Raw genomic sequence first — 978,493 nt, forward strand, 5'->3', positions numbered from 1 at the left:
TCCTATGCTCCATGGCGTCAAACCTAGGATCAGGAGAACCAAGCTGACAATTTGTACCTGCAGGATCCATGGCCCTGTCGTAATGTCAGGATCGGGTCAGGGATCCAACACGCAGAGTACAAAGAGTAGCAGATACGTATACCGGACCTTAGAATGGCCGGACTTAACGTAAAACTACGTATAGAATGGTCAGAGACAAGCCGAGGTCGAGGGAACGAGAAGACAGGTAAGCGAGAGACAAGCCGGGTCAAGGATAACAGAAAGACAGGTGAGTAAATACCAAAGCCGGGTCAGAACCAAAAGACAAGAGAATAACAGAGCACTGTGTGACTAGGCAGACTAGAACCACGACAGGGCAATGAGTAAATGAGAGAGACACTGTTAAATATCCTGGTTAGGGAGAGAAGACACGCCTCCGGTGAGTCCTGATTCGTCACCACAGATTTGAGTGACAGGGCGTTCCGGGTTGGCGTCATGACGTCGGCCTCCGGGCCTCCTGCTATAAAAGGAAGTGACTCCCTCGCGGCCGGCGTTTGCAAGACCGGGTGAACCGCGAGGAACCGAGGAGCCATGCCGTCCGGACGGATAAACTTCTAAGTCTCTACCTCTCTCAGAGGTAGAGGCTTCAGGTACCCTGACACTGTCATCGGCTCCATGGTGTTTTACGAAACTGTTGAAACCGGTAGTGGCGCTGCTACGCAGCAGAGGAGTGCGCATGATCGTATATTTGGACGATATACTGATCATGGCTCAAGACGCACTCCTACTCCAACAACACCTAACTTGGACAATTACACTTTTAAACAACCTGGGATTTCTATGCAACTGGGAGAAGTCAGTTCTGACCCCTTCACAGTCCATAGAATTCCTAGGATTCAATATAGAAGCGGTCCAAGGAACCTTGAAATTACCGCAGACAAAGATCAAAACCATCAAAAGAGAGATCCGCAGAACACTAACTCGCCCAATGCTCACGGTGAGACAACTGGCCAGGATTATTGGACTACTTTCAGCGTCCATTCAAGCAATCTTCCCGGGACCTCTACATTACTGGGCCCTACAAAGATTGAAAGCGGCCCAACTACAATCAGGTCAATCTTACTCAGACTCCGTACAGCTCGATCACACAGCCAAAGAGGAACTCAAATGGTGGCTGCAGCACATGGAAGCGTGGAATGGCAGAGCAATCTTTGGCAACGCTCCAGATTGTATAATAGAGTCCGATGCCAGCACACAGGGCTGGGGAGCGCGTTGTGGTCGTATTTCAACAGGCGGAAGATGGTCCCAATCGGAAAGGATGCTGCATATCAACAGCCTAGAACTTATGGCAGGAGCATTTGCTCTGAAGCCTTTTAGGTGCCAAGACACACTGCTCCATTGTATTAAGGATGGACAACATATCAGCGGTGCAATATATCATCCGCCTTGGCGGCACCAGGTCCAAAATCCTAGCAGATTTAGCCACGGAATTCTGGCAATATTGCCTGGACCGCAACATATCGGTACGAGCCGAGTACATCCCAGGCCTCACGAATGTTGTAGCGGACTGGAATTCCAGATATCTGCGGGACGCCAGCGATTGGCGCCTGAATCGCGGAGTATTCCTACGATTACAGGACCTGTGGGGCCCACTGCACATGGATCTGTTTGCGTCTCATTTGAACACGCAACTACCGAAATTCTTCAGCTGGAGACCAGACCCAGACGCAATAGCTACGGATGCGTTCCTCCAGCCATGGCCGACCAGAAAACTATATGCGTTTCCTCCATTCGCTCTGATAGCACGAACCCTAGTACATCTCTACCGCTCTCAGACGACGTTGGTCCTGATAACACCATTCTGGACAACACAGCCATGGTTCCCTTCTCTCATGGAGATGTCTATAGATCTTCCCAGACTACTCCCAGAATACCCATACCTTTTGTCGGACCCCGAAGGGAACCCACACCCACTGATGATGCAAGGGCAACTCAGGCTGTTAGCGTGGCTCCTATCAGGGGACCATGGGTCGTCCCGGAGGTTCCACAGACAACGTTGGAATTATTGGCGGGAGCCTGGGCCCCAGGAACCAGGAGATCCTACAGTCGAGCATGGAACTCCTGGAGTGGTTGGTGCTTGGAACAACAGGTGGATCCCGTATATGCTCCTGTGAATTACCTGCTACGTTTCCTGACATACTTATATGATCAAGGCCGAGCTTATCGTACTATTAATGTCTATAGGTCAGCAATTTCGGCTGGACATCAAGGCTGTGAAGGAACACCAATAGGGAAGCACTTATTGGTGTGTAGACTCTTACGCGGAGTGAGGTTCGCAAGACCTCCACAACCCAGATATGCATCAACGTGGGACGTAAACCTAGTCCTAAATTTATTGGAATTATGGCCACAGAATTCTGACCTTACACTTAAACAGCTATCAGCGAAACTGGCCATGCTCTTCTGCTTGATATCTTGCAAAAGAGTATCCGATGTGAGGGCATTGGACGTGGATGCACGTTCGTTCACCCCATCAGGGGTCACTTTTAATATTACCAGACGGACAAAAACAACGATTACTACGGTATCTTACCCAGCATTCCCTCACAATACAAACCTATGCCCAATAGCGTGTCTCAAAGAGTATGAAAAACGGACGCAACCATTTCGGAACCCTAATCGGCACGAACTATTCCTAGCTATCAACACACCACATCAACCAGTAACCTCGGTTACCATAGCCCGATGGGTAAAATGGGTGATGACCTCCGCTAACATTGATACATCCATGTTTGGAGCACACTCCACTAGAGGAGCTATGGCGACTAAAGCATTTAATCTGGGATGCAGGTTGGAAGACCTGTTGCGGACGGCCGACTGGTCAAGGGAATCCACGTTTAAAGAATACTATTTTCACCCTACAGAACACATAACATCATCAGTCATTGCTCAGCTTTGAACTAGCATAATATGAGCCTCCGTGTCCTTTAATAAAATTACCAGATTTTACTAATTTCATGACGTAAAGTCATGATTTTATAAAGGACACGGAGGCGAATATTAGCCCACCCGGTAAGTATCGCGAAACAAACATGATAAGTATCGCGAATGATGATTAGAATATCAAGAAAGATGTGAAATCCCACCCAGTAAATTGTATGACTAGTAATATTGTGGGTTGGTATGAAATGTAATGAATGAACTAGAATGACTCTTAAACAATATCGCTTACAGTAGAACATATGGTCTGTAGAGGTTCATATATTATAGGATTTAACCTTCATAACTGCGACACACAGTTTCGAGACCACACATTACCATTTCTTTTTTCTCTCCTTTCAGCTTAACGAATCACAGTAAATGATATGGTTGATCGAGTTTCATCTCAATTCAATTGGTTAAAGTTCATTGTTGGTTATGAAGATGAAGGTCGACGCACAGGTTATGGACCCAGTATCTACGCAAGTTGATGAATTGAAGCTTCGGCATGATCAAAGAAAGAGGGAGAAGAGAGGTCACATGGGTGGACATGGATACATGGACTGTTCCTATTGGCTAAGGATAGCATACTAGGTTAACCCCTGGAGTACCTATCCTAATTGATTCTTTTAGTGTTTTAACAACTTTTTTCTTTGCTGCTGAGGTATATTAAAGAAAGAGATAAGCATAATATTCGCCTCCGTGTCCTTTATAAAATCATGACTTTACGTCATGAAATTAGTAAAATCTGGTAATTATAGCTCCTATTACCAATATGACCAGACAGGGGGCTGACACTAAGAACTGGTCTACTGAAGCCCTTCTTGCCTTCAAAACACTCAAGGAACTGTTTGCTTCTGCACCAATTTTAGTTCACCCTGATACGACTCTGCCTTTCCTACTCGAGGTAGACGCCTCAGAGACAGGTATAGGTGCCATCCTGTCCCAAAGGTTAGGTGTGGATAAGCCCTTACATCCATGTGGTTTTTTTTCCAAGAAACTATCAGGCCCTGAGAGCAGATATGACATTGGTGACAGGGAACTACTAGCAGTTATCATGGCTTTAAAGGAGTGGAGACATTTACTGGAGGGCACCTTACATCCTGTTACTATTTTGACAGACCACAAGAACCTGTCCTATATTGGGGAGGCCAAGCGCTTGTCCTCCAGGCAAGCTCGTTGGTCTTTATTCCTCACGCATTTCAATTACGTGCTCACTTATAGACCTGGTTCTAAGAATTCTAAAGCCGATGCTTTGTCTCGACAATATGAACCTTCTGCGATATCTGAGCCGGTTTTGTCTTCTATAGTACCCAGGTGCAATATTATCGCCAACACGAGTCTTAAGATTCACTCTCCGTTGCTTGGTCAGATCATGAAGTTGCAGCATCTGGCGCCTAGACAGACTCCTGGGTCAAGGCATTTCGTTCCTCCTGAACTCCAACTGGAACTCTTACAGTGTTTTCACAACAGTAAGGCAGCTGGGCATCCGGGTATTCGCAAGACATGTTCCTTGATCTCTAAAGATTTCTGGTGGCCTTCTTTACGGAAGGATATTAGGGATTTCATCGGAGCATGTGAGGTCTGTATGAAGACTAAGCAACCTCATACGCTTCCATGTGGGTTGTTACATCCCTTGAACATTCCAGAGAGACCATGGTCCTGTTTGGCTATGGACTTCATTGTAGATTTGCCTGTTTCTAAAAAACAGACTGTGATCCTCACGGTGGTTGATAGGTTTACTAAGATGGCTCATTTCGTGCCCTTAACTAAACTCCCGACTTCTCCTGAATTGGCGGAGATATTCGCGAGAGAGATTTTTCGCTTACATGGGATACCTTCCGAAATTGTTTCCGATAGAGGTTCCCAATTTGTTTCACGTTTTTGGAGATCCTTCTGTTCTCAACTAGGCATCAAATTGAATTTTTCTTCTGCCTATCACCCTCAGTCTAACGGAGCTGCTGAACGTACCAATCAAAAGATTGAACAATATTTGCGTTGTTTTGTTTCTGAACACCAGGACGATTGGGTCGGTTTGATTCCTTGGGCGGAGTTTGCACACAATAATCTCGTTTGTGATTCTACTCGTTCCAGTCCCTTCTTCATGAATTATGGCTTTCATCCTTCCATTCTTCCCTCGGTTTCTCCTTCCCAAGGGGTACCGTCGGTTGATGTTCATGTTGCCAATTTGAGGAAGTTGTGGGATCAGACTCGACAAATTCTCCTACATAATTCCATGTTGTTCAAGAAACACGCTGATAAGCACAGAAGGGCGGCTCCGGTTTTTGTTCCAGGTGATAGGGTATGGTTGAGTACTAGAAACATTCGTTTGAAGGTTCCTTCTATGAAATTCGCTCCTCGTTACATTGGCCCTTACAGGGTTCTGACTCGAATTAACCCAGTTGCGTATCGCCTAGCTCTTCCAGCTGCCTTACGCATTCCTAACTCCTTTCATGTTTCTTTACTGAAACCGCTAGTCTGTAACAGATTTTCCTCCACTATATCCTCTCCTCGCTCTGTTCAGGTTGAGGGTCAGGAGGAGTATGAAATCAACTCCATCATCGATTCTCGAATCTCCCGGGGGAAGTTACAATATCTTATTGACTGGAAGGGATATGGTCCTGAGGAGAGGACTTGGGTACCTCAGGAGGATGTACATGCTCCTCGCCTCCGCAGGGCTTTTCACTCCCGTTTTCCATCTCGTCCCGGTTCCTTCCGCCCGGTGGGCGTTTCTGAGAGGGGGGGTACTGTCAGGGTACCTGTAGTCTCTACCTCAGAGGAGGTGAGAGACTTAGACGTTTATCCTCCCAGAGGGGTTGTTTCTTCCGTTCCTCGCGGTTCTCTCGCCCATTTACAAGCCGACCGCGAGGGATCCACTTCCTTATATGACGCGAAGCTCAGTAGTCGACGTCATGACGCCAACCCGGCTCGACCTGTCAGTCAAGTCCCGAGCACTAATCAGGACTCGTCGGGGGCGTGATTACCCTCTAGAATCAAGGTATAAAGTAAGGCTTTCGGCATCTGCTCATTGCCCTGTCGTGGTTCTAGCCTGTCTAGTCTCTCAGTGCTCTTGTATTCTAGTTGTCTCTTTGGTTCTGACCCGGCTTGTTTGTATTACTCTGTTTATCTCTGTTACCCTTTGACTCGGCTTGTCTCTCGCTTACCTGTCCTCTCGTTCCCTCGACCTTGGCTTGTTCCTAGACCATTCTCTACTTACTCCTTACGTTAAGTCCGGCCATTCTAAGGTCCGGTATACGTACCTACCACCTGTTTGTACTCTGCGTGTTGGATCCCTGTCCCGATCCTGACAGCCACGCCCCCACCGGCCACAATTCTCTGCTAAGCCCAAGTAGAGGATAGAGAGGGCAGGGAGTGTGCAAGCTGTGTTGGCCACATGGCACCCCCTGTTGCCATGGCGCCCTGTGCAACCACAAAGCTTGCACACACCAAAGGCCGGCCCTGATCCCATGTAACTCTCCCTTTAAACCCTCCTTTCACTCTGCACTCTGGAATGCACGCTCTGTGTGCAACATAACTAAATCTATTTCCATCCATGACATATTCATCTTGCGCTCCCTTAACTTACTTGCTTTAACTGAAACTTGGCTCTCTCCTTCTGACACAGCTGCCTCATTATCCTATGGTGGTTGACAGTTTACGCACAACCCGAAACAGTCTGACAGTAAAGGTGGCGGTGTAGGGTTTCTGCTTTCACCCCACTGTTCCTTCAAACCTCTACCCACCCTCCCTTGCCTTTCTTTCTCCTCCTTTGAAATTCACTTAGTTCAAACCCATACCTGCAAACATTTTGTCTTCATATAGCACAGCCCTCACCTTTGCTAAACAATCCTACTTATCATCTCTTGTTAGTTCATGGTAACAAAAATAAATAAAAATGAGACAGCGCTAGGTAACTAAAAAGCAGCAACCTATTAAAAGGGGATCCCTCAAACCCTTTAGAGCTAGATAAGTAAAAAATAATAAAAAGGCTGCGCTTACGATAAAAGCAGACACAGTGTAAAGTCCAAAGGGAGGAAAAAGTCCAACTGGTGTGTCCTTACAGGAGGTCTTTGCTGGTGGTGTCCTCTACCAATGTAGTAGTTCCTCTCATATGAAAGACAAAAGGGAAGAGATGGACAACCAATAGTGTAGTTTGCACAATACTGATGTGGATAGAAATAATAATAATAGTTGAGAACTCACATTTACCAGAGCTACTGTCCTAGCTCTGGAATAAAGCGCATACAGCGGTATAATCCCCGCTTATGGGATTTAAATGGGTTCCTCTCTGTGTTCTTGGTGTCCAATTCTCAAAAAGATAAAAAGAAACATCCGATAGTGCTCACTGTTTGGCAAAGTGAATAAAATAATAAAAGGGTATACTCACAAACCAAGAGCAGACCGACTGCTCTGTGTAGACAGCTTTGGTGGATTGATCCCCACCTAGGATTTCTTTAAAATGCAGGAAACTTCCAGGGTTTTTATCAAGGTGTAATAAAACCAATAAAGATTAAAAAGCCAGGGTAAAATAATTAAGTTTCTATAAAAAAGATATTTTGGCACAAACAAATGTCCAAAAAATACTTTAATATATTATAAAAACACAAATATAAATATCCATAACGCGTTTCGTCAGAGACTTTTTCAAATGGATTATTTTACCCTGGCTTTTTAATCTTTATTGGTTTTATTACACCTTGATAAAAACCCTGGAAGTTTCCTGCATTTTAAAGAAATCCTAGGTGGGGATCAATCCACCAAAGCTGTCTACACAGAGCAGTCGGTCTGCTCTTGGTTTGTGAGTATACCCTTTTATTATTTTATTCACTTTGCCAAACAGTGAGCACTATCGGATGTTTCTTTTTATCTTTTTGAGAATTGGACACCAAGAACACAGAGAGGAACCCATTTAAATCCCATAAGCGGGGATTATACCGCTGTATGCGCTTTATTCCAGAGCTAGGACAGTAGCTCTGGTAAATGTGAGTTCTCAACTATTATTATTATTTCTATCCACATCAGTATTGTGCAAACTACACTATTGGTTGTCCATCTCTTCCCTTTTGTCTTTCATATGAGAGGAACTACTACATTGGTAGAGGACACCACCAGCAAAGACCTCCTGTAAGGACACACCAGTTGGACTTTTTCCTCCCTTTGGACTTTACACTGTGTCTGCTTTTATCGTAAGCGCAGCCTTTTTATTATTTTTTACTTATCTTGTTAGTTCATGCTCAGGCAATCCCAGGCGTCTCTTAAACTTTCTCCTTCGCCCACCTCAAGCCACCCTTCAAACTGACCTTTTGGCAGATAGCCTTGCATGCTACTTTACGGACAAGATTAAACAGTTAAGGAAATAATTCTCCCCCCTTTCACAACCACACATCGACCGTACCTTCCCTAACCTACAGACCTTCTTCCCAGCTACAGAACAGGAGGTGGCTTTGCTTCTCCTCTCCTCTCGTCCCACCACCTGTCCGCTTGATCAAGTACCTTCCCACCTTATCAGATCTCTCTCCCCTTGTTTTGTACCATCCTTAACGCACATCCTAAACTACTCTCCCCTAAAGCATGCTACTATCGTACCCATCCTAAATACATCATCGCTAGACCAGTCTTCCCCTTTCAACTTTCATCCCATACCTCTGCTTCCTTTTTCCTCAAAACTTCTAGAAAGACTTGTCTTTACCCGTATCAGGGGCGTATTTGCCGTGAGGCAAACAAGGCATTTGCCTTGGGCGGCATTTTCCAGGGGGCGGCAAAAAAAGCCGCCCCCAAACGCCCAGGGCAAATGCCTTGTTAGCCTTGCGGCTAACAGACATCCTGGGCTGGTGGCTGCTGGGCTGGTTGCTGGGCGGGCGGGCGGCTGGCGAGGGAGCACTTCCTCTGAGCTGTCTGCTCAGCTCCCTCGCGCGCCGCAGAGTGAGGCTGGGAGCCGGAATATGACGTCATATTCCGGCTCCGCCTCCCAGCCTCACTCTGCGGCGCGCGAGGGAGCTGAGCAGACAGCTCAGAGGAAGTGCTCCCTCGCCAGCCGCCCGCCCAGCAACCAGCCCAGCAGCCCGACCGGCAGCCCCACTAGACCCCAGGGAGAGGGAGAACCCCCCCAGCATTCCCAAAGGTAAGGAGGCTGGGGGGGTAAATTACAAAAAAAATGAGTTAATGTGAGTGAGTGTGTCTGTTAGTGTGTGTCTGTTAGTGTGTGTGTGTGTGTCTGTTAGTGTGTGTGAGTGTGTCTGACCGTGTGTGTCTGTTAGTGTGTGTGAGTGTGTCTGTTAGTGTGTGTGAGTGTGTCTGTTAGTGTGTGTGTGTGTGTGTGAGTGTGTCTGTTAGTGTGTGTGAGTGTGTCTGTTAGTGTGTGTCTGTTAGTGAGTGTGAGTGTGTCTGTTTGTCTGTTAGAGTGTGTGTGTGTGAGAGTGTGTCTGTTAGAGTGTGTGTGTGTGTCTGACTGTGTGTGTCTGTTAGTGTGTGTATGTCAGTGTGTGTGAGTGTGTCTGTTAGTGAGTGTGTGAGTGTGTCTGTTAGCAGCTAACAGACACACTCACACACTCACTAACAGACACTCACACACACTGACATACACACACTAACAGACACACACACTAACAGACACACTCACTAACAGACACACTCACTAACAGACACACTCACACACAGACACACTCATACACTCACACACACACACACTGACAGATACGCATCCATTAGCTAACAGTTAGCTAATGGATGCGTATCTGTCAGTGTGTGTGTATTTAGAAGGCGGGGGAAGGGTTGGGTGGGGGGGGGGGTGGGGGTGAGGGCGGCGCCTGAGTTTTGTCCTGCCTAGGGCAGCACAAAACCAGGATACACCCCTGACCCGTATGACTCACTTCCTAAATTCCAACTCCCTTCTCGATCCTCTTCAATCTGGCTTTCCCCCCTCCACTCTACTGAGACTGATCTTATTAAAGTTACAAATTACCAAATTGCAGCTAAATCCAAAGGCCACTACTCTATACTAATTCTTCTTGACCTCTTTTGCTGCCTTTGACACGGTTGATCATGGCCTCCTTCTCCTAACTCTTCAATCTCTTGACATAGCCCTCTCATGGTTCTTCTCCTATCTCTCCCAATGCTCCTTCAGTGTCTCTTTTTCCAACTACACCTCCTCTCCTCATCTTGTCTCAGTCGGAGTCCCTCAAGGTTCAGTTCTTAGTCCCCTTTTGTTTTCTCTCTATACTGCCTCTCTTGACAAACTCATTAATTCATATGGATTCCACTACCACCTGTACGCCGACAACACCCAGATATACCTCTCCTGCCCTGACCTTTTCCCTTCTGTCCTACAACGTGTCACCAATTGACTCTCTTCTATCTCTGATTGGATGTCCTCCCGCTTTCTGAAACTCAATCTCTCTAAAACTGGGTTTCTTATTTTTCCTCCTCATAACACTAATCTTCCTCCTTCACTCTCCCTGCAGGTTGGCGGTACCTGCCTCACCCCATCTTTTTAAGCTCACTATCTTGGCGTCATTTTTGATCCTGGCCTCACGTTTGAGCCTCATGTCCAGTCTGTTGCTAAAACTTGTTGATTCCTGCTTAAAAACATTGCCCGCATACGTCCTTTACTTACGTAAGATGCTGCCAAGGAGTTTGTTCATGCTCTAGTAATCTCTCACATGGATTACTGTAATTCCATCCTAATTGGTCTCCCCAGAAGCTGTACTGCCCCCCTACAATTTGTGATGAATGCTGCTGCCAGGCTGATCTTTCTCTCCTGTCGTTCCTCTCACACCTCACCCCACTGTCAATCCTTACAGTGGCTTCCTGTACCCCACAGGTGTCAATTTAAAATACTAACCCTTACCTATAAGGCCCTAACCAACTCTAGACCCTCATACATTTCTTCACTGATTCATTGGTATGCCTCCTCTCAGTCTCTCCGCTCTACTGGCGACTGTTACAAACTTTGTGTGACAAATTACCCTGCTTCCCTGGGTTATGGAGAAGCCTGTTGGCTAGTCTCCTACCATGTGGCTATGACTCTTTGATGTATTTGGCTTTAAAGCCCCTATTCTACCTTCAGACAGACTATTTATGTAGGTTGCTTTATTTCTCTTATGTTTTAGTCACCCTGTACCCATTATAGGTGCAGGGTGTGTGTAATGTAATTGTTTATAGTGTGTGTGTGTGTACTGTGAAATGTATTGCCTGCTCTCCTGTACTGCTGATGTTTGCTACCAACTAGGTGGATTTGGCTATGGAGCTTGTCTAGTGTAGTGATGTACTGAACTGTTCGCTGGCGAATAGTTCCTGGCGAACATAGCGTGTTCGTGTTCGCCGAACACATGCGCGGTTCGATCCGCCCCCTATTCGTCATCATTGAGTAAACTTTGACCCTGTGCCTCACGGTCAGCAGACACATTCCAGCAAATTAGCAGAAGACCCTCCCTTCCAGACCCTCCCACCTCCTGTACAGCATCCATTTTAGATTCATTCTGAAGCTGCATTCTTAGATAGAGGGGGGAAAGTGTAGCTGCTGCTCATTTGATAGGGAAATTGATAGCTAGGCTAGGGTATTCAGTGTCCACTTGTCAGGATCGGGACAGGGATCCAACACGCAGAGTACAAACAGGTGGTAGGTACGTATACCGGACCTTAGAATGGCCGGACTTAACGTAAGGAGTAAGTAGAGAATGGTCTAGGAACAAGCCGAGGTCGAGGGAACGAGAGGACAGGTAAGCGAGAGACAAGCCGAGTCAAATGGTAACAGAGATAAACAGGGTAGTACAAACAAGCCGGGTCAGAACCAAAGAGACAACTAGAATACAAGAGCACTGAGTGACTAGACAGGCTAGAACCACGACAGGGCAATGAGCAGATGCCGAAAGCCTTACTTTATACCTTGATTCTAGAGGGTAATCACGCCCCCGACGAGTCCTGATTAGTGCTCGGGACTTGACTGACAGGTCGACCCGGGTTGGCGTCATGACGTCGACTACTGAGCGTCGCGTCATATAAGGAAGTGGATCCCTCGCGGTCGGCTTGTAAATGGCCGAGAGAACCGCGAGGAACGGAAGAAACAACCCCTCTGGGAGGATAAACGTCTAAGTCTCTCACCTCCTCTGAGGTAGAGACTACAGGTACCCTGACACCACTACAGTCCTAAAGGACTCATCTGATCTCTGCTGTAAGGACAGCACCCCAAAAAACCCTTTTTAGGGTGTGATAAAGTGAAGGCAGAGAAGCCATTTAACCCCAGGGGGAGTATATGTAGTTTGTGTGTTGCACAACACAAAGCTTTGTTTAGTTATGGGCCCCTGGGGTGGAGCATTTGGAGAGAAGGGTGGGCCAATGCTCCACTCCACAGTTTAGTGGTTTTCTTGGGAGACAAAGATCCAGGGCAGGGTTTTTTGGACTGTCTCCAACCCACTGCTCCGCTGCAGATAATCAGCTGTAGCAGTGGGAATAAACCACTCCCTGCTAGGCAGGTAGACAGGGATTGCTGGCTTCCTCTCAGGAAGCAGGTAGGAGAGAGGGTGTTCTCTCCAGTAAGAGAGTCAAGGAGACCAGGCACTGGGAGTGCTGGCTTGGAGCACTGGGAGTGCAGAAAAGGAAGCAGTCAAGGCTGGCTTGGAGCACTGGAGTGCTGAGAGTGGACAAAGACACTAGGTTGGTGAATCCAATAAATTATGTTATAGTTTAAACCCTGATAGATAGGGACTCTGATGTGAGTTAGTGCTCAGACGAGCTAAGCTGTTTTGTTATAGGGATTTGTGTTACATTATTTCATTTATGGTTACATTTGCTGCTGCCTCATGTGTAAATTTACGAATAAAGTTGCCGGGATTAAAAGAAAATAAAAGGACTGTGCATGTTTTTGCCCTAGAGGACCGTGCTATCTACAGACAAGGATCACAAGGGCTAGAACATCAGTCTGCTTTTTTTTTTATTTATTTTTTTTCTGTGTAATGTAATTGCAGTTGCCTGCCTGCCAGCTTCTGTGTCAGGCTCACAGTGGATACTGTGCCCACTTGCTCAGTGCCACCACTTATATATGGTGTCACAATAGCTTAAGCTTGCATTTAAAAACAAAAAAAATTTTTTCACTGTAATAGATTGAATAGTAGTTAGTTGTCTGCAAGCGTCTGGGTGTCAGGCCTTCAGCGTGTACTCTGCCAACCTCTGCCAGTGTACTTTGCCACTCATATCTGGTGTCTCTATAGCGTGTCTTTACAAAGAAAAAAAGTTTTTCACTGTAACCTAATAGCAGTCAGTGTCCTTAAAGCTGGTGTCAGGCCTTCAGCGTGTACTCTGCCAACCTCTGCAAGTGCACTTTGCCACTCTTATCTGGTGTCACTATAGCGTGCCTTTAAAAAGAAAAAACGTTTTTCACTGTAAGCTAATAGCAGTCAGTGTCCTTAAAGCGGGTGTCAGACGTTCAGCGTGTACTCTGCCAACCTCTGCAAGTGCACATTGCCACTCATATCTGGTGTCACAATAGCGTTCATTTAAAAATAAAACCTTTTTTTTCACTGTTATAGATTGAATAGCAGTTAGTTGTCTTCAAGCGGGTGTGTCAGGCCTACAGCGTGTACTCTGCCAACCTCTGCCACTGCACAGTGCCACTCATATCTGGTCGCACAGTAGCTTGCACGCATAGTACCACTAATCCAAAAAAAATTACAGGCAGAGGCAGGCCACCCCGACGGCCATCGTGGTCGTCGTGCTGTGATTCCCTTTTGCCCTAGAATAATGCCCAGTTTTCAGAGGCCACGTACCCTGAACTTGAAAAGTTCTGAGGACATAGTTGACTGGCTAACACAGGACACCCAATCTTCTACAGCTTCCGCTCGGAACCTTGACGCACCATCCTCTTCCAGCTTAGCTTCGGGCAACTCTCAAGATACCACTCACCCGCCTGCCGCCACCACCAACACTAGGATCACAGCCGCTTCACTTGGTATGTCAGAGAAGTTATTTACACATCCGTTTGAAGAAATGAGTGATGCGCAACCATTATTGCCAGAGGATGTAGATAACAGGGATATATCTCAGGCAGGCAGCATTACACACATGGACGTACGGTGTGATGATGATGATGTTGTACCCGCTGCTGCTTCCTTTGCTGAGTTGTCAGATACAAGTGAAGCGGTTGATGATGACGATGCGTCCATGGATGTCACGTGGGTGCCCGCTCGGCAAGAAGAAGAACAGGGCGAAAGTTCAGATGGAGAGACAGAGAGGTGGAGGAGGAGACGAGTTGGAAGCAGGGGGATGTCGTCGCAAGGAGCTAGTGGCACAGTCAGACAGCATGCATCGGCACCCGGGGTCAGCCCGACAGCACGCCAATCAACGCATGCTGTGTCCACCACCAGAATGACGTCATTGCAGAGCTCAGCAATGTAGCATTTTTTTTGTGTATCTGCTTCTGACAACAGCGATGCCATTTGTAACCTGTGCCAAAAGAAACTGAGTCATGGGAAGTCCAACACCCACCTAGGTACAACTGCTTTGCGTAGGCACATGATCGCACATCACAAACGCCTATGGGATCAACACATGAGTACAAGCAGCACACAAACTCAAAGCCGCCATCCTCCTCCTGGTCCAGCATCTTCAGCCACGTCAAACACTGCTGTCCTTCTTGTCCTTCTCTCAACCATCCGCCACTCCGTCTCTCGCCTTGAACAGTTCCCGCTCATCTGCCCACAGTCAGGTGTCTGTCAAGGACAGCGTTCAAAAAATTTGTAGCTATTGGGACACCGCAGTGGAAGGTACCCGGACAAAATTTCTTTTCACAAAAGGCAATCCCCAACCTCTACTCGATTGTGCAAAAGGAAGTAATGGCATGTCTGGCCCACAGTGTTGGGGCATGGGTCCATCTGACCACTGATATCTGGTCTGCAAAGCATGGTCAGGGCAGGTATATTACCTACACTGCGCATTGGGTAAACCTGCTGACGGCTCTGGAATGCGTGGCTCTGCAGAGGAGTTGGTGACACCGCCACGACTTGCAGGCAAGCCTGCTGCCACCTCCTCTACTCCTCCTACTCCATACTCTTCCATAACCTCCTCGGCTGAGTCCTCTTCTGCTGCTGCGTCTTGCTCCACATCAACGGCACCCCCCCAGCTCCCCAGGTACTATTCTACATCCCGGATATGGCAGTGTCACGCCGTCTTGGGTTTGACTTGCTTGAAAGCACTCCTGTCCGCCCTGAACGCACAGGTGGAAAAGTGGCTGACTCCGCAGCAACTGGATATTGGCAAAGTGGTTTGTGACAACGGAACAAATTTGTTGGCGGCATTGAAGTTGGGCAATTTGACACATGTGCCGTGCATGGCACATGTGTGTAATCTGATCGTACAACGCTTTGTGCATAAGTACACAGGCTTACAGGACGTCCTGAAGCAGGCCAGGAAGGTGTGTGGCCATTTCAGGCGTTCCTACACGGCCATGGCGCACTTTGCAGATATCCAGCGGCGAAACAACATGCCAGTGAGGCGCTTGATTTGCGACCGCCCGACACGTTGGAATTCAACACTCCTAATGTTCGACCGCCTGCTCCAACACGAAAAAGCCATTAATGAATATTTGTATGACCGGGGTGCAAGGACAGCCTCTGGGGAGCTGGGATTTTTTTTGCCACGTTACTGGACGCCTGTAGGCTCATGCGTCCTTTTGAGGATGTGACAAGCCTAGTCAGTCGCACCGAAGGCACCATCAGCGACATCATACCATTTGTTTTCTTCCTGGAGAATGCCCTGCGAAGAGTGCTGGATCAGGCCATAGATCAGCGTGAAGAGGAAGAGTTGTGGTCACCATCACCACCAGAAACAGCCTTATCAGCATTGCTTGCTGGACCTGCGGCAACGCTGGAAGAGGATTGTGAGGAAGAGGAGTCAGAGGAGGAATGTGGCTTTGAGGAGGAGGAGGAAGACCAACCACAACAGGCATCCCAGGGTGCTCGTTGTCACCTATCTGGTACCCGTGGTGTTGTACGTGGCTGGGGGGAAGAACATACCTTCATTGAGATCACTGAGGAGGAGGAAAGGGAAATGAGTAGCTCGGCATCCAACCTTGTGCAAATGGGGTCTTTCATGCTGTCGTGCCTGTTGAGGGACCCTCGTATAAAAAGGCTGAAGGAGAACGACCTGTACTGGGTGTCCATGCTACTAGACCCCCGGTATAAGCAGAAAGTGGCGGAAGTGTTACCAAATTACAACAAGTCGGAAAGGATGCAGCATTTGCAAAATAAATTAAAAAGTATGCTTTACACAGCATATAAGGGTGATGTCACAGCACAACGGGAATCTAACAGGGGAAGAGGTGAAAGTCATCCTCCTCCTCCCACGACCACCCCGGCAAGAACAGGACGCTTTAAAGACGTGTTGTTGATGGAGGACATGCGGAGCTTTTTAAGACATACGCATCGCCACAGCCCTTCGGGATCCACCCTCAGAGAACGACTCGACCGACAGGTAGCAGACTACCTCGCCTTAACTGCAGATATCGACACTCTGAGGAGCGATGAACCCCTTGACTACTGGGTTTGCAGGCTTGACCTGTGGCCTGAGCTATCCCAATTTGCGATAGAACTTCTGGCCTGCCCCGCTTCAAGTGTCCTGTCAGAAAGGACCTTCAGTGCAGCAGGAGGTATTGTCAATGAGAAGAGAAGTTGCCTAGGTCAAAAAAGTCTAGATTACCTCACCTTTATTAAGATGAATGAGGGATGGATATCGAAAGGGACTGACAGTGGGCGATACAATCGACTAAAAAAGGCCTGATGAGATGAGCTGCCTTGGGCTAAAAATGGTCCACACGCTGCTGTATTTTAGCTCTGAATGCCGGTTGACTTGCGTGACTTATCCGCCACCAACTAGGGTTCAAGCCGCAATGTTTATGGGCACTTTCTGCCTGGGAAACAAACATAAATTTTTATGGCCGCTGCTACAGCAGCGGCTGCAACAATACCTAATTTTTCAGGCATGTGGACATGCCTAATTTTTCGGCCCTCTGGTGCTGCACTGTGGCTTCAAAATCCAAACCCCAAAAAAGGCTCATAACAGGGATTAAACTGATAGGAGTGGTGTGTTAAGTAGTACTATTCCTATCTGGTGGCACATTAGATTGCACGCGCAGTGCCCCAAATTTGAAGTAGGAGGACCGACCAAGCATCTTTTTCCATCTCCCGGTTCCTAAAATCGATGCCATATACACGTCCCCTGATAGGGCGCCAGCTCGTTATTCTCTTGGGCGCCAGCTCGTTATTCTCTTTTTCACTTCACTAGGGACACTTTACTGCACTATGGGCACTTAGACCCACTCTTTGTCTTGCACACTGTTATTCCTAGCCAGCATCTGTGATGGGAAATCAGGCAGTCATCTAAACGTTTAGATTGAGCTTTAGCTTAGAACACCCTTGAAGGTGTTCAAGGAGATTAGGGCTAGTTTAGAGGATTCTACTTGGACCTCTCTGAGTCTTTATAGTCCTTCTACCTATCCAGCATTTCTGGAAACTAGCTAAGAGAAAGGGTGGCTGTGTGTCTGTGATACATTTAACTTTATATCACCTTATTGACACTTTATCACTCCGGTCTCTATACTCTCTGCCTATACCCATCTATTTAGAGGGAATTTCCTTGCCCCTTCCAATATTATATAATAGGTAATAGTATTACCATTATTACACAATTAGGTCTCTGAGGACCGGTGTCAATCTATATCTGCCAAGTGACCCTATGTAGGGGGAACAGTCCCTATTCTGCTCTGTGTCAGTGTGTATCAGGGGCTCTGAGGACAGGTGTCAATCCATATCTGCCAAGTGACCCTATGTAGGGGGAACAGTCCCTATTCTGCTCTGTGTCAGTGTGTATCAGGGGCTCTGAGGACAGGTGTCAATCCATATCTGCCAAGTGACCCTATGTATGGGGAACAGTCCCTATTCTGCTCTGTGTCAGTGTGTATCAGGGATCCTTAGGATAGGTGTCAATCCATATCTGCCAAGTGACCCTATGTAGGGGGAACAGTCCCTATTCTGCTCTGTGTCAGTGTGTATCAGGGATCCTTAGGATAGGTGTCAATTAATATCTGCCAAGTAACCCTATGTAGGGGGAACAGTCCCTATTCTGCTCTGTGTCAGTGTGTATCAGGGTCCCTGAGGACAGGTCTCAATCCATATCTGCCAAGTGACCCTATGTAGGGGGAACAGTCCCTATTCTGCTCTGTGTCAGTGTGTATCAGGGTCCCTGAGGACAGGTGCCAATCCATATGTCAAGGTGTCAATATGTCATATGTCAGGTGTCAATCCATATCCATTGTGATTTAGGAATGTTAGGTGATTTATGCCCTTTATGGATTAAAACCAGACTCTGCATCAACTGTGTAATTTTCCATGGGAGTTTTGCAATGGATCCCCCTCCGGCATGCCACAGTCCAGGTGTTATTCCCCTTGAAACAACTTTTCCATCACTTTTGTGGCCAGAAAGAGTCCCTGTGGGTTTTAAAGTTCGCCTGCCCATTGAAGTCTATGGCGGTTCGCCCGGTTCGCCGGTTCGCGTCCGCCGTTCGCGAACCAAAAATTTTGTGTTCGCGACATCACTAGTCTAGTGCCCTCTGTTGGTAGCAACAGCAATATGCACTACCTGAATAGCAAGACTGGTTCATTTGCATATTCGGGTAGATTTCCATATTGCTAATTCTGCAGGCACGTGAGATATTTTCTGTTAATTATTGTCTCCCCAACCCCTTTAAAAATATGCCATTGTGTTATAATAAGTCACTGTATGTTGCCTGCTATGATTTGACTGTTTGTAATTTTATTGAGTTTCCATGGCAATGTTAATGTAATGACCATATGGGCTAGTCCCAAGTAAAATAAAGTTTGTCAGTTCTTCTTGACCCTCAACACGTAGTCTTGTCTCGTGATTGAAGGGGACAGCTATACTTACACTGGGTGATTGCTATGCTCTGCATACTCCCTTGAGCCTTAATCATTTAGCTTTTTAAGTGCTGTTCCTGTTACGCTCTCCTTGGAGGAGAGGTCTTCCCCACACAGTCCTGGATGCTGGAGGTTCATACAGGGTGGAAGGAAGAGGTCTTTCCCACACGGTCCCCGAGGACAGAAGCTGATCCAGGGTGGAAGGAAGACGGTGAGACCCTAGTCAAGCTACGGCGTTTGAGGAGTCTTCGGTGGTTGAGGTGTCTGATGCGGTGCTCGTGGTCCTCGGCGCAAACTAGGAAGCGTCCATCAACGGAGGGTACTCGGTCGGAGTACGGGGAGCTCCGTTACAGTGACCTTCTCCTGTCTGCTGCTCTGACCCTTACTGCAAATTCACGCCTGCAAGACTTCTCACGGGCTGCTCCTTTCCTTTGGAACGGCCTGCCTACCCCTGTCAGACTCTCCCCTAGTCTTCAATCCTTTAAGAAGTCCCTCAAAACCCATCTTTTCAGAATTGCTTATGGCCTCCAAGAGTAACTTCTATCTCTCAAACCTTACTCTTGCTCTCTCATAAAGGGCCACACTCTCACCTCCAGTTCTGCTACTTTCCCACCATGTCTGTTTGCTGTCTCCCTCAATACCCTTCCTATTGTGTTTTTATAGCCCACCTCCTCTAGATTGTAAGTTCGTTTGAGCAAGGTCCTCAACTACCTATTGTTCCTGTTACATTTTGTCATTGTCTCATTTGGTAAATTACCCTTCTTATTGTAAAGCGCTGCGGAATAAGCTGGCACTATATAAATAATAAGACTCCAAATTAATATACATTCTACTATCCCTTTTAACACATTAGTGCCGACTTTACGCCTGAATTTTGCCCGAATTTTGCCCTCCTCCTAACATTCAATTTTTTTTCTTTCCTGTTCGTCTTTTCTATTGTTCCATCCCTCTGACACTTCTTTCCTGTGCTCTTTCTCTGGTCTCTCCTTTGGTGGCCCACATGCAGCCTTCCTTCTCCCGCATGGCCTTTTTTTTCTCCTCTTACCTAAACTCATTTTATCCAACTTATTTTAAATAATGATTGCAATGTTAATTTCCATTTGTTATAAACATCTATGTTTATGCTGAATTTGTCTACATTTTTTCCCAAGAATTATGTTGGCAGAGTTTAACATTGTATTGCAATACAGTGTAACAAAACAAGGTATATTCTTCCTAAAATATACAGATGTAAGATGTAATGCAGGTTGTGGTGGGTGTGATAAATTACTGCAAACAGAATTCACATCTGCAAATCAAAGCCTGAGAGCCACACATGTTTTACCTTTATTGATCCTTTAACTAGGAAATGAAAAACACTTGTTTTGAAAGAGTGCTGTTTTCCATCCATCAGTTTATCATAAACTAGTTTCTATTGTTATCTGTAAGTCATATTCCTGTTAGTCTCCTGTGATCAACTCTAGGATGTCCCCTATCTATCCCACTTCCTCAGAATGATATGTTACATCTACACATGGGTTTGATTTGCCCATTGTATTGATGTATGTTTCCTCTCAGTAAATGCGAATTTCCTATAATTTCTCTGAACATCAGAAAGATTACTTTATTTTTAAAGTTTTTTTTCCCCGCCATATTAAAAATGAACCTGTTACTAGTATGGGCATGGAAAATACTCATCTCCTATCTAGAGCAAAACTGTTTTAACCCCTTAAGGACCAAACTTCTGGAATAAAAGGGAATCATGACGTGTCACACATGTCATGTGTCCTTAAGGGGTTAAATGCATTAACAATTTTAAACATGTACAATAACATTAAAGAGACACTCCAAGCAACATAGCCTCCACCACACAATCACTGCATCCACTGTAAACACAAACAATGCATACACACTCTGCATGCCTTAAACACACACTCTGTCCACTACACACACTACGTTCACTATACACACACATTGCATCCACTATATACCCACACACCGCACTCCTTACACACACACTGCAACCGCTATACTAACTTTCTCCCTGTCACGCGCACTGCATCCGTACACACACTGGATTCCCTATAAACATAAACACACACACTACATTCCCTACAAACAAACTACATCACCAACTGCAGCTCTAAGTGAATAAGTGGTGGGCCCTATAGGCAGACTCGGAACAGGGCTCATTAGGAATAACAAAAAATGGGTGAAATGCCAAACGTTAAACGGAATTTGGTTGGTCCGACTGCAGGTGCAGCAGGACGCATTTCGTGTCCAAATTAAAATCAGTGCTTTCGCATATAAACACTATACAAAGTAGATTTTGAAGATTCACAAAGCACCAGTTTTAACAAAATTCTAAACCGAATGCATCCAGTATGATGCATATTTGCAAATTATGATTCACTTACAAAATGCAAGCTTGTATAAATGCAAGCTAAAACAGCAAGAATTGGTAATAGGGCACTTTTATGCAGTTGTTCTTTAATGGGACACTCTAGCACTTAAAGAACTGTAGCCTAATAAAGTCTTTTGGTGTATAGATCACACTTCTGCAGTTTCACTGCTCAATTATCTGCCATTTAGGAGTTAAAGGGACACTGTAGTCACCCAGACTAATTGAAGTGGTCTGGGTGTTGTGTCCCTATTGCACTTAGTGCTGCAATGTAAAACAGCAATGTTTACTAGACATGTGCAATTTGTTTAGTTCCGAATGTAAATTTGGCCGAATTTCGTGCAATTTAGACATTCGGATACTTACAGCCGAACCGAACCAAATTATCGAACTCACAAATTATGCATTTTTTAACCCCTTAAGTATGGCGGGCGTACCATGCCGTCCTTGGGGACCCGGCTCGAAACACTAGCAGGCAGCATGGCACGTCCACGTCATCCAGGGGACTTACCTGCTCGCTGACGATCCTCCGTCAGCGATCGCAATGGGGGGGGGACTTACCTGGCATCCCAGGGAGTTCCCCTGCTGCTGAGCCGGCCCTCCTAGGCCACGTGATCGCGAGGTCCTTGTGAGGACCTCATGATCACATGGACGGAATAGCTGTCCATAGCAGTTCCAGCAGGGGGAGTGCCTGGAATGACAAGTAGTCCCCCTGCTGCCTGAAATAAAGCTCAATAAAGTTTTAAAACCGTTTAAAATTAAATAATATATATACATACATAAACACACTTACACATACATTGTCTAAGTGTATGTTTATATATATATATATATATATATATATATATATATATATATATATATATATATATATATAAAATAAAATAATTAAATAAATACTTTAAAAATGAAATAAATAATAAAAAATATATATGTGTAATTTCGTTCTAACTGTATTTTGATATTAATAAATATTAATAATATTAATATCAAAATACACTTAGAACAAAATAAATATATATATATATATATATATAAATATATATGTATATATCACTATATATACCTATATATATAAATAAATGTAAAAAAATATTAAATATATATATATATATATATATTTATTTTAATTCTACATATATATTTATGTAATATTATTCATAATTAGGTAATTTTATTAATTACAATTTGCGGGACCTGCCTGATAACCCAGGCAGAAAGTCCAGAGAATTTAGTTTGCTAGCACTAAATTTAACCCTGTAACTTTCCAAGACACCATAAAACCTGTACATGGGGGGTACTGTTTTACTCGGGAGACTTCGCTGAACACAGATATTAGTGTTTCAAAACAGTAAAATGTATTACAACGATGATATCAGTGAAAGTGAAGTTTTTTGCATTTTTCACACACAAATGGCACTTACACTGACGATATAATTGTTGTGATATGTTTTACGGTTTTAAAAATACTAATATTTGTGTTCAGCAAAATCTCCTGAGCATAACAGTACCCCTGATGTACAGGTTTTATGGTGTTTTCAATAGTTACAGAGTCAAATCTAAGGCTTGTGTTTCAGTTTTTTCACATTGAAATTCGCCAGATTGGTTACTTTGCTTTGAGACCGTATGGTAGTCCAGGAACGAGAATTACCCCCATGATGGCATACCATTTGCAAAAGTAGGGCTTCCGCAGGAATTTTTCCAGGGGGTGGAGGCATAATTATAATGACATCCATGTTTGGCCCCTTTTAGACAGTGTCATGAACGGTAGGGGCATAGTCATTATCACATAAAGCCAGGGTGAATAGCGTTTTCACAACTATGGTGTCAGGAATACAACTATAGTGTTCCTTTAATCAAATTAAAGGAACATTCTAGTCACCATAACAACTTCATATAAATTAAAATTCTATGATGCCAGGAGGCCCCTGGGTGCTCTATTTCCTTTAAGGGGTAAACCTCTCTCAAATGGTTTAACCCCAAAGACTTCCTCCAGCTCCAGATCTCCAGGTCGCTCAGTGGTATTCGGCTTCTGAAACGGACTGTCAGGAAGTGCAGATTGACGTCAGGTATGATGCTCTAAGCCGATCGCAAGTCAGCTGATGCTCTAAGCCAATCGCTAGTTCCCGGTTCATAAAAATGTTTTACTTTTTTATGAATGGGGAGCTACTGATTGGCTTAGAGTACCAGCTGACCCCTCTAGCCAATCAGCGACACCCCTACCCAACGGTACTTTGTGCTTCCTGACACTCAGTAAATAAAATACATATTAACACTGAGATTTATTTTTACCTGGGGAGATGAAAAGGTCCAAAGTTTCCCTGCAAGGCCCAGGTTCCAAAGCCTTATGGTGTGGTGTCCAGAATAAAGTGGAGGGATCACTTCACTTGTCCTTCTTGCTCCAATCTCCTTTTCTTCTTCATTTGACACAGTCTTCTTATTCTTCTGACACTGTCTTCTCTCCTCCATGGCTTCTTCTGCTCCCATTCTGCTACTTTCGCGCCCGTCTTTCTCTTTCTGATCCCTTTCTGCTTCTGCTCCTTCTCCTACTCTATCTTTGTCCTCCTTGCTGCCCCTTTCTGCTCCTTGCTGTCCGTACCTGCTCATTTTTGTTCCTTCTCCTTCCTGCTCCTTCATCTTCCTGCCCCTTCTCCTACTTTACCTTTGTGCTTCTTCTGATTCTTTGTGCTCCTTTACCTTCCTGCTCCTTCTGTCCCTTTCTGCTCCTTGCTGACCCTTCCTGCACATTTCTATTCCTTTCTGCTCATTTTCCTACTTTACCTTTGCGCTCCTTCTGCCCCTTCCAGCTCATTGCTGCTCCTTGCTACCCTTTCCATCTCCTTGCTGGCCCTTTCTGCTCCTTCTTTGTGCTTCTTCTGATTCTTTCTGCTCCTTTACCTTTGTGCTCCTTGTGTCCCTTGAAGCTCCTTGATGACCCTTCCTGCTTCTTGCTGCCCTTTCACCTTTGTGCTCCTTTTGTCCCTTCTTGCCCCTTTCTGCTCCTTGCAGAACCTTCTTACTCCTTGCTTACCCTGCTTCTTGCTGCCCCTTCCTGCTCATTTCTATTCCTTTCTGCTCTTTCTCCTACTTTACCTTTGTGCTCCTTTCAGCTCATTGCTTACCCTATATGCTCCTTCTCCTACTTTACCGTTGTGCTCCTTCTGATTCTTTCTTTGTCAGGGCTTATCTTAGTTGGGAGTCCGGTAGGCAGAGATTTATGCTCACCCTTGCAATTAAACACAGGCCAAGGTGGTCAGGTAACAATTCACCTAGCCTGTGAGTCTGTGCACGGAGGGCTGTGCAGGATATTGCTCCAAGTCGCAGTACAGGTAAGGACAAAAGCAGGAGAATCGTCGAGGGTAAGCCAAAGTTAGAGGATGCCAGAAGACAGGATACACGGTAAGAAAGTCAAGGTCAGAGTAAGCCAGAAGTCAGGATACACTATGCGAATAAGCCAAGGTCAGGAGCAAAATGATCTGGATACACAAAAACAGGAACCAGACAGCAGGACCAGAGTCTGTGAACTGGCACTGCCCTCAGGGAAAGGCAGTGTCTTATACCTGGCTAATCAGTGATGCTTTACAGATGGACCACGATTGATAGGAGCAGTCACAGGAAAAGTCCAACCCCCTAGTGCTGGAGACAAGGCAAGATCGGACTTCAGGCTGAATAGTGGCTCAGAGGAGAAACAGCAGGCCCAGGACCGCAAAGTACCCAGGTTCAAATCCCCTTCACCCAGCACTTCTGGGGTGACCACACCTGGCCGTCTAGATGTCATGGCGAGAACTGTGACATTCTGCTCCTTTACCTTTGTGCTCCTTCTGTCCCTCCTTGACTCTTTCTGCTCCTTGCAGACCGTTCCAGTATGCCCCCCATCCCTCACTTACCTGATCTGTAGGCTGCTCACCCAATGACTCACTTAACTGAGCTGTAGGCTGCCACCCCACACCTCACTTACCTGATCCGTAGGCTGTCTCCCCATCCCTCACTTACCTAATCTGTGCAGTCTGGGAGTTGCTGGCTGCATGTGCGGTTCCCCTGCGGATTCAGTCAGGAGAAAGAAGCATGGATAAGATGTAGCTTCCTATCCCTGCCTCTCTCCACACACAGCAGTGCTGGTATTGCAGTGTATTATCAATCACAAAAGAAAAATACCGTCACGAGCTGAAAAATCCAGGGGCGGCAAGTGCCCCCCCTATGGCCACCCATGAACCCAAGGTATTGCAAATGGAGTAGGTCTAGTCTATTTCAGTAGCCACTTAGTCACATTCAAATTGGTTTATTGCAATTTTTACACACAAACAAATATTAACACTAACTATGGCCAGTGTTTGTGACTAAGTGGCTACTAAAAAAGACTGGACATACCCCATTTGCAATACCTTGGGTGGTCTACTATTGTAAATGGTATGCCATAATGGGGGTAATTCTCATTCCTGGGCTACCATACGGTCTCAAGGGCAACGTAACCAATCTGGCGAATTTCAATGTGAAAAAAATTGAAAAATGTAAAATGCTATATTTGACCCTGTAACTTCCCAAAACACCATAAAACCTGTACATAGGGGGTACTGTTTTACACGTGAGACATCGCTGAATTCAAATATGTGTATTTTATTGCAGTAAAAGCAAACAGTATTGTGACATTCAGTTAAAATATCATGCAGAACAAAACAAAAAAAAATTCTCACATTTAATATTTTATTCATATTAAATTATGTTTCATAGCTAGATATTTGATGTTACATGAAAGTCCTATTTCTCCTGAATAAAATTATATATAACAAATGTGGGTGCATTTAATATAAAAGAGGTGAATTACGGTTGAACAGACATATAGTCAAATTCCAAGTTTTGTTTACGCTTTATTTTTTATCAAAATGTGTACATTTGGCTCAGTCCTAAACGGGTTAAGCAGTGGTGCTGCCGTAAAAACCAAAACACATACAAAATACAGTTAAAAGAACAGCGCACACAAAAACAAAAATACAGCTTTACATTTAACAAGGCTACTTAAAATCAACTCTCTTAGCAAATAAATATAGGGATTCAATTCAACCATATGGCCATATTGTGTTAAGCCCATCACTACTTCACAGTATCTCAATATTGGTGGGTCCTACACTAATTTTTATTCAAAAAGAGAACTTTTGGGGGAAAAAAGATATAAAAAGTGTACAGTGAGGGAAAAAAAGCATTTGATCCCCTGTTGATTTGGAATGTTTGCCCACTGACAAAGAAATGACCACTCTATAATTGTAATGATATTTTAATGGTATTTTAACAGTGAGAGACAGAATAACAAACAAACAAAAAAAATCCTGAAAAACGCATGTCAAAAAAGTTATAAATTGATTTGCGTGTATTTCTCTGACCGCTTTCCTTTAACAATACAAAAAGTTATACAATTTAAGCATATACCTTTTACAATGTGTTTTTAGTGCCATATATTTTTCGAAACAATCGCATCTGGCATTTGCAAGCATGTTATACAAGGATGCAGGATTAGGGATACTAATACAAATACTTAATCCACCCGGTGCATATTTTGTTACCAGTGGCTTCTCTCTGGAATATGTGTACAAACTAATAACATACAGAAGGGGGACCTTCCCAATCTCCCCAGTTATCCCAGGGAATGACTCCTATAATTTTAACTCATAGTACCTGCTAAATTAACAGTTTTTCTTTTTTTTTTATCTCTCCTTCTACTTTTTTTTTTTATTTTCCATATCTGAAGGCACTCTCAATAATCAAACAGTCAGTTAACATACTCATATTCAGCACCCTTGTGGGTTCAGGTAAACCTTATCAGCACAGCATGTTAACCCCTCATGTCTCATTACCTACCTTATTGAGCTTACTCTTAGGCACACAGCCTGTATAACTAACACCAAGACATGTTATCATCCAACTCTTTACATGTGTGACATGCTAGAAAACTTGAGCCTGTTTATAATATGCAAATTAAGCCTACACACTTAAGCTAGGACGCGCACATGCGCTACTCATCTTGTCATCCAACACTATAAGCTTATGCACACCCAACTATGTTATTCAAATGCCTAACCAAGCATGTTCATTATAACTTCACGAGTTTATCTTTTGCATGTCATTTTAAAAAAAAGGAAAAAAAAGTGCCGTTTACACTGCCACGTATTCGTAACACTATGAAAATGCCTGCAGTTGCTGTCGTGGCTCTGCATGATTATTGTTATTTGACGCACAAATAAAATAAATAATTAAAAAAAATAAAAATAAACTAAACTAGACGTTAACTTACACATACTCATATGTATGCCTATAAATACATTATTTAATGTAGTAATTGTGGTAATTCCATTTTGATGTTCCCCTTTAAACTGCTGTCTAAGAAATTTGTTAAAATTAAAGACTGATTTCAGTTGGTATTGCCACCAAAGTTGTGGCAGAAATGTTGTTGTTTTTTTATATTCTGGATTTACAGTTTTCTCTCCTCTCCAGATGTGTTGTAACCGTTAGACAATGTTGTAAAGAGATCGTCAGAGCTTCTATAGAGATCTTCTAATCCAGGAAACGTGACCTAGTTCTTAGCAAGCTAAAGACATATTTTAAATGTTTTTTATCAAGTGCCTCATGTGAGATTAAAAAAAATAATTTTTTCAAACTAATAACATACCAGTGTTCAGGATGTTTTCCTTCTACAGGATTGTACGGTCAAATTTTTCATTATAACGAAACATAGACACTTAGCAGTGTATCGACAGACTGTTAAAATCAAGTGAACTGGAAAACAAATTGCAAAATTTAGGCCAAAATAGCAGATTTGGACAAAATGTCAGACTCCGATATCGTAGCATCTTGGATGTATTAGAATAAATTTTGTTTGTTTCTCAGTTCAACTCGATGTTTAAAGAATAAACCCCTTTGTGAAACTGAATAACAGCACATACAAACTATTTATAAGTATATTCATCTTTAAAATTATTATTACTTATTATTCTTAGTGTAAAAACATACTAAGTGAATAAAGTTATAAACAGTATATCATGCAATGACATAGAACAGAAAAGGGCTAAAGGGAACTTTTTAACTGATACAGTGACAGCTGGAATGCTACCAGGAACAACTTTGCATCTGTGTTTTAACACTCAACAGTCTTCCTCGTTTATCAAGAATGGTTCACCACCAAAAGAGCATCCAGCCAACAGAAACATGTTGTGTAAATGGCTCAATGGATGAAAGTAGACAACGGAGACTGACACAAATTGTATGTAGTGACAGACATGCTATACGTATGTAACTGATACAAGGGAAGATTGGTTCTGAAAGATCAATTAAACTCCTGGTTTGCCAAGATCTAGACAAGTTAGAATAATCAATGAGGCAGTGTGTTTTCAGTAGGAATTGAATACAAAGAAAACTAAATATGTTCAAGATGTGTGCCAACAGTGCAGACGGTGTTAGATGCTGTGTTTTCATGGTATATGTTGATAAATGTTTGAATGCCATAAAATATATGAAAATTATGAGAGAATGAACATAATTTTTAGTGATTGCTTGAACATGTGACTGAATTCACCTTTGTGCAGTTCCCTGCCTAGTCAAAAGGTCTAAAGCCAAACAGAACACCCTTCTCATAAGATGGGACATGCTATGCATGGCATTAGCATCAAACATATTAAATGACTCTATTCCTGATCTGTTTTATCTGACTGGTTACAGTATCGTAAGCTTTTAAAATTGTCTTTAAGCAGGGGGCAGTGCTTGACTTCCAGTGCGAATGTCTGTGTTTGCCTTGAACTCTGCATATACAGGCGTTAAATTAAGCTACTAGCAGCAACGAATCCATAACACGCAGAGCTGTGAAGATCTCATTTGGAATGCACAGCATAAAAACATTCCTTTAGCATTGTTCTCTCTAGATGCTGAAACAGTTTTTGATCCACTCCTGTGACCCTTCCTGTTCATGGTCCTTATACGCTTTGGCATTCCACCTATCTTTTTGAACTTTCTCACCACATTATACGCTTCCCCCAAAGGTAATCTGCTTCTTCCAAATATTCCTTCACTATTCTTCAATGTTACCAGACAGGAATCCCCTTTATCACCACTCTTGTTTGGCCTATCCCTGATACCTTTGCTGCAGGCGATACGGTCCAGCCACACAATACTGTATCTTGGTACAAACCTAACATGACTAAATCAGAACTACTTCCAATTGAATTAACTGATACAAATCTAGTACACCTAAGGGGAAAACACTACTCACATCATGTATCCTGGGCAAGCAATACGACAAAAACTATATACCCCTCTTGAAAAAAAGCATGGGATTATCTTTGAATGTGGAGGAATTTGGGGATATCTTGGCTGGGCTGTGTTGCCTCTATCAAAATGAACCTTCTTCCCAACTTCTTCTATGTTATTCAAACTTTACCTATTCCCATTAACCCCTTAAGGACCAAACTTCTGGAATAAAAGGGAATCATGACATGTCACACATGTCATGTGTCCTTAAGGGGTTAACCAAGTCGATTTAAACACTCGACAGTTTGAAACAGATACATTTATATGGAGGGGAAGAAATACCTGTATACGTAGAACCATGGTATATGTCCCAATGAGGTTGGGAGGTTTGGGATTACCCAATTTCATCCAATAATAACAAGCCAACGAACTTGCACTTATCCAACAATGGCACCTTCTTTGTGACCAGAAAAGATGGGTCAACTTGGAATACCACATTTTTGACAATGACTTTCCCTCTCTATACATGTGGCACCCTATACAACATTGCTCTCTACCCACATTAACTTCACCAGCCAGCATTAATTCTTTAGATTTATGGGACCACATAAAGAACAAATGTGTACATTCATTCTTATACCTATTTTGAAATGTGTTTTAATATTTTAAATAATAAAAATAACAATTGTACATTTTTGTCAAGGTTTCTAACAATCAATAGTATTTAAACAGTATGGAATATGGACAGTGTCATAATAGTAAGGATCTTTGTTATGGTTACATTATTAATACAATGAGTAACACAAAATAAAATAAAAACTGGGGAAAAATGAATAAATTGCACATCCATAGTATGATATGAAATAATTAAAGTAGAAAAAGTGAATAAAATTTCTTAGGTCAAATACATTTATATAGATATAAAATGAATAACAAATGCATTAAATAAGGGTTCGAACATCAGTGAAAAATTGGTTTTCGGTCAGGTGGAAACATCTTTCAGTGAGCACTTCCTTTCAGTCCGGCCGGGTACAGGAATCAGAAGCTTCTGTACCGCGGTGTGCACTACTCTGCTCGGCCATGCAACACTGACTGAGAGATTGGGAGGAAGGGGTGCTGTGCGCCCACCTCCTGCCGGTCACTCCAATCTAGCGCCTCCCCCCGGGTCAGTGTGCCCTTAGGCGGCCGCTTGTGCTGCCTTATGGACGCACCGGCACTGCTGGTGTCGGTTGTGTCACCTCCCACACGTGATGCACACCCTGGTGCGGTCCACACCCCCAGTCTGACGCCACTGGACTGGAAAGTCCAAAAAGGTAACTTACACAATTTACACTGCAGATTAATCATAATTGCTGATGTTACAAGATACCTGGGGTTCCCTGGTACCAGCAGGGGTTAACCCCTTAAAGTCAAAAATAAGGCTTCCAGGAAATTCCTGAACCCCTGAACTGATCTGGGTAATTATTTGATATGTTGGTCACCCAGATCAGGGCTATCAGGGGATGTAACTTTTGAGGCGGGTTTCTGTGTTTTACGGTATTTTTGGGGTTGTATAAAAATGTGTTTTTTGGCCTGTAGATAATTGAGTTAGTACAGTCCAATACTCAATTATCTCCCAGGTACAGAAGAGGGATTATCTGATTATGTATGGGAGTGTCCTGGATCTAAGAGCCAATGTGATTGTGTAATTGTTTATATTGTGGTTTACTCTCAGGTCCAGGGGGCAGTGCTTCTTGCATGGGGACTCGCATATAAGGCCAGTTGTGGCTCCCATTAAACAAGTTCCTGCTTACCCTCAACATAGAGCCTCGTCTCATGTGTGGGGAAAACGGCTGCATCTGCCCTTGGGATTGCTATATCACTATACTTCGCTGGGATATAATCACTTGTAAGAGCAGCCTGCTACACTCTCTGGAGTCGGAGAGGTCTGACCACTGGGAGCTGGATCCTGGTCTTGGGTCCAGGGTGGGTGGAGGACGGCGAGACCCCAGCCAAGCTGTAACACTGGAAGTGGGGACTACGGTGCTGATGGTGTCTGGTGGAGTGCTTGGAGTCCTCGGTGAGCACTAGGAGCATTGATTGTTGGAGGCACCCGGTAGGGGTGCCAGGCAGTCCGTTACACCGACACTTGACATTAAAGCCCTGCACCGCATGATGAAAATTCCAGGCACCGTAAAAATGTCAGCCAACCAGATAAGTCCTGCGTTGCAGTGTTTAGGTCAGGAAAGCTAACATAAGTTCCTGTTATATAGCTCCAAATCTTGGGAGATGGTAGTGGCGGTGGATACTGGCTCAGGCGACATCCAGGTAAGAAGAGAAATCGTTAAAAAATGGCTGATTCCTCACAATTTAGGGGATACCAAGGAACTCCTGGCACCATAAGCATTACAGAAAGCTGTAGTGGATAGGCTGCATTAAGTATCGCCTTAAATCTAAATATACTGTAAGCAAGGCTAAATATTTACACTCGCTCATAAGACATAGATGAGTGAAAATTCACCCCTGGTAAGTGTGCCATGGACCCTCCAGGCTTACAGTAATCAGTAACATTTGGACCTGTCTAGGAGAGTAGCACTTGACATTTGGAAACCTGCTAAGCATTGTATTAATGAGACCTTAATTGTATTTGCATGACAGGTTTATTAATGTCTGTGCTCTACTGACTAATTTGATCAGGAGTAGATCTTTACAGTTATTTGTCTAAACAAATTTATTTTACGAAACAACACTTTTTTTCATGGTTTATTAAATAAATGTGATTAAGTTTAACATGAATTGTAAAACATTTTCTCAAACTTAGAGAAGACGATTCTTCACTTTTTTTTTACATTTCTGAAACATAATGACTTGTATTAAATTTTTCCAGCCGAATGCTTGGCATCCTTAATTAGTCTGTACATGAATGTGAAGAAGAAGAGAAGATTATCGTATTCTCCTTGATAATCCTCTTCTAGAATATGAGTGTGATAGTCTACCATGAAGAAATAAATAGCTTCGATTGTTGAAAGGTATGTTTCCGGAGATCCTTTTTGATGACGCCAAAAGCAAGTCTTCCTTTCAGACAATTCTACTGTAACCAGCCCTACCACAAAAGGAAAAAAGGAAACATGAATTTTGTATAAAACTGAATATATTGTTCAACTGGAGACAAATTTATCTTGGTTGTTTTGGAGGAGTGGCTTGAAAATCACAATCAAGGATCTGCATTTTTGTAAACACCAAGCAAACACAATAGGCGCTCATCAGTAGCACAACAATGGATATGTTAATACATAAACTATGGCACAGAATACATTTACTCACATTTTATTTATTTAATTAGTACTTCGTGCAATATTAATTTGAGATACATCTGTGTGACATTTGCAAAGGTCTTTCTAATGAATGTGCAGATAAAGAGTAGGGGCCTTTGACAGACTTTTAAAAAACCCATATATGCATATCTACAAACATAGGGAGCATGGGATCTGGAACAGAGAGTAGATGGGTCAACAGAAGCCAGCAATCAGGGGCGGATGGTCTGCCTAGCAAAGGGGCTTGTCTGCTCAAAAGCCTGACAGTCAGTCTCGCTCGGGCCATCCCATGCACAGTAATCCTGAAATGTAATGAGCACAGATTTAGTGCTTTGGCTTTACTTTAAGCAGAGTGAGAGAATCTAATGATATGCTCATACTGTGCTGGTATTCTCTGATGCAGGATACAAAGGAGATAATCAACGATGGTGTCACATGACCTCAAACTTGGGATATCATTCCTGCACCACTGACATTTAGGAGGTATACATATGGCTGGATAGTCCTGGGGACACAAGCAGACGTTAAAGGTGGTCAACTTAAAAGGTTACTCCGGGCTACATAAAAACTTCTGCTTTTAGATGTGGTCATAGAGTAAGAACTATATGTGCAGCTTGAAACTCTACGCATAGAGAAAAATGTTGTCCCATGGATTAGTTGCACCCCTGGCATATCTGTTTTAGGTAGCTAGGAACTCTGTTTGGCCGCCTAATTTTAATTCTGTGTAAAAATCAAGTCTAACAACAGCGTGCGCAGATGTAATCTGCTTCCACCCGTGCAGGGAGCGCATCTGCAAGGGGAAGCTTTTATGTACTCTTCCATGTGAGCTCCACCAAGCCCCGCATTCTGAGTTGTGTTGTTTTTTTTGCCCGATACCTTTTTTATTTCTACTCCCTCGTCGAACCCACATTCCCTCCCTCCTCAATTCAATACACCTCTATGAGGAGATGCTGACTGGCGCAGCATGGCATTTTGCTGTGCATGCGCAATAGCCACCCAATGCTTTCCTGTGGGAAAGCTTTGGCGAGATCATCAAGAATGATGATCTCAGCCATGGAGGTGGGGTCAGCCATGGTGATACCAGCATGGCAATGGAGAAAAGGTAGGTTTAAATGTCTTGTAACTCCATTCTGAGGGGGGCTGGTTACCTAAACATGCACACTCCAGCACAATACTGTTAGGAATACATGTTTTATATTCCCCAACACCTGAATTCAAAGTTTACTATTATAACTCAGTATACAAAAGTCAGTAAGACAGTTAATAAATACACAGTACTCTGTGAGGCATTTCCAACTTATTTTTTGCTAAGATGGACTTAAAACAGATACAAGGCCATAATAAACAAGCAAACAAACAGCCCAAACACGTCCCTGTAAAATCGGAATTATAATTGTCTCCAGATGTATTGCAATTCTTGTAGGAAGTCTATCATAACAAGATTGAAATAATTATTAGGCTTTATACAGAAAGCTGTATATTATAATTACCACTAAGTCCTCCCATGTTCACATCTAGACCTTGAAGACCTCAAATGGGATATAAAGAGTTAAAATATTAGTGTAATGTGGAATTAGATTTTCATTTTATTTTATTAAAAGGGAATTCGTAACTGGACAGGAAAACCACACATTCTTGATTCTGCATGCTTCCTGTGTTTATTTGACCAGTAAAAATAATACTAATTTTGGCTGACTTAATACGATCTCTTACTTTTACCCAAAATTGTTGTTATTTGGCCATGTACAATTTAAGTAAATACATTTATGTTTATTTAGTTAATAAATTGCAGTCACTTTTATTATTTTATTCATTTTAAGTTTGATAATTTTATTATTCGCAAATGCAGGGCTACTTTCAAAGAGTGGACACGGCTAAAATATCCCATATAGAGCTACTATTACTTTTGTGCTTATTTAAATGATTCAGTTAAAGTGGTGGTTTTGTTTAACTTAAGGGTTACGTCAGAGTTGGTGTCAGTTAAGGGTGAAGTGGGAGCTGGCTAGTGAGTTTACATGCAATGATGAGGGTTTAGGACCTAGAAAGTTGTCTTTCTCCTCTAGTCAAACCAAATCAGATTCATTTCTAAATTTGGGTTTGCACTTGGTTTAGTTGCACTCCAACTCACTTAGGAAGGTAATTTATTGAGGGCAGAGTTTATCAATTTATAAATAAATAATTATTGTCAGAGCCCAGATGCATTTGATAAGCATCTTTTAACAACTGGGGACCCACTTAAATGTGGGTCCCAATTCTGGGGTTACAAATCAATGGCAGAGTGAAATGAATGGAATTAACTTTTTTCCACCTATAGTTTTTTTAAGAGTGTATTTTTGTTTTTGCTAAAAAAAAAAAAAATGTTTAAAGCGAATTGGGGAATTTCAAAGAAACATACAAAAATTAGTAATACAAGCAGGTATTCCAAACAAAATGTTTACCTGCCCTTTTAGATTATTGGGTCCCAACAAAAAGTTTTACTATAGAAGATTTACTTATCTTTTTCCCCTCACTATGTTTTCCTGTGGCCCCTGCTCTACCCTGCCTGAGATCATCATTACTGATAATCTCGGCCAACCCAATGTTTCCCTATTTGGTGGGCTACAGCGTATGCATGGGAATTGTTGTGTTTTGCCAGTCAGCCTCTCATCAAATTGAAATGCATCTTTATGGGTTTTCTTTGTCCTCGTATAGAGTGTGAAGATGCCAAACATCAGTCTTCCAAAGAATGCAGGACCACAACAGGATACATTTCTAGTGGGTGTCACTACATGCATCCCTAGGAATCAACGTAGGGGCAGTCCATTTGCAACATATTCACTACATTTAAGCTGTAATGGTTCGGGAGAATACAGTGTCCCTTTAACAAGTGTGATAGAATATGTCAACTACCTGTAATTCAAGTCAGGTGTTTTAATATCAAAATGTGATCCTGGTGTAGGGGGGCAGGACTTCCGACGTGCAAGAGCGGAAGCATGTAGCGTTTCTCCGTGCCAGAGCAGGCCAAGAGCTACTACAAACCTACCAACCAAGTAGAGCTGTGAGTATTATCACCCCAAAAAAAGCCCAGGAAAAGCCCAGAAATTGTTCGAAATCGTTGCGGACAGCTTGTCTGTCCGATATTACCGTCACAGCTACTGTTGTGGGATTGCTGCTGGGTTTGCCGTGGGGATTCCATGCCTGCTGCTGTGGGATTGCTGTGGAGGATTGCCGTGCCTGCTGTGTTGCGGGGAGTGCTCTGCCAGAGGTATCTACAGACTGTGCAGGAATGGCTCCACCTAAATCCCAGAGAAATACTGACTTCTTTCATCGAGGTAAAAGAGAGAAAGCTAAGCAGGGATCGGATGATGGTGGGCTAGGATCTCCTCATGGCTCAGAAGGGGGCTCTGATTCAGAGAATTCCATATCACAGCCTGAAGAGATTTTAATCTCTGAAAAATGATTGCTGGTTATGCTGGCTGATTTCCGCTCTACATTAAGGGCGGAGTTTAAAGCTGTTGTTGATGATATGCGCAAAGAATTGCATGATCTGGGAAGCCAGACAGGAGTCTTGGAAGAACATATTGATGTACTATGTGCAGCAAACAATGACATGGTGGATAAGACCCAAAATATGGAGGCAGATTACAAGCGCTTGAAGGAGAAGGTGGCAGATTTGGAGGACCTATCACGCCGTAATAACATTCACTTGCGAGAGGTCCCAGAATCAATCCAAACCAAATAATTGGTTAGCTACCTGAAGGATCTCTTTAAAGCCGCAGTGCTGCCATTAGAAAACAAAGATTTATGCATTGACAGGGCGCACAGAGTTCCAAAGCAAAAGAATTTGGCAACGGACGTATTCCGAGGGACATAGTCACCCGGCTACATTATTATACTACAAAGGAAGCTGTGTTAACAGCCCAACGTCTGACAAAGCTACCGGAAGAATATGCACAGGTGACTCTGTTTCCCAATTTATCTGCCTCTCCAATGGCACGGCACAGAGAATTTGCCAACATTACTAAATGTTTACGCATAAATAAAGTGGCTTCCAGATGGTGATTTCCCCTAAAAGTGTTGATATGGCAGAATGGATCCCTCAACAAGATGAATAATCCCGAACAGGGCCACAAGCTTCTGCATTCCTGGGGACTTTTGGAAGAAGAGATAGTTAAAACTAATTTGGCGATGACATGGAAGGTGCCAGCAGAGTGGACAAGAATACAAAAATCCAAGTAAAGGACTGGTCGAACAATATCCGAAATTAAGGACTTAAATTGTGGTACACAATAACTTCATATCGTAAAACAGATAAGGGACTTTTGAATGGGGTAAGAAAAAAAAAGAAAGGGGAGGTTAAAAAAAACCCAAAAACAAACAAACAATATCTTATACTTCCCCTTTAAAGTATTCCAAATCTTGAGTAAGAAAAGAATGAAAACAGGGAGGAAAGCTAGATAGCTTTTAAAAAGTCTAATGGCCTTAGATATTAGATTTTATAGGTCATCACTCTTCCCCTCGCTCAGTCCACAGGTTGACCTCAGACTCAAAAATGGCTCACAAATACAGATTAATAGAAGAAACGGTCTACCTGCAAAGATTGCTGGGAAGCATCTATGATTTTATATACTTTTGTTTGTTTTTTATTGTTATCTATTTTATTAGTTTTGTTATAAGCATTATTTTTCAAATTTAGGGCATATGTGTGTTTGAAGAAATAGGCTACACAAGGGCGGTGTGATTAGGGCAGATGTGAGGGGAAGGAGATGGGGAATGCAGAACAATCAATCAGAAGTATGGTGAAAACAAGGATTGCATATTTTCCAACTCTTATGGCTCAGGAGTTTAAATTACTTTCTTTTAATGTAAACAGGCTTAATATACCGCACAAAAGAAAGTTGTAGTTCCAACACCTTCAGAAAGAGGGGTGGCAGTTGCCTGTTTACATTACATTTTTGCGCAAACAGACCACCAGTTTTTGGTTCGCTCAGATATCCTGCAGTATATCATATCTTTGCTCCAAACAAAACAAAAAATGTCAGCATATTATTGTATGCAGCCTGGGTGCCCGTATGCACAAAGGAATTTAACGATAAAGAGGGGAAAATATGGGTCCTGGGGGGGCGGGGCCGGACCGCCATGCTGACTGGTCGCATGCAGGAGAGGCTCCGGAGAAATCGGGCCTCTTAGGCAAATACTGCACCCGCATGGAACCTAAAGCAAGTACCCGCGGCTGCGGACAAAGCAGCAGAACCCGAGATTGGGAGTTTTGGATCCCAGGAGGGAGGCACGAAACTTCGGGGACTGCGGCCTACTCGGGAGGGAGCGGGGTGGACGGCCGCTGCCCAGTCTCCCTACCCGGACACCGCAAGCCGACCTCATGTAATGCCTGCCGGTCCCGTTCCCCCCCCCTTGGGATCGGGGGGGATATCCCGGTCCCCATATCGGAGGGCTCAGGAAGTGTGGAGGCCACGAGGCAGGATGCTCCCAGGGCCAACCTGCTAAGATGGCGACGTCGCGGGGCACAACATCAGCAGCTCCCGCCCTATGAAGCCCCAGGGGAGAGAAACCACACCACTCACCCAAACATGTAACCGCAAGATCAGCCCAGCGGTGAGTCCTCTACTAGTCTTCACCGGGTGAACACAGCAAGCCCTCGACTTACACAGGCACCAAGCCCGCCAAGCCCCTCAACCGGGACAAGGTAAAACTCTGCTAATGCCATGATAAAACAGCCACAATATACCGCTACAGAGCCCGCCTGGCCCCACACAGACGCCTGCAGGATCACAGCAGTTGGCTGACGACAGTGCAAACAGCGACCATCGCAGGGGCACCAAAGGGGGATCTGGAGGAACAACTGGAGGGGCTAGCTTGAGTCCCGACAATCCTGGACTGCTTTCCCTATACAGGACTCACTTGCCATGCGGCAATGCAGATGACACCGGACCAGGCGACATAGCAGAAGAACACTACACTGAAATGTACTCTGCCTGTCTTACTAACACGCTAGGCTACTTAAACACAAAATCTTTCACACTGTCAAAACACACTCTGCCCGGGACTCCACCACTCCGAGACCTCCCTCCACTATCACTACACAATCACCTTGCTCACTGTAGGCGCACTCATGATTAGCAATCTATACCTGATGCTAGCTCACATAGCCTGAGCACCCACCACTCACAATTTTATGTTTTATCATTATAACATAACAAGATCTGATCTGAAATGGCGACTCCTAAATGATCGTCTAAATCATATTAATAAGTGCATTGTATTTTGCTCTATGATTACTGTTTTCATATGTCCTGCAACCATTAACTGTTTCTCGCAATCAATCATAAGCTGACATGTGTACCATCGGCATGCACTGCAAGCCTAAAGAATACTTGTTAAAGTACTACTCGACTTTACTCATATGTCGACCTATTTCTAATGTTGTTATCTCGTTAAAATTGTCAATAAGCCTTAGCAAAGTCAAATTATAAAGAAAAATGTGCATGGTCTCTACACACCACATATCTGTTATCACTCTGAAAATCGAGCTTGTGAGAGCTAATGTGGCTATGCAAGCACTGTTGTAATCCCCTATGCACAACAAAATAAAGAATTAAAAAAAAAAAAAAATATTGGTCCTGGTGGGAGTTCTAAACGGAAAAAAGGTGACAGTAGTTAATTTATATGCCCCTAATGCTAAACAGATTGAATTTTTATGGAAGGCATTTGGTCAAGTAGCAAAATTAAAGATTGGACAGGTATATATATGTGGGGACTTTAAACTTTATCCTTGACTCGAAGATGGATGCTTCAGGTATAAAAGCCCCTCCTCTAGCCAAACGTCGATGGGGGCTAAAATTAAGCAATCTACTTGTCGAGTTCAAGTTTTATGATACATGGTGGTCTTTATATTCTGAAGCTAGGGATTACACATTCTATTGAAAAGTTAATACTCGATGTGTGTTTGATATAATATCTTTGAAAAGTTTGAAAGAGCTTAAAATAGCCCCTATAACCTGGTCAGACCTCGTCCCGGTTTGCTCCAGGTTCTTTACTTTATACCCAATAAGAGGAAGAGGTTCATGGGGATTGAATGAGGAATTGCTGGAGGATATAATGGGCAAATCAATAATTCGCAGAGCAATATAACTTTTTTGGGGGAAAATCAGTATGCACATACATCGATAACTAGTTGGCTCGCAAAGCGGTGATACATTGATTATTGATACAACAAGGGGCGCCTAAAAAAAGACAGTATAATTAGGAGCAGAATCGCCTCATAACAGAACTGACTGCCATGGAGGCCATACATAAGCAAATAAGAAAGTTTGGGATAAAATGTAAAAAATTAAGAGAGAATTAAATAAGCTACAACTACAGGTTATTGAGGGGCAAATGAGGAAACAAACATACTTATTATTCGCAAGGCAATGAAGCAGGGAAATTATTGGCCTCTCAAGTGAAAAAGCTACACTTAAAGTCAAAAATTTCATGTCTGGGAAAATTAGAAGGCACTAGGGTGGGTAATCCGTTACAAATGGTAGAAGAATATGCATCCTTTTATGAGCAACTGTATAATTTAGAACAAGATAAAGAGGTGGTACAACCCACACAGCAAACAATAGAAATTTTTAAAGAAAATATAAATTTACCACAGATAACTTTAATACAGGCAGAGGCATTAGATAACCCAATTACAGAATAAGAGGTCCAAAGGGCATTATTTGATACTTTAAGACATAAAGCACCGGGTCCTGATAGATTCTCTTCCTCCTATTATGTTAAATTTAGTGAGTTCCAAATTCCTCATCTAATTGCCCTTTTTAATAATGGTTTAGATACGGGCCACATACACCGGGAGATGTTAGAAGCGAATATAATCACTATCCCAAAACCTGGCAAACCTCCGACTCGCTGTACGAATCTCCGCCCGATATCTCTGCTCAATGCAGATACAAAGTTATTTGCCAAAGTTATGGCTCAAACAATAAAGCCTCTACTACCAGAGCTTGTGTCATTAAAACAGGCAGGTTTTGTCCCAGGAAGACCGAGTATGGGAAAATACAAGGAGGTTTTTAGATTTAATAGAAATTATGAAGAGGGAGGAAAGGCAAGGACTGATCTTAGCTCTTGATGCAGAGAAGGCCTTTGACCACCTACATTGGCAGTACATGGCCTCGGTGTTGGAAAGATTTAAACTACAGGCTAGATTTATGAATGGTATTTTATCACTGTATTCGGCCCCGACTGCAAGAATAGTCCTTACAGGGTTTGACTCACAGAGGCAAATGGGTTGAGGCAGGGGTGTCCCCTCTCGCCACTGATTTTTATCTTAGCTTTAGAACCCTTCATCCAATACATAAAGCAATCACAGGAAATAAAAGGCCTTGAAACTCAAATCGGTTCTCAAAAAATTGCTTTATTTGCGGACAACGTCCTTCTCCTCATTACTCAGCCACTGACTTAATTGCCAGTGATAATGAATTTACTCAAAAAATATGGAGAGGTTTCCTATTACAAGAACAATCTTGTTAAGGCTCAAGTCTTGCCGACACAGTTACCTAGAAGCATTAAGGAACAATTAGGTGCAGCATACCCATTTGAATGGAGATGGGACACATTAACGTATTTGGGAATTCAATTGGCTACTTCCAAACAAAAGATGGTCGAAGCCAACTGTGGCGGAACCAGCCCCGTCACTTGTGCCTGGAGAGGACTGCTTGCCAGCCTCTTGCCTTGTGATTATGGTCCCTGGGAGGTTTAGCCCTTGAAATACCAGATTTGGGCATAATGGATTTGTGTTGTGCTGCTGCTGGCCCTTTAACTCCCAGAGAAAGGATTTGTACTTTTAAATTGGCACTTCGGATGCAGTCGAAGTGCCGAATTAGTCGAAGTGGCCGCCATTCGAAAACTGAACACGTGGCGGCGGCCATTTTAATTTAGTCGAACGCGGTCAGCGGTGCGTGCCACTGAATCTATGGAACTAAAATCGGCTACACATTTGCACGAACACCGCTGACCGTTAACTTCTCAGGAACTTCAACGCTTCGACTGGAATCGAAGTGCGTTCGACAATTCGAACGCACCGTTAGACTGGGCTATTTGCACGAGCGGCCCTGTTCGTGCATTCGAATGGGACTTAGACATTTTTCTGTGTGAAATTGACCGACCGCACAGCCCAAATCTATGGAACTCTTTTGGGCATGAAAATGTGCTTGTGGTCGGTCAAATAGGACTTTCCCTTAACTTTTTAACCCCTAAACCGATTGCCCTGATTTTTGAGTATGTGTATATTTCAAGCATGCTGATTATGAAAATGTATGTTTTATGTGAATGGCATGTATATTTTGTAAGTTATTAATATTTTGTAAAAACTATTTCTCTGCCTGTGATAATTATATTAACCATTGTGTTCAGTAATCATATCACAGGCAGAGGAGATGATTTTGTGTGGGCAGTACTATGTTTGTGGATTGTGAATAAAAAAGGGTGTATGTGCCAGTACAGTCAGTTCTGCTTGACCCTCAAAATGAAGTGTTGTCTCATTATTGGGGGAATTGGATTGTATGCTGATTGCCAGGAGTGTAAGCTGAGTGTCAGCAGTTTACAGCATTCATATGTTTCAGAGCATTCGTATGCTTCTCCGGTTCGGTGGTTGTGGGGTCTGCTAGAGTGCTTGGAGCCCTCAGGAAGCGCTAGGAGCATCCTTCAATGGAGGTACCCAGTCGGGGTGCCCGTCGATCCATTACACCAACTTTGGTAGTTTACGATCTGAATTTCAAAAAACGTTTGATCATTGGAAGGGTGGGAGAACTTCCTGGCTGGACCTATAAACTCAGTGAAGATGATATTATTGGCAACATTTATTTATTTTGCACCATATGTATGTTAGTATCCAAATTAATCTTAATTAGATTTCAAAGGTTAATCAATGTCTATATTTGAAAAAAAACAAAAAACACCAAGGGTTTAATTTACCACAATGTGCTATGGGATGATAGAGGATGGATTGGGTGTTCCCATTATTTATAAATATTATGTGGCATCAGTCTTGGCACAAAAGGCTGTGTTACAGTATACCCCGGTATAGTGAGGGTTAATACCGATTTGGGGATTCACCTTTACAAGGGAACAGCAACTCACGAACGCTCTAACCCACCGAATGGGAAACATACGAACTCCTTCTCTCCTGGAACAGGCACAAGTAATACTCCAAAGTAGCAATCCCCTCAATCACAAGACCAAGCTCCGTATTGAGGGTAAAACAGGATTCTGATTTATTGAGGGCTACTGGCCTGGTATTTATGCAGGTCTTCCACCTGGTGGACACTCCCCTAGGGGACCAGATGGAAGACTGGGACAAGAATAGTACATTAGCCAATCACAGTGGCTCAGGCATAAACACTCCCCTTTTGATGAGCAAAACCCTCCTCTCTATCCTGGAGATAATTGGGAAGAAATCCAATTATCTCCATGGATAGAGGCAAAGCACCATTTTAAATGGGACAATACATAAAAATCAATAACTGGGAAACTACCGAATGCATTCAATACATTTAACGTATCCCCAGACAGCCTAGATCTGAGTGCACATTATTACCGAATGGTGCTCAGATCCAATTCACACAGTCCAATCGCCATGGAGCCAAAGTCTTTTACACTGCTCTTTCGGTATACTAATGGCTCCATGGGATGGCTGTCTGGGTTATGTCCATTCGTGTAATAAAAGTCCCGAACAGACCGGCGTTTGAATGCTAGATGACAAAGAAGGGAGGTCGGCGGCTTCAGCGGTGTTCGGGAGAAAAAGTGTCCGTTTTGGGTTCCAGGAAATCGTCGACGAACACCGCTGTTCATTCGTGCGTCCAAGATAGCTGCCGCCTCATGGTCGGCATACGAACGACGACCACCCAGCATACGGTCGTCAATTAAGAGGTGTCTGCGGTTAACCACAACATTTTAATGAGGCCAAGAGGTTAACCAGCAGCACACTTCTCTTCTGGGTGGCCGGCCATTCAGTAGTTTGTTCGGGAGTTTTAGGAAATAAACGAATGGGGGAGTACGGTCAGGCAATTACACGAATACACACGAACCAAACGGGATAGCAGTATAGTTCCAAGACAGAGGGATCTGTCACAGGCTGGCTTATTAAAACAAAGGGATATACCTTTATGGTATAAAATAGAGCAGGCGATATTGAATCCTTATCAGATGTTGAATTTGTTATGGATGAAGCCTCGTGAACAACCTAGGGGGCCCAATCCGTTAGCTGCAACTTACCTCTCCATACAAATGTGGAGAGAATGGGTACCAAAAGTGGTTAAATTGGAAACAATGATGTATGCGCCACTAGGGAGCCTTTAATATTGTTCAGATTATCTATTTTTAGGTAATTGGAAAAAGAAAGGCATTAAACAAGTGTCCCAACTGTATGATCATAAAGGTATGCGGCATTTTCTGATATACAGTTGGAATATGGACTTGATAGTAGAGACGTTTTTATCTATTTGAGGGTAAAACATATCCTTACGCATAGAAAGATAAAGGGGATAAAAGAGGAGGAGATACGTGGCTTTGGGAAATTCTGCATGGGAAAATCGAAACAAACAAGACTTTTTTTTCACTATGCTACAGAAATTTGATGTGGGGGGGGGGGTAGGCCCTCCAAACTACCTTATATGGTGAAATGGGAAAAAAATATTGAATTGCACTATTGAACAAGCTCAATGGCAGTCTGCATTGAGATTAACCAAAACATCAACGCACCGTCTTGACCATATAGAAGCTACGAACAAATTTGGATGAGGTGGTATTTAATGCCTCAGCGCCACTCTAATATATATATATATATATATATATATATATATATATATATATATATATATATACACACACACACACACACACACACAGGAACATCATCAGCATGTTGGAGATGTAATATGGAGGTCGGCTCATTGATCCATATCTTTTGGAGTTGTTCATATTTGTCTGCTTATTGGTTGTCAATCTAAAGGTTTGATTAAAGAGGTAGTGGAGTACAAACTACCATTGGTACCAGCTACCTATCTTTTGCATATACTTCCCAAAGAAATCCCTCAGAGTAAGGCGACATTGATTATTCATATTTTTTATAGCGGCTAAAATGTATATAGCTGTTATGTGGAAAAGCAAACAAATCCCTGATGTAACGAAAGTTATTGCTAAAGTGTCAATTACAAAAGAGTTTGAGGCTATCTCCCATAAACACTCCAATAATATTAACCGGTTTTATAAGAGATGGATAGCTGGAATAAATAACAGCGATAAAGAGAAATAAAGATAAATAAAGAGAAATTTCCCCTTCAAAGCCTCTCAAACATCCTACGTCTCCTTATCTCCCCCCCCTCCCCTATCCAGCAATATAAGATTGAATTACAGTAAACTATATTAAGTTGAAATTGTTAGAGTTGATTCAAAGTACGCACTATTGCTATTTGATTTGTTATATATTGTAATATTTTGTACAGCTTGGAATATGTTAACATGACATCTATGCAATGTTAATGAGAGCTTATTGATGGAGTATTTCGATTTTTAAATCATTCATTATGTCATATGATGTACAAGAACGTTTTCTTTTGAAAAAACAACTAATGTTTGATACAAATTTAAAAAAAGAAAAAAGAAAAAAAAGTGTTCCTGGTGTTAAATATTTCTCAGAAACAAGATCATGATGCGCAGGTGGGTACACTAGACTTGAACTTGACACCTAGGTATGTTCCCAAAATTGTAGGGGCCCTTCTAACTGACTGACAATTAAAAGTAAAACAAGTAGCAAGTAGGTTGTCAGAAGATGAATAGTATACAATGTTTAACTAAAGCACTTCTATCAACCAGGCATATAAATGAAAAACAGAAAAAAAAAATGTGAATGAAAGTGATCGAATGGTAAACAGCAGATGTTGAAATCGAACCCTGTTTTTACATGTGTGGGGCAGGTTGAGAAAATAAATTCTTTATTCCCTTGTGGTGAATACTTTATTTCATTTTCCTTTCTGTGATTGTATTTATATTATTTGTATGCTAACACTACAGATGGACCCATCACACTTTGTCTCATCACAATATGTAAATCACACCATGGCACAAGAAGCAGCGTAATTGCATGCAAGCAAAACAAACACCATCCAAATTCCTTTCTTAATCCAATGTACCATGTCTGTCACCTCCTGGTTTTGTCAGATTCCACCCACTACAAATACAGCATGTAACTTGATGGTTATGAAACACTTTCTTATCAGGCAAACTTGTAACGTTTTTAGTTTGCACACAACTCAAATTCTACAGCCATGTGTTTGTAGTCAGCCAGATTATATTTATTTATATATATATATATATATATATATATATATATATATATATATATATATATATAAAAATATCCCAAAATAAATTTTTCAATATTAATTCTTCACAGGTGCACAAAACATCTGGGGCCTGAAAAGTATCAGTTTTCCATTTGTTAGATGGCAGGCACATTTAACTCCTTCATGGCCAGGAGTAAGGCAATTCCCATTATTGTTTGTTTTTTATTATTTTAATTTTTATTGAATGTTTTCACAGTTACATATAGCACACAACGACATAAGGTAACACAATATGCGACAATCAGAATACTGGGTAATGAAGTTTAGGGATATAAAGTAGACTATGCTTTCATCAAGACTGTGTGATCACAGCTTGGGGTGACAGATGATAGCAAGCATAACAAACAATCTAATAATAAAGATGTGGGGATAAAAGTAGAATGAAGGTACTCTTACTCAGTAGGTTATGTCAATCTGACTAAAACAATTAAGCTTATTAACCATGTAATGATTGTTTGATTGCGATTTCCTGTCTTGCTGTGTTTTATGCCCAACCTCCTACAGACTGTAAACTCGTTTGAGCAGGGCCCTCTTCAACCCATTTTCTCATATATTGTTAAATCTCCCCCTCTTATAATATTGTAAAGCGCTATGGTATTTGCTGGCGCTATATAATTACCAATAATAATAATAATAATATCTGTGGATGGCACATCCCTAAAAAGAATGGACCCTCTTTAACCCCTTAAGGACCAAACTTCTGGAATAAAATGGAATAATGACGTGTCACACACGTCATGTGTCCTTAAGGGGTTAAGAAGCTGATACTAAGATGGGGCTGTAGTGCCAAAATAGATGTCTCATGCCAAACCAATAAGTTTAGTTTAATATATTCCATATGTATGCCAGAGGTGCCGATGTGGACATTTCCATTCCAATCTAAACCGGTTCCATGCATTCATTTGTGCGACACCCTTTCTATTTGGAGCACAGCTTTCTCATTTGCTCAAGCAGCACAGAGGGGATCCTGAGGACTCTTGATTAGCATTAAAACTCTAATGGAAGGACAGCATCTGAGATCTGTAGACACCGTAACCACTTCAATGAGATGAAGCAGTTACAGTGCCTACAGTGTCCCTTTAATTTTACAACTCCGTTTTCACATCCGTTTAGTGGATAATCCCCTCTTTGATTTCTGTATTACATTATATTACTGTGCTGTAAAATAATCTAGAACATTGTTCCTATACTGACGATTTTCTACATTTACGGTGACTTCAAATAATGCAATGCATAATATAAAGCAAGCTTGGCCAAGAAGTAGATCCACAGCGTTTGTAGAACTACAACACCCATCTTGCTTTTCCAGTCCCAAGCACCATGGGAGTTGAGGTTCACCAACAGCTGGGGATCTACTTCCTGGCTTCTCTCGTTTTAAAGGCCTAAGCGTAGTATTCTTTGCATGCGGACTTTATAAACAAACAATGGTGTCCCTAATTTGAGATATTTTGGAAGACAGAAAACTGAAATAAATGTGGTTATTCTTTCATTTGTTAGGAAATGGTGTCTTTTAAATGTTGAAACCCTAGAATTGCAGTTTATTTTAAAGAAAATTGACTTGCCTACCGAAACCTCATTTTTGTGGGATTTTTTTTCTTTATTTCATTCCTTGTAGATTTCATATCCTGTATTTGTGGTCGTATGCTAATCCGTGAATGGCTAATTATCCATCTCTTCTTGAAAACAGATCTGTTCATCATAAACAAACTGATTTCTTTTTTCCCCTCAAGGAAAAAGCATGGATTGTGCTGTATGCAATTTGTCTGACATATTGGTCAAAAAGCCTTGTTAAAACGACAAACCCAGATTTTAAGATGCATTTGCGCAATATGGGATGACACATTAAATATGACTAATGTTTACAGAAGAGAAATCCTTCTGGAACATAGACAGGCAGTTTGTCATGTTTCTGGCCAAGTAATAAGGCCATCTCTTTGGTTAAATGTTCTATTAAAGCTGATTTATATGTTTGTAAATGCTTTTACGACCGGCCACCTGTGAACACTTTATATTGTAAAAAAACGGTCTCCTTATATCAATTAAAGTTAAAGTGGCACTGCCATATTTAAGCGTAATAACATTTTCATAATAAAATGGTTAAATTAAATAAAATACATACTTTTGCCTAGTGGTTTTGGATTCTGTGACAATTATTAAAGAAACACTATACAAACATATATTCTTGATATTATGGTGGTAGAATAGCTACCCGGCCCACCTTGCAAACTGCAGATATCATCGACAGAGAAGAACATAATAGCTGCACCTAGATATTGAGATCACGTTAGAAATTATAATAAATATAAATAAAGGTAAGCGTCAAAAGGAGGAGGCTTTGTGCTGGAGGCGTGTAGGCCTCAATCTTCTCTGTAGCACGCTGCTCTCCCAGTTATGGGTGTGGCCTGACTGTCTGTGGAACGGTTATACCGCTATGTCCCAAAAGCCTTTCTTTATTGCAGTACAGGCCTTGTTCCAAATATGTTATATCCACCATGTATTATATAAATATGATTCTAGTTCCCAGCCTAGACAGGTTGGTTTAGCTTGTTATTACTTAGCTTATTGTAGTCTACTCTCCAACTTGTTCAATGTCTCTCTACGGATGAAAATGTTCTCTGATATCTAGACATATTGATTCTGCCTGTTTTTTTACTTTTGTTTGTTACAACCATTTTCTTGCTCTATCGTGAATATACAGGTCTAACTTATTAAGCGTTTTCACTACCATAGCTTTGCCTTAAAGGGACAGTATAGTCACCAGAACAACTACAGCTTATTGCATTTGTTCTGGTGAGTAGATTCATTACCTTCAGGCTTTTTGCTGTAAACACTGTCTTTTCAGAGAAAATGCAGTGTTTACATTACAGCCTAGTGATAACTTCACTGCACACATCATCAGAAGTGGTGGCCTGATCCAATCACAATGCTTCCCCGTAGGATTGGCTGAGACTGACAAAGAGGCAGATCAGGGGCAGAGCCAGCACAATTCAAACACAGCCCTGGCCAATCAGCATCTCCTCATAGAGATGAATTGAATCAATGAATCTCTATGAGGAAAGTTCAGTGTCTGCATGCAGAGGGAGGAGATACTGAATGTTTGGATGCATTTTAGGCAGCCATGACCCAGGAAGGATCTCTAACAGCTATCTGAGGAGTGGCCAGTGAAGTTATCACTAGGCTGTAATGTAACACTGCTTTTTCTCTGAAAAGACAGTGTTGACAGCAAAAAAGCCTGAAGGTAATGATTCTACTCACCAGAACAAATTCAATAAGCTGTAGTTGTTCTGGTGACTATAGTATTCCTTAAAGCGTGAACATGTGAGTTTAGCATGTTTATTACATAAAAATGAGACAATCTAATCTGGAGTTTATATACCACTGACGTTCTTGACATCTTTTTATATGCCCTAACGTCTTTTCCTTTCTGCAATGTATTGCACATTGTCTCAATAAAATAAATAATTATAAAAAAAAGAGAAGGCATGGTCACTAATATAGAAGGGGTTATAAGGAAAGGAAAACCAACCAAACAAAAAAACAAAACAAGACATAATGATACGAACCGTTCATAGATTATTTACTGTCCGTGTGACTAGTACAAAGTGTGTAGAATGTGTAAAATTTAGAGCACAGCAAAATAGGACTTTGTGAATAAGTTATGAGTTATGAGTTCAGTATATATCCAACATTACACATATGCAGATATTTGCAGGGCCGGACTGAGAAATAAATGTAGCCTGGGCATTTCAATGAAGGGGCGGGGCAGAGAGGGTGTGTTTTGTCATCACCAATGACAAGCACGTCCCCTCTCAAAGTGAGCATGTTGGTTCAATGCTCTTCCAGGGCAGACCATGCGCAGAGCTCTGCCGAAGAGCTCTAGCATGAGAAAAAGGCCATGTATTTATTCTGCACAATGCAAGCAAATTTAATAACATGCTTGCTTCCTGTGTTTCCTTGCAACTTGTCTCTGGTGTCTCTAAAAATGGGATACCAGGAGACAAAAGGGCCAGGAAAGAGTATTGTGCATGTGTTTGGAGTCTGCTTGTGGGATTGTGTGTATGTAGAGTGAGTTGATTGTGGTATTGTGTAATAAGGTCGGTTTTAGTTGTGTTTTTGTGGTGCAATGTAATGCATGTGTGGCTAGGGACTGCAGAGAGTGTGTGTATAGGGGATGCAGTATGTGTGTGTGTGTGTGTGTATATATATATATATATATGTTTGGAAGTAGTGTGTGTGTGTGTGGTGCAGTGTGTTGGGGGGTTCTGTGTGTATGTGTGAGGTGTGTAGTGGGTGTGTGAAGAGTGCAGTGTGTATGTGAAGGGTGCTGTGAGGGTGCTGGGTGTGAGGGTGGGTAATGTGTGTGTAAGAGGGAGCTGTGTGTGAGGGTGATGTGACCATTTGCCCGGTGTGCCCGATGGCTAGTCTGGGCCTGGATGTTTGCATTCTATGACATCTAAATATGACAATATGAAATATATAGTTCATGTATGTATCAATACATATTTTATTCTTATTACCTTGAAGTCGTTCATCAGCGATTATTTTGTTTGTTTGGTTCCATGTGCTATCAATAAATACAACCTTCTTCAAACAGTTTAACTTGACTTTGTCATTTTTGTCTTGTTTTTCACTTTTGTAATTATCTTGGCTTAATTTTAGGCATTTGGAAGGTGGCTCACAAGAAGATTCCTTCTTTTTATCTTCACAATTATTCAGTAATAAAAGGCTTTCTTTTATGGAAACAGAATTTTTACCTGGAAAAACTAGAATTATCTATTAAAAAGGAAACAACAACAAAAACAGATTTTAATAATTTAAAATTTGGCAGTTTTACATGAACTTTGTATGGCCATAGCATTAATATAATTACTTGGACAGATAATGAGGAAGTTAGAATTCTGAAGTTAAAGGGTCACTCCACTGCCCAAACACAAAATATATTATCACTGTTTAGTAGATATACAACAAATGAAAACTTGCATGCATTTAATCATTGAAGTTATATCTAAAAACAGTTTGAAAAAACTGCAGATCTTGTCTGCTGCAAGTCCTCCTCTTCTAATCCCGCCCAGACTTTCTGTGGCTGTCCAATCGCAGACTTCCCAATACAGCTCAAGACAGGTGCCAGAACCTGTTGTCTGCTTGAAAAGCCATGGGATGTAACCAGCATAATTTATAAAAAAGTGTCCATTTGTATTGAAATCAGAATTATTTGCAAAATTTAGAAAAAATTAGACACACTGTTAACACAATACTTTTCAGCAAGCTAAAGAGCTTTAGGGGTCTGGAGTGTCCCTTTAAGGAAGTGCACTTTAGGTACTCTGTATTACTTGTCATACTGAAATTCAATTGAAAATTAAAAAAATATATAAATATATTGTTTAGACTGCTCTTCATATAGCAACATCATATCATTAATAACTTGCATATGGTTAAATGTACTATTATATGTACGGTATATTTTTAAACATGCTGATTTGTATATTTTTTAATTTACAACTTTGTGCTTTTATCAGAGAGAGTAAATTGTATTGTGCTGGTGAGTATATTATTGGTGCATGCTTTTGGGTGATTAGAAAATGCTTGTGCTCTAAAAACACTAGAAAAGTGGGTGAATTAAGGTTGACCTCTCAAATAGGGGAATATGGGATAGCTGAAGCTCTCTGTGCATGGTCCTAGTGCTCAATTCTTTCTTACATTTTGAAATCTGCAGGCGGGACTGATCCCTAGGACAGTATTCCAAAATCTTTTATTGTCCCGGCAAATTCCGAACTGGTAGCACGTATGATTTTAATATTTGCTGAATTTATGTATGCTATACTCACTTAACTTACTGCCTAAATGTTTGTCTAATACATGATACCCTATTAAGCCTATGGATTTCTTAAAATTTGCAGTTACAATGACTTGCTTATTGTGATAACACTACAATAACCTTACATACTCTTATTGTGATAAGCGGAGTTTCTCCATTAATGCGTATCTTATGTGCACCCGCTTTCTTTTCTGTAACTTTGCAACCAACAATCAAAAGCGAAAAAAATATATACATTTTATATTTTTTTAAATGATGGATTCCTATAATTCACTCACTTCATCCTTTTGGTCATAGTAATCTGGAATGCAGGGGAATGTATGAATTGTAACTGCATCATATGCCAGTAGTTTTGCATGTATAGCTGTGCTCTTTCCATCGGTTTCATTAGGATGTTTAATAATATCAATTTTTAGTGGCAGCTAAAATAGAAGATAAAAATCACATTAAAACAGTTTTAAAGATATTGCTATCCCTGCGGCTTGATTCCCATTTCCAACAAAGATAAACTGAAGGATCAACTACAAAGATACATTAAATCGTTCAGAAGAGTTTTGTAAGTTCTGTCACCCACTGATAACAACAGTTCCAGAGTGCCTGACTCAGGACGTAGTATCACAGAACGCTATGTAACAAATAAACTATGGCATGTCTGGAAAGTTCAGGCTGAGCCAATTGCTCGAGAGCAATTTTTAATCTGAGACAAGCATTTTGTTTTGTAAACTACAAAATTAGCCCAATTAAACATTGATTCAATTTGCATTGCTTTCAAGAATTTAACTATACGGCAACTTTGTAAGATAGACAATTAAACTGGGCCCTGGCTCTTTAAACAACTTACTTCAAGCCATACTTTAGGTATGAGAAATGCAAAATATTGTGTACCCAGCCACTCTTTGGAATTAATGTGTGGCACATTTACAGTACACCTGTAGGTGGCTCCTACAGACTGTGTTCATACAGTTAGGTGAGATATATCCACCTCGGGGAGTACACACGAAGAAAACATGTGGGCCCAGTATTGGCTGTTGTGTAACTGCTCAGAAGTCCCATGTGTCCCAGCACTCCATCCAGCTCCAGACTGTTACAGAAATAAAAGGACAGGTCACAGAGAATGCAAAGGGAAAAGAATGTCACTATGACACACCCATGCTGCTACCTTGTGGCCAACACTGGACCAGAATATGGGTGTATTGGATCTACATCTCCTGACTTAGCAGGTTTGTTCAGAGACAGGAAGGGAAATCACAAAAGAACTGTGCACAAGCACTGCAAGCCAATGAAATTGTAAAATCTGTAAAATAAATAATAAATAAATAAGCTGCTTGCACCATAACATAAAACGTGTAAAATAAATTTAAACAAACCGAAGAAATTGCTGCTCTATAGAAATCTCTTAATTCAAAATAAATATACTGGCAGGAATTTATATATAAAAGAGAAATGTGGAGAAAATGGGATAATGCAATATGCAAAAAAAATAAATTTGATTTTACAAATTGTATGTTATTTTAACTGGCTTGAAGCACCTGTGCACTTGTTTGGTGATTAGATTTGTATTTTGCACTTTTTGTGTTTATAAGTGTTATGGCAGCAGTTATTTACTTATTATGGCAGCATTTGAAGTGAGAAATAATTATAGTTTCTCATTGGTAGGATGTTTTTTTACACAAGAAGATATAAGAATTGGCACTTGTTGACCCTAAAATATGGATCTGTAATGGTTCTAAAGAACAATTAAAAGATAGAGTTTCTCAATAACAATCAATGGGGGATCAAATTATATACAGTATTTCATAAACAACAAGTTATTTCATAGATCATTATATAATATAGTGGTTATTATTGTTAGCCATGAAAATACCTGCAAGCAGCTCATAATCATCACTGGCAGATTTAAAAGGAAGCACTAAGACACTAGTGGACTGACTTGCCACTGTGTTTGAGCGGCGACGGTCAGTGTGACAGCCCAGGGATCAATATACTGCAAAATACTACACTTATATGAATAACTGTTCTAAGAAGGTTATTGATTTTGAGGTCACCCAGGTGTCACAGACAACATTTAGATCCAATTCGATAACAAAACATTAATGTCAACATATTTTCTAATGTTGGGCACATTAAACAACAATTTGATGAATGGCACTATGCCAAAAATGTAAAAAGGAAATCATCCCACGGCCCTTTTTAGACTTGTACTGCAGAGAGCCCCAGATATAATTTTTTCCCCAATTAAGTGGGTAAGAGTAGACATTAGGCTGTTAGTGTAGGACCTGCCAAAGATGGGGTACATTGACGTTGTGACAGGCTTATGCAATGTATGATCATATAATGTAACTAAACCCCCATTATTTTTTGCCTAGATTAGGTGTTTTTAAGGACACATGACATGTGTGACATGTCATGATTCCCTTTTATTCCAGAAGTTTGGTCCTTAAAGGGTTAAAAAACTAACAAAATCTGTCAGCACCAAAGTTGCTGTTTAGTGTATAAGGGAATGCACTGGATTTTCTCTTTTATTGTCCAAATTGCTGAAAGCATAAGATCTGCTGAATTTAAACATTGAGCACTTTATAACTAATGAGCCATGTATTTCCCCCTTAAACAGGAATTGCAAACACGTAAGGAAGTAATGAACCAACCTTTACACATGGAATGTCACCTATAGGGACACTTTCTACTGGCACATAGCAGGTGTAACAGTAGAACATTCTAGAGCTGTTACATTTCGGACATTTTGATCTGCCTTTCTTTTGGGCGGCAACCAACACTTCTTGTGAGGAGAGATGCAGCTTTTGCAGCATGTCATTTTCTGCTAAGGAAGTGGTCCGAGAAGATGTAGACATCGGAATATTATCACCTTGCAAGGTACTTGATGGATTTTCACTTGACATCTTTAAATCAATAAAAATATTTGGTCTGTAACAACAGAAAAACAATATTATGAAATGAGAAAAATAATGTGTCACTCTTTGCCCTATGCTACCAATGCCAATTTATATATCTCTCGTGTCTTATTTTGTAATTCATACATACAAGTATTTTTTCCTCAGTGCACCTCTTGGCTGACCCATGCTGTTTGGGGCATCCATATTTAAATCCTCTTTTGCTGCACATGCTGTCAGGATTGTGAAATTCCATCAACTCGTAGTTACCATGACGTTAAGCTGAATACGTGGTAGTTTTCATTAAAGACGACCAAACCAAATCCAAACAAAAACTAAATAAATTAGTAGATGCACTGAAAAGTATTGTTTATTATATGTATGCATTGTCAAATGAGAACACGCAGATGCTATCGTACATGTAATTTTTAATTCTACTAATAATAAAACTAAAATACAAAAACTACAGTTTATTTTAAAGGAACAATCCAAGCACCATGACCACTACATCACACTGTAGTTATGTTGCCACGAGTGCCCTGGTTCTCTCGCAGGGAAAGTAGTCAAACTATTTGTGATCAGTTTGAGAACTTACCTAGGGTCTGCCTGGTGCTTCACTGCGCCTGTAGTGGCTCATTGGCTGAGTGCGACAGAGCGCGCACCAGGATTGCTCTGTGCAAAGAGTTTCCAGGTGACAGATAGACCCAAGGTAATTTGTCAAACTGTTTAATTACCCTCGGAGGGTGGGAGGGCACTCTTAGCATCATAACCAACACAGCCTGCTATTGTAGATATGGTGCTTTGAGTGTTTAAGATTGAAATGTGTAAGTCAAAAATACTTCACCAATGAATTATTTTCCTCAAACTCTGTGTTAAGGTTTGTATGATATCAACTTGATATTTTTTGCAAGTATGTATAAAATGTGTCTCTTTTGAAAATTGGTGCAAAACATGGAAACGTGACAGTCACAAATTCAATGTGCAAGCCTAACTTTTAATACTTCAGATAACTTTTCAGTCCATAACCCCCTTAAAATAAAAAAATATTTACTGTTGTAATTTTTTAGTTTTTTGTTTTTTAAATCTAAGCGCTCTAGTCTGTGGTAAGAAGAAACAATCTATAGTAAGTAGGAGCGCTCTGTGGTAAGGGGGAGCGCTCTGTGGTAAGGGGGAGCGCTCTGTGGTAAGGGGGAGCGCTCTGTGGTAAGGGGGAGCGGTCTGAGGTAAGGGGGAGCGGTCTGAGGTAAGGGGGAGTGCTCTGTTGTAATGGGGAGCGCTCTGAGGTAAGGGGGAGCGCTCTTTGGTAAGGGGGAGCGCTCTATGGTAGGGAGGAGCGCTCTATGGTAGGGAGGAGCGCTCTATGGTAGGGAGGAGCGCTCCGAGGTAAGGGGGAGCGCTCTGTGGTGAGGAGGAGCGCTCTGAGGTGAGGAGGAGCGCTCTGAGGTAAGGGGGAGCGCTCTGAGGTAAGGGGGAGCGATCTGAGGTAAGGGGGAGCGATCTGAGGTAAGGGGGAGCGATCTGAGGTAAGGGGGAGCGATCTGTGGTGAGGAGGAGCGATCTGTGGTGAGGAGGAGCGCTCCGTGGTGAGGAGGAGCGCTTCGTGGTGAGGAGGAGCGCTCCGTGGTGAGGAGGAGCGCTCCGTGGTGAGGAGGAGCGCTCCGTGGTAAGGGGAGCGCTCCGTGGTAAGGGGAGCGCTCCGTGGTAAGGGGGAGCGCTCTGTGGTAAGGGGGAGCGCTCTGTGGTAAGGGGGAGCGCTCTGTGGTAAGGGGGAGCGCTCTGTGGTAAGGGGGAGCGCTCTGTTGTAATGGGGAGCGCTCTGTTGTAAGGGGGAGCGCTCTGAGGTAAGGGGGAGCGCTCTGAGGTAAGGGGGAGCGCTCTTTGGTAAGGGGGGAGCGCTCTTTGGGAAGGGGGAGCGCTCTGTGGTAAGGCTGAGCGCTCTATGGTAGGGAGGAGCGCTCTATGGTAGGGAGGAGCGCTCTATGGTAGGGAGGAGCGCTCTATGGTAGGGAGGAGCGCTCTATGGTAGGGAGGAGCGCTCTATGGTAGGGGGGAGCGCTCCGAGGTAAGGGGGAGCGCTCTGAGGTAGGGTGGAGCGCTCTGTGGTGAGGAGGAGCGCTCTGTGGTGAGGAGGAGCGCTCTGAGGTAAGGGGGAGCGCTCTGAGGTAAGGGGGAGCGCTCTGAGGTGAGGGGGAGCGATCTGTGGTGAGGAGGAGCGCTCTGTGGTGAGGAGGAGCGCTCCGTGGTGAGGAGGAGCGCTCCGTGGTGAGGAGGAGCGCTCCGTGGTGAGGAGGAGCGCTCCGTGGTAAGGGGAGCGCTCCGTGGTAAGGGGGAGCGCTCTGTGGTAAGGGGGAGCGCTCTGTGGTAAGGGGGAGCGCTCTGTGGTAAGGGGGAGCGCTCTGTGGTAAGGGGAGCGCTCTGTGGTAAGGGGAGCGCTCTGTGGTAAGGGGGAGCGCTCTGTGGTGAGGAGGAGCACTCTGTGGTGAGGAGGAGCACTCTGCGGTGAGGAGGAGCGCTCTGCAGTGAGGAGGAGCGCTCTGCGGTGAGGAGGAGCGCTCTGCGGTGAGGAGGAGCGATCTATGTTAGGGAGGAGCAGCCCCAGCAATGCTGTTGGTTCTTCATAATAATAAGTAGGGAGTGAGTTGGAGAGGAGCTGATCTTTGGCAATGGGCGGAGCTTAGGCAAAGTTCCATTTCAGTTAATTTACCCACAATGCTCAAGTGGAAAGCATCCCACAGAGCGGCAAACTGCGGACATCATGGACAGAGTACAACAAAATGGCAGCACCCAGGTACTGAGATCTGGTGCAAGGCAGAAAATATAACAAATATAAAGGCACGGGAGCTGGGAGTATAATCATTAAGATACCATAATAGGGAAAGGGAAATCAATAGAAAAAGAAAAGAAAAATGACAGGACCAATTTCACACACACAGAAATATATATATATTTTGCAACAAGTAATCTTTTATTGAGCAGAATAAATAATATTATGCAACATGTAGAAAAGTGCAATATTTAAAGTGGACACGCAGGTCCGAGCAGTGAAAGCAATACGATTATAGTATTCACCAAGCATGGCAAACATGCGGCCCACAATGAATATTTTTGCGGCCCGCCTGCGCTGAGGCCGCTTTCAGCTGTGGCTGCGACCAGCCGCAAGACAGGAAACATATTTCCTTATTCTTGCTCTCCCGGCCACAAGGGGGCAGAGTGGCTGTGTGTCTGCTGAGCAGACCAGACAAGACACTCCCCCTTCCCTCCTGCTCACAGTGACAGAGGAGCGCCTGACCTGCTAGAGCAGGGCTGGAGCTGGAGCACGGACAGCAAATTGTAAGGTAGGAGAAGAGGGGCCTGGGAGTGGTGTATTAATTTGAGGGAGGGAGGGTGCCAGTGTATTAATTTGAGGGAAGGGGGGGGGACAGTTTATTTATTTGAGGGAGGGCAGTGTATTAAATTGGGGAGGGGTGGCAGTGTATTAATGGGAAGGAGGGAGCAGTGTATTAATTTGAGGAAGTCAGGGGGCCAGTGTATTAAATTGGGGGGAAGGGGCAGTGTACTTGAAGGGAGGAAGGGGGCAGTGTATTTATTTGAGGAAGGGAGGGGGCCAGTGTATTCATTTGAGGGAGGAAGGAGGCCAGTGTATTAATTTGAGAGAGGAAGGGGGCAGTGTATTAATATGAGGAAGTCAGGGGGCCTGTGTATTAAAATGAGGAAGTCAGGGGGCCTGTGTATTAAATTGGGGAGAAGGGGCAGTGTACTTATTTTAGGAAGGGAGGGGGCCAGTGTATTAATTTGAGGGAGGAAGGAGGCCAGTGTATTAATTTGAAGGAGGAAGGGGGCAGTGTATTAATTTGAGGGTGGGAGCAGTGTATTAATATGAGGAAGTCAGGGGGCCTGTGTATTAAATTGGGGAGAAGGGGCAGTGTACTTATTTGAGGAAGGGAGGGGGCCAGTGTATTCATTTGAGGGAGGAAGGGGGCAGTGTATTCATTTGAGGGAGGAAGGGGGCAGTGTATTCATTTGAGGGAGGAAGGAGGCCAGTGTATTAATTTGAAGGAGGAAGGGGGCAGTGTATTCATTTGAGGGAGGAAGGAGGCCAGTGTATTCATTTGAGGGAGGAAGGAGGCCAGTGTATTCATTTGAGGGAGGAAGGAGGCCAGTGTATTCATTTGAGGGAGGAAGGAGGCCAGTGTATTCATTTGAGGGAGGAAGGAGGCCAGTGTATTTATTTGAGGGAGGAAGGAGGCCAGTGTATTAATTTGAGGGAGGAAGGAGGCCAGTGTATTAATTTGAAGGAGGAAGGAGGCCAGTGTATTAATTTGAAGGAGGAAGGGGGCAGTGTATTAATTTGAAGGAGGAAGGGGGCAGTGTATTAATTTGAGAGAGGAAGGGGGCAGTGTAGTAATTTGAGGAAGTCAGGGGGCCTGTGTATTAAATTGGGGAGAAGGGGCAGTGTACTTATTTGAGGAAGGGAGAGGGCCAGTGTATTAATTTGAGGGAGGAAGGGGGCCAGTGTATTAATTTGAGGGAGGAAGGGGGCCAGTGTATTAATTTGAGGGAGGAAGGGGGCCAGTGTATTCATTTGAGGGAGGAAGGAGGCCAGTGTATTCATTTGAGGGAGGAAGGAGGCCAGTGTATTCATTTGAGGGAGGAAGGAGGCCAGTGTATTCATTTGAGGGAGGAAGGAGGCCAGTGTATTCATTTGAGGGAGGAAGGAGGCCAGTGTATTCATTTGAGGGAGGAAGGGGGCCATTGTATTAATTTGAGGGAGGAAGGGGGCCAGTGTATTCATTTGAGGGAGGAAGGGGGCAGTGTAGTAATTTGAGGGTGGGAGCAGTGTATTAATATGAGGAAGTCAGGGGGCCTGTGTATTAAATTGGGGAGAAGGGGCAGTGTACTTGAAGGAAGGAGGGGGCAGTGTATTTATTTGAGGAAGGGAGGGGGCCAGTGTATTAATTTGAGGGAGGAAGGGGGCCAGTGTATTAATTTGAGGGAGGAAGGGGGCCAGCGTATTAATTTGAGGGAGGAAGGGGGCCAGTGTATTAATTTGAGGGAGGAAGGGGGCCAGTGTATTAATTTGAGGAAGGGGGCCAGTGTATTAATTTGAGGATGGGGGCCAGTGTATTAATTTGAGGATGGGGGCCAGTGTATTAATTTGAGGATGGGGGCCAGTGTATTAATTTGAGGATGGGGGCCAGTGTATTAATTTGAGGATGGGGGCCAGTGTATTAATTTGAGGATGGGGGCCAGTGTATTAATTTGAGGATGGGGGCCAGTGTATTAATTTGAGGATGGGGGCCAGTGTATTAATTTGAGGATGGGGGCCAGTGTATTAATTTGAGGATGGGGGCCAGTGTATTAATTTGAGGATTGGGGCAGAGTACTAATTTGAGAGAGGGCCAGTGTATTAATTTGATGAAGAAAGGGGGCCATTGTATTAATTTGATGGAGAAAGGGGGCCATTGTATTAATTTGATGGAGAAAGGCGGCCATTGTATTAATTTGAGGGAGGAGGGGGGCAGTGTATTTAAAGGAAGGAGGGAGCAGTGTATCAATTTGAGGGAGGTATGGGGCCAGTTATTAATTTGAGGGAAGGAGGGGGCCACTGTATTGGAGTGGTGGTTGGGGGGGGGGGGGGCAGTGTATTAATTTAAGAGAGGGAAAGGACAGTGTATTAACTTGGGGGAGGGAGGGGCCAGTGTATTAATGGGAGGGAGGGGGCAGTATATTAATGGGAGGGAGGGGGCAGTATATTAATGGAAGGGATGGGGCAGTATATTAATGGAAGGGATGGGGCAGTATATTAATGGGAGGGATGGGGCAGTATATTAATGGGAGGGAGGGTGTCAGTGTATTCAATTGAGGAGAAGGGGCAGTGTACTTGAAGGAAGGAGGGGGCCAGTGTATTTATTTATTTGAGGGAGGGAGGGGGCCAGTGTATTACAGTGGTGGGGGTAGTGTGTTAACTTAGGGGTAGGGAGGGCAGTGTATTAAAGTGGAGTGGGGGCAGTCTATTCAATTAGAGCGGAGAGAGGAGGGGGCAATGTATTAGATTGGGTAAAGGGGGCAGTGTATTGTATTTGTGGGCTGTGTATTAGAATGGGAAGAGGGGCAGTGTGTTAGATTGGGTCTGCATGGAGGAGCTGAACGCTCCCCATGGAGATGCTGTTTGGCCGTGCAGCTTTTTGCCACACATGTACAATAGCCTCCCAATGCTTTCCTATGGGAAAGCATTGGATTGGCTGAGATCATCAAGTTTGATAATCTCAGCCAAAGTGAAGAACATACTCCTAGAACTTCAAAATAAACAAGATTATGCAATTAGTTTTTTTACAAGTGTGCAACGGCATACATTCACCACTTCAGTCCCATTACCAAACTTTTCTTAATATGTCAACCAACTGAAACGTTGGTTATATGCAAATGCACATCTCCTTAAAATAAATTTGCTCTTTTGTTTACTTTGAAGCCCTACAAGCATGAGGACGTCCAGAGTCGGGCAACTTTTTATATTGTACTTTTCAAAATAAACCTAAGTTTCTATGTAAACTTTTGCTTTTATGCGGCCCACATAAATGTACACCTTGTTTATTTGACCCATCTTAGCCTTTGAGTTTGACATGCTTCCTGAAAAAAAATAAAAATTATATAGATTCCTTATTCGTGGCTATACCTTCCAGCTTGAAATGCATGCAGTATCTGATATCAGACTTCTCGCGGGCGGCTCCCTTCCTATGGAATAGCCTGCCTACCGCCATCAGACTCTCCCCTAGTCTTGCATCTTTTAAGAAGTGCCTTAAAACCCATCTGTTCAGGAAAGCTTATGGCCTCCAAGACTAGCCTCTACCTTACATACCCGTCTCTTGCTCTCTCCTAAAGGGCAGCCCACCTTATTTGACTGAAAATTCCTGTCCTAATATGTTTTACACCCCACCTCCTATAGAATGTAAGCTCGATTGAGCAGGGTCCTCTTCAACCTATTGTTCCCGTACGTTTTTTTGTAATTGTCCTATTTATAGTTAAATCCCTCTCTCATAATATTGTAAAGCGCTACGGAATCTGTTGGCGCTATATAAATGGCAATAATAATAATAATAATAATAAAAAAAAAAATCACACTAATTTTTGGCGTGTGGACTGGAAGGGAGGAACTGATGTGTTCCACAGTGGAATGTATTTCAGAACCCGAGACAATTTGGTGCAAGTAGCGAGACTAACCCACTGATTGGAATTACTTTAAAAGAAGGGCTCCTTCCAGACAAGATATACTCCTGATAAAGGCACACCGACGAAAAGCGTTATATTTTCTTTTATGTTTATATTTTATTGCGGTTTTCCTGTGACATTCCTGTATTGACATTTCCTGCAGATTCATGCAACCTGTCTTACTTCTTTTAAGTACAGTCAGGTTTTAAAGTTTCGTCATTTTTATACAATATTGCACTATTTGCTGTGTTCAATATTCTCCCTTCAGAGGAGACAAGTCTGAATATATTTTACCTACTCTTCACCTTTTTATGTTACAGTATCACACTATGTATAGTTTATTTATTATTTACAGTGATCTGTGCAAAACGTTGTATCCTACATCTGTATACTCCAGCATACAGGTTGCATATTGTTTGGTGAAGAAATTACAATCTATGTTTCTTATACTAGTTTATTTATTTTTGTTTAGATTGGTTGTAGGTTTTGTTGTGGAGCAGCACGATAGAGGATTTTTTGTATGTATATATCTTTATATACACATTTTGACTTATATAGTTTTCCCTATAGTGTCCCAGTACCTATTTAGATTCAGAACCCCTACCCCTCCCCACGACTTCATCCTGAGGGGTCTCTTCCTCAATGATGATCCAATTCAATACTTCTAATAGAAGTATTGGGGACAAATTGTGCACGCGCCGTGAATGTGTCCAATCAAATGCTTCTTCTCTATGAGCATGCATTGCATGAGTATGTCAAACGTCACATGACCGAATCAAACCTGGTTATTAGTGTGGAAACACCTCTACTGGTTGTAGTGGGAGACAACCACTAGAAGCATGTTTAGCCCTGCAATGAATATATTGCCATTTTTACAAAACTAGAGCAGCTTAACTTCCTGAAGACTGATTAAATTGCCACTAAAAAGAACCCAGGCCACTTTGTTCAGATAAAGTGGTCTAGGTGCCTTTAATCAGTCTTTAGAACGTTGAGCTGCTCAGTTAGTTATAGAGAATATTACTGCTGATGGCATCCGGTCCCAGCAGTCATCCAGAAATCGGGATTTCTTTGTTGGCTAGCAGCATTCCTAGGAATCATAAACAGGGTTTATCTACCGGATATAATATCCTTGTTACACCCCAGGAAAAATGACAGAAAGTAAAAAGGTAGTTTGAAATTATTTATTCAATCATTTTAATAAAACACTGAACACTTTTAAAAGTTTCGAATTAAATAATAGGCACTTTAAAAAAGTGCTAAGCTATATTGCAAATGAATCATGCTAATTATGCTTAAAGTGAGAAAGCCATTCAGACTAATCATATATTCAAATGCTAAAAGGGGCAGTCTAAGCAATAAAACTATATTGTGCATCCGCCTATGTAAGATTCACATCATATTAAGGAAATGTGACACTTACCTGGGTCCTCCTAAAAGCATGTTAGTGAAAATTTATCTTCTGCATTATATATTAATTTTATTTAAATTTGGACAGCAATTTAGTTTTGCTAAAAAAAAAAAATGTTTTCTGCAGCATTACCCCTTTATCGTAGCCACACTTTCAAAAAAATCGTATTAATTGTAAACATCCTGTGTTTGTTCCTTGATGCCCCATATCTAAAGTGACACCATGGAATGGTCGGTATCAGCACAGCGCGTGCAAATCAGTAGTCATACTCAGGGCTATCAGTCTATGGTATAGTGCAGGGATAGGCAACCTTCAGCACTCAAGATGTTGTGGACTACATCCCCCATAATGCTCTGACACCCATAAAGCTGGCAAAGCATCATGGGAGGTGTAGTCCAAAACATTGAGAGTGCCGAAGGTTACCTATGCCTGGTATAGTGCATCAAAAGTGCTCGTGCAGCATGCACACCAGGATGGCATTGTACCCATTACTGGACATATCCACTCTTTGTAAATACCCTTAGTGGCTTACCACCCTACAGTCCTAGACTCATTGTTGGAAGTTATATACAAGTCCAAAATCTATCAAAAGCACTTTTTCTTAAATGGGAAAAAAGAGAGATACACACTTTACATGTAAAGCATTTCAGCAAGCTAAAGTGCTTTAGTATACAGTGTATTTCACCATCACCACCGTGATAGAGGTGTCATCACCCAGACCAGAACTGGCTAAAGTCAATTCTGTGCAAAGTTTGTTGCACAGAATGAGAGTCACTGATGCTCTAAGCCAATTAATACTGACCCCCGCGCATTTAGACTTCTGCAGATGTATGTTACTGGACCACCAGGAAGCATCGGAGCCTGGTGAAAACCCAGATGAGGGGACAAACTGTTGCTAAATGGTATTCCCATTACCAGGGAACTGGGCTAAGGTACTTCTGGCATCATAACCACTACAGCAGGCTCTAGTCGTCATTATGCTTGGAGTACTCCTTTAAATTGAGCTGGTGTCCAGAGTTATTCTGAAGTGACTCGTTACGTAGCTTTGTATTCCTGGCACTATAGTATCCCTTTAAATCAAAGCAACTCTATGAGGAATGTTCAGCACGTCTCCATGCAGAGCGTGGAGACGCTTAAAGTCAGACCTGCACACCCAGGAAGAACCTCTAGTGCAAGGATATGTAACCTTTGGCACTCCAGATGTTGTGGACTACATCCCCCCATAATGCTCTTACACCCACAATGCTGACAAAGCATCATGGGAGGTGTAGTCCTAAACATCTGGAGTGCCGAAGGTTGCCTATGTCTGCTCTAGTGGCTGGCTGAGTGACTGGCACTAGAGGTGTTACTAGGCAGCAATGTAAACATTGCTTTTCTATGAAAAGCCTGCAGGGACAGACTATACACACTATAACAACTACATTAAGCTGTAGTTCTGGTGACTATAATGTCCCTTTAACGTAGTAAATATTTTGCACAGAGTGTCTTCAGGAAGGTAAATTAATGACAGAAGCATTTATTAGGACCAAGTCTTCTATTAGGGAATAGTGAGAAGTGAAATTCACAAGAGCGTTCTAAACGTTTTGCTAATAAAAGGAAGAAAACGGAAGTATAATCTAGAACACATTCTGCAGAACCTCTAGCCATACATGAATAGGGCACGTTGGAAGGACTCAAACAATTACCATAATAAACTGGGCTGTCCTTAAAGTTTACATTAGCCTAGAACGGTTATGCACTACTCCGGAAAGCTACATTGCATAGTTTATAAACATTACAATATGCCACTTTATTGCTGAATACTGCAGGCTCCATAGTTTGACTAACGGTGTGCTATTTCAGCCTGTGATCACCCTGTCCTATACAAACACCCATCAACGTGGCTGCTTCCTCACCTTTGTGTGCAGCACCATGCCGGGTTTTATGAGTGAAGCTCAGCGTGCAGTGCTAGCAGTCCAGGCCCACAGTATACAGGAAGAGGCTGGCACAGGATCGGGCGGAGTCTCAGTGAGTCTTGGTTCGCGCACACTGCCCTGCTCGGTTATTCTCTCCCAAACACTGTGCTTAGTATCTTTGGCAGTGGCTGCCATCAGCTTTATAGATTACTGACGTGTTGTGTTATTGAAAAAGCATCCTTTATTTTAAAACAACTTTAATAAACTATTACTCTACGTAGGTTTAACCCCATGCATGACACTGAATGCATTAGTTCCTCCTTTATAATCATGTTAAAAGGAATGTCGCATTTATTTCTGATGTATTGTGTAAAATATATCAGCCTGTTTTATTACTGTATCTGGGAGGGAGGGGGAGGGGATAGACATGCAGCTTTACTTATGTGACCTTTGGGGGAAAGAATATTCTCATTCCCACGATTTTTTCCCTGACAGTTTATATGTTACAAACAAGACTATGATTTGTGATCGATTTGTACAAAAAATCTGCACAATCATTACTTAACCTATCATTTTGGGGGCTGGTTGGGTTGGCATGTTTTATATTGGGAACATTTGGTAAATAGTGCAGATTTTGGAATATGCTTTTTTTTAAAACTTAAATTAAAGCTTGAAAGAAGCTTTCATTCTGCGTTTTTATTATATCTTTTGAAATAAAAAATACAATGGCACCATTTTAAATCATATTTGCATTCAAAGCTTTATGTTTACGGTTGCACCATTGTAGCCAGATTCAAACAAGCTCAGTATGATTAATCTCAATAATTTAGACAGGAAAATCTGATTAAAAAACATTATTGTAATTTTTGCTAGTCACTTTCCACAAGGGAGGGGACAGCTTTAAGTGTGACACCATGAAGCATGCAACCATGTTACCATGGGTGACAGTAAACACATCGTTGTAAATCTGGAGAAGTTGGTGCTTGGTGCTTGTAAGTGGAACAGGTACTTTTCCAAAAGTATACAATCCCCCCACACTCAGTCCCATGTAAAGACATTTTATCATATACACACAATACATTATTTCATATATAAATATAGAGCTGTGACACAGCATGTGTTTTCATTCTCACAGAGAGATTTGTCATGTAACGTGAATCTGCGTGCTTTTTACATTTTGCAATCTCTCCAGAAGATAGGTAGCCTGCATTTTGAACAGTGTTTTTGTTGTTGTTTTTGTCAGGTAACAATTAATTTCATTATTATATTCTGCAAATACAGCCTAATTATGTAACTGTTGGCATATGCACTTGTAAATCAATTCATGTTTTGCAAGTCACTTTGCTAAATCAAACCTTTTATTTTCTGTAAAGCGTTTCTTGTTGTATTTACCACTATTGTATTATTGACTTTTACATATTACGGTAGCTACCTTTCACTAGATGGGGTTTAATCACCATATCATAAACCAAATTGAAATATTTAGGTACAAACAGGCAGACTCGGTCATTGTTATATTTGTATACCTTGCTTTGCTGATTGTGAGATTTTATGATTTATTTTTTGTAATATTTATTTTTGCAGTGCATCGTTCATGTCATACACTGTACAGCAAGAGTATAGTAAAAGGGTGAATATACATGAGTGTTACATGAGAGAAACATTGCACTTTTTTTTTATATAACAAGAGAACTCTAGGCTAAGTAGCATTGAAGATTACAGTACATAAGGTTGCAAGCAAGGAGTTTACCAACTTAATTTCTAGGATACCAAAAATGCACAAAATGTGATAATGAGATGTGTAGTTTAATTTCTGGCATATATGTGTGTATGGTGACATATCAGGGTTCTTTAGATGCGTTGTGCCTGCATAGTCATGAGGGACCTTATCGGTGGGAGAGTTAGTGAGTAGAAATACGCCAGTCTTCACCGTCTAGTACTTTAAGTAATAGAGTGTGTGTGGTATAGTTCTATACATTGAGAAGGAGTACCCCTAACCAAGGCAGCAACGGGGGGAGCAGAGGGATGTTAAAGGTATTTGCTATTCTTGAGAAATAGTCTTGAGAAACACGCTAGGTTTGATGACCCTAGGTGATAATGCTGCTATGATGAAACATTAGTTGAGCATTTTATATCATGAAGTAGTATGGAGAGTAACAAGAAAAGGAAAACAAAACTTTGATGCAAGGAAATATAACATTAGCGTATTTAAAACTTTCAAACAGGTTGCCTGGGCGGGATGTATACTTCCAACAGCTATGTATACATCTGTCATAAGATACTCTGGCCCTTTTTACACAGTCACAATTTTGCTGCCTGGGAACTTCGAGCTCTCGGGACAAAGGGGGTTATATGTTTGGGATCCTAAGTCTCTGTGGTTTGGCCGGAATTTGAGGTCCTCAGCCCCAGCCCTGAGAGAAAGGTAGGAGCTTCTTCCATGGATGAGATAGAAACATAGAATGTGACGGCAGATAAGAACCATTCGGCCCATCTAGTCTGCCCAATTTTCTAAATACTTTCATTAGTCCCTGGCCTTATCTTATAGTTAGGATAGCCTTATGCCTATCCCACGCATGCTTAAACTCCTTTACTGTGTTAACCTCTACCACTTCAGCTGGAAGACTATTCCATGCATCCACTACCCTCTCAGTAAAGTAATACTTCCTGATATTATTTTTAAACCTTTGTCCCTCTAATTCAAGACTATGTCCTCTTGTTGTGGTAGTTTTTCTTATTTTAAATATAGTCTCCTCCTTTACTGTGTTGATTCCCTTTATGTATTTAAATGTTTTTATCATATCCCCCTGTCTCCTCTTTCCGCCAAGCTATACATGTTAAGATCCTTTAACCTTTCCTGGTAAGTTTTATCCTGAAATCCATGAACCAGTTTAGTAGCCCTTCTTTGAACTCTCTCTAAGGTATCAATATCCTTCTGAAGATATGGTCTCCAGTACTGTGTTCAGTACTCCAAGTGAGGTCTCACCAGTGTTCTGTACAATGGCATGAGCACTTCCCTCTTTCTACTGCTAATACCTCTCCCTATACAACCAAGCATTCTGCTAGCATTGTATGTATGTGGCTTTATTGTGCTGCACTGTCAGGCATCTTCCTGTCCCCCACCTGTAGGCCATGCCTGCAGTTTGCAATCGGCTTGTGACCGGACCAAAGGCCTTTCGCCAGAGGAGTGTGCTTTTTGTTAGGTCTTGGAAGAATGTTAGTGATGCATCCTCAAAGGCCAAAAGGGGTTTTTCCTTTGAGTGTCGACATTATTTGGATTTTCTCAGGGACCATCAGGCACCTTAAAATAACATCCTGAGCCATATTGGGTGGCAATTTGAAGTTTCCGGGTAGGCGATATATCCCATCTAAGGACAGTTTTTTGGCCACGGCGTGGGGCAGTATGATTGCCAGTAAGCATCTTATGTAGTGAGGTAATTCCTCCCCTAAGATTGCCACAGGGATTCCCCGTATTTTGATATGTGTGCAGCGTTTACAATGTTCCATGGCTGTTACGTGGGCCGTAATGGCTCTTTGATGAGTCCAGACCCGTTTCACCGGATCCCGTAGAGTAGACAGGTACCCTGTATGTCAGAGATGTTCCCCTCTGAGGCTTTCACCCGGTCCTTGATGGCTTTTACCTCCATTTTGATGGGAGCAAGTTCCACTGCCAGCGGTTTTTGTATGTACGCCAATAGGATCTTCAGATCGTGTTTGGTGGTTGGGGTCGAGTCTATAGAGGTGTCCGGAGGTGTAACTGATGCTGTTGGAGGGTCCGGTGGGGTCTCTGGCCTGTGCTGCTTGGGCCGGAGGGTATGCAGAATGTTGTGCGGGCCCTCCGCGGTCGTAAGTAGACCTTTTTTTTTTCCGCCTTCACAAGGGACCAAGAGCCAGCCGGCCGCAAAAGCAGCTATTGGCTAAAGTAAATTAGGCACCTGCCTACTCAGATGGCAGATGCATACTCTGCCGAAATATACAGTGAAGTTGGGGGGTGCTACGAGGGAGCTCTGATTTTTGTGCTCTGGCAACAAGCTCCATTAAAGTGTATATAAAATATAATGTAAGTGTATATTAAATTCCCTCTGTACATTATTTAATTTAATTTAAAGTTATTCAAAAATATGATCCGTCCACTACCCCTCAATGAAATCCTCCGCACACAGGGTCTAATGCCATAGATTGAGTGACAAGTGGTCCTCTTGCTCCTTGTCACTGTGTTACTCCCCCAACTGGCGTTTTCCACACTTGCTGGAGGATGGGATGGGATGCACTGATGCCATTTTGCTGACGAAACGAAACCAGCATGCTTGCGTCAGTAAGGAGAGTTGCCATTCTTGGGTATGTGTTCCCAAGCAAGGCCAATCACTGTACACTCACATGCAGCCAAACCCCATATGCAATCTCACTCATCCAGCCACATACATACACACAATCACACTCAACCAACTCTACACATACATACATACATACACACTCCACCATTCCATGTACAATCACATTTAGTCACCACACACATCCATTTCAGGTATATTGCTTAGGGTAGAGCAAGGAGGGGTATTGAAGGAGGCCCCTTCCTTGATTCTTGCATCGTGGGCCTGTGGTTCCTAGTTTCACCCCTGACACCAATTATACTGAACTCCTAGAAAACAGTAAGATAAGGATACAAAAGAGAGGGATTTGGAACCAAATAGGTACTGTCCATCCTAATTAGGGACACTTGGAAAGTATGGTCTAAGACCACCTCTAGTTGCAGTCACCCAGACGCCACTAGAAGCACTTCCTGGTGCAGTCCAGCAAAGACTATATGAAGACGCCAAATGCTTCCCATACAGAATCATTAATCTAATGCATCTCTATGAAAAGATGCTGATTTGCTCAATGTGACGATTGCAGCACACACGCATTAGCACCTAATCCCAGTCCTCCCTTTGGTGAAGCATTGAACTGGCTGAAATTATCGTGATCTTTAACGTAAAAAACACTGCCTCCTCCACACACTAAATTCAGCCACCACTCACAGGCATATTCATATTCAGCCTCCCATCACGCATACTGCACTCTGCCTCCTCCACAAACTCTCACAACACTTTGCCACCACACACTCTTCAACTCACACACCACACTCAGTCTCCCTCATACGAATACAACACTCAGCCACCATGCATGAAACTTAATGCCTTCATTCAGAGAACAGAGCCCAGGGCTCCAGGAGGGGCCCAAATTTGAATACTGTCTATGGCTCTGATAAATATCAATTCAGCTTTGTGCCCAGCTTCCTGTCAATCTCCGCATAGAGAAAACATTCAGGGAAGAAGAGAAATTAAACAATGGTTCTAAATTTCAAACGTATTTGCAATGCGTGCTCTGGCGGTGCTTGAATTGATCTGGCTTGTGATGTAATTTTAATAAATCTTTAATATAATTTTAAAAGAAAACAGATCATCATGTGAAAAAAGTTAAACAAAAGTTAGTTGTTTTTTTTTTTAGGTGATTTGGAAAGTTGTATCCAGTGTTGTAGGTCAATGCCAGTTTCCCTTTAAGTATTGCTAGTATGGCCAAATAAAACTTGGCTTTCTCAGATTACCGTATTTATTAGAGTATAACGCGCAAAATTTTGTACCGATTTTTAATTTAAAATTAGGGGTGCGCGTTATACTCGAATAAATATTCGAGTGGGTGCTCCGATTATACCTCCCAGGACCGCCGGGCTCATTACAAGCCCGGCGGTCCTGCGGGGGCGGGCAGCAAGCGTTTACTCACCTCCGTGCAGCTCCTCCAGCTTCCCAGTGTAAATCTCGCAAGACCCGCGGCCGTCAGAGCTGGAGGAGCTGCACGGAGGTGAGTAAACGCTTGCTGCCCGCCCCCCCAGGACCGCCGGGCTTGTAATGAGCCCGGCGGTCGGTATTATCGGAGCATATTTATTCGAGTATAACAAGCACCCTAATTTTAGATTAAAAATCGGTATAAAATTTTATACCGATTTTTAATCGAAAATTAGGGGTGCGCGTTATACACGTGTGCGCGTTATACTCGAATAAATACGGTATATGTCAAAAGAATGGTAGCATTAAAGGGATCCTGTAGTGCCAGCTAAACAAACCCGTTTTCCTGGCACTATAGGGTTAATAGGTTCCCCTCTCCCTCTGGGCCCCCCTCCCGGTGGGCTGCAGGGGTTAAAACTTCTTCAGCCACTTCCCATAATCCAGCGCCGGGCTCCCTCGGCACTAGTGACCTCCCCTCCCCCTGCTGATGTCAGCTCTCGAGTGGAGCCGAATGCACAAACCCGCCCATAGGAAAGCATTACACAATGCTTTCCTATGGGGATCCGTTTTGACGCTGGACTCCGTGAGGACATCCAGCAACATTTCAGTGCGATGTAATCACTGAAAATCGCAGATGTGGCCTCTAGTGGCTGTCAGGGAGACAGCCACTAGAGGCTGGATTAAACCCTGCAATGTAAACATAGCAGTTTCTCTGAAACTACTATGTTTTCAGCTGCAGGTTAAAACTAGGGGGACCTTGCACCCAGACTACTTAATTGAGCTGAAGTGGTCTGGGTGCCTATAGTGGTCCTTTAAGTTATTATCAGGTGTTTGAAATATTGTCTGCTCATTTCAGTTTTTATACTTGGAATTTCAACAAATTGCTTTGCTGTACTTTTGTTTTATTTTGGGACAATTTAGCAAATTATTAATTCAAATTACCGAATATATGCGCATCGTTTACAAAAGAAAACACTCTAGGGCAGTGGTAGCCAAACCAGTACTCATGGCCCACCAACAATCCAGGATTTATGTATTTCCCTTTTATTCCATTAGAGATACTGAGAAAACATGGACTGTTGGTGGGTCGTTAGGACTTGTCTGTGTCAGGAAAATGCCCAACACGCAGAACTTAAGTAATAAATAAATAAAACCCTAAGACGTATTAACGGGCCTTAGAATGGCCGGATTCAATGTATAAAAGGAAAAACCACAAGAAAAGTTATTGAAAGGAACGCAGAAATCATGGAAACAATGAACAAGCCAAGGGTCAAGGAATATAGAGGTCCGGATAGTCAGGAGCCAAGCCAAAGGTCAAGGAATACAGAGATCGGATAGTCAGAAGGAAAGCCAAGGTCAAAATACACAAGAATCAATACCAGGAACGCGCTCTCGGATAACCAAAATGAAAACCACGACAGGGCACAGAAAAATGAATAAAAAAAGATTTTCCCTTCGTATAGTGGCAGTACTTACAAGTGGGATGTTCCTTAGGATTCTGGACAAGAAGCTCCCCCTTCTTTAGAATTTAAATGCTGTGCTCCGCCTGCTGCCTCCATATAAGCTGTAACTCAGAGACACTAACCAGTTCTTCTTGTCCCGGCAACGGGACGGACAGGTTCCCCCACAGTGCAGGTGGAGATTTGGTGCGTTCAGCACAGGTTGCTGACCGGGAGGTGAGTGCCCGATAGTTTCCCGGGCGGGAACTGAGCGGCAACAGTACTTCCGGGTTCGCGTTACGGAACGTGACCGGGTACTGTCTTTTGTGGTTTTTCTGACGGAGTTCCCAGGCGGTCCTCCTTCATTGCTCATTACGCATGCGCACAGCGGTGGAACGCACGCCCGGGAGGCTTTGCGTTCCATCAAACACAGAATCACGCTACTGAGCATGCGCGAAACGGTGTTTGGCGCCAAATGTAAAATTTGGATACATGGCTGTGCAGGACCTTCCTGACCCCAAGGGTGGGTGTACAGTTCTGGTTCTCCGTGTCACCTGCCCTCCTACACGGATTTTAGGTGATTTAAGGTGAGGTTTAACTATGAACTCTCCTTTTTTTCACCTTTTCTTTATGCATGCTTCTAGAATAAGTCCTATGTCTCCAGATAAGACAGATATAGACAAGATGTCAACTTCTGTTCCAAACACCACAAGTAAATCTAAGCACTTATGTTGTCTGGAATGTGCGTTACCTCTACCTGACGGATGTCGCAAAAATACATGCAATCAGTGCGCAACGGATTGGCTAGAAAAAGCCGAGCAGACTGATATGGCATCCTTCCTGGGCTGGTTTCAGGAAAATTTGTCCCAGACATTTGAAGCTTATAAAACTGGCTATTCGGGAGAAACTGCCCACACAGCGTAGGAGGAATAGATCTCCTTCTGTGTCTGACGTCTCTTCGCCTTCGGATATTTCCAGCCTGGCTTCAAGTGTGGAGGAGGGGTTTCCACCAGAAGAGCTGAAGAAATTTATTAAAGAAGTGACGACGGCGGTACAAGAAACTGAACCTTCCAAGGGTAAGGTTAAAGGTTTCCCAATGTCTCCTTAAATCTTGGATCTCCATCATAGAGAATGAAAGAATCTTGAAATACGTTCATTTCAAAACTTTTTTGAACTGCTGTTCAAGCTACAGTCTGGAGAAAAATGGGAAGATCTTCCTAAGTGGATGTTCAAATTGCCCAGCTATCAAAGAAAACCACTATACCCATTGGCTAAGTCTCAGGGCTTAAAGACCCAATGGACGAACGGGCCGAAACTTCGTGTAGTAGAATATTCCAGGCCGCAGGATATCAGTGCAGAGCTGAATTTGCAGGTTCAGCGGTTCTCAGAGCTCAGAGCGTTTGGCTACAAGCCCTGGAAGATTCCCTTATGGGAAATCTGATACAGATCCTTCCCATCTCTTGTTCCTACTGAAAGATGAGTTTTCTTTGTTTATCAGCGAGGATTATGGGTTTGTCGTCAGTAGCCAGAAGAGCTCTTTGGCTACGAACATGGACAGCTGACTCTGCGTCTAAGGCATCCTTATGTGAATTACCCTTTGAAAGGAACAAAATTTTTTTTGGGCACTCCTTTGGAAGACATTGTTAGACAGATGTCTGATACGAAGATAGCCCTGCCTCTGGAATCAAGAACCCAGGGATATTAAAGTTTTCAGTACAAGGGTCAGAGGTCCTTTCGTTACCAGGGCGGTTTTGCAGGTTTCAAAAGCATGATGGCCTAGGGCCATACCAGCCTGAAAATCCCTGATCTCGTCAGATCTCAGAAGCCATCCAGACTACCTGGTTAGTACTTGTATGGGAGACCAACTAGGTACCTCAAATAAACAGCCAGTGGTCTTGACAGGAATCCAACAGGCATGACAAAAGAGGAAGTTTTGACGCCATAAGAGTGGGAGGACGCCTTCGGTTCTTCGCCCAAGACTGGAAAAGAGTGCCTCATATAGGTGGATTACAAAAACCATTTCAGAAGGTTACAGAATCAAGTTTCATCGAAACCACGTCCATCCTTCCTAGCAGACTGGGCACTGTCAAATGCTCTTCTTCTTTAAGAAATGTGGTAGAGAGGTACCCAAACGTTGGGTATTTCAGGGAGTTTACTCACGCCTTTTTTTTTTTCTGGTTCAAAAACCAGATGGATCTTTCCGGCCCTAGTAAACACCTGCTTACCATGACAGAAGTTCTGTATGGAACGTATTTTGTCTTTTGACACACATTTTACAAAGGGAGATTACATGGCAGAGTTGGTTTTTAAATATGCTTATCTCCATGTACCGGTTTCAGAATCTTCCCGGAAGTTTCTCAGGTTTGCGGTTCTAGCAACACTGGCTTGTTGGTCTAGTGGTATGATTCTCGCTTCAGGTGCGAGAGGTACCGGGTTCAGATCCGGAAGTGCCCAAGCATTCTTGTTTCAAGAAAGCGAAGGATTCTCCATTTACAATTAAACTCTTCCCTTTGGCCTGTCCTCAGCTCTTCGAGCTTTTACGAAAATCCTGGCACCCTTAGCGGCGGTTTTACGTCTGAAAGGTATCTCGATTGTTCCATACCTGGACGTTTGGTTCCTGAAGGCCCAATAAAGACAACTGCTAAATCTTCATCTCAAGATTACAATGAAGGTTTTAAGAGATCACGGTTGGATCCTGAACCTGGAAAAATCCAAGCTGACTGCGTCACGAAGTCTAGAGTTCTTGGGTCTTAGAGGAAATTCACAGTCCCTCTCTCTTTTTCTACCATTAGTGAAACAAATGAGGATTTTAAAAGCCGTATCAAAGCTGCATAAAAACCTAAGTTCAATCAGAGATGCTATGAGGTTCTAGGCCTCCTCGCTTCTGCAATCCCAGCAGTGGCCTGGGCAAAGGCAGAAGCAACACCATTGCAATGGGACATCCTTTCCCAATGGACACGAAAACAGGAAGATCTAGTCTCTCCCTTCCACCTATCCAAAGGGGTGAAAGGACTCCTGAACTGGTGGAAACACAGAAGCAAAATCTCAAAGGGCCTATCGTTTGCTCAGAAACAATGGTTTATGATATCCACATATGCCTCCCAGATGGGTTGGGTCGCCCATCTAGCTTCTCAGTTCCGTCAGGGTCTTGGAACAGAGTGGAGGCGGGCGCTTCCTGAAGTTTCAGGGATTAAATGCGGTTTGGAAGGCACTGGTTTCCTTCCGTTCAGCCATCATGCTGCTTGGTCTTCCTTACATACTTTTATCAAGCATTGTAGGCTGGACGTATTCTCATCATCTGAAGCTGCTTTGGGCGTAAGGTGCTACAAGCTGTGGCCTGCTGAGTTCCCACCCTTTGTTGTTTGCAGGGGTCTTGCTATATCCCACTTGTAAGTACTGCCACTATACGAAGGGAAAAACAGTAATTTTACTTACCGTAAATTCCTTTTTTCTTAGTATAGTGGCAGTACTGGCTTTCCCTCCGCTTTCAAATAGATTAAATTCTATGCATCTTTCGGTCTCCGTTTGGTTCTTTTGTATTACTGGTTAGTGTCTCTGAGTTACAGCTTATATGGAGGCAGCAGGCGGAGCACAGCATTTAAATTCTAAAGAAGGGGGAGCTTCTTGTCCAGAATCCTAAGGAACATCCCACTTGTAAGTACTGCCACTATACTAAGAAAAAAGGAATTTACGGTAAGTAAAATTACTGTTATATATATATATATATATATATATATATATATATATATATATATATATATATATATATATATATATATATATATCTTAAGGTGCTCCCTGTGTGTGTGTGTGTGTGTGTGTAGAGGATTACGAGTGCATATAGGGTAAGGGACCTAGCGTGTATCTGGAGCGTAATGTGTGTAGTGGTGCAGTGTGAGGGGTGCTGTAGTGTGTGTGTGTGTGTATATTATATATATTTGGACGTATTGTATGTCTGAGGGGCGCAGTGTGTGTGTATGTAAGAGGGGTGCTGTGTGTGAGGGTGTTTTTATGTGCCGTCACATTTTAGGTTTCTAATTTTCTTTGTCTGTTAACTCACTGAGGGTTATTTTATATATATATATATATATATATATATATATATATATATATATATATATATATGTATGGATGTATGTATGTATGTATGTGTGGGAGTGTGCTGTATATGTGTGAGCAAGAGTGCTGTGTGTGTGTTTGGGTGCTGTGTGTGTTTGGGTGCTGTGTGTGTTTGGATGCTGTGTGTGTGTGTTTGGATGCTGTGTGTGTGTTTGGATGCTTTGTGTGTGTTTGGGTGCTGTGTGTCTGGGGGTGCTGTGTGTCTGGGGGTGCTGTGTGTGTCTGGGGGTGCTGTGTGTGTGAGTGTGAATGTATATTTTATTTAAATTGAAATATATTTTTTTTATTAATAATAAAAAAAAAGTTATATTCCCCCCTCCTCCCTTCTTACCTTTAGCCTGGGAGGAGGGGGATCCGTTCTGCCTGGGGGGATGGGGGGTCCGTTCTGCCTGGGGGGTGGGGGTGTTCCGTGCTGCCATCCTTCCCTGGTGGTCCAGTGGTGAGAGTGAACTTTAGCCTGTAGGCTAGAGTTCACTCTCGCGAGATCTGAGCGTTGCCGCGGTTACCGCGGTTACCGCGGCAACGCTCAGACCTCGCGAGAGGACCCGGCGGAGCTGCTGGATAGAGCTCCGCCGGTCCTCTCTCCTGCCTCCCTCCCTCACACCCTCTCCTGCCGGTGGCCACCTGTAACTGCCTCTGGGCCGGTGAGGGAGATCTTTGATCTCCCCACCGGCCCATGGAGGCACAGAGCAGGGCCGGTGCTCGGGTAGCGCTGGCCCTGCAGGGGAGATCCTGTGATCTCCCCTGCCGGCCTCGGCCCCACAGCCATCGCGGCCCACCGGGCATTTGCCCGGTATGCCCGATGGCCAGTCCGGGCCTGGCTCCAAAGGTTCTCAATAGGTTCTAAATTTCAAACGTATCTGCAATGCGTGCTCTGGCGGTGCCTGAATTGATCTGGTCAGGGGAGGATGGAGGTCACACCATGACTTTCTCTCCTTTTATCCCCATAGCAGCCATTGATGCAGAGGTATTCTTTGCAGCATGAGATGGTGCATTGTCATGCATGAAGATGATTTTATTACGGAAAGCATAGTTCTTCCTTCTGTACCAGGGAAGAAAGCGGTCAGTCAGAAACTCCACATACTTTGCAGAGTTCATCTTTACACCTTCGGGGACCCTAAAGGGGCCGACCAGCTCTCTTCCCATGACTCCGGCCCAAAACATGACTCCACCACCGCCTTGCTGACGTCGCAGCCTTGTTGGAACAGGGTGGCCGTCCACCAACCATCCACTACTCCATCCATCTGGACCATCCAGGGTTGCATGGCACTCATCAGTGAACAAGACTGTTTGAAAATAATTTTTCTGCCCAGTGCAGCCGTTTCTGCTTGTGAGCATTGGTTAGTGGTGGCCGAATAGAAGGTTTATGCACAGTTACAAGACTCTGGAGGACTCTACACCTTGATGTCCGTGGGACTCCAGAGGCACTAGCAGCTTCAAATATCTGTTTGCTGCTATGTAATGGTATTTTAGCAACTGCTCTCTTGATCCGATGTATGGATCTGGCAGAAATCTTTCTCAATGTGTCTTTATCTGCACAAACCCGTCTGTGCTCTGAATCAGCCTCAAATCTCTTAATATTGCGATGATCATGCTTAAGTTTTCGTGAAATATCTAATGTTTTTATACCTCGTCCAAGGCATTGAACTATTTCACTCTTTTCGGCAGCAGAGAGATCCTTTTTCTTCCCCATATTGCATGAAAATGGTGCTCTGCTTAATAATGTGGAACACCCTCCTTTAGTAGTTTTTCCTTAAATTGGGCTCACCTGGCAATCTAATTATCACAGGTGTCCGAGATTGTTTTCAGTGATCAAAAGAGCCCTGAGACACAATGCCATCCATGAGTTAAACTGAAAAACAAAATATTTAATCTTTGTGACACTTAAATAGAATTTGCATAATAATTTGGAACAGGGTGTAATATATACAAATCACTACAGTATGTAGCAGGAAGGTGATATCTTTGAGATCTTATGTGAAGGCGGGGGGGGGGGGGGGGGGGGGGAGCAGATACCTGTCTAGTGCCTCATTAAAATGAAGTCCCTGTTCATTATAAACCTTTTTATGTTGAGGTGTTTATCTGTATTTTTCTGCCATGACGTAGTTACATTCTTGTTCCTTTATTGAGGTTTTTATTGCTTCTTTACATTTTATTTTTTAACATAGCGGACTAAAGTGATGTCTTTATATGATTACGACTTGTTTTAGGAGTGATACAATTTATTCCTAGTAATATCACAGGCAATATTATAAATATATGATGTGAAGATAAAGAAAGAGATGAATGGTGTTAGGTAAACTTTCCAAAGTAAAAAGAATGGCAGTTGCTTAAACTTATAAATATGTCATTTATTCTGCAGAAAATCTCTAGCCTATTCTTCCTTGCAAATAGTATAATTGAGTAGGGCAGGGATGCCAATAGTATTGTGCAATGGATATTCAACTGATAAATAAACCAGACTTTTTGTAATTAGGACCAGCTGCGAAATAGCTGCATCTATTGTCAGCTATTGTACTTTTTTTTTTTTTAAAATTCTTTATTTTTGAAGTGACATTGGTATTTCTGCGTATAACACATCATCAGTTACAATACAAGTTCCTTTGTTGACAATGGTATTGGTACAGTTAACACTGGAACATGCCGCATCCGCGGTTTAGGTATATTTTCCTGAGTTGTTAGTGTTAGCCAATTGGTGTCACAATTATACAATATATACATTGTACATAGAAATCGTACAATGAGAAACGATAATAAACATAAAGGGATAACAACAAAAAGAAGGAAAGAACATATTAGAGGTGCACGCTATATAGGTATCTAAGTATAATCGGTTACACCATGTATTATCCAGCCCGGAGGTACGAGCCACGTAGCCCAGACCTGAGTTCTGAGCGTGGGGTATCCACCTCTGGAACATCAAACACTGCTCGTTGGCCGGATGCTCAATGAGTAAGTCCTCTCGCTTCTGTTGATGAGTGGACTTAGTCTGTTGTCCCTCATCATCTCAGGTATGAAGTAGTCTGGGGGAGGGGGAGGGGGAGGGGGAGGGGAGGGGATCCCCATGGTGAGCGTCGGAGCGCCGTACAGGAGGAGATTCACTTATTACCAGTCAAGTGTGGTAGCGGTGTAAGGCAGTGTATCAGTGGAGTGGTCTTAGTGTGGTCTGCTCATGAACCCCAGTCACCCGCCATCCACATCTCCCAGGTTTTTTCGTATGTTTTTATGTTACCCCTCACTCGTGCCGTGAGGTCGTCCATGACCCGTATGTCTTTTATTTTAGGAATTACTGCAGTCACCTGGGGGATTTCTGGTTTAAGCCATGCCTGTGCCATGGTAAGTCTGGCCGCTAAAGTGATTTTATGAAGCAGTTTTTGGTGCTTCCTAGGCCAATCGTCTAAAGTTCTCGAAAGTAAAAATACCCATGGATCTATAGTTATGTGCCTGTGGAATACTTGTTGTAGTAGGGTCCCTACATCTCGCCAGAAGGCCTGTGCTTTAGGGCATTCCCACCACATATGGATATAGGTCCCCTTATGGCCGCACCCTCTCCAGCACAGGTCGTCTGGGGTTTTCCCCATGCGATACAGTTTTGTTGGGGTTGTATACCATCTCAGCATGGTCTTGTAGGCCTGCTCTTGTTGGGTGACGCATATCGAGATAGATTTGTTCACTTCCCAGATCTCCCTCCAATCTGTACCCTCTAGAGTCTCATTTAGGTCCGTTTCCCACTGTGTGGTGTAGGGGAGGCTACCCCAATCTGAGCTGTTTGTGCATAAGTGCGCGTATAGGTTGGATATCAACCCCTTTGGGGGGTTTTCTTTGAGGCACATTCGCTCGAAGCCTGTGAGTGCGGTAGTTGCTGCCGTTTTTGCTAATTTATGTTGTGCGAAATCTCTTATTTGCAAGTATCTGAAGAAGTCTGGGGGGCCCAGCCTGGTCCTTTCTGTCAACCTGTCGAACGTCACTAATTGGTTCCCTTCATATAAATGTAGCGCCCTCTGTATCCCTGCCTCCTCTATGTTTTTAAAATCTTGGGCCCTCATACCCGGTAAGAACGCTCTATTTCGTAGCAGGGGCATCATTGGGGAAGGGGCCGAGGTTAGTTTGAATTTTATGGCCGTGGAGTCCCATACCCGTAGGGAGTTTAGTATGGCTGGGCAGCCTGTGCGTAGAATCGCCCTGTGTTCTCTGGGTACCCATATGTAGAATTGGGGCAAGTCGGCTCCTGTGAAGCCAGCTTCAAGGTCAGCCCATCTGCGGGTTCCCGGCGTTGAATGCCACAAGGCCACTTGTGTCAATTGTGCCGCTAGGTAATAGTTGTACAGATGGGGTAACCCTAACCCCCCTCCATCTTTGGGTCTGTATAGGACGTTGCGGGCCACTCTGTGCCGTTTGCGCTGCCATATAAAGTCTCCGATAGCTCTCTGTAAGGGGGCCAGGTCTTTTTTGGTGATGGGGATGGGGAGGGCTTGGAAGAGGAAGAGGAGCCTGGGGAGTATATTCATTTTGATTGTGTGCACTCTCCCTATCCAGGATATGGGCTTATCTGTCCATTTGTCAAGGTCCGCGTCCAAAGTCTTGATAAGGGGGGTGTAGTTAGCTCCGTACAGCTTTCGGGGATCAGCCGTCAAATGTATCCCTAAATATTTAATCGCGGTGTGTGTTATGGGTATGTGGTGGTGATTCTTAATGTGCATCGTGTCGTTTGCCGTCATGGCTATTGGGAGGGCAGTGGATTTCGACAAGTTGACTTTGTATCCCGAGAGGGCTCCGTATTCTGCTAGGTCCCTGTCCAGAGCCGTCATCGAGGATTTTGGGTTTGTAAGGGTGAGGAGGACGTCGTCCGCATATCCCGAAACTTTATATGTTTGGTCGCCCACAGTTATTCCCTCTATGGCCTTGTTCGTTCTGATAGCTTGTAGCAAGGGTTCTAACGTGAGCACGAATAGGAGGGGGGATAATGGGCAGCCTTGGCGTGTGCCGTTATGCAGGGTGATAGGGGATGTCTTGGCGCCAGGGATCCTTATGAGTGCCTTGACGTCGGTGTACATGGCTTGGATCGTTTGTATATATGTATCTGGGAATTGGAGATGTCGTAGAAGTTCAAACAGATATACCCAGTTAACTCTATCGAACGCCTTTTCGGCGTCGAGAGAGAGAACGAGCGTAGGAGTTTGTGCAGTTGTCTGTGTCCATATAAGGTTGATGTTACGTCTGGTATTTTCGAACAGTTGGCGGTCGGGGATGAATCCTACTTGGTCGGGATGTACTAATCTATGTATGTGTGGGGCCAGTCTGTCTGCCAGTATCTTAGCCAATAGTTTTACGTCGTGGTTGATCAATGATATGGGTCTGTAATGTTCCGGGTATGACGTGTCTTTTCCCGGTTTAGGAATTAATACTATGTGGGCTGTTGACATATCTGGGTCGGGACGTCCGCCCCGCATCAGGTGATTAATCCATTCTAGCAGGTGGGGTATTAGTTCCTCCCTATACGTCTTGTAATAGCTGCCCTCATAGCCATCTGGGCCCGGGGCTTTATGTCCTTTAAGTCTCGTGATGGCTCTGTCAATTTCGTCTGGTGTAAATTCGTCCCCTAGGGTTTCCGTGAGTGCAGGGGTCAGTTTCGGAAGGTTGAGTTTATGTAGAAATTGCCTAATCTCGTCTTGCATATGCGGGGTTTTGTCTGCGTCTGTGGGTGTGTGGTTGTATAAAGTTTTATAGAATTCTGTGAATATTTGAGCTATGTCTGTGGGTGCCGTCTTTGTCTGACCTTTGCGGTCTCTAATTGCCGTGATATGATTTTGTTTTGGCCTCGGGCGGAGAGTGCGCGCTAAGAGCGTGTGCATCTTGTTGGCTTGTTCATAGAAATTTCTCTTGGACCAGGTCATTGCTTTAGCTACGTCATCTAGTAGGGTTTCCCTGATGTGGCGCCTTGTAATTTGTAGGGCAGTGAGTCCTTCGGGGGAGGGGTTGGTTTTGTGTCTCTGTTCTTGGGTGTGGAGGTCGTGTAATAAGGATTTTAAGCGCGTCGTTTTTCTTAACTTTTTTCTGGTCGCCTCTCTAATTATGACACCTCTGATGACCGATTTATGAGCGGCCCATATGGTTGCCGGGGTCAGGTCATGAGTGGTGTTTAACTGGAAATATTCTACTATTTCTTTGCGAACCGTCTCTTTGATATCTGGGTCCTGTAGAAGGGAGGTGTTTAGTTTCCAGTTCCATTGGGTTCCCGCGCACAGACTGCCCAGTTCTATGGAAATGTCTGCATGGTCAGACCAGGTTATAGATCCTATTGATGTCTTGGTGGTTCTTTGGATGGTTTGGCCATTAACTAGAAAAAAGTCTATTCGGGAGTAAGAGTCGTGGGGCGTTGAGTAGAAAGTATAGTCAACCTCCCCTGGGTGTTGGGCTCTCCACGCGTCTATCAGACCTGATGAGTTTATGAAGTCGTGTACCAGTCTATCTTGTCTCCCTCTACCGTGTGAGCGTGGTAGGCCCCTTATGGTCCCCCTATCTGTAGCTGGGCACGGAGCAGCATTAAAGTCTCCTCCCATGATAATCATGCCGTGCTGTAGGGCTCGTAACTTGTCAGACATTTGGTCCCAGAATTCTTTGGTTGGTTCGTTAGGTGCGTATATATTTATCAGGTGTATGGTGTGTGCATACAATGTCCCGGATAGTATTATGTATCTCCCGTCTGAATCTAGATTGACTCCCGTGACCCGTAGTGGGCAGCGTTTGTGTATCAGTATCGCAACACCGTTGCGTTTGGAGTGTGCTCTAGCCTCATAACCCGTGTTGTAAATGTGATCTTTGAGTGAAAACCCTAGAGATTTTGGGAGGTGAGTTTCTTGTAAGAAGGCTATATCTGGGCCTAGTCGTTTAAGTTCCCTGTAAAGGAGTCTGCGTTTTTTAGGGGCGTTCAACCCTTTAACGTTTAGGGAGTTAATTCGTGTAGTCATGTTGGTGGGTGGGTTGCGTGTATGCGAGCTGACTTACGGGTGTTGCCTTCCAGCCGTGTCTTTGGGGTGTCCCAACTTCTAGTTGCCTTGACCTCTTAGCCTGAGACGCTCCGGTCACCATGAGGGGGGAGAGGGGGGGGAGGGAGAGAGAGAGGTTATTTAAATTGCTGCGCACATATTTACAAAAGCAAATACAAATACAAATACAAGTAACGTAAAATAAACAAAGTAGAGAGATAAACCGTCTGGTCTTATCCTTTGCCAGACTCGTGTGGGGCGTCTGCATCGGTGCTGCTGGCCCATAAAAAGAAAATGGGTCCATAGCACCGAAGCAAGGTCCCGAACTGGTACCAATTTGGCCTATAGGCCCTGTGATGCATGCATGAGCGTGGCTGCTGGGCTGTCTCGTCACCCTGGCAGACTTGCCCGCTGGTCCGTGAGTTGCTCTTGTGGACTTTCCGCTTTCCGCCTCTGATATGTCTGGGCAATGTTCTTTCGGGGCATCTGAAACACTCTAGAGACTCCTTGTGTCTGGAAGAGGGGCAGTGAGCCTCTCAGCTCACAAGTGTATGCAAGCCCTGTCTTCGATCACAATTCCCCCTGTCCCCTCCATACCCCCCACCCCCCACCCCAACTCGGTTGGGATCAAGTGTCCGGTAGGTCTGCTGTCATTATCAATAAAGCTGTGGATCGCCTCTGCCATTTGTCTGGGTATTCTATCTCAGTTCGGTAGTTTTGTTGCAGAAAGTGAGTTCGTGGATGTGGGCAGGATCTTGAATGGTTCCATCTTTCTCCATGATCAACTTTCAATATATTTTCGCTTGTTCACTAGATTATTTTTGTTATTTTTGTTTGTTTTTGTTATTTTTTCATTTTTCTTTTTTTTTTTTTTTTTTTTTGTTGTTTTTTAAATTTTTAAGGTTGTTAATTAATGAGGAGGCTATCATTTGGCATCCGTTGAAGACTTATTGCCTGTCTAAGTACATTCTTGAGAGAGTAATGTCCCATTTTTTTTTTTAAACTGTGTTTTTCGTATAATACTAACAATTTAGGGGTGCGTTAGGGGGGAGAGAAGGGGGTGATCCAGGGGGGGGGGGAAGGGGGGCATGATCGTCTATTGAGTCTCTGTGTACCTCACCCTTCCAAGGATGCGCGTCCATGCGGGGTAATTCTCAATGGCAGGGAGCAAGATTAAGAGCGGTCAGAGCCGAGGGCCGCCTTCCTCATTCTCCGGCTGTATACCACTCCCTGGGTAACTGCTGTAAGTCCGTCGGGATTGCGGTCTGCCATTGTAGATTTTGCGGGGCCTGTATATCTAGTGCGTGGAGGAAGGCTGTTGCGTCCCCATCAGGCGCCAACGTCTTCGGCCTTCCATTTTTGAAGGTCATGAGCTTAAACGGGTGTCCCCATGCATATTTTATGTTGTGGTTTCTGAGCAAGTCCGTGATCGGTCGCCATTCCTTGCGTCTCTGGAGAGTCTCTGGGGCCAGGTCCTGGAATAAGAGAATTTTAGTCCCCTTATAAGAGACTGGGCCTTCCCTGCTGCACTTCATTACGGCTTCTTTTGTTTGAAAGTTTTGGAAGCGCATTATGACATCTCTCGGCTGTCTAGTGTCAATTTTCCTGGCGCCTAGAGCTCTATGTACCCGGTCTAGATGCCATAGTTGGTCGGGGATGTTAGGTGCAAGGGGTTTTAAGATTGCGAGCACTATGTCCTGTAGGCTCCCCTCCCCCTCACCTTCAGGTAGGCCTCTCAGCCTAATGTTATTTCGGCGTGAGCGGTTTGCTAGGTCCTCCAGCGCGGCTTCAGCAGCTCTCAGCCTCGTGGTGAGGGAGTTTACCTGGCAGGTAACCTCGTTATGTGCTCTGACGGTGGTCTCCTGCCTCTGCTCCAGGATGGCCGTGCGGTGCCCCAGTGCCGCGATCTCGGCTTTTACTTCTGCCGTGGTCCTATTGATCTCGCCTGCCAGGAAAGATTTTACCTCTAGCAGTTGAGCGATGATCTGGGAGGTGTCCCCTTTCGGTGAGCTGGGACTCCGCGGGGACTCCGGTCGTACCGGCGCCGACGGGGTCTTAGGGCTGTGTCGGCCGCCATCTTGCTGCTCTGGCTGTGCCGCACGGGAGGCCGCGAACATGTCTGCCACAGACGTACCCGTTTCTGTCAGCTTCTTGTTTATTTTCCGCTGGACCCTTCTATCCATGCCGGTGCCCAGGGTGAGTTTTGCGGTGATTTTTGCTCGTTTGTTAGCTTTTGTGTGCTTTGGGGCCTAATGTCGGCGGGAGCTTAGCTTACATGCGACCGCTCGGCTTCGTGGTCAGGCCACGCCCCAGCTATTGTACTTTGAGAGCTGGCAGCTATACATATTACAGATCTCAGCTATTATAGATATACAGTTTTCCTATTTTTTAATTTGTTTGTTTAAATATATATATATTGATAATGAGCCTATAGCATTGAAACATCGATTTTTGGACATATATTAGTAAAGAGTCTTTTTTGGTAGTCCTCTGAGTGCTGACAATTATTAGGTGTGTATATATATATATTTTATATTTTAATTTAAAGGCTTAACAATAGAGCTCATATCCTGAGGATCTGCTGTATCTATAGCACATTGAAGCTATGTAGAATAATTAAATGATTTTGCTGTTTCATGACGAAAAGTCATGATTTTATGAAAGACACGGAGGCGAGTATTGCTTAACCCATTCTTTACTGTCCACTAATAGTAGCAAAGAATACAAACAGTAAGAAAAAATGGTATTCATAGTGATAAGCCACTCCCATACCAAGTCCCAATATAATAGTCAGCACCTCCCCACATATTTCCTCTTTCTTTGGAGATGCGACACAATAACAAACATTAAACAGGAACCGATGAATCAGTCCAACCTCAGCAGAACAACTGTCCCGAAATCTAGCCGGAATCCAACCAGGAACAAATCAACAAACTGGGACCAATCCATCTCAGAATCAAAAATCGCCAACGTAGAGGATCCCATCATAGGACAATCCGTAGACATCCAGCAAACGAGTTGAAGCCTTGCGGGAAGCAGTGAGGACCCCCAAGCAGCACAGAATCAACCTGTGAAAACACAAAAAACAGGAGCCCAACGGTTAAATCGGTACATGAACCAAAGTGCACATGCCAAGACACATCATATTGATAGAAAGAAGAACACAGTACCCACATAGCAATAAACCTCATGACAAAACATAAAACATAGCCGGGTCGCATGTGATCATAAATGGTTAAATAAAAACAGTGCGTACCACAAATACCTACCACACCCTGGAATCCTTATATGAGAGAGAAAGTCAACAGGGAGGGAGAATCAAGTGAGATAAACATAGAAGGGTGGGACATTACTCGCCTCCGTGTCTTTCCTAAAATCCTGACTTTTCGGGATGAAATAGCAAAATCATGTAATTTTATGTCATGACACGGAGGCTTATATTGCAAGTTTAAAGATGACCAATTACCGAAGAAAAAACGTGAGGGGTCGGTCGAAAATAAAATTTTCAAAAAGTTGACTTGCAGAACCAGTCCGCCATCTTCATCAAGTCGCCCAGACGCGCCCCTGAAACCACCGTAGACGTGGCTGATTCCCCCGGGAGGAATGGGCGCTAAAGATGGACGTATCCACACATCCCACATCACCCATTTCACCCAGCGAGCCAAGGTAGTACTGGACACAGGGGAAAATGGTTGACGAACTGAGAGAAAAAGTTGTGGGGAAGAAATAAACGGATGTGCACTCGTCCGAAGCTCATACTCATGCAAACAAGCCACCGGACACAATGCCGGAGTAATTGGAAAACTCGGATACGATACCAACCAAACAGCCACCTTAATGCGTCTGGAGATGTTAAATGTCACCACCTGCGGAGTGAAAGACCGAGCATCGTAGTCCAGGGCACGAACATGTGAAACCCGTTTGCATGAAATTAGGGAAAAAAAGGGAGACCAATTTGGCCAACAATTGTCGTAAGGAGAGGTCCGAGTTAGGTGGCCAGGAAGTAAAGAGCGACAAAACGCAGCAGATGTCCCAAGTAGCCGAGTATCGAGGCCTAGGAGGGCACGACAGTCGTGAGCCCCGAAGCAAACAGCACACCAAAGGATGTTGGCCAGCCGTCAAAGCCCTGATGAGCCGAGGAAACGGCTGATCTGTACAAGTTAATCGTCCGCAAGGAGGCGTCGCGTTGCGTCCGAAACCCCCTTGGACCTCCCAGGGACCCCAGAAAACCTCCACGCGAGCAGCAGCAATGACCCGTCCAGCAGGAGAGGGTGAGATGGTAGTAGCCTGGGCACATCCATTGCCAGTTCCAGGAGTTGTGGGAACCATGATTGAGTCCCCCAAAATGGGGTCAGCAGAATCAGGTCGGCCAGTTGACGTCGAACTTGGAGCAGGACCCGAAGGATCATGGCAAACGTAGGGAAGGCATAAGGGAGCGATCTGGTCCAGTCTTGCAGGAAGGCATCCACTGTCTCCGCGGCCGGATCGGGGTGCCAGCTGTAGAACCGTGGTAACTGGGTATTGAGCCGGGATGCGAAGAGGTCGATGGCAAAAGGACCCCAGAGAGACGAGATAGCGGAGAACACACCATGTCCAATCTCCAATTGCTGCTGTTCGACAGATAGCGTGAACTCCAGTCCGCATGAGTGTTGTGGAGTCCCAGGAGGTATTCTGCGTTAACAACCAGATCCCTGGCCAAGCAATAAGCCCAAAAGTCCTTCGCCAGGCATACCAGAACTGCCGACTGCATGCCGCCCATGTGATTGACATAACGGACCGCTGAGATGTTGTCCGCGCAACCTGATGCATGCCCTGGCAGTCCCGTTCGCAAAGCTCCCGATTGCGAAGGAGCTGGCCAGGAGTTCGAGTATTGATGTGTAGTCGGGATTGGTCTTCCGACCAAAGTCCTCCGGTAGTGGGCACCCCAACCGTGGAGACATGTAAAGCGTCAGGTGTTGCCCTTCCTGAGGAAACGTAATAAGTCCCTGGACGTCTCGGCCACTGGGACCGTCAAGTACGCGTCCTTCAGATCCAATTTCGCCATCCAGTCATCGCAAAGGAGTAAGTCTCGCAGGAGGTTGATGCCCTCCATCTTGAAGTGGCGGTAGTGCACCAAGGGTTAAGGGGACAGAGATTGATAACTGGGCGCATCTGACTGCCCTTCTTTTTCACCAGGAAGATGTTGCTGAGTACCCCTGCGGGGACGTGGGAGCTAGTTCTATCGCCCCTTTTATGTGAAGGGCTGACAATTCCACATCTATCAAGATGCGGTCGGTTAAGGAAAGCGAGATAGGGTGAGGAGGGGGAATGTGACAAGGAGTGTTGACCAATTCTATGTGGAAACCCCGAATGGTGGTCAGAACCCAAGCATCTGAGGTGATTGCTGACCAAGTGTGGAAAAAATGACAGTCTGGCCCCTACACAAATATGGGAAGAAAAATTAGGTAGATGTAAGCTTACCGTAGGGGCGTCTGGAACCGGAGTTTCCTCTGAAGTCTCTGGATCACCATGGCCTTCCACGAGAAGGGAAGGAGGGGACTGGTTTTTCGCCTCCTGATAGGGGGTTCGCTGGGTGTAGGAGCCTCGTCCCGAACCACGGGAGTGGTAGTTGGAACAGCCGGACAGACAACCCCTGAATCTGCCGGCCCTGGTGGAGACCCACCCTTGAAATACCCTCTTCATGGAGGATTGGGCTTTATCCAGGGCTGTAAAAGCTCCCACAAAGCGCCCCAGGTCCTTTATAAAGGAGTCCCCAAACAATAGGCTCTGGGTGTTCTTGCCCGCCTCGGTGAGGGCGAGATTGGCCAATTTTGGCTCTATTTTAAAGAGAATGGCTTTACGCCGTTCTATGGACAGGGAGGTGTTAACACTGCCCGCTATGCAGATTGCTCTCTGTACCCAGCCATGGAGTTCTTCTGGGTCAACCTGCCTGTTCTTGGCTATGGCGTCTTCAGCTAGGTCGAATAATTTAGCCAAGGGACCAAAATACGTCCAGGTGTTTGTCTTGGCACGATTTAAGTGCTGAATCCAGACCCTTGCGAGGATTCCACCCCAATTTAGAGAGGAATTGGGTCATTTTGGGATCGACTACTGAGGTCTCACAGACTTTTCTAGGCACCAAAGGCCGTGGGCATTCAGCCCTGAGCTTATTTCATGCCGCCTTACTGAGGGGGCGTCATACCCAGTTTTCAAGGTAATGTGCCACATGGTCCGTCGAGAGCCATTCAGTCGACCTTGGGTGATGGAGATCATCCGGGTCGAACATTGGTTTCCCCAGATGGATCCATGAGGGTGGAGCCTGCAGTAGCGGGGGAGTCACTCTGAGAGCCGCTCACAGCCACCCCCGCATAGCTCATTCTCAGTCACTCACAAACTCAGCGCCAGCCTCCTCACTAGACCCGATTTCTGAGTCGGAGTCGCTCTCAGATTGTTGTGAATTTAGAGAGGAATTGGGTCATTTTGGGATCGACTACTGAGGTCTCACAGACTTTTCTAGGCACCAAAGGCCGTGGGCATTCAGCCCTGAGCTTATTTCATGCCGCCTTACTGAGGGGGCGTCATACCCAGTTTTCAAGGTAATGTGCCACATGGTCCGTCGAGAGCCATTCAGTCGACCTTGGGTGATGGAGATCATCCGGGTCGAACATTGGTTTCCCCAGATGGATCCATGAGGGTGGAGCCTGCAGTAGTGGGGGAGTCACTCTGAGAGCCACTCACAGCCACCCCCGCATAGCTCATTCTCAGTCACTCACGGACTCAGCGCCAGCCTCCTCACTAGACCCGATTTCTGAGTCGGAGTCGCTCTCAGATTGTGCTCTAGCACATTTCCACTGCCGCGCCCGTTCTGCATGGCGCAGAAAGGGCTCTTTTGCGTGATATACGCACGCTATCATGGGTGACCTAAGGTACACCAGTCTGGAGGCAGAGGGATTTAAGTGCCTGGATTTGGCGGTAGCCTTTTTGGGTGCGTCCCCTGAAAGGTCCAAGCCAGGACGCGTTATGCGTTTCGGTGTGGCCGAACTTTCTGCGTCCAGTGGACGCGCGAGTAAATCCTGGGAGATGGTCTGGGAGAAGGCAGACGACATATAGCCCATAGCCGCCATAATGGCATCAGTGTCTGAGCGCTGTAGCGCCAGGGATTGAGCCTCATCAGGCAGAGACATAGGGTCAACCACAGATGAAGGGGAGTTGCAAATGGAAGAGTGGTTCCCCAAGCCCTGAGACGTGTCCATCTCACCAGGGGAAAAGGGGCAGGCAGGCACTTTAGACTTGAGCATTTGTATGCTGTGAGATCCACCAACTAAAATATTAGGCCCTGAACAAACAGTCTAATCACCCCAGAGTAGCTACACCAGAGGGGGAGAGATGGGGGAGCTCACCAGAGCCCAGACCGGCAGACAGAAGGAGACACGAGGTAGAAGCACAGAGCCAGAAGGACGGGAGGTCAGAAAATGGCCACCGCCAATCTTGCGAGATTCGCGTAAAAAAATCCAGTGAATGCGTCCAATTCGCAAACTGAACGTTCGTCAAAACAGGACGAATTTGTGGGAACAAACAAACGAACTATCAGAATACTGGAAAAAACAGTCGAACAAAACCCATTCGCGGCAAAATAGTCAAACGCAGCAAACAGTCAAACGGTACTAACGAACGGCATAGATTCGTGATGAGTTTAGCCGAAAGGGCTTGACTCATACACTTAATCAGCCAAACAGAAGTGAGGAAACAGGCGCAAAAGGGCGCCAAACAGACAGGGAGAAGGGGGAGAGACCCAAAAGGCAGAAAAAAAGGAGAGAACAAAGGAAAACTGGAAATAAGAGCAACAAAGTAAAGCTCAAGAGAGAGGGGTACAAGGAATAATTCCACAAAGGAAGGTCTGGAACCCTGGGCTCAAAGGTAACATACATAAACTTCATATAATACATAAACTGGAGAAAAAAAAATCTGTTTTACTATAAGAAATAATAATGCCATAATATTAAGAAGAAATAACTAGAAAAGCTACAATTTCTGGGGAAATTGTGTGAAGTGTTCTTGCCTCCACCAGTAGTCTACAACTGGAGTGGGCGTGGTAACTGGGTGGAGTGGCTTGAGTAACTTGTGTGGTTGGAGTGGCTGTGGAAAGGTTGGAGTGTGGTTCACTCACTCTACAGCAAGGGCAGATAAGAGCTTTCAAATCTTTCAAATCCCTCGAACATTCCACCAACTGCCAACAGGAACTAATATATTTCAATTAGGGCAGAGAAGAGCGGTTAAAAACAAACTGCTCCAAATTGCTCACTTCACTGGCGGTTGCCATCTTCAAACGGTCGTATTTTAAAAACTATAAATCCTACAGCGAAGAGCTTTATATTGTGAGAATCACAAGACCCAGACCTACATTTTGATGCATAGTATGTCTCTGTATTAAAAAGTAAGGCACACTCGCACCCCCAAAGCACATTAGCTTGCTGAAAAGATTTAGGTATGAAGTGTGTCCTCTTTTTTTCATTTTACAAAAAGTGCAGGTTTCAATAGAAATTGACACTTTAATCTGGTTACTCCCTCTTACTTTCCCTGTTACTTGCTGGTTTGGTTAGCTCAGTGGAACTAAGCTCAAGAGGCAGCTATTTCTCAGAGCACCTGCCTAGCAAAGACTTCTCATTAAGCTGTATTGGGGTGTCTGTGATTGGCCAGCCACAGAAAGTCTGTGTAGGCTTAAAAGGGCAGTATTTGCAAAGGCTACAAACAAGAGAACTGCATGGTTTTGCAAGCTGTTTTTAGATTTATCCCCAATGAAAAAATGCATAATTCAAAGAATGAAAGTTTTAATTTGGGGTATGTCTACTAAACAATGATTTTTATTTAATTTTTATTTCGGCAGTGGAGTGTCCCTTTAAAGGGTTGAAGGGATTTTTTGGCATAAAAGGGCACTGAGAGTACTTTTTTATCCAATCAATATATTTCCTGTAGGTAACCTGCATTTTTACTCTTAATTTTATGTTTTAAACATTGCTGAAATTAGATATTAATACATATTTTATAATTGTCAACAGTGCGAACAGACCCAGGAATAAATATTTTTTCCATTTGCTGTATTTTGGAGGATTCGATTTCTCTTTAAAAAGTCAGCTTCATAACCGTTTTATTTGTAAAAAAATAAAAGAAAAAAAGAAAAAAAGGAACATATTTCTTCCCAATTTCAATGTGTTAATATATTGCATTTGACTTCAACTAATGTTTAGCATTCTTGTAATCAGATCCTAAAGTAAATGTCTGACCCTTCAACAACATCAATACAGTATTCACTGACATCATAATTCTAGACTTACAGCTGCAAATAATAATTGCTAATATATGCTTTTTATGGTAATGATATCTCCTTTCTTGTTTGTAATGTATACCACCATGGATTATTAACATGAGTAACGCAAAGAAGAATAAGTATTTTCAAAGCAGTCCTGCTGTAAAAACATTGTACGTTATAGTTGATCTGTCTTTTCCAAGTCATTTGTCGTTGGCAGCCAATATCTTCTCATGTGTTTCAATGTTTGTAGGCATAATGTGAATGCCAGTATAATCACTGTAATGCAAATCCTGGGACTTGGTGTCCAACATATATACTCCCATGGTTGTTTATGTTTCATAAAGTAATTGTAGTTTTTTGATGCAGTTAGTTTGAAGGGAATAATACATATTTCATCTGTCTTGTTGTTATACTTAAAATTTTGAAACGTGATACATCCTACTATCAAGTGCAATTTGTTTAACTCTTCCTAAATACGCTGATTAGTAATATTAACATCAAAAATGATTTTGTCAAAGCATTATTGTAGTAAACCACTTCCGTGATTCCCATGGAAACAGAAACTGTCAGTCCAAAGACATTCAAACCATTCCCTATGATGTTTAAAAAAAAAAAAAAAAAAAAAAAAAAGCCCTCTTGGCTGTAAGAGAAATGTGGTGTCTTAGTAAGCCTGCATTTATTATTTTCTTATGCCAGTTAAGGCACTGACCATGTACAAACATTTAAATTGTGCCGCCATTAGCAATTGTATCTTCTTTGAACATCAAAGGACAAGCCTATTTCCATGCATTAAGTTCTCTTGGTACTGGCATCTGGTTCAGCTTAGAGCAGAGGTAAAGCTGTCAAGCTCACATGTCATCACCCAAGGAGATGGGAGGATGGCTTAGTTAGGTCATTTAGCAAGGTTTGGCAATTTTCCCCAAGCCAACTTGTCACGCAGATTTAACACTTTAACTGGAGCAGGGCATGCATCCTCAGTGCTAGCCGGACAGAATGTATTCCTGTTGCTACAATAAAACGAAAAGACACTACTGCAGCTAAAGAAAAATGTATATTAGGGAATTAGATTGTTATACTTTGGATTAAGGTGTGACAATACCAATGTAGTATATGAATGAAGCAGAGGTTTAATCCAGTAGTATTACCAAAAAAAAAAAAAGTGGAATATAAAAAAGGGAAAATTGACCATATCAAGAATGGTTACACTGACTTTCATACTTACCTGCAATTCCACTCCTCAGTTCGGCAGTTCTCTTTGGGTAGGTATAATTGCCACCTCAGAACACCACCGTAACCTGAACTCTCCAGCTACCATTAATGTCTAAGGCTGGACTGCTAATGCAGACATACATTTCCTCTGTAGCTGCTTTGCAACAGAAGGGCTGGTCTTGTGAGGCACCAGGAGACCGTCCATTTTTGTCAGACCTTGCCAAAATTGTTTGACTGGAGAGGTGGAGCCTTAAGACATTTTTACACAATAACCATCATGGTGGTTTATTAGTTATAGTACTTAGAGTGCTCCTTTAAGCCTGTCTATTTTAAGTACCAGTAATATGTGTTTCTGTCTTTTACCTACTTGCTGCTTCAGTTTTGGCCTCTGTTTTGTGTGGAGGGTTACTCAATATCCAGACACAAATGTACTTGACTCTACGGACATCCTGTTATTGTTTAGAAGATACATCTCTCCTAGATTAAAAATATGACCACAAACGTATTGATCATCAGAGTCCTGTTTAGCTCACTTTTAGCACACATTTTGCATACTTCTAAAAAATAGAATCAATGTTTAATCACGAAAGGAAACCTTAATAGTAATCTTCACATTCTCAGCCGTATTGGTAATTCTGCCATGTGACTCTTGACACATACTGTGCATCTGATTGTAAGGCACGTGCAAATGGAAAGACTAAATCAACTGGGATTTAAATGTTAAATAAACACAGAAGGTCTATTTAAGTGTATGTAACCATATGGTCAATTTTCAAGGCTCCTAATGCTTTTAAGAACCTTTTAATAATTCTTTATATAGCAAGTTAATGAGGCGTGTATCAATATGCCAGAACAAATGGGATAACATTGTGTTAGCGAACAAGTCTCTAAAAACAGTGGCTTGTAGACAGCCACATTATTACTGCAACCCCTCATAAAGTCTTGTGTATGATATTTTTACTCGGTGTTCTAAACCCCAAAATATGCCAGATAAGCAAATATAGATTGTGCAGGCTGAGTTTAAAATATGTGAAAGACATCTTAAACCATATGCATTCCATTTCCAAGAAGTTTTTTAGTATGTCATGCAAAAGAAAAAAATACCTAAGTTGATTGTGTAAGCTTATTCTTTAAATAAAAAAAATTGATTCGACAGGAGAGAGTCTTAAAAGAAAAGCTTTTTGCTTTCAGTTTATCTACTTTTTCTCTTTTCATTTAAACATACTATTAGGGAGTCCTTTTGTTTGTTTGTTTGTTTTGTTTTTATAATCTGGGCACCTCTTTTGAACAAGAATGCTCTCTTTCTAATTCTTGTCCATAAAAAAAAATCCCATTATAGTGACCTCTTGTCTCTTGCTTATTGATTTATTTATATATTTTTTTATAAAATATTTACCAGGAAGGATACATTGAGATTTCTCTCGCTTTCAAGTATGTCCTGGATCCACAAAACATTGCATTGATACAATAGGGTACAATAAAATACAAAAACAATATTAATACACAATATATAAACATTTTTACATAGAACAGGTAGGAAATATATAATCAACTATGCCAGGTGCATTCTGTTTTGAGATATATAGAGAGGGATCTCTTAACCCCTTAAGGACCAAACTTATGGAATAAAAGGGAATCATGACATGTCAGACATGTCATGTGTCCTTAAGGGGTTAAAGGATTTTAGGCCTGGGGAAGATTTGAAAGTGTGCGGGAGGTCGTTCCATAATTGCGGTGCTCTGTAGTAAAAAGAGGAGCGGGGTGCTTTCTTTTTGTATTAAGGTAGACTAAATAAAGTGTTGGTTCTGGATCGCCGAGGAGAGCATTCTGCTCAGGTAGGGTGGGAGCTTCCTAGAAAAGCTCTTAAACACAAGGCTGGAAAGATGAAGGTGCGTCTGGATTCCAGCAACAGCCAGTTTAGTTCTTTTAGCACCTCACAATGGTGGGTCATGTAATTACATTGTAGCAAAAAGCGGCTGAACGAGTTATACAATGTATTACGTTTATTAAGGTGGGTTTACGGTGCAGGTGCATATACTACATCCCCATAATCAATGATTGGCATCAGTATTTGCTGTACAATGTTTTCCTTTACTGTAGGGCTTAGGCAGGATTTGTTTCTGTACAGGGCACCTAGTTTTGGATAAAGGTTAGATGCAAGTTTTTCTATGTGGAGGCCAAAAGATAGATTGGGGTCTAACAAAATACCCAAGTATTTGAAAAAGTAGACTGCGGTCAGTGTGCTATTTGATTTTGTTTTGATGGATAGATGAGAATTTTGTAATTTGTGTAATGTAGGTAGTGTTCCAAAGATCATTGTAACAGTTTTGTCAGTGTTTAGGAAGAGTGATGATCCACTTTTCCACCTCTGTGAACTGGTCTTGGATCACAGCCTCAAGCTGCGGTAGATCGGATTTGTTTGCATAGATTACTGTGTCGTCTGCGTACATGTGTACATTTGAGAAATTGCAGACATTAGGCAGATCAATTATAAATAAAGTGAATAGTAGGGGGCCAAGAATGGAACCTTGGGGAACACTACACGTGACTGGAAGAGGGTGGGAGTCGCTGCAGTGGTGTATCCTGGTTTTGTGCTGCCCTAGGCAGGACAAAACTCAGGCACCCCCCCCCACCGCGCCACCCCCACCCAACCTTTACCCCGTCCCGCATTCTAAATACACACACACACATTCACTGACAGATACGCATACACTCGCTAACAGAAACACACACACTAACAGACACACTCACACTCAGTAACAGACACACTCACACTCAGTAACAGACACGCACTAACAGACACGCACTAACAGACACGCACTAACAGACACACTAACAGACATGCACTAACAGACATGCACTAACAGACATGCACTAACAGACACGCACTAACAGACACGCACTAACAGACACGCACTAACAGACACGCACTAACAGACACGCACTCAGTCACTAGCAGACACAAACTAGCAGACACACACACTCACTAACATACACACACACACAGTCAGACACACACACACACAGTCAGACACACACACACACACACTCATAGGCAAACACACTAACAGACACACTCACACTCAGTAACAGACACACTCACACTCAGTAACAGACACGCACTAACAGACATGCACTAACAGACACACACTCAGTCACTAGCAGACACAAACTAGCAGACACACACACTCACTAACATACACACACACACACAGTCAGACACACACACACACTCACAGGCAAACACACTAACAGACACATTCACACTCAGTAACAGACACACTCACACTCAGTAACAGACACACTCACACTCAGTAACAGACACGCACTAACAGACACGCACTAACAGACACGCACTAACAGACACGCACTAACAGACACGCACTCAGTCACTAGCAGACACAAACTAGCAGACACACACACTCACTAACATACACACACACACTAACAGACACACACACACTAACAGACACACACACACACACACTAACAGACACACACACACACACTAACAGACACACACACACTCACACTAACAGACACACACACACACTCACACTCACTAACAGACACACACACTCACACTCACTAACAGACACACACACTCACTAACAGACACGCACACACACACACTCACTAACAGACACACATTCACTAACAGACACACATTCACTAACAGACACTCACACTCACTAACAGACACACTCACTAACAGACACTCACACTCACTAACAGACACTCACACTCACTAACAGACACACACACTCACTAACAGACACACATTCACTAACAGACACTCACACTCACTAACAGACACACACACTCACTAACAGACTCACACTCACTAACAGACACACACACTCACTCACTCACATTAACACTTATTTTTTATTTATTTTTACTTCAACCCCCCCCAGCCTCCTTACCTTTGGGAATGCTGGGGGGGGGGGGCATCTTTTTTCCCTGGTGGTCCAGTGGCTGCTGGGCTGCTGCTGGGCGGTCGGGCGGCGCTCTTGGGTGGCTGGCGAGGGAGCACTTCATCTGAGCTGTCTGCTCAGCTCCCTCGCGCGCCGCACAGTGAGGCTGGGAGGCGGAGCCGGAATATGACGTCATATTCCGGCTCCCAGCCTCACTCTGCGGCGCGCGAGGGAGCTGAGCAGACAGCTCAGATGAAGTGCTCCCTCGCCGGCCGCGCCGCGCCGCCCGACCGCCCAGCAGCAGCAGCAGCAGCAGCCCAGCATGTCTGTTAGCCGCAAGGCTAACAAGACATTTGCCTTGGGCATTTGGGGGGCGGCTTTTTTTGCCGCCCCCTAGAAAATGCCGCCCAAGGCAAATGCCTTGTTTGCCTCGCGGCTAATATGCCCCTGAGTCGCTGTCAGAAATGGACACTTAATGTGATCGATCCGATACATATGATCGAAACCAGGTTAGCGAACAATCACCATTACCTACATTTTTTTAGTTTGTGCAGTAGAATGTCGTGGTTTACGGTGTCAAAGGCCTTGGCAAAATCAAGGAAAATAGCTCCAGTTAGGTCCTTGTTCCATGCCAGTTTGGATGTCATTGCAAACTTTTAAGAGGGCAGTTGTAGTGGAGTGATTCGGGCGAAAACCTGATTGATCAGGGGTCAGATAGTTAGATTGTTGGTAATACTTGCATAGTTGTGTAAGGATGCATATTTTTGAAATTTTTTACAATACTGGGAGCAATGATATTAGGCGATAGTTAGAAACCAAAATAGTGTCACCACTTTTATGGATAGGCACTACTCTCGCAGTCTTCCAAAGTTTGGGTATGTATCCAGACACCAAGGATTCATTAATTAGGGTTGTGACAGGTTTAGCAATTGCTGGCGCACTGAGCTTCAACAGCATTGCTGGGATTTGATCAGGTCCAGATTGTTTTTTCATTTTTAGATTATTAAGGTGTTTCTTAATGACACTAATAGGTACAGGTCTAAAATTGAACTTGTCTCTATTAGATCTTTGCAAATTTAGTGGAGCCTGATACACATTTGTAGTTTCAAGATGTGTGCCATTTATTAGCTTGGCAGTGAGGGTGGTGGAGCATCCGACAAAATAAATGTTAAAAGCATTTGCTACATCTAAGGGAAGTTGCAGGGTTTGGTTGCCCACTTAGACAGTGGAGGGTTGGGAGTGGATTGGGGAAGTTTGTAAGTTATTTATGACTTTCCAAAAGTTTCTAGGGTTTGATATGTTATTGCTCAGATTTTCAGATTCTGTTCTTCATTCTTAGGACACAATTCGGGACTTTTGTTTGGATTGGATGCCCACTGTTTAGTAGACATGCTCCTTTACTTAGTATTAGTAAATTTGGCTCACAGGCCAATTTAGGTCTTTCAGCCTTTTAGTAGATAGCTCCCTAATACCGTAGGAATTAGGGAGCTATCCTCTAGAGGCACGAATAGGATCAGAATTTCATTCATTCAAATGAAATTCTGATTCGAACAAAAGTCCCGAATTGCGTCCTATCATGAATAAACAAACTGTTCTCATTCTGTTAGGACGGATTTCGGTAGTTTCGCCAGCGTTCCAACGCCGAACGAAGCAGCAGGAGGAAGGTGATAATTGTGGGAAAATTGCTTTGACCACAGGAAATGGAGCGGACTTTACTCCTCCCCTGGGTCATAGCTGGTCAAGCGTAGGAAAAATACATAAGACAAAATAGCCCCTACTTTGTCTTATGTTTTAAAGAAAACTAGAGCAGATAGGAAGAAATGAAGAACAGATCCTGAGAGAGGGAGAGAAGAGGAAGCGATCGAGGGAATTTAAGTTCGGCATGACAGTGCCGCTTTAATAGGGAGTAGAACACTTCATTAGTCTCCCTGTTTAGCAGTTTTGCTACAAATCATTGTAGACTGGATGAAGGGTAAAACAAATACACTTTGTTAGCATACAAACATATCATTTATGCACTTATAAATGTGTATTCATCCTCCAGGGGGTGATTAGCAAAGAAACAAAACAAAGAATCTGTGTTATATAAAAAGGCGCTTAACCGTGGCGTATATATAGCACAAGCAGCTCCACACACGTGCAGGTATCCCAATCCTACACAAATAGATACTAAGAAAGGGTGAACTTGGTGGATAGTACCGCCACAAGAAGGTCACTCAGTGGAGCGCTAGATTCAATATCTTACCCCTAAAGCAATTGGGGAAATCAAATATCATGCAAATATCATGCACTGTTGCTCTTGATTGCTACCCAGTATATACATATCTGCACTAGGGTATTTTGTATTTTCTCTCCATATATCTACACATCCGTGAGCTGTATATCCGGAGGAGGTTTGGTATAACCATATATACCCAGGCTGTTGTGATTTGAGCCCATCTCCAGGCTCTTCACCATGTGAGTTGGACATATACTCCCCCTTACATCTTATCTAAAGTGCACTGACATACTGCACCATATATGTCTCACTTTTTCATTTTAGACCTACTGTCATATACAAGTGATATTTGATTTCCCCAATTGCTTTAGGGGTAAGATATTGAATCTAGCGCTCCACTAAGTGACCTTTTGGTGATTAGCAAAGGTCTGAGGCTGATATCAGCCTTTTATCTGCTCAGCCCCATCCACACCACCTTCCCCACTTTGAACTCACAAGACTATTACATCTCCCAATAGCCCAACCCTTCAGCTACCCTCTGTCCACATACAGTGTCTGATCACCACCTGGGTAAATGTTTGCCAGATCCAGTACAGAGTTTTCTTTACCAGATTTCTACCAGGGATCTATCACAACCGGGTGGCTGACATCCTAGGTGCTCTGAAAGACTGTATCTGCTGGATAGAGAGAATACCTCAGGGAAGGTGAACATAGTATGTTAGGTAGTGTTCAGGGTTTTCTGCGAGAGGGTCTATAGTTTTATGGAAGGAAGCTGGCCTCCAAGCCTCTCTATGAGCCACTGGTGAGGACACTATAGTATTAGATATGCATATTTGCATTCCAAGCACTGTAGTGTTCCTTTAAGCTGTGGGTCTTTAACTTTAACTTTCCAAATAAAATTGTTCATTTTGTTTCCTTGTAGATATATATATTCCAATGTCTTAGCCATGCCAGCATCTTTATTTTTGTTACCTGTCTCCAGGCTGGATCTTTGTTTTGCATTATAATTCTTGCCTGCTTTGTGAAGCCATGTCCTTAACTTCCCTTTCACAGAACATAAGGAGTGATGTATAAATCGTGTTGTTATCTAAGTACGAAAAGTAGGGCAGTCAGCATTGAAACCACTGGAACCAGCAGGAGTTTTGCTTTGGCGATTCTGCCTCTTTTTCATTTTTACACTATTTTTCATAAGTCATTATGAACATCAGTGTTAATTCTTATATTCCTTTTCTTATATTGTAGAAAATGCAGAAGCCACCAACTACATTTAAAGGATTCTTGGAATTCCAGCATTTGGTGAGTAGCAGAACATCTTTCAGCAATGTTCAGAAAACCAGTATGGCAGTTTTAGCTTTACCACAACAGAACCATCTAACATTTTAGTAGTAGGAATTACAGTACATTTCCAAAACCCATATGCTTTAAATTGTCTAGATCATCGTGGACAAATAAGGAGCTGCATCATGGGGCTTGATGGAGCAGGTGGGTAAGTATTGGCAGGCTGCAGTTAGGAGCAACGCGAGCAGGAGGTTAGGTGCAGGGCAGTGCGAGCATTTAGTTGAGCGTGAAGCTCGCGCGCAGGGCTAATGCCCTGATTGGTGAATCGTGGCTTGAGGCATTTAGCAGCAGGAGTATACATTTTAAAGGCGACAAAAATCGTTAACCTCAACTTGTGCTAAACAATTAAAAGGTTGGCTGCTTGTAAGTATTTGAGCTGCAGCCCCACCCACCCTTCCCTTTCAGTTATGAATGTTGTCGTAACCTTATTATGGGATATGTCATCCTCCTGGGCATCACAGGAGGGTGGATCTGGTTTATTTGGATTTAATAAATATTATTTTTGGCTCCTGACATAGGGAGGCGGAGCCTGGGAATGGTTAATGGTTTATGTTGGTTTTATTTAACCCCTTAAGGACAGCAGGTGTTCTATGCCGTCCTTTTCTGGGCGGTCCGAAATGCGGGCGGGCGGCATAGCACGTCCCCACCATCCAGGAGACTTACCAGGTCCCCGCCGATCCTACGTCGGCGGCCGCGATTCGGAGGGCTGGGATTGGGAGCTTATACTCGAGTCAATGTCTGTATTATGGCAACTTACATTGCCATAATACAGACAAGGACCGCTGGGCTCATTACAAGCCCGGCGGTCCTGTTGGGGGCTGGCAGAGAGCTGTAACTTACCTTTCCTGCAGCTCCTGTCAGCTCCGTGCTGGTCAGCTCCCCTGTCAGCTCCCACTGTAAGTCTCGCGAGAGCCGCGAGGTCAGAGCGTTGCCACGGGTTACCATGGCAATGCTCCGCGCGGCACTCAGACCGCCAGACTTACAGTGGAGCTGACCGGAACGCAGGAGAAGGGAGCTGACAGGAGCTGCAGGAAAGGTAAGTAAGAGCTCTCTGCCAGCCCCCCTCCTACACAGCCCATCCACTGGACCACCAGGGAATGAGAGCCCCCCTCCCTGGCCATGTATCAAGCAGGGAGGGGGGGACGAAAAAAATATAAATAAAACATTTAAATAATAATAAAATAAAAATATTAATAATATTTAAAAAAATAATAATAATAATTTTAAAAAATAATAAAAATGCCCACCCCCCACCAAGGCTCTGCATCACATACACACTGCACTCATTCATACACACTGCATTCATACACACACTGCATTCATACACACACACACTGCATTCATACACTGCATTCATACACACACACACACTGCATTCATACACACACACACTGCATTCATACACACATGCACACACTGCATTCATAAACACACTGCATGCATTATATACACACACTGTAAATAAATATTCAATTAATATAATTTTTGGGGGATCTAATTTTATTTAGAAATTTACCAGTAGCTGCTGCATTTCCCACCCTAGTCTTATACTCGAGTCAATAAGTTTTCCCAGTTTTTTGGTTAATGGTTTATTTTGGTTTTATTTAACCCCTTAAGGACAGCGGGTGTTCTATGCCATCCTTTTCTGGGCGGTCCGGGCCGATTTATACTGTATACGGTATATATTTATATAATATTTTTACATGATTAAATCATTTCATTAATTACAATTTGAGGGTCTTGCCTGACAACACAGGCAGAAAGTCCAGAGAATATGGTTCGCAAGCCCTATATTTTACCCTGTAACTTTCCAAAACACCATAAAACCTGGACATAGGTGGGTACTGTTTTACTCGGGAGACTTCGCTGAAAACAAATATTAGTTTTCAAAACCGTAAAGCATATCACAATAATGATATTGTCTGTGAAAGTGCAGTTTTTTGCATTTTTCACACACAGACAGCACTTTCACTGACAATATCATTGTTGTGATATGTTATACGGTTCTTGAAACACTAATATTTGTTTTCAGCGAAGTCTCCCGAGTAAAACATGAGTTGTGTTGTGAGTTGTGATTCAGTTGTAATGTTTGGAAACACTAATATTTGTGTTTAGTGAAGTCTCTCGAGTATAACAGTACCCACTGTGTACAGGTCTTATGGTGTTTTCAAAATTTGCCAGATTGGTTATGCTGCTTTTGAGACCGTATGGTAGCCCAGGAATGAGAATTACCCCCATGATGACATACCATTTGCAAAAGTGGAAAACCCAAGTTATTGCAAATGGGGTATGTCCAGGCTTTTTTAGTAGCCACTGACCAATATTATCGTGGCTACTAAAAAAGACTGGACATACCCCATTTATAATACTTTGGGTTGTCTACTTTTGCAAGTGGTATACTAACATGGGGGTAATTCTCATTCCTGGGCTACCATACGGTCTCAAAGTCAGCATAGCCAGTCTGGCAAATTTCAATGTGTATAAACTAAAAAAATTAATGTGCTAAATTTGACCCTGTAACTTTCCAAAACACTATAAAACCTGTAGTTGGGGGGTACTATTTTACTAAATACAAATATGTGCATTTTATTGCAGTAACAGCTAACAGCATTATGACATTTACAGCTAAAATGCCATGCAGTACTAAAGAAATAAAAAAAAACTTAATTTTTCACATTTTTTTTACTTTGTATTCATATTAAATTATGTTTAATATATAAATATTTGATGTGACATAAAAGTCCTGTTTCTCCTGAACATAATGATATATAATAAGTGTGGGTGCATTTAATAGAAAAGAGGTGAATTACGGTTGGACAGACATATAGCGCAGATGCCAGGTTTTGTTTACGTTTTGTTTTGATAACAACATGTGCAACTGTCTCTGTCTTTAAAGGGACACTGCAGGCACCCAGACCACTTCTGCCCATTGGAGTGGTCTGGGTGCACAACTCCTACTACGCTTAACCCTGCAAGTGTAATTATTGCAGTTTTCATAAACTGCAATATCTACCTTGAAGGGTTAAGTCCTCCTCTAGTGGCTGTCTAGTAGACAGCCACTAGAGGACACTTCCGTCTTCATAGAATACGAAAAGTGTGTTAAAACATCGCTGGATGCCCTCACTCTATGTGAGGACCTCCAGCGTCGCTGAAATCCCCATAGGAAAGTATTGAAAGCATTATTCAATGCTTTCCTATGGGGAGGTCTAATTCGCATGCGCGGAATTGCAGCGCATGCGCATTAGGCCTCTCCCGCCGCCGGCCGCGCATGCTCAATAGGTATCCCCCTGCCGGATGACGGCGGTGGGGGAGGAGTGTGGGCAGACCCTGACCCAGCGCCAGGTAAGCCACTGAAGGGGTTTTACCCCTTTAGCAACATGGAATGGGGGGTGGGAGGGAGAGGGGACCTGCAGTGCCAGGAAAACGGTTTGTTTTCCTGGCACTGGAGAGTCCCTTTAAGGGGTTAAAAGTTATGGTTTTATTATTATTAAGGATGTTGATGTTTAAATTGGAATTGTGAAATCCGTAATAAAGGTTCACGACAATTCTCCAAAGGTTTCAGTTTTATCAAAATAAACCTATTGAAGGAAGAAGTTGCTTTGTGTTTTATTATATTATGTATCATTGAAAGAATGCAACATTCAAACCCCATGGCACCAGTAGCCATGTGAAATGAGATCGCAAAGCTTGCTTTTAAGTGTGCATAGCGTATGTTCGTGTGACTGGTGGTACAACCATAACTGGATGTGGCCGAGATATGTGAAAAGAAAAATGTAACTAGTTTGCTAGCATTTGGTCAACACAATGTACGATTAAAACAATGTAAGTTTTTATAGAAACAGAATGCAGTCATATGATGCCTTTCAGAGTGCATTTAACTGGCATGTGCTGTCTAGTCAAATCTTTGTTTTGGGTTGCTGTAGTGCAGTGTGGAAGCTGTTTTTATTGTCTTCTGTGTTTAAAAGTATTGTATATAGGTTAGGATGTATTTATTTTCAAACAGCAGAGTAACTAGTATGCTGAAAGAAGAATTAATACTGAAACATAAACCTTATTTTTAAAATAGCATTTTGCTAACTGGATATGCTTGAGGGGTATATTAATATTCCAATGTATAAAAAAATACATGTCTGTGTCTTTATAATGAAATGCCGGCGAGGCTGCTTCCTGAGCTCTTGCGTATACATATTGCTGCTTACAGGCGGCAGTCTGTTAATATGTATTGAGTTGAGCCTCTTGTTCCTGGATTGAGCAGGAGCTCAGGAAGCTGGCTTGTCAGCATTTCATTAGAAGACAGTGACATGTCGTGCGAGCTTTGTATGTGAAAGTACTAAAGGGCTCCACTTGTTTGTCCTGTAAGTCTGTGCTTTAAGAAGCAGACTTGTTTTTTGAACTTTCATTTCACTCTCAAATCCTTAAAGGAACATTAAAGGGTCTATTCACTAAACTGCGAATTTGATTTGTTTTTGCAAACTCTGCTGATTTTCATGTGGCTCAATTCTTCAATACTCAGTTGTTAAAATTCCTCTATAGTTCATTGTATTCACTAGGAACCAAATGCTATAAGAATTGTGTCAAATGAATCCCATTGCAGCTGTGAGAGCCCCTTCAATTTAGCTCAACCAAAATTGCAACCGAATTCCAGTCAAATTGCAGCTTAACTGTAACTGAAATTCCCTGTTACAAAAATAATTGCTCCAAATGTAAAAGGTTTTGAGGGGATAAAGTGTGGGATAGAGTATCATTAGCATGTTATACGAGTATGGAGGCTTACATGGTTATTCACTAAAGCGAGAATTGTCGGTAATTCAAAGTGAATTCAAAATTTAAGCCACACTGGAAAATTCTCCAGTGAAAATTCTCCTTTAATTCGGTTGCTTCAGCTCAAATTTGAAATTCAACGTAAATTCACTTTGGATTCCAAATAATTGTCATTTTAGTAAATAACGCTGGTAATGTTTTAAGTGCATTTCACTTGGTCTGGATCAGGAGAATTTGAACATCGTATAATTCAGTTGCAGTTTGGCTGAATCACCCATGTAATATGGAGATATGGCTGCAACAGACCACATAAACGCAGCCAAATAGAAGTGCAAATATTGTTAAAATAACTGTAAATTCTGGACAGGTCGCATGCACAGGGAGCTCCCGGCGAAATCGAACTAACAGAACCCAAAATCCGAAATATCACCCCCCAAAAGCACACCAGCCACCTAAGAAAGTAGTGGCCATGGGCAGAAAGAGCAAAAAACCTAAACCCGATCCACCCCGACAGGGCACCAGCATAGGAGACCTGTGGAGGCGAGCGCATGGCGCCCCAGAGCCTGTCATGGCCGCTTACATGGACGGCTTTGAGGATTCAGACGACTTGCTCTCAGAGCCGGACGAGATTTCCCTACCCACGACGCAGGCACCGGAGAAACTTACCGTGAAACCTGCTACACAGCCCGACACAGCTCCAGTCACGAAATCGGAAATGAAGGAGCTGTTGGCAGAACTCCGACGAAACTTTCAGGAGGATGTGGCAGACATGCGGAGGGACTTGAAAGGCCTCACAGACCGCGTGGCAACCGTGGAGCACGACTCCCACACGCATACTAAGCAGATAGCCTCACTCCAGCAGGAGACAAAACTGTTGCAACAACAGCAAACAAAGGTGGAACAGGCCATGGCAGCAATGGAGGACTCCAGACGCGCCCAGAACCTCAAGGTAAGGGGCATTACCGAATCTGTCCCGGACGCTGAACTCCCCCACCTAGTGAGGCGCCTGGTGAGCACTATATTACCGCCAAAACAGGCTAAAGGAGTGGGTTTTGAGGGCATATTTAGGATACCCAAACCACCCACGGCCCCACCAGCAGCAACCAGGGACTTAATCATTAAATTCCACAAGCGACAGGACAAAGAATCCATAATGACCGCACTCCGAAATACCACGCCGATCGCCTTCGAGGACATGACCTTATCAATATACTCTGACCTATCGCGGGGAACTATGGCCTGGCGCTCTACCCTGAAGCCTTTCACTACTATGCTCCGTGAGAGCGGCATCCAATACAGATGGCGTTCACCGTGCAAACTTCAAGTGCTGCATGGAGAGGCCACACACCTAGTAGCGGACTTACAGGAGGCCGAAGCCCTCCTACCCACTCTGGGTCTACCTGCAGACGCCATGCGGCGACAGCGCACGACCCACAAGCCTCACAGATGGAATCCCGCCACCTCCGAACCCTTCGTTCCAGGCGGACCCGTCCGCTCTATGCAGTCCGTCAACACTACCTGAACCCTTTGGGAGAGGACTGTCCAACCGCTAAAGCCGCTCATGACACAACTGCCTTACTGTTCACATTTACTTGTCTCTTATGCTTTACTTAATCAATAGTTCCAGTTTGCAGTTCCAATATGTTCTTAGTGTAAAATATTGAGATATCAGCGAGTGGTCAGGGGAAGAGTCCCAGGGACACACCTGCTATAGAGGATCCAGTATGCGCTATAACCCATACCTTAGCCTATGCACGCGCGGCCCCATAGCACATATCTACCGAGCCCATAAGCCACTGATACATTACACCTCAGCGTAGACATAGGTGGAGTGACAGCGCAGCAGACCCCTCACAATAAACCAAACACCTCATACAAACCGGTAGCTACAAACTCGCATTTTTATTTTTGGTTTAGTTCTCTTGTTTATATAGGTCTAGCTTAATTAGCCTAATTAAAAACACGCTTAACTGACCCACGATGTGGATATCAAACAATGCATACTGACCTTATAATGGCCCGCGCACTAGCCAAGTGTAAACACTTTACATATCGTAGGGCTACAGACCTTATCTTATTATTGATTTGTTGTTAATATGCTTTACCTTTCTTACTAACCAGTTCTTTTAGTAATCCATATTTAAAAATGTGCCGACACCCTTATGCCATAGTAGTTCAATGAATGTGCCTAGATCTCGACTACATAAATACAAATGTACTGTACTAATGTGTACCATGCTACGCTGGCTTGCGACAGCTATTGTGGCTGACCAAGCCGATTGTCATATACTGCACAACAAAAATAAAGAATTCAAAAAAAAAAAAAAAAAAAAAAATAACTGTAAATTGCATTTGCATGGTTGAATGGCTTAAACCAGCCCATTTTTAAAATCAAAATGCATTTGGGTGTTGTTCTGTTGCCATTCAGTATTTTGTTAATAGACCCCTAAATATCTACAAGCAATCTAATAAACACATTATTACATATAAATAAATAGACCTCTAATATTATTTTTTTCAGGAACGCAAACATGTACTCCTGACCCTATAGCGTTAGAAACGCCATTTAGCACCCCCCCTTCCCTCCCTAAACATAGTAAAATCCTACTTGTATTCAAGCCTGCAGCTGCTGACATTACCAGAATTGATTATGTGAGCCAATCACAATGCTTTCACATAGAATTGGCTGAGACTGTCAAGGAGGTAGATCAGGGGCAGAGCCAACACAAGTCAAACACAGCCCTGGCCAATCAGCATCTTCTTATAGAGATGCATTGAATCAATGCATCTCTATGAGGAAAGTTCAGTGTCTGCATGCAGAGGGTAGAGACATTGAATGTCAGTACTGCACAGTGTGCAGCACTACCCCAACAAGCACCTCTAGTAGCCATCTGAGGAGTTGACAGTGGAGTAATTACTAGGCTGTAATGTAAACACTGCATTTTATCTGTAAATACAGTGGTTACAGGAAAAAGTCTGAAGGGAATGATTATATTCACCAGAACAAATACAACTAGAAAAGCTACAATTTCTGGGGAAATTGTGTGAAGTGTTCTTGCCTCCACCAGTAGTCTACAACTGGAGTGGGCGGAGTAACTGTTATTATTTATTTATTTATATAGCACATTTAATTGCAACGTTTGCCCAAAGTGCTTCACAGTTACATTAAAACATACATTTAGAAAAACATTAGCAGGTGTGCAAAAGGCCCTGTCTATGACATCACTTGCTGCTGCAGCCTGGCACAGGTCAGAGTATTTTGACGGTTGCCATCTTCAAATCTTTCAAATGCCTCGAACATTACACCAACTGCCAATAGGAACTAATAGATTTCAAATAGGGCAGAGAAGAGCGGTTAAAAACTAACTGCTTCAAATTGCTCACTTCACTGGCGGTTGCCATCTTCAAACGGTCGTATTTTAAAAACTATAAATCCTACAGCGAAGAGCTTTATATTGTGAGAATCACAAGACCCAGACCTACATGTCCTATATGTCTCTGAAGTATTAAAAATGAAGGCACAGTCGCATTTTAGAGATTGCCCTTCAAGTTTGAGCTGGCTAGAGTGGAGTTTCAATGAATGTCAGTGGACATGGAGTTGCAAACAAATGGTCATATTGTGAAAACTATCAGGACTATGGCTTAGCCGTGGACATTTTTAGTGGCAGCAGGGATAGCTGAACATTTTGATATAAGATTTGTGTAGGTGGGCTTGAAAATGAGGGAGTGGTGGCAGTGATGTCCTGATTTTTCAGCTTTTGCCAGCTCCCACTCTAGTTTTGAACATTTTGCCATTCATTCCTATGGGACCAATTTCGCCACAAGAACGATATTCCGTGAACCATTCGGCGAAACATTCCACAAAGTAATAGCAATCCAATCGGGAACAATCCGCACATTTTGGTATATTTCTGTCTATGTAGTGTAAAAACTGTGGGAGGAGTTAGGGTGGTAAATTTGGCTATAATAAGAATAAAAAAAATAATATATATGTTATGAGATAACATTAACATTAAGTGGTCTTGCTATGCAAGAACACTTAATAAGGTGTAGTTGTTCTGGTGACTATAGTGTCCCTTTAAGTCAGATGTATTCACTAGTAGGTTGAACTACTTGCCTGTATTTGTTTAAAAAAACAAAACCAAAAAAAAAAACAAAAAAAAATTAAAATAAATTGAAATTACCTGTATTTCAGTGCAGAGACAGTCTCCTCAGTGCAGCCCTATTCCCCTTTTGTGAGATCATCAATCATGATGCTTCTCATACACTAAGGACATGTGACAAATGAGCAACAATTGTCACAATTAGCCGATCTATGAGAATCATTTTGTGTGGGATGACACCAAATGTGAAGACCTTTGACAATTGAAGGCTGTTAAGGAGATGGTTGCTCTAGATATTTAGAAAGGAGAATATCTAAATTTGTGACCAAAAAACAAACATACATAAAGCATATCTGTAGGTGGTACCATTGTTTGTTAAAGGTACACTGTATGCAGTGTAACTGTTTCATCTAAATGAAGTAGCTGAAGTGTCTGTGTAATGACCTTTATAGGATTTTTTTGTACATTTTTAAAATAAACTCTAGAGGTGTGTGTGTCAGATGATCAGCAGTTTGTGATACTTAAAGCGGCACTGTCATGGCCGAATCCCTTTTTTTTTTTTTTTTTTTTAACCCCCCCGCCTCCCGCCTCCTCTACATCTAACTGACCCCCTAGTCACCCTCAAATGTCCCTAAGCCCCCCATATTACCTATTTTTTATTCTTTATTTTCTGCCCCGATCTATATTCAGGGGCCGCCATCTTTGTGTGGGTAGAGGAAGTCCCTGTGGGACGTCATCTGACGTCATCTGCCCACACTGAGATTCCTGCACATGCCCAGTGAACCTTCTGTTCTACTCCCCCCAGCCCCGACCCCTGGGCGGCGGGTGGGGGCCCTAAGACAAATCCCCCCCCCATCAAAGGTGACTAGGGGTCCCCAAGCCCCTAGTCACCCACCCCCCCACCCCCAAAAAAAGTTATCCCCTACCTACCCCCCTCACCCTAAAAAATAGTGAGTGGGGAATAAAATAACTAACCTGATAAGAAAAATTAAACTTATCAGTTGACGTCTTCTTTTTTCTAAAATCTTCTTTTCAGCCCCAAAAAAGGCCAAATAAAAAAACATCATACCCGTCGAACTTAAAATAAAATAAAAAACCAGAGCGCAAAAAAAAAAAAAACCTAACGAAAAAGAAAAAACCCGAGCGCAAAAAAAATAATCCATCTTCACCCATGGAGGGCTCCGCGCAGACTGAGCTCTGCAGGGTGGGGGAAGGCTTATAAAGCCTTGCCCCGCCCTGCAATTAGGCTAAGAACCCTCTGATGGATTTTTAAGACACCCAATCAGAGTGCTCTGTGTCATTTTACACAGCGTGGGAAAGTTCTTTGGAATTTTCCCACGCTGTGTAAAATGACAAAGCGCACTCTGATTGGCTTTTTATTTATTTGTACAGTGAGCAGCCACAGGCTCCTACTCGCGGTATTGCGAGTAGGAGCATAATTTACTAATATTAAGTAATCTTTACTTAGTATTAGTAAATGTGGCTGAAAGACCAATTTAGGTCTTTCATCCTTTTGGTAGATAACTCCGTGATAGCAAGGGAATTATGGAGTTATCTACTAAGCGGCTGCAAGATGTAGCCGCGGCACTAATTGAATCGGAGTTTCATTCATTCGAATGAAATTCCGATACGAACAAAGTGCCGAATTGCGTTCTAAGACAAAGGAACATACTGTTATCATTCAGTTGGAACGCAATTCGTCAGTTTCGGCTAAAATGACAGGAAGCATCGCAAGATCACAAAGGAAAGGTAAGAATTGTGGGAAAATTGCTCTGGTCAAAGCTGGTCAAGCGGAGGAAACCTCCATAAGGCAAAGAGTCCCTACTTTGTCTTATGATTTTAAAGAAAACTAAAGAAGACAGGAAGAAAAGAAGAACAGATCCCGAGAGAGGGGGAGAAGAGGAAGAGATTGGGGAAAGGTAAGTTCGGCATGACAGTGCCGCTTTAAACCATCAAGTCTGGCACCAAAGGTTATTTTTGGCAAATACTTTTAGGTAAGATTTTTTTCCCAGTCAAGTGTTTAGTTTAAACAATTGAACCTATTGACCCTATTTGCATTCTTTCATGTATTGAGTTACAGCCACATGATTGGATACTTAGATATTTACATGAATGAGTAGTGATGTACCGAACGGTTCGCTGGCGAATAGTTCCTGGCGAACATAGCGTGTTTGCGTTCGCGTTCGCCACGGCGGGCGAACATATGCGCGGTTCGATCCGCCCCCTATTCGTCATCATTGAGTAAACTTTAACCCTGTGCCTCACAGTCAGCAGACACATTCCAGCCAATCAGCAGCAGACCCTCCCTTCCAGACCCTCCCACCTCCTGTACAGCATCCATTTTAGATTCATTCTGAAGCTGCATTCTTAGTTAGAGGAGGGAAAGTGTAGCTGCTGCTCATTTGATAGGGAAATGGATAGCTAGGTGTGTCCACTACAGTCCTGAAGGACTCATCTGATCTCTGCTGTAAGGACAACACCCCAAAAAGCCCTTTTTAGGGCTAGAACATCAGTCTGCTTTTTTTCCTGTGTAATCTAATTGCAGTTGCCTTCCTGCCAGCTTCTGTGTCAGGCTCACAGTGGATACTGTGCCCACTTGCCCAGTGCCACCACTCATATCTGGTGTCACAATAGCTTGCATTTAAAAACAAAAAAAAATGTTTCACTGTAATAGATTGAATAGCAGTTAGTTGTCTGCAAGCGTCTGTGTGTCAGGCCTACAGCATGTACTCTGCCAACCTCTGCCAGTGCACAGTGCCACTCTTATCTGGTGTCGCAATAGCGTGCATTTAAAAACAAAAAAAGATTTTTCACTGTTATAGATTGAATAGCCGTTAGTTGTCTTCAAGCGTGTGTGTCAGGCCTACAGCGTCTACTCTGCCAACCTCTGCCAGTGCACAGTGCCACTCATATCTGGTGTCACAATAGCGTGCATTTAAAAACAAAAATGTTTTTTTCACTGTTATAGATTGAATAGCAGTTAGTTGTCTGAAAGCGTCTGTGTGTCAGGCCAACCGCGTGTACTCGGCCAACCTCTGCCAGTGCACAGTGCCACTCATATCTGGTGTCACAATAGCGTGCATTTAAAAACAAAAAAAAGATTTTTCACTGTTATAGATTGAATAGCCGTTAGTTGTCTACAAGCGTGTGTGTCAGGCCTACAGCGTCTACTCTGCCAACCTCTGCCAGTGCACAGTGCCACTCATATCTGGTGTCACAATAGCGTGCATTTAAAAACAAAAATGTTTTTTTCACTGTAATAGATTGAATAGCAGTTAGTTGTCTGCAAGCATCTGTGTGTCAGGCCTACAGCGTGTACTCTGCCAACCTCTGCCAGTGCACAGTGCCACTCTTATCTGGTGTCGCAATAGATTGCATTTAAAAACCAAAACACTTTTTTCACTGTTATAGATTGAATAGCAGTTAGTTGTCTTCAAGCGGGTGTGTCAGGCCTACAGCATGTACTCTGCCAACCTCTGCCACTGCACAGTGCCACTCATATCTGGTCTCACAGTAGCTTGCACGCATAGTACCACTAATCCAAAAAAAAATGACAGGCAGAGGCAGCCCACTCCGTAGGGGCCATCGTGGTCATGGTGCTGTGATTCCCTTTTGCCCTAGAATAATGCCCAGTTTTCAGAGGCCACGTACCCTGAACTCGAAAAGTTCTGAGGACATAGTTGACTGGCTAACACAAGACACCCAATTTTCTACAGCTTCCGCTCGGAACCTTGACGCACCTTCCTCCTCTAGCTTAGCTTCGGGCACCTCTCAAGATACCACTCACCCGCCTGCCGCCACCACCAACACTAGCACCACAGCCGCTTCACTTTATCTGTCAGAGGAGTTATTTACACATCCGTTTGAAGAAATGAGTGATGCGCAACCATTATTGCCAGAGGATGTAGATAACAGGGATATATCTCAGGCAGGCAGCATTACACACATGGACGTACAGTGTGATGATGATGATGTTGGACCCGCTGCTGCTTCCTTTGCTGAGTTGTCAGATACAAGTGAAGCGGTTGATGATGACGATGCGTCCATGGATGTCACGTGGGTGCCCGCTCGGCAAGAAGAAGAACAGGGCGAAAGTTCAGATGGGGAGACAGAGAGGATGAGGAGACGAGTTGGAAGCAGGGGGAGGTCGTCGCAAGGAGCTAGTGGCACAGTCAGACAGCATGCATCGGCACCCGTGGTCAGCCCGACAGCACGCCAATCAACGCATGCTGTGTCCACCACCAGAATGCCGTCATTGCAGAGCTCAGCAGTGTGGAATTTTTTTTGTGTATCTGCCTCTGACAACAGCGTTGCCATTTGCAACCTGTGCCAAAAGAAACTGAGTCATGGGAAGTCCAACACCCACCTAGGTACAACTGCTTTGCGTAGGCACATGATCGCACATCACAAACACCTATGGGATCAACACATGAGTACAAGCAGCACACAAACTCAAAGCTGCCATCCTCCGCCTGGTCCAGCATCTTCAGCCACATCAACCACTGCTGTCCTCCTTGCCCCCTCTCAACCATCCGCCACTCTGTCTCTCCCCTTGAGCAGTTCCAGCTCATCTGCCCACAGTCATGTGTCTGTCAAGGACATGTTTGAGCGTAAGAATCCAATGTCAGAAAGTCACCCCCTTGCCCAGCGTCTGACAGCTGGCTTGTCTGAACTATTAGCTCGCCAGCTTTTACCATACAAGCTGGTGGAGTCTGAGGCATTCAAAAAATTTGTAGCTATTGGGACACCACAGTGGAAGGTACCCGGACGAAATTTCTTTTCACAAAAGGCTATCCCCAACCTGTACTCGATTGTGCAAAAGGAAGTAATGGCATGTCTGGCACACAGTGTTGGGGCAAGGGTCCATCTGACCACTGATACCTGGTCTGCAAAGCATGGTCAGGGCAGGTTTATCACCTACACTGCGCATTGGGTAAACCTGCTGACGGCTGCCAAGCATGGAATGCGTGGCTCTGCAGAGGAGTTGGTGACACCGCCACGACTTGCAGGCAGGCCTGCTGCCACCTCCTCTACTCCTCCTACTCCATCCTCTTCCACAACCTCCTCGGCTGAGTCCTCTTCTGCTGCTGCGTCTTGCTCCACATCAACGGAACCCCCCTAGCTCCCTAGGTACTATTCCACATCCCGGATACGGCTGTGTCACGCCGTCTTAGGTTTGACTTGCTTGAAAGCAGAGAGTCACACCAGACAAGCACTCCTGGCCGCCCTGAACGCACAGGTGGAAAAGTGGCTGACTCCGCAGCAACTGGAGATCGGCAAAGTGGTTTGTGACAACGGAAGAAATTTGTTGGTGGCATTGAAGTTGGGCAAGTTGACACATGTGCCGTGCATGGCACATGTGTGTAATCTGATCGTACAACGCTTTGTGCATAAGTACACAGGCTTACAGGACGTCCTAAAGCAGGCCAGGAAGGTGTGTGGCCATTTCAGGCGTTCCTACACGGCCATGGCGCACTTTGCAGATATCCAGCGGCGAAACAACATGCCAGTGAGGCGCTTGATTTGCGACCGCCCGACACGTTGGAATTCAACACTCCTAATGTTCGACCGCCTGCTCCAACAAGAAAAAGCCGTTAATGAATATTTGTATGAACGGGGTGCTAGGACAGCATCTGGGGAGCTGGGAATTTTTTTGACACGTTACTGGACGCTCATGCGCAATGCCTGTAGGCTCATGCGTCCTTTTGAGGAGGTGACAAACCTAGTCAGTCGCACCGAAGGCACCATCAGCGACATCATACCATTTGTTTTCTTCCTGGAGCGGGCCCTGCGAAGAGTGCTGTATCAGCCGTAGATGAGCGTGAAGAGGAAGAGTTGTGTTCACCATCACCACCAGAAACAGCCTTATCAGCATCGCTTGCTGGACCTGCGGCAACGCTGGAAGAGGATTGTGAGGAAGAGGAGTCAGAGGAGGAATGTGGCTTTGAGGAGGAGGAGGAAGACCAACCACAACAGGCATCCCAGGGTGCTCGTTGTCACCTATCTGGTATCCGTGGTGTTGTACGTGGCTGGGGGGAAGAACATACCTTCATTGAGATCACTGAGGAGGAGGAACGGGAAATAAGTAGCTTGGCATCCAACCTTTCATGCTGACGTGCCTGTTGAGGTACCCTCGTATAAAAAGGCTGAAGGAGAACGACCTGTACTGGGTGTCCACGCTACTAGACCCCCGGTATAAGCAGAAAGTGGCTGAAATGTTACCAAATTACAACAAGTCGGTAAAGGATGCAGCATTTGCAAAATAAATTAAAAAGTATGCTTTACACAGCGTATAAGGGTGATGTCACAGCACAACGGGAATCTAATAGGGGAAGAGGTGAAAGTAATCCTCCTCCTCCCACGACCACGCCGGCAAGGACAGGACGCTTTAAAGACGTGTTGTTGATGGAGGACATGCAGAGCTTTTTAAGTCCTATGCATCGCCACAGCCCTTCAGGATCCACCCTCAGAGAACGACTCGACCGACAGGTAGCAGACTACCTCGCCTTAACTGCAGATATCGACACTCTGAGGAGCGATGAACCCCTTGACTACTGGGTTTGCAGGCTTGACCTGTGGCCTGAGCTATCCCAATTTGCGATAGAACTTCTGGCCTGCCCCGCTTCAAGTGTCCTGTCAGAAAGGACCTTCAGTGCAGCAGGAGGTATTGTCACTGAGAAGAGAAGTCGCCTAGGTCAAAAAAGTCTAGATTACCTCACCTTTATTAAGATGAATGAGGGATGGATCCCAAAGGGACTGACAGTAGGCCATACATTCGACTAGAAAAGGCCTGATGAGATGAGCTGCCTTGGGCTAAAAATGGTCCACACGCTGCTGTATTTTAGCTCTGAATGCCGGTTGACTTGCGTGACTTAGCCGCCACCAACTAGGGTTCAAGCCGCAATGTTTTAGGGCACTTTCTACCTGGGAAACAAACATCAATTTTCTGGCCGCTGCTACAATACCTAATTTTTCAGGCATGTGTACATGCCTAATTTTTCGGGCCTCTGGTGCTGCACTGTGGCTTCAAAAACCAAACCAAAAAAAAGGCACATAACAGGGATTAAACTGATAGGAGTGGTGTGTTAAGTAGTACTATTCCTATCTGGTGGCACATTAGATTGCACGCGCAGTGCCCCAAATTTGAAGTAGGAGGACCGACCAAGCATCTTTTTCCATCTCCCGGTTCCTAAAATCGATGCCATATATACGTCCCCTGATAGGGCGCCAGCTCGTTATTCTCTTGGGCGCCAGCTCGTTATTCTCTTTTTCACTTCACTATGGACACTTTACTGCACTATGGGCACTTAGACCCACTCTTTGTTTTGCACACTGTTATTCCTAGCCAGCATCTGTGATGGGAAATCAGGCAGTAATCTAAACGTTTAGATTGAGCTTTAGCTTAGAACACCCTTGAAGGTGTTTAAGGAGATTAGGGCTAGTTTAGAGGATTCTTCTTAGACCTCTCTGAGTCTTTATAGCCCTTCTACCTATCGAGCATTTCTGGAAACGAGCTAAGAGAAAGGGTGGCTGTGTGTCTGTGATACATTTAACTTTATATCACCTTATTGACACTTTTTATGACAGCATCACTCCGGTCTCCATACTCTCTGCCTATACCCATCTATTTAGAGGGAATTTCCTTGCCCCTGGCAATATTATATAATAGGTAATAGTATTACCATTATTACACAATTAGCCACTATAGGGGCATGAGTATAGTATCCCTTTGTTATTTATAAATGATACAATAAAGACTTTTGTACATTACTCAATTTACTTTAACAAAGGGTACTAACCACGGTATTAGGAAGCATTACTCTGCTTTCCCTTTCTCCCTCTACTATACACCTATGCTCACTAGGATTTGTAGGTATCACTTTATTATAGTTGTCTAACCTTTTCCTATGCCAGTTTTAGATCTCCTTCTTGGGAGATTTTTTCTTTTTTCAGTTTATTAGCATACCTGGGTACAAGCCCTCGGTGTGGCTGGCACCACCACCTGACCACATTTCCTCGTTTCTTCCACTCATACCGCTTTTTCCATCTTTGAAGGGGTTTGGCGAAACAAGGAAATAGTCCTCTACTCGTAACAGGGATTAAACTGATAAGAATAGTACTACTTAACACACCTTATAATAACTCAGAGAGAGGCAACGCAGAGAGAGGAGTCTAAAGAAGAGGAGTCAGAGGAGGAAGGTGGCTTTGAGGAGGTGGAAAACCAAACACAGCAGGTGTCCCAGGGGGCTTGTTGTCACCTTTCGGGGACCCTTGGTGTTGTACGTGGCTGGGTGGAGGAAGAGACCTTCAATGAAATCAGTGATGACAAGGAACGGACATGGCTAGCTTGGTATCCAACCTTGTGCAAATGGGGAGTTTGCGGTTGTGCAAATGGACTGTTTGCGGTTGTTTGCGGTGCGTTAAACGGGGAGTTTGGTCTGTCACTGTGAAGCGGGCGTAACCCTTACACTACCTGATCGATACAACATCATACAGTAGGTCCCCCCCTCATTATTTTTATGGCCCCCACCCACCGCTCACGGGTGGGGGCGGGCGGGAGGACAGTAGTGATGTAGATTAATTTAAAAATAAACAAATATGTTTAAATGTCTATCTGTTCCTGTCCAAATCTGAGATGATTAAATTGCGTATACGCAGAAGTAAATTCGCACTGACACACGGAGTTCAGGTTAAAAGCACTTCGAGAAAATTTAATGGCATCTGATTAAAGGCGGGCTCGCAGACCCTTATAAGAGCAAAATTACATCATCATTGACTATCAAGATAACAACAAATAAACATCATTAATTGGGTTAGGTGTTAAGTGGTTATGTCAATGTCCACCCATCAATATTATTTATTGGCTCAAGTACTAAGTGGCTGACTAGGTGTCCTCCCACCGGGAGGTGGCGTCATTCTGGACACGGGTGTGGACAGATGGCTCAAGCGCCATCTTACCCAGCACGAGGCTTACTCGGTGGGAAGGGGGGCCTGGGCGTCATTTTGGGTAGTTAGTGATGTCAGACTCGTGGTCAGGTTCAGGGTCTTTTTTATGAAAGAACATTTCATTAGAGCAGTTTTCACATGGCTTAGCTATAGTATACTTTGTTTCACATTACAGGAACTTGATAATTCCGGTGTTAGTCATGTCCTTCTAGAAAATACATTCTCTATTCAATATTCTTAAAGCTGTTATGAAAATCTGTCATGTAATGTAGTTAAAATGGAGTTAGTACAAAAATTCAATACAGGATCAATAAAGGTTTTTAATAATTCTACATCAGTCCCCCCTATGAAATGTTAGATTCTAAAAAAGATAAACTTCATTTGTTAATACCAGAAGATGTGTTAGCCCAAAGGCACAGAAACCCAGTGACCGCTAGCTAGGTGTTATTGCAAAGTGCAATTCTGTCCCTTCCTTTCCCTAACAGGCTGCAGCACATCCGTCAATACAGTCAGGAAATCTCTTCACTCCGCTGGTGGCCCGCGGTGGCCAGTCCACCACTTCTCCGCACGGCAGTCAGTTCCATAGAGACGGACGCTGTTCCTAAGCTGGTTCCCTACCTAGAACTCTTGCACTTTATCAGTAAAAGGGATAGTTTGCAGCGGTATACAGGGTGAGTTGAGATCTTGAAAATCTTGGTCATCAACTGTCAGATGTGCAAAAGTGGGTGTCGCTTGGTCTACAGTCTTCAGGAGGAATTTTCTCAGACAAGGGAGGACACAACAAACGAGAAGAGCAAAAATAAAAAGAGAAATTAGTATTGCCATACCAATATGCATTAAAGCTTTTTGCCATCCTGTCATCCAACCAAACCATCTTTCCCAGGGATCTTTTATCCCAGAGTTCCTTTTTAATTCTTCAGAGAGTTTATTTAATTTCTCTATGGTCTTGGTGACTTTACAATTAGGACCTGTGTTTTCTGGAATGTATGTACAACAGGTCATGGTGTCGGGCAGTATTTTACAAACGCCCCCTTTTTCTGCTAGAATCATGTCTAAGGCCATTCTATTCTGGAAGGACATTTGAGATGTAGCCTGCAGCTGTTCGGCTAGACCCTAGAGGGCATCTCTGGTGTAGTTAATAAAGCGTTGTTGGTTGTAATTAATGTAATTTATCCAATTTAAATTCTTGTTTGCAGTAACTATGGTAAAAAGTGATTCAAACCCTGCAGCAACTTCATCTCTTGCTTTAAATTCATTGGGCACCCCCCTAGGCACCCCAATGGCATCAATGTAAATGTGAGGGTCAAAACTGCCTTTTACTGGGGCTTCACGCTTAACCTTGGCTGGTGTGTGTTTGGACTCATGTATGTCAGGGTGTGTGTCAGAGATAATATGTATAGGCATGATGGCTTTAGCCAGAGTACACTCCCCCCACCATTCCTTGTCCATCCTGGATCTTAGCTGTAAATCCCCACACAAGCAGTAAATATCCCCTAATGACCTAGTGTGAAATTGCAACAGGTACATAGGGACAGTTCTGTAAGTGGCACAATACCCTTTGGAGAAGTTACCCAGGAACTTACCAATTCCATCATAATTGGCATAACAGGTGTAGTTTCCCTTGTATACTGTAACACCATCTGGGGGATTGCCATCTTTGGTTAGGAGAGGGTATTCTACTGTCCATGCTTTGCAGAGGGACCTATTAAAGTTGTAATGGTAGGCAAAAAGACTTAAAACACATTCTTCTATATCTACTGGCAAAGTCAAAGGTACGGTGCCAAGGTGAGGCCGGGCACCACCACACACATAGCATGCGCTTCTGTTATGTTTGTTGGCATTATATTTCATCCATTCCAACCATAAATTAACATCATTAAAACCTGTTTCAGCGGCCATAGTATCTTCAAAGGTGGGGTTTGCAATGGCCATCATGTCTTTAAAGGACTGGATGTGTGGTTTTAATGGATTTGAGACCATGTGAGTGGCCCCTTGCCACTCTGGAGAGTGGCACATATCTTTTAGGTAGAAGTGCCCCAATTTGTTATAGGAACCTTTCTTCCAATACATTCCCATTACATACTGATCTGCATCCGTTGGGCTGGGATGCTCTATGTTTAGGATTAATTTCATGGGTATACCTCCTCCAGGCTTTCTTAGAGTCATTCTTTGGAGAAGGGATCTACCGTGATCATCTACCTTAGACAAGGCACTTTTTGGTTTGTAACCCCAGGCAGGCCCAGCATTCCACCCTGCAGCCCCCCAATGGTTACAGTTATGCCCCCATTGTTTGTCAACTACACAAACATAGGGGTCCTTTACATGAGGGATATCTCTATAGATATTTTGAATTTGTGACATAGGGAATGGGCAGTCTACAATGTCACAGTAATCAAAAGTGTACGTAGCCACACGGGTACATGAAGAATTGTACCAGAAGGTATACCCACTGGCATCTTTGGTAATGGCTACCTGTTGGGCCTCAATTAGGCTAATTAAGGAGATGATGTACCAGAGGTACATGGTTGTGCGGTATCTGCTTCCTCTGGGGCAGGAGTCTTCTTGCAATGGGAAGCGTGGATCCAATGTGGCCTGCCGGCCAACTTGACGGAGGTTGAAGTGATCAGGAGAACTTGGAATGGTCCGTCAAATCTTGGTTCCAGGGTATGTTTCCGCACAAATTTCTTGACCAGAACCCAATCTCCGGGAAGCAGGTTGTGGGTACCCATATCAAATTCAGGATCTGGAATTGAAGAGAAAACTTGGGCATGTATTTTGTTCAAGGCACTTGCAAGTTCAGTTACATAGTCTACTAAAACATCAGTTTGAAGTTGCAACTGTTGAGGATAATAACAACCTAGTCTGGGTGCAGTCCCAAATAGAATCTCATATGGGGATAGTGAGTGCTTCCCTCTAGGTGTGTGCCTAACGCTGAATAAAGCTATTGACAAGCTTTCTGGCCAGGGCATCTTTGTTTCTTGTGACATTTTTAACATTCTGGCTTTTAGGGTGCCATTCATGCGTTCCACTTTGCCACTACTTTGTGGGTGGTAAGGGGTGTGAAAAGCTAGGGTCACTCCCAGAGCAGTCCAAATTTCTTTAGTCACTGTTGCTGTAAAGGCTGGGCCCTGGTCACTTTCAAAAACTTCTGGAAGTCCAAATCTACATACAATATCTGTAAGTAGACGTTTTGCTGTTGTTTTTGCAGTGATATTGGTTACTGGGTAGGCTTCAGGCCAGCCTGAAAACATGTCCACTATTACTAGTGCATATTCATGAGGCCCACTCTTGGGCATTTGTATGTGGTCAATCTGAATTCTCTGGAATGGGTAGATAGGCTTAGCCAGGTGTTTCAAGGGCACTTTGGTTGGTTTTCCTGGGTTGCATTTTGCGCAAATGACACAAGCCCTACAGAAGCTGTTGATCAATGTTGTGATTCCAGGTGCTTCATAATACTTTTGTATAATACTTCAGGGAGTAGGAGGGCATCCATTAGTTCCTTGATTGCAGAACTGTGTTTGACTGGTGTACCGGCAGTGGTAAAAATTCCTCTTGTTTTCCAAATTAGTCCGAAGTCATGTGCCACACCCAGAGCATATCTTGAATCTGTGTAGATGTTGGCACGCTTTTCTTCGGAGATCTTGCATGCTGAAGTCAGGGCTTGCAATTCAGCTTCTTGTGCAGACATTGTTGATGGTAAAGATGATGACTTGATAACTTCATCTGTTGTGGTTACGGCATATCCTGTGTGGTATTTTCCTTCTTCATCAGCATACCTTGAACCGTCCACAAACAGAGTGAGATCAGGATCTGTTAATGGATCCTCATGTACAGTTGGTAGGTGTATTGTCTCCATTTTCATCTGTTCAAAACAGCCATGAGGTGTCTCTGGGTCAAAGTCATTCACTATGACCAGATCTTGAAATTCATTTTCCAGGAAGTGGCGTGGCCATGCTTCAAGATGGTCAGTTGTTGGGTATTTGACAATGCCATTTTCCTGTAGCTGTGATTCATTCATGGTGGCCCATAATTTTGCCATGGGTCCAAGATCATTCCATGATCTTGTTTTCAGCTTGGTGACAGGGACATGTGGGTCGGCAATGTCCCAATGATGATACAAGTATTTGAGTTCTGAAGGTAGAAGAATCAGGACCATGCTGTTGCCTTCAGAGTCACAGTAGAAGTCTTGTGCAGTGAGTTTCACCTCCACCAGATGATAGAGCTCATCTTCATAGCAAGGTTCAGGAGTGATGTTTGGCTTGTACCACATGGTACAGAAGGCATATCCTGCTCCCTCGCAGAGAGGTGTTTGTCCATCATGAAAGGATAAATCAGGATGCATTCTCTTGATAGTACCACCAAGAAGGTAGATGTAGGTTTCATCCATGATAAACCCATAGTGGATACCTCCCTCAGGTAGTGGGAGAAGAGTGGACGGATTGAGAACTTGACATCTTTGTATGGTAATGTTGTCAGGTAGCAGGAGATGACATTGAAGGCGTAGGTGTCTTGCAGGAGACACATGCTTGAGTTGTACTTGGTTGATGATGGCAGAAATGTCATGAGGGGCCAAGACAACTAGAGGGTGGCCAAGGACCAGGTCTGCAGTTCTTGCTGCAAAAACGGCCCGAAGGCAAGAAGGGGTCCCTCTGGCCACAATATCCAGCTGGCAGGAGAAAAATCCGATAGGCCTTTGACGGCCTCTTAATTCATTTGTTTGAGTAAGGACTCCTGTAGCATGGCCTTGTCTTTCAGAGACAAATAACTTGAAGGGTTTGGTATAGTCTGGTAGGCCTAGAGCAGGAGCAGATGCAATGGCACGTTTTAGTGTACTGAAGTTGTCTAGTGCTTCATTGGTCAGGCAGAATGGGTCTGACTTGAGTGCATCATAGAGTGGTTGCATGAGCAGAGAGGCTTCTGGGATCCATGCTCGGCAGTAGGAAATGAGGCCTAAGAAGGCATGTAGAGATTTTGAAGTCCTTGGAGGTGGAATATCCAGTACTGCTCTAACTCGGTCACGAGTGAGATGTCTGGTACCCTGGGATAGACAATGGCCAAGGAAGATGACAGTAGGTTGACAGAATTGAAGCTTGAGAAGTGAAGCTTTGCATCCTTGGTCTGCTAAATAGCAAAGTAGACTAATTGAACATTCTTCTGTTGTGGGTATGTCATCTCCACAGAGCAGCAAATCATCCACATACTGCAGTAGGACAACTTCTGGATGGTCTGATTGCCATTGATCAAGGATAGAGCACATGGCCTTTGCAAATTGACTTGGAGAGTTTTGTGCCCCTTGGGGCATGACAGTCCATGCATACTGTTGTTTTTCATGAGTGAAGGCAAACAGGTATTGACAAATTGGATCCAGGGGTACACTGAAGAAGGCATTGGCCAGATCAATGACTGTGAAGTATTTTGCAGAAGGTGGGACCCCAGAGAGCAGAGTGTGTGGGTTTGGTACAATAGGGGTGTCCAGGACTGTTGCTTCATTCACTGCACGGAGATCCTGGACCATTCTATACTTCTCTGGCTCACCTTTTGGAGTCTTTTTCTTCACAGGAAATAATGGGGTGTTGCATTTTGATTCACACTTGACAAGAGCACCCTTCTCCAATAGTGCTTTGATTTGAATTGAGATAGCTGCAGCTTGAGCTGGTTTTAAAGGGTATTGTGGTTTCCTTGGTAGCTTTGCTCCTGGAATGAGCTTTACCACCACAGGTGGAACTTTTAGGTGACCTATGTCCTCTGGGCCTGAGGACCACAATTTTGCAGGTACTTGTGTCTTTAGTGAATCCGGGAAATTGGACCTCCGTTCCTTTGCATCCTCATGGTGATTTTCTAAGTGGAGCATCAGAGGCAGGGAGCACAAGGCTGAGGTGTCTGACACAGATAGAGGGGTAGATAACTCTACTTGTCCATCTGGAGTGAAGATGATAGATGCCTGCAGGCGTGAGAGGACATCAGCGCCTAACAGGTTAATGGGGCATGTGGAGGACACCACAAAACGAGCAAGCAAGCTGGGGTAGTTGCCAACCCGTAATGGAGTTGTTAAAGGACTGTGTCTTGGTAGGCCATCCACTCCTACACAAGAGACATCAATATTTGACAGAAATGATGGGTCTGGCAGATCTTGTTCTCGTAGAACACTTCGGGCTGCACCTGTGTCAACAAGAAATGTAGTAGGTTGTCCTTCAATGGGTAGAGTCACAGTGGCAAGTGGACCCCCCTTATCCCCTGAAGACACTGCCATGACAGGGGTTGATGACACAGGCTTGCCAATTTCCTAATCATCTGGTTCCTCAACTATTGGAACTGTTTTTGTGGCCTTGGGGCCAGGAGCAGGCTTGAACACCTTCTTGGGTTCTGGGCAATCATTTTTGAAGTGTCCTTTAGCTTTGCAATTAAAGCAAAATCCATCCTCGGGTTTGGTGCCTTTTGGGACAGGTCCGGGGCGGGACACCATGAGAGGAGCTGAATTGGGCCTTCTAGGAGTTTGGGCAGATTCCAGACCCCTAGCAACTAGGAGTAAGGTATCCAGAGGGACTACTTTATATTCAGGGCGTGCAGCAATGATTCCCTTGCGTATGGAGTCTTTTACACCTTGGACAAATGAACCAGACAGCATTTGAGAATGGATCTTGTCTGTGAGATCAAAGCCTAAATCTGTAAACAGTTGAAACAGTCTTGCATGAAACTTTTCGACTGATTCTCCTTTTTCCTGTACAATATCAGTAAGGCCAGCAGCCTGATCTGCAAGTTTGTCCTTAGCCCATTCCTTTAGCTGGTTGCAGAATGCTACTCCGGAGGGGTAATCAATGTCACTTATAAGCAAATCTGTGCTGAGGTGGCGGGCTATGCTGGGCCAGTATGCATCTCCGGCTTTAATAGCACAAATGCTCAGTAAATCACGCCATGCTGCGGAAAAAGTCTTTTGAATCTGAACTATCCCTCTGTAAAAAGGCATAGGTTGCTTTTCTGGGTCAGGGAGTGATTTCATTAGAGCACTAGCCTGAGTAGGATTAAAAGCTACATATTTAGGAGGGGCCTGATCCCCCCGGCCCGTATGTCCGAAAGGATCATCGAGGGAACGGCGAGACGGAGGCCCCGTGGCATCCTGTGAGCCCTGGGATGCCTCCTCATACTCATCTTCGTCTGTGACCTGGACCCCTCTGAGTAATAGGGCCGCTTGAGGTGTCAGAACCGGGGGAAATGCGGGAATCCCGGATGCTGGGGCGGCCAGTGGGTTATGAGCTTGGGGTGAGTAGTCACCGGGAAGTACCGGCGTTAGGGGCGCTGAAAAACTGGGGGCTGCCATATTGGAGGCGTGAAAGGAAGCTGCGTTAGGGTTAAGGGAGGTAGTGGCGGCCATGTTGGATGTGGGCACATCCGGGGTAGACTGTACCGGATTGGGCGTGGACGGGGTCAGGGGAGTGGCTTGGGAAAGGAAGTAGGCTTGGTTTGGATAGGGCAGGGCCATGTGGTAAGGGAAGGGGTATGGCCAGGCCATCTGGGCAGGGGCTGAGGTGGAACCTGGGGAGGGCGGGTTAGTTGGGCAGGGATTAGGGAAGGAGGTGGGACATCCGGGGTACGGAAATGAAGCTGAGGGGGTGGGAACTTGGGCTGTGGGAGGAGTAGGCAGGAGAGAGGATGGAGAAAGATTAGTAGAGGCAGGTGTAGTAGGAGGGACCGGAGCGGGTGTAGTGGGATTGACAGTAGCAAGTGAGGAGGGGTTAGTAAACTGGGTGGATGCAAGTGGGAGGGTAGGATTATTAACGGAGAGAGAGCGTAGGGAAGGAATGACGGATGAAATGGTTGGATTAGACAGAGAAGGTAGTGTAGGGATGGATGAGGATGATGGGAATGATAGGGATGATGGGGGGGGAAATAAAGATCCATCAGAATTCAGGACCGGACAAACAGGGGAAATGACGGGATGGGTGATGGGAGGATTGGGAGTGGGGAACATGGTCAGCTGGCTGTCACTCATTGCTGACTGAACCTTGGGGATGGACATCCCCTGGGCGCCATTTTGGGGCGCTGGCTGAGGGAATGCCCCAGCAACATAATTATTATGATATACATACAATTTTACACCTTTGTGATCTATTTCTTCCTCAACCCAACCTTCCTGCTGAATAGCTTTTGCTACTCTATACCAGGCTTCTGCAGTACGTAGTAAATCATTATCTGTAAGCTTGCCTTTCTTCTCTGTCAGTAATCTATGCCAGCTTTCTGTCTGCAATCTACCACATGAAGGCACAGCAATTTTACACACTTTAGCAATCTTTTCAACTCCCTTAACCATCTCTTCACCCTCTCTATCTTCAACTAGATCACACGCTAACCAGCCCTTACCGGGCTTACCCAATCCCTGTCCCATTCCCCCCTATAAAAGGCGTCCCAGATATAGAGGAAGGAAAATGAAACAGAGTGTCTACAATGCTCGACTGCCACTTGGAAGGGTGGGTCCCCCCAAGTGCGTCTTCCTAAAACGTAGACTAGTCACTAATTCCGCCTACCCGAGGTAGCCACGGATTGGAGCGAGGTGAGAAGTGTGTGACCAATCACTTCTCTCACAAGAGAAATAGGAGTGGAAAGTGTAAATAACACAGGAAGTATAGTAAAAGTAAAAGTAAAGTGAAAGTAGAGACAGACACAGGAGTTTGAATGACTCCCAATTAAGACAACAATTCAATTAAAATACAGTGCATGCATCACAGTTCAAATAAGTTCAACAGTAATCCCTTTCCTTTACTCATGTGACCAAAGCCACCTCCCTCAACCTCGTAGTGTCCCCGCTCGGAGAACGACTTCCTCAAGTCTCACTACCAGCGGCCACAGAAAACAGCTAACACCGGCCCGAGATCTGTATGCCTCCCCCGTTACAGCAGTCCACTAAGTGTGGCCACCACTATCCTCACCCTCGTAGCGCCCCTACGGACCCACCCGTAAGTCTCACTACCCCGTGGTGATGGAGACAGCAATGCCTGCCCGAATCCACGCACCACAAATAAAATTGGAATGCCACCAGCCTCAGCGCTCGAAGCTGGAGGGTACCACCTCTCTGCAAGCAGAGCTATGTGCACAATGAGGCTAGCTAGGCTATCAAAGTGACACCATGGGGAATCCCCAGGAAGCAATGAGTCTACACCCTTCCACAGACTCCCCCCACCTCTTTTTCCTTACTGCTGCAGCTACCCAGCACCTAAAAGAGGTAAACAGGCAAAGAAGACCCCCAGGAAAACTTCCACAGGTCCACCCCCTTTTTCCCTACAGCCACAGCCACGTGGCTCCTAAAAGGGGTAAACAGGCAACAGAGGACCCCCAGGCAAACACCACAGGTCCACCCCCCTTTATCCCAAAGGGGCACACAGACAAACACTCCACCCGGGCACTTAAGCTAGAGACAGACTAATGCAAACACACCCAGGCAACAGATAGACTAAATGCAGGTAAACAGATGGGTAACTAAGGCACCGGGCAAGATATTACCTGTCTTTGATGTCCTCCCGGTAGCAGTCACAGACACTGGGACGGGTCAATCAAAGGGGCTGGAACATACCGGATAGGCTCTGCAGTAGTCTCTACCGTGTACTGGGAGGTGATCAGTCTCCTTTCCTTCCCCCAGGATTCCTCCGTCCAGCAGCGTCTTCCTTAGGACGGCTAACCGGCCAGAGGCCATAGCCCGATGCCCCACGTATGGGCGCCAAATTGATGTAGATTAATTTAAAACAAAAACAAATATGTTTAAATGTCTATCTGTTCCTGTCCAAATCTGAGATGATTAAATTGCGTATACGCAGAAGTAAATTCGCACTGACACACGGAGTTCAGGTTAAAAGCACTTCGAGAAAATTTAATGGCATCTGATTAAAAGCGGGCTCGCAGACCCTTATAAGAGCAAAATTACATCATCATTGAATATCAAGATAACAACAAATAAACATAATTAATTGGATTAGGTGTTAAGTGGTTATGTCAATGTCCACCCATCAATATTATTTATTGGCTCAAGTACTAAGTGGCTGACTAGGTGTCCTCCCACCGGGAGGTGGCGTCATTCTGGACACGGGTGTGGACAGATGGCTCAAGCGCCATCTTACCCAGCACGAGGCTTACTCGGTGGGAAGGGGGGCCTGGGCGTCATTTTGGGTAGTTAGTGATGTCAGACTCGTGGTCAGGTTCAGGGTCTTTTTTATGAAAGAACATTTCATTAGAGCAGTTTTCACATGGCTTAGCTATAGTATACTTTGTTTCACATTACAGGAACTTGATAATTCCGGTGTTAGTCATGTCCTTCTAGAAAATACATTCTCTATTCAATATTCTAAATGCTGTTATGAAAATCTGTCATGTAATGTAGTTAAAATGGAGTTAGTACAAAAATTCAATACAGGATCAATAAAGGTTTTTAATAATTCTACATCAGTAGGTCCCCCCCATTGTGATTTATGGCCCCACCCACCACGCAGGGGTGGGGGCTGGGGGGGAGGACAGTAGGTCCCCCTTATCCCTATTTACTGAATATTTCCCTGTATAACAGTGTTTGGCATTTAGTGAATATTCCCTATTCTGCTCTGTGTCAGTGTGTATCAGGGTCTCTGAGGACAGTTGTCAATCCATATCTGCCAAGTGACCCTATGTAGGAGGAACAGTCCCTATTCTGCTCTGTGTCAGTGTGTATCAGGGTCTCTGAGGACAGGTGTCAATACATATCTGCCAAGTGACCCTATGTAGGGTGAACAGTCCCTATTCTTCTCTGTCAGTGTGTATCAGGGTCTCTGAGGACAGGTGTCAATACATATCTGCCAAGTGGCCCTATGTAGGGGGAACAGTCCCTATTCTGCTCTGTGTCAGTGTGTATCAGGGTCTCTGAGGACAGGTGTCAATACATATCTGCCAAGTGACCCCATGTAGGGGGAACAGTCCCTATTCTGCTCTGTGTCAGTGTGTATCAGGGTCCCTGAGGACAGGTGTCAATCCATATCTGCCAAGTGACCCTATGTAGGGGGATCAGTCCCTATTCTGCTCTGTGTCAGTGTGTATCAGGGTCCCTGAGGACAGGTGTCAATCCATATCTGCCAAGTGACCCTATTTAGGGGGAACAGTCCCTATTCTGCTCTGTGTCAGTGTGTATCAGGGTCTCTGAGGACAGGTGTCAATACATATCTGCCAAGTGGCCCTATGTAGGGGGAACAGTCCCTATTCTGCTCTGTGTCAGTGTGTATCAGGGTCTCTGAGGACAGGTGTCAATACATATCTGCCAAGTGACCCCATGTAGGGGGAACAGTCCCTATTCTGCTCTGTGTCAGTGTGTATCAGGGTCCCTGAGGACAGGTGTCAATCCATATCTGCCAAGTGACCCTATGTAGGGGGATCAGTCCCTATTCTGCTCTGTGTCAGTGTGTATCAGGGTCCCTGAGGACAGGTGTCAATCCATATCTGCCAAGTGACCCTATTTAGGGGGAACAGTCCCTATTCTGCTCTGTGTCAGTGTGTATCAGGGTCTCTGAGGACAGGTGTCAATCCATATGTCAAGGTGTCAATATGTCATATGTCAGGTGTCAATCCATATGCATTGTGATTTAGGAATGTTAGGTGATTTATGCCCTTTATGGATTAAAACCAGACTCTGCATCAACTGTGTATTTTTCCATGGGAGTTTTGCCATGGATCCCCCTCCCGCATGCCACAGTCCAGGTATTAGTCCCCTTGAAACAACTTTTCCATCACTATTGTGGCCAGAAAGAGTCCCTGTGGATTTTAAAATTCGCCTGCGGTTCGCCCGGTTCGCCGGTTCGCGAAAATTTGCGGAAGTTCGCGTTCGCCATTCGCGAACTGAAAATTTTATGTTCGCGACATCACTATGAATGAGTTGGTGTGCAGATGTATTTAAAATGTCTACCGACATGTTATGAAGCTATATTGTTCCATTATTTTTCTTTGACTCTTTGCTTAAAAGATACTTAATATAACAGTACATGTTTAAATGTTTATTTTAACAGAAAGATTGGCCAGAAGATCCATTCGTGGAAGAACCTCTGACTGTAGCATGTACAGCTGACACAAAGTACTCATTAGATGTCATAAACGAAGATCTTTGTGGAAGTGTACCCTTCAGCAAAAATATTTATGCAGAAATTGATGAAAAAGTTTCTAAAATTACATCTCTTCTTGACAAATATACCTCCCAAATATTGTGTTTACCGTGCTCTGATGATCATCTGGCTCCCATAACTGAAAGTAGGTGGAAATCAAGAGATTTATATTTGTGATGAAATATCTGGTTATTTTCCAGAAATATAGGCATTGAGCTATGTATATGGCTAACCACAGACCAACATTTCATGAAAATGTTTTTCATTTATAGTACTATGTAAAATAGTTAAATATAATATTTTCAGCAATGCTGTTTTGAGCCATTATTACAAAAATTGTGGCCAATAATGCCACACAACCGTAATAGTAAGTTTGCAATGAAATATCGCAATGCTCAGGGATTAACCCCTTAACGACCGCTGACGGTTCAGGACCGTCAGCGGTAAAACGTGCGTTTGGACCGCTGACGGTCCTGAACCGTCATAACGGTTTTGGGCTACTTACCTGATCGCCGTCGGTCCCACGGCGGCGATCAGCTCTCCTCCCGGTCCAGGGGGGTTGCCTGTCTGCCCGGGCAGTCCCCCCTCGGCAGATCAGGACCCCACGGCCATGTGATCACTCGATCACATGACCGCAATAGGTGTCCATGTGTCTGCCTGCAGGGGGACTGTCTGTGCTGACAGGCAGTCTCCCTGCAAGTGAAAAATCCAAAATAAAGTGTAAAAAAAAAATCTGTGTAAAAAAAAAAAAAAAATAATATGTGTATATATATGCTACATATACATGTATTATATCTATATATACCTATATATAATATATGTATATATATCATATATATAATGTCACACTAAGTGTATTTTTATATTTATATATACGTATATAATTATAAAAATACACTTATATTTAAATTACACACGAATATATACAATATATATAATAACTATATATATGGTATATATATATTATTATAAAATACAAATAATATGTTAATAAAAATAAATAACAAAAAATAAAAATAATTTTTAATAATTAAAAAAAAATTATATATATATATTCAGTTTTATTCTAACAGTATTTTGATATTGATATATATATATTTATATCAAAATACACTTAGAATGTAATGATATATATATCTATGTATAAATAAATAAATAAAAATAATACGAAATATACATATGTCCACATACATAATTACATAAATAATTTCATAAATATACACGTAGACGTCAAATATATAAATATGTATATATATTAAAATTCTACGTGCATATTTATGTAATATTTTTACCTAATTAAGTAATTTTAATGATTGCTATTTGAGGGACCTGCCTGCCAACCCAGGCCAAAAGTCCAGATAATTTAATTTGCTAGCACTGTGTTTAACCCTGTAACTTTCTATGACACCCTAAATCCTGTACATGGGGGTACTGTTTTACTCGGGAGACTTCGCTGAACACAAATATTAGTGTTTCAAAACAGTAAAACATATCACAGCGATGATATTGTCAGTGAAAGTGAAGTTTTTTGCATTTTTCACACACAAACAGCTCTTTCACTGAGGATATTATTGCTGTGATATATTTTACTGTTCTGATACACTAATATTTGTGTTCAGCGAAGTCTCCTGAGTATAACAGTACCCCACATGTAGAGGTTTTATAGTGTTTGTGAAAGTTACAGGGTCAAATATAAGGCTTGATTTTACTTTTTTTTTTTTTATTGAAATTTGTCAGATTGGTTAGGTTGCCTTTGAGAGCGTATGGTAGCCAAGGAATGAGAATTAGCCCCATGATGGCATACCATTTGCAAAAGAAGACAACCCAAGGTATTGCAAATGGGGTATGTTCAGCTTTTTTTAGTAGCCACTTAGTCACAAACACCGGCCAAAGTTAGCGTTTTTTGCATTTTTAACACACAAACAAATATAAATGCTAACTTTGGCCAGTGTTTGTGACTAGGTGGCTTTTAAAAAAAACTGGACATACCCCATTTTGAATACCCTGGGTTGTCTACTTTAAAAAATATGTACATGTTAGGTGTGTTTCAGGGATTTATGACAGATAACGGTGTAACAATGTCACTATTGATACATTTAAAATATATATATTGAAACAGCAATTTCCTACTTGTATTTATAGGCCTATAACTTGCAAAAAAAAGCAATAAAGCATGTAAACACTGGGTGTTTTTAAACTCGGGACAAAATTTTGAATCTATTTAGCAGTTTTTTTCATTAGATTTTGTAGATAAGTAAAAGATTTTTCAAGTAAAAGTCCAAAAACATGTTTTTTTTTTTTATTTTTCACCATATTTTATTATTTTTTTTAAATACAATATATGACATAATATATATACTGGTATGTAAAGAAAGCCCTTCTTGTCGTGAAAAAAACAGTATATAACTTGTATGGGAACCGTAAATGAGAGAGCGGAAAATTACAGCTAAACACAAACACCACAAAAGTGTTAAAACTGCTCTGGTCCTTAACGTACAAACATCGCAAAAACAGGCCGGTCCTGAAGGGGTTAACTCTGGATTTATCTCTTTCTGTCATTACACAACTTTAAGCAACAAACAACATTTTGTTTTACATTCCTTTATTTTAACCCCTTAAGGACCAAACTTCTGGAATAAAAGGGAATCATGACATGTCACACATGTCATGTGTCCTTAAGGGGTTAATACAAAAATCCCCTTGATCTACCAAAAAAATCTGTTCTGATTCACCTTTTTGACAAATGCAACCTTTTATGTATCGCTTTTCTGGCTTTCATTCCACCACCTCCTCAATTTATTCACAACTGTTACTACAGTATTAAACTCACTATGATGACTTCTCAACAGCAACACAGTATTTTAGCATTTATGGTTGTTACCTTCAGTTCTTTGCACCCCATGTTTCATCCCTGAGAGTCTGTATTATATCTGTACACTTTGTGCAATTATCCACATATTTTAACTGAACATTTAAATTAATAAACAAAAATAATTGCACGTGTTGTTTAGTGCACTTTTAGAACTGCCATTAAATGTAGATTGTTTTCCTCTGAGTTTAAAAGGACACTCCAAGCATCATAACTACTTTTTTATTTTTTATTTTAATTCATTTATGAAAGTACTGTATTTAGAAAATTGGGTAGACTAGATGGGCCAAGTGGTTCTTATCTGCCGTCACATTCTATATTTCTATGTTTCTACTACCAAAGGTTAATGTGCCAGTAGTGCCTTGGTGCCCCCACTCCATGTAAGTAACTAAAACATTTTTAGAACAGTTTGACATTTTTCCTGGGGTTCGCCAGATGCCATTTCCTGCCTCTACTACAATCTACAGAAGAACTGGTATCTCTGTTGCCTGGTCAACTGATGTTCTCAGCCAATGAGCTAGCCATGAACTACAGGGCTTACTTTTTGGAGAGCAAACATAAGCTCCTACCATGCAAGGAAACGCACCCAGTGAACCCCAGGTTGTCAAACTATTAGCAAACATTTTGATTACTTACAATGGGGGTTGCCGAGGAAATCCTGGCACCATAACTACTACAATGTGCAGTAGTGGTGATAGTGTTTGGAGTGTTCCTTTATGTTCTGTACCTCTTTTCTCACTCATATTGAATGTACAAATGCACAAGCACTTCATATTCTATAATTATGTATATTGTTGCCTGTATTTACTCATTTATCTGCAAAGTGAAGTGCACCTATACGTATTGTAGAAATAAAATCTGTACATCTACATGCATATATTGTACAAGTTCTCCAGTAGGAAGCTAAGTATAGTTACAACATAAGTATGCTTAATTATTGTTGTTATTTTTTGTATTTTAAGCATTCCTTACAGAAGTTGACGTGCCAGATTCATCTCTGACGGCAAACTCACAAGTCAAAATCAAGGTATAGCTTTAGAATGTTATATCAAGATAATCTAACCAGCTTAGTCAAGCCTTCAAAGGGCCAGGCTTCCCATTATGCCCATCTAAGTACTTAGTAATAAATCCATTATTGATAAATTGTCAAAAAGTGTTTTTCCATTTATTTATTTTTTTGTGTGTGTTAATTGTCATGTAGCTTTTATTTCTTGTTTAAGGAATTCCGTAGAGTGAATGCGCTCATATGGCATTGTCCAAACATTATGGGGCAATAACTTCGACAACGTCTGGAGGCTAGTGTGCTTTAGAGTTGCCTGTATTGGACTGTTCATCCTCCTAGTATGCTCATATGTAAAAAATCATGGGGCAATAAAGTATATGACTACTGTAGGCAAGTGTATTTTAGACTTGCCCACACTGGACTGCTCACCCCTGTATGCTTTTACTGGAGTAAAGCATTAAGAAACTGTCTTCAAACACCAGGTCCATATAAATAGACACATTTACCATTAGGTATCGAGGGGCACCTTTATATAGTTGCATGTCCTGTAGGAGGCATCCGTTTTCAGCTTTTATAATGCACCTTTATGAGATTAAATTGTAGATTATGCTAGCTTTAGTGTACCTATAATCTTAATAATCATTAATAATCTTTATTAATGACAGGAGGCGAGTATTTGCTTAAGTCTCTCTTTACTAGAACTCCACAGCAGCACAGAAAACAACCAATCAGAAAAAAGTTAGGTACTATAAAGCTCCCCTCCCCATGCATCATTTCCTCTTTCAAGCTGCGACAAAACAGAATAAAAGGCAGAGAACATCATGGGGAAGAAACGAAGTCCTAGATACGATGAATATAACGATGTCCACCATCCAAGTGTAACCGTCAAACTAGATAGTGTAGATGGACTGTAAACTGAAACGAGAGAAAAACAGAATCGAACAGGTTGATTATCCAATGAAATGTACTCTGAATAAACATGTCGGTACCCAATGTAGCAACCAAATTAACCTAATATGTAAATATCCCAACCCTACTTATGGAAAAAAACAGACATAAGGAACAAGCGACAGGTAGCAGAGATAACAAACAGAGTTGCATACTTACCTGATAATCTAAACTATAACATTAAACAAGGGAGGGACAAGAATGGGTGGGAAATACTCGCCTCCTGTCATTAATAAAATTAAGATTATAGGTACACTAAAGCTAGCATAATCTACAATTTTATAACATGACAGGAGGCTTCGTATTTGCTGTTTCAACGCTCAGTTCACCAATCCAACGCTGTTTGTGTTGCTGGTAATTATTCCAGGAAATATCAGAGTAATCCTAATCGGACATTCCAAATACGATAAATGACAGCCGACGGGTCAAAGAAGATGCCAACCGACGAAGTATCTCAAATACGGAAAAAAAGCACCCTCCACCGGTAAATCCAGTGTACGTGGTGTAACAACCTGTTTCCTAAAAGTCGGTCCATGAGCTGGTAAGCTGACCTATTAGCTACATTCCTGTAGTTGTATAACTTCGAAATCCGATCTAGGACTTAGGGTCGCGAGAAGAAAACTGACACCAAGTCACAACTCATGACCCGTAAGGCGGCTCCTCCGATCGTGCCAGGGCCATTCGGCGATGCGGCCTTGCAGGGAGATCTCCAATCTCAAGGAATGCACCGAAGACCACCACAAAAATCGCAATAGTAACCGAGGAGGATCTTTCGTACCTTCCTGTCCTACCCGGTGGGGTGTCTCATCCGAGCATAAATTCATAATGCAGGCGAGAGTGTGGCCAAACCAGCCGTATACTAAGTGATTCCAACATTCCAAACGGACTGTGTAAACTTCGGACGTCGTAGAGAAAAGGCTCCAAAGGACGTCCATTCAGGGTTCCGAACTGAACTTGAGTGGAGGAACGGTGGTCGACTATTCTGGGAATAGGGAATCCCGGAAATCTTCAAAGGAATGGGAAGTGCAAACAGGAACGCAGATTCCCATCCAGAAATGCCCCCGTCCAAGAGTGAAAGATGTCTGTGTAGGAGTCGGGGTATACCAGGTACCACCATAAGGTCTCGTAGGTCTCCTCGACGATAGTTGAAAAGTAGGGTAGCGCGAATCCAACAAAAACGGCTCCCGTGAGGAATAACTAGAGTATAGTCGGAGGGTCCTCCATCTCCGAACCCTGATCACCAGGTGTGCGTTTCGAGGAGACGGGGCAGACCTGCCATCTTATCCCAAGATCTGATGACCGGGGAGGTCAAGACAAACCGGGTTTTCCGGTCTTACCATGTGAACATACGTACGGTCTTTACCTTCAGAGCGGGTAATGGGCCCTCCTTAATCCTGTTACCCGAGCAAGGCAGAGCCCGTTTGCTCCATGAAGGTCCCCGTATCTCCTGCCACCTAAATATGGGAGAAAACTGTCTGAGCAGTTGTTCACAATGGTCTGGATATCCAAAAACAGAAAGCAATCCTCTGTTTTATATGGTGCAGAATATACCCAAACCTGCACTCACATAATACCTGAGTTCCATCCGATAGCCGTACCATCTCCAGGAATGTGTATAAATAAGAGGGAGTCACCCTTCGTTATACCTCTGAGAATATCCCTCCATTACAGTAGATAGACTAGAGGGATCCAGTCTAAATATGGATATCTCGCATGACCAGGCAGTCCTCTATATCGAAATCAGTAGCACGGACGTCAGATCTACTTGAATGCAGGAGGGACGCCCCTCCATGTAGTCATCGACGTCTTGCACAGGCACAAGTCTGTGTGCTGAACAAATGGATGGCACCGTAGAGCGTCGAGTGTATGAGAGAGCCGCGCTCTCTACTAATGTGATCAAATAACGTGCCAACGTCCGGCTGATAGCCTGAGCGGGCCGCACCCGTAAATAACAGTAGAGTCTGCATCCGTGACCGTTCCTCTCTATGAAAATGTTTCCTCCAAACATGACCCCTGTATCCAGCTCAGTCTCTGGCTGAGGTTGAGGGAGGGCTGCGCCCTCCAATAACAAATCAGTGTCCGGTTCCGTATCTTGAGAGGGTTCGCTCTCTGCTCCAGAAGATAAAATATTCTCGGATCGAAGAGATGGAGGGCCGCACCCTCCTGTGATCCAAGCTAGAGTCCCTAGAGACTCAGGGTGACCAACTAAGGTTACACCAAATACGAGTATCAGCATAAGGCTGAGGGAAATCTACGGGAAAACGATGGAAAAACTATCAACTGACCGTCCGGATCCCGTGCGCGCGCGCGGGGTCCAGGCGGAACGTTGGTAGTCTGAGGAAAGCTGGAGACGTTCTCCGCAATCCACGAGTACCCAGGAGGTCGGAGGAGGTCAAGTCCGGCCTCTCGACGACCCGAGCGAAAGGAAAAGGAAGTCACGAAAACGAAAAAGACAAAAATAACGTAGATACGAGTAAAACGCAAATTCTATCTCAGCTAGAAGGCAAAAGGCAGGCCGGAAGGCAAGACAAGTAAGCCCCACTGAACAGGGCCAGGCGCTAACCTTACGCAGGGATAACTACCGATAGCTATCTGGATACCGGGAGGCAGATACGGAGTTAGTTGATAAAGACAAGGAAAACACCGCGTTCTCCTGTAGGTGTCTGAGTACCGGTCCTTGCCTGTGCAAGGTTCTCCTTGGAGATGTGCCGTCGCCGGATTGGCGCAAACCGCGGATGTGTGTCCGGGGTCTTCATAGGAAACTTGCCCTTCAGGTCTGAGGTTAGGGCCTTCACCCTACCTACCATATCCAGATAGCCGTATATTGGTGTCCTCTTGGATAGTATGGCAATGGTGCTTGTCCGGACACCTGCCTATTTCCATGTCACTGGTGGGCACTGGCTTCTCCTCAGTGATATTCCCCCAGGCCTGCGGCCAAAAGGGATAGAGCAGGCCCAGCAGGCCAAACTAATGGACACAGAATAGTTGGCCAAGCAAATAGGCACCGACATAGTAGGCCATACAAATAGGCACCGACATAGGAGGCCAATAAATGGGGCACCGACATAGCAGGCCGTGCTTATGGGCACAGAGGCCGTTCTTATGGGCACAGACACAGCAGGCCGTTCTTATGGGCACAGACATAGCAGGCCGTTCTTATGGGCACAGACATAGCAGGCCGTTCTTATGGGCACAGACATAGCAGGCCGTTCTTATGGGCACAGACAATAGCAGGCCGTTCTTATGGGCACAGACAATAGCAGGCCGTTCTTATGGGCACAGACAATAGCAGGCCGTTCTTATGGGCACAGACATAGCAGGCCGTTCTTATGGGCACAGACACAGCAGGCCGTTCTTATGGGCACAGACATAGCAGGCCGTTCTTATGGGCACAGACATAGCAGGCCGTTCTTATGGGCACAGACATAGCAGGCCGTTCTTATGGGCACAGACAATAGCAGGCCGTTCTTATGGGCACAGACAATAGCAGGCCGTTCTTATGGGCACAGACATAGCAGGCCGTTCTTATGGGCACAGACACAGCAGGCCGTTCTTATGGGCACAGACATAGCAGGCCGTTCTTATGGGCACAGACATAGCAGGCCGTTCTTATGGGCACAGACATAGCAGGCCGTTCTTATGGGCACAGACAATAGCAGGCCGTTCTTATGGGCACAGACAATAGCAGGCCGTTCTTATGGGCACAGACATAGCAGGCCGTTCTTATGGGCACAGACATAGCAGGCCGTTCTTATGGGCACAGACATAGCAGGCCGTTCTTATGGGCACAGACATAGCAGGTCGTTCTTATGGGCACAGACATGGCAGGCCGTTCTTATGGGCATAGACATAGCAGGCCAATCAATGGGGCACAGACATAGCAGGCCAATAAATGGGGCACAGACATAGCAGGCCAATCCTGGGTTGCATATCATTATTATATGAATATATGTTATTTATATATAGCGCCATCCAATTCCGCAGCGCTTTACCATGGGTCTTGAATGAGTAATGGGGACCTCTGAGCTTGGGCAGAGTTCCCCAAAAAATTGTAGATCCACAGAGCACCCTGTGACCTAGGGTCCCCAGACACCAACCCTTTTAGACAGCGTAATGCCGTGTGAAAAACTGCACCGGGACTGGCAGTCACCAAATCCCCAGCAGGCAAATAGTGGTATTCCAGTTGTATTGGACATAAGCCGAAGTTGATCCAGCGGTAATAGTGTCCATAAAATCAAGATATACTGAGCGACATCCTCCTTAAACTGTGCAAAGGTATGCACATGTACATACAGATCTGTGAGAATTCTCCACATAATTAAAGATCATCAGACCACCTGAGGGGTATTGTACCCATGGTCTATCTCTGGAGTAGGGCTAAACCATAGCCAATACAATGAGTCTCCCTACATAACCTGATAGAATATCAGTGTTGACTGGTCTCCCATACCAGTTGAACCAGGGCCAGGTATGTTGGCTTAAAATATCATGGACAGTGAAATCATACCAGAGGAGACTCACTTGGGGCTCCATAGCTGGCCAGACGAAATCTATACTGTGAAACACACACACCTTAGCGCTAACCAGCAGTCTGGCTCTGAACAGAGCCTGCGCACTGAGAGTCGTATATACAAGAAACACCCAGATTGAGATATATACTGCCAGTAAACTCCCCGGAATCCGTGATATATACTGCCATAAGGCACACAGAATCAGTGACACATAGTGCCATAAAGCACACAGAATCTTATATATAGTGCCATAAGCACACAGAATCAGTGACACATAGTGTCATAAAGCACACAGAATCATATATATAGTGCCATAAGCACACAGAACCAGTGATACATAGGGCAATAATGCACACAGAATCTGTGAGATATATCCTGTCATTAAAAGATCTGCACTGTCCTACCAACTACAGAAAACTGATAAGGGTCATATCTGTAGATAAAACTACAGAAACACATTGAGATCCACCGGGGAATCCCAGCAGGGCAACAAACGCCGAGATCCGACCGTGGAAGGAGGAGGGACCGCAAGCAGGCGCCCTTTCTCCAGCCGGTCGGATCCACGTGGCTGAAAGAAACCCGGCCGCGGCGAGGCGGACACGTGTGTGTGCAGACCCGGTCGCGGGGTGCTCGCGTCAGACCGCGAGAAAACCCCGGGCGCCGGCAGGCTCACACTAGAGCTCGGTGAGTCAGAGGAGGCAGCCAGGTGGCTAGGCCCCTGACACCCCGAGCGGAGCGCCCGCAGCCCCACAGGGGGGGACTAATAGAACGGCGCCAGGGAGTGGGGTGGGAGGGAGGGGGGGGCGACAAACCGTTAGGCATCCCCAGGGACCCTCAAATAGCGCTACCAGACGCAAACACGTTCAGAGGTCTTGTGGAGTCGGTGCCTCGATTAAACAGAGCTGTTTTGTCAGCATGAGGGAGGCCTACACAATATTAGCCAGATGGTTTTAATGTTGTGGCTGATGAGTGTATATGTATGTGAGTGTGTGTTTGTGTAATCATCCAAAACAGCTGCATTCTAGGGTCTCCTCCAAAATTCCAATTGTTGTTCATTCCTTTGAAACATTTAGTGTATTATGTGAAACTTTGAGACAATTAAACAGTGGAATTATTTCGGATGCTATATAATTGCTTGATATTGAGCTGGAGAAGAATTCTTTACTTTAAGGGAAAAATAATGTCGGTAAATACACACTCCCTTATGCAGCCAATATGTTTAACTTTTACATGAATGCCTTTTTTCTTTAGGCCTGTTTGTTCCCTGGATTCAAAAGCTTGCATGTTACAGAGCTACCTGGAAAGTTGGAGGCTGCACAGATTCTAAATTGTGTTGCAAAGAACCAGAGTTTAAAAGTATGTATGCCTTTTATACAAAAACTTTATGAAATAACATGATCAAAGAGAAAAAAAGAAAACAAAGATTAAATGAATATCGTAAGCACCACACAAGTTTCTGCTCATTCAATAGCTTCTGATGCAAGTGATCCTCTGTCACGGTATTCTTTGCATAATTGCTGCAGCTATTAGATTTTGTCTTCTGATTTGGACTTAAAAGGCAGATGTTTTACTGTATACTTTTTACTTTGTCGTTGTCAGTAGATTTAAGTTGTGCAAAATTTGGCCTGGTATGTAATGAGCAAGTTGCTACTTCTGCTTAAGCCTTGTGGCTTGGGAGAATGCATTGAACAGCCATGATCACATAACTCTGCATAGGGCTGATAATGAATTAATAGCAGCCACAAATTACTACTATCTGCTTATTGAGCAAATCTAATCATCAGATGTGATGAGTGCAACTACAGCTAGGGTCTGGACAGAATTATGTGGGATAATATCTGACACCGTAGCCCACAGATAATAGTATTAATCCATTTACTACCACAATATTTTCATTATAAAAACTAGGGTGGCATTTGAAATATGGAATACATTGCTATCACATAAACATAAGATCGGATATCAACATCATATATTGCTGTCTTCAGAAAGACTGCTGTTCAGGGCACCTGAAAAATTTAATTCTGTAAATGAAACACCTTCAGTCCAAGAAAAGATTTAATGTAAGGCTCTCACAGAAAATATAAACGTCCCAGTTTCCATTCACTTCCCCAGGAGACTTTCCAAGTAAGTCCTTTTACATACAATATTGTACAGGTAAATGTATGTCTGCCTATGTAGGTGCCTTCCCCGATTTATGGGCGCTAGTGCGAATTGCACATCCATAAATCTCTGTTCTGCCTCAAAATAGGCTCTCCTCTAATTAAAATAGGGACTCTGGTCCCTACTGGACATTCATACATACATTGTGTGTGCCTGACTTACCTGCCTTTCCCAAAGCTGCTGGTCTCTGCACACAGCGTGCTAAAATGGCCGGCAACGAGTCTGGTCCCCACACTCACTACCACTCACCCCAACAATGGGCAAATGAACGTACATGATGTAACCGCATTCTACCAGCCTCTGAGGCCTCACACTCATGTTGTTGGCTGCTGCTAGTTTGTAGTAGGCAGATGCGAGCAGCGGATGAGAGCCAAGATGCCGTTCTGCGGCACACTGCATGTTCCTTTGGGCACTGTGGAGAGACCCTGTCGGGGTGGCTAACAGCTGCAGAGCAAGGGACTCTCAGCTCAATGGCTCACTACCTCTACTGCTATTTAGCTGTATTACCCATGACCATAGTTCACAATTTGCAGGTAATGTCTCAACTGTTGTGTTTTGTCACTGAACCCTAATAGTTTTACCCAGTGGTTTATGCGTATTCCTAGATTTACACAGCTTTCTCTCATTTCCTATAAAAATGTGCAGTTCTCCCAACATTTCATGCAATGCCTATGCTTTTTGCTACTATTTCATATCTTTTGTGAAATGTTTAAGTTCTCATGTTTGTTAAACCAGGCACATCAAAAGTAAAAATAGGGACTCCGGCAAGGTAGAAATGTATTACAAATGATATTAAAAGCAAACAACAAAAATATGGTCCAATGTGTTTCCTTCCAAAGGAACTTCCACAGTGACCAATGGTAAAACATGCAATGATAAAAAACAAACTTTCCCATAATGACTCTACTTCCATCTGTATTATATGGATTGTGATGGAGATTTATAAACTGGCACTCTTTTATATTGAGAGATGTTGCATTTAGAAGACGGAAGGTGTATAAAGTCACCTGCAATATCTTGATGTTCGAGTACAGGAGGATTGGAATTACCTTCATAATTGAAGAACTATTTCTATAGAAATACAAATTTCTTAAGGATTTCATGAATTTATAATGTTAAATATGCAAAATTAATATGTTAGGACACAATGGGGGCAAATGAAAGCCCTTCCTTAAATATTCATTTTTGTGTTTGTTTGAGAATTCAGTTGGATACCCCAGAGGATATCAAAGTTTAAACATTAGCCAGATCTTGAACTATGGAGTGTGGTGGAAACTAGCCTAAATAAAAACCTTAATGCCGAACCAGATTGTGAGGAACAACACCAAAACAGGAAACAATCTTTTTCCTGTTTTCAGTTGATCTATATTTACTTAAAAATGAAAAACCAAATAAAGATTTGTCAAAAAATAAAATAAAAGATTGTGAGGAACACACTATACGTAACCAGAACAATTTAAGGGGTTCAATAGTTAGAATGAATTGTTTAAATAGTGTTGCTTGTGTTCACATGGCAGCATGAGAAGACTGGTTATTGCATGCTTGTTTCCATAAATATGTTTAGCATTCTCATAGGTGACAAGTTCATCCTCCTATGGTGTAAACCAGATGTTTTTTGACGAAGTACAATTTATATAGCGCCAACATATTCTGCAGCGCTGTACAATAGGTAAACAAGACAAACATATAATTCAAACAAACCACGTATGACATACAGGGATAGCAGTTAAAAAGGATCTTGCCCAAACAAGCTTACAATTAAAGGATTGAGGCTATTTTTTTATTTTGTTTTCTAACTGCACATTTAAATTCTGACACATCAAGAAGGCAACAGGCTTTAAAACATGTTATTGCCATTCAGCAAGACTTTAATTGTCCATAAAAGCACAATAGGTTTCTGAAATTAACTAATGTACTGCCATTATTTTACTTTCACTCAAAATTAGATTTATGCATATTTGTGTATTTTGTTTGTCAAAGTCAATAATATTTTACAATAATTCTAAACTGCAAAACGCTGCAAAAACAGAGTCTATATATATATAGAAATACTCTTCTTGATGATATATATATATATATATATATATATATATATATATAGAAAAATTTAATTGATTTCCTCACCCCTACTGGGTGGTATGTTTATTCCTCATTCTCAGGTCCTCTACCAGAGGCCTGGGAGTTTGTGGGTTCTGCGCAGTATCTGTTCCTAGAACTGCACTCTTCTGGACAGCGATCTCAGATGTTCCACCTGGAATCTGTCTACCACCACTATGTCTGGTTGGTTATCCAGCACTTGCTTGTCTGTCTGGATCTTAAAGTCCCACAGGATCGTAGCCCTGTCATTCTCAACTACCCTTTGTGGTATCTCCCATATGGACTTTAGTCAGGTCCAATCTATATTCTGTGCAGATGTTTCAGTACACAATCCCAGCAACTTGGTTGTGTCTTTCCATGTATGCTGTTCCTGCTAACATCTTGAATCCAGCTACTAGGTGCTGGACTGTCTCAGATGCCTCTTTGCACAGTCTGCACCTTGGGTCTTGCCTGGTGTGGTAGACTCCAGCTTCTATTAATCTGGTGCTGAGTGCCTGCTCATGTGCTGCTAGGATAAGTGCCTCAGTGCTGTCTTTCAGTCCTGCCTTTTCCAACCACTTGTAGGATTTTGTCATGTGAGTCACATCTGCTATCTGCTGGTGGTACACCCCATGAAGAGGTTTGTCTTGCCAAGGAACCTCCCCTTTACTGCATCCTCGATCTGTGGAAGATCAGGCATTCCCTTAGCGGTTCATCTTTAGGAGCCATCTTCGTGATGTACTTGTGGATGCTCTGTGTTTCATCCAAGACACTCATCAGACCCTGACCTCCTTCCTTCCGGCAGGTGTACAGATTCTGGGTGCTGGATCTCGGGTGGAATCCTTCATTCATAGTGAGTAGTTTCCTGTTCTTGACATCCATGGTGACCAGTTCTTCTCTTGGCCAGGTTATTATTCCATTTGGATACCTGATGACTGGTAGGGCATATGTGTTGATGGCTTGGATCTTGTTCTTGCCATTGAGCTGGGACTTCAGGACCTATCTTTGGAGGTACTTGGATGTTGCTATCCTCCTTGCCTCTTCCTCTTGGTTGTCATGCATTTGTGGTACCCCCAGGTACTTGTAGCTCTTCTCTACATCTTCTATTTGGACTTCTGGAACTTCAACTCCTTCTGTCCTGATCATCTTCCCTCTTTTTGCTATCATCCACCCGCACTTCTATGGTCCGAATGAAATTCCGATGTCCTTGCTGTATATCCTAGTTAGGTGGATCAGTGAGTCAATGTCTCGCTCATTCTTGGCATACAGCTTGATGTCGTCCATGTAGAGTAGGTGGTTGATGGTAGCTCTACTCTTGAACCTGTATCCGTATCCACTCTTCTTGATGATTTGGCTAAGGGGGTTGAGGCCTATGCAGAACAGCATTGGGGATAGCGTATCACCTTGGTATATGCCACATTTGATGTTCACTTGAGTTATTGTACTGGAATTGGTTTCTAGTGTTTTTTTTCCACTTGCTTATCGAGTTCTTGATGAAGGCTTTTATTCATAGGCGTGCGCAGCCTATTGCATTAGGGTGTGCACCCTAAAGCACAAACACACGTTGCGTGTATATGTATGTATGTATATATATATATATATATATATGTGTGTATATATATATATATATATATATATATATACACACACACACACACACACACGCTGGTAGTGTGCTATGTGGGTGAGGGTGTTTATGTGTGTGTGTTTGTGAAGGTGTTATTAGTGTACTGTGTGTGAGGGTGCTGTCTGTGTGTTGTGTGTGAGGGCACTGGTAGTTTGCTGTGTGTGTTTGTTAGGGTTCTGTTAGTGTGCTGTGTGAGGGTGCTGTGTGTGTGAGGGTGCTGTTTGTGGGTATCATGTGTTTGTGAGGGTGCTGTTAGTGTACTGTGTGTGTGAGGGTGCTGTATGTGTGTATGTGTGTGTGTGCTGTGTATGTGTGGGTGCTGTGTGTGTGTGTGGGTGTGCTGTGTGTGAGGGTGCTGTGTGTGAGGGTGCTGTGTGTGAGGGTGCTGTGTGTGAGGGTGCTGTGTGTGAGGGTGCTGTGTGTAAGGGTGCTGTGTGTGAGGGTGCTGTGTGTGTGGGTGCTGTATGTGTGTGGGTGCTGTGTTTGTGTGGGTGCTGTGTGTGTGTGGGTGCTGTGTGTGTGTGTGGGTGCTGTATGTGTGTGGGTGCTGTATGTGTGTGGGTGCTGTATGTGTGTGGGTGCTGTATGTGTGTGGGTGCTGTATGTGTGTGGGTGCTATGTGTGTGAGGGTGCTGTGTGTGTGAGGGTGCTGTATGTGTGTGAGAGGGTGCTGAGTGTGTGAGGGTGCTGAGTGTGTGAGGGTGCTGAGTGTGTGAGGGTGCTGAGTGTGTGAGGGTGCTGAGTGTGTGAGGGTGCTGTGTCTGTTAGGGTGCTGTGTGTGTGGGGGTGCTGTGGGTGTGCTGTGTGTGTGGGGGCTGTGTTTATGGGCATGCTGCGTGTGAGGGTGCTGTGTGTGTGAGGGTGCTGTATATGTGTGGGTGCTTGTGTGTGGGTGCTGTGTGTGTGTGTGTGGGTGCTGTGTGTGTGTGGGTGTGCTGTATGTGTGTGGGTGCCGCGGCAACGCTCAGATCTCGCGAGAGGAACCCGGCAGAGCTGCTGGCAATAGCTCCCCGGGTCCTCTCCTGCCTCCCTGCCTGCATGTAGGCCGGTGGGGAGGGAGGCTGAGAGCCGAGCGGGCGATCAGATAGCGCCGGCTCTGCATGAGCCGACAGGGGGGATCCTGAGATCTCCCCTACCGTTCTCACTCCATAGGCGTGCCGCGGGATTAGGGTGTGCCCAGGCACACCCCGTGCGCACGCCTATGCTTTTATTGTCTTGCTGACCTTGTAGAGAGCCAAGTATTCCAGTATCCATGTGTGTGGCATTGTGTCATAGGCTTTCTTGTAGTTAATCCAAGCTGTACACCGATTGATGTGTCTGGTTTTAGAATCCCTTGTTACTGCTTGGTCAACCAGGAGTGATGCCTGAAAGCAGTTTCCATGTTGTGGAGAGGCAGGCTATTGGTCGGTAGTTGGATGGTGCTGCTCCCATGTGAGGGTCATTCATGACCAGTATTGTTCTGCCTTGTGTTAGCCAGTGAGGGTGGGAGCCTGTTGCTAGTTGCTGTTTCATTTGTGCTGCTAGGCGTTCATGCAGCGCTGTTAACTTCTTTATCCAGTAGTTGTGGATTATGTCAGGTCCTGGGGCTGACCAGCTCTTCATGTGTGCTGCTGTTTGTTGGATATCTTCGACTGTGATGATGACTGGTTCCTATTCTGGCAGCATGCAGTGGTCTGCTTTCAGGTCTAGTAGCCACTGGGCCTCGGTGTTATGAGATGCTTCTTCATCTCAGATATTCTTCCAGTACTGATGCCGAAAGATGCTCCGGGTGGGTCTTGTGAGGAGATGTAGTGGTTACCCTGCACCTGTGAATACACTTTGGATGGTTAAGAGGGCATTGATTATCTTAGCCTCTGCTTCTCTGGTGTATCTGCTCAGTTTGATTGCCAGTGTCGTCAGTCTTTGCTTAGCTGTTTCCCGCGCCTCCGGTATGGGCATATCCTTGTACTTCCGCAGCAGCTAGGATCTATCCTTGATCTTTCCACCTCTGTTAAGTTGATCCAGCTTACTAACTTCCTTCTGTGCTGTCTTTATCTTGGCTTCCAGTCGTAATCTCCATGGTGGGCATTGCTTCTCTTTGAGCCTGATCTTGTAGTCAAGTAGCTGGAGGACCACTAATGCTGTGGCATATATGAGCCTGTTCGTTTCTGTGATGGTACAGGATGGTATTGTAGACAATGCTTCATTAACTGCAGCTAGTATGCTGTCTGGTGGTTGCTTTCCAGTGATCTTCGGTAGTCTTGTCCGCAGGTTAACGACTGCTATTTTTTCTAGGATCATTTCTAGGATCATTTCTTTCTATATCTGTTGTTATGCCATTCTGGGGGTATGGATTAAGGTTGACAATTCTCTGCAGGTAAGAATGTGGGTATGGGAATTTCTTCCTCCTCATGGTGGATGGTTGATTTCTTCTGTAGTCCATTTATTTCCAGTTGTGACACTATAATCTCTCTTGAAGATGTTCAAACATTGTGTAACCAGCTGTTTTGGTGTTAGGGTAGATGATGGTCTATTATTCATCCATAGCTCCCACATACATTTCATGTAGCCTCTCTCATTGGGTCCGCTGTTGTAGTTGCATTCAATCAGGTCTAGGTTCTCCTCCATGTCCAGGAATCATTTGTTCCAGTAGCCCACTTGTCGTCAGATTGCCCTGTTTCCTGGCATGACTCTCTTGGTTTGTGTTGCTCTCATTTTATTGAGGTGGGCAGGGTATATATCATTAGGTGTCTTTGTGTTTCCCTGAAAATAAGACATCCTCCAAAAATAAGCCCTAGCTTATTTTCAGGGGGTGCTCGTAATATAAGCCCTACCCTGAAAATGCGTCCTTGTCGCTAGTTTGCTAATCTATGTTCGGGGAATTCGAGGGATTCCATTTGCAAGTAAGCTAATCTATGTTCGGGGAAATATCCCCGAACATAGATTTAAAGGATTCCATACCCTAGTGAACTGGTCTATTTTCGAAGGGATTCCCCTTAATGTAGACCTGCTTTCTAACACGTTTTTCACCAAAAAAACACATCCACTGAAAACACACCCCTGGTGCATTTTTCGGGGGAAAATATATATAGGATCTCCAGTCTTATTTTCAGGGAAAGGCAGTATATATATATATATATATATATATATATATATATATATATATATATATATATATATATATATATATATATATATATATATATATATATATATAATCTCAGAAAAGGAAGAATCTCCTAAAATAAATCCAGTTCCACTTATTCTAAATGTTTTAACCAATGTAACATAAATGAAGTTAACCTACCTTAGCTTTATAGATTAGAATTGTGGATCCCCCCAAACAAACCCCAAAACACATGACCCGCCACTGACACATTAGCCCAGAGACACCACCTACCCAAGTAGAGACCCCCCCCCTCACTTGCAAGAACGACTACACGACCCAGCACTCACGGAAGACCCCCCACGGCCTGCAAACACCGGACCTGAGATGAATCGCCCCAACAGGACTGCCCAATACCAAGACCACTATACCACAATATCAGACACCGCCCAACAGTCATGATCCGGAGCATTATCTGCCCGATCGAGACACCCCCGACACTAACCGGAGCACAAAACTGGCGTAGACAGACACCAGACACATAGGAGACACCCCCACAGGAAAATACACCGACCCGCACCACCCAAACGGTCAAACCCCAAGGACAACAGAGGAAAGCGACTATCACCGACGAGACACCAGTGACAACCACACACACAGGACGAAACTAACTGACGGACCCTTCGACCACAAAACGCTCCTACTTACCGACAACTGCCCCCTACCCCCGCCCAACGGACCTCGAACAGACCTACCTAAAATGGAACCCAAGACTGCGTCTCCCTGTTGTCCACAAACCCCCTCCACCCACCTCCGAACGCCGTGCTCGGCTTGCCAAGACATATAACTTGACCAACACACCGCCAACAACACAGAAGCCGCTGAAACCACGACAAGTGGCTGCCTCTTATTACCTACCCAACCCTGCAGGTTACCAGCACTAAGGAAATGCACTATACAGCTGAAAATACCTACTGTACAACCTACAATGCATACTATGTACATCCGTAGCCTGCAACGAAAACTGTATACTTTACTGGCTTGCCCAGCGATGTTATATGACCTGCTATGTATACAATTGTATCAATGTTTAATGCTTATTATATGTCAACAATAAAAACCTTGAATAAAAAAAAAAAGGAATTATTGTGCAATATTAATGAGGAGTGGGAAGTTCAATACTATCCTTGAAGTGCACAGTTTATAAGGAAGAGTGAAATCATGCTTTTTTACAATCAGCATTAAATATTTCAAAGGTGTTATCTTTGCAATGAGATAATCCATTTTACTTCCCTGAAGCATCTTTATTTCTCTGCGCCTATTAAGTAAAGCAACAATAGAAGAAAAATTCTAAATTTTAGTAATGTGTACAACATGTTCTGCTGTCTGGAATAAAACTGGTAATGAAGCATAGACCTTTTTATAAGTAACTTTCAATACCAAAAAAGACCACAATTGATTTTTCTGTTTTTTTGTGCTGTTTACTGGCTGCTGTTCAAACTTGTTAAGCATTAAGAGACATTTTCATCCTTACATGGAATACACTGTGCAGTCTTTTTCAGCCTTCATAATCTGTATATTTTATGTGTTGAAAACTGCATTACAGTTATATTTTGTTGCTTATCTTAGCCCTATACACTATTCACTACACAAGTGACACTATTTATTCAGTTCTAACCTACAAATAGTACAGTATAGTTTAAAATGTATTAATGCTAAATCATATATAAAGAAACCCTCCAAGCACCATAACCACTACAACTTACTGTGGTGGTATGATGCAAAGGGTGTCCTGAGAGCTGCCAGAGCAAGTATGGTGGTCAAATAATTTGATGGTTTGGCAACTTACTGGGGGTCCACTAGTTGCCCAGATTCTCCTCTGCTAAAGCTGGAAAGCTCCTGCATTGAGCTAAGTTGTTGGTTCAGGGCACGCTCGTTGGCTGACCAAGGGCTAGGGCTTAACTGGCACTCAGAAAACCCAAGGTAAGTTTTCAAGCCATCAAATTGATTACTTACTATCAGACAATGCCATGGCTGAAGTGGTGATGGTGCTACGAGTGTTCATGAGTGTGATTTCTGCACACTTTTTTTTTTGGTTTAGTATTTGCGTTTTAAATAGTTTTTCTTTTGATTTGAAGGGTTCAAGATTAAAAGTGTTTGAAAAGCTCTTTTTGTCAAGTGCCTCAGTCACTATTCTTCAAGACTCATTTTGGTGGCTGTTTCTTCAAAAATTCAAGGTAATTCATTATAAGTGTTCTTTTGATTTTATCAGCAATTGTATAACCTTTTATATGTGAATATAAGTGAAATTCTGAAATCTAGGGTTCAAATTATGTTTCTGTGTGTATGTAAAGTAGTTTTGACTAGCTGTGTAAGTACAGTCTTAATTACAGTCTTAATCAATTTAATTAGTTTATATTATGTAAAACATTATATTTGTCAGTAGAATATATGGATTCCATTACATAGCCATTTATTTTCATCAAGCCCAAAGAGACATAAAAAAGACCATTGAAAAGAGACGTGTTTTTCCTCTTAAAATTTCTTCACAGGAACATAAAATTGAGTAGAACATCATGAAAGATGCCGAAAGATATTTCAACACCCAAACTGTATAATTAATAACAGAATTAGATTTTTTTACAGTGATCAAAAAACAAAGACCTTAAAGTGATATTCTAACTACCATACCAACTATGGGAATGCAATAGTAAACTGTCAAACTGTTTAAGAATGGTTTTACTCTTACCTGACTGTATTGGGTGCTAGTACTGCTTACGTCCCACTTAATATGCTAAAACGAAAGTTCATTCGAGTTAAGGGCATTATTTTCATTGACTGAGAGTGCCCATAGTCACACCTCACTGCACACCACTTTCAAGTTATAACTTTTTTGCATATATTGTTTGTTTTTTCAGGCAGATATCTGACATGTTATTGAAATTCCAACCCAGTCGAAAGATATCATTAGACAAAGTAGGGACTACTTATATTTCCTACGCTTGACAAATCTTGACAAAAGGTGGTGCTACTTTTTGTCATGCACTCAGCTGTCACTAATGATGGCTAAGAGGAAAATGTCTCTTTCTTTGAAGGATCCCGTTGTCTCATGGGATCCTCCATAGACATTAGTGTTGTTCTCTTGTGCATGCATAAGAATACAGTGCTATTACAGACTCCTGGCAGGTGAAGCGCCAGAAGCCAAAGAGGCCTTGGAGAAGAAGATGGCTGCGACCATGACGGACAGTTTTAGATGAGTAAATACTACCTTCCCCTGCGACCCTAGGCTTTCACAATACCAACATAGCAGTCACCATCTGGGATTTTTGGAAAATATGCCAAGACCCTAGAAGGTACCAGAGCTGCTTTAAAGTAACACTACAAGCAATTCCAGAAACCATGCCATTTTCAATAAATTGATGCTGCTGTTGTCTCGGACGTGTCGAAGCTACTTTCAAATGATCAGATAAACTTTGAAAATAACAATAAGTTGCATACAAGGATGTTTTCAAATATGCCCTGAGCGACTCTTGAAGTGAGCGCCATTGAGCAGTGGCTGTTCAGGCAATTTGTTTTAGTCTTTTAGCCCTGCCGCTGCCTTGGTTTGTAACTCCAGCGGATGCACACAGTAATGGTTCCCTTGTAGCCCAGCACTCTCTGGTAAGTCAGAGTACAGCCACCGTATGTTCCCAGGATGCACTCTGACTAAATGAGTGCCGAACTCTGAGGGAGTGATTACTGAGTGTGAGGTTGTGCAAACCTCACACTCCCCTGCTGGACCATCAGGGACTCAGGACCCTCTGAGTTAATTTTAAGGTAACGTTATCTAAGAGATGGATGCCAGGTGTTTGGACATGGGCTGCAAGGTGCACAATTTCAGTGTTTGCCATAGGCATTGTTTTTGACACGCCACTGAGTTAAGAAGATTATCAAGTAAGATAAAATTGTAATTCCTTCTCCTTCAACGTGTCGACTGGGAATGATTGTATTTGGAGTCTTTACACAGTCAAATTATGTGAAGGGTTTTTCACAGCTGCCACAGCCACAGTTTGTATCAGACATGTTTATTATTTAATTTGGAAGCAGGAAGTTAAAAGACTATGCATTTGTTAGAATTTGCAGAAGTTGTAGCTAGCACAATATATAGGCAGAATAATATCTATAAAGTAATGCCAAGCTGCACCAGGAATCTCTTTTGTAAAGCTACGCATTCAGACTGTTGTTTGGCAAGATAAATAGCTAACTTTGTGTTTCCTGTTTTAAGCCTGACGATGAGCAACAAGACAAGTTTTTCAACAGGATCTCAGATAGTTTTGTGACCCTTTTCTGTGGTGCTCCCCAAGAAATCAAGGACTTTTTTTTCATGGTATAGTATTCTAATTCTGGTTACATTTTACATTTTGTAGAATGAATGACAAGGCTAAAATGAATCCGTTTGAAAGAGACTATTATCTACATCTTCTGTGATAATAAACTATTTAAAATTACAGTTTATATAATGATCTCCATTATGTCGACAGCTTATTCGCAGCCGTTAACATGTAGATAATTATCAACGGATGCGTGTGATCGAGACAAAATGATTGAGACTATAACGAGCCTCACTTATATTTATCTTCAATTAGTATTTTTTAAAGAAATGTAATATGATTCAAATTTGAAGCAACAAATTGCATCCTGATTTACCTTACCAAGTAGTTTCATTAATGTAATTTCATGAATGAAGATACTTGTGTTTCTCATATACACCTAATAAGGTATGGGAGATGTTCTGTTTTCCTTTTAAAAACACTGAAACTTCTTTATTTCTACAGAAGCTGTAGGTCTCCATCAAACAAGGGAGATTCAGTGGTGAAAAACCTTTCAATTTCAATGTGTTTATTATTATTATTGAATCTATTTAAAGCATTATCTCCACGATACATTAAAAATGTTAGGGAACGATAGTTTTTACCTGGAATTTCCCTATTACCAAAGCACTGTCTTGTTTGCTTATACAAACTAAATCATAAGGCAAACTAAAACCATTACATATATATTTTTTTTTCCATCAGCATAATTATTTTTGTTTTCCTCATTCCAGGTAGTTCTTTTAGGATTGTGGATCTCCTTGACAATTTGCCCCTTTAAACTTATCTAATACCTTTATGATATTGTTGACATTCAGCTTCTGTCCCTGCTAATTTATGTTTAAGGGAAATGATTAATGTTGTAGGGGTTTACATTCTTGCAACTTAATGAATTGTTGTAATAAATAGGTTTCCATGAGCTTCTATGATAAATGTATTCTACAAGGTGAATAAACAGGCAAAATTTTTAATAAATTCTCAGATACTCGAAGGAAAAATTCTATCTATTTAAATGCACACATTGGGGATGTATTGCACTCCTTGTAGATTGTAAACTTATGAGCTAATGTACCCGTTTCCTGTCTCTGTAAAACTGAGTTTGTAGTATTTTTTAATTTGTGCCTCAAATGTTGTGTACTTGTTGGCACTCTGTTAATTTTTATAACACATTATATATTGTAGAATGATAACTATAAATCGTGTGTGTCATTACCACACTTTTTCAAAGATACTACTTTTCCATTGTAAATTGAGAAGCCGGAATATGTTTGTGCTGCAGATGTGGAAAGATTGGGCAATAGTTTTTCATATCAGTAAATGGTCGTGGCATTCTGTATATTCAGCATAGACACAATTCATAGTACCTTGCTATAATATTTTCCCTTGGAAATTGGCCTTGCGTATCCAAGACAGGATCTGCAGCTTTCCTTGCTGTAGAAAATTATAGGACAAAGTAGTATATTTCCTAAATTCTAGCAATAATTCTAAGTGCTTTTAAATGTGGATGTACATTTGTGTGTAGTATTTCTGTTTAAGTGAAGGGGTGTGTTTGTACATATTTTTGAGTTTACATACCGTGTTTGCTTGTTGTGTTGGTGTTTGATTGCTGGGATGTATGCACATACACTGCCCAATACATACATACTTACACAGATATACATATACATTAGCACACAGATACATACATATAAACACACTGAAACATATACACATTGACACACACACATAGCCACAAAGATGCACATGCCTACCATACAGACTTAGATACACAAACTGGCACATACACAGACACACACTGGCACACACACAGATACACATACTGACATAAAGATACACACACTGGCACATATACACACATTGCGTGCAGTCCCCGGTGAGGTTACACCGGTGGTAGTTCTGCCGCTGCTGAGACCGCATGTGCCTGGCAGGACCTACGTAAGTTCTCAAACTGCACTAACGTTTTTTGACTACTTACTGTGGGATGCTGCTGTGGCACTCCTTTCACCATAACCTCTACAGTGGGCTGTAATGGTTGCAGTGTTTGGAGTGTACCTTTAAACATAAAATTAAAAACATATATTTTTGCACATAAGCCTACACATTTTAACTCTGATAAGCATCACATTGCCCTTTAATTGTTTAATATAACTTGAAAGCAAATATGACATTTGCTAGAGATTTACTAAACTACTTTCATGTAAAAGAGAAAGTTTCAAGAAACATTTTCTTAAGCATTATCTAAGATATTTAATCGCATGTTGATTACTTTCTAGAATGTTACTATATACGTTTTACAATCTGAAAGCCTATTTTATACTTAGCTAGTTTCAATGACTAGATTTCTGTGCTTGCAGATATATCCAGATTGCATGTCACAATCCATATACACAGCATTTTATGAAGCATTTCCAGACTCGCTGCCACTTTTCAATGATGAGTTCAAAAGTGAAATTACTGACTTAATTTTCGAGTGGATGTCTGGTAAGCACAGGTTTATTTTTTCATTTTAGATGGAAATTTTATGGATCGATTTCAAAGGTATAAGTGGTAGGCATTAAATAGCCTATAATGTCTGATTATATTTAGATTACAGCAGAATTCCAGAACTAACCATTTTACTTTCCTTATTGATAAATATAGGGTTTATTTTATAATCCCCAAAGTGTAATAAATTAAAAACTAAATTTCTAAATTTAGGATCAACTTGCCAAGCTGTGACTATAGTGGAGTTGGAGGATGAAGCTGTAGCATGAATATAAATTGAGCCATCAACAAAGCCTATTCCATAAGTGAAGTAGGCAAGGTCTATCATAAACTTCTAGAAAGAGGAAGAGAACACCTTTACGAAGAGAACACTAGTTTGAATATATTTTTTAAAATTATTGCAGACAAACTCCAGTCTGTCTGCTGTCTGCCTTGACTGACTTTAAGCTAGGGATGATTGATCCACCCTGATTCCTGACCGTATATATAGAATTTCACCTAGTCTCCACTTCTTCAAAAAATCTTTTAGAACACACTTCTTCAGGAAAGCATATAATTTAAACTGTTAGCGGGTTTCCGCTCCCATCCCCTTCCCCCCATGACTCCTCTCCTGCAACTGTCAAAAATAACCCACTAAGGTCGCAGTGATTACTTTTCTAGCAACCTATTTCATAAACCCCTACTTATACCCTTTGTGTCACTATACCCTATGTAAGCATGTAAGCTCATGGAGCAGGGCCCTCTGTTCCTGTGCGTCGATTTGTCTAGTTACAATTACGTGTCTGTTAGTCCACCCATTGTACAGCGCTACTGAATTTGCTGGCGCTATCTAAATAATAAAATAATAATATATCACATATAGATATTTATGTCCAACATATGCGAATTGCTCACGTGTATTAATGTAAATTTGAAATGTTGCAGGTATGAATCAAAATTTTGGAATCCTGCACTTACAGTGCATATGAATGAAAACCTTATTTTATTTCTCAATGGCCAGTAATTGTGATTTATGTTAGTCGATGATATCCATACCTGGTTTAAAAAAAAAAAAAATAATAATAATAATTCCTATTTTAAATCTGCTCTAATTTTACTAATTGGGAAACTGTTTATTAAATTATCTCTAGGGGATTGATGAAATAAAACAAACTAGACCTTATTATGATTTTGAGAAATTGCTTAGATAGAGCTAATTCTCAGCAAAATTATGTATTCATATTAAAATTGCTGTTCTAAGTTGCATCTTATTGGATAAATCAACTTAACGAAATTTTTATTTTTAATTTAATGTAGGTATTAAACCCCTACCTCGTTTGTGGACAAAGTGGAATTTAGGTTGGCTTGGTGGAAACAGTCCAAACCCTGCCAGAAAGGACAGAGAAACATACAACGATCTATTGTCTACAAGCTTGATTCATGGTAAGTGTGTTTATTTTTATCATATAAATGTATAGTGTAACCTGATAAGATCTAATTCTAAGGATTACACGGCATCTGTCAAACCTACATTCCAAAGACCATGGTCTATTGGTTGAAGCCTGGTTACGTACGTTGACACAGTGTTTTGCATATATTTTAATATTTGCAGAATGTAGAATTTTATTGTATTTCATTGTTTATGTCTTATGCTTGCTTTTTTATTCCTTACAATAAGTTCAATGTAGCATTGTTAAAAGGTAGTCCCGGTTCAAAAATAATCAATTCAGTTCCTTTTGAAATAGTGTCTAAGCATGTTCCTTTCTAGGAGCCTAGTGACAGTCCAAGGGCCTGCCATTTGGCTGCACTGCTTCTTGGTATTTGGGATCAGCTACAGAGTTGTAAAGAGCCAGGTCTTATTGCCACACTGCTACACAATTATAAAATCACTGCTGGGAACGGGCAGAGAGATTATTTCCTGTTGGAGTGGAAGGAGTGGGCAAAGGAATTGATTCCTTCCTGGTACTTGGTTAGGTTATCTGGCTCTGGAGCAAGAAGGGACAGACTACATAGTGTGACAGGTTGGGATCCCAAGTCTTAGGTCCAGCCACTTTTTACATATAATGACATAATAATGTAGGTTGAAAAAAAGACTCAGGTCCATCAAGTTCAACTGTCCACAAAGCTGTTTCTGCAAATAATCCAAAAGAAAAAAATATAGTTTAAAGTAATTTCCAATTGTGCCACAAACTGGGGATTTATCGTTCTTGATTCTAAAATGGCACTCCGATATATCTTTGGATCAACATTATGTTACCACCAGTATTCGTTAAAGTGCCCTGTAATAGTTTGTTTTTTCAAAAATCTTTCAAGATCTTTTTTAAAAAGTCTCTACAGAATCTGTAGAATGTGAGTGTGTGTCTGAATCTATTGCCAGTTGTCAAAGAGTGAGTAAACTATGGACATTGTTTTCTTTGGGAATTGGTTAACTTGCGAATTACCATTATAAATTGTAAACATACACCATACAGCACTGCAGGGCTATAATCACCCCCTGGACATCCTGGGACATCACGGTAGTATTACCTCTGCTCAGAAAGCAAGACCTACCTGAGGTGGTGAAAACCTTAATATGGCTGCTCCTTTTATGGTGTGGCATGTCTCAGGAGCTCTGTTGGTGGTAAGTGCTGATTCCTGCTGCAGCTTCCATGCACATAGGGACATTTTCCTCCTAGCCACCGCATTCAGAAGTGGATCGGTGGGAGGGAGGCCAGGTGTGTGTGTGTTGGCCGTGGCACGCTGAAATGTGGCAGGCACCATCTTAACTTAGGCCCCGCGTACAAGTGTTTTTTTTTTTTTAACCCCTGCAGTGACATTCCGTGTATAAGACGATCCCTAATTTTAGACTACAAAAAATTAGAAAAAAACATAGTCTTATACATGGAAAAATACGGTATGTGTCAGGGCAGTAAACTATAAAGTAGAGGGGAGCATAGGTATGACTGGCCTAGGACATACAAAACCTAAAACATTACTTCTATTATAGCTCTGTCTGTAGAAATGTAACATTACTGTTATTATAGCTCTGTCTGTAGAAATTTGAAGAAAATTCATATAAACTTATTTCATTACAGAGAATGATAGTGAAGGACATTTTAATAAAAAAAAAAAAATACTTGATGATGTTGATTGACATAAAATCAGTGGGACAATTTATAGCTTATATGTGTTAGGCATCCCTGGTGTAAGTAGACCCATTATTAATGTATTCTGTTAATGCTTGTTAATATTAAGATTTAGTCTGATTACACAAAATATGTATACAACTCAATAAAACTAATGGTTTACAAAATAACCTTTTACAATAGGTGCAGTTTGATGCAGTGTCTTAAAACCTTTATTCTTCAAGTATTCGTGATAGTGAGTTTGGTCATCTATATAAAGGGTATCAATATCCCCTCTTTTGTAAGAATATAGTAGGTATTTTACAAACTGCAATTTACACCATGGCCAAATGCATATTTCAGTACTGTGCATTGAGCAAATTAAATCAGTCTTTACCAACATTGTTTCCTAGGTGATGTCACTGAAAAAGTTGTTGCAACTCAACTAGATGATTGCAATTATAGCTCTTCCCAGTCATGACTCTAGAGAAGGCATAGTACTGACACTGCACTAGTACATAAACTTAATCTTTTGATGCCAAAGGCAGAGGATAATGACTAATGCTAATCCTCATTGACCTCTCTGTGGCATTTGACACAATGGGTTCTGACATTTTAATTGACTGTCTGAACTGGATGGGCAGTCCTAAGACAGTTCAAATCCTGTGTGAAAGTCCCAGAAAGTATCCCCGACATGTACTTGTCTGCAACTGTTCAACTGATATGATGTCCTATGTGGCTCTCCTAGTAATCTTTCAGATGACTTACTGTTTGTGTGCATCCAATGAGACACATTACAAAACAATTATTGTCTACTCTTTGATTGTTGTGTAGATGATATACAAATTTACATCTCCTTCAAGCCAAGATCAAATGTTTCAAAAGAAAAAAATTATAAATACATTGTCAGTCGTTTGGGGTGGACGAATGCAGGCTGGCTGATGTTAAACTGTACGAAAACTAAGGTATATATGGTCTGGGGTGGGGAAGCCTGATGACTAGATATTTTCAACAAGGATAGACTGAACTAGAATAAAAAGGGTTAAGAGTAAAACCCTTAAAATTAGACAACACAACAAACGAAAGTAAAAAAACGTGTGCAATATAGAAAAATAAAACATCAGATTACAAAAACTGAACCATGGCCAACATATTTACGAAACACAGAACAGCATTAGCACACTACTTTAATGTAATTAATTCAGGAATAATAATAATGTACTAGAGAAATATGAATTTACTCCTTCTTCCTGAGAGAGAGATTTATTGACATTTATTGCAACATTCTTTAGTTTTTATTATTATTATTATTATTATTATTATTATTGGTATTTATATAGCGCAAGCTTATTCCGCAGCACTTTATTTGGAGATGTTGTCTTGTGACTGAATAATTAAATATAAGGAGTGAAAAATATCACAGTTGGAACATGTCATGGTTTGCTGGTTAAGGAAACCATCACAGTCATGGTTTGCTGGTTAAGGAAATTACCATGTTATTAATGAAGTTATAGTAGAATTGAGAAAAGAGAAGAAGTAATTTGTTCCTTTTTAGAGAACTTAATTTACTGGTCGTTATTTAACTTCAAAGGTGGAAGGCGGAGAGTAATGTGGTAATGTGGAAGTAGAGAGAGAAACATCAAAAGGAAATGCAAATGTTATAATTGGCACACAATTGACATAGAGTTTTAATGGTATTGGGAACACAATGAGTAATGAGGACTGATGTTTATGAGATAACAGATACTAGTATGTAAATTACTATAGAGAGTACCTAGATACAGTAGAAGGAAGAGTCCAAGAGTATGTCATATAGATCTTTATGAGAGTTACTTGTGTATGATGCTGGATTTGAAAACCAGGGTAAATGTGTCCAATAAAGTAAACTAAAATATATAAAAAAGAATATATAAGAAATTGGATGAAAATGCATAAAACTGAAGGATCTAGAAACATTTAAGAAGTATTAATGAGTCCTATATGTTGTATAATAAAACATTTGTATTTAAAATTAAGCTTAAAATAGTCGAACTGAATTAATATATTCACTATTATTTACTATTAGCCTGTAGCGTACAACTCACAACATACACCTTTAAATAAACAAACCTATGTGTATGCATATACACTGATCAACCACAACGCTAAAACCAATGACCGGTAAAGTTAGTAACATTGATTATATCGTTATAATGGCACCTGCGGGATATATTAGGCAGCAAATGAACAGTCAAAGGGCAAGCAAAAAGATCTGAGTGACTTTGACAAGGGCCAAATAGTGATGACAAGACGACTGGATTAGATCATCTCCAAAAAAAAAGTATTGTGGGTGTTCTTGGTATGCAGTGGTTCGTACCTTCCAAAAGTTGTGCAAGAAAGGACAACCTGTGAATCAGCATCAAAGTCATGGGCTGCCCATGGCTCATTATTGCACATGGGGAGCGAAGGCTAGTCTGTCTGGCTCGATCACATCAAGAGCTACTGTAGCTCAAATTAATGAAAAATATAATGCTTGCCATGATAAAAAGGTGTCTGAACATATAGTGCATCCCAGTTTGCAGTGTATTGGGCTGCACAGCTGCAGACTGGCCAAAGTGCCCATAATGATATCTGCCCACCACAGATTTGGGGGACATGAGCATCAGAACCAGACCATATAGCAATAGAGGAAGGTTGCCTGGTCCGATGAATCATGGTTTCTTCCTAGATCAGGTGGATGTCTGAGAGCGTGTGCGTCATTTACCTGGGAAAGAGATGGCAGCAGGATACACTATGAGAAGAAGGCAGGATGGCAGAAGCAGTGTTAGGCTCTGGGCAATTTCTGCTGGAAAACTTGGGGCCTTGGCATTCATGTGGATGTTACCACCTACCTTGAGATTGTTGCATACCACATACACCCCTTCATGGCAATAGTGTTAACGCACCCTCCCACGCTGCAAAACTTGGTTTAATGGTTTAAGGAACATGGTGTTGCCTTGGCGTCCAAATTCCCCTAATCTCAATCCATTTGAGCATATGTGGGATGTGGATCAACAAATCCAATCCATAGAGTCCCAACACAACTTGCAGGACTTAAAAGATCTGCTGCTGAAGTATTGGTGCCAGATACCCCAGGACACATTGAGAGGTCTTGTGGAGTCCATGCCTCGATGTATCACAACTATTTTAGCAGCACAAGGGGAACTTACACAGTATTTGGCATGTGGTTGTAATGTTGTGACTGAACAGTGCTGTTGCCCATTAAACAAGACAATGAGTAAAAAGCAGGTAACTTTTCTGGATAATTTTAAACTTTCAAGACCACATAAGTCATTTGTTCAAGCATGATATTTTTTATGTCATGTTATTTAAAAAAAAAAAAATGGTTTTGGAGGCTTGCCCTAATTCTGCATTGTAAGCCAATAAAACAGAAGTCCCATTTTACTGGTCTCCAAAAGAAAGCTGCACAGTATACATAAACATTGAACATTTGCATGTAGAGACATACGTATGCCAGGTGTTGTACGATTCAGGTCAAATTATGACTGGTTATTTGTGTGCTCTGAAAGCCTTCGTTTGAATGCAGGAATGAGCTATGAATTTTTCTATTTTAACGATGGAAGAGGTTGAACATCATTTGATTGGAAATAATATAGGGTAAATGATAATCTGAATTTCTTTATTGTTCCCTGCGAGATGTTTATTGTTCCTTACAGTTGCCGTAGGCTTTAATTTTTGTCTGCCATCCAGTGTATGCTGGCAGCTGTACTGTGTACTAGACATGGTGTCTGGTCACCGGAGAAAGAAACACAGCTTCGCCAAAATCTTTTGTTATTTTGCTTGAATTAAAAGCATATGAAACAGATGCAGCTTAATAAGTTATTTTTATAAATAACATCAACTTAAATAACTTAAAACAATAAAATTCAAATACAACTAAAATATAGTTTAATGCTATAAAACAGGAGAAAAAGCATGAATAATTGTTCAAAAACAGTTTTAGAAGCCATATGCCCTACGAGGAATTGTACATAGTATTGATTATAATACACATAAAAAATGTATCTTTGCTATTATTTCAGAGCTAAATAATTTATATTTTTGTGAGATGAAATACATTTGAGCCCTATTGTTTATGTACAGTTTTCTGAACAGCATAAGTTTTTTGTGTGTTTGTTTTTGGTTTATTTATTTTGGTTTATTTCTGTACCAGACCGTTTACTGTGGATTGCTTTGCTCTGGCTGTCATACCATTTATATCAGATTAATAACCCATTTCGGACTAGAGCATTCAAATTCCTTGTTATTGATCTGAAGGGTTGAGCACTGCCCAGTACTGTATGTTGTGCGCTGTGTGCATTTTGACTCTAAATTTGCTCTGGCATTCTTTAGTATTTGGGAACCCAAGTATGGATTTCAATAATCTGAAGTAAATGCTGTTTTTAAAAATATATAAATAAATTATTTTGATCATTTTGATAATAGGTAGTGTCCCACCCACAGATAAAGCAAAGTAACTTTGCAAATAAGCACATAAACGCTTTTTTAAGTCGCAATACATTTGCCATCAATTGAAGCTCCGATAACCCAGTACATCAAAGTATGTCTACCGGCAAGGAGAGTAAAATATAATGCAACCATCACTTTGCGAATGGTGTCTTCAAAGTTGGTAACTGTTTGTGGAGAGCAGTATTTGATTCACTATCTCTGTAATTACTAATCTTCATGGAATCATAAATAAAAAAATGTACGAGAATATAAATTTCTACTAAATTCGACCATTGCCTTTTTTTGCCCTCTCTCTAACTTTCTTTTTCTGTCCCTTCTACTGGAGGAAAACAAATTGTGGTAATTCTGTGCTTCCTTTCACATCACATATTTTGCAGTCTCTTTGAGAACAAGCAATCCTTATCCACAGGTTTCAAATCAAGACACACTGAATTATCTTCATGTTATGCCAATTCTCTTGAGCCAACTTTGGAATTCCAAAAACACAACAATAGAATACTTTGACATTTGAAATGTTCTCATAAATAACAGCAGTATTTAACAATGAAAATGTGTTTTTTTTTTTGTTATATCTGAAAGGCTTTTATTAAGTCAGTATTATAGAAGTCGATGTTCTCATATGTAGACCAGACTGCACATAGACAAGTAAGTATTGTATTGATAGTACTGTTGCTTTAAAATATAAGCAGCAATAGGCATTCTTCAGAACAAGGATTACATAGAAAGTGATGGTATAACCTCATTCCACAAATACATTTTTATTTGAATGCCATAGTCACAAATGTAAAAAATATTTTCTTATGATATAAATGTGCATACAGTTTCTTCAATAAGGGATTTATTTATGTACCGCTCAATGTCTACATGTAGAATTGACTTGAAAATCTGACATCATTCCAGCAGCCTAAAAATCCGACATATTTTACATAACACTATTATCTGCTCTTTAGAAGAAAAAAAAAGACAATTTTTATAGCAGCCATATTTAACAAGCAGATTTTTATTTTAAATATATATCAGATAATCAAGTCAATCCTCCTTGTTTGGGGTTAGATAATTTAACAAAAATAATACCCCATGATTATTACTAACATATGTTTGTACAAATCTTCAGAATTTTTACAACTTAATCTTAACTATATTTTGTTTGGGTTAATTTTTAAAGTTTTTTTTCTTTACATTTAGTTTGAAATTATTTCTTTTATCAGTCTTTTAAATCCACGTAATTGCGCAAGTCCAGCTTGTTTGGATTTTCAGTAGTAGATCCAGCTTTTCTCGTGTTTTTTTATGTTCTTTTTTTTTATTAATAATATTATTAAAATAGATAAAAAAAAATATTTCTGCTGGAACTGGTGAATTTCATTTTATATCCAGTTAGGGTGTTGGCATTGGAAGGAAATGAGAGGATTTTAGCTCTTTCTTTGATTTTTTTCCTTTCAAAGGTGAACCTTTGGTGTTCAAAGCAACAAACATATCTTTTCCATTATTTGTCCACTTTGCTGATGCATAGGTGTTGTAGCGGTTTTCTTGGATCAGCTCCTTAAAGTTACAGTCTTCATTACAGGATTTCTGTCAAGTCAAAACAAGGATTGTTAATGTATGATTACAGGAATATTCCTGGAAATAAAGTTCTATGTATTGTTGTCACTTAACATTTCTAATATTAGTAAGAAATATCATTTGACACCATTGGATAAAACATTAAACAATCACCTGTAACTTGTATTAACCTTTTTTGAGTGTTGCTCTGTTTTCTTTTAATTTTTATATTGAACATTTAGCAAATTACATCACAATCCAGTTCAGACAAGGCATAGGCAGAAAACCATTGCCAATGAAGAGGAGAATAGAAACTTTAATTTCTACTCATCTCTGTATGCTGACTGTTGGTCCAAACGACAGAGCTGAATGACAGTAAGCTAATATGGAGGCACCCAGTTGCAGTATAAAGAAGTGTGCCTTTCTACATTTAATATTATTTTTCACACCTCACAAATACATGTTTTTTAAATATAGGGATAAGTAATCATGATATTTAAAATCAAGGGAACTGACAGTTCCACTTTAATCACATGATTATATATATTTTTAAATATAGGAGTATTGCTGTTTATTTTTCCCCACTGTGAGCTTAGCGCTACCAGTGTGCCATGGTTACCATTGTTTGCTTGAAATATACCTGGTTTAAGACATCTTGACCCATCAATTAACACCCAATTCTTGCTGCTTGCCTATCATGTCCTGCTTATTGATAGCCAACTTAAAAGTGAATTGTTAAGCAGATAATCAGAACCAATAGGGTTTTAAATGTTGATTCAAATTGCTTAAAGCAACACTATAGTGTGAGGAATACAAACCTGTATTCCTAACATAGGCGAGCGCAGCCTGTTGCATTAGGGTGTGCACCCTAAAGCACAAACACACGCCGCATGTATATGTATTTTTATATACACATACACACACATACATACATATACACACATATATATATATATATACAAATAAACATAGGTGCAGTGTATGTGATTGTGAGCGGTGCAGCGTGTAAGGAGTGCAGTGTGTGTGATTGCGAGAGGTACAGTGTGTGTGTGTAATTGTAAAAGGTACAGTGTGGTGTAATCGTGAAGGGTGCAGTGTGTGTAATTGTAAGGCGTACAGTGTGTGTAATTGTGAGGAATGCCGTGTGTGTGGGGTACAGTGTGTATGATTGTGAGGGGTGCTGTGTGGGGGGGAGGGTACAGTGTGTGTAATTGTAAGGGGTACAGTGTGTGTAATTGTGAGGGGTATAGTGTGTGTGTAATTGTGAGGTATGCAGTGTGTGTGGGGTACAGTGTGTATGATTGTGAGGGGTGCACTGTGTGGGCGACAGGGGTTAGGGGTGGAGGGACAGTGACAGGGGGTAGGGGAGTGGAGGGACAGCGACAGGGGGTAGGGGGTGGAGGGGCAGCGACAGGGGTTGGGGGGGTGGAGGGGCAGCAACAGGGGTTAGGGGGGTGGAGGGGTAGTGACAGGAGGTAGCGGGGGTAGACGGTTAGTGACAGGGGTTGGGGGGTAGAGGGGCAGTGACAGGGGTTAGGGGGTAAAGGGGTAGTGACAGGGGTTGGGGGGTTGAGGGGTAGTGACAGGGGTTGGGGGGGTAGATGGGCAGTGACAGGGGGTGGGGGGAGTGGAGGGGCAGTGACAGAGGTTGGGGGGTAGAAAGGTAGTGACAGGGGTTGGGGGTAGAGGGGTAGTGACAGGGGTTGGGGGGTAGAGGGGTAGTGACAGGGGTTAGGGGGGTAGAGGGGCAGTAACAGGGGATGTGGGGGAGTGGAGGGGCAGTGACAGGGGCTAGCGGGTAGTGACAGGGGTTGGGGGGGGTAGAGGGGCAGTGACAGGGGTTATGGGGGTAGAGGGGCAGTGGCAGAGGGTAGGGGGGTAGAGGGGCAGTAACGGGATGTGGGGGAGTAGAGGGGCAGTGACAGGGGGTAGGGGGGTAGTGACAGGGGTGGGGGTAGTGGGGCAGTGACAGGGGTTAGGGGGGAAGAGGAGCAGTGGCCGAGGGTAGGGGGGGTAGACGGGTAGGGTGCAGTAACAGGGGGTTGGGTGGGGGGCAGTGAGTGACAGGGGGTAGAAGGAGATGGGGGCAGTAAGTGACATGGGGTAGAAGGGGGGTGGGGGCAGTAAGTGACAGGGAGTAGAAGGGGGTGGGGGCAGTAAGTGACAGGGGGTAGAAGGGGGTGGGGGGAAGTAAGTGACAGGGAGTAGAAGGGGGGTGGGGGGTGTGACAGGGGGTAGAAAGGGGGTTTAAATACCTTCCCTGGTGGTCCAGTGGGTGCTCTCTCTCTTCAGTCTGCAGCTCCGCCGGAAGTGAGCTGCAGACCACATGGTGGCCCCCTCCTGTGTCGGGATCTTAGCCAATTTAATGCTTTCCCACAGGAAAGCATTGGGAGGCTATTGCGCAGGCACAGCAAAACGCTGCTCTGTACCAATCACACTCTCCTCATAAAGATGAGTCTCGCAATCTCGCGGCAACGCTCTGACAGGCTGGAGATCGCGAGACACCTCAGTCTGCAGCTCACTCCCGGCGGAGCTGCAGACTGAGGCTGGATCTCTGTCAGGGCAGACGGACAGGAGGGGCCTCGCACCCGGCGGCATTGTGGGCAAGCCGCCGGGCCCCCTCCTGTGTCGGGTCCTCGGACCCGACATGTTAGTCTGCCCTAAGGGTGTGATTTCTAACACTACAGTATTAAACTAACTGTTAGCTTTCCAGCCACCCTCTGATCACTCTGAAAAGGTATTAAACTTACCTTTTCTTCCATGCTGCGCCGGTCTCACCATGGCTGGTCCCACCTCCATGGCTGAGATCATCAATCTTGTAATTTAATGCTTTCCCACAGGAAAGCATTGGGAGGCTATTGCGCAGGCACAGCAAAATGCTGCGCTGTACCAATCACCATCTCCTCATAAAGATGCATTGAAACAATACAGAGTCTCCATGCAGAGCTGTGTAACACCGGGCCAGGAAGCACCTCCAATAGTAGTCTGTGTGACTGCCACTAAAGGTGTTATTAGACAGCAGTGTTTACATTGAAAAAGCCTTCAGGGACAGGCTACAGACACCAGAACCACTACATTAAGCTGTAATGTCCCTTTAAGTCCTATTTTTATTTTTATGTCATATTTTGTCCCATACTCGGTAATAAGTGAATAACATGAATATTTGAAGGCTTTAAGCTTTCGTCATGCACCATTTTTTTTCAACCAACTTTCTTTTAAAAGTTGATCAGAAAATTGGATCTTTGTGAATAGACTCACATTGTTCATGGATCAGTTTTCTTTTTACACTTAACCATCCAGTTTACAAAAAGTAAACACATCTTTAATATTCTGCATTTTTGTAAAAAAGCTTACCTTTCCATATAGCTTTCCAGACTTATTCATGGCTAGAAAATATTCACTGTGCACTCCCTTAATTGCCACAATTCCAATGGACACGGTTCTGATTTCCATAACACCTGAATAAAATAAAACAGATTTTGAGTTGCTTAAAAACAAATGTTTTTAAATAGTGTAGATTAGAACAAAACTATTTTGTGCAGGTGCCGTTATTTAAATAATGGAATAGTTAAGGAATAGTGGTTATTGTAACTAGAAAACAAGATATAAGCTGCAATCGAGGGCTGGAAATTTAGAGGTGAAGGCATGTAATAACATTTTTGCAATGGCCAAAAGTCTGCATCCATGAGTGTCTTTGTGGTATGCTGAATGGGAAGCACTTTGAGAAAGTGTCTGTGAGACATCTAACATTATCCCATACAAAAAGAAGCAGAAACCTTAGAATGTGTAAATGATGCAAAACAGACCACTGGATATTGTAGTTTTAGGAAGATAAATATCTGTTTGACCTTTCTGAGCATCCAAGAATGATGGGAAGTGATTTATGTATGTGAAGATAAAGCATTATTAATTTCTCCTGAAGCAGCTTTGATAGCCTTCTTTAATATATATTATATAATGTGTGTTTGTATCAACCTCGCTCTCTAGAAAAGCATTAAATTGTCATTTTTTTAATGACTTGGAACTCAACTTTAGTGTAACAATGTATTTTATTAAGACCATAAACAGCCCTTGTTTCCCCACCTGTTGTACTAGAATGTGCACAATCTGTGGCTTTTTCCCTATATTGTTATTTATGTTTTTGTGTCAGTGAATGCTCTGGACCGGCTTGAACTAAATGAGTCGTATTTCCATCCACAGTGGGACGAAAATGAACACATGGAAATCTCTTGGACACAGAGATATCAAACAAATATTTATAGTTTTAAATATACTTGATAATATAAATGTGAAATATAACAGTCAGTATAGCAATCGTGCAAATATCTAAAAGTAGATTTATCAAATAATAAAAAAGTAAAATGTTTCCTTATTTTCTTACGCGCACAAATTAAATTAAACACTGTTAAGGTTTCAAATAAATAGATATTTCTTTATACAGATTAGCTGTTCTCCGTATATTATATGATGTGGAACTTGCTCCATTTATCCAATACAAAACATTGCATGCATGTAGATGTGGCTCATTTACTCAACACTACTAACTAGCCCAATGTGGGAGGATGGTAGCAGCATATCATGCACCTAAGATACAAGTACTAGGAATAGCATTGGGAAGCTTGTATTTCTCCTGTGAAGTCTGTTAGATTGGAGTAGGCATATATCTGTCTTTGTTTGTCTGTCTTTCCAAGTCAATGCAATTCTAAACTGTTGTTAATAGGACTTGGGCCTGCTTAAACTTCAAGAGACTTATTCCCATCCACGCTCTGCATGCTGCAGTGGTTATGGTGCCCCTAATGACCCCACATTTTACGTTGTCATGCCATTTGGGCTGCTCCCCACCTCCCCCTCCACTACATTCAACGGCCATAAGGTCTCTGTCTCAGCTAAGCCGTGCAGTGCTAGGCTTAACTCATTGACTGAAAGCCATCAGCTGATTCTCAGGCAATAAACGAGGCCTGCACGGCTTAACTCAGGGAAGCTAAAGGAAGCTTCTACGTAGGAGTTCACAGTTCTTTGTCAGAAGTAGTGTAGGTGCGGTGTGGAGTCTGGCAGACCCTAGGTTAGAAGTCACTACAACGACCCTGTGGTCATGGTGTTTGGAGTGTTTAAGATGCTATAAAACTAAATTGCTCTTGTTTTGGAGTGTCTCTTTAAGTATAGGAAATAACAGTGTTTTCCATAGAAGTTGAGAAAGAAATCCTACATTTGTAAAATTACAAAATATATATTAGATCACTCTCATTTTTTTTACATTATTTTTACATTATTCAGATAGCACAACTATTTATTGTACTATTTCAGACACCTTGCTATCTGCAGTAGATGATTACAGTTGACTCATGTGCAGTTATATTTTAGAAAATGAAGTCATACTTTATGAATTTACGATGAACAAAGAGTATTATTCTATCGCCCTGTCTAAAATCTTGAAAATATTTCTTTTTTATTTTACTTAAATAATCTATATTTTTTGCTGCCAGCAGTTATGTAAATGGTTGTGAATGAAAACCCCAAACATAATTTAGATCACAAAAAACTTTACACAGGAAGTTAAACAATTAGAAATATTACTAAGCACATCGTTGTCCACTGGGCCATTTAACAGATGAATTAATTTAATTCAATAGTGAAAGTGTCCACAAATACGTGTCTCTAATATTGCTGGGTGCATACTCCACATGTGGCATCTGCTTACTTCCATACAACTACTGAAGATATTTCAATCCAAGGCACCTAGGACCGTATGATTGACAGCCACTAGAGCCATGGGGGAAAATTACACTGTTTGCAGGTAGAAGTTTGCAAGGCAGAATCTAAGTGAAGTGGTTTTGATGCTCATACTTTCTATGTAAAATCGAAGCATTTTTAGCACATATTGAATAGTCAAGAATGACAAACTCCAGTCGACAGACAGTTAAAAAAAAAAGGCAATGTTTAAAGCGGCACTGTCATGCCGAACTTACCTTTCCTCAATCTCTTCCTCTTCTCACCCTCTCTCGGGATCTGTTATTCATTTCTTCCATTCTTCTTTAGTTTTCTTTAAAATCATAAGACAAAGTAGGGACTCTTTGTCTTATGGGATTCCTCCGCTTGACCAGCTCTGACCAGCGGAGGAGCAAAGTGTGCTTCATTTCCGCTGGTCAGAGCAATTTTCCCATGATCCCTAGCTTTCCTCCCAGTTCCCACAATGCTTCCTGTCAGTATTGCCGAAAGTCCTGTCACTTAGACAGAACGCCGGCAAAACTGCCGAATTGCATCCTAACAGAATGAGAACAGTTTCTCCATTGGTGTTAGGATGCAATTCGGTACTTTGTTCGGATCGGAATTTCATTCAAATGAATGAAACTCCGATCCTATTCATTGCTGTGGCTGCATCTTGCAGCCGCTTAGTAGATAACTCCCTAATTCCCACGGTATCAGGGAGCTATCTACTAAAAGGCTGAAAGACCTGAATTGGTCTTGAAGCCAAATGTACTAATACTAAGTAAAGATTACTTAGTATTAGTAAATAATATGCCCCTACTCGCTATACCGCGAGTAGGGGCATGTCTAGTAAGCAGTGAGCAGCCTGTGGCTGCTCACTGTAGAAAAAAAAAATAAATATTGCCCCCCCACCCCTAAATGACGGGTGGGGGCCGTTAAGTAAAATAAGGGAGGGAGACCTATTGTCCCCCCCCCCCCCGGCCCCCACCCCTGGGCGGCGGGTGGGGGCCATAATGTTAATAAAGGGGGGGGGGGACCTACTGTCCTCCCCCCCGGCCCCCACCCCTGGGCGGCGGGTGGGGGCCATAATAGTAATAGGGGGGGGGACCTACTGTCCTCCCCCCCCCAGGCCCCCACCCCTGGGCGGCGGGTGGGGGCCATAATAGTAGTAGGGGGGGGGGGGACCTACTGTCCTCCCCCCCCCGGCCCCCACCCCTGGGCGGCGGGTGGGGGCCATAATAGTAGTAGGGGGGGGGACCTACTGTCCTCCCCCCCGGCCCCCACCCCTGGCCGGCGGGTGGGGGCCATAATGGTAATAAGAGGGGGGGGGACCTACTGTCCTCCCCCCCCGGCCCCCACCCCTGGGCGGCGGGTGGGGGCCATAACGATAATGGGGGGGGACCTACTGTCCTCCCCCCGCCCCCACCCTTGGGCGGCGGGTGGGGGCACTAAGTAAATCCCCCCCCCCCATCAAGGTGACTAGGGGTGCCCAAGCCCCTAGTCACCCACCCCCCACCCAAATAAAAAATGCCCCTACCTACCCCCCTCACCCTAAAAAATAGTGAGGGGGGAATAAAATTGCTAACCTGTAAAGTAAAATTAAACTTACCATTCGACGTCTTCTTTTTTCTAAATCTTCATTTTTCAGCCCCAAAAAAGGCCAAATAAAAAACCATCATAGCCGTCGAACTAAAAATAAAATAAAAAACCCGAGCGCAAAAAAAAAAAACCCGACGAAAAAGAAAAAACCCGAGCGCACAAAAAAATAATCCATCTTCACCCATGGAGGGCTCCGCGCAGACTGAGCTCCGCAGGGCGGGGCAAGGCTTATAAAGCCTTGCCCCGCCCTGCAATTAGCCTAAGAACACTCTGATTGGTGGGTTTAAGCCAATCAGAGTGCTCTTTGTCATTTTACAAGCGTGGGAAAGTTCTTTGGAATTTTCCCACGCTTGTAAAATGACACAGAGCACTATGATTGGATGGCTTGAAATCCATCCAATCACAGTGCTCTGTGTCATTTTACAAGCGTGGGAAAGTTCTTTGGAATTTTCCCACGCTTGTAAAATGACACAGAGCACTGTGATTGGATGGATTTCAAGCCATCCAATCACAGTGCTCTGTGTCATTTTACAAGCGTGGGAAAATTCCAAAGAACTTTCCCACGCTTGTAAAATGACAAAGAGCACTCTGATTGGCTTAAACCCACCAATCAGAGTGTTCTTAGGCTAATTGCAGGGCGGGGCAAGGCTTTATAAGCCTTGCCCCGCCCTGCGGAGCTCAGTCTGCGCGGAGCCCTCCATGGGTGAAGATGGATTATTTTTTTTGTGCGCTCGGGTTTTTTCTTTTTCGTCTGGGTTTTTTTTTTGCGCTCGGGTTTTTTATTTTATTTTTAGTTCGACGGCTATGATGGTTTTTTATTTGGCCTTTTTTGGGGCTGAAAAATGAAGATTTAAAAAAAAAAGAAGACGTCGAATGGTAAGTTTAATTTTACTTTACAGGTTAGCAATTTTATTCCCCCCTCACTATTTTTTAGGGTGAGGGGGGTAGGTAGGGGCATTTTTTATTTGGGTGGGGGGTGGGTGACTAGGGGCTTGGGCACCCCTAGTCACCTTGATGGGGGGGGGGGGGAATTTACTTAGTGCCCCCACCCGCCGCCCAGGGGTGGGGGCGGGGGGAGGACAGTAGGTCCCCCCCCATTATCGTTATGGCCCCCACCCGCCGCCCAGGGGTGGGGGCCGGGGGGGGGGGAGGACAGTAGATCCCCCCCCCCCTTATTACTATTATGGCCCCCACCCGCCGCCCAGGGGTGGGGGCCGGGGGGGAGGACAGTAGGTCCCCCCCCTTGTTACTGTTATGGCCCCCACCCGCCGCCCAGGGGTGGGGGCCTGGGGGGGGGAGGACAGTAGGTCCCCCCCCCTATTACTATTATGGCCCCCACCCGCCGCCCAGGGGTGGGGGCCGGGGGGTGGAGGACAGTAGGTGTCCCCCCCCCTTATTACTATTATGGCCCCCACCCGCCGCCCAGGGGTGGGGGCCGGGGGGGGGAGGACAGTAGGTCCCCCCCCCCCCACTACTATTATGGCCCCCACCCGCCGCCCAGGGGTGGGGGCCGGGGGGGGAGGACAGTAGGTCCCCCCCCCCCACTACTATTATGGCCCCCACCCGCCGCCCAGGGGTGGGGGCCAGGGGGGGAGGACAGTAGGTCCCCCGTCCCCCCCTTATTACCCTTTTTTTTTTTTTTTTTTTTACAGTGAGCAGCCACAGGCTGCTCACTGTTTAGTGGACATGCCCCTACTCGCGGTATAGCGAGTAGGGGCATTGGGGAGATTTGAATCTCCCTTATGCTATTATGGGGGTCATATTGACCCCCATAGAGTGAGGAGGGGACCTGGGGGGCTTATGAAGTGGTGGGGAGCACTGCTCCCTGCCGCTTCTGTCTTTACATATTGCAAGGAGGGAGCTGCACGCCGGTAGCTCCCTCCTTGTAATAAACCGAACAAACAAACGAACACTGATTCACAGTGTTAGTTTGTTCGTCTGATTTTTTCTATTCATTCATTCGTCTGTCTGATAAATGAATGAATAGGTGAAATTCCCGTTCGCATGTCCAGATGTTTCACTGGGCATGTGCGGGAATCTCACAGTCTGTGAGTGTGGGTAGATGACGTGTCCCACAGGGACTTCACCTACCCACACAAAGATGGCGGCGCCCTGAATAAAGATCGGGGCAGAAGATAAAGAATTAAAAAGAGGTAATGTGGGGGCTTAGGGGCATTTGGGGATGACTAGGGGGTCGATTGGATGTAGTTGAGGCGGGAGGGGGGTTAAAAAAAAAACGGAATTCGGCATGACAGTGCCGCTTTAACAGTGAACCAACATCTAGCAGTGAGTTATGGATTACGGGAAACCCTAGAGAGATCCCAGGTGTGCCAGTGATGCTTAATGCTTTCTCTGCCATCGTTGTGTATACACAAGTGTTAGAAATCTGCCACCTTCTCTAAACCCTGTATATCATTTTGGATTGGAGAATCAAAACTAAATAACATTCTGCAAGGCTCATTGTTATACAGCTGGCAAGAATTAAAGACAGAATTGTTGCAGCAACAAACAGTTTCATTACCGGAAATAGTTACTGATTCCTTGAGAAGTATTTGAGCATCTTTATAGCTGTTATACTACCATGCTTGCTGGATATCCTAGATGTACGTTCTCATTCTCTTTAAAGTATTTGCAGGTTTTTACTGGAGGATTACAAGAAGCAGTTTACCATAGAATAATTACGAATTCTTTCCGCATCTAGTGGTTAAATAAACACCAATATTCGTAGACATAGTCCTTTAAAACACAGTGGCTAATCGATCATGTTCAACCATGGTGGTCTGAAACATGTCTACAAAGACCCTTATCGGGTTCCCTGCATGCAAACAGAGGGAATGCCTCAGTGTTAGGGTTAGTTTTAGGGCTGGTGTAGGTTTGATGTTTGATTTTGGATTTTAAGAATAGTTAAAAATAATGGGAGACTAAGGGTTTTAGGGTATTTGTTTTGTGCTTGGCAATGAGGAGGTTAGTTTTGTTAGGGAGCTGTATTAGTATGTAAATTTCCGATTTTTATTTTACTTAAGGGTTCTGATTATTTAAACTGAGACATTATTGAGCTATCAATATGTGTTTTGATGCTAGAGTATTTAGAAAAGTAGCCACTAAACACTTAAATAAGTATTAAATATAAATAACTAAATTACTTGTGGTTTCAAATAAATTGTGATTTGTTCGATTTTTGGCAATTGCGGATCTTTCCAAATTCTACAACTCCAAAATGCTACATGGATAAATTACAAAAGAGTATATAATTTGCAATGTACTACATACATATTTATATTATGTATGTATTAGTACAATAATAGGTTATATCGGTGTCATTTTGATTAGTCCTTAAATTATTACATTGTCAAAATTTACCAACACAAAAACACCAAATTGCTAAGACGCAATTCATCTGGAACCATTTTTAAAAACTTTTTTTAGGGCAAATCGATTTGGACAAAGCTAATTTTTTCACCATGCACAAGTTTAATACCAGAATTTTTTATCAAACAGTGTATATGTGGTTAAAGTTTTTCAGAGTTTCTCAATTGGAGTTCGATATGATGTTAATAAATTCTTGGCATCAAATTATGACCTAAATCATAGCAAATATTGTATATCGTATAGTGGAAATAGAAGCATTGGGTTTATCAGATTTTAAGTGTATTCTAAAGTGACCCATATATATATATATATATGTGTGTATATATATATTGCTCAGTGGGCTAATGCATCATCAGCAGAATCTGTTCAACCCTTGGGTTGCAGGTTCAAATCCCGGCAGGGTTGACTCAGCCCTTCATCCTTCTGAGGTAGATAAAATGAGTACCATTAAATTGGGTGATAGTAACAACCCCTGGATGTTGGACTACGGTAACATCCCCAGGACGTACTTGGAAACCAGAGTAATCTGAATGTACCTTTCCTGGTTAAATACTTTGTTATTATATATATATATATATATATATATATATATATATATATATATATATATATATATATATATATATATAAATTAATATAGGAGATGATGACGTGTAAGCATTGCTTTTGATGAAAATAATGCATTTAATCTCTGTTTTGGATTCCCTTATCACTAAAAGAATATAGAAGAGTTTTAATTTAGTATTTGTTTTTTCTTATTTATAGAGTACACCTAGTTGTATTAATCTATAGAAGTCAAATATGTTTTAGAGTTTTGGTACTGCAGATGATCCATTTAAACAGATTTTGTGTGTAATAGTTTTTTATTGGTATGCCATGCATGCAATATATATTCTCAGTTTTTTCAACAGATTTTGTAGGTCCTTTCACTAGGTGGTTTTGGAAGTGTTTGTGTTATAAACTGAAGTTATCCTTAATGCTTTGGGCTGAAATAGATCAGAAACACATTCATGCACAGTGACACATGTCTGCAAAGATGTACACATTGAAAGATTCATGCGCAGATAGAGAAAGATTATACAGCCTTAAACAATGTCACTGACCACCATCCATCTGAAATGCCTGTGCAAATTTACAATCTACATCTCAACTAAAAGAGCTTTCATTAGCCAACAGTGCATAAAACCCTATAATGCAATGGCTCACAATGTTTACAATATATTTAATAATACGTTTTTCCTGTAAGGTAAATTCAATACTAGTGTCAGATCTATTCTCGTCTTGTTGATTGATATTAACGTGTCTTTGAGCTCTGTTAACTTATTTTAAAAATGTGCAGAAATCAAGAGCGAATATTGGGTTAATCTTTGCTTTTTATTTGCCTTTGCATAATGAGCTTCTTGGCAGTTAAGTTGAAATGTATTATGAAAAATATCTTCAAACCACAGTATTGTTTTTAAAATGTTAACACATTACACAGACAGCTTTTATACTGTATCGATTAAAGTTCTCTCAAGTGAGAGGTTACCTTTCATTCCTGGCTCTCTTGTTCTTTTCAATTTGTTCCAACATACATTTTTAACTCCCCTTAATTTTTATCCTTAAAGGGACACTATAGGTACTCCGACCACATCATCTCATTAAAGTAGTCTGGGTGGAGTGTCACTGTCCTTTAGCCCTGCAATGTAAATCATTGCAGTTTTAGAGACACTACAATGTTTATACTGCAGGGAGAAGACTGCCTCCAGTGGCTGTCTCCCACACAGCCACTAGAGGCGCTTCTTGCATTTACTCGAAATTTAACTCCATGAAACAACACTGGATGTCCTTACAATTTGCAGGAGGACGTCCAGCATCTTCAAAATCCCAACAGGAAAACATTGATTCAATGCTTTCCTATGGGGAAGGCCTAATGCATGCGCATTAGCTTCTTCCTACTGCCGATGCCAGAGACCTCAGCGCAGTGGCTGAGGGATACCGTAGCGTTAGGAATACACTTTTGTATTCCTAATGCTATAGTGTTCCTTATTTTTTATTTCACCCACCTATCTCTCGGTGTAAATTTCCCATCCCCTTCAGATTTAATCACTGAAATGGGTGTATTTAAATGGCTTGACTGTGAACACAGATGTTTAATAGCAAACTATAAAGTGTGGTTTACAACTAAATATTATTTTTGTGCCACTATTGATTAAAAATTGAATCTCCAATACTTTGTTTCCAATTTATTTTAATATGCAAACTCTTCGTCAGAGTACACAATTAGTTAATGTTGCCCGGTGAAGGGGGGGTATTGCACGATGCCTCGATATCGAGGTGTAATACCCTTAGAGCATCTGGAAGCGATCACGATCGCTTCCATCGCTCATTTTGGCCGCAGACGTACAGTCACTACGGGGTTAAACGCCTGGTGTAAAGGACCTCTCCAAACCCCATGACCACTATAGACCGCTCTAGTGATTATGGTGCCAGAAGGGAAATATTTGGAAATAGTTACATGTCTTTAGAGGGCTTTGGCTTCTTAACTTTTTACCTGGGGTCTGCACATCACATTACTAATTCAGTAAGAGAGCCGGAAACTCTTAAGCAGGGCTTCCATTAGCTCCCCTAAGCTAAGCTCAGACAGGAAGTTGGAAGATCTCTGTTTGAAGTAGTGGAGGCAAGGAGTGGCGCCTGGCAGATCCCAGTGTGAGAATAAATATGCAAAATAAATATAACTACCAATACCAGGATAACAGGGGATTCCTTTACAAATGAACTAGATACCTCACCTGCGTTTAAAGGTACATGACTTTCATCAACAGTTTTTTTACCACATGCACTGTTTGCAGTTCTGTATGCCTGCATGTTAATCTTTGGTTCTATAATTAATAAATAGCATTACACTGTAAACTAATCAATGTCAAAACTTTGACTTGTTTGAGATTTTTTTGGTATTTGATTTTGTTAAGACTGTATTTCTAATATATGTTTCAATGCAGCGAAGTACATATTGATAAATATATAATTTGGTGTCAATTTATATCGGTTATTTATATGATTTTTGTTTATGAATTCATGTTTCATGACACTGGCTTGATTCGCAACCCCTCCAAATACTTAAAAAGGGTGTTTTTTTGTGTGGTTAATTGTATGTTTAGCATACAGTTTGTCTGTTTTCCAAACCCATTATATGGCATTCATTGTTCTCTTACTCAGAATTTGAGAGATGTTTATCATGTCTCATAATTAGTTGTGCAAATAGTTTGCATAATAGCCTGTTTTAGTTGAAGGAGACAGTCATGCAGAATAAAAAATGGAAGTCATTTATTCCAAGAATGCATCCTGCAATCCATGCGTAATGCAAATCCCTTTAATCATATGATAGTTCCCTAAATCATTTTATGAAAAGGGAAACAGCAATTTGCCTTAGTTTAGTGTTAGGCAGCCAATATTTTTCTGCCAAATTAACTTTGTATAGACCAGTATTCAACTGCTTTGTAGAAATTAAAGGTGTAGAGTTGAATTCTATTCCACTAGTTTATCTTGCAGACTAGTGTTAAATGGACACAGTAAAGTATCCACTATGAGAGGATTATTAAGGACTTGCTCAGTCAGTAATCATAAGTCATCTGGTAATATTTTAATAAACTGGATATTCTCCATGTGATGAAGTTTAAGATCTGGGCAGGAACAGGCCTGCGATGGGCCATCTGTACATAATGTGCATGACTGACAGCAATTATGTTAAGTATGCAGTTTACATTAATAGTTTGCCTGTACAATTGCTTAAATCATGTCCATAAGTTAGAGAAATATAGCTGTAACTGCACAGTGGGCATGCCACATACTATCACCTCTGTTTTTGTACATTTTTTTTTTTTTTTTTTTTTTTTTATAATTGTCTGTTCCTTCTGTCTGCTGGTAAGTTCATTTATCTTCCAGAAGTGGAGGAAAAGGAGCCAATATAGCCTTACATTTTGTAGCTTGTGGCTGTTAACACCAAGAAGATTATTACTAATGTGTAACGTCTGCTAAACTAAACCCCAAAAGAAAGAATAAAAAAATAAAAAAAATACATCTGCTTTATGAAACAGAATTTCCTAGTGGATTTAAGTTACATTTTATTAAATTCAATTTAATAGAATTCTTTAAGGATTGTTTTTCTCTTTTGCTTATTAATACTTAGAATATATATATATTTACACTATACATATAGTGTGTGTGTGTGTGTGTGTGTGTGTGTATATATATATATATATGTGTGAAAAATAAATATATCAATTTCTTTTCCTTAAACTTAAATTGTGTTTATTTTCCTATAATCTGTATTGATGTTTTGTTGCTATTGTATGTATTGTTGTTTGTTGCTGGTAATTTACTAGTAGATGTGCACTGCCTCTGATGGACTTGTTAGCAGGAGTATTAGCTACTAGAGTGAAAGAGTTGTACAACCTTCAATCCCATGTGAACTAATACAGGTGTCAGGCGATAGCTTATCTCTGACATTTTGTACGTCCTACTAAATATATATGTTGTGTTGTTTTTTTTTTTTTTTTGGTGAAGACTTTTCCTTGTAAGGCTTCTAACATTTGTAGTGCATACACAGCACAATTCACTTTAAGTTACACATTTTATTTTTGAAAATAGTAACAGAAAGCCTACAAAATAATTATTGTATTCTTGATTAGGCCTACTACAGCAAAAATTAAAACCATTCTTGCAGGGTTGTATTTGTGAGCAGTGTTTGTGTGTTTGAATGTAATGTTTTTGTATGGAGTATTTGTGTGTGAATGTAGTGGTGTATTTGTATGTCATTTTAATGCAGTTGTGTGTTTGTATGTATTTTTGCCATTTGAAAGCAGTTGTTTACTTAGTGTTTGAATGCAGGGGTATGTTTGTATGTACCGTATTTTTCGCTCCGTAAGACGCACCTCGCTTTTAGAGGAGGAAACCCAGAAAAAAAAATATTTTGAACAAACTATCCCATAGTGTTTTTTACTATGGGAAAGTTTGTTCAGAATATTTTTTTTTCTCCCCTGTCCAATAGTGTTCCTTACCACCCACTCCCCTCTCCTGTCCCATAATGATCTTTAACCCCCCTCCCCTAGTGATTTTTAACCCCCCTTCCTCTGTCCCATAGTGATTTTAACCCCTCCTCCCCTGTCCCATAGTGTTCTTTAACCCCCATCCCCTTGTCCAAGTGTTCTTTAATCCCCTCCTCCCCTTGTCCAAGTGTTCTTTAACCCCCTCCTCCCCTTGTCCAATAGTGATCTCATCCCATAGTGTTCCCCCCTCCCCTTCCCTCCTCCCATTGTGTTCCCCCCACCCCTCCTCCCATAGTGTTCTCCCCCTCATCCCATAGTGTTCCCCCCTACCCCCTCCCATAGTGTTCTCCCCTCATCCCATAGTGTTCTCCCCCTCATCCCATAGTGTTCCCCCTTCCCTCCTCCCATAGTGTTCTCCCCCTCCCCATCTCCCATAGTGTTCTCCCCCTCATCCCATAGTGTTCTCCCCCTCATCCCATAGTGTTCTCCCCTCCCCTCCTCCCATAGTGTTCTCCCCCTCATCCCATAGTGTCCCCCCCCCCTCTCCTCCTCCCACAGTGTTCCCCCCCTCTCCTCCTCCCACAGTGTTCCCCCCCTCCTCCCATAGTGTTCCCCCTCCCCTCCCCTTGTCCACCCCCTCTCCCCTCTCCCCTCCCCATGTCCCATAATTACTTACCTGTCTTGTAGCGCGCGCCGGTTTCACAGCGCGCACCGCGGTACTGGAACTTCAATTTCAGGTTCCGGTTTCCGGCGGGACTGAAAGGAAGTGTGCACCACACTACAAGACAGGTAAGTAAAGTTTCATATTCGCTCCATAAGACGCACAGACATTTCCCCTCACTTTTGAGAGGAAAAAAAGTGCGTCTTATGGAGCGAAAAATACGGTAAGTGCTGGCATTACAGGTGTGCATTTGTGTGTAGTGTTGATGTTTGAATCCAGCTGTGTGTTTACATGTAATGTTTTAATACATAAATGTGTTTGTATGTTGGCATTTGATTTCCAGGATGTATGCACTTATACACATAAACTGCCACACACATACAGATTCACACCGATACACACACATACACACAGAGAAATATAGGTCATAATTTCAATATTTTAGCAACCCTCCTGTTTCTATATGTTTTTGGGTGTAGGAGGGTGTCTTCCTTAAAGCCCAGCCTCTAATTAGAGATGTCCATTGGGTGGACCTAAATGCGTGGGCCACCCGATGGGCTCCCAGCTTGCGAGCCCCAGTGCAGCAGCACCAGCTATCTTTCTGTCGCCGATGAGATGCCTTAACAGGTACTTTAGCATTTTTGATGCTCCAGCTCACATACAATTGTGACCACTGCCTCTCCTTAGTGAACTTTGAACTGGTTTGATTATAGAATGTGCACGTAGAAGCTCAGAGGATTGGGAGATAATCATTGTCTCAATTTCTAGTTTAATTTATCTAATTGCATTTTATAGATTTCTTTTATTACAATTCCAGACTACTAGCTAATGAAAGCTGGTATAATTTTATTTTTTCACTCCATGTGTCATATATGATATATATCAGATTACATCTTACAATATGTTACAATAAGTAAATATTGTCTCCCTGTTTGTTACAGGCATATGGAGCTTGGAGGGCTATTTGCAAAGTACTCACCGAACTATGATTGCTAGTAAAAGCTGCTATACAATGTGAAATCACTCAGTGCTGTCCCTACTCCTGCAAAGCATTTCCTGTATGAGAAGCTGGTATTGAGCAGATAGGAAGTGATCCTTTCCACTTCCTCTCCAACCTCACACACATAATCTGGTGGTGTCACTTTGGTTAATCCATCTATAATTGTTCCTGCATCTATTCTCTCTGCTCTTAAGGACATTGACCAAGGTTCCTAGTACTTATATCCTCACCAGCCCACATAATCTACAAAAAGGCACATTATAAATGCTAAATAAGTGTTCCCTACAAGACATGTGAATCTAGGCAGGTTCCTACTCTGCCTTATTGAAAATTCGGCTTGCCTGTTGTTATCTTAACAAGGAGAACTTGGCTTCAAATTATTTAATTCATGAAGATTATACCATCCTTGTTCATTTTTACATGTATCAATTATGCTTGTGTCATACCCATGTATTACAGAATTTAGAAGCCACTGAGCACCTGTGTATTATACCAAGGCCAGTGGCCTTAAGATTTCTCCATTTTAAATCTCCTATTTTCCTGCATGGTGCTGCAGGAGATCATTAAGTGACCACTTCCCTGGCCGGGAAATAATTAAAGTAATTAGTAAGTTATATTTGTGGTCTGTTTTATTGCCAAGCTAGTTCCCTAAATGATGGAATTAGGCAGCAGGAGACACGGATGTCTGTTTGTTGCTCCAGCAATTCAACAAAAAACTTCCTCTCACAAGCATGTGTGACTTTTATCTGTGTGACATCCTTGTGTTGATTCATGCACAGTTGACAGTCCTACACATTTTCCAATCAAGGCTGGCCATACAGACAGAGCTGCTAAACCACTCTTTGTAGAAATTCTTTATGGTTACTTTTCTCTGGTATCTGGTCCATTCTCTGGTGGAGATCTGAAATATTGACTGTCCAGCTGGATTCAGGACAATCTGATAGACAGCCACTGTAGGCTGTATTTGTAAATATATTGCAGTTTTACATTCCAGGATTAAGTGGACAGGGACATTGCACCCAGGCCACTTCAATAAGACAAAGTGGTCTGGGTGCTTAATGTGTCCCTTTAACAACATTTCCTCCACCTAATCATTGGGAAACATAGTTGCCAGTTTTTGAGGAATCATACACTATTGGATCATTTCCTACACATTTCCAAATGATCCAGTCATACCATGCATTTGTGATAGAGCAATGTTTTTTTTATTGTTTTATATGTTGTTTCATGTATGGAAATTTTGTATTTCCATGTAGTGAGCTATGATATCATAGCAAAGCTATAGAGATCTAATTAATCTAGATCATACTACATTATTTGCCAGTATTATTTATGTTTTACATAATGCACAGTGTTTATCTGTAAGCTTTGTTTCACTGTGAACTAGATTAATAGTTATTTGAAAAGCATATAAGTTGGGGACCTAATCACTAATCTCCTATAGGGCATGCTAGATAAAAATAAATGTATCTTTGAAAAGGTTTGGAGTAATTCTTTACTATCTGATTTGTTTTATTTTTTCAACTAATGACTATTTTGCCAAAATTAAAATGATTAGGATAAAGGACATCCTTGCCTTGTATCGTTAATTATACATAATTTGTTTGAAGAAAGCCTGAATATACATTTTTGCCGAGGGATATGTGATTAAGCAGATATAGTTTTAAAGAGGCAAGTACAATACCATTTTTTTTTTTTTAAACTAAATAACATACATATGTTGCCATTTTAGGCTAACCATGTATACAGTTTATGCAAAATGTAAGCCTCTTCTCTGCTATATCTATTTAATTAATACTCCATATTTTTTTGTCGGACACTTACACATGGTTTAGGCACTAATCCTGCTTTATTAGGAGAAACTAATATTGATAATAGTAAATCCAGTCAACTACTTAAGACGTTAGTGTTTAATATCCTCATTTAAAAAGAAGTCTTGCCTCAGATTAATACAAATGTGAGGTTTTCCTTGTTTTTGTGTTTTTTTTAATTGTATAAAGCTTGTTTCTAACATTTCACTTGCAATGGAACCAGTTTGTTTCTATTAAACAATACCATAAAAGGCGGTGCCAGAATATTATATAATAAGATAGTAATCGGAGAAGCCTATTGAGTTTTATAGTTTGGTATAAGCAAAATAGTGTTAGACTCTTTTTTTATTTTTATTTTTTTATTAGAGCTTCTGACCTACTTATCTGTGTTTTATTTAAAATTTATGAATAAGTACTTTTAGAGAGTACTTTGTTATTTCCCTCTTGTAGTGTTTTCAATTGAGCCTAGGCTGTACCCCATTATTTCTGCCTCATGTGCAAGCTATGTTGTACAATATCTCATCATCATGTTTAGGTTAAGCCTATAGTATTCTATCATATTTTTCCCCAAAGTTTCATGTATATGTGAAGAATCTAATAGTGTAATTCGGTCACCATTTAAATTTTCCTTGTAGTGAATTAGTCTCCTAAAAATAGACAAAACAGAGGCAAGGTCTGATCCCAATAAAATACCTATTTTGTTTTCTTCATTGACAGCAAAGTACTCCTCTCAGACAGACATACATTCTGTACAGGTGTAACAATTGTGTGCTGTTGAATAAAACATATTCCTCCCTTTGATATAGACTCAACTCTGTATATAAATATTATAGTTTTCTAGCAGTTTTCTAATCTCTGATTTTGAGACATTGATTTTTTTGTTTGTTTAATATTAAAAGTTCTGACTTTTAAATTACCACATTTGGGTCTGTCAATTAAAATCCTCACAAATCCTAAAAAAGTTTAGTAATATTAACAGCTATAATGGTTAAAGTGGAATCAGAATTCTTTTTTTTTTTAATAGCTCATATTTGACAACCTACTCTTTATATATTATATTATATATTAAATATATTATATATTTTTCTGTAGCTTTATAGACCCATAATCCAATGCTTACTGCGCTATATTCCTCATCTTTTGTATGTCTGTATGTTTGTCCATCTTGTATTGATTTTATTTTACTGTTCGGGTTTACTAAAGGTTCACATGGTTTGGAGTTTTAAATTGCAGAACTATTGTACGGTAATTTTGCAAGCAAATGTAAAATGGCCATCTAAATTATTATATAACAGAGCCTCCCACTAAATCAAGCTCACACAGCTTGGATGTAATCCAGATAGTTTAATTCCACAGTTTACATTATATAATTTGCGGTTGAAGCTATACAGGCCCTTTCTGTCCTTTTGGAAAGTAGAACATATAATATAGATATTTAAGTGAAGACTGGATAAAATTTGGAAATAATTTTTGTAAACTGTTAGCTGCTAAGGAAAGAGAACCATCCATCTCCTTTACTTCACTCCATGTGTATGAAGAAATAGTGTAGGATTTCCATACTAGCAAGAGAAGGCTGCCAGATGTGTGGTGAGTGCAAAGGATAGACAAAAATGAAGAAGAGATACCCCAGATCCCTTTCTGTCACCTCAACCAGTATGTAGCAGGTTAGTAGTTCAGTTTCATTAGTCAGAATGCCAAAGAACTAAGAGGAAGCCTCTAAGGTCCTTAAAGGAACACTGAAGATACCCAGACCACTTCAGCTCATGTAAGTGGTATGGGTGCAATGTTCCATGTCCATTAACCCTGCAAAGGTAATTATTGCAGTTTCTGAGAGTTAACTTCTTCTCTAGTGGCTGGGGGACTTCCAGCATCAGATTTTTTTACTTTTTTTTTTTTTTTTACTAACCCTGCAACTCATATGAATGGGATGTTGGTGAACATAGTAGAGTGTAGGCATGTGCAATGGGAAAATTTTCGGTTCGGTTCGGCATTTCGGAACTTCGGCATTTTGGGACTTCAGGACTTCTCTTGCAGCCGCTTAGTAGATAACTCCCTAATTCCCACGGTATTAGGGAGTTATCTACCAAAAGGCCGAAAGACCTAAATTGGTCTTTCAGACAAATTTACTAATACCTATTGGGGGGACCTATTGTCCTCCCCGCCGGCCCCCACCCCTGAGTGTCGGGTGGGGGCCCTAAATCAGAATAAATAGCATTACACTGTAAACTAATCAATGTCAAAACTTTGACTTGTTTGAGATTTTTTTGGTATTTGATTTTGTTAAGACTGTATTTCTAATATATGTTTCAATGCAGCAAAGTACATATTAATAAATATATAATTTGGTGTCAATTTATATCGGTTATGTGTATGATTTTTGTTTATGAATTCATGTTTCATGACACTGGCTTGAATCGCAACCCCTCCAAATACTTAAAAAGCATGTTTTTTTGTGTGGTTAATTGTATGACCTATTGTCCTCCCCCCTGGCCCCCACCCCTGAGCGGTGGGTGGGGGCCCTAAATTATAATAAGAGGGGGGGACCTAATGTCCTCCCCCCTGGCTGTGTAATTCGACTCATAACTCTCTGATTGGTTACTTAATCCACCAATCAGAGTGTTATGAGTCAAATTACACAGCGTGGTAAAATTCCAAAGAACTTTCCCACGCTGTGTAAAATGACACAGAGCACTCTGATTGGTGGATTTCAAACCAACCAATCAGAGTGCTGTGACAGATATATGTAGAGACTTACCTGTCAGTCTCTTCATTTACCTGTCAGAGCATTCTGATTGGATGGCTTAAACCCACCAATCAGAGTGCTCTGAGCCTAATTGCAGGGCGGGGCAAGGCTTTATAAGCCTTCCCCCGCCCTGCAGAGCTCAGTCTGCGCAGAGCCCTCCCCGATTTATTTTTTTTGCGCTTGTTTTTTTTTTATTATTTTTTATTTCGTCGGTTATTGTGGATTTTTATTTGGCCTTTTTTGGGGCTGAAAAAAAGAAGATTTTAGAAGAAAGAAAACATTGAATGGTAAGTTTATTTTTATTTATTTTTACAGGTATTTAGTTAAAGGTCCCCCCTCATTATTTTTAGGGTGAGGGGGGTAGGTAGGAGTTTATTTTTGGGGGGAGGGGGTGACTAGGGTTTTTTGGACCCCTAGTGACCTGGGGGGCGGGTTAAATATGTATTTAGGGCCCCCACCCGCCGCTCAGGGGTGGGGGCCAGGGGGGAGGATATTAGGTCCCCCCCCCTTATTTTTGTTTAGGGCCCCCACCCACCGCTCAGGGGTGGGGGCCAGGGGGGAGGACATTAGGTGTGTCCCCCGCCCCCAATTTTTATTTAGGGCCCCCACCCACCGCTCAGGGGTGGGGGCCGGTGGGGAGGACAATAGGTCCTCCCCCCTTTTTTTACTTTAGGGCCCCCACCCGCCGCTCAGAGATGGGGGCCGGTGGGGAGGACAATAGGTCCTCCCCCCTTTTTTTACTTTAGGGCCCCCACCCACTCAGGGGGACCCCTTTTTTTTTTTTTAACAGTGAGCAGCCACAGACTGCTCACTGTTTAATAGACGTGTCCCTACTCGCGGTATAGCGAGTAGGGGCATAATTTACTAATACTAAGTAATCTTCTGGCCGGGGGAAGGACAATAGGTTCCCCCCTTACATTTTCATTTAGGGCTGCTCAGGGGTGGGCAATAGGTCCCCTGTTCAGTTTAACAGCCCCCACTCGCAGGGCACGGGTGGGGGCTCGGGATGGGGGACACAAGGGGTTTTTATTTATTTTTTTAAACAGTGGGCAGCCACTGGCTGCTCACTGTTTACTAGACATGCCCCTACTCGCGGTATAGCAAGTAGGGGCAGAATTTACTAATACTAAGTAATCTTTACTTCGTATTAGTACATTTGGCTGAAAGACCAATTTAGGTCTTTCAGCCTTTTAGTAGATAACTCCCTAATTCCCACGGTATTAAGGAGCTATCTACTTATTCATTCCTGTCATTACACTGACTGGCCAAGTAACTTACATTTTATATGAATGTATGTTACTTGATTGTTGTAAGTGTTGCAAATGCTTACAGCTGAATCCTGGCTATGTTTGTATACTTTTTATTTGAAATTGTATACAGTGTAACATTCTTCTTCTTTCACTGGGTAAGTATATGCGTACTTAGGCAATACTGTGCTTCGGAACTTCGGCAACTTCGGAACTTAGGCACTTCAGCAATTCGGCACTTCGGCACTACTACACTTCGGAAATTCGGTAATGTCGGCACTTCGGGACTTCAGCAATTCGGCACTTCGGCAATTCAACTATTACCTGAAATTCGGCCAAATTTTAATTTGGACCGAAACTAATTGCACATGTCTAATCTGTGTGCTGAAGGGTGCGTGTAGAGACAACATGAATACTAAACTTGATCTTAGCCAAAAGACAGAAAAGCAATACCTCATAGTGTTTATGCATGATGTCAAGCTAGTTGTAAATCAAGTTAGCAGGATATACATCATGGTATATCAGTGTTAACCACAGACACGTTTTCTATGTAAGGTCAGGGAGATAGCTGTACTCTGGGAGGATAAATTGGAGAGCTTTATCTGCAGTGAGAGAATTGTTCCCAACACAAATAGCACAAATGTTAAAGTGTGTAAAATCAATCTTTCTTTATTTCATAGTATACACAGGAATTGGAGAGGTTTCTGTAAATAAAATGAAAGCTATGCAAAGCTAGTCCAAAACTTTTCACAGTGAAGCAGTATGTAAATTGTCAACAAAGCATGTTTAGATAAATAGTAGACGCGTGTGAATCAATTCGTCCAAAAATAAAAAATATTCTTGTTTCGATTGATTAAGGGTTTGTCCATGTGGTGTTTTCGTCTATGCAATTGTCATGGTAAAAGCAATTTGTACAAACCAAAATTGGCCACTCAGTGTACTGCAAAATGTAAATATTATGTATATTTTTTGCCGGACAATGACAGACACATTTTCACACCATTTGGTTCACAAGTCAGGTGAGAAGTAACCAATACAATTCGGTCACTTCCCACTTGATCTGTCAATAGAATCAACATTTGGTGAATTCCTCTAACTATTAATCAGCTTTTTTCCCTTCAATCCAGGCTTTTTTTGCCACCAAGGAAATCCGAATCACGTATTACACGAAACGGCGTGTCCATTGTCCTTTTGGTTTGTTTTGTCTTGTCATTCAGTCATATGGTGCTTTGGAAATTCAGATGACCCCTTGATCGCTCAAATTTCAGATGAATCGTAATTCAGGAGAAATCAAATGCACAACTCTAATTAATAGTGTGCTGAGCTGCTTGTCTCATAAAATCAACCACCAAGTGTCATGATCAAGGGGATCTGCTTTCTCCAAAACATTAAAGGGAATCTCCAGTGCTTCCTGGCACTGCAGGATTCCTCTCCCTCCCACCCCCTGATCCCCAGTTGCTGAAGGGGTGAAAACCCCTTCAGTGACTTACCTGAGGCAGCGACATGTCCCACGTCGCTGCCTGCTCCTCCCCCGCCGCTCCACCTTCTGCCTACGTCGGCTGGTGGGCGAGACTGATCCTGCCCACCGGCCGAGGAGACCTAATGCGCATGCGCGGCAATGCCGAGCATGCGCATTAGCGCACCCCATAGGAAAGCATTGAAAGCGATTTTCAATGCTTTCCTATGGGGAATTGAGCGACGCTGGAGGTCCTCACACAGCGTGAGGACGTCCAGCGACGCTCTAGCACAGAAAACCTGTGCTATAGAGCAGGAAGTTCCCTCTAGTGGCTGTTACAGCCACTAGAGGGAACTTCCTGCTCTATAGCACAGGTTTTCTGTGCTAGAGCGTCGCTGGACGTCCTCACGCTGTGTGAGGACCTCCAGCGTCGCTCAATTCCCCATAGGAAAGCATTGAAAATCGCTGAAAATCTAATAGACAGCCACTAGGGGAGGACTTAACCCTGCAAGGTAATTATTGCAGTTTAAAAAAAACTGCAATAATTACACTTGCAGGGTTAAGGGTAGTGAGAGTTGGCACCCAGACCACTCCAATGGGCAGAAGTGGTCTGGGTGCCTACAGTGTCCCTTTAAGGTCAGGGCCGGATTAAGAGCCCATTGGGATTGGTGATGACAATAGTGTGTTATTAACAAAACACACTAAAACAGTGAAACCTCCCAAGAGTCATGTATCTGGTGGTGCTGGAGGGAAACTCATAGATGCAGCTATAAAAAAGACACATGCCCTATGCTAGTCTCTCGCTTTCATCTCTCAATCAAATCCATGCCCACGAACAGCAGCGTACAGTGAAGCAGGACGTTGGTGGTCAGGGTAAAAGGGAGTGCCACTGATGTGAGTCACGTAACTGGCACTGCCCAAAGGGGCAGACATGGACAGAATGGGAGCATATCGGCCTCAATAATTGGTATGTCAGCCTGACGTAAATGCATGTACGGCTGCCTGCCAATCATACAGGCAGGCCAACTAAGGGTGTACTGTGCAGCCAGTGCCCTGAGCTTGGCAAAAATGTATCTAATGATGCACTCGCTCTGCGCTTTCTGGGGACTGTACCCCAGCACTTACTTTCTCACTCCTTTCCTTACTGTCTTACTAGCAGGCAATAGCTCCTGGTATGCAATCTTTGAGAGAGAAAAATATGGATGTATAAGTGAATGTAGAGGAAAGGGAACATTCCACACTGTTAGAGAGACCTAAGGAGCAAGAGCGTTAGCACAGTGTGTAAACTCAGCTTTACCTTAATTAATTTCATTGTCTGCCATTCCACAAACGTTTTTTTTCACCTACATCCCTCTTAAGTTTACAAACTTCATTCCCTCTACACAAAGCAAGAGCATGTGGAGAGTAGTTCCATTTTATTCCATGGGCTTATTCCATGCGCATGGGCCTGGAGCTTCAGCTCCATTAGCCCTATGCTGATCCAGCCCTGATCCAGGTATTCAGAGATAACACGCATTATAGGTGTGACAATGGTCCCCTCTTGAGGTGGTAAAATATGTTTACTTTGAACTCTTGCCCGAGTGCTGAGAATCTTTTAAGTTATTTGGATATAAAAATAATATAGAATTTGTGACACGTGGTGCTCTCTTTAAACACTACAGTTTTTTAAATCAATAAAAGACTAACAGATAAATAAAATGGAAATGTCATATGTACTTCAATCTATACACGCTTTCCATAGGCTTTTATAAAGTAACATTAGCTCTTTTCTTTTATTAGTTTTCCAATTAACACATAACACTTATTTGTTCTTTTATGTCTCAACAACAAGTGCTGTATTGCCCCTTGCATTGCCTTGAAACTTCTCAAATTAATTAGGTTAAATTGTTGTTTTTGTTCTTTGTTAAAGCAAATTAGTGGTCACTTTTTTTGTTGACAAATAATCAGTACTTCTGGTTTGCACAAAAATGTTTCCACTGCCTTTATTATTATTTTTCTCTTTTGTAGTTCTCAAAAGTATTGTTAACTAGTCAAAAGAGTCCCTTGATGACACTAAAAAGCATTAACATTGTTCTTGAGCTGAACATTTAAGTCTATATCGTGGTTCGTCAACCTGGTCCCTGCCGCCCACTAGTGGGCGTTTCAGGATTCCAGGTGGGCGGTAGAGATTTCCAGGTTGATAGTGCAGGAGGGCGGGTACGAGCCGGCGGTACCCGTGCGACTGGGTACCGCTGTGATCATTTGTGGCTCCGGCACGCGCGGTAAACCGCCGGGGCCGCCTTCCAAAGTGTCCATCGGGTGGCTCATGCTGTCAGGGCCACCCGATGGATGCGGATTGTAAGGGGGCCCGGTCAGCGCTGGGCGCTTTAACATCGTGACCGGGCCCCCTGTGATGACATCACAGAGCTGGGAGGAAGTGATTCCCCGGTCACTCCTCCCAGCTAAAACTGAGAGCCGCGCGGGAGGAAGACCAGGGAGTCAGAGTGGGAACTCTGACTCCCATCCACCTGAGCCACCACTGGACCCCAGGGAAAGTCACCCTCCTGCACCTTAAAGGTAGAAAACAGGAGGGTGACTTAAATATAATGTGTGTGTGTGTGTGTCTTTGTAGGTATGTCTTGTGTGTATGTGTCTGTCTGTATGTGTCTTTGTATGTATGTCTTGTGTGTGTGTGTGTGTGTATGTGTCTGTCTGTATATATGTGTGTCTTGTCTTTGTATGTATATGTCATTGTATGTGTCTTGTGTGTCTGCATGTGTGTGTGTCTATGTGTCTTATATGTGTGTCTGCATGTGTGTGTGCATGTCTGTGTGTGTCTGTTTGTTTGTATGTGTGCCTGTCTGTTTGTATGTATGTGTCTTGTGTGTGTGTGTATGTGTGCCTGTCTGTGTCTTTGTGTGTGTGTGTATGTGTGCCTGTCTGTGTCTTTGTGTGTGTGTGTATGTGTGCCTGTCTGTGTCTTTGTGTGTGTGTATGTATGTGTGTCTTGTGTGTATGTGTGCCTGTCTGTGCCTGTATGTGGCCTATGTGTGTCTTGTGTGTGTGTGTGTCTTGTGTGTGTGTGTGTCTTGTGTGTGTGTGTGTTGTGTGTGTGTGTGTGTGTCTTGTATGTGTGTGTGTTTGTTGTATGTGTGTCTTGTGTGTGTGTGCATGTCTGTGTGTGTCTGTATGTGTGCCTGTCTGTATGTATGTGTCTTGTGTATGTGTGCCTGTCTGTGTGCCTGTCTGTGTCTTTGTGTGTGTATGTATGTGTGTCTTGTGTGTCTGTATGTGTGTGTGTCGTATGTGTGTGTGTGTGTGTGTGTGTGTGTGTGCATATCTGTATGTGTGCCTGTCTGTTTGTATGTGTATGTCTTGTGTATGTGTGCCTGTCTGTGTCTTTGTATGTGTGTCTGTATGTGTGTATGTGTGTCTGTATGTGTGTATGTGTCTGTACGTGTGTCTTGTGTGTGTGTGTCTTGTATGTGTGTAAGTGTCTGCACGTGTGTCTTGTATGTGTGTATGTGTCTGTACGTGTGTCTTGTATGTGTGTGTGTCTTGTATGTGTGTGTCTTGTATGTGTGTGTGTGTCTTGTATGTGTGTCGTGTGTGTGTGTCTGTATGTGTGCCTGTCTGTTATAGTGGACTATAGTAAGTGGGCTACCTAGCTCAGCCCTCCTACTGGGCATTGCTATAAGGAAGGTTAAAACATAGAAAAAAGGGGAAAAAAAGGTGGGGAGGGGAATTGAGGAGGGAGAGAAGATGAGCTGACGCACAAATGAGAAATCATATTATGCGCAAACAGAGAAGTCGTCTGAATATCACTGAAAGAGACCTTCGTTTGTTCCTTACGAAAATCGAACCAGATATCAAATATTTAGTCTTGTGTGTGTGTGTGTCTTGTGTGTGTCTTGTGTGTGCGTGTGTGTCTTGTATGTGTGTGTGTTTGTCGTATGTGTGTCTGTATGTGTGTCTTGTGTGTGTGTGTGTGCTGTTAAATGAAAATATAAAAGTGTGAAATGCTCTGCTCTACAACCTCAATGCCCTTAGCCCTACTGTAGGCGCCCCCATTTAAAGCCTTAGAGACTATAAAGAGGCTATTCGTTGGTATGTCAGGGGCTATGACTTCATTATGAATTTTAGACTGTGACAGTGCCTCTGTCCTTGCCTCTCGTGGGCCTGTCTTCCTAGGTTATGCCTAGTTTTGTAACCTGCAGTGGCGTACTAAGGGGGGGGGGGGGGGCGGTCCGCCACGGGTGCCATCAGGCAGGGGGGTGCCACCAGGGCTGGCCAGTCTTGGAGTTCAGTGAGCTGTGTGGCTGCACCGGTGTCCATAGCAGCAGGGGCGCCGGGCAGCCGACACAGCTCGCACGCAGGGGCTGGGAGCAGGAGCTGGAGATCTGGCTGCACGGCGAGTTGGGGGCGGAGATAGAACGACCGTGGGGGCAGAGCCAAGCCGGATGCGGGGGCAGAGCTATATGCAGCCTCTTACTGCTGCACACAAAGGGGAAGCAGGAAGGAGTCCCTGCTTCCCCAACTAGGAGTCCCTGCTTCCCCAACTACAGCACAGGAGTCAGAGGGACTGAATCCACTCCTCTTTCAGCCCAAGCTCACTGTAAGTGAGAGAGTGTGTGCTGTGTGTAACTGTGATTGTGACTGTCTTTGACTGTGTGTGTGATTGCCTGTGTGTAACTGTGATTGTGACTGTATTTGTTTGTTTGTGTGATGTGTGTAACTGTGATTGTGACTGTCTGTGACTGTTTGTGTACTGTGTGTAACTGTGATTGTGACTGTCTTTGACTGTTTGTGTGCTGTGTGTAACTGTGATTGTGACTGTCTTTGACTGTTTGTGTGCTGTGTGTAACTGTGATTGTGACTGTCTTTGACTGTTTGTGTACTGTGTGTAACTGTGATTGCGACTGTCTTTGACTGTTTGTGTGCTGTGTGTAACTGTGATTGTGACTGTCTTTGACTGTGTGTGTGTGAGTGTGTAACTGTGATTATGACTGTCTTTGACTGTGTGTGTGAGTGTGTAACTGTGATTGTGACTGTGTGTGTGCTGTGTGTAACTGTGATTGTGACTGTCTTTGACTGTGTGTGTGTGTGACTGTCTGCCTGTGATTGTCTGTGTGACTCTGTGTGTGACTGTCTGCCTGTGATTGTGTGTGTGTGTGTGTTACTGTCTCTGACTGTGTGTGTGTGACTGTCTGCCTGGGATTGTGTGTGTGTGACTGTCTGTGAATCTGTTTGTGTATGTGTGACTGTCTGCCAGTGTGATTGCCTGCGTGTTTGACTGTCTGCCTGTGACTGTGTGTGGGACTGTGTGCATCTGACTGTGTCTGACGGTCTTCGCCCTGCAGTGAACCGGAAGCCAGGATATGATGTAATCGCGGCCTCTGCGTCATTACAGGGCGTGCGATGGACCTGTGCAGAAAGAGCACAGAGATCCCATCAGCAACCACTGACCACCAGGGACTGAGGATCCACTCCAGCCCTTCTAGAGCAAGGTAGGAAGGCTGGTTGGACCTCGTAATTATTAAATGCGTGTATGTATGTAATTATTGTGTGTGTATGCGATTGTGTGTCTGTGATTGTATGTGTGTGGGTCAGTGATTGTGTTTGTGTATATCTGTGATTATGTGTGTGATTGTGTGTATCTCCCTCGTATGTGTTTAGTAGATAGCTCCCTTATTTCCTGTCATTAAATATTGCAATACCACATAAGGATAACAGATAAGGGATTTATCTACTAAACAACTGAAAAGAAGAAAAGGGCGTTTTTTTTAATCCTTTAGCTGTTTAGTAGATCATTCCCTGAATTGGTGCCCTTATGTGAGATATCCATATTTAAATGAGGGTGCTGTTTAGCAGATAGCACCTTATTTGGTGTCCTTAAATATGTATATGTATCTGCATGTGTGTATGTCCGTGTATGTGTATATGTGCAGACATCTAATCTCGCCAACACTACACACAAATACACTCATGCATTTCAACGTCAACACTACATACAAACCCCACCATTATATATAACCATATCACTGCATTCAAATACCACACAACACACAAATGCATGCTTGCAATCAAACGCCAACACTACATACAAACACACCGCTACATTCACTCACATATACTCCATACAAAAACATGCATACATTCAAACACACAAACACTGCTTAGTGCTAAATACATAAAAACATTTTTTGGTTGTTTTTATATTTAAAGTTGGGGGAGTGAAGGGGGGGGGGGCAAAAGTAGGGCCCGCCCCGGGTGCCAAATGCTCTAGGTACGCCCCTGGTAACCTGTGCATATTATTATAATAAAATAAAGAAAAACATAACTATGTTCTGCTAAAATTAATTATAAATATACTTATGTACTTTGTTCTCACTGTATCTGCCTAAATTATATAGAACCATTGCAATATGGAGGCAGAAAATAGAAAGAAAATAATGGCAAAATTTAATATGTACAGTTAAAACGAATTATAATGGTATGAGGGGCTCTGATCTGTGACCTGTATGCTTGAGTAGGAAATAAAATATTCTGCTCTCATGGATATCAAACAATTGCAAACACAACAGGGGTTTAGCAAAAAATATATATTTTTTTAAATCATTGTTAATAGGTGTGGAACAATGATTGTCACTCCTATGAATTCATATGAGAAAAATATATTTGAGGTATATTCCTATTTATATTTTATATTTTTGTACACCTGGGTTTGCTTATTGTTCCACCACAACTTACCGTATTTTTCGCTCCATAAGACGCACCTCACCATAAGACGCACCTAGCTTTTAGAGGAAGAAACCCAGAAAAAAAATATTCTGAACAAACTGTCCCATAGTGTTTCTTACTATGGGACAGTTTGTACAGAATATTTTTTTTTCTCCCCTGTCCCATAGTGTCTCCCCCTCCCATAGTCTTCTCCTCTCTCCCATAGTCTTCACTCACCCCCTCACCATAGTCTTCACCCACCCCCTCCCCATAGACTTCACCCACCCCCTCCCCATAGACTTCACCCACCCCCTCCCCATAGACTTCACCCACCCCCTCCCCATAGACTTCATCCACCCCCTCCCCATAGACTTCATCCACCCCTCCCCATAGACTTCATCCACCCCCTCCCCATAGACTTCATCCCCCCCATAGACTTCATCCCCCCCTCCCCATAGACTTCATCCCCCCCTCCCCATAGACTTCATCCCCCCTCCCCATAGACTTCATCCCCCCCTCCCCATAGACTTCATCCCCCCCTCCCCATAGACTTCATCCCCCTCCCCATATTCTTCTCTCCCATACTGTCCCCCTCCCCTTGTCCCATAATTACTTACCTGTCTTGCAGCGTTGGCCGGCAGCACAGGGCGCACCGCGGTAGTGGAACTTGAATTTCATGTTCCGGTTTCCGGCGGGACTGAAAGGAAGTGCGCACTCAGCTTGTGCACACTTCCTTTCAGTCCCGCCGGAAACTGGAACATGAAATTCAAGTTCCACTACCGCGGTGCGCCCTGTGCTGCCGGCCAACGCTGCAAGACAGGTAAGTAAAACTTCATATTCGCTCCATAAGACGCACAGACATTTCCCCTCACTTTTGAGGGGAAAAAAGTGCGTCTTATGGAGCGAAAAATACGGTATATGATAAATATGAGGTGACACATAGGTCATATTCCCCTAGTCATTCATCACAATGGGAAAGAGCAAGGAATATAGCTATGAAGTCAGGCAAAATGTTGTTGAGCTTCACAAAATGGAAAGTAGTTTTAACCTCTTAAGGACCAAACTTCTGGAATAAAAGGGAATCATGACATGTCACACATGTCATGTGTCCTTAAGGGGTTAAGAAAATCGCAAAAGCATTGAAAATGCCCATTTCCACCATCATGGCAATAATTTATAAGTTCCAGTCAACTGGAAATGTTATGAATCAACCTGGAAGAGGACTGTGTCTATATTGTCTAAATTGTCTCATCATACTGTAGAGAGGATGGTTCAAGTGGCCAAAATATCTACAAGGATCACAGCTGGAGAATTGCAGAAGTTAGTTCCATCTTGAGGTCAGAAGTCTCCAAAATTACAATTCGACGTAACTTACATCACCACCTACATCATAAGAAGTTGTTTGGAAGGGTATTGACAAAAAAAATGTCTACTCTCAAAAACAAACGTCTTTTCGTTTGCCAGATACTACGGGAAAATAGCTTTTTTGGCAATAAACACCTTTAGTGAGTTTGGTGCACAACGAGCAGCAACAATGAAGAAGAGTATCTCGTTCCCACGGTAAAATGTGGTGGTGGCTCTTTAATGTTTTGGGGCTGTTTTCTTCCAGAGGACCTGGGATGTGGTTGGCTCTTTCAACAGGACAAAGCAAAGATCCCAAACATATATCAAAATCAACACAAAATAGATTATTGCCCACAATACGGTCCTGCCATTGCAATCTCAGTCCCCTGACTTAAACCTCATAGAAATCATGTAGGGTGAGCTGAAGAGGAGACTCCACCAGTATCGACCTCGGAATTTTAGGATCTGGTCTCAGATCCCTTGACATATGTTCTCCAGCTCATCAGGCATTATAAGAGAAGACTCAGAGCTGTTATCATGGCAAAGGGGGACAAATTATTAACTCAAAGGGTACCAATAATTGTGCCACACGTATATTTAACAAAGATTGTTTTTTTTTTATAAACCAATGTTGTGTTTGTAATTGCTTGATATCCATGAGAGCAGAGTATTTGTTTATTTTTTTATACAAAAGGGCAAAATGTTAAACCATAAAGACAATTTTCACAACCTTCTTTCCTCATATTTACCAAGGGTACCAATATTAGTGTAGGGCACAGTATATTATTGTTCCACAAGCAAGAATCGGTCAGTATGAAGCCAACTTTTTTCTAAATGACTGGATTCAATGCTACTTACATATAATCTAATGATTGGGACTTCTTTATAAAAGTAAACTTAGAGACAGAATCACAATGATAGATGAAGATGAAATAATAAGTTTTTCATTTATGTGGTATTATTTATCTTTTATTTATGTAATAACATTGTCAGATTGATAGTATTTCTCATACTCCAAAATGTTTATCCTTGACTTAAGGAGGTAGTAGCTAAATCCTATAGATTTCTAACAAAACTGGTAACAATACATATTGATTTAAAAAATTTTTTTTTTATAATTCTTTATTTTTGTTGTGCATTAAATAAAAACAAAAAACGAACTGGCTCGCCATCCCACTGCAACAGCATTTCGGAAGGCATATTGTGATGGTTGAGTTGCAAGTGGTATGTATACTGCACATTTTTGGGGGGGATTTAAACATGTATGGATTGATTACAACTGAGATCAGGTAAGACAAGAACATGCACATGACAAGAAATACCGAACATCAATAATGTTATCCATGAACGGTCCACTGAGGGGTAGAGACAGGCTGAATGGGAGTACGTACAATAATGAACTAAGATTACGTAAATTGAGTAAAGTCAAGGACTACAACATTTTAAGAATTAAAAAACAGGCCGTCCTTTGGTAGTACCGCTAACCAACGGGGTGACGGGGGGAGAGCGGGTAGGTGTGGAGCTAGACACCTACTGGGTAGTGACTGAGTAGAAATCTAGGAACGGTATTACCTCTTAGGTGGCTATATACGGTAAGTAATGAATTAAAGAGCAAATTCAAACAATATAATCTGCAAATAGACATGAAGGGGCGGCAAAATGGATATTTGCCTCGGGTGGCAGAAATCCTTGCACCGGCCCTGAATATAGGGTATAAAAAAGGGGGGGGGAAGCTTCATTTCTATTGCAGCAATGGATTTGTTTACTGCATCAATATGTTACTTGCGCATTATAATATTCAACAGTATCCTGGTAAATACTATAGCCATTGCTGCCACCCAAGAGTAGTGGAAGTTTGAATGCAAGGCTTCATTTTGTGTGCTTGTATTTTCTTCTGTATTACACAACCATGTACAGAAATGCTGCCCACCACATGTGTGTCTTGTTATGGGTTAGTAATTATGTAGGGGTTCACATGAATACATCTTTCTATCTCATTAGATATTTTGCCTTTTAGATAAAAGCAGCAAGGGGATTGTTAGGGTAGGACTCACCTATAAGGTGTGCTTGATATAGCACGTGACCTAACAATTTAAGGGCCATAGGAGTAGAACTAAATAAAACTCTTGTTCTTAAAACATGCATATGGATCTAAGCACGCAGGTAACTGTTTTTCTTTTATATATTTTGGCTGAAAAATACTATAGCCATTGATGCTATGCTGCCCAGGAATAGTGGGAGTTTAAAGCACAGGACTTTCCCCCTCCCCACCCCCCTTTTTTTTGCAATATGTTGTTTTATAATGTTATATGTTTAGATTACCTATAAAATATTCATAATCGTTTTAGAGTCCTCAGTTAATCTAGAGTTCTAGACAATGATGATATTTTGCCATTCTGTAATGATCTGTTTGCCTACAGCTGTCTATTCAGAGCTAGTAGCAATGTTACAGGTGTTTTGAAATGTGTATGTTTCAAGGTGATCATGGTAAAGAAACCAGCTGTGTAGTCATTTTTTCAAACTAGTAATAGCTTTTAATCAATTGACCTGATGGTCTAATGAATGGGTACAATTCTAGTGTTCTTTTGATCCTCCTAGTAGCATTGCCACTCACTAAACTTTTCTGGCCTTGAGCTCTATGTACTGCAATTATCCCAGGCCTGCCAATCCACCTCCCTCCCCCAGTAAGCATTAAAACACAGACAGGAATTGACAAGATGACAAATTCCCATCACTTTGTAGACCATAAACCCATCAGATTTCTAGGAAATGTAACAAAAAAAAAAAATCACCATGAAGCATAACATCACAGAGCTTACTAATGATTCCTTAAAGCCAAATTGTTAATTTGAAGATTCTAAGTTTTTGTTTAAAGAGACATCACACAGTGCTATTTCTTGCAAATGACATGGCAAGAGATACAAATATAATATAGTAATAGATATATAACATAGTAGCATAGTGACAGATATATAATATAGTTATATTATTAATATTAAGAAGCATGATCACATTAACCCCTTAAGGACAAGGGTTTGGTGAATCCCTTGTTAGCATGACAAGCCACTAATACTGCAGGAGTTAATTATATTGGTATACATGAATACAGTTGAATGGCTTTTATACATGGTATTAGAAGGAGGGCAGACATTACCTTTTGTTGAACCAACATATCATATATTTTTTATCTTATGACTTCTTTCTACTCACAATTCATCTATGCAAATTGCTATTCTGATACTTATAGTGGGCCACGTGTCAGACTTAAGTAATACCTTTCCTTGTGATATGGGAATGAAAAAAGCCCAGTTTAAACCCAGCCCAAAATCCAAAATTGCTATAGGACTGTTGCTTCCCCCACAGCTCGTATAGCATACTTTTATTCCCTCTACATCACTACATCACTTTACTTGCTCAATATTTATTATAACAGTTCTAACCTTTATGTGTCACTAGTGAGGTGCACCAAACAGGCCTAGTGTGATGGATAGAATACAGACTAATGTAATTTGGTATTTCAGAAGCATATAAGCAGATAGTCAGAACATGTGAGGAATCAATATTTAGTTCATTAGTTATCAGGGAAAGACTACTGTATAGTCTGAGACTGGCAGTAGATAAGATAAGTTTACATAAACATAGAACATGGACTACAAGATCCAGAGAAACAAGTAATATATGAAGTATATATCAGAAACACGCTACCTGCATGAAGAATAGCACAGAGATAAATATTGGTCTTTTTGATGCCAAACGGCTGAGAAACGTCAATAAAAGAACAGCAAAGAACTCTGGATTGACTAATTTAATTTCTGCGCTTACAAAACGTCTATCATCAGCACACAGCGAATTACATAATCAAGTGTTTAGGTTATTTGAAGGTTGTAAAAATAAAAATGAGAGGACAGTATTATTGCTATCATATGAAGCAACATAGAACAAAAATATAATCAGTTAAGTTCATGTTTTCTGACTACTCTGAATATTATTTGGGAAGCATTATCTAGGAAAGGTAGACTAATAATACAGAAATATGTTTCTGCTTCTTAAATAGTTACTAAAAGCACCATGAACACCTCACTGACTTGAAGTGGTCATGGTGCTTGGCGTCTGTGTGTGCAGCACGTCACTATGATATGCTGCACGTATGATTAACCCCTCTGCTGTCAAAGGTGTAACTACACCTGAGACTATGTCATGTGAATTTGATGCAAAATTGGTGTCTGAAGCCAGATATCCCCCCCCTCCCCCCCCCCTCCAAGCCCCCCATACCGCCTATGTTTTCCCCTTAGCCTGTCTCCACAAAGCTGTGGAGATACATTTTGATATGCTAAGCCATGCCTTTGGGGATCAAAATGGATTTAAATTAAGCGCCACAGATAAAAGTCAAACACAAACTTATGAATATGATCGATATGTGCCAGAATGTATGCAAAGACCGAATGGAAGATTTAGATAGTGGGGTTGGTGGGAGAGGTGGTGAGAGGATTGAGGTTCGAATTATGTAAGAATGTTGTCATATATGTCAGCTAGATAATTAGATGTCATCAGTTATGGATCTTGAGCTCAGACCTTTTTATTAATTTGCTACAATTGTAAAACGTAGAGAGAGAAAATCCAGTTACTGGATGTAAGAATAATCTAACAGCCAAATATCTGTAAACCAAGAAAACATCTAAAATAAGTAAGAACTGCAAATAGATACACCGTGTATTTTGAATCCTGACCAGTTTGTAGCATACATATGCATTGCTGGATGCTAAAGCTGTTACAATAAGATGCAATGGTTTAAAGCGGCACTGTCATGCCGAACGTACCTTTCCCCAATCGATTCTTTTTCTCTCCCTCTCTCGGGATCTGTTCTTCATTTCTTCCCGTATGCTATAGTTTTCTTTAAAACTTAAGAAAAAGTAGGGACTATTTCTCTTCTGGAGGTTTCCTACGTGGTGGATGGGGGCCATAAATTACAATGGGGGGACCTACTGAGCGGTGGGTGGGGGCCATAAAGATAATGAGGGGGACCTACTGTCCTCCCCCCGGCCCCCACCCCTGCGCGGTGGGTGGGGGTCGTACTGTCCTCCCCTCGGCCCCCACCCCTGCGCGGTGAGTGGTGGCCATAAATTACAATGGGGGGACCTACTGTCCTCCCCCCCGGCCCCCACCCTTGAGCGGTGGGTGGGGGCCATAAAGATAATGAGGGGGGACATACTGTCCTCCCCCCGGCCTGCGCGGTGGGTGGGGGCCATAAATTACAATGGGAGGACCTACTGCCCCCCCCCTCGGCCCTCACCCCTGGGCGGCGCGTGAGGGCCCTAAGACAAATCCCCCCCCCATGAAAGGTGACTAGGGGTCCCCAAGCTCCTAGTCACCCACCCCCCCACCCAAAATCAGAGTTACCCCCTACCTACACCCTTCACCCTAAAAAATAGTGAGTGGGGAATAAAATAACTAACCTGTAAAGAAAAATTAAACTTACCATTTGACGTCTTCTTTTTTCTAAAATCTTCATTTTTCAGCCCCCAAAAAGGGCAAATAAAAAAACATCATACCCGTTGAACTTAAAATAAAATAAAAAACCAGGGCGCAAAAAAAAAAACCAGACGAAAAAAAAAAACCAGAGCGCAAAAAAAATAATCCATCTTCACCCATGGAGGGCTCCGCGCAGACTGAGCCCTCCGGGGGCGGGGGAAGGCTTATAAAGCCTTGCCACGCCCTGCAATTAGGCTAAGAACACTCTGATTGGCTGGTTTAAGCCAATCAGAGTGCTCTTTGTCATTTTATACAGCGTGGGAAAATTCCAAAGAACATTCCCACGCTGTGTAAAATGACACAGAGCACTCTGATTGGTTAGATTCCAAGCCCACCAATCAGAGTGCTCTTTGTCATTTTACACAGTGTGGGAAAATTCCAAAGAACTTTCCCACGCTGTGTAAAATGACACAGAGCACTCTGATTGGGTGGCTTGAAATCCATCCAATCACAGTGCTCTGTGTCATTTTACACAGCGTGGGAAAGTTCTTTGGAATTTTCCCACGCTGTGTAATTTGACTTATAACAATCTGATTGGTGGGCTTGGAATCTAACCAATCATAGTGCTCTTTGTCATTTTACACAGCGTGGGGAAATTCCAAAGAACTTTCCCACGCTGTGTAAAATGACACAGAGCACTCTTATTGGGTGGCTTGAAATCCATCCAATCACAGTGCTCTGTGTCATTTTACACAGCGTGGGAAAGTTCTTTGGAATTTTCCCACGCTGTGTAATTTGACTTATAACACTCTGATTGGTGGGCTTGGAATCTAACCAATCATAGTGCTCTTTGTCATTTTACACAGCGTGGGGAAATTCCAAAGAACTTTCCCACGCTGTGTAAAATGACACAGAGCACTCTGATTGGATGGATTTCAAGCTAACCAATCAGAGTGCTCTGTGTCATTTAACACAGTGTGGGAAAGTTCTTTGGAATTTTCCCACGCTGTGTAAAATTACAAAGAGCACTCTGATTGGCTTAAACCAACCAATCAGAGTGTTCTTAGCCTAATTGCAGGGCGGGGCAAGGCTTTATAAGCCTTCCCCCGCCCTGCAGAGCTCCGTCTGCGGTGAGCTCTCCATGGGTGAAGATGGATTATTCTTTTGGCGCTCTGTTTTTTTTCTTTTTCGTCTGTTTTTTTTTGTGCTCAGGTTTTTTTATTTTATTTTAAGTTCGACGGGTATTATGGTTTTCTATTTGGCCTTTTTTGGGGCTGAAAAATGAAGATTTTAGAAGAAAGAAGATGTCAAATGGTAAGTTTAATTTTTCTTTACAGGTTAGTTATTTTATTCCCCCCTCACTATTTTTTAGGGTGTAGGTTGGGGGTAACTTTTTTTTTGGGTGGAGGGGGTGGGATTTGTCCTGGTCGGCAGGTGGGGGCCGGGGGGGGACAGGGGCTGGGGGGGGACAGTAGGTCCTCCCCCCTCATTATCTTTATGGCCCCCACCCGCCGCCCAGGGGTGGGGGCCGGAGGGGGGTGGGAGGACTGTAGGTCCCCCCCCCTCATTATCGTTATGGCCCCCACCCACCACTCAAGGGTGGGGGCCGGGGGGGGGACCATTGTAATTTATGGCCCCCACCCACCGTGCATGAGTGGGGGCTGGGGGGAGGACTGTAGGCCCCCCTCATTATCTTTATGGTCCCCCCACCCACCGCTCAAGGGTGGGGGCCGGGGGGGAGGACAATAGGTCCCCCGTCCCTCTTATTGTTATTTAGGGCCCCCACCCGCCGAGCAGGAGTGGGGGCTGGATAGTTGACATGCCCCTACTCGCGGTATAGCGAGTATGATGCGGTATAGCGAGTAGGGGCATTCGGGAGATTTTAATCTCCCTTAAGCTATTATGGGGGTCATATTGACCCCCATAGAGTGAGGGAGGACATGGGGGGCTTATGAAGTGGTGGGAAGCACAGCTCCCTGCCGCTTCTATCTTTACATATTACAAGGAGGGAGCTGCAAGCCGATAGCTCCTTCCTGGTAATAAACTGAACGATATTCAGTGTTTGTTTGTTCGTCTGATATTTCCATTCATTCATTCTTTCTGATGAATGACTGAATAGATGAAATTCCTGTTCGCATGCCCAAGTGTTTAACTGGGCATGTGCGCGAATCTCTCAGTGCTGTCTAGCGTGGGCAGATGACGTGTCCCACAGGGACTTCCTCTACCCACACAAAGATGGCGGGGCCCTGAATATAGATCGGGCAGAAAATAAAGATTAAAAATAGGTAATATGGGGGGCTTAGGGGTATATGGGGGTGACTAGGGGGTCAGTTAGATGTAATGGAGTCGGGAGGGGGGATTAAAAAAAAAAAACGGGATTTGGCCATGACAGTGCCGCTTTAATTTATTAAGAGACTTTATGCACCATAACCAGTTCAGCTCGCTGTAATGATTATGGTGCAAATAGTCTTTGTGTGCTATTTTCTATTTTCTGTCAAACTGTTTTCCGACGAGTTTGATAAAAAAAAACAGAGCTTTCACAGAGCCTAGAAATGGCCCCTTGTATGTTGCTTATAACTGGCATACAAGATTGAAACATATACATTAACTGAGTGGTTTTGATTAAAAACTGGAGGAACTGCACCTGCAGCCTCCTTGCCCCATAACCAACTTCAATTATTTGTCACAGTTATGGTACTTATATTGTCTCTTTGATAGTTGATTCAACAAAAGTTAAACTAATCATGCAGCCTCACTAGTGCAAAACGGTGTATTTTCAACGGTACTCACTGCTTTAGACTGACCACTTCTGCAGATTAATTTACACACAGCATTTTGCATGTGATAACCAATCAGCTATAATTTTTAGAAAGTAACGGTCATACTTTTGTGTGATGGAGTTTGCTTTAAATATAATCAGCACAGACACACACCCACGGGTTCATGTATAAGACTTAGGTGTAAAGGACGTCCCAGGAGAGACGAATGGGGAGAGGGTGAGCGCGGTGGGGATTCCACCGCAAGAGGTGGGAGTTTTGGGGGGGCTGGGATCCTGGGATGAAAGGTCAACTTAAGCTGATATTCCTCCTCTTACTCTCCCCTCTTTGATTTCTGTACCCCAATGCTCCTTATATGTACTGAAAACAACGCAACTCTGGTTAATGTTCCCCACTTCCCTTTTTCCTTTTTGTACCCCGTACACTTTATGAAAATAAAAATTGTGAAATTGAAAAAATATATATAATCAGCACAGTGGTGGCCATAACCTCCTCAATGCAGCTTAAAGTATGGGCATTCTTGTGCAGTGGATAAAATAATGTTTATCTTTAAGTGTACCTGGAATTGTATTATTATTTTTTGACACTTTTTTTGGTTTTGCTTCTATTAAAAAAGCAACAAGTACGTAAATAAATGGTGGCTCTTGCAGTTCAGTAAAACCTGTATGCAGGATTTAAAAACCATTGAGGTCTGATACCAGCATGTAGAAACAGCAACATATATGATTCACGATTTTGTTTTCCCCTTTTTTTATTATTTATTTTTTGACTTTCAATTCTGGACTGCACTCTTCACCATAAATGAAGTTGGGCATTCAGTTAGTCATTATTTTGGTTCCAAACAGGATAAAAAAAAAAAACATTGAGAATAGTTTTCCTGCCAGTTCATTGTAGATGCAGTAATTCATTAAAATGTTTATATATTTAGTTTGTTTATTCTTCTGAAGTTATTTGCTTATTTATTGGCTCCCCCATTTCCAAGTCACTTTGTTTATTATCCATTCAATATCAGATTACATAAGTCACCAAAATCAACTGTTTTGGTATTTGTTCCCCCCCCCCCCCCCCCCCCCCCCGTTTTTTCTTTTTCTTCCAACTATATACATGGTATTGAATTAGCCTGGCATTAGGTAACATAAAACAATATTTCAATCATTCATATTGAAATGATTAGAACAGAATGTGTCATTGTTTGTAAGCCACAAAACCAGAAAAAAAGCTAAGGGCTTCAGGCAGTAAATCCATTAATTATATACAATTGGTAGCTAGTTAATTTAAATAGACTGTTTTGAGCTTTTAATTTGTAAAGGACATTAAACAAAATAGGTCAAGTATATTATTAAATGGACACTCTAGGCACTGTAACTGCTTCATCTCATTGATGTGGTTATAGTGTCTGAAGTTTCCTGGCGCCGTATTTCTATTCAATGTTTTACTATTTTTAAAGTTTAAAGTTTTTTATTTTCAGAAAAGGGAATTGAGGGTACAGAAAAAAGAAAGGGAGGGGGGGTATAACGACTCGACCAAGACATCGTTTCGTATCGTAGTACATAGTATGGTTAACATAGATACATATACATAATATGGGTGACATCGAAGAATATACAGTAATGGGAACATGAATATCCAATATGTAGTTTATAGTTATACATTAATAGGTATCTGCGCATCAATTGATATCTGTACCACCATATATAACATTCTACCTGCTTATTGTGGGTAGTTGGATTGGGTCATATTGTATTGTCTCCTATAGGGTGCGTGAGTTGTCTCTTTAGGAGTACTTTGGTCTGACTAATTCAACTCCTATAATGGGCTCGGATAGGCTAGGGTGTAGGGTGGTGTATGAGTGGAAGCCATGGTTCCCACAACTGTTCCGTGAATCGTGTTTTGTCATGGGAATCTGAGGAAAGTACCTCATATCTGTAGTATTGGTATATCTTATTCAGTAGTTCTTTGTGTGATGGGCAGTGTGTGCTCCTCCAATTTAGAGCAATGAGGTTCCTAGCTGCTAATTTGATAGTGGAAGCCAGTTTCTTGGCTCCTTTTTTCCATGTGGGTGGGAAGAGCAGCAGGATTGCTACTAATGGTGTGAGGTCAACCGTGTGACCCAATGTTTTTTTTAGTAGCTGTTGAACATGCGACCACAGGGGTTTGATCACACTGCATTCCCGCCAAATGTGGGCCATGGTTCCTTCCCCAACATTTAGGATATACTGTAGGGAATATCTGTTGTAGCCGTTGCGGGGTAAGGTACCATCGGTATATCACTTTCTTGTGTGCTTCTACATGTAAGAAGCAAGATGTGAGGCCTTTAAGAGCATTCAGTGACTGAAGCCATTGTTCATCTGTGAGTTCGGGTATACCCCCTTTCTCCCACTGGGTTACGTATTTAAAAGAGTGTGGTGGTGCATGGCCCAGAAGGGTCTTGTAACATACGGATAGGGACTTGGGTTTTGTCGGTGCCGATAGGCATCTCGTAATAATAGTCAATGTGTGGATCCCTTGCGGTGGCGCTAGTTGAGGTTTTAATGTCACCTTTGTGTGCACAATGCTCTTTAGTTGTAAATATTGGAATATAAAAGAATTGGGTATCTTGTAGTTGGCCTGAAGTATAGGGAAGGTCATGAGTTCTGTTTGAGAACAAAGGTTTTTGATGTGGTTAATACCATACGTGGACCAGGGTCTTAGTGATAACCACTCCGACACCCCTTCCAGTGCCCCCAGAGGGGCATATATACAGAATTTCCCTTTCTCAGACACGGTGGTCAATAGTTTGTCCCATATATGTACAGTTAGTTTCGTGGTAGGGTATAGTGGGAGATTCTGTGGTCTATATATTTTGGGGGACCACAGTATGTTCAGCATGGGGTGTGGCAGTATTTTATCATGTTCCATGTCAACCCATTGAAATGTGTTTCTGGGGGCGTGGAGGCGAATAGCGGATTCGAGGATGGCGGCTTCATAGTAAGTAGCTAGTTTCGGAAAGCCTAAACCGTCTAACGGTTGAGTGAGTTGGAGTAAGGAATGAGGTAGTCTGGCTTTTGTTTTGTTCCAGACAAATCTAGTTATGGTTGCTTGTAGGGTTTTCAAGACGCATGGTGATATGTTGATAGGTAACATTCTAAATATGTAAAGGATTTTGGGTAGTAGTACCATTTTTATAGTATTGATTCTGCCCAGCCATGATAATTGTGTATGTTTCCATGTTCGAAAATAAGAAGTGCAGGTGTGTTGTAACGGTCCATAGTTAAGAGACACCATTTTTGGAGTGTGTAGAGCTAGTTTCACTCCTAAATATGTAATGTGCTTTTGTCTCCAATCAAAGTCCTAGACATGTGTATCGGTAGGGCTTGTGTTTTATTGCTATTGAGCTTGTAGTATGATATAGATCCATATTCCCTTAGTAAGCCCATAAGGCGGGGTAGTGAATCTTCTGGTTTGCTAAGGGAAAGCAAGATATCATCCGCAAACATAGATAATCGGGGGGCGGAGCCTAGCTGCCAAGCAGAGTGGACGTGCCAAATCTCAGCTCCTGCAATATATGCCTGATTTTGGGGAAAATACCCCGTAAACCTGTCACAAACCCATTCTAAAGGGGCATAATTGAACGGGGATTCTCGGGGTGCACCTCTGGACACCCTAATCGACAACCTACCCACCCGAGACCCCAAGCTACGGTGACCGAGGCCTACAGAATGGCTGGCAAGGGGGAGAGCGGCCGATCTCCTCGCTCTGCAGCCCACAGCAGGGCCCTACAGTACCCTCCCCCCCTCCCCCTGGACCGGTGGGGGTTATCCCGGTCCCCACTGGGTAAGCCTGTCTCCACAGCACATACCTTCAGCGACAAGCATGCAACTAAGCGAAGTACCCAAAATGGCTGCTGCAGCAGGGCCTCCACACTCCCAAGCAGATCTAGAGAGCCAGGAATGGAGCACTCGTTTCAAGGCCAGATTTGACGCGATCTGTGACCAATTCTGGAACAGAATGGCTAGCCGAACTGCACGACTTCCGACACCAGCGGCTCCCACACTAACAGTGCCAAGTGTCCGTCTGCCCGTTAAGAAGATGGTTAGGGGCCCAGCCCCAAAGCATTGCCCGCAGAAGGAGACCACGTTGCCACCTGCAACGGCAGCCAGGCAAGACACTTCACTACCCTTCAAAGGGGAAAACCCGAAGCACCATGGCTACTGGCACCCAGGGGCAGCCCATAGTATACACCAGGAGCTGGAAGACTGCCTTACCTCGCTCGGCTGACAGTGAAAATGCCGTATACGCCCGGTGCTCAGTGACCAGACGGCAGAAACAAACAAAGTGCCCGAGCGGTGCGAAGCAATGGAGCCATCTCTCACCCCGCTCAGCCTCCTCAACCATGAAGGGACCTGTCCAGCGGCGAGTTTGTCCACACAAGCTATCACCCATGCGGAGATCTGGCTTGACGACACCCAGGGACACGCTATGGCAATCCCCAACGGCACCCTTTAGCACATGGAAGGAATGGGCCGCGAGAGGGGGCATTGGCTGAGTAACTTGCCTTTTTTCCACATCCCCCACTCGGACAGCACTTTTTGGGACTACCACTCCTAGCATCCCCGACCAACTACCTACCGATGGACTCTCCTACCCTGCGAAGAGGTTTAATAGCCAGCGTACAGCTCCATATTGATATGCCTTATTAGCATGTTTCATCTTAGTCTGTGTTTTCTTTTTAAATTTACTTTCTTTTACTCTGTAAACATTTGATATGTGCCGCGCAGTCACAGTCCTCAACCATAGAAATTCCCATGTACAATAATGCAGCTCATATTGCATCAGCCTCCCACCCCCAGACAATGCCTAAGCAACCCTGGGATTAACCCACGGTTCTCTTGAAACAAGGTGGGCTGTATTTACCAAATAGCTTAGCAATACATTTAAGGAAGCACTGTGCAGTGGAGACTATCTCCTTTTCTCTGCTTGTAAGATTTGAGGTTCTCAGTGGTTACTACTATCTCTTGTAAATCTTGTTTAATCATTTTGATTCCTAACTAAAAAGAGAATTTACACAGTTGTAAACATATCAAAAGTGTTAACGCTTGCCATCCTCAGAATTGCAATGCTATAGACATGATATAACATTTAATATAATCTTAAACGTAACTAAACTTGACAATTCATAGGCTTGTATAGCTTAGTGAATCTATATATATCTACTATTGTCATAACGCTAGAAATTTGCATGTTTGCTTCATTTAATATAATCTTAAACGTAACCAAACTTGACAATTCATAGGCTTGTATAGCTTAGTGAATCTATATATATCTACTATTGTCATAACAATAGATATTTGCATGTTTGCTTTTAAAAAAAAAAGTGCTGTTTAATCTGCCACAATTTAATTTGTAAAAATGTTATGAAAAGCCTGCAGCTGCTATTGTGGCTCTGCTCGCCTATTGTTATTTCATGCACAATGAAAATAAAGAATTAAAAAAACAAAAAACAAAAACAAAACATAGATAATCGGTAGTTGGATTGTCCTATGTGGATTCCCGTAATAAGTGAGTCCTGTTGGATTTTATGAGCTAGAGGTTCTAGTGCAAGGATGAAAAGGAGGGGAGACAGGGGACATCCCTGCCTAGTTCCGTTAGTGAGGCCAAATGGGGAGGATATGAATCCCGATTGATATACTTGGGCAGTAGGGTTTTTATATAGTGTCATAATCCCTTGGATGAGCTTTTGTGGGAGGCCATATTTTTTTAGTACTTATGTCATATATGCCCAGTTAAGCCTGTCAAAGGCTTTTTCTGCGTCTAAAGCTAGAAGCAGACTTTTAGTACCTTTCGTTTCGATGTGGGATAGTATATTAAGTATTTTCCTAGTATTGTCGGAGCCTTGCCTCCCTTTTATGAAACCTGATTGATCATTGTGTACTATTTGCGGTAAAATGGGGGGCAGCCTGTTGGCTAACAACTTGGCATATATTTTGGTGTCACAATTCAGGAGGGAAATGGGCCTAAAATTGGAGCAGTGGGTCGGGGGTTTCCCTGGCTTAGGGAGTGTAGTTATGTGAGCTTGGAGCATAGCTGCGGGCATAACCCCTTTTTGAAAAGAGTGATTGAATAGAGCGGTCATGTGTGGTGCTAGGATGTCTTTGAAAGTATGATAATAAAGGTTTGTGAACCCCTCAGGTCCAGGTGATTTATGTTTCGGTAGTTGTTTGATGGTATCTATAATTTCCTGTGTTGTGAATGGTTGTGTTAGTTTATGACAGTCTTCCAGAGTAATGGATGGTAGTTGTATGTCATTCAGGAAGGTGTCTATATCCTTTTGTTTGGGTGTAGAGTCGTCAGTTTCTCCCGCTAAATTATACAAGCCACTGTAGTACCTGCCAAACTCTTCCACCACTCCTTGTGGATTGGTAATCTTGCACCCGTCTTTAGTGTGTACAAATGCTATCTTGGAATGATAGGGTCTTTGTTTTAAGTTGGGTAGCTAGAATTTTCCCTGCTCTGTTTCCTTCTGCAAATAATCTATGTTTCATTCTTGTCAGTAAGTAGGTTGTTTTGGCTAGTTCCATGTCCCTTAGTTTGGACTGTAGTTGGAGAATTTGTTTTGTGGTATTATTCGATGGCGAGTGTTTGTTCACGCTAGTGAGAGTGGAAAGTTCAGTGTGTACATCCATATATGTCTTTGTGCGTTGTTTTTCGTTGAAGCTGGCGTGCTTAATGAGTTGGCCTCGGAGGACCGCCTTATGGGCTTGCTCCTGTGTTATTAATGTAAAAATATGATTTTAAATCTTCTGTGAGTTGTGAGACCAGTTTATGGTCGTTGAGAAGTGTATCGTTAAGTCGCCAGGTGCGGTTGCCATTGGTAGGGTGTTGTGTATGTGTAGAAATCGTTATGGGTGCGTGATCCGACCAGGTTATTACGCCTATCTCGGTTTGGGAAATTTGCGATATTTGTGTTGTTGGGACTAAAAAGCGGTCGATTCGGGAATATGTATCATGTACAAAGGAGTGGTGTGTATAGTCCCTCTCTAGTGGATGATGGGTCCTCCAGATGTCTGAGTATCCATGGGTATGGAGGGTGTTGTCTTTAAGTGAGGTAGAGCGTATTCTACGTTGTGACGTCGTTTGTGAAACTCTTGAGGCTGAAGTGGTATCTAAGGATGGGTCTACATGGAAGTTGGTATCACCCCCTACTAGGACTTCTCCAAACTCGTGTGCCTTTGTTAAAGTTAGAATATGGTCCAGAAAGGTGTGTTGGTCAGTGTGTGGGCCATATATGTTGACTAGTGTATACTGGGCATTGTTGATAATACATTGTAAGATAGCGTCCTTTTTTGTCACTTATTTTTTTTATGAATTGGAATGCTACTTCATTGCTAATTACGATTGTAACCCCTCTCATTTTTTTTTATATGTACTATGGTATCCTATCGGGTAATTTCTAGATGAAAGTTTGGGATGATGTGTAGTTTGGAAGTGGGTCTCTTGAAAGAATGCAATATGTGCTTTATGTTTTTTCGCTTCTAACAAGGCCATGCGTCGTTTATGAGGTGAGTTGAGTCCCTTAGCGTTTATAGAAAGTACGTTAAGTGCCATAAGAGGGGATCTCTGGTATATATGTACATTGCTGAGCTACTAACACTGATGTGGTGTGTAACCAAGTGTCGGTATGTGCCCCAAATTGTCTGGTCGTAAGTTGTGGCCATTTAGATGGCGATGTTCGTTCTATTGAGTGTGTGTGGTTGCATCTCGGTGGCGATGAGTCGTCTTGGCGAGGAGGGAGTTGGGGTGGGAGGTATAACATATAACATATATCAAACTATATACAAACAGAAGGTCTCTGCAGTGAGACCTAGGTTTCTTCATTCTCGTTTTGGGACAGGGAGGTCACAACCTAAGAATCTACGGTATACAAATCAACATTTACGGTATACATGGCATCTTCTATGTCAACTTTATCGTTCGATCACCCCATATAGAGCTGTGTCTCAGTTCGTCTGGTATCGGAACAGGTTGTCTTCATGAGGGGAGCGAAGTCTATAGGTACATAAAAATGAACTCCAAAACATATTGGTCTATACATTGTGTTTAGTTGTTTAAAAAGAAAGAAAAACCTTTTGTAGGAATAACACCTGTAATCTGTCTTAGTGTGCAATATGGATTGTTGAGTGTTATCCTGTATTGTATCCCTTAGATAGGAAGGGTGTAGATTTTGATATAGGAGACCAAGTTTTCTATTAACCGGGTCTTAAAACGATCGGTGTCATGCGAGTCATTGTGTGTAGTTTGCACCTCGCTGTACACAGCTTTGTGGTGTTGGCGATATTTGAAGAGGCGTCTAATAGTAGTGTTTGCCCATTAACATACTTTAGTCCCCTCGCTGTATTTAATCACCCTTAGGTGGAGTGGTGCATTGTATGTGGCGGTGAATATATGGCAACAGCGAGTTGGGGTTTCAGGTTATTAGACTAGTGTCCCAGTGTTGCGGATCGAGGGGTATCAATCGGTTTGACTGGGTGGAGTACATATGTGTCACTTGGAAGTCGATGTGGTGATCGCTTAAAGGGACACTCCAGGCACCCAGACCACTTCTGCTCATTGGAGTGGTCTGGGTGCCAACTCCCACTACTCTTAACCCTGCAAGTGTAATTATTGCAGTTTTTCATAAACTGCAATAATTACCTTGCAGGGTTAACTCCACCTCTAGTGGCTGTCTACTAGACAGCCACTAGAGGTCACTTCCTGGTCCATAGCACAGGAAACCTGTGCTAGAGCGTCGCTGGACGTCCTCACGCTGTGTGAGGACCTCCAGCGTCGCTCAAAACCCCATAGGAAAGCATTGAAATGATTTTTCAATGCTTTCCTATGGGGAGACGTAATGCCGCGTTTTCGGTTTCGGTTTCGGTTTAGGCAGCCGGTGGGTCCTATCAAGGAGCAAGGTGGGTCCTATCAAGGAGCAAGGCTTCCCCTGGGATATCTGGGACCAGAAGATGGAAAAGTGTTTTGACGTAAGTACCCATATTGCTTGGGGTGATCTAATCACTTCCTTGTTGCCATACCCATTCATACCATCAGTTGGAGTTGTGATAGGCTAAAAGCAGTCAGCTAACACTCTCAGCTAATCACAGCTACCCATTGCTGTTCAGGCAAATACTTCATTGTTAGCCAAAGCAGAACAGAGGGGATGGATTTCCAGGGACTCACATTTAACATTAAAACATAAAAACATTAAAAACTGTTTAATGCTGAATGATGATACCAGGGGACTCCCGACACAATAATCAGTTTAATGAGATGAAGCAAACAGTGTCCCTTTAAGTATAGAACGTGTATAAAATATTATGTATGTTTAGGTTGTATGTAATCAGTATGGGCCACTGGAGAAAACCTTTTCAGTAGACCTTGCTTTGTAATGCAGGTTCAGTTTAAAAAGAACAAACAAGAAAAATTGCCCAATATCTAACCTAAAGAACAACAATTCACCTAACAAAAAGTTTGTAAGTATCCCTTTTTTGTAAAGAGAACCTCTCAGTTAGCCACGGAGTTATTTTGAAAATACACCTTTTTACAGCCATCTGTAGTAAGAGGAATTTGTGGGTGTGGGGTGGGTTTTAAAGGTGATTATATGAATAAGTATAGTGAGAATTCAAAGTGAACTTTAAATTTAAGACTAAACTTCAGTTTCTCTAGTTTGACCTTAGATTTTAAATTCACTTTGAATTCACACTTTAGTAAATAACGCTGTCATCTATCAACTGTTTCTATGAACACCATTAAGTTGACATATAGGTTCTGTAGTAGAAATGGGTACCTATTTCAGAGTGTATACTAAGCTTTGAGACAGATACTTTATATATGAGTGCAAAAATACCAAATTGATATATTAGAAAGGTTCCATATATCAATAAAATAGTCAATGTATATGTGTTTTTGTATGTATTCGGTCAATATCTATCCTAAACATAAAGGTTTATTTAAAATCCAATTTCAACTGCAAAATGGTTAAGCCAAGGCTCGACAAATCCCAGGAGCGTGGTCGCCATGGCGACCAAGAATTTTGATTTACTGCCTGGGTATTTGTCAGCCTGTTCAGCAATGGCCACCTTAGGGTGGCCACCATGGCGGCGGCTGTGAGCAATGGAGATGGCAGCAAGGGAGCTGTAATCTTCATGGTCTTCTTGCTTTGCTCCCTCACTCACCCTGCAGTGATGCCGGGAGCCGTAATCCGACATCACTCTGGCCCTGGCATCACTAAATGGCGTATGAGGAAGCAGAGCAAGAAGAGCTTGAAGAATACAGGATCACAGCAGTTCCACTGGACTCCAGGGAAAGGATCCACTTCAGTTCTCCCAAAGATAGGGAGGCTTGGTGGACTTAAAGTAAAACAAATAATAATAATTTGTCAATGTGTGTGACATAATATCTCTTAGATGTTAACACTATGAATTGGAATATACTGCTGTTAACAATGGTTAGTTAAGACTCATATGGGCAGGATTAATCCATGACACTAGTCTGTTTGCCTCGCCACCTCATCTGTGTCCTCTTTGTGAAATATGGCACACGAGTAATATGAGTTTCTCCAACTACTTGTTATGAAACTTAAGATATGTCAATGTCTATGAAGCCAATATGAAAAGAAGGTAATAATCATGGTTTCATCTTTCTTCTGCAATTTAACTACTATGGAGATATGTAGGTAACAGGAATGCAGAATGTAGTTTTAGAAGTTTTAGATGGGGGAAGAAACGATCCACTGATCACCATTTTGAAATTACTGTAATGGAGCATCTGAAGGTGGAAAGCAGTGAGTACTTCAGATTCAGTAAAGGTTCCCATTATAGAGCGAGAGAGTGGAACACGAGACAATACAATAATATTTAAATCTAGGTAATCATGAAAAAAGTATTGTTTTTCACTTTTATTTTTTGTTTTACATTTCGGAATATATTATTAATGATTAATGCAACATTTTTATCTTAGAAGATTGTATTATACACCTTGAGAGATCCAATTGAAGGGAAAGAAAGCAAACAGTAATCAAAACAATTTCAGTTAAAGGAATAAATAACCTAAGCAAATAAAAACAGAAACCACTTAAAAAGCCATATTCAAAGTTGTAATATATATAGTACAACAGTCTCTAAAAGCACAGTGTGTGTATTATACACAGACAAAAAGTACTAGGAGTATGATTACCCTTTCAGGGATGAAGAATGGGCTGGGCAGGTGTGGAATTCCATATGTGCTATGGATATAGTTTGGTTGTGTTTACAGATAATGAATTCATGTTCTTGGTTTTTTATCGTGTTCATTTGGACACATAGGTTATTTTACATTGCATCTGAAATGCAATAGATGTCATGCCTATGCTACAGAATGGTATATGATCATTACATTAAAGAGGGTGAAGAACACTGCTATTGATGAGTAATACGGGAAAGGTTACAGTTGATCAATAGATATATTTTTTTATAATCCATGTTGAATGTACAGAAGTGAAGGGTTAGAATAAACCTACTTTATACTAGGATTCCAGTCTACAAATCAAATTCACTGCTTTCATTATAAAGTGTCCAGCTAAATGAACCATTTTTCTAGCCTGTAAGATATGCGTAGTGCAGGATGTCACCTGCTTTTTGCTCAGTCAATGTACCTCACACAGAGTTGCCATTGGACTCAGAATGAATTACTGAGCATTTTTTTCAGCCACTTCTCAGATTTGCTGGTATGTCTAATTCCCGGAGACTTTGTGACCATTAACCACTACAAGGAGATCTCATTCCTGGAGATTATTTTTTGAATATTGGGTATACCATTTTAATAATGAAAAGCCACCGATTTTTGACAGATTTATGCAAAATGCACTTCTTCAATTAAAAATGATCAAATTATTCCTAAGGATATGCTACCTGATGAACCTTACAACAGTAAAATGATACAATACGCTTTTAACCCCTTAACGACCACACTTTTTCCTTTTGCACTTAAAACCTTATGCCAACATTCAGTGCCCTGCTTATTTAACTCTGGCAACTATTCAAAGCCCTAAAGCAGTTAGTTAAGTAGGAATTTTTGTTCTGGATTAGGATTCTTAAAGACCAGATGCCACTGGTCTCTAAAGGATTAAATATATGTGTACATGATGTCTAAAATAAACTACTTTAAGAGTATTGTTTTAACATTTCCTTTGTGCTGTTCATACACTCATGGTTTTCGTATAATACTGGTTATGGGTATCATTTTCTGCTATGGTGCTACGCCTCCATATTGTTTAGGCTAAATAACCAACATATTAATATTTTCATTTCCACCTATTACATGATTTTATACTATTTGATCTTATATTAGCAAATGTAAATTTTAAGCACATTTTTGGTCTATTTAAGGCATTCAACTTTCATTTATGATTTCCTGTATCTGTTCCCATTACTTTAGCCACGATTCATTATAGTTAGCCTGCTTTTTGTTCACTGTATTATAATTGTAGTATGGTGTTTGTCTACTTTTATACTACTAACTTTATTCATTAAATAGATTACGGTGGTTAGCTACAAATAATGCAGTTTCCCCTCCACCCCCCTCAAATGATAAAGTTTTAAATCATTGAGCACAAACCTGAAAGTCAGATTGCTAACATTCAGGATACATTTTACATAGTATATAAAATGTTGGAGGTGCTATAGCTAAATCCAGATCGCTACTTGCATAGGTAGCTTAACTTATTCTAAATGCTTCTTGAGTTAGTCCCTAAACTGAAAACAAGGGTTAAATATCTGTTCAGATCCATAGTTAAGATAAGTGATGGGCACAAAGATAGGTGAAACCTGACCCTTCATCTCAAGTTCACCACCCTCTGACTGGCAGATCATAATAGCAGTTGCTTCCTATAGCTGCTTCAGTCCCACTGGATTTTTTTTTGCCTTGTTAGGCATGTTCTGTGTTCCCTGTGGAGTCATTTAACTGCATGGCGTGTTCTATAATATGTTCTATCTGAACAGACCTGCAGGGGTTTGTTCACTAAGTAGCAAACTGTATGTGAAACGTCATATACATACAGTGGGTGGAATGTTTCGGTTCAGGGTTAAATATGATGGTATTGGGGTAGATGAAGTAACTGTGGAGATAAAAGTGTACAAGCACCTAGTGCAATATTGTACTGTGTAATAAAACTTCAACATACAATGTATAACTCAGTACTCACAAGGAGGGAGCCAATTGGAAATGGCTCAGTCCAGACGCCTGTGGGATAGTTAGAAGGGATCCCACTCCCTTCCAAAGTGCAGGTGATGTTCTGTATCTCTCAAGAAGGAATGTCCACACCAATATAGAATTGGGGACTAAGTCCTTTTATTGATAAAGTTAAAAGTGGATGTACAACACAGTGAAATAAAATGAAATAAAATCAAAACAACAAACTTGATAAAATCCACTAAAATGGTACTAGAGTAAATGAGTACTCAGTACTCAGAGCAACTGAGGAAGCCCAGGACTTGGGCGAAACGCGTTTTGCAAGTAATCCTTTTTATCCCACAGTGGACTCATTTACTCTAGTACCATTTTAGTGGATTTTATCAAGTTTGTTGTTTTGATTTTATTTCATTTTATTTCACTGTGTTGTACATCCACTTTTAACTTTATCAATAAAAGGACTTAGTCCCCAATTCTATATTGGTGTGGACATTCCTTCTTGAGAGATACAGAACATCACCTGCACTTTGGAAGGGAGTGGGATCCCTTCTAACTATCCCACAGGCGTCTGGACTGAGCCATTTCCAATTGGCTCCCTCCTTGTGAGTACTGAGTTATACATTGTATGTTGAAGTTTTATTACACAGTACAATATTGCACTAGGTGCTTGTACACTTTTATCTCCACAGTTACTTCATCTACCCCAATACCATCATATTTAACCCTGAACCGAAACATTCCACCCACTGTATGTATATGATTTGCTGTGATTTTTAGTGTGGATAGAGAGGTTACCACACGGGTGTTTTGAGTGTTTTTGGTATCTATTTGGGTAACACGCTGTGACTGTACTTTTATTTGTATATTGTATGTGAAACGTGCTGATTTGGGAATTTTAATGCTAAATTATGCAATTCATTTTTCGGTTCACTATGATCCTCTATTTAGTGAATTAACTCTGTAGAATCAAAGCATATAGCTAGAATGTTCTAATGTTCTAAACCATGCCATCATAGTTTGTTTATGTAATTCAAGGAAATTGGAGTAGGTACTATAGTACGTGAATGGCTTCATTGCCTGAGGGTCTAGTAATCCTGTGGTTTGCAACTTGCAGCAGACATCAGCAGACCACATGGGTTAAAATACAGAAAAATGACAGCAGATAACAAACACTTGATCTATCATGCCCTGTTCATAGTCTATCCAAACATATGAGATCCGTGCTACCTTATCCTAATGTGCTTTAAAATTCCCTATTGTATTCATGAAAAGCAGTACATTTTCCTCCGGAGTCTGTTAGTCTTCAGATTCAGAGACTGACCTTTTGCTCTGACACATTTCCTTGAAATATGCTCTCCCTCCTGTACTCTAATACCAATCCATAGATATGAATGCTCTGGTGTTTGTCTTCACTGGGTTCAGACCACTGGTAGCCAACAAGTAGCATTCTAGTTGTAAAAGCATCCCCCCCATGAAAGTCACCCAGTCTGTGGTCAGCCAGTAAGTGATTGAGCATCATGTGAGTTGAAGCTAACACCTAATAAGTTGCACTTGAAGCAGAAAATGCATTGTTTTGTAGTGTTCATTAACACTATTGTATATTTTAAGAGGATATCAATAAAGGGTCACATATATCTTTCTGATTTTAAAAATATATTCCCTCTACATACATAACTTTATATCGCTATTACTTGTATAGTTTAAATCACATGAAGTATGGGATCTCCAGTCCTTTTCTCCATTAGTAGATTGATTTTAGACTAATAATAATAATAATAAGCTTAGCATCACTACTGCCTTAATGTGTGTCACTCGTGAGAAGACAGACCTGTTCCACACAATATGAAGTAGTGGCATAGTGAGTGCAGTCCATGTGAACATATGAAAGCATTGAGTGCAAATTACATACTTGAACACAAAACTCTTTCACCTACTGCATTCATCTCTAGCATCCTTTCAATTGCCTGATTGTCCAATCAAAACATCACATTTCTCTTACCTCTGTAACATATATGACACTATCAAAAGCTATACTGTAAACTCATTACATACATTTTATGTCCATTACTACACCATTAGCCGCTTAAGTTTCTAGCTTTTCTATTGTATATTCGACTTCTAAGTTAAAGTATGAAAATTAAATTTATTTAAAATAATTTCATAAACTAAATCAAATGTGCTATTATAATTCAAAAACATACATGGTGTCAGCTCTGAATTTTTATTAAAACGTATTGGTGACATAATTAGGTAAAATATTTAGGCTCAACAAACAGTCACCACAGCATTGTTTAAAATGTCACTTTAAAAAGAAAATATGAGAACAGTTATACTGCTTAATTCTTTCATATTCTATAAGATATATATGGATGATAAACAAGTGGGGACCTCTTATGACGATAGCTTTAGTAAAGTTAAAAGAAAAATATATATTGTTACTTACTGTAACTGCTGTTGGCATCCTGTGTTCCCTTCACATTACCTTGCTTACCAATCCACAGATACCATTGTGTTCGACAAAAAAGTTTCCTTATCCGTACATCCCCACCCTCCATATAATCATAACTTCTGGTATGTCTCTCAGGGCTGGAGCAGTTCACATTTACAGCCATTTGCTCTGGAGTCATGTCATTGCAAGCGAGAGACAGAGTGCCCAATAAAAATATAACGTGAAAGTACGGTCTGTAGAGCAATGTTGGAAGTATCCAAGATAGTATCCATTTGCGCATTATAGTGCAGTGCTTTGGGTGTCCATGAACATCATAATGAAACTTAAATCTCAGGTGGATTTGTGTTGATAGGTCCAGGACCTGTTAAAGCAAAAAAAACAAAAAACGATTGAAGATGCTCCTAGGCTGGTTTTACTCCTTTTCTGTAAATTCTTTAAACCTTGATGTCCCAATAACGATTTCTCCACGCAGTGTCCTTCAGAAGATCCAAATGGAACGAAGCTGGCAGCTGTAATATTCGGGACTACTCAGACTTGCTGTTAAGTACAATAGTAACAGAACTGTAAAGAAATGATAATATTTATACTACAGTCCAGCAAATATATCTAAATGGGGCCTTTGCATGCCTTTTGTGTAGTTCTAAATTATTTCTACCTGTGTATAGAATATTATATAGTATGTATAACTGTGTATAATATATGTGTATATATTTGTGTAATGTAATTTTTCTTGCCACTGTAAATGCAAACAAAGATTAATTAACCCTAAAAATTGTATGTAAAACTAACATTTATCCTATGAATTAAATAAAAATGGCCAAACAAATATTAGTATAGAAGCTGCAAGGGCACTTTGAAACGAACGATTATGGTCATGGTCATTAACCGCGTTAAGTTAATACATTCTCCTTTCAAAATGCATGTATGAGGCAGTGCTTAACCCAGCATGCTTGTGTAGAGAGAGCAGCACACGTCTTCGGCTGAGCTGTCAGACTCTGCTTTGGGAGTTTTCACAATATGTTAGTAAAAGCCACAGACATGCAGATAAAGCTTGCTGAAATCTGTCACGAACTGTCTGGTATTTCAGTGTCTCAACGATCAGAATGCAAACAAACAAATCTGCAAATACTGAATCCTGTACGAATTATTCAAAAAGCAAATATAACTTACTGGTTCTTGTTGATAACAGATGGAGATACACATATTCCATTTCTGCAGCCTGCTCTTTGCAACATGAGATTCTGTAGTGACAAACTATTTCTCAACTCAGAAAAACTCCAGCAGAATCCTAATTGTTTCCATAAATCAACACGCAAGAGGGGTTTTCTGTGTGTGTTGAGCCTGTTGTTGTTCAATGCTTTTCGATAAATACCTTTTGCTGACCTCACTTGGAAGCAATTAGATCTAACCACTCAGCAGCTGAATGCACGAACTAGCAGAAATGTTGTGTGGTTTCCAGTGGTCATCAGAGGGAGCTATGAACATGTTTTATACATTGAGGCACAAAGAGGCATCTCCAATAACTTTCTGGAAAGGAGATTGTGGGATCTTTTAAAATGTCATGACATATGCAGCATCTCTGACACAATTTCCTAGGAAACTCATTATAGAGCGTCAGACCTTGTTCCTGACATGTACATTTTTATTACAGCATACCAGAGGCATATCTTTATTAAAATAAATTAAAATCCTTGTTCAAAAAATTGACAAAATCTCAACCCAAAAGGAGAAACAAGAATAAAAAAATATATATTTTCTATCTCACTTAGTTATGTAGCCTCTCATTAAAAAAAAAAAAAAATCAACCTTTTTTCTTTTTTTTCTTGTTTGTTATAAAACATTGCCCCTATTGCCTAAAGAGTTAAATTCCACAAGACAGGAAAAATAAACTCCCGCAAACGAACATTAATTTCTTGCGTTGAAAAAAGTCAGTAAAGTGAATCTGCATACAGGTTTGCTAGAACTATACTGATAAAAATGATAATGAACTCAGAAAATAAATCAGATATTATCTTCTGGATAAAACAAAAGCTCCCACCCTTGAAATCAGTTTGGTTGTACTGTTAGAAACGTATAGTGTCAGTATAGTTCATGCCAACTCATACAGCAATGCTTATTCATGAAAGCCTGCACTATCTGTTATTGTTGGTATAGGATATCGGTGGTCTATATTTAACACTGAATGCAAATGTTAGACAAACTGAGCTGTTATATAAGTCTACAAAGTTGGGAGGTGTCTGTGAGCAGATATGTCATGATAGATAGATAGATAGATAGATAGATAGATAGATAGATAGATAGATAGATACTATTCTGTAGATGTTAAAAATAAATTATTTTTATTAATATTACCATTGTAAAATTCAAGCTTTGTAGACTTGATATAGGCTGTTTATCATTTTTGCAGTAAAAACAATATGAATGAAAAAGGAGAAAAAACACTGAATGCAAAAAACAAACAAATAAAAACCCCAAAGTTATGAATTATGAAAGTATGAATGAAAATTGGTGTGATTAAACAATTTTCTGTTTCTGTTAATTGGTTCCAAAAAATAAAAAGTGTATTTGTTTATGTTTGTCAATAAAGATATTTATGAATAACAAAACTTTATCAGCAAAGTAACAACATGTGTTTTTGACATAAAAGTACTTTTGTTATACAGATTCCTGGGAATAATTAATTATTCTCAGTGATATGTGAGTGTTTAGCAGGCAGTATGCATACCTGACAGCTTTCAGTTACTGATAAATTGTCGGATTAACCCTCCCCCATCATATTGATTGATCTTTAACTTTATTGCTCTTGTTCCATCTAAATATATCATAAACCTGACCCTGGTCTATTCACTGTGTTTCCCCTCCTCCCCCCCGCCGACTATTGAGAAGTACACTTAGCTCTAATTTAGGGCGTGTTGTTCAATGAAACATGCAACTTCTAAAGACAATGGGATTTCTGCAAATGTTAGATCCTCCGCTCTCAGTATGAGAACTAAAGTAGCAGACTTGCATCCAAAACAGGGTTGACTATATTCAGTTGTTTTACAAAATCTTAGAAAATGCGATCAATTTATATATATATATATATATATATATATATATATATATATATAGTGCATAATATGTGTTACTGTAAATGGATAATGTCAGCAAACATGAAGTTCAACAAATATATTGCAAGTTTTTTTGTATACTAACATATTAGGATAAAAGTAGGAATACATTTTTCTCAAGGGTACAACCTATCTGCTTAAAGTATAACAAGAGAGACTGGATGTTGGGGTCTTTTAAAAGGGATGTAAAATGCTATAGAAGCAGGTAATTTATGTAAGTATAGGTTTACCATAAACCAGTTTTATTTCATAAACAATAATATGTCTGTTCTGCCTAATTTTAATTACCATGAAAAAAGAAGCAATCCTTTACTATTTGTGTAAATAAAAGGTCTACACTAAGCACAGTGGGCGACACCATTCAGAGAATGGCCCATTGGCACATGAAATGCGATACCTGCCCAGTGGCCAATATATTAACTTTAACTTTGTCCGTGGAGGGTTCATGATTAGATCTTTGGGGCACTCGGAATCCAAAAATAAGAGTAGGTGGAGAAATGAGTTTAAAAGCGCCAGTAGGTCGCACAACTATATAAATTTTATCTTAACTGTTATCTAAACTATAATGGTGATAGCTATTACCTTAACTAAAATGGTGACCCACAGAGTAGGGTCCATCTCCATTGTTTATATCTACCACTGTCTATTTCACCAAGTGTTTTCATAGATTTTCCTGTGCTTTGCTAATTACTTATATTTAATTTAACATTAGTTGAATTTATAGTGTAATTTCTTCTCCTACTTGCAGTTAAACAATGCCATTCAAAGCATTTTGAGCCTTTCTGGAATTACACACATTGCTTCATTTTTTGTTGGTTTGATTTATTTTTATTCTTTATATGTGCATTGACAGATGTTACAAAACATAGCATTGGGGTTGAGGCTGATACATGAGCCTACTTCACATGTTACATAATGGTGTTAGCACTGTACAGATGTACAATTTATACATTAGTGTGTAATTAAAAAAAGGCATATAAGAGTGAGCCAGGCGTGGTGCCTCAACGTAGTTACACAAATACATACTGTCAACGTTTTTTTGTATATAATAGAAATAAACCAACAAAAAAATTCAATATAAACAGTAACATTGGTAGTTATGGTATTCCGTCGTTAAATAAATGGGTATTGATGTTTTATCCTGAACCCCCATCTAAGAAGAGTAAGCACAAAACGGGGGTTGGTTTAGTTTTAATTTCAACATTCTACAGTTCTAGAGATTTATTTAAACATTACTCAACTGGTGAACTCACCAGGGATGTTAGCTATGCTGAAGACCTTTGTGTCATTTGCTAATACACACATTTTGCCTTCCAGAGTATATGGACCATTAACAATGAATATATTACAAGAGGACTGACCCCAGTGGTGATCTCTGAGGAGCACACTGGTAGGCAGTCTTTTTTTTTTTCTTTCAATAAACTTTGTTGCAATCAACATTTATTTTTTTGCCCTACAAGTAAAGCTGATGATTTTAACAATTATCAAGTTTATTTAACACTTCTCTTACTCCATCTACTGTCTGCTAATAGAAGATGCACATATAAAAAAAATAGTAATCATAAGCAATGTTAAAATGTGTTGTCGTACTATACAATTCTATGTATACATTGTGTCAAATTGCTAATGAAGATATAAATGTATATGTTGATCACTAACTTGTTATTCTTTGCTATCAGCTAGCTAAAACCTGGAAAAAATATGGCTGCCTCAGTAAAGGCATAAGCCTTTATTCGTGTCTAATTCCTAGTACAAGTATTGCACGGTGCTGAACTTCTTGGCACATATTGTGACATACAACACACATAATTAGGGTTATTCACAAAAGTGAGAATTTAAAGTGAATTTTACATTTAAGGCCAAAGTAGCCAAACTGGAATCATTTCAGCTATTTTTACTTTGAATTTGAAATTCAATTTGAATAATCTAGTCAATAACCCTGTATGGATTTGCGGGTGACCTTGTTGTTGGAGAAGGTGGACAATTTTAAGTAAGTATAACATGTATTTATTTGTACGTGATCTAGGTAGCAAATGTATTGGTTAAGTTTAAAACAGATTTAAAAAAAAAATTTAAATCATCTTTGCTATATATATAAGCCTATTGACCAGTGGCGTAACTACCATGGTCACAGGGGTCACAGCTGCGGCCAGGCCTGTCCGCCACTGTTACCCCTGCGACCCCCGGCGGGGCTGTTGTGCACCGGCTAACCGGCAGGTGGGGAGCGATGGGCTGTGCTGGCCCCTTCTGCCGCTGTGTTGAGCATGGCTGAGTGGTCTGACAGGAAGTGATCACTGAGAGAGCACTTTCTGTCAGACTCAGACATAGAGAAATAAAGGGTCTGCAGGGGAAGGGGGAGGGGGTAAATGATAGACATGTGCAATTCGTTTAGGTCCGAATATGAATTCGGCCGAAATTCGGACATTCGGATACTTCCGAATGTCCGAATGCCGAAGTTCCGAAATTACCAAAGTGCCGAAGTTCCAAAGTACTGAAGTGCCGAAGTTGCCGAAGTTCCGAAGTGTCAAAGTGCCGAAGCACAGTATTGCCTAAGTACTAATATACTTACCCAGTGAAAGAAGAAGAATGTTACATTTTTAAATTTTTAAATAAAAAGTATACAAACATAGCCAGGATTCAGCTGTAAGCATGTGCAACACTCACAACAATCAAGTAACATACATTCATATAAAATGTAAGTTACTTGGCCAGTCAATGTAATGACAGGAATGAATAAGTAGATAACTCCCTAATTCCCACGGTATTCAAGAGCTATCTACTAAAAGGCTGAAAGACCTAAATTAGTCTTTCAGCCAAATTTACTAATACTAAGTAAAGATTACTTAGTATTAGTAAATGATGCCCCTACTCGCTATACCGTAAAAAAAATAAGGTCAAACTAAAGGGGGGACCTATTGCCCCCACCCCTGAGCGGTGGGTGGGGGCCCTAATGTAAAATAATGGGAGGGACCTATTGTCCTCCCCCTGGGCCCCCACCCCTGAGCGGTGGGTGAGGGCCCTAAATCAGAATAAGGGGGGACCTAATGTCCTCACCCCTGGCCCCCACCCCTGAGCGGTGGGTGGGGGCCCTAAATTATAATAAGGGGGGACCTAATTTCCTCCACCCTGGCCCCCAACCCTGAGCGGTGGGTGGGGGCCCTAAATACTAATAAGGGGGAGGACCTAATGTCCTCCCCCCTGGCTCCCACCCCTGAGCGGTGGGTGGAGGCCCTAAATTATAATAAGGTGGGGACCTAATGTCCTCCCCCCTGGCCCCCACCCCTGAGCGGTGGGTGGGGGCCCTACACCCTACAGTAAAATAAGGGGGAGGACCTAATGTCCTCACCCCTGGCCCCTGCCCATGAGCGGCGGGTGGGGGCCCTAAATTGGAATAAGGGGGAAACCTAGTGTTCCCCCCTGGCCCCCACCCCTCAGCGGCGGGTGGGGGCCCTAAATACTAATAAGGGGGGGGGACCTAAGGTCCTCCCCACTGGCCCCCACCCCCGAGCGGTGGGTGGGGCCCTAAAAACAATGTCCCCCCCATGTGACTAGGGGTCCCCAAACCTCCTCCCCCAATAAAAATGATCCCCCTACCTACCCCCCTCACCCTAAAAATAATGAGGGGGGACCTTTAACTATGTACCTGTAAAAAAAAATAAAACTTACCATTCGATGTTTTCTTTCTTCTAAAAAAAAGAAATTTTTTCAGCCCCAAAAAAGGCCAAATAAAAAACCATAATAACCGACGCAATTATAAAAAAAAATTCCTTCTTCACCCATGGAGGGCTCCACGCAGACTGAGCTCTGCAGGGTGGGGGAAGGCTTATAAAGCCTTGCCCCGCCCTGCAATTAGGCTCAGAGCACTCTGATTGGTGGGTTTAAGCCATCCAATCAGAGTGCTCTGACAGGTAAATAAAGAGACTGACAGGTAAGTCTCTACATTTACCTGTCAGAGCACTCTGATTGGTTGGCTTGAAATCCAGCCAATCAGAGTGCTCTGTGCCATTTTACACAGCGTGGGAAAGTTCTTTGGAATTTTCACACGCTGTGTAATTTGACTCATAACTCTCTGATTGATACCATGGGAATTAGGGAGTTATCTACTTATTCATTCCTGTCATTACATGATTGGCTAAGTAACTTACATTTTATATGAATGTATGCTACTTGATTGTTGTAACTGTTGCAAATGCTTACAGCTGAATCCTGGCTATGTTTGTATACTTTTTATTTAAAATTGTTTACAATGTAACATTCTCCTTCTTTCACTGGGTAAGTATATTAGTACTTAGGCAATACCATGCTTCTGAACTTCAGCACTTTGACATCTCGGAACTTTGGCAACTTCGGAACTTCGGAACTTTGGCACTTCAGCAATTCAGCACTTTGGCACTTCGACACTACTACACTTTGGAAATTCGGTAATTTCGTCACTCCAGGACTTCGGCAATTCAGCTATTTGGACATTTGGAAGCCCTTGAATGTCCGAATTTCCCGAAATTCGGCCGAATTTTAATTCGGACCAAAACGAATTGCACATGTCTATTAAGTATAGGTATTCTATCAGTGTACATGAATCATGTACCGAACATGTCTTATTTCTACCAGTTTTCTATATTTGGTACCGAAATACAAGGGTGAAACAAATCATTTGTTTCTCCTTGTTTAGACACAGGCTAGCATCTATACATTTTGAATTGATTTACTGATATCATTATCTTTTCATTCATATTCTTTACTGACTTTTACTGCCTTGCCATCTTTTAAAATAAAGGTGTTTTTTTTTAGTTTTTTTATGAAATAGCCAACTCAACATATAAACATTTTTCATGCTCGGTGGGTAATGTAAGTTTCATTTCAAGGGTCAAGTCCTCTGTAATCATTTATTTAACGCATTTTTGTTCAGCTGAAAGCATGTTATATAATTTAGAAGTGAGGGTTAGGGGTCAAACACCATTAAATTAATCATGTAATACAGTAGAACCTATGGGTTTTTGTTTTTTTTTAAGCTGGCTTATAGCCATGCAAAATCCTTTGGGAGAAGCATCAAGTCAGATCTGATTTAAAGCAAACTGTTTTAAACAGCAAAAACAAAAGGACAATCAGGTTTGGCTTGAATAAAGATGTTTTGGCAGCTACGGATGTGAATGAATATTACCTTGATTGTATTTCTAGTGCCAAATAGGAGATTCATTCCTTTAGCTATTTAAATGCCTTGCATAGTTGCTGCTTAGTTTTATTTTTCAGTATTTTCCCCCCTCTGTTACTTGGTGGAGATGTTACAGTAATTTCTGTAATCCAGTTTACCGCACAGTTTACTGTGTCTGATGAACTAACAGTGAACATTCTTTTAAATGGACACTATAGGCACCCAGACCACTTCATCTCATTGAAGTGGACTGGGTGCACTGCAACCTGCTCAATTGAGCTTACAGTCTAGAGAAGGTGGGGTATAAAAACAGAGGGGGAGAGCAACTAAACAACAAGGTGGGAAGGTAGCAGAACTGAAGCTGAGTGTGGAGTGTTACCTTTTAAGAGAGAGCAAGAGACAGGTTTGTGAGATAGATGTTCTTTTGGGAGGCTATACGCTTTTCTGAAGTCATGGGATTTGAAGGACTTCTTAAATGATTGAAGACTATGGGGGAGTCTATTGCAGAATTAAGCATGCACCTAGTGGATTTTTTTTCATTTCTTTCTTTAATTAACCTTGTTACCCCCTCATCTGACAATTAGACAACTGGTTCTGTTACTTCCTTGTTTGGTTAGCTCAGTGTAGCTAAACTCGAAGCAGCAATTGCCCAGTGCACCTGCCTTGCAAAGACTTCTCATTTAATTACACTGGAAAGTCTGTGATTGGACAGCTATAGAAAGTCAAAAGATATTTTGATATGTATCTGGGTCACAGGCCAGGACATTTCTCCTCCAATTGGATGCTTCTATTTTTTAAATGGAATGCATCTCAGCACTCCGTAGCAGTTCATTCATCAGATATGGTGAAGTGAACTGCTGGCTAAGATGATCTCAGCTGCAATGAGGTTTCTGACGGCTCCATTCACAGTGTTGTGAGGAGAGCTATCACATGTGACTGTGACTTAGGCTACAACACAATGGTGAGGAGTCTGTTATGGGAGATATAGTGTGCATCTGCCCCTTGTCAGCACTGTGTACAAGTATTTTGACAGGCAGAGTGGAGCATATAGCTATGATGTCTGCAACCTATAACTGCAATAAATTAATTGCAAATCAGGAAAACAGGGAATAGATCCCTGTGTGTACCAAGTCATATATACAAAGAGCAGTGTACCTTTAATGACTGGTTGTAGGCTAGAAACATGGTTATGATCAAAGAAAACAGGTTAGACAGTTACAGTAACCAATTTAAATTTAAATAACTTTGAATTTTAATATAAAATTGTAATAGCATAGTAAACAGTAATAAAAATAACTCAAGACTTTTTCTTTGTTGTAACTGTAAATGTTGGTATGTTAATCAAGTGAAGGGAATTATATGTTTGAGAAATTGGGTAAATGTAAACACAAAAAGCAATATTTGGGTTTTTAAATGAAGAATTATATTTTATGGAGTAATGATAAATTTTGAACATTAGTTTTTATTTTTTCCTCTAAATATTCAGAGAGTGATAACTTAGAGGACCAATGACCAAAGAAAGGATTTTTTTTAAATCTAACATGTATTAATTTGCTTTTATAAATATACATAAATATCCCAAACAAACAGCGCTGAACATTAAAGGGTCAGAGCTTATGTATAAATCAAATGTGGTAAATTACATGTCAACTTAATGTCAAACTAAAATGTAAATAATTTTATAATTATACAACAAAAGCAATCTTAATCATATTGCAGGTGCATTTTAAGTCAAGTTAGCAGCTCAGACACAATTGTTTTGTTTACAAATTCCAAAGATGAGACATGTTCTTTTATTTGCAAAGTGCGGTTCTTAATAGTGTAAGTTCATTTCCTAAAGAAAAATACTACCTGTCAAAAGGAAGTTTTCCTCTCAAAAAGAGTGCTCACAACAAACCCATTATGTAATGGATCTTCACTGATTATAATAGCTGTGTATTGATCATTCATGATTTGAAGCCATGTACTTGTATCCAGAGCCGTAACTAGAAACCACGAGGCCCCAGTGCAAAAATTGCCCTTGGACCCCTCCCCCATGTGTCTCATACTCCCCCCATCCCCTCCATATTTTTCATTCCCCCCAAACTCCTCCATGTTTTTCATCCCCCCCAAAACTCCTCCATGTGTTTCATTCTCCCCTAATCCATTCCATGTGTCTCATTATTCCCGCTAGCCCCTTCTAGTGTCTTATTCCTCCTACCTCCCCCCCCCCCCCCCAGCTCCTCCGGCAAAGACCAGCAGGTGGGGAGCACACAGTGCAGGCCTCCTTGCGGTTACATGGCAACCTCACATCCTGGGCCGGTGTGGCTGTGCACCGGCCTTGAAGTTAAGTCGGTCACAGGGGTTGACAGACCAGCCGACCCCACTGGAGTCACAGGCCTGGTCGCAGCTGTGACCCCTGCAACCGGTATTGGTACGCCACTGCTTGTTTTTATTGATAAGTCCAGGTAAAAGATAAGAACAACCATGTATGTAAACCATTATTGGAATGTAATAGTTAATCCTTAGGGAATCTATAGGTCTCCTTCTGGTTTTTGCATTTTGTGTATTTTAACTTGCTTGACTCATTCTTCAAGAGCACTCTGCCATCATTGTTGCATACCTCCAAACAATGGGAGGTAAATAATCAGCCTTAGTGCGGAACGCCCAGCCAGAAAAGGGGTGGACCAGCTCACTGAAGGTAAGATGGGGCTTGTCTGGCGAGCGCTCAGCCTGCGGGACCTTGCAGAAAGCGCTCCCGACATGCTCTCTGCAGTATCCTCGTGTCCCTCGGGAACTAAATTAGGAAGGCAGAATAGGATGTCAAAATCGGGACTGTTGGGTGACCTGTTGTTGAACCTTATATTCTCTTCAGCATCTTTAATCTGTCTGTCATGTCATGTCTTTCCTCTCTTACTATAGAGAAAAGTCTGAAGCAATGATCAATTGTATCTCAATATGAGAATTTTTTTTGTTTTTTTTTAAATTCTTTATTTCAAATTTTTCAAGTTCGGTAAAATGCAGGGAGGGTTACAGAAAAGAAGGGGGGTAACAAAAAATTGCATACAAATATTTTCATCATCACGGTGGGGTACAGGTGGTGTTTATTGTGATAGGGTTTCGTATAGTTTAGGGTTCGTGTATGAATCTACACCAAGAGGGGTACAGGAGTGTGTGCGCTGCTGATTGCCCTGGTGTAGGTGATCTGGTATAGTGGTTTTTTCAGGTTGGGCGTACAGGGTCTAGTGTTGTGAGCGTTATCGTAGACGCGCACGGTCATTGCCCTAAGGGCCTTTTGCTGTGTCGTTCTTTTGTGGTGTGTATCCGAGGGGAGGATTAGGTGAGGGAGAACTTGGGGTAAGTGTGTAACTTGGGGTGTGAGGTCTGTACATAGTGCCATGTTGAGGGGTGTGTGGGTGTGGTGGGTTGTATGGTAGTGAGCTTTTACATTGTGGAGGAGCATTAGCTCTTTACAAGGATGATGCCTCGTAGGTCCGTGTTGTGGGGTTGGTAGGGGTCTGATGCCGTGGGGGGTGGGCAGTGGGATTTCCAAGGTATGCGAATGGTGTTCCTTAAGGCGTGTTGGCCGCGGAGTTCCTTCGTAATTGGTTGGCGTGCTTGTCTGTGTGTCTTTACTAGGCGCGGGCCCTTCCACCCCCAATTGGGGGTCTGGTGGAAGGGCCGGTGCTCAGAGGTTTGGGTTCATGGGGCCATTCTGTTAGCGATATAAGGGGGATTTTCCTTTCTATCCTAATTCATATGTTCGGAGCTTATTTGTAGGGGGGGAGGGCTGGTTGTGGGGGTGGGTAGAGGAGAGGATGCGGGGAGGGTACTGTGGAGGTGTAGGGGGAGGGGGGTCCAGGTGGGCAAGGGCAGTAGCGGGCCTAGTGGGTTCAGGGTGCTAGTATGGTCCCGATGAGCCACGGGTCCCATATCTTGCGGTAGGATCTTGTGGTGTCGTGGGCGAGGGCGGAAAGCTTATCCATTTCCATCGCGTCTGTAACTTTTTTCAGTACCTCCGGCATGGATGGGTGCGTGTTACTACCCCAGTGTTGGGCTATGGTTCTCCGGGTGGCCAGGGCAACTCTCGCCGTCAGTTTGTTTTGAGCTCTGGTGAGTGAGTCGTGGGGTTTTGACAGGAGCCATATCCAGGGGTCAAGTGGAAGGTTGCTGTGTAGTATTCTGTTGACTGTGTGGGCTATGTCGTGCCATAGTTGGGCTATTGGTGGGCATTGCCACCACAGGTGTATGTATGTGCCCTGTGCGCCACAGCCTTTCCAGCACTGGTCAGAGGTGGCAGCGTGCATTTGCTTCAATCGTAGGGGGGTGAGGTACCAGCGGAACATGGTTTTGTACGCTTGTTCTTTGTGTGTTACGCATATGGAGACGGCCGCAGTGGCTTCCCATATGCTCTGCCAGTCGGATGGGTCCCCGGGAGGGCCTATGTCCCTTTCCCAGGCTGTGGTGTACGTTAGTGCGTTGGGGGTGTTGGTGAGGTGTAAGATCCCATAGATAGTGGAGATTTGTCCCCTTTGTATTGGTGTGGTCATGCACATCTTTTCAAACAGTGTATGTTTGGTGGTGGCTGTGGCTTGGTTAGTTGGGTGGGATAGGAAGCTCCGGATTTGTAGGAAGCGGAAGTGGTCGAAGGTGGTGAATGGGGTGGTGTTTGGGAGGTGTGTGAAGGGTAGGAGGGTTTGTCCTTGAAAATAGTGGTAGAATCGGGTTAGGTTGTTGTCCTCGTATCTTGCAAAGTGTTGAGGGGTCATCCCGGGGAGGAAACTTTTGTTGCGGAGGATTGGTGTTAATGGGGAGGGGGTGTTGATTAGGGCGTGTTTTCTGGTTATTCTGTCCCAGAGTTGGATTGAGTGGGTGATTGCTGGTGTTGTGGGGGGGAGGGGGTTTGGTCTGTCTTGTTTGGGTAGCCATAGGTACAAGGAAGGGAAGTCGCGGCCAAAGAGGTCATGTTCTATGTCCACCCATAGTTTGAGTCCCGCTGGGGCGTGGAGGTTTTGGATCTGGGCTAGTTGTGCCGCTTGGTGATAGTCCCAGAAGTTTGGGAGTCCCAGTCCTCCTTTCTTATGTGGGATGTAGAGGGTTGCCCTTTTGATCCTGGATTTTTTGCCTGCCCATATGAATCGGTCTATTTGGGTCTGTAAGGTTTTGAAGTCTGGTCTGGAAATGGGTATAGGTAGGGCCTGGAACAAGTATAAGAACCGTGGGAGTAGATTCATTTTGACTGACGCTAAGCGTCCCAGCCAGGATATTGATAGGTTTTGCCATGTTTCCAGGTCTAGGCTAGCGCGTTCTAGTAGTGGGAGGTAGTTAAGTCGGTAAGTGAGTTGTAGGTCTCGTGGCATGTGTGTACCCAGGTATTGTATGCTTTGTGTTTCGTAGCGAAACGGGTATAATTCTTTTAATGTTGGTAACATGTCGTTGGGGATATGTATTGGTAGAGCCTCGGTTTTGCTGAGGTTCAGTTTGTATCCTGATATTGCTGCATATTCGTCTAGGAGGGTGAGTAGTGGTGGCAGGGAAGTGTCTGGGTTCGTCAGTGTGAGCAGTAGGTCGTCTGCGTAAGCCGCTATTTTATATTCTGTTGTGCGTACGGTGATGCCGCTTATGGTCGTTGTCTGTCTGATTTTTTGGAGGAGGGGTTCCAGGGATAGGGCGAAGAGGAGGGGGGACAGGGGGCAGCCCTGTCTTGTGCCGTTGTGGATTGTGAAGGAGGGGGGTTGGGCATTGTGGATTAGGAGGTTCGCTGTAGGGTGGGAGTATATGCCTTTTATGGTGTCTAAAAAGGATTCAGGGAAACCCATCCGTTGGAGGGTCGCGAATAAGTAGGGCCAGAGGATTCGGTCGAACGCCTTTTCGGCGTCCAGGGAGAGGAGAAGTGTGGGTTGGCGTCGGTGGTTGGCCGTCCAGATCAGGTCGTATATCCTTCTGGTGTTGTCGCATGCCTGTCGGTGTGGGATAAATCCGACCTGGTCTGGGTGGATCAGCTTGGGGAGGAAGGGGTGGAGTCGGTTTGCTAAGATTTTTGTGAATAGCTTTATATCTGTGTTTAATAGGGATATCGGTCGGAAGTGGCCTGGGTCTTGGAGGTCCTTGTGGGGTTTAGGGAGTAGGCAAATATTGGCTCTGAGCATGTCCGGGGGTGGGGTTTCCCCTCCCTGTAGGGATGTGAATAGGTCTAGGAGGTGTGGTAGAAGGTTCGTCGAGAAGGTCTTGTAATACAATCCTGAGAATCCGTCAGGTCCTGGGCATTTGTTGGGTTTTAGAGTTTTCATAGCTAGTGCGATTTCCTCTATTGTTATGGGTGCTTCTATGGCCTGTTGTCCCGCGTCCGTGAGGGTGGGCATGGGGATTCGGTCTAGGAAGGTCTTTATCGTGGCCTGAATGTGGTTTGGGTTTTGTCGTGCTTCTGGGTTGTGGTCATATAGGGAGGAGTAGTACTTTTGAAAGGTTGCTGCTATTTGTTCCGGGGTGTTGCATGTGGTGCCTTCAGGGGTTCGGATTTGGGTTATGTGTTTGGTGCGGGTCCGTTTACGGAGCCTGTGTGCCAGGAGTGTGTCGGCTTTGTTCGACTTCTCGTAGAACATCTGTCTGGTCCATTGGAGGGCCTTTTTTGAGTCTTGTGCCATGAATTTTTGTATTTCCTGTCTGTGTGTTTGCAGTTGTGCCGTGAGGGTGGGGGTTGGATTTGTTTTGTGTTGGGGTTCTAGTGCTCTGAGTGCGGTTAGATGCGTTTCCAGCTGCTGTAGCTGTTGTTTCTTATGTGCCGTGGCCACTGCTATCAACTTGCCCCTTATGACCGTCTTGTGGGCGGCCCATAGGGTACATGCGGATGGGACTGAGCCTTTATTAGTAGTGAAGTACTCAGTGATCTCTGTTCGGATCTTCTCCCGGATTGATTTATCATGAAGGTGTATGGGGTTGAGTCTCCAGGACCATGTCTTTGCTGTTTGTGGGATAGTGATTGTGAGGGAGGTTTCTGCGTGGTCCGACCAGGTGATCGGGCCTATGGCTGCGTTTGTGACTTGGGGGAGTAGGGAAGGGGATATGAGGAACATGTCTATGCGGGAATAAGAGGAGTGTGGGTTAGAATAGAAGGTGTAGTCCGCAGTGGAAGGGTGGAGTATTCTCCATGCGTCGACCAGTTGGGTGCGGGAGACGAATGCCTGTAGTAATTTGTCGTTCCGAGTGGGGGGTTGGGGTCGTGTGTGTGGTGTTTGAGGTCTCCGTCTGTCAATCGCTGGAGATAGGGTGGCGTTGTAGTCCCCGCCTGTTATCAGGTGGTGTGCGGAGAATAGGCGGAGGTGCGCCTGGAAGGAGTTCCAGAATTGGGTGTTGGGGTCGTTAGGGGCATAGATGGAGGAGATGGCGTATCTGTGTGTTCCTACCTGGCCCAAGATCGTCACATATCTGCCTTGAGGGTCTGGGATTGGTCGTGTAATGGTTAGAGGGCATGTTTTCCTAACCATGATTGCCACACCATTAATCTTCCCTTTGGGGGAGTTTGCCATGTAGCAGTCCTTGTAGTGTCTACTCATGAGCGGGAATGCCTGTGTGTGTTCGTAATGGGTTTCCTGGAGTAGGATGACATCCGCTGAGGTGCGGTTGGCCCACCGGAGAAGGCGGTGTCGTTTGGCCGGGTTGTTTAGGCCTTTACAATTAATGGAAATGCATGTGAGTTGTGCAGGGCCGGTGTTTCCCCGGCTTTCTGTTCCTGTGGGGGGTGGTCTCTGGGGTTGTGGTGGCATTGTGGTGTGCCCAGGGGGGTTGAGTGTGGGTGGGAGGGGAAGGGGAAGGGGGGGGAGAGGGGTGGGAGGAGTGGTGGTTGGGTGTAGTGTGAGTAAACCTGGTCTTACTTTGGTGTTGCCAGGTCGTCCTGGGGGTCGGAGTGGTCAGTCTTTTTCTCGCTGGTCTAACGAGGAAGTGTGGTGAACAGGGAAGAGGGAAGGAAGAGGTGGTTCGTCCGTGTCCACGTCTCCCTTCTCTCCCAGCATCGGCGTACTTGAATACGCACTAAATCAGTATCTGCGGGTAGAGAACATTTGTTAGATAAGTAGAGTGTCAATGTGTTCATGCGGGTTGTGGTGGGGTGGGTGTATAGATGGTTATACATAGATGGTTATACATAGATAGTTATACATAGCTAGATAGATATATATATAGCAGATGTGCTAGATATAGTTGCATGTCAGGAAGCAATGATCTTCAAAGAAGAGAGAGGGTTGATCTGCATTATTAACAACAATAATATCAACATCAAAAACTTTAACACCATTAATAACATTAATAACATTTATAACATTTTGCCTAACGCTGTTGACCTTTGTCGCCCTGACTCCGGTGCGATAGGGGTCGTGTCATGGTCTAAGGTGGAGGGCGACTGCGTCGGTCTGGACTAGTTGGTCGGGGGCCCACACCTGGTGAGGCGTGCCGAGACAGGTAACGTTTTGGGGGTGTGTGAGGGAGTGAGAGGCTGTGGCGGTAGTACAGGAGCTTGTCTCCCAACCCATAGGTGTTGGTTGTGGTAGTCTAGTGTCTGCACTTGGGTTCGTCTCCTTGGCCCGCCTCCTGTCTGGGGGTACCGTCCGGTTCGGTTGTGTGGCGCGGCCCAGCGTGTGTTTTTGGGCCGGTAATATGTTGTTGCCCGGTCCACGAGGGCTGCAACTGGGGGCGGCTGGGCTGTCAGGGTTCGGGATCACCTGGTTATGAGTGCCCGGTATATTGTGGATGGTGTGGCCCTTCTATGTGGGTCGATCAGGGGCAGAGGCCCCTCGTCAGTGGAACTACTAAATTTTTATGTCGCCCGCTATTCTCCCAGATCCCTATAGGTTCCCCCCCGTGTGTCGTCGAGCGGTAGGGGTTAGGCTGTTACCGGGATATGCCATGATGTGTAGTGGGCTGCCGGTAAGTCAGAGTGGGTGTCCAGGGGGGGGCTAAGCTATGTCCTGCTGGTGTCAGCGTGTGAGGTCCCTCCATTTTGTCTTGACTCGACTTATGTCGTGGGTAGGTGACTAGGCATGGTGTGGGGCTGGGTGTTCCGGGGAGTCCATGTCTCTGGGCTTGTCGTGTTATGGTAACCCCTTAATTTGGCAAATAACAACATTATACAGCATATTTGTGTCCCATACCCCACACATTAGAAGAGAAAAGAAAAGGGAGAAAGTTAGGGCGCATTATCTCTGTGAGGTCGGTAGGTTAGTTTGTTCAAGAGATGGCGTTGGTTTTCCTTCAGTCCCCGGTCGCCATCGCCAGTGCCCACAGGCCGCAGGGTTTTTTTGGAGTGTCTCGGTGGCCGTGCTATAGGCAGGATGGATGCCAAGTACCCGTCAGGGTGTGTGTGCCTAGCGGGCTAAGTCTCTCTGCGTTGGGGTGACCGGCTGGTTGCTCGAACGTGTGGGCCTCTTTGCAATGTCCCCTCCTTACATGGGGGGTAAGTATTTAGCAGTTTCTAGGCTCGGGATAGGCGTAGTGGGCAGGCAGAGCCCTGGGAAGTGGGAAGATGTGTCTATAGGCCGTGGCCGGGACAGTTGCCCCTGGAGGGGCCCCCCATCCGGGTAAGCGGGGCAATGGGTGGTGTGGGAGAGCTTGAGTTTACTTGCCCTGTTTTGGAGCGTCAGGATGAGCCGTCTCGGGGTCTCAGGGTGCGGGCCCAGTCCCAGTGTCTAGTCTCTGTCTTCGGTTTGTGAGGGCGTTCTTTTGCGCGATGTGCGGCGTGGAGACCTTGCATATCTCTCTCTCTGGGGCCGGGTTCTGCCGCCTGCGTTCCGGCCCGTCATCGGTGGTGGTGGTAGTAGAGTGATGCCCAGTGATTCAGCAAATGGGGTCATCTCTGCCGGGTTCGTCAGAATGTAGGTTTGGTTTTCTTTGCGCACTATTAGTTTAAACGGGTGCCCCCACATGTATCGAATGCCGTGGTGGTTTAGGGTGAGGGTCAGCTGTCGGAGGTCCCTCCCTTTCTTCAGGGTGGATGGGGCACGATCTTGGTAGAGTGCCAGTCGGGTCCCCTGGTATTGTGGCGGGGTGGTTCTGGCAAGGTTGAGGATCCTTTCTTTGATCGCGAAGAAGTGTAGTCTGATGATGAAATCTCTGGGGGTGTCTGGGTTCATGGCAGGCGGCCGGAGTGCCCTGTGTGCCCGGTCGATGAGGAGGTCTTGCGCTGAGGCGTTGGGCAGAATAGTTGTGAACAGGTCAGTGAGTGTGGTGTGGAGGCTCTCAGCTGTGACCGATTCGGGTAGGCCCCGGATCCGGATATTGTTCCTTCTGGATCTATTATTTAAGTCTTCCAGACTTTCCTCCATGGCTTCGATTTTGGCGTGGAGGTATGTGATATCCTGGGAGTGTGCCTGGGTGGAGGCTGTGAGCTCTTTAATGCATGTCTCCGTGTGGGTGGACCTGCTCGTCAAGGCCTCGATGTCTTCTTTCAGGCCTGAGAGCCGTTTATCCAGCTCCGTCGCCATGTGAGTTTTTATGTCCATCGTGGCTTCTTGTAGCATGCTTTTCATATCGTGCAGTGTCAGAGGGGCATCAGATGTTGTTGTGCATTCGCTACCTTCGGAATCTGTGCCATGTTCTTCCGTCTGTTGGCGGCAAGATGGCCGCCGTTGTTCTTGTTGCGGGCGGAATATTGTGGCGACCGAAGGTGTCTGATCCTTCTTTTGTTTGCCACCCCCCATCTCACCGGGTTGTTGCTGAGCGAGCGGGGTAAGCGGTGAGGGTTCTCTGAAGGGGATTTGCGGGTCGTGCGTGCGGATGTCGGCGGATTGGAAATGCTGGGAAGAGGGAGCTATAGGATTATGCTGCCATCTTCCTGAACGGTCAGGCTCCGCCCCCAGAATTTTTTTTGTTTTTAATGTTTTTTATTGTTTTTGTAGTAAAAGTGCATGCATAGTGTGAGGAGCGAAAATCAATATAATGTTGCCTGCGCAGAGGCTCAGTGTTGTATAAAATCATAGTTGCATATGTGCCTGCGCAGAGGCTGATTACAGTTGTACCACACCATATCAGTCATCTGTATGTTCCATGCTTGTAAAATCTGAACCGCTAACCTGCGATGCACATTGTCTAGTGATGTTATTGTTAATCTCATGCAGTGTAAAATACAGTTCAGGTATCGGGCAGGTAAGCGTAAGAAGCACTGGATCGCCTTCGCTGAAGCTTGCGCGATCCCTCATACGAGATGGGCGCATTATGTGAAGCGTGTAGATATGTGTGTTGCTGGCTGACAGGCTAAATGTCGGGAAAAACTGGAGAATTGCGCCTATGCATCTATTTCTTCATTCGCTTAAGTTGTGCTTAGTGAGCATGATGTGTTCAAAGTGTGCATCGTGTGCACGGTATCAAATGGTCAGAGCAGTACATTAAATAAAAAAATCAGCAGACAGTGGCTATGTGTCAATAATGTCTGGCAACAATACATAAAGCTTTAATTGTGTATTTTAGCAAGTATGTAATGGCCTGTATAGGGTGCCGTGCGCGGGGGAATGTCTTTAACTATTTGAATTAGCCCTCGGATGGCGTATCCCATAGAAGCCACAGTAAGTGTCATATGAGCAACGGCAATGCAGGTGATAAAACCTAACTATTTTACGTCCATGTAGCTCAGGTATTTAATCGAAGCAGGTCTTCACTATGGGCAAGCTTTATACAGTTTATAGTGTAATAAACATTATGCGACAACAGTGAACAAACGCCTCAGGGGGCAATGCAAAGCAAGAAACCATATACTTAATCATATTAAAACATCTTAATTATCTAATAACATGCTGTGATTAGAGCCGGTCCCTAACAGGCTATAAACCACGTGAGTGCTTCCTATTATGAGTTAGACCTAGACACCACATCCACATCCACGTCCTACAACGCCCCCACTAGACTCAAGATGACTCAATTACTAGATAAAGCTTACCTGTTCGACAGCTGGAGAATTACCCACCCACAAACCAAAGACTACTCTTACTACTCCAAGGTTAAAACATACATATTCCAGATTAGATATGCTCTTCCTCCATCACAGACACCTGCACCTAATCCAATCCTGCAAGTACGGCCCAATCACTTGATCGGATCATGCCCCGTTATCACTAGTTATTCAAATCCCTACATTAACACCCAACCGTATCCAATGGAAACTAAATGACACCCTACTAAATAACTAAAACACTCACTGATACACTACCACACTACTTTAAAGAAACAAATCCACCATCTCCTCCCCACCAATCATCTGGGAAGCCCACAAGGCGGTACTACGAGGTCACATTATAGCACTAGCCTCAAAGCTCAAGAAACAGAGAGAGGCACAGACAGCAGATTTACTGATGGAAAACGCCAACTAGAACAAACTCACAAACAAAATGTGTCCCTCGACATATACAAACAACTAGTGGACAAACGCACGGCACTGCAAACACTTCTTAACTCCAAGGTTAAACGAATGCTGCTGCACACTAACAGGGCCGGTGCAAGGATTTTTGCCACCCTAGGCAACAATCCATTTTGCCGCCCCCCCCCATGAATGCAACTACATTCCCTTTAGATGTTTATTCACTAAACTCTGAATTACAGTGAAGAGACATTTAGGGAAAGAGACGCACTGAGTAGGCATTAAAGGGAATCTATAGTGCCAGGAAAAAAACTTGTTATCCTGGTACTATAGCTTCCCCCTCTGTCAAACGCACCCCCCTTGTGGTGCAGAAGGGGTTAAAACCCCTTCTGTCACTTACCTGGGTCCAGCACCAATGTCTTTCGTGCTGGCTTGGGTCCGCCTTCGCTCCTTAATGGCCGCGCTCGCAGTGGTATTTCCAAGACACTAGGTTTTGCGTGACGCTGGACGTCTCAATGCATAGCCACTAGAGGAGTTAACGTTAACCCAGGACAGTAATTATTTAAGTTTCTTAAAAATTGCAATAATTACCTTTGCAGTGTCACACAATCTCACTAATACACACACTCTCTCACTGGCATACACACTTACACATTCTAACTAACTTACACACTCTAACACATACACATTCTCACTGCGCCACAAAGAGTTAGAGAATATTGAATAATGTATACATACATATAAAGTATCCCAACAGTATGTTAGTGGATATAAACCTTGAGGGAAATAAAAAAAATACAAAACAGATAATCGTGCAATATGCCAATATAAAATAAAATAAACAAACAGAAAGGTATAGTTTGTGGCGCTAGGAAACAGCTGCTAGAACACACTAGTCCCACAATAAGCATAACACAAAAATACAAGAAAGTGTGCAGCGCTCGTGATAGATACACACAAAAATATGTTAGTGGTATATCCCAAAATTATGTATAAGATAAGGATAAATGCCTTATTATAATAAATCTGTATCAATTTAGCTCCTATACATAATAAATAAAAAAGATCATAGTATAATACTGCAGTGTGAGATAGATCAAATATAGCAGTCTTAATGGTCCCACTCACATGGGTTGGAGCCTGTTAATGAGAAAACTGGCTCAGGTAAAAGCGCTTAGGGAGGAATTTCCACTGAAGTCCACAAGGCTGGGGCTTGAACCTCCAAATATGAGGGAAATAGAGCAGGCAAAACACCAATTTTAGAAATATATCAAATGTATTATTTATTAAAAAGCATTTAAAATCTTACATTCCAAATTGGGTAATGTCAGCATCAAGCACAACGCGTTTTGACGTCACAATACCTCTTCCTCAGGTGCAGTATTGTATTCAAGCTCAGCATACATTTAAATAAGCAATTTTGCCCGGGAAACGGGTACAAGGAACCCGCCCCCTTCGCCCATCAACCAATCACATAAGTCCATTTGATCTGTGGCTCCGGGCTCTGACGTTGTTGTTATCACTTCCGCGTTCTTGCGTTCCACCGCTGTTACTTCCGGGTTCGCATGCGTTCCATTTACGGTATTCATGCGTTCCAACAGTTATCAAGTCCGTTTTTGTTCGTAATCATAAAAATTCAGCATACACAGGATGAAATAAGCTCAAGGCAAAGGAAGAAAAAAGGGAGGAGAAAGCATACAAAAAATCAGCAATATAAAATACCCTAATCAAGGGAACTAATTTATCAATATAATTGAATTGTATATACATAATAAAAACATATATTAAAAAGAATTAAACATAATTATACATTTCAAAATTGATATTCAAGCCATTAGGAGAGAGGGTTTCCAATTCAAAGATCCATTTCATCTCAGTTTTATTTAGGATCCTTATATGGTCACCCCCTCTCCATGGCTTAAAAACCCTCTGTATTCCCATAAAGTGCAAATTTTTTGGTGTCACCATTGTGAATTAAATTAATATGTGCCGAAACAGAGTGGTTAAGGACTCCCTTTTCAGTGTTCCTGAGGTGTTCACAAATTCTGACTATCAAAGGTCTGGTCGTACGTCCCACATATTGTAGTCCGCACGTGCATGACAATAAATAGATCACATTCTTAGTATTACATGTGATAAATTCTTTTACTACATATTCCTTTTTCGTTTTATTGGAATAAAATGTATCTGTTTTTCTATTTATAATTTGGCTACTATTGCATGCTTTGCAGTTTCCACAGTTGTAGAATCCCTTTAGCTCTTTACCCAGTACATCTTTATTTTTTTGGGAGTTTTTAGGTATAAAACTACTAGTTAAAATATTTTTAAAATTACTGGCTCCTCTATATACTATTCTTGGTTTCTCTCCCACAAAAGTGAGGAGATCTTCATTTTGTCTCAGGATATGCCAGTGTTTTTTAAGAATTTTATGGAACCTATAACTTTGGGAGTTAAAATCACATACGAAAGAAACTTGCTTCTCCTGTACAGTATTCTCCTTTCGTTTATATTTTAAAAGATCCCCTCTTGGCTTTCTGCAAATCTCATCAAATTGGGTTTCTACCTGTTCCCTTTCATATCCTTTCTGATAAAATTGTTTTTTTAGGATATCCGATTGTTCAATAAAAATGTTATCGTCAGTACAATTCCGTTTTAGCCGCATGAATTGCCCCTTTGGGATATTAGAAAGCCAAGTTTTAAAATGGCAACTGTCGATGTCAATAAAACTATTGACATCGACAGTTTTGAAGAAAGTTTTAGTCTTCACTATCCCATTCTCTATGAATATTCTTAAGTCCAAAAAATGCACTTCTTGTCAGCTAATTTCTGAGGTCAATTTAATGCCCCATGTGTTGTTGTTAAGAAAAAACAAAAAGTCATCCAATGAGGTTCTGCTTCCCTTCCATATGAAGAATATATCATCTATGTACCGCCTGTACAGGACCAAGTTCGCCTCCCAGTCATGCTGTGCATATATAAAAGACTCAAGATGACTTCCCAGTCTTCCCAGTATGCCATAAATAAATTGGCATAACTGGGGGCGAACTTGGTCCCCATGGCGGTACCTCTTCTCTGAATATAGAACTCATTCTCGAACCAGAAAAAATTATTCTGCAATATGATTCTGATACCGTCAGCAATAAACCTGATCTGTTCGTCTTTAAAGGAATTGTAACGGATCACCTGGCACCCCGACTTGGTACCTCCGTCAGTGGATGCTCCTAGTGCTTCCTGAGGACTCCAAGCACTCTGGCAGACACCATAATCACCGAATCCGAGAAACCTTTAAATTCTCCCAAGCGTATGAATGCTGTAGACCATTGAATAGGAACCATACGAATAGGCTTGTACTCCTAGCAGTCAACTGGAACAGCATACAATAAATCCTTCCCCCAATAATGAGACGACACATCACTTTGAGGGTAAAACAGGAACTCTGGACTGGCTCATCCAGCCTGGCTTTTATTTCCATCTCACACATACAGGCCACACCCAGGGGGAGGCATAAAATAACCAATCCGAGATATGGTACAACCCACACATCCCCTCCCCTTAGCCTGAGAGATAATCCACTTATTATACAGTTTAAAACATAACTTTTACACAATATCTGTAACTTCAAAACCATACATCACATTCACATAAAAATACATATCCACAATCAATCCATTCAGGGGAACAACATATTAAAAAATGGCATGGATCAGACCAGGGGTTCAAAAGTTAGTAAAGTATCTTTTAAAACCCCTAGCTTTCCAGGTTTACAGGGCCTTCTCTGTGCTGGAGAAGTAATTCAATTATCTCCCAGCACAGAAAGACTCCATTAAGCACATGGGGACACAAAGACAGTCAAACACTTTAAAATACATAAATTCACCTTTTACACATAACACACAGACATTTCACCTATCCCCAGATAGCTGGGATCTGCGCGCACAAAACTACCGAATAGCGCGCAGATCCTACTCACACAGTACAATTGCCATGGAGCTAAAGTCTTTCCCATAGTCTTTCATTATATGAATAGGCTCCATGGTATAGCTATCTGGGGTATCACGTTCCCATAAAGTCTGGTCCATAGTCCAAAGGCAAGAGGCGGGCAATCAGCCCCCTCCAAGGACACGTGGCGAGGTCGGTTTCGCCACAATCCCAAAAAGTCCCAATATGTCCATCGATGATTTTAAAAGGGCCAGTAGCAGCAATATAAAGTACAATATGCCCCAAATAACCCAGGGGCCATAGTCAGCAGGTAGGAGGCTAGCAAACAGGCTTCTCCAGGGCCCAGTGGCGAGGTTGGTTTCGCCACATTTCTCCCCTTTTCCAAACAGACTAACAGGGTACCTGACCTCTTGCCGGTCAGTGCCCTTGTTAGTCCAGCAGCCCACCCACAAGACAGAAACAGCAGTACAGCCCACCCGCAATAAATGGTTACTACACCTGGGTAAGGGAGAATCTTGTCCATGTCCAGGTGCCTTACCACGGCTGTGTGGGGGACTGGTAGGCTGCCTTGGTGGGTTGCTGAGGGGGCAGAGACCAGCGGTACTCTGTCCTGGTGCCAGCACTACCACGGGAGTAGTCTGGTTGGAGCCTGGTTGCTGGAGACCGACTGTCTCCTCTTTAGCTGCACAGCTCTGCTGCTGGAGACCGACTGTCTCCCCTTTGGATACATAGCTCCGCTGTTGGAGGGGGAGACCGGCTGTCCCCCCTTTGGCTAAGCAGCCTTGTTGCTGGGGGACAGGACTGACTGTCCTTACACCCTGTGCTGTAGGTGCAGAGACCACAGTCCCATCTGCACAGTTGTGGGGCTTACAGTCTCCCCCTGGTACATTAAGCTGCCGCTGGGGAGAGGTGGTAACCAGCTCCTCTCCCATTAGAACACTCTGCCGCTGGGGAGAGGTGGTAACAATCTCCTCTCCCACGCATCCTTTCAGTCTTTGTGGAGGGAGACCGACTGTCTCTCCTCCCAATGCAGTGTCCTGCTGCTGGGGAAAGGAGACTGGGCTCTCTATTCCCAAAAAATCACGCTGCTGCTGGGGGGTAGGACCAACTACCTCTGCCCCCTGTAACTCAGCCTGCCGCTGGGGAATGGAGACTGGGCTCCCAATTCCCAATAAATCACGCTGCTGCTGGGGGGTAGGACCAACTACCTCTGCCCCCTGTAACTCAGCCTGCCGCTGGGGAGGGAGGACGCTGCTCTCCTCTCCCTGCACTTTACTGATCCGCCGCTGGGGAGAGGTGGTAGCAAGCTCCTCTCCCCTACATACTTCTATACTCTGTGGAGGGAGACCGACTGTCTCTACTCCCAATACAGTGTCCTGCTGCTGGGGAAAGGAGACTGGGCTCTCTCTTCCCTGCTGGACACTCTGCTGCTGGGGAATGGAGACTGGGCTCCCAATTCCCAGTACATTAATAATCTGCCGCTGGGGAGAGGTGGTAACAATCTCCTCTCCCATACATACTTCCAGTCTCTGCGGAGGGAGACCGACTGTCTCTCCTCCCAGCACAGAGTCCTGCTGTTGGGGAAAGGGGGCTGGGCTCTCCATTCCCTGCTGGATACTCTGCCGCTGGGGAATGGGGACTGGGCTCCCAATTCCCAACAAATCACACTGCCGCTGGGGAGCAAGGATGGCCCCTTCAGCTCCCTGTAACTTGGGCACAGAGACCACGGTCCCATCTGCGCTGGTGTGGGGCTTACGGTCTCCCCTTGGTGTGCTAAGCTGCCGCTGGGGAGAGGGGATAACAGGCTCCTCTCCCTGAACCGTAGACTGCCGCTGGGGAGCAAGGACGGCCCCTTCAGCTCCCTGTAGCTTGGCCGCAGAGACCACGGTCCCATCTGCGCTGGTGAGGGGCTTACTATCTCCCCTTGGTGTGCTAAGCTGCCGCTGGGGAGGAAGGACGACACCTTCAGCTGCTTTTTTGTCTGCTAGACCCTGCAGATACGCTGCCGCTACTTTCCTTGTGCTCTGTATGTATTTCTCCTCCGGGGGTTCTGGTCCAAAGAAAGCCAGCAGCATTTTCATCATAGCGTCAAACTCCTGTTGACTGTAACTGGGCGCCATGCTTGCCCTGCCGACGTTGCTTCTTTTGTAGATAGGGGCGCTGTACAGGTACTAGCGTTGCCCTCCCTTTGTAATCCAAACGAACTGTGTCTCCGAGCTGCTTTACCTCACACTAGGACGCCATCCCACCGCTTGCCACCAATGTAACGGATCACCTGGCACCCCGACTTGGTACCTCCGTCAATGGATGCTCCTAGTGCTTCCTGAGGACTCCAAGCACTCTGGCAGACACCATAATCACCGAATCCGAGAAACCTTTAAATTCTCCCAAGCGTATGAATGCTGTAGACCATTGAATAGGAACCATACGAATAGGCTTGTACTCCTAGCAGTCAACTGGAACAGCATACAATAAATCCTTCCCCCAATAATGAGACGACACATCACTTTGAGGGTAAAACAGGAACTCTGGACTGGCTCATCCAGCCTGGCTTTTATTTCCATCTCACACATACAGGCCACACCCAGGGGGAGGCATAAAATAACCAATCCGAGATATGGTACAACCCACACATCCCCTCCCCTTAGCCTGAGAGATAATCCACTTATTATACAGTTTAACCCCTTAAGGACACATGACGTGTGTGGCACGTCATGATTCCCTTTTATTCCAGAAGTTTGGTCCTTAAGGGGTTAAAACATAACTTTTACACAATATCTGTAACTTCAAAACCATACATCACATTCACATAAAAATACATATCCACAATCAATCCATTCAGGGGAACAACATATTAAAAAATGGCATGGATCAGACCAGGGGTTCAAAAGTTAGTAAAGTATCTTTTAAAACCCCTATCTTTCCAGGTTTACAGGGCCTTCTCTGTGCTGGAGAAGTAATTCAATTATCTCCCAGCACAGAAAGACTCCATTAAGCACATGGGGACACAAAGACAGTCAAACACTTTAAAATACATAAATTCACCTTTTACACATAACACACAGACATTTCACCTATCCCCAGATAGCTGGGATCTGCGCGCACAAAACTACCGAATAGCGCGCAGATCCTACTCACACAGTACAATTGCCATGGAGCTAAAGTCTTTCCCATAGTCTTTCATTATATGAATAGGCTCCATGGTATAGCTATCTGGGGTATCACGTTCCCATAAAGTCTGGTCCATAGTCCAAAGGCAAGAGGCGGGCAATCAGCCCCCTCCAAGGACACGTGGCGAGGTCGGTTTCGCCACAATCCCAAAAAGTCCCAATATGTCCATCGATGATTTTAAAAGGGCCAGTAGCAGCAATATAAAGTACAATATGCCCCAAATAACCCAGGGGCCATAGTCAGCAGGTAGGAGGCTAGCAAACAGGCTTCTCCAGGGCCCAGTGGCGAGGTTGGTTTCGCCACAGGAATTAGCTGCTCTCAGGAAATGTTCTACTGCCTCACATCCCACATCATGTTCAATAACCGTATATAGGCTATTGAACATGATGTGGGATGTGAGGCAGTAGAACATTTCCTGAGAGCAGCTAATTCCTTTAAAGACGAACAGATCAGGTTTATTGTTGACGGTATCAGAATCATATTGCAGAATAATTTTTTCTGGTTCGAGAATGAGTTCTATATTCAGAGAAGAGGTACCGCCATGGGGACCAAGTTCACCCCCAGTTATGCCAATTTATTTATGGCATACTGGTAAGAGTCTTTTATATATGCACAGCATGACTGGGAGGCGAACTTGGTCCTGTACAGGCGGTACATAGATGATATATTCTTCATATGGAAGGGAAGCAGAACCTCATTGGATGACTTTTTGTTTTTTTCTTAACAACAACACATGGGGCATTAAATTGACCTCAGAAATTAGCTGCCAAGAAGTGCATTTTTTGGACTTAAGAATATTCATAGAGAATGGGATAGTGAAGACTAAAACTTTCTTCAAAACTGTCGATGTCAATAGTTTTATTGACATCGACAGTTGCCATTTTAAAACTTGGCTTTCTAATATCCCAAAGGGGCAATTCATGCGGCTAAAACGGAATTGTACTGACGATAACATTTTTATTGAACAATCGGATATCCTAAAATAACAATTTTATCAGAAAGGATATGAAAGGGAACAGGTAGAAACCCAATTTGATGAGATTTGCACAAAGCCAAGAGGGGATCTTTTAAAATATAAACGAAAGGAGAATACTGTACAGGAGAAGCAAGTTTCTTTCGTATGTGATTTTAACTCCTAAAGTTATAGGTTCCATAAAATTCTTAAAAAACACTGGCATATCCTGAGACAAAATGAAGATCTCCTCACTTTTGTGGGAGAGAAACCAAGAATAGTATATAGAGGAGCCAGTCATTTTAAAAATATTTTAACTAGTAGTTTTATACCTAAAAACTCCCCAAAAAATAAAGATGTACTGGGTAAAGAGCTAAAGGGATTCTACAACTGTGGAAACTGCAAAGCATGCAATAGTAGCCAAATTATAAATAGAAAAACAGATAAATTTTATTCCAATAAAACGAGAAAGGAATATGTAGTAAAAGAATTTATCACATGTAATACTAAGAATGTGATCTATTTATTGTCATGCACGTGCGGACTACAATATGTGGGACGTACGACCAGACCTTTGAAAGTCAGAATTTGTGAACACCTCAGGAACACTGAAAAGGGAGTCCTTAACCACTCTGTATCGGCACATATTAATTTAATTCACAATGGTGACACCAAAAATTTGCACTTTATGGGAATACAGAGGGTTTTTAAGCCATGGAGAGGGGGTGACCATATAAGGATCCTAAATAAAACTGAGATGAAATGGATCTTTGAATTGGAAACCCTCTCTCCTAATGGCTTGAATATCAATTTTGAAATGTATAATTATATTTAATTCTTTTTAATATATGTTTTTATTATGTATATACAATTCAATTATATTGATAAATTAGTTCCCTTGATTAGGGTATTTTATATTGCTGATTTTTTGTATGCTTTCTCCTCCCTTTTTTCTTCCTTTGCCTTGAGCTTATTTCATCCTGTGTATGCTGAATTTTTATGATTACGAACAAAAACGGACTTGATAACTGCTGGAACGCATGAATACCGTAAATGGAACGCATGCGAACCCGGAAGTAACAGCGGTGGAACGCAAGAACGCGGAAGTGATAACAACAACGTCAGAGCCCGGAGCCACAGATCAAATGGACTTATGTGATTGGTTGATGGGCGAAGGGGGCGGGTTCCTTGTACCCGTTTCCCGGGCAAAATTGCTTATTTAAATGTATGCTGAGCTTGAATACAATACTGCACCTGAGGAAGAGGTATTGTGACGTCGAAACGCGTTGTGCTTGATGCTGACATTACCCAATTTGGAATGTAAGATTTTAAATGCTTTTTAATAAATAATACATTTGATATATTTCTAAAATTGGTGTTTTGCCTGCTCTATTTCCCTCATATTTGGAGGTTCAAGCCCCAGCCTTGTGGACTTCAGTGGAAATTCCTCCCTAAGCGCTTTTACCTGAGCCAGTTTTCTCATTAACAGGCTCCAACCCATGTGAGTGGGACCATTAAGACTGCTATATTTGATCTATCTCACACTGCAGTATTATACTATGATCTTTTTTATTTATTATGTATAGGAGCTAAATTGATACAGATTTATTATAATAAGGTATTTATCCTTATCTTATACATAATTTTGGGATATACCACTAACATATTTTTGCGTGTATCTATCACGAGCGCTGCACACTTTCTTGTATTTTTGTATAAAATAAAATAAGTATATAAAATATATGGAAAACCAGTAAAAGGGCTAACTCACACTTTGCAGAGCTACTGAGAGCTCTGCCGTATAGCGCCTGGATGGTATAATCCCCGTCTTAGGATGTAATGATGGAATGTAGTATCCAAAGCTCCACGACCATGCGTAAAAAAACACAAATAAAGTCCAATGGTATAGTATGTATAATCGGTAGTAGTAATATAAGAAGTATGTATCCTACTTACGATTTCCAGAGCAATGACTTGCTCTGGTGATGAAAGCTAGTGGTGGTATAATCCCCACCAAGGGATATAGACAGGATCTTCAGAAGTATCAATTCAGAAGTATCAGAAGTATCAATTGATACTTCTGAAGAAGCCCTTATTCGGGTGAAACGCGTAAAGTACTGTGGGAGATTGGATGCTGGACTTTTATTTATATTTTAATATATATTTTTTTGTAATAAAGTTACAGTTTTTTCCTATTTTTCTCCATGGTCCATTTCTGTTCCTGGTGCACTTTGGATCCTGTCTATATCCCTTGGTGGGGATTATACCACCACTAGCTTTCATCACCAGAGCAAGTCATTGCTCTGGAAATCGTAAGTAGGATACATACTTCTTATATTACTACTACCGATTATACATACTATACCATTGGATTTTATTTGTGTTTTTTTTACGCATGCTCGTGGAGTTTTGGATACTACATTCCATCATTACATCCTAAAACGGGGATTATACCGTCCAGGCGCTATACGGCAGAGCTCTCAGTAGCTCTGCAAAGTGTGAGTTAGCCCTTTTACTGGTTTTCCATATATTTTATATACTTATTTTATTTTATATTGGCATATTGCACTATTATCTGTTTTGTATTTTTTATTTCCCTCAAGGTTTATATCCACTAACAGTATGTATACATTATTCAATATTCTCTAACTCTTTGTGGCGCGGTCTACCACTCTGTTTTTGCACTTTCTGGTTATTAGCAGGTTGGGAAGTCCTGCTGGTTCACTGCTGCCGTTTATTTGTACTATTTTAGCGAGCGCCTATTACCTGCTTTTTTTGTTCTACATTCTCACTGACCTACACATTGTCACTTGCACACTCTCACTGACACACACATTGTCACTTGCACACTCTCACTGACATACACAATGTCACTTACACACTCTCACTGACATACACAGTGTCACTTACACACTCTCACTAACACACACACACACACTCTCTCACTGACATACACAATGTCACTTACACACTCTCACTAACACACACGCACACTCTCTCACTGACATACACATTGCCAGTTACACACTCTTACTAACACAACACAGTGTCACTTGCACACTCTCACACACACACACACACACACACACAGTGTCCATATCTGGATTTTTTCTAAAACAGAGACATATTTGGTATAGCAGCATACACAGATTTGGAGAGTTGTGACATTTGTGAAAAAAATGGAAAAAGTGCTCTGTGCTATATGGTGCTTAAATATGTGCTTCTTAATATGAAGAAAAGCAGCTTCCACACATAGGTAGGAACTCCCCAATCCTACTATAATCTAATAAAAACAGCCAGTATTAAACAAATAAATGATAATACTGAAGAGTGTGTAGCGCTGAAAAAAACACTTACCCCTAAAGATTAGGGGATAATGACGATATTGGAAATAGCTGTAGGGGATAATGAAAACAGAATATAGTGTAATACAGTGGGAACAAGGGACAATAATAACTCGTAATAGGAAGCACTCACATGGTTTTGAGCCTATTAGCTCTAATCACAGCCGCTGTTTTGTACTTTAGGTGACACCCACCCTATGCGTCCATATGAGGCGATAACCTCAATAAATGGAGATAAAAGCGGGAGAGACAGGGAAACTGACCCTAGTGTAGAAATCCTCAGCAAAAGAGAGAATAATAAAATATAGGTTGCTTCTCACCTTGTCCAGAGCCTATGACTTGGCTCTGACTATGCAGATAAATGAGTCTTTTTCAGGGTGATACTACCCTTCTTTTCAGCAGCATAGATAATCCAACAGATTATATAGTAAAGTATATTTAACATTTATTTAAAAAATAAAATAATTTCAAATACATACAAAATAATGCTGGTGGTGTGGACCAAAACGCGTTTCGCCGGTTCTATTCGACTTTCTCAATTGGTAATGTTCGTCCTGCTGATTCAAGTTTAAATAAGCCCAACAATGAGGTGATAGATGGTTGGAGATCGTGATACATCCAATAACGAGCGCTCCTATGTGGGGGAGTAGGGGCTACCAGCTGTTGGTAATCTATCCCTTGGACGCATAGGGTGGGTGTCACCGATTATCGTCACTTGTTCCCACTGTATTACTCTATATTCTGTTTTCATTATTCCCTACAGCTATTTCCAATAACGTCATTCTCCCCTAATCTTTAGGAGTAAGTGCTATCTTTTTTCAGCGCTACACATTCTTCAATTATTATCATTTATTTGTTTAATAGTGGCTGTTTAATATGTAACTAAGTTTACAGTGTTTGATTTATACACTGACTCTAAATCCTCCCTCCTTATCATCCATAAGAGAAATAAATAGTATATTTTACTTGGGTAAATACAGCCTCTCTTGGCATAGTTTGTTTATTTAATTTTGAGCAATATACAATATGCATATATAAACAAAAACCTGCAGTCCACTCTTGTTCTGCAAACATTGTTTTGAAATTTCTATATATTTGTTTGTTATGTATTTGATTCTAGTATGTCTGTATTGGTTTATTTGTGAATTGAGAATGATATATAATTTTTAAAAAATTGTTTATTTGATTTTATACATCTGCAAATTTGGAGGTTTCAAGTTACTAGAGTGTATTGCCCCCATTATGAAACTCGTTTTATCTATAAAATAGAAGTTTGCTGTGCAGGGCCATTTTAATTATTATAACAGAATTCTAAAAGTAAGATGTTATACCACCCATTATTTTCTTATTAAACACGGTTAACCAAAGTTCTAGCATGCTTATCCTTATCAAGAAAACTGGACTATCAGAAAGAAAATGTAGGCCTCAATTTATTTTCAACTGATCACATTTATCAGCAGTTGATCATTTCCCAATAAGCTATTTTACTGCTAGTGTAGGCTGATCAGGAGCCAATAAATAGTGGTTAAAATTTCAAAACCATCTCCTATGTTTGAAAATATCTGCTTCTGCAATTCTATTCCATTTATTGGACAAATAATACCCATTAAATGGTCTCTTCGAGCTTGATACCAAAAAATTGTTGATAAATGCTTTTTCTACACCAGAGACCAGTGGGCAAATTGTTTAAAAAAAAGCCTAGGGGGGTAAATATGACCCCCATTTTAGTTCTCCCTCCTGCCCTCACCCATCATGCCACAGATGATGACAAGTCTACTGCTCACTGTCCTCATAAATTTGTGACTATTTTCAACTATTGCTGCCTAGTCGCTATTAAAATTCAGAGGGAGCCTGTTACATATCCCTCCCGCGCCACCACCTGTTGGAATCGGATGGGGACTGTGGCAAGTGGGGGCTAAGAAAAGCAGGAGTGGGACATTTTAGTGTCCTCTCATGCCCTTACCCATGGTCAGCAGGTATAGGCTGTAATTAAAAAACAAAACATGGGAGACCTAATGCCGAGCTGGTTGGGCGGGTTGGGTTTGTAAATAATGTCCTTCCCAGGACCCACCCATGGATTGCAATATAATTGGGGTAGAGGCACAATGTCCCTACCAACCCCCACCAATTTGTTGTTGTTGGGGACTATTAATATAATAAAGTGTGTTGGACATACCGTTGTACATATCCCCCTCACCTTAATATTACTAATATATTAATATTATAATCTAACACATTTAAATAAATGTAATACATATAAAGAACATCTAATACATATACAAATATTTATACTTGCCATCAGACATATTTCTGCTTAAGTCTCAAAAAAAAACAAAAAACAACATAAATTCCTAATGCTACTTTTAAATAGAAAAATGGACTGAATTTAAAAGAAAAGAGTGTTGGGAAAAAAAAACCTGATGCATGAAAAAGTAATTCATCTTAGACCACGGAGGGCTCAGCACAGAATGAGCTTGCATGGATGGGAAAGCCATTTTAAGAGTTGTGCCCTGCTTTGCAATCTTATTCAGATTGCTCTGATTGGTTACTTAACATGTATATCAAAAAGGTCTGGCGTTAGATAATATGGTCAGTGCGAGTGCCCTATTAAAACAAAACTCAAGGGTACCAAATTAGTAACTTGCACCAATGGTAGTTACAGGTACCCATGTGGAATGAGGAAATGTCATATGTTTCACTTACCATTACACGCATGACGATGCTTTAAAATATCAGTTATAAGGCGTGTTGGAAGGAACACAAGCAGGCATATATTCATCATATAAAAATAATGGTTAATTGATTTGTAATGCAAAGAGATATGGGGTGGTGTGGGCAGATCATGAAACAGGATCATGAACAGGAACGCGGCAAGTGTGGAATTACTAACTCTCAAGCAATGCAGTCTAGTATTTATTATATATAATATATTACATATTTGTTGTATACAGAAATCTAAACCGGTCCTAAATATTTTCGATATTATTTTATTATTGTCATTATACTGGGGTCAGACCAAGAAAATACTTTATACAAGACTTTTCTGATTTTTTTTCATTTAATTCTAAGAAGCAAGTAAAGCCATTTACATGCATTTGTGTGCAGAGTGTACATTCAAATACTATTTTCCAAACGCAGTGTTATGAGTTGACGGTTTTCAAAGAAGACGGTGTTTTGCAAAGTTAATGGACAGTAACATTGGCCGTGACTGCAATAGCAGAAAAGTGATGGCCGGGAGCACAAATTAGCTTGCTTAACTCATAGAAGGGGGAAAAAATGTTCTAAATGACAGCCTGTGGGCAGATGTCTGAGATGTGTACTGTTTTCTGATGGATCTGTAAACACATAGCATAAAGTCAGGAAATATAAACGTCTCTTTTAGAAATCTCGTGAAACAATAAATTTAATTAAAATGACTATGATCTCAAAGAAAACAAACAAGTTAAAAAACAATACGTCTTTAGCTTCTTTCTTCTCATTCCCGACAACCATTGCTTTAGTTTGCGGCATGCACTTTTAATTAAAACGTTTATTTGTTGGATTTGTTGCAATCCAATGCAATTGGTTACATCTACCCTGACATGAACTAATACACCAGTATTATTGACTCCATATTCTACATTTAACCCTGTGTTTCAGAGCAGAGTACAATGCTTTGTGGCTGTAAGTCACTCTCACCTATATGTATTTTATCCCACATTTTGTGGACTTTATTTAGCCTCTTGGATTTACATCATTCTTCACAACATTGGCTTTCACACATGGACGAATTTTGGACTTATCAAACGAGTTTGTCTCTGAGTTTATATGAACTTGAGTCACTTTTTATCTGTGTTTTTATTTTATATCAATTTTTTTGTGTTATTGATTTTAGCTCCTAGAACCCTTTCATCTTATTTTTATAAGTAATACTGATATACCAGTTTTCTAAGGGAGGATTGGTGACCCTCATTCCAGTTTTAGAGCTATCTATTTGATATTTGATAGTTTTGGTTATATCTACTGTATATTTATTTTATATATACTTTTACTCCATGTATTTTAGAAACAGATTACTTATTCTTGTATTTTGAACACTTTTCTTTTTCCCTGTGTTTTTAATACTTTTATTTGTATTTTGTGCCTTTTATTAGTCATAAAAAGGGAAAGTTCACTAAATTGAACCTCTATGGAGAATGTAAAAAGGGGAGTTTAAACACAAAAAGACAAAAACAAAAAAATATATCAGAAATAAACCTCTACAAAAAAAGGGCCAGCATAGAAGATCTGATAGCCGTAAAGACCCCCTTGACACATGTTGACAACTAAATGCAGCTGCTTCAAACTCAGCAACAATCGTTGTTACTTAAACTCATGGCACTAGCCAACAATGCATGTATATCAAAATAAGGGGCATCCCAAATGAGATATCGGTGAAAGAACTACCGCACTACATCAGAAGGCTCTTTACTACTATTCTACCCCACGCAGTGGTGAAAAAAATAGCAATTGACAGTGTCTACCACCTCCCAAACTTCACTTACCTCAAGACCACTGCTGCACGAGATGTAATCCTCAAATGCCTCACCCTGCCTGACAAAAACCAAACCATGTCGGCAATAAAGGGCAAATCACCTTTAACCTTTGAGAATTCAACACTTACCTTTTACCTGGATCTTTCAAAAGCCACCCTCCTCTTACGCAGTTACGACCCTGCTGTGTTCCACAGGAATGGCCTATCGATGGGTCATGAATGGCTCTTTGGTGGTGACTTTGGAGGGGATTCCACATGTTTTACCCTCTATGGAAGAAGTCTCGACTCTTCTGGGAACTCTGGGACTGATTTTTCCCGAACGCACCCTCATCCACAGGAACACCATCAGGATACTGGGACCCCTTTAGGATTCCAACTTTTATCCCGAGTGCTGTGGATCTACATCCTGCAACAACCTGATTGAGAGGGGGACCTCTATGCGAGACACTTCATAAGAGTTACACTGTTTAGTTTGTTTAATTTCTAGTTTAATTACATGCTGTGTTCATTAACAATGATGCCTTTTACAGTCACTGAAAATTAAAATCATACAACAGAACAGGCACTGGTGGACGGCAGATGGCCGGTTCTCCCCATATGGCTTTATACCATCTCCCCCCCACTATCACCCTTGGTTAGGGGATGTCATTATGGATGTACCCACTTCCAACCGAGCAGGCTCCTCTCACTGGCCTCTAATCCCTCTTCCAGTACAGTTTGCGCACTGGGCACATCCCCTCTCACAGCCTGATATTAGCATTGGATATAGGCACCTATATGTAACCCATAAAAGTTGGCATTATAAACATGCTTGAAATCACAAAGGAAACATATGGTAATAACTTCATGTAGGGTTTATAACTAAATATACTGATATGTGACAGATTCCATTTCTCGTGACCTTGGTTATATATTGCTTGTTTTTTTTTCTTTTGTGTTTTAAAGAAATGGTGCATTCTTATATTTATGCATATCTAACCTTCATGTGAATTTATGTTTATAATGTTTATGCTAATGACCTGCTAAACAACCGAATAACATGTAAAAGTATGATTTTTTTTTAAAAGCTATAGATAAATATTTCACAAATATATAATATCAATTAAACTAATAAAGGGTAGATACTGAGGGAAAATATGAATATATAAAAAAAAGAAAAACAGATATTATAATTAATATCTCAAATAAAAAAACTTGAGTAAAAAATAGGATAAATACAAAAAATGTCTCCCTATATGTATACAAACCAGTACAATATACTACCAATACATTATATAATAAATGTTAGAAAACATACATGTTTATTCATCTAAAATATTAAAAAGGTAAAAAGTAACATTCAATCCCTCAGGGCACAGTGTGTTTAATCTAAACACCCAAAGCTCCTATGTTGTAAGATAGACCCTTTAAATGTTCAGAGCAGACTATCCATTACAGGGAATCTCCAGTGCCAGGAAAACAATTTGTTTTCCTGGCACTGGAGGTTCCCTCTCCCTCCCACCCCCCAATCCCTCCGCCGGCCGGTGTGCGAGGCTGATCCCGCCCACCGGCCGGGGAGACCTAATGCGCATGCGCGGCAAAGCCACGCATGCGCATTAGTGCTCCCCATAGGAAAGCATTGAAAACAATTTTCAATGCTTTCCTATGGGGAAATGAGCGACGCTGGAGGTCCTCACACAGCGTGAGGATGTCCAGCGACGCTCTAGCACAGGTAATCTGTGCTATGATCCAGGAAGTAGACAGCCACTAGAGGTGGAGTTAAACCTGCAAGGTAATTATTGCAGTTTATAGAAAACTGCAATAATTACACTTGCAGGTTTAGGAGTAGTGGGAGTTGGCACCCAGACCACTCCAATGGGCAGAAGTGGTCTGGGTGCCTGGAGTGTCCCTTTAAAGAGGGTCTAGCCTTGTCAATGGTCATTCTCATTTGCACATTGGAAATGTTTGATATTTGGGAATGAGAGTACAATTGCATGATACATAGAGAATAAGGAAACCATTGTACGTCTTTTTAAAAAAGAGAAATATTATTTATGTATGTATGTATTTAGTTACCAGTATACAGTATGTATGGGTGTCTAGGTTGAGGCATCAAAACATATACTCTTAAAGGACCACTATAGGCACCCAGACCACTTCAGCTTAATGAAGCTTAATGAAGTGGTCTGGGTGCCTGGTCCAGCTAGGTTTAACCGTTTTTTCTATAAACAGAGAAACTGCTATGTTTATATTACGGTTAATCCAGCCTCTCATTGACAGCCGCTAGAGGCGCTTGCGTGCTTCTCACTGTGAAAATCACAGTGAGAAGACGCCAGCGTCCATAGGAAAGCATTGTAAATGCTTTCCTATGAGACTGGCTGAAAGCATGCGGCTCTTGCCACGCATGCGCATTCAGCCAAGGAGGCGGAGAGTAAGAGGAGAGCTCCCGCCTGGCGCTGGAGAAAGAGGTAAGTTTAACCCCTTCCTCTCCATCCAGCCCGGCGGGAGGGGGACCCTGAGGGTGGGGGCACACTCAGGGCACTATAGTGTTTTCCTGGCACTATAGTGGTCCTTTAAATTCAATAGCAGAACCAAGCCAGGCAGTACCAGTCTATTGCACTACAAGATTTGTAAAAGATTTGCAACAGGCTTGCGTTTAATAGATATTCAACTATTAATTTGTCTTATCCTCCTTGTCTTAGCCCCTCTTTGGTTTATCATAGCATGCTAATCATAAGATCCTGCAAACTCCAGCAAGTCTGTATTAATGCTGTTCCTGAGTAATAGTCAATATTATCTCCTTGTCAAGCACTTTCTCGCTATATACATTAAAGGCAGTCTTTCTTTCTCAGCAAATCATTCACACCTGATTTTTCTTTTTCCGTGAGGAAAGGTGATATTTTAAAATGTGAAAACTTGACCTAGTAATTAGTGAGCCTAGATCCTACATTACTTGTTACGTTCACATCTGGTTGAAGTACTTGCCTAACATCTAATGTATTTAGTTAGTTAATCTATTATCTGTGGCTGAAGTCTGCAATGGCCATTCTAGTGACAAAGTTAAGTTTATGGATATATATTTTTTTAACAAATGATCTACTTAGTTTTATATTTGTTTGCAATAACTCTGCCATGCCTCTATGCACTAAAACTACTTTATCTTAATGAAGCAGTTTTGGTGTATATATTATGCCCCTGTAGTGTCACTGCTCAGTTCTCTGCCATTTAGGGGTTAAACCAATTTTGTTTCTGCTTATGATGTCCGTGCCTGGGTTCAGCAACATTTGGCACTTTAAAAGTTCTGGACTACATCTCCCATAATGCTCGCACAGCCATAATGCTGGCAAAGCATTAGGGGAGATGTTGTCTACAACATCTAGAGAGTGTTGAATGTTTCCTATCATGATCCTAGCCACAGTTCCACTGATTGTCACACACCATCAACAAGAAAACAATGATTTCATTTTCAATCACATCATATAGCATAGTGTTTTACTTTAGAGGTTCTTATTTCTTGCTCTGTAAATTGAACATTCATCACACAGGAGGCTGGCTATTAACAGAGCAGGAGATAAAAAATTAGAATTAAACACACTGTTGTTACAAAATAGTTAATTAGTTCAGCATAGTTCAGAAATAAGAAAAATAAGTATTTTTAAAAAGTAAAAAAAAAAAACTAAAATCCAGTTTGTACTTCATTGCTTATATTCCATAAAATGCCAGGTAGTCACAAGATGGCTGACAGCAAAGCAATAGCAGGTTCCACATATTATCACTGTGTAATAAAGAGAATTAAAAAAAATATCTCTCTCTTACCAAGTGTATATTTCTATGTACATATAAGCTATGTAAGACACAGGCAGGGGAGGTGTGGCTAGGAATACATAAAAAAGTGGTGAGCAGTGAGACTGCAGGGCAGGGGCATTGCTAGAACCAAAAATCTAATTCTCCAGGTCAACACATCTCTTCCAAGCTGGTGATATGTGCCATTGCTGAATATGTGTGAACTGGGCTGCGTGAAAGTAATGAATGAAATTCTGGAGTCCTAAGCCACCTGTCTAGAGACATATAATGTAGCCCTACATATGCGTGGTTTTCTTCCTCCAAATTAGCAGATTCACTGCAGACTTGATAACCTTGAAATCAGAGCGGTTAAAGAGTAGTAAGGCAAGCAGAAATCTGGATACTAAAATAAATTATACTTGACAAATTAATTTGAAAAGAGAACCTCCTCTGCTGATCTATACACCAAAACCACTTCATTAGGCTAAAGCTGTTTTGGTGCTTCGAGTGTCCCTTTAACAACATTTTCACTAGGTCTCACACCTATTTCTTTTTATGTTGTACCTTAAAGGTCACAACATACTGTGCTGTTTTTTTCTGTCCAGCAAACTAAGCTGTCTGATCATTTAGTAGTTGTAATTTGTTAGAAAATTCAATTTTCCTTTATTTTTTTTAGTATAGCATTTATATGTCCATGTCTTCTTGCTTTATCATATTCTCCTAAAAGACAGCGTAGCATTTCAACGTTACAAAGGTCTGTGGTTTGATTGCAAATGTAGATAAATGAGATAAAAGTTGTCCAATAGTCATTCAGCTTGGAGGAAGAGAGGAAGCAGCAGATCAAAAGGAGAATTAATGGGTAGCCATATCTAAGCCAATTCCTATGGGGGACTAATTAGTATTGGGAAGTTGGGGACGGGGTTGGTTGTGATGATGTCGTATAGAAATGACGAACATTTGGACTGCTCCTGTAACTTGAGCATACAACAGAAGACATTAAAGGGACACTATAGACACCCAGAACAGTTCATCCAATTGAAGTGGTCTGGGTGCAGTGTCCCTGTCCCACTTAGTCCTGCAATGTAAATTATTGCAGTTTTTGAGAAACTGCAATTATTGCATTACTCGGCTAAGACTACCTCTAGAAGCGCTTCCGGGATTCTAACGGACACTAAGTCTCTTAAACGACACTGGACATCCTCACACTCTGCATGAGGACATCCAGCATCAGTTAAATCCCCATAAGAAAGCATTGAGGCAATGCTTTCCTATAGGAATGGCCTAATGCGCTCGCAGCACTTGTAGGAGTCGGAGTGCCAACACAGCACTAAGGGACATCGGTGCTGGAATCGGGTGAGTAAATACATTTTTTAACCCTTCATGTGCCGGGTAGATCGCTAAGGAGGCAAGGACCAGAGGACACTGTAGTGTTAGGAATACTGTACAGATTTGTGTTCCTAACACTATAGAAACTCTTTAAGGGAAATGCACAGAAAAGTGCTGCAATTAAAACTGAAGCAACTTTTTAGAGTTAGTGGTGTTCTATATAATAAAAAGTTACGTTTACTGCTTGTGCTTTTATTCTCAAGAGTCTAAAAAAAAAAAAGAAAAGCTGTTGCACGTTTGCACTCATTATTTTCTACTGTCAGAATACCATATTTGGCACTCTTTTAAAATTATTAAAATATTCTTGTTCGGGTCTGTGCGTCTCACTATGTCATCTCCTTAAAGGTACACATTATACTGCAAGTGGTCACATCTAAAATTAAATATTTTACTAACATTAAAAAAAAAATGCAATAAGGGAGTTAACTTTATTGTTGAGAATGAATGCTTGCATAGTTAAATAGACAAATAATCTAAAGATTTGTTCTGTATCTCAATTGTTTTTCAATTAATATATTTGAAACTAAAATTGGAATGAAACATAATATCTGTCTTAGATCATAGAACTGCAATACTTGCAAATGGAAGTGTTTGCAGAAGGCAAACCCTCAAAATACTAAGAAATGTCTCGACCAATCAGATGTGTTTTATTCTGGAATATTTTTTAATGCTTATTTTTTCTTATTCTATAAAACAGAAGCAATATGCATCCTACCAAAGTGAATGTAGTACATGCACAGATCTTGAATAGCAAAGGAGCATGCAAAACCTTGACATCATTGATTCAAGGGATAATAATAATACAGTTACAATATTTTTATTTATCGCTGCGGTTATATACCACATCTGTCTGTATGTCTGCCTTCCTGTCTGTCTATCGATATATATTTCAAGCGATACTCCAACCAAAAACTATGGTTTTCATAAGACACTGATTTTGGTTAGACTAACCCCTTCTGAAATGGTTCGCCAAAAATTGAAATAAATAAATAAAAAGTAAAACATACCTCCATTCCATCCCGAGTCCAAGGTTTCCCTGCAGCCTGATCCTCCTTGCCTGACATCACATACCCTCCCTGATTGGGCAAGCAGGGGAGGGCAGTTGCACTTAGGAGAGAATGGGGGGCACGTGCCGCTATTCGCTGTCTGATGCCGATATTCTGTGTGTGGTGATGTGAGACACTAATTTTGCACAGAATTGACATTAGCCAGAGTGGATCTTTGTTCTGGGCTAATGGCACTGCTGGAAGTGAAGGGACACTACACATACAGATTCCAGGCACCATGACCACTTCAAATCAATGAAGTGGTGATAGTGCTTGGAGTTACCCTTTAGGTTTTTGTTTCAGAATTTCCTTCACAATTTTACTGATTCTAAATGTGACTATTTTACTTGCTGTAGCCAGATGGTCAGTATAGTGCTACATGTTGTTAAAGCTATCTGTGCTGAAGACTGTAGATCAAACACATGCAGTGAAACAAACCAAATTAGAAAGGATTACATTTTACAGTAGCACAAGAGCACTGAGGCCCTAAGGCATTCAAACTGTTCATGCAATCAGTTATAATTTTTCCACTGTGCTTTTTCTTGTGTTGTTTTTGTTATTTACAAATTGATTATTGACGGCAATATGAGAATTGCGTACACATTTTATAAATAGGAAGTTTAAATATGCAAAAGCCTAATTCAACTTCAAACAGACATATTTACCATACATTCAAATGTATAATTATGGCTTATATAAATGGCTTGACAAACAAGCAACAGTATTAGTACAAACTGTGTGGCCAGCCCAATCTCTCTACCTCTCACAGACAGATTTTAAATGATATCCCCATTGCCCTTCCACATGTACATAGCTCTAGTGAAAGGGCAATGAGAGGGGAGTGGGGTATTCAAAGAATATTTCATGGTATGCAGGTTAAAGTACTCTTTTGAAATATAGATGCTTAGTTTTAGCCAGACAACCGTAGTTATTAAATATGGGCATTATATCTACATGCATTCATAATGTTTGCATTCTGAATGGTTTTTGGAATCTATATTTACAGTATTTGACTTACTTTAAAATTAATTTTGAAATATATTTATTGACGCAAGGATAAGACTAACAGCATTTACATAAAGGAAGAATAAAGATCTCCAACAAAAATATCTCATTCAATTTTTTTTTTTTTTAAATTGCGGACGTGGAAAATCTGGGGTAGTTGTGAAAACATGATTTCTTGAGTTTCTATTCCCAAGGTGTACTTTCCAAAGCTCAATTTGAAATATGCAGGTGATGCACAACAGTATTTTTTTCATTTGCACGGAAGGAAGTTATTTGGTCTGGCAGCTAGCTATACACTCTCAGAGAGACTTTTCTTTCCAGATCAGAACTGATGCCATGCTGACGAGACTCAAAAGGCTGAACTGTACTGTCTATGCCTTGTTTCCTGCCTCGTCCATTTGGATCATAATCCATGTTATCGTTAGAAAAAAAAAATGTGTTTACAACAGCTTGCATTGCTAAGGGTACCTGCAGAAATACAGGGTGAAGTTTGAAACACACTACCTGTTTTTGCTCATTTGCATGTCCAACTAGGAACACTGGGATAGTTGTGGTAACATAATCTCTTGAGTTTCCATGCCCAACGGGGTTCTTCTTTTCAAAGAACTTATGATATGCAGGTGTATGTGTGTATATATAACATTATCTATCTATCTATCTATCTATCTATCTATCTATCTATATATCTATCTATCTATCTATCTATATATCTATCTATCTATCCATATTAGTTTTTAACTAAAACACAAACATAGTTAATAAAAGTTCTTTCTTTCAATTCTGTTGAGTATATTTGTCTCTCATATTTGGATTTAGACAAATGACAAAGAGTTATTTCAGTCCAGGAGTGAAAGCCCTTTTGGCATAGGTAATTATTTCTTTGGATTGTGATCACTTTTATAACTGTTGCTCAATACAGGACAAAAGTCAAATGCTATTCATAGGCTACCAGTTCCGATATAGAGGGCATGAGTCAGTTTCTTATTAAAAATAAAAAGGTAAAAAAAAGTAGAAGAAATACATTTGCAAATTAGCCTTCAAATATTGGACATACTTAGAAACGTTAAACACCCATACTATGTTTGTGTAGCATGAACCAAAATTAATCCACCCAAGCACCCCAGAATCTTTGGACTTTAGAAATAGAAGGCAATAATCATTGTATAGAACAGATTGCTCATTCTTTCTGGAACAACAAATTTTGAAACATTTGGATTCTGGGATCTTGGCATGTTGTAGATGTGTGTGTATGATATAATGGTTACGGATATAGGTCTACACTCAAGGCAGTGTTTTTTTAACACAATTTATTTTTTGTGTTTCCTTACATTGTATATTCATTTTGGAGGGTTATTTAATTTGTGCACTACAGAGGTTTCTAGAAATAATGGTAAAGAGTAATAACCATAATGCCATATGCCATATTTTAGTATTTTGATATAATTTAGGAAATTTAATTTTACTTAAACAAATGTAGCCTCTGTATTTGTACTTTCCTTCAAATCATAATTAAACCAAGTATCCTCAGACATAAATGTTGCTGTTATTGTTATGTTAACTATAATAGCCCCAGTTTACCCTCCAGTTATCTCATCGACTTCTCTTTTAAATCATGCTTTTCTCTTTATTCTCCCACCGTCTATGCTTACATAATGAAATTCAACTACACTTCTCTCTTTGGAACACAAAATCTGTGTTAAAGAAGATTTTTTTCACCATTGTCTTGCTTTGATGACGAGAAGAAAAACCCAATTTTGTGCCAAATAATACTGTAACCTATTCTGACATTACACCCTCATTGTCCTTAGTCTCTCTCATTCTGCATCCCACTATCTTTCTTGTGTATTTCTAGAACCAGTCACCTGTCCATCATTTCCCCATTTTTCGAAATCCATATGTCCATCAAACCTCATCCTGTTAATACAATCCTTATATATTTCACTGCATTGAGAATGAGTAACAGTAAGGAAGTTTAAATATTTTATATTACATAATATTATGTACAATATATCATCAATATTTCATTGTATTTTATCTAACAAATCTTGTCAAAATTCACTAACATATCTAAACACCCAAGCACTACAGTGATTTTAAGCACAGTTGGTTTTCGTTATTATATTACATTATGATAGTAGAAGCACTTTCATGTTTTATGTATAATAGTGCTTTTTTACAGCTATATGATGGTGAAAACTCACAATGTGATCATATGCGTTTTCCTTTTTCTTTTCTTTTTCTTTTTTTTTTTATATTCTTTATTTTTGTTGTGCTTGTAATAACAGTAGGCTTGTTCAGCCACAATATTAATCGCAAGCATATTGAACAGGTATTGTAAACATAAAATAGCATACGAATAGACAGCACAATTTTTGTGTAGATGATGATGTTAGGAATAGACAGTGTAGAGACAGAATATATTGTAGGTTTCAAGCTTTTCCTGTCTATGGTGATTATGTAAGTTAAGGTTCAACGTTTATAGTACAAGCTAGGCAAATTAGAAGTTTAACGCTGACATATGGGCAGGCTTAGATAGACAACGTTTATAGTACATGCTAGGTAGATTAAAGTAGACATTTTTGTGAGTGTCATGTAAAATTAGTAAACGTACAAAATATAAAATAACATTCAAGTTAGGTCTATGTAGGTCGCTTTAAGCGTTTTCCTTTTTCTATTCCCCCAGCTAATCTTGGGCTCTTCTTCTCTTACTTTCCTAGTCATGATAAAATGTTACTCAATTTTATCTTGACTTTCTTAGACTTTGTTAATCACATAGAAGTAAAGATTACAAGTATGAAGACTACCTCAAGTGAATTGGTTCCATCACCTAATTGTGGGGTGAAATAAGTGTATTTACTGGTTGCCATGTTTTAGGAGGAGGAATCAATATCTATCTACCAATCTATCTATACTAATTAGGCCAATACAATGTATGGATTAGATAGATGGCTACCTGAAGGTGAACAAATAAACCTAGCATTATAGGTTATTTTTACCTTGCTCCTTGATTTCTCCCAATCGCATATTTTACAGCATCCACATTCTCTGATCCAACACCCCACAACACCCTATTCTGAATTTAATTTGCCATCATCATCTATTACACTCCTATGAATGTTTCTACCGGTTTTCATTTTGTAATTCATCTGCCACTTTTTCTAACTGAATTTTTTCCACAATATCCTCTTCATAGCCAGCATCACTACCTCTATGCCAATGCAGCCCTACCAGGAGAAACATTTTCTGTCCATTTTGCTTTTCTCCTCCCAATTTTACGCTCTCTTTTTACAGCATCAGAGCTTGCCTCTTATCTTCAAATACATTTGCTGAAATTCAAGTAGTTCAGCCCAACATCCATCTACATTTCCAACTCAATTTCCTTTGCGCTGTTTCTTTCACTACTTCTCATAATGCTGCTTTTGAAGAGGTCACAGTCCACCACTTCCTCCATCTAGTCTCATAAATTGTTTTTTTTTCTTTCACACATTCTACCATCTACATCTCCATTTTTAACTTTGCTCTGGTTTCTATCTTAACTCACTGAAAGTGGCCGTTATCAATCCACTTTTTAAAAGATCATATCTCAATCAATCTAACTACTTACTTTCAAAGCCTCTTGAGCTGATTAAACAGAACCATCAGTCATCCTTCATCTTTTCAACAAAGAATGCAATGCTCACAGTCCATAACTTGTTCATCCTTCTTGACCATTGTGACACTTTGATTCCTGCTCTTCTTTCATCTCTGCTTTACTTTGGTATCACTAGGTTTGCTCTCTTCTGACTCCCATCTCCTCTCTCAAAACATTTTTGTCAGTACTAATCCACAATGCCAACCCTACATCCTGTTGGTGTGCCCTAAGACATAGTCTTTGTATGCTTTTTGTCATCCCACTTTAGTGTCCAATAAACCTCACTTTATCTATAAGAATAACACAAAGGAAGGGAAGGGCTGCGCCACTTATATAACAGAAAACAGAAAAAAGATTAGCAGTGTTAGATGCAAATCAGTGTATTAAATAATACAAAATATATTTGTAGTCCCTAAAAAGTTATCACATATAAATATGCCTCTATGATAGAGGTAAGTGCAGCTATGGATGCTTGGTAAGACGTACATTCCTTAGGCTTGGCGGGTATATCTTTTCCAAGTGTCAATATATATATATAAATGTCAAGAAACAGGGGAAGCCATTAGTGCAATATGTCAAATCAAATACCATAGATATAATATAGTAAAATAGCAGTATTGCACACACATTTATTAGAGCTATGGCCAGCTCTAGCTTATGATGTGTACACTGGTACAATGCCCACTTGTAGGATATGATGTCTGCAACGGTAGAGGTGCCCGGAAAAACAACAAATAGTGCTCTCAATAAGATAGGTAAAACTGTATAAAATAGATAAAAAATGTACTCACAAGGATAGAGCAAATTCACTGCTCTATATCAGTGTTGGTGATATGATCCCCACCTGGGATTTCAAACTATGCATTTCAACTGTACTTTATCCTTGTATAGCTCCAGTACTCATTTTTATAGATGGCTCCCAGATATTCTTCTGTCTCCTCCACATGTAATAGTTCCTTAGTTCTTTGTGATTTTGTAATGTTTTTGTTCACTCTGCACATCACTGTGGCGTGATTGTGTGTGACTGTGGCAGGGTGAGTGTAACATGGCTAGTAGGGGGCTGATTGTGGCAAAGTGAGTGTGATAGGGTTATTAGAGGGGTAATTGTGTACCAAAGAACCGTGGTTAGTGCGCTTAAATTTATTTAGTGTATAGTTTTCCAATAGCTGCTTCACACTCTAGGGGGAGTCTCCCTCACCCCCCTATAACAAAATGGTGAAAAGAAAGATTAATATATGCCTAAGATTGGATATATACCTCTCTATGGGCATATATTTAAAGTGGAGCACTCAGGTGATATATATGATAATTATTTTACTTACATATCGTATGGTTTGACATTTGATTGATATAAAAAAAGGAACAAAAGGGGGAGAGAATCACATAGTATAATACTGTAAGGTTAAATTTCCAAATATTCGTAAATAAATGGGTTCAACTCACATAGATTAGAGCCTTTGTTTGGACAGGCTCAAATCGCACTCGTTTCTGTGCCGTCTGGTGGCATGTTACCCTTTAATCGTACAGGAAATTATCATCAAGGAAAGGCATAGAAATAGAGAACTCTCTGGTGAAATATGTTATAATTATTGTAAATATAAAACACCAACCAAATGGTTGCTCACCTTTTCTAGAGCCCTTATAGCCTGGCTCCAGGTGTATTCGCTTAGGTGCCACCAACCCTCTATGGTTAGAAGCAGAAGTGCAGGTAGCCAAAATGGACTAAAAAAGTACTTTTATTATAATAAAAAAAAATAATAATGATAAAATTCAGCTAAAATGCTTAAAATATATAGAAATAATCAAAGTAATGTCCATATAAGCTCCTTTGCCCAAACGCGTATCTCCCAAATCTCTGGGCTTCCTCAATCAGTCTGTTCACCTTTCTGCTTCCTTATGTCCATTAAATATCATATTGCATCCTCCCATTGGTCCGTTTGAATTTTCATTATCCAATCTGGACAGTCATATCGTCCTTACCCCAATCACCAAGGCGGGAAATGTAAACGGTGCTTACCTCATCACCACTTCCGGTTCGCCTGCGGCTATATTGCTTGAGGGCATCCGGACGCAATGCTCATTACCGGAAGTGGCGTTTTCCGCACGTCACATTACTTCCGCATTCTCTCCCATTACCCGCCGGGAAATGTAGTTTGCCGTACCTCTCTTGGTAATATACCTTACTCAGAGGGAAGACATACATGGATAAAAGTAAAAAATATGTTTGAGAATACACTAATAGCAATATTCATATTAAGATCTCATTTAAATCATACATAATGGTAAAAATATAAATACATTGACTCCCTAAATGTGACCTATATATTTTAGTCATACATAATAAAAACGAAAATACCTCAGTATCCCCCTAATTGTGATCACTGCATATATAACGTAGATAATAGCCCTATATAAGATTAGTTCTTTCTATATCTTAAAAGTGATAGTCCAATAATAGCATATCGTTCATCAGAGAAAGTGACATAATTCAAAATCATTATTATGACCTTTTAGAAGTAGGGTTTCTAAATGATATATCCAGCGCATCTCACACTGTCCCATTTTTCTGGTGAGATCTTCACCCCTCCAATTGGTTCTAATCAGTTGTAGTCCCTTAAAATCCAATTCCGTAGGGTCCTGGTTGTGTTTTTCTTTCAAATGGACTGAAAAAGTGTGTTTGGTAAAACCTGTCTTAATGTTTCTCACATTATTAGAGGGGTGACTATGGCAGAGTGAGGGTGACAGGGTGAAAGAGGTAAATGTGACAGTATTGGGGGGGTTACTGTATGACAGGGTTAGTGAGGTGGATGTGGCAGGGTGTGGAGGGATGAGGCTCTATAGGTGCACATCACATTATGGCATACACATATAGTAGGTTAATATGCAGCCCTGTAAAAATCCACATTACTTATAGTTCTGTAACACTCATTCACAATGCTTAAAGCCACTTCACTTAACAATGTTGATTTCTTCTATTTGCTTGAGGAGTATTTGAATAGATTCAAGTTAAGCGAGGCAAAGGCTATTCTCAACACTGTGAAAGCTAATTTTACAATGTAATGATTACAGGTCATAGGACCACTCTGGCCCAAGTAAGGGTTGTCAAATAAAATCATAATCTTTTATTTGATTGTTTACTCCTGATTTCAGATTTGCATTGCAGCTAACACCATTACCACACAAACTGTAACCTGTGTCAATGCTACCAGCAGAAATAGCCCAAAGATCTGATGTTACTCAGCAAGCATTCAAAGATTGAGATATCTAGGTGGTCCACAGACATTTGGCTTTCAATTACTTTCTATTCTAAGGTTATTCCCTGTACTATACACAACGTACACACAAAGAGATTTTAATTTCTAGAAACACCCCTTGGCATCCACTTTGTTTGAACTGATTTCTAGTTGTTTATCTTTTTAAGTCGTTTTCAATCTGACCACGGAAAGCACATCTGGTTCCAATTTTAATCAGTATTCCTAAGGGAGCAACTTCATATTATAGCTAGCTAGCAATGCTAAAATAATAGTTCATAATGATGAAACTTCTGGTAATTTAAAGTGTTTTACCCACTGTTTGGCAAATGTATTTAAATGGTATAAAGAGGGTGGGACCTATTCTGGGTGCTAGAGGGGTCTATTATCTTTCTTTAAACTGATCGGATTACAAGTCATGGATTTGGCATCCTGTTTCAATAATGAAGAGCTGAAACTCTATTTAGACTTCGAAGGAAATAGAGACTAAATTGTTAACGTCATAAAATACTGTAATGTACTGAAGTGTTAAATAAGACAAATGTCATTTCTTCTCATATTAAGATTAATGTTTTTTGTTCCCTAACACAGTTTGAGTATATACTATTTAAATTATTGTAAGTAGGTTAAACGTACAATGTTAAGATGAAGTGGTTATCCTATTTCAACGAACACTGAATGTACCAACGATACCTGTTTTCGTAAAAAAAAAAAAAAAAAGTATATATTATTTCTAAAATATTAACTTTGTCAGATTAATTTCGATGACTGTGACAAGAAACTTAGCCTATGCTTGTCAGTTTTGGGATCATATAAAACAAATAATTATTTAAGAATGTGGTACCATGGGGGTGAGGGGAAATGGCATGATGTTTGGCCAAACCACTTGGAAACTTAGACGACAAACACAAAAATGCTGCTCTAGCCAGCCCCACTCAGGACTGCCCACGTGCAGACAACATATCTAATTATACTCTTGCACTGGAATGTAAGGGGATATTTCTCTGGGGCCCTCAGATGCGCAACAATAAATGTGCAACTAGGACTGCACCGCCAAATACGAGGATGTTGGGAGGTATGCAGTTATTATGAAAAGATGTTGGCAAGAAATGTTATTTCAGAAGATTATACAAAAGTGAATATCCCCATCTTTTTATATTAATTGTTTTATTCTCATTCCACACATAATACAAAACAATATATGCAAGTAGGAGTAATACATAAATGAACCAGTATGTAAGGATGACCTCACTACCATTACCACATCAGAATATGGCGTTTTAAAATGTGTAGAGGTAGTAGGTATACTTAGTAAATGAACACACCTCTGCCTGAAAAGACACAATGTAATATGAGCATGGCAGTATAAAAGTACACCTCTGCAAAACACATAGAATTAAATATTCTCACAAATTGACAGTAAGGTATTTATCTGGAGCCAATTGCATCAGTTATCTGCAACCAATGGCATCAAATGTTTGGGTGCTCATAATACGCATAAGACTTAACAGAAAAACAAGAAACAAAACCAGAACAGCAGATATTTCTGGACAGCTTTAAATGAAGGAACTCAGCTTGGTAAATGTTGAGCTGACATATGTACAACAGCTCTGAATGTGGTGATTTACTTACCGATCCCTGTAAAGTTTGAAATCAAAATCTGTGAAGGAAAGTACCCAATTCAACAGCTTCCAACAATTTGGCTGTAGATCCAGAATGCAATGCCATTAGGGATCTCAGTGAACCCCAGTGTCATGTGTTAGGGCCCCAGGAGCTCGGTCCATGGATGGAGAGATCTCCTCCAAGATGCTGAATTCCTGGACTAGCCCAGGCAAAAGGTGAACAAATTACCTTCAAAATGATATGCCGTCATCCCCCTTACTGCTTGGAGGTAATAAAGTATTTTCCAATTCCACCATTGATGTAAATTTGCCATATTAAATTTGCTCTTTAACACAATGCACTGTGTATTACCTTTCTTAGGAGTTTTATTCTTGTATTAAATATAGTGATATAAAAAGTCATAATGTCTTGAACTTTTGAAACTCATTTTTTTTTTCTAAATTAAAGCCAATCAAATCTTAAAACAAACATGAGCGCACTTGTTCCTATTTTCATCACTTTTATTTCCAATACCAGATAGTGTGTGTCTAGTCTTTCCAGACGGACAATTATTTCCATTTTAAGCTATTTTATTTCTATGATGTAAATGTTAAAAATTCTGCAACTTTTCAAAGCTTCACATGTTTCCTTTTTTCCATGCACATTACATTTCCAGACTCTAATTCCAGATTCAAAATTGCGGGTGGATATTTGCCAACATATGTGCTGTAAGCAATCCTAAATTGGAAAGCAACAGGTGGAGAGCAGAGGAATTGATTGTTAATGTCTAACCCTGGTGCAGCAAGTTTTAGACTGAAGCAAAATTATGATATTTACATCCATACATATACAGCAGATGCAAAGGCTTCATTTGTAATGCCAATTTTCAAATATATTTCAGTCCTCTTATTTGTACAGCGCATATACAAACATGCTGTTCATATTGCAAACTGTCATTAGATCGATCATTAAAAATAATGGTGCACACCAACCTCCAGTTTTTTGTTTCATATTAGTTTCTGTGATTTTGAAAAGTACTCCGTGTGGACTGGATGTACATCAGTTACTTCTTGCAGAATGTATGTTTAAAAATCAATCATTCCTGTTGCAATGGGAAAATGGGAAGAAATATGCAAGAGACAAAATTCTCTAGAGAGTTTAAAAAAAAAAAATTTCAACTTACTCCCACACCTGCTTACTGAGTAATTGAAAACACGTTGTCTATATTCATTAACATTCTTTGTGCTTGATAAACTTAAGGGAATATAACATGCAAAGTAATTGCTTAATATAAACATATTTAGATTAGGAGAAGTAGTGGGCAAGACTTACATATAATGAAAGGAAGTATGATTTCCTTTTCATTTACCTTTCTGTAAACACTTTCACTAACAATTTAAATCACACTGCGAAGAAATAGAAACGTAACAAGTTCTTTTTGTAGGGGATTAAAGAAGTCCAGTGCAGATCTTTTGATCCACAAATCTGTTTAATTCTAACATCAGTAGGACTGTATCTTGCCCCACAGAAGATGCTCATCAAACTAGTTTTAATAGTGGTCTTAAAGTGTATTGTAAAGTGTAAATGTGTATTGCTGGGAGTTTCTTACTATTAGTTTGGATTGATGGGCTTTCATGTAAGTTAAAAATATTGAAGATTTAATTACCTTATTTCCAATGCCGAGCAGGTAACACCCCGGCTGCCACTCTTCTCACTGTTACTGATAATTGAATCCATTACGATGCTTCTCCATAGAGAAGCATGGAGAGAGGGAAGTTGAATCAACATGCACAACAATCTCTTTGGAGGAGTGTCTGGCATTTTCATACAGAGCATGAAGACACTGAACCTCTAGTGGCTGTCACTCAGACAGGGGAATATCTCGCTGTCACGAAGGTGAGAGACTGCAAGGACGGTCTCTTTGCTCTAAAAGCACTATGCTGTAGTGTTTCTGGTGTTTTGAGTGTCCCTGACAGATTTTGTAAATGGGTCTATACATACAGTCAGCCCTTGACTTATAAAGTTAAGACTTCTATTCATTTTCAGTTACTCTTACAGCCTGATCAACACTCTAGGATCCCACACAAAGAGCTGATAAATGGCATTATTAGCATAACAACGTTCACGCACATACATTGCGTCATAAGAGGAGTCAGAGCCGAAGTGTCCGGCATCAGAATTGCCGAATGCCTGTGTAGAGGAACGTTCGCCAGTCATCTCCTCATGAGGATGCCTGGAAGAGAGGTAAGTACTGTATTTATCGGCGTATAACACGCACCTCATTTTAAGAAGGAAATTCCAGGAAATTTCCCCCCCTCCCATAGTATTCCCCCCCTTTCCATAGTATTCGCCCCCCTCATTCCATAGTGTCCCCCCCCATCCCATAGTGTCCCCCCCTCATCCCATAGTGTTCCCCTCCTCATCCCATAGTGTTCCCCCCCTCATCCCATAGTGTTCCCCCCCTCATCCCATAGTGTTCCCACCCCCCTCCCATAGTATTCTCCCCCCCATAGTATTCTCCCCCCCTCCCATAGTATTCTCCCTCCCTCCCATAGTAATTTACCCCCTCACATAGTATTCCCCCCTTTCCATAGTGTCCGCCCCCCTCATTCCATAGTGTTCCCCCCCCCCTCATCCCATAGTGTCCCCCCCTCATCCCATAGTGTTCCCCCCCTCATCCCATAGTGTTCCCCCCCTCATCCCATAGTGTTCCCACCCCCCCTCCCATAGTATTCTTCCCCCCCATAGTATTCTCCCCCCCATAGTATTTTCCCCCCTCCCATAGTATTCTCCCCCCCTCCCATAGTATTCTAACCCCCTCCCATAGTATTCTCCCCCCCTCCCATAGTATTCTCCCCCCCTCCCATAGTATTCTCCACCCTCCCATAGTATTCTCCCCCCTTCCATAGTATTCTCCCCCCCTCCCATAGTATTCTCCCCCCTCCCATAGTATTCTCTCCCCCCATAGTATTCTCCCACCCCCTCCCATAGTATTCTCCCCCCCTCCCATAGTATTCTCCCCCCCTCCCATAGTATTCTCCCCCCTCCCATAGTATTCTCCCCCCATAGTATTCTCCCCCTCCCATAGTATTCTCCCCCCCTCCCATAGTATTCTCCCCCCCCATAGTATTCTCCCCCCTCCCATAGTATTCTCCCCGTAGTATTCTCCCCCCTCCCATAGTATTCTCTCCCCCATAGTATTCTCCCACCCCCTCCCATAGTATTCCCCCCCATAGTATTCTACCCCCTCCCATAGTATTCGCCCCCCCATAGTATTCGCCCCCCCATACTATTCTCCCCCCCTCCCATACTATTCTCCCCCCCATACTATTCTCCCCCCCATAGTATTCTCCCCCCCCATAGTATTCTCCCCCCCTCCCATAGTATTCTCCCCCCCTCCCATAGTATTCTTCCCCCCATAGTATTCTTCCCCCCTCCCATAGTATTCTCCCCCCCCATAGTATTCTTCCCCCCTTCCCATAGTATTCTTCCCCCCCTCCCATAGTATTCTTCCCCCCCTCCCATAGTATTCTTCCCCCCCTCCCATAGTATTCTCCCCCCCCTCCCATTGTATTCTCCCCCCCCCCATAGTGCCCCCCCCCCTCCCATAGTGTCCCCTAGTGCACTTTCCCTTGTCCCATAATTACTTACCTGTCTTCACAGCGCGCACCGCGGTACAGGAACTTCAATTTCAGGTTCCGGTTTCCGGCGGGACTGAAAGGAAGTGTGCACAAGTGTGCACACTTCCTTTCAGTCCCGCCGGAAAGCAGAACCTGAAATTGAAGTTCCAGTACCGCGGTGCGCGCTGAACACCGGCCCACGCTTCAAGACAGGTAAGTAATTATGGGATATCGGCGTATAACACGCACCCACGATTTCCCCCCTATTTTCAGGGAGAAAAAGTGCGTGTTATACGCTGATAAATACGGTACTCATCCCTACCTTTATTATATGACTGTCAGGAGGCCGGCAGCCTTACTTGCCTACAGCCGATCATGTGGTGCACCGATTCAGTCTTGTGAATTCCTCCTTCCCTCCACCTCCTCTTCTTGGGTTTCATATGCCAAACCTTCTGCCTCGTCTTATGACAGTTGCTCGTGCGTCAACTTCATGCGGTTAATGAAGTGCATCCGCATCATACTTAATGCCCCCTTATGTTTTGGGTGCGTGGCTATGCCATATCCTATAAATGGGAGCTAGATCCCATGTTCCTTGCCATATTGTGATCCCTTTAGTGCGTTTATAGTGTTCTTTACTATAATTTTGACATGAATATCCTTTTGACCATTCTGACTTCTGTTAACCTTGACCTGGCTTAGTTTTCTCGTTGACCTGCTTTCTGAAATCCCTTGACCTTGGCTAGTTTTACTTTTACTCTATCTTTCGTGAAGCCAGGCCACCTCTAAGAAAAATTATCTTGTGATTTATACCGAAGGGAAGGAAAACTTTACAAATGTAAATTTACATGTTGAGTAGTCAAGTCTAGACAAACCTAATAGTGTATGTAAATGAATTCCACATAGATCTTTGACTGTAATTGGAGAAAGTGAAGGTCTATTGAAATGTGAATTTCTTTCCTCTATAAAGCTTATGCTGACGGTATCGATCCTATCCTGTTACTCCTATTCTTAGTAAACTACAGGAAGCTTAATACTATGTTTATTTTCCTAATTGAGTCCTCAGAAAAGGACTGAAAGTGTTTTTGCACACACGTTTTGACACAGAGCTGACGGCTGATTATAAGATGGGACTAATGGTAAAGGGCATTAGTTGCATTACAGTATATGTGCCAGTGCTGTGACTAGAATTTCACCTCGGAATAAAAATAGCCAGTATTATCATCAATCAATTTTGTCTAATGTGTTGTTTTGAGCTATGTTGTGGTTGAATAATCATTGTAGTCAAAAATATTTATATTACTTATTGAAAATTCATTTTACACTGCATACTTTATAGCAGTAAAAAAATTCTAGCATTCTATCATAATTTCACATTTCTTTTCTTTTCTTTTTTTGTGTTGTGTTGTGTAATATAGCCAAGTTGAGAAAATTGGAGGTTGGAAGCAGTTCTGTTAATTTTGTCCTAGTTTAGTAAATACAATTTTCACAGCAATTCTGTATTTAGTGAATAAACCCGTTCTAAAAAAACAAGTTATTAACCGGCTTCTGTAACCAGTTATGCCACCAGCCTTGGCTAGTATTACATGTTAACATATAAGAAACATATAAAATAATTCTGTTTATGACTGCAAGTAATGCAGACATGTTTATTACTGGTTGCATTTTTTTTCACTCCCATTACGTATTTGACATAGCAGACATAAATCCAAGCTTTTGCATTTGTGTCTGAGCTGTTCTTTTGTTCCTTTCTTGTGTAGTTTTAAATATCTCCTTTGCGTGACTTAATACATCTTATATCACTAGTACCAAAGATCTTTAAAGACTAGGTTACCTCTTTTGAAAGTTTATATTCTATAGTATAATTTTGTCTTCAATGAACTTGGTTGTAGGTGGTGGTAAAAAGGGAGGAGAGGAAGAGCCTCTTTGAAGATTATTATCCTGTTGAATGTCGTTCTTCAAAGGTTTTTTTCCAGAGCTTTGGGGAAGTTTGTTGTTAAAGATCTTTGCATTATTGAAATATTTTCACATTGTTTCTAAAATTAAAAGACATATTCCAACCACTTCAAGAGTTTCACATCTTTTGAGGCATCTGTCTTCAAAGACCTTTTGGGTGGTTATCTCTTTGTTCGTCTCTACATGAATGGGCACGAAAATCTGTTTTTTTTCTTTAGAAGAGTATGAGACCTTTAAGTACTGTAATGCCATGTTATAAAGCACCACAAACTCTTTTAAAAGGAACATTTTAGAGCTATTTTCTTTTGAGAATACCAAGCTTTGATTTGGTTTAAATTTTCCCGCAATATAATTTGAAATAATTTTTTTTCTTCTTTAATTTGCAGGTTTTTAACTTTCATAAAATATTCTCTGCATGTTTATTTACTGAAAGAGTTGATACATATACCTGCTACATATTTTGAGATGTTCGTCAAAACCACATAAATTAAGCATCTTTATCCTAAAGTACTGATGGGATAACATTACTCCCAATATCATCCGGTATCTACTTTTGTGAAACATGATCATAGGGAAGAAATTAAATGTATTGGAGAAATACGTTTTTTTTCCACAGTCTTTTGTTCACTTGTATGATCATAGCCAATCCAGAAATTAGTTAATCTCTGTATTTAATCATCTTTAACAAAATGTTTAATCAGAAACTTAAAGGAAATTGTCATTTCTATCTCTATATATCTCTAATTTCACCTATCTCTACATATAAAAATATTTGTGAGGTGTGAAAAATATAATTAAATGAAGAAACTGATTGCCTCCATCTTTTTTTTTTATGTCAACTCTGTCCTTAGTACCTGGCTGTCAACATAGAGAAAGCAAAAAGTTTATATTTATTTTCCTCTTCATTGGCAATGTGAACAATGACGTTGCCTTTTCTGAACTGGTTTATAATGTCATTTGCTAAATCTTTATTAAAAGTTTAAAAGAAAACCGGTTAACACAAGTTATGGGTGATTTTCAATATCTTTACTCAATAGTGTAAATCAAAAGGTGCCCAAAAGGTAGATCCCCACATGATTTAAAACTACAGCTTCCATGGTGCTTTGTCATTCTAAAGGCATGCAAAGTATCATGGGAGTTGTAGTTCTACAACATCTGGGGATCTACCTTTTGGGCACCTTTTGATTTACACTATTGAGTAAAGATATTGAAAATCACCCATAACTTGTGTTAACCTGTTTTCTTTTAAACTTTTAATGTGTAAATTCTGGGGAAGTTAGAGTTTCCCTTTAAAAATGGACCGCAAGCATATCTGCTTTGCATAGCTGTGGTGCATAGTAATGCATCCTGCAATCCTATTAGGGGAGTCACAATTTCACATTAACTTCATCAACACATTCATAGCTGCTGATAAGCCATTACCAATGTCAGCGCAATCTCAATCCCGTTACTTTCTGACAACACTTATACTATTATCAGATCGATGGATGCCTTGCATTAAACACTTAAGTTTCGGCAATCACAGTCTTTTTAAAGAGGAGTTCTCAACACTTTAACAAGACCATCAAAAATGTAGAGAATGTAGCATGTCAAAGTACTCGAAAACACTTTTTTGGACAAATAACCAATAACCCAAAATATTTCCAAGTGTGTGGGCAAGAGCTGAATAAACACCCCCCCGACCTACAAGCAATGTAAACTAACGAATACTTGGTAGCCAGTTAGACAAGATAAAATATAAGCACCGTGTTGCGGTCACCGGCCCGCCGAGCCTCACGGTCGTGCCCGACCGGCACGACCGCACCGACTACACGAGCTTACCTGCTCGTCAGCGAGCCGGGAACCGCGCACTTAGTTCTTCCGGGCATCACGCCCGAATCCAATATGGCGCCGACCACGTGGTCGCGTCTATGGATAGCCCCGCCCCCGAGAATTATACTAACGTGTGCGTGACGTCACGACGTCAACGCACACGCACGTTTTGGGGTCAGAGGTCGCCCTCTGACCAATCACAGCCTAGAGAGGGTTATTTAAACCCCTAGCTTTTCCCAGTACTTTGCCCTGTTGTGGTTTCAGTTTCCTGGTTTCCTGGAAGTGCTATTTTCGTGTTTCTGATTTCCTGGTATCCTGATCCTTGGCGTTTCCCTGGTTATTCTGATCTCTGGTTTCCCTGACTTGGCTCGTTTAATCGGTATTGAATATTTTCTGGCTTCCTTGACCTCGGCTTTCCCTTTGACCATTCTCTGTCTCTAGCGTATTAGTCCGGCCATTCTAAGGTCCGGTTTACGCTCTATCCTGTTATTTTCCTTTTCTTACTTATGTATAAGTTTACATAGTTTCTGCGTGCTGGACCTCATTACTAGCCGTGACATTACAACAGGGACATGGATCCTGCAGAACTATGCAAACATATGATCGCCTGTGAAAATAGGGTGGAGGATATGGACCACAGGTTAGACCAATTTGCCCAGGCATTTCAGACCTTGCTCCAGAGGACTGTCTATTTAGAGGTCCCTCCTGTACCACCTGTGGTTCCGCCACCTGTAGTGGTTCCCGTACCACATAAACCACCGTCCATAACCCTGTCACCACCCCCTCGTTATGGAGGTGATTCTAAGGAATTCAGAGGTTTTTTAAACCAAATTGAATACCACTTTGAGGCCTCCCCAGGTTCATTCCCAACAGATAGATCTAAAATAGGCTATCTGATGAACCAATTAACTGGAAAAGCCTTGACCTGGGCTAACCCCTTATGGGAAAGTGGTGACGCAGTAGCCCGTGATTACAGTACCTTTCTTACGGCTTTTAAGGCTACGTTTGAACCTAAAGGCAGGGAGAAGAACGCTGCCAAAGCCCTTATGAGAATCAAGCAAGGCAGTCGTTCTGTAGCCGATTATGCCATAGAATTCCGGACATTGGCATCTGAGGTTGATTGGACCAATAGTGGTCTGGTGGCTGCTTTCTCTGAAGGTCTAGCTGAGAGTATACAAGATGAGACCGCAGCTAGAGACCTCCCGGTTAATCTTAATGAGTTTATTGCCTACATGATAGACATTGATAACCGGCTCAGAGAGAGAGAGAAAAACAAACAACGTAACAGACGTTCCAATTTATCCATAGCTCCTCGTTTCTCTAACCCAGTGGTGAGTAGCCAAACGCCTCTTCCAGAACCTGAACCCATGCAATTGGGTAGCGCTAAACTCACTGAGGCAGAGAGACAACACAGACGTAACGAGGGGTTATGTATGTATTGTGGCAAGAAGGGACATCTAAGATCGTCATGCCCGGTTCGGCCGGAAAACTTGCAGACCTAAGGCACGTACGGGGACCGACCTTAGGTGTGATGTATATGTCCCCTAAATTGACTAAGAACCGTTTCCTTGTCAAAGTAACCTTATCTTTCAAGAACACTACTGTTCAGTGTGAGGCTATGATTGACTCTGGGGCAGCGGAGAATTTCCTAGACAAAGAATTATCTGCAAAACATCTCCTGCCCTTAAGACAAAAAGAGAAACCTATAGCAGTCGAGGCCATTGATGGAAGGCCTCTTACCCAGCCTTTCATCACACACGAAACTCTGCCAATCACTGTTTCAGTGGGTATTCTCCACTCTGAAGAAATGACCTTTCAAATCATATCTTCACCTACAGTTCCAATAATACTCGGTTTCCCTTGGCTACTGAAACACAATCCACGTTTGGATTGGATTGAAGGAGAGATTGTGAGTTGGGGTGAGAGATGCAAAGGTGTTTGCTTTAAACAAATCCCACAACCTATTGGTACCATTAATGTTCCTAGTGCACCTCCCTTGACCACACAAATTCCGCCGCAGTATATGTATTTGAAAGAAGTATTTAACAAGGTCCAGTCAGAAGGATTACCTCCTCATAGACCTTATGACTGTACTATAAACTTATTACCAGGGACTATGCCTCCCAAGGGAGGAGTTTATGCCTTGTCCCCCCAGGAAAATCTTTGTTTGGAGGAATATATTAAGGATGCTCTCAGAAAGGGTCATATCCGTAGATCCTCCTCACCAGCCGGGGCTGGGTTCTTCTTTGTCTCTAAAAAAGAAGGAGACCTACGCCCTTGTATCGATTATAGGGGTTTGAATAGGATTACCATAAAAAATGCCTACCCTATTCCCCTTATATCAGAGCTGTTTGACAGATTGAAGGGAGCTCGAGTCTTTACTAAGCTCGATCTCCGAAGTGCATACAATCTAGTCAGGATTAAGGACGGTCACGAATGGATGACCGCATTTAACACCAGAATGGGACATTACGAATACCTGGTTATGCCGTTTGGATTATGTAACGCTCCAGCGGTATTCCAGGATTTTATTAACGATGTCCTAAGAGAGTACCTTCACATGTTCGTTCTAGTGTACTTGGACGACATTCTCATCTATTCCCCAGACCTAGAGACACATCACGAACATGTGAGAATTGTACTGAAAACCCTGTTACAGAACGGCCTTTACTGTAAACTGGAGAAATGCCAGTTTGACCAAACGGAGATACAATTCCTTGGATACGTTATATCTCCGTCTGGTTTCCAGATGGATCCCCGCAAACTGGAGGCAGTCTTACAGTGGCCATTACCCAAGGGCCTTAAAGCTACTCAACGCTTTATAGGTTTTGCGAATTCCTACCGCAAATTCATAAAGGGATTTTCCTCCGTGATTGCCCCTATAACAAATTTAACCAAAAAAGGAGCAAATTGTATATCTTGGCCCAAAGAAGCAAGAGAGGCATTTGAACGGTTAAAATCTTTATTTTCCTCAGCACCTGTCCTGACCCATCCTGATCCAACCAAACCATTTATCCTAGAGGTGGATGCGTCAGAAACAGGAGTTGGAGCCATTCTGTCTCAAAGAGAAAGTCCTGATACGCCTTTACATCCCTGTGGATTTTACTCTCGCAAACTCACACCTGCAGAGAAGAATTATGACATAGGGAATAGGGAACTTTTGGCCATTGTACTTGCCCTTAAGGAATGGAGGCATCTCTTGGAAGGTTCCAAAGAGCCACTTTTGATCTTTACTGATCATAAGAATTTGGCTTATATTGGGGACGCTAAGAGATTGTCCTCTCGTCAGGCTAGGTGGTCATTGTTCCTCTCCCGATTCAATTTCGTAATTACGTACAGGCCTGGTACTAAAAACACCAAGGCAGATGCACTTTCTTGGCAGTTTGAGACAGATGAAGTTCCGGAACAGGTGATATATCCTATTATACCTCCTGAATGCCTCATTGCCACTACAGTTTCCGAAGTGTCTTCTCCACTCTTCTGTGCCATAATAGCAGATCAAACTCAGGCACCTGTGGGAAAACCTCCGGACAAACTGTATGTGTCACCTCAGTTTCGAAAAAAGGTATTAGATATGTTCCATGACAACCTCACAGCGGGCCATCCTGGAGTCCATAAAACTCTCTCTGCCATCTCCAGGAGGTTTTGGTGGCCTGCTCTTAGAAACGATATCAAAGATTATGTTGGGGCATGTCAAATATGTGCCATTTCTAAAGTTCCTCCTAGGTCACCTCCTGGACTGTTACAACCACTGCCCATACCTAGTGCTCCATGGACCCACTTGGCCATGGATTTCATTGTGGATCTACCCAGTTCAAACGGGTTTAATACAGTCCTTATGGTTATTGATAGATTCACGAAGATGGCACATTTTGTCCCACTTAAAAAATTACCATCTGCTCAAGATCTAGTTCAAATATTCTTGAGAGAGATCTTTCGGTTGCACGGTGTACCCAAAAGCATAGTATCTGACAGAGGTACCCAGTTTGTTTCTCGGTTTTGGCGTTCCTTTTGCAAACAATTGGGCGTCGAACTCTCCTTTTCGTCAGCATATCACCCTCAAACAAATGGAGCAGCAGAGAGGGCAAATCAGTCTTTAGTAGCCTATTTACGTTGCTTTATAAATGCCAATCAATCTAACTGGTATGAGCTCTTACCAATGGCTGAGTTCGCCAGGAACAACGCCACTCATGAATCTTCTAATCATAGTCCATTCTTTGTAAATCAGGGTTATCACCCCGCTGTTTTTCCTTCTGCATTCTCAGACACGGAAATCCCTGCTTTGAACACCCGTTTAGAATCGATTCATGATACCTGGGATTCCGTCCATTCAGCTCTGCAAAAAGCCTCATTACGAGCAAAGGTCCAAGCTGACAAAAAACGGGGCGCTAATCCTGTCTATCTTCCAGGTGACAGGGTGTGGCTCTCCACAAAACATATCAAGCTTAAGGTCCCGTCCATGAAATTTGCCCCTCGATACATAGGTCCCTTTCGAGTTACCCAACGTATTAATCCAGTGACCTATTCTTTGGCACTACCGGCTCATATGAGAATAGCGAATACTTTCCATGTGTCTCTGCTCAAGCCCCTTACTTGCAATCGCTACACCAGGGTATCCACTCCTCCTCCGCCCTTGGTAGTGGGTGATCAAGAAGAATACGAAGTCCGTTCTATCATGGACTCCAAATTATCCAGAGGTGTCTTGTCCTATCTTGTTGACTGGAAGGGTTATGGTCCCGAGGAACGTTGTTGGGTTCCTGCTGACCGGGTCCATGTGCCCCGTCTTATCCGGTCATTTCACAACCGCTTTCCTCTTAAGCCGGGTCCTTCCCGCCCGGTGCGCGGTCTTCGAGTGGGGGGTACTGTTGCGGTCACCGGCCCGCCGAGCCTCACGGTCGTGCCCGACCGGCACGACCGCACCGACTACACGAGCTTACCTGCTCGTCGGCGAGCCGGGAACCGCGCACTTAGTTCTTCCGGGCATCACGCCCGAATCCAATATGGCGCCGACCACGTGGTCGCGTCTATGGATAGCCCCGCCCCCGAGAATTATACTAACGTGTGCGTGACGTCACGACGTCAACGCACACGCACGTTTTGGGGTCAGAGGTCGCCCTCTGACCAATCACAGCCTAGAGAGGGGTATTTAAACCCCTAGCTTTTCCCAGTACTTTGCCCTGTTGTGGTTTCAGTTTCCTGGTTTCCTGAAAGTGCTATTTTCGTGTTTCTGATTTCCTGGTATCCTGATCCTTGGCGTTTCCCTGGTTATTCTGATCTCTGGTTTCCCTGACTTGGCTTGTTTAATCGGTATTGAGTATTTTCTGGCTTCCTTGACCTCGGCTTTCCCTTTGACCATTCTCTGTCTCTAGCGTATTAGTCCGGCCATTCTAAGGTCCGGTTTACACTCTATCCTGTTATTTTCCTTTTCTTACTTATGTATATGTTTACATAGTTTCTGCGTGCTGGACCTCATTACTAGCCGTGACACACTGTAAATAAAATATAAGCAGCAAAGTCAGTGCAGATATAAGCAGAAAAATGGTTTGTGCCATTTGAATTGTAATAACTTTGACAACTGTTGTGCGAAACGGGATAAAATAAAATAAAACATTCATTGATTGGTTACCAATGTTAAATGGTAACGTAGACCTGTGTCCTTCACAAAAAATATCACGGTATCTGTAAATGTTATCCCAAACTCAGGATTATGAAAGGATGACATTTATGCTCCCCTTGTTTGCTAGTTCTCACTGTTTCTAAAAAGCAGAGTCACGTTCATATGTATGTCTTCACATATATAGCTCCATTCACAAAACCATGGAAGGATATATCAATCAGTTTAGCTAGCTGTCGTTTAGCAGCTAACTTCATAGGCAACAGTTTATTTAATGTTAGCTGATGAATGGAACGTCTACCTAGTGCTATATATCTAAAGACTTCAGTTGGCATTGAAACATTGCTGTGTTTCGTCAATAAATCTGCTTCTTACTTAACCTTGAGTGCCTGGACCATCCATTTTTGTTGCCTAAATAAACATGTATCTACCGCCAATCAAAAAGCAATTGCACTCATGATTAATTTATACGTATATTGTACATGTATAACAGTATACATGTACAATATGTATAACAATATATTTATAATTGCACTTTATATTTTTTCTATTATATTTGTACCATTGTATGTGTATGGGCATTTTTTTTCATCTTTAGAAATCAAGTTGCAAATATATTTATCCATGTTCGCTTACCCACTTACGCAATTTTGACTTAAAAGATCTAATGCAAATGTATGATTGCGTATCACTAAACCCTGGCCCACGTAGATGTCTACAAACCTTTAAAATAACTGTGTCTGTTTATATTTAATTTAATCAGTTTATCATCCCACCCACCCTTCTAGTCACTTCTTAAAAAATATGATAAAGCTAACTAGAAATAACTAGAAGATCATGTGTTAGACTGGCAAGAGATGTAACGATGAGGGAACCTTTAAAAATATGAACTTTTCATCGCAGAGCAGCTGCTCCGTATATGTCGAGGAGAGTTCCAGGAACGCACGCCTGGAGAGCTTATTTTGTTGTTGTTAACATTTAGAAGTAATGAATGCAGCTTTGGGATCCAAACAGAGCTAAACTAAGGAATATATAATTTAGATTTACTCATTGCCTTAAATACTTTATTATAACATTCCTACAGCAGTGATTGAAGCTATACAAAGCACCTCTGTTAACACACAAAGGGTGATGGGTAATTCCAGTCTGTGGTTATCACATGATTTTTTAACTTAATTTTTTAACTATATGGTAGAACCAACCTTTAATGAATAACTACTTAGAGGTTTATGCAAAAACGCAAAAAGAAAAAAATACTGTTCCGGCTGCTTTGTTTATCAAAAACCTACAGATCATAAAAGATGAAAAAAAAGGTTATTACTGTGGCTGTAGTTCACATATGGATGACAAATTGTTTTCCTAATTAGTACACTATGCCAGTGTTTGAATTGATTAGTCAGCTATTGCATGTTTTATAGGCTTGTTTTTTTAATATTCAGAAATATTTGCTCTAGACCAGAGGTTCGAAAACCAGTCCTCTAGGCTCCCCTACCAGTCAAGGATTTAGGAATTACCCATTTGTGTCTAATGTGTTTTTTTTCCCAAAAAAAAACACCTTAGACACAACTGCAGAATTCCTTATTCTGGGCTGGTAGGGGAGCCTAGAGGACTGATTTTCACACCTCTGGTCTAGAGCCAGTATTTCTGGTTGGGGAACCACTATTTTTGTCCCTTCGTCTTTCTTCCTGCACAATTTTCCACTCACTGTTGATTTTGAAACTTGATATTTACTTTTAAATCTATGCCATTTTAAGTATTATAACAACTACTGATCATTGTAGTAGTATAGGGTAAAGAGTTTGTTGGTGCCTTCAACCATGTTTGTGATAAACTATTTTTGAGAGAGAGGTTCTTCTGGTATCTACAGTCTGACCTCTGTGGTGTGGCGCAACAAATTGTTTAGAAATTAAGTTCTGAATCTTTGGACATATATAATAGACTGAGAGAACTGGTCTTACCCACCTTCAGTCACCGACATTTTTTATAAAATGCATATTGGTGCTTAAAACATGGGAGTTTACAAACTTGAAAACAGCAATTAATAGTTTAATATGTATGTGTTTATGAAAAACATTAAGAACATCAAATGGTGCGAGTACTGTAAGAAGCAGTACTGTTAGCAGTGAACGCAAACCCCACCATTATCAGATCTTCTGATGTACAAAAGGGACTTGTGAAAAGGTAAGGAAATTATTTGCATGATGCAAAGAGAATCTTGGGAGATTAGTACAAAGTACAACAATCTTTTGGGAAAGTTACTCTTGAGTCATTATATCTTGGGGTCATTGACGCCTGTGTGCAAAAATATTTTTGGTGCCTCCAGGTGGGCGTGGCTATATTGTAAACTCCTTCCCTTCATAAACATAACACCTTTTAAACGCACCCCTTTTCTGTGGAGACCACTCCAACTCTTTTGGACCCCCAACTATACAGGATAGCATGTCACCCACTTTCTACAATGCCAGCTTTGCCCCCAAAAACTCATCAGTGCCATCTTTGTGCCTCGCTGCCTAGTGCAATTTCTGTCCCTATACAGCTACCCAAAGCCATCTGTGTCCCTGTGGGCTGTAGTGGGTGGCTAGGGGCTGTAGTGGAGGGAATGTGCTGTAATTGGGGTTTGAAAATCTATTGGGGGGATAGTCGTAGGGGGGATAGGATCTGAATTGGGAGATGGCGGCTATTGGAGAAATGGGCTGTAGTTTAGAGTATATGAGCTACAATTGGATGAGATGAGCTGTAGTGGGGGGTAGCAGTGTGAAATGGGGTATAGAGGCTGTAGTTTGGCGGGTAATATGAGACTGTAGTAGTGGCGTTGGGGGCCGTAATATGGATAGTGGGGGAATAGGAGTTACTATTGGATTGAAAGGGCTTTTAGGGGCTGTATTGCTGTATTGAAGCACCAATTGGGGGGTTTATGGGCTGTAGTAGGGTATAGGGGCAGCAATTTGGGGGTTAGGGCAGGGCTTGACAAATTTGCTTGGAAACTGAGCCAGCTAAAAAAGTTAGGAGCTCCATTTTCAGCGACAACAATACAATTCTTAAAGGGACATTATATTTACTAGAACCACTACAGCTTAATGTAGTGGTTGTGGTGTCTATAGCCTGTCCCTTCAAATATGGTCGCACTGCTGACCCCTGCCTCCGTGAGATGCCCAAAGGTGGGGGCACCGAGAGGAGCCCTCTCACAGGGGGCCCAAGAGGTGGCTATCTGGCCACCTTAGGGTACTCCCGAATCTGTGCTTATCCAGTGAGGCAGAGTAGGCAACTACTTACCTGGATAGGAGGCACCTACTCTGCCGATATATATACTGGATGGTGGTGTGAGGACAGGATGCAGGCTACCACTAGAGGTACTTCCTAGGTCAGTGCTACACAGTATGCAGAACCTACGTTCAGCCTCTCCACGCTCTGCATAGAGGTGCTGAATGTTCCCCATAGAGATGCATTGATTCAGTGCATCTATATGATGAGCTGCTGATTAGTGTATGCGCAAAAACCTCCCAATGCTTTCCTATGGGAAAAAAAGTGAAGTAAAATCACTTTTCTAATGCAATCAAAGGGGAGCTAGTCACCTAAACAGACACTCAGAAATTATAACTTTTTTGTATTATTTTGATTTAAATCCACCCACTCTCCCTATTTTTGGGAGAGCTGGAGTGAATTGGCTTTTCCTGGTGTCCATTGGCTGCTGTCCTAAGTGATTATTGGTGCCGTGTGAGCAAAGCAGAGCCTAATTCAGGGAGGAGGAGCTATTCGCGAGGGGGCAGAACCTGACAACATCTTGCGCCTGCAGCTACAGAGAGCACCTGGGTGCAGTCCTGACACTTTTGATGTCTGAAATAAGTTATTTTACATGATAATTCCTTCAAAATATTTTCCACCATTGCTGTAACTTATTGGAAAATGATTTGGAGTGTTACTAAGTGTTGATATTCAGGAATAGGTTTGATTTATTTATTTTTACTAGTAAGGATTAGCATGGTTTGGTGAAGGTCATAACCTGTCTAACTGACCTGATTGCACTTAATGAAGAATTTGGTAGAAATATAGATCAAGACATTGCAGTAAGTAAATGTAATCTGTTTGTGTTTTGCAAAGGCACTTGCTATAGTTCCACATAAAAGATTGTTCTATACACCAAAATAAATTGTTTTAAATGTTTGTTATTGGATTGAAAATTAGCTTAAAGATTGAATAGGCTAGTTGGCTAAAGATAATAGAATATGTTCAAGTTGGATAATAGTGGATAAGTAGTTCTCATAGTTTTATCTTGCGTCCACTTCTCTTTAGACAATCTTTATTTTTGTTTTACATTTGACATATGTCGAAAGGGTGTTACAGTTATGCACATAACGATATTTAAAGAAGACAAAATGTTTAGGTGATGCGTACAACAGAAACCTGTAGACAACAAGTTCAATGAACTACATGCTGTTTGTGAATGGTAACGTTCAAATACAAATACAATGAATCATGTAACTGGGTTTATCATCTTTCAGATGTGAATGACAGTAACCGTACAGAGAAGGGGGGGAATGGGATGTCCCTACCTAATGGAGCATATATGGACTTTCCTCTGCTAGGGATTGAGACGTTCTATGAGCGGGGTGAGGAGGATAGTTCCTCGGAGGGAGTGTTTGGTCACCCGGCTGCATATGACCAAGGAGGTGGATTCGGGGTCAGTTGGTGAGTATAGACCGGTCAAGTTGCAAGAACGTACTGTGTGTATAGGTCTCGGGATTCGAGTCTGTGTATAGTCGGCGTTTCTAGCTTCAGCGCCAGGTTGTCTCAGGACCGTAGAGGTGTGCGGTCTTAAGTGATGGGTTCGAAGTAAGTAAGGGCATGTGTGGGGGTCAACTCTGGAACTGTCTTGGGGGAGTGGGTGTCAGCGGGTTGGGGTTAGTCAGTACCCAGTCGGCAGGAACTCCGACCCATTGATTAGTTGAGTGGACAGGATAGAGGAGGGGGGGGGAGAGAAGGCCCCCGGCTCCCCTCTCCATCCATCATGAGGGACCACAGCCACGGCGCCCAGGTGCGGTCACATTTCTCTAGCCTCCCATGGAGCGCTGCCGTGAGCGATTCCATATGGTATATCTCTCCCACCTTGTCCAGCCACTGCCGGAGGGTAGGCGCATCCTTCTGTTTCCACCTAGTTGGGACTATCGCTACTGCTGCGGTAGCAGGTGTTTAAGTAGGGATTTTTTGTATGTGGAGATGGACATGTCTGTGTGGTGAAGAAGCATAGTGAGGGGTTGGAGAGGGAGGGTGATATCCATTATGAGACGGATGGTCTCCCTGATCGCTGTCCAGAAGGGCGCGATGTCAGGGCAGCTCCACCAGATATGGATAAATGAGCCGCCTGGGGCCCCGCATCTCCAGCACTCATCTGGTATTCCTGGGTCTATACGGTGTAGGATGTCTGGGGTCCCGTACCAGTGTGTGAGGATCTTAAAGCTTGGAGCTTGGAGCTTGGAGCTGATGGAGCATTTGTGAGACAATATAAAGATCTTGTCCCATTCCTGTTCTGTGAGCGTGGTCCCTGTCTCTATTTCCCACCTTGCTATGTACCTCGGGTGGGACTGGTGTTCACTGCTGAGAAGGGTCGCGTATAGCAGCGAGACTCCCCTTTCCGGGTGGGTTTGGGCTGTGCAAAGGGATTCGAACTGCGTGGGTGGTCTGTTCAGGCATTGTTTGGGAAGGCCGCATAATAAGCTCGTATTTGGGCGTAATGAAAGTGATCTACGCCAGTGGGCGTCTTGTCCCCCATTATGTCTGTGAGAGGTCTGAGTTGGTTTCCCCGCAGTAGCTGTTGGAAGCTAAGCCAGCCAGTGTCCGTGAATGCGCGTAAATCTGAGTGCGTGATTTCTCCTCTCACCTTTGGGTTATGTGTGATGGGTGTAAGGGGGCCGTCAGTGGTGGTGAGTTGGTGTGTGAACCGTAACTTGCACCAGACCCGTAGCGTAGCATCGGTCAGGGGATTACCTGTTCGCAGAGTTGTTAGAGTGAGGGAACTGAGCCATAGACGGGAGGGGAGCGTGCCCCCCGCCTGTGCCCGCTCCATGGGAACCCATAGTTTGGCTGTGGGACGGGTGTGCCAATCTATCACCCTGAGTAAGTGTGCTGCGTGGTAGTATCCCCGGAGGGATGGGAGTCCCGCACGCCCCCTACTTTTAGGGCACTCTAGGAGCTTCCTACTTATTCTGCTTGCTTTACCGCTCCAAACAAACTGCCTTATTGCCGTGTCTAGTGTTTGGAAGAATGACCTGGGTATAGTTATGGGGATCGCTTGAAACAGATATAGGAGGCGCGGAAGCACATTCATCTTTACAGCATTAATTCGGCCGAACCAAGAGACGTAGAGGCCCTTCCAAGATGTAGGTCCGCCTGTAAGACCGAGAGTATGGTAAGGAAGTTTAGCCGGAACAGGTGTGTTAGGTCACTGGGCAGCCAGACGCCGAGATATTTGAGTTTGGTGTCGCACCAGGAAAAGCGAAACTGTGATTTTAAGTGCGTGACTCTCTCGGCGGTGAGTGAAATCGGCAAGGCTTCCGATTTGCTTAGGTTCAGCTTAAGGTTGGAGATCTCACCGAAGATTCTGAAGACTCGGAGGAGATTGGGGAAGGAGATTGCGGGGTTGTCTAGGAAAAATAACATGTCGTCGGCGTAGGCGGCCACTTTATGTACTGTGTGGTGGTGCCTATACCCGGTGATTCCCCCATCTCATCTGACCGCCTCCAGGAAAGGTTCTAGAGTGAGGGCAAACAGGAGGGGGGATAGGGGGCAGCCCTGTCTGGTTCCGTTCCGAATGGCAAAGGGAGCAGAGAGACCGCCGTTGATCCGAATGCGGGCCGTCGGGTTAGGATATAGGGCGAGGATCCATGAGCGTATGTGGGGGCCAAACTGCATGTGACAGAGGGTGGCTTCGAGGTACTGCCAGCCTACCCGGTTGAAGGCCTTCTCCGCATCTGTGGAGACCAGGACTAGGCTTCTATTTGTCGACCGGGCAGAGTGGACCATGTGTAGGGCTCGGATGGTGTTGTCCCGAGCCTCTCGTCCCTGGATGAACCCTACCTGGTCCGGGTGGACCAGAGTGGGGAGGACGCGGGAGAGTCTCATGGCTATGGTTTTGGCGAAGAGCTTGAGGTCAGCATTGAGGAGCGAGATCGGTCTGTAGCTCCCGCAGTCAGTGGGGTCCTTACCCTCTTTTGGTATGACCGTGACCGTGGCGCGTAGGGAGTCTGTCGGGAACCGACCTCCTTCCAACAAGGAGTTGAGACCCTGTAACAGATGTGGGAGCAGTACGTCTTTGAACCTCCGCAGGTATGAGACCGGTAAACCGTCGGGGCCCGGTGCCTTATTGGACTTAGAACTTTTGAGTGCGGCGGCGAGTTCTTCCCCAGTAAGTGGTTGTTCTAGCTCCTCGGCTAGCTCCTCTGGAAGCGTTCGGCCTACGTGTTCTGTGAGGAAAGCGTCTATGTTACGTCGGTGTTGGGGTCCGTCTGATCGTCGCGCGGTAGTGTCTAAGTTATATAGCTCCTCATAGAAGAGCCTAAAGGCCTGCAGAATATCCGTTGGTGTCCTTTTCAGCGTCCCATCTTTCCCCTTAATCTGGTGGATGTGATGTTGCCTCTGTCTCTGCTTCAGGGTACGGGCTAGTGTCCTACCGCATTTGTCAGAGAACTCATAAAAGTGTCTGTGGGATTTGCGTATGGTTTGGAGTAAATTCTGGGATAGCAGGTCCCTGAGCTGTCTACGTGCGTCTGTGAGGCGTCGGTAGGTATCGTCCGTCTGGTCTCTTTTATGTCGTGTCTCTAGGGTGGCTATCTCATGTATCAATTCCTGAGTTTTGGCTATGTGTTCCTTTTTCCGCTGGGTGCAAAGTTTGATCAGGTGTCCCCGTATTACGCATTTATGCGCCTCCCATATTGTGAGGGGAGCAGTATCTGGCCTGACATTTTCTTTAAAGTATTGGGTCAGTGTTTGGGCTATTTGTGTGGTGACATTGTTGTCCGTCAGTATGTTTTCATTTAGTCTCCAGTATCGTTCACTGGGTTTGAAAAGCGGTGATTTAAGTGTGGCTCGGACCGGTGCGTGATCCGAGTCGTGCTGGATCCCTATTGAGGAAGACATCAGGAAGGGGAGGCATTCTTGGGCTAGGAAGATATAGTCTATCCTGCTATACCTATTGTGTGCTGCGGAGTAACATGGGAAATCTTTATCATCAGGATACGCCACCCTCCAGCAATCTACCAGACCCGATCTTGTTTGGCCTGTCGGACACAGTGTGGGGGGATGGTACTGGTGCCCGCGGATGAGTCCATCCGGGGGTCCAGGGGGATATTGAGGTCGCCAGCTAGGATCAAGGTTCCTTCCCGGAATCTCTCTAACTTCGCGAGGGCTTTTGCTAGGAATCGGTGCTGTCCTTTATTGGGGCAATATACAGTGGCGAACGTGTACTTGTGTTCAGCTATCGTGCCTTTAACAAATAGGAACCTGCCCATGGGGTCAGCCTGTGCGGCTGTGCTAAGAAATGGGGTGCTGTGGGAGAAGATGATGGCAACCCCTGCACGTTTAGCGTCGGGGTGGTTGGCGTAGTACCCTAATGGAAATCGCCTGTCTTTGACCTGTGGGGCGTCACCCCCTTTTAGATGCGTTTCCTGGAGGAACGCTACTGAGACCTTTTCTGACCAGAGTGTGTGTAGCAGGTGCCGCCTCTTATCGGGGGAGTTAAGGCCGCGGACATTATTTGTCCTTAGGAGTAGAGGCGAGGGTCGGAAGCCCGACGCCATGGCTGTGTAGTGGCACCGTACGTGCGGAGGGAGCGGAGCACCGGGGGTCAGGAGGGGGGGGATAGGAGATACAGAGGGTAGTAAGGGGAGGCTGGGTGGGGGGAGTTGGGTAGGTTAGGGTGGTCGCCCGTTGAGGGGCCTAGGAGTATAGGCAACCGTAGCCCTAGGTCGTGCAAGGGTGACCTAATTTACAAGAGGGCCGGTCGCACGGGGTCACGGAAGTCAGGCGGGTGTGGTTTGTCGGAGTAGACCGGGGGCCGCAGACCCTCGGCCCACGTCTCGGGTTAACTGGTACATCCACCGAGAGTCTCTGTGGTATTGCGGCGTGGGCGGGCAGGGTATTTGGTCTTGGCGGAATTATTAAGGATCCTCTGAGGCGTCTGACCGTAGGCAGTCAATTTTGTCGGAGCAGTAGGGCAACGGGGGCCGGGGGTCGGGGGGTATAATGTCATTTGCCATGTCTCCAGGGGGGTAGCAACGGCAGGGGCGTCTCAACAGTGGTGTGGAGGGCAAGGTGTAGTGAGTGGTCTCTGGGGCGGCAGCGGTGGGCGGGGGGGGGCCAAAGTCAAAGCATCCAGTATCATTACAGCTGCGTTAACCTGGCGAGCGTGTCAGCTGGACAAGCCTAAAGGATGCATAACATACAGATAGTAGAGATTGAGTTTGCATACACAGTACATATCTAGTAAAATTGTACAATTCCTGCAATATTCTAGCCTAGTTTAACCACTCCCCGGTCCCTCGACCCCCCAACATCCCATCCCGGGGCGGTGCGGGCCATCCCAACACTAGTATGGGGGCCCGCAGGGCCCGGGAACAAAAATACAACGGTAGCATGGCAAACATAGTGTAACGGATCCACTGGCACCCCGACTGGGTACCTCCGTTGAAAGATGCTCCTAGCGCTTCCAGAGGACTCCAAGCACTCCACCAGACACCATAAGCACCGCAGGCTGCAGCTATCTCCCTTCAGAACGAAGCAGGAACAAGCTCTTACAAGAGCTCAGTGATTATAGCAAGGGAATATGCCTAGCATAGCAATCCCTTGTAGCAGGTCCCCCCAATAAGACACAGGACTCAAGTTGAGGGTAAAACAGGAACTGAGGACTGGGACACCCAGTCTGGCTTTTATTACAAACAAGTACATACAGGACACTCCCAGGGGGAGGATGAAATTAACCAATCACAGGGATGTACCTCCCACACATTTCCTCCCCTTAGATTAACAGTTAAACCAATTATTACATACAATAAAAATACATTTTTTACACACACACTGTAACTTTAAAACCATACATTCAATTTCAATAAAAGTTGCATATTCAGACTCAGCATACATCAAACATAAACACTTCCAAAAATCAGCCAAATCCCTCCAGTGGATCAAAAGTTAGCTGGAAGTCCTTTATGACCGACCGCAAGCACAATTTCCTGCCCAAAACAGTTCCATAGATTTGGGCTGTGCGGTCGGTCAATTTCATGCCGAAAAAACGACTAAGTCCCATTTCGAACGGGACTTAGTCTCTGGAGCTGCAAGTTCCGTATGGGAGAAGGTAAGGGTCAGCGGTGTTCGGCAGAATGTGTAGCCGATTTTAGTTCCACAGAATCTTTAGCATACACCGCTGACCGCATTCGAGGAAACCAAGATGGCCGCCGCCACGTGCAATTAACCGGCAGTAACCTCACAGCCTGGGAGGTAAATTGCCTGCACACTTTAACTTCTGGGTGGTCCGCCTGTGTGGCACTTGGTTCAGTAAGCCCTATTTACTGAACCAAGTGGGGGAAAGCCAGGAACAAGTTATTTTACCGGTCTGGGGACATAGTCTTAAAGGGGCATTGTTCACCAAAGTCACAATATGTCCCCCAGACGGTTCTTAAAGGGCCATACACACCCAATAAAAGTCCATACGTTTTCAGGGGCCATAGTCTTAAAGGGTATTGTTACCCAAAGTCTCAATAGGTCCCCAGACAGTTCTTAAAGGGCCAGCAGCAGTACAATAAAATACCATTCACTGTACTTAAAGGGCCAGCAGTCGCACGATAAAATACAATATGCCCCAAATGTGTCCAGGGGCCATAGTCGCAGGGCAGGAGGCTAGCAACCAGGCTTCTCCAGTTCACAGTGGCGCAGTTGGTTTCGCCACAATTCTCCCCTTTTCCAATTAGACTAACAGGGTATCTGACCTCCTGCCGGTCAGTGCCCTGGTTAGTCCAGCAACCCACCCACAATAAACCGTTACTACACCTGGGTGAGGGAGAATCTTGTCCAGGTTCAGGTGCCTCACCACGGCTGTGTGGGGGACTGGTAGGCTGCCTTGGTAGGTTGCTGAGGGGGCAGAGACCAGCGGTACTCTGTCCTGTTGCCAGCACTACCACGGGAGTAGTCTGGTTGGAGCCTGGTTGCTGGAGACCGACTGTCTCCCCTTGAGTTACACAGCTCTGCTGCTGGAGACCGACTGTCTCCCCTTTAGTTACACAGCTCTGCTGCTGGAGACCGACTGTCTCCCCTTGAGTTACACAACTCTGCTGCTGGAGACCGACTGTCTCCCCTTTAGTTACACAGCTCTGCTGCTGGAGACAGACTGTCTCCCCTTTGGCTAAACAGCCCTGTTGTGGGGGGGCAGGACCGACCGTCCCTACCCCCTGTGCTGGAAGTGCAGAGACCACGGTCCCATCTGCACAGGTGTGGGGCTTACAGTCTCCCCCTGGTACATTAAGCTGCCGCTGGGGAGAGGTGGTAACCAGCTCCTCTCCCATTAGAACACTCTGCCGCTGGGGAATGGAGACTGGGCTCTCTATTACCTGTACATTAATGATCCGCCGCTGGGGAGAGGTGGTAACAATCTCCTCTCCCATACATACTTTCCGCCTTTGTGGAGGGAGACCGACTGTCTCTCCTCCCAATACAGTGCCCTGCTGCTGGAGAAAGGAGACTGGGCTCCCTATTCCCTGCACATCAATGATCCGCTGCTGGGGAGAGGTGGTAGCAAGCTCCTCTCCCATACATACTTTCCGCCTTTGTGGAGGGAGACTGACTGTCTCTCCTCCCAATACATTGTCCTGCTGCTGGGGGGGGAGGTCGATGCTCTCCACTTTCTGTAACTCCAGCTCTAGTTGGGGATCTGGGCCGGTTGCCCAGCATCCCTGTAGGGCCGGTGGAGAGATCTCGGTCCCATCTCCACCTGCCTGCAGGGGGTCCTCCCAGGACCAGTCTATGAGGTCCTCTACCTCGGGTACCTCTGGTTGCTGTTGGGGAGGGAGACCGGTTGTCTCTTCCTCCAATAACCCATTCTGCCGCTGAGGAGTGAGACCGACTGTCTCCCCTCCCTGTAAAACATACTGCCGCTGGGGATCTGGGCCGGGTGCCCAGCATCCCTGTAGGGCCGGTAGAGAGACCTCGGTCCCATCTCCACCGGCCACTTCGGTTTCTTCCTCGTCCCACTCTACCTGTGGCTGGAGTTTCTCCCAACGTGCCCACTGGCCTTCCCTCAACGCCCTGTGTTGTAGGTTCCGGGTCACCATGTCCCACACGAACCGCACGTATTTCTCCTCTGGATTGGGTCCGTAAAACTTCAGGCGCAACCCTACCATCGTGCCAAACTCTAGTACGGAGTAGCTATACGCCATGCTTGCTGTAGCCACTGCTGGTTCCATTATGTTGCTGAAGATAGGGACGCTGCACAACTCCACACGTTACCGGTGTCTCTGAGCTGCTTCTCCTCGCACTAGGACGCCATCCCACCGCTTGCCACCAATGTAACGGATCCACTGGCACCCCGACTGGGTACCTCCGTTGAAAGATGCTCCTAGCGCTTCCAGAGGACTCCAAGCACTCCACCAGACACCATAAGCACCGCAGGCTGCAGCTATCTCCCTTCAGAACGAAGCAGGAACAAGCTCTTACAAGAGCTCAGTGATTATAGCAAGGGAATATGCCTAGCATAGCAATCCCTTGTAGCAGGTCCCCCCAATAAGACACAGGACTCAAGTTGAGGGTAAAACAGGAACTGAGGACTGGGACACCCAGTCTGGCTTTTATTACAAACAAGTACATACAGGACACTCCCAGGGGGAGGATGAAATTAACCAATCACAGGGATGTACCTCCCACACATTTCCTCCCCTTAGATTAACAGTTAAACCAATTATTACATACAATAAAAATACAGTTTTTACACACACACTGTAACTTTAAAACCATACATTCAATTTCAATAAAAGTTGCATATTCAGACTCAGCATACATCAAACATAAACACTTCCAAAAATCAGCCAAATCCCTCCAGTGGATCAAAAGTTAGCTGGAAGTCCTTTATGACCGACCGCAAGCACAATTTCCTGCCCAAAACAGTTCCATAGATTTGGGCTGTGCGGTCGGTCAATTTCATGCCGAAAAAACGACTAAGTCCCATTTCGAACGGGACTTAGTCTCTGGAGCTGCAAGTTCCGTATGGGAGAAGGTAAGGGTCAGCGGTGTTCGGCAGAATGTGTAGCCGATTTTAGTTCCACAGAATCTTTAGCATACACCGCTGACCGCATTCGAGGAAACCAAGATGGCCGCCGCCACGTGCAATTAACCGGCAGTAACCTCACAGCCTGGGAGGTAAATTGCCTGCACACTTTAACTTCTGGGTGGTCCGCCTGTGTGGCACTTGGTTCAGTAAGCCCTATTTACTGAACCAAGTGGGGGAAAGCCAGGAACAAGTTATTTTACCGGTCTGGGGACATAGTCTTAAAGGGGCATTGTTCACCAAAGTCACAATATGTCCCCCAGACGGTTCTTAAAGGGCCATACACACCCAATAAAAGTCCATACGTTTTCAGGGGCCATAGTCTTAAAGGGTATTGTTACCCAAAGTCTCAATAGGTCCCCAGACAGTTCTTAAAGGGCCAGCAGCAGTACAATAAAATACCATTCACTGTACTTAAAGGGCCAGCAGTCGCACGATAAAATACAATATGCCCCAAATGTGTCCAGGGGCCATAGTCGCAGGGCAGGAGGCTAGCAACCAGGCTTCTCCAGTTCACAGTGGCGCAGTTGGTTTCGCCACACATAGCATTCGGGCAGATATAGGAAAACATACAATATGGGTGTATGTGAGCAGGTTTGCTGGTACATAACATAACTGGTAGTATTTCATGCATCTTACAATACTCTGGCTAGCTCAGACCCCCCCCCCAGGTCCCACCCCATCTCGGCTAAGGAGTCATGCGGGACGCTTCAAGCGTGGGGGGCAGCTGGTATCTGGGGGCTAGATTGCTGCGGCAGCGTGGCAAACATGTCGGCTGAGTAAGCTAAGACCCCAAAACAATAAGGTTAACAAACGGCGGGTTAGCTTGTACTTAACAGAACAGATTACTTTTCACATATCATGCAACACTCCATCCTAAGCAAATAACCCCCATGTTTCCCATACCCCCGCCACCCAGCCCGGGTTTGGTGTTTGTTCTCCCGGTACCAGTTGATGAGTCAGCATGTGGAGCAGCGTTAATTGGTGTGTGGGTCAGCGAGACACAAGGGCGAAGCAGTCTATTTTAGGTTGGACCATGGGTAGGGTCCCGGGCATCGGCACTGCGTGTGTGGGAGGCAGAACCCGGGTGCCGCTCCTCTCTATCCCAGGTTTGATGGATTCCGTTGCTCGGTCGGCCCGGGGGATAATTGAACGGTCCCGCACCCGTACCCCACCCAAGAGACATTTCCGAAAGTATAAAGTACATGCCCTCCCCGGATACCCGTGGTGTCCCCAACTGTAGGCCCCGGGCCCCCAAACCCTAGTTGTGATGGTGAAAGTGACGTTACCCCTATGGATATAAGTGTGAGTACTTAGCTGTCATCGTGGGAGCCATGGGGTAACCCCAGCAGGTAAGGTCTATGCAGGAGGGCAGGGAGGCGCCGGGGCCGGAGACTGCGCGGACCAACCTATTCTTCGGGCCCGTCGGGGCCTCCCCAGCGTGTAGGCTGTGTGTCTCTCCGTGCCTGGTTGCGGAGCGGTTCGGGCACTTCAGGGTGGTCAGGACGTGTCGGAGGTTGATCCAAGATCCAGTTGCGGATGGTAACAGGTGGCAGATCCATTGTCCTCAGGAAACTGGGTACGTCGTTGGGCCACCTCAGTGAGCACCACGTGTTCCCCCGTTTGGCCTGGAGGCTGAAGGGAAAGCCCCATTTATAGGGAATGCGTTTTTCTTGGAGGACGTGCGTGAGAGGCCTCAGAGCTCTTCTTGCGTCCAAGGTGAGGGTGGACAGGTCCTGGTAGAGCGAGATAGTGGCCTCATTGAAGGTGATCGTCTGAGGGCGCGCCGCTCTCATGATGGCGTCCTTGAGTTGAAAGGACAGGAGGCAGCAGATCACATCTCGCGGTAGGCCGTCTCTCCTGGGGGGACGCAGGGCCCTGTGGGCGCGTTGTATTTGGAAGTCCTCTGGGGCATCTTCGCCCAGGATGTGGGTAAATAACTGCGTGAGGGCTGTAATTAGGTTTTCTTGTTCAACTTCTGGCAGGCCTCTAATCCTGATGTTATTACGTTGCCCCCTGTTGTCCAGGTCCTCCACCTGCCTGCGGAGCTCGAGCAGCACTGAGCCTTGCCTTGCTGTGGCATGATCAGCAGATTGGGAGTGTTGTATAGCCCTGAGGTTCTCCCCCTCCAGCTCTGTGACTCTTTCCTCCAGAGCAGTAAGGTCCCTGCGTACCTCCTGTATCTCCTCTCGTATCGCGGACCTCAGTTCCGCCACCAGGGCAGTCTTATCGCTCTTTGAGAGCATATTTGCAGAAATGGTTGCCAGTTCGGCCGTGATTTGAGTTAGAGGGATACCTCCTGTCGCGCCCGGCTCCGAGCTTGCGTTACTCTCAGCCCCTGGGGATGCGGCCGCCATCTTGTCCGCGTGTCTCGCAGTTCTGGGACCTTCTGGAAAAGTGATGAAATCGTCTAGCGGTCCGGCGTTTTTCCTTTGTGGGCTGGATCCAGAGGGTCCTGGGGTGCCCTGGCGCTTTGTTTTACCCATTTTAGTGGTGTAGTGAGGCATTGATATGGGGCTTTGTGGTCCGAGGTTGCGGAGCTCCGGCGATGTGCGACTCACTCCATGCACGGCAAGCCACGCCCCCCGTCCACTTTTCTTTAATCTGTTTATTAATGATCTGGAATGGGCATGGAAAGCCATGTTTGCAGGTGACACAGAACTAGGTGAAGTAATCTGCACATAGCAGGATATTACTTCACTTCAGATGTATTTAGATATACTAGGAGACAGGGCAGACAAGTGCCAGATGGGATTCAAATAAGATAAGTGCAAAGGTATGCGTTTTGGGATGCAGGACCCACAATTGTGTTATGCTGGGGTTAACAGTTAATGAGAAGGACTTGGGAATAATTATAGACATAAACTAGGTAATAATGTGCAAAGCCTGTCTGCATTTGCAAAGGCTAGTAAAAGGCTAGTTATTTACATGAAGCGGTATAAATTTGCATGATAAAATTATTATTTTGCCCCTTCATAAAACCATATTAATACCCCCATCTTGAATATTCAATGTAATTTTAGGCATCACATTTAAAATTAAAGATTTTTTTTTTCAAATCTGTCCTAGTGAACAGGCTTATACAAAGTTACTCCAATGTTTTATAAGAGTGACTTACCATGTGGATTATCTGCTCTGTATTGGTGTGGTTCTAAGGCACTATTTCTGTTTGGAACAAATCACATCACAGCTCTAGGTACTCTAGAAATTTAGTTTCAATTAAAAAAAAAATCCTAAAATTTGCAATTTCATTATCACTTATTCACAATTTTCAGTTTAGAATGATGTCAAATTTTCTAGTGGTACTTACAAGTATGTTTTGACCCTGTGGTTCATCTTACAGAACCGAAGAGTACCCAAGGAACGTGAGAAAGCACTTTGATGGTTACATTTACCTGTCACACATTTAACACGGAGGTGAAAGAATAGCGATGGTTCCCATTAAATCCCACCTTAGTATTATAGGCTTATGGAAACATAGTCACAAGTTTCTTTATCCAACGCAAGTTTTAATTTTGGGTTCTCTGACCGTTCAACATCTGATGGGAGATCGAGTAATTACTTTGCTTATAGTTTATTGGAATTATCCAAAATGTTTAATTTCATGTAAAAAAAATTAAAGACAGATGGTCATGGCCACATGCGGATGCGGCAAAACTGTATCTGTGTCTGAAACTAGTATGCTCCTGTTGCGTGTTGCTCTTTGATGTCGGGAAGTACACAGCTTAATAGTAAGGATTTGATTTTTTTTTTCTAGGTATCGCACTCATATAGCAGTAACACCAGGAACTAAACTTCAGTTGCTTGTAGCACTAATAAATAGCTAGAGAAATGGTGGCGAGCTTATGACCTGGTCTCTTTTTTTAGATTCCCACTGATTTCTGCATTGGTCAGCCAATATAGCAGAATTTATGCAGCAGGCAAGACTGATACACATCTGATATTGAAAATAACATTTTGATACGAGTAGTCATAGATTTGAACTTTTGCGTATTTTATGTTTCCCTTATTTACATTCCATCAGTATTATTCATTAGTATTAGTCATACCAGTATTTCCTGTTTGAGCTCTAGACACGGTAAGAACGTACATGTCTAATTTATTTCTATGTATGTATGGTATGTTGGGGGGAGTAGGGGGCAGAGAACAGTTTTATTCTATGCTGCCTTTACCCGCTGCATGTTGCTTATGTGATTGGAGAATAAAAAAAAATATATTATTGCAGAAATATATCAGTAGTGTTAAGTACAAATAATTGTATTTAATAACTCCCCTCTTTTAATGCTGCAAAAGAGAAATTGATAAACCTGGTCCATCATCAATAGGAATGATTGGATATATCATTATGATTACTTTCCCTTGGGTCAATCTGTTCTGAAATTATTCACTTGCAAAGTTTTCCTTTCTTCTCATTGTGCAGGTGTATTTGACAATGCAAACAGCCTTTGTAACTCTTGTGTATCTCAATCACTGTTTCTGTTATTGTCTTAAACTATTTCTGTGAAGTTCTCCCTTGCCTTCCTTTTGTCTGCCTTTGCCAGTGATGTTCCTTTCTTATTTAATTCTTTAATTTCCTGTCTGTAACGCATATTTTCCAATAGTGGAGATACAAAGTGGGTAGAAGTTTAGAAGCAATATGTTTCAGTGTATAAAGTGTGGGACAAGGTGCACCCAGAGAGGACTCACCATGCGTATGTATCTGCTTAAATGCTCTTGTTGTAGAATTATAGAATTTATGAAATCAGCATAAGAGAATACTTTATCAGGGAGAAATGTGCGTCAGCGGAACAATGTGTTCATCAAGAATGAAACATTGTGGCCGTTGAGCGACATGTTGATCTCAATAAAGTATGTGTCAGCTGAATAATAAAATGTGTATCTACTAAAAGACCTTGAAAATTAAGCTTTGAAACTAATAATGCCAACTACTCAAAATTGCTGCCAAAGCACCCCTCCCATTGAGTGGACACCTACATCCTGTGTCCACTCCCGTGTCAAGAATGTCACCACCTCTTGATGGGAGGGCATTTGACTAACCACTTAACACCTAAACCAATTAATAATGTTTACTTGTTGTTATCTTGAATTCTTCAGTGATGTAATAATGCCTTTAAAAGGGTCTGCGCACTAATTTTTTAATTAAACCATTCCGAAGTTCTTTCATTAACCTGAACCCTGTGTCTCAGTGTGAATTTACTTCCGCGTGCATGCAACTTTATTATTTTTAATTTGGACAGGAACAGATTCAAACTTCTTGGTTTGCAGAAAAGAATCCACATCACTCTTACATAGGCGTAGATGCTCTGTCGTAGTTTTGCGGAGTCTGAGAGAATGAGAGGTTGCAGAGAACACCATAGGAAGAACCCTAAGACTGGACAGGGTGCCTAATTGAGAGTGTCTTGCTGGATTTTGGACTTTTGAGAAGTATGGTCTAAATTCACACCTTCCTTCTAATTCATCATCTTCACCAAAAGAGAAAGAGAGAGGCAGCACCAAATAATCAATTTCCCCTGTAAGCACCACAATTAGAATTGAGTTCAGATTTATAGATCAGTTAATATTACATCCAAACTCAGTTGATTTGCAGTTACGGTTTCCTTATCGTAGGTTAAAAAGTCTACTACATCTGCTTCCCATTCAGGCCATGTGAGTCATTCATTGCTGCCAGCTTGGAGTAAGAATAGATTCATTGTGAAGTGAAGTTTTACCTTTCTTTATAGTAACAAAATACTGTCAATGTTATTTACTAAAGTTATTTACTAAGGTTCAAAGAACATTCAAAGTAAATTTAAAATGTAAGCTCAAAAAAGCCAAAAATTTAAAAATCACTTTTTAACTGGGAAAAACATATTAACCCCTTAAGGACCAAACTTCTGGAATAAAAAGGAATCATGACATGTCACACATGTCATGTGTCTTTAAGGGGTTAATATACACGGGTGTGGTTGATGTATTTTGCTAGAATTCTGTTTTGTTTTGGTTTTTTTGTATTTGCCATGAAATAAAAATCACCATTAATGTTTCTAAATTGACATTCTTTACATATATATATATATATATATATATATATATATATATATATCTCAACAAACCATGGTTGTAATAAACGAACAATAAATGGTCCACCATCGAGTTTGAGATTAGTCTACATTTAAATAAAGTGATCTCAGAATGTCTGTTTGTCCCACTCCTTTGGGCAATCACATCTGGCTACTGGATTTTTCTTCCATAGCTGATTTTTAACTTCGTGTAAGCTTTTTTTTTCCAGACAGATACAAAAGAATGTGACCTTATGAAAAATCTGTTTATAATATGTGCATTAAATATAATCGCTTGTAAAAGATGGGGAACAAGAAGATCTTTATCCATAGTAAAAGCATATCTAATAGCTTCGTGAATAATTTATAGATTTTCCATAACCATTAGCAGTAAGCACAGGATGTTTCCAAAATAAAATGTATAATTTCAATATGCTTCACAAACTGCTTCCTATGCGGCAGGTTATGGTGCGAGCAGATCTATGCACCTGGTCTATTTATTCCTTTTTTACTATAGGTACAAAATCCGAATGCATGACCTCACTGTTACTGAAAACCAGGAAAGGACTACGACTGGGAGATCATTTTCAATCATTCCCATTCTAGTTAAAGCTGCAGATTTGTAGAAAACAAGTAATTCTTCTTCAATATTAATATTTATTAGAATTTTATTTAATATCTCTATAATGCTTTAAAAGAGATGATTAACTTCAGGATGGAGTACCATTTTGAGTTAATAATTTCAGATTAATTTATGTTTTTGGAATTAAGTTACTTTCTTTTTGTATGTATACATTTACATGCAGACTATAATTTGCATAACATATATACAATTTGCACTTTTTGTCAGATTTTTTTTTAATTCACATATCATTCTACAATGGCAGTATACATTTACTACCACATAACATGCCCTTGAATAAAAAAAGAAATAGTTAATAATAAAACTTTGAAACAATATTTGAGTCCAGAAACATCAATCAAGATTTTTCCAAAATGAAATATTTAAGATTTTATTAACAGCACAATGTTCCGATGGACTCAGAGCAATATTAGTATTCAGAACTCTTTAAAAGTATTCCAAATTAGATCCTTATATTGGGTTAGGATAGATAGGGAAAAATGTCTCAGTTTAGAGATTAGTGTACCTGGGATCTCCCGTATCTAGTAAATGTATTACATTTCCACTGAAATCAAAAAACCAAGTCATTCCTATTTTTGATAAAAACATGCTGCTGGAAATATGTATTTAGTAAATATACTCCCTAAGTTACATGTTCGATATTCTTTTATAGCGAAGGAAAAACATACTAAGTGATTCAATGGGTATTAATATACTTAATATAGTATATTCTTTTCCATTATCAGAAAACAAAATGCTTATACTGATAATGAAATACAATGTCTAGTAAAAAAAAAAATATTTTATATATCGTTGCCAAAGCATAAGTACAAATTCAGCTCAGACATGTAAACAGTATAACATTGATGCAATGGTAAAAGACAAATGCTTTAAATGGAGATTGATCACCTGTACGGTACAGGCATAGGGTAACAATAATGTAACAAATATAATGCGTGGCAAGCAATAGACAACATCTTGTAATAAGAAAATGCAATAAATAATCAAGTATACTATTGAATAAGAAAAATAGGGGTGAATACTACTCATCTACCAAAATTCTAAATTGCACTGTAGAAACAAAGGTAATAAGTCATATATTCGGAGCAACAAGTGAAGAATGGAGCCTATTAAGGGATGGAATGTATTGGAAGCTTTTAATGCTGCTCTATAAAGTAAGGTAAAGAAGTGGAGCCACTTACTTTCAATTTGGTATAGAAAATTCTTCCAGACACTAGCCTCGAGACCCTTCGATGGATGATTTTTTTGACCACCCCAATGGACTTGGGATGCAGCCATGGCACAGCCAATATGGTACCTTCCCTTTCCCCATCCTCCACATGTTCGTCGATAGTGGACCGTGACTCTGCCCTTGTAGCCCCAGCCTTCTGTAAGGTAATTCAATCAGAACTGACCTCCAGAGCCATGGCTAGTAGCGAAGACTTGACCTTCCTCATGACCATCTTACAGTTCACGATCTGCAATGAGATGGTGGACATGTGCACTACTTTGGCAGGAATGGAAATGCAGGTCAGTGCAATAGAGATTGACACCCAGCAGCCAAACCAGCAGTAACGGAGGACGGATACAGCAATCTGCCGGCAGGGTACTCTGTTATTGGATATGTATGGAAGGTTGGAAGACAGACAACCATAGCCACAGGTGCAACGTGAGGATTCGGGGCCTTCCTGAGACAAGCCCAGAACTGGATCTACGGTCAACTGTGCAGAGCTTGTTCTGCCTCAACCTAGGGAAACGAAACATCCACCCATCAAAAAAAACAAAGAGCATGCAAGACGCTCCAACTCTATCGCCCTAATGGCCCAACCTCAGGATATAGTGTGCTGTCTACACTTGTTCGCTGACAAGGAAGCAACCATGCACAAGGTCAAATCACAGCCATCCTGGAGTTTTCATAATGCAGAGATGTAATTGTATCAGGACTTGTCTTCCTTAATGAAAGCCCTGTAGGGCTCTTTTTTGATCACCTCGGTGCTCAATGAGAGATGGATTCCTAATAGATGGGGGTTCCTTCTCACTCCAAGCTCGGAGCGACACCTCCTAGCACATACTGTAAGGCCCGGAAGATGCATGCCCTTTTGCAGGCCTTCCATTTGTAGATAGTTCTAAGCAAGATTAATATATTTTGAAAATGTGTGCTGTTTATAACATTCATCCTATCTATAAGGGAAATGTGACATTAGTCACCATCACTGGGGGCTGAAGTTGGATACTTTATGTAGGTTCCCAGTCTTAGTCACCCTGTGCTTATTGTATGGGTAGGGTGTGTATAATGTATTGTTTATTGTTAAATGTTTTGTGCGCTCTCATGTCCTGCTGATGCTTTTTACTAACTAGGAGTATTTGGCTGTGCGACCTGTACAGTGCCATCTGTGGGTTACACATTTATTGAAACAGTTAGTTGCAGTTCACCTGTTGGTTGCAACAGCTATATCCACTACCTGAATACCAAGACTTGTTAATTTGCATATTCATGTAGATTTGCATATTATGAATTCTGCAGGCAGGAGAGATATTTTGTGGTAAACATTGTTTTCCCCACCCCTTTATAAATATGTTATGGTGTTATTGTGAGTTTCTGTGTGTTTCCCCATATGAGTTGATTAATTATATTTTATTAACTTGTCATTGTAAAAATTTACTTTCATGCTCATATGGGTTTGTCTGGAGTTAAAATAGAGCTGTGTAATTCCTTTTGGAACTGTGTGTCCTTATGGATTTGTTCAGGGATTCCAATAACAGAGTTTTCTGACCTGTTGGCTGGCTGCATGGTGCCTGTATCCTGGGACAATTCAAAAAGAGCTAGGCCTCAGAGCCACAAGTGCCTTTATAAAGGCAGGAGCTAATCACATTACAGACAGAGTTGTGGATACTTGCCTGGAATGAGAGCTGCAGAGGGGACGATACCTTCCTGGAAGGAGAGAGCTGCAGCCTGATGGGGGGGCGGAGCTCCGGAGAGCCTCCAGTCAAGCTTCAGCGACTGGGGTTTAAGCATTCTAGGGTCCCTTGAAGCGGCTAGGAAGCAAACTTGACGGAGGTACTCAGTTTGGAGTATGGGAGCTCCATCACAGGAAGCATAATGAGAAAGCCACCAAAGCCAAAAAAAGAACATATGGGAACACCGAGAATAGGCAATTACTGTAAAATACCCTCAGATTATTCCCCTCTCAGGTCTCATACATATTTTAGCTCACAAATGTTATTACAGAGGTAATTTATATAATTTGTGCCTTTAGATCCACCCACTCAGGCAGTTTAGAGCCCAACACCTAAGATGAAATATAGCGGATACTCATCTAGGCACATTAAGCAAGTGGTTCAATACTCATGTAGACTGCCAGAAAAAGCACCAAAAAAAGAAGATAGAATATCCACAAAGAAGTCAACGATGCATTTCAGTCCTTAGGTTTTTGGAACATATTAATATACATAGCGTTTAAGAGGTTTATTCCCAATAAACACAACTACTAATGGTTCAATCTACAGTCAAAATTGCCTTTTAAATGTAATAAACTTTGAGGAAATGACAAACAATATCCACTTTGTTACTAGGTTAATGGAAAGATTGTAAATTATACTTAAAAGCTGCAGTAAATAGCTAGGACAAAAACATGGAAAAGACACAGAAATACATCATATATACAGGGGCGGACTGAGAACCCTCAGGGCCCCCGGGCAAAATAAATCAAGGGCCCCCTTACAGGCCCCACCCATACTCCGCAGCAAGCGCCACCCATGTCCCGCCTCCATGCACCGCCTCCAGCCACACCCTACACAATCTTTAGACACAAGGAACAAAAGTGCAATAATCCCTTCAAGGCCCCAGTAGAGACTACAATTGAGGGCTAGTGGGCCATGGAGGGGGGTCTTTCTAGCAGAGGCTATCTCAGTGTCCTTTAGAGAGTGTGTTAGAAAGAATCCCCTCCAGGCCCTATTAGAGACTACAATGGAGTCTAATAGGCTTGGAAGGGGGTCTTTCTAACAGAGGCCATCTCAGTGTCCCTGCTGGAAACAGTCGCCTCCAGGCCCCAGTAGAGGCTACAATTGAGGGCTAATGGGCCATGGAGGGGGGGAGCATTCTAGCAGAGGCTATCTCAGTGTCCTTTAGAGAGTGTGTTAGAAAGAATTTCCTCCAGGTCCCATTAGAGACTACAATGGAGTCTAATGGGGCCTGGAGGGGGATCTCTCCAACACTCTGGTTCCTATTCACAATATAGCAACACAACATAGCTCGCTGATACCTAGGCCAAGTTGGCTCCTCTTACCTTAATTACTGTTGTTGGCTGGCAGTCTGTGGGCTTGCTGGAAGGCTGTGGGCTTACTGGCTGCGGCTGGCAGGCTGTGGGCTTGCTGGCAGGCTGTGGGCTTGCTGGCTACTGCCGGCAGGCTGTGGGTTTGCTGGCTGCGGCTAGCAGGCTGTCGGCTTGCTGGCTGTGGCTTGCTGGCTGCGGTTGGCAGGCTGTGGGCTTGCTGGAAGGCTGTGGGCTTACTGGCTGCGGCTGGCAGGCTGTGGGCTTGCTGGCTACTGCCGGCAGGCTGTGGGTTTGCTGGCTGCGGCTAGCAGGCTGTCGGCTTGCTGGCTGTGGCTTGCTGGCTGCGGTTGGCAGGCTGTGGGCTTGCTGGCTGTAAGCCTAACTGGTGGCCTGTGGGCTGGCTGGCTGGCTACTGGCCAGCGGCCAGCCTGTGGGCTGGCTGGCTGGCCGGCCTGTGGGCTGGTTGGCTGGCCTGTGGGCTGGCTGGCTTGCTGGCTACTGGGGCACTTGGAGATTATTTAAAGAAATAATCCATGCACAATAACCACTACTGCTCTGTGTAGTCGTTATGGTGCAAGGAGGGCCGGGCCCGCCTCCCAGAGTAAGTAGTCAAACCGTTTAAGAACAGTTTGACAACTTACCTGGGGTCTGCTGGGATATGAGGCTGTTTTGGGTATAGGAGCAGTGGTGCAATGTGTAAGGGGTGCAGTGTGTGTGAAAGGTTCAGTGTGTGTGAGGGGGTGTAGTGTGTGTGAGGGGGTGTAGTGTGTGAATGTGTAGGGTGTGTGGGGCAATGTGTGTACGAGGGGGCTGTGTATGTGTGTGGCAATGTTAGTATGGGGGGCTGTGTGTGTATGGGTGGGCAGTGTATGTGTGTGTGTGTGTGAGGCAATGTGTGTAAATGTGTATGGTGGTGTGCGGGCAGTGTGTGTGTATGGGGGGCAGTGTGTGAATGTGTATGGTGTGTGGGGGTAGTGTGTTTATGGGGCTAGAGTTCACTCTCACCACTGCAACCACCAGGAATCCCTGGTGGTCACAGTGTTGAGAGTGAACTCTAGCCCGTAGCTCCAGGGATAGAGTTTACTTTCGCCAGAGCCGTAACGTTGCCGTGGTAACCGCGGCAATGATCTGTGCTCGCGCAAGAAGGACCCAGAGGAGCTGCAGGCTGAGCTCCCGGGTCCTCTCTTCCTCCCTCCCCTGCCGGCTGCACGCACGGTGCCTGCAGACAGGGGAGGGGGCAATTGCCCTCCTCTTACTCCCCCCTACCCCTCTTCTTACCCCCCCTCCCCCTCTTCTTACTCCCACCTCTTCTTACTCCTCCTTCTTCTTACTCCCCCCTCTTCTTACCCCCTCCCCCTCTTCTTACTCCCCCCTCTTCTTACCCCCTTCTTACTCCCGCCCCCCCTCTTCTTACCCCCCTCCCCTCTTCTTACCCCCCTCCCCCTCTTCTTACCACCCTCCTCTCTTTTTACTCTTCCCTCCCCCCTTCTTACTCTTCCCTCCCCCTCTTCTTACTCCCCCTCCCCCTCTTCTTACCCCCTTCTTACTCCCCCCTCTTCTTACCCCCTCCCCCTCTTCTTACTCCCCCCTCTTCTTACCCCCTTCTTACTCCCGCCCCCCCCTCTTCTTACCCCCCTCCCCTCTTCTTACCCCCTCCCCCTCTTCTTACCACCCTCCTCTCTTCTTACTCTTCCCTCCCCCTTCTTACTCTTCCCTCCCCCCTCTTCTTACTCCCCCTCCCCCTCTTCTTACCCCCTTCTTACTCCCCCCCTCCCCCTCTTCTTACCCCCTTCTTACTCCCCCTCCTCTCTTCTTACCCCCCCCTTTCTTTTTACCCCCTCCCCTCCCTTTCTCTTTTTGCCCCCCTCCGTTTCTCTTTTTGCCCCCCTCCCCTCCCTTTCTCTTTTTGCACCCCCCTCCCCTCCCCTCCCTTTCTCTTTTTGCCCCCCTCCCCTCCCTTTCTCTTTTTGCCCCCTCCCCTCCCTTTCTCTTTTTGCCCCCCTCCCCTCCTTTTCTCTTTTTGCCCCCTCCCTTTCTCTTTTTGCCCACCCCTCCCCTCCCCTCCTCTTTTTGCCCACCCCTCCCCTCCCCTCCTCTTTTTGCCCCCCCTCCCCTCCTTTTCTCTTTTTGCCCCCCTCCCCTCCCTTTTTCTTTTTGCCCCCCCTCCCCTCCCTTTCTCTTTTTGCCCCCCCTCCCCTCCCTTTCTCTTTTTGCCCCCCTCCCCTCCCTTTCTTTTTTTGCACCCCTCCCCTCCCTTTCTCTTTTTGCCCCCCTCCCCTCCCTTTCTCTTTTTGCCCACCCCTCCCCTCCTCTGTTTGCCCACCCCTCCCCTCCCTTTCTCTTTTTGCTCCCACCTCCCCCCCCCACACCTGTAGCGTGACCGAGCTGCACTCCGGTCCGCGGTGCCCGGCCGGAGTGATAGGAAGGTGCACACTGAGTGTGCACCTTCCTGTCAGTCCGGCCGGGTACAGGAAACAGAAACTCCTGTTCCGCGCGGAACAGGAGTTTTTGTTTCCTGTACCCGGCCGGACTGACAGGAAGGTGCACAGTGTTTGTGCACCTTCCTATCACTCCGGCCGGGCACCGCGGACCGGAGTGCAGCTCGGTCACGCTACAGGGGAGGTGAGAAGCTGCAGCCGCCTGAGGCTCTTAATAGAGCGCTCAGGCGGCTGCAGCATTTAAAGGGGTGGCCGGGCCCCCTGATGGCGGACCCCCCTCCCGGCCGGGCCCTCGGACCATGTCCGAAGTGCCCGACCGGTCAGTCCGCCCCTGCATATATATCATTATAAGTAAAGAATCTTGGCACTCACCCCTTGAATATTATTAGTATATATATATATATATAAATAAATAAAAATTTAAAACAAATCTGCACACACCAGTCAAGCCATAAGACTTGCTTTTCCCAAAGAAATCTCACTTTAACAGTGCTCTCACTACTGCAAGGGATTCTGGGTAGGCATATGCAAATGAGCTCAACCACATATTTAATAATTTCTCTTTATAGATGGATTCCTTAGTTTATGTTTCTGCTGTATAGGACAGCTTTGAAACACAACTCAGGAAGAGGAGCAAAGCCAGTGAACCACTCATGGACAGCTGTTTCGTTGTAAATGCAACTCATCAGCATGAGGTTGGTTACTGGTTTGCTATGGAAGCTTGGCGTTACTTGTGAACTGAAGTACATACCAAAATAGTTGTGGTCGGGAAAAAACTGTGGATGAAAACCCCTTCCACCTGAAGTAAGTGGATATTTAATATATTGTTGAACACCAATCTGCACACACCAGTCAAGCAGATTTGTATAGGGAATGTGGGATTAAAATAATGATGTGGCTGTGTTTAATCTGCCCGTGTTTATCCACTCTATGATGCCTACCACGGATACGTAAATATTAGGAGGGCTATTGACATTTTGCATGTAGAATTGTTGCTAGCTGTTCCTGAGGACCATAGCTACAATTTTAAAGAGGGTACTATATATAGTATTAGGAAGTCTTATGGACTGCACCTTTTGTTTGTGTTTTGTATAATATGTTTTTAGTACAGTATATAAAGCTCTCAGGGGCCAAGTATATATTGTTTTTCTCCTTAATAAGTGTTAATTTGAAAATGCTGAACATAGGAGAAATAATGAAAAACTCCATACACAGGTCATTTCAGATTATGGCTAACTCATATTGAAACATGAAATTTATGTAATAAAAAAGACATATCAGGTCTTCTTCTGAATAATAAGAATCACTATTGTTGCCTGATGGCGTGGGCAAGCTCAAAAAAATAAAATGTTCTGTTTATATTTAACTGCAGAAAGTTTATGGGAAATCCTGGAACACAGCAATTAACATATAGGACTCAGTAGAGATTTAAACATGACATTTAAGCTTGTTTATATGAGCCATTTCATTCTAATCAATAAGCTGACTGTTTAGAATTTCATTATGACAGAATATAGGAAACTTGGAGTCAATAGCTTTGAAAGCATCACATTCATTTGTAGAGATATTTATTAAGTGAATACTCATTTAACATAGCATTTCCTGGAACAGTTCTAAAATAGTTTAAATAATTACACACTATCTAATAATGCATTATGAGATAATACACACTTTCACCTGATTTCAATAGGCATTAAAGAATCAACCTAAAATTGCAGAGTATGTTTATACCTATAATTTCATTTTGATCTTATCAGTCAATAGAGCTTTTTATGGTTAAAGTATGCTATCCAGTTACCAGTTCTCAAAGGAGGATTACATTGAGAAGACAATACTGAACATTATATACCTAAGGGGATTATTTGAAGTATCAGATGGTGGTAAATGTTATACATGTGTACACTATTTATTTCAGATTATTGTTCACATAAGGAAACAATAGACATTCCTTTTATAGATGTGATGATGGTTATTTTGTTATCAGGTTATTTTCACTTTTAACACGATTTCACAACATGACATCATGGATGTCCTGCACTGTAGGACCCATGACAGAATAAATGCTTCATGCAGACTTTTTTTTACAAGACCTGGAAATACCAATCTATCACCTGGGGCCAGCATTAGTGGCCCCATGCTGACCAATGAGCTCTACACACAGCCCTTTAAATCACCTTGTCTGTACTCACTTTCTGTCATTTACATGTCACTAGGGTTTCCTCTGAGAGGGGAAGTCTTACAGGGTCTGAAAAGCCCCAATTGGGTATCCTTGCATTCCTTATACAGGGTGACTACACACTGCAGAGGGTGATCAGGTCTGGGCTGTGCATGTTGCCAAGAGTGGATCACTGTGTGTGTTCAGCATATCAGCTTTGGTCAGAGCTTAAAATCAGGGTCTGCGATCAGGGGGTACCACCAATACTTAGTTAAGGGGGCCCATCAAGCTCAGGGAGCCATACAGAGCTGTCTAACACTATGTATAAATGTCTCCCCTAAGTGTTGTGAGGATTGTGCCCCTTGCGGGATTTTCTGCCATATTCCCCCTCTTGAAGAAAGTGATCTCAAATCACTTCCTCTAAGCATGTGGAGGAAGCCATCTGGAAGGCAATGCAGTCCTCACTCTGCATACTGCCCGGTCTTCATTGGACAGGAAGGTGACTGAAAACAAATTGTATTTATATATTTCAGTTTGAGTGTGCGTGTGAATGTGTGTATGTGGGGGAGGGGACATTGTGTATCTGACAGTGTGGCAATATGTATGTGTATATCAGAGTTTGTGTGTGTGCTGCAATGTGTATCTGAGTATGTGTGTGGCTTAGTGCGAGTTGTAGTGTATATCAGAGTTTGTGTGTTGCAGTGTGTATCTGAGTGTGTGTGGCTGAGAATGTGTGTATCTGGTAAAGTGCATCTGTATGTGTGCTTGTGCCTGGTAGTATGTATGTTTATGTGCACATGTGTCTGGGAATAGATATTTGTGTGTTTGCATGTATATGTTTTGTCAGGGGCCTCTTTTAAGGGTTTTTATAATTCTATTGGCCCAGCTGCCATATATGAATTATATAGCAGAGATGAAAACAAACACCCTTATGCTGAGATTGCACAGTGCATAGCACTCAGTGAGCACTCCATAATGTAGTGAAATCCCTCTGCTGATGCTAGTGCATATCCAACATCTGAACATGCGTACACTGAGGTTTTTAAAGTATACGCTTTATTAAAACCACCCATGGTTAAAGCAATACATTAAAGAGTGTTGTAGTGGAGCTCCCTGTACCCCGGCTGGGTACCACTGCCCAGGATCGCCTTCTATCTGGAACCGGGGAAAACTTCCGCTCTTCTGCCCCAGTCACCGCGACTTGACATGGGTCTCTCTGGAGCTTTTCCACCCTACCAGGCTGCAGCTCTCTTTCCAGGCAGGTATCGGCCCCTCTGCTTATACCTCTGCAGCTCTTCTTCCAGGCAGGTATCGGCCCTTTTGCCTATTCCACTGCAGCTCTTCTTCCAGGCAGGTATCGGCCCCTCTGCCTATTCCACTGCAGCTCTTCTTCCAGGCAGGTATTGGCCCCTCTGCCTATTCCACTGCAGCTCTTCTTCCAGGCAGGTATCGTCCGCTCTGCCTATTCCACTGCAGCTCTTCTTCCAGGCAGGTATCGGCCGCTCTGCCTATTCCACTGCAGCTCTTATTCCAGGCAGGTATTGGCCCTCTGCCTATTCCACTGCAGTCTTTCTTTCTGGAAGGTACCCACCTCTGCCTGCAATGTGATTTCTATTGCCTTTACAAAGACACTTGCAGCTATCAAAGAAAAACAAGTTACCTGCGCTCTCTCCTTAATCCCTATGTATATTTAAACAAATGGAGGTCATTTAGTTACTGGCCATTGGAGGGAATGCCCGCCTGCCAACGTCAAGGCAGACCCCCCTAAGCGGGTCCTAACACTGACCCTTCAACTTGAGCTTCTGGCAAAAATATCTCAAATGAGACAGAGGGGTATTTTTTTATATACACCCCTATATATTTATTAACCCTTAATAGGGAACATATGGGATGGGCGGCAGCATTGTAACAAAGCTGTGTGATACAAAAAGTGAATACAAATACAGAAAGATAAGTCCTGCGTTCACTCCCTTCATTCCTGGGCGGCAGCAATGACTACAATACACATCAGCCCCAATATATAGAAAAAACAAAGAAAAAACAAGTTACCAGCGCAGGTAACTTGTTTTTCTTTGATTTTTACTATATGTTGGGGCTGATGTGTATTGTGGTCATTGCTGCCGCCCAGGAATGAAGGGAGTGAGTGCAGGACTTATCTTTCTGTATTTGTATTCACTTGCAGCTATGAAGCCTAGCTCTCTTGATTTATCCCAGGACTAGAGGGATCATGTAGCTAGCCAACAGGTATGACAACTCTGTGGCTGGGGTCACTAAAAATCCACATGGTACACTGTTCCAAATGGAATTAACATACAATGCTTTATTTTACTTGGGACTAGCCCATATGTTCATTACATACACATTGTTGTGACATGCATTATAAAATTCATATAACCAAAACAAAATATACAGGAAATTATAATAGCATAATAACATATTTATAAAGGGATGGGGAAGACATTAATTAACCGAACATATCTCTCCTGCCTGCAAAATTAGCAACATGCAAATCTACCCGAATGTGCAAATTAGCAATCCTTGCTATTCAGGTGATGCATGCAGCGGTTGCTAGATCCTTGCAACTAACAGGTGGCGCTGTACAGGCTCCGCAGCTAAATCCACCTAGTTAATTGCAAGCATTAGCAAGACTGGAGAACACACTAACATTTAACCCCAAACAACCACATTACACACACACAAGCCCTGCACCCACAATGGAGACAGGGTGACTTAAGCATAGGAATAGTACAGGGTCCTACTTAAAATGTCCTTGTGAAACCCCAGGTTATGGTGACTACTGTCACAAGTGTAATTATAGCAAGGAAAATATACTATGTAACACTGAATATATATACAGTTGCAAGAAAAAGTATGTGAACCCTTTGGAATGATATGGATTTCTGCACAAATTGGTCATAAAATGTGATCTGATCATCATCTAAGTCACAACAATAGACAATCACAATCTGCTTAAACTAATAACACACAAAGAATGAAATGTTGCCATGTTTTTATTGAACACACCATGTAAACATTCACAGTGCAGGTGGAAAAAGTATGTGAACCCCTAGACTAATGACATCTCCAAGAGCTAATTGGAGTGAGATGTCAGCCAACTGGAGTCCAATCAATGAGATGAGATTGGAGGTGTTGGTTACAGCTGCCCTGCCCTATAAAAAATCCACACCAGTTCTGGGTTTGCTTTTCACAAGAAGCATTGTCTGATGTCAATGATGCCTCGCACAAAAGAGCTCTCAGAAGACCTACAATTAAGAATTGTTGACTTGCATAACGCTGGAAAGGGTTATAAAAGTATCTCCAAAAGCCTTGCTGTTCATCAGTCCACGGTAAGACAAATTGTCTATAAATGGAGAAATCTCAGCACTGCTGCTACTCTCCCTAGGAGTGGCCGTCCTGTAAAGATGACTGCAAGAGCACAGTGCAGACTGCTCAATGAGGTGAAGAAGAATCCTAGAGTGTCGGCTAAAGACTTACAAAAGTCACTGGCAAATGCTAACATCCCTGTTAGCGAATCTACAATACGTAAAACACTAAAAAGAATGGATTTCATGGGAGGATACCACAGAGGAAGCCACTGCTGTCCAAACAAAACATTGCTGCACATTTACAGTTTGCACAAGAGCACCTGGATGTTCCACAGCAGTACTGGCAACATATTCTGTGACAGATGAAACCAAAGTTGAGTTGTTTGGAAGAAACACACAGCACTATGTGTGGCAAAAAAGAGGCACAGCACACCAACATCAAAACCTCATCCCAACTGTGAAGTATGGTGGTGGGGGCATCATGGTTTGGGGCTGCCTTGCTGCGTCAGGGCCTGGATGGATTGCTATCATCGAAGGAAAAATGAATTCCCAAGTTTATCAAGACATTTTGCAGGAGAACTTAAGGCCATCTGTCTACCAGCTGAAGCTCAACAGAAGATGGGTGTTGCAACAGGACAATGACCCAAAGAATAGAAGTAAATCAACAACAGAATGGCTTAAACAGAAGAAAATACGCCTTCTGAAGTGGCCCAGTCAGAGTCCTGACCTCAACCCGATTGAGATGCTGTGGCAAGAAAGCGATTCACACCCGACATCCCAAGAATATTGCTGTACTGAAACAGTTCTGTAAAGAGGAATGGTCAAGAATTACTCCTGACCGTTTCAATCAGTTATTAAATCCAAGGGTTCACATACTTTTTCCACCTGCACTGTGAATGTTTACATGGTGTGTTCAATAAAAACATGGCAACATTTCATTCTTTGTGTGTTATTAGTTTAAGCAGACTGTGATTGTTTATTGTTGTGACTAAGATGATGATCAGATCAGATTTTATGATTTTGTGCAGAAATCCATATCATTCCAAAGGGTTCACATACTTTTTCTTGCAACTGTGCATGGTAACTAGCCACAATTAGATATTTTAGTTTACAGAACACAAACAGGTATAATATTTTTTTATGGAAGGTAATTTCTCCATAAATAACTGAATGAGTGTTTGGCACTTGAACACTGCAAAAACCCAAATAAAAAATATGGGTCTGCCAGAGCACTATCCTTGTGTGATATGTATGTCTACTTACAAGCAGTGTGTCTAAACTGTTCAGGATGTACTTAGTAATTCCACAGATGTGAGTTACGTTACTATGCAAACTCTAACAGTTTCAATGACATATACTCTTTACAAGGGTCAACCATGACACTTAAGCATCACTTTAACCCTACCTCCCTGCCCCTGAAAAAATAGTATTTCATAAAGATAGGATCTTTATTAAAAGATTTGCAGAGACAGATTAGGGGCTACTATTTCCTCCGCCTGACTTTCTTAGACACTGGGCAGAGCTACAGTGTCAATCCCGACAGCCTTCACCAGTGACAACTGCAGGGAATTGGCTCTTTCTATGGAGGATACCGCAGTGTTGCGGGATCCTCCATTGACATCAATGCTCTACTCTTGTGAATATGTGAGTGTACAGCAGTCATGTCAGCTTCTGGTGCTGAAGGGTCAGGAGCGATGGCCGAGCAGGTAAGTAAATCTCACCTCTACCTGCCCACCAGAGGCGATATCACAGTTGGGGGTTGAATATCACAGTTGAATTCTGCAAAGTCCCTAGACTATGACAGTGCAACTTTAAGTTGTATTATACCCAAAAGTACCCCCTATTCATTAACTTATAGTTAAATTATTATGTTTGTGATGCAGTCTTGAGATGCAGATCATATTTACTCAATAATGAGAACTAAACTGGAGACAATATCTAAAACAAAAGATAATCTAAGCTCTAAAACAACTTAATGATTGCAAAAAAGAAGAACCAGGTGCAAAAGGTAACAGGAGACAGAGTGGGGGGGGTGACAGGGGGCAGAGTGAGTGGGTAACAGGGGACTGAGTGAGGGGATGACAGGGGACAGAGTGAGGGGGTAACGGGGCAGAGTAGGGTGTTGACAGGAGACAGAGTGAGTGAAGGAGGGGGTGACGGACTGAGTGAGGGGATGACAGGGGCTGAGTGAGGGGATGACAGGGGACAGAGTGAGGGGGTAACGGGACAGAGTAGGGAGTTGACAGGGGAAAGAGTGAGGGAAGGAAAGGGTGACAGGGGACAGAGTGAAAGGGTGACAGGGGGCTGAGTGATGGGTGACAGAGTGAGTAAGGGAGCGGGTGACAGGGGACAGAGTGAGGGGGTGACAGGGCACTGAGTGAGGGGGTGACAGGGGACAGAGTGAAGGGGGTGACAGGGGACTGTGTGAAGGAGGGGTGTTAGAATATTAGGAATACTTTTTTTTCCCTGGTGATCCAGTGTCCTGGCTCCCTGGTTGCAGGTGGGCTTCCTATATGGTCTGCAGTTCCTCTGGGTGCAGAGCTGCAGACCATGTTATAGGAGTCTTGCGATCGCCAGAAGTCAGAGCGTTGCCGTGGTAACCCGCTGCAATGCTCTGATTGGCTGGAGATCAATACACATTTTACAGTCTGCAGCTCACACCCGGCGGAACTGCAGATTGTGCTGGCTCTCTCCCCAGGCAGATTGAAGGGGCCTCGCACCCGGCGTCACACAGGGCAAGTCTGCCCTAAGGAGATTTAGGCTCCTGCGCGACGCCTTAGGCGGCCGCCTATATTGCCTAATTAGAGAGCCACCTCTGCTCCCCAATGAATATGAATATTAGAGCCCTTACTCGACACCAATGTATAGAGTTGGTGGAGTACATCAGCTCCTTACCCCTGAATATTGATATTTGGTACCCCACTTGCTGCCACAAGGTACCGACCTCCCCCCCATTATTATTATTATTGCCATTTATATAGCGCCAACAGATTCCGTAGCGCTTTACAATATTATGAGAGGGGATTTAACTATAAATAGGACAATTACAAATAAACTTACGGGAACAATAGGTTGAAGAGGACGCTGCTCAATCGAGCTTACATTCTATAGGAGGTGGGGTGTAAAACACATTAGGACAGGAATTTGCAATCAAATAAGGTGGGCTGCCCTTTAGGAGAGGGCAAGAGACATGTATGTGAGGTAGGGGTTAATCTTGGAGGCCATAAGCTTTCCTAAAGAGATGGGTTTTAAGGCACTTCTTAAAAGATGCAAGACTAGGGGAGAGTCTGATGGCGGTAGGCAGGCTATTCCATAGGAAGGGAGCCGCCCGCGAGAAGTCCTGCAAGCGCGAGTTGGCCGTACGGGTGCGGACAACGGACAGGAGGTGGTCACGGGCAGAGCGGAGAGACCGAGAAGAGACATACCTATGGATCTGTGAGGAGATACAAGAGGGGCTAGAGTTGTTCAGTGCTTTATAGGTGTGAGTTAGTACCTTGAATTGACTCCTATAGCATACAGGAAGCCAATGTAAGGACTGGCAGAGGGGTGAGGTGTGAGAGAAACGACTAGAGAAGAAAATCAGTCTAGCAGCAGCGTTCATTACGGACTGTAGGGGTGCAGTACGGCTTCTGGGAAGACCAATCAGGAGAGGGTTACAATAATCCATGCGGGAAATTACTAGAGCATGGACAAGCTCCTTGGTTGTATCTGGTGCAAGAAAGGGGCGGATGCGGGCTATGTTTTTAAGATGGAATCTACAGGATTTGGCAACATGCTGGATGTGAGGCTTAAAGGTGAGACCAGAGTCAAGTATGACGCCAAGACAGCGCACTTGCAAGGATGGACTGATGTTGGTACCACAAACTTGAAGGGAGAGCGAAAGAGGAGGATCAGTATTAGGAGGAGGAAAGACAAGGACCTCAGTTTTAGAGAGATTGAGTTTCAGAAGGCGGGAGGACATCCAGTCAGAGATGGAAGAATGGCAAGCAGTGACACGTTGCAGGACGGCAGGGGAGAGGTCCGGGGAGGAGAGATATAGCTGGGTGTAATCAGCGTACAGGTGGTAGTGGAATCCAAAAGAGGTAATAAGTTTGCCAAGAGAGGCAGTATAAAGAGAAAATAGAAGGGGACCAAGGACAGAGCCTTGGGGGACTCCAACCGAAACAGGACGAGGGGAGGAGGTATCCTTAGAAAAAGAGACACTGATTGAGCGTTGGGAGAGATAAGAGGAGAACCACGAGAGGACAGAGTCACTTATGTTATAATAGCCCCTACCCACCGACCATGGGTGGGGGCAGAGGGGACATGTGGATGTGCACCTAGTTTATTTTACCAAACTGTGATCTCTCCATCCCCTTTTATGGTTTTTTTTTTTATATAAAAATATCTGCCTAGTTGCTAGTTTTACATGTTTCTAAAGAAAACCCAAACAAACAAAAAATGCAGTCTGAATTGCCCTGTACAGCAGCGCCATTTACCCCACTCGATATAGGGCCATTCGGACTTTAGTGAGTCACCAAGCAGGTTAATTTACTAATGATAGAGTTGTGGTGAATTGACTTATTGCAAGATTTAGACGAAAATATTTATTAATAGAGCATGAATATGCTAACTTTTTTAGCTCCTCTCAATTCACGGTTTAGTGAATAAATCCTTGCTAAGAATGAATTCTAGTGGTAGTTTTTCTCTTAAAAACCTGAGTATTAAAGGATATTGAAAGATGGCTAAGCTGTAACTAGATACTGAAACATAGTTCTAAAAATGTTCTACATAAAAATTTGCAACATCTGGATTCGATATTGAGTATTCTTAGCCCTTGAATGTGTATTTCCTTAACACTTAAAGTGCCACAATGGATAACTAATATTTAGCAAATGTGTTGCCATTCAAAGGTTAATGACATTGCAGCCGGGACATTATTCACCTCAGTTATTAAGGCCCTGCATTCCTCCTACCAATGCTCACCACATTTACAGCACCATTGATTGCATCAAATGATGCTATATGTCTAAACTTCATGTATTTTGGGGGATTTTTTTAAGTCATTTAGTACTTGTACTTTACCCCTATTCTTGGAAGAGCAATACGTATTTGGCTTTGTTACGATAAACAGTGTTATGAACACGCAATCATTTTCCCACTATTAGCTAATTTATATTTGTTTTTATTACAATTTAGAAATCACTATAAATGAGTGTAAATCAATAAGAAGTAGTAGAAGACACTGTGCATACATAACGTTGATAAAATAAATGAAATGTAAATGTTCTAAATTATACATATATATATATAAAGTCTAGTTTTGTTTTTTTTCATATTCAAAAACGTCTTTCCTTTGCAGTAACAACATCTGTTATCTGATTTTCTTAAATGCCAGCCAAAGGACATTTCTTGGCCAATTAGTGTTCATACATCACATTGAAATCGTTATTCAACATTTACAACCAGAGCAACATAACTAAATAGTAAATTGAGTAATCTCAGTGCTGCAGATCTAGAATGTTCTAGTACAGGGGGCAGCAACCTATGGCACTCGAGGTGCTTTTGCACGGCAGTCAAGGCTGCTAGTGACAAACGGGCTATGGCCCAGTGGTTTCCAAACTAGGATGCTGCGACGAGCACACAGGGGCACCGCAAGATATTTTCCAGGTGCTATGATCATAGCACTGGTAACCGTGCCTTCCTCTCACCTGCAGGCTCTGCAGGCCCGGAGGGGAGTTCAGTGATCTCCCTCACCGGCCTGCTAGCACTGTAATGCTGGCAGCCGGCAGGGGAGCTGCAGCTCTAACCTGCAGCTCTGCAGGGTTCTCCTCTCGTGAGCTCGGGGGAATTGCCATGGTTACCATGGCAACGCTCTGAATCTCGCAAGAGTGAACTCTAGCCTTAGCTGCAGGCTAGAGTTCACTCTCACCACTAGGACCGCCAGGGCTTCTCCACCGGACCACCAGGGATTAGTGCTGTCCTCCCTCCCAGGCAAAGGTAAGCAGGGAGGCGGGGATATCAAAATAATTACTTTGAATTGTATTTTTTATTTTAAATATATTTATTAAATGGCCCTCTTATCCCCACAGAGACACAGTGTGTGTAACTCCCCCCATACACACACACTACCCCTCATACACATAATTACCTCCCCATACACACACACTGCCCCCCATACACACAATTACCCACCATAAACACACACACACACTGACACCCCTGTTCTAGTATGTCCTGAAATCAGTGAATAGTGGCCAATTTAAAAATAAATGAGTGAGTGAATAATGTCCTTATGATCAGATTTTCTTAAACAGTTTGACTACTTACTCTGGGAGGGCACTAAGGCACTACTGGCACCATAACCACTACAAAGTGCTGTAGTGGTTATTGTGCCTGGATTGTTTCTTTAAATAATCTACCAGTGCCCCTCCCAAGATTAGGTTCTGAATCTGCTGGATTGAACGGCAAGCATTTCTGCTGAACAGGGGCCCAGTATATGCTGCTGCACTGTACATATATACAACCTAGAAAATTGTTAAGGGTGCCTTGAGCCTAAAAATTTGTGAACCACTGCTCTGGTCTATCAGGAGTACCAGTGGTACTTCAGATATCTGCTATTGCAAATCTGAGTGCAACATATCATTCACACACACAATTACACAAGCAGCCATCATAGACAGCCTGTATTCATATGTATCCTACACAATACCACAAACTACTCATGAACATATACAAAATATAAAACAGCCCACATACGCACAAATATAAAGCTCTAAAGCAACTGCAGCACCCATATATAACATAAGCGGAGTATGGAAACATACACACCTTATTTAAAAAAAGAAAAAATTGGACCACTACGCCAAGGGACTTCAAGATCTTGTTTTGGCACAAAGGTTGCCTACCCCTGTTCTAGTATGTCCTGAAATCAGTGAATAGTGGCCAATTCAAAAAGAAATGTCACATGTTTCTGTCAAACTTCGGGCAATAGAGGCCTTAGTGAAGTTGTTTATTCACCAAAGTTCACAGATGAGTGAATAATGTCCTTATGATAAGATTTTTCAGAAATGGAATATTGTATTCTCAGAAAATATGATTAGCTACTTCTTCCTGTTTTTAAGATTATAATTTAAAAAATACTCTGGATTTGTAAATACTCTGGGTATGTAAAGCAAATTTTAGTTTCATGGATCTCCAAAGACATGCCATTTATGACATTGCTCCATGGCATGCTCTAATGTTTCACCCATTTAATCCCACATGCTGCGTATAATGCGTGGGATAGGCATAAGGCTATGCTAGATTTAAGATAAGGCCAAGGACTAATGAAAGTATTTAGAAAATTAGGCAGACTAGATGTTCTTATCTGCTATCACAGTCTATGTTTCTATGTTTATATAATCCCTAAGGCATCCAATCGCTAATGGACCCTTGATCCTTGGTGCTGTTACTTCGTGGGCAGTAGAAAGATTACTGTAAGTGAAGTAATACTATTAGACAGATGTGGAGGACTGAGGACTGGGAAAGGAGTACCCTGCATTGGGAGTGAGGACTGAGGACTGGGAAAGGAGTACCCTGCATTGGGAATGAGGACTGAGGACTGGGAAAGGAGTACCTTGCATTGAGAGTGAGGACTGAGGACTGGGAAGGGAGTGTCCTGCATTGGGAGTGAGGACTGAGGACTGGGAAGGGAGTACCCTGCATACCCTCGAAAACTATAAGTATTGTGATGTTATTTTAACCTTGCATCAATGCATAAAGCCATGTAAACTGTGTGAGCATTTATCTTGATGTGAGAGAGGAGAACATTAGGATGGATTAATGGGAATGTGGCGTGTGACACTTGATTGATACATTTTAATGCTTAAAGGACCACTCTAGGCACCCAGACCACTTCAGCTTAATGAAGTGGTCTGAGTGCCAGGTCCCTCTAGAATTAACCCTTTTTTTTATAAACATAGCAGTTTCAGAGAAACTGCTATGTTTATAAATGGGTTAATCCAGCCTCCAAATCCTCTAGTGGCTGTCTCACTGACAGCCGCTAGAGGCGCTTGCGTGATTCTCACTGTGAAAATCACAGTGAGAGCACGCAAGCGTCCATAGGAAAGCATTGTAAATGCTTTCCTATGAGACCGGCTGAATGCGCGCGCAGCTTTTGCCGCGCATGCGCATTCTGCCGAAAGGGAGGATCGGAGGCGGAGAGGAGAGGAGGAGGAGAGCTCTCCGCCCGGCGCTGGAATAAAGGTAAGTTTTAACCCCTTCCTCACCATCCAGCCCGGCAGGAGGGGGTCCCTGAGGGTGGGGGCACCCTCAGGGCACTATAGTGCCAGGAAAACAAGTATGTTTTCCTGGCACTATAGTGGTCCTTTAAAGGACCACTATAGTGCCAGGAAAACATACTCTCTTTCCTGGCACTATAGTGCCCTGAGGGTGCCCCCACCCTCAGGGCTCCCCTCCCGACGGGCTCTAGGGAGTGGAAGGGGTTAAATTCACCTATTTCTCCAGCGGCGGGCGGAGAACTCTCCTCTTCCTCTCCTCCTCCTTGGCTGAATGCACATGCGCGGCAGGAGCCGCGCGCGCATTCAGCCAGTCCATAGGAAAGCATTCACACTGCTTTCCTATGGACGCTGGCATCTTCTCACTGTGAAAATCACAGTGAGAAGCGCGGAAGCGCCTCTAGCGGCTGTCAATGAGACAGCCACTAGAGGCTGAATTAACCCTATTATAAACATAGCAGGAAAACATACTCTCTTTCCTGGCACTATAGTGCCCTGAGGGTGCCCCCACCCTCAGGGCTCCCCTCCCGACGGGCTCTAGGGAGTGGAAGGGGTTAAATTCACCTCTTTCTCCTCCTCCTTGGCTGAATGCGCACTGCTTTCCTATGGACGCTGGCGTCTTCTCACTGTGAAAATCACTAGAGGCTGAATTAACCCTATTATAAACATAGCAGTTTCTCTGAAACTGCTATGTTTATAGAAAAAAGGGTTAATCCTAGCTGGACCTGGCACCCAGACCACTTCATTAAGCTGAAGTGGTCTGGGTGCCTACAGTGGTCCTTTAACATTATAAGTGGCTAATCAAGGCTGGTAGCATGCTGCTGAGAAATGTAATTCAGGTGTGAAGATGTGTTATAGTGGAGCTATCACTTTGCTTATCACTGCCCATGTGCAGAGAAATGCCATACAAGTGTAGTTCTGCTTAGGCGTTCCTTGTATATTGTCTTAGCCATGCAAGGGTGGTTAAATTAATCTATATGTTATGGTTGTGTCGTGACTGTCAAACGTGCAATGTAGAATTTTTAGAGGACCTTGCGCACACACTTTTTCGGGGAGTACTCCCACTAGGGTACTCCAAAAATGGGTGGACCCCGGCCCAGACAAATCCATTGGAAGAAAAACATACTTTTGGGCACACCCAGTAGTTTCTTCAGCAGGTAGACTTTATTGTGGGGTACAAACCTGTAGACAAAGTTTAAGACAAATTAAGCTTAAATCTTGTCTACATTTTTGCACTCCAGAATAAAGTCTACCTGCTGAAGAAACTACTGGATGTGCCCAAACCTACTTTTTTATTCCACTATGAATGAAAAAAATTACAAACAAAAGCCACACACCTAACTTTTTTTTTTTTTTTAATTCTTTATTTTTGTTGTGCATTGTATAACAGTCGGCTTGTTCAGCCACAATAGCAGTCACAAGCAGTCATAACATGGCATACGCGTTTACAGCACATTTTTGGTTTTGTAAGAGAAACTAGAACACATTAATTGAACATTTATGGCATAAAGGTGTCGGCACATTTTTATATAGTACGTGAGAAACAGGCTATTCTAAAAGATAAAACAGGCTAATAACATGATAAAGTCTGTAACCCTACTGAGTATTGATCAGTCTCGCTTGTCTAGTGCGCGGGCCATAGTAGGGTCATCATGCTTGTCACGTGTCATGGTTCCAATATTTATAATATTTACTAAGCTTGCGGAACTAGACTCATGAATGAAATAAAAGTCTGCAGATATAGACATGTGCAGGCGTTTGGTTTACTGTGCTAAGTCCTATACGCTTTCACATTAAATTTGTATGTGCTTGGGTGTATTCGAGCGGTGGCCTAGAGACTTAGTAGAAACACGCAATGGAGCTACGCGTGCATAGCCTAAGGCATAACATACAGTGTACAATGGAACCTCTGTGGTGGGTATGCCTCCAGGTCGCATCCCCAAAACACACACTCAAATCATAAAACTATATACAAAATACAAATAAATGCTATCTGAGAGCGGTAAATAGGAGAAATGGAAAGAGAAAAGTGAAAAACAAGGCAGTAATGTGAGTAGCCAGTGAGGCTTGTTTGTCCCCTTGTGATACGCTCAGGTTGTGGCTACAGTCTGCGCAGTGCGGGTGGGTCCACCTGGAACAAAGGGTTCGGAGGTAGCCGGGTTCCACTTGTGTGGCTTGTGGGTCGCATGATGTCGCCGCATGGCGTCCTCCGGAAGGCCCAGGGTGGAGAGGTGGGCCTCAGCCTCTTGTAAGTCCGCTATGAGGTATGTGGTATCTCCATGGAGCACCTGAAGCTTACAGGGTGAGCGCCATCTGTATTTGACGTCGCGCTCGCGGAGCAGGGTGATGAAAGGCCTAAGAGTAGAGCTTTGACCTTGAGGTTCTGGGCACGTCGTGAGTCCTCCATTGTTGCCATGGCCTGTTCCACCTTCATATGCTGCTGTTGCAGTAGTTTCATCTCCTGTTGGAGTGAGGCAACCTGCCTGGTATGCGTGTGGGAGTTTTGCTCCATGGTTGCCACGCGTTCAGTTAGGCCTTTTATGTCTCTCCGCATGCCTGCCACGTCCTCCTGAATATTCCGACGGAGCTCTGCCAGCAGCTCCTTCATTTCAGTTTTCGTGACCGGGGCTGTGTCGGGCTGCGTGGCAGGCTGTGCGGTAGGCCTCTCCGGTGCCCGCATTGTGGGCAAACAGAGCTCGTCTGGCTCAGAGAGCAGTTCATCGGAGTCTTCGAAGCCATCCATGTAAGCGGCCATGACAGGCTCTGAGGCGCCATGCGCTCGCCGCCACAAGTCTCCTATGCTGGTGCCCAGCCGGGGTGGATCGGGTTTAGGTTTCTTACTTTTCCTGCCCATGTCTGCTTCCTACGTGGGTGGCTGGTCCGCTTTTGGGGGGTGATATTTCGGGTTTTTCGGGTCTTTTAAGTTGATTTCGTCGGGAGCTCACTGTGGATGCGACCTGTCGGTTCAGCAGCTGGCTCCGCCCCCCCACACCTAACTTTTAGTTAGATAAACATCCTAATTGTAACAGTTTCATTTTTTAGAACTAGAAGCTATTTTTGTGGAAGGCATTGGAGTAGATGAGGCAATACCTTGCAGAGAGGCTCACATGCTAGCCTTTTACCCAGAGACTATGAACCCCTTGTGATGACTATCACTCTTCAGCCCTGAAAAGATAAACTATCCAGAACTTTCAGTACGAACGTCTGGGCATGTGTATCTAACAGGTTAATCACCAAGAACCCAGTAAAAATACTACCAATTGCACATTGGGACTTGCTTCCTTCCCCCATTTGCTCAGCTTAGCCTAAACATCCTGGCACAAGGTCAACCCAACTGCAAAAATGAAAGGAAGGGAAACTATGATACGGAGAAAACCATACTGAACATCGATTTCACAACATGTCTGATAAATATCGGTAGAATAACGTGCTTCAGAGTAAAACATTATTCATTACTTCTTTACTACATAAATGGTTACAAAATGTGTCTGAATTCGATATTTTCATTCAAATGTAATTAAAGACAGCAATGAACACTTAGCGTAATTATGCTGAGTTCAAATAAACATATTGGCGTCAGATAAAGGGAAGGAAACAAACTCTAATGTGTTGTTGGGTCAATTTAGTCTTTTCTTACCATTTGTTACCCACTTCCCATGTGATAGAGAATTTTTCCAACATCACTTTGTTCCACTCGTTTCCAATTGTTCTTTCTCAAGTGTCATATTCGTTTATTATTGGCTGACACTTTGTTAATCAGTTAAGCATTCTGTTAGTTTTCTGTAAAGTTTTCTTTTTCTTTTTTTTCCCCATTTGGATTTCCTGTACACACTAAACAATTAAATTTCCTTCACCTCCATTCCAAAATCTTTCATTTATTTACTTGTGGGCAGTTTTCCTCTCATCTGTCTTTACTTTGAACCTATGGTTGAGTTATTTTTGCCTTGAAAGAATCAACATTCAGGCACCAGGCTTCCAGAGTAAATCTGAAAATAAAATACGCAAATATTTGGAAACACAATTTCTATAATTTTTTTTTTATTTTTTTTTCTCTCACCCTAGAATTCATGCTCTTCTTTTGCCATTTTCTTTCACAAATATGCTGCACTTCCTACCATTGTCTTCTTCCTTTATCCTTTCTCAACATCCACCTACTATTGGGTTATATGCTAAACTTCCTTTAAACATGCTATTATTATTATGTTGGGGGAGGGGGGGGTGACAGGTAGAGGGGAGAGGAGGGTCTTTCATCCCATTCCCTCTATCTAACTAGTATTCATTTTGATCTTTTTCCAAACCAAGCAACTTTCTTCTAAAAGGAATCAATATGACTTTGTCATATTCCCATTGTAATTAAATGGTTTCCTCCTCTCCAAGATTTCTTAACTGTTTGAAACGCTATATTGTTCAAAACCCTTGTTAATATTGTATGTATGCTCATAAATTATTTTGTGCAGAGGAAGGATGGTGTGGCCTACATACAGGGAGTGCAGAATTATTAGGCAAGTTGTATTTTGGAGGATTAATTTTATTATTGAACCACAACCATGTTCTCAATGAACCCCAAAAACTCATTAATATCAAAGCTGAATATTTTTGGAAGTAGTTTTTAGTTATAGCTATTTTAGGGGGATATCTGTGTGTGCAGGTGACTATTACTGTGCATAATTATTAGGCAACTTAACAAAAAACAAATATATACCCATTTCAATTATTTATTTTTACCAGTGAAACCAATATAACATCTCAACATTCACAAATATACATTTCTGACATTCAAAAACATAACAAAAACAAATCAGTGACCAATATAGCCACCTTTCTTTGCAAGGACACTCAAAAGCCTGCCATCCATGGATTCTGTCAGTGTTTTGATCTGTTCACCATCAACATTGCGTGCAGCAGCAACCACAGCCTCCCAGACACTGTTCAGAGAGGTGTACTGTTTTCCCTCCTTGTAAATCTCACATTTGATGATGGACCACAGGTTCTCAATGGGGTTCAGATCAGGTGAACAAGGAGGCCATGTCATTAGATTTTCTTCTTTTATACCCTTTCTTGCCAGCCACGCTGTGGAGTACTTGGACGCGTGTGATGGAGCATTGTCCTGCATGACAATCATGTTTTTCTTGAAGGATGCAGACTTCTTCCTGTACCACTGCTTGAAGAAGGTGTCTTCCAGAAACTGGCAGTAGGACTGGGAGTTGAGCTTGACTCCATCCTCAACCCGAAAAGGCCCCACAAGCTCATCTTTGATGATACCAGCCCAAACCAGTACTCCACCTCCACCTTGCTGGCGTCTGAGTCGGACTGGAGCTCTCTGCCCTTTACCAATCCATCCATCCGGCCCATCAAGACTCGCTCTCATTTCATCAGTCCATAAAACCTTAGAAAAATCAGTCTTGAGATATTTCTTGGCCCAGTCTTGACGTTTCCGCTTGTGTGTCTTGTTCAGTGGTGGTCGTCTTTCAGCCTTTCTTACCTTGGCCATGTCTCTGAGTATTGCACACCTTGTGCTTTTGGGCACTCCAGTGATGTTGCAGCTCTGAAATATGGCCAAACTGGTGGCAAGTGGCATCTTGGCAGCTGCACGCTTGACTTTTCTCAGTTCATGGGCAGTTATTTTGCGCCTTGGTTTCTCCACACGCTTCTTGCGACCCTGTTGACTATTTTGAATGAAACGCTTGATTGTTCGATGATCACGCTTCAGAAGCTTTGCAATTTTAAGAGTGCTGCATCCCTCTGCAAGATATCTCACTATTTTTGACTTTTCTGAGCCTGTCAAGTCCTTCTTTTGACCCATTTTGCCAAAGGAAAGGAAGTTGCCTAATAATTATGCACACCTGATATAGGGTGCACATCACCTAATATGCTTAATTGGTAGTAGGCTTTCGAGCCTATACAGCTTGGAGTAAGACAACATGCATAAAGAGGATGATGTGGTCAAAATACTAATTTGCCTAATAATTCTGCACTCCCTGTATATGGACATATTAATAAATAACAAAAAGAAAAACAGTACCTAGCAGTGAGTCAGTACTAGTACTTTCTCACTGCTTGGTAAAAGTGCAGCGCTGTAAATATAGTAGTACTATAATATAATATGTACACTTACCCCTTACAATATACACGGGGTATACATGTAAAACAAACAAAACGAGAAAATGTGCGTTTCTTTCTACTCACCTAAAATAATTCACTATTGGGTTACATACAAAACTACTCTATATATTTTCTCGTTTTGTTTGCTTTACATGTATACCCCGTGTGTATTGTAAGGGGTAAGTGTACATATTATATTATACTACCTATATTCACAGCGCTGCACTTTTATCAAGCAGTGAGAAAGTACTACGTAGTACTGACTCATTGCTATGTATTGTTTTTCTTTTTGGTGTCTTTATGTTGTAGTGGTTTCTTGGAGTATCCACTAAGTGCATGTAGCAGCCAAACTTAATAATTTGACCCGTTATTAAAAATCTTTTATTTTTTTAAAGCACCATTTGTTTAGCCACACCTATCTTGTGTTACCTATATTAATAAATAAATAATGTTTTTGCTAAAACACGTAATAAAACCCTAATGTTAAAATATATAGTACAATATGTAGGCCGCACCGTCCGTCCTTTGCACAAAAGAATTTATGAGCATATATACAATATTAACAAGGGTTTTGAACAACATAACGTTCAGCTCATTTAAAAAAATACCACAACAAGGATCCACAATGCTTAATCTTTTTAGGGATACAACCAGTTAAGAAATCTTGGAGCAGAGGAAACCATTTAATTACAACAGGAAAGGAAGAAGATGAGGTGGGTGCATAAATTAGGGACATTAGAACCAAAGGGGCTTCATATTGAATTTGATTTGTATCATTTTTTATAAGGAATAGTAAAGAGAAGAAAAACCCTCTTTTTTATAGTATTTTTTATACAGGCATATATTCTTCCCTTATTTAGAGTTTTTTTTTTTTTTTCCTAGGATATATCTGTTTATGCATATATTTATTTTCAATATGGGTAGTATATACTAATATATATTTGTATTTTTTCCATTAATGAGTAGTTTTTTTTATATATATACTGATCTGTTCTGTATGTTTTTTTTAATATATTTAGCTGTTCTGTATGTTTTAATAGTAGGAGTTTATAAGATATTCTGCAATATATAATGTTTTTATGTATATCACTCCTGCTACTGATTTGAGTGCAGTGCATATATACGCGCTGACAGTTAGAGCAGGCTTCTCTGCTCTCCACTTGTGAGTGGGTTTTCAACATTAGCCTTTTCATATATTTTGTTTATATTGTATTATACTATATATTTTCCTTTTTTTTGTTTATATTATATGTTTCTGCAAATTTAAGTAGTGAGTTATTTAATGTCTATAGTTTCTATTATTCGACTTGACCTTTGACAGTATGGGCTACCACCCTCTTCTCTTTTTGCACCTTGTAATCTGCTTTCACTTGGGATTGCACCTTACCACCTGTATACTGTTACCTAAATTCTTGATCCACTATGTCTAAATTTGTTTGTCATCATATACTTTTATTTTTCATTTGCTCATTACATTGTATCATTGATTAGAAAAAAAATCAAAGAATATATACAAAAGCAAGCTAGTGCCCTCTAGCAGAGTAACATTGACTTCTTACAAAAGTATAGCATCCAATACGTATGTTCATAATGTCCCAAGCCAATCTTGATGATGAATAGCAGTTTGAAAAGTTAGTCTTTGTTCCTGGATAATCCCTTACTGTTAATATTGTGTTAAAGTTGTACATCAATTCTTGAAAAAAAAACAAAAAACAAATTCTGAAAAAGTAAAGGGAAAAATGAAAATGAAAGAAAAGATAGAAAAAAAGAATGTATAAAAAATTAAAAAAATATATAAAAAAAAAAAAAAAAAAAGAGTCCCAAGTTAAACCATCAGACCTCCATTAATAATGTTATGGCTGGATCTAACCAGAATATTTTGGTCAGTAGTAGGAGCTGACCTGGCTTGTAAGTCCCTTCTAAGGGCCTTAGAAGAGAAAGCGGTTTCCAAGCGTGCTGCCCTGGTTGGTGGGTACTTGGCAGAATTACTGATTATAGTATCCAGAACGCCTGGACGTACTCTGAGGACTTACAAACAATATTTTTTGGAGGTCTTATGAGTGGGTAATACCTGCACCATCTTTCAGCAGTGTGCCAGCGTGCAATTATGTTTTGTATCACTGAATAAGTTGCCCATTATTAAATTAAAAAAGTGATTAAAGGCACACACCAGAAGTGTACTGACCCGGGGACAATTGGCGTGGTCGGTGGGGGTAGCTGTGGAACAGATGCCTGCTCTGCTCTGTTTTATGATATCGCTCTGTGAGTGCCCAACACCCTTGCTGTAAATGAGAAGATGTGTAAAGATTCATGAAATGAAATGGTGTATCTTCATATTCATAAAGTGCCCCTCAAAAAAATCAACTTGTTGTGTAGCAAGGATAGAAGAGATCTACTTATATTTAATGTATTATTATAAATGCCAATGCCTGATACCCATAGGCATAGTATGCCCCCAAAATCTGAGGCTGTTGCATTTTTACTGGCAGGAAATTCTTATTCACTAAACTGTATGGTATGTAAGCTCAGTTCATCCACCTAGGAATATGCATAATTTAACTTGTAACATAATTTAACCCAAAAAGGTTTCCCAGTGGAATGTGTCCCCCCCACACTCAGTTCCTATTTCCATGCTGATACCAAATTATTTTCTATTGCAAATTCCTGACAGTGATACTCTATCTATGGCCCTATATCTATATATCTATCTGTTGCACACTCCCATGCCTTGCAGGCAGTCATGACTCACAATTTATAGCTCTGCAATAGGTTAAAAATAATACCTTTTTGAGGCAGCTGAACTGAATGGCCGCATGTCGGAACAGCTCTGCACTTACAAGCCACTAAAACGTCGAAAACGAGCTGTACAACCCTCAGACACAAACCTAAAACGGAGCATCTGCAGGGTAAAGACACAATGGGTCGAAAGACCAAGAAATCTAAGCCTGACAAGCCCAGCATAAGCAGAAACATAGGGGACCTCTGGCGCCAGGCCCAAAGAGCGGGAGAGGCCAAGATGGCCGCCTTTGCGGACTTCAACTCCGAAATGTCGGATGACTTCTCGGATGGTGCAGCGGAGGAACAGGTACTACCGATACCGGCCCCCAAGCCACCTCTTGCACCACCAGACTCGGCCCCAGTCACAACGGCGGTCCTGAAAGACCTGCTCGCAGGCCTACAACGTACGTTACAGGCCGATGTTGCCCAAGTACGACAGGACCTGAGAGGCCTAACAGGCCGCATGGCCACACTGGAACAGGGCACTACCCAAAACAAGATGCAGATATCGCAGCTACAACAAACGGTATATGAGCTAACGCAGCAACAGGCAAAAACGGAGCTGAGGCTCTCGGCGGCAGAGGACCACAGGAGAAGCCTAAATCTCAAAGTCAGGGGGATCCCTGAGGCTACAACGGAGGCAGAGCTACCTCACCTGGTACGCAGATTGCTCCAAGCGCTCTTACCGCCCAAACAAGCGAAAGCTGTGGAAATTGAAGGGATGTTTCGCCTACCCAAACCGGCTAAGGCCCCGGCCGGGGCACCTCGAGACCTGATCGTCCGGTTCCAAAGGAGCAGAGACAAAATGGCAGTCCTCAACGCAGTACGCAACCACTCTCCATATTCCTTTGAAAGCATGGCGCTCTCCTTCTACGCTGACCTATCGGGGAACACACTTGCATGGCGCCGCTCTCTCCAACCCTTCACGGCCCTCCTACGAGCGAACAGCATCCCCTATAGATGGAGATCTCCCCGCACACTGCAGGTACAACATGGAGACGCCACTCACCCAGTTCACGACATACAGGGAGCAAAAGGGCTACTGCCAGCGCTGGGGCTCCCAGGGGACTCTATGGCCAACGATGTGCCAACTACAACCACTCACAGCTGGAACCCAGCTAATGCCCCTCCATTTATACCACGAGAACTAAGGAGAGAACTCCAAACAACAAATACCACCTGAAACACCTCAGACAGCATGAAGAGACGCCGTCCTTCCCAATTATTATAATACAGTTACCATAGCCGCAGAATACTCAGTCCTCAATTCAATGGATATATACCGTTGGGGACTTTTTTTTTTTTTTTTTTTCCTTTTTCTACCTAACTTATCACAGCCTCCAATTACCCTTTTGAACTGCAGCAGCCAACACCAGATGAACACTGGATCTAAAGTCTATTTGGCTTAACCTCACAGAGCTGAACGAAAAGATGGGACTGCCTCTACGTTCCTGTGGACTTACAGCGTATTGACTAATTTTTCTTTTTCCTCCCGCTTGAAAAGACACAGAAGAAGCCCCGTGAAAGACACAATCGGCCCTTGCACAACTCTGGAGGGGACATACCAAACCACATCAGCACCAACCGCCTGGCACACTGGCCGGATATCATCCCCCAGGGTCTTTGCAGATCCCGTAGTTGAGAGCGGGCAGATCGCGGACTTACCTCCTGCTGCACAGGTCATGCTAGTGCAACCAGGTCTGCCGGATTCCGGTGTATGCCATATTAACCAAAGACATGATTATGTTCAATATTCGTTTGGCCTTAATATACGTTTTACCTTTTGTCTTCAAGCTACTAATAACAGCCCCCCCCCCACCCTCCCTCTCCCTCCATAAAGCGTAAGATATATTCCTGTTTATCTCCCCCCCTAACACACTTGGGACAAGAGAGCAGTACCACCATAGGAAATGACCCAGCAAGCATTAACCTACCAATTAGCTTGCTCATCTGGAAATATTGGTCTACCTAGCATATAGCCTATTGATCTGCTACATGTACCAATGTCACATACTCATAGAAAAGCCTGTACCCCATAATATCCACTGTACACCCCCCATGTTCATATCCTATCTGCAAAAAAAAGCTGTTCTGTGGTCAACAGTTATGTTGAGCCTGCTTCTATTGACCAGTTAATATCCACGGGCGCGCAAGCACTGGGGCCATCGCTAAACCTGTCCGGCTATTCTAGTTGGGGATGGTCTGAAAGATTTAGACACCCCCCACTGGGATGGTTTACCATCTTAGTCTGATTCCTCCCTGGTTTCCGCATGTGCAACACCTAGTCACTTGACTTCTTGCACACTGTTAAGCCATATTACTAATCATTTAACAGATTAGCTTTTTCACACTCAGGCCGGTTGCCCTGTAGTTTAGCTGCTAAGATATAAGTTGATTTTTATGTGGTCTCGGTGATGGGTGTCTGGCTTCGGAGGGCCACCTCAGGGCCCCGCACATATCAATACTATAAACATACCGAATCGCACTAGCCTGCGTCGGTACCTAGCTATGTAAGCCTGTATATCTCATGTTATTACCAGATCGACGTCTGAACCTAGCCTGTTTGCAGCTTAATAATACACATTATGTCGTTTTTATACTGCGTTAAATGACCCAGCCTGTTTATATTATAAAACATATCAAAATCTTAAACTATATCTGCTATGCCACACACCTAAAAATTTAAGCAGAAACTAATTTGTCATACGATTGTGTAACTAGGCATTAACACCATGTTTTATCAAAGCTTGTTATTCTCAATGTATATACATTTATAAAATGTGCTGGTTTTCTGTCACGTACATAAAGATTGTTGAAATGCTTGCATCTGCTGTCGTGGCTCTGCAAGATTGTATGTTTTCTTATGCACAAGAAAAATAAAGAATTAAAAAAAAAAAAAAAAATAATACCTTTTTAAAGTGAGACACTGATTGTTCACTACAGATTCTATTTAATTATTTGCTCTTCCTTTTTCCATAATTCACCAGATTCCTTCACTTTTATTAGACCAGCTGTATGCACAATATTATCCATATGTGGAGGTGTGTATTACTTTTTTGATGAACCATATATCAGGCCCAAACAAGCTTCTCAGCATTCCAGTTGGTCTGTTAGCCATTTCCAACTCTATTTGCCACATTATTACTGAAATAGTAATAATAGTAAAAAGCAGTTGTCATAGCAAACATTGAATGTATGCAAGATGTATATTGTCAACCGTGGCTTAAAGGACATAATGCACATGGCCTCTCCAAATCGAAGTAGAGCTCTGCTTTTCATATGACAGCAAATTACAATGATTTGAATGGTTTTCAGTACGCAATATAGAAACATATCATATACACCAGGCTTTTGGCAAGTTTAATGAACAGTTTAGATCTTCACCTCCTTTGGAAGAACTTAAAATATCTGATTATTTCCACAGATGGGAGAGGACAATGGAACTTTAACATTGATGACTTAATTCAAGATGCTAGAGACACAAGTCTTCCCAAGACAGTAGAAGAAAAAGTGGTACCTGCAAGAGAGGTATAATGGCAATAATGTATATTATATATGTGAATATATCAGTTAGATGGGTAGAATAAATAGTGTATAATGTGAAGGAATTTCTAAAAGATTTAATTTATGGAAATTACAGTTCGAGACATATCTCAATGACAAAATGTGAGAGAATTTGCGTAGTATTCTCGTTAGGTAATTGAGTGGCAATCATAGATCTGAAGCAGTCCGTTTACTATGGAGATGAAGCAAACCCGGTTTCTGTTATGTTACCAATTATTTTTTAGTAACTTTCTGATTCCATGTGGACCAGACTAATAGCAAAAGTTTAATGCATTGAATAACTCTCTGCTATGATGAGGCCTATTAAATAAATCATTGTGAAGTAAACGTTGCAGGTGCTAAATTACAAATAGTTCTTAATTACTTCCATAAAGTAGATTGAACAGCTTCTTGATTCAATCCTGCACACACACAGACGTAGTTTCACCACTCTACGTAAGATTTAAAGCTGCTTAATTTTTTAAAGGGACATTCCAGATCCCCAAATCAGCTTAGCTTCTTGAAGTGCTTTATGTGTGAAGAGTATGTCCTCTGTATTTAATTTTACAAAAAGTACACATTTCAATAGAAATTGACACTTTCATAAATGAATCGCCCCCCTTAACATTTGTTGTATATCATTGACGGCTGACATCATGGTGTAAGGGATGACCCATTGCCATCATTTAACTTGGGATCTACTATGAAACCCTGTTTTGGGTTCATTTATGCCCTTGGTAGTAAAAAGCTGCTGTAAGCTATCACTATTACCAACAATTGATATCTTACAATGGCTACAAATTACAACAAGTATCCAGCTGTGCTGCTCAATGTTTGTAACCTATTGTACAGCTATTGCGATTCATGCCAACCACTGCCACATTAGCGACTTTCTGGAAAAGCACCGAAAAAAACACCTGATCGGCACACTTCACCCTGTGTGACCAGACAGTGATGAAACAGCTGTACAAGGTTGGAACAAGGGCAAGTAACAGAGTTAGAAAAATACTTGGTTTCAATAGGATCTATAGGGATTTAGCGATCTTTAACTTCTTTACACCAGGCCTTTTCAGTTTGCAGTGCAGCTAGTAAAGAGTATAACCACATAGTTGGGAAACTAGTTGCTAAGTAATGGTTAGCAGCTCTCATAGAAAATATGTGACACTTTGCCGTCTGAAAGTAGGTGCTACTTGCTAACAGTAATGACAGGCACAGTAACAAGTAGCAACTGAAAAATTGAATTTTAGAGACTCCTTAAGATACAAGCATCATCCAAATTATGGGTACTTTGCTGTACCTGGTGACATGGGATACACAGACCTATTCACTAAAATAAGAATTCAAAGTGAAAAAAATAGGTGTTCAGTTCAACAAATGAATTTCAAATTAATTTTGAATCCCCGCTGAAGTGAATAACCATGTTGGAGTTAGGTTTTATTCAAGGCTGGGGGGTGGCTGAGTGTTAAGGCGGGCATAACATAAGGGGAGTAGGTATCTTTATGTGTTTGCCTGCATTCTTACGCATTTGTTTGTGTGTGTGTGTGTGTGTGTATGGGAGATGTGTGTGTGTGTGTGCGCATACTTGTCTGGGAGTTTGATAGGGGGATCTGCTCACTGCTTTTGAATGGGGCTTCAAAATTTCTGCTTGCTGTCTTTATCACATACATAATGTAAGATGTTTGTTTCAGTACTAAATTCAAACATTAGCTACATTCAGAATTTTTTTGTTTTCATTTGAATTCATATATTTTCTTTCAGTCTCATGGCATTGGTCCTGGACCAGAATTCCACCATGTGCTTTTCAAGCTTGGAGGACACAGTCCGCTGGTCTTAAATTATCTTGAGAGGCATAAATTCACAACGTTTGTCTCAAGAGGCGCAAATCACAAACTGAAGCGCACTGAAATAAAAAAATTACCATATCCTTTAATATTATATATACTTTTAGACTTTTTCCCCCCACCAATCTTGACTTCGATAGTGGCTCCTTTTGTCAACCATTTAAGAATGCGAGCTGCAAGTTTATAATATTATCACAGATTTATGTCATTAACCAGCATGGACTTCCCCACTACTAATCATCAAATATTTCTAGGTAGATATCAGATGAGACTCCATTACAACAAAATGCCAAGAGGGTCCAAATGGTAATACTTTGCAAGGTAAACAGAAATAAATACAGTGTAGATTAGTTAATTTATATTACTACTCATACCATGACGTTTCTACATTTACTGCATTTTGTTTTGGCAGAAGAAAATGGTTAAAGGCCAATCGCGTTTGTTTATCCATCACTTTGTAATGTGCTTTGGAACCAAGGGTATGCTTAATTGCATGTGTCCTTGCTTACTTTTATAATTGTTTCCAGCTTCTCCATTTTGGTCAGAATTAATGGTTTAAAATAAGATTAGCTCTTGCATTCCCTTTAGCAAAGATCCTAAAATTTGTAATCTGTTCTAAGGAAAAATACTACCACATGATCGTTTAAAGATTTTACTTCCTTAAGCAGAAGGATGTTAAAAAATGTACCTGAGTTGTGCATGAGAAGTCTAAGTAAAACAACGTAAACATTATTCAGTTAACAGGACTAAAGGACCTCAAATTAGGCATGTATGCTACTGAGCTTTTGTTTTTCTTATGGCAGACAGCAACTTGTCCAAGTGGAAATGATCGTTTATAATATAAAAAATGTTGGACATCTCTACAGAATGGGTTACAAACAACAAATAGTGAAACGATGCATGGAATAAAACAAATAAAGCAGAGAATAATAGAATAATAAAAATATTGCAAGCAGAGAGATCTACCTATTTTAATCTTTAAGAGCCACCAAGTTGGCTTTTTGCTGTCAGATATAATATATTTGACATAATAAACCTAAAAAATAGGATTAATTTAGTTTAGTGAGTGTGCACAGTATTTGACATAATTTGCCATTCCATCAACTAAATCCAAGCGCTTAAAAAACTGTTGAAGTAGAGAAAGTCAGACCAGAATCAAAAAGTGCCTATGAGCTTCATCTAAACAGTTTTAATTATTCAATGTTGAAAATGTCATGGACTTCCTGCGAAGTGCTTATACTGTCTTTTCAAAGTCTAATTTGTGTTGCTGAAGTCTGCTTTTGCTAATGTAACAAAATATTGGTTCTTTAAAAGTGTCTTCATAGTTGATAGCGCTTAGGATATTCAAATTCTCTTACCAGATATATTATCACCATCTATCTTTTTTTGAAAATCACAGTGAGAAGCGCGGAAGTGCCTCTAGTGGCTGTCAATGAGACAGCCACTAGAGGCTGGATTAACCCAAATGTAAACATAGCAGTTTCTCTGAAGCTGCTATGTTTACAGCAGGCAGGGTTAATCCTAGATGGACCTGGCACCCAGACCACTTCATTAAAGGACCACTATAGGCACCCAGACCACTTCAGATTAATGAAGTGGTCTGGGTGCCTGATGCAGCTAGGATTAACCTTTTTTTCTATAAACATAGCAGTTTCAGAGAAACTGCTACGTTTATAATAGGGTTAATCCAGCCTCTAGTGGCTGTCTCATTGACAGCCGCTAGAGGCGCTTCTGCGCTTCTCACTGTGATTTTCACAGTGAATGCTTTCCTATGGACTGGCTGAATGCACGCGCGGCTGCTGCCACGCATGCACATTCAGCCGAGAAGGAGGAGAGGAGGAGGAGAGTCCCCCGCCTGGCGCTGGAGAAAGAGGTAAGTTTAACCCCCTCCACCCCCTAGAGCCCGACTGAGGGGAACCCTGATGGGTACCCTCAGGGTACTATAGTGCCAGGAAAACGAGTATGTTTTCCTGGCACTATAGTGGTCCTTTAAGCTGAAGTGGTCTGGGTGCTAAACTAGTAAAGCTAGTGTTGTCTCATTTAGATTTTTCTAATGACATTTTTCTTAAATTAATCCAAGCAGAAATACGGACTGTTACAAAGCAGAAAACCTTTGATTCAATTTAATTTCAAAGTAAAGTAAAGACTCCAAAACATCTAAATTGGAGCTAACAATAAATAACTAGAAAAATTATGCAACAGCGTCAAAGGAACTGATAACAGTTGTGAGGTCGGTACACAAGCTAAATGAAATCTGTATGTCAACACATTATATCTTTTGCTTGCTAAAAAAAGAGAACAAAAGTAAATTTATCTTGAATACTTTAAAACCACAAAGAAATACTGTTTTTGTTCTAAAGAGTGGATGTTCAGTCATTGATGGCATGTTTTGTGATGTGGTTTACAGGGCATAAAATAAGACGCACCAAATAATAGGATGGGAAGGAAACCCTCGTAGATTAATAAGAAGAGTAAATAGATAACTTCATTCATGTAAAACCCAGATCACTATAAATATACTGAACCTCCTGCTAGATAAATTAAGAAACACAACAGCCACATGTCCTGTATTCTGAAATTATCTGTGCAAAAAAAGTACTCAGATATGCCTTTTTTTTCCACTTAGACATCAGTTCTGACATTATTTTAACACTAGATCAAACTAGTGTTAAAACCCAGGGGTCAAGTCCTGGAGAAAAAAGTGTGGGAACTCACCCATGATTACACTCCTATGCATGTAGTGCAGTGCAGGGTGTGTATAGTGAATGTAGTGTGTTTGTAGTGATTACAGAGTGTGTATAATGAATGTAGTGTGTTTGTAGTGAGTGCAGTCTGTATAATGAATGTAGTGTTTTTGTAGTGAGTGCAGAATGTGTATAATGAATGTAGTGTGTTTGTAGTGAGTGCAGAGTGTGTATAATGAATGTAGTGTGTTTGTAGTGAGTGCAGTCTGTATAATGAATGTAGTGTTTTTGTAGTGAGTGCAGAATGTGTATAATGAATTTAGTGTTTGTAGTGAGTGCAGAGTGTGTATAGTGAATGTAGTGTGTTTGTAGTGAGTGCAGAGTGTGTATAATGAATGCAGTGTGTTTGTAGTGAGTGCAGAGTGTGTATAATGAATGCAGTGTGTTTGTAGTGAGTGCAGAGTGTGTATAATGAATGCAGTGTTTGTAGTGAGTGCAGAGTGTTTGTAGTGAGTGCAGAGTGTGTATAATGAATGTAGTGTGTTTGTAGTGAGTGCAGAGTGTGTATAATGAATGCAATGTGTTTGTAGTGAGTGCAGAGTGTGAATAATGAATGCAGTGTGTTTGTAGTGAGTGCAGAGTGTGTATAATGAATGCAGTGTGTTTGTAGTGAGTGCAGAGTGTGTATAATGAATGCAGTGTGTTTGTAGTGAGTGCAGAGTGTGTATAATGAATGCAGTGTGTTTGTAGTGAGTGCAGAGTGTTTGTAGTGAGTGCATAGTGTGTATAATGAATGTAGTGTGTTTGTAGTAAGTGCAGAGTGTGTATAATGAATGCAATGTGTTTGTAGTGAGTGCAGAGTGTGCATAATGAATGCAGTGTGTTTGTAGTGAGTGCAGAGTGTGTATAATGAATGCAGTGTGTTTGTAGTGAATGCAGAGTGTGTATAATGAATGCAGTGTGTTTGTAGTGAGTGCAGAGTGTGTATAGTGAATGTAATGTGTTTGTAGTGAGTGCAGAGTGTGTATAATGAATGTAGTGTGTTTGTAGTCAGTGCAGAGTGTGTATAATGAATGTAGTTTGTAGTGAGTGCAGAGTGTGTATAATGAATGCCGTGTGTATAATGAATGCAGTGTATGTAGTGTGTAGTGAATGTAGTGTGTATTGTGAATGTAGTGTGTTTGTAGTGAGTGCAGAGTGTGTATAATGAATGCAGTGAATGTAGTGTGTTTGTAGTGAGTGCAGAGTATGTATAATGAATGCAGAGTGTGTATAGTGAATGTAGTGTGTTTGCAATGAGTGCAGAGTGTGTATAATGAATGCAGTGTGTGTGTGCTGGATGAAGTGTGTGTGCTGGATGATGTGTGTGCGTGCGCTGGATGGTGTGTGTTTGTGTGCTGGATGATGTGTGTGTGTGTATGTTGGAATATGTGTGTGTGTGTATGTGTGTGTGTGTGTGTATGTTGGATGGTGTGTGTGTGTGTGTTGGATGGTGTGTGTGTATGTGTGTGCTGGATGGTGTGTGTGTGTGTGTGTTGGATGGTGTGTGTGTGTTGGATGGTGTGTGTGTGTTGGATGGTGTGTGTGTGCTGGATGATGTGTGCGTGCTGGCGTGGATGATGTGTGTGTGTGTGCGTGCTGGGTGATGTGTGTGTGTGCTGGCCTGGATGATGTGTGTGTGTGCTGGCCTGGATGATGTGTGTGTGTTTGCTGGATGATGTGTGTGTGTGCTGGCCTGGATGATGTGTGTGTGTGTGCATGTGTGTGCTGGATCATGTGTGTGGGCTGGCCTGGATGATGTGTGTGTGTGTGTGTGTGTGCTGGATGATGTGTGTGTGCTGGCCTGGATGATGTGTGTGTGTGTGTGTGCTGGATGATGTGTGTGTGTGCTGGCCTGGATGATGTGTGTGTGCTGGATGATGTGTGTGTGTGCTGAATGATATGTGTGTGTGTGTGTGTGTGTGTGTGTGTGTGTGCTGGCTTGGATGATGTGTGTGTGTGTGTGTGTGTGTGTGTGTGTGTGTGTGTGCTGGATGATGTGTGTGTGTGTGTGTGTGCTGGATGATGTGTGTGTGCTGGCCTGGATGATGATGTGTGTGTGTGTGTGTGCTGGATGATGTGTGTGTGTGCTGGATGATGTGTGTGTGCTGGATGATGTGTGTGTTTGTGTGTGTGTGTGCTGGATGATGTGTGTGTGCTGGCCTGGATGATGTGTGTGTGTGTGTGTGCTGGATGATGTGTGTGTGTGTGCTGGAAGATGTGTGTGTGTGCTGGATGATGTGTGTGTGTGCTGGATGATGATGTGTGTGTGTGTGTGTGTGTGTGTGTGTGCTGGCCTGGATGGTGTGTGTGTGTGTGTGTGCTGGATGATGTGTGTGTGCTGGCCTGGATGATGTATGTCTGTGTGTGTGCTGGATGATGTGTGTGTGTGTGTGTGCTGGATGATGTGTGTGTTTGTGTGTGTGTGTGTGTGCTGGATGATGTGTGTGTGCTGGCCTGGATGATGTGTGTGTGTGTGTGTGCTGGATGATGTGTGTGTGTGTGCTGGAAGATGTGTGTGTGTGCTGGATGATGTGTGTGTGTGCTGGATGATGATGTGTGTGTGTGTGTGTGTGTGTGTGTGTGTGTGCTGGCCTGGATGGTGTGTGTGTGTGTGTGCTGGATGATGTGTGTGTGCTGGCCTGGATGATGTATGTCTGTGTGTGTGCTGGATGATGTGTGTGTGTGTGTGTGTGTGTTTTGGATGATGTGTGTGTGCTGGCCTGGATGATGTATGTCTGTGTGTGTGCTGGATGATGTGTGTGTGTGTGTGTGTGTGTGCTGGATGATGTGTGTGAGTTTGTGTGTGTGCTGGATGATGTGTGTGTGTGTGTGTGTGTGTGTGCTGGATGATGTGTGTGTGTGTGTGCTGGCCTGAATGGTGTGTGTGTGTGTGTGTGTGTGTGTGTGTGTGTGTGTGTGTGTGTGTGTGCTGGAGGATAGGGGGGTGATTCATTCAGTAAAAGCGGAGTAGAATATTGGTACAGATTAAGAAAAAATAGTTTGCATTAACCCCATAAGGACCAGTGACTAGTCACATTGACAACACTCATTTAAGGATTAACAATGATATGCTCCAAATATTAACCATACAAGCAGGGAAAAAGTGCAAATTTTCATACACTGGCTTATGTACCTCCCCTTAATGAGCCTGCCCCAGTTGTCCTGTCCCAATATCTTAGAATATTTATTTAAGACAGTTTCATTGGACTTTTTAATGTACTACACATTGGTATGTATTGTTCAATCCATTTTTATCAGGGGATCTAAACAGGATTTGTTTACGAACAAAATGCCTGGTTAGTGGTAATGTTTGAGTGGCACTTTTTGAATATGTAAGCCAAGCAAGAGATTTATATCTAACCATACACCAAGATATTGTTATGAACAGACTGTGGTCAAGTCATAGTTTCGTTTTGTCTTAATTCTTTGTTAGGAATTTTGTTTGCGTAAATTGGACTTTATTCCAAATACCATTGAGAACATAATGTTAGTATTCACGAAACATTTTTGCAGTGTTCCTTTTCGACATCAGATAATTTTTCATGTAAGCCAGCCTCGTATTGTGATTAATTTAGTTTATTTTTTACATTAATGAAAGTTTTTTTGGCATACCTGTACATAGCTGAAGCATTAAAGACAGGGTAATTTTAAGCAGAGAGAAAATATGCACTGAATGGAGCCATGCCTAATTTGAGTGAGTACTGAATAATGTTGGCAATATATGTAGTATATAGTTCAGCAGTAGCCGCAACATTGCTCCACATTAGCACTAAAAACCATTCTCCCTGCATGGTTCACATTTGCATTAATGCCATCTAACATGCCAATTCTTTGGGCTGCACCAGTAACTTGATTTGTGTTACTGACCCGAATCTTTTTACCCTGTCCACTGTTGTACCACTTTGCGCAATGTCAATGTTGGGGCATATTCATTTGTGAAGAAGTTAAGTCTTTTTTAGGCTTTATTTTAGGATCATGTTGGCAAAAAGGGCAGCTAAAACTTGGTTTCTATGACTTAACTGCCACTAACAGCAGTTTGTACGATTATGGTGCCAGATTAAATTTTCTCCGCATTTTGAAATATCAAAATGATTATCACTTTGATAGCATGTGCCTTCTTAATTCCTTAAAAATATCTTGGATCAGAGATTTTAGCTACGTGCCACATATTAGTCAAAAGCATAGGAACACCTTTTCATGTCTGCAACCAATTTAATCATAGAACATAGTGTTTGTAGTTTTTTTTTATTTATGTCATAACATTTTTATTAGAGCAAACACAATCTACTTAGGAAAGAAAAAAAATGGAAAAGTTTAAGAGCCAAAGAAAAAGCACAGTTCAGTTTAGTAGCAAATTTGGCAAAAATACCCTTGGCACTGGCCAAACTCACAACACAACGAGGTACGGTTTTAGTACAATAAACTTAGCACTCTTTGTGAAAAGCAGAATATAATGCCCTTTAGTTTGCAAATATTTATTAAAATCTAGTTGGAACTACCATTGCTTCTAGATTCTATTGTCATCATTCTCACTGTGTATAGTATACCGATTGTTAAGCAGGACACCTTAAATTGGCACAATCATGGAAACATTTCTGTGACTTCACAATTGTATTTTCTCCCCACAACCTTTTGTCTCATAACCAGAAGGGTGCATCCTAGGAGTTATATCGTACCAATTACCCTTAAAATTAGCATATTTATAAAATAAGACAGAGGAGGCACTTTGTTAACTCAAGTTGAGGTGCCTTAGTGGTCAGGAGTGTTCATTTACTAAGTTATGAAGTCTAAGTATGTGATAAGCTTGAATTATGAAATTATTCTATGAGGTAATTACATAGAAAATGGTAAAAGTTCACTTTAGATTAATTATTCCATAAAATTTATCTGCACATTCAAACATAAGTTATCAATAGATCTTAAGTAAATTGATTTGGACAAAAATATATCTTTCAAAATTAAAAATGTCACATAAAATGATGTAGGTCTTCTTAATTTCATAATCAATGTGAATGAAAGCCATGTTTGTTAATAAACGTAGTTTTTTTACTTAACTGTAATCAAATTACGCCAGTTGGCCCAACCTATCAAGAAGTCATTAAGGAAACTCAAAAGCTAAGGAAAACTTTTCGACATGACTATGCAATGTAAGTGCCTTTTAAATACTTTTCAAAATGTAATTTGTGCATTTTTTGTCATCTCCCGAAAATTCAATTTGTAATACAGATATTGGCAAGTATATTTTAATGATACTCTGCCATATATTTACAGATTGGAAGCAAAGACCCAAAAAGAACGTGCTGAAATAGAGCTACAAAAACAGCGTGTCAACTTACATATTGAAAGGTAAGTAATGAATTATTCCAGCCTAATATTATGATCTGGTCCATTACTATATATTTTATGTTACATATTAGTTTATATCTTGAAACTTAAGCTTGTTGGGGACAGCTGCAATATCCCAGCCAGGCTGGCTGGAATATTCCAAAAAGTGACCGAGTGGCAGGCATCAGTAATATCTCCGGGCTATTGGAATGATACGGTGGGTTCCAGCATGTTACATTGATGTGTAATGTGGCCAATGAATAGGTACACTGTCTACGATCCTTCTTCAGTGTTCAACCCCTACAGAGTCTATGTGAAGCAGAGTTATGTTCCAGCCTCTACAACATAATGTTGCTGTTAAAAGGTTGGTCCTGAGGAGGGAGTACAGCGCTGCAGCATATCCTCCTCAGCCACACTACTAGGAGAGTTATTGGGGTGGGACCAGAGCCCAGGGCACCTTCCTTGGGCTCTGGACAATTTTAATCTGTTCCTGCTCACAGTCTTATCCTCAGCACATAATATTTTATGTATGTATTTTATGTATTATTTATAATAAATATTGAAGGAAGTGTTTTTTATTGGGGGGAAAAAACAAACACATGGGAGGTAGGTTAATTATGAGACATTATCAATTTTAAAATAATTAGGTGAAATCTAGAAGGGAAAATATGATCTAAAATGCCAGAACACAATACATATACTCAAAAACAGAGAATGAGCAAACATAAAAAACAAAAATAAGGGCAGCTTGTCTGAGTAAATGGGGTTCCCTCAAAACACCCAAAGAAAGTGTTTGCAGGATAAAACGGAGAGCAAAAAACAATGTGCAAGAGACTACTGAGAATGGACAATAGCTCAAATAGCTTCCCCTTCGTTGGGTCCCTGCTCAGATCTCAAGCTGATATTAGCTTATCTTAAGCCATTGCATGATAGATACAGCAACCCTATATGATCATTTCAACCTTTTTAGGCATCGTCAGTAAGGCATAGCCGATATTTCTAAATGCACCGTGAGCAAGGGGTCCATGTCTGGATTACCCTTTAAACTTTGGGAGAACAAAAAACAACACCGGTGACACAGGTGATCAGGTAAACCACATCTATAGAGCTGCAATTTACAAAAGGAATTTATGGCAACTTCCACTGAGGTTTGCTTACTAACAACCGATTTTGTAGGGAGTATAAAGTCACATGCTTTACTTGACTTAAACTTGGGGAGAACAAAAAACAACACCGGTGACACAGGTGATTAGGTAAACCACATCTATAGAGCTGCAATTTACAAAGGAATTTATGGCAACTTCCACTGAGGTTTGCTTACTAACAACCGATTTTGTAGGGAGTATAAAGTCACATGCTTTACTTGACTTAAACTTGGGGAGAACAAAAAACAACACCGGTGACACAGGTGATTAGGTAAACCACATCTATAGAGCTGCAATTTACAAAGGAATTTATGGCAACTTCCACTGAGGTTTGCTTACTAACAACCGATTTTGTAGGGAGTATAAAGTCACATGCTTTACTTGGCTTCCCCCCTGTTCAAGGATGTTCATTTTTAAGTCCAAAAATACTAGTTCTTTCTCGTGTATGACATGGGTGAGTTTTAAGTCTATGTCATTATTATTGATTGTTTCTTCAAAGAAAGCTATGGGGCCAGTCCAGAACACCAGGACATCATCTATATAGCGATCCCATTTGAGTATGCAGTCGGTAAACCTGGTGTACATACGTATGTGCACCCTAGTTTCTTTCCACCACACTAGGAATAGATTTGCATAACTAGGTGCACAGGCCAATCCCATGGCCGCACTACAAGGGATCCCCTCAAGTCCTATATCCCCGGATAGCCTGGATCTGAGCGCCCAACATATCAAAAAAGTGCTTAAATCCCGCAAACACAGCCGAATCGCCACCGGGGTAAATTTTTGATTGACCACACACGTGGCTACTGCCCAAAATAGTTCCATAAGAAAAGTGGTAGCAGTCGGTCATTTTCGGGAGTCCAAAACTGAATGAAACACCGAACTGATCCTCTGGCTCCTAGGTAGCGATTGTTTGCATAGTTTGTGTGAACAATCCTACTGAACGGTGCTCTCCTGAGATTCTTGGAAAAGAATCAGCTGTGTTCGCGAGTTTGTCTGTTCGATTTCAGTTTCATGCTCTCTACGACCAAACACAGCTGCCTGCGTTTGTGCGACAAAATGGCCGCTAACTCAGTTCCCATGCGTTCGTGCATACAAATGGTGCATACAAACGGTGTCAGCAGAGGTTAATAGGAGTTAACAAGCCCAGAGGTGGTCCGCAATTTGTGAGTTTATTTGGTTCCCGAACTAAAAGGGAAAACACACAAAACAAGTATTTTAAGGGTCGGTTACATGGCCCATTTTCCTTGGGCAGGAGGCTATGCAGCAGGCTCCTCCTTTGGCTTGTGGCATAGGCACATTTGCCACAGTTATGTGTTAGCACAAATTTCAGTAGGGATAAAATAAGATTGTTCCAAGGGGCTAAGCCGATCAGTTTTGACCAGAAAGAAAGCACAGCCTTAAAGGTCCTTTTCGTGTCAGATGTTGTTGTATAATGCAAAAACATCCAAACTGGTGAGTAATGTATATGAGGGGACAGTTAGGTCTTCCAATACCAGAAGTGTTTGTTTGGTGTCTCGAATGAAGGAGTCCATTTCTGTTACCAAAGGTTGTACAAGTTAATCCAGGAATTTACTAGTTCTCTCTGTCAGACTGTAATTACCCGAGATTATGGGTCTCCTTTGTAGGTCATTATGCACCTTTGGGAGACAGTAGAATGTTGCTACTGCTATGCTATTTTGAGACACTACCTACCCATACTCATTGTTGGTAATGATATTGTCGGTCAGCGGCGTTTGTGCAATAGATATTATTTTTCTTCCTTATCCTTATAGTTTCTAGAGTGTGATACTTTGTCACTACACACTCATGGAGGTATTTGTTTTTGATCTAGTTACATGTTGTTTTGTTTTCTTTTAGACACATTATAACTAGATTAAGTAGCCCTACTAGATAGATTTGTATCCATAAATAATTATTTCTCTTCAAAGTCTAACAGCTATTCTCTACTAAGATAAAGACATAACTTCTAAACAATGATTCTCTTTTACTATGTCTCTTATACATAGAGACATTTTTATATATAATTATTAGATTTATGATTTTACAAGGACTTCAATAAAAATTAAGTTTTATACATGGGTTACTCCTTTTCATATAGGTTTTTTGTATTTCTTCCCCCCCCCCCCCCTTTACTTTTGTTTATGTACAAGTTATCAGCTTTAGGGGTTACCCCCCCAACCCTATAAAGAGTAACCTGACGCTCTCTCCCTTAAATATCTTTGTTTAAGTCTGTTTTAGCAATATCTCAGAAGACTGGAACAACCATGGGCGCACAAGGGTCCAAGCCGTGAAATCCTTTTGCAATTAAAGTGTAAATAATGTATATGTACTAATACTTACCTGTGGCTTAACAGTTGTATAAATACATGTTATTACTCAGTTCTCTGTTGTTTAATTTACTTTGCTTCTACCGTATAGTTCCCTAAAAAGGAAATAATGTGTACATGAGTACCATTAAATTGGGTAATAGTAACAACCCCTGGATGTTGGGCTAAGGTAACATCCCCAGGACATACTTGAAAACCAGAGCAATCTGAATGTACCTTTCCTGGTTAAATACTTTGTTATTATTATTTCTAGGATGAAGGAAGAGATTTCAAATGGAGTAAAACCTAAAACAACACGTTTATTGGAAAAACTGGTAAGAATAAAACTTTTAATAAGTAATATTATTATATTCAACTCCATGTACAGAGTGTATGTTATTTGAAACCACCAACTGGGTGACATTGTATTTTTTTCCTGAGTGCAGGTCCCACGTAAGTATAATAAAACTGGCATGTGCTAATGAGTTTTTTCTCCATAGGTATTATGTTGTGTGCAAACTAGCAATCTGCAGACCAACATCAGATGAAAAGAACCAGATGTCACCAATAGACTGAGCTTCCAGCAGCCCTAAAAAAAAATCACGAAAGTGAAAAGTGATATCAAAAAAGGGCCTGCAGTCTCCTCTGTGAGAAATATTAAATTGTAATATATATTATAGGCTAGTGTTAGTGTAAATGTTCAGGTACTAAGTAGTAAGGACAGTAATGGTACACACACATCCCAGTAGTGTTTTAGATTAATGGGAGTTACAATCCCCCATATATAAATATAGTTATAACGTTTTGTAAACAGAATAATGTGTCACACAGAACAGGAAAAGGATTAACATTTCCATAAACAAAATAATAATAATCAAAGAAGGTAAGAAAATATTATGCCCCGCACGTTCTAACCTTTTATCAATTATTATTAGTGGTGGACATTTTTTTTACTTAAATAAGTTCACATTGTTGTGTGAATCCAATTAGTGTGTCTAAATTAAACAGAATAAATAATTCACTAATAAATCAATATTGTTTATTTGACCAATAATATGACACAAGGCCTAATTTTCACTCTTGTCATTCATAGACAGGCTTAATTCTTCAGTTACAGTGCACAACAGCTTGAATCAAGCACATAGAAATCATAGAAATATGATTCTGATCATTTAAAATCGTCCTTTTTTTCTTGTCTTCTTAACAGTAGTGTATGCATTATATTTATGCTGAAAATCGTTTTGATATTTGTTCTGCCATGGTCTATCTGCTGCTGGATCACTGCTCACACAGAAGCTAGAATACCAGCCTGCTGGAGATACGATTCCCTTCTAAGACCTAATTAGGTTAATTTGTTGTTGTTACATGGAACACACTGACAAATTAAACACCCCCCATAAACGTATGTGACTCCCCATCAATTTTAAGCAGTCATGGAAAACAGGGATAACTAAAGTAGACTACGGCAGCTGCTTTTCATTTTCAGTTGTGAGTTCATTTTATAATGAAGCTTCTTAAATTGGGTTTCAATGGGACCTTGCTACTGCCGCGTGGCAGGTCTGCTGAGGTTTCCAGCACATTAAGCAGCATAGGTCATGTGTACACAGGACATCTCTGGTCGAAGACAAGCAGAAACAGCTGTGACATTACAAGTTAATTCAAGGGTTGTACTTCTAGAGTGAGTTTTAACTCATAAACAAAGCTTTTAACAATGGTCACAGTAACACCAGTCTTGGACACATTACTAGTTATGCCATAAAATAAATAGAACAGAGAATCTGACTAAGACAATGGGATTTACTAAAAGGTTTACAGATGTTCTGAACATTTTGGCTTTGCTACTGCCCAGGAACTTAATACATTGCAAAGAAGGCCTGGGAAATGTCTATATAAATTTTTAAGCAGTGCTATATAATATTCAGAGTTTGATGACTTATATCACAGTTTTTAGGGCTGTGTTGTCATGGATGGAGTAATGAAATTATTAAGCATTTGAGTGTGGCATATATAATTTTATGGCAAATCATTTCATAATATTTGCTTATATAAGCGGTAACAAATGTATGTCCTATTTTTACAACGTTATGAGAGCAGCATTTTGCCTGGTCTTCTAATAGACTTTACATCACACCAGAGCTGGTCTGCCAGAGATAGTATTGCAGCCACTGCCAATCACATTCCTTCTCACACTACCATAAACAGGAAAACATAAAGCAGACACTGTCAAAAATACTCATTGCCACAGTCATAACTACTGCTGCAACCAATTCTGCACATGTTAATTAATGCACACAGACTGTTGGAGTAATTTCATGTAAGCACTAATCCCAGTTTAACATTTCTTCTTGTGGAATTAAAAATACAAAAAACAAGTAGGCGTGGTTTGGACACTGACGGTAATGGCTGCTTGATCTTACTGCTCTCTCTAACGAAGCTCCTAAAAGCGCACTCCACCATACACAACAGTGACAGATGGGCAGTCCTAAGCACCTAGACATCGAGGAACTACCAGGGACGTTTCACCCTGGCCCTATGGACAGTTTCCTGCAAACACCACAGAGCCCTACCCACGAGATGCTAGACCCCAATATGAGCGACTCACCGGCGCCCCCGCCTGCACCTGCACGTATAGAATTTGATAGAGCACACAGAGCGACACGACCCAGACTGGATGACGGAACCTCGCAAGACATAAGTTGCTGCTCCCACTCATTCTCCACAAAGGAGAAGATTATGCACAAAACTAGAGCCAGACCCTCATGGCAATATCAAGGGGCAGCGGTTACCCTGTTCCAGGATCTGTCACCTCTAACACTGGAGGCTCACAGAGCACTAAGGCCCGTGACGCTCCAACTACGTGAATGGAACATCCCATACAAATGGGGATTCCCTTTTAGCCTCACGGAGGTCAGCGGCTGGATCCTGGGACCGGTCACAAGGAAACCTGGACCGCCACCACAGCGACTCCAGCAACACAGACTAGGGGGCTCCCCGGGAGACCCCGAACCCCGGAGGCACCATGACCTGAACCTACCAGAGGAATAAATTAGGCTAGCAGGAGGAGCAGGACCAGTTGCCTTGGATTACACAGACAGATTTCTACACATCTACGCCTTGAGGGCTGCTCTATGCCTCACATCACTGACGGACACTCCTCAAGCGAAGGTACAAAATTGTCACTTTCCCCCACTAGTTAAATTCTCCCTTACCTGCACTCTGGCACGCCCACATTCCAACTGGTCACTTGTGTCCCAACAATAGCTCTGCTCGGAGCCGGGATTAGGGGCCTAGGGTCGAGACTGCCTGATAACCCCAATTTGGGCTGGACGATCGTCACACTGCCCCCTGGGACTTTTTGGGAGGGAGGTGTTACGGGAGATGGGGTTTCACGATAGCCTACTCTTTCCCCCACTTGTTAACCTCTCCCCAACCTGCACCCCGGCACCCCCACATTCCAACTGGGCACTTGGCTTCCATCAATAGCTGGGCCCGGAGTCGCCTGAGACTCCAATTTGTGCCTGAAGAGCTTCACATTGCCCCCTGGGTACCTGAGACTTGGTTTTGGAAGGGGGGGGGGGTGTTAAGGGATATGAGGTTTCACGTATTGCCGCTTATACCTGTGACTCAAGCCTGAGGGGACACCTTGATCGGAGGGACTACCTGTTGCTGGTGGACCCTGGATGGAAGGGAACACAGCACATGTTTAATCTAGACTTGAGAGGAGTCAGATGGGACTTCACTGGAAGACTCAATGCCACAGAACACAATAAGAGTAAGGATACTGGTATAGTTACTACTTGCAAGCCCTCATATCACCACAAGATCTAGTGGGGGGCTAACTGGGGTCTGTAAAGATACAATGTGGGGGAGGAGGGAGGGATGGGGGGAATCATCCATAACCACACAATTAAAAAAAAAAAGAAAAAAGGGGAGGGAGAAGGGAAAAATAGAAATAAATTAATAAACTGGGATTGGGATGAGGAGACAAGGGCAAGACCATAGAACCTAGCAGTCACAATGTAGAGGAGTAAGAACAGATAAATGAAGCAAGGAATGGGGAAGGAGGCAAGGGACAGCCTAAGTATGTTATCCGGAAGCTTAGGAGACAAACTAAAATATAGATTAAGACTTGAAATTATTCTCCATGCATCCGTATACCTATTACTGTCATGTAACGTTTTATGATGTATTTAACCACTCCTTTTCAGTGCCAACCACAGCTACTGAACCCAGACCCTGAGGTCACCACTTCCATTGCTATAAAGGGCCAAGTATTGTTGATTGCGACACGCCCCAGTTTAACAATGGACACCAGGGCCTGACTGGAAAAAAAAATTCGGCCCAGGCATTTTTTTATCACAGCGGCCCACTAAGAAGGGGGCGGGGCAGAGAGGGTGTGTTTTGTCATCGCTAATGACAAACACGCCCCCTCTCAAAATAAGCATGTTAGTTCAATGCTCTTCCAGGGCAGACCATGCGCAGAGCTCTGCTGAAGAGCTCTAGCATGAGAAAAAAGCCCTGTATTTGTTCAGCACAGCGCAAGCAAATTTAATAACATGCTTGCACTGTGTTTCCTTGCAACTTGTCTCTGGTGTCTCTATAAATGGATACCAGGAGACAAAAAGGAAAGAGTATTGTTCATGTGTTTGGAGCCTGCTTGTGGTATTGCGTGTGTGTAGAGTGAGCTGATTGTGGTGTGGTATTGTGTAATAAGGTCGGTTTTAGTTGTGTTGTGTTTGTGGTGTAATGTAATGCATATGTGGCTAGGGGCTAGGGGCTGTAGAGAATGTGTGTATAGAGGATGTAGCAAGTGTGTGCATACATATTATAGTGTGTTTGTGTGTGTGTGTTTGTGTGTATAGGTGATGTAGTGTTTGTAGAGAGTGTGTGTTTAGGGGTGTGGTATGTGTGTATAGGGGATCCAGAGTGTGTATGTTAGGAGTGTAGTGTGTTTGTGTGTGTGTGTGTCTGTGTGTCTGTGTGTGTATATATATATATATTTTGTATGCTGAGTTGATCCTGATGAAAGCCACTGATGTGGCTGAAACGTTGATGAGATGACAGCAACCATATTTGAATAAAGAAGAATTGTTTTAATTCAAACAACAGACCGTGAGTGCAAGCCTTCATTTTTTGTATTTATATATATATATATAAATTTGGTCGGTCGTTAAGATTGAAAGATTTTTTTAAGACCAAAACTATGGATACAACGAACCCTATTAACAAATTTAGAATGAAGAGCACATTCGACCCTATGCCCAACCAAATATCTATTAAGTCCTTCTTACGCTCAGTACAGAAGGAGTCGTCTGACCATTTGAAACACAAGCTTCCTCATCATTCTAACTGCACTAAGAATGAACGAGCCATTATCAAATCCTTGTGTGCTGATAAGGAGATTATCATCCGTCAGGCCGACAAAGGGGGAGGCATTGTCATCCAGAATTATTCCGATTACCGCTCTGAAATTCTATCACAATTGTCGGACCACACCACATATGCCAAATTATCAAAGGACCCTACAGATCTAGTCATCAACCAGATTGAAGAATGTATATCAAGAGGGCTTCGCTCCAACTATATCTCTATGGAACTTTACCAATATCTCCAAGCAACTTCACCAAGGACTCCTGTGATTTATTCATTGCCCAAAGTCCATAAAAACTTGGACAAACCTCCAGGCCGCCCCATAGTTTCGGCGATTGGGGGAGTTCTGGAACCTCTGGCAAAATGGCTGGATTTCTTGTTTAAAGAACCCATTGAACATCTCCCAACCTGTATAAAGGACACCCCGAGTTTCGTAAGATTATTATCCGAGACAATATTACCTTCTGAACCGGTTGTTCTATTGACGTGTGACGTGTCAAGTCTATACACCGTGATACCCCACCAAGAGGGAATAGATGCTATGAGATCGATATTATCGCAATCCACGCACTATACAGGACCTCCTATAGAGTATACGTTGGAGCTCTTAGAAATAGTCCTGTCCCAGAATTACTTCAGGTTCGAGACGGAGTGGTACAGACAAATTGCTGGTACATCCATGGGTGCAGCCATGGCACCCATGTATGCCAACGGGTACATGTTTGAATTTGAAACCAGACACATTCTGGAACCTTATCATGACCGTATCCTGAAGTATGCAAGATATATCGACGATATTTTTATGTTGGTTACTGGTTCTATAGCCGAGGCCAAAGAGATGGTTCAATCCATCAATATAAGCACCAGCAACATTAAACTAACAGCGGTGATGGATGAGGCATCCGTTGATTTCCTGGACATCACAGTACTACGTGAGGGGATGAGGCTGGCTTATACTTTATACTCTAAGCCGACGGACCGAAATACTATACTTCAGGCCAATAGCTTTCACCCTGGTTCATTAAAAAACTCTCTACCCTACTCGCAATTCTTGCGTGTCCTGAGGAACAACTCAGATCCAATAAGAGCCCAAGAACAGTTAGGGTTAATGTGGGAGAAGTTTCGACAACGTGGATATACATGCCAGATTTTACAGAAGGCACTTGACCGAGGTTTGGCTACAATTGACACTCCTGCTCCAAAGGCAAAGACCGACAGATTGGTCTTCCCCACCACGTTTACAACATCATCACTCAAATTTAAACAAATCATTGAGGCAAATTGGAGAACACTCAGCAATGATGTGACATTACCTCCAATATTCCAGAATCCTCCTATGTTTTGCTACAAGAGGAACAAAAATCTGAGGGATCTGCTAGTGAACACCGATCCAGTTCACTGCTATACGAAGGGTAGTACTCCACAGAATCTGGGATGCTATCGCTGTCTAGGATGTGTGACTTGTGGACACATGATTCCCGGAAAGACGTTCACACATCCACATACGGGAACCAGCTTTCGCATCCAACATCGACTAACATGCACCAGCGATTTCGTGATATATAAACTCATGTGTCCTTGTGGTCTAACGTACATTGGGAAAAAGGACTTGCCCCTGAGGGAACGCATCCGAAACCATAGGTCCAGCATCAGAACAGCATATAGGGACCAGAAGTCGGAGTTACCGGTAGCGAAGCACTTTCTTGAACTTGGCCACAATTTGCCATCTATGAAGCTCATGGCTATTGATCATGTCCCTGCACCTAGGAGGGGGGGTGATCGCAAAAGGATGCTCCTACAAAGAGAATTGTTCTGGATAAGGACACTACAAACAGTCCACCCTCTTGGACTGAATGAAAAATATTCGTTGTCTGTGTTCTTATAATCCAATACTTTGGATGACCTGATGTATACTGGCATAGGTGTTGGGGGCCCGCCCTTGGGGTTAAGCTACCTCCCTGGCTGTCCAGTTTCGAGGATGGTCATTCGCTTCATATTTCTATATTTTTCATACTTTTTCATATTTCTATGTGTCTGTATGCAACATTGACCAGTATAGTTAGTACATTGGCACGGGGACCCATCCACATAGTGGGTTCTCCACATGTGTTCTTTACTGATACTATTCATCTATTTTTTTTTCCCCAATATGTTGTTCCTTATCTGGTTATTTAACCCCTTAAGGACACATGACGTGTGTGACACGTCATGATTCCATTTTATTCCAGAAGTTTGGTCCTTAAGGGGTTAAGAATCATTCCTGCAAGCCACCTAGTGGTTAATATACAGTTGGGCCCACTACCCAGTCTCCTTATAGATTTTCATACCTTAGTCCAATTACTTTGGACATTGTTTGGTTCAATTGTTTTCTTAGTCGCTAAATTTGCTGGGTCACCATGACAGGCTATTTGACTAGCAGGCCCTGATGGCTCTGTGATTGTATATTTTGTATACACTTTACTGGAAGTAAAGGTTTTTTCTATATACCAGTACTATGGGCCCGTTCATTTAATATTGTAATTCTCTTTGGGCTTCCTATTAAGTTCGTCCCTTCAGTGTTCTGCCCCTTTAGAGGTTTATCTATGATATTGTTCTGCCTAGAACTATAATTGTTAAAAGCCTTGAATCCCCCTGCTATATGGGGATAGTAGTTACACTTATGTATCTAGATTAAGTAATGTTATTTAAGTGTTCTTCTAAATGCCGTTTCAGCCGTTCACCATTGTTTTTATTTGGTTGCCATGGAGTCTATTTCCATGACAACACTCCCCATGATGCCGACGTGCGTGTGGTCACGTGGTGTGATGACGCCGGCGCCGTGTAATGACGTCATCGCGACGCACGCACTGACGTCGGCGGAACCCGCGGCAAACCCAGCCGGAGCTGACAGGGAGACGTAATTGGTTTGGTGGTGGGTAAGTTGATTACCAATATGTATTTATTGTATATATATGTCATTTTATGGTGTTTTGCATTAGTCCTGATGAAAGTCTGTGGTTAACAGACTGAAACGTCGACCTCTTGCTGATTGATTAAAAGTTAAGTTTTATTTTTATTTACAAGTCCTGGGAGTGCTATCTTTTTTTCACTTTTTATATATATATATATATATATATATATATATATATATATATACACATATGTTTGGAAGTATTGTGTATGTGTGTGGTGCAGTGTGTTAGGGAGGTTTCTTTGTGTATGTGAGGTGTGTAGTGTGTATGTGAGGGGTACAGTATGTGTGTGTGTGATGGAGGCTGTGTGTGATGTGTGTGAGGGTGCTAGGGTGCTGTGGGTGATTTGTGTGAGGGCGATCTCCCCCCTCCCTGACAAGGTAAGAAGCAGGGAGGGGGGAATAAAATAAATAAAATAAAAACACATAAAGTTTAAAAAAAAATGCTTCTCCCACCCATCATCCAGCACACACACACACACACACACACATCATCCAGCGCACGCACACACACACACACACACACACACATCATCCAGCACACACACACACACACACACATCATCCAGCACACACACACACACACTTCATCCAGCACACACACTGCATTCATTATACACACCAGCACACGCACACACATCATCCAGCACACACACACACACACATCATCCAGCACACACACACACACACATCATCCAGCACACACACACACACACACTTCATCCAGCACACACACACTGCATTCATTATACACACTCTGCACTCATTACAAACACACTACATTCACTATACACACTCTGCATTCATTATACATACTCTGCACTCACCACAAACACATTACATTCACTACACACACTACATATATTATACACACTGCACTCACTACAAACACACTGCATTCATTATACACACTCTGCACTCACTACAAACTACATCCGTTATACACACTCTGCACTGACTACAAACACACTACATTCATTATACACACTCTGCACTCACTAAAAATACACTACATTAATTATACACACTGCACTCACTACACACACTACATTCATTATACACACTCTGCACTCACTACAAACACTACATTTATTATACACACTGCACTCACTACAAACACACTACATTCATTATACACACTCTGCACTCACTACAAACACACTGCATTCATTATACACACTCTGCACTCACTACAAACACACTACATTCATTATACACACCATGCACTGCACTATATGCATAGGAGTGTAATTTTTTTTATTTTTTTTTAAGGGTGGGAATCATGGGTGAGTTCTCACACTTTTTTCTCCAGGACTTGACCCCTTGCTGTATGTGATTGATTTGTGTGAGGATGCTGTGTGTGATGTGTGTTAGGGTGCTGAGTGTGATGTGTGTGAGGGTGCTGTGTATGATGTTTGTGAGAGTGCTGTGTATGATGTTTGTGAGAGTGCTGAGTGTGATGTGTGTGAGAGTGCTGTGTATGCTGTGTTTTGTGAAAGTGCTGAGTGTGATGTGTGTGTGGGTGCTGAGTGTGATGTGTGTGTGGGTGCTGAGTGTGATGTGTGTGTGGGTGCTGTGTATGATGTGTGTGAGAGTGCTGTGTATGATGTGTGTGAGAGTGCTGTGTATAATGTGTTTTGTGATAGTGCTGAGGGTGATGTGTGTGAGGGTGATGTGTGTGTGTGGGTGATGTGTGTGATGTGTGTGAGGGTGCTGTGTATGATGTGTGGGTGCTGTGTATGATGTGTGAGAGTGCTGTGTATGATGTGTTTGAGGGTGCTGTGTATGATGTGTGTGAGAGGGCTGTGTGTGATGTGTTTTGTGATAGTGCTGTGTATGATGTGTTTTGTGATAGTGCTGAGTGTGATGTGTGTAAATGTTAGAAGGGATTCTGTGTTGGAGGGGGGTAAATAAACAAATACAAAAATCTAAGCAGGCATTATATACGGCACAGTGGAATCTGGGAGAGGGGGACCAGCACTCCGACACCATCCCTGGTGGTCCAGTGGTGAGTGAACTCTAGCATGCAGGCTAGAGTTTACTCTCGCAAGATCGGGGGCATTGCCATGGCAACGCTCTGGATCTCGAGAGAGGAACCCGGCAGAGCTGCAAAATAGAGCTCCGCCGGGTCCTCCTCTCCTTCCCCAGCCGCATCTCTATTCAAGTGGGCCGGAGAGGGAGCTATTTGATCTCCCCACCGGCCCGCCATGGAAAACAGCGGGGCCGGTGCTCGGATAGTGCCGGCCCTGCATTTGCCCGGTGTGCCCGATGGCCAGTCCGGGCCTGGTGGACACCAACCCTCCCACGAGACCTCTGGACACAGCACACATCTCCCTGGCGAAATCAGGTACACCCTCACCATCCCCTTCACCCGACATGGGCATATTTATACTGAGATCCAGAGACCATCCAGTGCGACATCCCTAACCTCACCATGACGAGAGTCCCATACGCAAGACACGTTGGGTATTGGACCAAACCTGACCACTTCTAAATGCCATCCCTCACTTAGGGTTGATAATCAAACCGGATGCAGATCTCATAGCTAGCCAATGAATTCACCACCAATACACCATACCATGACACAACTCAGGTACAGAAAATGACTGGCAGGACAAAATGAACAGGAACATGACACCAACACAACCTCAGAAAACCAACTTTTCAGTTACTTAATACGGAGTGGGATGGGCACATGGGACCTTCTCCTTGGTAGATCCCTACCGAACACATACAGCTCCAAGGCCCTATGACACCCACTGTCACTATCATTCACTGACCATACTACAACGAGTGCATCCAACACGCTATTAGAAGTGGACGATGAATGAGACTTGATCAGTTTCCAGAACACATAACCCAACCCGGATACAAAGACAGGTCAAACTGGACAAACCAGACATGCACGCCCACCTATACCTGTGTGTGACCAAACACTCAGGGAATTGACGCTGAGGCTGCGCCAGGTATATCCTGAGAGCGGTTCTGCACCAACCAACCACTCAGACACACGAATTCCCATCAATTAGGGGGTACATCTACTTATCTACTTACAACCTACCTTCTCTTCCCCCCTCCCCCTCCTTGTTTTGTTTTGTTCTTTCTCTGGTCTCTTTCCCCTTTTCTTCCTTGCCGCCACCTGACTGGTGCTCGCCCGGCTGCCTCCCTTCAGTACCTAACAATGGGGTGGGGTGACCAGGAACAGGGGTGTACCTCCTTGTTTCCCAACACCTTGCCTAACCTTGACACTTCCGCGCATAGTGGTCTATTGCTTCCCCAGCTCCGCTCTTCCAGCCGCCTCCCTCTGCGACAGCTGGCTGTACGTGGCTGAGAGACCTATCGCTTTCTCCTCCCAACCTCTGTCTCTCTACCACCTTAACGATCGGCATGTGGGGGGACAAAGCAATGGGCCTAGAGGAGACAACACGACAGCTTAGCCGCCCCATACCAAAACTGGTGCCCCACCGGGCTCCGAACCCAGTCTTTATAACATGGCCTACACCCCGGCACCACTTCGGATCCTATCTCAGAACTGCAGGGGCTTAAACATGACAGAAAGGTGCACACATCTTCTGCGTGAACTAAAAACGCCAACATATCTCCATAACCTTAATTCAAGAAACGCACTTCAGGGAGGACGCGGCACCGACACTGAAAGAGAAACACTGCTCTGTGAACTATTTCAGTGACCACCCTGATGCCTGCAGGGAGGGAGTGGCAATTCTGCTGGCAGCAAACTTACAGTTCTCACTGTCAGTCACCATGGCTGACCCAGAGGGTAGGTACCTGTTTGTGAAAGGGGAGGTGTCGCAGTGAATGTACACATTCACCTTGATATACACACCAAATAGCAAACAGGCTCACTTCGTGGGAAGGACGCTACACTTACTCTCTGGCTTCATGGAAGGAGCACTGATACTGGGAGGGGACTTTAATGTACCACTCGACCCCATCTCGGAATCTTCTACTCACCAAACTTGCATCCCCCAAACGTCCATTCGCAGTATACGAAGATGCCTGAGGAACCTGCGATTAGTGGACACTTGGAGAGCATTACATCCGGAAGGAAGGGACCACAGAAAGCGGACATAACGTCGGCCCCATGGTCGGATCATTGATCTGTCACAATGTCGATTGAATCAACCTTATTCCTACCCACTAGAACGGCCTGGAGACTCAATGAGTCACTGCTCACTGACCTAGCTACCGTAGAACAAGTGAAGGAGCACTTATTATACTTTGAAGAGAACATGAGGGGATGTCAGAGGCGACCCTATGGGAGGCCCACAAAAGTGTCCTCAGGGGGCACCTCATCAAAATAGCAGCTGACAAGAAGAAATAAACCAGAAAACAAATTTGTGATCTCTGCACAAAAATAGCCCAACTTGAAGCACAACACATGCTGCAAGGGCAACAAGCCCCGGCACAGGTACACAAGATAAGGAAGACATCGGGGCACCTGACGCAATTCTTAGAGGAGATAGCGGACGAATTCCATAAATATTATGCAACACTATACAATATCAATCCCCCGACAAAGAACACAACTTCTCAGAGGTACAGAGAGACATAGAAAGGTACCTACAGAGGTTCGAACCAGAGACGATTACACCAGCTGAGGCAGAACTCCTAGATAACCTCATCTTGGAAGACGAAGTGCAGTCAGTGATAAAATCGGCTAAAAACGGGAAAGCACCTGGACCAGATGAACTATCAGCGGGATACTATATAAAATTCAGAAATATCTTCATTCCCAAAAGAACAAAAGCTAGAAACGAATTGACGACAGGGTCTTCACTACATCAGAATCACTGGCGGTGACAATTATAGTGCTCCCAAAACCGGGGAAAAACCTGGAGAACTGTGGGAGTTACCGCCCCATATCTCTGCTCACCACAGACATGAAGATACTATCCAAGATCCAAGCGATGAGAATGCAACCTTATATGCCAAGATTAGTACACCCGAACCAAGCTGGATTCATACCAGGGAGAGAGACGAGAGACTGCATACTGAGAATGTTTTCTATTCAACACATGGCCAGGAAAGAGGGTAGAAGGCTCCTCATGCTCTCCACATATGCGGAGAAAGCCTTCACCCATGTAGACTGGAACTTCATGATGGCAACCCTCAGAAAGGTAGGGTTTGGAGGGAGACAACTCAGCTGTATCAGAGCGCTTTACCATAACCCAAACGCGAGGGTGAGGGTCTACAGGGCATTCACGGAGAGCTTCCAACTACACAATGGTGCCAAATCTGATGAAGCACAAACGGACCCTCCACATGGCCGATGTCTTGACCACGCCATTAGCCATGCGTCTGAAGACATACCTCTTTCAGGAACAACCACACACATTCTTACACACACTGGCGAGAGAACAAATCTCACACTACGCCCAATCCATCCCACAATGACCCAGCCTAACCCGAGACCATACAGACTTTGAAACACTCTGCCTACAAGCCTCGATACCCCCAAAAGCCTCTCACTGATCTACTCCAATACTGGTGACAAGCAGATACCTACTGGCACCACCATGTATCAGACAATGGGAAGAAAAACTTGACTTGACACTCACGGAGGCAGAATGGGATAAGATCATCACCCCTATCCAAAAGACCCCTAGTTCGGCACGATTACAGGAAAACGCCTACAAAGTCTTCACGTGATGGTATATCACCCCAGCCACCCTGCATGCACGTGATCACTCACAACCGGACACTTGCTGGCGCTGCGGAGAGGACCAAGGGACTTTCACCCATATCTGGTGGGACTGCACCATGATCAGGCCACTGTGGGAGGCGATCGGGCAGGTGATTCGAGAGGTGACAGATGAACCCATACCACCGTCACCGGCCACGATCCTCCACCACCCCACCACAGCGCTGACGTCAACTTATAACAGATCGGTGATCCCACGGTTTCTTAACGCGGTGAAGGCAATCATACATATATACTGGATACAATCACGCACAATAAATATTGTTACAATAAGTTGTAATGATCGGGACAATCCCTAACCATTGAAAGCAACGGGCCTATAGGCCTGGATCCAATGAGGTGCAGTTATACCGCAACCAGTCAAGTTCACTAGAGCAAACCCATGAAGTCTGACCACTATCTTATTAAGCATACGAATGATACCTGTAAGAGGGTTATACTTGCATGTACAGCTAATTGACCACTCGCCTTTTCCAGACACACTGACTTCGACCAATCATACCCAAGCACCACTTGCCTAACTACTACATACAACATATCCGACCCACATACAGTTTGGCGCCACTCTGAACCAAGATATATGCTGAGCGAAACCAAAATTCTTACAATCCGCCAGCATGGTCACAAATACTTGTCATGGGTGTATAATGGTTATTAAGAAATTATCTAAAACGATATTAACCGTACCTTAACAAAGAAGAAATTAGCCTCAGAGTGAATGTCTTGAGTCTTAGAGGAACAGATAGGGAGGGGGTAACCCTCAGAGATTTAATGACAAATTAGAAAAAGGGGAAAGCAAGGAATCTGTTCCCACTGCCTTTATTGGGTAGCTAAAGAACAAGAAAAAAGAAAAATAACAGATACTTTCTTAATCGATAGCAGCAATGGTTTCCTAACTAAATGAAAGTCACTAGCGGCAATCCAATGTTAAGTTAATAAGAACAGTGTGAATCAATCAAGAAAAATAATGAATACTTTATTAATCGATAGGGGACACCTATCCCAGGTAAGCCCCAGCAATGGTTGCCTAACTAGATAAAAGTCACTAGCGGCAATCCAATGTTAAATTAAATAGAACAGTGTAAATCAATAGATGAGTTTAACACTCTTCGTGATACAAAAAATGCAAGCTCAATCTATTGTAATAATAGCGATAAAAAGTGTCAGTTTGACAATATCTCATTACATTTAAATCACATCGGTATAGTATGTTAGTCTCATATGATACTGCATCAGTCTAATAGCGGTAAGAGAAAATTACAGCTAATCCCATATCATGATAAATAATATCGTCAAAAAAGCGATGTCTTAAATCTTTCTGTGCAAACAAGGGCACATAATATCAAATGGATGGTGAGCTGTGACTGATGCTGAAATAAGACTCACACTATCGTCAGAAAAAGGGATGGAAAAGTTAACATCTACAACTAGTCCTGTTGTTCATTCGTCAAGAGGGTATAAAGACCCTTAATAAAGGAGAAGTAGGAAGGGTGCCTTCAAGGGCACTCAATATAGGACAGGTAGAAAGAAATAGATGAATAATGTAGATGCTAATATATCCCTAACTGGAGGGTTAAGTAATCAAGGTAATTTCGTCAAATAAAGCTATTGCAAGTTAATGTCCTGATCGAAAAGAAGGTCTCCGTGTGTCTCAACGGCGGAAGCTCGCCGCCTAAGTTCCGGAAGGTCGCCGCCTAAGTTCCCAACCCGTGGTAAAGTGTACAAGAGGGCAAGGGGGTGTCCGAGGACACACGAGTAGAACCTAATTATATCGGTAGATTCCCGATATTCGCGCCCCGACGCGCGTTTCACCTAGCTTCAAGGTTCATCAGGGGGAAGCTAGGTGAAACCGTACCTTAGTCTCACACGATACACATCTGCGAAGGCAACAGTGCATATACCTTGGCTACGATATAGCCCTAACTCTTGCTGCCAACGTACACAGACAGGATAGTAGGAACTAGTGTAGTAATACTTGTATATGTCACTATGCACCTGTCTTACATGTTAACGGACACAATGCCTGGAGACGTGGTCCAGCTTAACATCAATTTGCAGGAGACCTCCGTTTAACTATATTTACAACTGTATATTAGTAGAAAAGTTCTATATTATTGATTGGCACATATCTCCTAGAAATAAGTATGAAGCAATATGAAAACACATCTGTTTTTCAATTTGTATGCAAAGTTTATGCCTCATCCCCTCCATTGGAAATTTTTTTGTTTTATTTGATTTATTTGTAAATCGAATTTACAAAAAGAGATACAAAAAACAAAATGTTTTACAATTGTTGTAAATGATACAAAGTAAATGTCAACATTTTGTAATGGGGCTCGTACTCAGCCAGAGTATCTCTGTAATTCTTCCTTCTTTTCCAGCAGGAAACCTTCAGTGATTATAGCAGCTCACCCAAACATCAGATGAGACTTGATGAAGAGTGTAATATTTTTTTCTAGCCCCATATACTAGTTGAAACTTAGTGAGGGTAAATCAAGCACTCTTTATTGGAACAATTTGCACATATTTATATACAAGAGAATGTGTATTGGAACAGTAAAAGTGACCTACAGAACAAAGACAGTTCAATCCCTGGTGCTACCAAGTCTGCCCTGACCGTTAATTAGTTCAGCTCAGACTAATGATTTTATTCTCTAGCTTTGTCCTTACCAGAGAGGTGTGCCAGGGAATCCAAGTCCCCTTTCCCAAACATAATACATCCATAGATGGCTCCTAACTTTAGCCATGCACAACGCAAAAAATGATCAGATTGGAGGCATACAGCTTGAGCGACAGAAATTTAAAGTTTGACTGGGTTGAGGCCATCCTCCAATCCAACTCAGAGTTCCACATGTGTGACTGGTTATTGGAAAAAAGGTTTTTTTGGAGCTCCAGTTTAGTGTCCTTGACATCCTCAGATGCCTCCTCACATTCCTGACATCAATCCCCAAAGAGCGCTGTGATTGGTAGTCAGGGACAACATATGATCAAAGATTCACTGGATCGTGGCACAGTTCCTGATTCAATTAATAGTTCCATTGTGATTTGTGGTATCCCCAGTCAGATGCTCGCTGTGAGAATGGTCCAACTGGGTGGTAGAATACACACCTGGGGTATTTTTAGAGAGTTCTGGGACAAGGTACATAGTCTTTGGGGAGGAGGCTGACTTCCAAGCCTCTTCATTAGCCCCATTCACAGAAGCATCCATGACAAAATAAAAAAAGCTAACTAGGAAAAAGCCAACTATACTTCTAGTTCATCTACTCTGGCTTTAATTTTGAAATTCACTTTGAATTCTGACTTTAGTACATAACCCTGTAAGTTATTTATAAGACTTAGGTTAGTTTACTCAATAATGGCTAGACATGTTCAATTTGTTTCGGTCCGAATTAAAATCCGTCCGAATTTCGGGTAATTCGGACATTCGGGTGCTTCCGAATGTCCGAATAGCTGAATTGCCGAAGTGCCAAAATTACAGAATTTCTGAAGTATAGTAGTGCTGAATTTCCGAAGCACAGTATTGCCTAAGTACTAATATACTTACCCAGTGGAAGAATGAAGAATGTTACACTGTATACAATTTCAAATAAAAAGTATACAAACATAGCCAGGATTCAGCTGTAAGCGTTTGCAACACTTACAACAATCAAGTAACACACATTCATATAAGATGTAAGTTACTTAGCCAGTCATGTAATGACAGGAATGAATAAGTAGATAACTCCCTAATTCCCATGGTATTAGGGAGCTATCTACTAAAGATTACTTAGTATTAGTAAATTATGCCCCTACTCGCTATATCGCGAGTAGGGGCAGGTTTGGGGACCCCTAGTCACCTGGGGGGCAGGGGGGGTAAATTTGTATTTAGGGCCCCCACCCGCCGCTCAGGGGTGTGGGCCAGGGGGAGGACATTAGGTCCCCCGACTTATTCTAGTTTAGGGCCCCCACCCACCTCTCAGGGGTGGGGGCCAGGGGGGAGGACATTAGGTTCCCCCCAATTTGTATTTAGGGCCCCCACCCACCGCTCAGGGGTGGGGGCCAGGGGGGAGGACATTAGATCCCTCCTATTCTTGTTTAGGGCCCCCACCCACCGCTCAGGGGTGGGGGCCAGAGGGTGGACATTAGGTCCCCCCCCTTATTCTAGTTTAGGGCCCCCACCCACCGCTCAGGTGTGGGGGCCAGGGGGAGGACAATAGGTCCCCCCAATTTGTATTTAGGGCCCCCACCCGCTTCTCAGGGGTGGGGGTCAGGGGGAGGACATTAGGTTCCCCCCCATTTTTTATTTAGGGCCCCCACCCACCGCTCAGGGTGGGGGCCAGGGGGAGGACATTAGGTCCCCCCCAATTTGTATTTAAGGCCCCCACCCACCGCTCAGGGGTGGGGGCCAGGGGGGAGGACAATAGGTCCCCCCCTTATTCTAGTTTAGGGCCCCCATCCACCACTCAGGAGTGGGGGCCAGGGGGGAGGACATTAGGCCCCCCCCCCCAATTTTTATTTAGGGCCCCCACCCGCCGTTCAGGATTGGGGGCCGGTGGGGAGGACAATAGGTCCTCCCCCCTTTTTTTTACTTTAGGGCCGGGGGGGGCAATATGTCCTTTTTTTCTTTTTTTTAACAGAGAGCAGCTACAGGCTGCTCAATGTTTAATAGACATGCCCCTACTCGCGGTATAGCGAGTAGGGGCAAAATTTACTAAAACTAAGTAATTTTTACTTAGTATTAGTAAATTTGTCTGAAAGACCAATTTAGGTCTTTCAGCCTTTTGGTAGATAACTCCCTAATATCGTGGGAATTAGGGAGTTATCTACCAAGCGGCTGCAAGAGAAGTCCCGAAATGCTGGAGTTCCGAAGTGCCGAAGTTGCCGAAGTGTCTAAGTTGCGAAGTGCCGAATTGCCAAAGTTACGAATTTCGGAACGCCGAACCAAGCCGAATATTTTCCCCATGCACATGCCTAATAATGACGTACTTTGATGTGGTTGTGGGATATGATCTGACATCTATATTTGTTAATTACCAATAGAATTTTTTAAGATGTGAAACTGCACATTTTGTGAAACTGCACATTTGCTGAACCTTCTTGTGTATGTTGTATACACTGGGGACATTTCAGCTGCTTTACTATTAAATAATGTACAATCTAATAATTTAGACTAGATGAAAGGCACATTAGAGGAGATTTATATGTATATTTGAATTCATTACCAAACTCCCTTGGTTGAGAACTCCACCTATCCATTCATAGGTGTCCCATTATCCATGACTCAGTAAAACAGAAATGCCCTTGGAGCAGTTTTTCAGGAAGCATATTTATTTCCCATGTTGAAATGAGAGTAAGACTCAATGATATGGAGATACTTTGACATGGTGCTCGGCTTGACACAATATGGCCATATGTTGTTATTGGCTAATAGCAACAGCTTTTGATTGTTCTTTACCAAGAAGGTTTGAAATGAGCCCTTAGAGTCAGGAATCGGCATTTCCATTTTTGAGGCAAAATTTAAACCTGCTTCGGTGTATGAGTGTTGCATTCTTATATATCACCAACAGCAAAAGGATGATCTCTGTAGTTACATATTTTTTTCCTGCATTTTGCATATTGATTATCAGCATACCAGTAATTACTTTTCTTAAAAGAAATTGCTTGCTTTCACCTGAATAACTTTTTTTCAGAAATGTCATAAATACCATTCCAACTTATTTAAAAAAAAAAATGTATAAAGGCTTTGTAGTTGTTTGTAGTTGTATTGGTTTGCAAATCTAAATAAGCTTAACCTTTACATTCCAAATGTATAGTCATGCAAGTTATGTTGTAACCCACGCTAAGTCATTGTGAACTATTGGCCATTATTTTGATTGTTAGACTTATTAATATGGACAACTTACCCTTCCTCTATACCACTTGAAGTTAATCAGATTTGACAGAACAATTCTGACTTAGACTTCATGCCGTGCCCCATTATGTCTCTTGTGTGGCACAGATGTGTGTGTGTGTGTATATATATTGATCCTGATGAAAGTCCTGAGAGAGGACTGAAACGTTGATCCTGGCATCATGTTTTAAACTTGCTTAATAAAAGAAGATTTTTAACCTGAAGACCATGAGTGCTACCTTTCTACATATATATATATATATATATATATATATATATAATCCACGCACGCCATGAGGGGAGTGGAACGCTCAAACCTGGAAGTAAGGGAGACCGGGGAGAAGGATAGAGAGCGGACTACAAGGCATGCTGTGGTGCCGAGTCGGTGACTGGGAGGAAGGAGAGGTCGCTGCTTGCTGCAGGAAAGAGAGGAGAATCTAAAGATTCAATACGAATGAAGTCTGAGAGGCTGCGAGAAGCATAAAAGACTTATAGAGGTACATTATCAAGACATTGAGGTGTTCTCAGGGCATGAACTGCCAGTTCTGTGGAAAAAACTGAAGTACAGAGGTACACAGCTACAAAATACATGTTATACATAGGCGTGCGCAGCCTATTGCATTAGGGTGTGCACCCTAAAGCACAAACACACGCCGCATGTATATGTATATATATATATATATATATATACACACACACACACATATATACATACACTGCTGTGTGTGTGTGTGTGTGTGTGTGTGTGTGTGTGTGTGCTGTTAGTGTTCTGTGTGAGGGTGGTGTGTGTAAGGGTGCTGCTGTGTGTGTGTATGTGTGAGGGTGCTGGTAGTGTGCTATGTGGGTGAGGGTGTTTGTGTGTGTGTGTGTGTGAGGGTGCTGTTTGTGTGTGAGGGTGTTTGTGTGTGTGTGTTAGGGTCCTGTTAGTGTGCTGTGTGTGTGAGGGTGCTGTTTGTGTGATGTGTGTGTGATGGTGCTGTGTGTGTGAGGGTGCTGTTTGTGTGATGTGTGTGGGTGTTGTGTATTTCTGAGGGTGCTGTTTGTGTGTGTGTGTTTGCGAGGGTGTTGTTAGGGTGCTGTGTGTGAGGGTGTTGTGTGTTTGTAAAGGTGCTGTGTGTGTTTGTGAGGGTGCGGTTAGTGTACTGTGTGTGTGAGGGTGCTGTATGTGTACTGTATGTGTGTGGGTGCTGTTTGGGTGCTGTGTGTGTGAGGGTGCTGTGTGTGCTGTTTGTGTGAGAGTGCTGTAAGTCTGTAGGTGCTTTTTGTGTGTGGGTGCTGTATGTGTGTGTGTGTGTGCTGTATGTTTGGACAGATTGTGGAGGTGGGGGCAGATTAGTAAATATCCCCCCTCCCTTCTTACCTTATGTAGGGAGGGGGGATCCTTGCTGCCATGTGCCATCCCTGGTGGTCCAGTGGAGAGTGAACTCTAGCCTGCGGGGCTAGAGTTAACTCTCGTGAGATCTGAGCGTTGCCGCGGCAACACTCAGATCTCGCCAGAGGAACCTGGCGGAGCTGCTGTCTAGAGCTCCCCGGGTCCTCTCCTGCCTCCCTTCATGCTGCTGTGGGCCGGTGAGGTAGATCTTTGATCTCCCCGCCGGCCCATGGAGGCTTAGAGCAGAGCCGACACTCAGCACCGGTTCTGCGTGAGCCGACAGGGGAGAATAAAGTCCTGGGGAATAAAGTGTGGGAACCAAGATTCCCACCCCCCCCCAAAAAATAATATACACTCCAGTGTGTGTATGTATATGTGTGTGTATATATATATATATATATATACACACACTGACACGCATACTCAAACACACACACATACACTCACAGACATACACACACTCATACATTCATAGACACACACATTCACTGACACACATACACATTCACAGACACACATTCACAGATACACATACACACATTCACAGACACACACACACACATTCACAGACACACACATTCACAGACACACACATACACACATTCACACACACACACACCCATTCACAAACACACACACACACACATTCACACACACATTCACATACACACACACACACACACACACAGACACACACACACACAAACACAGTCACAGACACACACACACAGTCACAGACACACACACACACATTCACACACACATTCACACACACACAAATGATTATTTTTTTTTTAATTAAAAAAATGTCCACCCAGCCTCCCTACCTGGAGTGCTGGCGTGGACTTGTCCCTGGGGTCCAGTGGGTCGGGCGGCTCTCTCAATATCAGCCGCGGCGAGGGAGCTGTGAGCTGTCTGCTCCCTCTCGCCGCGTGGGCTGTCTGCTGTAGCTGGGAGCCGGAATATGACGTCATATTCCGGCTCCCAGCATCAGCAAGCAGCGCGCGGCGAGAGGGAGCAGAAAGCTCACAGCTCCCTCGCCGCGGCTGATATTGAGAGAGCCGACGGGGGGGGTCCATAACCTCTTGCCCCCCCCCCCTCCCATCCTTGACAGGGGGGACATGGGGGAGGAAGGGGGGCGCTGAGTGCCTGCAGGAACGGCGTTCCTGCACAAAAAAAGTGCAGGAACTCCGTTCCTGCAGGACTCAATCCATAGGCGTGCGCACGCCTATGATGTTATATTAATACCTGTGGGGCAGAAGCCTAATTTATTAAGAGATAGAAAACTTGCCAGGATTCGGCAAAAAGAAATAAGCAAACGTGTTGTGGATTTCAAGAATATAGCTTATTTATTAAACTGATATATTAATAACAAAGAATAAGAGCTGCATTTGTAATCTGCCTACCAAATTAAATAGATGATAAGAGCAAAGAAGAAAGGGAAAAGAAGAAAATAAAGTAAGTGAGATAGCAGAGAAAAAAGGAAAGGAAAGAGGAAACGGATCATAAAAAAAAACCCTAAAAAAACCCTGTAAATAAATGAATAATGGCATCAAAGTGAATGCAAGAAAATAAGACTAACCCTAATAATGAGAGGAAAAGTCAAAAACAAGAAAAACGTCTCTCATCCTTTTTTTCTATACAAGATCTTCGCAAAATATGCAAGAAAAACAGAATAAGATGGAATCTAAATTAGCTCAGCTAGAAGAAAAAATTGTTGGCCTGGAAGATAGGTCTAGGAGAGCAAACATAAGATTCTGGAACATACCAGAAGACATTGAAGATAGTAAATTAAAGGACTTCCTGTATGATTTGTTTTATTTTTATGCTTACATTTATCTTATGACAATCATGAACAGAAGATGGACAGATGCCATAGACTGTCGCGTAGCAGATTACCATTGGAACATTCTCCATGTGTGATGTCCTAGTCGCTTTTCATTCTTACAAATCTAATTGAAAGTCATACAAGTGTTTAGGGCAAGACATTCAGTGGAAGATAAATTTAAGGACTTACAAATATTGCAGGATGTCTCATATTATACACGTGCTAAGAGAAGATCCTTCTCCTCCATTTTTCCCATTATTAAGCAACAAAATTTAAATGGGGATTTCCAACCACTTTAAGAATTATGTATGAGAACAGTTGGCACACATTTCACAGCCAAGAACAGGCTATTGAATGGGTGAAAAATAAGAATTGACTGTAATTGTGGAATAGGATGGGAAGGGGATGGGATGGAGGGGGGGAGCCTGCAGGTTGGGGGTCACTAGAGGAAATGAGATTATAGAGATAGTAATTAAAATACATAGAATAGTTAATGGTGATGAGATTTATTTTAAACCAGAAGAGAAAGGAAATCAATTCAAATTATATTATGAAAATTGATATAACTCAACAACTGAAGTCCCAGAAGAAGTGATGGTAAACTACTTAAATAATTCCCTAATACCAAAAATGTCAGGGGATCAGCTGAAATCTCTGAATAGAGAAATTAGCCAGGAAGAGGTTACTAACGGAACTCGTAGATTAGCAAATAAAGAAGCACCTGGCCCAGATGTTTTCTCGAATGCATTTTATAAATCTTCGCGAAAATAATCACTCCCTATCTAACAGCGATGTTCAATGAAATAGCTGACAAAGCTAAGGCTGTCACGTATTCATCCGCTTATAGAAATGTGGTTAATGACATTTACTGTCCACTCATGAAAAGTTGTGCCGAGCAGCAACCTAATCCACAGAAGGGTTAATGCTGAGCAGCAATTATGCAAATGAAACCTGGTAACTGACTTTGGGGGTCAAAGGCCGGTTACAGCCAATCAGAACTAAAGGAGGGGTATTTACAGGGGTCAAGTCCTGGGTAAAAAAGTGCAGGAACTCACCCCAGATCCACTCCCCGCCCCCTCCCCCCCCCTCCCCCCCCAAAAATTATACGCTTGTATGCAGGGGCTGAGTAAGGGCACAGAGGGGGTGGGGGGCAGGAGCTGAGGAAGAGGGACAGGAGCTTAGGAGGGTGGGGGGGGGGAGGGTGGCATGGGCTGAGGAAGGGGACATGGGCTGAGGTAAGGGATAGGGGCTGAGGAAAGGGACAGGAACTGAGGGGCTGAGGAAAGGGACAGGAACTGAGGGGCTGAGGAGGGGGACAGGAACTGAGGGGCTGAGGAGGGGGACAGGGGCTGAGGAAAGGGACAGGGGCTGAGGAAGAGGGACAGGGGCTGAGGAAGAGGGGCAGGGGCTGAGGAAGAGGGGCAGGGCTGAGGAAGAGGGGCAGGGTTGAAGAAGAGGGGCAGGGACTGAGGAGGGGGACAGGGGCTGATGCTCGTATGCAGGGGCTGAGTAAGGTGGACAGGGGCTGAGTAAGGTGGACAGGGGCTGAGTAAGGTGGACAGGGGCTGAGGAGGGGGACAGGGGCTGAGTAAGGTGACAGTGCTGTGGAAAAGGGACAGGAGCTTAGGAGGAGGGGGGGGGGGCATGGGTTGAGGAAGGGGCCATGGGCTGAGTAAGGTGGCAGGGCTGAGGAAGAGGGACAGGAGCTTAGGAGGAGGGGGGGGGCATGGGCTGAGGAAGGGGCCATGGGCTGAGGAGGGGGACAGAGGCTGAGGAGGGGGGCAGGGGCTGATGAAGGGAGCAGGGGCTGAGGAGGGGGACAGGGCCTGAGTAAGAAGACAGGGACTGAGGAGGGAGACAGGGACTGAGTAAGGGGACAGGGCTTGAGGAGGGGGACAGAGACTGAGGAAAGGGACAGGGCTTGAGGAGGGGGGCAAGGACTGAGGAGGGAGACAGGGCTTGAGGAGGGGGGCAGGGACTGAGGAGGGAGACAGGGACTGAGTAAGGGGACAGGGCTTGAGGAGGGGGGCAGGGGCTGAGGAAAGGGACAGGGACTGAGGAGGGAGACAGGGACTGAGTAACGGGACAGGGCCTTAAATAGGGGGACAGGGACTCGGGAAAGGGACTTAGGAGGGGGACAGGGACTGAGGAGGGGGACAGGGACTGAGGAGGGAGACAGGGACTGAGGAGGGAGACAGGGACTGAGGAGGGAGACAGGGACTGAGGAGGGAGACAGGGACTGAGGAGGGAGACAGGGACTGAGGAGGGAGACAGGGACTGAGGAGGGAGACAGGGACTGAGGAGGGGGACAGGGACTGAGGAGGGGGACAGGGACTGAGGAGGGGACAGGGACTCAGGAAAGGGACAGGGACTCAGGAAAGGGACAGGGACTCAGGAAAGGGACAGGGACTCAGGAAAGGGACAGGGACTGAGGAAGGGGGACAGGGCCTGAGGAAGGGGGACAGGGCCTGAGGAAGGGGGACAGGGCCTGAGGAGGGAGACAGAGCCTGAGGAGGGAGACAGAGCCTGAGGAGGGAGACAGGGCCTGAGGAGGGAGACAGGGCCTGAGGAAGGGGGGCAGGAACTGAGGAAGGGGGGCAGGAACTGAAGAAGGGGAAGGGGAACAGGGCCTCAGGAAAGGGACAGGCCTGAGGATGGGGGCAGGGACTGAGGAGGGGGACAGGGACTGAGTAAGGGGATAGGGCTTGAGGAGGGGGGCATGGACTGGGGAAAAGGACTAAGGAGGGAGACAGGGACTGAGGGGGGGGCAGGGCCTCAAATAGGGGGACAGGGACTGAGGAGGGGGGACAGGGCCTTAAATAGGGGGACAAGGACTGAGGAGGGGGGACAGGGCCTTAAATAGAAGGGCAGGGACGGAGGAGGGGGGCAGGAACTGAGGACTGGGGACAGGGCCTTAAATAGGGGGACAGGGACTGAGGAGGGGGGACAGGACCTTAAATAGGGGGACAGGGACTCAGGAAAGGGACAGGCCTGAGGAGGGGGACAGGGACTGAGTAAGGGGATAGGGCTTGAGGAGGGGGACAGGGACTAAGTAGGGGGGCAGGAACTGAGGAGGGGGGACAGGGCCTTAAATAGGGGGACAGGGACTGAGGAGGGGGACAGGGCCTCAAACAGGGGGATAGGGACTGAGGAGGGGGGCAGGAACTGAGGAGGGGGGACAGGGCCTTAAATAGGGGGACAGGGACTGAGGAGGGGGCAGGAACTGAGGAGGGGGGACAGGGCCTTAAATAGGGGGACAGGGACCGAGGAGGGGGGCAGGAACTGAGGAGGGGGGACAGGGCCTTAAATAGGGGGACAGGGACTCAGGAATGGGACAGGCCTGAGGAGGGGGACAGGGACTGAGTAAGGGGATAGGGCTTGAGGAGGGGGGCATGGACTGGGGAAAAGGACTAAGGAGGGAGACAGGGACTGAGGGGGGGGCAGGGCCTCAAATAGGGGGACAGGGACTGAGGAGGGGGGACAGGGCCTTAAATAGAAGGGCAGGGACTGAGGAGGGGGGCAGGAACTGAGGACTAGGGACAGGACCTTAAATAGGGGGACAGGGACTCAGGAAAGGGACAGGCCTGAGGAGGGGGACAGGGACTGAGTAAGGGGATAGGGCTTGAGGAGGGGGACAGGGACTGGGGAAAGGGACTAAGGAGGGGGGCAGGAACTGAGGAGGGGGGACAGGGCCTTAAATAGGGGGACAGGGACTGAGGAGGGGGACAGGGCCTTAAACAGGGGGACAGGGACTGAGGAGGGGGGCAGGAACTGAGGAGGGGGGACAGGGCCTTAAATAGGGGGGCAGGGACTGAGGAGGGGGGCAGGAACTGAGGAGGGGGACAGGGCCTTAAATAGGGGGACAGGGACTGAGGAGGGGGGACAGGGCCTTAAATAGGGGGACAGGGACTGAGGAGGGGGGACAGGGCCTTAAATAGGGGGACAGGGACTGAGGAGGGGGGACAGGGCCTTAAATAGGGGGACAGGGACTGAGGAGGGGGGGCAGAGCCTTAACTAGGGGGACAGGGACTGGGGAGGGGGACAGGGACTGAGGAAAGGGATAAAAAAAAATAAAAATAAAGTGCCTTCCCCCCTCCCTGAGGCTTACCTTGGGCCAGGAGGGGTGGGACAGGATCTGGAACCTGCAGCCTGCAGTCAGTGGAGTAAGCCGGCCTCTCCTGATGATGTCAGGAGGAGGGGGCGTGGCTTCCTCTGCTCCCCAGCGGTCCTGTGAGAAGAGCAGAGAAAGTCACGCCCCCTCCTACTGACATCATCAGGAGAGGCTGGACGACTCCACTGACTGCAGGGGGAGAGGTGAGTTTAGAAATCCGAGTCCCCAGTCAGAGGCAGGGGATTCGGATTTGTGCTCCCCCTGCTCTCGCAGCCGCTTGTGCCAGCCCTGGGTCCTGCAGGACTAGTAATGGGAACGGCGTTCCTGCTGTGGAAAAAGTGCAGGAACGCCGTTCCCACGCGTTCCTGCAGGACTCGAGCCCTGGGTATTTAGGCCCAGTTCTCATCCTGCTCAGTGCCCTGTTGTGGTTTCCCCTGTGGTTGTCCGAGAGCACGTTCCTGTTATTAGTTTTCTAGCTGTTTTTTTACTTTGGCTTTGTTTATTGACTTCTCTATATTCTGGTATCCTGACTCCTGGCTGTCCTCATCGCTGCGTCCCTTTCTGTGTTCCCTGACCTTGGCTAGTATTTTGACTATTCTATGTACGTTAAATCCGGCCATTCTAAGGACCGGTAATACGTTACTTATTTGTCATCCGTGCTATACAGTTCTACGTGCTGGATCAAACAGTAATGTTGACATTACGACATGGCCATAGATCCTGTAGAACTGTGTCAGCACATAGCTGCTTGCGAGAGGAAATTAGAGGAGAATGATCACCGCATGGATCAATTCGCTCAGGCTTTCAGTACGCTTCTCGCTAGAACGGCGCATCTGCAGCCTGCAGCATCTCCTCCTATAGCACCTTTACCCTGTATACCTCCACCCACTGTTAATAGGACTCCTAGCATCTCCTTATCGCCATCCCTACAGTTTGATGGCAATATCCAGGAATGCAGGGGTTTTCTTAATCAGGTGGAGTACCATTTTGAGGCCTCACCAGGGTCATTCCCCACGGACAGAGCAAAAATTGGTCATCTAATGAATCAATTAAAGGGCAAGGCCCTTGCCTGGGCTAATCCGTTGTGGGAGAGTAACCGAGTAACCGAGAGTAACATAATTACCAGGAATTCACGTTTGAGCCATTGGGTAGAGAGAATGACGCCTCCACTGCCCTAATGCACATCAGACAAGGTAACCGGTCTATCTCGGATTATGCTATTGAATTCCGTACCTTAGCTTCCGAGGTAGACTGGACTAACAAAAAGGGTCTCTCAGAGACTATACTAGATGAGATAGCCGCTAAAGAATTACCTAAGAGTCTTAACGAATTTATTACGTTTGTCATGCATATTGATAATAGGTTAAGACTCAGAGAAGTCACCAGAAGCAAGACCAGACGTACGGCTATGTCCCTAGCACCTCAATTCTCTAAACTTGTTTTGTCTAACCTCCGTGTACAGTCCGAACCCGAACCTATGCAGTTGGGGGTCACTAGACTGTCGGAGGCCGAAAAACAGTATAGGAGAAGGGAGGGGTTATGCCTATATTGCGGTAGAAAGGGACATATGATAACTAATTGCCCAGTGCGTGCGGAAAACTTCTGCACCTAAGAACCTTAAAGGGTGTGATGGAGTTGTCCTCTAACAAAAACAAAAGTAGATTCCTCCTTGAGGTATCTGTTTCCCTTGATAACAAGAAGTTTTCTTGCAGTGCCCTAATGGACTCAGGTGCTGCTGGAAATTTTATTGATGTCCAGTTTATTAGGGGTAATGAGATACCGGTCAGGGAGAGACCTACGCCGCTAGCTGTAGAGGCTATTGATGGTAGACCACTCACACAACCGCTTATAACCCACGAAACTGTCCCTATTACGATCTCTATTGGGGCCTCCCATAGGGAGGAGATGAAGTTTCAGGTTATTACTTCTCTATCATGTCCTATCATATTAGGGTTTCCGTGGCTGAGTAAGCACAATCCCTATATTGACTGGGCTAATGGGGAGTTATTAGAATGGGGTTAAGAGTGTATGGGGAGATGTAGAAAACCAGTACTAAAGAGATTGGGTACTATTGACCTTCCCACTACCACTCCCTAAACTCCTGGAGTTCCCATACAATACCGAGAACTTCAGGAGGTGTTTAACAAGGCTCAATCCGATGTATTGCCTCCCCACAGAGCATATGATTATGCCATTAACCTGTTTCCAGGCGCTATGCCACCTAAGGGGGCAGTTTATGCCTTATCTCCCCAGGAGAGTAAAATAATGGAATACATCAAAGAATCCTTGAGCAAAGGGCACATAAGAAAGTCATCCTCACCAGCTGGTCCAGGATTCTTTTTTGTTGAGAAAAAGGGTGGTGAGTTACGCCCTTGCGTAGACTACAGGGCACTTAATAAAATCACTGTAAAAAATGCATACCCTATCCCACTCATTTCCGAATTGTTCGATAGACTTCAGGGAGCTAAAGTATTTACTAATCTTGACCTTAGGAGTGCTTACAATTTGGTTAGAATTAAAGAGAATCATGAGTGGAAGATGGCATTTAATACCCGTAGTGGACACTATGAATATCTGGTAATGCCATTTGGCTTATGCAACGCCCCGGCCGTATTCCAAGACTTTATAAATGATGTACTCAGGGAATTCATTTACTCATTTGTCTTGGTTTATTTGGACGATATTTTGGTGTATTCCCCTGATCTTCAAACTCACCACTCCCATGTGAAACAGGTTCTGCAGACGTTGTTGAAAAATAAACTTTATTGTAAATTAGAAAAGTGCATATTTGACCAGCCTGAAGTCCACTTTTTGGGTTACAACATCTCTGCATCGGGATTTCAAATGGATCCTAAAAAACTAGAGGCTGTACTACTCTGGCCATTACCCTCTGGTTTAAAAGCCATTCAAAGGTGTATTGGTTTTGCAAACTATTACAGAAGATTCATCAAGGGATTTTCTTCTGTAATAACCCCAATCACCAATATGACTCGCAAAGGGGTTAGTAGCACGGTATGGTCCAAAGAGGCTGTGAATGCTTTTGAGACTCTTAAACAAAGATTTGCCTCTGCGGACATACTAAAACATCCCGACACCAGTAAACCTTTTATATTGGAGGTTGATGCATCGGAGACAGGGGTAGGGGCTGTTCTCTCTCAGAGAGAAAGCCAGGGAACACCATTGCATCCTTGTGGCTACTTCTCCAGAAAGATGTCTCCTGCTGAGCGCAACTACGATATTGGCAATAGAGAGCTGTTGGCCATTATTCTTGCCCTCAAGGAGTGGCAACATCTTTTGGAGGGTTCCAAGGACCCCCTGTTGTTCATAACCGACCACAAAAATCTGGCATATATAGGGGATGCCAAACATTTGTCTTCCAGACAGGCTAGATGGTCACTGTTCCTCTCACGTTTTAACTTTCTCATTACTTATAGACCTGGTTCTAAAAATACCAAGGCTGATGCCTTGTCCAGCAATTTGAAAATGAGTCAGCTCCGGAACAGGTGACATCTCCTATTATTCCACCAGAGTGTATTATTGCTACTACTGTCCTCTCATTGTCTTCTCCACTGCTTGGCACCATACTGGAGGCCCAGCCTCAGGCGCCCAGTGGTAATCCGTGTGATAAACTGTTCGTTCCCCTATGTGAAAGGTTTAATATCATGAAAGTGTTCCATGACAATATAACTGCTGGACACCCGGGCATCAATAAGTCCACTGCTGCGATCACTAGATCATTTTGGTGGGATTCACTCAGGAAAGATGTAAAGGAGTATGTTCTGTGTGTGCAGTTTCTAAGGTGACTCATGCACTTCCTTGTGGCCTGTTGCAGCCTCTTCCTGTTCCTGAGATTCCATGGTCCCACTTATCCATGGACTTTATTTTTGAGCTTCCTAGCTCTGCTGGGTTCACTACTATTCTCATGGTTGTAGACCGATTTTCTAAGATGGCTCACTTCATTCCTCTCAAGAATTGGTCCTAATTTTCATATGTGAAATTGTCCGTTTGCATGGCATCCCTCACAATATTGTGTCTGATAGGGGCTCTCAGTTTGTGTCCAGGTTCTGGAGGGCGTTCAGTAAACAATTGGGGATTGATCTCTCCTTCTCCTCCTCCTACCATCCACAGACCAATGGTACAGCTGAGAGGGCTAACCAGTCATTAGAAGTGTATTTGCATTGTTTTATTAATAGCACACAGGACAATTGGTCCGAACTACTCCCATGGGCCGAGTTCGCTAGAAACAATGCTGTTCATGACTCCTCTGGACACAGTCCATTTTTTGTCACTAATGGTAGGCATCCTACGGTTCTCCCTGCGGTATTTTATGATACTGCCATTCCTGCTCTGGATGAGCGTCTGGCCTCCTTTGGGGATACCTGGGTTAAGGTTCAAACTGCTCTAGGGGCTGCTGCTGAATGCTTCAAACATTTTGCTGATAAGCGTAGGAGTGCCAACCTGGTGTACCAAGTGGGGGACCGGGTTTGGTTGTCATCTCGCAACATCAAGCTTAAGGTCCCTAGCATGAAGTTTGCCCCCAGATTCCTTGGTCCCTATAGAGTGCTTCGTAGGATCAATCCAGTGTCTTAATCTCTGGCTCTTCCTGCATCTTTAGGGATTCCCAACACTTTTCATGTGTCCTTACTCAAACCTCTTGTCTGCAATAGATATACTGTTCCTTGTGTTCCTCCCCCTCCGGTGGTGGTGTGTGGTCAGGAGGAGTATGAGGTATCTTCTAGCGTGGATTCTAGGTTGTCTCGGGGCACTTTACAGTACTTGGTTGTTTGGAAAGGTTACGGTCCTGCTGATCGTTCTTGGGTTTCAGCTCCTGACCTGCATGCGGGCCGTAAGGGCGCTTTTCACGCCAAATTTCCTCTCAAGCCTGGTCCTGCCCGCCCGGTGGGCGTTCTTCAGTTGGGGGGTAATGTCACGTATTCATCCGCTTATAGAAATGTGGTTAATGACATTTACTGTCCACACAGGAAAAGTTGTGCCGAGCAGCAACCTAATCCACAGAAGGGTTAATGCTGAGCAGCAATTATGCAAATGAAGCCTGGTAACTGACTTTGGGGTCAAAGGCCGGTTACAGCCTATCAGAACTAAAGGAGGGGTATTTAGGCCCAGTTCTCATCCTGCTCAGTGCCCTGTCGTGGTTTCCCTTGTGGTTGTCCGAGAGCACGTTCCTGTTATCAGTTTTCTACCTGTTATTTTACTTTGGCTTTGTTTATTGACTTCTCTATATTCTGGTATCCTGACTCCTGGCTTTCCTCATCGCTGCGTCCCTTTCTGTGTTCCCTGACCTCAGCTAGTATTTTGACTATTCTATGTATGTTAAATCCGGCCATTCTAAGGACCGGTAATACGTTACTTATTTGTCATCCGTGCTATACAGTTCTACGTGCTGGATCAAACAGTAATCTTGACACAAACATCTTGCCGATATAAAAGCAGGACAAATCTCCTACTGACGTGACTCCCTGGACTGGGCTCAATCTAAGAATATTCCCCTTCTGACCCTGTCGTTGGACGCAGAAAAGGCATTCGACAGGGTCGGTTGGGGATTTATGAGGAGGGTGCTGACCACGTTTGGGTTTACCAGAGTAATTGGATATGATATCTCTACTGGCTGGTTAAACATTTAAAATGGAACCAGACACGGTTGCCCACTATCTCCATTATTATTAGTTTTTTGTATAGAACCTCTCGCGATCAATATAAGAAATAATCACGATATCACTGAAATCTGTTTTATCTAATTATAGATTAAACATATCTAAAACCAATGTCCTGGTAAAAAATATGGATAGTGTTGCCCTTTATTCGCTTAAAAACCAGTATGAATTTAAATGGACAGAAAAATAATTTATTATATGGGTATCATAATCACTTCAGATCCCAGGGATCTTATGGCTACTAATTGTTTAGGACTCTTGAAGATTACCAATAAGCTTCTTAAGGAATGGGGTTCACATGAGATTTCCTGGTGGGGATGGGTGAATACAATTAAAGCTTATATTCTCCCAATATGGACATATTTATTTAGGATGGTCTCGCTTGCAGTGTCAAATAATTGGCTGGATATTGCCCAATCAACTTTTACGAACTTTATATGGAGAGGGAAAAAACCCTGGATGAATACAAGGGCTCTGGCAAGAAGGGGATATCATGTGGGGATTGGTTACCCCTTAATAAAAGAGCGATATCAAGTGAATATTATTGCACACATATGTAAAGTACAACTTAAACAATCAGTGAATCAGCCATAGTGTATTATAGAATCTAATAGAGCAGAGATAAAAAAAAAAATTGTGATGATGTGATATAGGTAAATCAAAATATGTATTATCAGAGAATAATTCTTTGGTCATACAAAAAAACTATGATCGAATGGTATAAAATCAAAAAACTTTAAAGATTTCGAACAAAATTTATGAAGGTGCCAATTTAGAACCCTTGAATTTGTTATTCCTGATATTAACTTAAGGAACTAGGACAGACAGAATTCCTTAGTGGTAAAAGATTTATATAAGGGATCCCGTTTACTCCCCTTTGAAGAGCTGAAAGTAAAGTTCGCTTTACCAAATAAGGAACTGTTTAATTATAAGCGAAAACATAGTTGTTGTTTTTTTAATGATTATATATTAAATATAGAGAATGAAATGGGTAATATACTTAGAAATATATTTAATGTAAATGTAACTAAAGGGATCTATGTGAAAGCAAAAGAGCTAGTTAAAAACGAGACCGCTATGGAGAATCCCCCCCTTTAAAAAATGGGAACATGATTGTCGTATAAATACTCAGGTTAAAGATTGGGGATCTGCTTTCATGAAATTAAAGAAATCAGTTCATTGCTTAAACATCTTAGAAATACAGATTAAAATCTTATATAGATGGTATTTAGTGCCAACTAGATTAGTTAAGATCCCCCAGATTAATACCATCTTATGTTGGAGATGTATTGAAGCAGAGGGTAACATGGAACATATTTGGTGGAGCTGCCCTAGGATTGTGGGTTTATGGAAGTATGCTTTTGATTTAATTGAAGAAGTGACAGGTATAATTTTGGATAGAATATCAGAAGTGGCACTTTTACATCTCAATTGGCATCGATTCCATAAATCGGATGCTTTTTTAGCGATACATTTTTTCATGGCAGTCAAAGTTCTTATTGCTAGACGATGGAAATAAATAGATATCCCATCTAAAGAAAATTTTTTTAATCAACTATTGTTCCAACTCGAAATGGAGAAGGGGTTTAATATACCAAACACAAGAGCAAAACATAACCAAATATTCAAATACGATAATTATATAAAATTGATTAAGAGGTATCAGAATAGACCAATTTCTGGGCAAGAATGTGCTTTTTAAGCTCTAAATATTTCATAAAGCACCTAAGTTAGGTGGTATGCTCCTCAGTTTTGATATCTAATAAGGGGAAAATTAATTTACAATATAATCCTAAATTTGCAGGCTATATATAACACCTTTCTATGTATATATGTATGTAAGTGTTTTGATTAAGTCAGGGCCGGACTGGGAAAAAAAATTAGGCCTGGACATTTTTCAATCACAGCGGCCTCCTGAGAAGAGGGCGGGGCCAGAGAGGGTGTGTTTTGTTAGAGAGCAAGTTGGTTCAATGCGCAGAGCCCCGCTGAAGAGCTCTAGCATGAGAAAAAGGCCCTGAATTTGTTCTGCACAGCGCAAGCACACTTAATAACATGCTTGCGCTGTGTTTGCTTTTAACTTGTCTCTGGTGTCTCCATAAGTGGGATACCAGAGGATAAAAGGGCCAGGAAAGCGTATGTTGCATGTGTTTGGAGCCTGCTTGTGGGATTGTGTAAATACGTTGATTTAATTCATTTTTGTGGTGTAATATGTGTGGCTAGGGGCTGTAGAGAGTGTGTGTATAGGGGGCATAGTGGTATAGGGAATGTAGCGAGTGTGTGCATTTGTGCTGTTGTGTGTATAGGTGATGTAGTGTGTGTAGGTGTTTTAGAGAGGGTGTGTTTAGAGAATGTTGTATGTGTTTGCTTACAAGGAATGTAGTGTGTGCATAGGGGATCCAGAGTTTGTATGTCAGGAATGTAGTGTGTGTAGGTGGTGCACTGTGTGTAGGGGATCTAGTGTGTAAAGGACCCAAAGTGTGCATAGGAGATTGTGTGTGTGTGTGTGTGTGTGTGTGTGTGTGTGTGTGTAGAGGATTAAGAGTGTATATAGGGTAAGGGATCTAGAGTGTATCTGGAGTGTAATGTGTGTAGTGGTGCTGTAGTATATATATATATATATATATAGCAATTTCCAAAGATAGCACTCCAGGGTCTTGATAAAAAATAACTTTTATTTTCCTTGCTAAAACGACAAAGTGTCAACGTTTCAGCCTGATCCCCTCAGGCTTTCGTCAGGACATGTCCTGACGAAAGCCTGTCCATGTCCATGTCCTGACGAAAGCCTGAGGGGATCAGGCTGAAACGTTGACACTTTGTCGTTTTAGCAAGGAAAATAAAAGTTATTTTTTATCAAGACCCTGGAGTGCTATCTTTGGAAATTGCTGTATATTTTGGCTGACAAGCACCGGGCATTGAACTACTGGACAGGTGGAGTGCAAGATTCGTTGTTTTTTTTTTTATATATATATATATATATATATATATGTATTTGGACATGTATGTGTAAGGGGCACAGTTTGTTGGGTGTGCTGTGTGTATTTGTGAAGGGTGCAGCGTGTGTATGAGGGGTGCAGCGTGTGCGTAAGAGGGATGCTGTGTGTGCGTAAGAGGGGTGCTGTGTGTGTGAGGGTGTTCTTATCTGCCATCACATTCTATGTTTCTAATTGTCTTTGTTAACTCACTGAGGGTTATTTTATATATTTTATATATATATATATATATATATATATATATATATATATATATGTGTGTGTGTGTGTGTGTGTGTGTGTGTGTGTGTGTGTGTGTGTGTGAGAGTGTGCTGTGTGTGTGTGAGGGTGCTGTGTGTGTAAGGGTGATGTGTGAGTAAGGGTGCTGTCTGTGTCTAAGGGTGCTGTCTGTGTCTGAGGGTGCTGTGTGTCTGAGGGTGCTGTCTGTGTCTGAGGGTGCTGTCTGTGTCTGAGGGTGCTGTCTGTGTGAGGGTGCTGTCTGTGTGAGGGTGCTGTGTGAGTGAGGGTGCTGTGTGAGTGAGGGTGCTGTGTGTGTCTGAGGATGCTGTGTGTCTGAAGGTGCTGTCTATGTCTGAGGGTGCTTTGTGTGTGAGGGTGCTGTGTGTTTGTGAGGGTGCTGTGCGTCTGAGGGTGCTGTCTGTGTCTGAGGGTGCTCTGTGTGTCTGAGGGTTCTGTGTGAGGGAGGGTGCTGTGTGTGTGTGTCTGAGTGTGCTGTGTGTGTGAGGGTGATGTGTGCATCTGAGAGTGCCGTGTGCGTCTGAGGGTGCAGTGTGAGTCTGAGGGTGCTGTGTGAGTGAGCGTGCTGTGTGTGTCTGAGGGTGCGATTATTCGCAAATGGAAGAAAAACAAAATAACTGTCAGTCTCCCTCGTTCTGGTGCTCCATGCAAGATCTCACCCCGTGGAGTTTCAATGATCATGAGGAATCAGCCCAGAACTACAAGGGAGGATCTTGTTTATGATCTCAAGGCAGCTGTAACCATAGTCACCAAGAAATTGGTAACACACTACGCCGTGAAGGACTGAAAACCTGCAGCGCCCGCAAGATCCTCCTGTTCAAGAAAGCACATGTACAAGCCTGTCTGAAGTTTGCCAATGATCATCTGAATGATTCAGAGGAGAACTGGGTGAAAGTGTTGTGGTTAGATGAGACCAAAATCAAGCTCTTTGGAATTAACTCAACTCGCCGTGTTTGGAGGAGGAGGAATGCTACCTACGACCTCAAGAACACCATCCCCACCGTCAAACATGGAGGTGGAAACATTATTCTTTGGGGCTGTTTTTCTGCTAAGGGAACAAGACAACTGCACCACATCAAAGGGACAATTGGACGGGGCCATGTACCGTCAAATCTTGGGTGAGAACCTCCTTCCCTCAGGCAGGGCATTGAAAATGGACAATGACCCAAAACGCACAGCCAAGGCAACAAAGGAGTGGCCTAGCCAATCTCCAGACCCTAATCCCATAGAAAATATGTGAAGGAAGCTGAAGGTTCGAGTTGCCAAACGTCAGCTTCAAAACTTTAAAGATTTGGGGAGGATCTGAAAAGAGGAATGGGACATAATCCCACCTGAGATGTGTGCAAACCTGGTGGCCAACTAAAAGAAACGTCTGACCTCTGTGATTGCCAACAAGGGTTTTGCCACCAAGTACTAAGTCGAAGGGGTCAAATGGTTATTTCACTCATTGACATGCAAATCAATTTATAATTTTTTTGACATGCATTTTTCTGGATTATTTTTTGGTTATTCTGTCTCTCACTGTTAAAATACACCTACCATTAGAATTATAGACTGTTAATTTCTTTGTCAGTGGGCAAACGTTCAAAATCGGCAGGGGATCAAATACTTTTTTCCCTCACTGCATGGTAGAGAATTTAAAAGGGAGGAGCAGGATCAAGAGAAGGCTTCTTCCGGATAGGACAGACAATTGTATATTTTAGCAAAGTGGGAATGACTGCTGAGGACAGGGGAAGATTGAAGATATGGGTTAGAGAAGGAACACGCCAATAGAAGAGAGATTTGATGTGGTAAAACTGGATAAGATCAAGTGGTAGGTTTAGACCAGTGGTTCCCCAGGGATTTGCAGAAAAAAAATACGTTATGGCTGAACCAGGGACGGACTGAATGGTCAGGCATTTCAGACATGGTCCAAGGGGCGGCCAAAGAGGAAGCCCACCAGCCTGCAACTATGGCAGTGGCACAGCACTTACATAACTTTCCGCCAGCTCTTCAACACAAGTCGCGACTACCTGCTATACTGGGAGGGGCAAGGGAGCAGGGGGATGTGGAGGAGGATTCAGGCCCAATGCGTACGCACGTACTGACATAAACGTGCTCTGCCTGCACAGGACTGGATTTACTTTAAGGCAAACAGTGCATTGAAAGATCCTCTATGTTTGCAGATTAATTGCAGGCCACTGGAAATAAATAAGATCAGCCACCGCCATTGCCCATTTGGTCATTGACATTAGAACTTGCAGCCAGTCTGTCAACCACGGCAGTTAACCAACCACAGCGGCTAGCCAACCACAGCAGCCTGAATGCTAGTCAGCCAGCCAATCACTACAGTCTGCTTTCTAAATTAGTAATAGGCAGGAGTTTAGGGTAATAGAGCATTCAGAATTGAAGTAATGTTACCAGAGGAGAAAGCCGAATGGGAAATGTTATTCCTAATTTTGTCAATAAAGTATTAGTAAAGTAGTAAAGTTGGGCTGTGAGATTAGTGTAAGGAGGTGTAGAAGTGGGGCAGAATATGGAGTTCAAGCTGTCAAACAGGCATTTGGGAGAATTGTTGCTGATACGACATATGAAACAAGGAATTAAGTGGCACTATAAGAATACATCGTGAAATGTAGTGGAGAAAGTCTGACGTGGTGTGAAACTTCCTTCAACAGTGTTCTGCTCTATGGGAGCGTCTTTGGAGATATCGAGTTTATAGGGTGTGCCAGGGTTGAATGCATGGTTGCAAGATTTGTAAAAGAGTTCATCCTTTGAATAAGGCCAAAGTAGATATATAGAAACCTTTATGTTTACCCACCTTCAACAAAGTGTTTTCAACTGTGTACAGGTGTTAGAAAGCGCGCTGCTGCCTATGCTTTTACAGTCCGTTTTTACAGAGAATTCAGTCTGATACTCTAAACCACTCTAGAGGCAATACGTAGAAAACCTTATGCAATCTCCTGATTTTCTATCTACCATGGATTTCTGAAGAGCATTTCCTTGTCTTTGCCACCTCATAAGGATTTATTTGAGCCAAAAGATAAAGGTGAACATTTGTGATTTTCCTACGATGAGAAGCCATAGTTTGCCCAATCATGTTTTACCTAAACCAACATATTATGTGATCATGAAGAAGAAAAATCCCACTTCATGTCCTAATTCATGGTTGCTGTAAAAGAAAACTCCATTATAAAAAATATAAACAGTTTACTCACTTCTAATTCCACAACGTGGTCTCCAGACCACTTAACTCCAACACTGGGATATCATCACTAGTATTGATGTCCTGGTCAATCTAATGTTTCATATAGAGAAGAATTGGGATGCAGTGCACATGTGCAGTGATTGCTCTACTGCTCCAGCTATGCCCTTCACAGAGCAGCACTGGATCCAATGCTTCTATATGAAAAGTATTGCCTTCTGCTTTGTGCTAAGGCACAAAGCAATCAGGAAGAGCAGGAAGCAGAATTTATGAGTTTTTAAAAAATTACTGATACCTCTTGAAATTGGCACTTTTATAAAGTAAGGGGAGGGGGCACTTGGTTAACATCTAAATTATTTCAGAAAATTTTAGTGCTATAGGGTTCGAAAACAATGTTAAAGAGAAGGTAGTTGGACATCAACCTATCGCAAAAAGGAAGATGTATGTTTTAGGAGACACGAACATTGGAAATTAACTGTAAAGAATATTCCTTAAAAACCAGCAACATGACTTAAACGTACCAATATTGGGACCAAGTTTAGAATCGTTTTTACTCTTTGTTGTTCATGAGACAGCTGGTACAGCCACAGTTGTCTGTATAGATTTTTGTATAGTTGTGTTTGCCCTCTCTTATACCGTATACACAGTTTTGTTTTATTTTTTTCCTGTTTCTGCCCTAATGCAATTGTTAAAAAGAGAGGCTTAGTGAACCGAAGCACTACTTGACACCTTTGATATGGTGTGCGATAAACGTAGCAATATGTACAAATTATGCACTTAATAAAAATGTATTTTGTTGTGAACATATATTTGTTTTTGGGAGAATGACTCCTCGGTCAAAGCATAACCTTTATCTAAAAAAAACAAAAACGATTCTAGTCTTGCAATTATAGGTGTAATTAAGTCTAACTGTAAATCCCAGTTGTATTTTATGTATAATGGAGAGAAAAAAAACAATAAAGATGAAAGAAATAGTAACTGCAAAGATTTACAGATCATTTAACTACTTCTAAAGCATTTTTACCAATTTAGGAAAACATTAGATCACCCCTTTCTTTTCACTTTTTGTTAAATTCATAGCGTTAGGCTCTTTTGATGCAACTATAGTAATTTTGTAGATTTCAGAAATATTCAAACATAGTTTAAAAGTAATAAGTTAGAACTTCATAACAGGCTTTCAATGCTCCTCAGGATATCCGGTTTTTATGTTAGTACCATCTGGTATTCATCAACCAAAAATATATTAAGGCTGCAAAACATAACATTTTAATAATTGAAGAAGATCCTAACTATTTAAGTCATAATTTGTATTTACACAGTGCCTAAAAAATGCAGAATAATAAACTTCAAAATCCTTTGATGAAACATTGGTCCATTAAATGAACACTATAATGCTAGATATATAAATGTGTCTTCCTAACGCTATAGTGCCCTCTTGGCTGTTTGGGTCCTGGACCCCAACTGCAGGCAGTAAAAAAATGTTTAACTTACCTTTTCTCCCTCATAGAGCCAGTCTCTTTGTGAAAGTTCCACCTTCTTGGCTGAGATCACTGATATCGATGATCTCAGCCAATTCAATGCTTTCCTATAGGAGACTGATGCGGATGCGGGCAAAACACTATGCTGTACCAATCAGATGGTCTCTAGGAGATCATCTGATTGACATAGCAGAGTTGTACTTTTCTAGTTTTCTAGCGCCTCTAGTGGCTGTCAGAGTGACAACCACTAGAGTCGCTTAAACCCTGCGATGAAAGCATTACTAATCTGCCGAACGGCAATATTTTCACTTGCAGAGATAAAACGGGGAGTGGCACATGGCACACAGATCACTTCATTGAGGTGAAGTGGTCTGGGTGCCCATAGTTTCCCTTTATGTAGATCTTGAGCATGAGCCTATACCAAAAAATAACTTGTATGTATTATCCAGCTGAACTAAAAATAACACATGGTTTCAGTTTTCATAAGTGGCCTAACATTCTTGTCAATTACTTACTAGAATATGAAATCATAAAATATAAATAATAGCCCATTTCATTGGTAGCTCTATAATATAAATGATCATTCATGGTCTAGTGCCAAGTTATACTATATGATGGAAAAGCAGATAATTTTATGACTAATTGCATACATGAATACCAACATGGTGGAGAGATGCACTCTTAAAGTTTGCAGTTTTAGTGAGTGGGAAATTTAGGTACACTTATAAATGGTACAACATAAATTGTGTCATATAACTCTGTGCTTGGATATAGAATGCAGTGTTATGAGTGATATTCAGAATGCCACATGCAGATGATGCATCGCTCCTCTTCTCCATTTCCAGATGCCATGCTGGTGTTCATTAGTGCTCAGGGGGCTTCCCCCCACCCCCAATCAGTTGCGCTGCAGTCAGCATCCTCCAAAGCACCATGAACCCCAGCAGTAGTATTCATGTTCTAGTGAAAATTGCTATTTGCGTCCTTATTGATGCACACTTGATTTAGTTGGCATCATCTCACTAAATACAGCCTCCTCAGACCCTTCCTCGTTGCCCAGATCTCCTGTGCTCCCAGTTAGAATTGCCTTTACCTATTACTTTGCTTGCTTTGTATTTAACTTTCCTGCTGCCTGATTGTCTACCGTCCAAGAACCTTTTGCTCCCTGGACCAACCCCTTCTTCTGAACTTGACCACATCGCTGAATTATCCATGCCTGTACCTATCTTTGGCTCTTCCAGTTCAGTGCTAATTACTGCATTCTGCCCCAAACACTGACAAGGAAGTAGCACTGATAAATGTATACACGTAAAATGACACTGCCTTTTTCATGTACATAACAGTGAGTGGAAAGTGTCAGGTCCTAAGTTTGTATGCAAACCAGTTAATCTGCTGAAAATATAGATTTCAAATGAAAAAGCCCTTGCCAGTAATCATTCACAAAATATGAGCCACTGATGGTTTGCGATTTCTCTTCCATTTCTAATAGAAAATTGGACCTTTAGTGAATGTAACATTTGTGTAATGTAGCCAGAATATGAATTTGTAATATAGATGTAGTGTGCTTTCTTTATAAATACTGGTCTTCACCTCACGCTTCCTTGTTGGGTCCAGCCTCCAAAATACCCATAACCATGTTGGTTCCAGATTTAGTGGTTCTAGCATCTCAGAAACATTAATTTATATCCAAATAAGCTACAGAAATTGTGTTATTGCCCAAAATCTTTACGGAATGTTTCCAGCACCTTATAAAATACATACTGTGAAGATTTAAAACTGTTTTAAAGACAGAATAGGGTCCTCCATGGTAAAAGATTTAGATGTACATAATAGATTGTTGTGTGAGTTTGTCTGAAAATTCTAAAACATTTGGGAATAAATTGTAGTTTGGAATGTAAGGCATGCTTCTTTAAACCTTTCACTTCACTTAATATTCACAAGAAAACGAATGAGACACTTGTAGCTAGTGTTTAAAGCATCTTTATAAGATTTATCACCCTAGCATTATCTCCCTTAGCAACTACAGCAATGGTGACAACTACAGCAAGTGTTTCATGCTGTTTTAAACATTTACTCCCTTGTTTAAACATCTCATAATCTGCTATCTTAATGTTTTCATGGCACATGGATATATACATATACATATTAGTTATATATATATATAGTTAAATATAAAATCATCGGTTTCTCCTCGTTAAAGTTTAAGCAGGTGGAGTGTTATGTTAACAGGAACACATCTTATTATATTTTTATGGTTTCATTGTCATATGTGAAAACATTTTCATAACTTGAGGGAAAGTTCTCATAAATAATTTTTTTCCTCGTCTGTTACAAGTGTGTCTTTTTTCAAGATCCGGAGCACTTAGAATGTAGGACAGTTTGGGTGTTGTTCACACTGGAGGCTATGCCATTTTTTGTTGTCTTAAGTCACGTATCTATAGACAGCATATAGATGCGCACTTAAACTTATATATTGTAGACAGATATAGGTTCTTATCATACCATATGTATCAGCAATAGAAATAACACAAAGAGACCACACCATTTTCAGTAGTTTACCTTTAAGAATTAGTACACAACTGTTGTAACTCAAGCGATAGCCTCAAAATAGATGGGAAATGTGCATATAAATGACACCATATGTAAGGCCAAATATTGATGTATATCTGATAATTAAATTTAATATGTTAGAAAGAGCGCAACAGAGATACAAAAATGTGTTCAAGAATTGGTATATTGGGCCTGCAAGTTTTTGGTCACTGAACAGCAAAATCATCAAACATATATGTGGGAAACTACTGGAACATATGAAGGGAATTTAGTAATCAACATTTTAATGAGGTTTTATGTCAATACACATGGGATAATAAAAGAGAATTCAGTGAGAGTAGAGGACTACACCACTGGGACGTTTAAAGGAAGGCCCAGAGGGGAAAGAAATCTTCAACCAATGTTTCCATGTTTTCAGAAAATCATCAGTGTTCTCATGAATGGCTGATGTTAATTTTTCCATTTTGATTAAATACTAAATCCCTAAGATCAATCTGGGCTTGTGAAGACAAGTCTGCCTTTCAGGTTTGAGGAGATAATACTCAACTTGTTATGAGGGAGTCAGCATTTGAACTTATAAGGAGTAAACTCCCCCTCAGAATGAGTCCTTAGAAAGGACCACACAAAATGGACAAGCTGGCTGGCTCAAAAAAATTTGGAAAGTGGAAGCTGAAACTTGTCCAACTTTTCGTCACGCTCTTTGGACCCATCACTGGGAAGCCTTGGCAAACAAGGGATTATAAAATAGTGGATGCAATCTACTAACCTTTGAGGAGAGGCCAGTCACAACCTGTTACCTCTCCCAAAGTCATAAAGAATGCAGAGCCATGGTGTGACTGAATGAGGATGCCACATCTCAGTGTATAAAGGTCAGACTCATCCCCTCATCCAAAGCTACCCATTGGATCATCTGATTAGTTAAATTTATCTGGGAGAGCATAGCAAATTGCGAGCTTACCATGTAATGCAGTTGATCTTGAAGCCTGAGCAGGCTCCAAATTCTGCCAGTGCCATATAGATGTTGGGCAGGGAGACTGCGTATGAGGACAATGAAAGCAGAATATTGTCCACAAAGAGACTCAGTTTGTATTCTGCACCTTTCACTGGCATCCCCTAATATCCCTGCAGGCAGAGGCGTAACTAGATACCAGCTGGCCCCAGTGAGATAATTGCCCTGGGGACCCCTATGTGTCTCATTCTCCCCACCCCATACCCTCCATGTGTCTCATGCCCTCCCCCTTATCCCCTACATGTGTCTCAATTCCTCCTTCCCAGTCCCTCCATGTGTCTCATTTCCTCCCCAACCATGTGTCTCATTCCCTCCCTCCAAGTGTTTAATTCTTTACCACCATCCCCTCCATGTGCTCATCCTCCCACCAGGCCCTCCATGCAGTGGTGTATCCTGGTTTTGTGCTGCCCTAGGCAGGACAAAACTCAGGCGCCCCGCCACCCCCACCCAACCCTTCCCCCCACCCCGCCTTCTAAATACACACACACACATTCACTGACAGATACGCATACATTAGCTAACAGACACACACACACTCACTAACAGACAAACACACACTCACTAACAGACACACACACACACACAGTCAGACACACACACACACTAGCACACACACACACACTGACACACTCACACTCACTAACAGACACACACACTAACAGACACACACTCACTCACTAACAGACACACACACTAACATACACACACAGTCAGACACACACTAACAGACACATACTAACAGACACACTCACTAACAGACACACTCACTAACAGACACACTCACTAACAGACACACTAACACTCACTAACAGACACATACTCATTCACTAACAGACACATACTCACTCACTAACAGACACACACACACTCACTAACAGACACACTCACTAACAGACACACACACACACTCACTCACATTAACACATTTATTATTATTATTTTTTAATTTAACACCCCCCCCCCCCCAGCCTCCTTACCTTTGGGAAAGCTGGGGGGGTTCTCTTTCTCCCTGGGGTCTAGTGGGGCTGCTGGGCGGGCGGCGCTGGCGGGCTGTCTTGCGGTTGGGCGGCGCTGGCGAGGGAGCACTTCCTCTGAGCTGTCTGCTCAGCTCCCTCACGCGCCGCAGAGTGAGGCTGGGAGCCGGAATATGACGTCAGTGCCGCCCACCCAGCAGCCTAGCATGTCAGTTAGCCGTAAGGCTAACAAAGGCATTTACCCTGGGCATTTGGGGGCGGCATTTTTTGCCGCCCCCTCGAAAATGCTGCCCAAGGCAAATGCCTTGTTTGCCTCGCGGCTAAAACGTCCCTGCCTCCATGTTTGTCTCTCATCCCCCCCAGACCCTTCATGTGTCACATTTCCTCCCCCAACCCCTCCATATGTCCCTTTCCCCCCAAAGCCCTTCCATCAGTCTCATTTCCTCCCCCAAAGCCCCATCGATGCATCTCATTCCTTTACCCCTACCTTCTCTATGTGTCCCATTCCCTCCCCCAGCCCCTCCATGTGTCCCACTCCTTTCCCTCCAGCCCCTCCATGTGTCCCATTCTCTCCTCCCCCCAGCCCCTCCATGTGTTCCAGCCCTTCCATGTGTCTCTTCCCCCTCTACCTGCTCCCCGCCGTGGTACCTGTCTGACAGGAAGTGCTCTTTCAGTGAACACTTCCTGTTAGACCGCTTGGCCATGCTAAATACAGCGGCAGGAGGGGAGCAGCAGAGTACAGAGCTTCCCTCCTGCTGGTAACCCAGCAATAGCGGGTCCAGGGCCGGTGCGGCTGTGCATGCAGGTAGCCCAGGATTGCAGAGGCTGCAGCTGTGGCTGGGCCCCCTGGAGTGAAAGACTCTGTACCAACGGCAATCCCTGCAGCCGTGGTAGGTACGCCACTGCCTGCAGACACATATTGTCTTGACCAAGGGCTAAATTACTAATACTAATAGTAAAAGTGCAAGGGCATTGTGAGGTCATGTGCTACATTTTTAACATAAAGTTAAAATAAAATAGATGCTAATGAAATAAAAAAGTGATTTTCATTGTTTTGCTGAATGGTTATTAAGTGACTGTTCCACTTTAAGGAAACGTTGGTGCTTTGCACCTACCTCTGCCAAACGTTATGGGTTATTTAACTTTTTTCTCCCCATACACAGAAAGTGTTATATTATTACTGTACATTTTATTAACATGCAGGTATTCGTAATGGACAGAGTCCTTATGTTTCCAACTACACCCCCAAGTACAGCAACAATCCAAGATATTGCATGCCTCTTTTGATTAAACAGTTAGATTTGATACAATAAACACATTGAGATGTTTGCAAAAACAATGCCTTTAAGGTGCAATACTGTACTAAAGCAATAAACAACGTAGAAGCAATTTAATTTGTACACAGACGTTGGCTGTGATGTTAAAAAATAATAAAACAATGAACAGGGTATATACTAAACTGGGAATGGGGGAGGATTTGCAAAGGAAATGAAAAATATAGGCCAACTATAAATAATTCTTGAACTTCGCTAACTTTTCACCTTTTTTTGCCTAAAATTTGATGCTCCAATTTAAATTCTGCACAATTTTCACTCTAGGGAATAACTCTAAGACTGTTATCCGTTTAGTAAATATCTAGAAAACTGGATAAACTATTGCATCTCTAAACATCTCTCGTTGTATAAGTATTCCAGGGAGGGGCCCAGCATTTTACCATTTAGGATCCTCCAGCATTTACACAATGAAAAAGTAAAACGGTTTCATATCACATGAAAACAATACTAAAGCTATTTCAGTATAACGTGTGGTCTGTCTTAAAAGCATATTAAAGCTTGGATCTAAATGATTCAACCTTCGTGTTCTGCTGGTTGTCCTTGGCGTCTGCCAGCAATTGTGGAACATGCAGTCATCTCTGGTCTGACTGTCCCAGTCTCCGGCAGTATTTTTGTTTGACAGATCGTGACACACAGCTTGTTTTGCAGGTGATAATATCAGAGCTGGTAAAGTATGCATGAGACTCTTGTGAATGCACAAGGGTCCATGACAACAAGATAAGTATTGCACTGCTGTTGCCACTGGTTTGCTGGAGATGTGGCTTTACAATTCTTAGTCTGATTCACCCTTGGCTTGACCTTACCTTTGCAGAAAATGCACAAACATATGTCACAGGTGTGCTGTAAGTTTTACTGTAGTGGTTTAACCGTTTCCATTGGAATTGCGTGTAACCCAGTGCTCCCTTCTGAAACATTTCTAATTCTAACACGGCAAGGGTCAGCTGTGATGTAATCGCAAAAGACATGCAGGGTTATGAACTGAATTTCAAATTTAAGACCAATATAATCAAAATGGAAAAAACACTTTCAGTTCAGCTACTTTGGCCTTAAATTTAGTAAATAACCTGATGATATTGTCGTTTTGTCTTTGACATTGGGAACTTTACCTATTGAGCATGATTTAAATTAAGCTCATTCCTAAATCACCGTTTCTTTTTTTTTTCTTTTTTACAATCTTTTTTCATTTTATTATGAGAAGTTCAAAAAGAGGTACAGAAGTATAACAGTGATACAAAAACTCATAGAAACCCAGGTTGGAGTAAGGCATTAACTCCAGCAGTGTCTCTGAAAAGATTATTGACCAAATACCAATTCTGGATTTTGATTAAGTTCAAAGTGTTGAAAGCAATATATGCTTTACTGTCACTTTGCTTTACAACGAATATTAATATTTTTATGATGTATTTTCTAATTAAATAGCCAACTTGTCATGTGGCCACCAGGTTGAACCCTCTAAATTAAAGAACAATGTCAAATTAAAACTAGACATTATTTTATATGATGATATACCGTTTTTACTGGAATCTAATGAGCCATCAAATCTAATAACCTGGAAGCTGAAAAATGTTTTTGCTGGCGAATGTAATGCACATTTATATAAGATACTACTATACAACATTGTGCTACAATGGAAATGCTTATTGCCATATACCTTAGTAACATTGATGGTATTTCAATTTTAGTGTTACACGTTAAGTCTTTCTTAGGCCCTCTTTCAGCAATGAAATTTGCAATTGGTGAATTCACCAATTATAAGTCGCCTGTTGGAATTTGTCTGTTTGAATTTGTCTTTTTGAATTCTCCAGTTTGAATTAGCTTGTGTCAATTTGCCGAAGAATTTAAATTTTTTAATGTAATGCGCCATCGAATCTAATGTGCATTCACATTTTGGAAACGTTATTTTCCAAAAAAAGGTGAGCATTAGATTAGAGTAATTACGGTATTTCTTTAATGCTCTTTTTTTCCAACAGTCTAATGTGTGTAAGAAAATATTTAGCCCTCTAAGGACCAAATGATATTCTGGTCCCTAAATACATTATGATGATATGGAATGTTTTGCTTGTTTAGCTTTGACAGCTCCTTGTAGTCCTGCAGTCGTTAATTGCGTGGCACATTCCATTTTAGAACATGATCTTTAAAGAGCAGGTTATTAAGGTGGCAAAGGCCAACATTGCTCTTTAAGGGTTTAATAATGTTCTACAATTAAACGATTAAATGGTAAACAATGAAACATAGTTTGATTTTTATTTACAGCACTTTTTCTTTGCAAGATCAAGGGTTAAAAAGATTAAATGGCAGGTGTGAGAAGAAATGATTGGTAATTAAAGTGTCATCACTAGGGAACACGTTGGTTACTTTAGAAGCCACTTAAAAGTGAGACGGCAGAACAGTGATTCAAAGAATGCTGAGATTTTCTTGCTAAATATGAGCAACCGGTGGAGACATGAGCACACGCTACAGATATATTTTTGAAAGCTGCCATTAGAAAAGGACAGATTTAAGTAACAAGATGCGTGCGAGAGTTAAGACCATAACAAAAATGGGCACGTAGATTTAATTTGGGGTGTGGTGTCAAAATAAAAACGTTTTGTAACAGAGTCCTTGGCTTTGTACTGTTTTTAACAAAGTCCACATTCTGTCCAGGTTCAGATCTTTTACATCGAAACCCAATTTTGCAAGTTGGACAGCTGGATTAAAAAAAAAAAAAAAGAATGTTTTATATGTAACAGAAATGCAACAATGATGACAGAAATGCTTTGTGTGGAAGGAAATGTTAGGATTAAAACATTAATTTTTACAAAGGAAAAAAAATGCCTTCTAATTCTATAGCACATAGGCATCTAAAGTATGTATCTGCGCACATATGGGATTAAACAATAAAGTGACTGCTGGGTTCTCACATGCTTATTGTGTTCTGCTTAGGTGGTTTTAGGGCAGCATGACAGCCTCCTTCTCCTGATTTACTGAGATTAAGCATGAATATTAAACTGTCTGCTGTATAACATGTCTATCATCTCTCACAGCTATGTAAATGTATTCTCGTGGGCAAGTTTGAAAGTAAAGGAAGTGCGTTTCTTATGCAAAGATACACAGTCATGAAAATAATCAAAATAGATTATCCCTAATTATGCTAATTGACTCTAAAAACATGTTTAAAGAAATCTCCGACTAACATTATGAACAAGTGAAATAATAATGAAGTGAGCTAACAAAATACAATTTAAAAAAAAGAGCTCACAGTGTTTAAATTTGAAATACCAAAAAAATGTCATGCATAATCTTAAAAAAAATTATATATATATTGCAAATCGGACACCTGGTAAAATATATATATATATATATATAAACATTTTATTTATAACAGAAATTCAACAATAATGACAAAATGCTTTGTGTAGAAAGAACTCTTGGAATTGAAAAATACATATATGCAATCTGTATAGAAAAAAAACACCTTAATTTTATTTTCCTAATATTGCCAATTAATTTGATGGATGGGCATATTATGCTTATCTCTGTAGCACAGAGGCAGTGGCATCTGTGGATTATTTCTTGTACGGGTAATAATGTGCTACCCCACAATGCGTTGCAAGTGCCCCTGAGTTTGGGCATACTGGACTGGCTGAATTAGTGGGAGTTACTCTCCTGTGCAGCTACTGCTGCCATTTTAATTAAGCTTAAAGGGACACTCTAGGCACCCAGATCACTTCATCTCATTTGAGTGGTCTGGGTGCCTTGGCCCTCTACCCTTAACCAAGTTTGTCAAAACACTGTGGTTTTTGCTAAACCGCAGTGTTTTGATTAAATTGAAAATCCCACCTCCAGCTGCCTTCTCTTACCTAGCCGCTAGATGGTGTTTCCGCATCCATAGGAGAGGAAAGGTGAGTTACGACGTGCGACGCCCCCACGCACTGTATGAGGACGTCGCACATCACGTGGGTCTAATGCAGCTTCACAAGGGGATTCAATGAATCTCTGCGTGAAGCGTGCGAGGGGCGGGGCGCTGCGTTAGATGCGCATGCGCTCTTGCTTCCCAATGATTCCCAATGAGTATGAGCTCATTGGCGGAGGGAAGGAGAGTGGGTCAGCTGATCGGATGACGCGGAAGGGGGGGTAGACGACGGAGGATGGATGTGTGACGCGGCGCTGGAAATAAGGTAAGAATTATAATATTTATTCAAGTTTATATGTCTTGCAAGGGGGGTTACAGAGGTGCAGGGGATGGGTAGAATTTAGTTTGGGAGGAAAATAAGCTGTATTTTCGGGGAGTAGAGTTTCCCTTTAATGGCAGCAGTTTAATTGCTGCTTATTGGGGATGTAACTCCCACTGATCTCAAGCAGCACCAGGTATAGCAGTAAACACCTCCCCTTAACCCTTTACGAACTAAGGCTTGTTAGAGCTGCAACATGTTTGTGACGTGACCAAGGTCTTTTTGCCACTTTTACCAAAATAGTACCCTTTCTCTTTAAGTGCACCCATACATATTGTATAAAAACAGTTTGAAGGAGAAAGCGAGAAATAGGGCTTTCTTATGATACCTTATATGTATACATAAAGCAATATTAAATAGGAGTGAAATATAAAAAATGGGGGGGGGGGCGGGAACGACACATTTTGTTCTCAGTTTTACATTAAACATTTCTATGTACCAAGCACAAATAAAGAAAACTGACTCAAAATAGATTCACTAATGAGTCCTGATTGTTATAATGCCCAATATGTCTAGGATTTCAATACATTTTTTAAGTCATAAAACAAATACTGGAAGGGGTGAATTACGGTTTTAAAGCAAAAACAAAATTTGGCATGCTGAGGTTACAACTTTAACTGTAGTAACGGAATCCAAAACCACTACACAAAAGTATATACTTATAGAAAGTACATCCTAGGGCTATGTAACTAAGAGCATTTTGACACTTTTCATTTAACCATTTTATCACAAACCTAGGTCAAATTGGTTATTTGTTTTTTTTTCCCCCCACACATATTTTGGTCAAATTCACAGACCACACTATTCTCACTACTTCAAACACCCCATATTTTTATTCTGTTACTGTTCTCAAATTCAGGGTTATCATACATGTATATCCTGCCTCTAATCCTACCCCTAATATTGACCCTAATCCAACCCTTAATCTAAACTATAATCCTACTCATAATCTAAACCCTTTTCCTAGCCTTAATCTAATTTATAATCCCGGTCCTAATGCCATCCTATTATCCCACCTTGCAAGGGATTCCCTCTGCTAACATCAGTACTGACATCAGCAGAGGGATTTCCTAACTCTATGAGCCCTATGTACAGTGTGATTGCAGCATGGAAAGGGAGCGCTTACTTTTCAGACTCTCCAAAGATACCTGGGGTTTCTTAGTACCAGCAGGGATTTAACCCCTGCTGCTGGTACATTTACTGCATGATGGTTTATGCTGTCAGTGAGTAGTAAAGCCATTCACAGCATCATGGCATAGACCAGGGCTGCCCAACAGGTAGATCCCCAGATGTTGTAGAACTACAACTCCCATGATGCTTTGCATACCTGGGGCTCCTGCTGCTGGTACATTTACTGCATGATGGTTTATGCTGTCACTGAGTATTAAAGTCATGCACGGCATGATGGCATAGACCAGGGCTGCCCAACAGGTAGATCCCCAGATGTTGTAGAACTACAACTCCCATGATGCTTTGCATGCCTTTAGAATGACAAATCATCCCCAAGCTGACACCAAGAGAACCTCCCACCACGGCGCTCCGAACTCCAACATGAGGACCCCCACTCTATCCTACTACCCCCCCTCCTCCCCCTCTTTCCCCCGACACACCCTAACATCATTGCTGGAGGACAGACCATGTCTATCCATCCACAACCACGAGAGGTCACGGTCCTTACACGTCTGAATCCGGAGTAAGATTTTAGCCATCAGACATGGCTCTCTTATATATGTTTTACAATGTTTCTACTGTGTTCTTTTTACGAAATGTATAAATAATGACACCAAATAGCAAATGTATGCAAACTGAGTAACTACATGCAAACTGAAGACGCGGTATAGTCAGATGCAAACTGAAACATGATCTGTTTACAAACCAATGTCGACTGATGAATATACCATGTAACATATGCTTTAACACACCAGTATACAACAATGTCATACCAAAAATAAAGAATAAAAAAAAAAAAAAAGAATGACAAAGCATCATGTGAGTTGTAGTTGTACAACATCTGGGGATCTACCTGTTGGGCCGCCCTGGCATAGGCTGCCATGTGGTTGTTAATTGGTTAAAGGGACACTAGATTCACCAAACCAGCTTTAGCTTGATTAAGCAGTTTTTGTGTATAGATCATGCCTCTGAAGTCTCAAAGTGATTTAACTCCTAAATGGCAGAGAACTGAGCAGTGAGACTGCAGGGGCATGTGTACTTGTAAAATGTATGCTCAGCAGTCCCTTTTCTCCCCTCCCACCGATGTCCCAGTTCTGGGATGTCCGATGTTGGGAGGTATGTAAGCGGACACTTTACACACAAACTTCTCAGTAAAATAATTAATCCAACCCACATACAACAGGTGAACTCAGCAATGTTTAGGCTCTGTAGTGCCTTTGTCAAGTTGACGTTTGCTAATAGACAAATATCCCTTAATAGGCACTAAAAACAGCTGCCCGCAATTTAGATCAAGGGAAAGGCTGTTTTCAGTGTCTGTTAGAGGATGGTTCATTGCATTTTGTCTTATCTCTAATGGATTGTAGACAAAACACACAAGGATCCACCCTTCTAACATTTTATTGGTATTTGTCATAGTGACAGTATTTTTGTCTTAACCCTGATTTGATGATTTAGGTGACAGTATTGTCACCAATTGCTTCTCAATATTTAACAATTCATTTATCTGTATGTTAAATAAAACATGTTCTGTAAACGATATCTATAAAAAGTGCACATTTTTAATGCTCGTCTATTCTATTTTTATATTTGAATGCATCCTCTAGGAGTCTGGGTTGTTTAAAATTCTTGCACCCTTCGTTAATAAAATATACCAATATCACTAGTCTCAGCAAGCATGGAGCGTAAGATGGTATGCTGTATTAAAAGGTGGACAGCTTTTTTTATGAGAGTATAGTAATAATAAAGACAGACTAACTGAGGCATTTAGGGTACAGTTCACACAGGACAGCAACATTTTGGCTCTTGATTGAGCATTTTTCAAGTTTGAATTAGGTTCTATAAAGAGCTGAAATGTTGCTGCTTTTATCCCTCTGAGAATAAACCTCCCATATGAAATATACCCAAAGTGTCCGGTCATTCTTTTCATTGGTGAGGGGCACTGGGGATTGTTGAAGGGATATGTGTGAGTGCCATTCCCACATTCCTTGATACTAATATTTAGCATAGTGCCTCTTTCCATTGTAATAGTGACCCCCCCCCCAGCCCCCATGAGTGCCATAAAAAATAAATAAAGTATTCTACTCATCTGCTTACCTCTCCCACTTACATTGCAGGGTTAAGGATACAATGAGATGAAGTGGTTTGGTTGTCTATAGTGTCTATTTACGGACACAGATAAAAACACGTTTGTAAACATTGAATTTGTAGACATGTGGTTTACAGTCACGGGACAGAAAACTGTCGTTAATTAGCATGACTTCTAACATGGTATTTCCAAATACAAGATTTCTAACAATATGGGGATCTTTAATTAAGAAAATCTTCTTCAGGTCCATAGCCAGGACTAATAACTTAACGGCCTACAGCAATAACACAAGTTTGAAGCCAACTTGAATACAATAATGAAACTCTGCTTTTGAATGCGCTAATAAAAGATTTCACTTATATAAATACTGCAAGTCATAACTAAACCATTGATTCCATGCATGTTATATACTGTTCCTATATGAATATTTGTTTCATTACTTTTCTTGTTTCCTTTTTTCATAGCAAAGGATGTCATTTGCAAGCAACGTATTTAAACAAGAAGGGTTGACCATCAAAGAACTTCTCAATTCAGAAAATGGTTACGAACAGTCTTTCTAGAGCAAACTGCAAACCTGTTTTAGGTTGATGTGCACAATGTCATGTAACATTCTCAAAATAATTAAAGGCTTTTTGACCTCTCCAGACGTTATATTGCCTATTAACCTTCAGCTTATTCTCTATGATCTCTGACCAGTCTAGGGCTTCTTGTAAAGTAATGTACATCTGGTTTAAGAGATAATGCTGGTGTTAGTTCTACTTAATATATACTTAAAAATAATTATAAAATGTCTAGCAAAAGAGGCAACATTTTGGTACCAAACTTTACTTTCCCAGATAATGTATATTTTATTTAAATGTTTTGGGGTGGAATGGCTAAACACATTGTATTGTTGAGCAATGAAACATTATTTATTTATAAAATATTTTACCAGGAAAGATACATTGAGATTTCTCTCGTTTTCAAGTATGTCCTGGGTCCACAAATCATTGCATTGTTACAGTTAGTGTACAATAAAATACAAAAACAATATTAATATACAATATATACAAAATTTAACATAGAACAGGTAGGAAATATATAATCAACCATGACAGGTACATTCTGTTTTGAGGTATGTAGAGAGGGATCTCTTAAAGGACTTTAAGCTTAGGGAAGATTTTAAATTGTGCGGGAGGTCGTTCCACAATTGCGGTGCTCTGTAGGAGAAGGAGGATCGGGCTGCTTTATTTTTGTATTGGGGTAGACTAAGTAAAGTGTTGGTACTGGATCGGAGGTTATAGGAAGTGGGAACAGCCGGGGAAAGCATTGCGTTCAGGTAGGGTGGGAGTTTCCCAGAAAAGCTCTTAAACACAAGGCTGGAAAGATGAAGGGTGCGTCTGGATTCCAGCGACAGCCAGTTTAGTTATTTTAGCATGTCACAATGGTGGGTCCTGTAATTACATTATAGCACAAATCGGCAGAACGAGTTATACAATGTGTTTAGTTTATTAATGTTGGATTGCGATGCAGATGCATATACTGCATCCCCATAATCAATGATTGGCATCAGCATTTGCTGTACAATCTTTTCCTTTACTGTAGGGCTTAGGCAGGATTTGTTTCTGTACAGGGCACCTAGTTTTGGATAAAGTTTAGATGCAAGCTTTTCTATGTGCAGGCCAAAAGATAGATTGGGGTCTAACATCATACCCAAGTATTTGAAAGAGTGGACTGCGGTCAGTGTGCCATTTGAAATTGTTTTGATGGATAGGTGGGAATTGTGTAATTTGTGTAATTTAGGTACTGTTCCAAAGATCATTGTGACATGCTTCAAAATATTATAAGATGAAAAAATGGAATATCAACAATTGTTCCTAAAATATATATATATATATATATATATATATATATATACAAAAAATAGAATAGTCCATGCACTCTTGCTCAAAGATAATAAACAGTATAAATGATACTTGCCGGGTGCCAATTCCCATGGGGTTGTAGATAGAACAAAAACAGGAGTAACTGGGCTGCACTCACGGACTTGAATAAAAAGTTATAAATTTATTCCATAAATTGAAGCAAAATCGACATTTCGGTCCTCGCAGGGACCTTCCTCAGGATCAAATGACATACATACACTTAACAAATATTGCCATTATATAGCTATAAAATTAATACATAATTGACTTACCCCAGGTGCATAGAGTCAAACCCCGGCGTTCTCCATTCGTCATTGCGCATGCGCGAAAAAGACGCGACCTTCCATTAACCCGGAACTTCTACGCGATGATATATATATTTGTATTCGGATACAATAAGCCAAGTTATAGTAGTGGTGGTATAAGTCGGTTGTCGTGTGTCAAAACAATATTCAGTAGGCCTGTAAAAAAAGAGGGTCCACCAAGATGAAATTGCTTAATAAAGGTAGTGATGGTTGGGCTTAACTAGGTGGTCTCAGCCCTGTGGAAGGGGCAGCCTAAGCATTTATTGGCCAGTTAAACCCTCCCACAACTACAGCTTAGCCTTCTCATATATCTTCTTACCTGCTTTTGACATCCACCCCAGGAGGGAATCGTGGACTGTCCAATTGTACATGTTTCATTCAATTGTGCATGCCTACTGCAACATCTTAAGATGTCACTGATAATTCCTAGGATACACGCTGACAGTGAACACATATTGTGTAAGTTCACAGATGGCACTTCAAACAGGCAGCGATGTTGTTTAGACGCCATCAGGCGTCTTGCTGCAGAGCTTCTTAATCCAACCTGCAGCATATAGGAGAACATGACTCCAGGGGACCCACCCATTTCTTGGACAGTAATAAAATGGCCTGGGGAGTTCTGAGAACTCCCTAAAGTGTTCTGCTTGGATTAAAAACTCCCCAAAGGGGGGCGTGGTCTAGTGCCGGACCTGAACGGCCGCATGTGAGAACTGCTCCCGGCAGACAAACCCAAAAGAGCAAGAAATAAACGGCGTACCGAGCAGAATTACCACAGACTCGCTGGTAACAGACTCCACAATGTCCCAACGACAGAAATCCAGAGGGGGGAAGGCGGATCGGGCTTCCTTCTTCCTTACAAAAACCGCGGCCTTGAAACGGCAAGAAGAGCAGGAGCAGTCACAAGATGGCGGCGACACAAGATCGAGGGAACACCCTCTCACCCCAAGCATCCCCAACCCACACTGCGGACGAACAACCGCTAACAATGGGGAACATGAGGGCATTTATGTCAGAATTCTCGGACAGCATGCAAAAAACCATCAAGCTTCAAATTCAAAACCTGTCCTCAGATCTTCAGAAAGAAATCCAAGACATAGGGAATCGCACAGCCCACATTGAATCCAAAATGGATGAGTATGCAGTGGCACATAACAGCTTAGCAGACAAAGTTCAAGAATTTGAAGACATTTTGGAAGCGCATAGGCTCAAACTGGCTGACATAGAAGAAGGAACAATCGAAGATTCCGCAGCGTACCAGAGACCATCCTGAACGCTGATTTACAGAAATATCTTTCTGACCTATTCCAATGCCTAACGCCAGAAACTCACCCAGACCAACTAATCATAGACAGAGCCCACAGATTGCGCAGGCCTAAGCACCTGCCTACAACGGCGGCGAGAGATGTCATCGCAAGGATCCATTCCTTCCATGCTAAGGAGAGGATACAACGTGCTAGCAGGAACACAGACATGCCGGAGACCTACAGATCCATTAAAATATTTGCAGACCTGTCGGCGGACACACTACACTTCCGAAAGACGCTGGCACCCATTGCCACAACCCTGAGAGAGAACAACCTGACATACAGATGGGGATACCCAGCCAAGCTCCTGTTTTTTCATCAAGAAGCACTACACTCCATTACAAGCCTAGAAAACGGAATACACAAGCTCAAAGGCTGGGGGCTCCCGTTAACAGTCCAAGCCCCCTCCAAATCGGCTAAAATACCCAGGATGTCTCCGGAGTAGACAAGCCAGTGACGTAGCAGAACCCCCTCGAGTTACAAGTTACACGTAACTATACGCTACAATATGTATACTTTGTTTATATGACTGTGATCAGTATTAAGGTCAGAAGACCCTTACATAACGATTGGTCTTAATAACACAATGACCAATCATTGGCAGCGTCACACCGCTGGTTAGATCCTGTCTCTGCCCATCTAGCATTCCAGGGCACATCCCTTGGACACATACGTATATATAAATGGATGAGCACAGCTCTGCAGCAACAGTCATGTACCTTACATTAGTGTTTACCATGTACAATTGATACTCTGCTGTTTAACACTTTGCTAAGTTAATCTGTTTTATGGGCCACTCTGTTTTAAGGCTATTTGATTATGTTACAACTGCTCTGAGGGTTTTTTCTTCGGTGAGCGCCTTCCATAAGTGAAGTACTCACCCCACTACCCCCACGAGACGCGCCTATCTAATGGGCGACGTAAAGAGGCTCCATACAGGGGAGCCTGTACGGGCACACCACCCAAAAGTTGTTACCCCCCCCCCCTACTTTTCCCCCTGCCTGACCGTGTTCACAAACAGTCACAACCCAAAACCTCTAACCCAAAGGTACAACAGTCAGACCCACCTCTTGTTGAGGAACAGCACGATAACCACCCAGGAACAGTTCAGACACACTAAAGCTCCAACTGTTACCACCCCAGACCAGTATGAAATTATTGACTTAAAATGTAAAAGGGGGGGGGCGGAGCCTGACAGCACACGAGAGCGGTCGCCATTCTCCCGAGCTCCAACAAACTAGAGCAAAAACCCGCAAAAATCAAAGACACCGAACCCCATCTGACCACACAAGTACCGGAAAACAACAGGGTACGACCCGCTGAACAGGTCGATGCCGTTCTTCCAACCCGCGGCAAGGAAAACTCGCAGCCGCGGCACCAAGGCCTACCGCGCGGGAGACCTCCAGCTCGAGGCGGACTGGGCTTCCCGCATGTGGAGCGACCTTGGCCTACCAGACCCGAGCACACACGCACCAGCGGAGATGGGTCGGAAGACACAGAAACAACCCACAAACACACCCCAGTCCCACCGTGACATCGGCATGATGCTTCGAACGCCAGGGCCAAACACAGCCCAGAATCACCCGGTGGATGGAGGGGAGTCTTCCCGCGAACACACCCCAGCAAGAACCGGGGAACCTACCCCACCCAGGGCAGAAGACACAGCCCCTGCAACCAAGGGGGACATACAGGACATGCTAACAAACCTGCAAAGGAACCTCCGGCAAATGTGGGAAGCTGACCTGGCAGTGCTGAAAACAGAGGTACACACACTAACTGCTCGCACAGACACAAATGAGACAGATATACTTACCCTCAAACAAGGCCTCAAAGCAATAAACGACCAGATGCATCAAATACAAGCCCAACAAGTCAACCTCACTAACCAAGTCAGCATAATAGACGACAGGGGCAGGAGGAAAAATATCAAACTCAGAGGAGTCTCAGAAACAGTACCCTTAGAGGAACTACCACACTTCATTAGAAGGCTGGTGTCTTCCCTCATCCCAACACGACAGGCTAAACACTTTGCCTTTGATGGGGTATACCGGATAACTAAATCCCCACAAGCACCCACCGCAGCACCACGGGACATCATCCTCCGTTGTCACTCGCTAACAGACAAAATGGGCCTACTAGCCGCCCTTAAAGGGAACACCCCGTACCAATTTGAAACCAGCACCATATCAGTCTTTCAGGACTTGAGCAGATCTACATTGTTATGGAGAAAGGGAATGCAGCCCATCACGAAACCCCTACAGATAGCAGGACTCACATACCGATGGTCAACGCCCAGAACGCTCCTGGTCACAAAAGATGGGAACACATATAAGGCGTCAGATCCATCAGACAGCACTGCCTTACTGACAGCACTAGGACTCACTCCACAAGGACTACCCGCTCCAAAGACATCCAGTACTCGCCCACGCAGCACAGAAAACTCCCCTAACCGCACGGGCGGAGAAGAAGAAAGAGGCCACACGACCTGAACCCACAGACTGCTCATGTTGTTTATGCTAATGTTTTACCTATGTTCACCTATGTTTTAAAGTTCACTTACACACCACTACAACCACACACTTTATGTCGGGCTCACACCACGTAGAAACAGCTCTGTGACTCAACTACACAACTCCCTCCCCCCCCCCCCAGTGCCCCAGGGTCAAGGGACACAACCATCCGTGGAGCGATACACCCCACACCGGGAACCAGACATACAGGGGACACATAAACAACGCACATATTCATAACAGACGAACCCCGAGAACAAAATAGACAACCACGCTCCGAAACACAACCCACTCCCATATAGACGAAGGCCTGTTCGCTAGGCAGAAATACATTTTGACTCAACTATACACGCGGGGGTCATGGTGGACCCAACTGGCACAAAAGATAAGGGTACGTTAGACCCCCACTTCAATAGGCTCTCTGAGACTCAGAGTCCAGGGACACCAGACTTAACAAGGGGACTATACACCCACCAGCATACGAGGTGACCCAACACATAGAATGCCGGGTAGCGGGACAACTACCCTGAAAGCCTCAAGGCCAATACATTCACCGCACCCCCACAACGTTCATAACGGTGATGACTCACCATCTCACAATTTCTCGCCCAGCAACGCCCAGTACTCTCGTAGGTACCTCGTTATAACCCATCAGACCACTATACAAAAATGTGCATTTACTGTTATAACCGAACTACTGTATGGACTTGTTTGATATGCCAACTTAGCAGTATATAATCGATGCATAAACAGAACTGTCTGTACCACTGATGATGCACGGAAAAATAAAGAATTTAAAAAAAAAAAAAAAAAAATGTAAAAGGGCTAAATTCGCCCGGTAAACGTAGATTACTACTACAGGATCTCAAAAAACATAGGATTGACATTGCATGCATACAGGAAACTCACTTTAATAATACTAAGACTCCGAAGATTTTTAAAAAAACTTTCCCGACCCAGTTCCATGCCCTCTCGGAGAATAAGACGAAAGGGGTATCCATACTTATTCATAAAGACAAAGCGTTTCAAATGCAACACATCTCTATTGACCCACAGGGTCGATTCATTATTCTTATCGGTCTGTTTAACAATGTCCAGTACACTTTAGTCTCGGCGTACTTCCCCAACACTGGCACAGAGAAGTACCTTGGCAAGTTACTACAAGAGATAGAAAGACAGAAACAGGGAGGACTGATTTTATGTGGCGACTTCAATTTTATCACATCTCCAGATGTAGACACGACAGCGCTCCCAAAAGGGAATAGACGAGCTGCAATGCAGTCCATTGGTAAGGCCCTGTCCAAACTACTCACGCTACACAACCTATACGACAGCTGGAGGGTTCTCCACCCGATGGAGAGAGACTACTCCTTCCACTCAAAAGTACACAACACGTACACCCGCATAGACACCTACTACGTAGACCAACCCACATTAGCACAAGTCTCCACTTGTACCATGGGAGACATTACCTGGTCCGACCACTGCCCAGTGTTCCTAATCTTACATGACTCATTCCAATTTAAGGGCAAAGGGACATGGAGATTAAACGAATCCCTCTTGCATGACCACTCTTTTGTAGACCAAGTGAAGACAGACCTTGCAGACTACTTTCGCGCAAACTCCACGGGAGAAGTGGCAGGGTCAACAGTTTGGTCAGCTCACAAAGCAGTGGTGAGAGGCCTTTTCATCAGACGATCCTCGTATGTTAAAAAACAAGGTCAACAGTCCCTGTTAGAATGCCTAAAACAACTGGCAGTCCTGACCACAAAAAATAAAATATCCCCATCCCAGCCACTTGCGAAACAAATCCAAACAGTAACTGACAGACTTACTGAACTACAAGCCGCAAAAACCGCACATTTCCTACACAGAATGAGGGCAACCTCTTACCACCATAGCGGGAAAGCCACCAAATACCTTGCTGACAGACTAAGGGAAAAAGTGGCAGCCTCCAAAATACCTTACCTGCAAGGGCCAAAAGGAGATAAAATACAGAACCCCCAAGATATTACAAAAGAATTTGCAACATACTATTCTAAATTGTACAACCTTAAAGATGACCCAAACATTCCCCCCTTGGAAGAAAGGCCCATCCGGGACTACCTGTCCCGCGTACCTCTCCCCACTGTGACCCAAAACCAACTCGAATCGATACTCAAGCCCGTCACCCTGGAAGAGGTGACCCAAACCATTGCACATCTTCCCACGGGGAAATCTCCGAGAGCAGACGGCCTACCGAACTCGTACTATAAAACATTCGCAGACATACTGGCCCCACACTTAGTGCAGGTATTCCAGACAGTGACAGACACTGGGGAACTCCCACCTGAGATGCTCTTAGCGACGATAGTTACCTTACCCAAGCCTGGTAAACCCCCTGACCAATGTAAAAATTTTCGCCCCATCTCATTACTAAACACAGACGCGAAAATTTACGCAAAAATTATAGCTACTAGACTGGCCCCGATCCTACCCTCGCTCATCAAAGACGACCAAACGGGATTCGTGGTGGGGAGACAGGGTTTAGATAACACCCGAAAACTATCTTTAGTGATGGAGAAATTGAGAGGGTCTGGCCCAGGTGGACTACTTCTAGCTTTAGACGCAGAAAAAGCGTTTGACCGCCTGGGCTGGACCTTCCTCCGACAGGTGCTAGCAGCATATGGCTTTCCCCAACAGTTCATCCGACAGATTTTCGCTCTCTACTCACAACCTACAGCACAGGTGTTACAAGCAGGCTTTAAATCGGACCCATTTCAGATCACGAACGGCACGAGGCAGGGGTGCCCTTTGTCCCCACTGCTCTATGTGCTAGCCCTAGAACCCCTGCTCACAATGATCAGAACCCACCCAGACATAAGGGGTATAACAGATAACAAGCACACGGACACCCGTGAAGAAAAATATATAATAATAAAAAAACTTAGCTGATAGGTACACTGCTTCCCAGGGTTATCTCCCAGCTGATAACCGTATAACAGAACTGTGTAATTGATGGGCTATTTTGGGTATCTGCTAGTATACCTATAAAGAAGGACAAAACATAGTGCAAATATTGCTACAAAACTAATTTAAAACTTTCGGTGATTAATATGCACTCACATATTCCAGGCAAATTAAGCGTGTTATGGGTGCCTCCCCTTGATGGAAATGGGTTTTTTTTTGTCTTTTTGATTTTCCCTCCTCCAGTGATAGCCAATATGGGATCCAGGTCAGCCAAAGATTCCAAGGAAACAGCAACCAAAACGGAATACTCCAAAGGCAATTTATTCACTTACAAGGATTTTAAGAGGGTGTACAAAAATGAAATAAAATAGTAAAAACAAATATAGATAAAAGGTATTGGTCCTACGCGTTTCGTCCTTACACAAAACAGGACTTCCTCAGGGACCTCTTTCAACAATTATCCAGTGATAGGTACATCAAGTAAAAACAGCACCCTAACAAGCTAACACATAAAACATCTTATATAGGGCTAATCCCTTAAAGTCATTGGTGGAATAGTGGGTGTCTTCTTATCTTCCAGCTCTGATTTGTCCTTCTTTATAGGTATAAGGGGTATAAACTGGCATGGCCAACAGATAAAAGTGGGTGCATTTGCAGATGATATCCTCCTGTACATTTCCCAACCTGAAAAATCCTTAATCCACATAATGCAGATAATCAAAGAATACGGGAATATGTCGTACTATTCCCTCAACACCAGCAAAACCCAAGCGCTGGGGCTCCGCTTAGACCCACTAATGCTAGCACACCTACGTACGGAATACCACTTTGAATGGCGAAGAAACGATATACAATACCTAGGGTTAACGTTTACTAGAAACGTCGCTGACATGTTCCCAACCAACTACTCTAGGGTCTGGAATGCCTGCACAACCATTTTACGTAACTGGGGACAACTATTTCTAACATGAACAGAACGTATAATAGCGATCAAAATGTCCATTACCCAGAAATTACAATACCTGTTATGAACCTCCCCCTACGGGCACCACAATCCTATTTCAAGGCCATACACTCAAAACTGGTACAATTTACCTGGGGGACAGGGAGGGCAAGAATTTCTAACAAGGTACTGACTGCCCCAAGGCATAAAGGTGGAATGGCATTCCCAAATGTAAAAACCTACTATCAGGCAGCAGTGCTGACTTCCCTACTGACACATCTCAATAAAGTCAACCAACCACAGTGGGTGGCAATGGAAAATTTAGCAATTAGACCCTTTACCACTACAAACTTGATATGGCTGGACAAGAAAACTAGACCGTGCACCCCACACATGCCTACACAACTTAAACTGGCAATACAACTATGGGATATACACAGACACAAATTTGAGGTGGCTAAACCACTCTCCCTAGCAACACCCATAGAGGCCATAACTTATTGCATTCCAACTTTCCACGCTACGCCGTGGAAAGAAAAGGGGGCCACACACCTGTCTCATGTCTTTGAAGCGGGCAAAAATAGATTTCACGAGACTCCGTTCCACATATAACCTCCCAAACACATCGCAATTTTCACACCTCCAACTCAAAACCTTTTTAAGCCGTAAGAACAAAGACAGGACAGAAATCATTCACTCACCACAGGCGCTCACACCTTGGGAACAGATTGGGATAGCGGGAAAACTCCCCCCAAAATTCAAACAATTATCCGAATGCTACAAGCATCTCCTGGCCTACCAACCCTTTCATAGTTCAAAACAGGCAGATAATTGGAACTTAGACTTGCAGACCACAATCAACGAAAACCAGTGGAAACGCATTATTTCTTCTATGAGAAGTTTGATCAAATCTGCTCCACTGTTAGAACAACACCAGAAAACAATATATAGGTGGTACATGGTACCAGCCCGGTTACACAAACTATACCCGCACACACAACCAACATGTTGGAGATGCAAACAGGAGGTAGGGTCAGTCATCCACATCTGATGGCGTTGCCCTCGCCTAGTTCGGTACTGGAAGGAGGTACCTAAACTCATCATAGATGTCACCAACACGACCTTGCCCTCGGAACCCACAACTTTCCTATTACTAGATTACCCTAATGGTATACCCACACCGTTAAGAAAACTAATGTGCCATATCTTACTAACTGCACAAAAACTGATAGCAAGGAACTGGAAAAACCCACAACCCCCCACAGTTCCCACCCTTTTTCAAGACATAGATAGGCAACTAATTTAAACGTGGTTTATAAAGACATACCCAGAAAAACACCGACACCAGGACACGTGGGAACGGTGGCGTAAGTGGAGAAGGGACACACCAAGTTAGGGAGCACAACCACAAGATGGGCAAAATACCATGGGTTCGAGGGAACGGGTGTAGGATGGGAGGTTGGAACCACAGGAGACATGTGACATATGAGATATGTATCCTACAAACCCAACACACTACCGACCATGAGTACCGCAGGAAAGCAACACAGCAGACGGGCCCGCTTGTCAGGAGATAGATATATAATTGGATAATGTAACTAAACTGGGAAAACTGTAACCCATTGTATCGTTACTCGCTGTACTGTACAATGTTGTATTACCTTGTGGAAACTTGTAACAATGACTGGAATTGTGAATACCCCCCGCCCCCTCTTTCCTTCTTTAACCCTCCCCCCCCGCCTCTCCTACTGTTTTACAGTTGTGAAAAATAATAAAATACAAATTACAAAAAAAAAAACTCCCCAAAGTGTTCTGCTTGCATAAGAGCGATCTGCTCTCCTACTCCCTGAGCCTTACTGCCTGCTTTATGTTTCATTGAAGCAGCTATGTAGAGGGGGTTTTGGGTATGAAGCATATCATATCCCGGCTCTGTGCACTGTTTAGGAACACTCTTTGTTTAGTAGGAGTTTATGTCTGCCCTCCAAACCCAGGATATGGTTAATGTAAATCCCTAGTGGAAGGTTCGCAGCATATCACATTAGAGCACTGCATGTGATAACGTAATGGCTTCCACTCCTGCTGTACTGTAAAGGAGGTCTTTGGTCCATGACAAATACTGACCTATTATGGCGGCAAAACGCGCATCGGACCTGTATTTTAGCTTGTCTTACTAGCGGTCCTCTTTTTTTTTTTTTTAACACATTTTATTTTTGGTCATAGTATTAATGGGAACATAGAAAAGTTGAATTTTAGGTGACTGCTTTAGGTCAATGTAGTCTGTAGGCAGGATTATCTCCAGAGAGGTCCATGTCGTGTCCCCAGTGATAGAATTCAGATCAGCCTAGCTTGAGTTATTTGCTTTCTGATCCTGGTGTTAGTCGTCATTGAGAACAATGACTAGGGATGAGTGAAATAACATACTATATATATGTAGTAGACTTCTTTATTAAATGACTGTCAGTGAATATTTATATTGTTTTTCTTGCTATAAGTGTACTAGTCTCTGAAACTTTATTAACTAAGCGTACACCTTGTACAAGCATAATTCTGAAAGTAGGTCTCGTCACTTGATAATAGCAACAAAATAATATTTATTTGCATTTTTTAATGCATTGCTAGTGCTAGTTCACTTGCAAGTGAAATGGGTATGTGAGAGGCAGATGAGAGGAGAGGGGCTACAAAAAGTCCCCTAGCTTGGAGGTGTGCCAGACAAAGAACACTGACAAACTTTACAATAACTTTTTAAACGTTTATTACATAATTTTCCGACTTTTCTTGCTATTATTATTTTATTATGCTATTATTATTTTAGTTTGTATATTTGTGTAAAAAGTTGGTAATTTCTGATCGGCATGCAGGGTTCAGAATGGCAGAGCTTGTCTGAGTTGTTGACATCCTGTGTGTTAAAACCGAGACCTGAATGACTAAATTACATAATTTGCAAGTAAAGATGGCCTTTTACATATAGTAATAGGAAAAAAGGGCTGGTATAATCTATGCTGAACAAATCAATCCGTCCGAGATTTAATGATGGATCGATTTGTTTAGGCATAGATTAACAGGAATTTGATTAGTTTGTGAAAATGATTTGTGCACACGTCTAATCTCTGCAGTAGAGGTGGATAGTTCACCCCTCTAACCTGGTACAACCAGAGAAACACATGATGCATGATAAAAATCTCAATTAAAAACCACCATCTGAAACAGTCATCATTCCTGTAGTTTTTTTTATTTTTTTTATTTTCAGTTGCATATTTTTATAGGAATGTAAAATATTTCTGTCCTGGATCATTGCATTGGTATAAAATGTAGAAACACAGAATGCTTTACAAACCGCGTCTGTCCTTCACGATCTTGGCATTCAATTAACAAACACTCAGATTTCCAATACAAGCACAATGGTTAACCACAAAACCAATGGCATGAGCTAAGTGTGGGTATTACAAAGATAAATGTCAGAAATGTATGTTTTAACGGTGGGTAGAAAAACGTATTTACCAACACAATGAGTACATGGCTAAAAATACAGCTGTACATATTTTATATCATTATAACAATGAATGACTTACATCAGATTTTGTTACATGCAACACAAAAACAAAACTTTGCAAACAGTGTCCTTCTTAATATTTAGTTTACTTTGCCTTTATCATTCCTATAGCATTTGGTATAATGTACTTTTTTGCAGACTATTTATTATATGAGATCTTTACTCTAAGACTAAGAAAATGAATTTAAAGGGTAAGCGTTATCAAATCTACTACACACTCATATGCTTTATTTCTTATCCTCTTCCAAAAGAACCACTGCACCACTTCCGGGTATTGTAGCAAAAATGCTCTTTTCCTTTAGAGCCAATCTTTGGTCATCCGTTTTATAAAAGCTATCTTGCACATTTGAGAGGAAGTAATTCAGCTTCTCCGCTGGAACCATAGAAACCACACAGCCTCCCCATCCAGCTCCAGTTAGCCGTGATCCGAGAGCCCCCGATTTCCTAAAAGAAAATGTTTTTAACATTAAAAAAACTTCAATAAAATAACTGATGTTTATTTATTCAAACAGTATTTTGCGTGTCAAAATAATAAATGCCTTCTCCTGACAGTTTCTGCAGAAATATATAGGGCTTTTAAGAAGATCTGTAGTTTTTGAATAATTAAACATGCCTAATTATGCACACAGTTTTTGTTTTATTTCAAATGCATACGAGTTCCAAATTATTACGTAAAAAGCAGGAAATCCATTTTCCCCATGGTTCTATCTTCCCCTTGGTTATAACAGAATGTTACTTAGGATCCCAAGGTCTCATCCCTGTGTGTAACTTGAGTGATGGCTGAGATCAGTCATCATTCAAATTTCACATGGCGATGATAGTAAACACTAACAGGGTTATTTACTAAAGTGAGAATTCAAAGTGCATTTAACATTTAAAGGGACACTGCAGGCACCCAGACAACTTTAGCTAATTGAAGTTGTCTGGGTGCTGTGATACTTTTGCACTTAGTGCTGCAATGTAAAACAATGCAGTTTCAGATAAACTGTACTGTTTACATTGCAGCTCTAAGTCTGCCCTCTGTTGCTATCTAACAGACAGCCACTAGAGGGCTTCCGGAATTCAAACAGACTTTTGGTCCGTTATCTGACGCTGGACGTCCTCACGGACCTCCAGTGTCAGATTTTCCCCTAGGAAAGCGTTGATTAATACTTTCCTATGGGGAGGTCTAATGCGTGTGCGGCCATTGCATTGCATGCACATTAGGTCTCCCCCGCCGACTGATGTTGGTGGGTGAGGAGCGTGGGCAGAGCCTGACCCAGCACCGAGGGACATTGGCGCTGGATTCAGGTAAGTGGCTGAAGGAGTTTTAACCCATTGAGCCCTGCGGGGGGTAGGGAGGAGGAACACTTATTAACCCTATAGTGCCAGGAAAACGGCTTTGTTTTCCTGACACTATAGGATCCCTTTAAGTACAAAATGACTCAACTGTAAACATTCTCTAAGCCAGCAGTTTTGACCCTGAATTAGAACTTAACTTTGATGTTCTCTTTAGTGAATAACCCTGTAAGTTACTAAATATTCCTGGTTCTTATCACCAGGAGCTATACCATAACTTTTCCAATTTTAGTCTCCAAGTCAAATATCAATTTATCAAAATAGTATGTTTATATCCATGTGACATCAAAAACAAGTTGTGCTTAAATCTAAAAAGTATAGATATATTAGCAGTAAATTTTGGCGTGGATGGATAATGGTAGACAGAATATGAAATTTTGAAATATTTTACAACGCTACAAATAAACTGTATGTGCTATGTACGAAGAGGTAAATCCAGATCAACAAAATTAGTACCAACCATGATATTGGTTATTAATAGCATCCAAACCGCAGGGACAAGTTGAATACTAGCAAGAGTAAAAAGGCTCTTCCCACCTCAATACATTAATTCACAAACCCTTTCCAAAAAATATTTATACAATCACAATGTAATGAAATCCAACGAAAAACAGGGTTGACTGCAACAAGGATTAGGCTGGAGCGGTTCTAATGCTTGGAGTATTCTTTTAATTACCCATTTAAGATGATATCCAATTAAAAAAGGTTTGCTTAAGAAAGCGAATTGTTTTGGGCACACTGGGAATAGTCCGGTACATCACTACATGCTGAATGTTTTGGAAAAAATAAATTAATTTAATTGCTTGTCCTTCTGAACAAATGAGCCTCTTGGCTGCAAACAGAAATGGACATAGCGTGATTTCCACGCAGCCTGTCACTAAGACACTGGCTTTACATATGGTTTTCAGATGTCTTAGATCTTCTATGTTTAGACAGCCAAGTCTGCTGTCATATAATACTCTTACAGGACATACACCACATCAAGTTCAAAGTTCTTAAATCAAATCTTTAAATACAACTGGTTAAAATGACTTTAGCAGTCTGATGAATCACGGTCATGCCGACTTGTTTCATTTCATATATTTAGAAATTAACATTGTATTGTGAAAGTCAATGCGCTGTATATCCTTAATAATAATTCATTACTAGTTTGGGAATTTCAAAAGAAACATTTTTGCATGTCACAAATACAAATGTAAAAATCTCTGTATAAAGGTATAGTTGGTTTATGGAAACTTGTATCTTAATTACAGGTTTCCTTACAAAGCACATGACCATGTCAGTGTTCTAAAGTGGTCATGGTGCCTGGAGTCTGTATTCACAGCAAAATGATACACATAGTGAATTAAATCCACTTCTGGCAGTGTTATTGGGGCAACAGTTTTGTGCATATTGGACATCTGTCATCCGCAAAGACAGCGGAGGTCCCCACCTTCATGATGTCCATGTCCTTCCCTTAGTCTGTCCTCCAAGTTACGTCTGTGGATGAGGATCAGGCTCCTGGGAGAACATGCACTGAAACAGAGGTAGGTTTTTGATATTTTCTTTTTTATGGAGGAGGGAGAAGGGATGGACAATAGTACATTGAGGGATACACTGACCAAAACAGTGTTTTCTTAAACCTTTAAATAATAAGCTGGTGACAGAATACACCATGAGCACCAAAGCCAGTAAATGTGGATCTTGCTCGTCCAACATCACGTTCCAAAGTGATGTTTATTGTTAGGTAGTTGTTTCACCCCATTACTGCTATCAAAGTATAGATAGTCTAGGTGACAGCTTTGGTGAGGTTACACATTCATTGTTGGTGATAATATGGTCAGTAATCCAATTAAATTCAAAGATTTCTTAATGAGGTCGATGTCACGGTTTTGTGTTAGTCAGTTACAGCATAATTGTGTGACCATATATAAGGACCTTGGTTTGTGCAAGGGATTGCTCTAGAAAAAAAAAGGGCCTTCCACAGATGGTTGTCACAAAGATGACTTGTTAATAATGTATTGCATGCTCTGTCATTTCCCTTCACTAAAACAAAGAAACCAAGTCGTAAATACAGCCAAAATTGCACCAGGCCACAATTATTGCTTCATTAACTTTCACAATCACCACTATGTAGACTGTGGTAGAAATCTCCTGGCATCCATCAGATCTGCCGGGTGGTGGGTGGTGAAGTGAGATTCATCACTCCAGAGAAAGTCCACTGCTCTATATTCCAAAGATGGTGAGACTTCCTCCACGTAAGTACACATGGACAGCTATTTCATTAAGCTATGTTTGATGAACAGTTGTAGTAGGATTTTTGGGTTATGCATAAAAAGTGTCATGTTCACCTTTTATGTTGTTTACCGATGCCCTTTTTTACAACGCTACAAATAAACTGTATGTGCTATGTACGAAGAGGTAAATCCAGATCAACAAAATTAGTACCAACCATGATATTGGTTATTAATAGCATCCAAACCGCAGGGACAAGTTGAATACTAGCAAGAGTAAAAAGGCTCTTCCCACCTCAATACATTAATTCACAAACCCTTTCCAAAAAATATTTATACAATCACAATGTAATGAAATCCAAAGAAAAACAGGGTTGACTGCAACAAGGATTAGGCTGGAGCGGTTCTAATGCTTGGAGTATTCTTTTAATTACCCATTTAAGATGATATCCAATTGCTGTCAAAATATTCCTTACTGCACCTATATTATTTCTCTAATTTTAATTTCCTGGTCCATTTTAGTTCTTTGGTTTACACATTTTTTGTTTCCAATGGATAAAAAAAAGGAAATGCAACAATGCGCCTTTTCTTTCTGAACAATTTTTTTCTGCCATTGTCTAATTGGCGGGTCTTCTGTGATGGATATGAAGCACTCACTGTTTTACTTTTAGCTTAACGTATAAAAGGAATCCTACGAATGTCCCTTTTATCCCAGTACTTCTGTTCATTGATTCATTTTGTGAATGTAAAATCATCATGAAAAAAGGAGCAGAACATCCACAATAGGAATAAAAAGTGGACGACAGACAGGTTATTTTGGCACAGGACAAAAAATGCAGAAAACAACAATCAACGTATAAATAGGGGCGTAACAGTTCTCTCTGTATGAAAATGACGTGAATTTTCATAAAAGCTACAGTTCGGTATGGAAATGATGGAGCAGCGCCTTGCTGATAGGCTCGCATCCAGGAGATGGATTTCATAAAAGCTAACCTGACAATTTTTTATATTATCCCATTGTCTCCAGAGATAATTAAAAACAAGCTTTAGCACTCTGGTTCCTTTTCTGGGAGTTTGTGTTACCTAGTTAGCCAATTTGAAGCCGAGCTCGGCTTATGTTGCTTTCAGACAAATTTACTTTACAGAAATGGGATTTACAGATCAAGTAGCTCTAGTAAGCTAGAAATATGTCAAATGCTATTTGTTGAATACATGGCACCTTGTCACTGTGTCATATTCAAGCCACAGAGCTCTATGATGCAGGCCAGGTGACTGACGATATATATATATTTTTTAATTCTTGTTTTTGTTGTGCATGTGAAACTACAAATATTGCACAATATTCAAATATAACAAATAATAGGTTTGTCAGGTATAAACATTTGTACATAGAATTCAGCACATTTTTTATAATGAGACAATCATCGTGCATATGTAAGTAGACATAGTAGTAGGGTATGGGTAGATGGTGGGATAGGTGAGTAATAAGTGATATATCACCAGGTTGTGACAACTCTGCTTTGGCATAATAAGTGACACTAGAGTGGCAAAATTAGTTGCGTCACGCAGAAAGCAAAGTAAAAACTATAGCTAAAACGTCTATCTGTACGCTTGGGAAGCTGTAACTGAGAGGATAGTCTATAAGTCTGACATTTAAGCCAATATTGCAAGTATGCCTTACTTATGGGCAGATCTGTCTTCCAGGCACCGATTGCCTACATATGGCTTTCATAGTTAATTAATTCTGTATATTAATGCGTGCTAGGGAGATACAGGCATACGTGAGGTGCCACAGCAACACACACTGAATAAGTAATCATCACTCGATTTAGCACTTGGAATGTGCTCATTGTATAATTTTATCAAAATAAGCTAGTCTTAGTTTTTGGTACGTAGCAGAGATACGAAATGGCCAACACATGTCAATATAGTGAAATGAGTCTGTAGGTTAAGCGTTAGCTGGTCTAGTCAGCTACAGAACTGTGTCTGCACAGTAGGTTAAGGTAGGTACCTGCAGGGAGCTGGTAGTCCCCCCAGGTGTATAGAGCTATATCATGCATCTCTATGTAAGTGGCTGGGCTGCAGGCTATTCTTGTATGTATGAGTGGTAGCTGGTTTGAATCTGTTACCGTGGAGACACAAGTGTGTTAGAGGGTCTAGGCGAGACTAAACATGTGTGAGTCGTGGTTAGTGGTGCGTGATGTGGACAGCAATATGTATTTTCCTACGTGGGCCATTATTAAGCTTAGGTTGGTGCCCGTATATATTATTCGTGAGTATGCCCTAGCTGTCTGTCGCCTGGTGTGGATAGGTTTGGTACACTAATTTGTTCTTGTGGGTAAGCTAGGTCCTATACCGTTGAGGACAACATTTTAGGTGTGTGTGTTCCCGGCCATCTGTCTAACCTGGGTTGGTAGCAGGAGAGAAACATTGGGTGTCACTTGGTGGGTTAGGGAAAGTCCATGGTATAGTACAATTAAGTCCTACATGGTAAAGTTGTCATTGAAGGCATATCGCAGTGACTGCTGGGGCTTTCTTCAATTTCATGGGGTAGTAGCGTATATGTCCCCTACCCTCCATCCCGCAGGCCGGTCTATGGTGGGTTCAGCTTTCTGGTCTCTCGTTGCTTATTTCCCACCTCTGTAATCCGTCTCCGTACCGTGCATGTCTCTTCGGTCTCTAGCGTGGTTTCTGCATTGGTTGTAGGATTCGCCTTCCGTGGCAAATCGAGGGCCGTCAGGAATCCGGTCGGGTCTTCCGGCGCCGATAGGGTCAGGATTGTATCTCCCCGCTGTACTACGAGGGTGCCCATCTGTATCGGATCCCGTTATCTCTGAGTTCTCTCGTTACAGGCATTAGCCTCCGCCTCTCCAGCAGGACGGTGAAGGGTAAGTCATCGTACACCCGTATTGAGCAGCCATCTACCCTGATATCAGGGGTGTTCCTCGCTCGGGCCAGGATTGCGGCCTTAATCGAAATGTTCAGGGGCCGTCGGGGCCTTCCGTATTCGGAACGCGGTCATGAGGGGTAATTCACTTGCTGTGGCTTGTACTCCCAGTGCCTTTGCCACTTCGTTGGCAAAGTCCAAAATGTTCTTCATGTTTACTCTCTCAGGTATTCCGCGGAGCCTTATGTTTTTCTTGTGGTGTCGTGATTCCAGTGAGGTGACTGTGCGGGTGAGTCCCTGTATTTGTTGGGACATGGCTTCTATTTGGGCTCGGGTCTCCTTGAACTCCTGCTCCCTGCCTGAGTCCCTGGTTTCCACCGCAGTGACCCGTGCGGAGAGGCCGTCAACCTCTGTGCGCACTCCAGCCAGGTCGGCCTTCCATACCTCATGTAGGTCTATCAGTAGTTTTTTTATATCCCTTTTGGTAGAGGGTGAGGTGTTGGAGTCAGACTCTTCGCTCCCATATACTTTGCTTAGGGGTCTTGCTGGCATGATGTAGTCTTCCTCTAGTGATTCGTCTGAGTAGCTAGAGTCTCGAGGCCCTGTGGGCGCCATTTTGAGTTGTGAGGGTGGCTGCGGCCTTTCAAAGGATGCTCGGATGTCTGGCTGTTTAGCGCTACCCGAGTGGGTTAATTTGCGGTTTTTTCGCCCCATTTTTTCCCTGGGGGGGTTCTGCAAGAACTGGTGTGTCTTTTTGGGGTAAGTCTGTATGTCTCCGCAACGATTTATTCTATTTAGCCGTGTGGCTTTCAGGAGCTCCAGAGCAGCACGTCTTGTTCCTTACCCGGCTAGCCACGCACCCCGACTGACGATATTTAATCAACACAAAGGATTTCTAGCGCTCCTGGCAGTCTTACTAGGCTGCTAGGACAACCCATGTCAAAGTTTCTTCCTTCTGCTAGATGAAGTGGTACAAGATGATAAAAGGGTCGCAGCGCCTTATGGATATTCTCAGGTCCGGATAATAGTCATTACATATGTAAGATAAAAAGAAAGGAAACACAAAACAGTGTAGTATATGCTTACATTCGGAGAAGAAATATATAGAAACGCACTTACAGTTTACTTTCCTCTGGATCCTGAAACACCTCCTGCCAAGACTCTGCTGTACCAGTGTATCCATAGGCAAGGATAATTCCGCCCAGGCGCTACTACTTGGAGCTGATTAGAAGCTCCAGCAAACTGTAACTGCATTTCTATATTTTTCTTCACCGAACATAAGAACATACTACACCATATTGTGTTTCCTGTCCTTTTAACTTACATATGTACTGACTATTATCTGGACCTGAGAATATCCATAAGGCGCTGCAACCCTTTTATCATATTAGTGACAATATTTCTCTATTAAAACTGAATGACTGTGTGCTGGATTTTATTTTAGCCCTTAAAATGTATGCAAACGAGAGAGGAAGGGGCTTCTGAAATGCTCTTAAATTACTAGAAAAGTCCTCCGTTAATTTTGTGTTTAATAATTTACTTAATTACAAGGGCATTTTCTCAGTGGTTCCCAGAAGCTGGACAACAAAGAAATACCAAAGATTGTGTAAAAGGAGTCTAAAATTTAGATTTTTCTGCCAAATTTGGGGGTTACATTTTATACACCTGTCAGAAATGTCCAACGTTTTACATGAAAGGGTGTTCACATAACTTTGGCTATTAGTGCATTTAGAAGCCAACCCTATTTGCTTAGTATGCATAATACCTTTAATCTACTCATAGAACCAGGAGCTAGCTGTAGAAAATTTTGGATACACTGAAACAGAGTTATTAAGCCCTCAGTGCTGTACAAATGTAAATGTATAGACTTTTCTACATGTCAACATGTATTTGACTCATTGTTTCCTTAAAACCAATTCTGGAGTTGCTTAATGCTCTTCATATCCACTGTGGAGTGCCAGGCTTATTTACACAAAGCATTCCAATGTGTATATATTTTATAAAAAAAAGACTGTGGCAGAAGAGACAGTACTCGGCGTAACAAATGAGGTTTCTGTGATCTGGGGATCACTGTTTACAAAACAGTGTGCACTTGTGTAACATCCAGTAAGCCAGAAGACTCTGGTTAAATTCTGCGTGCTACCTTCTTGTTATAGAGAAATAGGATGCAATTTGGGCACACTACATATTTTTCCCCTCGTTACTGCAGCTAAATTAAGATCATTTAAGTTTCTAGCTCGATTCAGTTTTAAAGAAGGATATATAGTTACAGTTTTACTCTGTTCACAAAAAAAACAAACAGTGCAGTCTAAAATATTGCTATTTTTTTTTGCAAAAACAAATTTCTTAATTTCTTTCCACATGAGCCTCAGGTATGGTAATACAACCCTGTCTGAAGTGTAAACGTAGCGGATCTGTAAAGCCAGATGTCATCCTTCACTTTGTCGACAGCCACCTCCTCTCAAGCCATTTAAAGGTCACATGTGCCATGTTATGCTTCAGAAGTTGTCCTATTTTAATTTGTTTTGCTTTTGTTCCCTAGGTGCTGCTAATTCTATTTGTGCAAATCAAACACATTTGTAATGATTTCATAAACTGCTCTGGGTTTCACACACTTCACATGGCTGCAGAGAGATTTTGAGCTATGCACAGCAATAGGAGAGCAAACCTTTACTCAAATTTCAGCTCAGCTTGTCCCTTTGTGGTTTGGGCTTACAATATTTATACTGATCTACATTTACTTGCCAGAGGGTCATTTAACAAACGATTTAACGTTTCAATTCCAAAGTCAACAATCATATTACGCCCATTTGCCTGATGGTGTCTTTACCCTTTGCACATGCTTTTGATACTTTACTACACCTATTAATTCAATATGTAAAATATTTTTTTTTCTTTTGTTTTTAATTATTTTGTCCTGGGACAAAAATGTATGTTTTAAGACATCAACAAGTATGAATCGATATAGTATTCCAGATAGCTTCTACAACAAACAAACAATACCTTCATGGTATTTCTAGATAAAACCAGTCATTACAGACGAGTAGGTCATATAAAACCAGTAGGTCTAAATAGAACCAGTCATTATAGACGAGTAGGTCACATAAAACCAGTAGGTCTAAATAGAACCAGTCATTATAGACGAGTAGGTCATATAAAACCAGTAGGTCTAAATAGTACCAGTCATTATAGACGAGTAGGTCATATAAAACCGGTAGGTCTAACTAGAACCAGTCATTATAGACGAGTAGGTCATATAAAACCGGTAGGTCTAAATAGAACCAGTCATTATAGACGAGTAGGTCATATAAAACCAGTAGGTCTAAATAGAACCCGTCATTATAGACCAGTAGGTCATATAAAACCGGTAGGTCTAAATAGAACCAGTCATTATAGACGAGTAGGTCATATAAAACCAGTAGGTCTAAATAGAACCAGTCATTATAGACGAGTAGGTCATATAAAACCGGTAGGTCTAAATAGAACCAGTCATTATAGACGAGTAGGTCATATAAAACCGGTAGGTCTAAATAGAACCAGTCATTATAGACGAGTAGGTCATATAAAACCGGTAGGTCTAAATAGAACCAGTCATTATAGACGAGTAGGTCATATAAAACCAGTAGGTCTAAATAGAACCAGTCATTATAGACGAGTAGGTCATATAAAACCGGTAGGTCTAAATAGAACCAGTCATTATAGACGAGTAGGTCATATAAAACCAGTAGGTCTAAATAGTACCAGTCATTATAGACGAGTAGGTCATATAAAACCGGTAGGTCTAACTAGAACCAGTCATTATAGACGAGTAGGTCATATAAAACCGGTAGGTCTAAATAGAACCAGTCATTATAGACGAGTAGGTCATATAAAACCGGTAGGTCTAAATAGAACCAGTCATTATAGACGAGTAGGTCATATAAAACCAGTAGGTCTAAATAGAACCAGTCATTATAGACCAGTAGGTCATATAAAACCGGTAGGTCTAAATAGAACCAGTCATTATAGACGAGTAGGTCATATAAAACCGGTAGGTCTAAATAGAACCAGTCATTATAGACGAGTAGGTCATATAAAACCAGTAGGTCTAAATAGAACCAGTCATTATAGACGAGTAGGTCATATAAAACCAGTAGGTCTAAATAGAACCAGTCATTATAGACCAGTAGGTCATATAAAACCGGTAGGTCTAAATAGAACCAGTCATTATAGACGAGTAGGTCATATAAAACCGGTAGGTCTAAATAGAACCAGTCATTACAGACGAGTAGGTCATATATGACAACTATTACTTTACCATGCAACCTGATACGAATACAAGGACACACTTAGGCTCAGATATAGGTGGCAGAGAAAATAAATGACGGTTCTGCTCTTGTATTCGTCTTTCTTTAAGATGTCTAAACCATGCACATTATCAAGAGCACCCTAAACTCTATACTACATTAAATAAGTATGTGAGTGGACCTGTGTATTGCAAACAAAACAAAATTATTAAAGTTTATTAACCCCTTAAGGACCGGCCTGTTTTTGCGATGTTTGTACGTTAAGGACCAGAGCAGTTTTAACACTTTTGTGGTGTTTGTGTTTAGCTGTAATTTTCCGCTCTCTCATTTACGGTTCCCATACAAGTTATATATTGTTTTTTTCAGGACAAAAGGGGCTTTCTTTACATACCATTATTTGTATTATGTCATATATTGTATTTAAAAAAAAAAAAAAAATATGGTGAAAAATTAAAAAAAAAACATGTTTTTGGACTTTTACTTGAAAAATCTTTTACTTATCTACAAAAGCTAATGAAAAAAACTGCTAAATAGATTCAAAATTTTGTCCCGAGTTTAAAAACACCCAGTGTTTACATGCTTTATTGCTTTTTTTTGCAAGTTATAGGCCTATAAATACAAGTAGGAAATTGCTGTTTCAATATATATATATTTTAAATGTATCAATAGTGACCTTGTAACACCGTTATCTGTCATAAATCCCCGAAACACACCTAACATGTACATATTTTTTTAAAGTAGACAACCCAGGGTATTCAAAATTGGGTATGTCCAGTTTTTTTTAGTAGCCACCTAGTCACAAACACTGGCCAAAGTTAGCATTTATATTTGTTTGTGTGTTAAAAATGCAAGAAACGCTAACTTTGGCCGGTGTTTGTGACTAAGTGGCTACTAAAAAAGGCTGAACATACCCCATTTGCAATACCTTGGGTTGTCTTCTTTTGCAAATGGTATGCCATCATGGGGCTAATTCTCATTCCTTGGCTACCATACGCTCTCAAAGGCAACCTAACCAATCCGACAAATTTCAATAAAAAAAAAAGTAAAATCAAGCCTTATATTTGACTCTGTAACTTTCACAAACACTATAAAACCTCTACATGTGGGGTACTGTTATACTCAGGAGACTTCGCTGAACACAAATATTAGTGTATCAGAACAGTAAAATGTATCACAGCAATAATATCCTCAGTGAAAGTGCTGTTTGTGTGTGAAAAATGCAAAAAACGTCACTTTCACTGACAATATCATCGCTGTGATATGTTTTACTGTTTTGAAACACTAATATTTGTGTTCATCGAAGTCTCCCGAGTAAAACAGTACCCCCATGTACAGGTTTTAGGGTGTCATAGAAAGTTACAGGGTTAAACACAGTGTTAGCAAATTAAATTATCTGGACTTTCGGCCTGGGTTGGCAGGCAGGTCCCTCAAATTGCAATCATTAAAATTACTTAATTAGGTAAAAATATTACATAAATACACACGTAGAATTTTAATATATATACATATTTATATATTTGACGTCTACGTGTATATTTATTAAATGTTTTATGTAATTATGTATATGGACATATGTATATTTCGTATTGTTTTTATTTATTTATTTATACATAGATATATATATCATTACATTCTAAGTGTATTTTGATATAAATATATATATATATATATATATATATATATCAAAATACTGTTAGAATAAAATTGCATATATAAATATTTTTTTTATAATTATTAAAAATTATTTTTATTTTTTGTTATTTATTTTTATTAACATATTATTTGTATTTTATAATAATATATATATACCATATATATAGCAATTATATATATTGTATATATTCGTGTGTAATTTAAATATAAGTGTATTTTTATATTAATATACGTATATATAAATATAAAAATACTCTTAATATGACATTATATATATGATACATATACATATATTATATATAGATATAATACATGTATATATATCATATATATATATACACATATTATTATTATTTTTTTACACTGATTTTACACTGTTTTTTTTTCACTTTATTTTTTTGATTTTTCACTTGCAGGGAGACTGCCTGTCAGCACAGACAGTCCCCCTGCAGGCAGACACATGGACACCTATTGCGGTCATGTGATCGAGTGATCACATGGCCGTGGGGTCCTGATCTGCCGAGGGGGGACTGCCCGGGCAGACAGGCAGTCCCCCTGGACCGGGTGGAGCACTGATCGCCGCCGTGGGACCGACAGCGATCAGGTAAGTAGCCCCAAACCATTATGACGGTTCAGGACCGTCAGCGGTCCAAACGCACGTTTACCGTCAGCGGTCCTGAAGGGGTTAAAAAAAAAAAAAAAGCTAACATTAAATAGAGGCTATATAGTTCACTACTTTGCTCTTGAAAATGAATCCATGGATAAGTAGAAGTAGGTTTCCTCTAACAGTCAGTTTTCTCTGTCACCAGACTCACCAAATGGCTTGGCAAAAAAATGTTTCTGCTATGTTTCACTGAGGGTTAATCCAGCCTGGCACCCAGACCACTTCATTGAGCTGAATTGGTCGGGGGCGGGGCCTTTAATAGTCCTTTAAATGTATTCTTTCCTGTGGTCACCACCAGAGGGGCACCCATAATGGATGGGTGGGTTACTCAGCATAGGAATCTGTCCTGAATTCCAAAATCTACACAGAAAAGGGAGGATTGGGGGCACACCCAGAACATGCATTTCTAAGTAGTGGTGCTGCCGCACCCTTCAGCCCAGCGGGAGGGGGGCCATGAGGGTGGGGGGGACCTAAGGACTACATAGTGCCAGGAAAACAAGTTTGTTTTCCTGGCACTATAGTGGTCATTTAAGGGTAGTCGCTGGAAGCAGTTTAAGCCGTAAGTACTGCAGTTAGCAAGTTAGTCTCACATGTTAAAATTAGTGTAGGACCCATCGATGTTGGGGTACTGTGAAGTAGTAGTGGTGGCTTAACACAATATGGCCATATGGTGGAACTGAATCCCCATATTTATTTGCCAATATAGGTGATATTAAGTAGCCTTGTAAAAATTAAAACTATATTTTGTGTGTTGTTCCCTAATCTGCATTTTGTATGTATTTTAGTCTTTACGGCAGCTAAGACATGCACGTTCCGGGTGTGCCCCCAATCCTCCTTTTTCCTGTATACCTACAATGGCTCACACCTAGATAGCCCCAAAGCTACTTTTTTTCACCGTATGCAAAAGGCACGTAAATAGGACCTGTCACTACTCTCTACATCATTGAATCAAACATTGGAAATCACCTATCATTTTTTCATGAAATGCTGTCTTTTTTTGCTTATTAAAGATTTAGCAAATGGAGTCATCATTCAATTCAAACAAGGCAAAACCAGGGCAAACATCAACGAGGAGAAAAAGAAACACTACTTTACTTCTCCTCGTCTCTGGCTGTTGTTTCTTTGCAAAATTCCAAAGTACAGAGCTTATAACGACGACTGACAGGGAGCCAAGATGGAGGCACCCACTTGCAGGTTAAAGATTTGTGGATTTCTACATTTAATGTTAATTTCCATACTTGGTAGATATACCGATACGTTAACTTAACCTTAAGTTCTCCTTTACTTTCCCAGCTATCCAAGGTTCGTGTCTCTACTTTCATACATATAGAGGTTTAGCAACAAGTACTTTCCTAGCTATTCTCATAGTTTCCCTCTACTAAAGTTAAAGCTCATTTCTATAAAAGCTCCTTTTGCTTTTTCTAAAAAGCTACGAGATGATAATGGCAGATTGCAGATTCTAAAGGCTTTGTTGCCAACTGAATATTTGCTTTTGCCATGGTTCATTACAGACATTACTGACACATTCTGAAAGTTTCCTTCTTCTCCGAGGCAACTTCAGTCCTCCAATTGATACCTCGTCCAGCTGTCCGAGTTATACAAAGCCAAAGAGGTTCTTATATATTTTCAAATAAATGGTAAATCCAGGCACACTGATTATATGGATGCATATTAACATGCATGGCAAAATGACTTATCAGATAATTATTCATACTCAAAGCTGTCAATTTCCTGCAAAGGAACCATAATTAGATTTAGCCATTACTCAGTCTCCCTGTCTCTCCGAACCTTGGGGCAGTGAAAGAAATTCAATTCAGCTGTCCCAGTACCAAAATCCCTTGCTCCAAAACCATTTGAAATGCCATTCAATACCACTAGAGATATTTAATGCAATTTCTATGAATGCAAATAGCAGGTCATGTGGCATAATCTGTTTTTTTTATTGTCTTTTTTTTTTTATATAATGCCCATATCCCTACAGAACTACATTTAGATAACAGGATCTGTCCGATTAATTATTGTCTACCCCTTGGTCCTGAGATATAGAGGAGACTTTAGATGTTCATTGTAAAACTGGTTATAGACCATCAGATATGTGGGAATTTAACTGTCTGTTTTTTGTTTTTTTGTATACATTTCATGTAATATATTTAGACAGAATGCAAGTTGAAATTTTAGCTGTATTAGTCATGTGAAACACGTGTAAAATAACAGACTGAGTATCTTGTGATACCCTTTTATTGGATAAACAGAATTTTGGAAAGACAAGCTTTTCTGCACAATTGCTTTAGCCTTGAGTTTGTTCAATAAAAATTAAAGTATTACAAGATATTAATTTCATCTGTTATTTTACAAAAGAATGCAAAATAAGGATCCATGGACGGTTTATTTTAAGCTATAGATTTGGACTTTCCAGAATTGATTCTCATTCTATATTCATTCTATATTCAGTGGGTCTTAATTATTAAGAACACGTGTATCATATTCTTCAGGCCCAAGGGCAGAAGGACTCAGGAAGTTAACATATTCGTTTTACCGTCTCTAGTGTAACAGAGATCTATTTCATGCAGAGAAGAGTCAAATGAATGAGTTTTGCAAATGTACTTAGCCGTTACAAATCACTACATTAACGGATGCCTGACATATTTTGCAGATCACATACAAACAATAAACACTATATTTTTACTCCTCTCCAAAGAAATATTACACATTTATTTTATATTCCCAAGTCATAGACCATCTACACCTTGTTATCTAGAGCGGGTTGTGAAGGAATTCTGCCTTGAGATGTTTACTTGGGAAAATGTCTTACTGTGAACATACAGTGCTCAATGCTACAGGCCACATTTCCATGTTTCCAACATGTTTGATGTACTTCTTTAAAAACATATACAAATGTATGTACACACCATAGTTTAATCAACATTTAAATTCGACCATAGCTTTTTATTTATTTGAAGAAGTTGTTGTGCTGTATATAATCATCATGACATTTGCTTATTGTAACGAGATTGCTGTCCCATTCACACCCAGGTGCTGAAACATTTGGGAATGTAGCATTTACACCTGAGACAATATCCTGAAAGATCGCTAATGAGGGTTATATGAGGAATAGACTCATTGTCTACATAAGAGTTCAGACCTCTCACCCAAGTGCCATACATCTCGTGGGAGTTTCTTAGCAGGGAAGGTTTACTGGTCCGGTATCCAAAGGATAATGTTGACCTCTCCTATGTTGTACTCGGCATGCAAGAAGTTACATAATCCCATAATACCCTTGGACTTTCTTTTTTATGTCATAGCATCACTGGGTGTGAGCCAAAGGCATCACATAACATACATTCAGTCCTGTTAGGTCTCACATCGAGGACAAATAAAACGTAAAATTCTTCAAGAATAACTGATATAACTAAACTAACCCAAATACACTCTGACATACAGCAACATTTCCCAGAGAAGCTACTAATACGTAAAAAGGAATTCTGGTGGCTGCACATCACAATGAATATTTATGAATCCTCTATAAATAAAATGTTGTGCATCACTTACAGATAACCATCAAACAACTGTATTGTAATGTATCGCCTACAGGATACGTAACACAACAATTATTGGACTATTGTTAAAATAGATTTGGTAGGATTGCATTACCGGATGTATTAGCTTGCTAGGGAAAAGTCAGCTATGCTATCGCTATCACTGTCAGTGGCGGCTCTAGACTTTGTGAGGCCTTAGGCAAGACTCAAACATGAGGTTTATACTAAAACCCATAATGAAATAAATAGGGGTTACATTGTGTGTGTATGAGGAGCTGTAGTTATATTGACGGGCAGGCTTGCAGCACTGGATACAGAGTCTCTGTATTCCTTGTTCAGAAACTTGCAGTGTCGCTGCGTTCTGAGCTCTCTGACTGTAGTTATGGTTTGCAATAAACAAATTTAATTAGCAATTATGCTTATCGTTCATACACAATTGAGGGGTATAGCTGCATAGTCTGGCAGTTGCGTATACGGAAGTGCTGGTGTGAAGGGGTCATTGAAAACTAAAATGTCCATTTTGGTTGGCCAAAAAAGCTTTAAAATAATAATCAATAGTTACAAAGGATGAGTGTGACAGGATTAGGGGGGTTAATGTAAAAGGATGAGTGTGACAGGATTAGGGGGGTTAATGTCAAAGGATGAGTGTGACAGGATTAGGGGGGTTAATGTCAAAGGGTGAGTGTGACAGGATTAGGGGGGTTAATGTCAAAGGGTGAGTGTGGGTTAAACGGACACTTAAGTACCATAACCACTTCATCTCATGGAGGACTTATCAGTAAACTACCGTGTCAGTGCACATTTATGACAGAGGGTCTTTAGTTTGACCACTGCCTTCTTTACGAGAAGCATGCGATTGCAAAATTGTCAGCAAGTTACAGGACGTTATTTGATGAAATCAGAGTAACCTTTTTCAGTACCGATTTACTTATTCAATTTTTTTTTTCTTTCTTCCTTTAAAAAAAAACAAAAAAAAACGGGCTAACTGAAAATACCTATACAACGTTAATGGCACAGAAACAGCACAAACAAATGTTTGTTTGTTTTATTCCCCTACACTATCCCTTTAACAATGGACGTGATAGAGAATTCTGTTTTCTAAAGAATTCTGTTAAATGTAGTTTTGCTATTTTGTTCGCCAACTGTCTCCGTTCGCATTATTCCTCTAATCCTATATGATTTTTTTGGAATCTTCACATAACCTCTAAACAGTCCAATTTCTAATAACGTGATTAGCAGTGGTGGATTGATAGGGATCCCCAGAGCACACTGGGAGTGCCCAAGCACTGTGCTGAGTTGATACTATAGTACCGTGCGTCTTTACAGCCGTACAGACTCTGTCTGCCACGCAATAGTATTGGATAAAAATGGTGACAAAGGAATGAACAGACAGACAGGCAGATAGTGTTTGAATTTCATACATATTTCTTCATACATTTAGAACAGATCACATCACCTAACTCCTGGGGGTTGTTTGTCATAGTGTTAGACTAAACATATACGTATAGCTGTACAGCCTACTCCCAAAACGCTGAGGGCAATGACGGAGCAATCTTGAGGCGAAATATGCATTCCATTAAAACAGAGCCCCCCCCCCCCCAAAAAAAGAAAAATGATTACTGATATCTCTATAGGGATTTTTTCTACAGATAAACAGGGAAAGCCCTGCTTCAGGCATAACATTAGGTAGCAGCCTGACTTTCATTTTTAGAGAGCATCACGTTAAATACATATTATTCATTTAGCAAACCGTGACACTTTAATCCCTATTAGAACGTTATGAACCTATAAGCCCTGCTGTGCAGGGGGGTGAAACGAACTCGGGAGATAGCCAGCTTGAAGCTGAAGTTGGATTAACCCCAATAAATGACATTATTTATTACAATTTATGGCTGCTTACACAGTGTTTTTCTAATGACATTCCATTCCATTTTTCTTCTCTATTCCATATTTTCTTCTTCCCTATTCAAAGAAAGTTTTGTCTCTACTTGATATATTTATACATCCACTTAGCAACATTTTTCCCAGCTCTATATTATTGTCCCTCTCTCCTCGACTTTTGCACATTTTCCTCCCATCTCTGTATCTTTCTTTCGGTCATTGCCTGTGCAAAGACACAAACAAATGATACAAAAATTACTATTATGTGCATTTAAAGATTACCTGTCAGGACAAATACAACTTCATCTTAAATGACAGCTAATCAAGTTTCAACTTAACAGTGTGCTAGCAGAATTGCTAGCAAATGTCTAGCTTTCTCAAATATCAGAGGTTAAACAGCCATTTCCACCTCCTCCTGTTGCTGATCAGTTCAGTCTGAGCCAAACCTGTGCCATTAGCTTGTGCACTGCATGTCCGTCATCAGGGAAATCTTCCCTGGTCATCTCCACTGCTTGAATTCAGTCTAAGGAATTGCAATGCCAGAAAGAGTATGTAGGGAGGAGGGGCAGGCTCTGTGTGAGAGCAGCACTAGTAGTAACAAGACGAGAGGAGAGAAACTGCTAGAATGGTTTCTTGCAGGAGGTATGGACAGGCAATCTGAGAATGGACAGAGAGAGCAGATACGTTTAGTTGACATACCATTAAGTCAAATGGTATGTCAAAAAACAGAGGTATGCAGGATAGCAGATCAGGTGCTACTTTAAGGCGTTCTCCTGTGTCCGGTGTGCTGGCCGAGTGGCTCCTTAGCCACCCCACAGTGCAACCATTCATCTGCTGAGCTCCTCTTGTCACCTCTGATGATCTGCTCAGAGAGCGGGATTTACTGTATTCTCAGCGCCGGAGCAGAACACATTGCTTCCTGCAGGCTTACCTGTGAACACCAGAAACACTCTGAAAGGAGCAGGAAGCAGCCTGTGCTCACAGTGCACGGCAATCCTGCTCCCCTATAAGAAACAAGGAAAACCACCTGCAGACTGGAGGCATGGTGGTAAATTGTGTGTTATTGTGGGTGTGTTTAAAGTGTCACTATTTGTAAACTGGTGTGAGTTTGAGTTTGAGTGACATTGTGTTTGTATATGTAAGTGAGTGTGTGTATATTTTAGCGAGAGAGTGTAAAAAAGAGTGTGTGTGACCATATAAATAGATCCTTATATATTAAATTATATTTATAATACATATTAACACAAGTATATTTTAGACTGAAAATGTTTCACTTGGAGTGAACCTGTCAGACAAGTTCATTGTAAAGTAAATTAAATCCCACCATTATTATAAATTAAATCCCACCAAATGCTGATTACATCATTTATCACAGCGATAAATGATACATTCACTGTAAAGTGCATGCATTAGGCAGTATGTGTGTATGGATGGATGGATGTATTAGGCAGTATCTGTATATAGATGTATATATCAGGCAGTATGTGTGTGTTTGGGTGGATGTATTAGGCAGTATCTGTATATAGATGTATATATCAGGCAGTATGAGTGTATGGGTGGATGTATTAGGAAGTATCTGTGTATAGATGTATATATCAGGCAGTATGTGTGTATGGGTGGATGTATTAGGCAGTATCTATGTATAGATGTATATATCAGGCAAAATGAGTGCATGGGTGGATGTATTAGGAAGTATCTGTGTATAGATCTATATATCAGGCAGTATGAGTGTATGGATGGATGTATTAGGCAGTATCTGTGTATAGATGTATATATCAGGCAGTATGAGTGGATGGATGGATGTATTAGGCCGTATCTATGAATAGATGTATATATCAGGCAGTATGAGTGTATGGATGGATGTATTAGGCAGTATCTGTGTATAGATGTATATATCAGGCAGTATGAGTGTATGGATGGATGTATTAGGCAGTATCTATGTATAGATGTATATATCAGGCAGTATGAGTGGATGTATTAGGAAGTATCTGTGTATAGATGTATATATCAGGCAGTATGTGTGTATGGATGGATGTATTAGGCAGTATCTATGTATAGATGTATATATCAGGCAGTATCTGTGTATAGATGTATATATCAGGCAGTATGAGTGTATGGGTGGATGTATTAGGCAGTATCTGTGTATAGATGTATATATCAGGCAGTATGAGTGTATGGATGGATGTATTAGGCAGTATCTATGTATAGATGTATATATCAGGCAGTATGAGTGGATGGATGGATGTATTAGGCCGTATCTATGTATAGATGTATATATCAGGCAGTATGAGTGGATGGATGGATGTATTAGGCAGTATCTGTGTATAGATGTATATATCAGGCAGTATGAGTGTATGGATGGATGTATTAGGCAGTATCTGTGTATAGATGTATATATCAGGCAGTATGAGTGTATGGATGGATGTATTAGGAAGTATATGTGTATAGATGTATATATCAGGCAGTATCTGTGTATAGATGTATATATCAGGCAGTATGAGTGTATGGGTGGATGTATTAGGCAGTATCTGTGTATAGATGTATATATCAGGCAGTATGAGTGTATGGATGGATGTATTAGGCAGTATCTATGTATAGATGTATATATCAGGCAGTATGAGTGGATGGATGGATGTATTAGGCCGTATCTATGTATAGATGTATATATCAGGCAGTATGAGTGGATGGATGGATGTATTAGGCAGTATCTGTGTATAGATGTATATATCAGGCAGTATGAGTGTATGGATGGATGTATTAGGCAGTATCTGTGTATAGATGTATATATCAGGCAGTATGAGTGTATGGATGGATGTATTAGGAAGTATATGTGTATAGATGTATATATCAGGCAGTATGTGTGTATGGATGGATGTATTAGGCAGTATCTATGTATAGATGTATATATCAGGCAGTATGAGTGTATGGATGGATGTATTAGGCAGTATCTGTGTATAGATGTATATATCAGGCAGTATGAGTGTATGGATGGATGTATTAGGCAGTATCTGTGTATAGATGTATATATCAGGCAGTATGAGTGTATGGGTGGATGTATTAGGAAGTATCTGTGTATAGATGTATATATCAGGCAGTATGTGTGTATGGATGGATGTATTAGGCAGTATCTATGTATAGATGTATATATCAGGCAGTATCTGTGTATAGATGTATATATCAGGCAGTATGAGTGTATGGGTGGATGTATTAGGCAGTATCTGTGTATAGATGTATATATCAGGCAGTATGTGTGTATGGATGGATGTATTAGGCAGTATCTGTGTATAGATGTATATATCAGGCAGTATGTGTGTATGGATGGATGTATTAGGCAGTATCTGTGTATAGATGTATATATCAGGCAGTATGAGTGGCAGTATGATGGATGTATTAGGCAGTACCTGTGTATATATGTATATATCAGGCAGTATGAGTATATGGGTGGATGTATTAGGAAGTATCTGTGTATAGATGTATATATCAGGCAGTATGTGTGTATGGATGGATGTATTAGGCAGTATCTATGTATAGATGTATATATCAGGCAGTATGAGTGGATGGATGGATGTATTAGGCAGTATCTGTGTATAGATGTATATATCAGGCAGTATGAGTGGATGGATAGATGTATTAGGCAGTGTCTGTGTATAGATGTATATTTCAGGCAGTATGAGTGTATGGATGGATGTATTAGGCAGTGTCTGTGTATAGATGTATATATCAGGCAGTATGAGTGGATGGATGGATGTATTAGGCAGTATCTGTGTATAGATGTATATATCAGGCAGTATGAGTGTATTAATGGATGTATTAGGCACTATCTGTGTATAGATGTATATATCAGGCAGTATGAGTGTATGGATGGATGTATTAGGCAGTATCTATGTATAGATGTATATATCAGGCAGTATGAGTGTATGGGTGGATGTATTAGGCAGTATCTGTGTATAGATGTATATATCAGGCAGTATGAGTGTATTGATGGATGTATTAGGCAGTATCTGTGTATAGATGTATATATCAGGCAGTATGAGTGTATGGATGGATGTATTAGGCAGTATCTGTGTATATATGTATATATCAGGCAGTATGAGTATATGGGTGGATGTATTAGGCAGTATATGTGTATAGATGTATATATCAGGCAGTATGAGTGTATGGGTGGATGTATTAGGCAGTATCTGTGTATAGATGTATATATCAGGCAGTATGAGTGTATTGATGGATGTATTAGGCAGTATCTGTGTATAGATGTATATATCAGGCAGTATGAGTGTATGGATGGATGTATTAGGCAGTATCTGTGTATAGATGTATATATCAGGCAGTATGAGTGTATGGGTGGATGTATTAGGCAGTATCTGTGTATAGATGTATATATCAGGCAGTATGAGTGTATTGATGGATGTATTAGGCAGTATCTGTGTATAGATGTATATATCAGGCAGTATGAGTGTATGGATGGATGTATTAGGCAGTATCTGTGTATAGATGTATATATCAGGCAGTATGAGTGGCAGTATGATGGATGTATTAGGCAGTATCTGTGTATATATGTATATATCAGGCAGTATGAGTATATGGGTGGATGTATTAGGAAGTATCTGTGTATAGATGTATATATCAGGCAGTATGAGTGTATGGGTGGATGTATTAGGCACTATCTGTGTATAGATGTATATATCAGGCAGTATGAGTGTATGGATGGATGTATTAGGCAGTATCTGTGTATAGATGTATATATCAGGCAGTATGAGTGTATGGATGGATGTATTAGGCAGTATCTGTGTATAGATGTATATATCAGGCAGTATGAGTGGATGGATAGATGTATTAGGCAGTGTCTGTGTATAGATGTATATATCAGGCAGTATGAGTGTATGGATGGATGTATTAGGCAGTATCTGTGTATATATGTATATATCATGCAGTATGAGTATATGGGTGGATGTATTAGGCAGTATATGTGTATATATGTATATATCAGGCAGTATGAGTGTATGGGTGGATGTATTAGGCAGTATATGTGTATAGATGTATATATCAGGCAGTATGAGTATATGGGTGGATGTATTAGGCAGTATCTGTGTATAGATGTATATATCAGGCAGTATGAGTGTATGGGTGGATGTATTAGGCAGTATCTGTGTATAGATGTATATATCAGGCAGTATGAGTGTATTGATGGATGTATTAGGCAGTATCTGTGTATAGATGTATATATCAGGCAGTATGAGTGTATGGATGGATGTATTAGGCAGTATCTGTGTATAGATGTATATATCATGCAGTATGAGTGTATGGATGGATGTATTGGGCAGTATCTGTGTATAGATGTATATATCAGGCAGTATGAGTGTATTGATGGATGTATTAGGCAGTATCTGTGTATAGATGTATATATCAGGCAGTATGAGTGTATTGATGGATGTATTAGGCAGTATCTGTGTATAGATGTATATATCAGGCAGTATGAGTGTATGGATGGATGTATTGGGCAGTATCTGTGTATAGATGTATATATCAGGCAGTATGAGTGTATGGATGGATGTATTAGGCAGTGTGTGTGTAGATGATTGTATTATGGAATGTGTGAAGGATTGCATTGGGGAGTGTGTGTGTAAATGATTGCATTGGGCAGTGTGTGTATGGTTGCTTGTATGTATTAAGCAATATGTATGGATGTATCTATTAGGCAGCATGTGTGTACGGATGTTTGTATTGGGAAGTCTGTGTGTGTGTGTGGGCGGGGGATGTATTATTCGGCAATATGTGTATGGTTGAGAGGAGAGAAACTTGGTGTGGGTGTGTTTATATTGGAAAGTGTGTCTCTTTCTTTCCCTAAATGTCTGCTCGGTGTGTCTCACAGTCTCTGTTTCATAGATTTCTCAACAGTCTCTCTATCCTTTCCCTTAATGTTTCCCCGCACTGTTTACTTTCTTTAAATTTCTTGCAGGTGTGTCTGCTATCACTAAATGTCTCCCCAGTGCATTTCCTTTCCTTAGAGGTCCCTTCACTGCAATTGAGAGTTTAGTGCATAAACCTAGCACCCATTGAATAAATGATTGATGCTCTCAGCAGGAGACAGGGGTAATGGAAATAAATTAATATATTAAAACACTTAAAGTGCCAACTCAAGCTTGCCCTTTTCTTTCTTTTTTCCAATCTGTTGTTCTTTTCTTCATTTCTGCACTATTTCTCTTAAAAACACAAGAGAAAATAGGAACTACTTTGTCTTACATATTTTTCATTTCCTTGACAATTGTGACAAAAGGGTGGGGCTTAAGATAAGCTCAAGATAACTTTCCCACAATACTCACCTCTATCCTGTCCTTCCTCCATTGCCTTGTGTGATTTTCGAGTGGAGCACATGGCCAGTTCAATTTTCATCACTCGCATCTTACTGGGCTTCACTGCCAGCTAATAGAAGAGGAAGGGGCCGGGAACAGAAGATGAAGGGGCCAGTGAAGCTTGAAAAATTTAAGGTACTGGAGGGAGTGAGTTGGGAGCAAATAAACACTGACTGGGGACACTGAGGAGTTAAGGAATTGGGGAGGGGAGACATAAAAAGATATATTCGTGACACAGCCGCTCTGATTGTATAACATGAGTCAAGCCAGATGGTTAGAAAACTGCAAACCTATATCTGTCAAGACAAGTTCATTTTAAGATTACAATAAGTCAACTAACGTCTGCATTTAAAGGAGTATCTCATTTAACAAAGCAAAATCCTTTTTACAACATTCTGCAAAATCTTGACATGAAATTCGATGTTAAGGAGTCTTGGTGGATCACAGGACTCGCTGTAAGAAACATAGGCTAATATTATATTAGAAGTGCCCCTAATGTGCAATGATATGAATCTGAATTAAAAATTCACAGGGAGGAATTGTGTATTTATTAACTAAACAGAAATATATGTTACAATCAGTAACTGAATGATAAAGTTTTATGATTTCTGTCCAATATTGCACAATGGTTATCAAAGTGAACCCAATCCCAAATCTCAAACAAATTTGACTGCCAATAACTTTGCTGAAGTCACAAAACGTGAGTCTTAAAGGAACCAACGTGTATCCCTAAAGTATTTTACCTGACTAGACCTCAAGATAGAAGTTGACTTGCAATTAACAATATATCAAATAACTGTAAAGCATCCATGTTAAACAGAATAACAGATTGGTTCTTGGGGGGTCTACGAAAAGATGGGTTGACGTAGAAAAGGATACTGTGCATATTTCCTTTTTCGCCCTACCCTGGACCTCTCTCGCCCATATACTATTTATGTCCATCCTTCAATTACCCCAACTATAAAGGAACTATAAAAGAACTATACAGTGAAATTACGGAGAGCCAACCCTACCATTCCTTATTGAACAGCTATCTGAAAACCTTGACTCCCCTTCTGGTTTTACTGGTATCTCTGAATTTTCCTCTCAAGACACACTTCCGGAACCATTACACATTACTTATATTTCATCAAAAAACTCCATTCACTCATTCCACAAACAAATGGCAAAACATTAATATCGATACTCACAATTTTTTCATTTTGTGCTATCCCTTAAACTTAACACAGCTATTTTCCATCACCTAACCTTTTTTTTTTTTTTTTTTTGAGGATTTGCATGAACTTCTCCCCAATGGGTATATTAAAATGTTTTTTGTCGAAAATTTATTTAGCCATCATGACCAGCACACCCATCTCCTATATTTTATCAGACAATGGTAGGCAGAACTTTCAATCACTCTGATCAAGAATGGAAAAAAATCTGCATGGTTATAACCCATTGTTCTACAGCCTGTAAATGTCAAGAATCAGCATGTAAGATTGTAATTAGATGGTATTAAACAATTACCATTGAGTGCTGGAGGTGCCATCCTGACAGAGGGACTTCTCTCCACATTTGGCTACATTGCCCATGTATTACGCCTTTTTTGGACAGACGTCCTTTGTACTATTAAAGAGACACGAGGACCTCTCTGGCTTACCCTCTACAATTCTGCTACATCATAGTAAAATGGATATCTCCAAATATAAAATAAATATATTCTTCATCACTCACTAAACATGGCTTCCTCCCCAATACCTAGAAACTGGAAATTAGATATAACTCCTTTATTTTCTGAATGGGTGAATGGTATGAAGATGGTTAATTTGATGGAATCTTAATAGCCCCAAATAGAGGCCAGAGCTCGATCTCTACAACTGATTTCAACACTGATTTCACTGGGAATTATTATTATTTATAAAGCGCCAATAAATTCTGCAGTGCAGTACAATGGGTGGATGAACAAACATGAAATTGTAACCCGATGAGTTGGACGCACAGGAACAGAGATGTTGAGGGTCCTGCTCATTAAGCTTACATGCTAGAAGAAGTTGGGTATAGTGACACAAAAGGTAAGGTTAGGGTAGAAACCTAGGTTGCTAGAATAGGAAAGGAATCAGGGTGCGGGGCTAAGCTATTAACAGTTTAATTGATATGCTTTCCTGAAGAAGTGCGTTTTCCATGATTTTTTAATAGAATGGACACTGGGTAAAAAACTAACTTATAAGGGAAGGGAGTTCCACAAGAATGGTGCAGCCCTAAAGAAGTCTTGAAGGTGAGCATCAGAGGTGGGAATACGAACAGAAAATAGATGTAGGTGCTTGTGTATTAGGGAGGAAAGGTAGGTTGGAGCAGCATTATGTAGAGATTTGTAAGCAAGAACCAGAATATTAAATTAAACCCTATATGCTATTGGAGCTAATGCAGGGACTGATAGAGGTACGGGCGGATAGGAAAGTGAGCCTCACCGCCGCTTTCATTATAGACTGTAATGGGGCAAGTTGGGAGCATGTAAGACCACTGAGAAGTGGATTGCAGTAATCAGGGTGAGAGAGGATAGCGGCTTGGGCCAACACCTTAGCTGCGTCCAGCGTTAAGGGGCGGATGCGCACAATATTTTTGAGATGGAAGCAGCAGGATTTGGCGATCGACTGGAAATGAGAGGTGAAGGAGAGGTCGGAGTCAAAGAGAATACATAGGCAGTGAGCCTGCGTGGTGGAGCAGATGGTATCGCCGTAAACTTGGAGGGAGGGAGGGAGACACTGGAGTTGCAACACGTGAGAAAAGAAAGAACAAAAGTTCTGTTTTGGACATGTTAAGTTTAAGGAAGTGAGCAGCCATCCAGTTAGAAATAGCAGAGAGGCAATCAGAGATACGAGTCATTAGGGACGGCGAGAGATCAGGAGAGGACAGATAGATTTGCATGTCATCTGCATAGAAATGATAGTGGAAGTCAAAGAAGCTGATGAGTTTACCAAGGGAAGCAGTATAGATCGAGAACAGTAGGGGACCAAGCATCGAACCTTGGGGAACACAGACAGAGAGAAATTGAGGCAGAGAGAGAAAAATTGAAAGAGCATGGGAGGGTAGGAGGAGTACCAGGATCTTGTAGACCGAGATTATGGAGGATGAGAAGAGGCTGTTGATGATCAACAGTGACAAAAGCAGCAGAAAGGTCTAGGAGAATAAACATAGAATAGTGACCATGAGATTTTGCAATTAGATCATTGGATACTTTGGTCAGAGCCGTTTCAACAGATTGATGAGTGCGGAATCCAGACTGAAGCATTTTAAGCAGAGAGTTGGATTCAAGGAAGTCTGTCAATCTCGCATACAGAACTCTATCAAGGATCTTGGATGGAAAAGGCAGTAGCAAGATAGAGCAGTAGTTGGATGGAGAGTTAAGATCAAGGTTGGGGTTTTTCAAAATCGGGGTTATGGTTGCATGTTTGATGGTGAAGGAATTATGCCAGAGGACAGGGACAGACTGAAAATTTTAGTGAGTGGCAGAGCAAGTGAAGGAGACTGAGTGCAGATGAGATGGGAGGGAATAGGATCGAAGGAACAGGTGGTGGGGCGGGAAAACTGGAGCAGAGCAGAAACCTCTTCTGCTGAAGTGGGTGCAAATGAGCAAAGAACAGCAGAGAGAGTGGGTCTGGGGGAAGTATTGGTAGGGGAAGGAAAGAGATGAGAGATATTTTCCCTGATTGTAGAAATCTTCTCAGTGAAGGGAGTTGCAAAGTTCATGGCAGTCAAGTTGGTAGGAGGGGAGGAGCAACAGGGTGAAGTAGAAAGTTAAAAGTGTGAAATAGGTGTTTGGGATCCCGGGAGCATGGTTATGAGAGTATTGAAGTAATTTACTCTTGCAGAGGAAAAAGCCGAACTGTAGGAGCGCAGCATAAATTTATAGTGGAAGTAGTGAGACTAGCAACATTCCGCACCATGGTTCTGGAACATTTTTGGATGTGTCAGGTCAGCTTGGTATGCCAACATTGTAGCTGGAGCGCTTGCTGCATTTAAGTGTAATAGATGCCATGGTGTCTAGTTTAGAGGAGAGGATGGAGTTGTAAAAAGAGGTTGCAGAGCTAGGGCAGCTGAGGTTTGACATAGGTAAAAGGAGAGTTTTGAGGTTGGTGGAGAATCACTGTAGGTCAGGACAGAAGAGGCTTCTACGAGATTGATGTGCTTAGGGTGATGTAATTTGAGTACGGGGTATACTGATGTCAAAGGTCAGCAGATGGTGGTCGGATAGAGGAAATTAAACATTGGAGAGATTAGAGGTGGTACAGAGATTGGTAAGACGAGATCAAGAGTGTTTCCCGCAGTATGAGTTGCTGAATTAGACCAGTGCGTGAGGCCAAAGGAAGACGTTACAGACGAGCAGACGAAAGGCATCAGTGCAGTTGGGGTTGTTGATTGGGATATTGAAGTCCCTTCTCTAGGAGTGCTAGAGAAGATAAAGTGGGGTAGCCAGGAAGAAAAGTGTTTAATGAATAGCCTAAGATGACCGTGGTAATGGCAATTCCTAAAGGAGTGTGTTTAAATAGACGGACAGTGTGAACTTTACAGGGCAGGGAAGAAAGGTAGATTGGGGGGAGAGAATGAGAAGGATGCCTAGAATGCGTCTGAGAGTGTGGGAGAATTGTAGCCCACCAAAACAAAAGGAGGCAGGAGTAGTGCTATGAGAGGGGGACAGCCAGGTATCAGTGAGTGCTAGTAGTGTGAGAGAATTTGAGATGAAGAGGTTATGTATGGCTGTCGATTTCAGATGTCTGCAGATGGAGCAGGCGTTCCAGAGTGTTGGTAAATGAGGGCAAATGGCAGGGTAATTCGATGAGGTTTGTGTGGTTTCTAGTTGTCTTAATGGTTTCTGGAGTCTTCTTTCCTTACCACACTTCTAGCTACAACTCATTAAGTGTTTACTAACCCTAGGGTGAGTCAGAATGCCCATGGATTTAACACTCTCTTAGTGATTTAATACTTTTATACATTTATTAACAGTATCTCGAAAGGGATTAGTTGTAATGTGTATTATTTGATACATTTTAATATCATGATCTAAAGAGGGTAAGTAATGTGTCCTGCTTTAATATGTTTTAATACCATGATCTCAAGAGGGGAATAAGTTATTTCTTCTAATACAAAAAAATTATATATTAAACCGTTTTGGTGTGAAAACAACATATTTAAAAAAAAAACTAAAGATTTACAACAAAGATAATTGATGGGGAAGTAGAGAGAGGCAAGTGCACATGCGTGGCAAATCACTGCACTGTTCCAAGCAAATGCTCTCTATGACGAACATTTGAATGAGAACCGGGTCTGACAGGGTTCTAACAGCAGATGGGTCTCTAGTGGCAGTCAGATAGACAGCCACTAGAAGTGTGTTTAGCCTGCAATAGAAAAATTTGCATTCCTACAAATGTTTTCCATTTTACTGTTATAACGGCAGGAACAGTGCACCCAGACCAATTCATTGAGATGAAGTGGTCCGGGTGCATTTAGTGTCCCTTTAATTAATAGATGGCCTAAACTATTATTTCATAATTAATCTTGCGATATCGAGCTTGATAGTGTCAACTTTGCAAGATAAACCAAAAAAATATATTTAAAAAAATCCTCATTTTCAAGAGGTTTTCGATTACATCACAGGTTAATGGTAACATAACGCAACAGCAGCCATTAACATGTTGGTAAATATTGAATATGCTATTGTAATTTCAATATAATAATGGAAATGGAAAACAATTAGTTTAACTGCAATAAGGTTGTAGCAGCAACTCTCTCCAATGAAATATTTAAAAAAAAATTTTTTTTACAGGTCAGTTACTTTAGACTAAATCACGCAACTTAGTAATGAAGTATTTGTAAAGTGTCTGTCAGCATTGCTAAATGCTTTGACATGGAAAGAGTTAACTATGGTCTGTAAACAGTGGATTGATCCAAAGAGATTGTTCTTGTGGTAACAAGTGTCAATGTTTCAACATTTAATCACACACAATGCTGCATGTTCCGCCTCCCTCCTTCCTTTTAACTGTCAGAACTTACAGGCAGATGTCCACCAGCTGGTCTAGGTCAGGGCAGCTGCATTCATACATGTCCCTACAGCTCGAATGACTCTGGTTCATGAGGTCTCCCAACAGCTGGACTGCATTGGCAGGTGGATCATCACACACGGCCTTAAAGGCGAGCACTCTGGCAGCTTCACTGTACACGTGCTTTGCTCTCTGGTATAACTTGAAGGTGGCAACTAAAAATGAAGACAGAACATGTTCACAGAAACATATTTCACACAAAGCGTAAACATCTGAAGACAGACTTACAGAAGATTTCTATTTTGCATGTTTTGCTACGGCTGTAACTTGAAATTTAGATGTACTACACCTGTGCCACAATATCCTTTTTCTGACTGATATATGTACAATTAAAATTGCTCCTTTTTAATATATATATATATATATATATATATATATATATATTTTATTAAAGAGGAGTCATTTTTTTCATGTGGTTGATTGTGAACAGTGAATTTTCTAATTTAGTCAAAATATAACATGAATGGCTTTCTTTTAAGAACCCCACCTTGGACACTATCACTACAGGTGATGGTGATTAACGCTTTACATAACAAACAGCAGACAGAACTCCATGCTATTTAAAATGTTAAGTTTGAAGTAAAGAAGTAACGGCCATAATCGGCAGCTCCAAACATCTTTCTGTGCATGTTAAACGTGTCTTCAAACTCCCAGCATCTGTGACCACTTTTTTTCCTGCTTAAAACTCTCCTGGTCACTCGAGACTCCATCACCAATTTTAGATCGTTCTGCTAGCTGTTCATGTTGGATGTTGTACTTGGGTTCAGTTGTTCAATTGTTGGTTTTCTAGTCAACTTAACAATTACGTTTTTTTTTATCAATAATTACAAAATAGCTTGGCTTCTTCACATTATATCATTTTTTTATACTAATATTTATTTATACAAACTCTGATCTAATTAGGCACTGTATGTAATGCTTTATTTTAAAATATGCAATATAACGTATGCTGCTTTATATCCTAATATAATCCTTTATAAAGTTAAAAAATATGCTTATTTTTTAACTTTAAAAAATAACTTACCTTTAATGCTATTTATGTACGCTACATAACCATACAGTTGCTCTTAACTGTTATCATCTTTTTTAATGAGGTCTGAAATATGCATCCTGAACTGGACATAGTGCTATGCCAATTGTTTGTTGCAGAGTTTTTGTGGACTGTACAATACGTGTCTCTCTTCTATTCAAAAGTGTGTGTATTGGCCTACTGATACGATTGTGCAAATGGGAGCTACTTAATACATAGAAAAAAAAAGAAAGATTTTGCAGTTGAGAGATAGGAAGGGAGGTGGATTGTTTTGGGGCGGTTTTAATCATAGTGATAAATGTTACTGCACACAACATAGGTAGAAAAATTACAACCAGGTTTATGGTTTTCAATGAGATTCTCCAGATTAATGTAATCCAGAGTGACATCTTCACTCCAAGATGGAATAATAAAACACAGATAAATATTTTCTGTCTGTCTAGACCTGGAGAGAGTAAACGTGCCGTCACATTAGTTTTTCACAGTATTATATAAATTCTGAGAAATGTACTCAATGCACTCGACAGGTGAGGTGGTACTGCATTTTAAAAAAGTCAGAATTCCATATGTTTTTGGTTATTTTAAGTGCTAAACCATCAATAATACATATAGGGCTCCTAAAGAGAATTTCTGCCAAAACCAGGTTATTTAGATGAATATTTTAACATATTGGGAAAGCATAACTATAATTCATACCTTTTATTAGTGCAGATAAATGCAAAACAACTGCCTTTTATTATCTAGAATATCCAAAAATGGATTAAAATTCTACAAATTGTTTTAGGAGATAAACAAGTAATACTTGTCTAGATCTGATCTATAACTACAGAAAGATTCTGCTGGAAGCCGTAGAATTTTTAAAAGCAAATCAATATAAATAAGCATAGAATGTACATATATATAGAAAACATCTTATACGTAATAGGATAGTTGTATCTTAAAACTGTGATTATTTTTTATAATTTATTTATTTTTAGCAATTTGAAATACATCAATAAATGATATATGAAGTCACTGTAGAATATGTTGGCCATTTATAAATAAAATATTTAAAAAATAGAATTAGAAATACATTGTCCACAAGTAACAGAAAACTGTTTTGTGTCCGAATTTGAAGATCACAGTAATAATACATTTATCACAGTTAATTGAATGCAGATTTCAGTACCTTCCATTATTCCTCCTTAAAAAAAAACCAAAAAACATATAAACGATCTTTACCGTTTCAAAGTAAAATACATTTAGATGTAACGCACCATTTCCATCCCACTTTCTACAGAACACTATTATCGCTTGCTGTGTTAAAGGTTCTTACAAAAACACAGGAATAGTCTGGACTTTTTTTTACATATGGATCATCTCTGCTGATTAAATATTCTGCTAGGTTCCAATGTGATATAAGTAAAGAAGATAGGAGATTTGAAAATGTGTATCCATTTAAGCCGTATGTGGACTTGCGTGAGAGATTTCCATAGCTCACATTGCCTTGTAAATCACCAGTGAACAGTAGTAACTCAAAGAATGAAGTAAAAACAGGTCTGTTTTCAATTTGATTGTGAAAGCTCTGCCAATGACTGTGACTGATTCCTAGACCACCCTTTGGTAAATCAGTTCTGTGCTGGCCAGATTACCTTAAAATACTTTATGGTTCTCTCAGCTCGGCACGTTATGTATTGGCAAATGAAGTTGTTCTTTAACAGCAACCAGAAGATCGGAAAAAAAAATATCTATTGTAATCTTTATACAACAGCATATTCCAGATATCGAGTAATGGTTTTGCATGGAGCTGGCTAGACATTATTAAAATAAAGAATAGAATGTGACACAACTAGCACTAGAGAAGGAATTGACATGGGAGCTGCAAATTGTAAGTCTAAATAGCACAATTTGAAATATTTTATTTTGGCATAAAATTAGCAATTCCGGTTCTGTGAATAACCCTGTGTGTTTAACCCCTTAAGGACACATGACATGTGTGACATGTCATGATTACCTTTTATTCCAGAAGTTTGGTCCTTAAGGGGTTAAATATGATTATTCTGCTGCTTGAGGAAAAGTAAGCACTCGGTATTGCAAGAGTGTCTAGCAAACTTTAGGACAGAGATGTCCAAAAGTTAGACTCCCATCTGCTGCAGAACTACAACTCCCATGACCCTCTAATGGAAAATAATGCTTCCAGATAATCAAAGGAATTGTAGAAATTATAGTCATAAAAACACAGTTTAAATTCCCAGCACCCTTTGCCTCCCTTTAAAAAGGTAGCTTTTTTTCCAGTGCTGTGCCGGCCTCGTCTTGACTGGCCCTGCCCCGCTCCTTGGCTGAGATAATCAAATTTGACGATAGCAGCCAATCCAATGCTTTCAGATAGAATAGCATTTGGAGGCTATAGAACATGCATTAAATCAATGCATATCTATGGAATATGCCAAAAACGGTGTCTGAACCATTTTCAATAATTTTATTATTAATACTAGAGTAAAACTTTAGATGATAGCTAGATATACTGGAGCAATGCTTCAAATATGAATAGGCAGGCTAGTCCAGAACTTTCACTCAGTCACTGCCATCTAGTTTGGAAAGAAGGGACATTGATAATGGAAATATGCAAATTCCACATTACCAATGCAGTAGATCTGTCAAGTCTGGAAGGTCTGAAATTGGGAGGGATATGGGTTGGGGGGGGGGGGGGGGGGCGAGGGGGCATGTCTCTGTCGCAATTAGAATCATTTATGATGTGTCTGCCCATAAAAGAGGTGCGTCACCTGGAAATATGTAAACATTGAATCAAGGAGTCACTACTGCAATGGCAATTCTGAAAAAAAACATGTTATATAAAATGCACCCAAAAGGCCAACTAGTTGACCAGTTGAGCAAATGCCAATCACATTCGTAAAAACAAATAATCCGCAATACTAACCTAATTTATAATCATTTTAAAGAGAGCCTACATAAACAGGGGACAACGTATGGCATAGAAAAAATACTGTGCTGAAATAATGCAACAACTTTTTTAATGTGACATTTGCCATTTACAGACTAGGCCAGGGGTCGGCAACCTAAGGTCTGCAGGCTGCATCTGGCCCTACATTTCCGCAAATTAGGGAATCTGGCCCGTCGACTACCCCCATCTTCTGCCCTGTCTCACCAGATGGAAGAGTTCTACAAACTGCTCCCTGGACCACGGACTGTAGTAATAAGTGACATCACTACAGAGCGAACCGCAAGGGGAATTCAAGCAGCTCCTCATGTCTCCCTTGTGGCACCACACACCATGGATGAGGTCATTCTAGCAACTAAGTAGTTGCTCCTACTTCCTGGTTCTCTGACACTCCTACTTAATTTCAGTGTGTGTCTGCACGACACTGTGTCAGTATGAATGTGTGTATATGTCTCTAGAACTATGTGTCAGTATGAGTATGTCTGCTTGGGTGTGTGTAAACGAGACATAGGAAGGTGTATGTGTCTGTCTGTGTATCTGTCTGATTGTCAATATCTGTAAATCTTACAGATCTCATACATGATTAATGCCCTCAGCCCAAAACGTCGCATACCTGTAGCCTTTGTGCATGAATAAGTAATTTTCCTGCATACTTGTGAAACAGTCTTTGCTCTACAATTGTCCATTTTAGGACAGAGGCAGATGGCTATTGGGGCACAACTCCGAGGCTGCGGGATCCATATTCACTAGTTTATCTGCAAATCTGTTTGTAAAATAATTTTAAATCTAATCCTACAAGAATTGTCCCTTTTAATACAAAACTTACAAAACAAAAATTTTATATAAAAAAACTGCTTCAAATTATATGAATGAAAACACAAAATATTATAAGTACAAACTCGAGTCATAGTGATTACTCATATCATCTGTATTTATTTAAATTACTTATATCAAGCAGTATTACTAGAAATAAAACACCAGTGAATCCCAAGTCTTACATTATATCCCTCAAATGTATAATTTACATTGATAGAAGTGATGCCTCTAATCCTGGCACTTACCGTCTTGTGTGTTTTGGCTCAGGATTGTTGTACGAAGCTCCTCTACACTTATTCCCAGAAACTCACAGATTTCTGCACACGAATACGGCTCCGGATGAAGAAGTTCCTCAACAATTGTAAGAATATCTTCCAAACTAACCCCAAGTTTTTTCTGAAGATCTCCAAGTTTCATCAGCTCTTTCCAGGCCAGTCCTCTAGACTTTGCTATAATCTAGATAAAACAAAAAAAAACAAGATCTTATGACATGCGCATACCTGGAAATATGCATTTTATACCCTGGAGGTTGCGGTTTGGCAGTTACCGTAATTGCCAAGCTTCTGTTCAGGAAGAGTTGTGTATAGTTCCAATCACTTCCTCCACTCACTCTTTTCCTAAAATTTTCTCTCAAAAAAACCCTCATCTATTATTATTATAGACAACCTCTTAAAAAAAAAAATTATTAAAAAAATTCTAGAAAAATGTAAACAATTTCCCCAAAAATATTTTACATCAAATATAAAAAAAATTAAGAAACGGGGCGGGGCCGGGCCGCCATGCTGACCGGTCGCATGTCAGAGGGGCTCCGGAGGAACCGGGCTTATAAGCCACAACAGGCAACTATTCTTACCCGAACGGAGCCAGCAAATACCCACATAGCTGTGGGAAAGGTAGCGGACCCCGAGATCGGGAGTTTCGGACCCCCCACGGGAAGCACGAGACTTTGGAGGCTGCGGCCTACTCTGGAGGGAGCGGAGTGGACAGCCGCTGCCCTGTCTACTCACCAGACGCTAGAAGGTTAGGGGCTTGCCGGTCCTGTTCCCCCCCCTCTGGACCAGGGGGGTCATCCCGGTCCCCACTGTGACGGACCCGAGCTGGCTGCAGAGAAAACTAAAGGGCGCCGAATACATAAGGCCTACAATCTAAGATGGCGGCGGCGCAAAATACTTAATGCTCCTGCAAATCAGAGCAACTCCGTTTGCCCAGCTGAAGAGAGGAAGGGACCGAGAGAACCATCAGACCTCAGCCCACAACACGCACCTCCCTAGCCGAGGTAGGAGTCGGAGGGGTCCTATGAGCCCATAAAGAGCGTAAAGTGACATCATATGCCCATCACCTGCCCAAACGGCACCAGCATAGAACCTCCCACAGCCTGAAACGGATCGAGCTTCATCAGGAAAACTGCTCACCTCAGGCCACCTAAGGACTGACACGCTGGGATGAAACATACAGCCATGCCCTACCCCTACCCAATTCTCCCGGCCGGGTCTCACACGGACGCATGAAACAACAAAGACTGCCCGGCTCCAGTGGTCTCATCTAAGCTTGATCCTTTAAAATGCATGATATGCCATTTGCCCTCTACTTTACTCCCCTAGACAAAGCACAGCAGCATTAACATTCACTGTATACCTGAGTCTAGATGTAACACAGGGCATAACTCTTCTCATCTACCTATACTATACAAGCGCAGTACAAACGTTGACCTGGTTATTATTTTACCTGTTAGCCACTACGTCTTGTTTATGCACTTTTCTTTAACTTCTGTGTACAATCGTTAGACGTGTATGTATAGCCTGATTAACTCTTTACCTAAAAATGTGCTAAAACTTAAATGTCATACCTGTGAAACACTGTTATATCACCAGTCTTGCATATGCTATTGTGGCACTGTGAGATGCTATGTTCACACAAGCACACAAAAATAAAGAATAAAAAAAAAAATAATAAAAATTAAGAAATATAAAAATATCATAAAAAGGGAATACATTCAAAATCTAAATTAAGGCCATGTGCATTCATTTCAGATATCCACCTGCTCTCTACGTTTGATAATTCATTAAAACTATCTACATCCCTCTCAATTTGTTTGTAATTTAAAAATAGCCATAAATTCCAAATGGGAGGTATCACCCCCATTTTTCTCAACAAAGTTAGCTAACATACTATGTTTCATATACCTCCTTTGAATACTGCCCACATGCTCAGCCACTTGAGTTTTAAGACTTCAAGTGGTCAGGCCAACATCAGTGGAGGTATATAACATTGATAGATTGGCAAGTAAGCAAAAAAGAGTGGAGTGTAGATTGGCCATAGATGAACACTGATGATACACGTCAGCTGCGAACAAGAAACGTCTGCTAAATACATCAAGGTGGATTGGAGGATATCCCACAAGTGGTTGGAATGAGAAAACACACCTACGAAGCCACTGACTGAAGAAGTTCTATAGGACTATTTATATGGATATGGGGCGGAAGGGTTATTATTGTTATTATTTGTGTTATTCACTTTTAATTATACAATAAATTGTTTGGACCAAAAGTTCATTTGGAGATGTCTTCTTGCCATAGAAACAAGGTTTCTGAGGATAATTTGAAGTATATTGCACCAGACAACAATGGGGAGACAGCCCTGAGCCTCATACTGTACTTTGATCTTGTGATTTTAGTCACTGGTGTTGCACTGGTTAAAGATGTATTACACTATTATTTTTGTTATTTTTTTCAAAATGATAGCTGCAACCCCTATCTGAAATCCTGAAGTTCTGGTTTCTCAATTAATACTAGATCTCAATCAATATTCTAACCATGACCATGATCTCAAAATTTATTTATATATTTAGAACCCCCTCCCCCCTATTCTGATTAAAACCTCAGATACTGACCACCCAGGGCCGGTGCAAGGATTTTTGCCGCCCTAGGCAAAAGAAAAATTGCCCCCCCACCCAATGTGACATCACAATGCCCCACCCATATGATCTGCCATATGAACTAATGCCAGTGCTGCACACAATGTGTGTTTACATTAAAAAGCCAGCAGGGACAGGCTATAGACACCAGAACCACTCCATTAAGCTGCAGTGGTTCTGGGGACTATAATGTCCCTTTAATGTGAGGTAAATTAGAGATTAGTGTCACTAATAATATACTAGATTGCCTATTTACAACCAGATGAGGATGGTGATGGGCTCTGGCTGCAGTTTGGCTCCACTGGTCTGGTGTAGAACAGGAGCTCTGGAGGCTGTTTGTAACTGCGGTCACAAAATGCAATGTTCTGAGACAACAGGAAGCAGCTACATTTTTGGGGGGGCCCTTACACAGCTCAAGGTCTGGGCCACAGGGCCTGACTGTGAGTATGCCCATAAGGCCCACCTATAAGTCCACCTACATGTTCCACCCATGAGTTCGCTCACAGGGAGTGGAGTGTGTAGGGGGGGTGTTGTGTCATTGTAGAGGATCTAATGTGTGTGCTTATGGAATTTAGTTTATGGGGATACCAGTTTGTGTAGGTGATGCAGTGTGTTTGTGTGTAGTGGAAGCAGTGTGTTTTTGTGTAAGGCATATAAAGCGGTGTGTGTTTGTGTATAAGGGATGTATTGTGTGTTTCTGGTTGTGTGTAAGGGATGCATTGTGTGAATCTGTGTAGGTAAGGAATGCAGTTTGTGTCTGTAAGGGGTGCATTGAGTGTGTGTAAGAGATGCATTGTGTTTCTGTGTGATTGTAAGAGAAGCAGTGTGTGTTTGCATGTGTGCAAGGGATGCATTGTGTGTTTCTGTGTATGTGTGCAAAGGATTGTCTTTATGTGTAAGGGTTGCATTGTGTGTGTGTGTAATGGATGCATTGTGTGTTTCTCTGTGTGTAAGGGAAGCATGTTGTGGTTCTGTGTGTGTAGGGATGCATTGTGTGTTTCTGTGTATGTATAGGGATGCATTCTGTGTGTGTGTGCGCGTAGTGTGAGAGAGCTCCCTGTCCTGCCCCCTGTCCTATAGAGCTCTCTCTTCCATCCCTTAGAGCTCTCCCCTGCCCCTTAGTGGTCTTTCCTCTCCCCCCACCCTTCCCTACCGGTCTCTTCTCACCCCCCCCCCCCCCGTGTTCTCCTCACCCCCATGTCTTTCTTACTCCCCTCCCCCTCCCTGTGTCCATCTTACTCCCCCCTCCCCCTCCGTGTCCTTCTTACTCCCCCCCACCCCTCCCTATGTTCTTTTTACTCCCCCCACCCCTCCCTATGTTCTTTTTACTCCCCCATCCCTCCCTATGTTCTTTTTATTTCCCCATCCCTCCCTCCCTATGTTCTTTTTACTCCCCCATCCCTCCCTCCCTATGTTTTTTTTTATTCCCCCTCCCCCCTCCCTGTGTCCTTCTTACTCCCCCTCCCCCACCCTGTGTCCTTCTTACTCCCCCTCCCCCACCCTGTGTCCTTCTTACTCCTCCCTCCCTGTGTCCTTCTTACTTCCCTCATCCTTCCCTATGTCCTTTTCACTCCCCCTCCCTACCTATGTTTTTTTACTCCCCCCTCCCTCCCTATGTTCTGTTTACTCCCCCTCCCTGCCTCCCTCCCTATGTTCTTTTTATTCCCCCCTCCCTCCCTATGTTCTTTTTAACTCCTCTCCCCCCATGTTCTTCTCACCTCCCCTTCCCTGTGTAGCCGAGCTGTGCACTTCATATTAGTCCGGCCGGGTCGCGGGCCGGAGAGGAGGTCGGCCACGCTACAGGGAAGGGGAGGTGAGAAGAGACTGAGAGCCAGTGCAGTCGCCTGAGCGCTCTGTATAGAGCGCTCAGGCGGCTGCAGCATTAAAAGGGCCGGTGATGGGGGCGCAGGGCGCCACCTCCTATATGGCGCCCTAGGTGGCTGCCTAGCTCGCCTTATAGGAAGTGCCGGCCCTGTGACCACCCACCATGTCCATGTTTATTTGCAACAACAAAAAGTCCATAGATTTAACAATCATTTTATACCAGGAAGGTTGGCATTATAACATTTACATTTTTACTGTTTAGCTGACACAATTTAATTTTTAATTCACTGTCTTTCCCTGAAAAGAAGACCGGGTCTTATAGGGCTTATTTTCTGAGGATGTCTTATTTCATGGAAAAACGATAGCAAGCATGTTCTAGAAAGCAGGTATACGTTTGGGGGAATTCCCCCGAACATAGACCAGTTCAATAGGGGATGGAATCCTGCAAATCTATGTTCTTGGAAACTTCCCCCGAACATAGATCAGCTTATTCAGGATTGGAATCCCATGAATCTATGTTCAGGGAAACTTCCCCGAACATAGATTAGCTTACTAGTTTATGGAAACCCCGCAAATCTATGTTTGTGAAAGTTTCCGAACTAGGGCTTATTTTCGGGGTAGGGCTTATATTCTAGGGCTTATTTTCGGGGTAGGGCTTATATTCTAGGGCTTATTTTCTGGGGATGTCTTATTTTCGGAGAATCAGGCAGGAAAGCCAATTTTCTCTGTGAGGAGTCCATGGAAGCTTCATCAAGACCCGAATATGTAACTTCAACCAGGCACAATTGTTACCCCATGTCACTGACATTTTAGCTTAACGCAACACATTTTTAATTTTAAGTTGAACGGACTGGAGCCTGTTAATACCCTGCAGGATGAAATTTGCATGTTTATCCTACTCAGAAACAATTTACCAGCAGTACGCATCAAAACAAGCATTCTGCCAAGGTAAGAAAGGTAAGAAAAGCTTCAATCTAAATGAAACTTTGGTGACGAACGCTGCATTTCAAAATCTTTGTTGGGTACCGCTTCAAAACATTGATCTTACATGAGCTTAAAAATGCCATGCCAAGTCTAATATTGAAAACTGGCATTAGAGGTACATTTAGTGAACAACTAAAGTTGATTGCCTAAAACAATTGCCAAGTCGTTTGGAAATTCCCAGCTCAGGAGTCGGTCAGAAGCTCGGCGAATAGACCCCACACTGTGCTTTACACAGTGATTTAAATGAGGGAGGGGAAAAAGAGGTCTATAGATATTAGAAAGTTGTTTACAGTTATATCTATTTACAGCATTCTACATCATGGAAAACAGACTTTAGGAATATTGAATAACATTAAAATCACCTTCATTTCACAAGACAAATTTCATTCATATGGAGCCAAAATAAAAGCTGACAAATTATTTGTTTTCCCAATGTATATTTTCAAAAAAGACGCAGTTTATACATTTGAAATTCTACAATATAAACTAATTGCCCTATTCCATGTGTTCTTGTTTATTTATGCAGCAATGCATTTATTCAATCATTCAATATCTCCCCCTGTATGTGCTTCTCTTTAGTTTGTGCAGCATACACATCTAATTATGATATAATCTTGAAATACATTCTTCAAAAATGCCATGTTAATTAATAGTTTATAATCAATTGGTATTTTTTCAGTGGAAATACAAGATGCTAGACCAAAGTCCATCAACAAATAGCCTGTCTGTGTCCACTAAACAATAGGTCTTCCTCTACTCACAAAGTGAACCTGCCTGCCAATGTTTCTGCGCCCTCTCCTACATACAAATTACCATGTGACTCATCCCTCTACTCCCAAATTATCTTATTATTCCACCATTTACCCACAAATTAACCTACCACTCCTCCTTACTCCTCCTGATGTGCAGGGCTGCCATCAGAAATTTCGGGGCCCCTGACACAGTTCAAAGTGTGGGCCCCCTGGGCCCGCCCCCGAGGGCCCATTCTGAGTCCACCCACAAGGATGGCCTGTGTGGTGTGTAAAATGGATACAGATTGCACATTTGCATAATGAATGTAGTTTTGTGTGTTTTAGATAAAGTGTGTGTTTGTGTGGTGAATGCAGAGTGTTTGTGTTGTGGTTTTAGTGTGTGTATGGTGAATGCTATGTGTGTTTGTGTTGTTGTTTAAGTGTGTGTATGGTGAATGCAGTGCGGGTTTGTGTTGTGGTTTTAGTGTGTGTATGGTGAATGCAGTGTGTGTTTGTGTTGTAGTTTTAGTGTGTGTATGGTGAAAGCAGTGTGTGTTTGTGTTGTGGTTTTAGTGTGTTTATGGTGAATGCAGTGCGTGTTTGTGTTTTGGTTTTAGTGTGTGTATGGTGAATGCAGTGTGTGTTTGTGTTGTGGTTTTAGTGTGTATGGTGAATACAGTGTGTGTTTGTGTTGTGGTTTTAGTGTGTGTATGGTGAAAGCAGTGTGTGTTTGTGTTGTGGTTTGAGTGTGTTTATGGTGAATGCAGTGTGTGTTTGTGTTGTGGTTTGAGTGTGTTTATGGTGAATGCAGTGCGTGTTTGTGTTGTGGTTTTAGTGTGTGCATGGTGAACGCAGTGCGTGTTTGTGTTGTGGTTTTAGTGTGTGTATGGTGAACACAGTGCGTGTTTGTGTTGTGGTTTTAGTGTGTGTATGGTGAATGCAGTGTGTGTTTGTCTTGTAGTTTTAGTGTGTGTATGGTGAAAGCAGTGTGTGTTTGTGTTGTGGTTTTAGTGTGTTTATGGTGAACGCAGTGCGTGTTTTTGTTGTGGTTTTAGTGTGTGTATGGTGAATACAGTGTGTGTTTGTGTTGTGGTTTTAGTGTGTGTATGGTGAAAGCAGTGTGTGTTTGTGTTGTGGTTTTAGTGTGTTTATGGTGAATGCAGTGTGTGTTTGTGTTGTGGTTTTAGTGTGTGTATGGTGAACGCAGTGCTTGTTTGTGTTGTGGTTTTAGTGTGTGTATGTTGTGGTTTTAGTGTGTGTGTGTTGTGGTTTTAGTGTGTGTATGCAGTGTGTGTGTGCTGTGGTTTTAGTGTGTGTATGCAGTGTGTGTGTGCTGTGGTTTTAGTGTGTGTATGCAGTGTGTGTGTGCAGTGTGTGTGTGCTGTTTTTTTAGTGTGTGTATGCAGTGTGTGTATGCAGTGTGTGTATGCTGTGGTTTTAGTGTGTGTATGCAGTGTGTGTGCTGTGGTTTTAGTGTGTGTATGCAGTGTGTGTGTGTTGTGGTTTTAGTGTGTGTAAATGTGGGGGCTGTATGTAAAATAGGGGGCTGCATAGGGGGGTGAGAGGGGAGCTTTTTTAGCTGCATTGACATTTTATTCCCCCCTCCCTGCTTCTTACCTGGCCTGATCGCATCCCTGGTGGTCCGGTGGTCTGGTGGAGGGTGCCAGCCGCTGTCGAACTCAGACGGGGACCAGCCAGCACCATCTTAACTCTCCAGCAGCTCCTGCCTGTAAGTCTCGCGAGCTGTGCTGTTTGCCGCGCGGAGCGTTGCCATGGTAACCTGTGACAACGCTCTGCCGGCTGCGGAGCTCGCGAGAGTTACGGGCAGGAGCAGCTGGAGAGTTAAGATGGTGCTGGCTGGTCCCCGTCTGCATTCTACAGGTAGCCGGGGCTCGAGGTGAACATATAGATAGCGATAATCGCTATCTATATGTGCACAAATAGAATGTGGGGCCCGGGACTCCCTGAGCAGTCCGGGCCCCCCAGGACCGCCGGGCCCATGACAACCGTTATGGTTGTCATGCCCTGATGGCGGCCCTGCTGATGCGAACTTATCACGCAAATGGAAACAAGAGTTAGACGAATCGGGTAGGCTAACCACTACGTAGAAAAAGGTCGTGCAGCATTACTTCTGCATGCTTAGCCATAGGATCCGTAAAGGTATGTTTCTTTCCAAGCCAGTTTTGGAAATGAAGAGTCACTGATTGGCTAAGAGCATCAGCTGTTCGCTCTCAGCCAATCAGCAGGACTCCTGCCTGGCGGCAATTTGCGCTTCCTGAATCTGAAAATGCAGAAGTCGGAAGCCGCAGGGGGGGGAGTAGACATGATCGCTGAAGGCAACTTTGGGGTGAAACCTTAACCCCTCGAGGTAAGGGTGCATCCGAGGGTCTCCTGGCACCATAAAAGCTTAATTTAGATAATGGCAAATTCAGCTGCTGCTTAATATCTCTACATTGTTTAATGATATTGTAGCAGAACCTTGCATAGCGGCTCACTGTCTAGCCTCTTACCCAGAGACTATGGACCCCATGAAAGGGTGAACAATCTAGAAAATCTAAGTACAAACATCTGGGCATGTGTATTTAACAGGTTGATCATTGTGAAACCGTAAAAACCACCAACGAGACATTAGGACTTTCTCCCTTCCCCTTTAGCCATTTGCTCAGCTTAGTTTAAACATACTGGCAGCAGGGGTGGATAAGTGCAGAGCCAGACTGGCCCACCGGGATATCGGGAAATTTCCCGGTGGGCCGCGGCACCTGGGGCTGGGCTGACAGCCCCATTCAGTGATCAGGCTCCTGTGATCCCAGCCGGCCATGCGTGAGCTGTGCGGCCGCACAGGACCCCATGGGAGCAGGGGGAGCCAGGCGGCCGGCACAGCTCACACATGGATCATTTAGAAAAAAAATTATACATTTGCGGCGGGGGCGGAGCCTAGTGTGCGGCGGGGGCGGGGCCTAGCGTGCGGCGGGGGCGGAGCTTGTGGTGCTGTGGGGGCCTGACTGACTGCAGCATGGGAAGCAGGAAGGAGTCCCTGCTTCCCCAACAACCAGCCTCCAGGAGCTCCAAGGGATGTGGAGGTAAGAAGCAGGTCAGTGTGTCTGTGTGTGACTGTGTGTGTGTGTGTGTGTGTGTGTGTGACAGTCTGTGTGTGTGACAGTCTATGTGTGTGACTGTCTGTGTGACTGTCTGACTGTGTGTGTGTGTGACTGTCTGTGTGACTGTCTGACTGTGTGTGTGTGACTGTGTGTGACTGTCTGTGTGTGTGACTGTCTGTGTGTGTGACTGTCTGTGTGTGTGACTTTCTGTGTGTGTGTCTGTCTGTGTGTGACTGTCTGTGTGTGTGTGACTGTCTGCCTGCGTGTGTGTGACTGTCTGCCTGCGTGTGTGTGACTGTCTGCCTGCGTGTGTGTGACTGTCTGTCTGCATGTGTGTGACTGTCTGTCTGCGTGTGTGTTACTGTCTGCGTGCGTGTGACTGTCTGCCTGTGTGTGTGACGGTCTGCCTGTGTGTGTGACGGTCTGCCTGTGTGTGTGACGGTCTGCCTGTGTGTGTGACGGTCTGCCTGTCTCTGTATGTGTGGATGTTTGCCTCGGTGTCAGTGACTGTCTGTCTGTCTCTGTATGTGTGGATGCTTGCCTCTGTGTCAGTGACTGTCTGCCTGTCTCTGTATGTGTGGATGTTTGCCTCGGTGTCAGTGACTGTCTGCCTTTGTGTGTGTGCATCTGCTAGTGAGTGAGCGAGCGAGCATCTGTGTGTGTGTGTGTGTGTGTGCGCGCGCGCATCTGCTAGTGAGGGAGCCTCTGTGTGTGTGCGCCTGCTAGTGAGTTTGTGTGTGTCAGTGAGCTTGTCTGTAGTGAATCTGTGTGTTAGTGAGCTCTTTTGTAGGGAGCATGTGTGTGTCAATGGGCTTGTCTGTAGGGAGAGTGTGTGCGAATCAGTGAGCTTGTCTGTAGTGAGCGTGTGTGTGTGACAGTGAGCTTGTCTGTAGTAAGCTTGTGTGTGTATCAGAGTTTGTCTGTACTAAATTTGTGTGTGTGCCAGTAACCTTGTCTGTGTGTGTCATTGAGATTGTCTGTCAATGAGCCTATTTGTGTGCATCAGTAAGATTGTCTGTGTCTGCATGTGCGTATGCTTTACTGTATAATTTAATTACCCTGAAAGAACTAATATTTGGAATTAGAAGAAGGAATGTATCAAAATATATATATATATATATTGTGGCAAGGTCAGAGAGGCTTTCTATGTTAGTAATAGATTGGAGCGCTCTCTATTCCCAGCATGAGTTAATTGGGGGGAGTCACCCCTTGAATGTTATCAACCAGGTGAATGTAATTAACCAGCACTAGGGTTTTAAAAGGTTAGCCTCTGAAGACATCAGGGAGTCTAACAGCTGGGAGAGAGGAGGTAGTTAAGCCTGAGACTCTGAGACTCTGAGAAAAAGGTACTGTGTGAAACCTGCTAAAAGTGGTGTATTTCATTTTGTTTAAAACTGGGAACCAGATTAGCTGGCCAGTTGGATAGTTAGTAACACTGTTGTTTAGTAAGTCTCCAAGTTGGAGTAGGATTTATTTTCTTTTTGTTTTATTTTGTGGGAGAGCAAAACCTTGTATAAATTGTGGAAAGTGACAATAAACTGCAGTACTATTTTATCCTGACTGTTGCATTTGAAGTTTATTGTGAAGAGCCTGGCCATCCTGCCACAATATATATATATATATATATATATATATATATATATATATATATATAAAAGCTGTTGTACCTTGCACTCAGGCTTCAAAGTTGTGTGACCGGGTGCATCACCAGGGCTCCAGTATCCAGGCAATTGAAACAGTTGGCTGCACTCTCAGATTTCCTTAAAACGTAACTTTTATTGAAATATTTAAGAGAAGATCAACGTTTCAGTCCCTCTTGTGGACTTTCATCATGATCCTGATGAAAGTCCACAAGAGGGGATGAAACGTTGATCTTCTCTTAAATATTTCAATAAAAGTTACGTTTTAAGGAAATCTGAGAGTGCAGCCAACTATTTCAATTGCATATATATATATATATACACACACACACACACACTCTACATAGCACAATGACTTATGGGGCTGGCATAGATTTTTTTCCAGGGCTGCTTCGTATCCCCAGTCCGGCCCTGGATAAGTGGCCAGTACTCTGATTCCCACTGTGTCACTAGAGTCTTCCACTAGGTCCTCAGACTGTTTCATATGTTTTGCCTTTATGTAACACCTTGTACTGTATTAATACACTGTCTGTTGTACAATAAACCACAATTGACTTGTCTTTGCACTCAGTCTTGTCTAGTGTTTGTGTACACGGGGGGGAAGAGCTAGTTATCACTTTATCCAGTAATGGTTGATTGTAGTGCAATAACACTGAAGAAGCTCCTGAAGGTCTCTGGTGTCATGGAGAAGGGACCGGCGCAGTAGCAGGTTCAGGTTTGGATCCAAAGGCAAAGACCAGGCACCCTTCTCCTTTGACGAATATCTTTAATTATTATAATGTATTGAATGTTAATGATTACTGCTTTAATGATGCATTTGAAAAGCATGATCTCTTTTTCAAATTAATATTTCAAGATTTAATTTGTTCCATGTTATAAAAATTAAATCTTTAATTTTAATTTAAGCTTTAATTTTTGGAGATAAAAGCTGGGCAAAGTCAACAATTAGTCATTGTGAAGATGTCAGACATGAAAGTTAAGGAAAATCATAAGACACAGTGTTTGTGAAATTCAATTATGCAATCTTGTCTTTTTTCCAGAAGAACAAAAAATAAATGTGTAGGAAAACAGTGCAATAATAATTATAAAAAGCAGTATTGTCGTAAATTCTACCCGATAGATGGACATGGCTTTCAGAAGAAGAGGAGAGCTCCATACCGATCAGATGGATCACTCACGCCACCGGACCTCATGATGGATGCTGCCAGCTTGATTGGCATATCCATTCATTAAGATTAAAGCGGTCCCCATCACTTCCAGTCTGACATGGACTATGTTACTCAGGCTACCTCCTGCACTTTTTTGGGGTTGCTGGAATGACGTGATCCAATCAGTTTACACATCAGCCTATTTAATGGCATATCTACCCATTTTTCATTGCGCTGTCATGGTTTATGTTCTAGCACCCAATTAGCACATGATTATTCCTGTTTCTTGATTTTTCTGGTGTGACCTTGACTTGTTTCTGGATTTTCAGTACCTCTGTAACACTGACTTGGCTATTTTATACAATATTCCGAATTCTTGGCTAGTTATTCCGTTTATTCATTAATATAGGGACCGCATACACTTGTAAGAATGGATTAACATAATTCTTTGCAGATTGTACTATCCGTGCTTGTTAAGACACAATCCTAAAATTGATTGGGAACTGGGTTAAGTTGTCCCATATACTGTCAAGAATCATGTATCTCCAAAGTCACTCTGCTACATTTCATCAATGTACTTACAGCTCCTCCATTATCTACATAAATCCCTACTTGTAATTTGTCTCTAAAGGCAGTATTTTATAAGAGGGAAGCAGGTAGGTTACAGGTCATATGATTATCATATCCTGTCTCATGTGTTCTAAATTTGCCTAAGGGAATGCAAATACCTAATGTATTCCACACCTCCCTGATTAAGCCTCCCCAGTTAAACAGGTTTAGTAGACCTGGGAATCCTCGGCCCCCTGTCATTGTTGTGGGTCAAGATAAGTATGACGTAGAAGCTGTTCTTGATTCCCAGTATTTGATCCACTGGAAGGGTTATAGATTCTCCGAACATAGCTTTATTCCCATGGCAGATGTTCACGCACCTCATCTGGTACGTGCTTTCCATTCAGTTTTCCTGGCAATCAGGTTTGTAATATCTTCATGGGAGTATTATAGTGAATCCTCAGGTGGATCACTCGCATGGACCACCTCCCGACAGCATTAGAGATGCTCCATGCTTGCAGGGCATACCCATTTAAAAAATGAAAATGCTCCCCATCACATCCAGTTTGGCAAGGACCACATAACTCAGGCTACCTCATTCTTGCACTTTTTGGGGTTGCATGAATGACATGGAACAATAATTTTGCACATAAACATTATTAAAGGTGGGGTGAGGCCTGACCATCATGGCGTAGAGTTGCACTCTGCTTGAACTCCCGCACAATCATGATAAAATTAGCTCACCACAGCCTTTTATGGGAAGAATCATTTCAAGGGCCGATTCACTCCTCACAATTGAAGGCATGCAGCAAAGAATCTTACAACCTGAGCGGGTACCAAGAGTGAAATTGAAGCCTAGTGCACATCAGGCGGGAGAGGTGGCCACTCCCCCTACCTGGAGGTGCCCTCTGGCTGTTAACGGCACATGCACACGCTGTAACCCCACCCCTCGGACCGGTGGGGGTGATCCCGGTCCACCCTATGGGGGATACCCCAATGCTGGAATATGGAATGAATACAAGGTAGAGGAAGCAAGCAGTGACTCACCCAAGATGGCGGACACAGCATGTATCAATGCTCCCACCACCAACGTTGCACTTGACATACTGGAGAGGCTGGACAGGCACTTCAGGGCACTCTGGAAGAAGTTGGAGCATTGGCTGCCTCAACCTGCCCAATATCAGCCAACTGACCTCGCCGGGCAAAAACGCCTCCACAACCTCACCAAGCAACTCAACGTCGTGCTTACCAACCAGTAACACCCACCAGTCAAGCAGGGCCCCTGAGATGGCAGAGGCCACGGCGACGTGCCTGGAAAACCGTAGCATGCAAAAGGAGGCAACTCAATCCTGGGACCAGAGGAAGTCAGTCAAATCAAGACGAGACACGACATGGTCACCGACTTCGGACACTGGGCCACTCAACTACATATCTGAGGCAACGCCTAAAGAAGAACATGAAACTGGGGGACTGAAGGGCATAGGTATCAGGTCTCCACGGGCAGTGGCTCGTTGCAGCTGCGCACTGCTCACAGCGACTTCAATTGTGCCCTTGCCGCAGTGGCGGCTACCAATGCCCACGCACCTCTTGCGGTACCTCCACACTTCTGCTTTCCGCTCACGGTGGCTTACGGTGCCCATGCGTGGCTCGCAGATATGTCAGCTCCCCCCAGTGACCTTTGGGATGCTGCACGCTTGATTAAATAGACTCGGTGCGCAATAGTGACATCACAGGTCAAAGTGGGAGGTACAAGTACCTATCACGTGTGATAATTAACTCTGATTGGAAAATAGCCCATCAGAGTTAACCTTAGGGTATTAATACTTACCTTTCCCATGTCTCCTTGCCCTGTTTTGGTCTTTTTTGGTCTTTCAGCCCAATAGCGCGTATACTCCGTCCGTTTGTCTGGTTACCAAATTTTTGTCTTTTATCACCGTTTATCCTGCTTTCTCTGACCCTTGACCTCGGCTTGTCTTATCAAGTATTCTGTCTCTCTGTTTCCCTCTGATTTTGGCTTCTATCCTGACTTCTCTCTGTGTTCACAGCCCACTCTAAAGGACTGGTACTGCACTTACTGTGTCTGTGTTCTGTCAGCGTGTCTGGTTCCGGAGTTTGTGACATTACAACAGAACCATATGGAACCTGCTGACATTTCCTGGCAGTTGGCCAATCAAGATTCCAGGATGAATAGTCTTGACCACCGTATGGACCAATTTGCCCAAGCACTGCAGACCATTTTAGTCCGTACTGCTCACTTGCAACCTGACGTACAGGAAGGTGCTGCTGCTCCACCAGTACCTGTTGTCCCTGCTCATACAGTTCACATGATGCCTCCACAGCGCTACAGGGTTTTATTTAAAAAAAAAAAAATTGGATGGGGCTGACTAGGGACTTGGGGGCCCCTAGTCACCCCTGGGGGTGGATATTTTTACATTTAGCCCCTACCCATCGCCCATGGATGGGGGCCGGGGGGAGAACAATAGTTGTGTCCCACATTGTCTTTTAGCGGTGGGTGGTGGGGGGGGGACAATAAGTCCGCCCTATTGTCTTTTAGGGCCCCTACCCACTGCTCATGGGTGGGGGTTGGGGGAGGACAATAGGTCCCCCACTTTTTCATTAAGGGCTCCACCCGCGCTCATAGGTGGTGGCTGAGAGGGGTCCCCCCCAATTGACTTTTAGAGCCCTCACCTGCCGCTCATGGGTGCGGGCCGGAGGGGGGGTGAGGACAATAGATCCCCCCATGGTCTTTTAAGGCACCCCACCCGATGCTCATGTGTGGATGTCCCCTGTTTAGTTTAATAGCCCCCACTCGCGGGGCACGGGTGGAGGCTCAGGGGGGACACTATGTTCCTACCCCCATGAGTTAAGAGATACCCCACCATGGGGCCATTTATTGGGGGGGTGCTCATTGTTTACTAGACAGGCCCCTACTAGCGATTTGCGAGTAGGGGCAGATTAAATTACTTTGTATAAGTAAACTTGGCTGATACCGTGGGAATTAGGGAGCTATCTACTAAGCGGCTGCAAGATGCAGCCACAGCACGGATCGGAATTTCATTCATTAGAATGAAATTTCAAACTGACCTAAAAGTACTGATTGTCATCCTAACATGAAAGAACAAACTGTTCTCATTCTGTTAGGACGAAATTTGGTAGTTTCGCCAACGTTCTGTCTAAATGACAGGACATTCGGGAAAAGTGAAAGGAGGCATAGCAAGATCACGGAGGAAAGGTAAGAATTGAGGGAAAATTTCTCTGACCACAGAAAATGGAGCACACTTTGCTCCTCCGCTGGTCATACCTGGTCAGGCGTAGGAAATATACATAAGACAAAATAGTCCCTACTTGGTCTTATGTTTTAAAGAAAACTAGAGCAGACTGGAAGTAATTAAGAACGGATCCTGAGAGAGGAAGAGAAGAGGAAGCGATTAGGGAAAGGTAAGTTCGGCATGACAGTGCCACTTTAAGCCTGGCCACTCTAAGGTCAGGCGATACAAATTTTTCTATGTTCTCTGTCTGTTAACCCAAGATCTGCATTTCTGGGTATAAGCACCTTGACAAGTATTTATAGAGTTAAAAAAGTATAGGAGTTATTTTTGGCTTCTAACTGCGGCATCCCCAGGAATCATATATGGGTCACACAAGGTTCTACAGTCAAATGTATAGGGGCAGTATAACTGCCAATACCATTAAAATAATGAAACATACTTGCATGTGTAATTTGTCTAATTTTGTAATTTTTGCCTTTATGGATTTTTTCCATTTGTACATTGTTTTTTTCACCCTTCTGTCTCTCCTCTACTTTCAGAGTCAGTATTGCTTTTAATATCAATGGATCTATAGGCAAATCTCTGCTGTCCTGCACCTGCTCTTAGTCCCTCAAGCCGTAATACCCTACTTAGTTTTATTTATTTTTTGCAGTTTGTACGTTCCTGTACCCTCGAACAATGAACTTAGCGTGATGGTTCTGTAGCCTACGTCGCCCAAACCGGAGGAAAAGAGAGAACAAGGAAAATACAATATGACTAACTGTGACTGTAAATTGTTGATGACTGAATAAATGTTCTGAAATAAGAGAATTCGGTAACACAATGAGTAAAAACCTGATCTAATTATTCTGAATTCTAAAACGATCAAAATACGAATATCCAGGATTTCGACACTCATGTAAATAATGTTGAAAAAATATATATCGGAGCGGTGAAAGAGTCACAGACCCCTAGACTAAATTATGCTGACTCAACTGATATTTCAGAGGATTTCTCCACCACCAGTGGCCAATAATCTCTTATCACACATCAAGAATTTAATAATTATTCCCCCAGCGTGGTATTTCCAAGAACATGGCGGTGATATCTGTTTGTTGCATAACAGGTTTATGTGATATGAGATGGAAAATGAAGATTCCCTTCTATGTTTACAACACCTGTATTTTACAGCAACATTCTGATTATGTAATTGTTCTAATCTCTTGTTCAAGTATCATAAAATAAAATACCTTAGTCAAACGTTAAAAATATGTTTACATCGACAACACTTTGCAAGACACAAGTGCATTTCAGTAGTCATTTCTGATGATCCAGATCAAACAGGTAGGAATAACCCACTAACTTTTCATCTTATGTATCCTACAAACCGAGAAAATTATTGCCTTAAAAACCAATATGATCTTCTCATGCATCATTGCTAATTGCTATAACGCTGTATTTCTGCAATTTGTGAAAAATATCTTAATTTCCCTGTTTTTATACATACCGTAATCTGCCAAAACACATAGTCAATGCAACAAATTCCATATTTTAAAAGAATACTATAATGTTAAGATTACAAACATGTATTCCTAACACTATAGTTCTGGAATAATTGTTTATGTAACCAGGCCTCTCTCTGTGGAGTGAAAAGGCGATTTTACTTACCTTTTCTCCCATGTGGTTCTTGCTGCAGCTGGCTCCACCTCCTATGGCTGAGATAGTCGGTTTTTATGATCTCAGCCAATCCAATGCTTTCCAATAGGAAAGCACTGGAAGGCTACTGCACAAGTGCAGCAAATCGCTGAGCGTGGAGATGCTGAACACCAGTGCTGTACTAGGGAGCACCTCTAGTGGCTGACTGAGGGACTGCCACTATAGGTATTACAAGGCAGCAATGTAAACACTGTATTTTCTCTGACAATTTATTTTTACTTACATAGTTTTTCTATTTATATTTTTCCATTTAAATTATGTAGTCAATCTATGTTTCATTAAGACAGTGTTGCATGATTCCTTCATTAAGAAAAAAAAATTATAACATCTATGCTCTCCTCTCTACCAGTGCAGTAGATTTGGCTATAGCAGTAGGGTGGACAAAAAGGGCACTTGCATATTTCAATAATTGGCATATTAACAATTGGCACTTTTATATATTAACGTTGCTACACCAACCCTGGTTGTCAGTCAACAGGTCCCATTACTTCCTGGTTTGGTTAGCTCAGTGGAACTAAACTCAAGAGGCAGCAATTGCCCAGAGCACCTGCCTTGCAAAGACTTCTCATTGAGCTGCATTGGGATGTCTGTGATTGGAACCCAAAACCCCTAAATCTATGGATTCTCAAAATGGGCGATATATGAATTACCTAAAAAGCACTGGAAAACATTTTTAATAATAGTATTATTATTGGTGTATATGTATGTATATATATATAAATTTACTAAATATGAAAAGGGGGGAATTTGATACAGGAACAGTAGGTAGATGAGGACTCTGTTCAGACGACCTTACAATGCTAAACCAAAACAGTTTGATATCGCTATAACATTTTGAATGGTTAAATAGTACAGTGACTATATTTAGTATGTCTCTTAGATGATTTATAAGAAAATCATTGCTTGTTTTGTCTATGGGCTCTCTTGAATTTATTTACTTAGGGTACCCAAAAGCTTCAAAATAAATCTCAGAATATCAGCAGGTATTATGGTGGAAATACATAGCCCAAGTTTTACCTTACACTATAGCCCCACATATGGCAAGTGCCTATACAGTCATCTAATGAAATAATGGCCTTATTGCAACAGGGGTGGGTGTGGGTAAGATAGAATGTTACGTATCCCATGAGATGGAAGAATACGTTTTCCTGCTTTAGTAGAGAATAATACAAAGCAGATATAACAATAATACTCTTACAAATCATTCATCTTGAGCTAATGGAGAACTGCATTACTACATGACTTAGGTTGTGTCAGTCTTTCCAATACACAGCTTCCCCGATCCCTCTATTGTTTAATGAATGAAATGTAAATATGGCGTATGTTTTACAGGGTAATGTGCAAGAAGAGACATCATTTATCACCATTTATACATCAAGGTTATACAATATGTTTATACTAATCGATCTTCATATAAATATCTTTAATTATACGATTGTTACATGAGTTACGTTTGGCGTATATATACTGGTTTCCTGTCTGTCTGAACTAAATTCACATTTTAAACAAGGATCTGGAATTGTATATACTGTGACCAAAAACAAATGGCATTCAGGAATGTAACAACTTAAAAGGTGAAATAATACACGTGCAACGCATGTGGGCATGCTCATTACATAGCTCTAAGGGTATTTGTCGGGATGTCATGAATTTTCCAAATCTAAAAAGAACTGCTATTTTCTCAGTAAATTAGAAGTATCTTAATGGCACTTTATCCATCATCTGCCTGACTGCTTATCACCTGTCTATCTATTCATCACCCAGCCTATGTATAGAATTTGTTTTAAATCTATTTACGCATCTGTCTACCAATGCACCCAGCCACCCATCCCTACCTGTCTGTCCACACTGTATATAACAGTTTATTTATTTTTTTTACAAAAAAGCAGGAACCTAGCTGCTCAGCTGTCTGGGGACATTTCATTATTGAGCCCCCACTGACTTAAAGGGACACTCCAAACCCCCTAAAGCACTTTAGCTTGCTGATGTGCTTTATGTGTTAAGAGTTTGAAATTGGCACTTTTATATATCAATCAACCTTGCTATTTCCCCCTGGTTTTCAAGCAGACTTCCTCAGTGGTGCTAAACCCAAGAGGAAGCAATTGCCCAGAGCACCTGCCTTGCAAAGACTTCTCATTCAGCTGCATTGGGTTTGTGTTTGGACAGCCACAGAAAGTCTAGAGGGAGTTAGAAGGGGTAGACTGCAAAGGGTGCAGACAAGAGATCTGCAGTTTTTGCTTTTAAGTACACCCCAATGAAAAAAAAAGCATAATTAAATGCATGCATGTTTTCATTGGGGGGTATATCTGCTAACCAATTCTTTTTTATTTTTGGGGGGATTTGTGCAGAGGAGTGTCCCTTTAAAAACCACAAGTACAATATATACATGAAACACAAGGATTTTCTCTCATGAATACATACCTTGGTGGCAAGTCGACATTCCACAACCCTTATATTAAAATGAGCTGTTGCCGCCTTATTCATTTCAACACAACTGTTGGCAATGACAAAAACCGCTCCAGTGGGAAGCTTGACATCAGTTGCTCTCAGTGGATTGAATTCTATCAGCTTGGCCTGTTGATATAGTTATAACAACCCTGTCAACATTGTACATTCAGAAAATAATTTGTCATACTTATTACTTCTAATATAAATTGCAACCTACAACACAAAAAAACATATTGTGGACATAATGGATTCTGTACTGGTACTACACATTATATGTCGTATGGTAGAGCAGCACAGCTTCTTGTGTATCACATACTACTACTTGTAGCCCATGATTGATCAGTGCAGTCAAAGATCTGATATAGTGCATGCCAACCCTCCAAATAATCATTGTAGTATTGCATTCCATTATCTTCTCCTTAACGCTATCACTGTCCTCACTCGCTCTTCTTGTACAGCAATCAAGCCCTAAATTCGCCTAGCCCTCATGCCCTAAATTCACTTTCTTCCAAATAATTACGCAGACATGCCTCTCATCACAACCATAAAGTACATTATGGGTCCATCAACAGTCTCTGTTGCTCCCTCCTTTGCAAGCTCAGAGCTCCTACATTTTGCACTCTCCAAATACTATTTTAACTACATCTGCCCAGGTTGTCACCATGCCTACCTGCCATGTTGTGCTTCATCAATCACATTCTGTTTAAACCAGGCCACCCTTACTGACATCCATGACTAGGCCAGGCCTATGCAATCTAGTGTACGGCAATTTGGACAACTTGCAGGCTCTTGCACACATAGCAATCACTCAGAATGTAAAGGGCAAGACCATCCCTCCACTATTTATTTATTTATTATTGCCATTTATATAGCGCCAACAGATTCCGTAGCGCTATTATGATATGTTGCATCTCTACATGGCACAAGTCAACTGCTTGGAGTGGTTTAATGACACTACTGACAACCAAACCCATTGCATACCATCATAGGGCTAAGCTAAAGTATCTCACTGTCTGCATTTCTTTAACTTAGACAACAGCTGTAAAGGTTGGTGAACTTATAATGTTTCTACAAAGACACAAGCATGTCCTTTGTAGAACATGTTTTATCTTTATGTATCATTGGCTGCTTAGCTATTTGATTGCCCGGCCCCACATTTACCTACAGTGGTATAAGATAACCTACTGTAATGTATCACTGCTTTGACATTAAAACAATTCTATTTGGAACATTGGCTATTAAAGGTAAATTTTAAATGAAGCACACAATACTTTTAAGCACAACAATGTATGCAGTTTGGCACGTTTATAAAACACAATGTTGCACTGTCCTACAGAGGGTTTTAAATATGGAATTATAAAATGCAGGTCAGGCAGCATCTTTAATGTTTATAAAGAATTGCTCGAGGGTAAAATAAAGGATGACATTTAAAGAATAATTAAAATTCATAATTGGGTTTTTCATACGGCTACATTTTTGGCATTTATACACTTGAGAAATCCACACGCAAGGCTGAAAGACTCCATTATCTATTGTTACCTGGTTATATGTCTTGCCAAGAGAACTAAACACCTGTAGCTAAATTAATCAAGGTACAGAGGCAAAATAAATCTGAACAGTCCATTGTCGATATAGGTGTTCTGACTCTTGTCATATCTACAGCCAGGTCAGTCTTTAACGCAGAGCTAAAGGGGCAGCTGGCCCGGGCCCAGTTATTACTGGGGGGTTCAAAGCAGCTGCTCCTAAGCCCGCAAATGCGGCCCATCAAACATTGCAGTGCAGCAATGTGTTTTCAGTGGCCTGGTCAAAGCTGTGGCGCTTTAAGAGCGTGACCGGGCCCCTGTGATGATGTCAGCCTGGGAGGAAGTGAGAGATGTACACTACCTCCCAGCTAACACTGAGCCGCGCGGGAGTAGAAGGAGGAGAGTGCAGAGTGAGAGCTCTAACTCCCAACAGCCTCAGTCAGCCACTGGACCACAGGGAAGTTACCCTCCTGCACCAAAAAGGTAGGAAACAGGCGGGTGTGTTTCTGTATGTCTGTGTATCTGCATGTCTGTCAGTGGGTGCCCCTGTGTATCTGTGTGTGTCTGTGAATCTGTATGTGTGTCAGTGTGTGTGTATCTGTATGTGTGTTAATTTGTGTGTCGCTGTATTTGCATGTGTGTCAGTGTGTGTATCTGTGTGTCTGTATCTGTATGTGTGTTAGTGTGTGTCTGTGTATAAGTATGTGTGTCCGTGTATGTATCTGTATGTGTTCTACTGTGTATATCTACATGTGTTTGTATGTTTATTTGTATGTATGTGTCTCTGGATCTGCATGCTTATCAGTGACTGTATCTGTGCGTCTGTATCTGTATGTGTGTCAGTGTCTATCCCCCCTTCACCCAGCCACAGTCACATTAATTCCCCCAATCCTGTCACACACACCCATGCCATACTCACCTCCCATCACTCTGCCACACTCACCCTATAACGTTAACCCCCCAATCCTGTCACACTCACCTTCTCTCGCACTGTCATGCTTACCACTCAACCTTGTCACACCCATCCTCCATCACTCTGTCACACTCCCTCCTCCAACCATGCCACACCACCCTATTACATTAACTCCACTAATCCTGTCACACTTACCTCCCAATGTCCTGTCACACTCCTTCCTTCCTTCATGCATGTCACACTCACTCCCCAATCCTGTTAAACTAACTCTATCACACTTACCGCCCAACCCTGTCTCATTCACCTCTCTGGCCTTGTCACACTTACCTTGCCACAGTTACAGTTACAATTTATCCACCCTGTCAGAATCACTCCCTGAAGACCATTAGCATACACACACACACTTATGAAACATAGCTTCACCATAAACATAATGCACAAAGGCAGCCCCCCATACACACAACACACTGCAAGCAGTTACTCCAAACACACAGCCCTCGCACATAAATATACACAGAGACATACATTCAAACACAAGGATACTCAATGTCATACACACACTCTCAGGCACAGATATACTCAGAAATACACACAGCCCAATACGCATTGTGACTGCATGTCTGTATTTGTCCATGTGTGTGTCTCTGTGCATCAGTGTGATATTTATTAAGGCTGAATATTTATATTTATGAATATTTAGGAAGGCTGAATAAGAATATTGTAAATAGCAGCTGCTGCCTGGTAGAGCAATGCTCACTAATCTCGGGCAAGATGAGATATGCATGTCTCAGCATTACCCTTAAATAAGGGACCCCTAAATGTATCAGTGAAAATGTATCAGTGAAAGCATTACTATATAATAATAAGAAAATACATCTATTTGTGCAGTAAGGGATTTTACATCGCGATAAATTATCTAGTATTCCGTAGAGAATCCCTTGTTCTATATATCGAGTTTAACATATTTTGATGCACTTTAAAGTACAACTCACACACCGGCCATCTTTGAGGTACTCTTTAGAAGCCAGGGCAAATTGCTTCAATAGTCCTCCAAAACTAGAATTTGCAATTACAAAAATATTAACTTTTTCAAAACATGGAAACGTATTTTTACGTAAATTGTTATTATGGATGAGACTTGTGTTTCACCAATATTTTCTCAGTAAGCGTGGTATATACAACTATGTAAATTTAAATATCTATTTCACTTATTGCAACTTTTGGCAGTGATTCCAAAGCTGCTACTTCATTGAATGAACAAGCTATCAGTTTTATTAGTGGCATACCGTTCCCTCTTCTGCGAGGAAGGATATTGACTGGTCCATGCCGCCTCCTTCTGTGCCGATGTAACGCTCACATCGCGCACAAGTTTCAGCAAGTTCTACCTGCAAGAAAATCAAACCATAAATCTTTGTACAGTATGAGCAAAAACATTATGCATGGTACAATGCAATTACTTCCCTTAAATGACTTAAATTGTCTATACTTTTCAAATATGGACCAAATTTAATGTTATACTTTATCCCAAAGTCACATACGATAAGAACACAGAACTCATTGTTACATGGGTTATATATAAATATTTTAATTAAACTGTTCTTACAATGGGAAGATATCCATCTTGGTCAAATGATGAATAATACAAATTAGCATATCAGTGAAAAAAAATGGTTGGGTATCATGGCCTTAGTGTGGTGGGAGCGGTATGAGGGCCAGTCTTCCCCCACAGATCGAACTATACTGTAATGTAATTATTATTAGGTAGCATGGCTGAACAGTCCGTTTAGTGACAGAGTGAGCGGACGTCTTACTTCTGTGCTGGCTGCTGTGAGTGCCAACAGAGTGATCAGGGATGACATTATGTTATATCCCCAACCTCTCCACACAGTACCAGGTGCTGAAATGAGAATCCTGAGAGAGCGGCCACACTACTTAAAACCAGATCGATATAAAAGGGCTGAGCAACACAGGTGGACATAGGCAGCATGTTAAAAATGTAATATATGTATGGGCAAAAAAGGGCACAGGCAATGGTCACAAATGGTGAGCATGAACTGTGAGTCACAAATGTTGGACATGGGCAGAGGATCACAAGTGGGGATATGGGTAAATAGGGAGAGGGACACAAATGGGAGACATTGACAGACATACAGAATTTATAAATGTTGTCAATAAGATGTTTAAATACATTATGGTAATTAATAAACAATTACGAAATCTGCCCTTGAATGTTGTTTAGTTTGTTTGTTTTTAATTTAAAACTGCATATTAACTAAGATCATAATGACCTTCTTCTGTCCGCTGCTCACACCCGTACGGGCAACTTACACCTGCAGGACTTCTCGCGGGCGGCTCCCTTCCTATGGAATAGCCTGCCTACCGCCATCAGACTCTCCCCTAGTCTTCAATCATTTAAGATGTGTCATAACACCCATCTATTTAGGAAAGCTTACGGCCTCCAAGACTAGCCTCTACCTTACATACCGGTCTCTTGCTCTTTCCTAAACGGCAGCACTTTACTCTCTCCTCCAGCTCTGCTTCACTCCCACCTTATTTGATTGCTATTTCCTGTCCTAATGTGTTTTACACCCCACCTCCTATAGAATGTAAGCTCGTTTGAGCAGGGTCCTCTTCAAACTATCGTTCCTGTAAGTTTTCTTGTAATTGTCCTATTTATAGTTAAATCCCCCCTCTCATAATATTGTAAAGTGCTACGGAATCTGTTGGCGCTATATAAATGGCAATAATAATAATAATAATAAAGAATAAATCAAATTGCCACTATTGTGCAAAAGAGGATTTTTCAACCAAGCAGCTACCACCTTAGTGCAAGTATCTCATTCCTTAACACAACAACATGCAATTAAAGTAAACTTAACTGAGTGGCATAAAAGCCCACTACAATCAGAATAGTGGAGCGCTATAAATATAACAAACGTCCCCCTATATATTAGGGGTATTTATCCTATACACACAAAAGAAAAACTATATAGTGTAGTATAATAGGTGATAAATGTGAATATTAATGTAATTGGAAGCACTCAAGTTGGATAGGGTCTAATGAGGACAGGCTCAAATCTCTCTTCTGATGTTAATTTATAAGCTTGCAGGGGAAATATAAAATGAGAGAGAGAGAGACTCCAAGTGTTATATGTTTATGTAAATGGATATATATTGGACGCACAGGAACAGAAAGAGTTTAGGGCTTAGGGTTTAGGGCCCTGCTCAAATGAGCTTACATTCTAGAGGGAGTGGAGTAAAGCGGCACAGAAGGTAATGGTAGATTAGAAAAGTAGGTTGCTAGAATAGTTTTGAATGAGACTTTGTTTTGTTTTTCATACACAGTTGCAGGAGTGCAAGCAAGGTGCTTGGAGGGAAAGCTATTAGCAGTATAACTGATATGCTTTCCTGAAGTGAATTGTAATTTATTTTTTTTTTTTTTAAAAGGAAAGTAGACTGGATTAGAGTTTAACGGATCAGGGAAGGTTGTTCCATAGGTACGGTGCAGCCCTAGAAAAGTCTTGAAGGTGGGCATCAGAGGTGCGAACAAAATAGACGCAGGTCTTTGGCAGAGCGTAGGGTCTAGACGTGATAGCAGCGTTATGTAGAGATTTGTAAGCAAGTACAAGAATTTTAAATTGATAAAATTGAGGCCTATATCGTATGGTAAGCCAACGTAGGGACTGACAGAGGAGGGAGGTGTGGGAAGTGCAGGTGGAAAGGAAGATAAGTCTCTCCGCCGTATTCATTAAAGACTGTAATGGGGCAAGATGGGAACACGTCAGACAACTAAGAAGCCAAGGCAAGAGAGGATAGCTGCATGGACCAGCACCTTAGCCACATTGGGCATAAAATAGGGTTGGATGCGCGCTACATTTTGTGATGGAAGCAGCAGGATTTGGCAACCGATTGGACATGAGCGGTGAAGGAGAAGTTGAAATCAAAGAGATCACCTAGGCAGCGAGCCTGCGAGGTAGAGCTGATGGTAGTGCCACTGACTTCAAGGGAGACAGACACAGGAGTAGCAACACTTAAGGGAGGAAATATCAGACATTTTGTTTTGGACAGGTTAAGTTGAAGGAAGTGAGCAGCCATCCAGTTAGAAATAGCAAAGAGGCAGTGAGAGACACGAGTCAAGAAGAATGTTGAGAGATCAGGAGAGGACAGGTAGATTTGTTTATCATCTGCACAGAAATTATATTTGAAGCCAAAGGAGCTGATGAGTTTACCAAGGGACGCAGTAAAGTACAGTAGGGGACCAAGGACTCAACCTTGGGGAACACCAACAGAGAGAGGGTTGTGGAGAAGAGGCAGAGCCAGAAGAGAAATAGTTAAAGAGCGCTGGGAGAGGTAGGATGAGCACATAGATAGAGATTATAGAGGATGAGAAGATGTTGTAGATGATCAACAGTGTCGAAAGCAGCAGAAAGGTCAAGGAGAATTAGGATAGAGTTACCATTTTTTTTAAATGGAAAGTGGTCTCCACCTATTGCTGCAAATGAACACAAACTATTCACTATGTAATACACAGGTAAATCCTGACAAGTCATAAACCTAAGCGTATATATAATGTTGATACAAGTTCATTTTCATTTACGATTAAAAAATCATTATAAACCACCCCATTCTTTGTTTACTTTATCTCTGGAAAGGTGGGAGTTGAGCAATTTAGGTGGTATAGATCATAACACTCATAAAACTTTTCATGTATATGTTTATGAAATATACAAATAGATGGTGCAATTGAACGCATAATAGCCTCTTACAACTTTCATGTGCTAAGTAGCATTTGTTCTCAAGGGGACAGAGTCATCAGTCATGTGGAAGCTACAAAGATGTCTCACATGTGCAGCTCAGGAACAACCTTTGATCGTAAAGATATTTACAGAAAACAACTTTGTTGTGTTTGTTTAAAAAAAACAAAACAGACATTTTACTAATGACCCATGAATATATTTTCCAGGTATACAGAGAAAAAAAAAAGTGGTAAGGAAACTATCCTCAATGCTGTAAAGAGTTCCACTTGTAGTACCATGCCTGGCACATATCAATAGATACAGCAGCATCTGGAATTCATTCTACAACCATTTAGCTGTCTTTGTTTTATTAACTAAATGAAAAGGGACAGAGTCTCATAGAAGGAAAAAAAACTTAAAAAATAACAAAAATCAACTTTTTGGAAATAATAAACACACGCAGGACATCAGATCTTTAAGGACCTGATTGTAATAATGGCATAAATTTAACATACAACACAAAAGAAAAACTTTAGAAAGAGTGATTATGTCTAACTTTCAATCAGGGCTCGAGTCCTGCAGGAACGCGTGGAAACGGCGTTCCTGCACTTTTTTCACAGGAGGAATGCCGTTCCCCCTGCAGGCACTCAGGGGGCGGCAAAAAATGCCGCCCCCAAATGCCCTGTGTTCCCTCTGTCATGGCGGGTGGCTCTCTCCCTGTCACAGCGGCGAGGAAGCTGTGTCCTCTCTGCTCCCTTTCACCGCGCGCCGTTTTCTGATGCAGGGAGCCGGAATATGACGTCATATTCCTGCTCCCTGCATCAGCAGACAACCCACGCGGCGAAAGAGAGGCAGAGAGGACACAGCTTCCTCGCCGCTGTGACAGGGAGAGAGCTGCCAGCCTCACTGCAGCCCCACTGGACCCCAGGGACCCATCCATGCCAGCTTTCCTAAAAGGTAGGGAGGCTGGGTGGGTGGGCAATGTTAATTTTAATAATTTGTATATATGTATGTCTGTGTGTGTATGTCTGTTAGTGTATGTGTATGTATGTGTGTGTGTATGTCTGTTAGTTTATGTCTGTTAGTGTATGTGTGTATGTCTGTTAGTGTATGTGTATGTATGTGTGTGTGTATGTCTGTTAGTGTGTGTGTGTATGTCTGTTAGTGTGTGTGTGTGTGTGTGTGTGTATGTCTGTTAGTCTATGTATGTGTGTGTATGTCTGTTAGTTTATGTCTGTTAGTGTATGTGTATGTTTGTGTCAGTGTGTGTGTGTGTGTGTGTATGAGTGTATTTACATCTGTTAGCGTATGTACGTGTGTGTGTATGCACTTCTGTTAGTGTATGCATGTGTATGTTTGCGTGTATGTGCTTCTGTTAGTGTATGCACGTGTGTGTGCGTATGAGTGTATGTGCTTCTGTTAGTGTATGCACGTGTGTGTATGTGCTTCTGTTAGTGCATGTTTGCGTGTATGTGCTTCTGTTAGTGTATGTTTGTAAGTGTCTGTCAAATAAGTGAGAGTCTGTTTGTCATTTAGTGTGTGTGTGACTGTTAGGTGTGTGTCTGTCAGTGTGTTTGTGTGTGTCTCTCTGTCAATGAATGAGTGTGTATCAGTGAATGTGTGTGTGTCAAATCAGTGACGTCTGTGTGTTTGTCACTGAGTGTGTGTGTTACTGTCAGTGTGTATATGCCAGTGTGGGTGTCTGTCAGAGAGTGTGCTTAAAGGGACACTACAGGCACCCAGAGAACTTCAGCTCATTGAAGTGGTCTGGGTGCAGTGTCCCAGTCCCCTTAAACCTGCAAGTGTAATTATTGCGGTTTCTCAGAAACTGCAATAATTACCTTGAGGGGTAACTCCACCTCTAGTGGCTGTCTACCAGACAGCCACTAGAGGGACTTTCGGGTGGTTAGGTGACCAAAAGTCGCCTAACTGATGCTGGACGTCCTCACCCTGTGCATGAGGACATCCAGCATCTGCTAAATACCCATAGGATTTTAACCCCCATCAGTGTCGAGTGGGGGAGGCGAGGACATGAGGGAGGGGGGCACTATAGGGAATTATAGTGCCAGGAAAAGGAGCAGGAAAAGGTGGAGTCTAAAGAGGAAGGGGTGGGTTCTTAATAAGAAAGCGGTGAGCCCTTGACAGGAAGGGGTGGTAAATTTAGATTAGGGGGTGCTCAGGTATAAATAAAATTAAAATACACCACTGTGTGAGTGTCTGAGTATGTGCGTCTGTGAGTGTCTGATTGCCTGCGTGTGTCTGTGAGTGTATGTGTGTGCACGCATTTATATATGCATACAAGTGTGTGTTTTTTGGGGGGGGTGGGGGGAGGGTAGAGTTCCCACACTTTTTTTCCCCAGGACTTGACCCCTGCTTTCAATCATTATTATAAACACCGTCCATTGTACCTGGCAGCACAGAGAAAGCATACGGAGAGGAGACAAATGAAACAATGTTCCTCATGGCTTTGCCTGGTTTGAACTGGATTATAAATTAATGAATCTTTAATAGAAATGCAAATGAAAACAGAGCATTGGAAAAAAAAAGTATAACACAAGTTACATGAAGTCTGAAATGGTGTAAACAGTAGAGAAATGAGAGATCCCCTTTAACGGCAAGAAGGGTTCTAATTGTCCATAGCGTAGTAGTCTCTCACAAATTTTAAATTACCGAAAAGGTGCATTTTAAATGAACAGAAAAGGTGCATTTAAAAAGTAGACTTGCGGATAAAATGAGAATAAAAAAAGAAGACAATAAAGTTGTGTGTCACTAGAAATCTGGGGTAGTCTAGTGGGCATCTTCTGCAGACAGAAACAAAGTGTTACTATAGGGGACATATATTTAGCAGAAAAATCCACAGAGAGAAAAAGTCAAATTTATTCCTAAAGGCAATAATATGAATCTATTCACTTGAGCCAAGTTCGAGCACATCGCATTTGTAGCTTCCTCTATGGTTAAGAGTCTTGTTTGTTTTTCACCTTGGCAGACTAGGATAAATTGCGTGGGAATGTTTTTTCCTTTTTTTTTATTATTATGATTTTTGTTAAATAAGGGGAAAATTAACATGTTTCAGATGTTTCATGCAATAAATATAAATGCTTTAAAAAATGTCAAACTATTACACGTGTTATGTCCTAGAGCAAACTAAATGGATAACTTCAGAAATCAACCAGGGGCAGACTACACATCTCTGATGTCTATGATCAGACTGGGCATTGTTTACAAATGACCTAAATTCTACACATGCCCAGTTGCTCTCAACATCTTCTACATAAAACAATCATTAAATATCACAGAATCTGTGCTGTGAAGAAAGAAGAAATTAAGTGAAAAATTGTAGTAATGCAGTGCTGTTTGACATTTTTAACGTAAATTTGCAGGTTAACCTTCTTCCCTATAGAAACAATTCCCATAATCTACTCCTTTACAAATGCCGCCTTTGTTTTTATTAGTCAACAATTACACTGGTGGTCACTGCCCCAAGTGTCCCGATGGCTGAACCACCAGTCTCTAAGTATCATAAACAGATGGATGATGGTGACATCCAAAGGGATTAGATTGTCAGTAGAGCTAGTGCATTGCACTACATCAAATCGTTGACTTTCTAAAACCTTTAGCGGGGATTAGTTAACATTTATAAGACAAAAACCCTAGTAAGAAAGCATGCCGATACGTCCTAGTTTATTCCGAGCTTACATAAGTAGGAGCTCTTACATGATTAAAACTACTAGCAAAGCAAAAACAATTAGTGATGAGTAAACACATAAATATTTATCAAATAAGCTAAACAAATCAGCGGCATTTCAAAGAAATCAAAAGGAATAAGGTCAGTTTAGCAAAGGGGCAGAAGGCTGGAAGACTACACTTTTCATTTCATGGAAACCTAAAACAGTGAACAGACAAATTAAGAGTGACAGTAAGCAACATAACAAGAGCTTGTGTATATAGGACAGCCATGAATTTACATTGGGTTTAATCCTTGTATACCATATTGTATAAATAAAACAAATCCTTAATCCCTTGCTTACATTAGTACTTTGTTACATTTTGAGATGTTGAAAATAAGACTTTGCCAATCTGTATGCTGATATTAAGAAAGAGACAGAAGTCATTTATCCTACAGAAGCAAAAACCATTTGTAGATAGACAGACATTGAACAGAGAGACAGGTGCACGCCAAGAAAGAGTCATCCACAATTTCATGGTGAGGGACATTCTCACCATGACCATAGTCATGTTATCGTGGCAATGAGTATGCGTACCATAAGAATGGATCATTATGCAGAAAATAAACAAGATGCTAAGCCACAGTCTATTCAAAGTAATGAAGAACTGCCCCAACATTTGTTTCTATGGAAAACTGAGGAGCACTAGACTTAGCAGAGGTTCAGCTGTTATTTAGGAAGTCATCGCCACTCAATAACTGGGAGCAGCATGTTTACTTTTATTGTTTTTTGTAAGTTAGGAGTTTCTTTTTCTACAACGGGGTAACATTTGCTCTTGCTTGTCCAATGTTAAAATAAAAGGTCTTTAGAATTCTAGACTGGGATACTTGAATTAATGTGAATGTAAACTAAAGTGAAAATCAGCTAAAATAATGTCCCCTCCAGCTGATAGAATACAGAGGGATATATGAAAAGCAGTTAGGTTTATGTAATGATCTTGGTGGGTCCAAACCGTCAGTATACCATGGCGATGGTGTCCACAAGGTATGTTGCTATGCTGGCTTTTGCATTTCTAGGTGTTTTAAACTTAAAGGAATCCAATTATCTGGTGTAATCTGGATCACATCTCATAATCAGAAGGTTATTTAAAGGAACAGCACAAAAGAACATAATGTAAATTAAATTGTTATGGTGTCTGTTTTTTTTTTTTTACAGGTATCTAGTTTATGGTCCCCCCTCATTATTTTTAGGGTGAGGGGGGTAGGTAGAGGGTTATTTTTTGGGGAGGGGGTGACTAGGGGTTTGGGGACCCCTAGTCACCTTGGGGGGGTGTTAATTTGTATTTAGGGCCCCCACCCGCCCCTCAGGGGTGGGGGCCAGGGGAGAGGACAATAGGTCCCCCCTCTTATTCTAATTTAGGGCCCCAACCCGCCGCTCAGGGGTGGGGGCCTGGAGGGGAGGATAATAGGTCCCCCCCCCTATTTTACTTTAGGGCCCGCACCCACCGCTCAGGGGTGGGAGCGGGGGGAGGACAAAAGGTTCCACCCCTTATTTTACTTTAGGGCCCCCACCCGCCGCTCAGGGGTGGGGGCCAGGGGGAGGTTAATAGGTCCCCCCCTATTCTAATTTAGGGTCCCCACCTCTTAATTTTGAATTGTCAATTCTTTCTCTATGTGGCACAAAAAAGAGAGAACATTTTTACTTTTTTTTTTTCCAGTTCGGTCAAAATGTTTCTTATACCGATATTAACTATTTCAGAAGTTATTTTGTTTCATTAGCTTTCTACCTTTCTCTGAGTTTTCGGGTCGGATCCACGCATTTACAGAGCATTCTAAGAAGTGTGTGCTATATGTTTATTTTCATCAAAAGTATGTAGCCATGTCTGAACTTTTAAAATGTTTCAGTACAGCAAGATTTCTTTATTTTTTGACGTTTAACAATTTTCCTTAAAAATTTAATTCAACAATTTAATGTTTCGTGGTCTAATCAAAACATTTTTTTCTCACAAATGTATTTTGATTTTTAAATGCATTATTTTGCTGGTAAGCAAAATTTTAATCAAGCATAGGACAATGCAAGTTTGTAAATTCCAGTGGTCAGTAACTGTAGTTTTTTCTGTGATTAAAGAGCTTTTGCCCTCTTTTCAAATACTTTGATTCTTAATGATGCCACACATAGTTGAACATTCTGCAATATGCATTCAACAGCCCTTTGAAGCCAATTCCCATATTCCATTGAAGACTACAGTTTGATATAGAAACATATTGCATGAATAAACACTGACAAAACTGGGTTTATTCAGTTGATAGTAGACAAGTGCAATTGTTTCTTTCTGAATTGAATTTCACCAGAATTTTGCATAAATTTTTAACTCTAAATTTGGTGTCTTTAAATAGTCAATCTCACATAAGGGTACCATGTTAAGGAGATATCTACTAAACAGCAGATTTGGTATCCTAAATAGGGAATGTGACAACAGCTCCTTCCCACGAACGTTTGCCACAAACTCCTGGAGGAGTGTGGATGATGGCCTCTTGCCCACTGAATATGGTCCAGGTCTGAGACACCGTTCGGGACTTACCCTGTCCAGCCGCCATTAGCAGCTTTTTCTGAAATTTTCAGCTGAATTTCATTTCATATTTATAATTTCTGAAATTCAGATGAATTCCACTTTGGAGTTTCAGAATCGAAACAAAACAAATGTTTCCCCCATGCACATATCTAGTTGATAGCAAATTTTAAAAGGCAAGAATGCTAAAGGGAGAAAAAAATCCACAATATTCCACAGTGAATAAACCTCTGTTTGTGAGTGGTCATTCACCTCCTCCAAAAAATCCAGAAGCTCTCTGCACAGAGCTAGCCTAGCGGTGCAGGCTGACAGCGATCAGCTCAAGAGAGAGGGTGACTAGTACGAACAGCTTGACTAATTATACTGGGAAAGGCTCAGGGCTCTCCTGGAATGATAACTACTACAGTGTGCTTAGTTATCATGTGTACTGATAGGTGATATTAAAAGGACACCCCACTGTCCAAATTAAAAATAAATAAAAATCACTCTTTAGTAGATATACCCCAATTGAAAACTTGTATGCATTTAAGTATGCATTTCTTCATTGGCGTTATATCTAAAAACAGCTTGCAAAATCTGTAGTTCTCTTGTCTGCTGCCTTTGCAAGCCCTCCTCTTATAACTCTGCCCAGACTTTCTGTGGCTGTCCAATCACAGACTTCCCAATGCAGCTCAATGAGCAGTCTTTGCAAAGCAGGTGCTCTGGGCAATTGCTGCCTTTTGAGTTTGGTGCAAATAAGCTAACGAATAAGTAACAGGAGGGTGTAACCAGTATCATTTTTACAAGTGTCAATTTCTATAGAAATCTCCAAAATGAAAAAAAAAAAAGATGACACACGCTTCACAAAAAAGTTTATCAGCAAGATAAAGTGCTTTAGGGGTCTGGAGGGTTTTGCCCCCTGGGAAGTGCAGCCCAAGGCAAATACCTTGTTTGCCTCGCGGCAAATACAGCACTTGTTTTTAGGTATGTGTAAGCAGCTTAAATGCATTACTAGCAGTACAGCTTACTAATGATGGCAACAGAAAGACAACATACAGTAAACACTGGCCCACCCCATTTTTCCCTGCCCGCTGGCATCCCGCATTACAAGACACTGATTTTGTGAATTGATGCAGTCAAATTCTGTATAAATATATATATATAGCAAAAAGAGTCCTTGCACACAAGCTAAATATAAACAAAAAATGCTTTGCCGGGTGCCAGCCAAGGTTCAAATATCCAGGAAAAACAATAAATGTAGCTGCACTCACGGTTGGAGATTAAAATCTTCAATGCTTTATTTCTTTCATTAAAAAATAGATCGACATTTCAGTCCAGCTTGTGGACTTTCCTCAGGACCAAGACTGTATCTAAAATAGTGTAAAAGAAAGAGGTAAGCATAGAAAAGACAGAGAAGGGTGGGCTGAGTGCAAGCAGTGGTGAGGTGGCATGCACGGTAGACCTCATGGAGCAAACTCAATCCAAGGACTCCACACCAAATAAAATGCAGTGGAAGTGTGGTGTAGAAAGGCTTTCAGCATTCATAGTGGGGGCAGCCGCCTGCAACCAGCCCTCATTATAAGACTCTATGAGATAGCAGGTTAATCCTTAACAATAACTTATTTTAAAAATAATAATAATAATACTCAAAGGCTTCAATGGGTTTTGAAAGAAGGAAGGACCATGGGTCGAATGGAAGGAGTTGCAAAAACAGAGAATCACATAAACAGTGAACTGACTTGCAGAAAGAGGTCAAATGGGGACGAGACCATGACATATATATAGTTACATAGTTACATAGCTGAAAAGAGACTTGCGTCCATCAAGTTCAGCCTTTCTCACATATGTTTTTATTATTATTATTATTATTATTATTATTGCCATTTATATAGCGCCAACAGATTCCGTAGCGCTTTACAATATTTTGAGAGGGGGGGATGTAACAATAAATAAGACAATTACAAGAAAACTTACAGGAATGATAGGTTGAAGAGGACCCTGCTCAAATGAGCTTACAGTCTATAGGAGGTGGGGTATTAGAAACATTAGGATAGGAAATATCAAGTAGGAGTGAAGCAGAGCTGGAGGAGAGAGCAAAGCACTATCCCATAGGAGAGCAAGCGACAGGTATGTAAGGGAGAGATTACTCTGGGAGGCCATACGCTTTCCTGAAGAGATGGGTTTTAAGGCCCTTCTTAAATGATTGAAGACTAGGGGAGAGTCTGATGGCAGTAGGCAAGTTATTCCATAGGAGAGGAGCCGCCCGTGAGAAGTCCTGCAAGCGTGAGTTGGCCGTACGGGTGCGAGCAGCGGTCAGGAGGTGGTCGCGGGCAGAGCGGAGGGTACGAGGAGGGGCATACCTCTGGATCAGTGAAGAGATATAAGAGGGGTTGGAATTGTTCAGTGCTTTAAATGTATGGGTTAGCACTTTGAATTGACTCCTATAGGATACAGGGAGCCAATGTAAGGACTGGCAGAGGGGCGAGGTGTGAGAGGACCGACTGGATAGGAAAATCAGTCTAGCTGCAGCATTCATTACAGACTGTAGCGGGGCAGTACGGCTTTTGGGGAGACCAATCAGGAGAGGGTTACAGTAATCCATGCGGGAAATTACTAGAGCATGGACAAGCTCCTTGGTAGCATCTTGCGTAAGAAAGGGGCGGATGCGGGCTATGTTTTTGAGTTGGAACCTACAGGACTTGGCAACAAACTGGATGTGAGACTCAAAGGTGAGACCAGAGTCAAGTATGACGCCAAGACAGCGCGCTTGTAGGGATGGACTTATGTGGATATCACTGACTTGAAGGGAGAGTGAGAGAGGAGGATCAGTATTAGGAGGAGGAAAGACAAGGAGTTCAGTTTTTGAGAGGTTTTTGCTGTTGATCCAAAAGAAGGCAACAAACCCAGTCTGAAGCGCTTCTAATTTTGCAACAAACTAGGAAAAAAAATCCTTCTTGACCCCAAAATAGCAGTCAGATGTCTCCTTGGATCAAGCAGCTATTACCCCACTAATTAGAAATGTTATCCCTGTATGTTATGTTTTTGCAAGTATTTATCCAATTGCAGTTTAACCCCTTAAGGACACATGACATGTGTGACATGTCATGATTCCCTTTTATTCCAGAAGTTTGGTCCTTAAGGGGTTAAACATCTGTATAGACTCTGACAAAACCACCTCTTCAGGCAAAGAATTCCATATCCTTATTGCTCTTACTTAAAAAAAAAAAAAAAAACCTTGAATATATGAATGTATGTATCCTTCATGCCACACAAACGACAACATTAATCAGAAGGGGTAGGTCTCATGTAATGAAATGTGATTGGTGTAACATACCATGTAAACATGGCTTTAATTCTCTGCTCCTATAAGGTAGCACACACAGAAGCTTTGATTGTATGCTCCCACATATCTAACCAATCTTCCCCAGTGACCCAACCGCATGGGTCACTTTCCCATTTTATCACGTATGGGAGATTCTCCTAAGATGAGGATATACCTTTATATATTTATAAAAATGTTTAAAACTGCTACAGCAATCTACATTAATCCAGGGAATGTAAATCTAGTAGTAACAGTGAAATTGTAGAGTCGATTCACTTCTCCCCCTCCCTGACTGCAGGAATGATATGACCCATTAAAACTTCCATTACTGTTTGGAAGCGGGAGGTAAACTGGCATTTGCAGCACACTTTCAGGCATTAAATCGGTAACCAGTGACTTCTGGCAGAGAAATCTGTTCCTCAACTGGCTGGCAATCATCCCTAGAGAACACATGAGGGCAAGTGAGGCTTTACAGACTAAATGTCATTCTGGAAAATACATGAAAGTAAAAATGTGTATACTCAATTCTCGTAGTGAATTAGTTAAAGCACTGGAGTTTTCCTCTAAAATTTGTTATCTTGCAAGCATAGAATAAATGTAATAGTTATGTTCATTACATGTTTTAACTGTTAAATTATGGGATCGGTTAGTGAATTTTCCAGACCAGTATTGTTGCTGGAGCACTATATTTCCCTAGGGATAGTATAATCTTGACTAGGAAAACTTTATATTCACCACAAGCTAAATGTAACTTAGAAATGAAAAGAATGGCTGCACTAAACCTTAAAAATAAGCCTTTTAAAGTTTATAATCCCCTTCATTGTAAACACTGATGTGGAATCAACACATAAAATATGTAGATGTGCTCTATGTAAACTGCATATCAAATTGAAGTCTAATCAATTTTCATCTGTTTCTAGTTAGCCTGCTATGTTCCAGTTAGTCCCATTGCTGCTTATGTTCTGTGAAATGATAGCGTGTCTCACCATAAATGACCTATTTCATCCGAGTGAAATAAACCTCAGAGCAATAAATTATGACCTCTTGTTCTAGCCACTGTATCTTACGTATGTTCGAGATGCTTCTGTCAAATCTCATGCTTTTATTACTTTACAATGAAATGAATTAAAAAAAAAAAATATAATAAAATATATATAAAAAGAGAGAACATTGAAACTCAACAATGGCTTAATAGAGGTGGAATTTCCGCTGCAGTGGGAAGGCTGCCTAAAATGTTTATAACACTTTATATACGCAATAAAAAAGTTTTTAAAAAAATCCAAGAGCAGTCAGTGAACGTCTCTAACATCAATCTTTTGTTCTGAAATTACATAATGCTGTGTTGGTTGCTGAAAGGTCATTGAGTACAGATCACTTACTCACTGACATTTTGTTACAGAGATTATACATGCAGTAACATAATGAGTTACTAACGCAGATGCTGCTTTTACACAGAATGTACACGTGCTAGCCTTTGCCTGTATGCAGCTGGACTACTGGTCTCTATTCTGTCACAGTCTGGGGTCTTTGCAGGTTGTACTTACCTGAACTTGTCCCTCAGGAGTGGCACTGTCCTTTTCCGTCCAGTCTTTTTTAGATTTTGGCACTGCAAAAGCCAAAAGTCAATGTCAGTGCTGTAGTCTCGCATATGCGCAAGAGTACAGAATTGAAGTCTGTGGAGGATCCCACAAGAATGTGGGATCCTTAACATAAAGAGTTTATCCCCCCTCCCCCACAGCCTTCACCAGTGATGCCTGGGGGAAATGTAGCTGCTCCTTTTGTCAAGCTTTGTCAAGCATAGGAACAATACTGAGACAAAGTAGTTGCTATTTTGTCTAAGTATCTCTATTGACTATTGGATGGGAGGAGCCACTTTAAGTGGGGCAGCTCAACCATGGGGCAGCTCAACCATGACAATACTAATTGTCTATTTGACGCAAGAAATCAATCTCAGTTAGTGTGAACCCTTGGTAGTCACATTGGTTTCATATCTTGTAGCCAGAGAGACTTCATTGGTGATGCCACTTCTATCATGAGTTATGACACGGAAACCTTTGAAAGGGGAAGGTAAGCTTGGTGTGAACTTAAATGGATCTGAAATTTGTTTAAAAGTTACAAGAAAAGTAGTATTTTATTTGCAATTTAGGCTTTTTTTTCCCTAATTCAATTTCAGATTTAATTCTGTCAAAAAAAAATTACCTACCCTGCCAAAAGAGGAGGCAAATTTTATAAAGCAAAACCTACCAACACTTGCAATTTATTTGATTTCTCGTGATGCCTATGGCCAACATCTCATGTGAGCCACTTCACGGTATTCTAAACTTGGACTTTAGAAAAATTTAAAGATTAAGTTACACCCCTAAAAAAAAAAAAAAAAGATGCAGGTACCATGTAGAAAGCAACTTTGTAAAGAATCACAGTAATCTGCTAATCTGCAGTGTGAAATTTCACAGAGTACAAAACTAGTTATGGCACAATATGGCAGTCTGGATTTATTGTGCACTAAAACTGCAAATTAAAAACCTATACAGGACTGCCTGTAAAATGGGCAGGACCACCAACTGAGTTAAGAAGACGCTAGGCAAGCGGATAGGTAGCTGCACTAACCCCATTTGGACTGCTTTATGCTTTTTTTTTTTGAGAATCCAGTTGTAGTTTGTCCATTAGCTACTGCTAACAGTGTATCTCTGCCTTGTGAGTGATCATTTGCAGCTTTGGTTGCTTTTATTTTATGCCTTTCCAGTTAAATGAGCACCACCTGCTAGCGTTTGTTCTTGGCCATGTTTATAATACAGTTTGATAAATTACCGCATATTACTCTAGAAGACACAAATCATCACTCTGCTTGAGCCAGTGAAACATCTCACGGACCTTAATTTGGCCTGTCTAGTGAAAAGTATAAACAAAGAAAAATGGAAAAAGAGGATTTAAAATACAATTATTGATGGGGTTGCGGTTTCAAAATTCCATAGCTTCTAAACAGTCTCACGAACACAATAACACAGATAGGCAGACTAATACATATGGTATATTGGCCTCTCTATAGTTTTTAATCTCAAAAAAGATTTACACTATATCCTGTCTACGCTCCTTATTTGTAGAAAAAATAATTAATAATAATGAACTAAGGAGGGGAAATGTTATAGATTGACTGGGGGGAAAGGCCAAATATATAATATGGGAAAGGGAAAACAAATGTTGTAAAAAATAATGAACTAGATGTAGCGGAGAGCTGATATCCCACAGCTATTCTCCACTAAAGATCCCAGGGAGGCTCAGGAACAAGGCAATAGTAAATCCACAGGCAGAGTTTCCAGCAGGCAAAATAACACAGCAGTATCCCCACAGCAATCCCAATAACTGGACGACACACAGTTTCAGGAACAGAACTGCTGGCTGGCACATCCACCCTGCCTTTTATTACAAATGTACACATACAGGCCACACCCAGGGGGAGGCATAAAACAACCAATAGTATCATGGGTGCAACCCACAGATTCCCTCCCCTTAGCCTGAGAGATAATCCACTTATTATACAGTTTCAAACATAACTTTTACACAATATCTATAACTTCTACAATATTCGTGCTACAAACATAAAACATGCATTTTCGTAATCAGCAGACTTCAATTAGTAATACTCTCAAAAATCGTCCCAATCCCTCCAGTAGATCAATAGTTAGTTGGAGGTCCCTTTATGACCGACCGCAAGCACATTTTCCTGCCCAAAACAGTTCCATAGATTTGAGCTGTGCGGTCGGTCAATTTCTGGCATAAAAACGGCTAAGTCCCGTTCGAAGTGTGGCCGGTACTTCGACGTTAGTCAAAGTGTCGAAGTGGAGTCGATGGTACGGGTCGGCGGTGTTCGAAGTTAAAATGGCCGCCGCCACGTGGTCCTTTGTTCGATGCCGTGCACTTCGACGACTTCAACAGCTTCGACGATTACTTTGGCACTTCGACGGTATCCGAAGTGCCCATTTAAAGTTGCAACACTGCCCTGAGGTAATCCAAGGGCCAGGAACAGTATTTGTCTTTAGGGCCAAGGTAGGGTAGGTGAGGGCAATCAACAATACAGGAAGGGGCAGCCACAACAGGGTTCCGCTACACTAGATCTCCATAGTTCGCAAAGAAATGCCAACAAGTGTTTTAATAAGGCCCTGTGTTGCACAAAGATTCACTTAACTATATACACAAGGGCAGGGATAGGCAGCCTTCGGCACCACGGATGTTGTGGGATACGTCTCTCATGATGCTCTAACAGCCATAATGCTGGCAAAAGCATCAGGGGAAATGTAATCCACAACATATGGATTGCTGAAGGGGTTTTCCTGGCACTATGGCTCACTATAGGGATGCCCTCTGTTGTGCGCTAACCCTACCCGTGGTGCAGAAGGGGTTAAAAACCTGAAAACCTGTCACTTACTTGATTCCAGTGCCGATATCCTTCAACTCCGAAACCTAATGCGCATGCCAAGGAAAGCAAGGCTCCTCCTCCGAAACCTAATGTGTGCATGCCTAGGAAAGCTTGTATAATGCTTTCTTATGGAGTTTTACATGACGCTGGATGTCCTCATGCATAGCGAGTGTCATCTAATGTTTATACTTCCTTTATTGCTAATGCGGTTTAATGCAGAATTTCTTATCTCCATCGCTGTTAATAGCTAGCTAGACCCTTCAGTTCAATTAAAGTTAAATTAACAGAGCAGGAAATAAAAACTTCTTAAATAAATCTGATTAAAAGTGAAACTGTGACGAACTAAACCTCGTCACGGGTGTTTGGAGGGGCCTGCTGGCCAGCCTCTTACCTCAGGACTATGGCCCAGGTGTTAGACTTTGGTTCAGGACTGTGAAAAGGCTTTGTTTGTGCCTTTTCCCTTGTCTGATTCGGTATATAGGATTTACCGAACAGATCAGGAGTATTCTGTTCGTATACCACATCAACTCCTGAACTCTTGGACCACCCGTGGGAGACATGTGCTGCCTATTAACCTTATTTTTTTTGTCAATCTTTGTTTATTGGTTTGTTTTTTCAAGTGTAATTAGAGATACAGAAATAAGAGACAGATAAGCATTTAAACAACAAGGCTTGGTAGATAAATTTGAATAAGTACATCCCTCAAGCAGCTTCCACCTAGCAGAATGTACATAATGATTTATGTGTCACAGGGTAAATTATTACGTCAGTGAAAGGAGCTCTTTCGTATGACCACAAATTATCCTGTTCACTGAGGCCCACTGCGCTGCCTTTGGAAGGTAGTTAACGTATAGAGGTATTATAATCCCATATTACTGCCAAGGTGCCCATTCCCTTCATTTTAGGGTTCCCCATGCCATTTCCCTGTGTATGTTTGTTTCATTTGCTGGGAGTACCGGTGCTGTGTGGGTCATGGGAGTAGTCCGTCCCTCTCAGCTAAGTCTCTCCTGTTGTTTCCCCATGTTGCATTTCGTATGGATTGTATCCATCCTGCATGGGTGTGAATACCTCCAATCTGCGTACCCTAAAAAGAATCGCCCCTAGTGCGAGCCCGAGCCGTATATCGCCCACGCTTCCCATAAACTAGGCGCACAAAGGAAGAGTGAAAGATAGCATTATTTCCATTTATCTGTTTATTAATATAGGTGTGTTAGCCATGGCTTGAGGGACAGAAAAGGTGGATGAACACTATTAGGTAAGTTTAGTATGTTAGATCCGCTGTACGTACAAGGAAGAGAAGAAAGAGGAGAGAAAGAGAGAGGACTGGGAGCAAGAGATAGAGAGAGAAAGGGAGAAAAGAGGAGGTGGAGTAGGGGAGGGGAAAAAAGTGGGGTAGGTTAAAGTATAGAAATATAGGTAGGGAGAAAGGATGGGGGGGACAGGTTGGAGTGCGCGACCCCAGTCCTGCAGGTTGCTCCCGCCCACCTCGTTTCGAGCACGCTCAGAGTCAGTGTCACCTCCAGGGAGATGCTTCCCTCATTTTACTTAGTGGGTTGGTTTCCAGGTTCATCCCTGGTGCACAGGTAGTACGTTCATGTCCTCCAGATCTCCTCGTGTTTCTCCATCCTTCCACTGACCACTATTTCTGCTTCCACCTGCCTGATGATCTCCACTCTTTGGAGCCAGGCCTGGAACGTTGGTGGTTCTCTCTGCTGCCACAGAACTGGGATCAGCAATTTAGCTGCCATTAGTAGGCGACTAGATACTGTTTTCTTATATGTCGATATGGGTAGATCCAATTTGTTGAGTAAGATATCTGCCGGGTCAAAAGGAACCTCCTCATCAGCCACTTTCCGTATCGCCTCGGATATTCATTCCCAGTAAGGTGTTATGAGTGAACAGGACCAGAAAATATGGAGAAGAGTTCCCACCCCTTCCCCACACCTCCAACAGATCTCTGAGACTTCAGGTAGCTATTTATGGATCTTTTGTGGTGTGTCATACCACTGAGAAAGTATTTTATAGTTAATTTCCTGGTAATCGGCACATCGAGAGCCGAGGACCACTCACATGGCCATCTTGTCCCACTCTGGAGGCGTAAACAAGGTATATATTGCCTCTTCCAACAGTGCCTGAAACTTCATTGGGGGATCGCAGTAGTGTGTAGGAGTGTAGGAGTGCGTAGAGGTATGATATACTATGGTGGAGTCCCTCACCTTTCGAGCATATGTCCTCGAAAGAGAGCAATGGTCTCGTAAGTTGTAGTTGACGAGCCACCGACTCGTGAAAGTGGGTCAGTTGGTGGTACCTATAGCGCTCAATCATAGTGGGTTCACGGTCTTGCAGGAGTTCCCGCAGAGGTATCAGAGCACCTCCCCGCAGAGATCTGAGAGACGTCCTATTAACCTTATTGACCTTGTTAACTGCAACATTCTAAGTGGCCAACGGTCGTATGGACGAACACGAGGTGGCGGCCATCTTGTTCCCGTGAACGCGTATATTGGTGTTTGGTCGTCGAGTGTATGGAACCCAAATCGGACACTCGACAGCACAAACACCGCTGGCACTTTCATCTCCAAGTATGTTCAGTAGCGTTCGTAGGAGAAGAGCGGCGTTCGGTGGGAGCAAACTCCTGAACGAGGGACACAAGGCAGGCACACGTACGAACAGTTCTGTTTGGTATATTGTTGTATTTTGTCCTCCTGAAAGAGACCGGCGGCACAGCCTGATTTCATGGAACTCTGTTGGGTAGGAGCCTCGTGTGCGGTTGGTTAAATTATGACCTCCATGGAAATTCCGAACCCCTGAACTGATCTGGGCGATTTTTGGATATGTTGATCCCCTAGATCTGGGCTATCAGGGGATGTGACTGTTGTGGGGTTTCCATGTGTGTTGGGGGTACTTTTGGGTGGTTGCAAAATGTGTGTTTTTGGTGCCTGGAGATAATTGAGTTTAGTACAGTTCCTGACTCAATTATCTTCCAGGGACAGAGGAGGGATTATCTCGTTTTATGTGGGAGTGTCCTGGACCCGAGAGCCAATGTATTCATGTGTATGTTTTTGCTGTAGTCACCTCTCAGGTCCAGTGGGGAATGCGCCTGGAATATTATTATTATTATTATTATATTATTTATAGAGCGCCGTCAAATTCCGCAGCGCTTTACAATGGGTGGACGAACAGACATGTAGTTGTAACCAGACAAGTTGGACACACAGGAACAGAGGGGTTGAGGGCCCTGCTCAATGAGCTTACATGCTAGAGGGAGTGGAGTAAAATGACACAAAAGGTAAGGATAGTATTAGACTAGTGACAGTTGCAGAAGAGGAATCAGTTGGGAGCTATTAAGAGTTTAATTGATACACTTTTATGAAGAAGTGGGTTTTTAATGATTTTTTGAAGGAGTGGAGACTAGGTGATCATCTAACGGAGGAGGGAAGCGAGTTCCACAGGAACGGTGCAGCCCTCAAGAAGTCTTGAAGGCGAGCATCAGAGGTGGGAGTACGGACAGAAGATAGACGTAAGTCTTCAGCAAATTTTAAGGGCCTAGACGGGACATACTTGTGTATAAGGGAGGATAGATAGGTGGGAGCAGCATTATGTAGACATTTGAAAGCAAGAACCAGAATTTTAAATTGAGCTCTATATTTTATAGGAAGCCAATGTAGGGACTGACAGAAGGGTGAGGCATGGGAGGTGCGGGCAGACAGGAAGATGAGCCTCACTGCCACATTCATTATGGACTGTAACGGCGCAAGTTGGGAGCACGTAAGACCACTGAGAAGCGGATTACAGTAGTCAAGGCGAGAAAGTACAGTGGAATGGACCAACACCTTAGTCGCATCTGGCGTTAAGTAGGGGCGGATGCGCGCAATGTTTTTGAGATGGAAATGACAGGATTTGGCGATAGATTGAACATGAGGCTTGAAGGAGAGATCGGAGTCAAAGAGAACACCTAGGCAGCGAGCCTGCGTGGTGGAGCTGATGGTAGCACCATTGACTTGGAGGGAGACAGACACAGGAGTAACAACACATGAGGGAGGAAAGACCAGAATTTCAGTTTTGGTCAAGTTTAGTTTAAGGAAGTGGGCAGCCATCCAGTTAGAAACAGCAGAGAGGCAGTCAGAGACACTAGTCAAGAGGGACGGGGAGAGATCAGGAGAGGACAGGTAGATTTGCGTGTCATCTGCATAGAAATGATATTGGAAGCCAAAGGAGCTAATGAGTTTACCAAGGTAGGCAGTATAGATGGAGAACAGTAGGGGACCAATGACTGAACCTTGAGGGACACCAACAGAGAGGAGTTGGGGAGAAGAAGCAGAGCCAGAGAAAGAAACACTGAAAGAGCGCTGGGAGAGGTAGGAGGAGCACCAGGAGAGAGAAATATCTTGTAGACCGATATTGCTAAGGATGAGAAGAAGCTGTTGATGATCAACAGTGTCAAAAGCCGCAGACAGGTCAAGGAGAATTAGGATAGAGTAGTGACCACGAGATTTTGCAGCGAGTAGATCATTGGATACTTTGGTCAGTGCCGTTTCCAAATATGTAACCGGAAACCCCTTGCGTGGGGACCTGCATATAAGGCCAGTTGTGGCTGCCATTAAATAGAACGCTTTACCCCTTCATGAAGTCTAGGCTCATGTTTGGGGGATTGGAGAGCTATATTCACTCTGGAGATTGCAATAATCACTATACTCCCTTGGATTACAACACTTGCTCTTGTAAAAGCAGCTTACTTTGCTCTCTGGAGGAGGAGAGGTCTACCCACTGGAAACTGTATCCTGGTCTTGGGTCCAGGGTGGGTGTAGGGCAGCGAGACCCTAACCAAGCTGCAGCGGTTTGTGGCATTCACGGTGGTAATGGTGTCTGGTGCGGTGCTTATGGTACTCAAGGATTAGTAGGAAGCAGCAAGTGAGTCACAGCCATGGGAGGTGTGCTAGGACTGCATAAACAGAAACAAAACTGATTTAACTCCTAAATGGCAGTGAATTAAGCAGTGAAACTTCACAAGCTTGACCTATACTCCAAAACTACTTCATTAGGCTATAGTTGTTTTGTTGACTACTGTGTCCCTTTAAACTCAATCCGTACTCTGGAGATCCTCTGAAGGTCACTTCAGCTTCCCTTGACCGCAGGAAAGTTACTCTAATTCTGCTAGTCTCCTAGGTACCTGGATGTGGATCAGAACATCTCTCTCAGATTTCTGATCCTGTGGTCAGTTGTGTAAATCCTTAATAAAATACTACAATCTAATTGTTCGCTGAAAGTTTAGTTATATGTTCCGTCCTAATATGGACAATGCTGTAAGCTGGTGTTATGGTTAAGTTGCCCACCTCTCACCACACCGGCTCTATAAGTTATAGCATTCTTCTGGATACCATGAGGATGTGCAATTCAACGTTTATATGAGATACTTAACAATCACTTAATATATTATAATCAACTTTAGCTTGCCAACATAATAAAAAAAAAAAAAAAAAACACTGAGCACTATAACCACTACTGACTGTAGGTAAGAAGTCAAACCATTCAAAATGGCTTGACTACTTACAAGGGGGAAAGGTCACAAGGGCACTCCTGGTACCATAACCACTATAGCTAGTGTGGTGGAACATACCGCTAATTACGTATGTTTTACCTTTTATCCGTTCGGGAGTTATGGTAGCCAAACACTGTACATTCAACTCCTGAACAAGGACCACCCTGGTACCCCATTAGAACGTTCTCACTTAGTAATTTGAGTGCGAAACCGCAAGGGAAGTAATTAATAAATGCTTCCTCTGGGTGGCCGCCATTCCGTATAACCGAATTCATGTGGTTGGCGAATGAGTGGCGGCCATATTGTCTCCCGAACGTGGGCATCGGCATCGTCTAGGCACTCGCATGAACCCGGTAAAGGTTATATAGCTGCCCGTTCTATTTCCTGACCAACTATGCGAACGTTCGGGAGATGGGAACTACCGACTGGGGGGAGCATTCGTTCCCCGAAATCATGCATGGTTTTTGCACAGGAATCTCCGAACTGAGACTGGCCGGGGCACCTATTTCCCTGGAACTGTTTTAGGATATCCCCTCGTGTCCAGCCAATCAAAACTTTACCCCGGTGGCCATTTAATTCTACCGAACAGATCTGAGCGATACTTGGCCAGATTATACACTCAGATCAGGGCTCTCCGGGGTTTGTAACTTTTGTGGGGTTCCTAGTTATGATGGGGGCACTTTGGGGGTACTGTATATTTTGTGTAGGTTTTTCTGTACCTGAGAGATAATTTAACTATAGTTTTTCTCACACAATTATCTCTCAGGCACAAAGGACCCTGGGAAGGAAAACCCTGTAATGTTGTATTGGAGATCCCATGTAAGGGGTCTGTACATAAAAGCCGTATGTGGCCTGAATAATATCAGTTGACTCCCAGAACTAGGTTTAGTCTGGTTACTGCGAGAATAGATGCTTTTAATGGTTCCAGTCTGGCTGAGAGGAGGCATTAGTGGAGATAACCAGTCAGGTTACCCGTGGTCCGCTACAACTAGCTAGGTTGCTTGGAGTGTTCCTTTAAAACTAAAAGTGTTTAAGTCTATGAGTTAGCAGTGTGCAAATCGTTAATGGTACAATTACACAAGCATGCTTTCAAAACACCATTGTACTACAATGCTACATTGAAGAAATGGGGATTTCTATTCTTGCAAAACAAAGAATGTTATGGCAAAGACAATAGAAAAAAATCAGTTTATATGCGGTTTGTTTCACATTGTAAACTAGAACTGCCACACTGGATTGGTGTTCCCTAAAATACTGAAAAACTCCAGGATTTCCTCATTGTTATCTTTTCTCTGTACACCAAATATTCATCATCATTGTTTAATATAACTTCATACAGTAACTTAGACCACAATGAGAAACATAGCAACCATCTTGTCATCAAAGTTTACTTAGGGCCAAACTAAGTCTTTCCTTATTTTTACTGCCAACATGGCCAGGTACATAATATAGTATGGAAGAGCCATGAATGTGCAGTTTGATCCATACTGCGCTATAAAACTAGGATTATTTGAAGGTACATGCTAATTCTAGATATGTGTCACGTCCTGTTCCATTCTGCGGATGGCCTTGGCTCTGTTATCCAGTACTCTTTTTACAATTCTTGTTTAGCTTTTCTTGGTTTTTCTGGTTTTCTATTCTATGTCTGGTTTTCTTTATGCTGGGTTTTCTGGGTTCATTCCTGTATTCCGTTCCTGGAATTCCCAGTCTCTTGGATTCCTTTAAATGTTTGTTTTTTGTTGCCACACCCATTAATTTGCCATTAATACTTTTTATTTCAGTCTGTTCCTGCAAGCAGTGGTCTCATTTCCTCTGCTCCTTTCTTTGCAGTTAAGTACTGTGTGTGTTTTATTGTTGTTTATTTAGTCATCCATATCTAGGCAGTTAGGACCCATCGTAATTGGAGTAGTTTGGCGCAGTGGTGGGCTGCATACATTTTGGCCATTTATATATGTCTAAATCTCCAATGTTTATTACATATATAGTACTTAGTTATTTATCCTCTTGTTTTGCCTTGTATCTCTTGTCTTGTTTTATTTTGTCTTGTATTCCCAGTTCATGTACAGTCCTGTCCTGTCCTGTCCATGTCTTGTTCATGTTTCCCTCACGTATTGTGTACATGTTCTGGGTTTGCTTTCTGTCCTTCTCTGTTTCTGGGTTCTTCTAGTCTTGTCTTGCTATCTTGTTTTGTTTTTGTATGTCCAGATAGATACACTTAATATTATGGGACTATTCTATTGGCGACCACCAGAGGGCACTGCCCTGATGCTATATCACCTTTAGCGGTGACACGCAAGGTAAAACGCGGAAGTCTGTGATGGACGTCACTTCCGATTCCGGTTTCATGGACCCGAACGCGGGTTTTTTGTAATTGAAAATGAAAAAAACCTCAGAACAGCTGAGGAGAAGTTTCCACCGGACCAATGAAGTTTGAGAAACAAGAAGACGTCCATGTATTCCAATATGGACACAGGGAGTAGCCCTATATATTTGGGACTGAGGGGATGGGGGAATTAGGCTGCTTTTTATGTCTTAATATTCTGTGCTGATTATTTTACTTTATGGTCCCTGAGGAAGTTCACATATAGTGAACGAAACGCGTAGGACCTCTTGACATATTTTATTTTATATTTCATTTTATAAATTGTTTGGTGGTATCTTTTTCACCTTACTAATAAAGCTGCTACTTTTTTCACCATCACTGGAGTCCTGCATTGTGTATCCATCGGTGAACTACAGAAGGGATTACTTGGCCCCCCATTGTTATCGGGAGAGGCACCCTAGAGCGCTATTTTTCACGAAATCTTGTGCATTACATTTATGCTATTTGGTTTTTTAAACTGTATCACACTATGTATGTGTTTTGTTTGTTGTAGATTTGCAGCCGTATCCCAAACTTCTTTGTTGTCTTATATTTCTGCTGTGTAAAGGTCATCTCTTCTGGGTAGTGACCTGGGAGGCTATCGCATTGTATCTTTTGAGATAAGTATCAATTTATATTGTATTTCTATCTTGTTTTGTGCCTGTTTCTTGCCTTGTTTCTAGTACTGTATACATTCAGCATATCATCTAGCTCCTGGCTTCCGCTTAAGCTGCATCAGGGCTCTGGTATGTGGCCGCACAAACCCTGGTGCTCAACACCAGGGGGCATGTGGTTACCCTGCACCAGACCCTGACAGTTAATTTCCATGCTGAGACTCCTATGTTCATCATCAGGCACACAGAGGTCCCGGACTTCGGACTGCCACCCGTGACAATATGTTCCTAATGGTAACATGCCAGCTACAAAGATCATCTTCAGAACTGTAAATATCACTAGTTTTCACTGACAAATAGTACAAATATTTCACTGAAAAATTGTATCACCAAGGTCATAGTGCAGAAATGGATTTAAGTAGCAACAAAAATAAAGCATTTTCTTGTGTTGAGGAGGATTGGACATTATAATGTAAAATCTGAAGTAAAAATATTAGTCAATGAGATTTATATACACAGCACTGTTCCTAGCAAAGAAAACCCTATAAATTCACTGACAGGTTTCTCACACATACACGTTCTAATGTATATAACCCATGGAGGAGTACAACAAGGTGCTCTCCATCTTTTGGTACAGTAGTATATCACCTTGGATTGCAGAGCCTCTTTACTGATACAGTTCATGGTTTTTATAGGACTGGGAGTATTTAACCAGGAAAGGTACATTCAGATTGCTCTGGTTTCCAAGTACGTCCTGGGGATGTTACCTTAGCCCAACATCTATTAACCAATTTAATGGTACTCATTTCATCTACCTCTGAAGGATGAAGGGCTGAGTCAACCATGCCAGGATTTGAACCTGCAACCTCCAAGGGTTGAACAGATTCTACTGATGGTGCATTAGCCCATAAACTACCTCACCAGATGACAGTAGGGCCAACAAGTACATTGGGCCCCCCCCCCCCCCCCCCCATAAGGGGTACTATTCTTAGCTGGGCCACAACAGATATATTATGTATTAACCACATTTCATCTAGAGTAGTCATTCCCAACTCAAGGCACGTTAATCGTCCAGGATTTAGGCATTTCCTAGTTCTGTTCCTATCGGATACTGACACAATCTGGACTGTTGGTGTGCCTTAAAGATTGAGCTGGGAAACATTGATCTAGATCACAAGTAAACCTTGTACTGGCTCTGGTGGCCAGTCCTGATAAACCTATTCTTTGTGTGTATTTTGAAAGAATAGGTGTACTATATGTGTTGGCTCAGTAGCAATCAGTTCATCTCAAAGCCTCTTCAACCTGCGTTTTCTGCTTTAAGTAAAAATAAGTGGTTTTCATGACGAGGAACTCTTACTGAGAAGTACAACATAACACTTTAAACATCCCACTTACACATCACCTAGACTTTGAGGTACCAGATAAACATTTGGAACAAAATTAAATGCTATTTTCACAGACAGCTGCAAGAATGGTGTTACCCAATTTGTTTAACTATATATAATACTACTCCATTTGTTTTATCTATATCTATTACAACATTGCTTGTACTCTACTAATTTTAATTAAAAAAAAAAATCAGGCTAGGAGACTATCAATCAGCTTCATGGTAGACATACACAAATACAGTCTGCATTTGTTTAAACATTTATCAAGTCTATAAAATAAATCTGGAATACAGATATTGAGAGACACTAAGCACCATAACCACTACATCTTAATGTAGTGTTTTTGGTAAATAGAGGATGTACCTTTACTCATAGAGATCATGCCTCTATGTGGCAGACAGAAACTAGAGGCACTTTCTCATTAAGACATTTGATTTTCAAAGGTTTTCGGGTTTAGCGTCACTAAGCACAGCATGATGACGCAGAACTCATCAGATTGGTGGAGCAAGGTGATTGTCACATGTCCCCAAATCTTCTTGGTGAGAACCATTGGATATAAAGAGGGCCGAATGTGGCTGCTGTGTGGAGTCTGCCCTAAAGCTAACACATGTAAATTTTATGGCAATTTTTTAACTAAGCGGGCCCTTATTCTAAGTTAAACAAAATAAGCAACATACCAGCATGTTTAATTTGAACATTAGATAGCTCATTTAATAAAGGAATCTCAAGAAGGAAAAGTTGAGCATGTGCGGTTTCGGGTTTGGATTTTCTGCAGTCTTTAGACATAACAGATTTTAGTTTCTGTCTGATTAAGAAGTCAAACAATGGTCATCGGCACTGCTTAAATGCTAGTGTAACTTTCTATGTGTGCCTGGTCCTGTTCAAGAAAGGCTAAAGTGAGGAGGAGGTTCAAGTTATCATGAAATGTATCACCTTGCATTTGTAGCTGAGAATTATTACCTTGAGTTACCCATTATTTATATTTGGTGGGGTCCCTCAAATTGTAGATACAGTTGTGCTTTTTGCTTTACTAACTCGATGTTTTAGAAACATAGAAACATGTTTAAATAAACAGATTCTTAGTTACCTGATTCTTAGTTATTTTTTAAAAAAAATGTTTATTGAACTTTATTGTTGTTTTCGTAAACATAAATGAAGAGGGTAAGTAAGAGGGAAGAGTAACAGACATAGCAGATGACTTTGTTAAGATGGTTATTCTTACTAATCGTTAGCTCAAGGTCCAGCAAATCAAAGGATGTGTCTAGTTTAAAATTCATTCACCTCTAAATGAATTCACCAATCATTTAATTGAAAAATTAGCATATCTTAAACATTGAGTGCATACCTTTTACACACCTGTCACATTGGTGATGTGAGGGGTGTTATGTGTGATTGTTTGGGTTCTAACACCATATGAACAAGTGCAGGATTTAAGACACACTACTTCAGCCAAGTTGTGCCTCCTATGAAACCCATTCATGCCACTGTTCCCATGCTCTGAAAAGACTGGTCATTTGGTTAACAGTATAGGTTAATTCACACATCCTACTAACCTTCACCATGTCAATAATGTTTGTAATGGGGGGATCATGGGGTTTCCACGTTAGATCAATCAAGCGTATGGCTAATAATATGATAAGCTAATTTTCCGACATAACGGGTAAAAGGTGTGGGAAACACTAGAAATATTGTTAAGGGGACAGTAGCAATGTTACTTTAGGAACTGTTTAAACATATTGGATACCCAAAACAATTGTAACTGTAACCACCGCACATGAAACATGGATACAGCTTCTAAGGTAGGTGGTCAAAAAATATTTGAGGAGTCTGGAAAGATCTAGTATAGTCCTTATGTAGAAATGTATTAAGTTTATTTTGTGCCACAGTGTATGATAAACCCCTATGAATAATAAATGTTTGCACCACTGATCATGGGTGAGTTTTAGATGTAGCTCGTCTTTCACAACACGTTTTTGTTATAGTGCTTTCAACAATGGAGATGCAAGGTGTTAACAAGTTGGGGCACACTGAAATAATGTAATTATATATGTGCTATGAAATACAACTAGATGGGTAAGCATGCAATGTGGTAAATTTTGGATATGTGTGAGTGCAACTTCAAATAAGAATACTGTGTGAAAATGTGGGTTTAGTAACCATTACATAGGCTTCCCAAATATAGTAGGTTCCAATTCCTAGAAAGTTGTGCAACATAAGACACAGATACCTGGAACCATGGCTTTGTATTCAATGTAGGAATGAAGTATGGGAGTGCCAATATTAAGGGTAGAAAATGCATATCTACCGTAGGAACACAAATAGTGGCTTATTTTGTCCCACTGGGCTAACACTATTCTAAATTTACTAAATAGATCTAGCAAAGATGGGGAACGTTTGGTGTGCATAAAGTTTAGCTGAATGGTATTGTTTAAATCTACCTACTGAGAGTGTTCAATTTCAAGTGGATAGTGTCACGGTAGTTTACCCCAACTCGGAAGATTTAGTCCAACAATTGACAATAAAGAGCAGAGATACGTCTTCCGGACCTTAGAATGGCCGGACTCGACGTAGAGGAGAGAAATACAGAGTCAGGAATGATCCGAGGTCAAGGGCACAAAGAGACAGCGTAAACAAGGACTAGCCAAAGTCTGGTACACAGAAATCAGTAAGCCGGCAAACAGGACAATACAGGGATTAAGAGATAAACGGAGTCAGAAACAAAGCCAAGGTCAAGTACGAAGAATCACAACTGAACACAACAAGCGCTAAAGGGAACTGAAACAGAAACCACAATAGGGCAAGGTACTAAGGGAAAAGGGGAGTATAAATACCCTAGATTTCAATTTGATTGGCCCCTGTCATATGCACGCCCCCAAAACGTGAGTGTATGGGGAATGTGGCATGACAGGGGCCAATGGGAGACAGTTTCATATTTCGGCTCCCACTGTCCCTTTAAGAGCGTGCCCGAGACACGCGGCGCGCTCTTAGAATCAGGCGGGACACGTGACCGCCTCGCGCGGTCACTGCCCGCCTTTCTGGTATTGCCGTCGGATGAGCCGTGCCCAGCTTGTGCAAAAGCCGGAGGAGCGCGAGGCGAGAACAGAGGCCCCTGGAGAGGGTAAGTACCGCTACAGATAGCTACCACTATAGCCACTATTGTGGTTCTTGTTTGACCTAAGAGCGCGTATTCTGTATTGATATTCTTGTATTTTGACTTTGGCTTCGTTTGACTATTCCTCCTTCTGTGTTCCTTTAACCTCAGCTATTGCATTATCGTTGATCCTGATTTCTGGTACCCCTGACCTCGGCTTTCTATTTAACTATTCTTTGTGTGTGTTAATCCGGCCATCCTGAGGTCCGGTATACATTACTAGTATTTGCATTCTGCGTGTAGGATCACCTAATGTTCCTGACACAGGTATGGTAATAAATCTGTTCGCAATGTAAAGGAAAATGTATTAGACGATATGTATATAGCTATACAATCTAAAAGAATTACAAAAACAAGGGAACACAAATAGTGTGATATTGTATGTCACCAAATATTATATGCTGGTAAGTATTGCACTCACAAAAGTACGTTATATTCAGGCACGTAGTAAGGTATTAGCGTTAGCATCCTTCTTGCCACATCTTTTCGCTTATTCCATGCATAAAGAGAAAAGGAAAAGGGACAAAAACATAGTGTAGTATTTTCAACACCAGAAATGACTTTATAAAAACAATAAAACAGTAAATACTGTGTCCAAATCCCAAAGCCCTAAGCGTTTCGTTCAATATTGGACGAAACGCGTAGGGCTTTGGTACTTGTACATAGTATTTACTGTTTTATTGTTTTTACTTCTGCACATCTGTTCCTGTGAACCTCTACGGACAGCAGGAGTTTGTTGACGTGCCTTATAGGAACTTTTATCTTGTGAGTATTACTCAAATAAAGTCATTTTTCGTGTTGAAAATACTACACTATGTTTTTGCCCCTTTTCCTTTTCTCTTTATGCATGAAATAAGCAAAAAGATGTGTCAAGAATGACTCTAACACTAATACCTTACTACGTGCCTGAATATAACGTACTTCTGTGAGTGTAATACTGACCAGCATATAATATTTGGTGACATACCATATCACACTATTTGTGTCCCCTTGTTTTTGTAATTCTTTTAGATTGTATAGCTACATATGTGTCACAGAAGATAAGAGGCATCTTCTTACAATCCATTTTATTTCATCAAAGGGTAATTTATTTTTCACCAGTTTTTGTGGTGTGTACCTTGTTTAATTTTTAGTATATTTTTGCTGTATTAGATGGTATGTGTTGTTCTTTACGATTACTATCAATCCATAATGCCTGATTGAGCTTATAGGGAGTGACTGTGCTATACTATTCAATAACATACATCAAAGACATTAATGTTCCAACTTTTAGTTTGTCTTCAAGAGAACTATGAGCAGTAGTGAATTCAGTCATCTTTACTTCTACATGAGATGTGCACCAGACAATTTCTACTATTTGTTGTATTTATATTTTTTCCTCATTTCTCTGGTGAGGGACTGGAGTTGTTGGATCCAATAATTTAAAACGGCATCAGACTTTTTTTTTTCCTGAGAGAAGCTCGAAGTAGAGGTGCATAGGGATTAAACTCTATGTCATGTATCAGAGTCTGAGCTTTACCCAGAATTAGTTCCTTAGGGCCTTCTTGATGGATTCTGTTTAGTAAATGTATGTTTTGCCATAAAGAGGAAGGCTGGATAAGCCTTAGCTACCTTTGTGATGTTTGTAGGTATTATTTATAAATGCGGTAAAAAAAAAACTTGGTTTTAGAGAGTTTTCTTCATTGAATTGAGTCTTACATTGACCGAGTTCAAATTTCCATATATTCATTCAGCTCAACTCTCCAGCCCTCAATTACTTGAGTAACTTTTAAATACTTAAAAATTATATTCTCTAGACTAGGAAGTATGTAGAATTAACAAGGAACTTGCAATTTAAAAGACAAAATAGCCAAGCTGGAAAAATATACATAGTATCTATTATACCTAGTTCAATGAATAAAAGAAAAATGTTACATCCACTGCAATTGCTGATATGCATTATGATTACCCATAAGGCATTGCACTATTGACTGTAAACACTTAGGACTGTACGGTCAACCTTGAACTATTACTCACATTACTATTTAAATTGCATTCATATTTTGTTCAAAAAACTGAATTCAAAGTAGACATTGATTTGATTGGCAATCAAAGCAGATTTACTGCTAGGGTAGCATGCTAAGCAGCAACTAATTATTACAATAAAAATCTAGTTTTTTAGTTTTTAAGTTTTTTAAGAATGGGTTTGTCACAGAAACATCCCATAGTATGTTGCATACACATACCCTGCGGGCACATCCTTACATAGCAAACCACCAAGGTCTCAATCAGTTCAAAGAGGCAAAATGAAATGCAATACTTCATAAAGCCATTATGTTTTCGTACAACATAAAGAATACATAACATGGTTGAGGATATTTACAAGTTCAAGTTTCACACAGTTTGGGGCTCATTTACCCTGTGGACTTTGTTGTAGCAATTCTGTCATAAAGACAAATCACAAGCATTCAATTTCATTTCCTTGGGTGGGGTAATTCACACGACCAGGACTGCAGAACATAACGACCTAAACAATAAAATGATGGAAATAATAGACATTTTATCCTAAGAGAGAACTGATCGTGGACATCTACAAAGATCTATGATTTACATGAGGTGTGGTGCGTTGGATATAAAAGAAATCCAAGTAGCAGAAAATGTACTATTCCAAACACCCTTAGACAGGAGAATTTTGAGGGGTAAATACATGGATGTTATAAGGAAATGATGCAATGCAAGATACAATTTTAATTTATCCAAAAATTGCTAAGAGGGGGATTTGTTCTCGGATACATAGCTGGAGGTGAGGTAGAGACCTCATACACACTACACATTCTGAGCTGGTGGAGGAGAGTCCCACCATGATCGGAAAGAGGGTTATCATGGGAGGAAAGACGGACAGGGGAATGAGGGACTGAGAAAAAGATACCAAGGAGGTACGAATGTTGACATTTACGGAAATGGCTGATAGAATTATGTTTTTTATGCAACTGAATTTCTTCCCGCAAAATAATTGTTTATGTAAGTAAATTGCTCCTAGAGAAAATAAATGAGCTACAATTCTTTTTTTTTTTTTTCTATCTTATATGTTTACAGGAAATGTGCATTTAAAGTTGTCCTTTGATGCTCAGATTGCCTGCATTGAAACAAGGTTCCTGAAAGGCAATACTCTCTTGTAGACAAAGAAACCCAAACAATGAAAGGGTTATGTAGAGACACAACAACATTTTAAAATAAATCTCCTTTGTGGTAACTGTTGGGCACTGTTACATGTTGTAAAAGACAGAAGATGCAAACATCCTTTCACAAGTGGAAAAGATGAGCAGATCTATTTACTGAACAACACTAGAACTAAGATCAAGTGCTAGGATGCAAAAGTAAAGCAAACAACACAAATGAAGTTAACATAATATGGATTCAGACATTTAACCCCCTTAAGGACAGATGACGGAAATATTCCGTCATGATTCCCTTTTTATTCCAGAAGTTGTGTCCTTAAGGGGTTAATTGAGGATCGAATTAACACATTACAGTATCACGCAACAAGCACCATAAAACTGAGCAAAAGTGTTCCTATTAGCAAATGTGAACACACAGCAATAATGTCTGCATCATGAGCATCAGTATTAGAATATTAAAGAAAGGATAATTGAACATGATTATTTGATGAAAAGGACACATCAGGCCCACTATTGGCACCAACACAACTTTACAAAATGCATTTGACAGGTTCTAGTCTCATATTCACACTGTATTTTTCTTCTTTTTAGCCTTGATTAAATAAAAAAAATATATAAAAATTAAAAAAAGAATACAAATATGTTTTGCAGCTTGTGACGTGTAAATCCACCATTCCTCTTTTCAAATCGTTAACACATGTACTTGGAGTACGCACTCTGTTCAGCAAGTGAGAGCCACATTGATGACAGGTATTTTTCAACATTTGCAATCCTACATCATTTGCCCAAATAAGGCAAATAAGGGAGCTACCTGCTACACAGTTAAAAGGCTAAAATTAATAAAAGGGTTTTCTACATTTTGATCTTTCATCTATTTAGTAGATGGCTCCCAAAATTGGTATCCTTATGTGGGATTGACATTTTTCAGGATACCAAATAACAGTGCTATCTACTAAGCAACACTTATTTTGGTACCCTTAATTAAGGCAATACCACATAAGAGTACCAATTTTAGAAAGTTATCTACTAAAAAGTTGAAAGATCTCAATTTAGAAAAGGTTTTTACTTAATTTGGTATTTCAGGTGTTTATTAAACATCTCCCTAATGTGGTATCCCTAAATATGGCATTCCCACACAAGAGTAAAGTATGGAGCTAGCTACTAAACAGCTGGATGACCAAAATTAAAGGGACACTATAGCCACCAAAACTACCTAATGAAGCAGTTTTGCTGTATAGATCATGCATTCTCACTGCTCAATTCTCTGAGATTTTGTTTCACAAAACACAGTGTTTGTCGGTTTATTAAATATTGAGCAATACAGAGATACTATATAAAATCTCTTTATTATTTTGTAGTTACTATGTAAGTTAAAGGAGCACTATAGGGTCAGGAACACAAACATGTATGCCTGACTCTATAGTGTTAAAACCACCATCTACCCCCCTGGCTTCCTCTTGCCTCCCTAAATATATTAAAATCTTACTTGTATTCAAGTCTGTAGCTGCTGGCTCGGACCCTGAACTACCTCTGTCTACTGACATCGTTAGAAGTGGTGGTCTGAGCCAATCACAATGCTTTCTCATAGGATTGGCTGAGACTGTCAAAGAGGCAGATCAGGGGAAGAGCCAGCACAAGTCAAACACAGCCCTGGTCAATCAGCATCTCCTCATAGAGATTTATTGAATCAATGCATCTCTATGAGGAAAGTTCAGTGTCTGCATGCAGAGGGCGGAGACACTGAATGGCAGTGCTGCTTACTCTGCAGCACTGCCCAAGGAAGCACCTCTAGAAGCAGTCTGAGGAGTAGCCTGTGGAGTTATTATTATTATTGTATTATTTATATAGCGCCATCACATTCCGTAGCGCTGTACATTGGGTTATCACTAGGCTGCAATGTAAACACTGCATCTTCTCTGAAAAGACAGTGTTTGCAGCAAAAAGCCTGAAGGAGTCTAAGATGTGCTTTAACCCCTTAAGGACACATGACATGTGTGACATGTCATGATTCCCTTTTATTCCAGAAGTTTGGTCCTTAAGGGGTTAAGAAGACACCTCAAGCAAATGATTAATCATGCAAACTATACAGCTCATGTTTATCTAGCTGATTTCTTCTTCTTATAAAGAAAAAATTATTGTACTCTACAGATTACTGATGGAAAAAAGGTTACGGATTTGCATGAAATTATATTACAGTAATTGTTGAAAACAGAACAAACCTTTCTACTGTTACCCTCTGGATAAATAAGGAGCAAAAAGTTTATGAATGTACAAATAAGAGATATTGTGTAAGGTCTAGTGTCTGCACTTTCACTGCAAGTTTGTCTATTTTATTCTTATCAAATGTTTACACAAGTTTATGTTAACAAATGACCTCTATTCACTTCCCACATTTATTTTAACCTCTGCATCATCTTCATTATCAATTGATTTAAGACTGTTCCTTAACTCAACAAATGATGACATTTAACACGTGGTTCTGTTCAAAATGTGGCTTAAGATAACTGTGGGCAAACTGTTCAGCAAAACACAAAGATAAAACATTGTACTAAATATCATATGCAGATACATTTTCACAAATTGAACTTGGGCACTATTAAGTTGGTTAATATTATCAGTATCCCAGGTAATACTTAAAAACTAATGAAAGCTAAATGTTCCCCCTTCTAGGATAAATACTCTGATATTATTTTAGTATTACTATACTACACGTTGTTTTTTTTTTCTTTGCTTAGTAAATGGAACCAATATAATTTAACTATTAAAAAGTGTGTTTTGCAAATCACTTTGGTTTTCAGAAATAAAAAGGTTCATCCATTAAGCATTAAATATGTAAACGATGTATAGAAAAAAAAAACTCATCACAAAATACCTTTTAACCCTCTGTAATTCAATAACATGTCCCAAGAAATAAATAATTATGTAAAATTCATTATGTGGCAAGAAAATACCAATAAAATAACAGCATTTGTAAAATAATAGTATAACGTTTGTGTCCTTTCTTATATTTTGCAAATTTTATAACAATCTTACTGATCGCACTACATTTTAAGAAATAGCAAAAATAATGGAATGAATTACGATGGAAAATGTGTCAAATAAAGCATTGATTATTGATATATTTTAACTAGCTGTACTTTAATCATTGCTTATTATGACACTTTTATTCTGATATTTGTGGTAACGATCACCTAATCCAGACTGCTATCACGTTAAATGTAACTGTCTTTTGCGATTAAAGATCATATTTTGTCATTCCGCCACGATATGATTTGATATTATTTAATTTCGTATTGAGTACTATGATGAAATAGGCAGCCTTCTATGGAAATTGTTTTTTAAACATATTGTAATTTTAATATTGTTAAATAAATGTATTTGATTATGGCAATTTCATTGTTATTTTTTTTTTAGGTATTTCTATATTTATGTTTTACTATAGTGTTTTCTAATTGATCTGATTTTCTATTACATGTTATATTGTGTCTGTTTGATGTGCAAGGCATAAAGGGACACTATAGTCACCAAAATAACTTTAGCTTAATGAAGCAGTTTTTGTGTATAGATCATACCCCTGACGTTTCACTGTTCACTTCATTGCCATTTAATAGTTTCACTGTTCACTTCATTGCCATTTAATAGTTTAATCGCTTTTGTTTCTGTTTATGCAGCCCTAGCCACACCTCTCCTGGCTGTGACTGACAGCCTGCATTTTCAATCAGTTGTAACTTACTTTAAACATTTTCATCTCCTGCTCTATAATTTGAAATTTCATTACATACAGGAGGTTTCTGCAAGGTCTAGCAATCTATTAACAGTGCAGGAGATAAGAAATTCTAAATTAAACTAATTGTGCCAAAAAGGAAGTGTAAACATTAGATGATTCTGCACATGAAGTGTTTAGGGAGGCTTTGTAAGTCACATGCATGGAGGTGTGACTAGGGCTGCTTAAACAAAGTGATATTAACTCCTAAATGGCAGAGAATTGAGCAGTGAGACTGCAGGGGCATAACCTATGGTCCAAAACTGCTTCATTAAGATAAAGTTGTTTTGGTGACTATAGGGATCCAGGGAGCCAACACATGATGATGGTAAATGTCCCATAAGCATTCTTTCAGTGGCTGATTCATTGGTTTACTTTTGAATGGGCCACAAATGTCAAGTTGCCATTGCATGTAATTATCTGAATATGGAACTTTCATTTTACACACATTTAGCAAGGACAGCATCTGGTAAATTACCTTAGAAAGTGTCAGTCCATTAGCGATTAGTGTGACAAGCCCAGCACAGCATACTAAGGCACTGGAGCTTGATAATCCAGAACTTGGAGGAATAGTTCCATCTAGTAGGCAATCCATCCCTGTTGGACTGCTAAGGTTGAAATTATCCTTAAAAAAAAACAACAACAAAACGTGATTTCAAAATGTATTACTCAAAATTTGTAAAACTTGTATAGAAGCAATAGTAGCAAATGTAATGTTATATAATTGAGGGTTTTTTTGTTTGTTTTTTTAATGAATAAGATTTTTATTTGACTTAAAGGTAAGCATACGATGCGACATTCGTGGACACGCAGGTCCGAATCAGCAAATTATTTATAGGTTATATAATTGTTTCTAACCATGCTTTCACTCCATTGAGTAATTTACACATTTAGAAACAATGTAATATGCCACTGAGATTCTGAGATTCTGAGCATTAGTTTGGGCAAAGTACTGCTATTTGTAAGACTGGCTATTTAGCTTACACATGGGGAAGAAAAAAAATCATCTTCTCATATTTAACAAATACATCAATACTGAATTTTAATATGTGTATTAAAAAAACAACAACAATGGGTTTACTTTTCATATTGGCTTCAAATGACAAAGGACAAAGCTGTAAGAAGAACCACTACTGATACACATTTCAAAGTGAAACTATCTTTTTCTGTATTATTTTTTTTATTTTATTTTTTACCCAATTTATATTTTGAGTTGTAAACTGTGTGCTCATTGTTTCCAGTAACCAAAAAAAAAAAAAAACTTAAAATGAATTATGTTGGGCAGTCTACCACTGATCAGACTAGTGAAGTGGCCTAGTATAGCTCGTATGTGGAAAGAGCTGGGTAGCATCAAGTGCTGGACAGACAGTTCAAGAGTAGAAAGACTCTGAAGTCCCTTGACTATGGGCAGTCCCCCGAGTTTATGTACTAGTATGCTATTGACTCTGGAGCAATCCCTTCTTTGCACCCCAGTGGAAGTCTCTGCATGTAAAAACGCCGGAAGGCCTAGGCTCTTCAGGAATGGCTCTGAGTCATCAGAGGAGGTCAGAGTAAAGGTTCCATCTCCATTTGTAACTAGGAGTGATCCCTCCCCACTCCATCTATAATTTACAGAGTAGCCCCTTAATTTCCTAGTGATTGGCGCCAACTTTCTGTTCTCTGCCAATGCTGAGAATGGGATATCCCCATATAGCGCCACGGTGCAGCCTTCATATCAAATAGCCCCCTCTTTCTCTGTATTTTTAAAGCATTAATTTTAATTTTACAATCTTCACAGTGTTAATGCAAGACTATTCTAATCTCATATTAACCCAAACCTACGTCTTAACTTTAATATTAGACATTTAAATGGTAATCAGTAGGAAATAGACGGTAGAAGGTTGTTTTTAGTCTTTTCATGAGTTATAGTCCACATTCTATAATTAAAAGTGAAAAATGTTGACTTTCTAGATGTGTATAATTCCATAGAAATGCATTCTGTGATATTAACCCTGTATGTAACGATATGTAGAAAAAAGGCATAAAAAAATGTTTAATATAGCAAGGTATGCATTTCTCAATTACAAATCTAATATTAGTTTTCTTTTAATCATTAAAAAACCTGTTGTGACTTGATAATATACTTGCAAAGATGATACAAAATAGCAAATATGGAAAAATGTCAGAACACAGTTCATTTTTAAATACCATACATTTTACTAATATATGGATTCTTAAACACATACTGCAATATGCTGTTTTATCTATCAATCAAACAATAGGCATTATTATTACATAACATAATTGATGCAAACCATGCATCCTCATAATTATAGGGAAGATATACGAACTCTGATGTGATAATATTTTTTATACTTTTAGGGGGATACCCAACAGCATACTTTCTCTGTTCCTTGTGCATGTTAAGTTGCATCACTAAGTTGGTGGGTGTATACTAGAGACAGTTTACTTCTATATTTTGCATCCTTTGCTAGAATGCTATTTGAAGTTCTGTCCTATTTTCAGAGAGTAGTCTAATGTTACAGCTTATATTAATGCTGAGTCTTGGCTAGGGAGTGTAGCTACGCTATCCACGATATCTGGAACACTTTGGGATATACCCCACCTGCTCTGTTCAGTGTGTGTTATCTTAAAACTGCAGTATCCAATATACAACAGCTGATCCCCTTAAACTCTGTTTGTGTTAAACAGGCAATCCCGCTGCCTCTGCGTCTTTTAGTCTGGTTTATGGCGATATATCAAAGGTTAAGTTTAGACGCCAAATCAAAGAGCACAGAGGTTTTAAAATTTGAGTTTGAAAGATCCAATACCATTTGTAATGCCCTAGTTGCAATGACTGTTCAAAACATACATTTAGACAATTTAATAAAGTTAAAAAGAAAAAAAAAAGAAAACCATTTATTAGAAAGAAAAAAACAATAGATATGTGGTTTACTTTCATTTTCTATTGGTAATTTATTTTTATTTTTTTTAAGAACAATAAAAATCATTATTGGAAATAAACATGAAAAAGAAAATTGTTTATAAGTTTGATTATAAATTCAGGCAATAAAACCATCTCGAGATTTAGAATATGTTGTTATAAAGAGTAGGTTTTAATGAAAGAAAGTGTGGTAGGAATACTACTATCCGGCTTGTTCACTAAAGTGAGAATTAATAGGAATTGAAAATTAATTTACAAATAATGTCTACATGTTGGCAGAATAGCAAAATAAAAAAAATACAAAAATTAAATATTTTCTTCAAGTCAATTCTGTTTTCAGTTCGACTATTTTGGCCTTACATTTGAAAGGGACTTTGACTTCTCACTTTAGTGGATAACCCTGTATGTAACAGAATGTAGAAAGAAGAATTAGATAGTATAGGAAAGTATACATTTCCAGTTCACAAATCAAATATTAGTTAAATATTAATGGTACACTTAAAGGGTCACTGTAGTCACCAAAACAACTTTATCTTAATGAAGCAGTTTTAGTGTATAGATCATGATCCTGCAGTCTCACTGCTCAATTCTCTGCAATTTAGGAGTTAAATCCTTTTTGTTTGTCCATGCAGCCCTAGCCACACCTGCCCTGGCTGTGACTCGCACACCGTGCATGAAAAAAAAAATGGTTTCACTTTCAGTTAGATGTAACTTATTTTAAAAGTTCTTATAACCTGTTTTTTAAAGCATTTACAAAGAAGGAAGTATAAACATTAGCCCACTCTTTACAGGAAGTGTTTAGGAAGGCTGTGCAAGTCACATGCAGGGAGGTGTGACTAAGGTGCGTAAACAAAGTGATTTAACTCCTAAATGGCAGATAATTGAGCAGTGACACTGCAGGCAAATGATTTATACACCAAAACTGTTTCAATAAGCTACAGTTGTTTTGGTGACTATAGTGTCCCTTTAAGTTCACAATAGAGAGAACTAGAAGATAACTAAAATCATGTGTTTTTGGAATAAACTTTCTAGATCCACAAAACTAAAGTACTAGCATTAATATAACCAGTTTGATTACTTGTAAAAAAAAAATGCTTGAAGAACAAATGTAAAAATAAATACATAAAACAGGCAATACAACTTGCATAAGGCATTTGTCTAAAAACGTATCCACATGGCTTAAATGACAAACAATGACATTTATTTTTGAATGACATTTATGTATACCAATTAATGTTTTCAAGAAAAAATACATTAACAAATACTTTTTTCTACAGTGCAGATTGTTAGGACAGTGTTCAAGCAATTGTCTGCCAACGTTTTTTAAATGTTGAATCTTCTACGAAGGAAATCTGTCATTAAAATAACACAAACTTACAGAAATATAGCTACATTTTTCCTGTAAGGTAGATTTAAAGCCCATAAAAGTGCCCTAATTAATAAAGGGATGCTTTAGCATTTCAGACAAAAACAGAATTTGTGGTACTGGTGACAATTAGATCCAAACTAAATTCTGTAACCATCCATATCAATGTTTTTCTAATTGTCACGGTCTACATAAAAGAAACCGGTAACCTTTATAAATGTTCATCTCCTCCGTTCAATTCTAGACTAAAAAAAAACCCATATATTTGGTTTAAAAGAGGACTATAAGCAAAATAACCACTACAGCAAAAGGGACAGGTGGGTAAGTGGGTGCATTGCTAGTGACGTGACTTACATCAATGGTAACGCCCATAATAGGCCCCCACTCACTGAGGGACAGAAGGGGTCTGCCTGGTCGGCCTGGCCCCAGACTGCAGGACCTTGCAAAGCATGCTGCAGAAGCACTCCATAAATTCCATGACAAAAAGTGCAACCTACTTTTTCTTATGTATAACAAAAAGACATTTAAGGTTAATAAACATAAGTAAATACCTGTACATAAATAAAAACAAGGAGAACTAGAGGGAAAAGCCTATACTGCATGAATCTGACTATCCCTAGAATATCCCTGATATGAAATGCACTGTTACAGATGATGGTATTCGGTATTTTTAAACAACAGTGTTTGTCATGTCTAACTATAGAGCTGCTCTATTTCTTGGCAACGGACTGGCAAATGGTCACATTGGACCTTAATTCTCTGGCTGATTTTCACATTTACAGATGCCCACGGTTCTTCAAACCACTTCACTTTCCCTCCTTTTCCAGAACACTTGAAAGACTCTGCGTTCTGTGCCAATGGACTTCTCCTTTCTCAGAGAAGATCCATCGTAAAAGAAATGTTGTGAAAAGGTCACATTCCTAACTCCAGATCAATTTACCCTTTTGGAAGGAGATGGGGGTTTCAAATATAAATGAATATGGAAACCAAGGCACTTTGTTAAGTTATTGACTTTACCAAACATCACAACTTTGTTATTAAGTATGAGTCACAAAATATTTCTGAGAATCCAACCCCCCCAAACTGTGTAATATCCCCTTGACATAACCTGGAATGCTATTGACTCTAGAAAAATGCTTGTTTATAACAAGAATCAACAAGTGACTAACATGACTAAGGAATCTTTGCAGCATATGGTATTTTAAGAATGGATGCTTATTAATTCAAACGCAGCTTTCATTCAAATTCAGACTACAATTAAAAAAAAAATGAAACATCATCTATTAGCGTTCTAATTAAAACAAAAAAATAAAAAAGAAATATGATTACCTCCATTTACAAACATAATATCGCAATACAGTAAACTTTATTTAAATCACTAAAAGGACACAGTAAGCAACATAACCACTAGAGCTCAGTGTAGCAGTTATGCTGCCAAGAGTGTCATGGAGCCATCCTCTGCTTCAAAAAGTTCTCTCAGCCTCTAAGAGAACCGAAAGGTCCTGCTTACAGGGCCAGCTTATTGGCAGAAAGCATTAGTTGAATTGGCAACCAACAAGACATGAGGAAAAATCTTTTAAAGACCAGTAAACCACTCCCAAAACTCTATGCTCATGCCTACACACATGCACACACATGCACACACACATACATACACACACACACACACTCATAGACAGTATTCATCAAAGTGATATACCATGTGATAAATCAGTAAATCAGTATGCGTGAATTGTCCTACCTATACTCACTAACACTAAACGGACTGTGAGTTTAATTTCCACTATTTTACTTTCATTCATCCTTTGACATCTGTGAAAACATCCTCTTTGTATATGTTCCTCTTATACTATATCTAAATTGAGTAGATGCTTTACTACTCATATGTTTGGCACATTTTCTTTCACTTACAAGTCAACACACCCATGTCAGGATAGGCCCCGCTATTTGTGTAGAATTTGGGCACTTGTCCACTAACGGATTAGCACTTTATACACAGAAAGACTGTTTCATCATACGGTGATAAAGTAGCTTTCTAGTCCAGGTTTCAAATAAAGTTAAACAAGAACATTATGATGGTAAATGGGTTAAAGACATGTTCTGTAGTGGTGTCATTCACTTCCAATATACACAGCATTTTGTTCTGTTATAATACATTCTATATCAAATATTCAGGGAAGGCAGCTTTATATGAACGTGTGCTCTATCATGAAGTGCATTTACATAGTGATTACTTCACCTTTATAAAATGGCTCTACAAATGCTCTTTAAACATAACCCTATATCTCCCCAAATTGGCTAGTGGGCTAGTGAGACACTATACATTGCTATTTACTGAATTGTGAAATATGGTTGTACACTACAGGATATTCCTGCCCACTCTCCGTCTGGTATTCAATTACACATTCGGAATAAAATTTGGGGCTACGTACAAAGAGCAATTCTGCAGGAAAGTTATAATGGTGAAGTGATCAGTAGAAATACTGAATTGCATTCCGATGTGATTGTGCCATTTCCCCAATAAAGTCTCTTCACAAATCAACCTTAGTTCTTTCAAAATAAAAATGTTGTTTTAAATAAAAAACAATCGAAGAGCAGACCTTTAATATAGGACTGATCACCATGGAAACCAATGGAATGTTCCACTTTTAGAACTTTTGCAAAGAATTGCAAAATCATTCCATCAGTTACAAATCTCACCTACTGAATGTTACAACATTGTGGAAGGGCTGCAATTATGGTTGTAGCAGGTGGGTATTGCTTCTCGTCGATATTCTATCATCTTTATTCCAATTTTGTTCTCTGTTTGCTTTACATCTGATCTGAAACATAATTTCAGGATGTATTTTATCTCATCTCCTTTTTTTCTGAATGCAGTACGTATATTGTAATAAGTGAAAATTGTCTTTTCTTTTTTGCAATGAGATTGTAATAAGAGTAGTAAGATAAAAGACTTTATTGCAGATCGATTGTATTTTCGTAAAAGCACGAAAAGTATTTCATAAAAGACACGAAAATATGTAGTCTAAAAGAAAGTAAATATGAAAAAAAAAAAAAAAGCTTTTTAGAAACATAGAATGTGACGGCAGATAAGAACCATTTGGCCCATCTAGTCTGCCCAATATTTCAAAATACTTTTAATTAGTCCCTGGCCTTATCTTAAGTCTAGGATAGCCTTATGCCTATCCCACGCATGCTTAAACTCCCTCACTGTGTTAACCTCTACCACTTCAAGCTGGAAGGCTATTCCATGCATCCACTACACTCTCGGTAAAGTAATACTTCCTGTAAATCACACATACACGAGTTACTGTGTGATCTCCAAATTCTAACGTAACCCAAACGGACTCTATGTTCGCCTCACTAACTTTTATTAGGCTAGATTTTATGCTATCCTTCACATACAGGACCACCCCTCCCCTCCCCTGCCTTCCCTGTCTTTTCTATATAAAGAGTACCCTGGTATTGCTATGTCCCAGTCATTTTTCTCATTATACCATGTCTCAGTAACAGCAACTAAATCTACATTCTCAGTTGCCATTATTGCCACAAGTTCATGGATCTTCTTCCCTAAACTGCGAGCATTTGTAGACATGACCCTAAGCTTATCATTTTTTAACACATTTTTTACAGTTACTTTCTGTTTTTGTTTTGGGGGGGCAATTGAATTGATGTTTTATCACCCTTTTGTGTCCCCCCTCCTAGTTTAAATACTTCCTAGCAAAACCTCTGAACTGCTCACTGAGAACATTTGTTCCCTTTTGAGAAAGATGCAAACCATCTTTTTTGTACAGATGTTAATTTTTTAGATGTTTATTGTACAAAAACGTACACAAGAAAATGTTTTTAGACTATTTTGACTGACAATTCTGCAATGTATTCCAACAACGATACAAATAATCTGATTAATTTAAAATAATCTATGTAATTATCATTTTCAAAGTAATATGATTTGCTTTGTCCAAACTGGCACTACTTTATCTTGCTCCAAAAAGTGGAAATCATCTGTTTAAGTTACATATTTATCCATTCTTCATAAAACTGATTTGCTTGTTGTTTTATTGTTTGTTGTTGCTTTCCATATTTACTGCTTGATAAACTACTTCCACAATGTATATTTTGAAAATCTTCATGTGGGACCATAGTTACTTAGCTTTCTCATTGCTCCTGCCGATATCATTTTTACTCAAATGAATGGATTCAGCCAGAGATAAAATGCCTTTAACTAAGATGGAAAGGGTTAAAAACACACAGAGTAAAACTCATAAATACGACTTCTTGGTTGCATGAAGACTAAATCGCAATTGTTTTTCCTCGTGCTGTTTTGTGCAGTTTAATCAGTCGAAAGTAGTTTCTTATTATGCATGATGTCATTTTTGTGTTGTTTAATCATAGAACATTGGTTAACAATTGGTTTTAATATATGTCCACACGAGGACCTTCATGTCACAGATGTGAAGCTTTTGTAGATGGTCCAGAATAAGGTCTGGCAGTTATTAAAACACGACGGTTTGCATAATTCCTATTAACTCTTTCAACTCATATCTGTCACTATGTTACAGACTATTGGTTTTTATTCAGTGATAAAAAAAAGAAAGAAAAAGCCTAAAATACTAAAAGATATTTCTACTGCCAGGTGCTTCGGCCACTTACTGAGCTCCTTTCAGTGTCAAGACCCCAAGTGAGATGCACCACAAACCACTTTGCGTAAAAGTAACCCTTTGACCTTTAACACCACCAAAGATTAAATTAACATTTTAAGGAACATTTAATCAGAATACAAGATGCTTGGTGTGGAATATTTACCTGAATTCCTTTAAGTCCACATAGAAAGTAGTTGTGCCACAAAGGCTTTGTTTTATCAATCTGAATACCATGAACACTGGTGGTGAAGTCTCTGTGAAAACAGAAAGGTCTATTAGGAAGAGAGGCATTGCAAAGCTTTTTGCTGTCACCTAATGGTGATTATGTATACAGCATCTTTAGTGTCCCTAGATGGACATTAAGGAAAAAGTCACTGTTCATTTAGCAAATATAAAAAAAGTTTTAATTGGGGATAAAAACTGCATAATAATCAAACTGACACAAACAGTCAAATGGTTACAAATGAGTGTTTCAATATATAGGTTTTCTTTCTTTCCACATTGAGAGACTGATCCAATCATGCTAGAATTTTAATATAGCTAATAAAAAAAGAGGAAAATTGATCTTCAACATAGAAACATAGAATGTGACGGCAGATTAGAACCATTCGGCCCATCTAGTCTGTTCAATTTTCTAAATACTTTCATTAGTCCCTGGCCTTATCTTATAGTTAGGATAGCCTTATGCCTATCCCACGCATGCTTAAACTCCTTTACTGTGTTAACCTCTACCACTTCAGCTGGAAGGCTATTCCATGCACTTGTACAGAAAAACAGTTTAAAAAATATTTTTTAATTTTTTTTTATATTTTTATCATCCCTGTAAAACAAACCTTTTATTTTGAAAAATATTTTTTAAATTAAACAAAAAGTGGGTACACCTTCCAGTGGTTCTACACACACACACACACACACGCATGTGCACATGTGCTTGTTATGCAGAGATGTCAATTTAACCCCTTAAGGGCCAAACTTCTGGAATAGAAGGGAATCATGACATGTCACACGTCATGTGTCCTTGGACCACTATAGTGCCAGGAAAACAAACTAGTTTTCCTGGCACTATAGGGTCATTAGGTCCCCCCCACCCTCAGGGCCCCACTCCTGCTGGGATGAATGGGTTAAAACCCCTTCAGCCACTTAACTTTCTCCACCGCCGGGCTCCATCAGTGCTGGTGACCTCTCCTCCTCCTGCCAACGTCAGCGCCAAATGCGCATGCAAGGCAAGAGCCGCACGCGCATTCAAACCGCCCATAGGAAAGCATTACTGAATGTTTTCCTATGGACGTCCAGCATCTTCTCACTGTGATTTTCACAGTGAGAATCGCAGAAGTGCCTCTAGCGGCTGTCAGTGAGACAACCACTGGAGGCTGGATTAACTCTCAGTGTTTTCAGCTGCAGGGTTAAAACTAGAGGACCACTTCATTGAGCTGAAGTGGTGTTGGTGCCTATAGTGGTCCTTTAAATGCATGCAAGTTTTCCTTTGGCATTGATCTCCTAAACATTAATTTTTATTTATTTTGTATATGGGCAGTGGAGAGTCCCTTTAAGTGTAATGTACAGCGAGTATGCTCTGGGCATCACCATACTGAACATACTAACTAATGAGAATTATCTAGTTGCAATACAAATGTCTCTTTCTGGATCTTCATTAGAAGGCTACTGCAAAAGCATGCCATTACAATAGTGTACAAACTGTGTAATGCAATAACGACACAGATCAGTACAGTGTAACAGAACAATAACATGTTTAAACATCGGCATCTAGTGATTGAAGTTTGCGTGTGCAGGTGAGCGCCACATTTTAACTGTTATTGGAAGACACTTGGTATCAACAGGTAACTAATGTTCGAGAAAATATCTGATGAAGAGTTATGCCCAAAAAATTATTTTAAATCCTGATTTAGAATTTTGCCATATGCATGCTTTTTACAAAAAAAACAAACAAACAACAAAACGTGCTCCTTAGTGCTACAATTTGTTGTCCATTTTAAAAGTAAAATCACGCGGTTTCTTTTCACTCACAAAAGGGTTAATAATTTTTTTGTTATTCTTTTTCTGAGCTGAAAGTGGGTCCATCTCCACAAGCAAGAGGTTTGCTACAAATGCAGGATATTCACTCTGAGGATTTATTAAAGCGACACTGTCACCTGTTTACTTGCCTCCCAGAGGCAAAGTAGGGACAGCTTTATCTCAGTATTTCTCCTCCTCCTAACTTTCTGCGAGTCAGGGTGGAGTCTAAGTGTCAATCCCGACAGCCATTGCCAATATTGGCTGCAGGGAGTTGACTGTATCTATGATCTCAATGCTGTACTGTCACGCATGTGTGAGACGTCGGCTCTAAAGAGAACCCGCAAGATAAGATGACCACGTCTGCGATGGACAGGCTCATGTAAGTAAATCTCACCTTTACCTGCCTACCTCGGCCACTGGCCCCCAGCAGCGATGACACTGTTGTGGGTCTTTGCAAATTTGGAAGAGTCCCCAGACGGTGATAGTGCCACTTTAAGACAGCTTTATCATACCTTTGGTGCCATTTCATGTTTGCATTTTTGAGGAAGGTGTTTTCTGCACACTTTCATGCTGGGGGAATCACAAAGGGTCTTCTATAGCCTGGGTGACATCAAGTATGTGTATCCAAATCAGTTACAGTATATATAGCTTGCCTTTTGAATGTTCAATTGTCCTGCCTAAATAATTCTACTACAGTATCATTTTTAATGTATACATAAATTGCATTAATTTGTATTTACAAAATATGACAGCAAGGTTGTGATGTTCTTTCACTGAATGTTTCACTATATTTGAGTTATATTTATATGCTATTATATAAATAAATATATATATGTATTTATTTTTTTCTCAAAGGTAACTGGATTGCATTGCAGGGCTTAGTTCAGGAGAACCAACGGAAGTTCCTGCTTAAGAGCATCCAGCTCTCTGGCGTTCTTTGTGGAGGTGGGGTGCGTCATCTGGTGGGCCACTGGTAAGAGATCAAACTATTCAGACATGGCTTAAATACTTACAATGGGGGGATGCCAGGGCACTCCTGGAACCATAACCACTTTAGTGAGCTGTAGTGGTTATGGTGCTTGGTGTGTTCCTTTAACTGAATTTACATTTTTATCAAACTTAAAGCCTGGTTGACGCTACCTGGAATAGAATCAGTGACTTTAAGGTTTGAACCAATTCAATTAATCGTAAGAATCTAGAACAATCGTTTTCTTTAACTTATCTAGTCTGAAAGTGGAAATAGAAATGCTTATGAAATAACAAAGTGATTCAAAATGTATTTAATCCATATGCTTATTTTTGCATTTTTGTTCACTTCTATTCCAATTACTCAATACCAGGTTTTAATGGGAAGTGCCATTTTCATGTTTATCATGTTTGGAAAAGCTGGACTTTCCACATATTCACAATTTATAAAGTCTGACCAATCTGGATGTTGTTAGTTGTGCATTGCAGTTATCTCATCCTATTGAATCAATAACTGCTTTCTAATGAGATATTTCCAGAGAAAACCAACAGCGTACATCGGAATATTACTGCACTTTCTAAACTCTGCAGATTAGACGATTGGGTTTAGTCACTTCAACGCACACCAACTACGGACGTCAAATTCGTAACAATAATTCAACATCAGACTGTAATTACTAAAATGAGACCCACAACTACGCAATGAAATCAAATTAACCCTCCATTTAAAGATCATAAAGTAGAAAAGCAGGTCACACAGATTTAATTATACAATATGTGAATCATACTCTGAATTTTAATAGGTTGCTGACTCATCTGGAGGAAAGAAAAAAGTATTTGTAAATAGAATATAAATGATACATCAAGCGTCATAACCACACCAGCTTACTGTAGTGGTTCTAGTACAAGATTCTCTCAGTGCAGTCCCTGTAGCTTGTCAATCAATATTTAGGCAGTTTGGCAAATACTGGAGAATTCCCTGGCAATTGAACAATGGTTTCCTCACTTTGGGACATTACAAGAAGAAGTTTCACTTTCCTCGTGATTTGAGCAAAATGTTCGTACAGGTCCGAGCTGGCAAACGGTGCCGCTAAATGAACACAGGCTTGATTCACAAAAAAACACTACCACAAAAATGGTATTACATACACAAGAGTTAGTGGGATAGTCTGGGTAAAATAACCACTTAATTTTACTGAAGTGTTTATGGTGCCTGAAGCTTCCTAGAATCATCCATTTGTGTTAAACGGTTTTAAAATGAAGTATTCTAAAACGGTTTAAGACTGAATGGATAGATGGCACCAAAGGACTTCAAGCACCATAAACACTTCAATGAAATAAAGCCCTTATCATGCCTGGAGTGTCCCTTTAAATTGCCCTTTATTTACACTCTCAAAAATATAAAAATATAAATCACATATGGCTTGGGCTCTGTACAATTAACAAAACAAATATGAATCAAATTTGTGGGCTTTTTTTTTTTTTTTAATTCTTTATTTTTGCAGTGCCTGGAATGGTTACAAGAGTGCGTATGGTACCCCAACGGCAATCCATACGTTAGAATTGAACATACATTGCAATGGGTATTAACAGTCAAAGCACTTTTTTTTTTTTTTGAGTAAGTGTTGCATAGTGAAACAGGCTTCAGCGAAGGGTAGGAGTACAAAATACACGAGTATGTAAGACTAGTTGGCCTCGTTTACATGTCGCAATCTGCTGTGAGATGTGGCTAGCTGCGCGTATATTGATAAAATACATGAGATGAGTAAAGCCACTCTTTACAGCTGTAGTTTACATAAGAGTCTGCCAGGGTGCATATGAACGATAAACATGTGTAAAACAAAAACAAAAACAAAAAAACACAATACATATGAACAAGAGAGTGGTTTTAGGTTCTGAAATGTGTGGCTGTTGTTGCTCAGAGTAACTGTGCGAGCTCAGTGTGCTTAGTTGGAGGTGTGAGCTGGGTTCTCACTAGGTAAGTCTGAGATAGGGTAGCCTGGGCTATATCCCTCACTGTCCTCTCCGAGTGGGAAAATGAGGGGGTATGAGCCTTGTTCTGCTACTCAGGGCGGGCAGGTCAAGATAGGGGCTAGTGGTAAGTGTAGCTATCCCGCATACTAACCGCACCGGTCTGGGGCAGTCATGTTCTGTGTGGGTTTTAGCGGGTCCAAGATGTAATAAATGGCTGGGGGGGCATTAAGCCCGTGGTTGGGGCGCTTGGGCACTGTGTAAGCCCGGGAGGGACATTTTACCCCTGCTTGCCATGTATCTTGCTCTTAACGGTGGCTGACCGTGTTAGACTACCGTCTGGTTATGTACTGTGGTCGCGTAACCGTAGGGGCTAAAACATATAGTCAGCATAGAAGCTGATTGTAGTTGTGAGACGGTGACCGCGGAATAGTACTGCCTGTGTTGAGTGCCTTAATGTCGGCATTACTACGTCTATGTGGTAGTGTCCCCTTCTCATGCCCAGTGTATTGCCTGGGCGGTCTGGGGCATTCTGGCACAGTAGGAGGCCTGGGATAGATAGGTTGAAGGTCGAACAGGCTTGTAAATGGCGAGGCACAAGGTAGAGGTAGGCGGCTGTGAAAAAGCCCTGCGGGTGCAGTGATGTTAGCATGTCTACATAATCGGCCCGACCTCTAGGAGTATTTTAAAAGAGGTCAGTCATCCTTAAGAATGGCCGGGGAGTTTCCCTTACACATTAAACTTATGTGGCTTCGCATCTTGTGGTGTCTGAGTGAAATTATATAACTAAGCAAGTAACAATAAAAAACATTAGTGAAACAAAATTTAAGGAAGAGGGAGTTTAAGTCTCTGATTGTGTCAAAAGTAGAATTTCCACAAAGACGTTAGGAGTCCCACTCTGCGTTCAGGCGGTCAGTCTGGGTGTAGACCTCATACGCCGTTCAGCCGGTATTCCAGGTGCGTCTTATGGGGCGATCTTGAAGTCGTTCTCCGTGGCCCTTAGTCCTCATAGACCCAAGGACAACAACAAGAAGGTAAGTGAGGGGCTTCAAGTCCGCCTTTGGTTACAGCGAGAGTCTACCGCTTTTGTCATTTGGGTGATGTTTCTTGGGACAAATGTCTCGGAGGTGTCCGGGTTCCCCATGCGGGAGTTGGAGGGCCTACCAGACTGCTGAATGGCGTCCTGAGGGAGGCCCCATGCCGCCAAGTGCTTTTTCGCTTCTGGGAGGTCAGATATGAGATATGTGCCAGTCCCGTGGATTACTTGTAGTTTGCGGGGTGGGCGCCATTGGTATTGTATGCCATGTGCGCGGAGTAAGGTGGTAAGTGGTCTGAGGGCCGCGCGCCATTGCATAGTTCCCCTAGACAGATCCGAGTAAAAAAGGAGGGACATATCTTCAAAGGTATATGGCGTAATTCCCCTGGTGGCTGCCATTACTGCCATTTTGTCTTGGCGTTTATTGAATTTAACAATAATGTCCCTGGGTGCTGTCTGTGGCGCTGTTGCGGGTTTGGGTATTCTGAATACGCCGTCAATACTTATGCCCTTGGCCTGCTTTATTGGGAGGATTGTGCTTACCAGCCGCCGAATGAGATGAGGCACCTCGGCGTCCGAGACAGACTCCGCTACACCTCTGATCTTAAGGTTTGCGGCCCGTCGCGTGTCCTCCATTGCCGCCATTTTATGTTCCGCTTGGATGTGCTGCTGTTGTAGGGCGGCGAGGTCTCTCTGCAGAGTGGCAAGTTGCTTTGTATGGCTTGCTGTGTTTTGCTCGACGACATCCATGCGGACCGACAGGCCTTGGATGTCTCTCTTCATGTCCGCCATGTCGGCCTGGATGCCTCGTCGGAGCTCGGCCAACAGTTCCCTCATCTCCACCTTTGTGACCGGAGACGCGTCCATCTGTGCCTTAGGTGTTGTCGGCGGTTTTGAAGCGGGCAGGGCAATCTCCTCTTGGTCGGAGAATGGGTCGTCGGAATTATTGAAGTCGTCTACATAGCTCGTGTAATCCGCCATGTTGGGCTCCAGGGCCCCCTGCGCTCTCCGCCACAAGTCACCAATAGTTGCTCCCGGACGTGTGCCGTCCGATTTCAGTTTTTTGCTCCTCTTTCCCATGCTACCTAAGTTGTATAATTTGTAAGCTTGGTCGAGTGTTTTTTGGGGGATAATAGTTTGTATTTTTGCCGAAATAAGCTGGTATTAGCACGGAGCTCTTCGGAGATGCGACCGTTCCGTTCAGCTGTTGGCTCCGCCCCCCCCAAATTTGTGGGCTTTTGTAGGAAAACATTATCCAAATATTCTGTGGGTGATAAGCATATGGAGTCTCGGAGGTATTTGTGTTATAAAAGATATACATCTGATTCCATGAGTATAATTTTCGTTTCAAAATGAACTCTGCAGCAGTAAAAACAAGCAGGGAAATTGAAGCAGCTTTTGCTGTTGCCTTTCAGGATAAAAACCTATTTAGTGAAAAAATGCCTGTTATTTTCTTCCAGCTTGATCTTTGAAATGAGCAAGAATGTTGGCTTGCAATCTTGTACCAATCAAATTCATTTTTTGTAATTGTGGAAAACATCTAGACGCCTATATGTTTTATATTTAAAAAAAAAAAAAAAATAGTAACAAAAGTATAAATGAAAACGTCTGCTTACGAGACTATTTACAATAAAAATTTTAGAATGTTATATTAAAGGAAAATTAGAATTATGGTCATATACAAAAGCTGTATGTGATGGATCCTGGACCAGAACTGTAGATTACACACAATCCTGCAAAAGAGCTAATCACCCCTGGTCACCTCCTATCCTCTCAGAGTCCATATCACGCGGAACGTTCCCTCTCTCGGCAGCATAATGGTTCCACACACCTGGGACAGATGTAATATCTCTAGTGGGTCCAGGTGTAAATTGCATAGTCTAGTCGGCCTGGTTCAGGGCTGCTACCTGCTGGAGAGTGCTTTTTGGAGGGGAGGTACAGGAGGGTCAAGCTAACAATCGCTACCTAAGAGCCAAGTGCAGCCTCCCATTTCCATGAAGAAAACAGACTATTTCAGTGACTGGAATTTAGGCATGACAGCCTGGAACTCTCAGATCGGGATGTGATCTTAGACCAATTAAACTTCAGTCGAAGATTTGTTGGGCTAGCTACGTCCCATATGGGCGCTTTTTTATATTTTGCTTGAGGGAACGAGACCTATGCGGAGATGGAGGATTTGTATGTCTATCTTTTGTTTAAGGAATGATTTTATATGTTTTATTATTTGGCTGTTCTGGTGTCTGGGGACCTAATAAAATAAAGGGTATTGAACTAGTGTATCCCAGACTCAGAGACACCAGTGCAGTAACCCATTGTTCTTGTGAGTGACCCCTTGCTGGTGTTGTGGCAATAAATACAGTGGTTTGTGACAATAAAGCCAGTTCTTGTAGCCAGCACTATGTATATCATCTAGTGTCTGTGTCTATAACCACTGAAGCATGACTTTCCCCTGGAAGAAGAAGAAATAGACGGAGTTACTCTACTGAGTACTGGGCTCCATAACAACGTACAACTGAATTGTCTCCTATTATCCCCAAATTCATATATCTCTTCCAGTGCAACCCAGTTTATGCCCAACTCCTGTGCATCAACCAGGTGAATAACACCTATTACACTGCCCCAAAGCGGATAAAAGTAGTGCTCGAAATGTCCACTTGCCATTGGTAAGTTGACATTCTGCCCTAGCTAGCTCGCTATGTTCCCCCTTGCCTGTAAAAAAAATACACAGTGCTCTGAAAGCAGCAGATTATTGCAGCAGTGGATGCATAGCTGGTACGTGTGTCCATCAGGATTGTCTATTAACAGTAGAATGGGGCACAGGCCGTTAACCCCTTAAGGACACATGACATGTGTGACATGTCATGATTCCCTTTTATTCCAGAAGTTTGGTCCTTAAGGGGTTAAAGCTCTGTTGATATCGTAGAAACCTGCCTGACCAATACTGGATATAAAGTATCCAGTTCTACACAAAATGAGAAGCCTATTGGCATCCAGTACACAAGATTTGGAAAGATGGCTTCTAATTTCCTTTTTCTTAATTTCAATAAGTGTTTCTGAGTCCGTGCAAACACCTTCACCCAATCCACAACTAAACTAATGAGGTGCAATCATGTAAATAAATTCTGCATAAATTCCCAAATATATTTTTGGTGCATTAATTTCTTACAGTCTGCCTGTAACTGTGTGTGTGTGTAACTGTCTGCCTGTAACTGTGTGTGTGTGTGTAACTGTCTGCCTGTAACTGTGTGTGTGTGTAACTGTCTGCCTGTGACTGTGTTTGTGTGACTGTCTGCCTGTAACTGTGAGTGTGTCTGTCTGCCTGTAACTCTGTGTTTTTGTGACTGCCTGTAACTGTGTGTGTGTGACTGTCTAGTTGTAAGTGTGTGTGAGACAGTCTGCTTGTAATTGTGTGTGTGAGCCTATCTGCTTGTAACTGTGTGTGACTGTCTGCTTATGACTGTGTGTGTGAGACTGGCAGCCTGTAACTCGGTGTGTGTGACTGGCTGCTTGTAACTGTGTATTACTGTCTGTCTGTAACTGTCTGTGTGTGGCTGGCTTCCTGTAACTGTGTGTTTGTGTGACTGCCTGTAACTCTGTGTGTGATTGTCAGCCTGTAACTGTGTGTGGCTATCTGTAACTGTGTGTTTGTGACTGCCTGTAACTGTCTGTGTGTGACTCTCTGCCTGTACATGTGGCTGTATTGGACAGAATATGTGTATAACTATGTGCATCAAAATGTGTGTCTGACTATGGGACTGTGTGCATGTAACACTGCAAAAATACACACCTCCGTTCAAACATGGTCCTACATGCATTTTTTAAAATATGAATTAAATACCTGTCACATATGCCACAGACACTCAATACACCAATAACAAATAACACAAAAAATACTATATAGTTTTTGCCCGCAATCCCCTCCATCTCAAATATATTCTCCCACTTCCATATTTTCCCAACGTACAGCCTCTACTGTCATGTTCTTCCAGTGCATCACCAGTGACATTCCCACCAAATAATTTTCAGTTGTATTTCCCCCAAATAAGGCCGCAATACCAAATTCATCTAATTAAAGCAGCACTGTCATGCCGAACTTACCTTTCCTCAATCTCTTCCTCTTCTCCCCCTCTCTCAGGATCTGTTCTTCATTTCTTCCTGTCTGCTCTAGTTTTCTTTAAAATCATAAGACAAAGTAGGGACTCTTTGCCTTATGGAGGTTTCCTCCGCTTGGCCAGCTTTGACCAGCGGAGGAGCAAAGTGTGCTTAATTTTCGCTGGTCAGAGCAATTTTCCCATAATTCTTACCTTTCCTCTGTGTTCCCACGATGCTTCCTGTCATGTTAGACGAAACTGCCGAATTGCGTTCTAACTGAATGAGAACAGTATGTTCGTTTGTTTTAGAACTCAATTCAACACTTTGTTCGTTTCGGAATTTCATTCGAATGAATGAAACTACGATTCAATTTGTGCTGCAGCTCCATCTTGTAGCTGCTTAGTAGATAACTCCCTAATTCCCACGGTATTAGGGAGTTATCTTCCAAAAGGCTGAAAGACCTAAATTGTTCTTTCAGCCATATTTACTAATACTAAGTAAAGGTTACTTAGTATTAGTAAATTATACCCCTATTCGCTATACCGCGAGTAGGGGCATGTCTAGTAAACAGTGAGCAGCCAGTGGCTTGAAATCCATCCAATCAGAGTGCTTTGTGTCATTTTACACAGCGTGGGAAAGTTCTTTGGAATTTCCCCACGCTGTGTAAAATGACAAAGAGCACTCTGATTGGTTAGATTCCAAGCTCACCAATCAGTGTTATAAGTCAAATTACACAGCGTGGGAAAATTCCAAAGAACTTTCCCACGCTGTGTAAAATGACACAAAGCACTCTGATTGGCTTAAACCAACCAATCAGAGTGTTCTTAGCCTAATTGCAGGGCGGGGCAAGGCTTTATAAGCCTTCCCCCGTCTTGCAGAGCTCAGTCTGCGTGGAGCCCTCCATGGGTGAAGATGGATTGTTTTTTTTGCGCTCAGGTTTTTTCTTTTTTTCGTCAGGTTTTTTTTTTTTTTTTCATCAGTTTTTTATTTTATTTTAAGTTCAACGGGTATGATGTTTTTTTATTTGGCCTTTTTTGGGGCTGAAAGATTTTAGAAAAAAGACGACGTCAAATGGTAAGATTAATTTTTCTTTACATGTTAGTTATTTTATTCCCCCCTCAGTATTTTTTATGGTGAGGGGGGTAACTTTTTTTGGGGTGGGGGTGTGGGTGAATAGGGGCTTGGGGACCCCTAGTCACCTTTGATGGTGGAGGGGGTGGAACTTGTCTTAGGGCCCCCACCCGCCGCCAGGGTTCCCCCCTCTCATTATCTTTATGGTCCCCACCCACTGCTCAAGGGTGGGGGGGGACAGTAGGTGTCCCCCCATTGTAATTTATGGCCCCCACCCACCGCGCAGGGGTGGGGGCCGGGGGGGGGGCAAGGACAGTAGGTGTCCGCCCACTGTAATTTATGGCCCCCACCCACCACACAGGGGTGGGGGCCGGCGGAGGACAGTAGGTTCCCCCCCCCCCATTGTTATTTAGGGCCCCTGTGAAGGATTTTCCATGTACTTGCCTGTGGGCCCTCAGTTAAACCCTCTCCCTGCTGTTTAAATACCTGTATCTGTTCGGTTTAAAATGTATAAAAGAAATGTCTGTGTGTTATGTGTAAAAGGTGACTTTATGTATTTTAAAGTGTTTTATGTCTTTTTGCAACCATGTGCTTAATGGAGTCTGCCTCTAGCCCTGGATAATTGGATTACTTTCCCCTTTGTCTCCAGGATAGAGGCCTCTGTAAAACCTATTTAAACCAGATTGCCATGCTGCCAGTAAGGGACAAAAGATACTTTTACTAACTTTTGAACCCCTGGTCTGATTCATGCCATTTTTTAATATGTTGTTCCCCTGAATGGATTGATTGTGAATATGTATTTTTTATGTGAATGTGATGTATGGTTTTAGAGTTATGAATGTTAGGTAAAAAGTATGTTAAACTGTAAATGTTCTGGCCATCAGATAATTGAGCTGCGTATATTGCTAAAACTCAATTATCTAGCCTGGCCCAGAGGAGGAGTTTTGTGTTGCATAAATTGTGAGTTCTGTGTGCCAGTAAATCAGTCTTGTTCCAGCATTAAGCCTTGGCTCATGTGTGGATTATTTGGCGAGACCAGCAATTTATTACTCTGTGGATTACTTGCTGATTTTATTTTATGGGAAGAAGGGAATGCTTGACGGAGTAACGGATTGTACCGTCACAGCCCCCACCCGCCGCGCAGGGGTGGGGGCCGGATAGTAGTTTTTGTTTTTTTACAGTGAGCAGCCACAGGCTGCTCACTGTTTAGTGGACATGCCCCTACTCATGGTATAGCAAGTAGGGGCATTCAGGAGATTTTAATCTCCCTTATGCTTTTATGGGGGTCATATTGACCCCCATAGAGTGAGGGGGGACATGGGGGCTTAGGAAGTGGCGGGGAGCATTGCTCCCTGCCGCTTCTATAGTTACATATTACAAGGAGGGAGCTGCGTGCCGGTAGCTCCCTCCTTGTAATAAACTGAACGAACGAACACTGATATTCAGTGTTTGTTTGTTCGTCTGACAATGCTATTCATTCATTCGTCTTTCTGACGAATTAATGAATAGATGAAATTCCCGTTCGCATGCCCAAGTGTTTCACTGGGCATATGCGGGAATTTCACAGTGCTATCTAGTGTGGGCAGATGACTTGTACCACAAGGTCTTCCTCTACCCACACAAAGATGGCGGCGCCCCGGAATATAGATCAAGGCATAAAATAAAGAATAAAAATAGGTAATATGGGGGGCTTAGGGACATTTGGGGGTGATTAGGGGGTCAGTTAGATGTAGTGGAGTCGGGAGGGGGGTTAAAAAAAAACGGTATTCGGCCATGACAGTGCCGCTTTAAGACAAAGCTGCATTATCTTACCTCCCAACTCAAAGCAATTTTTCCCCAGTTTGAGTAATTTTCTGCATCACATAATTCACAATGCCATATTCACCAACACACATACACAGAACACAATATGAAAGGACAGAAAGGGCTAATATTGGATACCAGAGAGTGGGGGTATATGTATAGCTCTAACAATATTTGTAAATTGCTGCAGCATAAAAGATTATAATCAGAGACAGCAACAGGAGGCACCATAATCAACAATAATGTGTTCTGTTGCCTGAATTGTCCCTTTAAAAGCCTCAGTCTAGGTAAAACTATACAAAAAGGCATTACATGGATTGATTTGACATACACAACTGCAACAAATTTTATAATTTTTACAGTGCCAACAGTTTTTGATTTGCTTTATAGTTATGCAATGGGGATATTTAAAATTGAGTCATTGGTAGATATAATCAATTTAACAAACACGAGGGGTGAAGGATGCCATGGTGAAACAAACTCACAGTCTATGAGATGAACCACTTGTTTAAATTGCACCCTAACTCATTAGTGAAATATGTTCTACACACATTCTTATTGTTTCCTCTGCTTTTGGTGATATACCAGATTAATTTTTAGGAATGAACTGTCAGTCTTTTACTCCCAGTGCCTTACCTGTTACATGATGTCAACACTGACAATTCTGTATACTACAAAAATGGTTTTCTCTAATTAAAAAGTGATATTATTGTGCATTTTTATTGGGGGAATTTGTTCCAACTTGCATATTTCATAGATAAACTATATAGATTTAGTTTAGCAGACAAGTAAATATTACTTACAAATAGGAAGGATTTGTATTAGCCAACTGCACCAGTTTAGAGTTGGTTGGCCGTACAGCTGCTAATATGTCTTGCTCGATAGCCATTGGAAGTACGGCATAGCCACAGTAGTCAATGTGCTCTCCTAGAATGGAGAATACATTAGATAAAAAATATAGACATATTTATACATGCTAATGTAGAGTAAATGTAGGACATGCATGCTTCAACATGAAGTTTGCTCCTAACAATCTTCTAAAACAACTGGTCTTATTGAAATGTAATTTTAACTGTGAAATGTAATTTCTATAGTTAAATCTATAGCACTATTTAAACAGAAATAAAGTTTTCGTGGAAGAAAAGTTTCAAACATCTGAATCCGAATTTCAGAAACATCTGAGAATGAGTCAACCCAAGGTCATCACGGTAATTAGCAATGGGATGTTGTGCTGAGGTTTTTCATAGCTCAGCAAAAGACAAATGTTGCTAGAGATAGAAATAAAGAAACACAATGTACAAAATAAGTACAAATGTAATTATCCATCATAACAGAACACCAGACACAAACTACAAAGAGTCACCTTTAGTTGAGCAACTTGGGAAGTTTTAAAAAGCTTAGTATTAAACTTGCCATGATTCAGAATTGTGCAATTTTTCTTAATATTTTCAAGTTACCCCTGATCTCACATTAAAAAAAATGCTGTGAAATAAATGTATCCTTGTTTGTACTTTGGGATATGTAAAGTTACTGCATAGCGTTGCTTTCTTATGTTAAGGTATATTTTACCGATTAAGTTGACACGTCCCGGGGCTCGAGCATAAAATGCAGGCTCATGTCCATAGTTAGAAGAAAACATTTCTTTCAGCTTTAGCAACCTGTAAATGTAAAGAAAATGCATCTGTTATCTGAATACTTTAAACATATGCCATAAACACAGTATTGTTGGAATTGTTCTTTTGATGTATGGTTAAAAATATCCACTTTCTGCAACATTAAATAAAGAGGACACACTCTTCACACGGAAAGCTTTTCAGTAAGCTAAAGTGCTTCAGGGGTCTGGAGTGTCCGTTTAAATACTATACATGATGAATAACTAATCTACAAAGATAGCATCAGGCGTAAAGGTCATAAATAAAAGATAAGCACAGATCTTTCTTGTCCTAACATTGCACATACAATTTAGTACAAAGAAATATATATACAAGTAAAAAAGACATGTACATAAAATGTTGCCAATACATTGTGCAAGCAACTATATACAAATATAAATATACTATATATATATATATATATATATATATATATATATGGTCCCTCCCCACCTGTCAATCAATTCTTGAAATAGAAATAGGCATAGACCTCTATGCCAAGGATTGAGTGACAAGAGAACCATCCTACAGGCAGTTTGCCTACACTCCAACTGCCTGTAGGATGGCTTCTGCTGCACTACCCGCACTCCAACTAAAATGTTGTTCCCTTCATAAGAAAATAGTGTTGCTAACAGACTATGATAGATTCTAGGGACAAGGGGCTGCAGCACCGGCTTATTCCTGGAAAGCCATCATAGAACCAGTTTTATAGCTTGGCACTAGCAAGAATCATCCAACTGAGGAATTGAAGTCTACATTGCCCAGGTCTACTGGCAGTGTTAAGTTCAATTAATATAACAATTTCCTTGGTATCTAATAAAATCTCCAAAGTTTACTGAGATGTTAACAGTATAAAATAGTCAAAAGCATGGCTGTAATTCTGGACAATACAAAAGTCTCAAAAAGAAATAATGTTGTGGACTACATCTCCCTTTATGCTTTGCCAGCGTATGGCTGTAAGTGCATTATGGGAGATGTTGTCCACAAGATCTGGAGCTCCAAAACGTTGCCTACCCCTGTCCTACGACTATGGCAGTTTTATCCCATTCCTTACGTATCCAAAAATACCTTTATCTCCAAGACAATCTAAATTCATATTTTTCTAGAACCCATTTTTTTCTTTGTTGCGGTGCATGTTACAAAAGATAGTCTGACTGGCAAATATATATTTCTGTGTTACTGGGAACGGGTTGGGAAGAATTGCAGTAAATCCCAAATCTCAGTTTTCTCTTATTTAACTACTGCACTAGACTGCCAACTGTTTTGAGAAAACTACAAAATAGTAATTAAAATGCTGCGGTTGGGTACAAAAGATATCATTATATTGTTATTGAGCAGAATGTTCTCTCGGAACGATTTTAGAAGCATCAACCATTTAAGTCATTTAACACGGCTGGGTCTTCAATGTGCCAGATTTCTTTTTTTTTTTTTTTTTTACCAGCTCTGGTATTGTGAAAATCAAATTGTAACAAAGGGAAAAAAAATACATAAAATAAATTGTGCCCTAGAAGACAGAAAGAAAATATGTAAAGGAAAGAAAATAGTGGCAATTACCTTGTGCAATGTTACTATTCCCCAAATACTGTGTCTAACATTTTGCTGCCAGTGAATATTGACAAACTTCAAAATGCTTTGCAAATACCATCATAACAGTTTTACTATAGTAAATATTGCTGTTATATAATATGTTAACAAGTGACACTTTTTTGTTTTATTTTTTCACATAATTAGAACAATATAAATGGTGTGACAGGTATACTTTGTTGATGAAAGTGTGTGAACAAAACAAGCACAAAAATTTCCTAAATCGCGGTGGAGCCTGACCTCAAGAGGAAGCAGACGCCATTTCACAATGCTCAGTCTTAATCTCTCTTTTAATCCTGTTTTTCTGAGAGCCAAATTGAGCAAATGCTAGGCTACTCGCTTGAACTCACCTCTGTGAACACTACTGCAACGATCTATGCCATTCTTCCACACTCCCAAGTTGAAACAGCAGAAACGCAGACCTTAGGACCTCGACTTGGCTGAAGTGCGCGGTAGCGTAGTGCCTATCTACGGTGATGCCCACACCTGGCACACTTCAGCCCGCATCCCTTAGACAGAAATCCCAGCAACCCCAGCCTGACTTAGCACAGGGGGTGAAGAATATTGGAGCCTTACTCCAGCGTCAGCCTCAGCCCAAGATGGTGTTGCCTAAGACGTCAGAAGCCCCGCTGGGTTCAACACAGGCCGAACAACCCCCGTCGTCTCTTAGGCCATAAAGGACTCTTACAGACATCCCAAATTGTCTAGCTGCACAAGATGACAGGTTCCGCCGAAACCATGTAAAAATCAGAGGTATACCCGATTCAGTTACACCGAAGGAGCTTCCACACTATGTACGGCGATTCGTGGCCACTGTCTTGCCTCCAAATCAGGCCAAGAAGTTTTCTCTTGATGGAACTTACCACCTCCCAAAGTCTGGGGGAGCTACCGCATCTGCAGTGCGAGATGTCATCGTCCGATGTACATTGTCTCAAGACAAAAGATTCCTGCAAAGAGCTCTGCAGGGCAAAATGCCATTTACATTCCAAGGTTCTAACCTTAGATTTCATCAGGACATCATTCGATCCACCTTGCAGTGGCGACAGACTTTGCATCCTGTTACCAGTCAACTGAGAGCTGCCGGGGTGGAGTACCGTTGGATGTTCACAGTTCACAGTCACAGTCACGTATAATGATATTGTAAACAAGATATCCTCACCTGACGAGTCTCCAGCCCTTCTACAGGCCCTGGGCGTACCTGTATCGCAGTCTGCAACTAGTGGACTACCGGGCATCCCTACCAGGGACCCATCCCACATTGTCCCTTCCTCCTGGCAAATGGCCTGACAGCAAGAAAAGGGACTTTACTTATCTAGAGTTGTTAAAATCTCTATGTGGTTCAAAGTTCCTATGTTCGTTTTAGCCATCGAAGGTCACCTTTTTCTAAGTATTTTCTTTTACACGCAACAAGCTGCACACATAGTATACCCTCCAAGGAGGTGTAGCAGTACCTGGCTCCTTAACCTTCGGAGCATTAGCCCCTTTTAAGTGGTTTTTTAACTCCCCACTCGCGGTCCCTCCCCAGCAACCCCAATGGTTAGAGATCCACTAGCAGATGGCCTGACCCTATACTTAAATCTCACTTGCTCTTAAAGCTAGATACTTAGCACTGATTGTGAGTCCTAATACTAGATCTTGCTCTACGGGCTGCCCATTTTACGCAGTAGAATCTTCATACATAAAATGGCCAGTGCTTTGTATCCACTTCAATGTAAAATGTTACTTAGTCACATACTATATCAGGGGTATAAGGTGGTGTTTTTTCTTTTTTCTTTTTCTAAACACCTTAGACACACCCAGGTAATTCCTTAATCCTGGACTGGTAGGGGGTCCTTGAGGACAGGGTTGTAAACCCCTGTACTATATGATGTAATGATCAGTATTTCTATACATGTTTTATGGATGTCTCTTGCACGAACATTGATATGAAAACTTGATAATAAAAAACAGATTGTCAAAAAAAGAAATTCCCTAAATCACAAAAAAAAAACTACTTGTAATAATTATTTTTCTATATAGAGATATTGCACTGCAACTGGGAAAATTGTACAGAGCCTGCCCTCCTGTGCTCACTTAATGGATCGAGCAGACTGACTGTATACTATGTCTTTGTGTGTACTGTGATTTTGTAGGGGTGTTGTTTATTGTGTATACACGACAACCATACTCAAAAGGAATTTAACTATTGCAAATTAAATCTGTTTATTGGACATAAATTTAATTTGCAATTGCTAGCCAGACAGTGGAGCCGGCGCAACTATTATTGCCCAAAGCTGTTCCGGCTTGTGAGGAGGTCTACAAATCTCCCTGCATGACCCTGCGCTGTTCTCTCCTCAGGCAGCACCTTCAGCTCCCTGAGGATACTCCATTCAGGCTACAGACGGTGTGGGGGGTATTTAGAGGGGTCTTCATGAAGCCAAAGATGCAGGTCCGCCTGGCAGCCCACCATTGGATCATCAGGGAAAGAAGATTAAAGCCCCATTCACTGCAAACAAATTTAAGTAGGAGGGGGTCAACAAAAAGTAAATAAATACAATTTTTTTTAAAAACGAGAAGCACTGTGTGGCTTCTCATACACAATCACATCACTTCCCCCACACATAGTCACACCTCCCATCATACACAATCACTCTGTCAAAGTTACTTTGACACTGTCATCTTCAGACACAACCAGTCCCCCCGCATGCACATAAAACAGCCTCGCCATAAATACAATGCACACATCAAGACCACAAGCAGCCCCCCTCATACACACAACACACTGCAAGCAGCTCCCTTTAGCAACACTACACCAAAATGTACTTCTTTTTCTACTGATTGCCTAAGAGTAGGGTTGGGCAAACAGTAGATCCCCAGATGTTCTAGAACTGCAACTTCTAAGATGCTCTGTCATTCCAAAGGCTGGCAAAGCATCATGGCAGTTGAAGTTCCAGAACATCAGTCAATCAGCTATGCCCTTGGCCAAAGATTATTTTTCAAGATTCTGAGCAGCGAAAGGGCAAGGGGCAGAGTGATCGGGAGTTGGATACTGGACTTTGGCGTGAAACTGTTCATGAATAGTTTAACCCGTCACCCCTAAAAGGTAAGCCGGTGCCTGAGACCTCCCGGCACCACAAAACTTTATTCCAGTTACGTTGTTATAGTGCCCAACTGCCCATAGTTTTCCTTTAAGAATAGGGATGAGTAAATCATATATTAAAAATCTGGAGAAGCAATAGTTCCTCTGTAAAGTGCAAACCAGATGCAAGTACAAATGTATTGAGATGTTCTGCGTGTGCAGGCCTCCTGGGCATCTTTTTCCCACGTGCTCACAAGGAATCATGGGTTTTAGCACAGTGTTACATTAAAGATCTGATTCAAATGGAAATAATAAAAAGCTGTTTTTTTGAGGGGGGGGAGCAAAATAATAAATTTTAATAAGCTATTAGAATACGTCATCCTCAAGAGTGGCAGTTTCTTTTGAAGCAGTTGGTCTCATGTACTACATTGCTTTTTTCCTTTTAGGTCTACATGGAAGCACTATGATGCAGATGCAAAGATGAGAGCTCTTATTGCTAAACAACATTACATCAGAATGAATGCTGCCGATGACAACATACAACTGTTTGGTTAGATGTGGTTTAGTAATACTTTCTTTGATGGAAACTGGTCTGGTCTTTTGAGTTTATCCAATTAAAGTGACACCATTTTTGTTCTCTTTATTTATAAACTACTTAAATGAAAGCATATGTTTCAAGAAAAGAAAAGGATCTGTTAAAATAGTGTGGTCTGTTTCCTTTTGTCATAATACTAAATTCTTGGCTGAGACAGATTAACAGTGAGCCTCCAGCCCACCTATATCGATGGTTGTAGGCGCAGGTACACCATATTTAAAGTATTACCCGGCAGACAGTACCAATCATACAAGGACTAGGACAGGGTTAGACAACCTTCAGCACTCGAGATCGTGTGGCTGCATCTTCTTTGACGCTTTGCCAGCATTTTTGGAGACATAGTCCACAACTTCTGGAGTGCCGAAGGTTGCCTATTCCTGGACTAAGAAACAGAATTAGTACTTTTGCAAGCTAGTCCCAAAGTTTACAGTATTAAATTGCAGTGACATTATTTAATTGAAATTGAAAATAACTATGCAACTTGATACCAGATTGATATAAAATGATTGTGGTTATGTGTTTCCTTAAACATACCCTCAATCAGCAACATTTACTTTGTTTCCTACTGCTTTCACATGTAAAATGGTCATTTTTCTTGAATATCCTCATTAACCTCTGAAAATCTCAGAACGAACATCCAATAAAAACATGTTAAAAATTCAACGTGGATTTTAAAAAGATTTATAAAAATGGTAGTTATAGAACTATAATTGTTTGTTTGTTTTTCGTTAAAGAGACTGTCAAATTTTGGGGGCTTTGCACTCTCAAATGTAACATCCCCACTCAGTATATGGTGTCAAGGGGGTAAGCAGAGGTGAGTTATACTTACCTAAATCTTGCCATCTTATTTCTTCAGCTCCTCGTGTTCCATCTACAAGTGTACACAGTACAAAAGGCTATACAGGATCCGGTAAGACCACAGGATATTCAATAGGTAAACTCGAGCAAATAGCTACCAAAATTGTTTGGGACAGCTGTGGGAATTGACAAAATGTGATGGCAGAAAATCCACCTTTTGAAAAGTTTTGTTAACTTCAGTTTTTTGACATTAATCCAAGTATCCCCTACTTTAGTTTATTATATATTTTGACTCTAGTTCAATGATGTTCCAATACACTCAATATTTTTGGTTTGGATTTTCTGAAGATGATATATTTATGAAACACATTCAGAAATGTTATGTTGGTGAGAGAGAAGGTTCAAACATACATTTCACAAAAAGCAAAACTGACTATATAACAAGTCTGCCAGCCCATGTAAAAATACATTTTGTCCATTATACTAATATTCCAAACATAGGGGGAAGACATATTTCAAAATTATCTGTATAAAATGTAAAATAAAACAAATAAAAAAAAATTTGAGATTTACATGAAGTTTGAAAGATAGTTTTTTTTAAGATCTTGAAAAATACCCGTAGGGTCGAAACGTCGATCGACCACATTGATGTAATTGTGTTTTTTTTCCACATTAAAACCACGTATAATATTCAAGATCAGGAGTGCACCCTCTTTCTTCGTTATTTATATATGCAGTAAAACCCTAGTGCTAGGGACACCTCTTTGGCCATTGAAACCTTGGTACCATCAACTACTCAGCATGTTAACAGATTACCCAAGACTCGTCCAGATGTGTAGGTATTCTCTTCCAGGTACGGCGGGAAAACCTCCTCTTCTGGTAGTATCAGACTAAGTGCATCTCATAGCATCAATTATTTCAGGTCACTCGAATCTCACAGAGAGTTTTCAGATTCAAATAGAAGCATTCTCTCAGAAGCATGAGCCCCAGGTACCTGTGCAAATTGTGGAATGGGTTATGGATCACGTACATTCCGATTTAGCTAGTGTTCTTAATTTTTTGTCCTTCTCTTTTAGTTCGGATAAAGTTTACCGCACTGTTAATGTTTATTACTCAGCTATATCAGCAAATCATGACCCTATTGATTCTTTTCCTGTGGGCAAACATCTTCTAGTCCTCCATATCAATATACATGGGATGTTAGTCTGGTCCCCCCATCAACCCACCCTAATTTTTAATTTTTCAGTTTAATCCTGGTTGGAGATAAAAGTTTGGATTGGTGGGGGGCGGGGCCGGGCCGCCGAGCTGAGCGGTCGCGGGGCAGATCAGCTCCTGCTAAAGATGTCCTTTTTAGCCCGTAAACCATGCTTAAGGAGGGAGTGAATGGTCCGCGACTGCGACCCCCGATGTCCCTGGGCTACCGGAGCTGAGGAGAGGCTAGCTCCTGCAGTTTTAGTCCCTCAGGGGAGAGGTCCCTGCGGCCACAGGCGAGACCTTACCCGGCGGTGAGTGGTGTGGACGGCCGCCGCACCACTATCCTGCCCACTGGAGCCCGACAAGCATGGATACCACCGGCGGGCCCGGTCCCGATTCCCCCCCCCCTCTGGACCGGGGGGGTGATCCCGGTCATCACCCTAAAGCTGCACTCGGAGACACCACAGCGCACGCCCCAGGCCTAGATCCAAGATGGCGGAGGCCATGTGCGAAGACACAGAGCGGCAGAGCCTGATGCAGACACCATGTGGTCCGACACGCAAAGCAACGAGCACTAACCGACCTCGGACTAGACGGGCGGGGCAAACCTCAAACATGGGGCAGACCGCGGGAATAAGGAAGCTGGCTACACATAAAGGCAATTATCGGAAAAAACACCGACATGCACGCTGACCGACCGGAGAAGCTCCCGCGCAAACCCGCTGGCGGCACCGACCGGGAAAAACAAAAAACAAAAAAAAAAAACACGTTGGACAGCAGCCCTCAGACCTGGGCTATATGTGTGCCCTGGTGAGACAAAGCTCCACTTTCCGGCTATGAAGAAGAAGCTAAACGTGCCACCCAAAGGAGGGACTATCTACTTAAGCATATGAGTGGCATCGGGAATTCACCCACATTCAAGTCTTTTAAAGAAAAGGTGGAAACTCTAACGACCAGAGCTGGTGGCAGAAGACCAGCCACGGGAGATTTTGGCAAAGTGTTGAACTCCACAGCAAAAGCCAGTGCCACAGACTCTTTAACTGAGAACGAGCTGGAGACCCAGTGAGAAGTCTCTGTGTGCAGCAACCAATACTGCAAGATGCTGCAAGAAATGTAAAACCTGTCTACTGCGTTGTCCCATGCCTTTCTTTCTTTGTATTTTTCACCTTTCCTTAGATGCTAGCCCTCGGTGTGCTAGAAGTGTGAGCCATATGCAGTTCATTTCATTAGCATGAAACAGGGTTAACAACTATAACAACTGATACGTTTAAAAGCGGTTGTATATTTTTGTTATAACGCACAATCTTTAAAAGTACATCTCTTTAAGCAACGTTTTCTGTCATTCTAGTGGACGGTTTTCCCGCCTGTGGTGCATACTAAGCATAGACAGCTAGTGTCTCATTTTCAGAGTGCCCACCAGTTAAACATGCCTACTTAGTCTGTTCCTTAACGTTGAATTCCTATATTATCTGTGACATTACTAGCCATGACTACTTAAACCTGTTGAATTTATTACGGTATGTCAATTTATACCTTATTCAAAAAATGTGCATTGTTTATTCATCCCCCACTGTATCTATTGTCGTTGAAATTAGCGAGTGGACTGCCGTTGGGGTACCACAAGCATGTATGTTAAATCCATATGCGCTACAAAAATAAAGAATTTAAAAAAAAAAAAAGTTTGGATTGGTTCTTATCCTTAGAGTTTTCTATTGGTTATATTCTAATGTTATCACAGCTCGAAGGATGAAGGAGATTTGGGGGTCATTCTTTATATAGTCTACGTTGGATGTTGATTGGTTTTTGGGCTTTCCATTTCAGTTATTGACTGTTTCTCTGCATTAAAACTTTATTGTAAATTTAATTTAATTTAGTAAATAAAGTTAATGCATTATACTCACCTCTTGTCTTGAATAAAATCTATATTTTCTGACATCAAGACTAGGGAAATCTTGAATCTAAACGTTTGTCAGATATTTTATTCACCCATTATCAAAGTCACTCAGATCCTTTCACTTGCCTATTTTTCCTGCTTCCAACACATTAAATTCAAGAACTGACTGTTCACTTGCGGCCTAATATATCCCACCCCTTAACAGGTGCCATTGTAACAATATAATCAATGCTATTCCCATCACCTGTCAGTGGTTTTAATGTGGTGGCTGGTCAGTGTATATTGGAGGCAAATTAGGTTTGAAAATCTGCGCCAGAATTTTTAGTATCTAGGCCAGGATTTTTTAACCTTCTGGATAAACTGGCCAGAAACTTTTAGTATAGCTGAAATGCAGATCAAATTCAGGCTCATTAAATACTGTAAACAATGTTCAGATTTTACATTCCGAATTCCCACAGTCCAGCACCGAATTATTTTGCCCCATTCAGTATTAATAAAGTGCCAACAAAATCTACAGTGCTGTACAATAGGTGGGCTAACAGATGAGTATTTGCAATGAGACAAGTTGGATGTACAGGAACAGAAGTTGCTGACGGATCTACTGAAATGAGTTTACAATCTAGAGGGATTGGGGTAAAGTGACACAAGAGGTCAGGGTAAGAAGTATTTCATGTATAAGTAAAGCAGGGTGCTAGAAGAGCTTATAATGTATTTATTTTTTAGAGGGGGCAGTGCCTCAGTAGCATGGGGCCATTTGGATTTAAGTGAATAAATCTGACAATAATATAAAAAATGGGGAGGAAGAAGGTGCTGTTAAATTAGTTTAGTATGCACCAGAATGAAAGCTTTGGTATTGGGTCTGGAGTGATTACTATGAATTTTAAAAGTCAATAATTAGATGTTAGCATGCAACTACATTTGTCACCACTAGATGGCAATGGTGGAATCAAGTTATTATTATTATAATTATTATTGGCATTTATATAGTGCCAACCTATTGTGCAGCACTTTACAATATTATTAAAGAGGGTTGATAAGGACCCTGCTCAAATGCACTTACAGTCTAGAGAAGCTGTTATGGTGCCAGGAGGTCCTTGACGTCGTCTCACCTTTAGAGGTTAAACATTTCATGCACCGTTGAACCCCAAAGTCCAGTATCTCGAGCCTGATTGCTCTGCCTTCTGTTACTCCAAAAGAGGAAGCAACTGCCAGGGGCATCTCTGATTGGCTAAGAGTGTCAACTGATGTGCTAAACCAATCAGTAGCTCCCCATTTTTAAAACAGCATGAGATAAATAGGAGAGTAAAAAATGGGTCGCAAGAGAATACTGAGAACGGGCAGCAGCTGAAATAGCCTGCCCTTCGGTCGGTCCCCGCTCAGTTCTCAAGCTGTTTTTTGCTCATCTTGTGCCATTACAGAGAGAACTTCTCTGAAACATATCAGACTGGTCCCACCCATACAGGCAGTCCAGATCCGAAATGCCAGCAAGTTCTCTCTGCACGAGAGACACAGCAACCCCAGACGATCGTTTCAGCCTTGTTAGGCATCATCAGTGAGGCATAGCTGATATCTCCCTAGGCACCGTGAGCAAGGGGTCCACGTCTGGATTATCCCTTTAAACTTGTGGAGAGTAAAAAATGGGTCGCAAGAGAATACTGAGAACGGGCAGCAGCTGAAATAGCCTGCCCTTCGGTCGGTCCCCGCTCAGTTCTTAAGCTGTTTTTTGCTCATCTTGTGCCATTACAGAGAGAACTTGTCTGAAACATATCAGACTGGTCCCACGGATACGGGCAGTCCAGATCCGAAATGCCAGCAAGTTCTCTCTGCACGAGAGACACAGCAACCCCAGACGATCGTTTCAGCCTTGTTAGGCATCATCAGTGAGGCATAGCTGATATCTCCCTAGGCACCGTGAGCAAGGGGTCCACGTCTGGATTATCCCTTTAAACTTGTGGAGAGTAAAAAATGGGTCGCAAGAGAATACTGGCACAAGATGAGCAAAAAACAGCTTGAGAACTGAGCGGGGACCAACCGAAGGGCAGGCTATTTCAGCTGCTGCCCGTTCTCAGTATTCTCTTGCGACCCATTTATTACTCTCCACAAGTTTAAAGGGATAATCCAGACATGGACCCCTTGCTCACGGTGCCTAGGGAGATTTCAGCTATGCCTCACTGATGATGCCTAACAAGGCTGAAACGATCGTCTGGGGTTGCTGTGTCTCTCGTGCAGAGGGAACTTGCTGGCATTTCGGATCTGGACTGCCCGTATCCGTGGGACCAGTCTGATATGTTTCAGAGAAGTTCTCTCTGTAATGGCACAAGATGAGCAAAAAACAGCTTGAGAACTGAGCGGGCACCAACCGAAGGGGAGGCTATTTCAGCTGCTGCCCGTTCTCAGTATTCTCTTGCGACCCATTTATTACTCAGCATGAGATAAATATGGACGTTTCTCAAGCCGTTTTGTGAATAGGGAATAAGCGCCAGGGACTTCTGGCACCATAAAAACTTCACACCAATTAAGATGTCATGGAGCTTAGAGTGTTCCTTTAAAATAGGCAGTATATTGTAGCAAACAGTCCTATCTAAACAGATAAATAGATAACATTGATAGAATACGGGCAAGACGGATTATCTTCGATGAAATTTAAATACATTATGTTATTTGTTCAGTGTACTTACAGCTGAATAATTAACACTAGCAGTGGTTCTAAAATTACTCCAAGGAGTATCAATATCGGATTTGGTCCACGTCACGTATACACATACAGTTACCTTGTCCATAAATTGCAATTATTATGCTCCCATATGCGTGTCATGGCAGGCTTCCTTGCAAGAACTCCCATGAATCATTTCTCCCAATAAAGTGACACTCACACCATGTTTATAACGTATGCCTAAATGAAAGCACATGTTACAAACAGAACAGATCTGTTTCAAAAAGGAAAGGGACCACACAAATTTTACAAACAGTACTAAATCACAAAGTATAATTTAAGGGGCAGGGAATGATTCATGAGATGGCATTTAGTGACAGTAAAAGGATGGCAAGCACAGACAGCTGATGTTCACAGAGAATCAGTTCAATCTATTCACAATTTACATTGTGCGTGTGCAATGGGTGATGTATGACAGCAGGAGCTTGGGCACCACTTACAGTCCCAACACGTGTACTGCAGAAGCAAAACACAATTTCCTTACAAACACTCAAGTCCTGCTCGATGGCATAGGCTTAATGCTTGGTATTATCCCAAACAGAATAACACAGCAGCCAGACCATACAGTAATCGTTAATTCTACATGTATGGAGTGAATGATAAAGATGCATACTTCAAAGTGAATTTCAAATTAAAAATAAAAATAACCTAACTGGAACCAGTCTCAAAGTCGAAAAAAGTCAATCATTTCAAAATGATATACTTTATTTTTACTATGGTATTAACATGTTCTCTTGTCAATGTACATTTAAATACATTCTAAGCACCCACATTGTAAATAGTCAAACCATTTTAGAATGGTTTGACTTCTTACTTGGGGTCCACCAGACATCAATCCCTTCCTCCACTACTTCAGTCGGAAGCAGCTCATTAGCCGAGAGCATTAGTTGATCGATCTTTGAGCCAATGAGCAAAGCCCTGGTGCAGCTCCCTACTTCCACTATAGCTTAATGAGAGCCAGAGCTTGCCTAAGCTATGTGGGCCATCATCTGATGCTCTCAAGCAATAAGTGTCAGGATCCCGCGGGCGGCTGCGAGGGGAGGCTTCAGTCCGCTCGCGGCACTCACCCTCCAGCCGTCCGCGGTCCCCTTCCCGGCGTACGTTCGGCGGGCGGCATCCTCCCAGCCTCGGATGCCGCCCGCGTCTTCCTCTCCGTCCCCCAGCGGCAGCATGCACGACACTGCACGCTGGGAGACTGCCCATTTTTGTAAATGCCGGGGTCAGCCACCTGACCCGGCGTTAAAGGCACAGTGCCTCAATCACAGTGGGAGGTATAGATATCTCCCACGTGTGATTGTTAATTCTGATTGGAAATTATCCAATCAGAATTAATCAATGGGTTTAAATACTTACCTTCCCTGTCTCTCTCTGCCCTGTTGTGGTCTTTGCTTGCTAGTATTGCTACTGAACTTGTGTTTCTCTCTGGTTACGTACTCTCTGGCTTGTGTATCCGACTTTGCAACTTTTTCCTACCCTTTGACCTCGGCTTGTCTCTCGTTATTCTGTCTTCTGGTTCCTCTTACTCGGCTTGTTTCCTGACTATTCTTTGTGTGCTTAGCCCGGCCACTCTAAGGTCCGGTACTGCACCTTTTCTCTTTGTGTGTGTTAGCGTGTTTGGTTCCAAGAATCGTGACAATAAGCTAGTTCTGCACTGCAGGGCGTAGCTCACAGGGCCGGTGAAAGGATTTTTGGGTACACAGGCGAAGATGATTTTGGCGCCCCCCCCCAAAACCATCTTCACGTGTGTGCCTCTCTTTCATCCCCAGCCCCTCTGTGCTTCTTTCTCACCCCCATGCCCATCTGAGTATCTTTCTTGTCTCTCTGTGTGTCTTTCTCCCAACTCAGGTCCCCCTGTGTGCCACTCTCCCCTCAATGTCCCTTAGTGGTCCTATTCCCTCCCTCCCCTGTCTCTTAGTATTACTCTTCCCCATTACCTGTCTCTTAGTGCTCCCCCCATAGTTCTCTTCTCCCCCCCTCCCCCTTAGTATTTATTTTCCCTTCCTTGCCCTGTCCCTTAGTGTTCCCCTATCCCCTTAACCCCTTAAGGACACATGACATGTGTGACACGTCATGATTCCCTTTTATTCCAGAAGTTTGGTCCTTAAGGGGTTAACTGTTTCTCAGTGCCCCCCATCCCTCTTAGTGTTTCCCCCACCCCCCACTTAGTGTTTCTCTCCCCTCCCTCTCTTTTAGTGGTCCCCCGTCCCTTCCCTGTCCCTTAGTGTTCTTCCACCCCCTTACTTGTCTCCTTGTGCCTCCCATCACTCTTAGTGTTCCTCCCACCTCCCCATTAGTGTTTATCTCCCCTTCCTGTCCATTAGTGGTCCTATTCCCTGCCCCTTAGTGTTCCCCTCACCCTCCATGTCCCTTAGTGCTCCTCTCCCCTGTCTCTTAGTATTCCTCTTCCCCATTACCTGTCTCTTAGTGCTCCCCCCATAGTTCTCTTCTCCCCCCCTCCCCCTTACTGAGTGACTGGCAGGATGGAGTGCTGTGCGCTACCCTCCTGCCGGCTACTGTAAGCTAGCACCCTGCGGGCCGGTGCACCCGAAGGCAGCCACCTGTACCGCCTTATGGACGCGCTGGCCCTGGTAGCTCAGGAGAGATAACTATCTGACTGAAGTGTAGATGGAGAGGGGCACCCAACTGATCCCGCGTAAAAAAATCAAACCATTCTAAAAAGGTTTGACTACTTACAATGGGGACGTCAAGGCACTCCTGGCACCATAACCACGCTGCAGTGGTTATTGTGGTTGTACTGTTCCTTTAATCCTAAAGTAAGAAAACTTAATATAATTCAACCATCTTTGTGTACCTCAAACTACATCTTAATCTGTCATAGCTAATGATAATGGGCATTATATATTTTTTATATATTTTTGCACTGATTTAAATGTATACCATAAAAGTGACATATTTCAGGTTTTAATGCATAGGAGAATGAAAAAAATTAAATAAAGCAATACACAGACAAGCAAGTCATGAGGCACGGGCTGTGGTTTTCTTGTGCAATACATAATATTCTAAGGGAAACACAGAGCTTTTCAGTCGCTAGTCACATGACGTCTGCTTCACATTCCGCAAAGCCACCTAACACCAGCAGCTAGCTTTGCCTGAAAAAACACGAACGTGGTTGCAAACTTATTTTGAATCAAACACCACCATTCAGCGAACCAGCATGTCTAATTTCTGAGCTCACAAACACACTGTTTCTATAGTACCCTGTAAGCAGAGCTGGGCCGTCTTTACTTTATAAATCTATTTATCCTTATCAAACTGAGCTAGCAATACCTAGTAAAGAGACATCCCCAAGCACGGATTTCACTCCTTTTAAGTCATAACTAACTTGTATGGGCCCTCTAACAGATTTCAAATAGACAGTCTGCAGTGAAGCCAGCATATAGCTTTGTTTATTAAAACAAATAAATAAATAAATCTGATCAGAGATCTAATAGAAAAACATTCTGTGCTTAGCTTGCCAAGTATTAATAAATAATAAATAGCCTCTTTCAGGGATCAGAGAACGTAGGGGCTCCTGTGCTATACGTCCCATATTCCCGTGAGCATGGGGCGATACTTACAATTCAGAATGAAAGCAGTATGGTGACAAGGCTTGTCTGAGAAATCTTGGCCATGTGCTGGCTTCTCTGAAGTACCATATTTGCAGAAAACAAGGTCAATTCAGAATTAAGTGTCTCTGAAGTTTTGAATTGTCCTTATTCATTTTTTCACATTTTAATTCATGACCTCCATGTATAATACTCCGGCATATTGCTTTAATATAACTGCTACCCACAGCATTTTAATTAAAGGAACACTCCCAACACCATAACCACCACAGCGTGAGATAGTGCTGCTGGTACAAGGAGTGCCCTGGCGCCCCCCTGAAGTAGTTAAACTACATGCAAGTGGTTTGACAGCTTACCTGGGTTCTACCACTAACCTGTCACCATCTCCATGAGAACTGGTAGCCACCTGCACTGAGCTAAGCCCAGTGGAGCAGCGCCAGGTCATTGGCGAGAGAACTTAGCTCATTCTTAGTCTACGATCTAGCTCTGGACAGCAGTGTTTATGTTAAGACAGTTTACAGAAGTTCTGTGTAGGAGCTTCTGGTTTTCAGTGGAGGAAGTGACTGGTGCCATGTGGACCCCAGGTACGTTGTCAAACCATTAGCAGTTTGACTACTTCCATTTTGAGTGTACCAGGGCACTCCTGGTACCATAACCACTACAGTGTTCCTAGAGGTTATGGTACTTAGAGTATTATTTTCAAATGAGGGTTTACTGACAACACAGTGCTGTATCAACCATTGCATTAATAGTTTTTACTATACAAAAATATTAATAATGGTAATAATAATATTAACAAAAACAAAACATTATCCACGTACTTACCATATTTATCTTACAGGAACATACCTCCCAGCTTGAAAATAACTTTAACCCCTTAAGGACCAAACTTCTGGAATAAAAGGGAATCATGACATGTCACACATGTCATGTGTCCTTAAGGGGTTAAAGGGACTTACCAAACACCATAACAGCTTTGCATAATGTATGGTGCAAAGAGGTTCTGTTGCTGTTTCATTGCACAGAGTTTCTTATAAATGTGAAATAAATCAGATTTTATTCAAGTTGCCACCTCTTCTCGCCATCTCTGATTCAGAGCCTGAGCCGCAGCTGTATGATTGGTCGGTGGGGTGGACAAACTCTGTGCAAACTCTTTAATAAAACTATGTACGGGGTGGGTCGTGGGAATGATAGCATTAATATTATGGCTGCTACTACATGATTTAGTAGTTCCATTTATCATAGAAAATAAATGAAACTTTAACTGGGGCGAACAACATATCCCACAAACCACTATTGGACAGAAGTTCCTGGATTAGGATCTGACCCCATACACCAGAATGAGAACTCTTGAGTGGTGAGTTTAGTATTGCTTATTTACAATGGCTGAATGTTGGCTGAATGTTATTATTATTTTGTTTACACTTTTACACTTTTACACTTTTACACTTCCACCCTGTAGTATCCTTTCAAATAATCTGCTTATAATACCTCCTACTGTATGCATGTTAACAATAGATATAGTGAGACAATTTGATAACGGTTTTAAAAGTTTAATGATCTACAGTGATGTTGTATTACTCTACGTAGCATTACCTGACAATACCTATATTACTCTACGTAGCATTATCTAACAATACATATAATACCTATATTACTCTAGGTTGCATTACTTGAAAATACCTTTATTACTCTGCGTAGCATTATCTGACAATACATATATTACTTTACATAGCATAATCTGACAATACCTGTGTTACTCTACGTAGCATTATCTGACAACACCTATATTACTTTACATAACATTACCAGACAATACCTATATTACTCTAGGTTGCATTACTTGAAAATACCTATATTACTCTACGTAGCATTATCTGACAATACCTATATAACTCTAGGTTGCATTATCTGACAATACCAATATTACTCTACGTAGCATTACCTGACAATACCTGTGTTACTCTACGTAGCATTACCTGACAATACCTGTATTAAGTTAGGTAGCATTAGCTGACAATACCTGTATTACCTACACTCATAATTACAGCTGTGGCATCAAAATGACACTGTGGACTCTCTTTCATATGATGCTCGTCCAGCTACATCTCAAGTAAAAGTTACCACAGTATACAAAAGTTGCAGTGTTAAAACACTTGCCATCACCTCTGCAATAATGCTTTTGCTGCATTTGTGTCTGATTGGAGAATGATACATTATAAGAGCTGGTTGAGATGAATGGTCTCCCCTACACACCCCAAACCACGTTACGCCCCCCACCTGACGCCCAGCCCATCTGACAGTGGATCGAACGCTGCGCTGTCCCGTGTGTTCCAGTGACTTACCTGGTGTTCTCTGTCATCTGGACGCGCACGGTAGGTGGAGGCGGTTGGTCTGCCATTCTTCCAGGGGTAGCACAGCACTGTGTATGCATTCGGCAAGGAGTCAGCTGATTACACCCGGCCAGCACCTTCCGGGTGGAGGGGACAGCTCACGGAAATCCTGTTCAGTGGAGGCAGATTCAGGACACATGCTGCATTCACAATCTGACTTATTTCTATTTCCCTATTGACACAGGAGAAATTATTTTATTTATTTTTTAAATAAAGCAATTACGGTTTATGGATTTATTTTGTGTACATGAAGAACCAATGAGTGTGCTTGCTAGCCCAAAATAATAATAGTTTATAGTTATGTCATGGTGATTTTCTTCTAAACAAACTATGTATGAAATTATTCAAAAAGAGTGTCATAATTTGTTTAAAAATTTCAATCAAAGGGTATATCGTAATGATTTTGTAGAGCCAAGCTAGCTGTTATGTGTACTCTGTATACAACAGAAATGTAGATTACTTTCATAAATGCAATCAAAATAATGACTGAATTTAACCACAATGTTTTAGAGCTCTCTGTTAAATATCCTCCATAAATCTTTAAAGTGTATGTTCCCTGATTGCATATATATATATCTCCCAACATTGAAAATATAATGAACAAAAATGTGTGAATGCAGGGTTTATTTGTGTGTAGGGCTGTTTACATTATTTTAAGAACAGAATGGTGACTTCCCTAGGGTCCAGTGGAAGCTGGATGGGGCTGATGAGAGCTTTCTGGGGCTGGTCCTCTCTCTCCTGTGCTACTTTTTGCAGTACCTTACCAGGCACTCTGTCAGAGAAAGGGCTCTAAGTGTTAAAATCATTGACTTGCCAGAACAGCTAGGCATATTATGGGAATTAAAAAATAATGGCTGACATTGAACAAAAACGGTAGCTTAAAGTATCACTATAGGGTCAGGAACACAAACATGTGTTCCTGACCCTATAGTGTTAACACCGCCATCTAGCCCCCCTGGGCCCCTCAAGCCTCCATAAATATAGCAAAATCGTACTGTATTCAAGCCTGAAGCTGTAACTCTGCATGTTGTTAGACTCAGAAAAACAAGCAGTCTGCTGACATCATTAGAAGTGGTGGCCTGGTCCAATCACAATGCTTCCCTTTAGGATTGGATGAGATTGACAAAGGGGCAGAGCCAGCATGATTCCAACACAGCCCTGGCCAATAAGCATCTCCTCATAGAGATGAATTGAATCAATGAATCTCTATGAGGAAAGTTCAGTGTCTGCATGCAGAGGGAGGAGACACTTAATGTTTTGATGCATTTTAAGCAGCCATGACCCAGGAAGGATCTCTAACAGCTATCTGAGGAGTGGCCAGTGAAGTTATCACTAGGCTGTAATGTAAACACTGCATTTTCTCTGAAAAGACCGTGTTTACAGCAAAAAGCCTGAAGGTAATGATTCTACTCACCAGAACAAATGCAATAAGCTGTAGTTGTTCTGGTGACTATAGTGTCCCTTTAACATAAGTGCACGCTGTAGAGGTTATGTAGTAGGAGTCCCATGGTAAGGAATCAAACCGTTAAAGGGCATCAGCTGTTCTTCTGGTCTTCTCAATACAGCTAGAGTGGAAGTTCTCATTCATACCAATTACACTATATGGACAAAGGTAACGGGACCCCTGACCATTACACCAACATGGAATTTTATGACATTGCATTCTAAATACATAAGCATTAATATGTTGTTTGCAGCTATAACAGCTTCCACTCTCCTGGGAAGGTTTTCCCACAAGATTTCTGAGTGTTTCCGTGGGAATGTTTGCCCATTCATCCAGTAGAGCATTTATGTGGTTCCAGTTCATCCCAAAGTGTTTGATGGCATAGAGGTCAGTGATCTGTGCTGGCCAGTCAAGTTCTTCCACACCAAACTCATCCAGCCAGGTCTTTATGGAACTTGCTTTGTGCACTGGGGCACAGTCATGCTGGAATAGGGCCTTCCCCAAATTGCTCCCACAAAGTTGGAAGCATAGCATATTGTCCGAAATGTCTTGGTATCATGAAGCATTAAGATTTCCTTTCTCTGGAAGTAAGGTGCATAGCCCGATCCCTGAAAAACACCCCTATACCATTATCCCTCCTCCACCAAACTTTACAATTGGCACAATGCAGTCAGGCAGAAAACATTCTCCTGGCATCTGCCAAACCCAGCCTTGCCTATCAGACTGCCAAACAGAGAAGCTTGATTCGTCACTCCGCAGAACGCATTTCCATTGCTCCAGAGTCCATTGGCAGCATGGTTTACACCACTTGATCCAACGCTTGGCATTGTACTTGGTGATGTGAGGCTTGCATGTAGCTGCTCAGCCATGGAAATCCATTCCATGAAGCTCCTGCCACATTGTTTTTTTTTTATTATAGTAATGCACTACTGCGTGAGAAGGGAAGAAGTTAATCTCCTTCTTGCGTTACAGCAATAATAATTTGCCACCAATGATTCTAACCAGCATTGCAACAAAGTACACACCCGCCATTTCCCTGCTTTCCAGGCCTCGTTAGAAGTGAACTGGAATGCAGGGCATGTCGAGTTGCTGCCATGCAGAGAGAGGGCCACAGGTTGGTGGGCAGGCATTCGCACCCCTTATAAGTCTTTTTAGAGAAGAAGCTTCTTCTTGGGAGAACAGTTTTCTTAACTGCATCAGCCAAGTTATTTACAGTCACCTTTGGAATGGATCTTGGCCTCTTAGTGTGCATTTTGTAAATCAGCAATACTTTTGCATGATGTGTGCAAATAATTGTTCATGTTGTTCCTATGCCCTAAAATAAATGGTTTTGATTGCAGCAAAGAATGATAAATTAATTTAGCATGACTGGAGAATATAGCTATATTGTTCCGTTAACTTATTTAATGGTGGTGGGTGAATGGCATTTATCATCTGCATTGTACATTATGTAGTCTATTAATTGAAGTGGAAATTGCATAGAATTAACCAGGGAAACTCAAATTAGACCTTTATAGATAAGCTAGAAACATTGTTTGTGTTTATGTTTTAAACTGTGATCTTGGTAGAACTTCCATTTTTAAGCCAATAGAGTCAGGTTGGAAAAACAGTTGAAAGAAAAAAAAAACACAATGAAAAGTGAGAAGTAACAATCACAACATTTATACAACCTTAAATATAAAAAAAAAAAAAACACTGGGCAGCGTTGCACAAATAATAAATAGAACAATGAAAATGCACTCTCAAGTGCAGACACCCACAACACCTGGAGTCAAGTTATATGAAATTTGTAAAGTACAAAGTTCCTCTTCCAGGTTCAAGGTACCAGGTCTCCAAATTGAGGTTCACACTGACTGTACTCTGCCAAGTCTGCTTCCACTACCTAACTCTGTATACTGCCACAGATGAAACCAATCTGCAGTATCTCACCAAACCCACACTGACTGCCAATCTCCAAAGAGTTACTGTGTCCTCCAAATCTCATTAAAACACAATGTTTCATTCAATACCACAAAAATCCTCATGGCTATGTAATGTGGCTTCCCCCTTCATTTTATACACATACACATTAACCCTTAACTCCTCAAAAAGACAGCATAAATTAATATACTCTTCATAACACATATTTAAATATTAATTAAAGCACATAGAAAAGTAAATATTAAGGCTACTTGGCTAGTACAAAAGAGAAGTTAAATATTTTAAAAACCATCTATTTAATAGTGACAAATCTGATCCAATATGGAAGTCAAAATACAAACTAGTAAGTGCAAAATCTATTCAAAGCTAACTCTTCTAGTGGTCAATAAACAATCAATACATCACTGATATCCAACCTGCTAGAAAAGAATATAAAAATATCAATACTAAAATATTATACAATAATCACATTTAACAAAAATTGCATTTCCAATGGAATGTTGACGAGAATAAAAATGTGTTTAAAAATATTAATATATATATAAGATTACTAATAAAAAGCATTGATAAAAAATCAAAACGGACCCAATGTTTTTTAGCTTTCAGATCCAAACATTTCTCTGAATTCTCTTTATTTCTTTTTTTGACAATCCTTATTTAAAGATTTTACAACTGAAAAGTACATAACCAAAACAGTGTGAATATTGGCTACCAAGCTGTACGGAATCATTTGTGTCATAGGTGTTCATAAATCAGATGTGGGTACTATATAATATATATCAGATATTATACCCCATCGGTGCACAAACCATTGCAATATGTGTAATGTTTACAGCCCAAGTAATGATATTAGAGAGGAGACAAAGAAATAAAGAAAAGAAAAATAGAAACACCATCTCCGTAAACCCCAAGCACTCTGCATGAAATCCCTCCCTGTGATAGTTTAATTAGATATGACAATGGATGCTTGAAAAGCATGGTACAAGGATGCCTTTGTGTGTAAAAAAAACAAAACACCCCCGTGCAACTACCCAAATAATTGTTACTAAATTAAACGTTAAAACATTTGGGGACATTTTTACAGGAAGCTTTATATTCACTACATTTGTTTTGGACTAAAATGTGAAATTCACTTTGTGTTCTTGTCAATTTATACATTAGATGGTTATTCACTTTACATTAAATTCAACTGATTTGCTAAATTTAGAGAGTTGATTTTGAAAAAAATAAATGTCCAACTCAATTATATTCTTATTATTTTAAGCAGCTTGGTATATAAAACCTAGGTTTTGCAATTCATTGTTTGGTAAACTACATGAGATTAGCCCTAGGTTTTGGAGCTATAATATTAATATATATATAAACACTGTATATATATTTCAAGGCTGCATGAGTAACAAGTAAGGCTGTGTGTACATTTATCAGTATTGACGACGTGCAACAGTTCAGCCTGATTTTGGACCAGCACGTCAACAACTGAGTGGTCCTGTAAAAGCACGCCGTTGCTAGGCTGGTTGCTAAGGAGGACTGCACAGAAAGTAGCGCATCCTTCCTGTCAGCGTGTTACAGTGAATACGCTCCCCCTCCCCCTACGGAAACACGGCGCAGAGCGCTGTCAGTTCCGTCCAAGCGAAATAATTCAGACAGCCGCAAAGGATTCTGGGAGGCCCTTGGCTCCAGTTTCCCCCAGCCAAGATGTCTGACATGGAGGATGACTTCATGTGCGATGATGAGGAAGATTATGATCTGGTAGGTTATGAATAATACAGAATAGCGGAGGTGACCCCGGAACTGTCCTGGGGGTGGTTGGAGTGGCTGTAGCTCTGTCCGTCCCTCCTGCAGCTGCCAGGCTCAGAGGAGGGCTCCCATGGCGGGACAGTCACACAATCCCTCCCCCTCCTGCTAGATGCCCCTCACAGGCAATCACTGACTGACACCCGGTGCCCTCCTCTCCTGCAGGTTGAGGGGATCAGTCCCAGGGCAGGGGGGAGGTGGCGGCAGTGATTATTTGGGGAGGAGGGGGGTGGGCTAATGACAGGCCCCACCACAATCCTGTCACTAGGGCCCCGAGTCCTACTCAGGGCTGCTGTCTATTGTTTTACATAAGACAGTGTCTAGCGTGGGCTGGCTGAGCATCATGGGAGCTGTAGTCTGCAGCAGCTCCAGTGCCAGAGCCTCCCTGCCAGCACTGCCGTAAAGCAATACGTGGGGCGGCACATGTAAAACCTTTTTTTGTTTTGCTTCGTGCAGCACCAAAACCCTGCACCACAACAGTGCTGCCCCTATACTACCAGCCCCAACAGGGCATTGGACCTGTCATCAGCTAGCTGGGCTTATATACACAGGGTTGGCAGATTTGGACTTGTTTCCCAGCACAGTATTGGGGCACACAGATGTTAATGGTGGCATTGTTTTAATACTGAAAATATATCAAACCATTATAGTGGTTACATGTTAGATGAAATTTCAGGACAGTCTCCAAAGCCAAGTAATGTTTTTTTTTTTTTTTTTTTTTTTTTTTTATTGTTTTGGAAATAATGTTTTGTTTTCATATTTTTGAAAGTGAAACCATTATTTTATTTATTATTAGTAATTGTAGCATTTATATAGCACTCACGAATTCTGCAGTGCTTTGCAATGTGAGAAGAAGGCGAAACCCTGTTCAAATGAGCTATAATCTATCTTTAGATTTGGCGTGTTAATAAAGGGTTTTTGATTAATTTTTTTTTTCTCGCAGACTATGGGCTAAGCAGTCACAGTGAAACTGCATGCTGTATTTTTTTTTAACCCCATATCCCTTCACCACCAAAATTAATATTCCATCATGATTCCCTTTTATTCCAGAAGTTGTGTCCTTAAGGGGTTAAATATAACCAGTTTTAATTTCATGTATGACATTTCGGCCATAAAGCCTATGATTTTACTATTTACTTTATGCAGGCATTATACTCAAATTCAAACATTCTTTTTACATTATGTTTCCAGTTTGCATTCTATTTTTTTTCGGGTAGTTGAAGGCTACTAATACATTTGGGGTCCTTACTAAAACCTATTAGCAGGCTTTTATTATTTTTGTTTGTTTGTTGTTTTTTTTTAATGTATGTGAGAAAAGGCATTTTTGCTTTAAGATTAACATTTCGACCCTGAGTGAATTATTGCAAGTTTGAAAAAAACAAAAAACTATATACTGTTTGAAGCTTTTCCTTTTCCAAATATTTCTATGAAGAATGAAACAATAATTGTGTAAATTTACATGATTTAAAGTTAAAGTTGTCTGCAAAGCTATCTATATACAAAGTTGCTGTGCAATGAAATGTTTAAATGCTATTTATACATCTTACTTCCCAAAATAGAGAAATTCTCTTAAAGGGATTCTATAGTGCCAGGAAAACATATGTTTTCCTGGCACTGTAGACTCCTGCAGTACCCCCCTCCTGCGGTGCTGAAGGGGTTAAACCCCTTCAGTCATTTACCTGAATCCAGCGCCGAAGTCCCTCGACACTGGGTCAGGCTCTGCTCACGCTCCTCCCACGCCGACGTCAGCCAACGGGGGATACCTAATGCACATGTGTGGCCGTGCTCGCATTAGGATTTCCCCATAGGAAAGCATTATTTAATGCTTTCCTATGGGGAAAAATCTGATGCTGGAGGTCCTCATGCAGAGTGTGAGGATGTCCAGCATCAGATAACGGACCAAGGGTCCATTTCGATTCTGGAAGTCCCTCTAGTGGATGTCTGTGTAGACAGCCACTAGAGGAGGAGTTAACCCTCAGAGGAAACTGCAGTAAATGCCACTGTAGGGTTAAGGGACATGGCACATTGCACCCAGACCACTTCAATGAGCTGAAGTGGTCTGGATCCCTACAGTGTCCCTTTAAGTCAGCTATGCTTTCAGTTTGGCTACTTTGGCCTTAAATTTGAACTTCACTTTGAATTCTCACTTTAGTAAATAACCCTGCAAATGCTACTCTTCACAATTGTCACCATCTGGTCTCAAAAGATCTGAAAAAGATTTTGTCCGCACAGACGGTCATGTTTATTTTCCATGCTCTGTAGCTGCCTAGCCGTTATGAATTACGTGAATCCTCTGAAAACAAAAAGAGTATTGCTGCTAATGGCATAATTTTTAGAACTGTGGCTCCGGATTTGCTCCTTAAGTAGACCCTTATTCTATTTAATTTGATGAAACCAGTAATACAATTTCATCAGGAAATAGTAGTTTCACATACTATTCATACCACACAAATCTTTGATACCAATATATTTTTTTTCATCCAGTCAAACTCGCAGAATAACCACTAAAGTATAGTGCTTGGAGAGTCCCATTTAGAGAAGATGAAAAAAACAAAAATAAATTAACCACGCCCCAGCCAAGACTTTCTGTGACTATCCAATCACAGACTTTCCAATGTAGCTCAATGAGAAGTCTTGGCAAGGCAGGAGTTCTGAGTAATTATTTAGTGCCACTGAGATAAACCAGGAAGTAACAGGACCAGTTGTCTGATTGACAGCCAGGGAGGTGTAACAAGGTTAATTCAGAAATTGACAATTTCTATTGAAATCTGCACTTTTTGTTAAATGGGAAAAAAAGAGAACACACTCCTGACACATAAAGCTTTTCAGCAAGCTTCAGGGGTCTAGAATGTCCCTTTAAAGGTCACATGGTATCAGGATAGGAAACCTTGGTTTAACAGTGTAAAGACGTTTAGTATAATAACCTATTGATAGCACTTGCTTATATATATATATATATATATATATATATGAAAATCCAATTCCAACTACAAAAAAAAACCAGCCATATTTAAAAAAAATATATTTTATTTTAACTATCTGTTTATATCCGCCCTGCTGTTCCCAGTATCTTAGGTGTCTATACTGCATTGAGTTGCAGTAAATCATTTACAATGGTTAGTTGCCTGGAGTCTGATAATATTTATAATCCAGTTCCAACCCTTAGGGTCCAAATTTGTTTTTCCCCAACCCAATTGTCAAGAACCATTGCTATATTTTACAACTATATGTATGTATAAAACCCTCAACTAAATAATGCAGCATAGAATTGTATTGTTATGCTTCAGAACATAAATTTAGCAGGGTGCTTAGTTTAGGAAAGGATTATGTTAGAAAGATTGTTTCTATTTCCTGATATTTTTGCACTGCATTGACCACCTCCATTTAATTAGTCTCTTTACTGTAGAAATCCCTAAATATTTTTATATATTTTAATCATCATGATCTTTTCTTCTGTGTGCAGCTTGAAATTAGTCAGTTGTTAACTTGCTATTCTACTTACCGTATTTACATTTTAAGACCAATAAACTATGCTGTATTTTAAACATCTAGTAGATTATAGTCTGATGGATACCGTAGATTATACTCCGGTCTAAACTTGCAAGAGGTCCAACATTTAAAGGGACACTGTAAGCATCAAAACGACTATATTCTGTCACTGACAAATGTGAGAAACGACAATGTTTACAATAGTCAGTCTGACTTTCTGTCAATCACTTTCCCAGTCCCTGGTATGAATTGACAGACATGACCGGCATGAGGTGATGTATACTTATGCCGTATGGTGGATGGGCTGTGTCTACCCGGGACTAAGCAGCTTTGCTAAATGGTGACCAAACAGTTTAGGAATGGTGCAGACATGGTGCCAATGGACTCCAGGCACTATAACCACTTCAATTAGTTGAAGTGTTTTTTTGTACCTGCAGTGTTTCTTTAAGATGACAATCCCCACAGAACAAGGGTAAGCAAGAAAATATGCTTAAAAGAAGTATTTGGTTATATGTATGCGTATAATGTTTCATTTATATATATTTTTTTATATAAATGGATATTTCCTTTTAGACTTTGTGCTTTTCCAAACGTAGAAACTAAAATCTTCACTTGTGATAAGGTTCCATGTGTCTGCCTTTATTTGTGTTCTTCTAATAGAAGTGGGTTATAATGTGCCTGTGTGTGTGTGTGTGTGTGTGTGTGTGTGTGTGTTATATAAAAAAATAATTTTGCTGTTTGTTTTAAACAGGAATATTCGGAAGATAGCAACTCTGAGCCCAACGTTGATTTGGAAAACCAGTACTATAATTCAAAGGCTCTAAAGGAAGATGATCCTAAAGCAGCACTTAGCAGTTTCCAGAAGGTCAGTATAAACTCATCACACCACAAATCTTAAAATGAGCACGTGTAATGGTATGGGGTTGCATCCAAAATGAGAGAGTTGCAGATATTTAGTGTAGTGATTCATGATGCTAGAGAACCCTGGCCTGGTTCCCTGGTAATGGGGTAAATCGTTTTGCAGTGGTTTGCCCTCTTACCTGGGTCCTCAACAGGCTCTGAGGCTCGTTGTTGCTCTGCGGATGCACTTCTTGCTTCTGGGAGCCAGGATATGACGTCACTTTAGCCCAGGCATCACTAAACAGCGCGCATAGGGAGCAGAGCTAGAAGATTACAGGATCAGAGCAGCTCCACTGTACCACAGGGAAAGAATCCACTCCAGCTCTCCCAAAGGTAGGGAGGATGGGTGAATCTAAAATTAAACTAAAACAAAAATAAATTGTGTGTGAGATTCTGTCTGTCAGTGAGTGTGTCTGTTTAGGTTACCTACCCCCCTCCCCAGCTGGCCCTGTCCCCATGGCTAAGATCATCAAGCTTTATGATCTCAGCAAATCCAATGCTTTCCCATAGGAAAGCATCGGGAGGCTGTTGCACATGCACAGCAAAATGCCACGCTATGGCAATCGGCTCATCTCTGTGGGAACATTGAGTGCCTCCATGTAGAGCGTGGAGACACTGAACATAACTATGAAGCACCTCTAGTGGGCGACTGAGTGATTGTCATTAGAAGTGTTACTAGGCAGCAATGTAAACACTGTGCAGCTGAGCCTTCAGGGATAGGATATGTACACCTGAGCAACTACTTTAAGCTATAGTGGTTCTGGTTAATATAGTGTCTCCTTAAGAATTTTATTTTTGTAGTTGAAAATAAAGCTATGTTAATTTAAAAACAAGCCAAAAAAAACTGTCTCCTAACTTTTTTTTTTTTGCTGCCTCCTAGATTCTAAGCAAATTTGTCAATACCTGGGCTAACCCACTTAATCTGCAATTAAAGTCATTCATGTTATTTTACAGAATCTGAGGTTTTAGACCAAAACAGCTTAACTGAAAGGATTGTTTTTTTTTCCCTGATTCAGCTATCATGGCCTAAAATTTTAAATTCACAAGTCACACTAGTAAACAATCCTTAGTGGAGGGTGCAACATATATGCTTTACAAGAGTAAGTGGCACAGCAACATACATTAGATTTAGAAAACTGAATGTGGGTTTGGGGGGATGTATTCTAACTGATTTAAAAAAAAAAAATCAAGTTTCCTTCTAGGTGTCGGTTAATTTGGAAAAAAAAAATATGTGCCTGGGTTGAACAGAAAATTAACCTAACTAATGAATATTTTAATTTATTTATTTATTTTAGGTTTTGGAACTGGAAGGTGAAAAGGGAGAATGGGGATTCAAAGCACTTAAACAGATGATCAAAATTAATTTCAAATTGGTAAGATATCTTTTAGTATCATGAGGTTCTTTCAGTAAATATATTGCAAAACGCTCACTTCCATTACAAGTATAAATTCTATCAATGCATTTCTATGAGGAACGTTCAGAGTCTCCATGTAGAAGTTGGAGATGCTGAATGTAGGGAACACCTCTAGTGGCCGTCTAAGTGACTGCCGCTAGAAGTGTCATTAGGCAACAGTGTAAATACTGCCTTTTCTCTGAAAAGGCAGCATTTACATTGAAAAGCCTGCAGGGGCAGGCTATAGACACCAAAACCACTACATAGAGCTGTAGTGGTTCTAGTGAATATAGTGTCCCTTTAAAGTCATGTATATTTCTCCACAACATTTCTGAAGACGGTATATAGTTTTTCTGGACGAGAAACAAATATAAACACATAACCAGATGACTCCAAGGAAAAATAAAATGTTTCAAAAATTTAAAAACCAGAATACTGCAAAAAAAATAACTTAATGTGTCTCATTCCTTCTCATGGCACTTAATCCAAAAAGCATGGCTTTTAGAGGACCACGTTCATTGGCTAAGAGTGCTCAGCTGATGCTTTTAACTTCTTGAGTACGCCCCTGTTTAATTCAGTAGGGCTAACCTGATTTTCCTGCACAGTGCATCAGGATGCAGGACCTGTGAGCTCCTGACAGTACCCAGGTAAATGGTCAAAATATTCTAAAATGTCAGCGAACTGAAGTTTTTTTTTTATTTTTTTATTTATTTAAAAGATCACTGCACACCCCAGAAGCACTAGCTTGCTGAAGTGCATTATGGGTGAGGAGTACCCTCATTTAACCCCTGTTTATAAAAGTGCTGATTCCAACGAGAAATCAGCACTTTTATAAATTAACTAGGGAATTCCCCCCTGACTGTCAAACAGCCAGGGAGGATTCCTTCCTACTTCCATTAGCTTCCGTAAGCTAACGGAAGTGGCAGACACACTCTACTTGAACGTGCCTGCCTCCCCCCCCCCCCCTCCCTAACAGACCTCAGACCAGCTTCAGCAGTGCACAAGCGGTGCGGTGTGCACGTGGGGACCAAGTCAGACGCTTCTCAATGAGTCTGTTATCAGTTTATCCATTAGTTATCTCTGATTTTTTGCCCATGTTTGTGCCATTGCCCTTCTTGCTGCCAAGTAGATCACGTTTAACAATTTCTGTCATGTCTATTAAGACTGTCTGTGGCTTTAGATAGGAGGCAGGTCCACAGATCTGGTCTTTTCACCCTTTGGAAGATCTCTGAACTTAGATCTGTTTCTTTCTTCCAGAAATCTGCCACCCTAGGACACTGCCATCACATGTGAATATAACTGCCCTTATCCAAGCATAAGTGCCAGCATGTATCCGTTGGACTCAGTTTCATGTGATACTGTTTGACACACATTGTTTTATAGCACTGCTCTTGTAGTGTGACACAAATGGAGGTTTTGGTACAGGCCTCCCAGATCTCTTGCCAATCAATTCCCTCCAGCTTTTCCCCCAGGTCGGCTTCCCATTGGTCTATATAGTGAAGGTTATCCCATTCCACTGAATGTGAACAGAGATGCTGATAGAGTAATGTGATCAGTTTGGTTTGTCGTTTCATCAAAGCATAATTTCTCAAAGAACGTCATTTGGGTCTCTGCCGTTGCCCGGATCTCCTTGTTCCGTGCAAAGTTACTAATTTGTATGTATCGGAAATAGTCTTGAGTCTTGAGTCGTGAGTGGTGCTAGAGAGCGTAGGTGTTCATATGTGACTGTTTGGTTTTTTTTTTATCGACATATAGGTGTATATGTCTTTGCAATCCTGTTTTTTCTATCCCTTTAAAGTCTCTAGCTCTCACGCCTGGTGTGGATGCTCTGTTTGTGAGTACTGGTGTCATTGGCGAAGGGGTCCCTCCCAGGGCATATTTTGTTACTGTGTGGTCCCATATTTGTATGGAGTTGTGTTAGGGGTTTTTGAGTGTTCCAGCTTTACTATCATGAAAAAGTTAAGTCCATGAAGTGGAGAAACATTAGAAAAGTTTTTATTTTCTAATCTTAAAAAATGTTTATCGTTTCCAAACAGGGTAATTATCCTGAAATGATGAAACGATATAAACAACTGCTGACCTACATACGAAGCGCAGTTACAAGGAATTATTCAGAAAAATCAATCAACTCTATCCTTGACTATATCTCCACTTCAAAACAGGTTGGTCTTTTTGCTTTTTTAGATTTAGGAATTTATAACATAATATTGTGTACATTTCTATTCACACTGCCATATAGCTACTGCTGTTGCAGAAACTTATGTTTTATTAAGATAAAATATTTATTACAGGTAAGTCAGCTTATACTGCATCTTTCTTTATTTTTCATTCGTAATGCATTCATATTGCCATAGCTTTAACTTCTTGAGTTGCAACTACTTAAATGTGCAACTTTGACATCACTGAGCCTTCTCTAACCATTTAGTGAGCGGGTATTTTTTTAAAATTACTTTTTTGCAACAAGTTTGTTCCACTGTACATTACGACCCTCCCATTAAAGATAGGGAAGCATTAAATCTGAAGCTTAGCATGAATGATGTTAAACCTGAAAATCTTCCATTTTCAAAGGTCTTCATGAAGAAGAGACTCTAATGGCCAACTGCAACTAAAAACATTTAAAGCAGTCCACAGGTTAAACATGATAGGTGCATCAACATTCAGTTTATTGTTAATTGGGTCACAGCAAAAGAATACAAAGTTTTGGCCAAGAGACCTTAAAGGGGCACTATAGCCACCAGGACCATTACAACTTAATGTTGTGGCTCATGTGTTTATAGCTTTTCCTTGCAGAGAAAAGGCACTGTTTACATTGCTGCCTAGTAACAACTGTATTGGCATTTACTCAGACGGTCACTAGAGTTGCTTTCTAGTCCAGTTCTGCACCACCTACATTCAGCATCTCCACGCTCTGCATGGAGACGCTGAATGCTCTCCATAGAGTTGCATTTATTCAGTGCATCTCTGAGGAGATGTTGTTTGGCGAAGCTTTCCTACGGGAAAGCATTGGATTGATGATTTACACCATGGAGCCGCGGCAAGACGGCTAGGGAGAAAAGGTGTAAGCTTACCTTTTATCTCCACAGGTGGGGGGAGGGGGCACCTAAATATTTATTCCAGCACTACAGTGTTAGACATGTTTGTATAACATCTATAGTGTTCCTTTTAATCATGTATAACACACAAATATATAAAAAGTGTTAAATACCTGCTATAAAAAAAATAAAAACTGCTAAGACGCAACCCCAAACACTTGTCATGGTAATCCATAAACGGAAACCACTTAGCCAGCAAATGAAGGCTGAAGCATATAGTACTGTACTAGTGTATAGCGAGTCTCAAGATAACTACCAGAATAAATATTTATGTGGCTATCAAAACTGTACCTCAGGAAAAGCTCACTGTAGATTAGGTGTAAAGCAATCATTGCCCAGTACCTACACTCTAAGTTCAGCCCACTTCTACAGGCAATCGGAATGATGGGGCATATAGAAGGCAGGACCAAACTAGCGAGACGTGATATAAATGTCTCGATGGCAATACCAATAGGAAAAAAGGCAAATGCCAAAAATAGAAACAAAGTACAATAGATGATCCGTGATATATGCGTAATCCAGGAAAACACAGAGGCAGTTTTGATCTCTCACAGTAAGGTGCCTGTCCATTGGACCGATATAAACAGATCCCATGTGGCTGTAATACGGTAGTGGCTCCAAGTGGAACACATAGAGTGAGACAGACTGTTAGACACCATGAATCACTAGGTGTAACTGCTAGAAAATAAATAACACATATGAAACACAGGACATGAACTACAAGTATTTGTAGGAGTTAAGATGAAAATAACAATAGTGTCAAATAATATGTAATATATAGTGCAAAAAAATTGTGATCCTGCTATACCCAGGGGGTTCACTGGGAATTCACATAAACAGTGAAAATAAAATTAATGTAGGAGCCAATGTCAGTATGGAGTATGAATATATGAACAATAAGGCAATAGACACCCAACGGCATGGTACAGGTAACGGGTGACTAGATAGAACCCCAGAAACATCAATTAGACATAGTTGCAATTGAAAGATGCTAAATTAACCAAAACAAAAGAGGTAACATAATAACAAAAAGGGGGGGGGGGAGGGAGGAGAGAATTAGTCCCCAGAATAGGGCAACCTTACAATCTAGCAGAGTTGGGGGAAAAAACAAGAGAGGTATCAACAGAGGATATGTCTGTAAATACAATGCCATAATAAAGAATACACATCAAGTAACATGTAGTGAGTAACTACTAACTGAATATAGAATACTTCAAAGTAAGAAGTGTACATCAAATTCTCTGCTCAAAACTCTTGGTTGCAAAGAATAAAGTGGGTAATTAAAAATAAAGTTCTTTTTAAAGTAGCAATTTTTCACAATCACCACCTCTCCTCAGGAGTTGAGAGATGGCATGACCATGTGAAATAAAGTAGGCATGTATTGGTTCATCAGTCTGGGTCCATATAGCTGGTTTTATGGCCAGCAGGTCGGTCCTTCATCCTGAGTGAGTGTATATATGGTATATAGGCTAGTAACGTCCCAGGTGAAGAATAAAGATAAAGGCTTAGTAGAAATCTCGGGCAATTTGCAAAGTACCATAACTGATGTCCAGTATGAATGATTTGAATTAATTCACCAAAGACTGGAGAATCCTGTCCAGAAGGGTAGCCATAGTTTTTAGTGTTGGCTCAGTTCTGGCTACAATATACACTTTTCATTCAATCACCTTTCTCTACCAAATTTTCCTGTTACATTTTAATATTTGTGTTTTAGCACACATTTAATTTTAACAGACCGTGTGTGTTTCACTAACCGCATTGGATTCATGGGTCTTCGTGATTACTGTGTAATCCTTTCCCTTTAGCAGTAGTACTTTTCACTAAACTATGTATGAGCAGCGAGTCTTATTTATTTATTTATACTAATCGGAAGATCTAATGTTAATGTTCTTTGTTTCATTTAGTAGAATTTAAATTTGTTCTTGTTTTCGCTCTTTATATCCTCAAGATGGACCTCTTGCAGGAGTTTTATGAAACAACACTAGAGGCTCTGAAGGATGCCAAGAACGACAGGTTATGGTTTAAAACCAACACAAAGGTAAAGTTAACTTGTATTTTGTTTTACTGTAAACTACAGGATTTCAATTTTTATAAGAAAACTATAAAACTAAAGTGTACCTAATAGGGTAGTTAAAGGGGCATTCTAAGCACCACTACAGCTTTATTGTTGTTTTGGCGCAAATAGCTGGTCCCTATATTCATTGATCTGTCAACACTTTTATTTCAGAAAAATTACCGTGTGTAATCAATTTTATCAAAAATTTGGATTGGTTATATTTTTTTGAGTGTGAGTATGCTGCGTAGCTTTTATTTTTTTATTTTTTTTTTATGAGCATGTGAGAAGGAATTATAAGCAAGACTTTAAATTGCCAATTTGTAGGGCAAATGTATCTTTAATGGCAACATACATGGAAAGTATTTAGAACAGACAAATCTTTATTTTGAGTGTATTGCTCTAAGTATACTTTGTTTCTATGCTGCACCTGGTATCATCTCTCTGTGTGCATTTTGAAGATGTATCCATAAACTTCCTTGGCGAGTCCGGTATGGAGTATTATTCTATATACATTCTGCAAATTAACTTTTGTTTACAGTGACTTATGTCGCATAGAACCATTGGCATGAGATGCCTAGTGCAAGAATAGTTTTTTTTTTTTTTTTGCTTAGGTCTTTTATTCCCTTTGATACCAGCAGTCACTCAATACTATGTTTATGCTTTTATTGCTTAGCGTTAATAGTAAACCACATAATATGGAATTCTGTAAAATTGTGCTTGCAGCTCGGCAAACTATATTTGGAACGGGAAGAATTTGGGAAATTGCAGAAAATATTGCGCCAGCTGCATCAGTCGTGTCAGGTACTTTTTTTATTATTTTAAATCCCTTTGATCCAGTTATGCAATGTATTTTTGTATTTTTTTATTTTGGCATTTGTATTACTAACGTTCGTGTTCCTTTAAACAACCAATAGTTAACTAACAGGCATCCTCTGCTTATTTCGGGTGAGTGCTGATGCTACAATGTCTGCTCTAGCAAGTTTCATTTGTTCTGCTTTGGTGGTAACAAGATTTTTTTTTTTTTTTTTAACTCCTGTTTCTACCAAAGAAGCAAAAGTAAAGTGTATAGTTTGTCATAATTAGGAATTAAACAACATTTTGAAACTGCAATTATCTCTCAACGTTGTTTTGTTGTGAGATTGTGTTAGGTCAAGTTAAAGTAATAATTGTCAAGCATATTAACATGCATTTTTTTTATTTTTTTTAATAATCGCCAACTTTAGATGATTACTTTTCCATTTAAAAATAAATAAATAAAACTTCTGTGTTTTTAGACTGATGATGGAGAGGATGATCTGAAGAAGGGTACACAACTATTGGAAATCTATGCTTTAGAAATTCAGATGTACACAGCACAGAAAAACAACAAAAAGCTCAAAGCATTATACGAACAGTCATTGCACATCAAATCTGCAATTCCTCACCCTCTTATTATGGGCGTCATTCGAGGTAAGGGTTTTAATGCAGTGATTCTATGTATCTCTTGTTTTGTTTTGTTTTTTTAAATACAGGTGATGCTTTTCCTTTGAAAGTAAATTTTTGTTTAAATTTTCCTTCACATTCTAATTGTGGTGTTGATGGCAGAAAGTTACATCCTGTGGTACTGCCTGTTCTCACAATGCTGCTCATTGGGCTGCCTGCTACCGTGAGTCTGGACAGGATGCTAAATGGCTCAATACTGCCCTCAACCTCCGGAGTGAATGCATTGCTAGAAGAAACTGAGTTTGTGAGACAGACTCCACAATACACCAGAGAGAGCTCAGACTGTCTGTTTGAAATGTCCTCTATCACACAAAGAGAGTATAAACTATTGGTGTTCAACATCAATCTAGTACACTCCGTGCAAAAAACTAAATAAATGCAATGGTCTGTGTGAGACCATTCATCTCAACTGAAAAGGGAGTGCAGACCATCTTTCTGAGACAGGCTCCATCCATCACACACACTACAGGAGATCAAGCTGACATTCCCTATCCATCGTAGTACAGAAAGAAGATTCTGAGAGTGCAACCTCATCTATCACTCATTGTTGAGGAAGAGAACACTGCCATCTGGAACTCATTTGGAGTTTCAGAAACTTTTCTGTGAACGTGATCTATATCCTATATGTGTGTGTGTGTTTGTTTTGTTTGTTTTCTCCTGCATTTTTTATTCTTCCTAAGCACACCATATTTAATACTTGTTCTTGCCCTGTATGATATAACCTACACTCAGCTCTGCATATGTTATTACACTAGAGAAAAAATGTGTTTAGGTTACCTACTCTTAAATTATTTTGATCATTCTGCACTTTGAGCTCCTCGATGTTTCGGCACAGCATTGTGTATAAAGGTTGTTTGAGTTCTTTGGATGTGCAATGTCTGCTCTGAATATGTTAGGAGTGTCCTGATTTCTGTTACTAGAGATTTACTATGCTGTGATATTCCTGTATTGTTCATTTAGTAAATCCCCTGAAACTGCTTAAGTTTGCAGGTATGATGTATTTATAGAACATACTTGTATATGCATGAGATTTTTCCAGATCTCTCTACATGTACAGAGTTAGATGGTTCTGGTAGTTATACTCGTCTGTTACAATATGATGTCTATTTTATAGAGCGAGAATTTGAGATCTTTTTAGTACTACATGAGATCTGGTAAGAGAGGGAAAAAGCTGTTAGATTAGAAAAAAAAATTAATATGTGGACCGAGCAAAAAAGACTGACTCTTAGAGATAGCCGGACTTGTTGTATTATACACACTATCAGGGTTATTTATCAAAGCGAGAATTCAAAGTAGGCCAGAGTAGCTGAACTGAAAGCATAACGTTAGACAACTTTTGACATTAAACTTGAAATTGACTTTAAATTCTCTAATTACTGACTACCCTATATATGTCTGCTTGGCTTCACCAGATCATAAGCAGGAGCCAACCAGCACTGCTTATTTTTATTTTATTTTCCCCCCCGCCACCCAAAACCTTAATATTCCTTATTTACCTTTCAGAATGCGGAGGAAAAATGCACTTAAGAGAAGGCGAGTTTGAAAAGGCTCACACAGATTTCTTTGAAGCATTTAAAAACTATGATGAATCTGGGAGTCCTAGGAGGACAACTTGCTTAAAATATCTGGTCTTGGCAAATATGCTCATGAAGTCTGGGATCAATCCATTTGACTCTCAAGAGGTATAATTATTGTTTTAAGTGTTTTCAACTTCCTTTTATATTTTATTGAATTACTACTCCACCGTTGTAACCTGTGTACTGTGCTTTTAGGCCAAACCCTACAAAAATGATCCAGAAATTCTAGCAATGACCAATTTAGTAAGGTAAGTTTCTATATATTTTATTATACTGCATAATGTGTATTGCGTTTCTTGAAATATGCAATTTGAAAACATTTTTAAGGAACATTTTAGCAAACTCATATGTATGTAACACAGAATTACATTGAACCTATCATTGTACAGACTGTAGTTTAAATAATAAACGGGGAAACCATTATCTATACATAGTTCAAACAGCAGTTCAGGTCTCTCATTGAAGGGTGTCAAGAATAGAAGAGCAACTACAACCCAGAAACAAAACATTGTGCGTTGCCAGACGAGCACAGTAATGGAGTAGCCTATATCTGTTAGAGCAGCAGTTCCCAAACTGGGGCGGCGCGACTGGCACACAGGGGCGCCGCAAGATATTTTCCTGGTACTATGATGATAGCACCGGGAACCATGCCTCCTCTCCCCTGCTGGCTCTGCAAGACCAGAGTAGAGATCAGAGATCTGCCTCTCCATCCCGCTAGCACTGTAATGCTGCAGCCGGCAGGGGAGGGAGAGAGGGAGGAGCCGGGGTAGCTCTAATCTGCGCCTCCGCCGGGTTCTCCTCTCTAGCTTGAACTGCAGGCTAGAGTTCACTCTCACCACTGGGACCACCAGGGATTAGTACTGTCTTTGCCTCCTAGGCAAAGGTAGGCAGGGAGGGGGATTTTTTTTTTTTTTTTCTTAAAAAAAAAAAAAAAGCTTATATTCATATCTACCCAATACATACATGCGCACACAAACACAATGCACCCCCGTACACAAACTGCACCCCTCACAAACACACACACACTTAACCCCACACACATTGCACTCCTCTCTCACACATACATTGCACCCCTCTCTCACACACACATCACATACATTGCACTCCTCTCTCTCACACACACACACTGCTGCATAAATCCGATACTATAGCTCCTATCCCGGTAGACCCCAGTTAAGTTGTCAAACTGTTCTCAAACAGTTTGACTACTTACCTTGGGAGGGTACCATAGCACTCCTGGCCCCATAATTGTGTGTGTGTGTGTGTGTATATATGTGTATATATATATATATATATATGTATGTATGTATGTATGTGTATATATATATATATATATATATATATGTATGTATGTATGTATATGTGTATATATATATATATATATATATATATATATATATATATAATTTTTTTTTTTTTGAATTTTTTTTTTTTTTCTTGCTTATTACCCATTTGCTGACACTGAATGTTTAGTAAATAGCTGACATAATGTCTGCATACTATTGAAATTTGTGTCTTCCATGTATTGGCGTATACTATAATAATTACATATACACTTTTTTTATTCTTTAAGTGCCTATCAGAATAATGACATCACCGAGTTTGAGAAGATTCTGAAAACAAACCACAGCAACATAATGGATGATCCCTTTATAAGGGAACACATTGAAGGTACCGTATTTTCTTCTGTTGGTCTTCTAGTGCAGTGTTAACACAATTCATTTAGTTCTTTTTCAGCATTGAAAGTCTAGATCTCATTATATTTTGAAGGAAAGAGGGGAAGCACCCCAGCAATCTGTTCATTGTGCTGTTTACAATTGGACTTGAACAATTATATTACATAGGTTAGAGCTCATATTGATTAACGGCCGTTAGACAATGCTCCTCATCACTTTATTAAATATGTGAAAGTTTATACTCGGTCGTATCTGTAAACCCTCCTATGTGCGTGTGCATTAATTTATTTAATAATGTGACATGGCATATGTCTGGGGACACACCATTCCAAATAAAGTGTCCTTCTGAATCCAGCAAATGTTACAAGGCAAAGCTGGGGAGCCTATCTAACAACATAAACATGTATTCCTGACCATATAGTATTAAATCCACCATTTAGGTTGCTTTCCCCCCACTTAACCCCTTTTAAAGGTAATACAACTTTCCTGCCCTGATCCGCCGCTGCTTACATCGTCACAATTTTCCATATGAAAGCATTGGCTTGGCTGAAATTAAAAAGGGGGTGTGTGTAGGTCCAAACACTAGCTTGGCCTATCAGAAACTCCTTATAGAGATGCATTAAATCAATGCATCTCTATGAGAAAAAAATCAATCTCCATGCAGAGCGTGGAGACGCTGAACAACAGTGCTTCACACTGTTCAGCACTACCTCAGGAAGCACCTCCACTGGCCATCTGAGGAGTGGCCACTGGAGGTGTCCCTAGGGGGCAATGTAAACACTATATTTTTACATGAAAAGCCTGCAGGGAATGATTATACTCACCAGAACAACTACATTAAGCTGTAGTTGTTCTGGTGACACTAGTGTCCCTTTAATGTAATGTTCACATGGTGTTTTACAAACTCTTGTTCAACCTGCTGCACATGCCTATGCATATCAGTTCTTCTCTTTTATGCATTTTTATTTTCATTCTTAAAAATGTGTATTAACTTCAATACTGCTTACAGTAACTGGCTGCAATTATGTTAATAATGTTAATATAATTTTTGTTAACTTAGCAGTATGATTTAGTCACTGGTACTTGTATTGTATGTTCCCAGAGTAAATAAATAGATCACAAATTACAGTAAAGTGCATTTAAATAAAAAAATCCACAGATATGAATATTTATTTTATTTATTTATAAAAAAAAAATTGGAATCTAATGCTTCATTTTTTGTTGGTTATTATCTTAGAACTTTTGAGAAACATCAGAACTCAAGTGCTTATAAAATTAATTAAGCCTTATACAAGAATACATATTCCTTTCATTTCAAAGGTAAGTGCTTAGTGTCCTGTCCTAATGTGTTTTATAACTCACTTCCTATAGACTGTAAGCTCGTTTGAGCAGGGTCATCTTCAACCTATCATTACTGTAAGTTGTCTTGTAATTGTCCAATTTATAGTTAAATCCCCTCTCATAATATTGTAAAGCACTACTAAATCTGTTGGCGCTATATAATTGGCAATAATATTAGTGTACTTTCTCAGGTAATTTAACTGGGATGGTAGCATTTCTTGCACCTTCAGTCCATGTTTTAAATGTCCAAATATATTGCAGTATTCTCCATCCCGACTGTCTTTGTAGTCATTTGGTCATCATCCATTCTACATTCAGTGTGGCAAGGATACTCAAAGCATGGCTGCTGGATAAGGAGACACTACCGGACTTAAAGGTGGAAGAACACATCAGCCTTTTTTTTTTTCAGGGGTGGGGTTGTTCTTAGTATTTTATATCTACAACCCCTTTCACACAGCTCCATCCTAATTTAATAATTCCCAGGGAACATGCAGTTGTATACATGTAAGATACACCTGGTTTTTCACATATGTGAACCAAGATGTACAAATACACTGTGGGAATCACTTGCACAAGTGATCATAATTAAAACACACCTGGGATTTGCTGAGAAATCTGCGTTTGCTATTTCCAGTAAGTTCATCCTGGAGTATCCCTTGAAAATATACAATAGAATGACTGGCAACCGTAAAGTAAAGAAAAATAAATCGGAACTAGTTTTTTGTTTATATTTTAACTTGAAAGACTCATTTAAAAGAAACAAAGTAGGAATGCCTTATGATACATACAATAATGCATTCTATTAATACAGTGAACCACATATATGAACGCAAAATATATATATATGATTATATAAATAGAATACTGTATTGTGACAAACAGGAGGGGAATGGCAGGATCTGGTCACGTGCACAAGTGGGAGCTTTGTTGATTTTATTCTTTTGACTGATGCATATCTTTTGCAAGTCAAGAGATCTTCAAAACGCACTGTGAAAAGCAATGGCCAGTCAGGCATGGAGACCATACATTGTAAAACTGAGTTTCTAATAAACAGTAAATCAGATTGTAAAAGCTGCAGATCACTTGTCTGTAGCCTTTGCAAGCTCTCTACTTCTTCCCCAGGTTTTCTGTTTCTGTGCAATCACAGACTTCCAAATGCAGTTCAATGAGATCTCTTTCCAAGGGAGATTCTCTGAGCAACTGCTGCCTCTTGAGGTTCGCTCCACTGAGCTAAACAAACAGGGAAGTAACAACCTGTTTTCTGACTGACAGTCAGAGGGATGTAACAAGGCTAATTTATGAAAGCGGACACACTCTGGAGGTCTGACGTTTCCTTTTAAGTCTTTCAAAACATGTTTGACATACATGAACAGTTGGTAAACAAGCAAATAGTTGTAAAAAGCAAATTACATTTATTTACCCCCCTTCCTCTGCCTCCCCCCATCTCAGTCCCATAATACTTTACACACACTGAGCTCTGTCTCCTCTTTTTTGGGGAACAACTGGAAATCTTTGGAAGGAATGTTGTGTTCTGTTGTGTTCTGTCTTTAGAATTTCCAGAAATTTTACATCCCAATACTGTTATAGGTATATATTTAGTAACATTTTAAATTATTTACTGTGTTGCTAAAATTCAATATGAATACTCTGAGACAAATGTAAAATTGATGGGAGAAATACAGAGACGTGTGCAAACTAGAACCAGGACCTGACGTGTCTCCATTATCCAGTAAAGTTAGTATGAGCAATTAAAATATATAATGTTAGGAAGTGTTGTAACCTGGTTTATATTATATTCTCCAAATCCAACGTCTTTAATATATCTTCTCCTACAGCAGCTTCTGTTCATTTGAACGAGCATTCATTTTATTTTTATTTATTTTTTCTCCTCTCTACCAACTGTTAAAAACAAATACAATCCTCCTAAAGGTTATTCACTCTACATGAAAGCAGAACATAAAGTGGTAATGACACCATAATAACTTAGCTTGTTTACTCTGGGTGAATATAGCAGAGATATTAAAGGTATGAGAACATTTTAAAGATGGCATACTCCTTCCATGTCCTTCCGCATTGAAACAGCAATTTGAATAAACATAGTTTATTTCGATAATAAAACAGTTTTGATGATGAACCCTACAATAGATATCGCAAACTAACTTTTCTCTAGTCTACTTTGTCACAAAAAGCCATATGTGTAAGTATTTTAGGAGTGAAATATAATTTATAGTGTTCAAACATATTAACAGGTTAAAAAATACACATCTGAGGTAAAATCCAAATCTCTATGACAATTATAGGCCCAACTCAGTGGGTTTTAGCCAGTGGTACCCAAATTATGTAACTAGCATTTGCTTCGTCACCCACTTAACTAAAATATTTGCTTAGTGAGTCATCCTTTAAATATAATTTTATTAAAATAAATTCTAGAAAAAATCTTCATTAGACAAGTCTGTGTCTGCAGCAAACATTGCCGCCTTTTTTAATTGCTTTTTGTTCACAGTTACCTCGGTCTTGGTGTATTTAAAAGTGAAGCAATCGCAATAAAAACCAGTGGAACAAGCAAGTGTCATTCCATTGACTCCTCCCCTTTTATATAGCAGCACTTTTTAAAACAGAACATTTGGTAAACATCCCCCTAAGTGTTCATTGCAGCAAGTGCTAAAAGAGAAAGTCTAGTGCCTCGCACACTCCCCCTGTGGTGCAGAAGGGGTTAAAAAAAACAACAAAAAAAACCTCTGTCACTTACCTGATTCCGCTTGTCCCCTGCCAGTGTAAGCCATGCTTGCATTAGGACTTCCCAATAAGGAAAGCTTTGTATAATGATTCCCTATGGGTGACGCTGGATGTCCTCATTTGGGCAAACAAAAGTCTCCTATTGACCAGGAAGTCCCTCTAGTGGCTGTTTGGTAGACACACTTGAGGCGGAGTTAACCCTGGCAGGCAAATATTGCAGTGAATTATCACTGTACAGTTAAGGGACCTTGGACACTGCACACAGACCACTTCAATGAGCTGAAGTGGTCTGGGTGCCTATGGTGTCCCTTTAAGCAACGCCACAGAGAGGGTGCCAAACAGTCTCACAGATTGGTAAGAATGCATGGCTGCAGTCCAAAAGTCTAATATCTTTACTTTTGTGATACAGTCTATGGTGAGTTGTGCATTTTTAACAGTAAATACTACCCCTTTAAACTGCTTCCTGCTGGCGGTCACATGCCTGACCTTTAAAGCTATGTAATCTTGCTCACATGACATGCCAAATTATCTCATTAATGGGTGTGTCCACAGCATGCATGTGAGTTTCTGTTGAAAGCCAAAGCTATTCTTTCCTTTGTACACATAAAATGAAAACATATCCTTATTGTGCTTGTGAAAGACACGGTGAATGGCACTGCTTGTCATATCAAATATAACTGGTATTGACAAATAATACACATTAGCTGTGATATTCTTTTAGGAAGGGCTGGATTTTGTTGAACTTCTGCATGTACGCAAAACTATAAGAGGTATATTTTCTACAGCATTTTATGAAACAAAAATATGGCACGCTTGGGTTTTCTAAACTTCAGAGTTCATGGGCTGTTGTGTAGGCTTATATAGTCTGTAATAAAATATTTCTGATTGCATGCATTGATGTGCCAATCTTACTAGTTTGATATATTTTTATGTAGGACACAAACCAAGAACTATCTGTACATTTCTAGCAAAGCATAGGAAATCGAGCTCTTTATATGTCTGCAACGTATTTCAATATAACTCCTTCCCACTTTGTGATCGTGATATACATATACGAATATACATGCGTTCACAAGCTACTGGGGCTCCACATATAGAGCAAGCAATTCAAGCTAGGTCAATGTCTTCCCTGCAATTCTCTTCCACTCCTTCTGTTATATACCTTTTTATACCGAACTGGGAAGTCTCCAAACCTTCTTTTTTTTTTAAATGTATTTTATTTAGGAGCTCGGGCAGACATATAGAGCAGTTTATCTCAGGTCAACGTGAATAAGACATGCGTAAAAATTACATAACCGTAAAGAAAGAGCATGGTTAACAGCATGTATGGTACATAGCTGGAGAAACAATATGAAATGCAGCTATTTTAATACTGAAGAAACATCAGTTTTTAAATTGGGTTTGCTTACGTCAAAACTTGGTATGGGATATTACGGTAGAGGCAGTATTGATATCCATAGGAAAAGTGTTAGTTTTGGTATGTTATAAGATGAACCCCATGGTGCGTGGTAGGCGGTTTTCGTTTCTCTGTATTTGTTTCAGTATGTGTTCTCTGCCTGAAGTCTCCAAATCTTGCCTAGTATTTGTTGTTTGTTTTATTTGTTTTAAATTCCAGAATCTTATAATGTTATGTTTTTATATATAAAATTGTATAATATAATTATACATTTTATATTTTGGCATATATCTGTTGTATTAATGTTTCTTCATTTTGGAATTGTGAGATTAACTGTCATATACTGAATAATATATTTTAAACCATATGGGACCATGTTTGTGCAAATCATCATATTTTTGTTCCTCTTATTGCAAAGTAGAAGCTACTGTTTATCCCTCTTCCTTGTATTTATAACAGCAGTACATGTTTTTAGTATCTGCTATAATATTAATATCTTCTGATTTACTGTATAAATTGTATCCACAACATTCTAACAATATTTCCCCTCCTTTTGCCAGGAGCTTAACATAGATGTAGCTGATGTTGAGAGTTTGCTGGTGCAGTGCATCCTGGATAAGTAAGTCATAACTTTTTCATAAAAAAAAAAAATATACATTGTGTGTTGACTACTGCTAATATTGCTGATTAAATTACGCCATTCCTGTATAAAAGACTAGGAATGCAATTTTACATGATAATTTGCCACTCTGCATTATTTAGCTCAACAGTATCTATTCCTATAAATGGCTATTTCTGTTAAATGCAATCTGTGGTGTGTATGTGTGTATGTATATATGTGTGTGTGTGTGTGTGTGTGTGTGTGTGTGTGTGTGTATATATATATATATATATATACATACATACACACATATACATACACTAACAAATATGTGATATCCTTCCTTGCAAAATAACTTGTCAAAGAAATGTTAAAGCTGTTTACTATTTTAAAATATGAAATAAACTGGCATTTTTTGTATGAAGTAATCCAGTTTTCTGCTTCAGTTCACCAGCGATACACTGTATTTATTGCCTAAGCTAACAGTTCCTTATACTGTATTGCTTAACATTCAGCTACTTTTTATCTTTGATTATACAAAGTATATTATTTAGAACAAGCATCATTTACCCCCATTGATTGGGGATTTAGATACTTTGCTGCACATCCAGTAAGGAACTTAGTTCCTATACACATCCATTTTTATATTTTTTACTTTTCATTTTCATTTTATTTTTTGTTTATCCTTTTTCTTTTTGTTTCACTCTTTTTGATTTGGGTCCAGGTTTTTATTTAAGTCTATTTATTTTCATCGTAGCATTCATTTGTATCATCCCACTTTTAAAGAGACATTACACACATTCTACATTTAAAGGTATAGCATTACCTTTCTTTCCTCATTCACTAGTGCTTAAGCCATTAGTCACTTGGCTAGCTCCTGGAGTCTACACTCTTTCAGAGTGGTTCTCTACTCCCCTTCAGTCACTTACCTGAATCCAGCACCGATGTCCCTCGGCGCTGGGTCAGGCTCTGCCCACTCTCCTCCCCTGCCGACGTCAGCCGGTGGGGGAGTCCTCGTGCGCATGTGCGGCAATGGCTGCACTCACATTAGGATGTCCCCATAGGAAATCATTATTCAATGCTTTCCGACGGGGATTCTGGTGATGGTTAAAGTCCCCATGCATAGCGTAAGGACGTCCAGCGTCGTTTAGACGACCAAAAGTCATCTAAGCACCCGGAAGTCCCTCTAGTGGCTGTCTGGTAGACAGTCAGTAGAGTTGGAGTTAACCCTGCAAGGTAATTATTGCAGTTTCTCAAGAACTGCAATATTTACCACTGTAGGGTTAAGGGACACGGGGACATTGAACCCAGATAAGCTGAAGTGGTCTGGGTGCCTACAGTGTCCCTCTAAGTGGTTTATGTTGGAGAGACCATTATTCCATGAATTCACTGTACTGCCTTTTCCTATAACCAAAAGGTAGGGTAGACTTGGCCAAAGGTAGATGCACAGTTCTCTAACTACAACGTGTAATATACCATCCTTAAAGCATGCAAAGCATCAAGGGAGTTGTTCTCGCAGTTAAGAACCTAGCTAGCTTTGGTCACACCTGGTTTTGAAGAGACTGACAGGGTTATTTACTAAAGTAAATGTCAAATTTAAAGGGACAGTTTAGGCACTATAACAACTTCATCTAAATTAAATGAAAAAATGCATGCATGTGTTCATTGTTTGTACATCTGCTAAATATTGATCCCTGCTTTTTTGCACATTTTGACAGTGGAGTGTCCCTTTACATTTAAAATTCACTTTAATTGTGAATAACACAATACATATTATTTACAGTGTATGAAAACATTTAGACTAGCTGATTTTGCTTTATGTCATAGGGCCATGGGGAGATGTTTTATTGCTGTCTTCTATTGTGTACTTCTAAATGGTTTTAATATACTTATTTGACAATTCTATTAATAAACCTTGATGTGAAATATTTTGGAACCTACACAATATAAAATGACAAATGTATTGGGACACTGGAACTCTACACTAACAGTGATTTTTATGACACTGCATTCTAAATACACAGGCATTAATATTTAATAGCTTCCACTCTTCTGGGAAGGATTTCCACAATATTTTGGGGTGTTTCTGTAGGTGTTTTCCATTCACCCAGTAGTGCATTTGTGAGGTCCGGCACTGATGTTAGATGAGAAAGCATTGGTCGCAATCTCTGTTCCTGTTCATCCCAAAGGATTTTGATGGGGTTGTGGTCAGAGCACTGAGCAGGCCAGTCCAGTTCAAAATTTCACGAACGGACTTATAGCAAAGGTGGAATCCTATCACATTTAAATTCACAGAGCTTTTTAGAACGACCCATATTTTTTTCACAAATGTTTGTAAATGCAGACTGCATTGCTAGGTGCTTTATGCACCTGGGGCAATGGGTCTGATTGAAACACCTGAATCCAATAATTAAGAAGTGTGTCCCAATACTTTGTCCATACAGTGTATATTTATCCCAGGAATTTATGGGTTAAGATATGCAATCTATTGAGTTACTAGACTGTCAACTAACTTCTTGGCATGTCCCCAATTTTTCAGTTTACAGGAAGAAACAAGATTTTTGTAGAATGTGGTTGTTGCTTGGTAAAGTGGACGTAGTTTTTTAGTTGGGAATGTACAGCAATTAGAGTGCTTTTTATTATTTCCAAACTAGGGTAAGGTCTCCTGATCTAAAACTTCAGTAACCCAGCTCTTATTCTTGGAAAGAGACAAATATATACAGCATGCATTAGTGGATTGGTTAATGTATAACTGCATGACGATGATTAAGGAGTGTGTGCACACAGTATTAATATTCTATAATCGGAGAAACCCTACACATATTGTCTGTAACCTAAGATATAGATATAGATAGGTTTGTTTGGTAGGCTTTATCTGGATGCTAAGTATCATTGCGTACACTGCAAAGAGGCACATATCAATTACTAGAGGGCCGAAATAGTTTAATCTCACAGTGGTTCCAAAAAAGGCCAAACATGTATTTTCCTATTGTATAGTGATTAGTATAGGTTTGAGACATTCACATGCACATTTGAAGAGCATAAACACAGAGAGTCTGATAATGACATTGGTGATGCTAAAAGCACATTTTTTTTTTCCCCTGTAGTGAAGATGTGTAACAAACTGAATTGTGTGTTTTTCATTGTCTCCTTTTGGGCTACGTTCTTCTTAGCTAATGTGCTGGTGAACAGGCTAGTGACATTGATTCATTTTTGCATTGACTGTTGCAATCAGCATTTCAGGAGAATGGCTAGAAAACGTAAAGATTTTACACAACTACTTAAAAGGATCCTATAGTGCCAGGAAACCAAACCGGTTTCCTGGCACTATAGGCTCCTGGAGTGCCCCCATCTCCCCCACCCCCTGCCCCCCACGCGTGCATTAGACCTCCCCATAGGAAAGCATTAATCAGTGCTTTCCTATGGGGAATATCGGACGCTGCAGGTCCGTGAGGACATTGCAGTGCTAAGTGCAAAAGTGTCACAGCACCCAGACTACTTTAATTGGCTGAAGTGGTCTGGGTGCCTACAGTGTCCCTTTAACTAGAGACATAGTTCCCATCCTCGCATTTCAATCACTTGGCATATCCATCTATGCTGAGGGCACAGTCCTTTTATGAGATGTATGTGGTTCTCTTACTCGCTTTCACAGCAGCTACAGTGTATGCAATGCAGTTGCTATGATTATTATTTTGAATACACTGACGTGGTTATCATTTATCTCTTTATCAGCACTATTCATGGGCGAATCGATCAAGTAAACCAGCTCCTGGAATTGGATCATCAGAAGCGAGGTGGAGCCCGGTACACCGCTCTAGATAAATGGACCAACCAACTGAATTCTCTCAACCAGGCTGTAGTCAGCAAGCTTGCTTAACCGAGATCGAGCATTTACAAATTAGACACAAGTACTTAAAGCAACAGTGCAGTGATGTAACTTTTAAAAAGAACTGGGAATGGCATAACTACTTGTTGGAGTGCCCCAAAAAAAAGGTTTTGGCAGAACCGCTTTCTGATCAGCTGGTTTTTGTTTCGCTGCTGCATACATCCCAAGAAAAAAAAAATAAACAGCTTTAACTTCCAGATGATAACCAAAATGTTATGGGATACATGCTGTGTCATCAGGCCCTGTACATGAGACATCCTAGTAAATTTGCCAGGGGCAAATAGTGACCTGAGAGAGAAGGTTTTTTTGTTTTTTTTTGTCCTGATTTTAAATATACACTGACATGTTACTGTTGGATTCATTTAAACCTGTTTTACCTGCAGAAAATGTCTCACGAATTAACCTGCAATAACTTGAAAAGCGTATCCTTTTGAACACTTTCTTTTCTCATATATGAACTGATCCATTTGCTGCATTTTGCAAAATGCCCAACCCCTCCTCCTGAAAATGTGTCCATATAAATATATATATATAAATCTATATATTTCTGTACCTGCAGTGTAGTAAACATTTAGGATACAGCCCGTACTTGGTGGCAAATACTGTCACTTAGATTTCAAGCAGCAAAATAAACAGTGCAGCTCAGACATTACAGCTTGCTTTCCTGTGTGTGTTTTTGCATTGGAAATGGATATTTAATAGTGGTTCTAGTTGGCAATTGGCTCAATTTCTGGCAATAATGACATTTAAAAAAAAAACAAAGTTATTTTCTTTTGTTTTAGTTAGGTTATCAGATCTTTCGTAGTCCTAATACTTGGATGTAATTAGCTAGTTTGGGAATTATAGAGAATTGGCAGAGGCAATTGCAAAATCGCCACAAACTCTCTGACCAGCTTGCAATACCAGGCCTCCATATCTTTGAAAGCTGCAGTGAATTATTTTGGGGTATTTACTTTTTCATCAGATGTGTATATGTAACACCACTGTAAGGCAGATCCTTGGAGCATGCTGCACCCTAACTCAAAATAGGACACCACTGTTAGTAAGGCTTGTTGCTATGCATGTCCTTTCCTTTGTTATTGGAGAGGAATATGCTCAAAGATCATTAGCACCATACAAACACCGTGATGGACATGAAATCGCCATACATTTGGTTTTATAGTCAATATTTTGGAACTAAATGTCCACGTGGACTTGATATTCTCAAGTACAAATGGTGGGGTAAAAATGGAAAAATAGACACCAACGACCCTTCTCTTCATCAAGAATAAGATTAAATGAGAAGTCTGCATTGCTGTTTGCCGAATGTATTTTTTTATTATTATTATTATTCACTCTGGGAGATGCAGCTGCTTTGATTTGCATTTGTGTGATACTAGCATACATATGGTTTTTGTTTACCATGCCGGGGGTTGCATTTTGGCTCCCATTGCTAACTGGTACAGATGAACAGGATGTCATTACACTGCATATTCCAAATAAAGGGTTGTCGATGTCTATTTTTGGTTAATGTACAGTCTTATTTTTACTTAGATTTTTTTCTTTTCTTTTCAATTAATTTTAGTGTGTTCATTGTATATTCATTAAAGCATAGAGTGCATTTATTTTGTAATCCTAAAATAAACTATTGAAATTATGTTTAATCCAACTACATCATATAATACCCATTATCTGTACTCATTGGAAAATTATGTTTATTTAATGTACTGGGCATTGTTAGAATACTTATTCAACTAAAATCTGTTTTAAAATATTCACAAATAACAATCAGAACCCAGAGGAAATTAACTCATTGTGAGCATTAGATCTTATACGAATATGAAGAAATCACATGCTAATTTGGCTGTAATAGACAGACTCTGACAGTGTAGGCAGTTCAGCATATCCTACGATTTAAATCTTTAAAGGGTGCTTCAGAATGCATTAAGTGCAATTTGGCAATAACATTTAAGGTGCATTGTTAATGTTTTATACTAACAAAAGAAAAGGATAAAACCAAACACAAGGAACTACCTTGAACGAAAAGCTGCCTCCCTACAGGCACACTCCAAAAGCCTGTGAAGACAAAATATACACACAAAAAAGGTGGAAATAAATCACACCTAATGGGGGCGCTAATCGCAAGGAATAAAAAGTACCCTTGTAAAAAATAGTGAAGCAATAAAACTCTATATACAATAGAGTAATCTCTTAGAAAAAATTAGCTTTATTCTGCATCACAGTGCAGTAAAACCATATAAAAAACATAAAAACAAGATATAATAATCTCTAATGCACAAATAATACACAGTGAACAGTCCTATTATGAGACCTGGGAAAAACAAGCCCTGCATAGACCACTATATAACCAGAGTGAAGTGTAAGATAGACTAATCAGCTCCTGGTCGCGACCTCCAGGGCTGAAAATACTTACAACTCGGTCAGTGGTAATGATGTTAAGGTCTCTGGACGTCGGCTGGATGATAGATGTGGCTCAACGCGTTTCGTCCCGCTGTATTCGGGACTTCCTCAGGAGCTGTGGATGGCCTCTGTTCTTTCCGGGGTCTCTTCTTATCTTCTGAAATTCGCGCGCAAATTAGCCCTATACGCATGCGCAAAACGGACATCAGCTTCCGTCTGAAATGTTGCCGGAACACAACATAGATGTGTCCGCCCCCAGTATCTGTCGGGAATGGCCGATGCGCATGCGTGGCTAAAATTGTGCGTCTGAAAACTTTATTAGCATCCGAAGTAGAGACACATTATAACATTAGGCTCCATTCAAAGCCGTTATATGTGTCAAAACTGTTCGTTACAATTGATGCTCACAATTACTATATGCAGCCTACAGTTTGCCACAAATAAAAGTTATATATGTAGAAAAATATTGGAAATGATTGTATTTAATAGATAGAAAAATGATCAATTAAATGTGGTGTGTACCAGTAAATTTGTGGCAAACCTTACAATCTAAAATCAGAGGTTCTAGGGGCAAAATCTTACAATCTAAGGTCAAAGAAAAAAACCTTCTCACTAGCAGGGTGTATATCATATGTTAAACTTCCATAACCATCTAGATATAATGATCAACATAGATACAAAATATATACATGCTTTCCAATAGACATATTGTGATGCAAAATGATACCTAATTTTTAAAAAATATTATTATTGAAACACAATAAGAAAAACACATGCCTAAGTAATCTATAGCACTAAAGCGTAATAAATAGAACACAAAAAAACATACCCATGTGTGATATCTAGCATCGGGGACATTGCACATACATCAAAATAGATATGCTAAAAAAACTACGGAAAAAATACATTTCAACCCATATTACATAAAAGCTAAAATATCTAGGTCTGTGTTCAGACCTCGTGGAGTGGAAGATTTCATCTTATATATCCATTCTGTTTCTTTTTTGGCTAATTATTATTTATTTATTTATTATTGCCATTTATATAGCGCCAACAGATTCCGTAGCGCTTTACTAATGCTTTCGTAGTATCGCCCCCACGCCAGTGTGGAACCACTTTGTCGATACCTATACATACAAAATTATTAAAGACAAAAACAGGACATTGATTACAGTGTCGAGGAACATTATGTTTGTCACTTTTTTTATTTATACCATAAAAGTGTTCTCTTAATCTCTCGTGAAGTTTACGTATAGTGCGGCCTATATACTGCATACCGCATACGCATTCCAGCAAATATACTATATTTTTACTACTACACGTTATAAAGTGCTTAATTTCAAAAAGTTCTCCTGTAACAGAACTTTTAAAGTTGGTGGTGGATCTTTTTTGATATTTACAGGTGCTACAATTACCACATTTGAAAAAACCATTAGGTTTATTTGGTAGAAAATCTTTTTTTGAACCTTCAATTTTTAGGTCCATTTTTGGGAGGACACTTGGAGCTAGAATTGTCTTAAGACTATCGGTTTTTTTATACACAATCCTCGGTTTTTTTGGCAATATTTTTTGTAGATATGTATCATGCAATAGAATCGGCCAATATTTCTTAAAAACTTTCTCGACTTTATTTGCCTTGTTGCTATATTTTGTTATAAAGGCTAAATTATATGAACTAGTATCTAGATTAACCTTCGTCTGTTTTTTCTGAAGGATTTCTTCCCTTTTAGTGCCCTCTACTTCTTGCAAACTTTTAACAAGTAACCTTTCTGGATAATTTCTATCTATGAATCTTTTGTTCAAAACTTTGACCTGACTGTTGAAGTCCACCTTATTTGTACAGTTTTTAAATAGCCTCATCTGCTGACTTTTAGGGATGTTTTTTAGCCATACAGGATTATGGCAACTAGAAAACTCTATATGGCTGTTGCAGTCTGTGGGCTTAAAAAAGGTTTTGCTACATATCAAGTTTTTTTCAATAAAGAGGGTTAGATCCAGAAAATTAATCTGGCTCTCTCCTATTTCCTGTGTGAAAGTTAGACCATAGTTGTTAGAGTTCACATAATTCATAAATACATCAAATCCAGACTTATCACCCTTCCAGATAATTAGAACATCGTCTATATACCGTTTCCATAGCACCAGGTTTGCCCCAAAAGGATTATTAGTCCATATACATTGTTGTTCCCAAGCGGCTACGAAGATATTAGCGTAGCTAGGGGCAAACCTGGTGCCCATGGCGGTACCGCATATTTGAAGGTAATGCGTTCCCTCAAACCAGAACGAGTTCTTATACAAAATAAAATGAATACACTTTAAAATAAATTCCATCTGTTTTTTGGACATATTGGGATCTCTATCAAGAGTTTCTCTTATAGCTATAAGCCCTTTTTTGTGGTCTATTACCGTATAGAGTGAGGCGACGTCTATGGTAACCCATAGATAGTCGTCTTTCCACTCTTTGCCCTCAAGTTCCCTAATTATTTGGGTAGAATCCTTAACATAAGAAGTAGCTGATATGACGTATTTTTGCAGAAAAAGGTCTACATACTCTGAGATATTACTAGTGAGGGAACCTATACCGCTGGTTATGGGCCTTCCTGGTGGATTACTACGATCTTTGTGGATTTTTGGTAATTGGTAAAAAAAACAGCCAACTTAGGAAAATCAACATAAAGATATTCAAACTCTAGTTTTGTGATGATCTTTTGTTCTAAGGCCTCCAGTAGAATGCTATAAAGTTCGGATTTGAAAACGTTATTTGGGTTCTCTTTGAGAACTTCATACGTTTCGGTGTCATTCAAGATTCTATATGATTCTTTTAAATACATATCTCTATCCATAATAACAATTCCGCCTCCCTTGTCCGCTTGTTTAATAACAATATCGAATTTCTTTTTAAGATCTTTTATTGCCTTCCTTTCGTTAAATGACAGGTTAACTTTCCCTCTTTTTTTCTTTATTTCTTCAAGATCATTTAATACCATATCACAAAAGACTGGAATATATTCACCCTTATCCCAAGTTGGGAAAAACTTCGACTTCGATTTTAGTTTAGAGTTTATTACCTCTGGTTCTGTCTCTATGGTTGTAAGGGATATACTATGTGGAGAATGAAAATCACCATTCGTGTCACCCTTTTTCTCAAAAAAACGTTTGATGGTTAGTTTTCTAAAAAACCTTTGAATGTCCATGAAAAGTTCGAAATGATTAGGGTTTTTTTGGGGAGCAAACTTTAAACCCTTCCCTAAAAGGTTAATTTCATTTTGTGTTAAATTGTGTTGAGAAAGATTAAAAATCCCTACACTTTTTTCATTTTGGATTTTTATTTCTAATAAGGGGTTTCATTTTGGATTTTTATTTATATCTTCGTAGCCGCTTGGGAACAACAATGTATATGGACTAATAATCCTTTTGGGGCAAACCTGGTGCTATGGAAACGGTATATAGACGATGTTCTAATTATCTGGAAGGGTGATAAGTCTGGATTTGATGTATTTATGAATTATGTGAACTCTAACAACTATGGTCTAACTTTCACACAGGAAATAGGAGAGAGCCAGATTAATTTTCTGGATCTAACCCTCTTTATTGAAAAAAACTTGATATGTAGCAAAACCTTTTTTAAGCCCACAGACTGCAACAGCCATATAGAGTTTTCTAGTTGCCATAATCCTGTATGGCTAAAAAACATCCCTAAAAGTCAGCAGATGAGGCTATTTAAAAACTGTACAAATAAGGTGGACTTCAACAGTCAGGTCAAAGTTTTGAACAAAAGATTCATAGATAGAAATTATCCAGAAAGGTTACTTGTTAAAAGTTTGCAAGAAGTAGAGGGCACTAAAAGGGAAGAAATCCTTCAGAAAAAACAGACGAAGGTTAATCTAGATACTAGTTCATATAATTTAGCCTTTATAACAAAATATAGCAACAAGGCAAATAAAGTCGAGAAAGTTTTTAAGAAATATTGGCCGATTCTATTGCATGATACATATCTACAAAAAATATTGCCAAAAAAACCGAGGATTGTGTATAAAAAAACCGATAGTCTTAAGACAATTCTAGCTCCAAGTGTCCTCCCAAAAATGGACCTAAAAATTGAAGGTTCAAAAAAAGATTTTCTACCAAATAAACCTAATGGTTTTTTCAAATGTGGTAATTGTAGCACCTGTAAATATCAAAAAAGATCCACCACCAACTTTAAAAGTTCTGTTACAGGAGAACTTTTTGAAATTAAGCACTTTATAACGTGTAGTAGTAAAAATATAGTATATTTGCTGGAATGCGTATGCGGTATGCAGTATATAGGCCGCACTATACGTAAACTTCACGAGAGATTAAGAGAACACTTTTATGGTATAAATAAAAAAAGTGACAAACATAATGTTCCTCGACACTGTAATCAATGTCCTGTTTTTGTCTTTAATAATTTTGTATGTATAGGTATCGACAAAGTGGTTCCACACTGGCGTGGGGGCGATACTACGAAAGCATTAGCCAAAAAAGAAACAGAATGGATATATAAGATGAAATCTTCCACTCCACGAGGTCTGAACACAGACCTAGATATTTTAGCTTTTATGTAATATGGGTTGAAATGTATTTTTTCCGTAGTTTTTTTAGCATATCTATTTTGATGTATGTGCAATGTCCCCGATGCTAGATATCACACATGGGTATGTTTTTTTGTGTTCTATTTATTACGCTTTAGTGCTATAGATTACTTAGGCATGTGTTTTTCTTATTGTGTTTCAATAATAATATTTTTTAAAAATTAGGTATCATTTTGCATCACAATATGTCTATTGGAAAGCATGTATATATTTTGTATCTATGTTGATCATTATATCTAGATGGTTATGGAAGTTTAACATATGATATACACCCTGCTAGTGAGAAGGTTTTTTTCTTTGACCTTAGATTGTAAGATTTTGCCCCTAGAACCTCTGATTTTAGATTGTAAGGTTTGCCACAAATTTACTGGTACACACCACATTTAATTGATCATTTTTCTATCTATTAAATACAATCATTTCCAATATTTTTCTACATATATAACTTTTATTTGTGGCAAACTGTAGGCTGCATATAGTAATTGTGAGCATCAATTGTAACGAACAGTTTTGACACATATAACGGCTTTGAATGGAGCCTAATGTTATAATGTGTCTCTACTTCGGATGCTAATAAAGTTTTCAGACGCACAATTTTAGCCACGCATGCGCATCGGCCATTCCCGACAGATACTGGGGGCGGACACATCTATGTTGTGTTCCGGCAACATTTCAGACGGAAGCTGATGTCCGTTTTGCGCATGCGTATAGGGCTAATTTGCGCGCGAATTTCAGAAGATAAGAAGAGACCCCGGAAAGAACAGAGGCCATCCACAGCTCCTGAGGAAGTCCCGAATACAGCGGGACGAAACGCGTTGAGCCACATCTATCATCCAGCCGACGTCCAGAGACCTTAACATCATTACCACTGACCGAGTTGTAAGTATTTTCAGCCCTGGAGGTCGCGACCAGGAGCTGATTAGTCTATCTTACACTTCACTCTGGTTATATAGTGGTCTATGCAGGGCTTGTTTTTCCCAGGTCTCATAATAGGACTGTTCACTGTGTATTATTTGTGCATTAGAGATTATTATATCTTGTTTTTATGTTTTTTATATGGTTTTACTGCACTGTGATGCAGAATAAAGCTAATTTTTTCTAAGAGATTACTCTATTGTATATAGAGTTTTATTGCTTCACTATTTTTTACAAGGGTACTTTTTATTCCTTGCGATTAGCGCCCCCATTAGGTGTGATTTATTTCCACCTTTTTTGTGTGTAATGTTTTATACTAATCTGAAATTAATGCTCTTAAAACGGTAAATATATTTTATATTGTCAAATCCACTGCATCTGTGAGGACATAGGACGCATACGTGGCAATTATTGCATTCTCATGGAGAAGCACTGAATCAAATACAGCATTTAGCAGCATCCTGTTAAGTGATGATGGTAAATGTAAAGGCCTTTGAAAGTCTTAATGGCGTAAAAAAAAAAAAGTAAAGTTACTGACTTTCCAAGTCTATGCACTAAAACCACTGAAATAGTTATAGTGTTTAAAGTGTGCTCTTAAGGACACGTGACATGTCATGATTCCCTTTTATTCCAGTAGTTTGGTCCTTAAGGGGATAAAGAAACTCCCTAACATCAGCAAGAAACACATTTAAAAATTGTTTATATTATCCCTCCCTCAGTAGTTCAAAAAGCTTGTTACTACTAATCCATTGTGAGTGGATCTCTTCAGAGTAGCACCTTTCCAGGAGATGGGACAGCCCAGTCAATGCGTTCCTTCTTTAGCGAGAAGCATTGGAAGGCAGGGTGCATGTATGGCAATACTTCCCATAGAGCGCTTTAATGCTTATCTAGATTAGATGCCCTCGCTTGCGCGTGGAGTACTTGAATGAGGACAGAAACCAAGGTGAGCATTCTAAAATTGACCATTTGTATTGCAATCTAGACTTTTAATGAATAAGGCAATGAGTACAGCTAGTTAACACCTAAAGCATTTCAGCAAGCTCTTTCAACCGTCGGTGTTTATGAACTGTAAGACGACGTCTGTAATCTTTGCCATAAAGTACTGCTTAGGAGACAAGTCCAACAGTACTCTGTAAAGTTAAAGGAACACTATAATCACCCGAACAACTACAGCTTATTGTATTTGTTCTGGTGAGTATATTCATTCCCTTCAGGCTTTTGGCAGTAAACACTATGTTTTTAGAGAAAAGGCAGTGTTTACATTACAGCCTAGGGACCTGCTGTCTCTGCCTGCCTGGCTGAGATCACTTCTGATGATGTCAGCCAAGGAGGCAGATCAGGGGCAGAGTCAGCCGCAGCAGACTAGAATAAAGGTAAGATTTTACTATATTTAGGGGGACCAGAGGGTTTGAGGCTTGGTGTCAGGGATACATGTTTGTGTTCCTTTAAAGCAGGGGTTCTCAACCCAGTCCTCAAGGACCCCCTACCTGTCCAGGATTTAAAGATTACCTGGGTGTGTCTAAGGTGTTTTTTCCTAAACACCTTAGACACACCCAGGTAATCCATAAATCCTGGACTGGTAGGGGGTCCTTGAGGACTGGGTTGAGAACCCCTGCTTTAAAGGAACTCTACAGAGCAACATAACCACTACAGTTTGCTGTAAGTAGTCAAACTATTTTCCTCACGTATAGTGGCAGTACTGCAAACATGTGGGTTGTACCTTCTGCTGTGGCCAAGAAGCTCCCCCAAAATGTAAATATTTGATTGAGATCCCGCCTGCTGCCCTTATAATCCATGTACCTCCAAGATTCCCAGTTCTTCTTGTCCCGGCACACGGGACAGACCGGTTCCTCCAGGCATAGATGAAGAAAAGATCGGTGTGGTCAGCACAGGCTACTGGCTGAGGAGGTGAGTGCCCGAAAGCTCTGCAGGCAGTATTTGAGCAGCTGAGGCTTCTGTTCAGTTGTGTTATGGAACGCAACTAAAAGCCGGCTTATGTGGCCAGATCCTGAGGGGTCCCGTGCGGGCCTCCCACTATGCAGGACGGACGCCTGGGAGGCGTTGTGTAACTTCCGATTGCGCTACTGCACATGTGCAGAATGGAAGTTTATAAGTTTGGCGCAAAATTAGAATTCTATGGGCTTAAACGCTGTGCAGGATCTGTCTGACCCCAGGGTGGTTGCCAGAACAGGTACTCCGTGTCACCAGCCCTCCTACACGGTGGTGAGGTTTTTGAGTTGGGAATTTACTTTAAATCTCCCTTGAAAACTTAACCTTTATTGCATGCCTTTAATTTTAGAAAATTTGTGTTTTTTCTTCTCATTTGTCTACAGAATATGTCCAGTCCTGCTTCACTGGATGGAGCTGTAAAAGATAAGATGTCAGCTCCTATCCCTAAAAAGGCCACGTGCAAAACAAAACACTTGTGTTGTTCAGAATGTGTGGCACCTCTACCTGAGGCGTGTAGAAAAAAGACCTGTAATCCATGCCCAATGGAATTGCTGGAAAAATCCAAGCAAAAGGAAATGACTTCATTCCTGTGCTGGTTTCAGGAGAATTTATCCCAGACCTTCAAGTCCTTTAAAGATGCAATTAAAAAAGACAGCGGGTCTGTCAATATTCAAGACAGACAGAATAAAAAAACGAAGGAGAGAAAGATCCCCATCCCTGTCTGAGCTCTCATCAGGTGAATGTTCATTTTGTTCCCTTTGGGAAGTTTCCAGACTTGACTCAAATGTGGATGAGGGATTTCCACAAGAGGAATTGAAAAAATTTATCAGGGAAGTATCTGCAGGTGTTCATGAAAATTAACCTACCAGGGGTAAGGTAAAAGGTTTTCCTATGTACCCATGGGCTATGGAACTACTGCAGAGAGAGTGGAAAAACCCAGAAAGACGTGCTTTCATTTCTAAGCACTTCAAACAACTTTTTAAACTACAGAATGAGGAAAAGTGTGAAGAACTTCCAAAAGTCGATATCCAGGTGCTGCAATTATTAAAGAGAACCACGATCCCAATTGGTGAGATTTCTGGTTTAAAAGATCCCATGGACAAGCGAGTCGAAACATCGAGCAGGAGAATATTTCAGGCCGCAGGTTATCAATGCAAAGCTGGAATCTCTGGTTCCGCAGTTCTAAAAACCCAAGGCATGTGGTTACAAGCTTTAGAAGAATCCCTTATGGGAAAATGAGAGAGAGACCTAGCCCAGCTGTTGTTTCTTCTGAAACTTTCTAATGAGTTTCTATCGGATGAGATGCTTTGATTATCGGCTCAAATAATGGGTTTATCCTCGGTGGCCAGAACATGAATGGCTGATTTAGCTACAAAATCTGCTTTATGTGAGCTACATTTCGAGAGGAACAAATTATTTGGCACTCCTCTGGAAGAAATAATTAAACAAATGCCTGAAACCAAAAAGGCATTGCCTCAGAATTCCAGATATTCAGGATCTCAAGCCAATAAAAGATCTCATTCGTTCATGGGACATCGGTCCTTTCGCCACCTGGAAATTTTTTGGAGATTTCGCAAACCGAATAGAGACACCAGATTCAGGGATCTTAATAACTAAGACAAAAAAAAGATATTGACGCCAAAAAAGTGGGAGGTCGTCTTCGGTTCTTTTCTAAGATATGAAAGGAGACGACCTCAAACAATTGAATAATAAAGACCATATCAGAGGGATACAGGATACGTTTTTCAATAGTGCCAAACCCATTTTTTCTTCTTTCAATGTATTCATCTCAAAAGAAATCAGAGGCCCTCCTAGCAGAAGCCCTGCTTCTTTTACGCAAGGGCGTTTATAGAAAAAGTACCCAAAGGCCAAGAGTTCCAGGGGGTTTACTCTCGCCTATTTATAGTTCAGAAGCCAGTCAAGTCCTACCGTCCTATTGTAGACCTCAAAGATATCAACCCATGCATCCCTTATTAGAGGTTCCGTATGGAAAATATTTTGTCAGTCATGCACATCCTGCAGAAGGGGGAATTTATGGCAAAGTTAGACTTGAAGGATGCCTACCTCCATGTTCCAATGTCGATATTTTCTCAGAGGTTCCTACCGTTTGCAATAGTAGCAGGAAAAGGAAAGATTCTTAATTTTCAGTTCAAGGCCCTACCGTTCGGCTTATCATCAGCCCCTCGTATCTTTACAAAGATCCTGGCTCCTCTAGCAGCATCCTTACATTTACTCACTCTCAGCAACTCATTTCAGAGGTTCTCAGAACGTCATCGCAGACTACCTCAGCAGACAACGTTGGTCTCAAGCAGTTTGGTATCTAAAACCCCAGATGTTCTCGAAACTGGTATTCCGATTCGGCTTACCAGACATCAATCTAATGGCCACAAGAAAAAAAACAAACAGAAAAGTCCCACGCTTTGCTTCTATCCAGGCACTGGGTTTTCCAGACTTCCTAGACGGCTTGTTCCTCACCTGGAACTTCCACATGGGATATGTTTTCCCTCTGGTAGCCTTGATACCAAGGGTTCTAGCCGTTGTTCCCTTCTGGCCAAACTAAAGCTGGTTTTCCAAAATAGAGTGTATGACAATTTTACGCTGGGTTCTTCCACTTTCAGACTGCTTCATAGAGAATGTGGATCTTCCAGAAGAGACCCTGAAAATGTTCAAACTGACGGCATGGTTGCTGCAAGGATGATCCTCCGCGAGCAAGGGCTTTCAGACAATTTGCGCAAGGTTATTCTGGCATCTATCAGTTTATCACCGTCCAAGATTTATTTTAGGATTTGTATAAAGTTCCTGAACTGGAGTGTTCTGAAAGGCTGCTGTCCAGATGGTCCCTCTATCCCTGATATTCTGTCTTTCCTGCAGGATGGGTTTCTTGCTGGTCTAGGTGTATCAACACTTAAAGTCCAGATTTCAGCATTGAGTCGCTTCCTTGTTCGGGATCTAGCTTGCAACCTTTTTATCTGCAGATATTTTAAATTCATCTTGCTGAAACAACCTCCACAGCTTTCAACTTTTCCTTTCTGGGATTTGTCGTTAGTCCTTCAGGCTTTTTGTGAACCTCCATTTGAACAATTACAGGATGTTTCCTTGAAGATGCTTTAACTCAAGACGGTCTTCTTAGTGGCTATCACTTCTGCAAAGAGGATAGGAGAACTACAGGCTCTTTCTTCAGCTTCTGAGTTTACCATTTTCCACCAAGACAAAGTGGTCTTGCATCCCAGGCCTTCCTTTTTATCAAAAATTATTTAAAGGAAATCTATGGGCCAGCCTATTGTTTTGCCTTCCTTTTGACAGTCTCAATCTCCGGAGATGGAAAGAAAGTGGCATCTTCTAGATGTTAAAAGAGCTTTGGAAATCTATCTTCGGAGATCACAGGACTTTGGAACCTCAGATCACCTCTTTGTCACATTTCAAGGCTCTTGTAAAGGTAGAGAAGCCTCCAGACCTACAATCGCCAGGTGGCCAACAAAAGCTATTAACATGGCTTATGAAACACGTGGTGTTCCCCTCAATTTTCCATTAAAAGCTCACTCCACGAGGGCGATGGCTACCTCCTGGGCAGAAAGATTTGCAGCTTCTCCAGAAGACATTTCTGTAAGGCGGCTATTTGGTCTTCATTCCATACCTTCATAAAGCATTATAGGCTGGACATATTCTCTTCCTCTGAAGCTGCTTTTGTCAAAAGGTGCTACTGAATTCCCAACCTATTTTGTTGCAGGGATCTTGCTATATCCCACTTTTTTGCAGTACTACTACCACTATACGTGAGGAAAAAAATATCCTCCGTAAATTCCTTTTTCCTTAGTATAGTGGCAGTACTGCCGCTTCCCTCCTTTTTTTTTTTGTATGGATTATATTATATAGCCGTCTCAATTATCTCAGGCAGGATCTCAATTAAATATTAAAATTTGGGGGGAACTTTTTGTCTACAGCAAGAAGGTACAACCCACTTGTTTGCAGTACTGCCACTATATTAAGGAAAAAGGAATTTACGGTAAGTAAAAAATTTATTTATTTATTTATTTTTATATAACTATTTGCCTATCTACTTGGGATTTACTCTGGCGCTGATCCCGCCTCCACTCCACTTCTGTTAGCTCTCCTGAGATAAACAGATCGCTCTGTTGTCAAAGTTTATATTTTTTTCCCCCATTGTTTATATTGTTTTTTGTTGTTGTTTTTTATCTGTTTGGTAGTTTTTAAATGGTAGTAACTTGCAGTACAACTTTAAAGAAGTAACGTACAAGTGGATTTTATTTATTTATTTTTTCTATGTTTATTTTGTTTCTGAAACTTAGCATTAGTTGATAGCTAATGGAGCTCTAGCTTAGTTTTAGACTCCTATTTTGCACACTATTTAACCTAAATGTAAAAATAAACACAACATTGTAAAAGAAGCAAGAAATGGACACATTGTCTCGAAAACAATGCACTTATTTGTAGGTCTTGTCAGCATTAACGATGGGGAGGAAAGTGGGAAAATTAAAATGTGGCCGCAATACTATTTATAAGTGCAGGTCATGGAATTAGTATCTGAATGCACAAAGCATGCAGAATGACATGGTGGGCGTCTCTTAACCAGTTCACAGTCACAAGAGCACACATGATACAATTACATTTCCAATAGCAAGTACTCTTGTCACAAACTAGAAACTGAAAAGAAGTGCAACCGATGACTTATTACTGCTAAACAGTGTTTCAAAGATGGCTTTGTCATGTAATTGCTGACAAGGTTAGCTTTATCAATCTAATCATGGCTCTTCGCAGTGCCTTTTTTTCAAGTGCTGAATATTTCACTTTATTGCAAAAATAATGCATCTTTCCTGGAACACAAAGACCATGATCATGCTTTACTTTATGGCCCTTCAGATAATTATTTGTTGTGCTTCTGCATTGAGGTTTGTCTTAGTAACTTGTATTTCTTGTGGGCACTTTGGACATTATTTTGCTTTGCAATTTTAAGAAACACTATAGCATTAAGAAAAATAATACCATATTCCTAACGCTATAGTGTGCCCCTTACCACACTAAACGTTAAACACCTCACCTTAATAATACATCACTCCAATGGAAGACTGGATGTGTGGCGAACATCGCGCGCATTAGAACTTGATCACAGGAAATCATTGAATCAGTGCTTTCCTATGAGGATTTTGAAGACGCCAGGTGTCCTCATACTATTGGAGTTAAATAGGATTGTCCACTGTGACAATCCAGGATTGTCCACTGTGACAATCCAGGAAGTGTCTCTATTGGCTGTCTGGAAGGTGGACACTAGAGGATGTCTTAACCCTACACTGTAAACATTGCAATTTCTCTGAAACTGCAGTGTTTCACTTGCAGGGTTAAGGGGTACTGTACCCAGACCACTTCAATGAGTTGAAGTGTTATTGGTGCATATACATTCCTGTTAAGGACTTTATTATTCTTTTTTGAATACATTTATATTGAAATTTCAGCTAGAAAAATATATTGATCTAAGGAACTTTTAGTGTGACTGACTTTGCGCATGATTTTTAATCACTTCCTTCCTTAATAGCCAAGAAAACTGATTTATGAACGGACTTTAAAAAAAACTTCTATTTTAAATGAAATCATGCCGCTTATATCTGCCACACACAAACTGTTTTCAATGACAAATTAAAGGTTTGAGAAATGTATTTATTTATTTATTTTATTATATACTTTTTAAATTTCCTGTTTGAAAACTGTGATTTCGTATCGTACAGCTGGCAACGACATTTTAGCAAGACTTGTGTCCTACAGAATGTCAAAGCACAGAGGTTATGTTTGGTGTAGAATTCTGTGCAAGCTCAATGCATTCCTCCAAAAACGTTTTCTGTCATAGTTTACAAAGACCCTGTTGTTTTGATATTGAAAACAATGGGCTATAGATTTAACATTCTACCAGTTCTCCCACTGGTTGTGACTTTTACTGAACTTTGTCAAGATAAGCTGTAAGTGTTTGCATTAGATTGTTTCTTTGTATAGTTTCCTTACACTCCAGCTTCACTAAATACCATAACCACTAACCCTCTGGGTGCAGCCCCAAATTATTAATATATACATTTTTTGGTTTGAGTATTTTTTTTTATAAAATGTGGATGGACACTGAAATAATGTGGAGGATATATGTTTGTATTATCTGTACAAATCATTCCGAGTTTGAATAGCAGTAATGACTGAGTGCTAAGGCTTGCTTCCTGGTCTTCCAGTAATGGGGTAAACTGTTCAGCAACTATTAGACCCCTTACTTGGGTCCCTGTCTGGCTCCGCTGGTCCAGTGATGTGCTTCCAGCTTCTGCATAGGCCGTGGCCATTGCACTTTATTAGCTGACCACCTTGTCAGTGACTGACATTCTATAGAATGAAAGTTGCACAGAATTGACATTAGGCATCCCAAAATAGCTCTTGGCTGACTAATGACATCCCAATGACACTGGTGCAGTTACACCTCTTGCAGCAGAGGGGTTAAACTCCATATGTGCAGCGTTTCATAGCAGAGACTCCAGCACCATGACCACTTCAAATCACCATAGTGGCCATGGTGCATGGAGTAACACTTTAGTTAACACTCCTTTTGCAAACGGTGGATGCCAAAGACATTTTGTACAATACTTCAATAAGCTACCCCTTTAATTATGAGGCAAGGTAATCTGAATAATCAATACAATGATTAATTGGGTTAAATTAACTTTGCCTTAGCCATACCTATTCATACCAGTAATTGGTGCTGTGTGATGCTAATGCTCTCATAGTATCAATGCCACCCATTGCTGCTCGTCGTAATGAATAAGGATCATCCTCTCATTGAGCAGGGCCCTCCACCACTCTGTTCCTGTACGTCGAGTTGTCTGGTTACAATTAAATGTCTGTTAGTCCACCCTTTGTACAGAGCTATGGAATCTGATGGCGCTATATAAATAATAAAATAATAATAATCCTGAGCAGTAGATCAGGACCAGGTTGCAGGCATTCAGTGATAAACTGAAAACACTAAATAGCGAAATGGTGCCAGAAGACTCCATGTAATTCACACTAGTCCGTTCTATTCTGTTGTAGCTTGAGGGCAATTCTATACTGAAGATATGTAATAAATTATTTTGAGTTCTTCTTTAAACAGACTTGTTGAGTGATGCAGAGACAGTTGTGGACTTGGTAACAATATTGGGCTTTAGTGTATGGAATCCATTTTACAACTGAGATGGGAAAAAAAACAACTTTACTTTAAGACACAGAGAGGAGGAAGAGGACACGACTGGCATAAGTATCACACTAATGAAAGTGTCACTCTAAGCAACGTTACATCTCTGCTTATTCTACGTACCCACTTGCAATTCGCTGGCTATTATATGTTGCTGAACTTGATGTTAGATTTGTTAATGGATTGACGTAGGGTTTTAATATATATCACTCTGTTTTTCTGATATGTCCAGTATTGAGTAAATGATCTTCTCCTGTTTTCAAATGAAAGCTGGTGCTATCATTGCCCATATAAAAGATTCATTAATTAGGCTTAAAGGGACCACTGAAGTCTAAGTGGTGTAGACTATTTGAGAGCAACTGCATAGTTGCAGTTTTGACAAAGTATTGTGCTATGAGAACAAGTTAATGCAGATCCACTATTCCTAAAATGCTCAATCTTGAGAAGTAGACTATTCATTGAACTAGATTTTTTTTTTTAAACCTTTTGAATAATTCCCAATCATACTTTGAATCCGAAGAAAAGTTAATGTACTGTTCCTGGTTAAATATTTTTTTTATTTTTTTTTATTATTATTTGCTAAATTCCAGACATATCAAATCTGGTAACCAGAAAGTTACTATAATTTGACTAATTTGATATTGTCATCTACCCAAGTTCTCGTTTAGCTGGAATTTCTACTTTGGAGATATGGCAGTGTATCACTATAGAGGCAGCCATATTAAACTGCATCACAATGTTCAAATCCTGCATTAAAGTTTTATACTTTGAATAAAAGTATTGTTGACAGCATGTGATGTCCACAGCCCATCAAACAAATTAAGTTTATCTCCCAGCATTCCGCTCTCCAGGGAAGATGAACCAGAGGTTTGTGTTGTGTTAATTGTGATATGTATTATAAGAAGGAGTTACAAATGTGAGCTGGAAATCCTTCATTCAGTAAAAAAAAACGAGAACACCACTTATTAGATTTAAATATGGAGCTGAAGATCAACTTTGAACTAACATACTTCATAAGGGTGTTGCTTTGACCCACAGATACATGATACGTAACTCTGCACATTCAAGTTCAAACTAACTTTTAAAGCCTATTAAGTTTAAAAAAACAAAACAACAAACCTGATTTGGGTTAAATGATATACTACTTGCTTAAAATAGTCTAGTATTGGGGGCGGGGCCGGGCCGCCGAGCAGAGCGGTCGCAGGACAGCTCGGCTCCTGCAAAAACAGACACACAAAGCTTGAATATCGTGATTGTAATGGAAATAACCCACCAAATCTGCGACCCTCAAAGTGACCGGGCTGCTTGAGCTGGGGAGAGACTTGCTCCCGGAGTTATAGTCCCTCAGGGGAGAGGGCCGCTGTGCCAGGCGGGCCCTCGCCTGGTGGTGAGTGGAGCGGACGGCCGCCGCGACACTATCCTGCCCGAAGGGGCCCGACACAAAGGTGCTATCTGCGGTCCCGGTCCCCCCCCCCTCTGGACCGGGGGGGTGATCCCGGTCCCCACCCTAGCCCCACCAGCGAGCAGCATACCTGCGCCAGGCTGAGATGGAGACCCAAGCCTCTGAGGAAGAACACAAGATGGCGGAGTCAGTGAGCGGGAAGTTGGAGGTACGCACCTCACACTAGTGTCAGGCGGACATGGGCCATGAGGAAACCGGCGAGTATCTGCTGAGACCCATTCTGGGTCAAATCAAGCGGCGGAGGTGAAACCGGGATCATGCCGAGCAGCAGCACAAGCAAGCGGCGGAGGCCTACACCAGCAAGGTACACACACAGCATGTACCCCTGGGGGGAGAGACAGTGCCCCGGCGACGAAATCCTGCACACTATGATCCACAAAGCACCGCGAAGATGCCGACTCACAAGACCAGACGTCCTGCAGATGCGAAGTATGTTCGGACACAGCACGGCGGCGGGGATCCAGCCCCTACCAGAGGCAGACACCGGACTATACCGCAAGTAAACCACGAGGGGTCTGTGGATCCGCCACTGACCTGGACAGTACCTAACTGGACAGTAATAAAACTTTGGTCCCTATGCTGCCTCCGCTATACTACACAGACCAGCTTCATGACATGCAGCCACTGACTCCCATATGGCTGGTGGGGGTTTAAACAGGGGTGGTAAAACCTAGCGAATGTTTAAAGCTTTTTTCTATAGGCACTGTATCATTAACTGCAGACAGGCTAGCTTGCACACTCTGATGTACCTTAGGACCAACAGTTACTGCTATATAATTCTATGATAAGCTTGTTTAATTACTGATATATCTAATCTCACTTCTCATGCAACCCATATTGAAAATGACCAGTCTGCTATATAAATAGTCGTACTCTACTATTAGACTAACTAAGCATGCTTTACCCTAATACTGTTTGTTTTTTCATGCACTTAGCCTGATTACTCTATAAAACAAAAAATGTGCTCTTTCTCACTTGCCACGATGCTCTGAAATGTTTATGTAAGCGAGTCCTACGCTGTTGTGGCGTTACATATATGCACTACCAAATAAAGAATTTAAAAAAAAAAAAAAAATAGTCTAGTATTTAAGTAGTGGTAGGCTTATGAAATGAATGATCAAATACTTATATATTTTTTTTTAAGTAAACCCCCATTAGTTTTGCGTAAGTCAGGTTTTCTTAAAGAACTTTATAAGCTTTAAAGCTAGTGTGACGTTGGTTCAATGCGATGTATTTTGCTTGTGTTTATTAGATGTAAAGAATTATGTAAGATAATGTAAGCAGCAAAGGTATATAAAACACATACTTCTCTCTGATGACAAAGCCACTTTCATATTTTCCATCAATTATCAACTCAAAGGTCAACAGTGTGCAACATAATCTTTAACAAGTAGACGTGGGTTGAATGGAGATTATATATGATACTCCACTTTGAGTTGTATGGTCAGAAAGAGCACATTCTTTACTATGTCACTTATTTCAATTGATGTAAGCTGCAGTGTTTGTTAAAAGCAAGGGTAGGCTGGCAACTTAGGGCTTGGAATGCAAGTTCAAATGAATGGCTGCTTTTTTTTATTTATAAAACTCAGAATGATAAATGACAGGGGTACGCAACCTTCGGCACTCCAGATGTTGGGTTATAAATCTTCCCTGAGGCGTTAAAGGCGTGCAAAACGTTGCCTACCCCTAATACTGTCAAGAGGAGGCGTGACATCATATATCCACCATTCTCCATCACTATAAACTGCACAGTGTGAGGAAGACTTTGCATAAATTTGCGCATGCCTAAGTGATCAGCTGTCTCTCTTGTCACCAATGTCTCTGCTTACTGCACAGCTGACTCCAGTCACCTCCACCTCTTAATTCCTCATCATAGGATGCCAGTTGGGACTCAAATACTGCAACTACCTGCAAACTATTTCAGCATAAACTGGCTTAGTGCTAAGGTAGCAGAGGACCTGCACAACTCCTGCAGTATTGTGCTAACAGACCTCACAACTCACCTCCTGCTGCATAAGATCAGCAAAGAATTCCACAAACCCTGTATGCTAGTGATTTGGAATGAGCTATGAATGCAAAGTCTTCACAAGAACTATAGGGTCAGTAAGAGAAATTATTGTTGGAGTACTTGACCATTGCAGTACTTTGAAACATTTTCATTGGGCATGCTGTATATCTACCAGGGTAATAAACCAAATAGTTACGTAGTGGTACCATATAAAACTGCCATGCCACCAATTAGTCAAGACTGAATACTGGGAGTAGATCTGTTTAATGCAGGCAATGACTCTCAATTTATACACACAGTAAACTCCTCCCCTGTGTCTGAGAGATAATTGAGTCAGTAACTATACAAACTCAATTATCTCCAGGTACAGAAAAGTATAAAAAATTTAAAACACCCCAAAAGTACCCCCAAAACACATGGAACACCCTCAAGAGTCACATTCCCTGGATAGCCCTCATCTAAGTGCCTATCATATCAAAGATCGATTCAGTGGTTTGGATTTTCCAGCGAGGTACATTTTAGACCGACTGCACACGTGGCCTCTGCCCAAAATAGTTCCATAAGAAAAGTGGTAGCGTTCGGTCACTTTCGGGAGTCCAAAATTTAATGAAATACCAAACTAATCCTCTTGCTCCTGCAAACAATCCTCTAGAAAAGCTTTCTGCTGGCATGAGTAGAAACAAAGCAGGCGTTCGTCAAAGTTCAGCTGTGTTCGCGAATTAGTGTCCAATTTTAGTTCCTTGCACTCGATCGGTCACCACTGCCTTCATTCGTGCGACAAGTTGGCCACCAACTCAGTTCCCATGTGTTCGTGAATACGAACGGCAGCCACCCAGCCAAACACTTCGAATGTTGAGGTGTCAATAGGGGTTAACGAGCCCAGAGGTGGTCTGCAATTTCTGTGTTCGGTTCCCGAACTAAGAAGGGAAACCACACAAACCAAGTCTTTTAAAGGTCGGTTACATGGCTTATAGTCCTTGGGCAGGAGGCTAGCCAGCTATAGGATCCCTTTAATTCAACTGACAATAAACCACATTTAAGATTGGGAGGATACTTCTTTCCATTCATAAGATAATTGCTGCTATGTGCTGTTTCACAGAAATAAACAGTATAAATTGTAACCAATCCTGCCCCTTTCCATGATGCAGCACCCTAGTCTATTAGGTGTCTGTTTATCACACGGTTAATTCCCAATGGTTCCCTGTTAAATCCCATAAGATTAGCAATAGGAGGTCATTAACAGTGTATGTGTGTATGTATTGGCATTCTTTTCTTCTGACAAGTGGATCATTTAGTGAAAGTAATACATAAGTAAGCAAAATGCTGTTTATAACTGAAAATCCTTGGACAGGGAATAAAATCATAAGATTCGGGGGCGCGGAGCCGAGCTAGCGAAGCGACCAGACGCACTCAACATGAGCTCCTGCAGCAAAGACTCAATTATGCCAAAAAAACGGGGTAAAGTGACACGACTCACCCTCAACACAGCCCACTGGACTAAAGAAGCTCTTATGGACCCGGAGACACTTACTCGATATCCGATCTGTCCGGGAACCGCAACAACCGGTTTGGGCCTACTGAGAGAGGCGAGGTAGGAGGAAGGACGGCCGCCTTCCCACCCGACACTGAAACCCTTACATGAGCAAGTACTGCTTTCCCCCCCCCCGTGGACCGGTGGGGGATATCCCGGTCCCCGCCAAAAGAGGCACCCCACCCTCACTATAACGCGACAGTCCTGGCGCTCCCCTCAAGCAGCATGGGAGCGGGGGCCTCCAACATGGCGGAAAAGCATGATCCAACCAAAAGAGACACGCTTCACCAACATGCACCATCAGGCCCCAGTGGCCATGCTAAAGACGCCATTGCAGATATCTTTGACCGCTTTTGGGCCAAGCTGGCACTGCATCTACAACCGGCGAAGACCCACCGCAATCCAATCACCCGGGACCGGGTTCACGGCGCTGGGAAATCCGGGACTCCACCTCAGGGCACAACGAAGTCCCTCGCCACTAACTCACACATTAAAAGCCCTCCCAGGCTGAGAGCAGTAGGGGACATACCCCGTGGGTGCCGGCCACATCAGCGGAGAGCGGCTACACGACGACCAGCATCGACCAGCAGGACTCCCCGCATTATCCCAAAAGGGACGACCCTGGCCCATACTGGCTCCCAGGCTCGTGGCAAGATGGCACCGGCTCTGATACAGTCCTGGGGCAAAGGGGGAATCCCGTCTGAACAACGCTATGTAACCTCCCTAATGAACAGGGGTAAAAGTGAGAGACGCCAGCTTGGACTAACATCGGCCTTCAGCAGACGCCGAACGTTGGACAGCGAGGTATTGACCCTGCAGCATGACAGAAACCGGAGGGTTGCCTCACGTAGCCTGAACACGGTGAACCCACGGCAACGTGACCGCACACCTCCCTACAGACTGGGCATCGGATGAAAGGGCGGTAAGACCCGGTCTGCCTGTTGGCCAGCCCCGGTGATGAACTCGACGCAGACGACCCGGCAGAACCCACATAACCTGACGGACAAATGTAACGAGCCAATACCCATGGACATAGACCTATGCATAACATACTCTGTCCCTGCATCGGACTAAACACCTAACATCTGAATCTCCAATGCTATTGCGGGACACCATCTTATTACCTCGTCATGATTGACCTAGGCTCCAGCGACTATCAGGAAGGCGCAACACGACTACGCTGCACCACAAACCAAGTTAGTCACTGCTGCCACTAGCAAAGATCAGACAGACGTCGAACACCTTGCCTGAATGCTACTTTGAGTTTACCTGCTTCCACTCCTGCGGTCTGCTGGGCCTGACACCGGGACTATCATGGCAAAACTTAGTCTGGCTCCAACAGGGAACTGGCTGGCTCCAAAGAGGAGCTGAGGACTTTCCCACTCCTGGCAAGTTGTTCCAACGGCACCCGCAACAGACTCAGAAGCTTTCTGTCTTTTTTGTCTTGCATGAGTTGGACTCGCAAAGGAAGGGTCTTGGGGACCTCTGAGGGGTCACCCTCAGTTATAGTTACTCCTGATGCATATACCCTATTTTTGTTTAATCTTTTTATTTTCTGTTCTTATATGCACTGTGCTTTCCATAAGTATACTTAATCCTCCTCATGTATAGACAGTATCGCTGATAGCCAGTATATATTGTTCTAAGAAGTTTGCCTAGCATGCTTATACCTAGGTATTACTCAGCATCTGAACGCACATACTCATGGATAGGTTACTGTATTGCGATAAACGTCTATAGCTCAGGCAGTAGCACAGCGAGCCTCCTCACTGTACCGAGCGACACCTGGCCGGTTAACCCTTTGTTGTTCTTAACTCTACTCACTTTTAAAGAAAATCGTCTAGACCTAGCATATTTACACATTGTACATTCCAGTATAGCATCTCGCTTCACTCTACTCATACACTCAGCAGATATGCACTCTGATACCTGAACACAATAGCGACGCAAAGTTTAATGTTACTTAAGTTTACTTACTACAATGCTCATACTCAACTACCTTTAAACACAAAATTTGTGCTAGATATTGCATGTACCTCTCTGTTAAACTGTATAATATGCGTTGGAGGAATGCCGTTGGAGTACCTCCCAACCGACTGTTAAAAGCTTATGCACAACAAAAATAAAGAATTAAAAAAAAAAAATCAAAAAAAAAAATCACAAGATTCAATGTCCACATAGATGAGGAAAACCATTTCATTATCAGTATCCACTGAGCCTCCAAGGTGGCCTTGTTAAATAACGAGAAGTACAGTCTTGATAAAAGCCTCAATCTACCTGTGTCTTGTTTTCTGTACAATGACACATGATGGTCACACAACCATAATAAAATAATTCCTTGGACTTCCTAATGCACTAAGGTTATTTGAGAACTAACTCTCCACGAGTTATAAAGGGCATTTATGTTCATATATATTCTGCTTTTGGACACTCATTCAAACCTATGTGAATTCCAGTATTTTTAACTATCCTATTCTGTGTCCAAATCCAACATGATGAAAAGATGTGCCCGTAATCATGTTATTGTTGGTCATACTGTTAGTAATACTGCTTTGAGGTTGGTGTCATCTATGTTTTATTGGAGAAATGGTGTATATGATGTTGGGTGCAGCAGTTAGAACTGCAATGGGCATTCATTTTAAATACTCACATTGACTGTGACAACACAGTCAAAAGATATACTGAGACAAAGTAGGGACTTATTTGTCTTATGTATATTTCCTGCTAATGAGAAAACGTGACAAAAGGCAAAGCTACATCCATCCAGTTTGTAATTTCTCCCAGCATTCACCAGTGACGGCTGTAGGGAATACGGCATTTTCTTTATAGGACTCCACGGTCTTTCAGGATTCCGTATAGTCCTTAGTGTTGTACTCTTGTGCCTACACAAGAGTACAAACCATCATGAGCTCCTGGCAGATGACCTCCAGGAGCTAAAGAAGACTGACCAGATGAAGATGGCGGCGGGCGCGAGGGACAGTTTCGGGTAAAATTCACCTTTCATGCAGCCTACGGACACTACACTGCAAGACGAGAAGTTGCCATCGGAAATCTTTGCAAAATATGTAAAGACCCCAGACTGCGGTAGAGCTGATTTGAATTATTTTTTACCAGCCAATTATATTAATTTCTCATTAGTCAGTACAGTACATTGACTCATGTTCCTGTATTATTAGTCAATCTCATTTGTGGACAAGTATTAAGACTTAAGACAAACATAGTTATCAAAGGGAAAGTCTTTTATTGCTGTCCCTTGCCATAGGGCAAAATCCAAACAGTTAAACCACAATTAACCTTTTTAAAATAATAGCATATATCCTAACACTCTAAGATCTCTAGACCAGAATAAAATGCATTAAAGGATCACTACAGTGTCAGGAAAGCAAACTCGTTTTCCTGACACTATATAACTCTTAGGTCCCCCCCCCCTCAGGGACTCCCTCCCGCTGGGCTGAAGGGATTAAAACCCCTTCAGCCACTTACCTTTATCCAGCGCCTGGCTCCCTCGGTGCTGGTGACCTTTCCTCCCCCGCCGACATCAGCTCCCGAGTGGAGCGTAATGCGCATGCACGGCAAGAGCCATGCGCGTGTTCAAACAGTCCATAGGAAAGCATTTCTCAATGCTTTCCTATGGATGTTTTGCACGCTGGATTAACCCTGCAATGTAAACATAGCAGTTTTCTCTGAAACTGATATGTTTACACCTGAAGGGTTAAAACCTGGGGGACCCAGCACCCAGACCACTTCATTGAGCTGAAGTGGTCTGAGTGACTATAGTGTCCCTTTAATGTTACAAGCCGATATGCAAATGTGTCTTCTCTGACCTTGCTAATATAAACACAATTGTTAGAGAATTAAATCTGTGGTTGAAAATGAGTGCAATCATAGTGACATCATTTGTGGGAAAGGGATTGAACTCTTTCTAAAAAATACACGATACTTAAATGATATTTCAGAGTTGAAATATCCAGTAAAGTTCTCTCATGAGGTCAACAACAGCTCAAATTCTGGAAACTTGGAGATATTATTTGAAATATAACAATTTTGTGAATTACGCCCACAACAAAACATTGTAATAAAAATGTTATAAAACTAATTAAGGATCACTGCAGTTGTTATAATAATACATGCCTATGGCTAACTTTTATTTCTGAGAATAGCTTGTTGGAACTTTAGCCATATAAAAAAACTGTGAGCCATAGCTAATATCTTTTGTATATACAATATACAAACCAATATACGTAGGATTTACCTGCCTCTACTGAACTTAACCTCGTTTGTATACTAAAGAGTGAGTAAGCACAAACATTGGCTAGCCTCCTTACCCATTCCCTGTGCAGTGTTTTGTTAAAAACAAAGGTTAAGAATATAACATCTGTTTATCATGGGTATTTCTTATTTTAAAAAAAACATGGGCCGCAGACTGGCAAAACAGGTACACAAATGCCTTAGGGGGAAAATGTTTGAGGTATTTCATTCTATTCACTGCAACATTCTGTATTTATGGTGTAGCTGGACATGTAGGGTCTATCTGTCATATCCCACCACATTACCAGTGAAAAAGATTGAATAATGGGACCTTTCAGAATTGAGGCATAGTTAAGGCTGTACTACATGATGCCCAATAGTTACTCTTTGATTGGAGTACTAGTGTAACATAGCACTGGATGCTATAAAGGACCACTATAGGCACCCAGACCAATTCAGCTTCATGGATGGATGAAGGGTGGAGCGAGATATGGATGGAAGGGGAACAGAGAGATGGAAATGGGGGAGAGACATGGAAGGGAAGGAAGGAGGATAGAAGTGAGCGAAGCGGACAGTGCAGCAACACCTTACCCTGCCTGGAGATTGCAGAGGGACTAGGGAGCGAGCTGAGCAGATAGCGTGGCAACACCTAAGATGTGACACCTTACCTACCTGGCTGAGGCTGCAGTTTGCAGAGGGACTGAGGGAGCGAGCGGACACTCTGGACAGTATGTAACTTTTTTGTGAAGCTTTTAGATAGATTAAATGTATGTCCCCAGATCATAGGCGTGCGCACGGGGTGTGCCTGGGCACACCCTAATCACACCTCCGTGCTGCACTACCTTTGGGCAGACTAACATGTCGGGTCCTCGGTCTATGACCGAGGACCCGACACAGGAGGGGGCCGGCGGCGTGCACACAATGCCGCCGGGTGAGAGGCCCCTCCTGTCCGTCTGCCCTGATCCTCAGTCTGCAGCTCCGCCGGGAGTGAGCTGCAGACTGAAGCATCTCGCGATCTCCAGCCTGTCAGAGCGTTGCCGCGGCAACGCTCTGCCTGGAGATCGCGAGACTCACCATGTGGTCTGCAGCTCACTCCCGGCGGAGCTGCAGACTGAAGAGAGAGGGCGCCCACTGGACCACCAGGGCAGGTATTTAAACCCCCCTCTGCCCCTGTCACTCACTGCCCCCCCACCCTGCCTCTGCACCCATACCCCCCTAACCCCTGTCCCTAGCCCTCTAACCCCATAACCCCTGTCACTCACTGCCCCCCACCCCCCCTAACCCCTGTCACTACCCCTCTAACCCCTGCCACTACCCCTCTAACCCCTGTCACTACCCCTCTAACCCCTTTCACTACCCCTATAACCCCTTTCACTACCCCTAACCCCTTTCACTACCCCCCTAACCCCTGTCCCTAGCCCTCTAACCCCATAACCCCTGTCACTCACTGCCCCCCACCCCCCCTAACCCCTGTCACTACCCCTCTAACCCCTGCCACTACCCCTCTAACCCCTGTCACTACCCCTCTAACCCCTTTCACTACCCCTATAACCCCTTTCACTACCCCTAACCCCTTTCACTACCCCTCTAACCCCTGTCACTACTCCTCTACCTCCCTAACCCCTGTCACTACCCCCTAACCCCTGTCACTACCCCTCTAACCCCCTAACCCCTGTCACTACCCCCCTAACCCCCGTCACTACCCCTCTAACCCCCTAACCCCTGTCACTACCCCCCTAACCCCCGTCACTACCCCCCTAACCCCCGTCGCTACCCCCCTAACCCCGTCACTACCCCCTCTAACCCCTGTCACTACCCCCCCAACCCCTGTCACTACCCCTCTAACCCCCTAACCCCTGTCACTACCCCCCTAACCCCTGTCACTACCCCCCTAACTCCTGTCACTATCCCCCTAACCCCTGTCACTACCCCCTAACCCCTGTCATTACCCCCCTAACCCCTGTCACTACCCCCTAACCCCTGTCACTACCCCCCTAACCCCTGTCACTACCCCCTAACCCCTGTCACTACCCCCCTAACCCCTGTCACTACCCCCCTAACCCCTGTCACTACCCCCCTAACCCCTGTCACTACCCCCCTAACCCCTGTCACTACCCCCCTAACTCCTGTCACTACCCCCTAACTCCCGTCACTACCCCCTAACTCCCGTCACTACCCCCTAACTCCCGTCACTACCCCCTAACTCCTGTCACTACCCCCTAACCCCTGTCACTTTCCCTCTACCCCCCTAACCCATGTTACTGCCTCTCCACCCCCCAACCCCTGTCACTGCCCCTCTACCCCCCTAACTCCTGTCTCTACCCCCCCAACCCCTGTCACTACCCCTCTACCCCAACCCCGTTCACTGCCCCTCTACCCCCTAACCCCTGTCACTACCCCCAACCCCTATCACTACCCCTCTACCCCCCAACCCCTGCCACACCACTCTACCCCCCTAACCCCTGTCACTGCCCCTTTACCCCCCTAACCCATGTCACTGCCTCTCCAACCCCCTTAACCCCTGTTACTGCCCATCCACTCCCCCACCCCCTGTCACTGCCCCTCTATCCCCAACCCCTGTCATTACCCCTCTATCCCCAACCCCTGTCATTACCCCTCTATCCCCCTAACCCGTCACTACCCCTCTACCACCACTAACCCCTGTTACTACCCCCTAACCCCTGTCACTAACCGTCTACCCCCGCTACCTCCTCTCACTGCCCCTCCACCCCCCCACATCCTGTCCCTCTACCCCCCCAACCCCTGTTGCTGCCCCTCCACCCTCCTAACCCCTGTCGCCCACACAGTGCACCCCTCACAATCATACACACTGTACCCCACACACACTGAATCCCTCACAATTACACAAACTGTACCCCTTACAATTACATACACTGTACCCCTCACAATCACACACACTGCACCCTTCACAATTACACCACACTGTACCCCTCGCAATCACACACACTGCACCCCTTACACGCTGCACCGCTCACAATCACACACACTGCACAGCTCAGCTCACAATCACACATACACTGCACCTACGTATACTTGTATTTGTGTGTGTGTATGTGTATATATATATATATGTGTGTATTTGTGTGTGTGTATGTGTATATATATATATATATATATATATATATGTGTGTATGTGTGTGTGTGTGTGTATATATATATAAAAATACATATACACGCGGCGTGTGTGTTTGTGCTTTAGGGTGCACACCCTAATGCAACAGGCTGCGCACGCCTATGCCCCAGATTACATATTGTATGAGAATGAAACACGTCATTTTAGTTTGTTTTGCTCTAGGATTCGCCAACTTTAATACAGATCACCAGTTACATTATTCTATCTACTCATCAGGTTATTACTAAGATAAACACAGTAGCACCATACACAGCCAGCACAAAACCATCACACATTGACAGCACAAAATGATCACACACATTCTCATCACACAGAGCCAGCCCAGTGCTAACACACAGTTTCCATCACATGGACACAGCCCAATATCATCACACACAAACTATTCCTATCACACACAGACAACCCAATACATCACATGCAGTCCCCATTACACTCAGACAGCCAAATATATCACACACAAACTGTAACCATTTCACTCAGACAGCCCAATATGCAGTCCCCATTGCATCCAGACACCCCAGTACATCTCATGCAGTTCCCACTATACTCGGACAGCCTGAGTTCCACTGTCACAGCCAAGGTATTTGTTAGCTATAAAAAAATTATACCAGTAAAGACTCCAGCTTGTAATATTGTGCAAGGCCTGAGTGCCCTGGGGCAGCGGCCTTTAAGAATTTAGACGTCGCGGGATGCAGATGCGTCACCAATAGTGTGAGCGAGCACTCTCGCAGCCAATGTAATTTCTTTGTCGCCACTGGAAATCTTGTCCGACATCTTTTCCCTCTTGCAAGCAAGAGGCTGTTTGAAGTCCTGGGGCAAGTCCTGTAAGTGCAATCTAAATACCGGGGTAAGTCATGGGTGCGCTCTCAGTGTTGAGGGTTAGTCCTGGGTGCTGGGGTGGGTACTGGGACAAGTCATGTGAGTGCAATCTAAGTGCTTGGGTAAGTTCTGGTTGCTGTAGCAAGTCCTGGGAGTGCAATCTGTGTGCTCGGGCAAGTTAATATATTCCCCCACTATATACAAAGCGTTATGTCTCACACACTGCCCTGATCTATACCCTTGCCAGGGCAATTCAAATAACCTTGTGTACATACTGGGGCAGGGGCGGGCTGGGAAGGGGGTCAGGGAGGCAATTGCCCCCCAGGCCGCCCTAAACCCAGGGCCGCCCACACCCAGCAAAAAAAAGGAAAAATCTGAATCCCCTGCTTCCGGCTGAGGAGTCAGATTTTTCAACTTACCTCACTCTTCTTGCAGTCTGCAGTCAGTGGAGTCGGCCGGCCTCTCCTGATGATGTCAGGAGGAGGGGGCGTGACTTTCAATGCTCTTCTCACAGGACCGCTGGGGAGTCTGGGAGAAGAGCAGAGGAAGTCACTGCCCCTCCTCCTGACATCATCAGGAGAGGCCGACTTCACTGGCTGCTGCTGGTTGCTGCTCCTGTTGGCTGCTGTCCACCCCTCCCTGGCCTAAGGTAAGACTCAGGGAGGGGGGAAATACACTTTAGTGTTTTTTTTTATTCCCCTCCTCAGCCCTATCCCCTTAGTCAGCCCCTGCCCCCTCCTCAGCCCCTGTCCCCTACCTCAGCCCCTGTCCCCTACCTCAGCCCCTGTCACCCTTCCTCAGCCCTGTCCCCACCTCAGCCTTAGTCAGCCCCTGTCACCCTTCCTCAGCCCTGTCCCCTCCTCAGCCCCTGTCCCCTACCTCAGCCCCTGTCACCCTTCCTAAGCCCTGTCCCCACCTCCCCTTCGTCAGCCCCTGTCCCCTTAGTCAGCTCCTACCTCAGCCCCTGTCCCCTACCTCAGCCCCTGCCCCCCCTCCTCAGCCCCTGCCCCCCCTCCTCAGCCCCTGTCCCCATCTCAGCCCCTGTCCCCACCTCAGCCTTAGTCAGCCCCTGTCACCCTTCCTCAGCCCTGTCCCCTCCTCAGCCCCTGTCCCCTACCTCAGCCCCTGTCACCCTTTGTGATAATTGTGATAAAATTCCAATTAAATAATTAGGTATGATTGATTGATCACTAATGAGCAAATTAATCTATTATAGATAGTTAAGATGGCACTTGTCTGTAACTGTGTCGCACTAAGAAATTCAACTAAGCTGACATTGCATGTGTAAGATGACATTGCATAAAATACTGAAACTGTGTTGCGCTGACATGGCATGGAATATTCCATGGCATGTCTGGCCAATATCCAAAAAGGCCCTTGTGCGTAAGAGAGGGACTTGGTGCTAGAAAGATAAGAGTAGGGACATAGATAGATAAGATACCGCATGTGTCTAGCATGGGCCTTGGGGGTCATGACCGGCCTGATCAACCGTACTGACTACCTAACGTGCATGACAAGATACATGCTGGGCTGCACTGATAAAACTTGGTAAAAAGTATAAAAGACGGGGAAACTTGGCACTCACTTGGAGAACTACCCACCTGTAATGCGGACGCGTGTTGCTGGTCTCTGCTGTTCCCAGAGAGGGTCCCTCCAAGCCTGACTGTCTGAGTTCCCCCGGTCGTGCAGCGAGGACGTAACCAAGCCCCCTCTAAATGGTGATGTATACTTAAGTTGATATATCTAGATACTAAGCTGTTTTGATGTGAATGCATGCAACTACTTAATGAGAATTAAGCTTACTTTGTCCCTTTATGGACAATAAAGTGTGATGTGAATTATTATCTGCAACTTGGTCTCTGTGTGATTTCTGTTTCCTATAGCTCAATATACTCATTCCGAAGTGGGTTGTGTGCCCGCCAGTATCGTTATAAGCCTTATTAGGTGATTGATTATTACTTTTTGGATATTGGTGCTTCATGAATTTAATGATTAGGCACAACACCCTTCCTAAGCCCTGTCCCCACCTCAGCCTTAGTCAGCCCCTGTCCCCACCTCAGCCCCTGTCCCCACCTCCCCTTCGTCAGCCCCTGTCCCCTTAGTCAGCTCCTACCTCAGCCCCTGTCCCCTACCTCAGCCCCTGCCCCCCCTCCTCAGCCCCTGCCCCCCCTCCTCAGCCCCTGTCCCCATCTCAGCCCCTGTCCCCACCTCAGCCTTAGTCAGCCCCTGTCCCCACCTCAGCCCCTGTCCCCACCTCAGCCCCTGTCCACACCTCAGCCCCTGTCCACACCTCCCCTTCGTCAGCCCCTGTCCCCTTAGTCAGCTCCTACCTCAGCCCCTGTCCCCTACCTCAGCCCCTGTCCCCCCTCCTCAGCCCCTGTCCCCTACCTCAGCCCATGTCCTCCCTCCTCAGCCCCTGTCCCCCTAGTCAGCCCCTGTCCCCTACCTCAGCCCCTGTCCCCTACCTCAGCCCCTGTCCCACCCTTTCCCTGCTCCTTTCCCCCCTCTCAGCTCCTGCCCCCTTCCTCAGCCCCATGCCCCCCACCACAGCCCCATAACATCCCCACTACAGCTCCTCTCCCCCAATTGCAACCCATATTACCCACACCCCAGCCCCTTTCCCAAATTGTAGCCATCAACTTGCTTCAGCCCCTATTGCCCCGTACATTTCCTAAACCCCCAATTACAGCTTATACCCTCCACTACCACCCCCTGACCCCCACTACAGCCATGTCCCCTTACTCAGCCCCTGTCCACTGGTTTTAAAAGTGTAAAGTTTGTGTGTGTGTGTATGAGTATGTGTGTGTGTGTCAGTATGTCTGTGTCAGTCAGTATGTCTGTGGGTGTGTGTGTCAGTATGTCAGTATGACTGTGTGTGCGTTAGTATGTCAGTATGTCTGTGTGCGTGCGCATCAGTATTTCTGTGTTTGTGCATCAGTATGTCTGTCTGTGTGTGTGTCAGTATGTCTGTCTAAGTGTGTGCAAGTATGTCTGTCTATGTGTGTGCAAGTATGTCTCTGTGTGTGTGCCAGTTTGTCTGTCTGTGTGTGTGTGTCAGTATGTCTGTATATGTGTGTGCAAGTATGTTTCTGTGTGTGCCAGTTTGTCTGTGTGTGTCAGCCAGTATGTGTGTGTGTGTGTGTGTGTGTCAGTATGTCTGTCTGTCTGAGTCAGTATGCCTGTAACAGTGTGTCTTTCTGTGTGAGTACCAGTATGTATCTCTGTGTGTGTGTCAGTATGTCTGTGTGCAAGTATGTCTCTGTGTGTGTGCTAATTTGTCTGTGTCAGCCAGTATGCCTGTGTGTGTCAGTATGTCTGTCTGTCTGAGTCAGTATGCCTGTAACAATGTGTCTTTCTGTGAGTGTGTGCGTGTGCCTGTCAGTGAGTGGCACACACACACTTTCAATCACATGGGGAAGGTGTTTTTACTCTCCTCTTGGTGCAATGGGCCACTTGACAGGATTTGCCCCCCAGGCCTAAGGCTGCCAGCCCTCCCCTGTACTGGGGCCTATACACCTTGTTCCAAATTATTATGCAGATGATATTTTTCTCATTTACCTAAATAATTGATGTAAATAACAGTCAGCATAATTCTCATGTTATCAACTATTACGAGTACAATTCAAATTGTATTGAACAAACCTAATGAGAACAGTATTTTTTTTGCACTGTTCCAAATTATTACGCACAGTAAGTTTCGAAACACCTTATAGGTTGTAAAGAACTGAAAACTGTCATTTGTTATGTTTGCAGCATATTTACTGAAATCAAAAGCTATTTCAATCAAGCTTATAACAACATTTTAACTTTTTAAACATTTAACAGGTCACGTTACATTTTAACATAGGACCCCTTATTTGATAGCAGCTTCACAAGTCTTGCATCCATTGAACTTGTGAGTTTTGTGACCGTTTCTGCTTGAATTTGTTTGCAAGATGTCAGAATAGCCTCCCAGAGCTGCTGTTTGGATGTAAACTGCCTCTCACCCTCATAGATCTTTTGCTTGAGGATGCTCCAAAGGTTCTCAATAGGATTGAGGTCAGGTGAGGATGGAGGCCACACTATAACTTTCTCTCCTTTTATCCCCATAGCAGGCATTGATGCAGAGGTATTCTTTGCAGCATGGGATGGTGCATTGTCATGCATGAAGATGATTTTATTATGGAAAGCATAGTTCTTCCTTCTGTACCAGGGAAGAAAGTGGTCAGTCAGAAACTCCACATACTTTGCAGAGGTCATCTTTACACCTTCATGGACCCTAAAGTGGCCGACCAGCTCTCTTCCCATGATTCCGGCCCAAAACATGACTCCACCACCGCCTTGCTGACCTCACAGCCTTGTTGGAACAGGGTGGCCGTCCACCAACCATCCACTACTCCATCCTTCTGGACCATCCAGGGTTGCACGGCACTCATCAGTGAACAGGACTGTTTGAAAATTAGTCTTCATGTATTTTTATGCCCAATGCAGCCATTTCTGCTTGTGAGCATCGGTTAGTGGTGGCCGAATAGATGGTTTACGCGCAGTTGCAAGACTCTACACTTTGATGGCCGTGGTACTCCAGAGGCACCAGCAGCTTCAAATATCTGTTTGCTGCGATGTAATGGTATTTTAGCAGCTGCTCTCTTGATCCGATGCATGGATCTGGCAGAAATCTTCCTCAATGTGCCTTTATCTGCACAAACCCGTCTGTGATGATCACGCTTAGGTTTTCGGGAAATATCTAATGTTTTCATACCTCGTCCAAGCCATGGAACTTTTTTACTCTTTCCGGCAGCAGAGAGTCCTTTTTCTTCCCCATATTGCATGAAAATGGTGCTCTGCTTAATAATGTGGAACACCCTCCTTTAGTAGTTTTTCCTTAAATTGGGCTCACCTGGCAATCTAATTATCACAGGTGTCCGAGATTGTTTTCAGTGATCAAAAGAGCCCTGAGACACAATGCCATCCATGAGTTAAACTAAAAAAACTAAATATTTAATCTTTGTGACACTTAAATAGAATTTGCATAATAATTTGAAACAAGGTGTATACTGTGCATGGGGTATATATACGGGCAACGTGTGAGGTATAACCTTGTGATATATATTGCCCTGTCGATTTATAGATACGAATATCAGTCGTATCTATAAATAATATAATCTTCCAATGTACTTTTAAAATTTAAAACACCTAAGCTAGGCAAAAAAATGATAGGTTTAGTTTTTTTTTTTTTTTAACCTCCCTGGCGGTATGATTATGTCAGGAATTTTGTACCAAAAGCGGTACCATTTTTTTGCATGGAAATTTGGTGTTATGTATTGTAGGCCAGTAATTACTTTCTTAAACCTGACCAAAAGTACTCTCAGATGTGATAAAGTTCGAAACATAAAATCATGAATTATAATCTAATAAATAATATAATTGTATTCAATAATGTAATAAATAATGAAATTTGTCAAACAAAGAAAATTCAGTAAACATCCTGGGTGTGGTAAATTTTGAAACATGGGACTGCACATAGACCGACATCACAATCAGGGCAATGGAATCTGGTTTCCTTTCAGATTTTTTTTCCATTGCTATCTCGCTTTGAGCAGCAAACTACGCACATCCTTGTAGGTGCTGCCTTTTTTGCGGTTGGCGGGATGTAATCCATAAAGTGACGACCAGTCAGGCGTTCTGGGTTGACAACGTCAACAGCACGACGTCCAGATCTGTTCACGGCCACTGATGCAGTTTGGTAGTTCACAAAAATCCGCTCTGCCACCTTCCAGATAAAGTCAGAATGAACAAGAGGCATGTCACTCTTTCCTCTGTGCAGTATATAGGCATTCCAGAGGCATTGTTCCAGTAGATGCCTGAAGATTTTTTTGTTGTTTCCGCATAGCCGGATAAAATGTCATCGCCTGATCAGCTCTATCGACTCCTCCCATGGTGTTGTTGTAGTCAATCACAAGTTGTGGCTTCATGACATCTTTCCCACCTCTTGTGTGGACCATGGCAGTGGAGGTGTTATGCACTGTACTCATTAGGCATACGTCTTTTTTGTCACGCCAACGCATTGCCATCATCTTTCCTTTCTGCCAGGCAACCATTTCTCCTGTTTTCAGTTTTTTCTTGGCAAACATAGATGGCAGGTCACGTCGGTTGGCCCTAACGGTTCCATATCCATCAGTCTTGTGTTTTATCAGAAACTCGTACAGCTCAGGCGATGTGTAAAAGTTGTCCGTTGTCACACAATACCCCTGATTCAGCAATGGCTCTGATGTAGATTAATTTAGAAATAAACAAATATGTTTAAATGTCTATCTGTTCCTGTCCAAATCTGAGATGATTAAATTGCGTATACGCAGAAGTAAGTTCACACTGACACATGCAGTTCAGGTTAAAAATAACTTCAGAAAATTTAATGGCATCTGGTAAAAAACAGGCTTGCAAGCCCTTATAAGAGCAAAATTACATCATCATTAAATATAAAGATTACAGCAAATAGACATCATTAATTGGATTAAATGTTAAGTGGCTATGTCAATGTCCACCCATCAATATTATTAATTGGCTCAGGGATTTGAGTGACTAGTGGGGCATCCTCCCATCATGGGATGTCGTAATTTCTGACCAGGATTCAGTCGCCATTGCTCTTTAGCACGAGGCTTTACTCGATGGGAGGGGGAATCTGGCAGCTAGCCATTTTGAGTACTTGGCATGGTTTTTGGGCAGTTAGTGATGTCAGACTCGTGATCAGGCTCAGGGATCTTTTTATGAATAGAACATTTCATTAGGCCAGCTTCCCATGGCCTTCAGATTATACTATGTTGCAAATTACAGGAGATTCAGCAATTCCGGGGTTAGTCATGTCTTTATAGAAAATACAGTCTCTATTCATTATACTAAATGCTGTTAGGAAATTCTGTCATGTAATGTAGACAAAATGGAGGGTCTGTCATAATGTGAGGTTATGTGAGATAAAAATGGAGTACAATAATTCAATACAGGTTTAATAAAGATTTTTAATAATTCTACATCAGTCCCCCCTATGAAATGTTAGATTCTAAAAAGATAAACTTTATTGGTTAGTTCCAGAAGACATGTTAGCCCAAAGGCACAAAACCCTATGAAGTAACGGTTCTTAAAGTCTTCTTAGTTCTTCAGAGGGACATCATAAAATAGACAAGCTTACATTACCATATGGACCTGTGTTATCTGGAGTATAGGCACAACAAGTCATGGTGACAGGTAAACGTTGTTGGTTGCAATAGATATAATAAATGCAAATCAAAATATTGTTATCAGTGACGGTTGGGAAAATGGACTCAAACTTTCCTTTAACTGCAAAATCATCTGGTACCCCCCTTGGCACACCTATGGCATCAATATATATATATATATATATATATATATATATATATGTCAAACTTCCCTTTATAGGGGTGCTCCTCTTTGTGTTCTGAAGCATGAATGTGGTGTGTCAAGAGTACCTTGTCATGTTTTATGTGTATGGACATAATAACCTTGGCTAGGGCACATTTGCTTATTCATCATAGTATTAAACCTGTCCCACGCTACATCAGTGTAGGTGGACTCGGATCATTTAGTCAATATTAATATCACCACAAACTCAGGATGGGCAAATAATCCTGAGGAAGCTTGGCGTTTGGATCTCTTTAGCTTCACGAGGTCTCCTTTTGGGGTCCTCGGCTTTCCATCGATGGCAGGTGGTCAGGCATTATTATGGCCATCAAACACCTACTTGTTGGTATCTTTTTTTTTTTTTTTTTTTTTTTAACAAGTCATTTTTCCTTTAGAGTCAAAAGTTTGTCAAAATCAACAAATGTTACTTCCCATGTTGCAGAGAGAGTCTTGAATCTGGAACAGTGAATCCACTGAGTGATCTCTGCAACTTTCACAATGCACTATTGGGTATATGGTCCTGGTTGTCACATTGATGACCGGCTAGGCTTCTGGCCATCCTGACAAAATGTCTATTATAACTAGTGCATATTTGACCCGGCAGCTCTTTGGCACCTGTATATAGTCACTTGGATTCTTGAAAGGGATAGTGAGAGTTAGCTAGGTGCTTAGGATTCTCCTTCTCTTCTGTCTGAGCTGTCCTTGGCACAAATGACACAGGATCGGCAGTAACTGATGATTAGAGGAGTAATTCTAGGTGCTTCAGAGTATTTAGGGATCAAAGAGTTCATGAGGGTCTTGGATAGGTATAAAAAAAATCCATGGGCCCACTGTCCAGTACAAGTTTTTGGGTAAACAGAACTTGAGAGTGTTGGAGTACAGCCCGTCTTCAAGGGTTGCCCCTTTCTGTTTTTCCAGCTTTGTATTTCTTCAGGGTCAGCAGCTGCTTGTCATTCTTTCAGAAGCTTGAGATCTGTGGGTAGGATCTACATGGTGAGTATAGAAGTTTCTTCAGCGGACACCCTTCTGTCCACTTCCCTTGGTGCACTTGTGGCTTGGTTGGCAGCTTTGGTCAGCTGAGTGGTGCTTCTTATCTTCCAGATTGATCCAAAATAATGTGCTGCACCCAGGGCATATCTTGAGTCAGTGTAGATATTGGCATGTCTTCCTTCAGGCATTTTCCATGCCACTGAGAAGGCTGTCAATTCAGCGTCTTGAGCAGATGTGGGTGAGGAAAGTGAAGATGCTTGACGTACCTGATCTTCTGTAGCAACAGCAAATCCAGTATGGTACCTTTCCTCTTTATCCGCAAACAGAGTGGAGTCAGGATCTGGTAAAGCTACTGCATGCTCTGTTGAAAGGTGTCTTGTTTCTTCTTTCATCTGTTCAAAGCAACCATGAGGAGCAGTAGAAGAGGTTTCCTCACCTATTTCTGTGTGAGATTGGGGGGTATTTGTCTTTCTATTTACAGTTCTCTTGCTGACCCCCCTCTGTAGAGAGTTGTAAATTGATTGTTAGTGTTTCATGTTTTGTTCTAATGAGTCAGGTTCCTTTCATGAGATTTCTGGGGACTTAGTGAAGAAAAACATGAGGGACAGCCACCTCCCTTACAGGTGTCTTACTTCCATGGGAATCTGGGTCAGGACCGCACTATTTCCTTGAGAGTGCCCAAAACAGTTCTTTCATGATGAAGTGCACCTCCACCAGTCTGAATAATTTTTCGTTAGTGTGGTATTCCCCCCTGGGAAGTGGCGGAAGAGTGGCCAGAGCAACTTTCCTTCAAAATATAATGTTGTCAGGTAGAGGCAGAGTTGTCTATGAGCGGAGGAAATTGGTAAGGAATAAGAAGGGAGGAAGCATATACAGGATATAGATATGGTAGTGGGGAGATGGAGGAATGAGTAGTGGATAGAGCGAGAGGGGAAGAAGGTAGAGTAGGAAGGACAGGGGAAGTAGGAAGAGGAGAAGGTGGAGTAGGAGTAGGAGGAGGGGAAGAGGACAAGGTGGAGTAGAGAGAGGAGTCGGAGGAGGGGGGAAGAGTAGAAGGAGGAGAAAGTGGAGTAGGAGGAGTAGAGGGAGGAGTAGGAGGAGAAGGTGGAGTAGAGGGAGGAGTAGGAGGAGAAAGTGGAGTAGAGGGAGGAGTAGAAAGAGGAGGGAGGAGTAAGAGCAGGAAGAAGGAGTAGGAGGAGGAGATGGTGGAGTAGAGGGAGGAGTAGGAGGAGGAGAAGGAGGAATAGAGGAGAAGTAAGAGGAGAGAGGAAAAGGTGGAGTAGAGGGAGGAGTAGGAGGAGGAGTAGAGGAGAAGTAGGAGGAGCGAGGAGAAGGTGGAGTAGAGGGAGGAGTAGGAGGAGAAAGTGGAGTACTGTAGATGAAGGGGAGGGATCGGTGGAAGGAGTAAGCGGGGGTGGGCAGGTAAGGGAGCAGACAGGTGATGTAGCAATGGAGGATACATCAGAAATCAAGACTAGGTAGAAATGCAATGGGGGCTGCAAATAGCCCATGTACAACAACTATTAACTGGCCCTATGCTTTCCCTAGAGAAAAATAATAAAAGGCTAACATGCTCATCTTGTCTGCACAGGCCTCGAACGTTTCACTCCGTGGGTGCCCCGCAGTGGCTAACCCACTACATCTCCCACACCAGACTTGTGCCCGTGGAGACAGACGCTATCCCTGACTCTCGTTCTTTATTTTATTTATATCTAACATTTCAAAATGTAATTCTTACTTATATCACAAATATACATTATCACAATTTTATGTCTCGCAAATGGGATAAAACTTATTGTACTCTTCACTGATAATGTATTATTATTTTTTTTAAGCATACAAACTAGACAAATAACATTGTCTTCTGTGAAATAAATGAAAAAGATAATGGAGATTTTGTTAAGCATTATAAACAGCTATACATTAATTCACCTTTCTTGTTTTCCAGTTTCTGGCTGTTAATGACAATGTGCAATGTAATAGAGCAGCAGGAAATGCTAGCAGAATGCTTGGTTGCATAGGGAGAGGTATTAGCAGTAGGAAGAGGGAAATGCTCATGCCATTGTACAGAACACTGGTGAGACCTCACTTGGAGCACTGTATACAGTACTGGAGACCATATCATTAGAAGGATATGGATACCTTAGAGAGAGTTCAGAGAAGGGCTACTAAACTGGTTCACGGATTGTAGGATAAAACTTACCAGGAAACGTTAAAGGATCTTAACATGTATAGCTTGGTGGAAAGACGAGACAGGGGGAATATAATAAAGGCATTTGGCATTTAAATACATAAAAGGAAACCACACAGTAAAAGTGGAGACTATATTTAAAAGAAGGAAAACTACCACAACAAGAGGACATAGTCTTAAAAATAGAGGGACAAAGGTTTAAAAATAATATCAGGAAGTATTACTTTACTGAAAGGGTAGTGGATGCATGGAATAGCCTTCCAACTGGAGTGGTAGAGGTTAACACGGTAAAAGTGTTTAAGCTTGCGTGGGATAGGCATAAGGCTAAGCACTTGCTGCTAGTAACAGATCTAGAATCAATACACTATAATGCCCAAAGTCTCAACTTCTATGCATATGCAATAATAAAATATCTGGGCTTACAACAAAAATTGTGTTAGTCAGTCTTTAATCTCGGAGGCAAACATCATCCAACAAAGACAGATTGGAACACACTTCCACCTTATCCATTTGTCTTAACTTAGGCTTATAATGTTTACTGGTTCCTTTTCAATTGGATTAAAACATTTTGAGACCAATCCTTAATTGTATTACCATTTGTTCAAGAAATCTTTGTTTATTAGAAATTTCTTTTAGTAAATGTTCTTTAAGATAACCCCTCTTCCAGCATGTTATCAATTTTTGTACACAAAGTTAAAACACATTTGTTACTTACACGTGAATCGATATATATATATATATATATATATATATATTCTATCTACATATTAACCATCACAGACACTTTTCTGATATAGGGAAACTAATAGCAGGATTATTTTAGTAATTGTAACTTTCTTGTTCATAATATGCGGGAATTTAAGGAAAACAGCATGTCTTAAGATAGGATGAGCATGACACGATATATGGGCGGATATGACCCACTAAGGGCAGAGTGAGGGCAGGAGCCAGGACTGACGTCACTTAAGGACAACCTTCTTTTGTTCTAGGGGCCATTTTCTTTTAGGGCATTTCAGCTTTACACTAAATTATAGCTTAATAAAATAAATCAGAGAAGCAACATTCTGTTCGGCAAAATGAAATACTAAACTGTGGACAGACTTGACGGATTAAATAAGACAATTTCAAACATTATACATTTAACAGCCCGTGAAGCTGTCTCTATACTTTTGAAACAACATGCTGCAAAAATAAACTCACGGAATCTCCCCCATCATTCACCAGCTATTAATCACTTCACATACTAACAACTTTGCATGTTCCCTCTATTCTATCAGATTCACTCTCCTAAACTCCGTAATCATATACACCAGTCTCTGAGAAAATACTTTACACATTCTTGTGAGCTAACTCCTTAACCTTCCTATCAACTTCAATTGAAATAACAAAATACACAATTAGAATATTTTCTAGCAAAAATTCCATTGCTAAGTCTTATCAGTAGTTTCTGAATAACTCTACGGAAGAAACAAATCTGAATTGCAACCCCCCTCCCTCCCCCCCCCCCCCCCCCTCGCGTCTCACAGAAGGCAAGGAGAGAGAGGCGGGGGAAGCGGGAGTGAGGAACAAGAGAGAGAGAGAGACTGCAAGAAGAATCTCTTTAACCATGTCAATGCTGTACAGTAACAAGACAGAAGGATAGCCACGTTACAGTTATTGCAAAAGCAAAGAAACACAAAAACACAACATTTAGTAATACTCTCAGTGAAACTCAATACAAAACCCCCACCCTCTACCAGGGTAATGGCTAACACAAAATACAAAAAACCCACAGCATTTAAGATTGGGGACCAGGGATGATGACCGTCATTACTGACGGGATGATGGGAGTGGTCACCTCCTGGACGCCATGACAGGGCTCTGGCTGAGAGAGCCTTCCAGTAACACAATTATTATGATATACATACATTCTTAACCCTTTGTGATCTAGTTCTTCCTCAACCCAACCTTCCTGCTGAATAGCTCTTGCTACTCTGTACCAGTAAAGCATTATCTGTAAGCTTGCTTTCTTCTCTGTCAGTAATCTACGCCAGCTTTCTGGCTGCAATCTACCACATGTAGGCACAGCAATTTTACACACTTTAGCAATCTTTCCAACTAGATCACACGCTAGTCAGCCCTTACCGGGCTTTATAATCCCTGTCCCATTCCCCCCTATAAAAGGCGTCCCAGATATAGAGGAAAGAAGGTTTTAAACAGAGTGTCTACAATGGTCGGCTGCCACCTGAAAGGGTGGGTCCCTCCAAGTGCATCTTCCCAAAACGCAGACTCGTCACTAATTCCGTGTACCCGAGGTGGTAGCCACGGATTGGAGCGGGGTGAGAAGTGTGTGACCAATCACTTCTCTCACAAGAGAAATAGGAGAGGATAGTGTAAATAACACAGGAAGTAGAGTAAAAGTAAAAGTAAAGTGAAATTTAGAGACAGACACAGGAGTTTGAATGACTCCTAATTAAACAAAAAACAACAATTCAATTGAAATACAGTGCATGCATCACAGTTCAAATAAAATCAACAGTAATCCCTTTCCTTTACTCATGTGACCAAAGTCACCTCCCTCAACCTCATAGTGTCCCCGCTCGGAGAACAACTTTCGTAAGTCTCACTACCAGCGGCCAAGGATAACGACTGACACCGGCCCGAAATCCATATGCCTCCCTCGTTACAGCAGTCCACTAAATGTGGCCACCACTATCCTCACCCCCGTAGCGCCCCTATGAACCCACTCATAAGTCTCACTACCCCGTGGTGATGGAGACAGCAATGCCTGCCCGAATCCACGCACCACAAATAACAATTGGAATGCCACCAGCCTCAGCGCTCGAAGCTGGAGGGTACCACCTCTCTGCAAGCAGAGCTATGTGCACAATGAGGCTAGCTAGGCTATCAAAGTGACACCAGAAGGATCCCCAGGAAACTATGAGTCTACACAATCTCCACAGATCCAACACCCCTCTTTTTCCATACAGCCACAGCCACGAGGCTCCTAAAAGAGGTAAACAGGCAAAGAAGACCCCCAGGAAAACTTCCACAGGTCCACCCCCCTTTTTCCTTACAACAACAGCCACGTGGTTCCTAAAAGGAGTAAACAGGCAAACAGAGGACCCCAGGCAAACACCCCCAGGTCCACCCCCCTTTATCCCAAAAGGGGTAAACAGACAAACAGAGGACCCCCAGGCAAACTACCACAGGTCCACCCCCCTTTATCCCAAAAGGGGTACACAGATAAACACTCTACCCGGGCACTTAAGCTAAAACAGGCCAATACAAACACACCCAGGCAACAGATAGACTAAATGCAGGTAAACAAGTGAGTAACAAGACACCGGGCAAGATATTACCTGTCTTTGATGTCCTCCCGGCAGCAGTCACAGACACGTGGACGGGTCAATCAAAGGGGCTGGAACATACCGGTGGCTCTGCAGAAGTCTCTACCGTGTAATCAGAGGTGATCAATCTCCTTTCCTTCCCCCCGGATTCCCCCGTCCAACAGCATCTTCCTTAGGACGGCTTACCGGCCAGAGGCCATAGCCCGGTGCCCCACGTTGGGTGCGCCAAATTGATGTAGATTCATTTAGAAATAAACAAATATGTTTAAATGTCTATCTGTTCCTGTCCAAATCTGAGATGATTAAATTGCGTATACGCAGAAGTAAGTTCACACTGACACATGCAGTTCAGGTTAAAAATAACTTCAGAAAATTTAATGGCATCTGGTAAAAAACAGGCTTGCAAGCCCTTATAAGAGCAAAATTACATCATCATTAAATATAAAGATTACAGCAAATAGACATCATTAATTGGATTAAATGTTAAGTGGCTATGTCAATGTCCACCCATCAATATTATTAATTGGCTCAGGGATTTGAGTGACTAGTGGGGCATCCTCCCATCATGGGATGTCGTAATTTCTGACCAGGATTCAGTCGCCATTGCTCTTTAGCACAAGGCTTTACTCGATGTGCCCTGTGTTATGCTTGTAAAAATGTGTGATGTGCCCTGTGTTAGGCTTGCAATATGGTGACAAGCATTCCACTGCCACAGCACCATCATCACCAAAGTGTAAATATGTATTTATGATTTAAAGCTGATAACAGATTCATTAGAGCAGTGGTTCCCAAACCAGTCCTCGTGGCCCACCAACAGTCCAGGATTTATGTATTTCCCGGTTTTATTCCAATAGAGATACTAACAAAGCCTGGACTGTTGGTGGGTCTTGAGGACTGGTTTGGGAAAGGCTGCATTGGAGCAAACCCTATCATTGGCATTAATGGGAAAGCAATGTATAAGAAGATTTGCGATTTCATGTGCAGTAGATGATGGAGTTCTCCTTGTAGTGGTTTCATATAGAGAGGAGGGCTTTGGGTGACAGGCAGGACCTCAGGAACTTTCAATTCCTCTTTATTCACTTTTTATGGGACATGGAGGATGAGGAAACACAATATAATGCTAGATTTATTTCTTTAGCTTCCCTTTCACATGGTGGAAAACTTTGATTGAAAAAAAATTACGTTTTTGTTTTTTCATGATATGGGTCGGGGGGGGGGGAGGGGCGACAATATGGTCCTCGCCAAGGACGCTGGAGACCCTAGGTACGCCTTTTGGGTGGGGGGGGACCTAATTACCCTATAGTGCCAGAAAAACTAGTTTGTTTTCCTGGCACTATAGTGGTCCTTTAATATGACATATCTATTCATACAATGTTATTGACATGGTTATTGCTTCCCCCCAAAAAATTGTACCTATTACATACATTTTGAAAGTATGTCCTATTCTCACACAGCAAAACCAGGGGGTGTTCCTAAAGATGTACATCTGAAAGAGCTCCTATTTCAAGTCAGACAGGAAACATCTGATAAGGAAATATCAGCCCGACTGCCCCGGTATATTTCTTTGTTAAACTCTGAGTTGTAGCGATGTCAGAAACTCCAAACTGCAAATTGCCGCTAAATGTAGGTTAACTATAGTTACAATTTGCCCATTTTAGCCTTAATTTTGCAAGTGGAATTTTAAGTTTGAAACATTTGTTATTAGCATTATCAGTGGCGTTGAAAAGACAAATTAAAAATTATAGCAAATAGGAATAAATATTGCCTTCCCACACTCAAATTTATGGCCAGCGACCATGTCCCCCGAGGGGATAGATTTAAATTGCTGCTCCAACAGGAAACATATTGGATCAAAACACTGGACACAATGCACCCGAAGGGCCTTAATGAATGTTTCATTTAATTCTTTCCTAAACACACATTAAACATCTGAATACTTTACCAATGTTTATTGAATTATAATTTTTTTTTTATAGTAGTTTCATGCATATTGAGTATTTATTTTTACCAATGCCCTTAGACTTATATTTCATATCTACTAGTATGATTAGTTTCCTTTTTTTCCTTGTTTCCTTTTTTTTTTTTAAACCTTTTCTAGGGATTTGTGGATAGAAAATTTACTCCACAGTATTTTCTCGTATTTTTTTAGTTAAACCGTGGTCAAATTTGTGTTACTGTTGTCATGTCTTTCAGTTTAATAATCATAAGATTTTTGTATGCATAGTATCGCTATGTTTTCTTCTCATGCATCTCCATTATTTTTTCTGCCACAAGATACCTTTCAAAGTGTATATAGTACAATGTATATATGTATATGTACAGTTAGACCATTGTCTACTTCTCACTTTTTTCACGTCACTTTTGTCAGGTCTTGCTTTGCTCACTGTTGTTGGAAAGAGGGGGAATATGGTCGATGGCCATACATTTTTTTTCTCTCACTTTTTTCACACCACATACACTTTGCACCTTCACATAACTTATCTGTTTTCTACACTTTTTATTTTTATTTTCAGTCTACTACTTCTTTATGTCTTCGCTAACATCATTTTTTTGGAAAATCCATTGAGGGCTCTCTTTATTCCTATTTGCTATCTATACAGTATATATATGCGCATCATATTGATGTACGTTAAAAGGCATTCTTGCTCAATGCAAAATGCTGTCAAGTCATTAATTGGATGCCCAAATCTGTTTAAAAGTGCCTTGCCCATGTGCGGCTCAGAGTGGGACTGGCCAGACATGCGGTCATTTAGCTTGGCAAGTTGACATGCCTTCACACCTTGGGTGGTCTCCTCCCTTTGCCAGGTGAGACCACCTCTTTTGGGCATCACTAATGAGCAACCTTGGGAGGTATTGAAATAGCTAAAGTGATTGCGCTATCACTGCTTAGCAGTTCAGTTACTAAGACTAACTACTGATCTATGTGGAGGTCAATGAAGGATAACCTAGGTTTACTTAGAACGGGCAGTATGCAGCGCTATTACAGAGAGTCTCATACAGCCACACAATAGTTTCAGACAAGTCAGACTGGCCAGTCCACTATGAATTTTGCTTTTACAAAGATATTATTACACTTTTGTAATTTGTGACTTGTCTGGGCCAGTTAAATTGCTACCTAATCTGAATATCTATTTTTTATGGGGATGTAGAAGGCTAGAGGGAGCCTCAGATCTCTGTGAATACCGGCTCCTGAGCTGTAAATACATCCCTGTTTTGAACAGATCATGTTTGTATTGTAGAGCAACTTTAGGAAAAAGCTATTTAAAGCTCTGTCCACGTCTCCAAAAGCAGCCCCACCTATAAATTGCAAAATTCTTGACTCACGTGAAGTTCCTAGGATTACATCTTCAGAAGTAAATAATAATATAGCACAAAAGTGGAGTTACCTGACACCTTACCTACACCTTCAATGATGGCATGAATTTGACACCGAACAGTGGGACTGTGCCAGGGGACTCCAGGCACCATAACCACTTCAGTGATATGGAGTAGTTATGGTGCCTAGAGCATCAGTTTAAATTGATTACAACAAAAAACTACAAGGTGACTGAAGACAACATGTTTATGGAGGGAAATATTATTTAAGGAAATAGCAAGCAAGTCTGACCTTTGAAGCCAGGTATCTTATAGTCTCTGAACCATCCAACCAAAAGTGGTCTGGAAGAGCTTATCTAATGCAGTGTCTTAGTGAGTGGTGAGCACTTCAAATTAGGCTTTATGTCACAGGGATCATATTATTTGTAAAACAGGAAAAAATAAGTTATATAAACTTTACAAGAAAAAAATAAAATAAAAGCAATAGAAACAAGAGAGATCATCTACTTGGCATCAGCTACAATTTCTTGAATTCCATGGTCTAGTAATGCAAAATTATCTTCCATCTAAACCAGCCAGATTAACATAGGGGCTATTGGAGATGCAGCTCCAGCCCATATTTAAAATGGGCCCGAAGCAGTAACAATGTAAATGTTTGAAGTTCTTTAACCAGGCTGCTCCTGAGCTGGGTACACTGACTGAGTGCAGGCTGCCCACTGAGCTGGGTACACTGACTGAGTGCAGGCTGCCCACTGAGCTGGGCACACTGACTGAGTGCAGGCTGCCCCTGAGCTGGGTACACTGACTGAGTGCAGGCTGCCCCTGAGCTGGGTACACTGACTTGAGTGCAGGCTGCCCCTGAGCTGGGTACACTGACTTGAGTGCAGGCTGCCCCTGAGCTGGGTACAGTGACTGAGTGCAGGCTGCCCCCTGAGCTGGGTACAGTGACTGAATGCAGGCTGCCCCCTGAGCTGGGTACAGTGACTGAGTGCAGGCTGCCCCCTGAGCTGGGTACAGTGACTGAGTGCAGGCTGCCCCCTGAGCTGGGTACAGTGACTGAGTGCAGGCTGCCCCCTGAGCTGGGTACAGTGACTGAGTGAAGGCTGCCCCCTGAGCTGGGTACAGTGACTGAGTGCAGGCTGTCCCCTGAGCTGGGTACACTGAGTGCAGGCTGCCCCCTGAGCTGGGTACACTGACTGAGTGCAGGCTGCCCCCTGAGCTGGGCACAGTGACTGAGTGCAGGCTGCCCCCTGAGCTGGGCACACTGACTGAGTGCAGGCTGTCCCTGAGCTGGGCACACTGACTGAGTGCAGGCTGTCCCTGAGCTGGGCACACTGACTGAGTGCAGGCTGTCCCTGAGCTGGGCACACTGACTGAGTGCAGGCTGTCCCTGAGCTGGGCACACTGACTGAGTGAAGGCTGCCCCTGAGCTGGGTACACTGACTGAGTGCAGGCTGCCCCCTGAGCTGGGCACAGTGACTGAGTGCAGGCTGCCCCTGAGCTGGGCACACTGACTGAGTGCAGGCTGCCCCTGAGCTGGGTACACTGACTGAGTGCAGGCTGCCCCCTGAGCTGGGTACACTGACTGAGTGCAGGCTGCCCCCTGAGCTGGGTACACTGACTGAGTGCAGGCTGCCCCCTGAGCTGGGTACACTGACTGAGTGCAGGCTGCCCCCTGAGCTGGGTACACTGACTGAGTGCAGGCTGCCCCCTGAGCTGGGTACACTGACTGAGTGCAGGCTGTCCCCTGAGCTGGGTACACTGACTGAGTGCAGGCTGCCCCTGAGCTGGGTACACTGACTGAGTGCAGGCTGCCCCTGAGCTGGACACACTGACTGAGTGCAGGCTGCCCCTGAGCTGGACACAGTGACTGAGTGCAGGCTGCCCCCTGAGCTGGACACAGTGACTGAGTGCAGGCTGCCCCTGAGCTGGGTACACTGACTGAGTGCAGGCTGCCCACTGAGCTGGGTACACTGACTGAGTGCAGGCTGCCCACTGAGCTGGGCACACTGACTGAGTGCAGGCTGCCCCTGAGCTGGGTACACTGACTGAGTGCAGGCTGCCCCTGAGCTGGGTACACTGACTTGAGTGCAGGCTGCCCCTGAGCTGGGTACACTGACTTGAGTGCAGGCTGCCCCTGAGCTGGGTACAGTGACTGAGTGCAGGCTGCCCCCTGAGCTGGGTACAGTGACTGAATGCAGGCTGCCCCCTGAGCTGGGTACAGTGACTGAGTGCAGGCTGCCCCCTGAGCTGGGTACAGTGACTGAGTGCAGGCTGCCCCCTGAGCTGGGTACAGTGACTGAGTGAAGGCTGCCCCCTGAGCTGGGTACAGTGACTGAGTGAAGGCTGCCCCCTGAGCTGGGTACAGTGACTGAGTGCAGGCTGTCCCCTGAGCTGGGTACACTGAGTGCAGGCTGCCCCCTGAGCTGGGTACACTGACTGAGTGCAGGCTGCCCCCTGAGCTGGGCACAGTGACTGAGTGCAGGCTGCCCCCTGAGCTGGGCACACTGACTGAGTGCAGGCTGTCCCTGAGCTGGGCACACTGACTGAGTGCAGGCTGTCCCTGAGCTGGGCACACTGACTGAGTGCAGGCTGTCCCTGAGCTGGGCACACTGACTGAGTGCAGGCTGTCCCTGAGCTGGGCACACTGACTGAGTGAAGGCTGCCCCTGAGCTGGGTACACTGACTGAGTGCAGGCTGCCCCCTGAGCTGGGCACAGTGACTGAGTGCAGGCTGCCCCTGAGCTGGGCACACTGACTGAGTGCAGGCTGCCCCTGAGCTGGGTACACTGACTGAGTGCAGGCTGCCCCCTGAGCTGGGTACACTGACTGAGTGCAGGCTGCCCCCTGAGCTGGGTACACTGACTGAGTGCAGGCTGCCCCCTGAGCTGGGTACACTGACTGAGTGCAGGCTGCCCCCTGAGCTGGGTACACTGACTGAGTGCAGGCTGCCCCCTGAGCTGGGTACACTGACTGAGTGCAGGCTGTCCCCTGAGCTGGGTACACTGACTGAGTGCAGGCTGCCCCTGAGCTGGGTACACTGACTGAGTGCAGGCTGCCCCTGAGCTGGACACACTGACTGAGTGCAGGCTGCCCCTGAGCTGGACACAGTGACTGAGTGCAGGCTGCCCCCTGAGCTGGACACAGTGACTGAGTGCAGGCTGCCCCTGAGCTGGGTACACTGACTGAGTGCAGGCTGCCCACTGAGCTGGGTACACTGACTGAGTGCAGGCTGCCCACTGAGCTGGGTACACTGACTGAGTGCAGGCTGCCCACTGAGCTGGGCACACTGACTGAGTGCAGGCTGCCCCTGAGCTGGGCACACTGACTGAGTGCAGGCTGCCCCCTGAGCTGGGAACACTGACTGAGTGCAGGCTGTCCCCTGAGCTGGGCACACTGACTGAGTGCAGGCTGCCCCTGAGCTGGGCACACTGAGTGCAGGCTGTCCCCTGAGCTGGGTACACTGACTGAGTAGAGGCTGCCCCTGAGCTGGGTACACTGACTGAGTGCAGGCTGTCCCCTGAGCTGGGTACAGTGACTGAGTGCAGGCTGTCCCTGAGCTGGGTACACTGACTGAGTGCAGGCTGCCCCCTGAGCTGGGTACACTGACTGAGTGCAGGCTGCCCCCTGAGCTGGGTACAGTGACTGAGTGCAGGCTGCCCCCTGAGCTGGGTACAGTGACTGAGTGCAGGCTGCCCCCTGAGCTGGGTACAGTGACTGAGTGCAGGCTGCCCCCTGAGCTGGGTACAGTGACTGAGTGCAGGCTGCCCCCTGAGCTGGGTACAGTGACTGAGTGCAGGCTGCCCCCTGAGCTGGGTACAGTGACTGAGTGCAGGCTGCCCCCTGAGCTGGGTACAGTGACTGAGTGCAGGCTGCCCCCTGAGCTGGGTACAGTGACTGAGTGCAGGCTGCCCCCTGAGCTGGGCACAGTGACTGAGTGCAGGCTGCCCCCTGAGCTGGGCACAGTGACTGAGTGCAGGCTGTCCCTGAGCTGGGCACACTGACTGAGTGCAGGCTGCCCCTGAGCTGGGTACACTGACAGTGCAGGCTGCCCCCTGAGCTGGGTACACTGACTGAGTGCAGGCTGCCCCTGAGCTGGGTACACTGACTGAGTGCAGGCTGCCCCTGAGCTGGGTACACTGACTGAGTGCAGGCTGCCCCCTGAGCTGGACACAGTGACTGAGTGCAGGCTGCCCCCTGAGCTGGGCACACTGACTGAGTGCAGGCTGCCCCTGAGCTGGGTACACTGACTGAGTGCAGGCTGCCCCCTGAGCTGGGTACACTGACTGAGTGCAGGCTGCCCCCTGAGCTGGGTACACTGACTGAGTGCAGGCTGCCCCCTGAGCTGGGTACACTGACTGAGTGCAGGCTGCCCCCTGAGCTGGGTACACTGACTGAGTGCAGGCTGCCCCCTGAGCTGGGTACACTGACTGAGTGCAGGCTGCCCCCTGAGCTGGGTACACTGACTGAGTGCAGGCTGCCCCCTGAGCTGGGTACACTGACTGAGTGCAGGCTGCCCCCTGAGCTGGGTACAGTGACTGAGTGCAGGCTGTCCCCTGAGCTGGGTACACTGACTGAGTGCAGGCTGCCCCCTGAGCTGGGTACACTGACTGAGTGCAGGCTGCCCCCTGAGCTGGGTACAGTGACTGAGTGCAGGCTGCCCCCTGAGCTGGGTACAGTGACTGAGTGCAGGCTGCCCCCTGAGCTGGGTACAGTGACTGAGTGCAGGCTGCCCCCTGAGCTGGGTACAGTGACTGAGTGCAGGCTGCCCCCTGAGCTGGGTACAGTGACTGAGTGCAGGCTGCCCCCTGAGCTGGGTACAGTGACTGAGTGAAGGCTGCCCCCTGAGCTGGGTACAGTGACTGAGTGAAGGCTGCCCCCTGAGCTGGGTACAGTGACTGAGTGAAGGCTGCCCCCTGAGCTGGGTACACTGACTGAGTGAAGGCTGCCCCCTGAGCTGGGTACACTGACTGAGTGAAGGCTGCCCCCTGAGCTGGGTACACTGACTGAGTGCAGGCTGCCCCCTGAGCTGGGTACAGTGACTGAGTGCAGGCTGCCCCCTGAGCTGGGTACAGTGACTGAGTGCAGGCTGTCCCTGAGCTGGGTACACTGACTGAGTGCAGGCTGCCCCCTGAGCTGGGTACACTGACTGAGTGCAGGCTGCCCCCTGAGCTGGGTACAGTGACTGAGTGCAGGCTGCCCCCTGAGCTGGGTACACTGACTGAGTGCAGGCTGCCCCCTGAGCTGGGTACAGTGACTGAGTGCAGGCTGCCCCCTGAGCTGGGTACAGTGACTGAGTGCAGGCTGCCCCCTGAGCTGGGTACAGTGACTGAGTGCAGGCTGCCCCCTGAGCTGGGTACAGTGACTGAGTGCAGGCTGCCCCCTGAGCTGGGTACAGTGACTGAGTGCAGGCTGCCCCCTGAGCTGGGTACAGTGACTGAGTGCAGGCTGCCCCCTGAGCTGGGTACAGTGACTGAGTGCAGGCTGCCCCCTGAGCTGGGTACAGTGACTGAGTGCAGGCTGCCCCCTGAGCTGGGTACAGTGACTGAGTGCAGGCTGCCCCCTGAGCTGGGTACAGTGACTGAGTGCAGGCTGCCCCCTGAGCTGGGTACAGTGACTGAGTGCAGGCTGCCCCCTGAGCTGGGTACAGTGACTGAGTGCAGGCTGCCCCCTGAGCTGGGTACAGTGACTGAGTGCAGGCTGCCCCCTGAGCTGGGTACAGTGACTGAGTGCAGGCTGCCCCCTGAGCTGGGTACAGTGACTGAGTGCAGGCTGCCCCCTGAGCTGGGTACAGTGACTGAGTGCAGGCTGCCCCCTGAGCTGGGTACAGTGACTGAGTGAAGGCTGTCCCTGAGCTGGGCACACTGACTGAGTGCAGGCTGTCCCTGAGCTGGGCACACTGACTGAGTGCAGGCTGTCCCTGAGCTGGGCACACTGACTGAGTGCAGGCTGTCCCTGAGCTGGGCACACTGACTGAGTGCAGGCTGTCCCTGAGCTGGGCACACTGACTGAGTGCAGGCTGTCCCTGAGCTGGGCACACTGACTGAGTGCAGGCTGTCCCTGAGCTGGGCACACTGACTGAGTGCAGGCTGTCCCTGAGCTGGGCACACTGACTGAGTGCAAGCTGCCCCTGAGCTGGGTACACTGACTGAGTGCAGGCTGCCCCTGAGCTGGGTACAGTGACTGAGTGCAGGCTGCCCCTGAGCTGGGCACACTGACTGAGTGCAGGCTGTCCCTGAGCTGGGCACACTGACTGAGTGCAGGCTGTCCCTGAGCTGGGCACACTGACTGAGTGCAGGCTGTCCCTGAGCTGGGCACACTGACTGAGTGCAGGCTGTCCCTGAGCTGGGCACACTGACTGAGTGCAAGCTGCCCCTGAGCTGGGTACACTGACTGAGTGCAGGCTGCCCCTGAGCTGGGTACAGTGACTGAGTGCAGGCTGCCCCTGAGCTGGGCACACTGACTGAGTGCAGGCTGTCCCTGAGCTGGGCACACTGACTGAGTGCAAGCTGCCCCTGAGCTGGGTACACTGACTGAGTGCAGGCTGCCCCCTGAGCTGGGTACACTGACAGTGCAGGCTGCCCCCTGAGCTGGGTACACTGACTGAGTGCAGGCTGTCCCTGAGCTGGGCACACTGACTGAGTGCAGGCTGTCCCTGAGCTGGGTACACTGACTGAGTGCAGGCTGCCCCTGAGCTGGGCACACTGACTGAGTGCAGGCTGCCCCTAAGCTGGGTACAGTGACTGAGTGCAGGCTGCCCCCTGAGCTGGGTACACTGACTGAGTGCAGGCTGTCCCCTGAGCTGGGTACACTGACTGAGTGCAGGCTGTCCCCTGAGCTGGGTACACTGACTGAGTGCAGGCTGTCCCCTGAGCTGGGTACACTGACTGAGTGCAGGCTGTCCCCTGAGCTGGGTACACTGACTGAGTGCAGGCTGTCCCCTGAGCTGGGTACACTGACTGAGTGCAGGCTGTCCCCTGAGCTGGGTACACTGAGTGCAGGCTGACCCTGAGCTGGGTACACTGACTGAGTAGAGGCTGCCCCTGAGCTGGGTACACTGACTGAGTGCAGGCTGCCCCCTGAGCTGGGTACACTGACAGTGCAGGCTGCCCCCTGAGCTGGGTACACTGACAGTGCAGGCTGCCCCCTGAGCTGGGTACACTGAGTGCAGGCTGTCCCTGAGCTGGGCACACTGACTGAGTGCAGGCTGTCCCTGAGCTGGGTACACTGACTGAGTGCAGGCTGCCCACTGAGCTGGGCACACTGACTGAGTGCAGGCTGCCCACTGAGCTGGGTACAGTGACTGAGTGCAGGCTGCCCCCTGAGCTGGGTACAGTGACTGAGTGCAGGCTGCCCCCTGAGCTGGGTACAGTGACTGAGTGCAGGCTGCCCCCTGAGCTGGGTACAGTGACTGAGTGCAGGCTGTCCCTGAGCTGGGTACACTGACTGAGTGCAGGCTGCCCCTGAGCTGGGTACACTGACTGAGTGCAGGCTGCCCCCTGAGCTGGACACAGTGACTGAGTGCAGGCTGCCCCTGAGCTGGGCACACTGACTGAGTGCAGGCTGCCCCTGAGCTGGGCACACTGACTGAGTGCAGGCTGCCCCCTGAGCTGGGTACACTGACAGTGCAGGCTGCCCCCTGAGCTGGGTACAGTGACTGAGTGCAGGCTGCCCCCTGAGCTGGGCACACTGACTGAGTGCAGGCTGCCCCCTGAGCTGGGAACACTGACTGAGTGCAGGCTGTCCCCTGAGCTGGGCACACTGACTGAGTGCAGGCTGCCCCTGAGCTGGGCACACTGACTGAGTGCAGGCTGTCCCCTGAGCTGGGTACACTGAGTGCAGGCTGTCCCCTGAGCTGGGTACACTGACTGAGTGCAGGCTGTCCCCTGAGCTGGGTACACTGACTGAGTAGAGGCTGCCCCTGAGCTGGGTACACTGACTGAGTGCAGGCTGTCCCTGAGCTGGGTACACTGACTGAGTGCAGGCTGCCCCCTGAGCTGGGTACACTGACTGAGTGCAGGCTGCCCCCTGAGCTGGGTACAGTGACTGAGTGCAGGCTGCCCCCTGAGCTGGGTACAGTGACTGAGTGCAGGCTGCCCCCTGAGCTGGGTACAGTGACTGAGTGCAGGCTGCCCCCTGAGCTGGGTACAGTGACTGAGTGCAGGCTGCCCCCTGAGCTGGGTACAGTGACTGAGTGCAGGCTTCCCCCTGAGCTGGGTACACTGACTGAGTGCAGGCTGCCCCCTGAGCTGGGTACACTGACTGAGTGCAGGCTGCCCCCTGAGCTGGGTACACTGACTGAGTGCAGGCTGCCCCCTGAGCTGGGTTCAGTGACTGAGTGCAGGCTGCCCCCTGAGCTGGGTACAGTGACTGAGTGCAGGCTGCCCCCTGAGCTGGGTACAGTGACTGAGTGCAGGCTGCCCCCTGAGCTGGGTACAGTGACTGAGTGCAGGCTGCCCCCTGAGCTGGGTACAGTGACTGAGTGCAGGCTGCCCCCTGAGCTGGGTACAGTGACTGAGTGCAGGCTGCCCCCTGAGCTGGGTACAGTGACTGAGTGCAGGCTGCCCCCTGAGCTGGGTACAGTGACTGAGTGCAGGCTGCCCCCTGAGCTGGGTACAGTGACTGAGTGCAGGCTGCCCCCTGAGCTGGGTACAGTGACTGAGTGCAGGCTGCCCCCTGAGCTGGGTACAGTGACTGAGTGCAGGCTGCCCCCTGAGCTGGGTACAGTGACTGAGTGCAGGCTGCCCCCTGAGCTGGGTACAGTGACTGAGTGAAGGCTGCCCCCTGAGCTGGGTACAGTGACTGAGTGAAGGCTGCCCCCTGAGCTGGGTACAGTGACTGAGTGAAGGCTGCCCCCTGAGCTGGGTACAGTGACTGAGTGAAGGCTGCCCCCTGAGCTGGGTACAGTGACTGAGTGAAGGCTGCCCCCTGAGCTGGGTACACTGACTGAGTGAAGGCTGCCCCCTGAGCTGGGTACACTGACTGAGTGCAGGCTGCCCCCTGAGCTGGGTACACTGACTGAGTGCAGGCTGCCCCCTGAGCTGGGTACACTGACTGAGTGCAGGCTGCCCCCTGAGCTGGGTACAGTGACTGAGTGCAGGCTGCCCCCTGAGCTGGGTACAGTGACTGAGTGCAGGCTGCCCCCTGAGCTGGGTACACTGACTGAAAGCAGGCTGCCCCATGAGCTGGGTACACTGACTGAGTGCAGGCTGTCCCCTGAGCTGGGTACACTGACTGAGTGCAGGCTGTCCCCTGAGCTGGGTACACTGACTGAGTGCAGGCTGTCCCCTGAGCTGGGTACGGTGACGGAGTGCAGTCTGCCCCTGAACTGGGTACAGTGACTGAGTGCAGGCTGCCCCTGAGCTGGGTACACTGACTGAGTGCAGGCTGTCCCCTGAGCTGGGTACACTGAGTGCAGGCTGCCCCCTGAGCTGGGTACACTGACTGAGTGCAGGCTGCCCCCTGAGCTGGGCACAGTGACTGAGTGCAGGCTGCCCCCTGAGCTGGGTACACAGTGACTGAGTGCAGGCTGCCCCCTGAGCTGGGTACACAGTGACTGAGTGCAGGCTGTCCCTGAGCTGGGCACACTGACTGAGTGCAGGCTGTCCCTGAGCTGGGCACACTGACTGAGTGCAGGCTGTCCCTGAGCTGGGCACACTGACTGAGTGCAGGCTGTCCCTGAGCTGGGCACACTGACTGAGTGCAGGCTGTCCCTGAGCTGGGCACACTGACTGAGTGCAGGCTGTCCCTGAGCTGGGCACACTGACTGAAAGCAGGCTGTCCCTGAGCTGGGCACACTGACTGAAAGCAGGCTGTCCCTGAGCTGGGCACACTGACTGAGTGCAGGCTGTCCCTGAGCTGGGCACACTGACTGAGTGCAGGCTGTCCCTGAGCTGGGCACACTGACTGAGTGCAGGCTGTCCCTAAGCTGGGCACACTGACTGAGTGCAGGCTGTCCCTGAGCTGGGCACACTGACTGAGTGCAGGCTGTCCCTGAGCTGGGCACACTGACTGAGTGCAGGCTGTCCCTGAGCTGGGCACACTGACTGAGTGCAGGCTGTCCCTGAGCTGGGCACACTGACTGAGTGCAGGCTGTCCCTGAGCTGGGCACACTGACTGAGTGCAGGCTGTCCCTGAGCTGGGCACACTGACTGAGTGCAGGCTGTCCCTGAGCTGGGCACACTGACTGAGTGCAGGCTGTCCCTGAGCTGGGCACACTGACTGAGTGCAAGCTGCCCCTGAGCTGGGTACACTGACTGAGTGCAGGCTGCCCCTGAGCTGGGTACAGTGACTGAGTGCAGACTGCCCCCTGAGCTGGACACAGTGACTGAGTGCAGGCTGCCCCTGAGCTGGGCACACTGACTGAGTGCAGGCTGCCCCTGAGCTGGGTACACTGACTGAGTGCAGGCTGCCCCCTGAGCTGGGTACACTGACAGTGCAGGCTGCCCCCTGAGCTGGGTACACTGACAGTGCAGGCTGCCCCCTGAGCTGGGTACACTGACAGTGCAGGCTGCCCCCTGAGCTGGGTACACTGACAGTGCAGGCTGCCCCCTGAGCTGGGTACACTGACTGAGTGCAGGCTGTCCCTGAGCTGGGTACACTGACTGAGTGCAGGCTGTCCCTGAGCTGGGCACACTGACTGAGTGCAGGCTGCCCACTGAGCTGGGTACACTGACTGAGTGCAGGCTGCCCACTGAGCTGGGCACACTGACTGAGTGCAGGCTGCCCCTGAGCTGGGTACAGTGACTGAGTGCAGGCTGCCCCTGAGCTGGGTACAGTGACTGAGTGCAGGCTGCCCCTGAGCTGGGTACAGTGACTGAGTGCAGGCTGCCCCCTGAGCTGGGTACACTGACTGAGTGCAGGCTGTCCCCTGAGCTGGGTACACTGACTGAGTGCAGGCTGTCCCCTGAGCTGGGTACACTGACTGAGTGCAGGCTGTCCCCTGAGCTGGGTACACTGACTGAGTGCAGGCTGTCCCCTGAGCTGGGTACACTGACTGAGTGCAGGCTGTCCCCTGAGCTGGGTACACTGACTGAGTGCAGGCTGTCCCTGAGCTGGGCACACTGACTGAGTGCAGGCTGTCCCTGAGCTGGGTACACTGACTGAGTGCAGGCTGCCCCCTGAGCTGGGTACACTGACAGTGCAGGCTGCCCCCTGAGCTGGGTACACTGACTGAGTGCAGGCTGCCCACTGAGCTGGGCACACTGACTGAGTGCAGGCTGCCCACTGAGCTGGGCACACTGACTGAGTGCAGGCTGCCCCTGAGCTGGGTACAGTGACTGAGTGCAGGCTGCCCCCTGAGCTGGGTACACTGACTGAGTGCAGGCTGCCCCCTGAGCTGGGTACACTGACTGAGTGCAGGCTGCCCCTGGGCTGGGTACAGTGACTGAGTGCAGGCAGCCCCCTGAGCTGGGTACACTGACTGAGTGCAGGCTGCCCCTGAGCTGGGTACACTGACTGAGTGCAGGCTGCCCCTGAGCTGGGTACACTGACTGAGTGCAGGCTGTCCCCTGAGCTGGGTACACTGACTGAGTGCAGGCTGTCCCCTGAGCTGGGTACACTGACTGAGTGCAGGCTGTCCCCTGAGCTGGGTACACTGACTGAGTGCAGGCTGTCCCCTGAGCTGGGTACACTGACTGAGTGCAGTCTGCCCCCTGAGCTGGGTACACTGACTGAGTGCAGTCTGCCCCTGAGCTGGGTACAGTGACTGAGTGCAGGCTGCCCCTGAGCTGGGTACAGAGATTGAGTGCAGGCTGCCCCTGAGCTGGGTACACTGAGTGCAGGATGCCTCTGAGCTGGGTACACTGACTGAGTGCAGGCTGCCCCCTGAGCTGGGTACACTGACTGAGTGCAGGCTGCCCCCTGAGCTGGGTACACTGACTGAGTGCAGGCTGCCCCCTGAGCTGGGTACACTGACTGAGTGCAGGCTGTCCCCTGAGCTGGGTACACTGACTGAGTGCAGGCTGCCCCCTGAGCTGGGTACAGTGACTGAGTGCAGGCTGCCCCCTGAGCTGGGTACAGTGACTTAGTGCAGGCTGCCCCCTGAGTTGGGTACAGTGACTGAGTGCAGGCTGCCCCCTGAGCTGGGTACAGTGACTGAGTGCAGGCTGTCCCTGAGCTGGGTACAGTGACTGAGTAGAGGCTGCCCCTGAGCTGGGTACAGTGACTGAGTAGAGGCTGCCCCTGAGCTGGGTACACTGACTGAGTAGAGGCTGCCCCTGAGCTGGGTACAGTGACTGAGTAGAGGCTGCCCCTGAGCTGGGTACACTGACTGAGTGCAGGCTGTCCCCTGAGCTGGGTACACTGACTGAGTGCAGGCTGCCCCCTGAGCTGGGTACGGTGACTGAGTGCAGTCTGCCCCTGAACTGGGTACAGTGACGGAGTGCAGGCTGCCCCTGAGCTGGGTACACAGTGACTGAGTGCAGGCTGCCCCTGAGCTGGGTACACTGACTGAGTGCAGGCTGTCCCCTGAGCTGGGTACACTGACTGAGTGCAGGCTGCCCCTGAGCTGGGTACACTGACTGAGTGCAGGCTGCCCCCTGAGCTGGACACAGTGACTGAGTGCAGGCTGCCCCCCTGAGCTGGGTACACAGTGACTGAGTGCAGGCTGCCCCTGAGCTGGGCACACTGACTGAGTGCAGGCTGTCCCTGAGCTGGGTACACTGACTGAGTGCAGGCTGCCCCTGAGCTGGGCACACTGACTGAGTGCAGGCTGTCCTGAGCTGGGTACACTGACTGAGTGCAGGCTGCCCCTGAGCTGGGTACACTGACTGAGTGCAGGCTGCCCCCTGAGCTGGACACAGTGACTGAGTGCAGGCTGCCCCCCTGAGCTGGGTACACAGTGACTGAGTGCAGGCTGCCCCTGAGCTGGGCACACTGACTGAGTGCAGGCTGTCCCTGAGCTGGGTACACTGACTGAGTGCAGGCTGCCCCTGAGCTGGGCACACTGACTGAGTGCAGGCTGTCCTGAGCTGGGTACACTGACTGAGTGCAGGCTGCCCACTGAGCTGGACACAGTGACTCAGTGCAGGCTGCCCACTGAGCTGGACACAGTGACTGAGTGCAGGCTGTCCCTGAGCTGGGTACACTGACTGAGTGCAGGCTGCCCCCTGAGCTGGGTACACTGACTGAGTGCAGGCTGCCCCCTGAGCTGGGTACACTGACTGAGTGCAGGCTGCCCCCTGAGCTGGGTACACTGACTGAGTGCAGGCTGCCCCCTGAGCTGGGTACACTGACTGAGTGCAGGCTGCCCCCTGAGCTGGGTACACTGACTGAGTGCAGGCTGCCCCCTGAGCTGGGTACAGTGACTGAGTGCAGGCTGTCCCCTGAGCTGGGTACAGTGACTGAGTGCAGGCTGTCCCCTGAGCTGGGTACACTGACTGAGTGCAGGCTGTCCCTGAGCTGGGCACACTGACTGAGTGCAGGCTGTCCCTGAGCTGGGCACACTGACTGAGTGCAGGCTGTCCCTGAGCTGGGCACACTGACTGAGTGCAAGCTGCCCCTGAGCTGGGTACACTGACTGAGTGCAGGCTGCCCCTGAGCTGGGTACAGTGACTGAGTGCAGACTGCCCCCTGAGCTGGACACAGTGACTGAGTGCAGGCTGCCCCTGAGCTGGGCACACTGACTGAGTGCAGGCTGCCCCTGAGCTGGGTACACTGACTGAGTGCAGGCTGCCCCCTGAGCTGGGTACACTGACTGAGTGCAGGCTGCCCCCTGAGCTGGGTACACTGACAGTGCAGGCTGCCCCCTGAGCTGGGTACACTGACTGAGTGCAGGCTGTCCCTGAGCTGGGCACACTGACTGAGTGCAGGCTGTCCCTGAGCTGGGTACACTGACTGAGTGCAGGCTGCCCACTGAGCTGGGCACACTGACTGAGTGCAGGCTGCCCCTGAGCTGGGTACAGTGACTGAGTGCAGGCTGCCCCTGAGCTGGGTACAGTGACTGAGTGCAGGCTGCCCCCTGAGCTGGGTACACTGACTGAGTGCAGGCTGTCCCCTGAGCTGGGTACACTGACTGAGTGCAGGCTGTCCCCTGAGCTGGGTACACTGACTGAGTGCAGGCTGTCCCCTGAGCTGGGTACACTGACTGAGTGCAGGCTGTCCCCTGAGCTGGGTACACTGACTGAGTGCAGGCTGTCCCCTGAGCTGGGTACACTGACTGAGTGCAGGCTGTCCCCTGAGCTGGGTACACTGACTGAGTGCAGGCTGTCCCTGAGCTGGGCACACTGACTGAGTGCAGGCTGTCCCTGAGCTGGGTACACTGACTGAGTGCAGGCTGCCCCCTGAGCTGGGTACACTGACAGTGCAGGCTGCCCCCTGAGCTGGGTACACTGACTGAGTGCAGGCTGTCCCTGAGCTGGGCACACTGACTGAGTGCAGGCTGTCCCTGAGCTGGGTACACTGACTGAGTGCAGGCTGCCCACTGAGCTGGGCACACTGACTGAGTGCAGGCTGCCCACTGAGCTGGGCACACTGACTGAGTGCAGGCTGCCCACTGAGCTGGGCACACTGACTGAGTGCAGGCTGCCCCTGAGCTGGGTACAGTGACTGAGTGCAGGCTGCCCCCTGAGCTGGGTACACTGACTGAGTGCAGGCTGCCCCCTGAGCTGGGTACACTGACTGAGTGCAGGCTGCCCCCTGAGCTGGGTACACTGACTGAGTGCAGGCTGCCCCTGGGCTGGGTACAGTGACTGAGTGCAGGCAGCCCCCTGAGCTGGGTACACTGACTGAGTGCAGGCTGCCCCTGAGCTGGGTACACTGACTGAGTGCAGGCTGTCCCCTGAGCTGGGTACACTGACTGAGTGCAGGCTGTCCCCTGAGCTGGGTACACTGACTGAGTGCAGGCTGTCCCCTGAGCTGGGTACACTGACTGAGTGCAGGCTGTCCCCTGAGCTGGGTACACTGACTGAGTGCAGTCTGCCCCCTGAGCTGGGTACACTGACTGAGTGCAGTCTGCCCCTGAGCTGGGTACAGTGACTGAGTGCAGGCTGCCCCTGAGCTGGGTACAGAGATTGAGTGCAGGCTGCCCCTGAGCTGGGTACACTGAGTGCAGGATGCCCCTGAGCTGGGTACACTGACTGAGTGCAGGCTGCCCCCTGAGCTGGGTACACTGACTGAGTGCAGGCTGCCCCCTGAGCTGGGTACACTGACTGAGTGCAGGCTGCCCCCTGAGCTGGGTACACTGACTGAGTGCAGGCTGTCCCCTGAGCTGGGTACACTGACTGAGTGCAGGCTGCCCCCTGAGCTGGGTACACTGACTGAGTGCAGGCTGCCCCCTGAGCTGGGTACACTGACTGAGTGCAGGCTGCCCCCTGAGCTGGGTACAGTGACTGAGTGCAGGCTGCCCCCTGAGCTGGGTACAGTGACTTAGTGCAGGCTGCCCCCTGAGTTGGGTACAGTGACTGAGTGCAGGCTGCCCCCTGAGCTGGGTACAGTGACTGAGTGCAGGCTGTCCCTGAGCTGGGTACAGTGACTGAGTAGAGGCTGCCCCTGAGCTGGGTACAGTGACTGAGTAGAGGCTGCCCCTGAGCTGGGTACACTGACTGAGTAGAGGCTGCCCCTGAGCTGGGTACAGTGACTGAGTAGAGGCTGCCCCTGAGCTGGGTACACTGACTGAGTGCAGGCTGTCCCCTGAGCTGGGCACACTGACTGAGTGCAGGCTGCCCCTGAGCTGGGTACAGTGACTGAGTGCAGGCTGCCCCTGAGCTGGGTACAGTGACTGAGTGCAGGCTGCCCCTGAGCTGGGTACAGTGACTGAGTGCAGGCTGCCCCCTGAGCTGGGTACACTGACTGAGTGCAGGCTGTCCCCTGAGCTGGGTACACTGACTGAGTGCAGGCTGTCCCCTGAGCTGGGTACACTGACTGAGTGCAGGCTGTCCCCTGAGCTGGGTACACTGACTGAGTGCAGGCTGTCCCCTGAGCTGGGTACACTGACTGAGTGCAGGCTGTCCCCTGAGCTGGGTACACTGACTGAGTGCAGGCTGTCCCTGAGCTGGGCACACTGACTGAGTGCAGGCTGTCCCTGAGCTGGGTACACTGACTGAGTGCAGGCTGCCCCCTGAGCTGGGTACACTGACAGTGCAGGCTGCCCCCTGAGCTGGGTACACTGACTGAGTGCAGGCTGTCCCTGAGCTGGGCACACTGACTGAGTGCAGGCTGTCCCTGAGCTGGGTACACTGACTGAGTGCAGGCTGCCCACTGAGCTGGGCACACTGACTGAGTGCAGGCTGCCCACTGAGCTGGGTACAGTGACTGAGTGCAGGCTGCCCCCTGAGCTGGGTACACTGACTGAGTGCAGGCTGTCCCTGAGCTGGGCACACTGACTGAGTGCAGGCTGTCCCTGAGCTGGGTACACTGACTGAGTGCAGGCTGCCCACTGAGCTGGGCACACTGACTGAGTGCAGGCTGCCCACTGAGCTGGGCACACTGACTGAGTGCAGGCTGCCCCTGAGCTGGGTACAGTGACTGAGTGCAGGCTGCCCCCTGAGCTGGGTACACTGACTGAGTGCAGGCTGCCCCCTGAGCTGGGTACACTGACTGAGTGCAGGCTGCCCCCTGAGCTGGGTACACTGACTGAGTGCAGGCTGCCCCTGGGCTGGGTACAGTGACTGAGTGCAGGCAGCCCCCTGAGCTGGGTACACTGACTGAGTGCAGGCTGCCCCTGAGCTGGGTACACTGACTGAGTGCAGGCTGCCCCTGAGCTGGGTACACTGACTGAGTGCAGGCTGTCCCCTGAGCTGGGTACACTGACTGAGTGCAGGCTGTCCCCTGAGCTGGGTACACTGACTGAGTGCAGGCTGTCCCCTGAGCTGGGTACACTGACTGAGTGCAGGCTGTCCCCTGAGCTGGGTACACTGACTGAGTGCAGTCTGCCCCCTGAGCTGGGTACACTGACTGAGTGCAGTCTGCCCCTGAGCTGGGTACAGTGACTGAGTGCAGGCTGCCCCTGAGCTGGGTACAGAGATTGAGTGCAGGCTGCCCCTGAGCTGGGTACACTGAGTGCAGGATGCCCCTGAGCTGGGTACACTGACTGAGTGCAGGCTGCCCCCTGAGCTGGGTACACTGACTGAGTGCAGGCTGCCCCCTGAGCTGGGTACACTGACTGAGTGCAGGCTGCCCCCTGAGCTGGGTACACTGACTGAGTGCAGGCTGTCCCCTGAGCTGGGTACACTGACTGAGTGCAGGCTGCCCCCTGAGCTGGGTACAGTGACTGAGTGCAGGCTGCCCCCTGAGCTGGGTACAGTGACTTAGTGCAGGCTGCCCCCTGAGTTGGGTACAGTGACTGAGTGCAGGCTGCCCCCTGAGCTGGGTACAGTGACTGAGTGCAGGCTGTCCCTGAGCTGGGTACAGTGACTGAGTAGAGGCTGCCCCTGAGCTGGGTACAGTGACTGAGTAGAGGCTGCCCCTGAGCTGGGTACACTGACTGAGTAGAGGCTGCCCCTGAGCTGGGTACAGTGACTGAGTAGAGGCTGCCCCTGAGCTGGGTACACTGACTGAGTGCAGGCTGTCCCCTGAGCTGGGTACACTGACTGAGTGCAGGCTGCCCCCTGAGCTGGGTACGGTGACTGAGTGCAGTCTGCCCCTGAACTGGGTACAGTGACGGAGTGCAGGCTGCCCCTGAGCTGGGTACACAGTGACTGAGTGCAGGCTGCCCCTGAGCTGGGTACACTGACTGAGTGCAGGCTGTCCCCTGAGCTGGGTACACTGACTGAGTGCAGGCTGCCCCTGAGCTGGGTACACTGACTGAGTGCAGGCTGCCCCCTGAGCTGGACACAGTGACTGAGTGCAGGCTGCCCCCCTGAGCTGGGTACACAGTGACTGAGTGCAGGCTGCCCCTGAGCTGGGCACACTGACTGAGTGCAGGCTGTCCCTGAGCTGGGTACACTGACTGAGTGCAGGCTGCCCCTGAGCTGGGCACACTGACTGAGTGCAGGCTGTCCTGAGCTGGGCACACTGACTGAGTGCAGGCTGCCCCCTGAGCTGGGCACACTGACTGAGTGCAGGCTGTCCTGAGCTGGGTACACTGACTGAGTGCAGGCTGCCCCTGAGCTGGGTACACTGACTGAGTGCAGGCTGCCCCCTGAGCTGGACACAGTGACTGAGTGCAGGCTGCCCCCCTGAGCTGGGTACACAGTGACTGAGTGCAGGCTGCCCCTGAGCTGGGCACACTGACTGAGTGCAGGCTGTCCCTGAGCTGGGTACACTGACTGAGTGCAGGCTGCCCCTGAGCTGGGCACACTGACTGAGTGCAGGCTGTCCTGAGCTGGGTACACTGACTGAGTGCAGGCTGCCCACTGAGCTGGACACAGTGACTCAGTGCAGGCTGCCCACTGAGCTGGACACAGTGACTGAGTGCAGGCTGTCCCTGAGCTGGGTACACTGACTGAGTGCAGGCTGCCCCCTGAGCTGGGTACACTGACTGAGTGCAGGCTGCCCCCTGAGCTGGGTACACTGACTGAGTGCAGGCTGCCCCCTGAGCTGGGTACACTGACTGAGTGCAGGCTGCCCCCTGAGCTGGGTACACTGACTGAGTGCAGGCTGCCCCCTGAGCTGGGTACACTGACTGAGTGCAGGCTGCCCCCTGAGCTGGGTACAGTGACTGAGTGCAGGCTGTCCCCTGAGCTGGGTACAGTGACTGAGTGCAGGCTGTCCCCTGAGCTGGGTACACTGACTGAGTGCAGGCTGTCCCTGAGCTGGGCACACTGACTGAGTGCAGGCTGTCCCTGAGCTGGGCACACTGACTGAGTGCAGGCTGTCCCTGAGCTGGGCACACTGACTGAGTGCAAGCTGCCCCTGAGCTGGGTACACTGACTGAGTGCAGGCTGCCCCTGAGCTGGGTACAGTGACTGAGTGCAGACTGCCCCCTGAGCTGGACACAGTGACTGAGTGCAGGCTGCCCCTGAGCTGGGCACACTGACTGAGTGCAGGCTGCCCCTGAGCTGGGTACACTGACTGAGTGCAGGCTGCCCCCTGAGCTGGGTACACTGACTGAGTGCAGGCTGCCCCCTGAGCTGGGTACACTGACAGTGCAGGCTGCCCCCTGAGCTGGGTACACTGACTGAGTGCAGGCTGTCCCTGAGCTGGGCACACTGACTGAGTGCAGGCTGTCCCTGAGCTGGGTACACTGACTGAGTGCAGGCTGCCCACTGAGCTGGGCACACTGACTGAGTGCAGGCTGCCCCTGAGCTGGGCACACTGACTGAGTGCAGGCTGCCCCTGAGCTGGGTACAGTGACTGAGTGCAGGCTGCCCCTGAGCTGGGTACAGTGACTGAGTGCAGGCTGCCCCCTGAGCTGGGTACACTGACTGAGTGCAGGCTGTCCCCTGAGCTGGGTACACTGACTGAGTGCAGGCTGTCCCCTGAGCTGGGTACACTGACTGAGTGCAGGCTGTCCCCTGAGCTGGGTACACTGACTGAGTGCAGGCTGTCCCCTGAGCTGGGTACACTGACTGAGTGCAGGCTGTCCCCTGAGCTGGGTACACTGACTGAGTGCAGGCTGTCCCCTGAGCTGGGTACACTGACTGAGTGCAGGCTGTCCCTGAGCTGGGCACACTGACTGAGTGCAGGCTGTCCCTGAGCTGGGTACACTGACTGAGTGCAGGCTGCCCCCTGAGCTGGGTACACTGACAGTGCAGGCTGCCCCCTGAGCTGGGTACACTGACTGAGTGCAGGCTGTCCCTGAGCTGGGCACACTGACTGAGTGCAGGCTGTCCCTGAGCTGGGTACACTGACTGAGTGCAGGCTGCCCACTGAGCTGGGCACACTGACTGAGTGCAGGCTGCCCACTGAGCTGGGCACACTGACTGAGTGCAGGCTGCCCACTGAGCTGGGCACACTGACTGAGTGCAGGCTGCCCCTGAGCTGGGTACAGTGACTGAGTGCAGGCTGCCCCCTGAGCTGGGTACACTGACTGAGTGCAGGCTGCCCCCTGAGCTGGGTACACTGACTGAGTGCAGGCTGCCCCCTGAGCTGGGTACACTGACTGAGTGCAGGCTGCCCCTGGGCTGGGTACAGTGACTGAGTGCAGGCAGCCCCCTGAGCTGGGTACACTGACTGAGTGCAGGCTGCCCCTGAGCTGGGTACACTGACTGAGTGCAGGCTGTCCCCTGAGCTGGGTACACTGACTGAGTGCAGGCTGTCCCCTGAGCTGGGTACACTGACTGAGTGCAGGCTGTCCCCTGAGCTGGGTACACTGACTGAGTGCAGGCTGTCCCCTGAGCTGGGTACACTGACTGAGTGCAGTCTGCCCCCTGAGCTGGGTACACTGACTGAGTGCAGTCTGCCCCTGAGCTGGGTACAGTGACTGAGTGCAGGCTGCCCCTGAGCTGGGTACAGAGATTGAGTGCAGGCTGCCCCTGAGCTGGGTACACTGAGTGCAGGATGCCCCTGAGCTGGGTACACTGACTGAGTGCAGGCTGCCCCCTGAGCTGGGTACACTGACTGAGTGCAGGCTGCCCCCTGAGCTGGGTACACTGACTGAGTGCAGGCTGCCCCCTGAGCTGGGTACACTGACTGAGTGCAGGCTGCCCCCTGAGCTGGGTACACTGACTGAGTGCAGGCTGTCCCCTGAGCTGGGTACACTGACTGAGTGCAGGCTGCCCCCTGAGCTGGGTACACTGACTGAGTGCAGGCTGCCCCCTGAGCTGGGTACACTGACTGAGTGCAGGCTGCCCCCTGAGCTGGGTACAGTGACTGAGTGCAGGCTGCCCCCTGAGCTGGGTACAGTGACTTAGTGCAGGCTGCCCCCTGAGTTGGGTACAGTGACTGAGTGCAGGCTGCCCCCTGAGCTGGGTACAGTGACTGAGTGCAGGCTGTCCCTGAGCTGGGTACAGTGACTGAGTAGAGGCTGCCCCTGAGCTGGGTACAGTGACTGAGTAGAGGCTGCCCCTGAGCTGGGTACACTGACTGAGTAGAGGCTGCCCCTGAGCTGGGTACAGTGACTGAGTAGAGGCTGCCCCTGAGCTGGGTACACTGACTGAGTGCAGGCTGTCCCCTGAGCTGGGTACACTGACTGAGTGCAGGCTGCCCCCTGAGCTGGGTACGGTGACTGAGTGCAGTCTGCCCCTGAACTGGGTACAGTGACGGAGTGCAGGCTGCCCCTGAGCTGGGTACACAGTGACTGAGTGCAGGCTGCCCCTGAGCTGGGTACACTGACTGAGTGCAGGCTGTCCCCTGAGCTGGGTACACTGACTGAGTGCAGGCTGCCCCTGAGCTGGGTACACTGACTGAGTGCAGGCTGCCCCCTGAGCTGGACACAGTGACTGAGTGCAGGCTGCCCCCCTGAGCTGGGTACACAGTGACTGAGTGCAGGCTGCCCCTGAGCTGGGCACACTGACTGAGTGCAGGCTGTCCCTGAGCTGGGCACACTGACTGAGTGCAGGCTGCCCCTGAGCTGGGCACACTGACTGAGTGCAGGCTGTCCTGAGCTGGGCACACTGACTGAGTGCAGGCTGCCCCCTGAGCTGGGCACACTGACTGAGTGCAGGCTGTCCTGAGCTGGGTACACTGACTGAGTGCAGGCTGCCCCTGAGCTGGGTACACTGACTGAGTGCAGGCTGCCCCCTGAGCTGGACACAGTGACTGAGTGCAGGCTGCCCCCCTGAGCTGGGTACACAGTGACTGAGTGCAGGCTGCCCCTGAGCTGGGCACACTGACTGAGTGCAGGCTGTCCCTGAGCTGGGTACACTGACTGAGTGCAGGCTGCCCCTGAGCTGGGCACACTGACTGAGTGCAGGCTGTCCTGAGCTGGGTACACTGACTGAGTGCAGGCTGCCCACTGAGCTGGACACAGTGACTCAGTGCAGGCTGCCCACTGAGCTGGACACAGTGACTGAGTGCAGGCTGTCCCTGAGCTGGGTACACTGACTGAGTGCAGGCTGCCCCCTGAGCTGGGTACACTGACTGAGTGCAGGCTGCCCCCTGAGCTGGGTACACTGACTGAGTGCAGGCTGCCCCCTGAGCTGGGTACACTGACTGAGTGCAGGCTGCCCCCTGAGCTGGGTACACTGACTGAGTGCAGGCTGCCCCCTGAGCTGGGTACACTGACTGAGTGCAGGCTGCCCCCTGAGCTGGGTACACTGACTGAGTGCAGGCTGCCCCCTGAGCTGGGTACACTGACTGAGTGCAGGCTGCCCCCTGAGCTGGGTACAGTGACTGAGTGCAGGCTGTCCCCTGAGCTGGGTACAGTGACTGAGTGCAGGCTGTCCCCTGAGCTGGGTACACTGACTGAGTGCAGGCTGTCCCCTGAGCTGGGTACAGTGACTGAGTGCAGGCTGTCCCCTGAGCTGGGTACAGTGACTGAGTGCAGGCTGTCCCCTGAGCTGGGTACAGTGACTGAGTGCAGGCTGTCCCCTGAGCTGGGTACAGTGACTGAGTGCAGGCTGTCCCCTGAGCTGGGTACACTGACTGAGTGCAGGCTGTCCCCTGAGCTGGGTACACTGACTGAGTGCAGGCTGCCCCTGAGCTGGGTACAGTGACTGAGTGCAGGCTGCCCCCTGAGCTGGACACAGTGACTGAGTGCAGGCTGCCCCTGAGCTGAGCACACTGACTGAGTGCAGGCTGTCCCTGAGCTGGCTGTGAAGGGGCACGTTGCTCTGTGTGTTTACGATGCTATGCCGCCATGCCTCCCGTTCCCAGGCGGGGCCAGCCCAGGAGTGACAGCGCTCAGTGTGGCCGCCCGCGGCCTCCGTCGCAGCTGACTCGCTGTCACAGACCGTGCGCTCCGCCCTGAGCCGGGGACACGGCGGCTGTTACGTAGCTGGGCGGCCCGGGAAGGGGTGTGGACAGAGGCCCAGGCAGGGGAGAGAGAGACGGAGGAGGAAGATGGACAGAGCGGCTCCCAGCCAGCCCGAGTAGGAGATTCCTGTAACGGACACACAGCGAGGGCAGCTCGCCCACCTAGGCCCGGGCACCATGGACATCAACGAGCAGGTAACAGCACCTAGCTCCAGGGCTCGGCACACACAGGCTGGCTGAGGGTCATGGGAGCGGCACTGAACCGACAGCTGGAGGGGCTGCAAGGGGCCCCCAGGCTGGCTCTGCGTGGCCCCCTGGCTAGCTCTGCGTGGCCCCCAGGCTGGCTCTGCGTGGCCCCCAGGCTGGCTCTGCGTGGCCCCCAGACATGCTCTGTGTGGCCCCTAGCCTTGTTGCATTGTGGCCTGATTGAACCAAATAACTGGCCCCTCTGCTAACAGCACATCATGGGATATGTAGTCTGTTTGAAACTAGAGTGCTAACAGTTAGCTGTCAGTGTATTAAGATTTCCTCCTTGCCATTTTCACTCGTCTGATCCTACCTTTTATTCTTAATAAAGTAAAGCGTGGTAGTTAAATAATCAATGCATGGTCTTTATGAAGTACCAACATGTACTGCAGAGATGTATAATGGATAATGAAAGCATGCAGGTATTTGGTGGCCACTTGTTCTGGTATACATGAATATAAGAAAAGGAGATCCTCCTTCATTGGCGTGACTCTCCTGCGTGACATAATACAGGGTTATTTGTGGATTGTCAGGAATACTTACAGTGTGTGTTGTGCAGTAAAGTGGACTCGTAACGCCACCCACCGCTAACAAAAAAAAAAAATTGAGTATTTCATAAAGATTAATTAATTCTTCATTAAATACTCATGTTGAATGTGTTAGAATTTCACGAAACTCCAACGCAGTCAGAAGGTGTCATAAGACAAAGTAGGGACTGCTTTGTCATATGCATTTTTCCAACTCTTGATAAAAATGGCAGCCCCCTCTATCAAATTTTGTCAATTTCCAGCGTATACTTTGTTCGGTTTATTACAAGGAGGGAGCTACCGGCGTGCAGCTCCCTCCTTGTAATATGTAACTATAGAAGCGGCAGGGAGCAGTGCTCCCCACCACTTCATAAGCCCCCCAGGTCCCCCCTCACTCTATGGGGGTCAATATGACCCCCATAATAGCACAAGGGAGATTAAAATCTCCCCAATGCCCCTACTCGCTATATCGCGAGTAGGGGCATGTCCACTAAACAGTGAGCAGCCTGTGGCTGCTCACTGTAAAAAAAAAACAAAAAAACAGGGTAATAAGGGGGGGGACGGGGGACCTACTGTCCTCCCCCGCCGGCCCCCACCCCTGGACGGCGGGTGGGGGCCATAATGGGAATGGGGGGGGACCTACTGTCCTCCCCTCAGGCCCCCACCCCTGAGCGGCGGGTGGGGGCCATAATGAATGGTAATAGGGGGGGGGGAGGGACCTACTGTCCTCCCCCCCGGCCCCCACCCCTGGGCGGCGGCCATAATAATAATAAGGGGGGGACCTACTGTCCTCCAGCCCCCGGCCCCCACCCCTGGGCGGCGGGTGGGGGCCATAATAGTAATAAGGGGGGGGGTCTACTGTCCTCTTCCCCCCCCCCCGGCCCCCACCCCTGGGCGGCGGGTGGGGGCCATAACGATAATGGGGGGGGACCTACTGTCCTCCCCCCGCCCCCGCCCCCGCCCCCGGGCGCCCAGTGGGGGCACTAAGTAAATTCCCCCCCCCATCAAGGTGACTAGGGGTGCCCAAGCCCCTAGTCACCCACCCCCCACCCAAATAAAAATGCCCCTACCTACCCCCCTCACCCTAAAAAATAGTGAGGGGGGGAATAAAATTGCTAACCTGTGAAGTAAAATTAAACTTACCATTCGACGTCTTCTTTTTTCTAAAATCTTCATTTTTCAGCCCCCAAAAAGGCCAAATAAAAAACCATGATAGCCGTCGAACTAAAAATAAAATAAAAAACCCGAGCGCAAAAAAAAAATAACCCGACGAAAAAGAAAAAACCCGAGCGCACAAAAAATAATCCATCTTCACCCATGGAGGGCTCCGCGCAGACTGAGTTCCGCAGGGCGGGGCAAGGCTTATAAAGCCTTGCCCCGCCCTGCAATTAGCCTAAGAACACTCTGATTGGTGGGTTTAAGCCAATCAGAGTGCTCTGTGTCATTTTACAAGCGTGGGAAAGTTCTTTGGAATTTCCCCACGCTTGTAAAATGACACAGAACACTGTGATTGGATGGATTTCAAGCCGTCCAATCACAGTGCTCTGTGTCATTTTACAAGCGTGGGAAAATTCCAAAGAACTTTCCCACGCTTGTAAAATGACACAGAGCACTGTGATTGGATGGATTTCAAGCCGTCCAATCACAGTGCTCTGTGTCATTTTACAAGCGTGGGAAAATTCCAAAGAACTTTCCCACGCTTGTAAAATGACACAGAGCACTGTGATTGGATGGATTTCAAGCCATCCAATCACAGTGCTCTGTGTCATTTTACAAGCGTGGGAAAATTCCAAAGAACTTTCCCACGCTTGTAAAATGACAGAGCACTGTGATTGGATGGCTTGAAATCCATCCAATCACAGTGCTCTGTGTCATTTTACAAGCGTGGGAAAATTCCAAAGAACTTCCCCACGCTTGTAAAATGACACAGAGCACTGTGATTGGATGGCTTGAAATCCATCCAATCACAGTGCTCTGTGTCATTTTACAAGCGTGGGAAAATTCCAAAGAACTTTCCCACGCTTGTAAAATGACACAGAACACTGTGATTGGATGGATTTCAAGCCGTCCAATCACAGTGCTCTGTGTCATTTTACAAGCGTGGGAAAATTCCAAAGAACTTTCCCACGCTTGTAAAATGACACAGAGCACTGTGATTGGATGGATTTCAAGCCATCCAATCACAGTGCTCTGTGTCATTTTACAAGCGTGGGAAAATTCCAAAGAACTTTCCCACGCTTGTAAAATGACAGAGCACTGTGATTGGATGGCTTGAAATCCATCCAATCACAGTGCTCTGTGTCATTTTACAAGCGTGGGAAAATTCCAAAGAACTTTCCCACGCTTGTAAAATGACACAGAACACTGTGATTGGATGGATTTCAAGCCGTCCAATCACAGTGCTCTGTGTCATTTTACAAGCGTGGGAAAATTCCAAAGAACTTTCCCACGCTTGTAAAATGACAAAGAGCACTCTGATTGGCTTAAACCCACCAATCAGAGTGTTCTTAGGCTAATTGCAGGGCGGGGCAAGGCTTTATAAGCCTTGCCCCGCCCTGCGGAGCTCAGTCTGCGCGGAGCCCTCCATGGGTGAAGATGGATTATTTTTTTGTGCGCTCGGGTTTTTTATTTTATTTTTAGTTCGACGGCTATCATGGTTTTTTATTTGGCCTTTTTGGGGGCTGAAAAATTAAGATTTTAGAAAAAAGAAGACGTCGAATGGTAAGTTTAATTTTACTTTACAGGTTAGCAATGAGGGGGGTAGGTAGGGGCATTTTTTATTTGGGTGGGGGGTGGGTGACTAGGGGCTTGGGCACCCCTAGTCACCTTGATGGGGGGGGGGGGGGAATTTACTTAGTGCCGCCGCCCAGGGGTGGGGGCCGGGGGAGGGGAGGAGAGGACAGTAGGTCCCCCCCCTTAATACTATTATGGCCCCCACCCGCCGCCCAGGGGTGGGGGCCGGGGGGGGGCAGTAGGTCCCCCCCCCCTTATTACTATGATGGCCCCCACCCGCCGCCCAGGGGTGGGGGCCGGGGGGGGGGCAGTAGGTCCCCCCCCCCCCTTATTACTATGATGGCCCCCACCCGCCGCCCAGGGGTGGGGGCCGGGGGGGGAGGACAGTAGGTCCCCCTCCCCCTTATTACTATGATGGCCCCCACCCGCCGCCCAGGGGTGGGGGCCGGGGAGGGGGAGGACAGTAGGTGTCCCCCCCCCCCTTATTACTATGATGGCCCCCACCCGCCGCCCAGGGGTGGGGGCCGGGGGAAGGAGGACAGTAGGTCCCCCCCCCCCTACTACTATTATGGCCCCCACCCGCCGCCCAGGGGTGGGGGCCGGGGGGGGGAGGACAGTAGGTCCCCCCCCCCCCCTTATTACTATGATGGCCCCCACCCGCCGCCCAGGGGTGGGGGCCGGGGGGGGGGAGGACAGTAGGTCCCCCCCCCCCCCCCTTATTACTATGATGGCCCCCACCCGCCGCCCAGGGGTGGGGGCCGGGGGGGGGAGGACAGTAGGTCCCCCCCCCCTTATTGCTATGATGGCCCCCACCCGCCGCCCAGGGGTGGGGGCCGGGGGGGAGGACGGTAGGTCCCCCCCCCCCTTATTACTATGATGGCCCCCACCCGCCGCCCAGGGGTGGGGGCCGGGGGGGAGGACGGTAGGTCCCCCCCCCTTATTACTATGATGGCCCCCACCCGCCGCCCAGGGGTGGGGGCCGGGGGGGAGGACGATAGGTCCCCCCCCCCCTTATTACTATGATGGCCCCCACCCGCCGCCCAGGGGTGGGGGCCGGGGGGGAGGACGATAGGTCCCCCCCCCCTTATTACTATGATGGCCCCCACCCGCCGCCCAGGGGTGGGGGCCGGGGGGGGGGGAGGACAGTAGGTCCCCCCCCCCTACTACTATTATGGCCCCCACCCGCCGCCCAGGAGTGGGGGCCGGGGGGGAGGACAGTAGGTCGTCCCCCCCCCCCCTCATTATCTTTATGGCCCCCATACATTTTTCGTTCTGCTGTTTTAGTCAAACATTTAGATTTTTATGTTTGCGGTTATTTACTAAAGGGTGAATCATTGACAATTCAAAGTAATTTTCAAATTTAGGCACATTTTAATTCCTAAGAACTCTGGACAGAGAGTTCGGGTTTTGATCTGCATTCTTCGTGCTCTGTCGCTATGTAAAAATAATAAATGTACAACTTTCAGTTCTAAGCTGACAGCAGGAAGTCAGCAATGCATTCTGTCACTTCTGGCCTGAATTGCTTTGCTGTCTGGAACAGGTGACAGGAGTTGCCAGGTGCATAGTTGAGTGGAAGTTCCATACCTCTACCTGTTTCTCTAGCTCTGGAACTAGATGTTTTATACACAGGCATTCTTCTACTTATTCATCTACTAGCACAATGTGTAAATTAAATAATTTGAAGAGTTAAACAGAATTCTGACATGTGATGCATGCCAGAGTCCACTATAAATTGTCACCCCCATATGTCTTGATTGATGTATTATTTTACTTGCTTTATAACTGCTCTGTCAGCGGAGCATTTTACCATTTTCTTTTCGGTTCATGACAATTTATTCATGTTGAGGGTGAGCTGTTAGTGACCCAGAAAGTTAAATCATGGAAGTTTATAGGCAGGAATGATAATATGCTTGCTGACCCGAATCCACCAACTCCTGCAGCCGAATGAAATATCGAATAGGGTGTATTTCGATACACCTCAAACAATGAGATTTGTTTAACTTTTAACTTGATTCTTTCATTTTTTATTTATTTTTTTGCCTTAGGTATTTATTTTGCTCATGCATTTTGATTCTGATAGGTTTCTGAATTGCCAAGCTTTGATGTTTTTTCTCATGCATTTTGATTCTGATAGGTTTCTGAATTGCCAAGCTTTGATGTTTTTTTGGTTTTTTTTTTGTTTCTGGGTAAAATTCATATACACAGAATTATTCTTTATGCTCCAAATTTTTGCAAATTAAATCCAAATGCAAAACTGAGGCAAAATATATTTGGACAACATGGGATTGTAAATTATTCCCCATTATGATTTGAGTTGTAAACATTCACACCAGGGAAATTGTTGCAGGTGATGCCTCTATTATGTTAACTTCAGAATGTATTTGTTTTTATGGGCAAACAAGAATTTTATTACACTCAGTTTGATATCTCCAACATAAGCACATAAGTAAACAGAATATTTAATCTCTTAAAGTGGCACTGTTATGTTTTGTTGTCTTTCCCTTTCAGTGTTTCTTTCCTTATACATCTTGTATCTTAATGATTATTTCCTGGTTCTTGATTTCAATACCTGGGCAACTCCATTTTGTTCTTCTATGTCCATGATGTCTGCAGTTTGCGCTTTTGTGGGATTGTTTTGACGGATGGATTATGGGTAATTCAGTTTAGCAAATAAATTAATAGAACTTTACTTTAGCTCTGCACATTGCAAAAAGTTGCCATAGACCATGCTCTGCGGTAGTTCTTACGTCTTCTTATGCATTACTTAAACACAAACTCAAAATTTGGAAATTAAAAATAAAAAGTAATAAAACCAATCAAGGGACAGCAACTTGCTGTATTTTTGAATATACCCCATAGTTCTGAAAGATGTTAAAGGGACACCGGATACACTGTAAGCCCCACAGCTTTATGTAGTGGTTATGGTTAGAGTTTGTAGGTGCTGTTCCATTTGTGGTTTGACAAAATTGGGACTTTTCCCTGCATTGGAGGGTGAATGCAGTTTAAGGTTTTTCCCAAAAAAGTCTGTGAGGAGGGTCTCCTGCAACGTGGGGTCAATGGAGGACCCATGGATATAGTTGAGGTGTTATCCATGAGAGAGAGTATAATGTCCAGCCCTGAATGGTGGTTTGGGAAGCCCCAAGGTGTTGAGCAAAGCTGGGACATCCATAATAAAATTAATGCATGCCATTGTGTTGCCTTTTAGCCATTAGGTCAAAAAGAAATGCTGGCGTTTTGGGAAGACAATAGATCTGTGACTAACGTAAAGGGACACTCCACTGCCCAAATACAAAATAAATACAAATCACTGTTTAGTAGATCTAGTCCAGATGACAACATGCATTTTTTTACATGTAAAAAATCTTTTGAAAAACCTGCATTTTTCTTGTATGCTACTTTTGCAAGCCCTCCCCTACTAACCCCGCCCAGACTTCTGTCTCTGTCCAATCACAGATTTCCCAATGGATCTCAATAAGTAGTCTTTGCAAGGCAGGTGCACTGGGCAATTGCCTGTCTATTGAATTTAGCTCCACTGAACTAAACAAACCAGGACGTAGCAGGACCCGTTGTCTGCTTGAATGCCAGGGAGTGTAACCGGGTTAATTTCAATCTGCACCTTTTGCAAAATGAAAAAAAGAGGACACATTCTTTACACATAAAGCTTTTCAGCTAGCTAAAGCACTTTAGGGGTTTGGAGTGTCCTTTTAAGAGCTCTGCGGTCATGTATAGTGATTCTAGAGAGGTCTTTGTATAATTCAACATAATGTCCGTGGAACTGCCAAGTCCTTGCTGCTCTGGCACTTTGCATGACATCTTCCATTAAACCAATGTCCAACAGATGGCAGATTTTATCCCTCAAAGGTGCAGAAGCGGGGGAATGTGGGCACAAATCACTATGTGCTCTGTCCATTACATCTTGGGGGGTGCCCTAAAACATGGTTGAAGAGAGCAGTTAGGGTGTCCCTGATGTCTTCCCCGCCATCCACCTCTGCAATACCACTCACCCTGATATTGTTTCTGCATTGTCTATTTTTAATTTTTACCAGCTGGTACCACATGCCAAATATGTGGAAGGGCTGCTGCTGCATTGTGGAGGTAATTTGTAGTACATTCTGTGAGTGTTTCTGAGTGTTGGGACTCTGTGGCCTGCATCCGAGCCTCTAGAGTAGTGAGGGACTGGTGGAAATCTGCTAACTCCATTCTAAAGACTTGTTTCGACTTCTTTAATTAGGATATTACAACCTTCTCGCTTGTGCAAGGAAGCAAACAGGGTGTACCAATCAGGCGACATGCTTGCAGGCTCGGAAATTGTGTAAACGTGTCCCCGGCTGCCAGAGACTGAGGATCCTGGTGGGGATGGCGCCATGATGTCAGTGTCAGCCCCGACTCAAGCATGGCTAAAGTACGCGTGTAGGTGCAGATCGAGGAGGGAGACTCGAGTGCGTCTGGACCGTACCATGACTGCAATAATGATGCTTATATAGCCTTCTGATACCATGGGCGGCGGAGCCCAAAGACTAAGCATCCATCAAAGTTCAGTGCCAGGCCATACTGAGCTAGTGTAGTTAAGGTGTCAAACTCGTGTATGAGGTAAAGACCTCATATCCTCTAGATTGTTAGCTCCTTTAAGTAGGGTCCTCATCAACCTATTGTTACTGTAACATAATAATGTAATATCCCATTTTAAAAGGAAGTGTCAGGCTTGTTGTGCGTAGTGGCTAATGGCCTCCCCTTTGTCTGCCACACATTTAGGTCCTAGGGCTATATGGTAGTCTTGGCTGCATCTCGCTCATTGTGTACTGGTCCAAGCTGAGTCATTGATCTTTCAATGCATCCCCTGTTAAAAATCAGGTTTATTGTCAAAATTTAAATACTTTCAGCTGTTTGCAATGAACATATTAAACAAAAGCAATTGATATAGCTCAAAACAATGAATGCTTCAAGTGGTTCCCCCAAATTCAACTAAAAATGCAACTTATAACGACTCCTCCAGCCTCAAAATGATTCAACCCCCCCGAATAGAATCCCTCACAACAGCACAAATATGCAAAACAGGTGTTGTCTCAAGCACACCCGATGCAATAAAGGGCTTCATTAGTTGCACCAGGTATGCTTGAGCTGGAACACTTGAAATACCTGAACTAGCTAGGGGTTTGTTGAGTGTCACGTTTTACTGCATGTTAGAAATATGGCCAAGTCAATTGTCCACAAAGTAAAGAGATCATTGCCTTTCACAAACAAGGAACAGGATACAAAAAGATGGTGAAGGCACTGAATGTTCCTAGAGACACCGTTGGAAGTATAATTAACAAGTTCAAAGTGGAAGGAACAGTGGTTACAGGGCAGAAAAAAAGTAGCTATCAATGGCTGCAACCAGATTTCTGAGAAGGCATATTGTGAAAAACCCTAGAGTGACTGCAAAAGACACAGTAAGGTGCATACTAAACGCAGAAGCTTTCTATGCCAGAACTCCAAGATGTACAACACTACCGACCCGGAAACACAAGAAAAGTTGACTCCAATATGCTCAAAATCATATAAATAAAACACTGAAGTTTTGGCATTCTGTTTTGTGGAGCGATAAAACAAAACTGAAACTTTTCGGCACAATGGATCAACTGTATGTCTGGTGGAAGAAGAATGAAGCATACGTTGAAAAAGAACACTCTGCCTACAGTTACCCCTGGTGGTGCTCCGGGGCTGCATTACATCCTATGGCACTGGAAACCTGCAGCACGTGGAATGCAAAATTAAATTAAATTAAAGTATCAGGAAATTCTTGGAGAAAGCGTCATGTCATCTGTGAGGAAGCTGAAGTTTGGTGTCATTGGACCTTCCCACAAGACAATGATTGCAAGCATTTCTGAAAATCCACCAAGGCTTAGTTGCAGAAATAGTCCTGGAAAATTCTACAGTGGCCATCAGCCACCTGACTTAAACCCCATAGAAAATATCTGGTAGGATTTGATTAAGCAGACCCAAGGGTATTACTGAACTGGAGGCATTTTCAGTTGTATTTGGGGAAACCATTTGTAGCGTTCGTTCAGATATTTCAATTGCTTTTATTTGATTTGTTCATTGTAAACAGCTGAAAGTCTTTAAATTTGCGACAATAAACCGGATTTTCAATGGGGTTAAATAATCTTTATTACAACTGTACATGTCTGATTTCCTATACTTTGTGTGTATTGCAGACTTTTGTTTTACTGTAAGAGAGAAAGGATAGACAGAGTATATGTAATGTCATTTTTGGGGTAGTTCATATACATAGTCTTCACATATTGTGTAGTGTGGTGTGACTGGTTAATAAAGCATCAGGATTTTTTTCTTTAAACTTAGAAAGATTATAGAGATTCCATTGTAGTTTTTAAATCGCAATCTCTTTCAAGTAAATATTCTGCATGCTGTCCTGTTTGACAGCATGGGTGTCATACCTTCATCATTGCTCATTTTAGAAACTGTATGCTATAATTAAAATCTAAAAATATAATTCCCATTTATTACATTTGTGGCTTATGTCCTTTTTCTAATGAAAGGAATGTGTAGTAAGAATGTGTTTTTTTTTATTTTTTTTATTTTATTTTTTACACACTACAATGTAAAATATAGCATAATTGTATTGTGTTTTTAGAACTTCTGCTTAAAGCAGCTTTGTCACCTCTGGCCACTTCTTGAGTATTTTATAAAGATAAAATATTTATGAAAATTCTTGTCCCAACCCAATCAAAAGGTTTAAACAAACCAGGGACTATTTTGTCTTCTGGTAAAGCCCAAGGTTGACAAAAGGTAGAGTTACTACTATCCACTTACCGTATGTCAGTTAGCACAGTAGTTGCTAGTGACAGCTGGGTGGGGAGCAGCATGTTCTCAAGCATTGCACAAACTAGTCTGTGGACCACAGTTTCGAGAAGTAACACGTGATCCCCGCAGATGGAATGCTGGGAGCTGAAGAATGCAGATGGCGTCTCAAAGGGAGACCTGCAGGTAAGTATAGCTACCTTGAACTTCACACATAAGCTACCACACATTAGCGGGCAAGTCATCTTTGCAATTATGCAAAATATGCAATTGTCTCAAATTTAAAAGACCTGTTTTAAGTGCTGCTGGATAGGATAAAACACAAATCCTTGTAAATAAACATATACATTCCATTTATTCCCAATTTGTTTTGTATTTTTTCCCCTCGTGCCCTATTTCCCAATCTCTTCGTTCAAAACTGTTTGAATTCCAACATCCATCAAGTCAGTCGTAGATGTTACTGTTATATTTAGGGATCGACCGATATTGATTTTTTTATTTAATTTTATTTTATTTTTAGAGCCGATACCGATAGTCTGTGAACTTTCAGGCCGATAGCTTACCGATATTCTGTACATTTACCGTTTTGAGAATAAAAAAATATTTTTGCAAATCTTTTTTTTTCTTCTTTTTATTAAGTGGTGAATGCACAAAATATATTATGTTTTCAAGAATATTTGTGTGTGTGTGTGTAGTGGATGCAGTGAGAGTATTTGATTAGTAAATGCAGTGTTTGTGTAGTATGTTTGTGTGTAAATATGTGCGGTAGGAAGTCTCCCCCCTCCTTTTTCCTTAATGGTCCTCTCCCTCATCTTTTAGTGCCCACCTCTACCCCAGTGTTTATTTTCCCTTCCCTGTACCTTAGTGCCCTCCCTTAATGTTTGTTCCTCTCCCCCCCCCCCCCGTCCCATAGTTCTTTCCTCCCCCTCCCCTGCCCCATAGTTTTTTCTTTCCCCCTCCTCTGTCCCATAGTGTTCTTTCCTCCCCCTTACTCCCCTGTCCCCCTTACTCCCCTGTCCCATAGTGTAACTTCCCTCTGTCTTGTCTCCCGCTCAGTAAGCACTTCCTTTCAGTCCGTCCGGGTACAGGAAACATAAATTCCTGTACCGCGGTGCGTACTGCTCCGCTCGGCCACGCTACAGAGTGCCTGGCAGGAGGGAGCGCTGTGCGCCCACTTCCTGTCGGTCACTCCAATCTAGCACCTCCCCGGGCCGGTGCACCCTAAGGCGGCTGCTTGTGCCGCCTTATGGACGCGCCGGCCCACCTCATTACCGGTGATTATCGGCTGATACTTACTAAAAATCTGAATATCGGCCGATAATATCGGCAAAACCGATAATCTGTCGATCAAATTGTCCTGGCTGAATGCTCTGCTAGTAAACAATTAGCTACATCCTTTTTCTTATCATCTGTTCCAGCTTTTCATGATGATGTACAGAAGTAGAAGTTTATTGCACAAATAATTCTATTACTAATATACTTATTGTTCAAGTTTCCAACCATATGCATATTATAATTTGTTAAAAACACACCATGATCAGGCACTAGCAAGATTAAATGCCGTGTCGTTTTCTGAACTAGCTATAGCTAACAAGGCAAGAATGCATGATCCCATGAAAGACCACACACAGGTTGTGTTTGCAGCACAAACAACAATTTGCATAGGTGAGCAGTGATTGTCTGAATAATCTTCATCTACTTCCTCGTTGCAACTAAATGAGTGGCAGCAGAGATTCGTCAAAGTGGACAAATTTATTTGTAATTTTTATTTATTTTCTATTAATTATTTGTAAAAGCATAATGGACAGAAAAATAGGGGCTTACTAGTATTCATTAAAAAGTTTAAAGGGACACTATAGGCACCCAGACCATTTAAGCTTATTGAAGTGGTCTGGGTGCACAGTACAAGCACCCTTAATCCTGCAAAGCTAATTATTGCAGTTTTTTTTATAAACTGCTATAATTAGCTTTGTGGGGTAACTTCACCTCAAATGGCTGTCTACCAGGCAACCACTAGAGCAGTGATGGCGAACCTTTTTGAGCCTGAGTGCCCAAACTGCAATACATGCCAACGTTTTTTTCCTCAAAGTGCCAACATGGCAATTAAACCTGAATACTGAGGTTTAAGTTTAGAAAAAACAACTCGTACAGTTGTCCGAACTAATTAACATATTTTGTTTTAAAAGAACACAACAACAGAGCGTTTTAATGATACAAATTTTAAATAATTATATAAATAATAGCTAACATTAAGCTTATTTTTATTAGTATCTCCAACAAATGCCATACATACATACAATACATACACACAGACTGCTGAATACAGTCAGACTGCTGAACACATTCACACACCGACTGCTGAATACATGCGCACAGACCGCCGAGTACACACACCCACACACATTCTGCATTAAGGGGTGCAGTGTATGTGTGGGGCTGGTAAAGATACATAAAAAAAAATACATACAATCTTTATTCCACCCCTTTCTTCTTACCTTTGATGAAGGAGGGGGGAGACACAGCCAGCCCTGGTGGTCTGGTGGTAAGTATGTGTCTGGCTGCAGCTCTCCTGTCCTCCTGCGCAATGCTGTGTGGAACGTTGCTATGGGAATGCGTAGCAACGCTCCACAATGCCTGCTCGCTGGAGGAGAGCTGCTTCCTAGATCCGTCCCCCTGCCTCCAGGTCCTCCCGACACGAAAGCAGAGTAGTCGCCTGCCGTTTTGGGCGGGCTGATGCCTACTCTGCTTTGCTGCTGACCTGCGCCAGCGCGCCCACTGGCGACCATTGGTCACGTGCCCACAGAGAGAGGGCAACAGCTCTGGACATTCCTGCAGTCAGCATGCCAATTGCACGCTCCCTCAAAACTTGCGGCATCTGTGGCATTGTGCTGTGTGATAAAACTGCACATTTTAGAGTGGCCTTTGTATTGTGGCCAGCCCAAGGCACACCTGTGCAATAATAATGCTGTCTAATCAGCATCTTGATATGCCACACCTGTGAGGTGGATGGATTATCTCAGCAAAGGAGCAGTGCTCACTAACACAGATTTAGACATATTTGAGAGAAATAGGCCTTTGTGTACATAGAAAAAGTCTTAGATCTTTGCGTTCAGCTCATGAAAAATGGGGGCAAAACCAAAAGTGTTGCGTTTATAATTTTGTTCAGTGTATGTGTCCTGCCTGTTTGTATGCCAAACCTATCCACGTTCTTGTAGTTTATCTGATAAAAACAAAACATAAGTTTTACATAATTATAACTGGTACATGTTTTAAGGCCAAATGTGTCAGAAATGTTGTACTTAAAAACTGCTGTTGTATTATATTACTAGGATGCCATATTTATTTAAAAAAAAAAAATTGTAGGTATGAGAAAATATTTGACATACAGTCATTATTTCATTAACTTGATGATTTATTTAGACAGACCCAAAGATATGTGGAGTGGACTGTTTCATAAGCATGTCTATAAATACTGGCGTTTAAATGAAGCAGCTAAGTGACAATAAACAAAAGCATTTTTATGCAAATATACAGTAGAGCAATTTAGAGACCAAACAAGCCTGTTCCTGTTAGTGTCATCTTCGTCCCGCAGCTGGTAACGAAGACAGAAGCTGTTTAATAAAAGACAAAGACATTTTAGTTGGTGATGTTTAGAACAAAGATTTAAAAAAAAAAAAAAAAAGTGTATACTTTTCAAGTTACACAATAACAAGTCCAGTTATTAAGATTACATTTATTTGACTCGATTTATGACAGTTGTGAATGGGAGGTAGATACATAAAATGCCTGGTATGGTGCACTTGGTTTTTGCATTCTAGTATGTGATCATTAGAGTTTTCATTGAATGTCCATTAGACACATAATCATTAAATAGCTAATTATGGTGAACCACTAAAGGTAAATGAAACATTAGCTCATTTTTAGGCTTTTTTTTTTTTTTGCTGTTCTGTTTTATCTTAACTTCTGGCAATTACTGCATATGCACCCTTTCTCCTTAATGCTTCTCTATAAGACAAGTCTTCATGATACTAAAAAGTATTAAAAGGAACAATTTGGAAACTACAAGCCTGCATAAAAATAAGTGCTGACTTCCCATTTAATAAGTGCATAATATTTATTATTCATGCATTTTATTCGTTTTTTTTAGATTTAGGAACATTTATCAATATAAACATACAATGCCACTATTACAGTTGTTTAAGTAATAGATTAACATTCGAAATATGGCAGAATAACAAAATTAGAGACAAAGAAAGAAAAAAACAAAAACATTCTTACACTGTGAGAGAATAGGATGATCAGTTGTGTCCCCAGTAGGACTTTTGTTTTGGTATTCCAGACAAGATTCACAGAACATAGAATCATTGACTAAGCCATTAAATTAGCCATTAGCAATCTGTAGTTTTTTTTTTTTTTTTACCTCAACTGATCACTTATCAGATTGGTTTGCCTTCTTTGTATTTCATTTATAAAATTCGGCCGTTAGTGGAGTAGAGTGCTCTCTCTGCATATCCCAGAGTATGCAGATAGGCGCTGTGATGTAGGGATTTTGCTCTAAACCCGTGCCCTGTTCTGGCATTACAGTTTCAAAACAAGTACCTGCCAGAATACACTGAATCTGAAAATAAAATACATTTATACCTTGGGCTTCAACTTAATATTGTTGGATAAGCTTTTAAATGATCTAATATTTTGAAAAAATTTAATTTTATGAAAAATATTGCATTTGTCCAATATTTTGCTATTTTTTAGATTGTTATATTTTATACATGATAGATTTTAATATTTAGAAAAATAGTAACAGTTAAATTTACCAGTTTTTCCAAAAATAAATCATTTTGAAAAAATTATTCAACAATATTAAATTGAAGCCTTGGTGTCCAAATGAACAGAAATATTGTTACAAAGCTCTGTGCAATATGCTAATCACAGCATTGACCTACATGTCAGGTGTTTTTTTTTTGTTTGTTTTTTTAAGCTTTATGTCTGGGTTATGCGGGAGAACTGGGTAATAGGAGACACTCTGCTTTCTGGGAAACTAATCTCACCAAGCCTGTTTGATTTTTTTTAACATGCTCCATTTTCAGACTAATTGATTTGTGTAGTAGGAATAAGAGCATTAAAGGCGCAGCTTGTTGTATTGATTATGATGCTATTAATCAGTGGGCACTGTGCCCTGTTTTAGAGCTTTCCCTGGCACCTGTAAACCGATAATGTGGAAACTATACTTCTGCATTAAGTGTGATCTTTTCCAATGTTGAAGGCAGTGGTAGGCGTGAGTTCGCTGTGGGTGTTAGCTCAGCACTCACTAGCTGTATTTGCCAAACAGCTGTTTATCCACAGTTTTAGACTGATCTGCTGAAAAGGCCAGTTGTATGTTACCAGGGTTTGACTAGCCTGTGTCCAAAGATATGGGTCCCAAAAGAACAAACATCTGTGCGTGTGTATTTAACAGGTTAATCACAAAGGACACCGTAAAAACTGCCAGATATACATTGGGAATTTTAAAGGTTAATCTCTACTGGTAAGACAAAAGAGTATACACACTAAAGGTACAGTGATAATATGTCAAATTGGAGTACTTCCAGGTGTACCTCACGAACACCCAATAGACAAATAGCAAACAGAAAGTGGAAAGAAAACCCAATACACGTATAAAGATTGAGATACATCCTGTAAAAAGTAGATCCAAGGCGGATAAATTGTATATAATCATTGTAATGAATCTAAAGTGATAAATGCATATCATAGCGTAATACAATTTAAAATAAAAGTGAAAATGTGCTGCTAGTAGCAAACTCACAAACGTAGGTGGAAAGCAGGCTTCTCACCCCACCTGGGGTTAAGTAGAATTTGATAGTACATCTTAGTGGTATGGGGATCTTCAAAGGAATGAAGGAAAAGAACCATACATAGTGAAGTATGTGTAAACATACAAAACGATTCATTAGAATGCACTTACAGACAAGTAGACGTAACCGGCATATCTCCACTGGCAAGTGGAATAAAATAGCAGCGTGGTGGGTCTGGAGGGGTCCAACTCAGGCCGCAGGAGAAAACAAGTAAAAGAAATAACAATAAAAATAAACCTGGGGGTTAACTCTGGAAAGCACTAACTAACGTGGACAACAAAGGGTTAACATTGTGTGGAGGAGTACCGTATTTGGTGTGTCCGTACTGAAAGGGTTAATTGTGTGCTTGTTTTACGGTTTAAAGTGCAATTCTCCAGTTCATTGTTCTCTGACCAGGTAACCCTGGTCAGCGTAGCTAACCGCAAATTCCCCTTTCCCTCCAGAGCCTTTTGCACCAAACCCAGCCAGTAATATTTGGGTACCCACTAACGTTTCTGTGAATGACACTGTGACCCTGTGACCGGAATACTTGTCCTTTATCGCATAGGTAGCTGAGGACATAATCTGTCCGATGGTTTCCTTAGATTGAGAGAGGTCCTCTACCTTACGGAGAGCTCCCTTTACTTTTGGTTGGGCCCATAGTAAATACATAGGTACTTGCTCCCACCCCCCTTAGCCATTTGCTCAATAATCCTAGACATCCTGGAACCATGGGTAGGTTCCTAGCACTCTGGTTCCCTCTGTGTCACTGCAGTCTCCTAGAAGGTCCCCACACTGTTTTACATGTTTGTCATGCCTTCAAGTAACACCTCAGGAGTGTGGTAACCCAATCTACTTGTTTGTCATAACAAGCTACATGTCCTGAAACAAAATAAGTGCAATTAAAAATAAATTTTGAGGCCCCTGCCAAGAGCACTGGACAGTGCTATTTGCTGGATTGTGAATTTTTACAAAAGAAATCTGAAAGGCGAAATAGAGGCAATATTAACTAATCTGGAAAAATTCTTTAACTGTAGTCTCAAAAGGGCTATTTTTGTGTCCGTTTTGCCACTTGGGTTTATTTTGCAAAATACCCTGAGTGTCCTACCCTCTGCCCTCCCATAGTCTCCCCCTTTTTCATAGTGTGTGTGCTTGTTGTGTGTCATCCTTGTGTGCTTTTTGCTGTATGTGTATGGTGTGTGTTCGATTGTGTCCACCACATGCACTCAGCATTCACTATACACACTGTTTTACATTACACACAACCTGGAGTTTACTATAATCATGGTACATGTTGTTTTAGGTTTTTTCCTAAAGTTCAAGTTAAACTATAATAGGGTGCGTCTTCTATTCTAAATAATACGGTAATGCAGCAATGATTTTGGATCAGTATGAATTTTCCTTGTTCTTTGAACACTTTGTTTAGAACTTTCATCTCTGAATTCTTTCCGTGTTAGAGCACTTTTGTTTTTACTTCCATGGCTATACTCCATTCGATATCCTTTGTGTTTATTAGCCAAATAATTTGATGACTCAGAATGTTATAAACACATGGATACATTGGATATTGCTCAATCATACATGGGGAAAAAAAACAACCACCCACAGATTGATGACTGATAAAAAGGTATTGACACCTCTTGTCTGTTCATTTGAAAAGTCTATCAGACTGATCTCTGTTACTTGTTCTGGTTTACTTTATGCAAATCCCCCAAAAAATTTTAATGTGCTAGCATTTACCACTCATTGAAAGGAAATTTCTGGCATGTACTATCCTTCATGTAGCCCATAGTATACATATTGTACTTTTAGATATCCACCCTTTATGTAAAGTCAAATGTTCCTTGCTGACACTCCCCCGAGAACGTCCATATTAAAACCCTTTGACACACTATTTTAAAACAGATTATTGATTGATTTTTGATGGACATACATATATATCTTGGTATCATTTTGACATCTAAAGGGATGCTGTAGTCACCAAAACAACGTTAGCTTAATGAAGCAGTTTGGGTGTATAGTTCATTCCCCTGCTGTCTCACTGCCCATTTTTTTATTTCTGTTTATGCAGCTCTACACACTACTTTATTGACTGAGACTGAAACAGTCTGCATAAAAGAATGGTTTCATTTTCAATCAGACGTTGTCTTACTTTAGAAGCTTGTATCTCCTGCTCTGTAAATTTAACTTTAATCACACACAGGAGGCTCCTGCAAGGTCTAGCAGGCTATTAACAGTGCAGGAGATACGAAATTCTAAATTAAACATACTATGCAATACAGGATGTCTAAATATTAGATCTCACCTTACAGGAAGTGTTTATTCTGTGTTGGTCACATGCAGGGAGCTGTAACTAGGGCTGCATAAACAAAGTGATTTAATGGCAGAGAATTGAGCAGTGAATCTACATTTTCATGATCTGTACAGCAAAACTGTTTCATTAGGCTAAAGTTGTTTTGGTGACTATAGAGTGTCCCTTTAAAAGTTGGTTTATTACACTTCTCAATCAATTGAAAGTCCAGCACCTGAAAATTCAGAGCAGAATTAAAGGTGTGTAGAGAATGTTTGCTTTGTATTCTGTTTTCACACCATCACACATAATTATACCCATGATGTTTTCATGTCTGCCCATTTTTATTCTTCACATATTTACTGTGTATAAACTATATCAAACCAATTACATTATACAAATATTGTGCCATCTAATATATCCATCCACCTTATTCTTGTATTTCTGTGTTGGTTATGGTGTTTAGAGTGTCCCTTCCATTTGCTTTAACATGATGTGATCTTGATCCAAGCACAGTAAGTCATGCATATTTTTTGGGGGGTGGGGGGAGTTGATATTGGTTTACTCCTCTTTATTGATCATATTGATGTATTTTTACTTTCTTTACTTGGAAAAGTATATTAATCTCTTTAGTAAACATCTCTATAGATGCTCCAATACACCGGCAGGGCCGGACTGGAAACTAAAAGCAGCCCTGGAAAAAAAATTCTATACCAGCCCAATAATGCGTCGCGCCAGCATAGTGTGCTGATATAGAGGGTGAAAAAATAACTTGAAATTGAAAACTCTTACTCCAACGAAAGAACGCATATAGGACTTCAAAATAAACAAAAGAGTGCCTTTATTTTAAGTAGACGTACATTTGCATGTAATCAATGTTTCAGTACAACTACTTAGGCCTATTAAGGACATTTTAGTAATGATACTGAAATGCTGAATGTCTGCAATTGCACAACTAAACAAAAATTAGCTTGTTTATTTTGAAGTTCTATGGGTGCGCTCTAAACTTTAAATATGTTATGGTGCATGAGTATGCAACTAGCAACAAGACTGGGCCCAGGGCCGGCCTTAGGCATTTGGGCGCCCTGTGCAAAAAAATCTTCACAGCGCCCCCCCCCCTTCCCGTCCCCCCCTCCCCCACTCCTTACCCCTTCCCACACACGCAGACAGTCACACACACGCGCAGACAGTCACACACACACACACACACACAGGCAAACAGACACACACACACAAACAGTCAGACACACACACTCACTAACAGACAAACACACTCACAGACACACACTAACAGACACAGACACACACACACACTAACATACAGACACACACTAACATACACACACTAACAGACACACACACACTAACAGACACACACTAACATACACACAGACACACACTAATATACACACACTAACATACACACACACACACACACACAGTCTCACACACACACACACACACACAGGCAAACAGACACACACACACACTAACAGACAAACACACTCACAGACACACACTAACAGACACAGACACACACACACTAACAGACAGACACACACTAACATACACACACACACTAACATACACACAGACACACACTAACAGACACACACTAACATACACACAGACACACACTAACATACACACACACACTAACAGACACAGACACACACTAACATACACACTAACAGACACACACACTAACATACACACACTAACAGACACAGACACACACTAACATACACACTAACAGACACAGACACACACTAACATACACACACACACAGACACACACTAACACACACACACACACACACCCACATTAACACATTTTGTAACATTTATTTAGACCCCCCCCCCCCAGCCTCCTTACCTTTGGGAATGCTGGGGGGGGGTCTCTTCCTCCCTGGTGGTCCAGTGGCTGCTGGGCGGTCGGGCGGCGCTGGCGGGCGGGCGGCTGGCGAGGGAGCACTTCCTCTGAGCTGTATGCTCAGCTCCCTCGCGCGCTGCAGAGTGAGGCTGGGAGCCGGAATATGACGTCATATTCCGGCTCCACCTCCCAGCCACACTGTGCGGCGCGCGAGGGAGCTGAGCATACAGCTCAGAGGAAGTGCTCCCTCGCCAGCCGCCCGCCAGCGCCGCCCGACCGCCCAGCAGCCAGGCATGTCTGTTAGCCGCAAGGCTAACAAGACATTTGCCTTGGGCATTTGGGGGCGGCTTTTTTTGCCGCCCCCTGGAAAATGCCGCCCAAGGCAAATGTCTTGTTAGCATTGCGGCTAACAGACATGCCGTGTGAGCTATGCGGCCGCAGGGCGCCCCCTGCACCATGGCGCCCTGTGCGGCCGCACAGCTCGCACACCCCTAAGGCCGGCCCTGACTGGGCCAATACGTGCTCATTACATACATACATATATATATATATATATATAAATGACATTTATGTGTGTATTATGCATATATAAATGTATATTACTATATGTGTAAATATTATAGGCATAATTATATGTTACTAATACACACATCAAAATATATATATGTGTGTGTGTATTACTGTCAGGATCACATCAATTTACGTCTATTACCTTTACCTCGTTTACTGTATCTTGTCTCCAATTGTCTCCTTTTTTCTCCTACAGCGACCCTTGTGCATCTTTTACTTCATCCCAGTCCCTGTGTTTCTTTTTACCCTTCTCCAGCCTCTGTATTTCTCTTTCCCTAGCCCCTTTTGTGTTGTTCTTAGCCCCAGCCAACAAACCTTCTGTCTCTTTCTACCCTCTCCTCCCTGTCTCTCTTCCCCCTCTCGTCCCTGAGTCTCTCTTCCCCATCTCCTCCCTGTGTCTCTCTCCTACCCCTCTGTCTCTTTGTACCCCCATCCCCTGTGTCTCTCTAGTACCCCTCTGTCTCTTTGTCCATCTTCCCTGGTGTCTCTCTATTACCCCACCTGTCTCTGTGTCCCCCCTTCTCCTGTGTCTCTCTATTACCCATATCTTTGTCCCCCCAACCCCTATGTCTCTCTATTACCCCTCTGTCTCTTTGTCCCCCCCTTCCCTGGTGTCTCTCTATTACCCCATCTCTTTGTCCCCCCATCCCCTGTCTCTCTATTACACTTCTGTCTCTTTGTCCCCCCCCTTCCCTGGTGTCTCTCTATTACCCCATCTCTTTGTCCCCCCCATCCCCTGTCTCTCTATTACCCCTCAATCTCTGTGTCCCCCCTTCCCCTGTGTTTCTATTACCCCTCTATTTGTCTCCCCTTCCCCTCTTTTTGTCCTCCCCTTCCCCTCTATTTGTCCCCCCTTCCCCTCTATTTGTCCCCCCCTTCCCCTTCCCCTTTTCTCTGTACCTGCTGCTACAGGAGGACTGAGGGAGGGGGCGGAGCTTAACTACCATGCTCCCTCCCGGTTCCCATAATTCCCAGCATCTACACATCATAGAGTAATCCCTACTCTATGATGTGTAGATGCTGGGAATTATGGGAACCGCGAGGGAGCTTGGTAGTTAGCTCCGCCCCCTCCCTCAGTTTTCCTGTGCTGACAGTTATGCCAGTATCAGTGAGTGTGCTGCTGGATCACTTAGGCGGCCGCCCGGCACACTCACTGATAGTGACAGCAGCATAGCTGTCAGCACAGGAGATGGGGCTGCCGGCCGCAAGGTGAGTAATCACCTCAGAGTGTGCCGCCGGACTGGCCACCCGGCGGCACTGACATGCGGCCGACGGCCGCGATTTTATTAAAATATAGGTAGCAGGGCACCCTCTCACTGTCCAGCTCCCCAGGTGCCGCGGCCCACCGGGAAATTTCCCGGTATCCCGGTGGGCCAGTCCGGGCCTGTACACCGGACCTGCCCTAGAAAGCAAATCCTAGTAGTCCCCATTGGAGTCTCCTTTCCATTACTAAGTTATGAAGCAAGTTGTGGACTGTTATACGTGGATGTCTTATGAAAAGACCAGGAAAAGAGTTGACTAAACTCAACTATTCAATTACTTCTATCATTGCGTGATTCTGTCGATAATGAATGTGATTGAATCCTCCATTCCTAAAGCTTGTGGAGGGGCTTAGAGCTCGTAATCTGTAAGGAGGAGGCTGATTACACAGAAAACCATGCAAAGTGTCAAAAAGAACCATTCTCCTCATCCCCATAGCACCCTTGTTAGAGAAGCATGAGAGATGTGAAGGTTGAAACCGGCTGCATAGAACTATACACTAGTGTTGCTGTACAGATAATTACTACATGGTAAAGATATACCAATAGTAAACTGTGTACTGCTAAAATCAATGTTACACTTACCCCTAAGGGTTAAACAATGAAAACACTGTAAAAATAATAACTCGTATAGTGTAATCCCTTTGGTGATAAGTCAGTGGACTAGTAAAAATGGAAACTCACGTGGGAAAGAGCCTGATATGGATAGGCTCAAATCGCTTCAGCTTTAGTGTACTCAGTGTTACAGTTCCTACATTTGTGTGGAACCTGCTAACACTTTGCACTTTAATATTCGTCTAAAGCGCCTTTAAGCATAGAGCACTTTTTTGTTATCTGTGATTTACTAGTGTTGCTATGTTACCAAATAGGAACTAGGTCCCTGTGTTGTAGTATTCCTAGACGTTTTTGTTCTCTTCTTCAAACCCTGTATTATTATTATTATCATTATTATTATTATTTTTTTTTAAAGATCTCAGTAGAGATATCAATTTAATAAAACAGGAAGGGGATCTTTTAAGGAGGCATTAAAACTCCTAATACTGTTCGCCTCGGAAATAGAATCACTGTGTCCACTTCACACCCTGGATTTTGTTGTTGTTGTTGTATCTCCCATGATGAAATAAAGTTGATTTTACTATCAAACTAAACATGCTGAATAGGATATCCTCCACCCACGTATTGGGTGAAAAATATCTCTTTTTGGTTTGGAACATAGTGACAGCTGGTTATAGGACAAAGTATGTGGAATCATGGCTAATTTTGGACAGTAAGTAGCTGATTGGGTGAGCTGTTCAGGAATATATTGGTTGTGAAAGTGCCATGTTTGAGAAGGAGGTTTTAGGGCTTCATTCCCCAAAATCCTTGCAGATTGGGGTTTAGCAAGTAGGCTACTGATAGCAGACCCAAACATCGCGGCACCTGGGAAGGAACGGTCTTATCTTATGTTGATCACCACCTGGATGGTGAATACACATTTGTAAGTGTATAAATACTGTGTGTCTGCTAATACGTGTACTTGGTTTTCACCCTTCATCTTGTCTCGGCTAATATTTGGGGAAAATGCTACGTGTGCTATGATCACTCTCAACATCTGAGCTATATGAGGGAGGGAGGAGCTCTTCTGGAGCACTTCATACATACAGGAATGGGCAGAAAAAGCCAACGAGTAGGTTTAATCATTAGGTACAGGACATGTTTAGTTAAGCTCATGTCTGCTAAAAGATGTTCCTCCCGTTACTAAGTCTAAAGGTTAAGAACATTTTTGCAACGGTTAAAGGGTTACTTCAACCACCAGGACCACGTCAGTGATTAAAAGTGATCATGGTGGTAGGAATATATATGTGTAATGTTTCTGCTTGAAACATTGCACATACAGAGTTATTTTTAATTGTGTGTGGGGAGCTAGGTAGCCCAGAACTCTGTCTACAACACCTATGCATACATACGTATACACATTTTTTCTGGAGAGGTGCACACTGGTAATAGATTTGTGATGTCATGTGTAAATTCTGTGTTTGCTTTTTGATATTCTTTGATTATATTGGGTTGCTGCGTAACTACCCACGTTTATATTGAACAATAAATTATCTCACACCCTTTAAAAGAGACAGTTCTGTAAATAGCTAAGTCACTGTGTTTTTAAATCTAGTGAGAATAAGTTACTAGTGAGAATAAGTTACGTGGTTATTTTTATCTGTTAATAGTTTCCTCATTGTACAGTGAGAGGTGATTGATGTGGTTACAAGTTGACCTCGCTGACCTTTTCTTTTTGCTGGGTGTTGCTGCATACATGCGCAATGATGGACTTTCTTAAAGCATTAATAATACATGTGTCTAGTTTTGGGTAATAAAGAGTTACTTATAACGAACTATTTTTATGTTGCAGAATGGAAAATTATCTGCCGAAGTAGAACCATTTGTTCCTCAGAAGAAGGGAGCCGAAACGATCGCTATGCCCATGGCTGTACCTGGTGACAGTGGAGGTGTCGGTGGACTGGAAGCCACTCCCATTCCAAGCTATCTCATAACATGCTATCCATTTGTTCAAGAAAACCAGTCCAATAGGTAATTTGATTTTGTCGCGTGCCAGCACCCAGGTATTCAGATTGTGATGTTTACAACTTAATGAACCATTCTATAAATAGATTCTGTAATATTTCTCTGGCAGATATGCTTCAGTAAAAGTACAGAATCACATGCCCTAGAATGCATGAACTTTGCTTTTCTTCTGTGTAAATATTTTACTAGTATTGTGGCATTTATAAATCAAATCTATTTGCCTAGTCATGGTAACCTTAGATACACAATAATTCTGATCTAAATAATCTTGTGCGGCAATTAAATGCCTTCGCTTGTTCACAAGGCTTTCATAAGCACATACAATTTTTTTTTCTCCTCTAATGTTCAATGTATTTGGGCTGATAAATACTATAGCCATTGCTGCTGCCCAAGAGTGGTGAGAGTTTGATTGCAGGGTTTAGTTTTCTATATTTGTTTCTGTATTACACAGTCATGTTACAGCGCTGCCACTTACCCTTTTAGCTGAAAGCAGCACGGTGAGTTGTTTGTATAGGACTCACCTAAAAAGTTTGATTCAACAGGGGAGGTGTACTTAGATTTTAATAATGATTGAATTGGTATTAAAACCCTCTTGTTATTTAATTTAATTTGGTAACTGTTTAGTTCTTCTATTTAAGGTTGAAACATATCTGCTCCTCTGAAGAATTTTGTTGCTGCATAAACATTTTTCCATTAGGACCCCATAAAAAAAATATTTTAAATTGGCGTTCACAGGACATATCTTGGTGGGTCAGGATAAATGCCATAAAATCCTATATAATCCCCAAGTGGCCATACCTCTTCATATGTTAGCTTTAATCAGAAATAAAAGCTGGCTAGATATAGTTTAGGTGCGAATAAATACTATTGCACTATTAGGGGGGCTGGGATACCCTCTAATTAAAGAGATCCATTGGTCCATATATACAAATTACAGCTGACCAATTCTAAAACTGAAGTTTGGTACAAACTAGAAACAGAGCAAGCCAAAGGGAAAAAAATAAAAGATCTTGGCTTATTAATTTGGCACGATCTTATGAATTGTCTGCTATGCCAGATTTACCAATGGTTTTACAACAGACTCTGAACCAATGGAAATCCATAAAAACTGAGCTAATTTTTTATTTTTTATTTAATATAAACTCTATAGCGGTGCTTATGTTAGAATTTTAGAAACGTTTGTCCCAGACCGTAATTTAACAAATTGTAAAAAATCCAAGGTTATAACTACACTGCCTGAGCATACTTATGTGAAGGTAATGCAGAGATGGTATCTTGTCCCGGAAAGACTTGCAAATATGTCTTCAAGGCACTCCTCATTGTGTTGGAGATGTGGTAGAGAGGTTGGAACTATGACACACATTTGGTGGAGTTGCCCCCAAACTACGCATTTTTGGACAGCAGTCTATAGATCAACAAATCAATGAGGCGCCCCATGTCTGGCAAAAATGCCTGAAGTGGCACTTTTACAATTGAATTGTGAAAGTATAAATCAAAAAGCCAGGATTATAATGACTCACTGTTTGACTGCTGCCAAGATGGTGATTTCCAGATGCTGGAAAACAAATTCAGTTCGCAATACAGTCATTTTGTATCCCAATTAGTTCATCAGTTAGAAATGGATAAGCTATACACTACAACAATAATAAAGATGACATTTTCCATTTCTATAATGAAATAATAAGTTAGGAAATAATTAAATCCCTAATACGCAACTTTAAAGGATCACTATAGTGTCAGGAAAACAGATCGGTTTTCCTGACACTATAGTACACTGAGGGTGCCCCGACCCTCAGGGTCCCCCTTCTGTGGTTAAAATCCCTTCAGTTACTCACGTTCTTCCACCGCCAGGCTCCCTTACCTCTCCTCCCCTGCCGACGTCGGCTCCCCCGTTTGTGCTGCGCGCACATTCAAAGTGTCCATAGGAAAGCATTTTTCAATGCTTTCCTATGGACGCTCTGCATGATGGAGGCATAATATGCCTCCAGCGTCGCAGATGCATCTCTAGTGGCTGTCCGGAAGACAGCCACTAGAGGCTGGCTTAACCCCAAATGTAAACATAGCAGTTTCTCTGAAACTGCTATGTTTACAGTAGGCACGGTTAACTCTAGAGGGACCTGGCACCCAGACCACTTCATTAAGCTGATTTGGTCTGGGTGACTGTCTATAGTGTCCCTTTAAGAATCTAACTGACTAAGATTGTGTTTTTAAAATACATTGGTATTGTACTCAAGCTAACAATAGCCCGGATGAAAGTGTATATGAATGTGGAGGATAAAATATAATGTATAGAGTTGCGTTTGTAAAACAATCACGTTTTTCTTTCTTTCTTATGAACAAAATGTAAATTTCTGCAAATTAAAATTTTCAGGACATATGTAACGTATGACGTCTTGTATTGTCATATTTAGTTTTTGTTTATCGTGAGAAAATACTTCAATAAAGATTAAATAAGAAAAAAATTATTGTAAATATAATCTACATCTCTAGAACATAACCAAAAATGTAAATCAAGATGTTGTAATTATATCAAATACGCATAAATGTGTATAAGATTGCTGAGCATTTGCTGCCCTCCATTTGTTCTTCCAAATCTCATTTATCTTATAAAGTTATACCAATATAGTATTTTTCTAGATTTTGAGTCAACGTACTTCTCTGGTGTTTGTAATGTACACAAAGTATCGTGGGATTTATTTGTTGTTTTTTTATATTGAAACATAATTAATTGGTCAAAATAATATATAATGATTACAAATAAAAATTACTGTTTCCGTTGCTACTATTACAATCCTTAGCTTCGTGTGTGTGTGTGTGTGTGTGTGTAGGGGTCACACACAGACGACTGCAGTAATTTGTCCACCATTTCCCTACACATGTCCCTGTGTGTCTTGGCATACAAAGTAGCCCAGCGGCCTATATAATGTACTTGCCCTGGTGATTTATATAACTTTACCCAGGGACAGTCAGGTCACACTGTAGTATCAGTGTAATTTCAAAAGTTAACTGTAAGTTATAGGAATCATTGTTATGATTGTATGTTGATTGAAAGATTGGCATTGGGAACGCCTAACTGAACACTTTGCAATTCTTTGCACTTTGTCAGAAACCCTATATTGTAACTACTCTAATTTGTATTTTTGATTTAGAGCAGGTTCCTCTTCACCTCTTGTCTTCGTCAGCACCAGTTTGTATGCCATGCTTGTTGTTTTATATCCCCAATGTATAATTGTAAAGTCCAACGGAATATGTAAATGATGCTGATAATAATTGTCCAACTATCTCTCCTTTCTTTCAGACAATTTCAGCTTTATAATAATGATATAAGGTGGCAACCATCAAACTCAAATCCTCCTGGTCCCTACCTTGCTTACCCTGTTCTACCTAGTCAGCCACCTGTGTCCACAGATTATATGATGTATTATCAGCTAATGCCAGCACCCTGCGCTCAAGTCATGGGATTCTATCACCCTTTTCCACCTACCTATCCAACACCACTCCAAACCACCAATGCTGTAAATGCAGTATCTGTAGACTGCAACGATCGTGCAAGCCAGCAGGCTCAGATCAGCATGTTATCCAGTCAGAGAAACCGAAGCAGCACAAGAGGACCACTTATACATAAAGTACGTATAAAAATAATATATTGGGTATTTCTATAACAAAAATAAAAAATGAAATATTTAAAGCAAAACTGTGTGCAAAAAATGCATAATGTTTTTAATGCATGTAATTAATCATTGCAAATGGAAAATTCATTTATTAAAATTTGCACAGATATTTCCTAAACCATAAAACACATACCTTCCATTAACTGCAGAACTGGGTGGTACTACTAATGACGATCCACCTACCCTTAGCCCAGCACTTGCTTACTTGTGAGTTCTTGGAATTTCCCAATACACTATCCCCATTTAGAGAAACATTTAGGACCTAATCTCCAGTCTGTAGCTTACTATAGAGGTGGGTGGTTGTAAGATTTCAGAACTCAATTAGAAGAAATAAAATCATACTTTAGGGTTGTTTGAGTTCAAGGGCTGTTTAACTTTTTAAGTATAAAGCTGTCACACTCTGGACACTTTATAAACGAGTAAAGCTTTTGTGGACTAATAATCCGATCAAGCTTAATCATCAGTTAGATGAGGTTGACTGGAGTTCTATTCTGTATAAGCTAAGCGTTGCTTTATCATCCCATTTCATCACTTCTATATATTAACTATATTTATTATATATATTTTTTTGTATTTTTACCTAAGAATACCAAAGGTAAACCAGAATAGAGTTGTTTTATCTTTAGCAGCTAATTGGAGAGTAGAAAGTTAAATTGTCCGAGAGATATGTAGCAAGAATTTTGCCACTATGTGTGAACTCACCTAACCATGAACAGTCTGTCTAAAGCATCTGGGGTTAACATGCTGTGTATTCTGACACTGGATGCACAGAACTGATTCTGTCAGTCAAGAAGTTAGTATACCAAGAGGCTGTCTGAGAGCCCAGGGAGGGGACACTTGCATACAGGACAAAATAGTATTTATCTTCAGAATGAAACCATTTTAAAAAGAAAGGCTACAGAGACATGTTTTTACACTGTAACATATTCTGTCTGGTTAATCACCCTTTACAGATGTGATAATCCCTTTGTCTGTTTGAGAAAACCTCTAAAATTAGTCCCTTGAACAAATGCAGATACCGTATTTATCGGCGTATAACACGCACCTCATTTTAAGAAGGAAATTCCAGGAAATTTCCCCCCTCATCCCATAGTGTCCCCCCCCCCCCTTTCCATAGTATTCTCCCCCCCCTTTCCATAGTATTCTCCCCCCCCTTTCCATAGTATTCTCCCTCCCTTTCCATAGTATTCTCCCCCCCTTTCCATAGTATTCTCCCCCCCTTTCCATAGTATTCTCCCCCCCCTTTCCATAGTATTCTCCCCCCCCTTTCCATAGTATTCTCCCCCCCTTTCCATAGTATTCTCCCCCCCTTTCCATAGTATTCTCCCCCCCCTTTCCATAGTATTCTCCCCCCCTTTCCATAGTATTCTCCCCCCCTCCCATAGTATTCTCCACCCCTATCCCATAGTGTTCCCCCCTATCCCATAGTGTTCCCCCCTATCCCATAGTGTTCCCCCCTATCCCATAGTGTTCCCCCCTATCCCATAGTGTTCCCCCCTATCCCATAGTGTTCCCCCCATCCCATAGTGTTCCCCCCCATCCCATAGTGTTCCCCCCCATCCCATAGTGTTCCCCCCCATCCCATAGTGTTCCCCCCCATCCCATAGTGTTCCCCCCTATCCCATAGTGGTCCCCCCCTATCCCATAGTGGTCCCCCCCTATCCCATAGTGTCCCCCCCCTATCCCATAGTGTCCCCCCCCTATCCCATAGTGTCCCCCCCCTATCCCATAGTGTCCCCCCCTATCCCATAGTGTCCCCCCCATCCCATAGTGTTCCCCCCCTATCCCATAGTGTTCCCCCCCCCTATCCCATAGTGTTCCCCCCCATCCCATAGTGTTCCCCCCCCATCCCATAGTGTTCCCCCCTATCCCATAGTGTTCCCCCCCTATCCCATAGTGTTCCCCCACCCCTATCCCATAGTGTTCCCCCCCCATCCCATAGTGTTCCCCCCCCATCCCATAGTGTTCCCCCCTATCCCATAGTGTTCCCCCCTATCCCATAGTGTTCCCCCCCTATCCCATAGTGTTCCCCCCCATCCCATAGTGTTCCCCCCCATCCCATAGTGTTCCCCCCATCCCATAGTGTTCCCCCCTATCCCATAGTGTCCCCCCCTATCCCATAGTGTCCCCCCCTATCCCATAGTGTCCACCCCCTATCCCATAGTGTCCCCCCCCTATCCCATAGTGTTCCCCCCCATCCCATAGTGTTCCCCCCCCATCCCATAGTGTTCCCCCCCTATCCCATAGTGTTCCCCCCCTATCCCATAGTGTTCCCCCCCCCATCCCATAGTGTTCCCCCCCCATCCCATAGTGTTCCCCCCCCATCCCATAGTGTTCCCCCCCCATCCCATAGTGTTCCCCCTATCCCATAGTGTTCCCCCCCCATCCCATAGTGTTCCCCCCCATCCCATAGTGTCCCCCCCCCATCCCATAGTGTCCCCCCCCCATCCCATAGTGTTCCCCCCATCCCATAGTGTTCCCCCCATCCCATAGTGTTCCCCCCATCCCATAGTGTTCCCCCCCATCCCATAGTGTTCCCCCCCATCCCATAGTGTTCCCCCCCATCCCATAGTGTTCCCCCCCATCCCATAGTGTTCCCCCCCATCCCATAGTGTTCCCCCCCATCCCATAGTGTTCCCCCCCATCCCATAGTGTTCCCCCCATCCCATAGTGTTCCCCCCCATCCCATAGTGTTCCCCCCCATATCCCATAGTGTCCCCCCCCTATCCCATAGTGTCCCCCCCCTATCCCATAGTGTCCCCCCCCTATCCCATAGTGTCCCCCCCCTATCCCATAGTGTCCCCCCCCTATCCCATAGTGTCCCCCCCATCCCATAGTGTTCCCCCCCCTATCCCATAGTGTTCCCCCCCCTATCCCATAGTGTTCCCCCCCTATCCCATAGTGTCCCCCCCCCCATCCCATAGTGTTCCCCCCCATCCCATAGTGTTCCCCCCTATCCCATAGTGTTCCCCCCCCCTATCCCATAGTGTCCCCCCCCCCCTATCCCATAGTGGTTCCCCCCCCCATCCCATAGTGTTCCCCCCCCATCCCATAGTGTTCCCCCCCATCCCATAGTGTTCCCCCCTATCCCATAGTGTTCCCCCCCTATCCCATAGTGTTCCCCCCTATCCCATAGTGTTCCCCCCCTATCCCATAGTGTTCCCCCCCTATCCCATAGTGTTCCCCCCCTATCCCATAGTGTTCCCCCCCTATCCCATAGTGTTCCCCCCCTATCCCATAGTGTTCCCCCCCTATCCCATAGTGTTCCCCCCCTATCCCATAGTGTTCCCCCCTATCCCATAGTGTTCCCCCCTATCCCATAGTGTTCCCCCCTATCCCATAGTGTTCCCCCCTATCCCATAGTGTTCCCCCCTATCCCATAGTGTTCCCCCCTATCCCATAGTGTTCCCCCCTATCCCATAGTGTTCCCCCCTATCCCATAGTGTTCCCCCCTATCCCATAGTGTTCCCCCCTATCCCATAGTGTTCCCCCCTATCCCATAGTGTTCCCCCCTATCCCATAGTGTTCCCCCCCCATCCCATAGTGTTCCCCCCCCATCCCATAGTGTTCCCCCCTATCCCATAGTGTTCCCCCCTATCCCATAGTGTTCCCCCCTGTCCCATAGTGTTCCCCCCTGTCCCATAGTGTTCCCCCCTATCCCATGGTGTTCCCCCCTATCCCATGGTGTTCCCCCCATCCCATAGTGTTCCCCCCTATCCCATAGTGTTCCCCCCTATCCCATAGTGTTCCCCCCTATCCCATAGTGTTCCCCCCTATCCCATAGTGTTCCCCCCTATCCCATAGTGTTCCCCCCTTATCCCATAGTGTTCCCCCCTATCCCATAGTGTTCCCCCCTATCCCATAGTGTTCCCCCCCTATCCCATAGTGTTCCCCCCTATCCCATGGTGTTCCCCCCTATCCCATGGTGTTCCCCCCCTCCCATAGTGTTCCCCCCTATCCCATAGTGTTCCCCCCTATCCCATAGTGTTCCCCCCTATCCCATAGTGTTCCCCCCTTATCCCATAGTGTTCCCCCCTATCCCATAGTGTTCCCCCCCTATCCCATAGTGTTCCCCCCCTATCCCATAGTGTTCCCCCCCTATCCCATAGTGTTCCCCCCCTATCCCATAGTGTTCCCCCCCTATCCCATAGTGTTCCCCCCCTATCCCATAGTGTTCCCCCCCTATCCCATAGTGTTCCCCCCTATCCCATAGTGTTCCCCCCATCCCATAGTGTTCCCCCCATCCCATAGTGTTCCCCCCATCCCATAGTGTTCCCCCCATCCCATAGTGTCCCCCCCCATCCCATAGTGTTCCCCCCCATCCCATAGTGTTCCCCCCCATCCCATAGTGTCCCCCCCATCCCATAGTGTTCCCCCCTATCCCATAGTGTCCCCCCTATCCCATAGTGTTCCCCCCTATCCCATAGTGTTCCCCCCTATCCCATAGTGTCCCCCCTATCCCATAGTGTTCCCCCCCTATCCCATAGTGTTCCCCCCCATCCCATAGTGTTCCCCCCCTATCCCATAGTGTTCCCCCCTATCCCATAGTGTTCCCCCCTATCCCATAGTGTTCCCCCCTATCCCATAGTGTTCCCCCCCTATCCCATAGTGTCCCCCCCTATCCCATAGTGTCCCCCCCTATCCCATAGTGTTCCCCCCTATCCCATAGTGTTCCCCCCTATCCCATAGTGTTCCCCCCTATCCCATAGTGTTCCCCCCCATCCCATAGTGTTCCCCCCCTATCCCATAGTGTTCCCCCCTCTCCCATAGTGTTCCCCCCCTCTCCCATAGTGTTCCCCCCCTCTCCCATAGTGTTCCCCCCCTCTCCCATAGTGTTCCCCCCCATCCCATAGTGTCCCCCCCCCATCCCATAGTGTTCCCCCCCTATCCCATAGTGTTCCCCCCCCTATCCCATAGTGTTCCCCCCATCCCATAGTGTTCCCCCCCTATCCCATAGTGTTCCCCCCCTATCCCATAGTGTTCCCCCCCTATCCCATAGTGTTCCCCCCCTATCCCATAGTGTTCCCCCCCTATCCCATAGTGTTCCCCCCTATCCCATAGTGTTCCCCCCCTATCCCATAGTGTTCCCCCCTATCCCATAGTGTTCCCCCCCTATCCCATAGTGTTCCCCCCCTATCCCATAGTGTTCCCCCCCCCTATCCCATAGTGTTCCCCCCCCCTATCCCATAGTGTTCCCCCCCCTATCCCATAGTGTTCCCCCCCCTATCCCATAGTGGTCCCCCCCTCATCCCATAGTGTCCCCCCCTCATCCCATAGTGTCCCCCCCTTTCCATAGTATTCTCCCCCCCCCCCCCATAGTGTCCCCCCTCCCCTTGTCCCATAGTGCACTTTTTCCTTGTCCCATAATTACTTACGTGTCTTGAAGCGTGGGCCGGCTTCACAGCGCGCACCGCGGTACAGGAGCTTCAATTTCAGGTTCCGGTTTCCGGCGGGACTGAAAGGAAGTGTGCACACTGTCTTTCAGTCCCGCCGGAAACCGGAACCTGAAATTGAAGTTCCAGTATCGCGGTGCGCGCTGAACACCAGCCCACGCTTCAAGACAGGTAAGTAAATATGGGATATCGGCATATAACACGCACCCATCATTTCCCCCCTATTTTCAGGGAGAAAAAGTGTGTTATACGCCGATAAATACGGGAATTTAATTCTGGACTCCTCTGTTCTTCAGACTTCCCCTAAGTTTTGTTCATAGGTATTTTTTAAGAGCAACTGTTACTTGTCTGGAATGTACACCGTTAAATAAAACATTGAAGATCACCTTAAACCTTTATTGCCATTTTTTAGATGCTCTGAGGTTTTTTTTTGTTTAGTTTTGTGTTTTATACCACAGATTTAACAAATCATATAATCCAGTTCAGACAAGGCAAAGCTAAGGCAAGCATTGCAAATGAAGAGAAGAACTAGAAGCGTTCTTTAATTTCTCCTCTTCTCTGTATGCTTTTCCTATGCAAAAGACCGAGCCGATTGACAGAGATCTAAGTTTGAGGCTTTGGGTTGCATGATAGACGTGTAGATTTCAACATTTGCTTGTATTTTTTTTACGCCTCACAAATACATTATATTATAACACATACATACTAATATTTCGTTAAATCTGCAAATAAGTAAACATAATATTAAAAATAAAGGGAAATTTCAGTTTCTCTTTAGAATGTTTTCTAATTTAAAACTTATCGCACTGAGCAGATTTGGCTAGGGCTGCATAAACAGAAACAAAAGTGAGAATGGGGCATTGAGACTCCAGGGATATGATCTATATTAAAACGGCTTCATTAAAGTTGTTTGCTTACAGTGTCCCTTTACATAACGATTGTTTTGTACTTCATGTGTTTAGAATTTAAACACCAATGTGTTGCATTTGTGTTTATTAATTATTGTTTGTAGTTCTGTGCACACAGCAGAGTGCTAACAGTACAGGTGTTTTTTCTTTCATTCCCCCAACAGCAACCACAACAGTCTCTGCCTCAAATAAAATGTAAGAGACCGCCAATGAAAAGTGTGGCCGTACAGAAGGAAACCTGTGCATCAGGCCCCGATATGAAATCTAAAATTGTCCTTTTAGTGGATGCCTGTCAACAAACTGGTAAGGGGTAGTCACAAAACGTGCGCACAATCTCATACTCACCATGGTAGGTTCCATGAGGTTTATAAACATAGCATTGGAACTGCAGCATATATATTTATCATCTCCACAAATAAAAAAGGAATTCAATATTTTCAGTAAGGTATCACTTGCGATTGAAAAATTGACGTCAGTATATGCAGCATATATATTTCGTTTCTTTCATGAAGAATTGCTACATTATTTAGCAAATGGGATATTAGACATTGATCTCACTACGTGGCTATGCTTGTGTAAAAAAAAATATTTAAAAATGTTATCCTGAGAACACAAAGTTAGTGCCCTCATAAGTAACCTTTATTTAACATACTGCTTTATAACTTGTAAACAGTAATCCATTTTAACACTTGGACAAACTATCCTTATCCTTATTTTGCCCCTTTGTTTTCAGAATACATGGATCCATATTAATGTACACGCACATATTTTGTATCTATGAATTTTAAAATGTTTGCTCATGAATCATAATAGCACTATCCTATTCAAAATCCTGCAATTTATCATTAATATGCAGGCCATTGCTGTGAAACAGACTTTAGGATGACAAAACTGTGATTTACTTTTCTAATTACTGATCTATTCATATAACCGGCTACTCATCTGATGGCATATGTTATTTATATCACTGCTCCTGTAACAGATTTGAGGAGACATTAGACTGGATATAGTTAATCAGTTTTATTTTTTATTGCAGATTTTCCCAGTGAAATCGCCAATAAGTCACTGTGTGAAAGCATGGGTGCAGTTCCTTGGAAATCCAAACCAAGGCGTAGACGGTCTTCACACCCTGCGGGCGAGTCCTCAAGTGAACAGGGAGCAAGTGAGGCTGACATAGACAGTGACAGTGGGTACTGCAGTCCAAAGCATTGCCAAGCAGCAGCAATGTGTTCCAGGCACACAGACTGCACAGCACTCAATGTACGTAACGTGAATAATTTAATTCTCATCAAGATGTGAATACGCAAAAATTGCCAGTGCAGTTTTTAATATACAGGCTAATTGATTTGTACCCATCAAGATTTCATCCGTTGTTTTGATACTCAGCACTTTTCTGTAGTTCTAATAGTTTTGTTATTTTCAATTTAGATCTAACAAATTGTGAACGGTTTGCAAAACCGTATTTTAAAGTAAGCTACTGTATACTTATTGGCGTTATGAGCAGGTCATATATTGTTGAAGTGATGGTTACAGAAACGTTTTGTTTCCTATTCTACTAAGACTCCTGTGCATTATTTTAATATAACTGAGTACCCCATTCTATATCTGAAACACTGCTGGTCATTTAATATTTCTCTCTTGCACTCTTTCTATATATTTAGCCCTAATATATACATATAATTATATGTATATGTTCCCTAATAAATTTCCCATCTACTTTACTGTAAGATAAAACTGTTGTTCGCTTATTAAGCAGATCGAGGCAGAAAAGTTTGGATTATAAAAAGCCTTTAGGTGTTTTTCCCCTCTTCCTCCTCCCATACCATCTTGTAGTGTATAGTTTTTCAAGCTTATATTCCACTTGTTCATGTATTTATGCATCTCGGTATCATTAGCAATTCTAATTGAACTTTTTATTTTTGCAGATATCAGATCCAGCAGCATCTTCAGGTATTGTATCAATTTTTCTTATGTCTTCTCAGGTGTTATATCAAAGTATTATTAGAAACTTGTACAGTTAAAGCAGTCTTTTATCGCTTTTAATTATTTTAGATATATTGGTTGTACTTTTTTTTTTTTTTTCCTGAAATATTGCATTTACCCAATAGAAAGACTATTTGATTTTCTTTCCGTCTCCTTTTTTTTTTTTTTTTTAATCTAATAGTTGGAGGAACTTGGGCCAGCGTTGCATCCCAGGCTACACAGAAAAGGCCTTGGACTGATAAGGGTCAAGCATTTTCTAGAGGGGGAAGACCTGCTGAATTACGAAATAATACTCAGGTACAATATAATGGATATCAGAATTCTATAAATTGTAATCACATTATACGCACACTGCCACACTAATATTGTTTCTGCCAAAACTAATAGTTTGAGGACATTTTCTGCATGTGTTTGCAGTATATCAGTGTAAATAATGCAGCAGAGTTAAGTAAAACAAACAAGTAAAAAAAAATTAACTTGTTAAGGACACATGACGGAAATATTCCATCATGACTCCCTTTTATTTCTGAAGTTGTGTCCTTAAGGGGTTAAAAAACATATCACTTTTACCACTTTTGCACTTCTGTGTTATGGACGGCATTGTCACCAGTTGAGTTGTACCATTCATTGAACACGGCAGGGGTTAATCTAATTTACATGCCATGCCTGGTTCAGTGTCTAACGTGAGTTGGGCTGTATCAATGTTGCATTTTCTTCTGCTCAGAGGTAGAAAAACCAACAATAATGGAGATGTGTGCTCCGTATGCTTAAGAGTGTTCTCCAATAAATAAATTGTGATCGCACAAAGCAGACTTTGTTTTCTGGGATGTATCAAGTAGCATTAGAAAAGTGTGTGATGGTTGCTGCGCAGCCCTCTACTAGGGGAGATAACTTCAAGCAAGAATAACATGCTAAATGCTTTATTGTGCCCAGCAAAATAATTTTTTAAATTTATTTACTTCTATGCAGCTTGGATATCGTTTGAGAGGGCAAAGCACATCATCAGAAAGGAGGCAGAATATTCAGAGGAAGAATGACAGTAAGGCAGGAGCTACAAACCTGTTAAGCAGACCTGAGCAAAGCTCTGAGCATCTTTATTTCGAGGTAAGTCTTTCTTCCATGGAACTTAACAAATCAAATGTGGTCTGGGGCACACATGTAAGGCATCACTGTTTTCACGGTTTAGGATGAAGATGAGTTTCCCGAGTTGAATAGTAGCAGTGGAAGTACCAGAAATGAAAACACCCAACCAAAGATAGCTGCTAAAGTGGTAGGTATGAGGTTTCTTGTGAGAAGACACTGCTGTGGTTTTATTGGGTGTCACTAATGAGCAATATTTTGCAGGATGAAATTGTGCTAAAAAGCTTGTGGGATTAACATTGAAAATGCACTTCTTATTCTCATTGTTTGATTTTAGTTGGATGATTTACCAGAAAATTCACCAATTAATATAGTCCAAACCCCAATCCCCATCACAACCTCTGTACCAAAGCGGGCTAAGAGTCAGAAGAAGAAGGCACTTGCGGCAGCTTTGGCCACAGCACAAGAATATTCCGAAATTAGTATGGAACAGAAAAAGCTCCAGGTTCGTTACACACTGCAGCGTTTGAAAGTTTACCTGTATTGTGTATATATTCTGTAAAGCATGGTTTCCATAGTTACTGCTCACATTTATAACTTTGACCCTACGTTGCACTTGGAATAATAATCCAAATGTATTTTTGTCTTTCCTGTAGTGCAGATTCAGAGACTGCTTGTGGCATATAGTTTGTTTGTTTTTTGTATATTATAATACATCATTATAAAGTGACATTATCATTGAGAATGTTTATGCCAATTTGCAGATCGCCTATATTTTAGCATGATTTTTAAATCTGTTCAATTTATTTATTTTATATAAATATGGAATAAATATTTCTAGCTAACGTTTGCTTCTCTTTAGCAATTAAATAATCCTTATTTTTTTTTTTTCATTGCAACAATTACGCCGGGATCGCTGCTTCTGCATTGCCAGTTTTACTAATTTATATATTTTTAGAGGACTCTATATGTTTACTTTTGTTGTAGCAAAAGCAACTACTGTTCACTATTTAAAAACATTTTTTTTTTTTTTTTAATGCAGGAAGCATTATCCAAGGCATCGGGCAAGAAAAGCAAGACTCCAGTGCAGCTAGATCTGGGAGACATGCTGGCAGAGTTGGAGAGACAGCAGCAAGCAATGAAAGCTCGTCAGATTACAAACACCAGACCTTTATCTTACACTGGTGAGGGGGCATACAGCTTGAAGATAACCGCTCTTTTCACACGTGTATTAAGTGACACCAGCACAGTGAAATAGATACTTTACTTTATAGGCTGTTGGACTTGCTTTTTTTTTTTTCCCCATATTTGTTGCCCACATCTCTACTCTGTCGTGGCAACGCTAAACACTGTTACTCTAAGTACCCCATAAACACTATAGCTTATTGCAGTGATTATGGTGCTATTCGTGTGTGTGTGCAATTGCCTTGTTTTCTGTCAAACTATATTTAAAAACCTGAGCCCTTACAGTCTCCTATAACCCATCCTCTCTGCTGCCATTTAGATAATGTGAAAATTGCACTTACAAATTCTAGAAAATGATGTTGGTATCCCTAATTTGTAGTTCTGTTATAACCCAATACTATTCCAGGTGATTTATTTACTTGTCTTTTTTTCAGTTGGCAGCACTGTCCCATTCCACACCAAAGACCATGCAAGCAGAAATGTGTTTGCAAAGGCCCAGTCACCATTGTGTTCTCCTAACCCTTTGGATTCCACTGCTCCCCGTGTTAAAAGAGGAAAAGAAAAAGAAGTTCCAAAACTGAAACGCCCTACTGCACTTAAGAAAGTAAGATTACTCTAACATTAAAAAAAGTATAGTGTAGTGTGTGTAGGTACTTGAAACCACTTTTGTCACATTACATGAAGCTGTAACTACAGTGCCAGTTCCTCTAGGGAGTGTGTCTCCTACTTTTGTACAAGACTGCGGAAACATAGTGACTGCCATTGTTATTTTCAGATGCTGTCACATTGAAGCCATGCATGCCTATGCCATTAGGAAGATGTGCCCTGCTTGACAAAGTGCTTCCAAGTTGGGCAATCCTTTATACGGAGGATAAGATGTAGATATAACAGCCACAGCATGATGGTTGCAATTGCTCTAGTTTGTTAAAAAGACAATCTGAGCACCAACACTACTTAATTTTATTGAAGTGATTTGGGGGCATACATGCTGCCACCCTCCATGTAACCTTTCTAATAAAACCAGTACTGCTTCTGAGAAATGGTCCTTTTTATGTTTTACCATTTCCATGCTGATAGTGGCTGTCATTCAGATAGCCACTATGGTTTTCATACTAAAATTGTATCAAAATGAGCCATATGTCTGCAAAGCTTCTGTATGAAAAGCATTAGATTGAACCAAAAGACATCATGCTTCACAGAAGTAAGATCAGGCTGCAGTGAGGAATCTGTTTCAGCACTGGATTACAAATAAGTTTTATAGCAATTTTTAAATAATTTGTTTTATTAGACTGTTCATTAAATACACTTGAAAGCAATGAAACTTATAATTTATCACTATGAAAAACTTGTGTTAGCAGTTGTCACGACAGGAGCACTTTAACTTTTTGGATTATGTTTAATAAACTGACAAGCCGAACATTTATACCAAGATCTGATTCTACCTTTTATGTCTTCAAGATTATTCTAAAAGAAAGAGAAGAAAAAAAAGGGCGTTTATCCGTGGAGCAAAGTATTCTGGGGTCTGATGAACAAAAGGATGGTCCATTAAACTTTGCAGATGACCAATCTGAAGAGCAAGTCTCTCAAGAAGGTACATAATTACTTTTGTTTTACTTCATCCACATTTACAAATGGTTAAGTAAGGTCTAAATAAGACAAGTGTAATGTTGTATGTTTCCCTCCTCCCCTGTAAAATATGTTGGGTTCTTAAATTTTAAAAGTTTAACAATTTTTATGTGATTTGTGCAATCCTTTCAATTTGGTCAGACTGTTTGAAAACGTTAATGTTTATCCATGCCCAAATCTTCTAATGTCATAATTTATTAGCAATGTAAAATTCAAGATCCATTACATATGTCTTCAAAACGTAAAATAATATTAAGCTAAGTAGTTCAAAGGTTAATAATCCTTTTTTTCTTTTCCCCCGCTAGAAGCAGGTCTAAGTGCACAAAGTGATACCTCGCTTTCACCAGCAAGTCAAAACTCCCCTTATTGCATGACACCAGTATCCCAGGGCTCACCAGCAAGTTCTGGCATCGGCAGCCCAATGGCGTCCTCAGCTATTACCAAAATTCACAGCAAAAGGTTTAGAGAGTAAGTGTTCAGTACATGCCCATTTTATTTTATTTTCTAACATGGAAACCTTGCATTATGGGATTTAGTAACTGTATTTAATTGCTCTTACACAGTGCCTTCATGTAGACAGTATTTCCACTTTTTACATTTTGTTATGGCTGTTGACGAGTTCCAAATTTTGTAGTATTTAAATATTTTAGTATACAAGTGTATTTATTGGAAACCATGTAGTCAGTGTTTTGAACCTCTTAATCCACTTATCTTGTGAATTTTACAAGCTTTTTGAAGACAGGATCAACAGTATGTAACATTATTTTATAGGCTATATAAAACAAGGTCCAGATCAGATGTATTTGAGAAACATAGTTTATGTTGACATGATACAATCCAATATTGCGGTCTTGTGAGCAATAACTAGGCATGAGAGCAGCACCACATGCAGCGAGGAGAGAAACATCCGAATATTTTTTTCAGGAGTTTTGGACAGGCACTCTGAGAATAGAGAGCTAATAGAAATATGTTTTATTTACACAAAGCCATCATATAAAGTGCAGGGGACATTTAATCCGTTATGGAAAGCAGGTATGTGCTTCCCAAACAGGGGTATGCAGACACAATGTGTTTTTTTCAGCAAGTGTAACACCCACTGAAAACATGATTCTCAGCAGGAGACAGGGGTAATGGAAATACATTAAAATATGAGCTTTTAATAGTATTAAAAGAAAACAAAAAAACACTTAACAGGAGCCTAGACAGATGGTTAAAAAAAACTACAAAATTAGGTATGTCACATTAATATATAAGCTTCTGTCTCAGTACTGTGGCATAAGGATGTAAACTTCTTATATTGTGACTGCAGTAGTTAGATTGGCACACATATAAAAAAAAAATCTTTATTTTTGTGGTGCGATTATCACTAATTTGTGATATTAATTATTTGTGTATTTTTATTTGTTAGGTATTGCAATCAAGTACTAAGCAAGGAAATTGATGAATGTGTTACTGTGTTATTACAAGAACTTGTCAGCTTCCAAGAGCGGGTTTACCAAAAAGACCCCATGAAGGCAAAATCAAAGAGGAGACTTGTTATGGGTTTACGAGAAGTTACTAAACACATGAAGTTAAACAAGATAAAATGTGTTATTATTTCTCCAAATTGTGAAAAAATTCAGTCAAAAGGTATTTCTTTCTTACAGGTGTCAAAATGTTTTCAACAGCTCCCAACACACCACAGCATACCACAGCATACCACACTGATAGCTGCCATTTGTCACTGTAGCTGCTGCTTGTATGGCTACATATAACGTATAAACTTTATGAACTTTTATGTCAAAAGCCATCAGTTGTAAAGCAATAACAAAAGAAGTATCAACATATATAACGGGTGCTTGATAATGTTGCTTCCCTTTCTCCTGTATATATGCAGTTGGTTGCATATGCTGGTCTGTACATGATTTGATGGCTAGACTCAGTTTTACACTGCTAAACTCTGACCCATCTATTCCAGTGTGACAAGCAGATTTTGATTTGCTTGTACTCCACTTCAATTAGGGCCTTGAGTTGGTTAAAAGAGAATATCTACTGTTTATCTTAATAGTTCATTCTATATTTAAAGCAACATTCCAGGTGCCACATTTATTTTTGTGTAAGTTAAGATGTATAGTATTGTACTTGTTTCTTGTGTGATCACTAGAAAAGTGATCACACCTAGCAGCAGACTGACAAACATGCATTTTTCAGAATGTTCCATTCGAAGATGCATAGCAAATTAAGAAATTACCATTTGTTCATTATCAAATGCCCATGTATGTTCGTTTGTTTTATGCTTTTAGCAAATTTTCGTTTAGGACACCCATGGATTTGCAGTTTTTTTTTTGTTTGTTTGTTTGTTTTTTTTTTTTTTTTTTTTAAAAATTATTCTTTTCATACATTCAAATGGAAGGTAAATCCACAGTGGAGTGTTCCATAAATCACTATGATCACTATAAAGTTTGATTAATATTAGTATTAATTGTCAAGAATTCAAGTTTTACAATTTAAACCAAAGTAGCAGAACGGGAAATCTGAAATGAAGAATTTTTCCTTTCTGACCTTCAAATTGCAATTCAAATAGAATTCACACTATATGTATTACTATTATTATGATTGATTAATCTGTGTTTGTGGGAGGGTTATGCATTTATTCATATTGCAGGCAGTTGGTTATATTGCTTCGTTGCATTTTGATATTGAGTAACAGACCAGTTAATGTACTTATGTTTTATTAATATTTTCTTTGTTTTGTAGGTGGCCTCGATGAAGCACTATATAATGTAATAGCCATGGCCAGAGAACAAGAGATCCCTTTTGTATTTGCTCTTGGAAGAAAGGCACTTGGTCGCTGTGTGAATAAATTGGTACCTGTTAGTGTCGTGGGTATATTCAGCTATTCAGGTGCAGAGGTAAGAAAGGATGAGTGCCATGTGTCTCATCCAGTGTGGCTATGTTAAAATACTTCTCACATTGTGCTATGTTCTACTAAGCTGCTAATTTGCCAGTTAGCTCAAAGCACACATGTAACTCACATCTAACATCCGATATGGAGCAGTTTTGGAGCTTTACAGTGAATAGCTAAAGTATATTATATAGATCTCACCAACTCATTGTGAAATGCTTGCCAACTCTTTTACAAAGGCTATTGTCATCACTTTTAAACCCTTCAGGACGGGTGACGGACAAGGTCCGTCATCAAGGGAATACCCTTAACGACGGGTGACGGACCTCGTCCGTCACGCGGTAAAATTAACCCCAGATCGCCGCAATCGCGGCGATCGTGGGGTTAATGGTGCTCCCGGTCTGCCTCTGTATTAGAGGCAGACCGGGAGCACCGAATCCGGCTGCCCCAGCACATGTACCCGCTCTGACAGCATGTCAGAGCGAGCACATGTGCTGTGTATACTTACCTTCTGCCTCCCTGCACTTCCGGGTTCACTGTGAAGTGCAGGGAGACGGATCAGTGCTGATCCTGCCCCCTAGTGTAAAAAAAAAAAAGTAAATTTAAAATCCCACCCCCCTTTACCCATTTTAATAAAAAATTAACCCCTTCCCTGCCAATTGATCACTGACTACAGTGATCAATTGGCAGGGATTACATTTTAATATGATCTGATTTTTTTTTTTTAACCCCTGAGGGTTAATTCTTTTTTTTTTTTTTTTTAACCCTCAGGGGTTAAATTTATTTTATTTCTTTTTTTGTCAATCTTTCTTTTATTGAGACATATATAGTGGGGTACAAAATAAAGAGAGGGAAATGCAATAACGGTTGACAGTGGAGGGTTCGTACATCATTAATTTGAAGAAACCACATTTCCTGAGTAGCGATGCCTCATTTTTTTTTTTTTTGTTAAAACAGTTTTCTGTTGGCTTGTTGTGTTGCATAAACATAATATAACCATAAACAGTGCCTATCTAGGTACACTATGAAAATAGAGAGTCAGTAGGCTATATAACATCGTAGACACGCTTTAGATGATTAATCGTCAGGTTAAACATTCAAGAATATTGCAAGCTAGGTAACTATCTGAATACTCATCAGTAGGAAAAACTATTTGTAAGGAGGTAACTACGCTAAGCGTGCATACAGTGGTGGCTGTGCTCAAGGCTAAACATAACTGTGTGAGTTAACTAAGAGCTTGCATTTACACTTCACTGGGCACACGACAGGCGTATACATATGTATAAGGTGCCAATGTTTGCTAGGCTGTGTATGATGAGTGTATTCTCTGAGTCTCACTGTGGTAAGAGTAAGCTAAAGGGTTGTAGCGTAGTTTTCCATACAAAGTTTAAAAATAAAATAATATAAAATAATAACATAAAGTTATACGAGTAGGCAACATAGTAAGCATGGTTACAAGTGGGAGTCCAGCAAGGAGAGTCCATGTGGGTCATTCAAGTTAGGTCACTACAGCCAATGGCTGAGAGTGATGGTGGTGGGACTGTCAGTTAGTGGGGCCTGTTCAGCCTATACCTCTGCTGGGTAGGGTGGAGAAGTTGACACCGTCGTTCAGTAGAAGCCACAGGGGTGCGGCATGGTGCGAGTTGGTGTCGGCCGTCGGCCAGCCCCAGGTCATAATGAAGGCCTTCACCAGGCGTTGTAGACGGCCCATGATAGAGGCTTCAGGTAAGTGAGTGAGTCGTTGGGCGGTCTGTCTTAGTGTATTATTACCTCGCCCCTGCTGCTGTGGGTGAAGCTCTGGGCCTTGAGGCAGGACTAGGTGGGTATAGGAGCGGTCGGGGATATACAGCAAGCCAGCTGAGCAGCCCTTTGTGGACATGGTGCCTCTTCGGCCCTGGGTCAGTGTGAGGGATGGTACCTTCCTGCCACGAGCCTGGGGTCCTTTCAGGTCCAGGGACTTTCCCGGCGGGCGGGTGCGTTGGGCTGTGCATGGGTCTGGCGCGTGATGCCGTGTGGCTTCTGCGGCCCTCCGCTTATGTGGCTGGTACCTGCGGGTCAATCCCCTCATTGTTCTCTGTCCAGGTGGGCGATTCATGCGAGTTGCTGTGGCTTGGCGTTTTTTGGTGCCCTTCTGAGGTTTCCCAATCCTCTTGGAGCCGCCTGCTAGTGCTGTAGGTGGGCTAGTGAGAGGTATGTCAGCAGCTAGTCTTGTGTGGGCCAGTAGCTGAGTCCAAAATTTATCAAAGATTGCGTCCAGAGAGTCTCTCACCGGTAGATTGAGGTCTGGTGATACAGGCTGCAGCTGCTTTCCAGGAGTGTAGTCGTCGCTTATGGCCGCCATCTTAGAGGCCTGCTCCTCCAGTCCGTCGGCTGTGGTTGCCGGCTGCGTCAGCAGATTAGGGACCGGGCCAGTTCTGTGTGGCGGGGATCGGGTTAACCCCCACCGGTCCAAAGGGGGGGGGGGATGATTTGTGCTGGTCTGCGGCCCTGAGCGGCTAGCGGGAAGCGGCCGTCTTCCCAGCACGTCCTCTCTTGTAGGCCACAGCCTTCCGCTTCGGATCCCGGGCATTCCGGGCGGCAAGTCAGGTATCTGCGGGTGTGCACTGGGTTCCCCAAGCTGATTAGCCTCGTTTTGCGGGTTTTCCAGGGTTGCACCCCCTGATTTTTGGTGGTTATGTCGCCGTCCGGCGGGAGCTCGAGCAGAGCACGTCTTACTCGTTTGCTAGTCAGGCTCCGCCCCCCTAAATTTATTTTATTAATTAATTTAAATATTTTAAAATTATAAATTTAGCTAGCTGGGGAGGGTGGAAGTTAGTGGGGAATTGGGAGATTTAGTGTTAGGCTAACTAGGGGTTAACGTTAAAAAAGTTTTAAAATAAGCTTTAAAAAGTAAAAAAATTAAGTTAAAAAAAAAGTTTTAATAACGTTTAAGTAAAAAATTTAAAAAAATAAACCCTTTACCCAGTCCAAATAAAATTAACCCCTTCCCTGCCAGTCGATCACTGCCTACAGTGATCAAAATACAGATCACAGTATTATACTGTGATCTAATTTTTTTTAACCCCTGACGATTAACTTTTATTTATTTTTTTAACCCTCAGGGGTTAAATTTATTTAATTAACTAATTTAAATATTGTATAATTAAATATTTTGCTAGCTGGGGTGGGTGGGAGTTATGGGAAAATGGGGAATTTACTGTTAGTGCTGCTTACTGCTAGTTAGGGGTTAACGGTAAAAAAAAAACTTAGAAAAATTTTAAATCTGTAAAAAAAAGTTTAACAAAAGTTTAAAAAATAGTTTTAAAAAGTAAAAAAAGTTTTTAAAAGTTAAAAAATACATTTAATAACGCTCATTACCACTACACCCGGTACAAGCTAGCGGAAAAATGATCCCACGCTAAGGTTCAAAATATGCCTTTTGAAATACCCTGGGATGTCTTCTTTAAGAAATGGTATGCCTTTGTGGGGTATTTGGATTATATAGCCTGGTAAAATACTCTAAAATGGGACATGGGCACAGCGTAAAAATTTCAAGTTTGAAAAAAACTGGAATGACTATGTCCCAAATGTGCCCCTCTGATGTCCACATATACCTGGCAAAGGTACATACGGGGGTATTTTTGTACTCAGCTGACATAGCTGAGCAACATATGAAGTATTATACAGTCGTAGCACACATAAGGTTTGCAAAATATACTGTGCAAACTCACTTTGTGTGTCAAAAAGGCAGAAAACCGCTTATTACCACTACACCTGGTACAAGCTAGCGGAAAAATTATCCCACGCTAAGGTTCAAAATATGCCTTTTGAAATACCCTGGGGTGTCTACTTTAAGAAATGGTAGGCCTTTGTGGGGTAGTTTGAATTTAAAACCTGCGAAGATGCTTGGAAATTGCACATAGGCCCAGCGTCAAAATCCAAAGTTCTGTAAAAACTGATATGGCTTGGTCTCCAAATGGCACTTTAGCTTCACAAAATAGTGCCAAAGACATTCATTGGGGATGTCTTTTTACTCAGAAGACTTAGCTGAGCATAATTTGGAGGTTTTGAACTTAGTGGCACATATGAAATATACAAAATGCCCAGCAAAAATGCAATCCGTATGTAAAAAATGCACAAAATTATTTTTTACCACATACTTTGGCATGTAATGGTAAAAAAAATGGGGGCATGTTAAGGCACAATATGCACCTTATGAGATACCCTGGAGTGTCTACTTTTACAAATGGTAGGCCTTTGTGGGGTTTTTTTGAACAGTCAAACTGTTATAATACCCCAAATGGAAGCATAGGCTCATTAAATCCGTCTCTCAAAATTCTACTGTGAATACTGAAAAGGACAGGTCTCCTGTATGGCACTGTAGCTTCACTAAATAGTGCCATAGACATACAATGGGGGTGTCCTTTTACTCAGAAGACTTAGCTGAGCATAATTTGGGGGGTTTGAACTTAGTGGCACATATGAAATATACAAAATGCCCAGCAAAAATGCAATCCGTATGTAAAAAAAAATGCACAAAATTATTTTTTACCACATACTTTGGCATGTAATGGTAAAAAAATGGGGGCGTGTTAAGGCACAATATACACCTTATGAGATACCCTGGAGTGTCTACTTTTACAAATGGTAGGCCTTTGTGGTTTTTTTTTTGAACTGTCAAACTGTTATAATACCCCAAATGGAAGCATAGGCTCATTAAATCCGTCTCTCAAAATTCTACTGTGAATACTGACAAGGACAGGTCTCCTATATGGCACTGTAGCTTCACAAAATAGTGCCAAAGACATACAATGGGGGTACCGTTGTACTCCGCAGAAGTAACTGAACACATAATACAACTTTGTACAGGAATAGCACACACCAACTTTACAAAATACACATGAGAAGTTCTTTGTTATAAGTTTGTGTGCGAAAACCCCCAAAAAACACAATTTTACTCCAATATTTAGCAGAGGTTGGCGGTAAAATGGCTACGTAGAAAGTGTCAAAACAACCTTAGGTAAATAGCCTGTGTTGTCTACTTTATATAAATATATACTTTTGTGTGGCAATTTTGTTTTCTTTTATGGCTATTAAGCTTACAAGACAAACATACCAAATTCTAAAATCGCTCCACATTAAAAGTTTATTTTACTCCTTGTGCTTTGTGACCTGTAACTACCAAAAAAAACTTAAAATCCCAGACACATTATATATTCTGTAAATCAGAACAACTAAATGAATTTATTTTTAATTACTTTCCTTAACCTGCACTAATTGTGCACACATTATTATTGCAAAAACTGTTAAAAAAAAATCTTTTTCATTTTTTTTTTCATTTTTCTGTCTTTTTTAATAATAAATAAGCATTTATGTAAATATATGTTACATCAAATTAAAGCCCTTTCTGTCCTTTAAAAAACGGTATATAATATGCGTCGGTGCAATAAATTAGTAAAATGCAAATTGCAGTTGAACGCAAACAGCAAAAAAATGCAAAAAAATGCTTGTCATTAAGTGAAAGACAAGCTTCTGAAGCTCTGTCCTTAAGGGGTTAAAGTATATCGGCATCAGCCCTTTAGTGTTTATACTAACAGTGCTTTTTGATTGACATGGGTGTCTGTCATACTCGGGCTAAAACCTTGATTGATCCACATGTGTTTAAGTGATTTTTGTGAGTTTTATATTTTAATCTACATCAATACAATGTTCTCCACTGTATACACTGCTGGTGTTGCTTGCTATTTTATTTTTGGGTTTTAGATCCCTTTGGGAATGAGTGGTTTTCTGTTGAAAAGAAATCCAGATATTTACACCTACCTGTAGAGTTTAGGGAAACCTCAAACACTATGGCTACTATAGCCTATTGCACGGTAACTTGTTTGATATTTGTGAAAACAGTAGTGTTTAAAGGGACACTATAGTCACCTGAACAACTTTAGCTTAATGAAGCCGTTTTGGTGTATAGAACATGCCCCTGCAGCCTCACTGCTCAATCCTCTGCCATTTAGGAGTTAAATCCCTTTGTTTATGAACCCTAGTCACACCTCCCTGCATGTGACTTGCACAGCCTTCCATAAACACTTCCTGTAAAGAGAGCCCTATTTAGGCTTTCTTTATTGCAAGTTCTGTTTAATTAAGATTTTCTTATCCCCTGCTATGTTAATAGCTTGCTAGACCCCGTAAGAACCTCCTGTATGTGATTAAAGTTCAATTTAGAGATTGAGATACAATTATTTAAGGTAAATTACATCTGTTTGAAAGTGAAACCAGTTTTTTTTTCATGCAGGCTCTGTCAATCATAGCCAGGGAAGGTGTGGCTAGGGCTGCATAAACAGAAACAAAGTGATTTAACTCCTAAATGACAGTGAATTGAGCAGTGAAATTGCAGGGGAATGATCTATACGCTAAAACTGCTTTATTTAGCTAAAGTAATTTAGGTGACTATAGTGTTCCTTTAATGCTGTGGCTTTAGTAGTTTGCATTCACATCATTCTTGAATGTTTAACACTATTAGTGCTGGGATCTATTTATTTAGAAACTATTTTAGCAGGAAGAATTTAGCTTGTTTTCAAGTATGCTGTGGGAAGTTTTGATATTTACAGACCAATGGAAGATTATTCATAATGGGTATATATTTATTATAAAACACAAGGGGCCCAATAATGAAACTTTGGGGATTCTGGTATTGAGTGAATTAGAAACAGTGTGGCAGATGCATATGCACGGATTAGCCTCAACATTAAAACCACTGACAGGTTAAGTAAACAACATTGATTTTATCATTGCAATGGTACCTGCCAAGTGGTGGGAAATATTAGGCAGCAATTGAACAGTTAGTTGTTGAATTCCATCTGTTGGATGCAGGAAAAATTGGCAAATAAAAAGATTAGAGTGACTTTGACAAAGGCCAAATAGAGATGGCTAGACGACTGTGTTAGAGCAATTTGCTGAAAAACATAATGCTAACCATGATAGAAAGCTGTTCAAACACACAGGGCATCACAGTTTGCTTCTTGCGGGGTTGCTTAGCCACAGCCTGGTCAGAGTGCCCATGATGACTCTTGTCCACTGCCAAAAGGGCCTTCAATGGGGATGTGAGTGTCAGAACTGAACCATTGAGCAATGGAAGAAGGTTGCCTGGTCTGATTCATGTTTTCTTTTCGATCTGGTGGATTGCCAGGTGTGTGTTGTTTACTTGGGGATGGCAGCAGGATGCAATATGGGAATAAGACCGACAGAGGTAGTGTTATGCTCTGGTTAACCTTGGGTCCTGGCATTCATGTGAATGTTACTTTGACACATACCACCTACCCAGAATCTGTTGCAGACCACATTCATCGCTTCATGTCAGTGGTGTTCATGGTAGTGGCCTCTTTAATGCACCCTGCCACACTGATAAAATTGTTCAGAAATGGGGGCGGATCCTGACCGGGGAGCTGTGCAGACATGCTTTTCATGAGCTCCCGAGTCTGGACCCGATTTTCATTAAAAAACGGGGGCAAAACACCCAACCCTGGACCCCTACTCACCTCACCGGGCACCAGGGAGACTTGGGAACTGGGGGACACCTCGCACGCTCAAGCACCCACAGTGCTCCCAGATCAGAGGCTTGGGGCCTACACCGAGCAGGGAAGGGGAGAGACGGCCGCTCTCCCGACCCACCGAAACAAGCGGCACCCGAAGCATCGGGCCCCCCTCACCAAGACCGGTGGGGGTTATCCCGGTCCCAACCAGCATGTACCACAAGCCGACCTGGACTGCGGTTGAAAGCTACAGAAAGGGACATGCATCAAACAAGCGAACCGCCGCTAGTAAAATGGCGGCTGCAGACCACGCGGCTGAGCCTGCACCATCTCAATCCTTACATGAGCGCCTGGAAACCCTTGTCCGGCAATTCTGGGAGAGACTGGAGCGAAGGGAGGCCCAACGAATCCCCACTCGATACAAGGTGGAGGAGTTAACAGACGTCGCTAGGCGGACGGAGCAGATCCCGGGCAAAGCCACCTTACCTTGAAGGGTGGAGTGCCCATCTGGGCTGGGGTCACTAGGAGACATCCCCAAAACACAGACAACACCGTGGGAAGGTCATCCGCCGCAAGCGGAGGACGACCACCAGGGCCTTCCTCAGCGCCCACAGGGAAAGACCCGGCCTCGAGAAGCACCCGAGTCTGTGGTCATTTGGTGTCGGCCCCACATACAGCCTGGAGCTGGGGAGAAGCCCCCCACCGCACGAGTTCACCCTCCCTACCCCAAGATTCTCAGATGACCACCACTACAAAGACCAGAAAGACCCGAGATCCTGACAATCGGAGGAAGAAGACCCACAGACCAAGAGCAAAGGCCCACATTACAGCCCGGAGCCGCAGAGTCGCGGATTTGCCACGCCACGAAATGCTGACAACCAGTTTGCTGTATCTGCAGCCCAGCCTGACGGACCGCACGCCGGATAGGGAGACTGATGCACCCGAGCAGGGAATGGACTGTCCACAAAAGCATACACAGGGAATCGGCTGAACCCAGCAAACAAAGCCCATCTACACACCTTTCATGCTGCCAGGCAAACGGACTGACTTCGGACAAACCTCAGGTGCATATTGACTGATCTTACCTAGCCTGCGACCTATCTACTAGATAAAAGCCTGTTTAATTACACTCTAATAAATCACTGTCTAGCATGTAACTAAATAATAGGCAATTGTATAACCACTGTGCCATAGCTTGAAATGACGGTCAGTAATGTGTATCTATATCGCTCACACAGTCATAACCGCCGCCCCAGTACTGCTCTAATAATCTCGCACTATAGTTACAGGCAATGCTTTACTCTACCTTATGATACTCCACGCTACTATACTACTATTAAGTATGGCACACTACACCCAAGCCACGCACCTGTAACTTTAAGCGCAACTAGCTCAACCCTATGCATACTCAGCACAGCAAATTATACCACACACATCATGGCTACACGGCTGACATCTTCATACAATATTTCAAAAAGGTGTGCAGATATGCAGCAGTTCCGTGATAAGGTGTGCCGATAAGCCGCATTGCTTCTCATGTTACATAAATGTTGTAATCCACTGGATGGTTCGCTTATGTTTAACTACTTTACTATTATTACGCTAAACCTGTTAGTAATATTATAGAATGCTTGAATAATATAAAAGGAGGCAGTCACTCATAGGAGATGATGCATTGTGTTGGCATGATCCCAACCTGTATGACAAACGTACATCCCCTTCTCTCTATTCTGTATCCTATTTACCAATTGCCTCAATAAAAGAAAGATTGACAAAAAAAATGTTCAGAAATGGTTTGAGAAACTTGAAAATGTTCAAGGTTATGGCCTTCAAATTCCCCAAGATCGCAATTCGATTAAGCATCAGTGACATGTACTGGAAAAACTAACACGATGCATAAAGGCCCCACCTCGCAATTTGCAGGTCTTAAAGCATCTACTGCTAATGTGCCTGATACCGCAGGACATGTTTTGAGGTCTTGTGGAGTCCATGCATCGATGCATCAGAGCTGTTTTTAGTAGCACGGGTCAAACCCACATGATATTAGGCAGGTAATTTTAATGTTGTGATAGATCAGTGTATATTGTGCTTGGTCTGATAAGTAGGAACAGAGCACATTTAGACAGTGTTGCACATAGATCTCCCATTGCTAACAATGGGAGGGCTAGATTTGGCTGAGAATTCCTAGTCTCTTAAAGGGTTACTCCAACCAACATGACCACTTCTTCTATTAGAAGTGGTCATAGAGTAAGAAATCTGCATGTACAGATTTTCTGGTTGAAATGCTGTGCATATAGAGAAACATGCACTTTTGTGCCAGGGGCTAGTTACTCTGTTCTAGGCTGCATGTTAAATCTGTGCAAAAAATGATGTTGGTGATCAACAAGTAATGAGCTTCTAGTCTTGCAGGCAGACTATGCGAATGCAAGGAGAAGCCTATATCTTCTCTCTCGTTCTCGTCTGAACCCTTCCTGCTGCCACCCCCCTATATTTCTTCATATTACTCTTTTCTTTTTGTTTTTGTTTTTTTGTACTCTCCTCCCTCCTTCCTTCCCTCCTTTTTCCACCACCACTCGTTCCTCGGCTCAGAGCAGACTCGTATGCGCAGAGCCGATGAGAGCGGTCCAATCAAATGCTTATCTATGATTTTTTTTTTTTTTATATAATTTTTTTGTTTAAATCATTTACATATATTGAATATTTTAAACTGACTTGTAATTCTATTGTAATTCTTTTTAGACACTATTTAACAATTTGGTGTCGTTGACCGAGGAAGCTAGAAAAGCATACAAAGATATGGTGGCATCAATGGAGCAAGAGCAGGCCGAGGAAGCTTTGAAGAATGTTAAAAAGGTGCCTCACCATATGGGTCATTCTAGAAATCCTTCTGCAGCAAGTGCTATTTCATTCTGCAGTGTGATCTCTGAGCCCATCTCGGAGGTGAATGAGAAGGATTATGGTAAGTGATTTCAGACAGTAGCAATACTCTTACAATTACTGCGTGAGCTTAAAAATAGTGCAGAAATTATTAAGGAGCATGCCACTCTGGCATAATATTATCTGATTTATTGAGAATAAGGCAGACATCAGTCTCACTTGACTTCTCTGCCAACAGCAGAACAGTTTGACCCACTAGTGGGGAACAGTGCCATGGTGCTCTTAGTATTTATGATGGTTGGTGTAACCCTTTAATGCTGATATTGACAAACTCAAGGAGTCTTTTGTAACACTTATCTCATTGCAGAACAAAATCTTTTTGTTTTGCTTTTCACATATGCCACCACATTTTGATAGCCTACTAAGTGTTCTTTAAATCTCTGTTTAAACATTAAACCTTTAATTATGCTACCAGTTATAAAACTTCAAATGCTGTCTTTTTTTAATTTTATTTTTAGAAACCAACTGGAGAAATATGGTGGAAACCTCAGATGGAGTGGAAACCTCAGAAAATGAAGAATGCTCCATCAAAACGTCGATTTCTGAACAAACTTCAGGTGCTCCATACGATAAAGCCAACACCAATAAACAACCATCCTTGAAATTGGCAAGCAATACTACCTCAGTAGCAAACCCTGGGAAGTTGACTCCAGTTGACAAAGAAGAGGTAAAACCAGATGACAATCTGGAAAGGGCATCTCAGCAGAGTACTGAAACTGGATCTTGGGATGGAAGTGGTAGAGATGTTCTTAATTCTTCTATGACCAGTACAACCAGCACACTGGTTCCAGAAATGCTTGAGGATGAGGATGATGATGAAGATGATGAGGAGGACGATGGGTATCACCAGGAGCCTATTTCAGTGAGCAGAATAGAGTCTTGGGTCTCCGAAGCTCAGAGAACTATGGAAACCCTCCAGCTTGTGAATTCACTGAACAGCCCAGAGGAAGATAATCTTGAACCAAGCGAAGATGATGAAGTGGAGGCTTCTGAACAAGCAGAATCTGTTGACTGCAAGGAACGGACAGCTGAAAAACATGCCAGGAATGGAACTAATGCTCAGAGTGGTAGAGGACCTTTATTAAAAGAGAGCACTAACACCAGTTTTATTTAAAATGGAACAGAAACAAAACTCAGGAATTGGTCCACTGACATAAAACATAACTATTGGGAGAGTTGCAGCCATTCCCATATATGTTTCATCTCAATGTTTTGCACTGTTTATTTGTTTAATCTATATTTAATTCCAAGTGGATAATATTATTTGTTGTGAATTGTTCTCTTAAATTTGTGTTGATTATTCTTTAGTCAAGCACTAAGAGATATTTCTATGAATGTTCTAGGTTTTATGGTGTTCATCTAAATATCACATCTAGTAATCAAATGTTTCCCTGCTGGAAGGGTAACCAGCTAACAATGACATATGTTTCATACAGTTACATGGTTTCTATTTGTTAATAGATTTTTCTTTCATACTCCGTCTTAGAATGGATGTGTTTTGTTCATTCTAAGTCTTTAAGGGAACTTTCCAAGCAAAATAACCGCTACAGCCTACTATAATGGTTATGGTGGCAGACGTTTGCGGGTGGTCCTGGCACAATCTGTCTAAATGGTTTTAGTACAGTTTGACACTTTTCTGGATCCTGTAGTACCCCATGCTGCTCCCAGTCTTCTTGAGCTGGAGAAGCCGACTCTCAGATTGTTCAAGGCAGGAACTCATTCATTGGCTGGGAATGCTCAGCTGGCCACTGAATGAACGCAATGTGGCTTTTTCTTCTCTAATGGACCAGAAGCCACACAGGTGTCTACGCTGTGCTCAGATAAGTGTCAGACTGTACTAAGAAGGTTTGGCAGCTTACGTTGGGATGTACTAGGGAACTGCTGGCATCATAAACACTAAGGCAGGCTGTAATGGTTCTGGTACTTGGAGTGTTTCGTTATAATTTCCTGATTCACATCACCTATTCATCCTTATTTTTCCTTAGTAGCTTTCGTTTCAGTCGTGTCCCTTTTGATATTTTGTGTTTGTATAGTTATGACAATTCATATTTGTGCTTCACAAATGAAAAGTCATTGCCTTTTTAGCGTTCATGTGTAATTATAGGAATAGAAACCAAGATAGACATGAACATAAATATTTCAAAATTAATTTCATTTGTGCTGTTCTGTTCATATGTCAGTTCAAGTTATGTTAATTGCAAACCGTTGATAGTGCTAAGGATTTTTGTTGCCCATCGTAGCCCCGTTACTTTTTTCATTTATTTAATTTTCTTCTATTCAATTTTTCTGGGTATGAAACTTGAATTTACAGCGTGTCCCACACAGTGGTTTCTATCCTTTTTTTTTTTTTAATATTTTTTTTAATCTGTCTGTGGGTTTCTTACTCTCAGATGGTAGCAGTACTCAGAAGTGACTGAAACCAAGTTAAGCAAACTACAATAGATCGTTATATGACTGTGGGCATTCCTTTGCCAATTAATTGGTGTACAAAATATTTCTTCCGTTAGTTTGATTTTTTTTAAAAATGCATGCATCTAAGAGACTTTTGATTGAGACTGATGGCACATGTATTTCAACAGAGGTTAAAGTGGAAGGTCACTCATGAACCAGTGCGACTTGTGATTAGGGGATACCATACTACACAGTAGTTGTTAAAATGTGTGTTTCGGGAAATAATTGCACAAGTGACATAACCATCAGACAGGATTTGAAAGCATGATCGGCCTGTTGAAATAATTGGCACATTATGCATTATGTAGAATATATATATAAATATGAGTGTGTCTCTGTGTGTTGACACACAATGGAAACAACACTAGTCTGACTGTTTGACCAGTGAATTAGCTGCAATCACCAGCGTAGGAGAATATTTCTTGCAGTTTTAGGAATACTGTTTAACATTTTGATGAAACATTAAAATACACCTCTTGTCAGCTAATTATTTGCCTAAAATACGTTTTGTTTTATACCAGGAGTTACAAGTTTTAGAATTTCTTGTAACAGATTGACACTAATTGTGCATGAAAATATGGCACATCGTACCAGATGATCCTTGTCTGTAGACTGGTATTTGTGTATGAAGTCTGAAAAAAATCCTTTAATAACTAATTTGGATCGGGAGAATGACAGGCCAGCACTTGGAGAACCATGGTCTAATACACAATTTGTTGTTGTTGTAGATATGAATCTAGTGTTGCTTACAGAGGTAATTAATACATCCTGTGATGGTCTCCTTAAAGATCTTTTTATATTCTAGTTTTTCATTTCCATGTATATTTCTATTAGTATTTACAGTACATAACTATCTGAGAAATTGTAATGTTATGATGTCCTCTAATTATAATAATTCTTGGGTTGAAAGTAAGTGTTCAGAGGAAGTAGTTATTTAACTGATGACTTGTTTAACGTATAGATTTTTAATTTTTTTTTTATCTTTCTAATTACTTTACTTTTTTTTTTTCTAATTACTTATTCTGAATTTTACAAAGGGTGAGAATTGATAGATAATAGACAGATCTTAGCCTGTGTACTTCAAAGGTGGTCGTTTGCACAGAAATGACAGAATTTTGAACTGGCTAATCTATAATGGCTCTAATCTATGACACTGATGTATGTTTCCCATAATCACCTACACCTCTTCAATGTCAAAGATTATACACAGCTATTCATAATGTTGTCTGACTCATACATTGTCTTTATCAAGGTTCGAATAATTCTTGATCTCAAAGACACTGGCGATTTAGTATTTTTAGATGTGTGTGTGTGTGTATATATACTGTGATTTATACAGTACTTTTTTAACTTATTATAACATCTCTCAATTTAAAGGTTGCTTACAATGTAAGTTATTGGCTGTGTTTATGAAATGAAGAAATTCCACAAAATAACAAATGCCTGTGGCGATTTGCACAAGTTTGAACAACGTATAAGGAAAAAGTATGTCTTAGAACTGTAGTTGTCCCAAGCAGCAACTTCATTGATTTAATTATAGCATATTTAGGCCCTGTAGAGTCCATGCAATAACCTGGAAAATTAGTTGTCTTGTTACAAATTTTATTTTAGCTCCTTTTCTTGCAGACTGAATAGTATTTTAAGCCAATTGCCCATCAATCACTATGCTGCAGCAAAGTCTTTGTGACATAACAGACGCCCAAAAAAACAGCCCACTGTTCTGTAAATAATTTAGAGATCCTTTTTTTAATATATATATTTCAATCTCCTTTATGTATATAAATGTATTTTCTGATGTTCCCCATAGCTTTATTTCTGGTATGCCCTCTTCACAATTTATCATATTAGGCAATTGTTCCTTATTAGGCAATTTGTTCTGTAAAGTGATGTACATCTGCATCGCATGTGTATTGAATATACGAGACTGTTCATGAATGTCTGAAAATTAAATTTAAAAGGGAAAAAAAGTTTAATATGGATTTTCTATGTCCATATAAAGTGTGTTGCAGTCATTTAGTGCTAATGACTAATCTGTCAAGAATTAATAAAATGTAAATTGACGTGGTATGTAATGCTATTTGAATTGCCATTTGAGTCCTCAGAATGGATTTGAAATAAAATGCTTTGTAATGGGTTGCCCACACTGCTGGCTTTGTTTGCGAGCTGCTGATACCTAAATTGTTTATGGGAAGGTGTGGATGTAAAACGATGTTAACAGAATTTTTATCGAACATATAGTCAAGTGGCACACGTGATTTTAATATAATAATCTAACCCTTTCTTAGGGTTCACCCAAATTCTATATAAGAAAACGAAGTAATAGAACCGATCTTTATGACATTTATTTGTGAGCATCAAATTGATTTGCTAACTGAAGTGACAAGACTTAAATTTAAAACCATTTTTTCCCTACCATCTTAAGGACAAATTACTGTAAACAGGCCAGGCTGGTGTTTCCCAAACCACTCCTCCATAACCACCAACAGACCAGGTTTTGTCAGTAGCTCCATTGGAAAATAAATGGAAATGCATAAATCCTGGATTGTTGGTGGGCCATGAGAATTGGTTTGGGAACCACTGGTCCAGGCCTTAAATTCCAATTTGGTAAATCCTATTTGTTCCATTATTGACACAGAGCTCTTTTAGAACTATCAATGAGAAGAAAGATGCACATTCCATGCTGACATTGGACCCTTAAGGACCAGTAATGACCAGATGCCCTTGGATGTCATTGGTCTGAAATGGAAGAGTAAACATTTGAAATGCCATATACTACTTTGCAAGTTGCAATGACTATAGCTAATTAGTTTAAAACAAATGGTTTTTTGGAACATGTTAATATCCGCTTTCCAATGATGGTGGGGGGAGGTGTATTTCCTCTACAGTAGTACATGTGTTTCCTTAGCATTCTGCAGACAGCTGTTTGATCTATTTAGAGGAGGGATGTTGACCTTTACTCCCTGAAAACCAGTGATGACATCAAGAGAGGCTGGAAGATGGAATACATACTATGATAACCTAGTATGTTATGGAATATATACTATGACGACATTTTAAATGTCTACATACAAGTTTGCAAAGTTTTATGTAGTAATAATAAAGGCAAAATGTATCAAAGTAAAATTCATGATAAGAGGTTTTAATGACTTATGGTATACACCCGATAATGATTATGCTACCACAATTTTAAGAGTGATTTTGTTTACATCAAACTTGGGGATGTTGTGTCCTTCCACCTGAGCTTGACTAAATCTCCCGTCACTGTCTACAACTCTCGTCGACATCACCCTCAGTGTTTTTCTGGATGATGGCAAACAGAATTGTAGTCCACTAGGTGGAAGAAAGCAGGTTCAACATCTGTGCGTGTGATGTGTTTAACCTAAGGCTTAATAGTATTGTCTGCTGTTAATAAACAATTACCCTTCAAAGTGTTTTAATCTACTAGTGCCAATTTATCATGCCATGCATTTCTACTCACGTCTTTAAAACTTTTTAAAAGCAATGCGTACTCAGTAGAGCGCTCCATTTAACGTGACCTAGTTCTCTGTATTTTGCATTGCTCCTTGCTTTTCATTGTATTTGAAACTATCATTTTAAAAATACTTTCATCTGAGTACTTAAGAACTTCCATTTTAATTATTTCGATCTGTATAAACGTTCTTGTTTCTTACTATTGTATAATTTAATATTGAAATTGTCTAATTCATATAGAGGAACAAAAATATTTAATTCCTACACCAACATGAAGGGTTGTTTTTGTGTATGAAGGATAATTCTATTTTTACTGTTCATTTTTTGAGTAATAACAGCTTTTTGCACTATGTAAATACTAGTGAAATTTCTTCCTTATCTAATAAACGAATGATTGTAGATACAAGTTGTCGCTGTGTTTCCTTCACTTGAAATTATTGAAATAATTTAAAGTGACACTATAGTCACTAGATCAATCCCAGCTAGTTGTATTTGTTCTGGTGAGTATAATCATTCCCTTCAGGCATTTTGCAGTGAACCCTGTCTTTTCAGAGAAAATGCAGTGTTTACATTACAGCCTAGTGAAAACTCCAATGGCAAATCCTTAGATGGCTTCCTGGGGTAGTGTTGCACAGTGCCATTCAGTGTTTCCACCCTCTGCATGCAGACACTGAACTTTCCTCATATAGATGCATTGATTCAATGCATTTCAATGAAGAGATGCTGATTGGCCAGGGCTGTGTTTGGCTTTTGCTGGTTCTGTCCCTGATCTGCCTCTTTGACGGTCTCAGACAATCCTATGGGAAAGCATTGGGATTGGCTCACAAAATTACTTCTGATGATGTCAGCTGTAAGCTGGCAGATCATGGGCAGAGCCAGCAGCTGCAGACTTGAATACAAGTACAATTTTACTATATTAAGAGGGGCTAGATGGTGGTTCTAACGCTAAAGGGTCAATATTACATGTTTGTGTTCATGACCCTATAGTGTTACTTTAAAGATTAGTCATATAACCTATTATTTAATCAAGCAAAAGTAGCATATATGTACAGCAAGGATGTGGTGGTTAAATTATGCCACTTCTAACTAATGTTAAGAGAAATGGAGTCAAGAGCCAAATTACCATTCTGTCAGAACAATGTGTTTAATAAAGATTATCGCTTAGCTGAATAAGTATTAGGCGGGAATCATGAAATAGACTAACTTGGTACTGTATATTAGTGACTAGTTGCCACGCTAACAGCTTGCAGACTCTTACATGTATGTGTGTGGACATGTTTTATGATGATTTTTACCCTTGTAGTAGAAAGGGTGGTAGATAATTGTAGGGAGTGTGAGTATGCGTTAAGAAGATACCAGCAATGAAAAATGTTCTCCTTTTTAGATCTCTGGACTTTGTACAATGCATACACAAGTGTATACTAACAACTGTGTTTCTACATTTTTTGAATGAGTTGATTTTTAGCAAATTTTAATGGATTAGTTTGTACAGCTTGCAAAGTTCATATGGGTCAAGTGTCCATCTTTTAAATGTTTAATAAACCCTTTAAGTCAGATGAGACAAGTTATAAAAACAAAAGAAAACTTCTCATCTTAACCCCTTAAGGACACCGCTTCAGAAGCTTGTCTGACGCTTAAGACACAAGCCATTTTTGCATTTTTTGCTGTTTGTGTTTAAATGCAATTTGCATCTCTGTCATTTATTGCACCAACACATATTATATAAAGTTTTTTAGAGGGCAAACAATACTTTAATTTGATGTCACATATACATAGATACAGGGGGCGTGGTTACGGTGCCGACCAAGATGGCCGCATAGAGGAAGAGCTCCGCTCCACCGGACCCGATATAGCTGTATAAAATAGCGTTTCACCTGCTAAATGGGTCGCACCAAGAAACCGGAGCAACCCCAGACCCCCAGGAACACCCAGCAAGGTCCCCTTGACGGATTCCTACACCCGCAACCGGGCGCTAGCGGGGACGTGGGAAGCCCCAAGATGGCGCCGGCTACCCCTCCGGCGACGGAAGGCACAGCCCTGGAGAGGATTGAGGAGAAACTGATGAACCTCACGGCCTCTATGGCCACAAAAGACGACCTGCTGTCCCTTACCACTGTCATACAGGACACCCTCAGGGCAGAAATAGTGGGGATCCAGTCTGAAGTCACTACCCACGCGGGCCGTATCGCACGTGTTGAGGAAGCGGCTGAAACCCTCTCGGCACGCCAGACATCTGCGGACACTGCAATTGCCCGCCAGGGATCGATGCTATTATCCATGAGGAGACACCTCGAAGACCTAGACAACAGAGGTCGGAGGTGCAATATTCGTGTCCGGGGAATCCCTGAAGCCGAGGGTCCGGCCGAAAACGTAATTAGCATACTCACCGAACTCTTCCAGGCAATACTGCAACCGACTCCCCCGGAACACATAGAGTTCGAGAGAGCGCATAGAGCTGCACGGCCCAGATCACTGGAAGAGGGCCCTAGAGACATCATCTGTTGCCTCCACTCCTTCCCCGTTAAAGACGCCATCATGAGGAAGGCCAGGGAACGACCGACGTGGCCCTTCCGAGGCGCGCAAATTGCCCTGTACAACGATCTGTCCCCTATCACACTGGAGGCTCGAAGAGCTCTACGCCCTGTGACAGCAGCTCTGCGGGAACGAGCTATCCCCTACAAATGGGGGTTCCCATTCGCCCTGATGGCCAGAAACGGCAATGGTTGGATCTCCATCCGCTGGCCTGAGGACGTCCCGCGGTTTATGGAGGAACTAGGCCTTCCACCGCCACCTGTTCCCAATTGGCTCTTAGGCCAGACTGCCCCTGCCACGAGATCGCAACGGGCACCAAGACGGAGAGACGCCCGCTCTCCATCGGCTCAACCTGTAAGACGGCATAGAAACCCGACATCCCCGGAGGAGTGAGTACACCCCCGCTAACATGGACGTTCCATCACGGCCTCCTATCCTGGCTGACGACCCTTCGCTGGTTTGCTGATTCCGGATCTATTCTGTGTTTGGCCCCGGCTGGGGTAATGGCTACCCACAGGTTTGATGGGACTCCCTTTGGGGGGGGCTCGTGGGGGGACTCAGGGGACTGATTTCGGGGTTCTCAGAACTTTCCCCTTTTTATCCTTTTCCCTGAAAGTTCCAGCCTTATTGAGTACCGTCTCCTGGACTAGTCCAGCTGCCACCTGACTCCCAGATTAAACGGCATTGATGCAGGGGATGGGGTACATTTGTTTGGGGAGGTGGGGTCCACGGGGTGAGAACATGGGCTTCGGTCGCATCACTTGCCGCTGCAACACTACAACGCACCCCTTGGCTACCTCAGGGCACAGTAACTATATTTCTGCTGTTATTTTATTATGGTTGTTCATGCATGTGCGGGGGGCGGGGGAGGGGTGTACACATGGGGGAGGCAGTAACGTGTAACACTGGCTGTGTTTTTGAACCATACGGGTATGTACTGGGGGAGCGGGGGTGGGAACTTAACGTAATAATGCAGAGCCTCTCACCCTCGGTAATCCCCAGTGGTTGTGTCTCCCATTCCCTGTTATGTCTAGGAGAGCTTTACCTACGTATATGCAAGTGCGCGGGGGACGGAGGGGGGCTCACAAGGGGTCGGGGGGAACTGCCTTGATTGTGTCCCTGCCCCCAGCATGGCTAGGAGAGTTGGGGGTGAGTCACGTGATGCAGCTTAAGTGTGATCTTGTATAGCCTAGTAAATTACACTGTAAGAAGCCTCCTTTACACACCCAGACACCCCAGACTCAGGTGACTGAGAGGGCCTGCTGTACGGACAGGCATTATGAGATGGGAGATGGGTTTCGGTTACGGGTAATGCTTAGCTCGATTCTGTCTCACATGATGTTGTTATATGTTTTGCTACCCTGCATTATTCTAGCACCTCCTCCCCCAGGTGCTCCCACAAAGCTCCAACCCTGAGCCGGTCCAGCCAAATGGCAAACTTCAGACCCCCCCCCCCTCTTCCCTTCCTCCCTCCCTGCTCCCCCCTCCTCCCCTCACCACCCCCCCCCCCCTACACACGAGCCTCGGGTGCCCGCAAGGACCTGATGGGTGGGTGCACAGACGTTACTGCCTAAGGTCGCTCCAAACACACTGCTCAATCCCGTTTTATACCCTGTTATTGTATGTTTTCTGTGTCTACATGGTACTAACATTCCCACCCCTGTTCGCCTATGCAAGGCTCCGGTCCTGACTCAGTCCCACCAACCGACAACCCCCCCCGGGCTGAACAACACACCCTCACCAGTGAGAGGCCCTGGGTTAGTGCCAGAGCCTGGAATTGTGACTCCCCTCCCCCTCTCCACTCCCCCCCCCCCTTTTTCTCCCTCCCCCCCTCCCCCCCCCCCATAGGTAGACATTATGGTATGGGAGCTGGGTGTCGGCAACAGTAGGTTGCCTCTGATAAACTGCTTGACTGTGTTTTACTTGATGCTGTTATGTAATTTCCTTAATTTCTTTATTTGCTTGGTAATGGCACTCACCCACACGAGGACCTACGTAAAACCCCAACCCAGAGTCAGTCGCACCAAACAGTAACCCTGGGAGGGATGCCTGACCCCTCCCGACAAGCAGACACATTGAAATCACAACTGACTTCCCCCCTCCCCCCGATCCCCCCTCCCCCCCCCCTCCCCCCCCATCTCCCCCCCTCCCCCCTATTACTCCTCCTCCCCCCTACCCGGGACAACGTTCTGAGACTCGGGGGACTGATGGGGGTCTCGGGGGCTCCAAACATGGGACCGTGACTGACACATGGCCCCTCAACGCTGACTCCGGGACCCGCTGTCGAGTAAATGCAGGTACCTAATTATTACAAGCTGACCTATCTGGCCCCACACAGGATAGAAGGGGTTCGGTGGGGCGGACGACTCCACTGTTGGACTAACCAATCCTCTTGGGCGGAGCCTGACTCGCGCCTCCCACTCTACACACTCGTGCTACGAGTTGGGCAACTGGGCTGTGGTTTCCCTCGCCCTCTGGGCTGGTACCAGGGCGGGGCACCGGCTGCAGCACGAGACTCATTATTAATTCTGCCCCGTGCAGAACCACACATACACTGACAACTTCACATCCCCACCACAAACCCTTTCGGACGACCTCCCCTGGGATCCGGAACCTGGCTTTCGACCTGCGGCACTTCCGACACTTACCTTCCGACTTTCTGGTTCCCCTCCCACCCTTAGTTCCTCTTCCTCCTCCCCCCCCCCTTCCACAGTAGGTCGGTGTCCGGGGGGCGCACTCTGACGGTCGCTCCACGGGACCGCGGAATATCCGTGTATCGCTGAGACTGTGAGACATACTAACAACACATCGCAGGAATGGCCTACCAAACGACGCCCATGAGGGTCCTCACACAGAACTGCAGAGGCCTCAACATACCTGAGCGACGGTCTCAACTCCTCAGGGAACTGAAGAGAAAACGCATCATGGTGGCCATGATCCAGGAAACCCACTTCCGTGAGAACTCGGCACCCGCACTACGGAATAGACACTACCCAACTAACTTTTTCTCCAACCACCCGACGTCCCACAAAGCTGGCACGGCTATTCTCCTGGCAGCCGAACTAGAATTCAAGGAACTCGAAAGGGCGCAGGACTCCCAAGGTCGATGCCTCTTTCTCAAGGGAGTCATCGCCGATAAGATATACACCTTGGCCAATATCTACGCCCCTAACCAACGGCAAGCCCCATTCGTTCGAAATGCACTGCACATCCTGGAAGACTTCACAGACGGTATACTAATAGTTGGAGGAGACTTCAACGTACCCCTGGACCCGTTAATGGACTCCTCCTCGGGACACAGCTGCATCCCACAGACTAGTATACGCTCCATCCGCAGATCCTTGGAAGATCTGAGTGCTGGCGAGCACTCAACCCAACGGTGAGGGATTACACCTACTACTCCGTCCTCCACAACCGATATTCCCGCATTGATTATATATTCATCGTACAAGAGGGACTTACCCGCTTACTTAGAGCTAACATAGACCCTGCCACTTGGTCGGACCACGGATCGGTCTGGATAGAGTTGGAATCCCCTCTATTCCGCCCTTCATCCTGGTCCTGGCGACTCAATGAGGCACTCTTACTGGATCCCACCACAAAAGACCAAATAAATCAGGAACTAGAACAATACTTCAGGGAAAATGACACACCTGACATCTCCCCAATATCCGTATGGGAGGCCCACAAGAGTACCATCCGAGGAGTGCTCATCCGCATTGCCTCACAAAAACGTAAGGCAAATATGTCGGAGATGCTCGACCTGCATCAGAAGATAACAGCCCTGGAATGTCAACATAAGAGATCACAGCTGAACGAGGTCTACGGGGAGCTCATGGAACACCGGAGAAAACTTAGGGACCTCATCACCCGTAAACACTTCCGCACACTGCAGCGTACGAAAGGATTTTACTACGCCCATGCCAACAAAGGGGGAAAATATTTAGCCAGGCTATTGAAGGGCCCGACACCCCGCAGGCAGATAAGAAAACTGCAACTAGCTCCGAATGAGAGAACCTCCTTTCCACAGAAGATAGCTAACGAATTCCGGACTTTTTACAAGAACCTCTACAATTTGCCACCACCCCCTCAGGGGACTGGAGCCGACAGTCACAACTCCCGCATAATGGCCTACTTGACCAACACGATCTCCAACACGATCGACCAGGACTCAGCGCTCGCACTTGACGCCCCGATCAGTCTGGAGGAGCTGGCAGCGGCCCTCAAAGTTACAAAATCGGGCAAGGCCCCTGGCCCCGATGGCTTCTCATCTGGTTACTATAAGAGCTTCTCCATTCTTTTACTACCATGGCTAACTAAAGCGCTTAACGCGGTGGGCGAGGGTGGTCGCCTGGGCGCGGAATCCCTGGCAGCGACCATCACGGTCCTACCTAAGCCGGGTAAAGACCCGCTGCTCTGTGGAAGTTACCGCCCCATATCCTTGTTGAACGTGGACACCAAGCTGTTTACCAAGGTTATGGCGAGCAGACTCAACCGCCTTTTGCCGGACCTGATCCACGCGGATCAAACGGGCTTCATCCCGGGACGCGAGGCCAGGGATAGTACACTGCGGGTGTTCTCCATCCAACAACATGCCAGAATAACTAAGACCCGTCTACTACTCTTATCAACTGATGCCGAAAAGGCGTTTGATAGAGTTGACTGGACTTACATGCAAGCAACTCTACAGAAGATGGGATGCGGGCAGAGGTTCCTCACCTGGATATCAGCTCTATATAGTAAACCGCACGAGACAGTAAGAGTCAACGGGTCGACGACTGCTGATTTCCCGATTAGCAATGGCACCCGTCAGGGCTGCCCTCTTTCGCCGATCCTGTTCGCGATGTCCCTCGAACCGTTACTCCAGGCAATTCGCTCAAACCCTGATATCCAGGGGTATAACTGGCGAGACACACACCATAAAGTTGCAGCGTACGCCGACGATCTTCTGTTTTTTGTACAGAACCCACGAACGACGCTACCGTGCCTCCTCTCTGAATTCGACAAATTTGGACGCATTTCGGGTTTTAAGCTCAACCTTTCAAAATGCGAAGTCCTAAATATCACTACCCCCACGGATGACTACATCTCCCTTGACTCGCAATTCCCCTTCCGATGGTGTCACGGTAAGATGAAGTACCTCGGGATCTGGGTGGCCACAGACCCTGAGGACATTTACCGATTCAACTTCACACCCCTTTTGAAGGCAATTGTGACCGACTTGGATAAATGGTCGTACCCCCACATTACATGGCACGGCAGAGTGGCGATCATCAAAATGAATGTCCTTCCACGAATCTTATACCTCATGCAGACCATCCCACACAGTACCAAATGCCTTTTTCTCCTCTCTGAAGACGGCGATAATTAAATTTGTTTGGCGAGGTGGTCGCTCTAGAATTCGACACGACATCCTTTGTCGACCAAGGCACCGTGGAGGACTAGCACTCCCGGACATTAAAAAATATCACCAGGCCACGATAATGCAGCGAATACTGGACTGGCACACAGATGCCACGTCAAAACAATGGGTTACCCTTGACAAAGGACTACTCGGACCTTCCCTTGAAATGGAGATATGGGGAACCGCAAAGGGGCGGATGGGTGGAGGAATTGCAAACGGATCAATACAACAAACATTAATGGGCTGGAGATCACTGAGAAAACAAAGTCACGTATCGCCTACTCCCAGCCCCATGATTCCTATAACACATAACACGACCCTAGCAGGAGGTCTTTCATCGAGGGCATGGCCCGCCGTCAGCGACAGGGCATACATCCCCATCTACCGGGTCCTTACAGAGGGCAGATTACGCGACTCGACATCGCTGTTGGGAACTACCCCTAGGACCCCCCTAGAGGTTCTCAGATACCTACAACTACAACATTATTACAACTCAATACCGCATAAAGAACGCTTGCATCGGGAACTTACCTGGTTCGAAGACCTATGCGACCGGGGCAGCCCATTGGACCATACAATCTCGGCACTATATCAGCACTTAATCACCGGGGACGGGACCCAGACGCCCACCTTCCGCCGACAGTGGGAAACACAACTCGGGAAAGACTCCAGCACAGTGGGATACGGCTCTACTCTGGCAGCAGAAAAGCTCCATGAGCTCATACTACCAGGAGGTCAACTACAAATTGCTCTCATTGTGGTATAGGACCCCGACCCTGCTACACAGGATATTCCCATCAATCACACCGTTGTGTTGGAGATGCCAGGCAGAACGAGGTACATTGATTCACATTTGGTGGGAATGCAGAGACATAGTCCCATACTGGGCGATGATAAAAAACGCCATTACCGACATCCTGGGTGACATCCCAGAGTGGAGTGTTGAGCTCGCCTTGTTGCACATTTCGACCCAACCCATCCGAACTTACAAGAGGTCCATACTACGCCATCTGCTGAACGCCGCCAAAGCCAACATACCGGCACATTGGAAAACGCGCGATACACCGACGAAGAATGAATGGATCAACAGGGTGGAAGACATACAAAGTGCGGAAGACATCCATGCCTCTCTGACCGGCCGCACAACGAAACATCTGGAAATGTGGCTCCCGTGGTTCACATACATCACCCGCTATAGACTAGCGAGGGGTGCTCGCGGCCACCCTAGTGGAGGGACGGCGGCAGTGGGCCCCCTTGACGCAGACCGACCTTCCTTACCCTCCTCCCTCCCCTCCTCCCACCTTTAATTTCTCCCCTCTCTAACTCTGCTGCGGCTCGACTGCTGGGCCTAGGGGTCCCGGGGTTGGAAACCGGGATTGGGGAGATACCGCCTTGCCAAATTATAGGCTCCATTCCACTGATGCCTCGGCCCCCGGCCATTATGCAGACGACCACCTGCACCTAAGCAATTGCGAAATACATTTACCATCTCGCATCTTCACGACAAAAGCCGTGGTGATGGACGACTTTGGTTCCCTGTCCACGATGAGGCGCCACATCACTTCACACTCCCCCCCCTGACAACACTGACACACACACTACAGTTACAACATAATCTCTCACTCCACACACTTAACATACCCATGACAACAACAAGTGACCTACACCTGAGACGCCCACGACCTGTAGGCTCTGCCGATAGGGACGACGATTCAACCCATGGCCACTTAAGTCTTAGAACATGAGGGAAAGGCCCCTGGGAACGTGAAGACTTAGCAGGGACAACTTCTCAGACCACTGTGTCTCGAGAGGGCGATCGGGCCCCAATCCACACACTGAAGAGAATAGATGTCATCCCGAGCACCCCGTAGCAGACTGTGAAAGGCACCCATGGTGACCCAGACATCCACGGGTCAACATGACTGATAGACGCCATAGTTACAGATTGGTGCGCCTGACTCGATAAAGACACACAGACCACCTTTCTTTTTCTGCCCTGGCACTCCGCCAAAGACTCCAGGGTCCCAAACTTACGTATCCTTCCCATGTCCCATGCCTAGTTGAAAACAGCTTCTTCCGACGCTAGCCACACTTGTCCTTAACGTTTTGATGTGCCTTGGGAAACCCTACAGGTACCCTTTGCTTGGTGCTCCAAGAGATCCCCTCATTACACCTATTAAGTGCCTACTTTATTCCTTAAGCACAAATATTATGTTTACCTACCAAGAGACCTGCGTGTCTCCCTATTGATAATCCCGCTGAGATTTGCATATCTCGTGTCACGATTTATTACTTCAAACGCCTGAAACCTGCGTGTTTCCCACTGTTTATTCACTGCGCATTCTCTATGTCATGTTAACACTTCAATAAAAAGATTTACAAAAAAAAAAATATACATAGATACATTCTCATTAATTATAAAAAAATAAAAATAAAATCATAAAAAAAAAAAATCAACGTTTTGGCAATAATAGCGTGTGCATAATATGTCCAGCTTAGAAATAGTAATTCAAAATAAATTCATTTGTGTCTTGATTTATAGAGTACATCATATGTATAGGATTTCAGCTTATTTTGAAAGTTACAGATCACAAAATACAAGGACTAAAATAAAATTTCAATTTGCAACAATTTTAGAAGTTGATATGTTGGGTTTAGTAGCCATCGCAGAAAATTAAATTGCCACACAAAAGTATATATTTATATAAAGTAGACATCACAGGCGATTTACCTAAGGTTAGTTTGACACTTTTTACGTAGCCATTTCATCGACAATCTCTGCTAAATATTGGAATAATTGTGTTTTTTCTTTATTTTGGCATATACACATATAACAAGGTTTTTGTAATGTGTATTTCATAAATCTGGTGTTTGCTACTCCTGCACAGAACCCCATATTGTGTTCAGCTACATCTGCTGAGTATAACGATACCCCCATTGTATGCCTTTGGCACTTTTCAGTAAAGCTACAATACCATATAAGAGACAAGGCTATTTCAGTTTCTATACTTAGAATTTTTGTAGATGGATTTGACGGGCCTATGTCTCATTTTAGGGTATTATAGCAGTGTTCAAATAACCCCGCAAAGGGCTTTGATAAAGCAGACACCCCAAGGTATCTTATATAGTGTATATTGTGCCTTAACTTGTCACCATTTTTTCACCAATTTAAGTCAGTGTTTGTGGTGAGGGGGGGGAAATGGCATTTTTACATATGTGTTGCATTTTTGCAGAGTATTTCTTAAACTTTTTTTTTTTTAATTCTTTATTTTTTTTTTTTTTTTTTTTTTTTTTTTTTTAATTCTTTATTTTTGTAGTGCAGATAAATATTACAAGCAGGTATGAGGTGCCCCGAAAGCAGTCCTCAGGCATTTTCCTCGCGTAACATGCGGGACAAAAGATTAACAGGCACAATTTATTATATTTTATGCAACTCAAGTTAGGCTTGTAAAATTAAGTATATACTGTACTAAAGCTTAGTCAATTTTTATGCTTGTCTATAGATGTTACAGATTATGCATGCATATTATGATAGCTGCATAGACACGTCGGTACAGTTTAATTATAGTAAATGTTCAGGCTTAATTTCAGTTAGTCACTTTAATAATGTTATGAGATGATTAGTACTATCATCAGTCGCTTTGATACTATAGCGGTGTAGCTAAACATACTTCTTGACTGACTAGGCATAGAATATGTAATTACATGTTATGCTAAGCTTAACCAAAATATGTAGTAGCTGGAGGGCAAAGGCAAGAAAACATAGGGAGAATCAGCACTTAAGATTGCCCTACAGCTTTTCCACCCCCAGTTGGACTCCATGCCAGCAAGGTGACGTTCCGTGGATGCACTTTTAAAGACCATTCTTTGATCGTGAAAAAGAGTTTTAGTGTTTAAAGGGGGACACAAGATCTGGAGACTGTGATATGAATTCTAGTCCCGTTAAGTGGCAATATAGTATGGCGGTATAGTCTGTTATAGGTAACCTGTGGTCTTGGTGGGTGTCTGTCTTAGGCTGCGGACTAGTCGGCTGTTGTTGCCCTCATGCGTTGATCTGGGCGGTGCGGCAGGTAAGGCCAGTGCGCCATGGCAGTGTCCCACTCCGTGTTTTGTAGCTTTGGGCTCGATCAGATTAATGCAGCTCTGCCACAGCCTGACTTGTGGGGTCACGGCTTGTATTTGCTGGTTCCCTTGCAGCCCGCATCGGCAATCCGCCCGTGTGGGGTCAGGAGAGATGGGTGCGCCATTCAGCCTTTGATCGTTTGTGGCTTGTCATGCCGTCTCCGCCATTTTGAAAGCGGCCTCTTTTCACTGTGTCCGCTCTGCTGGTGCTTGAGTGCCGTTGTTGCTGCACTCTGATGGGCTGAGGGGTGGGGACCGGGATCACCCCCGCCGGTCCAGAGGGGGGGGGAACAGGGCCAGAACCGCCTAGCCTCGTGCTTCTGCCTTGCCGCTGGCGGGCAGGATAGCTGGGCAGCGGCCGTCTACCCCACTCACCGCCCGAGCGGTCCCCATGTGGATGACGGGGATCGCCCCTCCGAGGGACTAAAACTTCCCAGCAAGCCTCTCCTCGGGACCAGGGTGGCTTCATGCACTGGGTCACAGCTACCAGTCTTCGGATGAGTAGGTAGGTAGTTTTTAAATTGCCAAATCTGGATAGTATCTCAGGAGCTACTCAGTTGTGCGTCCGTTCGGCATGGCGGTCCGGCCCCGCCCCCCTAATTCTTTATTTTTGATGTGCTTAAAAGGTACATGCGTGCCGGTAATGCCACAACAGCAATTACTAGCATCTCAAGGAAGACATTATATGGCATGCGGAGATACTGCACAGTTTTTTTTTTTGTTTTTTTTTAAACATGCTTACACGTAACTTTACACAGGTTGTATAAGAAAAGGAAAAGCAATACAAAAGTTATGTCTATCGATATTAGGTATTTGATTAGTTTGAGACATGTACTTATGTCAGTGTGGACTTGAGGCTGGTACAGTTAAATAGGTACTGTTGATAAGGTATTAGGTTGAGTGTATGCGAAGTCAACATGTCTAATGTGGTGGGTCACATTGGGGTCTACAAGCTTGTGTCATTAAACATTTATGTCTGCCTAAGTAAGTAAATGTGGGCTTTCAAAGGTAGCAGAAACACATATTAACAACCGCGTCTCTACAGCATTCGCTAAATTAAACAAACAGACAAGCAACCACAGGAGCTGAGTGGGCTCCTGCAATATTAGATATTGTTAGGCATCACAAAATTAGGCATCACAATATGGCTGTGGTGTATGTCAAGGCATATTAGGTGGCAAGTGGTAAACGAGAAGCTTCTGCCCGCTGTTGAGTCTCTGGGGTTGTAAGAGTCTCCGTGCTGGCATCAGACAGATTTGATAATAATACAGACCACTGGAGTCGAGCTATCTGTTGTACACAGCTTCCCAAGCTTCCCGGATACATATGTCTGTGTAAGACTATGTTGGATAGGTGGTTAGGTGAGAGCAGTAACAAAGTCCAAAGATGGCTGCCGTGGATGTTAGAGATGTCTGGATATGGGGCTGTAAGTGGTATCCCAAACGCTGCATATCTCTTGTTATGTGTGCCTCTGTGCTGACATAGAGTGCCTGAAGGTTTGTCGCTGGGGACTTAAAGTCCGAGTTGGTGGAGTAATGTAAGCCTTCAGTTCTTTGCAGATATTACAGGGTTCCCTTTGCTTAAAAGTAGTGTGTCCACTTCGTGGTTGTGAGGCATTTCTGTAACCTTGGTGGCTGTCTATGCTGCTTATGCTGTTTAGGCTCACCATCCAGTGTTAACAGCAGGCTCACCGCTGGACTGGTTTTGAGGTTGTGCGGTTTAGTGAGCAGCGCGACTTCTCCCCTCTGGGGCTGCATGAGGCAGGGGCTGTTAGTGTCGGTCTCCACGCTGCCACCATCTTGGAAGGTAGGTCTTGGGAGGACCGTGCCCCTCAGTCTCCACTCCTCCCGAGCTCTTCACAGTGGGGACCGGGATAACCCCCCCCCGGTCCATAGTGGGGGGAAGCGGGACCGGCAGGCCTCTCAGATAATCAGCGTGTGGCTGCCGCGAGGGGAGACAGGGAAGCGGCCATCCACCCCACTCCCCTCTCGAGTAGGCCGCAGTCCCCGAAGCTTTATTCAACCCTTTCAGGGTCTCAAGACTCCCGATCTCGGAGTCTGCCACCTTGACTATCGCCGTGTGCGCGTCTGTTTGGCTCTTTGCAGGTATCATAGCTGCAGGATTTGCCTAAGAGGCCAGATTTGTCCGGAGCCTCTCCAGCATGCGACCGGTCAGCATGGCGGTCCGGCCCCGCCCCCCAGTATTTCTTAAACTTAATATGTACCACTGTCCTAAAATTCCACAAATTATGCTCCGTTACATCTTCTGAGTAAAACAATTTGCCCAATGTATGACCTCGACACTATTTTGTGAAATTACAGTGCTGTAAAAGAGACGTGACAAGTTCAGGTTTTTAAGTGTGAATCTTCATGGAGGGTTTTGATGTCCCACTTTGGAGCACTTGAGCAGGTACATATTACAACTACACCATAAAGGCATACCATTTCTTAAAGAAGACATCCCATGGTATTTCAAAAGGCATATTTTGAACCTTAGCGTGGGATACTTTTTTTTTTGCTAGCTTGTACCAAGTGTAGTGGTAATAGGCATTTTTTTGCCTTTTTGACACACAAAGTAAGTTTGCACAATATATTTTGAAAATCGTATGTGTGCTACGACTGTATAATACTTCATATGTTGCTCAGCTATATCGTCTGAGTACAGCAATACCCCCGTATGTACATTTGCCTGGTATATGTGGATGTTGAAGGGGCACATTTGAGACGCAGCCATTCAGTTTTTTTCTAACTTTGAAGTTTTTTTTTTTTGAATTTGACAATTTTTATTTTGCTGTCAAGGGTAAGGGATACAGAAGGCAAAATGGGAACGAGGGTTAAGTATATATTCATACGCAATATTTCAGTAATGTTATACTTAAGGGTAGGAGGGTACAGAAGGCAAGAGGGAGACAAGGGGGTTATGCACATATCCATACTCAGCATTTCCAATAGTGTGGACTACCTGTCCAGGTGTATACAGGTGCTGTTTAGTAGCTCGTTCGGGGGCTGCCATTGGTTATAATCAAATTCTTATTAAAGTGAGCCATCCCGTACTTCCTTGTTTCTTTGTGTGGATCGAGCTGGTGTGGAATGTGGGTGTAGGGCTTTCCCCATTATCGGTGGTGGGTATGTTGAGGTTTATAGGGTCGGGTTATGGGGAAGTAAATGTGTGAAGCACGTGGGGTAGTGTAGTTGTAGATGCAGTATGCTGTTGTATCTCGTAAATGTGTGTAGTCGTAGTGTAGGTGCTGTGTGTGTGTGATGCGTGTATGTGGTGTGTGTGTGTGAGCCAGCATGTATATAGTTAGGTTGCCTCCTATCGTGGAGGTCTTTCATTTTGAGGGGGTGCCGTTGTTAGTGTTTCAATGTGGGTTTGGTGGCTTGTTTCTGTCCCAAAGATTCCATGCTTCGGTCCAGTAGGGATTCGTCCTGCTGGATTTCCGTGCCATTATTTCATATGCCTTGGATGTTTCTACAGCTGTGATGCATTGAGTGATCGTTGGGGCTTTAGATTGTTTCCAATTTCTACTAATAGCTGTAAGGGCCGCTATGCAGATGTGGTACAGTAGATATTTGGTGTGTATGTGCTGTGTTGGAGGTAGTAGTAATAGTAGGAATGTTTCCGGCATGGGGGGAGATGCGCAGTTTGGTGCATCTCGATATTAATTCTAGGACTTGTGTCCAATATTGTAGCAATGACGGGCATTGCCACCAGATATGCAGTAAGGTACCTCGGTCTTGTTGACATCGCCAGCATACATCCGTTGTCTTCGGGTAGCTGTGTTTGAGTATGGTTGGGACTAGGTACCATCTGTACAGTATTTTGCGGGAGAGTTCTATGTGTGTTGTGCAGAGGGTGAGTTTCTTGTTGGCTTGAAATATGGTTCTCCATTGATCTTGTGTGAGTTTATGACCAATGTCCTGTTCCCATGCCTTTTGAAAGGAGGTCAGTGTTGCTGGAGCTTTTGAGTTTGCGGAAGCATAGATCTGTGAGATGAGTTTCGTTGGCGGTTTAGCTTTGGTGCATATTTGTATTAATTTAGACCATTGTGGGTCCGGTGGTGTCGTGGTTTGTTGTGGTCTGTGGAGAGTGATCCAAGATTGCAGTTGGATATAGGAGAAGGTCGCTGTGTTGTTTAACTTGTATTCTTCGCGTAGATCCGTAAGGGACTTGAGGTTGTTCCCTTGTAATATTTGTGATAGTGTGTATATGCCATGTCTCTGCCAGAGTTTGTGATTAAAGTCTGGAATAAGTTGTCGAATTGTTTCAATCGGGGTCGCTGGCGAGAAGGGCTTCGTTACCCCTCTCTTTCGGCAGTAGTCATCCCATACTGAGAGGGTTAGTTTGGTAGGAGGCAGTAATTCTGATGGTTTAGGTCTGAGGCTGTTCGGCAGCCATGCTAGCGCTGGAAGGGAGATTCCTTTGGCATGATTCTTCTCCAGTTCTTCCCAAGTCAAGGGGGTCTGTCGATGTGATGCTGCAATAATTGGAGTTATGTTGGCTGCCCTGTAGTATTTCTCTATGTCTGGGAGACCCATTCCGCCCTGGTCATGGGGCTTGTACATTGTGGTCATAGCCACTCTTGGCTCTTTGTGATCCCATATAAACCGGTTTATACTACTTTGCAGGTCCCTTAGGTAGGTTTTGGTGAGTTTGAGTGGGAGTGAGCGGAATAAGTATTGGATTTTTGGCATGATCACCATTTTTACTGATGCTATCCTGCCTGTCCACGATATATACTTCCCCTTCCAGCTGTGTAACAGAACTTTAATTTCTGTGTGTAGTTTGGTGTAGTTCGCTTTGAATAGGGTATTGGTCGAAGGGGTAAAGTAAATTCCAAGGAATTTAATATGGTCATGTCTCCAGTCATATTTAAAGTTCTCCTGGAGAGTTGTCAATGCTGGTTTTGGGATGTGAATGCCTAGGGCTAGGGTTTTGGAGGCATTTAGCTTGTAGTATGAACATGCACTGAAGCGGGATAGAATGTTGTGGAAGTTGGGCAGAGATATGTGCGGCTGCTCCAATGTGAGCAAGATATCATCCGCAAAGATTGATAGTTTATATTCTTGGCCTTTGGATTTTATGCCATGGATATTCGGGTCGTTTCTTATTAGTTGTGTGAGGGGTTCAAGTGCCAATATATATAGTAGTGGGGAGAGTGGGCAGCCCTGTCTAGATCCGTTGGAAATATTAAACGGTTTTGATGCAAATCCACCATTTACCACCCTGGCTGTTGGTGAGGAGTATAGTGCTTGAATGACAGCTAGGAACTGTGGTGGGAATTCGAATTTTTGAAGTACCGCTTTCAGGAAGGGCCAGTGGAGCCTATCTAAGGCTTTTTCAGCGTCTAAGGACAGCAGGACACTGGGTTTTCTGCTTTCTTGTATCACATAAAGCAAGTCTAGGGTTTTTCTAGCGCCGTCTGTTCCCTGTCTGCCCCCGACAAACCCCACCTGGTCCTCCTGGATTAGGGAGGGTATGATGTGCGCTAGCCTGTTGGAGAAAATTTTTGCTATGATTTTAATGTCCGTGTTTAGTAGGGAAATAGGGCGAAGGTTTTGGCTCCTGTTCGGGGGTTTCCCTGGTTTGGGAAGAGTGGCGACATGGGCCATCAGCATCTCTTGTGGTAGTTGCCCTGTTTGTATGGCATAGTGGTATACCTTTTGCAGGTAGGGTGCTAAGATTGGTGCGAACTGTTTGTAATACGTATTGGTTAGTCCGTCTGGGCCAGGGGATTTTCCTGGTGGGAGCGAATTGATAGTATCTATGATTTCCTGTGTAGTGATCTGGTGTTGTATGTCATCCCTTTGGGCGGTGGAAAGTGTTGGGAGTTCTACCGTTTTGAGAAAGTCGTCTATTTCCCTAGAGGTTGGTTGATGCAGGTTGGGGTCTGTTTTGAGGTTATAGAGGGAATGGTAGTAATCTGCCATACAGTCATTAATGTCTTGCGGGTTATGTATTTTGTCACCTGCAGCTGTAATCAGATGTGGTATTTTAGAGTTAGTCTGTTGTTTTTTAAGTAAGTTGGCTAACAGCTTCCCTGCTCTGTTACCTTGAGTGTACGTTCTCAGTTTCAGTTTTGCTAAGATATGAGACGTTTTTTGGAATGTTAATGTGTTGATTTGGTCGGTGATGTCTTCTATGTCTTTTGCTTGAGCCTCAGTGGGGTGCAATATTTGGGCAGAGGTGGTGTCTCTTAGTTTTCGTAGGAGATCCAAGTGTTCCTTTTCACGTTTGCGTTTTAGATACGATGCTCGACTGATGAGATAGCCCCTTATGACCGTTTTGTGGGCCTGCCATATGGAGAATATTGAGGTCTCCGTGTTGTCATTAGTCTCGAAGTAGTTTTTTAATTCAGACGCCATTGATGCTGTGAAGTCTTTGTCGAGGAGGAGGGACTCGTTGAGGCGCCATGGTGGTTTACCTCGGTGCAGGTAATTGGAATTTAGTGTCATTGTCAGTGGGGCATGGTCAGACCACACTATGTTTCCTATAGAGCATTCTTCTATGCGGGGAAGCATGTTACCAGAGGCTAGTATATGATCTATTCTTGAGTATGTTTTGTGTACTTGTGAGAAGAATGTGTAGTTTCTGTCCGTGGGGTGCTTCGTTCTCCAGACGTCATACAAGCTATTTTCGTGGATGAGTTTTGCAAATGCTTTATTGTTCGGGCCTAATTTAAGGTGTTTGTCTGAGGTGCTTGGGGTGGTCGAGTCCAGACGGGTATCCATCGTATGATTATAGTCCCCACACAGAATTTTGGGATCATTTGTGTCGTTTGGTAGTTTATTGAGGACCTTATGGAGAAAGTTGCGTTGGTGGTCGTTGGGACTATACAAGCATGCTAGGATGTATGGGTGGTCATTAATTCTACAGTGTAAGATGATGTATCTTCCTTGGGTGTCCTTTTTGACTCGTAGTGTTTCTACCGTTAGGGAGTTGTGGAGTAGTATAGAGACTCCTCTGGATTTGGAGGTGTGAGTCGCATGGTATTGCGTAGGGTATTCTCTGCGGGCAAAGTTAGGGACCCTATTGGTTACGAAGTGCGTTTCTTGGACGCAGACCACATCTGCTTTAATTCTCTTTATATCATCTAGTAGCATGCGTCGTTTATGTGGCGTGTTAAGGCCTTTGGTGTTATGTGAATAGATTATCATGTTTGGTGGTACTTGTTGTGGCGTGTGAGGGTTTTGTTTGTGGGTTCAGCAGTGTTGACTGGCTCTTTCGTGTGACTGTGGTGTCGGGGAAGTAGTGGTGGTGGTGTGAGTGGGGTTGGGGTGTTATAGTAGCACGGGTACTATGTACACAGACCGTATGGTCTGGCGCGCTAGTCGCGCCGCGGGGTTGAGGAGCTAGAGCTTCCAAGTACGTGGCTAGCGGGCTCCAATTTGTGTTTTGATGCGGAGCTGAAACCATATGTCTTAAAGTGGTAAGATGAACCTGATAGTGTAACATAATAACAGTAGAATATAACAGTAAACAACTTTGTAAAGAGGTAAGTGAGCAACGGTATGTTCTTCAACATTATAGATTAAGTGAATCTGGTATGTCCTATTCTTTCAGATAACCTGACTATACCCGGCCTCCCTGGCCTTAGTGTAAGCCTGCTGGCCTGCGGCAATTCTAGTCACTATAGATTACAGTGGACTTATGAGACATTGATCTTCTCGCGCCCAAGGGTTTAGCTTTGCAACTTAAGACGGGGTATGTGCCCTAGCGGTGCATGGGCAGCCCCCATTTGGGATCTCTTTACTGAGCTCCTGGCTCTCGTTATCGTTATTAAGCAACAATTACCTCGGGCCTAGGGAATGGTCTAGCGCGGGCGACTTGATCTATCGCAGGCATGTCGTCTAGTCAGCCCCCCTGCGGCAGCAGTCCCAACCTAGGAGGGTCGGACGGGTTTAGGTGCTCGCAGGGGCGCTGGGGAGTCGGTATATACATATTAGTAAGGGGGACATGCTATACACGTGGCATATAAACAGTATGCATATACATTTAAGCAGCAATCTATTTGCAAAGAACATATTTGTTTAGTCAATGATACTTGCGGTAAGCGCTTTCAGCGCTTCCAGAGAGGTATGTCAGTTCATGTTCGTTGGTCGGTGTAAACTGCGGTCGGTGGAGTAAGCGTCTTCAGGGGGCTCCCTCAGAAGGCCCCACTTTTCCAGGCATTGCTGACCTTCTTCTGGGGATGATATAACAAACGTTTTCCCTTGTCTGGACAGAATCAGCTTCGTGGGGAAGCCCCACCTGTAACGTATGCCTTTGTTGCGAAGTGTGGTGGTGATCTGGGTGTAGTCCTTCCTCCGGCGCAGTGTAGCTGATGATATATCCGCCATGAGGCGCACCGATGGAAAGTCTTCGTGCGGGGCATCCCTACTGCGGTATGAGCGGAGGACCAGCTCCTTGATGTGGAAATAGTGAGCTCTGAGGAGGACGTCGCGTGGGATGGAGTCAGGTAGGTTTTTAGGTTTCGCCACCCTGTGGATCCTGTCTATCAGGAGCATGTCCGCAGGTATGTCCGGGGCATAGGCCTTCATGAGACCTCGTGCGTGCGCTTGCAGGTCGTCTTGGAGGATTGATTCGGGTACTCCTCGGAGTCGTAAATTGTTCCTTCGAGCTCTATCCTCGTGGTCCGCCATGCGTAATTCCATGATCTCCACTTTGCAGCTCAGCTCCTGTAGTTGCTTGGAAACTGCGGATTGCGTGGAGGCTAGTTCTTGGCATTGATTTTCAACTACGGAGGTTCTAGTTGTTAGGTCCCTCACCTCCTTCTTTATCTGGTCAGCCGTTGACTGCCATGTGGAGAGCAGTCTTGCTGCCATTGCTTCCATTGCCTGCTCGAAAGCGCTTTGAGTTAAGTAATCCATAGGCTTAGGATACTCCGGCCTTGTTGGCGTCGGGCTTGGGGTGGTATCCTCCGCGCCCTCGTGTTCCGCCGTCCGCATAGTCTCTGCTGTAGAGGAGGTTTTTTGGCCGAAAAAGTTCAATTTTTCTGCTTTGAGTGCAGCTTTCCTCGCTTTAGATGAAGCCATCAGGTTTTATGTAATATATGGGTTTCAGCTCATTGATTATCGCAATTCAGTGGAGCCCTCGTGCCGGAGCAGAGATTCAGACGTCCATCTTGCTCGGCGGTTAGCCACGCCCCCCCTAACTTTGAAGTTTTATGCTGTGTTCATGTTCCATTTTAGAGTAGTTTAGCTGGTTGGTTATTCAAACTTCCCCACAAACACATACTATTTATTAAAGAATACACCCTGGGGTAATTCAAAAGGCATATTTTGGACCTTAGCGTGGGATTATTTTTTCTCCAGTTTGTTCCAGGTGTAATGGTAATGAGCATTTTTTTTTTTAAATTCTTTATTTTGGTTGTGCACATGTTGAACAAACAGCTGGCGTGCGCCACAACAGCGACATCCAGTAGAATAGGTGAACTTTGGTATTACGTGTTATGGCATGTGATATACAGGCACATTTTTTATGATATGAATATGAGCTCTAGAACAGTAGTTTAGGTTCACTTTAGGTTTTGAATACGTTAGCATAATGCACATGTCATGGAGAAATAGGTAGAGGAGAGACATAGGATGAGAGCATGGCTTGTGCATGAGAGTGTACATATAAGGTTAAGTAAGTTAGTGCATAGAGTGTATCCAGGAAGCTTATTCAGAGGAGTAATAGAGATAAGAAACAAGGCATGTACAGGCATAGTAAAGACTAATCTATACATCAGCTTTAGCAGACTATGTGATATAGAAACCTTGCTATATAAGGTACTGACATGCTGGCATTAGTGAGATAGGGTGATGGTCTCTTAACTGGCTAGCTGTTATCAGCCAAAGCTGATATGAGTGAGGCTCAGTGTATGCCTTAGCTAAGACTACTAAACATCAACAGTATGTCTGGCATTATATTCCCATGGGCATAAGGCAGGAAAACATGGTATGACTAGCTGTGGTCCAGATATTAAACTTGGTCGTGAGCATGGAGCATGGATTTTACTTAGTCTAGTGCACAGCGTCCACAGCATGCAGCACGGAGCTCCGATTCTGGGACCTGCATCAGCCAATCCCCATCAACGGCAGTGTTTGCACCTGCTTAGGTAAGTCCCAGCTCCAATGTAGGCCATGTGCAGTTAAGTCCCGAGGCACTGCAAGCTGTGGTTGATTGCTGTTGGTGAAGCCCAGTCCCGGGTATAGCATAGTGCGGTCCAGGCCTGATGCGTGTGTGGGTACTGTCCTACCCTGTGGCTGGTGGAGTTTCTTCCTCCGGTTGATCTTGTCCGAGCTCTTTACTCGTGTAGTGCTGCGACGGACTCTGAGAAATTGCCTTCCGGTTGTCGGTACTGGTTTTACGACCTGTTGCTTGCCCGTCTGGCGTTTTCTTCTCGGAGCTCCCGGGGCTCTCCGCATTGTCGAGTGGCGTGTGCTTGCTGTTGGGGTTTGTATAGGCCCTGCTGCCGGGCGTACAGGAGGGTGAGTAGGTTTCTCATCCCTTGTTGCTCTGTGGGTGGGCCCCTTGAGCTTTGGTCGCTTTTCTCCGCTCTCCGGCTGGTGCTTGGCATAGGTGGCTGCGCTTCGGTGCATTATGCTCCTCCAGAAGCGCTGAAAGATTGCATCCAGCCTCCTCAGAGATTCCGCTGTGGCGTCTCGTAGTGTTTGCAGCTCAGGGCCCTCGCCTCTTGTGCGTGGGGCATTGGCATCCGCCATCTTAGATTTCCCGGCTCTAGGCAGTACAGCTCGGTCAGTGGTGCAGGCGTTACTGGTGCCTCTGTGGTGCTCGAATCGGGACCGGACTTGTTGTGGGTCTCTAGGCTCGGGGTGACATGAGGCATCCGCCATGTTGGGTGTCGCGTCGTGTAGCCTGCATGTCGGCGTTGTGCTCCCTAGCACTCTCTCTGTACCAGGTTCGCCTCCCTGGTATGGACCGCGATCACCCCCGTCGGTCCAGGGGGGGGAGTAACGGGGCTCCCTCTCGTGATGTGTCGAGAATCCCGTGGCGCCGGACCGGGAGATCGGCCGCCTCTCCCGCTCGACGGGCCCTAGGCCTCATGTCACAATTTGGTTGGCCAGCTGGCCCCAGACGGTTCGCAGTCCCCAGTGTTGATTTGGGCCCTTTTGTGGGTCAAGTAGGTTCGTTTGGGTTGCCAATATCGAGTTATTTAGGACCCGTAATAGCTTTTTTGCCTTGTTGTCTGGTGAGCTCTGCAGTAGCACGTCTGTCTTCCATGCTGGTCAGGCCCCGCCCCCGGTAATGAGCATTTTTAAATGTAGTTTTTTACTTTTTGAAAACTTTTTTTTTACTTTTTAAAACTCGTTTTTAAACTTTGTTTTGCTTTTTACATTTTTTAAACTTTCTTAAAACTTTTTTACAGATTTAACATTTTTATAAACCTTTTTTTTTTACCGCTAACCCTTAACTAGCAGTAAGCAGCACTAACAGTAAATTCACCCAGTCCATCCATAACTCCCACCCCAGCTAGCAAAAAATATCATTTACAAATATTTAAATTAATGAAATAAATAAATTGAACCCTAAAGGGCTAAAAAAAAGAAAAATTGAATCATAGTATAATACTGTGATCTGTATTTTGATCATTGCAGGTAGTGATCAACTGGCAGGGAAGGTGTTAATTTTTATTAGGACTGGGTAAAGGGGGGTGGGATTCTTTTTACTTCTTAAAAAAGTTATTTAAACTTTTAACTTTTTAAAACTTTTTTTAATGTTAACCCCTAGCTAGCCTAACACCCAATTCCCCACTAACTTCCACCCACCCCAGCTAGCTAAATATATCATTTTAATATATTTAACCTCCCTAGCGGTATTCCCGAGCGTGACTCGGGGTTAATTTTCGCTGCCAGAAGCGGTAACCGGGAGTCACGCTCGGGGTAGATAAGATGTACTTACCTCCGCCGCGATCCGCTTCGGGAGGACTGCCTCACAGCCCAGGCAGCCCTCCCACGGCAAATCAAAGAGCGATCACATGGCCCTCTATAGCTGGCTGTGGATCTGCCAGCAGGGGGACTGTTTGAAATATCAGACAGTCCCCCTGCTGGTGGGAAGTATAAAAAAATAAATAAAAGACAAGTGTAAAAATAAATTAAATATATTTTTATATATATATAATATGTATATATATTATATAATATATATACATATTATATATATGTAACGTCATACAAAGTGTATTTTAATATTAATATAAGTATATATATTAATATTAAAATACACTTAGAATGACGTTACATATATATAATATGTATATATATTATATATATAATAGATGTACATATATATATTCTATATAAATACGTATAATTAAAATAATAAATAAATAAAATAATAAAATAAATAAATAAAATATTGAAACAAAATTTAATAGAAATTATATATGCATATGTAATTTCATTCTAACTGTATTTTGTTATTAATATATATGTATCGGTAACAAAATACACTTAGAATGACATTCTATATATATCTATATATATATATAAAATACAAATAACCGCAAATATATATATATATAGAGATAATTACATAAATTACATTAGTATACACGTAGAATTTAAATACCTATAAATGCATATATATTAAAATTCTACATGTATATTTAAATCTTTTAACGTAATTATGTGATTTGATTAATTAAAATTTGATTGACATGCCTGACATGGAGGCGAAACTGGGCGGGTAATTCAAATGCAAAAAAATGGTACCGCTTTTGGTACAAAATTCCTGACATAATCATACCGCCAGGGAGGTTAAATTAATTAATAAAATTAACACCTGAGGGTTGCAAAAAATAAAAGTTGAACCTCGGGGGTTAAAAAAAAAAATCAGATCACAGTAAAATGTAGTTCCTGACAATTTATCACTGTAGTCAGTGATCAATTGGCAGGGAAGGGGTTAATTTTTTTTTACTTAAAATGGGTAAAGGGGAATGGGATTTTAAACTATCTTTATTTGTTATTTTTTTTTTACACAGGGAGAAGATCACTGCTGATCCATCTCCCTGCACTTCACACTGGACGCGGAAGAGCAGGGAGGCAGATCAGAAGTCACTGCAGCACATGTGCTCGCTCTGACAGCAGGTCAGAGTGATCACTGCTGCAGGGACAGCGCGATCGGGTGCTCCCGGTCCTTCTCTAATACAGAGGCAGACCGGAGGAGCGTTAACCCCGCAATCTGGGGTTAACTTTAGTGCATGACGGACCCAGTCCAACCGGCGTTAATTGCTTCCCTGGCATGATGGACCGGGTACGTCATTCGTCACTAAGGGGTTAAGTAGCTGATGCAGTAGAAATACATGCCAGTAGATAACATTGCATGTTGGTTGAAAAATTTAGAAGTAGTGACAATTTTGTAATAAAAAAATAAAATAAAAAAATTATATATTTTCAGTAAACGTTCTCTGATGTGAAATCAATAAAATTTACAATTCTTGCTGGTAAATTGTGAATGACCTCATGTTATGATAACGGTGACAAGATGGATTTATGTATACGGACATTATACCATATAGCAATGTAGGATAGTTCTACATAGACAATGATAAAAAAAAAATCCATATACATTTGCAATCAAAATTATTCAACTCCCATTGAAAATCAGGTTTATTGTCAAAATGTACAGACTGTTTGCAATTAACAAATCAAATGGGAGTAACACTACAAATGCTTCAAGTGGTTTCCCCAAATTCAACTGAAAATGCAACTTTTAAATACTTCTCCAGTCTCAAAATTATTTAAGCCCCTGAATAGAATCACTCACAACCGCACAAATATGCAATACGGGTGATGTCCCAAGTACACCTGATACAACTAATCAAGAGCGTCATTAGTTGCACCAACTGTGCTTGAGCTGGAACACTTAAAATATCTGAACTGGCTAGGGGTTTCTTGAGTGCCACATTTGACTGCATGTTAGAAATCTAACTTCACAAACAAGGAACAGGATACAAAAAGATAGCAAAGTCACTGAATGTTCCTAGACACACTGTTGGAAGCATATTTTGCAAGTTCAAAGTTCAAGGAACAGTGGTTACATTAACTGGACAGGGCAGAAAAGGGAAGCAATCAATGGCAGCAACCAGATTGATGCTTTGATGATCCTCTGGCACTGGAAACCTGCAAGGTGTGGAAGGCAAAATGGATTAATTGAAATATCAGTAAATCCTAAGCGAAAGCATCATGCCGTTTATGTGGAAGCTGAAGCTACATCAATCCTTCCAACAGGAAAATGATCCCAACCATACATTGTATTCCACCAAGGCTTGGTTGCAGAAGTAGTCCTGGAAAATTCTATAGTGGCCATCAGTCACCAGACTTGAATCCCATAGAAAATCTCAAACCCAAGAATTACTTAATTACTTAACGTTCGATTGCAAGCGTTTTTTTTTTCCATGGGAGCTGTGATTACGTGCTGGTGCGGGTAATTACTAATTAATATCTGTGATCTGGGGAAACCTTTCTTGTTTTTATTAATTGCTCTCTGCTTCATTCCCACCTTATTGTGGCCAGCCTAAGGCACACCTTTGCAATAATCATGCTGTCTAATTAGTATCTTGATATGCCACACCTGTGAGGTGGATGGATTATCTCGGCAAAGGAGCAGTGCTCACTAACACAGATTTAGATAATTTGTGAACAATATTTGAGAGAAATAGGCCTTTTGTGTACATAGAAAACATCTTAGATCTTTGAGTTCAGCTCATGAAAAATGTGGAAAAAAACAAGTGTTGCGTTCATAATTTTGTTCAGTGGATATATTATTTTATTATTTATATAGCACCATCAAATTCCGTAGCGTTGTACAATGGGTGGACGAACACATGTAATTGTAACCAGGCAAATGGACGCAGAGGGGTTGAGGGCCCTGCTCAAGTAGCATATAATTTTTTTCTTTTTTTTTTTTTCTTTTAGGAAGTGGGACATTGCATGTAGAGTGAAGCAGTTGTTTAGTACACCTAACAGTTATTGAGTTGGCGGGGCTAAAGAGAAAAGTAATTTCAAATTAATGCAAATAAACAGCACAATTGATTGTGTCCTTTTTGTAAGTAGACCTAAAAGTGTTCATCAAACTGCTAGCTGGTGAGGTGATTCCTTACTTGCAAAATCACTGGTTGTAAAGTTTGGAGTTATTTTACAACTCACTGACTACTGCTCACCTTTTACTCACAAAGGATAGTGATGTACACTGCAGAAATCATGGCAGCACGGATATTGAAACGTGTGGAAAATCCATTTAAACATAAATGTAGTTTTTCCACGCAAACCGCTTTTGTTTTTTGTTGTAACATCTGAGATCTGCAGCATGTTCTAAATCCTTGTGTTTCGGCCTTCATTTCGAATGCCAATTCTTAATCCATTTATCCTCTGTCATTACATATACATCGCCAGTAGGTGGCATGCTCTGCAGGAGCCATACACCATTTTACATGTAAACATTTCCTAAATTGATATTGTTGTAACTCATGGCCCCATATTGTTTGGGGTAAAGAGCTAGGTTTTAATTAATGTTTCATTTCCAATGGGTGGATATTAAAAACAACAAGAAATATCACATAAGAGCCAAATTGAAATAATGTCTAGGACATGTATACATGTGTATTAATGTATGAAACGAGAAAATGTATCAAGTACCATGCTTACTGTAATTTTCTTTTCCTGGCTAAGTTACATGGCAGTAACCTGACTCAAGATCATCTTTCACCAACCCCGGTTGAGGGGAAAATGGGACATTTCCAGCTCTACAGTTTGCTCCGATACCTTAGATAAACTGTCCTACCCACAACCGCTACACGAGTACACGCACTCCGGAGCTCTATTACTACCCCTCCTCCCCCCCCCCCCCAACCCCAGGGTCACAGGGGAACTACATGCAACGGAGCCTACACACGACCTTAACGACTCCGCACAGGCCAGCGACCCACTTTAACTAGGATATCGCTATAAAGGACTGACGGACCACCATTATATGCTCCGACATTGACGTCCATAGACGCACCCTAGCCGTCATTTTCTGAGAATGGACCTTAGCCATGCAATTAGACCACTCACAAATAGTCATAGCCTAGCGAGCCACCACACAACGTACACCTACTCAAGTATGCCATAGACGCACACAATTAGACTAGTAACTCACAGGGAGCTTATCCTAGGGCTACCTCCTAATAGAGGACACTGACGAACTCCAAGTCTAAAGCCCCTAGACCCGACATCCACTACCAGCTAATACAAACCAGGCAACGTTAGTGGTGACAGCGATTATAGAGTGATATACTCACTCCTACTAACACACGACCACATACCGTTACAACCCTCCAGCCCTCTTATAAACAAAAATGTGCTTAATGTTTCATGCTGTTGTCTTTGTTGTACCAAGTTCACGATATCAATACTTTACTATAGCCATTACGGCACCTGTTTGTGTAATCCTCACATTGTGCACTGAAAATAAAGAAAATAAAGAATTGTGTTCTCCACTAGTAAGATCTGACTAACTCTCTTCCCGGCTTGTAAGAACTGCTTTCTCAAAAGACCCAATCTTTATTTCTTCTATCTTTCCAAGAAGAATTGGAAGATATTCTTAAAATCTGAGGTAGCAGGGCTTTTTGTTCCCTCTGCCGCTCTCTGGATAGCTGCATCCAAGGATTTCCCGAAAAGGCGATTTCTTCAGAATGGTAAGGCACATACGTTTGCTGTACAAGCGTAGTCTGCACCCCAGTAATGTAGCCATAAAGCTCTTCTGGATGCCACACTCAGGGCCAGACTTTTGGCCAAAATCTTGGTTATATCCAGAGAAGCTTCTGAGGAAAATTCCGACGCTAGTTTGAGATGTTTTATTGATTCCAGAAGACTCTCTCTGCCAACTCCGCTGGCTCTTATATCCTCTTCTAGAACAGCGGATCTTAGTGTGTACACATTCACACCTGTAGAGCTATGTGTTGCTTTGGTAATAACGTTGCTAATGAGGTAGGTGTTATCTTGGGCATATTTTGGTGTAATACACCTAGTATTTGGGCTTTATTACTGAAATCAAATAAACTAATAGGATTCCAAAAATAAGAGAAAATTAACATCGAACTATGTTAAACGTGTCCCTGAAAAGTAAGGATTAGTGCCAAACGCATCTATGATGTAACCTTTGCCGGGTCCCATCTATGCTTCGTATAATTTATCTCCCGAGGCCTTTGCGTAGGTAGCAATTTCTCTGGGAGGTCTAGCGTGCATAGTAGAACATCTGACTCTCCTCTTTATTATCCTTTGTGAGACCAATTCTGTGTGTCTTGTTTGCAAGCTATAGCCCATCTTTGTCTTTTTGTGTAGATGTGGTTATGCTTATTTTCTGCTATTACTGAACTTAAGATATTGTAATTTGATACTCTTTGTCTCAGTAGTTGTTTGTATGTTATTGTATGTTGTTCCCGGGTTAGAATGCCTTTTTTGTGGCATCTTGCTCGGTTATGTGATATGTTTGTCTTTTTATAATCTATTAAAAAAACTTAATAAAAAAAAAAAAAAAAGAACATCTGGCACCCCTCATATCTGAGGCAGAGTGTACATTTTCTCCGTGTATAGCTTGGAGAGCCCATGGCGTGCGGTGAAGGGCGGTGGTGACCTTCTCCACTGTATAGTGTCTGCTGATAAATCTGCATGGTACGATAGGGTCATGGTTTCAAATTTGTAATGATTAGTCTCTTTAAGAGCATTCTGTACTGCTGCCTTGTCTGCTTTGTTGCAGAATCAAACCACCAGATCTCTGGGAGTTGCCTCAGCTGCCCTCCGGGGCTTTGGAACTCGAATGACACCATCGATGGCGACACTTCGGGCCTTCTTAGGTGTTAGTAGCGTTCCCATCAATCTCCATATTAGATGGAGTTTTGCTGTAGGGATTTCAAGTTGTTGTGGCTTTGCAGGTCTTCCGTTGCAGCGAAGCGCTGTTCAAACACTTCATTCTGTTTCTTGAGTGTTTATTATTATTTACCCTGGAATCTCATCTCCTTCATTTGTTTTAATGAATAAATGCTGATGTAGAGGTTACGATGCTTGGAGTAACCATTTAATGTTCTATGAAAGATGTTCCTGTAATATTTTTCAATGCTACAACACATTACTGGGAAACAATGTTCCTTCTTGACAAATCGCAAGAAAATACAAAATACACAACAATTAGACATGTGCACCAGTGAAATTTTTGTTTCTTACGAATGATTTCCTACTAATTAAAAATTGGATTAGTCAATCCCGTATTTCGTCTGCAAACCATTAGTTTTTAACGAAATTTGTAAAAAAAAATGTATTTGCTTATCCGTCCATTTGGAACGAAAGGCAAAGGCCTCAAGAGATAAAATAATCTGTTCATTTGGACGAAAACAGTACTGCGCATGCGCAAAAAAGTGTGGCTGTTCGCTGTCATTTAAAACTGGATATAAAAATCTGTATTTTACATTAAAGTGATTGAGAGCTACTGTAAGAGTACCTGTAACCAAAAGTTATAGCAAAAACTATAACAATGTTGCAATATGAAAAAGTAGCTATTTAGATCTAAATAGCTACTTTTTACACATACTCTTGCCTTAGTGCTAACACTTCTATATAGGATACACTTATTTCCAGTTTTAAATGACAGCGAGCAGCCCCCCTTTATTTATTTAGGGTCCCCACCCGCTGCTCATAGGGGGGACCTTAGGTCTACCCTTAAATTAATTATGGTCCCCACCAATCGCTCACGGGTGGGGACCTGGGGTTGACATTAGGTCCCCCCTCCCCATTATTTATTTATTTAGGGTCCCCACCTGCGGGTCATGGGTGGGGTGCGGGCAGACACTATGTCCCCTCCATTTTAGTTATTAGTGTTCCTCACCATGGGGGAACGGGGAGACCTGTGCCAGGTCTGGGCATGCCGCGAGTAGTATTTAACCTCCCTTTTATTAATATGGGGGTCATAGTGACCCCCAAAGGTTTTAATGCAGGGGGGAGGGGTAGAATAATGATTTATTACAAAGAGGGAGCTGGTAGTGCTGACAGCTCCATCCTTGTTTGTTTTATTTCGCGCATGCGCAGTGTTAATTCTCCTGCAGCATAGAGTCTATTAAACGAATAAAATGAAACAAAAAGGTAATGCATTTGCCCTTTTGTTTAGTTTATGTTAGTTTGTAGGGCTTTCGTTTACGTTTTAATAAACGAATACGAAAAAAACTGAATTTTCGGACGAAATCGTATTCGTATGAAAACGAATGCACATGCCTAACAAGAATTATAAAATGAATCAGAGAGCTGGGATTTCCATGTCTGGTTGGTTTCCCCCCATATAATAAATGTATGTTATTTATTTATTTGTCCTGTGTTGTAATATTACCATTGGTTTTCATTATGCATTTCAGGTTTTTGTTTTTTTCCTGTGAAATGACTGAGGGTTCATCAATCAAATGGTTTTTGTCATTATTCAAAACGGATTTAAAATTAATTTCCCATTTTAGGGCAAAATAGCCAAACTGAGAACAAAGACTGATTAATTTTAGCCTAAAATTTGAAATTCCCATTTAATTGACTTTCAGTTTCTTACGATTCATACTTTTGGTGAATAACTCCTGACAGTGTGGAAATATTCCCATCAGGCATCATCTGTTTATCAGCCAAGAAATTTGTAGCTCTGCATTAACTAAGCCTAATTGAATTATTTTACGCCTACTCGGTGGCCTTCTTCCTGTTAGATGAGCTTTGTGCAGAATAAATAATCTTTTAACCAACAGAGTACTGGAAACAATTACACCAAAGGGTAAAGGCATAATGGAAACAAAACTACGCAAAGGGAAAAAAATCAATCAGCAACAAAAATCCTTAAAATTCCATCATTCTATCCTATGACCGTAGAACACCTCTATAACTACACTACCCTACTTAGATTGTTTTTAACATTTGATGTTCTCTCCTATCCGTTGTTTGATATCCAGTTTTACTGTGTATCTGTATGCAATGGATGGATAGATAATAATGGAAACAATTGGATATAACTGGTCACTATTTTTATGCATATAGATAATGGAATTAAAAAAAAATAGAGATTTAAAAATATTCACTTTTCTCAAGTTTCAGAACTTAGATAAGCTGACTGCAGTGTTAGTCAGACCCCTCCTTCATTAAGAAGAGACCCCACCAGTCAGAAGCTTCTCATTCTGGTTTATGGGCTCTGAAGTTATCCGGTAAAGTCCTGGGTAAGTTCAGAGCCCATAAACTAGATATGTAATTTATTCACCAGCCAGAAGTCAACTCATAATTTAGGATGAGCTAATCTGCTCCATAAAATGATGGCGGCCATACTGCGTCACCGTTTTGTAATAGTACGGTCACAGGTCAGTAATCGGTCACAGCTTAGCTCTTTCTCGAGGGAGGAGAGTGGGATCTGTCCACTTTGTGAGCATGTGCTTAGTAATCACAATTTGTACAAAACTGAAACAGCCCACAAGTAGAATTCTGTATAACAGCTACTGCTGCTCAACTATCAATCATAGAAATCTGACTGGACTATTGGGTGAATGCTTTGCAATCTTTGAGTTTGGATTCCAATATTGTTGAATGGGTAAGGCAGTGGCTGAGTGACAGGCAACAGAGGGTTGTAGTCAATGGAGTATAGTCAAAGCATGGTCTTGTCACCAGTGGGGTACCTCAGGGATTTGTACTTGGACCCATTCTCTTTAATATTTTTATTAGTGATATTGCAGAAGGTCTTGATGGTAAGGTGTGTCTTTTTGCGGATGATACTAAGATATGTAACAGGGTTGATGTTCCAGGAGGGATAAGCCAAATGGCTAATGATTTAGGTAAACTAGAAAAATGGTCAGAGTTGTGGAAACTGACATTTAATGTGGATAAGTGCAAGATAATGCATCTTGGACGTAAAAACCCAAGGGCAGAGTACAGAATATTTGATAGAGTCCTAACCTCAACATCTGAGGAAAGGAATTTAGGGGTGATTATTTCTGATGACTTAAAGGTAGGCAGACAATGTAATAGAGCAGCAGGAAATGCTAGCAGAATGCTTGGTTGTATAGGGAGAGGTATTATCAGTAGAAAGAGGGAAGTGCTCATGCCATTGTACAGAACACTGGTGAGACCTCACTTGGAGTATTGTACGCAGTACTGGAGACCGTATCTCCAGAAGGATATTAATACTTTAGAGAGAGTTCAGAGAAGGGCTACTAAACGAGACAGGGGGGATATGATAGAAACATTTACATACATTAAGGGAATCAACACAGTAAAGGAGCAGAGTATATTTAAGAGAAGAAAAACTACCACAACATGAGGACATAGTCTTAAATTAGAGGGGCAAAAGTTTAAAAATAATATCAGGAAGTATTACTTTACTGAGAGGGTAGTGGATGCATGGAGTAGCCTTCCAGCTGAAGTGGTAGAGGTTAACACAGTAAAGGAGTTTAAGCATGCGTGGGATAGGCATAAGGCTATTCTAAATATAGGATAAGGCCAGGGACTAATGAAAGTACAGTATTTAGAGAATTGGGCAGACTAGATGGGCCGAATGGTTCTTATCTGCCATCACATTCTATGTTTCTATGTTTTAAGCCTTTAAGCTCCATATGTCCTAATCAACCCTAAATTAAATCCCTCCCAAAACGTAGACAAACCCTTTCCTTGGACAAGATTGAACTACTCTTAAAAATGAAACACCTCAAAGGGGTGCATTAGAATTCTGGGCCTATATGCACTTGACATGTACATCCGGCCCTGAACGCAAACATGCAATAAAAGAGACACATTAATGCTCACACACACATACACACTGACACTCATGCACAAACAGGCATTGACTATTACAGATTATTAACACTTACATGCATACAGCAACACTCCTACTAACACACAATATGAGGACTCAGCACCTTCTGTGAGGGCTCAGCCTTCCCTATGCCTCCCCCTCGGCTCTCTTTCAGGCTATGAGTGGCCGGATATGTATGACATCACATCATCATATCCGAGACATAACTGTGCTTTGGGACCCCCGCATGTTAGACAGCTGATGACTCGGAGACACACAAGATCGCTGGCCCTGAGGTGCTTAGACTGTCCTTTCAAAGGAATAGAGCTCACATTGGTGGAAATGCTTCCATGAGTGCCCGGCAAGAGTTTGACTTCCTACCTGGGGTCCACCGAATGTTGCGCCACTCATCCACTACTTACACCAGAGAGCAGGAAGCCCTCAGTCTGAGCTGAGCCCGGCACTGCAGTCAGTAGTGGAGAAGGAGGGCGACACATAGCAAATCGTAGGTATGAAATCAAACCATTCTAAAATGGTTTGACTATTTACAACAGGGTGGTGTCAGGGCACTCCTGTCACCATAACCACCACAACAAACTGCAGTGGTTATTGTACTTAGAGTGTCCCTTTAAATTCCGTCCGTTAATTTCCAAAAAGATGCAGCATCTGCAGGTCATAATAATGTTTAATTATTTAATGCAGGACTGACTCTTGCTGTGTTTTACACCAGAAAGGACTGATTATCCCCCTGCTCTGACTCATGGCACTATTTTACCAGCTGGGGTACTCAGCGTATGTTTTTGGGGATATTCTGTTAACCCCTGTGTGACATGTCATGATTCCCTTTTATTCCAGAAGTTTGGTCCTTAAGGGGTTAAGGCACCCTATTGTCTGGAGATTAATTAGCTGTGCTTGATCTAGTTATCCCCCAGACACAGAAGCGTGTCTCCAGTGTTCTAGTTAATGACCCCCTGCCTTTATGTGGCGGCTATATATTACTTAACACTCTGCGGGAAATGGAGAGAGGCTATGTCGGAGATACTCTGGTCGAGTATTGGAGCTCTGCCAAACTAGGATTTTTGATATATTTCCTTAACCATAGATAAAAGAAAGATCTATAAATGTGAAGTGTGGCAACAGTACATACAAATACACCCCATACATGCACACATATACTGAATACAGAAGTACACTTACATTCAAATACGCAAACACTGCTCACAATCCTGTCAGGATTACTGTATGATCTAGCACGTAGAATTGTGTTACACAGGTGACTAATAGGTAACGTTTTACCGGGCCTTAGAATGGGCAGACTCGTGTACCAAAGAATAGTCAGGATACTTGCCGAGGTCAGGGGACACAAAGATAAATGAAAGCCAGAGGTCAGCGATACCAGAATACAGGGAAGTCAAAGATATTCTTGCACCAGGGCCCTCTCTATATTAGTTCTACAACAGTTTGATACTGTATTGTCAGTATCACAATCATACTGCACGGTAGGATCCATTGCTTTAAATGACCGCATTCTAGCACCTTCACGTCTAGGAAGATCATCATGTTGGTATACAGCTGGAGACCGTAGCTGTAAATTAGCAATTTCTCCAGCGCAGTAAGTGTTATAGTGTGAGCTATGACTCTGTGTTTATATATATATACTTGCACATGTGTTTTAGGGGAAATGTTGCCTATTATTATTTATGTTTTGCCCCCCCCCCCCCCATTTTAAGTTGTAGTTCTAACAACTGACGCTGCTAAAAGTCATTTAATACAAATCTGTATTACTAACATTATTGTGTCCCTGTCCCTAGTGGTATTAGATCACTCCTCCCCCATTTGGCAGATAAAGTGTTAAAAACCCTTTTTTTACTCACTTTGTTCCAGGTCCGAGGCTCTCTCAGAGCTGCTAACCTCTTCCTCCCCGCAATGTGGCGGAGGAAATTGTATGCCTCCTCCTCCATTATCCAATCTAATTGGGACCTAAAATCGCACTTATTAAAACTTTCTCATAGGAAAGCATTGAATCAGTGGCAGCCACTGGAGGTGGACTTAACCCTGCAACGTAAACATGGCAGTTTCTCAAAAAACGCCGTGGTTTACAGTGCAGGGTTAAAAGGATGGGGACCACTTCAATGAGATGACCTGGTGGTGTGGGTGACAATAGCGTCCCTTTAAACCCACTCTTGGGGGGAAAAACAGAGCTTATAAAAGGAGCAGCTGTATAAAGAAGCGATTCACGTGCAAGGTTATTCACACAGAATAAATTGTTGGCACTTAATTTATTGAATTTATTAGTCAAAACATTTTATTTATTGTATTTCAGGTCAAAGCAGCAGAAATGAAAATCAATTTATACGTGTGAATGGTGTATTAAGGTAAAATAACATCAGTGAAGGTGAAATAATCTGTCTGTCTGTCTGTCTGTCTGCCTGGCTTGCCTGTCTATCTGTCAATCTATCTATCCTGCAGACTGTACAAAAAGATGCATGCATACAGAATTTCCCAAAGAAGCAGATAGTCTCTCGGTGTTTAGGTGGTGTATGAGTCATTCTGCTTCCTTGCTATTGGAGGAAGGCTGAACTCCCTTGGGACTGTGAGTCAGTTGCAGCCATTCTCAGCTCCATTCACAGATCCATAGCCTGCAAACACAAGGACTAATTCATTCAGGGAAGTTCATTCATGTAAAACCACAACGCCTCCAAACTCTCCAACTACAGAATGTTTCAACTGAGCCATGTCTCGATCAGAACATGAAGAACTATCACAGACAGAATTTTTATTTTGCTGGATATCTGGATACAAATTATACTCCTCATTACAAACCTGAATGAACTCTTCTTTAATACTGCTCCTGGTTTGTTTGTTTGTTTTTTTGTTCCATTTTCCATCAGCTCCATATCTGCACAACGCTTCACCCCTAAAGTGTATTTATTTATTGACTATGACATGTATATCGACTTATAGCCTGAGAGTCGTTCGGGACAGAAGACAAAGACAAGTGACACCTATATTACTAAATATCCTTACATAACAATGGACACTTTTTCATCATTTTCCAGGAATTGACGACTTGCCGTGATCGATTATAACACAATAATAATTTTGTTATGTGCGCTATATATTTTATATTTTTTAAGCGTGTGTGAACATTTTTCTCATAAATATATATATATATATATATAGGATTATTGCTTCATTTAGCAGGGCCTGTTAGATTTAAAATACGGTAGTTTTTTTTTTGTTTTTTTTTTAAAGCTTTGTGCAGTTCGAACCGTACACCGACTTCGACAAGGCTATGAGAGAACACGGTCTACACAGAGGGGGCATATTGCATGAAACCGTCTTCACGTATCCAGTAATGCTTCAACGGTCAAAGTACAGTAGATTCAGAAATGACTCATTAACCTCTACGGAAGATGGTACGCAGAGCGTATCTTTAAATGCCAAGGTTGGGACTGACTGTCACACATCTGCTACTTCCTCTTTACCCCTTGACAGTATTGCCTTGGTAACTCCGGATACTTCAACAACGCTATGTACCTTAATACCGAAAATGTCTCATTTTAAGATTTCAAGCCCAGTTAACTTGCTGGGTTTCAAACACTTTTCTCTGGGGGCCAAAGAAGCATCAAAAGTGAAACTGTCAGAGAACTCTACCCTAATGAACCAGACAACATCTGCAGAGACCGCTTTAAACAGCTCCTCACAAGCTACTCTTTCAAGACAGGATGTAGAAATGGACGCGAATACAAAGAACCAAAATGATTGCCTTCTGATGGACATTGAAAAACCACCACTTGCTAAGAGGCAGACTTGTGCTCAGCAGATAGGTCGAAACAATGGGAGCCCCGGTCTCTCCTACTACGTCATAGTGAGTAATCAATTGTTCAAACATGAATATATTACAGAGCAAAATATTGCTATTTTACACCTGTAATGTGTACAGGTCTGTCGATCACATTAAATTAAATACGAGATCATGGGGCCATTTATTTATTTATTTATTTTAATTCTTTATTTTTGCAAAGACAGTCACAGTGCGATATTGATTCAGTTCGTGGCTTACGCTTAAGCCCATTGGTATAAAAGAGTCATTTGGTAACTGCCTATTTTTCCATTTTTTGTATAGATGTATAACATAACGTACATACAGGAAAAATACAAATATCGTTAAGTAGGTACAAGTGAGGTGTGTTTCGCTGTGGTTTTTTAGAGACAAGTAATCATTGCTCTTGTTTCCAATACCCTGTTTTGTCGTTTCGCTAGTGTTTCCCTGTCCAGGCCCAGGACCCTGTGATCTGCACTTTCTCTGGGATGCTGAGCTATTTGATAATTTTCATTGTAGTCGCCCCCCCCCCTCCCCCCGGTGAGCGGGTATTATATATCGAATTGTTCCCATAGCGCCCACACTTTTTGGAAGGTGGTCGTGGTGTTTCGGACTTGGGCTGTCAGTTTGTCCATTAGGCAGTTGTCTCTAATTTTTGTCTGCACTAATGTAAGAGGTGGGGTTTCAGGTTTTATCCAATGCTGCGCCAGCGCTCTTCGTGCTGCTAGATTTAGCATATTTAATAGTCTCTGTTTGTGTTTGTCTAGTCCGTCGGTCAGTCTGGATAGTAGGCACGACCTTAGTACTGGGGTTAGTCTTTTTTGTAATATGTGGGAGTTTATTTATGTCACTTCTTTCCAGTACGTGCGTATTTTGGAGCATTGCCACCCCATGTGGATGTACGTGCCCTTTTCTCCACACAGTCGCCTGCAAGTGTCTGTGGGAAAGAGTCCCATGTGGCATTGTTTGACTGTGGTGGTGTACCACCGGAATAGTGTTTTATACGCCTGCTCCTGTAGTGTGGTGCATATGGATACTTTGGAGCACGCTTCCCATATGTCTTGTCAGTCTGTTCCTTCTCAGGTCTCTCCTAAGTCGTCCTTCCATCTGACAGTGTAATGTAGTGTGCCCCATTCCCCGGATTCTGTTCCTATGTGGCTATACATGATAGATATCAATTTTGCAGGCATGCATTCTTTGAGGCATATGCGTTCGAAAAAGGTCAGTTGTTTAGTTATTGCTGTCTTAACTTCCTTGGTTTGTGCGAAGTCACGAAATCTCGGGTTGTCAGGGGTGTGAGGGAGTTTAGGTGGTCGTAGGTTATTAACTTGTTGTCTTTGTATAGATGTTTTAGATCAGCCGCAAGGTGAGGATCATGTGATTTATACTTAATATCAGGAAATTTGTATTTACCCACTAAATGAACCAAGGCAAGAAAATACACATTAGAACCATGTAAATTGATAATATAGAATTGTATAGAATTTTTTTTTTTTTTTTTAATAAAGTAGTAGAAATAAAAGACTTTAAAGAGGATGATGAAGACTGAAACTTGAATTGAGAAAATATTACTTTGTAGAAAGTATAGTAGTAGATACCATGTCTAGACCTCCAGAGGATATAGCAGAGTCTATTGTACTAATAGAAGTCAGAACATCTTGGAATATGCTCAAAAGAAACTATCCATAAAGAAGCAAAATCAGGTTTGGGTTTCATTTTGGGCAAACCAGGTGGGACACTTGTTTTTTGTTTGCAGTCTATTAAACTCTTCACTTTTATTCCTCCAACACTTTATCCTAATAGTTAAAGGATTGATGCGTTAACTTGGAACTGACATAGGAACTGCAGGTTTTAGGAATACATTAGTGAAGTGGGAACATCCCATCATCAGATCTGCACGATTCACATTTTAGTAACTATACCCCAAATGTTAGAATGTTTATCAGAATCAGTTCTAAAACTCACGACTTCTATTTTGTTCTCTTGGAGAGAAACGACAAAAGTGCTTGAGGCTTTATGCCCACAGAGAATATCCTCACTGCCTTATTTATCAACGAAAAACAAGACAATATTTTGGGTTAAGTGCTAAATATGGAGCAGTCACCATGAAAACCAGTAGCATCAGTCTCATTGAGTATTACTTTGCCTCAAAATAGCAAGTTTTGCCTTGAAATATTGCCCAGATATTCGTAAACATTGGCATTCCATAATAATATCCTAATTAGTTACAAAGATGCATTTAAGTGAGTGCGTCTATTAAAGTGTCTATGGTAAGTTACACTTTTTTGGGGGGTGGGGGTGAATCAATGTTTATTGAGTTGTCCAAATACATTTATAAGTCATATGACAGAATAAGTGAGGCTTTTCAGTGAGCATGGGGGGATGTTTTGGAGAGGATGGTTAGAACAAAAAAAAAAGCTATTTTGAAAATGAAATTAGAATTATATGGTAAGGTAAAAAAGAGAGTATGCATGAAGGTGATCGATACATATGTTATCTCACAGTGAGAAACAAAAAAATGCCTAGCAAAAGTCAAATCAAAGTAAACCTGTCCTTATCTGGGTAGGAAATCAGGGGACTGAAACAAGACAGTTGGTATTTACTATATATACCATTAGGGAGATCTGGAGACTTTATAATAAACCATGATACCAAATGTGTGTGTGTAGTGGCTGGTTGTTGTGTGTGGAGAATGGTGAAAGCTGTATGGGGTGGTTCAATGTGTCTGTGTGTGCTAGTTGAATGTTGCGTGTGGTGGATGAATTGTGTGTGTAGGGGAGTCTGAGTGTTGTGTGTGTGTGCCTGATGGACCAGTGAAGTGTAAGCTGCATCCCTGATGGTCCAGTCGAGGGGCTCCATCGTATGCACCAATATCAGCTACAGATCACTTTAAGGGGGCCATCGTTGTAAGAGTGCTCAGACAATGACACAGAGCCAAATGCAGTGCTATAAGTAATCGAGACGCTACGGGGGACCAGTATAGCACTCTGAAAGTGGACTGATATTGGTACAGACCACAATGTTCCCTCAGCAAAGTTAAGGAGGCACAAGGCCTAGCAGGGAGATCTCTTTTAGAGACGAATTCTCCCCTCATTTAATCCTCCTCCACTTCCCCAGCTGCCGGTGGAGGGATGCATGGGGAGGTCATGGGTGGCCTGGAGAAGAGGCATCCCGACTCTGGCTGCCTATTGCCAGCATGCTGATGACAGACACCAAATTTATACATAATTTATATTAATATTATTATTATTATTTATAAAGCGCCAACAAATTCCATAGCTCTGTACAATTGGTGGACAAACCAACAAGACGTACTGGATAGGTGATGTTGAGAGCCCTGCTCAAATGAGCTTACATTCTAGAGGGATTTACCAGTCCAGAACTCTTGTTCCACTCTGGCTAATGACACCCCAATGATCCTGCTGGAGTTGAAGTTACACCTCCATCTGCAAATACAGTGTTTAATAGTAAAATACTATGGAACAATTCCCATACAGACTCCAGGCACCATTGTCATTACGTGGTCATGGTGCTTGGAGTAATCCTTTTAGCAAAATAAAGCATGTTATTTACCTTATTTGTCCCAGTGTACCAGTCTCACATTGGCCTTCCCCACCTCCACTGGATGAGATCATCAATACTGATGACCTTGGCCAATCCAATGCTTCTCCTTAGGGAAGCATTTGGAGGTTTAGTGCACTGCAGCAATCAGCATCTCCATTGACTCAGTGTATCTCTATGGGGAGTGTTTGGTGACTCCATGCAGTGTGGTAACGCCGAACTTCGGTCCAGCAATTTTTGTAGGACCTCAACCAGTAAATACCTTTAGAGACTGTCCGAGTGACTGACACTAGAAGTGGCATTAGCTAGCAGTGTAAATGTTTCCTTTTTACTTAGACAAGTCAGCGTTTACACTGCTGAGCCTGGAGGGACAGTCTCTTTGTCCCAAAACCACTACATTAAGCTGTCCCACGTGCAGTGGCGTACCTATGCTATGGCAGGTAGGGCACCTGCTCTAGGTTCCTCCCCCCAGCCCTATCACACTCACTCCCAGCCTTGTCCCACTCACAACCCCTCATCCTGTCACAATCAGTTACTATCACATCCCCCCAACCCTATCACTCTGCCCCAAACTTTGTCACACTCACCACCCCTCATCTTGTAACAATCACTCACAATCACATTCACCCCTTCAACCATATCACACTCTCCCAAAGTCACACTCACTGCCCCTCTCACCCTGCCATACTAATCCTGTACCCCTCACCCTTCCAAATTCACCCCCTCTTATCTTGCCACACTCACCCATCTCCAATCCTGTCACTCTCATACAAATCTCCCTCACTCTGTCACATTCACCTCCTCAACTGTTGCCCTCATCCCCCTCACCGTGTCACACTAATCCCCCAAAAGCTGTCACTCCCTCCCACACATGAAGCACAGCCTGAGCATAAACACAAAGCAACAAAATCCACAAGCAACTCCCCTTACAAGCAACACAACGCAAGCAACTATCCCACACATACACTCCCAGATAAAGACATACACATGCAAACTGAAACAGAAACACACATTCACACACAACAATGCTCAGGCACATACAAAGGCACACAATGCAAAATACACAGAAACAGTCAGAAATGCACACACACTCTCAGGAACATAGTGGAATCCACTTCAGGGCCCCCCGAGGCTGGCTCTGGTGTCACCAGGCTGGCTGGCGCACGTGCGAGGGAGAACTCTCCCCTGAGCGCTCTCTGCCCAGTTCCATCACGCACCGCAGTGATGCCGGAGCCAGAATATGACATCATATTCTGTCTCCGGCATCAGTAAGCGGCGCGCGAGGGAGCTGGGCATAGAGCACTCAGGGGAGAGTGCTCCCTCGCGCGCCCGACAGCCAGATAGCCCGGTGACCGGCCACTCAGCAGCACCACTGGATCCCAGGGAATCCCCTCAGCTCTCCCAAAGGTAAGGAGGCTGGGGGATAAAACATTTTTACAAAATGTGTTAGTGTTAGTGTGTGTGAGTGTTAGTGTGTGTGTGTGTGTGTGTGCTAGTGAGTGTCAGTGAGTGTGTTAGTTTGTGTGTCTGTTATTGAGTGTGTGTCTGCTAGTGAGTGTCAGTGTGTGTGTTAGTTTGTGTGTCAGTGAGTGTGTGTGTGTCAGTGAGTGTGTTACTGTGTGTGTCTGTTACTGAGTGTGTTAGTGTGTGTCTATTAGTGTGTGTCTGTTAGTGAGTCTGTTTGATGTCTGTTAGTGAGTGTGTGTTTTGTAAGTGAGTGTGTATGTGCAGTGGTGTATTTAGGATTTGTGCTGCCCTAGGCCCTTCCTGTCAAGGCCGCACTTCCACTGACAGACTCGCACTCACTGACAGACGCACACACTCATTGACAGACACACACTCTCATATACAATGACATACACACACTCACTGATTTGACACTGATAGACAGACTTGTGTAATCTGATGAGAAGTGACAGTTCCCTTGTAAACCCAAAGCACGATTGAAGTTGCCTTCACAGCAGTCAGAGTGACATACAACAGGAAGTATTTGTCACTAACAGCTCCCATTTCACACACATGCAGGGTTGATTACTCAACTGAGAATTCAATGTCAATTTCAATTTCAAGGTCAAAATAGTTGATGGGAAAATTTTCTATTCTTTCAGTTTTGCTACTTAAATTTGAAATTTGAAATTTCCCTTGAAATCTTACTTTAGCAAATAACACTGATGATATTAGCATATGCTACACTATCTGTGATAGAAATTGTAGTTTCATACCAGTGATGTACTAGCGTGTACTAAAATGCAAGTTATATGTGTCAGCAGGGGAGGGCTGGCAGCGTTAGGCCTGGGGGGTAAATCCAGTCAAGTGGCCCATCGCACCAAGAGCAGAGTAAAAACACGTTTCCCATGTGATTGAAAGGGGAGGCAGTCACCTAAACAAACACACTCAGTGACAGGGACACACACTTGCTGATTTTACACACACTAACAAACACACACTCACTGACAGGCACACTCACTGACAGACACACTGTTACAAGTATACTGACTCACACAGACATACAAATTGACACACACACACACACACACACACATACAGGCATACTGGCTAGAACACACACAGACAAACTGGCACACACACAGAGACATGTATACTTGCAAACACACATAGACATACTTGCACACAAACACACAGACATACTGACACACACACACACACACAGACATACTCATACACACACAAACTTTAAAAGCCAGTTTCCTACCTTTGCTGGTACCTTTCCTGAGGTCCAGTGTGCTGGCTAGGGTGCATGGGAGTTGGGGTCTAGCTCTGCTTGCTGTGTATGGGCCACCCGGTGGTCCCCCTTAGTGTGTGGGCCCCAGTGCAACCGCAGTACTAGCACCGCGGGCCCATGGGGGTGAACGAGGGGCGTAACTGGGGACCGCTGGGCCCCTGTGCAAGAATTAAAGTAGAGCCCCCTTGTCACTCTACCTTGTGCATATTCTCGCTCCTCGTCACTCCCCACTAAGCAATACACATGGTTGAAATGTGTGTAGTTTCTTTGTGTGATTGTAGTGTTGCATGTATGTGTGTAGTGGAGAGTTCTGTGTGTGTGAGAGTTCTGTGTGTGAGAGTGCTGTGTGTGTGAGAGTTCTGTGTGTGAGAGTTCTGTGTGTGTGAGAGTGCTGTGTGTGTGAGAGTGCTGTGTGTGAGAGTGCTGTGTGTGAGGGTCCTGTGTGTGTGAGAGTGCTGTGTGTGAGAGTGCTGTGTGTGAGGGTCCTGTGTGTGTGAGAGTGCTGTGTGTGAGAGTGCTGTGTGTGTGAGTGCTGTGTGTGAGAGAGTGCTGTGTGTGAGAGAGTGCTGTGTGTGAGAGTGCTGTGTGGGAGAGTGCTGTGTGTGTGTGAGAGTGCTGTGTGTGAGAGTGCTGTGTGGGAGAGTGCTGTGTGGGAGAGTGCTGTGTGTGTGAGAGTGCTGTGTGTGTGAGAGTGCTGTGTGTGTGAGAGTGCTGTGTGTGTGAGAGTGCTGTGTGTGAGAGAGCTGTGTGTGTGAGAGTGCTGTGTGTGTGAGAGTGCTGTGTGTGAGAGTGCTGTGTGTGAGAGTGCTGTGTGTGAGAGTGCTGTGTGTGAGAGTGCCGTGTGTGTGAGTGCTGTGTGTGAGAGTGCTGTGTGTGGGAGTGCTGAGTGTGATGTGTATGTTAGAGTGCTGTGTGTGAGAGTGCTGTGGATGATGGGTGTGAGAGTGCTGTGTGATATGTGTATGTTAGAGTGCTGTGTGTGAGAGTGATGTGGATGATGGGTGTGAGAGTGGTGTGTGTGTTTGGGGGGGTAGATAAAAACAAAAAACAAGTAGGCATTATGTCCCCCCCTCCCTTCTTACCTTTTAGCCTGGGAGGGGGGGACCGGCATGGTGGTATCTGGGAGGGGGGACCGCCAATCTTTCATCCCTGGTGGTCCAGTGGGTGAGTGAACTCTAGCCTGCGGGCTAGAGTTCACTCTCGCGAGATCCGATCGTTGCCATGGCAACGCTTCGGATCTCGCGAGAGGAACCCAGCGGAGCTGCAAGATAGAGCTCCGCCGGGTCCTCTCCTGGCTCCCTCCCTCTCTCCCTGCTGGCGGCCGGAATATACTGTATGTGGGCCGGTGGGGGAGATCTTTGATCTCCCCACCGGCCCATCATTGAATACAGCGGGGCCGGCGCTCGGATAGTGCCGGCCCTGCATAGACCGGCAGGGGAGATCCTGGGACTTCCCCTGCCGGGCCTCAGCCCCCACGGCCATCGCGGCCCACCGGGCATTTGCCCGGTGTGCCCGATGGCCAGCCCGGGCCTGCCCCCCATGCCTCACTCTCCTAATATATAGGCTGCCCCCCCCATGCCTCAGTCCCCTAATATATAGGCTGCCCCCCATGCCTTACTCCCCTAATATATAGGCTGCCCCCATGTCTTACTCCCCTAATATATAGGCTACCCCCATGCCTTACGCCCCTAATATATAGGCTGCCCCCCATGCCTTACTCCCCTAATATATAGGCTGCCCCTACCATGCCTTACTCCCCTAATATATAGGCTGCCCACCCATGCCTCACTCCCCTAATATATAGGCTGCCCCCCCATACCTCACTCCCCTAATATATAGGCTGCCCCCCCCGATTCCTTACGCCCCTAATATATAGGCTGCCCCCCATGCCTTACTCCCCTAATATATAGGCTGCCCCCCATGCCTTACTCCCCTAATATATAGGCTGCCTTACTCCCCTAATATATAGGCTGCCCCCCCATGCCTTACTCCCCTAATATATAGGCTGCCCCCCATGCCTTACTCCCCTAATATATAGGCTATTTTAAACCCCCCCTCCCTCACTTCCCTGATCTGTAGGCTGTCTCTGGCTGCATGTGTTGCTCCCCTGAGGTTTCACTCAGCAGAGAGAAGCAGGGATAGATGCAGCTTCCTACCCCTGTCTCTCTCTATCCTATCCTATCCCTATCCCTGTCTCTATCCCCCCCCCCCCTTTAGCCTGGGAGGGGGGGACCGGCATGGTGGTATCTGGGAGGGGGGACCGCCAATCTTTCATCCCTGGTGGTCCAGTGGGTGAGTGAACTCTAGCCTGCGGGCTAGAGTTCACTCTCGCGAGATCCGATCGTTGCCATGGCAACGCTTCGGATCTCGCGAGAGGAACCCAGCGGAGCTGCAAGATAGAGCTCCGCCGGGTCCTCTCCTGGCTCCCTCCCTCTCTCCCTGCTGGCGGCCGGAATATACTGTATGTGGGCCGGTGGGGGAGATCTTTGATCTCCCCACCGGCCCATCATTGAATACAGCGGGGCCGGCGCTCGGATAGTGCCGGCCCTGCATAGACCGGCAGGGGAGATCCTGGGACTTCCCCTGCCGGGCCTCAGCCCCCACGGCCATCGCGGCCCACCGGGCATTTGCCCGGTGTGCCCGATGGCCAGCCCGGGCCTGCCCCCCATGCCTCACTCTCCTAATATATAGGCTGCCCCCCCCATGCCTCAGTCCCCTAATATATAGGCTGCCCCCCATGCCTTACTCCCCTAATATATAGGCTGCCCCCATGTCTTACTCCCCTAATATATAGGCTACCCCCATGCCTTACGCCCCTAATATATAGGCTGCCCCCCATGCCTTACTCCCCTAATATATAGGCTGCCCCTACCATGCCTTACTCCCCTAATATATAGGCTGCCCACCCATGCCTCACTCCCCTAATATATAGGCTGCCCCCCCATGCCTCACTCCCCTAATATATAGGCTGCCCCCCCCGATTCCTTACGCCCCTAATATATAGGCTGCCCCCCATGCCTTACTCCCCTAATATATAGGCTGCCCCCCATGCCTTACTCCCCTAATATATAGGCTGCCCCTACCATGCCTTACTCCCCTAATATATAGGCTGCCCCCCATGCCTTACTCCCCAAATATATAGGCTGCCCCCCGCCCCCATGCCTCACTCCCCAAATATATAGGCTGCCCCCCCATGCCTCACTCCCCTAATATATAGGCTGCCCCCCCATCCCTCACTCCCCTAAAATATAGGCTGCCCCCCCATGCCTTACTCCCCTAATATATAGGCTGCCCCCCATGCCATACTCCCCTAATATATAGGCTGCCCCCCATGCCATACTCCCCTAATATATAGGCTACCCCTACCATGCCTTACTCCCCTAATATATAGGCTGCCCCCCCATGCCATACTCCCCTAATATATAGGCTGCCCCCCCATGCCATACTCCCCTAATATATAGGCTGCCCCCATGCCTTACTCCCCTAATATATAGGCTGCCCCCATGCCTTACTCCCCTAATATATAGGCTGCCCCCCTATGCCATACTCCCATAATATATAGGTTGCCCCCCCATGCCATACTCCCCTAATATATAGGCTGCCCCCATGCCTCACTCCTCTAATATATAGGCTGCCCCCCATGCCTTACTCCCCTAATATATAGGCTGCCCCCCCATGCCTTACTCCCCTAATATATAGGCTGCCTTACTCCCCTAATATATAGGCTGCCCCCCCATGCCTTACTCCCCTAATATATAGGCTGCCCCCCCATGCCTTACTCCCCTAATATATAGGCTATTTTAAACCCCCCCTCCCTCACTTCCCTGATCTGTAGGCTGTCTCTGGCTGCATGTGTTGCTCCCCTGAGGTTTCACTCAGCAGAGAGAAGCAGGGATAGATGCAGCTTCCTACCCCTGTCTCTCTCTATCCTATCCTATCCCTATCCCTGTCTCTATCCCCCCCCCCCCTTTAGCCTGGGAGGGGGGGACCGGCATGGTGGTATCTGGGAGGGGGGACCGCCAATCTTTCATCCCTGGTGGTCCAGTGGGTGAGTGAACTCTAGCCTGCGGGCTAGAGTTCACTCTCGCGAGATCCGGTCGTTGCCATGGCAACGCTTCGGATCTCGCGAGAGGAACCCAGCGGAGCTGCAAGATAGAGCTCCGCCGGGTCCTCTCCTGGCTCCCTCCCTCTCTCCCTGCTGGCGGCCGGAATATACTGTATGTGGGCCGGTGGGGGAGATCTTTGATCTCCCCACCGGCCCATCATTGAATACAGCGGGGCCGGCGCTCGGATAGTGCCGGCCCTGCATAGACCGGCAGGGGAGATCCTGGGACTTCCCCTGCCGGCCTCGGCCCCCACGGCCATCGCGGCCCACCGGGCACTTGCCTGGTGTGCCCGATGGCCAGTCCGGGCCTGCCCCCCATGCCTCACTCCCCTAATATATTGGCTGCCCCCCCCCATGCCTCACTCCCCTAATATATAGGCTGCCCCCCATGCCTTACTCCCCTAATATATAGGCTGCCCCCATGTCTTACTCCCCTAATATATAGGCTACCCCCATGCCTTACGCCCCTAATATATAGGCTGCCCCCCCATGCCTTACTCCCCTAATATATGGGCTGCCCACCCATGCCTCACTCCCCTAATATATAGGCTACCCCCTATGCCTCACTCCCCTAATATATAGGCTGCCCCCCGATTCCTTACGCCCCTAATATATAGGCTGCCCCCCATGCCTTACTCCCCTAATATATAGGCTGCCCCCCATGCCTTACTCCCCTAATATATAGGCTGCCCCTACCATGCCTTACTCCCCTAATATATAGGCTGCCTTACTCCCCTAATATATAGGCTGCCCCCACCCCCATGCCTTACTCCCCTAATCTATAGGCTGCCCCCCCCATGCCTTACTCCCCTAATCTATAGGCTATTTTAAACCCCCCTCCCTCACTTCCCTGATCTGTAGGCTGTCTCTGGCTGCATGTGTTGCTCCCCTGAGGTTTCACTCAGCAGAGAGAAGCAGGGATAGATGCAGCTTCCTATCCCTGTCTCTCTCCATACACAGCGCCACCTACTGGCCGGCGCCGGTATTGCAGTTCATTTTAAATCTCACACGAAAAATAGCAGAACAAGCTGAAAAATCCAGGGGGGGGGGGCAAGTGCCCCCCCCCTGCGGACGCCCATGGGGACAGGGATCTCTTGGGGGCCTGAGGTCTGCTGGGCTTGCTCTGTGCTCCCCTGTGCAGTCCCAGTGCTGGCATCCTGGGAACTGAGGGAGGGGCCCTGCAGGCAGGATATGGAGGCAGCTCTGCCGAACTCCGCCCAGGAAGAGGTGAGGGTAGGCATTGAGTTCCGGTGTGCCTCCGCGGCACACACAAACAATGAATACAGCGGGACCTCCATCTGCACTCCACTCTGCCCTTTACTGAGGTTACTGGCCGATCGGCCAATCAGTGAGGTAGGATAATTGCTATTTAGTATATTGCCGAATTAGCAATATACTAAATAGCAGTTTTGCAAGGGGAGTCAGTCCTGCCAGCAGAGGTCTACAGAGCAGCCAGGCCCCCTGGTGTGATGGGCCTGGACGCAGCTCCGACCCGGGAGTTCAGCCACCGGGGGTAACATTTTTTTTATTTTATTTTTGGATGTGGGCGGCCCTGGATTTAGGGCGGCCTGAGGGGCAATTGCCTCCCTGCCCCCTGGCCCAGCCCGCCCCTGTGTGTCAGAATCTTGTGTGAAGGATTCCTGCCTCCTCTTTTCATTTCAACTGACAAGTGTGCATCACATAATACAAACATAGGGATGAACTGTTTTCCATTTCTTTAAGTTAAAAAACCTTGACGAATCTGCCTCTCTTCACACAAAGATGGGTAGCTGCTATTCATATTAAGTGTTAAGCCTGACTCTATTACTCACAAATTATTAAACAGCAAACACTGAGCAGTCAGTCACCATCCTGCTGAGATTAAAGTAAGATCTGCTGCAATATAGGTGGAGGAAAAGTTAGAAAAAAAGTTCATTCTACAATGCCATAACTATAGGAGTTGCAAGGATTCAAGTTGTTACCAGGCAACAAGATGCTCCCCTGTACCACTCCTTCTAGCCATCTAGACAGCAAATATTTACATTCACGTGATATGAGAAAAACGAAAAAACAAATTAGGTTTTTTTATTTTTTATTCTTTGTTTTAATAATCTCTACAATAGAATATTGCAGGGTGTCTACGTTTTTCCAACCAATTAATTCTTAAGCAAGACAACTTTAACAACAAGACCGCTTTGCAGCACTTGCTTCCTATCAAATTGATTTCAGTTACCTGTTCGGTGTAAAGTATGCCACGCCATGGGGCTGCTGGGCAGAGAGGCAGCAAAACTTGCAGGCGGGCGGCGAGGGAGCACTTTCCCGTGAGCTCTCTGCTCAGCTCCATGCTGACGTCATATTCCGGCTCCCAGCATCATTGCTGGCCACCTCTTGGGCTCCCATAAAACAAGGCAAACAAGGTATTTTCCTGGGCATTTGGGGGTGGCATTTTTTGCCGCCCCCTGGAAATTGCTGCCCAAGGCAAATGCCTTGTTTGCCTCGCGGTAGACACATCCCTGTGTATGTGTGTCTGTCTGTCAGTCAGTCAGTATGTATGTGTGTGTTTAAAACCCCTTCAGCACTTACCTTTCTCCAGCGCCAGATCCCTCCGCCCTGATCCGCCTCTCAGCTGAGAATGTGCATGCGCGGCAAGAGCCGTGCGCGCATTCAAGCCGCCCATAGGAAAGCATTACTCAGTGCTTTCCTATGGACGGCCAGCGTCTTCTCACTGTGATTTTCACAGTGAGAATTGCGGAAGCGCCTCTAGCGGCTGCTATGTTTTCAGCTGCAGGGTTAAAACTAGAGGGACCTGGCACCCAGACCACTTCATTGAGCTGATGTGATCTGGGTGTCTGTAGTGGTCCTTTAAGTGTGTGTGCATGTGTGCACTGGCGTACATACTGCGGTCGCAGGGGTCGCAGCCCTGCGACCCCTGCAACCAGGTGCCCGTTGCCATGTGTTGCGGCCCCAGCCCGTGCAGAGTAAGCGCGGGGGACGGGCCCACGGATCAATTTTCGCATCGGGTCCCCATGGCCGTGTGTACGCCACTGCAGGTACATAATGCTAGACACTAATGTAGAAAGGGCAAGAACGTTTTTTGGGTCCCCTCTAGTGCAAGGGTGGCCAAGAGGTAGAATATAATATGTCGTACAACTCCAACGATGCTTTGTCAGCTGGGGATCAACCATTTGCCCATTCTTGTTGTATTTGTGAGCAGTTGTTTGTGCGTTTAAATGTACGCATGTTTTTGTATGGAGTATATGTGTGCATGTAGGGATGTATTTGTATGTACTATTGCCATTGGAATGCAGTTTTGTATTTCTGAGTAGTATTTGTGTTTGAATACAGGGGTGTGTTTGTATGTAGTGTTGCTTTTCAATGCAGTGTGCTTTCATGTGTTGTGTTGGTGTTTGATTGAAGGGGTGCTTGTTTATCATTTTAGAGAGGGGGATCAGCGCTGGCAGCATTAGGTTTTCACCTCTGGCACGTGCAGACCTCAGTAATGACTTCCTTTAAACAGGGGCCGTGAGGAGTGCAATTTCAGTGCCTGCTATAGGGGCTATCTTCAGTAGATACCCTTACCTATATCTTTTGTATCACTTTACCCCACTCCCTCTCGCATGTAAGCTCATTGAGCAGGGCCCTCAACCCCTCTGTTCCCGTGGGTCAAACTTGTTTAGTTACAATTACATGTTTGTTAGTCCTCCCATTGTAAAATGCTATGGAATTTGTTGGCGCTATATTAATATAATAATAATATTAATATGCCTCTGCCCACTGGTGGCTGATGTCACACATACATACACACACTATAAGAACCTTATCTTTTTATTTATGGGATTAATTATTTTAACTCTATTTATCTAAGCTTGAGCTAGAAATTATCACTGGGTTTAACAACAAATATTCTCTGTAGAATGTGATGATAAAATTAACTTTTATCACAGGAATAGTAATTCTTCCTATTTAGTTGACCTGTGGTAAATATCTCAATGTACTATTTGAAGGTATTTAACCATGTATTGACATCACACAAAAAATATATGAACCTTTAGATCCAAGGTTGCTTGCTGCTTGCTGGAGCTCTGGGAAATGGAGGTGCATTCGATCTGTAAAATACAATCTACTGAGAGTGGGGATAAGTCAATAGCAGCACAGAGTCTGTCTTGGAGGTGCACCTAACAGAACACAGGACATATGGACCCTGTATTTTACAGGACAGCCATCCCTGATTGAGCGTATCCTGGGAGGAATTGTACCTCCATTGTGTATAATTGTTATGCTATAATTATGTGTACAATATATTGTATCTTGTTTGCAGGGTTTAATTAGATTACATAGTGTGTAAGTAAAAGAAACTGGTGTCCATTAAATAGCAAGTTCTGGGGACTTGGAGATCACAATTTCTTATTAGAATATAAATTCAATGGTGAATATTCAGTGGTGAATTGGAGAATTGCTCCATCTTATCTGCTCTGCTCAAAATGTTGCTAATGTTTTTCAAATTACCATAATTGCATATAGGCCTCAATGAGTTCCCACAAACGCTAGTTCTAAAAAGATCCAAGTTCTCCCAGGACTAAAACAGTCCTACGATAATTTGGTTCTCTGTTTTCCATGTTCCTTGATACACTGTATATCGACTGGGCCGTGAGTTACAAACCTACAATATTATGGTCCTACCCTCATTGACTGTTCACACTGCTAGAATGTAAAGCATTCCTGTATTCCTTTCTTTCCCCTTCCAGTACTGTTGACTTTGTGTTTTTCCTGCTCTCCAATGTATCTTTTGTTTGGTATATGGATTTCTGTTTTCAGTGGCAACATTAGAATGTTAGTTTGTTTCCCAAACATCGGCTCTCTTCCTTTTCTAAACCTTCGCTGAGTTTTATCTGAAACTCACGCGGTCAATGTGGTTTTGTAAGTTGCCTGAACTTAAAGTGGAGATCACCTACCTCACTGTAATAATACAACAAAGCTGTATCTATATGCCATTCTAATTAATTAACCTCTAGTCAAGGTAAAAATAAACTACTAAAAGGAATTAAACAGAGAGAGATAAATCAAAGTAAAGTATAAGGAATGCACTGTAGGTGGGCAAAACATTTTATAATGTTTTCAAAGTATGCTGTAGTTCTTTGTGTGTTAATATGAATTTCAGTTAAAGATTACTCCAACCACCATGACCACTTCTGCTTTTAGAAGTGTTCATGGTGGTCTGTATGTGAGGCATTTCTTCTTGAAACACTGCACACATGGAGAAATCTTTTGTGCCGGAGCTAATTGCACCCCTGGCACACGTGACTCTCTTATGGGCTGCCTAATATCATTTTGGTGCAAATAATATGTCTGTTGTCAGTGCTAACTGCACTCTGGTGACAGCCATTATCAACTTCTATCCTTGCAGGCAGTGCCTGCAGAGGGAAGCTTGAATGTCACTTTCCTCGGTCTCTCCCTTCTTTATTTTAGCCCTCCCTGCCGTTCCCTCTTCCCTGCATTTTTTAAAGCATGCTTTTTTTAATGCTTTGTTTTTGAATATTCCCTCCCTCCATTGTCCACCTCCCAAATCCTTCAGTCCCTAAAATGGTCAAATTAAATGCATCTCTACGAGAAGCATTTGATTGGACCTCATGAGAGAGGCTGTGATGACAAACAAAAGCAGAGGATTTTCAGTGCTGGATTCTAGGTACGTTTGTAATGTATTATTTATAACTTGTTTAATAGGGTTTTATGGGGTGGGGGGCTAACTACTAACTAGTAAGAACATAATTCAAACGTATTAAGAATAGATCTTGGAGGAACAATCTTAAAGGACACCGTATATGCAAGAATAACGTTAACAGCACACAATGCACAAAAGCACATAAATAAAATCAGCCTTTTTTTTTTGTATGATCCCACATGCAGGGCCGCCATCAGAAATTTTGACAAAGCACCCCTGTATGACCCTATTCTCATGGATCACTTGCAAGATGGAGAGGCACATTGGCATAAACCCAAAGACACTGCTTTACATTCCCCGTAAACACTGCTGGGCAGTACATTATATATACAATCATAAAAGTAACAGGCATCATTGAAAGACCTGTACAGCCCTTTATTGGTTGAAAATGATATTTGTGCACAATATCTCTAGAGTTAATTAATTAAAAAATAGGTGCTAGACCACCTGTAGTATCCCCACGTTGTGTGTAGGTGTTTTGGATGACTGGGTTCCATTAGAATTTAAAAACCTACTATTGATAAATGACACGATTGACATGTATAAGTACATATATAGATATCTTGTTCAAATACTGAAATATACACCTATACAAAAGGGAACAGTTCAAATAAATTACTGTTGGTTTTAAAAGTTTCCTAAAGTGAAAGTCCAGATATTGTTTGATGATAAACTGGTAAAAAAAAAAATACTAAGCATTAGGCCAGGGGTAGGCAATGTTCGGCACTGCAGATATTTTGGACTACATCTCAACTGAAGCTTTGCCAGCATTATGGCTGTGAGAGCATTATGGGAGATGTAGTCTGCAACATCTTGAGTGCCGAGGGCTGCCTACCTTTGCACTGGGCAAACACCTCACATCTGAAAGTAGATCAAACATTAGTCACTGGGAATTGGTCGAAATTGGTGCCTTTCTGGTACTAGCTTATTGTTATCATTTAACAAAAACAGGAAGAGCAGAAGAGAACTTGAGTGAGTCATGTCATCAATGACTCATACTTACAGATATATTTTATAGGAGCATGGACTGGCCAGATATTGCACAAGTAGAGATGACACATTTTCTTACATAATACAATCAATTTCTAAATAGACCATGATTGCATTTTTCAAAAACTCTCTTTAGCAGGAAAAACAAATAAATTTTGAGCTGTCATTCAAAAAATAAATAAATACAAATAAATATGTATAATATTTATAATGATTTTAATGGGCAAGAGAGAAGGAAAATAAAGCATAAACACCAGAATATGACTCATTAGAGACGATTACATGATTACAGTCAAAAGAAAAAAGTTTGCATTTATATGTAAACAATGACAACAAAGACTACGACATGTCATTTGTGACGTGAGATCCAGATTCAAGCTAGCTCTAAACATTAGGACGTAGCTGGTCCAATCAGCTAATCATATAGCTGCGGTTTCCAAGTGAGATGGCATATTTGTTGGCCAATCAGGACATAGAATGTTCATGACAAGATGTGAAATTAAATTGTTTATGTTTAGGTTTCAGGACAGAGCATTGTCCGTGGCCTACAATACAGCCTTGTGCTTTTCAAGGTTGGGGTCGCAATTAAGGTGACAATCTAAAGAATTTCATTCCCTGCACACAATTATAATTTTTATTGTATTGTGCCACCAAATAAATACAATTAAACAAATAAAGTAACTGAATATTTTAAATATGTTAATTTACCTGAACTTATGTTTCTTTAAATATTCCTGACACTAAATACTTACTTGATTAAATACTCTCTCTCATCCCTTGAGATCCATATGATTGAGGTCACAAATTCTAATAGGTGAGACTTACACATTCACAGAATGTCATACGGAGGGGGGGGGGGGGGGAGGGGGAGGGTGAGTGCATCAACAATACGTCACAATGTTCGTTAAATGTAAATATTCCCACTGAAACCTAGAGCAATTTTCTATTCACCTTCATTAATTAAGGCGTTGATTAGTCATTTTCTTTTTACATAAAGTATAGGCAGAAAATGAACATCACCCAAAATCATTATTAATTTAAACACACAAAAACCTGAAAATATATAAATGATGTGATTTTAATAAAAATGACACATATGAGAAACATTTCTTAGTAATTAGAACAAAAATGGGATTTTGCGACTTACTATGGTCTACCTTAGGATATTTTTTATCTTAGCAAAGATTGCGAAACTTGCTAAATCTGTGGGTTAAAAGCATGTTCTGTAAATATATATAGCACCAAGCACTATTCTTTAATGGGTATTTCTCATATTGATTTTCTTCACTTAATTTAGAGCAGCTTCCTACGCATAGGCAATATATGCAAGTGAGCTCTCACCCATTATCATATGATCTCAGAGCATGACTCACCTACTTGTCTGAATACTTCATTTTATCAATGACATAGGGGAGATGCTGGCTAAGAGCTAATACAGTTAGAATACATAATGAAGATCTATACATTGTTTAGGGAGAAGCTGCATTTCACCCTGTAATAATGGGAAACGTAAGATTAAAGGACCACTCTAGGCACCCAGACCACTTCAGCTTAATGAAGTGGTCTGGGTGCCAGGTCCCTCTAGGATTAACCCTTTTTATTATAAACATAGCAGTTTCAGAGAAACTGCTATGTTTATAATAGGCTTAATCCAGCCTCCAAATCCTCTAGTGGCTGTCTCACTGACAGCCGCTAGAGGCGCTTGCGTGATTCTCACTGTGAAAATCACAGTGAGAGCACGCAAGCGTCCATAGGAAAGCATTGTAAATGCTTTCCTATGAGACCGGCTGAATGCGCGCGCAGCTCTTGCCGCGCATACGCATTCAGCCGAAAGGGAGGATCGGAGGCGGAGAGGAGGAGGAGAGCTCCCCGCCCGGCGCTGGAGAAAGGTAAGTGTTTAACCCTTTACTCTCCCCAGAGCCCAGCGGGAGGGAGTCCCTGAGGGTGGGGGCACCCTCAGGGCACTATAGTGCCAGGAAAACGAGTATGTTTTCCTGGCACTATAGTGGTCCTTTAAAGTTAAAGTAGAATAGAGAAGGAACAAAATGTTTATTATTTTGTCTGTTTCAAGCATTTAATATATTTAATTTTCATCCTGAATTCTAATTGAAATGTTCTCTAAGGCTGGCTGAAAAGTCAAAGTAGCTCTCAGGGGAACTCTGGCAAAATATTTACCCCTATGGGAGTAGTGTATCACATTTTTGGGCAATGCCTTTCTCACAAAAAATGCCCCCCAAAAAATGGATTTACATTGTGTTATTTTTCTTTATAAAGTACATGTGGGAAAAGACAGAAATAAAGGTATCGAATGGTCAGTATAGGATGGAAGCAGGGCTTAGATTTTGGAGAACATATTGCAAAGGGAATCATGGGGTTAGGACAGGTGGCAAGGCAAAGCCTAACTTCAAATAAAAACCTGATTTACATTATTTAATAATATGTGAAAGCTGGGGATTGGTTCCAACCTTAAAATTGTCTGCTTCCAAGTGCTACAAGTTTGAATGGCAAAATAAGGGAGATGGAGTTATTGGCGCATGATGTATAGCATGATATCAAATGTGATGGGGTTATAGTCATTACTCGTATAAATCAAAATATGGTGCGTCAAGGAATCACCATGCAAATTTGCTGCTGGCTGCTCCCCACCTGTAATGTATTAATTTTACTTGTTAGCGTGTTTCTTACTTAGAATATGTGTTCTCCCGACCCCTTACAAAAATAGTTTTGAATAGTCCCCTGCTGCAATTGAGATCTCATAGAGAAACATTGAATCCCGTGCTACTCTATGAGAAGCACTGAGACGCCGAATGTGCAGGCTTTCAATTATTCAAAGTCTACAAAAATAAGTACCTAGAAAAATAAGTGGCTATCTGAATGACTGATTGATTGCCTGATGGCCAATCACTAGAGGCAGGGGCGGACTGACCACTAGGTCAGATAAGTCATGGACCGAGGGCCCGAGGCAGTCAGGGGCCCGGCAGGCTGCACTAACATGCTCTGACTGGGGAGATCAGATCACAGATCTCCCCAGCCAGAAACAAACAGAATTGTATTTGAACATATTCCAGCGATAGGAATTCCATTGCTCCTGCAACCTATCGCTTTCTAAGTTTCCCCCCTCTGCCTCCCCTCCACCTCCACCTTCTGAGAGCTGGCAGGAATCCTGGCTGCTCTCCTCCATGCAATGTCTGCGGAGCTCCATGTGAGGGGAAGAGGCGGGCCGAAAGAGGGGAAGTTACCTCACCTCTACTGCAGAACCTGCTGAACCCTGGCAGACAGCAGGTAAGTAAATATTATTTTATTAAACATCCCCCTTACCCATCCCAGCCCCTATGCCCCCTTTACCCACCCCAGCCCTTGTGCCCCCTTTACCCATCCCAGCCCTTGTGCCCCCTTTACCCATACCAGCCCTTGTGCCCACTTTACCCATCCTAGCCCATGTGCCCCCTTTACCCATCCCATGTGCCCCTTCACCCATCCCAGCACCTATGCCCCCTTCACCCATCCCAGCCCATGTGCCCACTTTACCCAGCCCTTGTGCCCACTTTACCCATCCCAGCCCATGTGCCCCTTCACCCATCCCAGCCCCTGTGCCCCCTTTACCCATCCCAGTCATTGTGCCCCTTCAACCATCCCAGCCCCTGTGCCCCTTCAACCATCCTAGCCCCTGTGCCCCCTCTACCCATCCCAGCCCATGTGCCCACTTTACCCATCCCAGCCCATGTGCCCCCTTTACCCATCCCATGTGCCCCCTTTACCCATCCCATGTGCCCCTTCACCCATCCCAGCACATATGCCCCCTTCACCCATCCCAGCCCATGTGCCCACTTTACCCAGCCCTTGTGCCCACTTTACCCATCCCAGCCCATGTGCCCCTTCACCCATCCAAACCCCTGTGCCCCCTTTACCCACCCCAGTCCTTGTGCCCCTTTTCCCATCCCAGCCCCTGTGCCCCTTCAACCATCCTAGCCCCTGTGCCCCCTTTACCCATCCCAGCCCATGTGCCCACTTTACCCATCCCAGCCCTTGTGCCCCCTTTACCCACCCCAGCCCATTTTCCCATCCCAGCCCCTGTGCCCCTTCAACCATCCTAGCCCCTGTGCCCCCTTTACCCATCCCAGCCCATGTGCCCACTTTACCCATCCCAGCCCTTGTGCCCTCTTTACCCATCCCAGCCCTTGTGCCCCCTTTACCCATCCCAGCCCTTGTGCCCCCTTTACCCACCCCAGCCCCTTTTCCCATCCCAGCCCCTGTGCCCCTTCAACCATCCTAGCCCCTGTGCCCCCTTTACCCATCCCAGCCCATGTGCCCCCTTTACCCATCCCAGCCCATGTGCCCACTTTACCCATCCCAGCCCATGTGCCCCCTTTACCCATCCCATGTGCCCCTTCACCCATCCCAGCACATATGCCCCCTTCACCCATCCCAGCCCATGTGCCCACTTTACCCAGCCCTTGTGCCCACTTTACCCATCCCAGCCCATGTGCCCCTTCACCCATCCCAGCCCCTGTGCCCCCTTTACCCATCCCAGCCCCTTTTCCCATCCCAGCCCCTGTGCCCCTTCAACCATCCTAGCCCCTGTGCCCCCTTTACCCATCCCAGCCCATGTGCCCACTTTACCCATCCCAGCCCATGTGCCCACTTTACCCATCCCAGCCCTTGTGCCCCCTTTACCCATCCCAGCCCTTGTGCCCCCTTTACCCATCCCAGCCCTTGTGCCCCCTTTACCCATCCCAGCCCTTGTGCCCCCTTTACCCACCCCAGCCCCTTTTCCCATCCCAGCCCCTGTGCCCCTTCAACCATCCTAGCCCCTGTGCCCCCTTTACCCATCCCAGCCCATGTGCCCACTTTACCCATCCCAGCCCTTGTGCCCTCTACCCATCCCAGCCCTTGTGCCCCCTTTACCCATCCCAGCCCGTGTGCCCCCTTTACCCATCCCAGCCCTTGTGCCCACTTTACCCATCCCAGCCCGTGTGCCCCCTTTATCCATCCCAGCCCTTGTGCCCCCTTTATTCATGCCAGCCCGTGTGCCCCCTTCACCCATCCCAACCCATATCCCCCCTCATGCACTGCAGCCACTATCCACACACATACTGCAGCCTCTGTATCTCCCCCACACAGTAGAGCCTCTAGTATCCATCTAGTATCCATCTAGTATCCATGCAAACCCTACTATAGCCCCTATCCCCCACACACAACAGCCCCTATCCACACACACACACTCTGCAACACAAATTGGAATATCCAAGGACACATGTATGTATTTTTTGCATATTTAAATTAATAGGCGCGGTATACGCCCTTTTTCTTTCTCTGTTATTCACTCACAAGGTTGGGGAATCCTTGTTCTGTATACTGCTGCCTGATCACTATAGCGAGCGCCTGTTACTTTTCTTTTTCCAACTCTGCAACACAACCAGCCCTCTCCACTCACATACGACACTGCAAACAGCTCCATCCACACACGCAAACCCACAAGGAACCTCACTGTATGCACATAATCCCACAAACAGCATCCCCACACATTCGATACCACATGCAGCCTCCCTACACACATTACAAGTGGCATCCTCAGCATGGCAATTCTGCATACAGCCTCCTTATACACACAAACGCAATTATTACAATTACTTATCTAGCACTAACATATTCTGCAGCGCAGAACAATAGGTAATACAAGACAAACGATTGATTCTAACTCAACATGTTGACATACAGGAACACAAGCAGCATCCCACACATGCAACCACACAAGTAGCCTCCAAACACATGTGTTTGGAGGCTACATGTATGGTTGAACATGTGGGGGATGCTGCTTGTGATGTCACCAACAAACACAGAGGAAAGGCGTAATTAAATTTGCTTTATTTCTTTGTTTTAAGGGGGGGAGGGAGGGTGGCGTAAGGCAAGTTAGTAAGGGGTACTCCACTCAAAAACAATGTTTTTGGTTGGATTAAGCCCTTAAAGTATATCTGGCCCGGTTTGGGGGACGTCATGACTCACACAGCCATCCGGGGTTGCGCGCACATATTATCTGTGTGAGAGCTGCACAAAGACCTTGCACCAGGAGGTCCCTGCGAGTTGTCAGTCCGCCCCTGACTAGAGGTATCATTACTGACAAATGTAAACATTGCCTTTTCTCGCAAATGACAGGGCTTTCAATTGTCAGACTGCAGGGACAGGATCAATGCATAAAGATCACTATATTAAGTTGTAGTGGTTTTGGTGGTTAGAGTGACCATTAAGGATCCATTTAAATCCCACAACTACAAGCCACTCAGAAAGGGAAAAGGTACATATCTACCAATCAGTGGTACCAGTCTTCATTTTATTTGCTTGTCCTAGCCCAATACATAATGGGGCAGAATAATGAATCAAATCTGAGGCTCCATGTAGTGCTTGGGAACATCACTTGCATGCAATTATTTTTTAGTTATTAAAACACGTTTAAACGTCTCGACTCCCTTATTGTCACTGTTAACAGAAAAACACGTCACCTGTGTCTGCTCTTGAAGTTTTCACTGTATGTTCGCCTTCGAGTGACCTTTCTGAACACATACCACTGAGAGAGATACCACATTTGTCTGGCTGCCACTCAATGTGTGGAGATTCTTTATAAATTAATTTGGGTATTTCATGTTTTCATTTGCTCTATTAATAGTACATAAGCAAGCTATCTGATTGTCCTCGCTATACAGGTGTCTGTGTTTTGGGTTTCAGAGTATACCTTCTCCTAGGTCTGTTCTACTGCTTCACGTTAATTTGAGCACAACTGCTGGGTTGCGACAGATGGGTCTTTTTTATTAGGAAACGGAAGAAAACTTTCTTACAATGTGGATGTTAACTCAAGATGCCTACATGTTTCACATGGAGGTATTGCACAGACAGAGTGAAAAGCTTGACATTGTTCACTGGGTTTCAGGAACACATTACAGAAGGAATGACCCCCAAGTACCTAATCTAAATAATGCACCATCCCATCTAGCCAGCTGATAAAGTACAGGATATATAGGAAGTGGATCATGCTGTGAGGAGAAGGAGAGGTTCGGATGACCTTTACAGATAAATCATTCATGCAGTATGTCTATCTATTTTTGGAATGGGCCAGATTTATGTTTCATATTTGTCATAATTCATTTCCACAATTTTGTATTCACCTTCATTACTTTATCTATGTGTTCTTATTGCCTTTATATAGAAGTGCATATATATATTTGTCTGTCTGTCCATCTATCTATTATCCAGTCTCTGTCTGTCTATCTATTGATCTATCATTCTAGTTATTGATCTATATTTCTAGTTATTGATCGATTTTTCCAGTTATCAGTCTCTCTAACTATCTAATAGTGAAATTGATGGAAGAAGATGCCCATTTAGAAATATTGTTCACTATATTTACTGAATAGTTTAAACTTGGCAGACTGATACAGAAATCAGATGACACAGTAGATTATTGTCACGGTAATATACCCCAACACGCAAGAATAGTTCAGATAGTCTAGAGGCAAGAAAACAAGATACGTCTTACCGGACCTAGAATGGCCGGACTAGACGAGGACAAGAAAAGTTAGAGTCCAGAACAAGCCGAGGTCAAGGGGACAGAGAGACAGCGTAAACTAGAAAAAGCCAAGGACTAGTACACAGGAGAGCAAACCGGCGAACAAGACAAGCAAGGATAAAGAGAAAGCGGAGTCAGGAACAAAGCCAAGATCTAGCACCAAAAAAACCAACTGAACGATACAAGAACTAAAGGGAACTGAACAGAAACAACGATACGACAAGGTACTAAGGAACAGGTGAGTATAAATACCCTAGACTTCACTTTGATTGGCCCCTGTCATATCCACGCCCCCAAAACGTGAGTGTATGACCGTTTCAAATTTCGGCTCCCACTGTCCCTTTAAGAGCACGCCCGAGACACGCGGCGCGCTCTTAGAGTCAGGCGGGACACGTGACCGCTTCTCGCGGTCACTGCCCGCCTTCCTGATTTCGCCGTCGGATGAGCCGATCGCGGCTCGTGCAGAAGCAGGGCCGCGCGCGGCGAGAACAGAGGACCCCGGCCGGCCCCTGGAGAGGGTAAGTACCACTACAGTACCCCCCCCTGAAGACACGCCCACCGGATGGTAGGAAACGAGAATGGAAAGAACGCACAAGGCGAGGAGCGTGAACAACTGCATTCCTCAGGCCCATAGCCCTTCCAATGTACCAGATACTGGAGGCGACTCCTAAGAAAATGAGAGTCGAGTACAGCAGCCACTTTAAATTCCTCATAACCCTCCACAGAAACTGGAGGGGGAGGGGGAGGAGGAACATGCCGGGTATAACGGTTGCACAGGAAGGGTTTCAACAAGGAGGTGTGAAAGATGTTAGGAATACGTAGGTTCCTAGGAAGATCCAAGGCATACGAAACAGGATTAACCACATGTAAGATACGAAAAGGACCAATAAAACAAGGAGACAACTTCATAGAAGGCACACAAAGGCGGATATTGCGAGTGGAAAGCCAAACCCGGTCCCCCACGGCATAGGATGGAGCCGCCCTGCGATGCTTGTCAGCCTGAACCTTCTGGCGAGCAGCGGAATCCACCAAAGAACGCTGAACCTGCTCCCAAGTAGTACGTAAACCAGCCAAATGTTCATCCAGAACTGGCATGCCCTGTAAGGAGAATGCAGCCAGAAGAACAACGGGATGCCGGCCATAAACAACGTAAAAAGGGCTCTTACCGGAAGATTCATGAGCAGCGTTATTACGAGCAAACTCAGCCCAAGGAAGAAGGTCAGCCCAATTGTTCTGATGGTGGGACACGAAGCAACGAAGATACTGCTCTTGTGATTGGTTGGCACGTTCAGCAGCTCCATTAGACTGGGGGTGGTAAGCGGAAGAAAACAATAGAGAAATACCCATCTCTGAACAAAAGGCTTTCCAGAATCTGGAAATAAACTGACTACCCCTATCGGACACGATCGAAGTGGGAATACCATGCAACCGAAACACCTCCCTGGCGAAGACAGAGGCAAGTTCCTTGGATGAGGGCAACTTGACAAGAGACACAAAATGAGCCATCTTAGAAAAACGATCCACTATCATCAGGATGACTGTTTTACCATTCGAAGGGGGCAATTCAACAATAAAATCCATGGATAGATTGGACCAAGGCCTCTCGGGTATAGGCAACGGATGCAACAACCCACAAGGAACTCTGTGGGAGGACTTCATACTGGCACAAGTAGCACAAGCGTAGGGTCTGTGAGGTGGCAACTTTTCAGCCTCCCTTTTATCAAAAACAGACTTAAGAGACAAGTACTGAGGAGGTATAACATTAGACACAGGAGGAATATTAGTAGAATTCAAAGGGGTGATTTTAACAATACAAGACTCTTGGCAAGCATCACTCCAAGATACTATTTGTCCTGACTCCCAGTCAATAGTGGGATTATGAGTACGCAACCAAGGATACCCTAACACGAGGTGAGAGGAAGGAGAAGTAATGATCTGAAACCGAATGGTTTCTGAGTGTAACACCCCTGTAGACATATGCAATGGTTCAGTTCCATGTGTGATAACTGGGGAGCATAATGGTCCCATCTATGGCCTCAACGCCCAAGGGTGTCTTCTTCTCTCTAGTGGGTATGTTATTTTCCTTAACAAAACCGGAATCTATAAAGTTTTCGGCCGCACCGGAATCAACCAGGGCTAGTATATTCCCTGCTATGCAGTTTCTTCCAAGGTGCAGGGAAACAGGGAGAAGCAATTTATTTAGAGGCAAATGTGAGGACTCTGATGTCACACCCAAGGCCTGTCCCCGGCATCAGTAAGTTTAGCAACCCCTAACTGCATGGGTTCTTCCTTTGACCCTTTAGATCCCTCGGGAGTCTCAGCTCTAGGTGAATTAAAGGAAACAAAGCGTCTATTTCTAGACTTGGTATATAGCCTGTCACGAATCCTGTTATCTATATCGATGAGATAGTCGATAAGGTCCTCTAAAGGTACAGGAAGATCCTTGGCTGCTACCTCATCCAACATAGTTTCAGATAGGCCTTCCATGAACGCAGTAGTAAGCCCATCGTTAGTCCAATCTACCTGTGAAGCAAGGGTACGGAACTGAATAGCATAATCAGCTACAGACTTAGATCCTTGCTTAATTCTCATTAACGCCCTGGCGGCATTCTTTGACCTTTTAGTCGTGTCAAATGTTCTACGAAAAGCTGTGAGGAAGCTATTGAAATCATGTACCATAGGTCCATTAGCCTCCCAAATAGAATTTGCCCACTCAAGTGCTTTATCAGTAAGCTGGTGCATAAGAAAACCCACCTTAGATCTATCAGTGGGAAATGAACGTGGATACATCTCAAAGTGGAATTCCACTTGATTAAGGAATCCCCTGCATGTCTTAGCATCCCCTCCATACCTAGGTGGAGGGGTTAGATGTGCTGAAGTATTAGGCATACTAGCTGTGTCTGGTACAGGGGTTACAGGAGGCGCTGGTACAGGTACCGGAGCTGTTCTAGATAAAAGTGTCTGGATGGCTTCAGCCATCTGATCCATACGGTGATCCTGTTCTGCAAATCTAGCCTCATGAGTGGCCATCTGTTGTCCTAAACCTGCGGGGTCCATGGCCCTATCGTAATGTCACGGTAATATACCCCAACACGCAAGAATAGTTCAGATAGTCTAGAGGCAAGAAAACAAGATACGTCTTACCGGACCTAGAATGGCCGGACTAGACGAGGACAAGAAAAGACAGAGTCCAGAACAAGCCGAGGTCAAGGGGACAGAGAGACAGCGTAAACTAGAACAAGCCAAGGACTGGTACACAGGAGAGCAAACCGGCGAACAAGACAAGCAAGGATAAAGAGAAAGCGTAGTCAGGAACAAAGCCAAGATCTAGCACCAAAAAACCAACTGAACGATACAAGCACTAAAGGGAACTGAACAGAAACCACGATAGGGCAAGGTACTAAGGAACAGGTGAGTATAAATACCCTAGACTTCACTTTGATTGGCCCCTGTCATATCCACGCCCCAAAAATGTGAGTGTATGGGGAATGTGGCATGACAGGGGCCAATAGGAGACCGTTTCAAATTTCGTCTCCCACTGTCCCTTTAAGACTGCGCCCGAGACACGCGGCGCGCTCTTAGAGTCAGGCGGGACACGTGACCGCTTCTCGCGGTCACTGCCCGCCTTCCTGGTTTCGCCGGCGGATGAGCCGCGCACGGCTCGTGCAGAAGCAGGGCCACGCGCGGCGAGAACAGAGGACCCCGGCCGGCCCCTGGAGAGGGTAAGTACCGCTACAATTATCCAGCTATCAACCATTTACCACAATAAACCGTGACAGAAGGAATTTCTGCAATTTCCTCTGGTTAAACTCCCAATGAGGAAGCAACTTATGACATGGATCGGCCCTTCCTTTCTTGGGTGCCCTGATCAATCTCCTCTCACCTGATGTGCAACAGATGAGCGGTTCATAACACAGTGGATAATGGGAATTACTGACAAAGAGGTCAGCTCAATCCCATGCTAAGCTCTGCATTGATGCTTAGATACTTCTGGCTCTCCAGTGTTGGAAGTGGAGGAGGGGTGCAGCACTTAAAAATGTTTTGACTCCTTACAATGGGGGGTAGGTGGTTGGAAGGGGTGCCAAGTCACTTGTGGTACCATAACCCTACAACAAGTTACAGATCTATCTGTGCTAATGAAAGTTCCACCAGTATCAAGAGACAGTGCATAATGAGATCCAGAAAACCTACATTGCTGTGGTACATTAAGATTAACGTAATGTAGAAACTCTGCTATAAAAGTGATGTAAGACAGAATGCTGTCATTGTGCACATTGTGTAATGCTTGCTGATCCTATCGTTTTTATTTTTCAGTATATGGGCTGTATTGAAGTTCTGCAGTCAATGAGATCCTTAGATTTTGGCACAAGAACCCAAGTTACAAGGTAATTCATACTACGCAATGGGACTAGTTATTCAAGTGATGGAGCATTGCTTGGAGGGAGTCTGACAGTGTCTTACACAACAACATATACATTCGCTGGAATGTAATTTAATGTTCCAAACTCCCTGGAGCAATACGGTAAACAATGTTCCTACTTTATTTTATAATGCTAAAGATCACAATGCCCTATATTTCACTCACATTTACCATGTAGATGATGATGTTTGTTATTCATTTGGCTATTAAAAGCGAACCTGTTATATGTGATATTTTTAAACTGTGTTTCCAAAAAAAAAACACCAAGGTGAACAAAATGTTAACTTTTATTCTTTTATATTTATTATGTTTTCTTTCACATTGTATGAATGGAAGTCCTGGCACAGCCAGGGCATAGCATGTAAATAAATTCCCATTGTGCTGTACGTATAAGCATATGCATGCATAGGGCACTATGGAAGAGAGCGTGTTCACCGTCAACATTTTTCTAGTTTCTCTCTATTATTTTATTAAAAGTAAGATATTAAATAATGGAAATTATACAATCGCTCCCTTTTATGTTCTATTAAAATACAAAGTACAGTTTATCAAAGTCGTACAATCCCGTCTGTAAAGGAAACCAATTTTTACGCACCGCTGGTCCCACAGATGGTTATACAGAAAGGATGTGTGTAGTGCTAAAGTTACATTCAAAGAGCAATATACAGTTTTCTTAACTGCATCTCTCTCTCTCTCTCTCTCTCTCTTTCTATGTATGTGTAGAGAGAGAGAGAGAGTTGACTATGTATTGCAGGGAAATTATTTCTGGAGTTATCATAATAGTGTAAAAAATAAATTTATGACTAGCACCAGAACCCTCAAATTCTATATATTTTTGTTTTATTCTACTTGCTTTTTTTCATACCTAGAGCTATTGTCAGGGTTGTGTCCAGAGTTTATTTAACTTTAGGACACTGTTGAAACATGGTGTGGCCCACCTGATATTGGTGATATTTACACTCCCAGGCAGTAGGTGCAATCATTAATTCAGTCTATACCCCAACACTAATCCTGGGCAGACTCTGAGATTAGGGGGTCCCGAACTGTATGTCATTAGTGAAAGCATGCGTTATGGAGAGTAACATAAAGATTATGTTAACCACCATGGGATTTGAACATATAACTTGCTCTCTAAAACATTGTATATATACATTACAAGCTAATGAATTTCAATACAAAGAGATTAAACGTAAAATTCAAATACTTTTAATTTATTCACTAAACTCAAACTGATAAATGTGGTGAACTGAGACTCTCAATGTGCAAACTGTAGGTGTTCTCCGCTACCGAAATGTTAATTTCTGTTATGCAGAAATCCCCCTGTCCTTATATGTCTAAAACGAAGCATATATTTGAAGAAATTTCCCCACTGATCACAGTATAATTTTTTGTGCTTTATCTGGTTGATTGCCTTCTTTTGTTTTTCTTGTACATTTCTGTTATATATTTTTTCCCTTTAAAAAAAAAAAAAAAAAAAAAGTGTTATTTGTTGCTCTGTCTTATATTTGATGGTACAATTTATTCTTCTTTTTTTTATTTTTAAAATTCTTTATTTTTGCTGTGCATATTGTTACAGACACGCTTGTCATGCCCCAAGAGCAGGTAACAAGCAGTAGAGCTTACAAAGCATATAAACACACATAGGACATTTAATAAAACGTGCACATTTTTTTAAAAAGGCGAATAATCAGGAGTTATCTATTGCATGAGTAAGCTATTGTGATTTTGCCAAGAGCTTATGTTGGTTATACTGTGCTATGTCATGCTGCAGTAACAGCAAAAAGGTAAACAGTGGGTTAACTGTTGGTTATACCAGTTTAGTTGCTTATAACTAAGCAGACTGACCCTTTCCGTGGAACTATGCAGTAAGGCTGTGCTGGATTTTGTAGAGGGCTCTAGTAAAAAGCTTAAGGACTATATAGAGCATTACGAACATATAGGCAGTGTAGTCGTGATAGGTACAGTCGTGCTCTGGGTATTTATGTAGAGGAATAGTCGTGGCTCTGTCGGTAGGAGGTAAACAGTGATACTAGAAGTTAGGTTATGATTGTCGCTAGGCACAAATCAAAAACTAAAAGAGCAAGCATGACGAAGGTCTCGGTCACTTGTGGGACGCGTGTCTCCCTGTCCTATCTAGCCCTCGCTGTAGTCATCAACCAGGGAGAATACTCCCCGTGCCTAAGTCACCCATAGGCATGGGGCAGGGGAGGTGTGGGGGAACATATGGGTAGAGAACATGTCGGAAGCCTGAATGGTTGGGTATTTGTCATGTCCCAGCAAGGATGAGTGAAACTATAAAGTCCCAGAGGTCAGGTGCATTCTCGGTAGGAGGAGGTTCCAGCTGCTTTCAGGTGGAGGCTCGGGCGTAGGGTTCCGAAGCTGGCGGTCTGGGCACAAACTCCGCAGCTGTCAGTGGGTTCCATTGGTGCAGGGTTTCGGGTGCCTTGGGCCTTCTTTAATTTTTCTAAATGCCGATCAACTTCATAATAATGTGGAAATCAGCATATGTCACCATTTATTAGATATTTACATTTTCTGTGCATTTCATTACTTCCTACGCAAAATCATTATATTCCTGTATTCTGACCTCTACCGGTATAGCATATTTATTGCTACACAGAATTTTATTCTAAAATTGAAAATGATTTTGTGATAGTGTCATGCTCTAATAATTATGGTATTTGTGACTCTTATTACCCACTCCCTCTAGCATGTAAGCTCAGCGAGCAAGGACCTCAACCCCTCTGTTCCTGTGCGTACTTCTTGTCTGTCAGTGTAATGAGTGCATTGAAAAATAATTCTGCATTGTGACTTTTTTTTAAATCATTGGCTATGATTAAACCCTGGCAGTCTGTGATTAAACACCAATAAGGGAGAGAAATGTGCAAGATTGTTTTTTTGCACTTGTATTTGTCTAAATAAAGTTTATTTTAAGGAAAATCCATTTTAGCTAAAAGCTCATTTCTTGACCTTCTGAGGGAGACCTGGCAGCGATACTGCTTTGCTTGCCGGGTCTCCTCCGTGCGGTGCAGAGAGAGAGGGGAAGAGGAAGGGCCAGAAGGATGGGAAGTAAGGTCACTTCCTGTGCTCTCCTGCCCTGCGATTGAAGAGGAAGAGCAGCCTGGCAGAGACACCAGTGTCCTCCTTGCCGGAGTCTGACCAGAGTGTTAGTGGAATCGTATCGGAAGATCAAGGAATCTGGGCAGAAGTTTGGAATTGTCTTAGTTAGTGCTGACAGATCTGAAGAATCATTTAAACAGTATTTCAGTGAGATGCCATGGCTGGCTGTACCCTACAGTGATAAAGCAAGAAGGTCACGACTGAACAGACTATATGGAATACAAGGTATCCCAAATCTAATTATATTGGACCCCAAGGGGGAAGTCATTACACGGCAAGGACGAGTGGAAGTTTTGCATGATGTTGACTGCAAAGAGTTTCCTTGGCACCCAAAGCCTGTTGTGGAGCTTACAGACTTAAATGCTGTGCAGCTAAATGAAGGCCCCTGCCTCGTCCTTTTTGTGGACTCTGAAGATGATGGGGAGTCAGAAGCTGCGAAACAGCTTATACAACCTAGAGCAGATAAAATTATAGCACAATATAAAGCCAAAGATGAGGAAGCACCACTACTGTTCTTTGTTGCTGGAGAGGATGATATGACAGATTACCTGAGGGATTTCACCAACCTACCAGAAGCAGCTCCTCTCCTAACAATACTAGACATGTCTGCCAGGGCAAAGTATGTAATGGACGTGGAAGAAATAACTCCAGATATCGTGGATAGCTTTGTGAGCGACTTCTTACCTGAAAAACTTAAGCCAGAGCCCATCTAAGAAGATATTAATTCAGTATTCTTACCCTGCAGAAAGAACCATTTATTTAAAACCACAATCGCTTCTTTTCCTCTTGCCACACGTAAAGGATGTTATAATAGTGTCACCGCTTGGAAAGCTTTGTCATGGTGCCTTTTTGTGTGTGTTGTTTTAAAGAGATCTTCCTTCCAGAATCTCACATATTGCCAAATGTTTCAGCAGAGCAATGTTAACAAGCCATGGCTTCGTTGTCAATACATGGGCAGAACTCGTACATGTTAAGTCTGTTGAAACTGGTAGACCTGAAATACCCAGAAAAACCCTTTCTTAATAAACTGCTCACTTCATGGTGTGATGTCCTCCTCTAACTGGCAGCGTCAGCAGTGAAAACCAAGTTGTAACTCTTTGCAGTAAATTTACTTTCTCGAGTGGGTTTTGTTATTGATCCTCCCACTAACACAGTCTCTCAAAACGTTGAATATTTGCATCTTTTGGAGTCCATGTTTTGTCCACTGTTACCATAGAGGTTTGAGACATGCCCCACCAATCATCTAATTCGATTATTACTTTATCTAAGTATGAATTTGTAACATCATGGGAATTGTGGAGAATTGCTAAGCTTTTAAGCTAAAAAAAAAAACCAACAAAAAAAACCACAAAAACAATTGAGAACATTCTCTAACAATGCCATTTTTACATCTTTCTTATTGTTGCTGAAAAATTGTAATTCACTTATCCGTTTTCCACATTTCCTTGTATTTAATAGACTCCAATTTGATATTCTCAAAAATACACTTTTAGATTTGCAGATGTTGTCAACAGATGTACATTGATAAAGGAATTTCACTGCCCTATCTTGTGTTCAGTGATTATTCTTAGTGCTTCATCCAGGAACCATTTCTATAAACTCAGCTGTTCTAGATTATTTAGTGGTGCTGTGGACATGAAGTGATTATAGTTTTTTCTCTTCCACCAAGGTTATCTGTTAGCACATCTTGCACACAACTGCATGTAAAGCACAAGTCTGACCATGTTTGATAGCACTCTTTATTATAATCGCCAATATCTCTTATGAAGGACTTTGGATGTATATTTCTGGGTTTCCTTAAAGGCAAGTCCCCATTTCAAATTTATCATATAATTTTCAAGTTATTTCACAAATCATAACTGCTGCAAGTGATTTCTTTTAACCCCTTAACCCCTTAAGGACCAAACTTCTGGAATAAAAGGGAATCATGACATATCACACATGTCATGTGTCCTTAAAGGGTTAAGGACATATGACATGTGTGACATGTCATGATTCCCTTTTATTCCAGAAGTTTGGTCCTTAAGGGGTTAAACAAGTAATATAATAAAAGTGTATTTATAGATTTAAAAAAAAAGCTAATTTCTTTGAACTGGTTACCCAGCTTACTGCATCTCACTGCTTCATAAATGAATAAGAATCTAATCCCCTTTGATCCAATCTTCCTGTAACAGAGTGAATACTCCCTAATTTTATTGTAATTTTGAACTTGCACGGAACAACCAAGGATAATCGAAGAAATTAAGCAATTTCCATACACGTACGTCTTGTCTTATGCTCAATTCAAGATAGAAACAATAATTTCATTTTACTAAATCTGCATTTTGCTCAATACGACATAATTGCTCAATAACTATCTTTGTTCATAAGGGTTTCCGTTTTCTTCGAACAAAAAAAAGCTTTGAGCTCTGGATTGCCACTGAGCTTTTTGCCCTTAAAAACTATTTTTTCGATAACATTCTTTACTTCTTATATCATTTTTTCCCCTCCTTTAAAACCTAACTTGAACAAAGGGGCCCCCTGTTAGTCCGCTTACTGAGTAAAAGGAAAAAAAGAGGAGCTAGAAAGTTAAACTGTGTACAACAAAATCTTTGTGCGGTACTAAAAAAAGTATAGATTTTCATTCCATCTGTCTCTTTGAGAACAATTACCCTGTTAGTCACTTTTACATTGCTTGTTCACCATTGACATATAAATTTGGGGTTGGTGAATTCAATATTAAATGGAATTACCATTCGCCTCAATTAACTCATTTCTTTGTTTTCATCTTGTGGCTTGGGAATAAAAATATAGACTGAAAACGATTTTACCAAACATTCGTCTTCTAGGAAACTCAACTAAATGTAGCACTGTATACGTAGTCAGGACAGGAATAAAGCAGTAAGTTACTGGTAAAGTGTTTAAAATTGGTGTAAAATTTCTGATGGCCTGGTCATGTCATGTGGCATGTGGCAACATATTATTCTTTTCTCGATGGTATGCACTTGCAGAATCATTATCATGTATTTAATTAATGTCATGTGCATGTATGTATCCAACCAAGAGAGGACACCGCACTCATATACTTGGTCCTGGTGCTTCCAAACCTGGGGCTGGCTAATCTTATTCCAAGGGTGCAAGAAAAATATGGTCCATGCACTCATAGAAACAAAGAATGTGACGGCAGATAAGAACCATTTGGCCCATCTAGTCTGCCCAATTTTCTAAATACTTTCATTAGTCCCTGGCCTTATCTTATAGTTAGGATAGCCTTATGCCTATCAAACGCATGCTTAAAATCCTTCACTGTATTAACCTCTACCACTTCAGCTGGAAGGCTATTCCATGCATCCAATACCCTCTTGGTAAAGTTATACTTCCTGATATTATTTTTAAACCTTTGCCCCTCTAATTTAAGACTATGTCCTCTTGTTGTGGTAGTTTTTCTTCTTTTAAATATAGTCTCCTCCTTTACTGTGTTGATTACCTTTATGTATTTAAATGTTTCTATCATATCCCCCCGTCTCGTCTTTCCTCCAAGCTAAACATGTTAAGATCCTTTAACCTTTCCTGGTAAGTTTTATCCTGCAATCCATGATTCAGTTTAGTAGTCCGTCTCTGAACGCTCTCTAAAGTATCAATATCCTTCTGGAGATACGGTCTCCAGTACTGCGTACCATATTCCAAGTGAGGTCTCACCAGTGTTCTGTACAATGGCATGAGCACTTCCCTCTTTCTACTGCCAATACCTTCTCCCTATACAACCAAACATTCTGCTAGCATTTCCTGCTGCTCTATTACATTGTCTGCCTACCTTTAAGTCATCAGAAATTATTACCCTTAAATCCCTTTCCGTAGATGTTGAGGTTAGGACTCTATCAAATATTCTGTACTCTGCCCTTGATCATGCTCAGCAGTCTTATTGGCACTGTGATTCTGTTTTCCGATAAAACTGCTGCACATGATCCTGAGTGCCTGGACCATATTTTTCTTGCGCCATGTGCATGGAATGGTCATTACATGTAAGCGTATTAGTACTCATGTCAACATGTACAAATACACAGGAATAAACCAAGGCAATGGAGTAACAGGTGATATGATGGCAAAATATGCACAAAGATGTGGTATTATAAATTGTGTAATTAAATTGTAAGGGAATGGAACAGTTTGATCAGATTTAGAAGACATTTATAAGGAGAATGACTTGTCTTGTAGGCCTTTTACTTCTCTTTAAAGGAATACTCAGACCGCCACAACCCCTACAGCCAAATAAAGATCGACAAATAGGTTGTCAAAACTTTTTCAAATGGTTTGACAAATTGCTCTGTGAAGACGACATAACATTTCTGTCACTATAACCACTACAGCGAGCTGTTATGTTTACAGTTCTTAGCTTAATATAGTGGTTTTGGGGTACAGATCGTGGCACTGCAGTCAACTGCTCAATTTCCTGTCATTTAGGAGTTAGTTCACTTTGTTTAAGCCGCTCTAGTGACTCACACACTCTCCCTACACACATCCTGAAACTTACTAAATTGTTTAAATTTCCCACAGTGTGTTTAATTTAGAATTTCTTATTTCCTTATCAGTTAATTGTCGGCTAGAGCCTGCAGCTACCTCCTGTGTGTGATGAAAATTAATTTACGAGAGCAGGAGATAGGAATTTCCAAATTGAACACACTGAGCTGTAAGATCAGTTTGAAAATGCACTATTTTTTAGGTAGGCCCTCTATTCTTCTGGTATATCAGAGCACTGCTGTGGGTTACTATGGCAATGCTCTTGTACAATTTTTGACACTGGCTAGAAGGACCTGTCTCCTCCTACCGGGAAAAAGAAAATTTTCCCACCCTAGAACCATTGATCAAAATCCCCTCCCTGGCCAAAGGTAATCATCAGGGAGGGGGGAATACACTTTAGTTTCTGTTTAATTAAAAAAAAAAAAATTATATTTTTAAAGTGCCCCTCAGCCCATATCCCCACTACATCCACTACATCGCCAACTTCAGCCCCTGTCCCCCCACCACTCCCACTGTGCCCCCACCTCAGTCCTGCCCACCATCTATAGCCTTTGTTCCCCACTACAGATCCTGTCCTCCCCACTACAGCCCCTATCTACGGTATGGGATTGTTCTGTCGCTCCCTTCACCTTAGTCTGATTGGCAAAATTCCTAATCCCTGAATATACTGAAAGAAGTCCCTGGTATTTAAAGGGGCTCTCTCTTGTAATTCTGTGTAGCTGGTGACTGAGGATTGATTGTATAAATGCCCATAGTGTTGTATACCTGCTACTTCTATGTTTTTACAATCTCTTGGATGCATTCCAGGGGGGAAATTCCTTATTTCGTCATTGGCGTGAGATTAGAGTCATTGGTGTGAGATTAGAAGTTACTTGGAATTTATATTTTATCCCATATGGATAGGGGCCTTAAAATATAGAATATATTTCTAACAACCTGAAACAATGAAGGCTCCTTGTAAAAGTCTCACCCAAATAAGAGAACCCAGCCCTGGGTCCATGACAGGATTGATCATAGAGCTGTTATACCCAGGGTCTGGAGGAACTTTGCTGGGCCCCTTGCTAATTGGAGCACTGTCGTCTTCCCTCCTTTAAAAGCCAAAATCTAAATGTCCCCAGGTGTAATGTATATTGTGCTGCCTTAAGGGCTTCAACTGTTGAGCTGTAGAGGAACCAGATGACTATGTCCCGGGGCACATTGCCTGCGGCATATCGGGCTCTCAATGCCCTATGCACTCTGTCCCCTATCCAGCTATGCTCTTCATTTCTGGCATTAGAGTCTAAAAAAAATATCCAGTACAGTTGTTGGAGAGAGTCCCCTCCCACTGATTCTGGCTGCCCCCTGTTCCGCACATTACGGCGGCGAGACCTGTTGGATACGTTTTCCAGCAGACTCCCCACCACATGCAGTCAACTGTGTAGATCATTGGTGCAGTCCACCACAGTATTATGTGCCGAGTGTCTGAGACTACTGTTTCAATCCGTGTTTCCGACTCTGTAATATGGGCCCCCAGGGCTTGGAATTCTGCCTTCACCTTCTCGGCACTCTCTATTTCAGCTGCAGGTATGTTCTGTTAGACTGCATTGGCTGCAGTATTCTTGCAAGGTAAGGAGGTGTCGGACCATCATAGTCCTCTTTTGAGCCACCCAGGCTCCCCCAGCTGCCATCTTGGAACATATTAGGGAATGCAATAAAAAGTGGTGCCGTGGGATCCTACTTCTAGTGCCTTTTCTGTGATGACTTCATAGTATGCGGAGTGTAATTATGCTAAATAGCGGTCAAAATATTGCCCTTTGGGTGTCTGTACTAAGCAAGTTTTTGTGCGCTATGGCCAGACCTCAGGACTCAGCTGTCCATGCAGCACATTGTCCAAGCCACACCCCATGGATATGAGTTTTTAACTTGGCCTTACTGAAAAGGGGGATATAATTAGCAGGAATACACTTAAAGGGGCACTGTAGGCACCCAGATCACTTCAGCTTGTTGAAGTGGTCTGGGTGCTGTGTCCCTTTTGCACTTAGTGCTGCAATGCTAAACATTGCAGTTCCATAGAAACTGCAATGTTTATATTGCAGCACTAAGTCTGCCCTCAGTGGCTGTCTACCAGGCACTAGAGGACTTCCTGAATTGAAACAGACCTTTGGTCCGGTATCTGACGTTGGATGCATGAGGACCTCCAGAGTCAGATTTTTCCCCATAGGAAAGCATTGATTCAATGCTTTCCTATGGGGAGGTCTAATGGGCACACGGCATTTGCTGCGCATGTGCTTTAGACCCTGGAGGAGGAGGAGGAGCATGGACCCAGCTCTGACGACATCTGAGATGGGAAAAGATAAGTAAATAACCGTTTTTGAACCCTTTATTTATCGGGATGGGGGGGAGAGGGCGCAAGAGAGGGGGAGGCAGGGGGAGCGGTAGTGCCAGGAATACAGCTTTATATTCCTGGCACTACAGAATCCCTTTAAATAACAAAATAGACATTACTACATCATAATAATATTAATTTGCAACAATAATTATATTTTGTTATATTGCTATATTGTGCCAACAATTTAATATTTCGTTTTTGTTGGAACAAACCTTTTCCATAGTTAAATGCGTAGTTACATATTAGTGCTTCTCCTGACAATTATATGTGCTGGTATATGTGATCACATCCAGAAAAAAAAGTATCTGCTACATTTGAATACTGTATCTGATATATTATGCAATGCTGATATTAAAAGTTTAAATTCCACACCCCCTCACCCTGAGTTTTAGTTTAGAATTTTATTGCAAATTACATAATCGGTTCATCTCAACTTTACCCAAATTCTGTAAATGCTACGTTGCCTACACAAGCTATATATCCAAGCTATATATAACATGTACAAAAACTGCAAGTTCAAGGTTTGATGTAAATATATTACATTCCATAATTCCTAAATATGTAGAATACTAATAACTTGGTAAATAATAACTGGGAACTAAAAGATAACACGACTTTTTATGTATTTTACAGGGAAGCAATAAGTCGGCTCTGTGAAGCTGTGCCGGGTGTTAAAGGAACCACAAAGAAGCGAAAGGTAAATATGAGAAACTAAACAGAATATCCTAGCAATGGTATTTTTCTATTTTTTTCCTGTGCCAAAAAAAAAAAAATACGTGCACAAAAGACATAGTAACATAAGTAGAGCTTGACAGGAATGTCGCACTTCTTTTTTTTTTTTTTTTTTTGACATTCTTTATTTTTGATCACAGTTATTCAGAGTACAGATCTCGTTATTGCATTGAACATATATGGTTGAGCATTTTTTTGACAGTTTAACGGTGGTTTCTACACCTCGTCTCCCCCTCTTCCCCTCCTCCCTCTCCCTCCTCTCTTAGCGGCATACTGTATTGGGTATAACCTTGTCGGTTGTGATGTGTGTGGATCGTGTTGCTGAGTCGGCTTCCTGTTGTACGCGCATGTAAGCGCGGGTATTCAGGTGTACATACTTTGCTTATGTTTTTGCTTCAGTAGGTGTGTGTAGAGTGTGAGCTCAGGTGTAGATTGTATTGCCGCGTGAGCGGCGTTTGGTAAAACGTTGACTTCTTCGATTTGCGTTGTAACCCCTCAACAAGCTACGCTCAGTATGAGTTTTGGGGGGGTGATTGTCTAGCTTAGGTGATCTAGCTTAGTCCCTGGTCTTACAGCCAGGGGTTGGCGTGCACCCCTGGTCGGTTCTCTACCTCTTGTCCCTTGTATCGTGAGAGTTCGAGTTTTCGTTGTGTTCGATCGCACTGGTTTTTGTGCGTTGGGTCAAGTTCTAGGTGTGGGTCTCGTGTGTGGTGTTGTCTACTTATGTCTCCATGTTACCCCTGCAGGGTTGTTTGTGGCGTCTGGTTGGGTTTAGGGTGTCTTCTAATGTGTCTCCCTCGGTTGACGGTACTGTCGGTTTCTTGTGTGGGTTGTCACGTCTTACTTTTCATGCGGCGTCGTTTTCCCAGTCGGGTGTGGGGAGTAAGTGTCTGCCGTATTTGGCCGTGAATGGGTCGGGGGTAGGTTTGTCTATTGGGTGCCTAAGTTAGTCGTCTGTCCCTGGTTGTCTTGTAGCCCCATTGCCCAGCGCGGGGTGGCTTTGTGTCCGTCGTTGTCTTTTCCCTTGGACCTATCTTTTCCCGTTCGTGGCTATGGGAGACCTAGGAACGCTGGCTTTTGTACTTTGGACATATTGCCTTATCCTCTCTGGTTGTCTGTCCTCTCCATTCATTGGTGTTTGTCCCATGTCGCACTTCTTTTTATATATATATATATATATATATATATATATATATATAACATGCAGAATAAACTAAATAAACAACATGTCCGAGAGCATGAGGCTTACGAAAGCAAAAATACTTGTAGTTACGTTCAAATGACAGGGTCATTGAATGAGAAAGTGCACAATTATAATACATGTTTGCAGGCTATTTGAATGAGTATGACTTTTGCCCACCAAGGAGGCCCTGTCGTGGTCTAGTAGCAGTCTAATGGCTAGTGGAATGCCAAGAGACGTATAAAATTAAACAGTCAAACAGAGCTGCCATTATGGCACCCGCTCTCGTGAAGCACGACCTCAGCCCTCGCCGGCAGGCAAAAGGGCCTCCAAGACGTGGACTTGGTGTGGATTGTTTTATTACTTATATATGTAAGTGTACCACAGGTGGGTGTTTTAGACTCTGGAGATTATGACATTCTTCTTACACTAAAAGTAATAAGCAGCCAGTGGCATGTCAGAGTTTGGGATGGTACTTGCTTAATGTAAAATATGAAATCAAAACTACTATATACTTAAAGCTGGACTAACGATAAAAAACAGGAAATAATTCCACACGAGCTGTATTCTGGTGCTCTTGGTAGGTTTTTGCTTATAAGGGCTCAAACCAATATCTGTTCGTATTTTTTTTTTAATAAAGTATGTATTTGCGTGATGGCTTAGATTCCTTATACTTAATTTTCATTGCTTACTTTGTTTTTGTATTTTGCTTGCAATGTCCCCAGAATTATATTAATCAAACACAAAGGTAAAGATACACACTGCCAGACACACACAAATATTGAAATGTAAACGTATTCCTTTGTAGTCGGTGTCTGTTGGCAGTGGTATCCGACAGTGGTGCCTGCTGTCCCCGTTGCTGTTTACTTTGACACTGAAGCCTTTGTTAGAGGCGATTAGGTTGCATAGCAGTATCAGAGAGTGCAAATTGGGTGGGATGGAACACAAAGTCACTGGCTACCTGGATGATATTTTCTCTTTTGTTAGTCGGCCTCAGATAATACTCCACAATTATATGCCACTGCTCTCAGAATACAGAGCTCTAGCTAATCTTGAATCTAGATAAGTGCGAGATATTGAATGTGAATGCTCCCTTTGCAGAAACCACTTCTCTTCACTTTATGAATCCATAAAGACCCAGACCAACTTTATCCCCAGAAACTTCCTTCCGCTCTTTAGATCTCTTCAGTCGTATCTGAAATCAAGCAAGCTTCATGTATCCTGGTTTGGCTGACTTAGCACGGTCAGAATGAATATGCTTTCCCTGGGTTTTATAACTCATGCAGACAATCACCATAAGACTTCTGATGACTTTTTACAACTCCTTAGATTCCATGCTGTGGACGTTCATATAGACTGGAAGGGAACTTAGACTAAAATTGGAAGTCAGATTCCCCTCTTTTAGATCTTCTGCTAGCTATACATCTGCTGTGTGTTGTTGACTGACAGGCCCAGGATTGTACCACACACTGGGAAGACTTGGAGTGGGTGTATGCAGGCTATATTCTGTTGGCTGAATAATTCACTTAGCATCAAATAAAACATCATAATAACTCGCTGGTAGAGAAGTCTCTCCGATATAGGGATTTGACAAAATTCAAAACTATTGTCACACGTGTAACCCTCTTATGAAAGGGTATTTCTATTCTCTACCAGCTTCTGAAAACCCCAACAGAGCCATCTCTTCCTAAATTCAAGATACGCTGGGAAGTTGATTTGATGACGGTCTTCTCAGAAGGGCAGTGGTTCATGATTTGCACTCGTGTTCATTGTTTCTCTATAAGCGTAAACCTTTGTCGTAGTGGTACTGTATGCCTTACCTCCTAAACAGGATGTTCCCAGGTGTCCCCAACAAATGCTGGCATTGTGGGAAGTCTGGTGACACCCTTCTCCATGTTTGGTGGAATTGCCATTTTGGTCCCAGATATATGAGACAAAGCTCACCATTGTTGGGTAAGAGGGTCCTGTTCACCCCGGTACCCATCTCTAAGTTTAAAAGGCTTCTAACACAGTACTTTCTGAATGTGACTAGAGAGTTAATCTCTACTCTCTTGAAAAAGACTTTCACCTCTAGCTTAGACCGATAGATAGATAAGATGGGAGAGAAGAGTGAAATGAAGGTGGTATGAAGAAGAGATTTCAAAAGATATGACTCCCTTGGCTGGGTTTTGTAGCTCATCTAGAGGGGGGGGGTAGAACTCCTCCTTGTCCCATGTAGGTGGGAGCGGTCTTACTCTCAGTCCTCGCATTGGCACATTGGAGTAAGGTGGGGTCTAGGTTATATTTCTCCTTCTCTCTTCTGACATTTTTTTATTAATTCTTTCTGTTTCTACTTTCTTTTTCTCTCCACACTCTTCTTTTGTCTCTCTCTAGCCTCTTTAGCAGAGCTTGAATTCTGCTGGAAAATTATTGTTCCGTTGACACCTTGGATTGGGCTTCCTTAAACTGGTATAGCAGGGGGCTTCATAATAGGCCCACTGTGTACATAATATGCTTTTATTTTCTGGGGCTCATTCATGTTGTATCTGATTGTGAGGTTCTCTTTGTACGGACTGTTCGTCCTTTGTATGTTGACATGTAATTTGCTGCGAGGCTTATTATACTTTGGAACTGCTTGTCTTAGCTTGGGGTATTGTTTATTGTGCATTCCTTACAAAGTACAAATGACAAAATGCTTCAATAAAGATTGTCAAAAAATTCATATTTAGAGTGCCAGTCTTCGAAATCTTTGCCTTAGTGTGAAATCTTAACACGTTATTCCTAAAGTAAGAGCATTTTCTCATTGAGTACAAGAAAACAAACTTCAATTGTGACTGTTTCATAAATAAGGTCAAATTAGGTCAATTTGAAAGTCCATTCATTTTCAAGAAATTCAAAGAAATCCTAATGTCTGACACATGTGATCTCCAAGCATGTCTGAAAAGCCTCTTTATTGAATCTGATTTAGGTGAAATTATCCTCCATATGACCAGAATGAGGGAATATGAATTACAGGAAAATACGCAATCTTCTAATTGCCAAATTGGAACATAATTCACCATTGAAAAGATATGTCTGGATTTCCTATCAAAGCACTTACTAATTCTAATAGACGTTAGCAAATTAGTGACTTACTTCAACAACCCAGGAAGAAATCCTGAGAATAATAGGATTTTATGAGCAACAATTTACATCACGGAAATTTGATTCAGAATTTTGCGTGATGTCAATTAAAGGAACACGTTAATCTATGGTTTGCTTACCACACTAATGGGTTGTGATATACTGTATCGTGTAATAACCATTTAATATATCCTTCCTATATCATGATATGTCAATTAACCCCATGCTCTACTCAATGATATTGCTAAGATCAATCCTTTTGTATTACTGAAATTGTTTTAAATTGAGTTAATACAATTTTGAAACTATTTTAAGAACAATCAGTTTTAATGAGCTTATTCACTCGATTTGTCAGTAATTAACAACATACTTGAAACATTTAATGAAAACAGACAAATTAGAAAAAGAACGAGAGAGTGTGTGTGTGTGTGTGTGTGTGTGTTTTTAAACTTTTCATGGACTGAAATCTGTTGAGTAATAATTATACAGTAGGTTCTAAAACTACTTTTATATTATTTTTATACTAAAATAAAGTATTCTGTTTCCCACTTTAGCCTCCACTGAAATTCCTGTCCTCCGTACTGGGCAAAAGCAACTTGCAATTTTCTGGCATGAATGTGACATTGACAATATCAACAAACAGCTTAATTCTAACTAATGTTGACACTAAGCAGGTATGTTAACATATGATACTTGTCCATTTAGACATTGCTTATGCAAGCTGTTCTTTAAAAAATACATAAAAAAATGCTTTAAATAAACATATCTCACTTTTTAATTCACAGTTTATTCACACCTCAATTTGTAAATTATATTTTAGGTAGTTGCAAATCATCACATGCAGTCAATTTCCTTCGCCTCTGGTGGAGATCCCGTGAGTATTATAGAATATTCAGTTTATCGAAAATAGATGCAAAATGAGCAAGACACATATTTAACACCGATTTTTGCAAAGCTACAGAATTTTATTATTTGAAAGAACAATATTTTATTTTCTATTAAAAGATGTGCATTTAGAGGTAGTATTACTTTATAAATGTAAACACATGGCTGATTGCAGAAAATGTGTTCTTATTTAATGGGTCGAATTAATAAGGAGGCTCTATACATACAGTCTTCTTCCATACAGACACTGTCATTCACAAAGCAGCAGGAATATATGAACAGTAGTCTGATTTTGTGGTCCAGTATAGTGGGTACACAACGCCTTCTGTAAGAGTTGGTTATACATTTGAATTGGGACTGTTTTTGTATTGTCTATATCCGGTTCTGCAAAGTCTACACAGCCTCTGTACTAGTCATTTATAAATTGTGAAGATGAAGTAAAGTATGTTTATGTGATACATGAGACACCAATTAGAACAGCTAATTAATTTTGGTGCTGGCTAATTGGCTTACTCATATAGGTTTATGGGTGCATTGTTGAGATCTGGTGAGTTATACTGATCCTTAGAATGATCAGGTTTAATGTGAGTACCCCTAGATAGATCAAATAAATAGAACCTGAAATGGCAAGAATAGTCAGAACCCATCTGAGGTCAAGGGATATAGAAGTCAAGCAAATATTAAACGAAACCAAGACTAGAATTCCAGAAAATAGGAACTAAGGGGGGGAAAAGACACATTGTAACTTGGAATCAAACTATTATTATTATGATATTTATATAGCGCCATCAAATTCCGCAGCGCTTTACAATGGGTGGACGAACAGACATTATCATAACATTATTATAACCAGACAAGTTGGACACACAGGAAAACACACTATTGTGTTAATGGAGACTGCAGTAAGGCACAACCTTTAGGTAGAGGGTTGTAAACAGTAATTAGTGGACTTTGCATAATCAAAATGTTCGTACATGAATACTCAGGATTGATGCATTGCTTTGTTTGAAACCAGAGTGGCGTGATGTGTCATTTCTGCATGGTAGGTCCCTAGTGGAGCCTTCTAGACCACTCTTGTTAAATATAGAATGTGATGCATATCTGGCAATCAACCTAACACGAACGTTACATCAACACAGCAATGTTGTGTAGATAGCCAGGAAAATATCATAGATTTCACCAACTTCTCATTGTCATCTAGACACTTAAACCTAGTTTACAACGGGTCAAAAGGTACATGGTTTCAAAATATCTCAATACACAGCAGTTGTAGACTGGATTTTTCTTTTTAATCACAGTGCATGCAAAATAAGATTGTCGTAATATATACAATAACATTTACATGTAACCTTTTGTTTGTAACCATCATTTTTTATTCAGATTACATTAAATCATACATATGCTAGCAAACATCTCTACTGATTGAGTATTTATATTTAATTTGTAAATATCATTTGAAAGTGTTTATTCTATTTTTTAAAGGATACAACAGATTATGTTGCGTACGTTGCCAAGGATCCAGTTAACCAAAGAGGTACGATTATAACCAAACTATTTGTTATTATTCAGTAGCATAGAGTGATGAATGATGTTTTAAACATACATCTGTGTTCTTTTGCAATCCATCCATCCACCCACTCATCCAGCCATCAATCCACCCATCCACCCACCCACCCCTCCATCCATCCTTCCATGATCATGATTACGTCAGTCAAACAACACACCAACTTAATTGTGTGTGAACTGTAAATACACCACTGTATGATTCACCTGGGATCATGGTCAGATTTCAGCAAAAGGACTCAAGAATGCTTTACCCAAGACTTCTAAAATTTAGTTTGGTGATTGGGGCATGGTACTGCCCAAATGCAGCATGGATGATATTACTTAGATGGTATGGTGAATGAACCAGGGACATAGGGTTGTAAGGAAGTTGAGCAACAAGAGCTAGATTTATGGAATGTCATAATGCAGTTGAAAGCGAGCATGGTATTAAAAAAGTAATGTTCATAATGAAGAGGAGAAAAAAAACAAAGTAAAGGTCCATGACATAATAAATATGAAGGTTAGGGGGTGAACTATAAAAAGCAAATAACAAAATAAAACAATAATCTAAGAACAGAAGAAAAAACAGATACAAACGAAATGAAGAAGAATACCACCCCAAATAAATAAATAAATAAATAAATATATATATGGCTTAGATTACTACAGTGGTGTCATCCAAGAAATGTATCAAAACATCTCCACCAGCATCCTGCTGCACCATCCTTTTCAGGAAAGTACTGAACATCTTGAAATAGGAGCACAAAATGGCGCAGACCATTGAAAGACAAAGGTCCACATAAAAATCTCCTGAAACCAGTAGTACAGGAGATAATGAAACCATGGGTGTGCCTTGCACCAACCCAAATGGAAAAACAGTAGGAGCTCTTGGAATTGACCAGCAATATGTGCCACAAATACTTCATTATCTAGTATTTCTTGAACCTGTGTGGAATAATCCACAGATGTGAGATTCTGCTTCGCCATTACCATGTTATTGCCCTGAAAGAAAATCCCATCTACCATAGCAGTTAAGCGACTACACTATCTCAGTAAACTTCGCCAGCGCACACCCTTCTGGCAACTGATTTGCTGGATGATAGAACCAATGATCCGTTCTTTAACAAAAAATCTGATTTTTGCCTTGCTATATTTTTCTATGACCTCTTGCTTTAAAAGGACCGGCAGATGAAACATCAATACATCTGCCTGGATTGTATTCAATTTTGCCCAGTCTCTAATTTACAGAAGAAACAAAGCCATTCCTTTTTTTTCTTACCATGAGCCAACATGATATTTAACAAACCTAGACTGTGCCACATCTGCACTGTAATTGATGTTATCAACCTTATTAAACACATTTGTAAAATTGCGCATATGTATATGTATATACACACACACACACACACACACACACACACACACACACTCTCTCAACATAAATGATTGAACATTGCCATCTAGAGGTCAAAAACAATAACTTGCACTCACATGGTTCTAATTATGGAATATGGATGAATAAGGTAATGTTGATGGAAACACTACAAGAAAATTAGTTATTCACTGTTATCATAGCATACTTTGGGGATGCAAAACTAGCACAATCGTACAAACCAGTACATTTCAGTTTTTGTAGGGTCATATTCTATAGCAATACTGTTGTTTTATCTAAAATAAAATATTTGATTTCAAACCCTTACATTTTTGAAACCGACACTACTAGCTAGGCCTTAACAGTTACTCTCCACTGCCTGAAAAGTCTATAACTTAGAAGGGCTGAATTTTCACTCCTCAGGGGCCAGTGGCAAATGGAAGATATAATATATATATATATATATATATATATATTAACAATTAACTGAAAAAATGGGATTACATAACATACATGGAACTTTAAACAAAAGGTACAGCTGACTGTTTTTATTGATTAATTCTAAATTATTGCTGTTAAATTCCATGATTTAAAAAGGTTTAATCGTAGAATCCTATCTATTTCAATTGGGAAATCTGAAAATAATACTAAGCATTACTGCAGTGATAGGAAACACATCTATTGAAGCAATTTTACTATTAAGCAGAGTCTTTATGAACAAATTAACTGAGATGGACGCTCTCTCTCTATGATAAAATATATTTTTTGAAAGTATAAATTAATAAAAAATATTAATCTTTTATTTATTTGTTTATTATAGTTTGGATATAACACATTGCCAACAAGTCTTTATAGTTTAGTTGTATATCTACTGTTCTATTACCTATTCATTAATAAACGTTAATATTACAAACAGAAAATATATTTACTGCAAATTATTCACATAATCTGTATTTCCTATACATCTGCCAAGTAACATTAATTCAAAGTATAGCACATGGAATGAGTATTAGTTTAAAAAATATTTTCGTTCATTTTTTTTCTTTATGAGGTATGATTCTAAAAAACCAATAAAATGTACTTTCTTGTAATAGAATAGAATAAATATGAACTTTAAAAAAAAAAAAGACCATTTAGGTTGCATTTAACAAAAATGTACGGGATTTTTTAATCATAATGTTTTTCTCATTTGTGAATCCTTATTTTAGCTTGCCACATTTTGGAGTGCTCAAGCAGCAAGGCTCAGGAAGTGATCAGCACAATTGGACACGCTTTTGAACTGCGTTTCAAACAGTACTTGAAAAGCCCGTCTTTCATCGATTCCAGCGATAGGTAGGCCCAGGGAATTGAAAACAGCCCTGATTTATATTTAGTTGATGGGTATATAGGTTTCTTCACAACATTTGGCTAAAATGTGTTGAATTATAAATCACTTTCCGTATGAAGTTAGTAAAACAGACCGACACACTAACATTCTATATGTAGTCACGAAGGCAGACACACTCATTTTCTCTACGGAGTTACCGTAGTAAGACAGTCAAGCAGATTTAGTATTTTTCCAAAACGTTTGTCAGACAGACAGACACATTTTATATATGGTGTGACTAAGACAGACAGACATAATACAAATTAAGAAACAGCACGCACATAAAAATATGTTTTTAAATATTGGTAAGGCCACCTATCTCAATATGGCCATATGGTGAAACTGAATCCCTATAGTTCTTGTGGAGACAGGTGATTTTAAGTAGCCTTATGACATTTAAAAATGTGTTTTTATGTGTGCGTTGTTCCCTAATCTGTATTATGTATACATTTTGGTCACTACTAAAGCACCCTTCCTGCAAAATGCATGTTCTGGGTGTGCCCCCAATTCCTTTTTGTTAGGGTTGTGCATGGGAAAAATATTCGGTTCGGTTTGGCATTCCGAAATTCGGGACTTCAGCACTTCAGTTCAGTTCGGTTCGGTTCGGCACTTCGGCTATATGGAGTTAAGGCACTAGGACCATTCAGAGAGAGCATCGAAGTGCCCTGTGTGAGGGCCGGCTAGGGAGGCTACCAGTCAGTCTGGGGAGCATGCATGGCGGGCTGACATTCCACTTTTTTGGTTTACAAAAATAGAAGGGACCGCACTCATCCAAAAAAGTAATAGGTTGCTTAACTGAGCCAGGGCCAGCACAACAAGTACAAATAGTATATCCAAGAAAGGCTTCAGGCATTCTCTAATTTAGATGTAAGGCTGATTTATCGGAGCATCATGTGTACATCATGTATACTGCAACATTTTGACCTGCAAAGAGGTCTTTGTAAAGCTTGTTAGCGTGTTGCAGTGGTTACGGAGCTTGGAGTGTTCGTTTAATATTGGTCAATGCAGCAACCGACCCTGCAGGCTTTCTTTCAGATTGGCTACATTAGTCCTGTCTAAATAAACTGCATAATCTTCTGCTATTCAAAATCCGAATGATTGTATTGACCTTCCTCCTTGGCCAAGTAGCATAAAACAGCTGATACATTTGCATGGCTTTTTATGTCTTAACTATAGACAACATACTCAATACGAGACAAAAGTGTTAAGGTCAAATCAAAAAATGCATTAAATATCTCGGAGGGGTCTAAAAATTAAAAACATCCACACATTATCAGAAAGGAAATACTTTTTCTCCCCTCGTGGTTCTGGGAAATAAAATGCAGACTTTTTCCGCTGGTTGCTTCTTTGAAAAGGTTCTGTGTATTTGCCAATAAAAACAAACCATGTTTTGCTTTAATGCATCAAGTAAGACTTTATCTTCCAAGAAGAACAGCAAGGAAACGTAGAAACCCACGGAGATAGCAATATGTGGTAATAGAATAAGATAAGAAGTTTTACATGAAACGTTCCAGATGTGGCAATTAGCAATATAGGAAAAATGACATTGAACCCACGGAAAGATTGGGGATAAAATAACAAGTGAATACCACAAGGGAAAACATTTTGTATGGAACGGAATACTTGGACGTTCACCAAATGTGAACAAGTTTGCAGGTTTTTTTTTGTAGTGGAACCAACAATATATCTATTTTAAATGTTGAATCAATCGATTGCACTCCCTTTCAGCAAAGAAACTTTAGCATATTGAAGGTATTTTTGGTTGGTGGGGGCAGCTGACATTTCAAGAAAATAATAGAAAATGATTTAACATTTCATATTGTGGATATTGCTGTAATGAACATCACTACGTCAGTACGTCAGTATTACATATACTGGCACCAATTAAAAGCTTAGCATATGAGTACCATTAAATTGGGTGATAGTAACAACCCCTGGATGTTGGGCTAAGGTAACATCCCCAGGACGTACTTGGAAACCAGAGTAATCTGAATGTACCTTTCCTGGTTAAATACTTTGTTATTATTATTATTATTATTATTATCATATTACCTGTTATGTGCAGATGCCAGAATGTGTTCGTTAAGACACAGACAGCTGTTTCAAGCCAAACGATTAGGACTCACAAATTAACTTTTCACTTTTTTTTGTTATAAATCAGTGGAGGGAACGTTGTTTTGGTACACAGCAAACTTAAACTAATGAGCTTGTAATCTGTTTTAGATGCTACAAACTGCATAAAGAGCTTACAATCTGTCCTACAAGCTTAAATGAAATCAAGTTGCCATCAATATTATTTCTCAGTGCCAACAAAGCTTAAATTTAGATCTTGTCTATGAAGGATTGGAATTTTCATGGTCAAACGTGTGCAAATGCATTCAATTACCTCTTATTTAATGACCAATGACCAAATAAAGTTTATGTCACAGACTCCCCCCAAAATGATGAAACATTCACCTTTATAAGTAGCGTTCTATTACTTTATCGTCCAGTAGTATTAAATAATTTTGAGAGATGAAATTGATGCAGTACAAATAAATGTGACTCATGCAACTGGTGATATGATATATTTTTGCACTATATCTTTGCACTTAGTGATCTACTAAATATTAATAATGCAACTCAAAAAGTGGAAGCGAAAGGACATGATTATTACAATGAAATACCAGGAAAGGTACCTCCTGCTGGTGGCGTACTTGACAAGAGGATTAAAATAGATATCATGGAACCCATGCATATTGAAGACGACCAAAACGCTCAGGTGATAAATACTACCTATAAGGAAACGCTATGTTCAAAGTGTATATCTTTTGTTTTAATGCATACAATTGTTGCATAAAAAAATGCATTTACTAAAATTTGCACAAATATTTCCTGAACCATAACACTATACGTTTCATTAGCTGCAGAACGGCCTTCTGTAGCTAAGGAAGATCCACCCCTTTTCATCCAGCACTTGCTTCATTGTGGGCATTGTCCAATCAAATACTTTTCATTGAGAAGCAAGGAGTACAAATGCCGATTCCAAAACTTCTCATAAAAAAAAGGTTGCTTTATTGAGATTTAAATATTTTTTTTATAAATCACCAGCATGGGAGGCTCATTTTTTCAAGGGAGTCACTCGGACTATAATCGTTCTCTTTCCCCAAACTTAGCACCTATCACTATGCAGTCAGGCAAGTAGCTTTTCTCTCAATATTTAACAATCGAGTTGTCCGTTGGTTTAACAGATTGTGAAATGGGATTAATCTTCCAGCTTTTATAATGTACACTACTCGGTGCGCTTTACCACACGCCAAACATTGTGTCTAGTGTTATACTGCCATGAAAACACATTTGAAACTTTCAATTTTCCATTTCATTAGCCACACAGTAGCTTCAGAATATTCCAGTGCTGAATAATAGCTTATATATTAAGTAATCAAACACCACTAATTTGCAAAATGCCTTTGAACTATGATTTATTTTGTTTAGCTATATTTGTAGACACTGTGTTCTGCTCTTAGCAATATAATATTATTTGATTTATTGTCTTTAATGATAGGCACAAGAGTAAAAAGAATTCCATAGCCTCAGCAATGTAAAACACAGGATCACAACACCTCTGCCAATCAACGGCAGCTGGTTTAAAAATGATGTTTAAATGTAATAGTATTGCAGAGCCCCCCCTTTGTCTATTATCTGTGACGATAGTAAGTGATATTAATAAATATGGGGGTTATGTATAAAAAAATAATTCTGGGTTTTAAAAAAGTTCTAAAAGAGGAGTAGTCGCCATTGAATGAAATTGAATGTTGGCTGCTTCAAATGTAGGACTTGGCCTCAGTATTACCCTTTTGTGTAACCTCCATGGGGTCTCTTTCTGTAATATGGTTGTTATATAAGTAAATGTCTTTCATATTACTCCATGCTCATTTAATTTGTTGTGTTTTTCTTTTTAACTAATCTTAGATAGGTTTCCATAAAAGTACCAACATATACGAAAACTGTAGAGAGAACCCCCAAATTATAGGTAAGATTTAATTTTTTTCTTTATAGAATGTATTATTTATTTATGTTCGGGGCTGAAACAATTCACAATAATTGTTTTCTTCATAGTAATATTAATGCCTTGTTTTGGTTCATATACATTCCAGAAATGGTCTTCAAGACAGTAACTGGTGGAAATAGGACTCATGATAGTTCTGTATCACCATAACCATTGACTACTGACAGTAACTTCACATTAGCAACATAGGCCTCAATCCCAGAAAACACTTCCAGTTCGACGGTATTGAAAGCAATCAAGTAAATAAGGTCTGAAGTTCGAAAATACATCATTTATTGCCGGTCTCCGTACAAAACACGTCAGTTGGTGGTGGTCCAGACAATTACAAGTGTTTCTGCAGACTGCAGAGCAAGAGCTCTGGTTTCAGTGTTCATGACCCCATCTGTTTCACTAAACCGAAAGTGCGTTCTTTTATATGATTACTTTGGCGCCAGTTGATGTAAATACCATAATTATTACTACCCAACCTTAATATTCTTTTTGTTTGCCAATGATTTCTGAACTTTGGTTGGTATTATTTGTGTTTTTTTTATTTTCTCAAATCAGGTTGCAATTAGACAACAGTCACATAAATAGTAGTACGCTAAGTGTCCAGCCATAGCCACTGCTTCTGGTCTTCCCTTTTAAGAGAATCCAGTTAGCTCTAAGCTAAGCAGGTCCATGCAGGACTGTGCTCATTGGCTGAGAGTCAGCAGGATTGCAGGCAGGTAAATACTGGAAGCAGCTGCTGTGGCCCCAGGCACCCAGGTAAGTTACCAAACTGTGCTAAACTGGTTTAGCTACTTACCATGGGACGGAGCCAAGGCACTCGAACTATAACTAGTACAGCGGAATACGTTTTATTTTTGTTATCGAATATGGAGAGGTGTATTTAGTGTTTGTTTTGCTCATTCATATTGTTAAGTTTTATAAATTTTGGTGTATTTATTAAAAAGAACACTCTCACCACAATAACAATGGGTGTCTTCTTACCTTCTGGTAATGGTTTAGGGGCTGCAGCATTTCAGCATTGATTGTATGCTGTTTCCCAGAATGTCACTAAAAGCATGAGTACCTTTAAATGTTCTATACATCATACTAATAAATATATTTTCCACAGGTCACTCAAACCAGAATGCATTAAACATTCCTGCTGGTAAGGAAGAACTGTTTGATGATCCAAGTTATATAAACACTGCATCAAAAACAGAAACTTTTGATAAAAATCAGACTTTGGGAAAACACAACCCAACATCCGGTAAGAAAAGAAATATTTAGCTGTTTATAAAACCATTTATTATGATCTATGTTGTACTAAAATAAAAATAAAAATACGTATGAAAAAGGCCTTTTTATTTATTCTAGATATAATAAATGGGTAATACAGTTTTAGGACAGCACCTAAACGGTAATGGTTGGATTTCAGCTCAGAATATCTAATTCCATCTTCTACTAAGGGTACTATTTCTATTTTAGATTTGAGATATATGGGTGTGCAAGCCACCAGAGTCAATTAAAGACACAACCATGGTTGTGATGGTTGCAAAACCGCTTTATAAAATTGTGACATGATGCAATAGTTTGCTTTAAGTGTCAGTTTCAAAGTGGCTTACCTGTGGTTCTAACTAAACTTACATGTTCATCAACATAAATGACATATTTAGTGACGTTCATTGATGATTTGGGTCCCTTTGGATATAGTATGTTATCTTCCAAATTCCTACTCTTACATCAGCATATCACAGCAGAAACGGTCAACTGACAGATCAAGAGTAATTTTACCAATCTTCATTTATCAGCATTGGTCATCCAAACAGCTTCTTGTTCTGCCTATTTCTAACTGACAGGAATTGAATACATAATGCTGTAGAACATCTAACAATTAATGTTTTGCTTGATCAGAGATTCCCTACACACAACTATTACAGAGCCTTTATTGCATGTAACCTGATAAATTGAAAAAAGTCTTTCCATTCTTATCTGACCCATCTCATTTACAAGGGGTTTTTACTCACAGTACAGTCGCTCACATTATGCTTTTTGTTTTGCTTATCATTCTTCACAAACTGTAGACAGAAACTAAAATGTGACATTGACGCTCCTATTCACGAATAGATGGTAGAACAAATTATTGATCATATTGAGATTTCTCGCCGGATCCGAACTGCATACAATTGGAACAATAAATTTAGAAAAAATATGGCCGGAAATGCACTCTCTCTCAATGTTACACTGTTTTTGTGGGTGAACTTTTTCTAGACATGTCCAAAAATTCTAAATGATTGGCAAAACATGTATGAATGAATTATCTCCATCACAGAATTTCCATTTGAGTTAACCCCCAGTAGGTGTCTCTTTAAACATTTCCCGGAACATGTTATGTAGCCTGATATTAGGATTCAGCATGCTAGCCCTCAATTTTCCTGCCAAGATAAGCCTGATATTAGGATTCAGCATGCTAACACTAAAGTTGAATCGTAGCCATAGCAACAGATTTGTCAGTTACACTCTATTGAGATTACTAAAACTCATACCCACCCACAATGTTTGTACTTCATAGTTCTTTAATGTTCTGTCTCTCTCTACTAAAAGCCCTTCCAAAAACCCACGCCTATAGCGAACCCTTAACCCAGGCTCCCCAAACCCCGGCCCTCCAGATGTTGCTGAACTACAACTCCCATGATTCTCAGTCTATTTAATTCATAGAATCAGAAGAGTTGCAGTTCAGCAACATCTGGAGGGCCGGAGTTTGGGGAAGCCTGCCTTAACCGAAACATTTTCTATGAATCAAATTATAACACAAAATGTTTGAATTCATTCAAAGTATTAACCTCATATTTGCAGCATTAAACCTGAACCCACTTTATTAAAAAGCCCGCATCAACAGCAATTCCCCACACTGTGCATTGTACTTAAATACGGTGCATTAAAGTGGCTTTGTCACATAGTATACAACTTGAGGCATTATTTCTCTCTCAATATTACAGGGTACGTGGGACTACTAATGAAAGGATGCCAAAAATCAGACCTGGGGCTTTGCAGGACACCATTTGGGGCTCCAGCCCCCCAACAATACCCCAGTGCTCTGTCTTGCATATCATTACAAAGTCCTGTTGAAATACTAGATCAGGGGTAGGCAACCTACGGCACTAGTGCCATGCACGGCACTCGAGGTGTCTTTGCACGGCACTCAAGGCTGCTAGAGCCAAACACACTCTGGCCTATCAGGAGTCCCAGTAAAACTTCAGATATCTGCTAATACGAAGAGGTGGTGAAGGACAATCGTCAATTTATGCATTGTAGCACATAGAGGAAGTGATCTCTGATCACTTCCTCCCAGCACTTGTGAATGGGAATCCACACTGTAGTAGAGCAGCCCTCGACCTCTATCACAGCTTCTGTTCTTGACCTGTACCTGGCCAGCCTGGTTCCCACTGGAACAGAAATACACAGACATGCAGAATAACCCTCCCCTCATACAAATAATATGAACAGCCCACGCGCACACACAATCCCCACAAATGCAACACCACTAACAATCCACATACATGCACACAACTCCACATGCAGCCTCTCACATGCAATACCCCAAACAGCCCCCACACACTACCAAACACACAATTTGACATATCCATCCACAAACAATTTCACAAGCAGCCCTCATACACAGCCCACATTCATATGTATCATACACGATACCATAAACTACTCCTGAACATATACAATATAATAGCTCATATACGCACAAATACAACGATACAAAGCAATTACAGCAAAAATAACACAAGCAGAATACGGCAGCATACACACCTCAATTTAAAAAAATAGGATCGGCACGCTAAGGGACATCACAATCCTATATCGGCACAGTGCTGCTAAAAGGTTGCCTACCCCTGTACTAGATCATTGTTTGTAAATATATGTATGAGAAATTATTTTGATATTTTCTTACATATTTCTTGCCTTTTGAAAAGAGACAAACCAGTAAAGTCTCAGAAAGTTTCTATGAATGTGCTGCATGCTATCAAAACAGGAAATATCCTGAAAAATATTAAAATGTATGACAGGTTAGACTTATGCAAGCTTATTCACAAAGGTGAGAAATCATGGTGCGTGCATAGTAAATTTCAAACGTAAAGGATCACGATAGCGTTAGAAATACAAATGTGTATTCCTAACACTATAGTTCCCTGGTGGATGTTTAGCTGACCGGCCCCCACCTGCATGGATAAAATAAGTCTTTTTACTTACCCTTTCTCTGGAAGGCGCCACCTCTTTGGCTGAGATCATCGAGATCAATGATCTCAGCGAATCCAATGCTTTCCCACAGGAAGGCATTGTGAGACTAGTCCGCGTGGGTGGCAAACCGCCACGCTGTATAAATCAGATGATCTCTCTCACTCTGTTATTTCCTCTAAAGCAACTATAGTGACAGTCACTATAGGCACTTAAACCCTGCAATGAAACATTGCTATTCAGCAAAACAGCAAAGTTTTTAGTGACATGAATAAAATGGGGTGAGGGTGGGGGACACCCATTCCACATAATTGAGATGAAGTGGTCTGGGTGTCTATACCAGTGGCGGATCCGGGGGGGGGGGGGGCAACGGGGCAATTGCCTCCCCCGAGATTCTTCCATGTCGGCTAGTGCAGGGCTGGCATTGTCCAAGCATCAGCCCTGCAATGTGCCTGCGGACCGGGGAGAGAGATCAGAGATCTCCCTCCCCGGTCCGCAGGCACCGTGCTGGCAGCCGGCAAGGGAGGGAGAGAGGACCCAGGAGCTCTTACCTGCAGCTCCTCTGGGTCCTACTCTCGCGAACACGGAGCTTTGCCGCGGTTACCACGGCAACGCTCCAAATCTCGCGAGAACTCTAGCCCTGGAGCGCGGGCTAGAGTTCACTCCTACCACTGGAACCACCAGGGATTTCCCACCGAACCAGAAATGTCCCCCATCCTCCCAGTAAAGGTAAGAAGGTAGGGGGGGGGGGGGACATAAAGTATATTTATTTTAGTAAATAAATAAAAAACATTATGAAAAAGCCTCCCTACACTGCCCCCATACACACACTACAAACACTGCCCCACAAGCACTGCCCCCATACACACACTACACACACTGCCCCCATACACACACTACACACACTGCCCCACAAACACTGCCCCCATCACCACACTGCCCCAGAAACACTGCACACCCATACACACACGCACTGTCCCCCATACACACACTACACACACTGCCCCCATACACACACACTCACTGCAACTCTCACACACACTGCCACCCTCACATACACACTGCAACGCTCACACACACACACACTGCCCCACACAAACACTGCCCCCTAACACACACACTGCAACCCTGACATACACTGCCGCCCTCACGCACTCGCACACACTTCACCGCTCACACGCACACACTGCACCTTTCACACACACTTCACCCCTAACACATACCACTGCTCCTATGCCCTATATTCCAGCAGACCCCAGGTAAGTTGTAAAAACTGTTTTAAAACGGTTTGACTACTTACTCTGGGATGGGATCCTGGCACAATAACTACTACACTGAGCTGTAGTGGTTATTGTGCCTGGATTATTTCTTTAAATAATCTACAAGTGCCCCTCCCGAGATCAGGCTCTGGATCCGCCACTGGTCTATACTGTCCCTTAGAGGTCAAAATAGCCAAACTAAAAACAATCTCTGAATCAGCTATGCTTTGCATTGAGCTACTTTGAATTATCATTTTGTGAATGATTCTGATGCAGTTCAGACTTCATAAAAAAAAATATATGCACGACTACTATTACCCTATCATTGTGCAAAGTGCATTGTAGAGCAGAAAAATGTAAAATACAATTTTTTTTTGTAGAAATCCTAAAATGAAAAACGGTTATTGTTAAAGTAAATTTGCAATATATACTTATCTAATATTATACGAAAGACTGAGATAAAAAGAGGAAAACATGCTATTATATTTTGCTATATTCAAATAATTGATTATTGAAAACACAATAATTTTATTTATTTGTTTAAATGGGGGGCAGAAATGAAAATAAGAGGCATATTAATTATTATCGACAAACTGACCTACTGCAAAACATCTAAGTGCTCCACCAGGCAAAATTGGATGTAGAGCTGAACTGCCATCTACGGACTGATTTTATTATGACAATATGTATTTGTCAAGATTCCAAGTATTGTAAACAAATTGCATTTTTTTTTTTATAATGTGTAAAAAGAGGTTTCTAAAGTATACATTTCTAAATAAAACCATACACGTGCGTTTTTTATCTCAGAGGTTCCAGAACCTAGGAAACAGTGCCAAGGAAACAAAAAGTTTCTGTGCGCTGCCACACAAAGAGAGGAATGGTACCATGGAAAAATGAGCCGAAAGATTGCAGAAAGCCTGCTAATTAACGATGGAGATTTTCTAGTTCGGGAAAGTACAACATCCGCTTGCCAGTATGTTCTAAGTGGACTCCATGGAGGACAACACAAGCATCTGCTTCTGGTGGACCCAGAGGGAAAGGTACAAGTAATCTAACCCTAGCACCGAAATAAAGATGTATATTCACTAAACACCATGTGTAAGTGAACTAAAACCTGAACTTAAAAATTTAGGCTTAATGAAATACACCAAGGTCCATAACCACTTCAGTGAGTACATAACCACTACAGACAAACACACATGCAGAGACCTATACACTAACACACACATGCACAAATATATGCACTGATGCACATTAACACTGACACACATGCACAGGTACACTGACACACACAAACAAACACACAGATACATACATTGACACACATGCACAGATGCATACACTGACACACACAAACATGCATGCACAGATATATGTACACTGACACACGCACAGATACACTGACAGAAATAAATACTGATACATATGCACAGATGCACACATTGACACATATGCACAAATGCATACACTGATGCACACAAGCACTGATACACATGCACAGATATATATACACTGACAAACATGGAAGTGTGGAGACCGACAGGGCAGCAGCAGCAGGCTTGTAAGTAAAGTAAGCTGCCTGCTGCCGCCCTGCTTGCTGCTACCATTCCCAATGGGCTCCCTGACAGAACTTCAGTTGGGACCTTTGCAACCATGGTAGTTTGGCCACTGCCCAGCAGGGCCTGGATTAGTTAAAGGCTTGAGAGAAACCACTCATTTAGCCAGAATTTGCCAATTCAGTTTTCAGTTCACTACAACCCTAAAAAGTGTTGTTTTTGTTGTTGTTGTTTTTTTACTTTTATAAATTCAAAATATACATTTGGGAATATCTGCATACATGGACAGATTTCCCAAAAGACACACTCTCAGAGGTGAAGCTTATATACGGATCTATACTTGTGAGATGAATACTATAGAAAAAGAGGCTTCTTTAGTTATGCATTCAGTTACAGTTTGGACATCATTTGGCTGTGCCTCAAAATCCCTTGTGGTCATGCACAGGGCTATAAGTAGTGTTTACCAATGCCACTAGCCATCAGAGATATATCAGAGGCAGTGTCTGGACTATTCACAGTAAAACCAAAACTACCAGGATAATTCACTAAACTGAGAATTCAAAGTACGGTAAATTTAAAATGTAATGTCAAAATATCCAAAATTAAAATAATTTAGTTTGACTACTCTGGTCTTTACTTAGTAAATAACGCTGTGTACATGTTAGTGTGCGCATATCTCCCTACCACAGTGCCCAGTCACCCTCCCATTTTAATCAAAACAGGCCATAAAAATATATAAAACACTCAAGTGCTTTCACAGCAAAGCAGGGAGAAGGCACAAAGGGCTGGGATCTGGGCTACAAAATTGGTAAATAGAAGGGCTAGGCCTAATGGTGAGAGGTGATGGAAGAATAAAATGAGGCTTCTACTGTGTTTAATTATTTAGTAGAAAATAGTTGACTGTTGACTTAATTACGTCCAATTTATTAAAAGCTGTTTTTTGTTTTGTTTTAGGTAAGGACCAAAGACCATATATTTGAAAATGTCAGCCATCTAATTAAATATCATGTGGAAAATAAACTGCCAATAATTTCATCTGGAAGTGAACTTTGCCTCAGGCACCCGGTGACTATAAAGGACATCTGTACTTTAAAGGACTGAAATTTCTTTCTCCAACTGTGGGTCTGGCCGCTTGTCCCGCAAAACTTTTATTTGTATTTTTTTTAATTATTTTTAAATTCTTTATTTATTCCAGCACAAGACATCACGAGCAGTTCACATACATCAGTTCGGTGATCTACATAAACAAGCATATACACTGTGAGCATAACACGTTACATTAGCAAAATGAGTTAACAGCAAGGTCACCCACAATCCCGTTATCAGAGAGCGCTAAATATCAGTATGCCTCCGATCCCCAGAGTAAACCGCAGCTCAATGTAAGCTTGGATATCCCGCCTGGGTTTTTTCAATATATAAAACAGTAAACAGATAACATACGTTAAAGAATGACCGCGTTTATGTTACAAAGAGAATCGTATCCCATTTATATTGCCAACATGTGCGATCGTGCCCAAAAAATAAAGATTTAAAAAGTGAAGAAGAGAGAAAGAGTAGAGAAGGTGCCCCGAGAGTCTGAGGACTTAGAGAAAGGGAATAAGGGGATAGGGGAGAGGGGGGGGTGGAATTGGTGAGACCGAGGAATATTTTTTGGACGAGGGTTTGTTCTGTTTTTGTCCATCCATCCATGGATCTGGACAGCAGGTACACCCATGGGTCCAACTTTACCTCTCTGCCAAAAACTTCTTGCTGCAAAGCAGCAATCCGTTCCCAATAGGTTTGCGCCTCCAGACATTCCCACCACATGTGTATATAAGTTTCCTTAAGACCACAGCCTCTCCAGCATAGGTCCGTCGGGTTTATACCCATTCGGCACAATTTCACTGGGGTGGTATACCACCTAAGCAGTGTCTTGTAGGATTGTTCCTGCAAGTAGATGCATACTGAAGACTTTGCAGCCGCCTCCCATATATTTTGCAATTCTACACCCTCCAACACCTCGTTGAGGTCAGTCTCCCACTGATCCATATATGTGAGATCACCCCATTCTAGTGTACGTGTGCTCAAATGAGAGTACAAACAGGAAATGAGGCCCGTCGGGAATTGTTCCCTCTTTCACATCATTTCGAAGAAAGTCGGTTGCGTCAGCGCGGCCGCTTTGACCCGAGGGTCTCTGGCGAAATCCCTAAGCTGGAGATACCGAAAATAATCAAAGGGACGTAGTGGAGCCCTGCTTTGTAACGTATCGAACGTGATGAAGGAGCCATTGTCAAACAGTTCGCATAGTCTTTGCATCCCCGTGCTTTCGATACCTTTGAAATCCTGGGGATGCATGCCCGGCGTAAATGCCTTGTTTTGCAAAAATGGGGTCATGGGCGATAGGGCTGAGGTCAGTCCGTATTTGATGGCGGCCGCATCCCAAATCTTAAGGGAGTTGAGTATCGCTGGGCATACCACTTGATCAATAGGTCTTTGTTGCTTAGGGGTCCACATAAGGAATTGGGACATGTCCGGGCCCATCATGGAGGATTCCAGATCCACCCACCTCCTCTCATCCGGGGGTGAGTGCCACAAAGCAATTTGGGCCAACTGGGCCGCCGCGTAATAATAGTAAAGGTTTGGAAGGCCTAGGCCTCCTCTATCCTTAGCTCTATAGAGGACATTGCGAGAGATTCTATGTCATCTATTCTGCCAGATAAACTTGCCTATAGCCTGTTGAAGCGGACGCAAGTTAGATTTAGTCACGTGGACCGGAAGAGCTTGGAACAAGAAAAGTATCCTAGGCAGCACATTCATTTTCACTGAATGTATCCTTCCGATCCACGAGATCGGTTTATCAATCCAATTTTTCATATCGTTTATCAACCGTCTGATCAGCAGGATATAATTTTGCTGATACAGTTGGGAGGGGTCCACCGTCAACCAGATGCCTAAGTATTTGATCTGGTTCCTCTCCATTCGGATGCGATAGGTCCTCTCTATAATCGATGCCTCGTCGTCTGTCATACCTATGGGAATCGCGCTTGATTTGCCTAAATTGACTTTATAGCCAGCCACCTCGCCGTATTCCGTTAGAATCTCGGTCAGAGCTGCCATGGATTGTATTTTTTTTTAAGATAGAAAATAGGTATATGCACACACACACACACACACACACACATACATTGCGCTGGACTACCATAAAACACAGATTGCACTGTAGTTGTTATCTCCTTTATATTTTAGTAATCACAATAAATGCAGTTGTTTTATACTATGAAAAACTCTTGTTACAAGTCACTTGAAGACCCCAAGAACCCACTTGTATGTGTACCTTGGATCCAATGTCTATTATGTGTTAACCATGTGTTAATCACTACACAGTGGATTGTAGTGAATGAAAAATGTAATTTGAAAAGTACAATGTTTGAGATTAGGGAATGTTTACAGCCAAGTTAATTTGATCTTACATTTGCAAATTCTGTATTTAATGTCACCACAATCCACTATTTAGTGAATAATCCTTTGGCATATATATGTACATGAATATCTGTCTAATGCCCTGTAACCTTGTGCTTGTTTTAATTTGATAATATCACGTGCAGGCCTACCCCCAGAAATTGTGTGGCCCCTTAACAGCTTAAAGACCTGGGCCCTTGGGGCTCACCCCTGAGTCCTCCCACAGGGCCCACCCTCGAGTCCTCCCACAGGGCCCACCCTCGAGTACGCCCACAGGGCCCACCCTTGAGTCCACCCACATGGTTAAAAAAAGTGCATGCACTGTGTGTCTATAGTGGATGCAGTGTGTGTGTGTGTTTGCAAAGTGTATGTAGTGTGGGGGCATAGTGGATGCAGTCGGAGTGTGTAGCGGATGCTTTGTGTGTTAATTTGTTGTGTTGGATAAGAGGCGTGAGGAGTTTTTTTTTTTTTTTATAATGACGTTTATCCCCCTCTCCCAGCCTCTTACCTGTGGCCAGGGAGGGGGAACACTAGATTCCCTGATAGTCCGGTGGCACAGCAGGTTGTATACTGAAGAAGGGGCCCAGGAGTCTCCATCCTCCACCTCCAGCGTGCCGCAGGTCCTCTCCTTCTCTCGTAAGACTGGCATGTGTGCTGCACATAGTGTTGCCATAACAACTCACAGCAATGTTCTGACAGCCTGTCCTCGCGAGAGGACACTGCTCGATGAGGAACTTGTTGTCTCCTCAGTCTCCTCTTCACTATACATGACGGCAGGGCCTGCAAATGCATATATACATAGTGATAATCACTATGTATATATGCACATTGGGGAAACCGTCAGTGTTTGTAAAGTCCTTTTGCCTACTGAATTTAATAAGGGAAAAGTGATCCATTAATATATTCATGATTCTTTTCTGGAATTATTTTATTGCTATAAAGGATCACTATAGGGTCAGGAACACAAACATGTATTTCTGACCCTATAGTGCTAAACCCACCATTTAGGTGGCTTTCCCCCATCCTTAACTCCCCTATAAAAGTTTAAAACTCACCTTATTTCCAGCGCTGCGTGGGTCCGATGGCGCTAGTTCCGCCCCCTTTGTGACATCATCAAAATGCCCGATTTTTAGCCAATCCAATGCTTTCCCATGGTAAGGACCAAAACTACCATGGGGAGAGCATTGGATTGGCTATAATCGGCACGGGGACATGGCCAAATGCCATTTTGGCCAATCAAGACCTCCTCATAGAGATGCACTGAATCAATGCATCGCTATGAGAAAAATTCATTGTCTCCATGCAGAGCGTAGGGACGCTGAACAGCAGGGCTGCTTACTCTGCAGCCCTGAGCCAGGAAGCCCCCCCACGGTGGCCATCTAAGCAGTGGCTACTTGGAGGTGTCCCTAGGGGCAATGTAAACACTGCCTTTTCCCTGAAAAGGCAGTGTTTACATGAAAATGCCTGAAGAGAACTATTATACTCACCAGAACAACTACATTAAGCTGTAGTTGTTCTGGTTAGTTTAGTGTCCCTTTAAGTAAGGTAAGGTTAGTCATATAAATATGACTCAATCAATATTATCCAGAAGGATTAATTCCGTATATACATTCCGAACCTTAAAGGGGTGTATTCCAGCATTATTACACATTCATAATCTCCTAAGAACCAACCCATTAACTTGTGTCCTCTGTACTGGATATTTGTTAACATGCATCTCCTTTTATTCTTTTGAACTACTCTGTCAATCCCTGCTGTATTGTAAAGAGGACATCCTGGGCTTTCCAGTGATATGTCATGTGATAAGCTGGGAAGCTGGAAACTTAAATAGGTGTAATCACAAAAAAAAAAAAAAAAAGAAGAAATTGGAAGACAATTTTTTCCTCGGTTCCCAGGAACCAAGTATAGGTAGCAAATGTGTATTTTTTTCTGTACAATTTGCTATACTATAACACAATTATATGTGTGTGTGTACAAATATGTGGTAAAAATGTGCAATTACCAATGTAATATGAACAGAAACATTGTTTGTGCTTATACCTTAACAGCACTTTAAATATAGATTTATATCTTACACGTATTGCTGAATCACTTGTCGCTGAATTGCTGAATACACAAATCTAGATTAGAACAGTAAGTAGCAAATAAGTGCAATAAATAATCATCCAATCTCAATTGTAAAAAAAATAAAAAGTCATATTTAATGAAGTTTACGCTTTCTATATTAAGTTACTTTACAAAAAATGTAATTGTAACAAACTGAAATGAGGGGGAGGCCTTACCAGTTTGTGACTACTTTGAGTGAGGGTGATTTTTTTCAAATTTGCTTTGGTAATAAGATGCCATGTCCAAAGACATGGGGCCAGGGGACATCTTCGAACAATATCCAGTGAAACCAAAACAAATTATACCGTTTAGAGAAGCAATTTAAAGGGATACTACAAGCATCAACACAACTTTAGCTCAAATAAATAGTTTTGTTGAAGACTATGCCTCTTTCTCTGTCGTTTATGAGTTAAATAACTTTAATTCTGTCCATGCAACCCTAGCCACACCTCCCCAAGATGTGACTCCCACAGTCTGCATGAGCAAAATGGTTTCATTTGTAACCAGATGTTAATTCGTTTTAGAAGTTTTTATCCCCGGCACTGTAAACTGTAATCCTAATCCAACACAGGAGGCTCATGTAGGGTCTAGAAGGCAAGATTAAACAGAGTATGTATTAAAGAAAGTTTAAACATTAGATCTCTCTTTACGGGAAGTGTTTAGGAAGGCTGTGAAAGTCACATGCAGGGAGATGTGACTAGGGCTTCTAGTGATTTAACTCCTAAACGGCAGGGAATCGATTAATGAAACGGTGAAATACACAATAATTGGTTGGTTAAGAGGTATGATGTAACACGCACGTGTAGGGGAGGTATGACGTAACACGCACATATGCACGTCTCTGCCGGATGTGAGGTGTCAGGGAAACTAGGTGTGGGTTTTGCAGATGAGCATGGTGGTGAATGCCGAACGCCATATGCTGCACGCAGAGCGCTGAGCATACTTCGAGCATACTTCTTGCTGATTACAGTCAGGCAGATCACCATGGACCTAGTGAAGAACCATCCTGGGAAAGAGCCAGGTGAACTCACCTTGAAGTCACCTGAGAGGTCGACGGGATCACTTAGGTTTTTTCAGTTCCCATATTTAAATTAGAGTTCGGGTGGCAAAGAGGTTGACAAAAGAACCACGGTGAGGGTCGGTATTCCCAATGTCGAGATTGCATTGCGGGTGAGCAATTCTGTAGGTAGCACTTCTGCTAAGCTCGAATAATTTTGATTTTAATGGTACTACAAATTGATCCCAGCTGGGACTTAAACTAAGCTGCGATATAAACTAATGTGAGGATATTTTTTTTTAATTAATGTGATAATACTCTCCGGTTCACTAAATACTATCTGATCATTAAAACTTGGGTGATTCCATATTTATCACTACTTAATATTATTATTATTATTTTTTCTATTTCCTGGATATGTTGTTTCCAAGCATGTGATTATGTAGTTAATCTCCTAGTTAATCTCCATGCCTCACTACCTGCGTAAAAAAGTAGCAGGCATTACTTGAACATGACGCTTTGTTCAACTTTTTGTGTAACAATTTAATTTGTTTACAAAAGCTATAAACAAATATATATGTTTTTTGTTTGTAAATGTTAAGGGACTGCTCCACTGGGACTAGATTATAGGGGTTATGATGGTTTTTGATGACACTTAGGTGTGTTTGGCTTAATTCACCCCAAAAACGGGGGGCATTGTGCAAATTCTTAAAAGACAGTAATCTGGATATAGCTTTTATCCAGGAGACTCATTGGATATCCCCGCCTACTAAATTATGGTATTTCAATAACTTCCCTATTGTCTACTATGCCAATCTTGAAGGAGAACGTAAAAAAAGGGAAGTAGCTATTGTTTTCTCTAAACACCTCAAATTTGAATTTATGCGTTCTGAAAGTGATCCTAATGGTAGATTTCTTCTTTTAATTGCTAGGATAAATGACGAGATTTTTACTCTTTTTCTCAATGAGCTTCCTGGATGATTGCATTTCCAGAATTGATAAGGTTAAGTATTGAAACTTAATCGTGGGAGGGGATTTTAATTGTATTCCCAATTTAAAATTTGATAAAAGCAAAAATAACAAAAATGAATGGGACCCAAAAATTAAAACATCTGCCAATAAATATTTTTTTTTGTTGAAAAACTCACTTTATGATTGTTGGGGAACTTTCAATCCAGCTTTGAGAAATTACACATATTTCTCTCACGTTCATCAGACTTACTCCCAAGTAGATTTTTTTCTAGTTAGACCCGATTTTTTTGGACCAGATTATGGATTCTAGGATTGGCTCAATTATTCAATCGGACCATGCTCCTGTATTTTTAACACTTAAAATTCCAACTTTCTTTAAAATTAGAAATAGATGGAGACTGAATGAAAGCCTTTTATGTATAGATGAGGTAACCACTGATTTAGCTTGGGAATTAGACTTCTTTATTCAAAACTAATGACAACAGGATGGTTTCTACATCTTTTGTTTGGTGTACTGTGAAAAGTTTTGCTAGAGGGGTTCTAATAAAAGCAGGCTTGAGACCAAAGAAAAACAAAGAGGAAAGTATTTCTATTTTATATATTAAGTTGGCTAAATTAGAAAGACTAAATAAGTCACAAACAACTCAAACCATTACAAACAAAATTACGCACCTTCAACACAATATAAATAAAAAGATTCAGGGCGAGGTTAATAAATCTATAAAATTCCTTAAGCAAACATGGTATCAAAACAACAATAAGGTTAGTAAAGTCCTAACAAATAGATTTAAAGATAATTCTAAGGATAAATCAGTAAAAAAAAAAATAAATAACAGTAGGAGATAAGTGTTCTTTAAGTCCTGAAGATATATTTCAGGCTTTTGTAGATTCCTATATGGCTTTATATAACATACCAGATTCTAAGGTGCCTAATTCGTTAATTGATTAATTTTTTAATAAACTACATATTCCAAAGTTATCTTATGAAAAACGTAGTGAGCTGAATGCTCTAATTAGTAGTTCTGAAATAATTAACGCAATAAAAAAATCTTAAAACCAACAAAGCCCCTGGACCGGATGGTTTCTCAGCCATGTTTTATAAAACTTTTGCTGACATCTTGGCCCCAACATTACAGAAAGTATTTCAGGAAGTCTCTATTACAAATCCCTTTCCTAAAGAGATGTTGTTAGCATCTATCATCCCGATCCCTAAACCAGGTAAAGATCTTATAAATACTTCAAACTATAGACCAATTTCTTTAATAAATGTATACATAAAAATCTATTCCCAAAAATTATCAAACAACCCTGCTAAACCACGGAAGAAAGGGCGGACACATTAAGGGAAACCACTATGATGGCTGCGCTCAGGTACACTACGACCACCATATGCACACGACCCTGTCCTAAATCCTATATAGACTAACCGTAACAGGGTAGACGAACGCACTGCCTAGGCAACCAAAAACCCTCAATGAGAAGGTTACTAACTGGAGGGCGCACTAAAAGAAAATGACAAATGTTAACAACAGAGACAGACCGACACGACCCACAGGACATACGACATGACACCAACTCAGACACACTGGCTGATATTTAATGCCTATGATGTCACGGTAACCTAAACTGCTCTAAACACTGAATTGACCGCCACGATAACCAATGACATGTCTGATGGATCCTAGAACCACACAAAGTAAACTGCATGGTATATATAGTTGTTATGTACTGTATTGGTCAGACTTAGTAAATGTTTTACCCATGAGCACGAACTGCTATATAAAATTGAAAACGACACAGAGCGGCACAAAAGGATTGCTTTATATTATACGAAACTTCTTGTCTCCTGTAAAATGCAATGTACACTATATCTGTAACCGGCCCCTGCGTGGGCCACTGTATGTTGCCAAGCCATACTCTGTGTCGACACAAAAATAAATAAATTTAAAAAAAAATTATCAAACAGATTGCAATTAGTAATCTCGTATCCGATTTCGGTGGATCAGTCGGGCTTCATCATGGACAGAGGTACACCGGATAATATCCGCAGAATTCTTAATCTGATAATCAAAAGTAATCTTACCAATTCTGAAATGGTTATTTTGGCCCTCAATGCTGAAAAAGCATTTGGTAGGGTTAACTGGAGATTTTTAGATAAATTATTAAATAAATTTGGATTTCAGGGTCCATTTAAAGGTAAAAAGATCTCACTATACACAGAGCCAGTGGCGAAAATTTTAAATTCTTTCTTTGAATCATCCATATTTCCAATAAATAATGGCACAAGACAAGGTTTTCCATTGGCTCCATTACTGTATAGCTTATCTATTGAGCCAGTGGCTATTATTAGGGAGAACAAAGAAATACATGATATTAAATCAGCTGATCGTGAGTACAAAATCTCCCTATTTGCTGATGATGTGCTCTTGTCCCTAGTGAAGCCCTCAATCTCTATTCCAGAGGTTATAAAAACTATTGGGAATTATGGAAATGTTTCAAATTATAAAATAAACATAAAAAACACAAATTCTGGTGCTAAATATATCTGAGGTAGAATTATCTTTACTCAAGTCTAAATTCAAATTTTATTGGAATTTGGAGTATATTGAATATTTGAGTATCAAACTTTATTTTAATATTCAGAATATATTGCACCGAAACCATGAAGACTACATACTACAACCCATAAACAATTGACAAAGTGGGTAAAATTGAAAATTCATGGTTGGGGCAATTGAATATAGTGAATGCATATTCTATTCCGAAATTGCTATTTTTATTCAGGTCTTTACCCTTTAAACTAGGCAAATAAAGGATCCTACAATTCCAAAGATTATTTTCTAGCTTTGTTTGGGGTAATAAACGACCAAGAATATCCCAATTGCTAGTCGGTTTGTTGGATGTATTAAAAAAACTGAAAATTAAGTTTAACCTCTTGGATTCTATACTAATACAAGCCCCAAGAGAAATTCTTCAGTATAACATGATCAATTTGGATATGTACAATTGGAAGTTAAAGGGGATAAACAAAATTGCAGACTTATGTGAAAATAATATATTGAATAGTTTTCTGGATTTACAAAATAAATATAATATACCCGCTAGTGACATTTTCCGGTATTTAAGGATTAAACACTATCTAAATTCAAAACAGATTATTACTACACACCCTATTTTAGGATATTTAGATAGAGTAGGAACTAAGGGCTTAATAACCAGATCTTCCAAATTATTGGAAGATGAAGTTGAGGCAGGTAAAACTGCACCAATAGTGAAATGGGAGAAGGATCTCAATGTAAACAATCCCCCCTACAACTACTATCCAATTAAAAAAAATATTCACTGTATAGCTTTGTTAGAATTACATCTAAAGATTATATATAGATGATACCAGGTTCCTTTTCAAATTACATAAAATGTACGAAGCATATTCACCTATATTACATATATGGTACAATTGTGAGTTATTAAATGACACTATGATACGTATTTCTTCTCTGATATCAGACTTAACTCCGGTTACTATAATACTCTCACCTTCTCTTTTCCTATTTAACTTAGATTTCCTGCTAATGGAGAAAAAAAATACAAATATCTTATTACACAGATTCTGTATGCTTCTAAGATCTCTATTGCCCGTGAATGGAAATCTAGACATCCTCCAACGTGGCAAGAAATTTTAAACCAAATAGAATACCAATACTCAATGGAATGCAATTTTGTTTCTCCCTCTGGCAAGTTCATCTCATATCGTGATCTTGGCTGATATATAGAAACAAAATTCAATTTGATTGATCTTAAGTACGGAATAGAGGGTCTAGTTAATTTGGCCACTTTCACAGACCCCACAGGCCTAACAAGCGATCCCTTGGATATATATAACCTCCCTATTTTATCGATCAAGCCCCAGTGGATGTAGTCCTTTTTTCTATGTAATCCTTTTATATGTATCTATGTTTAATTGTTTTGCGTATATGCATATTGCCGCAAAATCTGCTTTATGTTGGAAAATTATATATATGAATTTCTTGCCAAACTGCAATTAAGTATTGGATTTATCTGTACCCTATATATCTTATATTTCGGCAATGTAGCTGTTTTGTAAAACATAAATACACAATAATCTCATCTCTTGTAGCTGATATGTTTTAGTCTATCAAGCAAGCTTTTCAAGCTTTTCAAGCTTTTATTACTGCCTTACTGGGACTATGCTAACAGCCTTATTTATAGCAACTTTCTTGAGTTTGTTTAAGACTGTAGTTTGAGACATTGTTTTAACTGTCACATCCCCTTTAACAATCAATCTGAGAGGCATTTGTTACCCAGCACTTATTATCAAAAGCATACTCCTTGTTCTAAGTCTACAATAATGTTAGAATAATTACGATGAACATAACGCAAGTGTAAAATATCATGTTTTGCAATTTTCTTTGACAATTTATCTTTTTTTTTTATTAAACAAGTTTAAAGTATTTTTTTTTTGTACTCCATAAAACATATTTATAATATAACTATATATAGTTGGCTGGAAAGTCTATACAACAAATTGTACTTAGTTCGAATTGTACTGTTGTACTGTTATTTTTATTAAACATTACATTTTCTAAATAAAAAAGGATGTAAATATACTTATATGGCCTTTTTGTATTTGATTCTAAAACAAAATGAATGAATCGTGTGTCACAAAACAAAAATATTTAGCATTGCATGTGCAATATCTAGAGCACAATACAAACTTAAAAGCGTCACTATATTAATTTTGATAGAAGTCTATGTAAGAATCATACAGTAGCTGGAAAAATTGGTAGATTATTTAGTATAAAGTTTAAATGCTCCCGGTCTGGATTTGCAAAAATTATCTGGCACACTCTGGAAAATCCAGATATTATTCTCAAATTTTACCAATATCTAAGTTTTCCCTTGCAGACTCTGAATTATATTGAATGTAGACCAGATACAACCAAGCTGAAATTCAGAACTGAATAATGGAATTACACAGCTGAAAACTCACATACAGAGATAATCATACAGAATTGGCAGTTATCCACCTGCAAATTCGGTTCAACTGAGAATTCAAATGCAAACCATACTTACAAAAAAGGCTAGCCAGGAAGAATACGGGCACAAAACTCGACAAAATCGAAGGCAGATTTATTGGAGAATCCAGTTTACTGTACACTGAAATGTGTGACTGGTCTTCTTGGTTAGCTTTTTTTAAGTATGGCTTGTTCTCCAGGCTTGTGTAAAGGAGTGTTAATGTCACCACAGTACAGGAATGTACATTGATCAATGTAAGCAAGGATCATGAACGCCAGCCAGAGGGGGCAAAGGAGTCATATTCTGCAGTATCAACCTGCAATGCCCTTACTTGTAGCCAAACAACAGTATTGAATGTAGGTGAGAATTTTGCCCACATTCAGTCATCATGTTTGTATTCTGCGAGTATATTCTGCATTCACAAAAAGACCAACCGGTTAGGTACAAAAGCCCAACACCATTACAACATTTTTCATGCTTACTGTAAAAAACAAAAAAACAACAGAATTTGTGCTTTTATGCAACAAAAGCATAAAGGTGTTAATCATATCTAATAGATAAAGTAAGATATCCCACGAGAAACGGTTTTCAACAAAAGGAGGACCCCCTTTCAATGAAACAGTGTCAGTATGGATAATTCAGGGCATGAATCTAAATAATTAAACGGAAGAGGTATAAGGTATAGGCGAAACTCTATCACTAGACAGATTTGCCTAGCTGGCAAAATAACATTTACAGACAATATCACTGTCTAAAATTAAGGTATAAAAGTTATTCCCAGAAAAATTGATACAATGTACAAATCAGGCTTTATTAAACATGGCCAAGTGTCCAGTGTAACAAAAAGGTAACAGATACTAATTGTGAATAAGCTTGTAGTACAAGATAACTAAAATAAAAATACTAATCCAAATTCAGTCCTGAATCACCCTGTTAGTTAAAAAAAAAATGAAAGGGTAAGTATCTCCAGAGTAGTTAACTCCCACAAATCTAAGTAAAGTCCTCATCATCTCACTAAAAATCAAGAGAAATCACAGTAGGAGTATATAAAGGTCGATACTTGAAATGTACCAAGGGGAACAACGCACCCCAGAACACGTCTAAGGAAAGAAAAAAGGTAACAAGGACGTGAGAGCGATTAATAGAAATGTATAACGTAGAACTCAGAGAGTACCTCAGTTTCTGGAGTAACAGCAACCTATTACCACCCATAGCTATGCTATGAGAATCACACTACCACTAAACCAATAGACTCTATAGGTGCCATGATCAAAGTGCTAAAAATGCGCAAAGTAAAAAATGAAAAAGCAAAAATCCGGATATGCGTTTCAATGCATTACCTCACCTTCGTTTCAGAGTCTACAAGCTAGCTGAGCATCATGGGAAATGTAGTCCAGAAACAATTTATGGTGTCAAGGTTAGCAATCACTGTCCTATAGCTTTCTTGTGTTAATCATACCAGCTGAAAGAAATTGAGCAGGAATAAAAAAAAAAAAGCAAAAGTATTAAAGGAACACTCAATGCTCCATAACCATGTCTCTGAATAGTGTGACAACTTACCTGTGGTAAGCCTGGTGCCGGTCACCTCTTAACGTGCAGCCGGAAGCTCTCTACACTGAACTCACTGGCAGACAGGGCTGGATTTACATGTCAGGTGCCCCCTGCTCCTCAACACAACAAAATGCATATATAAATAAGCATAATGAATGTATGAGCTAGAAATTGCAGGCCTACAAACATTCATCTTTGACAACTGCATAGCTGTGTAAATCCATGCAGGGTTAAAGATAATGTTAGACGTGGTTAAGGTAAAGTGAAGTTTAAGGTTAGAAAGTGGTTAATCCTGTTTAGGATTATTGAGTTTAGGGCTAATGTGGGGTAAATTTGGGTTAGATTTAGTATTGTGGTACATGACCTGTTTAGTTTTTTGGAGGAGTTAAAGATAGGATTAAGGTAAATGGTTTATTTTCATATTTAGGCTCTGAGTGCTAGAGTTGAAAAGGTTAAACAATAAAGACACATTAAAAACAAAGAGAAAGTTACCTGCGCTCTGGCCCAAATCCCTATGAACATTTAAACAAAATGGAGGCTCTTAAGTTTCATTCCAATGGCCATTTGAATATAAGCTCACCTGCCACGTCAAGGCAAGCCTCAATAGGTGAGTCCTACACTAGCCATTAGATTTGCTGATATCAGCAAGGAATCTCCAATGAGACAGGAAGGGGTATTTTATAAACCCTTTCTAGGGCACTGTACACATACAATAAACTTTGCTGGTATCAGACAAAGGTAAATTTCTCTAATAAGACATGAAGGGGTGTTTTATAAACCCCTACATACTTATTAACCCTAAACACACTCATTTTCCTGACACTATATAAACCTTAGGCCCCCCCCACCCTCAGGGCCCTCCTCCTTTGGTGCTGAAGGGGTTATAACCCCTTCAGTTACTTACTTTAATCCAGCGCCGGGCTCCCTCGGCACTGGTGACCTCTCCTCCCCCGCCGGCATCTGATCCCGAGTGGAGCGGAATACACATGCGCGGCAAGACCCGCGCGTGCATTCAAACAGTCCATAGGAAAGCATTTCTTAATGCTTTCCTATAGATGTTCAGCACGCTGCATGCGAATTTCACATCTAGCGTCGCAGAAGCGCCTCTAGCGGTTGTCAGGAAGACAGCCACTAGAGGCTGAATTAACCCTCATTGTAAACATAGCACTTTCAGAGAAACTGCTATCTTTACAGCTGCAGGGTTAAAACCTGGGGGACCTGGCACTCAGACCACTTCATTGAGCTGAAGTGGTCTGGGTGACTATAGTGTCCCTTTATTATTATGCTGTACCCTATTGTAACAATGCAGTGTTTGTGGACCCAGGACATACTTGAAAACGAAAGAGACCTGGTAAAATATTTTAAAAATAAATTAGTTTTCTTACAACACTTTGTATACAAAACAATATTACAAATGTCCCAGTTATCCATGTACTAGTTGGGTAGAATAGCTTAGAAATTATTTTTACAATTAGCTTTGTAATACAGCCCACTAATAACTACATTACAGAAATGGGGAAGTTCAGGACTACATTTCCCGAAATGCAACACACTGATCACCAGGGTAAAGCTCAGAGTAGCAAAAAAAAAAAAAAAAAAAAACGCCGCCTGCAGGCAGTCAGCGTAATGACACCCGGGCTCCAGCTCCCTCCTAACAGGACTTCTCCCCACTCTGCGACCTTCCCGCCGCCTCTCGCGCCACTGCCCCGCCCACTCCAACAATCACTAGAGACTGTTAGCTGCTCTGCGCAACTTCATTATCGGATCCCTTACAATCGAACGTCAAAGTAGTTCCTTATCCACGCCCCCCCCGACCAATAGGAACACAGGCTATCGTGTGCGTCTAGCTTGGATTGGCTGCGCTTCCTATCAGTCCTCCTCCTGACCGGCCAATCAGAGAGCAGGTACCGATTTTGACTGTTGAGAGGGAAGTGGATTGTTGATAGACTGGCTGCGCTGGGACCGAGGCAGCTGGCCGGGGCTGGGAGCTCATGAAACAGCAATAGGTGTAGGTAAGCAATATGATCAAAGCTGATATATAATCCCTGCTATGGTGATCACATATAACAAGCCGTGCCAGGTCTGCCATGGAATCCTGGACTCATACACTGGCCCTGGTCTGGTGATGGGCAGTGCATGAAAAGTGCTGCCCTGTACTAAGATCATGGTGCTTGCCATATGCACCCTGTTTTTATGGGACACACATCATTTCATGTTACTGGGCTGCACATGGAAAGAGCTGCCCTGCATTGTGTATAATTCCCATGCCATGGGGTTCATCAGTCATTCAGAAGGTTGATTTCCTGCTTGTAGCATATGAATTCTGTATACTGCAAGGGTTAAACATTTGAAAGTGTTTACATGTGGGTCTGGCAATCCTTTTTCAGCAGCACTGTACATATACTGTAGAAGGGAATCTATCAGCTAATCAATGTAATTCCTTTGCGATATCTCTTAATGTGTAATTTTCTTACTGCGGCGTATGAATGCTACAATGTCACTTTTTGTTTCTGATCTGTACATCAACCTATAGAAGTGTTGTGTGTCCTAGAAAATGTAATGGATCTGGCGTTATTGCAATTATATAGATATCATTATTGTTATTTATAACCCCTTCTACATCCATTACAAAAACTTCAGGAACTTTTTTTTTTTTTTTTTACTCCTCACATGGCAAAGACTAAAGACCATTCCTTCACATCTCAGAACTAAATGTTATACAATATATAGTGACTACGTTTAGACAATATAATCTCAAACCATTCTGAAAGGAACGCTGAAATTACACACCAAAATTAACACACGATTCTTCTTTTGGTGAGTTCCATAGTTTTCTTAATTATTCTCGAGCTTAAAGGACCACTATAGGCACCCAGACCCATTTAGCTTAATGAAGTGGTCTGGGTGCCAGGTCCACCTAGGATTAACCCTTTCTGCTGTAAACATAGCAGTTTCAGATAAACTGCTATGTTTACAATGGGTTAATCCAGCCTCTAGTTACTGTCTCACTGACAGCCGCTAGAGGCGCTTCTGCGCTTCTCACTGAGAGAAGACGCCAGTGTCCATAGGAAAGCATTGAGAATGCTTTCCTATGAGACTGGCTGAATGCACGCCTCGGCTCTTGCATCGCATGCGCATTCAGCCGATGACGGGGAAAGGAGGAGGAGAGTCTCCAGCACCGAGGAAGCCCGGCACCTCTCCATCCAACCCGGCGGGATTGGGACCATGAGGGTGGGGGCACCCTCAGGGCACTATAGTGCCAGGAAAACGAGTATGTTTTCCCGGCACTATAGTGGTCCTTTAAGTTATTAATGCCAGCATCGAAAAGATCTTTGCAATCATGTCTTGATTTTTTTTTTTCTTTTTTCTACCACTTGCTACCTACTCCATTAAAATAACAACCAATATTTTATAATGTATTGGATATTTTTTTTCTGTTTCAGAAGTTGCCCATAAAGATTTGGAATAATGTCTATGGACTTTGATAGCGGAGCTCTGCAAACACAGCAGGATGATGAAGATGAATACGATAGAGAGGATTACGCCAGAGAGCAAGAGGTGAGCATGTGGTAAAGAATTAAATTGTTAATATGATCTTTACATCTTATGGTCTCTGATGTTTTCACAAAGAGTCAATAGTAGCTTAGGGATTAGAAATTCGTAAAGGAAGGGAGTGTCATATATCGCCGTGATTTTCTTTTTTTTTAACATGCAGACTGCTCTCCCCTTTCTCCAAAACCACACAGGGGATTAATTTACAGATACCATCTGCTGCCTAATATTATTATTGTAAACTTGTGTTACTTAGATTGCAGAATTTTAATGACTGTGATATATAAAACAAACCTCAGCTGGCTATTATTATTTTATACATTAATACACAGGCTCACTATTTAAATTTCCTCAGTTTTGATAAGAAAATGTTTTCTGCATGTTAATTGTGACGGAAGAATTGTCATCTGTCTACAAATCTGCACTCTAATTTCCTATGTGGGTTGCACTTATATTAAGCACCTGCAGCATGGCATTTTTTTTTTTTGCTTTTGATTAAAACAATGAATTGGGCTACAGAACGTTTGTGGTGACAAACCTGGGAAGTAGCTTATAACTTGTATTTAATTGGAAAATGGTTCCTTTTTAAATTATCTGCCCTATTGAAATGGTGGCACACGGGTCAGTAGAGTATTGCCGTGACTGCCCTGATTCTAATAGATGCACACCATAAAATGTTGAACAGGATTAAGAAAGTGTTTCCAAATTGCTGTATCTTACTTATTGGAGCTATAGAAGCTTCTCTTTTTTCCACAATTCTATTTTTCCATTTCTCAGCAGTAAATGAGTGCGGACTGTACACTGTACCTGTCAGGACTTTGGACTGCTCTAAAACCTTAATAAATGTTCTTTTACCCTTAAAACAGCTTCAACAGTTGCTAACTGATCTTCCCCATGATCTTCTTGATGACAGCCTGTCGTCGTCTCCTGAGCCTAACTACAGCGATTGCAGTGGCCATGAAATATCCGAACAGTAAGAATTCCGTCTTGGGTTATATATTTATTCCCCTCCACCCCCCCTATAATTTACTATTTACACACTGTGCAATAAAACAGTTTGTCAATGAAAACATGCTGCAATGCAGTGTACTCTGATTACCATTTCTCGCCTATTTAACTCCATTGTAATGCCAGCTATACACTCACGACAGCATGACAATATGAGCAACGCTATTCCCAAGGCAGGCTTATCTCAGGTGGCAGCCATGTATTTATACATACGGAAAGAAGGCAGGTCGGTTAATTGGATGGCAGTCGAGCAGTTGGCCCTTTAAGGGAGGTACCCCCTGAAAGGCACCAGGCACCAGGCTGAAAGGCACCAGGCTGTAACCACCATTGTAATTAAAAGTGTATCTAGAGACCGTTCTATTTTATATTGAGACAGAACTTTTAATGCTAGTTTGTGTATGTTTAAAATACATTTTAGGAGAATAGAGGCGACTTGACTGGAAGGAGAACTTGATATAGGTGGGCGTTAACAGAGTGCATAAAAAAACTGGTAAACAAACTAATAGATTATTAACCTGCGCCATAAAGGAAAATTATATGGAGAACGCTGCTGATCTGTCACTTAGTAAAAAATGTATTTTGTCCATTACATCAGCTTTTATGCTTGATAACGAAATATAACATCTTTTTATACTTGTTATTTTGCATGTATCATTTTTTTATTTTTATTTTTTAATGTAGGAATCCACATTGGGAGCATGAGACAAGCTGGGACTCGGCAAGAGGAATACCAAATCAACAACAACTGCCTGTAAGTGTCAAACATTAAAGTGATCGTGAGAACCTAAGGTTTGTTTTTCATGGCAAATTTCTCATATTATTTTTTTAAACATTTTATTTCTATCAGCATTACGCAGGTAACCAATATTCCGCGGATTATTTTGGAAAACCAGAACATCTTAGAAACAATATGGTTGCAGAGAAGATGTCCAATGGATGGCCTGCCCTCCACAGTGATGATGAAAGGAATGTGTTTCATGCCAAGTACAATTATCCTGAAATGCATGCCAATGATGAATCTAACGTGGAAGACTTTCATGATAACAACCATTATGATGCAGGAGACCCTTGTTCTAATAGTGATTTATATCACCTTCCAGAGGATTTTCAGCCATACACCAAAAGCCATCATCAAGAAGAAGGGTTCCCAGGTCCCAAAAAAGAAAATTTTCAGGTTTGTAGTGTAACAGGCAAAATAAACTGATTTATTAAGTATTTTACCAAGACGAATGCATTGTATATCTTTTAGGTATATTCTGGGGCACACATAGTAGTTGCATATTTACTCCCTTATTGGGAGTTATTCAATATACACTAAAACATTACCACCAGTTAAGCCACAATTGACCCTTACAACTTACTTGTAGAAGATAATAACAAATAAGACAAACGTGTTTTGAGGTTCGTGGGGGAAGATACTAGTAATGCAGAACTTGTTCTTGTCCTGTGTTCTACCAATTGTAATGAAATCTTTTATACTTGGTCATGTATACTAGGCTTAAATGGTTACTTCAAGCACCATGATCACTTCATGGAATTTAAGTGGTCGTGGTTTTTGGAGCCTGTATTCAGTGTTTCAATAAGAAATGCTGCAAACATCCCTTATAGTTAGAATAGCTACCACAGGTGTAAGTACAGCTCTGGCAGCATCATTAGTCGGCTGGCTGATGTCAATTCTGTGCATATTCCCTGAACATAAGTTTGTTCATTCATTGGTCGAGAGCACTCCTCTGAAGCTATAAGCCAATAAATGACCACCACTGCACACCAGGAACACCCCACAAGACTTGCCGTTTTGGAGATGCTCTCTGACCTAGTTGTTTAACCATCACTATTTGGTGAAAGTCACTCAGATCTTTTTGCTTGCCTATTTGTCCTGCCTCCAGCAAATGAAATTCAAGAACTGACTGTTCACTTGTTCTCTAATATATCCCACCCATTGACAGGTGCCAATGTAACAATATAAAATTAATGTAATTCACTCCTCCTGTCAGTGTTTTTGATGTTGTGGCTGATCGGTGTATCTTGTAAAGCTGCATGTACCCACAAAGACACATATCTGTGTTACTGCATTGAGGCTGCAATAGTATTTTATCCAAATTATGATTTTTACCAAGATGTAACCAAATGATTGGATTTTTTTCACTTTGAATTGTATGAGTTTTGAGTGTTGAGTTTTTAACACCAAATGTATTCTTCTACAGTGTGGTTTTTTTTTTTTGCAATAATGTGAATGTTTGCGCATAAAAAGAAAACAAGAAAAATGTTAAATCCTATACAATATTTCTTATATGTGAGACTTTATTTTTAATGAAACTCTTTGAGTCTGAGTGAGCAGTGTGATGAAGTCCCTGAAGCCTTGCTCAACCATGTGGCACTTTATTTGCAGAGATTCATTCCATCAGAAGGAACTAACGGACAACCCACAGAGTCCATTCAAGTAAAGTACCACCCATACCAAATAAATGCGGCACAGAAAGACTTGACGTCTCAAGATCCGGCAAGATGTGGTGACAAATTTGATGATCTTCAAAGAGAGTTCTTGGATACTGGTGAAAGTAAGTGGTACATACATTCTCTCAGTAAGTAGTAAATGCATTAATAATGCAACACTGTTTAAAAAAATGTCAATCATTCTATGTTTTTCAGGTTCTACAAGTAATATGCAGTATGTACAGCTTCAGGTACTTTACAAAGCAAGAGGGAGACAGCTTCAAGAACTAAATGAGACGTTAGAAGAAAGTCAGCAGCAAATTAGATATCTCAATCATCAGCTTGCAATAGTCAAAGGTACGTCATCTCATGTGCTGGTGCCCTAATAATGTTTTCACAACAAAGTGGTTATAGTCACCTAAACCTGCCCCCTCTCCCCCACTCCCACCCCAAAAAAAAAGTGATTTTAAAAACAAAAAACAAACGAGGGGTAGAACATTTGCAAGGAAAGGGTCACCAATGTATCTCAGGGTCCAGTCATGTGCGCATGAGGTTTTAATAACCGTTTCTTTATTTAAATTGATATTTTAAGCATCAGCAAAGTGCCGAGCACTGAGAAAAGGCAGTATTTACATTGCTGTGCAATGCCACCTGTTTTGCTATCACTCAGACATCCAGTAGAGGGGCTTCCTGGTGTGGTCCTGTAATCTTCACGCCCTGCATGGAAAGGCCGAATGCTTCCCTACGATATCAATGGAGTCAATGCATCTCTTTGACTCAGGAGATGTAGATTGGTGCAACAATTACAGAACATGCACACTAGCCCCTTCCTATGGTCAAGCATTGTATTGGAAGAGATCATCAGTAATCATGATTTCAGTCAGGGAAGGAGCAGCAGCCTCAGTTGGGAACTGGGCGCGGAGATAGAAATTGAATAATATCACTTTATTGTATTTTGTGTGGATCCACAAATCTAAATAGACCCTAGGTCACTCCAGTATTTGGAATCCATGTATATATTCCTAGTGTTCCTTTCATTCATTATGTGGATCTTAAATAGAAATATTTATTAAAATAATGACGTTAATACTTGCTTAACAATGTGTCTCTCTTTTTTGTCTCATGTCTGACACAACCAGTAACTGTCTTATTACTCACAGCCAATCCCATACAAGGTATTCATGCATTATACTTCCCCCACAGAAATCATTGGACTTTACCATGTTGAATACAGGTACAGCTGTAGTGTACATGGGCAAGCGGTTTCTCAAGATTTCCTTGTAAAAAATTTAAAAAATCACAATGTCAAGGGAGGGGTTACTTTGAGAGAAGATTAAAAATAATAACTTTTACAAGTTTAACCCCTTAAGGACCAAACGTCTGGAATAAAAGGGAATCATGACATGTCACACATGTCATGTGTCCTTAAGGGGTTAAATTAAAGGAACACTGTAGGCACCCAGGCCACTTCAGCTAATTGAAGTTGTCTGGATGCTGTGACCCTTTGTTTAAACAGTGGCTGTTTCCATTGCAGCTCTAAGTGTCTGCCCTCTTTGGCTGTCTACCAGACCGCCACTAGAGGGCTTCCGGAATCCAAAAAGATTTTTGGTCTGTTATCTGATGCTGGACGTCCTCACGGAGGATTGATTTTCCCCGTAGGAGCGTGGGCAGAGCCTGACCCAATGCCGAGGGATGGCGGAGCCTGACCCAGCGCCGAGGGACATCGGCGCTGGGTTCAGGTAAGTAGCTGAAGGGGGGCCCCAAGGGAGGGTGGGACCTAATAACCCTTTTGAGCCAGGAAAACGGCTTTGTTTTCCTGGCACGATAGGATCCCTTTAATAGCACAAACAATCCTTGCATTTATTTTTTTTTCCAGTTTGCATACAAGTAAAGACGTTTTTGTTAACATTTTATACAGCATTTCAAGGACCATCTGAGTTTTTTTTTTGTTATTTGATTATAAATAAAGTTGTGTATGATTCTTATTTGTAATTCAGATGAGAAAGATGGCTTGGCTATTAGCATGAAAGAATCTCAAGCACTGCTTCAGAACTCCAAGGAAATTGAGATTCAGTTAAAAGGAAAGATGACCGCTTTGGAGAAAACTGTGGAGGTATTAACTTCTAATGAAGAGCAGGTCAGTGGTGGCTGTGTTTGCTTATATATGGGTGTATCAAATTTAGCTATTCTTCATGGCAAGAAATTATTGCTATTGTAAATAAATGTTTTCAGATTTACTCGCTACTTGGCTAGGCTAGCAATAGCCTAATTATAAAATTCTGCAAATCCATTCTATATTTTTCTATGTGGTTGCTTCAGCCTAAATGTGATATTTACTTAGAAATTTCACGTTGGTGAATAACCCTGAGAGTAATTTTTCAATTTGAAGTCATAACAACCCAAATGGAAAAGCTCCCCAAGTCACCCGTGTTTCTAGTGTTTCTTTATGGTCTAAGTTTTGAAATTAACTTTCAATTTACGGCTGTTCATCCTTTTTGTTAATAACCCCGTCTTGTTCATTATGACACACACTTTTTGCATTAACCTGAATATTTTATTGATAATGAAGTATGAGTAACAATTGGAAAAAACTCTTTATTTCAACTTTATTAAATTCCTACAGCATGGTTTATATGGCTAATCGTTACCATTCGTCAACGAGAATATTGGTGAATGAACAGTTATTGACCGCTGTGGACTATAGTTATGTCACCACTTGATTAAAAAGTGGTGCAGTCGACATCAACATTCCATTGGTTTCCATGGAAATCTCACAATGTTCCCAAAGTTGCTCCAGAATTTCTCTTTACACGTAACCCCAACTGATTACATTTCCGTTAAAAATCTGCCCACCTGCAGGAGCGTGTATATAATGCTAGAGGGGCAGTATGTTGGTGACTGCATGTTGGAGGCTTGTGTAGTAACTTGTAACTTTTTTTATTTCAGTTGAGAAAGGAACTAAAAGTAGCCAAGGTTGCAATGGAGAGCATGCAACAGCAAGTTATGGACATGTGCCGCTCTGATTCTATACAACGAGCACGAGAGCAACATGAAGCTGTTGTGTCAGTGCTTACAAAGAAGCATGAAGAGCAAGTGTTTGTATTACAGCAAAAAATGGATGCAGTTAATGCTGCGCTTCAGGAACAAGTATGTCTAAGACTGTTGGAAACTAACTTTCTTTTCATTTTGATATAGTTCCATGTTAGTGCCATTACTTGTATATTTACCTTACAGTGTGCGTTGAGCCTTATATTCTGAACATTTAGAATAGATTACCTGTGTGTGTCTTTAAACATGTTGTATCTTAACGACCGCAAGAAGTTACAGCCCTGCATTGCATGATGGCATAGATTGTCATGCATTAGAGGTTCCAGCAGGGTTAAATCCGTGCAAGTACCGTGGAGCCTCAGGTATCATTGGATGCAGTCTTAATTAGTGACAGACTGACAGGTGAGGTATGTGCAGTGCTCGACGTGACTCTGCACATGGCCCTTTAAATCGCTGCGACTTAGCGTTCAAGCTCGGCAGAGGTGGTTCTGAGTCTGCCCTTCGTATGAAAAGATCTTGGTGAGGTCCTTCCAGCATGCCCCACTACCCAGTGATTGATGCTTGACTTTGCCTGCTGCTCAGCACCAGTTTCAGGAGCTGCAGCATGTGAGTGAGATATCATGCTGCAATTACATAGTACGCAGTGCTCGGAAATGTCTCTGATGTTGGTTCTGACTTCAGCAGAGGGAATCCCTCTGAGGTGGGTTTAGGAGTTTGATTAGGGTAGGGTTATGGGTGTAAGGTCAATGGTTACATTAAGGATTGTATTACGGGTATGGTTAGGGCTAGATTATAGGACAAGATATAAAGGTGGGATACCATTATTTTAAAAAACATTTTAAAAAAAAATATTTTGGATTCTGTGACTATGAAAGTTGTAATCTCAGCATACCAAATTTTTCAGAGGTTTAGTTTTACTTTTAAAACTGTAATTCACTCCAGGGTGGGCTTAATGCATGGCAAAAGTGCCCCCTTGGTGACATCATCAAAAGTGCTGAACACAGTTTTGGCCAATCAGCACCTCCTCATAGAAATGCATTGAATCAATGCATCTGTATGAGGAAAATTCAGCGTCCCCACTTAGAGCGTGGGGACGCTGAACGGCAGGTCTTCCTACTGGGCAGCCCTGAGCCAGGAAGCACCTCCAGTGGCCATCGGAGGAGTGGCCTCTTGGAGGTGCCCCTAGAGGTAATGTAAACACTGCCTTTTCTGGGAAAAGGCAGTGTTGACATGAAAATGCCTGGCGGTTTGGTATTCTTAAGCTGCAGTTGTTCTGGTGACTATAGTGTCCCTTTAACAATGTTTTAATGACTTCTAATGTTTGAGTAAAGTGTTTATCCTAATTGGCTTTGTTTTCCCTTATATCAGAAAGAAGAATGCTGCCGATTGCAGAACCTGGTAGCGCAAGCTGAACGGAAACAAGAAGAAAGCAAAGTGGACAAAACTGAAATAATAAACAGGCTGACTAGGAGTCTCGAGGAATGTCAGAAGCAGTGTGCTGATCTTTTACAGACCGGTAAGAGGTTTCGCTCATGGCTTGTAGAGCTCTATAATGGTTTACTTATTTTCCTTTTGAATGCATACTGTAGCGTTTAGCTGGGCAGAAAGCCATATAGTCTGAAGTGGGAACAGATCTGCTCAGAACTCCATCTGAAAAACACGCTGAGCACCAAATGCATTGATGAAGTAGCATGGACTAGTTTTTTTGTTTACTTTATTATAACCATAGAGAAGATACTTGTCTTCATAAGCAATAACTGCCTATACATGTCATTCATTTTTTTTTTTTTTTTTTTATATTGCATTTCTGAAATACCTGCTTGAACATCTGGGAACATTCACTAGCTCTCATAACTTGCAAGGTTTTTTGGTCTGACAAGTCGTGCCTCTGACCTAAAACTAATTAAAAATGGCTGCCCCCATCCAGCACGGGTAAGCCAGGAGAGTCACTGAATACAGGCAATTACTTATACATTAGAAAATAGATACAAAGTGTTTTATCTAATACAGTAATAAAACAAGGATGCCAGTTTTCCTCTAAAATGTAATTGCAGAGGTTTAATAATATTTCATATTTTAATTTTTTTTTTTATTATTACTATGTATTTCAAATGTATGCTTTCAAATTTCCTTAGGGTCCCTACAAGAAGCAACACAGTTACGGATGCAGCTTCAACAAGTCCAGTCTTCTAAAATGATAAATGATGGCATGAACAAAGCCTTGCAGGTCAGTCTTTTTATCATATATTTAAAGATGTGCACATTAGTCTGCCCATTCTTGCTTTTCCATTGAGTATTTTATCCCCAATTTGCAGACCTGAAAATATCATGGCATGTGATGTGCCCCGTGTGATTTACTCATACTATTTTTGCTAACACAAGGGGCTTTATTATCCTGAAAAACAACCCCTTATGCCTAATGTTTTAAAAGCACAGTCCAGAGACAATAAGGGTCATTATTCAAGTCGTCCAGATGAGAGGGGGAAAAACTGTCATACCAACATGCTCTTACTCTCTTCTGTTGATTTGCATCACATCAATTAGTATGTGGAGAAGCTGTGAGTGTGATGGCTTTTATACAGCCATGCATTGTAACTATTATATTTAAAGGGACATTACACTCACTAGATTTTTGTGCTGTTCAGTTTTGTATCTTTTTGCAAAACAATAAATGTTTTTGGTGCATTCTGCATCCAGTTCAGCATCTTTTGTCCCCTCATCTCCATTCTTAAATGCATCATTTTTGGTGGTTATTGTAGCTGTTATGCAAAGCCCACCAGTCTCTGTTTTTTCTCTCTAATATAGTTGTTCTATAGTTGTCATTCGGAAGTACAGCAAATATTTTGGGAGATGTAGTTTAGCCTACATCTTTCCTTAGAAAAAAACAAATGTAGAAATGTAGAACTGAAGCACAAGTTCAGAAACCCATGCTGTACCTAAAATGACCTCCAACTATTGGTGAATTCAGACTTTCAATGATCTCATTAATGTACTTCTTCAGGGTGGAACTAGTGATTATTTCCTACTAGAGATGTCCCGAATAGTTCGCCGGCGAACATAGCTTGTTCGTGTTCGCCGCGGCCTGCGAACATATGCGATGTTCGGTCCGCCCCCTATTCGTCATCATTGAGTAAACTTTGACCCTGTACCTCACAGTCAGCAGACACATTCCAGCCACTCAGCAGCAGACCCTCCCACCTCCTGGACAGCATCCATTTTTAGATTCATTCGGAAGCTGCATTCTTAGTGAGAGGAGAGACAGTGTAGCTGCTGCTGATTTAATAGGGAAATCGATAGCTAGGCTAGTGTATTCAGTGTCCACTACAGTCCTGAAGGACTCATCTGAACTCTGCTGTAAGGACAGCACTCCAAACAGCACCCCAAAAAGCCCTTTTTAGGGCTAGAACATCAGTCTGCTTTTTTTCCCTGTGTAATCTAATTGCAGTTGGCGTGTGTGTCAGGCTCACAGCGTATACTGTGCCCAGTGCCACCACTCATATCTGGTGTCACAATAGCTTGCATTTAAAAAAAATAAAATCTTTTTTCACTATGAAATAATAGCAGTCAGTTTCCTTCACAAGTGTGCGTTTCAGGGCCTGTCAGGGCACAGTGTCACAACAGTGCAACTCATATCTGGTGTAACAGTAGTGTACATTTAAAAAAAAAAATACAATTTTGACTGTAATAGATTGAATAGCAGTTAGTTGTCTGCAAGTGTGTGTGTGTCAGGCCTACAGCGTCTACTCTGCCAACTTCTGCCAGTGCACAGTGCCACTCATATCTGTTGTCACAGTAGCTTGCACGCATAGTACCACTAATCGAAAAAAAAATGACAGGCAGAGGCAGGCCACCCCGCAGGGGCCGTCGTGGTGCTGTTATTCCCTTTGGCCCTAGAATAATGCCCAGTGTTCAGAGGCCACGTACCCTGAACTTGAAAAGTTCTGAGGACATAGTTGACTGGCTGACACAGGACACCCAATCTTCTACAGGTTCCGCTCGGAACCTTGACGCACCATCCTCCTCCAGCTTGGCTTCGGGCACCTCTCAAGTTACCACTCGCCCGCCTGCCGCCACCACCAACACTAGCACCACAGCCGCTTCACTTGATTTGTCAGAGGAGTTATTTACACATCCGTTTGAAGAAATGAGTGATGCGCAACTTTTATTGCCAGAGGATGTAGATAACAGGGATGTCTCAGTCAGGCAGCATTACACACATGGACGTACGGTGTGATTATGATGATGTTGTACCCGCTGCTGCTTCCTTTGCTGAGTTGTCAGATACAAGTGAAGCGGTTGATGATGACGATGCGTCCGTGGATGTCACGTGGGTGCCTGCTAGAAGAGAAGAAGAACAGGGGGAAAGTTCTGATGGGGAGACAGAGAGGAGGAGGAGACGAGTTGGAAGCAGGGGGAGGTCGTCGCAAGGAGCTAGTGGCACAGTCAGACAGCATGCATCGCAACCCGGGGTCAGCCAGACAGCACGCCAATCAACGCATGCTGTTTCCACCACCAGAATGCCGTCATTGCAGAGCTCAGCAGTGTGGCATTTTTTTTGTGTGTCTGCCTCTGACAACAGCGATGTCATTTGCAACCTGTGCCAAAAGAAACTGAGTGGTGGGAAGTCCAACACCCACCTAGGTACAACTGCTTTGCGAAGGCACATGATCTCACATCACAAACACCTATGGGATCAACACATGAGTACAAGCAGCACACAAACTCAAAGCCGCCATCCTCCTCCTGGTCCAGCATCTTCAGCCACGTCAACCACTGCTTTCCTCCTTGCCCCCTCTCAACCATCTGCCACTTGGTCTCTCGCCTTGAGCAGTTCCTGCTCATCTGCCCACAGTCAGGTGTCTGTCAAGGACATGTTTGAGCGTAAGAAACCAATGTCAGAAAGTCACCCCCTTGCCCGGCGTCTGACAGCTGGCTTGTCTGAACTCTTAGCCCGCCAGCTTTTACCATACAAGCTGGTGGAGTCTGAGGCGTTCCAAAAATTTGTAGCTATTGGGACACCGCAGTGGAAGGTACCCGGCCGAAATGTCTTTGCACAAAAGGCAATCCCCAACCTGTACTCGATTGTGCAAAAGGAAGTAATGGCATGTCTGGCACACAGTGTTGGGGCAAGGGTCCATCTGACCACTGATACTTGGTCTGCAAAGCATGGTCAGGGCAGGTATATCACCTACACTGCGCATTGGGTAAACCTGCTGACGGCTGCCAAGCATGGAATGCATGGCTCTGCAGAGGAGTTGGTGACACCGCCACGACTTGCAGGCAGGCCTGCTGCCACCTCCTCTACTCCTCCTACTCCATCCTCTTCCATAACCTCCTCGGCTGAGTCCTCTTCTGCTGCTGCGTCTTGCTCCACATCCCGGATACGGCAGTGTCACGCTGTCTTGGGGTTGACTTGCCTGAAAGCAGAGAGTCACACCGGACCAGCACTCCTGTCCGCCCTGAACGCACAGGTGGATCAGTGGCTGACTCCGCACCAACTGGAGATCGGCAAAGTGGTTTGTGACAACGGAAGAAATTTGTTGGCGGCATTGAATTTGGGCAAGTTGACACATGTGCCGTGCATGGCACATGTGTGTAATCTGATCGTACAACGCTTTGTGCATAAGTACCCAGGCTTACAGGACGTCCTGAAGCAGGCCTGGAAGGTGTGTGGCCATTTCAGGCGTTCACGGCCATGTCGCACTTTTCAGATATCCAGCGGCGAAACAACATGCCAGTGAGGCGCTTGATTTGCGACAGTCCGACACGTTGGAATTCAACACTCCTAATGTTCGACCGCCTGCTCCAACAAGAAAAAGCCGTTAACGACTATTTGTATGACTGGGGTGCTAGGACAGCCTCTGCGGATCTGGGATTTTTTTTGCCACGTTACTGGACGCTCATGCTCAATGCCTGTAGGCTCATGCATCCTTTTGAGGAGGTGACAAACCTAGTCGCACCGAAGGCACCATCAGCGACATCATACCATTTGTTTTCTTCCAGGAGCGTGCCCTGCGAAGAGTGCTGGATCAGGCCGTAGATGAGCGTGAAGAGGAAGAGTTGTGGTCACCATCACCACCAGAAACAGCCTTATCAGCATCGCTTGCTGGACCTGCGGCAACGCTAGAAGAGGATTGTGAGGAAGAGGAGTCAGAGGAGGAATGTGGCTTTGAGGAGGAGGAGGAAGACCAACCACAACAGGCATTCCAGGGTGCTCGTTGTCACCTATCTGGTACCCGTGGTGTTGTACGTGCCTGGGGGGAAGAACATACCTTCAGTGAGATCACTGAGGAGGAGGAACGGGAAATGAGTAGCTCGGCATCCAACCTTGTGCAAATGGGGTCTTTCATGCTTTCGTGCCTGTTGAGGGACGCTCGTATAAAAAGGCCAAAGGAGAACGACCTGTACTGGGTGTCCACGCTACTAAACCCCCGGTATAACCAGAAAGTGCCTGAAATGTTACTGAATTACCGCAAATCGGAAAGGATGCAGCAGTTCCAAAATAAATTAAAAAGTATGATTTACACAGCGTATAAGGGTGATGTCACAGCACAACGGGAATCTAACAGGGGGAGAGGTGGAAGTCATCCTCCCACGACCACGCCGGCAAGGACAGGACGCTTTACAGACGTGTTGTTGATGGAGGACATGCAGAGCTTTTTAAGTCCTACGCATCGCCACAGCCCTTCGGAGTCCACCCTCAGAGAACGACTTGACCGACAGGTAGCAAACTACCTAGCCTTAACTGCAGATATCGACACTCTGAGGAGCGATGAACCCCTTGACTACTGGGTGTGCAGGCTTTACCTGTGGCCTGAGCTATCCCAATTTGCGATAGAACTTCTGGCCTGCCCCGCTTCAAGTGTCCTGTCAGAAAAGACCTTCAGTGCAGCAGGAGGTATTGTCACTGATAAGAGAAGTCGCCTAGGTCAAAAAAGTCTAGATTACCTCACCTTTATTAAGATGAATGAGGGATGGATCCCGAAGGGACTGACAGTGGGCGATACATTCGATTAAAAAAGGCTTGATGAGGGGGACGTAACAGGGATTAAACTGATAAGAATAGTACTACTTAACAACACACCACTCCTATCTGGTGGCACATTAGATTACACGTGCAGTGCCCCAAATTTGAAGTAGGAGGACCAACCAAGCATCTTTTTCCATCTCCCGGTTCCTAAAATCGATGCCATATTCACGTCCCCTGATAGGGGACGTAACAGGGATTAAACTGATAGGAATAGTACTACTTAACACACCTTATAATAACGCAGAGAGAGGCAACGCAGAGAGAGGTGTCTGAAGAAGAGAAGTCAGAGGAGGAAGGTGGCTTTGAGGAGGTGGAAGACCAAACACAGCAGGCGTCCCAGGGGGCTTGCTGTCACCTTTCGGGGACCCTTGGTGTTGTACGTGGCTGGGTGGAGGAAGAGACCTTCAATGACATCAGTGAGGACAAGGAACGGACATGGCTAGCTTGGTATCCAACCTTGTGCAAATGGGGAGTTTGCGGTTGTGCAAATGGACTGTTTGCGGTGCGTTAAACGGGGAGTTTGGTCTGTCACTGTGAAGCGGGCGTAACCCTTACACTACCTGATCGATACAACATCATACCTGATGTTTTAAAGCACGTTATTCCAAACAATTTAGGAATGTTAGGTGATTTATGCCCTTTATGGATTAAAAGCAGACTCTGCATCAACTGTGTAATTTTCCATGGGAGTTTTGCCATGGATCCCCCTCCGGCATGCCACAGTCCAGGTGTTAGTCCCCTTGAAACAACTTTTCCATCACTATTGTGGCCAGAAAGAGTCCCTGTGGGTTTTAAAATTCGCCTGCCTATTGAAGTCTATGGCGGTTCGCCCATTCGCGAACATTTGGGGAAATTCGCGTTTGCCGTTCGCGAACGGAAAATTTTATGTTCGCGACATCTCTATTTCCTACTCATAAACACAAGCCCAAACTAAAAACGTATGCTTGGCCGATATGTCAAATATTTTAATCTTAGGGCTGCTACCTTTGATAATATCACATTTTTTCTCCTCTCTCTCCCTCAAAGGATCACACAATCATTTCCAATATGACTATATTCCTCTTTTGCTTCCCACTTAACAATTTGAATGTCATGGACTCTTATTAGATTTTGTGAAGTGTATATCACAGTCAATGAGCCTCTTTTGACTTATGTTTTTACCCCTTGCCATTGCACCTAATGATATTAAGGTAGCCTTTAAATGCATGTGTTCCTTTTTGTTTTATAATAAGTTTGACATTTTTTTTTTCTTTTTCCAGGATGAAATTAATGAACTGAAAGAGCAAATTACAATGTATGAATCTGCTGCCAACCTGGGGGTTTTCACAAGCCCGTCAGAGCAAGAGCTTTCTGACTCGTATGTTGATTTGGGAATTAAAAAAGTCAACTGGCGCAAATCACAGCTCCACAGGTATTGAGTCCCCTTTGTTGAATCTTTTGTGCAGCTTCCAAAAATATTTGTCTTCATGCTGTAATCCTTGGGTTTAATTCTTTGAACTGTAAATTGTGGTGACTTGACAAAGGAATTGTACAATTTCACCAAAATGGCAACACTGAGAATATACTTCACAACTCTCAGTTTAGTAAATTTACACCAATGTTTGCTTTATAGAATATAAACTATTTATTTGAGTTCCCATGGACACTGTATTCTAGAAGCTATTTTGCTACGAAATACTTATCATTTGCACTCCAGTGATTTCTTTGTAAACATAAGAGCGATGCATTTAACTGCCTTTCATATTTATTTTATTAGCCTATTTACATGGAAATATAGATTGTGATTTCTCTTGTTTCCCTGTTCGTCACGGACTCTCAACCAATACAATCCTTTGACATTGTCATGCATTTCCTATACACAAATTGGATGACCATTATTAGTTGGTGAAGGCTTGTATGATTGGAGATTGAGAGAGAGAGAGTTCCTTCTAGTGATTGCATGCTTGTGGAAAGTTTGGGGTTTTCTGCTAGGATTTTCAACTCTTGTAAAACTCTGCGTGAGAAGGATGCGTGACTTCCGAGCATGCTTTTTAGATAGTGTGAGGACATTATACACCAGACAGAATTGATGATGTTGAGAAATCTATCCTGAGCGAAGCATTCATATTCCTTCACCTTCTCAAACATTTCTGCCAGAATTCCCTTTATCAATATTCCCTTTTTTTCCCTTCAAAAACCTGGCAGGCTCCTTTTAATGAATGGTAAATGTATCTTTCTCCTAGGCATTGCTCCTTTCAGTGTAATGAAATCTCCTCTTTCTATGTCTGCAGGGCTATACACGGCAATGGTGTCAGGAAAGACTTTTCTACAGATGACATTATTAATGGGCTTAAAAGTGAACTTGAACGTTGTTTAACTAGTAACCGGACAAAAAGGCAGCAGATTATCCTACTGCAGTCAGAGCTGAAAGCGTCCCATTCGAAAACTGAAGAAATGAAAAAATCACTTGAAAAAGCAGAAAGAAATGCTCGTGACTGTGAGGTAAGCAGCTTGCCAGCTCTTCTATTAACCCTCTAAATATGGAGTGCATTAAGAGACCCGAGCAGTGATGTCTGTTTCCATTGAACACTGCTAAGAAATTGTCTGAGAAAGGCCCTCTTCACCTCCTGCACAGCTGTTTAACATGTAGGCACTGTAAAAAGGCAATAATAATGGCAAGTAGACCGTTACATATTTCTATTCAGTTCTCACTATAAACACGTGAGCACACTTGGCTATTAGAAGACTAATTGTTTCATCCAAAATGATTGAGGGCATTATGGAGATTCTTAACTTGACTTAAATGATTACTCTGTGTACACACAGACTGTTTTTAGAAGCATATCATCATAGTCAGCCAACTGTGGCCCAGATTTAATACTTTTGGCTAACCTGTTCAAATGATTTAATATTTTTGCATGAACTTATTAAATGCTTTAATTATTTAATATATAGTTTGAAGAAAAAAAAAAGTGTTTGTAAAGTTTATCCACAAAATCTTAAAGTGAGGCCTATGTAAGGGTACCCCTGTATGTATTGGTCACAGCTATTGTGTACTACAGAATTAATAATATGTTTCGGACTAGATTTAGAAAAGAATGTCTCCTTGTTTTAGAATTCTAACCGAGAAATTTGAATACATGATAACTATGAGTTGCATACAGTGTGTATTTTTGTTCACTTGCTCTCCCTTGTTTGCCTAGATTAGAACCGGTAGCTTGGAGAGGCAGTTGGATCCAGCGTTCCCATATAGCCAAGCATCAAACGAGGCTCTCAAGGAGGAAATTCTGAAACTTGAAAAAGAGAGGCAGCTATTGCAACAGGACATTGAGGTAGGTTCTGAGTGCTAGACATTGTGATTGCCGCTGCTGATTTAACTTGTACCGTATTTCACTGCATAATAGTCGCATTTTTGGACTCTTTCAGTCCAGAAATCGGTCCAAATTCAATTCCTCACGTAACAGTCACATAATTGACCATTGCTGTTCTTGAAAACTGATGGCGAATATCCTACTGATCTTCTACTGAAGAGAGGGCTTATTACCGATGAGTTTATTGTGTTTTAGTGCATTTTATCTATGTAATGCGTTAAGAATTGACAGGGATCAGGATCAGAAGTTACAGAATGCATTAGAAAATATGCTGTGCTATGTTATCGGCACTATAATGTTATTAGCAACTATAATGTTATCGGCAACTATAATGTTATTAGCAACTATAATGTTATCCACAACCGTTACAAAACTGTTAAAAAAACAAAACAATGCTTTGCATATGTAATATCACGAAAAACAAAGCTTCCATAATGGTCGCACCCCCATTTTAAAGGAAAGGAATTGTGTATAAAATCTGCGACCATTATGCAGTGAAATACGGGAACTACCATCGGGAAAATATGAATCTGTATATTTTACATAAAAAATACTTGTCTGTATCAACCCAGCTGCCATTGCATGTTTTTGGACTGTTACATGAGAGACATTATCCTTTTACACTTTGCTTCTTTTCATGCCTCCCTAGATGCAACAAATGTGTTCATTGCACATGGTTTATATTGGATACCTGCCTAACTTATGTTTGGACAAATTGCTGCAACATTCCCTATCTCATAATTGCAGTGTGCCACCCACCCATTGCATTTAGATTTTTTTTGCCAGTTAAATTAATCTAATCTATTTTTCTTGTGGGCACTGTAAGTGGTTTTATAGACATCAAAGATGTTTCAGAAGACTATAGGTCTTCTCCAATTATGGTCATTTGAATGCTTTATCATAAGTCACTATTAAGTCATGATTATTCCTATATAATAATAATAATAATAATAATAAAGTATTTGACTTGGAAAGGTACATTCAGATATTCTCTGGTTTCTAAGTATGTCCTGGGGATGTTTACTTTTGCCCAACATCCAGGGGATGTTGTATTACCCAATTTAATGGTACTCATTTTGACCCCTGTGACCACCAAGGATTGAACTCTACTGATGATGCATTAACACACCGAGCTATCTCACTGGCCTACGATATAGGGTGTCTCTTTGAAAGCTAGATTTTGTATTCATTTTCTTGTTTGCTTCTCATTCATTTTAGTTTTTACATCTGTTATTTTTTGTTATTGTAGAAATATGTGTTGTGTATTCAAGAATATAAAGCAAATGAAGAAAAAATAAAAACTGCCAATCAAGAACTCTGCAGCGAAATGAGAGGAATGATCCAGGACTTTGATAAAGATAAAAAGGAGGCCATAGAGAGGTCTGTTTGATACTCCAATGTTGTTGGCCTCTGTAGTCCTTAAAACATGTTATATATTTACCCATTTAAAAAACCTAGCAGTCAAAAACGTTTTGGATATATTCTGAAGTTCTGTCTTTGGTCAAACCACTCTTCTCTTTTAAGGAGGCACTCCAGACATTCACAGATCCTTGGTGCAATATGTTGGTTTGGTTAAAAAATGTTATACTCGCTGTCATTTTTTATTTTTATTTTTTTCTCCAAAAGTATTGTTGTAGATTATATCATGAATGAGGTGTCGGGAAGTTGTGGTTTAGCTTTTGGCATTTGACAGTTGAAAGCTAACAACTGGACTACAATTCCCATAAACATTTAAGCTCGGCAGTGCTACAGAATATTTGCCTAGGGATTTGCAGCATATGCAGGAACGTTAAAGGGTTACACCAAACAAAAAAAAAAGTGTTTTAATAAAATATTGTTTTTGGTGAGATTATGGCAGCCCCCACCTGTTCTGGGCATACTCATGATACTCTAATGATGCCTAAGAAATTAATTATTATAGTTGGCTTACCTATATAATTTTGCAAGTCTATAAATAATTCTAAATGGTTTACTTTGTGATTTGGGGAACATTTGAGACCTCTATCTAGAACCTAAATCCATAAAATAGAGGTGTGTTGGTTACATTGAAAATTCAGTTCTGGATTTCCTTTGGTGCTAAAACTGGTCGGTAAAGGGCTATATCTCTGCAGATAGTCTCCAACCCCTTTACCAACTTCAAATAACATGAAGTTGTTATGGTGCTTGGACTAACCTTTTAAATATAAGGTTTTATTGTTGTTAATAATAATAATAAACAATGTACCCTTTATAGCTCCAGCCTTGAGTGGCCTTTTAAGCTCCCAAGATGAGACACATTATAAACATTTTTCTTTATTTCTCAAAATTGATGAATTGTAGATTCAGACATTTGGTTTCAGTTCAACAAGCCCTCTTATTTGTCAGTTTGAGTCCATTATTGCATATTAATCACGTAGTTAAAAATGTTCATATGGTCACGCTTCCTTGCACCATAGGGGAATTCACAATTGTGACAAATTACTGGTTTTTGGCAGTTGGCCATTCTTAATAACAAATGGTGTCTGGAAGAACATAATCTTTAAATGTATGTCAGATGTTTGAGTAATTTCTGTCTCTCTTAAACTAAAGGTTTTCATGTCTTTTATTTTTTAGAAAGTCAGTCATATTGAATTAAAATGTAAATTGCTAAAATGTCTGATTTTGCTTAATTCCAGTCACAGTTTGGCTACTTTGGCCTTCATTTTGCTGTTTGGATTTTAATAAACAACCATACTAAAAACTGATCTTCTATTAGAGAACACTTGGATGTTCAAACAATTAGAATAATTTTTTTTTTTTTTTTTTTTTTTAGGTTCTAACCTGTAAATGTCATTTTCACCCGATTGCTAATGAGCTTAATTTAACCCTGAAGTGTCTCCGATCACCTCTGCCTTTCACTTGTTTTAATGATGTTAAACATCTGGAAATAGGCATGACTGTAATTAATTTTTGAGCCAAGACTTTTGTCATAAAGTATTTATAATAAATGATTTGCAAAATGGTTTCTAAGTTGAGTGTTTATGTACCATTACAGGTGTGAGAGGACGTATGAACAACACCATGAAGATATTAGGAAACATTTGCAAATGGAGCTTTCGGAGAGGTTTACTTCAGAAAAGGAGCAATTATGCCAACGTTATGAGGAAAACATTTTACGGTTACAGTAAGGGTTTCTGTGTTTTTTGTTTTGTTTTAAAATTCTCTCACTGCTGGAAACAAAAATACCAGCTCAGACAGCTGTGATTATGACTATATCTACATGTATATACCTCTAAGAATCTATTTAATTCCTCCTTTAAATGGAGGTGGGGGGGGGGGGAGTGGAATACTTGCATAATATGTAATTATTGTAAAGTGTTTTTTGTTTTTCCGTTCGCTTTATATCCCCTTCACTGTCATCTTTTATAGAGCCTTGGAATGTTTTGATTTTTTTTTTTTACATTTTTTTTTTTTTTAGCTCCCAAATTGATGAAATGACTCGAGAGATGACAGCCATACAGGAGTGTTATATAGCCGTGTGTAAAGAGAAGGATTCTGTGGAGGATACAATACGAGAGAGCATGAAAGCAGAACTGAATATAGAAGAAGAAAAGGTACATTTGGAATCAATGTAAAACAAAAAATCTCTTATTTTATTTATTTGTAGTTTTTTTTTTTTTTCCCAACACTGTCCCTGGCTATGATTTTTCCCAGCGTCCAGTAGAATTGCATTATACAAGTTTTGGATGCTTGGGAAGAGCCACATGTAAATTTTGGCCTAAGCTGTATAAACCAGCAGCGTGTTTTGCTATTTTTTTTTTTTTACTTTATTTTTTTATTATTTTTAAACTAAAGGGGAGTTTTGTAAATTGTTTCCTTACCAGACATTTCAGAATGCAATTGTAATATTCCTATGGTTTTAGAATTCTTACCTCCCAACAATTCAAGAGAGGCACTCTCATTTTAGGGATGTGAGTGGAGTGTGGTCATGGGGGTGAGGCTGTTCTGAGAAATGTTAGGTGATTTACTAATAAGTTTATGCAACTGAAATGTAATTTACAATCATGCGTTTTATTTACACATACTGATTTCTTAACACATTTATTGTAGTTTAAATACACATTTCTGGAAGCTATGTTAAACACTCAGACACCAACAATATGGAGCTCCTTGAAAAGAGACATTTGGGTAGAAAATAGGAACAGAGGGATTTGAGTCAAAAATAGGGACTGCCCCTCCTAAATAGGGACACTTTGGAGCTATGTATAAATGCATGTGTGTGTATGCATAGCTATCTAGAGAAAGGTTGTAATATCAGTCCATCTCTTCCTCCCTACTTAGGTGTAGGGTGCATGTACACTCAAGTCTGTGTATGGTTGAGATGAATCTACGTTATAGTTATTTGGATTGTCTTCCTGCATATTTGCAAACTATGCAGTGTAAATTCATACCTAAACATATACTTTACATAAAAATATACATATTTATTTTGCTACCTGGTGGTTTGTTTGCTTTTTCCAGTTCAAAGATACATTGCAGAAGGAATCCGAAAAGGCTATGCAATCTCTAAAATCCCAGCTAGACCATCAACATCAAGCTGCTCTGTCTGAGGCCAAGGCTGAGTGGCAGAGAGAAAAAGAACTTGAACTGAAGCAACAGATTGCAATCACAAAAGAAAACTGGATTAAGGAACAACAGCAGGTACATTACTTAATGACAGGAAACCTGTTGGCATTGTGGTGATAACAGTTTACTTGGCTAACCCTTGGCATGAAAGACTTGTATACTCAACAGACATGAATATACATTTGGTAACTAAGTAAGGAGGTTAAACTAGTGACTAGTTATTTAGTTATTTACTCAGTGCATTTCAGTAAATATTAAGCACTTTGCATACTAAAAAAGCAGCGTATCTGACCATGATGAAACTCATTACGCGTTTTGTAAAACTACAGAAGCATGTGTAACAGAAATCCCCACTATGTGAGAGCAAAATGAGACAGTCATGTGTTCCAGAGAGATAAAAGTCTAATATCTAGAGTCCTGATCCCTAAAAATAATGACGATGGGTGTCTAGAATCGCAAGAAAAGAACAAAGAGAAAAAGAGTTGAAACAAAAAAGGAGGGGGTTAGAATAATATTGGCAAAACACAGCCTAAACCGCAAGTTCCTCATCTTTATTATGTGGGGAAATTGTGAGTTCTGTCTTGATTTCTAGATCACCGGATGAAAGGGTATACGTTGACAGGCTTATTTATTTGTACCTTTATCCAGCAAGATATTCTGATTTAAGGGAAAGAAAATGGTTTTCTGTAAGGTGTCTAGACATTTTTAAACAGAATGCATCATACAATGAAACGATGATTTGATGCATGTATAAAATGTGTAAGCAGGCACTGACATATTTTTTTTTGTAAATATGATTTTTATTTGTAATTTTTTCACATTTTTCAACAAGCAAGGAAAGATATATCGGGACTCGCAGGTCCTGTTTATAACTTGTGGAATCATTGTCAACAGTAGCTTATACTCGGATATTGACACGGGCACATGCGCCCCTTCTGACAGAGGACTTGCAGGTCCATTATTGAATACATTTTTGCAGATACATACATCTAAATATCATGCTCATTTTCTACATGCATATAGATTGTGAATGCCCAATACTCGTAGTAGTTTGTACTTTCTGTACTCTTGGGTGTGGATTCGTGAATCTACCGTGTCTAGCGTGACCCATGTCTCTCTCATTGTGTCGGTGTGTAGATTTATGTGTATCGTGTTACTGCGTGTTAGTGTGGGGTATGGCAGGCCCCAAGGCAGCCGTGGCCTCCGCCAGTTCCGCTCCGTCTTTCCATAGTTCTCGGATGTCTTTTACCTTTGAGTGTATCGTATCATGAATGTAGGGGTCTTATCGGCCTCTCCGTCGTCATGGGGTCAGGACATGGTCCCCTTGTGGGTGTGCTACCTCCTCCCCCCCAGCATCCTTTCTGAGGCCGGTTACGAGCCTTTCTAAGTGACGCCTTCGTAGCGTCCCTACCATTTGTGGTGCCTGCGGGGTTGGGGCGACCCCTCTGTCCTCTAACCCGGTGTATGGTGTGATTGATAGTTCTAGTACGTGTTCACTGGGGTTAACGTGTGGTGCCTCTGTATTAGGTGTTTAATGGTGTAGAGAGCAGGTCGCTAAAGTCTGGAGCATTAGTCTTTAGTATCCAGTGTGTCCATGTGTTGAGGTATTTTGGTAGGTGTCGTTTGCGGAGTTATGGAGTTCTTCCAAGGACCGCAGTTCCTCCATGTGTGTAAACCATACTTTCAGTGGTGGTGCTACTGTCTGTTTCCAGTAGAGAGGTATCAGTGCCTTCGCTGTGTTCAAAATGCGTATAGTGAGTGATTTCTTATATGCGGATCTAGGGGTTTGGGTGTGATGTAGAAGCATAGCTGCTGGTTGGAATGGTGGCGGGTCATCTGTGTATCTGCAGATTATTTTATGTATTGCTTTCCAGTAGGGGGTTATCTTACGACACTCCCACCAGATGTGTATGAGAGTGCCATATTCCTCCTCACATCGCCAGCAGTGGGATGGGTGTGTAGTGATTCGTTCATGTAATGTCGCAGGAGTGTAATACCATTGGGTCAGTAATTTATAGGCAGTTTCTTGGGTTCTGCTATAACTGGCGCAGTGATGTGTTAGATAGCAGATCTGCTCCCATTCTCCTCTGTCTAATGAGTGGCCTAGAGCCTTTTCCCACTTTCCCATGAATCTCGGTTGTTCCGTTGGTGTGAGCGTGAGTAGCATATTGTATATGATGGAGACCCCATGTGCCAACGGGCCGGGTTCTAGGCATAGATTCTCAAATGCGGTGGTCGCCCTCGTCAGTATTGGGCCTTGCGGGAGGGATGCTATGTAACTCCTTATCTGTCTATATTTGAGGTGTGTCATTAGGGTGTGTTCGGGTTGCCCCCGTAGATCATTTAGCGTCCTAGGGCCTTCTGATGTGAGTGTGTGCCTAAGTCTGGGTAGTGGTTCCCTAATCAAGTCTTTGAATGCCCTTGGGTCTGTTCCCGGTGGGAAGTTTGAGTTGTATGTGAGTGGTAGTAGGGGGCCAGGGTACGTGGTTAGGCCATGCTTCCCTTTTGAGCGGTTCCACTCCTGTAAGGTCGCTTTTGTGTACGGAGAGTGTGTGGGGTTCCCTGTTGCAGCCACGGTAGCACCGCGACCGGGGTACCCGCTACGTGTTCCTCTACCTGTTTCCATGGCTTGTGGAAGCCCGATTTAGTCCATTCGACTATCCTCAGGAGGTGACATGCCCTATAGTACAGGGTGAAATCTGGCAGCGCCAGACCCCCCCTGTCTTTCGGTAGTGTCAGCAAGGCGTGACCGACCCTAGGTTTTTTCCCGTTCCAGACATATTGGATCAGCGCTGTACGCAGCGCTGCGAAGAATGAGCGTGGGATCTGTATCGGGATAGTTTGGAACAGGTAGAGAAGGCGCGGGAGAAAGTTCATCTTCGCTACCTGTATCCTGCCTAACCACGAAATGTGGGGGTGTGCCCACTCCTGCATCTCTGTTCGCAGTTTCGCTAGTATAGTGGCGAAGTTTTCTTTAAATAGGTCCCCTTCCCTCCTCGTCAACCAGATACCCAGATATTTAAGTTTCTGTGTCGCCCATTGAAACGTGTAATGTTGTTTCAGGGGTTCCGTCCTACGCTCTGGGATGCTTATATTTAGTATGAACGATTTGGCTAAGTTAATCTTCAAATTGGATAGCCTCCCGTATTCCTGGAAGGTTTTCAATATGTTAGGGAGGGATATTTCGGGGTTGGTCACATAAAACAGGAGGTCGTCGGCATATGCCGCAACTTTATGGTGGGTCTCCCCTGTCGTTATCCCCGTGAATATCTGGATTGTCTCTAACGGCCGCTAATAGTGGTTCCAGAGCCAGAACGAATAGGATCGGGGACAGGGGGCATCCCTGACGCGTGCCATTTAGTATATCGAACGGCTCCGATAGGGCGCCATTGATTATTACGTGTGCCGAGGGTTGTGTGTACAGGGCCTCTATCCACCCCCTGATGCCCGAGCCCAGACCCATGTGGGTCAAGGTCTGGAACAGGTATCTCCAGCTCACCCTGTCGTAGGCCTTCTCCGCGTCCGTGGATAGTAGGAGAAGGCCCCCGGCAGCGCGTCTACCCCCGGTCATCAAAGCGAGGGTTCGTATTGTGTTCTCGCGGGCTTCTCTCCCCATCACAAAGCCCACCTGGTCTGGGTGCACCAGGGTGGGTATGTGTGGTTGCAGCCTGTTCGCCAGTATTTTGGTCAGGAGTTTGAGATCGCTATTTATTAAAGATATAGGACGGTAGCTCCCGCAGTGCTCCTTATCTTTCCCATCTTTAGGCAGAATCGTGATGTGTGCTGTCAGAGATTGTTTAGGGAGTGTGTGGCCTTCCTTGATGGCATTAAACATTGTGATGAGTGGGACATAGAGGATATCCGCGTACGTTTTATAATAGCATAGAGGTAGACCGTCCGGGCCCGGGCTTCTACCCGTCTTTGTCTGTTTCACTGCTTGTGTTAGTTCATCTAGTGTTATTTCCCTGTCCAGGAGTTACAGTCCCTGTCTAGTGTCGGATGGAGTGTGAGATAGTCTCTTATTGATTCTGTTAGTCTAGCGTCCGCTTGCTGGGTGTGTGGTCTGGGCAGTGCGTAGAGGTTCGCGTAATATGCCCTAATTGCCTCTTGTATCTTGCTAGGCTGTTTATGTAGTGTGTTCTTACTGTCCCTAATACGGTCAATGTATGTCTGCTGCCTGCGTTTGACTAACATGCGTGCCAATAGCCTGCCGCTCTTGTTACCGTGTAGTGCGAAAAAGGCTTTATGTCGCAGCGCATCTCGGTGGTATTTTGTCTGTAGAAGTTTAGATAGTTCCCTCCGTAGTGAAAGTAGTCGGGCTTGGTGGTCTGGTGTCTGTTGGGTTTTGTTCATGTTATCAATCTCCCTTATTTTCGTCAAGGTGTCTGTCATAGCCCTCTCCCTTTGTTTCTTCAGTATGGCACTTTTCTGAATGAAGTGACCCCTAATCACACTCTTGTGCGCCTCCCACAGGATCGTCGGGGTTGTTTGGGATGATGTGTTTGTGGCAAAGTATTCTCGGAGGGTTGTGTCTATATCCGATTTTACCTCCGGCACGGATAGGAGGTATTCATTAAGCCTCCATTTAGCTACCCTGGGTCTATAAAGTGGGGACGCCATCGTGAGTGTGACTGGAGCGTGATCCGACCATGTGGCCGTGCCATGTTCCACTTGTAGGATGAGTGGGAGATGGTAGTGTGTCAGGAAGAAATAGTCTATTCTGGTATATGAATTATGGGGGTGGGAGAAGAACGTATAATCCCTCTCGTCTGGGTGGTGGGCTCTCCAGCTGTCTACTAATTCGTGTTTGGACATGAGGTGTCTGAGCGTGGTTAGGTGTTGTGACGGTACCTGTGATGTGCCCGTGGATGTGTCCCATTTCGGATCAAAGGCGAGATTGAAGTCCCCTCCCAATATTAGTGTGCCTTCCGTGAACCCTCGTATCCTGCGTAGTATTCCGGCGAGGAATTTGTGATGTCTCTGATTGGGGGCATAAATATTAGCGAAAGTGTATACCCGTCCTGCTATCGACCCCTTTAGGAGTACATATCTGACTTCCCTGTCCGTCTGTAGGCCCTGTTCCTGGAATGGGATACCCTTGCGTATCAGGATTGCCGTCCCTCTAGCCTTACCCCCGTGATAGTCACTGTAATATCCTGTGGGATAGTGATGGTTGTGTAACTTTGGTCTGGCCCCTTCCTTGAAGTGCGTTTCCTGAATGAATATAATGGATGCCCTTGCGGCTTGGAAGTCTCTCATGGCTGCTGCTCTCTTTTCGGGTTTGTTTAGGCCCCGTGCATTTATAGTAACCAGCGTGAGATTGGCTGGGGTCAGTGACATTTTGAGCGGAGTCTCTACGGTCCCGTGCCCCGGCTGCCTCGGGGTCAAGTGGGAATATGGGTTTGTGTTGTGTCCGGTATGTGTATGTGAGTGTGTAGTGTGGTGTGTCCGCCGGTAAGTCGGCGTTAGGGTTGTTGCGTCTCAGTGGTCGTGAGGGCCCTCTGCCGCCCTTGGGTGTTTTATGTCGGCCACTGGTTATTGGCGCCTATCCCTCGCGGGAGTGGTTGGAAGGCCGGAGCCTCTGTCCGTATCTATGTGCGTTCGGTATAAACCGAGTTGGTCGCGGAGTGACTCACTCCTAGGCGTTACCTTGTGTCTCTACCAGAGTCCCGTGAAGTCTCCCCGGGCTCCATGTGATGGTGTGGATGTTGCTCATCCTCGCCAGTGTGTATGTGCCTTACCGATGTGGTATCGATACCTCGTATAGTGCCATCGAACAAGAAACATAAACAGTAAAATCAAAGCATTAACATTAATAATAAAAATACTTGCAGTAGGTTCAGTCATCTATGATAAAATTAGGCTTTGGGCTCAATCGCCGTTTCTTGTGATCCCTTATCCAATATTGTACTATATACTGGTGTATAGCGATGAGCCCTACAGTGTCCATTCCCACCAGCCCCGCTCCCTCCGGTTCCGCCCCCCCCCCCCCTTAGCTTTGTCCCCTCTGGTGCTCCCGTAGGGCCGTCTTGCATGAGCATCTCCTGTCCCTCCCGTCCTCCCACAAAGCTCCTGAGCTGTTAGTATTCCGCCCCCCTTGTCACCCCCTAACCGGTGTACCTATCCATTCTCCTAGATCCCCCCACCGAAATCATTCCGAATACCCTATGTTGAGATTGGGTCTGGACCCATATGTGATCGGGATGTCGGTGCCCGAGCGACGCGAGCCCTCGCCCCCCCCCCCCCGGCCTGCTCCTGAGTCGGTCATCACTAGGCCATTGAGGGAGGGGCGGTTGCCCGCGCCGGTCGCCCATCCATCCCGTGCCTCTCCACACAGTTAACATTGTACATTGAACCCGTACCTTCTATCCCCTCCATCCGCCTCCCGCCTCTCATTACCCCCCTGAAGTAGGATACCGTGGACAGGTGGCATCTTGAGCAGTAGGTCCCACAGTAGAATCGGAAGTCTCTCGGGCCTATTGGCCAGTGATGCGTGGTATTAGCGTTCTCTAGGGTGGGTAGTGATACCCCACAGATAGTGTCCGCATATTCCGGCTCCGGTACCTCCGGTGTGTGCTTATCAGGTGTTTCTCTGTACATGGGTAAAATGTCCTAGGGTAGTGCGGAGCATGGAATCCCTCATAGTCCTAGCAAAAGTCCCATGCGGTCTGTGTTCCGTCGGTGTCATTAAAGGCTTGGGTGCGGTGCGGTCATGATATGGAGCCGGTGGGAAATGTCACATTGAGTCAGGTCCAGGCTGTGTCTTCAGTTGCTTCCTCTTACAGGCCTCGAGGGCCGGTCGCCTGTTTGCGGTTGATCCTCGGGGTCCGATTGTCGTCTGTTTGCGGTCGAGGGCCCTGGGGGGGGGTGTATAGGGCCAGGGGGTCCGGCCATTGTAGCGGGGCCGGTGTGATCTGTAGTTCCCTCCCCAGGGCCTCCAAATCAGCCATGTCCTTAACCATGAAAGGTCCCCGTGGTGTGTGGGCCTGTAATCCAGTCGGAAAGCACCAGCGGTATTTAATCTTGTTGGCTTGTAATTGCCTGGTGAATGGGCGTAGGGCCCTGCGGTAAGCTAGCGTGGTGGGAGATAGGTCTGGGTAAAGTTGGACCTCGGTGCTGCCCAGTAATACCCTGTCTGTCCCCCTGGCAAGTCGTAGGATTTCTTCTTTCAACTGGTAGTCCGCCAGGCAGCATATAGCATCTCTGGGCAGGCTCCCCGGGGGGCCTTTTGGTCTAAGCGCCCGATGTGCTCTCACCATGACTATAGGGGTTTGCGGCGCGTGGCCCAGTATCCTGTTGAAGATCCCCTCCAAGGTGGTTTGGATAGGGGTAGTTTCGTCTAGGTCCTCTGGGATCCCACGGACCCTGATGTTCTGCCTCCTTCCCCTATTATCTAGGTCCTCCAGGTGGTGTGCTATCTGCTGTAGCCGTTGGGTGGTGAGCCGGAGGGCCCCTGTGTTTGCAGACTGCGCCGCCTGCATGTGGTCGCAGTCCGCCTCGAGCTGGGAGACCCGTTGGTGTAGGCCGCTGAATTCCTCCCGCATGGCCTGCAGTTCTTCCGTGATGGAGGCCCGGAGGCTGTTGTTCGCCTCCGCCAGGTCCGCTTTGGTGGGTAAGTTGCGGAGGATGTTGATCCATTCTGGGCTCGGGTCAGGGGTTCGGTACGGCATCGGCGTCCCTGCTAGCGTCTCCTCGCCATGTAGGGAAGGTGGCGAGAGAGCCCCCTTCGAGGTCGTCGAGTCATTTGAGGCCTGTGTTTCCTCCTCCGCCTGGGCCGTTAGGAATCGCCGCATGGAGGAGGTCGATGCACCCCTCGGGGTGTCGGCGGGCTTGGATGAGTGTGGTATCTTGTTCGATTTGCCCATTTTCGGGGCAATTAGGTGCTATTGGCGAGGTTTTGCTGAGAGCCTTGTGGGGAGCTCCGGGTTTACGCCGTCATCTTCTTCGGCTTCCAAGCCACGCCCCCCAGGCACTGACATATTGATAATCTTTGTGTTCCAATGATTCCTCGCATACTTCCAATTGGCAATACCATTGGCGATAGCAGAGAAGTTTGAAAAATCATATATGCTTTCACCATTTTACTGAGATGAGCGGGGATGGATAAAACCAAAAATGTATATTTCAATAAATACATTAATGTTGCCTTATCGTTCTTTATATTAGTGAAAATTAGCAAACTGAATGATATATTAAATTATATGATGTAACTGACATCCATTTTTGTGTATACTAAATTAAAAATCAGCAGAGTCTTCGTTTTGCATAAGCGTAGTTGTGGTATCCCGATACCAAAGTCTGTTTAAATTACTTAAAGTAAAATATGCCTAAACTATATTAGACGTTCTTTCTGTCTACTAAACGCTATCTACTATATTCTTTGATAGATTACTGAATGTGCTATTCGGGATGTTGAAATGGAATGGCAGCACAAACTCGATCAAGCTTTACAAGATGCCAAATCAAAGGTGATGCAAAAAGTAGTTGAGAATTCTGTTCAGACAGAGCAGACGCCAAGTACCAAAAATGTGTTGGATTTAGAGGTTAAACTACAGGAAGCTCTAGAAGACAAAGACAGAGCTGTCCGTGAGGCTCGCAGGGAACTTGAATCACAATACCATGAGGATATTTCCAAGCAGGTACTTGATATGGATGTTTTTTGATTACTCCTAGTGTCCCCCTGTGGTGTAACATTGTTTTGTTAGTCACTGTTTCACCCTGCAATCTCTGAATGCTTTGACTTGCTTAATCACTGTGAGTTAATCGGAGTTTAGTGAAATAGTCAAGTAAAAACTCAACAAGGGGGTCAAAGTGTGGATTTTTTTTAATTTTTATTTTTTTTCTAGTTTAGTAAATGGCTTTAATGTTTTATTTTTAAATTATTCTCTTGTTTATTTTTTGGGCACCAAATAATTGATGTAACAATAAATATTAGTGGTGTAATCTTTAATCATGGCATTTTAATACTATTTTTGATGATCTTTTTTTTTTATTAGGTGGAATTGGCTCTAACAAAAGCTCGTACTCGGTGGCTACAAGAACTCACTACCTTGACGGAATATAAGACCAACCTTAAATTGGAACAGGAGAAATGGGAGCAGCTCCATGAGCTTCAAGTAAAAAAACAGGTAATTCAGTACGGTAAAATCTGCACTGCCATTGTTTGTTTTTTATTTTTATTTTTTTATTCTTTATTTTTGTTGTGCATGCATAAACAAAATGCTTGTAAAGCCACAACAGCTAAAGCAAGCACATTTGACAGCAGAGTATAACATTAGTATGGCATTTTGAAAATCGGCACAAATTTTTAAAGGTATAAAGAGCATTCCAAGCTGGCCGTAAGAGTAGTGTCGGCGTGTGTGCGTGTGGCCTGGAGTAAGCCTAATGTAAGAGGCTAGGTGTGCGCTTACGCGTCTCATACCTCAGGGTAGAGGCGCGACTCTGTGCTGGAAGGAAGCGTGTCGATACGCCGTCGTTGTGGGGCATACGGGAATTCCCTGTGTAGACCATATGAGTGGTCTTAATATATCATGAAATGTGAGGGCTGTGCAAAGCCTAGAGTGTCGTATGTAGGGGGGAATAATGGAGGGTGCTGACGCGTAACCTGATGAGGTAATAGTGCAGCTCCTGGGTGGTGTCTCCGTTGTGAGTTAGTTAAGGCGGAGCTGGGGGGTGTGGTGGTAAATGGAGCCAACTAGTCCGGGTTCTGCTCGGTTCGGCGGGAAATAGCCGCCGTATAGCAATCCTGCTATATGTGTGCTGGGAACTCTGGGTTCCATAATGTTAGGGGCCTGTGCCCTGTAAGCTAACACCAACCGGTACGACAGTGTAAATAAGAGGGAGAACATTAGAACAACAAAACCTAAAAAAAAAAAAAAAATGACTAAAGTCTAAACAGCTCGAAAGTCCCAGTTCAGGTAATCTTCGCTCCGGGTGCTCCCCTGGATGCTGGAACAAATGGGACAATCTTGGCCGGGTCCCAAGTAGTGATGGTTAAAGAAGGCATAAGTCCCATATCTGTCAAGACAGTGTCCATAACCCGCGACGTCCGTCGCTTTATAGTCCTTGCCTTGGTGTTGGAAGAGGAGTGTGTGTGATGGTCCCCAACGGTATTTCACTCCCTGAGCCGTCAACGCTGCTGTAAGTGGTCGGAGAGACTTTCACCATTGCAGGGTCGTTCGCGAAAGATCCGAGTAGAACGTTAAGTCCATGTCTTCAAAGCGGTATGGGTTTTTCCCTTTGATGGCGCCCATGAGAGCAGCTTTGTCTTGCCCATTTTGAAATTTGACCAGGAGGTCGCCCGTCGCTGAACCTGCGAGTTGTGGCGGCTTGGGTAAGCGGAACATGCCATCCAGTTGCACCCCTTTAGCTATTTTGGGGGACAGGAGGGCTGTGAAAAGCCGTCTTAGGAGATGGGGAAGCTCTGCTGGGGATATTGTGTCCGACAGGCCTCTAATCTTGACATGCTTCCACCTCCTTTTGTCTTCCGTAGCTGCCAGTTGGTGGGTGAGTGTAACGTGGGCTGAGGAGAGGTCTTTGACCTGGTTCTGCAGCTCTGTGAGTTGTGTAGCCTGGGCCTGAGTGGATTGCTCCACTGCTGAGAGGCGATCCGTGAACCCCTTAACATCCTCCCTTACCTGGGAGATCTCCGTGGAGAGCGACTGGCGTAGGTCGGTCAGGAGGGAGGTGAGTATCTCCGTGGTGACTGGAGAGCCCATTGTCTGTTGCTGTAGTTTAGGAGGTCCCTTGTACCCCAGTGTCTCAGGGCAATGCAGGCATGTGTCGTCCGAGCTGTCCGAAAAATCTCCGTAGTCGGCCTCCATGTTGGGTGCCGTCGCACCATGAGGCCTCCTCAGTAAGTCGCCGATATCGGCCGTAAACCGCGGGCGATCTGGCCGCAGTTTTTTAGTTTTCCTCCCCATTGAAGGGGGAGTGTGGGCAGGCTGTCTGCGGTTTGGTGGAGCAAGATTTGCGGGTGATTTCGTGCTTTTTTGGGCTGCGGTCGTCGGAGAGCAGTGAGTGTGCGACCGTTCATGCCGAGAGCTGGCTCCGCCCCCCCGTTTGTTGTTTTTTTGTTAAGTTTCTTTTCCTGCGAAACTTGTTTATAAACTGTACATATCAGTTCTATATATAAATAACCATGTGAAGAATTCCCATATTTTTATATTTGGATCTATAGCTTGTTATGGTCATCACGTATAGTCTGAAGTCATCATGTATGTTAGTTTGCTCCAACTACATTTATACATTCTGATAATACATTTATTTTATTGTTCTTCTGTCTAAGCTCTCATACAGTTCCCTTTTTTTATGTATTTTTATGTATTTTTTTTTTTAACAGAAGCAAAATATTTAAAGGAACACTATGTTCCCCCAAAAACGTTTTTTTTTTTTTTTTTTTTTGGTGACACATAGTTTGAGGAGTTCTTTTAGATTTAGCGACTCCTCCCCCCCCCCCCCTTTAATAATAAGGAAAAAAACCTCCTCAATTAACACTTTACTCACCTGTAATCCAATCTGGAGACCGCCTCTTCTCTGCAGCCTGATGCATCAGCAGAGACTGTCTAATCAAATGTTTCTCACAGAGAAGCATTGGGAATGTGTAGCACATTTGGAGTTCGATTTAGTTCTGGAAGGAAAAGCATCATCTGTTTGCTGTCAGGGTGAGTTAGAGGCTGGAGGTGTGTGTTTAGACCCGCCATTTAAACATTTCCGTATCTCAGAAATAGCTATGTCTTACACTGTGGGAGCAAAACATCAGGGACGTGTACCCATATCACATCATTGAGATGACGTGGTCTGGGTGCTTATAACGTCCCTATAAGGAATCTCAATCCGCTGCATCAAAAAATGTATGACTTTATTGTGTACCACCAATGTCTGCATCATCTCATCTTTAAAAATGTATTTTATTGTACTGGTAACATGAGATAATATACATTTTTATTTCTGGTGGCTGTTGATTAGAAGGATGATCAGCATTTACAGCAATATAAAAAAACAAAAACGTCTATATATATATATTTTCTATTTTTCGTTCTTTAGATATTGGAGGCTGTGGCTGCAGCTGAAGACAATTGGAGGACAAAAGCTGAAAAGGATGACTTTAGCTTAAAACAAAAAGAATATGAAGAGAAGGTTGCGTTGATCCAAAGGGATTTGGAACAAAAGAATGAAGAATATGAGGCGCTGTTAAAAGCTGAACTGGCAAAGGCGCGCACTCAGTGGAATAAAGAAAAGCAGGAAGAAATACAAAACGTTCAGGCCCGCAATGAAGATGATTACCGGGCATTTTTAGACTCGCATCGCACTAAAATCAGTGAGGTTCTCTCTGGGGCTAAAGCAGATTTTGAAAACCAGAAGGCTGAGCTGATTGCTCAAAAAGAGGCTGAAATGAAAGAACAATTAAATCAGAGCTTAAAACAATGGGCTGCTGAAACCTCCCAGAGATTGCATGACCATGAGAATAAGATCTTATCAGAAACTGAACTTATTTTGGCTGAAATCCATGATGAAATGTTGGATAAACGTGTAGAGAAGGGCAGATTGAGTGGGTTGAACAGTTCAGACTTCCCATTTGTTGATAAGCTAAGAACGTGCCTCCAGAGAGCCATAAAGGGTATTTTCTACAAAGTTCTGACAAATGCGAAGCAAGAATGGAATCAGGTAATTACCTTTAATAAAGCATAATCGGTCTGACATGTGGGAAACTCGTACTGCGCTGTATCTGTTCAGGGTCAGCTTTCCCTTCTCTTCATCACTTTCTTCATTTCAACTTCCTGAAATGCCATCTGCACCCTTTCCTCGTTTCACTTGTCGCACAACTTGTACATGTTGCTTATGGCCACCCCCATCAGCTGGTGGTCTTACCAACAGTGGCTCTAATCATATCTATTTCCATTGCTGTCTCCTCTCCTTCCTATTTGAATTAAATTTTTATTATAAGCTACCTTCTAATTTGTTGGCCTTTGCAGTATTGGGGAATACACAAACCGGGGCTTCCACTAGTTTTGATTAGCATAACTCCCCTGCACGCTGCTTGATGTAGGTGCTAAAAGACAACCTCATGCAGCTGCCTGCATTATTATAGCATGGCTCACAAGGGAAGCCATCTACAGTACTGTGAGAGGCACAACTCCATGACCTTGGCCTAGTTACTGTATATCTGGTCATGTGATTCTAGGAACCTGAAAGTGTCCCATTAGAAGCTGTGCACCCATCTAACAGGCCCGTAACCGGTCTGGCTGTATTTTTTAATGAAATTGCTGCTTTGACGAGGGAAGGATTGTTGTGGTTCTCTGCTATTTACTAATCCTATACTGCACTCTGAAATCTGTAATTCCTTGCATAGACGGAATGCAGTAGACCAGTTAACACCTGTGGTGACTCCACCAGTGTAATGTAAATGGTCAACAAGTGGCTTTAATTTGTTTATTGCAAAAGTGTATACAAAGAATATATTGAACATATTATGTGTGTTTCCCAGTAATTTAAATGACAGAAAATGACTATTTAACAGTCAGTTGATATTCCACATAATGTATCAATTCAGCAACTATTTACCTCGATTCCAGAAACTCGATGCAGCACAGACAAATCATGACCTTAGCGTCCAATCAAGTGAGCAGGAAAGGTCCAGCGTGCCATACAGAGGCATGCATAAAACTACAAAGAAGAACCATTTGGACTATTCAAGCAATGGTATATTTATTGTTATTTCATGTTTAAGACGTACGTAAGGGCTTGACGAGGGGGAGAGAGAGCGTGTGTGCTATTTTACAGATAAAGAACATTCGTTCCATACTTGCTGCAATTTTCTTTTCCTGATCAATCGCTATTGCTGCATTAATGACTGGGTTGCTACTCCCACTTACAGCAGCAGAACTAGATACAGAACTCTTGCCATTATAAATAGTACTCCTAATCCCATAAAAGAGGGGTAGAATCATAATGCTGCCATAGTGATCAGGAATATAAAACCGTAGTAAGTATAAAGAAATATTCTATATTCCTGGCATTAAGCATGAACTAATGGGAATACCAGAGTTAAAGCTAGAATGTCACAGTACTTTAAAGGGACACTACAGAGATCGAAACAACTTTAATGTCTATCGCGATTGAACTCCTAAATTGCAGATAATTGAGCAATGACATTGCAATGGCATGATCTATACACCAAAACTGCTTCACTAACCTAAGGTTGTTTTGGTGCCTATAGTGTCCCTTTAAATAATAAATAAAAAGTAATATTTAATGACTGTAGTGCTGGTAAATGTTAGCTTTAAGGGTACTAACTTCAAGCGCTCTGTACATGTTTTATTCAGTAATCTAGCAGTGTACTACTTACTGATTGTTAGGATTGAATTTGGTGCAATGTTGACCTAGGATATATTGCATTTTAACATGCCAAAATTAAAATTGTGCTGTGCCCGCTTTCTGATTTTAGTACATTGACCTGCTTAGAACGTTCTAGCTATCTAGGCCAATATGAAGAAAAAATAAATTGCAAGCTATTGGAAATGGTGTCAACTTGTGTTCTTCTAAATGTAAATTATAGTGTTGTTTTTTTTTATACAAGCACAATTAATTATCTCAAATCTTCATATCCTGCAGCCAGCTTTCAAACCAGTGTCAGAAACAGTGACACTGTTAAAATAAAAGATGACACCCACGACTGTTCACGCTGTGATCATTGTTTGCGCCAGGTTGAGAAATTAAAGAAAGAGTGTCACGAACTGCGCAGCAAACTCGACAAAGCTTGTCGGCACCTTCAGCAAGCTGTGAAAGAGCAAAAGCTCAAAGCAGAGAAAATCAAAGGTAGGGGGCCAATAGTGTTAAAATATTCCTGCTATGTAAAATGTGGCTATCTTGTCATTAGAGCAGATTTACATTTGTTAGTTGTGAGTGTTGCAAACTGCTGGCATTTTTTTGTATTTGCAAACCACGTCACAAGAAAATGTCATAAGAATTTGTATAGGGTTATCGGTACATGTAACAGAAATGAATCCTTTGACAGTTCAAAACACGATTGAACTTGTTTAAAAAAAAAATAAATAAAAAAAAAATATCTGAAACACATCATACAAATGTTATGCTTTTTACTGTCAGAAAATGAAACAATCGCAGAAAACTTAAAGCAAGAAAACACTGAATTACAACAAAAGCTTGAAGAAATGAAGACCACAAAGACACAGACCAGGTAAATACCTATTTAATAATCTTTGAATTAGATGTAACCACTGGGTGGTATAGCATTGAGAAGTTAACATCTTAGGGTCTTAGGGTTTCTTTCCCAATATAATCCAATTAGGCATGCATGGACCGTTCTGAAATGGCAAAGCTAAATATAAAACACACGTGATTTCCAAAAAAGACTTGGGGAAGACGTTAAAGCCGTTTAAAAATTGTCTGAAATAAAAAATAATTGCCACAGGTACTAGCAGCCTCACGTTCCCAGAGATAAGGAGCTTCTGTTAGATCCTGTGAGATGGCTTCCTCATTCTCCTACTCGTGTGAATTGCTGCTCTAGGCATCTATTTAGTGGGATTATTCCTTTGATGTCAGCTGTCCATAAATGACATCTGACGTAAGTTGAAGAGCTTAGCGTTTATGCTGCTTGTGCATTTTTGTAAAGTTTTTTCATAATATGAAGTAGTCCACTCCCTATGATATTTTTAAACAAAAAAATCTATTTTTTTATGCAACAGGCTGTTTTTTTTTTTTTTTTTATTATTTACAAATGAAGTCTTTTTAAAAGAACACTTCAGGCACAATAACCACAACAGCCCGGTTTATTCCTTGAAGAGACCGTTCCTTTAAATCAGTGATTTAATCCTACAGAAGAGTGATGGCTATCTTTTGCTCTGCAAGGCTGGTTATTACCAGTGTATATCATAAGAGTATGCACGCAGGTGTGAGACGGAGAACATTTGTGGGCAAGGCATGGATCATACAACTGTTGCAATGTGCATTTAAATTCAGTCAAACAGATTTCCTCCAATTCTTTTCCCCTAACGTTATCTCTTATATTTGTGTTTCGTCATTTTAGTTTTCAGCCAGAAGAGGGTTCTGGAAATGGCTGTGCTCTTTGCAGAGGAAATGCCTTAGAAGAAATGCGTGCTCAGTACATCAAAGCTGTCGACAAAATTAGAAGTAAGTAGTCTGACTTGTCTTTTCAAATGCTTTTTCTTCACTTTAACCCCTTAAGGACCAAACTTCTGGAATAAAAGGGAATCATGACGTGTCACACACGTCATGTGTCCTTAAGGGGTTAAACATATATTTTCTTTTATTATTTAATATACATTTTGTATAGCAGACTTTGCCAAAGGTGGATCCTGAGTTGTTGATCTGCAATACACACAGTGCAAAGCATTGTGTCAGTGATAGTTCTTTTACAACAGGGGATCTACCTTTTTCAAATCCTGTTTTCGAAGATAGCTCCAGTTTTGTTTTCTGCATTTTCTGCAGAGCTACTTTGCAATGGAGCTATTGAAGCTCTTTCTACTCCTGAGTGCCCTCTACTGGTATGTGTTCCACATTGCAAAAAGCATATGCTACTGGCAGCATGCTATACCACACATAGCCTTGAACCTGCGATGATGAAAGCAGTGTATACCTTTTTTATTTTAGTCCATAAACCTCTTTGAAGAGTGTTTTTTTTTTTTATTTTACAAATTTACACCAATTGCCCCTGAAGTCAAAATAGTTCAACAAATACTTTAGCAAAATCAGTCTGCTTTAGATTTTGTATTTGAGATCACCTTTAATATAGATGTCTCTAGGACAAAATTTGAAACCTTCTTTTGGTGAAGTGTGTTGCGAATAAAAAGAAAAAAAAAGTGAATAATTCTAATAACAGATACCATGCACCAGGTCTAAATAATGTTTTTGTTTTTTTTTACATACCGATTGCTAGGTGTTCCGTACAGGAATTAGTGTCTTGGACTTGTAAATCGCAGCAAGGGAGTTAGAAATTGTATTTTCAGATATAAAAGATTATATTGTGTTTCACACACAGCAAACCATCTTAAACTGTGCTAATACATATATATCATTATACCTCAAATAACCGTATTGAATCTATACTGCAGTAGGTGATTTGAATTACTTATTATTTTAATACTTTCTTTAAATAGATGATATGCTTCGTTACATTCATGAAAGTAAGGGAAGGGCAGCCGAAATGCTGAAATATGAGGTCTTACGAGAACGCCAAGAAACTGCGCGGAAAATGCGCAAATATTACCTGACCTGCCTGCAGCAGCTACTGAAGGATGATGGGAAAAATGAGGGGTAAGTATTATACCACACAATAGCTGCTTTTATTATTCATATCATTTCATTAGAGACTAAAAAGGAATTGCTGTGTCTTGAAGTAAAGGCATTTTTAAATTAATCATGAGAAGCTATTTATTATATTTTTAGTTTTCTTTTATACAAAATGTTTTTTCTGAGGTTAAATGATGTCACAATTTCCTTTTGAAAATGTTCAATTGGTGCATTTGATGCAATTGTATTAAATTTCACAGCTTTTCTTTTGTTTTTTATTGAAATTGTGTGATGACACGTTTGCCATCATTTAGTCACCAGCTATCTCCATTTGTTGACAGTGCTGAAAAGAAAATCATGAACGCTGCAAGCAAACTCGCCACTATGGCCAAAGTTCTAGAAACCCCCATCTCCCAAAAATGCCAGAGCAAAAATATGCGAACAGGTATGGGCAATTCATCTTATCAAACACTACAAGTCTTGCAAACCCTGATCCTGTTTCTATGTAGATGGCTAGAACTCCTTTTTCGTTTTGAAATTCGACAGTATGGTCAGGGTTATGTACTAAAATGAGAATAGGTGGGTAATTCATAATAGATTAAATTTTTATAGCTAAAATCGCTCAAGTGGAACCATAGCTGACCCGGAGACTTTTTCTGATTAGACTATTCGCCTTAAATTTTAAATGTACTTTGAACCCCTGGCAATTCACACTTTAGTGAAAGACAACAAGTGTGTTTTATTTATGTATTGCTGTCATTCTCTGTGGGATAGTTTGACGGTCCGGCATTTGCTGTACATGGGGAAACAAAAAAGTTACTATAATAATAAATAGTAGTAATAAAAAAAAAAAAAATCTCTACGCTCGGCAATATCTACACTGAGCTCTGTCCATCCTGGATGTGACTCAGCCAATCATGATACATTTTCTATTGTAATAACTGAGCTCATTCCATTAATTCAGGCAGTAAAAGGGTTTGTGGGAATTGTAGTTCATTTATCAATGTTCTACTATATATTTTATTTTATTTTTTGGCCCTGTAATGATGCTGATCTTTAGCCATTATGGCTTTAACCTTTTACCTCGAGTCATTCTCTTTTAAACATTTTAATTTTAACACCGTATATTGGTGGCAGAAGTAATTGTTGACTATACAGGCTTGGTTTCATGCCCAAACTGAAAGTGAGATCAAGATAAAATGGGAATGTACCGTCCTTAATGCTCAATAAATTGCTGTCTTTGCTCTGGTCTGCTTCTCAAGCTTGGACACAGGATACAGATGCTGTCCTACTAAGCCACACATTAGGAAATCTCCGCTGTCTCTTTGTACATGAAAGAGAAGCTCATGGTAAAGGGGGAGGGTTAGATAACTGTCCGGAACACGGCTTATGTGTGCCCCATACGATTTTGTTTTTGTGAAGGCGACTGTATGTATGGCATATGTCCCTATACCCACAATCACACCCACTTTTACATGATGACTTCTTGGAAATCTGTAATATATTAGCACAGTGAATGGTTTTGCACCGTGACTCTGGTATTTTATCATTTTTATTGACTCTGACACGCAACTGGTATGTTCTTAAATAAATGTGTCCTTACACTCTATTGCATATTTTAGGATCAGAAAAAGGCACACAATGCCATTTTGTTGCTAATTTGTTTTCTTCTAATATTTCTGAAAAGATTGTTTCAAATAAAACACAGACCTTCAATTTATGTCCCTTGATTTATTTTTTAAGTTCCTCTAAACAGCAATTTCTATATATTTTTTCTTTTACATTTTTCCTTTTATCTAGTTTTGCATTCAGTGTTAAATAAAAAGCAACTATAAATCCGTACATAGGCATGTTCATGAACGCTGTCGGTTGCAGAGACACTGTGGTAGCCATAATTTTCTAAGTTGGACAGCAGTGGTTGGCTGAGAATGCTGGACTAAGCTGCTACCAGCGCTGTTAATCCTTTTCTCTACCCATAAACCCTTCTTACTTGATGATCTCACCAATGCTATAGAAATATATCAATGTATTTTTCCTAAAGGGATGTTTATTTTTACAAGTTGTGACTTAAAATTATCTATTAATATTACTTGTATATCCATTTTCAATAGCAATGATGCTTGCAAACGGTGACTTGCCTGCGACTGAACAAGATAAAGATAGTTCACTGCAGACTACACATCCATGGACAAGTAACAGACAGATGGATCAAAACATAGAACACAACACCATGGATGAGTTAATTAAGAGGCACAACAGAGAGAAATCTGAAGGAAGCAAACCGCTTAACGAAGAATTAGCTCCCCCTAGAAATGACTACTTCTCTCCAAAGCAACTTACAGACGATTATCCAGACATTAACATTACTAACTCACGTAAGTTATATTCTGTGACTTCTCCGTTTCCCACCCAGACATGTTTGGAAAATACCAAAGGATTTGGCTGCGTTGATTCAAAATCTCAGTCTGAGCATGTGGCATTTCACAGTAAAGGTGAACCAACTTTTTTACAAGGTCTTAAAAATTATAATTGTGGTGGTGATTTAAATGCCAAATCAGATAAGCAGAGGTTTGACCTTCAGGAAACACCTGTGCGGGATGAAAATGCAACTAATGACTGGAGCTGTGTTGGTGATAAACGTCTGATTCCGTTACAGTCTGCACCGTACTCTTCAAACAGCCTTAAAACACAGCAACAGAACAGCAATAATCCAGAGTGTGTTCCTGCAGTAGGTTTGAGTTCTCTTGCACAAGGAAGTCGTGATCCCTCTGGCAGCGTATCTGAAGTTCAGAATTACTTTGCACGGACTGTAAAACAAAAAGATCAGCCTGTTCGTACACAGCATCCTAATAAAAATGTTGGACTCCATCTTGCAGCTGTGAAAAACTGTGCTGATCCAAAGCTGTATTCAGATGTAGGTCGTGAAAACAAACTGCCTTCAAGGAAATTATTCCAGAGCTATGTGTCTCCCCAGCAAGACAGTGGGTTTGATAGCCCGTTTTCTAGATTGTCCTAGTGTTGATTGATCAAGTGAATTTGGGTGACCTTGGTGTTTCCTCATGGATAAGAAGTGAGAAGTTTTGATGCTTTAAACCAGGGGTGCCAAGGGGTAGATCCCCAGATGTTTTTAATCTCCAGCTTCCATGATGCTTTGTCATTCTAAAGGCATGGTAAGCATCATGGGAGTTGTAGTTTTATGACATCTGGGATCTACCTTTTGGGCAGCCTGCTCTAAACGCAAGTGAAATATTTATTGATACATTGACCCAAGTGTGTGTGTATATACTGCAGTTTATATATGTTATCTATGTTTCTATACAGATGAGTGTGTGTGTGTATGATTTTTGTGTGTGGTTTCTGTAAAGACCTATTTTTATACTTTTATTATTTATGGCTTGTTTTTGCACATCTTTTAAAAATAAAGATATTTTTTCCCATTTTGAACATGTTATTGTGTAAGGGCAAAATGCCAGGTTGAAAACATATATGAATAAATAAAAGCTTGGCAGTTTACCAATGCCAGATGCCAATTTCGTCGACATTACACTACTGGACGTCAGACATTACTTTAGCATTTCTTCTAAAGGATACATGCTTTGTTATCCCGATGTCCTCACAGGCATTTCACTAAAGGGAGAGGGGCTGAATTAAGTACAGTGTATGCTGATTTGGAAGTGTGATATTCTCGGATTCTGAAACACACAAGATTATCATTCATCAAAACCGGAAAAAGTTTCTCAAACATAAAAATAAATAAATAAAATATACAAGAACACATTCCAGTGACAGGAGTGTTAAAGGGATTTTGTAGTGCTGCAGAAGTGACAAAATGACTTCTCTTAGTAATGGCCAAAATGTGAGAATACCTAGGTTGCTGGATACTAATCTAATTAAATAATGTGAGATAAAGACACTAGCTGTACTACAGTTAGTATTTTTTTTTTGTAAGGTTGATTGCACATCAGGCATCTCAAACTCTGCCGCCCGCCCCCTACCTCTGCGATGTTACTGAAATACAACTCCCATAATTCTGTGGCTATCTATTTCATGAACATCGGGGGGGCTCGGGTTTGAGATCCATGGTGTACATCCTTACTTATTATTTATCATAGTTTGCATTGGGGAGTTCATTGTTTGGCTAGACCCATATGGGGTCATTTAGTATTTGTGCATTGGTGCGGTGAGCTGCTCTATACTATCATTAGCATGAATAGTACAGTGTGCTCTTCTGGGGAGGAGTTTTACAATTAGGTTTTTTTTTTTTTTTTTTTTAAGGAAAAAAGACAATTTTTTATTAGTATGTTTACTTGTTATACGATAATGGAGGGGGGGGGGGGGAGAGAATGAGCTGGACGTAACACCACATGACTGCATAATTAGGACACTCTACCTGCTGCACAGATAGATGCTGTCATAGGATAACTCTCCTTTGGAGTAGATCTTGTCTTAAATGCCAATTTCATGCATGCATTGTCCTGTAAATGGCCGTGATGATCTTTTTATGTTATAACCTTTTGTGCTTTGCTTCAGAAAATGTTCAGTTTGATTGCCATTGTTGTCTGCTAACAATAGCTACACTATATGGACAAAAGTATTGGGACACCTGACCGTTACACCTACCGGGACTTTCATGACATTGCATTGTAAATACATAGACAATATTATGTAGTTGGTCCCCCCCCCCCCCCCCCCCCCCTTTGCAGCCATAACAGATTCCACTCTCCTGGAAAGGATTTCCACAAGGTTTTGGAGTGTTTCTGTGGGAATATTTTCCCATTCATCCAGTAGTGAATTTGTGATATTGGACAAGAAGGCTTAGCTTGCAATCTCTGTCCCAGTTCATCCCAAAGGTGTTCGATGAGGTTGGGGTCAGGTCGGGCCAGTCAAATTCTCACACCAAACGCCTCAAACCATGTATTTTTGGACTTTGTTTTGTGCACTGAGGCACAGTCGTGCTGGAATAGAAAAGGACCTTCCCCAAACTGTTCCCACAAAGTTGGAAGCATAGCATTGTCTAAAATGTCTTGGTATACTGAAGAATTAAGATTTCCCTATTTCCCTTCACTGGAAGTAGGGGGCCAATAACAACCCATATACCATTGTCCCTCCTCCTCCAAGCTTTACAGTTGTCACAATGTACACATGAAGGTAACGTTCTCCTTGCATCCGCCAAACCCAGACTCACCCATCAGATTGCCAAACAGAGATGTGTGAGTAGCCACTCTACAGAAGACTTTTCCACTGCTCCAGAGTCCAGTGGCAGCGTGCTTTAGACCACTCAAATTGATGCTTGGTATTGTACTTGGTGATGTGAGGCTTGCATGCAGCCATGTAAACCTATGCTATGAAGCTCCTGCTTTTGTGCTGATATTAATGCCAGTGGAAGTTTGGAACTCTTCAGCTATGGAATCAGCACTCTGTTACCCTGCTCTGCGACTTTACATGGTCTTCCGCTTCATTGCTGAGTTGAAGTCAATAATTAAGAGGTGTATCCTGATACTTTTTGACCATATAGTGTATATAAGGGTGACAAATCCGTTTAAACCTATGCTAGGGATATGTATGTGAGCATTTGGTGATGTATATAACCAAGTTCTACATAACTGAGATCACAGTGATGTGAATCAGACGTTGGCAGGGTTATCCTTATCAAGGTGTCCAGAACAAACATAGTGACTAGGACAACCAAAACAGGTGTGCATCATATAGTATATGTACTGCAGCTAAATAAGAGTGCAGTAGAGACTATTTTTTTTTGCCTGTCCTATTTTCCTAGTAACACCGGTCTTCTCTAACCATTTTCTGGCACAGATTATTTTTTCCTTTTCTGGATGTTTCGGGGGACTTTTAAAACTAGTCAGCTGGTAGTGATCAGTACCAACCTCTCCTCCACACAAAAACTCACTTAGATTTATTTTATACCTCCTTTTCACCTAGGCACTTTCGTTATCTAGGCTGAAGTTTCTGACCATCGCCATGAACATTCTCTTAATATCTCTGTATCCGTAAACTTATCCTAAATTCAAATCATTTTTCTGCAGCTATGAATCTATGGGAACAATATGCAAATTACGCACCAGAAAACTGCTTAGTGTACATTAGTAGAGTTTTTTGGCATCCATATATTTGCAGGAGACATTCTCTTCAGCTACTGACCAAGAGGTGGCTGCTCTTCTTTGCTCCTCTCGCCCCACCACTTGCCCACTCGATCCTGTCCCATCTCACCTTATCAGATCTCTCTCAAGTTGTCTCGTGCCTTCTTTAACACACATCTTCAACTGCTCTCTCTCTTCTGGCATCGTCCCTGCTGACCTTAAACATGCCACTGTAGTACCTATACTAAATAAAACATCCCTCGACCCGTCCACCCCCTCTAACTACCGTCCCATATCTCTGCTCCCTTTTTCCTCAAAGCTTCTGGAAAGACTTGTCTTTACCCGTGTGTCTCATTTCCACAATTCCAACTCTCTCCTTGACCCCCTTCAATCTGGCTTCCGCCCTCTCCACTCTACAGAGACTCCGCTTATCAAAGTTACTAACGACCTAATCACAGCTAAATCCAAAGGCCACTACACCATACTAATTCTTCTTGACCTCTCAGCGGCCTTTGACACCGTTGATCATGCTCTCCTTCTTCAAACTCTTCAATCGCTTGGTCTCTGTGACTCTGTCCTCTCGTGGTTTTCCTCTTATCTCTCCCAATGCTCATTCAGTGTCTCTTTTTCTAATGATACCTCCTTCCCTCGTCCTGTCTCGGTTGGAGTCCCCCAAGGCTCTGTCCTTGGTCCCCTTCTATTTTCTCTTTATACTGCCTCTCTTGGCAAACTTATTACCTCTTTTGGATTCCACTACCACCTGTACGCTGATGACACCCAGCTATATCTCTCCTCCCCGGACCTCTCCACTGCCGTCCTGCAACGTGTCACTGCTTGCCTTTCTTCCATCTCTGACTGGATGTCCTCCCGCTTTCTGAAACTCAATATGTCTAAAACTGAGCTCCTTGTCTTTCCTCCTCCTAATACTGATCCTCCTGTTTCGCTCTCCCTTCAAGTTTGTGGTACCAACATCAGTCCATCCTTGCAAGCACGCTGTCTTAGCGTCATACTTGACTCTGGTCTCACCTTTGAGCCTCACATCCAGCATGTTGCCAAATCCTGTAGATTCCATCTTAAAAACATAGCCCGCATCCGCCCCTTTCTTGCACCAGATACTACCAAGGAGTTTGTCCATGCTCTAGTAATTTCCCGCATGGATTATTGTAACCCTCTCCTCATTGGTCTTCCCAAACGCCGTACTGCACCCCTACAGTCCATAATGAACGCTGCTGCTAGACTGATTTTCTTCTCTAGTCGTTTCTCTCACACTTCTGCCAGTCCTTACATTGGCTTCCTGTATGCTATAGGAGTCAATTCAAGGTACTAACTCACACCTATAAAGCACTGAACAACTCTAGCCCCTCTTAAATCTCCTCACAGATCCATAGGTATGTCCCTTCTCGCTCTGCCCGTGACCACCTCCTGTCCGTTGTCCGCACCCGTACGGCCAACTCACGCTTGCAGGACTTCTCGCGGGCGGCTCCATTCCTATGGAATAGCCTACCTACCGCCATCAGACTCTCCCCTAGTCTTGCATCTTTTAAGAAGTGCCTTAAAACCCATCTCTTTAGAAAAGCTTATGGCCTCCAAGACTAACCCCTACCTAACATACCTGTCTCTTGCCTTCTCCTAAAGGGCAGCCCACCTTATTTGACTGCAAATTCCTGTCCTAATGTGTTTTACACCCCACCTCCTATAGAATGTAAGCTTGATTGAGCAGGGTCCTCTTCAACCTATTGTTCCCGTATGTTTATTTGTAATTGTCCTATTTATAGTTAAAACCCCTCTCATAATATTGTAAAGCGCTACGGAATCTGTTGGCGCTATATAAATGGCAATAATAATAATATTGGTTAGGCAGATTTAGAGTACAAGCTGTCGAGGTTCTTCAGGTTTCGTCTTCAGATATAATGGAAGATATTGAGTGCTTCTGAAAGCCCTTCCTCTAATCTACATAACCAATAAAGACTTTACTTCCTTTCTCCTTTATTTGTATTTTCGATGTTGCACTGATAAGCTTGCGAACAATTAAGCTCTCGGTTTTGTTGAATTATCCTAATTTTAATAACTGACAATTATCATCAACCTTTTTTTTTTTTTTTTGTCTATTTTCATCCGATATAGATATATCTACATATCATTTATTTTTAATTCTTTGTTTGCTGTCCACAAGATAACAGACATGCTTGCACAGCCACGACAGCTAGAGAAATACATTATATTTAAACATAAGAAAACAGTCATGGCATTCGAGTCAATTGCACAGATTTGTAAATTATAAAACCAAAATGTATGTCAGTATCACTTGACGTTCTTAATCAGTCTTGTAGGCAAGGTAAAAGTATAGTTTGAGCCTGAGTGTGGGTTTTCCTATCTTTAAAGGTGAAATAAAATGTCAGGCAAATGTATGTACAAGCTAGGTAATCATAATGAAATAGGCTGTGCCTTGCATAGGAAAGGTTAAAGGATCTTAACATGTATAGCTTGGAGGAAAGACGAGACAAGGGGGATATGATACTCTACTCTCCACTCTACAGAGACTGCCGTTATCAAAGTCACTAACGACCTAATCGCAGCTAAATCCAAAGGCCACTACTCCATACTAATTCTTCTTGACCTCTCAGCGGCCTTTGACACCGTTGATCATGCTCTCCTTCTTCAAACTCTTCAATCGCTTGGTCTCTGTGACTCTGTCCTCTCGTGGTTTTCCACTTATCTCTCCCAACGCTCATTCAGTGTCTCCTTTTCTAATGATACCTCCTCCCCTCGCCCTGTCTCGGTTGGAGTCCCCCAAGGCTCCGTCCTTGGTCCCCTTCTATTTTCTCTTTATACTGCCTCTCTTGGCAAACTTATTACCTCTTTTGGATTCCACTACCACCTGTACGCTGATGACACCCAGCTATATCTCTCCTCCCCGGACCTCTCCCCTGCCGTCCTGCAACGTGTCACTGCTTGCCTTTCTTCCATCTCTGACTGGATGTCCTCCCGCTTTCTGAAACTCAATATCTCAAAAACTGAGCTCCTTGTCTTTCCTCCTCCTAATACTGATCCTCCTCTTTCGCTCTCCCTTCAAGTTTGTGGTACCAACATCAATCCATCCTTGCAAGCACGCTGTCTTGGCGTCATACTTGACTCTGGTCTCACCTTTGAGCCTCACATCCAGCATGTTGCCAAATCCTGTAGATTCCATCTTAAAAACATAGCCCGCATCCGCCCCTTTCTTGCACCAGATACTACCAAGGAGCTTGTCCATGCTCTAGTAATTTCCCGCATGGATTACTGTAACCCTCTCCTGATTGGTCTTCCCAAAAGCCGTACTGCACCCCTACAGTCCGTAATGAACGCTGCTGCTAGACTGATTTTCCTCTCTAGTCGTTTCTCTCACACCTCACCCCTCTGCCAGTCCTTACATTGGCTTCCTGTATGCTATAGGAGTCAATTCAAGGTACTAACTCACACCTATAAAGCACTGAACAACTCTAGCCCCTCCTATATCTCCTCACAGATCCATAGATATGTCCCTTCTCTTTCTCTCCGCTCTGCCCGTGACCACCTCCTGTCCGTTGTCCGCACTCGTACGGCCGACTCGCGCTTGCAGGACTTCTCGCGGGCGGCTCCCTTCCTATGGAATAGCCTGCCTACCGCCATCAGACTCTCCCCTAGTCTTGCATCTTTTAAGAAGTGCCTTAAAACCCATCTCTTTAGGAAAGCGTATGGCCTCCAAGACTAACCCTTACCTCACATACCTGTCTCTTGCCCTCTCCTAAAGGGCAGTCCACCTTATTTGATTGCAAATTCCTGTCCTAATGTGTTTTACACCCCACCTCCTATAGAATGTAAGCTCGATCGAGCAGGGTCCTCTTCAACCTATTGTTCCTGTAAGTTTATTTGTAATTGTCCTATTTATAGTTAAATCCCTTCTCATAATATTGTAAAGCGCTACGGAATCTGTTGGCGCTATATAAATTGCAATAATAATAATAATAAATGATAGAAACATTTAAATACATTAAGGGAATCAACACAGTAAAGGAGGAGACTATATTTAAAAGAAGAAAAACTTCCACAACAAGAGGGCATAGTCTTAAATTAGACGGGCAAAGGTTTAAAAATAATAGGAAGTATTACTTTACTGAGAGGGTAGTGGATGCATGGAATGGCCTTCCAGCTGAAGTGGTAGAGGTTAACGCATTAAAAGAGTTTAAGCATGCGTGGGATGGGCATAAGGCTATCCTAACTATAAGATAAGGCCAGGGACTAATGAAAGTATTTGGAAAATTGGGCAGATTAGTTGGGCCGAATGGCTATCTGCCGTCGCATTCTATGTTTCATAGGGAGATAGGTGAAGTGTTATAAAAAAACATGCTAGTCAGGCAACAAGTATACTCAATACTGAGCCTTATTTGAGAAAGGGGCTATAAAGAGCTAAAAGTGAGCAGAGAAAACAAAACAATATAATGTAAGAATGGCGATAGAACCACTGGGTCATATACATCTATATATAATTTTTATTGAATTTTTTATGTTCCTGTCTTGAACTTACTATAGAGCACATCAGATACCACAGGTCACATTTATATTGGCCTGAAAAAGATTCTTAAAAGTGCAGAGGGGAGCTGATTTAAATCCTCTTCCTGCAGGCTGACATTGCATCTTAAATTGAGTTTTCAGTTTAAGGTGAAACAGACTGACTTGGAGTTGGCCCCAATGTAGGTTTAAACAAAGGAGCTGCCAAAGGCAGAACATTGTGGAACAGCCAGAAAACTGAAATCTGAATTTTCCAGCAGAACCTTTTTTTTTTTTTTTTTCCCCAGGCTCTTTGTCTGCTGCTTTCTAAGGTCTTTTTTATCCTTAAGATCTTAAACCTTGAATCCAGAACCAGGATCTGTATTACAGTATACCGTGTAACTTATATTTATTTACATTTTATTGACCATAATGTTGGACATTCTTTTTTAAATAAAGCAACCCAAAAACATCTGGGTGAGAATGAGGTTTCTATCTTATGCCTACTTATAAAACGTGCATTCACTGCCCCGCTCCCTCTGCATGTGTGCTTTTCAAAGAAAATCCCAAATATTTGTTGCATATTTTCCTGTATCCCTTGGCAGACTTGCTCCTAAGCAGAACGCGAGCAGAAGAAGAGAAAAAAGAAAAAAAAAGCTTTCTGTATGAATCATGACTAACTGGATTTTCTCCTGGTGAGTTCCTGGCTCAGAATGTTTTGTGAATAAGTTGTGCACAGTTTTACTTCTGCAGTAGAAAACAAAGGTGATGCACATTTTGAATATCATGGTAATGATTTATTATAGCCAAGATACTCTCCTTGCGATACTGCTGGATCACAGTGTCTCTAAAGCTCTAGATACCGAAAGGATGTATTGTTAAAAAATGGCAACTACAGTCTGAAAACAGATGGAGAGTCATATAACAAAATCTTTAGCACAAAACTTTGTTGCAGAGTTTATTTGTGCAGCACCAAGTATGTTAAAAATTGAGCAACATCTTGGTCACATGCCTGAAGAAGGTCATGGGACTGAAACGTTGTTCCACACCCTCCTCCCCCTTCAATTCCATCCACTAATGAGCCGTGCTGTCCATATCTAAGCTGGGCTGTCTACTTGCACATAAATCGTAGAGGCCAAGTTCTCCCAGCAGTGGGATCCTTCCCCTCACTGTAGGAGGATGGATGTCACTGAGGACAGGCTGAGTGGAGGTGGCATGTTGGGAAGCCCCCCCCCCCCCCAGCGAAGGTCTTTAAGTTGGTTCAACGTTTCCAGTGAACTGGTTGTGGTGCTTTAAGTAACCCTTAAAAGTCAAATACGCTTGAGGAAATTGTCCCTGTTGCTGTATTGTATATGACAACAAAAGAGGTCTATTATATTGTAGTAAGTTTCATACGATTATATAGAGGATGGCAAAAATAAATAGGTCAAAAGAAATAGGTAGTTGTGAAGTCCTTCCATTCGTAATATTATATGAAAGACTATACTTTGTAAGGATTGAAAGCCAGCTCTGGGTTAGCAAAAATAATGGAGGACACCCAGGGGAATTCAGACTGGAACATTGTGCCTGGATTCTGATTTATAGAAACTGTACACCAGATTTCACCCTTACCCAATACAACTGCACGACTAAGACCATTAACTATGAATTTTGCTTGCACAAAATTTGCAGATAAACAGTTGCCAATTGTGACATAGTCTACCATTACCAATAGCTGTCATTAGCATAAAAAAACAGGTCCAACGCATTTTGTTCTAATAGTAAAACTTCCTCAGGGACCAGTAAAATGTAATTCACAGTAATTCACATCAAACAAAATACAATCAATGCCAACAACAACAAAAAACAACCAGCCTAACCTCCTCCCTCCCAGAGTTCCCTTATAAAGGGGTTCTATTAGAGCGAAACGCGTTGGACCTGTTTTTTGTTTATTTTTTAATGATTTTATGTTTTTCATTGCTGGAAGAAATTAATTAAATATTTTATCCACCTTCCTCACACATGGAATTGAGTCCTTGGATTGGCAGTCCAGAAGAGGCAAGGAGGCTTTGCCCACCTCTCCACCCCGCTACTATTGGGGGAGGCACCTGAGAGCAATTTTTATACCATGAGAATTTGTGAGTGCAAACAATTTATATTCTATATAGGATTTATATGACAGAATCACACTGTGGTTTTTTTTCTTTAGGTTAACAGCTGTATTCCTATGGTCTGTATACAGCTAAAAGCGCCTTTATAAAGGTAGTAGCTGGAGACACTGTAGGCAGAGGTGTGAGATCTGCCTGGGGGATGAACAGCAGAGACAGAGGGGATGATACTTGCCTGGAAGGCGAGAGCTGTAGCATGGTGCAGGATGGAATAAGTTCTTAGTAACCCCAGTCAAGCTTCGGCAACTGGGGCTGAAGCATTCCAGGGTCCCTAATAACAGCTACGAAGCTGACCTGGTGGAGATACTCAGTTGGAGTACAGGAACTATGTCACACTTTAGATACATGGTAGTGTCATAATATTTTACAGCAAACTTACATGCAGCATGTCTCTCACTGGTTTAATCCTCTTAGTATTTACTAGAACTCACGAGTTTGACATCATCAATATGCATTATATGGGCACAGCCTGAGTTACATCTTATATGCTGCCACACAGAAGAATGTTGGTGTTTGCATTTGCCGGTACCTTCTGCAGATGCATCACAATGTCAATATATTTTTCTCCAGTGCAATGCAGAGCAGATATACGATATATGCACAACTTCATAATGACATCGGATTACTGAAAACACATTCAAAATCTAACATCAGGATGGTGGGAGGATAACAAGAAAAAAACCTTTTAATTCCCATAGGATGCCTATCTCACCTAACCTGATGTATTCTAGAATTTCGTGCAATGTGTTACACAACACTCAGATGATTAAAACGTGGCCTCAAGTTGGACTACTTGTTTGTAGTTGCATTCCGCATCCCATTATTTCTGTGAGAAGCATTGTGTTGGCTGGGAGATCGGAAGTGATTCTAAGGATGGAGCAGAGCCGCACCACGAAGACTGTCTTACTGTTGGATTAGAGATAAGTATTTCTTTTTTAGGCCACAGTGAGGAGCCTTAACTCTAAAATACAAAGCAAGCACTCCGAAATTATTACTAAATGTATTTCTAACGTGGGTATGTTCTTTTAATGGAAAAAAACATCCCTAACGTAGGGTCCCCAGGGCATTCTGTGTTTCCCAAACTAATCATCTATTCTCTGCTAACGCATACAGAAGAGAGGGATTTTCAGCTCTCATCCACTAATCAAAGGCTCTCCACCCATATGGGAAAGCCATTGAGCTGTCAGACTTCACCCTGTCATATGGGATAGTCCATCAAGGGGGTAGCATGTCATCAAGGCAGAATTTAACTCCAGATCAACCAGTTGGCTCATTCAAGTTGAAGCTATTCATGTTTTTACTTTTACGTTGTTACTTTTAAAAGGGTTTTATATATCACTTGGCACTTTGTACAATTAAATGCCATGAGTGATTCGAAAACCTTTCTTTCAGCTGAGGCTACAATACTTATTGGTCCAACACAACATATTCTGAGATGGTATGGAGGTCAGGTTATATACAAGTTTCCATTTTTTTTTTTAAATCATTTTTTTTATGTTTCCAGGGATACAAAAACAACAACTTTTTTCTTTGTGTAAGGCTGACTCCCTGGGCTGTCAATCAGCCAGCTGGAATACTCTCTTCCTGGCTGGCAATATTAGTTTTGTGCATCTGTACTGATTTAGAAGAAAAAAATACTCCTATTTGAACTGGTTTAAAAATAAATAAATAAAATACTCGTAACTGGACTGATTTTTTTTTATTTTTTTTAAATAATACTCATTTTTTAAATAATACTCAATTGAATACTCATATTCACTCAAGTGTGAGTTTTTGGTAATTCAAAGTGAAATTAAAATTGTAGGCCTAAATAGCTGAACTGGAAGAGAATCTCCAATTCAACTATGTTTTCATGGTGGCTGTTTTGGGTGAAAATTGAAAATTCACTTTGAAATCCCCAAAATGCACACTTAAAGGGACACTATAGTCACCAGAACAAATACAGTTTAATGTTGTTGGCTTGGTGAGTACAGTCAGTCCCTGCAGGCTTTTTAATGTAAACACTGCCTTTTCTGAGCAGGGATACCTCCAATGGCAGTCACTCAGATGGCTACAAGAGGTGCTTCCTGGTGCAGTGTTGCAGTGCAGTAGTGCAGTGTGCATCACTGACATTCAATGTCTCCACCCTCTGCATGGAGATATTGAACTTTCCCCATAGAGATGCATTCATTAAATGCATCTCTTCGAAGAGATGCTGATTGACTAGGGTGGCGTTTGGCTCTGCTCCTTGCCCCACCTTCTTGGCTGAGATAATCAAAATTGACAATCTCGGCCAATCTAATTCTTTTCTATGGGAAAGCATTGTGATTGGCTGAGATCATTAATTCTGATTATGTCAGCCAAGGATGTGTATCGGCGGCGGGATTTTAGTACTATAGTGTTAGGAATACACGTTTGTGTTCCTGACACAATAGTGCCCCTTTAAGTAGATCGGAATAATAAGAGCATTGATGTTTGAGCACATTGTGGCTCCTAGAATAGGCTACCCCAATTTTCTCTGAGACCAGAGTTACCCAGACATAGTCTGGAGGTTAGTCTTGGTTGGCCCCACTCATTGAAAACCAAGAGATCTTTCTAAGATAAGGGGGTAACATGGAACCTTCATTTGAAATGTTCACCCGTTTCAATCTGATAGATGCAATTATGTTCTAAATACTTTGCCCTTGAGTAAAAAATTATATTATGAGAACCACAAAGGAATTTCAGCAATTTTATACTTGACAAATCTTACAGTTCTACCAATTACACTTCATTAGCAGTGGGATCATTGTAAATTAATAGACATACTGCACAACACTCTACTAAGAAAAAAAATATATAATTGGCTAGAATTATTAAACAAGCCCAAGGCTAAATGAGGACATGATATTTGCTTTCTATTAAGTTGGCTGTATTTTTATTCTAGGACTTGCATTATCCTTACAATACCTTTTTATCATTTAATAATTCTAAATATTTTTTGGGGGCTACATCATTTGGATCTTTGCAGCCTTGTGTTCCCTGATCTGTGCGCACTTCTCTCATAAACTACGAACAATTTCTTGTAGTTTGGTATCCACCCAAGCAGCATAAAGCTGGAAACCCAGACTCGGATTCCAGAGCTGCCGTTTTGCCCAGTTTATGTATACATTGTCATTCCAAATGGGTGTGGAACAAGGGTGAATACCATATTCCATATACACTGATGGTGAGCTGTTAGCAGTCTTAACAACAAGGGAACGCAAAAAAAAAAAAGCACAGACTGAGAACATACTGATGATTGAGTTGAGCAGGTTACTGTGTATTTATCTTTATTATCCATTCACCAGTAATGGTCAAAGCTGGACCACTAATCAATTCAAAGTTTTGGATAATCTTCTGATGTTGTTAAAGGCAAATACATAATTTCGAATGATTATCTGTAGCAAACTTACCGGATCCTTGAGCCTGCAATGCTCCCCTAATCGGGCCGCACGGGCCGAATGAATGGTGCGTCTTCTGTGGATTCAAATGCTGTGATGTCACACTCCCCTTATAGTGACCGCGTCATCTAGGCCCCATATTTTATCAATTTGGAGTTGCAATGATGACCTGGACCAATCAGAAACAATGTTAGCCTATATAAAGTTAATTTGGGCCTTTGTTCATTGCACTTTCGTGGTTTCTGCATTGATATACGTTAGTGCTCACAGTCTCTCTTGATTTGCTGATATTGACCTTGGCTTGTTTCTGACCTTGAGTATTTCTGGTATCCTGACCCAGTTTGTTATTCAGTTTATCTATATTTTTTTAGTCCTGGCCTTGGCTATTTCTGACTTTTGTCTTTGTCTTTCTTATATTAAGTCCAGCCACTCTAAGGCCCAGTAACACGTCTATCTAGTTCCTCGTTTGTGGGATTTGCCATTCCTGTAAGTTGGGATACGACCCTGTGAAATTAACTAAATGGTGTTCAGTCTATAGGTAAGGCTAACTATTCTCTCCCATATGCAACACAATTAATACTCTCCTAAAAAAAAATAACAAAAATCTTCATGTCACTATTATTATAATTTTTTTTATAAAGCGCAAACAAATACTGTAGCACTGTCATAGGTATCAAGCTGGTGGCACCCACAGGGGACAGCATCAGGTAAGTATAACTCACCCTAGCTGCACCCGCAGACATTAATATTTTCCAATTTATTTTCCAAATGTACAAAAATTTGGAGTATAGGAAATAACCCTGACAGTGTGAGCCATCAATAGAAAAACAACGTTAACTAATGCTATGCGCAATGCTACACATTGATGCCACCAAACACTACTACTTTGACTGAAAAAAATAATGAAGAAAAATAAGTTCCCATTAAGCTGAATACAGCATTTAAAGTGCTCAAAAACCCCTATACTATTCTTAGTCTATGCTAACACACTTGCCCATCGTACCTAACTTTCACTATATCAACCCTTTGTGCTGTAGCAAAAACATGCAAAATGCTGCTCTCCACCGTACACTAAAATATATAGCGCATCAAAACTATAAAAAATCATGATGGGACACCAGGAAAGGTCAAGTATAGCTATCAGTCTAGCTCCACTCTAGCTTCCTCAAACTAAATAAGAGAGAAGTGAATGGTGCTTGCTTGCTACATACTGTATATATGTACATTACAGGTCTAGGATCTCTACTACAGCTTATAACAAAGGACTAGAAATTCCGGTCAGGAGGATAGGATATGCCAATTCCCTCTATTAAGGCTTTTGACATTAAATAATTCTCACAAACAGGATCGGATGTCTCCATGTAATTTTGAATGAAAAAAAGAGGGAGCATATTGATGGATCCTGCCTGGTATACCACATGATAAAGTAGGAGTTTCCAATGGATTCCCTTGGGATTTTAGAGAGAGTGCAAGCAATTTGATTGTGTCCCAGTTGCTTTAGGAGAAAAGGGAAACAAATACATTTTTTAGGTGGTATCGTTGGTGTTGTGCATGGGGCAGAAGATGGTCTGCTAAGGTAATAATTGTCCGTTCATGTTTTCATAGCAACACAAACCCAGAACTTCAAAAAATAAAACTTTTTTAACTGCTCAATAGTTATAAAGTCCAATGACTCCCATTTGTGGTTAAGTTTCTTTAAATATTGATCACGCTGCACGGAACCAGTTGCACGATAGTAACATGTTTATAAACACACTGACTGCCTCTATGGACAAAGTATAATATACATATTTGAGGGGATTTTCACCAATCCCTTTGAATATACTTCATGGTTCCGTGTCTATATACAGTTTAAATACACAATTTAAATATCTGTTCCATATACCAAATGCATATTTAGGAACAAGTGTTTAAACAAAAAAGTGCACATTTTTTTAAGGTTAAAGTATTCGAACTGCATGATTTAGCTAAAACAAACAATAGCCATATGTGTTTTCTTACACTTTGATAGGACTGTTTATTTCACAGATCCACAATTATCATTAAGGCAAGCTGTATTTTGTCATTGCAAAGAAATTTCCCACGCCTTAGCATCTGCTTTGCTGGCTATGCTTGTACTTGGCAGTCTGTGCGCTGTTCCAGGAGGGGCCACTATGTATTCAGATGTATGGTCTTAATACTATCCCAGAGTACGAATGCAGGATCAAACTTGGGCGGCAGTTTTCTTCAATCCCTAACATGGGATACATTTCGGAGTGTTGTTCACTATAGCGGCAGATTGATTAATCTTCTTTACATTGGTGGAATTGTTCACCGTATCGCTCCATAGCATGTTTCAAATTCCTTTTAGCAGGAAAATGTGTTAATCAACTTTATAAATATTTACATAGATCTATAGTTCTGTCTAGCATCTGTCCATTATGCTGCATTATTCCGGCGCTATAATTACAGCTGGGAGATATGTGTATTTCTCTGTGTATGTATATTATAAGTTTATAGCATATTCAACATTTTTTACAATGGGCGGACAATCCATGTGAGTAACTGTTCAAATAGTGGCTTACAAGGCCCTCCTCAGTCTTTTGTTTATAATTGCTGCTATGCCATATTGTAAACTTTAAAATAAAATTAAAAAAAGCTTAAATGAAAAAGTAAATGTATGGATTTCACTGTCACAAATCATATTATGTCCTGTCAGTATACTTCTTAAACTCTAGATTGAGTAATTCTCCTTGTGTCTCTTGGGTAGCAGGAGAAGATTGGCAACATATGCCCAGAGGTGTATTTTGGCTTTGTGCTTCCCTAGGCATGACAAAACTCAGGCATCCCCCCTTCCTCCCCCCCCCCTAAACCCCACTTCCAAATTTCTCTTCCTGACAGACACACACCCTCACTGATGCATGCACTGGCATACACTCACAGATACACAATCAATGTCACACATATTGTTTAACCAACACACACTTTCACTGAAACATACACATTCACAGACATACACACTCACTCATTCACAGTTACACTCACATTTACACACACACTCACATTCACCGACAGACACACATATACACTAACTGACAGATACGCATTCACCAACAGACACACTCACTATCAAACACGTACACACTCTCACTGACAAACAAATATACATTCTCAGTGACAGCCACACACTCACTAACACATAAACACTCTAACAGACACACACTAACACACTTACTAACAGACACACACAAACACTCACTAACAGGCACACTCACTAACAGACACACTAACACTCACTAACAGACATACTAAAACTCACAGACACGCACACACTCTCACTAACAGACACACTAACACTCACTAACAGACACACACTAACACTCACTATCAGACACACACTAACCCTCACTAGCATACACACTCACTAACAGACACACTAACACACACACTAACAGACTCACACTAACACACACACTAACAGACACACACTCACTCACTAACAGACACACTAACAATCACCAACAGACACTCAAACTAACACACTCACAATTAAATAAATAAATAAATTATGTTTCAATCCACCAAGCCTACCTTTGTGAGTGCTGGAGTGGATTTTTCCCTGTGGTCCAGTGGGGCTGGCTGCAGCTTTGCAGATTTTTTTGCCACCCTCTGAAAGTGCTGCCCAAGGCCTTGCCAGCCTCGCAGTAAATACACCGCTGCACATGCCTTATCTCTTCACATAAGAAGTTGCTTTCAATGCATTCCTTTAAAGTCGTGGATTATAGAGATCTATTATTATAGATATCACAGACTTACATTCTAAAGTACAAGTTCCAGATGACACTGCAGCAATAGCTCGGTCAAACAAGTTCTTTTTGATTATGTGTGCGTAAGTGTGGAAAATGGGTCCAACTCCGTTCCTATCTATGCACAAGATGGAAATGTTTTGGCAGAGTTGGATTTTTTATTGTTTTCATTGCTTATCTATACTGATTTTCAAGGAGAACAGAATTTTTTCTTTCTTTTTGTCATGCCCCTATTTACTATACACATTAAAGCTGAATGCCTGACCCACTGCTGGCAAGGTCTTCTTTTGACCACATATTATGCTTTTAAACCATCCTCAGGATCCGAATCAGGACTCAAAGGGAATTTGCAGTCTTGGACTCATTATATCCAGATAATGATGACCACTGTAGGGATAATTGATTCCTCTCTTATATTTACTATAGGCAATAATCAAACTTCTTCCTGGAATAGTCTCTGAATGATCTACTAAAACTGTGTCAGAGTCCTCCTACCTTAATCAATGCAACTGGCTAAGAATTACATTTACCATAAACTCTGTGTGCTCTAGTTTTTGACCACTCATAGCATATCATTGGATCTCTCTGTAATTATCGTAGTTCACCTCTCAGTTGTCTACTTACAACGAAAAAAAGTCAGACGATGGCATTAAAATTATAGCTATAGTACAATATAATTGAGCCTTATATAAAATGAGCATATTGTGAGAAATTATTGTGGTCGATTTTTAATATGAAAGAAAGCCAAAGCCACAGCTACCAAGACAAGAGAACCAACGGTATGATTAACTACTGTCCTTTCACTGCTCTGAAATGCCCAGCCATTTCCTGCTAGTAGATGGGCTTTAATGACAATAATGAAAATGGTACAACTATTGAAAGAGCTTTTTAGTAGAGCAGCCCTTATGGGCTCAGTGTTTAATCTAAGCATTGTAGACATTAACAAGCAAAGGGAGACTTTCTGGTTGGGTGTAGAAGCCACACTTCAAGCAGCACTATACCACTATAATCTGTTGAAATGGTTATGGTGCAAGGAGGCTTGCCGTATGACAACTTACCTAGGGTCTACCAGGCAACTGTAACTTCATCTGTGAACTGTAACTACTCCTACGTTACAGTGCTGAGCTCAGGAGATGTAACCGAAGCTCCGTAAATGAGCTTCAGACTCTCAGTAGAGGATATGACCATTGTCCGGTGAACCCTAGGTAACAAGTCAAACCATTATCAAACAGGTTGACTACTTATATTAGAGGCCACCAGAGCACTCCTGACACCATTACCGCTACAGCATGGCATAGTGGTTATGGTGCTTGGAGTGTTCCTTAAAGCTGCAACTGCAATTCCAGCTGGCATTGCCATATACACACTGTTCCTGCTTATTTTTTGTAAATCTTTATTTTTCAGTGCCGGTTCAATATTACAAATTTGAAATATGCCACAACAGCAGTCTTACAAAACGTTTCAACAATCAATATATATTGCCATTGGGGCTAGAGTGATCGTACACATTTTTTCATACAAGGCTAAATAGTTATAACGACATGGTCTCAATACCAGTGTAAACTATGCGTATCATGTCTAGTGTGAAATTAGGGTGTTGCACCTATAACGAGATGGTACTGGTACGGGGGTTGCGCTATGAAGACACCTGTCCCCTTTAGGCGTGGAGAGGCATAGGTGAATGTGCCAGTGTAGGAACTAGGAGTTTGAGTATCGTCTATGTGTGGGTTGTCTATAACCCAAGATATTTGTGTCTGAGCCGTGTGGAGGAGGGGTTCTCGAAGATGGCAATGGAGGTCTGTGTGAGTGAAAGCTTGTACCATTCAGGCGTAATGTGTTCCAACGGTTGCTACGCCTCTTAACCCTGAGACATTAGGGGGGGGGGGTCGGCGGCAATCCGCTGCCGCGTTGCCTTACGGGCACCCGGTCAGTTACAACCTAACGTCGTTAAAGGGAGCTGACTGTATACAGGTTAAACAGGTTAAACATAACTCAGTGTGGTGCATTAAACAGGAGAGTAGAGCATAGAAAAACTTGAACAATAACAGGAACTGAAGTTCTGGTCTTTGAACAGTTCATGTTTCAGGGAATCGGTTCTGGGTGCGAGTTGTCTTCACCGGTAGTGTTGTTGTAGAGTCCCAGTGTGTGCAGCAAGGCCTGCCCTTCTTCCCCGTTAGTGATTCTGTAGTGTTGCTCTCCTTTGGTCACCCAAAGCGTTCTGGGGGTTGCCCATCTGTAAGTCAAGCCCGCTGTGCGTAGGGTGGTGGTTATGGTCTGCATACTCTTACGCCATGTTAGTGTATCTCTGCATAAGTCCTGAAAAAACGTGATTTGATGAGTCTCAAAGTCATATGGCGTTTTCCCTTTTATGGCCGTTATTAGGGCTATTTTATCTGTGACGGTTTGGCAGTGGAGGATTATGTCCCGAGAGGCCGACTTGGGTGCCTTTTGGGGTTTAGCAATACGGTACACCCCGTCAAACGTAAAATGCTTCGCCTGCTTGTTAGGAATGAGCGAGGCCACCAAGCGTCTTACAAAGTGGGGCAGTTCGTCCAAAGGTATGGACTCTGGGACCCCCCTGATCTTAATATTTTTCCTCCTACCCCTATCATCGAGGATGTTTACCTGTCTGACGACAGAGGCTTGTGATGTTTGTAACTGGGCCACTTTGTCCGTCAGTGAGTTCAGGGCTTGGCTCAGGTCTTTTACTTCTTTTTCCGTGGTCTGTGTTCGGGCCGACAGTGTCTGTACCTCTGCTGCCAGCCCCTTCAGGTCTGCTTGCCACATGATTTGCAGGTTACTTTGGAGTCCCAGCAACATGGCCTGGATGTCCATTTTCGTCGCTGGGGTTGTTGCACTATGGGCTTGTGCATCCGAGGTGCCTGCAGTGGTCTCAGTTGTGCTGTGTATGCAGGGGCGGGCTGGGCCGGGGGGCAGGGAGGCAATTGCCCCCCAGGCCGCCCTAAATCCCATTAAGACCGGCCGCGGCGGGCCGGGCCTTTAAATGCTGCAGCCGCCTGAGCGCTCTGTAAAGAGCGCTCAGGCGGCTGCAGAACAGATTCTCCCCTCCCCTGTAGCGTGGCCGAGCTGCTCTCCGGTCCCGGCCGGAGTGATGGGAAGGTGCTCGCTCAGTGTGCACCTTCCTTTCAGTCCGGCCGGTTACAGGAAACAGAAACTCCTCTTCCGCGCGGAGTTTCTGTTTCCTGTAACCGGCTGGACTGACAGGAAGTGCACACTGAGCGTGCACTTTCCCATCACTCCGGCCGGGACCGGAGAGCAGCTCGGCCACGCTACAGGGGAGGAGGTAAGAAGAAGAGGGGAGGGGGGAAGTAAGAAGAGGGGAGGGAGGGGGGGAAGTAAGGGGAGGGGGGGGGGGGGAAGTAAGAAGAGGGGAGGGGGGGTGGAAGTAAGAAGAGGGGAGGGGGGGAGTAAGAAGAGGGGAGGGGGGAGTAAGAAGAGGGGAGGGGGGGAGTAAGAAGAGGGGAGGGGGAGAGTAAGAAGAGGGGAGGGGAGGGGGGGAGAGTAAGAAGAGGGGAGGGGGGAGTAAGAAGAGGGGAGGGGGGGAGTAAGAAGAGGGGAGGGGGGAGTAAGAAGAGGGGAGGGGGGAGTAAGAAGAGGGGAGGGGGGGAGTAAGGGGAGGGGGGAGTAAGAAGAGGGGAGGGGGAGTAAGAAGAGGGGAGGGGGGAGAGTAAGAAGAGGGGGGAGTAAGAAGAGGGGAGGGGGGAGTAAGAAGAGGGGGGAGGAAGAGGGGGGGAGTAAGAAGAGGGGAGGGGGGATAATAAGAGGGGGGAGTAAGAGGGGAGGGGGGAGTAAGGGGAGGGGCGGAGTAAGAGGAGGGGGGAGTAAAAAGAGGGCGGGGGAGTGTAAGAAGGAGGGGAGAAAAGAAAAAGAGGGGGGAAGAAGAGGGGAGGGGAGTAAGAAGAGGGGGAGGGGGGAGTAAGAAGGAGGGTAGATAAGAAAAAGAGGGGGGTAAGAAAAAGAGGGGGGAGTAAGAAGAAGAAGAGGAGGGAGTAAGAAAGAGGGGGAGTAAGAAGAAGAAGAGTGGAGAGTAAGACGAAGAAGGGGTAAGAAGAAGAAGGGGGGAGTAAGAAGAAGGGGGAAGTAAGAAGGAGGGGAGATAAGAAAAAGAGGGGGGTAAGAAGAAGAAGGGGGGAGTAAGAAAAAGAGTGGGGAGTAAGAAGAACAAGAGTGGGAAGTAATTAGAAGAAGGGGGTAAGAAGAAGAGGGGGTAAGAAGAAGAAGGGGGAGTAAGAAGAAGAGGGGGGAGTAAGAAGAATAAGGGGGGTAAGAAGAAGAAGGGGGTAAGAAGAAGAAGGGGGTAAGAAGAAGAAGGGGTTAAGAAGAAGGGATAAGAAGAAGAAGGGGGAGTAAGAAGAAGTAGGAGGGTTAAGAAGAAGAAGGGGGGAGTAAGAAGAAGAAGAAGGGGGAGTAAGAAGAAGAAGAAGGGGGAGTAAGAAGAAGGGGGGAGTAATAAGAAGAAGGGGGTAAGAAGAACAAGGGGGGAGTAAGAAGAACAAGGGGGGAAGTAAGAAGAACACAAGGAGGAGGGGGGTAAGAAGAACACAGGTGGGGTGAGGAGAACACACAGAGGGAGGAGTGAGAAGAACACAGGGAGGGTGGAGGGGGGGATGAGAAGAGCACAGGGAGGGTGGGTGAGTGTGAGAAGAGACCGCTAGGGGAGGGTGGGGGAGAGGAGAGACCACTAAGGGGCAGGGGAGAGCTCTAAGGGACAGAAGGGACAGCTCTATAGGACAGGGGGCAAGACAGGGAGCTCTTTCACACTACGCGCACACACACACACACACAATGCATCCCTATACATACACAGAAACACACAATGCATCCCTATACATACACAGAAACACAACATGCTTCCCTTACACACAGAGAAACACACAATGCATCCATTACACACACACACACACACACACAATGCAACCCTTACACACAAAGACAATGCATCATTTGCACACATACACAGAAACATACAATGCAAACCCTTACACACACATGCAAACACACACACTGTTTTTCTTACATACACACAGAAACACAATGCATCTCTTACACTCAATGCACACACATACAAACACACACCTTGCATCCCTTATGCATACAAACACAGATTCACACAATGCATCCCTTACACACAACCAGAAACACATAATACATCCCTTATACACAAATACACACTACATCACCTGCACAAACTGGTATCCCTATACACTACATACCATAAGCACACATATTAGATCCTCTACAATAACACATAACACATCCCCTACACACTCCACTCCCTGTGAGCGAACTCATGGGTGGGTGGAACATATAAGTGGACTTATGAGTGGGCCTTATGGGCATACTCACCGTCAGGCACTGGGGCCCAGACCTTGAGCTGTGTAAGAGGCCCCCAAAAAATGGAGCTGCTTCCAATTCTCCCAGAACATTGAATTTTGTGACCACAGTTGCAAACAGCCTCCAGAGATCCTGTTCTACACCAGACCAGTGGAGCCAAACTGCAGCCCATCATCATCCTCATCTAATTGTAAGTAGGCAATCTAGTATATTATTAGTGACACTAATCTATAATTTACCTCACATTAAAGGGACACTATAGCTTAATGAAGTGGTTCTGGTGTCTATAGCCCTGCAGGCTTTTTAATGTAAACACACACTGTGTGCAGCACTGGCGTTAGTTCATATGGCAGATCATATGGGTGGGGCATTGTGATGTCACATGGGGGGGCGGCAAATTTATATTTTGTCTAGGGCGGCAAAAATCCTTGCACCGGCTCTGATCCGGGGCAGGTGCACCAGTGTACTGGTGACCCACAGGAGGGGAGTGCACTGATTGCACTCTCCTTCTGCCCAGACCCGTCTTCACCGCAGTGCAAGTGCCCTCTGCCCCTAATTTACAGTGGCTCACACTCACAGCAAGCAGTGCCTGGAGCCCTTTGCAGAGACGGAAACAAAGAGGTTCTGCGGCAGCTAGCCGTCCTGCAAGCATTACATTAAACAGCTGTTCCCCATGCAGCCACAGGTGGCGTTGTGCTGGGAGACTGTGATTACTCTTCACTTCCTCCCAGCCTAGTGAGCAGCGCATGGGGGAGAGAGAGTAGGAGGCATGATTTAATCTTGAATAAATCCTCTAAGCAAACCTTTATAAATTTGGGGGGATCAGCTCTGTTTCCACAGTTTATTGGTGTTTACTCTGATGTCTGTATTAATATTGAGGGATGTCTAAGTAGTAACGTCAGTGTGTGTCAGCAGGGCCAGCCGTTGGGGTGGGCAAGCTGTGCGGTCACGTAGGGTGCCATGACAACAGAGGCACCCGGTGGCCAACACAGCTCACAAGTTGGGTACACCAGCATATTTAATTTTAACGATTCGCTGGTGGTCCACTGGTGCGCACCAGCAGTAGGTGCAGTCAGATCATATCCTCTCCCTCGTGGTTCCGGCGCTCAGTTAGTGAGTCAGAGCACAGGCTCCGAGATTCTCAGCCTGTGCTCTGACAACATTGAAAGTCAGAGCCGTGAAGGAGCGGGTATGGCAAAGAGCTACTGATTAGCATAACATCAATATCCGTTATAAAACCAGGAAAAGGTGGGCATGGATGGTGAACTGATTTGGTGGCGCAATGGGCCACTTGACTGGTTTTGCCCCCCAGGCCTAAGGCTGCCAGCCCTCCCCTGTGTGTATGGAGTCCTCATCGTCAGACCTTCTAGGTGAGGTTGCCTTGGGAGCCTGGGCCTGTGCGGGTGGATGATGCTGCAGTATGCTGCTGCTGTCCCTGTTAAGTGTGGGGGTGCTTGCTGTCAGTTTGTTGGACCTCCGTCCCATATCTGCAGCTGTCGGGGAGTTTACCTCTGTGGGTTGCGGGCTTTGTTCAAGCCACGTTGTCAGCTCCCTGGTGAGGTACTGGTCGCGTGTGCGGTAGGCCCCTTGCCCCTTGCTCCGGCGTTTCGTGCCCGACGGCTGAAAAAAAGGCATCTGCGTGTTCAGCAGGATGCCCAGACGCTGTGCCCGTCGGTGGTTTGGGTCGATGGGTGTCGGGTATGCTTGTTTTTGGGGTCTTTAGTGCCCGTTGTGCGGAGCGCTCAGAAATGGCGACTGCCTCGGTGCGCCGTTGGCTCCGCCCCCCCTGTTCCTGCTTATTGCCTTTTTTATTGGGTAAGGATAATATCTAAGCATTCATTTAATTTTCTTATTATTATTATTTTTTTCTCTTTTTGTATGTTGCTATTATGGGAGGTCTGCCCTTCCATGGAAATTCACCATTGTTTTTCGGCAAATGTTAATGCCCTGACCAAACTTGGATTGGTGAAAAACTACAGTTCAGTGTGAAATGGTTTTACAACATACAATATAGAAGAATATGTTAATTACATATTATGTGAAATATTGAACAATATGCAATGTTTTAGTTAGTACAATGTTTATAGATCTTCCAAACAAAGCTGTGTTTAATCCACCTCTATCGTCTGTTTTTCTCTCATGGATTTTAAAGGGTTTATAAAGAAAGCAAAGACTAAATGCAAAAATGCATGATTTCAGATGACATAGAAGAACAATATATGTGCCAAGCTTACATTCTTCTTCGGGAAATCAACACATATATTTTTATGAGATATGTGTTACAGCACTCAAGGGCTTAGAGCTAGGTTATGAAAAATTAGTTTATGTTTTCAAACAAAATCAGACCCAGGGACTACCAATTCTAATATGCTTAGGGAACATAAAGACCATTAGAACACACTATTCTATATATTTTAATGACTGAAGCTCCACTGTGCATGTAGTGAGCACCATCTCAGGAGGGACACTTTGATACAGAAAGCCTGACAATCCTTCATGTAGTGTGTGCTAACCAATTTAGTGAGCATGTTTATCTCCCGTGTTTAAATTAGTATAGGACACACCGATATTGGGGTACTGTGACATGATATGGACCTATGATGTGACTGATATCCACATTTTTGTTTGCTGATATAGGTGATTTTAAAATTAAAATGTAAAACTGCGTGCGTGTGCGTGTGTGTGCACTGTTCCTTAAAGAGACACTATAGTCACCTGAACAACTTTAGCTTAATGAAGCAGTTTTGGTGTATAGAACATGCCCCTGCAGCCTCACTGCTCAATCCTCTGCCATTTAGGAGTTAAATCCCTTTGTTTATGAACCCTAGTCACACCTCCCTGCATGTGACTTGCACAGCCTTCCATAAACACTTCCTGTAAAGAGAGCCCTATTTAGGCTTTCTTTATTGCAAGTTCTGTTTAATTAAGATTTTCTTAACCCCTGCTATGTTAATAGCTTGCTAGACCCTGCAAGAGCCTCCTGTATGTGATTAAAGTTCAATTTAGAGATTGAGATACAATTATTTAAGGTAAATTACATCTGTTTGAAAGTGAAACCAGTTTTTTTTTTCATGCAGGCTCTGTCAATCATAGCCAGGGGAGGTGTGGCTAGAGCTGCTAAACAGAAACAAAGTGATTTAACTCCTAAATGACAGCAAATTTTTTTTTTGGGGGGGGGGGGGGGGGAGTTACATTTAACTGACTCGAACTGCCATATGGCAGAAAATTGGCTGTACCGAGATTTTTTTTAATTTTATAAAATGAAATGTAATATTTTCAAGAAGAAGTAATTCTGATTAAACAATTTTTTTCCAAGTATACAAGTCTACCAGAGTATCCAGTTATTATAACATTGTATAATTGATAGGAAAATTTTGGGATTCTGCTCGTGTGCCTATAATAGAGGACAAAACATAGTGCAAATATTGCTAAAATACTGTAATAAAGCTTCTAGTGATCAGAATGCACTCACATATTCCAGGAAAATAAAGCGTATTATGGGTGCCTCCCCTTGGTGGAAATGGGGGGTATGTTCCTTTAAAATACCCTCCCTATATAAGATGTTTGTAATGTTAGCGTTTTAGGATGCTGTTTGTTTTTTATGTACCTGTTGAATGCTATTCACTGAAAGAGGTCCCTGAGGAAGTCCTTTTTGTATAAGGACGAAACGCGTAGGACCAGCATCTCTTCTAATTATTGTTTTTATGATATTTTATTTATACCTTTTCCAAGTGAATAAATTGCCTTTAAAGTATTCCTTCTGGTTGCGGTTTTTGGATCTTCTCGCTGACCTGGATACCCTATTGGCTATCACTTGAGGAGGGAATTTTAAAGGAACATACCCCCCATTTCCACCAAGGGGAGGCACCCATAATACGCTTTATTTTCCTGGAATATGTGAGTGCATTCTGATCACTAGAAGCTTTATTACAGTGTTTTAGCAATATTTGCACCATGTTTTGTCCTCTATTATAGGCACACGAGCAGAATCCCAAAATTTTCCTATCAATTATACAGTCTTGTTATATGGTTATCAGCTGGGAGATAACCTTGGGAAGCCGTGTACCTATCAGTTAAGTTTTTTTCTCTTGTGTTTATCACTTGTTCACGGGTGTCCGTGTTTTGTTATCTACTATTATAACCAGGCCCGGACTGGCCATCGGGCAAACCGGGCAAATGCCCGGTGGGCCGCGATGGCCATGGGCCGAGGCCGGCAGGAAAGATCAAGAGATCTCCCCTGCCGGCCCATGCGCAGCAGCACCGGCCCCAAGATGGAGTTCTATCCCATCATGGGCCGATGGGGAGATCGGGAAGGGAGCTGGTCTCCCTCCGCGCACGGCGAGCAGCTTCCGTTCTCTTCTTGTCGCGAGCTCCGAGATTATCAGAGCGTTGCCATGGTAACCCACGGCAACGCTCTGAAAAACCGGCGCTCGCGAGAGGGAGAGAGAGAGATGGTCTGTACCCTGCGGGGTACAGACTGAATTACCTGCCGCTGGACCGCCAGGGATGTGTGTGTGGCGTAGCCCCCCCCCCCCTCACTGGACCACCAGGTATGTGAATGTTCCCTCCCCCACATAAAAGTTAAAAGGGGGAATAAATTGATTTTTTTTTTTTTTTTTTTACTTTTTAATAATAATAATAATTTAAGGCCATATACACACACAAACACATTACACACATACAAACACACTACACACACTGCACCCCTGCACTAACACTCACTGCACCACTAACACACACATTCTGCTCCCCTGCATTAACACACAAACACACACTGCACTAACACACAAACACACACTGCACTAACACTCACTGCACCACTAACACACACACATTCTGCTCCCCTGCATTAACACACAAACACACACTGCACTAACACTCACTGCACCACTAACACACACACATTCTGCTCCCCTGCATTAACACACACTGCACTAACACTCACTGCAGTAACACACAAACACACACTGCACTAATACACACACTGCAGTAAAACACAAACACACTCTGCAGTAACACTCACTGCACCACTAACACACACACACATTCTGCTCCCCTGCACTAACACACACTGCAGTAACACACAAACACACACTGCACTAATACACACTGCAGTAACACACTGCACTAACACGCACTGCAGTAACACACAAACACACACTGCAGTAACACACAAACACACACTGCACTAAAACACACTGCACTAACTCACAAACATACTGCTCCCCTGCACTAACACACACTGCACTAACACACAATGCAGTAACACACAAACACACACTGCACTAACACGCACTGCACTAACACGCACTGCACTAACACGCACTGCACTAACACACACTGCACTAACACACTAACACACAAACATACTGCTCCCCTGCACTAACACACTACACACACAGCACCCCCTGCACTAACACACTACACACACAGCACCCCCTGCACTAACACACAAACACACTACACCCCCTGCATTAACACACTGCATACACTCTATACCCCTACATACACACTACAGCCCCTGCATTAACACACAATACACACTCTATACCCCTATATCCACACTGCACCTCCTGCACTTACACACAAACACACTACACACACTCTATACCCCTTATATACACACTATTCCCCTGACACTCACATACACACACTAAACACACTCTATACCCCATAAACCTACACTACACTCCCTGCACTCTCATACGTTATACCCCTATAAACACACACATCACACCCCCTGCATGCACCCACACTAATTTATATCCCCTATAAATACATATTCTGCACCCCTTGTACACACTACACCACCTATGCATACATTATCCCCCCTATACACATGTGCTCTACAGCTCCCATATGCATACACACACTAGAGCCCCTAGATACACTCACAAACACACAGTACAGCTCCTTACATGCACACACTCCACAGGCCCTATATAAATACACACACACAAACACACATACTTTACAACCCAGAGACACACACACTACAGCCACTAGCCACATGTAGTACGCCACAAACAGACCTCTTCACACACACAATTGCTCTACACACATGCAACGTCCAAACATTTACAACAACACAAGGAACATCCCCACACATGCACAACACTCTTTAACAGTCCGGTTCCTGTTTTGATCTCTGGTATCCCACTATTGAGGACACCAGAGACAAATCGCCAGCAAACGCAGCACAAACTCAACCCCCCCCCCTTCCCCCCAAAAAAAATCCTGGCATTTATTTTAGCCAGGAGCACTGGATGCTCTGGAGCAGTCACATTAACATACTCATTTGGTGGGGGGGGAAGGGGGTGTGCGTGTCAATGGTGGTGACATGACATGCCCCCTTTCTGGCCCCGCCCCTAATAGTGGGCTGCTCTGCCTTTAATTGCCCGGGCTGAATTTTTGTCCCAGTCCGGCCCTGATTATAACATGGTGCCCAGTATTATGCATAGCAACCACATTTCACACAATGCTTAGCAAGAATACTATATTGTTGCTGTGAGCAAAAATCATGCAATTTTCATGCACTTTTTTTTTTTTAGAATATAACTAACTTGCATGTAAACTCTGTGCTACATTTATACACAGTTAAAAAAAAAAAGAAAAACCCAAATTCCATTAATTTTCATATATATTTTAAGGTCGTATTTCCAAAGTGGTTGCTGAAGACCAACCATAAGTTTTTGTTTTGATAAACAGCCAGTAGATATAAGTGACCAAAATATAGTGACAGGTTTTCAAAACCTGGGCCCATGCTTTGTGGCTTACCACTACTAATGTCTGTTCCTACACAAATACAAATCCTCTGCATCGTAGAGTTTATCTATTAGTGGACTCTAACATAAAGCATACATCAAATACATCAGAGGAGCCACAACTGTTGGTATAAAAGGCACACCTTACACATGCATACTTTACCTATGATCGACCACAGCAAGAGCGGGATAGACTCAGCATATGGCGGTAGAGTTTGGAGTTGGAGAGAAAACATATTTTGGGTTCGTTGGCGTAGTGATTGAGATTTAGCTGGTAGATGCACACATACACATAAATACTTTGCCTCTAAATGGGCTCAATGTGGACTTTGAAATGGCAGTTTTAATTTAACCTAAAGGAAAGGTTTTTTACTCTCTAACTGTATGATATAAGATATATCCTTGGTTAATTTTTAATCATTTTTTATGTTCTAAAATCTGGATATTTATATGCCTTTTAGTAATGTCATTTTTCTTTCCCTTTATCCTCTCTGCTATATCTCTCCATTATAGATATTAATCTATTTATTTTCCTCCCTAGGTATAATACCAATATTATACATACAGGTGATACTTTAAAAATTAGAATATCGTGCAAATGTTCATTTATTTCAGTAATGCAACGTAAAAGGGGAAACTAATATATGAGATAGATGCATTACATGCAAAGCAATATAGTTCAAGCCGTGATTTGTCATAAGTGCGATGATTATGGCTTACAGCTCATGAAAACTCCAAATCCACAATCTCGGTAAATTAGAATATTACATGCAATCAATAAAACAAGGAGTGTACATAGAACAATATCGGACCTCTGAAAAGTATAAGCATGCATATGGACTCAGTACTTGGTTTGGGCCCCTTTTGCAGCAATTACTGCCTCAATGCGGCGTGGCATGGAAGCCATCAGCCTGTGGCACTGCTGAGGTGTTATGGAAGACCAGGATGCTTCAATAGCGGCCTTCAGCTATTCTGCATTGTTCGGTCTCATGTCTCTCATCTTTCTCTTGGCAATGCCCCATAGATTCTCTATGGGGTTCAGGTCAGGTGAGTTTGCTGGCCAATCAAGCTCAGTAATTCCACAGTCATTGAACCAGGCTTTGGTGCTTTTGGCAGTGTGTCCTGCTGGAAAAGGAAGTCAGCATCCCCATAAAGCTTGTCTGCAGAAGGAAGCATGAAGTGCTCCAAAATCTCCTGGAAGATGGCTGCGTTGACCCGGGAATTAATGCAGCTCAGTGGACCAACACCAGCAGATGACATGGCTCCCCAAATCAACACAGACTGTGGAAACTTCACACTGGACTTCGAGCATCTTGCAGTGTGTGCCTCTCCATTCTTCCCCCAGACTCTGGGTCCTTGATTTCCAAATGAGATGCAAAAGTTGCTCTCATCAGAAATGAGGACTTTGGATCACTGAGCAACGGAACAGGTCTGTTTTTCTTTAGCCCAGGTAAGACGCTTCTGACGTTGTTTGTTGTTCAGGAGCGGCTTGACAAGAGGAATACAACATCTGAAGCCCATGTCCAGGATCCGTCTGTGTGTGGTGGCTCTTGATGCACTGACTCCAGCCTCAGTCCACTCCTTGTGAAAGTCCCCAACACTTTTGAATGGCCTTTTCCTGAAAATCCTCTCCGGGCTGCGGTCATCCCTGCTGCTATTGCACCCTTTTCTTCCACACTTTTCCCTTCCACATAACTTTTTGTTGATGTGCTTTGATACAGCACGTTGGGAACATCCAACTTCCTTCACAACTACCTTTTTAGGCTTTCCCTCCTTATGGAGGGTGTCAGTGATGGTTTTCTGCACAACTGTCAGGTCGGCAGTCTTCCCCATGATTGTGATTCCTACTGAACCAGACTGAGAGACCATTTAAAGGCTCAGAAACCCTTTGCAGGTGTTATGGCTTACTTAGCTGATTTGAGTGGGACACTGTGAGCCTAGAATATTGCACCTTTTCACAATATTCTAATTTACTGAGATTGTGGATTTGGGGTTTTCATGAGCTGTAAGCTATAATCATCGCACTTATGACAAATCACGGCTTGAACTATCTTGCTTTGCATGTAATGCGTCTATCTCATATATTAGTTTCCCCTTTTACGTTGCATTACTGAAATAAATGAACTTTTGCATGAAATTCTAATTTTTCGAGTATCACCTGTATATTTAATTATGAGATATAAGGATATATATTCTCTATTTTAAATGTATTATTGTGTGATATTTATGTTTATTTAATAAAATATGACAACGTTTTAATATGTTAAGTTAATTAACATGTGATTGGCAGTGATTTCATGGAATAAGTACACCTTCGAGTATACAAAGAACTGTGTCCCAAATCTAATATGGCTCCCTTTGACTTCAGGTAGCTTTATGAATTATAGAGAATCCAGAAGGATGCATGACGTAGTGACGTGCATGTGTCGTTACTGTCATGCCTTAACTATGGTATCCTCTTACTTCCTGGTTCCACGGAGCCTAGCCACACCCCTTTATGACACGGTCTGCCTATTTAATCTGACTGCACCAGCTGATCAGGGCTGGATTATTGAACTACGTTCCTTACTCACAACCCGGCTACAACTTCGTTGTGAAAGCCTCTGCTACCAGACCGGACTGAAAGACTCTGCAAAGTTCCCTTCACCTTTCCTCATCCACGGCTAAAGCTGAACTCTATCCATGCAGGATAATCCGCCTCTGAGGAAATCTCGGGAACCAGTGTTCTATGTGCCGGAAGCTAAGTAAAACTTCTCTGATAAGCATTGCATCTAAAGCTGTTATTTCCTGTCTCCAAAGTCCTTCGTTAAAGCCAACCGTTACAGCTAACTTCAACTCATACTTGTCTCAGTTAGCTGCATCTATCTTCCTTCATTTAAAGTCTATGGAACAGCTATTGTAACTTTTTATCATCTAATTAATTAATACTACTAAAGGACTCTTGCTGCTTCAGTTACCTTTTACTCCTTAAAGCTACAGTGCTTATAATTGTGGACTTCAGTTATCGTTTACTCCTTAAAGCTACAGTGCATATAATTGTGGACTTCAGTTATCGTTTATTACTTAATGCTACAGTACCTGTAAAGTGGAATTAAAGTCTTTACCTTTTACTTTCTTTAATAAATATTCAAACTATACGAAATCTGCAGTTGTGTTCCTTCATAACAAATGTTTAAACGTGACAGAATAATCCAGCCATTGTAATGGATCCAGCAGATTTCGATTCTACTATAACTACGTTGAATCAAAGAGTTAATGCACTAGCCCAAAGTGTGCAAGACCTGCAAGTTACTAACGAAAGACTTCTCACTTATATCAGAGATTTACAAACTCATACTCCTCATACTACTCTGCACTCGGCTAGTGATCCTGCTGTGTGTAACCCTGAAAAGTTCTATGGAGATCGTTCCAGATACAGGGAGTTCCTCAACTCTTGCAAATTGTTAATTGCTTTGAAACCTCGATCCTACCCTACAGAAAGAACTAAAGTTTGTTCGGTTATTTCCTTTCTAAGAGGTGAACCTATGTCATGGGCTCATTCCTTTCTGGAAAACGATGACCCCATCTTAGATTCACTGGATGAATTTTTTGAAGCCATGTCTCTTCTCTATGAAGATCCTAACAAACAAGCTACAGCTGATTTAACAATCAGAACACTACAGCAAAGAAATAGACCCGTTGAAGATTACATTGCTGAATTCAAAAGATGGGCTATAGAAACGCAATGGAATGACATCACATTGCGCAACCAGTTTCGAATTGGTTTATCGGAAGCTGTAAAAGATGAATTATCTAGAACAGAACTCCCTACTAATTTGAACGCTCTAATTCGCCTATCAATCAGCATTGACAGAAGATTAAGAGAAAGAAAGGCCGAAAAGTCTCTTTTTCTTTCAAAAGACCGCAAACCTTTCACTCCCTCAAAAGCTCCAGAAAAGACTTCCTTAACAAGTGAACCTATGGAACTAGGGGCTCCAAAGCCTCCTGACAACCCATCTGAACCAATCGAACCTATGGAAATAGGGATAATAAGAAGTCCCCTCACTCCTGAAGAGAAAAATCGAAGACGTATGTTAAACCTCTGCATGTATTGTGCCTCAAGTTCATTCAGTCTCTGATTGTCCTTCATTGAAACGGACAAAAGGCAGAAGGCCGTCTCATGCCTCTTCCATCCTAAGTGTACTTCCCTCTACAGCAAATACTCAAATGTCCCCTATCTTTCTTGTATTACAGTGGGACAATAAAAGAATCATAACCAAGGCTGTTATCGATTCCGGTGCAAATGGAGTATTCATCGACTCAGCCTTTGTAACAAAGAATAAAATTCCTTGTGTTCGTAAAAGAACTTCTGTACCTGTTAAAGTGATTGACGGGTCCCTCATCTCATCGGGACCAATACTTCATGAATCCATCCCTCTAAAAGTAACCATCAATCATACTCATACGGAAAGTCTTATATTTGATGTCATCTCATCACCATTTTTTCCTATTATATTGGGGATCAACTGGTTAAGGAACCACAACCCTCAAATCTCATGGTTTCCCTTCTCTCTTGCATTTGATTCTGATTATTGCAAGAAAACATGCTTGCAACGTATTCCAATTCTTCAGTCTACGAAAGAACTAGCTAAAACCTCATGTTGTTCTGACACCGAACTGGAGTCTCCTCCTCCTACAATCATTGGTGAATTAAAGAGAAAGTTTACAACAGCTCCTATCCTTCAACTTCCAAATCCTTCATATCCTTATGTCCTTGAAACGGATGCTTCGGAATTTGCAATTGGAGCTGTCCTTTCTCAACACAAAACTCCTCAAGTACCTCCTTCGCCTAAAGTCATTGGAATCTTATCTTCTCTTATTGACGACATTAAAGGTCTCAGTGAAGATGCTCTTGAACTTCCTAAATCAATGAAATTATCTAAGAAAAACGGTCTCTACTATTTCAAAGACCGGATTTATGTGCCTCCCTCCTTCAGGATTAAAATACTTGAATTAATTCATGATTCTCCTCTGGCAGGTCATCCAGATATGAAAAGGACCCTTGAATTGTCTAAAAGATACTGTTGGTGGCCTCGTCAAGACCAAACTATCGAATCTTATGTCAAATCTTGTTCTGTATGCCAAAGATCCAATCAATTGTCCTTGTTGAAGCCTCATCATCCTGACCCTTTCCAAAGAAATCTCACTACTTCTCCTGATCCCATATTGGTCCAGGGTGAAGAAGAATACGAGATTCAAAGTATACTGGATTCAAGGATCCATCGTGGCTCCTTACAATACCTCATCAGATGGAAAGGATATGGAGTTGATGAAGATACATGGGAAAACTCCTCGGACGTTCATGCCGACAAATTGGTTTCCAAATTTCACAAGCGTTACCCTTCTAAACCAAGTCAATAGCACCCAGAGGTTGCTCATTAAAGAGGGGGTACTGTCATGCCTTAACTATGGTATCCTCTTACTTCCTGGTTCCACGGAGCCTAGCCACACCCCTTTATGACACGGTCTGCCTATTTAATCTGACTGCACCAGCTGATCAGGGCTGGATTATTGAACTACGTTCCTTACTCACAACCCGGCTACAACTTCGTTGTGAAAGCCTCTGCTACCAGACCGGACTGAAAGACTCTGCAAAGTTCCCTTCACCTTTCCTCATCCACGGCTAAAGCTGAACTCTATCCATGCAGGATAATCCGCCTCTGAGGAAATCTCGGGAACCAGTGTTCTATGTGCCGGAAGCTAAGTAAAACTTCTCTGATAAGCATTGCATCTAAAGCTGTTATTTCCTGTCTCCAAAGTCCTTCGTTAAAGCCAACCGTTACAGCTAACTTCAACTCATACTTGTCTCAGTTAGCTGCATCTATCTTCCTTCATTTAAAGTCTATGGAACAGCTATTGTAACTTTTTATCATCTAATTAATTAATACTACTAAAGGACTCTTGCTGCTTCAGTTACCTTTTACTCCTTAAAGCTACAGTGCTTATAATTGTGGACTTCAGTTATCGTTTACTCCTTAAAGCTACAGTGCATATAATTGTGGACTTCAGTTATCGTTTATTACTTAATGCTACAGTACCTGTAAAGTGGAATTAAAGTCTTTACCTTTTACTTTCTTTAATAAATATTCAAACTATACGAAATCTGCAGTTGTGTTCCTTCATAACAAATGTTTAAACGTGACAGTTACGCATGTGAGATTACATCATACGCAAGACTCAAGGTCAGAGGGTATATGGCCGGAACAGGAATGGAACCCGTAAGTGACCAGGAGTGTTCGGAAGACTGGTGCCAAGTTCAATTATCCAACAAGACAGTACCCTATATAAACAGACAGAGGGAAGGACCAATTATGCACCATGAAGAAGACCTACCGTATTTTTCGCTCCATAAGACGCACCTCACCATAAGACGCACCTAGTTTTTAGAGGAAGAAACCCAGAAAAAAAATATTCTGATCAAACTGTCCCATAGTGTTTCTTACTATGGGACAGTTTGTACAGAATATTTTTTTTCTCCCCTGTCCCATAGTGTCCCCCCCTTCCATAGTCTTCTCCTCTCTCCCACAGACTTCATCTCCCCCCCTCCCCACAGACTTCATCTCCCCCCCTCCCCACAGACTTCATCTGCCCCCCTCCCCACAGACTTCATCTGCCCCCCTCCCCACAGACTTCATCTGCCCCCCTCCCCACAGACTTCATCTGCCCCCCTCCCCACAGACTTCCATCTGCCCCCCTCCCCACAGACTTCCATCTGCCCCCCTCCCCACAGACTTCCATCTGCCCCCCTCCCCACAGACTTCCATCTGCCCCCCTCCCCACAGACTTCCATCTGCCCCCCTCCCCACAGACTTCCATCTGCCCCCCTCCCCACAGACTTCCATCTGCCCCCCTCCCCACAGACTTCCATCTCCCCCCCCTCCCTCCCCATAGACTTTATCCCCCTCCCATACTGTCCCCCTCCCCTTGTCCTATAATTACTTACCTGTCTTGCAGCGTTGGCCGGCAGCACAGGGCGCACCGCGGTAGTGGAACTTGAATTTCATGTTCCGGTTTCCGGCGGGACTGAAAGGAAGTGCGCACTCAGCTTGTGCGCACTTCCTTTCAGTCCCGCCGGAAACCGGAACATGAAATTCAAGTTCCACTACCGCGGTGCGCCCTGTGCTGCCGGCCAACGCTGCAAGACAGGTAAGTAAAGCTTCATATTCGCTCCATAAGACGCACAGACATTTCCCCTCACTTTTGAGGGGAAAAAAAGTGCGTCTTATGGAGCGAAAAATACGGTACATGGTTGAAACACGTTGTGCTTTTATCCTGGACTTTTAATTTGCTATTTGTTGCTGCTATTTCCTGTATTTTACACCTTTTGCTTGAGGTAAATTGATCTTACATAGTTACATAGGCTGAAAAGAGACATGTGTCCATCAAGTTCAGCCTTTCTCATACTTGTTTTTTTGCTGATCCTAAAGAAGGCAAAAAATCCCAGTTTGAAGTACTTACAATTTTGCAACAAACTAGGAAAAACATTCCCTCTTGACCCCAGAATGGCAGTCAGATTAATCCTTGGATCAAGAAGCATTTACCCTACATTGAAAAATTATATCCTTGAATATTCTGTTTTTGCAAGTATGCATCTAGTAACCATGTTCTTCTCAAGGAATTCTTTAATATTATCCCTTAATAACCTTTCAAATACCTTCCCAGCAACAGATGTTAAGCTTACAGGTCAATAATTTCCAGGCAAGGATTTCAAACCCTTTTTGAATATAGTAACCACATCCGCCTTCCTCCACTCCTCCGGAATACTTCCTGTAAGAAAAGAATCCTGAAAGATTAAAAACAGAGGTTCACTTATTTCCACACTTAGTTCCTTAAGTATCGTGGATGAATACCGTCAGGCCCTGGAGCTTTGTTTATATTAACTTTCTTTAGTTGCTGCAGCACCTTGTCTTGAGTTTTGTTTGCATGTTTTTTGTAGCAATCATTTGCATATCTATTGCCATAGGTTCTTCCTTAATATATACAAAGGAGAAATAGTTATTTAAAATGTCTGTCTTTTCCTGGTCTTCATTAACTGACACCCCCATCCCGGTTTTTAGTGTATCTACACTTTCATTTTTTTTTTTTTTTTTTAGAATTACTGTACTTAAAAAACGCTTTGGGGTTGGTTTTGGTCTCTTTGGCTATCATTTTTTCATTTTGAAGTTTAGCGAATCTTATCACCTTTTTGTACACATTATTAGCTTCCTTATATCTTTTATAGGATGCCTCTGATTTGTCTAATTTAAAGGATTTGAATGCCCTTTTCTTATTTTGAATTTCTTGATTTACTTTCCCACTAAGCACAATTTGTTTATTTTATATTTATTACCAGGCCCGGACTGGCCATCGGGCACACCGGGCAAAAGTGGGCCGCGGTGGCCATGGGCCGAGGCCGGCAGGGGAAGGTCCCAGGATCTCCCCTGCCGGTCTATGCAGGGCCGGCACTATCTGAGCGCCGGCCCCGCTGTATTCCATGGAGGGCCGGTGGGGAGATCAAAGATCTCCCTCACCGGCCCACATTCTATCAAAGGCGGCCGCCGGCGGGGAGAGAGAAGGAGGGAGCCAGCCTGCCAGCAGAGGAACCCGGCGAAGCTCTATCTTGCAGCTCCGCCGGGTTCCTCTCGCGAGATCCGGAGCGTTGCCATGGCAACGACCGGATCTCGCGAGAGTGAACTCTAGCCCGCAGGCTAGAGTTCACTCACCGCTGGACCACCAGGGAAGGTGCACCATGCCGCCCCCCCCCCCTCCCACTCACCTGCATGCCGGTCCCCCCCTCACCTGCATTCCGGTCCCCCCCTCACAGGCTAAAAGGTAAGGAGGGGGGGGACATAATGCTTACTTATGTTTTTTTTGTTTTTATTTACCCCCCACACACACACAATCCCTTCTAACATGTATACAGAGCACTCTCACACACATCACACTCAGCACTCACACACACAGCACTCAGCACTCTCACACACATCATCCACAGCACTCTCACACTCAGCACTCTCACACACATCATTCCCAGCACTCTCACACACATCACACTCAGCACTCACACACATCATCCACAGCACTCTCACACTCAGCACTCTCACACACATCACACTCAGCACTCACACACACAGCACTCTCACACTCAGCACTCTCACACACATCATCCACAGCACTCTCACACACAGCACTCTCACACACATCATCCACAGCACTCTCACATCTGCACTCACACACATCACCCACAGCACTCTCACACACATCATTCCCAGCACTCTCACACACATCACACTCAGCACTCTCACACACATCATCCACAGCACTCTCACACTCAGCACTCTCACACACATCACACTCACTCTCACACACATCATCCACAGCACTCTCACATCTGCACTCTCACACACATTACACTCAGCACTCACACACATTGCACTCAGCACTCACACACATTGCACTCAGCACTCACACACATCACACCCAGCACTCACACACATCACACCCAGCACTCACACATCACACCCAGCACTCACACACATCATCCTCAGCACTCTCACACACACATCACACACAGCACTCTCTCACACACACGTCACACACAGCACTCTCACACACACATCATCCACAGCACCCACACACACATCACACAGCACCCTCACACAAATCAATCACACACAGCACCCAAACACACAGCACCCTCACACACATCACACCTCACACACACATACTGCACCCCTCACATACACACAGAACCCCCCCGACACACTGCACCACACACATACACAATACTTCCAAACATATTTATATATATATATACACACACACACACACTAGATTCCTTGTAAGCAAACACATACTACACTCCTAAACACACACTCTCTACAAACACTACATCACTTATACACACACACACTATAGCCTGCATGCACACTCTTGCTACATCCCCTATACACATTCTCTACAACCCCTAGCCACATATGCATTACATTACACCACAAACACAACATGCCTAAAACCGACCTTATAACACAATACCACACCACAATCAGCTCACTCTGCACACACACAATACCACAAGCAGGCTCCAAACACATGCACAATACTCTTTCCTGGCATTTTTGTCTCCTGGTATCCATTTATAGAGACACCAGAGACAAGTTGCAAGGAAACACAGTGCAAGCATGTTATTAAATTTGCTTGCGCTGTGCAGAACAAATGCAGGGCCTTTTTCTCATGCTAGAGCTCTTCAGCAGAGCTCTGCGCATGGTCTGCCCTGGAAGAGCATTGAACCAACATGCTCACTTTGAGAGGGGGCGTGTTTGTCATTGGTGATGACAAAACACACCCTCTCTGCCCCGCCCCCTTCTTAGTGGGCCGCTGTGGTAAAAAAATGCCCGGGCCGAATTTTTTTCCCAGTCCGGCCCTGTTTATTACCTAATGATATATACTGAGAAATTTACCTTTCTAATATTTGTTGGAAGATGTTTATCCTCAGTGTTCTTTTTTGCTAAATAGTTTATGCTAATCAATATATTGTAAAGCTCCCCTTAGCTTATTGAAAATGTCCTTTTAAAAATTATATGTTTTAGTAGACCCTACGTGCTTTTGCTTAATCTGTGAAGTAATAAGCTACAGGACCAAAACTACACTACAACAGCCTTATTTAGTGACAAGCCAACATAGCCAGAGCCTGCTATATGTGGCTCTGGGAAGTGTGAGTGACCCATTACCTCTGCTTTTTATTCTTTCTGTATATTCACACTGTTTTGTTATGTAAGCCTTTTTTGTGTTTTACAGACCAATCAGAGGTGTACCATCAGGTTTCTCCTGTTATAAGTATATCTCACAGTGTGTTGGTGTTTATTATTGCGCACCCTGGATTTTGTATTATTTGAGAAACACACATACACTTACATACAATAATTAAACAACAGACATCAGTACACACAGAACCTCACAAACATCGAAACATCCACTTTTTTTTCTAGTTTCAGGCCATATGGCACATTTATTCATATACTTTACCAATATTTAATGTTTCTGGTTTATCTGCCCCCTTAAACCTTCTTCCCATCTCATTAATCCTTTACTCCACGTTTCCGTATACCTCATTCCCTCTCCACTATTCCCATCCCATTTCAACACCCCCATTAATCATTTCCAATCTGTCATTCTTTGTGTTGCTGACATCCCACATTCTTTTCTTTAACCCGTTCTGTAGGAATTATTTGCAGCATAGGTAATGTTATATGTAGAGTTTGTTCATTTTTCATTTTTGCCCTTAGCTGAGTCTCTTTACTAATCCCATGTGTCACTTGATAGCTTTAATTCATTTTTAGTAGACACGTGCACCAGTGAAATTTTCATTTTGTAACAATAAATTCGTACAAATAAAAATTTAATTCATCCATTTCAAATTTTGTCTGTAAAACATTAGTTTTTCGGATGAAATTCGGTAAAAAAATAATTAGTTTTTGCCCATTAGGACAAAAATAACACTGCACATGTGCAAAAAAAAAGCAAGGAGGGAGCCGGCACCGCTACCAGACTCACAAATTGTAGCAACTGACCTTCATTAATGTAAATATCTACCAATTGCACTAAAAACTAGACATGTGAAGGGGCGTGGTCTGACCGTCGATGAGACTAGACGTGTCTCTCTAGAGCTCCGTCCTACAGGCGCCTTAAGCGTACAAAAGCGGCCTTTTTCTGTCTCATACGAGCCCTCAAGGGATGGAGAAGAGACTCCCTAAAAAACAGCCCAAGAGGAACACGGAGTCTGGAGGATCGGTTCTTGACCTCCTTACGGCTCAGCGGCATGGTTGGGCCGGGAGTCAAGATGGCGACGGGGGATCCCCACACACATCGCCTGGTGCTGAAAAAGGGGCTCCTGCAGCTGATCAGGATGCAGTACTCCTAAAACTTGCCGAAGTTAAGGCTTACCTAGCTGGGGAAATTGCGAAATCTTCAGCTGTGTTACAAGCCGACATTAGCGCCTTGGGGGAGCGCACCGCAAAACTCGAGGGCCGCATGAAAACTACCACACAGGCCCACAACAAGGTGGTCGACAGGGTGAACCGCATGACGACCCATGTAGTGGACACAGACCTGGCCTTGGAGGACCTAGTTAACCGGTCCCGGAGGAACAACCTCCGCCTGAGGGGCTTACCTGAAGGGCCCGAAGAAGACCTGAAAGGGCTCCTGCTTTCCATTTTCAAGCCTCTCCTTCCGCATGTTCCGGAGGAGCAATGGCACATGGAAAGAGCACATAGGGCGATGCAAACGCAACGTGCTGACACTAACACCCCGGGGGATGAAATAATTAACTTCCTCCATTTCAGCACAAAGGAGGTTTTGATGAAGAGGGGTCGGGAGGGACCAATCCGGCATGATGGAGCCGTGATCTCCCTTTATCAGGACTTGGCCCCTTCGACACTGCAGCGGAGGAGGGATTGGCGGCCCATATCCGGAGCGCTGCGAGGAGCAGGCATAAAATACGCATGGGGCTTCCCCTTCAAACTTATGGTGTTCCGAGAAGGGAGAGCGCATGTCTTAACACCAGGCGGCGAACCTAAGCGTCTATTCCAGGGCCTGGGGATCCAGCTGCCCCGGACCTTCCGACAGTGGCGATGTATCCAGGGGACCTTCCACACCTGCACGCTAAGTGGTGTGAAGTAGGATCGAGGAGTCGCCGCTAATACACAAGCGGTATCGTATGCTAACTATCCCTCAGGGGCCTAGCTTATTGTGTGTGGGCACCTGGTTTTTTTTGTTTGCGTGGGGGGCATGGGTTGAGGGCTCCATGTGCACAAGCTGCATGAAATAAATACCCCTAACACTGCCATCCCCTTCAAATTGGTCGGGGTTTTATGAGGCTCCCCGGATGGCCCTTTTTGCCTCTCATATCTGGGCCGGTCTGTTTGGGAGGGGGAAAGGAGGTGGTGGGGGACTGGTGCCTGGTTCAACGGTACTCCGTTCCCTCTTTTTTGTTATTGTTTCCCCCCCCCCTTTTGGTTCACCCCCCTTCTTTCTTTCTCGCCCAGCCTCCAAAGGCTTTTTTGGGGACAGCCCACGACCCGAGGAGCTATGGTTTTGTCTGGGGTTGTCCGGGTCTTGCGTTTTTTTGCCATATCTAGACTGCCCTGGTTACGAATTGTTGTCATTGGGGCCTCTACAGACGCAGGGATGGCTCCTACCCCCCAGGTGATGACAACAAGGGTGGTTTCGGGACATTGATGCTTCGGGACTTAAGTAGAGAATGTAAATCTGGATGTCCCAATGATGTTCCTAGGGTAAGGGCTCAATGGCACTCAGAGGGAGCTATTATGCCCACCAACCCTCCCTAACGTTGGAAATTCCTAGTGAGCAAGCGGTGGCCCAGCTAGTCTTTGACTTATGGGTCCTCCCTTTTCCTCCGAGGAGTCTTCTCTAATTGTTTTGCAAGCCTTTTAAAAGGAAAATGTTTATATATGTATATTATAAAAAAATAAAAAAAAAGCAAAAAAGGAGTTTGAAAAAAATGAAAAAATGAAAAATTCAAAAAGAATTGAAAGTTGTAATTGGGATCCTGTGGGAATTGGAAATTGTATATCGTAAATTATATTTTGTGCAATGTATTAAACCAATGTATAGCTTCGAACAAAGCACGACTAACGTGGATTCACGGGGGGCGGTAATAGGGGTATACAGATACTGGACCTGTTTAATATATTCTCTAGAATTATACCCCAACTTGGTTTAACCTTGGTCCGACCTATACTCGACCCGTTTGACCTTTGTTTTTTGAACGGGACAGGGGACACCGGCGGGGGGGTCACCACTGCTTCTGAGGGTGGCGGGAGGGTGTCTTTTACGTAGAGGTTCCCCTCCCCCTGATGCAGACGTGCCCTGCTGGATGCGGTGCTGGGGGGAGATGCAAGCCGTTAACATGGTGGGGTGCTAATTTGACAATAACGTGGCTTTGGTGGGGGGGGCTTGCTTGTTCGACCATTGGTAAGGGGGTGGGGGGTATCTCGGGTCTCATGGTATGCTTGTCCCTTTCCCAGATTGATAAATTAACCGGGGTGGCTGAAGGGTCTGACCGGGCTAATGAGTGGGGCCCCGAAGTGCTGCGAGCATAACATTGTTGTAAAAAGGGTTGTCTTCGCACTTTATTATTATAAGTTATGTTATTTACAAGGGGGGGTTCCTAAGGTTGGGATTTCATGTGTGTGATTCTGGATATGTGTACAGCCCTGAGTTCGAAACCGCCATGTATAGCTAATGAGGGATCAAACTTTGTGTTTTCCATGCCGTCATGATACATAATAATGTAATGTAAAACAAAGGGTAGACTGTCGCTCTTAAAAACACAGTGAACAGATGGGAAGGGTACCTAGGTCAGTTATAAATGAATATGTGAGTTCAATTTGCCATTGCTTATTCCTTTTATTTATCTAGACGAGGTTGGAAGGGGCTAGAGTGCAAGGAGGCATGAAGACTTAGAGTAGCATAGTCTGGCGGACATAAGCGGTACGCTAGAGGTGCAGAAGACCGAGGGATTACGGAACAGGGCCAAAGCCCGACTTGCAGGATGACCAGAGAGGGACATGGGTACTCCTCCGATGGAGGATGATATAGGTCATTTACGACTGCTAACAATGAGATTTCGCCTTGGTCACATGTATAGACCCCCACCGACTTATATAGACTAGTTGACGGCAAGACCCCGACCCGGAAATTCCCGTGAATACTAGAAGTGAACAGGTGGAGGGATGAGGTTCCTATTGGTCCACCGAAACACTAATACGATAGGGGGCGATCCAGAGGCCAATTTATCCAATGAGAGGCGCCTAGGTTGTAGGAGCTCATAGACCCATTGTTCCTCCCAACGTTGATCGTGGCAGGGATATGGGAACATGTTCCCCACATAACTCTGGCAACTGGTAAGACCAGAGTAGTTCTGCATCAGACTGTGTCCAGATGCTGTTCACCTTTTTTCTATCCTTTTCTTCTTTCCTCCTTCTTTTTGTCTTTTATCCTATTCTGGGGGGCAGCGGGGGCTGGGGGATGGTGGAAGCCGGAGCCTGGGGACTTGAAAGGGAGCGACACGGATACGAACATAGGTCTAGTATATATGGCGGGTGTGCACGCATCACGAGATGGAGATTAAGATCACCTCCTTGAACGTTAAGGGTCTTAACGCACCAAGGAAGCGCCGACTAATGTTTAAAGAACTGAAAAGGATGAAAGCTGATATAGCTTTTGTCCAGGAGACCCAATTGCCAAAACAAGCCCAGTTTCGGCTTTGAGACCACGCCTTTGCCGGCTCTTTTGAAGCCAGATCCCATCGCAAACGTAATGGGGTGGCGATACTTGTTAGAAGCAGCTGCCCTTTTCAAGTGAGTTCTCAGGAGACAGACCCGGAGGGGCGCTTTGTCCTCCTTTCGGGTACTCTACACTCTCATATCGTACATCTGATAAACATTTACGCCCCAAATCAGCCGGATTCAGGTTTTTGGACTGGGCTCCGCGAAAAACTATCGGTACTACCCCATGGTATGGTGTACATGGGGGGCAATTTTAACGCTGCCCCATGCCCGGCTGTTGACAGGAGCTCGCGTGATGGTATACCTAGATCCCAGGGCAGGGGTTGTCAGGATAGACTCCTTAAAGACTTCATAGAAAAAACGGGGTTGATAGACATATGGCGGGCTCATCATCCGGGTGATAAAGAATACTCGTTTTACTCAGCTCCCCATGGCACGTACTCGAGGATCGACCTTTTTTTGGCTAACGCGTCAGGTATGTCTCGAATTGTGGGGTCGATGGTGGGTAATATATCGTGGTCGGATCATGCGGATGTGTCTATTACATTGGGCAACCTATGTGCAGCATCACCTTGGACGTGAAAATTAAACGTGTCCTTGTTACGGGACGAGGAGATACGAGAACAGATTCGGAAAGGGATTAATGAATATTTTGAATTGAACACAACCCCAGAAGTTCTCGCGAGCACATTATGGGCGGCTCATAAAGTGGTCACGAGAGAGAATTTGATCAAACTCGCTACCAGGAGGAAGAAAATGAAACACCAGAAATTGGAGACCTTACTGGGACAATTGAGAACTCTCGAACAGAAACACCATACAGTGCCGGATGAGAGAATATACAGGCAATTAGAAGCAGTGAGACGAGACATCCGTACACTTTTGCTGGATGACACGGCCAGATCTATGGTTTGGTCAAAATGGACATACTATGAAAAGGCTAACAAGATGGACACTCTCCTTGCTAGGACACTCCGGCCCAGGCAGGAACGGACTCACATTACATTAAACATCCTGACGGTACGACGAAATCGACACCCACCGAGATAGCTAAGGTGTTCGAAGATTTCTATAAAATATTATGCAACCACACGCCGGGCAGAAGTCCCTATGGGGACCATGAGGAGGCTCATATATTACAATATTTGGACAATCTGGGGATGAACAAACTGAGCGGAGAGGCGGTGGGCATATTGGAGGCGTAAATCACTGAGGACGAAGTGGACAAAGCTATCTCGAGTTTAAAAGGTAACAGAGCGCCGGGACCGGATGGTCCGGATGGTCACATATTACAAAACCTTTCGGAAGGAGCTTGCTCCTCATCTGGTACGCCTTTTCGAACACCTCAGACAGGGAGGAAAATTGGACCCGGATATGTCCCTGGCTACCATTGTATTGCTGCCCAAACCAGGAAAGGATCCACTTCTTCCTGAAAATTACAGGCCCATATCACTAATTAACCACGATCTGAAGATATTGGCAAAGATACAAGCATTTTTTTTTTTAAAAGCATCTTTTAATTATACTTTATATTGATGGTGATTATTCACTTTTTATCAATAAAAGCACTTCTTTCTACCATTGCCCATTTGGAGTCCTGAGCATCATTAAGGAATCCTACAAGGAGCCAAGGGACTACCAGCCCCCCATTTCAACCAGGGGAGGCACCCTATGAGCGATATATTCTACTTAATTCTGTGAGTGTATTGTATTCAGCGCATATAAATGTGTTAATTGTACTTCACTATTTTGTATATTTTTATGTTCCTTTTAGACTCATTTCCAGCCGTATCCCGAAGTTTTGTGTTGTTTGTGGTTATCTATTTATGAAAAGGTCGTCTTCTTTGGGTAACGATCTTGGGAGGCTGCATTATAATAATTAAGTTAAGTATTGTATACATTTCACTACAGTTACTATCTATAGTAGTGTGTATATTGTATTGTACCAAAGATACAGACAGACTGACCCCGTTGTTGAACTCGCTCATCCATGCAGATCAAGTAGGTTTTATCCCGGGTAGGCAACTGTTTGAAAATACCAGGAGGAACATTGATTTGATTTGGAAGCAAGTGGCCACGGGGACACCCACTCTGGTGGTATCCATAGACGCGGAAAAGGCCTTCGACAGAGTCCGCTGGCAATTTATTTTCCTGGTACTGAGGAATATGGGCTTCCCGGAGGGTTATCTGGCGATAACGAAAGCAATGTACCATAATGTGCGAGCTCAGGTTCAGATAACGGGAGCCCCTCGGACCCCTTTTCAGCTGCACAATGGAACCAGACAGGGGTGCCCTCTTTCCCCCAACCTATTCGTATTGGCTTTAGAGTCTTTATTGCAAGCTATTCGTCGGCATCCGAACATAGGAGGAGTTAGGGTGGGTGATACTGAATTTACGGTATTGGCCTATGCGGACGACGTCCTCCTGACCGTTACGAACCCGATGGAATCGATGTCGGCGCTACAGGAGGTAATAATGGAATATGGTGCTTTATTGGGCTATAAAGCGAACATCCAGAAATCTAGTGCTCTTCCAGTCTGCCTCTCGGAGGCAGATACTGCCCGGATAATGGAGTCCCATCAAATCCGGATGGAAACAGACTCCATAAAGTACCTAGGGATTCATCTGACAGCTGACCCTGGACGCCTATACCTTGAGAACTACACCCCGATGATTCAAGCCCTGATAGGAGACCTGAACAAGTGGACGGATAGACCTATCTCTTGCATAGGCCGGATCAATTCCGTGAAGATGAACATACTTCCACGTATACTATTCTTGTTTCAAGCGTTACCCATCCGTGTCACAAAAACTCAATTGATCCCTCTGCAAAGATCGATGGGGGATTTTATTTGGCAAAATAAGAGGCATAGAATCTCCAGACGAGTACTATATAGACGTAAAGACAGGGGAGGGTTAGGCCTCCCGAACCTATACTTCTACTACCTCGCAGGTGGCCATGTGGCACTCCCCGCCGGAAGAGAGACGGTGGGTGGATATCGAGTCTATGATGGTGGGGGTTGATGTACCTCAGTTCACGATGTGGGTCCCCAAGGAACATAGACCTGCATACAGAGCACATGTCCTGCCATACTCAATTCACTCCGAATTTGGGACGCTTGTAACAACAAATATGGGCTAGCAGCGTCTCCCTCTCCTATGACTCCAATCCTTAGAAACAGAGAATTTCTCCCTGGTATGGCACCCAGAGAATTTAGCAATATAGAAAGGACTGGACTCCAATGTCTCCATCAGCTATATCGGAATGGAGCGGTCATTCAATTTGCTGACATCCAACAAGGCTCCCACTTAACTCCTGCAGATTTTTTCCGATATATCCAGATCTGCGACTTTGCTAGAGGACCTCGCATAAAATCAGCAGCCTTGGGAAAAATGACCTTTTATGAAAGGCTCTGTATGGATGGAGCAGCCCCTAAAGGTAGGATCACGCTTTTATACGCTCATCTTAGTACAGAAAATGGAGAATGGGGAAGTCTGACTTATACTGATCAATGGGAAATGGATCTCGGGGAAGTCTTAGAGGGAGTTGAGTGGCAGGAGAAATGGGAGGCAAATGCCTCTGTTTCAATCTGTGTCACTCTTCACGCCAGTTAAATTACATTGAATGCACAAATTGACTACTGACGACTGTTGGCGGGGCTGTGGATCCCGAGGCACATATATCCACATGTGGTGGGACTGCCCGAAGATAAGTAGCTTCTGGAGGTCCATGGAGGGTCTTTTGCGACAGACGTTCGACAGGCCTCTGGACTTGGACCCCTGAATATACCTGTTAAATAGATCTCTAGACGGATGGACTAGGAGAGAACAGAAATTAGTGCATAAGATAACTCTGAGCGCACGCCGTGCTATAGCGACTGCATGGCTCTCACCAGAGGGCCCAGAATTATTTGGGGTAATATCTAGGATTAGAGAATGTAGAATCATGGACGACTTGACAGCAAGAGTGAGAGGGACAATTTTATTTATATGTTCTTTGAAAATTGTTTTTACGCATAAACCCTTGGCTCGCCCACAGGGAATGTACACTTGCTATGTTCTATTGAGTGAAAAATAAAGAATATTAAAAAAAAAAAAACTAGACATGTGCATTAGTTATCGGACAAATTTGATTTCATCCGAATTTTCAGACATTTTTGTATTCGTCTACTATAACATAAACGAAAGTCCTACATATTTATTATATCCGAAACGAAAGGGCAAATGCTGAATGCATTACCTTTCCATTTCAGTTCTTCAGTTTAAAGCGGCACTGTCATGCCGAACTTACCTTTCCCCAATCACTTCCTCTTCTCTCTCTCTCTCTCTCTCTCTCTCAGAGATCTGTTCTTCTTTTCTTCCTATCTGCTCTAGTTTTCTTTAAAACATAAGACAAAGTAGGGACTATTTTGTCATATGTATTTTCCTACGCTTGACCAGCTTTGACCCAGAGGAGGAGCAAAGTCCGCTCCATTTCCTATGGTCAAAGCAAATTTCCCCCAATACTCACCTTTCTCCTGCTGCTTCATTCGGTGTTCAAATGCTGGCGAAACTACTGAATTTCGTCCTAACAGAATGAGAACAGTTTGTCCATTTGTGTTAGGACGCAATTCGGGAGTTTTTGTTCGGATCGGAATTTCATTTGAATGAATGAAACTCAGATCCTAATTATACCGCGAGTAGATAGCTTCCTAATTCCCACGGTATTCGGGAGCTATCTACTAAAAGGCTGAAAGACCTAAATTGGTCTTGGCCATTAGCGGTGGGTGGGGGCCCTAGTGAATATAGGAGGGGGGACCTATTGTTCCCTCCTGCATCCATCCATAAGCAGTGGATGGGGGCTCAAAATTACATTAGGGGGGACACCTACTGCCATCCCCCCCCCGGCCGCACCCATGAGCGGCAGGTGGGGGCCCTAGTTAAAATAAGAGGGGCAGGACCTATTTTGTGTCCCCCTGCCCCCACCCATGAGCAGCAGGAGTGGGTCCTAGTGACAATAGGGGGGACCTATTGTCCCCCCCAGCCCCCACCCATGGGCGGCAGGTGGGGGCTAAATGTAACCCCCCAAGGTGACTAGGGGTACCAAGCCCCTAGTCACCCCCTCAAATAAAATTAATTCCTACCTACTCCTTGCCATACAAATAGTGAGGGGAGAATATAAAGCAAAATACCTGTATATTAAAAAAAAAACATACTTACCATTAAATGTCTTCTTTTTTCTAAATCCATAATTCCCGTTGAACTTGTAAAATAAATGTAAAAAATGTGAGCGCCAAAAAAAACCCGGCAGAAACCAAAAAAAACCTAATGCTAAAAAAATAAATAAATCCAACTTCACCCAGTGAGAGAACCGCGCAGAAGTTGGATTATATTTTTAGCGTCAGGAATTTTTTTTCTTCCTTTTTTTGCGCTCAGGATTTTTACAAGTTCGACGAGAACACTGGCGGATCTGGGGGGGGGGGGGGGCAATTGCCCCCCCCCGAGATTCTCCCCTGCTGGCTAGTGCAGGGCTGGCATTGTCTAAGTGCCAGCCCTGCAATGTGCCTGCGGACCGGGGAGCGAGATCAGAGATGTAGTGGTTATTGTGCATGAATTATTTCTTTAAGTAATATTTAAGTGCCCCTCCCGAGATCAGTCTCTGGATCCACCACTGGACGGGAATTATGGATTTTTATTGGGCCTTTTTTCGGGATGAAAAAAATAGGGTTTCAGAAAAAAGAAGACATCTAATAGTTAGTATGATTATTTTATTTTCAGGTATTTAACTTTTTATTCCCCCACTCACTATTTTTAGGGTGGAGGGGGTAGGTAGGAATGAATTGTATTTGTCATTTTGGGCCCCCACCGACTGCTCATGGGTGGGGGGTAGGGGGGGAACAATAGGTACCCACCCCTATTTTCTACTAGGGCCCCCACCCGCCACTCATGGGTGGGGGCCAGGGGGGAGGAAGTAAGTCCCCGCCATTGTATGTGAGGTTCCCCACCCACCGCTCATGGGTGGGGGCAGGGACAACGACAATAGGTCCTCCCCCCTCCTATATTCACTAGGGCCCCCACCCATCGCTCATGAATGGGGGGCGGACAATAGATCCTCCCCCCTAATTTTTACTAGGGCCATCACCCACCACTCATGGGTGGGGGCCGGGGGGGGGGGGGAACAGCAAGCCCCCCAATTGTATGTGAGGGCCCCCACCCACTGCTCATGGGCGGGGGCCGAGGGGGTACACTAGGTTCCCTGTTTAGTGGCCCTCACTCGCAGTGCACGAGTGGGGGATCCCCGTGGATCTTTTTTTTAAAGGAGACCCACTAAGGGTCACTTTTTTTAGAATGTTTGGGGATCTTTTTTTACAACAGTGAGCAGCCACTGGCTGCTCACTGTTTAGTAGACATGCTCCTACTAGCGGTAGAGCGAGTAGGGGCAAAAGGGAGATTTTAATCTCCCTTATTACTTATACTAAGTAATCTTTACTTGGTATTAGTAAATTTAGCTGAAAGACCAATTTAGGTCTTTCAGCCTTTTAGTAGACAGCTCCCTAATACTGGGAATTAGGGAGCTATCTACGTAGGAAAAATACACAAGACAAAATAGTCCCTACTTTGTCTTATGTTTTAAAGAAAACTAGGGCAGATAGGAAGAAATTAAGAACAGATCCTGAGAGAGGGAGAGAAGTGGAAGCGATTTGGGAAAAGTACGTTCGGCATGACAGTGCCGCTTTAAACGAAAGAACTGAAACAAAAAGGTAATGCATTCGGCATTCGCCATTTCGTTTCGTATCTAATAAATATGTAGGACTTTCGTTTATAGTTATAGTAAACGAATACGAAAAAGTCTGAAAATTCTGACTAAATCATATTCGTCTGATAACGAATGCACATGTCTAGTTTTTAGTGAAATTGGTAGATATTTACATTAATGAAGGTCAGTTGTTATAATTTGTGAGTCAATATATTTACTCATATACTGTATAGATTACTTTTTTTCTAAGTATGAGCTGATGATAGCAGGCATTCAGATTTTCTTTTCTCTTAGTCTTAAATTTCTGTCTATGTATATTATGGCTATTTTGAAAACACGCTGTAATCCAATGGGATGTGCGTCTTTATTGTCTCATGTTCCAAGTATGACTATTGCATTGTGCTGTGTATTACAGTCATAATCCAATATTTTTATGTGAGTTCATCTCAGTTGCTCTCTCTGGGACCAAGCCAAATGTTTTGTGGTGTATGAAGCTATCTATTAAGTCTGATGTGATATTTAATTCTATGTCCAGTATGATAACAGTGGATACTATGTGCTGTGTTAAGGTATACATTTGATTAAAAAAAAAAAACAATTGAGGTTAGTTTATATTGCTCTCCATTCTGCGTTATTTGCACACGAGGGTGGATGTTGATATTAAAAAAAACATATAATAGGTGTATTGAACTGTGATTTTATACTGCCAGGTAGATATAGTTATGCTAATTGGTTGTTTGAATGGCACATGGGCTTTGCTTATATGAAGATTTATTTATTGTTTTAAATCATATGACCTTTCGCTTTCTTTGTCTTGATGGTTGAGATGTACTTCAGTTTCATATATATAATGATATACATTTCCAATAGAATGTGTTGACATTTTGCACTTGTTAATTGTTGTTGTCTTTAAGAATAAATGAAGCAGGATTTAATCTTGGTGATATAGAGGCAGATGGTACAATTTATTGAGTGACAGAGAAACAAACCGGGAAGAAGTGTTTAAAGGAACACTTCAACATAAAAATAAATGTATTCTCTTCTAAAATGCAGTGTTATTTTTTTTCTTCTTCTATGCTTAGGGCTCCCTACACTTTAAAAAGATAGAAGTTAAATGGACAGTATAGTCACCAGAACAGTTACAGCTTAATGTAGTTTTCTGGTGTCTATATCTTGTCCCTGCAGCCTTTTTGCTGTAAAAACTGCCTCCTAGACTATCTCAGTACATCCAATGCCAAAGCATTGGATTGACTGAGATCATCAATTCTGATGATGTCAGCCAAGCAGGTGGATCAGGGGTGTGGCCAAACGCTGGTTTGCCCAAATAAGGTATGATGTCTTAGCTTTTATCTACATTAGACAAGTTGGAAACAATATTTCCACTATTGTGACATATGTTATTGTAGTTTAGCTGCACTCACAGTTTAGTGAATAAACTGCAAAGTATATAAAACATTGTATCCAAAACAAATCCAAAAAAGAGAGACATTAAATAAAAATGTCAACAACCAAAAACATATTGGTCATGTCAACATTTGGTGCCGACATAAAAAGAACACATAGTACATAATAAATGGCTTTCTCTTGTGCCTACGTGAACACATCTGTTTTCAACCAGACTCATTTAGCATATTTCAAACATATTTGGAATCTATTTGTATAACAGAAAGTGTTTACAGAAATGGAAAACAACTGAACATCACAACACAGTCAAATAATGATTTTTTACACTCGTCAAATCCAAGTCCAGTAAATAACTAGGGAAACGTTTGACTTCTTCCTCTACCTAACAATGGTCCTTCCTAATTGATAAATCAACATCTAACATCCTGCGCAGGCACTTTATTTAAAAAGAAAAGTTTATCAAAGTATGTTGAGTTCTCCTGAAGGAATAGAAAGTGTTTCTGTCAAGACAAGTGACTCCTTCCTGTAAGAGTTCGGTGGTACCATCAATGATTCATTGATAACAATATAAGAAGGACTCTAGACCAACAGTGAGCCAGCAAGTGAAGACTGCTGCTTGTCCAGCATGAAGCTCTTCCAGGCTCTCCCCTGCCACTGGTAAACCTGTGGTGAAAAAACATTTCTAAGCCCAGATTGCCAATTCTACATTCACCGGCAACCTCCTTAAAGGAACACTATAGTCACCTAAATTACTTTAGCTAAATAAAGCAGTTTAGTGTATTGATCATTCCCCTGCAATTTCACTGCTCAATTCACTGTCATTTAGGAGTTAAATCACTTTGTTTCTGTTTATGCAGCCCTAGCCACACCTTCCCTGGCTATGATTGACAGAGCCTGCATGAAAAAAAAACAACTGGTTTCACTTTCAAACAGATGTAATTTACCTTAAATAATTGTATCTCAATCTCTAAATTGAACTTTAATCACATACAGGAGGCTCTTGCAGGGTCTAGCAAGCTATTAACATAGCAGGGGAAAAGAAAATCTTAATTAAACAGAACTTGCAATAAAGAAAGCCTAAATAGGGCTCTTTTTACAGGAAGTGTTTATGGAAGTCTGTGCAAGTCACATGCAGGGAGGTGTGACTAGGGTTCATAAACAAAGGGATCTAACTCCTAAATGGCAGAGGATTGAGCAGTGAGGCTGCAGGGGCATGTTCTATACACCAAAAACTGCTTCATTAAGCTAAAGTTGTTCAGGTGACTATAGTGTCCCTTTAATGCCCGTAGTCATAAAAACAATTAATCCTTCTAAAACCTGGGAAATTACACTCTAGAACCACAGTTTCACATCTAAGGTGCACCAAAAGTGCACTAGATAAATGATGAGTAATTTACTAATAAGATACAAGTATCAGTTTTGTATTACAGTGAATAGTGTACAAAATAATGCTGAATGATTGATAATTGGTTTGTGTTATATAAACCAATCTTGGTAAAGCCTCCTTATTTTTATCTACATGATAAAAGGGTTACTCTAAACACCATGACCACTTTGTTTTGCTTAAGTGGTTATGGTATAAGTACCTGTCCTGTGCAGTGTTTCAATTGTGCCATGGTGTAACTCCACCTCAGGATCCTCTCAATCAAACTGAAATTTTGTTTCTGTACTGGCTTCCTCAATTGTATCCAGGTTTTACATGCTGCATGTGCACGCATGCATGAATTTGCCATATGTTAACGATATCTCAGTTCACAAAACAGAACCAGGCTATGTACAAATCAGTTCCACAAATTCTAATTGATTAATGGAATTGCTCTTCAGGATAAACGACTCATTCAATAAGCCTCTCCTTTTTAGGAGTTTATGGGTTAAGAGTTTGTTCCTGGTGTGAGAAGGGCCTGCCTGCACAAAGTTTGAGAATTCTAAATTCTACACATATAAATAATGTCTCAGCATTAAAAAAAGCACTCCAGACACCATAACAACTTAATTGAAAAGAGTACAATCCAGCGCTGTTCCTGGCTGCTCCCAACAACATCCGGTGTCTCAAACCCGGAGAGAAAGCCAATGACAATGTTAAATTATCATTTTTTTTAGGAAGGTAAAGGATATCTAGTCTGGCATTTTAATGATAAGGCTCTATTAGAACTAAAAATATATATCTGAACACAATTATAAATGATTCAGCTGCTGAAACACACTAGTTTATTGCTTTCCAATAAGAACCTTTATCACTGTATATTCTGTTCTCAAAAGTTTCATATCCAAGAACTTGGTGGGATTATTCTCTTCATTCTCAAATGTTGGAATGTAGCATTACATTGCTTCCAAATGAGTAACAATTGTTGGCAAAATAATAGTCTCCATCTGCTTAGCAGGCCATTTTAACTTGTTCATTTCTAGATACAAAGTGCATCACATTTATTTTTGTAATGTTTCAAATCCCTCAGTCAGTAAAGTAAAAAAACATACCTGTTTGGAAACATGAGCTGCTAGTAAATTCATCTCTTAATGGGGCTAATAAAATAATAAAAAGATTTATGTGACTTTTGTGGACCGTATATTTTGTATAGTAACATTCTACGATTCAGAAATATGATGCATCAATAGAAAAGACTGATAACATCATCGCATTCTTAGAAATACGGGGCTGAGCCATCAAGCTGCATGGAGGCTATCTTGCGCAGCTCCGGTTATGAGCCCCTGAAATCTGTCAAAATGCCCTTCACTAAGCACTTTTAAGTAAGCTTTCTTACTGGAGTTGGGGGGAGGACATTCTCAGCTCTCATTTGATACCCTTTGAAGCCGCTTATGTAGTTCAGTAAGAAAATGCCGCCATCTCAGGCCTACTTGAGACTGAGAACCTCAGTGGGGCCTATGAGGAAAACTATAAGCCTAATGCCGGATCCTGGAGAAGTGTTATACGACGGCAGAAAGATTTTGGCCCCACCAGAGGTGTATCACTGCATGGATGTTCCAACTATTTCCAGCAGCGGCCATGCAACTCCCTCCTCCCCCGGCCGGTGGGGGTTATCATAGCCTATTAGTTGCTGCACTGTTAAAGTCCCCGGTCCTGATTGTGTTCCAGACAGGGAAGCGAGCCTCCAGATTGCTCCTAATGCTGTTACCTTACATTCCGGATGACAGGGGATTGGGGGTCCCCGCTCACTCAGTCAGGGACATACTCCCCTACCGCTTATAAGCATTTTTAGTTTTTCCTTTATTTGTTCAGTCTTTCCATGACATTGGAGAGGGATATAATGTACACATGATTATATAGTGTTGCTGGTCTGACAATGGGTTTCAGAAATATTTGCATTGTGTCTCAGGACATAGAGTAGGTGTCACATAAACATATTAATATCACGTTCACATATTCTGCTGATTGATATTTATCGGGAATCTGTTGGTATATGGGGGAAGGTAGATTCCTAAAATTCAATCAGAATGAAAATATTATTAAATAACTGTTTATGGATATGATGACTGTCATAGCCAATACCGAGCTGCAGCCCCAGATGTGAAGATCATTAGGATCATGGGTGGATTTGTATACCCTGGTATGGCCACAACAGTCTTCATAGCATTCTAATATCCAACTGTTTGACCAGTGAACTAACAGGGAGAGCTAGAAATACAATTGTTGCCCAGGATTATAGTATTCTGTAAATCATCTGTCACTAGATTGCAGGAAGAAGGGAGATGATCTGCCTTCTAATAGCCCAGGACATCAGCATATTACAACAATGCTGGGCTGATGGATATTGGTCACATTTTTACCTCTCCATTTTTTTTTTTTTTTTAATGAAAAGTAGGAACAAGTTCACTTTGAGTGTGGATATTCCAGCCCAAGCAGGGTTACTATAGTCACAATCTTATGGAAGTTGCCCTCTAAACACTCATCTATCACAAATCCAAGCAGAAATGAAAAGGGGATTCTGGCTTCCTTCTAGTCTAAATTCTATGTAGGGTCTTTACATCAGTATATTGTACAAGGGAGGGTAATATATATTGATGGCATTTATATATTATATCACAAAGGGTGGCATCCAGTGGACTTCTTATAAAAAAAGCTTTTTTTCTCTATTATTTATTCAAGCATATAACATCATAATACCAGTATTAACACCACAATACCAACATTCATTTACATCAGAAAAAAGTGTCAATGAGGCTGGGGTACAAGTGGCTGGCATCTAGACTGATTCTTGTATGCACAATAAGAAATGAGCGACTGTGCTTACAACCGCATAGCAGACATAGCAGGCCAAAATCATATTAATTCCATAAATGTGCTCCTATTACGATTATTTACCAAAGTTCGAATTCAAACAATTCAGACTCAGGTTAATGAATAAAACTCTGAATTCCAGAGCAGTCAAAATGAAATTGAATTGTAGTGTCCTTCTAAAGATGGACAATGTCATGTCTCAGTTGGTGGCTAAAACCAGAGCATTAGGTCTGGATGCCATCCTACAACTCTGGTCCAAAAGGTAACCAATTATACTTTTTTCCCGTTCGCAATGATCTTACAAGTTTTAATCCTGATGACTGTACAGATATAAACTTTAGTGCTGATCACTCCGTGGTGTTCAGATTAACCTTGGTTCCCTCCGGTTTTGAGAATGGCGATAGACATTTCGAGAATATTTCTGATATCTTATGCCACTCTACTCCAACCTTCTGGGAATCCTCACTGTCTTCTTCTTTCTGGTCACTTCACTCTGGTTGCATGGTTGCTTTCAGGTCACAAGGAATTACTCTGGAATTTTGTTACTCAAGCACAAACTCATTATCAGAGGCCTGAGTTCCAGAATCTAATTACAGATCAGATTGGAAACTGTTTAATTGGTGGGTGAAATGGTATCTGGGTCAAGTATATTTGAACATTTTACATATCTTGAATTTTCTATCCCATGCTTTTGCCTTAGGGACAGCCTGCCGCACAATTAATCTTTACCATTTGACTTTTTTGTCAGGTCATGCTCCAATTGATATGTTCCAGGCAAACAAAAACCCGATCGTTTGCAAACTCATGCTATGAATTTGGTTTAAGCATCCTTCATGTCTAAAATGTAATGATACTTTGGAAATAAAATTCATGTCTGTATTTTATCCTTCTTTTCCACATCATTATAGTCTCTGTGTAGTTTAGTAGCTAATGATGTGTGAACATAAAACTCTTTCTTCTTCCCAACTCCACCTTTCCTACTGTGTGAACCCTTTCTTCCGGTTTCCACTTCTAAGTTAGATAGATAGGTTAGACAAGCTACGTACCTTGCTAGCATAGATACCTTTATAGTTCGTGTCTATTCCACTATGAGTTCACATAAGTTTTTCAGACAGGAGATTCTTTGTCAAATATTCTGAAGGCTGCAGATTGGTTCTCTGAATCCACATTTAAGACATACTATTTTAAGCCCGATCTTCATGTTTTACAACAATAATATAGTGTTATAATATTTTTGTAGTTTTAAAAATGCATAGTATCGGCCTCCTGTCTGCCATTAAATTCAAGATTTTTCTAGCCCTTGTGGTGAAAGAAAATATAAATTGTATTCAAGACCGTAGACAAGTATTATCCCACCCGATTAACCACCCATCCGTAGTTGTCTTTTTTGCTTTGCAGTTTAAGAATGACAGAAGTTATCTTCAATTTTCCTTATTGGTTATTCAAAATATTTTGTTTTCCTCTGAATTATAATGAATTTATTGGACATCCAAGAATCTTCTTTCTACATCCAATCTGTTATCGCAGCATGAAAGAGGACGATTACACGAGTGTTACCCGTTTTATTTGTTATCCTCTTACCTGGTTGGTTTCTAGGTGTTCTAACTCATCATGTTTGGCTGTGGTTTTTTTCTTTGGATCTACCTACTTGATCGACTGTTACATTTGATGCTGTAAGTAATAAAGAAATTATTCTACATAATACGAGCCTACTGTCTTTACATAATCTATATTTTCTATCACAACAAGGGCTATGAAAATCTTGAATTGTAGTATATTAAAATCCAAATAACAACAATGTGACTAAAATGGCCAAACTTTAATTAAATGTTCCCAATTAGATTTATTTATTTATTTATTTTTTTATTCTTTATTTTAGTGTGCTTAGAGTAACAAAACACGCTTATATTGCCACAACAGCAAATACAGGCCGATGGAATAAAACAAGAATATCAATAACATGGCATTCATTATCAGCACATTTTTGTTTGTAAAACAAGAGAAGTCAGGCTAGGTAAAACAATCTGTAGCGTTAGGTTCATTCAGGCTGGCAACTAAGAGAAGCAAAATAGATATTTCGAGTAGTATCCACAGACACCACAACATCGTACAGGTATATATAAACGTAGGTACATTAAACAGTGGCACGGTAAAATTGCACATTTCAGTTATAAAAACACATATGTATCTTGTCTGATATAAGAAAAAGTGTAGAGTAGGTTAGCGCTAATAATATACAAAGGAGGCAGCAACCTTACAGAGGGTCACCCTCTAACCCTCTGGGATAAGGATGTACAGGAAAAAAGGGGAGAAAAGGCTGCGCCAAGAGATACAATAAAATAAGTCCCAATAAAAATATAAATAGGATATATATAAATATATATAAAAGTCAATATAAAAAGGAGGATAAATGTCTATGTTGCGCTGGTGTTCTCTCTTCTTATGATGCTTTGGATCCTCCCGTGATATGTAAAATATAAAAGGGAAAAGGACCAATGGTGCAGATTGTGGGGTACGTGGAAAATGAAGAATAAAAGATGTAATAAACTCACATTTATATGAGCTATAACCAGCTCAGGTGGAATGGGCGTTCTGCAGTATAATCCCTGCTAGTAGGATATCAGGAAATTCTGATCCACTGGTGCTGTCCAATTCTCAGGAGAAGGGAGAAAAATATATAACAGATAGTGCTCTCTGAAGATAAGATGTGGTATATACAAAACAAAATAAATATACTCACAGTATACAGTGCAGATGACACTGCACTTGAGATATGGCGTGGGTGGTATAATCCCCACCTTAGGATATATAAAATGCCAGGAAAGGATAATATAAAATTGGAGTGATAAAAATATATATAATAAAAATATGAATGGCACAGAAATAAAGCCAAACGTAATTTATTATTAAAAGTATACAATAAAATCCATTAACGCGTTTCACCTCAAGGGTTTTATCAAAATGGAATAACATTAATAATAATAAGGTTATTCCATTTTGATAAAACCCTTGAGGTGAAACGCGTTAATGGATTTTATTGTATACTTTTAATAATAAATTACGTTTGGCTTTATCTCTGTGCCATTCATATTTTTATTATATATATTTTTATCACTCCAATTTTATATTATCCTTTCCTGGCATTTTATATATCCTAAGGTGGGGATTATACCACCCACGCCATATCTCAAGTGCAGTGTCATCTGCACTGTATCTTGTCTGATATGTCTGATGCTTGAGTATCCTATGTAGTAGGATTAGTGAGACCTGTGTTTGGTGTACTAGTGAAATGTTGTAAGTAATGCAAGTTAAGTGGATCAGGCTTGTAACACGTGGAGTCTATCTGCGGTGCCCTGGTAGCGTCTTGTATAATAGCTTTAAGGGGTTGTATGGTTGGATGTGTGTGCATGAGTGTACAACAAATGCTAAGCTCTTTGTGCTTGTGTATTATACATAAACGTGTAACAATAGACTTATTAAACATGCTAGACAGGCTCTACACAAGCTTAACGTTAACGAAGTTGTGCTGCAATATAGTTACGTTTACAAGTATATTGGGTTCGCTCTGCTATATATTGCTGCAGTGGATTGCGTGGTAGGGCTTACAGGCCCGCCGGGAAGACCAGGCAGGTGCGTCGGTTTTAGGAAGCAGCAGACACGGAGATCGATGAAGTAGATTAGCTAACTAGGCTGTATGCATAGGCGTGCGCACGGGGTGTGCCAGGTGTGCCTGGGCACACCCTAATACGTCATATTCCGGCTCCCAGCTACTGTAGACCGCCCGCGCGGCGAGAGGAAGCAGAGAGGACACAGCTACCTCGCCGCGGCTGAGATGGAGAGAGGCGCCCGACCCACTGGACCCCAGGAACAAGTCTACGCCAGCACCAGGGGCGGGCTGGGCCGGGGGGCAGGGAGGCAATTGCCCCCCAGGCCGCCCTAAATCCCATTAAGACCGGCCGCGGCGGGCCGGCCCTTTAAATGCTGCAGCCGCCTGAGTGCTCTGTAAAGAGCGCTCAGGCGGCTGCATAACAGATTCTCCCCTCCCTTGTAGCGTGGCCGAGCCGGTCTCCGGTCCGCGGTCCCGGCCGGAGTGATGGGAAGGTGCACGCTCAGTGTGCACCTTCCTTTCAGTCCGGCCGGTTACAGGAAACAGAAACTCCTGTTCCGCGCGGAGTTTCTGTTTCCTGTAACCGGCCGGACTGACAGGAAGTGCACACTGAGTGTGCACCTTCCCATCACTCCGGCCGGGACCGGAGAGCAGCTCGGCCACACTACAGGGGAGGGGGTAAGAAGAAGAGGGGAGGGAGGGGGGAAGTAATAAGAGGGGAGGGAGGGGGGAAGTAATAAGAGGGGAGGGAGGGGGGAAGTAAGAAGAGGGGAGGGAGGGGGGAAGTAAGAAGAGGGGAGGGAGGGGGGAAGTAAGAAGAGGGGAGGGAGGGGGGAAGTAATTAGAGGGGAGGGAGGGGGGGAAGTAAGAAGAGGGGAGGGAGGGGGGGAAGTAAGAAGAGGGGAGGGGGGAGAGTAAGAAGAGGGGGGGAGTAAGAAGGGGGGGGAGTAAGAAGAGGGGAGGGGGGAGTAAGAAGAGGGGAGGGGGAGAGAGTAAGAAGAGGGGGGAGAGAGCAAGAAGGGGGGGAGAGAGTAAGAAGAGGGGAGGGGGGAGTAAGAAGAGGGGAGGGGGAGAGAGCAAGAAGAGGGGGGAGAGAGTAAGAAGAGGGGGGGTGAGAGTAAGGGAGGGGGGAGTAAGAGGGGGGGAGAGTAATAGGAGGGGAGGGGGGGAGTAAGAAGAGGGGGGAGAGAGTAAGGGAGGGGGGAGTAAGAGGGGGGAGAGTAATAGGAGGGGAGGGGGGGAGTAAGATGAGGGGGGGAGAGAGTAAGGGGAGGGGGGAGTAAGAGAGGGCGGGAGAGTAAGAGGAGGGGAGGGGGGGAGTAAGAAGAGGGGAGGGGGGGAGAGTAAGAAGAGGGGAGGGGGGAGTAGGAAGAGGGGAGGGGGAGTAGGAAGAAGGGAGGGTGGTAAGAAGAGGTGATGGGGAGTAAGAGGGGAGAGGGGAGTAAGAAGAGGGGGGAGTGAGGGGGGGAGTAAGAAGAGGGGGGGAGTAAGAAGAGGGGAGGGGGGGAGTAAGACGAGGGGAGGGGGGAGTAAGAAGAGGGGGGTAAGAGGGGAGGGGGGAGTAAGTGGAGGGGGAGTAAGAGGGGAGGGGGGAGTAAGTGGAGGGGGGAAGAAGAAGAAGGGGGGAGTAAGAAGAACAAGAGTGGGAAGTAATTAGAAGAAGGGGGATAAGAAGAAGAAGAGGGGGAGTAAGAAGAAGTAGGAGGGTTAAGAAGAAGAAGGGGGGAGTAAGAAGAAGAAGAAGGGGGAGTAATAAGAAGAAGGGGGTAAGAAGAACAAGGGGAGAAGTAAGAAGAACACAGGGAGGAGGCGGGGGTAAGAAGAACACGGGGGGGTGAGGAGAACACACAGAGGGAGGAGTGAGAAGAACACAGGGAGGGTGGAGGGGGGGATGAGAAGAGCACAGGGAGGGAGGGTGGGTGAGTGTGAGAAGAGACCGCTAGGGGAGGGTGGGGGAGAGGAGAGACCACTAAGGGGCAGGGGAGAGCTCTAAGGGACAGAAGGGACAGCTCTATAGGACAGGGGGCAAGACAGGGAGCTCTTTCACACTACGCGCGCACACACACACACACACACAATGCATCCCTATACATACACAGAAACACACAATGCATCCCTATACATACACAGAAACACAACATGCTTCCCTTACACACAGAGAAACACACAATGCACCCATTACACACACACACACAATGCAAACCCTTACACACACATGCAAACACACACACTGTTTTTCTTACATACACACAGAAACACAATGCATCTCTTACACTCAATGCACACACATACAGACACACACCTTGCATCCCTTATGCATACAAACACAGATTCACACAATGCATCCCTTACACACAACCAGAAACACATAATACATCCCTTATACACAAATACACGCTGCATCACATGCACAAACTGGTATCCCTATACACTACATACCATAAGCACACATATTAGATCCTCTACTATAACACATAACACATCCCCTACACACTCCACTCCCTGTGAGCGAACTCATGGGTGGGTGGAACATATAAGTGGACTTATGAGTGGGCTTTATGGGCATACTCACCGTCAGGCACTGGGGCCCAGACCTTGAGCTGTGTAAGAGGCCCCCAAAAAATGGAGCTGCTTCCAATTCTCCCAGAACATTTAATTTTGTGACCACAGTTGCAAACAGCCTCCAGAGATCCTGTTCTACACCAGACCAGTGGAGCCAAACTGCAGCCCATCATCATCCTCATCTAATTGTAAGTAGGCAATCTAGTATATTATTAGTGACACTAATCTATAATTTACCTCACATTAAAGGGACACTATAGCTTAATGAAGTGGTTCTGGTGTCTATAGCTGGTCCCTGCAGGCTTTTTAATGTAAACACACACTGTGTGCAGCACTGGCGTTAGTTCATATGGCAGATCATATGGGTGGGGCATTGTGATGTCACATGGGGGGGCGGCAAATTTATTTTTTGTCTAGGGCGGCAAAAACCTTGCACCGGCTCTGATCCTGGGCAGGTGCACCAGTGTACTAGTGACCCACAGGAGGGGAGTGCACTGATTGCACTGCACTCTCCTTCTGCCCAGACCCGTCTTGACGGCAGTGCAAGTGCCCTCTGCCCCTAATTTACAGTGGCTCACACTCACAACAAGCAGTGCCTGGAGCCCTTTGCAGAGACGGAAACAAAGAGGTTCTGCGGCAGCTAGCTGTCCTGCAAGCATTACATTAAACAGCTGTTCCCCATGCAGTCACAGGTGGCGTTGTGCTGGGAGACTGTGATTACTCTTCACTTCCTCCCAGCCTACAGAGCAGCGCATGGGGGAGAGAGAGGAGGCGGCATGATTTAATCTTGAATAAATCCTCTAAGCAAGCCTTTATAAATTTGGGGGGATCAGCTCTGTTTCCACAGTTTATTGGTGTTTACTCTGATGTCTGTATTAATATTGAGGGATGTCTAAGTAGTAACGTCAGTGTGTGTCAGCAGGGCCAGCCGTTGGGGTGGGTAAGCTGTGCGGTCACGCAGGGTGCCATGACAACAGAGGCACCCGGCGGCCAACACAGCTCACAAGTTGGGTACACCAGCATATTTAATTTAAACGATTCGCTGGTGGTCCACTGGTGCGCACCAGCAGTAGGTGCAGTCAGATCATATCCTCTCCCTCGTGGTTCCGGCGCTCAGTTAGTGAGTCAGAGCACAGGCTCAGAGATTCTCAGCCTGTGCTCTGACAACATTGAAAGTCAGAGCCGTGAAGGAGCGGGTATGGCAAAGAGCTACTGATTAGCATAACATCAATATCCGTTATAAAACCAGGAAAAGGTGGGCATGGATGGTGAACTGATTTGGTGGCGCAATGGGCCACTTGACTGGTTTTGCCCCCCAGGCCTAAGGCTGCCAGCCCTCCCCTGGCCAGCACTCCAGGTAGGGAGGCTGGGTGGACATTTTTTTATTTAAAAAAAAATTATTTGTGAGTGTATGTGTGTCTGAGTATGTGTGTGTCTGTGAGTGTGTGTGTGTGTCTGTGAATGTGTGTGTCTGTGAATGTGTGTGTCTGTGAGTGTGTGTGTGTCTGTTTGTGTCTGTGTGTGTGTCTGTGAATGTGTGTGTGTGTCTGTGAATGTGTGTGTGTGTGTGTCTGTGAATGTGTGTGTCTGTAAGTGTATGTGTGTCTGTGAATGTATGAGTGTGTGTCTGTGAATGTATGAGTGTGTGTCTGTGAGTGTATGGTGTCAGTGTGTGTGTCTGTGAATGTATGAGTGTGTGTCTGTGAATGTATGAGTGTGTGTCTGTGAATGTGTCTGTGTACGCATATATATATATACACACATACACACACGAGTGTGTATTATTTTTTTTGGGGGGGTGGGAATCTTGGGAGAGTTACCACACATTATTCCACAGGACTTGTACCCTGCCGGCACTGGAGATCTCCCCTGTCGTCTCACGCAGACCCGGCGCTATCTGAGTGCCGGCTCTGCTCTAAGCCTCCATGGGCCGGCGGGGATATTAAAGATCTACCTCACCGGCCCACAGCAGCATGGAGGGAGGCAGGAGAGTACCCAGGGAGCTCTAGACAGCAGCTCCGCCATGTTCCTCTCGCAACGCTCAGATCTCGCGAGAGTTAACTCTAGCCCCGCAGGCTAGAGTTCACTCTCCACTGGACCACCAGGGATGGCACATGGCAGCAAGGATATTTACTAATCTTCCCCTCACCTCCACAATCTCTCCAAACATACAGCACACACAAACATACAGCACCCACACACACACAGCACCTACACACATACAGCACCCTCACACACAGCACACATACAGCACCCTCACACATACAGTACACATACAGCACCCTCACACACACAGTACACTAACCGCACCCTCACAAACACACACAGCACCTTTACAAATCCACAAAACCCTCACACACAGCACACTAACAACACCCTCACAAACACACACACACACAAACAGCACCCTCACAAATACACAACACTCACACAAACAGCACCCTCACACACACAGCACCCTCACAGAACAAACACACACACACAAACACCCTCACACAAAGCACACTACCAGCACCCTCACACACAAACAGCACCCTCACAAACACACACATACAAACACCCTCACCCACACATCACACTAACAGCACCCTCACACACACATCACACTAACAGCACACACACACAGCACTCTCACACAGTACACTAACAGCACACACACAGCAGTGTATGTATGTGTGTGTGTGTGTGTGTATATATATATATATATATATATATAAACAAATGGAAGCTTGGCACTCTCCTCCAAAAATAATTAATTATATCACATGTGCCTGGGTGCAAATTGCTGGCGTCAGATATATATACTCATAAATTAGTTTTTTTCATTTATGAGTATATATATATATATATATATATATGTATATATATATATATATATATACACACACACACATATACATGCGGCGTGTTTTTGTACTTTAGGGTGCACACCCTAATGCAATAGGCTGCGCACGCCTATGGCTGTATGATTATTGCCTTAGGTTCCTGCATATTTGTAAATGGTTAAGCACACATGTCAGCTGGACAGGCCAAGCAGTATGTCAAAAACAGATTTATAATTTTAACTATAAAGTAGGTAACGTAACTGTGGCTAAGACAAAGGTTAATATAAAAAAAAAAAAAAAAGCTATCAATTGCTTATGGTGTAAGCTAGCGTACAGCTGAGATATTGAATAAAACATATACGCTTTTATGCTGTTATATTGTTATGCCGCTGAGCCAGCAGTCTTGAAACAAAATATTAAAACATATGCTGCTATGGTATAACAATGCTGAGTGTGTGGGAGGGAACAGCAGATTATAGCTTTGACTTATCTAGTGTCCCCTTGTGCTTGTTCTGCTCAGCCTACGCCCATGGCTATCAGATACTGTCCAGACCCATGTGCAGGGTAGCCCAAGCCTCCTACGCCCTGTATCGGTAGGGCATAGTCCCTGTCCACCCTGCGGCATGTCAGGCTTGGAGGTGCTGATGATAAGGAATGTGGCTTGGCTATCAGGGTTCGGTCTCTCTGTTGCTTGTCAGGTTTGGGCTTGTGCCATGTCGGTTCTCGCCTACGTGCCACTGCCGGCGGGTCTTTACCGGGTCGGCGTGTGGTAGAGCCTTGCTGATGTGGGTATGCTGGTCTGCGTTGGTGCCGGGTTGTGGATTGGGTATACTGTGCCTTGTGCTGGGTTCTAGTCGCTGGTGTGCGTCTCCTCACCTGTGTTCCCGCCGGCGGTGGAGCGTGTCGTTTGAGGCGCCATTTTTTGGCGCGCTTGTTTTGGGTGTGCGAGCCGTCTGGATGGGAGCTGCAGGGTAGAGCCATGGGTGCACTTGTAATCGGAGCCTGTGTGTTGCTCAGTCTGTCTTCCAGCTTTTTCCAAAACGCTTCAAATGTAGCGTTGATCCGTGCCAGGATGTCGCTTACATGTGAGGTGTCAGGTGGCCTGGCTGCTTTATCTGCCATATTCAGCTTGCCTCCGTTGGGGTTGTTGCCGCTTCCTCTGGAGGCGCCCACCTGGGACCGGGATAACCCCTGCCGGTCATGGGGGAGGGAACGATGGCCCATGCTCATGCTTGCCCGCGCTGACCATGCTAGTAGGCCTCATAGGGTGCTTTGGTGCTTCGGTGGCCCCTGCCCTACATTCCACATGTTTGATATCCACGTGTAGCTCCCGGTGTCACCTTTCTCTGAGGTGCTTATGCAAGTCGATTTGGGTGCTTTGTAGATTTTTTATTCGGGAGATTTGTCCGTTGGAGCACCTCTTTTCTGCTGCCTCTCGGCTCAGCGGTCAGGCCCCGCCCCCCCCCCCCCCAATCAGATTTTAATATACAATAGTCAAAGTGTTTTTCAAATTGTAGGCCAAATTATCCAAATTCAAATATGGATAACATCAAAAAATCTTTCTAATTTGGATATTGTGTCCAAAAATGTGAAAGTCGTTTTCAAATCCTGACAATTCACACTTGTGTAAATTAGCCTGTAATCGAATTTCAAGTATTTGTTCTTCTTTGCTGTGTATAGTTTTATGTGATTTAGAACGTAGTTAGGGAACCCTTCCCTCCGATGAACATCTGTTAACTGTAGGAATGGTTCACAATACTTGGGAATTCATTGTATCAGGGGAGAAAGGTTTCCTCCCTAACTCAAGTTTTTAGTAATTAAAACACATGATATATTTTGCAATATGCAAAGAACACACCCATATATTTCAATCACTTATATCTAGTGATGCAATTTTATAAACAAGGGTGGAATAGAGGATAAAAGTTTAAATGAAGTCTTTCAATACTAAAAGTCAACTTAGGACCAGAGTCCTGAAATTCATTTCACTTTTCACATCACATAAATTATTCTCATTGGAGGAAGATGTAATTAATGGGGAACCTCAAGTGGACTTCAAAATTAACAATGTAGATATTAATTGTGTTTCTTTACTGAATCTATTGTTGTCCCATTTGATCAGTGTACATTAGTAGATTAAACTTTTCTCACACAGTTTTCTAAATATGAAGCTTGTCATAGGCTCAGCGTGTCAGTCTACCACCGGTGCCCGGTCTGGGACTTCTTCATTGAAGCTTCGGACTTGACCAGAAGACAAGGGGACGGGTTGACAGGCAATGTCTTCACAATTTTGGATTTAAATCATTTGTAAGTATTTTACCCCCTTAAGGTAAAATGGCACCATAACAACTTTATTGAGATTAATTTGTTATGGTTCAGGGAGTGCTTTTTTAAAAAGTGTTCTAAAAGATTTTCTTCCAATTTGTGCAGAAATGTCTTTTATGGAAGACTGCCGTATTAGGAATGGCAAGGACAAAGAGAGGTGAAGCAGAACACTTTTCTGTTCGAAAACGTGGTGAAAAAAGTCATAAATACATTGGATCAATAAAAAATAGAGTTCGACAAAAAAAGCAACACACAAAGATATCTGACAGATTTAATTCATTGCACCAAGCGAAAAATAGACGTAAAAATGTCAGCAACACTTTGATCCCGAAACATTTCGTAATAATATGAGGCATTCGTAAACTGTTTGTTTAGGGATTCTTATAACATACAATTTAATGATATGTAAAGTAAGAAATTAAATTCTTTCCTTTGTATTTTTTTCTTGTAGAACTCTTTTAGTGCATTCATGGAAAAACTACCAAAAATATGTATACTAAGCTTACGGATTTTTCTTGCACTTTTTAGGAATTACGTTGTGTATATTTATTTCAGCTTTTTACCTGACAAAGCATCAATTACATTGAGACCTGCAGACACAATCAGATAACTGGGGATCACAAATAATTTCATTATAATTATAGAAGTTGTGTAATGCTCAAGAATGTACTAAGACAATGATAACAGATGGAATACATTCTATTATTCCTTTCTGGAAGGTTTGAGCATCAACCTACGATATTTAATGCAACAAATTGACCACATTTACATGTTTTATTATCTCTGCTCCAATTGAAGGGACACAATCCAAACACCATGACAATTAAAAGGACACTACAAACACCATGATAATTAAAGGAACATTGTAGTGTTAAGAATACATATCTGTATTCCTAATGCTACAATATTCATATCCCTACTGTTCTAGTCCCCCCAAAGTGGCCTGCAAAAAATAAAATACTTTTTTTCCAGCACCAAGTGTCTCTCAGAGCATTCCAAGTATGATTGTCCAAAAAAAAAAAAAAATCTCCTCAAAGACAGTTGGATAAGGGGATATGTAGTCCACAACATCAGGAGTGCTGGTCGCCTAATCCTGCTATAGTGTTAGAAATACAAACCCTATAGTGCCCCTATCCCTACTAATATTAGGGTCCCCACTCTCCGACTTTCATAAGCAAGTGCTTTTTCTAGTGCTGGGACTCGCTCAGTGCTGCTCACCTTTCCGCCTCCCGCAATATCATGGAAGAGACATGACCTTCTCTGCAGTGGTCTAGTCCAATGCTCCTCATAAAGGAGCATTGAGAAACTAATCAGTATCACCTAATCAGTATGACAGCCACTGGAGGTGGTTTTAACCCTACAATATTTTACAATGCAGGGTTAAAATGGCAGGGCCACAGCACCCACACCATTGAAATGAGGTGGTCTGAGTAGTGCTCATATAAAGTTTAATGCAGTAATTATGGGAGATTCTGGGTGCAGCCATTCTGAACAAACAAGCAGAGGTTTCCTGGGCATCAACAGTTCCCCTCATCACTGCAATGAAGAAGATCCTTCTTATCCATCCAAAATATTTGTACCATGACTTTTGGATTCCATTCTTACTATTCTTTTGAAGCTAGAATCCTTAAGTATTTTATCTTGAGACTTGCATAGGATTATCCGCTAAACCATTAATTTATTAGATAGTGTTTACAATTTGGCTATTTTGGCTTTAGCCAAAATAGCCAAATTGAAAACACTATCTAATAAATTCTGTTTTCCAGCTGACTTATGTCAAATTTACAATTCCTTAGTTTCAGGCAGTTCACGGTTTGATGGATAACCATGTTTGGGAGTTTTGTTCCCATGGGCGCTTCCATAGGTATTTAAATGATATCCATGACCAATGACAACAGCAGCTCGAAATTGCTTTCAAACTTCATTAGCAGCAAATCTCCCAAAACCAAATATAAGGTCAAGTCAATATCAACAATCACTACAGCCCAGTCTGCACAGTGCTGTAAGGACACACATTGACCATGAGGTTAAAGGCAATATTGCCTGGACTTTTCATTTTTAGGGAGGGTAATCCTTTTTTATTTCTTTAGCTACAGTGTGTTTCAGTTCTTTTCAGAACCTTTTCAAGTTTTTGCCATCTTATTGCATTCCTTACAAATATGCATTCCTGCTCTACTTGTCAAGACTGGGGTTGGACAATCTTAGTTGCAGGACTTTAATATTTTTCAAGATAAATGATCTGTTGAGAAACGATGCTGTTTTGTTACCCTTTATTGTGACCTATCTCAAGAGACTTTTGGCAGAATTGGATTAAGCAATGCTGCTATTGTTCAACATTCATCGTAACATGTTTTTTTTAAATATTTTTGAGTTGTTTACTATCTGTTGCTCTCCAATTAAAGGGACACTACAAGCACCATAGCCACTACAGATTGCTGTTGTGTTTATGGTGCCAAAAGTGCCCTGGCATCTCGCATTTTAAGAAGTCAAACCGTTTTTGAATGGTTTGACTTCTAATCTGGGGTTTGCCGGGTGCTGCTTTCTGCTTCCACTACTAACGCCGAAGAGATGTAAGTTCCTAAGCAGGAGCTTCTGTTTGTTCCACTGAGGTAAGCTCTGCATTGTTCTGCTTAGCTCATTGGCTAAGAGTGATCAGCAGATGCTTCAGTGGTTATGATGCATGGAGTCACTCTAAGCAGCATAACAACATATGCTCCGTGTATAGGTTGGGTGCACGTAGGTCCCTTGTCTATCTTCATATATTGAGAAAAGCAGAAGGGTTGGTCTGCAGCAAAATCACTAACTACTAGACGTGTAACTTTTTGGCATGGATGACTGACGTTCGACCATATGGCCGGTTGACTCCGTCGATTTCGTTAATGAGAAAAGATTCAGATGAATTGCAGTTCATAATGAAGTGAATCTCCCACTCAAGAAACTACCTAATACGTTAACTCATTGAAGGTACTAAAAAAAAAAAAAAATACTTCTAACCAAAACAGATTGATCATCTACATCAATAACAATCAAAAATAAATCAGTGTCTTCTCTTGTCATTTTCATTATACAACATATATACTATCTGAACATTTGAAAACACTTAATAAAGTATAATTATATTTTTTTTTAGTAAAGTGTCTTTTTCATGTTAAAGGACCACTCTAGTGCCAGGAAAACATACTCGTTTTCCTGGCACTAGAGTGCCCTGAGGGTGCCCCCACCCTCAGAGTCCCCCTCCCGCCCGGCTCTGGAAAGGGGAAAAGGGGTAAAACTTACCTTTTTCCAGCGCTGGGCGGGGAGATCACTGCCTCCGATCCTCCTCCGTTCCGCCCCGTCGGCTGAATGCACACACGCGGCAAGAGCTGCGCGCGCATTCAGCCGGTCACAAGGATAGCATTTACAATGCTTTCCTATGGACGCTTGCGTGCTCTCACTGTGATTTTCACAGTGAGAATCACGCAAGCGCCTCTAGCGGCTGTCAATGAGACAGCCACTAGAGGATTTGGGGGAAGGCTTAACCCATTAATAAACATAGCAATTTCTCTGAAACTGCTATGTTTATAAGAAAAAATGGGTTAACCCTAGCTGGACCTGGCACCCAGACCACTTCATTAAGCTGAAGTGGTCTGGGTGCCTAGAGTGGTCCTTTAACAAAATCATGTAAAATTGTACTTTTTTTTTCTAGTGACCTTCTGCATTTTCACTAGCTGTACTTTATGGTCAATGTGAGAAATTGCATGAGAGCAGATTTTGTTACGCAAACCATATTTCAGTCACGCCAAAATGGCATTTAGTGATACTGCTTCAGTGTCTGATTTCATGTTCTGGATGCTGAAACATTACTGTCCCTGAAGGGTGGGTGAAGTGGAATGTTATGATACTCCCATATCAAATGAAAAATGTCTGATGAAATGGGTTTTCTTTTTTTTCTGATTTATTTTTTTTTCATCATTCAGAATTGTTTTCGGATATATTTTCCTTAGAAACTCTGCTGTATGTCCCACGCCCCCATTAATTAAAATTTAACTCTTGCAGAAGCAGGGTCACGCAAACAGCTTCATATTATCTCAATCATGTAATCACCTTTGAAGAAGTAACGGACGCAATGCAACTTCTCTTTTATTTATAAAATGTATGACATGATAAGAAATGGAAGTTTACTCTGCCCAATTTATGGTTTGAGTAGCAGTCACTAATTACCAACACATTTCCAACCGTGTTGCTATTTTATAATGGCCACTAAACATCAGTTTGCATATTTTGGAACCCAGGAGATACCAAGTCTCCTGTACATTTTATAATATTGTGCTCCAATAAGCCCCCACAGATGTCCAGTTTGCTGAGCCATTTACAATAATTCCTATCCCAGGCATAGACAACTTTTGGCACTCCAGATGTTTTGGACTACACCTCCTATGATGCTTTGCCAGCATTATGGGTGTAAGAGCATTATGAGGGATGTAGTCCACAACACCTGGAGTGACGATGGTTGCCTATCCCTGTCATAGCCTCTTGTCCAGTCTAACTGCACCCTACACTATGCAGCCTTGTTCGTGATTGACTAGTTTGCCAGAGAACCCACCGTGTCCAGCAACTGTGCCATAGCAAACAAGTCTTAGTATAGATAGCAGGTGTGCTACATTGATGCCATGAACAAAATTCACATCATTTTGAGTTTAGATTTTGGACAAACACTTCCACTGATTTTGCATGGAAACGTGGTAGCATTCACACAAATTTGTGCAGTTTGGTAGTATAAAGCCTAAGTCGCATATAAAGTCTTTAGTGACTAAGTCCTCACCATGTCTGCGCAAACTTTTAGAAGTATGGGACATGTAAATTCCATGCTTTTTTCTGAATTGTGGAGAATTGACAAGATGATGTTTAAACAGCAGCTAAATGCATACTTGCAAAAACAAAATATTCAAAGGTATAATTTTTCAAAAGCTTCTTGATCCAATGATAAAACTGACTGCCATTCTGAGGTCAAGAAGGATTTATGTCCTTGCTTGTTGCAAAACTGGAAGCACTTCAAGCTGGGATTTTTGCCTTCTTTTGGATCAACAGCAAAACCCAGGTGTAAGGAAGGCTGAACTTGATGGACACATGTATTTTTTCAGCCTATGTAACTATGATTGCATATTTTGGGCAAAAAATTATGAGCTGGAAATATAACTGAATTAGAGAATGTCTCCCAATTTGGCTATATTGACTTGTAAAAATACAATTCCTTTGCCAATGATTCACAATGGTTACTTTAATTTTATTTATTTTTTTAACTAAAGAGCAATTTGCAATGAACAATAAACAAAATAAAATATCAAAAAGAGCTGAGATTTAAAAAAACAAAACAAAAAAACAAAAAATATATAATATATCAGCAGCAATCTCATTGGGGTAGTTACATGTGAGAGATTGTTCATATAGAAGCAAACCAAGCTGACCTAGATTGTGAAACGAAGCAGGGGGAATTTTAAACAAATGGGGAGCAGCACAATGGTTATGGTGTTTGGTGTGTTCTCTCAAATTAATACAGTATGTGACTTTCATTTACTGTCTTATCTGCAGCAATCAACTGATATATTTAGCATTGCATTTGTTCTTTTTTATAATTAAGATATATAATATATGTAATATGTAATTTTATAATAGGCCTATTTGAATATACAAACAAGTAATTCTGCAATTTTTGAAAACTAGGCTGAATTATACAATATTGTAGCAATCAGCGAATCAAAGTCCTAACACATCTGTAAAGGGTGATATTCTGACCACAGGCCAGAAACTGTTGTTTTCCGTTGTTGTTTATATCCTTTTTAAAATTGTCTGTCTGTAATTTACATTCTGATATAATCCCTTGAGGGCTGATGGAATTATTCACTGCAATAACAATCTGATCCATTTGGACCAGAAAGGGACAATCTAAGCACCAATAAACGAGCTATCCCTACAACCCTTGGAGCAGTCGTGTATTTAGGATTTGTGCTGCCCTAGGCAGGACGGTGCTTGGACACACCCCCCAATTTACATTTTCCCCACCCCTTCCTGTAAAGGCCGCACTTTGACTGACAGACACACACACTCACTGATAGATGCATACACTCATTGACACACACACACTGACAAACAATGACATACACACACTCACTGATAGACATACATACACTTACTCGGACACACACTCACTGACAGATGCACACTCTCACTGACCGATACACACAGACTGACCGACACATACACATTCACTGACAGACACACGCTTACTGACAGACACACACACGCACTCACATTCAGAAACAAACTCACATTCACTGACACACTCACTCACATTCACTGACACACCCTCACTCACTCACATTCACTGACACACATATTCACATTCACTGAAACACACTCACACATTTCCCCCACTCACTATTATTAATATATATTTTTTAAATTAAATACCACCCAGCCTCTCTACTTTTGGGATAGCTGGGTGGATTTCTCACCTGGGGTCCAGTGGGGCTGCTGGGCAGAGAGGCGGCCGGACGTGCAAGCAAAGTGATGCCTGGAGCCAGCAAATGCCTTGTTTGCCTGGCGGCAAATACGTCCCTGCCTTGGAGGGATACTCTAAAAAAACTGAAAAGACTGATAACTGACGAGTGAGATACTGCAGGAGCATGGTCTATATACCAAAACAGCAGTATAATCAATGAGAGAATAATAAGTACATTGAAGAAAAAACTTGTGATTGTACCATGGCAGAATAAAACATAATTAGATTAAAGGACCACTATAGTGCCAGGAAAACAAACTTGTTTTCCTGGCACTAACGTCTTTATGTCGCCCCCCCCCCACCCTCAGGGTCCCACCCCCGCTAGGCTGAAGGGGTTAAACCACTTACCTTTCTCCAGCGCCAGGCTCCCTCGGTGTTGGGGAACTCTCCTCCTCCTGACGATGTCAGCGCCGAATGCGCATGCACGGCAAGAGCCGCGCGCGCATTAAAACCGCCCATAGGAAAGCATTTCCCAATGCTTTCCTATGGACATCCAGCGTCTTCTCTCTGTGATTTTCACAGTGAGAAGCGCGGAAGTGCCTCTAGCTGCTGTCAATGAGACAGCCACTAGAGGCTGGATTAACCCTAGTGTAAACATAGCAGTTTATCTGCAGGGTTCCTCAGCTGCAGGGTTAACACTAGAGGGACCTGGCGCCCAGACCACTTCATTGAGCTGAAGTGGTCTGGGTGCCTATAGTGGTCCTTTAATATTAAACAGACGGGGATATTATAAGCCACATGAATCAATCTGTTTTTATTTGTTTTCTGTAGATTACATTTTTCCCCTAAATAACCAGTGATCAGACTTATGATGGTAACAAATTTCTGCATGTAAAAATTATGCGACACAACTTGCTCAGTACTGCAATACCTTTAATTTTGCATCTACAATCGGCAACGTCTCGACATTGCTTGATGAAGATAGCCGAAATCTTGCCTGGTTTAGTAGCACAATGAAACGTATCAGGATCCATTTAGATTAATTGCTGGGTGATTATTAATGTGAGTATTTACTTTTCTAACAACCTAATTCGTACCCCTACTTTTACCCTTTGTGTCACTATACCCCACTTCCTCTGGAATGTAAGCTCCTTGAGCAGGGCCCTCCACCTCTCTGTTCATGTGTGTCCAACTTGTCTGGTTACAATTACTTGTCTGTTAGTCCACCCATTGTACATCGCTACAGAATCTGATGGCGCTATATAAATAATAAAATTATAATAATGACATATGACATCCCTGCTAGTGACAAGCACACGCTTAACAAAACTCAAACACAGTAGTGCATAGCTCTATGAATGTAAATTGTGAATAATACAATGATCAGCAAGCCACCTGACTGCCTGCATATCACAGAAAGCTATTGCAAAACAGCTGGAGTTCTAAAACAATAGCCAACACTCCTCTGTTCACGGAGGTGAAAGGAGCTGCACACCTGAGGGGAAGGGCAACCCTCAAACCCTTCAATAAATCTGGGAGCAGGAAACAACAAAAATACAGGGTGCGCTAGGTGGAATGGGAGGTAGTAAAAAGACAAGTCTCTGAAAATACACAAGGGGGTCTTGGGTAGGTCTTCTTAGGTTCTTGATGAGGTCCTCAGTGGTTGATATGAAAAACAAAATTAGACAAAAAGGAAGACCAATAGTGCACAACCATAAAGGATAGTGTCACGGACAACACAGAAGAGAAAAATGCCAACTCACAATCGGTAGAGCTATGCCCAGCTCTAGGTAAAACAGCATGCAGTGGTATTTGAAACTCCCCACATGCAGGATATAGCTGGACAATAGGTGATTCTTCAATACTTTGTACAACGACTCAAATTCGTGTCAGCATATAAAAAACATAAAGGAAAAAAGCGGACCAATGGTACAATAACGTATGACACCTGCAGCTACAGACAAACACTGAAGTCCTGAGAGTGCTAACTTACAATAAAAAGAGCTTTAACCAGCTCTGAGTAAAACAGCATACAGTGGTATTAAAACTCCCCACATGTAGGATATCCTTCTGGTGATGTATGGAGTGCAGGATTTATGAAAGTCAAAAGCACAAAAGAGGGCCCATAGTGTTCTCAGTGAATAAAATAGTGCAAAAGGTAAAAATGAAACGTACTTACAATAAATAGAGCAGCTACACTGCTCTATGAACCAGGCGTGAGTGGAATAATCCCCACCTAAGGATTTCTTTGTAGTACTGGATCTTTAAAACAGTAGAAAAAAGCCAGGATAAAAGTAGCAAAAAATAAAAATAGAAGGACTGACCATAAGAATATAGGCAGTCTAAAAATACTTTAATAATAACAAATTTGTAAAAACACAACGCGTTTCGCCCAAAATAGGCTTTTTCAAGTGTAGACAGATACTCCTGGCTGGTTACATTATATAGGCAGCAGTAGTGGCTTGAATTTGAAAATTGGCGCCATAATGACTTCATTAGCATGTGATCGCAATCACATGACATGTACACATATACAAAATAAACATAAAAATTACAGAATGATCGTTTTACATAAATGAATACTTTAAATGGTTACAAACCCTTGTATAGTGCTTATAGACTGTTAAAAATTATGTTTTATTTGACAGAAAAAGAGAAAGATATAAATGAATCCAAAGGTGAAAGGTCTGCACCTCGGTCATTTCTTACATCTGACCCCACTCACGGACGCTTTTTCGCGACCTTTCACCTTTGGATTCATTTATATCTTTCTCTTTTTCTGTCAAATAAAACTTAATTTTTAACAGTCTATAAGCACTATACAAGGGTTTGTAACCATTTAAAGTATTCATTTATGTAAAACGATCATTCTGTAATTTTTATGTTTATTTTGTATATGTGTACGTCATATGATCGCGATCACATGCTAATGACGTCATTATGGCGCCAATTTTCAAATTCAAGCCATTACTGCTGCCTATATAATGTAACCAGTCAGGAGTATCTGTCTACACTTGAAAAAGCCTATTTTGGGCGAAACGCATTGTGTTTTTACAAATTTGTTATTATTAAAGTATTTTTAGACTACCTATATTCTTATGGTCAGTCCTTCTATTTTTATTTTTGCTACTTTTATCCTGGCTGTTTTCTACTGTTTTAAAGATCCAGTACTACAAAGAAATCCTTAGGTGGGCATTATTCCACTCACGCCTGGTTCATAGAGCAGTGTGGCTGCTCTATTTATTGTAAGTACGTTTCATTTTTACCTTTTGCACTATTTTATTCACTGAGAACACTATGGGCCCTCTTTCGTGCTTTTGTCTTTCATAAATCCTGCACTCCATACATCACCAGAAGGATATCCTACATGTGGGGAGTTTAAATACCACTGTATGCTGTTTTACTCAGAGCTGGTTATAGCTCTTTTTATTGTAAGTTAGCACTCTCAGGACTTCAGTGTTTGTCTGTAGCTGCAGGTGCCATACGTTATTGTACCATTGGTCCGCTTTTTTCCTTTATATTTTTTATATGCTGACACGCATTTGAGTCGTTGTACAAAGTATTGAAGAATCATCTATTGTCCAGCTATATCCTACATGTGGGGAGTTTCAAATACCACTGTATGCTGTTTTACCTAGAGCTGGGCATAGCTCTACCGATTGTGAGTTGGCCTTTTTTCTCTTCTGTGTTGTCCGTGACACTATCCTTTATGGTTGTGCACTATTGGTCTTCCTTTTTGTCTAATTTTGTTTTTCATATCAACCACTGAGGACCTCATCAAGAACCTAAGAAGACCTACCCAAGACCCCCTTGTGTATTTTCAGAGACTTGTCTTTTTACTACCTCCCATTCCACCTAGCGCACCCTGTATTTTTGTTGTTGCCTACTCCTCTGTTATAGACAGAGGACTCCAGGTGTCGTTTGAGGACTACCACTCCCACAAACAGTTGACAGCCAAAAGCACAGTAAGTACCTGGCAAAGGTTCATGTGAGTGTCTGTGCACATACACAGTTCACAGGCAAAGCACAGTCTCTCACTAGTAACCAGGAATGTCCTGAGGATGCCACCTGGGTCCTGGAGTAAGTGCAGGGGATGCCAGGCATCTGGGTCCTGGGGTAAGTGCAGGGGATGCCATCTGGTTGCCTGAGCAAGTTGCTGGGGACAAATAAATAGCACAGATATGCCGGGGGAAAGAGCAATGGCACAGAGATGCTGGAGGACAGAGCAATGGCACATAGATGCTGGGGGCAGAGCAATGGCACAGAGAGACCAATCAGAGCAAATGGAACAGAAATGCTCAGGGCAGAACAATGGCACAGAGAGTTTGGGGGCAGAGCAATGGCACAGAGAGGCTGGGAACAGAGCGATGGCACAGAGATGCTGGGGGCAGAGCAAATAGCAAACAGAGGCTGAGGGCAGAGCGATGGCACAGAGAGACAGGTCAGAGCAATGGCACAGAAATGCTGGGGGCAGAGCAATGGCACAGAAATGCTGGGGGCAGAGCAATGGCACAGAAATGCTAGGGGCAGAGCAATGGCACAGAAATGCTGGGGGCAGAACAATGGCACAGAGATGCTGGGGGCAGAACAATGGCACAGAAATGCTGGGGGCAGAGCAAATAGCAAACAGAGGCTGAGGGCAGAGCGATGGCACAGAAATGCTGGGGGCAGAGCAATGTCACAGAAATGCTGGGGGCAGAGCAATGGCACAGAAATGCTGGGGGCAGAGCAATGGCACAGAAATGCTGGGGGCAGAGCAATGGCACAGAAATGCTGGGGGCAGAACAATGGCACAGAGATGCTGGGGGCAGAACAATGGCACAGAAATGCTGGGGGCAGACCGATGGCACAGAGATGCTGGGGCAACCATGACTCATTGGCATGATATACAATTTTTTGAATGTATTGCTCATTGGCATGATATATCAAGTTTATGTATTTATAGCTTGTTGGCTTGATATACCAGGTCTATGTATTTAATGCATGAATAACATTCCCTTGCTGAAAAATCCTTCAGACTCCTTTTACTAAATACTTGCCTGGTTAGTGAGAACTTCTTTATTGATGAGTGATGTCCAAGTGTGCAGGCCATTTGCTCCCCGGAATGCTCTCTAACCACTTTTCACATCTAAATGCCCAAGTTCATAGTACTTTAATTATTTCTATTTCATTATCTTGTGTCTATCAACACATGTATTCTGTCTGTGTACTTGTGTGTATCGCTGATGTTATCGGATGGGTTGGTAAAAGTGCACTATGGGCCACTAAATAGTTTTTGCTCACCAGGCCACACAATGCCAGCCCTCCCCTGATTTATACAACATTCCTTTTATGGCAAAATAAACAATACTTATCTGTAAAACAGCTACAGTAAATCTGTTACAACTGTGCTTCAAAGAAATCGTGTTCATGCCAATGTTTTGTACTCTATCAAAGCATTTATACTAAACGTCAGACCTGGTAAAAGTACAAATGGCTTCAGACGTAGCAGAGATGCATTCCTGTCAAAATGATCCAGTGCTTTCAACATGGGGCTTAAATGTGCTTTGGAAAGGTGTAGTCTTACTTTCCTGTCTAAGGTCAAAAAAACTAGACTGGGTATATTGACTAAAACTAGAATTTCCATGAAAAGCATTTTAGGCCATTAGATTATATAAAAAGTTTCTAGAACGTGACTTTCCCTTGAAACCGACAGCATTTCCTTAAATAGTATAAACGCCATGTAATTAGTCACTTCAATGGGAAAAATCCAAGTTTTCTGCTATTTTATTGGGGCAAGTTATTTAGGTATAAAATGTGCAATTTTTTTTGTCAATTCTCTGCAATTCCTGGTTAATGGAATAAACTCTTAAATATCTAAAGCAGCGGTGTAGATTCATAGTCTTCTTTCAGCACATTTTATATTTAACGATTTTCTTTATGTTTAATCTTAAAGAACCATTCCAGGCACCACCATAACCACTACAGTTTGATTACTTTAATTGGGGGCAGTTGCAAGGGCCCTTCTGGCAAAATAACCATAACAGAAATTTCCGTCTGAATCGATTTGGCTGAATTGAATATTCAGCCTTCCACAAGTCTAAGCAGTGCTGTTGTGTTGGCCAATGCTCATTCTTCTAAGTCTCTATCCAATCCAGGATAAGTAATAGAATGAGCATCTCTGTCCCCAGCTGATTTATCGGGTGATCCTGGATATTGACATTTGTTTTATTTGTCACATATGAAGCGGACAAAGAGATGTTTCAATCATTAGGCCACCCTTGGCTTTCATGGGGATGATCCTTGGGTCTCCCACCACTTTGTTTTTATTGTGTATTTATAAATCGATGTTGGAATTCACTGTCATGCATTACAGTAGCAATTTCCTAGGCTACAGAGAGGGTTAATTAGTGAATCATAGTTCGTTTATCCATGCACCTTGAGTGTTTTAATAGGGAATTTTACAAATAGCTCAGTTTTTCCCCAGAACAGGCTGCGTAATGTATTAATTGCAAAAGAGTCCATAAACATATTTGTTAGAGGGATTTGTTGTCAAAGTAACTGAAACTTCGCTGTCAACAATCTGTCGACATGCTCAGCCTCTTAGAAGACAAAAATCACAAATATCAATTATTTAAGAGCTTACGCTTAATCTAATGTAATTGTTTAACCCCTTAAGGACCCCTTAAGGACTTGTGGAATAAAATGGAATCATGACATGTCACACATGTCATGTGTCCTTAAGGGGTTAAAGTGAAATTAATTATGAATTACCAATGTGCTGGTTGGCATTTCCCAGGTGTAATCTAGTGATCAGTTTATTTTAATAAAAATTATTTCAATGATTTTCTAGTTTGTTGCCTGCAATGTATTTTCTAGACCTAGAGACAGCTACCAGCATCTGTTTGTCCTGCAGGGCTGTAACACTGATTTATTAGCCAAAGCAATCCTTTGGGTGTGAGCCACTCAATATCTACATTCATATATCCATTACACCATACTGAAAATTCTTAAAAATGTATTGTTTACTCTGCAGGGAATAATTTATTCCACACTCTAAAATAAAATGGCAAACCCGCATCACAACACATTGTTTTGATGCCCAGATACAGTAGGGAGAGACCTCTAGTGAAGGCAAAGTAGGAACTTTAGATATTATACCCAGAGAAAATAAGAAAGGTATTTGTTAAATGCTATACTTTCAATACAAAATAATCTGGCACATAGGAGCCAACTAGCCCTTCTAGTTTCCACGCCCTCTCTCTAGATAGTTCAGCCATCATTGTTGATTTCATTTCCCTATGTCTATTCCATGCATTCTTGCGTTCCTATAATGCGTGAGCCATTTGTATTAGGTTTGGATGAAATTGCACCCCAGGGATAATAAGCCAATGGTAGCTCCACCCTAGTGAGAGATTACTTCAAGCTCAGAGATAAAGGTAAACTGTGCATATGTCACTAGACCACCTCTTATTAATATTGTTTTATTGCAGCAATACATCCCTGCAGGCAACATTGTTAAAACCTCAAGAACGTTTTGGATAGACAGAGTTAATTTTATCAAGTAATATTTCAATAAGAGTGAATGGATAGTAAAGAAATAATTTGATGTAGGAAAAATATATATTATTATTTTTTTTTACTTTAAATTACTGGGTTCTTTCCAGCACCAAAACAGTCTCCAGTCTCTTCTCCGCCGCCCGATCTTCCTACTGTGAGACCGTCAACACTTATGATCCCTGGTCCAACCAGATACACCTTATGGAGAAGCACTGTGGGCCTCTGCTAGTCCAATGCTTCATTATGAGACTCATGAGTGGTGTTCACTGTCCTCATGTTCTGTGTGATGATGCCAAACATGAAGACTTTAAAAAATCTTAGGTCTTAAGGAGAAAGTGCCTTAGTCGCTGTCTGTCTGACGGCCACAAGAGGCATTTGTAGGCAACGTATAAATCCTCACTATGTAAACATCTCAAAGTCCAGTCCTGAAGTGCTGAAAGACTATACATATATACAGTTAGACCTCTTGCAGGCTTTGGATAAATAAAATTTGTAGATCCCTTTAACCCTCCACTATTCTGTATACTAGGTTCCTTGTTTCTTACCATTTCCAAGAAAGGGATAACGTGGACCCTGGTGATCTGGTGCTGCAGTGCAAAGAGATCTGTGCATGGTCCTAGTGCTCTCATTGCTTTGATGGTGGACCAAATGGCACATCTATATGTCACCTCTCTGCACCTGGAATCACTTACCACTGCAGGCAGGGGAGGGCTGGCAATGATAGGCTTTGGGGGGAATGAGAAAGAAAAGGATTTTTTTCTGCACAAAACACATATATCTCGGGGGGCGTGGCCAGCTGAGCAACCGACTAGACGTGCCTGTGCAGAGCTCCTGCAAATCAGACTGCAAAAACGTCCAAAAACCCACGAAATCGGGCATATTTAAAATCTAATTACTGCCTATACCTCCGAAATAACGATGGGGTGCAAACACCGCAAGTTAACCCACACGGAGGGATACTGTCAGACCGATATTCGAAGATCCTTCGATGGGCCGCGGCCTCAGGCCCGGACCAAGATGGCCCCTGATACAGCACGAGGCTCCAGTAACTCGGAGGATTCCATGGAGGAGGAAGATACCGAGGCCCCACAGACAGTGAGTGGAATACACCAAAGGGCGGAATCAGACACAGACACATCCCCGTCCACTAAAGGGGACATTAAACAGCTCCTACTGGACCTACGGGCGGTATGGAAAGCAGACCTAGCTGGGGTACAGTCTGAAATAACCACCCTGACCCACAGATTAAATGAAGTGGAATCCAGAGAGGGGGAACGAGACGGTTTAATAGCAGACTCTCATACGCAGATACAAGCCATGTCCCTGCAGATCCAGAGACTTACCAACTCGGTCACGACACTGGAGGCAAGACACCACAAGAGAAATATCAGGCTCAGAGGCATACCGGAGACCGTGAACCAGGAGGCCCTGATGGATTTTGCCACTAAGGTAGCCGTGGCGCTGGGGGTGCAGGTGGGGAACGGAGTACAGCCCTTGATATCGGCGTTCCGAGTCCGGAAGGCCCCCACTGCCCCTGCAGACGCCCCCAGAGACACCATCGTGATTATCTCGGTCAAGTCAGCCATACTGTCCCGCTCCAGAAATCAGGACACTGTGGTGGTGGAAAACAGCCGTATAAGACTATTTGATGACTTAACTTTCTCGATACTAGCAGAGCGGCGCAGATTCCAGCCCATCACCAGGGCCCTCAGAGACCACGGAGTCCGGTACCATTGGGGAGCATCCGGTACGCTAGTGGTGCCCCACGGCGACACCGTCCTGGCCCTCTCAGCAGGAGAAGATCCGACCAAGCTCCTCAACACGCTTGGGCTGCCCGTCGCAACGCAACCGTTGAAGGGAACAACGGCGGGAACGACCATTCCGGCACCCTGCCAGAACGGACTAGCCCGAAACAGGGACCAGAACCCTCCTTAACAAGCCAGCAGACTGTGGTGGCCTACCCGACTACTCATCAGGCGGTATCCAGTTGAAGCTGAATGATTGCTGTAATTGCAGAGGACAATTCAAACCTGATTCACAGTAACTTGCAGCACAACCCTTTGAACTCTGTTATTGCTTTCCTGTTATTAGAGCAGTGGCTCAGTTTACCGAGTGCGCCCTACCAAGACAGCACAACAGACTAGGCCCCAAATCTAGACCGACACATTAACATTATCCCCACCTACACCTTCCACATAGCGAAGGAGAGCCCCAAATTAATGGGATCGCTTGCCATACAGGGGATCGCTCAATAGCCCACACTTTCTCTCGCTGTACCCGTAATTACAGGCAAGCAGAGCAGTCCTTATAACCTCACGGCAGCCAGATTACTACTTACGGGCACCACCACCCGAGACAGGCCCTCCTAGACACCACATTATGTTTATTTTGCTGTACATAGGCTTCATTTGCAATATTATATTATATTATATTATATAATTTAAGGAGACAACGTACCAAAGGCCACAAGAGATGCATGTGTCCCCCAGGGGGAAGCAGGCTTATAGCCCTTACTAGCAACCATAGGCACCCTACCATGCCCACCTACGAGCCATGACTAAGGCTAACACGATCGACCTCAACGACATTGTTTTTTTTCTTGCATACTTGATGTCACTAAGAGTATCCATTATATAACTTATTCTGAGACAACATAACCTGACGGATAATCAGAAATACTAGTGGGAATTGTTCTTCAATGTGTAGAAAGCTTAGTAAGACTCTGGTTTACAATGATATTAATGCTTCATAAGATATATATAACTAGCCAACACTCCTTTCATTTTATGCTTTGTTCCTACTCGTCATTTAAAATGCATGATGACTCTGTTTCTATTCATATATAGTTCATCCTTTTCTAAAAAATGTGCACAGCTATCTCGATGCCATGTTATTCACTGTTATCCAATGGTCTTCTGCAACTGTTGTGGTTCAGAAGGCCAAAATTTTATTCTATGCACTAACAAAAATAAAGAATAAAAAAAAAAAAAAAAAAAACACATATATCTCAGTTTAGCTTTCCTTCTCATGCAGTGCATGCAATATATGGATTTGACAGATAACTCTGCAACCTCCATTTAAATCACATGTATAGCATGATAGAGCATTCTAAGAGATCTGTGCAATGCTAGCGACCATGAAAACTGACTTGTTAGTGCAGCCCTCCAGGAAATATCCCTACAGAGGCCCTGTAGTAGAGCTCCAATACTCCGGCTGAGTATCTCTGCCAACGTCCCTTTTGGCTGGAACAAATGCCATTTCAGTGATCATAGTCCACCTCCCCAAGTACTAGACGACACATAGTGAAAGGGGAGAACAACAACTTTTTTTTTTTTTTTTTTTTTTTTAAATACATCTATTTATACCCATAATGGGAAAGGCATATACAACCTTAACAATCTTTACATTATACACACACTGCACCTATAATGGGCACAAGTGACAAAAACACAGGAGCATCTGGGGACCTTTATGAAGTGTCATGATGACCAGTGATGGTTACTACTGTCACAGGCCCTGCACAAGTCCTGCATGATGCCTTTTTTAATCTGTAGAAGAATGGTGTATGGCTGCAGCACATAACTCTTCCATGTAAGTGACCCGGGGGGAGACCCTGCTTAAATGTTCGTAATGCACAGTACATGAAGGGACCGAAATAGGCAAACAGCTAAAGAGCATTAAAACTTTCATTATTTTCATGTTTATCTGCAGTTCTTAGACTCCATCGCCTAGTCAGTGGTCATACGCGAATATATTGCTTCTACAATGAATATCTACATACTTGATAAATATGAGCATGCATGATGGACGCTCCATCCATCTTCTTATGGGTGCCCCGGCTCATATTGTGTCATGTTCTGAAGGACAGCAACCCCACTCATAGCTCTATCATACACAGGCCCCTGAGAGGACAAGCACTCTCTTCCAGCAGCTAAGGAGTTAACCTACACAACTTACTGCTAACTCTTTTTAAAGCCACCAACACATCAAAACTCAATTAATATTTCTTTATGTTTTTTGTTTTTTGTTTGTTTGTTTTTTTTACCAATAATTATGTGTGAATCTGTCTCCTCCCTCCTGTTTCAGAGGGAGGACCTGAGAGAAGACGTCATTGTCTGTCCTTTCCCATTGCATAAGCATTTGTAGTTTCAGCTCAGGTCCGTTTCTCTGTCATCGCTGTATATAACTATTTTGTGTGCTGTGCAATAACGTGTGCTTTTATGCCCACCGGAAGTAAAAAAAGGGAGGTGAATTCTAAACTTCTCTAAGTTGGTAAAACTTTCCATAGAAAATGTTTTACTTTTATATTTGCCCTACAATGTGGAATTACATAACAGTAAAAATGTGCATCAGCAAAACATTTCCTACATAATGTCAAGCAATCTTTTTAGACTCATTTTGTCATAGGTAGAACTTAAATTACAATGCCAGTGCTAACCTCTTTTCATGGTCACATATGAAAATGTTGGCACAGCCCAAGTTCCAATAAAGTCCTGCCTTGTTCCAGAAATAGATGAACTATTTGCAAGTAAAAAAAAAAGCAGCAGTCAGTCTCACCTCTGTGTGAACCATGAAAGTCAAATAAGGCATCATTTCAAGGCATACAAAACTTTATTGATGATGCACCGTTAAAAATATATATCAGCGACGTAGGAATAAAATGCGTAAAATCAACTTACGCGTTTCGCACTCACAAACACTTCATTATAAGTCCGATGCTGTTGCTCTTCCAAAAAACAGTTCAGAACTGACGGAAAGTAAAAATATTCCTTTTATTGAGCCTTCAACATCTGTGTCTAAAATTATAAAGAACACATGATAAGGGGGAAAAACGTGAAACAATAAATACCTACATACACACATCAAACGTTAACTACTACTGTGCTCTATTACTTCTTTTTTTTTTATATTCTTTATTTTTGATAGTGCATAGCATAACAATTAGCTAGATAATGACATTCCACAAGAGTATAAGTATAAACATTGCATAAGCGTATAGTGGTTAGGAAATGTCAGCATACAGCACATTTTTTTATATTTTATATTTAAACAGGCGGAATCATAGGTCTGCGCTTAAGTCCTGAGAGAGACTATAGAAGTGCTCGCAGATACTAAACAAGCTTGCTCAATTTTTGAATACGCTGAGATAATGTCTAGGCACAAACTTATACATTTCTACGTTTTTAGTGCAGCCTTGGGTGTGTACTAATCTAACATGGGATATGCTTTTTTGTTATAAGATAGGTGTTCAGGCTCTATATGTTGTAAGCTGTACACATTCAGAATATACAGGCTGTGTCAGTGTGCCTGAGCTTAATGCCACTGGGTCATAAAGGCAACAAATAATAATGCCGTTGGGTTGTGAAGGCAACAAGTAGTAAGAGAAATCATGTGCAACCAAAAAGAAACAAAAGAACATGAGGTATCAAACATTCAGTCCACTCTGATCAGCCGATGCCGGCTCTGGAGGCTTGACAGGTGGGCCAGGGGTAGTAGCAGAGCTGGTGCCTCGGTAAGATTCCATCTCCGATGGGCCCTGAGGGGGCTCTCAGCCTGCGTCTTTCACTGGTAGGAATCTGTGCTGCCTCCCGGTGAGCTTCGTGGCTGCCTGCATGCGACCGTGAGTGCGGGATTGTGCTTCGTTGGTCGGAGGATTCCATATGGGCCGGTATCTGCTGGCCGCGGGCATGGAGGCCTCTAGAGTCCCAGGACTTCCCCTTTCGGGGGGTACGGAGTGCCTTGTTAATCCTGTGCCTTTTGCGGCGGACAGCCCTTCGTCTGAGCGGGTGATGCTGTAGGGTTGTGCCCCTGGCGGCCCTCGGCCCAGGTGGGCTGCTGTATGTGAAGGTGGTTCCCGTGTTGAGGGTTCTGCCTGAGGGGGATCTGCTCACCTTTTGTCTGGCTGTCAACTGTGTACTCTTATGGTGCAGTGTAGCAGAGTCCTGCGGGTGAGAAATGAGAGTGTGGCATGTGGTTGTAAGTATGTCTGTTCGATTAGGGTGATCACCCTGAAGGGGCCCACATACCGCCGGTCTCTCGTTTCTCCTGTTCCCTTTTAGGTTCTGTTGTGCAGTAGCTGACTGGCGTGCCTCCAATGTTTTCCAGAAGCGCTCAAAGATGTCGTCGAGCCTTTGCATGAGGTAATCTGCGGCATGCGAGTGTCCCAGGACAGATGAAGGCTTTGGCAGAGTGGTGCTGAGTTCAGACGCCATCTTGCGTGATAGTGCCTTTTGGGGCTTAGTGAGTGTTGCCGCTGCGATGGTGCAAGCTCCTTGCCAGTGGGGGCCGGGATAACCCCCCCGGTCCAGAGGGGGGGGGAAACGGGGCTGTGAGGTTAATGCTTGAAGGCGCAGCGGTCCTCAGGTCGGGAGAGCGGCCACCTCTTCCCGCCGAGTAACTCCACCAGGCCTCTCCTAGATTGCCGCGATGAGCATGGAACAATAGCAGATCGGCCGGCTCAGGATTCAGCTACCGGCTCCTGGGACGGGTAAGTCCCGGTTTTAGGCTTTGAAGTGGGCTGTTTATCATGAAAGTTAGCTTAGAAGGGAGATCAAGCCCGGAGCTCAGCCAAAGCACGTCCAGCCGCCATGAGGCTCAAGCCCCGCCCACCCTCTATTACTTCTTGATAACATCATAGGACAAAGATAGATACTGGGTAGCCAAAATGTTGGTAGATAAAACCAGTTTAAAAAGAGAAAATCCAAAGCATACCTTAAAGGGAAACTCCGGGCACCAAAACAACTTTATTTAATTAAAGTTGTTATGGACCCATGAGGCCCACGGAGGCACTCTTACCTCAAGGGGTTAAACTGTTCTCATATGGTTAACCTATATGTTGCCTCCAGTGACAATATCCAGTCCTCCCAGGTGACTTCCTGCTTTTATCTAATTCAGAAAGCGCAGAATGCCACCGGGCAGGGGCGCCGTTGATTGGCCAAGAGCGGTCAGCTTATTCCAATCAGTGAATCCTCATTCACAAAACTGGCTTGAAAAAGTTATGTTTCTTTTCAAGCCAGTTTTGTAAATGGCTTGGACAAATGTGCCTCCTGGCACCAAAACAACTTAATTTAGATGAAGTTGTTTTGGTGCCTGAGAGCTCCTTTTAACCCTTTAAGTCCGGAGGGCGTACATTTACGTCCTTTTAAAAGTGGCTCTAAATGCCGCAGGACGTAAATGTACGCTCTCCGTTTTTTATTTACTTACCCGGTCGCCGGCGATCCCAGGGAGCCCCCCGCGGCACGTCCGCCCTCCAGCAGCCCCCCCTGTCATGTGAGAGTGAGGTCCTTGCGAGGACCTCACAATCACATGGCCGGGATAGCTGCCTTGTGCATTGCCAGCAGGGGGACTGACTGTAATGACAGTTAGTCCCCCTGCTGGCTGAAATCAAATAAAAATAAAATAAAATAAGTGTAAAAAAAATATATATATACTTAGATCATATATATATATTATATATATATGATCTAAGTATATATATACACATATACACTCATACACATACACTGTCTAGGTGTATTTTAATATTAATATATATATAATTATATATATATATTAATATCAAATTACACGTAGACTGATACTGATTAAATATATATATAATTATTGTTATATATATATTTATATATAATATAAAAAAATGTAAATACGTAAAAAAATAAAATAAAAAAAATAATTGAAAATAAAATATTAAAAAATATATAGATGTGTTTTATTTCGTTCTAACTGTATTGTGATATTAATATATATATATATTTATATCAAAATACACGTAGAACAAAATAATATATATATATCTATATACATAAATATATACGTATATATCACTATATATATATACCTATATATAAATAAAAATATTTTAAAAAAATTATATATATATACCTATATATACACATATGTATATATATACATACCGTATTTATTCGAGTATAACGCGCAAAATGTTGTACCGATTTTTAATCGAAAATTAGGGGTGCGCGTTATACTCGAATAAATATTAGCCCAGCAGAAGAGGGAGGGAGTGGGTGCTCCGATAATACCTCCCAGGACCGCCGGGCACATTACAAGCCCGGCGGTCCTGGGAGGTATTATCGGAGCACCCACTCCCTCCCTCTTCTGCTGGGCTAATATTTATTCGAGTATAACGAGCACCCCTAATTTTCGATTAAAAATCGGTACAAAATTTTATACCGATTTTTAATCGAAAATTAGGGGTGCACGTTATACACGTGTGCGCGTTATACTCGAATAAATACGGTATATTCATTCTACACATATATTTCTGTAATAATTTTACATAATTAGGTATCCTAATTAATTACAATTAGCGGGACCTGCCTGACAACCCATGCCGAAAGTATAGGGAATTTAATTTGCTAGCACTATATTTAACCCTATAACTTTCCAAGACACCATAAAACCTGTACATGGGGAGACTTCGCTGAACACAAATATTAGTGTTTCAAAACAGTAAAATATATTACAACGACGATATCGTCAGTGACAGTGACTTTTTTTGCATTTTTCACGCACAAACAGCACTTACACGGACGATATTATTGCTGCAATACTTTTTACTGTTTTGAAACACAAATATTTGTGTTCAGCGAAGTCTCCCGAGTACAACAGTACCCCTCATGTACAGGTTTTATGGTGTTTTCAAAAATTACAGCGTCAAATATAAGGCTTGTGTTTCATTTTTTTCACTTTAAAATTCGCCAGATTGCTTACGTTGCCTTTATGACCCCATGAAAATTACCCCTATGATGGTATACTATTTGCAATAGTAGACAACCCAAGGTATTGCAAATGGGGTATGTCCGGTCTTTTTTAGTAGCCACTTAGTCACAAACACTGGCCAAAATTGGCGTTTTTTGCATTTTTCACACACAAACAAATGCTAACGCTAACTTTGGCCAGTGTTTGTGACCAAATGGCTACTAAAAAAGACTGGACATACCCCATTTGCAATACCTTGGGTCGTCTACTATTGTAAATGGTATGCCATTATGGGTGTAAATTTATTTCCTGGTCTACTATACAGTCTCAAAGGCAACATAACCATTTTAATTTCAAATGTAACACGCTATATTTGACCCTGTAACTTCCCAAAACACCATAAAACCTGTACATAGGGGGTACTGTTTTACACGTGAGACATCGCTGAATACAAATATGTGTATTTTATTGCAGTAAAAGCAAACAGTATTATGACATTGACAGTTAAAATGTAATGTAGAACTAAAAAAATTTAAAAAAATCTTATTTTCTCCCATTCTTTTCATATTAAATTATGTTTCATAGCTAAATATTTTATATGAAATGAAAGCCCTGTTTCCCCTGAATAAAATGATATATAATAAGGGGGGGGTGCATTTAATATGAAAGAGGTGAATTACGGTTAGACAGACATATAGCGCAAATGCCAGGTTTTGTTTACGTTTTGTTTCGTTCACAACTTGTACATTTGGCTGCGGTCTTAAGGGGTTAATATTTACCTGAATGTTAACCCCTTCAGGACCGGCCTGTTTTTGCGATGTTTGTACGTTAAGGACCAGAGCAGTTTTAACACTTTTGTGGTGTTTGTGTTTAGCTGTAATTTTCCGCTCTCTCATTTACGGTTCCCATACAAGTTATATATTGTTTTTTTCAAGACAAGAAGGGCTTTCTTTACATACCAGTATTTATATTATGTCATATATTGTATTTAAAAAAAATAATGAAATATGGTGAAAAATAAAAAAAAAACATGTTTTTGGACTTTTACTTGAAAAATCTTTTACTTATCTACAAAAGCTAATGAAAAAAACTGCTAAATAGATTCAAAATTTTGTCCCGAGTTTAAAAACACCCAGTGTTTACATGCTTTATTGCTTTTTTTTGCAAGTTATAGGCCTATAAATACAAGTAGGAAATTGCTGTTTCAATATATATATATTTTAAATGTATCAATAGTGACATTGTTACACCGTTATCTGTCATAAATCCCCGAAACACACCTAACATGTACATATTTTTTAAAGTAGACAACCCAGGGTATTTAAAATGGGGTATGTCCAGTCTTTTTTAGTAGCCACCTAGTCACAAACACTGGCCAAAGTTAGCATTTATATTTGTTTGTGTGTTAAAAATGCAAAAACCGCTAAATTTGGCCGGTGTTTGTGACTAAGTGGCTACTAAAAAAGGCTGAACATACCCCATTTGCAATACCTTGGGTTGTCTTCTTTTGTAAATGGTATGCCATCATGGGGCTAATTCTCATTCCTTGGCTACCATACGCTGTCAAAGGCAACCTAACCAATCTGACAAATTTCAATAAAAAAAAAAAAGTAAAATCAAGCCTTATATTTGACCCTGTAACTTTCACAAACACTATAAAACCTCTACATGTGGGGTACTGTTATACTCAGGAGACTTCGCTGAACACAAATATTAGTGTATCAGAACAGTAAAATATATCACAGCAATAATATCCTCAGTGAAAGAGCTGTTTGTGTGTGAAAAATGCAAAAAACTTCACTTTCACTGACAATATCATCGCTGTGATATGTTTTACTGTTTTGAAACACTAATATTTGTGTTCAGCGAAGTCTCCCGAGTAAAACAGTACCCCCATGTACAGGATTTAGGGTGTCATAGAAAGTTACAGGGTTAAGCACAGTGCTAGCAAATTAAATTATCTGGACTTTTGGCCTGGGTTGGCAGGCAGGTCCCTCAAATTGCAATCATTAAAATTACTTAATTAGGTAAAAATATTACATAAATATGCACGTAGAATTTTAATATATATACATATTTATATATTTGACGTCTACGTGTATATTTATGAAATTATTAATGTAATTTTGTATGTGTACATATGTATATTTCGTATTATTTTTATTTATTTATTTATACATAGATATATATATCATTACATTCTAAGTGTATTTTGATATAAATATATATATATCAATATCAAAATACTGTTAGAATAAAATTGAATATATATATATAATTTTTTTTTAATTATTAAAAATTATTTTTATTTTTTGTTATTTATTTTTATTAACATATTATTTGTATTTTATAATAATATATATATATACCATATATATAGTTATTATATATATTGTATATATTCGTGTGTAATTTAAATATAAGTGTATTTTTATATTAATATACGTATATATAAATATAAAAATACACTTAGTGTGACATTATATATATGATACATATACATATATTATATATATAGATATAATACATGTATATATATCATATATATATATACACATATTATAATTTTTTTTACACTGATTGTTTTTTTTTTTTTTTTACTTTATTTTATGATTTTACACTTGCAGGGAGACTGCCTGTCAGCACAGACAGTCCCCCTGCAGGCAGATACAAAGACCCCTATTGCGGTCATGTGATCGAGTGATCACATGGCCGTGGGGTCCTGATCTGCCGAGGGGGGACTGCCCGGGCAGACAGGCAGTCCCCCTGGACCGGGAGGAGAGCTGATCGCCGCCGTGGGACCGACGGCGATCAGGTAAGTAGCCCAAAACCGTTATGACGGTTCAGGACCGTCAGCGGTCCAAACGCACGTTTTACCGCTGACGGTCCTGAACCGTCAGCGGTCCTGAAGGGGTTAACAATACACTGATCAGCCACAACATTAAAACCACTGACAGGTGAAGCGAATAGCATTGATTATGTGGTTATAATGGCACCTGTCAAGGGGTGGGATATTTTAGGCAGCAAGTGAGCAGCCAGTTCTTGAATTTCATGTGCAAAATATTATGAGATCCAGTCAACCTATAAGGGCACAAACAAAACAAAGTATGGCACTGTTTAAGTAATGTACCTTAAAGATTGCTATTGCACTCAAAGACCACTTAGTGGATCAGCCATGTAGATAACTCTCAGATCTTCTCAATTAAATGTTCATTAGATAGTGAGCATGGACTTCTGTATTGCACTAAAAATAGTGCAAGGGGGACTCTAACCCACGTCAAGACAGGAGATCTCCCATTAGGAATAAGATTAACCCCTTAAGGACCAAACTTCTGGAATAAAAGGGAATCATGACATGTCAGACATGTCATGTGTCCTTAAGGGGTTAAAGAAAGACATTCATCACATTGAATAGGTCTCCATGGGTGAACAAAATGTTACTATAGTTTAACCCCTTAAGGACCAAACTTCTGGAATAAAAGGGAATCATGACATGTCACACATGTCATGTGTCCTTAAGGGGTTAAGAATGGCTTTCCCTTCAAGAATAGTTCACCTCCAGTTGGAGATAAGACATACGCCCAGGTAACTCCGGGTCACAATCATAAAAGAAGAGAAACATTAAAGGAGCATATTTTAGGGAGGGAGACAAACACAAATCTTTCCACCAAAAAATATTTCCTGGGAACACCCAAATCATTAGGGCTCACTTGCAAAAAAAAAACCTCTCCAGTCAAGTGGAAGAGGGTGAATGATGGGGGCTCCACAGGAAAAAAGAGACAGAGTCAGGTCATAACAAAGCAAAATTAAAGGGAAGCTAGATTGGTTTATATTTCAATGATCCCAATAACTCAAGGAGAAATGGAATTGCTCCAAAAGGGATTTAAATTTGCCCCAACATGTGCTGCTAATGATTTTGATTTATTTGTTGATTTAAATAGATTTGTGAGAAAGCTGACTATCCAGAGATATTTTTTTAAAACAAAAGAAAATTGCCTAAAGGCAGTTGATAACATAAGGGATACTAATGTATCAGATCAAATAATTGATTTATTTTGAAATGGTTACTAGATGGACCAGGAAGGAATGGCTTGATTCCATACAATGTGAGTACGTCAGGTAACGCCATAGCCATTACAATGTTACAATGCGATGTAGTGGTTATGGTGCTTGAAGTGTTCCTTTAACACATTTCCAATAAGTGTGATAGTAAGAAGGTTAAAAGGAGTATAAAGGCATATTTTCTCTTTTTTTTTTTTTTTTTATTCCGCTGTGTGTTTTCGTTTCATCCAAATAATAGAGGGTTTAGTTAATTTACCCTGTGGATGTTTATGTACACTAAACACACTTTTCTCACTATAGTCTGCTGATGACAGTATGCTGTTTCAGGAGAATGTCTAGTAGTCAATTTACTGATAAAGGAAACATTTTACTTTTTAATCTAACTGATGTTTAGCTCAGTGAGGAGAGTCGAATATAGGTAAATGTGTTACACAATAGTCTTTTATATTGCGGTTTTTATATTCCATTTGAACATCTATCCAAGCAGAGTTTTCAGAACGTTCAGATTAAAATCATTAGTGTCTAATATTTTAACTGCAGAAAGGGAGGATGATAATGGAAATTTGTGAACTGAGTAATGCAAATGATTCTGTTGTAAAATAGTGTCTGATTGGATAACTCAGATTAATAATGTCATTTCTGAGATCATTAATGAGGCAGAATCATTAGCAAAAGTTTTTGGAGGTGGGATAGTCAATCACCCTTTTCTTGAGATTGCTGAAAATAGTGACTTGCGACTATTTTTTCTTTGATCATACGTAATATGTCCAGGTGTTTGGTCTTGCTAGGGGTCTGAATACGGCCACTACCTGTACAAATGTATTCATGGCTTGGTTTGAGGGATCGCCTGTTTATAAAATGGAGGGGTTTAAGATGCACTCAGTGGTGGAGTGTTGGAGATATATAGTTGGTGTCTTCACTATATGGAGGGGGCCAAATGAAAGGTTACTTCAGATCGTAGTCAAATTGGGCTTATTTTCAACGGGTATACAGTGTATCATTTACAAGGAGCAAGTCAACGTATTGACACAAATGTGTGCATGCACAAAGGATAATGGCACATAGATATATTTATAAATAATGTATTTATCTATAAAGAATGCAGACTGGATTGATACTTTGCATGTCCCCAGTTCCCTGTCCTTGTCGCCTTATAACCAATAGCTAAGGTCAAGAGAATAGGGTCCAAGCGAGAAGAGCAATTTGAATCAGAGGATGGGAGATACGATGAGGACATTTGTGCAATGGGGGTACTCGACTACACTTTCTAAAGTAGCAAATAGCAGAATAAGCATGCAGGACAGGAGAGGTTCGTTCATATGTGAGGCATCACCTCTGTCTATTCACCCATTTGATGACACCCACTTACCAGACCTATCTGGACAGCATACTTGAATGCTTGAATCAGCTGGCCATGTAAATCCCACCGCAGTTCAAATATATTGATGGCTATAAACGAAGTCAGGTCTGGTCACAGAAAATGAAAAGCGTAGACAAGGGTGTTTGCAAAGACAAGGAAAGACAAGAAAAATGTGGGCTGACTCAGGTGACAAGCAATGGTGATGCAATGCATTTACATTGGGCCTTGCTAATTTAAAAGGGTAATCTGTGCCTGTAGGGGTATCAGCAACCGACACACTGCTGACGATGCCCAAAAAAGGCCAAAACAGTGAACTTGCCAGTGTTTTGGATCTGAACTGCCTTTATGGGCGGATCGGTTTCATATGTAAACGGTATATTTTCTCTCTGTAATGGCACAAGTGAGCCATTACGTTTTTGAGTCCTTGAAAGGGTGACTAACCAAAAGGACAGTCTGTCGCGGTTTCTCTGAGCTTTTGCCTGTTCTCAGAGATCTCATAGTTGCTGTTTTTGCTGCAATCTGGCTGTTAAAAACAGGCTAATTCAAAGTACTACACTGAGACATGCGAGGAATTGATGAGATAACTGAAAAACTAACAGACCAAAATAGCAATTTTAAAAGTTCTCCAGCTCTTTAGTTAGAGACACTCTAAGCATACCCCCCCCCCCCCCCCCCTGTGTTTTCATTTGATGGCTTTGGTGTGCAGACCTTGTTCCTTTTCTCTGGCAATATAAAACATTGCCTTTTCAGAGGAATATCGGTAAAGGCATTTCCTCTCTAAGACCTTTGATTTTGGTAAAACAATACCAAATGCGTCAAACACTTCTCATATGGAATCATTGGATTGGTTTGCCATGGCAATTACTGCATACGAGAAGTAGTAAATTGGAACTAGATGGTCCTTGTTGATAACCTCAATAAACGCTGAGTTAAGCTGCTACAAGTACAATGTCTCAGCGCTGGATTACTGGTATGTTTTATGGCTTTTTGGTTTTTAATTTGTTTTAAGTTAAACCAAGGGGAGGCTCTATCTACAATACTTTAAAAATATATATATATTTATATTTCCAGTTGGAGTTTTCCTTTAATTGATTTTAGACCTTAAATTTGAAATATATTAAGTGAATATGTAAGTGTTTTTATATCTTTTATAACATTTGTATCTAAAGTATTTGGCATCTTCCCAATAGCTTTAATGTAATGACCTTGGAAATCTCCAACCTCCAATTCTCTTTATCCATATCCTTGTCTGTGGGGTCTGTGTGGATGCAATGTCATGTGTGTGCAGTATGGTTAAGTACACAAACCTTAACTCAGAGTATGGATTAAAGACTTATTCTAGTGTTAAATAATTATCTCAATTTAGCAATGGGCCAACTTGGCACTTTCTGAATTACCTCCTTAATCCCTACTGAACAAAATAGTCATTGGTCGTACATACTGTACTGTAAGTGGAATTTCACAGTTACAGTTCATGTTTAAATAGGCATTTTTTTTTTCAGTTGGCCTTTGAGGACACGTAATAGCAGTAATTACTGTTTGTCCCTCGTACATAAGAACATGCCTTTTTGCGTGCTTCAGCAACAATAAAGTTACTTTCTCTGGTTGCTAACCCTTTTCCTCGAACTCCATTCACCTTTTCTGCCTTCTTTCAGGGATTGCCTATTGGATGTGGAGGAGACCAGACGAAGAACATAAATATACCGCAGATGATATATTGATAAGAAGACGATGGACTTAAAAACAAAACAAAAGGAATACTAGCTATAGAAGAATGTTCTTAGCCCTGGAATTGTTAGTAAACAGTGTATATTGTATTAAGTTAAACAACCATTCCATCTTAACTCTGGCTCCCATTATAACTTCATCTCAACAAAGTTGTTATGGGTTTAAAGTCCCTGGGCCATCATAACTTATGCGGTTAAATAGATTTTAAAATGGTTTATCTCCAAAGTTGTCCTCTGGGTGCCTGTCCGTTCTGCCTCCTGACTCCTTCTTTAGGCGTTGCAATCAGGGATGGTCTTAGGCCTTTAGGCGCCCAGTGCGAAACATCTTTGCAGCTCTTCCCCCCCACCCCACCCTCTCATCCATGTATATTGTGTACAGGAGTGTAGTGATTGCATATGGGGATTTATTAAATTAATAATGATTTAAAAATATTCATTACACACACATACACACACAGAGTTACAAGCAGACAATCACACACACAGAGTTACAGGCAGACAATTACAAACATACAGCCACATATACAGTGTCACACATAAACTGTTACATGCAGACAGCCACACACACACAGGCAGACAGCCACAGGCAGTCACACACACAGGCAGACAGCCACACACACACACACACACAGGCAGACTGCCACACATAAGCAGACAGCCACACACATACAGGCAGAGAGCGCCATGCACACACACACAGGCAGACAGCCACACAGACACACACAGGCAGACAGTACCGCACACACAGAGGCAGACAGTCACACACACAGACAGTCACTCACACACTCACACACACACACACACACAGACAGCCAGTCACACGCAGACACAGGCACACACAGACAGACAGTCACACACACACACACACACACACACATGCAGACAGTCACACACAGGCAGTCACAGTAACACACACATACAAACACAGGCAGACAGTCACACACACATAGAGGCAGACAGTCACACACACACACAGACACAGAGACACAGGCAGACAGTCACACACACACACAGGCAGACAGTCACACACACACACAGACACAGGCAGACAGTTACACACACACATAGAGGCATATAGTCCCACACAGACACAGGCAGACAGACACACACACACACACAGGCAGACAGTTACACACACACACATAGAGGCAGACAGTCACACACAGACACAGGCAGACAGTCACACACACACACACACAGGCAGACAGTCACACACAGACACAGGCACAGGCTCCCAGCTTATCACTGGCACCCCATTGCAAGTATTATTTTGTAGGTTGCAAAAATATTGGCTATGCCCGTCCAGCCCTACGATCATTAAAAGAGGTTTCTATAATTCACCAACACTACTTTACCAACAACAAACAATGCATTCTCAATAGGTCAATCTAGCAGCTTAATGGCAGCCTGTAGAAGTAGCGATATGGTAGTAAGCAATCGCAAGTTTTTTCAATAGAGAAAAACTGGAACTGCTAGCACCTGGCTTTTTAGTTAGCACTTGGCTGCCGGTAACTCCCTACTTGTGAATTTGGCATAAGTTAAACAACCACGACTTAAAAGTAGTGACAGGTATTTTAGCAACTAGTGGCTGGCCAGTAAATTAAAAAAGGACATTAGTAAATGCCATTTTCGCGTAGCTTTTACCCAGCTCTACCCTGTCTCTAATACATCATGGGACATGTTTCTGGGAAAAATAAATGAGCATCATATAACATTTGGAGCTGGTACATTTCACTTGCAAAGCAAAGCAAAGTTTCTAAAAAATTTGTAGGTGTAACAAAAAAAATAAACAAGGAGTAAGAATGGTCAAAAACATGACAAGGAACTGTCAGGATTATATTGATCCAGCACGCAGAATAGTATCACACCCTAACAGGGGCGGACTGAGAACCCTCAGGGCCCCCGGGCAAAATAAATCAAGGGCCCCTTACAGGCCCCACCCATACTCCGCAGCAAGCACCACCCATGTCCCGCCTCCATGCACCGCCTCCAGCCACACCCTACACAATCTTTAGACACAAGGAACAAAAGTGCAATAATCCCTTCAAGGCCCCAGTAGAGACTACAATGGGCCATGGAGAGGGGGTCTTTCTAGCAGAGGCTATCTCAGTGTCCTTTAGAGAGTGTGTTAGAAAGAATCCCCTCCAGGCCCTATTAGAGACTACAATGGAGTCTAATAGGCTTGGAAGGGGGTCTTTCTAACAGAGGCCATCTCAGTGTCCCTGCTGGAAACAGTCGCCTCCAGGCCCCAGTAGAGACTACAATTGAGGGCTAGTGGGCCATGGAGGGGGGGAACATTCTAGCAGAGGCTATCTCAGTGTCCTTTAGAGAGTGTGTTAGAAAGAATTTCCTCCAGGTCCCATTAGAGACTACAATGGAGTCTAATGGGGCCTGGAGGGGGGTCTCTCCAACACTCTGGTTCCTATTCACAATATAGCAACACAACATAGCTGATACCTAGGCTAAGTTGGCTCCTCTTACCTTAATTACTGTTGCTGACTGGCAGTCTGTGGGCTTGCTGGAAGGCTGTGGGCTTACTGGCTGCGGCTGGCAGGCTGTGGGCTTGCTGGCAGGCTGTGGGCTTGCTGGCTACTGCCGGCAGGCTGTGGGCTTGCTGGCTGCGGCTGGCAGGCTGTGGGCTTGCTGGAAGGCTGTGGGCTTACTGGCTGCGGCTGGCAGGCTGTGGGCTTGCTGGCAGGCTGTG

The 978,493-nt window shown here is 42.4% G+C and overlaps 9 protein-coding genes across 13 annotated transcripts; 6 read left to right on the top strand and 3 right to left on the bottom strand.

The window, feature by feature from the left end:
- Positions 1-32,226: 32,226 nt before the first annotated feature.
- Positions 32,227-65,473, bottom strand: DTWD1 (DTW domain containing 1). 2 transcript variants are annotated; one of them, XM_063445679.1, is made up of 5 exons: positions 65,378-65,473; positions 54,626-54,877; positions 52,259-52,402; positions 50,683-50,938; positions 32,227-32,569 (listed from the first exon to the last, which is right to left on the bottom strand). In XM_063445679.1, exons 1-5 carry the CDS (start codon positions 65,393-65,395, stop codon positions 32,340-32,342), a joined length of 900 nt encoding a protein of 299 aa, XP_063301749.1. In that variant the 5' UTR covers positions 65,396-65,473; the 3' UTR covers positions 32,227-32,339. The 2 variants fall into 2 exon arrangements, with proteins under 2 accessions (XP_063301749.1, XP_063301750.1); XM_063445680.1 differs by having other exon boundaries at positions 54,626-54,902; positions 65,378-65,471.
- Positions 65,474-66,339: 866 nt separating this feature from the next.
- On the top strand, positions 66,340-408,429 carry FAM227B (family with sequence similarity 227 member B). Its single transcript, XM_063446303.1, has 15 exons — positions 66,340-66,382; positions 101,553-101,606; positions 131,464-131,701; positions 135,388-135,452; positions 142,139-142,243; positions 151,977-152,075; positions 154,103-154,204; positions 156,542-156,668; positions 157,968-158,093; positions 340,209-340,312; positions 342,086-342,245; positions 349,963-350,041; positions 350,166-350,240; positions 353,948-354,008; positions 408,252-408,429. Exons 2-15 carry the CDS (start codon positions 101,556-101,558, stop codon positions 408,345-408,347), a joined length of 1,488 nt encoding a protein of 495 aa, XP_063302373.1. The 5' UTR covers positions 66,340-66,382; positions 101,553-101,555; the 3' UTR covers positions 408,348-408,429.
- FGF7 (fibroblast growth factor 7) lies at positions 163,713-223,769 on the bottom strand. Of its 3 annotated transcripts, none has more exons than XM_063445683.1 (4): positions 223,488-223,769; positions 222,312-222,854; positions 169,136-169,239; positions 163,713-165,811 (listed from the first exon to the last, which is right to left on the bottom strand). In XM_063445683.1, the coding sequence occupies exons 2-4, from the start codon at positions 222,595-222,597 to the stop codon at positions 165,617-165,619; spliced, it is 585 nt and encodes a 194-aa protein (XP_063301753.1). In that variant the 5' UTR covers positions 222,598-222,854; positions 223,488-223,769; the 3' UTR covers positions 163,713-165,616. The 3 variants fall into 3 exon arrangements, with proteins under 3 accessions (XP_063301753.1, XP_063301751.1, XP_063301752.1); XM_063445681.1 differs by having other exon boundaries at positions 222,312-222,878; XM_063445682.1 differs by lacking the exon at positions 223,488-223,769 and having other exon boundaries at positions 222,312-223,010.
- Positions 408,430-420,912: 12,483 nt separating the features above from the next.
- GALK2 (galactokinase 2) lies at positions 420,913-559,746 on the bottom strand. The gene is made up of 10 exons (XM_063445684.1): positions 559,598-559,746; positions 541,768-541,856; positions 541,002-541,125; positions 527,410-527,500; positions 518,793-518,939; positions 480,944-481,042; positions 477,195-477,347; positions 457,167-457,377; positions 452,091-452,292; positions 420,913-421,696 (listed from the first exon to the last, which is right to left on the bottom strand). Exons 1-10 carry the CDS (start codon positions 559,684-559,686, stop codon positions 421,480-421,482), a joined length of 1,422 nt encoding a protein of 473 aa, XP_063301754.1. The 5' UTR covers positions 559,687-559,746; the 3' UTR covers positions 420,913-421,479.
- Positions 559,747-564,650: 4,904 nt separating this feature from the next.
- On the top strand, positions 564,651-591,928 carry COPS2 (COP9 signalosome subunit 2). Its single transcript, XM_063449020.1, has 13 exons — positions 564,651-564,758; positions 569,044-569,157; positions 570,488-570,565; positions 572,623-572,748; positions 575,627-575,716; positions 576,458-576,535; positions 577,009-577,183; positions 578,720-578,898; positions 578,989-579,041; positions 580,367-580,464; positions 581,707-581,789; positions 586,503-586,561; positions 590,276-591,928. The coding sequence occupies exons 1-13, from the start codon at positions 564,705-564,707 to the stop codon at positions 590,418-590,420; spliced, it is 1,332 nt and encodes a 443-aa protein (XP_063305090.1). The 5' UTR covers positions 564,651-564,704; the 3' UTR covers positions 590,421-591,928.
- Positions 591,929-660,615: 68,687 nt separating this feature from the next.
- Positions 660,616-716,863, top strand: SECISBP2L (SECIS binding protein 2 like). Of its 2 annotated transcripts, none has more exons than XM_063449024.1 (18): positions 660,616-660,887; positions 685,206-685,384; positions 688,677-689,004; positions 695,515-695,653; positions 696,387-696,610; positions 697,276-697,300; positions 697,515-697,630; positions 698,303-698,437; positions 698,520-698,603; positions 698,751-698,918; positions 699,456-699,597; positions 700,033-700,202; positions 701,057-701,189; positions 701,533-701,692; positions 702,633-702,853; positions 703,961-704,115; positions 714,353-714,572; positions 715,009-716,863. In XM_063449024.1, the coding sequence occupies exons 1-18, from the start codon at positions 660,870-660,872 to the stop codon at positions 715,662-715,664; spliced, it is 3,273 nt and encodes a 1,090-aa protein (XP_063305094.1). In that variant the 5' UTR covers positions 660,616-660,869; the 3' UTR covers positions 715,665-716,863. The 2 variants fall into 2 exon arrangements, with proteins under 2 accessions (XP_063305094.1, XP_063305093.1); XM_063449023.1 differs by having other exon boundaries at positions 660,617-660,887; positions 701,530-701,692.
- A 40,720-nt stretch (positions 716,864-757,583) lies between these two features.
- SHC4 (SHC adaptor protein 4) lies at positions 757,584-819,557 on the top strand. Its single transcript, XM_063445685.1, has 12 exons — positions 757,584-758,181; positions 787,106-787,176; positions 797,830-797,893; positions 802,765-802,884; positions 803,031-803,084; positions 804,578-804,629; positions 807,221-807,344; positions 809,974-810,139; positions 811,330-811,390; positions 812,526-812,663; positions 817,708-817,940; positions 819,411-819,557. The coding sequence occupies exons 1-12, from the start codon at positions 757,606-757,608 to the stop codon at positions 819,555-819,557; spliced, it is 1,806 nt and encodes a 601-aa protein (XP_063301755.1). The 5' UTR covers positions 757,584-757,605.
- Positions 789,494-791,877, top strand: LOC134603696 (nucleoredoxin-like). Its single transcript, XM_063449874.1, has 2 exons — positions 789,494-789,519; positions 790,321-791,877. Exons 1-2 carry the CDS (start codon positions 789,494-789,496, stop codon positions 791,042-791,044), a joined length of 750 nt encoding a protein of 249 aa, XP_063305944.1. The 3' UTR covers positions 791,045-791,877.
- Positions 819,558-834,488: 14,931 nt separating the features above from the next.
- Positions 834,489-878,180, top strand: CEP152 (centrosomal protein 152). Its single transcript, XM_063449022.1, has 28 exons — positions 834,489-834,569; positions 836,001-836,115; positions 836,976-837,082; positions 837,799-837,868; positions 837,965-838,291; positions 839,507-839,675; positions 839,767-839,907; positions 841,548-841,687; positions 842,497-842,697; positions 843,967-844,114; positions 844,734-844,825; positions 850,888-851,039; positions 851,899-852,109; positions 852,811-852,939; positions 854,228-854,358; positions 855,992-856,120; positions 856,415-856,550; positions 857,458-857,637; positions 865,950-866,201; positions 866,559-866,690; positions 869,608-870,228; positions 871,137-871,263; positions 872,176-872,379; positions 872,671-872,761; positions 873,611-873,714; positions 874,701-874,857; positions 875,175-875,278; positions 876,945-878,180. The coding sequence occupies exons 2-28, from the start codon at positions 836,026-836,028 to the stop codon at positions 877,847-877,849; spliced, it is 5,250 nt and encodes a 1,749-aa protein (XP_063305092.1). The 5' UTR covers positions 834,489-834,569; positions 836,001-836,025; the 3' UTR covers positions 877,850-878,180.
- Positions 878,181-978,493: the final 100,313 nt, after the last annotated feature.

This window comes from Pelobates fuscus, chromosome 3 (genome assembly GCF_036172605.1).
Source record: "Pelobates fuscus isolate aPelFus1 chromosome 3, aPelFus1.pri, whole genome shotgun sequence".
Classification (NCBI taxonomy): domain Eukaryota; kingdom Metazoa; phylum Chordata; class Amphibia; order Anura; family Pelobatidae; genus Pelobates; species Pelobates fuscus.

Coding starts and splice junctions, on each gene's coding strand:
- DTWD1 (XM_063445679.1), bottom strand. Junction 50,939..52,258: donor ACTATGACCAAAAGGATGAA/GTGAGTGAATTA, acceptor CCTTTTTAATAG/ATAATTCTAGTTTTTCCAGG. Junction 32,570..50,682: donor CGCTGATGAACGACTTCAAG/GTAATAAGAATA, acceptor CTTTTGTGGTAG/GGCTGGTTACAGTAGAATTG.
- FAM227B (XM_063446303.1), top strand. CDS start 101,556: ATGCAGAAGCCACCAACTACATTTAAAGGATTCTTGGAATTCCAGCAT. Junction 135,453..142,138: donor ACTCACAAGTCAAAATCAAG/GTATAGCTTTAG, acceptor TTTTTTCTTTAG/GCCTGTTTGTTCCCTGGATT. Junction 342,246..349,962: donor CACTGAAATAAAAAAATTAC/CATATCCTTTAA, acceptor GTAATCAAATTA/CGCCAGTTGGCCCAACCTAT.
- FGF7 (XM_063445683.1), bottom strand. CDS start 222,597: ATGCGCAAATGGATACTATCTTGGATACTTCCAACATTGCTCTACAGA. Junction 169,240..222,311: donor GGATGCCAACAGCAGTTACA/GTAAGTAACAAT, acceptor TATTTTATTCAG/GTGTTATGGAAATCAGAACC. Junction 165,812..169,135: donor CTGGAAAGCTATATGGAAAG/GTAAGCTTTTTT, acceptor TTGACTTGACAG/AAATCCTGTAATGAAGACTG.
- GALK2 (XM_063445684.1), bottom strand. CDS start 559,686: ATGCATACACAGTGCTGTGCTACCCCTGGAAGAATGGCAGACCAACCG. Junction 481,043..518,792: donor ATGGACTGACACTTTCTAAG/GTAATTTACCAG, acceptor ATTTTCTTGCAG/GTAGAACTTGCTGAAACTTG. Junction 452,293..457,166: donor GAGCCAAAACACACAAGACG/GTAAGTGCCAGG, acceptor CTTCATTTTTAG/TTGCCACCTTCAAGTTATAC.
- COPS2 (XM_063449020.1), top strand. CDS start 564,705: ATGTCTGACATGGAGGATGACTTCATGTGCGATGATGAGGAAGATTAT. Junction 578,899..578,988: donor ATCCATTTGACTCTCAAGAG/GTATAATTATTG, acceptor CTGTGCTTTTAG/GCCAAACCCTACAAAAATGA. Junction 579,042..580,366: donor GCAATGACCAATTTAGTAAG/GTAAGTTTCTAT, acceptor TTATTCTTTAAG/TGCCTATCAGAATAATGACA.
- SECISBP2L (XM_063449023.1), top strand. Junction 696,611..697,275: donor CAGACTGCACAGCACTCAAT/GTACGTAACGTG, acceptor TTATTTTTGCAG/ATATCAGATCCAGCAGCATC. Junction 700,203..701,056: donor GCCCTACTGCACTTAAGAAA/GTAAGATTACTC, acceptor TATGTCTTCAAG/ATTATTCTAAAAGAAAGAGA.
- SHC4 (XM_063445685.1), top strand. CDS start 757,606: ATGAGAGAACACGGTCTACACAGAGGGGGCATATTGCATGAAACCGTC. Junction 803,085..804,577: donor TCGCCTCTGGTGGAGATCCC/GTGAGTATTATA, acceptor TATTTTTTAAAG/GATACAACAGATTATGTTGC. Junction 811,391..812,525: donor AGAGAACCCCCAAATTATAG/GTAAGATTTAAT, acceptor TATTTTCCACAG/GTCACTCAAACCAGAATGCA.
- LOC134603696 (XM_063449874.1), top strand. CDS start 789,494: ATGAGTGAAACTATAAAGTCCCAGAG. Junction 789,520..790,320: donor GAAACTATAAAGTCCCAGAG/GTCAGGTGCATT, acceptor CTGCGATTGAAG/AGGAAGAGCAGCCTGGCAGA.
- CEP152 (XM_063449022.1), top strand. CDS start 836,026: ATGTCTATGGACTTTGATAGCGGAGCTCTGCAAACACAGCAGGATGAT. Junction 839,908..841,547: donor TCAGCTTGCAATAGTCAAAG/GTACGTCATCTC, acceptor TTTGTAATTCAG/ATGAGAAAGATGGCTTGGCT. Junction 870,229..871,136: donor CGAAGCAAGAATGGAATCAG/GTAATTACCTTT, acceptor CCTCGATTCCAG/AAACTCGATGCAGCACAGAC.